General features: G+C 44.4%; 10 protein-coding genes and 1 non-coding gene across 45 annotated transcripts; 5 read left to right on the top strand and 6 right to left on the bottom strand.

Annotated features, from left to right (window-relative positions):
* Positions 1–6307: 6307 nt before the first annotated feature.
* CCDC81 (coiled-coil domain containing 81) lies at positions 6308–34937 on the bottom strand. The gene is made up of 15 exons (XM_033146088.1): positions 34791–34937; positions 31630–31691; positions 30707–30863; positions 29184–29440; positions 26764–26849; positions 25753–25844; positions 24868–24985; positions 18671–18800; positions 16132–16278; positions 15189–15296; positions 13378–13547; positions 12242–12320; positions 8743–8969; positions 7875–8000; positions 6308–6490 (listed from the first exon to the last, which is right to left on the bottom strand). Exons 1-15 carry the CDS (start codon positions 34867–34869, stop codon positions 6349–6351), a joined length of 1980 nt encoding a protein of 659 aa, XP_033001979.1. The 5' UTR covers positions 34870–34937; the 3' UTR covers positions 6308–6348.
* Positions 34938–38848: 3911 nt separating this feature from the next.
* HIKESHI (heat shock protein nuclear import factor hikeshi) lies at positions 38849–45711 on the bottom strand. Of its 2 annotated transcripts, XM_033146086.1 has the most exons (5): positions 45525–45648; positions 43534–43771; positions 42222–42373; positions 40058–40176; positions 38849–39083 (listed from the first exon to the last, which is right to left on the bottom strand). In XM_033146086.1, exons 1-5 carry the CDS (start codon positions 45552–45554, stop codon positions 39029–39031), a joined length of 594 nt encoding a protein of 197 aa, XP_033001977.1. In that variant the 5' UTR covers positions 45555–45648; the 3' UTR covers positions 38849–39028. The 2 variants fall into 2 exon arrangements, with proteins under 2 accessions (XP_033001977.1, XP_033001978.1); XM_033146087.1 differs by lacking the exon at positions 43534–43771 and having other exon boundaries at positions 45525–45711.
* Positions 45712–48779: 3068 nt separating this feature from the next.
* On the bottom strand, positions 48780–61484 carry EED (embryonic ectoderm development). Its single transcript, XM_033146085.1, has 12 exons — positions 61284–61484; positions 59137–59289; positions 56356–56448; positions 55033–55098; positions 54524–54649; positions 54332–54413; positions 53374–53465; positions 52997–53130; positions 51613–51718; positions 51175–51333; positions 49828–49901; positions 48780–49108 (listed from the first exon to the last, which is right to left on the bottom strand). Exons 1-12 carry the CDS (start codon positions 61467–61469, stop codon positions 48982–48984), a joined length of 1398 nt encoding a protein of 465 aa, XP_033001976.1. The 5' UTR covers positions 61470–61484; the 3' UTR covers positions 48780–48981.
* A 35041-nt stretch (positions 61485–96525) lies between these two features.
* On the top strand, positions 96526–160791 carry PICALM (phosphatidylinositol binding clathrin assembly protein). 10 transcript variants are annotated; one of them, XM_033146074.1, is made up of 24 exons: positions 96526–96770; positions 121964–122106; positions 124702–124777; positions 125341–125443; positions 127511–127604; positions 128140–128251; positions 131020–131126; positions 133232–133273; positions 133934–134019; positions 135257–135380; positions 136056–136192; positions 137921–138021; positions 139674–139820; positions 140399–140482; positions 140764–140847; positions 143508–143615; positions 144222–144353; positions 144449–144479; positions 145440–145539; positions 148191–148214; positions 150506–150565; positions 151819–151923; positions 157547–157649; positions 159190–160791. In XM_033146074.1, the coding sequence occupies exons 1-23, from the start codon at positions 96641–96643 to the stop codon at positions 157637–157639; spliced, it is 2223 nt and encodes a 740-aa protein (XP_033001965.1). In that variant the 5' UTR covers positions 96526–96640; the 3' UTR covers positions 157640–157649; positions 159190–160791. The 10 variants fall into 10 exon arrangements, with proteins under 10 accessions (XP_033001965.1, XP_033001968.1, XP_033001966.1 ...); XM_033146077.1 differs by lacking the exon at positions 140399–140482 and having other exon boundaries at positions 96641–96770; XM_033146075.1 differs by lacking the exon at positions 148191–148214 and having other exon boundaries at positions 96641–96770.
* Positions 160792–162535: 1744 nt separating this feature from the next.
* CCDC83 (coiled-coil domain containing 83) lies at positions 162536–178317 on the bottom strand. The gene is made up of 10 exons (XM_033146073.1): positions 178186–178317; positions 175339–175423; positions 173924–174092; positions 173626–173793; positions 173086–173177; positions 171570–171638; positions 168610–168731; positions 166499–166566; positions 164785–164954; positions 162536–162736 (listed from the first exon to the last, which is right to left on the bottom strand). The coding sequence occupies exons 1-10, from the start codon at positions 178293–178295 to the stop codon at positions 162560–162562; spliced, it is 1230 nt and encodes a 409-aa protein (XP_033001964.1). The 5' UTR covers positions 178296–178317; the 3' UTR covers positions 162536–162559.
* Positions 178318–191761: 13444 nt separating this feature from the next.
* Positions 191762–252432, top strand: SYTL2 (synaptotagmin like 2). The gene is made up of 20 exons (XM_033145849.1): positions 191762–191853; positions 210902–211320; positions 221072–221220; positions 224015–224147; positions 226424–226505; positions 228604–228691; positions 229124–230062; positions 231430–232500; positions 237643–237744; positions 238451–238504; positions 239393–239431; positions 240907–241001; positions 241985–242104; positions 243315–243484; positions 244275–244377; positions 244812–244982; positions 247357–247435; positions 248413–248512; positions 250946–251151; positions 251993–252432. The coding sequence occupies exons 2-20, from the start codon at positions 211220–211222 to the stop codon at positions 252136–252138; spliced, it is 3948 nt and encodes a 1315-aa protein (XP_033001740.1). The 5' UTR covers positions 191762–191853; positions 210902–211219; the 3' UTR covers positions 252139–252432.
* A 3969-nt stretch (positions 252433–256401) lies between these two features.
* CCDC89 (coiled-coil domain containing 89) lies at positions 256402–257919 on the top strand. The gene has a single exon (XM_033146072.1). It carries the CDS (start codon positions 256691–256693, stop codon positions 257771–257773), a length of 1083 nt encoding a protein of 360 aa, XP_033001963.1. The 5' UTR covers positions 256402–256690; the 3' UTR covers positions 257774–257919.
* Positions 257920–259036: 1117 nt separating this feature from the next.
* Positions 259037–263802, top strand: CREBZF (CREB/ATF bZIP transcription factor). Its single transcript, XM_033146071.1, has 3 exons — positions 259037–260051; positions 260708–260786; positions 262145–263802. The coding sequence occupies exons 1-2, from the start codon at positions 259123–259125 to the stop codon at positions 260754–260756; spliced, it is 978 nt and encodes a 325-aa protein (XP_033001962.1). The 5' UTR covers positions 259037–259122; the 3' UTR covers positions 260757–260786; positions 262145–263802.
* A 4580-nt stretch (positions 263803–268382) lies between these two features.
* On the bottom strand, positions 268383–274147 carry LOC117045214 (transmembrane protein 126A-like). The gene is made up of 5 exons (XM_033146070.1): positions 274102–274147; positions 271847–271972; positions 270684–270877; positions 269602–269716; positions 268383–268595 (listed from the first exon to the last, which is right to left on the bottom strand). The coding sequence occupies exons 2-5, from the start codon at positions 271954–271956 to the stop codon at positions 268388–268390; spliced, it is 627 nt and encodes a 208-aa protein (XP_033001961.1). The 5' UTR covers positions 271957–271972; positions 274102–274147; the 3' UTR covers positions 268383–268387.
* Positions 274148–279664: 5517 nt separating this feature from the next.
* Positions 279665–1114398, top strand: DLG2 (discs large MAGUK scaffold protein 2). Of its 25 annotated transcripts, XM_033146043.1 has the most exons (28): positions 279665–280705; positions 295949–296080; positions 376518–376666; positions 400349–400447; positions 445084–445158; positions 715857–716018; positions 853079–853132; positions 868618–868668; positions 897056–897180; positions 910742–910911; positions 928643–928779; positions 932097–932241; positions 934110–934251; positions 956866–957021; positions 964746–964814; positions 969954–970110; positions 976042–976144; positions 1041803–1041917; positions 1064507–1064683; positions 1071521–1071596; positions 1091614–1091713; positions 1100125–1100166; positions 1106205–1106255; positions 1108030–1108131; positions 1109175–1109347; positions 1109650–1109759; positions 1112821–1112912; positions 1113268–1114398. In XM_033146043.1, the coding sequence occupies exons 1-28, from the start codon at positions 280687–280689 to the stop codon at positions 1113372–1113374; spliced, it is 3090 nt and encodes a 1029-aa protein (XP_033001934.1). In that variant the 5' UTR covers positions 279665–280686; the 3' UTR covers positions 1113375–1114398. The 25 variants fall into 25 exon arrangements, with proteins under 25 accessions (XP_033001934.1, XP_033001936.1, XP_033001933.1 ...); XM_033146045.1 differs by lacking the exons at positions 279665–280705; positions 295949–296080; positions 1091614–1091713 and adding exons at positions 350306–350477; positions 1094555–1094600; XM_033146042.1 differs by lacking the exons at positions 279665–280705; positions 295949–296080 and adding an exon at positions 350306–350477.
* TRNAK-CUU lies at positions 549714–549786 on the bottom strand. Its single transcript has one exon. It is a non-coding gene; the product is annotated as a tRNA-Lys (tRNA).
* Positions 1114399–1153433: the final 39035 nt, after the last annotated feature.

Below are 1153433 nucleotides of genomic sequence, written 5' to 3'. Positions count from 1 at the left end.
CCTGAACTTCCCATTTGGTTTGTCATTTACCTAATGCCATTGTTTACCACCTAAAGCAGGGGTCGGCAAGGCTTACCAGGCATGGGCCAGATCACTCCCGCAGAGATCCTCTGTGAGCCGGGCCGGCGCAGCGCAACACCAGAAGCAAGAAGTGATTTCCGGATCCGCGGAAGAGAGTCCCCGCACTGCGCTGTGCCAGTTTAGCACAGCATGCGGGGACTCGCCAAGTGGGCGGCTCAGTTCAGGGGTGGCTCATGGGCCAGTTAAGTGACCCTCATGGGCCACTTCCGGCCCATGGGCCTTAGGTTGCCGACCTCTGGGCTAAAGACTGTCAGTGCCACTTGATGGAGGGCCTCAGCCCAACCGAATTGTGGCACAACAGGGCTGCATTCACACATGCAGTGCAGCTTCTCCATATCTCCATCCCATCCGGCTGTAGCATGTGTGCAAATCGAGGGACAGATAACAGTGCCATTCAGGAAGCAAAGGCTCCCGCAGTTATCCTGACCACATGATTGCTGTATTCACGCATACAAATGCAGGGGGTTGGAATAGATGACCCTCAGGATCCCTTCCAATTCTACAATTCTGTGATGACAGCCACGTAGGAGAGGGCCACAGAAAAGCTACTGCCACATGGCTTGGTGAAGCGGGCACTGGGTTTGTGTTTTCTCCCCACAAACAGCTGGGTTTGTTTTCCTTTAATGCTGAACTATAGCCACTCACAGGCAGCACTGAAAGGACAGAGCAGGTTAGTTTCTTACAGCAACAATAATCCCTGTGCATTTTACCTGAGATCTCAGGTTCTACAAATGGTAGAAAGTTGCTCTTTTTTTAATTAAAAAAGGGAAGAAGGAAGGAAGGAAGGGTTGAGAGGTTCATTGGAGGCAGAAGGAATTATTCCCAGACACACAAATTTTACCACAGTGAAATTCAAGTCACCAATAAGACTGAAACTGAACTGAGAAACTTTCAGTTACAGGTGGGTAGCCGTGTTGGTCTGCCATAGTCAAAACAAAATCGAAAATTCTTTCCAGTAGCACCTTAGAGACCAACTGAGTTTGTTCCTGGTATGAGCTTTCGTGTGCATGCATAAAGATCTCAAAGTAGCTGTCTTAATACAAAGAAATTTCAGAAATAGACTGGAAAGAGAAGTGGCTGAATTACAACTAATCACCAAACTTAAAACCACGGAGAAACCTGGTCTGAACAAAGACATTGGATTCTTATCTCATTATACATAACAAAGCTATCTTTAGCCATCCCACCACTTGCCTTTCCCTGCAAGACTAATTACAGCCGTTAAGAAGGTTTTCCACACCTATCAGCTGATCACCCATTCCTACCACCCTTCTGAGCAATACCCCTCCCCACTCCCTCACTATATTTAAGGATCTGGTGACTTCTGTTTCAGTGTATCTGAAGAAGTGTGCATGCACACGAAAGCTCATACCAGGAACAAACTCAGTTGGTCTCTAAGGTGTTACTGGAAAGAATTTTCGATTTTGTTTTGAGAAACTTTCACTCCACCTCCAGTTAGTAATCTCCCCACCCTTCGAGTCTTTCATGCCCTTAACATTAGCCTGATGTGAAGGAAATAAAGTGGTTGATGCTTTCTGCAACTTTTTGTTTCCATGCCAGGAAAAGCTGGTTGGGTGTATGTGACATGTAATCTCAGTCAAGCTGTTAAACTCTTCACGGAAAACAGCCATTTTGCAGAATTGTGTTTACTAGGCCAACACCACAATACTGCACTATACATCCAAACTATTTACAGGTGTTACATGTAGTCTCCTCTCTCTGAGCCCAGAGAGGGCTCGCTGCTTCAGAGTCCTCACTGTGTCAAGTCTTTAGTTCCGTTGCTTCAAAGTCCTGCAACTCTTTACAAAGTCTGCAGTCTTTTCTGCAGTTCCTGTTCTTCAAACTGCCCCACGCGCTGCAGTAACGTGAGCCCCTTATCTACCCAGCTTCAGTGCCAGTTTTGCCTGGCAACACCGATAAGACTGTCACAAGATGCCTGCAGCTGCACTGTGGGGAATGAGTCATCTCTTGCCAACTCATGGAGAAGTAGCCCATTTTTTATGTTCCTTAACAAAGCTGCCATTGCTCTATTCCAGTTTTTTAAAGGCATGCCTAACTTTCCTCTGCCACCCCCTGCTAAGAGTGGAAATATCAACTCCACCTTCTGCAATTCAGATAAGGTTTTCTCAACTACCCATCAGTACAATAGTCCTTCTGACTTTGACTGTTGTTAGACTTGACTCCAAGGTCACCCAGTGAGCTTTGTATCAGAGTGGGGATTTGAACCCTGATCTCCCAGGCCCTAGTCTGGTAGTCTAACCACCACACCACACTGGCTTCCTAGAGTACTTTTGCTATTGGGCATGCAAAATGTCACTTGGAGAAGGATCTGAAATATTTTCCTTGAAGCATAGATTTGTTTTATTCTGGGTTGTTTTTTTGTGTTGTAAACCGCTTTGAGATTTTTTTAAAAAATGTAAAACATAAAGCAGTATATAAACGAAATGAAGAGGAGGGGACTCCCACAGTTAGAGCAACTCTATAGCATTGTTCGCAGAGGCACATAAGGATTGGCAAGAGGCAAGTAAGGACAGACCTTTGTGTATCCCACCCGCTGAACCCAAAAATACCCACCAGAGTGTCTTGATGTAACATTGGTCTCACGGTCTTTGGTGGCGTGGGTAGACCATCCCATCAACCATAGGGGGCAGCCCCACCTCATAAGAACATGAGGTGAACCTGCTGGATCAGGCCAACGGTCCATCGATCGCATATCCTGCTGTTACAGTGGGCACCCAGGTCCCTGCAGGAAGCCCAAAAGCAAGACCTGAGCACAACATCAGGTCATTGGTGATTTTCCCATCCCTTCCGTCTCCCTCTCACACACATTGTGCTTCAAACCCACCTTCGATTTCAGTCAAAAGGTCTAAGAATTTTTCCGTACATGCCTTAAACTTATGGGTAAGCATCTTTTCGTAGATATTTAGCTGTTTGTAGCCAACCTCAGAAGAACTTGTGGATAGTCTTGCTGAGGCCTTTCTCGGTTTTCTCCTGCATATGTGCTGCTAGTTGCTGGTTCGAGGCGGCCTTGGGGTATATCTATATCTCGGAAACTAGGAGAAGACCTCTGTGCCCCTCGGAGGGTTGGGTCCTAAAGTGTTTCCCAAGTAATGCACTTTCTCAAAATAAAAAATGGAGCTTCTCGATCTAGGCAGCTGCTATCTCAAATTAGCCACCAACCATTCTTGCCGCTGTCCTTTCATCAAATAGCAATCTGATGGAGACTGTTGGTCACGCTGCGTATGTAATCTGCATTAAAGCACTTAGAATGTGTTGGTGTTTGTTTTATTACTGAAAACCTCAAACAAATATGAATGTGTTGGTTCTTATAAGCTGCAAAGAAGCACAAGGCAGTGGCTTTCAGGATAATGATTTTGTAACTCGACAGCTAAGCACATGTCAGTAGGCTGTGTGCCTGCGCAAGTCTATTAAAACTGATTACAAAAATGCAATTATGTCCAGTTTAAATATGACTTGCCTCAGGAATCTGCCACTGTCTGTAAACTTTTGTTAGCTGAAAACATAATAAAATGGTTTCTGTGTAAATTTAGAAGCTTGGCTACTAATATCTTCTGTTTTAAATTAATGAATAATAAATTCAGTAAATCATGTTTACTGATTTCCTTAGAGGTGTAACTTTGTTGTGTTCAGAGTAGCTTACAAACCTGATGTTGCAAAGGGGGGCTCCAGACCTTTAAGAGGAAGGTTGACCTTGAAAAGAGACGTTTACTGAGATCTAGTGTAGCATAATGACTAGGAATTAGAAGATCTTGCTTTAAATCTCACCTCAGCCACAAAGTGACCAAGGGGCAAGCTGCCTGCAGCTTCAAGTACAGAGATAATACTGTCTACTTTACATGATAATACTTGATAGCAAAGGAATTCTGGACGGCATTGAAAGTCGAGGGCCAACTGGCTATGATGATGAATCCAGAGCTGCAATCAATGTACGGGAAAAGCAGAATAAGCAGGTGAGAGCCACAATTTTAAGTGGTATTTCGGCTGCCCAGGTGGTGCATTTTAAGGAGTCAGATGCTGCAGCCCAGATACTTAAGAATCTGAAAATTTCATATGGATTTGCAAGCAAAAGATCCCATAGAAAATGGATGAGAGATCTGTTGAGGGTCAAGTTGACTCCTAAGGCATTTTGTCATCTTCTTTGGCGATCACTCGTAGCCGAGTAAAATTGTCTTCCATAAACACGGTTTTAACAATGAGTCCGTAAGTGACTGTGGAGGCCGATTCTGCATCCACATGTCCTTCCACAGTGGAGAGATAGGTAGCGAGAGGCTAGAGGGGGAAGGGCGGAACTACTGCTCAGTTTCAGCAATTTCTCAGCTGGATTAAGACAAGCCAGAGGTCTCCACTGTACTGTTATTTTCTGTTGATAAAGAGCTAGTTGCGTTCCGTGCCTTCCATGTGTGTCTGCCCTGCTGTTGACCTGGATTGTTGACAGCTCCTTGATACCAGCTATTAACCAGTGCAGATCTTTTAACAATCCATTCCTCTTCCCAGGGAATTCTGGGAATTGTAGCTCTTTCAGGGGAGTGAGGGGGGTGTCTCCCCACAACTCTTAGCACCCTTAACATACCACAGTTCCCAGGATGCTTTGGGGAAGCCATGACTGTTTAAAGCAGGGGTCAGCAACCTTTTTCAGCCGTGGGCCGGTCCACCATCCCTCAGACTATGTGATGGGCCAGCCTATATTTGTGGGAGGGAAATGAACGAATTCCTATGCCCCACAAATAACCTAGAGATGCATTTTAAATAAAAGGACACATTCTACTCATGTAAAAACACCAGGCTGGCCCCATAAATAACCCAGAGATGTGTTTAAAATAAAAGGACACATTCTACTCATTTAAAAACATGCTGATTCCGAGACCGTCCGCAGGCCGGATTGAGAAGGTGATTGGGCCACATCTGGCCCGCGGGCCTTAGGTTGCCTACCCCTGGTTTAAAGTGTTATGATACTGCTTTAAACATAGTGCAGATGGGAGATGAGTGAATGTCATCCTTGAGCACTGTTTCACCTGGTTTCAGTCAGTGGATTCTAGTTTTTTTTTTAAAAAAAGATTTGCTAGGTACTAGGTAAAAGAAAAAAGAAAAGGGGCACATTCTACCACATGTGGTGCACATGTAAAATAGTAAAAGAATTCTGGGAAATGATATATAATGAATTGGAAAAAATGTTTAAGATAACTTCTATCAAAAAAAACCAGAAGCCTTTTTACTAGGAATTATAGGAGATGAAATACCAGAGGACTTAAAAAGACTGTTTATGCAATGACAGCCACAAGAAGGCTGCTTGCCCAGAAGTGGAAGGAAGAGAAAGTACCAACCAAATAAGTGTGGATAACGAAAATGATGGACTATGTTGAAATTGTGAAGATGACCATGAAGATCAGACCCCAAGATGATTTTTTAAAAAAATCAGTAAAAAGTGGGGGGGGGGGGAATATAGAGAGAGTATCTTAAAGACCACTGCAGATATCTAAAAATGTTAGCAGGATTGTTATAACACTTACAATGTACAGTGGTACCTCGGGTTAAGTACTTAATTCGTTCCGGAGGTCCGTTCTTAACCTGAAGCACCACTTCAGCTAATGGGACCTCCTGCTGCCGCTGCGCCGCCAGAGCACGATTTCTGTTCTTAAGCGGAGTACTTAACCTGAAGCATACTTAACCCGAGGTACCACTGTATTAGGATTTAAGTTAAAAAAGGATATAAAATGAATTTGAAAAATGTAATTGGATGCACTAGAAAGAATAGACAAAAATTGGAAACCGGGTGGGGGTGGGGGGTGGAGACTGGGTATTCAAGTAATCTCAGCTGTGTAAAAATTGAAAATGATCCAAATGTATAAGAACATTGGTTAAAAAAATGAAAACAAAATATTTTAAAGAAAAAGAAAAGAAAAGTGGATTCCACATATAGCAATCCCCCACTCACCCCCACACCCATTCCCCAAAATGTAACGTATTTGGCACCAAAGCAAGCAGGATACTACCAGAGCACTTCCATATCTTTTTTAATTCAACATAATTCTCCATAAAAACGTACTAAAGCTAGGGTAACAAGAACCTTGAGCCGGAAAGCAGCAGAAATAGGGAGAATGCATTGCACAGAGCTGCGGGAATCAAATCAAGCACATCAGCACAATTGTATTTCTTTCTTTTTTAAAAAAAAAAAGAAGAAGAAAAGAATGATTTTAAAAACTGCGAGATGAAAGAGGGCAAGGGAAGAAGCAAAGCAGCGAAGTTGCTTCAAACTGCCAACCGGGATCCAGGGATGTATTTGCTGTCCGCCAAAACATTTGCTTCCCCGCAGTTGCTCATGCGCCTCTTACACTGGTAGCAGCGGCGATACCTGGCGCACTGGTCGAGCAGCAGGAGCTTGTCGCCAGCGCTGTGATGGAAAGGGGAGAGAGTTTAGCAAAAGCAACGGGCTCCCCGAACGAGAAACGCCAGCCGGCCCCTTGTCCTCAAACCCAGCTGCACCTCATCGGAAACGTTTCCCGTTTATAGAAGGGGTTTGTCAATAGGGGGCACCTACAGAGACCTCCCACCCTGAAACAAAGCCTGAAAGCCAAATGAGGAGGTTGCGCTGTGCGCTTTGGTTTGTGGTGTGTGGAGCCCACGACCGTTCCTCTGGTTTGCGAATGTTCCCACAAATGTTGGCGATCCCTAATTCTGAGCAAGGACAAAGAATCTGTCGCTCTCGAGATGCTGTTGGACGGCATCTCCCCTCTTCCTGCATCGCAGGGGGTTGGACCAGATGATCCCTGCGGTCCCTTCCAAATCTATGATTCTGTGATCCCTGTGTGTTGTCTGGGGCTGCTGGGAATTATGGACCAACCACATCTGGAGGGCCACAGGTTCCCCATCCCTAGTTTACATAATGGAGACTCGTCTATCACTCGATCACTTGTTCTAAGTATGCATTCCAGGTTTAGTCATCGGCATCTGTACCTCATCAATTTCAGCCTTGAAATTGTCCTCTGGCAATTCTGAAGGCTGCTGGCATTCAGCATAGACCACTGTAGACTAAATGAGCTGACGCCTGTCTCAGTATAAGGCGGCTCAGAATAGCAATGATGCTCTGCTACGATTTTTCACCAGGGTGGCTAAACTGTGGACTCCAACTCCCATCAGCATGGTCAGGAAGGATGGGAGCTGCAGTCCAACGACATCTGGAGTGCCACAGGCTAGCCACACGTTTTACGTATTGTGAACCACCACTCTGAAGGCCCTTCTGAACCACGTTGGAACATAAATAACAACAGAGATGCTGTGCCATCACTCAGGATTTTCAGTCCTGTGTGACGCAATGGGACTGTCTCTTCTTGGATGAAACTGGGCCTGGTCATTTTGGGAGGGTGACCAATGCCAGGAAGTGAGAGCCTAGCACTAGTGAAGAAGAAGTGTTTGGATTTGATATCCCGCTTTATCACTACCCAACGGAGTCTCAAAGTGGCTAACATTCTCCTTTCCCTTCCTCCCTCACAACAAACACACTGAGTGGGGCTGAGAGACTTCAGAGAAGTGTGACTAGCCCAAGGTCACCCAGCAGCTGCATGTGGAGGAGCGGAGACACAAACCCAGTTCACCAGATTATAAGTCTACCGCTCTTAACCACTACACCACACTGGACTCAGCTACTCCCCATTCTGCACCCACAGAGGGCCATGATGCCACTGCCATTCGGATGGCAGCTTACCGGCAGCACTCTGGCCCAGCCAAGAGAGAAGCAAGGAAGGGGCTGGCGAGTTTGGCCGCCAGCTGAACTTTACCGTCTAAAGATCTGCTCTTCGTAATCCCGCTGCCTCTTCATTCCAGCACTCTTCTTCCAGTCCTCCTGCACAGCTAGGTTCATCTGGAAGATCTTCTCTAGCCGCTCTCCTTTTTCAGCCATCAACCTAGAAAAGGCGGCGGGGGGGGGGGGGAGAGTCAGATCCTGGCTCCTTTCAGATCATTGCTCTGTTCCCGCCCCCCCGCCCAGAATAAATAGCGTAACCAGAAAACTAACAGTGCACATTTGCAATGGGTTGCAATAAGAGCACACACAGGCTTTCCCCCCCAAAAAACAAACAATATAGCTCAATATTATCTAGCGACCATTGTTCTTCAGCTATGGGTCCCCAGATATTGTTGGGACTGCAACTTCCATCATCCTCAGCGAGATTCAGCTGAGGAGCAAGACTGGAAGGAGCAAGACTGGGCGGCATTGCAAAGGAATGTAGATTTGGCAGTGGACTCGAGGCCTGATCCAGTCCACCCAAATCAAATAAGGCAAGCACAATTAGGAATCTGAGTCTGCAGGATTCCTCCCCCATCCCTAAGCAAAGTACCCAAGGCTAGCCAAGTTATTGCGGCACCCAGTGCAGAAAATTCTACAAGAACATCACTTGGGGAGCAAAAGTGATTATATATATATATATATATATATATATATATATATATATATATATATATATATATATATATATTGTTGACCTTTTTTAGACTGTAAGCCCGAGGGCAGATACTTTCTTATTACTGATTCCTGGTAGCCTTTTGGGGCAGGATGAAGATGCTCTGGATAATCATTACAACAGTAAGACTGGCCCAATTCAGCATATCTACTGGAAAAACCGCAGCGCAACCATTTTCTGTTCTTACTGTTCCTTCGCTCTCTGAAGCATATCTGCTGCTCTCCTCTGATCAATCAGCTCTCTGAGGATGGCCGCCCGCTTCTGTTCCGCAGCCGCCTGCAGCTGGCATTTGGAATATTCCTGGGAGCGCTTCTTTCTTTCTCCCAATTTTTCGTTAGTCATGTCGTTCTTCCCAAAGATGACCCCAGCCGAATCAGGCTCGTACTCTGGCAACGGAGCTGGCCTCATCTTTATCTGGGTCCAAATTCGGGAGGGCGAAAAATGAGCGTTACTCTTTCCTCTTACGCCTGCCTCTTTTGTAAGGAAGCGGAAACAGGCCTAGGGAAACTACGGAGCCATGTACACCACGCAGGGGCGTAGCGAGGGGGGGACGGGAGTTGTGCCCCCCCCGGGCAGCACCCTGGGATGGGGGTGACACTTGGGGTGGGGGGCACTGCCCCCCACGATCGGCACCGCCGCGCTTGCTGGCTTAGCCAGCCGCTGGCGCCTGCTTTCCTTTTTTTTCTCCCCGCTGCCGGGGTTGAGCTGCCGGGGCGGCCAGCAAGGAGGAGGGGTGTCACGCTTGTCAAAAGGGTGACACCTCATCCTCACTGGCCTGTCCCGCCCCTCACGTCTGTGGGCGGCTCTGCCCAGCAGTGGGGAGGAAAGCCCTTTAAAAGAAAAGAAAAGTCAAGGTAAGCAGGCTGCTTGCCTTCGCTTTGCTTTTTTAAAAGGACTTTTCTCCCTGCTGCCGGGGCGGCCAGCGAGGAGGAGTGTCACAAGGGTGACACACACACCCCCATCCCCGCTGGCCCCCCTCGCCCCTGTGGGCAGCTCTGCCCGGCAGCGGGGAGAGAAGCCCTTTAAAAAAAAGAAAAGGCAAGGCAAGCAGGCTGCTTGCCTTTGCTTTGCTTTTTTTTTTTAAGGGCTTTTTCCCCGCTGCCAGGGCTGGAGCCGCAGTGACGTCATGATCATAGCTGTCAAGTATCCCGTATTGGCCGGGATTCCCCCGTTTTTACACGTGTTTCCCGCTCCTCTCCCGGATGCCTCAAAAACCCGTATATTCCTGGGTTGTGTGGAGGTGGAGGAGGGCCGGGAATGCCCGGGGGGAGGAGAGACAAGCCGTCGGTGTTTCCCTCGGCTGCAAGTGGAGCAGGAGAGCCAGGAGAGCGAGTGAGAAGCCGCTAGGGGGAGCGCTCCGTCGGCAGCCCGGCCAAGCGCTCTCTCTCTCTCTCTCCTCCCTGGCTGGCTGCTGCGCCGGAACCAGCAGCACTTCCAGGGGCCGGGTGCGCCTCTCGCCCGGCGGGCGGGCAGGCTGGCCTGCTTCACCCTCCTCTGCTCGCCGGAGGGACTGCTTGCTTGCCTGCCTGCCTGCCCGTGGCGGCCGCCACAAGCCCAGCCCAGTGTGGCCAGCCCGCCACACCAAAGCGACGGCCGAGGTGCGTTCTAGCTGCTCCGCCCACTTTTGCTTCTGGCTCCGCCCACCACTGCCATGTGACTGTTAGGTGAGGCTGCTGATCCCTTATTTTCAGATCCGAAAGTTGACAGCTATGGTCACGATGCCCCGCCCCCAGGGGTGCCTCCAGTCGCCGCCCCGGGTACCGAGGAGCCTTCCTACACCCCTGACACCACGTGTGAAGTCAGAACGTGTAGATAAGGCAAACCAAGCCTTATGAGAGGGAGGGAACATGCCAGTCTGGCATGTGTCTCTGCCAGGGTTCTACTTGTGAGTAGGACATCCTGACAGTTTTCTCCTGCTCTGGAGGGTAGGACCCAAACCAATGACTTCAAGCTCCAAGGAAGGAGATTTTGACTACACACAAGAACTTTCTGACAGCAAGAGCTATTCAACAGTGGAACGGGATCTCCCTCGAGAGGTGGTGGACTCTCATTCCTTGGAGGTTTCTAAGGAAGGGTTGGGTTGGGTGGTCATCTGTCATGGATGCTTTAGTTGAGATTCCTGCATTGCAGGACTAGATTAAGGTGGCCATACATATGGAACTTCCTGGACATGCCTGGGATTTAACCGGCAAAAATGTTGCCCATGGGGAATTTTGGGAAATCGGCAAAATATCCAGGTAGATGGCCTTGGCATCCTCTTCCAACTCTACGATTATCCAATTCTAAAACAGGCCTCTGCCATGGCTGTTTAGCTTTTATATTTCTTTTGCTGTTATTTTCTGTGCTGTTTTTAACTGTTTATATTATCTTGTGTACGTGAGCATGACACATATATGGGGAAGGTGAATTAATTAATTAATTAATTAATATAATAATTTGCTATTTGTATGCATAATACAGAATAAAAGGGAAGGTAAAGAAAAGTCTGTTTATGTATGCACGATCAAGTATTCCAAAAGGACTGGAGTAAATTTATACGGTATTTGAAAGATTATTGTAAGCAATTAACACCACTAGCAGGGTTGTCCGAAGACTTGCAATGAGAAATTTTCTACCTTTCTATATTTATTTAAATTTTGAGCCATTTTGTAATGAGTGTAATTAGAGCTGGGAAACGTACGAAATACAGTGATCTAAAAAGAACCGTGCATCCAAGTTTAGACAAGCTGAATGATGTGCGAAATGGCCCTTTGAATGATCAAAGTTATGAATGAAATTCTGTGCAAATTACAAAATATAGGAGGGGGGCCTAGGAGGAATTTTAAAACTATGAGGCAGATTTAATTGAAAAGTTGAGGGTTTTTTTCCTTGGTTTTTTTTGTTTGTTTGTTTTTTTTTTTTTTTTTTTTTGCTGATAAATAATGTACCTTAAATCTTGCTAATAAAATTTTTCAGGCAACAAAGCATTGCCAAATTCAACACCTTATAGGCTGTGGGCAGTATTCAACCAAACAATTCCTCCGGCACAAAGATTTTAGCTGCACGATGGAAATTCTCCCAATAGATTCTCTCCCTGTGCAATCCCTGTGTGTCCCCTAAATCTGTTCTGGGTCCCCACCCCCAACCCCAACCCTACAGAGCAGATTTACAAGACGGCTTTAAAAGAAGATTAGATAAATTCGTGGAGGATAAGGCTATCAACAGCTAGTAACCATGATGGTTCAATCTCTCCTATCAGAGACCATATACTTCTGAATTCCAGTTCCTGGGAATCGCAAGTGGAAATCATACAATCATAGAGGTGGAAGGGGCTCCGAGGGTCATCTAGTCCAACCCCCTGCAATGCAGGAATCTTTTTTGCCCAACATGGGGCTCGAACCGGCAACCTTAAGATTAGAGAAGCCAAGCTTCCTTTTCATAACGCTTTTTTGAAAGGAGGCAATCAGTCAGCTCCTCTATGTAGCTCCACAGCCTAAAATCCACCCTGATATTTTAATAATAATAAATTAATAATAATAATAATAATAATAATAATAATAATAATAATGGGGCTTTGGTTCATTCAATGAGGCTGCAGCGTCATATCCACTTAGCTTGGAGTAAGCCCCACTGAACTCAACAAGATTCCCTTCTGAATAAACACACCTGGGGGGGTTGCGCTGTTAACTTGCACCCCTCATTTTTACCTGCGTGTCCAGTGCTCTCTTATAACACTGTGTTTCTTCCATCTTGTCCTTCAGGTATCTTGCTCTTTGGGCAGCTAACCTAGAAAGAGGAACACGTGTAGCATTCAGCCAACCGAATTTCAGTAGGATTTACTCCTGCCCAGTGGTTGACAATGTAGGAATCACTTCAGGCCACTTTACAACAGGGTTGAGAATTTTCGATTTATTTAATAAAAAAATATATCTGATACTTCTTCAGGGTCCAAAGCCTTAAGACTCTCCGTTTACCTGAAGTGTACAAAGGTGCTGTTCTGACAAATAGTTGTATATTATCCCACTCCTAACACCTGAGACATCGTCAGTCTTCTCTTCTTCGTTTATTAAAATCTTTAGTTTAATTATGCTTGTCTGGCAAAGTACAAACTATACCCAACAGCAATTTGGAAAGGAGGGAGAGGAAATAAATTGCGGTCTTGCCCTGGAAAGTGAATCAGAGTTCTGACTGACTTGATTATTATACATCTCTATTTTAGCCAGCACATTATGTTTAAACAATTTTGTTTCTATTCCTATTTAGGAAGTCAATTCTTTTGGCCCTTTTTTGGTAAAATGTGAAAATACCTGATATCACCTGCAGCTCACCAAGCTAGTGCCTTCCAAATGTTTCAGACTACAACTCCCAGCAGCCTGTTACCGCGGCCAATGCTCAGGTATGATGGGCGTTGTAGTCCACCAACATATGGAGGGCACCAGGTTGGGGCAGGCTGCTTCACACCTCGCAGTGGAAAACACCTTGAGAAAGGAATGTCTACAGCAGTGTTTTCTTGGGTCTCCGACTGTTTTTGGACTACAACTCCCATCATCACCAGCTAGCAGGACCAGCAGTCTGGGATGATGGGAACTGCAGTCTGCAGTCCAAAAACAGCTGGGTGGAATCTACACACATATTAAAAAAACACTGTGAAAATGCTTTAAAATAAGTTTTGAAAAATACATTGAATTCCACATAGCTCACTGTCGCCATCTAGTGTCACATTTGTATATTGCACTTTACAACGCATTTGAAACATTTCATTTGCAGCTGTGTAGCTTGGTCCCTGGAGACCCAAGTTTGGGAAACCCTGGCCTACAGGGACAACGCGTCCCAGAAAACTTACTCTTCTGCCAGCTGGACTTGCTCCAGGCGGTCAATGAGGTCCTGATCCTGCTTCAGCTTCAACTCTCTTGCCATCTTGTCGTCCACTTGCTTCCCCAGCTGCTGTGCGTACACCTCTTGCTTTTGATGAAAGGTGGCACTGGTTGGCCTCTTCTCAAAGATGTACGATTTCTGTCCAGGAAAGAGGCGCCCGTCAGTTAAGAAGACCTCACCCAATCTTGTGCATTGAGGGAATTCCCAACCATCACAGAAACACGGGAAGCTGCCTTATACTGAGCCAGGACATCAGGTCCTTGTAGCTCAGCATTGTCAACACCGACTGGCAGCAGCTCTCCAGAGTTCAGGCCTGGGGCTGACGATCCCAGGGGTTGAACCCAGGCCCTTCTGCATGCAAAGCATACGCTCTTGCCTCTAGCCACGGCCTGAAATGTCACTCCCCCATGACAAAATTGCACCTGTTGAAACCCCCAAAGAGATGAGAGCCAGCGCAGTACAGCAGTTAGAGGTTAAACCAGGACCTGGGAGACCAGGGTTCAAATCCCAAGTGTGCCACGATGCACCACTGGGTGGCTTTGGCACAGACACCATCTTCTGGCCTTGCCTACCTCACAGGGTTGTTGTGAAGAGATAAAAGAACCAAGTGTGCCACCTTGAGCTCCTTGGTGGAAAGCCGGGTTATTGATGTAATAAATAAATCAATGACATTAGTGGCAATCCCAGAGTAAAGTCCTGATGTGGGGGGCGGGGAAACCCTTCTGCTATTGCTAAGGTTGTACAGCTATTATTACTTCGGTGCAAATTATAAAGACATAATTGTGCCCGTCATTCATCGGTCTACGTGTTTCCTCTTTCACACTAGGCTTGAAGTTTGCAACACAAGGGTTTATCTTATTCTTCTGAAGGTTGAGGGAGTGGCCAGATTCTGAACACTACAGTGGTACCTTGGTTCTCAAACGCCTTGGTTCTCAAATGACGAAAACCCGGAAGTGTTCCGGTTTTCTAACGTGTTTTTTTTTTTGGAAGCTGAACGTCCAATGCAGCTGTCGGCTATTGTTTCTGGGGCACCTGCACCAATCAGAAGCTGCGTCTTGGTTTCTGAACATTTCGGAATTTAAACGGACTTCCGGAAGGGATTAAGTTTGGTGCTTTTGTTTTTGCTATTTATTTTGCGTTTTTGTTTTTAAGGCTTTTTCGGTTAACTTGTTTTTGTGACTGTGTGGAACCCAGTTCAGCGACTGATTGATTGATTGATTGATTGATTGACTGACTGATTGACTGTGTGGCTGTGAAAATGGATAAAAGCCCCCCTCCCATTCCAAACAATGACTCTCATCAGCACAGGTAAGGGAAAAAAGTAATTTTTATTTTTATCATCTACTGTACTGTACTGTCTTGTTTATTTTACAGTACTGTACATTGATTATTGCTTTCATTTTATGGATCAATGGTCTCGTTAGATAGTAAAATTCGTGTTAAATCGCTGTTTTAAGGGTTGTTTTCAAAAGTCTGGAATGGATTAATCTGTTTTGCATGACTTCCTATGGGAAAGCGCACCTTGGTTTTGGAACGCTTTGGTTTTGGAACGGACCTCCGGAACGGATTAAGTTTGAGAACCAAGGTACCACTGTATTACGAATGTATTCATGGATTGTTTTCATTTATATTATTGCACCCTGCCCTGGCATTGCCCTGGTATTCGGAGAAAAGAAATAAGTACTGAACTATTTCAGAGCACCTCCCTGTCTTGAGTGGAAAAAGATGAACCCGCTTTGACCAGAGATGCCAGGACTATCGCAGAGGGCATGAACTCACGTAGCAGTCCAAATCTTTATCGTGCTTGTGGTTCCTGGTGGCTTCGGCAACCCCGAGGTTAAAAGCCGCAACTCTCTGGTTCTCTTCTCGATTTGTCATCGCTCGCATCTGTGGTGGAGGAGATTTGCCGGAGATGCATTCAAAGTGAAAAGGAGAGGGGAGGGCAGAATAAAAGGGGGTGAACGTGCAATGCAATCTCTGCCTCTCAGCATCCTTATAGATGCATTTGAGGCAAACGGCGGCAGATCAGGGGGATTATTTATTTCTTCATTGCTATTTTTATTTATTAAGTTTGTTAGTCTCTTTTTTCTTCCCCAAGGCAACCCAAAGCGGCTTACAAACAACCATGACAAAAAGGTATGAGAAAGCCCCAACAAACAAGGGTGCGTTCTCTAGAAAGGCAATGCAACGCAACACTTTCTCTTACTCTCTCAGTCTAATTCTCCCCCTAGATATATTAGCTTTGCACCTGCAAGGAGACTTTGATCCAGGAGATGTTCCCGAACATGCAACCTCTACACACCGGTAGCAGTAAGATGCTGCCTTATTCAGAGACCAGGAACAAACAAATCTGTCCGTTTCTCATATCCCCAATGTTAAATTCATTTCTCCACATTTCCACGACAACTGGCAACTTTTAATTTTCATGAAAATTCACCAGCATCTTAGAGGGGGCTTCTCCTACAGCAAACAGGTATGCTTGCGGTTTTGACAAATAGGCACATTTTTGCAAGCCATTCCCCCTAATACAATGCATTTTCGTATGCTACTGTCACTGATTTTTGCATTTTCATGCCCGATTTCCTCCTAATACAGGCATTTCTGCATGTGTGAATCCATCCTCAGTAGAAGAAGCATCCCTTTTCTTGTTCAAAAGATCTGCCCTTTTTTTAATTGGAAGAAGAAGAAAAGGGTGCTGTTTTTTATTCTTGTGCCGCCTTACCAGCTGCCTCTGAAAGGCTTCGTGATCCTTTAGGGCCTGATACTGTGCCAATATCCTGTCTTCTTCCTTCTCTTTCCTCCTCTTGTCTTCACCCAAGTACAAAGGGATGTTCCTCTGAGCACGTTGCATGCACAAGTAGCACATTTCCTGGGAATGCATATAGTACAAGGCACAGAGGCATTTATTGATTTGATGGCTTGATTTTGCCGCATTTAGCTTGTCGACTCCAGTGTTCAGACGAAGTACTAAACCATAATTTGGCATGATGAGACTAAGCCGCAGCAAGCCTTGGGCTCTCACTCTCTCCTTTCCTTCCTCCTCCTCCTCCAGTGTGACTGTGGAAGAGGAGTTTAGAAGCTTATGCTTCCGGTTTCCATTAACCGCGGTTTAGTGTGGTGATCAAACCAGCAAACTGTGGTTAGCTTTAACTATGAGTCCATTTAAACAAGGAAAGCAGGAAGATCATTTACCTATTCTCTGAAGGGGCTAAATATCTTTAAACCTGTGGTTTTCAACCAGTGTGCCATGGCACCCTGGGGTGCCTTGAATGAGGGTCAGGGGTGCTGCGGGCAACACTGGCCTCTGTCCCTCTTTCTTTCCCTCCCTTCCTCCGATGCCCTCTTGCGTCTCTGCCTCCCATAGGCTTGCACAGCTGTTTGTTGCAGCAGCAGCCCTGGCTACAAGCTCCCCAGGCAAATGGTGCCTCTGGGGCTGGCCAGGGGGTGCTTCTCAGAACCCCTGTGGGGCAGTGTGAAGAGGCGCCTCTCTTTGGGGCAGGTGGGGGGGCAGTTCAGAGACCAGAGGTGTCAGCTGTGGCTGCCTGGAGAACTCCCAAGGAGAGAGGAGAGGAGGCTGAGGGAACACTCCACAAGGGAGGGTGTCCGAAAAGGGGTGAGGGGCTGCTGGCCCTGCAGGTAAGGGGTGACATAACTGGGCTCCTGAGCCCCACAGGGGTGCCACAGAAAGCATGTCATTGGTCAAGGGAGCCATGGACCCAAAAAGATTGAAAACCTCTGCTTTAAAAACCTAAGGCTGTTCTGTTTGCCTCAGCGTACCAAAGAATCAGCACAAGTTAGTCACCAATACATTGTAATAGCACATCAGCACTTCCCTCTGACTTGAGTTCCTCAGAAATGTAGGCAGAAAAAGTTTCAAAAATTAAAATTTATGAATGCTAGTGGTTTTCAGTAGATAAAACTTGACCTGGCACAACTGCACCTTGTCCATTATGAAGAGTAGGGTGTCTCTGGTGGCAGATTTGAGGGTAACATTAAGTAAAGGTAAAGGTAAAGGGACCCCTGACCATTAGGTCCAGTCGCGGATAACTATGGGGTTGCGGTGCTCATCTTGCTTTACTGGCCGAGGGAGCCGACATTTGTCCGCAGACAGTTTTTCCGGGTCTTGTGGCCAGCATGACTCAGCCGCTTCTGGCAAACCAGAGCAGCACACGGAAACTCCATTTACCTTCCCGCTGGATCAGTACCTATTTATCTACTTGCACTTCGTGCTTTTGAACTGCTAGGTGGGAAGGAGCTGGGACCGAACGAGAGCTCACCCCGTAACAGGGATTCGAACCGCCAACCTTCTGATCGGCAAGCCCTAGGTCTGTGTTTTAGACCACAGAACCGCCCACATTAGAGGGCTGCAAATGCTCAATTATTATATTTTCATCACAGTAAACCACCCAAATAATGAAACAGAAAGGGTTGTGGAAGAGTGTTGTTGGGCTATTTCTAGCACTGGAACAGCTATAGGGAAAACTTTACAGACTGAGGAAATGCCACAAAAACTGCATGCCACAAGAAATGCATTAGTGTTTGAGTTGTCAAAGGATGCACACACAGTCGTATTCAAAATGTGCAGTAGTTTTGGAAATGCAGGGCTGGAACACCTCTCAGCCACAACTTTGCTAAATCCACACTTCCCAGTAGGTACAAAAGCGCCAATGTGGGTTCTTTTGCCTTGCGCACGCTTTGTACGCAAGCGTGCGCATCGCCACTCAGGTCCCCACCAAAGCACCACCAGAGATGTTAGGAACTAGGACAAAACAGGACTGCATCCCCGACATCCCGCCCACCCACATCTACCTAGGAAAGACAAGCACAAATTTTGCTCCACCTCTGAAATTCTTGGTGGTGTTTGCACAGGCAAAAGCTATTGTTTGTTGAGCATTTAAACACAGATCTGCTCCTTGCTCGTGTAAAAAGGCTCTTTTCACATAGGTCCAATGACTGGAGCATTGCCATAAAGGCAAAAGAAATGGCATATGTAAGAAATGTGCATTACAGGGTCCTCAGACTGCAGGCATGGCTAATCTGTGGACCTCCATATGTTGCAGGACTATAATAAACTATGCCTGTCTCTCTCTCTCTCTCTCTCTCTCTCTCTCTCTGTGTGTGTGTGTGTGTGTGTGTATAAGCAATGGGCCAAATATGGGTCGCAGGCTGCCAGCTGCCGACTTCTGTCCCCTACCAAAGGCCGTGCCTATTTGGCCCTGCACAGATATAGACGCAAAAGGAGGAAAAGCTACATATTATACCTGGCCTGCCCTACCATGATCTTGACAAACGGGGGATGGAGTCCGGGGTCTGAGGGCAGGAATTTTGGCGGGGCTGGCTTCTTGCTCTGTCTTCGGGGCTTCACGAACGGGCGTTGTTGTCGGTCCTTGCCTGGAGAACGCAAAAACATGGCCAGCAGGAGATTTATGCATGCCAAACACGGGACTGTGTCTCTGGAGAAGACGAGAGTGTCTGTCCCGACTCCCGCCTTGATAGTGGGATTGGAAGTTGGGCGAGCTTAACCTGAATGTTGCTCAATCCCTAGCAAACTCTGGAGCCTTGAGTAAGGATTTGGGCTTCCATCACACTAACACCGCTGCCCTCACCATCCTTAAGAGGGATCTGCTCATTTTAAGAGCTTTGGATTGTGCCAGATGGTGGCATGGTTTCAGAGCCAGGGCCCAAGGATACAATGCTGAAGGGGAAGGAGTCGGCCTTGTAGTCCTTTCTGGTGACAGGGGTTCTGAGGAGATACGGACAACATTTCAGAGGCCAACTCTTCTTCCTTGCCTCCAGAGTATTAGGGTGGCTAGTATTGGTCATCTTGGCTAAATGGAACAATGCCAACCCTGTACCAAGATTAGGTGACAATCTGTACATTTAAAGACCTTTAAAGCCCTAAACGGCCTCGGCCCAGTATACCTGAAGGAGAGTCTCCACCCCCATCATTCTGCCTGGACACTGAGGTCCAGCGCCAAGGGCCTTCTGGCAGTTCCCTCACTGCAAGAAGCAAAGCTACAGGGAACCAGGCAGAGGGTCTTCTTGGTAGTGGCACCTGCCCTGTGGAAGGCCCTCCCACCAGATGTCAAAGAGACAAACAACTATCTGACATTTAGAAAACATCTGAAGGCAGCCCTGTTTAGGGAAGTTTTTAATGTGTGACATTTTAATGTATTTTAATATTTGTTGGAAGCCGCCCAGAGTGGCTGGGGAAACCCTGACGGATGGGTGGGGTACAAATAAATTGCTATTATTATTATTATTATTATTATTATTATTATTAACCAAATGGAGGAGGTGGCACCCACTTTTAATCTGAGCAATTGTTGAGCATGTAGGAGACCCCAGTCTACCGTACTTCCTTCTGGTTATGGAGGGCCCTTCCTTTAAGTCCCAAAAGGATTATAAGCGCACCTGTTCCATTATATATAATGGCAGTACCCCCGAGTGGGATGAGCAGTTGAGGTGTAACTTAAGGTCACCCTCTGGAAGGGGAATATTGCATAGCCAAGAATGGTGGGAATGTGAGTGTGGGGAATAGGACCTGCAAATGGACTTTTGCACGGGTCCAAGACTGTGTCACTTGTGAACCGATCGATTGTGCCAGATATCAGCACAAGTGGAACAGCACAGCAGTTAGGCTCCCTAACAACACATGGATCAAATGTACCCCTACAGACCCACAGGTGCAAGCATCGTCCATCCTGACCTGCCAATCCCACAATTCCAGGGGAGCTATAAAGTCTCGAGGGAGAAGGCTCAGGTTTACCTGAAGCAAGTCTCATTGGTGGGTTGCTTGTTTGTTTTAGGGCATATTCTGAAGCAAGGAACTTGTTTGCCACCTTTGATATACCCAGCCTGAGTTCTCAAAGGTCCCGAGAGCATTCTCAGGACTTGCTGGATTTTGCAAGGGTTGGATACCAGAAATGAGAGGGAAAGCAAAACCCCTTTACAACACATTAACCAAAAATGGTTACTGGATTGAAAATGGACTATAGAAATCAAGAAGAAGAAAAGCCTTTGAAGAGCTTCTGACATCCCTAGCTGAACCACCAGCGTCGGAACTGTCCAGTCCCTTTAAGGCAGGGGTAGGCAACCTAAGGCCTGTGGGCCCGATGCGGCCAATCGCCTTCTCAATCTGGCCCACGGACGGTCCGGGAATCAGCGTGTTTTTACATGAGTAGGATGTGTCCTTTTATTTAAAATACATCACTGGGTTATTTGTGGGGCCTGTCTGGTGTTTTTACATGAGTAGAATGTGTGTTTTTATTTAAAATGCATCTCTGGGTTATTTGTGGGGCATAGGAATTCGTTCATTGTTATTTCTTTTCAAAATATAGTCTGGCCCACCACATGGTCTGAGGGACGGTGGACCGGCCCACAGCTGAAAAAGGTTGCTGACCCCTGCTTTAAGGGCAGTCTATGCCTGGGATCTCCTTCCACTGAAGAGAAGGGTAGGATCAAAGCAGCTGAACGCCATTATCTAAATAAACAGAATGCAAAGCGGGCAAGTTGAAATTCTATCGGCCTCCTCATCTTTGGTGCCGCCTGTTGTGTGCAACATTATAATCAGCTTCCCTTGCGAAGAAGATGCCTCCATGTTAACCCACAAATAATGGAAGAGGTCTCTGGTTTATCTCCTCCAATTTCCCTCAGCCCCGAACAAAGGATCTCTTCCAGTTAAGGACAAAAGTTCTCCTACATCTTTAATTGCTGGCAAATCCATTTTTCAGTGGCGTCGGAGAGCAACTGTTGGCCTCTCACACAACACCTCAGACGAGCCCTTAAAACATTTAAAGAGCCTTTCAGCGCAGAGGACTTTGACCTTGTCGAAACCAAAACAGTGTCTTGTCATCAAGAGGAAGGATAGAATTTGCCCCCCCCCCAATCGAGAAAGAGGATCCCGAGTCTCTTCAATTATACTTTGTTGTTCAGCGGCACAATAGCTGCTGCAGAGAGCATATGGGGAGGGAAGTCAGGAGAAAACCAAAGCAGACTATTTACGTTGAGAGGGTGACCTGCACACCGCAGAACACATTGCACAATAAGGAAGGTTTTTGATAGAGTTCAAATGGGGCTCCAACCCTGCATTTCTGTATTTTGGAGAATGATGGGGGGGAGCAGTTGTAGGCTGAAATCACTGGGCAGGAGGCAGCTGCTTAACCCTTCCTGCATCTCTCGATTCTCTCCTGCAAATGAAACCCTGGCAGCTTAAGCAAAAAGCGACCAAGTTGCAGAATCATAAATGGGCCCAGCAATATAAATGGGGCGGATTTGCAGGGGAGAACCAGTGGGCGTTGCAGGGTTTAAGGACCCATTCCAGTTCAAACTTTGCCACCAAATCCCGGTTCTGGAGGCAGATTGCTTTGAGCCAACTTTTCTGACTCAGTTCTATATTAAAATTGCTAGAGATCACCGCGGACTCCTTTGCCACTCTTCTTTTAAAAAGTATTGCAACATGCATATTCGTGCATGGCAGGGAGAGGGAGAGGGCAAGGGCAAAACATTTGACCACACTGTCCGTTTGAGCTGGGCCACTATCTCAGACAGAAAACCAAACAAACACCTCTTGACCCTGAAGATTCTCATATTTACAGTGCACAGGAAAATGAGAAGATGGGACAATTCCAGCCACACGTCTCAGCGGGGGAATAAGATGGATGAAAGCATTTACAGGCCACCCTGAATGTTTAAATCTTACAGCAGGCTTTCCCCCACCTGTTGCTCTCCAGGTATTTTTGGCTACAACTCCCACCAGTGCCAGCCAGGATGGCCATGGGTCCCTGGAGATGGAGCTGTAGTTCAGCAACATCTGGAGGGCACACAGTTGTGGCAGTTGTGATACAGGCAGGGATTCCATCAATGGTGTTTCCGGAAAAAATTACACATCACTTGGGAAGACAGGCGAACTAATTCCAGTGTAGTGGAAGAAGCAAAAATCACGAGTGTCAAAGCAATGATTCTTCAACATCATGTCCCAGGACATTCTATACAAGATCTCAAAGTAGCTGTCTTACTACAAAGGAATTTCAGAAATAGACTGGAAAGAGAAGTTGCTGGATTGCAACTCATTACCAAACTTAAAACCATGGAGAGACCTGGTCTGAACAAAGACATTGGATTCTTATCTCATTACACATGACAAAGCTATCTTTAGCCATCTCACCACTTGCTTTTTCCTTTAAGACCAATTGCAGTCGTTAACAGTTGTCAACAGGTTTTCCACACCTATCAGCCTATCACCCATTCCCACCACCCTTCTGAGTAATACCCCTTCCCACTCTCTCACTATATATTAGGGTCTGGTGACTTCTGTTTCAGTGTATCTGAAGAAGTGTGCATGCACACGAAAGCTCATACCAAGAACAAACTTAGTTGGTCTCTAAGGTGCTACTGGAAGGAATTTTTTTATTTTTTTATTTTGTTTTGTTGGACTGGTCATGTTGTCCGGATGCCTGATTATCGTCTTCCAAAGCAACTACTCTATTCCAAACTTAACATGTGGGGCTACCTTTGAAGGTGACCCGAAAAATGCAATTAATCCAGAATGCAGCAGCTAGACTGGTGACTGGGAGTGGCCGCCGGGACCACATAACACCGGTCCTGAGAGATCTACATTGGCTCCCAGTATGTTTCCGAGCAAAATTCAAAGTGTTGGTGCTGACCTTTAAAGCCCTAAACGGCCTCGGTCCTGTATACCTGAAGGAGCGTCTCCACCCCCATCATTCAGCCCGGACACTGAGATCCAGCGCCGAGGGCCTTCTGTCGGTTCCCTCACTGCGAGAAGCAAAACTACAGGGAACCAGGCAGAGGGCCTTCTCGGTAGTGGCGCCCGCCCTGTGGAACGCCCTCCCATCAGAAGTCAAGGGAATAAACAACTACCTGACATTCAGAAAATACCTGAAGGCAGCCCTGTTTAGGGAAGTTTTTAAACTGTGATATTTTAAATGTATTTTAATGTTTGGTGGAAGCCGCCCAGAGTGGCTGGGGAGACCCAGCCAGATGGGCGGGGTACAAATAATAAATTATTATTATTATTATTATTATTATTATTATTAACAATGCTAAGCATAATGCTGGTGTTCAGCAAAAGAGGTTCAAAGACTCTCTCAACGCAAATCTTAAAAAATATAATATAAACACCAACAACTGGGAAACACTGGCCTGCGAGCGCTCCAATTGGAGCCAAAGGTGTCGTGGGTTTTCAAGATGCTCGAACTCAGGACGAAAGGGAGAAACGAGCTAAGAGGAAGGCAAGTTTGGCCACAACTGCTACGAGGCTGCTACTTGCAAAGAATTGGAAAAGCCAAGAACTACCTACAACAGATGAATGGCAAATGAAAATGATGGACTTTATGGAGCTTGCTGAACTGACTGGAAGACTCCGTGATCAGGGAGAAGAGTCAGTCGAGGAAGATTGGAAGAAATTTAATTTGAATAAGTATTATAGTATTTAGTGTTGCCTTAGGAAGTCGCTATAGGTTTTTGCTATTTTTCTTTAAGATTTAGGTTAAGAAGAGGTTGGTACAAATTTTAATGGTTAGGATGTTGATTTACTGAAACTGCTTGAGAATGATGAGACGATGAAATTCAGTTGGGGGGGGGGGCTGAGGGAAGTCACCCATAAATGTAAAGATAAGTTATGAATGTAAGAACTTATTGTTCTTTCTTTTCTTTGCTTTCTTTTTCCATATTATTCTTTTTTTAAAAAATTCTTTATGAAATTATCTGTGTTAAAAATCTTTTTTAAAAAATAATAAATTTTATTATTCGATCCTCATATGTACAATTGTTCAATCATCTTATGTACAATATTGACCAAACGTATAGTAGCGTACAATATACATTCCAAACACAATTCCACAAAAAAATAAAATGAAAAACAATTACTGTATCTGCCTGATTTTGTTGATGCCCATGACAGGGTCAAAATTCAATGCAAATAAACAGGAGCGGTACAAATACAGCAATAATAGATATAAGTAAAGTGAAATCTTACAAAATCAATAAAAATTGTTTTTTTAAAATAAAAAAAGAGGATGGCAAGTTTGGCAAACCCTTACCATGATCAACTCCAGCCCAGAAACCTATGTCCCCACTGTGGAAGGACGCGTGGATCCAGAACTGGCCTCCACAGTCACTTACGGACGCACTGTTAAAGTTGTGCTTATGGAAGACAATCTTACTCTGCTACGAGTGATCGCCAAAGAAAGAAGATAGGCAGGAAGGTGGAAGAGCAAGAACTGACGACCTGGACCCATGTGGCCAACATGTCCTAGTTGTTTTCCCCAAAGTGTTGCTCTCTGAAGCCTGGGGCGCTAGAGAGACGCAACCAATCAGAGCAAGCCACTACTGGGCTAGATTGACAAGTGGTCCGAGTCCCTCCTAGGCAGCTTCTTATCTTCACAGGACCAGAGAGTGAGAAACCTCCCTGCTGCCTTCAGAATCAAGACCTTACCTTTGCGGAGGCAGCTTGGGTTTCAAGTTCTTCTCATACTCTTCGGTCAAACAGACCCCTGAGACTTTGGCCGGAGTAATCAGCTGGCGAGACAGAAGGCGCTTGGGCGAGAGATTTTCTACAGGAAGGAGAGAAGCAGAAGGTTGAGTAAGAATTCCGCAGAGGGAACGGAAGCCGCTCGTGAAAAATCAGCTGTGAAAAGTGCACATTCTCGGGGCGGGAGGGGGAGAGAGAGAGAGATTAAGGGACTGCACCAATTCTATCGCAATCTTGTGAAAACCCTACTCAACCATGGATGAAAAATGCAAACACACACACACGTATGACAAGTGTTGTGTGCAGTTCTACATTCCCCGCAAATGTCCCTTTTAAAAAGCAACCAAGTTCTGCAAGCTCTTCGGTTTATCTTGCTTACTGGTAAATAAAATTTGAAGAAGGGGGGAAAAACCTAAGGGGGAAATATTTTCTCTATCCACAAGGGAGGAGATTCGATTGCAGAACGACATTTGTTTGAGCATCTGACAACAGGGGGAGGAGGGGAGACATATCTTTGCCCTTCTGTAGTGCTGTAAAATATTTTTGCAAGCTGCCTCAAAAACTATGGTTAGTAGGCGGGGTATAGATATTCCTGAACAAACAAACAAACAAACAAATAGAGGGGAATGGTGTCGTCTCCCCGCAGCCCCGCAAGATGTCAAAATTTCCAGAGCTTTTCCATCTCTCCTTGAGGTCATGTCTGACATACGCTACGCAGCCTGTTTCCAGGACAATTTTGGACATGTCCTGATGGGGTGCAGGAGGACAATCGCTGTAAAGACATATCCTTGCTACCCAGGAAAGAAATGAAAATAAAATGGCTTACGAAAGCGAAAGCTCTTGCCCAACCTTTTTTGCTGTTTTCTTTCTCTGGCTGCTCCTTTACCTTCCTGGTCTTCTCACCTTCTTCGGGGATGGTTCCCATCTCAACCCTACGGTGGCTGTGAGGGTGCAGACGGGGGAAATCAATCAAAACAAATGGCTTTGGGTGCCCTCTTCCACACACCCAAAAGGGGAAGTTGAATTGTGGGGAATTTATCAAGAACATGTAGAGCTGGAAGGGACCCAAGAGACCTTATGGTTCAAACCCCTGCAAAGCAGGAACAGCAATGAAAGACTCCCCAGCAGGTGGCTATTCAAGATCTGCTTAAAGGCCCTCCAAGAAAAGAGAGTCCACCACCTCTGGGTGAGATTTAAGGTGGTGGCACCCACCACAGGGCCCTTTGCCAAGGGCCACCTCAAACCTGGAAGCATCCCTGATACAAAGAGATGGGGTAAGGCTGAAGGGGACAGAGTTGAAAGGATCTCAAGCAACAGGTCTGGGCCCTCACCTGAGACTCTGGAGAGCTGCTGCCAGCCAGAGTGGACAATATTGAGCTAGATGGTTCAATAGTTTAGCAATGTGTGTGGAACTAAGCAAGAGGGTTAGGGTAGCGGACAGGGAGAGAAACTTAGTGACACAGAAGGAAGACGCAGATTGGAATAATGGAATTGTAGAGTGGAAAGGTACCCCCAGCGGTCATCTAGTCCAAGCCCCTTCAATGCAGGAATCTCGAGTCCCCCGTCCAATTTGAAACCATGCCAGACCCTGCTTAGCTTAGCAAATGTGCTAGCAGTTTTATGGCTGCACCAATTCTCAGAAAACTGGTATTCAGAGGAATAACGTTTCTGATGGCAGAGGCAGAACACAGCCATCGTGGCTTGCAGCCACTCTTCCCCAGAAGCCAGGCCATCTAGTAGCAGCTGTGTTTTGAACTTCTTGCAATTTCCATCCCATCTCAAAAAGATCAAAACTGTTTGGCAGTCACCTTAGGAGAGAGGCGGGTGAAATCTATGTGCGGATCAGGTGAGCCTACCCACCTTGGATACAAAACCACGTTACCGGTGCATGAATGTGGAAGAGCAGTTTCTTTGGCTGACAGCACCGAGTCCCCTGTGCCTGGCCTCTATAACGAAAAAAGGGGTGTGGTTAATTTTATTGTGATTATTTCCTAAGATTTATACACTGCTAAAAGAAAAACAAGGAAACTCAAAGCGGATTACAAAGAGAACAAAAAGAGCGGAAAGCAACTGTTTAAAACCTTTTTGAAAATTAAATCGGCAAAACTAAAAACAGGTTAGAACGCACATCAGCATTCGGCTCGTCTGGGTAGCCTTGTCTAAACAAAAATGTTTTTAGAGGGTGCTGGAAACTAGGCAGGGAGCTCTGAAACCTAGGTGCTGCTACACTAAAAGATCGATTTCTTACAAATGTGGAACAGGTATTGTGTGGTACCTGTAGCAGGGCCAGTTCCGCAGGTCAAAGCACACAGGTGAGCACATTTGGGGCAAGATGATCTTGCAAGTAAACTGGTCCCAAGTTGTTAAGGGCTTTGTATACTAATAGCAACACCTTGATTTTGGCTTGTTGGCAAATTGGCAACCAGTGCAGACCTCTGAGCACAGGTGTCCTATGCTGGCAAGGCCTCGTTCTTATTAGCAATTATGCTGCAGCATCCTGCCCTGTCTGTAGCTTCTGGATCAAGTGGAAAGGAAGCCCCACGTAGAGCACACTGCAGTCATCCAGTCTTGAAGGAACCATGAGCAGCACATCTTTAAACTATGGAACGTGATCCCACAGAAGGTGGTGATCTCCAACGAATTGGACAGCTTTCGAGGAGGATTAGACAAATTCATGGAGGGAGGGTTATCAATGGCTCCTAGCCTTGATGGCTGTGCTGTGCTTCCACAGTTGGAGGCAGCAATACTTCTGAATACCAGCTGCTGGAAACCACAGGAAGGGAGAGGGCTCTGGTGCTCAAATCCTGCTTGCAGATTATCCAGGGGATTACCCGGTTGGCCACTGTGAGAACTGGATGCTGGACTAGATGGGCCATTGGCCTGAGCCAACAGGCCCTCTTTATGTTCTTAGGCGGAGCAGGTGGCGCTGTGGCCTAAACCACTAAGCCTCTTGGGCTTGCCGATCAGAACGTCGGCAGTTCAAATCCCCACGAGGGGTGAGCTCCCATTGCTCTGTCCCAACTTCTGCCAGCCTAGCAGTTCGAAAGCACGCCAATGCAAATAGATAAATAGGTACCGCTCTGGCGGGAAGGTAAATGGCATTTCCGTATGCTCTAGTTTACGTCACGGTGTCCTGTTGCACCAGAAGCGGTTTAAGTTATGCTGGCCACATGACCCGGAAAGCTGTCTGTGGACAAACCCTGGCTCTCTCAGCCTGAAAGTGAGATGAGTGCTGCAACCCCATAGCCGCCTTTGACTGGACTTAGCCATCCAGGGGTCCTTTACCTTTATAGTCGTGTCCAACTCTGGGGTTGTGGTGCTCATCTCATGTTACTGGCCGAGGGAGCCAGCGTACAGCTTCCGGGTCATGTGGCCAGCATGACAAAGCCGCTTCTGACGAACCAGAGCAGCACACAGAAACGCCGTTTACCTTCCTGCCGGAGCGGTACCTATTTATCTACTTGCACTGTGTGCTTTCAAACTGCTAGGTGGGCAGGAGCTGGGACCGAGCAACGGGAGCTCACCCCGTTGCAGGTATTCGAACCGCCAACCTTCTGATCAGCAAGCCCTAGGCTCTGTGGTTTAACCCACAGTGCCACCCACATCCCTCTTACCTTTATACATACATCCAACTAATGTACTTAGTATTGCATCAACAATATGAATCATAGAAGAATCATAGAAACAGAGTTGGAAGGGACCCGCTGGATCATCTAGTCCAGGAATATGCAGCTGTCCCATACGGGGATTGAACCTGCAACCTTGGCATTATCAGCAGGTTAATAAAAGGTAAAGGATCCCTGGACGGCTAAGTCCAGTCAAAGGCGGCTATGGGGTTGCGGAGCTCATCGCGCCTTCAGGCCGAGGGAGCCGGTGTTTGTCCACAGGCAGCTTTCCGGGTCATGTGGCCAGTATGACTAAACCACTTCTGGTGCAACGGGACACCGTGACGGAAGCCAGAACGCATGGAAACTCCGTTTACCTTCCTGCTGCAGCGGTGCCTATTTATTTACTTGCACTAGCATGAACTGCTAGGTTGGCAGGAGCTGGGACAGAGCAACAGGAGCTCACTCGGCTGCGGGGATTCGAACCGCGAACCTTCTGATCGGCAAGTCCAAGCGGCTCAGTGGTTTAGACCACAGCGCCACTCACGTCTCCCTTGCGTTATCAGCACCATGCTCTAAACAATGAAACTGCCTCAAATGCAATAATTATTACAACAGGTGAAATATCAGACCGGAACGATGTCCAGGCCCAGAAGGAAACGATGACCAACGTACGTTTGTAAGCGCCTTCAGGAGATTCCCACTTCCATCCATGGCGCGAAGGAAGTCTTTGTAAAACTTCATTTTCACCCTGTTGTCCTTGATCACCAGGACACCAATCCCTTTGAAGGTGAACTCGACCGTCTGCTTGGTGGCGATGGACCGCGAGAAAGACAACAGCGTCTCTCGGACACATCCTTCCACGGTCTCCCTGTTGAAAGGGCCCTCCAGGGATAACACTATGAAATTTAGCGGAACAATTGGGATATCACCTAGGGGAGGGCAGCAGGAAAAGAATTGGTGAAGAGAGAAATCATCAGAATATGAAGCAAGACTATGTCCATCCCAAGGGCCATTTGCCAGTGGTGGGCGGGGCGAGAGGCAAAAGAAGGCGGAGCAACAAATGTAAATTTTACCTTTGTACAAGAGGCTAGTTTTTGATATATACCTCTCTATCCTCCGTTCAGACAAGCGAGAGGCACTCTACCCAGGAAAAGACACTCTTAAAGTGTGAAACAAGGGCCAGAGAGGAGAGTGTGGGGCCTGGGGATAGTTCTGAGGGCCAAACAGAAAGGCCTGAAGGACTACATTTGAATCCCCAACTCTGCAATGCATCATATGAGTAAAATGTTAGAACACTGATACAGTGGTACCTTGGGTTACGGACCCGATCTGTTCCGGGGTGCCGTTCGCACCCCGAAAAGTCCGTAACCCGAGCAGCGCTTCTGCACATGTGCGAACTGTGCAGAATGCTTCTGCGCATGCTCGCCGGGGGAACCCCAGAAGTAAACACTTCCGGGTTCCCTGCGTTCGCAACACGAAAAACGCAACCTGAAGCGAACGTAACACGAGGTATGACTGTAGCTTGTTCACACATTTCTCTCAGTTGAAATCTTTTTTTTCTCCCTCATCTTGGACCGTTGGTGGAGAAGAGAGGTGTGGCCCCCAGGCCTCTCCACCCGGCCCTTTTGATTCATAGACCATGCCCCCTTCACAGGCCACACCTCTCACTGGCCTTGCCCTGCCCCTTCCTGAAGTACTTTTCCCTTGCTGGAATATGTCCCTGAACCGCAATGACGGTGCATCTTCCTTACCTGAAACATGAAGCCCAATATTTTTGCAGCCTACTGTACAAAGGTGAGAGTCATACCTCTTACCATCTCCACTTTTGCCCCAGGCGCCAATCACCACTGGCATATGCTGACCCTTCACTCTACTCTCCCCTCCCCATATCAAAAATCTAATTGTAAAACTGTTCTGGGTACTGTGCTCACCTGTGTTGGCGATGGCACTAGTGCTAGCCAATAGGTGCTCACCACAACCAGCTTTTCCCTGGCTCAGACCATGAACTATGAAATACAACTGTCCTGTGTTCCTAGGGCAAAAACTAGTTTCTGCTTCCCATTCTTTCCATAACTCTGCTGCCATCCTCAGCGCTGCTGCATTTTCGCTCCATAATATTATGTGTTATGTTGGTTGCATATCTTGGTTGCACACTGCAAAATGTACACTGCACACACCACAACCCCATTTCTTACCGGGAGTGTGTATTTTGTTAAACTTCAGCCCATGGATCTGCGCAAGTTTCTCAGATAGAAGGAACACAGGCCGCTGTATGAGGATGTACTTGTTATTACCGACTTCAAGCTTCTGTCTCAAGAAGGAGAACGTCCCCAACCCTGGTATTAAGACACCCTGAGAAAAGAAGGCACAGCTGGACTACTGTAATGGTTAAGAACATGAGCTATGAACTGGAAGCCCCCAGTTCAAATCTTAGATCGGATCAAACATTAGGCAAGCCATACCCCACACCCACAAATTTGGAAAAAGACCTTAGCTGATTGGGAGAACTTTCAGAAGGTTCTTGGTTCAATCCTTGGCATTTCTAGGTAGGGTTGGCAACTTTGAGAGTCAGTGTAGATAGCGCTGAGAACTAGATGGGTTCACCTTATAGGATTGTTGGAAGGGTTCTGGACATGAAAGCCCAGTTTGCACCATCAAATCACAACATGCATGGGCTTTGTACACCCAAATGCAACCCTTCTGCTCCTCCCTTTGAATGAGGATTAACCATAAACTTCCCATTAGGTGAGAACCAGGAAACTATGGTTAGCGGCTTCCAAACAAGCCAGGATATGAAGCCATGGTTTCGAGAGCGTTTCTGAACCCAACAAGATTTGAATCCATTTGTTCAGCTCTGGCACCTCTCAGGTGGCCACCACTGCCATTCTAAGAGAACGAGGGAGGTGCTCATTGTGACTTCTCACGCCTCTTTTCCAGAAAACAGCACTGCCGCCAACAGGGATTCACCTTCTGTGAGCATGTTCACACCAAACATCAGTAAAAAAAAAAAAAAATGAGAATTTGTCTGCACGCACTCTGGCTGCTTTGACCGGAATGCACAAATGCCCAAATCTTTCAAAACAAGCATTTAAGCAAAGGAACAAACAGGAAGTCCCACCTTATTCATGGAAAGTTGCTTTTCAACAAATTCTGAAACAGTGCCCCAAATACCAAGGATATCTGAAATGCAAAGAAATACAGAATTATCCTGTGTCGTGTGTTTTTTAAAAAATCATTTTCATTAGGTTCCCCCCCCCCCTTATAACAATACCTGCAAGCATTATATTACATTCAAATTTCGATTTCCCCCTTCCCTACTGACTTCCCTCAACTTCCATCCCTGGTTTATTACATCTCATATTACAATCTGCTCTTTGTATATACTTCCATATTGTCATACTATTATATTTCTTGTTGTTTATAAATAAAATTGCAAATGTTTATTTAAATCCTGCCAATGACTCTATTTTTTGTGGGGTTTTTTGTTTCTGCAAGTATGATGTAAAGGCTTCCCATTCTTTTTCAAAGTCACTATTGTCTTTTTCACGTAATCTGTCTGTTAACTTGGCCAACTCTGCATAGTTCATCAGTTTCTCTTGCCATTGTTCCTTTGATGGTATTTCTCCAGTCTTCCAGTTCTGTGCTATCAAAATTCTTGCTGCTGTCGTCACATACATAAACAATGTTCATTTTTCTTTGGGTAATTGTCCCAAAATTCCTATCAGGAAAGCTTCTGGGTTTTTGTTTTTTTTTTTTGTAAAGATCATTTTAAACTTTTTTTTTCAATTCATTATATATCATTTCCCAAAAGATTTGGACATTCCTACACTCCCACCACATATGATAAAGGGTACCTTCCCCTATCCTGCGTCATGTTAATACCCTTGTCCCATAAAGGAGAAAGCAAAGGAAGGAAGAAACCACAGGCCATGGGGCATTTGCATCTGGAATAGCCAACATGGTGCCCTCAAGGGATGTTTGGGCTATAACTCCAATTATTCCTTACTATAGTGGCTCCTCGCTTTTCCAGACATTGAGAAGCTAATTCCACTTCCCTTTTGCGACTAATATTAGACTGATATGTCAGCAACAGAAGGGAACACTGAGCTACCTCAACAACTCTCTTGCCTTGAATGGAGCCAGCAATTTTGCAGTGGAATACTTTAAATGCGGTGCTGCAAAAGGCCCTTGCTGACATTTCTCAAACCATGTTATAGGCAACTGAATTCAGGGCACTGCATCGAAGTCGAGGGCCCACTCCCTCCCTATATGTCATTTCAGTGAGGGTAAATGTATAGGGACCCAGGTGGCGCTGTGGGTTAAACCACAGAGTCTAGGGCTTGCTGATCAGAATGTCGGCGGTTCGAATCCCTGCGACGGGGTGAGCTCCCATAGCTTGGTCCCAGCTCCTGCCCACCTAGCAGTTCGAAAGCACATCAAAGTGCAAGTAGATAAATAGGGACCGCTCTGGCGGGAAGGTAAACGCCGTTTCCGTGCACTGCTCTGGTTCGCCAGAAGCGGCTTAGTCATGCTGGCCACATGACCCGGAAGCTGTCTGCGGACAAACGCCAGCTCCCTTGGCCTATAGAGCGAGATGAGCACCGCAACCCCAGAGTCGGACAAGACTGGACCTAATGGTCAGGGGCCCCTTTACCTTAAATGTATAGGGGAACAGTACCAAGCTGTCAGATGACACCTGGAAAACAATGTGGGCCAAGGAATGGGGCCAGACCCACCCATAAACATGCCTACTTCATACATACACAAGCTGCATACACACCATTCATTTAAAGTGCATTAATTCCCCCCAAGGAATCCTGGGAACTGTAGTTTGTTAAGGTTTGCTTAGCATGCAAAAGGTCTCAGGTGCAATCCCCAGCATCTCCACCTAGCGCTGGGAGAGTTCCCTTCCTTGAAACCCTGGTGAGCTGCTGCCGGTCAGTGCATGCAATACTGAGGTAGATGGGCCAGTGGTCTAACTCAGAATAACGCCGCTTCCTATCTTCCTAGCTGATCTCAAGTATTATGGGGAAATTGAGGCAGTGAAGCAAGGGGGGAAGGCAGGTAAGATAAAGACATAGCCTTAAATGGAGTCAAACAATTGGTCCATCTAGCTTAGTGCTGTTTACAGGGTAGACTCTGGCTGGCAGCCTTTCTGCTGGGTTTCAGGAAGGAGACATTTCCAGCCAGCCCCCGGACATTGAATCTGGAGATTGAATCTGGTGGACCTGGTAATCCATAATGAATTGGGGGGGGGGATGTTTAAAAGTACTTTTCCAAACAAACCAGAGTCCTTTTTGTCAGGGATAATTCAGAGGGAAATTCCCAGGTGTCGAGAAAGGTTATTTATGTATGCTGCTACTACTGCGGCCCGCGTTTTTGTTAGCCCCAAAATGGAAAACGAGCGAGGTCCCAACTAAAGAAGAATGGCAACTTAAAATGATGGAATATGCACAGCTAAACATATAGACTAAGAGAACAAAAAGAACATACATTTAGAGAAGATTGGAAAATGTCTATTGAATATAGAGGGGGGGGGAATTGTGTACACCTGAAAACGCTGGCAGCATTAAGATAAATTCAAGAGTGTAAATAAGTGTTGATGGATGTAAACATTTATGTAAAATACAGCTGTACCTCGAGTTACAAACACCTCGGGTTACAAACACTTCAAGTTACAGACTCTGCTAACCGGGAAGTAGTACCTCGGGTTAAGAACTTTACCTCAGGATGAGAACAGAAATTGTATTTAAGGATCTGGTGACTTCTGTTTCAGTGTATCTGAAGAAGTGTGCATGCACACGAAAGCTCATACCAGGAACAAACTCAGTTGGTCTCTAAGGTGCTACTGGAAAGAATTTTCGATTTTGTTTTAACAGAAATTGTGCGCTGGTGGTGCGGCGGCGGCAGCAAGAGGCCGCATTATTAGCTAAAGTGGTACCTCAGGTTAAGAACCGACCTCCAGAATGAATTAAGTTCGTAACCACAGGTGCAGGGATTTATGGTATGCAAAATGAACCATGGAAATAGATGTTTTAAGTGTGTTTAAATGAGTATTAAAATTGTAAAACAGAAAATGTTATATATATACTGTATATGAATATGTATACATATGTATGTATGTATGTATATAATCTGGGATTTTATTGCATGCAACAACAGATGCTTTACCAGAATGCTTACATTCATGAATGAAAGCCATTTGCACTGCAGCATATTAGCCTCGTGTTTCATTCAGGAGACTGAACTGTAAAAACCCAGCGGAGAATCAGAGCTTACCTTCTGCAGTGAGCTTGGGAAGTGTAAGGAAGACGTTCCTCCCGCCCTCCAAGATCGTGGCATGGATGGTGTCCAGCATTTTCGAATCCTCTTTCCCACCTTTCTGCCTTTAACGAAGGAGGAGAGAGAGAGAGAGAGAGAAAAAAGACCAAGCAGAAAGCCAGGTAGACTGTGCTGGTTTTTGGAGGTTTTCCTTGGGTGTGTGGGGCGGCGGCCTTCACATAGCTCCTTCTCACTCCCTTTTATGCGCTCCAGCATTCAAAGCGCTGCCCCATTTCCCCTCCTCTCCCCCTTTCCTCCTCCGCATCAGTGCAGAAGCAAACCGATTTCTTGTGAGAGCGGAGGCGATGGCAGAAAAGGGGAAATTCGCCTGGGCGCAGAGCGGCGCCTCCACAATGCAAGATGGAGGGGGCGTGGCCATGAATGGGAGGGGGAGGGGCCGTCGCTAGGACGCGGGTTCCGCTCCCGGTTGCTAAGGGAGACGTCACAATAAAGGCTCTCCGCCCCGGGAGAGAGCAGCAAATTAGGCACCAGGTCCTTGCAAGCTATGATGGTGCAACGAAATCACTGGTTGTTTTAGTACGGTACCATCTATTTTATTTTATTTTACTTTATATTATCATAAAATTCACACACCGCTTGGTGGATTAAAAAAAAAAGGAAAAAAAACGCTCCGAGTGGTTTACAAAAAGATTTTTTTAAAAATTAAATGGAGAAAAATTCACGACCATACTTTTAAAACATGCAAAAGTTAAAACTAAAGTTAAACAGATTAAAATTTCCTCAACTTCCTAAGCACCTGGGTAGCCAAGAATGTTTCTGCAGGTGCCATAAAGAGTACACGGAAGATGCCCTGCTTGATCTCAATAGGCAGGGAGTTCCAAAGACTTCTTGGAATCTCGTTTTCCAGATGCTGCAATAGGGTAACTTTTGTGTAGATTTAAGAACAAGAAGTATTAGATGCTCATATAGACTAAAATTAGTTGGCAATGTAATTTCATGTCTATTGTATTAGCCTTTTTAGCTTGCTGAGTGCCACTGGTTTCTTCTTTCCAGTCATATCCAGGTGCTGTGAATCCCATGTATTTGTATTTTAAGTACATTTTTAATAGATTGGATCAGATGTTAAAGTTTAATATTTATATGAAAATAATACTCAAAGCAGCTTACAAATATTTTGATTTTACAAATGAAATGCATGTTTAAAAGGGGGGATCCATTGTTACGAATAACAGACATTAACTTGAATTAACCTCTGCTGATACAAAGTATGGATGCTTTTGAGTAACACTGTATTGCATCTATGGAAAAAAAAACTTTTGTTATTAAGAGCTGTGTATTCCTCAAATGAAGGACCCAGGTGGTGCTGTGGGTTAAACCACAGAGCCTGGGGCTTGCCAATCAGGAGGTCGGCGGTTCGAATCCCTGCGACAGGGTGAGCTCCCGTTGCTCGGTCCCTGCTCCTGCCAACCTAGCAGTTCGAAAGCACGTCAAAAGTGCAAGCAGATAAATAGGTACCGTTCTGGCGGGAAGGTGAATGGTGTTTCCGCGCGCTCTGATTTGCCAGAAGCAGCTTGTCATGCTGGCCACATGACCCAGAAGCTGTACGCCGGCTCCCTCGGCCAGTAATGCGAGATGAGCACTGCAACCCCAGAGTCGGACATGACTGGACCTAATGGTCAGGGGTCCGTTTACCTTTACCTTTATTCCTCAAATGTTCATAATATTACATCAGTATAAATAGGGTCACTTTAAAAATAAAACACACTTGACTATCTTTATTCACCCATGTATGTTTCCTCTATGAAGTGGGAATGTCTGAAGTGGTAATAACACAAGATGTGTTTCTTTTTAAAAACACTTTATGGAAAATATTTCTTTTTCCTTACAGTGTACATACTGGAGAAGGTAAAGAGAAAAAGGCAAAATGAACCAGACAACTGCATAGCTTTAGAAAGGCAAGAGAAACAAATTACGCCCAGTTTGAAATCCTGTATCAGAAATCACATCCTAACGTTATAAATAATATAAACCTGAATTACAGTTGGTGGTTCTTTAATAATGAAATATAGAAAAGGCATCAACAGCAATTTCTTCAGAAAATGAAGTATTAGGCCCTGGGTTAAAATCACTGACAACTGGGAAACATTGGCCTGTGAGCGCTCCAGTTGGAGAACAGCCTTTACCAAAGGTGTCATGAGCTTTGAAGACACTCGAACTCAGGACTCAAGGAAGAAACGTGCTAAGAGGAAGGCATGCTTGGCAAATCCACACCGTGATCAACTCCCACCTGGAAACCAATGTCCCCACTGTGGAAGGACGTGTGGATCCAGAATTGCCCTCCACAGTCACTTATGGACTCACTGTTAAAACCGTGTTTATGGAGGACAATCTTACTCGGCTACGAGTGATCACCGAAGAAGAAGTATTGAAATTAATTCATTTTACTCAGTCCCTTTTGGCTAAACCATTATGAGAGCAAAAATAAGTCTTCTTCTTAAAGCAACACCCTATGACTGAAAGCATGGATTTGAGAGATGCCTTAAATATTTGAAATTTATTTACATATGTAAATAAATTAAATATTTACATATGGAAAGCCTGGAAGCAGTTGGAATTCCCAAGTAACACTCGGCATCTAAAAAAACATTTTAGGCAGACTTATCCACAGAAAAAAGTATATAGATGGAAATGTGTGCAAAACAAGCTAGCGAGGATGGCTGAAAAGTCCGACTGGAACAGAAACAATGCAAGATCCATGAATGAGAAAAAGTACTGGGTTAGTTGTTCTCAATCCCCCCCCCCCCGGCATGGGCCACTTGAAAACTGGTGAGATGGATCACTTAAGTCAGTGTTTTTCAACCACTGTTCCGCGGCACACTAGTGTGCTGCGAGATGTTGCCTGGTGTGCCGTGGGAAAAATTGAAAAATTCAAGAGAATTACTTTATATATAGTCAATATAGGCACAGAGTTAAAATTTTTAACATTTTCTGATGGTGGTGTGCCTCGTGATTTTTTTCATGAAACAAGTGTGCCTTTGCCCAAAAAAGGTTGAAAAACACTGACTTAAGTGATGGTTCTGCCTGTTGCAGCAATCATACTGTGCTGTGCTAGATGCTGCGTGATTTTTAACTGTATTTTAATTGCTTCTTTTTTTCTTATATAATGTATTTTAAATACACCCTGTGGAAGATATACAAGAAACAAAAGAAGCAGTAGCACATTGGATTAAAAATCAATATGGATCTTTTATGTGCCATCTGTCTTCTCCAACCACAAATCCACAGACACTCTGTGGACTACTGGAATGAAGCTCATGGATCAGAGTTTGGCAACCCACTGGGTGACAGGTTCAGCAGGATCTGCAATGGCAACTCCTTGCAACAGCTGTTTTGGCAACCCTTCTTAAACAGGAAATTGTACCACTGACAGATCCTCTTCTCGCCAGACAACCTTGGAAAAAAAGAACCAAGATAGGTCACCAGTAGCTATGTGACCAGTTTCTCAGACAACTATGTTTGGATGAACTCTGGGCATAGGGAAGTTATTAGTTGTGAACCCCAACAGGCAAATACATACAGACCAAGATATTACATAGAAAGAAATGAAATACAGAGTTCAGACACAATACACCAGGAGCTAATCGTATCTACTGGATAGCTCAGTTGGCTAGAGCATGGTGCTGATAACAATGCCAAGGTTGCAGATTCAATCCCCTAATTGGACCGCTGTATATTTGGGTTGGATTAGATTATCCTCAGGGACCCTTCCAACCCTATGATCATATGAATTTGTGAACTGTTCTATCTGTACTAAGACAGAATTACACTGGAAACTATTAACAGGGTATTTTCAAAGAGGCACAGGCTTCAGACCAAGTTTTATTTGCAATTTGATACGCACAACAGTGCCGGAGCCTAAAGCATTAAAGAACCACCAAACAAGGACCTATTTGCTTGTTAACACGATGGAAAGAGTTTTCCGTACAATTCATAATGAGGGGCTCCTGTTGTGGTTCCACATTTTAAACTTTAAAAAAAAGAAAAACGGCCATGACTGCTTTTTAGAGCTTTAATTTGTAACAAATGCCCCATAAATATTATAAAAGCTGCCCTCCCCCAATTCTGCTCAGACTTTTAATCGACCAATCCAGATTTATTTCGCAGGCTCCATCTTTTGCATCTTTTAAGTTGTGACCAGTTGCTATAGCGCGCATTTGCGAGAAATTGGCTCCAGATTATGTTTTCCAAAACAAAGGATTCTGAGTTAATCTTCTTTGGAAATTCTCGTACCTAGAAGAAGAAGAAAGATAAGCACAAATAAAGTCAGAAAAGTCATATAATCCCATATATACTAGAAGACGAGACAAAACAATGGATACACTTAGAGAGGGACACAAAAATCTACCGACAGCATACAAATCAATATATGGCTAACCTGATCAAAAACACTTAACCACCCCACTCACACAGGAAACCAAAGACCACCACAGGCAACCTACGCCAACCCCGACCTCTCTCACCACCAAAGGAGCACAAGTGAACAACAGAGAACCTGCACAAAAAACGCTGACACCGAACCCTACATATACTAAGTAAAATAGAAACATCATCACCCCACCCCACCCATCTCCCCACCCCGCCCACCTCATTCCCCCTTTTCTTCCTAATGTCTCAACAAACGTAACTGATTTGTAAAAATGTTACATGGAAAAAATATGAGAGAGACATTACACCTACCTTTGTAAATCAAGAAAATCTTTAATAAAAAAATATTTTTTTATAAAAAAAATATTTTAAAAAAATAATAATAATAAAGTCAGATAAAAGGCACCTTCTAGCTACTTTGCTGAGCATTATGCAATCCTTCTCCTTTGCATGCAAAGGGAAGATCACCAGGATTTTCACTGAGTCCTCTCCTCTCCCACACCACTGGCTCTTGAATAGTTATGCTGGGTGCAATGCAATTCCTTCAGGAATCCTAATTTGCATTTATCTAAAATAATTTTTAAAACACTGTGTCCACTTTTTGTTAAATTCCTGGTCTTGCTTGTCTGGAAGCATATCAGACTCGCTGCAGGTAACCAGGCTGAAGGGCTATTCACAAGCCTGATCTAAATACATGAAATGGTTACATGCAGTATAAATTCACCGACTGCTATATGAAAAAGGTAACTCTTACAGTTAGGGATAACTGTACCATTAATTCAGTCCTACCAAGACCTTGTGTTGGTAAAGGCACAGTCCTCCCCCTGCAATCTCCTTACCATTTCAAAACTACATTTGCAGGAATAAAAGCTTCCGATGGGTTGGGTGTCATTTGGGCCTGGGTGACAGCGAAGGACGAAGCGAAGTTATAAAAATTGTCTAGCATCTTTTGAGTGAACTGAAATACACAACAACAAAAGCACTTAAAAAAAAAAAAGATGTACATAATCATTTCAGTCAGCCCTAGCTAGGTGCTCTATTTTGCCATTTGAACAATCGTTTAGAGATACGATCCAAATGAAAACATATTACTGTATTATGAGGAGTGCATCTCGTTACGGTACAAGGGAGATACGCTCATTTGACTCATGCTGCCTCAGCAAAGGCTTCAGGACAATAGGAGACCTGCTTCTGGAAATTTCAGCAGGGAAACAAATGCAACCAGTTGCAAAAGCCAGGGATGGGAGACAGAGACGTCCAAGGGGTGAGAGTGCTTTGTGTCAGGAACTTGTTCTTCCCTAAGAGAAGTTTTATGGGAAATTTTATCACTTCAAGTTGTTTTTAGGTTTGCAAGCCACTCTGAGAAACACGAGTTGGAAAGTTTCCTGCAATATTTAATATTTTGTCACCTGCTGGAAACGTTTGTTTCGCCAAGCATTATAATGGAATTAGTTTGAGTGTTGGCCATTGCTTCTGTGTTTTATCCTGTTCATTTAACTGTATATACAGTCACAATATTTTTCATGAGTTGGCAGTTTATTAACGCTTGTATAAACAAAGAAATTGAAAGAGGAGCATTAGCTGGGAAGACAGATAACAGATGAATAGGTAACTCTCTGTTCCAAGTGTTTCTAGGGAGTTGTCTGTCAGTACACAGAGTTGCCAACCACAGTACTATGATGTTTTTGCAAGCTGCCACCAGTTCACAAAGTGGTAAGAGAAAGGGTAAGTTTATGTGTTCATTTTAACCATCGTATTAGAAATTATAGATTTTCTTCAGGGGTGGGGGATCTCTGTATGGTCTATTATACCATCTAGGGATGGCCTAATCTAAGGGTTTTTTATTGTTTCACCAAAGTAAGGGACAAGCTAAGCCAGAAATGTTTCTACTCTACTTGGTATCTTTTCCTAAAATTACTCTGATTACACATTGCAGGCTCATGCCCCACTTAATAAAAAACTCTGAATTATTAACATGCCTTTAAAAAGCTATTTACTATATAATCCTTTACTAAGAAGTAAATCGCACTGTGTTATAATCTTTTATTATAATAATATATCAGTGACCTAGAGAATTATCTTTAGATGGAAAGCTGTTTTGGGGGCAGTATCCCAGTTTTGAGCAATTCCTTGCAGTATCTCTTCATGCCCCATATCTCAGGAGAGAGGTACCTTCTGACAGTCCCAAAAGGGTTTTCAGGGACAGCTGCAAGGGAGAGGAAACTTTCCTTTTAGGAACTTCCTTCCCTTATCATAGGATCCAGGCCAATAGCTGCAGAAGAATTAGACAGATGGCCTTCTAAAAAAATGAGCTTATAAATTATTTTAGAGAACCCTTTTCACGTGGAGTCGACTGCCAAGGAACCTCCAGCATACAACAGAGCATTATGGGAAATTTTACAGATCAGAGTCAGTTTATGTTGGGATCACATGGAAGAGGGAACATGCTTGTTTTCTCCTGCTCTGGAGGGTAGGACTCAAACCAATGTCTCCAAGTTACAAGAAAGGAGGTTCCGACAAAACATCAGGAAAAGCTTTCTGACAGGAAGAGCTGTTCAGCAGTGGAACAGACTCCCATGAGAAGTGGTGGACTCTCGTTCCTCGGAGGTTTTTAAGCAGATGGATGCTGTCACGGATGCTTTAGCTGAGATTCCTGCATTGCAGGGGGTTGGACTAGATGACCCTTGGATCCCTTCCAATTCTAAGATTCTATGATTCACGATTAGTGTGAAAATGGAGGCTCTGCTCCAACATTCTGTTAAAGCTACACATCTCCAAGCGAAGATCGGTACTGAGGATCAAGCTGTCTTTCAGGGAACATTATTGCTCTTTTCACTGAGGAACTCAGAAAACAGTTTGAAAGCTGCTGCTCTGACGAGTAAGGCAGTTTTTGTTAATGCCTCACTTGTCTTCATGACATTATGTCTCATGCTCTAAGACCCATTAATGAAGAGACTATTCCAGCAGTAACTGCTGAAATCAAAATCACTTGCTATTCATTACCTCTGTGAATGAATTGACTGATGATACAGCGGCACTTGCTACAGGAGTTTGCTGAGCCAAGAGTTCCAGCAGCTCCACAGAAATCCCAATCTGGGCTACAGATGGCGTTTGGGGGATATTCATAGCTCCAAACGGATGATGGCTGCCTTTTCCTAAAAGAGACAACATCACAAGTGGCCTAATGCATCAGTCCTGACCTCAGTAGAAGCACAGTTCTGAAAACGGCCCAGATTTACATAAGACTTCTTAAACACAAGCAGCATCTACCTCCGTCAACAAGAAACAGAGAACACAGCCCAACAAAAGAAAAGCAGTGGCGTTTTAATGCTTCAGAATCATAATCTCTATGGTACTGATACAGTTGAAATATATATAAAAATTAAAAAATTGTCCAGTAGCACCTTAGAGACCAACTAAGTTTTTCTTGGTATAAGCTTTTGTATCTGAAGAAGTGTGCATGCACACGAAAGCTTATACCAAGAACAAACTTAGTTGGTCTCTAAGGTGCTACTGGACAATTTTTTTTATTTTAAAAAATATTTCGATTAAGTCAATTCATTTCAGTTGCTCTACTTGGAGCATACTGTATCCAACTAAGACATGCTCAGAGTACAACAAGTGAAATGAATTAAGTTAGCCACTGATGTCAACACTGTAGTTCTACTTTTGAGTATCTTAGCTGCATAAAAAGGTTGCTTCAAGAAAGGACCCCTCTCTGGGAACAGAGGGCACACACCAGTTACCCCAAAGAAGACAACTTGGGAGGACAGCTTAAAGCACAGAGGGTGATTCTGGGTTGTCTCTTCCTGCATCTTTCAGACCCAGAATACATGATTTTAGTGCCAACTCTGGCAGAGTCCCACAGAACAACTTTTGAGTAGGGTAAGGCAGCTCTGGCTAAGGAGCTTCCCACCCCCTACAGGCAAACGCTTACTTAAAAACAAAAACCAGTCATGAGCAAAGGCTGAAAGGTCAACAATACTGCCTCTACCCACTTCAACAGAATCTGAGGTACAAACAAAGGGATTTTTATATCTCTCTCTTCCCCTCCTGTCAGTTCTCCCGTTGAGGGCCTCAGCTGATGGCTCCCATGTATGAGCCAAGGCACAAACAAGGAACATAGAGCCCATTTTGCTAATCACAACAGCTGGGCAGAGAAGAAGGGGGTTCAAGAGCCCTTTGCCTGTGCCTCAGAGAAAAGAGGTGGACCACAAGGGAAAGTGAAGGTTGAAGTGTTGCTTCTGGCTACCAGTCACCTATCTCTACAGCAAACCCCTTCCCAGGCTTTAATGGTTGCGTTCAACGTTCTTACCAGATTTCAGACTGGAAATTTTGAAGATGGCACTTGGTTTTTCATTTGTAACAAAGCCCAGGAGCTGCCACACTGCCACCCCGTTCTCGTCGGGGTAGCAGAAGTAGACAGATCCACCCATTCCCTCTGGGAAGGGAACAGTCCCCAGCATGAAGACCACCACGTGGTTGATGCTGTCATAGTCGGGCAAGTCAAACACAAACTTGTCTTCTGCCACCTGCTGTGCAACTGTTTGCACCTACAAAAGAAGAGCAGGGAATGAAAAACGGATTTGAGCTACCAACACACCCACTGCAAGCCTGCAGTGGAATTAAAACTCCTTCCAGTAAAAACAAAGGATGCATTGAAATGGAGACTGTGCAGAAAATGACAAAGCAGTGTGCCAAACAACCCTTCTCCTATCTGTTCTCTGCATGTGAGGACCTGTTGCAGATACCATCATAGCAGGAGGTCCATTCTGCACAAGATAGGAATTTCACCTTTCCGGTTATGCCACCTAGCCTTTGGAATTCCCTCCCATTAATCATTAGACAAGGCGCTGTCTCTGTTGTCTGTCTGTCACCTACTGAAGAGCTTTCTTATTCAGCAAGCTTTTAAAGCACAGATCTTTTCCAACCTGCATCTGTACTGGAATTGTTTTTAGATGTTTCAATTGTTTCATTGCTTTTATTTTTGCTGCCTAGGTTCCATCGATAGTTGCCACTGCTATTTATTTATGAAAAATACAATTTTAAATGGAAAAAAATATGCTGCCTGGTTAATTAGAAGCACTTTTTTCATTGACCAAAAAATTTATACTCAGTTAATGCAATACATTAAACACTGCAGGTATAGTTTTGTACAACTAGTTTTAATCTGTTTTAGTCTATTGCAGTTTTAACCTGCATATTTTAAATCACGGTCTTACTTTTTTTTTTAAAGTGCTTTCATTGTTTTATCCCATTTGTTGACCACTGTTGAGGTTTTCCCCCTACAATCAAGCGGTATACAGTATAGTTTATACCACTATATATACTGCTTGAATGTAGAGGGGGGAAACTCAAGAGGTATACAAACACACAAATATTCCATAAAATTTATGTGTGTTGTGGGAAAGGGGATTATTGCTTTGCTGTTGTTCTTACTTTTACTATACATTTTGTGGTTTTTATACTGTATTTTTGTGTATGTGTGTGTGTTTGTGTGTGTGTGTGTGAACCGCCCTAAGATCTGTGGATAAAGGGCAATATACAAATTTAATTTAAAAAAGTAATATACCACTTGATTGTAGTAGTAGTAATAATAATAATAATAATAATAATAACAATTTTACTGCTTGATTGTATTTACATATATCATAACTTTTTTAATTTTTATTTATACTTTTTAAGTTTATACATTTAACTGATTTTACAATCATTTTGACATTTCAAAAATTGGCTTCCTTCCCCCTCTTTGTGCAGTTCCTTAAATTTATTTTTAATATCTGCTGCATATTCCAAATTAACTTAATATGCTCATTTATTCATCTCCTTTAAATATATACTCTTATGAAACTGCAGGTTATTACGATAATCCTGCCAATGTTTTTATCTGTTTACAATTTATCTGTAAATATTCAATAAACACCATTTCCATTCTTTTATAAAAAGTTTGTTATCTCGATTTCTTATTCTTCCGGTAAGTTTTGCCATTTCTGCGTACTCCGTAAGCTTTTGTATCCATAAGGTTTTGTATCCTTTGCTGGGACTTCTTCTTCTCATATATCATAACATATGTGGAAAAGAAACCTTAAAGCAGTACATATAAATACATATATCACCTCCTAGATATTTCCTCACCCACTTCCATGAGAACCAGCCGCCCGCATCCCTCACCATAGAAACCCCAAGTGCCCTCCCGTTCCCATAGCAACCCCCTTTCCCCCCTCTCCTCCTCGTTTCCATAGAGACCCGGCAGCAAGGGGCCCCGCCCACTCCCGCCCTGCGCTGCCGGCCGCGGACGCCACTCACCAGCCTCCCCGCGACCAAGCAGCCAAACATGGCGGTGGCGGAGGCGGCTCCCTCGCCAAGGCCGCTTCCTCGAAAGCCACGACCGGCCCAGGCGACCACCCCGGTGGTCCCTCCGTGCCACCGCCCGCCCTCCGAAGCTCATCCGGGGCAAACGGAAGGAAATGATTCGCATAGGGATAGGCGGGCATTCTTGCGTGTGTGTGTGTGTGGGATTTCAGGCATCCCGGTAGAGGACTACGTATCCCAGCGCGCCGCCCGCGACGGCGCGTATGTTCGGCGAAGCGGAGGACGCTGGGAAATGTAGTCTTGCAAGGAATGCGGCGGCTAGGGCAGCGCAGGGAAAGGATGGGCCTTGGTTCTTTACAGGAACTTCCGGCCTAAAATGAATTGTCTTCCCGCTCCAACAACCTCCCGGTGCAAAAACTTTTAATATATTTTTAATCTTTTTTTTGGAAGCTGCCCAGAGTGGCTGGTAATAATATTAAAAAACATACCTTTTCAGACAGAGGTGCCACTGGCTAGTTTTTCCCCATGCCTATGGAAAAGCTCCGCAGCCAATTTCTGCTGCTGTATTAAGAAACATGCAGGTTTTTAAGGTTGAGCAGAATAATTTTTCAAGCACAGCGCAAAGTACCAACTGCAGCTGTTTGGAGCAATACAAAATTAATCCCTAAAACTTTCACAGAATGTTCCCACGCTTCCTCGGCATTCAATGCTGCTGCAGGATAGGAACAGAATGTCAATGTCCTCAGACTTGAATAAAACAAAATAAAACAAAAAAATTCACAAAATAACCATTTTGATTTTCAAACTGCATGGAACAAAATAAAAAAATTATTTCCAGTAGCACCTTAGAGACCAACTAAGTTTGCTCTTAGTATGCACACTTGAAAGCTCATACTAAGAACAAACTTAGTTGGTCTCTTAAGGTGCTACTGGAAGGAATTTTTTATTTTGTTTTGACTATGACAGACCAACCTGTTATACCTACCTGTAACTCAGACTTGAATGTTGCTGAAGCACTTCACAGAGCTGTTGTGAGCCCTGCCATGCACACAAACTTTGAGCTTCTTGGTGGAATATAAATGTAATAAAATACATTTTTTAAAAACCACTGTAGGCTGCATCAATACAAAATTTGGGCGGGGGAAGAGGGAGGGCTCAAGTGATGTGTATTCTTACACACGCACAAATATCCCTGCAGATAGAAAACTAGATGGCAAGGAAGAAAGGTTCTACTGCAGGAAGTGATTCAATGCTTCTCCACACAGAACATGCAGATCCTGACCTGCACCTGAGAAAAAGAGTCCAGGCAAGAATACCTCCTCAGTAAGAAATAGGTAAAGGGACCCCTGACCATTAGGTCCAGTCACAGACGACTCTGGGGTTGTTGGTGCTCATCTCGCTTTATTGGCCGAGGGAGCCAGCGTACAAACTTCCAGGTCATGTGGCCAGCATAACTAAGCCGCTTCTGGTTTACCAGAGCAGCACATGGAAACGCCGTTGACCTTCCCGCCGGAGCGGTACCTATTTATCTACTTGCACTTTGACATGCTTTCGAACTGCTAGGTTGGCAGGAGCAGGGACTGAGCAACGGGAGCTCACCCCGTCGCGACCTTCTGATCGACAAGCCCTAGGCTCTGTGGTTTAACCCACAGCGCCACCCGCATCCCTCAGTAAGAAATAGGTCTTTGTAAAAAAATACAAATAAACGTTTTGGAAGAGGTTCTAGGTATACCATTCTGTGACTGCTTATTTTTTGTTGCGAGCAAGTGATATGAAGATTGGGGTGTGTGTGAAAATAAGTTAACACATATTTAGTTTTGTTTTTATTTCATTTTACGAAATTTAATACTTTTACATCTTGTCGCAACAGCTTCCATATATTACACACATTTCACACACACTTTATTCACATCTTGTTTTTATAAGGTTAAACACACTTTTAAAGTCTGTGAAATTCATTTGTTCCCCTTCTGTCAAAGATGAGGCAGCTGGAGAATAAAGGCCTTTTTAGTGGTAGCACCAGGGTGGTGGAGGCTCATCTTGCCTCTTCATTGCAAGTTTTCAAGCACTAAATGAAGCATTTTATTTTGGCAGGTGTTTGGGATCTACTGAATTTTGTTTTAGTTTGTCTGCCTGTGCCTTGTGTTGCTTTTGTTAACAATATTAAGTATAAAAAACATTTATTTTCGTGAAGCCACTATGAGGAGCCAAGTGGGTTCAGAAGCAATGGAAATATCCTAAATAAGTACCAGGGTATTCTACACCAAGATACAGTAGTGGCTCCTTTTACCAACAGCAGTTAGTTAACCAAGTTCTCTTATTTCACTTACTCTGCAATTCTCATTCTAAGTACAGTATGCCCATATCCAGTGCTTTTTTTCTTTTTTAAAAAAAGTATTTAGGGGTACTCTTTTTCCTACTCATATTGAAATACTCCCCTTCAATGAGGCCAAACTTAGATTCACAAAATGTTTAGTCCACCCCCCATGAAAAAAGCACTGCCCATATCATATGCAGGGGTTGTATTCCAGGCACTGCACCTACCATAAAGCCAAAATCACATATAGTCAAAACACATTGAGTGCAACAGGTGGAATTTGCCAATGTATTTCCTCTAGATGCCCACCCCTTTTAATTTTTTGCCAAGCACTTAAAGTTGAGTATGCACAAATTAAATGTTTGCAAATTGCAGGCTTACTGTAATCAGATGGGTATGAGAGAGAATTAATGTAAAGTAGTATAGTCTCTGGGAATCATGTGAGTAAAACTTTTGCTGGACCAAAACATTAAGGGTTGTGTACACATTTTTTTTTAAGTCCATACCCAGGAAATTCAAATTCTGAGCAAGAAAGCTAAATTCCGCAACCTGTTTAATTATGCACAATTCTGTTTGCATAATTTACTTGCTTTTGTTCATGAAGAAGGGCAGAGAGCCATATGGATAAATGTATCTGTCCCAGCCATTAAGAAATTTTATCGGTCACCCTTCTTGGCTTCTGAGAGTTCCAAGTAGGCAATGCTGCACCACTTTCATGTTTTCATGATCATAAGGACAAAATCAAGGACAACTTTCTCAGGAAGAAGAATTCTGCACTCAATGTGCTTCTTGCATCCAGCAAAACTGTAGGGCAAAGCCATACTCATACAAGCTTATTTAACACATGGCTTAACACAAGCAGCAAGTATGTGTACAGTACAAAGAAACTTTACATACTACAAACACTGAATTGAAATGGGACAATAAACAACAATGTACAAAAATATTTTTATTAAAAAGCAGCTTCTGAACAAGGCAATGCTATCAAAAACCAAATGTAAACATTGCGAAGTTCAACTGATCAAGGGGGGGAGAGAGGCTACTCTGAAAGCAGTTACAGTACTACCAAATCAGCTAATTATCCTTGAAACAAAAAGCAATACATAATTTTGTAATTCTCAAGTTGTAAGTAAGTTATCGGAGCCTGTCCCAGCGCCAGATACTGGCATCATCACATACGGCTATAAGGATACTACTGTCTCTGCTAAAGCTGGTTTGTCGAATGGCAGCAGCACACTTTGGGTGAGTAAGAGTTGTACACCTATCAAAAGAGATAAAAAGCATTATATTTCTCTTCATTCACCACCATGTGAACAACAGGATATAAAACAGGCACAGTTCTTAACTTCATCCCTCCTCTCTTTAAAAAAACATCTTGGTCACGTTATCCCATTTCTCCCACCCCAAAATATACTAATTTATGGAAGCTTTCTGGGCTGTATCACTTTAGACTGAAATTGGGAACTTATTTAATTGGATAAAAAGTTGATCCACATGGACAAGAAGCATGTGAGGCTTCTCAATATTCTTGTTTCCACATTCAGAGGGTGTTTTTAATGAAGGCACATTCATCTTGTGATGCCTCATGTGCCCTATTAAGTGGTATGACCATGAAACAGGATTTTCTCTTCCAGACACCTATCCCAACTATAAATAAATCAAATACCGGAAAAGCTTAATCACAGATCCATGGCAGGGGAAGTTATCATTTTCTCTCCCGTCTGTCAGAAATTAGTGCATGTTCTCTTTGTTCATATGAAATCATACACAAAGTTGTTCAGGATTCCCCAGTCTCTTACACTGTTACCTTCCCAGAACAAAGGCAGCAAACTGTAATCCAAACTCTGAGAAGACAAACATGCTTATGGCCTGTACTTCTTTATTACAACTTCCTAAGTTATGGTAAAGGGGTTGACTTGTCTGTTTCAGTGTTGATAAGCAAGAATTGTGGTGCAAAGCTGGGGATTCAGAAACACTCACTTGGCCTTATGAGGATCTTCTATTTCTAAGTCCCAGACATAGAGCTTGCCAACTTGATTGCCCAATGCCAACATCTAAAAAAGAACAGAAGATTTATGTAGCCAAATGCTGTGGTGATCAGAAAATGACTGTTTTAATATTGCACTCTACATGCAAACATAATTTTCTTTTGTTTTCTCAACAGGTTGAAGAATAAAAGTTTCCCTAGACAACTCAAGGTCAACGCACCATCAGTACTTTGAGGATTTCTAATCCCTTTGCCCACCTGGTGCACTCCAGCTGTGCTGGTCAAGACAGTTGGAAGCTGTTGTCCAAAACATATGGTAGGCAGTGGATTGACTAAGGTTGCCCTCAGCAACTAATTAATTCATACTACACCACATTTTGACAATTACAGAAGCCAAAGTCAAAATAGGGTATCCTTCCTTACTACACTTCTGGAGGCAATAGGCTTTGTTCCGAAAGAATGATAGACTATGGTTTAGTGCAGCTTTCCCCCAGCCTTGCATCCTCAGATGCTGTCAGACAGCACCATCCCCAATCATCGTCTATGTTGTTTGGAGATTAGCAAGGCTATAGTCCAACGATACCTGGAGGGCTACGGTAGGGGAAGGCTGGTTTAGAGTTGCATAAACAAGTCTCATGCTCATGAGCTCTCTGCTCCCCTAGGATGGCTGCAAAGAGGTCAGTAACTTTTCCTTGATCTGAACGTTTGCCTCACCTCTGCTGTATTTCTATATTATGTAAGCCACCTTGTGAGGGCTTTGTCCTAAAAAATGTCTGAATGAATACAATATCCTCCTCCAGGACACCTTTAACTCCCTTATTGTCCAACAAACCTAGCTAAGATAATCTTCTGTTATTTTTAATTGTTTTTAGCAATATGGTATTAATTTTTCTCCTTTTGCATCCCTTAATATCCACACTGTGCATGTGCAACATAGGCCATGCATAAAGAAGAGCAAGGGTAGCCCATCCCATTTTGCCACCCACACTTGCTGACTCGCTGAAGCCTCGCTTACCAGGGTCACACAGCTGTGGCTTCCAGGTTACTGCAAGAGCTCTCGCAAGATCTCACCAGAACCCAGGAAATGCCCCTTGGTTTCCACTGCCTGAGGCGACTCATTCAGTGCGCCTCACGGATGGACCGGCCCCATAGAAGAGTATACTACCCATTATGGTTTATGCACAACAGCCATATTTTATGATATATGGCATATCCACCTACATATATTATAAAATAACGGAGCCTCAAGCACACATGAAAAGCAACAGTGCCAGCTGAACTTCACCTGTGCACTGGAATAATCTTAAATATCCTTGCTTAATCTCTGCCTTGGCCCTTACCTTTTGCCAGAAATCCATTGAAAACCTCATATACCATATATCGCACTGACTGTAATCAAATCGTCCTAAAATGGTCACATTAGACTCGCTGGCCTTTATTTTATCTATGTCATCTTCCATTTTGCCTGGTTTCCAGCATACAATGGCATTTTCACATGACTGTGGACAGAAGGAAAAGAAGGCTTCGATATAACCCACAAAACATTTCCACACTCAGATCCTGCACACGAAAATGTGGAGGAGATAAGACTGCTTTAGGCATCAACAGTATTTTTATTGTGGGGAGAGGAGGCATGCTATTGGGATTTTAAAAAAAAGAGTAGGAAGATACCATTTCAGTAAAATTTGAAATTTTCCTATTCTCATGAATTGAATAACTTTTAAATCTTCAAAAATCAAAACATAAATGTGACATTATTGAAACTGAAGCCATCCTACCTTGGAAAGTATCAGATCTCCTAGCCATCGCACACAATCTACATAATTTCTATGTATATCTCTGGTGGAGAAGTCAGGAAAGTGAATTTTTTGAGAAACAAACGGCCTGCAAAGGAGAGAGTTGATGCATCTGATCAGTGCGGTTGGGCAGAGGAAAGACACAACTGCAGGAGCTTGGGATGCAATGACAACAGAGGTGGAATAATTTATATTTCTGTCCCGCCAAAATAATAAAAAAATGGGTCACTGGCTGAATTCAAATGTAAGAAGCCATGTTCTCACATGTCCTCTCTTCAGCTCTCACTTAACCCCCCCCCACTCAACTTCAGCAAAGCCTATATTCATTTTTTAAATCACCATTTCCCATGCTATCAGAACTGAAAAACTATGGTTTAAGGGTTTCCACCAAATCTTTCAAGGATATTTATGCTAATAGAGCTTAGTAAAGCCTTCAAACTTACAATGAATCTTAACAAACAATAAAATACATTAAACATTGCAGAGCTTGTCCTGCAAAAAAAGGGGAAAGTGGAAAACCGACATTTAAGCTGCAATCCTATATCCACTTAACTGAAAGTCCCACGAAACACTATGGGACTTGACTCTGGATAGTCACATACAGTGGTACCTTGGTTCTCGAACTTAATCCATTCTGGGAGTCCGTTTGACTCCCGAAACCGTTCAAAAACCAAGGTGCTGCTTCCGATTGGCTGCAGGAGCTTCCTGCACTCAAGCGGAAACTGCGTCAGACGTTCGGCTTCCGAAAAACCTTCACAAACCAGAACACTTACTACTGCATTCGGTTTGCTGCATTCGGGAGCCGATTTGTTCAACAACTAAGCCATTCGGCAACCAAGGTACCACTGTATAGATTTGCACCAGTGGCCTAATTCACATATCACAGTCCATTACCATGAACACATCAATCTCACCTATTTTTAAAGCCACAACACCTATGGTTTATCGCTATGTCCAAATCAGGGATCATGGTTTCAGTCCAACCAAACCACAATCTGTAGCCAAGGTTTGTCCTTGGCTTACTGATCACAGTTTGTTTGGAGAGAAACAAACTTTAACTCCTAGTTCAGACAAAATGCTACGGCAGAGGTCGTGGCTTGCCTACTGGTAGGGAAAAACTATGAAATAAATAAGTAATAAATAAAACTGGCATGTTCACAGTAAATCATTACCTATGATTTACCACTGACATGACAACTGGACCATACCTGTCATGGGAGGGGAAAAACCTCAAGCAAGTCATAGCCTCATTTCAAGATCTAACCACTTGCAAGTTTCAAAAGGTGTTTATATATGATTTCAGTGATCAGCTGAAGAATATACTGGGGTGAGGAAAACATCACACTAGGACTGGGAATGCCCTTACCTGTTTGTTTTACTGGGATTGTATTCATAGGACTCTTTGATTGCATTGATCATTCTCTTTGAATTGATTCGCCAGAGTTTCAGCGAGTGATCCATGCCACAAGACATAATTTTCTCACCAAGGAGGTCATAATCCTATACACAAAATGTAGCAACTTCAATTTTGCATACAAGATTAAAGTAAAATCAACAGTGAAGCCTCCAGATTATATAAATCAAATTATTGACTATCCTATTAAGCAAATTTCCATTTCCTGGCGTATAATTAAAATGCAAACCACAACTTAAAATGTGTTAAGCAAAGAAGGGAAATAAACTTTGGAGCGGTGGTAGGACAGCACTAATAAATCTCAAACTGCTCAACAGTTTTTCACTTACTGCACTTAAAACTTCATCCCTATGCCCTTCTACTCCTCCAAATATTGCAACCAAAGTGTCCGTTTGAATGTTCCACAATCTCAATGCATGATCTAGTAAAAATGGGAGGGGAAACAGAAAGGTTAGATTCCATCATCTCACAATAAATGCAACAGCAGTATGTTCTGATCAACTAAGTGGTTCAACCCCAAAAATGCATACAAAACTTATTGACTTGGTTCACGTGTATGGCTAAGGCAAACTCTGGCTTGGGGGTCATGGCCTCCCCCACCCCTTCTCCATCATTTTGCTGCCGTGCTGAGTCAGCCATGGTTTGGCTTAATGCTGTCTGAACCTGGACTCGCTGCTTTCTTCAGACAAACCATTAACTATGGTTTGGAGAGCTAAATCATGAGCCCATATTCAGACAACATGCAAAGCCAAACCATGGCTCAGCAAAAAAACCAGGGAGGAGCAAATCGGCAGCAACCTCCTCTCAAGGCTTGTGCCCATAATGTAGCTGAGCCATAGTTTAGTGCTATGTCCAAACAGCGGAAACCTAGGAAGGGAGTAACAGCCATTGTGCAATTCCCTCCACGCAAAGGTGTACCCTGGCCTTTGAAACCTGTGATACTTTTTTTTTTTTAGGATATGCCCTATGCTCTAGACACTTAACTGATTTTGATGTTGTCTTTTTAAACTGTCCTAACCCACCCTTGGATATAATGGATATATAATCTAAATTAATCGGGGGGGGGGCTAAATATGAAGATGCTGTTATACGTACTGAAAGCTAATTTGTGAAAATGTGTTGGGTAGTTTACATTTCAAAATGCATTCTCCTTCCCACACCAATTTGAGGTTCCTATTTTGGATGTTGTGTGCATTTTTGGTGTCGCCCTTTCCCCCTTTTAGCTCTTACAGAATTAACCCACTACCGGATCGTTCCTAAACGTTCAAAAGGAACCTACTTCCATACCTTTGCTAACAGACAAGAGAAGATTTGGATCCCTGGGGTGAAATTTCAATTCGTTGATTGCGTTGCCATGGCCCACGTAATGCTACAACAGAATTCAGAGGTCAGGTTATTCCCTCCACACCTCTGTCTTTTTCGCATGAAAATGTTAGAACCGCTTTTGAACATTAATATTTACATATTGGACCAACTCACCTTTATGCACTGCATTGTAATGGGATTAATTATCCTAATAATGCCCCTTGATCCAGCCACAGCCAGAAGGGGGTGGCTTGTATTGCTATCATAGGTCCATGCACAAGTATAAAAGTTTTCATCTGCCTGAAGTGTGCAGTTAAGGGCTAGACATGCACCTGTGGAATATCCTATTGCCCACCAGATATTTAACCAAAAATATTTAAACATAAAGCAGCCTACAGTTCACAAAGCAGAAAGCCAAGTGCTGCTCCCTACTGGGCTTATGTGAAAGTGCAGAGAATGGTTTGAAGCAACCCATCAGTGGGAAAACTGAGAAACCACTGGCCTGGAAGGGGCCATTCTGCAATGAACTCCAAAATTTGACATGGAAGGATATCATTTACTTTCACCATATTAACTGAAGTTAGTCTTGCAAAGCATTTCTTTAACTGCGTTCTCATTAAGCAGGGAAAGCTATGAAACCATTCTCAAACCAGCCCTAGAAACACAGACGTAGTAAAGGATACATCGGCATCCACATAAGATTGTAGCAACCGTATTTCTCCTTGTGAATGACATTCATATAAAGTAACCTGCAGGTGGATAAAGCACAAGAAATTAGAGAGTTCCCGATTCCCACAGCTGAACAACGCCACACAGTGTACAGAATTAGTCATATAATATTCAAGTTTCCACCCACTTCTACTGAGAGCGATGGAGGCTGGCCCATAAGGGCAGATGGATCACTACTGCCCCACCAACCTCATTCTGCCTGCAGCCAGCCCTCACCTGCCTGCCTCTCCTCCCTACTTGCAGCCAATCAAAGGGGTGGCCCTACTTGTGAGCTTCCCCCTCTTCAGTTTCAGTATTGCCCTTGCAGAACACAGCAGAAAAGGCAGATGGGGACAAAAGTAGAATTAGTTGGCTTGGCTTCACATTGACTGCACCTGTCATTGACTTGGGTTCTACCTACTGTTGGTCTCCCTACCTTCCACTCTACCAGTCCCAAAGGGCACTACCACTGATTGAGGGGGACATAATGACTTCATCTGTGTGCATTCCTAATATATCACTAGGTCAGCAATTTCCTTAAGTTGTCCTCAGGCCTGTTCAAACCACAAGACCTTCTCTTATGTCCACAGTGAATGGACCTCAGGTTCCTATGCTACCTCTGATATATGAAGTCTAGTTACAGAATTTTTTTTTAAAAAAAATCTTTGCTGGAAGTTATTTAGCTAAAATGAGCAAGTGAAATAATGTTACTGGTACTTGAGTTACCAGTGATTACCAATCGTGAAAACAACTACCCCTGAGAGGAGTGCCTGATTATAGCAGCAGCTGCAGGAAGCTAACTGTTTTGAGGCTTATGTAGTTTTTTTCACCTACTACTTATTGACATCACACTACTTGAGCAGATCACAAGTGTCTCTTTTGAGGTGTTTAAATATGCTGCCAGGCAGGCAGGGGAAGCATTTTTAAAAGCAGGATTTTGACATTTTACTTCAGCTGCACACCCAATGAAATGACAAGTGATTTTTCCTTTCAAACCCAGCTTTTTATACTCAACTGAGTATAAGCATTCTCAACACACCTCCAACTGGAAGTGTTCCTAGCAAACCCATGTATATGCTTATCTAGGACCATGGTCATCTGCAACTACCTTGGCACTATACTGTACTATCGTACCACATCACAAAACTGTATAATTTGGCTCTTGGGATCAGAAATAATGCCTAGAGTTTGGGGGGGGGGGACCCCACAAGATATAGTTCAACGTTATGAAAAGGAAGCAAGATCTTGGAAAGCAGTAAATAAGTGAAATGTAAAATAAGTTTCAACATGTCACTCACTCTGTTACTGCCAACAGTAGCAAACACCAGGGGATCACCTTCCTTGCTGTGCCAGTTAAACTGTACCCCAAACAATGGCAGACTATGGTCTTCCTGAAAACGAAAAAGGTGTAAGAAGAAATGGCTTCGAAACAAAAGTTGTGAGAGAGAAGACAAATGCATTTAATATACTGTATTTATATTTAGGACATTTCTTTTCAGGGCAGAAGTACACATTATGAGCACTATGGGGATGCTGCTGAAAAAAACAGCATTCCAACGATGACCTCTTTCCCTGTCATCAGTACCATTTTGGAACACTTACCCAGGTTGCAATGTTATCACTCCCATCAGCCCCAGCCAGGGTGACCAATAATCAGGGATCATAGGAGATGTAGTCCAAAGACATCTACATGGTCCTACATGGTCACAGGTTCCCCAACCCTGATGTAGAATGAGGGAGCTGAAACATACTGCATAGCATCATAGGGAGGTATTTCCAAGTAGTACAAGGAAGTTATTTTTGGTGGCAACACTATGTCACCAACGCTACTAGGCTAAGGTGACTTGTCTGCATTAGCAGAATTTTTTTGAACAAACCTTAGAGAGTGAGAGGAAGGAGTGTTGCCCATGGGACAACTCTACTATTAGTAAGCCATTCGTGAAAGCAATGCCTGCCAAAATCGAATTGTGTCCAGCCTACTCCAAGAAACCTAGGTATACTAATTTTCATATGCTAATTAACCCACTGTAGGACTTGCTGGTGAAGGGTGTATAATAAATAAATAAATAAATAGGCACAATTTTCCAAGTTTTGCAACCGAAGTTATGAGCATGGACTAGGATGGAAATGGAAAAATAGGGCTCAACAACTGGTAGGAAAAGAAACTAAACAAGAGCATTGCATTTCCAATCTCACTAGAAGTCTTATTCCATTTTATGATTCAGATCGCTTGGAACTGGGAGCAGGCAGGAGTACAGTATTAAAGAATATAACTATATACACTGACATTTCAAGGATTCCAAATATCATGTCAGATTTTAAATAACTCAGAAACATACACAACATACAAATTATCCAGTCTTAGTCAAAGCAAGTAGGTTACCCTTCTCACAATGTTTTACTGGGAGTTGTAGGGAACAGCTTAGTGCAAACTTCCGCAACCTGGCCCCCTCCAAATATTTGGACTACAGCTCCCATCATCCCTGATCACTGGCCATGCTGATTGGCACAGATGAGAGCTGAGTCAAAAACATCTGGGGGGGCACCAGGTTGGGGAAGGCTGCCCTGACAGAAGAACACATCTTGCATGTGTAAAGGGCACAAGTATAAATTCCCACACCACCAATTAAAAGGATCAGAGCAGATAGTAGGATATGCTGTAACAAATATAGCAATCTACAAACAACACCACAGACTTTTGATAATGTTTTGAAAATAAAGCTTTTGATATTTTTTTCCCGCTAAATGCCTTCTCCCCAAGACAGACGTGTGCTGTAACTGTTTTGGCATTTTATTTTCAAAGGTCTCCAGGCCTACACTTTCATTTCAAAAGAATTCAGCCTTCACCTTCAGTGGCTGATTTTAGCCACCTGAAAAGAGAGACTACACCCTTCAGTTTCCTGTTAGTTGTTAAAACATATATTGCTTTCCTGTGGTACAAACTTCAACTAAAGGCAACAAGGTGAAACATGTTCAAAAGCATGCAAAGAACATTTAGAATAGGAGTTTTGGACTCATCCAAGAGAAAACACTGCTTTAAGCTTTAAAGGACTGCAATGCTGAAAAACAGCATCAACGTGATAGTGATTACTATCTGCAGATGTGCCCATGAGCTACCACAGAAAGAGAAATTATTATATTACAAGTAATATATAGGCAACTCTCAACTTAGGTGGTGGTTATGGTAAGTTCCAGAGATAGTGCATAAAGCCAAAATCACATATAGTCAAAACACATTGGGTTCAATGGCGGGTAGGATTGCCAGTCTTTCCTCCAAACGCCCACCCCTTTTTAATTGAAACAAAATAGGAAATTCTTTCCAGTAGCACCTTAGAGACCAACTGAGTTTGTCTGAGATACACTGAAACAGAAGTCACCAGATCCTTAAATATAGTGGGGGAGTGGGGAGGGGTATTACTCAGAAGGGTGGTGGGAATGGGTGATCGGCTGATAAGTGTGGAAAACCTGTTGACGACTCTAAACGGCTGCAATTAGTCTTGCAGGGAAAGGCAAGGGGTGAGATGGCTAAAGATAGCTTTGTTATGTATAATGAGATAAGAATCCAATGTCTTTGTTCAAACCAGGTTTCTCCATGGTTTTAAGTTTGGTGATTAGTTTTTAATTAAACTATAAAAGTTTTTAATTTTTATAGTTTTTTTGCCAAGTGTGTAAAGCTGAATGCACACAAGTTAAATGTGTGTGTTACAAGTTACCCATACTTAAAATTTCTCTAAAGCTGCTTCTGATTTCCCCTTCATAGGAGTAGGACCTGCCACCTGGTTAAGTGTTTTTAGGTGGCAGGGCAACTAGCTTACATGGAGAATGAATCTATCCACAGCTATTTGTCATGTAAAGTACAGTACAAGAAGCCTGTTCTGAGGCAGCATTCTCCTGAACACAAGATCTTCCTTGTGGACTGCCCAGAATCACCACCTAACTGCTGTTTGAAAAAGAACGCCAGCTCAAATATGCCTCATTCTGATCCAGTAAATAAGTTATTTGGATCACTGAAGTATAGAACACTGTTATAAAGGCAGCAAGCAATTTTCATTCTAATGAGATGTCGGCTGAAAAAATACCTTGAGGCTGTTTACACATTTGAAGGAGTATTTGCATTTCTTTGACTTCCATTTTCCTTTCCCCCAGCTTTTTCTTCCTGGAGCATTGGGGGTGTTTGTAGGGGTGTCAGGGCGTTCAGTGTTAGTACCACTCTCTATGCTAACAGCATCATCCTGAAAGCATAAAGAAGGTTGGTTTTCAAAACAGATTAAGATCGACATTCACAGCAAACAAGCTAACTTACTAAGTGAAGGAGAATCCTCCACCTACATCAGAACAAGGAGACAACCTTGTTCAGAAATAGAGGAGGATACTGAGCAACTAAGAGTAGTCAATGGCAATAGGCAAAATGATTCACACATTCAGAGAATGAGCGGGCAGAAGGTAGATCTATTTGTGATTTGCCACAGATTGTCAAGGATTTCTGTTGCCTATTTTAATCAAAAGCAACAACAAGACAATTATTTCCTCCAACTGCCCCCAAATTATTCCACTGAAATAAAAAGAGCTTGCAGTAAGCAGAAATTGATTTTTGTATTGAAGGACTGTGAGCTCCATTCAGTTCAGGGACTCAAAGAAAATGCCTGTGCTTAGACTTCTTTAAATCCAAGTGTATGACTTTTGTGCCAAGCTCTGGTTGGTGAATCCTGGGATACTAGTGAAAAACTAAGTAGATGTCAGAGAAGAGGTATCAAACCTGAGTTCTTGCCAATTTGCTGGTTTCCTATAAGCAGAGAATCATTAGCTTTACTTTCTTTCTAGATGGCTAACACAGAAGCCTAAATATAATCAGGGGAAAGTATTTTAGCCTAACTCTCTCCCTAACTCATTGTAATGTTCTATTTTTAAAAGCAAGTGTAGCAAGATGGCAAATATAGAAGCCTAGCTTCCAGGAGGAAACTGTTCTACATTAGAATTCTTCTTGGCACCCTAGCTATCTAGATGCAAAGTGGTCCTCCTTTGATTTCTTCTCATGAACAAGCACTCCACCACCTGCAGCCTAAAAGCCTAGAGCAGGCACCCCCAAACTCGCCTTCCAGATGTTTTGGGACTACAATTCCCATCATCCCTGACCACGAGCCCTGTTAGCTAGGGATGATGGGAGTTGTAGTCCCAAAACATCTAGAAGGCCGAGTTTGGGGATGCCTGGCCTAGAGCAATAGCATCCCACACACAGGCTAACCACCTGCATATGAACAACATCGGTTCCAAACAGCAGCAGTGTATAATCAAGAGAACACCCGCCAGATGCTGTGGCCTCCCAAAGCCCCAGCCAGCATGTGCTAGCGGTCAGGGATGACTGCAGCTGTACAGAGCTTCCACCGTTGACCTTTAAACCTGCTTGCTCCCACTTTAAACTTGCTTTCTCCCACCTGGCACCTGCTTTCTCCTACTGCTCCCATCCTTCCTCATCACTGGTCCCAGGGCCAGCGGGAGATCACCATCCATTTCATTTACAAATTGCTTTCCGTGAGGCACCCCAAAGAGGATTAAGGTCTAGGAAGAGGCTGCAAACCCACCTTCAGGGCAGCAGGTTGGAAGGGGGAGGCTCCCTTGCAGTGGGGGGAATGGGACCCTCCAGCCCTTGAACCACAACTCCCAACAGCCCCAGAAATTCCCTCGGGAGATTGTGGACTCTCCATCCATGAAGGTAAGCAGAGGCTGAGTGGCCATCTATCATGGATGCTTTAAGTTGATTGCCGAGGGTTGGAGATGAACCTCGGTGTCCCTTCCACCTCTACAACTCTATGATGGGAGCTGCAGTTCAGCAATACCTGGAGGCTCCCCCACACTTTCCCTAAGGGAGCCTCAGTGTGGTGAACAGTGAAGAGTGCCTGGCTAGGACCTGGGTTCAAATCCCTACTCAGCCATGAAGCTGGCTGGGTGACCTTGGAGCCAGTCACCCACTCTTAGCCTAACGTACCTTGTGAAGATAAAATGGGGTGGGGGGTGGGGAACCATGTGCACCACCCTGAACTCCTTGGAAGATAAAGGCGGCATATAAATATTTAAATTAATAATAAAAATCATAAACAGGACAGCCATGGCTCCCCCTCTCAGGAGGGGGGGAGAAGACCACCAGTCCCCCCCCCCGCGTTGCTAAGAGACGCGCTAGGCCCCAGGCCTGAGAGAGGGGTGTCTTCCTATCTCAGGGCCCCCCGCTCACGTTCTCGTCGCCGGACAGGTCCCCCGGGTTGCTGTTCTCGTCGCTGCTCAGCTTCTGCTTCTTCGCCGGCATCTCCGCTCCCGCTCCCGCCGCCGCAGCCACCCCAGCGGACGATGCTGCTGCCTCCGCCACCTCCGAAGAAGCCGCCTCTTCTCTGCCTCCGCCTCCTCTCCGCCGCTCAGACATTTTCCCCGCCCCTCATCCCCGCGGCCGTAAAGCGCGGCGGAGGCGGTGTCGCGAACGGCCAGGTTTCGAAAGCGTGAGGGTTGGTGGGGGCGGAGAGAGGAGACGGAGGCGCACGCGGGGAAAGGGGGCGGGGCGAGGAAGGCGCGAGAGAGCGTTCACTTGAGCTTATACGCTCCGCCGTAAAGCGCGCCGGGTTTTCCACCCGCCCCTTGGCGTCGTAAAAAGTTTAAAAGAGAGAGCGAGAGCGATGCGCGCGGCAGAAAGAGAAGGGCGTGGAGTGACGTAGGGGAGGGAAAGGAGAGGGTGGCCGTTGGCCGTTAGAGGGCGCGCGCGCGCGCTTCTGGGAAATGGGTGTGATTTTGATTTACAGTAGAGTATTTTATTTTTTTGCCCGTGCTTGGCAGGTCACGTCCGCACGACGTTCTTTTAAAGCGGCCTTGCACCCAAGGCCGGATTTAGGTTTGATGAGGCCCTAAGCTACTGAAGGTAATGGGGCCTTTGATATGCCCAGCTGTCCTGTGGCAATGTTTTGTGTTGAATATATGCTACAGGTATATGGTAATTTGTGGACCTAATAGATATCTAAAGCCATTTGCACAGAACAAAATATGTATTTTATCAAAGTAATTGTTGGACTGAAATACAATTAAGAAGTATATTAATAGTGAAATACAATTAAGTATATTAATAGTGAAATAATTACTGTATTAAGCTCTAACTTAAAAGTGATTTTTTTATTCATAACAAACTTAATAATGCAAACATGTTGGCATTTGGCAATAACAAAAGTTCCTTTAGAAACAATTTACAAAGACTCATAATTGGGGGGAGGGGCAAGGGAGTGGGGCCCTAAGCTATACTGTAGCTTGTTTAGCTTATACATAAATCCAGCACTGCTTGCACTGCTTTCAAATGGCTTTTCTTCAGGAATGTTTCTTTCTTTTTGGTTGCCACTCGCCTAACAATCAAGTAAAACAGATTTCTTTAAGGATATTAATAGTGAAGTACAATTAAGAAGTAGTATTTTGGGAAATCCAGCATTGGTAATCCTATGGATGTGCAGAGTTGAGCTGTAAGGCAGAGATCAGCAGGTCATTCCTTCCCCCATTTTGTGTGGAAATGGAGGGATGGGAGGAGCTTCACCCCACAGCTGTAAAAGGTACAGATCTTCTTTCCATAATGCTAAAAATGCAATCTATGACAATTCAATTAAGGCTGCAAGAAAGCTCTTGTCTGGGAGTAAGTCCCATCGAAGTGTTTGAACACAACAGGGCTTTCTTCTGAGTAGGCATGTATAAGATTGCCCTGTTTGTGACGATTTTCACTAACAAAAAGATAATGGTTTGCTGCCCCAGTGTGGCCCCCAAAATTGGTAGCCTATCGCTATAAGAATACAGTGGTACCTCGGGTTAAGTACTTAATTCGTTCCGGAGGTCCGTTCTTAACCTGAAGCACCACTCTAGCTAATGGGACCTCCTGCTGCTGCTGTGCCGCCAGAGCACGATTTCTGTTCTTAAGCGGAGTTCTTAACCTGAAGCGTACTTAACCTGAAGCGTACTTAACCCGAGGTACCACTGTATGCTAAGAAACTGCTGAGGAAAGCATTTCGCTTTGCCAGTTGCCTCCCATTCCCCCTTGGGTCAGAAAGAAGCTGAAACTTTTATCGCAATACATGCAGGTTCACAAAGCACAATAGCTTCGTGTAACACAATGTATTCATATGAAGACCATGCAGGCACAATGAATTAAAGCTATGTCAGCAAAAGCATGCCAAGCGCACTTCCGGCCAGCAACAGCTACTTGCTTTCCTGAATGAGGTAATGGGGAAATGTTTCTATGCATGTGATTGGAGGATATTGAAATGCTTTGTGTAAAAAAACATATAAATATCCCCCCCCCAGGGGGTCAGGAGGGTTGGTTCAGATTTTCGTGGATTACCTGCTGAACCGAAAGTAATAAGTGGCTGGACTTTATCTCCTCCCGGCTCCTGAGTTTTATTGGCTAGACCAGGCATAGGCAAACTCGGCCCTCCAGATGTTTTGGGACTACAATTCCTATCATCCATGACCATTGGTCCTGTTGGCTAGGGATCATGGGAGTTGTAGTCCCAAAACATCTGGAGGGCCTAGTTTCCCTATGCCTGGGCTAGACCCAGGAGTTTACAGCCTTTTTGACTTGCATCAATTCCATAATTGATACTGTGAGCAAACAGGATGAAGGGACCATGACGCCTCCATCCAAACAGATCACTCTAACCACCAGTCCCCCCAATTCAATCAGTAATTCTGTAGACACCATTAAGACGACGCCTGAACCTAGAACAGTTACCATTAAGAAGTCCCAAGTGGAACTCAGAATCCAGATCTGCGGTGGATAATAATAATAATAATAATATTTATTATTTGTACCCCGCCCATCTGGCTGGATTTCCCCAGCCACTCTGGGCGGCTTCCAACAGAAATCAAATACAAAAATATCAAACATTAAAAACTTCCCTAAAAAGGGCTGCCGTAGAAGATGACAGCTCTGCCAAAGGACCTAACGGGCTGGAGCTTGGAGACATGATACTGTACTTGAGTATGGATCTGTTGACATGCGGAACAAAACAGCTGAACCGAAAGTAATAAATGGCTGGAACTTATCTCCTCCCAGCTCCTGAGTTTTATTGGCTGGACCCAGGAGTTTACAGCCGTTTTGGCCTGCATCCCCAGTACAGGGAGCTAATTAATGCTAGAATGACAGTGTCTACTGCTCCGATTAGTCAATTACATTTTCACAGGTTTTACATTTTTCTTTCATTGCTATTTCATGCCACAGCTTAATTTTCTCTCTTCTCCACCCCTACGTATATATTACCTGTCAGCTACAGCATACCCTCCAATGTTTCTCCAATGAAAATAGGGATATCCTATTCCTTAATAATGATAATAATAATACAGTAATACCTCTGGTCCTCCTTGCGAATGCTTCAGGTTACAAGCTCTGCTAACCCAGAAGTAGGTGCTCCTGGTTGCGAACTTTGCCCCGGGATGTGAGCGGAAGTTGCGTGCCAGAGGGAGCCCCATTAACGAAAGCACGCCTCAGGTTAAGAATGGTTTCAGGATAAGAATGGACCTCCGGAACAAATTAAGTTCATAACCGGAGGTACCACTGTACTCTGGGTGGCTTCCAACACATATAGAAACGTAAAAAACGATATAGGACAGCCTTCAGATGTCTCCTGAAGGTTGTATAGTTATCTCCTTGGCTCTGGGGTCACATAACGCTATACCCTCCAACATTTCTCCAATGAAAATAGGGACGTCCTAAGGGATCAAATCAAAAACTGGGGTGGCTTCTGGAAAACAGGGACACTTGGAGGATCTGCTACAGATGATACTTCATGCACCTGATGAAGTGGACTTTATTCCATTAAAGCTTTGTGCCATAATATATACCGGTATATTAGTCCTTAAGGTATTACAAGACTCCGGTTGTTTCCAGACAACCTATTTTATTAATTTTTGTTTTGGCTTCTTTACAAGGAAATTAGAGGACATCAGTTACTTATCAAACATTCATTCTGATTTGTTTGTAGGGAGATGAGTGTTTATTGTATGGAACCATATAGAATATATGGTTTGAGGGGAAACACATCAAGCAGAAGTATTTCTCAAGAATTACAGGATATATATGAACTGTGGCTAACATCATGTATGCTCTGCTTTAAACACCAGCTGTAGGAGCGCATTGGAGCTGGAGTAATGTGTACATAGCCCATGTGGCTGAGAAAAAAAGCAAGAAAACTCAGAAGTCCATTGTATTCAGTGGAGCTTACTCTCAGGTAAATGTGCATGGATCACAGACTCGATCATGATATCAATGTGAGCTCTTGGTTAACGCCTACTTTTTGGAAGGCTGGAGCATAACCCCTTTCCCAGCCTTTTGCTTTCCAGATATTTTGGACTGTTCAGGGCTGTCTGGAGGGCACCAGTTCTAAGCCTAAAACTTTATTTGTAACTGAGGTACAAGCGGCGCTTGTATTTTTGAGGGATAGCTTAAATCTGGCAGGAAGGAAACAATCGAGCTAGACAGGAAGAACAGAAGTATATGCCTTAAATGGGAATGTATCCCTTAAATAGGCACTGTGCTTTTCCCACATCTTGAATGAGTAATTTTGGAAACATCTGGAGAACCTTTCTTTAAAAAAAATACCAAGTTCATACTTCATGTTTCCTCCTCACCCCCCTCAAAGCACACTGCACGTCATAATGAGATATAAATGCTACTGGTAGTAGCTGGTGATTTAACCATGGAGCTTTTTATTGCTGCAAGGTTCTCATGACAAGGATCGCAAACAGCAACAGGATGATAAGCAATGCACATTGGGACACCCCCCAAAAATCCCAACTTCACATATAGACTGGTGGGGTCTGAACTGACAGTGACTGACCAAGGAAGGGTTATTGGGGTCTTGATGAATAGATTGATGTTGACCCAGTGTGTAGCAGTTACGGAAAAAGGCTGAAAATAAAACTGTCAATATCATAATGCTATTATGTTTAACACTATGGAATTCAGTTACAGGTAGGTAGCCATGTTGGTCTGCCATAGTAAAAAAAAAAAAAATCAAAAAAAAAATCCTTCCAGTGGCACCTTAGAGACCAACTAAGTTTGTTCTTGGTATGAGCTTTCGTGTGCATGCACACTTCTTCAGATACACACAGATGTATCTTCAGATGTATCTTCAGATACACACAGATGTGTATATGAAGAAGTGTGCATGCACATGAAAGCTCATACCAAGAACAAACTTAGTTGGTCTCTAAGGTGCCACTGGAAGGAATTTTGTTTTGTTTTGACTATGGAATTCACTTGCACAATATGCAATGATGCTCATGAACTCAGACAGCTGTGCTACTTCCTTCCCTTCACCTGCGTTCTGCTTGCATATTGGTGAATCATCCACATATTGCAGAAACGCCTCAAGTCACCACCAGAGACTTGGCTCCTCCAAAAGGAAGCCAAACCCTGGTACCACTTCCTCTTGAATGTCACACTGTTTGGGGAAGTAGGGTGTGTGGGAAACAACAAAAAGCAAAGAAAAACCATGGAGACACAAGTCCAGATTGCAGCTTCCTCTGATGGCTTCATCAGCCACATCTTCAAAAGCTCTTCAGGACTTGGCAAGCCACCTGTTTGCAGGCAACTGTGTACAGATAATAAATACTAGATCTCATGCAGCAATGACAGCCTGATAATTTATGCCTTTTGACAATAGACAACAGAGCAGTTTAAATCAATCAAATTTTAGAGAACATAACAGACTGCAAATCTAATATCGGCAGGAAGAACAATTCCGTAGCCAACATGCGGGGGGGGGAGCATTAAATTGTTCACCATGGACATCAAAATTGGGCAATAAAATAATCAACTAAAAATTCTTTGCCCTGTTCCTCCAAAAGCTAGTAAAAATAGGTGCCTCTCTAAAAAAAATTTTTTTATTCATTTTGTAAGATTAGAAAATATTACATAAAAAACATTAAAAATACAGAGATTTAGAAAAAAGGAAAAGAAAAGAAAGAAAGAAAAAATAAAACAATATATACTTCTTACAATCACATAACTTATTCTTAACATCAATAGAAGAATTCCCCCCCCCCCAACTGAATTTCATTTCCTATTTTCTTTGGCAGTTTCTAAGGGTTACCATCTTATCCAATACTTTCTTGTAGAACATCTAAAATTAAACTATTTCCTAAAAATATTGCGAAAAACCTATAACTACTTCCTTAGGCAATACTAAATATTACAATACATTTTCAAATAAATTTTAAATTTTTTCCAATCTTCCTCCTCCATCTCTTCTCCTTGGTCACGGAGTCGCCCAGTCAGTTCGGCAAGTTCCATAAAGTCTAGCATCTTCATTTGCTATTCATCTATAGTTGGTAAATCTTGACTCTTCCAATTTTTTGCAAGCAGTAGTCTCGCAGCAGCTGTGGAGTACAGAAAGAATGTTAAGTCTTTTTTAGGGATTTCTTCCCCTACTATTCCCAGTAAAAAGGCTTCTGGTTTCTTAAAAGAGTTGCCTCTTGAACTGTTTCTCAAAAGAATATAATAAAAAGCCAGTTACATCTCAGAGGGGAATCCCACAAATATGGAGCCACCACTGAAAAGTCCCTCCCCTGCCTCTCGTGTTAAATCAGATTGACATGGGTATAGAAAATCAGTTTCATGCCTGAAGCTGCCCCATCAACACCTTCTTGACCACCTTGCACCCCAAAAAGAAAATGCAGCTAGAAGAGATTCATTTCAGGGGAATTCAGCCCATATATTTAAAAATTATTAGCTACCATTTCAGATCCGAAAAGCAACAACTAGTGCTAACACGCCCAGGAACCTCACCAAAATGCTGGAGAGGGTGCACCTCCAAAGGCACATACATAAACATGTGGTGGGAATGCCCCAAAATCCAACTATTCTGGACAACAGCCATACAAGAAATATGTAAAATAACTAAGCAAGTATTAGAAATCACCCCAGAACTGGCCCTACTAAACATATTCCAAGACAATAATGCCCACTCATATCACAAAGAACTCATAACCCACCTCCTTTCAGCAACCAGAAACATCATAGCCAGACACTGGAGAGACCTGTCAGGAGTAAGCATGGACCAAGGGTACCAAATAGTATGGAAAACAACCCTACTAGAAAAATGAACCGATAAACTGAAACTCACATGGGGACAAATAGAAGAAGATACCTTCACCCCGGTATGGCTTCCCTTCATCACATACACAGCCCAACAAGACGACAAGAATCCACCAACAGCATATGAATCAATATGGCTAACCTGATTCAAAAACACCCACTCACACACGAAAACAAAGTTCAACACAGCCAATCACAAATGAACAACCACACCCTAGGCCAACCACAATTTCTCTCACCACCAAAGGAACACGCGAATAGCAACAAGAACCTGCACAAAAGACACTGAAACAAAAACCCACACATACATAGAAATAGAAATAGCAAAATAGAAATATCGTCTCCCAACCCCAACCCCACCCACCAGGGCCCCCTCCACCTCCCCCCCCCTTTTTTTCTTCCTAATGTAACCCTAATATCTCAACAAATGAAACTGACTTATGGAAAATGTAACTTGAAAAAAGAGACATTGTGCCCAATTTAGTACTGTAGTATGAATGCTTCTTTAAATATCCATGCAATGCTACTACCCCCTCTTCCAACCTACCTACTATTTAGCTCTTTTTCACTGCCATTGGGATTGTTTAACTGCTTCTGCTTTTCTCCTCTTTTATTTCTTGTCTGAAACACTAAAAAGCAGTTATGAGGAATACTAGCTCCGTGTGTATGTCTTAGAATAGGGATGTTTTTAGACTCCAAATCCCATGTTCAATAGCCAATGGTGATGGGATCGGGAGTCTAGTAACATCTGGAGGGCTACTGTGTGGTGTAGTGGGAGCCAGTGTGGTGTAGTGGTTAAGAGCAGCAGACTCGTTATCTGGGGAACCGGGTTCGCGTCTCCACTCCTCCACATGCAGCTGCTGGGTGACCTTGGGCTAGTCACACTTCTCTGAAGTCTCTCAGCCCCACTCACCTCACAGAGTGTTTGTTGTGGGGGAGGAAGGGAAAGGAGAATGTTAGCCGCTTTGAGACTCCTTCGGGTAGTGAAAAGCGGGATATCAAATCCAAACTCTTCTTCTTCTTCTTCTTCTACAACAGGTTCATCACTGACATAAACCACACTTACTGTGTGCAAGCGAATTGTGCCTGTTTCACTACTCCTGGTTCATGGGAACACACTCAGTAAACTAAGAACAAACCTTGGCTACTGATTGTCTGCAGAACTGGCTACAGAAAATGTCCCTATTTTCACCCGAGGAATGCTGGAGAGTATGAGTGCCCCTGGCTTCAAGATCAGCATAAAGACGGAGAAGTTGCAGCTAACTGGCATGACGATCTTTGGTGCAATGATTTCGGTGGATTTGCTCTGAGGATGGCCCTTAGTTAATGCATACTGCCCTCGGCGCATATCTAAGGCCTGTAGAAATTGCTGCCTCAGGCAGAGTGCAGGCCTGCCAGCCTTAAATGCTGCCGACCCTCCCCAGGACCTTCCTACACCCTCTGCTTTCCTTGCCTGCCTGGGCACAGTTGTTTCAAAGCAGGAGCCCCTGATTCCCTGTATCCGACACTCACCGCAAAGTAAAATGCCATCCCTATGGCCTTTTCTTTTTCGTCCGGGCGACGCAAGTATCCCCGGGACTCTTTGAAGATCGTTTTGTATTTGTCCTTGGAGTCTGCTGCCAGGGTTCTGAAACATCAAAATAAGAGACAAAGGATGCACACCTGAATCTGGCAGGAAGAACCGCTAAGTGTTCCTGCACAACAACAACAACAACATTACTTGCACCCCGCCCACCTGATTGGGTTGCCCCAGTCACTACCCTCTGCTCCTCTCCAATTTCACCCAAGTCCTCTCTAGCTCTCTCTGTCAAGGAAGGGATGCTTGAGAGCAGGGGTGTCGCTGGGGAGGGGCGGTGGGGGCGGCACGCCCCCAGTGACAGGGTGACAAGCGGCGGGTGGGGGTGACAAGCGGCGGCCCCTCCGCGCCGCCGCTCCCTCCATTATCCCGGGAGCAGCAGCGCTGCACGGACAGGGTGACCAGTGGTGCGTGGGGAGTGGTGGGAGGGGCCGCCGCTTGTCACCCCCACGCACCGCCGCTCGCTCCGTCGCCGTGGGAGCAGCAGCGCACAGTGTGTGCGGTGCTGCTGCTCCCGGGGCGACGGAACGAACGGCGGCAAAAAGGAAAGGGGGGAGCAAACGGGCGCTTCCCCCCCTTTCGGCCGCTTAAACACACCTGTTTGCTTCTCCCCCCCCCCTTTCGGCCGCCCCTTTCGGCGCTGGCTGGGCTGCGGAGCCGAAAGGGGCGGCCGAAAGGGGGGGGGGAGAAGCAAACAGGCACATTTAAGCGGCCGAAAGGGGGGGGGAAGCGCCCGTTTGCTCCCCCCCTTTCCCTTTTGGACGCTTCTTTCGGCGCTGGCTGGGCTGCCTGCACCTCTGCAGCCCAGCCGGCACCGAAAGAAGCGACCGAAAGGGGAGAAAAGCGCCCGTTTGCTTCCCCCCCCCCTTTTCACTTTCGGACGAAAGGGAAAAGGGGGGGAAGCAAACTGGTGCTTTTCTCCCCTTTCGGACGCTTCTTTCAATGCTGGCTGGGCTGCAGATGGGATGGCCCTTAGTTAATGCATACTGCCCTCGGCGCATATCTAAGGCCTGTAGAAATTGCTGCCTCAGGCAGAGTGCAGACCTGCCAGCCCTAAATGCTGCCCCCCTCCCTCCCCAGCACCTCCTTACACCCTCTGCTTTCCTTGCCTGCCTGGGCACAGTTGTTTCAAAGCAGGAGTGCCTGATTCCCTGTATCCAACAGTCACCGCAAAGTAAAATGCCATCCCTATAGCCTTTTCTTTTTCGTCCGGGCGACGCAAGTATCCCCGGGACTCTTTGAAGATCGTTTTGTATTTGTCCTTGGAGTCTGCTGCCAGGGTTCTGAAACATCAAAATAAGAGACAAAGGATGCACACCTGAATCTGGCAGGAAGAACCGCTAAGTGTTCCTGCACAACAACAACAACATTACTTGCACCCCACCCACCTGATTGGGTTGCCCCAGTCACTACCCTCTGCTCCTCTCCAATTTCACCCAAGTCCTCTCTAGCTCTCTCTGTCAAGGAAGGGATGCTTGAGAGTGCAGGGCAGTATCTTGCAAATAAATCTCCAAAGCCAGCAGAGTTTGCTGAATACGATTTCCAGTGCTCCTGCATAACTGAGCTGGCAGGAAACAACCCAGATATTAATTGTGCAAAACAAGGGTGCTTCATTTGCCTCTCTTTTTAGCCAAATTAAAAGGAAACTATCTATGGTAGTACAGGAGGCTCTGGCTTTGGGTAATATTTCTGAAAAATTGGCATAATTTCTATTACCAGAATATAGTCGTGTACCCATTTTTTACACGCTTCCTAAAATCCATAAAGGTATTCTTCCTCCTCCAGGATGCCCCATTATATCGGGTTCTGGATCATTATTAGAACCTACTGCCCAGTTTTTGGATTCTTTTTTAAATCCTCTAGCAAAGAAAACCCCTTCGTACATTAAAGACACCCAACATTTTATTTCTGTAATTGAAGATAAAATCGTTCCAGAGGGTTCCATTCTGGCTACTTGGGACGTCCAAGCATTATATACTAATGTACCCCTTGATGAGCTAAGATGTTTAGTGGAAGAGTTACTTTATAACAATGACCAAACTGATCCCCCAGTGCATGTCATATTGGACTTATTGGATATTGTTCTAGAGAATAATTTTTTTCGATTCAAGGATCAGTTTTACATACAGAGCAGGGGAGTTGCTATGGGCTCACGTTGTGCTCCCTCACTGGCCTGTATTTATATGTTGTTTTTTTGATTTACAACATGTTTTGAATGAATGTAATCCCTTCAAGGAACACATTTTGGCTTATTATAGATTCATTGACGATTTGATATTAGTCCTTGATAAAGATGTATTTTTGGATTTTGATATTTGGCTGAACCAGCGTAATACTGCATTGAAATTTAAGGGCCATATGAGCTATAATAGGATTCCTTTTTTAGACATCGAGTTATTTTTTGTTACTTCTGAAAATGAGAGAACTATCAAAGTACGTCCTTTCCGCAAATACACTGATAAGAATGCATTGTTGCATTATCAGTCCAATCATCCAGTTCATCTCAAGAATAGCCTCCCCTACAGTCAATTCATAAGATTAAAAAGAAATTCTTATTTAGAAGCAGATTTTTTGCAACATGCTGTGAGGCTTTTTTCAGCATTAGAGGATAGGGGTTATCCCAGAAATGTTATCCAGAAGGCTTTTGATAAGGCCAGAAAGGTATCTAGACAGAATCTGTTGACACCTAAGCCTAGACACGCTCAGGATAGGATTTTTGCCACCTTGGAGTACAATCATCTATCATTTCCTATAGAAAAAATTATCCACAAACATTGGCATATTATTTCAGAGGTCCCAGGTTGCGAGAACCCACCCATTGTAGGTAAAAGGAAAACAAGATATTTTAGGGAGGTTCTCACGCATACTGATATATTACATCATAAACCAGTAGAACCTCAGACCATGTCTCCAGGACACTTCAGGTGTGGTCATTGTGCATGTTGTAAATTTGCCTTGCCTGTTGTCTTTTGTTAATACGACCAATGGTAAACGTATTGTGCTGCAACAGTTTTCCAACTGCTCCACTAAGAACTGTGTTTACTGCATACGTTGTACATGTGGTTTATTGTATATTGGGAGCACCACGCGGACAGTGAGAACTAGAATCTCTGAACATAGATCAAAAATACGTAATAAGTGCGTTGGCGCCCCTTTGGTTCAACATTTCATGTCAGCATTGCATTCCAAAAATGACCTGAGCTTTTTCGTTGTATGGACCCCCTTGAAATCCTCCTTTAGATCTGTGGATATGCGGAGAATTTTACTACAGAAGGAATATAAGTTAATTTTTGAATTAAACACATTACACCCTAAGGGCCTTAACACTGAGTTTGATTTACAATGCTATATTTAAAATGCTTTACCTTTAAGAGCTAATTGATATCTTGGTCTGTTTGTTCTATTTAAGTCTCCATTGTGTTAGTCTCTCCAAGCTGTGCCTACATCATTTGTATGTTTGATTAATCATATATACTTGAAGGTATGTTCGATATTTTGATAATATATGGCATTATACAATTTGTACAGTCTGTTATAATTGTTTATTGTTTATTGTATTGTAATTGACACATTATCTACACAGAACTGATGAAGCTTCCTTAGCGAAACCTGTTGTAATCCGGAAGGCAGGTCTTCTTCCTTCTTCTCAGGTGCCCCTCTGTGAAAGGATTCAAGATGACTACATCCCACTACCGACAGCTTTGTTTTTCTGTCCTAGTGAACTTTTGAAAACTTATGTTGGCACTGAGCTGTTTGAATACATCCCAAGCTGAATGGTTGATATTGATGTTGGTCATATACGTTACATGTATATAAGTATATTTGGTTCCATTGTTTGAATTTTCATTACAGTATTTTTGGCATTATTATTATTTTGGTCATTATTATTTCAGCTAAAATAACAGCCCTAAATGCTGCCCCCCCCTCCCCAGGACCTTCCTACACCCTCTGCTTTCCTTGCCTGCCTGGGCACAGTTGTTTCAAAGGAGGAGCACCTGATTCCCTGTATCCGACATTCACCACAAAGTAAAATGCCATGCCTATGGCCTTTTCTTTTGCGTCTGGGCGACGCAAGTATCCCCGGGACTCTTTGAAGATGGATTTATATTTGTCTCTGGAGTCTGCTGCCAGGGTTCTGAAACATCAAAATAAGAGACAAAGGATGCACACCTGAAGCTGGCAGGAAGAACCGCTAAGTGTTCCTGCACAACAACAACAACATTACTTGCACCCCACCCACCTGATTGGGTTGCCCCAGTCCCTACCCTCTGCTCCTCTCCAATTTCACCCAAGTCGTATCCCAAATAATAAGCTTATCCCCATTTCCCAGAAAGCAGGCCTTGGGGGGCTGCTCTTCATACCTCACCTGCCAGTCCTTTTTATCTTCTTACCTTGCCAACAGACGAATGCCTTCAAAAAAGGTTTCTTGACTAGACATCATATCCCAGCATCTCAGAAGGTCAAAACCACCGAGCCACCCGGCACGCCAGATGAGCTCCTTCAGGGCCTGCACAGAGGTCCTGAGTCAAGTGAAGGAAATAAGAATATTATATTTATTTTTTCCATTTTAAAAATGCCCTTCACCCGTAGATCTCAGGGCAGTTCACAACATAAAAATACAAGATAAAAAGCACAAAATAAATAATAAAAACATGAACAAACCCAACCAATAATTCCTCTCCCTCTCACAAACACAGTTGAAAGGGCATAGGATGTTAATCTGCCAATGGCTTGATTGAAGAGGAACATTTTTGCCTGGCATCTAAAGGTATATAAGGATGGCACCAGGCAAGCACCCAGAGAGAGAAGGGAGGGCCACCCCAAATGCATTAGTAATCCCTTGCGCCAGTGGTGTGAGGTATGAAGCAGGCACTGGGGTGAGACTTTTTTACCTTGATCCTCTTCTGCCCGCCTCATTCAGGAAACAGATTTGGCAGGTGAGGGCCAGCAACAGACGCGCGTGGTTGTACTTCAGCACGTCTGAAGCCTCCGGTAGCGTTAAGATGATATATAACGCATTTGTGGCCTGGAGGGACAAGGACAGGAGAACGGCATTCAGCAGAGGTCATCGTCAAAGCAAGATCTCCCAACTCTCTATGCAGGACGCAACACAGAAACTGAATGGTTTTGTACCGCTATCGAAGTTGGTGCTTTCTGCCGAATCCGTCTGCTCAGGGGTTTTATCAGCTGGCCTCTGGCGTAGGGATCTTGAAGAAGGCTCTTCCAGACATCTGCGGCTGTTCTGCAATTTTTCAAAAGAGAAATATTATTTTTTCCCCTTTTCTTAAAAAAAAGTCAGGCCTCCCCCCCCCCACCCCTTTTGCAAAGCAATCTCCCCTAATTTTATGTTTTTCTATATGTTATTTCCCACACACTCATCTCTTAGAGACACTTACTGGCTGCACTCGGTGGACCATTCCAGGAAGGTGTCGATGACTGGATTCAGCCGTTTTGCTGCGAGGCTGATGACTGCCCTAATGGTTCTTTCTTTATTGAGGGAGTCTGGGATCTGAGAAAGATGGTTGTAGATCTCCCGGACAATCATGGGCAGCTGGAAGAAGATAAAAGACCAGGATGAGGAAGTGTGGTGGACCTGAAAGAAGTGAGGGATTTTGGATAAATGATGTATGACGAGATAAAAAAGATGTTCACAGTGATTATACACCCTCCCCAAAGAAAAACAAACAAAACAGAACTGAAGCTTTTGGGGTTATTGGGTCAGAAGTTCCAAAAAAGGTGGTTAAGTTATTTATGTATGTGACTACAGCAGCTAAGATTCTCTATACACAGAAATGGAAAAACAAAGTTACCAGCAGAAAGAATGGATAAGCAAAGAATAGATCAGCAAAGCTGGCAGCTAAAATAACAGAACATCAAAAAAACTAAGATCATGGCCACTGGTCCCATCACCTCCTGGCAAATAGAAGGGGAAGAAATGGAGGCATTGAGAGATTTCACTTTCTTGGGTTCCATGATCACTGCAGATGGTGACAGCAGTCACGAAATTAGAAGACGCCTGCTTCTTGGGAGAAAAGCAATGACAAACCTAGACAGCATCTTAAAAAGCAAAGACATCACCCTGCCGACAAAGGTCCGTGTAGTTAAAGCTATGGTTTTCCCAGTAGTAATGTACGGAAGTGAGAGCTGGACCATAAAGAAGGCTGATCGCCGTAGAATTGATGCTTTTGAATTATGGTGCTGGAGGAGACTTGAGAGTCCCGTGGACTGCAAGAAGATCAAACCTATCCATTCTTAAAGAAATCAGCCCTGAGTGCTCACTAGAAGGACAGATCCTGAAGTTGAGGCTCCAGTACTTTGGCCACCTCATGAGAAGGGAAGACTCCCTGGAAAAGACCCTGATGTTGGGAAAGATGGAGGGCACAAGGAGAAGGGGACGACAGAGGATGAGATGGTTGGACAGTGTTCTCGAAGCTACTAACATGAGTTTGGCCAAAATGCGAGAGGCAGTGAAGGATAGGAGTGCCTGGCGTGCTCTGGTCCATTGGGGTCACGAAGAGTCGGAAACAACTGAACAACAACAAAGCCTTTCCCCCCCCTCCCCCCTCATTTTTGTTTAGATTGTTTCTATTGTGATGGATTACAAAAAAATCATAATAAAATCTTATGTAAAAAAGAAAATGTCGCAGAATACACCCCCGAAAAGACAACAGCCTGTGATTGCCCATAAAAGAGAAGGGGCTGGAAGATCGATTTTGAAGCAAATGGGAAAGAGGATAGTATCCTTAAACCTTTCAGAAAACAGTGCAGAGAAATCAGGAACAGAGCAGCACCTTGGCTTAAGACCTTATGCACCATTTGGTCTCTGTACAGAAACACATAAAGTCATTGTGGGGAGGAAATCAAAAAAGGAGTTTGCTACTCCATCAATTCCTGTGGTTCCAAAGAATTTGGGACATTTCTGTTGTTAATAATAGAGAAGTGGCACAGCAGCAACAAAGGGATCTCTCTTGGAGTGATTTCAGACGAAGGGTTTTTCCCAAGCTCTGGACAGCCTGATTCAATATGCCAAACACATGCACACCATCTGGAGGCTGTGGCAAACTGTCAGCTGATCATTCCTAATCCCAAAGATGAGCATCATGGGAACTGCATTGCATCAAGTGGACTGCATGGCTTTCTCTGGGCTTTTGCACTGGTATTTGCTAGCTTAATTACCTTGGGTGGCCAGTGGCTACTAGCTACCGCACACATCCCATTGTTTGCATGAAAGCCAAAATAAACTGTTCAACAGTTTAAATGTAGGCAAGAAAGAAACAAAACTTGCTCTTCCTCCCAACACCAAATGGCCCAGACACCACCAACAGAATTTGCTGCTGTAGTAGCAGGATCGGGCCAGCTTCTCTACTTGGGACATGTGTGTGTGTGTGTGTGTGTGTGTGTAGAGAGTAAAGTGGGCTTGGGAAGGGATTGCAGCATTCCTCCTTTCCTCTGTCCAAACTTCTGTCTTCTAGGTGGCAATGAACAATATTTTCCCCTCAAGTTTCTGCAGATTGCCTCTCAACATGGCATTTTGCCACTAGCACCCACACCTTGGGATAACTCAGTTGGTAGAGCATGAGACTGTTAATCTCAGGGTTGCAGGTTTGAGCCCCATGCTGGGCGAAATATTCCTGCTTTGCAGGGGGCTGGACCAGATGACCCTCGGGGTTCCTTACAGTTCTATGATCTTGCATTGTATATAGACTCTTCCAAAGCAGAAGCTATGCCTTCAGAGAGCTGTGACCTCTTGCACTTCTGTTTTTGCAGATTAAGCACTGGGTGGAGCTCATTGGAAACAAACAGATAAAATGGAGCTCAGTTTTGTTGAAGGGAAAGGGTATTGGGGTTGGGGTTGCTGCATAAATCTGAAATTGCCCATCAAGAAATAATTCAGTGGGGTAGGTACTACCCTAGAGAGATGCAGGAAGATGGAAGCTGTTTCCACCCTATCCTTCTAGCACCATTTTACTTTCAGTGGGGTTTCCAAGTAAGTATTGCTGTAGGAGTGAGGTGTTAAGATTTGGACAGGAAACAGAACTGCCAACTGCCTTAAGATCCCTAGAAAAAAACCCAAGTACCTCCCTTTGTTAGGAAGATTGGCTGATTTGCTCTCAGCAACTGTCCTTCTGAATGGCTAGGAAAGACCAGGTAAGGATGAGGTAATCTAAGGGGCCCTCCAGTGTGTTTTTGCAGGTAATAACATTGCAGGTGTTTGGTTTGGTTTCCAGACCCTTAATCCTCTTGGTCACCCTCCTTTGTACAAGTTCCAGCTTGTCAATATCCTTCTTAAATTGTGGTTCCCAAATTGGACACAGGGCTCCAGGTGTGGTCTGACCAAGGCAGAATCCCTTTAAATGTTACTGCTTCTGGCAGGGGGTGCCTCTTTTCTGTGACTTCTACAGGACCACCTACACTGACTGGCAGCACCTTTCCAGGGCTTCAGGCACGTAATCTCTCCGAGTCCTACCTGGAGATGCTGGGGGCTAAATTTGGGCCCTTCTGCATGCAAGCTTTCCCAATGAGTTACTGCCCTCCCCCTATTGTATATAGCATTTTATTTTATTTTGTGAGCCAGCCAGACTCTGGCATTTGGGCAGCCAAATAAATACAGGGGGGTATTGTTGTAGTTACAAGAAAGCTGCACCTGTTGGATTTCTTTTCCCTTTTACCCAAGTGCCAATCATCTAGTAGTCCTCTAATGGCCTCGAGTTGGCACTTTGATGCTGCAATCGTCCTTTGCAATTCTCACTAACTAAAAACAGGAACCTGAGGTTATTAGTGTGCCTCTTTATGTCAAGAACATTTTGCCCAGTACTGGAATGCAGCTGTTGCTGTGGAAGGAAGCACAGTAGACATTCTGTTTATGCCAGCACTATTGCACAACCGTTAGTTCAGAAGGGAAATGGAGAATATTTCATCTGTCCAAAATAAGCTGTGGAAGTATAGGCAGCCTCAACTAGCTCGTGATGAATGTGGTGTATGTTACTAGTTAACAGGGAGGCTTATTTGCATGCTACATTAGAGAGAGATTATCTCAGGAAACCTCCATGCCATTTCCATCCCGCTGCATTTAACATCTCATTTGTAACAGTGCTTTAAAAGTAATCAAAATCTTGTTGACCTAACTAAGCTTGTCAAGTCTTAATCCAGAGATCAGGCCTATACCAACCATAAAAAGCCCTGTAACTTGCCAGACTATGGGTAATGCCATATACACTTTTTAAAAAACAAACATGGTTAAGCTGGTCATTTTTAATCTGAAGGAAAAGCAGCCATGTGGGGCCCTGATCTGGAATTGCCAGATACTTCCAGGGTGGAACTAGCTCATCAGCTTATCTTCCAAGTGTGACATTATTTCATAGAATAATAGAGTTGGAAGGGACCTGAGGATCATTTAGTCCAATCCTCTGCAATGCAGGAATATGCAGCAACCCCATACAGGGACTGAACCTGCAACGTTGGCATTATAAGCACCACACTCTAACCGAGCTTTATTGCATTCATATGCCGACTTTTCTTCAAGGAGCTCAAGGTAGCGTATGTGGTTCTCCTGCTCATTTTATCCTCAGATCAAACCTGTGAGATTAAGAGTTGGTGACTGGCCCAAAGTCCCCCAGTGAGCTTCATGGCCATGTGGGGATTTGAACCCTGGTCTCCTGGTTCCTAGTCTAGCCCTCTAACCACTGCACCAGGCTGGCATGCCAGGTTTATTGCCCGTACTACTAGTTTGTTTTGCTTTTTGCTGCTCCTGTCACATCCTGTTCTCACAAACTGAGCAGCATGAGCGAGCAATAAAGGCATACCCCCTCAAGTGTCCCAGATCACAGAAGCCATTCGTCTTGTTTTTTGGTCCGGCAACGGCATGAAGCGAATTTTTTTTTATAGGAGAGCAGTTAGGCACCAGCCTGTGAGGGCAACTGGGGGGGTGGGGAATGACACGTGTGTGAGAGCATCATGCCTCCCTCCCTAAGTTGGGCAGAAGCTTCCCGGGCTTTGGGAAGGAGGCATCAGGGGAACATTTAGGGGACTAACCTAGTCCACTAACTGCACAATGCTGCTTCAGTGGGTGAAAGCTCATGTGGCAATGCCCATTCCTTGGGGGGGTCCTCCCTGCACATAGAAAACTAGCAAGTCAGGGATATGAATTCTAGCCAGGGCCTGGTGAGGCAAGCTTGGGACAGCTGGGTGGGGCGGCAGATCGGGCCTATGAGGACAGCGCCACTCACTGCTTGCCACTCGCCTCCTATGCCTGCCCCTTCCTCTACCCTTGCCAACACTGCTGATGTCAACTCCACTGTTGCTATCAACCCCTGCATCACCCTCCTTTTTGACCTCCCTCCTACCCCTTTATTGGTGTGTGTGTGTATCACATTTTCTATTTGCAGCAAAACATCCTGGGCCAGACCTGATTCTAGCTAAGTTGCCTCTCCATCATGCTAGTTTTCTGTGTGCAGGGAAGTCCCTCTTCCCCCACCACGAACAAAATCTCAGACTCCATTCTGAAGTTCTAGGGGCCAAGAGAATATCCAGACCATGTGAGTCTGCTGCACGTGAAGATCAATCTTATGTCTGCAGGCTGCAGTAAGGTGCAGCATCATTAAATCATGGACTAAAGGGCTATTTATAAAACACAGAAACATGCAGTTATTTTATTTTATTTACTCCAGGTTACCACCGTGTGATTTTCTTGTGGTTCTGGGATTTTTCTAACAACTTAAAAATAAAAATTGGGAGGGAGACAGATTGAGCTAATGAGCCCTCCTCCCCAAATTGCCTGCTTCTGAAGTTAAGGGAAAGCTTTGTTGGGTTTTTTTTATCCTCCCTACAGTTATGTACATGGGATACTTTCAGGTTCTGCGGACATGATGACTAATATTAGCTTCTATTGTACATTGCCCCAGTCTCTTTTATGTCAAACTGTGAGAAAGCAGTGGCATTTTTTCCCTCTCAGCAAAGGAAAAATCATGTGAACCATATTTGCTATTCCCTTCTGGGCCATTTGTCTTCCTTTTTTTTTTAACTCACAAAAGCTCGAGTAAAATTAGCTGATGTTTGAATGATATATTCAATGCTTTTTTCCATTTAAAAATATTTAGGGGTACTCTCATTTTCCTACTCATATTGAAATACTGCCCCTCAACGAGGCCAAATTTAGATTCACAAAATGTTTAGGGGTATGCTTACTGCTTCCGCCCAGAAAAAAAGCACTGGATATATTTAAAAGAGCTTCTTGCAAAACTCAGCCCCAGATTGTTTGTCGGTCAAATGGCAAAGGATGAGCACGGATTTGCGCACAATGTACTAAGTCACGATTGCAAAAGAAAAGAAGACCACAGAAGGAGTCACCACCTAGACTTCTCTCTTTACAGCGATGTGGACAGGAGTCTGGAGTTGGGGAGTCAGGGGCTGTGTCATGGACTGGCTGGATGCAGAGGAATGATAGGAGGCACCAGCTGGGGAATCCCCAAGAGAAGTAGGCTCAGAGCCAGGGAATTGGTGGTGGGATGACGACAAGTGGTCAGAGGGAGAAGAGGGAGCCTATTGGGAGGAGGAGGAGGCATCAGAAGCTGAAGAGGCAACAGGGTTTAGTAAGCAGGGAAAGGCAGTGTCAGAGAACAGTCCAGAATCAGAGATGGAAGTGGAAGCTGGAGAGGAGAGGCATTGATGAGTCAGGCTGGTGAAGAAGCCAGGGTGCCTCCCCCTACTGCTGTAACTAACTCCTCTCCCCGCTGGTGTCCCAGAACCAGAAGGGGTATGAAGGAGGAGCACAGACAGGCATGACAACAGCCTCAGATTGCTTGGGAAGGACCCAGGGGAGAATACCTAGGGAACTGTGGGGAAGTGGGGACCCTCAGTCCCTACTACTGCCTCATAGGGGCAAGATCTACCAGGAAGAGTTGCTGTGCTCACTAGGCTGGGCCTCCGGAGTTGTGTTGTTTCTTGAGTTAACTTCATTGACGCTGTGAGGGATACTATTCCCTCCCCTTTCAATTCTTCCCCAACAGTGACTCTCCCTAGGTTTCACTGACAACTAAGATGAATCCTTCATATGGGAGTTGTCTCTGGGGGTACCTCAGGGCTCTACGTTTGAATGCCTCTTGCCACCTATGGGATCTCCCTACCAGGGTTCCCAACTACTGCAGTTTGCCTCCCCTTTAGGCAAATAAGTGGCACACTTGGCTTCACTGTCCAGCCCTCTCTGTATGACAGGAGAATAAGCAAACAGTTTTCTCTTCCTCAGGAAAGCTTTGTTCTCTCCTCTTAGTCACACCTCTTAAGGTACTGATCCACTGCCACAGTCAGTGAACGTTTAAGCACATTTAACTTTATTAGGTAACTTGAAAACATGGATGTCTCGGGTTATTACTGGTACAAATCTTCTACTCATGTAATTCAGCTTTGTTATAATATTTCCTGCATCCCTTTAGCAATGGTAATGATCTTTCCTCCCATTCCCCAAAGCCTAACCTCTCATTTTCTCTCTCTCAACCTCCACCCCCAACTGCCTTTCAAGGTTGTTCCCCCTCCTTTTAGAATGCCAACTAGCTCCGCCTCCCAGGGAACACCTACCTAACATGGGAGTGATAGGTTAACCCATAATGAACCTGAATCATCAGCAGGCATTATTCCGCCACAGACGCCATGTGAGTTAATACTGATCTGCTCCTGGTACCCACTTCTGATAGACTGGGAGTTCAGACCCAAGAGCAATCAGGGATCAAAAAACAAACCACAAATGGACAGAGAAAATGTGCTCTCTCTCTCTCTCTCTCTCTCTCTCTCTCTCTCATAACACTGGCTGAACATTGGAAGATTCAGGACAGATAAAAGGGATTTCCTCCTGCAGCCGATGTTTGAACTATGGAGCTGGCCCCCACAGGATGGCCACCAACTTGGGTAGCTTTCAAAGAGTGGTAGACACATTCCTGCAGAACAAGGCTATCTATGGCTACCAGCAAATATGGCTATGTTCTGCCTCCACAGCCAGAGGCATTAATGCCTCTGAATATGAGTTGCTGGAAAACACAAGAGGGGAGAGGGCTGTTGAGCTTGGGTCCTGGTTGAAGGTTTCCCACAGGCATCTTGTTAGCCATTGTGAGAACAGGATGTTGAACTATACGAACCATTGGCCTAATCCAGCAGATTCCTCTTATGTTCTTAGGAGTCAAGACCCATGAGTCAGAAATGGAAATCCAAGAGTAATCAGAAACAGAGGACATACCAGAAAGCAGAATGACCAAAGAACGAGAACCCAAGAGTATGGCCAGTTATGTCAGAGCTCAAGTAGATTCCACTGTGCAACCAAAGGACACTTTCTGAACTGTCCTTATTTTTGGAGTTGGATTCAATCACATACAGTACTGGCAAATTCAAGTTGGGCAATTATCATTTCAGAGCCTGTTCTGAAAAGTTGGCATTCTCAGTAGCTGGAGATTATGTTAAAAGCACAGGCCAGGGAGACAGCAATCTTCCCCACTAATATACCGGTATCTCTCAAAGGACTGAGAATAAAAGTGTGAGTTCACACTGGGAAACTGGCACCTAGGCTTGTCTAGGAATGGGACTCGAGACCCAAGACTGGAGCATTTTGTTCCAGCTATTTTCCCAATGTGGAGGCCACACAGAATTCCAGGCAAAAATCTTGTCAGATGTTTGGACTGACAACAAACTCTTTTAATTAAACAAGCTGCTTCTAAGTGCTTCTTCATCTTCAGTGATGACAAACCAAACCTTATTCGTTTAGTGCTGAGGATTTCTCTCTCACACTCTGTGTGTATGTGTTTTAAGGGAAATTTTAGGACAATTGTTAGGGCTCAGCCAATATCAGCACAGCTCTAAGGCAGACAGCAAGTCTCCCAAATGGATGGGTTTGAATTAATTTTTATGCACTCATATTTTTACATGCACTAATTAGCAGAAAAAAAGACCTGCAATTCTATCCACACTTGTCTGAGAGGAAATCACACTGAACTCATAGAGGGTAATGTGTATACAAGTATGCCGTAAGACTGCAATTCTGTGCATGCTTATTTAGGAGCAAATCCCATTGAACTTTATAGGGCTTTCTTCTTAGTAAACATGTATATTAAGACAAAATCGAAAATTCTTTCTAGTAGCACCTTAGAGACCAACTGAGTTTGTTCCTGGTATGAGCTTTCGTGTGCATGCACACTTCTTCAGATACAAAAGCTCATACCAGGAACAAACTCAGTTGGTCTCTAAGGTGCTACTAGAAAGAATTTTCGATTTTGTTTTGACTATGGCAGACCAACACGGCTACCCACCTGTAACTGGAACTATGTATATTAAGTTAAGTGCCAGACATATTTTGTACATTCTGCTAGGGTTCTCGATTTCTGAAGCAGGCTTCTTTCCCTGTTCATTCCATATCAGTGTGCTCGGCTGCAGTTAGCAGGTGGTGATGTTGCTCTCTATGCCATTGCTTCCAGGCTGGATCACTGTAATTAAGGTGCCCACATGCAAAAGATGATGGCACTCTTGAACCCTTAATAGTTGTAGAGTCAGAATGGGGATTATCAAGCAGTTATATGTATCTTGGGATTGCCCTGGAAGACAGTCTAGAACAGGGGTAGGCAACCTAAGGCCCGTGGGCTGGATGCAGCCCAATTGCCTTCTCAATCCAGCCCGCAGACGGTCTGGGAATCAGCATGTTTTTACACGAGTAGAATGTATGCTTTTATTTAAAATGCATTTCTGGGTTATTTGTGGGGCATAGGAATTCATTCATCCCCCCCCCCAATATAGTCCGGCCCACCACATGGTCTGAGGGACGGTGGACCAACCCACGGCTGAAAAAGGTTGCTGACCCCTGGTCTAGAAGCTTCAATTGGTTCCAAAGGCTGTGGCCAGATTAGTGTCTGGAGCTGGTAGGATGGACCATATGAGCCAATTCAATGGGCTTCCCATTTGTTTCCAGGTTCAGTTCAAGGTGTCAGCTTTGGCTCTTAAACAGACTGGGACCAGCTGTTAGCATCCACCTGCCTCAAGAGGCAATGGAGTGCACCTCGGGGGGGGGGTGTGAAACCAAACCGCTCTGATGGCAGCACTGAAGTGACCTCTCCGGGGCACAAGCCTGGGCAGTGTGGATGGAGGTCCTAGGCTGCTCAGATGACAAGACTTCCCTCTCGGCTTCACTGATGTGGTCCAAAGGAAAGCAGAGCAGTATGTTAGGCACCAGCTTAGCTGTACGAGTTGTCAGAAGGAGGCATACAAGGCGCCATCCAACTGTCTTAGGTACACCACTGTGGTGGTGTAACTAAGGTACACCAAAGTGTAGGGTTCATTCCGCAGCGTTTTATTTTCCTGAAGATATCCCACAAGGCAGCAGAGCTTTAGGAGCAGAGTTTTCCTTCTCCTAGATGGGATACCTTCCCAGGCTGACGAACCCCATCTGCCTCTCCCATCCCTCTACAGCACGTGCAGAAACCGCCTTCTTGACTGTTGAACCCACTACTGGGTCTCAGCAGCAGCAGGAAGAAGAAGCTGACAGGCAGTGCCACCCCTTGAGCTGGTTACAAGTAGGAAGGCAGGCTGGTGGGGCCTGGTTGGAGAATGCTGACGCGGGTGGGAAAGTGCCCCCATTTACCCTAATGGACCCACCTTTCACTGGAGATGCCAGAGATTTAATTTAAACCAGGACTTTCTGTACACAAAACATGTGTTCTACCACATAGCTATGGGTCCTCTTGCCAACATATTTAGTAATCGGCTACAGGCTCCACCTGGGAAGCCCTTATTCCCCTGCTCCTTGCCTGCAGTCTGAACTAGTTCAACTATGGATACATCTCATGGCGCTGCTGACTTTGTGTTTTGTCACTGGCTAAGGGCCAACCCTAACAATTATATTCTTTGCAACAACTGCACAGTTGTTATTCATCTGTTGTTTTGCAGGATCCAGATGTTTTCCCTCAAGTTCGTGCCCCTGTTATGTGGAAGTTTTGTTCTCCCCAGCAGCATTCAGGTTGCAATATTTTGCTGCCTGGAAAATACAGCTTTCCCTGTGCATTTATACCCATGCTGATGCATCAGCGTATTTCTGAATTCCAGATGCTCTGCATATGAATTTTCCAGAAGCATCTGCCTGCCAATGTGAAAAAAGAATTCAAGACTAGACTGACCTCTGGTCTGATCCAGAAGGATTATCATATAATATGTTCTTATCCTTAAAAATCCATACAAGATTATGAAAGGAACTTAATGCCTCTTTCTCCATCTCATCTAACTTAACACTACTGTTTTGTTAGAATGCTTGGCTTCAGCTTTAATAAAGCCAACATATTTAGCTATGTGTGTTCTGCTTTTAGAAAATAGTTTTGGTTAGCATTTCTTTCATCTGCCAAGTATTACATTTCTCTTCCTTTTCCCTTTCCCATAAAATTGGGACATATTGTACGTCTGCTGATGTCCAAGTCCTGGCTATCCTTTAGCTACACCAGTTAGAATAAGGAATACAGTTAACAGCTCCATTTTTTAAAAAATCTGTTTAAAGTAAACCACAGATGCATATTTATCAAGAAAATCTGCATTCTTCAACTATCCCTTTTCACCAGGGACAGTCACAATTAAATGTTTCCTACTTCTGGCAAAGTACTGTCCCTAGGCTGCTAGAGTTCCCAGCACTCTTGACAAACTAGAGTTCCCAGGAATATTTGGGGGAAGCCAATACTGTTGAAGTGGTATAAGCATGCTTTAGGTGGATTTATTTATTTATTTTATTAAATAAAATTTATACACTACTTGGAAAAACAAAACCACAAAGCCATTTACTAAAAGATAAAGCAATAAAATCAAGAGAAATTTACAACAATAGCTAAAAACATACAAAAGTTAAAGTACGAAAACAGGTTAAAATTCACATCAACTTTCCAGGTAGACTAGTCTAAACAATAATGTTTTTAGCAGGGGCCAACAATAATACAGTGTAGGCACCTGCTTGATATCAATAGGCATGGAGTTCCAAAGTGTAGGTGCTGCCACACTAAATGATTAAGTTCTTACAAATGCAGAAAAGGTATTATGTGGCAGCTGTAGTAATGCCAATTCTGCTGATCAAAGCATTTGAGCAGGTACCTGTGGGGTATGGCAATATCATAGGTAAACTTGTTGCCCCAGCCTCTTCTGCAGAGGAAAAAAACTTAAACACATAGCAGAGTTCCCAAAATATAGACCAGAGGCAATTGTACTTCATCCAGCAGAGCTTTACTTGCTGCTGAAGGCAAATGAGCATAATGGTCACAAATCTAGTACATTCAGGATTGGCACAGTCCATAAAAATCCAGTTGCAGCAGAATTAACAATAAAACTTACAATGGCTTATAATAAGAGTAAACCATAACACTATAGCTTACAGAACACCAGAACAAAGAGACGGAAAGAAAAAGTGAGTGAGACCCAGGTTCCTCCTGGCCTGACTATAATAGTCAGCACGTCCTTGACAGAAAGGATAACAGAACCAGTTTAAAGCAGCTGTACTCAGCTTCCCAGAAGAAATAACCCAAACAAAAACCTTCTGCCTGTTTCTTTCACATAGAAAACTTTCTAGAACCCTCTTGAATTAAGTAGAATAGGAAAGATCTCTACACAGTACTTTCTGCACTAAGAAATGCAAACTGACAAAACTGGCCCTAATATGTTGAGGGCTTTATGTACTAATAGTAACACTTTGAACTTGGCCCAGGAGCAAATTGACAACCAGTACAGATCTCTGAGCCCAGGTGTTATATGCGGGCTATGCCTCATTCCTGGTGGGTGTGTCCGCATTACAGCTTACTCCGCATCCACTACACTCCCACTGGTAATTTTTGAAGCTACATTCACACTACGTTATCCACAGTCCATACCAATCCTGTAGTTTCTTTACAAATACTGCTGTTTGATGTGCCCCCCCCCTCAAACCAGCTTCAGTCCAATAAGAAAAATGCATGCAGTGAAAGTGATAATGTGAACATACCCTAACAGTCATCATTGTGCGGGGGGGGGGGGATGAATGCACAAACACAGATGACAGTTAAATGAACAGGAGTTCCAGTGCGGTTTCAGGGATGGGGAAACCAAAAAGATCATACCTGATGGATGAAGACATCCCACTGCCCTCTGATGCGAACAACTCTGTGCAAATGAAGCTTGAAACGCACCCGAGTGGATGTGACCTTTGACACTTTGTTGGAGATCCCTGATTTCTCCTGGGCTCCTTCTCTCCTTCCTCTACTCTGCTACCATTCCCATCATTCTCTAGGAAGAGAGAATGAGTTTTAAACCACTGAAGATTATTGAGAAGAATGCCAAGCCTGAAAACGTTAAAAATTGGTTCACCTTGTATAGGTCAATGACATGGTTAGCTATATACAATTCTAGTGCAATTTCATTTTTTCCTTTTGATCATCTCCCTAATTTATTTCATGTCACATTCTGTGAGCATGTCTGACTTCCCAGTTAAAATTAAAAAGGGGGGAAGGGGCAAAAGACTAGCAGCAAGCCTAATTTGCCAAATAAGATTGGATCACTACAAAGGAAATAAAATACCCCTTTCCATTTCAGGCTTTATAAAGCCCATCTAATAATGGAGAACGGTTTGGTAAGATTGTGAATGGCTTTTGTGTCTTCAAAATGCAGTCATTAGTTTCTGGCCATTAGCAACTGTCAATAATACTTAGCATTTATATTATAGTCCATTCCAAGTGTCCCAAGTGCCTCTCATACATTATCTCCGTAAGCCTTCAAACAGCCCAATGCCATTAACATCTTCCTCCCCATATTATGCTCCTCTCAGTGATGTAATTCAGGCTAACATTTTCTGGAAGAGGACAAACAGAGAATGTTGTCATGACTTTCCCTACCCTCAAGTTTTATAGGTATTTCTGATAATGTGTTTCAATAGCCAGCTGTGTGTTGACACATTAGCTGGTCATTTGAATCACCCCAAGACCAGACGTTATCAACTGGTCAAGACAAGAAGGCTCTGGACACATTGCCGACTTAAAACACAGCTATATCGTTCTTTTGCTCAATTGGGATTGAAGTTGTTGGTGAGGGTACATAAAAATGAAGTCTTTCATAAGATACAACAAGCAGCTGTGGATTGTGTGGCAAACATTGTGTGTACACAATGCTTCCCAAACTATCGGTAGGAGTGCACCAGATGCAGTGTAAATGCCAGGTCTCATCATAATAAAAAGCAAGATGAAAGATGAAAATGTATTTTTAATAATTCCAGTGGCACCTTAAAGATCAACTAAATATAAGCTTTCAAGGTATGAGCTTTTGTGTGTGATACACACTTTGTCAGATACTCTGAAGCGGAGGTCGCTTCAACCTTATAACTGTTGGTGACTGTTATGGCAGTTGGTTCCACAGGGAAGGGAAAGGGATTTTTAAAGGGATAGATGACCAAAATTAGCTTTAGTATGTATAAAAGGACATGAATCCAATATCTCTATTCAGACCAGGTCTCTCCATAGTTTTTAGTTTGGTAAAGGTAAAGGACCCTGACAGTTAAGTCCCGTCGCGAACTACTCTGGGGTTGCAGCACTCTTCTCGCTTTACTGGCCGAGGGAACCTGCCCAATGCAACAAACCGACGTTTGTCCACAGACAGTTTTTCTGGGTCATGTGGCCAGCATGAATAAGCTGCTTCTGGAGAAACCAGAGCAGCGCACGGAAACGCCGTTTACCTTTCCGCCGGAGCAGTACCTATTTATCTACTTGCACTTTGATGTGCTTTCGAACTGCTAGGTTGGCAGGAGCTGGGACCAAACAACGGGAGCTCACCCTGTCACGGCGATTCGAACCGCCGATCTTCTGATTGGCAAGCACCACCCACGTCCCACGTCATTAGTCTGGTAATGAGTTGTAATTCAGCAACTTCTTTTTCAAGTGTATTTCTAAAATTCTTTTGCAATAAGACAGCTACTTTAAGATCTTGTATAGAATGTCCTGGGAGATTGAAGTGTTCTCCTATTGGTTTCTCTGTTTTATGATTCCTGATGTCAGATTTATGCCCATTTATCCTTTGGTGTAAAGTTTGTCCTGTTTGTCCAATTTAGAGAGCCGAAGGGCACTGTTGGCATTTGATAGCATATATAATGTTGGAAGATGAACAATTAAATAGGCCTGAGATGGTATGTTTGATGTTATTGGGGCCAATAATGATGTTGTCCGGGTGTATGTGGCAGCAAAGTTGGCATCTAGATTTATTGCAGGCTCTTGTGCCAGTGTCCATGTTAAGTCTGGTTGTTGTATTATTGTGTGTGAGGAGCTGTTTAAGATTGGGTGGCTTTCTGTAGGCAATGAAAGGTTTTCCTCCTAGAGCTTGGGAAAGAGAGCTGTCATTATATAAGATACGTTGCAAATCTCTGATGATGCATTGAACTGTTCTCAGGTCCATAGCTGTCAACTTTCCCCCCTTTTAAAGGGAAATTCCCTTATTCCGAATAGGATTCCTCGCAAGAAAAGGGAAAAGTTGACAGCTATGCTCAGGTCTCATCAGTGTTGCACATTTTAAAATCCCAATTTGGTATAAATATACTGGGAAAGGGTCCTTCGTCTTGCCCATACTTCAGTCTCAAGCTACTCATGAACATAACTGCAAGAAGAAACCTAGTACAGAATGCATGGGGCCTGGTAGGGGAAAACAAGGAGCATAATAAGATGCAGAAGATGAGTGAAAGCCAACAAAGGCATCTGGAAATGGGCTTGGTCATGGTTAGAGTAGCAGCTGAGGATGATAGATAGCAATGACAGTTTTTTGGATTGCCTGATTGCAGGCAAGTGAGTGCATGGAAGGTTCCTGAGCTTGTTACAGTAGCATCTTCACATTTTCTGAGGTGTTGGCCACCCGTACGTTATAGCTAACAACTCTGCCAGGTATCCTGGGAGAAAAAAAAGAATCTAAGTTGTTTCAGCTTTCATGCAGCTTTCTGCCTCCAGCACTGAAATTTCCTCCTCTTTTTCAGAGCTTCAAGTTTCATAGACCTTTGCAGTTGTCCACAGAACTGTGCTGCTCATATGCAACACACATGACCCATTAATCCCCATTAGGATGATTCATGCCCAACAAGTCTTCACTTGGATAGTTTACCACATGGATATAATCTTTTATCATGTGGTGGATGTTTGTCATATTATGTGGTGATTCAGTTAGGGTTTTTGTCCTTAGGTCATGGGTTTTGCTGTGGTGTCTGCAACATGCTGGTTCAAAATCCTGGTCAAGTCCATACAGAACCTGTAATCCTAAATACAGTAAGGCGTGAGTTGAACTGAAATAAATGCAGCTTACTCTCAGGTAAGCAGGGCTACGAATGGAGCCTTAGATGGGAAAGCCAGACACAGTTCAAATTCCTGCTCATCCATGGAGCTCCCTTTGAAACTATAGGTTTCCACACCATAGATTTAAAGCCCATGGCTTCTCCCAGAGAATCTTGGGAATTGTGTGTCTGTGAGGGGTAAACTTCAATTCCCAGGATTCTTTGTTGGAAACCATATACTGTAAATGCTCTCACAATGTAGGGTTGCCATATTTTGAAGAGCGAAAAAGAGGACACATTTGCTGACTTTTCACTATGGACCTCTCTGATAACTCTCATTTTACATGCCCATGAGAAAGAGGACATGTCCTGGAAAAAGAGGATATACGGCAACCCTACGATTTAATGTATGGTAGGGATGTGACCATGCTTGCCTGCATGCATACATACTGGACATGCAGACACAGGGGTCAACCTCCTCAGCCGATCTTTGATGATCCACTGAGGGGGGGGGGCTCATTGCCCTGCCAACTCATTAATGATCAGTCTTAAGAGCAGGGAGGGGTGATTTACATCCTCATTATGGGGCACCGGAGCTACCCATACATCCCCCCCCCTTTGCCACCACCAAAAATTAGTCAAATTTTGAAAGAGAGGAATTTGCTTAGAGGAGCAGGGGTTTGTCACCCATGCCATACAGCATGGACAGCTACATATGGAAGAAGCTGTTCTGTTAGGTATTGGGGGAAATAGTGAGGTAAAGATGAGCTCTAGGAATCGCAAACATATCCACCCAGTTGTGTTCCATCTTCACTGGCTATCAATACACATCAGGCTTTGATTCAAGGTGCTAACACTTAACTATAAAACCTTGTGACGACTAAAGTCCCACACATCTCAGAAAATCTCTCCTTACGCATCAACTGTAAAGCTTTACTGTATACACATTACTGACTCAAACCACAGCTAGGTTGTTCTTTTTTCCTTTTTTTAACAATAATTTTTATTGGTTTTACAATTTACCCTTATATTGCGGCGTATAAGATGACCACCAACTTTTCCAGTTAAAATATAGTTTGAAATATACTCAACCACAGATTTTCCACCCGGCGTATAAGACGACCCCCGACTTTTGAGAAGATTTTCCTGGATTAAAAAGTAGTCTTATACGCCAGAATATACTGTAGTTTTACATTCTCAAATAAGAAAATACAGTCCCAAAGTATAGAATTCTCTGAATTCTCAGACTTCCATCCTCCTTTTCGTGGGGTCCACTAATGATCATTTTCAGTGCATATCATATTATGCTCCATATTGTATATCCATAAATCTTTATTATCTCCTATAGTTCTTTTCACATTGTGAGCATTATTTCAATCTTGCTAATGTTTTTAACAATTTACAGTGTTCTATCAAATATAGAGAACAAGCTAGTCATCACAAACACTCTTTTCCAACAACACAAGAGACGACTCTACACGTGGACATCACCAGATGGGCAACATCGAAATCAGATTGATTATATTCTCTGCAGCCAAAGATGGAGAAGCTCTATACACTCAGCAAAAACAAGACCTGGAGCTGACTGTGGCTCAGATCATCAGCTTCTTATAGCAAAATTCCAGCTTAAACTGAAGAAAGTAGGAAAAACCACTGGGCCAGTAAGATACAATCTAAATCAAATTCCTTATGAATACACAGTTGAAGTGAAGAACAGGTTTAAGGATTTAGATTTGGTGGATAGAGTGCCTGAAGAACTGTGGATGGAGGCTCGTAACATTATACAGGAGACAGCAACAAAAACCATCCCAATGAAAAAGAAATGCAAGAAAGCAAAGTGGCTGTCCAATGAGGCCTTACAAATAGCGGGGGAGAGAAGGCAAGCAAAATGTGAGGGAGATCGTGAAAGATACAGGAAATTGAATGCAGATTTCCAAAGAATAGCAAGGAGAGACAAGAGGGCCTTTCTAAACGAGCAATGCAAAGAAATAGAGGAAAATAACAGAATGGGAAAAACCAGAGATTTGTTCAAGAAAATTGGAGATATGAAAGGAAGATTTTGTACAAAGATTACCACAATTAAGGACAAAAGTGGAAAGGACCTAACAGAAGCAGAAGACATCAAGAAGAGGTGGCAAGAATACACAGAAGAATTATACCAGAAAGATATGGAGGTCTCATACATCCCAGGTAATGTGGTTGCTGACCTTGAGCCAGACATCCTGGAGAGTGAAGTCAAATGGGCCTTAGAAAGCCTTGCTAACAACAAGGCCAGTGGAAGTGATGATATTCCAGCTGAACTATTTAAAATTTTAAAAGATGATGCTGTTAAGGTGCTACACTCAATATGCCAGCAAGTTTGGAAAACTCAGCAATGGCCAGAGGATTGGAGAAGATCAGTCTACATCCCAATCCCAAAGAAGGGCAGTGCCAAAGAATGCTCCAACTACCGCACAATTGCACTCATTTCACACGCTAGCAAGGTTATGCTTAAAATTCTACAAGGCAGGCTTAAGCAGTATGTGGACCGAGAACTCCCAGAAGTGCAAGCTGGATTTCGAAGGGGCAGAGGAACCAGAGACCAAATTGCAAACATGTGCTGGATTATGGAGAAAGCTAGAGAGTTCCAGAAAAACATCTACTTCTGCTTCATTGACTATGCCAAAGCATTTGACTGTGTCGACCACAGCAAACTATGGCAAGTTCTTAAAGAAATGGGAGTGCCGGATCACCTCATTTGTCTCCTGAGAAATCTCTATGTGGGACAAGAAGCTACAGTTAGAACTGGATATGGAACAACTGATTGGTTCAAAATTGGGAAAGGAGTACGACAAGGCTGTATATTGTCTCCCTGCTTATTTAACTTATATGCAGAATTCATAATGCGAAAGGCTGGACTGGATGAATCCCAAACAGGAATTAAGATTGCCGGAAAAAATATCAACAACCTCAGATACGCTGATGATACTACCTTGATGGCAGAAAGTGAGGAGGAATTAAAGAACCTTTTAATGAGGGTGAAAGAGGAGAGCGCAAGATATGGTTTGAAGCTCAACATAAAAAAAACTAAGATCATGGCCACTGGTCCCATCACCTCCTGGCAAATAGAAGGGGAAGAAATGGAGGCAGTGAGAGATTTCACTTTCTTGGGTTCCATGATCACTGCAGATGGTGACAGCAGTCACGAAATTAGAAGACGCCTGCTTCTTGGGAGAAAAGCAATGACAAACCTAGACAGCATCTTAAAAAGCAAAGACATCACCTTGCCGACAAAGGTCCGTATAGTTAAAGCTATGGTCTTCCCAGTAGTAATGTACGGAAGTGAGAGCTGGACCATCAAGAAGGCTGATCGCCGAAGAATTGATGCTTTTGAATTATGGTGCTGGAGGAGACTCTTGAGAGTCCCATGGACTGCAAGAAGATCAAACCTATCCATTCTCAAAGAAATCAGCCCTGAGTGCTCACTAGAAGGACAGATCCTGAAGCTGAGGCTCCAGTACTTTGGCCACCTCGTGAGAAGAGAAGACTCCCTAGAAAAGACCCTGATGCTGGGAAAGATGGAGGGCACAAGGAGAAGGGGACGACAGAGGATGAGATGGTTGGACAGTGTTCTCGAAGCGACTGGCATGAGTTTGGCCTAACTGCGGGAGGCAGTGGAGGATAGGCGTGCCTGGCGTGCTCTGGTCCATGGGGTCACGAAGAGTCGGACACGACTGAACGACTGAACAACAACATCAAATATATTACAATTTCCCCCCAGTTTTTGTTGAAGTTTTTATCATCCTGATTTTTCCAGTCATTTTGGCCATCTCAGCATAGTCAGGTCGTTCTTTTTTTCCAACTTGTGTCAAAGTTGCTTTGCAGGGAAATGCATCAAAATGTAGAATTAAAAAGGAAAGGATAGACATGGGTTATGTTCAATGTCATACATTTAGCCCTGGTTACGTTTAGCCCTGGAAAAGAGGAGACTGGGAGGAGATATGTAAAGGACTGTCACATGGAAGACGGAGGAAACTTGTTTTCTCTTTCTCAGGAGGGTAGGACCTGAACTTTAAGATACAAGAAAGGAGATTCCAACTAAACATCAGGGAGAACTTTCTGACAGGTAGGTAGCCGTGTTGGTCTGCTGTAGTCAAAACAAAATAAAAATTAAAAATTTCCTTCCAGTAGCACCTTAGAGACCAACTAAGTTTGTTCTTGATATGAGCTTTCGTGAAGTGTGCACACGAAAGCTCATACCAAGAACAAACTTACGGTAGTTGGTCTCCAAGGTGCTACTGGATTTTTTTATGATTTTTTTGTTTGTTTTAGCTTTCTGACAGTGAGAGCCATTTTAAAGTGGAAAGGAGGTTTGAGGACAATCTACTATGAGAGTTGGATCTTGCTGGTAAGGACAGGAGAGTTATAATTACTACTGACTGAGGTGGCTGAGTGTGTCACACTCTTTGAGTCAAGGAGGGACCACTGTAGAGTCTGGCCATCTGTCATGGATTCTCCAGTTGAGATTCCTGCATTGCAGGGGATTGAACCAGATGAGCCTATGAAAAGGCACCAATATTATGTTTTACAAAAAAACAAAACCCAATAAATTCAACCCCGCTTCCTCATTAATCCCTCGAGCCACGTCATCGCTTTGAATGCGGTAATTTCTGCAGGTGCTTGTGTACTTCGCCCGGAGTCCAAAGAAAAGGGCGGGTTGCCAGCAGAACAACAATATGGGAGACAAGCCAGGCACGTATGGCGACAGGCCCATCTTTCCCCCTTTTTGGCGGGAATATACCGAGGCCGAGATTTTTCCTCAAGCCCTGTGACGGTTACGAGTTCCGCCCACTCGCTCAGACTGCTGGTGACCGTTGGCGATGAAAAAGAGAACGGGGGAGGCGGTGGGCGGGGGAGGAAAGAGCGCGTCGCGCGGCAACTCCCGACTGATTTCGTCACCGCGTTCCTGCTTGTTACGCGGGAGAGGGGCGGGGGCAAGAAAGACGCATTGCCGCGGGGTGGGTGCGGGGAGGCGGGCCGGGCGGCGAGGGGGAAGAGCGGCGGCGGCGGCGGCGATGGAATGTCACGTGGCAGGGGCGGAGGGGGTGTGGCCCTAAAAATTTTTTAAAGAGCATGTCACGTGGCTAAGCGGTGCGGAGGGGGGCGGGCGGGCGGGCGATAGAAGGGAGGGTGGGGAGAGAGAAAGAGTAAGAGTGTCACGTGATGCCGGAGGCCCGGAAAGCTGTGAGGTGGAGCTGAGCTTCTCCTCCGTCCGCCATTTTCCTGCGGCGACCAGCTGTGCATGTGTGCGTGAGGGAAGGAGAAGGGAGGCTTACGGTGGTGGTGGCGGCGGCTGCGGCCGAGCGGCAGGCCGCGGTAGTGGTCGAGGCCGAGGAGGCGGGAAAGGAGGAGGAGGAAAGAGGAAGGAGGAGAAGCCTCTTCCCGGGTGACAGGCCCGGCCCTTCCAAAGGCGGAGCGCTGCCGGGCGTCCTAAGTGGCGGCGGCGGCAGCGTTGTTGAGTCCAGCCGGGACCGCCCTCCTTTCCTCCCTCCCTCCCTCCCTCCTTCCTTGTCCTCCTCCTCCTCCTTTCCCCGTCCCTGCTTCACCAGCCTGGTTGAGGAATAGCAGCGGCAGCGTAGTGTCTCTGAATCCGGCACCGCCATGTCTGGGCAGAGCCTGACCGACCGCATCACGGCGGCGCAGCACAGCGTGACCGGCTCGGCCGTGTCCAAGACGGTCTGCAAGGCCACCACGCACGAGGTGATGGGCCCCAAGAAGAAGCACCTGGACTGTGAGTCGAGATGGACTTCTCCTCGCTCTTTCTATCTCTCAATTTCTCCCTCTGTCCCCTCCCCGCCCGCCCCGACCTTCGCCATTCTCGCTGTCGCCTTCTCTGCCCTCCCCGCCAACCTCCCCAAGCAGCTCGCTGCCCGTCCAGGCCCGGTTTTAATCGCCGGCCAAATACTGTACTTGGATTGCAGTTCCTGTGCTTTGCTACAATATCTCAACGTAGGAACACCCCCACCCTTTTATACTCCCACTTTTACACCATCCTCTCTGAAATGACAGATGAAACGAGACGGCACTCTCTTTTGGTTTTTAGTCATTTCATTTATTTAGCCTATTAGATGCTTGGTCTCCAAGCGAAATACATCTATCTATATGCGTACACACACACACACACACACACATGTGTGTATGTGTGTGTGTGTATATATATATATATATATATATATATATATTACATATATACACACAAACACTCATTCCACCACAAGGGCATAAAAAGGAGATAATATGGTACATTAGTATATCATGTAACATGACACACATGAAATGTGTTCCATTCTGGACAGCATCATCTCTCCCCCCCCCCCCGTTTTAATTTTTACTTTTTTCTATGAAGTTTTATACCCCTCTTTTCCCAGTGTTTGGCACCCTCTCATCTTAATTTAAGGAACCTGTTACCTCACACTGTGATTTTGGCCAGTTAGTTTAGAATATACATGTAATTGGTTTAGAGGGTGGCCAACTCCCAAGAGACTGCGATATACTCAGAGTTAACAACTGGCACTGATCTACCCCCTTTTTTGAGGTTCAGGTCAAGTTTTTTAGGAAAGAGGAAGGCCCATGGGGGGGGGGTTCGGATCAAAGTTGTTGAGTTTTTTCAGGGAGGAGGTTAAATGTTGAGCTTTTTAAGGGGAGCCACAGTTGTTCAGCTTCTTTGGGGAGAGCCAATGGTCTACCAGTGATCTACCGCAGACGTCCAGTGATCTACCTGTTGGACATGCCTGGTTTAGACAGACAAATGGGAAAGGAAGGGTCTATCAGTGGCTATTAGCCGAATGGTATTTCTACTGGCGCAAGCACCAGTTGCTGGCACACAAAAGTGGGGAATGGTGATTGTCTTCATGCAGGCTTCCTGGACTAAATTGGATTTTGATTGGACCTAGTAAGACGCATGTTGTGTTCTTCAACTTTGGTCCCCAATATTTCAGTGGTTTTCTACTGTGTCATCTCTTAAAACGTTTCTTTGATCTGTTGGGAATCACTTCATTGTATTCTCTTGATACCCCCCCCCCCCGGCAAAAGTACAGTGTCTACTGTAACCATGCCAAACCACTGAATTGTTAGTTGATTTCCTCCAGATGTTTAACCAGTGAAACTTCAATATTAGTACCATTTTAGCGTATTGAAAGAAGTATAAGAATTAACGATTTAATTAGCAACAGCTGCTGCTTGTTTCCTGGCTATTTTATTTTTTCCTATTATAATAGTTTGTCAGAAACAGTATAGCTGCTGCTGATAGTAACAATAATAACTCATTACTGAATTGGTGAACTATTAGACTAATCTACCAATCAAACCAATTAAAGTTTCAGTACATACAACCATTATCCTTAGGCATTTTTTTCCAGAGTGGCAATGAGTTGTTCACCACTTCCTTTCTGAAACTTGCCTTTGTTATTTGATATGCTACATCTTTCCCCTGGCACTGTAATCTTCCTCCTTACTGATAAATGAAGCACACCTCCTGATATTTGAAATGTCTCAAACCTGCCTTCATTCTCCTGACAGTCTCTGTACAGTATATGTAATTTGAGCCTGTCTCCATTACCTTGTTACTCATTTCAGGTTTCTCTTTCCATTGTACCCCTTGTCTAGTGTATAAATCAGGGATAGAGAACCTGTAGCCTTCCAGATGTTACTGGATTACACTTCCTATCATTTGTGGTCATTGGCCATGCTGACTGGGGCTGATGGGAATTGATTCAACAACTTCTGAGGAGTCATTTCTCATTCCTGCTATAGAACATGACTTTGGCAGCAACCACTTACTACTACTGTGGCCTAGCTGCTCATCTTCAGGAAATTCTACTCAGAAGAGGAACTGACACCACCTACTTCTGCATTGAAGTTACATTGTGGCAAGATTTTAAATGTTGAAGTACATAAGTAGAGCAATTGTATCTTTAGCTTTGACAGCTTTCTGAGAATAAAAGTTTTCTAAGTTGAAGTTTAGAAAAATAACAATCTTCCTGCCAGGGCTGCTTGCAGAAAATTCTCAGAATGTTTGAGTTTTGCAGACTGTATATGTCTAAGTGGACGTTTAGTCTCTGTACGTACATGAGAGATATCACCAGTAGTTGGGAGCCTCTTAAATTGATTCTTCTGTACCCCTGTTGGAGTGAGAAAGGTTTGGGGAAATGACTACAGTACTTAGAAGCTTGGAATGATTCTACCATCTTGGCACCTTTTGTTAAATCTTGAAATATGGTACCTCGGGTTACATACGCTTCAGGTTACAGTGGTATCTGAAGAAGTGTGCATGCACACGAAAGCTCATACCAGGAACAAACTCAGTTGGTCTCTAAGGTGCTACTAGAAAGAATTTTCGATTTTGTTTTGAGTATATACTCCGCTAACCCAGAAATAACGCTTCAGGTTAAGAACTTTGCTTCAGGATAAGAACAGAAATCTTGCTCTGGCGGTGCAGCGGCAACAAGAGGTCCCATTAGCTAAAGTGGTGCTTCAGGTTAACAGTTTCAGGTTAAGAACGGACCTCCGGAATGAATTAAGTATGTAACCAGAGGTACCACTGTAAACACTTAAGCACTTGAGGATCCAGCTGTGTGATCCACTGTTCGTCTTCAAATATCTCCATACTCAAGGAGCTTAATAAGGGACTACTAGCTTGTGACCCTTCAGATGTTCTTACACCTGAGCTTCCATCATCTCTGACCTTTGGTCATGCAGTCTAAAGGTAATAGGAGCAGGAATTCAGTAACATCTTGAGGGTTACAGGTTAGCCACCCCTGAAAATGTGTAGCCATCCATTTTGCGGGGTGGATCTAGGCAATGGAATTTCACTTTGAGTCTGGCACCTCACCCGTTGATAATTCTGGCTGCCTCTAATGTGAGATCACCAAGAAAAAGCTAATATGTAGTACCGTATCCCCAAAGGCATCCCTGCAAGCATCTTCTTTGTATTCCTTGCCTATCGTAGTTTCATAAAGTTGTGAATGCCGCTTTAAGATACTTGGTTCCTCTTTTAGGGTCCTGTCATTTGTTTCATTTCCTACTTTGTAATATGATGGAGAGGTCTATGCACTCTTTAAGTTACAAGTTTGCATAGTGAAAATAAGTTTGAAGTCTTCTGCTTCTTAATGGGTATGTGGGCTCAGTATTGAAGTAAGTGGGTTGCATGTGGCTGACGGGAATCTTAACATTATGAAGCTCTTAATAGTCTGATATCACCAGGCTTTGAGCAGCACCATAATGGAAGTAATTTTTAATTCTGCTTTATTATCAGGACTGTTGTGTTTTGTATGTTTATGAAATTGTCCTATGGGTGTAGAATCTGATAGTGGGTGCAAATCTTGGTACCCACTTTGAATTTTTTTTAAAAAGGCGAGCTTTCTGTGCTCAAGTTGCAATCAACCACTTGGTAAACATACTTAATATGATGCTTTATCCTATGATGCCTATTCCCTACTTCATGCAGTCTCCATTACAGGTCATTGACCCCAAACTCCATGTTCTTTTATTCCTTTTTCCTCTGATTTCTTGTTCCTTAAAAAAAAACCACCCACACACACCAGATTCTTATGAAAAAGAGTGCTTATGTGAAAATATATTAGTTGCACTATTTAGTTTTTTTTGGCAGTTTTAAAAATATATAATACATAGTCAGAATTACCATTGACATTAAAGGCTGATGGAACAGCTTGGAGAGGTTCCATGCACGCTCTTACATTGGGCTTGAGAAGATTTTTTAATGCGCATCTGAACAGCAGGTGCATGATATGCTCTTTGAAATTTTCCTGTAGAAATCTCCTGATGGCAGATGAAAACAAACATCCTTATCTGCCTAGAAGAGTGATCTACAGCTGTAGAGAGTTCCAGCTGGTTTCTTATCACTTGTCCTACAGATGTTTCAAAGCCTGGTCTCTGCTTTAAAGCTTTTGCACCAGGGGGGAGTTAGCTTGCTGTACCCTGCCAGTTTTAGAAGTAGAGGACAAATTGTTGGGTTTATTATTTTGTGTTTGACAAGCAGGTAGAGTACTCACTAACAACTGTAGGTGTTGCATGCCATAATCTCTTTGGGAAGACCTGGTGGCTTAATCTTGTTCATATGCAGTTCCGTAGCATAGGTGAGCACAGGGCGCTTGCCCTGGGCACAATGCCACTGGGTTGCAGTGGTCCCAAAAGTGGTGCATGACTGGAAAGGAGGTGGCTTCCTTTCCAATTCTTCCACTGCTGGGATGCATCATCAAATCAGATCCACATCCTTCACTTAGAGGTGCTGTGCACCACACGCTTCTCGCACAATTGCTGGCACTGCTGGAGCACCCAGTGGGAACAAAGAGTCTTGATTGGCAGTGTGTTGGCTCCTGGGTTGGACTGGCGGAGCTTCTTATGAGTGCACTATGGAGAGCTGAAGTGGCTGGTGCAGGGTGAGTTGTGGCGTCTGAGGGGCTCCAGTTGAGCAATTGGAGTCTGCATCCAGCACCTCCTGGGGAAGCCTGCATCTCACAGGTTATGCTAAAAATGGGGGAGGAAGACCCACAGCAACATGCTATCCCCCACCTCCAATTTTGCACCTTGCTCTGGGTGCTGGCAACCCATGCTATGCCACTGTTCATATGTAACGTCTGAGCACTCACTATATGTGATATTGGGGGGGAAATTCAGCCAAGTCACATTGTTATGAGATGGTGGGAGAATGGCTACGCTTTATCCTTAGCATGTAGTTTACTGCCTCACTATTGATTCATGAATGTGATGGTGTTGTACTCTGCTTGTGGCTATACTGCAGCTTTCATTGCTTAGAGCAGCCTTTCTCATCCTGGTGATATTGATGCTCTGGACCACAGTTATCACCTTCCTGGACCATTGGCCATACTTTCTGGAGCTGATGGGAGTTGTAATCTCAGAAATCCTGGGAGGCAACAGGTTGGGGAAAGCTGGTTTATAGTTATCTGGGGAGAGCTGGCAGATGGTTGTGTCTTTCTTTACAGAGTTGGAAGTGGAGGAGAAAGATTTTATTTGTCTTCTTTTTTACACTAAAGTGTCTCATAGCAACTTCTAAAGGAAGTAGATTGCCTTTAGTTGCCTTTGGACCACTGTATCTTAGAAACTTGTTTGCTAGTACCCATAAGTAGCACTAGTTGTTTCCCTTTAGAATAACTTTTAAGTATTACACAAATGAAGGCCTGGATTCTGAGTGAGGTATTCTATGCTAATTAATGAATATGTATTTTTGGTTTCTATATTTTAAAAGCATCTCTAGTAGTGTAACTATTCATGTGATGGTTGTTGGGTCATTCTCAATAAGGTATTGATGGTATGCTGAGATACCGCTCTGTCTAGGGTGACAAACAATACATGTCTCAGAAGTGTGTCTGACACAGGCTGTTAAACTATGCCATCTCAAAGGTAAGTCTTAGTGAATTCCTTGGGTCTTACTCCCAGGTAGCTGAGATTAGGATTGCAGCATTACTAGCCCAATTAAAGTACCTTGCATTTATACATGTATTACTATTACAACTACTACAAGGGGGTGCTCAGATATTTAGCATTCAATAAAAAGCCCACATTGACTCACATTGGTGAATTTAGTTTTGTAAGGTTCTCTTGGCAATGAAGTAAAAACTTTATGAAGGCTTTCAAAGCTGGAATCTTGGAGTTCAAGGAGAAACATCTGGGCTTATGAATGCTTTGGACTGCAAAAGCCTGATTGCACAGTGTTCTTCCTTATTTGCTCTCTGTAAGCAGTATGTGGATACTGAATGGCTAATCCCTTAACTGACAACATTCATTTGATACTAGAAGTATTCCAGCTTCCTAGTAATGCCTTTTACCATATGGTCTGCTGCCTCTGAAATCCTGGGATTGAAAAATTCTTCCATTGCAATCTATATACCAAGCTATACTATACCAAGCACCTAATTTCCTTCTTTCCTTGCTTAAACCATCATTAGTTAAGGAAATAAAAGTATTCTTATGTGTACATTATATGTTTAGATTGTCTTGTGTCTCAGTTGTAATTGCTTTGTGGGTTGGAGTGGAAGAGGATCTAATTCTGTAGGGGAGAAAATCTCTTGTGGAGATGGTCTGGCACATACAGTCAGCCTGGCAGTGTTGGAATTCTTGAAAGTTGGGCCAAACCTGAATTGTGTAATTTGTACAGCTGCTCAAATTGGGATTGCTTGTATAACTTCAGACCTCACACACTTTAGTATTAAAATTACAATGTGGAATTATTCCATGAAATTTTTGGAGAGCATTTTATTTGCTGGATTTGATGCTTGTTTCCTAGAAGGCATGTGAAAACTCCTTCAGGTATAAAATAAGACTTATTGTTTCAAATTATCAATGCCAAAATTCAGGATGGAAATTGAAACGCCAGGATTATGTATAACCAGCTCCTAACCTGCATTGCCCATCTCAATGCAAATGAACTACCGTACTGTATATTCAAACATAAAGAGTAAAAAAAAAAACTGTTTGAAAGTGCAATCCAAAAGTTACAGCACACACTGGAGTGTAAAGTATGAGTAGACATTGTATTCCAGCAACTGAAACTCTTCATTATTCTAGAAAAAACATGCTGTTTCATGAAATCACAATCAAATGACATCATGTAAAACCTTTTTTGCAGACTTGGTTATTGACAAGTAAGGTAGCTTTGGCCTCAGTTCAGCTTAGTTTGGAGCATTGTTGCTGAGATGTAATTATCCTAGTTTAAAAGATTTTCTGTCTTAACAATATTGCTATTAGAATATTGTCACACTGTGCTATAGGGAAAACCTGAGAGGTTGTATTGGCGAAAAATTTTCTAATTCTTTTCAAACTTAAAACTGTGTTCCCTGATTTAATATCTCTCACTGTATAACAATTCTAAACTATTAATATATCTGCATGTACAATACATATAGATTTATGTTTCCTACTGAATCCTTCAATCACAGGGCTGTCATACATAACTGCTCTAGTCTGTGTTCATCACAAAAAGGCAGTTTGGTCCACAGGATCTGATTTCAAATCCCGTTTGAGCTGTGGACTAATTGGCAACAGACAAATCATGATCTGTCTCAGTTTCGAATCAAAAGGAGGAATAATGACCACCTTGTTGCTTTTTTTAAAGGCATGTGCAGCATTGTAAATCAAACGTAGCAGTAGCTAATTCTAAGCTCAGGCAGCTGGTCTGTTACATCTAGAGCTTTCTGTACTACTGTACCTCACCTGGCTCATGCATAATATGTAGTTAAGGCCTCAATTGTGTTTCTGGCTGTTCCTTTTAATATTCAAAGTACAATTTCACCTCACTTTAAAAAAGCTTTCTTTGAAATCAACCCCTTCCCCAAGCTTCCAAAAAGTTCATGATCAAGCTTTCATTTCCCATCAGAAAATGTTTTGGCACAGTATTGGGCGCAAGAGATATCATTTGAAATTGCGTCGTGTAGCAAGAGAGTGGACCATTCTGCCAGAGAAAGCAAAATTAAGTTGAAGGGACTCAGCTGCTGTAAACACAGAGGAGAGGGGAGTGCATGAGTCAAGACTTGCTACAGCTCATGAAGCGAAGATCAGAATTTGTGCTGGGTATCTGTTGTAATGTGGGTGTCAAATAAAGTAACAAGATGTGCTTAATTCTTTGTGGAAAATGAGGTTGGTAAAATGGACCTGCAAGATGCCTACTTCTATTGGGCATCTGCAAAAGAACTACCTTGCTTAGTATCACTGTTGACACAATTTATGTTGAGTCTCCCATATTTTAATCATTGGCAATTTTGAGGCTTTGCTGTGGTTTGTAGCACTGCTTTATTTTGCTTAAAATGTTGAAAATATTTTGTTCCATAAATAAAACTAACTAAAACTTCCTCTAAAATCAGTTAAGATGACTAGACAGATTTTTTTTTCCAACATCTCCCCCCTTCACCATTTTTGAAATGTTCAATTAACCCATATTATTTTAGTCAGGGTTGAAATAGACTCATATCATCTCAAGTATTTAATTTTGTTTGATTTCTTGTAAACTGGTTTCTGGTTGTTGTTTTTTAAATGACAGTGTATAAGTACTTGAAATAAATTGAGAAAATTAAAAAATGAGATTAGAATATTGTCTGATGCTATGTTAATCCAGGTATAGGAGATGAACTAATTATTCAGGTAGAAAACAATCTTATTCAGCAATAGATTACTTTTGTCAGTTGCCCAGCAATGAATAAAATCTAGAATCCATCAACACTTGTTATAATGAAAAAATCCCTGACAGAGTTTATATTTCTTGATTAGGCGCCTGTTAACATTACTGTAATGTCTTTCATGCAACAAGGGTGTGCAGAAAAATCTGAATCCCAGATTCCTGGTTTACAGCATCTTTCAAGCCACTTGTTCTCTACATGCTTGTTTCACTTAATACAGTACTACATAGATAACAGACTATGTAAAATTCCTGAGTGGCACCCTATGACTTTGCAAAGGGCAAACTCATTTAACTCTGTATTCTTGGTACTTTTTGTGGTTAAATGGACAATACCTAGGGCATGAAGTCAGCCAAGGTTTAGGTTAGGTTTTAGGCTTCAGCCTGCAGCCCATATTAGATTATTACCGTATGGTACTGTAGAACCTTACACTTTTTTCGTACAGAGGTGCTTATTTCTGTTCTTGCATAGTATGTGTGCTACAATTTTAATTTGAGATCTTTTTTTGGCATGGCACTCAAGGGACAAGGAATACTTAAATGTTCCCAGCTTCTGAGCTACACTTTTCCATATTCAGGTCAGTGGTAGTCAAACAGGCTCATAAGTAATCTCATTCCAGCTTGATTAGATATTGATGATGAGCATAATGGATACTGTAAAACTAGCAATGAAGTATTGCATTTAAATGTCAAGTATATGCTTATTCTCTATATGATAACTTGGGCAAAATATGTGTACTGCAGTGGCAACTACTAAAGTCAATTCTTTTTTTAAGGAAAAACTGGGTTAAGAAAACTAGAGGCATGTTCAGATATTTGTCTGACCATGTGAACATTTAAAGTGTGAATGCACATGCAAATGTCATCCCAATGTCCTTGTGTACCTCATGTTCCCCCGGACCCTGACCTTCACTGTGTTAAACAGGGGTCTTGTATTTGAGTTCAGTTAAATGTTATTAGGCATACACCCACCCACACCATAGTAGGGGTGGAGATGAGGGTCTCCATTAAAACAGGGCCACTGATCATGCAAGGCATTTTACTTGAGTTCAAGTGATAGTGTGTAAAGCCCCCCCGACAGAGTCCTTTCTGAGCATTGCTCTTTCCATTATAGTTTTGTAAAGTTATGAAACACTTCATGCCACATCTGCTAGGATATTTTCTGCAGTGTTGGTTTTACTTATAATAGCTTTCTGCCTGCTTTGGGCCTGACTAAATACTACTTTCTTGTTCAATAGTTGTTAGCTGTACAATGAGTTAATGTCATGGCTAATTTTTGTTACACCTTGGTTTAAACAAGCAGTTAAGATTTGAGGGCTTCTTATTCTATGGATACTTTATATGGTTCAGTTAAGGCATTTGCTATTTTGGGTGTATGGATGCATGTTCTTTAAAACTAAAGCCTACAGATTTTTGGCTTTGACAGGTTACTGGTGGCTTTGGGTCTTTTATAATGGTGTTCGTGTTGGACCTGTGACACTGTCAATACAATTATTGAAGCCCTTAGACTCAAACAAAAACAGGATTTTCCCTGCCTTTAAAATCAACACATTGTATGCCAACATGTGTCAGTTATACTCCATATGGATGGAACTACTTTCTGGCTATTACGCTTTTCATAAAAGCAAAGCAATTTCATATTCATAATGCTCCTTCATTAATCTTTGACTTACTGTAAAATCCTTGTTAATAAAATTATTGGGTTCTGTTGCAAAATGATGTCAAGAAGGATGCAAGGAAGGTGGGCAGAATGTGGTATTGTAACATTGGAAGCCAAGTGATGAAAGACTTTCCAATAGTATTCAGAGCAGAAGCAGCATACAGCTTGTAAAATGCCTTCTTAGATTACGTTTCTGTTATACTATGTTGGTTAATTGTAATTGGCTCCTTGAAATATGGCCACACCGAATGGCATTGTTCCAGAAACCTGCTGAATCTTGGTATGCAGAGTCGATACCATCAGGGAGGTTGTACATTGTCCTTTCTCATATGCCCATTAATCTTACCATGAAAGTATCTGTCAATGATTATTTAGGATATCTTATTTTAATGCTGGTGGTTTAACCTGTTGCACACTTCAGTGCTGCTGTGCAAAGCAATGGGTTAATAATGATCTTTAGGAAGAGTGATAAGTGATTGTATTAATATTGGAGGACTCCTGAGGCCCTGGAGTTAAAGATTTGTGCAACAATACTTGATTAGCATAGGGATTTTCAAGCCCTCCTTCTTTGTCAGGCAAGCCAAAGATAGACAAAATATACCAGTAGATCTTGATCTGCTGATTGACTGTTAGGTTATTTGTGGTGTATCAACAAGGATTTATGCCTCCCAGTTGTTCAACAACAGTAACAACAAAATGACTCTTCACTGGCCTAAATTTTATTGCTGAAATGATGGAAACTTGGGATAAGCAGGAGGTTGTTTGTGTGTGTGTGTGTGGTAATAAGTTCCATTTTAATTTTGGTGATCAAAACAAATTCCTGGACACAGAATTTAATTCTTTAGGTATTTTTTTTGCCCCAGGCTTTGGTTGATGGACCTCAAGGTTTTAGAACAAAACAATCCTGATCCTGCAAGCCTGAAATCTGCCCACCTCCTCAAACTTGGGTCAGTAGCTGCCTCTGGTAAGATGATTTAATAAAAAGTGGGGGTAGGAGAAGCTGTACCTTTTAATGTTTGCCTAAAGGGCCTCTTAAATGGCAGCTTTATTCTGTTTGTCTTTCCCAGCTTTATTTATTGAGAGCTGATGCATAGTGCAGCATGTGGTAACTTTATCTCTGCAACAAGTTTTAATCATAGCATATAGTATGGCACAAAGTATTGGCTGTCTACCAGCTGATCCCATATTTAAACCCAGAAAATGATAAATCTCCCTAGCACAAACACACAATTTATAGCTTGAGATAAAAAGAATAAGCAAAGAATATTGTTAAAGTCAGAAAAGATAAAAGCGGTTGGACTGTTTTGAGGTTAATGTTGAAAAAGACAATAAAATGGCTCATCAGTGTTAAAAAACAGAAATTTTGAAAGGTAGACCAATGTGTGTGATGCTTCAAAATACTGAGGGGAGACTTTGTGTGTGACAGTGGACTACTAGACAGTGCAGAAGAGCCTAATAATAAAAAATATTAGCTGAAAAGGCCTATCTAGTGCAGCTTCCTCTTCCCACAATGGCTAACTATGGGAAGTCCATAAGCAGGACCAAGAGCAACAGCACTCCCTCATTCATTTTCTGATAGTGGAGTTTATAAATAGCCATCATAAGTACGGTAGGAAACATTGAGAACCTTTTTTCTCCGTCTCTGCTTTATGTAACATGGTATCTGATAAATTGTCCAGCTATGGATTTGGAGTTTACCTAACTCAAGATACTCCTTTGGCCTGCATTTGTACTCAAGATGTTTTAACAAGGGAACAAAGCTGGGTTTACTGAGGGATGCCCCATTTTGAATAAAAGTAAGTTGTTTGGTTTTTCATTCCATTTTTTTGCAGTCTCTTTTGGAAGTCAAATCATGTACTGGAAAAACCGATTATGGTAACAGTATATCATACCAGCAGCAAAATTACAATAGACCACAAACACATTTTGACTAATCTTACCTTTGGCACATTAAGTGAGCTTCCGTCAATAATTAAAAACCCTTTGGGAAGATCTTTAGTATTTGGAAGACCCCCTCATAACATCTGGGCAAGAGGATAAGTAATCACTTGTCACCTTTCATCTTCCTTTTCTTTGTAGCACCTGTTAGCTAGCTGCAGAGTACTGCTGCTACCCATTTTACCATCTCTGAATGGGACATTAAAAATTATGGCCAATGAGGCTCACTGTTGTCTCTAGAACTATTTTGAGTGCCCAAGACAGAATGCAGTCAAAATCTCTGCAATACATTTCCTGTATCTCTGCACCACATAATAGTTGGTTACATTTTAAATTTCAGAACATTTAGGATGGACATAAGTTGTGCTTTTCTCAAATTTCAGAATGACACCAACAGGAAGCCTAGATAAAAATGTTTGGATTGTTCTGTCTTACGTCATCCAGTATGTCAAGTATAGTTATGTTTATGACTAAATACAGTACAAGGTTTCCATGCCGTATGCATAAGATACTAGTGATGTTTTCTCAGATAAGTATGAATTCTACTTCTATGTGTGATCCTAATAGATATGTTGTGTAAGCAGCAATGTGTACGGCATATCTCATGCAGCCTTGGTGTAATCATTGAGTTGTCTTTGAAAGCTCTGGTAATTTGATATAGTTATCCAGGGAATGCTATGCATACATTCATATCATGAAACCCAAATCCTTGTTTGTCTCCTAAAGCATTGCCCAATCTATCCATTATGCTCCACCTGTATGCTGTGCTAAATGCAACCTGTACAAACTTGTTTTTGGTTAACTGTTGATGTTCACATGCCTTGATTTTGTGTTCATAGAATCATAGAATTGTACAGTCGGTAGGGTCTTGGAGGATCATCTAGTCCACAGTTAATCACAGTTGTGGTGGCCAAGCAGCTTTATTTGTGAAGCTGGTTGTTAGGCTCCATGCAGTTCAATCCATTTCATGTTTACTCAGAGGTACATATATTTCCAATATTCATTGTTGGTATATTTGCATAGTTGACATTAATGATAGACTTTAATTTGATTCTCAGTGCTGCTTTCTTAGATAATTGGGTATATTTTTTTACTGTTCACATACCTTCTGTATTATCATACTAAGTTGTTTCAGCAGATATGCCTGGGAATATATGTAACATTTGAACTCTGGCATGGTTTTTCATCAACAAGAGGCCATACACCCCAAACTACTTAGCTGTGTTAAGCAGTTCTTCAGTGAGAGCCTAGCTAACATGCTTTCACCATTGACCCTTGGCTCTGCAGGATATATGAAAGCTTGAATGGAATTTGTTCTCTTTAGAAAAAGGCATGAATCTGAAGAACAGCAGTAGTTAACCTACATGGCATATTTTAAGTCTTGTCACAGTTTAACTTTCTCAGCAGCCACATCAGTTTCAAAACTTCATCGTTTTGAAGTCTGTATTTTTTATGGTCATGTTGTTGGGAAACATTACTGTAGCCTGTACAGTTCTACAGTTCAAGTGCTATTCATTCCTTTTATGACATCAGAGGCTCTTCAAAGAAAGGAAGTGGTTCTCGTGATATTTTTGGACGCCTTATGTTCAGACCTTATGGGTTTCAATAAACTTGATCAGATGCAATGATCTCATGATTAAATGGACATTAATCCATGAGAGCTTATGCCATAATGCACTTGTTAGTCTTTAATGTGCCATAAGACTTCTAGTTTTAGCTACCACAGAGTTAAGATGGCTATTCCTCTGCAAAGTAATATATTGGATGTTTTAAATCTAATTAAATGGCTTACTGTTGGTGGAGTAGGTTCGAAGAGGGAATTCCTGGCCATATTGTGATACAGATTTGGAGGGCAAGTAACCTATAGCATGTTGAAGCCTATATTGCTGGGAAATGCTCTTATTTGAAAACCTGGAGAGCTATTGTCCATAAGTATAGACAGTTTGAAGCTGTCTGGCCAATCATTGCAAGAACTAGACTTTTTTATTTAAAAAATTCCATATACCATATTCCATATAAATGTAAATTGGCCCACATCTGTGTACCTCAGTTCTGCAGAGCTGCGGAATAGCCACTGAGGTGTCCTTTGTGTAATCTTACTGTAGAGCAGGGGTGCCCAGACTTTTTCCAAAGAGGGCCAGATTTGATGAAGTGAACATGCTTGAGGGCCAACCAAAGCTTTGTTTAGGATTGAAGTTGTTGAGCTTTTTTATACAATTTTACCCCAAAGTTGAGTATTTTTTTCAATTTTACCACAAAGTTGTTGAGCTTTTTTGGGGATTTACCCCAGGAAATAAACTGCCACCAGCAGGCCAGATTACGCCCCCGAAACAGACTTTGGACATGCCTGCTGTACAGCTTAACATGGGAAGTGGGGGAAGGGGAGAATCCTCAGTAAGGCCATCTGGCTTCTTGTAATGTACCTGCAATGGCATTTTATTGAAGTCTGGAGAATTAAGTACTGTACTGAAATGAACATCTCTTGCATTACCATCCAACCTGTGTTATTGGCAGTACTCAGTTTATGGAACTCTCTCCCAAGTGACATTCATTTGGCTCACGTGGTAGGTACATTTAAACAGACATTTTTTATTTGTCCAAGCTTTTTGATCTTAATTGATATTTGCTTTTATTGGGGTATGCTATAGTCACCCACTGTATCTGATTTGTGATTCTGTGGTTTAAACTATGGGTCTTGTTATAATGTTTCTTGTTTCCCCTAGTTCAGGCATGTCCAACAGGTAGATCATGATCTACTGGTAGATCACTGAACAGCTGTGGTAGATCACTGGCTCCCCACAAAGAAGCCCAGCAACTTTTGCTCCCTTAAAAAAAGCTCTACATCTTTGCCCTGAAGCCCCCCCCCCCCCAATAGAGCTTTCCTTCCTGAAAAAAGCTCAACAACCTCAACCTGAACCCCCCAAAAGGGGGTAGATCACTGCCAGTTTTTAACTCTGTGAGTAGATCGCAGTCTCTTGCAAGTTGGCCACCCCTGCCCTAGTTGATCTTTTTTGCCAGCTCTGGATTGGAGGAAGGGTGGGATATAAAAATAATCATAATCTTTAACCTGGTTCTCCCTATTTTATCCCTAAGTGGCCCTGTAAGAGAATTTGGGGAGGGAGAAACTGACTGGCTCGAGGTCACTCAGCAAATTTCATGGCTGAGTGGGAGTTTGAACCAGGGTTTCTTTGCTTCCTGTCAAACACTCTAACCATTGTATCATGGCTTTTAAAAAATTTTGTGAAAGTTATGTAAACCCCCCCCCCCCAATTGTTTGTATGCTTTGAAATGAACTTCCTGCTAAAGCAGCTTTCCCCAGCTGGTGCCCTCCAGATGTTTTGGACCTCAGCTCCCATCAGCCCCAGCCAGCTGGACAGTATGTTTAAAGAGCAGTGTAGCAAGGAGGGCAACTTTAGGCAAACCTTGAATGTTGTTATTTGTACACTGAACAATTCTAAGTGCAGCTACCTGCTAGTATGATGAAGGATGCTAGATGATGACTACCAAAAGGCTTATAATTAACACTAAGACCTACATTCCTTTTGTTTTAATAACAGGAAGAGAAGTGAACTTTGATTAGGTGCATAGTTGTCTAAAACTTCCTGGTATTTGGATTTAAGACTTTTGATGTCAAAGTCTGTCTTGCCTCTGCTTCTTTAGTCCCTAGGAATGTCTTTTGTCTTCCTCCTACAAAAGATATTTACCCAAGTGATAAGCCTCTTTGCTAATGTTGCACTCATACCCTTTCAGGATTGTCTTGTCATTAAACTGTATGGATTCCTGCATTTCCTGTAAAAGTATTTTTGGATTTGTTTGAGATACCTGCAAAGATCTGACGGGTTTTGAGAGGAATAATTGTGTGTATAATTGTTTATGACTCAATATGTTAACCTGAATTGACCTTTACTTTCAAACCAAAATTGAAAGCAGCCAAATTCGAGTGCTGCATATCTCCCCACCCCCACCCCGCCCTCTGTCTAGTCTAATGCCAGTCAGTTTGAGTAGTTGATTCTTGATTAGCTGCTTTTGAGCTGCAAGGTACAACCGGAAGGCACATAACATATATTGCAGCTATTTTTTGATTTGGAATTGGCTGCTCTCCTTTGGTGAGTTGTGATTGCCCCAAGAGTAGAAATGTGCAAGTATCCCTACTGGCTCATGAAGCTCCTGGCAGCTGCCATAGTACTGTGTTATCTTTCCCCATCTAGCAAAATATTTATGCATGTCCTGGGAGCTGCTCGCTTCCATTTTTTCCTCTACCTCGAACAGTGAAAAGAAATATCCATGGAATCTGGTTCTGTACACAATTACTTTCCATATTCAGTAAACGTTTTCCAACCTTCTTTCAACGTATGTTCTTCTTGTTCTCTATATGTTAAGTCTGCAAGTTGTGCATATTCTGTCAACTTAAGTTGCCAATCTTCTTTGGTTGGGACCTCACTCATTTTCCATTTTGGGGCTAACAAAACACAGGCGGCAGTTTTTGCATACATAGATAGCCTTTCCTGACACCTGGGGATTTCAGTCTGAATTATCCGCAACAGAAAGGACTCTGTTGTTTTTTTGGGGAAGTAATTTTAAAACTTTTTTTCAATTCATTATAAATCATTTCCCAATACTTTTCCCTTTTACATGTCCACCACATATGAAAGAACATTCCCTCCACCTCTTTACACTTCCAGCACTGATCTGATTCTGTCTTGTAAATCTTAGCAAGCCTACTTGGAGTTAAATACCATCTGTGAATCATTTTCAGGTGGTTCTCCTTCAAAAGAATAACATGCTGTAAATTTAAAGTCGCTTTTCCAAAGTTTCTCCCAGAGGTTAAAATCTGTATTGTGTCCTATATCTATCAGAACTGTGACAAATTCCTGTCCTACTCTCACTGGTTAATACACAAGGATACTACTTTATTTAAAGAAAAACAGTCCGGTGTAGGATAATTGTATGATAATTCCTTGCCCTAGTCTTCTACCAAATAAAATAAAACACACAAGCTCTAGGCAGGGCACATCTTTTACGACAAACCATCTGAATTCTTTGTTAGATTGGCAGTATGCACCCGCTCTTGTAAGAACAAGTTTTTGTTCCAAGAAGTACATGTTATAACAACTGTCTTGTTCTAGTTAGGTTCTTGGGCATTTCCATTTATTTTTAAAATGGGATGGCAGAAAAGGTTAAAGAACTATAAATAGCACTTAAATTCACCACTTTGTAGTTCTTATGGTTTATGCAGCTGTACAGAAGACTGAGGGTATATCTTATGTTCCCTGTCAAAAAGAGGTAGACAAGGTTGATTTTGATTTTAAACTAACACATGTGAAATTTGCAATGTAAGGTTCAAGCCAGCTTGCTCCCACCTCATTCTTCAGGGTGTCAGGCTCATTTGCTTGAGTAAGCTCAGATTAGAACTCCTTTGGTATATCCCAGATGCAGCCAGGATATAGGAAAAGCTAAAGGTATGTAGACATATTTATAATAAACTGGAAGAGAACAATATTTTTCTCTTGGTGCTTATCTGTAAGAACGTGAAGTCCTACTGCATCAAGGAAGTCCATCTAGCTTGACATTCTGCTTCCAACAGTAACTAATAGGATGCCGCCAGGAAGCTCAAGCGGGGCATGCAGTCAAAAGCTGCCCCTTACTGCTGTCTCTCCTTCCTCTGAATATGGAAGGTTCCATTTAGCCATCATGGCAATAGCAGTGGATATTTAGTATACTGTTCCATAAAGCCACCTTCAATAATGTCAGCATTAAAGATACATGATGCTTGACGTTTTACATGGCATGCTGGGCTGATCAAGTCCTGGGTTGTGTTTAGAGTGCTGTAGCCCAGCTATCCATGTGTCATTAAAACATTAACTGCATCTGGCTCAGGGAACCAGATCTTTATCCACCCCACACACCCATGGGCCAACTTTGGCAGGTGATGAGGCCAACCACCTGTTCTATCATCTGACATCATGATAGCATCAAGTGGCTGATAGATGGGAAGTCCTACCCACCTGTCAAAGTTGATCTGTGGGGGAGTGGGGTCTGCTTCGCCAGCACATTCCCCAGGGGGAAAGCCTCATGAAGCAGCACCCATCAGGATTGAACTCTCCGCTCACTGGTAGACGAATGATGAGTTCAGACCTGCTGGCTGCAGGGATCTGCTTTGCCAGTGTCTTCCCTGCAAGGATTGAATTAAGATTGTATTTTGTTCACAAACTGGTGACAGAGGGATCAGTCCTGTTGGTTGCAGGGGTCTGTGTCACTGGTGCCTTCCCCACAAGGAATGCATTGGTGAAGCAACACCCAGCAGGATTTAATCCTGCCATCAGCTAATTTCTCCCACTGGTTGTGGTTTCGGGAAAGTGGCTTCCCACACCTACATTAAAATATTATAGCAAACTGTCAGTGACATATAAAATAAATTTTTAAATTTTTTAAAATTGTCCAGTAGCACCTTAGAGACCAACTAAGTTTGTTCTGGGTATAAGCTTTCATGTGCATGTACACTTCTTCAGGTATCTGAAAAGGGTACATTTGGCAAACTCTCACCATGTTCAACTGCCACCTGGAAACCTATGTCCCCATTGTGGAAGGATGTGTAGATCCAGAATTGGCCTCCACAGTCACTTACAGGCTCACTGTTCATGGTGACAATCTTACTCTGCTACGAGGGATCACGGAAGAAGTCCCTTAAACTAGTCCACTGTGCTTGTGTCTGCAGCTGAATACCTTTAGTGAAAGATGTTACTATTTAAAAGACTTTAGATAAGCATGTGTTTGCTTCACATGTATTTCCTTGGACTTTCCACATCTCACAGCAAAGCTAAGGGACCTATCTAACTTTCAGGGCGGTAACAGTACGGTAAAAGTTTTCCCCTTCATGGCTTTGAAGCAGAATGGTATTGGGGCATGAAATTTAAAAAAAATGCTCCCTGGTGATACTGAAGCTTAAATTAATTGGAAGATGGAAGTAATGAGTTTCTGAAGGGCCTACTTCATACAAATACTGAGACAACCTTATGGATCTTAAAATTTTGGGAGTTGTTAGGTACTTCTGCTTAGTGGAGGAGCACTTAGTGAATGGGCTTCATAACACACAGAGATTGGCAAGTACGTTTGTTTCCTGTTCCCTCATCAGCACTCCCAGTTAGGTCCTTTGCAAAACATGCTAAGGAAACTTGGAAATAAACAGAAAGGGGGGCTTTCATCGCTCCCAGGCAATTCCCTGGATGATCCTTGCTTGTCTCCATTTAGAAAAAGTATACGGAGAAGGCAGATCCAGTCTTGCTCAAAATAGTCAAGTAAGTTTTTGTTTCACAAAATTACAGTGAAAAGGCTTTGAAGGAAGGCTGTTCTACACTCGTCTTGTTCTGCACTGTTCTAAACTTTGCTTGGCGAGGAGGCAGAAACGTGTTTTTTGTTTCTACCAGTCTTGTGTTGGTGTTGCCCTTTGGACAGTTGCGTCTCTTAAATTACTTACGTGGCTAATTATCCCCCACAGAGATGAAATAATGGCCTGATAAAGATCAAGGTGAAACCAATTTGATAAGGCTATAAAGTTCAAAGGGTCACATAAAAAGGTAGACAGGTATGGACTATGTCTCACTGTTCCCCACCCTTTTTATGGTATTAATGTGCCTTTACCTCACAGTATGTAAAGTTATGCATAGGGCTTATTCCCTCCTGATAATTTCAGGTCAGTTGTCAAATGAAGTAAAATGTGAGGTTAAACATCAAATTCTCTAATTCTTGTTGGGTCCCTCCCCTTAATTTGTGTGTGCTTCTGTTTCTGTCTGCAGCTTTAGGGACTAGAAACATGATTTTTAATTGAAGTTGTGAGACTCGGAAGTCTGAATTCAGCAGAAGAGAGTCAGGAAGTTGGCTTTGCAAAGGAGTGTTTGGGGATGCTGGACTAGATAGGGCTCTTGGTCTGATCTAGCACAGCTCTTACATTCTTAGAGCCCCAGAAGTGGGGTTTTTTGTGGTGGGGAAGGTGAGTCAGTGAGTGAGGAACTTAATAAGCTGGAGGAAAGTGGAGCTCAGTTGCTGCCCTTTGGGTCAGTCCCTAGAGCTGTTGTGCAGATCTTGCCATCAGTTTTTGAGATGCACTAAATGCATGTGACATGCTGCAGTGTCTATTAAATCAGGGCATCTTGGTTTTACTTGGTTTAATTCTGCTTATACCACAATAATTTATCTGCAAAATATTACGGGTCTTTGTATCACCTTAACTATAAAAATAGGATATAATTAAAATTTGAATACTTTTTGTATGTCCTGTGAAAATACCTCCAAGCAGCAAATTGGCATGGGCCATTTGTTCAAAGGGATCCAAATTTCTCCTCTTCCTTTTGTACTTAAATATCCTGGTCTTTTAAAAGTATTCTTTTGCCAGCGCTAGCTTAAAGGGTTTTGACAGGAAATGAAGCCACTCCTTATCTTAGTGTTTTGCTCTTTGAATAGCTTATTACTTAAGCATGACGCATTTTCTGTTATATGTTAAATGTGTTTGAACTGAAGCTTGAACTTCATATTATGTTTGATTCTACCTCCAAAAACTGCATCCCTGTATCAAATTTCTCCTGTGGAACATTGCATCACTTAACTGTATCAGGATATTGTGCATCTATATCAGGATATTGTGTTGTGCGTTTTCCTGCCCAGTATATCATTGGCTGAGGTAAACCTTTGAGATATCACTTACAACACTGCTAGGTGTGCTGAATCATTACAGGGTAGAAGCGCAAAAAGAATGTCACATGGATATGTCATTTTAGGTGGCAGCCCTGTACTGAAGGGCCATTCCATGAAAAATGAGCCTGATAAGAATGCTAGATGAGTGCTGGACTTTGGTGAGGAAGATTCCAAACATGCAGTCTAACCATTTTTTTAAAGCTAAAGACAAAAGAAGTTTAGTTTATGGACCTTCTTTTCAAAAGTCCACCCACGTAGTCCTCACAGAAGTGTTCAAGTTAAAAGTTTTCTGATGATTGTCCCACCCGTGGCAGCATTTTTTCCTTAATTTTGTATCGTTAAATTTCTTAAACTTAATTTCTGATTGCATAGTTGTAACCAATAAACATTGATTTAAACAGATATGCTGAGTTTAATCATTGATTCACCTCCCAACTCCCAACTCTCAAGCGCCATGTCCTTTTTTTGTCCCACCCGTGACAATACTTTAACATTTAATAAAATTGTCAAAAATATCTATAAAAATAATTTAAAAAATTAGAAAAATGTTCAGTATCTTATTAAGAACATAGTTTAAATTTTGGTTGTTAATTTTTATGTATATTTACATTGTTACACATGTGTGAATACAAAAAACCATGGTCCAAGTGTCCCACCCGTGACAATGGAATGGCCCTGAATTTACGGTAACTTGAAAACTGCTTTTAGTCTTTGTACTAGCCCTACAGCATTGTATAGTTTCTTCATGTTCTAAAGTCATTGAATCCTTTCTGAACAGGTGTGGAAGACCAAATGCTATGTGTGCTCTTTTTAGTTAAATTTCCACAATGCCCATCAAACCTTATGAGCTCTTGACATGTCCAGATGTGGTGTGAGGAGGGAGGCTTCTTTTCCAGAGAATGGTAGATTGGAGACTTAAAAATGCTTCCAGATTATTGGATATGAATGAGAACATTGTATGAAGTGAAACTTGGAGGCGGCAATGAAAACACAGAAAATATGCAGACACTGGGCACAAAACTAATAGTTTTGGCATGTGTTTGGTCTGCAGCTTGCTTTTGTAGGTGTGAATGATGTAAGCCCCAACCAAAAGTTGAATCCAGAGAGCTTTGTGTTTCCTTTCCTATTTTACAAACCCTTGTCTTGAACCAGCACATAAGTAACACTCCCCATATGGCCAAAACTTTAAAGGTCTTTGGAAGCTAGGTGTTTATAGCCCCTTGAGTCTTGAACAAAACCTATAGAATGGTGCATCATTATATAAAGCTGAACAGTGGTTGGATTTGTTACAAGTTACTTCAGTTGACAGCAACTGAAAGCTAACATTTTAGTCATGAAAGTTGGAGGCAGGAAACTATTTGGGCTCGTTAAGGAAACAGTGAATACTACATCAATGAGTATTCTAAAGTCTTTATTTCTAAGACTCCGTTTACAGAAGCTTCAGGCAAGAAGAAAACCAAGGGTTGGCTTCTGTATGTTTTTTCCTGTAGACTCTTTTGCTGTCTTCTGCTCTTGTCTCCTCCGTTCCCTTCTTCCTGGGCTCTCTAACATTAAAACCATTAAACTAAATCTTGGCAGCCCGGTTAGGTTAGATGGCTGTAATGCTGCTTTAACATTTTTAATCTGCTAAATCGCTTAAGTATTCCTATGGCTGCCAAAGATAAGTCTCTAACTTTGAAGAAAGTATTGGTGTTGAGCTTTATTCTTGCTAATGGTCAAAGCCTTTAGCTGGCTTTTATTTTCCTTGTTTCTGTTTTATTTTGAAAGGAGAAAAGTTGGGTTCTCACATGATTCCAGCACCCATGAGTAAATTTAAGCCACTTCTCACATTAGGCATGTATTAATATTTGGAACACAGTATTGCATTCAGTGCTTGCATATGGAAGAGTTTAGTTTGAAGTGGCCCTAGTGGTATACAGATAGTGTTCCAAACATGACTCATTTTATGCAGCACTTCAGTGGGGAACTAGAATTGCATTTTTTTTAAGGAAAGTTGATGCTTGTGGAACTGTTGGAAAAGCTACTTTGGTGCCATTCAGATGTTACTTTCCCCCCCAGGATGGTACTTAGGGTGAAATTCGCAGTGGCTTTGGGTTCACAAAGAATGGTTAGTCATGCAAAATTGGAGAAGGTTTTTTTGCCATTTTCTGCTGTGGGGAAGGAAGCATGAGCATCAAAGGCAACTTCCCAATTTTTCTGTTGGTACAATCTGTCTGAAAATAAACAAATGCTCTTGATAGAGATGACCTGTTTGCTATGTCTCTAGCCTGTTGAATCTGCTTTATCTTCTTATTCCTCCTTCAAGTCCTTTAACATGGCTAAATTCCTCTTGAGTTGCATACTTGTGGCTTGGAGCAATTGGCCTTGCTACCGCTCGGTCTCCAGAAATCAAGTCTCTGGGATGAACTGAGCATTGTGCCTCCTAAGAGGATGATTTTTATAACTCATTTGGAAACACAACTAGTAAAGGTTTGGCAAGACAGCTGGTGCTTCTTTCAGAGCGCTCTCTCTCTCTCTCTCTCTCTGTGTGTGTGTGTGTGTACATATTGATACAGTCAACTAGCCTACTTTGGTTGTATTAACATAACTATTGGAGTAGCACATTGTAGGGCAGGGAGGACTAGTACAAACTGGCTTTCACAAAATAACCATTTTGATTTTCAAACTGCATGGAATAAAATAAAAAATAAAAAAATTCCTTCCAGTAGCACCTTAGAGACCAACTAAGTTTGTTATTGGTATGAGCTTTCGTGTGCATGCACAGTCTGAAGAAGTGTGCATGCACACGAAAGCTCCTACCAAGAACAAATTTAGTTGGTCTCTAAGGTGCTACTGGAAGGAATTTTTTTATTTTTTATTTTGTTTCGACTACAGCAGACCAACACGGCTACCTACCTGTAACTAGATTCATGCATGGAAGACAATCTTACTCGGCTATGAGTGATCGCCAAAGAAGAATGTAAAGTTTTCCATGTACAGCTGTCTTTTGGACCTGGTAGTTCAGTAACATGTGTTGACTACTATTGTTTATACTACAGACTTTGCTCAAAATGTTTTTTAGGAACTTCAGCTGGTAAATGTTGCTGCCCTGTTTTATTAACATGGTCAGATTGTAAAGTTAAGTATGCTGGTTTTGGTTTAGATATCTGATTACTACATGCAAAGCTCTAGATGGTCTAAGTACAGTAAACTTGAGTCTTCTCTCATACGAAATCCCATGATTAAAGTCTTAAGAACCTTTACTTGGGGTTCTGTATAACTATGAAAATAGATCTGTGGGCACATGGAGCAACCCCTCTTTATGGCATGCACTTGATAAACTTATTGAGGCTACATCACTTTGCAGTTAAGACATCAGTAAGAACTTTTCTTGTTGGCTATATTGGGGGCAGGTCTGGGTGGATTCTTGTGTGAGAAGAATGAACTGCCGCCTCTATAGGTGTCAGTGTGGGACTTTGCATTATACTCTATTTTCATGAATGTCATGTTCTATTTCTGTTCGCATAAGTTTAAAAGACTGTTTCAATAGAGATGTTAATGAATTTCGTATGTTAATTTTGCACTGTATGAAGAGTGATTACTTTTTGCTGGATCTACCACCCATCAGTTTCACTGAATTTTGGTGTGGTGAGGATGAATAGAAACTGTTCTGCATGCTGTTCATAAGCTTTATTAAACTTTTGTCTCCACCCCCTCTTCTTCTGAACAAAAAGCTTCCAGTGCATACCTCATTCTAAAGTCTTAGTTACCTGCTTCATTTTCTCTCCATGCCCCCCCTTAACCTTCAGGGAATCTGAGGAACCCGGAGCATTTGCCATGGGATCATTGCATTGTGCAGAGGATACTGGGGCATATGCTCTAGAGTGTACTGTTACTCTTGGGTCTCAGTCTCCCTGCATCATCTGAAGGTGCCCTGGAAATCCTACACCAAATGAGCAGCTGTGTTCACATGTCATAGAAAGCCATAAACTGTGACTTACTATGACATAGCAGCTTGCTAGTGCACACTGCAGAATCACTCCTGTTGCATTCTTCCCTTTGAGCTGGGAACAAGAAACTGCACACCCTGGTTTAGTGTGACTATTGGAACCCAGTCCTTTTTGTCTTTCTCACCAAACAAACCACAGTGTTAAGCCAATATTTGTTACTGACTTAGTTCTGGTTTGTTTGCGAGAACAAACATGGTTTGGTTGTATGCTATATTTTGTAAGTTGCTTTAAGTTTTCTTAAAAAGACTAATCAGTTCAATAAATAATAATATAATAATGAGTGTTGGTTGACACATCACTCTAAGCTCATGGTTTATGGCTCCCAGCTTGATGAAGGGAGTAATTCAGCAATGTGTAGTAGTGGGCTTCTGCTCCATAGCAAATCAGTTTATGACTTAACGTGATGTGCAAATGCAGCCAGTAGTCCATAGAATTCTCTCTTCGCTCATTGAATGGAACCTGTTGCTGTTTTAAATATCAATGAGAATTTCTTTGTGTTGCAGATTTAATACAGTGCACAAATGAGATGAACGTAAATATCCCACAGTTGGCGGACAGCTTGTTCGAAAGGACAATGAACAGTAGCTGGGTGGTGGTATTCAAGTCACTCATCACAACGCACCATCTAATGGTGTACGGAAATGAGGTAACTTATTACTGCAGATCACTCATACATTAGAGAATTGGCTTATTCAGTGCAACCTGGCTTTTTGCCCTGCATTGGGGATAATGAATGGTATTTAAAAACAGCCTGAGGCTTAACTAATGCATGTTCCCTGGCAAAAATTGTGAAAGCGTATTTGGATGATCTTGATCTCTTACATGCCATAAATAAGTTTGTAAGTGTCTCTAAAACAGGGTTTGGTAACCTGTATTCCTGAGGACTTTACCTCACATTAACTGCATCCAGCATGGCCAGTGGTTAGGGATTGAGGATATTGGTCAAGTTTAAACAACTCGATCTATAGTATTTGTGAAAATTGTTAGTGTTAATTTTGTCTACAGATACAGAATTGAACTATATAAAATTCAGAAAGGGGGGGGACCAATAATAAGGGCAGTTTAGAAATAATCAGCTTGCAATAACTTCTGAAGAGTAATGTTACTTTTTGCATTCCACAGTCTTCCTTAGGTTCCACATCTCCAAACAAGTTTTTTGTTTTGTTTTGGTTAAATATATATCATCCCTTCAGTAAAACTATTAACACATTTGTTCGGTTGTACATTTCCTTAATGCATGTGGTCAATCATAACTTGGGAGAATGCTGAGGATAGTGTTTGAACATGATTGATTATTTTTTATTTTTCTGGCTACATATTGCCTGAATTAATTTATATCACAGAAACAATCTTTCCTGTTGAAGGGGAGGGGAGAAGAAGTAGGGCATTTTGCAGAACAATGGTGCCACATCACCATGTGAAATTCATTCAGGATCTCATTCTTAAAACATTTCCTTACCTCATACTATGCTATTACAAAAGTTTTATTTATACTGCTCAGTTCATGTATTTGGCATTAATGAGGGTGTTATCAGAGAAGGAAAAGGCACTTGTGGGCTGGCTGAGGAATAAATAGGACTACTATGAGTCATTTGAAGTCTGCATCGTTTACCACATGGTTAAATTGTTTACTGGCTAAATGTCACCAATGATTGTAAGTTCATTCACTGTTCAGAGTAGGTCATAGTTGTAGTGATCCAGTCTTCTTGTCCAAATGGGATTCAATGTGTGCTAGAATATATATTTATCTTAATACAGTGGTACCTCTGGTTGCGAACGGGATCCATTCCGGAGCCCCGTTCGCAACATGAAGTGCCGTATCTGCACATGCACGAAGCTCGATTTAGTGCTTCTGTGCATGCACGAAGCACTGAACCCGAAAGTAACCCATTCCGGTACTTCGAGGTTCAGTGTGGTCACATCCTGAAAACGCACAACCTGAAGCAAGCGCAACCAGAGGTATGACTGTATAGTCTTTTGCTTCTTTTTACACCAGTGCTTCCAAGTGACTTATAGGACAAAAAAAATACAACAAGAAAAATATAAAAACAGCAGTAAAACAAGACCTAAAATGCTCATCCAGTATATACTGGGGGCTGTGTTCCTGCTTGCATGGCTCACCAAACTCCACACTCCCCTTTAAATCTTACCAATCCCCAGGCTGAATGAAGGGTTGCAGCCGTGAGAAAGATGGAGGGTCTTCCTTTGTCCACCTTGGGTGTTTCTTCGTGTCTGTGTAGTTAGTCATTATTTGGCTCAGGCAAAGGAACAAGGGGGCAGGGTGGGTGCATTAAGGGCAGCCTTGGAACTCTGGGGATGTTGCTTTTGGCCCAGTTGCTTCTCCTTAGGGGTGCTCCTTTATCCTGCATGCTGCTGCCTTATCTGCAATGCTTGGTATGTGGTGTAGGTGATAGCAGTGGATCCACATGCTGGCTGGCTGGAACTTCTGGCCACTTTCCTCATTACCACGGTGCTCTTCTTGCATCCTGATCAGCTGCTTGGGATGTGGAAGCAGCAGATGATCTCCAGGCTGGCTGGGGATGAAGAAGATGGCCAGTAGCCAGCCAGCCTGCTGCATCATGTTCTGGCTGTTTGTCTGCAGCTCACCTGGGCTGCCCACTCACTGCCTCTCACCACTCTGTACTTCATATTGCCAGTTGCTGTGGCCAAGCAAACTGCAGCATGATGACACTGTTACAAGTTAAATATAAGAAACTGAAAGAGAACACACTATGCCCACCCCAATTAAAAGGATGAGCACAAAAATATTTGTATTCAGAACCTGCCTTACATTTCTTGAGACTGCATGCACTGTGGTACGACTTACAAGGTGAATACCTATTTTTGACTTCTAGGATGGTATTCCTGGCTAAATAGCTCTAGCTCATCAACTTGGATAGTTCAGTTTAAAAAGCAGGCATTTGAGGTGCCTTTGGATCAGTGTGCATGGGAACTACTCTGGTTTCTTTTTTGGATTGGACAATTTGAGAAGATTTCTCTTCTGTACTCACCACATCACAGCTGAATCAATTCAGACATTACACCAAACTGTAGGTTGAGACCCAAACTGTGCTTGCTGGGCTAATGAAAGCTGTAGTTCCAAAACCTGGAGGGTACCAGATTGGGGAAGCCTGGCTTATAGGCATTCTGACCTGGGTCACTCTACGTTAATGATAAGATACACACAAAGAGCTATGCACAATTTCAGTCAAATAATCCAAAGTCTTTTTATCCCTTCTAGCGTTTTATCCAGTATCTGGCTTCCAGGAACACATTGTTTAACTTGAGCAATTTCTTGGACAAAAGTGGATTGCAAGGTAAATCACTTGGTTTGTTTCAAGTGAGTCATGACATCCTTGAAGGTCTCTTTATAGCAGCATCATTGCTTCAGGACTCAGTTATCATTCTGAAAAGTGTAACCCTTCTGGTGGAGACCTCTCCCAAGTGCTTAAAAGATATTTGAACTTCTCTATATTCTACAATAGACACTGCAGTTCAATAGTAAAAAGTCCACCCCACCCCCCCGAATGGAACCATTAACATTCATAAGGAAATAACAGAGACATCATCTTTAGTATACAGCTAATGAAGCTGGCCCATAAAATGATTTCTACAGTTAGAGAGTGAGATGTACAAGTTCTAATTTAGTCAAAGGAGAAATATGGGAGAAGAGGAAGCTCAGGGCATGTCTTTGTCTGAAATCACATGTATATGGAAATCTGTGCTTTTAATTTCTTTGATTCTCACAGTAATTTAGATATATTTGTCCATAGGATCCAAATGATGATCCTGTGAATTTAAATTGTAACTTTCTTAATGTTTAGTCATAAGTGTTCATACAAAATAGGGAGCTAATTTGTTTTGTCTTTCTCTTCTTTAGGGTATGATATGTCCACATTTATCAGAAGATATAGCAGGTATTTGAATGAAAAAGCAGTTTCCTACAGACAAGTAGCTTTTGATTTCACAAAAGTAAAAAGAGGGTAAGGATGACATTGTCTGGAATAAATTTATTTTAAGGTGTAGCTTGCGGTTTATAGCTTCTGTTCTAATTACTCATATTTTTCTTTAAATGTAAAAATGCAACTTCAAACAAATAATTTACCTCTAGAAGGTTAAGTCTTGCTACCAATGGAACCAATATCTGTTTTTACACCACTGTGCTTTGTGTTCCAGCTAGGTAATGATTTGGTTCCCAGGTGTTTTTTATTCGTATGTTTTTTAATTGGAAGGCTGTGTGCATGTGTGTGTGCTTTTGGGAAAGGAAGAACTTTGCAGATCAGAGGGTTGATGTAGTGCTGATCTAAATAGCTGCAGTGAATTCTGCAGCTTCCACAAAACACATTTTGTCAAAGCAGTCATAGTAAATTTGACAATTAAAAGTGACAAGTGACAAGCAAGTTTAATTAATAATTAATTCTGGACTTGAAGTTGGAAACTCAGTATTTATTTATTTTTATTTAAGCTGGCGGCAAGGGCTTTTAAGTTGATGAAGGCTGAGAAAGGAAGGTAGTCCTCGAAGAGAATTTTGGATATAAAATTCCTAAAACTCAAAAGTATGTACTAGAGGGAGTCAACACCATGGAGCGTATTTGAGTGAGCTTTTAAATGCTGGTGTTTTGTCAAGTATTCTGGGAGAAGAGACATTCCAAAAGCTCTTCACCAGTAGCACCTGCATTTCCATAGAAGTCCAGCCCTTTGCTCCCATCCCTGTGCCTTGTGCTATCAGGCTTTTATCCTTTCTCTGCCAGCCTGTAATCACTTGGGATTGCAGTCAACTATGTGACTAGTTCTACATGCCCAAGGAAGCTTTAGATTTGTGTTATCTTAACAGCGATGCTTTGTGCTGTGTGTCAAATGTCTTTTGAAACTTTGGAAAGTTTAAAAGGCAGTATGTGATAATGAACCTAAGAGCCTTGCTGTGTCAGACCAGATGTCAATCTAGTCCATCATACTGCTTTAACAGTGACTATTCATTCCTTTATAGGAAGTTCATAAGCATTATTACCTAAGGGCAGAGTAGATTTGAGGGGTTGAGGGGGACAGGAGAAGTTCCTTTGCACAAGCAGAACAACTCACACAGTGATTTCATTGGACACCAGCTGATACAGCTTGTACTGAAAAGTAGTTCAAAGTTCTCGGGACTTCTGTGTTCTTGAAAATTTGAAATGACTGACATTAAGAGTATAAAAAAATAGAAAGATGAGTAGAATTCTGCGTTGCCATTTTTGTTCCTTTAATTGAGTCTAAAATGTTTAATAGTCATGACACACCTTTGAAAACTTGACTGAGACACTTAGGAACTTGGATAGCTCTTGAGTTACTCTCAACTTAGTAATGTTTCTCTTGCTGTTGATCTTCTTGCTTGCTTTCACAGCAAGTAGAATAATAAAATCATAGGGCTGGAAGGGACGCCAAGGGTCATTTAGTCCAATCCTTCCCCCCACAATGCAATACTTTTGAGTTTTAAGAATCTCAGCTAAAGCATCCATGACAGATGGTCATCCAACCCCTGCTTAAAAACCTAGAGCAGGAGAGAGTTAAGTAGTTTAACTCACAAATACAGTCACTGTAGCATACAACTACACAATGATTTAAAATATTATAAAATGTCTTATATATCTAAACCTGAAGTTACCAATATCCAATAACTTAACATTCAAATGAAACCACAAAGCTTGCCGGTGTTAGCACCACGCTCCTCTTCCCCCAAATCATTTACACCTAGAGTCAAAAGGCCAGAAATCCCATGGGAGTTCTCCTTGCAGGCCCACTCTCCCAACTCCTGGGGCTGGAAGTTGGGGCAAGACATCCAGATTTCCCTGTGGGATTCAGACAGATTCCATGGACTGGGCAGAGAGTGAGAGCTGGACACAGGCCCCTGTTATCATTAGCGGTCTGGCATATTGCTTTTGTGCATGCACGTGGGTTGCAGAGGCAGGGAAAAGGGGAGGGAGAAGAGCGGAACGCCCTTTGTCAGCCATCTCTGTGTGCATCATGCCAAATATGTTTTGCTTACTGATGTGTTTCTCACATCCCCTTTCTCTTAGTGCTGACGGAGTAATGAGGACTATGAATACTGAGAAACTCCTAAAAACAGTACCAATAATACAAAACCAGATGGATGCACTTCTTGATTTCAATGTAAGTGTTTTAGTTACGGCATGGATAAAGGCCAGACTACCTACTCCTGGTTTCATAAAACACTACCTCTTAATGCCTTATAAATGCCCTGTTCTGCCCTTTCTGTCTAAAGGTAGTAAAAAAATGTTCAAATTTAGTCTAATATGTGTTGGTGATGCAAGCGGTAATTTTTCTGAGTTGGCAAACGCTAAATATCTTAAACTATATGTTCTCTTGGTAGCAATAGACAGCTGTTCTGATAGGAACTGAGAGCACCAACTACAGTAGCAACTTTCCCCAACACCTGCATGGTAGTTGGAGATCACTGGCACACCCCCTTGTCACTTGGAAAGCCGCTTGTGTGTTTTTAAGACTTGTGCAACTGCTGCAGAGTTACCAAAGCCAACGAGAGCCTTATTTCACCAGGTTGTCATGTCACAAATTTATAATGCACAATCTCAAAAGGCGAGACCAATCTTTGCCCTGCATACTGAAGACAGGAGATGGCTGTGGGTGTTTTTTCAAATTGAACTAACTTCTTTCTTCTCACCGGCAGGTCAACAGTAATGAACTTACAAATGGCGTAATTAATGCTGCCTTCATGCTTCTCTTCAAAGATGCCATTAGACTCTTTGCAGCATATAATGAAGGGATTATTAACCTGTTGGGTAAATACTACTTTTTTTACATCTCTTCATTGTACTTAGTAGGCAAGACAGTGATCTTTGTTTTGACTTCCTGCAAGACAATTTTAAACTGCCTTAAAGAGCTGCTTCTCTTTACATGTAAACAGAAATATGTAGGTGCCTAAACGCAAGCTAGTCTGGAGTATTTTTGGCATGAAAAATGACTTGCTTGAACTATAATTTTCTTGTCCAGCTACCACACAACCAATCTGCAAAGCTGACAATTTTCTCTTTGGATCTTAGGGAAGGTGACAATTTTGTTAACTGATTTAGCTTTTTGGCACTCTCTCTTTAGGGCGGCTTTCATAAGTGGAATTTGTGGGTTGGAATACTTTACACTTCCTCATGGAGAGCTGCCATACCTCCAGAGGAGAGTGGAGTAGGCTAGGGATTCCTTTGTGCTTCTGAATAGGGTTTGTCCAAGATACAATGCGAAGAGGAAACGCTGAAGTTGATACGGGAAAGTGTGGCATTCATATAGGCATTTCTACAAATAAACAATGAATCCTGTTAGGCATGGGTAGGCAACTCTCTTTGTATGCTCCTGCTTCTCTTTAATAGCAACCCAAGCAGCAGAAATATAGCAGCTGAAGCACTTAATCTTTGGAGGTAAAAATGTTTCACCTGAAGTATTTCCAGCTTTTCAGTCTGCAGTTGAAAGGGACTAGGGCAGTCAACAAGAGCAACAATGGGAAAGAGCTGTTTTCTTCATGCTGTAATTTGTAGGCTTCTCAGAGACAGTTGTTTAGCTGCTGTTGGAAATAGCATAATAGGCTAGATGGACCTTTGGTTTGATTTGGCAGGGCAGTTCTTATATTCTTCATGTGTCTGCAACAAGATTAGTGCATGGTACGGTATGGCCCAGTTGTGCCATCATCATCATCATCATCATCATTGTTATATTCACTTTGGTATACAGTATGTACCTACCTGCTAAATCTTTATGCATTGGGTTGTCCATACAGGAATGAAAGTTGAGCCAGTAAAAAAGTTGAAACTACTTACTTACTAGCACTTGGTAGGCCACTGTGGTTCTCATGGATTGCTTATAACAGGGGTCAGCAAACTTTTTCAGCAGGGGACTGGTCCACTGTCCCTCAGACTTTGTGGGGGGCTGGGCTATATTTGGGGGGGGAATGAACAAATTCCTATGCCCCACAAATCACCTAGAGATGCATTTTAAATAAAAGCACACATTCTACTCATGTAAAAACACCAGGCAGGCCCCACAAATAACCCAGAGATGCATTTTAAATAAAAGGACACATTCTACTCATGTAAAAACATGCTGATTCTTGGACTGCCCACGGGCCAGGTTGAGAAGGCGATTGGGCCACATCCGGCCCCCGGGCCTTAGTTTGCCTACCCATGGCTTATAACATGAATGGTTGCTGTAAAGTTAAATGGGGATTGTGGTGCAGCATATAGCAAACCATGCTCATTCACAACATTAGAATAACTTTTGTTATTTTGTTTTGGGTTATATTTTGTTGAGGAAAATGTTCCTAGTTTGCCTGTCCCTTCTACACCATGTTGGATATTGAATTTCTCTCTGAAATCATAATCATTGTGAGAGGGGGTGTTTATTTTTTAGTTTTAGTTTTATGTACTCTGTTTTTTCCACATTTATATGCTGTGAAACACCCTGAGATATTTGGATAAAGCTTGGTATACTACTACTATACTACAAATGCTGACAAACTCCTGCCAAATAGGTGAAAGTAAAAGTAAATAAATCCCAAAGTGTGTGGATGCAATTAAATAAACTTGATTGAGTTTAGTCTGTGAACACTGAAAATTTCATTCAGTAACTCCACACTTACTAGATTTGCACAAGATTAATACCATTCCCTTCTGGCTGTTGACACCCTCTGTTTTGTGCATTCACTGTAAAATAGATCTCTGGGCTGAAAGAGTCACATTGCAATCACTTTTGGGTGTCTGCCTGCTCCAGGGGGAATGCTCACCCTTAACAAAATCAGGCTTGAGTAAGAGGAGTTGTTCTTTAGTGCAAATTCTTAACATGTTGCCGTTCTTCAGTAATATGTTTAGAGTGACTTAAATACAGCCTTTGCAAATGCAGGGTTTTGCTTTCTAACTATAACCATAGACTTATGATTCTAACTTTTACTTCAGTCTGAGAACTTGAGGCTTCCTGCTATGTCTTATTTTTAAACTGCTGTTCCTGCATCTAATCTCCAGCTCTTGAGCCTAAACATAAACACATAATAGAGTGAAGAAGAGCTTGGTGAAGGGTGAAGGTCATCTATTTGCTTGGCAAACACCTCTGGTCTTTGTAACTGGTTTACTCATTTGGCTGGTTTGGATATAATGGTGAGCCACAGCTCAGGTTGGCAAAAATGAACTTAGCCCAGGCTTGCACACTCAACCCCCCCCCCCAAAAAAGCTTGGCTGCACTGAGAACTTTCGAAGCTTTTGCTTCAATTTCAGATTAACTGCTAGTTTGTCATGCTGTCCAAGCTGGGAGGTTTTCACTAACCGTAGTTAAGATTAACAACAGTTGAGGGTTTTGGGTGATACACTGAACTGCAGTTAATAAAAAAATTAAGCAAGCTTCAAATCTCCTTGTGGCTGCACCAGAGAAGGGGGGGTAGGTAATGTGCAAACCAAGGAGGTGGCTAGGGTAATTCTTGTAATGATTTAGCATTTTGTTTAAATGACATCAACACTATTAAACTGTAAACAAACACATTGATGACTCTTATTTTTTAAATTCTCTTACTTTGTAGAAAAATACTTTGACATGAAAAAGAATCAATGCAAAGAAGGCCTTGACATATATAAGAAGTTTCTGACTAGAATGACAAGGATTTCTGAGTTTCTCAAAGTTGCAGAGGTAAAAATTACTGGTCCATTCAGTTCTGTCCTCATTCATAATGACTAAATGCTATTAATGAGAGTTTTATGGAGAATAAAAATCAAAATGGTGATCAGTATTTTTGAGCTAGAATGCTTAGATCAATCATATGACACCAAGTAATGTGTGTGAATGAATCAGCTTTGTGGTAGTGTACACCCAAGTATTTTGAGCTGTTACATATTGAATGGAAAGATGGCAATCCTGCACAAGTTTCATCTCTGCATGCCTTTCTTAGATAATTCCTCACATGGAAAGAAGTATACTCATATTTTGGGGTGGAGAACTGTTGCATCTTACATTAATTAATATGTGTAATGCTATTTCTAAGCTTTAGTGACAATGAATGGGTGTTGAAGGGACATGGGATAGTTAGGAGAGAAGAGGGTCTATATCAGGGGTTGTAAGCCACCTCAGGACCACAAAGCTGCTTGAAATGCTAGCCCACAGCATATTTGGTGGTAACTTTTCTCCTGTGCCACCACTGCTAGCATGTCAAATAATAATAATAATTAATAATAATAATTTTTTACTTGTACCCCGCCCATCTGACTGGGTTTCTCCAGCCACTCTGGGCGGCTTCCAACAAATATTAAAATACATTAAAATGTCACAGATTAAAAACTTCTCTAAACAGGGCTGCCTTCAGGTATTTTCTAAATGTCAGGTAGTTGTTTATCTCTTTGACCTCTGATGGGAGGGCGTTCCACAGGGCGGGCGCCACTACCGAGAAGGCCCTCTGCCTGGTTCCCTGTATCTTTGCTTCTCGCTGTGAGGGAACCGCCAGAAGGCTCTCAGAGCTGGATCTCAGTGTCTGGGCTGAACGATGGGGGTGGAGATGCTCCTTCAGGTATACAGGACCGAGGCCGTTTAGGGCTTTAAAGGTCAGCACCAACACTGTGCTCGGAAACGTACTGGGAGCCAATGTAGATCTCTCAGGACCAGTGTTATGTGTTATCCTTCCTGTTTCTGCAGTGCTTTGACCTATTAGCAATGGTGACATGCAAAAGAATGAAACTTTGGCCATTCCCACTTTTTGTTTTGGCTGTGCCCACTGCTGGCATGCAGCCCTTTGGAAGTTTGCCAACAATTAATGCTGCCCTCACACCAAAGAGGGCTAGCCATTCCTGGACTATATCTATTATGATATCCAGTTCTCCCCACCCCCTAAAAAAACTCATTTGCTGGCAAGGGTTGTGTATGCGTCCTCACACCACCTGAGACAGGAAGTTGAGCTTGGAGCCCCCCCCCCCTTCCCCATAATAACACTGCAGATGGGGATAAAATGACTTTTCCACTTGCTTTTTTCCTGAGTCCCCCTGCCACCCATTGCCACAGCTGTAGAAGAAGCCTCAGTCTATTTCTGCAACCACAGTGCAGTGAGTGGTGAGTTGGGTCACACATGCACCCTCCAACACACACATTCAGCTCATTGCATTGGGGAAAGAAAGAGTGGCAAAGGATCTCATAAGTTCTGTGCCCTGTTCCCTGTTTCCTTCTGCAGTTCTTTGTAGGTTGCTGCTTAAATGTAAAGGTACACTTTTGATGGCAGCAGCAAAGGGGTGTGCACAAACTTGCAATTTGACCAGGATTGTAGTTCCAAGGATACAAACAGCCGTCAGGAGTTCAACAGGAAACCTGTTTTATCAGCATTAACTTTGCTTATTCCATTGCTGAAATAAACTATCTTGTAAACAAAAGGCCATTCCTAGCAACTCTGGTCAGCATAGATTTTGATCACTTATTCTTCAGAAATAAGGCTCTTCATCCCCTTTTATAGCATATGACACAAAAAGTGAAGGACTGCAAAGCTGGTAAAATCTCTATGCACGTGTTTTTGGCAACATCATTAAAAATGACCTTGGCTGCTTTGGGCGTTATTGATATATACCGTTGACACACTAAAGTAAGCAAGTTTATATTTTTCTTTACAGGTTGTTTTTTTTTCTTGAGTGATACGATCCTTCATAGTGTGTAGAACAGCCTTTTCCCCTTTCATGTTACCTTCATTGTGCTTTCTTCATCCTGTCTTTAGCCAAACATGGATAAGGCCTATATCTTATTAAATCTGTTTGTTGTTACAGCAAGTGGGGATAGACAGAGGAGACATACCAGATCTTTCTCAGGTAGATGATTTTATGCATTTGTCATGCATGTCCGTTTGGCCTTTCATAATCAGAAGACCTTGGTGTAATCACTAATGCTTTAATTGGTTGTTACCATGTTCTTAAATTGGTGGGGTTTTTTTTAAAAAAAAGGGGGGGGGGTTGAATTTGTTGTTTGTTCCATCATCAGACTTCAGAACGTTTCTCAGTTGCTCTGTTTCACAGCTAATGATCCTTGCTAAACTACTTTGAAGCAGTAGGTTGCTAAATTTTAAATCAGTTTAAATTCTGTAATAGAGGTGCAGCTGTCTATATAAGCATTTGCACCCAAAATACTAATTCAGGTTGGCAAAGATTAATAGTGCATTAACATGTTTATGTGGCTTAGTAGTTGCTTTCAAGTTTTACCCTTGGAACATAGAGTGACTACTCATTCATAAATGTGCCATTTTTTCCTTGTGCTGTCCTTTTGTATTTCTCTTCAATGCATGGATGGGCTTTTTTTAAAAATGAGCAATCTAGGGCCATATGTACCATGCAGCATTTTAAGTAAAATTTTGGTGATGGTGCTGTTAAGAGCTGCTGCCTGCATTTACCTGCTTATTGTTGAATTCTTTGTGACTGGAGGACCTGACATTTTTTGCCTTTAATTTCTCAAAGGCTACTGATTTTCTTTTGCAGGCACCAAGCAGCCTTCTTGATGCATTGGAACAGCACTTAGCCTCCTTAGAAGGAAAGAAAATCAAAGATTCTACTGCTGCAAGCAGGCATGTTTTAAATTCTCCTTGTAGTTGGCACCATATGTTGGGCAATGCTTGAAGATTCCTCAAATATACTTAACACGTTTTGATCATAAGACAATTAGTGGAGTCTGTTCATATGTCCAAAAGAATTAAGTGTTAACTATTTTTCTAGACTGTGCCACTTTGGGCAGCAGGTGGGCAATTGCAAATGGGAAAATTTCCTCCATGGTGGTTCATTTACTGCACATAAGATGACATATCAAATAGAAGGATATGCTGAGCATTTCTGCTTTCTTGCATAAAGGTCTGTGGAAGCATTTAAACCCCAGTGCCCAGACCTAAAACTAAAGTGGTACAATTAAGAGAATTGTCTATTAGCTTGACTATTTGGTTGTGCTATAAACTGATTGCAATAGGTGATATAATTAACATCAATTGATTTCAGCAAATCTAAAGTGTAATGGTTAGAGTTTCAAGCTGGGACCTGGGAGACCAAGATTCAGCCAGGGTTCAAATCCCTGGGTGACCTTGACCAGTCAGTCTTTCAGCCTAACCTACCTCAATAGGTTGCTAGCATAAGGAGAGGGAGGGGAAACCATGTATGCCACCTTGAGCTCATTGGAAAGCAAGGCAGAATATACTGCGTGACTTGGCTGGATGCAGCCCACAACTGCTAGAAGAACTCAACCTGCTTATCTCTGCAAACCAACCACAACAGCAGTGCAGAAGGTTGTGGCAGCAGCTTTCTCTTGCCTTTGTCACCAATATAGCATTGGTCACACACTTTGAAATGAACTGATATAGCTTCTAGACTTCAGGACCTATCAAGGCAAACTAAAACAAGATGAAATAAGAACAGTAAGGAAAATGCACGTGATCTAGGCTAGACCGAAGTGGTGTCTAACATGGGTGCTATGTCATTTTATCTATCGGAAGTCCTAGAGATTGTGTGCTGCTTTTACTTTGTTTGTAAAATCAGGCCAAGTGGGGCACATTCCATTGTGAATGAACTGAATCCTGAACTAGATGGAGCATGGCTGACTTCAGGTGTTTCCATCAAATTGCCCTTCCATCAGATATGTACAATCTGTACAGAAATATAGGCAAAATCTGCTTCCCAGGTTAAGTCTACAAAAGAAAAAGAAAAAAGAGCCTTGTATGTTTATAGGTTGGAATAAAACAAAGCGGAGCTCTGTTGAGCATCTTTCTCTGTTGTGTCGTCTGTATAACTGCCAGGTTTCCTTCTGTCAACTTTTCCTAGGGCTACCACTCTTTCCAATGCAGTCTCCTCCCTCGCAAGCACCGGCCTGTCGCTCACCAAAGTAGATGAAAGGGAAAAACAAGCCGCACTAGAAGAAGAGCAGGCACGTTTAAAAGCTTTAAAGGTGGGCATGATTTTTCCTTTGTACTGGGTGTGGTGTATAGGCTGCCTAATGGTTGCACAGCAAGTATGAGGGACCTCAGAGCTCTCTGTCTAGCTATGAACTCTGCCATCCCCTCCAGGACACAGCCTTCATTTGCCCTGCTCTGCATCCTCCCCCATTGCTTGCGCTTTTGAACTATGATAATACCTCTTGCTTGCCTGGATAGAAGCAGGTGTGTGTCTGACCACACTCACCATTGGATGGAAAATGATTTCCCACCCCTAGTATATACAGTGTTCAAAGATGAAAAAGCAGGCTGGGTATATAAGACAGTGGATCACAGTTGACAAGGATGGCTTGTTCACATTCATTTAAAAGCTGCCTATGGTTGGAACAAGCTTTCTGTCTCCCAAAATTTGGGAGATATATATATGAAATTAGGAGTAGAATATAGGATTGTTATTTTCAAAGCCTTTAGCCTGAATTTTTTTGTGGTACTGGACTACTGCGTCACACACAGAACCATTTGTAAGAAAATGTAAAACCACAACAGGGTATACTGTTGCTCATTTGTAGTTTGCCTGCCCTCTTTTAGAGGTCTTACTAGAGCTATTTGAGGGCTTTGTTCTGCTTAACCTTATCAACTGCCTAAGCAAAAAAAGTTGGTTTTTAAAAATTGTCATTATTTCCCATCAGGAACAACGTCTAAAAGAACTTGCAAAGAAACCTCATAACTCCTTAACAACAGCCTCCTCTCCTGTGTCTAATGCAGCAGGAAGTATAATGACTACACCAGCCATTGACATTTTTTCCACACCTAGTTCTTCAAACAGGTATGCCCTTGATGTATGTCGGAACTGCTCATAATTGGGGAAAAATGCTTCTAGCCAGAGTACATCCTTAAAATGAGACTGTTTTGTAGATTTTATTTATTGTGTAGCTCTTTGGCTTTGACATAACCTAACCATAAGGTTGGTTTTATCTAGTGCCAAGGGAGAATAAACCAAACATCCTGGTTAAACGTACAGTGGTACCTTGGGTTAAGAACTTAATTCGTTCTGGAGGTCCGTTCTTAACCTGAAACTGTTCTTAACCTGAAGCACCACTTTAGCTAATGGGGCCTCCCACTGCTGCTGTGTCGCCACTGCGGGATTTCTGTTCTTAACCTGAAGCGTTATTTCTGGGTTACCAGAGTCTGTAACCTGAAGCGTCTGTAACCTGAGGTACCACTGTATAAGAAAGGCAGTGGTGTTTGAATGCTTAAGTATGCAACTGCTCAGAACACTATTGCCTTATCAGGAAAGAGTAGAACTATGCTGTAATTTGTAGGGGTTTTTTCAGTGGACCATAGCTACATCTTTTTAACAGTGTTATAACCTGCATGCAACACCTGGGCCTGTCAGTATAAACTGTCCTATGTAGTTAAAGATGCTTTGGGTTTTGGATTTTTTTGTTTATGGGCAGGGGTTAACAATATTCAGTGCACACTGCTGATACAGCATTGATGATCTACAAAAGTATGAGACGCTCCATTGTGCAAACACACATGTATTCTCTAGATCAGTGCTTCTCAAGCTATCTGATGTGGTGGACCACCTCCAATTCACCAGGGACTGGTACCATATTTGGTCCCTTAAGCTTCCCATCTAACCTGGGCTGTGGTGGTCACTGGGGATTGGCAGCTGATGGGTCATGGACTGGCACCAGTCCGTGGACCACCACTTTCAGTAGCACTGCTCTAAACTCTATAAAGCCTCTCAAAAAGATGTAAAACTGGAGTTTTAATATGAAATTGATCGCAGCGAAAAGCACTGTGTGTTGTGGTGCCACATGGATACCATCACCAGCAATTGTGGACTTGACCTATGAGCACTACTTTGTTATAGAAGTGCTGGAGAAGAACAGTACAACAGTCAGTGTACTGTTGATGCAGTCCGATATCCAGAATGGTTTGCATGGTGGGACCTCACAATATGAATGTGTGCACTGTTGCTTTGACTGTAAGCAGCAAAAATAAACAGGAGCTTAGCCCAACCAAATGAATGCTTCATTACATCTGCATTTCTGCAAACTGCAAAACTTGCAGCATAGCCTTTAAAAACAGAAGAATTATTGGCAAATGAAACCTCCTAAGTATCTGTGTGAATCTCCCACTTGTGCTATATATTCAGTGCAACTAGTAGGAGCAATAAACCTGTGCTAGCATGTGAAGAACCATACAACTAATTTGATGAGCCCAGGGAGTCATTGTGCTTTTGTCACTCCAATGGTATGCCTCCCTCCTTCCAAATAATACCTTACAGCAAGCTGCCTTTGATACTGGAAGGAGGTGGGGGTGGCTGCGGTTCCAAAAGGAAAAAGTCAATCCCTCCGGGCATGTTGAAGCCTCCTTTTGATCCTGGCCTTGGATATCCAGTGAGACAAATTCTGCCACATTTCATGCATGCACACACATTCCGTTTAGGAAAACACTACGATAGTTTGAATAGCTTTGATAAGTTTTATGAAAGAAAGGCAATGTTGCTCAAGTCTTTGATAGTTGCCCTCATCTGTTTCCATAGTACATCAAAGCTGCCAAATGACCTCCTTGATTTGCAGCCAACCTTTCATCCGTCTGTGCATCCTATATCCTCTGCGCCACAAGTAGGAGGGACGTGGGCAGGTAAGAAACTCACAGTTAAATCCCAGTTTTGGTTACTTCATAGTCACTCATAACCATCAGTAATTTTTCATAGACTCTTAAGCTTTCCTGCCTTGTTAAATTAGGTAAAAAGATTTTTTTTTTTAAATGCCTGGGACAGATAATTCTCCATACCGTATTTTGAAGGATTGAAACAAATCATGGTGTATCATAGCACATAGCTTAACTTCGTTTCTTGTTTAGCCCCAATCATAGTTGTATCTTTGTAGTCATTGCGAGTTATTGTGAGCCTTGATTTCAGGTAAGTCTGGACTATGGAGCGAAGTCCAGAGTATCAGAATGATTCGCCTTTGCCCTGCAAACACTAATTTGAAATGTTTGCAGGGCCATCTGATTTCCTGTAAAATTTTATGTGAACATCCCAGAGCTGGTGCATTGCACAGGCCTTGCCTCCAAAGGTAGACAGCTTAGAAGCTCCTTACATGCTGGGCAACCCCTGACACAAAAGAGCTCTCCGCCTTCCTTGGATTTAACTTGCACAGTTTCAACAAGCCTGCCTTCATGTGTGTATGGCTAAAATCACACAAGTCAAACGTGCATAAGATGTGTTGCACTTTTCAGTTGCTTGAGCCATTTAGATGTATTTAATATGTTGGGTAATACCTCAACACCTCCCCCCACAGTGTAATATCAATCAATCATTTTATTTGTATGCTGCCTTTCCAAAGTTAAAACCATGGTCAAGACATCTGTGTACTAAGTTGCTCATGCTGGGGCTTCATTCCCTCAACTGAGCATTCTTGTAGCAATGCACCTTCTATCATGTCCTCTGCCCCCCCCCCAAAGTACATGCAATAATTTGGCCAAGTTGCCTTTAATACTTGTCCTTTCTTGTTCATAGCTTTGACAGCTTTTCACTCTTTTTCTCAGGCTGCAAAATATTTTGTGGGGTAATGGAGGGCCAGGCAAGATGGTAGACATGTTTTTCTGGTAGCTTCGTTCATGTTTGTTGTTGCTGAAGTAGGATAAGCATATTCTTTTTTTGTGGACAAATCCTTGCTGAAGATGTTAACTAGAATTATTTAGAAATGGGTAGATTTTTTGTGTTTTGTTGTGTTTTGTTTAAGTAAAACAAGCCACAATCCCCAGTTGGTTGAGCCAGGGATCATGCTTTGTTGCTTCTGCAGGGGAGGGGGGTGAAGTCGGAGTGATCTGTGCAAAACTTAACAGCAAGGTTTTTTTTAGAACTTGAGAGATAAAAAGGCATTTAAGAAAGGAAATTGTTTGGGCATAGTGAGGGTTCATGGCAAGTCTTGGGAAAAGCCCAGGGGCTGGGTGTGGATGGTCCAAGTTAGAGGCGCTGCACTGAAGGGATTCTTCTATATCAAAGGTATTGTGCAGTATGTTGTAAGTGGATTCTGACTTCCAGAGACCAGAGTATTAAGACATTGCCCTTTTCAGGAAATAGCTGAATCAAGATAACTTAATAGAATGGCTGTTACCTCTTCCCTGTAAGCCATTTATGTAGGTGTTGGGGGGAAATGCAAACTGATACTCTTAAAGCAAAATTGACTTACAGAACTGCTTATGCCGTTCCTGATTACTAATTCACAGCTAACCTGGTCCCCCCCCCTTCCTCTTCTTCTCCTTCTTGCTCTGCTTGGGCTGCACAGATCCTTTCACTTCTACTGCTGACGCTGTTGATGATGCCGTTCCAAGCCTAAATCCTTTCCTCACAAAATCTAGCGATCACCTCTCTGTCTCTTCTGACGTACTACCCACTTTCACTTCTAGGACACCAACTCATGAGATGTTCGTTGGTAATGTACCATCTGACTGGCTTTTCCCTTTCTCTTAACTATCAGAATATTCTGGGCAAATTTAGGATTTTCAAAAGAGAGAAAAGAAAGATAAAACGAATGAGCTATTACCTAATGACAGTTTGAGTTCCCTTCCCAGTTGTAAATACATGACCTACAGAATGTAGTGCAGTGGTAGCTGTGTAAATTCAGATGGGCAACTACTTAGGGATTGAGGGCGGAGAGAGGATACTTTATATTCCTTCCCAGCCTTATTGTTTTATCTAATATTTTTAAAACAACAACAACACCCAGAGGTTACTGAATTGGGGACATCTCCCCCCTAAAAGCAGGCAAGGCTTTGCTACAGGCATATCAGCTGTAGTATTGCCCATCTAAATGGGCCACATATAGAGTTACACTACCTACCGTGTTCAGTTTGCAGTCCATCAGGTAATCTCTATGTCCAGCTATGTGCCCTTGGCCACATGGAGTTTCCATCCAAGCTAGATGTGGCACAATTTGACCACCAGAAGCGTAAATTCCAAGATTACCATGTCGTCTTATGACTTTCGATTTAACTCTTTCTGGTTCTCTAGATCGCTTCAATCCATTTACTGAATCAAACCCCTTTGTGGAAACCAAATATGCATCCACTTTTCAGCTCTGTCACTTTACTTCAGGTATAATATAAATGCCTTAAGGGTTTTACACTTGCTTGTTTTCAGAGGTGTAAAACATGGCATTTGATGATGTTTCCCTCCCCCCTGTCTTTAGATAGTGTAAAATCTTCCCTTTTTTTAGAAGTTGTTACTAGTTTGCTTGTGTGTGTGTGTTTTATAGGTCACGTAGTTGTTGTCTTAACTTAGTGTCCAAATAATTGGTTAAGCAGATAAGAGTGTCCTGTTCCTTTCTTTCTGTAACTGTTCCTTCTTTGCTCTTCTGCTTCCTATGCCTTTATCAGATTCTTTTTGTGGTCCTCAAGCTTATCCTCCTAACGCTTCCCATTTCCGCAGTGAGCCCTCAACAGTAGCTGGCCTATTTGGAGGTAGGTAAAAGGCTTTTGAAGCCCAGGAACTTGGTTCAATTATGTAAACTTGAGTAAAATTATGTAGACATGCCCATTTCAGTTTGTAAGCAAGCTGGAGAGTTGTATGCATTTCACCGACTGATCAACACTTAAAAATAATTCCAAAACTGAAGCATCAAAATGGGTCCAGCTTGTTTTTCAAAATAACTAAGCCTGTCCTTGCTGAAAAGGTTGCAAATCTAAAGACTGCTTTAATCAGTTTTTCCACCGTATCACTTTTTGGTCATGGAAAATCACAGATTGAAACGAGTGGAAATTGACAGTGATTTGGCGGGTGCACTTCTAAAGCACCCAGCACGACATTATTACCTTACTCAGGTAACTTAAAGCCACTGTCTTTATTTCCTGGAAATGTTATAGATTTAATTATAAGAACTTTGCAAACATTGATCCCATAAAACAGGCATATTGGTCTTCTCATTAAGTGGTGTGTGTGTGTGTGTGTGTGTGTGTGCCCTTGCAAGCATGCACTGCTCTCTCTGAAATGGGCCAACTGTACTTAGTGCAACAAGTTCCCTTGTGGAACAGTGCCCAGTGCCATTTTTGATTTAGCCATCACAGTGCTAGTGTAATACATGTGCCAGTCTTGAGAACTTAAGAACCATTTTGATCAGATCAAAGGGCCAGCTAGTCCATCTTGGGATACTCACAAACAAGAGTGTGGTGGTGATGACCACCCCTTGTTCCTCATTGAAGTTTGATCCATTTCTGCCTTGATTATTGTAAGGTCCGCTAGGTGGTTGCTCGTGAGTAAACAGCCAAAACTCCGCCTTTTTTAGCAGTTTTATTGTGCATACTATTTACAGTGCAGAGCTACAAGTTCATGTCTGTATCAGTCACTTGCAGAATCCGGGAGTGGCCCCTTCCGGATGTGATCCCAACATAAGTGTTTCGGTATACGAAATCTCCACCTCCCCTCCTTACATTTCACCCCTCTGCGCACTTGGGGCAACGGAAATGGCGTGTCCCCCCTCGCCCGCGGAGCGAGAGGAGTGCAAGGTCTCTCCAACATCCCCAGAGCCTCTGCTCTCCAGCCTCTGAGCTGCCTGCCCCTCCCCACTGGAGACATTGCTGCTTCCTCCACTGGAGGAGGAGGTGCTGCTGGTCAGGTGGGGTCGGTGCTCTCTTTAACATCTTGAAACCCCTTCCACCACCCTGTGCTGAGCCGGGGACAGTTCCCTGACAATTATCAATAGCCAGTAATGAGAACTGAAGTGTCTTGTTATAACAAATTCTGTTGCGTTTTGCCTTTTGTCCTGAATCTTCTGGAATTTCACTGGCTGCCTCTCATGCTATAGTCAGTGCCTAACTGCCAGTGTTCTGTAGGTCAATACTGTTCATCACTATTAAATTCTATTGTTCCCCTGTTGTTTCTTCTAAACTGTCTTCAGTTTTCCTTTGTAGGAAAAATGCTGCATCCCATAATGACTTTTCATTGACAGATAGCCTCTCTTCTGTGCTATCTGCAACTTTATAAGCTAGGCTGGGGGAGCAACCAGAGTTGCTCACAGTATACAAGATGTTGAAAGGACCATATGTTTATATAATAAATGTGTATTTCAATTCCTTGCCGCCTTAATCCACCTTCATGTTTCCCTTTTCTTCTATTGCATGGTACTGATCTGATTAGGGGAGCCTTCTGGAGCAGGCAGACTGTATAGGATTTTAGCAGTATAGTGTCTCGTAATAAAACGAGGAAGCCTGGCGCTATATGCAGCTTTAGCATTCTGCCTAAAGAAACTGGTAGCTGCTACATGTCAAACTACTGTGTTGCTTTCACTGCTGAAGTAGCCATAAGCATTCATGTAATACTGCAACTACATGATTATTGTTTTTTTAAAATCCATCCATTTTAGCAAGACTTTCTCAAGTCTCTAAAAAGCAAAATAGGTCATATTAGTGCCAGGTGGAAATCAATTTTAAAACACATGCCTGACCGTGCTTATGGGCATTTTATTCAGAATCCTCAGGATCAAAGTATGTGATATGTAGGTCCTAAGTCCCATTGATTTGTTTGGGATGTAGCAATTTGGGAAACTGTTTGAAAATCGGGGGGGGGGGGGTAAAGTAGAGAGCACCAGTGAGTGATTTTGAATACAACTCAGTCCCAGAGGTGACAGTTTTGCAAGTAGTGAACTGAAATAGGAAACTAAGAGTCTATTATTGCTTCAAAATAAATCTGCTCTCAGATCGTATAGCAGTGACAAAATTGAATAGACTGCACCAGGCCATCTTGTTTTGAAAAGTTCTGCCTTATCTGCCTTAAAGGACTGAAACTGAAAAGGCTTACTAGTACTGCAGAACTCTCGCTGTGAAGCCTACTCCAGTATCTTTTTTTTGGGGGGGGGGGTGCTGTTGTTGCTCCTTGCCAATATGCAGCATGCAAACTTGGGAGTCCATCAGTTCTCGCCTCATAGGTTTTTCCTCTCAAGTTCTGCAAGACTGCTTTCCTTGCAGAACATGCAGTTCTGCAAGGAAAGCATTCTTTGTAGGCTCCTTTTCAATGTCTGAATGCCCATAATTTTTTTATGGCTATAGAACTGCTACTTACATGCAGGTTGAGAGTTCACATACTGCATACTATATAAATAAGCTCTTTTTAAATGTCTTGTTTGTAGGGTTCACCCAGTCTCCTGTTGCTCCGTCGCAGCCCTCAGCAGGCCTTAATGTTGACTTTGAGTCTGTGTTTGGCAACAAAACTTCAAATGTACCTGTGGATTCTGGTGGTAGGTCTTCCTTTTCTTTTTAAAGTACCCATTTTTTAAAATGCTGCTCAAAGATGCGCAAAATCACACTGGGTGATAGAACATTCGGTGCCAGCCTTGAAAAAGCTGTTTGGATCTTTTGGCTTGTTAAAAAGGGTTAATACATTTGTTTTTGATTAAGCTTTCATGGACAACTTCCTATTATGCCCCAACCTTTTCTGAAATCTGATAAAGTAGTTTCTCATCCACAAAAGCTTATGCTACAATAAATCTGTATTGTTGCTTGAGACATTTTACTGAAACAGCAAGGAAGACCAGACCAGGGCCCTGAAAGGGCCACCAACTTTTCCTTGGCTTCTTTAGCAGAAAGACAGCATATAAATGCAATCAATCAATCAATCAATCAATCAATCAATGTTTTCCTGCTACTGCCAGTGCTCTTACAATTTCTGTTTGGACCTTGGGTGTTGAATTTATGGATTTTCCATTTCTTCACTGCAAAATAACAGTAACAACAATAATTGCAGCTTTATACCATTTTGACTTTAGAAATACTGATTTTAAGATGTCTCATGCTACATTGACATGGATTCCATTGCCTTTAATACTACTTGGCTTTTCTTAAAGGGTTTGATGAATTAGGTGGACTCCTAAAACCAACAGTGGCCTCTCAAAACCAGAGTCTTCCAACTTCAAAAGGTCCACCTAACAAGTTAGTGTTGGATGATCTGGATTCATCTTTAGCCAATCTTGTGGGCAGTAAGTATAGTTTATGTTAAGTTTACAGTACCAACTCTTTATCCAAATAAATGAAATGGACAGCTTCCAATTGTTTATTTCTTGTTTTGTAACAGATCTGGGCATTGGAAATGGAACAACTAAAAAGTGAGTATTTCTCACTGCAGCAATATGCAGGTGTTTTAATCCATTAAGCACATCTTTGCAGCAATTTTGTACAGCATATGCAGACTAAGGTTCTTGAGATGAACCTGGCAGGAAGGGTGTAACGCTGCCCCTTTCCCCTCCCAGGTTTTCCATTTCTGAGTAGGATAGCGAATGTCTTTGGGGGGGGGGGAGCAGGAGAACTCTGAATGAGGGAAGCTGTATATGGGCAACTAATCTTATACCTTTTTTATCTGTATCTTTCAATAAATCAGTTCACCTCAAGATTACAGACTTCTATTTTTTCTCCTCCAGTAATAGTTTACTGAGCTTCCAAAGCATACAGTTCTCACTGTGTCCCCAGTAAGGCACAATACTTAGCTCCTGAGAGCAAATCCAGTTTCAGCAGTAAAAAAAATACACCCCACAGGATATCTAAGTCAGGCACACACACCGGCAGGAGGGAGCAAGGGAGAAAAGCGGCTGGAACGACACAGGGCAATGGATGTGTATGTTTCGCTTGGGAGGGAAGTCAGCAACTCGGCATCTGCAGGGGCTTCATGAAGCAAAGCTTTCTGGGATGTACGTTTACCAAGATTACAGACTTCTAGGTACCCAAGTCCAATTATCCAGGGACTGTACACTCTCTTTGCCTGCTTTCTTGGTTCTTTCTGCATGTTTGCCTTAGACTTGGCCCCTTTGGCCTATTTATGTGAGGCTTGAGCCAATTGTGTGCTGGTGTCTCTAGAGTGGTGTGCATTAATGGATAGCATTTGCCTTCATTTTTATCTATTTTTGGAGGCTTGAACAGGAAGATGTTGAGGTACATAGTTTCAGGATGAGAAATACTGCTCTAACCTTGTTTAAACTTCATTTATTTTTAAACGTGTGCGCAAGAAAGGCAGCTAGATTCCCCTCCATCTCCTGGATTTAAAATCTTTTTTTTCCCTTTTCTTTTTTAAGTGATGTGAACTGGACACAGCCAGGGGAAAAGAAACTAACTGGAGGCTCCAACTGGCAACCCAAAGTTGCACCAACAACAGCATGGAACACTCCAACAATGGTAAGCAGTTGCTGTAGGCATATTGAAAGAATTCCTGCAGCTCAAAATATACTGTGAAAGTGTAGGAGGACTACAGGAATTTTGTCAGGAGAGGCAGAGAATGTTAGAACTTATTGTGGGAGCCTCAGACAACATGGCATGTTTCATTTAGGTGATATTTAATTGGATATTTATTGGCTAGAGTAATCCCAGTGGAGTCAGGTTTGTGTTTTAAGGTTAGCAACCTGGGGACTCAAACATACTGGCTGATATAGTATCCTTGAGTGATGCAGAGGTCTCATGGCATTGACAGCCTCGTGATAATTGCACAGAAAAATGTGTATCTAACCTGGACTGCCATACTCGAAACAGGTTGAAGTTTTAATCCATTTATTTCACAATTCCACTATGATACTTCAATATAAGCATACACAAAAGAGGTTGAGATGAATTTTAAGCATTGATTATATCAGGGATGGGATGGAGGCAGCATTCCCTGGTGGGCAACTTTCAAGTGCCTGCATGTCAGTGGAAGGTGGAGCCAGAGGCAAAAGTAGGCGGGGCAACATATATGACTGTTCCGTTAGTACCATAACTGGAATCTAGCCTGTGTAAACGCCAGAGGTTTCTACACATGCACGTCTCTCCTTCCAGGCAGGCAAGAATCATTATCATAGTTGAAGGATACATTGCAGCCATGTGGAATCACCTGAAGAAGGTGCAGAGCAGGGCCACATTTGAGGGACATGGCCACATTTGGCCTCTGGGCCTTAGGTTCCCCACCCCTGGTTCATATGAAGCCAGAAAATAACTCGGGTGAAATGGGGAAGTCTGGCTTAGTACAAGCAAGGAATGAAGCACTGGAGCCATCACAAGGGGACGAGTGAGGAAGGAATGCTCAGCCCCAGCACTTGTTCACAGCTTTATGAAACATGTATTAGGAAGCCAGGAAAGATGATTTATATCAAGCCATAGCCTTATACCAGTTTAATCACAAAGTTTGTGAGAGAGGTTGCACTGAGAGAGAGCCTGGTTTTGTGTGAAGTCAGCCAGTGATTTTGGTTGATACTGGATTTGAACCCAGGTCTCCTTGTGCCAAGTCAATGCCCAATCCACTGCACCATGCTGACTTTTAATAAAGGTATATTCTAATGAGAGAAGCATCATATTTTAAAAGTTTTCTTTAATCATAAGCCCTGTGAAAGGAGACCTATGTTCGACATTAAACCTTCACCAGAAGCTGTGTATTTTGAGGTGCATTGTTCATTGAAGCCTGAGCAATCTCTTAAAAGAGAGACAATTGTAGTCTCAGTAGTTCATAAAGGACTTGCAGGGACAAAAGTGCTCTAAAAGGTTCCAAGCAGTGACTTCTGCAGATCCATGTGATGGCACAGTAGCCACAAAGGAGGATTTGAATTGTACTAATAAGATATGGTGCGACTGAAAGCAAGGCAGGGAACAAAAACTTCATGTCTGATGCTGCCTGTATTGTCATACAACTTGTTAAGAGAAATTGGAAAGAGATGCCTCGTGTGTTCGATCAGTTGCCTTCTTGCTGTGGACTTGCCTGCAGGAAAATAATAATAATAGGTGACAGTTGCTAGCCTGGTGTATTTTTTTAACATGCGTGGAAGTGGTGGCTCATAATCATTTACCAGTAGATATATGTGGCTTTTCATGTAATAAATACTACAACTCTGGGCAGGCATGTGTGACAGGAGAGGATAACAGTGGAAGGAGGGCTAGTGATAAAAGCTACAGAGAACAGTTTTTTGCCTCTAATACAATCAGGATCAAATGCTTAAGGCCATCTACATTGCTATGAATTAAGCATGTGCTAACTGCTAAACATTCTGGCCTGCCTGTGCCACTATTTTTGTGCTTTAAAATGGGAACTTAGTGACTGAACTGGGCACCATTCCAGCCATGTGTATTTTGAGATCATGGTCATTTGACAATGACCTTCAAATGCCACTATCCCACCCAAAGTTAGCTGTAACCTTTATAAACTACCTGGGAGAAATACACTTGTAAAAGGAGGGGTGGCTTGAGTGCCCTGTCCTTCCCTCCAGACCTCTCCAGCAAATGTTCCAGCCCATGCACTAGCCTTGTAAGGGAAATTTGATTCAGGAGTCCCACATAGCATCTTGTTCTGCCCTAACTTTTCATTCCTGGAGACAGTTCCTTCTAAATGTTTAATAATTTCCTTTTAGGAGCTGTGCTGAACTGCCCTGTGACACAGCTCCTGTCTGATAAGTCTCACCTGAAGCTATGAGATTCCTAAATGGTTTTCATGAGCTGTTAGAATAGGAAGGACTAACTCACTTCCATTCATCCTCTGCCTTAACTCTGTTTGTCCTGTTCTGGTTCCCTTGTGAGTGCTTTGCCTTTAATTGGTTACCGGTAGATTCCAGTATTTATGGAAAACTTGCCAACACAAAGCATGTGAAAAACATGTACAAATGCAGAGGTCGTGTTGTGGGTTTGTCAACCTTGTCTGTGTCCTTTTTACCAGATGCTTAAGGGGCTTTGGATTACAAAAATTATACTTCGGGGAGGGGTTTAAACTCACTTTTTGACTAAAATGCTCTGTGTGTATATTCTGTTGTGTAAGTACTCATTTCTAATCCAGTGTTATTGCATTATGTAATTGTTCTTCCGGGGAAAAACAGAATGGCATGCATTTTCCACAATACGTAAGTGAACAAAACCTGCAGCCCTTTTTTTTTTTGCAATCAAAACTGGCATGCTGATATTAACCACTACAGCAGAATCTCATAATCCTGCTATTCCACACTTTTTTTTCTCTTGAGTTAAGATCTTTGGGCATGACGACAACCTTGAGCAGCTTCTATCTAGCTTATCCAGATCTCAAGGTGTTCTGTGGGCCTCTTTTCTCCAATGATGGCATGGAAAAATACTAAGATGATTTTTCTTGCTTTAAACTCTGCCATTTACTGCGAGATAGCTGGTGCGTGTGTCTGTATTGCCTTTTTTAAAAAATGCATTTGGTGGATAAATCAAACAAAAAAAGGCATTTGTGCGTGTGAAATAACTGCATGAAACCTCACAGGCTTCTGTTCAACTTCACAATTCGCTATCTGTAGACTTGATTTCAAATAGGGAGAGACCAATACATTCCCAAATACTAAACCAAGTGAAAATCCTCACCCATTTGGTTGTGTGTCTGAAAGACTTACAACTTTTGAATTATCCTTCAAAGATGGGTGGCATCTCCCTTCAGCACTAAAAGGACAAATAACAGTGGTTAAAATGACAAGTCAACCTAATTTCTCTTGTGTCAATAAGAGCTAAAGAATGAAGTAACTAATGGGTTTGTTTTCCAAATGTTTTAAGGTAAGTTTATTAATTGACTGTGGGGTGTTTCCTCACTCCCGCTTTTCTACAGCTACCGTGTATGTGGTTCACCCCATCTGCTTTGCACATGGATATTGCAACTGTATTGTTTTACATCAAAAATCTTAAGTGACTTTAATTCTTTAGCTCTTAACTATAGAGATCCCAGTTTAGCCCAATTGGTTTCTCCTTCCATGTTACTGTTGGTCTTTCCCTGTATTCTTTTCATTGTGGGGAAAATCCTAAGCCAGCCTTCAGCTCCTAAAAGCCTAGCAAATGTATGGCCATATGTATGCATATGCATAATATTTTGCTTAATGGCTGTATGAATATTAATCATGGTCATTTCATTAACCATGTTAGCCAATAGCAAGTTGGATTCCATTGTCCAGTGGCTATTACAGTTCAAAGGAGTAAACATTTTTGAAACACTGTGTGGTTCTTTTCTTCCCATCCCTACCCCAGAGAGTAGGGATATTGTTTCTGGAGAGTTAAATCTCCTACGGAAACAATTCTTGCAGATTAAGGGCATGATACAAAACAATGCTTTTCTATTTGTCCCTAAGCTCAGAGGGTTTGTATAGGAAAAGTTCCAGGATTGTGTGCGTCTATATTTTTCTGCTTTCCCGTATTTTTTAGAGATTCCTCCACTTTCTAGGACTTCTGCTGTATGATGCAAGAGTGTCAAAGCCAGGGGGCTTGAGCAGAGTTTCAAAGTAGTTACTTCAAGCAAGAAGCCCAGTTCCTGTAATAGTTGTATTGCATATGGAACTGCAGATTTTTTGAAAAAAGTATCAGTGGTTTGGAGGAGGTGGTAAGCTTCATAAGTTACCCTCCTACTGTCAAACATCACAATACCTGGCAGAGAGAGAATACCCCAGTCTGTCCCCTTCAGATGCTGGGAGGTCTTTTTGGCTGTGATATCTTTGTTAAAATGGGATTTCAACTTGTGAATTAATGTAAAATATCTTCTTGAACTATTTATACTTTCATATAAGTCTCCGGGGCAGCTGACAAGATATGCCAAAACAAACAAACATCGAGTCCTACACCATATAGAAACAGGCCAAATTTAAAAACTCCCTATAAATGCTGTAAGCAGAAACAAACTTTTTACCCTGCCCTTTTTAGAAAACTCAGAACAGCTCCTGTTCAGAGAGGCAGCTGTTTGCTTTATGCTATAGCCTGCGGTGTTCCTTGACTATTCAGCTACTGGTTGCATGAAGCCCATCAAGTGAGGCTTTGTTTGACAGCACTCGTTGTTTTGGGGAAGCATCTAATTATTATTATTATTATTATTATTATTATTATTATTATTATTATTATTATTATATTTTTTATCCAGGATGCTAGGTTCACATTGTCTGTTAAGCAATCCTGGGCCCGAAGTGATGCCCTCCCAACTTACTGGGCACCAGCTATATACGTTTGCAGCCATGTTCAGCTAAATAAACTCTAATGGCTTACCTGCAAGGATGTTACCATGATGCTCAGTGGCCAGTTTCTGGCTCTATCAGATATCAATTGATCAGCTGTCAGAGATGCTCATATTTACAGTCAAAGCATTTCACTGCTGTTTGTGAAGCCTTTTCCATTTGCATGCAGCTTAAGGTTGTCTCTTTCTCATTAGGCACCGCCTGTCATGGCCTATCCTGCTACAACGCCAACAGGAATGATGGGGTATGGAATGGTCAGTAAATGTTTATATTCATTTGAAGTTATTTTCAGGAGCGCTTTTATCGTCGCTTGTACTATAACTGCTCTTTCCATTTCCTTTGGGTTTCTGTGTGTGCTTGCAACACATATGTTGAACAAGATGCCACACACCTGGCAGATTAATTTTAGCCCCACTTGTTTGTTTGTTTGTTTGTTTTTTGACCTTTTTTCATTTCGGCAGACAAAAAACCCCTAATACTTAATGTTCTTTACTTCCACCTATCTTCTGTTACAGTGACTACTTTACAAATAAGTTACAGGAAGCCTCAGCATTCCTCAATGAGACTATAAGGGCGAAATGAGCTTCCTTGAAAAACAGCTCCCCCCGCCCCACAAATGTGCAGCCATACAGTGTGTGTTCTAAGGGCATTCTGTTCATACAGAGCAAAGAACATATCTAGAACCCCCTGGCAGACATAAAGAGGCTCCTACCAGGCAAGATAAGGTGTTTGTTTGAAAGTTAGGAAGTTTGAAAGAACTCCTTTTTATGGTGACACCCTTGTAGATAAGCCTCAAATGTTGGGCGTGCCTTGTGCTGAGTGCACCAGGAAGCTAAATTGCTGATTCTAAAGTGTTCAGGGCTAAGTGGAAAATGAATGCCTCCTTAACAACGCAGCATTTGAAAGCTAAATGAATTTCTATTTGGCCCCCTCTGCCAGTCTTTTGGTCCTTGGTTAAGACACTTTACCTGAGCAAACTTTAAATTTGCCTGTTGGTGTTTTAATGGCTGCTCTTAAGATATTGGTTGATTTTAATAGCTGCTGCCTTACTTCCTCTTTAGCTTTTTTAAAAATGTGTTGTTGTTTTTAAGTGATGCAAGCCGCCTCATGTGCTGGCTTATTTAAATGCAAAATCATAATTTTAATTCTAACTCTCAAGCTGACAGCACACTGACATTTGAAATATATTCCTATATGAAAACATCTTAGCCTGGTACAGGAATGAATAAAAATGAAAGAGCTTGTTATATCACACCAGACGTTGTTCAAAGTTTTCAGCTCAATGTAGAAACGTGAAGCAGTGGCCTATCTAAAAGGGTGGAAAGCTGCATAAGAACACAGACCAAAAGTTTCCAATGTTCGGTTGCTGGAAGCTTTTTTAAATTTTCCATTAATTTTTCCTTTACAGTGCCACTAACTAAACTTTGCAGTTGGAGGCAGTTTCTGGTGGTGGTCTCTTTTAAAGAGCTGTGCATGAAATTAATTCTTTGCTGTTCTGGATTTTTAGCCATCCCAAATGGGAGGAGTACCAGTAATGACGCAACCAACCTTAATATACAGCCAACCTGTCATGAGACCTCCAAATCCTTTTGGTCCTGTATCGGGAGCCCAGGTGGGTGTGGAACTGGCCTACAAAGCCATATGCTTCTGGCAGCTCACAAGCTAGTCAGCAAGAACATTGTGTGTATATTTGGTCATGTTGTCAGGTGGTGCATTCCATTTGCTTCAACCGTTAAGCCTGCTCAGCCCGGGAAACTTGCAGCCCCAAGGAAGGACACATAAGGGAGAGGACAAAATAGGAATGGTGAAGATGGGATGGAGGAAAGCTAACAGTGCCAAACGGCCCTTAGCGAGCAAGGTGATGATAGTCCAGGAAGAGATGGTGCTGAAGGAAAGTTTGAGAAGGCATCTTGTCATTAGAAGAGATAACTTTCAGGTATTAAGAGACAGAGGATGGTAAGGAAGAGGGAGCAGCAGTTCTTCATAGTTGCAGTGGCAAACATTGTGGTGTCCCCCTCCCCATGTTTCTGGATTACAACTCCCATGGTTCCTAACACTGGCCATGTTCACCGGGACTGAGGGGAGCCAGAGTTCAGCATCAGAAGAGTAGGCAGCAAACAGTACTGTTCAGTTTTCTGTTGAAAAGCTAAGCTAAGGTGTCAGAGTGGCACTGTTTTAGCAGGTGTGTTCTAGATCTTTATTAAAGAGAGGAGAGGTGATAGGAAGAAAGTCTAATTAAGGCTGCAGATAAAACTTAGCTTTTCTAGGTGCCACTTCAGGAGTGGCAAATTTCCACCGTTAATGGTACTACTTTGTACAAAACCACAGACTAGCCAAGTGTAGCAGGCACTGATCGGTGGCATGCATGCAGTTGTTTATCTGCTTGTACGCATTCTGAGAAGGAGTAGCCAGTTGTGGGTTCACATTGCGTTTGTACAAAGCAGAAGAGGTGTGTGTGTGTGTGCAATTGTCATGTTTGCTCATTTGTTGCAGGGAACTTTTTGCCTTTGAAATCAACCCCAAATTTGCCCTCAAAAGGAGCCAAGCTTGTTCCAGTAGGATGTTGCTTGGTGGCACATACAGTTCTCCTTTTTCTATTCTAGTATGGAAATCAAGAGGTTTAATCATAGAGTCTTGCCTGCTGTAACTTTTAAACTACTTCTTGGCTTTTTTCTGTTACACACACACACCCCATTTTCATCGCTTATATTTGCACTGTACTCTGTGACTTCCTCTTTTACTGCTTATGTAACGTATCCAGAATTCAGGACAATCTAGAGTGGTGGGTACAATCTCTTCTTTAGCTGTGGGTACTTGGGAGTTGAACTTAGCACATTAATGTAGGTCTTCCAAATCTGCCAGCCGTTGGATCGACAAATATTTGACACAACTCACCCTCCTTAGCACGTGCACTTCAAGTGAAGGTACCTGCTGGCCACTTCCACTAAACTGTGCTTCATTGATGTTTGCCCATGGAACATGCCCTGATGTAACCCTGCATAAAATGAATCAAGGCTGTTTGGTGGATTGCACCCATTGGTGATTTATTGATATGTTGAACAGCAATCTAATGCTTATTGGTTCAGTGAAAACGAACAAAGATTGTGTGTTACTAAAGGGGTGTGCTTAGCCGAGTAGTGGCACATATATTGAGATGGAAGAAAGGAAGTTTGATATCCTGAGGTCCAAACTGTTCCCTGATTTGGATGTTTATAGTTGTTTTCCCTTTTGAAAGAGAGGTATACTTGTTCATGTTGACCCACAGCGTAAAACCACAGAGTCTAGGGCTTGCTGATCAGAAGGTCGGTGGTTCGAATCCCTGCGACGGGGTGAGCTCCCGTTGCTCAGTCCCAGCTCCTGCCCACCTAGCTTTTTGAAAGCATGTCAAAGTGCAAGTAGATAAATAGGGACCGCTCCGGCGGGAAGGTAAACGGCGTTTCCGTGCGCTGCTCTGGTTCGCCAGAAGCGGCTTTGTCATGCTGGCCACATGACCCGGAAGTTGTCCCTCGGCCTATAGAGCAAGATGAGTGCCGCAAACCCAGAGTCGGACACGACTGGACCTGATGGTCAGGGGGCCCCTTTACCTATCCAGTTCTTTGTAAATATTACTAAGCATGGTTTCTGTACTTCCCTGGTGAGAAAATGTGAGGTTTGACTCTTGAGAGCTATTCCTGAGATTGAGATAGGATGTCACAAGCTGAATCCTACCATGTCCTTGAGTGTGTTGAATAGTTTCCTAAAGCAATGGAAGGCGCAGTGGCTTTCACTTGTCGGTCTGAAATAGCTTTGGGGAAGGAGCTCTGTGTTCCTTAGAATGCAGGGAATGAGAATTTGGCTGTTCAGCTGGATGCATAAATTAGTAAGCCTTCCTGAACATGGGACTTTCCCACTTCAGAATGCAAGTAGGTACTAGCATTATTGGGGAACATTTGATATGTAAAGGATCCACACATAAAAATCCTAGTACATCAGGGAGAAGACCCGGGTCAAATCCTGCTTGGTAGTTTCGTTCCGGACAGTGGAAGCATTATGTCATCTGCTGTTCTTCCCCCGCACATATTCAGAAGTGATGACATGTCTTAGAGCAGTTTCCACCATGCATCCCTTGTGAACATCTAGATTTATCTTAACTGCGTACATAATGGGTGAGGAAATAGGTTTCCTCTGGAAACCCCAGATGTTGGGAAATGGACCCTTTAATTGAGGCACTTGCTGAGTTTGCTGCTGGATGGAGCTGTTTGTCATTCCTCCTTACACTCTGCTTTACTGTGCTGATGTCAGATTTATTAGCGTTTCTTGGGAAAGGGAACAAAGGCCCGTTGTGGGAGCCTGTTTGCTGCTCTGAACCCTGGCAGTGTTTGGCTTCTTGCTCTGCCCCCTGTTCCTCCACACTAGACGCATTGTGTACCCAGCGCCTGCTTCAGGGTTCTGAAAGAGCGTCTCCCCTTTGGTCACCTGTTGGTCTTGGCAGCTCTTTTGTTAGCGAAACTGCACAAGCGGGAGTGCTTTCCACATAACGCGTACTGAGCATGTTGCAAAACTAACTTGAGTGGATGAGTCTTGACTTCCATCAGTGCCATGAAGCTGAAAGAGGCCATTCATGGAACCTCCCTCCTCTTCATTCATCTACATAATTTTCTCTGTCCTCTTCCATATCCACTTAATCATCTCCAGACACTGCCTACTAGGAAAAAAAAAAACATTTAGTTTTTGCCTCGTCTAGCCAATGGTCCCTTAAACTAAAAAACGGCAAGCCCTAGTTCATGTAGGTGTCTATTGATTTGGCTTCCATGTGGTAGGAGGCTTGTAGCAGCCAGCAGAGATGGGGAGCGTGTGGCTCTCCAGATGTTGGACTCCAGGGATTATGGGAGCTGTACTCCACCAACATCTGGAGTGCCAGTTTTCCCATCCTCAAGCTACCGGCTCCCAGCTGTTGTAGCCCTCAATAGAGAGCTTGTTGCTCCATAACTGTTGCAGCAACAGGGGGAAAAGGAAGTCAACTCTCCTGTTCGGTGTGCTCTTGGAGGTGAGCAGGGGGCACAAAGTTTGGAAGAAGCTTCTTCACTGGTGGCTGTAGCAACTGTTAAAATATTTCAGCTACTATAGCCACCAGGAGGCTTATCACCACTTGGAACATTTAGAGTGCTGGGTGAACTAGGTCTGCGTCAGGGGCTGCATCTCACCTTTTTCATGTGTGGAAAATTGCACCTGATGGCTCCCATGATTATTCTTTCTCTTTACAAAAGGGGAAGTGACTTCTTACATTCAGAAAAGAAAATTTATCATTGCCCAAGCATTTTGATTATAATGACTTCCTTGGGAGTGACTGGTATGATTTAATTCTTTCAAAGAGAAGTAAAAAAATGTTCCCCAGGCTCCAAGAAGGCTAGTAGATGTGTTTGATTAATTGTTTTTATATATAAAAAGCACAAATCAGTCATGGGGAGGGGGTGTTTCTATTTGAAATAATCAAATTAGATTCACCAAGGACTGAAAATGCACTGGAAAATCTTCTCCACAGCTCTGAAGTTGCCTCTTCTGTCATTAAGACCTTTCCAATGTGCCATCTTTGGTCACAGCTGGGAGACCAGCCATAAACATTTAGGAAGGGGCTAGTTGGATGGTGACGGCTTGGTAATAGGTCTGAGCAGTGGCCATGACGTGACCATATCTTAAAATAACTGTATGTGACAAATAGACTATGTCTTGCACAAAACAAGTATGCTGCCAGTGAATGGTTGTGGGATGTATAGTTTAAGCAAATGCACACATTTATGCTGTGCAGATCATTTGGGCGAAAAATGTGACGGGGGGGGGCGGGGGAAGGCAGCCACTTGCACTTTGTGCAGGAATGTGCACTAACAAAACAGAAAGAACTTACCCATCTGTCAGCTGCATTTGACTCTCCCTCTGGTGGATGTTTGCCGTTCTGTGTTGATCCAAGCAAATTGAGGAAACTGAATTATTTGGGCGTGGGGAGAAAGCATTCCGGAAGAACAAAACAAAACAAAAATACACAGAGCATAGTAAAGCTATGGAATTTGCTCCCACAGGAAGTAGAGACGGCCACCAACTCTGGGTGGCTTCAGAGGGGGACTAGGCTAATTATGCAGGATCAAGTTGTCAGTGGCTACTAGCCATGATGACTGTGTCCTGCCTCCACTGTTGGAGGTAATGCATCTCTGAGAACCTGTTGCTAGGAATTGCCAGTTGTAGTGCTCTTGTACTCGGGGCCTATATGTGGGCTTCCCAGGGGCATTGATTGGATACTGTGAGACCAGGATGCTGAACTAGATGGGTCTGTGGCCTGCTCCAGCAGACTCTTCTTATGATCTAATGTTATGCTCTTAATAAAGAGAGTCCTGGGCTTGGATACAAAGGGCTGCTTCATGCATGCTTCAGGCTGCCCAGTGGATTTTCACTTTCTAACAGTAGGCTTCTCCTCCCCGCTCAATTACACCATGTAACTATTACTGGAAATCAGGTTTTCTTTTCTTAAAAAGTGTGCCCATGCAGAATGCGTTGCTGCTGTTCAAGGAACAGAGTACTTGGCTGTGAAAGTCTAGTTTGGCCCATGTTTGTCAACCTCATCCCTTGCAAGCCACTTCTGTCCTTCAAACCCTACTTTCCCCCTGTACCAGAGAAAGTGTAAGACCACAGCAGTTAACAGTGAACAAGTGTTTGTATGGTATTTTTCATGGTTAATGTTAATACAGATACGTATATGTCTCAAGAGAACATAAGGATATACAGTATAGCCAGACTCATGCGGCCCTCTTTCTGCTGCTTATGCAGCTTTTGTTAACCTAATGCTGCACGTTGGCCATCCATGGAATGTAAATAAGTGTTAAGTGAGGTCTGGTTGTCATAGGTTGTTTTGAAAGCTAACTTCAGGTCTAGCTTCTGCTGTTTGCAGAAACACTGTTGTGCCGAATTGGGCCTGGTAACTATTGGAGACCATTGCCATACCTCTGGATAAAGTGCTGGTGATTTCTGCCAGCCACATCCCAGAAATTCACCTTTGCCTATAGGTAACCTTCTAATGTCTGCATCTGTCATACCATTGGGGCAGATTTCAACTTAGCATGCAATCAGACCTTTTCTTTTTAACCAGCCCACTTCAGTCCTAACTACCTTTCTTAAGCCTTCCTCTCCATCACTACATTTTCTGCCTTCATATTTCTGTCATTGAGGCCTTCTTTTTCTCTTTCCTTCTCTGACATCTTCTTTCCCAGCTGTCTGCAGCATCCAGCCCATCCACTCAGAGTCCACACAGAGCTTCAGGGAAGGATCCTTTTGCAGAGCTCTCCCTCCAGGATTTCTTATAGGACAATTTAGGTATTGCATGTTAACTCTGGGGGCACTGCAAGCTCGGATAATGCCTCGATTGCTAACGTCCCTAGCAATATTCATCCTCACATTAAAATGACACAGTCTGGGGCTTTGTAAATTTGCATGTTGTTATTCTGTAACCTGCTATAAACCACGGCTGCTAATGTGGAATGCAAGAGAATATTATTATTATTATTATCATTAAATTTGTATACCACCCTTCATCCAAAGATCTCAGGGCGGTTCACAACAGAGAAATACAAAATAAAAACAAAAACTCATAGCCCCCCTCCCACAAACACCTTTAAAAAGGCCGGGTTGACAAGAAACATTTCCACCTGCTTCTTAAAGATACATATTGAAGATGTCAGGTGAGCCTCCCTGGGGGAGAGCATTCCACAAACGGAGCCGCTGCAGAAAAGGCCAGTTCTCATGTTGCCACCCTCCAGACCTCTTGTGGATAAGGCACATGAAGAAGGGCCTCAGATGATGGTCGCAGGGTCCAGGTTGGTTCATATGGGGAGAGGCAGTCCTTGAGGTATTGTGGTCCCGAGCTGTTTAGGGCTTTACACGTCAAAACCAGCACTTTGAATTGGACCTGGAAACTCATTGACAGCCAGTGCAGTTGGACCAGGATTGGTGTAATAATGCTCAAACCGCCTTGCCTGGTGAGCAACCTGGCCACCAGATTGTGCACCAGCTGAAGGTTCCAAACCTTCTTTAGAGGCAGCCCAACATATAATGTGTGTTGCAGTAATCCAACCTAGAGGTTGTCCAGCAACATCTGGAGGGGGATACAGGTTCTCTGCCCTTAACTCTAGACTTCTCATGCACCCCAACCCTCTTTCCCCATGTGAAATAACTGAACCTCACATTCTCCAGAACAGAATCTTCACTAGCCCTGCAACTGAGCACATTGTGGGAAGAAGGCAAGTGGATTGACAGGCTGTCATTGCATAAATCGTTCCCATTTATTGGGATGTTCATGCTCCAGGAAATGTACATTCCCTTCTTTTTTTCCTCTTGTCAGCACCTTCATTTTGTTTTGTTTTTTGCATAGCCTCCTAGGTCTAAAGCCCTAGTCTCTTTCAAGAGAGATGTGCTTTGACTTACTATATAGAAATCCATAATCCCTTCTGCAACTGCCATAATGCTGTTTTCTGTTCATTTTATTGTCACCTGAAGAAATGACCTGAGATTCCTTCGCTAATTTTATGACCGCAGTTTCCCATCCTCTCGTCTGCAGCTCAAGGGTTGCAGCCTGAAGTTTAATTGCTTATCGCCCCAGAGGGTGATACAAATGCAATCGTTGCCAATGTGTCCTCTGATTCTCTGGAAATGGGAATAGACCTGCACATTCTACATGCAATAGGGAAGTGCTTCCAAACGGTCTGATCTTTGTTATACTGCAGCGCTCTATATCTCTGTATTCCTGGTCTGGCACCTTGGAACCTACTTAGCCTATGGCCAGTGAAAGGACGTTTGGAGGGGGAGGGCAGGTTAGTTGTGCAAACGTGTAAAATGGATGCCTTTCTTGTCTCCTCAGATACAATTCATGTAACCGCACCAGAAGGGGTGGGACAGGAACAGTTCCAGAAAGACACGTGCTCGACAACAGACCCTTCTTTCCAGCCAAATCAGAACTGATGCCTCAGCTCTCCTCTTCACTAGAACGGCCTGGTAAAACCACACAAGGCCCCTCAACAGCAGTAGGAGCACCAACATAGGGAAGCCTTGAAACCCCGCAGCACTCTCCGTATAAAACCAAGAATTGCCACAATTTTGGTGTGGGATATGTTTTTCTTTTTCTTTCTCCCCCTTCCTGGTGACTTCTAATCATGTCAGTAACTCGCCACCTGTTTTAACACTCTCCGTCAATAACACACACACACAAAAAGAAGCCTCTTGTTTCGCCACGAAGGGTACAACAAGCACCTGGAACTGCTGCTTGGGACGAAGAGCTAGGCATCCTCCTACCGTTAACTCCAGTGACTTTCTCTAGGGGATCAAATCCGAAAACACCCTTTTAATTCTGCCATTTCCTCTCTGCAGTCATCGCAAATGTTAGACTCAATAATGGAAAGTTTTAACTTTTTAAAAAAAGAATTATATATTCCGTTTGCATAGACATTCCTTTATGTATTATTGTTTGTATTTATTTATGATTATCAGTTTAAGTAACAATGTATCACAAAGCCTCCTTTGCGGGGAAATGAGCGTGGATGTATGCAGTATGTCTCCCTTTTGGAGTTTCTCCCCCCCCCCTTCCCTCCCTCTCTCTCTTCCCATTTTTATTCACGAGAACTATTCTGATTCAGAGTGCATCTTCACTCCAATAACGCACCCAAACTACACAGAGCACTGAGTACGTTCAATGGCCTGAAAACACCAATTGTCCAATCTCCATGGGAATTAGTTCTGTTAAGGATTTTGGCAAGGGGTGGGGGGGGGAAACAGCTGACTGGTTGGGAGGAGCACAGAATTTCTCGACCAGATGTTGGTGCTTCTGGGATGAACTTTTTTCCTTGCTTTGTGCTTGGCATGTCATTTATCTTACACTTGACGTACGGCCTTTCCAAAATGAATGTGAGGAATTGCTTTCATTTTTAAAGACTTTCCTTCTTCTCTGTACAAAAACCAAGCAAACCCCGATAAAACTTCTGAGGTATTACGTGAAAAAAGCCTTCGATCTTTTTTTCTTCTTCTTCATTTGCTAGTGCCAGCTCCATGATCATGTATCGTGAAATAGAATAAAAACTCAGAAGAGAAATTGTGTCTTTACTAATGGGCACAACCCCAACCACCAAGTTCCCCAGCAGAAGCTCCATTCAGCCCGTTCTCGTGGGGGGCTTGTGCAGGAGAACTTCCTGGCGGGTTGGCCTTTCAATGTTGTAGGAACCCTTTTAGTTTTTCTGCAGAATTTGAAGCAGCACTGTTGATCGGTGCTTTGTGTAAATACAATCATACCAGTTTGGGTGGCATCTGGGGCCTTAAGAAGGATAGTCAAAAGGCATGAAAGCAATTCTGTACATGAATTAAGCATACTTGCTGCATTGTCTCCGCAGATTCTATTTTTGTTTAAAATGTTTAAAAGTACGTTAGCAAAAAAAAAAGGTGGATTTTCAAATAAAATGCAGCTTCCACAGAACTTCTGTTTATAGTATGAATGTCTACAATGGTGGGTTGGGATGGGGGGGTCTGTTTGGTTTTTTTGTTGCCATTTTGCAAGGTCAAATGTGCTTTGAAACACACTTGAGTGGACATCGACATTTTGGCTGCTTTTGCAACTTGGTCCATTGCATTAGTGGTGATGTATGTGGACAACTTTTAAATACAGCTGAAAATGGTTTGCTTTTAGGGCTCAGCTAGCCTTCTAAATCCAATTTCATCAAATCCTGTGCTCAGATTAAACCCTATGGGGTGGGTGAATTTGCCATTAAAGGGGGAATGCCTGAATTGTGCCAACCTCACACTTGTGCCATCTTTTTTTTTTTTTTTTTTTGGTTCAGCTATGCCCAATGACCTGTCAAGATTGAGGTAATAAAATTTGACTGGGCGGTACTGTTGAGGCTGTGTATTAGGGAGGAGACCAGGCTGGAATTTTCCAAACGGTGCTTTTCTATGTTAGAGGGAGCATTCCTCCCTCCACTTCTATAGGGATGCCTGAACTATTGAAAATAGGTTGTGCGTCCAAGCCTTGATGGTAACTTCCACAAAATAATCAGTATAAAATAATCAGACTGTGCTTACAAGTTTGGGACTTGAGCCCTGCCAGCTCAAAAAATCAGGTGGTCAGCCTTACACTGTTTCTCTACACACTTGACCGTGCCCAAAGTTGTTTGTGGATGTTGAGAGGTCCTCTCTCTTCCCTTGTATTCATATGGAACAGGACCTACCTCTCATGAGGTACCTAACTACAGCAAAAAGCAGCCAAACTTAGCCGAGCAGCGCTTTGTAGAAGGAGTTTTGTTTTAAGCCCCATATCCCATTGTCGAGCAGAAAGGAAAAGCCAGCTCAAATGTGTGCTAGCTAGCAGTTTTTCTTTTAACCAGAATGGTGGAAGCTAGGCAACTTAGAAGCCCAGATGAGCAGAAACCAATCTGAAGCTTGCTACTAGTGGAGTCAGGGCTAAGAAAAGGAACCTTTTCACACAGCACATAGTTAAACTGAAATTAACTCCCACAAGAGGTAGTGAGTGTCACAAACATGGATGTCTTTAAAAGAAGATTGAGCAAACGGAGGGATAAGGCGGTGTTCTCCCTCCACTCTTGGAGGCATTGTTTCATTTAATATTAACGCCCCAAGGTGATGTACAAAATGCTGAAGGTGTTGCACGGCAACATAAAGAACTTGAGTTTTAAAATGCAGTAATGCAAATTGGGTACATATGACAGAGATGCACACATGCAGCTGGGAAAACTTGTCAGAACAAAAAACACAGATGTACATTCGATGTGATCTCGCCCCTTTCTATAAACTCCCAAGGCGGTTTTAAACAAGCCACTATCCTGCAGGTTGGTTGTAAGAAGAACTGAGAACACGTGTGAAGGTCTTCGGTGGCCTTGAAAACACTGGTAAACGTAAGTTGGCACCATGTCTTGTGAGACTTGTGGGTCCAGGAGCACTGAGGGTTTTTCTCCAATCGAACGGTATAAAGATTTCATGAAATGACTACATAAACCTTCACGGAGGGCAAAAATCAAATCGGAGCCACTTGCAACAGTAATTCAGATTCTGTATTTGGTGCATAAGATGAATGGGAATACAATATACGCAATCTACATAACCCTTGTAAATGTACCCAATATTAACATCTTTGCTATGCAAGTAAACAGTTGAGTGTCATACGAAGGGTGGGGGAGTTCCAACAATAGGAAGATTATTTTTGAAAAGAAAAGCAGTAGCCTTCCTCGCTCTCAATGAAACATGGATTTGATCATCTGGTAGGTGATGTGATGCTGAGACCGGCTGCTGTCATATCTTTCTTCAAGCTTTGTTCTGCTTGGCATTTCCCTGGCATCCTCGTGAACTGGCATAGTCTGGCCCACCGTAGTCATCAATTTCACTGCCAGGGGCCCCAGATGCTTGTACTCCTGGAGTTCAGATGGACACAAATTAGCGTGTTACCCAGTAGAAAACATTCCGCCCTCGCATGCCTCTTAAAATTACCACGGCATAACCGAATAAGCAAATCTTTGAAAGAAATAATAACAATCCACAATCGCCACGCTGGTAGTGGCTGCTGCTGGAGGAGTACTAAACAGCTCCTGTTCAAATCCTGGCTCACTGGGTAAGCTTGAGCCACAAGGGTGGCTTGTGAATAAAATGATGGGGAGAACTATATATGCTGTCTTGGGCTCCCTGGAGGCAGGGCAAAGTTATAGATATGATAAATAAAGGCTGGGAAATCTAGGTTGCTGCTGTTGCTGCATCATCAGCTAACAAATACCCAGGCACAGCCATCTAGCCAATATCCTGGGGTGCCAAAATTTCAAGAGTGGCTGCCTCAACCCTGCAAAATGTCTTAAGTGAGAGCAGGGGCAGAGCAAGGTGGGTGGGGGGCGGCCGGCCCGCCCGCCCGCCCTGGGTACCGCCCTGGGGGGGTGACACTCGTGGTGGGGCCCCGCCCCCATGATCGGCATCTCCAAAGCCGAGCCCTAAAACATTGCTCGGCTCGTGGCAGCGGCTGGCTTGCTTACTTGCTTGGACAGCCGCCGACGCCTGCTTTCCTTTTTTTTTTTTAAAAAAGGGCTTTTTTCAACGCTCAGCTGCCGAGGCGAGGGGCGGGCCAGAGCGGAGGGGCGTCACGCTTGTGGCTGGCCTGCCGTGACACCCGTCCTCGCTGGCCCGCTCCTCGCCTTGGCAGCCGGGCGATGAAAAAAGCCCTTTAAAAAAAGAAAGGAAAGCAGCTGCCGGCCGAGAAAGCAAGCGGTTGCTTTCCTTTCCTTTCCTTTTTTTAAAAGTGCTTTTTTCAGCGCTCGGTTGCTGCAGCGCGGAGCCAAGGGTCGGGCCAGCGAGGAGGGGCGCCATGCTTGTGGCTGGCCTGCCGTGACACCCCTCTTCGCTGGCCCACCCCTCGCCTCTGTGGCTCCGCCTGGGCCAGTGCTGAAAAAAGCCCTTAAAGGAAAAAAAAAGGAAAGCAGCCGCTTCCTCGCTTGGCCGGCGGCTGCTTTCCCTTTCTTTTTAAGGGCTTTTTTCAGCGCTCAACTGGGCGGAGCCGCACCATACAGAGTGCGCATGCGCAGAATTCCACACATGCGCACTCCGTACCGGGTGCCCTACAGGCGCTGTCCCGGGGGGTGACAAAAAAATTGTCGCCCCCAGTACCCTCTGGACTTGGTACGCCTCTGAGTGAGAGTGCAGGGTGAGATCTTCTCTGCATTCCGGGTGGACTTTGTTGATCATGCACAAGGGGAGGAAATAATATCCTGGTCAACTCCTGACCGTTTTTTAGGAGCTATGTTGCTGAGGACATGATTTTTTGGAGCTATGTTGCTGAGGACGTGTCCAGTTCTGGGCACCACAGTTCAAGAAGGATACTGACAAGCTGGAACGTGTCCAGAAGAGGACAACCAAAATGGTCAAAGGCCTGGAAACGATGCCTTATGAGGAACGGCTTAGGGAGCTGGGTATGTTTAGCCTGGAGAAGAGAAGGTTAAGGGGTGATATGATAGCTATGTTCAAATATATTAAAGGATGTCATATAGAGGAGGGAGAAAGGTTGTTTTCTGCTGCTCCAGAGAAGCGGACAAGGGGCAATGGATTCAAACTACAAGAAAGAAGATTCCACCTAAACATTAGGAAGAACTTCCAGACAGTGAGAGCTGTTTGGCAGTGGAATTTGCTGCCAAGGAGTGTGGTGGAGTCTCCTTCTTTGGAGGTCTTTAAGCAGAGGCTTGACAGCCATCTGTCAGGAATGCTTTGATGGTGTTTCCTGCTTGGCAGGGGGTTGGACTGGATGGCCCTTGTGGTCTCTTCCAACTCTATGATTCTATGATTAGGCTCAAACGGTGTGTGTGTGTGTGTGTAAAAGACAAAAAGTTTTAATTGCCCAAGTCAGCACAAACCTTTTGGGGCACATTATTACCTCACCCTTTCTACCTAAAATCCCAACGCAGAAAAGAGGAAAGTAGATACTTGCCTTGAAATCATTTGAGTCTTCGTACAGGATAGGGGGGAGAAATTGAGCAGCAGAATCTGCTTTCAGTTGAATCACTTCAAAACTGTCACCTCGCAGATTTTCCACCGTCTCCTGTCTGTCTTTATGATCCACGTTGATAACTATTTCCGATATTAATGATGCATTTTCAGCTTGCATTTCTGCAGAGGGGAGGGGGAGGGAAAACACTTTCTGAAATACTCCTCTTAATAAAACTTTGCTGCAACTATGGCGGTGGTGGAGATGGGTGGGGTGGGAATTCTGTCTATTGCTGCTTGCTGGGCTTTGAAATTCCTTCTGCTATATGCAATGGTGAGTGGGGAAGCTCAGCCCGAGGGCCACATTGCTTCCTGGGAAAACTTCTGAGGGCCATATGCCAGGGCTGGCAGGGCCGGATACAAAGCTGGGCACCTTTGTACAGTAGGCTAATTTCTCCCCCTCTGTTCTCCATCCAGACCAACAGGAGGCATTAAAAAAAACAACCCCAGTTATTGCCAATCCACAACTAGCAACACTGTTCATGGCCTGGTATTCATTAGGATGGAATAATAGGACTGTTGTGTTGGAAGGGACCCTGAGGAACATCTAGGTAGCCCAACCCCCTGTAGTGCAGGATCTGTCCCACACAGGGATTGAACCTTGGCATTATCGGCAACATGCTCTAACCAACTGAGCTGATGTATTTACCTGTGTTCCTTCTGACAGCCAAATGAGAATAGTACAGCCTGCCTGGCCCAGTCTACTGCACTTGGCCTAACTGTGCAGCGATCAGCTGTTTTATCAGGGATGGGGGTGAAAACTGAACATAACACCCATTTCACTCCCACCCTTGACAAGCTTACTGGCAAGATTATTGCACTTTTAGGGCAGTTTGTGTGTTTGTTTTCCTCATCCAGGTAGGGATTTGCACACTATTAAAGTTTTCTTTATCTTTACCTTTAAGTTTTCTTCCATGCTTGTTTGAACAAAATAAAAAATAAAAAAATTCCTTCCAATAGCACCTTAGAGACCAACTAAGTTTGTTCTTGGTATGAGCTTTCGTGTGCCTGCACACTTCTTCAGATACACTGAAACAGAAGTCACCAGACCCTTATATATAGTGAGAGAGTGGGGAGGGGTATTAGTCAGAAGGGTGGTGGGAATGGGTGATTGGCTGATGGGTGTGGAAAACCTGTTGACGACTGTTAACGACTGCAATTGGTCTTACAGGAAAAAGCAAGGGGTGAGATGGCTAAAAATAGCTTTGTCATGTATAATGAGATAAGAATCCAATGTCTCTGTTCAGACCAGGTCTCTCCATGGTTTTAAGTTTGGTAATTAGTTGCAATTCAGCAACTTCTCTTTCCAGTCTATTTCTGAAATTCCTTTGTAATATGACAGCTACTTTGAGATCTTGTATAGAATGTCCTGGGGAATTGAAGTGTTCTACTGGTTTCTCTGTCTTGTGGTTCCTCAGTAATGACTGAGTTCACCTTCACAAGTGAGGCAGAGAATAGCAGAGTTGGTTCTTAAGTCCCAACATCCTAGCTTTCCAGTTAGACCAGCTTCCAGGATGTCTACAGTGGGATATTTCTCACTGAGAAACTATCACAGGGCTGTGAGAGCCAGGCCACATTTCTTAGGCCGCGTTTCTTAGGGAGGCAACACTGTAATGTCTGCGTCAGTATTGCAATTAACTCAGTAGAAAGGGGATTACCAGAAAGCCTAACATGTTCCTGGTCTTCAAGCATCTGCAGGCCAGCTCCCTGGGTAAGAAATAACGTTCTGGAAAATTAAAAGGAGAAGAAGCAACATCAAAAGGTTTGAAATTCTGTCTTCCCTTGTAACATAAAACGGTGGCACATCTTTAAAGTGCATACTCACGTTATTGCCACTGGAATTATTCCTGTGCATGCCCTGAGCTCTTGTTAATGTTCATGTTTTTCTTTAAATACTTATAAACCACGCTTTCATAGAAATACACGAAGGCAGTATACAAAACTACAATAAGGCCATACCCAGGGTTGAACGTGGGACCCTTTTGCATGAAAGTATATGCTCTGCTACTGAACAACAGCCTTTCACCTTCTAAGGCGAGGATCGGGCACCTTTTTGGCTCCCTGGCTCAGATCTTCATCAGGATTGGCCTTGTGGACCAAATTTGGCAGGTAGGTGGAGTCACCCACCTGATGTTACGACAGCACCACACAATTTGGCCACTTTGAAGTCCCCAAGTTGGGACTTCAAAGCACCTTGCTGAAGCAGAAGGGGGGAAAAAACACCTGAGTTTTAGCAGCGAGGTTCAGTGCAAAACGCTTTGCGATTGTTAAGGGGCTTGCACAAATGAAGTGTTTTCTCCTGTGTTTTAGTAGGAGCTTCACTGCAAAACTGATTTATCAGCTGATGAGTAGGAAGGTTATAAGGCCTGCTCAGTGTGGCCCATGCGCCAGTTAAATCATGTCGCGTTGGCTGAGCATGCCAGTTTCCCATAAAGAAGTGACTTGCATAGCCAAACTGAGCAGGATTCAGTGGGTGGGAATCCTGCCCCCTTGCCTTCATTGATTTACCATTTTAAATGCCTTTTGTTTCACAATTGGGATGGTTAGCCAGCAATGAAAGCGGGCAGGACTTTTATTTCCTTGCCAAGAGCAATTTGCAGCTACTTCAGTCAGCGTGGCAATGATAGCTACTCGTCCAAATTACTGATTAGGGGAGTCGACTCGTTTATTCAAAATTAATGTGAAAGAGAAGAGCTGCATCTTGTTAATTCTGTCCTCTGCATGCCAATGCTGCTCCTCAGAAGGTTATTTTTCTTCGTAATTATTGAGTGGCTTATAGCTTTACAGCTAGCTGTTCGCTTGCACATTTGTTTATTTATTCAATTTGCCAGTCGCTTCCCATTAAATGTCTCGATGCAATTTCGCAGCAAAAGAGCAACAATAACAATTTAAAAACAATTTCAAAGCCAGTACAGGTATGTATAGACTAGGAAATCGGCTTGAATGTCTCCAACAGGTGCCGAAAAGACTATACAGATGGTGCCTGTCAGATAAGTAATGGGAGCTTACATATACAGTGGTACCCTGGTACTCAAACGCCAAAAACTCGGAAGTAAGTGTTCCGGGTTTCAAACGTTTTTTTGGAAGCCAAACATCCGATGCAGCTGTCATCTATTGTTTCCGGGGCACCTGCACCAATCAGAAGCTGCGCCTTGGTTTTCGAACATTTCAGAAGTCAAACACATTTGTTTTTGCTATTTATTTTACGTTTTTGTTTTTTTATGCTTTTTCGGTTAATTTGTTTTTGTGACTGTGTTCAGCTACTGATTGATTGTGTGACTGCGGAAATGGATAAAAGCCCCCCCATCCAAACAATGACTATCATCAGTGCAGGTAAGAAAAAAAAATAATTTTAATTTTTATCATCTATAATTCTATCTTGTTTATTTTATAGTACAGTACATTGTTTATTGCTTTCATTTTTTATGGATCAATGGTCTAGTTAGATAGTAAAATTCATGTTAAACAGCTGTTTTATGGGTTGTTTTTAAAAAGTCTGGAACGGATTAATCCACTTTGCATTATTTTCTGTGGGATAGCGCATCTTGGTTTTGGAACGCTTTGGTTTTGGAACAGACTTCCGGAATGGATTAAGTTTGAGAACCAAGGTACCACTGTATGTGCTTTAGTAAATAATAAAATATCAGGATTCTTTTGATTTTTCTACTGTTTGGCATACTGTAGTTTGCTCAAGGCCCAAAGAGTCAAGCCAACTCTTCAGCTCCTGCGCTTCATCAGTGTTTGTGAAATGCTAGGAGAACAGCTTTACCTGGGTACTTTAAGGAACTGCAGCCTACGCTCAAAGAGTTTGTTGGTGAGGTAGATGTTCTCCTTCTCCAGTTCGTGGACCAAGGCTTCCAAATCGCTCACTTCCTTTTTGTACCCTGCCACCTGCCACGAGATATGAAACCCGGCGCTGAAGTCCTTTGTAGCTGCCTTCTGCCAAACCAGACGGTTGGCCCACTGAGGCAGCCATATATTAGGCATTCAAACTGGAAGCAGCTCACTTCTGCAGGTGTTCTACCTGTGTCCCTACCTGGACAGGGACAGCCTAACTTCTGTCGTCTACGCTCTGGTAACCTCTAGGTTGGATTACTGCAATGCGTTATATGTGGGGCTGCCTCTGAAGATGGTTTGGAAGCTTCAGCTGGTGCAGAATTTGGTGGTCAGGTTGCTCACCGGGGCAAGATGGTTTGAGCATATTACACCAATCCTGGCCCGACTGCATTGGCTGCCAATGAGTTTCCAGGCCCAATTCGAGGTGCTGGCTTTGACTTATAAAGCCTTAAACAGCTCAGGACCACAGTTCCTCAAAGACTGCGTCTCCTCATATAAACAGTCCCAGACTCTGCATTCATAATCTGAGGCCCTTCTTCGTGTGCCTCCTTCATGTGAGGTCCGGAGGGTGGCAACACAAGAACAGGGCCTTTTCTGCAGTGGCTCCCTGTTTGTAGAATTCTCTCCCCAGGGAAGTTTGGCTGGCGCCTTCATTATAGACCTTTGGGCACTAGGTTCCTCTTCAATGCAGCCTTTAACTGATTGACATCCAATGCCCTTTGAAATGTGATGTGTGGGCATTATGGGGTTTTCGTTACTTTTTTTTTTTTTACTATGTATTTTGTGGTTTTTATATTGTAATTCTATGCTGTGATCTGCCCTGAGCTCTATGAATGAATGTCGGTATACAAATTTAATTTATTGTTATACTATTATTATTATTTCCACCCAATATCCTTTGAACTGGGACGCGGGTGGCGCTGTGGGTTAAACCACAGAGCCTAGGGCTTGCCGATCAGAAGGTCGGCGGTTCAAACCCCTGCGACGGGGTGAGCTCCTGGTGCTCGGTCCCAGCTCCTGCCCACCTAGCAGTTTGAAAGCACATCAAAGTGCAAGTAGATAAATAGGTACTGCTCCGGCGGGAAGGTAAACAGCGTTTCTGTGCGCTGCTCTGGTTTGCCAGAAGCGGCTTAGTCATGCTGGCCACATGACCCGGAAGCTGTAAGACGGCTCCCTCGGCCAGTAAAACGAGATGAGCGTTGCAACCCCAGAGCTGTCCGCAACCGGACCTAATGGTCAGGGGCAAGCGCGGAGGAAGCCTCCTTGCTACCTGGGGCAGCGAACAGAGGCACCCCCTAGGGGCGGGGTGTCGTGACGTTGCATTGTGACATCACGATGCAACGTCAGGATGGAGTGCGCATGCACAAAATTCGGCGCATGTGTGCTCCGTCGCCGGGCCGCCGCTGCTGCTCCCGCAGCGACCTTGCTAGCCGCTGAGCGCGAAAAGCAGCATGGCCTTACGCCCGCCGCTTGCGCTCAGCAGCCCCATGAGCTGCCAATGGCTCAGCGGCTCGTACATCCAAATTTGAAAAAGATCTAATCTTGATTGAAGGGAAAAATATTTCACGAATTTATGACCATCTTTTAGAGTGGGAAACCAAAGAAGAGCAGGTTAAAACGGTAATGGTGAAATGGGCCCAGGATTTCGGGTATAACATATATATGGATCAATGGGAAAGACTGTGGAAGGAGGATGTCAAATTTACAGCCTGTTATACCCTAAGGGAAAACACCATGAAAATGCTTTACAGGTGGCACCACACCCCCTCGAAACTATCAAAAATGTATAAAGGAGGGTCACCAAATTGCTGGAGATGCCAAAAAGCCGTGGGGTCTTACTACCATATGTGGTGGACGTGTGTAATTATCGGGGAATTTTGGGATAACATATACAATGAACTGAAGAAATTGTTTAAAATTACATTTAAAAAACCCCCAGAGATTTTCCTATTAGGAATTTTACCCCCAGAGATTAAAAAAGAAAGGAGAACGCTATTTATGTATGCTGTCACAGCAGCTAGAATTCTTGTGGCTAGAAAGTGGAAAAATGAATCAGTACCGACAATCTTAGAGTGGCAGATGCTGATGTTAGATTATTTGCAGCTGGCGAAATTGACAGGAGGAGTTAGAGGAGAAATGACGCAGAAAACTTTTGGTGAATGGAAAATATTTAAAGAATACATAAGAATATATTGCAATAATAAGGCCATATTAGCAGAACTAGAGTGATACTTGTAATTAAATAAATATCGAATACTATTGAAGATAAAGGAATGAGAAATGAAGATCAAACTGTGCAGATAAACAATGATGCAATGAAAGTACAATAAGAAAGATCGGAAGACTTGTATGTATGTGAGAAGTGTGGTTATGTAAACCAATTTTAACCCTTTTTGTGTTTTTTGTAGGGGTTTTTTTCTTCTTCTTCTTTGTTTTCTTTTTCCTTTTCTTCTTTTTTTATCTGTATTGATGAGACTGTAAATATTTTTTAATGTGCGTAAATAAAACCAATAAAGATTACTTAATTTTTTTTTTTTTTTAATGGCTCAGCGGCTCGCAAGGTTGCCGCAGGAGCAACTGAGCAGGTTTGTAAGCAGGCTGCGGGACTGGCCCAAGTGCCACCCCCCTCCCCTGGAACCCGGGGCACCCTGCCCCCTACACCCCGCCCTCGCTATGCCACTGGTCAGGGGTCCCTTTACCTTTACCTGTCCTTTGAACTGTGGATGTTGGGGAGTCAAACTGTATGTTCCACCTCTGACCACCCACCACCCTTCCCTGTCTAGGAAGCTGCTTGAAGAAATGGGAGACAATCGGTCCATCTAGTTCAATACTGTCCACACTAATTGGCAGTGTCTCCTTGGAAATCCAGATTACCCTTCCAGATACGCTTACCTCCTCCTTTAGCCACTCATATTCTTTAATCTCCCGGCAGCTGGTCTTGTCGATATGCTTAACAGCATTCTGAGGAAAGAAAGCATGAAATCGCAGCTGGAGCTGGAGCCTTTGCACTGAAGGAAGTGATAGTCTAGACAGGATACCCACAGAGGAACATCCAAAACTTTGAACAATAACAACACAAAACTTCCTCCTATATATCTATTTTTACATTTATTTTTCACTTTCCCATTTTTTCAAAAGAGCTTCGCAGCTGCTGATTGAAGTGACGCGTCACGTAAAACTTTAATAGTAATAAATTATAAAGACACACGCATCCCAGAATAAAATATGGATGCGATCGGTGCCAGGCTAATGAAAACAATTTTACACTGCCTGTGGAACACCAAACGAATGAGCTAACTCTCAGTTTGGTAACGGATTCTTGTAACGTTGAGGAAAGAGACAAGGTCCAGCCACAAGACATAATTAGCTTTTATTTGACAGGAAGGTTTAAGGGGGATCTTAGTGGTTGATGGATTCCAGAAGGTGGAAGCCACCACAAAGGAGGCCCTGCCCCAATGGCCAACCAATCACATCTTAACAAGAGGCTGAGAAAGGCCTAGAGAGCATGCAGACTAATCTGAGGAGAAGACAAGAATGTGAAGGCCTTTATTTACCTTCAGAAAGCAGGAAAAAGCTTTTATTTTGCCAAGTACAGTACAGGTTTTGGAGGCACGGTATACGTTTTCCACTTTCCTCACTCCCCATCTAACCTGGGTTACCTTTCTTGCTCATATTTTAACTCTTATTGCAATCGCTGCTGTTCTAATGTGTGTGTTTTTAATAAGTTGTGGAGCGGTGGGAAGGCAGGATACAGAAGCAAGTTCATTTAAAAGGAATAAATGAGAGACGCATTTCTGTTTTACTTTCTAAGGAATGTCACAAATAAGCTTATGAGGTTGCCATGTGTCCTCTTTTTCCAGGACACGTCCTCTTTCTCAGGGGTAAAAATTCTGTCCAGGTGGAATCTTAAAATTTGTCAAAATGTCTCTGGCTATACTTTCTGGATGAGACATAGACATAACTGGTAGCTGAAGACTTGCTTTCCTCTCCTTTTCTCCTGACCCCCCCCCCCAGCAATATATCACAGCTTCTGTAGCCAACATATATTAGGGGTATTTAAAACGGGAGTCGTCATAGTTCCCTCTTTTTTCCTCTTCAAGATATGGCAACCCTACTTTATGAGTATAAAACCCAGCCAGAACTAACCACTCTTGGACCTCATTGACATAAATTGGAAATTTAGTATATGCTTAGTGCTGTAGACCTGTTCCCTCTTACCTGGGAATAAGCCCCACAGCATACAGTGAGACTCAATGGGCAGGGTATAAATATTATTATTATTATTATTATTATTATTAAGAACAGGATTCCACTCTAAATCTCTCCTGCAGAAGTAAAATGAACTTGAAAGTGCTCAGATCACGCCCATAATGATTAAAAGACTAGAATTGCAAAGCCATATCAGTACCTCAAGGGCCCATTCTTTCTTCAGCTCCATTTGCTTCAGCATGTATCTGTCGGTTCTTTCCTTCGTCTCTTCCAGGGAAATCCTAAAAAATTCTTTAGGGGTAAAAACAAGAACACAACCCCGGCCATCAGAAAAGAAGAAGAGGAGTTTGGATTTGATATCCCGCTTTATCACTACCCGAAGGAGTCTCAAAGCGGCTCACATTCTCCTTTCCCTTCCTCCCCCACAACAAACACTCTGTGAGGTGAGTGGAGCTGAGAGACTTCAGAGAAGTGTGACTAGCCCAAGGTCACCCAGCAGCTGCATGTGGAGGAGCGGAGACGCGAACCCGATTCACCAGATTACGAGTCTACTGCTCTTAACCACCACACCACACTGGTAAAGGTAAAGCAGAAAATGGGGGAATGTGTTTTAGAAGAGACTGAAATACGTGTTCCTTTACCCACACACTGGAAACGGTAATTATTTCTAGTTCTTGATGTCTGGGCCAACATCTCATGTCTAGGTCTCTGGTTTAAGTACAAGCCTAGAACAACTCACCAGTCATTTCCTCAAGCTCTTCCTTCAGTTTCTGGATGTCCTGTTCCAGGCACTCGATCTGCTTGGCATGCTCGGTGCTCCCAACGTTTTTGTACGCCAGCCAGTAATCCACTTCAGCTTGCTTTTGCACGAGTTTTTGTTCGAGGTAATGTATCTGGCAGCGCATGTCTGGTTGGAGGGGGGGGGGGAAAGGCCGTGTTAGGAGTGATGGCCTTTGCTCACCCAAATTACTAATGAGAAACGATCGTCTCCACCTGGGATTTGAGCTAGCAACTGAGGGATTTCGGCACAAGATCACCTTTAATAAGTTTTTCCTGATCCTTCGCATACTGCCACTTCTCCTTCATCGCTAGTTCCACATCATCTCTAGTAACAATTTCGACTTTCGCCAACGCCTCTTCCTGCTCCTTCAGGGCAGCTAGGAGTGCTCGGATGTGCGAAGCCTGTTCATTCTTTAGTTGCTGATTCTGGGGGAAGGGGGGAGGTTTTTGGAAAAAAAGTTTATTTGTCTTACTTTAATCCTGCCTTTTCTTGGGGATGGTCAAGAAGGTGACAATTGTCAGAATAATCCAATGGAAATAAATTGATGGATCTCTATCACTCTATTGCATGCGACAGATCTACTTATATACATGCATGTTCATTTTCCTGAGACCATCGCCTGTCTAACATGATTACCAAAGAAGTTGGGAATTAGGAATTTTTATCCCATTTTGGTTCACAAGAAGCTTCCAAACTTGCTAGTAACTACACCAGGCATAGGGAACCTATTTCTCTCCATATGTTGCTGAACTGCGTCTCCCATCAGCCCCAGCAAGCATGGCTAATGGCCAGCGGTGATGGGAGTTGTAGTTCTGCAACATCATGGCGACCAAAGTTTCCCCACACCTGAGCTACATAATAATAATATACAGCACCCACTTAGACCTATCCAGTCCCCTTCCCTTTAGACCAGCCTTTCTCAACCTTGGGTCCCCAGATGTTTTTAGCCTACAACTCCCATCATCCCTAGCTAACAGGACCAGTGGTCAGGGGTGGTGGGAATTGTAGTCCCAAAACATCTGGAGGACCGAGTTTGGGGATGCCTGAGCTAGATGGACCAATGATGTGATTTGTTATAAGGCAGCTTCTTATCTTCCAAAGAGAGAGGGCAAGTGGACAGGCAACAGCGAGGAGAAGGAGCCCCCCACTCCCCATGGGCAGAGCCTCCCTTCCTCCTAATCCTGGAACTAGCACTGTTTCCCATCTCCTGATCTACCTGATCCTTTGAACTGCAGGTGCTGTCTTGGCTATGATTCCTGGAAGACCAGCTCCCTGCCTTGCAGGCCTTTTCCCAACTGGCCTGGACTGACTCCAGCTACAAATGCGGAAGCTGCTGAGAAGACTCTTTGGCTGGGGTGTTGTTGGGGGAAGTTGCTGGTGTTGGTTTTTTGAATCTTTATTTTAGACCTTGTTGTATGCGGAAGTTGTTCAGTTCAGTTGTGCATTTTTAAAAATCTTTTGAAATTTTATTACTACTTTTGTTGCAGTTGTGTATTCTTTTCATGTTGTAAGCTGTCTTGGGCATGGTTTGAATTGTGGTGAGGCAGCATACAAATAAAATTACCTATGCATGTAAATAAAGCAACTGGGGTTGCACCTAGAATCCACTTGCATGCAAAGCTGAGCTGTGCTCGCTCCCCCAAATCAAAATAGAAGCATATGTTTACATACCCTTTCTTTGTTTTGGTCATTCTGCGCTTCCAAGTTTTTTATTTCAAAGAGAAGCTGATCGATGATCTCTTCCTTTATCTGAATTCTGAAGATAATTAAAATGCAGAGGATAAGAGATGATGCTACTAAGAAAATACGCTACCTGAGCCTCTTCGAGGAAAAGCAGGATACAAATAAATTAAGCATTCAGATATTTGTGCATTATATTTTCTTTTCTTTTTAAATACCCTTCAGTTTAAAAGAAGTGTTAAGACACAAATTCATGTATCCAAAAGCATGGAATATGTAAGTTTCTAGACACCGCAGGAACATAGCTGTCAACCTTTCCCTTTTTTGTTGGAAATTCCCTTATTATAGCATTGGGAAACAGCAGGGAGGGTTGACAGCTATGCACAGGAAGCCAGACTGCTCTTGCACTTACATTCATCATAGGTTTTTGTTCCTGAAATGTGATGACATTACATTGGACGCTCGGGTTGCAAATGCGATCTGTGCGGAGGCACGTTCGCAACTCGCCGCATCTGCACATGCGCGGGTTGCGATTTGCGGTTTTTGCGCATGCGCGAAGTGCCGAAACCCAGAAGTAACCCGTTCCGGTACTTCCGGGTTTGGCGCGTTTGTATCCCGCAGCGAGTGCAACCCGACATATGACTGTATACCTTTCACATTGAGGTCCAGCTCCGAGGGCCTTCTGGCGGTTCCCTCCTTGCGAGAAGTAAGGTTACAGGGAACCAGGCCTTCTCGGTGGTGGCGCCCGCCTCTTGGAATGCCCTCCCTTCAGATGTCAAGGAAATAAACAACTACCTGACTTTTAGAAGACATCTGAAGGCAGCCCTGTTTAGGGAAGTTTTTAATGTTTGATGTTTATTGTGTTTTTAATATTTTGCTGGGACCCACCCAGAGTGGCTAGGGAAAACCAGCCAGACGGGCAGGGTATAAATATTTTTTATTTTTTTATTTATTTATTTAAGATTCCCCATGCCAAATCCACATGCCTAGGTGCCAAGCCTAGGATGTCACAACTACAACATAGCGCACAATGGAAGGCAAGAGGTGGGCTGGGGGTGGCGTGGGGACACAGAATTCTGGCCTTGCACAGGGCACCGCTGAAATGTGAAAGACCAAAGTCTGCCCCTGAGCATTCCTCTGACTATCAGTTGCTGAGAATCGCAGGGGGGCAGACATCTGGTTGGCCCCAGGGAGAAAAGGATGTTGGACTAGATAGGCCAATGACTGATCCAGCAGACTCTTCTTAGAAGGGGGGGTGGGGGGAGGGAAAGTCCTACTATCTGCAAATGTACAATAAGGCAGAAAAGCCAGTAGCCTGCCAGATGTTCCTAAAGTCAGGTTCTTAAATTACTATACATACTGATTGCATGCAGGGAGTAGACTAACAGTGGGTTCAACAGTCAAGAAAGTGGTTTTTGCCCATGCTGTAGAGCAGGGGTCAGCAAACTCTTTCAGCTGTGGGCTGGTCCACTGTCCCTCAGACTTTGTGGGGGGGCCGGACTATTTTTCTTTTTTTGGGGGGGGGAAATGAACGAATTCCTATGCCCCACAAATAACCCAGAGATGCATTTTAAGTAAAAGCACACATTCCACGCATGTAAAAGCACCAGGCAGTCCCCACAAATAACCCAGAGATGTGTTTTAAATAAAAGGACACATTATACTCATGTAAAATGCTGACTCCCAGACCATCCGTGGGCCGGATTTAGAAGGCGATTAGGTCGGATCCAGCCCCCGGGCCTTATTTTGCCCACCCATGCTGTAGAGGGAAGTGAGGAGAAAGTGGGAAGATAGCCCTTCCAGGAGAAGGAATACTCTGGTCCTAAACCTCTCCTGTCTTGTGGGATATCTTGGGGAGGAGAAAAGGCTAAGGACCAGGGTGGATAAAAATCAATTGAGATGTATGTATGTGTGTATAAAATATAATTTTTTATTTAAATCAGATTTTTTTTAAATTTTAAAATAAAATGCTTTCGGGGGGAAATCTTTCTAAAAGTAATTTTCTATTTAATTTACATTGTAGTCAAAAGGCTTTTCATCAGGAAATAAGGATTTGTTTTAAGTTTTTCATATGTGCTAAAACTCAGTCTAAGTTTTTTTTTTAAATTGTTTAACCACATCAGTTAACAAACATGGATACATATGCTATAATGTTATTGTTTTAGTTAAATAAATTGTTTAAGTTGTTCTTAAGGAAATGGTTGTTTTTCTCCTTCCAATAAAGTTGTCCAAATATAAACAGTTAACTTATTAAACCTCACCATAATTTCATAATTATCAAATCCACCCTGCTAAGGAGGAAATCCTACACAAATCCAGAGTGGAGTCCCTAAGACAGTTGGATGGCACCTTGCATGCCTCCTTCCAGCAACAACTACAGCCTAGCTGGTGCCAAACGTCTTGCTTTGCTCTCCTTTGGGTCATATCAAGAGGGGTCTTGTCATCTGGCCAGCCCACAATCTCCACACACACTGCCCAGGCTTGTGCCGGATTTAGGTTTGATGAGGCCCTAAGCTACTGAACGGAATGGGGCCCTTTATATGTCCAGCTGTCCTTTGTCAACAACAAATTGTCGCTGTTTTTTTGTGTTGAATATATAAAGGTAAAGGGACCCCTGACCATTAGGTCCAGTCGTGTCCAACTCTGGGGTTGTGGTGCTCATCTCGCATTACTGGCCGAGGGAGCCGGTGTACAGCTTCCGGGTCATGTGGCCAACATGACTAAGCCGCTTCTGGCGAACCAGAGCAGCGCACAGAAACGCCGTTTACCTTCCCACCGGAGCGGTACCTATTTATCTACTTGCACGGTTGGATGCCAACAAGAAGCAACAATACGTACTGATATGCTAGTAGAGCTTCTGGGAAATAAATTCGAGGCTCTTTGGACATCTGTCCCATGGGCTGTTTCCTCTTCCCCTTCTTCTCCTTCTTTTTCTTTTCTTTCGCCATGGTTTAACTCTTCAGAGACTGAACGAGAACTTGGAGAAGCAAATAAAACAGATCAGGGCAGCATAGAAAGGTTTTCCCTGTTCTTACTTTGTTCTGAAGCTGTTGCATTCATTCTGCAGTCACAGCACCAGTGCTTTTTTTGGGGACAGGGACACAGGGGTACACATACCCCTAAACATTTTGTGAATCTAAGTTTGGCCTCATTAAGGGGCAGTATTTCAATATGAGTAGGAAAATGAGAGTATAGTGGTACCTTGGTTCTCAAATGTAATCCGTTCCGGAAGTTCGTTCCAAAACCAAAGCGTTCCAAAACCAAGACGCGTTTTCCCATAGAAAGTAATGCAAAACGGATTAATCCGTTCCAGACTTTCAAAAACAACCCGTAAAATAGTAATTTAACATGAATTTTACTATCTAACGAGACCATTGATCCATAAAATGAAAGCAATAAACAATGTACTGCAGTCACGCAATCAATCAATCAATCAATCAATCAATAGCTGAACTGGGTTCCCCACAGTCACAAAATAAGAAAGAAAAAGAGGCACAAAACCGCAAAATAAATAGCAAAAACAGACAGGCCTCAATGTAACACTCAAAACGGAATTGTGGCACTCAAATCGGAAGCGTAACACTCATAATGGAGCACGTTTGGCTTCCGAAAAAAAGTTTGCAAACCGGAACACTTACCTGTACTTCTGGGTTTGCAGTGTTTGGGCTCCAAGTTGTTTGAGTACCAAGGCGTTTGAGAACCAAGTTACCACTGTACCCCTAAACATTTTTTAAGGAAAAAAAGCACTGCACGGCACCGTGTGTGAAGTGCTGAAGGCAAGTAACTTTAGACCCTGGACACAATTAATGAATGTTTTCGTGCATTATGACGTATCTGAATACACAATTTAAAGTATTTGGTCAAAATTACCATACACAACAGAGCAACTGCAGGTCCTGCAGCCTGTTAACATTTATACGTGAGCTCAGAGACCCCAAAAGTAATACGTACAAGACTCCTGTACTTTTAATAACTGTGAGGCAGTTACAGCAAAAAGCAATCCCCCAACTAGTTTTAAAAACACAACTCTTGCAAGGAATTCTGCCTGTCTATTTCAAAAATGGTTTGTCTCTTCAAATAATCTCCCTGGTTTTAATTAGGCTTTGCTGTCCGTTGCCTATGCAAGTTTAAACACAGAGGCAAAAATTGGGGTGATTATCCCTTATCGTCCTTTGGATTGATATTTATTACATTTACATATTGGCCCAGAGATAAAGTCCTGACCAGAGAAGAACGGCAGATTAAGTTGATGGATTATGCCAAAATGGCAAAAATGTCTGGCAGAATCAGAAATCAGGAAAACCAAAAATTTAATAAAGAATGGGGTGAAATTCTATCTATCTATCTATCTATCTAAAACCATTGTAAACAGTTAAAAATGTTAGTAGGATTGGAATAACACTTGTAGCTAAATGGTGAATTTTGAATATAATGGAGATGTAAAAGATTTGGATTATTATAAAAGATGCCGGAGGAAATGATTAACTATAGGACCCACAAAGGGGAGGAGAGAAGTCCAGGAGATTCTTTACGTTGTATGTTGTATATGTGATCGTAAAACTGCAATTTGAAAAACCAAATAAATATTATTATTATTATTATTTATTACCTTTATTCACCACTTTCCACAAAACAAAAAGAAGCCATACAAATATGGAAAACACAAAACGGCTTGTCGGTAATTTAAAACAATGGCTATTATCTATTGCTATGTTTGTAATATTTATTCATTGCTTTCCCAAAGGAAGCCTCGAAGCAAATGTCACAGAATGCTCTGTCTGGACCCTCCAATCTCTCACCTATGAGGCGCTGACACAAAAACCCTGCACAAACACTATGCAATAGAATGAAAAGACCGTTATTCCCCCCTCCCTCTCCCCTCTCTTACCCCCCCCCCAATGTCTAAGGCAACAGAGTCTCACACCGAATGTAAACTGTGAAAAACACTCTCTGAATTGGAAGTGTTGACTCTGTATGTCCTTCTCCTTCCTTCCTTCCTTGTTTGTTTTTAGATCACAACTGCCGCTCCTCCAAGACACTTTGTAAAAAGTTTTTAATTGAAGATTTTCTTGTCTTACAAAATAAACAGACAAGGGAAAGTACATAGAGCCTCTCCACTTTCGATCCCGCGAGTCTTTTTCGAAGTTCCTTAATGTCCTCCAAGACACCTGAGTTCAAAGGCTTGAGTAAAAGAAAAGAAAAGTTTTGAAGGCCCCCCCCCAACCGTTTAAAAGCAACCCAAAAGGGCTCATTGATAAGGCGCCGGGCCCAACTCAGCCTAGGATTTGAAACCAGATGCGCAATAGAACAAAAACTTTGCACAGGTGAGACTATAAATTGGTACCTATAACTCAATTTCAGGGGATGCCCCAATGCACAGTCGCCTCAACATCAGGCTTGCGTCATTCCCTTCAGGGGGGTGTCCCTAGGGGAGCTTCCCACCCCCACCCCCACCCCCACCCCGCCGAGGGCAGATTCCTTACCCTATTTTTCTCCTAGGGTCTGGTAGGCAGAGTCTATTACCGGCTGCTGCCTCCTGGTTGGTTCCAGACATAAACTCTCCCGGTCACCACGGTAACCGCGTCAGTATGGCCGCCCACAGACCTCCCCATTGATTAATTGTTTCCTTTCTTCTTCTTCTTTTAATTCAGAGAAAAGTCCTTGGCAGGTTTTCTTTTTTGTAAAAATATATATATATATGGGGAAACATCTCCCTCTTGTGCTTCATTGAGGAACCTCCCCGTGGAAAAGGCAAACATTCAAGGCAGCGCAAAGGACAGCGGGAAAGCCTTAGAAATCAGCGTCGTGATAAAGATTTTAAGAAATAATAAACAGCATTTTGTAGGGCTGTGTTTGCCTGTTGCAGAACGCCGGCCTCTTAGTCATCTGGCTGCTTCTTACGAAATTACTGGCGGGGATTAAAAGACCTAAGAACTGAACTGGTTTAAATTGAATGATTTTTATCTGTTTATCATTAGTTAGTTTAATGTGCATGCCACCCTTCGTCTGTAGATCTCAGGGCTGTGCACAACATAAAAATTCATATAAATGCATATTACTTGCTGTGTGTTTATATCGTACCCTTTCTCCAAGATCTCTTCCCCCGCCAACCTCCATTTTATCAACACAACAAACCGGCAAGGTGGGTGATGTTGGGAGATGGTAACTGCTCAGAGTTGTCAACCTTCCTTTTTTTTGCATTGGGAAATGGCCATAGCAACCTTCCCTTTTTTGTAGTGGGAAACAGCACTGGAATAAGGGAATTTCCCACAAAAAAGGGGAAAGTTGACAGCTATGTAACTGCTCCAAGTAACCCTCCAAGTAACCTGAACCCAGGTCTCTCTTGTCATGGTTCAACACTAAAAACCGTAACAGAGGCTTGTTACCACTCTTTCTTCTTCTTACCGCTATACTCATGAGAATAGCCTGACCCTCAGACGTGTAGTAAACCCTCATGCTTGCCTTCATAAATTTAATTTTTAATTTTTGTGTCTCACCGCCTCAAATCCACAAGCATTACGAATGCGAAATGAAACTATCACCAATTAAAGCCATCAAATTAAAAGCGCATTTAAACTAATCAACTCCTGGGAGGCTTGTGAAATATGGACTGTTTTGTTATTTCCGTCCTTATCTCATTGCTTTAGAATAGTGGTGGCGGAGTCTACATCCTATTCTTTTCCAGTCAAGTCATTATTTTATTTTATTTTATTTGCAAGCTGCTACTGTGCAGCCGTAACTTCTCCCACTGTTTGATTAAAGGTTTTGATAGTTTCCTGTTTTCGGGTGGCGAAGTGATGGGTGGCGAGTTTGAGCTTCCTTTCTTCAGGAATTGGTGCACAGTTGAGTTCTCCATAGGGAACTTGGTCACTCAGTGGAACCAGTGGACTTGAACTCGCCACCCATCGGCTTCTGGGTGGTGAGTTCACACCTGTCTCCTGCAGGGATCAGTAGCACAAAGTGGTTTGCATCAATGCTTCAGCTAACCTGCCGCATTTCCCTTCTATTGTAGCAGCAGTTTCAAGGCAAACATCTTTGTGCTGTTAGAGGACAAGTCTGATGCCCCCATTCATCAGCTGATGGGGTCACCATTAAGAAATAATAATAATAATAATAATAATAATAATAATAATAATAATTTATTTATAGCCCACCTATTTGGCTGGGTTTCCCCAGCCACTTTGGCTGCTGCAGAATATTAAAAACAGAATAAAACTTCAAACTTTAAAAACTTCTCTAAACAGGGCTGCCTTCAGATGTCTTCTAAAAGTCAGATAGTTGTTTATTTCCTTGACATCTGATGGGAGGGCGTTCCACATGGCAGGTGCCATTACCGAGAAGGCCCTCTGCCTGGTTCCCTGTAACCTCACTTCTCGCAGCCAGGGAATCGCCAGAAGGCCCTCGGTGCTGGACCTTGGTGTCCAGGCAGAACGATGGGGGTGGAGGCGCTCCTTCAGGTATACTGGGCTAAGGCCGTTTAGGGCTTTCAAGGTCAGCACCAACACTTTGAATTGTGCTCAGAAACATACTGGGAGTCAATGTAGGTCTTTCAGGACCAGTGTTATGTGGTCCCGGTGGCTGCTCCCAGTCACCAGGAGTGTGCCTTGCTCCAGCAAAGGGATAATTGGGAGCTCACTTTAAGCTCCTGGTTGTTCTTTTCTAGCCACACTGATACCTGCTCCACACCCGATGATGTCATGTATAATGTGGATGAAGATGGTTTGGGGAAAACAACCTCACGGGCCAAATTGGGACCCCTCTGGGCCAGATGTTCCCTACACCCCTGCTTTATATCTTCAACACACACACACACACACACACACACACACACACACACACACACACCAGGCAATGGTGAGGCACACCCAATATCATATGGACGACAATAGGAGCAGTGGAAAGGCACCCAGATGAATGGAATGACTCCTAAGGAGAACATGAGACTGAAGTGGAGGATATGCCTGTGTGCCCCAAAGTGGTCAGGAAATATTTCAAATAATGTATGCAGACATGCTCTTCCGCTTGGTTAAAAAGCACCAGTGAATCTAGGTGGCGCTGCCTGAGTCATTTATTAAACCGTCTGTCCAAGATCTGTTTTGCAGGTTGACCGGTGCTACCACATTCTCTGTCGAAAGATCCACTCCTACAACATCAATATTTGCCAAAGGTGACTTTCCTTTTGCTGGAGAAGGAGGGCTTTTGTTTACACTTGACTTCCTGTCTTTTAAGAACTGTTCGCTTTCAAACAGCTGCTGGATTCTGTGAAGGTGGCAAAACCGTGCCTTTAAATCAGTCGCCATGGTCATTTGCTATGAGATAGGGCAGCCGGCAGCCCTGGGGCTCACTCAGCCCCCTATGAGCTTTCTGCCTGGCCTCCAGCATTAGTCCTCAGCCCCAAAAAACCAATACCTTATTCCCTGTAGCAACTTTCTCCCAATGCGTCAGGGGCTGCCAAACATTTTAGCCACGCTGGCACTAGTTATGGAAAGATATGTCAGTTTTGATTCACCCCATTGCTCATTTATCCAATCTTAAATTCAGCTATCAACATTCCTGAGGCAATTTGTGAATTTTACTCATCCAGTGTGAATTTACCTTAATAAGCATGTTTGTATGTAGTTTGGACGACACAGATTTGCAAGCAATTTCCTCCAATGTAATGCATTTTGTATGTTATTTTCATTAATATATTAATTTGATGCACATTCCCCCTAATAGTTTTATTTTGTAATTAAATTTAAATACAACAAATAATAAGTGGTTTAAAAAAGTAAAGAAAGAAAAAATAATAATATAGGTAGCAAATTTTTTTGCAAACACCATTGCATCAGAGAACTGCATTTGCAAAATTCAGTTAAGCGTGACTTTTGAAGGATTGCTGTGTTTTGGTTATTGTTTTGGAAAGTGTGAATTAGGTACGTTTACCTTTATATGCAAAAAGGGTCAAATTTATTTCCAATTTGTAAGTGGGCACATTTGGATATGTGAGTGAATACCATGAGTGTCACCCTCTGTGGGAATATGTTTTTAAGGTGCCCCTGCACCTGTTTGTTTATGTTTATTTTAAGGTAACCTTCCACGCTAGGAAGGAAGGGCAAAGGATCCAGCAGAGAGTTTGCTGCATGGATCCCTCCGCGTTTGGGGCAAAGCGCGCCAATTTAGCCAATGTAACGGTCAGCTGATAGTTTCCTGCCCAGAAACTAGCTTAGAGACAAGGTTGTGATTGGTTCTTGTAAATGTTGTGACGATGTTTGATTTCCTAATAAATAGCCTCCGCTCTCTGTAGCGTGTGTGGAGAACACGCGAGACAAGCCAGAGAGAACATCAGTGCGAGACAAGCCAGAGAGAAACCGAAAGCAAAACCAGCCGCACAGAGCAGTTGAGAGCTTCTTCACCATTGACTGCAGTCTCTTAGTTTTTATTTCTTTTATTTCAAAAGCATTTATTTGGCCTTCTAAGTTATGGCCGCTACCTAGCTTAGCCTATCTTTCTGTCCGGAGACCTCCGGAATCTCCCGAACCTGCAGATACCTGCAGAAAACCTTCGGAAACCTTCAGTAATCTTCAGAACTCACGACAACTACCTTCAGATCATAGCCAGCGGACCCTTTCACGACGCAGTGGGAGCAGGAACTCCGGGATTACTGGTCGTCCCATCTGCTGGCTATCCCCACAACCCTCTTTTCACTTCTTTGGTTCTCCCCAAATCAATCCCTGCCTCCCAACACAGAAAGAGTAAGTGTGAGCGCGCACACACTTCACTTTTTCACTTGACCTGGACAAAAGTCGGATCCAGTACAATTACTCTGAATCTGGGGGGGGGGGGGGACGGACGGACTAGAAAGAGGAAGTGGGAGAAAGGAATTCCCCCAACTCCCTCCCTTCAGCTCTGTGTCCTTTTAAGAAGGTAACCACTCTTACCTCCTCATGATCAAGCAGATACTGAGCAGGGGGATCCCAAGGTCTTGTGGGCACCAGGGGGAGACCTCAAGAGCATCAGCGCACCCAAGGGTGCCACCTTGGAAACAGGGGCGGAAGAAGGGGGTGCACTGCCCCAGGTGCCCGAGCGGCTTCCTGCGCCGCTGCTTGGCAACCCTGGCTAGATGTAGTCATGGAGGACTTGGTCAAGAAAACCTCTGTTCCTGTTCACACTGGAGCCAGTGACCACATTTGAAAAGATTGGGTTTCAAGAGGTTGTGTGGCTGCAGTTCAGCTATCAGCCGCCATTTTGTTTGTCTGCCAATTATTGGCCCAACACAATGCCCAGTGCATTGTAGGAAAAACAAAATGGCAGCCATCAGGAAGCTGCCTCTCAAGCGCTTTGTGGGTCCTTCTAATTAGAAAAGAATATAGTCTACAGCTCTGCCCTGAGGCAGAGCCCTCCACAAACCTTAAGGGAGGTGGCGCCCATCCATGTAGGAGGTGCTCAGCAGACAAGACCAATGTGGGAAAAGATTTCTTGTCACATCTCAAATGAGAGTCTTGGGGCAGGGGTGTGTGTGAAAGTTAATGGCCAGAGTGTCACCCGTTAACCAAATGACATATGCTGGGCTAGGCCTGCAAACAGATGACTCAAGCTGACTCAAGACGCTCGATTAAAGCATTTATTGACTAAAGGATGATAAATCAATCATGACAGGCATGCCATTAAGAATCATGAGAACTAGAAGCAGGAGAGAGGCAGGCTTTAGGACTTGTAGCATTCGTATTGGGAGCTTTGCCAGTTCCAGGCCTCTGCGTCAGACATTTGGCTTCCAAAAAACGTTTGCAAACCAGAACACTCACTTCCAGGTTTGCGGCGTTTGGGAGCCAAAACGTCTGAGTACCAAGGTGTTCAACAACTAAGGTACGACTGTACAATAAAAGCATCACTGCAGACTACTAAGAATAGCAATCAGAAGTGCAATAAAGCATTCTAACATACAAAAGGTATGTCCCAACTGCAATAATCAGGGGAAGCCTTGGGCTGGAAAGGTGTGTCTTCAAAAGACGTCCAAAGCAGCTAAACCAATGATAGTAACAGAGGCTGCATACTATGGGGTGTTTTAGCAAATTTGCCGACTCCTCACTTTGCTTTTGGGGAACTGTCCCTAAGACAGCTAAAAGTTAATGGCTCGATGTGAGGGGATATAGCAGGAGATGCTTATCCTATTTCAGAGATAAGAAGTGGGGAAACGGTTTTGCTTATCTCTGCTGCTAAAGCCAGGGGTGGGAGGAAGATAGCAGCCCTAGCTTCATGCAGACTTCCATGGAGTGTTACAAGTTTTATTACCAGTTACAGGTAGGTAGCCGTGTTGGTCTGCCATAGTCAAAACAAAAAAATAAAAAATAAAAAAATTCCTCCCAGTAGCACCTTAGAGACCCTGGCAGAATGACCATCTTAAATTGTGTGATAAAACTTTTAAAAAGCCAGTTTTGGTCTCATTCAAATGCTCTGGGGCAGGAGAGGAAGGGGAGGGCGTGGCAAGTTTTGTTGCAGCTCGTCGAGCAATCGTGCATGCTTTTCACACTCATTGAGCAATCGTGCATGCTTTTCACATTGAACACAAAAATTGTAGGGATACCTTTGCTTACATATTCTTACAATTTGCCTTCCACTGACAAACCCAGTTTGAGACTCATATCCACTGATGGTGTTTTCATGTGTTGTAAAACAGCTTTGTTTCACAGTGGTGTCTTTAGGCTTGAGGTCCAACATTGCTCCTAGTATCGAAGGAACATATCATGTCACACCACTGGTCCATCCAGCACAGTATTGTATACTGTGGTTGGCAGGAACTGCCCAGGGTTTTAGGAAGGTGTCTGAATTATACTCGGAGCCAAGTGTGAATTTCATGCTCTTTATTCAGCTCACAGTAGCAAGGAATGAGTCTTTCCCCAAAACATCTGCTATATATACATTATTTACACAATGGGCCCCACGTGATTGGCTGATTCCGGGCTACTCCTGTAGGCCAATCAGGTTGTGGATTCACTTCCTCCAGGAGCCTGATTGGCTGCTCTTGTAGGCCAATCAGGTCACTGATTCACTTCTACCTGGAGCTGGATTGGGTGGCTCCTGCGGACCAATCAGACTGCTGCATTCTGGACCCTATTGTTTTCGGACCAATCAGGCTGCTGCATTCTGGATCCTATTGTTCTCGGACCAATCAGGCTGCTGCATTCTGGATCCTATTGTTCTAGGATTCAGCTCAGTACATAACAGTGTCTCTCCCATTTCCACCAGGAAATGCCAGGAACAGACCCTCCAATTGTCCATATTTTCCAGGGACAGTCCTGGATTTACAGAAGCCATCCCCGTTTCTGATTTGATTCCAGGATGTCCCGCTTTTCCTTAGGATGTCCCAATTTTCATCGGAGAAATGTTGGAGGGTATGGAGTTATGCAACCCCAAGGTTTTTAAGCAGAGGTAGCAGCTCAGCTCTGCTTTTAACACTATCCTCTCCCATAGATTGATGTCCAAACTAGAGGTGCTTGGACTTTCTAACTCCATTTGTCTCTGGGTTTTGAACTTTTTGTCAGGCCGCTCTCAGAGAGTTAGAGTAGGGTCATATATATCCACAGCCTTAACATTGACTCTCCACAGGGTTGTGTGTTGAGTCCCCTGCTCTATACTCTCTATACGTATGATTTTGTACAACAAAATCATCAAGTTTGCTGATGACACCACTGTGGTGGGGCTCATTTCTGAGGGGGATGAGTCCACCTATTGGGACGAGGTGGAGTGGCTCTGTGGTTGGTGCGGAGAAAATAATCTGGTCCTTAATATCGCTAAGACCAAGGAACTGGTAGTGGACTACAGGAAAAAAGGCGGACATTCAGCCCTTGTATATTTGGTGGGAACCGGGTGGAGAGGGTGGCTGTATTCAAGTTTCTGGGTGTTACTGTCGAGCAGGGTATGTATGACCTGGAGCGCTAATACCATTGCTCTGGTAAAGAAGGCCCAGCAGAGACTTTATTTCCTCAGACTTTTAAAGAAGAACAATCCGAGTGAGAGACTGCTGGTGTCCTTCTATCGAGGCAGCACAGAGAGCATTCTTACATACTGTATCTGTGCTTGGTTTGCCAGTTGCGCAGTCACCGACAGGAAAATGCTCCAGAAGGTCATAACCACAGCCCAAAAGATTATCGGTCATCCTCTCCCATCTTTGGACAAACTATATAGCTCCCATTGTCTCAAAAAAGCAAACAACATTTTACAGGATTCATCTCATCCTGGATATAGTCTGTCTGCACGGTTGCCTTCGGGCAAGAGATACAGAACAATTAAATCAAGAACGAATAGACTAAAAAAACAGTTTTTATCCAAGAGCTATAACTATTTTAAATGCTATGATATGATCTTTGGGAAGTCGTGATGGATGGTATGAATGTATGTGTATGTGTGGTTGTAAATGTATAAATGCATATATGTGCCTGTAAATGTGGGGTGGCATTCAATTTCGTTGTACTACGTACAATGACAATAAAGTATCTATCTATCTATGGTCACCAATCTTGCATACTCTGAGATTCCTGCAATTGCAGGGGGTTGGACTTGATGACCCTTGGGTCCCTTCCAACTCTACATTTCTATGATGCTATGAAAAGAATGGGGTGAATGAATTAAATTAACAGGAAGATATATAAACACCCTGCAAGCAAATGAGGATGAATGTAGGACAGGGTAGATTTAATATAATCACGATTTAAATCACTAGTCAGTAAGACTTGGCTTTAAATCATTTTTTTTTTACAGAAAGAATCATTCTTGCTGGTATAATCTTAATATTTACAACCAGATGAAGGTTTCATTTTTTGAATAATAAATTTTCAGAGTAGTTTTTACAGTTATATCAAAAATTACTGATTTGGTTATACTATTAGAAATACATACACAGATAATTATGAAATTATGGTGAGGTTTAATAAGTTAACTGTTTATATTTGGACAACTTTTCTGCTGTACTTTATCGGAAGGAGAAAAATAATCATTTCCTTAATAACAACTTAAACAAATTATTTAACTAAAGCAATAACATTATAGCATATGTATCCATGTTTGTTAACTGATGTGGTTAAACTTAAACAAAAAACAAAAAAACTTTAGACTGAGTTTTAACACACATGAAAAACTTAAAAGAAATCATTATTTCCTGATGAATAAGCCTTTGGACTATCATGTAACCTAAATAGAAAACTACCTTTAGGGGAAAAAAATTCCTCCAAAAGCATTTTATTTTAAAAATCTGATTTAAATTAAAAAAAAACCTGATTTAAATTTTTAAAAAATCCGATTTTTTATTATTATTTTTAAAAAATCATTGATTTTTATCCACTTGGATGTAAGATGAATGCTGAGTGTCATATAACTACCTCTTTTAAAAATTGGGGGGGGGGGAGCTCAATGAAGGCCAGATATAATATAACCTTCGCATAAACAGGTTGTCTGGAGGGGCCCACAGCCCACATTCCCTGCTGTGCTTGCTTTATGAATGCAAGGTTGTTGTTTTTTTAAATGTAGGGGATCGCTAAAAAATTCCACCCCCACCTGCAGCCTGAAAACATAACAGCTGATTGTACCGTGTGTGTTTTTTAAGACTGGCACCTGAGGACCACAATCCTTTTTGTTGTTGTTGTTGTTCAGTCGTTCAGTCGTGTCCGACTCTTCGTGACCCCATGGACCAGAGCACGCCAGGCACGCCTATCACACGTACAACAGGTCTCCATCTGCTGGGGGAAGCATTTGAAACGTTTCCTAACAATGTTGGGAGAGGAGGAAGCTTCTTCCAGCTGCTGCCCAACCAGTGTTTATCTCCTAGCTGAAAATATCCCCGCTTGGTCAAAAACAACCACATTTTCTTCCTATCTGCTGCATGCTGCCCTTTCTGCTCAGAATACTGACATGACCACATTCCATCGTCCGGAGAAAGAAATGCAATTAGCCTCTTCTAAAACAAACAGAAATCAGCTTAACTTCCTTGTTCCAGTTTATGCAAACCCTCAAATATATCAACACCCTGGTCTCCACTTTAGTACAATAATTATGCATCTTCACTGTGATGGACACCCCTAGATTTGGAGCTGATATTGGTTCAGCTGCTCCGAGGACCCTAATTCCCAACGTCTAGTTTGAAAAATAAATAAATTGAAGTGTCAGTACTCAGGATGGGTGCCCTTGTGTGATTAGGGTTGCAACCAGTGTTATTTTTCTAGAAAAAGAGGTGCTGGAACTCACCATGAACACCTCCCTTGTTCTCTTATAATGGCAATTGCACCCATCAGAGAGGTGCCAGAACTAAGTTCTGACAAGTTCTGGCTGAAAAATAAAACCCTGGTTGCAAGTAAAAAATTTTTAAAGGATGCTTGTATTTTTTCACATGGTAGAAAGCTGAATTTTGGTTATTGGTACGCATGTAATCCCAGACTTCAGCACTTGCGCACAGAGGAAGCCAAATCACACATGAGATTGAAGGTTGAACTGAGAGAGTTTATATTTCCCCCTTAGCACACTTGAATAACTGAACTAATAAGAGGGGAGGTCCTCTTGTGGAGCAGGAATTGGTTAAGTAGCAGCAAACAGAGAGTAGGAATAAATGGACAGTTCTACAAAGAGATGTTGGACATGCAAAAAGGTGAAAAAATATTGGGAAATGATTTATAATAAGCTGAAAAAAATGCTTAAATTTACCTCCCCCCAAAAAAACCATAATACTTTTTGTTTGGAATAACCCAGAAATTCCCAGGTGCCAGAAAAGTTTTTTAATGTGGGCAACAACAGCCGCCGAGTGTTTTGTTGCCCTCCCCCCAAAAGGAAGTGAGGTCCCTTGTAAAAGAGGATTGGCAACTTAAGATGTTAATATGCAGGTTTAACTTACAGAATATATTTTTTTGTTTTATTTCGTTTATTTATCAGATATACAATGTTTGGCAAAAGTGTACTCAACTTACAGAATAAGAGATAAAGAAGAACATATATTTAAAGAAGAGTGGAAAATGTCTATTGAATGTATGGAAAATAATTGTGCACAGCTGAAAACGCTGGCAGCGTTAAAATAAATTCAAGAGAGGGAAAATAATATTTGATCGATGTAAAAGTGGAAAATTGATTTGAATGGTTATAGTAAAATATTGGTTGTTGGGAAGTCATTGCATGCTTAATTGGATATGTAGAAAAATGAAAACTCAATAAAAATTATACATATATGTATAACCTGTGCTTTTTAACCTGTTCATCAATGCTGGAGAGTTGAGAGGATTGGAAACAGTGAGGTGGGGGCAAGCTTGCTTGAGGGAGTTCCCGCTGTGCCTCCGAGGGCCCACCCAGTCCTCGCAGGCCTCTCATTGGTCCAGAGGGCCCAGAAGGGCGGGGGGTGGGGGGGTGGGCGTTGCGCCTGCAGCGCACCTTTCGCCTTCTTTCCCCGCGAGGCGCCCTGCTGCCCTTGGAGCGTCGCGCGCGCCCCGCGCGGCTGAAGCGTCGGAAGGCGGCTGCAGTTCGGGGCACATAAACAGAGGAAGGAAAGAGGAGGTAACGCTTTTTCTTTTTCTTTACCTTGCTCCTCCTCCTCCTCCTCCTCCTCCTGGGCAGCGCGAGCCTCGGAAGTTTCTGCAGCTTCTCGCTTGCTTTCGGGAGTCGCTGGCCGCCTCGGAAGCGGGAAGGGAAAGCGCTCGCGAGCGCCCGGGGGCTCCTGAGGCGAGGCGGTGGTGGAGACGGCTCAGGTGCGCTTCGCAGGGGGGCGTTGCTGAGGTAACGAGGAGGGGAGGGGGCTGGACCAGCCGGGCGGCGAGATAAGACCTGGTGGGGGGGGGCGGGCGGCGGGAAGCCCCCTCCCCAGGTGGAGGGGCGGCTAAGTTACCGAGCCTTCTTTCCCCGTCCATTCGGGAGAGGGATATGCGCGCGCGCGCAATAGAAGTTGGAAGATAAAAGTTCTGGATGCCCCATTGGAATAATAACGCCGAGTTTCTCTCTATCTCGCTCTAGGATTCTGTCAATCTTTTTAAAAATTGTGCTCCCCCCCCCCACAATAGGATCCAACTCCCCACAAGAAAATATTTGAGCCCCCACCCCACCCCAAGTTAGTAGGCATTGCCATTCAAATGGTGTGCATGTGTGGCATCTTGTGATCCAACATGTGGACCGGGTCTTACCTGCCCCCCCCATATGTTATTTAAGTTGGCACCCCTCCCCCCCCCCAATGTTTTTAGCTGTATATCTGTAAGCCACCTTGAGTCCCTGTCGGGGCGAAAAGGAGGGTGTGTCAATAAATATAAAATAATAACCATAGGATGATTTACTCTGCCCTTAAGGCGTTGCTGCCAAATAGATGGGAATGCTGTCTCTCTCCTTTTAGGAATGGCATTTGGGATGCACTGGGATTTCAGAACGGCTGTTGATACGTGCTAAGGTGGATTGGAGTGCCGATTAACATTATTTTTATTTATTAAAATTTATTGTATAGCCCTCCTTTCCTTCCAAAGGAGCCCAGCTGGGGCAGCAATAATCTGTCTATCTGTCACCAGACTACAGGTGATATTCAGTGCTAGCCTTACTCAGAGAAAGCCCATTGAAGTAAACGGATGTCTAATTTAGGTTCATTAATGCCAGCGGGTCTATGCTCTTAGTTGAATGCACAGCTCTCTATTTTTTTCTTACGACAGGTAGGTAGCCGTGTGGGTCTGCCGTAGTCGAAACAAAATAAAAAATAAAAAAAATTCCTTCCAGTAGCACCTTAGAGACCAACTAAGTTTGTTATTGGTATGAGCATGCACACGAAAGCTCATACCAATAACAAACTTAGTTGGTCTCTAAGGTGCTACTGGAAGGAATTTTTTTATTTTTTTCTTGTGGCACTTTTGTTTTGTTCAAGTAACTCACAGAGTGAAGAACAACAGTAGCCCAGTGGGTAGAACATGAAACTCTGAATCTCAGGCTTGGTGGGTTCAAGCCCCACATTGGGCAAAATATTCCTGCATTGCAGGGGGTTGGACTAGATGACCCTTGGTCCCCCTTCCAAGATTCTATGATTCTGTGGAAAGTTTCCAGCCAAGAGTGTTTAGGACTGTAAGCAAGTTCTCCAGCAAAGAGGCAGAGAGAAGAGGGCACTGGTGTTCGCAGTGGATCAATATCTTGCATCTAAACCTCCAAGCTGGGTTTGTCAAAGTTTCCGCCTGAGGGAGTAAGGAAACAGGAAAGCAGTAATAAACATTTTAAGCTAAGCTGGTGACTCTGGAATACATGCCAGCTCTTGGTTTACTTCCCGCAAAACAAGTGTCGGTTGTATTAAAGCAAACTTTTCAAAGCCACAGAGCAAAATCATGCCCATTACTTTTTCTTGGTGCTGATCCAGATATTTTTATCACATGAAATTCATTGTTGTTTCCAACCTGCTGTGGAGCAACTTAGACATATTTTAGCCTTTAGGTAGCATTTTTGCTGGTGGATCTCAGAATTTTCATGGCACTTGTAAAACAGGAATATTTTGTCCTACTGGCGCATGAGATCTCTCACGCAGCTCTCTTAAAATGAGAAGGGCAATGTGTACACCAAGTGAGCACAAGCCCATCTCCTCCCTCCGCAGGAATGTCCTGACATACAGTGAATCTTAAAAATCGACTTAATTCAGATCCCTGGAGCGTGTGTGCTCCTGTTCGCCGATGCTGGGAGTAGGAAACATAGGAAGCTGCGCGACTGAATCAGACCATTCTTCCATCTAGCTTTGTTTTGCTGCTACTCTGGCTCTGGTTGGCCTGTGGCCAGCTGAAAGGATTTTGCTGCCTGAGGCAAAGGACAGTTCCGCATGCTGAAATCAATTGGACTGGGCACATGAACCTTACGTTAACACTGGCATTGGGATAGCATCATCCACTGCATCTGGAATACTGTGTCCAGTTCTGGGCACCACAGTTCAAGAAGGATACTGACAAGCTGGAATGTGTCCAGAGGAGGGCAACCAAAATGGTCAAAGTCCTGGAAACGTTGCCTTATGAGGAACGGCTTAGGGAGCTGGGTATGTTTAGCTTGGAGAAGAGAAGGTTAAGGGGTGATATGATAGCCATGTTCAAATATATAAAAGGATGTCATATAGAGGAGGGAGAAAGGTTGTTTTCTGCTGCTCCAGAGAAGCGGACATGGGGCAATGGATTCAAACTATAAGAAAGAAGATTCCATCTAAACATTAGGAAGAACTTCCTGACAGTAAGAGCTGTCCGACAGTGGAATTTGCTGCCAAGGAGTGTGGTGGAGTCTCCTTCTTTGGAGGTCTTTAAGCGGAGGCTTGACAGCCATCTGTCAGGAATGCTTTGATGATGTTTCCTGCTTGGCAGGGGGTTGGACTGGATGGCCCTTATTGGTCTCTTCCAACTCTATGATTCTATGATCTAAGGGAAGCCTAAGAGAGTACAGGACAGATTGTGTGGCATACTCTGTACACCCAGGCAGCTGTCTCATTCCACCAAATGATAGGGCCGGCCTTGTCTCCAGGGTTTCAAACCAAAGTTTTCCCCAGATCTTCCAGGAGATGCTGGAGATTGAACCCTGGGATTTTCTGCCTGCAAAGCTTTCCGTTTCTTTTTCTTTTTGTGTGAGAATGCGGGGGTGGGGGTAGGACTTGGAGAAGAAAACACAGGTGAGCAGATTATCTTTTCTGCAGCCACCAGTAGTAGATATTTTTCTAGCAGTATTTCTCAAACTTTATTCTCCAGCTGTTGTTAAACTATTACTCCCATCACTGGTCCTGCTAGCTAGGGATGATGGGACTTGTAATCCAATAACAGCTGAGGACCCAGTATGAGGAACACTGCTAGCATAGGGGTGTGGAACATGTGCGTCTCCAGGTGCTGTGCAGTGTTAGAAACTCACACATATATACGGTAATCTAATCACCAAATGGCACCTTAAACCTGGGTTAGGGTCGCCACAATGGAATGTCTAGCCGCCTTTTTTGTTTGTTGTCGTTTTTGCAGTGGGCTTATTATTATTATTCATTTCATTTCTACACCGCTTTATATTTTAAAGATAAAATCTCTTATAACTCATAAAAACATAAAAATGAAATGACCCTGAATAAAACAAATTCAGGATTCAATGACAAGTTTTGAGATCGTTCTTTTAAGTGACATTTTGCTTTCCCCAGTTGCCATCCAGGCATCCTGAGATGTCCACATGGTTGCAAATTGGACCTGGGCCAGTCGCAAAACTCGCCTGACGCCTGGCCAGTTTTGAACAGTGTGCTCGAGTACACCTGCCGTTTGCCCGGGCTGTGTGGTTGGAGTTGATGGGAGTTGTAGTTCTGCAGGGTACGGAGGGCCACAGGTTTCCCACCCATTGCCAAGTTTATATTGCTGATTTAATACAGAATAGTTGGGACCTTTGAGTTCTGTCGTCTTAGTTCCTAACAGAGATTTTGATTTTTTTTTTTAACTTTAAAAAATGGTGGGCTGGCAGTTGTCTCCCCCGCCCCCTACCCCACCCCTGGAATAAACAGGAATGTGGCAGTTCTGAGTTACTGTCCTGCTAGAGTGTCTGGCTTAATTTGCAGATCAAAAGTAAATTTAGGAACAGAGGAAGACGCCCTATACTGAGTCTGACCATTGGTCCATCTGTCCAGTGTGGTATAGTGGTTAAGAGTGGTAGACTCGTAATCTGGTGAACCGGGTTCGCGTCTCCGCTCCTCCACCTGCAGCTGCTGGGTGACCTTGGGCTAGTCACACTTCTCTCTGAAGTCTCTCAGCCCCACTCACCTCACAGAGTGTTTGTTCTGGGGGAGGAAGGGAAAGGAGAATGTTAGCCACTTTGAGACTTCTTCAGGTAGTGATAAAGTGGGATATCAAATCCAAACTCTTCTACACTGACAGCATTTCTCCAGTGTTTTGTCTTTCCCTGTCTGCTGTGTGTCTTTAGTTCATGCTTTGGTGTGGAAGCATCTGTGGAAAACTTGGGCTGCCGTGTGAAGGAAGCATGGGGAAGCTGCCTCCCCTGCCCCCAAGCTGTTGCTGGGCTACAACTTCCATCATCCTTGACCTATGGCTGCGCTAGTTGGGGGCTAATGGGTTCTAAAGTAAGGTTACCAGACGTCCCCATTTCCTGTGGAAAGTCCCTGGATTTACAAATCAGTCCCCATAAAAAAAATCCATTGAAGTTGAAAAGTGTCCCCGGACTCATTGAAAAAAAACCTGGCAACCTTATTCTAAAGGCAAGTCTTCAGGTGCTTATCTCAGAGACTGAACGCATAAATGGCCTTGCATTCTGCCCTTGCAGTCTGCATGCACTTGAGGCTTCAGCTTGCATTGGTTTCCCCATTGTCACACGGCTTATGATGGCGATGCTGGCAGCACTGGTGACGCCTGTGTATTCTGCACACCAGCTTCCTTGTGCTTCTAAGGGTGTATCCTTGGACAAAGATACCTGCCCTTTCCAGGGAAATATTTGCACACCTGACCCGCGTGTCCAACTTGGGAGGGTACTGGTGGCTTTCGTGCATGTGTGCCATGAGTTTTCACGTTCTGAGCACTGCACACTTTTTTGAGTTTTTTTAAAAATATTTTTTGTTTACCTTCTTGAGAGTCTCTGTAAAATTCGAATTGCACAACTTGCCCTGTTCTCATGCCCCAGTTAAAGGAAAAATACAAATGTTAAAAACAACCTTATGAAGAATTCTTCTGAGTTCATAACCTACTTGCAGCATCAGGAATTATTTTAGCCCTCCGGCAAGGAGATGAATGATGGATCTGAACGCTGCTCTGCTTCTGACAGTCTTATCTCTCTCTCTTCTCCCTACCCAACTTGTATATGTACAGTTCCAGGTTAGTACTTTAAAAAAAGGAAAGGAAAAGAAAGGAAAGAGGGCAGGGCAAGAGATGTGCTTCTATGGAAGCCCATTTACAGAATGAAGTGGAGATTAACCGAGAACCTGAATGGAGTCCCGGAAGCACATGACAAAAATGTGTCTGACTTTCCTCTTGGCTGAACTGCAATGTCTGAAGTTATTTCTGCTGTGCAATATCAGCTATGGAACCGAAGTTCTCTGTTGTATGCTCAGAGGTGAAATGATGTACGCTGCTTTGTTTCATGTGTGTGGCTCGGGGTTAGCATACATCCGTGGAGGTGACATTAGATGCCCTGTCCAGCATTACATCCTGCTGAAGGTGACATAAATGCAGGGCCGGATCATTACCAGTTAACTTTTCCTCAGCTTGATGGACGGAGCCACCTCTCTGTCGTCAGCGCTGCCTGAGAGATCCTTGTGTTTCAGATTGCGCCTCAGAGGGGGGGTGGTGGTTTCCCTGGTGCATATTAAAGGTAAAGGTAAAGGGACCCCTGACCATTAGGCCCAGTCGTGTCCAACTCTGGGATTGCGGCGCTCATCTCGCTTTATAGGCCGAGGGAGCCGGTGTTTGTCCACATACAGCTTCCGGGTCATGTGGCCAGCATGACAAAGCCGCTTCTGGCGAACCAGAGCAGCGCATGGAAATGCCGTTTACCTTCCCGCTGGAGTGGTACCTATTTATCTACTTGCACTTTTTGACGTGCTTTCGAACCGCTAGGTGTGCAGGAGCAGGGACTGAGCAACGGGAGCTCACCCCGTCGCGGGGATTTGAACCGCCGACCTTCTGATCAGCAAGCCCTAGGCTCTGTGGTTTAACCCATAGTGCCACCCGCTTCCCCTGGTGCATATTAATGTGGTGCAAAACCGTGAGCTTTCACTGCCCGCCTCTGCCCTCCATGCTACATAAGTCCAGTGAATTAGAGCCGATTAAAGAAGTGCAGCCTTCTTGGTCATCTGTAGGCCACACACTCAAAAAAAAACAAGAAAACCCAAAACAAAATCTGTGATAAAAATACTTAATGAAATGAATACTTAATGAAATGGATGTGCCAGCTCCCGTCTTCAACTGCAAATCCACAGCCACACCTGGATGAAGCTCATAGCCCACGGATCACAGTTTTGGAACTGCTTCTCTAGCCCAATGAAGCATTTTGCAGACCCTGAAATTCTTGCACACATTTTGGTTGGCCTAATAAAGGTGTCGCTCTGATACGGAGTTTGGATTCCCCACCCCCACCCCGCCGCCATATATGCTGTTTGCATTATTCCCTGCCCTGCCCTCCATCCCAGTGAACTGGCTGTTTCCAGTTTGCTTGTTTTTGAGAGTGTCTCGTGGAATTGGCTGCTGCTGCTGCAGTTTAGTGGCTAATTCAGTCCGTTCTTCATTCCTGTAGCAGGGAGTCACCCACCTTCGCCCAGGCATGGTAACTTGCTATGCGGGATTCTGGTCTCTCTTAAAAGTATGCTGTGTCCCTTTTCTCAGGTGTGTGTGTGTGTGTGTTTTCATTTTAAGCTGTAACTTGATCTGAACTGAGGGTGGTAAGAGGAAGAAGTAAGGAAGTAAGCTGAGAGAACAAGAAAGCGACCCCTTTTGTTGTTCTGCTTTCACAGTCTTAATGCAGAACCGACGAAGCTCATTCTGTTATCCTCCGGTGACCTAAGTGGTGGAAGCACATGGCTTTTGTCAGTGTTGCCACAGTTAGTTTTGCTATTAATGGTACCACTCTATTCTACTTTGGTCAGACCACCCCTGGAATACTGTGTCCAATTCTGGGCACCACAATTTAAGAAGGTTGTTGATCAAGCTGGAATGTATGCAGAGGAGGGCGATCAAGAGAGAGGATCAAGGGTCTGGAAACCAAGCCTTGTGAGGAACGGTTGAAGGAGCTTGGTTCCCCATCTTCTTTCTCTAAACCCTGGAAAACCTTCCTCAGAAGACTCATGGAGGCCCTACTAACTTGCGGGGGGCGCCAGCTGGCTGCATCGTGCAAGGCTGTAGGAGGAGGAGTTGTGGATGGACTTGCTGTATAATTACACACATAATACTGTACCTCTTAGCAGCAAAGGTGCATTATGGGGTCCATTTGAGCAATCTGTTAAAGGTGGAACTTTGGTCATGTTAACAGAGGCATAGGCCATAATTACAGGCTGACGGAGGAAAGCAAGAATTGACTGACAACTGCTTTTGGTTTCCTTTAGCTTTTTTTTTTTTTTTTACAAGTGTCAGCATGTATAAGGACAGATTGGCCTATAATATAGTTATGTCCTCAGCTGGTATGCAGAGACTGCGGGTTGTCGCAAGACTGCAAGTTGTCGCAAGTGAAAGAATGCTCCCAGGTGGAATTATTGAGTGCTTGAATGTTAACTGATTCCTTCTTAGCACCTTCAGCTAAGGTGGATTATTTCCGTTTGTATACCTGCCAGGAAGTCACTTATTAGTACTTGCAAAAGGCAAGACTTAGGGCTTATCCACGCTTAACTTTCTCCTGCTCTTTCCAGGCACAGGTCCACAGTTTAAACCTCCATTTCTAAGCATGTTTTCCCCAATTTGGATTGAAAATTTGGATTAGATTTTCTGTGGATTGATGTTTGCTCCGATTGAGCACTAAAGAGCGGGTTTTCGTGCTGAAAGCTCTGGGGCAAACCGCGCCCCCCTCCCCCACAGCAGCAACCCACATTCGGACACGGAGCTTTAAAGTGCAGACCTCATCATAGAGTTGGAGGGGACCCTGAGGATCATCTAGTCCAACCCCCTGCAATGCAGGAATATGCTGCTGTCCCATATGGGGAATCAAACCTGCAGCCTTGGGGTTATCAGCACTACGCTTTAACTAACTGAGCCTGGAAAGAGCAGAGGAAAGGTAAGTGAGGATAAGCCCATAGTTCCGTCCCTTTCACAGCTGCCACAGTCCTGAAATATTGAAAACTTTTGCATCCTTTAAATGTTTTGCTGTTGGCTGTTTCTAATGGTTTTTGTAGTAAATCATAATTATAAATAGGTGCTTCCTTGGCCTCGAGTCTGAGGGTGAGAATAAGTGTTTTAGAGAGCCTTCCATTCGCAAATCTGGATCCTTCAAGGCAGATGGGATCACACCCCCCCCCCCGTCACAATGAGAACGTATAAAGGGAAGTCATACCCACCAGCTACATAAAATCTTGGGAATAAAATGGGCTGGTAATCTGTTCCAGGCCTAAAACTTGGCGGTCACTGTTGGACCATGGCAAACAATGCTTCTGTTTTAAAAGCATGAGAAATACAGGGTCAGTTGGCTTTAGATAAGTCTGGAAGAGGTTGGCTTGAAATTTCTGCAAAAAGGGAAGCTGTCGCCTGCTTGTTTTAGATTCATCTTTGTCCTGGGGAGAAAACGCAATGTGAGAAAATGAAATCGATAAAAGGAGCCAGGCGGGAAGGGGCGTGGAGAGGATGAGAGAGTTCTTGTTTGGAATTCTGCACGTAGTAACAGAGTTGTAAGTGGACAGTCTAGCCAGGTGCTATCCTGAGGTTACTCTTGTTGTTGTTCAGTCGTGTCCGACTCTTCGTGACCCCATGGACCAGAGCACGCCAGGCACCCCTATTCTCCACTGCCTCCCGCAGTTTGGCCAGACTCATGCTAGTCGCTTCGAGAACACTGTCCAGCCATCTCATCCTCTGTCGTCCCCTTCTCCTTGTGCCCTCCATCTTTCCCAACATCAGGGTCTTTTCCAGGGAGTCTTCTCTTCTCATGAGGTGGCCAAAGTACCATATAATTTGTAGAGTTGGAAGGAATCACAAGGGTCATCTATTCCAACCCCCTGCAGTGCAGGAATATTTTGCCCAACGTAGCCAACCCATGGCCCTGAGATTAAGAGTCTCATGCTCTACCAACTGAGCTCTCCCAGCTGTCGTAGTCCCATCTGTAACTCTTCAATGAAAATTCATAAGTGGGAGATAAGAACGTGAGAAGGACCTGCTAGCCCATTTAGTCCAGCTTCCTGTTCGCACAATAGCCAACCAGATGCCTATGGGAAGCCCCCAGCAGGATCTGATCAAAACAGCTCTCTCTCCCTCCTGCAGTTTACAGCAACTGAGATTTAACAACACAAGCCTATATACACATGCGCATGGAAGAAAGTGCCATTGAGTTTCAGTGGAGCTTACTCCCAGGTAAGTGGGTATAGGATTGCAACCTGGGCAAATGTGTGTGCTGTTGTGTGCAATGTAGCTTCAGTAAATTTTACTAAGAGTTTGTTTGGTGAATGAGCTGGGCTAATCTCCCTTAAAAATCTGATCAAGGTGCAGAAAATAAAAAGGAGACTGCTGAAATTGTAAGAATAATTGCTGGACAGTTGGACGCACTGGTAGGATTGAGGCGGAAGAACCGTAGAGTTTGGCAGAAGATCATATCATTTAATCTGTTGCTACTGGTATATTTTCTTTGAATGATAAACCCATGGAGGCTGGAATCCAGAAAGGTAAACAAAGGCAATTCTTCCAAAGGAGATCCCAGCCATCGTCCTTGTTTCTGGGCTCAGGTCTCGCAACACATCCCTTGCCAAAGGCTCGAGGAAGGCAAAGTTGTGCCATGGCATTAAAACAACAACAGCCCATATCTTTGAAGTTGACGGCCAGTTCCGGCTCATGTGCAAAACAGACCTTCTGAGTTACACTGATAAAGAAGCAGGAAATTTAGAGTCATGATGATAGGTCTTTCACTTTCTGGAAGATAAGTATCACGATCGACGAATCTATAAAGGTACACTGGCATTTTGTAATTCCCACACTGTGTTTCCCACATGACAACGTCAACCAAATTTCAGATAAGCACAAGCTACTTGCTTGCTCCCCAGAGTCTTACAACCAACATTATAGACTGTCTCACCTTTTACATATGTAACAGATCACTTAGCTCTGCAGGAGAGGGTGCCTTGCAGATACCATCGGATCTGGAAGTGTGTTTTGTAAAAGGCGAAAGATTTATATGATCTGAAGAGAAACCAGAGTGGAAGTGTGTTTTGTTCTGTTGGGCGTTTTGTATGGGGGCATATACCCTTTGGAACTCCCTCCCAGACTCTTACACCTCAATCCTGCCAATGGGTCTTGCTGTCTAGTAATTGTTCTTACAATTTCAATAGTCTTCTCTTTATTTCCTATTATTATTTACTAAGAATAATAAAAATGCTTGCATCATCTCTGCCAAAGCCAGTGTGGTGTGAGAGCCAGTGTGGTGTAGTGGTTAAGAGCGGTAGACTCGTTATCTGGGGAATCGGGTTCGCGTCTCCACTCCTCCACATGCAGCTGCTGGGTGACCTTGGGCTAGTCACACTTCTCTGAAGTCTCTCAGCCCCACGCACCTCACAGAGTGTTTGTTGTGGGGGAGGAAGGGAAAGGAGAATGTTAGCCGCTTTGAGACTCCTTCGGGTAGTGAAAAGCGGGATATCAAATCCAAACTCTTCTTCTTCTTCTTCTTCTTCTTCTTCTTCTTCTTCTTCTTCTTCTTCTTCTAGACCGCTTAATCATGCGCAAAATAGGAAAAACAGTTTCTTACAAAAACACAGGAGGATAGTGCTGGTCCATGTTGCCCTATCATTCTACAAATGCTAGAAATGTATTATTATTATTATTATTATTATTATTATTATTTTAAATGAAAGCTGGAAATCTGTCAAATTGAGGAGAACAATGTCTTGGAGAATAGGTGGGATATAGCTGTAGTAGTAGTAATAGTGATTAGCAATTGTGTTTCGTGGGTCATCTGAATAATGCTAGTAAATAATAACAGTGGCCAACAGTTGCCACCTGCCTAGTGTTGATTGAGGACTTGGGAAGAAGTTTCGGATCTTGCCTTTATTATTAGTTGTTGTTGTTGTTTAATTGCATTTAACAGCAGCCTCTGTCTTTGCAGGAGGTTGCAAGGAATCGGATTACGTGATCTTATGTCTAGATGCGCAGTCAGCCTGCACATTTATTATAATGCTTAAAGGGTGGGGTGATATTCAGTCTTGTGAACTAAATGCAGTAACCCCCAAAGTGTATTAGTGCAGACTGACTGCTGTGCATGTTGGCTTTCATTTAAAATAAAAGCATTCTGGGCTTCATGAATGTGCTCGTGTGTGTGTGTGTGTGTTTAATTTTGAATAATGTAATGTCAACATGGTAAAAGTTGGAAACGTGTGTGTGTGTTAAGACTGAATTATTATTATTTTCCAGCTCCATAATTTTAAAGGCTGTTTTTCAAGGTCTGATGCAGTTCTTAATGCCTAACAATTTCTGAGGAAAAAATACTGCAGAGCAAGCTGAACACGCTCACCAGCTATAATTTGACATCCTCTGTGTTCATGAAACTTGCATTTAAGGCCTTAATTATGTGCAGCTAAATGATGCAGATTAGTTGGTTCCAGCCCGCAATTGTGTGTTCTGGCTTGGCCCATAAGAGGCTGACGAAGGTTCCCGCCCTGGCTTAGTTTAAGCCAACAGTCTAGCTTTCAAAAAAGACTTCAAAATCCAATTTTAGACAAGGTGTGGTAAAATATTTGCAAACTTTTAGTTACAAGAAAAAGGAAAAAAAATGTGTGCCGTTTGGAAGGAGCAGAGCTTTAATGTGCACAGTAATATTACATCTCTCTTTTGGGTTTTCCATATTGAATCTTGGTTCTGCATAAACCAGGTTTCTTCCCTGTGTATATAGTTAGTTCCTAGGTCAAAAGGAAGTACTTGAGGAGGTAACTTCCTGTAGAGGTGAGAGGAAGGAGGAAGCGAATGTGGGCTTGGAGGCCCACATTGGTGACATTTCTGTCTTGATTCAAAATGGTGGCTAGCATCCAAAGTCTGCCACCCCCATGTCAGAAACATGCATGTCAAGTTTGGTGACAAGCTTTCAGGAGGCAACCAATCCTATGCCCCCCCCCAAAACAGACAAAGTCATGCTGAAATGTTATTTCGAACTGCCATCTTGAATCATAATAGTGTTCAGCATCCGAACGTTGACAGAGATTGCTGCCCCTACCTCAGGAACCCTTGTGCTAAGTTTGGCAGTGATCTATTGAGAGATGGCCGAACCTAGAGAACAAACGGACAAACCATTTTCCAAAATATGAAGTTGGTGACCTCGTGTGAAGGGAGGATAAGAAATACAGTTAACAAGGATAGATTAATACTGTGCTACATTGATTCTCTATTTCACCTGTAAAGATCGCAAAGTGGTTTACAAATGAAATCGTCTAGATTTTGAATGGCTAGTTGAAAAGTAGCTTGTTGTGGTTACAGGGAATGCTTCATAAATAGTCAGGTTGGAAGGCCAGGGCTTTCCCCCTCAAAAGCATGAAGATGTCTCTGCGTTCCTCAGGTTTCATCTGTATAGTCTCCTTGTCTCCATTCTACCTGAGATCCTGTTAACTGAAGATGCCGAAGAGTGAACATGGAACCTTTTGATTGTGACAAAACATGTGCTCTCTCACTCTGTGATCCTCTCTAGAGTAATGTTTAGGCTTACCCAGACATCTTCAGGAAAAGAAGAAGCTAAAGCAGCAGTCAGCAAACTTTTTCAGCAGGGGCCCAGTCCACTGTCCCTCAGACCTTGTGGGGGGCTGCACTATATTTTTTTTTGGGGGGGGGAATTAACGAATTTCTATGCCCCACAAAGAAGAGTTTGGATTTGGATTTGATATCCCACTTTATCACTGCCCGAAGGAGTCTCAGAGCGGCTAACATTCTCCTTTCCCGACTTCCGGCGGCTGACGCCATTGCGGGTGGTCGTGGGATGCTTCGGCTGCGAAGCACCCAGTCCATCCCGGGGGTTAGGAGCCCTGCAGCCGCATAGCGGGGCTCCGGTTGGGGTGCGGGAAGAGCGTCCCGCACCCTGGGCTCCCCGGCTGTGCCCGTTGTGGCTCCGAACCCTTCCCCCGCTCCCCCTGTAAAGGGGGAGTGGGGGTGAAGGGACGACGGAGCCGGGCTATAGGGGACATGCCCCAACCGGGATGTAAATGCGGCGACAAAGCCTGTGATGAGCGTCTAAGTTCTACCTGTCTTTAAGGAGCTGATAGGAACCCAGAGGCTGTGAGTAATTGATCGACTCTTTGTAATTCCTGGAACGATCTGGGGGAAAGAAGAAAGGCAGCCCGCCTCCCTCCCTTCGGGTGGTGAAAGAAATTAACTCTTTAAGCGACTGCTGCTACAACAATCGATAGAAAGTATTTGGAATTTAAAAACTGAGACTGTTGAGATTTCCCCTCGGGGGTTAACTGGGGAAAAAATATCTCCATTTGAAGTTTTGGTCTTTATACTCCGGCTTCGGAGAAATGGCGACGACTTGGTTTGTCGTGGGAAAAAACTGAAACAAAGGAAGGAAGAGACAGGGACTGAAATCTGATACTCACCCTCTCTCCTAAAATGCTGGACTTTGTGCTCGCACTGGTATCGAACTCTAGTTTAAAGGATGAGGAAATGCTCACTGTCTTGCAGCTGGAACTGCTTAATCGAAAACTACAAGTTTTGAGTGGAATTATAAACAAAAAGGACTTATTGTCCACAGAGGAGGCTTTTCAAAAGTTTTACACAATGGAATCAAACCTTGGCAAAGAGCTGGGAGGGGCGCTGGAAGAATGGTTTGAAATGGCTGGGCAACTCCGAAAGGAGGAGGAGCCGATTTCTGGGGGTGGCAGCCCTGGAACGGGAAAATTTACAATATCCAGACTCCGAGGTGGCAGCTCGGGGGCAAGGGACATGGAATTGAGATTTCTACAAGAAGAAGAAGAAAAAGAAACGGAGGAGCCCATGGAAGTGATGAAGACCCTGAGGCTTGATGCGGGGTTTGTTGTGGATGTTGCCTGGACCTGTGGACACTCAGAGGAAGACAATTGGAGATTTGGTTCCGGTGAAAGACAGAAAAAGACAATGGACAGAGGGGGAGTGGGTTGAAGTACTAAATGTATAATCCAAATGGTCTGCCATGGTATCTGAAATTGGAGTGTGAAGTCTGTTAATTACAAGTTTATTTTAAATAAGTAAGGAGATATTGAATTTTAAGTTAAAAGCAGCATGATAAAGGATAGAAGAAATAAGTTTAGCTATAAGAATATTTGGTTATGATTTAGGTTATAATGCAAAGATTAAGATAAGTATGTTATCTTTTTTTTAAGTAAAGTTAATCTTTTTATAGAGAAAAGTTGTTAAGGAAATAGTATATTGATTTAAAACCGAAGGTGAATAGGCGGGGGAAGTCAAACGTCAAGATTTAGAACTAGAAAATTTTTTTTTTGTAAGGTATATAAATAAGAAGAAGAATCCTGACATTATGTGTATTTGTATTTGTTTTTGTATCTGTAGGTGTGGGGTTGGGTTTGTGTTATATTATGAAAATGCTAATAAATTCTGTTTAAAAAAAAAAAAACATTCTCCTTTCCCTTCCTCCCCCACAACAAACACTCTGTGGGGTGAGTGGGGCTGAGAGACTTCAGAGAAGTGTGACTAGCCCAAGGTCACCCAGCAGCTGCATGTGGAGGAGCAGGGAATCGAACCCGGTTCACCAGATTACGAGTCTACTGCTCTTAACCACTACACATTTTACATAAAAGCACACATTCTGCTCATGTAAAAACACCAGGCAGGCCCCACAAATAACCCAGAGATGCGTTTTAAATAAAAGGACACATTCTGCTCATGTAAAAACACGCTGATTCCCGGACCATCTGCGGGCCGCATTTAGAAGGCGATTGGGCCGCATCTGGCCCCCAAGCCTTAGTTTGGGCTAACCCCCCTGGGCTAAAGACTAAACCCTACACAAATCCAGAGTGGAGTCCCTAAGATGGTTGGATGGCATCTTGTACGCCTCCTTCCAGCAACTCCTGTAGCCAAGCTGGTTCCAAATGTATTGCTCTGCTTTCCTTTGGACAACATCAGTGAGGGTCTTGTTGTCGGGGCAGCCCGGTCTCTGCAGCCACAGCAGGCGCTGCGATTCTCCAGTAGTTTGAGTTCACCCACTGAGGCACACTCCATTATCTTTTGAGATAGCTGGATGCCAACAAGTGGTATTTCAACACCCCGATTTGGCAGCCACTTGCTTGATCTAAGCGAGACCCTTCAGTCGCTTAGGCTGCCCAACATTTTGTGGCAGAGGAGAGCACGCAAAGAACTTTCCTTGCAGCGAGAAATTCTTAAAAAGATTAGGCCTAAGTCCTTTAATGTGAGGTGCAGCTGAAAGCCAGGAATGAACTGCTGCTCTGCTTCTGTGAAAAAAGTTAACGGCTTACGTAGAAAATCTGGCAGGTAAAAACAACAGGAAGATCAGCGAAAGATCAGTAATGAGATTTAATGGAGATAAGAGAACGGGCAAGAGGGAGGGTTGATCGGTAGTCTTTATAACCTTTCTAGAAAAGCATGAGAGATTCAGTATAGATAAATATGTGTATATTCTGGAGAAAATGCAAAGGGAGGAGAGGGAGAGGTGGTGGCCATTGGGGCAACAATCCCTATAATAGTTTGTGGGAAAGCTGTTTTTGGCACTCCCTTTCCATCATTCCTTCTTGCTAGCTCACACATAATTGCACAAACCCAGACGTCTGATTAAACCCCTTGCAACGTGGATTTTAAAATGTGGTTTCTAGCGTGGATTACTTGTGCTCTAGGACACCCGTGGAATGCTAACGTCAAGTTTCGTTACCAACAGTTAAATGTGAAACGCTTATGAATGCCTCTGGACCCAGGACTGGCCTTCTGACTTACTCACAAGTCATAAGTCATAATCCCTTGGAGTTATCTGAGGTTGCTGCTGTACTTGGGTCAAAGTTTTAACCCATTGCTGTGTGATAGCATTTCCAGGAGAGCAGAAAATGCTAATAGGACTGTAACAAAAAGTGCCTTTTTGATCCAGACGTCTTCAATCAATGATTTAAGGCTTAGGATTCCCCCCGCCGCCCCCTTTTAACTGAGTATCTGTTAAGGATGGGAAAAGCCATGTTGCTAGTTGTTGCTTGTAACTCCCTTGTCTGGTCTCAATCTCCCTTCCAGTCTGGCTGCCCCAGATGCAAACTCAGCAGGAAAAGTTGAGTCAGACCGTTACAGGCTAGTGGTGGTGGTGAGATTCTGTACTTGTTGCTTTTGGAGCCTTTCCAGCTCGTTTCAACAATCAGTGAGGGAGAAAAGAAGCAATCTGGCTACTGGCTACCTGCTTCTACTTGCCGCCACGGTATTAGCTTGAACTCAAGCCAGAAGAGTGGAAATGTGATAAATTGGTCCATTCTTAAGTGGGAAAATTGAGGTCCACGATAAGTTTTTTGTCAGCAGAAGTGGACTTAATTATGCTCGTGCTGCTGCTCTGCGGATAGAAGCGGATTTGATTGCAGGCAAGAGCCAGGGACATCTACCCAAATTGATGGGTGCTGGCTGTTCATCTTGTGTAAGCGAAATTTTTAGTCAGAATCTCCATTCTTGTAACTAGAAGCCATTGGTTCGAATCCTATTCTCCAGAACAGGAGAAAACAAACTTCTTCCCTCTTCCATGTGACAGTCCTTGAGATAATTTGCAGGCTAAACATACCCAGCTCCTTCAAGCGCTCCTCCTAAAGCTTGGTTTCCAGACCCTTGGTCATCTTTAGTCACCCTCCTCGTCACAAGTTCCAGCTTGTCAACAACCTTCTTAAATTGTTTTGCCCAGAACTGGACACAGTATTCCAGGTTTGGTTTGACCAAGGCAGAATAGAGTGGTACTATAACTTCCCTTGATCTGGACACTAGACTTCTGTTGATGAAGCCTAGAATAGCCTTAGCTTCCCATCTCTGATCCAGCCTTTTCAGTATCACCTTCCTGTTGTTGTTTAATAAGCAGATCTGTTTAAAAAGCCTTCAGTGCCATTTGCACCTTTTCCAGAGGAAACCCCCGTAGAAAAACAACAAAGCAGAAGTACTACCTTATTAACTCTTACTTGGCATGCTTACCATGGTGTGCATTTGGCTATTTCTAGTGTGGTGCCCTTGTTGAGAGTGTGAGCTGGCAAGCCTCTGGCAAAAATATCAGGCTTTCCATGAACTTGATGGCTGAACCTTGGCAAGCCATTGTCTCTCTCAGCAGTAGTGACCACACAAACATCTGTGAAATGGGCGTGATAGCCATGGTCTACCTTTTCAGGTTTGTTGTGAGGAGTGCTAAAATAGCGTTCAGCGCTTTTTCGGTGTTCAGACCCCCTTCGTGTTAAAATAATTATTACATGGGAGGCAGTTCTGTGTTGAAACGAGTGTGTTCAACATGTGTCTGCATTAGATGTAGATGAGCATCTACATCAGAGATGGTCCACAGATGTTGAACTCCCATCTTCACCAGCCAGCAAAAACCAATGGTCAGGGATGATGGGAGATGTATCCCAATTATATATCTGGAAACATATTTATACGATTAAAACTTACTTAATGGTGCTTTGTTTTTATGTTTCTTGTACACTAACCTGGCATACTTTGCAACGAAAGGTGGACTGAAAGAACAGTAAATCATTTAAATGGTGATCTCTACATTGGCAAACTCTATTTATTTCAAAGCACTCCTAAGCTACTTAATAGTTAAAAATATATCTATGCATTATGCAAAAGTGCAGCATGAAAACATTAACACAGTAGTGTTATAAAACAGGTACCAGCAGAGAAACAAAAATGGGGGGGGGGAATTCCAGAGTTTTAAGAAGTAAAACAAAAAATTATTTGGGGAAGGGAAAAAACATATCAGGCCCAAACAGCCCCATGACAACTGAGAAGGCTGACTTGGGATGGTGCGGAGGGTGAGGTGGGATGGGTTGGAATATCTGGAACCCTGAACAGAAGTACTTTCACACGGCAACATTTTGTTACAGCCCCCACTTGTGCATGTATACTAACTGCTATTCAGCAATTGGTACCCTGTGTGAACTTTCATCAAGTGGAGTTTTTTAAAAGCAGCTTATCAGTCTAGCCTGCAGGATGGTGTGTTAATATTCTTGTTTTCCTCTTAGCTAGAGTTGGATGTCCTGTTACAGTTGTGTCTTGGGCAGGGTTGGCTTCCAGCCTGTTTATGTTGCTTCGGAGTCAGTCATTAGCTGCTGGAATTCCCCCCCTCGAGGGTGTTGGCTGTAGCAGCTTCTTAGAAGCGTTTTTATGGAGGCTGCATCAATCTGTAGTGCTTACCCTGTACTGTTTTTTGTCTTGGAAACAACTGATTGGCTGGAGGATAACGTTCGTATTCAGTTATGGTTAGTTACCGCTTTTCATGCATTGCATAGTATCTAAAGATCTCCTCACTCCCCATGAATTAACCAGTTTGCAAATTGGCTTTGGCATCATAAAACTGCAAATTATTATTGGCATGCTATAGGCACTTGTGTCTAAGCGTTAAGGGATTATCTATACTTACCTTTTGTCCCGCTCTTTCGTCCCTGCTCTGTTTCTGAGTGTTGTTGGGGTTTTTGTTTTTGTTTTTTTGCCCTGAGCTTTCCTCTCGAAAACCTGCTCTTTAAAGTTGAATTGGAGCAAACATCACTTTAGGTTTTCCACAAATTGACGTTTGTTCCAATTGAGCTTTAAAGAGTGGGTTTTCGAGGGGAAAGCTCTGGAACAAAAAAAAAGGTGTGTGTGCGTGCCCACGCTTCTACACCGACCATTAAATCACAGACTATGCCTCGAAAGAGTGCAGGAAAAGTACAGTAAGTGTGGATAAGCCCTTAGTTAATAAATAATTCTCTATCCCTGCTGCCCCAAAGCTTTGCTCCCTTGGCCAGAGGGCTAGAACTTAATACTTCCCTCTTGCATCTTCTCCGTAGGTGATGCTCACATTGGACTCCGGAGCATGCAGTTAATCCCATGAGCTGCTGAAGCATGAAGGAAGGCTCCCCTGTAACGTACATGTGATGTGAGCAATCCAGGAATGCAGCGCCTTATCCACAGAGTCTCGGCGGGAGAAGCGCATCTCCTTGTTCTAACAAGAAAACGGAATCCGGGAACGTTTTAAAAACTGCTGCTCGCTTTGTTGCACGGCCGCACATGCCCTTGGTGAAGGCTGCTAGGTTTCTTCTCTCTGTGTTGTTCCTTTTTTAAAAACAACAACAACAACAAAACGATTTCAATACAAAATTAGCAAGATGATCGACTTGAGCTTCCTTACGGATGAAGAGCAGGAGGCGATCCTCAAAGTGCTTCAGCGGGATTCAGACCTGAAGAAAGCTGAAGAGGAGAGGGTCAGGTAAGGGCCAGGAATTCCTTCATACTCGGAAAAGTAGTTCAGTGAGGGTAAATGAGTGTGTAAGTCTTCACCCCCTTCTGGATTTGCTCTGGCTTATTGCCACTAGTGAAGAGTTTTTCTTTCTTTATTTCCTTTTTGAAAATGTTTTTATTTGGTTTTACAAGTATAAATTTATAACAATGCAAAATACATATCCGTATTTGGAGATTTCTCCCAATCTCTGGACTTCCCACCTTCCCCTCCATGGGTCCTATTGTCAACCTTTTCAGCTGCATATTATTCAGTAATCCATATTTTATGTCTCTCCATTTTATCCATAATATTTGCTGCGTTGCAAGTGTTATTGCAATCCTGCTAATGTTTTCATGTGCTTACATTGGTTTCCCAGGTAAGTTAAACATTTCCCCCATTTTTATTAAAGTTTTGGTCTTCTTGGTTCCTGAGCTTTCCGGTAAGTTTTGCCATTTTGTCAAAAGTCCAGCAACTTAGTTTGCCATTCTTCTCTCGTAGGGACTTTTATTTACATTTCCAGCAGGTATTTGTACTTGTCTTATACATTTTCGCTAACTTACTAGGAGTCAAATACCACCGATACATCTTTCTCATATAATTTTCTTTCAGTGTACAACTTGCCGAGAATTTCAAATCAGTTTTCCATAACCTTTCCCAATCTGAGAGTTGGATAAAGGTAAAGGAACCCCTGACCATTAGGTCCAGTCGCGGACGACTCTGGGGTTGCGTGCTCATCTCGCTCTATGGGCCGAGGGAGCTGGCTTTGTCCGCATACAGCTTCCGGGTCATGTGGCCAGCATGGCTAAGCTGCTTCTGGTGAACCAGAGCAGCGCACGAAAATGCTTTTTACCTTCCCTCTGGAGCAGTACCTATTTATCTACTTGCACTTTGACGTGCTTTCGAACTGCTAGGTGGGCAGGAGCTGGGACCGAACAACGGGAGCTCACCCCGTCGGGATTCAAACTGCTGAGCTTCTGATCAGCAAGCTCTAGGCTCTGTGGTTTATTATGCTCCAAATCCCTCGCCCAGTGTATCATTACAGATTTAACCTGGTGAAGAGTTTTTCTAATGGCGGGGTGCTTCAAGGTGTTTCGTAGTACAACGTCCATCAACCCCAGCCTGGGTAGCTACTAGGCACGATGTCTATGTTCTACCTCCACTGTTGGAGGCTGTGTGCCTCTAAACACCAGCTTTCAGGAATCACAAGCAGTGTGAATGCTGTTGTGCTCCTGTTCTGCTTACAGGCTTTCCATAGGTGGGTCGTTGTGAGGACAGAGTGCTGGGCTAGGTGAGCCAGGCACATTTTGCACCTGGCTTTTGACCACTTGTGACAAAGTGAAGATGCCTGGGCGACAGGATGGTGCCTTGACATTTCCACCATCTGGAAATTATTGGATCTGGACTGTTTTCTCACCGCATCCTGTAGAATTCTATCAGTTATATTTTATCTGCACAATCGGAATGAATTTATGGGACCAAATTGCTTTTTCTGTTCAGCCTGAGCAGGAGCAGTCACCATTCAGAAAAGGGGTCGGAATAGGCCAATCTATATGTGGACTGTCCCTGGATCAAGTGACTTTTCTTCTTTTAAATTCTCAAATCTCTTAACCCAGCTCAAGGTTGTCGTCTGAACTGGCCAGATGTTTAACTGAGAATCAATCACTGTCAGTCTATCATTTGAAAAATAAGACTTTAGAGCTGTCTTGCCCCAAAAATGGCAACTAGGCATTCCGTTTTGGCGACTGCAACCTTGGTTTAAGGAGCTATTTGGTGCCTAGCTTATATATCTGAATTTCTAACACTTCTTATGGCCAACGTTAAGGGATGATGGGGATTGTACTCCAGAACATCACGGAGAACAACCGTGTTGGCCGCCCTATCCAACAGTTAATCATGTGGGGCCAATGCAAGCATATTCATCACAAGAGCATGCCGGCAATCACAGCCTTGCATTCTGCAGCATCAGAATCGCCCTACATAGAGCAAGCATCTCTGGAGACAGTGTCATTTCTCCAACTACACAAGCATTTGTCTTGTCCCACTGTTGCATCTGGAGAAAGGCTATAAAGCCTATGAACGTGGGTGAGTGTAGATTCCATTTGCAGCCATCCTGGTTCCATGATGCCTTTAGGTCTGTTGGAAGACTACTGTCTGTCTCCCACCATAAGCAATATGCTCTCCCAACAGCTTGCATACAGCAGATGCCAGTGTTTCAGTTTATTGGGGTGGGTTTCCTTTCAGTCACAGCATCACGCATCTAACAGCACTTTAGCTTCTGCAAAATATTATCATAAGCCTTTCTCTGTTAAGTTAGAGGAAGGTTCCTGCTGTGCACCAGTCAGGGTTTTTTTGGATGACAAAACATGGAAAGATGTGTGGATCTTGCTTCCAGGCCTTGGAACCCTCACCGTCTTGTGGTTGTCAGACAAGTAATTTCAGCGTAGTAACCCTTAACACAGAGAAGCAAACGATAAAAATAATCTGGCGCCTTGCTACTTTGACCACTGTGGCCGCTGGCACCATGTAGTCTACAAGGAAGAAATGTTGTGGTTGCATTCTGGTCTTCCAGCTTTCCTCTCTGACATATAAGCCGTTGGGAAAAAGATAGTCCTGCTTTTCACTTTGTTTGCTTGATCCTGGAAGGAGAATTCTGAGGTGGCTGGCGCTTCACCTCCAAATGCCAAATTTGGCATCACCTCACCTGGAATACTGTGTCCAGTTCTGGGCAACACAATTCAAGAAGGATACTGACAAGCTGGAACGTGTCCAGAAGAGGGAAACCAAAATGGTCAAAGGCCTGGAAACAATGCCTTATGAGGAACGGCTTAGGGAGCTGGGTATGTTTAGCCTGGAGAAGAGAAGGTTAAGGGGTGATATGATAGCCATGTTCAAATATATCAAAGGATGGCATATAGAGGAGGGAGAAAGGTTGTTTTCTGCTGCTCCAGAGAAGCGGACACGTGGCAATGGATTCAAACTACAAGAAAGAAGATTCCACCTAAACATTAGGAAGAACTTCCTGACAGTAAGAGCTGTTCGACAGTGGAATTTGCTGCCAAGGAGTGTGGTGGAGTCTCCTTCTTTGGAGGTCTTTAAGCGGAGGCTTGACAGCCATCTGTCAGGAATGCTTTGATGGTGTTTCGTGCTTGGCAGGGGGTTGGACTGGATGGCCCTTGTGGTCTCTTCCAACTCTAGGATTCTATTATTCTAAGCAGCACCATGCTGGATGGGGTATGAAGTGCTGAGATTCCTGCATTGCAGCGGGGTAGATGGGCTGGATGGCCTGTGGGGTCCCTTCCAACTCTACGATTCTGATCTATTTATTTATTTATTTATTGTGTTACTTAGCCAGAGTAGTCTTCCCATTATATATGGGAAGGCAGAACTACAAGTAAGCTCTGTGTTATGAGACGTGAGGAACTGAGGGGGTGTGTCAGGTGGTTTGCAGATAAGAGCTGCCAGATTGAAAGCCTGTTTTCCTAGGCACAATAATTAGCGATGGAGAATTCCTGTGGTCTAGCGGTGATGCAGCATGCGAGTCAGGAGATCTCAGTTCTGTTGCTCATTGGATCTGCCTCTGACACGCACCAGGGCTTTGAATCCCTTGCTGACTCCCACCCATTCTGCCCTTGTGATGGGCACTGAATTGCAAACCAATGTGGAGTCATAAGAGCATGCTTACTTTGATTTCATGTATTTATTTGGAGCTTTTGTACCCTGCGCTTTAGCCAGAAAGGTTCCCAGGGTAGCTTTTATACAATAAGTTAAAACATGATAGTCCCTGCCATTAGGGTTACTATCTTAAAAAAAACAACAACACCATGACACACAAGGTAAAGGGGACGGGGAGGGAAGAGGAAAGAATCAAACCAGAGCGCCAGTTCTTAAACAGTCTTTAACAACCGTGCACACTAAACTCACACTAAACTCTTAATATCAATTGGAAAGTATGTGTTTTGTATTAAATTTCAAAAGTTTTGAAACTTACATTTTTAAAAAAATAAAAAAGCAAACTGTTAATTGAGTCATGGGTTCGAGTTTGAGCCATGGGTTCAAGCACCACGTTGGCCAAAAATATTTCTGCATTGTAGGGGGTTGACCTCTACTTGGTTTTATTGACATAAGATGGTGGAGCAGCCGCCATAGATCAAATAAAGCAGGAAGAGAATTGTTCTGCAATGTCTCCTATAATCATCATCAGGGAATTTCCCATTGAAGGCAAGTTGAGACCTACTTCAGTTGAGTGCTGAATCAATCAATTTCAATTCTTTATTACGGTCACCGGCCAGCACAATAAATTGCATTACATCATCAATTTTTTTTTTTTTTGAAATAAACTAAAATAACTTGTCTAAAAGGGATTAACCATCCTTTGATCCTTATTTTATATATTAGTTATTTACTATACGCTATAAATTAAAACGGAGTCTGTCTGGCTCTGATCAGGAGTTGATTCGAGTGCCTCCTGTATAGGTGCACTGAATTCTGATAAAACAAAATAAAAAAATAAAAAAAATTCCTTCAAGTAGCACCTTAGAGACCAACTAAGTTTGTTCTTGGTATGAGCTTTCGTGTGCATGCGCACACAACAAACTTAGTTGGTCTCTACTTGAAACAACAAAAATAGAGGAAACCATTGTTTATTTCCGTCCTGGCCTGAGTCCTTGCAACCTTTCTATTTGATTACCTGAATCAATTCCCCAAGGACTTCCAATTTTTTCACCCACAAACTCATAGCCATACTTGGGAGTGACCTTTCAAAAGTATGCACTCTCTCAAGCCACCCCAGCCCTCTTCACTTGAGGTTATGAAGCACCACTTTGAATCAATGTGACTGGTCATAAGGGAGTTAGAATTCCAGCTCTTGTAACACATGACTTGTCTTCCTTTGTTATTCTAGTTAGGGGCTTTAAGTATCCAACGCAGAAAGGGATTCCTAATCGTTTGGCTCCGGTCTCCTGCGTCACTTTTTTAAATCAATGGTTGCTTTTATGGAGCGCGAGGACACGACATCATAAAAACACCAGCAGATCTATATTCTTTTTCACAACGGCACAGAGCATATAAAACCTCTTTACTCCGGCCTTTGACACCTGAGATGCATTGTATTCAGGGCCCACCCTATTCCTGCAATTGCAACCTTTCCCCCCACTGTAAGGGTTATGAACTGGGGGCCAGTGTGTGTGTGGTGAGGGAGATGGGGAACAGAAGAAGTTCAAAATCCTGATTTTTCATAGAGTCAAAGAACTGCAGAGTTGGAAGGGATCCTGAGGATCACATAACCCAACCCCCCCCCCCCCCGCAATGCAGGAATATGCAGCGGGGGATCAAACCTGCAACCCTGGCATTACCAGCACCAGGCTATAACCAACTGAGCTATCCAAGCGGATTACCGTATTTTTCCATGTATAAGACTAGGTTCCCCCCCTAAAAATGTCAAAAATTATGGAGCGTCTTATACACGGATACATCTCTCTCTCCCCCCCCCCCATTTTCTTAAATCAGAGTCCCCAAAAATAGGGGGTGTCTTATAGATGGGGGCATCTTATAGGTAGAAAAATATACGGTATTTTCTTGGTTTGAGAATGCCACTAGGACAGTCTGAATTTATTTCAATAGAAAGGCACTGATTTGGGTAATAATGAATCTGAAAGTGCCTGATTCACTTCCTTTGGCTCCAGGTTCTCTCGCTGACTGACAAGAGGGTGCAGTGCAGGTAGTCAAATCAAGGATTAGTCACTCAGAGCCAAACTGCTTGTGGAGTTAAGTACCAAAGGGGAGGGGCTCCCAGAGTACCTGCACTGGTACCTTCAAAGTAAGGATTTTCCTGAGGAGAACAGCAGAGGGTGAATATATTAAAATCTCCTCATCACTACTACTGTGATCTAGCCCCCAAAGTTGTTATCACAATGATATATTTATTTAAACAATGCCTTTTCCCCACTGGACTCAAGAAGATTTACAGATTACAAACAAGGGTGGAATCAACATACAAATAAAAACCATTATGAAAATGGTTGGTTTTTTAAAAGCGTTTCTAAAAAGACATTGAATTTTCCATAAGGCTCACCATCGCCATCTAGTGCCACATTGTTCATTGCACTTAAAATACACTTAAAATGTTCTATTTGCAGCTGTATAGCTGAGTCCAAGAATAAAGTTGATGCTATTTGCATTTTTTAAAAAAACCCTTCACCTTAAAAGCACTTCTTCACACAACATGTGAAGAACTGTGGAACCTGCTCCCGCAAGATGTGTTGGACATCAATTTGAACAGATTTGAGGGCGATGGGGCTTATCATTGGCTACTAGCCACAGCAAATTAAAGGGTGATGGGGCTTATCAGTAGCTACTAGCCACAATGGCTATGCTCTACCTCTATACCTCTGTTGCTGGAGGCAACGTGCCTCTGAATACCAGTTGCTGAAATCACAAGTGAGGAGAGTGCTGTTGTACCCAGGTCCTGATTGTAGGATTCTCACAGGCACCTGGTCAGTCACTGTGAGAACAGAATGCTGGACTAGATGGGCCATTGGCCTGATCCAGCAGGGCTTTTATTACATTCCTCCATCAAAACCTACAAGTTCGCCCCTTCCCCAATTGATTACAGTGGCTTCAGAATACTGCACCATGCCAAACAGAGAACACACACCTGCCTCGAAATTACATTCAGGTGGTGGGGCTATTGCAATGATCCTGGACCATGGAGCTGTCTTTAAAGAAAGTTCAGAGCTTGAAGCTGGTACAGAATGCAGCAAAGAAGAAAGCTGGCCCTCGCTCCACGCAGTTTTCAGCTTCGCTGGGTGCCCATTAGTTTCCAAGTTCAATTAACAGCGCTGGCGTTGACCCTCTGAGATCCTTAAATGTCTGGGATGCTACCTAAAGGACTTGGGGAAAGTACTGTTTAAACATCTGACACACACCCCTTCTGCAAGAACTGAAACTGTCAAACCCAGGAAATGTTTCACCAACTCATTTGCTGTTCGCGTAGAGACTAAACCCTGAGAGGCCTTACACTTGGGAGGTGCGGATTCTGTGAATTATCAGGACTTGTTGACACAATCATTTATGCCAGCGATAGCAGCCCTTTAAGCAAACCCATTGCCGAAGTAACAATCTAAAAGTAAATATTTGATTCTAAATGCACACCACACCCTGCCGTATCAGCACAAAAGCCGCTGACATAATTTTACAAGTACCTCCCCACCAGCAAGGATGCAACTAAAGGAACATAAAGCCCTGTTTTTTTCAACCCCCCTGTAGATTACATGAAGGGATAGTTACACATTTTCCTTCATAATGTTGTACTCAAGGCAGCTGAGAACAATACTGTATGCCTAACTTCCGGTGGTTGCGGGTCAGTGTGCTCTAAGGCCAGCCTTTTTCAACGTTGGGTCCCCAGATGTTGTTGGACTACAAATCCCACCGTCCCTGACAACTGGTCCTAACTAGGGATGATGGGAGTTGTAGTCCAACAACACTTCAAGATTGAGAAAGGCTGCCCTAAGCAGACCACTGTTGCTCCTTAGTTTTCTACAAGCTAAGTACAGACACCTGCTTTGGAGATATTGTGACTCAGGAGAATTGATTAGGCAGGGTTTTCTGATCCAGAGGCTCCAAGCAGAGAAGACTTTTTCTTTTGTATCCGCCCCTTTCCGCACTCATGTGCCTCTCAAAGCATTTTTATAAATCTCTAGTGATTTCTTCTCCTTGCACACTCAACATGTACTTTTTATCTCCTCCCCGCCCAAACTGCCAGCTTCCTCCATCCGTCCTCCCTGGTCCTTTGACACTCACTTCTTCCTCCTTTAGCCACATTCTTCTCTTATCTCCTTCCTTTCTATTCTCAGTTGCAGCTTTGGGGGGGACTTTCGTTTTAGAGAAAAAGGAGAGTGAGAGGCAACATGATAGACGTTTGTAAAAGAATGCACAACATGGAGGAATTGGGCAGAGAGAAGTTTTACTCCCTCTCTTATTAACTCAAGGACATAAAATGATGTTGATTGCTGGAAGGCTCAGGAAAGATAAAGTACTACACACAGCGTGTAGTAGTTAAACTATGGGACTCGCTCCCACAGGAAATGGCGGTGGCCACCAACTCAGATGGCTTTAAAAGGTAAAGGTAAAGGGACCCCTGATCATTAGGTCCAGTCGTGTCCGATTCAGAGGTTGCAGCACTCATCTCGCTTTACTGGCCGAGGGAGCCGGTGTACAGCTTCCGGGTCATGTGGCCAGCATGACAAAGACGCTTCTGGTGAACCAGAGCAGCACATGGAAACGCCGTTTACCTTCCCGCCGGAGCGGTACCTATTTATCTACTTGCATTTTGATGTGCTTTCAAACTGCTAGGTTGGCAGGAGCTGGGACCGAGCAACGGGAGCTCACCCCGTTGCGGGGATTCGAACCGCCGACCTTCTGATTAGCAAGCCATAGGCTCTGTGGTTTAACCCACAGCACACCCAGATTAGTCAAATCCATGGATATCAATGGCTACTAGTCAGCATGGCTAGGCTCTGCCTCCACAACTGGAAGCAGCAATGCTTATGAATACCAGTTTCTGGAAAACACAGGAGTGGGAGAGCGCTGTTGTGCTCAGGTCCTGCTTGCTGGTTTCCCAGAGACATCTGGTTGGCCACTGTAAGAACAGGATGCGGGACTAGATGGGCCATTGGCCTGATCCAGCAGGCTCTTCTTGCATTTTTATTATAAACCTTTCACCTGACTTTTTGACTGCACAGCCATCACCCCTCAGAAAAGGGAAACTTCCATTCCCTTCTTCCAGAACTTCCCAGCCTCCCTGCCACCTTCACTCAGAATCCAGTATGTTGCTGGTGTTGGAATTGGTCCAGCCAAAAGGCTTTCGTCACATCTCTAAGGGCTGCGGCAGATAAGCAAAGAGGCACCGGGCAGCCTGCAGCACCTGAAACTGGTCCAAAAACCAATGCTGGGTCCAGCCCACAGTCTGAGAAACACTGGCATAGACAATACAAAGCTAGCTGGATTAATGGCCTGGGCTCAGTATAAACACAGCTTCCTACTTTCATCCAGCACATCACATTTCAGCACTCAATGAGATTGATTCTCTACTGTCCAGATCTCGAGTAGGAAAAGCGGCGGGGGAGGATTTAATTCCCTTAGAGTTGTTGAAGGTGAACAAAGAATGGTGGTGCCCGGTATTAGCAGCTTTATTCACGTATATTGATAGCACAGGACATATACCAAAGGACTGGCGGACGAACATCTGTTAGTTCCGTACATACATCCCTGAACTTCACTTGGGCTTCTCTGGGGACTGTTTCCCCTGCCCTGTGGAGATCCCTGCCAGTAGAGGTTTGCCAAGAACTATCCCTCCCTTCTTCTAGATGTCTTTTGAAAACTATATTGTCTATGCAGGCCTTCACAGTATAAGTTTTCTCTTTTTACGCAATCAGTATGTATTTAGTTTAATGTTTTCATGGATGCTTTCTGCTGATTTTATTCTGGTTATGTTAAAAAATGAAAGTGTATATTATAAATACATAAATATATAAAACGTGTATATTGGTACTAAAATGTTGATGAATTTTCATATGGGCTTTAAAAACCAGCACCACAATCTGATGAGAAGAAGATTACCTAAGATAAAGAATTGCGTGTGTGTTCCTTTTCTGGTCAGATAGCTTCCAACACAGTACGGCCGAGCTTCCTTTGCTGCAAGGCATTTATAATAATCTTTCCAACCCCCTTCCACCCACCCCAGGCATTTAAGTGAAAAAGTTAAAGATGAGATCCAGGTTAAGAACATGAGCGGGCAGTGGTTTTACGAAGCCAAGTCCAAGAGGCATAGAGAGAAAATTCACGGAGCAGACATCATTCGGGCATCCATGAGGAGGAAGCCGTTTCCAACAGGTATGCAGTGTTGACTTAAAATATAATGAAAATAGTAGAGCTGTTTTGAAGTGAAGAAAGGTGCTTGGGTCTCTGTGTAGAGCTTCAGTCAAGAACAAAACTATAGAATCACAGAATAGCACAGGATGTTGGAGGCCATCTTGTCTAACCATCTCAACTGCCTGTTAGGATTTCTTTAAAATGTGAAGCTTAGATTAGGGTGTTTTGTTTTAATCTAATTAATACATAGTGGACTAAGATCCTAACTGAGAGTTACTTTCCAATTGGAAAGAAGCAGAAGTCCCAGCAAAGGAGGAACGGATACAAAAACTTACGGAATATGCAGAAATGGCGAAACTTACCAGAAGAGTAAGAAATCAAGATAATGAAGTATTTATAAAAGAATGGAAATGGTTTATTGAATGTTTAGAGATAAATTGCAAACAGATAAAAACATTGGCAGGATTATTGTAACAACCTGCAGTTTCATAAGAGTATATATTTAAAGTAGATAATTCAATGAGCAAATTTGGATATGCAGAAGATATTAAAAAATAAATTTAAGGAACCGCATGAAGAAGGGGAAGGAAGTCAAATGTTGAAATGTTAAAATGATTGTAAAATTAATGAAATGTATAAATTTGAAAAGTATAATTTTTTTGTGAGTTTCTTCCTAGAATTGCCAACATGGTGCCTGTGGGGCACAACTGCAGAGGCCTTCTTTGGTGGCCACAGCCTTCAGGCCTCCCTGCTGTAATTAGGCTGGAAGGAAGCATTATCTAATATCAAGTAAAATAGGTTGCTGCATGTGTCTGGTGACAGGCTGTATTTGTGGGCCCAAAAACGTTGTTTATCCTTCGTTGAATCTGTATCCCACCCTTCCTCCCAAAGGAAACCAGGGAGGCAAACGTCAAAATGTCAAAATGCCACAATTTTAAATTTAAAAAATATTTAAAATGTTGAGAAACGATTTGAAGCGTTTTAAAAAATAAATAAAAAAAATCATATACCTGCACAGTTATTGGCAACCTTTGTTTTACTTGAAACTCTAGGATATTTTAAGTTTATTTAGATGATTTCTAGCCCCTCGCCTTTCATTATTACTTTTGATCAAATGACCATCAAGGTAGTTAATGGCAGACAACAAGAGTACATAGATTTTTTTTTTTTAGGACCTACTCTGTTTCTATAAATTGTTGGTTGTTCTAAACTTTTTCAGTTGTTGGTTGTTCTAAACTTTTTCAATTGTCGGATGAAGGGCAGTTAACTGAGCACCATACAAAATCCACACACACACACACACACACACACACACACACACAACTCCAAGCCCACAGAAACCAATAATAACAATTTTATTATATATACCACGCCCATCTGGCTGGGTTTCCCCAGCCACTCTGGGCAGCTTACAGCATACCTAAAAACATCAAGCATTAAAAGCCTCCCGATACAGGGCTGCCTTCAGATGTCTTCTAAAAGTTATGGAATCTGACATCTGAAGGGAGGGCCTTCCACAGGGAAGGTGCCACTACCGAGAAGGCCCTCTGCGGACTGCAGCCCCTTGGCTGATGGGTCAGGTCAAGGGACGCTTCCCTGCAGCACACTCGACAAACCCGGTGCAAAATGGCAGTTGGGGTCCAGTGTTCTTTCTGGAAGGGAGGGAGGAAGGAAGCACCTTGTAGCTCCTCCTTTCTCTGGCCGACGGATGGATGGAGCCCGGATTATCTCCCCACCCGCCTTGCTGCAATGTTCTTCCTCAGAGGCCAGGGGAGCAGCCACTCTGCATCTCTTAATCCCCCGGCCGACGTTCCAAGTATCTCAAAATGCTTATTCGCAGTACTATGTAGACTCATTTAGGGAAGTCATTGCCTCAGGCGTTGATGGCAGCCATTTTAAAAAAATACACTAGGCCATTTCATGGAGACGAGCCCTTGCGAGAGACATGTTTTGGTGCTGACCTTTAAAGCCCTAAATGGCCTCGGTCCAGTATACCTGAAGGAGTGTCTCCACCCCCATCGTTCTGTGCCGAGGGCCTTCTGGCGGTTCCCTCACTGTGAAAAGCCAAGTTACAGGGAACCAGGCAGAGGGCCTTCTCGGTAGTGGCACCCGCCCTGTGGAACGCCCTCCCACCAGATGTCAAAGAGAAAAAACAACTACCAGACATCTGAAGGCAGCCCTGTTTAGGGAAGATTTTAATGTTTAATAGACTATTGTATTTTAATATTCTGTTGGAAGCTGCCCAGAGTGACTGGGGAAACCCAGCCAGATGGGCGGGGTATTATTATTATTATTATTAATAAGAATAATTATTGATTATGTTTAGCCGTGGCTTCCCCCGCCCCAATGCTCCAATGCAGTACGGCGTTTTGCTGGGCTGCTGTAGAAAGTGGAACTCGGTTGTCCTTTGACTTGGCCCAGCAAGGCTCTTATTGCTTTTTAGATGTCTTCTTGATGGCTGGAAATTCAAAGGTGCTGTTGTACTTGTGGGAATGACTTGCGTTGAGGGTCTGAGGCCTACTTAATGTGGATTTCTATGACATTTGTAACTCTTTCATGAATCCCATTTATCATAACAGGGTTTGTTCCATTGGCTTGTGCTTATAAAGCATATTTCGCATGTTAAAAAATAGACCAGTTTAAAAACCCCAGGAGTAACAAAACTATGGAAATGCCTTTTAAGACTTAGAATCTTGAATAGGCTGGTAATTGGACTGGAAGGTGGGTACTTAATTGCATGCCAATGTAATTTTTGTTGTAGTTTTGAGCATTTACAGAGAAAATGCAAGATAACCTTTCCCCCTGTTTGTTTCAGCAGAACTGAGTCAAAGTAAGTCAGACAAGACAAAGAGCAGCTGGGTGAACAATGTCAATAAAGAAGTTTTCACGCCTCCAGAATTGCTGGGTGCCGTAAAAGAGGCACAGGTGGAATCGAAATCTGATGAAAGGTTAGACACTCAGAGAAACATGTTGATAACTTTGTTGTTATTGTTGCTGCATAAACCAGTTGGTTGGCTGAACTGATTCAGAAAATGCAGCCTTCAGCATTGTGACTTAATTAACTGTATATTGTAACTTTACCCTCCAGAATAATTTTCAGTGTTTCTCAGGGAACCTAGTTTGGTGACGTAAATAGTTGTTGTCGTGATATATCAGTATTGCTCAGTGAATAGAATTGTGTTGGGGGGGACTATTGTAGTTGCCTCTGATGGCTAGCTTCCAAAAGACGGAATCTATTTGGGAGAATATAAGAAAGCAAAATACTGTAGTCAGAAACTGTGTTGTCTCGATGCTAATGGCGAATACCAGCATCATTTGGTAAACCTACAAAGGCTCCTTTATTTTCCTCTTGTAGATATTTATTTTTTAGTGGCCTGTTAGAATTATTTGTTACCGTATTTTTTGCTCCATAAGACACACTTTTTGCCTCCTAAAAAGTAAGGGGAAATATCTGTGCGTCTTATGGAGCGAATGGTGGTCCCTGGAGCTGAATTGCCCAGGGGCCAAAAGAGGATCATGCTTTTTATTTTACAAAGAGAAAGGGGGGTGTTGAAAGGACCCCGCTCAGCAGCTGATCAGCAAGAGATCAGGAGAGAGATAAGAGTCCGGTTCCCTTTCAGCCCCGCCCTCTTGCCCAGGTCTCCATTGTTGAATGTGCTGCAGAGGGAGGTTGTTTGTTTCCTCAGCGACATGTGACTGGCTGATTAGATTATCGGTCTGGAAACTGTAGAAAAGGCTCCCTTTCTTTTAGAAGCTGCAGAAATGTGAGTTGAACCCCATAAAACAGGGCTTTTCCTCTTTGCTTTTCCCCCTTTGCAAAAGGAGCTTTGCTTTTCCCCCTTTGCAAAAAAAGCTGCAAAACTTTTAGTTGATCTCAAAAAAACAGGGCTTTTCCCTTTGCAAAAAAAGCTGCAAAGCTTTTAGCTGATCCTCAAAAAAACAGGGCTTTTAGAGGAGGAAAACCAGAAAAATATTTTCCCCCCTTGTTTCCTCCTCGAAAAACGAGGTGTGCCCTATGGTCCGGTGTGCCCTATGGAGCAAAAAATGTGGCATATATGGCATGATGGGTAATGCCTCATCGGTTCACACACTGAACAGTTCCCCCCTCCCTTTTTTATTAGAGCAAATGTTAGCCCCATCCACACCTATAGACATTCTAGGTTAGAAATGAATGTGCCTTAGACCTGAACTGCAATAAATGAAAATCGCCCTTGTTTAAAGTGAGGGAAGGGCTGTCAATTTCACAAACTGTTCCTTTTCTCCAGAGTAGTATTTACCTACCTTTTTGTGGGTGGGAAGAGAGAAGTGTACTTTAAGTGAGAAGTCCTTTAGGTGTGTCACACAAAGCTGACGATGGAAATTCATGTTGCTGAAAGTGTTGTTATTATTACTTTGAAGGGTGTGAGTGACCCGAGGCCCCCTTCTCTTCCAGACTTTCGTAGTACATAGCAACCCAAACTGGTCAGATGGAAGCAATCAGAAAAGTTATTTTTTCATATGATTTTCCTCCTGGTTCCATATCTGCAACCAGGCCTGCTTCCCATCTGCTACATTAGGGGTCAGCAAAGTTTACCTCACCTGGGCTGGTTCACTCCACTCCAGTGGAGATCTCTCCATGGGTTGGATTGTGTGTTTCTGTCTCTTTGTTTAGAGCTCTGGGTACTTACTGTACATAAGAAAATGGGGGCAGGACGCAGTGTTTTCTAAAGACCTCTTTGTCTTTCAAAGTTTTGTGTGTGCATGTGTGAATGTTCAGGATCTCTGCTTCATGTAGACATAACACAACCCTGCACTGCCTCAGCACCGGAACTCTGCCTTGCTCAGTAATTTGTTGAAAAAAGTGAGATCTTTTAAATATAGAGCTAGTAGACTTTCATGTGGAGATGGTTGGAATTTCTCTGCAACTCTTGACTCGCAACCTCGCAGACACTTTTTGCAAATGACGAATCAGATTGTCTTTACTTAAAGCCTTTCTGATTCCTCATTTATGCATGAAGGGGTATCCTGTGACATTGTGTGAGAGATGGAGGAGATTCGATTAAATACATTGTGGGTGGGGTAACTTGAGTGTCTGTGCACCCAGCTCCCAAGGTCATAATGGCTGAAACTAAAATAGTTTCGGATGCCTAGAGTTCCTTGCATGGGAGCCCTGATATTTAAGCTAGTTTCTGTGTGTGGCATAGCAGCCTCCAAGTAATGGGCTGGTTCTTATTTTTCTTTACAGCCCCAAAGTGTTCAGTGCAGCCTCTGACGCATTAGAGACGCCTCAAGAAAAAACAAGGAAGTTAGCTGCCTCACCGTCTAAGGTGAGTTCATTGTCAGTGTCCTGGATGGAAGACAACAAGGAAATAATACGAGCGCCATGATCTCTGTGTTATTGCCGAAGGAATTAACCACATCAGGGGTAGGGAACCTCCCCTCACACCGCCCAGTGAGCCGCCAGATCTTAAATTTCCAGGCCAAATTTGACAGGTGGGTGGGCTGCCCGCCTGCCAGCTGACATCGCAGTGGGGTCAGGTGATGAGCCTCTTTTGAAAGCGTGGCTTCAGAGAGGCTTGCTCCAGGATTATGAAGGGGTTCTCGATGAAACCCTTGCCAAAGCACGTTTCCCACCCAATTTTAACAGGGGTTTCAACGCAACCCTGTTCCTGATCCTGGACCAATGCATGAACCCAGCGCTCATCAGCTAATGGGATCAGGCATGGAGTGTACCTCGCTCAAACAAATGAGCAATTGGGAGTTCATTTTAAGCTTCCTTTGAAACTATATCAGTATTTCCCCCCACCCCCTAAAATTACTTGGACATGAATTGCGTAGAGAGTAGTGGTGCAAGCAACCTTATGAGCTGAAATGTGGACTGCAGCGTTGGTCAAACCTGAGCAACAGTCACAGGCTATAGCCTGGAAGTTCTGGTTAGACTGGAGATATTGGATATGTTCCCACACACTTTGGTATTTATTGAAGTGGGAGGGCCTCACTAGCATGCAAGCAATGCAGTGATCTGTAAATGGTCAAATATATCTCACTATAAGGGCCCATATTTGTGTGTTCAATATTTGCTATGCTTTGTTTTTTTAGCTGCCCGTTTGCAAATTATGGATCTGGTCCCATCGCTTGGTAGTGTGTGTATGTATGTTTAGGGATTCCCTCGTCTTTTAAAAAGCAGCAAGCTTTTGTTGTCTTCATTTTGGAACCTGGGTTGTACTTCTGGAACCCTTGGAGGATAACCATTTCCTCCCTCCTCCTTAAAAGAAAAAATTAAATGGGTTTCCATGATTCCACTTACAGGAAAAATGCTCCCCTCAAGCCCCCTTTTTATATATGCAAGTTTAGATTTTTGTGCTGCTTTAGATTTTCCATATCCCAGGGTCCACAGTAACTCAAGGTTCCTCGACATGACCGTTCCCTGCTGCCACCCATTTTCTTAGCATGCTTTTAAAACCATAGGACGAAAAAGACAGGTTTGTTTCTTGGCTAAATGGTAAGCAGGGAGAGAGCTAAACCACATGTCTGGTTTCAGCCAATGTATGAAGCCAAAACTTGGGTTAACTCAGCACAGCATTGGAGTAAAAAAAACAAAAACAAAAAAACCCTTCTCTGGAAGCCTGCACATTTCTGTGGTCCTGGTAAGCCATAGTTTGTCTTACTGTGGCCTGCAAAACATGCTGTTATGTTTTCCATTTTCCTTCCTTCCTTCCCATGCTCCCTCTCTCCCCCCTCCCAGTAATACTGCAGTGTTAAGTGGAACATTCTTTTTTTAAAAAATATATTTATTAAATTTTTCAAAAGAAAAACAACAATAAAGCAAACAAATACAAAACAATACAATCATAAAAAAGAAAACAAACATACAGAAGCCTTTTTACTGGGCATCCTAGGCCAAGAAATTCCAAAATGTGATAGAACTTTATTTATGTATGCCACAACAGCAGCTAGAATTTTGATAGCTAAAAACTGAAAGACAGCGACTGAAGAATGGCAGATGAAAATGATGGACTATATGGAGCTCGCTGAGATGACCGGGAAACTCCGTGACCAGAGGGACAGCGCGGTGGAAGAAGAGTGGAAGAAATTTAAATTGTATTTAAAAAATTACTGTAGGATTGAAAATTAGATATAACTTTGGAAGAAAATTTAGACTGTAGATTTAGAGTTCGGTTAAGCGAGTTGAAAATATGAGAGAATGAGTTAAGATATTAGATAGGATTAATGTTTTTTTTTATAGTAAAGTAAGATATTTCAAGATGGTAAGAAATTACTAAAGATGATTGACAAGGAACGCAAGAAGTGGAGATGAGAGGAAGTCCAGATACAATGTAAAGGATAGAAGTTAGTGATAATAATAAGTTTATCTTTTTCTTTGTTTTTAATGTATGTAAGTGGAACATTCTTATTTTGTTCTAGCAAAGGAAAAACCCATTTAATGAATCAACTCTGCTAGAAGATAGTGCAAAAAATGAGCAGCCTGAGCATGGAATGGCAATGGAAAAAGGTGAAGATTTCTAAATACATAATCTGTGATGTTTCTGTGGAGACGCTGAAAATTTGACCAAGTGTCACAAAATATGTTTACATTTTTGGTGTCGTGTTAATGACTGTGTTCCCAAGGAATTGTTAGGTTTCCCTTTTTTGCAGTATGCTGGGGGGTGGGTGGGTTATGGCATGGTGCAACTAAATTTTTTTAGGTGCAACTCTAAAAAACAACAACAAACCACACAGTCACACAGAAACCTGTGGCATGAAGTGGAACGGTTCTCAGTCTGCTACATCCGTAGATCAGTCCCAAGTTAAAGCTTAAATTGGTCTTGCCATTTTACATTGCATTCTTTTTACTTTAACAAGCACGTTGATGCAATTCCTTCCCCAAGACACGCAATAATGCTTTTACTTAGCTGCATGTCCTCCCCCCCCTTGTTTTGCAACTAACGTGTGTCCCTTACATGTAGTGTGTTTTACCCTTTGCTTTGTGTGTGCTTTGCATCTTGTTTTGCAGACCCGCATTCGGTAGGAAACCAGCCCAAGGTAGACGTAACAAACCACAGCAGGGTAGAGGAGTCGCATCGGGCTCCTGTAGAACCGAACGACTTGCCGAGGCAGGCAGGGAAACCACCTGTACCCAAAGCCAGGAGAAACATCCACAAGACATCAGACGTCAGCTCGAAGAGCGAAGAGTCCTTTCCCCAGGCTCCGAAGAGGATCAAGCAGGTTAACGGCCAGGGGTCTCTGCCCAGGGGCATCCTGAAGCGCAGCTCAAGCTCAAGCTCCACCGATTCCGAAGTGTTCCGCTTGAACCAAACCTTGGAGCCCTCCGGTAAAAGCGGACTGCCGGCCCCGACCGTCCTTGAACGTGTTGCGGAGAAGAGCCCGCCTCCTCCAGGCGAATCCGAAGGGTTCTCCGAAAACTCGTTGGAGAGGCTGAAGCAGGTCCGGTTCTCGTCCAGCGTCAGTAGGAAAGAGCGCCCGCAGAGCCTTGAGTTGCACGAGGGCAAGGAATCCGGGGAGTTTCGTTTGTTGGACTCCGATGACGCCAAGGCCAATGGGAATGGAGCGGGCGATCCAGGTGCGCTTCAGAGTCGGCACGCTCTCCCGTCTAAGCCCCCTCGGGCCCATTCTCCAGCCTTAAATGGTAATGCTGAGAGCCAAGGAGAGGGAACGGCTCCAGGTTCTCACGGTGCCAAGAGCTCGGGTCTGCCATCCAACACGTTGCAGCCCGAGAGACACCCTGTTGCGGGACCTACAATTCCAAGTGAGTCTCCTAGCAAGACCTTCCCCGCAATGAGGGAAGAACAAACCAATCCCACAAAGCCTCAGATCAAAACAAAGCCTCCGAGCCTTGAACAGGACACCTCGAAAAGCACAGCTGGTAAGAAATATGGCATATCCTAGTGAGTTAACAGTTGAGTGAGATTTCCAGGCCCCATCTAGCCCTGTCTGCCATTTGGAGGGATCGCTGATGCTTTTACTATCTTAACCTTGATCAATTCAAGTCCTAACCATTTGCTTGTTTTCTCGCTTCCCATCACCGCATCCTGACACACTCGCTGATCACTTTTCTTCAGGATGCACTCCTTTGGCTGCTGTGCTGCCACTGATTTGAAATCATATCAGAATTGGGGCATGCAGGTTTTTAGGTCTTGACAGGGGCAAAGCTTGCATTTTGTGTAATTGAGAGCCAGTGTGGTGTAGTGGTTAAGAGCGGTAGACTCGTAATCTGGGGAACCGGGTTCGCGTCTCCGCTCCTCCACATGCAGCTGCTGGGTGACCTTGGGCTAGTCACACTTCTCTGAAGTCTCTCAGCCCCACTCACCTCACAGAGTGTTTGTTGTGGGGGAGGAAGGGAAAGGAGATTGTTAGCCGCTTTGAGACTCCTTCGGGTAGTGAAAAGCGGGATATCAAATCCAAACTCTTCTTCTAATTGGTAAGTAACTCCGTTTAAGGAGGAGGCTGAGGTCTCGCCTAGCTGTTTGGTTGTTGTTCAGAAAGTACTTGCCAGGGCCGGGCTGCACAGATGTAACATCCAGAGTCTGCACTACAGTCCCCTCCCCTCCACATCCTGGTTAAGAACACAAGAGACCTGCTGGATCAGACCAAAGGCCTTTCCAGTTCAGCCTTTCCCAGTGACCAACGAGGTCCCTGCGGAAAACCCTTGAGCGGAACATGAACAGAGTCACAGAATTGTAGAGTTGGAAGGGACCCCCAATGGCCATTGAGTCCAACCCCTTGCAAGGGAGCTTTCCCTTACTTGCATAGTTTTGCAGTTGAGGCATCAGATTAAAGCTTATACCTTATTCTCAATAATTACTAGTTCACATTTTTAAAGCATATTACCATCATTGCTAACGTTTTAAAGAAATCGGTTGCTTTTTTTTTTTTTTTTGGAAAAGCTTGTATTTCAGCTGGAACTGCAACCTTGAATTGATTAACTGATTGGCTGAAAATCTTTTCAATCAGGCAATAGAATCCTTTTTTTTAACAATTGCCTTTTTGATTATAAATACATCGCATGCCAGGCAACACTTTAGAAGAGGCATTTTACCCCCACTCTCATCCAGAAGAAAATGTCTCTGTGAAACTAGCTGCTGTGTCACAAATGCACCATCTTCTGCTTAGTTGTATGCTGATTTTATGCACACCTGGCCCATTCGTTACAATCAATTTTATTTACTGAGGCTTCTTTAATTAGGCAGTTTCGCATCAACAACAACAACAAAAATTGGTTGTCTCTTGCAGACCAGCAGCTGCCTAAAACAGAAGACTCTCAGGTGCCAAATGTTGGCTCTGCAGACCTTGAACAAGGTAAGCAAGCTCGGGTTGAGGCTCCGAGTGCTAAAACTGTTTCCAAATCTGACAAATACAATGCTGAGATCTTGAAGGCAGCCGATGAGTCCATATCTAAGGTGCTCGACTGGTTTAAAAGAAGTTCCAGTGATGACGAAAAAGAGACACTTCCGGAAATCCCTCAAGACGCGAGACTTGCAGAGGAAATGGATATACCCAAGGCAAGAGAATCTGCTGCAATGGCAAAAGATAAAGACTGCAGTTCAGATATGTTCAATCTGCATTCTTCTGTACGTGAAAGAAAAGAGCCGGCCAGCAAGGACTATCGATTCCACGAAATGGTAAACGGTGGGTCGCCGTTTACAAAGGATGGAAGTCCAGGCAGCCTGTTACTAGGAGATCAAAGCGAAACAGGAGAGGTTGCTTCCTCTAGCTCCCAAGGGCAGGGCATTCATTTAAATGAGAGAACACGTTTTCAGACCATTGGCCAGCCTGCAAACGAGAGAGATGAGAGGGCTGTGGAAGGCAAGGTTGAAACGGAGGACAAAAGTGCCTTGTGCAAAGAACCGAAGATCTTGGAAGATGCAAAGGGAAAACAGGGTTTGAAAAGTGTTGGCTCTTCTTTTGGAAAAGTAACAGGAAGGGGAGATGTTACGCCCGAAGGGGGGAGAGGTGTTAAAGCTTTTTTGGAAGGAGCAAATTCTGAGCATCGATCTGGAGGGGAAGAATCTGGGCATCTGGATGAGAAAAACTCGCAGCACCCCAGTAGAGGGGATCTCCTTACCTTACCTCAAGATGAATCCAAAGAATCATCTCTGATAGAGGTTCCAAGAAAAGTCAAGAATATCAGGGCTTTCTGGGAAAGAGAGGCGATGAATCCAAAGCTTGCAAATAAGGAAGGCCTATTAAGTGAAAGCACTGCTGGGAGTAACCGGATACCAATCTATAAAGAGGAATGCAGCAGAATAAAACCAGTGGGTGGGTCCTCAGGATATGTTACTGGAGAATCTGATAACGAACAAGGGAAGTATAATTTAGTAACCTTCAGAAAAGTTGAAATGGGTGTGGATGACTCGGGACCTGATGATAAGGGCATTAAGTTGCCTTCAGGAAAAGTTCGACCAGATGTAATGGATAAATCCAAAGGGAGCCGTATTGTTGATGGATCTGGCAAAATACCCATAGGTGACCAGAGGAATAATGCATTTACAGAGTTGCTGGATGCTAATAATTCGCGCCCAAGACCCAACATGGTTCTCTCTAAAGAGGATGGAGGTTCACGAGCGGGCAGTTTGGAAACAGAGAGAGCTTCATCTGCTCTGCAGCAGAAGCCACACTTTAAGATCCACGCTTTAAAGGAAAAAGCAGATGAAGAGTCAAAGGCTCAGATGCTCAATCCTTCGCAGTTCAAAAGCCTGAGAAACTTTTGGGATGTGGGGACTAAGTCACAGAGCGGGGTGGATGAAACCAAGGCGAAGGTGACTCTCCCAAGGGGCAGGCAAAGTAGTACAGGAAGGTATCTGAAAGAGTTGGAAGAAGTCAGGGAAGGAACTAGCCAGGCGGTGTTGGAAGGCGAACAGCAAAAACCGATCCTCCAAGAAATTGATGCGAAGGAACAAAATGCAAAGGTAACCCCTCAAAATGTATTGGAAGCAAGCCGTGTCGTTCCGAAACAAGCAGGATGGACAGCTCTCTCCCCATCAGTGAATACTGTGCCTTTAGGAAATGTAGAATTTACCCCTGCAGAGGGAAAGACTGCGCGTCCAGTGGAAGAGTATATAGAAAAAACAAAGGCTCCATCCAAAGTACAGCACAGCCTGTTTAACAGTGGCGTGCAGAGACTGTTGAAAGAAGCATGTCAGGAGTCCTTGCTGGCTTATCCTCTGGCTAACAAGAACGGGGTCCCACAGGTGGAGTTAGCAACAGAGGTGCAAGTGTCTTACAGTGACCAGAATCAACAGCAGGAGGCTGTTTTTTCAGGTGCAGATGGACAAGCTGAACCTACTGCAAGTGAGGTTGCAGAGACTGTAAGCAGAACTTGGATGCCACCAAAAGCTGACACCACTGCTTTTGTCACTAACTTAGAGAGGCTGCTAAAGGACACCTCAGATGAGAGATCCTCACCCAGTCGTCATATAGTGGCAGATGTTTCTGAACAAGCACGTTCTCCAATGGAAAAGGGGCGTTTTTTTGATAAGGTGATGGAGCGCAGTCGTGACACTGATGGAAAAAATAGCAGTGTGGAGTCCTGGGAAACAGATGGAACGACGCAAAAAAATGTCCCATCCAAGGATAGACCTGTTGCATTTAAAAAGCACTTGGGGGATTCATCTGGATTAACAGAAGATTCAGATTTGGTGTCCGGGAAATCTCCCAACAGGGAAGCAGGCCAAAGGGATCCAAATGCTACTTCTTGGGAAGAAGTCTTCCGGATTCCTTCGCCAAAGCTGATACTGCCTGACACTCGTCTCGCAAGTCAGAACAGAGCAAACTCTCTCACGAAAGAGGTTTTCGAGACAGTGGCAGAAGCTAATGTTCCATCAAAAAGGCAAGGCAACGATTTGAATGCCCAGCTAGCCTTTCTTTTGAAGGAATTGCCAAAAACACCCACAAATGAGAGTATTTTGAAAGCACAAATTGACAGTGTCCCTGGGGAGCTGCAGCAGAGTTCTTCTGAGCAGGCGACCAGAAAGATCATTCCTGTTTCACCCCAAGTGGCCAATCCTCCAAAAGAGATTGTCGGTGGGACACTTGACCGAAGTTTAGATACAGATGAAGACAGTGGCACGTTATTGACTACAATGCAGGCTGGGCCAGCAGGAGAGGCAGCTGTGCTGTTGTCATTTTCAAACCAGGAGAATGGGAATGTCGGTGAGCAGCCTGCAGAAGTGGCAGAGACAGTCGTGAAAACTGTTAAACCAAATTTGGCTGAGCATGTGGCATTTAGAGACAGTTTAAGCAAACTACTTAAGGAGAACTCCGACATTTTGCTCAAAGACGTTGCGGTTCCTAAGCCAGCCCATGGTTCATTACAGCCCCATCAGAACACAAGTTCAATTTATGATGAAGAGATAATTGAAATGATAGAAAAAGCTACTGCTCCCTCCAATTTCAGGCAAACTGAACTCGGAGCCATCTTCCAAAATCTGCTCAAGGAAGATGCTGAAGTTCTTCCAAAAAGCCAGAAAGACTCAAGCCATGGTCATGGGGCACAAACAGAGAGTGAGTCTAATCGGACTGTAGATTTATTTTGCCCGCAGGGAATTGCCTGTGGTCAAGAAATTAATGAAACTGTAAACAAGGCAGTTGCTCCATCCAAGTTGAAGCAAAGAGAATTTAATTCAGGCTTCCGGAAACTCCTTGGAGAAGCTCCCCAGATGCAACCTTCTGAAATGGGATGGTTGGATATCAGAATGAAGGAGAACCTCCATGGTGCCCATGGCTCAGATAGCACGATGGGCCTTCTTCCCCAAGAAGCAAATGAAACTGTAACAAAATCTGTTGCCCTGGGAAAAGACGATTCTGTATTCAAATCCAGCTTAGAAAAGCTTTTTGGAGAAATCTCAGGTGCTGCTTTGCACCTGTCCAATGAAGAAGAGAAGAAAGTGACTGGTGACTCAGGATTAGAGGTAGCAAAGGGAAGTTTAGCTGTAAAAACGCAAACGTCTGTTGAGAGCGTGCCAAGCGACTTTCGAACCGAGGTTAAAATACCGCTCAAGGGCAAGACTTTCAAGCAAGATAACCAAACTGTAGACCGAGAAAAGTTTTCTGGCACCCCTGAAAGGAATGCGGTTTTCCAAAAAACTGTTCAGCTTAACCTAGCATCACCTGAAGCCCCGCTCCTGGGAAGAAGGGAAGATTCTTTCACTCTTGCCAGGGCAGGTAAGAGGGAGGATGAATATGAAAAAGGGAGAGAAACGGAAGATTTTGCTACTGCCAGTGCCTATCTCGATGGTGGAAGTGAAGAAGAGGGTGCAGAAGAGGGGAACCCCCCTAAAACAAGACAGGTTGAGCTGCTGCTTGCCACCCGTCACGCTGATGGCAATGAAGAGGATGAGGATGCCAGGAGTGTTGAATCCAACCTTTCAGATGAAAGACGCAATTCTTTTGTGGGTTTCCAAAGAAGTTCAACTCGTGAGCAGTTTTTGAATTATTTGATCTTATCTCTGGGTGGTGTGTATGCTTTATGAAGATTAACCTAAGGGGGAAATATTTTTAGTACCATATATACTTGAGTATAAGCCTAGTTTTTCAGCACATTTTTTGTGCTGAAAAAGCTGCCCTCGGCTTATACTCGAGTGAGGCAGGTGGTGAGCCCTTTCTCTCCGCTCGAGTGAGCCCTTTCTCTTCGCTCGTGCCGCCACCCGCTCTCCCCAGTCAACCATTCCTTAAGAAGTGTACAAGAACGGCAGTTATTTACTCTCCCCAGGCAGCTTGTTCCATTCCTGAACTGCTCACATAAATGCAAACTTGGCAAAGGAGGAAGAGGAAGGAGCAGCCCAAAGGGCTGCTTTTGGGCTGCTCCTTCCTCTTCCTCCTCCACAGCGGCAAAGGTGAACCGGCTTATACTCGAGTCAATAAGTTTTCCCAGGTTTTTGTAGGAAAATTAGGTGCCTCGGTTTATATTCGGGTCGGCTTATACTCGGGTATATGCGGTACATTAACAGATCAATAGTAAACAATCAGAATGGTAAAAATTAGCCCCCCAATGTCAAATATTGGGTACCTTATCAATCGGGGGGTATTGCTAGGTACCTAGAAGATGCAGAGGCACATGACACAAATATGCCTCTGGGCAATTTGAGGTGGCAGGTGCCTGGTATACTGCTGGCACAGTGCTTTTCTGTGCACTCAGCCACCCTGTAAACAGAGTCCTATGGTTTAAAAAAAGTGTGTTTTGGGCACCAGATCCCTTTGCAGGTCTGGAGAACCTTTGGCCTTACAGATGTTGCTGAGCTACAACTCTCATCAGCTCCACCTCCAGAAATCGTGACCAATGGCCAGGGATGATGAGAGCTGCAGTTAAGTCTTACCTAGAGAGCCAATGTTTCCTCCACACCTGGTCTAGTGCAATAAACCCAAGGGCACATCGTAACAATTTGCCTTTGCATCTAAGGTAGTTATTCCCACCTTCTTGGGACTCAAGAGAATTTTCCAACCCTTCACCTTGGATTAAAAGGAGGACATACATACTGCTTTGCACATATGTGTATTTTCCTGTAATCTCCCAGAACAATGGATAGATGCCCTCCTTGCAGCTGCACAGTAGGCTTGCTAACATTTGCATCTTAGAATCCTGCCCTCCCCTTTGCTAGTCATTTAGGGCTCAGGAAGGGGGCTGCGCTCTCTAGGCAGTGGCAAACATGGTACCCTCTAGATCAGCGTTTCCCAAACTTGGGTCTCCAGCTGTTTTTGGACTACAACTCCCATCATCTCTAGCTAGCAAGACCAGTGGTCAGGGATGATGGGGATGTAATCCAAAAGCAGCTGGGGACCCAAGTTTGGGAAACACTGCTCGTCTAGATGTTGCACTCCAGCTTCCACCAGCCCCAGTCAGGGGTCATGGGAGTTGTAGTCCAGCAACATCTGTCTGGCAGCATGATGGCTGCTTTTATTTATTCGACTTACTCGTTGCTTCACACAGAAGCAACTTAAAAAATAAATAAAATGATTTGTGCTACATAACGGCTTAATCTTTCCAGTTCACACTTTAGCTCAGCCTTCTTGGCTCTTGGTTCCCTGGATGTTGTTGGACTATAACCCCCATCATTGCCTTCCATCATGGCCGTTTATCAGGAATTATAGGTGTTGTAATCCACCTGTATCTGAGGACCCAGGGTTGCCTTAGCCTCTTAGCTGAAACAAAATAAAAAATTCTTTCCAGTAGCACCTTAGAGACCAACTAAGTTTGTTCTTGGTATGAGCTTTCGTGTGCATGCACACGAAAGCTCATACCAAGAACAAACTTAGTTGGTCTCTAAGGTGCTACTGGAAAGAATTTTTTATTTTGTTTTGACTATGGCAGACCAACACGGCTACCCACCTCTTAGCTGAAACACCTGTGTGTTCCCCCCAACAAAGCTTTTTTTTTTTTTAAAGGCTATGCTTGTTTAAGGTACATGTCTGTGCGTTGTGCAGTGTTCATGTGTTTTTGTCTTGAAACAGGTTCGGAAGAAGAACTAAACCCTGTAATGGAGGCTTTGAAAAGGAGTTCAAATAGGCAGATCCCTTCCAAAAGTCTAGAGGACATACCATCAGCCACATCAAGTGAGCAAAAAAACAACAACCTTGCCTGACATCTTCCATACTCCCTGAAGGTTTCCTTAGAATTCTTTTCCCCACCTGTCTTGCCATTGTTAAGAATTGCCCTTGGAAGGTCTATGCATCCCAAGTTACCTTTTTATTTATTTATTTAAAGGGTTGTATCCAATGTAGCACCAAGCTAAAGTCACTTAGTGGTATTCCTCTGGGGAAATGCGCTGCACCAGCATAACGTAGATGTGCAAACAGTGGCACCAACTATAGGGGGGCCCTGGGCTCCAAGGCTGGGTGCTCGGAGCCTGCACCGACATGACTTCCGGTGTTTCGCGAGGCCCCGGAAGTCATGTTGAAGGCCTTGCGGGGCCACAGAAGTGGCACCCGAAGCCTTGTGGGGCCTCCGACACAACTTCCAGGAGAAACCCTGCGAGGCCTCGGACGTAACTTCTGGGGCTCCTAGGTGTCCGCAACGTAACTGCCATTTAGTCTGCGCTGGAAAGGATGGCATGACTGCCTCATTTTTAAAGGTGCCTTTCTTTACCCTATAATATTTCATTAAAAAAAAAGCTTCTTCTGTGTGTTTGCCTGTGGCTTTAAGCTCCCGAGTTAGCATCTTTCTTTTCCACCTCTAGAGGCCTATGTTGAGAGCCCACAGCGACCTCCCTAAACAGCAGGAATGTCTAACTATGTCGACGTTTCCCCCCCTCTTGTACAGATAAAGGAAAAGTAAACCTCCCAAAGGAAGATTTAATGCTTAGTGCGGAAGATGGTAACTATTTTATTTGTGCCTGCATGAATGTAACCTGCTTCAGTAGTGTTTCTTCGTTCTTAGCAGCAAAAGACTTTTCTGCCTGCCAGGTTTTTAGATAAGAGCATTGCATGATTTAGACTCCTGGGTAATGTTCATCCGTGTGTCTATAGCAGGGGTCAGCAAACTTTTTCAGCAGGGGGCCGGTCCACTGTCCCTCAGACCTTGTGGGGGGCCAGGCTATATTTTGGGAAAAAAATATGAACGAATTCCTATGCCCCACAAATAACCCAGAGATGCATTTTAAATAAAAACACACATTCTACTCATGTAAAAACATGTTGATTCCCAGACCGTCCGCAGGCTGGATTTAGAAGGTGATTGGGCCGCATCCAGCCCCCGGGCCTTAGTTTGGGGACCCCTGGTCTATAGTGCTGTTTGGGTGTATGGGAGGGGTTGTGCCTCTGTTGGGGGGGATATGCTGTTTTCCTTCTGGGATAGTTTGTCCACCTTGGGTCCCCACCCTGCACTCAGCTCTCGCCTGTGGCTCCTAGAAGCTGTCAGCATGCAACAGTGGCCACACCCCAAGAAATGGCTTTGACTGGCTAGCTGAAACAGGTGAGGGCAGCCAATGGGTCTCAAACCCATGGTGAGTTAGGGACTTCCCCTGCATGCGAAGACAGGCTCTGATGGATTGAGTGGACAAGACCAATCGTGGGTCCAACAGTCAAGAAGGCGGTTTCTGCATTCTGCAATGCAGTAGGCAAAGAATTTTGAAGCGAAAATCGGGGGGGGGGGGGCGGGAATAGCTGAGGCGTCGCATGCAAAGTGTCCGGTCCACCTGTGATTATAGCACAGCCAATAGCGGCATCGGAGTGTGACAATATTTAATGTTGCAATTTTGACCAGATCAAAAAGCAGATCAGCCTGATGAGAACGCTCCAGGAAGTGAGTAATAATATCCCTTCCTGCACACAGTGGCTAAAACCTTTTGTGGCTTCACACTCTTCTGTTGTTGCTGATATTGGCTGACTAATAATACATTTGGAGTTTGTTCTTGTTGCTGCTGCTGCTGCTGTTGTTTTACTAATGGCTTGTATCTTGTAAAGCTACTTCTGCAGCAGGTCCTGCATATTTAGGGTAGGGGGTGGTGGTGTGGTGGGGGGTGTTCCATTTGTTGTTTGTAACCAAGTTGTAATTCACGGACTTGCTGTGGAATGGGAAGATCCCTGAACACTGAGCCTTTTAGAACCACCTCCTGGGATTCCTGCAGCATCAAACCTTGATAGTGATACTGGATGGGAAAGGGATGGCCCAGTAAAGAAGAACTGGCAGCATCATGAAAAAAAGGCTCTTTATGTACCTGAATAGCACAATGCTCCATCATAGCTATAGGACCGGGGGGCAGCAGGACAGTCCCATACATCTTGCCAGGTGCAGGCAAAATTGGTGCATTTAATTCAGCCCTCCATCAATAATGGTTGGATGGCGCCTTGTATGCCTCCTTCCGGCAACTCCTGCAGCCAAGCTGGTGCCAAACATCTTGCTTTCCTTTCCTTTGGGCCACATCAGTGAGGGTCTTGCCGCCTGGGCAATCCAGGACCTCCATACACACTGCCTAGGATTGCGCCCAAGGGAGGTCACTTCGGTTCTGCTAATACAGCAGTTTAACTTCACCCTGGAGGCGCATTCCATTTCCTCTTGAGGCGGAGAGATTCCAACAACGATACTGAAAACCCACAACTGTAGATTTCCAAGTACTGACATTTGAAATCCTATCTGAAGTCAAATATCTGGGGAGCCAGTGCCACGTAGTGGACGACGTGCTGAAGCTGGGCAAGAGGAATATTGGGTTGAAATCAATAACTAGGTGGTGGTGGGGGGGAGTTAATATGTTAAGCAGGGGAAACCCTGCTCTTCCGTAGAGTCATATCAGTTCCTGGCTAGAGAAAGAGTCACTTCAGACATCATGAAATACCAGGAGATACTTGTACCTTCTTTTAGTGTCTTGGGGGTATCATGTGTGGGAGGCTTTTTAAAATATACCCACACCAGGAAAAAACAATGTGCAAAACCCAACATGGCGCCCTGCAGATGTTGCAGACTACATATACCATTCAATCCCAGCCAGCATGGCCAATGGGAGTTGTAGTCAGTCAACATCTGGAGGCCATTTTGCCCTGTATAGGATGACTGTAAATGTTGGGAGGGCATGCACAGTTTGCGTCCGTGTCCTTCGTTGCAGCTTCCTTGTGATATGTGTTGCAGCTCCTAGTAAGTGCATCCTGCATGTTGAAGTTTCTCATGCATGTCTTCTTCATTTTCCCTCCTCCAAAAGCAATCTATGACTTCTCTCTCCCCACCCCCACCCCGGTACTAGAATCTAATTAGCTCTCTAAACAAGAACTGCTGCTTTTTTTCAGTTTCCACAGCACCTTCTTTTCCTGATAGACAGTTCTCACATCCGGAAAAAATCAAAAGGATGAGCAAATCAGTCCCAACATTTACTCAGGAGGAGGTAAGGGTTTTTGTTTGCAAGCTTGTCTTGTGCTCGTTTGAGAAATGCAGAATCTTGACTGCCTACTTCATGGAGTGTTGACTGGCTCAGGAGAAACACTGCAGAGACTTCAGTCTTCTGACACTGTTACTTGTTCCTGAGAGGTAAGGGTGGAGGAGCTAGTCTTGGGGATTTCTGGCAGTGTATCAAGCAATGTCCTGAATCAAGCAATGCTGCACCCCTCCAGATGTTGTCAGCTGGAACTCCCATCATGCCTGACAAATTGTCGCAATGGCTGGGAAACTAGGAAAGTGCCTTATACTGAATCAGTCTGTTGATCCATCTAGCTCAGGAATAGCCAATGCGGCACCTTCCAGATCTTCCAGGACTACAGTTCCCATCAGCCCCAGCCAACATGGCCAATGGCCAGGGATGATGGGAGTTGTAGTCCCATCAAATACCTGCAGGTCACCACATTGGCTACCCCTGGCCTACACTGGCTGGCAGTGGCTCTCCAGGGTTTCAGGTGAGTCTTTTCCAGACTCACCTGGATTGAGCCCAGGGACCTTCAGCAATCAAAGCAGAGGCTACGGCTCTTTCTGCTGATGGGAAATGGAGTCCAAGAATGGCACTTATGCTTGCCCTGGTCTTAATCATAAAGGCTAAACTGTAAAGCCAAGCAGGGCATCCACACTGAGTAGTGTATTGTCTTTGAGGTAGGAGTCTGGACTTTGCGTCATATTGGTCCAGGGACATTGATAGCCGCCTATATACTGAACACACATTTGTCTTAATTTCTTCATGATTTATATTTTTAAGACGCCCATGTTCTTGCATGCCTATTCATTAATGGTTGTCCCCTACAGTTTTGCATCGCAGAATGGCAAGCCTACTTTGGCAGAACTACTTTGTTAAAATTGTGTGCCGCATGGCGATACATTTCACCACTTTTTGAACACCTGCACAGACTTCTTCTTTTTTTCTCTTTGTGTAATATCTTGTAGAGCGATGGCAGAGAAACAGATACAGCTTCAGACAGCAGTTACCCACTTGGCAGAATCAAGAAGAGCCCCAGTTCGCTAACCAATCTTAGTGGCTCTTCTGGCTTGGCGTCCTTGTCTTCTGTATGTAGACAAAAGCTTTAGTTAGTAACACTGCTTTTGCTAATACTTCATTTTCTTTAACTCTGCAGTAGCAGCAGAGCCTCTGTTTAATATTGTGATGTGTTATGCTTTATGCTGTTGCAGTTGACTGTTAACTAGTTGTAACATCCAGATTCTTTTTGCTGTCTGAATTAACTCCTCATTTCCCATTTTCTGTCCAGCCTAACCTTTTGGGGCCCTTCAGAGCATTTGTAATTACTGCTCCAAAGCATTTATTTCAGTGGAATGATATGCCTGAGTTTGCCATTGAAGATATTCTTGGCAGGGAGCTGTAGCCAACCCTGGTGCCTTAATAATTTACGTAGCCAAACCATGGCTAAGGAATCCATGGTTTGGTTTTAGGTTGGAACTGTGAGGTCATGGTTTGTGATTAACCACCAAACCAGAATTGGAAACAGTGGTTTTTGGCTGGTGGGATGTCTGAATAGACAAACCATAGGAAGGCACATTCCTATTGTTCCTGGAGAAAACAGGAGTCATTATATGCATTTTGTGAAATTCTATATGCTGATACAGAATTCTGATCCTGTTCTGGTTTCCTATAGTACATGAGAGTTCAAAGTAGACCAAAGTCCTATCTCAGCCCTGAATTTGCCGGGCAGACTCAAGTGAGCTCCTCTTGCGATTCTTAGTTTTTTTAATAAATAAATCTGTAAAATGGGAATAACAGTGACCTCTAGCATAACATCATTTGAGAATAAGCAAGATGAGGGTTGTAAAGTAATTGTTATGCTGAAAGTGCTATAACATAATGGTGGATAACCAAGCTGCCAATCTATAATTTATCAGGTCTGAGCACAAATTTCTAAGTGGCTTGTGAGTACAGGCGGGAAGGCAGATGGAGGAAAACTGCTAGCATATCTGAGAGCAGAGGGCAATATATATATATTTTTCTGGGTTCCATCCAACAGAATCACTCTTTGCATGTGTGGTCTTTGATGATTTCCCATCTGGTTTGAAAATGAGCATGCATTATTTGAATATAAACTGTTCTCTCTCCCTGGGATGACATCTGCAGAGGGACTCTGAATTGTTCTTTGCTGCCTTCAGCTCTGTGTAGATGAAGTTTGGCCATGAACTTAGATTTATTTCCTACCTTAAAAGAGTCTGCAGGAAGTGATAAGGATTTATTTTTTTTAAGGGCTTGTTCTCTACTTGTTGACTTCTACAGGTCAGCACGAGTGTGATGAGCATCTACAGCGGAGACTTTGGGAACGTGGATGTGAAAGGAAACCTCCAGTTTGCCATTGATTATGTGGAGCAGCTGAAGGAACTTCATATTTTCGTTGCCCAGGGCAAGGACTTGGCAATTGCAGATGTTAAGAAGCAGCGTTCAGATCCGTAAGTGTAGGTGGAGGATGCCTATGTGTGTGTGTGTGTGTGTGTGTGTGTGTGTATTCAATTATATATCTATATCAAAGCACAATTATGCAAAACTAAGGTATATAATACAACGTATATAATTGCCAAGGTGCATCTTTGAAACCGATTACTTTAAACTAGCAAAAGTTACAAATGCGGTCTTGATATCTTCTCCAAATTTTTCATTCCAAAGGGCAGTAGAAATGGCCCATTTTGCAAACAAAGTTATTTTCAGATCTTTTGTTTCCTCTTACTTGACTGTAGCATTCAGTAGCGTATTTACAGGGTATTGTACTCTATAAAACCAATCAGACAGGGGTAGTGGAAGAGTACCACTCTCCAGCATTTGGAAACGCACAAATTTAGTGGGAGCCAGCAGTGTTGAAATGATTTGACCACCTTCCTGAGGAGAAGTGTGTTTGCCACCTTGAGCTACTTGAAGATAAGGCATGATATAAATAAATAGGTGAAACCAAGCAGGACTGAAATGATCTTGCACAGAACAGTTTTTAATAATAATTTAAAAATTCTCTCCTGCACAAGCGGGTATCCCGTTTCTGGCATTTCAGGCCTGGGAACAAACTTATCACTTGAGTGTTTTGTGATTATAGATTCCCTTTTGAAATTCCCAGTGTAGGATTGGCCTGTTCAGTTTTAAGGCTTTCAGGGCTACAGACCAAAGATGCTCGTTTCGCACTTGGGTTTCCCTGAAAGCCTTCTTCCAGATTCAAATGTTATGTTAACCAGACTGGTGGTTAAATTTCCTTAGGTATGTGAAGAGTTACTTGCTACCAGAGAAGTACAAACTGGGCAAAAGAAAAACGTCGGTGAAGAAGAAGACGTTGAACCCTGTCTTCAATGAGATATTGAGGGTAACTTGTATAATTTATAGTACCAGAATGAATGCAGCACAAGGTCATGGTTCGTTTAGCCTAAGCATGGTTTGTTTGAATGTGTGAGCCCAGCTCAGTGAACTAATTCATTTTCTGAATGATAGCTTGCTTTATCCAGTAGTGGACAGCAGAGTGGGGCAGCAGTGCTTATCTGACCTCCTTACAGCTGATAATGGGGAGGTGGGCATGGTGCAAACACATTGGCAGGAGGGAGTGCCAGGTTGGTTTTGCTGGTACACCATTGTTCAAGCAAGGTAGATGCCGGCGAAGTAAACCTAATCTACCCCCACCTCTCCATTGGAATAGCATGCTTCATCTGCAATGCACAATTCTAACGTTTGAGTTAAAGCAGGTTTTATGTTTGTTCTGTAGATAAATGTATTCTTAAAGCATCGGTTTTTTCTCCTTTGCAGTATAAAGTTGACAGGGCCCTCTTGGCATCCCAGAGGTTGAATGTCTCCGTGTGGCACAATGACACGTTTGGGCGTAACAGTTTCCTGGGCGAAGTGGAGCTGGACTTGGGAGAATGGGACTGGGATGACAGGCAGAACAAGCAGATGATTTGGTACCCGCTTAAGCCAAGAGTGAGTTAATGGCTTTTGGTCCATAATGAGCATCATTGGGCCAAATTCTTCTCCCCCTCAATGATTTCATAAATGAGTAAATGCAACAGCCAAAATTCAGAATCATAAGGCTACCAGTTTATAATTCCTGTACTATCATTTACATTCATAGGAAATACTGTTTTCATACCAACAATTATCACTGAAATTAATAACTTTGCTCAGTGTGATGAATTTCTACTTTGGCTTCTGTATAATTTGCACCAGTGCTGCAACTTTGTAGTCCAGAGGTAGGCAACGTGGTGCCCTTCAGATGCAGTTGGACTCTGGCTCCCATCAGCCCCAAGCAAACCAACATGGCCAGCAGTAAGGGATGATGGGGTTTGTAGTCCAACAACATCTGCATGGCACGATGTTGGCTACCCCCGGTGTAGCTGACTAAAAATATTTTGATTAAAAAGGTGTCTGAAATGTAACCTGGAAGCAGATGTAAATCTCTCCCAATACATATTTTCCTAAGGTTGTTGTCATGCTGCAGTTTGCATGGCCCCCAGTAGGTGGCTGATTAGATGTTTCTTTTATCAGCTGATAAGCTCAGTTTGCACCCATTTCCCACACAGGATTTGTGAAAACACACAAATAAGAGATGCTACAATAGTAGGTTTTGTAGGCAGTTTTTTTTAAAAGATAATTTATTAGGAAATATATGTCAATACAGAGGGAGTGGGTGGCGCTGTGGTCTAAACCACTGTGCCTCTTGGGCTTGCAGATCGGAAGGTTGGTGGTTCGAATCCCCACGACAGGGTGATCTCCTGTTGTTCTGTCCCAGCTTCTGCCTATCTAGCAGTTCGAAAGCAAGTAGATAAATAGGTAGATAAATTTTGTTGTTGTTGTTGTTGTTCAGTCGTTCAGTCGTGTCCGACTCTTCGTGACCCCATGGACCAGAGTACGCCAGGCACGCCTATCCTTCACTGCCTCTCGCAGTTTGGCCAAACTCATGTTAGTAGCTTCAAGAACACTGTCCAACCATCTCATCCTCTGTCGTCCCCTTCTCCTTGTGCCCTCCATCTTTCCCAACATCAGGGTCTTTTCTAGGGATTCTTCTCTTCTCATGAGGTGGCCAAAGTACTGGAGCCTCAACTTCAGGATCTGTCCTTCTAGTGAGTACTCAGGGCTGATTTCTTTGAGAATGGATAGGTTTGATCTTCTTGCAGTCCATGGGACTCTCAAGAGTCTCCTCCAGCACCATAATTCAAAAGCATCAATTCTACGGCGATCAGCCTTCTTTATGGTCCAGCTCTCACTTCCGTACATTACTACTGGGAAAACCATAGCTTTAACTATACGGACTTTTGTCGGCAAGGTGATGTCTTTGCTTTTTAAGATGCTGTCTAGGTTTGTCATTGCTTTTCTCCCAAGAAGCAGGCGTCTTCTGATTTCGTGACTGCTGTCACCATCTGCAGGTACTGCTGCGATGGGAAAATAGACAGCATTTCCGTGTGCTCTGGCACTTGTCACAGTGTCCCGTTGTGCCTGAAGCGGTTTGGTCATGCTGGCTACATGAGCTGGAAAGGTGTCTGTGGACAAAAGCCGGCTCCCTCGGCTTGAAGCGAGATGAGCGCCAAACCCCATAGTCGCCTTTGACTGGACTTAACCATCCAGGGGTCCTTTACCTTTTACCGTTATATATCAATACAGTATTAGAGCTGAAATTAAAAAGAAATGAACCGACATAATCTAAGGGTTTTATTCAATGCTAGTCATACTGAAGAATATATCCACTGAAGTTAATGGATCTAAGTTTTGGCTACCTACCTGTAACTAAGTTAGTCATGTCCGGTACTTTCAGTGTGTTTACTCTCAGTAAAACTTATCTGTATGCCACCCATTGAAATTAATGAGTTATTCATTAGCTTCAGTGGGGCTACTCTCGAGTATGACTAGCATTGAATACCACCCATAGTTAATAGGAGCAATGTATTTAATGTCCCATTTATTTATTCAGTTTGAGAAGACTCATATTCATATATTCTCATAAAATTAACAAAGATGAATCCCCCTTTGTCTTACTATTCCAGAGTTCCTTAAACATTGCCCTTGCTTGTGTAATTTTCTTTTTTCCTTTGAAAAACCCAAGCATCTTGAGTAGGAGGTTGCCTGTTCCCGTAATTAAATAAGCCATTCCTTTAAATGGGGGCATTCCCTACTCCACTCTCACCCCAGTATTTTCATATAAAATCCTTGCAACTAAATCATGACATAATATCTTTCTGTCTTCTGGAACCGTGTCTTTGAGATACGTTAGTAAATCTATTTTGGGGTCTAACTGGACCACATATTTCAAGATGTTGCTTGTATTACATAGTCATTGGTTTTTTTGTTTTTGTTTTGTCAGACTCCACTAGCTGGTCTTGATCTGGAGAACAGAGGGGACATGAAAATAGCTCTCCAATATGTTCCACAACCTGTTGGGGGTAAGTGTCTTTCTGTTACCCGCTTTCCACTTCATGGGGTGTTTTGCCTCCCTAATTTAATGGCATGTCATTCAAACCTGGCAAACTATGGTTCGCTCAAACTATGCCTTGGTTGCAAAACAACCAGGATGAAACCATGGCTTCTGGTTGTGTTTTGCACGCAAACGGTTGTTTGGGCAAACCATTGGTTTCCATATTCAAATGAAATCGCATAAACCATGGCTTGTTGCAAACCAGGGATGCAGGCCTCATTCCCATGAGGGAAGTTTTTGAGTCAGCCTGAGGTCCCTCACTCTTGTAGCATTAAACTAAGATTGTATTTGACCTTCCTCTAAGTTTAGTTGGCTATGAAGTAGTATGGAGAGACTCCTAGGTGTTGCTGGAATTCTGTGTTGCTTGCTGAGAAGTTCTCCCTCTGTGTGGGTGGTGCAGTAACCTTCTGTTCGGTGACTGAACAGTTAGCTTACAATGGGTCAACCTCAGGCTGGGGGCAGCTAATCCTGCACACCATCAACTGAAGCTTTACTGTATCATGTGAGTGCGACCTTTGAAGATGGCACCCGAGGCCCTACACATAGAAGGTGCAGAGAATCATCGTTTGCCTGTGATTAATGTAGCACTCACATCCATGAAGATATGCCATTGTTCCAGTCAGTCAGACAGATTGTACATAATCAGTGGCTGTTGCAAAATGAATCACAGAGATGGTTGGGGTGAGGGTGACCTTGGGAAGAGGTTTGGTCTGGAGCGGGGGGGTTGTCTTGTAGGCCAGACACAGAGGCCTGAGATGCCTGACCCCCGCTGCATTCAGTGTCTTCCTAAGACTTTAAAGTTTCGCTGTGTATCTTACATGTTGTTAACAAGAGGAAACACAGAGAGGGATGCTTTGAACAGATCAACCAACCATGTTGCGCTCTGTTTTCTCGTTCTCTCTCTCTCTCTCTCTCTCTCTCTCTCTCTTTTTGTCTATTTCAAAGGTAAAAAACATCCAGTCACTGGAGAAGTCCACATTTGGGTGAAAGAATGCAGTGACCTCCCAGTCCTCAGGGGCAATAGACTCAACTCTTTTGTTAAGTGGTAAGAACAGGGATTCAACCGAATGAAGGTGTTATCTGGCAAGGTTAGGTGCCTGACTTTTGGAACAGGTCCTGGGCACTACCAGAATGCCAGGAGTGAGACAGCAGTGAATCACACCATGCAAGTTGGAGTTAACTCTTTATTAGCAAAACCAAAATTGACACAGGAGTGTCAGGCCTAATGAGCCCAGCAACTCATCTCCGGTAGGTCTTGCTCCCATGAAACAGTTGCTGAGACTGTAGGTTCTTGCCTCCCCATAGCTGCCTACGGCCCTTCCACTCCAGAGTTTTCCCCAAACAATCTGAGACTGTGCCTGCATGAAGTGAACTTCTCCTCCGCCCTTTTCATACCTCTCCTGGTTCTGGGAAACCAGGGGGAGGGGAGCTTCTCACAGCAACCCACTTCAGCAGCCTGACTCATCTCTGCCTCTTGGCCTCCCTCCTCCCACCCTCTTGCTTCAGCTTCTGCCTCTGATTCTGGACTTCCCTCTCCCAGCTCACTAAGCCCTGTTACCTCCTCAGCTTCCGACACCTCTTCCCCCCAGTCTTCTCCTTCTGACCACTCATTATTGTCCCACTACCACTCCCTGGGCTCTGAGCCTTCTTTCCTTGGTGGTTCCCCAGCTGGTTCCTTCCACCATTCCTCTGTGTCCAACCAGCCCATGACCCAGAAGCCCTTTAAACATTAAACCAAACATTTACTTACCCAGCTATATCAGCTATTAAATGATGCAATCTGTGATTAAGCTTTTAAGTGATTAAATGATCACTAATTAATCATATTTAAGTGAACATTCGGGGGAAACAAAATAATAATAATAATCTATATTTGCTTGTAATATTTTTCAAAACAGATTACAATTTGAAAAGAAGATCATGTGCCCGCCATAGTTAAGCACTTTAAACACATATTGAATAGACTTAAATGTGTTTCACTTTGGCTAGGTCATTTTCTGAAGCCAAGGAATATTAAGGGTTATAACAGAGGATTCTGACGGAAGCAATGTGTTGTCTTTATTGAATCCTACAATGAATCCTGGCCATCAATTTAGGTCTGGGACAGTTTTTCATACACAATCCAAGTGTTATGGCCCTGATAAAGAATACAGGAAAGACATTCCAGTATGACTCATCTCTGCCTCTTGGCCTCCCTCCTCCCACCCTCTTGCTTCAGCTTCTGCCTCTGATTCTGGACTTCCCTCTCCCAGCTCACTAAGCCCTGTTACCTCCTCAGCTTCTGACACCTCTTCCCCCCAGTCTTCTCCTTCTGACCACTCATTATTGTCCCACTACACTCCCCGGGCTCTGAGCCTTCTTTCCTTGGTAGTTCCCCAGCTGGTTCCTTCCACCATTCCTCTGTGTCCAACCAGCCCATGACCCAGAAGCCCTTTATTATCCGAAGCAGCTCCCAACATGTTTGTGGCAATTTCAGTCACAACATCATAGCCCCTGATGGGCTGCAGCTGTGAAATCGGTGCAGATGTGTATCAACAAGATATTGAAAAAACGAGTTCAAGCATGAGCCTGCATGCCTGTCTCTGTTGAATGCACATGTGGCAATAACACACCTGCAAACTGAACATCAGTGTACCACCTCTTGTTGCCTGAGATGCAAGGGGAGGAGGTTTCCCTTGTTTATTTTTTTGCAGATTTATAAGCCGCTCCATGACAAAAGTAGCCAAAGTACGATAAAATAAATGTTAAGATAAAATATATAATGCAAAAGATTACAAACCCACTGAACAGAAAAATAATATAAAGCTGGTGATTATATACCATATTGGACCGAATACATGCCGCACCCACAAATAAGCTGCACCTTTAAAATTCAAGGGGAAAAAAGAAAAAAGACAATACCCGAAAAGTTACAATTGCTAAAATTGCAAATCGCTATTCAGTTGCAAGTTACAATTGCTAAAATTGCAAATCGCTATTCAGTTGCAAGTTACAATTGCTAAAATCGCAAATCGCTATTCAGTTGCTACAATTCTGCAGGCACTCACACCCATAAATGGCAAATGTAGAAGAAAATCCTATGGGTACTAGAGAGGACCTGCAAGCTTGCAAATCGGCAATAAAACATTTCTTTGTTCCGTTTTACCTTATGTCTATTTCAGGAGCGATATCGTAAAAGCCAATTTTTGTAAGGTCATGAATTTAAGCCACACTTTAACTTTTCACGGTCAGAATTTGTGGGGAAATTGTGGCTTATATTCGGGCCAATCACCTCTATCAGTGTTCCCTCTCTGTTTTATCGAATCCCTTCTTTCTTGGTTGCAGAACTAGTCTCTCTCTTTACTTCCACCAAAACTCACCTTCCCACCCCAGATTACTGGGACAACAACAGCTTCTTGTGCGGTACGGACCAAGTCTCAAGTGTCTAAGGTTATTCTCATGGTCAGTTTTTCCTCCCCCTTCCCATTTTTATCTGAAGTACCATCCTTCCAGACACAAGCAGGAAAAGCCGTCAGAAAACAAGAGCTGTAGCGAAGACAACAAATCCGGTGTTCAATCATACAATGGTCTACGATGGCTTCAGACCTCAAGATTTGAAAGAAGCCTGCGTGGAGCTCACTGTCTGGGACCACAACAAACTAGCCAATCACTTCCTTGGAGGCCTCAGGATAGGACTTGGAACAGGTAATTTCAGATAAATGGAAGTTCTCATCACCACCCTAGTGCTAGTAAGTGGGTGAAATTTCAAAAAAAAAAAAGGGGGGGGGGAACTACAGAGATAGAATAGCCATCTTCATATATTTCAAAGGCTGTTACATGGGAGAGGGAACAAGCTTGTTTTCTCCTGCTCTGGAGGGTAGGACTCTAACCAGTGGCTTCAAGTTACCAGAAAGCAGATTCCGGCTAAACACCAGGAACAACTCTGATAGTAAGAGCTCTTCGACAGTAGAACGGTCTCCCTTGGGAGGTTGTGGACTCTCCTTCCTTGGAGGTTTTTAAGCAGAGGTTGGATGGCTATCTGCCATAGATGCTTTAGCTGAGACTCCTGCATTGTAGGGGATTGGACTAGATGACCCTTGGGGTCCCTTCCAACTCTACAATTCTATGATTCTATGACCCAATGGCTTTGAAACAAAGTGCTCTTGAAAATATTTTTGAAACAAAGTGCTCTTGAAATATTGGGCAGGATTCACCACACGAGTCCCATGTAAGGATTCCTGCTTGTGCAACAAGTGCTGGATCTGCACTGATAAAAAAAACAATGCTAAGAAAAAAATGTTATGTAGCTCTCAATGCAATTTTCCATTGACCTCTGTGCATCGCCCCCTGTTGTCTCATTTTTATAACACATTTATAACGTTATACTGTAGATTAGTCCAAGGTTTCTCCTGGTTGTAACCCAGAGAGTACTGCTTAAGGGAGATAGCTTATAGCACTTTGCAGCTACTGTTGTGTAAATGACAGATAAAAGGCAATACTAATTCAATATGGTTTTTTTTTTAAAAAAAACACTCCACTTCTTTAGGTAAAAGCTACGGTACTCCAGTAGACTGGATGGACTCTACAACAGATGAAAGCAACTTATGGGAACGAATGATTGATTCTCCAAACACCTGGGTTGAAGATACGCTGCCACTCAGGATGCTGATGATGGCAAAAGCGGCGAAATAGGATGAAGCTCCTTTTGGACGCTTCCTGTTTGTACGGCTTGCTGGCGTTTGGGTGGAAAGAAGAGCCAAGCAAAAATAGAGAGGAACCTGGGGTGCGGGGGTGCACAGTGGCTGATATATTCATTTGTAATTTCATCAGAGGGCATATGTGTCTGCAATACAATTTTAAACTATTTTACTAAATGCTACTTTGATAATGCATGTCAACTCCTTCCTGCCCTCAGGTACTGTTATTAAAAATTAAACTTTATTAAAGATGAATTAAAACTGTAAAATATATGTATTTAAAATATTGTGTACAGTTGCCTTCTGTCGCCGCCTTGAATAGCATATGGGGGGAGGGGGGAAGTTGGCGATTTCACTAAATGAAATGCAATTTCAGCATGCGTTTACTGTCTTCCACTGCCCCCCAGTACCCAAAGTGAACATGTGAATGCACCTGCCAACCTGTTTTGTAGCTGTGATTGTGCCTAAAGCTGAATCTGATTGTTGCATGTATCCCATCTTCCTTTTAAAAACGGCCTTTCATTGTTCGAATTGGGAATATCTGTAATTAGCGGTTGCAAACATGGATGTTAATGGTAAGCATTCAATCTCTTGTGTATTAGGATGGAACAAGACATTGCATCTGTGTTTCACTGAAGAACAGCCACCCATGTGTCTTGCTTCCCTCCCTCCTCTAAGGCCTAATGATTACTCAGTGTGTGACATGACAACATCCTGCAGAAAGAAGCATCTACACTATTGGCCTCTGCTGGTGAGGGTTGGGGCAACTTCACAGCTGAATGTCACCAAGTATTGAGCATTCCTAAACATGACAGGGAAAGGCAGCTTGGGGCTGAGAGGTGAGGTGGGGTGGGGCAACGCTACCTCTGCTATAAAAGTGTAGTTCCAGCTTCTGTTATTTCCATGTTGCACAAGTCATTGGAACTGGAGAGCTCTAAATACAGTACCTGCAAAGATGGAAGACATTTACAGATTGTTCAACTTACTAACGACCTTGAAATTCCAGGTTCTCTTCTTCCCCGCCATTTTCTTTAAGCAAGACCCTGTTCACTTTGTTCAAACATGACTCATCATCACTCTTATCTTTTTACTAGCTTTTACTGTTGGGAAGCGGGTGGCGCTGTGGTCTAAACCACAGAGCCTAGGGCTCGCCGATCAGAAGATCGGCGGTTCGAATCCCCGCAACGGGGTGAGCTCCCATTGCTTGGTCCCAGCTCCTGCCAACCTAGCAGTTCGAAAGCACCCCAAAAGTGCAAGTAGATAAATAGGTACCACTCAGGCTGTAAGGTAAACGGCGTTTCCGTGCGCTGCTCTGGTGCGCCAGAAGCGACTTAGTCATGCTGGCCACATGACCTGGAAACTAACTGTGGACAAACGCCGGCTCCCTTGGCCAGTAAAGCAAGATGAGCGTGCAAACCAAGAGTCGTCCGCGACTGGACCTAACAGTCAGGGGTACCTTTACTGTTGGTGAAGCTAAAGTGAGACTTCAAACAAACACCTCAGTTGCAAAATGTGCTGCTGGCTTTTTCAGTACGTCAGGGCTTTTAGAATGTTCTCTAGTGCCACCATTTGGGCAAAACAGGAAGCGATACCTAAAACAGGAGCAAACACTTTTTATGCATTGTAATTGAATGTTGCAAGATTTGGAACTTTATTTGCTCACGGTTTCTAAACTCAAAAAGTCTATTAGAAACCATGTATATGCTCAGATGAGCAACTTGAAATTGCAAGAGAGACAAAGCAGCATGCTGCATTCTCTCTTCGTGCTTTTTTTTTTTTTTTGGTGGTGCATTTGCTTTCCAGTTGCGTTCTGTTCTGAAAAGGAAGTCAAATACAACCCCCCTTGCACTTTCAGTTATGCTTGGATATATCTGGTTCTACCTGATAGAGGTTCACTAAACTTATTTTCTGGTACACCAGAGAAGATCTAAGCATCAGTTTGTACTACCTTTCCATGGATACAGGTCTGTTGTGCAGCTGCTGGTGGGAAGAGTTATCTGGCCTAATGATGTGGAACGGAAGAGAAAGCCGAATAACTTGATGTCAGAAACTGCTAGAGAACTTTGAGTAAACATAGCTAGGAAAGTACTGATAGCCCCATTATGCAAGCTCGTATTGCCCATATTCTGATTCTTTTCCTCATTGGCAAGTTACTGCTTTTTTAAACAACAACAACAACAACAACAACAGCCTGGTTTTGAAGAACATAGATACCTTTTATTTCTTCCTCATTTGATTCTCAGGGACACAATATTATTTCAGAGTTGGCAGTAATAGTGGTGAGCTGCTAGTCATTTTCAGGCTTCCTTTGGGAGGGAAAGAAAGGAGACATCTATCGCAGAGGGTCACAGCCAAGGAAGGTGCTTTCCAGAGCTTGTTAAGCTTCCAGGATGGATTGTTTCTTGTTTGGCCTCGCTCTACACTTGGCAAGGAGTCTGCTTCAATCCTATTGCCATGGAGATGCAAACTCAACAAGGCTGTCAGACCAAGATAGTAAAAGAATAAAGGCCTGGTAAGGAAACATTTTATGGCTCTTTGATTAACGTTTCTTTTCTTCAAAAAAATTATAAATGCTATTTTAAAATGGCAAAACCAGACAGTTATGTATGAGTATAAAAGAAACATGATGACGCCAATATCTTGAGATGAAATTGGATGCCCTTTTCTGAATGTTGTAACAACAACTGGAAGTATTCTGATGTACAAATTTGTTTTTATTATAGGAGCACTGAACTTATTGCAACTTATTGTATAGGCTGTAATCTTGTGCACACTTATTTACCTAGGAGTAAGCTCCACTGAACTCAATGGGGCTTACTTCTGAGTAGATATGTACAGAATTGTGCAGTTAAGAGAGTTAAGAAAACCTTCATAGTCAAATCTTTATTTTCTCTCAGGCTAGATCCTTCTTTAATCCCTCAGTTCAACCCCATCCAGCTTCAGGGATCTGATACCACCCTGGTGTATTCCCAAAACAAGAGTCCCTTTGACCATTTTTAGGAAAGTACTATGTTCATTAGTTATGCTTTGCCTTTTAACCATTATATGGTTTAGCCTTGAAACATTATTCAGTACGTACTCAGAGGCTCTGCTGATCAACAAACAAGCATAGACAGCAGTGATAAGAACAACACACTCCCCCACCCAATGTAATAATTATGAATTGTGCTAATTGGACAGCATACATATCTGCTCCCAGCATGCATGTGATTAAAAATTGGAATTCTAGCAAGCATTGGGATTTGTCATGAGACTATAGTGTGGGTTAAATAATTGTTAATCGGGAGAGAAAAAGAGCTGCATAATTAAGTTTTTATGTGGTACCTCCGTACCTCCCTTCTCTCTCTATTCTTTTAACTCCCAGTTCAAACCATATCCCTTTCATAAAGTGTTTTTGGTCTTAACCCTTTAACCATCAGCATAGCTAAAATTAAAAACAAGTACATTCAATAGTGCTAGCTCCCAGTACCCACCCTAAAGCTGTCCATGGACTCTAAGCATAATATGGTAAGTTTCTCAGGTCAGGTGGAATTCTGCTCTTCTGCTTATGCACTGTATAAAGAGCCAGTGTGGGTGGTTAAGAGCGGTAGACTTGTAATCTGGTGAACCGGGTTCGCGTCCCCACTCCTCCACATGCAGCTGGGTGACCATGGGCTAGTCATACTTCTCTGACTATTTGTTGTGGGGGAGGAAGAGAAAGGAGAATGTTAGCCGCTTTGAGACTCCTTTGGGTAGTGATAAAGTGGGATATCAAATCCAAACTCTTCTTCTTCTTCACCACATACGTGAATGCCTTTATAATAAATGATAATCTGAGGCATTCCCCACTTGCCCGAGCAGTGAGAACTAGTAGGAACAGCGTTATCAGGGCTTATCTTCCTTTGGGGAAGAGATAACTGGAGGTGAATGCCATGTTGTAGTATTTGGTTTACTTGCAGATATACACAAGTACAGCATAAGTGGAAGAGTAGACCGGGGTAGTCAACCTTTTTATGCCTACCACCTACTAATGCATCTTTCTTGATGGTAAAATTTCCTTACCGCCCACCCATGCTCAATGGAAAAAGGATTCAGCTTGTGCCGTAGAACCCCCTACTTCAATGGCCCTATGCCTAATTCAGGAAAAGGGGAGAATGAAGCTAAGAGTCACTTTGGATTTAACAGGGAATACATCTTTTTTTTGGCGAGGGGTGGGGTGGGAATTAAATAAGAGGTGAAGCTCTCATACTGTTTATCTTCAATTAGGAGACTAATTTAGCGTGGTGGCTTTCGTTCCTGGCCAGGCTGGTGTGTTGCATCGATTCCCTGCCCCCTTGCAGATCTGCGTTTCCCACCTGCAGTGCAGAAGGATGCATGCAACAAGGTCAGGAGACCCCTGCAAAGCGCGCTGGTTCTAGAAAGCCCAGCAGTTCTTGGCTTATGACATCACGGGATTCTTGGAACGTTTGCACCAACTGCCTTTCGGGCCAGCAGCAGACGTTTTGAATGCTACTTGGGGAAGCGCTGCACAACTCTTCAGCATTGAGAAGAGGCAGCAGTTCCTCAACATGCCTCAGGATGGGAAGAGTCCGGGAATGGCCTTTCCCAAGGTACCAAAGGAGGTGGAAGAAGATGATGCAGACTGGAGCATGGGCGACCCCTTTGAGACCTTGGAGAAACTCCAAGGTCTCTCCGACGGTGAGAAGGGGGAGAAGGCCATGCTGCGCTCACGGCTCCATGAGCAGTCCCAGCTAATCTGCATCCTGAAGAAGCGAGCGGACGAGCAGCTCTTGCGCTGCAAGGCCCTGGAGGAGATCAACATGGACCTGGAGGAACAGAGGATGACGGATACTCTGCGGCTGGAGAACCAGACGCGGCGTGTGCAGCAGCTGGAAGAGCGCTTCATGGATCTGGCTGCCAACCACGAGGATATGATCCACTTCAAGGACGAGCACAAGAGGCAGAACCTGCAGCTGAGGGAAGAGAACCACCGCTTGCGCTTGGAGAACCAGAACCTCTTCTGCTTGGCTTTGGAAGAGAAAGAGGCCGAGGTGGCTCAGCTCACTTCTGAGCTTAAGAAACTCTTGGATGAAACGGAGTCCTTAAAGGAACGTTATGAACAGGACAGCCGCCGCGCCCAAGAGCGAGAGAAGGAACTTTTGGAAGCCCACCAGCAGGAAGCCAAATCTAAGGCCGAGGAAATCAAGTCGCTGAGAAGCCGGCTGGGTATCCTGGAGGAGAAACACAGTCACGTCACGGAGGAACTGCAGCAAGCGGAAAAGAAGCTAAGAGAGGTGGACTGCACCATGCAAGCCAAGCTGGAGAAGCTGACCAAGGAGAAGGAGGAGCTGCTAAGCCTGGCGATGGACAGAGGCAAAGTGCTGCAGGACAAGCAAAGGGAGATTGTGGAGCTGGAGAAGAAGGTGGAAGAGATGGAGAAAGCCAAGCAGGCGGCGGAGCTGCGCTTTGAGATGGAGGCTGTAGCAGTGGACTGCAACCTCCGGGTGCGAGACCTGCGGAGGCGGCTGGATGGCGCCCAGCAAGCCTACACTGAGCTCCGGATGCATTTTGAGGCGTACAAGAAGCACACCACAGAGTTGCTTACGAAAGAGAAAGAATTAAATACCAAACTCCGACATTTCATAGCGTAAGCCTTTGCTGTCAGCTTTGCTCCTAACATACCTACAGCCTTTGAGAAAATAAAACAATCTTTTACCAGATCATTTCCCCCCCTATTTTAGACACCAGTTTTAATATAATTTTGTTTAGAGTAGGAAGGCAACTGTTCTTACGTTGCTGAGATTGAGATATGTATTTTTGGGATGTAATTTTTTCCAGTCGCCATGGCAAAAAGAAGCGACTAATAAATAGAATAATTAATAAAAATAATAATTGCAGTGGCATCAATTGGGCTTACTACTGGATGGAACTGTTAAGGACCGAGAAGCAAAGGATTACTAGCAGCAGGTATATAAATTGGTAATTGAACTTTTTTATTGAGTTTTTTTTTGCCAAAGTTGTAGTTGAGGTTTCTTTTCTTTTTTCTTTTGTAAAATCTAAAAAAAGAAAATGAGGTCTTTCAGCTATTTTTAAGGAAATTTGCCCAAATCTAGACTTCCAACATGCGTTGCCATACATCTGGATTGTACCTGACATTCAGTGGTTATTATCCCCCCTACCCCCCATCCGGACACTTTTCCAGCAATGCCTGGAAAATTCTGGACGTTAGGCAGCCCTATAAACAGTAGTAGTAGTAGTAGTAGTAGTAATAATAATAATAGAAGAATAGGACGTCTTTTTCATGGGAAAATGTGAAAGGGTATCTGCACGCTACCTAGAGCTCCTGGAAAGGAAATGTTGCATGTAGAAATGCAACAAATAAATGAAAAAACTGAGTCCCATGGGGGGGAGGGGTACAAAATAAAAATTAAATAAAAAACTATTTATTATTATTATTATTAGTAGTAGTAGTAGTAGTAGTAGTAGTAGTAGTAGTATTATTATTATTATATTTGACTTTATATACCACCCTATGCCACGAGGTGTATAATAATAATAGTAATAATGGCTAAATACAAGCGAGCATAAACAAGGCCCGTCATTTACAAGACCCAGCCCTCTGCAGAATCCCCTCGCCTTTAAAGCTCCCACTCTGAAGTAAACGGGAGGGCGAGGGGAACGGTCCCGCCTCCGCCATTTTCTGCCCCTCGAGGGAGAGCCTTTGAGCCAGTGCGCAGGCGCCAACCGCCCGGGCCCGCCTTCTCCGCCATTAACGGCCCGGCGGAGGCGCGAGGTGGGTTCGTTTCCTCCTCTTCCCTCAGAGGCGCGGAAGGCGAGCGGGGGGAGAAGCAGCCGCGCTTTCCCGTTGAGGCGGACACGCAGCAGCAGCCCAGGTTGGGCCTAACCGAAGCTGATTCAGGCGGCGGGGAGGGCTGGGATTGAGGCGGCGGCGGCGGCGGTTACGGCTGTAGCTCGGGCCTGCCCGCCCGCCGCCGCCATTATGCGCCACAGCCTGGCCCAGTTGCTGGCCAGTTCGTCGGCCTGCCCATCCCCGAGCAAAGCGACTCCTCCCGCCAGGAGCGGCAGCCTGGCCGAGGCGGGCGACGAAGCCGCGCCGCCGCGCCTCGAGGACAGCGACGATTCTTCTTCCCTCGAGGAGGCGGGTGGCGGCGAGCTGCTCTTCCCGGCGGGGCTGGAGCTGGAGCTGGACGATTGGCTGGAGGCGGCGGTGGTGGCGACCGAGAACCGGCCGGGCTGGTTGGCGAGCCCGGAGCGGGCCTGCGCCGAGACTGAGGAGGAGGAGGAGCAGCCGAAGCAGCAGAGGCCGCAGCAGCAGCAACAGCAGGGCCGTCGCCCTGCGCGGCCACCGGGGAGCAACCGCCTGAAGGCCGCAGCCGCGGCTCGCCTGAACCGTCAGCGGAAGAAGCAGTACGTGATGGGCCTGGAGAGCCGCCTGCAAGGCCTGGCGGCCGAGAACCGCGGCCTCCGCGACCGCAACCGCGGCCTGTGCCGCCGCCTGCGCGACCTGGAGAGGGAGACCAGCTACCTGCGTGCCGTGCTGGCCAACCAGAGCGCCCTGGGGAGGCTCCTCGGCCGCTTGGCAGGCGACGGCAGAGTGGGGCTCCGCATCAGCAGCAGCGGCCTGTTCGAGGACGGGGCGGCGGCCGTGCTGGAGGCGAGGCCGGCCTACGAGGCCAGCGGCGACCACGACTACGCCCTGCCGGTGGTGCCCGAGGGAGGCGAGCGCAAGAGGGCGGCTTCCCCCAGCGCCGGCGGCATCTGCCTGCACGTGGACCGCGACCAGGTTTCGGTGGAGTTCTGCTCGGCTTGCGCCCGGCGGGCGGCGGTGGGCTCTGCTTTGGCGGCGGCCGCCTCGCCTCCCTCCACCGCCGACTCCTACTCCTACTCCTCTACCCTCGCCTCCAAAATGTAGGGTCAAGTATTCCGCTTCTTCTTCGCTCCTAACTACGCAGAACATAACATTTTTTGTCTCGGGGTGCCTGCCCGCGATCGCCCAGGGGGTGTGTCCTTTATAGTGGAGGAGGCAGTCAGAGGACAGAGCGGAAGAGAGAGGGAGGAAAGCACAGCAAGCAGACATAAATGCGCAGCGCACAAACGGGGGGTATAGTCAGAAAAAAACTGGCATGTTCCTTCCCTTCCGTAGCAGAATTTTTTAAAAAAGCGCAGACCTTCGCGTGCGTGTGAACAGGACGGATCGATTCCGGGGTGCCAGTTTGGCCGTGTTGTAAACCCGTTTTTAAGGCACACAATGGTCAGGACATCTCTCACACTGGCACACACAGATGGCACAGTTCGAGACTGCCAGGTGGTTTTGTTTTAAAAAAAAAAGACAAAAATGATTGCCTGAAATGGCGGCACCTGGTGTTGGTTGCCAGTAAAAATAATGTTCTGTCTGGCAGATAAAAATATAAAATCTAGCCTGCATTTCTGGGAAGCGTAAACGTTGACATCGTCACTGGACAGACTTAAGAGCAGAATAGTAATACCGTGCAGCAGGTAGTTTAAAACATGCATGTGAAATTATATCGCATCTGTTATACATTACTATTAAACTTCTCTGACAGTTTCTCTTTTAGGTGGTTGCCCTGCCAGGCTCCGTTGTGTAGGGGTTAAAAGAACAGTCGTTTTCTACCTCGCAACCTGGTAAGGATCCATATATTCCCATAATGTGGTATCAGACAACTGTGCATTGATGCTTACTCTGGGGTTTCTTATTACTTGGTCTGGACCAGTCTTTAGAAGAGTTCAGAAGCCCTGGAGACATTTTGTAGAATCAGCTGATCCTGATTGAGCAACTTGCAATTTAATGGGTTAATCAAGCTGCATAGCCTTTTCCAGTCATTCATTATTTTTGGAAAGGCTTTATCAGGACAGATGTGGATGTTATTTTATGCAGAGTTTTTACAGAGTAGGTGAAGTTTTCAAAAACAAGTGCTGCTTAAATGTATGTTTGGCCATACATTTGAATGTGGAGAAGGGATGAAAATCCGTCTACTAATTAAGATGGTTAGGATGAACTTTTTAAGGCACAAATAAGCCCCATACTTTCTTATTTGAGGTTGGATTTCACCAGTGAAATAAGACTCTTAACTCAGCCTTTCCCAACCTTGGGTCCCCATAGGTTGTTGGATTGCAACTCCCATCCATATCCAGCAGGGGCAGCAGGCAGGGATGATGGGAGCGGTAGTCCAACATCTGGGAACTTAAGGTTGAGAAAGGTTGCTTCTTACTATTGCATCCATGCTTAAACTCCCAAACTCCTCACTATTATCTTCCCATGTTGGCTAGGGGTAGGACATGTCCAAATAAAAGTACCAAGATCCTGACATAGTTGGTTACTTTCTATCTTACTAATCTAAGAATGTAAATGAGAACAGTAATTTTGCAAGCAGGAGTGCTCAACCATACTGACCCTTTGCACTGTTACGTACAGTTCGAAGACTGCACTGCATGAATATTACTAAACACTTATTCCAAAAAAATTAAGTCTTCTGTCACAGCCCAGTGGAATTAGTTTTCATGATTAAGGCACATACAGGTCTCTTAAACTGTTGTAGTAAAATGAAATTGGCATATCAATCTGATGTGTTCCTAATGAGAAAAAAATAGGTGAACAAATGTTCATCTTCATAGTGTTCCTGCAACTGTCCTTGACCAGGGCTGAGGAAAAGTTTCTGTTGTCAAACACTTCCAACTTTTTCTGTTGTATTAAAATGGTTAATACTTTAATTTCTGTAAATTGGGGAAATAAGGGGTGTGAAAATGTAAAGTGGGGTTCCACAAAGAATGTTAAATCTGGAAAAAGTATGCCTCCTAAAGGAGGCTTCTCCATATTATTTTTGTTCTCTCGGTATTTGTGTGGAATACTTCCTGTTAAACACATTACCAGTTATCAGAATCAGGAGTTAATTTGAATACAAGGAGATACAATTCTTTGTGAAACCTCACTGTTTAATAAAGTATATGTGTATTTAGCATCCTTGTTTTTTTTTATGCTGAAGTGGATACAGCTGTCATGGGGCAGAAGAGACGGGACCAGCTGCTGGCACACTTCCTGCTTTATTTTAAAAGGTAGTATGATTAAAAAGGGGGAAAGGTAACAGGGCTTTTGCAGCATTTTACTTTAAAACAACACTGCAAAATTATGTGAATGTTGAATAATACAGCCTATCAAGAAAATGAGTATACTACTAATGTGAAAAGTAACAATGTGAAAAAGCACTTGTTCTCCTACCTACATCAATTTCCTCCTTATTCTCAGTTGATTGTCTAAATTATTTGAAGTACATCCTTTCGCCATAGCAGAGACCATGAGCCTCGCCTGAACTATAAATTCATTTATATGGCTGTTCATGTTTTGGGTTGTATCTGTAGTGCAGGTATATTTCTCATCTGCTTATCTCTGAACTATCATATGCCAGAGTGGCTGGCATCCCTTTTCTGGGGGAAATTGCAGCCCAACACAGGACAAATCTATATACCAGTATATATCTTGGGATAGTCCCCATACACCAGTTGCTGTAAATGAGTGCAATCTTGGAAATTCCTCTAACTATTCATAACCCATGCTTGATGGCATGGGAGCATAACACATGAAATCGTATACTAATCAATTTTAAATTATACTCTTATTCAGCATTCTGTGTTTATGTTGGGAGCAGTACATTATATACAGTCCCATCAATGCTCCTTATGACGTAGTGCGGTTATTTTTCAAAAGCTATGGTCAACATCCCCTCCTTTTTGTTGCTAGTACCTTTCCAGTTGATAGGCCACAATTTGCTGTCACAGTGCTGCATAGTTTCTGAAATTGATGCATTTTTACAATTGCTTTTCACAATAGACATTTTTGTTAATATGGCATTTCTGTGAAAGCAGACATTCTCTCTAATTTTGTATTATTGAAATACTTCGTTAGATAAAAAACATTCTGGGTAATTGATCCACCTTGCGTGTCATTGTCCATTGAAGAATAAGCTGTTGCATCTGTATACAAAGGGAGCGGTTGCTATTTTTCAACAAGGCAAATGACACAACTGCTTAGCAAAAATCTCAAAAATATGACTGCAGGGATTTTAGTGCCTATTGAAGCATGTTGAAGCCAAATAAAATTGCAAACCTTTTTTTTTCTTGCTAATCAGTTGGTTGAGTATTGTTGAATATTTTCTTGAAATTGAAGCCTTGAATAATAGTACTTGAAATATGTGTGAATGTTTCTGTGTAACTAGTTTCTGTGTAACTGTGTCATACTTACGAGAACACAGTGTTCTAATAAAAAATATGTGTTGATCTTCCAGTTACAGGCTCGAAAGATTTTTTTTAAATCTTAAGTTATAAAATTTTAATTTCATTGAATGGCTTTTTAAATGTTGACTGGTGTGACATAGTTGGAAAATAGTTGGTGTGCTATCAAAGTAGCACTGTGGTTTATGCAGCTCATTTCTTGCTGTAGTTGGGGTTGGATTAATGCTGTTCATAGCATTTTCTGTATATGATCAGTGATACACTGGCTATGTTAAGAGTTGCTGATTTAGGGTTATTAACCAGAGTTTGCAGTAATGTAGAAAATTACTTACCATGTGTTTTATTCACATCCTCTTGCTCAGGTCATTAAGAGGTCACAATACATTTAGCTCTGCACGTATAAGATAATTGTGTCCAAAGAGCATCCTTGCTTTGTGCTTTCCAAGAGTCTTTTAAATACTTACGGTATGTCAGCAAACCTACGTAGTTCTTTAAAATATCCCTTGAGTGGCCAGACACTTTCATGATTGCTTTAAAATATTTTAATGTTGTGATGACCCTGATGTTTTGCAATAGGGTGTTATGTACTTTTATATACAGTAATAATGTATAGTAAAATACAATCAAAACCACCTGTTTTACCATTATGTGTGTGCAAACAATAATAGATTAGGAAAGCATTAATAACATTTGAACAGCAGGAAAAAGCAAGCTGCTGTAGATTGCTTACTGTTTGCTATTCAGCACTCAGTGCTATTTTTACGTTAATGTTGGCTGTTAAAAAAATTATGCACTGCTGTGCTGGGAATATGTTACGATTGCACTGGGAGCTGGTTAACCAGCTTTTGTTGGCTGTCCTCTTTTTCTAAGAATAAATTATTGAGAGCAAGTCTGTGATAAAATAATTCTGTTTGCAACAAGACTAGTGTATGGCCCAATTGGTGCTCTGCCATAAAGTTGAATAGGCTCATCTACTCATCCACCTTTTCTCCAAGGAGCTATTGGTGGCATAAGCAAAATGTCCTCAAGTTTTTTGTTTAGAGTATGTTTGTTAGAGCTCAGAAAACCCAACCCCACCCTACCCCACAGTAGAGCAATTTCTTGGGATGTTAATGCAGACTGATGAGGGCCTGAACAGACTTTGCTCCAGCCATCTCCCTCTTTGATGTCAGTGGCTCCTATCTACAAATTAGCTTTCCAGACAGCTAATTCGTAGATCCCCCCTATTCATTACCATTTGTATCTTATCTATCTGACTCTGGAAACATAGTTGCCATTCCACTTCCAGCTTAAAACAAAACAGCAGTGATTGGGTCTGTAAACACCTTGAGTTTAACACTGTTTTTAAATATGTTCTTGGATACTGTATTAACTAAATTTTTAAGACTCTGCTGAAGGAAAGTATTGAAATCTTAATTCCTCTTGTCGTGAGGGGAAGTGTTAAAATGATTATCTGGCATGGCCCTTACTATAAAAAGTAATAATTGCACCACTAGTGGTACCTTCTGTTAGAGCCTTCTGGCCAGATAGTCAGAAAATGTTGTCACCTTGTTTGGAATGTTGAATGAATAAAGCACTTAAACAACTAGGTATTGCTTAAATAATAAATTACAATTCAGACTATAATCAGAAGCATGCAGTCTCTTCAAGAGGCAAAACCAGCAAAATACTATGTGAAGCATGATTTAAAGTTTTTTGCCTAGAACTTGAATAATGTTGTGCTGAATCAGTTTATGGGACACAGGAAAGTGATTTAACACTGATTGAGGCCTTTGGTCCATCTAGCTCAGTATTGTCAACATTGCCAGACAGGTTTTAGACCTGGATTGTTCACATCTCTTCATTGATATGCTGAAAAGTGAAGCTAGGAATCTGCATGCAAAGCAGATTTCCCAAGAAGGAAATACAGTGGACCTTTGGGTAACATATACTTTGGGTTGCAAACGCGGAAGTGAGTTTGCTGCTCACGCGTGTGCAGAAGCGTTCTGTGGCACCATGCGCAGAAGCGGTCCTCGGTTATGAAATTTTTGGGATACACCCGAGCCTCTAGAACGGATCCCGTTCGTAACTGGAGGTACCACTGTACAGTGGTACCTCTGGATATGCACACCTCTGGTTGTGTATCCTTCGGCAAACCCGTATTTTTCCAGGTTTTGCCGTTTCGTGTGCAACCGCAGCTCAAATTTTATCTTAATACAGTGGTACCTCTGGTTATGGGCTCCACTAACCCGGAAGTAGCTGCTCCTGGCTGTGAACTTTGCCCCAGGATGTGAACGGAGCGGGAAGCCCCATTAGCGAATGTGCGCCTCGGGATAAGAACCATTTCAGCTTAAGAACAGACCTCCGGAACGAATTAAGTTCGAAACCAGAGGTACCACTGTATTACCAGTGGTTGACTTGTCTTAGTATCAGGTAGAAGCTGATAGGAAATAAGACTTCAAATAACACCAGCTTTTGAACACTGTCATTCTTTTTTGGCCTGCACTATACCACCGTTGGGAAAATAAGGATTTTTTAGTATCTCACGTAGAAAATGTGATGTAAATGTGTGTGCATCTTACTACTGCAAATTAATCTCATTGTTTATTTTTCTTTTTTAACAGCTTGGTAGTATCGTGGGGGGAATAATTATTCTGCACCCTATAACTTCCTGGACAGATGGCATCAAAGTAATTGTGGAGAGCCATGTCTCACATTGGCATCCAACAAAATGAATACTGTTTCCATCTGCTACCAGTTAACCAAAAATAGAAATCTTTTGACATTTTTGGACTGCAGCAAAACATTTACTTGCAAAATGTTAGGCAAGGTTCATCTGGCTTTTAGTATCCAATTTGAAATTCCCAAAATTGCTAAAAGGTTTGTTGGGGACATACTCCATGTCAGTTAAAAAAACAAAAGCAAAGACCTTTAAATTACTGAACATGTGTCCATTTAGACATAAATTATGAGAAGGAATGTTCAGGTTTGCTTCTTCAACCCAAGGTGGTTTACGCAAGGGTGTAAGTTCACTTTTTGGGTGCTGGGTTCTGGATTTTGCACCATAAGACGCACCTAGTTTTTACAGCAGGAAAACAAGAAAAAAAAAATCTGAATCACAGCCTCCTCGGGAGGAGAGCAATCCCTGTAGGTGCCTGGGAGGGAAGCTGCGCACCAGCCATATGGTTGGCGGGGCACAGCTTCCATCCCAAGCCTCTGCAGGGATCACTGTCCCACGGAGGCTTCAGAGGCTTTTTTTCTCTCTCTCAAAGAGAGCAGCCTGGGAGCACGAGGCAACGTCACACAGGCACAGCAGCATGGATCCCCACACCCCCAAAGTGCAGCCCAGGAGCGCGGGGCAATGACACACAGCGGGACAATGACCCACTGCTCCCAAACCTTCCCGGGGCTTCAGGGGAAAGGGGAGGCTGCCAGCAGAGCAGTAAAGCAAGCAGAGCAGGTTACAGGCTTTGCGCGGCTCTCGCTTTTCTTGCCCCCCATTCATGCCTCCTGTCTGCCCCTCCTCCCGGCCCGCTGCAAAGCAAGCAGAGCAAGAGCTACTTACATGCGGCTCCTGCCCAGCCCTGCTGCCCCAAAGCGAGCCACGGAGGAGGGAAGGACGGGAGCCATAGCTCCCAGCTGTCCCTCCTCTGCGCAGCATTCACTTCATAAGACGCACAGACTTTCCCCCCTACTTTTTAGGAGGAAAAAGTGCATCTCATGGAGCGAAAAATATGGTACTTGAAAAATCCCTGCCAAGCCAGAGTTACTAGCATATTAAGACCAGTTTGCAACTCATATGAAACCAGGGTGAGGACTGACAGTCATTTTATAGCTTAGATGCTGCTGCCCTACACATACACATTCTCTGTGGAGCACATTCTGAAAGTTGATTAGAAACCATTTGAATATATAGCGATTTTGTAGTAGCATGATCCATAAGAATGGCAAATGCATTTGTTTAAACAGAGGGGTGGTTCTTTTGCCTTGAGTAATGTGTTCCAACTGGTGCGTTCTAGAAAATGATATTTAATTCACATAACCTATGCTGTGATGAGAATTGAGAATAATGAAGAAATAGAAATACTTACCTTACACATTTTATTGTTGAGAACTGTCTTGAATAAAAAATATTTTAGCAACATAGGTTAAAACATTAACTGTCAGCAAGAACAAACACGGGCCACTGCAAGTATAGGGGATTATAAATGCCAAGCAGTTTTTCTTTTATTCTAGTGGCATCCATCATGGGAATTGTCCAGATCTGCTAATACTTAAGACTGTGCAACAGGGAGGGTAGCAGGAGCTTGTTGTACACTGTGTGTTAAATAATGCACAATCAAGATCTCTTCCTTCCCTTCTAGAGGAATATGGTCAGTTGAGCAACCTGCAGGGCATTGAAGAGCTCTAGGGAATTTTGTTGTTCTTTATTTACTTATATGCTGCCCAAGTGGGTTACAACAATAAAACACAATAGAGTATTTAAAACAGTTTAAAACAACTTACAATCTCAAAAATAAAACCCCAGAGCTTTTCAGTGCTCTGCAGGCTGCTGCTTTGTCAGCCAATCCTTGGAAAATCTTCCTGGAAGGTAGCCTTGATGCAATGTTCTCCCACCCGTTAATGGAAGCTACTCTTTTTTTAAAAGGGTAAAAGCAAGACACATCAGCTGGTCACATCCATGGTATTACGTATGGTAGGATTCCCTGCATTGCAGGAGGTTGGACTAGATGATCCTCATGGTCCCTTCCAACTCTACAATTCTGAGATCAAGAGGGAAACCTGTCCACCGTCACCACAAAGGTTTCTTCAAAGTATACTGGTCTCCTTTATTACAGGGTATTACTTTCCACCTATCCTCCATACCAAAAAGAAAGAAAAAAAAAGCACAGGCAAAAGTACTGACCCTTCACCATGAGGTACCAAGGTTTGCTCAATATGCTAAGAGCTACTTTAAAAAACAAAAACACTAGCAGTTTGATTTAGATAAAGAAAAACCAAATAAGTAATATTGCATAAATTCAAATTTTATCTTTTATTTCTTCAGGGTCTTCAGGCTGGGGCAACTGCAGCATTTTAATGTATATTTCATGATTTTTTGAGGCCAGGTATCCTCCAAATGCAATTTGAAGGATTGCAGCAAACCTCATCTTTTTGTAAACTGGTTTGCAAACCATCATCCAGTAGCGCAGCATGTTTTCTTGGCCTGGCATGGGAGTTGTTAAATACCTGGGGTGGGGTGGAAATAAGAATTAGCTTGACAATTGCAAACACTAGGCTACTGTTAAATTCAGCCTTTATTAAGAAAGTTATTTCTGATGGAGCAGCAGTTTACAAGCGCTCTTTAGTTATCAAAGAAAGTAAATCAAGTCTCTTTGTCAGTTGTCTTAAAACTAGGCTTTCAAAATAGGTGCTAGTGCAAATCTTACCAAATTGTATACTAGATACTGCATCTCTTTCTGTGTACTACCTCATAATTGTACTAAAAGTGAAGCAAAAACTGAGCAAATTCTATATATGGACAAAAGATGTGTTAAATTAAATGCAGCCACAACACATGAAAGGGGACCGATTTACATGATGCCAGAAAACACTGCATTAGGTACAAGCTAATGATGCAGACTTTGTTACACCTATTTATTTTACAAGCAGTTTGTTAGTCCATTATTCAAATTTCCCTTTCAGGTGGTGGTTGGGAATGAAAGAGCAATAGCAAGTGCTTGTGATTCAAGCAGATTAACCCAGACAATTGATGTCTGAAGTGAGTAGTGGATAGTGGAGGGGATGCCATACTTGGAAATCAGTTTAGGTAATCCTAGAAAACTGAAGTTTGGTGTGGAAAAACAATGTGTGCGTTTTAAACTGAAATCCCATTCTAGGGATTTCCCACATAAGGGTTAACAGCTCATGGTCCCAACACTGGTAGCACCCCCCTCAGTTCCCTGCCAGCAGTGCAATGAATTTTCCAAAACTGCACATGTAAGAGCTGAGTTTACATAGAGCAGGGGTGGCCAACTCCCAAGAGACTGCGATCTACTCAGAGATAAAAACTGGCAGTGAATACCCCCTTTATTGGGGTTCAGGTCAAAGTTGTTGAGCTTTTTCAGGGAGGAGGTAAAATGTTGAGCTTTTTTGGGGGGAGCCACAGTTCAGCTTTTGGGGGGGAGCCAGTGATCTACCGGTAGGTCACGATCTACCTATTGGACATGCCTGACGTAGAGGATTAAAACCGTACCTTGATGCAAGAGCAGCATTCAAAGGTAGAGCTAGGACAGCAGGGTAGACGCAACCTATTACTCCTCCAATTAAACCACCTCTGATCCAGGCGCAAGTTGCACAGTTTAAATCACCTGGAGAACGAAATAGACAGATAAGCTGGAAAACTCTTCTAAGTCTGACTTAAATTTGCAGACAAATAGCATTATGAAAATTAACTGATGTATTGACAGAATCCCTACTGCAGGCTTGCATCACAGCATCTTAAAATCTGCTTTCCTAATTTTATTTAGACTTAGGCTGATAAGCTGCTCAGATTTCAATAGCACATGTCATAAAAGTACTGCTGCAAAATATTCCTGAGATTCCCTAAATATATGCCACAAGAGAGACAGAAGTGTGCCTTGAAAAGAGAACCCAATGCATTGGACGTTCTAGCACTATAGACTACTCTCCACCAAAATATGGACAGTGACATGATCCAGAATCATCACCGTTGCTAACTCGGCAAGATGGAAGGTTGAGTATTTGGAAGTTTTAACAGCATTATCCTGCAGTTTACACTCAAAGGGGAATAAGATAGTCTTTCTGAATGCAAGAAGGCTCTCCACGTTGGATGCCAAAAACAATTACATACATCTATATAGTGAGTTTCTGGGATGCTTCAGAAAAGTATAGAAACAACAGTAACACCAACTTACAGATAAGGTGCTGAAACGGCACACTGAATTATTGTTTTAAAGAACTGGTACTCTTCCATTATTTTATAACCAGGGTGGGTAACCTTTTTGCATTGGGAGGGCACATTCCTTCAGGGGAAACTGAGGACTTGCATCCCACCAGTGGATGGGGTCAAAGTCAAAAGTGGGTGGGCCACCCCCCCCCACCTCACCTGCACCTTAAGCTCATTTTGTTTTCTCAAGAAGGGAGAGCAATACAAAGAGCTAAAGGAACAAGTTTCTATAACCCTACATATCTCAGGAGTAATGCAAATAGCCTCTTGTCTTGTGAGTAGGTAACCTGGTGCCAGTGTGGCTAATACATCCTTTCCAGCACAGACATTTCAAAGGTTACAGTTCTCTTTGAATGCAGATAACGTACCTTCCATTAAAGGCCGATTAATGAAACACTCATAAGCGACCACAGTTGAAATGAACGGTAAAACAGCCATGGGCAGAGCAGATACGATACGAGCTTGGGTTACATTCAGGACACGCCTAAACAAGCTATTTGATACTAAGCCGCAGAGACCTCCATTTAAAGCAAGGAACACGGATCCACTTTGAAAAAAACTCCTGTGGAAGAAAAGGAAGAAAACATTTCAACTGTTGCTAATAGCTGTGCTATTATTAAACATGGTGTATTAGGAGAGTTGTATCCTTGTGTGCTGTGCAAAGAAGCACATTTTTGAAACGAGACAAATACTATATTCTTGGGGTATATCCCTGAGTGCTACCGGTATGATGATGTGTCCTGTTAGAGCTGACAGATACACCCACTTGCAGTATTAAAACGGGACAATGATTTTCACAGCTGCAACAAAATACTGCAATCCTACCTATTGAGCTATAATCCCTCTTGTTAATTGGAGAATTATATCAAGTGTCCATAGGATAAGATCCATAGGTCTATGCTTAGAGTGAACAGTTGTCCTTTTACAATACTCTGAGGCAGCTATAGAAGGCGCAGCAGGAGGGACCATAGTAAATACCTACATCACATCAGCTTCTAAGGACAACCATATAGTCACTGGCCAGAAACCTAGCAGATCTTTAAAACTGGTTTGAAGATTTTGCTGTTGGAGAAATGTTTTACAAACGTTTTTACATTTCTACATGGCAGAGGGTTGTATGTTTTATACATGATGGGGTCATATATAAAAAGCAATGTGTGGTCTTAAGTTATTTCAACTGACAATACTAAATACATTTTCTGAAGTCCTGGGACCTGTCTTGATAAAGGATGCAATTAAAAATCAAAGTAAATAAAACACTAAAAGTGTCATTTCAGGTCACATTGGTTTCAACATCCAACATTGTCCTTAATGTTTATCTTGCTAATCCTGCTAGTCAGGTAAAATAGCATTCCCTACTTTTGTGAATGCAGGAAACCAGAGACGGTATTTTGCACGGTATCACGTGGGCTCCATTCTTCACAAACTACTTGCACCGTGTACAACAAGGCAAATTCTTCAATGCTTTGAAAATGGGAACAGCAAAAAAACCCCGCTTTAAAATATTTTTAAATTTGCGAAGGTCACTCACTGATCTGCTGCTGAAAGCCGCTCAAACCTTTCTTGCAGGATTTCGGATATGTCTCTACTTCCAATATGAACTTTTTTTTCTGAAGTAGGTTCGATAAACTCTCCTGCCATCTTAGTCCCTGGAGCACTGGGAAAGAAAACAAAATTGTGCCAATTACAAAAATGAGTATGCATGTATGTATGTATGTACATCAGACACACCAGCAATATGATTGAAAGAAGGACATATGTAATGTCCCAGGCATAATGGTTTGTGAAACTTACAGAGAAGCCAGCAGATGCCCACATTATGTCAACTATTGGATTCTGCTGTACGCAGTATAGTCCAAGAAACAATACTGTATTTTTCCGTGTAGAAGACGAGCTCCCCCCCCCCAATTTTTTTAAAGTGTAAAACCATGGGTTGTCTTATACATGGAATGTAGTAATTAAATATAGAAACAAATACTGTAACCATAGGGGCGGGGCACACCGCTGGGACTCTGTAGCCTGTGGACTGCTGCTGGGGAGGCAGCGGGTGGTCCATTTATTGTGCATGGAGCAGGCCGCTGCTGCCTGCGTGGAGCAGGCCACCGGCGCCGCTTAACACACACAAAACCCCCCCAAAGACACCAAGCATAAATTCCCTTAGTCCCAATTTGTGTATGCATGCATGCCCCCACTCCTTATATCAGATTAAAAATGGGAGAAGTCCATTAATCTAACGTATATTTGACACTGGCTTGGTTAGTAAGATTGTTCCAGTTTGGTTTGATGGGATACAGTAAGTAATCTGGCACACAGTTCAGGGTTAAATCTGACCCACACAATGGAGTTGCTAGAGGGCAGGTATTAAGTCCTCAATTGTATCCTGTTGCTTTCAGCTATACAGGCAATCCCCAATTCGCACTGGGGTTATGTTCCAAGTCACTGAGCATGAGTGTAGTGCGCATAACCCCACTATGCCTTCTGCCTCCTTCCGGGTCACTGCAATCTACGCATGCATGGTCGCATACCAACTGCATGCACATAAATATGTTGTTGCCTGTACAAGCGAATAATTCCAAAATTTTCCACCCCAGTTTCTAACACTGCACCCCGAGAGCCACATTTTCCAGGAAATGGGAACAGTTAAGAATTGAGCCAGTCCTCATACTTCTTTAGTCCTTCCTTTACAAGCTCATGCATTATGTCAACGTACTGCTAAGAAAAATTCCTAAATTCACATTTCTTCTAAAGAAACGTAATCAACCCTCCTGCCCTCAATTACATTTGGATATTTTCTTTTTATTTCATTAACAGTCACTGCTGTTAACTGCTATACATATTGCTGTCATCCATCTGACTCGGGGATGAGCCTTTCGGGGTGTAGTCAAGCTGTTGGAAGGTTGCAGCACCTGCTGTGGCTGGAGAGACCTGATATGGGAGATATTATTATTACTACTACTACTAATAATAATAATAACAATTTATTTATACCCCGCCCATCTGGCTGGGTTTCCCAAGCCACTCTGGGCGGCTTCCACAGAATGTTAAAATACAATAATCTATTAATCATTAAAAGCTTCCCTAAACAGGGCTGCTTTCAGATGTCTTCTACAAGTCTCGTAGTTTTTCTCTTTGACATCTGGTGGGAGTTCCACAGGGCGGGTGCCACTACCGAGAAGGCCCTCTGCCTTGTTCCCTGTAACTTGGCTTCTCGCAGCGAAGGAACTGTCAGAAGGCCCTCGGCACTGGACCTCAGTGTCCGGGTAGAATGATGGGGGTGGAGACGCTCCTTCAGGTATACTGGACCGAGGCCGTCTACAACTGCCAACAACAGTACATTAAAAATAAAAAAGAACATACTATGCTCACTATGTACTAATTTTCACTTACCACAAAGCAGGGGGAAAGCCACACCCATAAATGACTGCAATTCTATACACGCCTGCACGGACTTAAGCCCCACGGAAATATGGCTGTAATTTTAAATGGAAACAGTCTCCTCAGGGAGGCCCCATCCAGAGCCGTAGGCTACTGGGGGCGGGTGAAGTTGCCCCGGGGCGCCGCCGCCACTGAGGCTCCCAGCCTGTGCGTGTGCGTACGGAAATGCATAGGGTGTCTGTGCCAAGCTGCGTTATTGACCCGGGTGAAATAGAGCCTAGTTTCGCCCCTGCCCCCACCCCGTAACCTCAAACCCACCATACTCCATAGTCTTCCCCACATTTGACGTGCACCGCGACCTTGAGCGCCACTTCCTCCATGCATAAAACATACCCGCCGGGAAAAACTTACCTCGAGCCCTAGAGCTCTGCAAACCGTTAAAAAAAAATTATTCCGCCGCTGGCGCGGCGACCGCCTCTGTTTTTTGTTTTTTTTTAAAGGCGACTCTCGCCTACCGCACTGGCCAGACACACGCCCTTCCCGCGGGGGCCGCCATCTTGGGAGATCACGTGACGTCCCCTCGGCTAGGCACTGATTGGCCCTTTGCCTGCTCGCGAGGCCGGGGGAGGGGCCTTCCTCCGGATTTGCCGAGCGGCCCGTCGTTCCGCACGCTGGGCAGGGAGGGGCCCCCCGCCCGCGTTGCTAAGGGAGGGACGGAGGGAGGGCGGGAGATGGAGGAGGAGCGGCGGCGGCGGGCGCGGTAACGGCCGCTCCATGGAAACGCGGCTGAGGCGGCGGCAGCAGCGGCGGAAGAGGAGCAGCAGCGAGCAGGCCGCCTCCCTCACAGAGGAGCCCCTGATGGGGGCGCAGCAGCCCGCGCGGCCATAAGGCGACCCAGGCGAAGGCGGCGGCGAGGAGGGGCAGCAGGTGGGGCGAAGGCGGCTTCGGCGGGGTCCGGGTGGGAACCTGTGGCCGCCCGGCCAGGTAACTCGCGCCAGTTACCTGAGGGGGTTGGCCGCCCGCCGCGGGGGCTGATGGGAGACGGGAGCCACAACAACGACGACGACGGGGGTGGGTTTTCTTGGGGGGGGGGAGGGCACACAGGTTCCTCACTGGCTCTTAGGAGGGGAGGGTGGGGGGGTCACAGACAGGGGTGTATGTGTGCATGCATGTGTTTGCCACCCAGAAAATCATCACAAGCCACCCCACGAGTCCCTGGAGTCCAGCAACATGTAGGGCGGGAGGGTTACTCAGGATCCCAATTGTGGCTCTTATGGGGTCACTCAGGGCATCCCATGCCAGACAGGAGTGTATGTTCGTGTGAATATGTATATGGGGTTTACCCCCATCACAACCTTTCACATGAGTCTCTGGAGTCCAAATACAGTCGTGCCTCTGGTTATGAATGCTTCAGGATGCGTACAACACTGGTTCCAAACGCGCCGAACCCGGAAATAACGGAACGCGTTACTTCTGGGTTCGGCGGTTGGCGTCATGCGCATGCACAGAAGTGCCAAATCACATCACGCACATGTGCAAATACGGCGCTTCAGGTTGTGCACGTCACGGGTTACGAACGGGGCTCCAGAACTGATCCCATTAATTTATGGGGGGCGACGACACTCAGGTTGCCCAGTATGGCTCTCATTTCCAAAGCAAAGCACAGCCTGGGATGGTCGGATGGAGGACGGTGTGTTGAGATTCCTGCGTGGCATGGGGTTGGACTGGATGACCCCTGGGGTCCCTTTCCAACTCTACAAATTCTATGATTGCAAGTGGGTGTCTTGGTCATACAGGGCAGCCCTTGCTGGACAGAGATTTGTGTGAATTGGGGTGTGTGTGTGTGGAGGAGGTGGGGCTTCCCACATTCCAGCAGCCCCATGCTTGCTCCTGTCAGGCAAGGGGTGCTTCTTGCTTGTGGGACCACCCGGGCTCCCCCCCCCATCACAAGCCTCCCTCCCTCCCTCCCTCCCTCCCTCGCCCTTTCCCCACCACTCCTATCCCAAGCACCCATGTTAAAAGCAACCCGATACTGCCCACCACCCCATTAGCCCACCTTACAACAAAATTATCTCCCCTTTTAATTTATTTATTTATTTGTTCCCTTCCCCACAACTTTTCTCTGCCTCATTGGGGTCTTTCCCACTGGTGCTGTCAGGAGAGGACTTCAGGACAGATGTCCAGCCCCCTCCCCTTAGTGAACAAGGGGAGCAAACACAGCAGGGCTGGCTTAACTAATGCATCTTGTAAGTAGTACATAAAAAGGTAAAGGACCCCTGACAGTTAAGTCCAATTGCGAACGACTCTGGAGTTGCGGCGCTCATCTTGCTTTACTGACCGAGGGAGCCGGCGTTTGTCTGCAGACAGTTTTTCCGAGCCATGTGGCCAGCATGACTAAGCCGCTTCTGGCGAAACCAGAGCAGCACACGGAAACACCATTTACCTTCCCACCGGAGCGGTACCTATTTATCTATTTGCACTTTTGACGTGCTTTCGAACTGCTAGGTTAGCAGGAGCAGGGACCAAGCAACAGGAGCTCACCCCGTCGCGGGGATTTGAACCACCAACCTTCCAAGGTTTCCAAGGCTCAGTGGTTTAGACCACAGCACCACCCACATCATACCACCATGTAAATATGGTTGGTTGAGGCTATAGAGTCAAAGGTTAACTAACTGCCCCGGTGGAATTGTCTTCTCTTCTCCTCAGTTTCTGGCCACTTTATATTGGTCTCTTCCCCCACCCCCAAAAAACTTGCATCAGGCCCTGCCTCTGTTTTCCCCACTCTCTGCCACCATTAGTACACTCTCTCTGCCTTGCTGACCTTCCCCAGCACTAGTCTGCCTTGTAAATTGATCACCAGCCCCAGCAGCAGTTACTGACCCTGCTCACTTCATTTACCTCCTAGCATCACCCCATGCATGGTGAATCTTGCCTGGCCACTGGTGCAGTGTTAGAAACTGAGATATGCAAGCTAAATGACACCTGAAACCCAGGTTATGGGTGCCGCAACAGAGTGTGTAGGCACACTTTTTATATAAAAATACAAAGCTGAACTGCAGCTAAAATCTTATATTCATTTATTCATATTCATGGTCTAGTCCTCATCTGAAGACTGCCAAAAAAACAAACAACCCTCCCCCAAAGCCATATCCCCCCTGTCCATCCCTCTAATATTCTTATGTGAGTCCCTTCACCATTCTTCAGAGAGTGGTTGGAAGTTGGGAGGCAGAAAAAGATCCTCCTTTTCTTCCAGCAGTGGCAGTTTTAATTTGAAATCTTAGGCACAATACTGCACCCAGAGTTCAGAAACTGTTCGCATTAATGAAATTCCCTGTTGCAAAACTTGCCTACAGCAGTGGGAGTTTCGGACGCTGCACTTGTCCCAGTCCATCCCATCTTCTTATGGGTTTTCTGCCCTGTCACTAGCTCTTTTCGCAGTCCACCTTGCTGGCTCATACCTTGCTGCTAACAGCAGCCACTCCCTCCACACTCTGCTTTTGCAGCTGAAGGAAAGAGGCAGATGGCAACATTAGGGGTCTGGCATCTGCAGACCTTTATACTATATCAGTTTAAATTCCCTTTGTATGCATGCAGTTAACTATCACTTCTTGCAACACCTACCGGTACCTCTGTCTCTCACCTGTGTTTCTGATGCTTTTTTAAAAATATTTCCCTGATTCCCACTTTGGCCAGTTGTGTACATTTCATACTGTTTCATGTTGTCCTTCACAACCACTCAGCTTCTTCCCACAACCCTTGTAGTTATACTGATACAGTTGCTATGTTTCCTATATAACTTTTTTTTTTTTTGCAACCTCACACCATTGGGCACATCTTGCCTTTATACTCTGTTTATCCAATATCCCTTCAGATCCTTGTACATGACCCACTTATCTAATCCTTTCATGTCCCTTCGCTCTGTGGAAACACACAGTACTGCTTCATGTAGCCCTCTGCTCCTGCATTCAGTCTCCTTGGCCACTGATCCCTTTTCCCACATTCTCAAACCTTCCATTTTTCTACAACAGTGACAGTCCCCTTCAGGCTTGCATATCTGATGATTCTCCTCGTCACTCAAGGACCCAGGTCTTCATGTAGTCATCAAATCCAGCATTGCCCTCTCTGCCTGAATGCATGTGCCCTTCTAACCCTATCTTTGTATTCCTTCTCTACACAATTCTCTACACAGCTATTCCACATCAAATACATAATGCATCTTTATTACACCCTTGCGCTTTTTCACACAATTATCCAACTACTTTCTTAATGCTGGTCTAGTTCCTCAACCCTGCTCCTATGCTGAGAACCCCAATGGTTTAATATCTGCCTAGGTGTTCTCTTAGAATGATACACACCAACCCACTTGCATGCACATCTGCTGCTATTTTACAGCTACAGCTGCAACCCAACTTCATTGTGTGACTCTCTTCTGTTGCTACAGTCAACTTCCTATACTACACTGTTTCACAAGTAGCATTCTGTTCAGCTTGCTTCCTGATCTTTGGTCCTTCACTGACTCAGCTCCTTGCACACTCTTCTTCACATGCTTCTCTACCATAGCTGTCAACTTTCCCCCTTTTTTAAAAAGGGAAATTCCCTTATTCCGAATAGGATTCCTCGCAAGAAAAGGGAAAAGTTGACAGCTATGATCTCTACCCTATTCTCCACAACTCTGAATCCTAATTTTCAGAATGCTATCAACTAGTGACTTGTCCCAGTCACTCTCATTCATCCTCTTCTGCTAGCTCTGATTCTGCCTTCTGCTACCTTTATATCCCCCTCTTAACATTTTCTGCTTCCTAAACCCTGATTACTTCCCTGCTTTTTTAATGGACAGTGTTCTCAATTCCTATTTCCTTTATGTTTTCCTTCTCAAGTTCAGCTTTCATATGGACTTTGACTCTACTCTTGCCACACCCCATCAGTCACCTCTTCCCAGCTTGCACAGAATTTCACTTGAAACCAAGCTGTCCACTTCTTCTAAACAGCCTTCTTCAAACCCCCAAATGTTACTGGCCTGAAAAAAGTTTTACTAGCTTGTAGTACTGCCTGTGCCCCCTCCTTCACAGCTATCATGGAAATATGTTATGTGCTGTTAAGTCTCGTGGGGGGGGGGTTGGGGTGGAAATGGGCTGGTGGGGGAGGGATGAAGCAATCAGTCCCTCTTCCAGCAGCCAGCTAACTCACCTGCATGGAATTCCTGGTCACCTACCAGGCAAGTGGTTAAATACTAGGCTACTTTAAATGTCTGCACTTAGTTTATTACTCTAATCCTTCCATTGCTGCACTGTACACTAGGATTTGCCAATCTCTCCCACTAACTTTAAAGATTTTTCTTGAGCACTAGTCCCTCAGAATCCATATTTGATGGATGCTCTTTACCACTACCCCATTTAGCAGATGCCTCTAAAACTTTAATCTAAATTCACACTTTTCTCCTCCTTTGTTCCTCTTAATGTTCACCCCAATGTTCTTCCCACAAACATTTTTTGTGCAGTTTGAAGTTCTCTTCCTCTTAAGCCAACCTTTCATTTCAGTTGTTGTTGTTGTTGTTGTTGTTCAGTCGTTCAGTCGTGTCCGACTCTTCGTGACCCCATGGACCAGAGCACGCCAGGCACGCCTATCCTTCACTGCCTCACGCAGTTTGGCCGCAGTTTCAGTTATAAAGAGCCAAACTATCAGAATATAAGAATAGGTCTTATTATTGGGAAACAAATATCTGTTAAGTGATAGGAAAATGATAGGAAGATGTGAGTCTGCTTGAAAGCAATTCAAAAGCTGTGGAAAATAACCCCGTTGCACTATTTTCACCCTTTGAAGATGCAGTGCAGGGTTACGTGTAAGATGTACCATTGTGCTTCACATGTTTAAAGTGTAATATTTGGAGACTAATTCCCCCCCTTAATCCTTCATTTTCAATGTTTTGGAAGGGAACAATTGTCATTGCATTTTTTTCCCTTTGCAGGGAAAAAAAAGAAGGAAAATAGGAGGTTATGGTGAGGCCAGCCAGCCAGCTGCACCAGCAAACGGGAGAACTTCCGACTGACTTCATGGCCTGCTCTGTTAATATTCCAACATCTCTGCATAACATTTGGAGAAGCTCTGCTACAACTTTGCTCCTCTCTCATTAGGCAGCTGCTGCTGAGCAAAGAGTGAAATGGCAAGCAGTCAATGACTCCTGTGCACAACAGTCTGCTCCACCAGCCTGCCCTGTGAATAGCACTGTCACTTTAATAATTCCATGCTGAGGGATTGCTTTCAATCCTCTTGGGCTTAATACAAGCAAAGATCAGAGGGACATTAAAGGCCAGAAGGCTGGGTGGAGAAAATAAAAATGAAAGTGACTGCTGTTTGGTAACCGAATGAAACCTGGGAGGTTTTTTTCCTCTCCTAATACGCAGAAGACCATTGTGTGCATCCAGTGCTGTAGCTAACTGGCAAAAGTCACCTGTGATTGCAGCAAAAAAGGTCCCTTTCAAGCTCTTCTGTCTTCCTCGGACATTTATTTGGATTATTTGAGTACTGGTTTTAAACTTGGGTGATGCTGGAATGTTTTGAAGTGGATCATTTGGACTGCCAAGACTTGGACTGTGCCTTAATTGTATTTCCTACATTCACTTAACTTCTTTAAAAAAAAAAAAGCCCCTATGCTGTCATAAGAGAGAATCTTATACAATTTTGTAGGCTGACGAGTGTTTTCTCTTGTATATTTTTATAGATTGGGAAATATTTTACAGATTTTGACAAGTGCTCTGGCAAAAATTCTCTTAAACTTTTTTCTTCCTTGCTGTTTCCATGGGTTGTGTTGGAAGTTTTTAACTGGACAAAAACTGTGAGTGACATTCTGGGAGATGAAGATGTAGAGCTCTGTTCCAAAGCTGAACTGTGTGTTTTGAATTGGATGGCAGACTTCTGACCTTACAAGTCAATCCCAGCGGGACACTGTTCATACCGGTAAATAAGTGTTTGCGTCCAGTGCCAGAAATAACAGCGAGAATGCCGGTCAAGAAGAAAGGTGGGCTATGAAGCTTCCTATCTCATTTTTGTCTTATCTTTTTAACAAACTGGATTTCTCATACATGCAGTTTTACATTAAAAGCATTTGAATGGGAGAATGAAATTGTTGTTTGTTTGTTTTTCTGTGGAGAGGTGAAAGAGAAGCATTTCATGCATTTTGTTTTTCATGCAAAATAATTCTTTACTTCAACTGGAATGTTTTAAAATCTGCTAGGACACATTTTGATCTCAAATGCTGGTTTCTCACAAACCTTTGTAGTTTACGTAGCACCAGGGTGGCTGTGGGTGGGGTATAGGAATGAGAAACCCTGTAATCTTGTACATACAATAATTCCAACAGTAAACATTTTTTTTTAAATAAAAACAAATAGAATTTCTCTGAAGTAAATTTCTGGGCTTAGGGTTTATGAAATAGCTTCTAAATAAGACTTGATTTTTTTAAAAAATAATAATTCAAATCAGTATTTAATTGTACACAAAAATGATAAAATTTTCCGATTTGTCATTTTTTATTACTTTAGATATATTTCTAAAAACTGCAACAGTATACCTGTCATAGCTGTCATTTAGCCAATAAAATACATGGAATATGTTTCAAGATTTCCCACTACAAGGTTTATACGTAAAATAAAACTGTTAAAATAAAATTGCTCATGAAAACAATATGATTTGAATAAACTTTTTTTTAAAAAAAGTTATCTAATAATGAAGTAGTGTTGGGAGTTGTAGCTGTAGCTAAGCAGATTTTTTTTAAGTAGCCCTACATTTTACAAAAATGTGTATATGATATATAACAACAGTGAGATGCTCATCGTAAAGATGAGGGGGGTCTTATGAAGGGAGGGCTTGGCTGTTGTTGGGGATGGAGTTCTTATAATGCATCTTTGTTCTTCTGCACATAGAGACACTCCTCCCCCGCTTACTAGCATCCGCAATACTTTTCCTTGTAGGAATGGCAACCATTCACTTCTTTGGGAGATAGGAAGGCGGTGCCTGCAGCCCTAGGGACACAATTGGCTTGTTCCTTGCATCTTAACCCATTGGGAATCCTATTTGCGTAGCTCTGGGTTGTGTTTCTGGGTTACGCTACAGTGTGACATAACCTCGGCAACCTGTTTTTCGGTTAGGGTTAGGCTTGAAACCTTTCCTGAGACCCTGGAGAGTACCACCAGTCAAAACAGATAGCACTGAACTACATGCACCAGTGGTCTGACTTTGAACATGCTACAGCTTTGCATGTTCAATGTCGCCATCAGTCCCTGCCCTGTGAAAAGCATGGATATTTCCCTTTATTAGCAGCCATGATCAAAGGAGGTGCAGCACATTTTTGGAAAATGGTGTGGTTTCTCTAACTGGTGGTGGTGTTGCTATTGCTTGTTTGCCACAATAATTAGAACTCTTGATGATTACTATGGTGCTTGTTCTGAGAAACGTGCCTTGGAAAGCCTGGAGCTGTGCTGACATATCTCCTGTCAAGCGGTTGTTTACTTAGAATAAAAGCACAGGATAAGCATTCTTAGGACAAGGCTAACATTTCTGGTGCCTGTGCCAGAAACAGTGATTATGTTGAGAGTTCACCACTTTTTGTAATCTATGATATCTCCCATCACACGCATTCAAGAACTTATTCACGTCAAATCAAAGGAAGGCTTGGCACATACAGACACAGGGAACACTAGGCTGAGCTGCCTCCTGTACTGAAATTGATGCTTGGGCAAAAACTCAGCATGCAGTTTCATAGTGCAGATGGAGCCCTGGACTGAGGCAATCACATGCACACTCTTTTTGCATCCATAAGCACCTTAAAAACCTTGTGATGTTAACCAGCTCCTTGATTTTGGGAACATTTCTTCAGAGTTTTCTCACACAGAATAAACCCCCCCCCCCCCCGCCCGCTGAAGTTATCTGCACATATTCCCAGAAAAACTGGTTGCCCTCTCACATGAGGGCTTTGCTCTCTTGTTGCATTAGTTCCAACATAGCAGTTTTTTAAACCATGTAGATGGCAATTGTCTTTTCTATTTTAGTTCAAGCATAACCTAATCTGGCCAAGAAAGCCAAGTGATTTGCAACATTAAAGAACAGGCTTTCTACATTAAACAAACATATTTCCCAGTAATGTATTATTTCATGTTACAGAAATATAGCTGAGATGTCTGAAGTCATAAGGACCCCAAACTTGTTTCAGATTAATTTAAAATTGTCTTAAATATACAACTTGCAGAATAGCATGGCAATCCCGTTTATAATGAATAATATTTATCCTAATCAGCTGAGGAAAGCCAAGAAGCATAAGCAGAAGCCTCCAACCGAGACAGTGCGAGATTTTGGTGCCTGAGCAGAAAATCTAATTGGTGATACAATTAAAGTATTGGATCCTTCCTCCAAACAAGGAAAGTTTCTTCTCTCAGAGGAAGGGAGCTTGGATCCAATCCATAGAAAGCTAAATAATTGAATTGCTGCCCTTTAATTTTGACTCACAATTTATCTCTGCTTGCCTAATGGTAGGGCTAGCTCATAGCAACCAGAGAAGATTTTCACAAAAGTTGTTACCAGGAATGTCCAGAATCATCCTTCCTCACAGTGTATCTGAACAGGCAAGCAGCTGTAAAGGTAATATTTTGCATGGACGTTAAGATGACCAGACAGTGTCTGAAACATTCAGGAGCTGACTGCTCTGTTAACAGAACATGGCTTAGAAGTGTATAAACTGGTAGCATTCACTGCGGGTCCTGTAACTCATATATTAACTTAGTAGTGAGGTTATGTACATTTACAATAGTCAAACATTGTTAATAAACTACTAGTAAAGGGAAAGGGACCCCGACCGTTAGGTCCAGTCGCGGACGACTCTGGGGTTGCGGTGCTCATCTTGCTTTACTAGCCGAGGGAGCCGGCGTACAGCTTCCAGGTCATGTGGCCAGCATGACTAAGCTGCTTCTGCTGAACCAGTTTACCTTCCCACTGGAACGATACCTATTTATCTACTTGCACTTTGATGTGCTTTCGAACCGCTAGGTTGGCAGGAGCAGGGACCGAGCAACAGGAGCTCACCCCGCCACGGGGATTCGAACCGGTGACCACCTGATCGGCAAGCCCTAGACTTTGTGGTTTAACCCACAGTGCCACCTGCGTCCCTTTGACTACTGGTAGCAGTAGTCAAATATCCTTTAATGGTCATGGCTTGTGTTAGGGACAAAATTTGCAGTGGCACACTGCTAAAAGTCACATTGCACTCAGTGAAACTTGCTTCTGAGGATTTCCACTGAAAGTTTCTTAAATTTAGCTCAAGAAATATTGGCAGGATTGATATAGCATCTATGAAGTAACGTGAATTAGGGTTATCAATGGACTTGTAACTGAATGGAAAACTAAGGATGTGTAAGGTAACAAAGAGGAGAAACTGGAAACCAGGGTGGGGTGGGGGAAGTCTAGAAGGGATGAATAAGTAATTAATTTGTATGTTAATTTATTGAAAAATGAAAATAAAATATGAAAAAACCTACTTTTTTTAAAAAAATGTACAGGTTGTGGATGGGTGGATTATAAAACCCCCTTTGGCACAGAATCACAGCAAGGGAGCTGTGGGAATGGTCAGCATTTTCTTTTGTAAATAGAATTTGCAGGCGACCCCATGAAAAACTTCTTGGCATCTCAGTCATTGAAAAATAAAATAAAAATTATATGAATAATACTTTAAATGGGGAAAAAGTTGGCGGGGGGAGAATGATGGTGAGCGCATTGGTCATTGTACAGAACGGCAAATTCAGATCTAGTTTTCAAGATGGCTTCTATTTACTGGTCCTGATGGACCTGCAGTCTCACTTGTTATATAAGGAAGCTTATTGTGTTCAAACGTGGTTCTCCACTTGGAGTCTTTAAGTAGTAAATTCCCGGAAAAGCTTCACTGCTTGTCTGTATAGACAGGACCAGTTTACACAAACATATTGTGCTTATTGTGGGAGGTGCATTAAACTGGATCTAGGAAACCCAGCCAGATGGGTGGGATATAAATTATTATTATTATTATTATTATTATTATTATTATTATTATTGGAACAAGTTCTGTAATTTGTCATCTACCCCCTGCTAAACACAAGCAAAACAAGGATGGAGGGTTATGGATCATTAGGAAAGGGAGTGAAAATAAAACCGGCAGAATTGTAATTCTATAACCATACAAATCTGTGATGTGATAGCACTTTGAATATTGCGCATGGTTCTGGTTGCTGTGCCTCAAACAGGATATTGAGATCAGGGGTTTTGCTTTTGTTTCTTTTATGGAGAGATGGGGCGCGGGGGGGGGGGGCTAGAGCAGGTGTCAGGAACCTTTGCCCATCCAACTGTTGCTGAACTACAGTTCCCATCAGCCCCAGACAGCATGGCTTATGGTGATGCATGATGGGAGTTGTAGTTCAACAACACCTGCAAAACCGAATGTTCCCCACACCTGGGCTAGAGCAATTCCCCCATGAGGAAAGGTGACAATATTTGGTGTGTTTTTTTTAGTAGTTTATAAAAGGCGAGTAAGGAGGGACGTTACAGAGGTATATAAGACTATGCATAGTGCAGAGCAAATAGATTGAACTTCTCTCTCTCTCTCACTTATAATGTTAAAATTGGGGGTCATCCAATGAAGCTGGGTGAAGATTCAGGACGGACAAAAGAAATTACTTCTTCATACAGTGCATGAAAACAAGACACTGGATTTGATGGGCTTTTGGGGCTGATCCAGGAGGGGCTCTTCTTTTGGAAATGTGTGATGGGGAGAATGCGTTTGCTTGATACTGCAATGCTCAAGAAAATTATTGTTTTAATGCCGGTAGAGGAGTAAAGTTTATGTCTTACATTCATGGGGTGAACTATTATTTAACATATACAGCTTGGTGCTTGTTGATAACTTTGTTTTATGGGTAAACAAATGTTGCCCATACTTTTCAGTCCCCCATTCCCACTTAGCTCTTATGACGCAGATATTTACAAGGCTGCCAGATGGGAAACATCAGGTGGTCTAAAACTGTTTCGAAAGACAATACATTTTGGCTTCCTAATATGTTATTTCTCTCTTCTAATATACCCTCCCGCCCCCAATAATAATCCCTTCCCTGCTAATGGCTTTTAGGTGGCTCTTTGCAGACTTAACAAGGCCGTGGGGTCTGTATCAGAAGTCCCATGTTATTGACAAGGCTTTAATTTTCTGCTGCATCACGTGGCATTCTTAGCCTATGGCATACCATTGCTTGCATACTGTTGACATATAGCTCACGTTTGGATCATGGTTGTAAACAATAGCACCAAAATCTAGGGCTTATTCTGTTTGTTCTGCGGGATAATCGGATGACTGAAAAACACTTAACTACAGGGATGCTCTTTGTGATTGTGCCGACAAAGAGTGGTCTCGCTTAGACATGGTGAGCTAGTTCGAATACAAAGCAGCACAGCTCATTTTGCTAAGAATTTGCAAAGCAGATGCAGTGGAAGAAATAAGCCATTGTGGAAGGCTGTGCCACACATTTACAGCTCCATCTATTGCAGGCATCTATTTAAGTGGGACTTATTCCCAGATCTGCGTGAATAACACAGGAGCTTCAGAATTGGTTTAGTATAGTCTTTAGTTTAATATAGTTCTGCGGGTGGGGGCTGGGAAATCCAAACGGAGAAACTGCAACAAAATGTTGCAGTGTGCCATGTCCTTTATTCAGGCTTCTAGCTAGCCCATTCCTTTTCCAGAACACCCCATTCCACCTCACCCGTTTCAATTCTTTTTCTTCCGATTGCCAACATTTCACGGCCACTGAGCACGCTCAGTCCTCATTTGAATGTTTTTGAGTTCCTCTTGTAGGGTTTTTGTAAATATTTTTAGCAAATCTTCGGGTTTCCTTTTGGCTACATGAGGACCATAACTCGGAGAATGAGTTTACAATTAATATATCAGATTCTAAGGACCCCCCCCCCCCCAACTGCAGCTCCCAGATTCATCTCTAGCATTCCAGCTCCCAGCTTAGAGAGAAGAACTAGCTTCTAGAGACCCAGGGTAGGAGCTGAACCATCTAGAATGGCAAATCTAGCAACTCTAGGGTTGCCATATTCTGAAGAGCAAAACTATGAGAACTATGAGAATTCTCATTTTAAATACCCTTACTATATGTAGGCTGTAGAAGCTGTGATATATTGCTGAGGCGGGCAGGAGAAGAGAAGAGGAAAGCCAAGTCTTCAACCACCAGTTATGTCTATGTCTCATCCAGAAAATACAGCCAGACACATTTTGGCAAATTTAAAATATGCTAGTACAAAGTTGGTGTCACTTTGCAATATTTTGTTATGCTCTTCAGGAACTCACAAGTAGGAATGGATTAATTTGTATACAGTGAAGCTCCTGCAACCAGTTGGAAGCCGCACCTCAGTTGTCAAATATTTTGGAAGCCAAACGGACTTCCGTAATGGATTATGTTCGACAACCGAGGTTTGACTGTATATTGGATTGTCTCAGTTTCTTATTTTCCCAATCTTAACTACAGTTCTCCTTACACATATTTCTGCATGCCATTTTGCCTAGCGTATGCTGGCTTTGCAAAGCAATTTCCAGCAATAAAATAACACACTTTGCATGTTATTTTCAGTAGCGTGTGCATTTCAATACACATTTTATCCGTGTAAACACATTTTTGAACCCCTTAAATGGCTGGAGAACTTGAATCGCATTGCAAATTTTGAAGGGTGACTTTTTTCCAATTTGCAGATTGTTTTGGAAACTTCTAATTAGGTACGATCCCTTGAATTCAGCCTGCCCATGAGGGTGCTGAATGTTGACGTTGCACAGACCCCAAGGTCCACCCCTGACAGGAGTACATTGCTTGGGAAAAAGCCACAAAGAGGCTGGTCTGGTTCATAGCTAACTCTCCGCAATTTGCTTAGGGGAAGTATATCCTGTCATGCAAGGTCTGTGGCTCAGTCACTGAACTTTGCATGCAAAAGCCCCCAGGTTCAATCCCCAGCATCTGTAGGCAGGACTGGGAGAAACCAGTGATCTGACTCTTACTACAATGCAATTCCCAATAGGTACTGGACAGGGGTCAAAAACCAGACTTCCTGTTGAGCACCTTCATACATCAAATACAGTATTATACCGATTTACAAGCTGTGCACAATGGCGGACTTTGGACTCTCAACTTCCAGTGGCGCTGTGCGCGCCTCTTTGTGCTCCATTCTACAGAATTATCACACTACCCTAAGGCCACCCGAGTAATTGCATATTCATGTCATGGAACTGCAGAGGGAAAACCTGAAATTACGTAAACTGTGACACAATAATAAACTCATATTTATAATGCATTTGCACACACTCACACCGCCCCCAGCTTAAGCTGGATTGCTGCAGCTTAGCCACTCCAAAGCTAGGCAGCATTTCTACCTTGTTAGCTAGAATTTAAAATAATGTGACTAAAACGATCCAATTGCTGGTGTGTGTTCTAAGGCTACAGTTTGTGCCACTTTAGCTGGTTAATATTTTGCCTCCCATGTTGGCATAGGCTCGCCACCTTTCAGCACCCCCTCCTCCTGTGCGTTTTGACAGCACCTGAGTCTCTGAAATGTAGTAGATGAACAACTTTCCTACCAAAATAGAAAATTCTTTCCAGTAGCACCTTAGAGACCAGCTGAGTTTGTTCTTGGTATGATTACTAATCACCAAACTTAGAACCATGGAGAAACCTGGTCTGAACAAAGACATTGGATTCTTATCTCATTATACTTAACAAAGCTATCTTTAGCCATCTCACCCCTTGCCTTTCCTTGCAAGACTAATTGCAGCCGTTAAGAGTCGTCAACAGGTTTTCCACACCTATCAGCTGATCACCCATTCCCACCACCCTCTGAGTAATACCCCTCCCCACTCCCTCACTATATTTAAGGATCTGGTGACTTCTGTTTCAGTGTATCTGAAGAAGTGTGCATGCACACGAAAGCTCATACCAAGAACAAACTCAGCTGGTCTCTAAGGTGCTACTGGAAAGAATTTTCTATTTTGTTTCGACTATGGCAGACCAGCACGGCTACCCACCTGTAACTGGAACTTTCCTACCAAGGAGACCAAGTGGAAGGCAAAGTTTTGCCTGTTTCAACACCTTCTTGATATACTGTTATTAAAAGGCATAGGAGCCGTGCAAGTTTAAAAAGGAAAGTTGGCAACCCAAATTTTACTCCATGAAGTATGTGGGATGGGGACCCTCTTTCCAAGGGCGGAGGAAGGGGGGGTGCGGTGGGTGCAGGCCACCCTGGGTGTCACCACCGAGGGGGTGATTCAGGGCAGGATTTAGGTTGGATGAGGCCCTAAGCTACACTGAAGGTAATGGGGCCCTTTATATGTCTAGCTGTCCTTTGTCAACAACAAATTGTTGCTGTTTTTTGTCTTGAATATGGTAATTTATGGACCTAATAGGTATCTAAAGCCATTTCCACATAACAAAATATGTATTTTATCATTATTATTGCTGTCATTTTATGGATCAATGGTCTCGTTAGATAGTAAAATTCATGTTAAATTGCTGTTTTAGGGTTTGTTTTTAAAAGTCTGGAATGGATTTATCTGTTTTGTATTACTTTCTATGGGAAAGCACGCCTTGGTTTTGGAACGTTTTGGTTTTGGAATAGACTTCCTGAGCCTACACAACACAAAACACTGTTGCTGTATGTAGGTTTTATTTTATATGTTTTTTATCTTATATTTTGAAAATGTACATCCAGTTTTTTCCCTTTAAATGTTTTTGGTGGCCCCCAAGATAGTGGGGCCCTAAGCTATAGCTTGCTTAGCTTATACATAAATCCAGCACTGGGGGTGACAGAATGCCAGGTGGCACTCACCGTGGGTCCTGCAGCTTGCCCGAGCCACACTTCTCGGCCAGTGTGGTGCAGTGGTTAAGAGCGGCAGACTTGTAATCTTGTGAACCGGGTTCGCGTCCCCGCTCCTCCACATGCAGCTGCTGGGTAACCTTGGTCACACTTCTTTGAAGTCTCTCAGCCCCACTTACCTCACAGAGTGTTTGTTGTGGGGGAGGAAGGGAAAGGAGAATGTTAGCCGCTTTGAGACTCCTTTGGGTAGTGATAAAGCGGGATATCAAATCCAAACTCTTCTTCTTCTTCTTCTTCTTCTTCTTCTTCTTCTTCTTCTTCTTCTTCTTCTTCTCTCCTGGGAGAGACGTGGTGGCTTGGGTCCACGCAGGGTCCACGCTGCCCAAACGGTCTACCCACTGCCTCCTCCCCAGCTGTAGGATGGCTGAGTGGGAGGAGGCAGGCAGACTCCGGAGGCCCCGCAGTGCACCCTGCCTCTATGGGCAGCTCACCCCACCCCTATGGGCGGCTTGCCCCATCCCTGGGCACGCTGCCCCAGGCGCCCGAGCAGCTTCCTCCGCCGCTTCCTCTTTCCCACTCCTCAAGCTGCTATTAGTCCATGGTGTGGGTGTCCCCCTCACCCACGCCAGGACTAATAAGATGTAGGGAAGATTCAGCAAACAGTGTGGAGGAAAAATAATTATACCATATTGACCCATTCCCCCACATCCGCAAACTGACTTGAACGCAACCTGAGTGGAGCCTATATTTGGGCGCAGTTTATACTTGGTTGAATACAGTACGTCTTATGTGGAGTCAGGCCGTTTGTCCATTTTAGCTCAGTATTATCTAGGCTGACAGGCAGTGGCTCTCGAAGGTCTCTGGCATAATCTGTTGCTGGCTATTAACTGGAGATGGCCGGGATTGAACCTGGGATCTTGTCCGTGCAGAACATGTGTTGCATCACTGATCTATAGCTAGGGCTGAGAGAATATGCCCATTTCAGTTTCTCCCGGTTTCTCCTTTTTCCAATCTTAAGTTCAGTTCCCCACATTTTCACATCAATTTGCCATTATTATTATTATTATTATTATTATTATTATTATTATTATTTGTTGTTGTTGTTGTTATTATTATTATTTGCCATTATTATTACTACTACTACTATTAGTCCTCATGAAAACTTGTCAGCATTTTAGTGCAACTTCCTCTTAATATACACATACCTCCATGCATTTTCCCCCTAATATACAGTTTTCAAAAGCAGTTTCATTTCCGCACGTCTCCCCAGACACCCTGCCAATGTACCCCATTCCATGTACCCCATTCTATATTCATTTTTGTGGTTATGGTTTTTTAGAATTGTTAGTTGCTTGGTAGCCAAAGGTCTCCAACTGACAAATAACACTCTTAAAAAGACAAAAACAAACCAAACATAACAACAACAAATTTATTATTTCTACCTCGTTCCATCTGGCTGGGTTTCCCCAGATTAAAACAGAATAAAAACAGCCCCCACAGCAGCCGCAGGAAGCTTGGGCGGTACCAAACTCTGGCAGCTACGTACAAATTACTTGGTTGGAGAACGGCACTGCGAAATTTGGGAGAAGTGCAAATTGCAAAGGATGACTGTGTTTTGGTTTGCAATTAGTGAGAATTGGGCAGGTTTGCCTTTAAATGCGAACTGAATGGAATTCCCCCCACCCACTAGTATTGACACTTCTTCAGAATAACCCCCCCTCCATATCCCCATGGTCCCCAAACACCATTCATCTGACTGAATTCAAATCTCTCACGCCCATCCTTGAAAGTAAAATTCATGAGGTTTTCTCACAGATGTCTTGTAGTTTGGTCATGAGACACTGGAAACAATTGTGTATTTGAAGGCTGGAGAGTAGTTTGCTTCGATTGCTTTTTTTAAAATAAATAAATAAAAATAAAACAATTACCAGTGGGTATATCTTGGGAACAAGTAGATGCTTTGTAGGGGGAACTGTAGGAGGAATTTACAATGGGAGATGTGGTGGGTTTTAGCACTTGAGAAATGTACATTTGTGGTAATTTCTAAACTGTGGGCTGGGACACCCTAGACTGCAAGTATGCTGTGGGGCCCACAAACAAACCAGAACTTTAGGTTTTGCACATTTAAACTGGGTTAACACCCTTCGTCCTGGAGCAACGAATCCACTTAAGAAAACAGCCGTGGACGTCTTGTGCTTTGGAAAAGGAACGGGGGGAAATACATGAGAAGTAGGATTGCTAACAGAAAGAAATGTAGAGAACCCTGGTAAGCAAAGTGGGGTGAATGCAGGGCTGAATTTAGGTTTGATGAGGCCCTAAGCTACTGAAGGTAATGGGGCCCTTTATATGTCCAGCTGTCCTTTGTCAACAACAAATTGTCACTTTTTTGTGTTGAATATATGCTACAGTATATGGTAATTTATGGACCTAATAGGTATCTAAAGCCATTTGCACATGCAGAATGTGGGCACCCTATATATAGAAATGAGCAAACCAGTGATATTTTAGGGAGCAGGCTAGCAGGCGGGGCCCATTACTTACATCATAGGAACCTACACAACACAAAACAGTGTTGCTGTATGTAGGTTTTATTTGTTTTTTATCTTATTTTTTGGAAATGTACACCCAGTTTTTTCCCTTTAATTTTTTTGGGGGCCCCGAAGAGAGTGGGGCCCTAAGCTATAGCTTGTTTAGCTTATATGTAAATCCGGCACTGAGGGTGACAACTGTCTTGCAAACAAACCAGGATGTATGATCAGTGAAGCTTGGAGGTAATCCAACCTCCATCTAAGATTTGTGCAAGCTAATCAGGATGAATGCTCAATCCATAAATCATCTGGAGGGACCCAATAGAGCACAGATTTCTGCATGCACAGTGAAAATTTTCCACCTCTCCTCCACTGGTGCACCCCCTGAATCTGTTCTGGGGGTTCCTATAACGGATTCGGGGGCATGGAGTGTGCAGAACGAGGAGGGGGGGGAATTCCATTGTGCAAGTGGAAATCCTTGCATTCTTGGAACTTTTTAGTAGAATACTGCCCCTCACTCTGCGGCCCTCAGCACCTGCTGCCTGAGTCAGCTGATTCTCTCTGTCTAATGATAGAGCCGACCCTGGTTACAATTGGACTCTGGTTACAAGGGAAGCATCTCTTGGGCATCTTTAGGCTGTTTCCCTCCTGTTAGTCCAGGGAGTTTCTGGCTTAAACATGAAATGATAGTGTGGTTTTCAAGGCTTGCAGCCAACTGATTGAGTTGCAGAGAACTTTTAAGCAGGCGGAATGGGAACGATGCTCATTTGAACCAAGAATAAGAGTGCAAAATTAATTACAAATGCAAATATGTTTGAGTCCTAAGAGCAGCTGCCTTTGTAGCTAGCTGTGCACTATAAATATCCAAGGCAGAGCTAATCATCTATTCTCACCCAGTGAAGGGAAAGAATCCCCAAAAGCTGCTACAATCACATTTGGGTCTTACATAAGCAGGGTTGCCAACTGACCAGAAAAAAGCAGCTCTGCCTGCTCCTGTGCTTATTACAGAAGCTCCATTGGCAGAACCCACCTAATGGATCTTTTCATGGCATGTGCCCAAATATAAGGAATATTCAGAGGAGTGTGTTGGAATCATTTAAAAACCCAACAGTTGCCTGTTAATTGCTGCTGATTAAACTACTATCAACTGGACTCAAAAATTAGCAACCCTATACACAAATACAACATTTACTTTGATCCGTAGCTTCTTTAATCCTACGGTATTTAGTCAACAAATTAACCTTGGTTATGCATTGCAGAGATAGTTTTGGGATATTTATTTGTGTGTGTTCTTATCATTTGACAATATTTAATCTGTAAGTATTTGTGGGAAAGGAGCTACATTTTTTTGTTTTGTTTTCCATTTTACATCAATAGTCAAGGTTTTGTGGGGTGACAACAGAGTTGCAAGAACTTAGTCAACAAGCTAAAAGAGGGAAATGAGGTCTTCAGTTCAAATATAAAAGCTAAATTGTTTATCGGGAGCCGAATAGTGAATAAGATCATGGGTTTGGATTCTGGGTCCAATTTCAAGCATCACCTCCAGATGGCAACCCCCCCCCCAACCCCCAACATTCCAAGGATGCAGAAGTAGGAGGAGGGATTGAGAACAGAAGAATATAGTCTTCCATTGTTTACAGAAGAAAACTGTTACTGAAATACGTGATGCTATTGTGTTTTGGGGGTTGAGGTATTATGGTGTTGGCTTGGAGTTCCCAAGCAGTGTTGATTATAACACAACATTTTAGGACTGGTGACCTAAAGGACACCTATAGTGGGACAAAAAGCTATTATCTTGATTCAGACCGCAGATGATAGAATTGAACTGCTTCATGAATTGTGAGCCATCAGTTTCACAGTAGAGTCTCCTTTGAAGGGTTATCAAGCAGCCAACACTGGTCAGTAAAGTAATGTATCAGGTAACCAGGATTGTTTGTTACCTGTCCTTGATAAACCTCCATTTTGCATCTATTTTTGCCCCTTTGGGGATGCTTTGTTAAAATGTCCTTGGTGTGAGTTGCTAGAGCTGCCATCCTCCAGGGTTCAGCATTCACCCCCGCATGTTTAGAATTGCAGAATCATAGAATTCTCGAGTTGGAAGGGACAACCCCCTGCAATGCAGGAATCCTTCGCCCAACATGGGGCTCGAACCCACGACCTGAGATTAAGAGTCTTGTGCTCTTCTGACTGAGCTATCCACATGCAGAGCCCAATATAAACCACTGTATTGGAATTTGTAAATATAAATGTATAGGGAGAACTGCCCTTAGCTATACATTACAGGAGATGCCCAGTTGCCACTGGCCCACATCTTTCCCACACGGTCCCCCCTGGAAATGTCTCATAAAAGTGATTTGTCATGTGATGTCATCATGGTCAGCATCCCTCCTCTCCAGTTCATTGATCACTGCATGTAGGAGGTGGGGAAACAAATAACTTCCTTTTACCAGGGACGGGAGCCATGCATCCCCTGTAATAAATATCTAGGTAGGCCCTTAGATGGTTTGCAAACCAAAGAATTATCCAAAGCATAGCTAATGCAAGTCATGCTTCTTAGCTGTGCCTTGATATCTCCCAACACCACTTCATTTCCTATTTATCCAAGGCCTGGGCTCTTAAAATAATCATACATTCATGGCAGACTTTGGAGCACTGATTCATTTTTGAAGTGGTTTCTAGCACTGAACCAGTTGCATGCCTCTCAAGTGTGTTATTTTGCGCTGAAATCCCAGCATAGAGGAGTCAGTGGGAAATTCTGAGAACCAGCTGACGCCAAATCACTAGGAAGAAACCGGAAAAGGAGACCTAAGGCGTTTTGCACAGTGAATTTTTGTTCTCGCTGCATTTCAAGTCGAACTTGCCCATCACTGTACACATACCCATGGGGTGATGTGTGTTGAAGTCAACCGGCGTATGTCCGTACCAGTGGGTGGAGTCTGGGGGGGTGATGTCCTCACCTGACGGAAGTGCCTGATTGGTTTCCCACCCTGACCCAGTGGCTTAGGGAGCCGTTTTGCCGCCCGGAGCGGCAAATGCGGGGGCACCCCCCTCTGGGGGCAGGGCGCTGCTCCCTAGTGTGTGCGCCCTGACATCATGATGCATGCGCAGCATCCAGGGTGCAGTGCGCATGTGCGGACATGCGCACTCCACCCAAGATGCTGGGCGCAAGCGGCCGGCACCCCTTCCGTGCGGCAGTGGCAACTTTTTAGGCTGCTCGCACGCTGCGGCCTTAAAAGTTGCTGCCGCCGCACGGAAGGAGTGCCGGGCGGCGGCTTGGGAGTGGGGTGGTGGTGGTGCCGAGTGTCACCCTCCCCCCAGGCTAGCACCCGGGGCGGTCCGCCCCCATAGGCCCCCCTCGGTACGCCACTGCCCCAACCTTTGGAAATTGTGATAGAAAGGAAGGCTTCACATACCTGGGATTCAGCGTGCTTCAAGTAAGAAAACTGTGCTCAAGCTGGCTTGAAGTTGGCTGGAGGGAAGCCGCATCAAAATGCAGTAGTTTACCAGAAATTGCAGGATAGGTCTGGATCCTGTGTAATCTCATGTGTACATGGATGCCATACTTAGGGCAAGATCTTCAGAAGCCGCTGCAGGGAAGAGATGAGGTATGACCACTTTTGGGACGGGGAGGAATTTGAATTCCAAAGGTGTCACAGCAAACTTCATTGTGCTGTACTTTGATTCTGATGGTTCTCATAGTGGTTTTATCGTATGATTGCTTCATTTAATGTGTGGTGCTACTATTCCCTCTCATCAGCCAATCAATAATCTGTTCCTCCTCCTCCTCCTCCTCCTCCTCCGCTGTTTTGTTACTCTCAGCGTTTTCAACTACATTTATAACCTTGGGTATTTTTTATTTATTGTAGACACGGATCGAGCTTTAGCACTTCTGGAAGATTATTGCAAGAAGCTGAAAAAGCCAGAAGAGCAGCCACTGAAAAAGGCCATTAAAAAGGTGATGGGCATCTTTAAAAGCAGCTTATTCCAGGCATTGCTAGGTACGTAAATCCGGCTAATGCTTATTTTTCTTCATGGTTGTTATGATTCATGCAATTGGGTACGGAAGATGTATGGCTCTTAGATGGTTCTCATAGATTGGCTTTGTTAATGGGGTCATGTGAACAACTAGCCTGATATGGGGATGTTCCATGTGGAGTCCGGTTTATTAACTATGGTTGCTCTAGGTGGTAATCACTATAAAGCCACCTTCTCCCCTGTAGATCAGTTCAGGACTTAAGATAACAGAGGTGGCACTTCTGGTGGTTTCACTACTCTCAGAGGTTTGGGGTGGGCAACGGCAGCTTGTGAGAGAGCCTTCTCAGTGATGGTTCCAAAAATGTGGAGCTTCCTCTCTGCAGAGGAGGGGGCACCATAACTTTCCAGCTTCTGTTGTTTGCTTAAGATATACTTGCCCTCCTTGCTTTGCCCTCCTGAAAATTGAAAAATGTGTTTTGGTGCCTCTCTTGCCGGAAAACATGACCTACCTATTTTTGATTCTAGCGTTACAGGTGTTTGCTTGTTTGTTTAACTGTCCTATCTGCTGTTATATGCTGTCATTTGCTTCTCATGAAGGGCGGGTTAGAAATACAATAAAAATAAAAGGTGATGTGGAACTTTTCTCTCTTTTTCTCTCAATTTCCTGATGTAAATGACCCCGCCAAGCTGTTGTCTGCTCTATTCTGGGTACCTATAAGCTTCCCTGATGGGGCAAATAGAAACTTTGGGGAAATGCTTTACGTTGGGAAAATGATTCAGTTTTGGCATTGGGGGCACAGTTGCCACTTGTCAAAATTTAGGTGTGGAGGATTCGATAATGGATCTCCAAAGTTGCCTTGTTATGTCTGCACAAAACAGGAGGTTGAAGGTATGCTTTGCTGTGACTCTGGGAGGCAGAGAGATCGTTCTGTCGAATATGCCCGCCCTTGGAGATAGTAAGTGTCTGATGGTTTTGATAGGGACAGTTTGCTCTGAAAGTGTTCAGAGAGTTGAGCGCTGTGATTTAAGAAAAAGAAGAAGAAGAAATTGTAGCGACCACCATCACCTCCTCCTGCTCTCCTTCCATAAGACCAAATAACTGACCATGAGAAATGTGGAGATGGAAGTAGCAGGTACTTGTTGAGACCTTCTGGAGTGTCTGTTCCAACCAAAATCCCTGGTGGGAATCTGGTGCTCTGGTGGAGTGTTTGTGTGATTCTGGGTCTGTTCCCGGTCACTGATTGGTGCTTCCATAGACTTGGCAGAGTGCCTTTTCCTATCACCCTCTCCACTTCCTCCTTCCTCACGACATATCTGTTGGCATCAGGGAAGGAGAATGGGTAGGAAGTGGTGAAAGGCCCTTGGAGAGGGTCTGACAGAAGCAAGGTGGACATAGTCTTTTCTGATCCTCCTTGGAAGAATTCAAGCAGGTATCACCTTGTGGTTGAAATTCAGGTCTAGTCTTGGAGACAGAAGGTGACAGCCATCTCTCTTGTTTGTCTGTATGTGCAGGGCATAAATTTCCATGTCAATCAGTGCATGTTTTGTCCTTGAGGGAATGCTGCTAATATATTTCCCCCCAAAAATGCTTGCTTTCAAAACTGCTACAATAGCGGTGTTGTTGTTTCCTGTGATTTCGGGTTTTTCTTGGTGTGGCTAAGATGTTTTATAAGTGAGAAAAAGGAGAACTGCTTGAACCAAAGCTTTCCTTCTATTGTGTTGTTCATCACTCGTTGCGATAAACTTGAAAGAATTTTCCCAGCCTGTTGATTTAATATGTTTTTTTATATCTATAAAAAAAATCAAAAATGCATTTATTCTCTCCATCCACCCACTTGAGATGACCTTTCTTCCCTCCTGCGGTGCTTTTAAAATTTTATTACGGAGATTTTGGAATGGTGAAACATGCATAATCTCTCATTACAAAATTGTTTTGCTCTTTGAATGCCTTGGATTGGCTGATATTCAGTAAGTGACTGTCCAACCGTATTCCAAGGTTGTAAGAGGATGCCGTTGCATAATAAAACCTGATTATTATATAATCGTTACATATAATAATCACACTTCTGACATCTGTTTGGAACCACTTTCGATAGGCTGCCTCGTAATGTGTTTCTGCATTAAAATCCACACTAATGTCACATGGTCCCTGTGCTTTGGTCTTCAGTCTTATACCTTTTTTAAAAAAAATCTATTGTGCGTTCGTCGATTTCTGTCCTTATCCTGAAAAGTTGCTTATAACTCTGAATATTCACAGTGCTTGCGGCCGGTTGCAAATGTTAAAATCGAACAAAGCAGAACCAAACAAGAAGCCAAAACCTCACCAGTAAAACACACACCACAGCAGCAACAGCGGCAGCAAACAAGATAACTCAAATTTTAAACTCTCTGCTCTCCAAAAGCTATTATTTTTAAAGGAAAACGTTTCACTTAAGCAAAGCCAAAGCAAACGTTAAGAGAGTTGGGAATGAGGAAGATGCAGAATTGCCTTGAGGCGGCGGTTTGGAAGGTGATTAACAAATCCAAGTTAATAATAATGAATAATGCACCAACTAGACCTGAAGGTTTTAACTGGGATGGGTGTGACCAGTGTGCATGCTTACTCTGCATCCAAGTGCTACAGCTTCCGAGGTCCTTCCGGCTTTCTCTTCTTGGGCTCTTTATCTTTAAATCAGACTCTGAAGAGCAGAAAGCCATTCAAATGAAGGAGCCTTCAAAGAGAGGGCTGAGGACAAATGGTCCCTTAATTCATCTCCCATTGTGGCTTCCCAACAATTGATACAAAGAGGCATACTGCCCCAGAACATATAAGAAGAACACTGCTGGGTGAGGCCAATGACCCACATAGTCCAGAATTCCGTCATCTTAGTGTCTGACCAGATATCTATGGGAAGCTCATAAGCAGGACTTGAGGGCAACAGTGCTCTCCTCACTTGCAATTCTATAATAATAATAATAATAATAATAATAATAATAATAATAATAATAATTTATTTATTTATTTGTTCCCCAGCCACTCTGGGTGGTTTCCATCAAATATTAAAATACATTTAAAATATCACAGTTTAAAAACTTCCCTAAACAGGGCTGCCTTCAGGTATTTTCTGAATGTCAGGTAGTTGTTTATTCCCTTGACTTCTGATGGGAGGGCGTTCCACAGGGCGGGCGCCACTACCGAGAAGGCCCTCTGCCTGGTTCCCTGTAGTTTTGCTTCTTGCAGTGAGGGAACCGACAGAAGGCCCTCGGCGCTGGATCTCAGTGTCCGGGCTGAATGATGGGTGTGGAGACGCTCCTTCAGGTATACAGGACCGAGGCCGTTTAGGGCTTTAAAGGTCAGCACCAACACTTTGAATTGTGCTCCGAAGCGTACTGGGAGCCAATGTAGATCTCTCAGGACCGGTGTTATGTGGTCCCGGCGGCCACTCCCAGTCACCAGTCTAGCTGCCGTGTTCTGGATTAATTGCAGTTTCCGGGTCACCTTCAAAGGTAGCCCCACATAGAGCGCATTGCAGTAGTCCAAGCGGGAGATAACCAGAGCATGTACCACTCTGGCGAGACAGTCTGCGGGCAGGTAGGGTCTCAGCCTGTGTACCAGATGGAGCTGGTAGACAGCCACCCTGGACACAGAATTAACCTGTGCCTCCATGGACAGCTGTGAGTCCAAAATGACTCTCAGGCTGCACACCTGGTCCTTCAGGGGCACAGTTACCTCATTCAGTAGCCCAGGGGTCTGAACACTCATCCCTCAACACTACTTTCTGAACACGGCCCAGGAGGAAGGAGCGGAACCACTGTATAACAGTGCCCCCAGCTCCCAACCCCTCTAGCCGTTCATCATCATCATCATCATCATCATCATCATCCCCCACTCATCTGACTGGGTTTCCCCACTGGGCATACCACTTCTACCACCATGGAGGTAGAACATAGCCATCATGGTTAGTAGTGACTGGTAGCCTTATTCTCTCAATTTCTCATTTTACCCACCTTAAATTCGGTTCTCCACATTTCTGCAGTGATTTGCAATTTCTTAAAAAATCCTCATGAAAATTTGCCATAACTTTAGTGCAATTTTCTCCTTATAGACACATTTCATGCAAACAATGTCCCCCGAGATATTTTTCCTCCGTATGTTATTTGCACTAATACGGTCATTTCTAATGCACCCTTTCCCCCAATGCATGCATGTCTGTGCACATTGATGGAGATGTCCATCACAAAAAATTGAGGAGTGTGAATTTTGTAGGGTGATTGGGTTTCAGTTCGCCTATTGGTTTGAGAAATGCGAATTAAGGAGTTTCTCATTAAAATGCAAATGAAATTGAATTTGTCTCCCATGCCTAATGGTGGGGCTGGCTCTAGTTCCAGAAAATGTGCAGGCGTGCTGTGTGGTGACCCCAGAACTGTGACTAGGATTTTTGGAGGTGCAGCTTTTAATTATGGGGACAGGAAACCCCATAAATACTGGGGCCTGGATTTCCTTTCCCTTTGCATTCAGCCCCTGAACCTTAGTAGAGATGCTTCTAAGCAGCATAATCTTTTAAGACGTATCATGTTTCCCTAGCAGAGGAATCAGGGCTCATTACTAGGTTGCTGTAAGAGTAATAAATATGAATGAGGCCTTGATTATAGAAACAGATGAATAATTGAAACGGAGAACTGAGAGGCTGGCAGTGCTGTGGCTAGAGGGTAGTTTATCAGAGGATGCTCTATTATATATAACAAGTGCCATCTTGGCAATCTCAATCCACTCAGCGATGCTGCACCAAAACAGGCATCCTACACTAGCTGGCTGTGGTCTTCACACCCATCGAAGAAATGAGGCATACAGGTATATTCTAGTTTTTTTTAAAAAAATAATACCCCTCCCATCTGGCTGTGTTTCCACAACCACTCTGGGCAGCTCCCAACAGAATATTAGAAACATGATAAAATATCAAACATTGAAAACTTCCCAAAACAGGGTTGCCTTCAGATGTCTTCTAAAAGTCAGATAATTGTTGGTATCTGATGGGAGGGCATTCCACAGGGACTACCGAGAAGGCCCCCTGCCTGGTTCCCTGTAACTTCACTTCTCGCAGTGAGGGAACTGCCAGAAGGCCCTCGGAGCTGGACCTCGGTGCGTCCGGGTTAAACGATGGGGGTGGAGACGCTCCTTCAGGTATACTGGGCTGAGGCTGTTTAGGGCTTTAAAGGTCAGCACCAACACTTTGAATTGTGCTTGGAAACATACTGGGAGTGTCAGGGACTGGCTGGATGGCAAAGAGTGGTGGGAGACACCAGCCCAAGATCCTCCCCCCAGGGAGGACACAGAGGAGGAAGCAGGAGGTTTGAGTGAACACGGAGGCTCAGAATAAGAAAGCCGTTCAAGGGACAGGGCTGGGCGCCGGGGGATTCAATACGAGTGCAGACTCTGACTGAGAGGAGCCAGATGCTGCTTCGGTTTCTCAGAAGCTGGACAATCCCTCTGCAACTACTTCTTCTATTCTGCTGACACCCACTTCACAAAGAGTCTTGCACATTGCTGAGCCATGGGTCAGACAGGTCCATAGGTGGGTCCCTCCCCCTTGCAGCAGTTTATGACAGCTTGGGACAAGTCTAGGAGGAGAGGGCTAGAGAGGGACCAGATTAGCCTAGAATGAACTCAGTTGTGTTTTTACTTTTGCACATCACATCTCAAGTCCTCTTTCCTGACCTGTGGACGAACCTGCCTTCCTGATAGCCTCTTGATAGGCAGCTATTCCCAGGTCCGCACTCTACAGAGCAGTTGCCACAACAGGGGACCACTTTAAGTACCTTCCACCAGTTTATGCACCTTCCCCCAACTGGCTGCCTGCACGCAGCCAGAGGCTATGCCTGCGTGGAAGCATCCTTTGCTCATCCCTTTTCAGTCCCTTCCTGGTTCTGGGAGAAAGTGGTGCAGAAGAGGGCGGGGAAGCACTTCGCCCTTCCAACCCAACCTCTGCTCCACCCTCCAGCTCTGAAGCTTCCCTTCCTCAGACTCTTGCCTTCTGGCTGGTACAGGTCCCCCCAAATCACTGATCCTGTCTGCTGAGTCAGACTCCAGCCCCGCTTCCCCTGCTGCACACTCATCAGTGTCTTGCCCGTCCCTGACATTGGCATGGCTTGGAGAGGGTGCCGGGGTCCAGATAGAGTTCCTTATGCCTTGGCTTCCTGCTCCTGCATTAAAAGAGCAATGGTGGAAGGGGTGGGTGGGGGATCCGAATGGGAAGAAAAAAATGATGCAGGTAGCGTGCCAAGAATTGCATGTCTACTTTTCCCCACTGTTGGGGAAAAAAACCCCAACATATTGCATGCAGAAAGCTAGTGTATCAAGGAGAAGCATTCTGTTTCTCTGCAGCCACATCTCTCAATGTCAGATACACCACATAACATTTCTCTCACCCACAGGAAGGCAGACTCTCCTGCATTGGAGGTTTTTAAGCAGAGGTTGGATCGTCATCTCTCAGGGATGCTTTGGTTGAGATGCCTGCATTGCAGGGGGTTGGACTAGATGACCCTCAGGATCCCTTCCGGTTCTATAATTCTATGATTCTATTATATTTCCCCACCTTCTCTTGGCCCAAGTGCATTTCTCCCTCTCTCTCGCAGGCCACACATTTTGTTGTTGTTGTTGTTGTTGTTCAGTCGTTTAGTCGTGTCCGACTCTTTGTGACCCCATGGACCAGAGCACGCCAGGCACGCCTATCCTTCACTGCCTCTCACAGTTTGGCCAAACTCATGCCAGTCGCTTCGAGAACACCTCCCCCTTCTCTCACGCACCAGACATGCCTCCCTCCCTGCCTCTCTTTTTAAAATTATTTTATTTATGATTTTCAATTTTATACATTTCAATAATTTTACAATCATCTTAACATTTCAAAACTTGACTTCCTTCCCCCTCTTTCTGCGTTTCCTTGAATTTATTTTTAATATTTTCTGCATATCCAAATTATCTTAATTTGCTCATTCATTCATCTAAATATATACTATTATAAAACTGCCGGTTATTACAATAATCCTGCCAGTGTTCTTATCTGATTACAGTTTATTTGTAAATATTCAATGAACCATTTCCATTCATTTTTTAAAAAGTTTGTTATCTTGATTTCCTATTTTTCTGGTAAGTTTTGACATTTCTGCATATTCCACAAGTTTTTGTATCCATTCTTCCTTTGCTGGGACTTCTTCTTTCCATTTTTGGGCAGGTAACATACTTGCTGCTGTAGTTGCATACATGAATAGGTTTATATACAATTTAGGTAGTTCTGTCCCTATAATTCTCCAAAGAAAAGCTTCTGGTTTTTTTTTGTTGTTTTGTTTTTTTACAAAAGTTACTTTAAACATCTTTTTCAATTCATTATATATCATTTCCCAGTAAGCTTTAACCTTACTACAAGACCACCACATATGATAAAAGAACCTTCTTTCTCTTTACATTTCCAACATTTGTTTGATTTGGATTTATACAGTTTTGCCAATACCCTCCCTGCCTCTCTTATCAAGTGCATCCCTCTCGTTCACAACAAACACACACCAAGCGTACTTGAGCAACTGCCTCCGCCACACGCATTCAGAAAACCCCTTCCTTGGGCAAAGGAAGTGAGCGAATGGGGTGATTTCTGACACCCCTTCCTCCTTGCACCCAGGCATTGCAAAAAAGAGCCCCGTCATGGGTTAGTGAAGACAATACTGAGCAAGATGGACCAATGGTCTGAGTAGGTATAAGGCAACTTCCTGTGTTCCTATTATTACCCCCCTATATTGCAGGTGGGGTGGGGGAACCTGAGGCTGAGACAGTGACTTCCCAAGTGAGTTTCTGGCTGAGCTTAGATTCAGACGGGGGACTTCTACTAAGCCACTATGCAACACCAGCTAACTAGATGAATAAGCAGGCACAATATTTGTAGATCCTCCTCCTCCTCCTCGGCCACCTTTTTTTGCTGTGTACATTTATCATTAAGAAAAGTGCATGGTTTTCCAGCTTAGGGAGCTCTGCTGGGGAACGAGGAGATTTATATGCAGATGTGTGTGTGAGCGCACAGGGTGCATTTGTGTGGAATCATCTCTATAAAACATCATTTTGTTTTGAGCGGGAATTAATGCTCCGCAAATAGCTGTAATCATCTTACGTAGCATTAGGTAAAATCTAATCTCTATAGGGTTTTTTTTTAATTTTATTTCTAAAACGCAGATAAACCCTGCCTCTAAAGGACGACACATTTCCTGGATCCTTTCAAAACACACACGCCAGCTTCATTCTCGAGCTTGTGTAACCTCCCTTTGCGTTTTTCAAAACTGGGGCATTTGCAGCGTTACTGTGAACTGAAAATTTGCACTTTCAGCTTTTCTTGGTACATGATCTTCCCAGCAGCGGCATGAACAAGAGAAAAGCCACCGTATCTTGTTTGCGTACGTGCTTTTGGAAGAGAAGACTGACATAAAGAGGCACTGTGGCACTTTTTGAGGCTGGCAATGTAGCTTACGTACACCAAGTTCATTTTATTCATTTGGGGGCTCTACACTCCAGTTCCCATAAACTCCAGCCAGCATGGTCAGTTCTGGTGCCTTGTACACCTCCTTCCAGCAATTCCTGCAGGCAAGTTGATGCCAAACTGCTTTCCTTTGGACCACATCAGCCAGGCTGGGGGGGGGGGGGCTTGTTGTCTGGGCAGCCCAGGACCTCCATACACACTGCCTAGGATTACGCCCTGAGGAGGTCACTTCAATGCTGCTATTGCAGGGGGTTGACTTCACCCCCGGAGGTGCACTCCATTGTCTCTCGAGACAGATGAATGCCAACAACATCGACAACCACCACCCTCCCTCCAGTTGTGTGTCTGGTTTTCAAGGACTCTTTGTTTATTGGCACTTGCTATCACCACTGAAGACGCCTGCTTCTTGGGAGAAAAGCAATGACAAACCTAGACAGCATCTTAAAAAGCAAAGACATCACCTTGCCGACAAAGGTCCGTATAGTTATAGCTATGGTTTTCCCAGTAGTAATGTACGGAAGTGAGAGCTGGACCATAATGAAGGCTGATCGCCAAAGAATGGATGCTTTTGAATTATGGTGCTGGAGGAGACTCTTGAGAGTCCCATGGACTGCAAGAAGATCAAACCTATCCATTCTGAAGGAAATCAGCCCTGAATGCTCACTGGAAGGACAGATCCTGAAGTTGAGGCTCCAGTACTTTGGCCACCTCATGAGAAGAGAAGAATCCCTAGAAAAGACCCTGATGTTGGGAAAGATGGAGGGCACAAGGAGAAGGGGACGGCAGAGGATGAGATGGTTGGACAGTGTTCTCGAAGCTACTAACATGAGTTTGGCCAAACTGCGAGAGGCAGTGAAGGATAGGCGTGCCTGGCGTGCTCTGGTCCATGGGGTCACGAAGAGTCGGACACGACTGAACGACTGAACAACAACAACAACAACAACAACAACAATCACCACTGAAACTGATCAAATACCTTTTTAAAGGCAGTTTTCTTTAAAAAATAAAAAGAACACCTCAGGATTGCATGGCTATCCTACAAGGGCCAAAATGGGATAGGCGCGTACCCTTCAAACTGATGATCTGGATAAGGCTTTATAATCTCAAAGGAGCATCATTTTTATTTTCCAACTTGAGCAGTCATTTAATAGCAGAACTTAACTTTCAAGGGCGGCTTTTTATCTTATGTGAAAAGTCCCAACCGCCATCTTCATTTCATAAGCAAAACTGTCCTAAAAAAAACTTAAGCTTGAAATTTTGCATATCCCCTCCCCTGAAGGCTCCTCTCTTGAGTAGAAAAGCGAAACTCCTGCAAATGATCTCAGGCAGCCAGATCTCTCTCTTCCCCACCCCTTTTCTTTCTGTCAGTTATGCAGCCAAATTATAGCCTACTGAAATCTGTGTTCTTCTTGCTGGTTCCTGAATAGCACCTGAAAAAATGTCAAGGAAGATGTTGTAAAACACCCACTTGAATGTTCTTTGAGATTTAGCCAAAGGCTAGATTGTGATAGAGATGACTTGCAGTTGCTTGAAAAAGTATTTGGAAGGAACAGAGAATTCATCATTTTTTTAAAGCTTGCCCAGGCCGAATTCCCATATACCTTAATTCTCAAAGACCCCAAAGAATCATAAAATTGTAGAGTTGGAAGGGACCTCAAGGACATTAGTCCAACCCCCTGCAATGCTGGAATCTCAGCTAGATCATACGTTACAGATGGCCACCCAACCTCTGCTTAAAAACCTCCACTGAAGGAGAGTCTACCACATCACATGGGAGTCTGTTCCACTGCATGACAAAAGTATCACTACCTTGGCACAATGGTCTTGACACACCTCGCCTCAGCACATCTCTGCCGTTGGACCAGCCTGACTTAATTCCCATTGGCTAAATTCATACATAATGCTCAGTTGTAGGTTGTTTAATAAACCACAAGTTGTCCCCCAGACGATCAAACAAACCCTGAATTGTTTCTCCAAAGTTAGGTTTGTTTCCTAGGAGCTCTTGCCTTATGCCTTATGCCTTTGGTGACTGTCTTGTCCTGGAGGCATCAAACCATGAGTTAAGGAAAGTGCTGGGTTCACATGTAATGCCAGACCGTACTTAAGGCAAAGCATGATTTGTACGCCAGCAACAAACCATGGCTTCAGACTGTGGTTTGTTGGCAGTAAACAAATCACAGTTAAATTGCTGGGCAGGATTCATTCGTAATGCTAAGCCATGGTTTAGGAGACTGAAGTCAGGTGATTGATGAGGGGTGAGTGGGTCCTCCCCACCTGTCAAAGTTTGCTTGTGAGGTGAGGGGACCAAAAAGATTTTCCCACCCTTGACTTATTCTTTCAGCTTCAGCCTTTCTATGTACCACAACCCAACATTACAGGGTTGTTGTAAAATCAGAGACAATGGATGTGAACTACTGTATTCTGAATGCTCCAAAAAGCTCCTGTACAAAAGCTAAATATTTAATGTTAGTGTCATTATTTGGTTAGTTGTGTTCATAGCCCAACTTAATTGTAGGCAGAAGAAGAAGAAGAAGAAGAAGAAGAAGAAGAAGAAGAAGAAGAAGAGTTTGGATTTGATATCCCACTTTATCACTACCCGAAGGATCATAGAATCATAGAATAGAATCATAGAGTTGGAAGAGACCACAAGGGCCATCCAGTCCAACCCCCTGCCAAGCAGGAAACACCATCAAAGCATTCCCGACAGATGGCTGTCAAGCCTCTGCTTAAAGACCTCCAAAGAAGGAGACTCCACCACACTCCTTGGCAGCAAATTCCACTGCCGAACAGCTCTCACTGTCAGGAAGTTCTTCCTAATGTTTAGGTGGAATCTTCTTTCTTGTAGTTTGAATCCATTGCCCCGTGTCCGCTTCTCTGGAGCAGCAGAAAACAACCTTTCACCCTCCTCTATATGACATCCTTTGATATATTTGAACATGGCTATCATATCACCCCTTAACCTTCTCTTCTCCAGGCTAAACATACCCAGCTCCCTAAGCCGTTCCTCATAAGGCATCATTTCCAGGCCCTTGACAGTAATCCAGGTAAGGTCTGGAGTATTCCAGATCAAATGGTCAAAGGCCTGGCATCGTTTCCAGGCCTTTGACCATTTTGGTTGCCCTCTTCTGGACACGTTCCAGCTTGTCAGTATCCTTCTTGAACTGTGGTGCCCAGAACTGGACACAGTATTCCAGGTGAGGTCTGGAGTCTCAAAGCGGCAAACGTTCTCCTTTCCCTTCCTCCCCCACAACAAACGCTCTGTGAGGTGAGTGAGGCTGAGAGACTTCAGAGAAGTGTGACTAGCCCAATGTCACCCAGCAGCTGCATGTGGAGGAGCGGAGATGCGAACCCGGTTCACCAAATGATGAGTCTACCACTCTTAACCACCACGCCACATTGGCTCTCTGAAGTTTTTATAGAGGTCTATGCGTTCACGTGATTTAGGAAAGGGAAAGAGGTATGTTAATGGTGCAATCCCATTTGTGTCTACTCAGAAGTAAGCCCCACTGAGTTCAACAGGATAAGTGTGTATAGGATTGCAGCCCAAAGCACCATAGATTTCAGCTCACTGAAATCAATTGGTGTGCCTATAAAAATTTCTCAATAGGGAATGACGTCTCTAATTAATATCATGTGATAATGAAAAGTGTGGATTTATGGCCTTGATCGCAGCACAAAACTCAGATCAGCCTTTATTTGCTGCTTTTAGCCAAATATAGCCCTTTCTGGCTAGTCATGTGAGAGCGGAAAAGAGAAATCATCAAGTAATATTTTTAGATAATCCTGCCTTAACTTGAAATGTTGCTGATAGCACAATTCAAACCAAGATAATAAAGAAAACCAGAAGGAACGAGGAGGCAGATAATATGTAAGCCTTGGGACACAAAGCTGCTGACACACAAATACACAAACAGCGCTACACAAGTTCTGTTAAGGAGTCCTGATACCCAACTTCAAAGTGGCAGTGTCTGGATTCCAAGGGAGACCCAGCCATGCTTTATACTTAATTCAGTTTTTTATCTGGATGTTATGGCTGTAGTGCAGGGGTTGTCAACCTTTTGGAGCCAGTGGGCATATCTTGACATTTTGAGCGAGTGTCGTCACGGGCCCCAGTCACAAAATGGCTGCCATAGTGTGTGTGTGTGTGGTATGTGGCGTAAAACAAAATGGCACCTTTGAGGGGAGGGATGCCATGACACAAAAGGGTTGCACAGTCTAGGATGGGTCAGCAAACTTTTTCAGCTGTGGGCCGTCCCACCGTCCCTCAGACCTTGTTGGGGGCCGGACTATATTTTGGAAAAAAATATGAACAAATTCCTATGCCCCACAAATAACCCAGAGATGCATTTTAAATAAAAGGACACATTCTACTCATGTAAAAACACGCTGATTCCCGGACTGTCTGCGGGCCAGATTTAGAAGGCGATTGGGCCGCATCCGGTCCCTGGGCCTTAGTTTGGGGACCCCTGGTCTAGGAGAAGAGACAGGAGGACAAAATGGTGTGGGCATGTCTACATCCAGAATGCAGCAGCTGGACTGGTGACTGGGAGCAGCCGCTGAGACCATATAACACCGGTCCTGAAAGACCTACATTGGCTCCCAGTACATTTCTGAGCACAATTCAAAGTGTTGGTGTTGACCTTTAAAGCCCTAAACAGCCTCGGCCCAGTATACCTGAAGGAGTGTCTCTACCCCCATTGTTCTGCCTGGACACTGAGGTCCAGCGCCTTCTCAGTAGTGGCGCCCACCCTGTGGAACGCCCTCCCATCAGATGTCAAAGAGATAAACAACTACCTGACATTTAGAAAATATCTGAAGGCATCCCTGTTTAGGGAAGTTTTTAATGTGTGACATTTTAATGTATTTTAATCTTTGTTGGAAGCTGCCCAGAGTGGCTGGGGAAGCCCAGCTGGATGGGTGGGGTACAAATAAATTATTATTGTTATTGTTATTGTTATTGTTATTGTTAGCCACCATCACGATTTCTGTTCAGAACATAATGTCCATTCCTGGCATTCAGTGAAAAATGGGCATTTTAAGGGTGAGCTTTCCATGTAGGAAAATCTGGGACAGTGCAAACAGGAACTGAGCAGGAAGAGCAAACAGTCTGTCATGCATTGTGGATTTTTGAGGGAGTATTCACAGAGATGTTTTACGCACGCCATAGAAGTATTTGAAGGCACACTGGCACCTCTGCATGCAAAGTTGGCAACCCCTGCTTTTGTAGCTATTAAGCAACATACCCTCCATCGTTCAGCTTTGGTTGAACCTCATCTGGTATAGGGTGAGGGACTGTAGAGAAGGGGGTGGTGGTTCTGTTGCATAAGATTAAGTCTGTAATGCAACAGTAGTTTTGGACACAACCCTGCATCCCCCCTCCCTTTGCACGAATAAAGATAATCATCTTAAAATAGGTGCTGAATGAGAGTGAACAAAGAGAATTTGCTGACCCTTCGCCACTCAAGGAGAGTCGAGTCTGGCAAAGCAGCTTACTCTATGGTCTTAACCACTTCATGCATTAACTAGAGCTAAGCATACACAAAGCTGAATTTCCCATGACTTGTGTCAGAATTTTTTCCTGCTCATACTGGAAAATTTCCCGATGCCCTGGAAAGTGATTTGATTTAGTACATTCAGGATGCAATTTCCTAAATCTTGCAAGAAACGAGCAGCTTAGGGTGCAGCAGATCTCTGACTCAGCCAGCTGATTCATGACTCAGCCTGTGTGCTAAGTCCCCAACCCCAGCTCAGTTGAACATATGATAGACGTGCTCATTCTGGTTGGGGCTCAGCCAACGTACGTCTCCCCAAAGAGGCATGTTGGGGGTGGGCCTACCGAGTGGGGACTTAGGCTGGATCCTAAGCTTGTTCAGCTTGGTAATGTGAAGAAGAAGAAGAAGAAGAAGAGTAGAAGAGTTTGGATTTGATATCCCGCTTTTCACTACCCGAAGGAGTCTCAAAGTGGCTAACATTCTCCTTTCCCTTCCTCCCCCACAACAAACACTCTGTGAGGTGAGTGGGGCTGAGAGACTTCAGAGAAGCGTGACTAGCCCAAGGTCACCCAGCAGCTGCATGTGGAGGAGCAGGGACGTGAACCCGGTTCACCAGATTACGAGTCTACCGCTCTTAACCACTACACCACACTGGCTCTATGACCTGGCAACCCAGCAAACCACACTATATTAAAAGCTTGTTTTCCCTCTACCGTGTGTTGGCTGAGCTGTAGCAGCAGCCCCAATGCTGACTGGGGATTAGATCTGGTATAACTTTATGCCGACTTAATTTACAGCCATGTTCTTTATGCCAGCTTCTTGTGCATAGCCCTCCTCCCTAATTTACTTGCATTACTTACTCCCGTTGCCCTGTCCCAGCTTCTTCCAACCTAGCAGTTCGAAAGCATACCAGTGCAAGTAGATAAATAGGTACCACTGTGGCGAGAAGGTAAATGGCGTTTCCATGCACTCTGGCTTCCGTCACAGTGTCCCGTGAAACAGTTTAGTCATGCTGGCCACATGACCCGGAAAGCTGTCTGCGGACAAATGTCGGCTCCCTCAGCCTGAAAACGAGATGTGCGCCACACCTCATAGTTGCCTTTGACTGGACTTAACCATCCAGGGGTCCTTTACCTTTTACCTTACTTGCGTTTAGTAAACAAATCTAGAAACTCTGAAAATGCCAAGCTCGCCTAATATCTTGATGGCAGCTGGCAACTATTCATTGTTACTAATGAACTTACGAAATGGGAAATTCCCCGTGTAAAATAAAGCATGGGGGGGGGGGAGAAATACATTCCCATTCGGTGCTAGATATTCAGCCAGCCATCAATGCAGACAGAAAAGGCCTTGGCAAATTCATGGAAGATAAGTCTATTAATTAGTTATTAGCTGTGATAATTAAGTGTTCTAGGGAGCAGAGGCTGAAAGATAGTTGTTCGCTAAAGCCCCCAGTGAGTTCCCAGCTGAGATTTGAAGCACTACGCTGCGCCACTGGAGTCCGAATGAGCTCCCTGCAGGGGTGTGGTTGAGATAGGGATAACTTTATCAGCACTGCTGATGCATTTTCTCAACACAGTGGCTGATTGCTGAATGATGCCCTTGCAGCCACATATTTGATATGACAATTGCTTAGCGGATATTGATGGTTTACAGTGACATCTTGTGGCAAAATTGACTGGGAAATATTGTTGAGTAAATGCATTGTTTCGAGTTTGTCTGAGGTTTGCAAGGCACGGTCCAGGCGCTTGTGGCAAGCATTGCAGATTGGAAGAGATCGCTGGTACGTTGCTACATTTGGAAGCTTACCCTGCATCCCATCAGCCTCAGGATTCTCCATACTGCGTGGCAGTGGTTCTCCAGCATTGAACATGAGACCTTCCACAGCCCTTTCATAGGCACATGCGAATGCGTGTGCAGACAAATATGTTAGATTAGTAAAGAACCCAATCATTTAAAGAAGATCAGTTTTATCCCTGATGAAATCATTATGGTTTTACAGTTCATTGAACTGTTTTTTTTAAAAATAGAGTTGGTGCATGGGCGTACCCAGCGAGGGGCGGGGGGGGGGGGCTGCCCCCCCAGAAGCAAAAAAATTTAAATGGTTATAAAGTGATGAAACGAAACAAAATTAGGTAGGGCGATGGCGAATAATCGGTTGTTTACCACACTGAAATGGCGTAAAAACCGAGAAGTATCTAGAGCCACCTAGCGACTGGTAGAGGAATCTATGTCAGCCAGCCAGTGGGATTCAAGGGAGGGAGAGGTCTCTAGCGGGCTCTAGCAGAGAGAAGAGGGAATCTTCTAGAGGGGTCTAGTGAGTTCCGCGTCACTATATAAACTGAGCCGCCTGCCGCTAGTTGATCAGTATTTTAAGCTTTCCCGTCCACCACGGCTGCTGTTGAACGATCTTTCAGTACCCTTCAAAGGGTAAAGACCTGGTTCAGAAGTACAATGGGAGAGGACAGACTGATTGGGTTGTGTTTGATGAGCGTCCATCGGAAATTCTTCAAGGAAAATCAGGACTGGATTGAAACGAAGGTTTTGAACAAGTTTTCTTCAAACCCAAGAAAAATGATATTAGTATAAGACATGTAACTAGAATAAAAAAAACTTCAAGCAAATAATTGTAATAACTACCGTAATAAAGCACTGCTATAATCCAATATAATAAAGTGGTCCAGTTCCTGTGTCCGCATGTGCCTCTGCGTCCAGTTCCTGTGTCCGCATGTGCCCCACGGACAGCCGTTGGGACTTGGAGCGCAGAGACTTCGGGAAAGGTCGGCGTGAGGAGAAGGTGGGAGGGATGGAGGAAGGAAGGGCTGGGCCAGCTGGCTGTCAGTAAGCGAGCAGGTGGCAAGCCAGCCAGGGAATGCCCGGACATGAGAGCAGGAAGGGGCGGGGGCGGGGACGAGAGCGAGGGGGCGTGCCTGCGAGGCTGGGTGCGCGCGCGGAAGAGACTGGGCTGAGAGCATCGACGTCCCCTCCCCAGCAACAGCGCCGCTCACTTCTCGCAGCCCCGCCTGCGGCTTGAGATCGTGCAGCCGAGCATGACGCGGTGTGCTAGCGCCCGTTAATTTAACGGGCATAATACCCACTAGTTATATATCATTTTCTTTAAAATTTGGTTTCATTTGCCTTTTCTGTGCTGAAATGTCACAACCTGAATGACCATGGCTTGCCCCTCCCCTAGTTTTGATCCTGGGTACGCCCCTGAGTTGGTGTTTGTGTATTGCATTCTGTTTTTTATTGTGTACACAATTTAAGAAGGATATCAACAAGCTGGAAGGTGTGCAGAGGAGGGTGACCAAGACGATCAAAGAGGTCTGCAAACCAAGCCTTAGGAGGAAAGCTTGAGGGAGCTGGGTATGTTTAGCGTGGAAAAGAGGAGACTGAGAGGAGATATGATAGCCATCTTCAAATATCTAGGGCTGTCATATGGAAGATGAAACAAGCTTGCTTTCTCCTGTCCCGGAGGGTTTGACCTGAACTCAAGGCTTCAAGTTATAAGAAAGGAGATTCCAACTCAACATAAGGAAGAACTTTCTGACGGCAAGATCTGTTTGACACTGGAATGGACTCCCTCAGGAGGTTGTGAACTCTCCTTCATTGGAGGTTTTTTATGGAGAGGTTGGATGGCCAGCTGTCATGGATACTTCAATTGAGAGTCCTGCATTGCAGGATTATGATTCTATGATAGCTTTATGGTGTGAAGTGGTCTATAAATTTGTATACTGCTACCACTACATTGCTGGATTTCAAAGGGACTGCTCTGTTATTATTAATTTCTCTGGCCTAATGTAATGTGACCGGTAACCTACCTACCACTTTCTAGCAATATTAAGTGCAAACCTACAGCTAATGATAATAAATAACCTGGCAGGGGGGTTGCACTGCTCATTAATAAGAATGCAATGTGTATGGATACAATGTACAATGAAAGGGACACGGGTGGTGCTGTGGTCTAAACCACTGAGCCTCTTGGGCTTGCTGATCAGAAGGTCGGCGGTTCGAATCCCTGTGACAGAGTGAGCTCCCGTTACTCTGTCCCAGCTCCTGCCAACCTAACAGTTCGAAAGCATGCCAGTGCAAGTAGATAAATAGGTACCGTTGAGGTGGGAAAGTAAATGGCGTTTCCGTGCGCTCTGGTTTCCATCACGGTGTCCCGTTGCGCCAGAAGCGGTTTAGTCATGCTGGCCACATGACCTGGAAAGCTGTCTGTGGACAAACGCCAGTTCCCTCAGCCTGAAAGCGAGATGAGCGCTGCAACCCCATAGTCGCCTTTGACTGGACTTAACCATCCTTTACTTTTTTTTTTAACCTTACATTAATTATGGCAGTTCTCAGGCAGGGGTGGCCTGGCTTTGGTGATTCATGCATTGGTTTAATTTTTCTTTCCTTACTTCATTTAAGAAAATATATATATAATTCATAGAATCGTAGCATTGTAGAGTAGTAACTTGCTGCAATGCAGGAAGCCCACCCCCCTGCAATTCAATAACACATGGGGAATAAGGTGAGAGAAAAGACAGATGGAGAGAAATTAAAATTAAGCGCGTGCACACACACACACACACACACACACACACACACACTGTTATTAATGCACTGGTAACCTCAGGACTTGATTATTCCAATGCACACACTGAACCTGGGGCAGAAGCCCCAGCTGATGCAAAATGCTTCAGCTAGACTGGGGACAGGCTGCAGCAGATGTGAGCAATCTTTGGCCCTCTGGATGTCGCTGAGATACAACTCCCACCAGCCCTCCCCTTTGCTTGTGCTTGCTGAAGGGAGCTGTCCTTCAGCACCATCTGGAAGGCCAAAAGTTTCCCAACCCTGGACTACAGCCTTCCAGTGCTAGTGCTTCTAAGCTTGCACTTAGCTGTCCATATGTTTAGGGTTCCTGTATTCATTTAGAAGGCCCTTGAGAGTCAGGGAGATCTTAGGTGCTGCCTGATTTATTATCTCCCTCCCCGTTCACTAAGATTTTTCGGAAGGCGTCTCTGTTAAGGGGTTCTCCCCTGGCTAAGATACATGGCTCATATCCAGTAAGGGGAAATGCAGTGTTGTGGGACTGATTCTTTATTATTATTATTATTATTATTATTATTATTATTATTAAAGATTTTCTTGATTTACAAAAGTGTGTGCAATGTCTCTCTCGTTTTTTCCCCCATGTAACATTTTTACAAATCAGTTTTGGTTGTTGAGACATTAGGGAGAAAAGGGGGAAAGAGGTGGGTGGGATGGGTGAGGTGGGGTGACAATGTTTCTATTTTCCTTAATATATGTAGGGTGTGGTGTCAGCATTGTTTGTGTATGTGGGAATTCCTTCCAGTGGAGATCAGGCAGAATCCCTCCTTGTTGAATTTCAGGGGATTGACGAAGACAGCTCTATTTCGGTAGGCATTTTAAGCAAGTTTCCCACCTCCCACCATTTGATTAATTGTAATTGATTTTATCTATTGCTGTTTGCAATCTTATTGTACACTGCTTAGAAATCACAGCAGTTAGGTTGGTATGTAAATAACTGATGTAAATGATATATATTAAGCATTACCCTTCCTCTGAGGAGCTCATGGTGACATACATGGTCTCTCCCTGTCCTCTTCATTTTATCCTCATAGCAACCCTGTCAAGTAGACCAGGCTGAGACAGACAGGCCCAAGGCCACCACATAGAGAACTGCTTGACTCTGAGTGGGAATTCAGGTCTTCCTATCTGAGTTAGGCTAGCTGGGGCAGAACCCTCCAATTTGATCCAGCAGAACAATTTTTGTATCCTTTTACAGTGGTACCTCGACTTACGAATTTAATCCATTCCGAATGCACATTCGTAGGTCGAAAAATTTGTAAGTCGAAAAAAGCGATTTCCCCATAGGAATGCATTGGAAACGAAAAATTCGTAAGTCGAGTAAACCACATCTAAAATTCGTAAGTTGAGTAAACCCCATCTAAAACCGCCAATGGATGTCTATTCGTAAGTTGAAAAATTCGTATGTTGAGTAATTCGTAAGTCGAGGTACCACTGTATATCCTTTCAGTCAGGGTGTAAAAATAAAAATAAAAAATCACAATAAATAAACAAATATATCCTGTGTTGTGGGAAGGGGGTTGGACTAGATGATTCTCATGGTGCCTTCCAACTCTATAATTCTGTAGTTCTGTGAAATAATAAACAAACAGATAAGAGGCTGGTGGCCTTTTACAATGGCTTTTTTTTGGGGGGGGAGGGTGTTTTGCAAATGCTTTTACATCCTTGAGATGCCACATTCATGCGTTTATTGAGATATTTTCAACACACTAATTGAAATACAGTGGTCTGGCTTTGCCGGATTTAAATTTATATCATGATGCGGCAGGTTTTTTATGGCTGAAGGAGTGGATATAATTAGATAATCATGAATTGTTAGATTTGGAAGGGTATGAAATTTTTTTTTGGCTGGCATGGATATTTGAGAGGATAAAATAAAGGCAAACAAAGGGTTTGATAAACATACCATTAAAAAAAATACCTATTGAAAGTTTGGGAAAAACATAAAAGACTACTAGAGCCCAAAACTCCCAAATGGCTATCACCTATTGAAATTATCACAATTAAAAAGCTGAATTCGAAGGGGAATTGGGGGAAATGTGAAGATTTAATAGAACAAAAAGAAGGGAAACTTAGAATAAAGGATTATAATGAGATAAAACATTATTTGACAGGCTGGATGCAATACCATCAATTAAATAGGAAAGGGGTTTCTGAATGAATCATCTTTATTAGAAATACATTTATTGCAAAACAAAAATAGAACAATATCTAACATGTATAATATACTACTGGAGTGGGAGGTAAAAGATGAAATGGTTAAAGAAACAATGACCAAATAGGCAATAGATCCAGGAAAGCCAATAGATCTGGATAAATGGGAAAAGTTATGGAAGGAATCTTGGAAATTTACAGCTACAGAAGGGATAAGAGAGAACATGATTAAAATGTTTCACAAATGGTACATAACCCCAAGTAAATTACATAAGATGTACAAAACAAAAGACAACCTTTGCTGGAAATGTCAGAAAGAAATGGGGACCTTCATGCATATGTGGTGGCATTGTGGTGAAATTTAACAGTTTTGGGATAAAGTCTTTGAAGAAATTAATTTTTTGTAAAAAATATAATATAAGGAAAAGCCCAGAATCATTCTTATTGGGGATAGTGGATGAACAAATTAATAAACAGGATGAGAGATTATTTTTATATATGATCGCAGTGGCAAGAATCCTGATTGCGATGTATTGGAAAAAGAAAGAAATACAAACAATTGAAGAATGGCAGGAAAATGTATTTAGTTTCATAGATTTAGCCAAATGAACAGATTCAATCAGGGGACGTAGCAACCAAAAATTTCAAAAAAAGGGGAAAATTCGGATATTATTCGAAAAAAACAATGCCCCACACTGAAGTCGTGGATCCATATCTAAGTATTCTGTACTGAGTATGAATATGTAGCAGTATGATATGTGAATAAAAGAAAACACACAGATATAAGAAATTATTATAGTAGCAAAGATTATAGAAGGCTTAATAACCTGAGAGGACGACAAGCGGAAGTCAGTGGTTGAGGGCGGGAAAATAAGTGTAGAATGATGTATAAGAGGGAATACAAGAGAGTTGAGATAAACCAGGAAATGTTGAAATGGTGAAATAGCGAGATCATGGATACATGTCAAGATTTGTTTATATGTTTTGAATTATATTTGTAAGTTATGTTTTGATTGATTTTTGATGTGTTTTATGGATTTGTATTTTTTGTTCTTAATTTTAATTTTAATAAAGATAATTAAAAAGAAAGAAAGAAATACAGAAAATGCCATACCATTGTGGGGAAAGCAGAGTCAAGGAAGTCTCGAGCAGCTCCTGTTAATAGTTTAATATCCCTTATGGCTAGTCGAGATAATCCAAAGGGATGCGTCACTGCAGAAATGTAGGTGCCCTACTTAACATGAAAAAGCTTTTCTCATAATGAGCTGCATGCCTTTTAGTTTCCGTGAGATACTAGCAACGAGTACAGTCCCATTAGCACATCGCAAAACTGACCGGACTCATTCTTTCTGGGCCTGGCACAGGTGGGATTGTGGGCAAGCCCCCTGTCCAGAGATGCTGTTAGCTTTGTACATGCACATGTATTTCAGATGCATGCTCTTTTGTTCATTCTTGGCAGCTACAAGCGATATGTAGCTAATTGCGCCCCTTTCGTATTTTTAGTATAAATTCTCACCAGCTTTGTAACTGGAAGCTGGCCTCAACAGTCGCTCATTACCCCTTAGCTTCCCAGAGTGAAATACAAGTTCAAAGATCTGGTTCAAAGTCTTCTTCTTCTTCTTCTTCTTCTTCTTCTTCTTCTTCTTCTTCTTCTTCTTCTTCAAGCAGGCAGCCTTTGGAATAAGAGTTGCCAGCTGACCAGGAAACCTCACCTGGTCTGCTGCTGTGCTTTTAATAGGAGCCTGGTCTACAAAAAATAAGCTAGACACTTTCTGTGGAAGTGCTTCTTTCCGCACCTACTGCTATTGTTTGCAGATCACACAGCTGTTATAAAGGATAGGTAAAGAAAATCGGTGAATCTTGCTTGGACAGTGTTTGCTAAGTTCTGTAGCTGCAGAACTTGGCTTCATTGCTCTTCTGTTTGTGGTGCTGTGTAAAGGCTGATCTCCCCTCCCTTTTGACTTTTAAAGCAATCTTCATGGAAGCTCACCAGCATTTTAGTGCAAATTTCTTATAATATGAATTTATTTCAGGGGTCGGCAAACTACGGCCCGGGGGCTGTATGTGGCCCCCCAGGTTCGTAAATATGACCTGCAGACCCTTCCGCCCGCTCAGTCAGTCCCTGCGCGCTGACACAGCTTCTGGGTGGGCGGTGCTGCTGGTGTGGCTTCGGATTGGCTGCAGGAACTTCCTGCAGCTAATCCGAAGCTGCAAATGGCTCTGGGCAGGCGGTGGCGCTGGTGAGGCCTTGGATTGGCTGCAGGAAAACCCGGTGCGGCAATGGACAGAGAGGCCGGCGGGCAGGCAGGCATTGTGATGGGTGCGTTGCGGGGCTTCAGCCAGAGCTTGGCACGCCTGCTGGCCCCGCGCCTGGTACCCAGCTCGGAGCTGCTGGTGGTGGCGCGCTCGGTGGCTGCGCTGGAGCAGCTGGAGGACGAGCTGTGCGCCGCCTGCCTGGCGCTCTGCATGTGCAGCCTGCCCGCCGACCTGGCCTTGGACAATGGGCTGCAGCGCATGGTGCACATCACCTGGGAGCTCTGCTGAGATGGGCCGATGGAGCAGCTGCTGCTCATCAACAACGCCGGTGAGCAAGTGGTGCCGAGACGCACTCCTGAGTGCGTGCAGAGTGTGTTCCTCCTCCAGGTCCAGAGGCAGCTGTGAGTTCGGCTTGCAGGGTATTTAAATTTTTCAAAATAATAGTCCAGCCCTCCCCAAGGTCTGAGGGACAGTGGACCGGCCCCCTAATGAAAAAGTTTGCTGACCCCTGATTTATTTGGATGTATTTTTGCCTGGCTAGTAGCCATTGATAGCCTTCCCTTCAACGATTTTCTCTACTTCTCTTTTAAAGCCACCCAATTTGGCAGCCGCCACCACATCTTGTGGCAGTGAGTTCCATAGTGCACTGTGTGAAGGAAGTGTTTCCTTTTATCTACCTCGAACCTGCTGTGTTCGTTCAGTTTGCTAGAAAGCATGACATGTTGCTGCTCTTGCGTGCAGCCAACTGCCCAAAAGTCAAAGGAAAAGCAACTCAGCCCTACCCATTTCAGAAACGACACTCAAGTTAAATTTCTCCTGTCCTCTGAAATGCCTTTATTCTGTGTTAGCAACCAAACTGCTCTGCTGATTGCATTATATCCAGCCCAATGATCCAGCAAGCATCCGTCGCTTTAGTTAAGAGACAGACACTTTAGGGTCTCGAAAGGCGAGCGTTTCCTACCTGTCAAATGGAATCCCATCAGAAAAGATGTAGTTTTGGAAGAAGAAGAATTGCGCTGGGTGGGGGACAGGGACTGCCACAAGATCGAATCTGTTTTCTGCCAATTCACATTAGCTTGAAGCGCTTACAGGATTATCGACTCACTTTGCGGGTGTCAGGAAAAAGCTCTGGAAGACTAAAGATGCACACCCCCCAACATTTATCCGATGAAAATAGATGATGATAATAATAATAATAATAATAATAATAATAATAATAATAATAATATCTCACCCATCTGACTGGCTTGCCCCAGTCACTCTGGGCAACTTCCAACATAGATAAAAACATTGTTGTTGTTGTTGTTCAGTCGTTCAGTCGTGTCTGACTCTTCGTGACAAAAACATAATGAAACATTAAACATTTTATTAAAAAAAAACTTCCCTGTGCAGGGCTGCCTTCAGATATCTTCTAAAGGTTACATAGTTACTTATCTCCTTGGTTCGGGGGTCACATAACTTAATACCCGCCAACATTTCTCTGATGGAAATATTTCAAACAGTGAAAATTCGGAGAGGAAAGTTTTTGGGTTTTTTTTTTAGTTTTGGCCAAAGTTGTTGAACTTTTTGGGCAAAACTGCAAAGTAAATGACTCAAGCTGCCAGGCGTCTGGATTTTCCTGGACATTGAACCAATTTCCACCCAGTATTCCTTATATGTCCGGGACTTATGGCAACCTTACCCTGCTGCCTTTTCTGTTCTGTGATTAACTGCGGTGCTTCCTTGCTCCCAAATCAATTTCCTCTTCCTACCAGCATTTGTTGTCTAAAGAAAGATGCAAGATCTCCTCTCGCTCCTGTGATTCTCCTGTTTCCCTACTTCCCGGTCCCTCTGGTTCCAGCTTTGTCATCCTTTCTAGCTTGCTCTAGCATAGCTGGCTTTAAAAGAACAACTCTCTTATCTGTCATAATTATATAAATGTTACCAGGCACTGGGGAGGTGAGGGGAAGGGAAAGAGAAGTTCTATTCAGCTTGCATTTAAAGGCGAACCAGTCTAATTTGTAATTTCCGAAGCCATACGTGAGCTGAAGCACAGCCAGCCTTAGCAATTTGCACTCCTCCAAATTTTCCCCAATGCAGTTCTCAAGCCAAATGGCTTGTGAAAAAATGCATAAAGTGTCCATAAAAATGCACAGAGTAGTGAAAATACAGCGGGACCTCGGTTTTTGAACGTAATCCGTTCTGGAAGTCCGTTCGACTCCCGAAACGTTCGAAAACCGAGGATCAAAGGGCTGCCAGCAAGTTCAATGGGGAAAACTGAGAAATGCGCCTCGGAAGCCGGAATCGACAGATTTCTCCATCGCTACCAGGCTCACAAAATTGTGGACACAACCGTGTGGAGCCCTGGTCTGAAAGTGATCTGTTTCCTCTTCCTCTTTTATAGTATTCAGACTTTAATAAATCCTCACTTGAAAACATTCTGATACCTAGTGGCCTGTTGTTCTGCAGACAGCTATAAACATTGGCTCTGACACCATTTGACATTATCACAGCTTCCCAGCAAAAACAATTATTAACACTTATAAAGATGTGAACAGTACGACTCTCCGGAATTTACCTCACTTTCAGGTGGGTATTTTTTTAAAAAAATTTTTTGAGGTTGGCAATAAATTAGTTAAATAACAGTGTGCCCAATTTATGTCACCAGGTGGCACCATTTAACAGGAGTTCACATTTCTGTTTGGTACCGGAGAGTAAGTTCTTTCCCTTTGTCATCCATATGAATGAGTTACAAAATAATTCTCCTTTTGCTTTACCCCTCATTTACATTTAAAGAGTTTTAACCGAATGCCTCATTATTTCCCAGCTCTTTTTGCGCGGAGAGTACTAGAAGTATCACAGAGCTGTAATGTTATTTCACGGAGAGAATTTCCCCTTCTGCATTTCCAGCTACATCCCTCATTTGTCTTGAGTTAAATGAAAAGACTTTACGGTTATGTCTATGTAGGCACACTATATAATAAGCTTTTATTGGGCTTAGAAAGCTTCTGTGGATGTGCATTACGCGCTTTCTCAGCAGAATGGCCCCTATACCAGGGAAATAATTGCATTATTTGGCTAGCAGCTTTTTATTTCTGCTAGCCAGGCACAGTGAAGACGTTTTGGCTCAAAAAAGGTATCTCTCTCTCTTTTTATTGAAGATTTTATTAGACAAACAGATTCTTAAAATACACACAATACCAACAAAATAACATTCACTATGTTATAAAGCATCTTAAAAAGCAGAGACATCACTTTGCCAACAAAGGTCCACATAGTTAAAGCTCTGGTTTTCCCAGTAGTGATGTATGGAAGTGAGAGCTGGACCATAAAGAAGACTGATCGCCGAAGGATTTATGCTTTTGAATTATGGTGCTGGAGGAGACTCTTGAGAGTCCCATGGACTGCAAGAAGATCAAACCTATCCATTCTCAAAGAAATCAGCCCTGAGTGCTCACTGGAAGGACAGATCCTGAAGCTGAGGCTCCAATACTTTGGCCACCTCATGAGAAGAGAAGACTCCCTGGAAAAGACCCTGATGTTGGGAAAGATGGAGGGCACAAGGAGAAGGGGACAACAGAGGACGAGATGGTTGGACAGTGTTCATGAGTCTGACCAAACTGGGGGAGGCAGTGGAAGACAGGAGTGCCTGGCGTGCTCTGGTCCATGGGGTCATGAAGAGTCGGACATGACTGAATGACTGCTTTTTAAGAAGCTGTCTAGGTTTGTCATTGCTTTTCTCCCAAGAAGCAAGCGTCTTGTATTTTCGTGACTGCTGTCCACATCTGCAGTGATCATTTGTTGTTGTTCAGTCGTTCATTCGTGTCCGACTCTTGGTGACCCCATGGACCAGAGCACGCCAGGCACGCCTATCCTTCACTGCCTCTCGCAGTTTGGCCAAACTCATGTTAGTAGCAGTGATCATGGTGCCCAAGAAAGTAAAATATCTCACTGCCTCCATTTCTTCCCTTTCTATTTGCCAGGAGGTGATGGGACCAGTGGCCACGATCTTGGTTTTTTTGATGTTGAGCTTCAGACCATATTTTTTGCTCTCCTCTTTCACCCTCCTTAGGATGCTCCTATTTCCATCAGAAAAACGTTGGAGGGTATGGAATAGGATGCCCCTGTTTTCATTGGAGAAATGTGGGAGGGTATGCCATCACACACTACAAGCTGTCTAGGGTTGCCTTATTTCAATTTGGGGAGAGGCAAAGTTGTTCAGCTTTCTTTACAAAATCTCCAGAAAAAAATAAAATTGCCAAAGAATTAACACAGCCATACACAGCCTGTACCCCATTTTCGAAGGATGAATCCTGACTATGGCAGCCCCAAAACTGTCCCTACACACATTCAAGTGTTTATAGGCTTGCTCACACATTACACTGAATACAGACACAACTTTCCCTAGCTGTGTGTGTTTGTGTGAAAGCGTACACCTCTTGATTTCTCAACTATTGAGGACACAGGCACACAAGCTGCGCGCCGAGCTTGAATCCTCCATGTGGGTAACTGTGTACAGCTCAGCTGTTTTTGTGAGGAGGTGCAGACATTGTGCTTCGTTGAAAAAAAGTACGTGAAAAACCTGCGAAAGTGTGTGCACGTGTTGGTTTGACCGGCTGAACTGTTTTCGTTCACAGGTGCAGAGACTGCACACTCCATGAAATACTGAATGAGTGTACTGCCCATTGGCTTGTGTACATCGGCTGCGCACTCATTGAACATAGTGTGTGGACACCCTTGTCATTTGAGCACCTTCGCGGATGAACTTGTGAATAATTCCAAGAGGTGCATTGCTTACAGCTCATTAGCCTGTGCGTTTTGAGGCAAGCTCAGTGAAACAGCTCTGATTATTTACAGACAACGGTGTGCCAATTGGAAATGGCTGGATTGTAAAGCAGGCTGCTGGACTGACATCTTCGTCTCATCAGTGCTTGCCATTCAGGGGGGAAAAAACACCGCCATCACCAGCTGCTTCTAACCTTGTTGTTGAAGATGCTGTCGGAATAAATGTTCGATTGTCTGCTTCCCTTCTTAGAATTGCCACGCAGCTGTTATCAGTCTGCAGAAGTAAATACCAAGCCTCGGAAGAACAGATGCTTTAATTTTACTTAGGAAACCCCACGCTCCAAAATCATTTCTAGGGTCAAAATCATGTCTCGGGGCAGAACTGTGCGTTATACGCGGGTCCTGGATTATAGAGGGGACATGTAAATCTCACCTTTTTGGGGTGGGATCCCACAGCTACTGTATTTTACGGGGGGAGACATTGTTGGGTTGAAATTGGAGGGAGCCTCTTGGTGGGGCTTGTAGATTTTATGCACGCAACCCCGCACCTCTTGCCTCATAATCTGAGTACTGTTTAGGCTTCTGTTGTCAAAAATCATAGAATCACAGAACCAGGAGGGGGACAAAAGTTATCTATTTGAACCTGCTGTTGATGGATAGAAGTAGGTGTCTGGGGGACAGGGGCAGTGCCGGATTTACATATAAGCTAAACAAGCTATAGCTTAGGGCCCCACTCTCTTGGGGGCCTCAAAAAAACGTAAAGGAAAATAAACACCTGGATGTATATTTCCAAAATATAAGATAAAAAAAACAAATAAAATAAAACCTACATACAGCAACAGTGTTTGTTTTGTGTTGTGTAGGCTCCTATGATGTAAGTAATGGGCCCCGCCTGCTAGATTATGAGTCTTTGCAAATTGCGTTTCTAAAGGAACTTTTGTTATTGCCAAATGCCATTATTAAGTTGGTTATGAATAAAAAATCATTTTCAGTTAGAGCTTAACAATTATTTCACTATTAATAAACTTCTTCTCAATTGTATTTCACTATTAATATACTTCTTAATTGAATTTCAGTTCAACAACTACTTTGATAAAATACATATTTTGTTATGTGCAAATGGCTTTAGATACCTATCAGGTCCATAAATTACCATACAGCATATATTCAACACAAAAAACAGCGACAGTTTGTTGTTGACAAAGGCCAGCTGGACATATAAAGGGCCCCATTACCTTGAGTAGCTTAGGGCCTCATCAAACCTAAATCCAGACCTGGACAGGGGTAGGCAGGTGTGAGGGACTCCCTGGTCCTGAATGGGGCAACTGAATGGGGCAACTAAAGGACCAGGTGGTGGCCACAGATGGAAGGGTGCTCCAAGTGTCTCTCTTGACCAGGAGAAGTCTCTTCCATTTAGAAGCCTCTCCAATCTTTTGGAGCGTGTGGCCACGTTTGCAAACAGGACACATTGCCATGGCCATTGTGCATGTGCTGCAACTGCACACAGTGTGTTAATCGTTTTTGGTGAATCCCTGCTTTCTGCCCTTTGGGAAGGCCTTGTCAAAATGTCCCTCCCCAGACTTGTCATTTTTCAGGGTTTGGCAAGCTCTGCCAAGACCACCTTCCTAAGCAGCGAGTGGATTCATCTTATCTCTCATGCGCAGACGTTTGCAGGCATTAAAGCGCTGTGTCGCGGCGCACAGCTGTCATTTCGCACATTGCAGTGCTGAAGTTTATGTATGTAGCATATTGCCAGAGAATTATGTCCCCCCACCCCCCAATATATCTTTCACCCAAAGAACAAACATCGTCTAGGCTTTTAAACTGGAGGAGGAAGTGCTGTTGTACAGCAAATGGTGGTCATATATGAGCGTTTAGCAATGTGCAGTAAGAGGGGTGGCCTATGCTCTTTCGTATGGGAGCAGGGGTGTGTGTGTGTCATCACAACCACACCTCTCAATGTTATCCTCTTATTTCCGTCCAATAGACAGTATGATCATGTCTCATGCAACCAACAGCACAGCTGTGGGTGACAGTGGTAACTACAGTACTTAACTCACAATATCCTGCAACATGGAACGACTTGGGGGGAAAGACATTTAAAGTGAGCAGGTTCTTGCCTTTCAAAAGAACATCTTCAAAGAGCGCATTGGGAAGAATGAGGGGATATTACTCATGCAACCTCCTGAACAGGCTGCCTGAATAGGCAGGGGTAGTTATGCTCACACGCGGTCTCCAATTTCACTGTAATTGTTGTGTTATAAAGTCAGAGTGGCTTTACTCTAAATTGCCAGCCATTTCCATAATGTAAGGCTTGTCGTTTTTACATATGTATTTTTTCTGTTCTTCCTGGTTTCGCAGCTTAAATTGGGAGGAAATCTTATCCAAAGATGATTTCAGAATTATTAACCAAGGTTATATATATATTAACCAAGGTTATATATGGATGAGGGGGGAACCTCATCCAAATAGGAGACATAACTCGCAGTCAATAATCTTATTTAGCTTCTAATACAAGAAGATGTTGCATTTTCATAAGCTATTCCTTCTCATTCGGCAGTGCTCCTTGGTCCATCTGCTAGGTGCAAATGCCTCTCTGGGGGGGTTGAGTTGCTTCCCCTGCCTTCCTTTATTGACTTTCGCCCATTACAAAGACAAGAGCATGCATAATATAATGACCAATTTGTCTCTGTCCTCTAATGAAGCTTAAAGCACAACTGGTTAAACAAAAGGAAGGGCAGAGTAAAGCCTAGACTCACAGTATCTTATTTGGGAAGAGTAATGGAAGGTCTTATTAAAGAAAGAAAGAAAATGTTCCCAAAGTAGCTGCCCAAGATTTGCGCGGTGGGCAGTTGAGCCAACTTAATGGTTTTCAATAGGGCTACAGCATTTAAGGTATTAATTAGTTATAATCTATTATGAGTTAATCTATTAATCAACTTCATTAATCAGTTCTCCAATTAAGATAAGAGAAAATGCATAGTTTTTTAAATAAAAAAAAAATCCATGGGTTGGATCCAAAGTTAACCCTACCCTCAGAGTAGACCCATTAAAATAATTAACTTGACTAACTTAGATTCATTAATTTCAGTGGGTATCCTCTAACTATAACTTAGTTGGTTACAACCCTATTAAGCTATGACCTTTTAATCGGGGAGGAGTATTGTTTTTGCTTGTTACTACGGTATGTATTTTTGTGTTTCTATATTGTAAACCACCCTGTAGTCCTTGGATGAAGGGTGGTATAGAAAATTTATTATTATTATTATTATTATTATTATTATTATTATTATTACAAGTACTTATAAAGTGCCATTCTCTCTTTTCCTATGATGAATTTTTGCTGGTTGACACATTGCTCCATCACCTTCAAACCAAAATACATCATTATTATTTGGCTTCAGAACTGGTGTTTTAGTCAGATGCACATTTAATTGATTCACTGACCAATTCTAACTGTTCACCAACTCACTCGGACAGAAATGTGCTGCCACTATGCCAATGGAATGGCCACTGTATCAACAGCTGCTCAATCTGGTGAAGGCCACCAATCGGAAACTGCGCTGGAGAACAGTGCCCACATGCTTGGGTTAAAGCTGTGGCACAGGGTGGCAGAGTGCTGTGATTTGACCGGGGAAGTTGCCAGGCTCAATTCCCAACAACTCCAGAGATGCCCATCATTGGCTACTGGCCCATCCCTTTGCCTGGAGATGCCAGGGATTGAATCTGGAACCTTCTGCCTTCTGTGTCACTGAACAACACCCCTTGTGAATCTAAGGATGGGATCACCAAGAGCCAAAATGTCGTTGTTGGACCTGCTCTGAAATTCCCCGGCTTTCCCGATCCTCACAGTGGCTGTTAGGTACACGTACGGTACACACCAGAAATGGGTACACAGAGCAGAACGTAAGATACTTCACTGTTTAGCTGCAAAGGACCCAGGCTCCATTAGCGACATCATGGACGTTAATACAAGTTCCACGATTCCTGGAGAGAGAGAGAGAGAGAGAGAAGCAGCAACTTTTGACATTCTTCCAGCAACATTCACTGCATGTAGCTAACCTCTAGAGGCATGGAGACGTGGTACCTTCTGGTCTTTTTCACCTAATGAGCAGTAGTTATCCTGGACATCCTTCCATCTATTTAACCAGATGCCTGGTAAGTGTCTCCTCTTTCTCGCTCTCTGCTTTACCATTAAAACCTACAATGCAAGACATTCTCGTTTTTCTTGTTAAGCATGTAATTAGAGAAACGTGCACTTTGATTGGGAGTAGGGTTGTGGCACAATTATTCGACTGCATACAATAACATTACAAATTAACATACAGCAAGCGGACTGCAATATTGGGCAATTCTGCTGCACAGTGGTGTGTGCCTGTCTTGGGACAGTTGTAAGATTAGGCAGCAAGGTGGGTTTTTATTTTATTTTAGTGGGACACAAGAAAGCACGCTGTATGAGTGACGATTGAAAAACCCAGGGTTTTGTGTAGCTAACCCGGAGCCCTGCAGAAGTTTTGGACAACAGCTCTCAGCAGCGCTGACCATTGACTGTGCTTGCTGGGGTTGATGGGAGTTGTATTCCAAAACATCTGGAGGGCACGAGGCTGGTATAAGGTATGGGGATTTTGCAATCCTTGAAGTGTAAGGGGTGAGTATCAATGCTGATCTCTTTTTCCCCTCTCCCCTGGTTTCATGAACATGAAAAGTGGAAGAAGGAAAAACTCAGAGAGAACAGCAGTAGGACGTCTTGGAACTTAGGGGGAGTTAAAGTAACTGGGCTGTCTTCCTGCAAGAAGGTATCAGGTTTGTCTTCGTAAAGATATTTGTTTCTCAGTTGATTTTGTGCCTCTCCAAGGTGTGTAGCGGCCCTTACTAGTGGAGAAACATTGATCCCTTTCCACTAGGGCAGGGGTGGCCAACCTCCAAGAGACTGCGATCTACTCACAGAGTTAAAGACTGGCAGTGATCTACCCCCTTTTTTGGGGTTCAGATCAAAGTTGTTGAGCTTTTTTGAGGAAGGTGAAAGGCCTGTTTCTTTGGGGTTCAGGTCAAACTTGCTGAGCTCTTTTTAAGGAGGAGGAAAGCCCTGTTTGGGGGGATTCAGGGCAAAAGTTTTGAGCTTTTTTAGGGGAGCCAAACTTGTTGGGCTTCTTTGGGGGGAACCAGTGATCTACCACAGACGTCCAGTAATCTACCGGTAGATCACGATCTACCTGTTGGATGTGCCTGCCCTAGGGCAACCTTTTCCCATTTGTGGATGTGCTTAGAAATGCAATGCTAACAGGCTCTCTCTCAGCCAGGGCAATGCAGGCTGCAGTTTTGGACAGACGGACAACTCCCCGCCACATAAATACATTAGAAACACCCCCCCCGCCTTCTAAAAAACCACAGATAAAGGCTGAACACCTTTTGAAAAATGAAAGAAGGAATGAAGAAAATGCAGAGATATTATAAGAGAGATATTATTGGTGTGAGAAGAGCAAACAGAAATTCAGAAGAAGACAATAACAAGGTCCAAAGGTCCATTTCTGGGTAAATTCAAGGTCAGGTGGCGAAAAAGCAACTTAGTTGTGATTGCGTTTTTAAATATTTCTTCTGATATGCCTCACAATATCTGTAAGTAACGTTATCAGCACAGGTAGACGTCGCCAACTGAGATGACTTTGGAAGGGGATTGGAAACATTTATGGAGGAAGAGGCTATCAAAGGCTGCTGGTCTTGATGACTATGTCCTACCTCCACTGTCGGAGGCAGTATGCTTCTCACTACCAGTTGCTGGGGAACAACAGCTGGAGAGAGAGTTATGCTCAAAACCTGCTTGTGGGCACCCCGTATGCAACTGATTAGCCACTGTGCAAAGGAGGACCTGTGGTCTGATCCAGCAGAGCCGTTCTCCCAGTTAGCCCATGTCTTCATTCTTTCTTCAGAACTAAAAATAAATAAAATAAACCAAAGAGAGTCATGCATTTGATCATGCATAGTTAGTTGGTCAGTAAGCAGAACTGTTGTCTTTGCCCATGGAGTTTTCTTGGCAGGGATACTGGAGTGGCTTGCCAGTTCCTACTCCAGGTGGATCACGTTTGGTCCAAACTCTCCACTATGACCTGTCCATCTTGACCTGTCCATAGCTTCCCTGAGTAATTCAAGCCCCTTTGCCATGACAAGGCAGTGATCCCATGGACTGCAAGAAGATCAAACCTATCCATTCTCAAAGAAATCAGCCCTGAGTGCTCACTAGAAGGACAGATCCTGAAGTTGAGGCTCCAGTACTTTGGCCACCTCATGAGAAGAGAAGACTCCCTAGAAAAGACCCTGATGTTGGGAAAGATGGAAGGCACAAGGAGAAGGGGACGACAGAGGATGAGATGGTTGGACAGTGTTCTCGAAGCGACTGGCATGAGTTTGGCCAAACTGCAAGAGGCAGTGAAGGATAGGCGTGCCTGGCGTGCTCTGGTCCATGGGGTCACGAAGAGTCGGACACGACTGAACGACTGAACAACAACAACAACATGCAGAACTAGGGAACTGGCAGGAGAAAGAACCTATTGGCAATCACAGGGAATTAGGTGTCTTCTAAAGGTTAGGAGAAACAGCTCAGTGGTAACAGGAGCTCTCAGGAGGTATTTAAGAAGAGGCCTGGATAGCTGTTGCATCATCCTGCATTGTATGCCCTGCAGCGCATTGGAAAATATTACCCCCGAGGCTCCTTCTAACTCTTTGGTTCTCAGGAGATGCCAGTGCTCTTCTGCTTGCCAGCCAAGGGTGTGCTGTACAACTAGGGTTGCCCCCCATCCCTATAAAAACAGGACCACCCTGTTTTTGGACAAAAGTGTCCCCTGTCGTCTTTGGACTTCAGGCAGGACACCTTTCCCCCGTATTCAAGGTTGGCGTACCCAAAATGGTGCTGTTGGTGTGGCTGACCAGGAGCAATAGAGAGAAGGGGGGAGGAGCAGACTCCTCTCCCTCATTTCCCCCCTCCTTCCTAATAATAATAATAATAATAATAATAATAATAATAATAATAATTTATTACTTATACCCCGCCCCTTTGGCTGGGTTTCCGCAGCCACTCTGGGCGGCTTCCAACAAGAGATTTAAAATACATTAACATCAGTCGTTAAAAACTTCCCTAAACAGGGCTGCCTTCAGATGTCTTCTAAACGTCAGATAGTTGTTTATTTCCTTGACACCTGGTGGGAGGGAGTTCCACAGGGCGGGCACCACTACCGAGAAGGCCCTCTGCCTGGTTCCCTGTAGCTTTGCTTCTCGCAGTGAGGGAACTGCCAGAAGGCCTTCTCAGCCACTGCCGCCCACAGATCTAGCATGGTGCAGGTTCATCGCCACTTGGCTCCCTCTGCCACCCCGACCTGACCTCTCCTCCTCGCTCCTTTACCCACCGGCCATGTACCCCTGGCCCCTGCCTGTCTACGTGAATCAAGGGGAAGAATGGGGCCAGGCTGAATGCAAGGAACCCTGCTCCACAAAGGATTTGGTGTCATGAGAGTGTGCGCGCCACCCAAACCCCACCCCAACCCGCCCTTTATTTTGCCCGACCTGCCCCGTATTTTGCCTGACCCTACCGACAACCGAATTGTGACTCCATGGTCTCCAAGCCTCACCCCCCTTTGCAGTTGTGTAGGGATGAAAGGTGGCTCCGAAGTCCTTGAAGAAAAGATGGGATATAAACATAACTAAACAAATGGTTATAAACATAACTAAACAAATAGTAATGTACGGAAGTGAGAGCTGGACCATAAAGAAAGCTGATCACCGAAGAATTGATGCTTTTGAATTATGGTGCTGGAGGAGACTCTTGAGAGTCCCATGGACTGCAAGAAGATCAAACCTATCCATTCTTAAAGAAATCAGCCCTGAGTACTCACTAGAAGGACAGATCCTGAAGTTGAGGCTCCAGTACTTTGGCCACCTCATGAGAAGAGAAGACTCCCTAGAAAAGACCCTGATGTTGGGGAAGATGGAGGGCACAAGAAGGGGACGGCAGAGGATGAGATGGTTGGACAATGTTCTCGAAGCTACTAACATGAGTTTGGCCAAACTGCGAGAGGCAGTGAAGGATAGGCGTGCCTGGCGCGTTCTGGTCCATGGGGTCAGGAAGAGTCGGACACGACTGAACGACTGAACAACAACAAACAAATAGCAAACATGCCACTCTTTGTGCAATCGGTGCTAACACAATTGAAGGCGGTGGTGAAAGGAGGGGGGGCAGGAAATGTGCACTCAAGTTCTGCTTAAAAATAAACAGCGAACAAAAACACACACAATCTTTAGACCATTGTTTTGTGCAACCTTATTCACTTTTACAGGCAAAGCGGCATGTTTTTAACCAACCCTCCCCTCTTTGTTGCCTAACAACTGATAGACGCAATTGCTCGTTTATCCTGATGACTCAAGTTTTATATATTGATGTGGGGCATTACAAGCTCGATCGGTTTGTGAGCGATGGAAGCACAGTTCCAGGGTCAATATTGGAACAGATTTAAAAGCGGCTAGGCAAACAAAGGCAAACAGTCACCGTCCATCCTTGCACGGAATAATCACTCCCGGTATCAGTCAATAGCACAAAACATTTGCTGATGCAGAGGAAAAGCTCCTCCCCACAAATAAAAAGGCTGGAAAGCTATGTGGGAGCATCATTTGTCACAAACACTTGATCGGTTACTGTAGCCCATGTCCAGAGTCCAAATAGCAATTCAGGCAGGCCAATTCATTTGCATGCACCCCTGCTGCGAAGGCCATGCCATCAACAACCAGTGTGAAAGGACAGGGTTGGCTTCCCATTTGATACTGGGCTGGGTTCAAAGTTATTGCACTACTGTACAATAACAGAGCAACTTAGGCCCAGGATCCTTTAAGGACCTCGCTGCTCTGCCAGTCCCCATCTGATCACTGAGATCCTTTTTGGGGGTTCCCATGTTCCAGAAGAAAGACCAGGGCAACCCCCTCCCAAGTTTCCCTATTTTCCAGGGACAATACCAGATTTACAGAAGCCATCCCGGTTTCTGATTTGATCCCGGAATGTTCCACTTTTCCTTAGGACGTCCCTATTTTCCTCGGATAAATGTTGGGGGTTTGGAGCTATGCGAACCCCGAGCCAAGGAGATAAGTAACTATATAACCTTCAGAAGGCATCTTAAGGTAGCCAGGTATAGGGAAGTTTTTAAAAATGTTTTATTATGTTTTTATATATGTTGGAAGTGTGGCTGGGGCAATTATTATTATTATTATTATTATTATTATTATTATTATTATTATTATTATTATTATTCAGAACCACTACAGCCTCTGATAGTGGAGACAGAACATAGCCTCATTTTCTGGTTAAGTGTGCCCTCCATAAAAGAGGGCACGTGTTGCGGTGCAACCTGGCCGCCTGACCCAGTGTTGTGGGTGGATAATCTTGGATCAGCCACAACCCCTGATTGGTGGGTCCCGTGTTGCTGGGGTGCAATCTGACCAATGGGGTGCAGTGAAAGAGCAGCAACACGGGACCTATTTAAGCCCATGCGAGGCTACTGAGCTTCCTCTTTGGGGTTTTCGCATCGGAACACCCGCCCACCTCTCCCTATATTTAGGGCTTGCGCTTGACCTTGCTATGCCGTCGTGTGTCGTCTGCCATTGGGGCAGGGACACAGCAGGAATTTTCCCCATTTGGCTGATTGGCTGGTGTCATTTGGGTTTCGCCTGCCACGCAGCAAATCATCACAACTTGTAAGTTGCGGATAGGCTCTGGTTCAGGTGATAGGCGTGGCACGTGATGTGGCCACGCCTATGCAAATGCAGGATATTCTGGTAAAGGAATCTAGGGACTCACTGGTTTGGTGTTCCCCAAAAGGGGTTCGGCCCGCGCCTGAGTCCAGGGGACATCAGGACGCTGATTGGTGCTGTCCCTGGTGTTCATCCTTGGCTGTCCTTAGAATGTGGCTCTGGGACAGTGCTGCCTGCAAGGGTGCAGGGAGATAGTGGAACCAGAACCTATGCAACCACTCACTTGATTGTAATCAATAAAGTTGTGGCCTAAATTCTGCCAAAAAAACCCAAACCAAATATCTGTCTCCTGTGTGGATTTATTTGGGGGAAGCTAAAAGGTCTAAACATGCAACTGGCGACATACACATTTTGATTGAAAGCTAGCAGAACCTGGGCCCTTTCAGTCACAGCTTTGATGTTTTGGGTACTGCCCTATTTCTTCTGCCCTCGCATTTGTGTCTTTCTCCCACCCGCAAGCAAGCTCATTTAAGTCTCCCGTGCTCCAAACCCCACCTGAGATGAGCATTAGTCTGGAACTGAGGTGGCTGCCTTCCCACTTTCTTCCGGCAGAACAATTCAAACTAAGCATTTTTTTGCTACGATCCCACAGGGCTGGTATGCAGATCTCTGCAGGCCGGCACCGCAATCCCATCTGCCTTCGCCGCACGGCAGACATTATTAATATTTATCGTTCGTACAGTATTTGGACAAAAGAGCTTTTACAGGGCTTGCATCACTCATTTCTCTGCCACAACGAGGAGGCGAACAATGGTCGCTGCCCTTTTGCGGGGAGCTCTTGCAGAGTTGAAAGCTGCACGTGTCTAGAAATATTTCGAGGTGCCACCCAGAGGTCTGGGAGCCACATGTTGGTGACGGGAGGGGTCCAGAAGCAAAAACAGGTTGAGCAACAAATGTCAGTTTTACCTTTATTTACACACATGCTCAGATACCCTTGTCTTCCGTCCTGGCAAGCGAGAACTGTTATCAGAGTGCTAGCCAGGCAAAATTACTCAAGGAAATGTGCAGAGCAGTGCTGGTGAGAGGTGTGACCTACAGAGAAGGGGTGTGGCTTGGGGCGAGTCCTGAGGGCCAAGCCGAGAAGTCTGGAGGGCCACATTCAGATCTGAGGTTTCCCATCCCTGGTATAGACCTTCTGGGACTCTGCCATATCAGAATGTGTGTGTGTGTGTGTGTTTGTTGTGTCAATAAAAGACCCCCCCCCTTTTGAAAGTTAGAAAATCATAGAATTGTAGAGTTGGAAGTGACCCTGAGGGTCATCTGGTCCAACCCACTACAATGCAGGAATCTCAACTAAAGCATTCCAGCATTCTTCTGTTTTTTCCTCTAAACAGGCACTAGTTATGAAGGGACCCTTCTCCTGCAGCCTGCTTTTTAAGTCCATGGTTTTCACTTTTGGCAATGACGAAGAACATTTTATTTTATTTTTCCCTCTGTCACATTGGAAGGACAAAGAACATGGCTCTTAAAATGCGGCTTCTGTGCTTTGGCTTATAGAGCCGGGGAGAAAAAAGAATGCCATTAAGTGGTCCTCGGCAATCACATAAATCGAGTCATCGGAAGGGAAGATACGTTTTGAGAACTGCTGCCTTAGGCCCGCTATGTGACCCCCATTCTCAGAAAAATGATTTGATGCAGGGCCACCTTACTTCTCTTTTAACTTCCACACAATTGTGTTGGTTGGGGTCCCAGTGCTGAGCACCAGCCGAGGGCCAATTTCATGACGTTTTGTTCTCTTCTGGTTAAGAATCATGGATTATTTTCTCCTTTTTGACAGGCTGGTCCTCCGAGCTCCATCTTCCATCACCTCCTTGAGGTGTGTGGCTGCTCTGCATGCAATGTTCCTCTGTTGACTGCATGAAGGAGCAAAAGTGAGTCCAGAAGAGGCATTGGAAGTGCCTTTTTTTTAGGGCACTTCCGTTTTCAACAAGCCTTTAAGAGGAGATCTTTATCCCAGCATAGATCTGTATCTGTATTGAATTTGCAACTGTTTCTACGTATACAAGAGTTTGTAATTGTTATATATATATAATGTATTGGAATTTTTTTTGGAAAAAAATATTCACAATTGTTATGTATTAAATGGTGTCATTGCTTTTATTGCCTCTCTTTTAATTGTAAAATCGCTTCGATATATTTTATGGAACATGATTCATAAATGGAAATAAAGCTATAAATACCATATTGATGATGTGGTCTCTTCTGATACTGCAGCATTCCAGGTTAATAAATTATGAACCAGCTCGTGAGGATGGGCAAATCTATCAATTTCAGGTCTTTCATTTTCTAATTTCCCCCCAATGTTCAGTTCTCCCAATTACCACACCACCAGTCTTCCTGAATATTCACCAGCATTTTAGTATAAATTCCCCCTACTATAAACATATTTTTGTATGCAATTTCCCAAGATATAATACAATGCTTTGTGCATGTTATTTTCACTGGTATATGCATGTTCTGGCACACTTTACCCTAGCATATGTGCATTTTTGTACATGGCTGGAAAACTGCATTGCAAAATCCACAGTAGTGCAATTTTGGAAAGATGGATGTCAGCCAATTGCTTTCTTTTCTGTTGAAGGGCAGTTTCTGTTCCTTCGATGGGTTTCAAAGCAGCTGTGGTGGAGGGGTGTACTCAGTGCTCCCCCGCCGGAGATACTCAAGGGTACGCAGTATTGGCACCCTTTTTTCTAGAAGAAAAGCGCTGGTTAAAAATGTGGCATTCACTGTAACAGCACTGGGTGTAGTAATGTTTGGCCCATACCATTGCCAGAAGCTACATTGCTTAGCCTTCCCCCAAAGCTGGTGCCCTCCAGCTCTTTTTGGACTGTAATTTGGGGGTAATGGGAGTTGTAGTCCAAAACAGCTGGAAGGCACCAGGTTGGAGAATATGGTTATACATGCACTTAAGAGCTGCCCTGGTGTGTGTGTACTGTTCTGTTGTGAGTGCTGACACCTAGTGGCCAGCCATTGTTTAGCCCGGTTAGCTTGCGCATGTGCTATAGAGCACACACATCTATTCCCCGTGATGGATGCCAGCCAGGTTGAAACTTTAGTAAACCTGGAGTGTAAATCTATTTGGTAGGCTTGTATTTCTTTACAACTAAGATTTTAATGATGCCACAATGCAATATATATTCCTCTGAAGTCTCCCAAATAAACACACACACACACACACACACACACACACACACACACACATTAAGGGCTTGAAACCAGATCGCTTTGCAGTGATGTAATAGACTGTCCTGGCAAAGCACTTATTCCACAATCTCTGTGCCACTATTTCATAAGTATCATTATTAATCTCTTGATGCAGATAGGAAAATGCATGTTTCATCCCAAGATATAAATCAGCAGCACATCTTGGAACTGGACTATATTTTTGGCTGGGAACGTTCGCTCCTTTAGCACAGCAAAAGATGAAAAACGAGGTGATTATGTGTATGATAGCATAATCTCTACTGTAATGCACAAGGGGATCTGACAGTGATTGGCTGAGCTGCCCTGATGTCACAGTGCAGCAGAGCAGGCACAGGGTGTCCTGCTACCATTTTCTATCTAGCCTGATCAGATTTTGCAGAGAAGAAGCCCATGGCCTTAGAACAGGCATAGGCAAACTCGGCCCGCCAGGTGCTTTGGGACTACAACTCCCATCATCCCTAGACAATAGGACCAGCGGTCAGGGATGATGGGAATTGTAGTCTCAAATCCTCTGGAGGGCCGAGTTTGCCTGTGCCTGCCTTAGAAGAAAGGAAGTGGGCGGCGTATTTAGGAATGGAGAGCAGACAAATGGCACGAGGGCAGGAAGAAGAGGGGGGAAAGGACACAGACTGGCACAGAATTTGCAAGTGCTAACTTACGTGCATAGATGCACATTCGGAAACTATTGCTGCAGTTTGAACGGCAATGCAATGCATCTCACACTAGTGAAGGAAGGCAGCGACCAGGGTGCCTCTCAGTCTGTGGCCCAGGTCCTAACAGTTGGTGGGCAGTTTCAAACCCCACTCCTTGCTCCCAGGCAGACCTTCAAATAGAGGTAAAACAGGAGACATGGCCACTGTGCAAGGTCAGGAGGTACAGATAGGAAGGCTGCAATTCACTTGTTCGATTGCCCTCGACTAAGGCTAGCTCTACACACAGGAAAAATGCAAGAGAATTATTGGAAGAGGCGGAACAGCTGCAGCCCGCAGTTGCCAGCATGCAGCAGTTGCCTCAACTCGCACCCGATGTGGGAGCTTGTTAACTTCACAGGCTGAAGAAGGAGTTTCTCTTCGAAACTGGGATCACTGGGCTCCAGTCCTGTTTTGCTACAGCATCCAAGATTTTTCTCGCGTCAGAGATAATGAAAATATATCGTTAATTGTAGTATTGTACTTATTTTGATGATTCTGCGTGTACGCACTGTGTGTCTTGTAATAGCGGGTACATTGTGACAAATACGTTCGTTGTACTTTTCTTGCCTACATATTGTGTCTTTGTATGCTGGCCTGAACCCCTGTTTTTTTTCCCTATTTGTGTATGTTTTTATACAGCGGATTTCTTACAGTCCCCCCCCCTCCCCGCACTTTTTTCAGGCACGGTGCCCAAAAACACACATTTCGGGGCTCTGTGCTAGATCGTGGCCCTGAAAAAAGTGGAGGGTAATTGCACCGCTAGACCGTGCAAGATCATGAAACCCAAATGCTCGCTGTTCTCTTGTGATAAAAAAGGGATGTCCCATTTTTTTCTAGGACACTTGCGGGGTATGAGATCTATAGCTGAGCCCTAATGAAAACAATATGAACATTTAAAAACAATGCCATTTCTCTCTCTCTCTCTCTCTCTCTCTCTCTCTCTCTCTCTCTCTCTCTCTCTCTCTCTCCCATTCAAAACAGTTCTAATATTTGCATTCTTTGGGTGTTAATGGCATGTTCTGATTCCATGGCTCAACCCAGCCAGAGTGATCAAGCTATCATGAGTGTTTACACTGTCACCTGCTTTCAATGTTTTAATTTAAAGCCTTCGCACAGCTCCTGTGAGAATCGGTTATGCTATTGAATCTAACCAGGGAGCAACCTGGGTTTCTGAGCAGATCAATATTATAGTGCATGCTTTTATTACCATGTGCGTCTCTCCTTCCACCTGGAGCCTCATTAAAATCCTGTGTAACCTTATGTGGCATTGCGTGTGTGCACGGGCACGAGAGTGTTTTTCTTGCTGTAGCAATTTGGAACCAGCCCAACCTCCTGGGACGCAGCTTTTAGCCTCTTCTGTTGCTTTCCCTCAATATCGAGCGTGGAAATGTTTTTCAGACATTAGCAGGAAAGCTGGGGGATTGCTTAGAATGAAGCAGCTGAAGTTTTTGAAAATATAATTCCCGGAGACGGAAAATATACTGATTAACCTCTTGCCACAAGGAACATATGGGGGGGGGGGTGAGAGAGAATTTGTGAGATAAAATAATGAAGCAAATACTTATGAGTGGGTATAAACATATGCTCTGAAAACGTGCAAGTTTATTATTATTATTTTTAGAGCGGAGGAGAAGCGGCACAAAAAAATTAGGCCTAATCAAAAAGATCCTTTTCATTTTTCAGGCTTTGAAAATAAAGAATGACAGGCAGCTGTCATCCAGTTGGCCAAGAGGTTGCAGCTGCATTTGCAACAGCACACAAATGATCAAACACGGATGAGCATCTTTTTTTTAAAAAAAAAAAGATGGGCTTGTTTACAAACTGGCATGTGTAAGCAGCAGATGGACAACTTTATTAATAAGTTCGAGCTAATCTGAAACTTCAGTGTTTTCTCTTCCCGCCCCCCCTCCTTTGTGGTAAACATTTTCCAGCTGCTCCAGCAAACAATTTCTCTTGGGGGCGATTTTATAGTACTGTGTGTGATATTGGTTTCTGAGTGGCACTAGCAGATTCTATCATCTGCAGCAGGGGTTGCCAATGCCAGCATCTTCCACTGGCATCTTTGAAGCCTCTGAGCCTCCCTTCCATCACCTCCCCCTCGCTTATCTTTAAAGGTAAAGGTAAAGGGACCCCTGACCATTAGGTCCAGTCGCGGATGACTCTGGGGTTGCGGCGCTCATCTCGCTTTACTGGTCGAGGGAGCTGGCGTATAGCTTCCGGGTCATGTGGCCAGCATGACTAAGCCGCTTCTGGCGAACCAGAGCAGCGCACGGAAACGCCGTTTACCTTCCCGCTGGAGCGGTACCTATTTATCTACTTGCACTTTGATGTGCTTTTGAACTGCTAGGTTGGCAGGAGCAGGGACCGAGCATTGGGAGCTCACCCCATGGCAGGGATTCGAACCACCGACCTTCTGATTGGCAAGCCCTAGGCTCTGTGGTTTAACCCACAGCACCATCCACGTCCCATACTCGCTTGTCTTTAAGATGGTACAAATTTTGGCCTCGCTCAGCGTGCGGTGCCATTCTACTAAAGATAATGAATATTTAAAAACTTTCCAATACAGGGCTGCCTTTAGATGTCTTCTAAAAGTTGTATAGTTACTTATCTCCTTGGCTCTGGGGGTCGCATAACTCCATACCCCTCCAACATTTCTCTGATGAAAATAGGGGCATCCTAAGCCTAGTGTATAAAATCCTCTTTGCCGTTTTAAGGATCTGGCCATTTTGACCTTATAATAAGGACGAATGGCTATCGGAAAATGGGCTCCTTTGGAGGTAAATTCAAATATTGGAGAGCAGATTCTGACAGGGGAAAATGTCCTTTGTGTTTGCTGATGCTCAAAGAGGCTGTGGGTGGCACAGCAAAAGGGTCCCAAGGGGAAGGATTCTGTCTGTCTGCCCAGGTGGGGGCCAATGGGCCACAGAACTCCCCAGTTGGCATCTTGGAGGAGTCACCCGTATTGGATGGGCATCAAATGGGGATCCTTAACCCAAGACTGACCCTGACAGAGTCAGGTTGGCTGATCCAGGACACAAACCCAATGCCTAAGCTGAAACAGCCTTACATATCCGTAAAGTTGTGGCCATTTTGATCCCAGAAGGTTGTTATGTCATTCATTGCTTTCTGTGCCTCTATCCTCAACCCCAGGGTTACTGCAACTAGGCTCACAAATGATTTGTGCATTGAGCTCCTCTTCTATCTCCCACCAAATGAGATAGGAATCTGCCATTGGTCCAGCTAGCTCAGTGCTGTCTCCTTTGACTCTCAGTGGCTCTCCAGACAGGAGTCTCCCCCAGTCCTACTAGCAGATGCTGGGAATTGAGCTTGGGACCTTCAGCATCCAAAGCAGATGCTCTACCACTGAGCTATTCCACTTCCCCTAAAGTATAACGTTTCTTGCTTTAGAAAAGAAACACCAAACTTCTCGGCCTCCTTCCAACTCTTGCCCCGTTCCTCACTTTCCAGATAAAGTTCTGCCACGACTCCTCTGGGCTTGTTCCTCCCACAGATTCAATACAAATCTCATAACTTTACCAAGCGCATCATCTGCTGGGATCTCTTTCCTTCCTGCCGCCCTTCAACACTTTCTGTTTTGACATGTTATTTCCTTGCATCGCAGATGTTTCTTCTGGTAGTCTGCGGGGAAGGAGGGGGAAGAAGCATGATGGGGATGGCAGATAATGCAGAGAATATTCAAGACAGTGTTATTTTATGAAAAGCATAGTTCAGCTGTGGCCGGCGTATTCCCAGATGACGGGTGTTTTTGAGAAATCTTTCCATGCCGCAAAGGAATTGCATGGCTCCACTGGCATCAGATATAGCTGGGATTGGCGACTGGCGGTCCTAAGGCCAGACTCTGCCCTCAGACAGGAGTGAGCCAGCAGTAAATCACACTGTGCAAGTTGGAGTTAACTCTTTATTAGCAAGAACACTATCTGCACAGACTTGGCTGAATATCAGGCCTGATGAGCACAGCAGCTCATCCTCCGTAGGTCTTGCCCCACGAATCAGTTGCCAAGATTGAAAGTTCCCGTCTCCCCACAGTTGTCTAAGTTCCCATCTCTCCAGGGCTTCCCCCAAGCAATCGGAGACTGCGCCTGCATGAAGTCAACCTCTCCTCCGCCCTCTTCATGCCTTTTCTGGTACTAGGAGACAAGGGAGGGGGGTAGCTGGTTGCAGCAAGAGGGTAAGATACCAGTGACTCTGCACCGGCCTGACTCAGCTCTGCCTCTTGGCCTCCTTCATCCCACTCCCCTGCTTCTGAACGTTTCTCTGCCACAGACTCTCCCTTCTCAGCAAGCCCAGCTACCTCTTCCCCTTCCATCTTCTCCCTCTGACCACTCATCGTGCCTCACCACCAGTCCTGGGGCTCTGAGCCTTCTTCCCTTGGGAGTTCCCTAGCTGTTGCCTCCCACCCTTCCTCTGCACCCAACCAGTCCATGACACCCTCTGGGAGATACTATAGATGTTGAGCATGCCAACAATAGATTCCCCTGTTCAAGAAAAAGTCTTGTGGCACCTTAAATTTATGACGGCGTAAGCTTTCATGAACCTGAGCCCAGTTCATAAAATGTATACAGTCGATGGGCAGCTTTCATCCGGCTGTGCTTTTTGCTAGCTGCTTAGTAAATTACTCCCTGTTCTATTCCATAGGACGTGTCTTTGTCCTATGGAATAGAACAGAGAGTAATTTACTAAGCAGCAAGCAAAAAGCACAGGCAGACAAAGCTGTTTTCAAGGTATTTAGTGTGACAGACCTGCGTTCAAAGCGGCAAGGGTAAGAATTATAGTCAGCACAACAATTTCTATTGTTTGGAGGGTTTTTTTGTGACCTAGTTCCATGCACCTTCATTTCCTAGGTACTCTTTGTGCTTTTTCATTTAGAACTTTTCTCTCCAGATTTTCTGCTATTGTTAGCAGAGGGAACTTGTAAGACACTCCCTTGTCACCCCCACCCTTTCTTTCCATTCTCTCAAAACCCCCATCTCCTCCTCTTCTGGGAAGGAAATTCAGGAAGCCAGAGAAGATTGTTGAGTGAACTATATATACCACAGACAGATGACATCAAATAACTGCCTTCATCTGAATCAGCCTACTGGTCCAGCTTGTATTAACTCTCCTTCCTCAGACCTTACAGAGTAGGCATGGGAGATTTGTGGCCCACCAGCTGTCATTGGGTTGATGGAGTCTTCAGTCTGTTGTTGAATTCTCAGTTAACATCCAGCAACATCTGGAGGGCTGCAGGTTCCTGATCCCTGTTATTAAGTGTAGATCCAGGGTGTCAGGGTTGAGCCAGATGAGGAGGAGTGGTGGCAAGCCCCCCCTGGTGAGGCTGCACCCACGGAAGAACCTAGGGAATTGGAGGAGTTCATACCTGGAGAAGACTGGTAGCGGCACTCCTCGGAAGAGGAAGAGTCAGATGGAGAGGGGGAAAGACCAGAACAGGAAAGACCAGAACAGGAGGAGGAGGAAGTCGAGCCAGAATCAGGCCCTTGTGAGGAGAGAAACAGCCCTTCCCCTCCTCCCTTCTCAGCTGTAGAGCGTAGAGCTGAGAGACGCAGGGAACAATTAGAGGCAGCTGCATCTCGTAAGAGACGTGGTTGCAGGCCAGCTACTTAACAAAGGCTAGCTCCTCCCTTCACTAGCACCTGCAACTGACATGCTGAGTGCGTGGTTGCTCTTGCTCGTTCTGTTCCTGACTCCTGGCTTGTTCCTGACCCTCGGCTTGTTCCTGACTCCTGGCTTGTTCCTGACCCTCGGCTTGTTCCTGGCTCCTGGCTTGTTCCTGACCCTCGGCTTGTTCCTGACCCTTGGCTTGTTCCTGGTTCCTGGCTTTTCCCTGACTGACTTGGCTGGTTCCTGACTTAGACTGTTCTGACTTCGGCTTCTCCTGTCCCCATACTGATTCCTGACTTCGGCTGGCTTCTGACCCGGACTGTTCGAGCTTGGCTTATCTGACTGACTGCTGCGCTACAGCACGCCAACTTGTTGGCGCCCTAACACAGGGTATGCTTTGAAGGCATATGATGTTACCTCTTTGCTAAAGTCGTCCTTGTTCAGATGGGAGACCACCTGGAAACCATGATGGAAGATGGTATATATAAATGCAAGCAAATAAATAATGTACACACATATTTCTGTTATATCACTGTCATCTCCAGTGAAGAATGTAAACAGAGCCTCTGCTTATTCAGATGAATGGCCGATTTAGTCCAGCATCCCATTTTTTACTGTTGCCAATCAAATGCCTCCAGGAAGCCCCAATGCAGGGTGTGGAAGCAATAACTTTATTGTCAAATATAACACTTACTGTTGCTTCTACAGTTCTGGAGACCTACGCACACCAATCTAGTGTCTAGGCAGCTATTCCCAGTTCCACGTTCTATGGAGCAGATGCAGAAACTGGGGACCACTCCCCCTCTACCACTTTATGTACCTTTCCCTGACATGCTGCCTGCCTGCAGCCAGAGACTATGCCTGCTTGGAAACTTCCTCTGCTCATCCCTTTTCCACCCCCTCCTGGTTCTGGGAGACCGTGGTGCAGGAGAGGTTGGGGAAGCATCCAGCTCTCTTCACTTGCCTGTCCTGTTAGTATTTCACACTTCCGATGCTGCAGATGAGATTGCCTGTCTGGGAAGAGTGTGGAAACGGAAGACAGTCTTATCTCTTCCGCTGTATGTACTATTGTATGGTACTTTTGCTTTTACTTGTTCCTGTTTCTTCTCTCGGAGCTGGAGAGTGAGGGCGCCATGATTCCTTTGTCTGTACATAGTGTGTAAATAAATACGTGTGGTGTAGTGGTGAAGAGTGGTGGACTCATAATCTGGGGAACCGGGTTCACGTCTCCGCTCCTCCACATGCAGCTGCTGGGTGACCTTGGGCTAGTCACACTTCTTTGAAGTCTCTCAGCCCCACTCATCTCACAGAGTGTTTGTTGTGGGGGAGGAAGAGAAAGGAGAATGTGAGCCACTTTGAGACTCCTTCGGGTAGTGATAAAGCGGGATATCAAGTCCAAACTCTTCTTCTTCTTCTTCTTCTTCTTCTTCTTCTTCTTCTTCTTCTTCTTCTTCTTCTTCTTCGTAGATTAGCTCTACAATGTCTCACACTTCTTGCTGTGTTATGCTAGAAGATTAGTGTGCATATATTATTTGATATATGTTGCTGAAGCGCGCTGGAGAAGAAAGGAGCTGTGCATACCGGAGGATGCTCAGAGTTTGGGCAGAAGGGTCACCCCAGGGTTTGCTGCAGAAGGGTCACCCCAGGGCGTTTTCCAACATGTCCTGCCTCTTCTTCCTCTTCCTCCAGCTCTGAAGCATCCCCTGCCTCTGACTCTTGCCTCTCGGCTGGTACAGGTCCCCAAAGACCACTGTCCCCCTCTCCCGAGTCAGACTCCAGCCCCGCCTTCCCTCGGGAGCACACTTGTCAGTCTCTGACAAGTTGTGAACCTAGCGGTTAACAATTCTCAAACAAGGAAGAGCCAAATACTGGCCCATCTCGTCCCCCGTTCTGGTTCTCAACCTTGTTCGAATGCTGGACTAAATGGATTTTTCATCTGATCAAGCAGCACTTTTCTCACGGCGCTCTTCTTCTGAATTATTTGAGCAGCGTGTAATTGGAGACCGGCTTCCATGCCGCTTCGCTCATCTGCTAAAATGACAGTTGCATTCCAGGGTGACGTCAAAAGGGATCTTGGGACACACCTCTCAGGTTATGTGCTGCTGCCTCTCGGAGGTGTTCTGTGCCTTGCCTTCCAGCATTTAATTGGCACTCCTGGCCTTTCTGCTCATTTCCCTTCATCTCTAGCTGCTAACAATTCAGTCTCATCTCCAGCTCTTGCATAAATGAAAGATTAATCAAGCTTGTGCAAATTAAATCATGATTAATCCAAGCAAGTGCCATGTAGCTCTTGTGCTTTGACTCATGACCTAGGTTCTCGAAAACTGCCAGTTTAGTTTCCAGACGGCTTGCTTTAATTTTCCTCCTCTGCGAGGTGATGATCGTGTCAAGTGTGCTGCATTGCCAAACATTCCTTATATATCTACTTCTCTCATGCAACGAAAACACTTTTTTGTGTGTCTTTGAATCAAATAACTCTCTGCTTGTGGGGTGGGGATGTGTGCCAAAACTAGCTATTACACTGAGTGGAAATGTCTCCCGAAAAATGCTTAGCTTGTGCAAATTCTCACCTATTTCCCCTAACCCCGTTCAATTCCATTTCACCCTTGGCTGCTGCATCTTCTTCTTTTCCTTATTAATCACATATGTGATCTCAACCAATCAGGGATCTCACAGTGAATGGGGTGCTGTCGTGACATTACATAGCCAATTAGGCTGTTTGCATGATGGTGGAACCAAGGCCAAGCGAAGTTAATTGAGAGCAGTTTCCCTCAGGAATCCCCTGACTGAGAGAGAGGTCAAGTGAGAGCAGTTTAAATGAAGAAGATAATTGGGGGGTTCCCCCCCTCAAGTCCTGCAAGAAGAAAAAAAGGGAGGGGATACATTTTTCATACTGCCAAACATGTAACAACAACAACAACAACAACAACAACAACAACAGGAAGCAACTTTGGACCAACCTTTTGTTTCTCTATGGCAGGCACAGGCAAACTCGGCCCTCCAGATGTTTTGGGACTGCAACTCCCATGATCCCTAGCTAACAGGACCAGTGGTCAGGGATGATGGGAGTTGTAGTCCTAAAACACCTGGCAGCCCGAGTTTGCCTATGCCTGCTCTTTGGTGGCGGGTGAGCCTGGCTAAAATTCCTGCTACAACAGTGATGTACCAAGTATTTATTTGGCCCAAATGGAGCAGGAGTCTTGCCAATGCTTTGTTATCTGCAGCTGAAACACCTTGCCATCATCACACCTCGCTTGGTCCTAGAGAGGTTAGGGATGCACGACTATGTCCCATCTGAGTTTTTCTCAGATCTTCCGATCTTAAATTCAGTTCACTACATTTCTGCATCACTTTGTGATTTCTTTTCTTTTCTTTAAGTCCTAATGAAAATTTGTCTGCATTTTAAGAACATAGGATCAGGCCGATGGCCCATCTAGTCCAGCATCCTGTTCTCACAGGGGCCAACCAGATGCCTGTGGGAAGGCTGAAAGCAGGAGACAAACGCAAGGGCCCTCTCCCCTCCCGCAGCTTCGAGCAACTGGTTTTCATAAGCATACAGCTTCCGACCGGGGAAGAAGAAGAAGAAGAAGAAGAAGAAGAAGAAGAAGAAGAGTTTGGATTTGATATCCCGCTTTATCACTACCCGAAGGAGTCTCAAAGTGGCTAACATTCTCCTTTTCCCTTCCTCCCCCCACAACAAACCCTCTGTGAGGTGAGTGGGGCTGAGAGACTTCAGAGAAATGTGACTAGCCCAAGGTCACCCAGCAGCTGCATGTGGAGGAGCGGAGACGCGAACCCGGTTCACCAGATTAGGAGTCTACCGCTCTCAACCACTACACCACACTGGAAGCAGAGCATAGGCATCACGGATAGCCTTTACCTCCATGAATTTGTCTAAACCTCTTTTAAAACCATCCACGTTGATGGTCATCACAGCCTCCTGTGGGAGCAAGTTCCTCAATTTAACAGCTTTTTTGGGGGAGTCCATGAGATCTAGCGTCACGAGAGCAAGAGAAAAACTTCCCTCTGTCCACTTTCTCCATGGCGCACATAATTCTTTCAACTTGTACCTGTTGCCACCTGTTTACTTGTCTTCTCTCTAAACTAAAATGTCCCGAACGCTGCAAGCTTTCCTCAAAGGGGAGCCACTCCACCCCCTTAATAATTTTGCCATTTTTTGAACTTTTTCTAACTTTCCAATGACCTTTTTGTGGTGAGGTGTCCAGAGCTGAACACAGTATTCCAAAGGTGGCTCCCTCATAGATGTGTGTAGTGATATAGGCAGTTTTATTTTCAATTTCTTTCCTTTGCTTCTCTCACAGTTGCTGCACACTAGATCGGCATCCTCACTGAGCAGTCCACTAGTGTGTGCATTTCTCCCAATGCACATCTTTTGCAAGAAATTCTCAACAAGACAGTGCATTTATGCATGTTATATTCACTGACATTATGTGCATTCCTCCTAATATACACATATTTTTTGGGTTGGAGAATTGGACCTGGGTCCTTCTGAAGACCTGGGATAGCTCAGTTGGTAGTGCATGAAATTCTTTTTTCTCAGGGTCGTGGGTTCGAGCCCCATGTTGGGTGAAAGATTCCTGCATTGCAGGGGGCTGGACTAGATTGCAGGGGGCTGGATTAGTAGAGTCCTTCCCAACTCTACAATCCTGTGGTTCTATGGTTCAATGGGTAGCTGTGTTTCAGCTAGCATATTGTTTGGGGAAGTGCAAATTAGATAAGGTTCACATTAAAAAGCAAGCTGAACCAACAGCTGTTCATGCCAAGTACAGGGAGCAGTTGGGAAAACCTTGAGAGCAAGGGAGGGCGCTGGGCAGAAATTTCAGTGGCTGTGGTTGTTGTCAGCCAGCCCTGCATAGATCTTCGCTCCCTTTCCCCCATAGCAAGTAGGGGCGCAGTCAGTGACGGAAAATGAGCAGACCTAGGCGATTTCCTTCTTTTAAAGTTGCATGCATACATCGCCTTGTGCATCATTTGCAGACTCTTCAGAGCGTGGGCCCTTCCTCTGACAGCAAGCACAGCCTGGCCTTGTAACAGGAGCACGCCATGCGGAACACCCCCAGGAGTCATGTAAAAGGGATCTGGCCCCCAGCCTGCAGTCGCCAGCTGTCTGCTGCCTTGCAATGCTGGATAAACTGGAATGAAAAATAATATTTGTAAATCCACATTGGTAAACGGCTGACCTGGCAGCTGTGAAGGCATTTGACGTTTCCCTTTAGCAATAATATCAGAATACCTTCAGTAGCCTTCCCTCCCCCCTCCTTTCTTCTACTTCTGCCCAAAGCAGAACCAGACCAGCATCATACAAGCTTGGTTTCTCCTGCTCCAGAAGGTAGGACCAATGGATTCACGTTCCAAAAGAGGAGATTACGACTTAACATCAAGAAGAACTTTCTGAAGCTGTTTGACAGTGGAAAATAGTCTCACTTGGGAAGTGGTGGACTCTCCTTCCTTGGAAGTTTTTAAGCAGAGGTTGGATGGCCACGTGTCATGGATGCTTTAGCAGAGATTCCTGCATTGCAGGGGGTTGGACTAGATGACTCTTGGGGTCCCCTTCCGATACTATGACGCCATAAGTTGGCTCTGTCTACCATTGGCACTGGCTCCACCTACTGTTGCGCTTCCTCCCTTCCACCCAATCTGACAGGCCTCATCCGGGAGGTAGAGTCAATGCCTGCTTCCTCTTGCCAATGCACAATAAGGCTCCCGTTGGGGAAGCCCCTGCCAAGTCACGTTTGCCCTGCAGGATGGAGAAGCTGCCAGAAGCTGCCTTATACTGAGTCAGACCATTGGTCCATGTAGCTCAGGGTTGTCTACACTGACTGGCAACAGCTCAGTGATGCTGGGGATGCTGGGTATTGAACCTGGGACCTTCTGCATGCAAAGCAGATGCTCTGCCACTGAGCTACAGGTCCTTCTGCTGCCAGAAGATTCCAGCGAGTTGTGACCTTCATTCCGTGGAAGCCCAGCCCAAGATACCTGCTAGGGCCCCTGAAACCTCTCACCACTCAGACACTGGGTCTGTGCATAACACCAGGTGCTTCTAGGGTGCAGCTTTGTTTGGGTGGGATAACAGTGGCTTGACACAATACACCTCCCTGCAAACAGATCGGAATGGATGCTCGATAAAAAAAGCTGACCTAGTCCAAACACCCTGTAAACTTTGAGCAAGCAAATACGCAGGGTCATCTGGCAGGACGGGTGAAGGGACCTGTCCATTTCTCTTCTCTCTGTTTCGATAAAGAATCATGCAGCAACCTAGCTTAGCACATTACAATTCCTGCGTCAGGTGGTGGTGGGGAAACCACCAGCAATTTCCAGGTGCTCTGTGGGGAAGTACAAGTTTGGGAACCACAGTTCTGCTATATAAATTTCTTGAATCTATCTATCTATCTATCTATCTATCTATCTATCTATCTATCTATCTATCATCTATCTATCTATCTTTCTATCATCTATCTAGCCAGTGTGGTGTAGTGGTTAAGAGTGGTAGGCTCATAATCTGGTGAACCGGGTTCGCGTCTCTGCTCCTCCACATGCAGCTGCTGGGTGACCTTGGGCTAGTCACACTTCTCTGAATTCTCTCAGCTCCACTCACCTCACAGAGTGTTTGTTGTGGGGGAGGAAGGGAAAGGAGAATGTTAGCCGCTTTGAGACTCCTTAGGGTAGTGATAAAGCGGGATATCAAATCCAAACTCATCTATCTATCTATCTATCTATCATCATCATCTATCTTCCAGTAGCACCTTAGAGACCAACTAAGTTTGTTCTTGGTATGAGCTTTCGTGTGCATGCACACTTCTTCAGATACTTATCTGCATGCACACGAAAGCTCATACCAAGAACAAACTTAGTTGGTCTCTAAGGTGCTACTGGAAGGAATTTTTTATTTTATTTTGACTATGGCAGACCAACACGGCTACCTACCGGTAACTATCATCTCTCTCTCTCTCTCTCTCTCTCTCTCTCTCTCTCTCTCTCTCTCTCTCTCTCTCTCTCTCTCTCTCTCTCATCTATCTCCATGCTGGTCCAAGGGACGGGAGTATGTACAAATACAGAAACAAACCTGAACATGCACGGTTGCTTTCTGTTGAAGATTGCTACTAAAGATCTGAGCGAGCCTGCAAAGTGGAACTGGACATCAGCTGTCATGAAGGCACATTCTGCAGGGTGGAAGGTTACTGAGCATGTTGGTGCAAACACACGAGGCAGCCCCTGGGGGAGTGGGGGTTGCACTGGAAAAGGACTCGCTGGTAACAAAGGGATTTGTATTTAGCAGCCCGGTTAACTTGGAGCTGAGCCTTAGGAACATTTCCATGGAAACGCGGGAAGTTTTGGTTCACTGTAAGTGCCTTAATTTACTTTCTGATTGCGTCCGGTATGGGGAAGAGAACCATGAAGCCAAGCAATGCTAACTCATGGGGAACAAGGATATTATTAATCTGATTTGAATCCGCTGTGGCATTCAGAGAGCCAGGTGCTGTTCGATTTGCTCAGACAACTTGCCTCTTCTGTGGCTGCTAAGGGAACTTTGCTAACAGGATCGCTCTTTCAAGAGCACCATTATGGAAAGCTGAATGTCTTAAACTAAATCCTTAATTAGAAAAAGTGGCTCTGTTGTTTTTAATGCACGTCTTGTCTGTGTCACGTTGCATGGAATGTGATTAGTAAATGCACCATTTGTTGTTCTTTTGTACTAGAACAAAACATCACATGTCTTCTTTTGGATTAAGAAAAAAAGTTGTCTCAAAGGTAAACTGGGCATGACATTAAATCAGGGATTTGAGGGCCACATTCACCTCTGAGAAATCTTATGGGGCCCCACATACTAGTGCTGGGCAGGGCCTGAAGCAACTGTGGGTGGAGCAATGGGTATAAATTTTATTTTTGCACACACCTGTCTCTCTGTGCTCCATCCAGGTAAGCAAGAAATGTCATCAGAATTCTAGGAAACTTTACTGCCAGGCAAAAATACTCAAGGAGGGTGCGAGTGAGGAGGGTGTGTGTCCTGAGGGTGGGGGAACCAGGATCAGGGCTGTAGTGTGTGGCAAAGGAAGTATAAATCTTCCTCCAAGCACGAACCCAGTGAAATTTTCACCCCTCTGTGGTGGGAGGAAAGCCACAAAGCTTACTGGGTGATTTAGGCCAACTGGTTGCTATCTCTCAGCCTAACCTACAAGCCAGGGGTGATGTGGGGATAAAACACACCCTCCACCATGAATTTTCATGATTCCGTTTTAAATCCATTGAAGCCAATGACGACCTCTACATCTTGTGGCAGGGAGTTCCATAGGATGGAAACAAATATGTGAACCGTGTTCCAGCTCCCCAGGGGAGAACCAATCTTGGGCAGTATGGCAGGTGTGCAAATGACCTCTCGCCCGGGCAAAAAGCATCGCCTCCAGGGAACTGTGGTTTGTTAAGGGTGCTGGGGATTGCAGCTCTATCCTCTGGTAACTAGTAGGTTAGATTACTGCAATGCATTATATGTGGGGCTGCCTCTGGAGATGGTACAGACACTTCAGCCGGTGCAGAATTCAATGGCCAGGCTCCATGCCAGAGCAAGACGGTTTGACCATATAACACCAATCCTGGCCCAACTGTAATGACTGCCAATTAGTTTCCGGACCCAGTTCAAAGTGTTGGTTTTGATCTATAAAGCTTTAAATGGCTCGGGACCGCAATACCTCAAGGACCACCTCTCCCCATATGAACAGACACACGCCCTGAAATCATCATCTGAGGCCCTTCTTTGTGTGCCTCCTTCACAAGAGGTCTGTAGGGCAGCAACATGAAAACAGACCTTTTTGTGGTGGCTCCCCGTTTGTGGAATGCTCTCCCCAGGGATGCTTACCTTGCGCCTTCACTACATATCTTTAGGCACCTGGCAAAAACACCCTTCAGACTCAGATATACAGCTGCAAATAAAATGTTTCAAGTGTGTTTTAAGTGCAATATACAACGTGACACTAGATGGCGATGGTGAACCTTATGGAAAATTCAATGTATTTTAAAAAACCGCTTTTTAAAAAAAGCATTTTCAGAACGGTTTTTATATGTGTGTAGATTCCACCCTCATCTCCCAGGCCTTTGGCTAATAAAACTATCTATGGCCTTTTAAACTTTGTGTGTGCGTACTGAGGGGTATTGTTTGTGTTTGTTACTATGTCATGTGGGACGTGGGTGGCGCTGTGGTCTAAATGACTGAGCCCCTTGGGCTTCCCGATCAGAAGGCTGGCAGTTCGAATCCTTATGACAGAGTGAGCTCCCATTGCCCTGTCCCAGCTCCTGCCAACCTAGCAGTTCGAAAGCACGCCAATGCAAGTAGATAAATAGGTACCACTGCAGCGGGTAGGTAAATGGTGTTTCCGTGCACTCTGGTTTCCGTCACAGTGTCCCGTTGCACCAGAAGCGGCGTAGTCATGCTGGCCACATGATCCAGCAAGCTGTCTGTGGACAAACGCCGGCTCCCTCAGCCTGAAAGCAAGATGAGCGCCGCAACCCCATAGTTGTTTTTGACTGGACTTAACATTCCAGGGGCCCTTTACCTTTACCTTTACCTTTACCGGGAGGGGAGAGGAAGTGGGGGCGGTGGGGTGGACTGACCCGGGTGTCATCACTGAGGGGGTGACATTCGGCGCACCACCTGCCCCCGACTCTCAAGCCTACCTTGAGCCGTCGGGGGAAGGGGCAGAGCTGTGCTGCTTTGCCGGCAGCGTTCCCCCCTACCCCCTTTGTTTTGATAGCTTGGGGGAGGCCTGGGAGTCGCAGGCGGGTGGCCTCACTCCACCCCCCATCGACGGCTTGCTCCGCCCCATAGGTGTCTCGCCCCATGTGACGGTTGCCCCCACCCTCCTGGGACACTCGCCCCGCCCCCATGGCCCCACCCCCTGGTGCATAGAACAGTGCGCCGCTCCGGGTGTCATGTATTTTGGTGTTTTTATATACCAGATGAAGCTGCGGGATATGAAAGCTGTGGGTTGCGGACGTACCTCCATCACGGATTATGTCCGCAATCTGAGCGTCCACTGTAATAATAACAATTTGAGGGCGTAAGCTACAGTTCCTAATAGTCATGTGCTTTAAATGAATGGTGTGCATGCAGCTTCATAGAAAAGGAAATCATTAACATTTGGAAGCTCCCAAGCGTAACACCACACGCGTTCTTAAAATGTGGCTAACAGAAGGTAATGTATACATGCAGCTTAAATCTGCCTCTCCCTTGAGGAGGATGGCAACTGCTGTTTTACTGACAGCAGCTGGACACATTTGTTCACAATGTCGTCACCAGGCAGGACCTGCAGCTGCGGGGAGGACCAAATCCAGTGTCGCTTCAAACCAACAGGCCTAAATATTCTCCTGAGCAGCAGCAGCAGCAGCAGCAGCAGCAGCAGCAGCAGCAGCCGCCCAGTTTTGAAGTTAGCCTTGGCTCAATTTTTTGCCACAACCACCAAATGCGAGCCATTTTTGACACCTCTGTAACAAGCCTATAATCTCTCCCATTAAAGACTGCTAACTATTTTCTGGCTGCTGTGTATTGCAGGCGTTGAGCTGAGGGAGCTCCCCCCCCCCCGTTCTACAGGTATGAGGGTGCGAAAAACTTAAACTTGTTTGGTTCCAGCTTGGCACACAGTTCCTAAGGCAGCCATGGAGTTTTTTGTTTTTTTAAAAAAGCAAAGTCACTTAAACAATGCAGACAGAGCCCAGAGAGAAAGGTGCTGGTTACACTTTACTTAGCAAAACTGCACAAAAGCAGTGTACGATCTTGAGGAGACGGGAACAGAGAGCCTGTCAGGCCTTGTACATAGTGGTGAGACAGTCAATTAAACATACAGAGTAATACTCCCTCAAAACCACACAGCCAACCAGAGCACCGTGCTGCCCAGCTACTGGCTCTCGGAAGGTTGCCCAAGAAAGATTGTGGGCACAGGGCTGAAATAGTTCTCTACCCTGCTCTTATTGATCCCTCATCCTCACCCACTAGGCTGCCTCTTGGCTAGAGATGTGGGAGAAATTAGATTCAATTCACATTTAAAGGCAGACCTACCAACTTTACAGTTTCCATAACATGGTGTACACCAAAACTCGGCAATCCTTCAAAATTTCCACATTTCCCAAATTTTGAGAGGCAGTTCCTCAGCCAAGAAATGTGCATATACTAAAGTGGGCACAAAAAATGCACCTTTTATTGAAATCAGCATGCAAGAATGCATTATATCGGGCAAAGCTGCCCACAAAAAAGTGTGAATAATTTGCAATACGCTGACAAATTTATTTAAGGGCTTTAAAAAAATTCACAAACTGCTGCGGCAAGCTGAAATGAAGACTGGGGAAAAATGATAAAGTCAAAATGGGCGAGATCCGTACTCTTGTGCTACCAAAACACCCTCTGGCTCCAACATTTGACCCATCTTTGGCAGTGCCCACTGCCCAAACGGCTTTGTTTTTTTTAAAAAAACGTAAGTTTGCAACCATATGTGCAGGGGCTCCGGGTTGCATTCTGGCAACCCTGTGAAAATCCTTATGATGGATTGCGAAGAAGGCAATTATTTTAAGGGCTATTACAGTTCTGCAGCTGGTCCCGTGGAGCTCTGCGGCTTGATGCAGTGTATTGGAAACCAGCCCTTGCGCCGACTGCCAGCGGAAGCTAGCAACTCTAATGAATCCGCTGCTTAATTGATAAGCCTTTATTGGTGCTTTTACCTGGCTTAATTGAGACGATTACTCCTTCTGCCTCCTCTCCTAGCCCCTCCCTTCCTAAAAGGCTCCCACTGGGACAGTGCAGTTAATAAGGAGAGAAGAAACAGATTGGGGATGCGATTTTGGCTTCTTGGGACAAAGGAGTCGATTCCCCCCCCCCCCATGTGCTGCCAATGTACCAGTGGCGTTTCAACCACAGTGGCCGATAACTAACACATGCTCATTAAATTGACATTTAACCTGCTGCCCCCAATGGGCGAAGTTCACATTAGCCATCATTTAAATAAATAGAACCGCAAGTTTTGGGCCCGGCTAATGATGGATTAATTAGCAGCTGTTGGAATGGAATGAGCCATCTTAGCTCAGCAGAGGGAATCTCAGCAAAAGCCTCCTACCTATAATGAGCTTAATTTAAAATGCTGCCGTTGAGCAAGTGATTAGCAAAATCAAACCAGAACTTGAAGGGAAGAACTATCATTCTTCCTGTAATTGCAAAAAATAAATAAATTAAAAAAATAAAATTGAAATTCCGGCTGGGCTTTTTTCCGCACACACTTAACCCTGTAATTGTGTGGGACCAGCCTCGGTTGCGTTAAAGCAAATAAATAAGTAAAGATGTAATGATCTGTGCCAGCAACACAGTTTTCTGGCTCTTAAACACTTAAACAAAAAAAGAAGAAGAAGAAGAAAGCAGATACCAAAGACTTACAGTGTGCAAATGAGAGAAAAATCCAGCAACACGCCAAAACAATCAGAGTCCTGGATTATGAAAAATGTTATCTTTTGCAAATTATGCAAAATACAACAATGTCTCCACGAAATACTAGAACAATAGAACCACAAGAAGGTAGATAGACCACTGGTCCACCTAGCTCCGTATTCCAGGGTTTCCCAAACTTGGGTCTCCAGTTGTTTTTGGACCACAATTCCCATCATCCTTGACCGCTGGTCCTGCTAGCTAGGGATGATGGGAGTTGTAGTCCAAAACCAGCTGGAGACCCAAGTTTGGGAAACCCTGGTCCACACTGAGTGGCTACAGCTCTCCTGGGTTTCAGAGAGGGGGTCTTTTCTATGAGAAGATGCTGGGGGTTGAACTTGGGACCTTCTGTATGCAAGCAGGTGCTCTGCTGCTGAGTGATAGCACTTAAAAATCAGGCAGGTCGGGGCATAACTGTAAGAATGGTCATTCTTTTTTCCTAAGCTGTGGCTTGGTTAGAAAAGCGAGGCGGTGCAGCCCAAGACATTTGGACACCTGAGGCAAGCCGCAAAATGGTGCATCTACCCCGAGAGAAGAAGGGTTGAGTGAAGATCCACATCAGGAACAAGGGGGAAATAATGATCTACATTGGGAACACGGGAGGCAGGAGAGCAGCAGTCCCTCCTGTTCTCCAAGAGGCTGCTGTACATGTTGCATGGTGGGGTGGGCTGCCGAGGCAGATCCAGCTTCCAGGGAGTGTGCCTGTCAGGCTTCAGGGAATTGGCTTCCTCCCCGACTTTGGCAGTAGATAAGCAGAACAAAAGAAAAGGAGTCTTCTTACCAGTTAGAAACTTTTAATCAATTAGTCAATCAATTTATTTATTGTTACAGGTGGGTAGCCGTGTTGGTCTGCCATAGTCAAAACAAAATAAAAATTTCTTTCCAGTAGCACCTTAGAGACCAACTAAGTTTGTTCTTGGAATGAGCTTTCGAAGTGTGCATGCACACGAAAGCTCACACCAAGAACAAACTTAGTTGGTCTCTAAGGTGCTACTGGAAAGAAATTTTTATTTTGTTTTATTTATTGCATTAGCCATATGGCCATAGCACATTGTGAGAGACCAGGCAGTGACCTGTCGCGGTTATACATAGAATACTACGAATACAGTTACAACATTAAGTGTAAAATCATGCTGAGTAATACAGATGAGATAAAGAGCAATAACAGGGCATGTCAACTGTGTCTACGTCAGGAAGTTACATAGGACTAGGGCTGAGGTAAGTTAGCCAAAAAGGTGGCCCTGAGTTTCAGGGCCTGTAATATGTAGATGGCCACTCCACGTGATATCAGTGGGTTGGCATCTGCCAGTAAGTATTTCACGCGGTCATCATCCTGGGCGATGATCGGTGGGATTAAAAGGAAAAGCCTGGGTCTTACTGAGAATATATTGGAGAAGAAAAAATGAATAAGGTCCTCTATCTTTCCCTTGTTGCATGGGCTCAGTCGAAGATCCAGAGGAGTATTGGAAAATACACCCTGTAAGAATGCTGTGGGGGTGGCATGAAATCGGGCTAGTGTGAAGGCCCTTCTTAGTGTAGGATTTGTCAGATCTTTTAATGACCACAGTGAGAGAACAAAGAATCCATTCCTCAGAATGAAGGTGCTCCCAATTAAGGGTTCCACCCACTTCCTTCTTAGTCACCCAAGTCACTACTGCATCTTGCAACCTGAACTTGTGACCACTGTGCTTTCTATGCTGCCACCTTATCTGCTCTTCTTGACCTTGGGCTGAGCGGATAAATGCTTCCCAGAGACAGTGGATCTGTTAACTCTCTCTCTCCCAGTGCTGCTTCTCCACCCAGTATTTCCCAGCTTCTGCCTTCTGAACTATGTCCCTCTGCAAACCACTGTTCCAAATCTATACAGTGGAACCTCTACCTGTGACCATAATCCGTTCCGGAGGTCCGTCCAGAGGTCAAAATGGGTCTCTGGAAGAGGCGCCGTTGTGCGCAGGTGTGGGCAGCAATTGCTCACTTCTGCGCATGTACTAATGGTGATCGCCGCTTCTGCGCATGTGCAAATGGCGATTGCCGCTCCTGTGCATGTGCAAACGGCGGCAAACCTGCTGATTACTTCCGGGTTTGCCACGGTCGTTGGGCAAAACGGATGCAAGCGGAGGCGGACGTAAGAAGAGGTTTGATTGTACTGTCCTCCTGCTCCTGGGAAGATTCAGGATCCTGATCAGGAGTAGGGGGAGGGGGAGTTTCCCACCATTCCTCTTCAGTGCAGCCCTCCTCAGCACAGTCCTTGACAGTGCCATAGCTTTGTCTTAAGTTCTTATATTTGTATATTCCTAAGTTTTGAACATTTAGTTCACAGAGCAGTTCAGATGAGTAAGGTTTATTTATTAGCTGATTAATGGGAGTGGTGGAATAAATCAGGTGCAGGTCCTAATTTATTTATTTTTTTAAAAAATTGATTGTGTCTTAGTGAAATGGATGGTCCAACCTGAACTTATGATGGATCAGTGTTGCTCTTTGCCGGTGAAGGATGATGAGAGCATCTGCTGTAGTGTTCCTCTCGCCCACGAGTGATCTGTTTTCCCCCTCCTCTCCTGGAGTGCAACCTTCCCTGATGAATGTACCGCATAGCAGAAGGATCACGAGCTCTAAGTAATATATTGTAGACAAAACATTGATATTGTTCAACTGGGCAGAACTGAAACGCTGTCAGAATATATTTAATGGAGAGTTTTGATAGCTTGTAGCTCGTGTGGCATTTATTAAGTGGCGGGGGGGGGGGAGGCACATGATTTATAAGCAATCTTGTGCTGAAGTTTTAAAGGCTTATTTGAGCGACAAGAGCTGACAAAATTATAAAGTATCCGCTGCTGCCATGTTTCAGAATAACGAGCGAATTTGGAAGTTTAGCCTTACCAGCATGTTCTCTTGTTTCTGTCACCTAACATCCCGCCCCCCTGAAGCAGCAGCATCGAGCAGGATGGAATCCTTTGCTTACTAGCTGGTAAGTGCAGGAATTGATCCTGTCAGGGGCAGTATTCCCGTGAGCACCAGCTGCTTGGAATCGAATGGGGAGAATGCTGTGAGGAGACCCCCTGTTCCCTTCTCAGAGCTACAGACTTCAGAGTGGTTTGACAACCAACGGCTCAGGACCGCGCTACCTCAAGGACTGCCTCTCTCCATATAAACCAAGCCAGACCCTGCCATCTTCCTCTGAGACCCATCTTCGTGTGCCTCCTCCATGAGAGGTCTGGAAGAAGAAGAAGAAGAAGAGTTTGGATTTGATATCCCGCTTTTCACTATCCGAAGGATTCTCAAAGCGGCTAACATTCTCCTTTCCCTTCCTCCCCCACAACAAACACTCTGTGAGGTGAGTGGGGCTGAGAGACTTCAGAGAAGTGTGACTAGCCCAAGGTCACCCAGCAGCTGCATGTGGAGGAGCGGAGACGCGAACCCGGTTCACCAGCTTACAAGTCTACCGCTCTTAACCACTACACCACACTGGCTCACTGGAGGGTGGCAACACAAGAACGGGGCCTTTTCTGCGGTGGCTCCCTGTCTGTGGAATGCCCTTCCCAGGGAGGTTTGCCTGGCACCTTCATTATATATCTTTAGGCCCCATGTGAAAACATTCCTCTTCAACCAGGTCTTTGGCTGATTAATATTCTACAGCCTTAAAAAAAAATATTAAGATCTATTCTATTCTATTCTATTCTATTCTGTTCTCTCTCTCTCTCTCTCTGTGGGGGGGGTGTTATTGTTTTATTGTTTTTGTTTTAACTATTTATTTGTTCCTTTACCTTGCATTTTTATCTTGGGAACTGCCCTGAAATCTTTTGCTGAAGGGTGGTATAATAATAATAATAATAATAATAATAATAATAATAATAATAATAATAATAATAAATCCCTTTTCCCAGAGAACTCTTGGAATTGTAGCTCTGTGAGTGGAATAGAAGCCTACAAACAGCTCTCAGCAGCCTTAACAAACTACAGCTCCCATAATCCTTTTGGGGGAAGCCATGACTATTTAAAGTACAGGGTAGTATCATAGTGTTCTAGATGTATAATGTAACTGTGGCCTAGATGGGGCATCGGCCTGACCCAACAGACCCTCCTTCTGTTCTTATTTACACATATCTAGAATGAGCAGTGGGACGCAGGTGGCGCTGTGGGTTTAACCACAGAGCCTAGGGCTTGCTGATCAGAAGGTCGGCGGTTCAAATCCCCGCGACGGGGTGAGCTCCCGTTGCTCGGTCCCAGCTCCTGCCCACCTAGCAGTTCGAAAGCACGTCAAAGTGCAAGTAGATAAATAGGTACCGCTCCGGCGGGAAGGTAAATGGCGTTTCCGTGCACTGCTCTGGTTCACCAGAAGCGGCTTAGTCATGCTGGCCACATGACCCGGAAGCTGTACGCCAGCTTGGCCATTAACTTGAGATGAGCACCACGACCCTAGAGTCGGACACGACTGGACCTAATGGTCAGGGGTCCCTTTACCCTTTATCTTTAGAATGAACGTTATGGGAATAGAATTGCACCTGCTCTCCTTTCATAACCTCATGTTGCACATGCTTAATTTTTTTTCTATGTGATCTCTGCACATATGGAGAACTATGCAGAGTGGTATGTGCATACAGTCTTGCTGATAGGGAGTCACACATTTGGGCTGCATCTCACTAAAAAGGTACGGTAAAGGACCCCTGGACAGTTAAGTCTAGTCAAAGGTGACTATGGGGTTGCGGCGCTCATCTCGCTTTCAGGCTGAGGGAGCCAACGTTTATCCACAGACAGCTTTCCGGGTCATGTGGCCGGCATGACTAAACTGCTTCTGGTGCAATGGAACACTGTGACGGAAACCAGAGCGCATGGAAACGCCGTTTACCTTCCCGGCGCAGCGGTGCCTATTTATCTACTTGCGCTGGTGTGCTTTTGAACTGCTAGGTTGGCAGAAGCTGGGACAGAGCAAAGGGAGCTCACCCCGTCACGTGGATTTGAACCGCCGACCTTCAGATCGGCAAGCCCAAGAGGCTCAGTGGTTTAGACCACAGCGCCACCCGCGTCCCACTAGAATCAAGGGTCAGCAAGTCATCCAATCTCATTGTCTGTCCCAAGGGAAGAGTCTTCGCATATTCACTCACACCTTATATATTTCTAGGCCGGCAAACACCCCTAGCCTTATTAACAATTCCACAACTTCATTACATGTGAGTGGAAAGCTCCGTTCTATCAATTTTTTATACGTTTCCTCTCAATTTCTCTGGATTCCTCACCCCTGGTTCTAACTCGGCAAGACCGGCAGAAAACCACCAGTCACTCAGAATCTTAAATTGACAGCTGGAGTCTTGCCGAGGGGAAAAACACACACACACACACACACACACACAACCTTCACTGAGTGCTGCTATTTGACTTGTGGACGTTGTGCTAAAAATACATTGTTCACGGGTAAGGTGTGTGAAAGTCTCGGAGGCTTTTTCTTCTCTCCCCACAAACACTAGACTGACAAGGCAAGATGTCTATAGGGGAGGATTTCTCACTCGTCGTTTCGTGTAACGTTGTGTTCTGCCCATAAAGCTCTTACATTTGGGGAAGTTAGTTGAAAAGAATGGGCTTCTTACTTTTTTAAAAAAAAGCTAAAACAAACCTCCCTCCCCAAAATGTTGCGAAGTGTCCACTCAGATGATAGACACCCCATTAATAGACATATCTTTGCCCTGTCAGTCAAGTTAATGTGTGAACTAATCAAAACATCCTCAGGGGTTCAGAAAAGGAGAACTGGCTTTGTTAAAAAATTAACTGTTGGCAAAACATTGGCAAGTTGCCTGGCATGCCGATGGGTCATCAAGTCCGGATGTAGACTGACCAGTACCTCATGGAAGCAGAGTGTTTGGTGCCCTCTCCATTGGTTCCGTTTTTCATATATTTGCACTTCAAATGTGTTGGGTTCGTAGCTCATTTCATGAATTGGATGCATGATTTGCACACCTGATTTATCCCTGTCTTACAAGAGGACGGATTAGTGCAATTTGTGCACTGTGGGCCACAAGTCACACTGTGATCCATAAACAGTTTGAAATTTTGAGAAAGCAGCTGCGGGGAGCGTGGCATGAAATACCACCTCCATAATCACCATCATTTTATTTGTATGCGGCCTTTCCATAGGTAAAACCAGGGCTTTTTTCCAGCCGGAACTTGCCGGAATGTAGGAGAGATGGTGTCCTCTCTCAAAGAGGGCACGTGTTGCGGTGCGACCTGGCAACCAAACCCTTGTGTTGTGGGTGGGTCCGATTGGATATCCACAACACCCTATTGGAAGGTCCCTCGATGCTGGTTGTAATCAGACCAATGGGACACTAGCCAAATGGTTCGAGGGACCTACATAAGCCTATGCACGTGCCCCCGAGCTTCCTTTTTGGGTAAGTGCATCGGAACACCCGCCCACCTCTCCCTATATTTAGGGCTTGCGCTTGACCTTGCTATGCCGTCGTGTGTCGTCTGTCATTGGGACGGGGCACGGCAGGAATTTTCCCCACTTGGATGATTGGCTGTTGCCTCTTGGGTTTTGCCTGCCGCATAGAAGAAGAGAAGAAGAGTTTGGATTTGATATCCCGCTTTTCACTACCCGAAGGAGTCTCAAAGCGGCTCACATTCTCCTTCCCCTTCCTCCCCCACAACAAACACTCTGTGAGGTGAGTGGGGCTGAGAGACTTCAGAGAAGTGTGACTAGCCCAAGGTCACCCAGCAGCTGCATGTGGAGGAGTGGAGACACGAACCCGGCTCCCCAGATTAAGAGTCTACCGCTTTTAACCACTACACCACACTGGCATAGCAAATCGTCACAACTTGTAAGGTTGCGGATAGGCTCTGGTTCAGGTGATAGGGATGGGGGAACGATCTCGCCACCCCTAAGTGAAGGGTATTCTGTTAAAGGAATCCAGGGACTCGATGGTTTGGTTGTGCCCATGCCTGAGTCCAGGGGAACGTCTGGGTGGTGGACTAGCCTCACCCTGGCTTTCCGCTGTCCCAGGTGTTCACCCGAGTTTGATCTATGCTGGTGCCCTGGGTCAGTGCTACCTGCCACGGTGCAGGGAGCTAGTCGAACCAGAGCCTATGCAACCACTCACTTGCTGTAATCAACAAAGTTGTGGCCTAAATTTTGCCAAAAACCAAACCAAACTTTTGAGTCTTGTCTGAATTTATTTAAGGGGGAGGTTAAAGGTCTAGACACACAACTGAGCCAGTGCAAACAGGAACTGAGCAGGAAGCACACTTACATGTGCGTGCGGATTCCTGAGAGGACATTTATCGAGACCTTTTGTGCCAGTGCCCCCCCCTGCCTTAAACCAACGATTGCCATCTTTACAGAGATGGCAAATTTGCACTTCTGACCATATTGACTGCAACCCCTGCAGTTGTGTTTTGCCGTCTGTTTGTTTCCCGTTAACCAGAGGAGTATTTTGATAGCTATCGTTAGGCAGAGCAAACAGACCCTTTAGGAGGTGTCAGAGATGCAGGTACGTTAGCACGTCTTCATTATGAAAGCGTTTAATTAGTAGGAAATTGAGTTTTCAGGATGCTCTTCCTCATCCCTATTCCGGTGACTGCCAGCCATCAAAAAGCATCTCAATAATTTATTAGGGATGATGAATGCACAGTAATTTTCCTTGTGCATCCAAGGTTGCATTTCAAATCTTTCCTTTTAATTTTAAGTAATGAAATGGTTTTAAATTTCTTGACGTGATTTATCTTCATCTCTGGCTGCTGACAGGCTGGCAAACTCACATTAATCTTAGGGCTGGCTTTTTAACCAGGGAAAGGGCAGATTTTATTATTCAAAATAATATTAAACCTATATTTCTGTCAGAATGTGGAGCTGTGGCAGGGATCCAATTGGGGTCTCTGTGTGTCCCATGACAGTGAAATTTCTGGGTTTAATTATTTTTTTTAAGTGAGTTGGCAGACATTTTTCGTCAGCATCTATTACCACTAACACTTGTTGATGTTCTATTTCTGGAAGCAACCTGGTTGTTGTTGTTGTTGCTATGTTGTAGCAATGTTGTTGTTGCTAGTAAAAATATTTCTTATTTGAAATTTAGTGCTTATCAGCCAGAAATTCAACAGATTCAGCTCCCCCTTATTGTCCATATTGGGAAAGCCTTCACCTGTGAAGTTTCTGCCTGCTTGTTATTATTTCAACTAGTTTTAGATATAAGAACTGAATGGAGGAAACTCGAGTTCCCTTCTTTACATCCATTGAGTTGGGAGTGTGGTGACTGTAGTACAGTCGTACCTTGGATCTCAAACGCCTTGCAAGTTGAACGTTTTGGCTCCCGAACGCCGCAAACCTGGAAGTGAGTGTTCCGGTCTGCGAACGTTCTTTGGAACCCGAATGTCTGTTTCGGCTTCCACAGCTTCTGATTGGTTGCAGGAGCTTCCTACAGCCAATCGGAAGCCGCACCTTGGTTTCCGAACATTTTGGAAGTCGAACCGACCAGATTCTTTTCGACTTCTGAGGTTTCACTGTAATTTGGAGACATTTCCTAGCAAGAGAAATTGGGGTGAGAGTTTGAAGATGATCCTTGGAGAAAGGCATGAGGGGGTGGAGCCTGGCTGGCTGAGATGGCGGCCAGCATAAAACGAGAGTTTGTTGTATCTGCTGCTTTATCAAACCTCGATGTTGACTATAGTCTTTGTATATTGAACCCATTACACCTATTACAGGGTGTCAGAAGTGGAGGCTACAAAGCTTCCAGATAGGTTTATCTCCCACCCCCCTCCAGTCTATTATGGGGACTACAGTGGAGGGATTTGGTTTCAAATCTTCGCTCATCCTCAAAACTGATTGGGTAACTTTCGGCCAATCACTGTCCTTCAGCCTAACCTACATCACAGGGAAGTTGTGTACTGCCGTGAGTTCTTTGGAGAAAGAACACAAGGACAGCCTGCTGGATCAGGCCAGTGGCCCCCTCTTCTCCAGCATCCTGTTCTCACAGTGGCCAACTAGATGTGTATGGGAAGTTCTATAGGTTGAACTTAGACACATTTTTTTTCCCATGAAGAAAGGATAAGAAAGTATATGTATGTGTGCTACACACACACACACACACACACACACACACACACACACCATGCACCGTTCTGTGTGCAACACTAGTAACAGTGGCTGGAGCTTTGCAGCTGTTTACACATGATTTGGGGTGATGCAACTTCCATTTCATGCTCTATTGCTTCTATTCTTTGATGTGTTATGGAAAATTGAGTTTATGGTTGATTAAGCTTCTGGAATAATAGCAATAAAAATGGTAAATACAAAAATCAGATTTTGTTCTGAATAAACCTCTCCCCCCCCCCATCACTTCGAGTGCAGCCTGGGATTTTGTTACCAGTGTTGATACCACTTCTTTAGCCACATGGTTATTAACTTGTTGAATCACAAGAGTTCACAACCCGTTGTGGGAGACCAATCCATTGTCAAGCAGCTTTTACTGCCAGAATGTTCTTCCTGATGTTTAGTTGGAATCTCCTTTCTTGTAACTTGAATCCATTGGTTTGGGTCCTACCCTCCAGAGCAGGAGAAAACGAGCTTGCTATATCTTCCATGTGACAGCCCTTCAAATATTTGAAGATGGCTGTCATCGTATCTCCTCTCAGTCTCCTCTTCGCCAGGCTAAACATACCCAGCTCTTTCAACTGTTCCCCATAAGGCTTGGTTTCCAGACCCTTGATCATCTTGGTTGCTCTCCTCTGGACACCTTGTCAATATCCTTCTTAAATTGTGGTGCCCAGAACTGGAGCTGGGTATGTTTAGCCTGGAGAAGAGAAGGTTAAGGGCTGATATGATAGCCATGTTCAAATATATAAAAGGATGTCATATAGAGGAGGGAGAAAGGTTGTTTTCTGGTGCTCCAGAGAAGCGGACACGGGGCAATGGATTCAAACTACAAGAAAGAAAATTCCACCTAAACATTAGGAAGAACTTCCTGACAGTGAGAGCTGTTCGGCAGTGGAATTTGCTGCCAAGGAGTGTGGTAGAGTCTCCTTCTTTGGAGGTCTTTAAGCAGAGGCTTGACAGCCATCTGTCAGGAATGCTTTGATGGTGTTTCCTGCTTGGCAGGGGGTTGGACTGGATGGCCCTTGTGGTCTCTTCCAACTCTACGATTCTATGATTCTATGGACCTTTATGTTTATTGGCAAGACTAACATAGGTTCATAAATTTCAGTGGATCAACTCTGAGGAAAACTTAGCTGGATACTAGCCCATGGTTTCGATTAGTCCCTGCTCCTTTTATTTCTTTATTTTGCACCCAAAAAAATCTTTCCGATCCTCTGTTCGGAGAGACAGCAGTCTGATGAAACAGCAAAACACCTGTCCTATAAGTTACAGCCTGCAGGCGGGGGGAGTATAGAATGGGAATTTCTCCAAGCATGGTCCTCAGAAAGGATCAGTCTCCATCTTTTGTCATGTGGGGGAAAGAGGCAATTTCTTCTGCTGCATCCAGGGATGCTGTGAGCATTCTTTAATCTATTAGCATTCTCAATGGTGCACACAAGTCCTAGCATCAGAGGCCCAGGCATCTGCAATAGAGGCCCTTCACAGTGCCAGGAATCTTATCACTACTCAGATCTAATCTGAAAATGAAAGCCCTGCATTTTCCTTTTGGCTGTTTCAAGTTGTAAACCTGTTGATTTCTGGCTCCCACTCCTGTAACAAGGGATCGAGAACCCGGTTGAGTACACACCGTACACCACACATGCATTTAAAGCATGTGACTTCCCCAAAAGAATCTAGGAACCGTAGTTTGTTTTGGGTGCTGGGAGTTGTAGTTCTGTGAGGGGTAAACTACAATTCTTAGGATTCTTTGCGGGGAAGCCATGTGCTTTAAATGTGACCTATCTATTTATCTGGGGTGTACTTAGGCTCTGTAGCCCATGCTAGATCCCATCAACCTCATTCAGCATGTCCAATGGTCATGGATGATGGGAGTTGTAGTTCAGTAGTACAAAATAGCATCTGGCTCACATAGCAAACTTATCCCAGTGGCATTCCACCAATGGCGTTCCAGAGAATGTGTCAGCCCAGCTCTTTCTCCACATCACACATAGTTTTACAAACCTAAAAGTTTGTTCTCTAAAAACCAGACAATTGCATCCTGGGACTAACTGAAACTTATGAACACTGTTGTGTGCCCAGCGTAGAAGATAAAAAGCATGGCCTTTGCTATTGTTATGGAAACTGGTTTGATCGCCTGGTGGTCCCTGCTTGTAAAGCTGAAAATAATGGGACAGGATCTGACTTTCCCCTTAATATTGTGTGCACTGAGATTGTGGAATGAGAGACAGTGCGGAAGGGCAAAGCTTTATTATTCTGTGCTTTTCATCTTTCCTCCAAAGTTGGGTTTGCCCATCCCTTTAATCAGCAGCGCTCTCCTCGTCTGACTACCTCCCATTCATCTCTTCTTTGCCGCTACAAAGGTATTAACAATCTCTTTATCTTTCCCCTCTCTCATTAGAATGTTTGTGCAATCTCGCGTGGACTGTAGGAAATTGTTTGTTGGCGGGTTTTTTATTTATTTCATTTTTCAAGATAAAAATAATAATCAGCTACACGTTCTGCTTCGGTGCTGAAATTGTTTTCCTAGTTTGTACAATCTAATACTTTTGTTTCTGCAGGCTGTTGCGATTCCATTCACTAACTAAAATGATGAGATTTCTACAGAGAGCTAAATAAATAAGGCAATCCTACAGACAAAGAGAGATGGGACCATTGTTGTTGTTGTTGTTGTTGTTTTTAAAAAAACCCTCAATGCATTCTCCATTTTCTTTAGGTGCCTTTGATTCACACAATGTGTGTGTTTTTTTTTAAATGTGGACCCCAATCTCTGTGCAATGAGGGACTCCAGGGGCGCCAGCACATAATTTGGGTTTGGAAAGGAGGTCACTGGAGATTGTGGTGCTTTTGTGATTGAAATATACTCGGAGTCCAGTGTGACTTTCATGCTCTTTATTCAGCTCATAGTAGTGAGGAATGCAGTTTCCCCAAAACGTTTGCTTTATATACACTATTTACACAATGGGCCCCACGTGATTGGATAATTCCGGAATACTCCTGTATGCCAATCGGAATGCGGATTCGCTTCCACCTGGAGCTGGATTGGGTGGCTCCTGCGGACCAATCAGACTGCTGCAATCTCAATCCTATTGTTCTGGGACCAGTCAGACTGCTGCAATCTCAATCCTATTGTTCTAGGACCAATCAGACTGGTGCATTTTGGATCCTATTCAACTCAGTACATAACAGTGATTTATGGTAATATATACACAGGATGAACATAAGATGGGAGGGCTCACAGCATGAACACTGCAACAGATCTTGCTTCACTATTAGGTTTCTAAGGGGGCAATCCTATGACAAGATCCACTGGGACGAGCTGCTTAAGATGCAGTGGATCTTGGGCTCAGCCAGGCTCAGCTGCTGTTAACTCCCAAGCCCTACCGGTGTAACTTGCTCATCCCATCTCAGCTGTGGCTCAGCCAGATGAGCAGCAGCTGGCTGAGCTGAGGTCAGGGTAAGTCACCCTGCAGAGGAATTCCTGGGCTAGTCTATGCCAAAGAACCTGGGGCCATGAAGGATCAATACAGGGGGCCATTTGGTAATACAAGAGATCTGCCCTCTTCCCCTTGCCCCTGAGGTGTGAACAGAGAGTGGGGGGTTTGGAAGTTTGCCAGGGGAACTAACTGGGTGTGAGGTGACAGAAAGAGAGAGTGTTGAGCCAAGGTTTGCTGGGAAGAAGAAGGAAGAAGAAAGACTTGGGCCGGCTGGCTGGGAGAAATGCCCTGGACTCCAGGGCCGTACTGCTGTGGGGTCCAAGCCCCTCTTGAAATAACCATGCTGTATGATCAGGGCTACCTTCATGCAGCATTGAAGGTGTAAATAGGGCAATGGACCATGCTTCTTAAAGCCATGGAAGCCTCCGTCGTGTCTCGATTCTCCAAAGGACCACAGACCCTGGGTGAGTGCCTGGAACCCCCTTGGAATCTTTCTGCAGCTCGGCAGAGGGTGGGGGTGGCACCCAACTTTTGTAACACTTATGTTCTAACTCAGGCATCCCCAAACTTCGGCCCTCCAGATGTTTTGGACTACAATTCCCATCATCCCTGACCACTAGGGATCATGGGAGTTGTAGGCAAAAACATCTGGAGGGCCGCAGTTTGGGGATGCCTGTTCTTAACTCCATTTTTGGGAGGCAGTAGACCTCTGAATACCGTTGCAAGAGGGAAGAGCACTGATGTGCTGAGGTTCTGCTTGTGGGCTTCCTATGGGCATCTGGTTGACCACAGTTAAAACAGAGTTCTGGGCTAGATGGACCTTTGGTCTAATCCAGGAGGTCTCTTGCATTCATGAGGGCTATGTACGACAACCTCCGTATGCTGTATGCCTCTGACTACCAGTTGTTGGAGAGCAGAAGTGGAAACAGTGTTATAGCGCTCAGGTCAGGCATATGGTTGGGTCAGACTCATTGGGTCAGATCCAGCAAGGTTGTTCTTAAGTCCCTGGCAAATAGGGACAGTTGCCGCGTATGGTGCATGTATCGTTTCAATTCATTTCGCTTTGTGGAGTGTTCCCTCAGCCTTCTCTCTTCTCCCCTCTCCTTGGGAGTCCTCTGGGCAGCCACTGCTGCTGCGCCTGGTCTCTGAGCCACACACCTCCTGCCCCAAAGAGAGGTACCTCTTCACACTGCCCCAAATCAAATGGAGAAACAAGGACACACAAATTATAAAATTGTTATTATTATTATTATTATTATTATTTTTAAAATATCTGAACTCCTTTTCTCTCTTCCCAGCTGCTTCTGGGCATAGAATCATAGAGTTGGAAGAGACCACAAGGGCCATCCAGTCCAAACCCCTGCCAAGCAGGAAACACCATCAAAGCATTCCTGACAGATGGCTGTCAAGCCTCTGCTTAAAGACCTCCAAAGAAGGAGACTCCACCACACTCCTTGGCAGCAAATTCCACTGTCGAACAGCTCTTACTGTCAGGAAGTTCTTCCTAATGTTTAGGTGGAATCTTCTGTCTTGTAGTTTGAATCCATTGCCCCGTGTCCGCTTCTCTGGAGCACCAGAAAACAATCTTTCTCCCTCCTCTATATGACATCCTTTTATATATTTGAACATGGCTATCATATCACCCCTTAACCTTCTCTTCTCCAGGCTAAACATACCCAGCTCCCTAAGCCGTTCCTCATAATGCACCATTTCCAGGCCTTTGACCATTTTGGTTGCCCTTCTCTGGACACGTTCCAGCTTGTCAGTATCCTTCTTGAACTGTGGTGCCTAGAACTGGACACAGTATTCCAGGTGAGGTCTGACCAGAGCGGAATACAGTTGTACTATTACTTCCCTTGATCTAGATGCTATATTCCTATTGATTGTATTGGCTTTTTTAGCTGCTGCATCACACTGTTGACTCATGTCAAGTTTATGGTCTACCAAGACTCCTAGATCCTTTTCACATGTACTGCTCTCAAGCCAGGTGCCTTTCATTTTTTTTGCCCAAGTGTAGTACTTTACATTTCTCCCTGTTAAAATTCATCTTGTTTGCTTTGGCCCAGTTCTCCAATCTGTTAAGGGCAGGTCAAGACAGGTGGAAAAAGCCATTGCCTGATTGCCAGCAAAAAGTCTCTATCACCTCACCATGTCCTATATGATTGCTGAAAATGGGATAAAGATGAAAAATGGAGCTCAGTTTATTTTAGGAGGATGAGGAGGGGGAAGTGCTGGGGAGAGAGTAGCCTATATATATAATGAAAACTATGCTTGAGAACACCTGCTGTTCGTAGCCTAGATGAGGTCGTTGCTAGTGGCCCCAGCCTGGGATCCTTCAGCAAGAAATCACGCCAAAGAAAACCTCCTTTCTTTGACAAGCTTTCATGGATCGGGGAAGGGAAGCGATTGACACGATGCATCTCGGCTTCGGCAATTCTCTTGACAGCTCCAGATGATGTTCTTCTAACTAAGCCAGAGCAATGTGGGCTGGAAGGGACAACGGTAAGATACGTCTGTCCTTGGAAGTCTTCACGCGTGGAGCAATTACGGATGGCTTGCTGTCAAACGGGGGCCCATTTTTTTCTCGGCGGTATGTTTGCAGCCATGATTTTTAGCACAGCCATATTTCAGCAGGAACTCACCGACAGCGGCATTGCGTGAGCAAACAGCGTCCAGGGGGGTGCACGTGCACCGGGGAGCTGGCTGCGGCACCCCAGCCCTCACCGCCAACCTCGCTGGAGCAACCTCATGTCGGATCCAAGAAACGGCGCGCTGTGCCGCCTGTCCACCCACGCGGGGGGGGGGCAACATGGCAAGGCAGATGCCCCAATGCTGGGGCCCCCAGCACGGCCCGTCCTGGTGCTCCTTGTGGTGAGCGTTGGCAGGGCCGGCGCGTCCATTTAGGCCAACTAGGCAATTGCCTAGGGAGCCAAAATGGAGGGGGAGCTGGCCAGGCTTGGGCGGGATGGGCTAGCCAGCCCTGTCTCGTCCATTGGGGCTGGTGGCGCGGCGCGCCATGGCGCCAGCCCCCCTTGGGGCACCCCGCAAGCCCGCTGGCATACCGGGCGCCCCCTCCCCAACCCGCCCCCACGGTGGGCGCTCGCGCGCTGGCGGCACAGCTACTGCCGCCCATGCTACTCCCGGGCGGGCTGTGAGCTGGCCGCCCAGCCCCGTCTTCGAGCGCAGCGAGCAGGGGGAGCCGTGCGGCCCCGGCGGCGGCCTCCCCCCGCCCCCACGGGCGGGCGGGTGCTTGCGGGTGGGCGGCGGGACAGGCGAGCAGCAGCTACAGCGGAGAAACTGCTGCTTGCCTCTCCACCACTCCCACCTCCCACTAAAGCAGGCTTTGGCGGGGGGGGGAGCTCCAGAAGGTGGTTCGCCTAGGGCGCAACTAGCCCTAGTGTCGGTCCTGAGTGTTGGTGCCTCTGATGCCAGGAAAGTAGTGCGGGGCTTTGCTGGGCTGGGGGCGCCTGCGTAGGGGTGCCTGCTTCACACCCCCTCAAAAAACTGTCCCTGAGGCCATGGCCCCTCTGGCACTAGAACTCAGTTCCACCACCTCTCAGGTGGGCGCCATTGCCATTATAAGAGAACAAGGGAGACATTCACAGAGAGTTTGGGCACCTCTTTTTCTAGAAAAACAGCACTGGCTATATATTAAAACCAAACTCCTATCCCAGTTTACAAGGTTGTTGTGGTGAACTTTGTATGCTGAGTTTTTCTGGAGATAAAGCAGGCTATAGATGTAAAAAAGAGGTGTTTCTTTTTTGGGGGGGGAATTAAGTATGTTGGGTGTGGGAGTGATCAGGCACAGGGCTGGATATATCAACCTTCCTCCTAAAATAATGAAATTAAGCAAGTAAAAAGCAATACAACAACAAAAACAACAACAACAACAATTTATTATTTATACTCCGCCCATCTGGCCAGGTTTCCCCAGCCACTCTGGGCAGCTTCCAACACAGACTAAAAGTACATTAAAACACCAGTCACTAAAAACTTCCCAAAACAGGGAAGCAATAGAGTTCAATCCCTTTCCCAGATGTAGTCCAGATGTTTCGGACTACGTCGCCGATCAGCACCAGCCAGCGCTTGCTTGCCTTATCTGATATTTCACAACCAAATTCTTGATAAGACTCAGCACACCAGACCAGGTTTTGTCGCAGCAGGCAGAAGCTGGTTGACTGATTAATTCTCCAATTCAAAGTAAATTAATTACCTAAGCGCATTAATCAGTGCTCCAGCTCTAACACCAGTGAAGCTAAACCTTCTATAAAAGTAGCAGAACTGCAGAATATAGAGGGTTTTTTTGGTGGTGGGGATGGGGAAGGATAGCTTTGTTGCTCCTCTGTCTTTGGAGTATCAAGGTTTGTTTTCTTAAGATCCTCTAATTAAGTCTATTTTGGATACTATCCTGAAGACAAAGCTAATATGCAAAGCTAATTAACCTTGGCTGCCATCCAGGATTATTAATAATCCACTTGTATGTAGGGTCCTGAGCCTGTTCTACACAGCAGATAATTTCTTGATGCCCATCTGGCCAGAGAACTGAGTTGTTGTTGTTTTTTAATCCTGGCACAAATTCCCACCCCAGGCTGTTCCAAATGCTTGGGCAGGTGAAGGTATAGGTGTCTATCTTGCATCTGGTTTGCATCTGAGAGAAATAAAATGGATCCCAGTTGGACTCAGTGGGAAACAATACTGTGCCGTTGGCTCATGGGGATTCAGATATGTAGGAAATCTAGGCATCATTTAAAGGCCACATTCACACCATACATTTTAAACACTGTGATACCACATTAAACAGTCATGGCTTCCCCCCTCAAATATTCTGGGAGTTGTAGTTACTAGGAGACCAGGGAATGAACATGGGAACATGCTCTACCCCTGAGCTATAACTTTCCCCATAAATCAGAGGTTTTCAACCTTTTTGAGTCCACAGCTCCATTGACCAACTGCATTCTTTCTGCGGCACCCCCGTGGGGCCCAGGAACCCCGTTACGTCACCCCTTGCCTGCAGAGCTGGTAGCCTCTCACTCTTTTTCGAAGTGTTCCCTCAGCCTTCTCTCTTCTCCCCTCTCCTTGGGAGTCCTCTGGGCAGCCACTGCTGCTGCCCCTGGTCTCTGTGCCACACACCTCCTGCCCCAAAGAGAGGTGCCTCTTCACACTGCCCCATAGGGGCCTGGGAAGAGGATGCCCCCAGCCTTAGCGGCCTGACAGAAACTGGCCAAAGCTGAACGTGAGGCCAGCACCTTACCTTGGGAGGCAGCAGGGGCAGAAGCGGGTACTGCCAGGCCTGCATGGCGGAAAGGCTCCCCTTCAGCACCGGGCACTCAACTCCCAGGCCGGCTTTGCACACATCAAGCACAATAAAGGCCAGTGCAGATGCAGAACCTGCCTGCCTGCTTGGCTGCCTGCCTGGCCTCCCACCATCCATTCCCAACAGAAAGGGCTGGCGGATTTGCTGGCTGGGATCCTTCGCCCACTTGCTTACTCCAAGGCCACCCCAGGTCCGGGTAACCAGCACCCCCTGGCCAGCCCCAGGGTCACCATTCACGGAGCTTGAAGCCAGGGCTGCTGCAACAAACAGCTGCACAAGCCTTCGGGAGGCAGAGACGCAAGAGGGCATCAGAAGAGGGAGGGAAGGAAAGAGGGACAGAGGCCAGTGTTGCCCGCGACACTCCTGACCCTCATTCAAGGCACCCCAGGGTGCCACTGGTTGAAAACCAGTGCCATAAACAAAAGTATAGGAGCATTGGAAGCTGCCTTACACTGAATTGGACCATTGGTCCATCTAGCTCCATATTGTCTACACTGACTGGCAGTGGCTTTCCCTGTTTGGAGGCAGTAGTCTCTCCTAGCCCTACCTGGAGATGCTGGGGACTGAATCGGAGACCTTCTTCATGCAAAGCAAGTGATCTTCCACTAAGCTGTGGCCTTTTCTGCTGTGCCCAGGTATGCACTTTGCTCAGGGAGCCCTCAAATCTGCAGCTATCTCCTTGGATGCTAACCTTATTTCCCCGGGCCACTGCTTAACGGTCACAACCGAGTCTTACTCTCCACTCCGTCGCCTGCAGTGGCACCAACCAATTTCAGGGCAAAATGGTTCCTTGGGATGCTCCTCCGACAAGTCCCGAATGTTGACGTGTCTGACTTGGTACATTTCACCTTGCTATTCCTTTTCTGACGGACATTAACATTCTGCAGCTGCAGCGCCTCTAGTCAATAGTCACGGGGCCAGTTCTTTCCTTTCCTTGCTTCTGCAGGGCATCCTTACCTTGACGTCATCCCAGCTCAGTTTGTGTTTTACTTAACCAGCTCCAAAATAAACAAGCCTCCTGCAAAACTGTACCACCTATGCTGCAAAGCAGAAGTAGGAATAGTGACAAAGTCCTTTGGAATCTTTGTTTTTCAATTACGTTTTCAACGTTTTTCAATGTTTTTATCAAATACAGTCAAGACAAAATTTTGTCTTTTCTGTTATTTTTGCCAACTTCCCACCCTTTCCCCCACGGAGTTGTTTCTCTGCTTCTGCTGCACCCTATCTTCTGTCTATCAAATCATAACCACAATACTATAATCCAATGACTTCTGTTGCTCAAATCCTGCTCACGAGTTCATCATACTGCATTTCTTTAAATACTCCCCCCAAAAGGCATCCATTCTTTCTTAAAACACTCATCATTAGATTCTCTTAATTTTGCCCGTTCTGCATGGTCCATTTCTTACTGATCCATTGTGGTGTAGTGCTGAACAGCGGTGGACTCGTAATCTGGTGAACCGGGTTTGCTTCCCCGCTCCTCCACATGCAGCTGCTGGGTGACCTTGGGCTAGTCACACTTCTTTGAAGTCTCTCAGCCCTACTCACTTCACAGAGTGTTTGTTGTAGGGGAGGAAGGGAAAGGAGAATGCTAGCCACTTTGAGACTCCTTCGGGTAGTGAAAAGCAGGATATCAAATCCAAACTCTTCTTCTTCTTCTTCTTTTGTTGGAAAAAGTCCACTGGACTCTATTGTGATGTAGTATTTAAACAATGGGTGGGGAACCTCCATTCTCTCGGCATTTGTCCTCCTGGAATGAGGTTCCTCAGTGATGAGCAACCTTTGCCCCTCAAGATGATGCTGGATTCCCAACTCCTATCAGTCCCAGCCAGCGTGGCTATTGGACAATGATGGTGGGAGTTGTACAGCAATACAGGTTGCGACAGGTGACAATTTTTTTTTTGCCCCCGGGTACCAATTTACCTTGCTACGCCCCTGGACAGCAAACACCTGAGATGGTCTGCTTTAACCTACCACTGCTTGGTGATAAAATTTCACGACATAATTTATTACCCTCTGGGGTCTGTCCCCCCCCCCAGTATCTATATACATATTACAGTCAGACAATAAAGGGGTCTTGCATGTGTCACGTTTAAAAAAAGACATATTACAAATCATTTCAAATGAGTTAGACTGATGTTTGCCCATCGCCTGTGCAAATATTTGATACCCTTAATATTTGAAGTCATTCCTTTTTTTTAATACAAAGGATCTTATGAAAGGTTTATTAGATTAGAAAAGCGTAAGCTCTGCGATTCACTCTTTTTTTCTACCTTAATTGTGTTTTTAATTTTTTTGCTATTCTACCATCTGATTGGGAATGGTTATTAACGGATAAACTAACCAAACTCGCACGCAAAGGAGAGAAGGTAGATTGCTTGGTTGAGAGATTGACTTGTTTTGTTGATTATTGGAATGAATGATGTGGAAATGCAAGGCTTGATTGGCAGGGTGGAAGGCAGGAAAGCCAACTGTGGACGAAGAGCCCCTAACTCTAGTTTTGACTTGATCCTTCTACAAGGGCAACACTGAGACTAAGGAGGGCCTGAGGGCTGAGAGCCAGGGCTACCCCCTAGACTGGCTATCGGTAAGAAGGCAGACTGAGGTCAGTAGGGCGGTGCCTCGTTTGCCCTAGCTGAGCAACCACCAGGGCTGATTATGTAAAATATACAACTTCTAATTCCCTTAGGACTGCATGCATCCAAAATTGGCAGTGGTTAGGAAATCAGGGGTATGGGAGGTGAAAGGAAATATTGTCTTGTTTTGTAATATACTTGCAAGGAGTCTCTTTCCAGCGAAAATGTTTATTCTCAGTATCATTCAGTAGTGATTAGCTTTGCATTATTCATATATTCATGCAATATTCATGATTAATACAATATTTTAAAAGGGAAATGGTTCTTTAAAAAGTCTCGGCATCCTAGAACAGTAAATTATGTGTCAGCACCTCTCTGCTGAAAAGGAGCCAGAAATGCATTCCCAAATACAACAGGTGCAGATCTGTTCGTGGGTTTTCGGTAAACAACCCATAACCTCTCTATCTGGCATATCAAATGCCGCCAGGTATTTTAATAAAAAGATTATATTATTTCTCGTTCACCAACAGACATTCAGGAGTTTTACGAAGTGACGCTGCTAAACTCCCAGAAAAGTTGCCAGGAGAAAATAGAAGAAGCAAACCAAGTTGCTGAGAAATGGGAGAAGAAGACACAGTCTCTGGCAACGGACGACGAAAGCCAGCCCCAAACCCGAGAGGTACAGTGCTTTAATTAATGGCTCGATCGCACACAGCACCAGTAAACAGAAAATAATTGTGGTCCAGGACTTGGAAACACGTGTGACACTGAGCAGTGATACAGTTGTGGGCAGCAGTAAGGTTTGGACCTGTATGGATGCGCCGGCAGAGCTTCCTGCTGCTGCAAGAGCACAGCCCCAACCTCATGTCATGGCTGGACACAGGAGAATGGTGGGAGGCATCAGGTGGGGAACCCCCAAGGGAAGAAGGCTCAGAGCCCAGGGAGTGGTGGTGGGACAACGATGAGTGGTCAGAGGGAGAAGAAGACTGGGAGGAAACGGTGTCTGAAGCTGAAGGGGTAACAGGTCTTAGTGAGCAGGGAGAGTCTATGGCAGAAAGAAGTCCGGAATCAGAAGTGGAAGCAGGCCAAGAGGCAGAGAAGAGTCATGGGTGTCTCCTGCTCTTGCTGCGACAAGCTCTACTCCTTCCTGGTCTCCCAGGATCAGAAGAGGTATGAAGAGGGAGGAGCACAGACAGCTAGTCTCAGATTGCTTGGGAGGGACACAGGGAGGAAGAGATTTAGGTAGCTGTGGGAAGACCTTCAGCGTCTACCAAGAGGAGTTGCTGTGCCCATTAGGCCTGGAACTCTTGAGCTAACCTGGTTCCTTCTCAGAAAGAGTTCACTAAAGCCATGTGATTTATTACTGACACCAGCTCCTTATACCTTCTTCTTCTTTGGCGATTGATTGTCTTCCATAAACATGTTTTTAACAATGAGTCCATAAGTGACTGTGGAGGCCAATTCTGGATCCACACGTCCTTCCACAGTGGGGACATTGGTTTCCGGGCGGGAGTTGATCATGGTGTGGATTTGCCAAGCGTGCCTTCCTCTTAGCACGTTTCTCCCTTGCATCCTGAGTTCGAGTGTCTTCAAAGCCCATGGCACCTTTGGTAAAGGCTGTTCTCCAATTGGAGTGCTCACAGGCAAGTGTTTCCCAATTGTTGGTGTTTATACTACATTTTTAAAGATTTGCCTTGAGAGAGTCTTTAAACCTCTTTTGTTGACCGCCAGCATTATACTTTCCATTTTTAAGTTCAGGATGGAGTAGTTGCTTTGGAAGATGATAATCAGGCATCCGCACAACATGACCAGTCCAACGAAGTTGATGTTTAAGAATCATTGCTCCTTACACCTCACCGCCTCCCTACCCAACTCCTGCCCTGCACTAGTAAGCTGCTGTTGCCAGGGAGAAGATTGCTGCACACCCAAAGCAGCTCAATGGGTGGATGGGGCAGAACTGCTTTGTTAGCATCCCAGCAGTGGGGTTGCTGTTGCTTCCTGGGAGAGAGGCGGGGAAGGTTGGGTTTGCAGGGACATAGATACGCTGACAGGAGTGCTGCTGAGGAGGCTCAACTGGCCAGTTAAATATTCAGCATTTGTATGGGCTTCTCCGGTGTCCTCAAGCACTTCATATGAGCCATTGTAATAATCCTTACAACGAACGCCTAGGAAGCCACTGCAGATCTGCAGCTAGGGAGTCATGTATTCCTGGTAGCCTCCTGTGCGCAAGAGCTGGGTTGTTGCATTCTGCACCATCTGCACCACTAAGCAAGCAACAAAGTCAGTCACATGGGAGTCACTTAGCACCGAGGCTGCAAAGGCATGAGTGATATGGTTGCTCCCTCGGTGTTCACACTTTGACAATAGCCGGCCCCAGCTGCTCCAGTGTGCATCATTTGAGGAGATCCCTCCTAGATACCAGAGGTTTAGGAACAGCCTGCGCCTGACAGTGACACCTCTTTTTATTACTTATTTTATTTTAGCTATTTCATAAAATGTATACAGTGCACCGCTTGACCTCAAACCCATTCACAAAACGACATCAGGAAAAATGCACAACCGTACTCTGAAACATACAAAAGTCAAAATACTAAAACAGATTAAAGTTACTTCAACCTTCTAAGCATCTGAGTAGTAGGCTTGTCTAAACAAGGATGTTTTTAGCAGGCACCGAAAAGGGTACAGCGAAGTGGGCCTGTGAGCAGATGCGTGCCATACAACACACAGCATACAACACACACCTGAAGCCCATGATTTCCCCCGAAAGAATCCTGGGAACTGTAGTTGCCCCCCAGAACTAAAGTTCCCAGCACCCTTCATAAACCACAGTTGCCAGAATTCCTTGGAGGAAGTCATGTGCTTTGGTTGTGCTTTAAATGTGTGGTGTGGATCTGCCCCGTGTACTTTTTGTATATATTCGTGCAGCCTGCCCTTGGACTCTTTCTCTGTGGGTGCCTTCTGGAACCTTCTAGAGCTGAGTGGAATGGTCCATTAGGGCAAACGGAGCACCGCCTCACCAACCTCAGTGTGCCCTCTGCCTGTGGCAGCTTCTACTTCCATTAGTCCCAATGTTGCCCTTGTTAAACTGAGGAGGAAGATAAAACTAGAATTAGTTGGCTGTCGTTGGCTCTGGCTCCAACTACTTTTGGGGCTCACTGTCTTCTACCAACGGGCACCAACCGCCATTGCTAGAGCCCCAGTCCCTTCCTAGTGTGCTTTGACTCTTTGTCATACAAGTACCTTCACATTCAGTTTTCCTCAGGCCGTCGAAAAAGCAGCAGCTTCTAGAACCTTCTCTGAGGTAATTGCATCAGCAAGCTTTATTATTATTATTATTATTATTATTATTATTATTATTATTAATTCTCAAACCATAGGCAAGGGATGTGTTTGTTTTACTTCTTTTCTATTTGTTCCCTCTTTCATGAGGGTTTATTTATATATATTTCATTTGCTCTCCCCTTCCACACAATCCCCTTCCTAGCCCACAGTTACTCTGTGGTGGAAATATTCTTACAGTTTTCAGTCTAATTTCCATTCTATTCCTCTCACAGAGCTACAATTTCCACCGTGGTTTTAACAATTAACCCCTCTTCCCAGGGAACTCTGGGAACTGTAGTTCTGCATGGAAAATAGGGGGCCACCTAACAACACACAACACCCTTGACAAACTACAGTTCCCAGCATTGTTTGGGGGAAGCCATGGTATAAACTGGTATGAGACTGCCTTGGACTGGGCAGCTCTTCAAATAGAGGGGTGTCCTCTGTAAAGTATGATACCCGGCCACCCTATTCCCCTCAGAGATTTTTAAATACATCTGTCTGACACACAATTCTACGGTAATGGTTTTGTAATGTAAGGCAACCACATTCGTAATCTCCTTTCTTTGGTACCAATAAAAAAAATCCAGAGGTTGTTGGTTGTTGTTCTACCAGAAACTGTAATTCCTCAGAAAACCAAACTTCCCTCAGTCAGAGTGAGAGGGCACAGCTTTCCTTACAAATTAATGTTTTAGCTTTTCGGAAACAAGGCTTCTCATCTTTTTCTGGTTAGAAAGTAAGAAAAATAGAAAACAATCTTGTTTGGCACTAGAAGCAATAACTTTTTCCCCCAGCGTAACTGGGCTCCTATTCAGGTGTGCACACTTTTAATAAAAGGCTCCACTTGGTTCCACTTTTAACCTCTACTTTCATTAGCCCAGGCTCTGAAGCTCCGCATTTTCAGTCAGTAATGTTCTCGCCCTTTTATTCAGGGAGAAAATTGAGGTGAAAGAAAGAAACTCACTGCTGTCAGTCTTCAGTATGAGGCTGCAAACTGCAGGCCTGACTGGCGCTTGTATCACAACACGAATAGACTATTAATTCTCTAGCAGGGCTTGTTTGCAGGAGTTGCTTATGGAAGGGCTTTTTTTGGTACCCTGTTGAAGGAGAATCTGTGGCGGGAATTGTTAACCATTTTGCTTGGCTAAGGGCATATTACCTACGCCGGTGAGCTGAAGTGGCTTAGCAGTGATCCCTGCACTGCTGAGAAATGTATGAACGGCCATTCAAGGAAAGATTACAACATCTGGGGCTTTTTAGTTTAGCAAAAAAGTAAGTGGAGGGGCATGATAGAGCTATATAAAATTATGCATGGTGTGAGAAAAGTGCATAGAGTTATTTCTTTCTTTCTCTCATAATACTAGGGTCATGTAATGAAGCTGTATGTTGGAAGATTCAAGATAGATAAAACCATAGAATCATGGAATCGTAGAGTTGGAAGGGACCCCAAGAGCCATCTAGCCTTTGTTGTTGTTGTTGTTCAGTCGTTCAGTCGTGTCCGACTCTTCGTGACCCCATGGACCAGAGCACGCCAGGCACCCCTATCCTCCACTGCCTCCCGCAGTTTGGCCAAACTCATGCCAGTCGCTTCGAGAACACTGTCCAACCATCTCATCCTCTGTCGTCCCCTTCTCCTTGTGCCCTCCATCTTTCCCAACATCAGGGTCTTTTCCAGGGAGTCTTCTCTTCTCATGAGGTGGCCAAAGTACTGGAGCCTCAACTTCAGGATCTGCCCTTCCAGTGAGCACTCAGGGCTGATTTCTTTAAGGATGGATAAGTTTGATCTTCTCTTCTTGCAGTCCACGGGACTCTCAAGAGTCTCCTCCAGCACCATAATTCAAAAGCATCAATTCTTCGGCGATCAGTCTTTATGGTCCAGCTCTCACTTCTATACATTACTACTGGGAAAACCATAGCTTTAACTATACGGACCTTTGTCGGCAAGGTGATGTCTCTGCTTTTTAAGATGCTGTCTAGGATCTAGCCTAGGGTTGTGCAAAGTTGTTGAGCTTTTATTTTTCAGGTGGGGGCCAAAGTAGTTGAGCTTTTTATTTTTATTTTCGACCAAAGTTGTTGAGCTCTTTTTCTACACTTCTGATATGGGTTGTCAGACATTTCAGCGATTTTCGCCCAGATGCTGCTTCCGAGGGCCGACTCCAAGCTATGTCCAGGAAAATTTGGACGAATGGCAGCCTTAATCCTACTACAATCCCCTGCAATGCAGGAATCTCAGCTAAAACATTCATGGCAAATGGCCATGCAAACTCTGCTTAAAAACCTTCAAGGAAGGAGAGTCCACAACCTTTTGATGGAGACTGTTCCACAGTCAAACAGCTCTTATTGTCAGAAAACTTTTCCTGATGTTTAGTTGGATCTCCTTTCTTGTAACTTGAAGCCATTGGTTTGAGTCCTATCCTCCAGATCAGGAGAAAACAAACTTGCTCCATCTTCCATGTGACAGCCCTTGAGGTATTTGAAGATGGCTATCATTGCTTGGGACACGGGTGACGCTGTGGGTTAAACCACAGAGCCTAGGGCTTGCTGATCAGAAGGTCAGCGGTTTGAATCCCCACGACGGGGTGAGCTCCCATTGCTCAGTCCCAGCTCCTGCCCACCTAGCAGTTCGAAAGCACAGCAAAGTGCAAGTAGATAAATAGGTACCGCTCTGGCGGGAAGGTAAATGGTGTTTCTGTATGCTGCTCTGGTTCGCCAGAAGCAGCTTTGTCATACTGGTCACATGACCCGGAAGCTGTACGCCGGCTCCCTCAGCCAATAAAGCGAGATGAGCGGCGCAACCCCAGAGTCGGACACGACTGGACCTAATGGTCAGGGGTCCCTTTACCTTTACCTTTTATCATAGCTTAGTCTCCTCTTTTCCAGGCTTAGCATACTTAGCTCCTTCAACCACTCATCATAAGGCTTGGTTTCAATACCTTTTATCATCTTGTTTGCCCTCTGCTGCACACATTCTAGCTTGTCAACACACACACACACGCGCGCGCACACACACACACACACACACACACACACACACACACACACATCCTTCCAGGAGCACCTTAGAGAACAACTAAGTTTGTTCTTGGTATGAGCTTTCGTGTGCATGCACACTTCTTCAGATACACTGAAATGGAAGTCACCAGACCCTTATATATAGTGAGAGTGGGGAGGGGTATTACTCAGAAGGGTGGTGGGAATGGGTGATTGGCTGATGGGTGTGCAAAACCTGTTTATGACTGTTAACGACTGCAATTAGTCCTAAAGGAAAAAGCAAGGGGTGAGATGGCTAAAGATAGCTTTGTCGTGTATAATGAGATAGGAATCCAATGTCTTTGTTCAGACCAGGTCTCTCCGTGGTTTTGAGTTTTGTAATGAATTGCAATTCAGCAATTTCTTGTCAACATCCTTCTTAAATTGTGGTCCCCAGAATTGGTAACAGTATTCCAGGTGTGGTCTGACCAAGGCAGAATAGAGTGGCACTATGACTTCCCTTGATTTGGGCACTAGACTTTGGTTGATGCAGAAGTATAAATGAAGTATTTCTTCACACAGCTCATAGTTAAACCAGTGGCAGACTTATGGTCTGTGAGGGCCTGTGACTGTGAGCAGCCCTTTGGGGAACCCCCTATTTGTTGACATACGGTAAATAAATGTGACCATGTCAAAATTAGGGGTGTATGAGAAGATGATGACAATGGTATTTCTGCCTTTGCTCTGTTCTCTCCCCGCTTCACCAAACAACTTGGAAATAATCCCTGCTGTGGGCCAGGCAGGAGGAAAAGGTCATGATAATAACATTTTATCTGAAATGCACCCCCCCCCTGAAAAAAAAAATCCCATTGGGAACTATCAGGGAAAAACACTGTGATGATAATAATGATGATAATGGCTCTGCAATGCTCAGCCCCCCAACCACTTGGGGACAATCCAGGAAAAGGTTATTATAATGATGACGCCTCTGTGCTGGGCTCCCTGCCCCTCATCCCCTCCCCCTAATAATAATAATAATAATAATAATAATAATAATAATAATAATTTATTTGTACCCCGCCCATCTGGCTGGGTCTCCCCAGCCACTCTGGGCGGCTTCCACCAAACATTAAAATACATTTAAAATATCACAGTTTAAAAACTTCCCTAAATAACACAGCAACTTGGGAACAATCAGGAAAAAATGTGATGATAATGATCATGATACCTTAGCACTGGGCTTGCCCCTGCTAGACAACAACTTGGGGGGGGGAGGAAAAATGAGGTGATATGATGCCTCTGCACTGGGCTGCCCCCCCACACCACCTCTGGAACAATACCTGCTGTATGGCATGCAGCAGATACAAGAGAGGGTTACCATATCCTCCTCTCACCGCCATATTCAACTGAGCCCTCTCTCAAGTAGCTGCCTGCTGCACATTCCGGCAGGCAGCAAAACAAACTCAGCAGCAAAGAGACAATTCCCGCGTTTCTTCCTCCCCTCACCTGCATTTTCAAAAAGTCCCTCTGGCAGCTACCTGCCACATAGCTGGCAGCCAGAAAAACACTTGAAGGGTGATTTCAATCTCAAGACACATTTTTAAAAAGCCTATCGACTGCTGGTGAGTGGCCTTTCTGAACCCCTCGGGTCCTCGCCCGGTTTCTGACCTGCCCAACAACTGGTCCGATATCTGCTTTCGAACCTAAAGGTTCTATATAGCCACTGTGGCTAAAAGCCACAGATAGCAGGTCCATTGCCCAGTGGTTTGCCCAATTTCAGTGGTTGTCTGCTGTTTAGGACAGCGCTCAGGAAAAGCAGACGCATTGCAGCACATTAAATGCACCCTTCTCTCGCCTCTTGACTTGGGATTGCCTGCCCATCCTCCATACCCAGTTATTACAAACATTGTAATTACTTCTTTGTCCTCAGCTCAACTGCCTGCTTGTTAAAAGGTTGCAGTAATAAAAACCCTCATTTAAGAATTCTTCCTCCTTGAGTAGTAATCAAACCTCTCATCTATTTCGCATCAGCAGCTTGCCTTGAGAACCTGAAGCTATTTAAGACCCGTCTATGTAGATTTAGAGGAGTCCAATCAATCCTGCCATTGCAGAGCCAGTGGGGAAAAAAATAGCCAAGCCAAGCCGAGCAAAAAAGGTGGTTGGTCTGAGTGGTTGTTCCTGTTCTCAGCGGAAACATAGTCAGGTCTCATCTGCACTTCATTTGGGACCACAAGTTCCAGGCAAAGGTCTGGGATTTCTAGGTCCAAGTGGTTTTGCTTTTCCCTGGGAAAACTTGCCATTTATTGCTGAATCAGATGGCAATCAGGTTTACCAAGGTTTGCTCTTTGTTCTGATTCAATGATAAATAGTGGGTTTCCCCAGGGATGAGCCCTTATTCATAGTGTTACTGTTACTTATCTGTTGTTGTTGTTGTTCAGTCGTTCAGTCGTGTCCGACTCTTCGTGACCCCATGGGACCAGAGCACGCCAGGCACGCCTATCTTTCACTGCCTCCCTCAGTTTGGCGAAACTCATGCTAGTTGCTTCGAGAACACTGTCCAACCATCTCGTCCTCTGTCGTCCCCTTCTCCTTGTGCCCTCCATCTTTCCCAACATCAGGGTCTTTTCTAGGGAGTCATCTCTTCTCATGAGATGGCCAAAGTACTAGAGCCTCAACTTCAGGATCTGTCCTTCCAGTGAGCACTTGGGGCTGATTTCTTTAAGGATGGATAAGTTTGATCTTCTTCTTCCCCTTCTATTTGCCAGGAGGTGATGGGACCAGTGGCCATGATCATAGTTTTTTTGATGTTGAGCTTCAGACCATATTTTGCACTGTCCTCTTTCACCCTCATTAAAAGGTTCTTTAATTCCTCCTCACTTTCTGCCATCAAGGTTGTGTCATCAGCATATCTGAGGTAGGTTGTTGATATTTCTTCTGGCAATCTTAATTCTGGCTTGGGATTCATCCAGTCCAGCCTTTCGCATGATGAATTCTGCATATAAGGTAAATAAGCAGGGAGACAATATACAGCTTTGTCGTATTCCCTTCCCAATTTTGAACCAATCAGTTGTTCCATATCCAGTTCTAACTGTAGCTTCTTGTCCCACATAGAGATTTCTCAGGAGATCTGTTAGCATAACTTATTTCATAACAATGCCGAGCATTTGTATTTATAGCTATCCAATGCATTTTGTGCATTATCTTGCCACCCCTTCAGCAACCTTACAAGGCGAGTCAGTTTTGCCATCTGTCTATTGCCGAGTGGGAACTGTGATATATATTAACAGCTTGCCTAAGACCAACAAGGGAGTTCATGACTCAGGCGACATTTGCGCCAGGAGTTTCCTGAGTCACAGCTCAGCCCTTTAGGCTGAAAGCCCACAGCACATGGGCTTTCTGAGGTTTCCTCCTTCCATTAGGTTGCGTTTTGAGCTTACCGCATGAAATATTGCTCTGCCCACTTTCTCCTTTTGCCCTGCCTATCATTTGCAAGTGGCCCCTAGAAAGTTGTCCAGAATGGAATGTGGACCTCGGTCTGGAAAAAAAGGTTCCCTTCCTTTGTTTTGTGAGATGGCCAGTTCTGGCTGTGGGAAGATCCAGCAGAGCTCTTCATATCTTCTGCTGTTGTTGCAGTATTCAACCCCCCCCCCCCCTTTCTGAGCGTTAAGATCCATAAAGCACTGGATAAAATAATAAGAATTTGTGTTCTGCAAATGTGTGTCCCAGCAGGTTCCTGACAGGAAGACAGTGTGCTACCAGGGGGTGGGAGGAGAGATATCTGTGGTTTGTTCACTGCTACTAATAAAATCCATACTTTAAACAGCTTGCAAAAACAAACATATGCTTAAGCTGGCTTTCTCATTAAAAATGACTTCTCTTGGAGCTATTGTTTAAAATGTATTTGTAAGCTCAACAGGACTTGGCACCTCACTCGCACAAGTTTTTCCCCCCTTTAAAAAAGCCTCAGAGTCATTTGTCTCACTTACACATCTTTCACCTCTTATTATTTACCAAATCTAAGCCGCTGTGCATGAGAATTTGCTGCCCTCCAAGTCTCAAGGACGGAGTTATCTTGCGAGTTTGGGTGGATAAAGAGTGCGTTTCGTTAGTTAGCGCCAGCCTGTCATGATTTCATTTGCTAAAAATGCCTTGAAATGAGTATATTCCACTTGTTTATTTTTTTAAATACACAGCCACCTATCGACCCCAGAGGGGGATCAGGATGGTTCACAGCAGGAAGGGGAAGAATCAGGCTCCCACTCAGCCAATCGGAGAGATTTGGTTGGTCTGAAATGGCTGAGGGTCTGCCCACTAAAGGAACAAAGGTTCAAAGAAGGGGCAGCAAACCCATCTCAGCCCAAGGGCCACATACTCCTTCTGGGTGTGTGTGTGACATACAAGACGTGGGTGGGGCCAGTGGCAAAAGTGGGGAGAGCCACAAATGCAAATGTTACCTTTGTACATTACTTTAGTTTCTGCACTTACTCTCCATCCACATAAGCAAGAGGCATCATCAGAGTTCAAGGGTACATTCCAGCCAGGCAAAAACACGCCAGGAGAGTGAAAGTTGGCCAAAATGTGAGAGGCAGTGAAGGATAAGCGTGCCTGGTGTGCTCTGGTCCATGGGGTCACGAAGAGCCGGACACGACTGAACGACTCAACAACAACAACAGAGTGAAAGAAAGGTCTGGTGAGGGGTGTGGCTCAGGAGGGTATGTGGCAGAGTCCCCAGGGCCAGATAGGGAGCCCTCGAGGGCCACATCTGCCCCACCTCCAGACCTGAGGCCCTGCCATGTCCAATTTTAAGGAACGGAAACCTAGCAGGCATAAGAAGCAGATGCTCCTGTTGTATTGCTGCTAACATTAGTATTACCGGCTAAGCGCTGCAAGACTTTGGTTTAACTTGCTCGTTTCATATTCTGTTTGTTTATTTGCTTTATTGCTCCCTATCTTCAAGAGGTTCCGGAGGCAGCTTACAAAAGAGTTAAAATTGCAATAAAGCAAATGCAGATAGAAACATTCAATACGAGGTAATGCAATAATGCCATCTGACGCTGAGATAGGATAATGAAATCTGATTGCACATATTAAGGGTGCAATTCTCCAATTTCAGGTTCGAATGCCAGTTGTTCTTGCCTTGGTGACAGAATATTTTGATGAAATATTGTATGCACTTGCAGCATATGATTCTGTGTTTCAAGCGTGAACCCTAGCTTCACCACCCCTCACCTGTATACAAACGGTCAAGGAAATATGCCATACCTCCCTTGAAAGGTGATACACACACCAGAACATAAAAATTAGTGTGTGTGCAGTATGGAGGTCCCCCCCCTTAAAAAGATCTTTATTATACTTTAATTAACCAAAAAAAACCTAAACAAATACAATACAACACATTACATTACATACATTACATAAAATACATACCTTACATACCTACTTGACCCACCTATACACCATATATACTTGACTTCCAACTCTTCTTCTTGTGCTTCATTTTCAAACTTAACTCTGTACGCATTTCATGACTGTATTACTGTCTTTCTTTTATTTTTATCTAACCAGATTATACCACATCTTTTCTCTATTTTCAAGATTTACTCTATTTCTGCCAGGAGATTTACACTATCCATATAGTTTTTGAGATATTCTTTAAAGACTGACCATTCATTGTTAACTTTTTGAACCGAATTTCCTCTTATTCTCCCAGTAAGTTCTGTGAGATGTTGGTATTCGATCATTTTGGTTAACCAGTCAGATTTAGTGGGGATCTTATTGCTTTTCCAACTTTCGGCTATCAAAATTATTCCACTGTGGTGGCATACATAAGTAAGGGTCTGTATATTTTCTTAATTTCTGATGCCGAGCAGGAAATGTTTCAGGTTTTTTAATGAATGAGAGTTTAAACGCCCCCCCCCCCCAGTTCATTATAGGTGGTGCCCCAAAAGTCTTTTAACTTCTTGCACTCCCACCACATATGTGTACAGTATGGAGGTCTCGCCTTGATTCCATACCTGTTTTCAGACGGATTAGGAAAAATGTAAAACCACAGTGCAACATTTATTACATTTATATACGTTTCTTGCAAGAAGTTCAGGGAGGTTTACTGTACTTGTACATAGTTCTCCCGATCCTTTTTTTTTATCTTCACAACAACCTTGTGAGACTGAGAGAAAGTGAATGGTCCAAGGCCACCCACTCAGCTGAGTAGAAATTTGATTCTGGGTCTCAGTTTGACACCACACCCACACTGCATCCTGAGAAATCACAGTCAAATTGTGTCTTTCGGTTTCTCATTTTGCTTTCTTAGCAATTTTAAGTTACAGGTAGGTAGCCGTGTTGGTCTGCCATAGTCAAAACAAAACAAAATAAAAAATTCCTTCCAGTAGCACCGAAGAGACCAACTAAGTTAGTTCTTGGTATGAGCTTTCGTGTGCGTGCTGTGTATCTGAAGAAGTGTGCATGCACACGAAAGCTCATACCAAGAACTAACTTAGTTGGTCTCTAGGGTGCTACTGGAAGGATTTTTTTATTTTGTTTTGTTTTTACAATTTTAAGTTTGGTTTGCCACATTTCAGCATTATTGTGCAGAACTTTTTCAGAGTCCACATAAAAGTCCATTTCACTGCATGCACATTTTTGACTGCATCCCCCCCCCATACACATTTTTGGTTTGCAAGCACTTTCCCCTAACATGATGGTTTCGGGATGTTATTTTCATTTTTGGGCCTGCACCCATAATATAATGCATTTTTGGAGCAGTTTTTTTGAGTTGGAGTGTGGCGTTGCTGTATTTGAAAGGATAGTTGCATTTTGATCTCAGGAAATGGCACATTGTTTCAGGAAGTGGAAATTTGATAGGTTTGGAACTGAATTCCCCCTTGCATTTTGTTATAACTCCCCCATGGGGCCAGCTGGTGAAGGGCAGGTAATAAATTTTATAATCATTATCATACAGGCAAGTCACATCATGTGCAGGTGTTCGGTTCCTAGGGTTGTGCCTAGGGTTGAGCCAATATTATCCCTCATGTCTCTGTTGCCTCCCCTTCATTCCTCCACATGCGAACAAGCGGAGGAAGGGAGAAGGAGAGAGGTGGACACAGAGAGAGAGAGAGAGAGAGAGAGAGAGAGAGGCAGAAAAAAAGGCTGGAATGGATCTCGAATAGAGCTGTAGCCAAGTACAGTATGTGAAATTGAATTTGTGTGTGTAAAATACACATGTGATTATAATGATAATCTCGATTGCCAACTACACTCTCTTCTGTGGCACGTTGGGAGAAGTCGAGAAGACAAATACATGAGACAACCTATCAGCTCAGGCCACCAACAAGCAAACATCGTCACTTCCCTCAGGAGAATGGGAATGGTGGCGGTGGCCGGGGCTGCTGAGGGGGAAAAACTGGGTAGCTGGATGCCACCGCCCCCACTCACCAGGCAGGAAATGCCCATCTCAAATCTGCTTAGTGATACGATTGGCCTTGCTTGGAATTATTTTTAAAGTTTTCGGCATTATTTACTATTGAACTAAGGAGTTTGTTACCGGTGATCGCCACCGACTTGGGGTGGCTTCAGCAGAAGCTTAGGCAAATTCATGGAGGATTAAAGCTACCGTTGGCCACTAGCCATAATGGCTGTATTCTGCTTCCAGTAACAGAGGTGGTGTGCCTCTGAATACCAGCCACTGGGGATAGTAATGAAGAATGAGAGTACATAATAAAGTTATAAAGCAGGATATCCAATAATGCATATAATCTGTTACGACCTCAAAGAAATGCCCTAAACAAACCTGATCAGACTTAACAAAATATCTACAAGGTCTAAAAATAATAATAATATGTCAACGGTCATGTAAAGTACACTATGAAATTGCAAGACTGCAATTTTTATGGCATTAATATAAGCCCGTATTAAAAACTGTAATGATCACCGCCTAATTAAATCCACACCTCTTGCAAACTTTATCTTTTGTAATATCTCTAAATTACCTGCTCCATTTTGCTGATATCCACAGTTCTTACGGATAATGAAATATTTAATTTGAGAGTAAACAATCTGAAAAAGCTATTTCTCTAAACAAGGATATAAACAGGTCATCTTTTTTATTTTATTTTTAAAAGGCTGCTGTAACTGATTTAAATAGTTCATAACAGGAGAGTATATTTGCTAATTGGTATATGAGGTTCTTTAATTATTTAAACGATTTTATAATTTTTAATTGGCTGTAAGCATTCCAGGGTGGTTTTTTTTTAAAACAAGCAAGCAAGCAAGCAAGCAAGCAAACAAACACGGGGGTTGGGTGGAAGGGCACGGTATGCATTTTCTCAATGAATGTACGTTAATTTTGGAATCAACCAAACCTGGAGCAGGAAGCTATCTCATGCTTATTTAAAACCCACTCTTCATCGTGTCAGTCTCAGGATAGTGGGGAGGTAGCACAGAATTTTAATTGAAGCTGCAAATTCCATTGAAAAGCAAAAAGTCCATCAGATTCAGTGTTATCTACACCAGGCTTCCCCCAACCTGGTGCCTCCTGGATGTTTTTGGCTACATCTTCTATCAGCCCAGCCCCAGATCTGCATTGGCTCTTCAGCATTTCAAAGCTGGACATGCTTGGAATTAAACTTGGAACCTTTTGCATGCAAAGTACAGCCTCCCCTCAATAGGCAATTTCACCAAGGAGACAACTTCAATACGGCACCGTCCGTGCGTCGCTATGTGCTCTTCTTTATCTCTGCTCCCATAATCGCTGGATCTAATCTAATCCCTGCAGCTATAGCTTCCATTTCTCAAATAAATGGCAATAGAGAGAAAGAACAGCCCTGCTGAATACCACAGTAAAGGTGATAATATTTAGAAGAAGTTCCATTCACTGCCACTTTAGATGTATCGCATTTTAACACAACCATAGAAGTATTTCAAAGGAAGCACTTGGGAATCCGACTGCAGGTTATGTTTATGAGCAGTGAAACAACTACAGTGAGCTGTTTCTGCGATACGTTTGGTGATATGCATCAGTCTCGAGAAACAATGGGGGAACGTGCCTTTGTGGGTGGGGTCAAGCTGTTGGAAGGATACAGCGCCAGCTGTGGCTGTAGAGACCGATATGTGAGAGACATGTTTTGTTGCACCTGGGGCAGATGAATTTCACAGGATCTGAGCTATAACTATCTGGACCTTAATGACTGGAACTGGCAAAATGATCAGTCTAGTGGCCAATACCTTAGTAATTTAGTACCCACGCTTATAGGATAAAACTGGAGCCAAATTAGTCAGGTTCCAGATTCCCTTGCTCACTAGCATTAGGATGAGTACTAGGACCAAAATTCTACAGTTTATCTGAGCTGTAAATGCTCAAGGATGCTCAGTTTGGAATATAGTGCGCATTATGAGCTGGGGGGAAAATAAACCATATCCCTAACCAAGCAATTGCACCCATCTGTGGTGTTGAGGTGGCTTCTATTGTTCATCACACACTCTCCTTTCACCCCCCCCCAGGACCCAACGTTTCGTTACAATAGCTAAGCCTATGGTGCCACATGGGTATACAGTACCCACGAGCGCCATGTGCCGCCCTCCATTGCAGACTAAAACCCCCATAAGCCACAGCCAGTATGGTCAATGATCAAGGAACGTGGATGTTGTCCAAACCATCTAGAAGACACCAAATGGACCACCCCTGATCTACCATGAAGCTAGCAGACACAAAGTAAGTTATGAAATAGCAACAGGATTGCTGGCTACACAGGAGGATAGAGGTGGAAGCAGGGAGGGAAATGATGTGATGAAAAATGACAAGAGGAAAAGAAGTTGTTATGGCAATTGGCATATGTAGGCCATGATTTATGTACCCAGGCTCAAAAAGCATGATCTAACCAAGAAACACAAACATTGTCTTTGCTAATTAGAGTATTGCCCCAATAGCATCCAGTCTAAAATCATTAGTCATACTCACTATTTCTAATTACTCCCCCCCCCACCCAATCATTTTCTTTCCAGTTACTTAGGCTTTGCTAAGGGCTTTGCTTTATTACATTTGTACTGATAGAGGCTGGGTACTATTTACCCTCTTGCAAATCTGGACTAACCCCCAGTGGCGTAGGAAGCCGCTCGGGCACCCAGATCGGCAAACACGACCTGCACCCAGGGGCGGGGTGTTGCTATGTAGTGCGCATGCGCAGCGTCGCTATGTACGAGGCATGCACCGTACATAGCAACGCCGCATATGTGCGCTACATACCGGGTTGCCGGCGGCGGCACTCCAGCGCTGTACGGATGGTGTCAGGATCCTCTGCTCGCGGCTGCAGCTGCGAATGGAGAATCCTCTGCATGTGGCAGAGTCCCTTCGGTGCTGGAGCGGCGGCGGCGGCAAACCGCATGCCTTGTCACCCCTAGAGACGTGGCACTGGGAGTGCCCTGCCCCCACCGCCCCCTGCTGCTATGCCACTGCTAACCCCCACGGGGGCAGCCTATAAAGGCAGGATGATGTTTCAGGCTATGATCCTTTACACTTGATTTGCCCTCCTGTCTTAAATGCAACTTAGTTTCTGCGGGATGCTGTTGCCAAAGAACACCCATTAAGCCATAGCTGAGCCGAGCCTTTGTTTTTCCTCCAGACTTTGAGGGGTTTGTTTAATGATACCTGTTTTGCTTAGGAGGAACAGATCTTAAGATGTACCTTCTTGGATGCCATTATTTTTTCACTCTGATACACCCTCGTCCATTATCTTCATTCCTGTAAACCCACCACCCTTTGCCTGATGTGCTGAAAGGCCTTTTGGGTTGGTGGAATCAAAACTTTTCACAGCGTAACTTGGGAGTTATGGAGGGAACGGCGATGGCCATCAAGGTGCAGTTTCTGTAATTGAAAGGTTATCACATGTGTGAGATGAAGTCTCTGGGCTGAAACTAGACAGCCAAGCTACAGGGAACCAGGCAGAGGGCCTTCTCGGTAGTGGCACCTGCCCTGTGGAATACCCTCCCACCAGATGTCAAAGAGAACAACAACTACCAGACTTTTAGAAAACATCTGAAAGCAGCCCTGTTTAAGGAAGCTTTTAATGTCTGATGAATTATTGTATTTTAATATTGTGTTGGAAGCTGCCCAGAGTGGCTGAAGAAGAAGAAGAAGAGTTTGGATTTGATATCCCGCTTTTTACTACCCAAAGGAGTCTCAAAGCGGCTAATATTCTCCTTTCCCTCCCTCCCCCACAACAAACACTCTGTGAGGTGAGTGGGGCTGAGAGACTTCAGAAAAGTGTGACTAGCCCAAGGTCACCCAGCAGCTGCATGTGGAGGAGCGGAGACACGAACCCGGTTCCCCAAATTACAAGTCTACCACTCTTAACCACTACACCACACTGGGGAGGCCCAGCCAGATGGGCGGGGTATAAATAAATCATCATCATCATCATCATCATCATCATCATCATCATTTTATTACTTATATCCCACCCATCTGACTGGGTTTCCCCAGCCGCTCTGGGCGGTTACAAACAGAGGACTGAAAACAGAACAAAACTTCAAACATTACAAACTTCCCAAAACAGGGCTGACATCAGATGTCTTGTAAAAGTCAGATAGTTGTTTATTTCCTTGACATCTGATGGGAGGGCGTTCCACAGGGCGGGTGCCACTACTGAGAAGGCCCTCTGCCTGGTTCCCTGTCACCTCACTTCTCACAGTATACTTCATCTGGAGACAGGACACACTGTAGCTTAGCAGTAATGCACACGCTTGGCAATCTGAAGGTCCCAGGTTTCTCCTCCAGCAACTTATTTAAAAGGAGGCAGAGACTTGTGTTCTGCTGCCCCAGAGGGCAGGACTTGATTTAATGGACTAATAATAATAATAATAATAATAATAATAATAATTTTATTATTTGCACCCAGCCCACTTGACTGGGTTGCCCCAGCAACTCTAGGCAGCTTCCAACATACTGTATTTTTCCTTGTATAAGACTATATCCCCCCCCCCCATTTTTTAAAGTTTAAAATTAGGGGGGTCATCTTATACACGGAACGTTGCAATTAATTATTTCTTAATTTTGGGCTCAAAAAAATAGGAGTCGTCTTATACATGGGGGCGTCTTATACATGGAAAAATACGGTATATAAGAGCATAATAAAACATTAAACTTTTCTTTTAAAAAAACTTCCCTATACAGGGCTGCCTTCAGGCGTCTTCTAAAGGTTGTATAGTTACTTGTCTCCTTGACTCGGTGGGGAGCATAACTCCATACACTCCAACATTTCTCAGATGAGAATAGGGACGAAAAGCGGGACATTCCGGGATCAAATCAGAAACTGGGATGGCTTCTGTAAATCCGGGAACTGTCCCTGGAAAACAGGGACACTTGTGGGGTCTGAACGAAAAGAAACACCCACCTATAAATATATTTAATCTGAAACTGCAGGCACACTAAGTAAAAGTTATATCAAAATAAAAACATTCTTTCCAGTAGCACCTTAGAGACCAACTAAGTTTGTTATTGGTATGAGCTTTCGCGTGCATGCACACTTCTTCAGATACACTTCTTCAGATTTCATGTGAATGCACACGAAAGCTCATACCAATAACAAACTTAGTTGGTCTCTAAGGTGCTACTGGAAGAATTTTTGTTGTTGTTGTTTCGACTATGGCAGACCAACACGGGTACCTACCTGTAACTAAAAGTTATGCGTTCTTTAAACTTTAAATGAAGAGTGTCCTGCGTGGTTTTCTAGGAGGGAAGAGAGAACTAAAAGGTCAAAAGACCTAGGGCTGTCTGCAAATGGGAACTGCAGTCTAATTCCCACAGAAAAGAGTGTGGCTGAGGGAGGGAAAAGAGAGAGATTAATGTTTCTGAATATTTCTTTCTCTGGAACCCGCACACTCACCTCTGTCCACACCAAGCCAGAATTTGTCACTTACAGAAAGTGAATTATGCTTAAACCAAGCATATTTTTCTTCCCATTGATCATTCCCAGCCTGTAACCTTATGCACAGGCGAGTGACTCACTGTTTTTCTTGCATTCACATCTTCCCCAGTGCTCTGTGTTCATCCCAGGAGGCCATGTGGTCGCTGTTACATCTGCTTAATTAATTAATTTACATTAATATTCTGTGAAATTAGCGACTTGGGCGCATGTGGTTATGTATTTTGCACTTTCCCCCTGTAGCTCTTTAAATGCTTTAATGATTGGAGCAGCATTTATTTCCCAAGCAGTTAATTTGATAAAAGTCAATATCTCCCAGCATCGTGTGCTGCTAGGAGCCTTTGATTATCAGTATGATAGATCAATTGACAGATTCCTGTTGTCACCAGGATGTGCCAGTACACCAAAGAAACCTATTTTATAGACTGCTGAAAGGATCAAAATGTTTCATAGAAGTCGGCAAAAACCATGCTGCTCCAATAAATATATGCACATTTCAAATTGATGCCTGTCACTGTGATTACCTTAAATTAAATTTAAGAATTTAAGAAGAGCCTTGCTTTGTTGTTGTTCAGTCGTTCAGTCGTGTCCGACTCTTCGTGACCCCATGGACCAGAGCATGCCAGGCACGCCTATCCTTCACTGCCTCTCGCAGTTTGGCCAAACTCATGTTAGTAGCTTCGAGAACACTGTCCAACCATCTCATCCTCTGTCGTCCCCTTCTCCTTGTTCCCTCCATCTTTCCCAACATCAGGGTCTTTTCCAGGGAGTCTTCTCTTCTCAATCGAGCCTTGCTAGATTGTGCCAAATATCCATGTAATCCAGCACCCTGTTCTCACAATGGCCAATCAGATGCCTATAGGAAGATCACAAGCAAGACCTGAGTGCAATACCACTCTCTCCACTTCTGCTTTCCAGCAGCTGGTATGCCATCTGACAAAAATTTTTTATTAAAAAAAGGACTTGGGTTTGAAACTGCTGATCTTCTAACAAAAATATGTTACCTCCTTAAGTTCAGCCTTCATATCCGAGGACTGTAAGGCTGTCAACACCATTTTTTAAAAAAGGGATCTAGCAGGATCCAGGAAATTGCAGATTGGTTAACTTAATGTCTGTTCGAGGAAAACTGGTGGAAGCTATTGTTAGTTATGCAATTGCCAAGCATACAGAAGAACAAGCCTTGCTGAAGCAGAACCAGCATGGCTTCTGCAAGGGTAAGTCCAGTCTCACTAACCACAATCCAGGGGTTCTACATACAGTATACCTTTAGGAATCTCAAGAATGTGGGAAATGATGCAGCCATAGTTTCCCCCAGGTTATTCCTCCTCCCATCCCACAGCAGGGTGGATGAAATCACTGGGATGAGTAATGGTCTTGGGTGCAGGAGGGGAACCTTGGCTGCATCATTCCCTCCTTCCAAACCATTCCAAATATGTATGTGGCATTTATATGTTACGACTTAGCAGCCCTATGAAATAAGTATACATTCTGTACTGGGAGCTGACATTTAAATGTGGAACCTACTGGGATATATACAGATCTCAGCTCCGTTTTTTGCCTGTATAGGGTTCTTGGCTTACTAAAGCTTGTTGAAAATGCCAGTCTTAAAAGTAACCCCATCTAATTAGCAAATAAACGAACTGAAGGGAAGTCTTCTTAAGTAAATATCAGTCACATAAAAGGTGGCTTCATGTGATTTGGGGGGGGGGATTTGGAGCTGCAAACATTTGTTTTGCAGACGTTTTTTATTACTGTGTCTTGACATCAGTTTATGAACATCTGCCTAGGAAAGCTGCCTTCTTCTGCATCAGCCCATTTGGCTCTCTTTCAGGCTTCCCATTGGCATCTGCGATAACAAGATGGTGGACTTGATGGGTGTTTGGCCTGATCCAGCAGGCTTGCTCTCATCTTATGCTGGGTGAGGTGTCAAAGCTAGTGGTGGAGACATTGCACACCCACTTAAGGTGTTACAGCTTTTGATTTCATTGCTTTGTTTAAATAAGGTCAAATGGGTTTGCGATTTAAAGTCAACAGTGTAATAATGCAGCTCAATTACAGCATGGAAACGACCACAGAAAACAATACTGAAAGCTTTACAAATGGAGGAAGCTGATTCCTGCGGAGTCAGGCCCTGCTTGGAGGCTTGCCATTGGCATCTGGTTGGCCAGTGAGAGAACAGGGAGCTGGAGTAGATGGTTCACTGGCCTGATCCAACAGGCTCTTCTTTATGTATTGGTCCATCTAGCTCAGTATTGTCTACACCAGACTTCCTTAACCTAAGGTTATCAGACATCCCCGTTATCCATCCCCCATACAGTCCCCATACAAAATCCACTGAAGTTGAAAAGTGTCCACGGATTCATTGGAAAAAATCTGGCAACCTTACTTTAACCTGGTGTTAAGGAACCTGGTGGCCATTGGCTAGGATGGCTGGAGTTGATCTGCAGTGACCTATAAGGGGACGACAGAGGATGAGATGGTTGGACAGTGTTCTCGAAGCGACTGGCATGAGTTTGGCCAAACTGCGGGAGGCAGTGAAAGATAGGGGTGCCTGGCGTGCTCTGGTCCATGGGGTCACGAAGAGTCGGACACGACTGAACGACTGAACAACAACAACATAAGGGTGTTCAAAGCTTTGAAACAGAACTCTTTTCCACCCTTACCTGGCAATGCTGGGAGTTGAACTTGGTACCATTTACATGCATGGCATGTCCTCTACCACTCAGCTACAACCATTCCGACCCCTGGATTTTCATTATCCCTCTTACTATGCTTTTGGAGTCCTGAATGTTTTCTTTCAGCATCTCATGACTGCATTTCTGACCAAAGGTATTGAGGGAGGTGGGTCAAGCAGCCTATGGCCGTCTAGGCTCAAGCATGTTTTAACATGTTCCATCTCTCTTGGTGCCATTGGTTGATTTGCTGTGATGTCACAGCAGACGTGGGCAGGGGCTCCGAGGCTACAGAAGGGCGACTCAGCTTTGGAGCATGCACTGGGTGATACTGGGGACCCTGAAGACTTGGGCCAGCCCAAGACATTTTAGCAATGGAGGTGAGCCACAAAATAGTGCCACTTCCCCACCAAGAAAGAAGGGGGGATCTACACCCAGGAATAAGGTGTGTGTGGGAAGGGGAGGGGAACAAAGTTCGGCATTGGGATCTGCTGTCCCTGTGGATCGTGCTGCAGGAAGCAGTTGCCTCACTTTGCCTCATGGGTAGGCCGGCCCTGCTGAAGACGTTAAGATCCTTTTATGGTCTGCAAACAATTTTTAATTTAGACCACATGTTTTTAACAGATGGCTCACAAGCATCCAAATAGCAGCTTGGTGCTAACCCTCTAGGGAGGCCTTGCAAAATACACTAGATCATCCCTGGACAACTAGTGATGCACCAAGCCAAAGAAAACCAAACCCACCGCTGAGTGCCGGGTGGTTCCCCCCCCCAGACAAAACACTGGCTTAAATGTCAGTGGCTCCCTTAGAATTATGAAGGTAAAAAAATAAATAAAATAAAGCATAGGAATATCTGCCCCTTATCCCAGGCAGTGGGGTCACCCAGGCAGGTCTAGTCCTAGTCCTAAAATTTCTATACCGCTTGATTGTAAAAACAAATAAACAAACATCAAAGCGGTTCACAAATGCATTGTTCACAAATGCACATCTTTATTTCCTGTTATATAAATGAAGGATGATTGCAAAACCTATGCTGGTGTGATTTGTGATTAAGCTCTTCCTTAATCATATATATGTATGGGGTTAAGAAGCACCTTCCTGAGCCCATCTGAATATATTGCTGCAGTTTTATGGGCTGTTTAATGTATGAAGCTGTTAATGTTGTCAGAATGTGCCGTTTTCAATGTCAGATTGTGCTGCTTTTTCATTACGGCCGGGAACAAGGGGGAAGCCAACTGAAATGCATCCAGCGCTTGGTTCTCTATAGTGTTGATTGAATGTAGGAAAATTGTAATTAGTATTTAGTCAACCACTGCCATTTAAACCGCTGGTGGATCACACATATTGGAGGTCTTCACAAGCTGAATGCTTGGGGGGGGGGGGAAAGCGAGAGATGGCAGGAGAAGGTAGAGATGGATATATGACTAGGTAGACATTGCCAATCTTTCAAATACCTTGCCAGTGTTTAAAGATCTACACTGGCTCCAAGTTTGCTCCAAAAGTGCTGGTTTAATAACAAAACAAGGAAAAGAAAAAAAGAGAGAATGGATGAAAACTCCCATCAGCTCACCCTGAGAATACAGTAACCATCAAAACACCTATTAAGTAGTGGGTGGACATAGCAGACGACACAGATATTTCTCCAAGAAGTTCTTTATAGTAAGCTGGAACTGAACTGAACACAAACAGCTCAGCCTGCCTGCTTTTATAGGCAGCCGGCTCACAATGTTGTAACAACAACAGCCCAGGGTTTCCCGCCTAAATTAACTGCTGTGCACCTGAGTGAAAACTACATACACAACACCCGACCTGAGTGAGAACTTCAATACATAACAACACCCATCTTAATTTAAACACATATGTCAATATAAGCCATGCAAATGTCCAGATAAATATTCACCCAAAATTGTTTTGTTTCTTTTTATGGAAAAATGTATTCAAATACAGTGGTACCTCGGTTTAAGAACAGTCCTGTTTACGAACGATTCGGTTTATGAACTCCACAAAACCGGAAGTAGTGTCCCGGTTTGAGAACTTTACCTTGGTCTAAGAACAGAATCCGAACGGTGGAAGGGCACCGGTGGTGGGGCGCCTCAATAGGGAAAGCATGCCTCGGTTTAAGAATGGTTTCGGTTTAAGAACGGACTTCCGGAACAGATTAAGTTCGTAATCCGAGGTACCACTGTCTAGCAAGGGCAGTGAGGTCCCCAGACTGTTGCATAATAGTGTGTGTGTTATCCTTCCAGGCTCAAGGCATAAGTCTCTCAGCAGTTTTCACTTTTAATAGTGCGATCCCATGCATGACTACTCAGAAGTAAGCCCCGCTGAATTCAACAGAACTTACTTGCAGGCAAGGGAGTACAGGGCATGAATGCGTAATAATAAGGACACCTGGAAGGGCCGCCGGAAATATATTCTATATTTGTGCTACTAATTTCTTGGTGAACGTTTTATTGAAATGTCTCCCCTCCTCCCTGCTTCTAGACAGCAGCTTCAAATGGGCCAGACCAACGGGCAGCAGGCGAAAACCAGGATAAAGGGAACCAATCTTCTGATAATCATTCCATAGGTAAAACTGCAAAGGTAAGAATGATTGCGGTGTGAATTTTGTTGTTGTTGCTGTTGCTGTTGGCATCCGCCTGTCCCGAGAGACAATGGAGTGTGCCTCCAGGGGTGAAGTCAAACCACTGTGAGCAGCACTGAAGTAATCTCCCCTCCCTGGGATGCAAGCCTGGGCAGTGTGTTTTGGAGGTCCTGGGCTGCCCTTATGCTGAGACCCCCACCCCCTCAGGCTTGCTGACGTGGTCCAAAGGAAAGCAGAGCAGAGCAATATGGGAGCCTTTTCTGTGGCTGCTCCCATATTCCTGAATAGACTGGCTCCCCCTTTGATATCCTTCCACTGGCAGGCTAAGGTGGGCCTTTGAAAACCAAGTTGCAGACAATGCCGGCCATTGGGCTGCTTCTAGGGCACACTGTATTTTAATTGCTGCTTCTAGATGTGTTTTGATTATCAGTTTTAGCTAGGTAAAGGTAAAGGGACACCTGACCGTTAGGTCCAGTCATGTCCGACTCTGGGGTTGCGACGCTCATCTCGCGTTACTGGCCGAGGGAGCCGGCGTACAGCTTCCGGGTCATGTGGCCAGCATGACTAAGCCGCTTCTGGCGAACCAGAGCAGCGCACGGAAATGCTGTTTACCTTCCCACCGGAGTGGTACCTATTTATCTACTTGCATTTTTGACGTGCTTTCAAACTGTTAGGTGGGCAGGAGCAGGGAACGAACAACGGGAGCTCACCCCGTCGCATGGATTCGAACCGCCGACCTTCTGATTGGCAAGCCCTAGGCTCAGTGGTTTAACCCACAGCGCCACCCGCGTCCCTCAGTTTTAGCTAGTTCGGTTTAATTACTCTGCATTACATAACCAATGTATTTACATGTAAGCTGCCTTGAACCCCAAGCTGGGAGAAAGGAGATAAATTTATTATTATTGTTGTTGTTGTTGTTGTTGTTGTTGTTGTTGTTGTTATTAACAACCACCACTACCACCTCTGACCATTGGCTTTGTGGTGGTATTTGGGGTCCCACTACATCTGTAGGGCCACAAGCTCTCCTGTAGCACCTTAAAAGACACAGGGATCATTGATAGATGTAGTATGTATGGCATTGCCTCTCTATGTAGCAGACAGAATACTGGCATCCCTGGGGAAAGATTAATTGATTGGGCAGTATCATTTTGCACCTGCCTCTTTGGTTTTAAGGCTCTGTTTGCTCCCCATAGCAAATTATGGCTCAGTTTCTAGGTAACTGGAGGAGAAGGCTGAAAGCTCTGGGAGGTAAGATTAGTTTTGTATTGACAAAGTAATGATAGTTATAGCCGTTCGCGGCTCAGCAGTGAAGTTGAATGGAGAAATGGGTTAACATCGTTAATTTTCTTCATTACCGTTCTACTTTGTAATAAATAATAGGCTTCCAGCCTGCCAGGACAAAGTTAAAGAGTGTCAAGCTTTCTGTTGTTATAATTCATGCAATATTTTCACAGGTTTACAGCTTGGCTGTCACAATTCTCTCAGGCTTCTCTCTCCCCACCTTTTTATATGACCATAGAAAGTTTTCAGCTTTCTAGTTCCTTCCTCCCTCTTCTCGGCTTCTCTCAAAATAACATTTTAAAAAAATGATGTGGGCTTTCCCTCTTAATATCCTCAAGTTGGAAATAAAAGGAAAAGAAAATAGAAGCTGATGGGCTTGGAATGCTTATTTGATTCCCCAAATGTCATGAAATGCCTTTTCTAAAAAGTAAGGGGAGGTGAAAAAAACATGGAAAATGTGAATTTATTTCTTGCCAATATACACATCCAGAAAAAAAGCATGTGCTGTAATCCTTATGGGGCTATACCACCTTCAGAACATAGAGGGACAATTGTACTGCTGCATAGTCCTGTGTAAAAACACTACCAGCCTGTAGAAAGCTAGCATATGAAGAAGAAAGGTTGTAGTAACCTAAGCTATTCCCTGAGATGCTAGTTGGAAGTGCATAATCATGGAGCTGTAGAGTTGGAAGGGGCCCAAAGGGTCATCTACTCCAACCCCTAGCAGCGCAGAGCAAAGTTACCGTATTTGCAAAGTTGAATGATTACTCAGAAATACTACCTTGCTGTCAAAGAGGTACAGTCCCAGGAGCATTTTAGCACATCCTTCTTCTCAGGCCACACCTTACATTTAAAGCACTACAATACCATTTTAAATAGTCAAATAATTATGGCATCTGAGAGTTGTTGGGGGAGCTATATTCCTGTCCCAGAGCTGCAATTCCTAGAGTGGTTTAACAGTCAATCTCTTTTCCCATTCTGAGACCTATAGCCCTCCTAACAACCCTGAGAACTGTAGTTTACCGTCCCAACGCCATTAGCAAACTACAGTTCCCATGATTCTTTGGGTGGGGAAGGAAATGTGTTTTAAATTTATGGGGGGGGGGGTGCACGTGCGTGCATGCACAGCCATTGATTCATTCATGTACACACACACACATTTATAAGACACTTTATAAGACACTTATTTATTTATTTATAAGACACTTTATAAGATACATAATGGGTTTATGCCCCAAAGGTGCATTTTGTAATGAGCTTCGCCAAAAAATAAATAAACACAAAACGGTTTTTGCATTGCGATAAAAACAGTTTTCTAAATTGCTAAAATCAATTCACATAGATTAAAGGAAGGAGCAGGGTAAAATAAATTCATAATTTGGAAACGAGTGAAAAAAACGTAACCCTAGGTGGGCCCTATGAAGTCATCTACCTCTAGTTTAATGATGGCTGCAGAGACAGATGGACAGATGCAACTTTTCAGCTGGTCTTTTCAAAGAAGGCCAGGAAACCAGTGGGCTTTCCCAAGCCTCCTCCTTTGTCTCACTTAGGGAGAGAGAGCTATTTGTCAGGATATATCTGCAAGTGAAGTTGCTCGCATGTTAATGATGTGCTATTAGAAAAAAACAGCCTGTCGTTTTACGGGGTTGGTTAGCTATTTAAAACGAGCACGTGGCACTTTTTGAAAAATGCTGCCAGCTTCCTTCTGCCAGGAAGAGTGGATGGAAATTAAAGTGCAGATCTGGAGAGCATATCCCTGCTTTAGAGTTGAGAGCCTCTTTGGAAAGACACAGTGCCTTACAAGTACGGAGTGCTTCTTAGGTCTTCGCCACTGCATACATAATTCAGTTACCTGTAGTTTCCTTCGTCCTAAGCGGGCACAGAGGTAGTGGAAGCAAAACAGCTGTCTCATTATGGGTGATGTAATAGTGAGATAAGGAAGGTGCTGTAATTGATAACCGGGGATTTAAAAAAGAAGCACCCAAAGAAAACTGGGTGCTGTTTTAAAAATCTCCACAAACTTTCATTTTGTTTGGAATATACAGAAATAAGGCAGTTTACAGCATGCATGCATTTTGCACAATTTTAATTGCAGAGGACCACTGCTATTAGTAGGAAATCTGTATCCAGAAAATGTTAGGCATTAGTGGATGGGATGGGATGTTAGTGTGTGGCACTCACCTGCCATTCTGAGTGGTGTTGGTTACTGAGAAGGAGAAGGGGTGGGGAGGTTGGTGCAGAAAAAATACATTGGCTGAAGTGGGCCAAATCCTTATCTCTCCACCCCTAGAGGGCCAAATTTAATGGGTGGGTGGGGCGAGTCTTTGAACCTCCAGTATTTAAGACTTCAAAGTACCGTGTGGGGCTGCTTGAAGAGCTTTTGCAAAGAGCCCCACACTGCTCTGTGAACCTTTGATTTCCATAGTTTTAAAGATGAATGCAGGTTCTAAGCAAAAGGGCCCAACGCTAGACTTTGAACCTCTTAAAACTAGAGGGCGACAGAAGGAGAACAGGTGAAACTGAACAGAAATGAACCTTCACAATCCTTCTGAGGTCTTCTTTGCCAGCGTGTTCCCTGTGGGGAACGTGCTGGCAAAGCAGACCCCTCCACCCAGCAGGATCGAACCCTTCATTGGAGAACTGGTGAGCAGAGGGTTCAATCCTGCTCAGTTTGGCTGTGCTTGGCTGCTGAGAAAAGGTCCATGCAGCCAAAGCACTGTTTGAAAGGCCTTTTGCAAACAATTACGTCCTATCAAACCTATCCATTCTCAAAGAAATCAGCCCTGAGTGCTCACTAGAAGGACAGATCCTGAAGTTGAGGCTGCAGTACTTTGGCCACCTCATGAGAAGAGAAGACTCCCTGGAAAAGACCCTGATGTTGGGAAAGATGGAGAGCACAAGGAGAAGGGGACGACAGAGGATGAGATGGTTGGACAGTGTTCTCGAAGCTACCAACATGAGTCTGACCAAACTGCGGGAGACAGTGAAAGATAGGCGTGCCTGGCGTGCTCTGGTCCAGGGGGTCATGAAGAGTCAGACACGACTGAACGACTAAACAACAACAACGTCCTGCCCTTTGAACACAATTAGTTGACTAGGAATGCTTTAATCAGCTGATAGCTCTAATTATTTATTCTGATTATTCTTCACTACTGCTTGTGTTTTAGTTCAAGGATAAATATGATTTCTTTCCTATTGCCCTTTAATAAATGCACTTAATTGAAGATGCCCCATTGAGATGGGATGTTTAGCATGTTAATGCCTTATTTACATTGCTGTGACCATATTTTGGTCTCTACTGATAAGCAGTAAATTCTTCTCAGTGACTGGATGCAGTTGTAGCAGCAAGGACAGCAACCTCTGTTTTTTTTACACTTTTGTGATTCCTGAATGTCAAATGCTGAATTTAAATACTCAATTTAAATACTTTTGGGCTCTTTTTGTTAAAGGTTAAATTCAGTGTTTCCTTATTACTGCTTTCTTAATAGAATTGGCACACAGCTCAAAAACATGCATACACCATGAAACATTCTGAATAAAACTCATTCTAGTCTGAATGCTAAGGACCCTCCACCACAAAATAACGTAAGAAATAAAGAAATAAAGTGCCATCTAAGCAAACCTTTACACTGTTTCCAAAACACTGGGAAAGGTGGCTTCTGAGAGCTAACCCCACTGGTTCGAGGCCAGAAAGTCTGTTATGAATGTTCTGTTTTTGACCAATTGGGGAACGTTAGCCAGTTACTAAATCAAAATAGTGTCTTTTCTATGCATTAAAAAAAGGAAGAAGTAAAATCCTCTTTTATGCCCCAAAGATGCATTTTGCGATTGCACAGTGAAACCCACCAAAAATATATTGTTTTAACTACTAGAATGTTTCTGGAGGGAATTAAGTAAGCTGTTGCTTAATACCAATTTCCCAGCTGCCCTTTTCCACTTTAAATATGATTCATTTATAATTGCTCATAATTCCACTGGGAACAATTCAAACTGGTGCTGTACCTGTTTTATCTAGCTTTTGAGTTTTGGTGTGAAGACCTGGGTGCTTTAGCTGAGATTCCTGCATTGCAGGGGCTTGGACTAGATGGCCCTTGGGGGTCCCTTCTAACTCTACAATTCTGTGGTTCTGTGAAAAAGGAGGTTTCAGGGTGTGGCCTGTTCCAATCTGACGTTTGCACTAGTTTGCTACTGATCACAGCCCAAACTGCCTGTCGCTTTGGCACAATTTTTTTTTTAAAAAATCACCCTCATCACTCCTAGAAACAGTGAGGTCTTCATACGGGCCAGTTAGATATGGCTACATTAGAAAGTTGATGAGGGCAAATGAAGAACAAAGTTTCATTTCATTTCATTTTTTATTTGTATGCTGCCTTTCCACAGTTTAAAAAAAAATACTCAAGGCGGCTTACAGCATGACAAGATTTACATAAATACAAAAGTCATAAACAATAAATAAAAGGTAAAGGCAAAGGGACCCCTGACCATTAGGTCCAGTCGTGTCCGACTCTGGGGTTGCGACGCTTATCTCGCGTTACTGGCCGAGGGAGCTGGCGTACAGTTTCCGGGTCATGTGGCCAGCATGACAAAACCGCTTCTGGCGAACCTGAGCAGCGCATGGAAACGCTGTTTACCTTCCCGCTGGAGTGGTACCTATTTATCTACTTGCACTTTGATGTGCTTTTGAACTGCTAGGTGGGCAGGAGCTGGGACCGAGCAACGGGAGCTCACCCTGTCGCGGGGATTTGAACCGCCGACCTTCTGATCGGCAAGCCCTAGGCTCTGTGGTGTAACCCACAGTGCCACCTGCGTCCCTAAACAGTAAATAAACCACATCAAAAAAATACACAACCAAATGGAAAACAATTTCCACATAAATCTAAGAATACAGCATTAATATCAGAAGGGGTTTGGATTTGATATCCCGCTTTATCACTACCCAGAGGAGTCTCAAAGCGGCTAACATACTCCTTTCCATTCCTCCCCCACAACAAACACTCTGTGAGGTGAGTGAGGCTGAGAGATTTCAAAGAAGTGTGACTAGCCCAAGGTCACCCAGCAGCTGCACGTGGAGGACCGGAGACGCGAACCCAGTTCACCAGATTACAAGTCTACCGCTCTTAACCACTACACCACGCTGGCTGTTTAAAATGGCACAAGTAAAAATGACACAGTTTAAAATGGCACAAGTAAAAAATAACAGCAATTTAAACAAAAAACAAAACGAAACAAAATGGAGCCCTCTCTGCCCAGCAGCAGCAGTGGTGGCAGTCCTTTATAGAGCCCACCAGGCCCTGCCCTGGGCTAGGTGGTGAGTGGCAGGACTGGGGTCCTCAGGCGCTGAACAGGGGAGTCCTCCTGGGTGGTAGCAGCCGCAGCAGTTCTTATAGGCTGTTAGTCCACTTAGTTTATAAGCAATCAGATTGACTGTTTCTTGGAAGAAGTGGGCTGTTGTTGTTGTTTTTCTAATGGAGTGGAAGCAGCTGGTGAAGAGGGCTAGAAGTGCATTAGAAATGATACCAGACAGTGGAGCAGTGAAAGGTGCATGTGTAGCTCTGTACGCTGGAGATGGGCAGACCTGTCAGCTGGGCTCTTTCAGTTGTAACCTTAAATTAGGTTCTCCACGTTTATACAGCAATTTGTGATTTTAAAAAAAACAGTCCCAATGAAAATCCATCTGCTTTTCAGTGAAAATTTATCGTAATAAACACAATGTTGCATGCAGTTTTGCCTAACACTGCACAATTTTTTCCAAAGCCTGTTCCTTTAATCCAGGCATCCCCAAACATGAACCTCCAGATGTTTTGGGACTACAACTCCCATCACCCCTAGCTAACAGGACCAGTGTTCAGGGATGATGGGAATTGTAGTCCCAAAACATCTGGAGTGCCGAGTTTGGGGATGCCTGCCTTAATCTAATGCATTTTTTCTGTGCCATTCTAACTAACATAAGTATTCTCTGCATTGCAAAATTGAGAGGCAGGCAGCTTGCTAAGGATGGCTGTGTTTCGGGTTGCATATCGTTTCGGAAAGTCTGAATTTGACAGGTTGGTCTTTAAACACAAACTGAATTGGATTTCTCCCTGTCCCTAGTGTGGACACAGAGGGGAATGTAGCGGCGGCGGCGGCGGCATCTAGCTATAGGGCTACAAACACTTTTGCCCCTTTTTGTGCAAATACTCCCCTAAATTGGGAGACCCAGGAAGCACTTTGCGGGGGAGCTAAATGTTTATGAAATGTACCCCATTCTTTCTTTTTTTTGGTCTGTCTTCTTATTTGAGCAATGGAACTATTATGATAATTTTTGTTTATGGAAGAGTAGGGAACACAATTTACAGTACAGTGGTACCTCGGGTTACGACCAGTCCTGCTTATGAATGCTTCGGGTTAAGAACTCCATAAACCTGGAAGTAGGTGTCCCAGGTTGCTAACTTTGCCCTGGGGTACGAACGCAATCTGCTTCCGGGGTCGTGGGAGGCCTATGTAGGGAATGCCTGCCTCAGGTTAAGAACACTTCGGGTTAAGAACGGACTCCTGGAACGAATTAAGTTCGTAACCCGAGGTACCACTGTATATTGAAAAACTGGCTGAGCCTTCAAGTGTGATCTGTTCCCCCCCCCCTCCCCACCCCCTGGCTAAAATTTTCAAGGGCTTTTCTGATTGGTGGTGTTCCATTCTGCAGTGATACTTAATCACCCTAATGATATGTAATTTCTGTCTGTGTCGTAGAACAGAAATTACAAGTGTATATATAAAAGGGGGAAGAGATTTGACCCAGCTTAAGAGAGCGAGATCAGCTTAATAAGTAGCCTTTCAAAAAAAAATGTGCAGACAATGGGCATGTTTCACCAGTGTAAAAGTCCCACGGATTTCATTGGGAAAGATTTCATGCGCAAGTTTATCTTACTCCTTGAAATAACACCCCAGTGTTCGTTAGTGCAATGTTGTTAGCCATAAAGGAGGACAAGCAGAAATGAATAAAAAGAAAAATTTTAAAAAAGAGGACAAGCAGGATTTAATGAACTTGGTATCGTATGGCCATGATCCACCACAACATTTCAGACACAAGCCTCTTTGAAATAGAGTTCACTGTTACATCAGTCTTACGACTCAACCTGCATTCATTTCAAAGTAGTTTCTGCTTGCAAAAAGCAGGATCTGGAGGTCTGCCCTTCGACAGTTCTACCTCTCTGTCTTCATATAATTCCACCCCCTCCTGTCCAATTTTACACCTTCAAGTGCTGGTCTTCCACAGAGCATGTCTGATTTATTTGTTTAATATATATAGAGAGACTGTAGTTTTCACAAGAATTCAGCAAGGTGGTGCACACCATACAAAATTACAGCAAGGATCAATAAAACTTCAATAAAAGCCTCAGGGGGGGGGGAACAGTTGGGGAAAAGAAATGCATTTGCAAAGGACTCTCAGAATAACATGGTTTTCAGCAGATGTCTAAAATTTGTAAGCAGGAAGAACAGAAGACCTACCATGTATCATCCCAAAAAGTGAAGGATGACTTTCTGCCTTTTGATATGAATGGGTATAAAGTTTATATTGAATGACATAAAGTTCGTAAAATACGACTGGGGCACTGTTAGCAGGTGATTACCTAGACTGGAAGGATGGGAGATTGACTGCTCTTGATGGGGTTAGGCTACATGTAAGGTGTTCAGTGGTTGCTCATGAGTAAAACAGGCTGACGCAGAACTTCTAAAACTAAGTTCTTTAATGTGCAAAAATATATACAGTGGAGCTAAAATAAAGACGTCCAGCTCATCCCTCTGCAGAGTCCGGGAATGTCCGTTTCTGGTTCTTTGTCCAGCATAAAAGGCGCGGGATCCTGAACCCCCTCCTCTCCCCTCTACGTCCTTCCTCCCTGCGAAAACGGGGTGACGGAAAGGGTTCTTCTCCCCCTCTATCCACTTGGTGCAGAGGCTCTCCATCCCCGCCACAGCCCCTGCTCCGACTTCCTGTCTCCATCTCCCCCTCCCCGCTGGAAGAGCGGTCGCTTCCCCCATTGGAGGAGGATGATGAACTGCTCAAAGGAGATGGGGGTTCCCTGTACTGCAACCGCCCCGGGATCGCTTCCCGCTGCGGTGAGGGCGGTTTCCCGACACTACACTTCCTCTGAAGGAGTAGGTATGTAGTTTGGGGGTACTTCTGGATCCTTTGCTGTCTCTTGAGGCTCAGGTGGTCTAAGTCGCATGGAGTGTCTTCCATTAGCTTTGGCTGGTGGCCCAGCTGCACCCAATCTGGAAAGGGATAGCTTAACTTCCGTTGTCTATGCTCTGATAACCTCTAGATTAGATTACTGCAATGCATTCATTACATTTGGGGCTGGCTCTGAAGGCAGATCAGAAACTTCAGCGGGTGCAGAATTCAGCAGCTAGGTTGCTCGCTGGGGCAAGATGGTTTGAGCATATAGCACCAATCCTGGCCTTACTGCACTGGCTGCCAATCAAAGTGCTGGTTTTGAGCTATAAAGCCTTAAATGGCTCTGTAATACCTCAAGGACTGGCTCTCCCCATATGAACTGACCCAGACTTTGCAACCATGTGAGGCCCTGCTTTGTGTGCCCCCTCCAAGAGAGGTCCAGAGGGTGACAATACGAGAATGGGCCTTTTTGTGGTGGCTCCCTGTTTGTGGAATGCTCCCCCCAGGGAGGCTCACCTGGCACCTTCATCATGTATCTTTAGGCACCAGGCAAAAACATTTCTCTGATTAAACAGTCTAGGGCCTTTTACGTGTGTGTGTGTTATTGGATTGTTTTTGTTTTGTTATGCAGTTTGTGCCTCATTTTGTATTTTTCTGTTGTAAACCGCCCTGTGATCTCTGGATCAAGGGCAGAATACAAATTTAACAATTAATATCTATTTTATGTTACTTTTTGTTTCACAGAATAATAGAAGCACAGAATTGTAGAGTTGGAAGGTACACCAAGTGTCATCCATTCCAACCCCCTGCAATGTTTAGTTTAGGGTATTGTGTTGCCAATGTACATTTCCCCCGTTCTGAAGGAGGAGGTTTTCAGTCCCTCCAACCTGCGTTGTGGCTCCAAGAGGTCACTGTTAATGGAAATGTTTGTTTTGGAACAGAAGCCTGTCCCTTCAGCTCTTGTCCCTCTGAGGCCACTGCAGAAGCTGAAGATATAGAATCCATGATGTCTGAGCTCCTGTTTTAAATTCCCTAGTGTGTTTACTTTGCTTCCCACTCAGGGCCGTCTCGGCATAGGGGCTGGGTGGCGCGGTGCACCAGGGCGCCAGGCCCCCCAGGGGCACCCCCGCGAGCCCACCGGCATACCGGGCGCCCCCTCCCCAACCCGCTCCCGCTCCCATGGAGCGCTGGGAAGGGCGCGCAAAGCCCCGCACCACTCCAGTGCCACGCCCCTCATCCCCTGCTCGCCCACCTCCCTCCCGCGCTGCCCGCCCCTCGGGGGATGAGGGGCGTGGCGCTGGAGCGGCGCGGGGCTTTGCACGCCCTTCCCAGCGCTCCAGCTGGGGCTCCGGAGGGCGGCCGGCTTGCAGCGCCACGCCCCTAATCCTCTGCTCGCCCACCCCCCCTTCCGATGGGCGGCCAGCATGGGAGGGAGGTGGGCAGAGAGGCGGCCTACCGGGGGCGCCGAGGGATCGTCGCGCCAGGGCGGCCGATCCCTTTAAGACAGCCCTGTCCCACTACCCAACCAAAAGGAATAAGGGATGTGAGTGGCCCACCATCCTATAAGAGCAGGCCCAGTGCCAGATTTATGTATAAGCTAAACAAGCTATAGCTTAGGGCCCCAATCTCTTGGGGGCCCCAAAAATTTTTAAAAAACAAAAACAAAACTGGATGTACATTTCTTAAATATAAGATAAAAACAAATAAAACAAAACCTACATACAGCAACAATGTTTTGTGTTGTGTAGGCTCCTATGATGTTAGTAATGGGCCCCGCCTGCTAGCCTGATCCCTAAAATATCACTGGTTTGCTCATTTCTATATATAGGGTGCCTACGTTCTGCATGCGCAAATGGCTTTAGATACCTATTAGGTCCATAAATTACCATATAGCATATATTCAACACAAAAAAACAGCAACAATTTGTTGTTGACAAAGGACAGCGGGACATATAAAGGGCCCCATTACCTTCAGTAGCTTAGGGCCTCATCAAACCTAAATCCGGCCCTGAGCGTGCCTCTTCCCAATTCTCCCTGATCCTGGTTGGGGGTCCTCCTCTACTGGGGAGGTCTCATTTGATTCTAGCTCTGGGAACAAACAATGAGGTCTGGTTTATTCCAGTGGCACTGGACCTTTCCAAAATAGTTGGATCATCACAGGTTGAGTTCACATGACATTATAGTTACATGCAACCAGCTGAGTCTACTGTGTGCAGGCTTGCCCCCTCCCAACCCCAAACACTGGACACACCTCTTGCTTAGCATGGGACAAGGCAGCTACAGCCCAATCCCTTTGTAGTCCTGTCACCCACTCACTCCTCTCCACTGCTGGCACTATTTGCGTGTTTAGACCTTTTACCCTCTCCAAATAAATTCAGATGGGAGACAGATATTTGGTTTGGTTTTTGGCAGAATTTAGGCCACAACTTTATTGATTACAATCAAGTGAGTGGTTGCATAGGTTCTGGTTCCACTATCTCCCTGCACCCTTGCAGGCAGACCTGTCCCAGAGCCACGTTCATAGGACAGCCAAGGATGAACACCAGGGACAGCTGCAGGGAGGAGTACCAATCAGCTGCTCTGATGTCTCCTGGACTTGGGTGCTGGCAGGACCCCATTCGGGGAATGCCAAACCAATGAGTCACTGGATTTACCGGAATATCCTGCATTTGCATAGGCGTGGCCACATCACGTGCCACGCCTATCACCTGAACCAGAGCCTATCCGCAACCTTACAAGATGTGACAATTTGCTACGCGGCAGGTGAAACCCAAGTGGCAGCAGCCAATCAGCCAAATGGGGAAAATTCCTGCTGTGCCCCTGCCCCAATGGCAGGCGACACACGATGGCATAGCAAGGTCAAGCGCAAGCCCTAAATATAGGGAGAGGTGGGTGGGTGTTCCGATACGAAAGCCCCAAACAGGAAGCTCAGTAGCCTCACATGGGCTTAAATAGGTCCTGCGTTGCTGCTTCTTTGAGGCACCCCAGGACCGACATATCGGGGTTTGTGGCTATCTTTCCAAATTAACCACCCACAACACTGGGTCGGATATCCGGTCGCACCGCAACACGTGCCCTCTTTTATGGAGGACATGCTTAAGGTCTCCAGCTGTGCTGCACTGCAAGTGAGAGCTAAGGGTGAACAAGAAGTCTTGCAGAGGGAATGAGCAGGAACAGTTATGTTATGTGGCTACCCTCTTTCCTGTTTTAGTGAGAGACTTAATGGGCTATGTCCAGTGTTCAGGCTCCGAGGTGTCTACGTGGCAACCCCAACTGTGTGTTCATATATAGCTTTCAGTTGTGAGCGTTTCTACTGTACAACCCCATGCAAAGTTTCTGAAATCTTCTTGAAATCCTGAAACAGCAGCACTTCTTTCTTCAGAAGTTATGGAGAGTTTTGCAAAGTCTTCCTTTCCTTTTCCTTTTCCTTTTACAACAGCCTTTTGCATAAGCTTTTGATAGTCTGCGGGTAGGTCTCTATGCACCCCCTGTTTTTTATTGCTGTCTGGGAACATCTGAGATGCTATGGATTTTTTTATTTTTATTTTTGCAAAATTGCTTTAGATCTTTAGTAGCCAGGATTGACTCTTAGCAAAGTAATGGTATGTGGTTGGCTGTATTGCTTGCCTCTTGAGAGACCACAGTAACATTGGGGTTATAACCTGAATAATTTACAGAAAGTAGATGGCTCTTAAAACATCCCCTTCTTCCTTAGAGCGGTTTATTGGAAACATACTTCAGCTGGAATGGGAATAAGAGATTCCCAGGAAAAGGATCTATAGGGGTTGGTTTCTTCATTATGCCGAAAGCCTGGACTGTATCGTATGGATGTCTAGACGGTTCCACTTGAAGAGGGCATTGATTTTCCTCACTTTTCGGGCAGGGCTTTCATTTTATCTATATCCTGACCCCTTCTGCCTCTTCCTTTGTGAGAGCGGAAAGGCTTAACGATTGAGCAGAGGGCTTCTCTTCTGAGCATGAATCATGTGCGAATCCTCAAAGGCAAACTCTGCAACGGTGTGGCTGCAACAAAGGTGTGTCTATGGGTTGTTGTCGGGGAGGCAGAAGCTGGGACGTGGGTTGTGTGTGGAGTACTTTTAGTACACTAGTGACTATAGCAATACTGGTTGCAAAACAGTGACATAACTCCAGATTGAAATGATTATGCTTGCAGCCCCACGTGCATGTTGTTACTTGGGAGTAAGCCCTCTTGACTTCGGCAGGATTTGCTTTCCAAGTCGACATGGATGGGGTCAGGCAGTAAGGGATTCGAAAAGTTACGTGCCGTTTGTCTGGAACAGAGATGAAATATTTCTTTGCACGCAGAGTTGTTAACTGAGTTTGTACCAGGGGAAAAGATGAATGCGAGTATAAAATCACACTTTCTTTGGTTTTTATTTTGTGTTATTAGGTGACTGGGGGAACCCAAAGAATAAGAGATGCACAAGGGTTAGAAATTCTCTCTTTTTAAAACAGTGCAACCCCCCTTTTTTGTATAGAATATGCCAGTTACACACAACTCGGGTAGAAAGAGAAATTACTCAGAGCTACGCTGACCGGGTTTCAGATAGTTATTCTTCTGTAACAGTGGGCAAATTTTGGACTAGTGGGCAAATTTCGAGAGTCCTGGGGGTGCCAGTCACAAAATGGCTGCCATGAAGGGGGCATAGCATAACACAAAATTACAGTGGCAACCACCCCCAACATCCATAGGAAATCCTGATTGTGGAGATCACATAATACTGATCACACACATACATACATACATACGCACACACACCAATGCTGTTGCTGTCTCATAACAACATGGAGCACAGCCACTCCACTCTCATTACTTAGAAAGTACCATAACATTTTGCCCCATAACATTTCTTTATAGGAGGGCTGGTTAATTATTTTTGTTAAACCCCCCCCCCTGAAAGGATTAATTTTGGAACTCCCGCTCAAGGGCAGCACTGGAAGCCGCCATGGATTCCATGGTGCCCATGGGTGCTGCGTTGGTGACCCCTGTTCTATAAGCGTGATTCATAGAAGGACTGGGTTCACAGGTAACAAAGCGTAAAGCCGGTCGTACTATTTTAGCAGTGCTATCCTATACATATCTGCTCAGAAGTAATGGGGCTCAATTGCGAACTCATTCAGGCTTACTTATGTCAAGACATGTATAGAATTTCACTGCAAGTGTAGTAGCAGTGATTTGAGCATATTCTGGGTTACTTTTTCAGCTTCAGGAATGTTTTTATAAGGAAGTGAATGAACGCATGTTCAAATCACTTAGTTTGTTATATCTGCCTTAACTTGTAATGCCCAAGTGTGAAAAAACCCTATCTATGATCTATTTATCTATGTCTCATTCATTCATTCATTCATCCACACACACACCCTAAAAACTTTGCAATGAATTTGCAATGAATTTGCCAAGAAGATAAAGGTAAAGGGACCCATGACCGTTAAGTCCAATCACAGACGACTGTGGGGTTGCGGTGCTCATCTCGCTTTACAGGCCGAGAGAGCTGACGTTTGTCTGCAGACAGTTTTTCCACGTCATGGGGCCAGCATGACTAAGCCGCTTCTGGCGAACCAGAGCAGCACACGGAAATGCCGTTTACCTTCCCGCCAGAGCGGTACCTATTTATCTTCTTGCACTTTGATGTGCTTTTGAATTTCTAGGTTGGCAGGAGCTGGGACTGAGCAATGGGAGCTCACCCCGTCGCGGGGATTCGAACCGCCAACCTTCTGATCGGCAAGCCCTATGCTCTGTGGTTTAGACCCACAGTGCCACCTGCGTCCCGCCGCCAATAAGATACCAAGCTCTTTATTTTCTTTTCATTTCATTTCCAACCCACCTCTCTCCAGTGAGAACTCATGGCAAGCAACAAATCCCATAAAAAACAGCTTAAATAATCAAAACCAGCCCCCTCTTTTATTTTGACTATTCTTTACAACTTGGTGCAAAATGTCCCTTCCACATTCAGAGATGCACTAGTCAATAAAAGCATTCTGCATTCTGCACACATGGCGACATTCCTGGCTCTCACAGGAAAGCCCTTCACCTTCGACGTGAAAAATCACTGCAGTGTACAAAGGAGGCACTCTCACACCTTCACATTTGATGCATGTGTGGCATGTTCTTGCCTGCCACTGCAAATTTTCACTCCTACCCACACACTTGTTCCACGCACACTATGTTCTTGCCTGCCACCACATATATCTACTCCCCTTAATCACAGACTACTAAAACAGCTGTTATATATATATATATATATATATATAGAGAGAGAGAGAGAGAGAGAGAGCGCAATACTGCACATTAGGTATTTCCAACTTCATATTTTATAAGGGAAAAATGTAACTAGGTGCCTATGGTTATACAATGGTGCCAACAGCCACCATTCATTTTACCTACTGGAATGATGACTGGCTAGACCTTCCATACTTTGTCATGTTAAAAAGTGGCAGCCCTCTCTCCAGTCCAAGATACGTAAATATGTGAACTGGAAAGTTGCACACCCTTATCATAAATGTTGTTCAGAGTACTGGCTGCTGTCATGGGGTAGCTATCATGCCACATGTTTCATGAGAGAGAGAGAGAGAGAGAGAGAGAGAGAGAGAGAGAGAGAGAGAGAGAGAGAGAGTTGTAAAAAGCTTTGATTTCCTGTATTCCGTTCTTTTACTGAGCCACGCCTTTGCTCTGTCCTGTGTTCTGTAGCCTTATTGCAGGCCTTTCCGTTAACCTTGGGTTCTTTGTTGCACCCGGGGGGGTGAGGGAGGAAGGAGTCAAAAAAAAGACACTGAGGATTTGAAATAGAGAAAGAGTTTTTATTCCTGTCATTTTGAATGGCAGGAAGGCACCCGCGTGATAATTCACAGCGAACTGCGCCGAGCATCAGTTGCATACAGTTTATATAATCTTCAAACCCCTCATTCCCCCTCCCCAGGAATCTGCTTCTTGCACGTCACACCATTAGTAACATTCTTGAAAATTCCTGTTATCAAGGACTTATCTTCAAGGCAAAAGGTCACTTAGCGTTGAGTTCGTTCCTGGTGCACGCCTGTCTCCTTGAGTGGGCTCCTCTTGATCTATTCCTTTCCTGGCTTAATATGCCAGTAAGGAATGCACTACTAATCAAGGTTCATATCTATCAGAAAAGGTTTCATCTAAACAGGTTACAGAAAAGCTTTTACTTAAAGGGTTTCAGCCTTGAGTTCATTATTGGGTGAAAATTCCTGTCTCACACTCTTATCTCAAAGTGGGGGTTAAGCAGCCCCTGGCTGCCCCTGGTACCTCCCGCCTTTCCCTCCAACCGGCAGGACCATCCATCAAAGAATTATCCTGTCTCTGGCTATCTGGCAACTCTTACATCCCTCGGCCAGGAATTCCTGTGCCATCCAGGGAAAGGGGCGCTCCAGTGAAGGGGCGCTCTAACCTGCTCCTTTTCATGATTAATGATATGCCAGAGAGGTATGTACTAAGAGCAAGTAGCACAAAGACAGAGCTTACAGTAAAAGCGAAATATTATGCCAATAACATAGAAATATTAAAAAGGCCATGCAAATAGTATCAAATAAAAGCCAGGCAAATAGTATCAAATAAAAGCCAGGCAAATAGTATCAAATAAAAGGGGCTACAGACAAAAGCCAAAGTTTTACAAACTCAGGTAAAGTCTAAATACCATTTATAGAGAGGCTAGGAATGCTACACATCAGTAGAAGCTACATGTCAAATAAAAGAACTTAAAAAAACGTTAGAGAGAGAGAGAAAGAATCTCAGTTTAATAAGGCTTAAAAAGGGAGAGAAGGAAGATCAGTTAAAAGGACTTAATTGCATAGAGAAGAAGGTAAAAGCATAGAGAAGAAGGTTAGTTGCATAGAGAAGAAGGTAAAACTTACATAGAAGAAAGAAGATCAAACTATCCAGGGGAGGCTTCCAGAACTCCAGTTATTCAGAGAAGGCTTTCCGTCTAAATATCAGTTAAAAAGACTGACTTTCAGCTCAGAAAACTGAGAACTCCAGTGTAAGTTGAAAAACTCCTATTCAGAAAAAAAGCTTGCGTCTGTATACTGACTTTCACAGAATAACTGAAAGCTCCAGTTATTCAGGGGGGCCTCCTCGTTCAACTCAGAGCCAGGTATGAGATAAGGAGAGGAGAGAGAGAAGGAGAAAGGGGGAGGAAGCCCCCTCCCTTAGCTGCCCGCTTCTGGATTAACAGTATGTCAGTAAAGAATGCATTAGCAGACAAGCTCTTAGCTAAAAACTTTTTTTTCCAACTTATACAGAAAGAGAGAAAGCTAACCAAGAAAGCTTGGTTACAAACAGACTTATAAACTTATAAACTAGAGAATTAAAACTCTCCCTCTTCAGTTCCAGTTCTGCCACAACTGGCCAGATTTCTAAAAATGAATTCTGGAACCGGAGTCTATGTGGTTTGCTGCACATTTCAGTTCACTCGGACTTACTCATTTGCTGTTTATTGTTCCCAGAGGGCAGGCCTATAACCGGTAGGAGGGAGGAATATGCAGGGAAGTAGATTTTTAACTAAACATTAGGAAAAGCTTCCTATTGGAAAGAGGAATCTGATTGCCTGGGGAGGTGTCAAGACTCTCATTTGCTGGAGGCATTTAAGCAGAGGCTGGATAGCTGTCTTCCATCCATCCAAGGGGAAGGGCTTTGCATGCAGACGGCCCCAAGTTCAGTCCCCAGCACCTTGAGGTAGGGCCAGGAGAGACTTCTGCCTGGTGACCCACTGTCCTTCATAGTGAGCTAGATAAACCCATGGTCTGATTCATCATCATCATAATAATAATAATAATAATAATAATAATAATAATAATAATAATTATTTATTTGTACCCCGCCCATCTGGCTGGGTTTCCCCAGCCGCTCTGGGCGGCTTCCAACAAATATTAAAATACATTAAAATTTCACAGATTAAAAACTTCCCTAAACAGGGCTGCCTTCAGGTATTTTCTAAATGTCAGGTAGTTGTTTATCTCTTTGACCTCTGGTGGGAGGGCGTTCCACAGGGTGGGCGCCACTACCAAGAAGGCCCTCTGCCTGGTTCCCTGTGAGGGAACCGCCAGAAGGCCCTCGGCGCTGGATCTTAGTGTCTGGGCTGAACGGTGGGGGTGGAGATGCTCCTTCAGGTATACAGGACCGAGGCCGTTTAGGGCTCTAAAGGTCAGCACCAACACTTTGAATTGTGCTCGGAAACGCACTGGGCGCCAATGTAGATCTCCCAGGACCGGTGTTATATAGCTTCCTATATCTCTAGGTCTGCTGCAGTTCAGGGGTGGCTTACCTCACAGCCCTTCAAATAAAATGTTGTTGGACTCCAGCTCCCATCAGCCCCAGCCAGCATGGCCGATGGTCAGTGATTATGGGAGTTGGAGTCCTACAGTGTTTGGAAAGCACAGATTAAACATCGCTGCTGTACTTGCATCCTGCATTGCAGATCCCTAATTGAGCTGGTGTGTGTATGTTTTGGACTACAGAACCTTGAAGGTCTTTTCCAATGCTGTAATTCTTTGATTTGAAATTCTTCCTGCCTCTAAATCATATGGGTATGTTTGTGCACATTAATAATAAACACTGCGAGAAAGCAGTATCAGCGTGGTTGTGTGTGATTCCTTTTGTGTAGTGTCTTAACTGATGCACACATAGACTTCTGTGCATTGGAAAAGAACCTTGGTATGACCATACTATGATCACATCCAGATCGCTTGTTCTGTGGTGGTGTTTCAGTGAGTACAAGCACTTTAGTAATTTGTGTGTGGGAAGAATATATGAATGAACTGAAAGCTGCTGCAATGCTATGTGTGATCTGCATAACATTCAGAAATACTCCCTCCCAGAAAAAAATAATGGAGAATTCCTGATGCTTCCCCTTTGGAAACAACAACAATAAGAAGTAAATCAGAATTGATTGGAAGACTTTTGGAAGCGTCCTTAATTAAAACGCCTGTTTTCCAGACTTTTCGAATTACAGTGTTTTGATTTGGAAACAGATGACAGCTTTCCCTACCTCCCCCAAGAACTGAAAGCAATCTGAAAGAGGGATTGCTGTTTCATCAGATGTATAAGCTCATCCTGCTTGCACCTATGGTAAATGGGCTCTGCAAGGTTTGTCTGGGTTTTTTTTTTTAAATACCATTTCTAAAACCTGCAATACCTCTTTGATCAGGACTAGCAATGGGACAAAATAGATGAAATATATGAGCACAGAATGGGAAGCAATGCCTCCTTCGAAGAACTTCCAAGTCTCTTGCAGACTTAGTGTCTCCAACTGTCTGTACATACCAAAATTACAGCACTCTTGCAGTGGAAGATTCTGCTATAAAAGAGGCGCATTATAAAAGCACTGTCTTCAGCCAATGGCCTCTAGGACTTAGAATTCTTAGGTGTTCTCCTGCATTAAGCAGCCACCAGCAGCGAACCACGTAAAGGATGCTACATATTTGTTTTCTCCTTAGCTCTCTGTGTTTCTCCCAGGTCCATTTCCTAGCTGTGAATCTGCTTTGAGAAACTATGAGTGATTTAGGCGAGGTGGGGGAAAAAAAAACTGCATTGCACACCGCAGTACTCTAGCAAAATGTGTACTTGGGAAGCATGCTTCTAATAATGAGCTTTACAACCCGAAAGCTATTGTTTTGGCAACGCACTGATAGTCCTTTGATGGATGGGCCCAATAGTTGTGTGCATTGTGCTTACTCAGAATTTGCAAACACAAACTGAGTATTATTATTTTTTAAGCAGAGATAACACAGAGGGAGAGGGGGAGAGAGAGAGAGAGAGAGAGTGCGCGAGAAAGAAAAAGAGAGAGAGACTTGGCAGAGAAAGCCTTTTTTGGGTTATACTGAAAGAGCCGATCAGAATTGTAGAAACAAGAGATGATATGCAATGCTTCCTGGTCCCTCGTACGTGTTTGTGGCTCTCCTCCTCACCGTTTAGAACAGACTGCTTAGAGGATATTTCCGATTGCAAGCTGGACAATGCAGCAATCAAGCTGGAGAAGCCACCTGGAAGTTTCGCCTGAGATGCTTTCTAACGGGGTTTCAGATCCCTGGGAGGATCATGCCTGCCTTTAAGCGATGTGGAGGAGGACTCGAGAGTTTCTTATGCGGGCCCTGTCAGGAAGGGAGGGGGGGTTGGCAAAAAAACGGCAGCCGGCTCTGTAGATTCAAGCCTGTGCATGCTCCTCTTCTATTTTCTTGTAAAAGCCTTGCTGATTTGCTTGAGGATTTCCACGCACTCCTGGAGAGCTTATCGGAATGGATTGTCTGTGCATTGTCACTACTAAGGTAGGAACTGGAAAATGTTGCCGTTTGCTTGTCTTTCATTCCCCGCCTGTGATTAAACAGACGGAAGATGTTCTCAGGCTCAGGTTGCGAGATGAAGTGATAACTAAGCCTGGCTTCAGCTGGTATTCAATTCCCCTGACATGACTGTTAAACTCTATCTATGTTCCGATATGCCTCCTTTCTAAACAATGTATTAATTGCCTTTAACCAGAAAGAGGCCTGCATAGTGTGTGTGTGTGTGTGTGTGTGTGTGTGTGTCTTTATGTGTTTTAATCTTAGATTTTGCTTGCATCTATTAATAACTCAGGTACTAGAGGACATGCAGAAAAAATAGCCTCTATGCACACATCACAGCAGATTTTAATGAAAATGAGTTAGCTGCGGTTCACCAGTTGTTGCTTTTTTGAAACTCTGAGCATTTCATACACTTTTGCTTCTTTTGCCTTAAAAGCCAATCATGTGAAGTTTTGATAAGGACAGGGTTTCTGATTGGAGAATCCAAGTTTTCGTGATGGCACAGTGGATCCTCCATATTTAGAGGCAGTATACCTCTGGGGCACAAAGCAACACACAATTTGCAAGCTTCCTGGAGGAATTTGGCTGGCTGTTCTTGGCAGCAGAATGTCAGTCCAAAGATGGACATTTGGCCTAACCTGGGCTCTTCTTGATCTTTCTAATATGTTGTAAACCACTCTGGGATGAAGGGCGCAATATAAATTTAATTATTATTATTAATAATAATAATATATGCATGTTAGATAGGACATTAACCCCTCTCTGTGTGTGCAAAAATATTTCATATGGCTCATTGCAATCATGCTTATGTCAGACCAAGCTCCTTTTTAAGTTGGAGGTGAAGCAAGGCAAGGCAAAGCAGAAGGACAAGCAAGCTGAAGGAGAAGTGGGTCTGCAGCCATGCTAATGAATAGAATCGTAGAACTGTAGAGTTGGAAGGTACCCTGAGGGTCATCTAGTCTAACCCCCTGCAATGGAGGAATCTCAGTGAGCAGAGTCCCCCAAATGGTTCAGAAGAGTGATGCGACCTGACCTGGAACATTTTGCAAGGGACCATGAGTAGCATCTCATCCTTTCTGCTGTTGTTTCTCCTGTGTTAAATGGTAGATTGTAAACTCTAGAGCACTGTGCACACTGATTACGCAACACAAACATAGAAAGTTGCCTTAAACTGGATCAAACTATTGGTCCATCTAGCTCAATGCTGTCTGCATGGGCGATTAGCGGCTCTCCAGGGTTTTCCCACAGGAGACATTCCCAGGAGCCCTACCTCTGGAGATGCCAGGAACTGATCCTGGCGCCTTCTACGCAGATGATGGACCATTGAGCTACAGCTCTTCCCCAGTCATCATCATGTAATCTGTCCTGACCTTTCGTTGGCCGCCAGTGGGTGATGTTGCACAAGCCACATCCTTGCTGGAGACCCTGTGTTCAGAACACACAACAGCCCCAAATTCCACCAATTTGCAAGTCGCTTCCTTCGTTCCAGCCCCTACAGCCAGGATAATAAGATGGGGGCATGCATGGGGAGTTGGAGTAGCTTGTGCAACTAGAGTTCCGCTTCCTGTTCTATTCCTAGCACCACACAGCGTCAAAGAGGCAAGTCTTCTTCAAAGCTGAATAGTGGCTAATCTCTTTTGCGGTGGGAACTGCTGCAGAGAAGAAGGAAGAACACACACACACACACACACACACACACCCAAACTCAGCAAGCAAAGCTCTGTCTGGGTGTGCTGCTTTAGTTATCCGATTATATAATGTACCTTTTTGCACTTGGCAATTTCAGAAATGGAAGGAGTGCAGTGACATTGGTCTCTAAATAGTAGGATGGTGCAATTGCTGCTGCCTTTAAATGACAGATGTAAAGCGGGGAAGGCAAGATGCCAAGAAAGGGATGATGACATGATAATAATTGAAAAGTTGGCCCCATGTTGCAGGCTGGAGTCTCCAGTATTGGAAAGGCAGAAGACTGTTGTACCTGGTCACTTGCTGAGGTATGCACAGACCCACAAAATTTTCCTTACATTTGCCACTTGGTTGCTGCAGTAGAGGTAACACAAGTCTTGTCAATAAACTCTTGTGGGAGGTAAATTGTGGAGAGTTAGTGTCCTCTACCGTTTGTGTACTTTGGTGATTGTGTCTCATTTGTGTGAGGGTTGGTCATTCCCTTCCCCTCCACCTGCAGTCCTGTATCTTCATTGATTCAGAGAGAGGTGGTGTAGCACAGTGGCTAAGAGTGGCTAAGAGACTGGGCTCCAGATCAGGAATTCTATGGTTTGAATATCACCTCTGCCATAAACTCACTATTTATTTATTTTATTTAATATATTCATACACCACCTCTGAGTGCAAAAAAGGTCCCTCAAGGCAACTCCCGTAAAGCACTAATACAGAATACAATAATATTGCAAATAAAGAAAGAATTAATAAGCCAGAACACAATACAGGGGTACCTCTGGTTAAGAACTTAATTTGTTCCGGAGGTCCGTTCTTAACCTGAAACTGTTCTTAACCTGAGGTACCACTTTAGCTAATGGGACCTGCCGCTGCCACCGTGCCATTTCCATTCTCATCCTGAGGTAAAATTCTCAACCCGAGGTACTACTTTTGGGTTAGCGGAGTCTGTAGCCTCAAGTGTATGACCCAACTGGATGTGCCAAGACTGCTGCATCTTAAGCCTGCATAAACCCTGAAAAGGGTGTGTTCTTGGGGGCAGGACCAGAGAAGGGGAACTTAGGCTGGATCATACGCCCATTCAGTAGGCAACCTAGTGTATGTTAAGCTGCCCCAAACTATTTGTTGGCCAGGCTTAGCCTGGCTCAGCCAGCAGTAGCCCCGCTGCTGAACCAAACTTTGTATCAGTTGAGCTTAGGCTGGCTGGCTTCATCCTGATTTCTAGTGTATAGAATTGCTTCCCAAGTTCTAAAAATCTTGTTGGCACCTGTCTGTTTTGGGAGACAATGGAAGAGTGCACCTTTGGTGGTAAAGCCAAACCGCTGGACAGTTACAACACCTGCAGTGGCTGTAGAAACCGATGCAGGAGAGACATGTTTATTGCAGGTGGGGCAGATGAAGGTGTCTTGCTGCTACAGTTACCAAAGAGGTCATTGGGAGAGCTCCATTGTGGCTGTCTCCAGTGTTGGAGGTAGTATGCCTCTGAATACCCATCGCCGAGGCTCACAAGTGGGGAGGAGGGCTATTGTGCCCATGTCCTGCTTGTGGGATCCGATTGCTTGCTGTGAGAACTTTGTACTGGACTGGACGGCCCATGGGATGAGTGAGCAATTTGATCCAGTTTGCACGTAAAGACAAGCCAAAACTCAGCCAACTTTTGAAGTTCAGCCTTCTCTGAATTTTGCAATGCAGTTCTCCACCCAAGTAATGTGTGCAAGAATGCATATACTGAGGTAAAGTATCCATAGAAATGCTGAAATTAGTGACTATAACATTTTAGGGGAAGCTGGTTTGCAAAAATGTGCGTATTAGGCAGTAAATATGTGTATATTAGGAGAAATTCGCATTAAATGCCGATGAATTTTCGCAAGGATTTATTCATTTAATCGTAAACCGAGGTGGAAATGTGTGGAACTGAATGTAAGATTGGAAAAAATGAGAAAAGGAGAGAAATCTAAACTGACAGATGGACCTTAAGCCTCATCCGACAGGGCTCTTCTCCCATTCTTATGGCACTTGGGAGAATTGAGTTCAGCGTTATAATATACAAGGCAGAGATTACACAGCTGTATATGGCTGTACCTAGCATATGTTGGGGAGAATGTGGCAGTTCCTGTGTCACTGGAGCAACCCACCGGAGCAGTCTTAACATGAGTATGGGATGTCAGTACTTGTACCCATTAATTATACATAGAGCTCAGAGGTCAATCAGTAAACAACTGCTATGGGCATGTGAGAGTAAATCCAGATTCCTCTGAAGATGATGATGGTGGCGGCAAAATGTTTCAGGTTCAAGTCATTCTGTGCAGCGGAATTCATCTTTGAAATATAAATGAAGTAAGTGCCAGGGACAGCTCCACTTTTGCATTGATGTACTTTCTAGAACCTTAAAATTCATGCTCAGGAGCCGCAGATGCTCTGCGCCTGGAGCATCTGAGATTGAGATCAACGTCCTTGGCGTCAGAGAAGTAAGCAACATCTGTTATATTTGCAAATGTTAGATGTATGTGTACTAGGCTGGGGCTGAATTCTATAAAGCTCTGAAGTAAGTGACGTGCACTTCTCATTCACCCCCCCCCCGAACTTTGTACAAATAAATTAGCGTTGGGTATTGCAGCTATTTGAATTATGGCGCTGGAGGAGACTCTTGAGAGTCCCATGGACTGCAAAAAGATCAAACTTATCCATCCTTAAAGAAATCAGCCCTGAGTGCTCACTGGAAGGGCAGATCCTGAAGTTGAGACTCCAGTACTTTGGCCACCACATGAGAAGAGAAGACTCCCTGGAAAAGACCCTGATGTTGGGAAAGATGGAGGGCACTAGGAGAAGGGGATGACAGAGGATGAGATGGTTGGACGGTGTTCTCGAAGCGACTGGCATGAGTTTGGCCAAACTGCAGGAGGCAGTGGAGGATAGGGGTGCCTGGCGTGCTCTGGTCCATGGGGTCACGAAGAGTCGGACACGACTGAACGACAACATTGCAGCTAAGATTTAGCTGTTTCCAGTTGTATTTAAAGTGTGTATGTGGGTGGTTAGCTTTGCTTAGTTTATTAACTGCATTTATTGCTACAGTTTAGACTTTAGGGGAAGAGCATTAAGAGAAAAAGGATTCCTTAGGTTGAGTTCTATCCGTGCAAGTAAATTATTGATTATTGCATCTTCATTATTTATATAGCACAGAAAATGTTGATACTAAGCTCTGCGTGCAGAACTGAAACAACCGGCCATGCTGGAAAACTCACAATGTACTTGATGTGAGCCAAGAAGCAAAAGAAGTGGTGGAACAATCATGTGACAAAGAAATTTAAAATATTTAGCATTCATATAGAACAGGGAGCATGACGTAGTGCCCTTTAGAGGTCGTTGGACTCCACTTAGAATCATAGAATCATAGAGTTGGAAGAGACCACAAGGGCCATCCAGTCCAACCCCCTGCCAAGCATCAGCCCCAGCAATCACGGCAAATGGTCAGAGATGATGGGAGTGGCAGTCCAGCATTTGGAAGCCACCACATTGGCTACCCTGATATAGAACTTCCTAATGTTGAAAGCATCACATGCGTAATCTATCTTTATATACTGCCGTCAGTGTACATGGCATTCTACAAAGTATGACAGGTCCCTGTTCCAAGGGCCTTATAGTCTAAAATAGACACAGGGAAACAACACAGAAAGGGAAGGGGGAGAAGGCATGGGCAGGCAGTAGAGGAATGTGTTGTTGTTGTTGTTTTAATTCCACCTACTTTGCTAAGCTGTGTATTTATTACCTGCCCTTCACCCAAAGGTCTCAGGGTGAGTTAAAGCATTAAAACATGGTGTTAAAAACAATTTAAAAAGAACTGTCAACCACAGAAATAAGGTGAGTCCTAAAAACATAGAGTGTCGAGAGCCAGGGTAAAACAGTGCATCTTCAGCATTCTCCAGAAGCTGTATAATGAAGAGGGAGTCCCATAGCTTAGGGGCTGCAAAAGAGAATCTCCTCTACTGGGCCGCCACCTCTGGGGCTCCAAGGGTGGTGGAATGACCAAGAGGACCTCCTCCGCTGATCCCAGCACCTGAGGATTTGTAGGGAAGGAGGCAACCAGTGCCGCTGTTTTGAAACAGGGGTTGTTATATGGCATCTAAATGGAACCCCAGCCAGTAATCTGGCTGCTGCATTTTGGACCAACTGAAGTTGGGCAAGGTCAACCCTACGTAGAGCGCATTGCACTAATCCAATCTGGTAGCTAACAGAACACGGTGTTATACCTACTTTGGACCAGAGTGATGATTCAAAGTTGGAGATTATATGTGGAAGGGTTGTAGTCAGGTCTGGTGCCAGATTATGGGAGGCCCCCAGCAAAGTATTCTCTGAGCCCCCCAACTGAGGTGTTGTGGAATGGCAGGGATGCCAGGGCCGGCAGGATGAGGATGACCCAAAGAAGGGCACCAGCAGCTACTGGGGGCCCTCAGGACTCAAGTCAGGAGACCTCTGTGCTCCTATGGATGCTCCAGAGGGGCTGGGGGACTAGGGGCCAGCAGGAGAACAGGAAGACAGCATGGAATATATAACTGCAGTGGGCACCATACTCTTTCTCCCAAAAGCCTCTGGATTCAAACACAGTGTTTGTACTTCGGTGAGCAGCAGATGCATTTGTGTGTGTGTTTGAGGGGGAATATGGCTACTCAGTTTTTCCTTTCAGCAATGGGGCATTAAAATGAAAATGGAAATCCTGACTTCTCCCAGTGGGTGCCCTTCTAGAGCTTGTGGGCCCTGGTTGATAAATCATGGTAAGAGCACATGCATTGCACACAAATACAAAAGAAAAACAAAACAGCACAGTATATCTGGAAGATACCTAAATCAGATAAGTAGAGTACTTAAGACAATTAGGAAAGGCAAATTTCATGTTGCTTCATGGAGATGGAGTCCAATGTTTCTGCATTTGGGGTCAGTGTGTGTGTACACACACACACACACACACACACACACACACTGTATAATAAAGCCCCACCAAATAGCATAGAATTTTTCAGGATCCTGTGAGCCTTTGGCAACATGTTATTTATAAGTTGTTTTTTCAACTAGTGCTGAATGCTAAATGCTACATATTTTTATACCAAAGCAAGAGCCGCAAGTCCCGTAAGGTTTCCATTTTGGGGAAGTTCTACAACATCCACGTCAAGAATTCCCGAGACTGAACCCTTTCAGTTTATTATCCCAGTTCACAAATTCAAGGAAGTACTTGGGTCTTAGCCTTAAGTGCAGTTGCTGCCGACATGCTGTCTGCACTTTTCCAAATGATTTCGCCGGCTTCCAATTTGATCCCTGAAACCGGCATGTTTTGGCATGTTAACCCCACAGTCCCCAAACAAGCCTACATGAAATATCTGCAGATTAATTAAAAGGAGTCCGTTTCCTTCATAAAGTTTTTCAATTTTTAAAGAGTTGTCCTCATCAAATGATGGAGATGAGAGTGAGAATTTCAAAATTCAATTATAAAAGGACCACTGTGATAAGAGAGTTAAATCAGGCAGAAGGTTTGCAATTACACGTGAGCAATCCCATTAGGGTTCAGAATACACATGCAAGGCCAGTGCCTCAGCTGCTATATGTTGGCATAGGTCTATGAAGCTGTGGGAGCTTTGCCGATTTCCACAGTAGTATAGATAATATTGCATTGAGAACATAAACAGCATTTAGTATTGTATATCATCTCCATTCCTTAGCAGCAAAAGATGTTCAAGAGCTGGTGCGTTCAAAATACAGCTTCTGACTTCCTCTACTCTGAAACAGCAAATAATTGTTTTGGGAATGACCGTAGCTTTTTGGTAGAATACATGTTTTCCATGTAGAAGGTCTCAAGTTCTGTCTTGACATCTTGGCAGGGGGTTGGACTGGATGGCCCTTGTGGTCTCTTCCAACTCTATGATTCTATGATCTCCTGGTATAGGGTGGGTAAAGATCCCTGTCTGTAACCCTGGAAAGCCCTTGCCAGTCAGTGCGGAGTAGATAAACCAATGCTCTCAGTCCATCTAATGCAGCTTTCCAGGTTTAGCCTTGTAGCATCTTAAAGACCATTTGATTTATTACAGTGGTACCTCAGGTTACAAACTTAATTCGTTCCGGAGGTCCGTTCTTAACCCGAAACAGTTCTTAACCTGAGGTGTGTTTTTGCTAATGGGGCCTCCCACCACTGCCACATGAATTCCGTTCTCATCCTGGGGCAAAGTTCTCAACCCAAGGTACTACTTCTGGGTTAGCTGAGCTTGTAACCTGAAGTGTTTGTAACCCGAAGCGTTTGTGACCCGAGGTACCACTGTATGGCATTAGCTTTTGTGGACTAGAGTCCACTTCATCAGATGCTTGGTGGTTATCTGCTTCATCATCTGACAAAACCTGGTGCCTTTCATGATGACAATTTACAGAATGGACTCTGGTCTATGAAAACTTGTGGTCTTATACACCTAGGTAAAGGTAAAGTTCCCCCTGACCGTTAGGTCCAGTCACGGACGACTCTGGGGTTGCGGCACTCATCTCACTCTATAGGCTGAGGGAGCCGGCGTACAGCTTCCGTGTGGCCAGCATGACTAAGCCGCCTCTGGCGAACCAGAGTAGCGCACGGAAACGCCGTTTACCTTCCCGCAGGAGTGGTACCTGTTTATCTACTTGCACTTTGTCGGGCTTTCGAACTGCTAGGTTGGCAGGAGCAGGGACCGAGCAACGGGAGCTTACCCTGTCGCAGGGATTCGAACCGCCGACCTTCTGATCAGCAGGCCCTACGTTGTGTGGTTTAGACCACAGCACCACCTGCGTCCCTACATACACCTACATGCCCCTTAAAGACTAATTCAAGGTGTCAAAAGACTTTGTTTTGTTTTTGTGGCAACAGACTAACAAGACTACCTTTCTAAAAATTGCCTCCATCCCGAGATCCTTGTGGCCAGCTTATCATTGATGCACCAGAAACCTACATGGATTCACGTTGTGTGTATTGACAGATAAATGCAGAGTAAACATGGATTCTTATGGCCACATATTCCTCAGAAAATGGATGGGGGCAATTCATGGGGTAGAAATGTACATGCAACCTGTGTTGTTGAATTGTTCAAAAAGCACCCAGTCATGACATGATATCATGCAGTCACCTGGAATAACCCTAGTACGGGGGTCGGGAACCCGCGGCTCCGGAGCCGCATGCGGCTCCCCGGGACCCCTGCTGTGGCTCCCCGCGGTCGCAAAATGGTGACTCCCCGGCGAGGCTGAGAAAGGAGGGGATGGAGCCAGGAGGTGGCGACGCGGGAGGGCGATGGGCTTTGACCTGCCTCCGGCCAGGATGGGACAAAGGACAGAGGCCGGGGGCGGGGTCAAGGCCCAGGTAAAAGCGGCAGAGCCGCCAGATTTCCCCCCTTTTCGTTTCTCTCCCGCGGGTTCAGGAATGTCCAGGATCCAGGAGCTCCACATTGCAGGTATGTAGTCCTGGATCGGGCCTGATGGCACAGGGAGAGCCCCAGGATCAGGCCGCATGGCGGCCGAAAGGAGGGTGGCGGGCGCGATGCGCAGCCGCCGCTGCTGTTGCTGGGGGGCTTCCCGCTGGGCCTGGTTGCCGGCGGGAGCCCCCGGGGATCGGGCCGCATGGCGGCCGAAAGGAGGGCAGCGGGCGCGATGCGCAGCCGCCGCTGCTGTTGCTGGGGGGCTTCCCGCTGGGCCTGGTTGCCGGCGGGAGCCCCCGGGGATCGGGCCGCATGGCGGCCGAAAGGAGGGCGGCGGGCGCGATGCGCAGCCGCCGCTGCTGTTGCTGGGGGGCTTCCCGCTGGGCCTGGCTGCCGGCGGGAGCCCCCGGGGATCGGGCCGCATGGCGGCCGAAAGGAGGGCGGCGGGCGCGATGCGCAGCCGCCGCTGCTGTTGCTGGGGGGCTTCCCGCTGGGCCTGGTTGCCGGCGGGAGCCCCCGGGGATCGGGCCGCATGGCGGCCGAAAGGGCGGCGGGCGCGATGCGCAGCCGCCGCTGCTGCTGCTGGGGGGCTTCCCGCTGGGCCTGGCTGCCGGCGGGAGCCCCCGGGGATCGGGCCGCATGGCGGCCGAAAGGAGGGCGGCGGGCGCGATGCGCAGCCGCCGCTGCTGTTGCTGGGGGGCTTCCCGCTGGGCCTGGCTGCCGGTGGGAGCCCCCGGGGATCGGGCCGCTTGGTGGCCGAAGGGATGGCGGCGGGGCGCGATGCGCTGCCGCCGTCGCTGCTGCTGTGGGGGCTTCCCACTGGGCCTGGCAGGCTGCGGGAGCCCCCGGGGATCGGGCCGCTTGGTGGCCGAAGGGATGGCGGCGGGGCACCACCCCCGTGGAAAGGGAGACTCCGACCCCCCCTACTTTATTTCTTTTCTTTTTTTAAAAAAACTATTTTTAAAATATTTTTTATTACTAATTCCCCCCCATATCTTTTCTTTTTTTCCTTCCCCCCCCAAACCTGTTTTTTGCTTTGTGGCTTTTTGCCTTGCTCTCCCACACCCCCCCTCTCTTTTTCTTCCTCCCCTCCTTTTTTAATCCAAGGGGGGAAATCCCATTTTTAAAACAAACAAACAAACGAACGAAAAACAAACAAATACCCCCCACAGCTGCTGGAGCCACTCTATTTGAATTTTTATTATTACCCTTTTCTCCCTCTATCCCCCCTTTTTCTTTTCTCTTCCCCTTTTGTTTTTGTTTTCAAAAAAAGGAAAAAGAAGAAAAAGATTTCCCCCCTTTATTTTTATTTTTTAAACTACTACATATTTTTAATAGATATTCTCCCCACCCCACCCCCAATTTATATTTTTTCCACCCCACTTTTCCATTCTCACCCCCATCTGTTTTCTACCCCGTCTCTTCCTTTCTCTCTTTCCCTTTGTGTCCCTCCCTCTCCCTTTCTAAACCAAATTCCCCCCCTTTTTCTTTCTTTCTTAGTTCGCTTGTCAACCTATCTTAGAGGGGGAAGCCCTCTCTCCCACCCCACCCCCAAAAACAACTTTGAGTTGAACCCCAAAAAACGGGGGTAGATCACTGCTGAAAGTAGATCACAGTTTCTTGGGAGTTGGCCACCCCTGGTATAAGACATGTAACTAGAATAAAAATTTTAAAAAACCAAGCAAATAATTGTAATAAAGCACTGCTATAATTATATATAATTTCCCTAAAATTTTGGTTTCATTCGCCTTTCCGTGCTGAAATGTCACAACCTGAACGACCATGGCTTGCACCCCCCCCCCAGTTTTGATCCTGGGTACGCCCCTGAGTCAATGCAAAAAAGTAAGAACTTATTCTTGTTGTTTTTACTGATTATACTTTGCATTGGCTCCTATACGTTATTTATTATTATTGCATTAAGGTAAGAAACAATATATGCAGCGTTATATTTGTTTTAAATGTCGCAATGGTTTTGCGGCTCCCAGTTGTTGTTTTTTCCTTTGGAAACGGGTCCAAGTGGCTCTTTTCGTCTCAAAGGTTGCAGACCCCTGCCCTAGTATCTGAGCATAACATAAACTGCAATCCTATTCATGCTTCTTTGGGAGTAATTGAGCTCAGTGGGGCATACTTCTAAGAAAGAATGTACAAGTGTGTGTGTGTGTGTGTGTATGTGTGTGTGTGTGTAAAATTGAATGTAATCTGCACAGTTATTGCTTAAAGTATACTACTGCATGGTAGTTCAATCCACTGGGGAAATCAATTATCTGTAGCCTCTGAGCAGTTCAGGACATGACTCTCACCAAATCTCCCTTTCTCTCAATTTTCATGCCATGGTACTTGGGCTGCTGTTCAGAACATGTTCTTAGGACCACCACTTTCTTTCATGGTTCTTGCTCAACAGTTGTTAATGGCCATATTCAATAAATATTGCATGTATTGCTGTGTTCTTACACTGCACTGGATAGAGGTTCCCAGTTAGCTACGTACTGCAACACCCCCCCCCCCCCGTTTTTCAATTCAAGCCAAGGACCCCCTACTTTTGAAAATTTTGATATCTCTATGGTAGTTTTTGCTATGTGAATGGTGCCACAGACCACCAACTGTCCCATGGCTACCCCATATCTATCCCCCTTCCATCGTGTACGCATTGAACATACCATTTTGGCTTCCATGATTTGCCCCACTTCTAGCAACTTCAACGTCTGATATGAAGTGGGGCCCCTGCAACCACAGTCACTGAGACAACCACTGCTTGTCTGCCATTGTCACCACATCCAGGACCATGGACAGCTCTCATTGCTGTTCCTCATGTTGCCACCAAGCCTTAGGGTGTAACCACACAACACATTGTAGTCCATGGTTCCAACCAATCCGCAGCTAATTCTGGAGCTTGAAGTAGAAGGTTTTCCTGTTGTGGCATCCAGAATGTGCAACTAATTGTTCTGCATTCAAGTTTTTAACTAACATTTTGGTCTTGTTTTTATTTATTTTCAAACCTGCCAATAGTCCAAATTCTTCAATAACTTTAAATGTCTCTCCAATTGATATATGTGGGTCCTGAATTGTTATAGCAATGCCATCAGCAAAAGCCTTTACCTTCTATTCTTTTTTTCCATATTTTTTCCCCTGTAATTTTATCCGTTGTTCTTATTTTTTTGTAGTAGAACTTCCAGGGTTGTTATAAACAAAAAAGGGAGCCAATGGACCCCCCTGTCTTGTGCCCTTGGTGATTTGAAAATCTTCAGTTAAATCGTTGTTTACTATTAACTTTGCTTTTTGTTCTTGGTATATCGCTTCTATACTCCTCCTAAATTTTGTACTGTGGATCAGTGAAGCTGGGAGGTTTTTGGTGTTTTTTTTTTGCAGATCAGTGACACTGCTTTGAGATGAAACAAAAAAAAATTGAAGTTCGGCTTAACTCCAATTTCACACCTTTCCTTACCAATCTTTACATTTTGGTACAATTGTAACAGTTAGGTTTATGGAACTTATGGCTCAACTCTTACAACAAAAGTTCCAAAATGATTTACAACAAGATTTTTTTTTTAAATCAACAACAACAAACAAATGCAGAAATAAAACTACATAAGAATATTAAAAACTTAATCAAAGTAAGCCATTTGGTGCTGGCCAAATGGCCACTAAATAAATGTAAAGGTTTGCCTAGTGCTGAAACAATGAAAAAGTAGGTCCCTGGCAGGCCTCTTTGGGGGAGAGCATTCCATGGATGGGGAACTACTACAGAAAAGGCCCGTTCTCTCATTGCCTCCCTCCACATCTCCAGTGGAAGTGGCAGACAGAGAGGGGCCCGCTCAGATTATGATCTCTGCATCTGGGCAGTGGCATTTTAGGTACAGTTCATTAATTTAGCCAGGTAATTTGCTACTTTGGGAGTTTGCAAAATATGAATACAGACTTTTGAAAACCTTTATGTGTTTTCCAGGGATGTTTTTCTTTGTTGAGAAACCTCATGAAAATCATGTGCATTGCCTTTACATATTGCAAGTGGAACAGGTTGTAATTATATCTTGTCAAAAGCCCCCTTTTCCTGCTCTTCTTTATTCCTTTAAAAATATGATAATTGCCCCTTTCCCCCTTGTAGTTAATTTTAAATTTCTGGAAGAATTAAGCCTGTTAAATCTCTTCATTCTCTTCCCCCCCCCACCCCCTGTTGGTCTCTATGGTAGCAGCAAGAATAGAATTACTTTGATCTCCATTTCTAAGTGGCATCTCGTTTCTTCCAAGCATTGACCTTGTTTAGTGCGAATGAAATTTCCGATAAAACTCCATTAACTTATCATTCGTTGATCTCAGAGAAACGTCTTTAGGGGAGCAGCTTTAGCTCTGAAAGACAAAAGGTGATTTGTTTTAGAAAATCAATGAAAAGCGCCATAAACTAAGGGAGAAAATATGCAATTAACTGCTCGGTCAGACCTCATTAGGGCTTTAATACAGCTTAGCGTTGGAGTGCTGCATCTTACAAGTTGGAAAATGAGAAGGCAACACATGAAAACTCAGACAACGTCTGCTCCTGCATTTAAAAGGATCTAGCTGCTATCATTGGTGTGCAGAGCGAAGGGTATTTGTGTGTCCAGTTTCACATGATGTTGTATGCCAAGATGCAGCCAGGGCTTTCTAGCGCATGATAATGTGGTCCTTTAAACTTCACACAACTCCAGATTAGGGTGGTCAGATTGTAAAATGGGTTGCATTGCAAGCTTATCTCCTGTACACTGCTTTGATTTTAAATTCATACATACATACAAGCTCTTATCCCATTAAATCTGTCACTGAAATGACAGAATTACCCAATACACAATTTCAAACACAACATGCAAACTGAAGCAAAGCCATTCTTCAATATCCACTTTTCCTATAAATTTTCAGTGCAGTTCTCCTGCCAAGTAATGTGTTCAGAAATGCATATTTTAGGGTAATGTGTGCATTTAAAAACATTATAAATGTGTATATTGGGTAAAATTGCATAAAACAGGGGTATATTATGAGAAAGTCTCATTAAAATGCTCATGAGTTTTCATGACTTTTTTTTAAAATGCAAAATAATGTGGAAACACAGAGAAATTTTCAGGTTCCTTTGTCTATCCTCTCCCCTGCCTGTTGTGGGTACACATCTGGGGCCTTGCTGTCTTTAGCAAGCATGGGGAGAAGTGAACCCAAAGACTAGGAGGAAGTGGGAAGCAGAATGCCTCCCAATTCAGTGATGAATTTAAAGGTACATGGGAATCTCCTGACAGACCTAGTGGCCACCTTTAAATCCAGCAAATTACAGAGCATCCATTCAAAATGATTGCTGCAGTGATGAATTTAATGCAATGTAAAGGTAAAGGTACCCCTGACCGTTAGGTCCAGTCATGGACTAATCTGGGCTTGCGGCGCTCATCTCACTCTATAGGCCGAGGGAGCCAGCGTACATCTTCCGGGTCATGTGGCCAGCATGACTAAGCCACTTCTGGCGAACCAGAGCATCACACGGAATCGCTGTTTACCTTCCTGTTGGAGGGGTACCTATTTATCTTGCACTTTGACGTGCTTTTGAACTGCTAGGTGGGCAGGAGCAGGGACCGAGCAATGGGAGCTCACCCCATCGCGGGGATTCGAACCACCGACCTTCTGATCGGCAGGCCCTAGGCTCTGTGGTTTAGACCACAGTGCCACCCGCGTCCCTCATTTAATGCAATATAGTACACTCTAAAGCTCTGCATAGATTTCTGGAGTGAATCAAACACTGAACTCAGAGGGGACCAAATGAATATGGATGGGAATAAGAAAATAACAATACAGTGGTACCTCGGGTTAAGAACTTAATTCGTTCTGGAGGTCCATTCTTAACCTGAACCTGTTCTTAACCTGAGGTACCACTTTAGCTAATGGGGCCTCCTGTTGCTGCCACGCCGCCACAGCACAATTTCTGTTCTCATCCTGAAGCAAAGTTCTTAACCCGAGGTACTATTTCTCGGTTAGCGGAGTCTGTAACTGTCATTTGGGACTGTCATTCTTAGAGTTTGGGACTGTCGTTTGGGACTGTCGTTTGGGACTGTCATTCTTAGAGTTTAAGAATGGGGAGGCAGGCAGCGTTAATGACTTCTGATGGTAGCGGCAGCAGTAGTAAGTTGGGCAGCCAGTCCTCTCCAGGCAGCCACCATTGTTTTGCTGAATGTCCTGGAACTTGTTTCATTCTGCAGCTTTTTTATGTGTGTGTGAGCAGGGGGGAAGGGGAATAGTAGCTGTTGGAAAAAAGGCAGCCTCCAACAGTGGCCACCATTTTGGGTTGTTGTTAGATTACCTTGGAAAAAGAAGGCACCCAGGGCAGTAGTAAAAAGGAAAGGAAAGGAAAGGAAGGAAGCCAACTTTAATGTATGAATAGGGCACAAGGAGAAGGGGATGACAGAGGATGAGGTGGTTGGACAGTGTTCTCGAAGCGACTGGCATGAGTTTGGCCAAACTGCGGGAGGCAGTGGGGGATAGGGGTGCCTGGCGTGCTCTGGTCCATGGGGTCACGAAGAGTCGGACACGACTGAACAACTGAAGAACAACAAGCCAAACAGATGTGCTTTTTAATAAATCAACAGTGAAATTAATGAGGGTGGTTTTTTTTAAGCGGAAAATGAATAGAGTTGTTAAGTAAAAAAAAATGCTTACAAAATATTTCTATAATCCTGAGTAAGTAATAACATCAATTTATTTTAGTAATTAGATGTGGACTCAAATACACGACAGCATGAGCAAAACAGCTAGGCCTGCAAAGGTTGCATCCTCTAAAAAGCAGCAGCAGCAGCTAAAATCCCACTAAGTGGCTGTTCTCAGGCATAGGGGGAATGCTAAGAATTGTATTTAGCTCTCTGCTATCTTTTCTGAGTAGCTGATTAGAGGGAATTTATCTTTGCCTTAATATAAAAAAGGGACTTGATGCTCAGTGCCAGCTTTTGGACTGAGCAGAAGAATTGCAAGCATGGAACCAGTTTTACATGTTGGTTTCCCATTCAGCTGGGGAAGCAAATGTGGAAGCTTTAATTTGGCAGGTGTAGCCCCCACCTGCTGGATTAGCTGCAGTCAGTTTATTTGTACAATCTATACAATGCATTTACCACAAATACACTGCGCTCCAAGTGCCTCACAGAAAACAAGCAATCAAAAATTATAACACCATTGTGGTAAACTGATGATAGTTCAACAGCTAACATTTAAAGCATATCAAAAGTCTGCAATAGTTAAATCATACCAAGAGGTCTATTAACAACATCTAGCACCAACAGCAGCATCAACGTTATATCTGCAGGAATGGAGGAAGCTGCCATATACGGGGCCTACATTGACTGGCATTGACTCTACAGGGTTTCAGACAGGGGACAATCCCAGCCCTAACTGGAGATACTGGGTCTGAGCCTGGGACCCTCTGCATGCAAAGTAGATGCTCTGCCACTGAACTATGGCCTTTGCAGCCCCATTAAGTGTTTCACACCCAGCTGTTCACATTAAGAGGTCTAACATTAAGATACTGTCAGGAAACCGCCCCCGCCGCAGCGGGAAGCGATCCCAGAGATCTCAGCGGAGCCCCCGTCTCCGCTGAGCAGTTCGTCATCTTCCCCCAGTGGAGGAAGCGACCGCTCTTCCAGTGGGGAGGGGGAGATGGAGACAGGAAGTAGGAGCAGGGGCTGTGGCAGGGTTGGAGAGCCTCTGCACCAAGCTGGAAGAGGGGGAGAGGAACCCTTTCCATTGCCCCGTTTGGGCAGAGAGGAAGGACGTAGAGGGGGGAGGCGGGGGTTCAGGATTCCGCGCCTCTTATGTTGGACAAAGAACCGGAAACAGACATTTCCGGACTCTGCAGAGCGATGAGCTGGGTGTCTTTATTTTAGCTCCACTGCAAATAGCTGCACAATAAAGAGCTTAGTTTTTAGAAGTTCTGTGTCCGCCTGATTCCTCATGAGCAACCACTGAAAGCCTTACAGATACCTTGTTTGGTTGTAAGTAAGAAGGCAGGCAGGCAGGGTGGCGGTGGTTGAGATCAGACTAAGGTTGCTGGGGCATTGTCAACATTTGCCCTAATGGACCAGCCTTCAATGCCTGTTCTGTCCTTTTGTTTTGTTTTGTTTTGTTTTGTTTTGCATCTGACCAAGCTGCTACCTCTTCCTGTCTCATCCTGCTTATTCAAGAGTCCCCAATTCAGCCTTTACCCACCTGGCACCCTCCAGATGTTTCCCACCACAACCTCTACCAGCCCCGGCCAGCACAGCTAGTCCTAACTAAAACTGGGTTTTGCTTGGTTTCCTAACAGTGTTTCTCTTTGCAAGATGCCTTAATCTCACTCTCTTGCTCGGAGTTCTGACTGCCATGAAGCTTGACATTTCCAAAGTCCCTGATCCTGCAAGAAAAGTCCTCTGGCCTTTCAAGGCATGACAAAAAAACACACACACACACACACAAAACCCCATTACAGTATGTTGATTGCAAACCCTGCTCTTAAAATCAAAATTGCTAGCTAGGATCATAAATGGCCATTATCGCCACTCATTATCCTACCCAGCAATTTCAATTTTTAAGAAAGGGGATTGTAAATAAAAATAGCAGCGCTTCTTATTCTTGCAGGACAACTTGCCCTGCTAGTTCTTCCCCCTTCAAAAAAAGAAAAGAAAGAAGTATACGTAATGCTGCTATTGTCTGCCTACAGGAACCTTTCCCCCCTCTCTGCTCCTGCTTCTTATTTTTGAAATGGAAAGCAGCATCAATTGGAGTTTTCTTTGGGGGTGCAATGTGGCCTCCACAGAAAATAAGTACTGATTTTTTAAATATATGAAAATAATAAATTTTCTGCTAATTATGGGGAAGACTCCTCAAAGACAACTATCCGAAATAAATATGAATGGGTGACACCTACATCCCATATTACACATTATGGTAACGGCTGGCTGTGAAGGAAGAAAAGCTTTAGCCATTTTGTGCTTGGCTGCTTTTTGCTTTGAAGGCTCGCATGCACAGGAAGGTCAAAAGTTTATGGGGAGGTTTTGCTCAGGATCTTCTGCAAAGGAGGGCCAAAGGTTCAGCCTGGGAAGCAGGCAATTAAGAGGAAATAGAAACTTTACCAGGCGTCTGCTGTCCTTCTGATGGGCTTAAAGGTTGGGAAGGGGAGTGAAAATACTGTATAGAAGTCAAGTTAGAAAGAGAAGTCAAGTTGGAAAGAGAACTCTTTTAGAGGGAACTGCAGCAGAAAGGAGCTAGGAGAAAACTCCAAAGGTACCCAGAAGCTAAATTAAGTGATGTGAATTGATATGTATTGACTTGAGTAGGGAAACAGCCCAGAACAGGTATAGCTGGGTGTCTTCTTCTTCTTCTTCTTCTTCTTCTTCTTCTTCTTCTTCTTCTTCTTCTTCTTCTTCTTCTTCTTCTTCTGTTGTTGCTCTTGAGGACAATTATGCAAACTGTAAAGTTTTTTTTTTTTTTTTATAAAACAGTTCCCTCAAAAACTGATGCCTCACTACACTCCTAAGTAGGTACATTTTGGGGCCAACTGTGCAAACACTTTCCAGTGGCCCGTAGAGTCCATGATGGCCATTTGGTTTGGAAGCTACAAAGACACAAAGGAATCTGTCCAGGCTTGCTCTGTCCAGAAAGATTTGTTGTCTCCGCCTCTTTTGAGATCCATTGTGTTGCTAAGGTGTGAATTACTGGTCAGGACCCTTCTATCCAGGTGACAAATTGTCACATTTGCTGAGGAGACCCAGGTTTAAGTGGCTTTGAAGGTCACTGGGCGATTTTGGTCTTGTTACTCTTTAATCAGAGCTGAAAGATAAAATGTAAGGATAAAATGAGGGTGGAGGACAACCACACAAGCACGACCCAGAGCTCATTGAAAGAATGATAGGGTAAAACAAATAGAAATCTCTCTCTCTCTCTCTCTCTCTCTCTCTCTATATATATATATATATATATATATACAGGTGAAACTCGAAAAATTGGAATATCGTGGAAAGGTTCATTTCTTTTGTAATTCAACTTAAAAGGTGAAACTAATATATGAGATAGACTCATGACATGCAAAGCGAGATATGTCAATACTTTATTTGTTATAATTGTTATGATTATGGCGTACAGCTGATGAGAACCCCAAATTAACAATTTCAACTTTGGGGTTTTCATCAGCTGTACACCATAATCATCACAATTGTAACAAACAAAGGCTTGACATTTCTCGCTTTGCATGTCATGAGTCTATCTCATATATTAAACTCTAGTAGCTAATGAAAACAATTGCTTACATAAATGGACTTTTCCACAATATTCTAATTTTTCGAGTTTCACCTGTATAGGGTCATTCCACACATTACATTTCTAGGTGCAGGCTGCCTTAAATGTGCACTTAAAAATGTGAACTACAGATGTAAGAAACATGGCTTGCAGATGTGTCCATTCCATCATGTATGGAACTCGGCAGGGTGCACTCAGCAGGGAACAGTCACTGCGTGGAATACCCTCTTGATGTGAACTTAGTGCCAGATCCGAGTTTGCCTCTGAGTAAGACATGTTGAACCTTGAGTACTGATTCAGGCTCCACACAGATATTGGTACTTTTATTATAGTACATTTATTAAACAGGTTTCTATGCAGCTCCCTAGCAGAGCTCTAAATGCAGCAATGCAACAAGCACACGTCTTAACCCACCATGTTTGAATGGAACAGGAGTATCCAGAGAGGTTGCACAAACTGCCACGAAACACACCTGACCCTGCAGCATGGTGCTAAAGGCATGCATCAGTTATTCAAGGATGTAGCACTGATACAAAACTAGAGCAGGGATTTATGCTGGGTGCACACCTGGCCCAAGTTATATAATGGCAAAAGGGTTCCAATTATTGAGACCTAAGTGCTCGAGGACAAAGGCCTGCATTTGTTAAGAGCTGCCTGACAATGCTTCTTTCTTAATCTACATGGTTTCTGCTATGCTAGGGCTCGGCTACATAATCCACTAGCTGTGATCACCCCTGCCCTTTCAGAAATTGACAACTCCTCCACATAATGCCCTGAATAACTTCTCCAGCTTTTCCTAGAACCACACGTTCAGCACACTTGATTAATAGCACAACGATCCTTTCCCTGTTCCTCCTTTTTAAGCTGCTTTTAGAGGGTTAGATATGAAATGCAGAAACCGACACTCAGCAATACTGAATTATTCATGGAATACATGCAAATTTTGGATCCCAGTGAATTTATCAGTATTGTTAGTTTTCACAAGAAAAGGAGCGAGATCCTTTATCTGCTGGACCGCAAGTTTAGCGTACTTGCATCAGGCATGATTGTTGCATATGTTGTGAAAGTGAAATCACTTCTGATATGAAGAAGACATGTATGTGACAACTGGTGTCATGGCTCCAGTACAGTGGTACTTTGGTTGTCAAACTTAATCCAGTCCGGGAGTCCGTTCGACTCCCGGAACCATTCGAAAACCAAGGTGCGGCTTCCGATTGGCTGCAGGAGCTTCCTGCATTCAATTGGAAGCTGCGCCAGACGTTTGGCTACAAGAAAACGTTCACAAACTGGAACACCCACTTCCGGGTTTGTGGTGTTCGGGGGACCCAATTTGTTTGGGAGCCAAGCCATTTGACAACCAAGGTACCACTGTATTTATGCCAGTTGCTGGGAATTCAAAGAGGAGAGAGTTGCTGCCGTACCCAGGTCCTGCCTACAGACTTTCCACAGCCATAGGTCTTTGGCCTGATCCGGCAGGACTGTGCATTTGTTCCTATAAAATCTGAACGGTCAAAGGGGCTGGAATCAGGGGCGTAGCTAGGTAAATTGGTACCCGGGGGCAATTTTTTTTGTCAACCCCCCCCCAAAGGCATGGGAAGGTCAGGTGGTACCCGGTGCGGAAAATTTCTTGTCAACCCCCCCATTGACCCCCTCCCCCCGCAAAAATGGTTTTACGTTATTTCATATTTCCTTACAAAGGAATAGTAACAAGTAATAATAATAAAAACCGTTTTATTTATATCCTACACTCCCTGGCCAAATTCGGGCTCAGGGTGGTGAACACCAGATACATAACATTGGTATAAAATCAAACAATAATTAAATTACCTCCTAAAAACCTCTCAAAGTCTAATTAGATGGCTTTCCACAGGGTTAGGGTTGGGAACAGTAAAGTGTTCTCTGAACTGAAATTTCAGCCTTCATGACATAGGAAAACAGCCAAGTGAGCAGCTATTTTGGTGGAGGAGGGTCAAGATATTAACCGATATGCATGAAATTTCATATATAGCTATATAATCCCTAGTATAGTAGGATAAGACCTTCGGAGCAGGCATTAAAAAAAAACAAATTAAAAAAAACACATTTCTTGCTAATTTGTCACCCCCTCCATTATGGAATCCGGGGCGTCCCGCCCCCCTCGCCCCCCCTTGCTACGCCCCTGGCTAGAATAGCCCTGAGATGGACAGCCACCCCCCACCCCCACCCCCAGTTTCCTCAGCATACAATGTGCACTACTTTCAGCTTCTTGGAGGAAAGGCAGGCTAGAAATGCATTAAATAATAAATAAATATGTAACAGCTTGCCTCTCTTTGGAAAAAATCTTTTCAGAATCCCTGAAGTCTGCTTCTCAGCTAGGCTTGGCCAAATGTCCACAACATCCATAATAAAAGAAAGCAGCATTACTTGTTGGTATTTAGAGCATGCTGTGAAGCCAGAAATCGAGAATTAGCCTTGCTGTGCCCCTAAAATCTGCCAAGTTCCTTCTTAAGATGTGCACTTATGTACCATGCAAACAGCCTCATATGACCAAACACATGGAGCCTGCTTCAAGTGCAGTTGTTTTATTGACCAGATACAAGTTGATAAAGAATGATTGGGTGGTGAGTTTGCAGAGACATTTTGTTCAGCAAAAATTAAAATTGTTTTAACACTTATTGGCTATGTGTTTGGACAGAAAAAAAGTTAACCATTCTCGTTTGTTCTTGAGATACTCCAGATGAGGAAAGAGATTTTTTAAAAAGAAAAAAGAAGTGTGTGATTTAAAAAGTGTGACACAAACAAATGAGCCTAGTAATGAGAGAGGCTAGATAAAGGAATTAAAAAGATGGTTTGAACAGTGAAAAATATTCATACAGGAGCATGAGCAAGGATGGACCATTGCTCAGTGGCAGAGCCCATGCTAAGCACTGCTAGATTAATCCCATCAGCAAGATTTACACTTGCACAATGGGACGTTCCTGCTCTCCTCTGCCCATGCACCCCTAAATTATTTTATTTTATTTTATTTATACCCCACCCATCTGGCTGGGTTTCCCCAGCCACTCTAAATCTGGTGCAATAAAGAACGGGCAACTTGATATTTCTTTATTGATGCTGTTAGTCAACAGGGTGAGAGGAGGAACTGTTATAAAAAATTCTGTAACTGGGTCCGTCTCCAGAAGGGAGTTCGTAATCCCGGGAAGAGCGCTATAATTTAAGAGCCCCTTCCCGACAACGCAGCCCAAAGACAAAGACAATACCAAGTCTCCCAAAGCAAGGCAGATGCCCTTGTTTATTTGGAACTGTTGCAACAGGGTGTCTTGCAAGCAAAAGACCTAGAACAATGGAGCGCAAGCTCCTATATAGACTTTTGAACTTGCCCCCCTCCAGCTCAAGACCGGACCCCTCCATACATCATGGACACATCATGAAAGGGGAGGTCTGGTGGCAGTAATCTGAGCATCCTGGACCCTGCCCCCTGCCTCCTCTTGCCCTCCACAAAACCCATCAAGTGAAAACAAAGGAGATATTTACATTTCCCTGCTTCCCAGCAAAGTTAATCACATCCTTTTGTCTGGCACTGGTATCAGGATGCCAAGGATTTTCACTTTAATTCCAGAGATAATAGGAAGGTTCCCCCAACCCCTCCTTCCTTGCAGAGAAGCACTTTATCAGTTTGGGAGTGAAAATTGGTGTGAGGCCTGTTTTTCCTGTTTGCTTGGTAAATTAATAATATATATTATATATATGAATAAAAGACCTTAAATTCTTACAACAATTCCCATCAAAGACTGATGGAAAACTGCAGAAAGATATATTTGATTAATAGGAATCTAATAATACTCAGTAATATGAATGAGTATTAAGCTTTTTATTAAAGTGTTTTGGTGATAGATTTTAATGTTATTATTGCTTGTCGTCCACTCTGATGTTGTGTGTGTGTGTGTGTGTATGAAAGAGAGAGAGAATGAAAGATTGAATTTGGAGTCATTTTCATGCAAGGTATTTGTTCCAGCACTGAACTACAGCTGCTTCTTTAAGGTGGCGCCATCTTCAAACCAACACTTTCCCTCCAATGTCTTGTAGTTGATGCACACAGAATATCTAACACACCACCCTCTTACTACAAAGGAATTTCAAAAATAGACTGGAAAGAGAAGTTGCTGAATTGCAACTCATTACCAAACTTAAAACCATGGAGAGACCTGGTCTGAACAAAGACATTGGGTTCTTATCTCATTATACATGGCAAAGCTATCTTTAGCCATCTCACCGCTTGCCTTTTCCTGTAAGACCAATTGCAGTCGTCAACAGGTTTTCCACACCTATCAGCCAATCACCCATTCCCACCACCCTTCTGAGTAATACCCCTCCCCATTCCATCACTATATATAAAGGTCTGGTGACTTCTGTTTCAGTGTATCTGAAGAAGTGTGCATGCACACGAAAGCTCATACCAAGAACAAACTTAGTTGGTCTCTAAGGTGGCAGATGGAAGGAGTTGTTTATTGTTTATTATTTTTTATTTTGTTTTGACACCACCCTCTTGTTTCCTTCATTGCAGCAGAGCCACACCAGATGCCCAGCGCACAAGTGTCCCGTTGAATCACCTGGATGGATACCTATTCAGCACTCTGTGGTAAGTCGGAGCCTTTTCCTTCCTCCATTGCAAAGATTAAAGAGAATAAAGGAGATGTCTATGTCCTAGAGGCAGCCTTAGGGCTGTATACCAGAATGTTTGATAAAATTATCAGAGAAAGGCCAAATTAAGGGTACTTTCTGGTCTGTGTGAGTTGGTTTCCCCCCCAAAGCAATTCACAGTTTTGCTGGAGTTGTGGTTCCGTACTTTGTCACTGAGGGATTGAAAATAATCTCAAAAAAAATTTCTAGAAAAAGATCGGTTGGTGATGGGTGAAGTCCAGGAGAAGACAAAGATCCTCTTTCCTGATTTCACGGTTCTCCTTGCTTTCAGTCATCATGAAATCACCAGGATTCATTTCTGTGAAACTGTGCATAGGATCGGACTGCAGAAGTCCTAAAATTAATGCTGCAGTATTCATGTTGTGCAGGCCAACTTAGAAATATGGTCAGGAAAACGGACATTTTGAGTTTTGCCTCTTCCAATCGAGTGTTAAATGTTTAGTCTTGATACTCAAACTGAGATGTTATAAATTTCAAATCAGAGGTGTGCAAGCTTGGATTTTAAACCCTCCGATTTGTTCCCACGATTGGTGCGTTACTCAGAAAGTTTTTTTGACATCAGTGGAAACAGCTTTAGAACCAACTCTTTCCCATCTTATGGCAAACATACAGTAATACTTCTGCAAACGTCCACCCCGCCAACCGTCCATTTCTGCGATCATCTGTGGGAAATCCAGAAGTACCGGAATGGGTTACTTCCGGGTTTGCCGCTTGCACATGCACAGAAGCGTAAACCGCTCCGCGTGCGTGAGCAAACGGCGCTTTGTTGAGCGTCCCTTTCGTGGAGCGTCCGGGGCTCTGGAATGGATCCTGGACTCAAAACAAGGTACCACTGTAATTTAAGCATGCGAGCAGCCCTCTGAAAACTGCCAAACAGTGCCTACTTCTTTAGCATTTTGTATAGTTGATGTTTAAATATGCAGAGTGCTGGCTGTCAGGTGGGTAGACTCTCCACTCCAATGATGTGTGTTCCATGTGGTGGTTTTGCTGGAGTGCTGTTGCTCACTGCACATACACAGAGACTAAGAACCTTTGAAGGATTTGTGCTGGCTGCTGGAGCTGCTTCCATTGGATAGTACTTGTTGGGCTCCCTACAAGACGCTGAGGTTAACAAGCTGCGACACTGCCATCTAATTTAAATTGGGCCTCTGTTGTGCAGAATATTCAATGTGTAGTGTAAGTACACACTGGCCAGAGAATTATATCACAGGAGAGAGTCCAAAGCTGCAATCTTATACGCAGTTACTTGAAAGTAAGCATCACTGAACACAGCGAGACTCACGTCTCTGCGTAACCATGCATAGAATTGCACTGTTAGACAACAATTCTGTGCATGCTTATTTGGGAGTTAGGTTGCAATACTAACCCCACTTACCTATGAGTAAAAGTAAAAGGTAAATGACCCCTGGTCGTTTAAGTCCAGTCAAAGGCGAATATGGGGTGTGACGCTCATCTTGCTTCAGGCTGAGGGAACCGCCGTTTGCCCATAGACAGCTTTCCGGGTCATGTGGCCAGCATGATTAAACTGCTACTGGTGCACGGAGGACCGTGACGAGTGCCGGAACACATGGAAACGCCATTTACCTTCCCGCCACAGCGATACCTATTTATCTACTTGCACTGGTATGCTTTCGAACTGCTAGGTTGGCAGGAGCTGGGACGGAGCAATGGGAGCTCACCCTGTCGCAGGGATTCGAACCGCTGACCTTCCAATCAGCAAGCACAAAAGGCTAAGTGGTTTAGACCACAGCACCACCTGCGTCCCTTTACCTATGAGTATCCAGTCATCTCCCTCTGCTTGGTTAAGTTGCACCGCTCCCATTCACTGGAATGCTCTGATGTTTTGGTACATGTGAGTGCACTGTTTTCACATCTTCCAGCTTCTGTTTGAAATGGGTGCTGGGGTTGGGTGCTGGAACTCCAAATAGGGGAATAATTTTGTTCACTTATATACCAACCAGCTTTCATTGTGATTGTTCACTGCTCAAGGGTGATATTGTACTATGGTGTGTCTTTTCGTTGTAATTGCTATTAAAAATTAATACCCCACTTTCCAGTTCAAAAATAGGCCTCTTTAAAGTGCCTTACAAGAAAACACAGTCAAGCATCATAAAAGAGAAACAACATCACATCATGTATACTTAAAAAAAGAAAATCACAGCAGGCAGTTGCAGCCTTTATCCTGCCCTCCCTGCTCCAGTGCGGTCTGGGTTGTGCCTGAAATGTACAGCTGTGTATCAAACATATATACCAGATTTCATTCAAACGTCTCAATGTTCCAGAGGATTGTCATGTTGCAAACAGAGAAAGCTAAATGGGCCAGTTAACTCAAAGGCATCACTTGAATCAGTCTATGCTTGTTTAGATGTCTGTCTTTCTGATCTCACTTCTTCTAAACCAAGGAAAGCCTTTTTTAGTGCTAGTCTTTCAAATGATCCCTGCTTTTGCCCTTGAAGATAGTTATCCTCCAGTTCTTTTAGGAATCCCAAGTTGTGTATGCACGGAATTTGCTGAGCAAGAGCATCCGCCTTGCTACCTGTTTTATTCTCTAATTATATATGCCATTTAATCAATTTATAGACTGATGCATATAAGGAAGTTTGCAAAGTAGAAGGCATACGACTGCAAAAAAAGATGCAGATAAAACAAAAATATCTAGTGTCAATAAAACCCCCAAATCAAAATATTGAGCAGTGCAACCCCAAAATTAATAACAATCAGGGGCGTAACAAGGGGGGGCTGAGGGGGGCGGTCCACCCCGGGTTCCATAATGGAGGGGGTGACAAATTATCAAGGCACAATCTTTTTGAATTTTTTTTTGAATTTTTTTTTTGAAAATGCCTGCTCCGAAGGTCTTATCTTACTATACTAGGGATTATATAGCTATATATGAAATTTCATGCATATCGGTTAATATCTTGACCCTCCTCCACCAAAATAGCTGTTCACTTGGCTGTTTTCCTATGTCATGAAGGCTGAAATTTCAGTTCAGAGAACACTTACTGTTCCCAACTCTAACCCTGTCGAAAGCCATCTAATTAGACTTTAATTTGATTTTGAGATGTTTTTAGGAGGCAATTTAATTATTGTTCAATTTTATACCAATGTTATGTATCTGATGTTAGCCACCCTGAGCCCGAATTCGGCCGGGGAGGGTGGGATATAAATATAAGTTTTTTTTAATTACTTGTTATTATTTCTTTGTAAGAAAATATGAAATAACGTAAAACAATTTTTGCGAGGGGGGGAATCAGTGGGGGGGGGGTTTGACAATAAATTTTCTGCACCGGGTACCACCTGACCTTCCCATGCCTGGGGAGGGGGGGTGACAACAATTTTTTTGCCCCTGGGTACCAATTTACCTTGTTACGCCCCTGATAACAATAATTTTAATAATTTTATTATTTATACCCCACCCATCTGGCTGGGTTTCCCCAGCCACCCTGGGCAGCTTATAGAAGTGGCACTGCAGTGATTCAGAGGGGTGTCTCCCAGCCCTACCAGGTGATGCTTGGGAATTGAACTCCAATCCTTCTCTATGCAAAACAAATTCTCTAACGCTGAGCTGCAGTACTCAGACCTCAGTGGCATCAGTTGTTTCAGGAATTCCCCACTCCATCCCAAGTACCCTCCTTTTCTCTCTTACCTGCTCCCTCCCACACCGCACCTCTCTATGCCTTCTGGTGCACTTTCGAGCACTGCTATTACATAAACACCAGCTTCCTTTGACAGTTATAGTTTCATACCCAGTTTTCTCTGTTCTGCTCATTGTTCCTTCCTTTAAGACCTTTGATTCTGTTTAGTTGTTTGCAGTCTGTGGGAGAGGTCAATGCAGGATTGGCTTTCCTTTTTTAAATGTCCTTATTTAAACTCATTTGGCAATGGAGAACAGCCTAATTCAAATTAATTGCCAAAGGAGGGAGCTGTGTCTGCAGACTTTTCTTTCCTGGTAATGTTTTCGTAGCGCTTGGGTTATAAAATATTCCTGAAGGAGCTCTCTGCACAGGGAATGTGTTAATCATGAAACCTTAGACTAGTTTCTGGGTACAGTTTATTACATAATAACTGGGATAATTTCCTCTGTAATGTGCTGCCCGTAAGGAAATAGAAGATGCATTGAATATGGATCTAACACAGAAATTACTAACAACCTCCGTAGCCAGAATGGTGTTTGGGAATGGAGGAATCTATCAAATTAAAATTTTCTGTTTCTCCTTTTCCCCATCTCCCCATCAGTCTGCGATTTTTTAAAAGAAAAAACGCTAAACAGCAATTTAGTGTGGTTTCCTCCCTCATATGCACATTTGTAGGGAGTTTTGTCAAATATACCTGTACACATTAGGGAATGTGCTGATTCTGACACTTCATTGCCATGTAACTCAAACTGTAGTGCAGTTGCTACCGAGAAATGTTCATCGTTGTGGTGGAAATTCGTGAAAAGGAGTACAGGATGTATTTGTCCCCCAGAGAAGTACTCATCCAGAGTGAACCCACCAAAAAAGCAAGGAATGTGAGCGAAAGCCAAAGAATATTACTTGCACGATGGTCATCATGAATTACAGACATCACTGTGGTTTATGCCTGGCGTGGCTGGTTGGCGAACTCACAGCACAGGCGTTAATGCGAGGCTGAATTGCAAGCTTGCATGTTTCAAGCTTCCTGGCAAGCGGCTCCACATTTTTGTAAGTCACCGTGATTTAACAATTTAATGAAACAGCAGCCCGTTACATAGCTTTGGAGCTACTGCACTTTTACAGACACGACCTCTGCCACTCCCCTGGGGATGCACAAGCCAGCAACCGTCAGAACGACATAAAGCAAATAAATAGTTTAATTGCAGGGGCCCGTTAGGACCAGTGGGGAGGCCAAGCGTAGGTGGAGACGGAGCCAATGAAAGGCAGAGCCAATTCATTCTAGTTTTGTCCCCATCTTCTTCCTTGCTGAGTTCTGCAAGGGCAACATTGAGACTAAGGAGGGCCACCCTCTGGGTTGGTTATGTATATGCGCAGTGTGCTGTCCAGGCGCTATCTGTTGTTGGGCAATATGCAGATCCCTCTGCTCTCATGTGGTGTAGTGTGCCAGTGTGGTGTAGTGGTTAGGAGCAGTGGACTCATAATCTGGTGAACTGGGTTCGCTTCCCTGCTCCTCCACATGCAGCGGCTAGGTGACCTTGGGCTAGTCACACTTCTCTGAAGTCTCTCAGCCTCACTCACCTCACAGAGTGTTTGTTGTGGGGGAGAAAGGGAAAGGAGATTCTTGGCCACTTTGAGACTCTGTAGGGTACTGATAAAGTGGAATATCAAATCCAAACTCCTCCCCCTCCTCCTCTTCTCCTGGTTCTTTATCTTCAAACCATACCAGACATTTAAAGCACATTTAAAGCCTGCACAGCCACCCCACAAATTATGGGAACTGTAGCCTATGTAGGTCTTGTATGTAAAGGTTACAGGTATCTGAAGAAGTGTGCATGCACACGAAAGCTCATACCAAGAACAAACTTAGTTGGTATCTTTTTTTCCCCATAATTTTTTATTCAGTTTTATACATATACATTATATTTACAATTCATTACATATTGAACATTCTATATTTTGGCCTCACTGGGCCCGGACTTCCCTCAAGCCTTCCGTCTGGTTTAACAATGTTATTTCTTTGTTTTTATATTTATTTCATACATTATTGTTTTGATATTCATATCTAAAATAGTCACTATGTATTTCATCATACAATAATATTTATTTTTTTACTACAAAGCTTCCTGTAGTCCTACTAACGTATTCGTTTGTGTATTTTTCTTCAAATAATTTACAATTTTTTTCCAATCTTCAATAAATTTTTGATCTCGCTGTTCTCTGACTCTCCCTGTCATTTTATCTAACTCCGCATAGTCCAACATTTTCAAAATCCATTCATCTTTCGTCGGCAATGTATCCTGTTTCCATTTTTGTGCCATTAGGATTCTGGCTGCTGTTACCATATATTGTGAGAGTTTTATATCCTCTTTTTTGATTCCTGTGCCTGTAATGCCTAATAAAAAGAATTCTGTTTTTTTAACAAAATTGTATCCTAATATTTTTTTCATTTCATTGTATATTTCATTCCAATAATTTTTGACTTTTTTGCAATCCCACCACATGTGGTAAAAAGTTCCAACATTTTCTTTACATTTCCAACATTTGTTGTCCCCTTTATGCATTTTAGCTAATTTTGCTGGAGTTATATACCACCTATATATCATTTTAAAGATATTTTCTTTAAGCGCATTACATGCCGTGAATTTCATCCCTTCTCTCCACAACCTCTCCCAATCTGACATCATAATATTATAGCCAAAATCCCTTGCCCAATTGACCATAACCGACTTTACCTCCTCGTCTTTCAATTCCCATTCCAACAAAATTTTATACATTTTTGACAATGTTTTATGGTTATTATTCAATATTTCAATTTCAAATTTAGATTTAACATTATTAAAACCGTTTTTCTTTACATCACTTCTAAATAAATCATTTATTTGGTGGTAATGTAGCCAATCGTTTACATGTTTTTTAACTTCTTCATATGGTTTGAGTTTCCAATTTTCTCCATCTTTTTTGAGTAAATCTTCATAGGTTGGCCAGTTCTCACTCATATTTGTTTTTTTTAACGACATCATCTCTAATGGTGAAAGCCACCACGGAGTTTTCTTTTCTAATAAATTTCTGTATCTCTCCCATACTTCATATAGAGGTTTCCTAAAGATATGATTTCCAAATCCCTTATGCACTTTCATTTTATTTTGCCATAGGTAGGCGTGCCAGCCGAATCTGTTATCGTGACCCTCTAAGTCCAATAAGTTTGTATTTTTCAATATCATCCATTCTTTTATCCAGCAGAGGCACGCCGCCTCATAATATAATTTCAGATCCGGCAGTGCGAACCCCCCCTCTGTCTTTAATATCCGTTAATAATTTAAATCGAATTCTGGGTTTTTTTCCTTGCCAAATAAATCTTGAAATTTTCTTTTGCCAATCCTTAAATATTGCCGTTCCTTTGAGTATGGGTATTGTCTGGAACAAGAATAACATTCTTGGCAATACGTTCATTTTAATTGCCGCTATTCTTCCTAATAATGATAATTTTAACCTTTCCCATATTTCTAAATCTTCTTTTATTTTGTTCCAGACCATTTCATAATTGTTTTGAAATAGATTAATATTTTTGTTTGTCAACCAAATTCCTAGATATATCACTTTTTTGGCTACCTCTATTTCTGTTAATTCTTCTAACTTTTTAATTTTGTCATTGTCCATATTTTTAACTAACATTTTTGTCTTTTTCTTATTCAGTTTAAATCCAGCGAGTTGGCCAAATTCTTCAATTTCTTGTAGTGCAGCTTTTGTGCTTTCTTCCGGTTCTTCCAATGTCAGTACTAGATCATCCGCAAATGCTTTTACCTTATGTTGTTTTTTCCAATTGTTATTCCTCTGATTTTTTCTAGTTCTCTTATGCTTTTCAATAAGGTTTCCAGAACTGATATAAATAACAGTGGCGATAGTGGGCATCCCTGTCTCGTTCCTTTGGATATTTCTATACTTTCCGTTACCACATTATTTACTATTAGTTTTGCTTTTTGTTCCGTATATATTGCTTTAATACTTTCTAATATTTTTTCTCCAATATCCATTATCTCCAAATTCTTTATCATGAAGTCCCAATCAACATTATCGAATGCTTTTTCCGCGTCGATGAAAATCATCGCCACTCCTTTTTCATTTCTGACAGATAGGTATTCTATTATGTTCACTATATTTCTTACGTTGTCCTTTAACTGTCTGCCAGGTAGAAACCCAGCTTGGTCTTCATTTATAACTTTGTTTAATACTTTTTTCATGCGATTTGCTATTATGCTTGTAAATATTTTATAGTCTGTATTTAATAATGAGATTGGTCTATAATTTTTTATCTGATACATGTCCAAATCTGGTTTAGGAATTAATGTAATGTAAGCTTCTTTCCAAGTTTGTGGTAATTCTGCCTTCTCCCATATGTTGTTTATTACTTCACTGAGTGGTTCTATTAGGATGCTACTTGCTTTTTTATAATATTTTGCCGTAAATCCGTCTGGTCCCGGTGATTTTCCACTTTTCAGGTTCTTTATCACATTTAAGATTTCTTCTTTGTCTATCTTCTCATTCAATTGTAGTTTCATTTCTGTTGGGATTTTTTGCACTCCTTTTCTTTTTATATATTCTTCAATTTTATCTATTTTTGATTTTTCCTTCTTTTTATATAATTGTCTATAAAAATTTTCGAATCCTTTTCTTATTTCTACTGGGTTTTCAATCTCTTTTTCTTCAATTATAATCTTATTTATAACACTTTGTTCTTTCCTCTTCTTTATCTGCCAAGATAGCCATTTTCCCGGTTTATTTGCTTGCTCGAAATTCTTCTGCCTCATCCATTTTATTTTCCATTCTATTTCTTGGTTTATAATCAATGCGAATTGACTCTGTAATATCTTTATATTTTGATTTGCTTTCAGATCATTTGGTTTGGACGCCAGTCTTTTCTCATTCTCCATAATTTGTTTCAGGATTTCTTCTTTTTTCTTTTCTTTAAGCTTTTTCTTTATGCTGTTTTTTTGAATGAAGAATCCCCTCATTACCGCCTTACTGGCGTCCCATACAATATGTTCTTTTGTTCCCTTATTCCTATTTATTTCAAAATATTCTTTCAACTTCTCCTTTGCTTCCTCTTCTATTCTTTGGTCATCCAAAGAAAGAAAGAAAGAAAGAAAGAAAAAAGAAACTTAGTTGGTATCTAAGGTGCTACTGGAAGGATTTTTTTTTTAATTTTTTGTTTTGTTTTGTATGTAAGGGGTAAGATATAGTTACCAGGGTTCCTGGGTGGGTGGGGTGCGTGGAATGTGCTGTAAAGGTCTAGTTTGCATGCCACCTTGGCCAAGCAGCCTTTCAAATGGGGGCACCTTCAAATACAAGACACTCCCCTGCAAGGCAGGGCACCCGGCAACTCTACTGTAAAATAAGGTAGGTCTACCCAGCCAAAATTGTTGACGGAGAAGCTCCCTGCTTCTCTTCCAAACCCTGCTAGCTCATAAATTCCACATTCGGGGTGGGGGGTGAGGAATGTGTTTTGTGGTTTATGTGCTTTGAACGTTGGGAGTATCCAACTCCCTACAGCCTGCAATTCTAGTCACACTTACAAAGCCTCGTTGGAGCCAGTAGGCCTTACTCCTTGAGTAACAACTGCACAGGGGGAGTCATTGTTAACGAGGATATATCTCTATGCTTTGTTTTGCAGAGGTGATCTTTAATTTTAATGCTCCCTCCCCATGTTGCTCTATTCATGTACTCCTGCAGCTTTCCGTTTCAACTGAGACACCTACGTTTATGGCTCAAGGCACCTCACCATCTGCCTCTTTTATCTTAGCCTCTATGGAAACAGCTCTTCCTATTGTGATGCTGTTGGTGCTGAATCCCACCGATAGTCAGCTGCTTTGGAAATGATTTATTTGGAGCAGTGGGTTGGTTTTTTTCCAGGGCCAAAATTGTTTGACATTTAAATGCCCCTTTTATGAGGGTGGAAACCATGCCGGGTAAATGCTTGTATGCTTGAATTATGAAAAAGGACCTAGAGTACGCATTAGGGAGAACCTGTTGAATATATGAGCAGTTTCACAGTGGAACAGACTGCTTTGGAAGGTAGTGGATTCTTCTTCGTTCCATCCTGCCTTTGTTTATTAGGGGTGCATATTTTTTTGCATTATTGTGGGTGTCAGGAAACCCCCCTCCCCATGGCAGGTAGCATCCCGGGATCGTTTGCAGTACAGGGATCCACCCCCTTTGTTCACCAGTTCTTCATCCCCCTCCTCTGGAGGAAGCGACCATTCCTCCAGTGGGGAGGGGGAGTTGGAGGCAGGAAGTTGGCGCAGGGGCTGTGAAGGGATCGCAGAGCCTGAGCACCAAGGGGGAAGCGGGGAACAGGGACAGGTTCCCGTGCCCCGAGTTCACAGACAGGAAAGATGTGGAAGGGGGAGGCAGGGGTTCAGAATCCCGTGCCTCTTTTGCTGGACAAAGAACCGGAAGGGTTCATTCCCGGACTCTGCGGAGAGATGAGATGGACGTTTGAACTTTTGCTCCACTGTAAATATCTGCACAATAAAGAACTTAGTTTTTAGAAGTTCTGCGTTCGGCTGATTTCTCATGAGCAACCACTGAACGTCCTTACAGTGGGGTTGGACTAGATGTCCTTTGAGATCCCTTCCAGCTCTTGGGTCTGAATATTAGGAAAAAAATATTGCTTAACAGAAAGTAGAATATTTGGATGTCATCCTAGACATTCAATGTAGCTGACAGATGGAAAATTGGAAGTCATTTTTCTTTTTCTTTTTATTCTTTTCATTCCTTTTTTCCTTTCCTTTCCTCTCTTCTCTTTCTTTTTTCTTCATTGGTGTCCTCTGCTCTGGGCCATTACTAGGATCCAAGTATTACACACACATGAAAGTGGATGGTTGGTGGAAGGACCCTGAGAGAGAGGCAGGGAAGGAAAAGGCTCCCAGGTGAGAGAGCTGGGAGATGAGATAAGATTTCTTTATTGTCATTGTACAAGTACAAGTGCAACGAAATTGGATGCCAACCAATTTCCATCCACCCTTTTGTGGGTGCCTAGGATTAAGAGCTATCTTTTAGAGAGGACTCTGTGTTTTGTTTTGTTTTCTCTTTCTCTTTTCTCTTTTCTCTTTTCTCTTTTCTCTTTTCTCTTTTCTCTTTTCTCTTTCTCTTTCTCTGTCTCTTTCTCTTTCTCTGTTTTTGTTTTTATTTACCGGTAGATTCGTTTCTTTCATCTTATTGTGTTATGAAAAAGCTTTAATAAAATCCTATGGTGAAAATGAGGTCCCTCTCAGTTCTATGACATCCTCTGTGAGCATTGTTGGTACTGAGTGTGTGTGGTTTGTTTAGTACAGTGGTGCCTCGCAAGACGAAAATAATTCATTCTGCGAGTGCTGTCGTATAGCGAATTTTTCGTCTTGTGAAGCACCAACGGGAGAATAGCGGTTTGACGGAAAAAAAAATTTTTTTTCGTCTTGCGAGGCAAGCCCATAGGAAAATTCGTCTTGCAAGACAGCCTTTCGCTAGTGAATGCCTTTTGTCTAGCGAGTTTTTCGTCTAGCGAGGCATTCGTCTAGCGGGGCACCACTGTACTTATTGCAGACTTGTTGGACTAGGAACCCCCTGCCCAGGGTGAAAATTAGTCTAGTGAGTTATTGTTGCCTGTGTATACTTAGGCCTCAGCTCCTAAGACATGGATGTGGCCCTCCAGATGTTGTTGGACTGCAACTCCTATCATCCCTGTCCATTGGCCATGCTGGTTGGGGGTGATGGGAAGTGGAATCCAACAACATCTGGAAGTTTTGCCATTTCAGGCCTAACAAAACAGGCATTGCAACATCGTCTTCTGTGGCTGGCAGAGGCAGTATGAAACCTCTGCATTGGCCAGACCTGAGATCCTGGCTTTCTGTAAAGTAGTTCGGCTCAGTTTTGCCTGGGGAAGAGACCAAAGAGATTAAGCGAAAGGCTCTGCAGAATTGGTGGGTTTTGAGCTTTGGTTTGAAAGACTGCAGACACGCCATAGATTTAAAGCACATGGCTTCCCCCAAGGAATCCTGGGAATTTTAGTTTACCCCTCCATCCCCAGCACCTTCAACCAACTACAGTTCCCAGGATTGCTTGGGGGAAGTCATGAGCTTTAAATGTGTGGTTTGCCCACAGATGAGGGTATGTTCTGTATGTTCTGGCAGGCATTTCGAAATGTAATGGAAAATAGACAGAGCTTTACACAGACAAGTTATTAAAATAAATCTTGCATTGCATTTATAAGATAATTGAAGTGCCAAGGTTTTAAAAGTGTGCAGTATAAAAATCATGAGAACTTCATATTCTCTTTTCACTTTCTTGGACAATGTAACTTTTTTTTGGCACATTTGTTCTGAAACCTTTGGGGTTTTTTTATTACTTGTTTTGAATCTTCCACCAGAAATGGAAGACGGGGAAATCTGCGGGAGCCTTGAAATATGTCTCCTCATTTCACGAGGTGGCCTAAATCCTCACAGCTGTCTCAACATTTCAGAAAGCCAGCTAATGACTAGCACCTACTAACTAGTCCTTGCAGTGGCTCTCCTGCTTGCTGAAACAACCACAAAACATTAAGTCTTGATCGTCGAAGCTCAGAATTCATTTGAGTTCGGAAAGGGCAAACTAAACTAATGACAATGTTGTAGAGACCACTTGGAGGCATAGAGATATCAGTGTTGGGGGCTTGTTATGTTCTCACCACAGACACAAGTTGAGCATTGGAGCCTCCAAAGTCTTCTCCTGCTGAGAAAATATTCCCTTTCATTCCCTGCTCTCTCACCACAACAGCTTCCTAGACACTGTCTCAGATCCAGCGGCCTTTAGGGAAAATTACATCCCTCAGGTCTATTCTCCCCTGGCTCTGGTACCTGCACAGCACAGTGCCAGGTACCAGAATGGGGACAATGGAAGAACCTCCCTCCTTTCATATGTTCAGCCTATCTGTCCACTCTACTAGGACAGGAGTAGCAGCAGGAGAGTATGATGGATGGGGAGAAGGCGGTTGGAAGACTGGATGTGTTGCGGCTATTAATATTGAGCATTTGGAAGCAATGTTGAAATAAAAACTGCCCAGTCCAAAAATATCGTTCGAAAGCTTTACTAGCAGAACTTGTCACACAAAACAGACACTCAGAACAATAAGGTTACATCCAAATAGATGCATAATATTATACGCTTGTCCAAGCACAGGTACAGCATCTTAGAGATATGAAATTACTTTATCCAGAGCTGGAAAAAAAAGATCTGCCTCTTCCACAGTCTCTCCATTATAGCCAGAGGCTGTGTTCCTAGAGACAATCATTTGCTCCTCTGGCTCCTTTCAGAGAAAGAACAAAACGGCGATTTGCATTTGAATATCCCATGTGAATCTAGGTTAAATACCTCAGGAGAGAGCAGCAAAGATACATCAACAGCTAAGATACATCAACAGCTAATCATTAACCTGTTAGGTGCTCTGAGAGCTTCAGGTTAGCAATATGCATACAGAGTTATTTTCCATTTCAATGTGCAATGAAACAATTATACTCAACAGGGTGGAGGTGGAGGTATTTGGGAAGTGGTGGGTAGGAGGAAGGGAGTTTGGTTGCATCTGTGAATTTGTCACATGTGGAATCAGGGCCATCCAGAAATCTTCATGCAGATTATGTTGCGGGTATCTGAACAATCCAATAAACCAATGTCAATTCTGCATAAAAGTTGACTTGGTTTGAAATTTGGGATTCTGCTGCTAAGAAATTGCTTTTGGAACTGCGGATTGACTTACCAAAATCTGTATTGTATCTGACACATTTTTCATCAATGCATCTCCTGTGCTAACAGTTATAATGTATGTACTTCTTGCGCCTCCTTTCATGCAGTCAATGCTGCATCATGTGTTTCGTAGTCTAAATGCAGTTGAACACACAAGGCTGGATTCATACTTGGTCGAACTTAAGAGCAATACCATTAAAATCAATGGAAGTTTCCATATAGGTTACACAATTCAGCTAGATCAACGGGAAAAAATTATGGAAATGCGACATTAAATTCACAGCATGCTATACAATCAGAGAAAATTTGGTGAAAATGATGTACCAATGGTACTTGACTCCGGTAAAATTGGCAAAAATTTATAAATTAAAATCAAACACCTGTTGGAGATGCAAGAAGGAAATAGGAACAATGTTTCACATGTGGTGAGAATGCCGACCTATTAAACAATTCTGGAATGAAATATATGAAGAAATCAAAAAGATGTTTAAAATACCTTTTGGTAAAAAACCGGAGGCATTCCTTTTGGGTATAATTACAAACGATATTCCAGGTAATCAAAGGAAAGTATTCCTCTATGCGACAACAGCTGCCAGGATGCTCATAGCAAAAAACTGGAAAGGGGGGGAAATCGCATCAATAAAAGAATGGCAAATTAAACTTTGTGAATATATAAATTTGGCAAGATTTACAGTATTTTTAAAGGGACAATTGGACCAAAAATTAGCAGAAGAATGGGATTGTGTCAAAGAATACATGAAAAAAACATTGTTCTGGAGTAAGTATATTGGTATGTAATGAATGAAGTTTTGTAGGGTTAAAGAAATTCAAAAAACAGTGCAAGATAGAGGCAATTTACATTAAACACAACAATACAGAAAGATAAAAAAAATTGAGGTCTCAAAACAGAGGAAGGAAGTCGATGTTTATGTGTATATGTACGTAAAGTTTGTTAAGATGGTATGGTTTTCTTTGTAGGTTTGTTTTTTCCTCTTTTTGTTTTGTTTCCTTTTTTCTTGTTTTGGACTTCATGTTTGTAATTTTTGTTGTGATTTCACATTGAAAATAGTAATTGTAAAAAATCAATGGAAGATAAACTACTCAATTTTAATGAGTTTACTCATTCAATCCATGATGCACTGAGAACAATGTAAGCATATACTAAGATTTGGAAATACATACAACAAAGCCTATGAGGAAATGCAGCATACACACAGATGCAACATTGGGACATGTACTGAACCGAACACTTGTAAATACATGTCAGGCTGCGAGGGAAGGCTTAGCTCCCCCCTGTATCTGTAGATAACAGCACAAAGTGAAAGTAGTCTTTCCCCGGCAACAGAAAGGTTTATTAAGCACAGCACAAAATCCAGCGTCCATTCTCACCGTGCAGGTGCTCCCGATAGAGTTCCTCCCACTTCCCTCTGGCTACTTTTGCCTTCCTGTCTCCTCACCATGTGATCGCTCCACCATTGAGCCTTCTGAGAGGCTACCCTATCCAGTCGTCTTGCTCTAGGACTGATAGGCTGCACACTTTCTAGTGAGGGAGAGTGAACCAACTCTCCCTCCTGTTCCTCTTCCCCTTCTTGTTCTCCTTCCAGTTCGGCCCAACTATCAGTCTCTGAACTGTGTCCCTCCGCAAACCATTGCTCTAGGTCAGGGGTGGCCAACTTCCAAGAGACTGCAATCTACTCACAGAGTTTAAAAACTGGCAGTGATCTACCCCCCTTTGGGGCGTTCAGGTCAAACTTGAGGTTTTTTTTAGAAAGGAAAGCCCTGTTTTGGGGGGTTCACGTAAAAGTTGTTGAGCTTCTTTAGGGAGGAGGAAAGCAACATTGAGCTTTTTTTTTTTTTAGGAAGGAAAGCCCTGTTTTTGGTGATTCAGGTCATTTTAGAGGTGCAGGGCAAAGATGTTGAGCTTTTTTTAGGGGAGCCAAAGTTTTTGAGCTTCTTTGGGGGGAGCCACTGATCTACCGGTGATCTACCACAGACGTCCAGTGATCTACTGGTAGATCACGATCTACCTGTTGGACATGCCTGCTCTAGGTCGATACTACCCTCCTGCTCCTGTAGAGCTTCAGGATCCCAGCCTTGCGCAGAGGGAGAGGGGGGCTTCCACCATTCCTCTTCAGAGCCTGATCCCTGGCAATACAGGAAGAAGTGTAGTATGAGCATGGATGATTCTGTCAGCTTAGTTCCCCTCCCCAGTCTTTAAGTCTGCCATGTTTCGATTGGAGTTGCGATTTTTTTATTTTAAAAAATGTGCTTATGAAAATGTGTTTTTTCTGCACATTTCCCTATAATAATAATAATAATTAATAACAATAATTTTATTATTTATACCCCGCCCATCTGGCCGGGTCTCCCCAGCCACTCTGGGTGGCCTCCAACAAATACCAAAATACAATACAGAGTCACAAATTAAAAACTTCCCTAAACAGGGCTGCCTTTAGGTATTTTCTGAATATCATCCATTTTAATGCAATGTTGTTTAATGTTATGCATTTGTGCATTTATTTTCACTAATATGTGTATTTCTTTCTTTCCTTTTTTGCACCCTTTCCCCCAGACACATTTTTGTACACGTTTTTGGGTTGGAAAACTGTATTAGGAGAAGTGCGGATTTCAAAAGACAGCTGTGTTTCTGTCTGCATGTTGCACCAGGAAGTATGAATTAGGAAGGCTCGCAGTAAAATGCAAACTGAGCCTAATTTCTCCTCCATCCCTAGTGCGGTGCAAACCAGGCCGTTGATAGAGAAGACGGATAACCTGGACCAGACTCCCATATTTTTTAGAGAATGGTTTTTTCAATATGAAATTTCTCCCGCAGGAGTGATGTTTCTATCCAAAGTCTTCCGCTGGAACTGTAATCACAAGTCACCGCTTCCTGCCTCAACTTGCTAAGCTTTCCAGGAGTCCTTAAACTAGATCTTTATGTGTTTGAGCATCCACAAAAGTCATTATCAGACACCTTGTAAAAAAAACAGCTTTCTGGAGGCTTTGATGATAGAGTGTGATTACGAGGGTGAAAAGGTGAATAACCCTTTGAGAAGTGCAGGCTCGTATCAGTTCAGAAAAACCCCCCCACTAGTTATTACTGACATATGTTGCTAAAGTTAATTTATCACTAATATTTTTTCCAGCTCTGTAAACAACTTCTTTCCATATAAAGCAAAGACACCCAAAGCCTGTATACGAGCACTGACTCATAAAAGTAAACTAATTGAAGTTTCCTGGACTTGAGATTAGCAGCCTAATGTGCCATGACTCCTCAAAAGCAATCCTGTAAACGCTTCATCTCAGTGTTCCCTACTGCATTAGGGAAGCTTTCCTGAGTTTTTACAAAGCTCTGCAGGGATTGGAGAGCACAAACATCTGCCAGAAATGAACAAACAAACAAACAAACAAACAAACAAAGGAAGACTCAAAAGCCAACGTGGGTAATTCTTACTGCTTCACGCTGTAAAAGTAAACCTTTTCAGAATGAGGAGTACCTCCGGTTTTAATTAAAAAATCAAGAGTGAATTGGGAAGCAATCCTACAGCAATAGGATGAGCAAGTTCAGATCCAGCAGATCTCTGGATGAACCTGGCACAGCTGGGTTATGATGGGTTAACACTGTCATCCTTGGCTCAGCTGGAGATACACCTGCATAGTGTCCCCATGTTGGGTAAGCCAGGATGCAGCTGGCTGGGCCCAGCAGATCTTAAGATGACATAAGGCTCGAAAAAGGGGCATGACTGGGGCATGGCCAGAGAAGAGAGACTTAGGCTGCATCCTAGACCTGCTCAGCTCAGTCACGTGACCTGGAGTAAGGTAAGCCAGCAAATATGAAGATGTAACTCAAGCACTACTCTAAAGGCGTATTCTCCCTCAGCCAGGCTTAGCCCTGATGCTGAGTGGAGTTGGGAGATGGATCTACACACAGGAAAAAAACACGCTACAAATAAGTCATAACATTTTAACAAAAGGAAAAAAAACTACGTAAAATCACATAGAAAAGTTTTGTGCTCTACAGCGCCATCTGGTGTTGCATGTTTATAACACATTTGAAACTCTTGTTTTTTGGCTAATGTAGCTGAGTCCTGGATCTGGCATAACTTTACGACAGTTTAGCTTTTGCTGAGTTGCTTTTTCAGCTCCTTATGGATAGGATTGCTCCCTTGGTGGCTGTGCCTCAAGAAGCTTGTGGAATGCAGCAGGTAACCATTCCTCAAGATTACAAATGAATGAATTAACATGGACAAGACACATGCCAAGGAAAAGATAAGGCAAAATTTTAGATGTTCCAGGAAAATGCATTCATTCATTCATTTATTTATTCAGATTTGTCACCTGACTGACCTTCTGAAGGTTCGTCAAGGGCAATAAATAACATGTAAAACTAGCCTGCTAAAATGCAGTAACAAAGATCCAACAAAAATATTTTAAAACTCCACCATCTGTATCAGCTTTGCCCCATTTTCCACACAAGCCAATGCCAGTAGAAAAGGTCTTGCAGAGAAAAGATATTCAGACTTTAAAATGCTTTGACAAGCCTTCAAAGATTTTTCTCCAAACAGGAAAGACCTACTTTCAGTTACAGATTTGTTGGCTGCCAAAATATATTTTGATACGGGCACTTACTCAAAGTTAAGCTCTTTGATTAAGCCTTGTTGATCTCAGCAGGGAAGGGAAGCAGGTGCTTAAATTTGCCCATTAAAACCGAAGGGACTTAACATTAGCCCCATCCTCACATTTCCATTTCCTCCCACCATGGTCCTGTTCCCCCACAGTTGCTATTTGCAACAGAAGAAAAACTCCCATTGCAGTCAATGGGAGCTTTCCTACCACTGCAAATAGATGTGCGTGGCAGTTTTGAATGGGATGGAGACAGGAGCAAAGGGTGAAAACCTTCTCTACAAACTGTGGTCCTGGTTCAGCTCTCCCCTTCCCATGGTACTTTTAAAAAAAAGCACAGCAGATGTTTATGTCACCTTCCATGTGTACACAGTTGAGGCAAGAAGCCCAAGAAGCTACCAGATATTGTGTGTGTGTGTGTGTGTGTGTGTGTGTGGCCATATATTTGAGTTTCTAGAATCTACAGCTTTTACGTTTGGTTTCTCTCCTACCCACAGTCCAGAAGCTACCCACAGTCCACTACCCAAAATGTCAGTGTTTGACAGCCATGATCTTTACCTTTCTTGCACAAAGCAATCCAGATCAGCAGTTAATGGAAGATTAGGCTGTGGTCCAGAAGGAAGGCTTTTACTTATAAGACTTCAGATCTTGTCATCTTGTGATGTGATTTAATGAGACATGATGTGGTGAGGCTGTAACGTTAAAAAGTATTGAGCCATGTGTTTAGCTTTCTCCTCTTGCAAAATGGATGGAAACCAGAGCTACTACATTTACTTTTTTGAAAAACCCTCCAAAATTCACACTTGGGCAATAGTTTTTTTTTTTTGGGGGGGGGGAACCAAAATCAAAATCAGGAAGCTTCTGGGTTCTGCAGTGGGGCCCTGGGAGCAGTTTGAGGGTGTCGTGTGCTGACTCTAGGTCTGAAATGACAGGGCCGGACCTTCCATGAGGTAGAGTTAGGCACCTGCCTCAGGCAGAAAATGGCTAGAAATGTGTGCCGTGTGGACCCTAGCTAGCTTGCTGCCCTAGGCTGTAGGGAAGGATCGGTGCTGAAGTAAGATTCAACTACCAATCTTTGTGCACAGAATGGGAACTGCACCATTTTGTCCTTTGCCTTAGGTAGCAAAGTAGCTTGGCTGGCTCCTGAATGGACCACATTGGTACTCACTGTGTCTAAGCCAAGATGCTGAAGAGAAGAGGAGCCTTTATATTCCAGCCATGCAAAAGTCAGGACCTTCTACAAACACACACACACACACACACACACACACACACGATGACGACGGATTCAAATTGTATACGGATTCAAATTGTATACTGCCCTATACCCATGGATCTCAGGGCAGTTCACAATGCTCCTTCCAGGCAAGCAGAAGGCTGTATCAGTGGCATGTTTCAGCCAGGCAAAAGAACTCAAGGCAGGTGTGGAAGTGGGTGTGGCCTAGGCAGAGTCTGAAGAGCCATGGAGGGCTGCAAAGGTTAAAAAAAAAGTAAAGTTAAAGGACCCCTGGATGGTTAAGTCCAGTCAAAGGTGACGGTGAGGTGCTCATCTCACTTTTCAGGCCGTGGGAGCCAGTGTTTGTCCACAGACAGCTTTCCGGGTCATGTGGCCAGCATGACTAAACCGCTACTGGTGCAATCCTGTGACGAGTGCCAGAGCACATGGAAACACCTTTTACCTTTACCTTCCTACCGCCATGGTACCTATTTATTTACTCGCACAGGCACGCATTTGAACTGCTAGGTTCTCAGGACAGAGAAATGGGATCTCACCCCATCAAGTGGAATCAAACTGCCGACCTTCTGATTGGCAAGCCCAAGAGGCTCAGTGGTTTAGACCACAGCACCACCCACTCTCTTCATGGAGGGCTGCATTTGGCTCCTGGTTCCTAACCTCCTTGTCTTTGATTTGGCATTGTCAAGATCAAAGGGCTCTGAATGACGCTTCTCCCCCCTTTTGGGCTTTCCCCCTCTAAAGCAGAAAAAGGCACTGGCCAAGTACAATTATAACCTCACTTCACACTTGAGAGGATTTTTATACACCTGTCAGTGCGGAAGTGTATTAAAATGCTCGGCTGGTTTGTTTTGTTCTTTAATATATAATTTCTGGACGTGTGTACTCGGGGTGTTGAAGAATGCTGATAAATGCAACAATGACCTAAGGTTGCTATTCGAGATGTCAGAAAACAATTTTCTGGAATGAGAGATTGTAACAGGGCGGGCTCACCTGTCTATAAGGGAAGGGGAAACCAGTGCAGGGATTTAGGAGGTGTGAAGCAGAGCACAAAACACAAGGGGAAACGAAGTTTGTTACATGGCCATTTGGAAATGAGTGAGCGAAGCAACGTAATTCTGCCTCCTGTTGCTCTGAGCGCAAATGGGGAGGGTTGATTACAGTCTCTCCACTGAGTGCTAGATTAAGGACCTTGCAAGTAGATGGCAAACCTAATATTGCAATTTTAATTTGCACTGCGGCGATGCTGGGGCTGGGTGTGGGTGGGTGTTGTTGGGATCTAGTAGCAATTCACTTGGCACTCGGCGGCATGAATTTCAAGCGTGGCGACTTGTCTTGTTTCTTGCAGGATTTAAATATTCAGAGACAGTATCAGCAGTGAAGATCAAATAAACATGCGGTTCAAAATTAAGTGGTTTGTCTGTGGGAAGTCTGCTTCCTTCAGATCTGCAAACATTTTTCTTTTTAAAGGGAGCCTCCTACTCTCTTCGCATCCGCTTGCAGATAAACTTTTGAGAGCATTGCCTGCGTGGATATATTGAGGGCTGCAAAATCCAGAACTTCAGTGCCAGAAGTATATATCCATATCTAATTAAAGAACAACAAATATATGTTATTTGCTGTTCAGTTTGATACAGTGCCATCCATGTATATGATGCTTTATAAAGTGACATATTAAATAATCTTTCCTGACCATCTGCTGTATTCCTCCTGATATCACAACTCATTAAAGTTTGTGAAGAAAATGGGTGTGACTGAAAAGGAGGGCAAGGTCTGCCGTAGCATTAGAGTGGCACTGATAATGCCAAGGTTGCAGGTTCGATCCCTGTATGGGTACAGCTGCATATTCCAGCATTGCAGGGGGTTGGACTGGATGATTCTTAGGGTCCCTTCCAGCTCTAAAATTCTATGATTCTATGATTATTCTGCAGGATGCAGTTGTGTGAGTGTGTGACCCAGACCATGGGTTCGTCTAACTGAGTATTGTCTCGTCAGACCAGCAATGGCTCTCGAGAACATTAGGCAGAGGTCCTGCCCACACCATCCATCTAAATCATATTACTTCCCCCAAGGAATCCTGGGAATTGTCATTTGTGAAAGGTAATGGGAACTGTAGCTCTGTGAGCAGTGAATTGCAGTTTCTGCTATTCTTCTGGGGAAGCCATTTATGTTATGGATGCAATGGGAGTCTTTTCTGTCACCTGCTCTCTTACGTATCCTTTGAGTCGAAGGGAAAAACAAAAAGCAAAAACCCACCATTTTTATTTTACGTATTCATTATTGCATCTATATCCTACCTTCCCTTCAAGGAGTTCACACTTCTCCCCCTCTCCATTTTATTTCCACAACCACCCTGTGAGATGGTTAAGCTGAGAGAGAGTGACTTGACCCCATCCTCCTGGAATGTACATCAAATAGCCCTACCCATTAAGGTGACTACAACAAGCATCTGATGAAAGTGCAAGATTTTGACAAGTATATTTAAGTCTCTTTATTTTTTTATTTTTTTTTAAAAAAACTCTTTATTTCTTATCAAATTATACAGCGTAAACAAAAAACAGTAACAAAAAAATACATGTTGCAAGAAATTGCCAAATCATTACATCTTATACAATTCCCCATCACTCCCCCCTTCCCTCCTTGGTTCCCTCCCCTCCCCTCCCCTCTTTACTTCACAGTCTACCTTACATATTGTCTTTAGTATCCTTTAGTCTATTCGCACGTCCTTATATCTATCCAATTTTCCTTTTATCTTATTCATTTGGATCTTTACCATTCTGCCAAGAGGTTGGCTCTCCCCACATATAATTTAAAATAATCTTTAAGTGATTTCCCATTCTTTTCTCTCTCCGATTCACTTTTTCCTTGTAATTCCTCATATTTTACTGCCCAATTATAATAAGTCAACAATTTTAACTGCCATTCCTCTTTTTCCGGTACTCTTTGAGTCTTCCAATTTTTTGCTATCAATAGTCTCGCCGAGACCGTGGCATATAACAATAAATGTCTGTCTTTTGCCTGAACTTCACTATCCATCATTCCTAAAAGAAATAACTCCACACTTTTCTTAAAAGAATATTTAACCATTTTCTTTATCTCCTTATATACCATTTCCCAAAACACTTTTATTTCTTTACAGGACCACCACATGTGCATGAATGTACCTACTTCTCTTCTACATCGCCAACATTGGTTATTTGCATTCCTGTACATTTTTGCCAGCTTGACAGGTGTAAGATACCATCTATATTGCATCTTCAATAAATTTTCCTTAATATCATAATTTGGAGTTAGATGGTTATCCCTTCTCCACAATTTTTCCCACTTCTCCAGCATTATTGGTCGACCTACGTCTTGACCCCATCTTATCATGACTTCTTTAACTTGTTCCTCCTCTGTCTCCCATTGCAATAATATCTTATATAAATTTTTTGTATAGCCTTTTTGCATGTCCAATAGTATTTCTTCTAATTTTGATTTCCCTTTTTCAAATCCAATTTTTTTATCTTGTTGAAATTTTTGATTTATTTGGAAATATTGGAGCCAGCTAGTTAAGTAGTTTTTCAGTTCGTCATATGTTTTTAATTTTAGTTCTCCTTCCTTTTCCTCCAATAGATCTTTATAGGTAGGCCAATTTGAGTCCATATTTCTTTTTTTAACTGCCACCATCGAAGGGAAAAACAAAAAGCAAAAACCCACCATTTTTATTTTACGTATTCATTATTGCATCTATATCCTACCTTCCCTTCAAGGAGTTCACACTTCTCCCCCTCTCCATTTTATTTCCACAACCACCCTGTGAGATGGTTAAGCTGAGAGAGAGTGACTTGACCCCATCCTCCTGGAATGTACATCAAATAGCCCTACCCATTAAGGTGACTACAACAAGCATCTGATGAAAGTGCAAGATTTTGACAAGTATATTTAAGTCTCTTTTTTAATGTGCTGGGAGACTGTTTGTTGCAGTTGCTGTGAGGTACTGATCTGGATGATGATGATGAGGATGATGATGATGTAAGAGTACCTGCATTTATGATCAACTCACTTTTTCTACACACTAAGTGGTTGCCATCACAAACAACTAAATGGAACTATGTTACAGTTTTGCGTGGAAAAGGGAACAGCTCTCTTTGCTTATTAAAAAGGTTAGATGGACACCTCTCCTTGTGTCAAAAATATTTTAAAGCTTGCATTGAGGACCCTGGGTGAATGCTTTTCAATGTGCTGCCTTGCATCTTAAGATACATGAACAAACCCACACTTTTCCAGCAGCTGCCTACACCAAGACCCTGGCTCTCCTGAGAAGTTTCATTGGTGGTGGTGGTGGGAGACATAGGCAGCTACAGAACAAAACTGGAAACTGGAAAGTTCCCTTCCCTTGTCTTGGGATTCAAGTCACACCTGCTCCCCACTTTAACCTTTCCCAAATGTAACCCTTCAGATTGTTCTCCGACCCCCGCCAAATATAATCACTGGTTGCAATCTGTTTTATGGAACACTTCTTCTTTATCAGTTTGTGAAGAAGAGGAGGAGGAGTTTGGACTTGATACCCCGCCTTTCCCTCCCCTTAAGGAGTCTCAAAGTGGCTAACAATCTCCTTTCCCTTCCTTCCCCACAACCAACACTCTGTGAGGTGAGTGAGGCTGAGAGACTTCAGAGAAGTGTGACTAGCCCAAGGTCACCTAGCAGCTGCATGTGGAGGAGCGGGGAAGCGAACCCAGTTCACCAGATTACAAGTCCACCATTCTTAACCACTACACCACGCTGGCTCCACCCTCTGGAGCTGCCCAAGCCATTTTGCCACCTGGAGCAAAGGACAAGATGGTGCATTGGCCATTCTGTGCACAAAAACTGATTAGAATACAGTAGTAGTTGAATCTTACGTCAGCACAGGTGATGGAATAGAGTCCTCCACCACACCCTAGGGCAGCAAGCTAGCTTAGGAGTTGCAGGGCAGACCACATGACACACATTTCTAGCCACTTTCTGCCCCTCAGAATTTGCCCCTGAGGCGACTGCCTTATTGTGTCTCATGGAAGGGCTGGATCTGCCCACCCTTCAGGGGTTATTGAACTCTAAGTTCCATCAGCCCCCAGCCTGCATGACCAGTGGCCAGCAGTGGTGGGATCTGTAGTCTAGCAACTTCCAGAGACCCAGAAGTTCTCCATCGCTGCTGTAAAACATTTCAGAATACTGCCTCTTAGTACTGAAGATGCCCAATTGTTGTCTTAAACAAGTTATGCAGCTCTGGCCTTTATCTTGGTCTTTCCCAAACCCAGAACCTTTTTATCATCTTGCAGGAATATTGATCTTCAGTCGTGCAGTAAACATGCCCAATTTGTTCTTCCTGAACTAACACAACAGTGACAGTGCATGCCGGCCCATCTCCTACGTTTGTTATTTGTTGTTCAATGTCTTCTTGCTGCTGATTCTCAAGAGCCCCCTATGGGGAAGAGTGAAGCCAAACACTCTCCTTTAAACCTGTTTGGATTTTAAGTACTGTCGGAGCAGACTGTGATATTTTAAAGAACGGGTCTGAAGACATGGCTCTCATGAATGAGTTGCTTAACTGAAAGATCCCACGGGGCAAACAAGGTATTGCTTCCAAATGCACGCAATGAAACTCTGTGCATTATAAAGAAAGAAAGAAAGAAAGAAAGAAAGAAAGAAAGAAAGAAAGTGACGAAGGAATAATAATATACTTATTAGTTGCTTTTTGCATTGAAGTGTCTCAAAGCAACTTGCATAGTAAAAATAGAAATAACAAAACACATGCACATTAGAACCTGACATGAAAACCGTAATGGTACCAGAGCTAAAGTGCTTGTCTCATGTGTGTCTCTCTGTGTGAGAGTGTGCATGTGCATAACAAATCCTACACACCTTACTTAAAAGAGCACAAAAGGGCCACAGACATAACTAGTTACCTCCCAAGCAAGAACCAAATGCTTTTGCCTACAGCCCCAAAACCGACAGCGATGGCACCAGGCGTGCTTCCCCAGGGAGAACATTTCAGAAGCAGGGAGCCACCATTGAAAAGGCCCCTTCTGATCCCACCACTGTCCAAACAACCCTCTGATAGGGCGCATGGAGAAGGGCCTCCGGTGATGAATATCTGGGATGGCTCATGCAGGAAGAGGCAGCTGTTAAGGTATGTCATTAAGCTACCTGAGTTCTTTGAAAGTGTCAACAAGCATATAGATAAAGGTGATCCAGTGTACATGGGATTTATGTGCAGTTTCCATTATCTGGCACTACAAACATAAGTGCAGGTTCCTGAAGTGACAAGGTATTCTGTTGCTCACTTGCAAATCTACCAGCTTGTGGTTTATTGCAGAGGTTTTTTTTTATAGCTGTGACATTCCTTTTTTCTGAATAACCTCTAATTGCACACTTTTTAACGAGCCATTTTCATTGCTCAGAGGAGTCACTCGGTGTGAATCAGTGTTTGTAGCATCTGAAAGGAGGCCAGCCTAGAGCAGTGAATCAGTCCCATAAGACAATGGAACACCACCACTGCCATGATGGCAGTGCAATACTTGTTGTTGTTGTTCAGTCGTTCAGTCGTGTCCGACTCTTCGTGACCCCATGGACCAGAGCACGCCAGGCACGCCTATCCTTCACTCCCTCCCGCAGTTTGGCCAAACTCATGCCAGTCGCTTTGAGAACACTGTCCAACCATCTCATCCTCTGTCGTCCCCTTCTCCTTGTTCCCTCCATCTTTCCCAACATCAGTGTCTTTTCCAGGGAGTCTTCTCTTCTCATGAGGTGGCCAATGTACTGGAGCCTCAACTTCAGGATCTGTCCTTCTAGTGAGCACTCAGGGCCGATTTCCTTGAGAATGGATAGGTTTGATCTTCTTGCAGTCCACGGGACTCTCAAGAGTCTCCTCCAGAACCATAATTCAAAAGCATCAATTCTTCGGCGATCAGCCTTCTTGATGGTCCAGCTCTCACTTCCGTACATTACTACTGGGAAAACCATATCTTTAACTATATGGACCTTTGTCGGCAAGGTGATGTCTTTGCTTTTTAAGATGCTGTCTAGGTTTGTCATTGCTTTCCTCCCAAGAAGCAGGCGTCTTCTAATTTCATGACTGCTGTCACCATCTGCAGTGATCATGGAGCCCAAGAAAGTGAAATCTCTCACTGCCTCCATTTCTTCCCCTTCTATTTGCCAGGAGGTGATGGGACCAGTGGCCATGATCTTAGTTTTTTTGATATTGAGCTTCAGACCATATTTTGCACTCTCCTCTTTCACCCTCATTAAAAAGTTCTTTAATTCCTCCTCACTTTCTGCCATCAAGGTTGTATCATCAGCATATCTGAGGTTGTTGATATTTTTTCCGGCAATCTTAATTCCGGTTTGGGATTCATCCAGCCCAGCCTTTCGCATGATGAATTCTGCATATAAGTTAAATAAGCAGGGAGACAGTATACAGCCTTGTCGTACTTGTCATACTTAGACCCGTGTAATTCAGCTCCCTGCTCTCATGGTTGCCAGGTGGATGCCAATGAGAAGGCCGAGTGCAGGTTCTGAGGACTGCTGTGCTCTCTTCACTTGTGATTCCCAGCCACTGATATAGAAAGGGATACTGCCTCTGACAGAGTAGAACATATCCATTGTGACTAGTGACCATTAATAACCTTATCCTGCATTATTTGACTAATCCTCTTCTAAAGCCTTCCAAGTTGGTGGCCATCACTACATCTTCTGACAGCCAATTCCACGGGTTTAACAAGTCATAGGTACTTTTGTCTGTCCTGAATCTCCCAGCCTTCGGTTTCCATCAGATGGCCCTGGGATCTGGTATTATGAGAGAGGGAGAAACAGCTTTGCTTTATCTGCAGCGTGTGTAATCCTATCTCATCATCGTTCCTTTTCTTGGGAAGCCCTGTCCCAGACAAATATCATGGTTGACAAGGGAGACTCCATTCTGGGCTGGGAGAAAATGAGAACATTAGCTGAGCTTGTTTTGTGGGGATAATGGGACTTCCAAGCTGGATGACATTGGAAATTCCTGTTGTCCTTCAAGGTGCATTGGTGCTTGCCTGTTTCACTTCATCATTCTAGCATTAATGGGCCCACTGGGCTGGAGGACTTTAATTTAGTCTTTTTGGCTGCTGCATGCACACAGAAAATCAAATTCACCACCACTATCAATACATAAAATACTTTTAGGACCCCACAGAGATATATACTAAGTGCATAAACCAATCATCCTGTTGTTGCATTCAGAGTTTAACAAAATGTAATGAACTGTTTAGGGAAAGGCTGATGACTATGGAAGAGTTACTGGGGTTGTAATGTGCTGGCTGGTACAAATATATCTATCTAGGCTCAAAGCAGCTTCCAGAGTAAAATAATAATAAAATTGAAGTCTAATACAACAAATGGAATTCCTGATCTGGACTTACTGCAGAGTAGAAATGAATGCTCTCCACAAAAAAAGAACTTCATAACTTTATTGGAAACAGTATTAAATAGTTACAATTAAACATTACAAAATAACACATTGCTGCTTTTTTTTTTTTTTAAGCAAGCGGTGTGGGGCCATTTTCTTTATGTCCTCAATTCAGTCAGTGAACATTCCTCTTTCTGGTCCTAGATCGCTGCTTGGCTTTTCAGTGATGTGTCATCAGTTAGCTTAAAGACTGAAATCTTACACACAGTTACCTTTCACCCTGCTCTTTCTAGGCACAAGTCTGCTTTCCCCATGAAAACTTGCTCTTTAGTGCTCAGTTGGAGCAAACAACGATCTGGGTTTTCCATGGATTGCTGTTTGCTCTGATTGAACTTTAAGAAGTGGGTTTTTGTGGGGAAAGTTCTGGAACAAAAAAAGGAGGGCACTCAGACACGGAGCTTTAAAGCACGGACCATGCCTGGAAAGAGCAGAGGAAAGATAAATGTGGAAAAGCCCTGAAATGGAAACTTCCAACCTTTTCTACCACATTTTCCAGAGTGAAGCTTCCTGCTTAATGCAAACACAAACTTTTGCATGAGTTTTTCAACCCCGGTGCATATAAACATTCCATTTTCTTCAATCAAAAATTGATTGAAGAATGGGACTGTGTAAAGGAATATACAGTGGTGCCTCACAAGACAAATTAATTCATCCGTGAGTGTGTCGTATAGCGGAAATTTCGTCTTGCGAAGCACGGTCTGAGGAAGCGCAGCTTTATGAAAAAAACAACCCGCAAAACGTTTTCGTTTTGCGAGTCGCAGCCATAGGGAAATTCGTCTTGCGAGTCACCCTTTCGTTAGCGAATGCCTTTCGTCTAGTGAGTTTTTCGTCTAGCGAAGCATTCGTCTTGCGAGGTACCACTGTATGAAAATATATTCTAGGATATATGTTCTAGGATAAATCTATCGATATGGAATGAATGTAGTTTACAGGGTAGAAAGAAAGAGGAATTGGATATAAGTGGGTAAAAACAAAGTAATATTAATAACACAACAATTAAAATAAGATTGAGAGAAGGAGGTCATACATGGGTGGAGGCAGGTCAAGTTTTTATGTACTTTATCATTGTTTTTTTTCATTTTTGTTGTTTTCTTTTTCTTTTCATTTTCCCCTTTATTAGTATTACCTTTTTTCTTTGTATTTTCTGATATTGTTTACTCAGTTTACTCTGTCTGACATTATTGTAATTAGCAAAAAAAAATTTAATAAAAAAATTCCATTTTATGCATATCAAACTTATATCTTAACATGTCAGACATGATCCCAGTCATAGTCTTACTGCCTATGCCGTTCTCCATCTAGGTGCATATGTCATCTGAAGCTAGAGAGAGGGCTTAATACGGCTGTAGTGCCCCAATGGTGGAATGCCCTTTGCAAGGAGCATTATCTAGCATTAACTATTCTTTGTTTTGCCCTAGTTTAGATCTGCTGCTCATCAATTTATGTTTTGTATGTTGCATTTTAGTTTCGGATGTCTTTTTTTTTTTTTACAATTGCTATAAAGAATACATAAAGTGAAAACATTGTAACATAAAGCAGTACAAAGTACAAAAAAGTATCAAAGAGTACAAAAGATTATAAAAGTGTATCAAATATGAGATAAAGAACAAACACAAAGAAGGGGATGTTAAAAGTATTACAGTTCAGAAAAGTTAATGCATTTCATAACCAGGCAGGTGCTTGTAGATACATTTTTATTTTATGCAAAGAAACTTTATTATGCTTTGGGTTATTGTCTGTTAGAACTGATGATTAAAAAAAATTATATGGGACAATTTGGATATACAGTACCTCGGGTTAAGTACTAATTCGTTCCGGAGGTCCGTTCTAACCTGAAGCACCACTTTAGCTAATAGGACCTCCTGCTGCCGTTGCGCCACCAGAGCACAATTTCTGTTCTTAGCGGAGTTCGTAACCTGAAGCGTACTTAACCTGAAGCATACTTACCCGAGGTACCACTGTAATCTAAAATCAGTTCCTACGTGGACTACTTTGAGTTCCATATTGTACAGCTCGTGCATTGCTTAGAACTGAAGTAGGTCTCTCTTCTCTAAAAGCACACATTCATACGATACTGTACTGGGGGTGGGTGGGGGGACACTATTGCTAATGCCAACCAACATTTAGCAAAAGGTTTTTAAGACCTGTAGAACAGAGCACAATGCTGCAACATTTTTTTAAACATTCGTTTGGGAGCCGCCCAGAGTGGCTGGGGAAGCTCAGCCAGATGGGCGGGGTACAAATAAATAATAATAATAATAATATAATAATAATAATAATAATAATAAATTTCCCTCTAATGGCATCTCAGGGTACTTCTGACTGATGAGATCCTTGATGCAGCTTTTTGCTGAAGATGCTAAACAAACTTTGAAAATATGAAAAATTCCAAGTACTCGGTCTGGTATCTTCAAATTAAATCTGATCCTAAAAGAACTTTTTATCTGCAGGACTTAACTCTCTTCCCTGCTCTGTTAGACATGCATTTTCTCAGTTCAGATTTCAAGCTATGTCCATGGAATATCTGACCAGCAAATTATTTAAATTACTGTCTTTGTGTATGGAGATCAACCAGAATCTAACACTTGTGCACTATATGCTCTATTGTTATAATTCACCTAGGGATAGAATCTCCATTCATTCCAGAACATGGACCACATAATAGGCTAACTTGCAAATATAGATGTGCAATCCAGCATCTCATTGCATATCAATGCCCTGCTGGATCAGTTAAAAGACCTGTCCAGCATCCAGTTATTACAATGGTGAACCAGATCTTAGAATCATAGAATCGTAGAATTGTAAGTTTGGAAGGAACCCCAAGGGTCATCTAGTCCAACCTCCTGCAATGCATAGCTTTAACCTCCATGAATTTGCCCAACCTCTTTCAAAGCCATCCAAGATGGCGGCCATCACTATGTCTTGTGGAGCAAAACTCATAGTTTGACTATTTACTATATGAATAAATACTTTCTTTTGTCAAAGGTAACATTAACCACCATGAATTTGTCTAACCCCCCTATTAAGAAGATAAGAATTGGCCTTTACAGCTGTACAAAGACCTGGTCAAAGGCAACCCATTCATACTCCTATGCTAAGTCTATTCAGTATGAACTTTGCTTTGGGAAATAGTGATGGCTGAATATATTATCTGATTGGAGTACCTGATCAACTTGGCGAAGTGAAATCACTCCTCATTATCTGACATACACCGTTTATTTATATCAATAAGTTGTTCAATGTTTGTCCTTTTTGCTTCTCTTGGCTCCCCGTTTTCCCTGTGGTGTAGTGGTTAAGAGCGGCGGACTCGTAATCTGGTGAACCGGGTTCGTGTCTCCGCTCCTCCACTTGCAGCTGCTGGGTGGCCTTGGGCTAGTCACACTTCTCTGAAGTCTCTCAGCCCCACTCACCTCACGAGTGTTTGTTGTGGGGAGGAAGGGAAAGGAGAATGTTAGCCACTTTGAGACTCCTTCGGGTAGCGATAAAGCGGGATATCAAATCCAAACTCTTCTCTCAGAAAGATGCTTTTCTGTCAAGAGATGTTAGGTGAGATTCCACATGTCTGTCTTTTATTCCAGCATCGAATTTAGTCCCTTGACATGATTGTTACAACAGCGATTTGCAACATCCACAAGTGATGTTTTTTTAAAAAGAAACAAATAGAAGCCTTGTAAATCTTTCTTTAAATAAACCTTCCACCTTTCCTTGTGGCAATTGAGAATACCAACGAGCAGCAGAGAAGTGTTGTTAGGGTTTTTCCCCCTAAGACTTTTCATTTTTAAACATTACATGATAAAAAACACCTAGTACTTATATAGTTCTATAGTACCCATTGCCAATTACACATTGCCAGAAAGAGGCAATGAACCTCTCACCCAAAGGATGAAAGAGGACGTGGATTTGCATAAAACTTGCATACATCGATGTATATAAAAAGGCACAAATTTAGCAGTAACTACTGTGAGTCTAACTACATTGCTTCTTGGGAGAAAAGCAATGACAAACCTAGGCAGCATCTTAAAAAGCAGAGACATCACCTTGCCGACAAAGGTCCGTATAGTTAAAGCTATGGTTTTCCCAGTAGTAGTGATGTATGGAAGTGAGAGCTGGACCATAAAGAAGGCTGATTGCCGAAGAATTGATGCTTTTGAATTATGGTGCTGAGGAGACTCTTGAGAGTCCCATGAACTGCAAGAAGATCAAACCTACCCATTCTGAAGGAAATCAGCCCTGAGTGCTCACTGGAAGGACAGATCCTGAAACTGAGGCTCCAATACTTTGGTCACCTCATGAGAAGAGAAGACTCTCTGGAAAAGACCCTGCTCTTGGGAAAGATGTAGGGCACAAGGAGAAGGGAAGACAGAGGATGAGATGGTTGGACACTGTTCTCGAAGCTACTAACATGAGTCTGACCAAACTGCGGGTGGCAGTGGAAGACAGGAGTGCCTGGTGTGCTCTGGTCCATGGGATCATGAACAGTCTGACACGACTAAATGACTAAACAACAACAACTATGATTTCAATAGAGATACAGCACATTTGTATGCCTTCTGCATCCAGAGCAGATGCTCTACCAGTGGCCTCCTGGCTCCCAAGCCCTGCTTGTCAGTCACTTCAGACTGCTGTGCATGGCCCAACCCGGATGCCTATTCGGAAAATGGCTGTGGTGTGACACACCTGGGGACTACATCACTTTGAAATTGAAGGGGGGATTGCATCTCCCAACAAAGTCTCGTATCTGTCTTTGGACACAGGCTTCTTTCCTGTTAAGAACAACTTCTTTAGGTTGCTCCACCAAAAAACTTACTGCATTGCAGGGGATTGGACTAGATGACTCTCGCGATCCCTTCTAACCCCATGATTCTATGATTCTGTTTTTCTTAATCCTTCTGAAAAGTGGGACTTGAGGCTAAACTTCTAAGCTATTCTGGAGATACCCACAAAAGATGCCTGTTTGGCACGAATGCCAGTGTGTGCCCAATTCAGGCAGCTCAAAACTAGCCCAGAGCAATTTTAGTTACCTACTGGCTCATTTCTCAAAGGGCTGCCCATATTGATTAGTTGCCATGTTAGCATCTTCTTAGAAGGCTGAGCCATCAGGTCACTGTTGCTGAACAAATTAGAGAACCCGCAACAGCTGGGGTGGCCATTAAAAGGGAATTCGACAGCAATCCTCTTGAATCCGAGATGGGTACAGTCCCCTTGGGACTTAGTTAAGTTTCTTCTTTCTGATAGAAGAGAGAAGCCAAAATCCCTACAGGGCAATTTGCACAAAGAGCTGTAAGAAAACAGGAGTGGAGGGGCAGCCGTGGAAAGTGATGCAAAGCGGAGATGCAACAGCAGAAAGTCAGAAACGAAGCCAGGTTTATACAGTTGTAAAATTACAAAGGAAAATGTTCCTTAAAACTAACATCAGTTTAGAAGAAACATTTGACAATGCAAAATAATGTTCGCTATTCATTGGACGTGCAGATGCAACACACACATTTTAACATTCTGTTGGAAGCCGCCCAGAGTGGCTGGGGAAACCCAGCCAGATGGGCGGGGTATAAATAAATTATTATTATTATTATTATTATTATTATTATATTAACCTTAAAAGTGGACGGCCAGAAACCCAAGGGATGCATGTGGCCCTCAGCTTAATTTCATGTGGCCCTCAGCCTAATTTCCTGTGGCAGAAAGAGAGTGAGGGAGGAAGAAAAGCGGGTGACCCTGTTCATTGGTGACCTGGCTCCATTCACCACCTGCTCCCACTGTCATGAAGTCCCTGACAGTTTTGACAGAAAATTGTTTCCCCCCCCTGAAGAAAAGTACAAGTCTTTAAACAAGGTTAAAATAGCCTGGCATAATCCGAAAAAACAACAACACAACAATCACCCACCAATATTTCAAAATGCACATGTTTTGTTACGGCAAATGTCCAAAAGATAACTGCATATTATACCCCTCCTCACATCCGCCTCTACTTTAGGTCAGGGCGATCCGTTCAACCGTTTCTGAATAAGACCTTAATTGTGCGTCATAGGTGTGTGGAGTCTCCTAGAGATGATTCATGGGGTTCATACAGAAAACAAGACATTGTAGTTTCCAGTCAGTAGCCAATCAATTACTTCATCTGGTGACTATTGCCTCCAACGTTGCAAAGGACATCTTGCACAGCACTGCTAGGTGTTTCCCTCCCTCCCTCTCTCTCTCTCTCTCCCAGGGCCGTTCTGCAACATGTTATTGACAAAATGATATTGCATTAGTGGTGGATTTATACTGGAACATCCACACATCATTCTGATTATCCAATGTTATCGCATCAGTGTTGTCTGGAGGATCTTTCTTGGGCTACAGTGCAACAAAAGTGGGTCAGCCCACAGTTTAGCCCCCGGGGAGCATTTGTGATCTTAAAAAGCTATTGGGTTTCAGCAGGAAGTTACCAGGCAGAAACTGATTAGAAACGAGACAGCAGGGCGACCCCAAAACCTTTGCAGGTACAAACAGTACTGAAAGCTGAATTGTTTAACCACTCCGACGCCACCGTGAACACGAGTCATCATGGACACAAATGAAAAGGAGGAGCCCACAGAACATGTTCATAGTGAAAGACGTTTGCCCTGTTTCTAGTTGAAATGGTTGCTTTTGAAAGAAATGGATGAATCCTTCCACTAACAAATATTAGCTGTATGCACTCTTTGGAGCCCTGCAAAAGTTTTGAGGGGGGGAAATCACTGTCAAATAAGGTAGGGTTGCCATACATCCTGAATTTCCCGGACATATACGGGAGATTTTTATTTTTAATTTTTAAAGATTTTGCACACAAAAGCAAACAACTTTTTGTGTCTGGATTTTCAGTTTTTGAAATATGGCAACCCTAATAAGGTGTTGGTAGGATTCTGTATCTCAAACAATGGAGAGCGACTACCTGTTGGTGTTGACAATACTGAGCTAGATGAAGTGACTTGGAATAAGGCAGCTTCTTATGTTACAATGGATGAAGGGGAAGATCATATTCCCACCCATACATAACAGATATTGATATAAAATCCTGCAAGCATTTACTGCAAAATCCAATTATTGTCTTGTTTTCAGTTGCCTATTACGGGAAGTGAAACAGCGCAAGAACTAAACAAGCGTGCCCCTTAATTCTCAGCCCTGTCAATTAAATTTGGCTCTCACTATTTAACTGGGAAAAACCAGAGATTTATTCAAGAAAATTGGAGATATGAAAGGAACATTTCGTACAAAGATTACCACAATAAAGGACAAAAGTGGAAAGGACCTAACAGAAGCAGAAGACATCAAGAAGAGGTGGCAAGAATACACAGAGGAATTATACCAGAAAGATATGGAGGTCTCATACACCCCAGGAAATGTGGTTGCTGACCTTGAGCCAGACATCCTGGAGAGTGAAGTCAAATGGGCCTTAGAAAGCCTCGCTAACAACAAGGCCAGTGGAAGTGATGATATTCCAGCTGAACTATTTAAAATTTTAAAAGAGGATGCTGTTAAGGTGCTGCACTCAATATGCCAGCAAATTTGGAAAACTCAGCAGTGGCCAGAGGATTGGAGAAGATCAGTCTACATCCCAATCCCAAAGAAGGGCAGTGCCAAAGAATGCTCCAACTACCGCACAATTGCACTCATTTCACACGCTAGCAAGGTTATGCTTAAAATTCTACAAGGCAGGCTTAAGCAGTATGTGGACCGAGAACTCCCAGAAGTGCAAGCTGGATTTCGAAGGGGCAGAGGAACCAGAGACCAAATTGCAAACATGCGCTGGATTATGGAGAAAGCCAGAGAGTTCCAGAAAAAACATCTACTTCTGCTTCATTGATTATGCAAAAGCATTTGACTGTGTCGACCACAGCAAACTATGGCAAGTTCTTAAAGAAATGGGAGTGCCGGATCACCTCATTTGCCTCCTGAGAAATCTCTATGTGGGACAAGAAGCTACAGTTAGAACTGGATATGGAACAACTGATTGGTTCAAAATTGGGAAAGGAGTACGACAAGGCTGTATATTGTCTCCCTGCTTATTTAACTTATATGCAGAATTCATCATGCGAAAGGCTGGACTGGATGAATCCCCAACCGGAATTAAGATTGCCGGAAAAATATCAACAACCTCAGATATGCTGATGATACTACCTTGATGGCAGAAAGTGAGGAAGAATTAAAGAACCTTTTAATGAGGGTGAAAGAGGAGAGTGCAAAATATGGTCTGAAGCTCAACATCAAAAAAACTAAGATCATGGCCACTGGTCCCATCACCTCCTGGCAAATAGAAGGGGAAGAATGGAGGCAGTGAGAGATTTCACTTTCTTGGGTTCCATGATCACTGCAGATGGTGACAGCAGTCACGAAATTAGAAGACGCCTGCTTCTTGGGAGAAAAGCAATGACAAACCTAGACAGCATCTTAAAAAGCAAAGACATCACCTTGCCGACAAAGGTCCGTATAGTTAAAGCTATGGTTTTCCCAGTAGTAATGTACGGAAGTGAGAGCTGGACCATAAAGAAGGCTGATTGCCGTAGAATTGATGCTTTTGAATTATGGTGCTGGAGGAGACTCTTGAGAGTCCCATGGACTGCAAGAAGATCAAACCTATCCATTCTCAAAGAAATCAGCCTGAGTACTCACTAGAAGGACAGATCCTGAAGTTGAGGCTCCAGTACTTTGGCCACCTCATGAGAAGAGAAGAATCCCTAGAAAAGACCCTGATGCTGGGAAAGATGGAGGGCACAAGGAGAAGGGGACGACAGAATGAGATGGTTGGGCAGTGTTCTTGAAGCTACTAACATGAGTTTGGCCAAACTGCGAGAGGCAGTGAAGGATAGGCGTGCCTGGCGTGCTCTGGTCCATGGGGTCACGAAGAGTCGGACACGACTGAACGACTGAACAACAACATTTAACTGGCAAAAGCTTTAAGTTGATTCATTTACTAATCTAAACAACCAAAATCTGCAGTTCTAATTTAAATCCCTCCCCTCCACCCAAAAGTACCGGTTTGTCCCCTTTCTATGTGTTACTTAAATATCCTCAGGATCTCTCCTGAATCGCAAGGCTGCGAGGCTTATTTCAAACAGTTAAATGATCAGTGAAAATCAGGAAAGTTACCACAAACAACAACAAAACCCACTCATTTGTCAACGACTCTGCGTGACTTGACTCAGAAGCAAAACAGCTTGGCATTTGATGACCCCCCCCCAACACACTAAGTTCAAAAGCAGCTGATGGGGTGGGGTGGAGAGCCTTTGTTTAAAATCATTTTGTCACCATAACAACTAAAAGAGCAATCAAACAATATCATGACGGCACTGCATGACATTCTTCAATTTCCCTACAAAGTGGGAGAAAACAATCAGGGTCCGTTTGGAAGAAGCATAATGGCGAAATGGAATGCTGTGCAAAGAAACCCCAGAGAAACTCGTCATTATCTGTCTTGGATACTTTCCATCTCATTCTTCCCTGTTCTGGCTCAGCTTCTCCCAAGGTCTGCTTTGTCTCAACCGGTGATCACATCACTATGTGTTATAGCATCCCAACAAGTAATTTTCTTTTATTAAAAAATAGAGCGATAATGAGGTCATACATTTTCAGCTATAAAAAACTGGCTGGTTTTCAGTCTTCTTCTAGAAAAGCTCGATAAAATGATTTTAAAGAGCTCCTTCTGCCTAACACCTCTTTTGATCAGATACTGTGTATGCTTTTGTTCCCCACAAGCCTGCATAGGAGTGCTGTCCATTAAACATGGCAGTTGACAGAGTAACAGAGCGAACAGACTAAGGAGAGTTTGGCTCTCCAGATGTTGCTTGACTCCAGCTCTCACAGCTCCAGTGAGCATGGCCATGACTAAGGATTATGGGATTTGTAGTACAACACCTTCTGGAGGGTCAAAAGAGGGCACTAATTTGCACATGCTAAACCATATGTGTAAATGCAAATACAGAAATGACTTCTATAATTTAAAAAGAAAGTCATAGTGGGAACTTAGTGCCTTTTTTAAGTGAAGATTTTCATCCCATCTGGATAGGTTGTGAAATTATTTTTTGTTTGTTTTTATTGTTGATATTTTTTCTTCTTCAGTAACCTATAGGAAATGATTCATAAATGGAATGGAGTGGTCAGTAATAAACTTCCAGCCCAATCTCCTACTCTTCTTATTGTTATTTATCTTCAAAACGGACTCGAACAGGACAACTCTCCCAACGGAGAATAACTTCCAATAAAGGCCTGTACCCAGAAGACACATTAGAATTTGTTTGTGCTTTGGTCACGATATGCTGCATGCTTAATTCTTTGGAAAATTTCCAGCAGGGGCCAACAGGCACCTGCCAGAGAAGGCTTATTGTCTGCCTCCCTGCTTTGCATAAAATGAATGAGGAGCACAATGTGATTCTCAGGTATCTGCTTTAGAGCTCAGTGAAGCCACTCTGTAGAAGAAGAGAAGAAGAGTTTGGATTTGATATCCCGCTTTATCACTACCCGAAGGAGTCTCAAAGCGGCTCACATTCTCCTTTCCCTTCCTCCCCCACAACAAAACACTCTGTGAGGTGAGTGGGGCTGAGAGACTTCAGAGAAGTGTGACTAGCCCAAGGTCACCCAGCAGCTGCATGTGCAGGAGCTGAGACACGAACCCAGTTCACCAAATTACAAGTCTACCGCTCTTAACCACTACACCACTGCATGCTGCCTCTGATTCTGGATGTAATACACAGCCATCATTCCTGTAGTCACTGATAATTTGTCTAGCCACCTTAGAGCTCACAAGTCCTTATAATATCAGTGGAAACAGTTGGTCCTGGCGAGTATCAACTGCTTTCAATTTTAACCTGAGGATTGTCATTTTTCCAGTTTTAATTTTAATTTATTTGAATTAATTTGGGGATGGTTTTGATTGATTGCTTGTTTTATGCATATTGTGTTATTTATATGATGTTAGCTGCTCTGAGCCTGGTTCCGGGGTACAAATAATTTTATCATCATCATCGTCGTCGTCGTCGTCGTCTTTAGAATCAGAATCATAGAATTGTAGGTGGAAGGGACCACAAGAGTAATCTACTCAAACCCCCTGCAGTGCAGAAATCTCTTGCTCAAAGTGGAGCAGGACCCACTTATGTTGCCATCATTATCTTTTTGTGGGGGCAAATTCCATAGCTCAACTGTGCAATGTGGCGGAATAATGCCTGGTTCATCATGGGTTAACCTATCACTCCCATGTTAGGTAGGTTTTCCCTGGGAGGCGGAGCTAGTTGGCATTCTAAAAGGAGGGGGAACAACATTGAAAGGCAGTTGGGGTTTGGCAGTTGGGGGTGGAGGATTAGAGAGAGAAAATGCGAGCTTAGGCTTTGGGGAATGGGAGGAAAGGTCATTACCATTGCTAAAGGGATGCAGGAAATATTATAACAAAGCTGAATTACATGAGTAGAAGATTTGTACCAGTAATAACCCGAGACATCCATGTTTTCAAGTTACCTAATAAAGTTAAATGTGCTTAAACGTTCGCTGACTGTGGCAGTGTATCAGTACCTTAAGAGGTGTGACAAAGTTTTCCTGTGGAAGAGGAAACGGTTTGCTTATTCTCCTGTCATACAGAGGGCTGGACAGTGAAGCCAAATGTGCCACGTAGTTGCCTAAAGGGGAGGCAAACTGCAGTAGTTGGGAACCCTGGTAGGGAGATCCCATAGGTGGCAAGAGGTTTTCAAACGTAAAGCCCTGAGGTACCCCCAGAGACAACTCCCATATAAACACTGAAGGATTCATCCTAGTTGTCAGTGAAACTTAGGGAGAGTCACAGTTGGGGAAGTATTGAAGGGGAGGGAATAGGATCCCTCACATGCACCATTCAAATAAATACTTCCTTTGTCACACTTGTATGTTGCCAACACGTGCATCTTGTTCCTACCTCCATGTGCTGATGCAGAAACAATCCTAGCTTGTATCAAAACATAACATCAATTCTGTCCTGAGTCTGTTATTTAACCTGGTCCGTACTGGTCTTGAAAAGGTTCAGATGATGTCCTGCCCGATGCAGATATATAACACCCTGCCTAACCATCACATATCTCCCCTGAAACGTCTGTTTCTTAGATGCAGCTGTGTATGATTGCCAGCTAATAGAATTTTCAGCAAGAAGCAGTTTTAGATGAGAAATCTAAATTGAGCAAATGAGAGAAGTACCCTAAATCAATAATAATAATAAAAATTGCTCTGGTGATATTTTCCTCATAAAGATAGCGTTTAGAGCAACAGCTCCCTGGATGGGCAATATGGGAAATAATCCTCTCTTCTCAAGTTGAAGGGAGAATCATGGCTTATTGAAAATGTACGTGCTTTGGATGTAAAAGGTCCCGGGTGCAAATTCTGACATATCAGGTAGGGCTGCGAGACTCTTGACCATGGTGAACAGTTTCCGCAAATAAATTTGGAAATTATTCTAAAAGGAATCAATGCGTGTTTGTGTGTGGGAACATTCTATTTCCCCTTGGTTTCTACCCTCTTGTCAGGTAAAGAGGAACTACGTGGGAGGAGCAGGGGGAGAGAGGGAAGCAAGCTAGAGCTGGGAGAGAAGATAGCGACTCATCCAGGGGAGGGAGGTCGCTGGGTTATAGAGAACAGCCACCCATAATCTCCACAGATTCATCCTCCTCCTCCAGCCCCCGTCAGGAAATGTCTCCGGAAGAGAGGGAGATGCCAGGCTTGGGGATGGCAGAGGAGAGAACCAGCACCGTCAGTCACAGACAGGAAGATGAGCCAAGGGGGGGGGGGGAGGAGACGCAAACGTCATCTCAGGGTGCCAAGCCGTTGGTGGTGTTGGCGGGCGCAGGAAAGCCCGCCACTCCGAGAAACTGAAACTGACTGAGCAGACATGACTGCAGAGACTCTGTAGATTCATTATGGACAATAAATAATTATAGCTTACCTAAAGGGTTGTTGTTACTCATGAGCAACATCCAAGGGAAGGAGGATATCCCTGACACCTCTTGAAGGTGTTTTGCACCAATCTGGCTGGGGAAAGGACTATAGTTCAACAGCAGAGCTCATGCGTCCCACACACAAGGTCCTGGGTTCAGTCTCTGGCATCTCCCACTAAAACACCCTTCACTAAACTGGTCCTCCCCGCCTGTTTGGACTACAGCCAAGCTGGCTGGAGCTGATGGGAGTTGTAGTTCATTCAAGAGCGCACCAGGTTGGCAAATGCTATGGTGAAGGATATTATGGCTGGGAAATAAGTCTACTGGAGAGTAGAGCGTTTGGTGGTATTCAGTGAAGGTTTACTCAGAGCAGACCTATTGAAATTAATGGACCTCACACAGATCAAATTCAGTTGGAGTAAAACCTAGTTGAACACCACCCTATCCAGCCTTTCTCAAACTTGGATCCCCAGATGTTCTTGAACTACAACTCCCAGCATCCCTGACCACTGGCCATGCTGGCTAGAAATGATGGGAGTTGTAGTCCAACAACATCTAGGGAGCCAAGGTTGAGAAAGGCTGGGTTAGACATGCTAATGATTTAACTTAATATATGGTTGCTTTAACAAAGGGGACTCTTTAACATTTTGCTAGGCTATAGCTGTTTGGAGAATTGGTGCGAACAGGAGGATGCCTTCATTTGGCATTTCATTCACCCAGTGATGTTTTCTGACTCGCATAATGATGACAAGATGGAGGACTTGGATGATGCTTGAAGATAATGAAGCTATAATGGTTGTCAAGAGTATGAAAAGCGGGAAGGTATGACTTGCGTTTTACAGGCGCCATACACGGTAAATTAAAGTCAATAAGTTTCCAGACAATGGCAGCATCGAGGTCGACTTTTATTTATTTAGATAGTGCATTAAAGTCCTCCCTCTCTCCAGCCTTCTTATTTGTCTACTTAGTGGCACGTCGGTTTTTGTTTAGCTTTCCACTTGTGAGCTTTCGGGAACAGTGACAGCTTCTTTAGTCCTTTGGAACCTTTGGCTGCCAACTGCATAATTTTGCTCATTGAATTTTTTTGCATTGTAAGGAATGTCGTGATGGACTGAGCAATGGAAAGGAACATGGAACGCCAGTGATTTTTGTATAAATGGAGATGAGTAGGTAGAATAGAGTTCGGGAAGACCTGTCTTTCATCTCTTGTACACTGCTTCAGTGGCTTAAGGCTGTGAAGCAGTTTATAAATCTGTAGAAGTAAAATAAATATTACTCAGCTGGGTAACTGGAAGAGGGTTTCAGCATAAGATGAGGTCCTACTAGAAGTTCAGATCAATGAATCTGCACACATAGGAGCCACAGGTGGAATGACTGAGGAAACTGGGTAGGAGAATGCTGTTTCTGCCAGCCTCCTGAATGGACTAGACCTGGCAGAGTTCTTTTCGGGACGGACATCCCAAAATCTGGAGACCATCAACACCAAATCCTTGTTTCTAGTGCCACCAAACCTTGCTTCAGAAGATTGTAGCATCTCATCAACCAAACCTCCAACCACTGTAGGCTAGGAATAGGGATGTGTAAGGAGCAGAAGTGTAGCATCACATTCTGAAGTGCAGGGTCTCTTCATGATAGTCACAATTGCACCCCCTGACAGCCACACTCTCTTGTAGCTGCATTCCCTTCTAAGATTATACAACCTTCTAAAATTATACAATAAAAATGAACTTTCAGTCTCTTACTTTGGAGTTCTCTTGAGCAATAAATGCAGGCAGAGGGTATGTATTTTGAGGTTCAGCAAGAAAGAAGATCAAAAGGTGGTTTGCTGTTTTTTGCAGAGTAAATTACAGCTCACAGAGAGCACATCACACACTTGGAGCAAAAGGTTTTTTTTTTTTTTAGTATTTTAGAGCAAGCTAAAGCAGCTTAAAAAAATAAGTAAAAATAAAAAGTTTCAGTAATGCAGCCCACAAGTGAAATAAAAAAAGTTACAGGGTAGAGACATAAGCATGCAAAAATGAAATGCCCCCCTCCTTTCAAAATTCCGGGTCCTTACCAAAGTTACAGGAATTTGCCTACAAATGAAGCCTGTTTCAAGCACTTCTCTGGAGAATTGGAGTGGGAAAAGAAGGAGGGAGCACAATCTTAAGATAGCCCAGGGCACCCTTAGCAATGGATATTCTAGCACGAAATTGCTAAACTGCCTGAGGGAAACTCCTTTGGTACTGCAGATATTGATCTATTATTAGGCTCATTCATTAGCTACTCAGAGGGCAATAAATGCCACAGCTTTGCAGCGACAAGGCATAAGTAAATGCTAATCATCACTTTTTAGGAGCTGAGTTCTCAGGAAGCTTGCACTGGGACTCTGCTCGCCTGAAAGTAATGGACCTACAACATCCCTGTGATCCCAGATGACCACACTCCTGATATGGAAGCACCATTTTTGTCCTGTCCTGTGTTGGTTGCAATCAGCAGTGTTTCTGTTGAGCTACAGTTCAGCTTCTATAAAAACCCTCTTGTTATTTGTCTTGATATCCACTGTGGCCGCAGCTAATTATGTCATTACCTTCAGTGCATTTCAGTGGAAGAGAAACATCAGAAACAATGCAGAAAATCCTGTAATTATTCACGTAATATTCACGGATTAAACCCCCACCCCCAGCAATAGCGAATACCGCTCGCATTCCTTCTTTGTGATTTCCATTTCTGGCCTTGGGCAAACATGCAGATTGTGGCAATATCCACTCTCATTTCTGTGTCTCATCCAGTTTCCCTACGGTAAAGAGAACTTCACACAGAACAACTTGGAAAGAACATATACCTGTATATCTATAAACAGATAAATTACAGAACTTTATTCAGATAAAAATCTGAGCCAGAAAAGAAGGTGAGTGGTGGCCTCTATGCTGTAGTCGAGGCAAGCATTATGTGCTGCTAAGGTCATTAGAATCATTACAGTGCTTGGTGACAATTCTATAACAAGCAGGAATAACTGAGCAGTAAGTTTGCTGCACTAAGTCCATGCAACCTGAATCACTTTCACAGGGCTTAACGTGGTTTCCTATGTACCTAGGTAGGTAAGCTTTGTCTCCCCGACGTTAGATAAGCACTGGCCTAGCTCGGAATTTCTTAAAGGCAAATGGCTGGGGTGGGAGTCATAGTAGGAGTTGGTAAAGGCATTTCACTAACTGTACCAGGGTGTTAGCTGTGTCAGGTAGTAGGTCCCATGTGACAGCGCCTCTTCCACACTCACTGCTAAGAAGTCAGCTGGCTGTTGTTTGCAATGCATAATTCAAAAGCTTGTTTCAGACAAATTCATTCTAGCATGAAATGTGCATAGACACCTGTATGCAGGGTGAGGCTGATCACAGTTGGTTCCAATCCTTCCTCAAAGCATCATAAAGACCTCATAACAACTCTGTGAGGTAGGGGGAGAGAGTGGAGGAGGTAGAGGGTCAGCCGAAGGTCATTCATTATGACAATTACAGTGGTACCTCGGGTTACATACGCTTCAGGTTACATACTCTGCTAACCCAGAAATTACGGTTCAGGTTAAGAACTTTGCTTCAGGAAAAGAACAGAAATCGTGCTCTGGCGGCTCAGTGGCAGCAGGAGGTCCCATTAGCTAAAGTGGTGTTTTAGGTTAAGAACAGTTTCAGGTTAAGAACGGACCTCCAGAACGAATTAAATACGTAACCAGAGGTACCACTGTACTAATAATCATATTTGTCTTTCAACCTTCATCCAAGGGCTTGTGTCACTTTAGTGACCTCTCTTAGGCCTTCTCTATAACCCTATTTATCTATAACCAGTACTTTGGCCACCTCATGAGAAAAGAAGACTCCCTAGAAAAGACCCTGATGTTGGGAAAGATGGAGGGCACAAGGAGAAGGGGACAACAGAGGATGAGATGGTTGGACAGTGTTCTCGAAGCTACTAACATGAGTTTGGCCCAACTGCGAGAGGCAGTGAAGGATAGGCGTGCCTGGCGTGCTCTGGTCCATGGGGTCACGAACAGTCGGACATGACTGAACGACTGAACAACAACAACAATAACCCTATTTGATCCCCTCCTCTATTTTATTCTCTTACTTCTCTCTCCTTTTATTCTCCCATCTTATTTCACAGTTCATCTCTTCCCTTCTCTATGATATTTCATGAGAACACTGGTCTGGTTTAATCATTAAAAAGGACCCACATTATTTAGTTTGGATGGAATATCCAAATAATCGTAGGCATGATAAAATCAAAACAGTCATGCAAATTGTTCCACACATTACTGTACTGTTAGTAAAGTCCCAGAGGGAGAAGGATACAGCTGGCTGATTTTGAGTTCTGTTGAATTACTGAACTACTATTTAATTTGGACGTCCCAGGCAACACTTTTTATTATTATTAAGAGTGAACTTGGAGGGATTGATGAATGCTCCTCTGTTTGGATCTCAAGAAGCATCTGGGTTTTGTGAGCATCATCACAAGTCCTTGAGAAACTTCGAGGTGGGGTTGTTTTTTTTTTGTTTTTTTGCAAGAACTCATAAAGAATGCTTGTAAAACCCAGGTGGTACACCTCCTACCTCTGCCTGTTTCTCCCTCTCCTCCTCAAGCAGAAAAAAGCTTTACCCTGAAGCTGAGAGGCTCTGAAGATGTGTGGAACTATCATTAGCAGCTGAGGATTGTGGGACTCAAAAGCCCCATGATCTCCAGCTGCAAATGGTGGAGACAGGGTTAGATCAGAGAGGTCTAGGAGAAACTCGCTTCTGAAACTAAAGAAAGCCACTGCGGCAGCTAGACTGGTGACTGGGAGCGGCCGCTGAGATCACATAACACCGGTTCTGAAAGACCTACATTGGCCCACAGTATGTTTCCGAGCACAATTCAAAGTGTTGATGCTGACCTTTAAAGCCCTAAACGGCCTCAGCCCAGTATTTCTGAAGTAGCGTCTCCACCTCCAATGTTCATCCTGGACACTGAGGTCCAGCTCCGAGGGCCTTCAGGTGGTTCCCTCACTGAGAGAAGCAAAGCTACAGGGAACCAGGGAGAGGGCCTTCTCGGTAGTGGCTCCTGCCCCATGGAATGCCCTCCCATCAGATGTCAAAGGAATAAACAACTATCTGACTTTTAGAAGACATCTGAAGGCAGCCCTGTTTAGGGAAGTTTTTAATGTTTGAAGTTTTATTCTGTGTATTATTCTGTGTAATATTCTGTTGGGAGCCACCCAGAGTGGCTGGGGAAACCCAGCCAGATTGGCGGGGTATAAATATATATATATATATAATTATTATTATTAGACAACCTGATGTTACGGGCAGCAACTCACTTCAGCCACAGCAATCATGGCCAATGGTCAAGGATGATGGGAGTTGTAGGAGAGAACATCCAGAGGGCAAGAGGTTGCCTACTTGTGGTATAGGCAATACTGAGTGAAATAGAATAATGGTGCCTCACAATAGGGCAACTTCTGATGTCCTTGTGATGACAAACTGACATGTGTGTGATGTTCCATCCTCTGACCTGCTGTTGCCACCTGGGACTCGGCTACATTTGTAAAAATAAAGCACTTTATATGCGTTATAACACCATGACACCAGATGGCACTGTGGAGTTCCATTTTTTGCCAATGGAACTTCCCTGTATGAAGTTTACAATGCGTTTAACTGAATCACTTCTTTGATCCAGCCTTGTACTCATGCAACTGCTGTTTCCAGTGACAAGTGTTGCTAGGGATAAGCAAATCTGTCAGTTTTGGTTTATCTCAGCTTCTCGTTTTTCCAAATTTGCATTCAATTCTCCGGGTTGCCACATCAGTTTGTGATGTTTATTGTTATTTAAAGTCAACGTGAGAATTCACCAGCATTTTAGTGCTAACTTCTAATACACATTTCTGCATGCAATCTTGCCTGATAAGCACATTTTTACAAAAACAATTTCCCCAACACAATGCATATTCGTATGTTTTTTTCACTAATGCGTGCCTTTTTATATGCAGCTTAGTTTGTTGGACTAGGACCTGGGGGAGCAAGGGTTCGAGTCCCCGCTCAGCCGTGAAGCTCACGGGTGACTTGGGCCAGTCCCTGTCTCTTAGCCTAACCTACCTCACAGGGTTGTTGTGAGGATGAAATGGGAAAGAGGAAAACCATGTACACCACCTTGAGCTCCTTGGAAGATAAAGGTGGTATATAAATGTAGATAATAATAAGAAAATAAGGAGTAAAATGTGTTTTGTACATATTGCCCAGATGGAGAACTTCAGTACAAAATTCAGAGAAGCAAGGATTTTGAAGGGTGACTGTGTTTCGGCTCCCATATTGTTTTGGGAAGATGAGATAAGTTCACCTTTATATGTGAACCAAGTTAAATTTCTTCTGGTAGCCTAATACCATCTGCCATGACGCCCAGTGTTCAATTCCATAAGAAATTGAGCTCCCCTATATCCCATGAACAAGGCAGAAATAATGTCAATATGGCTTGAATGTTATTATTTTGCTACTTTCTCCCCATTCTTCGTTCGGTCACTTGCATAACTAAAACTCCCTACATGCACACTCATTATTATATTTAATTTCATTTGTATCGATTTATTTGTTATTCGTGTTGTTAGATTTTATATAAGAAAACCCATGGGGTGGGGGAACACTGAAAAAATAGCAAAGGAACCATGATTAGGGGCTGGGAGACATTTGAAGCGATTGAGAAAAGGGCAAATGTGAGAGAAGGTGAAAGAACAGCAGCCCGGAGGTTGAAGAAAGTAGTTGGCACATTATATCTGGAAGGCAGAGGTGAGTGTTCGTAGCTCCACAGAACAAAAGAGAGTGACTCTTAAATGACCCTACACTGCAGATGTAAGTGACTGTAAAAATCTGAAATTCTTTCCCCGGATGCCCAAAGAGCTGTTTCCCAGAATGTTAAGGCCTCCAACTCTTTACCATGCAATTCAATACCAAAGCAGGACATGGTCTAGTTCTTACCTTTCATGAAGTAATGGCAGAAGGATAGACAAGCTAGAGACTTATAACCAGTTGCCAGGATGTTTCCAGTAGACCTGAAGGAGCGTCTCCACCCCCATTGTTCTGCCCGGACACTGAGGTCCAGTGCCGAGGGCCTTCTGGCGGTTCCCTCACTGCGAGAAGCCAAAAGTTACAGGGAACCAGGCAGAGGGTCTTTTCGGTAGTGGCACCCGCCCTGTGGAACGCCCTCCCACCACATGTCAGAAAGAAAAACAACTACCAGACTTTTAGAAGACATCTGAAGGCAGCCCTGTTTAGGGAAGTTTTTAATGTTTTATTGCTTTTTATTAATATTCTGTTGGGAGCCACTCAGAGTGGCTGATGAAACCCAGCCAGATGGGTGGGGTATAAATAAATTATTATTATTAATATTATTATTTCTTACTACTTTAAATTACACCTCAACTGTGAACTCGTCAGTCAGCTAGGGCTGGGGGAGAATTTCTAATTTTGGGTCTCATCTGAAGACAAATCTCGCAAATTGTAGTTAGCGTTCAGAGAAATGGACCGGAGAGTATGCGGTTCAAATCCCAGCCTGGCTGCGATGCTGCCTGGCTGGTTTGGGCTGGACACAATCTTCTCAGCTTAGCCCTACCTCACAGGATTGTTGGGAGGATAAAAAGCAGAGGAGGAGGAAATCTCTTGCATAGTACCTTGAGCTTCCTGGCAGAGAGGATGGGAATCAAATGCATGTAGCAGATAACGATAATGCTCATTATCATTACTCCATGAGATGGCAATGCAGCACAAGTCAACAGCTATCGGGGGGGACGGGACATACCAGCTTTTGTCTTAGCTGTGCTGATCAAACCCTTTTGTGTATAGATTAGCTGCAGCGCTGCCTCATGTCAGAAATTAGGTGGGGGACAGAATATTTGAATCTTACCCCCAGTCTCTGTTTATATAATCCCTGCTTCTATAAAATTGTCATGCCAGGGGGAAAAATGTTCTAGGCTAGCCTTCTGTGTGACATACTAATTTTTGATTCACACCACATGTTTTTTTTTGTGTGGATGGAGCATTCAGACCGGCAATCACCTCCACCTGTGGCCCAAAGTTGTACAGTTCAGCGACGGATATGTCATGTGAGTTTGCTGGTCATATCGCTCAGCTTCCAGTCTTGGCAAGGTAAGGGTGTTTACAGATGTGGAAAAAAAGACAAAATAATATTAAGAGCTTGCAGAGTCCTGTGCACAGTGCTTTGCAAAACGCTGGCAATCAGCTGATCATTGACACTTGCAGAGTCAAATGCGCTGCTCTTTGCAAGCACTGACAATCAGCTGATCGTCTAAGCTTGCAAAGCCAGGTGTACAGTGTTTTGCATAGGGCTTTGCAAGTGCCCAGTCGTGTCTGTAATCACCCTTCCAGCTCAGTTACAAATAGGTACCCTAGACCTAATAACACATATGACATCAAGTGTAGGGCAGGAGGCTGTGGCAGAGCTGAGCTGAGCTGAAATGGCCTCACAGGCCAAATGAGGAGGCCTTATTCTTTACCATCCTCTGCTACTTTTAACCAAAGACTTAAGGATTGTCAAGGATCAGAGGTTGTCAAACTCATTCTCTGTTGCTGAGCTGCAGCCCTTCCTTGTGTTTTCTGTACCCTAGCAGCACCTTGTCTGTTTTTGTCAAAGTAAAGTTCAAGGGATTTTGATAATTCCAACAGGGGAGGTTAAATGCTCAATAGAGACAGGAATTGCATTCGGCTGCCTGTTTCAAAGAGCAGACTTCCTCCTTTTACTCTGTTGAGCAAGTAACAAGGCAAACATTGGGGAGCTGGTGGTGTGATGGTTAGAGTGTCAGACTAGGACACCCTGGGGGACCAGGGCTCGAATCCCCACTTGGCCGTGAAACTCTCTCTGGGTGACCTTGGGCCAGTCACTGCTTCTCAACCTGACCTACCTCACATGGTTGTTGTGAGGATAAAATGGGGGAGGAGAATTGTGTGCAGCCCCTCAAGCTCATTCGAGGAAAGGTGGGGCTATAAATGGGGGGGCCAATAAATATAAAATGAAACTATTTGCTCCGTATTTATCTTGCATTTCAGCACCTCAGATGATTTTGTGATGTGATAAGATACTGTATCACTCAAGAGATTGTGGACTCTCCTTCCTTGGAGGTTTTTAAGCAGAGGTTGGATGGCCATCTGTCATGGATGCTTCACTTGAGATTCCTGCATTGCAGGGGGTTGGACTAGATGACCCTTGGGGTCCCTTCCAGCTTTAAAATTCTATGATTACCATACAGTCACCCCTAGCAAGACAGTCACCCCTAGCATTGCAAAACGAGCCCTTAGCTTTTTCTCTCCCTGCAGTCCCCTCTAAAGGCAGCTACCTCTTGTTTGAGTTGAGTGAAAGTAATTGCAGTGAACTATGAAAGGCTGGGAGCTTATTTAAAATTAATTCTATCAAAATAGCATCTTACAGCACCAAGGAGCCCTATTTATTTATTTCGTGAGAATGCAGGGTAGGAGACTGACGGAAACAAAATGAACTTTTATTAAATGTCAAAACAAAATAAAAAATTCTTTCCAGTAGCACCTTAGAGACCAACTAAGTTTGTTCTTGCTATGAGCTTTCGTGTGCATGCACACTTCTTCAGATATCTGAAGAAGTGTGCATGCGCACGAAAGCTCATACCAAGAACAAACTTAGTTGGTCTCTAAGGTGCTACTGGAAAGAATTTTTTATTTTGTTTTGACTATGGCAGACCAACACGGCTACCCACCTGTAACTTTTATTAAATGTGTTATTCTAGGATAGGAGACTGGATTTGTTCTTCATGTGGGTGATTGCTCTGGAACAGTCTGCTTTTATCATAAAAGATTCCTACATTGTAGGGGGTTGGACTAGATGACCCTCAGGTTCCCTTCCAACTCTACAGTTCTATGATTCTGTGATTCTATGGAATACTCATTGGCCTTTGCATTTATTACCCAATGTAAGGTGAAAGTTAACGGGCTGATTTTGGGCCCTGCTGTCTGTTCATCTATCTGTTCACCCACCTTATATTTATAGCAAATTCATTCTCCTTACGTAGCCAAACCAGCCTCATCTGCTCACAAGAGAGATATAGCAGCAAGGATGGAGGAACGCTGAGGTTTAAAAACCCTAAGGGTAAACCCAACACAACCAATTGAGAGGTGAGCATGCTCAGTGGCCATTGTATACTGATTTGACTTTTGAGAGGCCCCCACTTCAAAACTGTAATGAGGGGAGATTGAAATATTGCTTACATCATACTGACTGTAGTTCTACCACCTCACGAACATACAATGCCCAGTTCCTTTAAAAACAAAGGGAATAGCTAGTGAAGCCCTGAATGTGAATGCTAAACACTGCAACATTTTGCTGCAGATCCCACTTGTATGTGTAAATTCATGCAAATTGCTTCCTGTCCCCAAAAGTTGTTATAATGCTTGGGGACTTTAATGAAGTGTCTCACCTATGATGGATAGATCTCAAAGACAGAATATTTCGAATGATGGAAGATTACCCAAAGACATGCTTTGATTTAGTTGACCATTTGGACTTATTGTTGACATTTGGAGATTAAGAACCCATTGGAAAATATTCCACATATTTCTCCCATGCACATCATCATTAATTGCCTGGACTATATCTGGATAACCAGAGATTTTGCTCCAAGAACAATGAAGGACTGATATAGCGTCCCTTTGCTTCCGACAGAAGGAAGTTAGGTAGGTGGGTAGGATTATCTGTTGTTGGTTTAGTGTTATAGCCACAGCCCCACAGGGCCTCTGTACATGACATTCTGGGAGAATTCTTCTTCTTCTTTGGTGATCACTCATAACTGAGTAAGATTGTGTTCCATGAACATGGTTTTAAACACTCAGTCCATAAGTGACTGTGGAGGCCAATTCTGGATCCACACGTCCTTCCACAGTGGGGACATTGGTTTTCTGGCAGGAGTTGATCACAATGAGGGTTTGCCAAGTGTGCCTTCCTCTTAGCTTTGTTCTCCCTTGTGTCCTGAGTTCAAGCATCTTCAAAGTCCATGGCACCTTTGGAAGACGATAATCAGGCTTCCACACAACATGACCAGTCCAACAAAGTTATGTTGGAGAATCATTGCTTCGACATTGGTGATCTTTGCTTCTTCCAGTACACTGGCATTAGTTCACCTGTCCTTCCCAAGTGATGTGTAAAAATTTTTCAAGAGACACGGTTGATGAAATCTTTCAAGGAGTTGGAGATGGCGTTTATAAGTGGTCCATTTTTCACAAGCATACAGTAACATTGGTAGGACAATAGCTTTGTAAACAAGCATTTTGATTCCCTGTGAATGTCCTGGTCCTCAAACACTCTGCACCTAAGGGGGGAAAAAGCTGCACTTGCAGAGCTCAGGCGATGCTGGATTTCGGCATCAATGTCGGCCCTTGTGCAAAGACAACTGCCCAGGTAGAGAAGTGATCAACACTTCCCAATGTTACACCATTGAGTTGAATTTGTGGCACTGCAGAGGGGTTATTTTGTGCTTGTTGGTGCAGCACTTTGGTTTTTTGGGATGTTAAGCATAGGCCAAGCTTTTCGTAAGTGACTTTGAAGATATTTTAGGGTATTCATTCTCTGAGAGTGGTGGAATTACAGTTATTATGCCTAAAGAATGCACAGTGGATTCTGGATCTGAACTTAGAGCGGGGAGATGTGGGGTCAGTCCCGTCTCACTTAGAGAGCTTGCTGAATTGCACTTCTCCATCTCCATCACCCCACTGCCCTGCTGCCTCTCTGTCTAATCTCTTTATAACCCATTCTCCAACATCTCCAGATGAAAACAGTTATAGCCTTATAACACCACTATTCGCATACCAGAGATCTCTGCATGAGACACTTTCATGCTGCTTGAGGCTTTGTGCTGCCAACTGGATACTGCTTTCATGTACTCGGCAATAACCTATTCCCCCATCAGAGAGGGAGGGTTTGTTCTTTTGGTTAAAGATATATTAGGGTTGGGGAGAGAGAAATGGTAATTGCCTTACAATATGTCAGTTCAAAACAGACCTGATGCTTTAGTCTTCACTCAGTGCATTTATAGACATGTGCATTAGAGGCAAGATACCTCTACTCTCCCACCATGCATGCAGCTTCCAACAACCCTGGGGAGGGGCACTGAGCCACCAGTAATGCCAACTCTAGTAATTAATGGTAATGGTTTTGCGAATGGGGTGTAGCATGGTGTGGTGTGTGCTGGGGGGCCTGTGACTCCAGCACACAATTTTTGAGGGTGTGCAAACCAGGAGGCCCAATGCTGGTGACCCCAGCATGACCTGTCATGGTGCTCATTGCGCATGTGTGTTGTCATGCTTGCAGTGCATGTGTGTAACATCATGCTTGCAAGACGTGTGCCACATGTGATATCTGGAGGAGACCGAATGTGGAGCTGAGCACTGTGTGACTTCAGTGGTCAGCAGCTCCTCCTTTTTTCACACGTTCATGAGGAGCTGGTCCCTGAAAACTGTGCCATACTTGGCTCTGCGCTCAGCCTACTAAGTCCTCCCAACATTGAGGGGGTCCGCTCCTCCCAACGGATATTGGGAGGGTGAAGACACCTTGGTCCCATAGTGTTGTCACCCCTGGCCTAAAGGAAGCCCACAAGCAGGACATGAGTGCAACAGCTTTCCACCTAGTTTTGGTCCCCATCAACTGGTAGTCGGAGGCATAAAACCTCCAACAGTGGAAGGAGAACAGGGAGGTAAAAAGGCATTTGGAAGAAGATTGGGCTCCTGTCAGCCACCCACTTCATCCTGTTTTCAACGCTAAGCAGTTGCAGATATGGTAGGAGTGCGTTAAGATGCCAGGTGGAGACGAGGAGGGAGGAACGGGAGAATTTGGAACAAGCCCACGAGAAGAGAAATTTGACTTGCCGTGTCTAGCTTTCATCTGCCGAACTGGGAAACAACGTTCCCAGATCACTGCATGATGCCACAAGGCAGAGATGCACCTGACAGTTCTTCAGAAACACATGTGAAGGCAGGGAGAGATAAAAAGCAGAAGCAAATGCAAGAGGAAAGCCTGAAGCTCCCCCATCTCCTGCTGTCAATAATACATAAACAAAGGGGCAGCTCAGAGGACAATTCAGTTCTTCTCAACATGCTTAGCATTCAGTGTCACTGCTGAAGTTTTTGCACGGCTGCAGCTGGCGGTCCTTATAGTAAAAGCTCACTTCCAACTCTACAGTTCCACATCTAAGCCTGAAACCATTGACAAAAGGTAATGAGGAAACAGAAGGGAAGGGAGCTGAGAAATTAAGCACAGAGAGGAAGTATGGCTTGTAGAAATACTAAGCCAAAATAAACGGGCCTTTGCAAACTTGTTAACCACATTAGGCACTGTCAGGGGACTGGCTGGACGATGAGTAGTAGTGGGAGGCGCCAACCGGGGAGCCCCAAGGGAAATCCCAGAGGGAGGAAGGCTCAGAGCTCAGGGATTGGTGTTTGGACACTGAGGAGAGGTCAGAGGGGGAAGATTGGAAGGAGGTGGTGGATACTGAAGAGGCAGCAGAGTTTAGTGAACAGGAGGAACCTTGTGGTGGCAAGGCGACAATGGATATTCTCTGTGGTAGCTCCCCATCTATGGGATGTGCAGATTTAATAAACCTAACCTCAACTCGTAGGGTTTGTATTATTCTCCTGCGTAGCCTATATTGAGACTGCGAAAGTGTAGACACCCCCTACGTTGTCTCTTAAAGGAGCTAAGTGAATATCTGTACATGTGTAAAGAAGAAATAATGAATCTAAATTTAAGAATGAAATCAACAACAAAGCAACCTTGAAACAGAATAAGTAAGGCACGGTGCACTAACAAATGCAATTGTTTTCATGGGCATAATTCATTCATCTCCTGAATCTGGCTTTTCTCAGTGGAAATCCTGCATGAGCTTCGCAGAATGAACAATTGTTTCTCGGTGCTGCAATTAATAGTTCTTTCTTACCCCACAAGGGATCTGACGGAATAAATGTGTTAGAGAAAGTGAAACACTTAGGAACCGTAGCTGCAGCGGCCCTGAAACACTCATGAGAATGGAGGATTCTTCAACACTCAGTGGAGACTATTAATCACTGCGCTTCTGTTTGCTTCTCTCCCTTTAATTCTACTCCACATTTAACCCACCTCCAGTGTGACAAAAGAGAAAGGAGGGCTTCTGAACCCATCCCACGGACAAGAAGAATTCCAGTAATGAACCTCTCTGCTAAAACTGCTTCACTTAGTGCGCAACAAAGCGGATTAAGTTGTGCAATTGTTGTCAACGCAGTTAACAGAAGGAGGAAGGGAAAGCACAAAGGAAGAAAAAACATTATGGATCCTTGACATATTTTATTGTTGCGTAGTTAATCGCTACTTACCACTTTTCTGCCCCCAAAATGGTGCTCTCAAGACAGTTCACCATCATAACATATGAAACAATTAACAATGAAAACCATCCAAACTCATTCAACTGTAGACAACAGAAGGGTTTAATGATCTATAAATAACACCTGGAGGAGAACTGCTCAGGCGGTGCTGTAAGCCACTGCATGCCACCTTGAGCTGCTTCGGGAAAAAATGTGGTATAAATGTGTAAGGACGTTCAGTGGTTGCTCATGAGTAAAGCGCCAGATGCAGAACTTCTAAAAACTAAGTTCTTTATTGTGCACAGCTATGTACAATGGAGCAAAGATCAAACGTCCATCTCATCCCTCCGCAGAGTCCAGGAATGAGCTCTTCCTGTTCTTTGTCCAGCAAAAGAGGCACGGGATTCTAAACCCACACCTCCCCTGCCACGTCCTTCCCGTCTGCGCCCTCAGAGCGTGGGAACCTGACCCCGTTCCCCCGCTATCTCTCTGGTGCTCAGGCTCTGCCATCCTCTCAGAGCCCCTGCACTGCCTTCCTGCCTCTAACTCCCCCTCCCCGCTGGAGGAATGGTCGCTTCTGGTGCTGTCGGGAGAGGACGAACTGGTAATGCAGCTTAGGGTGTTCTCTATACTGTAAACGCTCCCATGACCCTACCAGCCGCGGGGAGGTGGGTTTCCTGACAAAATGTAATTAAACAAACAACAAACAAACAAACAAACAACAAACAGTCAGGGCCAAAGGCTCAAAATATGAAGTGGGCAGGTGGAGCAATGTGATAGATGGGAACCCTAGCTGAAACAAGCAGCAAAAACTTTCAAGAATCAGCTATCTGAGTATGTTTAATTTGCATTTAATGTTCTGGTATTGATGTGCATGCATGATTAATTATGAACATGAACCCAGAGGCATTTGAATTGTCTAGAGCCTTTTCTTGAGATCTAACCCATATTATCAATTGTAAAATGAATAGCCCTAGGCTTGTCCTGTAGTCTTAGAAGTGGCTTCCCTTGCTGCATACAATGGCATGGTTTCTTTGTGATATATATATATGGATCTAAACTTGTTGAAGCTACCGGAATGGCACACAGCACATAGTTAAACTAGGGAACGAGCTCCCACAGGAGGTTGTGATAGCCACAACTTAGATGGTTTTAAGAGAGGATAAACTCATGGAGGATAAAGCTATAAATGGATAAAGCCTAGCCGTGATGGCTACGCTTGGTTTCCAGAGTCGGAGCAGTCATGCTTCTAAAATTGGTTGTTGCTGGAATCCACAGGAAAGGAGAGTGCTCTTGCGCTCGGTTTCTGCTTGAGGGTTTCTCAGAAGCATCGGGTTGGCCACTGAGAGAACAGGATGCTGGAGTACATTGGCGATTAGTCCGATCCGACAGGCTCTTCTTAAGTTCACCTTCAGATCCTCTCGTAATACAGTGGTACCTCGAGTTAAAACGCCTCGGTTACAAACGCTTCAGGTTACAAACTTTGCTAACCTGGAAGAGTTACCTCGAGTTGAGAACTTTGCCACAGGATGAGAACGAAATCGTGTGCCGGCGGTGCAGTGGCAGCAAGAGGCTCTGCACGCCTCTAGTTAAGACAGTTTCAGGTTAAGAACAGACCTCCGGAACGAATTAAGTTCCGTAACTAGAGGTACCACTGTAGGCAAGATCTGGAAACATTTTTGCCTGTTCTGACTGAGAGCATCTCAAGACAGTTTTGGGAATATTTTGCTGGCTGCCCGTTTCAGTTCTCTACATGTCTCTTAATTCAGTTCTTCTCATTTCTGCAACAACTTGCAATTTTCCAAAGGAAAAAAATGTACGTGAAAATTCACCAGCTTGAAATTTCCCCCAAACAACACATCTTTAAATGTAGTTTGACTAATCTTTGCAAGCAATTTCCCCTGATATAATGCATTTTGCATGTAATTTTCACAAAATGTGGCTTTTTCACACACATTTCCCCTTAATCTTTGCGTTTTGTACATATTGTTTGGTTGGAGAAGAGCACCACAAAATTCACGGAAGTGCAAATTTTGAAGGACAGCTGTGTTTCAGTTCACGTGTTGGTTTTTGAAGTGTGAATAAGAAAGTCCTCACTGAAATGCAAACCAATTTGAATGTCTCCTTGACTCTTAGCTTAGTGGTTCTGGGCATTCTTGGGGATGAAGGAGATCCTTATCCAATATTGTTTTGACATACCCAATTTATGAGCCAATGCTGCATGTCCCCACCCTCAACATTTGCCTAACAGTTGGCTATTTACAAATACACACACATTAAACTGAGGAGAATATAGCTGTTGTGGGCAAGGGACACACAAGAACTAAGTAGTCCTTTGCTAACATGAGGGTCAGAAAGGGATAGCAATGCTCTCTTTTTGTGTAAAGTGTGAGACGAGGAGGCAGCTGCGAATGAGATTTTGAGGCAAAACTGCTGATACTGTATTGGTCTGAATATAAGCCTCACTTTTTTCTTCTTCAAAATTCTGACTGTGAAAAGTTAAAGTGCAGCTTAAATTCCCAACCTTACAAAAATGGGCTTTTATGATATCGCTGCAGAAACAGACATGTGGTAAAACGGAACAACAAAAAAAAAGAAGCTTTATTGCCAATTGGCGATCTTGAGACTGTTCATTTGCCATTTACCGGTGATTTTAGCGATTGTACGGTAACTTACGGGCTTGCAAAATCAAAGGCATAAATTGGCTTGGAGTTACGATTCTACCAACCGCACCGATTTTTCAGCCTGCAACCCAATTTTAAGGGTGTGGCTTATATTCGGGCCAATATGGTAGTTACTGTGTGAACTGACTAGATCATAGAATCACAGAATTCTAGAGTTGGAAGGGACCGCGAAGGTCCTGTAGCCCAACCCCCTGCAATGCAGGAATCTTTTGCCTAACGTGGGGCTCGAACCCACAGCCCTGAGATATTAAGAATCTCACACTCTACTGACTGAGCTATTCTATAGGAAGCCTGAAAGCAGGAGCTGAGCTTCAACAACAGTGCTCTCCCCCACCTGCAATTCCCAGTGACTGGTGTTCAGAGACATAATGCCTCTGAAAGTCGATGTTTCAATGTTGTTTTAATGGGATTGTCTTACTGTGTATTTTAATTATGGATGTGTATATGTCAATGCATGCGTAATTGATTGTTATGCCGGTAAACCACTTAGAAGCCTGCTTGGGCACTAAGCAGTATTATGAATTGACAATAACGATTAAGGAGAGCTAAAGCAATGTGCAGCAGAAAAGAAAAGATCTAAGCTGGAGGTTTTTGGTTCACCTTTCAGCACCTCATCCCTAAACATTTTAAACGGGAACTTCTCTAGAGTACTTTCTGTGCTGAGACTTCTCTCCTCAGTTGGTTAGAGCATGGTGCTGATAAAGCCAAGGCTGCAGATTTGATCCCCATATGGGACAGCTGCATATCCCTGCACTGCAGGGGGTTGGACTAGATGATCCCCAGGGCCCCTTCATACTCTACAATTCTATGATTCTTGCACAGCACTTTGTAACCCTCACCCACGCACCCGAAGGGAGCAAAGCCAACACTGCAGCATCTCTTGTTGCTGTTGTTCCTGGTGCTGGTTTCAGTCTCTCTTGGAATGAGTTTATTTGTTTTTGATAAAAGCCACGGCAAACGCAGAAATCTCATCTTGTTTCATTAAGGCCTTAAAACCACTTGAGTAAAACAAGAACATTGTCACATTTATACAATTTATCATGTCAAGCTTACCCGGCAAACGTGAACCGATAATGCACCTGTGAAATCTACCGTATTAGCTAAAAGTAACAAAACCAAATTGGCGTGGCATATCCATAAATCTCTCTATGGATCAAACTACATGTTACGCTAATCACACTTTTTGTTGTTGTTGTTGTTGTCTAAATTATGATTAATGATGCCACTTGTTTCATTTGTTCAAAAATGTGTATCCTGACTTGCAGGGTGGAGCAACTTGCCTGGTGGGGTGAGAGCCAGTGTGGTGTAGTGGTTAAGAGCGGTGGACTCGTAATCTGGTGAACCGGGTTCGTGTCTCCGCTCCTCCACATGCAGCTGCTGGGTGACCTTGGGCTAGTCACACTTCTTTGAAGTCTCTCAGCCCCACTCACCTCACAGAGTGTTTGTTGTGGGGGAGGAAGGGAAAGGAGAATGTTAGCCGCTTTGAGACTCCTTCGGGTAGTGAAAAGCGGGATATCAAATCCAAACTCTTCTTCTTCCCAGTAGAGGCATTGCTGCCGCACCCCCAAGTTTGTATACACATCTTTCAGGCAAGATTGCCTAGTGTACAATTTTTTGCTAAGCTTTCCCAAGTCTAATGAGTTTTTATCTATTATTTCATTAATATATGCATTTATGTGCAAGTGGAAATCTGAAGAAAGTTGTTGAACTTTATTTAGTCGTTGAGCCTTTTTTTTTTTTTAAAGGGAAATTGCCAAAAATGACACTGCCGATATGGGTTGCCATCCATGTGGACGTTTCAGTGATTTCAGCTCGGACACTGTTTCCAACGGCCGATTGCCAGCTATGTCCCTACGTTAACCTACTACATGCCTCTTTGTGTACATTATTTTCCTGGAATTACAGTGGAGCCTCGGTTTTCGAGCATCTCAGAAGCCGAACAATTTGGAACCCGAACGCCGAAAACCCAGAAGTGAATGCTTCCGTTTTTGAATGCGCATCAGAAGTCAAACGGCTTCCGAGGCACGTTTCTCCATTTTCACAATGGAATTTGCCGACCACCCATTGCGCCTCAGTTGTTGAACGGTTTTCTGGAACGGATTACGTTCAACAACCGAGGTTCCGCTGTACATTTCTTGCCACTGCCGCCCATTGAAACAACTTCTGAGGGCCACAACTGATGGCGAGAGATCTGCCAACCACTGGCACTGCTCCAACATGGGGCCAGCAGCTGGTTCTTCCCTCCTCCTCCAGTCCCCAGGTTACGTCTTCTTTTGTTGCCTTGGGGCCTCTGGGGTCTTGGCTACCCTATCTTCAATCCTGTTTTGGGGGGGGGGTCTACTTCCCCAGTGTATTGCTTGCAGGTAATGTGCTGGCAAAGCAGATCCCTGCAGCCAGCTGGATTGCACCCTCCTTTCCCTCCTGTTGAGTGGAGGGTTCAATCCCGATCAGTTTGACTGTGTGTGTGTGCGTCCCCCTGCTGGGAAGGGGCACACACAGCACAGCAGTTTGAAAGTCCTATTTCAAACCAGCCCTATGCTGCCCTTTGCACTCTGCCATCTCTCCTTCTTTCCACCCAATGCCTCACTCCCCAGAAAACCCTGGATTGCTCGGGGTGTGGTGTGGTGGGGAACAATCACAGCCCTACCTCAAGATGCTGGGTATTGAACCTGGGGTCTTCTACATGCAAATTATGTTCCTCTACCACCACCCTAAAGCCCAGCCCAGATGTTACCTCCCAGAATAAAAAGCAGCTGGCTAATAGAAGTTTCCTTTTGTCCAGTGCCATCCAACAAGCAGTTGGTCCAGACCTGAAGGAAGTGGTGAAATAGATGTAGGAAGAAATTGGGAATTGTTTGAATCTCTCTCTCCCCCCCCCCCCATCTCCACTTTTGTTTGCCAATTGTTGGCGTCTGCTCCTGAACACATGCAGAATGAATAAGGGCTATTTATGTTTTCTCAAAAGAGCAATCAAAACTCTATTATTAGAACAAAACCACAGTAGTTATGCTGCTAATGTGCCAAAGCACTTCTTCCGTATGAGCCTTCAAAGCCCATTACTTCATGCTCAGCGCTGCAAGACGAACGGAGGAGAATGGCAAAGGTCTTTCGCACATTGACTCATTTTTCTAATATATTGTTACGCGCATCTCGGTCTCCCGGAGGTGTACCTAGGGTTTGGCAAAACCTGCCCCTGCTGGAGGTGCAGACCCAGGAGGCGGCGCAAAATTCACCTATCAGAGTGTGGAGTGTATGTTTATGTTTGCGGTCACAGAAAAATCAAATGTGGGAGATGCTTCCCGTCCTTCTTGCACCACAGCACAAAGGGGTGCATTTCTCCCTCCCTCCCTCCTCCCTTTTCCCTCACCCTGGAAGTGATTTTGTTGGGGGGGGGGGTTGTGCCAATACACCTACTTGCCAAGGGAACAAGGGACCCTAGCAGTCTCCAAGCAGTGAGATATTTCAGGAGTGCCAGTGCATACCTTAAGGTTTGTTTCCCTTGGAAAGAAGAAGAAGAAGAGTTTGGATTTGATATCCCGCTTTATCACTACCCGAAGGAGTCTCAAAGCGGCTCACATTCTCCTTTCCCCTCCTCCCCCACAACAAACACTCTGTGACGTGAGTGGGGCTGAGAGACTTCAAAGAAGTGTGACTAGCCCAAGGTCACCCAGCAGCTGCATGTGGGGGAGCGGAGATGCGAACCCAGTTCACCAGATTACGAGACTACCGCTCTTAACCACTACACCACACTGGCTCCCCAGTGGTCAATGCAGATGGTGGGGTCTTTACAATGTATGGTTTTATTTGCACCTATATGCAGGATGGGCATAAGACAAGAAGGCTTACAACATTAGCATTCCAGGCTAATGGAATTCTCTTACAACAGATCTTGCTGCCCCATTAGATAGCTACCCCCCCCAAAAAAAAACCCCAAGCTTTGGATTCGGCACAGAGAGCAAGTTAGGCTTCCCAGCTGCAGACGGTGTCCTACTTGCCAAACTTCCTGGTGAGACCCAGTAAAGGAAGGGGCAAGCAACCCACTTCTCAAAATTTCAGGGAAATTTCTCCCTCTTCAAAGAAATCAGAAGACACTCCCTCTGGTTTCTGTAGGTGACGCATATTTTCAGGACATGGAGGAGGGATTCAGCCCAGTCTTAGCCCAGCCTCAGTTTCAACTGGGCTCAAGCTCCTGAATTTTGCATAACATCTGAATGGAGGTGATGTCCCTGTGGAGAGAGACCCATATGCCACAGTTCATATAGGGCATGAGAACACCCGGTGTGTGAGCAGTTCAGACATGTACAATTCCATGTATAATATATGTAATCGGAGAGAGTGGGGTAGAGGAGAACAGAGAATATGAACACACCTTTCCCTCTGCATGTGAAATAGTGGTTTCCCCCAATGGTTATGTTTGAGGACAGGCAAGTATGTCAATTCCAGGTTCTTTTAGTTTCTCCTTTTTTCAGCCTTAAGTTCAGTTCCTTACATTTCCACATCAATATGCAATTTTGTTTTATTTGGGCTGGGTGTTCATCAGTATGCGGATGATACCCAGCTCTACCTCTCTTTCAAATCAGAACCAGTGAAGGCCGTGAAGGTCCTGTGTGAGTGCCTGGAGGCGGTTGGAGGATGGATGGCGGCTAACAGATTGAGGTTGAATCCTGACAAGACAGAAGTACTGTTCTTGGGGGACAGGAGGAGGGCAGGTGTGGAGGATTCCCTGGTCCTGAATGGGGTAACTGTGCCCCTGAAGGACCAGGTGCGCAGCCTGGGAGTCATTTTGGACTCACAGCTGTCCATGGAAGCGCAGGTTAATTCTGTATCCAGGGCAGCTGTCTACCAGCTCCACCTGGTACGCAGGCTGAGACCCTACCTGCCCGCGGACTGTCTCACCAAAGTGGTGCATGCTCTGGTTATCTCCCGCTTGGACTACTGCAATGCGCTCTATGTGGGGCTGCCTTTGAAGGTGACCCGGAAACTGCAATTAATCCAAAATGCGGCAGCTAGACTGGTGACTGGGAGTGGCCGCCGAGACCACATAACACCGGTCCTGAGAGATCTGCATTGGCTCCCAGTACGTTTCCGAGCACAATTCAAAGTGTTGGTGCTGACCTTTAAAGCCCTAAACGGCCTCGGTCCTGTATACCTGAAGGAGCGTCTCCACCCCCATCATTCAGCCCGGACACTGAGATCCAGCGCCGAGGGCCTTCTGTCTGTTCCCTCACTGCGAGAAGCAAAACTACAGGGAACCAGGCAGAGGGCCTTCTCGGTAGTGGCGCCCGCCCTGTGGAACGCCCTCCCATCACAGGTCAGGGAAATAAACAACTACCTGACATTCAGAAAAAACCTGAAGGCAGCCCTTTTTAGGGAAGTTTTTAATGTTTGATATTGTTGTATTTGGTTTCTGTTGGAAGCCGCCCAGAGTGGCTGGGGAAATCCAGCCAGATGGGCGGGGTACAAATAATAAATATTATTATTATTATTATTTTTATTTTCTAAGTCCTCGTCAAAAATCTTCAGCATTTTAGCATGTACTTCTCCTGATATACACATATTGCTATGCAAATCATTTTGCAAAGAAATTCCCCCTGATATAGTGCTTCTTTGAATGCTATTTACACCAATATATACATTTTTTATGCACACTTAGTCCCACCTATTTTGTACACTTGTTGGAGGGCTGGATTACAAAACCCAGAGACTAGCAAATTTCAAAGGATGACTGTCTTTTGATTTGTGTATTGCTTCAGAAAGTGTGAATTAAGTAGGTTCACCTTCAAATGTGAACTGAACTGAATTTCTTCCCTGTTTCTAGTTATGTGCCATTTCTTTTTTAAAACCGTTTGCCCCTGTCGCTTGTGTACCTATCAACTGCTTCTTGGCACACTCCTCATGAATATCTCTGCTGCAATATTGCTGCACCTACCTCATGGGCGCGTAATGAGACTGAGAACATAATTTGTATATTTTGTAATATTTTGTCATATTTATATTAATGGCAGGCATATGGTGGGCTCAAGTTTATATAGCTCTACTTTTACCAGAAGGTAGAATGAGAAATTTATCCAGGGATGTGTTATTTCTTGAGATATTATGTAGATTTAACTAGATTCCACTTTAGCTGGTTCCAGTGTTCTGGTGTCCTGGACAACAAGGGGAGAAATCATTGCCGGAGCAGTGAACTAAGAGAATAATCTTTGGACTGGAATTTTGTACCGCCTTTCCTCTGAGTAAGCCCCAGTGAACTCAGTGGGACACTTCTGAGTAGATATGCATCGGGTTTCATTGTGCGAGCCTGTTGAACTATCTTCTCTCCATGCAGGGTAACTTTGACAAGTGTCAATCATATACCATCATTATGACTGCAGAAGATTGGCAGGTGGTTGGTTCAGCCCACCTGTCAAAACTGGTCCATGGGTTTGGAGGAAATAAAGATCTGGCCTGCTGGGTTGACAGGCTCCTCTAGTCCTGTAGTGCGGTGCTGAAGTCTATGTTACAATCTCATGCCTGTATCTCACCCTTTCTCCAAGGAGCCAAGATTGGCTATGAGGTTTCTCCATTTTATCTTCACAATAACCCCATGAGCATGCCCCACAACCTCTCTCTGATGTAAATAGGGGTTTCCTATATAATAATTATAAATTATACTGTAATTATACCCCACCCATCTGTCTGGGTTCTTTAGCCACTCTGGGAGGCTTCCAAAAAGATATTAAATCATTAAACAGTAAATAAAAACTGTCCTATAAACGGCTGCCTTCAGATGTCTTCCAAAGGTTGTATAATGACTCACTTACTTGGCTCAGAGGTTACAGAACTCCATACCCTCCAACATTTATCCGATGAAAATGGAGACGTCCTGTCATATCCTCCAACATATCTCTTATGAAAATAGGGACATAGAAATCACAGAAATCATAGAATTTTAGAGTTAGAAGGGACCCCGAGGATCATCTAGTCCAACCCCCTGCAGTGTAGGAACATGCCGCTGCCCCATACAGGGATCAAACCTGAAATCTTGACATCATCAGCACCATGTTCTAACCAGCCGAGCTGTCCTAAGGAAAAGCGGGACATTCCAGGATCAAACCAGAAACCGGGATGGCTTCTGTACTGTCCAGGACAGTCCCTGGAAGACTGGGGCACTTGGAGGGTCTGTGAGAGATGCAAGATCACCCTGTGAGGTTCGTAGTGGTTTAAGGATTAAAGCCCAGGCCTCTCTCATCTAAGGTGCAACTCTGAATAGGAACCAGGCCTCGTTGAGGTGCAACTGAGGAAACATGCATAGGATTGCATCGATCATCTGACACTAAGAGAAGCCTCAGCACCCCATTCGTGCCTTTGCATGTAGAGGCTGGTCTGTTAGGCTCTTCTTTGCCCACTTTTCAATTCATTAGAGAATTCTGTTAGAAGTGCTTTCACTTTGGCTTGGAAAGATAAAAGGATCGTGCCTGAATGTCTGTACTCCTTCCAAGCCTCACAATAAATCTGAATACCTCCCTCCCCCTCTGCATGCTCCTTCAGTCAATATGATTTATTTATTTGGAAAGTGCAGACTTTCAGCTTTTCAAAACAGTCCCATTCTGTTGGCTGCCCATAAATTGAGCCCAGTTCCTTTTTAGTCCACTTCATAATACTACTGCTTAAGCATTTGTAACAGTTTCAGTACTTCAGATATATAATTTCATTATGCCTTCCAACAACCATATGAGGGTAAGTATACCACCACTGTCCTTGGCCATGCAGAGTGGGACTGCTGGAAGTTGGAGCGTAGCAACAATGACTGCATGCGTGTTTATCATTTAAGTTTTAAAATCTGTTTTGTTCGTCACAATTGATTTGAAATTATTAATTTATTTCATAAAATTTTTACACCACCTGATTGTAAAGAAACACACACACACACCACACCCTTAAATCGATTTATAAAAAGATGAAACGATAAAATCCAGAAAAAATGACAACAATACTCAAAAACATATAAAGGTTAAGATACTAAAGCAGATTAAAATCACCTTGACTGTCTAACCGTCTGGTTAGGCTTGTCTAAAGAGTACAGAGCACTGAAAAGAATATCAATACTTGGTATCAATAGTCTGGGAGTTCCCAGTAGTAATGTACGGAAGTGAGAGCTGGACCATCAAGAAGGCTGATCGCTGAAGAATTGATGCTTTTGAATTATGGTGCTGGAGGAGACTCTTGAGAGTCCCATGGACTGCAAGAAGATCAAACCTATCCATTCTTAAAGAAATCAGCCCTGAGTGCTCACTAGAAGGACAGATCCTGAAGTTGAGGCTCCAGTACTTTGGCCACCTCACGAGAAGAGAAGACTCCCTAGAAAAGACCCTGATGTTGGGAAAGATGGAGGGCACAAGGAGAAGGGGACGGCAGAGGATGAGATGGTTGGACAGTGTTCTTGAAGCTACTAACATGAGTTTGGCCAAACTGCGAGAGGCAGTGAAGGATAGGGGTGCCTGGCGTGCTCTGGTCCATGGGGTCACGAAGAGTTGGACATGACTGAACGACTGAACAACAAAAGTAGTGCCAATTATGCCAGTCAAAGCAGTGGAGTGGGAAAATGTGGGGTAATTAATGATTTCATTTCCATTTCCCGTTGATTTCAGTGGAAGACTCAGCTGGTCTTCTGCTGCCTATAACTTCAGTGCTTTCCATCCAAACAGCATGCAAATGGAAGGTATTCCACTTCTTAAAGACTTCACATTTCAGAGTAGAAAAACAACCTAAAATGGCACACCTGCTGAAAACTTCCTATTGCTTTCAGATGTTCCTTGTCCTTTAACACATGTCTTTTACATCCTATTAGCATCTATTTCCCAGGCATTCTAGCACCCCACCAAAACACCAGATCTGCCAGATTTCAGACAGATAGGATAAAGGGAGTTGTATTCAGTGCTAGTACTTCATATACCATATTGGCCCGAATATAAGCTGCACCCGAAAATAAGCTGCACCTTTAAAATTCAAGGGGGGAAAAGGGGGGGGAAAGGCAATACCCGAATATAAGCAGCTCCCTTAAAATTCGGCAGGCACATGTTCTGTTTTACTGTATGTCTGTTTCAGCAGCGATATCGTAAAAGCCAATTTTTGTAAGGTTGTGAATTTAAGCTGCACTTTAACTTTTCACGGTCAGAGTTTGGGGTGGGGTGGGGATGATGCTTATATTCAGACCAATACGGTAGTAGACCTGTTGAAGTTAATATACATCAAGCATAGGCAAACTCCGGCCCTCCAGATGTTTGGGACTACAATTCCCATCATCCCTAGCTAACAGGACCAGTGGTCAGGGATGATGGGAATTGTAGTCCCAAACATCTGGAGGGCCGGAGTTTGCCTATGCCTGATATACATGGTTAACTTAGGTTCATTCATTTCAGTGGATCTGCTCTCTGAGTAGGACGCAGTCCAATGCAACCCAGGATCTACATTTTATATCTAAACTCTACCACTGTAATTTGTTTTAAACTGTTTTTAATGCTGTATTTTACATTGCCATGACCCTCCTTGGGACCTTCTGGTGCATCTACTAATAATAATTCATGTAATACTCTCCTTTCCCTCACTGTAACTTTTAAAGTGACTTGTATAGGCTTTTCCAGAGTGTTTTAACATTTCAACTCAACAGAGACAAACGACCGAATCAAAAAAATTAAATATATGAGAAATAAATGGATTTCCCCACCCAACCCCCATTCAGAACTTGTTCAACTGAACGAATTCCGTTTGCTTTTATAGCTACAGCAAACAAAACAAATGGGGCTTATCTCTATAACGTTTCATTCATTAAAAAAAAAAGTGTGGCCCTCCCCACTAGGTGGCGTCTCTAAGCCCCATGCCTGTAATATGTAGATAATTAGTTTATAGAAAGAAACCCTCGCAGGATCAGGCACAAACATAACGTATTTGAAGCACTTTGAACACTATCATTATCTCCAGTATTATCCATAATAACTGATCTACTTAATAGGGGAGGCAGGGCAGACACAGAATAAAACAATGGAACGGTTGTGAGTACTGCACCTTTACCTGCATTGTCTAGATTAGGGGTCCGCTTATTGAATTGGCACTATTGTTACACCACCGATGGATGTGACAAGTTCAATTGAATATTTACAAAAATCAAATTTAAGTTATGCCCGAGGGTTACAAAAAAAAGAGAGAGAGAGAAACCCATCCTATTCTCTCATACTTTGGATCAATATAAGTATACAGGAGAGAAATAGGTGTAGGAAGGGGGGGTTGGTGGGTGCGGGCCATCCCGGGTGTCATGAATGGGGTGTGTGTGACAAAATGGCAGGCGAGTGGGTGGCACACCTCGTGCCCGGTGGCAGCAGCTCTTCTGACCCGGCGGCAGAGAGCAGCCCTCCTCAGTGTGGTATGGTGGTTAAGAGCGGTAGACTCGTAATCTGGTGAACCGGGTTCGCGTCCCCGCTCCTCCACCTGCAGCTGCTGGGTGACCTTGGGCTAGTCCAGTGTTTTTCAACCTTTTTTGGGCAAAGGCACACTTGTTTCATGAAAAAAATCACGAGGCACACCACCATTAGAAAATGTTAAAAAATTTAACTCTGTGCCTATATTGACTATACATAAAGTAATTTCCCCACGGCACACCAGGCAACATCTCGCGGCACACTAGTGTGCCATGGAACAGTGGTTGAAAAACACTGGGCTAGTCACACTTCTCTGAAGTCTCTCAGCCCCACTTTGTTGTGGGGGAGGAAGGGAAAGGAGAATGTTAGCCGCTTTGAGACTCCTCCGGGTAGTGATAAAGCGGGATGTCATATCCAAACTCTTCTTCTTCTTCTCAGTTGTGGTGAGGCGCAACCAGCTGCAGCAGCTTCCCCGCCCCTACCCTGAAATGTGGCACGTGGGAGGGCACCCTCCGCGCCCCGCCCCCCTCGGGAGCACACCCGCCCTGGGCAGCATGGGCATACGCTGGGTAGAGAGAAAAGGGAATATGACTCAGACTTGGAACTCTTTCCCTCCTCTCCGTAACCTTTTGTTGACATGTACAGGCCGTTCCATGGCATTTCAGTTCCTCATCTCGGCAGAGAACGGGATCGAACCAGCCTAGATGGGTTTTCTCAGTGCCACATCTGCAATATGCAGATAATTAGCTACAACAAACCTTACAGGATTACACAAAAAGATAATGCTTGTGAAGCACTTTGAACACTAGGTTCTGAGCATTATCATTATCCCCATTATCCCAAATTCTTCCCAATAACTGGATCAGCTTAATTGGGGAGGCAAGGCACAAATGTATCACACACACACACACACACACACACACACACACATACACAATAGTTTGGTTTCAGGTATCGCAATCTACTGTCACTTCACGTTTAGGCGAAGGGGCTCGTTTGTTGAATTCTCATCTCTCCTTCATGGTTGCTGGCTGTAACACTCCCAATCTTTCTTGATTCTCTTGAGTATTTACAAAAATCAAATGTTTAAGTTATGCAGGAGTGTTAAACAAAACCATCATCCCTTAAGATTCGGCTCCCAGCACCATAAAATTGTTGAGTCAATGCTAAAGAGAAAATGAAATATGAATCAGGCTTGGAACTTAATCTCTTTACAGATGAATAAATCTTTTTAATGTGCCTATTAGAAATTTGATTTTTTATTTATTTAAAAAATGGATTATTGTGGTTTTCCCTTGCAGAAGGAAAATTAAAATGCTTAAAATAAGGCTTGAGTTTCGTGCACACAGATTTTTCAGGACACTGACTTGATGAAAACAAAGTTGTTTTTTTAAAATGAATTTTAAATAGAGTTGGTGATTTTTTTTGGGGGGGGGGGGGAGGTGGCTCCATTAAAAGAGGCCAAAACTGTTTGCCATGCAGAGTGAAAGAAATTGATGATCTGATTAGTTGCAACATTTTGGCAGAGCTTTGCCTTCACTCTCAACTGGCTTTTTGAGAGAGGGTATTTGTTTGCATGGATTATCATTATTCAGATACGAGTTGAAGTCTGAACTGATATAGAGCAGACCTAAGGTTTCCTGTTCATTGAAAACTCACCTAGGTGATTATACTGTACATCACCCCATCTGCAAAAGTTTCAGGGCAGACCTGCTGCTTTGTTTACAATCAGTGCCAAAATCCTGTAATGGTCTGTGGTTTTGGTCCCACTTTTGTTGTGCTATCAGGGGTGGCCAACTCTCAAGAGAATGCGATCTACTCTCAGAATTAAAAACTGGCAGTGATCTACCGTGTTTCTCCTAAAATAAGACACCGTCTTATATTTTTTCCCCCTCAACAAAACACAGTATGGCTTATTTTCAGGGGATGTCTTATTTTAACCGTGCCGCATCAGTACGCTGCATAGCCATGCCTCTCCAGGCTGTTTTAATGGGAGGTGCCGCATCACTATGGCTTATTTTCGGGGTATGGCTTATTTTCGGGGTACGGCTTATTTTCGGGGTATGGCTTATATTTCGCAAATGCATAGAAATCCTGCTATGGCTTATTTTATGGCTATGTCTTATTTTAGGAGAAACACGGTACCCCATTTTTGGGGGGTTCAGCTCAAAGTTGTTGAGCTTTTTTGGGGGGGTTACAGGCAAGGGCCAAAGGGGTAAAGTCACTCACAAAAAGCAGCACAGGGAAAGCTCTGTCTTCCCTTCCAAAGATCAAACAGCAATGGAGGGTGGGGCGAGGGGCAGGGCAGGGGTCAGTTTTAGCGACGCTAAGGAAAGGGAGCCAGAGATTAACCGCGATCTACCAAAACCTCACGGGGATCTACCAGTAGATCGCGATAGACCTGTTGGACATCCCTGTGCATGTAAGTGCAATAATGCTGTAACCCTGGGGAAGTATCTCAGGACAACTAATAAAACAGAACGATATGTGGATGGCCCATTAGGAAATCAATCGCTAATGCAATGCTGCAGAATGCAACAGAAAAAAACCAAAACCATAGCACCTGTCTGAAGGGATATTTAGTTTATTTCCACCTCCCCCAACCTCCAGACGTTTGGGACTGCAATCCACAACAGTCTGTGGGGGTGTGATATGAAGACGTGATGAAAGGGACAGGCGGGTCTTGGAAAGGATGAGACTTGTTTGTCCATATTTAAACATGCGATGTTTCCACCCGTTCAGTAGTAAATCCAGAGAGGTGCCCCTTGTAAGCGACCTGAAATGAACATCTGCAATTAATAGTGAGAAAAAGATGAAGGTGTCAGGAGGATTTCCTCAGCAGTAGCATCACAGGGGAGACGTGTATATTATACATGCTATCACAGGCAACGACTTACAGAGAGAGGATGGGTAGCTTTGAGACAAAACCGACATCAGAATAAAGGTGTTGAGTGGGAGATCTCAATGAGTGTTTCCATGGTGATGTTGAGGAGGGATGCTGTGGAGTCACCTTGCCTCCAAAAGGAATATCACTTCCTGTAAAATCCTAAGAAGCCCAGCAAAAATCACTTGTATCATCTTTTTCCTGATAGAAAACCAGCTAATATTAAGAGAAAACAGATACTGCTTTTTCCCACTGGCTTGGCTAGGCTACTTCAGATCCCGCTAACCTCCTGGGTTGGTGGCTACTAAAATCAGGGCCTTCTCAGTGGTGGCACTCCTTAAATAGGCATGCCTGGAAGCTACATTGGAGGTCTTTTAGAAACCAGGTGAAGCCCTTCTGGTTTTCCTTGACCTATTTTATCACAACCTATCCAGTGCCTCAGTTTTTTTGCACCAAGTTATTCTTTGCTGCCTTTTGTGCTAGCTCAGTCGATAGTGCATGAGACTCTTAATCTCAGGGTTGTGGGTTTGAGCTCCACATTGGGCAGAAGATTCCTGCATTGCAGGGGGCTGGACTAAATGACCCTCATGGTGCCTTCCAATTCTACAGGCCAATCCTAACCATGCCTCCTGAGAAGTCCTAATGAATTAAATGAGGCTTACTCCCAGGAAAGTGGTATGAAGGAAGGGCGAATTATGCATAAAGCTTGGGGAGAGAAGCTTATGAGCAAGGCTGGTCCAAGACATTTTGCCACCTGAGACCAAACAGGAAATGGCACCCTCCTCCTGCTCCTGAGGTGCAAGCAGGTGGCCCAGGGAAGCCCCAGCATGCTGAGGGTGGCGAGGGAGGAAAAAAAGAGGCCAGAGAGGAGCAGGTAGCAGAAATGATGGAGGACCATCCTCTTCAAGCGGTGACTGGGATGGTGGAAGCAGCAGTGGCTCCTATCAGCAGCCGAAGCTGCAGCAGCAAAGGTGGTAAAGGTGTTCAAGGGTGCCCCCTCTCTTTTGATCTGCTGCCTCTCCCAGCTGCCCTCAGCCTGCCGCCTGAGGCAGAACAGAGGCCAGAGGTGGGCGAATGGACTTTGAGACTGCTTGGGAAACATCTGGGAAAGGAGGAGCCTTAGAAGGGGTGGAAGACAGGGACCTTAAAGTCCTAGCAACTGTTCCATAGGGGCAAGACCTGCTGGGAAGTGTTGCTGAGTAGTACGTTGTTTCCTTGAATCTTGCCCCGGAAAGCTTTTCTCGGGGCCGCGATCTCACGTGGCACCCCAAAAAGCTCACTTTGGGGTGTGTGAGAGCATGGCCCCATAAAAAGTGCATCTTTGGGGCCCTGTGATCTTGCCTGGGCCACGTGATTTGCTCAGGAGCACAAAACGGGAAGACGTGCATCGCCATTTTGGGACTCAACTTGTTGGAGGGTATGCGCTGCTCCCTTAGAACACCAATTTTTCAGGGCTTACACTGGTGCAAGTTGCATTGGGCTTAGCCCTATCTTAGCTGGGATGGGGGGGCCATGTATCTCTGGGGTTCAGGTTAGCCACGACTTAGTTTAAGCCCAAATGATTTCAGTGGCAACAAGTTCAACTAGCTAACAGCGCAGTCGTAACCATGCTTACTCAGAACCAAGCCCTATTGAATTCATTGGAGCTTGCTCCTAGGCAAGTGGGGTTAGGATTGCTGCCTTTGCTGAATCCAACCTTAAACAAATTGCTAAATATTGTTTTTAATATTAGGTACCTTTTGCCATGATGTTTTAATATTTTATTGGGGTGATCCCGCTGGGACTAGCTTCTGTTGTGCCAAGAGTTCTGAACTAAGATGCAGACACTTTTATTTAATAAAAGCTTTCATTCGTTTAAAGCCTGCTGAGATACTACTGACACATTGTTCCTGTGAATTTACTGTCAGCAACTGACAAAAAGATGTCCTGCAAGGTCAAAAATGTGTAGGGGAAAATGGGTCAAGAGCTATAGTATAGCTGGCTTCTCCTGGGACTCATTTGAAAAATGGTTCAGGGGTGTGGGTGTGGACCTATGGGACATAAAAGACCGTGTAGAAAAGATGCCCAAATTCCCCAGGTGGTTCCCCCCATTTTTTGGTAGCAAATTTTGACTCTTGTTCTCACATCTAAAAGAAAATAAAGAGAGCAAATTCTAGAGAGGCAACGAGAGTGTGCCAGGAAATATTTTCCAACACTGAACAAGGGAGTGTTAATTTATTATCACTGTGGTCAACAGGGCTTGATGGTGAGAGGCACACAGAACCAGACCCTGACCATTGAAGGAGGAGCAAGGGGGGGGGGAGCAGGAAGGGAGCAATTAAAGGAAGCATTCAAGACATTTTCATTCCCACAGTTTAATGTCTTAGGAAGGAGGCATGACGTTGCGCTGAGGACAAATGCTGCTATGCCAGGCAACATGGGGCTGAAGGCAACATGCCCTTCTTGACAAAGGACAGTCTTCCTTGTCAGATGACAGCCCTCAGTTTAAAGTCACCCTCTGTTTCAGGGGTTGGTAACCTTTGGACTGTGGGCCAATCTTGGCTTGCTGGATGGTTGAATTTGGCCTTTGAGGCCTTTCCCTCCAAAACTGCAGTCACCTGCATACCATCCAACATTTATCTGATGACAATAGGGACATCTGCCACTCTGGGTGGCTTCCAACATATAGAAAAACTTTGTTGTTGTTGTTGTTTAGTCATTTAGTCGTGTCTGACTCTTCGTGACCCCATGGACCAGAGCACTCCAAGGCACTCCTGTCTTCCACTGCCTCCCGCAGTTTGGTCAGACTCATGTTGGTAGCTTCAAGAACACTGTCCAACCATCTTGTCCTCTGTCGTCCCCTTCTCCTTGTGCCCTCCCTCTTTCCCAGCATCAGGGTGTTTTCCAGGGAGTCTTCTCTTCTCATGAGGTGGCCAAAGTACTGGAGTCTCAGCTTCAGGATCTGTCCTTCCAGTGAGCACTCAGGGCTGATTTCCTTCAGAATGGATCGGTTTGATCTTCTTGCCATCCATGGGACTCTCAAGAGTCTCCTCCAGCACCATAATTCAAAAGCATCAATTCTTAAACATTTTTAAAAACATTTTTAAAAACATCCCTATTCAGGGCTGCCTTCAGGTGTCTTCTAAAGGTTGTATAGTCTCCTTGGCTTGGTGGTGGCGGGGAGGGTGTCGCATAACTCCATGCCCTCCAACATTTCTCCAATGAAAATCAGGACGTCCTAAGGAAAAGCAGGACATTCGAGGATCAAATCAGAAACCAGCTCCTGTAAATCCAGGACTGTGCCTGGAAAATAGGGGCACTTGGAGGGTCTGCTTCCTGTCAATCAGATGATATCACCCTGATGGACAGGTGACATCATCTGATGGAGAAGTGTGTGTTCAGTTCCACATTGGCTGTGCCTGATATGCCTCTCAAGAACAAGGACTATGGGAAGTGACTTCCTGGTGAGTCATGCTGTCTTGACTGGAGATGCTATTGTTCTATCTGGTGGGCACCTGCATTTCTGTAGAGTTTCTGGTTGACGGAGGAAGCTTGTCTCTGGAGCGCAAGGACTTTTAGAAGTAAAAAACCTGCACCTGCTGACCTTTCATTTAGCAATGATTTCACCTGTTTACCATTACTGCAACCTAGCTGGTGAGTCATTCGGCGAACTCTCTAGGTCATCATGACCTCTCTGGCCAAGCACGAACAAATCAGCTTCAGGACTGCATTTAAGGTCAAGACACCTCGATCCTTCACTTCAGCCAAACCCATCTTTGGTCCCTTCCTGAAAACACAAAATGGGGGCTTAAGATGAGAGCCTTGTAGCACTAGCTTCCTAGCTGGTGTGTCGTTGCCACTCATTGGGAGGGAGAGGGGAAAGGGTGAGACAGTGGGCAGGTTGCTGTGGTGCAGTCCCACTGGGGCACCTGCGCCATGACAATGCCTCCCACTCCTGGGAAGCAGCAGCAACACACCTACTAGGACGTTAGCACTGCACAGAAGAGTCTGCAGAAAAAGTGCACCCAGAGCTGCAGAGGCAGAAGCTTTCGAGAGAAGGTTGTGCTAGCCACTGGTCCTGCAATTTGATTCATGTCCCTTTCTGCTTCTTCCCTCGACTCACTTCAGATAAGACCTTTACTTCTTTCCTTTGTCGCCTCTCTGCAGCTTCTTCACCTGCCTGTTCTTTAGCGTCTCTCACCTGCCATCCTTCTCCAAGATAAAAAGGGTTTTGGAATTACATAACAATGCAAAAAAAAAAAAAAACACAGACAAAACCTTCTGATGTTTGGAGCTCTGAGTCTATATTTAATCACAAGTTTATTCCGCTTGTTTACTGGAGGGGTTTTTGTGTGTGTGTGTGTAACATGATTCAAGCATCTTTTTTTTAAAAAAAGGCCACCTTCCAGCACAGAATGAGTACTGCTTCAGTCCAGTGATTTAAGTGTGCCTAACTCTTGTGCAAGATGATGGCACTGACTGCTAATTGGGAGTCATGTCCAACTGCAGCCTACTACACATGTTTACTGAGAAGCATTGCAGCAAGGTCACTCGTGGTTTTCACACATGGGGAGGCATGCCCCCCTACCCACCCTCTCATGGGAATTATTTCAGGGCTGGCTTGCATGATTGATGGATGACCATAGCACCACCCCCATCTTTTGTATGTGGACAGTTATACTTCATACAGGTGCCATGCATGCACAGGCGTGAAATGAAATGGGGAAGATTAAATGGCAAGTACTCCAGATAATAGGATTTGATTCAGACTGAGGCTGGATCGAAGAAGCTATTCAGTTCAACGCATTGCAAACTTTGTATGAGAAATCAGGTTAGCAAAAACGGAATTCCACAGCACCATCTGATGTCACAGTGCTAGAATGCATAAACAATGCATATAAAGTGATTTTTTCTTTCCCAATGTAGCTTAGACCTGAGTTAACTCAGTGGCAGCGACACACTAACTAGGAACCTAGCCCAAGTTTTGCCAACCTGGTACCCTCTGGAAACTCTCGACTACAGATTCCATCAGCTCTAGACAGCCAGTTGTAGTCCAAAACATCTGGAGGTCACCAGCTTGGCAAAACTGGTACCAAACTGTCTCAAATATTTCAGTGGGATAGGTCAACTCGAGATCTTGTTGGTCTTCACAGTCATTTTTCTCCTATTGCCTTTTTAAGGAAGAGAGATAAGCAACAATTAAAAAATCACATTTTTCACATTGTCAAGTTTTGTTGCTGTAAATAACTTCACTTTTCTGATTGTTGTAGAAGTGCCTTGCTAATTCTCATGCCTCCATCTTCAGTTTGAGTGAATCAGTGAGGCCGGCCTGTACAGAGAGAGAGAGAGAGAGAGAGAGAGAGAGAGAGAGAGAGAGAGAGAGATTCTTTTCAGAACATAAAGAAGGTTGAACACAGAAAGCTGCCTTGTACTGATGATCACTGGGCCACGTGGCTCAACATTGTCTACTCTGCCTTTCCTAGCCGTACATGGAGATGCCAGGGACTGGACCTGGGACCCCTTGGCTACAAAACGTTGCTCTGCCAACTCTGGATGTCCTTCTAGATTTTTGTCTCTGCATTCTGTGGGCCAGTTCACACAACATGGGTCCTTTCAACTGGTGCACTGATAGTGGCCAATGAAAATGCTAGTTTCATGGCCTATGGCCTCCATGTGGGAATGGTTTATCCAGCTGCTGTGGCTTGAAGTATCATGGAGGCTCAACAAGGCACCAGGGAGATCACACCAGCTATGGTAGCCATGCAGACACAGCACACGCATTTCCACATTGAGATCCAGTGTGGTATAGTGGTTAAGAGCGGGGGACACGTAATCTGGTGAACCGGGTTCGTGTCCCTACTCCTCCACATGCAGCTGCTTGGTGACCTTGGGCTAGTCACACTTCTCTGAAGTCTCTCAGCCTCACTCACCTCACAGAGTGTTTGTTGTGGGGGAGGAAGGGAAAGGAGATTGTTTAGCCGCTTTGAGACCCCTTAAGGGGAGTGAAAGGCGGGATATCAAGTCCAAACTCCTCCTCCTCCTTTCTTCCTCTCTCACAGTGCTGTTCATCCATGAAGCCCAAGGTGTCTGTGTAAGGCAGGGGTCACTCATCTTTTTCTGGCCCATGACCAAAGGGTTTATGAGTATGGAAGTGGGGCTCAGTAGCCTCCTGGTATAAGGAGGAGCAGATCACATAGCAACGAGTCTTGAGGGCCAACCTCTAGGCTTCAGAAGCAATAGGTCTCTGGAAGGAAAAGCAAGAGGGAGTTATTGCCCTCCCTGAGGGCTTCCTGGAGGCAGCTGGTTGACTGCTGTGGGTTATTGGGATACTGGACTAGAAAGGTCATAGGTCCAGCGAGGGTCTATTGTTTGTCTGAGCATCATTATCTTCAGAGTGGGCAAACATTTGACCATCCCCTTATGCCGGTTCATGCTGCACTTGAAATTGTATTGCAGTGAATTAGGAATCCACTTTAGGCTAACCAGAAATAAAGTAAAATAAAGCCAGAGTCAGCTCAGGACTGAATCTTTCATTTAAATCTTGCACAATGGTTATGAATATTTGATGGTGCGTCTAAGTTTGGAGGCTTCATCTATTTGTATATTTTTAGCTACACTCATTCATGTAACACCTTTTTGCAGTTGTAACAAAGTGCTTTGCTCTTCCTGGACTTATTCCTAGAATCATTGTGTATATTAGGTTTCTGTTGCATTAAAACCAACCAACCAACCAACAAACAAACAAACCAACAAACCCAAACTGTTATGTACTGAGTTGAATAGGATCCAAACTGCAGCACTCTGATTGGTCCTAGAACAATAGGATTGAGATTGCAGCAGTCTGACTGGTCCCAGAACAATAGGATTGAGATCGCAGCAGTCTGATTGGTCCCAGAACAATAGGATTGAGATTGCAGCAGTCTGATTGGTCTGCAGGAGCCACCCAATCCAGCTCCAGGTGGAAGTGAATCCACACTCTGATTGGCATACAGGAGTATCCCGGAATTAGCCAATCACGTGGGGCCCATTGTGTAAATAGTGTATATAAAGCAAACGTTTTGGGGGAACTACATTCCTCACTACTATGAGCTGAATAAAGGGCATGAAAATCACACTGGACTCCGAGTATTTTTCACTGGCGACGAGGGGCTGCCGGTGGTGCTAGCATGCGACGCCTCACCCTACGGCATCGGCGCTGTCCTTGGACACCAACTCCCAGATGGAAGAGAGGTGCCAGTGGCATACTTTTCCCAGACACTCACCGCAGCTGAGCGGAACTACTCGCAAATCGACAAGGAAGGTCTGGGGCCCATTGTGTAAATAGTGTATATAAAGCAAACGTTTTAGTATCTTTCACTATCCCATCCTCGTCGCCCGTGAAAGATACTCGGAGTCCAGTGTGATTTTCATGCTCTTTATTCAGCTCATAGTAGTGAGGAATGTAGTTCCCCCAAAACGTTTGCTTTATATACACTATTTACACAATGGGCCCCACATGATTGGCTAATTCCGGGATACTCCTGTATGCCAATCAGAGTGTGGATTCACTTCCACCTGGAGCTGGATTGGGTGGCTCCTGCAGACCAATCAGACTGCTGCAATCTCAATCCTATTGTTCTGGGACCAATCAGACTGCTGCAATCTCAATCCTATTGTTCTGGGACCAGTCAGACTGCTGCAATCTCAATCCTATTGTTCTAGGACCAATCAGAGTGCTGCAGTTTGGATCCTATTCAACTCAGTACATAACACAAACCCATATATTTTTTTTTTCTCTTGGGCAATCCAGGGACAGCTTTCTTGCCACAAAAGTCCATCTCATTCCAGAGAGTACCTTTTTTGCAATAGATGCAAACAACTGGTGATCAGAGGATCAGGATGTCAGAAACTGCCCATCGAAAACCCCAGTGTAGTTTCCGTCTTTGGGAAGGGGCGTCTGTCGCAGGACTCTCATATTTACCCAGGGCTCAAATCACAGTATTTTGCTTTCCTTCCTGCTCACCCCAGACCCCCAATAGTGTACCAGTTATGCTTTCAAACAATGTGTGAATGTGGTGTATTTATTATTCAGTGCCACTGTGGGAAATTTAAAATGGCAATTCAAGACTGGCCACAACTGCTGTAAGATAAACCTATGGCCAGAGGGGCTCACTGACATGGGTATTTGTGAAGGGCACTTTGTTGAGAGCCTCCTCAGAACTGGAACAATCCCGGCATTCTTCTGTGAATGGCAACAGCGGTCTTCAACAACCCTCCCCCTTGTTTAAGTATTTCTTTTCACCCTCCTCTTAAGCCGAAAAGGCTCACAGAACAGTTTTTACACAAGGTATACCACAAACAAGGAGGTTTCTGGCTGCAGGCTTGCAATAAAAAAGGCATGGCATGAAAGGAAAATGGGAAGTGGAAGGAAGAGGAAAACAAGCAAACTCAGGTACCAGTAATTAGACACGACAAAGTTATTACAATGAGAAACTTGAATGGAAACAGCTGATGGAGAGGATGAGCTTGATGGACATGGTGTCTCAGCAAAGTGTCCTGCTTCCCATCTCTTTTTGCTGCAGCCTGGTGGAATGGCAGCACCTCAGTCATGTGTTTTGAGTCTCAGGTGAACGGATCCTTAATCACTTTCCCAGTAGAAGTGCCTCCAGGGTTTCTGTTATGAACTTCAGTTGCTTGGTCCTGCTTGGTGAAATGGTTAATCAATGGAGGGATCTGCTGCTCTGTAGGCAGGAAGGAACTGAAAGAGCCTTGCAACCTTGGCTTATATGAGGGTGAATCAGCAGCTGGAGCCAATGTATTTTGCTTTTCATTTAACGAAGCTCCTTGTGAATCAGGGCCCTCTTTTCTCTTCGCCTTCAGATTGCAGTGTTTGAGCATGAAGCGCTTGGCTTCGCAGCTGTAAAGCTGGCTCCTTCCCTCCCTTGCAATGTTGCGCTGCAGGTGAAATTTGACAATAGCCTCTGGTTCAGTTGCTTGCTTTACATGCTTCCTAGCTGCAAGGGATGCAGGGAGGCTTCATCAGTCTCCAGGCAAATTTAGTCGCTCTTGAAAAGAAAGAAGCCTATGTCCAAAGGCGGGTGTGAGATGCTGCAAAAGGAAAGGAGAGGAAAGTCTAACGATCAAGCAATTTCAGACGATGCTCTGTGCTACTTTTGCTGTGTTTTTCTCTCTCCACCCCCACCCCTCACCTGCACGACTTGTCAGAACCACTTTCTGTGAAAGGAGGCTGTTTGGATACAGGCACAAACAACTCACAACACTCTGCCACCTTTCTAAGGTTTCAAAACAGCAGTGCACCAGAAGATATGTGTTTGGCTGGCTTCTCTTTCCCACCCCCGTCTCCCGTAACATTCAGTCACACTTTGTTTCACTGGTTCCCCCCAAAGCACCGCTGAAATCTAGTGCTGTGGTTTTCAAATTGTGTTCCAGGGAACTCTCTCTTTCTCTCTCACTTGCACCAACTGGTAAGGTGAAAGTGGGTGCCTTTCCAAACCAAGCATTTCTTTGCTGCATTCATTTGCCCTGGAATAATCTGTTCCGCGCAGGCACTGGAAGTTGGTGCGCTCATAAAGTAAGCGGAACAGTTGGTTTCCCCTTTTCTTTTTATACAGGGGGAATTTAATACAGCAGTTAATCTCACAATTGATCTGGCTGTTGTGCAGAATATTTGCAGCTCAGTGCTCCCTTAGCAACATGCGTTGCTCACGGGTCAGCAAGGGATATAGCTCAGTGGCAGAGCATCCGCTCTGTGTCCGGAAGGTCCCTGGTTCAATCTTCAGCTTCTCCAGGTAGCTCGGGGAATGTTTGCAGTCCAGAACCCAGGAGGGCCTATACCAGGCAGTGTAGACAATACTGACCTAGATGTGCCAGTGGTCTCACTCGTTCTATGTCAGCTTCCTGCGATGTCAGTTGCTTAGGGCTTTGCTTTGGAAGGGAAGGCAGGGTTCAGATAAACACTGACATGAAGGGAAACATTTACTAACTAGATGAGTAGCCATGAGAAGATTCGAGGAAAGCTGCGAGGTGGTGTTTTGTGCTGATGCACAGGGATTTACTGGCACATTAGGTAGAGTCAGGGCTGTCTTAGCCATAGAGGCTAGTGGTGCGGGGAACTACGGCACCACGTTCTTGAGGGCGCCAGGGAAGAGGTGGAAGCTGGATGCGACGCCTCCCAGCATCAGCTCGCTGCCCTTGTCCGTCTCCGCCATGCTGTGCTGCGCCCGGAGTCTCCTCCCTGCCAGAGGAGCTGCACTCCAGCCCCTCCAGCAGTGCCGCCCTCACCCACCTCCACCATGCTGCGCCATGGCTGGAGCCTCCATCCTGCCGGAAGAGCCACCCGGAGGGAAAGATGGGGGTGGAGGAGGCGCTGGAGGGATCCTTGCACCACGGCACCAGATAAGCTTAAGACAGCCCTGGCCAGAGTCAACATATGCATTTCACAAACATAATGCATTTTAAAGCACATTTTACCTAAGTACATGCATTTCTGTACATGTTATTTGGCTGGGGAACAGCATTTCAAAATTTGGAGAACTGCACGTTTTAAAGGATGACTGTATTTTGGTCCGTGCTTTGTTTCAGAAAACATGAATTGGGGAAGTTCGTCTTTAAATGTGAACTGGATCAATCTTCTCCCTCATCTCTAGCATCCACTAACTTAACTCACAAATGCACTACTTATCCCCTAGCCACAAATGTAACTTTAAGACATCTCCACCTCCAGGGTTTCTTCTTTCTTTCAACTTTTGTATCACTGTAGCACTGCGCTCTCTCTTGTCATGGAACAAAATTGTTGTGATTGTTTAACTTATTATTTGTTACGTATTTTGGAAAATTAATAAAAGCATTTTAAAAAAAAGCACACATACCTGATAGTTTCCAAAACGCAAAACAGGAACAATAAACAAATTATTGATCAGGGACAGGCACCCAAAGAGTTACTGGTAAATAGGGGAAGGCGGACCATGGATTAGACATGAACTAGAGGAAATATTCTGTTTCTGTTTGCATACTCCCTGGGGCCTTGTTTTGCTATGACAGGCGTATTGTTTCTGGTGGAGGAGGGAGGGTAGGGAGAGAGCAAAGTAGGTTTATATGTGTGTGTGTGTGTGTGTGTGTGTGTGTGTGTCATGTTCATTAGCTGTCATTAATGTCAATCACGGCTGTGACAGGCATTCTTGTGCTCTAATTCCATTGCCTTAACTTACGTTGAGATGGTGTTTGGTATTCATTACCTCAGGTTAATTATGGAGCCAGTGATAGGTTTTGATTTGACTGGCTTCCTCAAGGCTATCCCTTTTTTATTGCTATTTGCTTCTTCCCTGCTTTTTGTATACATGCTTATCCAGCTGACCGCAGGTTTTTCCGCAACTTCAAACTTACCTGCATACAGATTTCTTCCCCTCCCAGTCTTTCCCCTTCTTCCTCCCCTATCTCGCCATCTGTTTAGTAGCTTCCTCTCAAGGTTAATCTATTTCATGTTACAGACTGAATACCAAGAGGTTACTCACCAGATACATTGTCTGAAGAATGAATTTGCCATCCTTTTGCTAGTCTCTGGAGCTAGGCTGAAGAGTAGAATAACGGAATGGGAAGGTACCCCAGGGGTAACCCAACCCAACCCTCTGCAAGGCAGGAATCACAGTTCATGAATAACATTATCGCCCTGTGCCAATGCAAATGTAAAAGAGTGTATTCACCCATCTCATACAAAGTTCCCTTAACATGCACCACGGTATCAAAGGACCATCTTATAACCTTCCGATGATGCATATGGCTTCACGCTGAATGAGAGAGGCATGGAATAACTCCCAAAGTTGGTCCACCGAAATTCAATAAGCCACGGTGATGGTTGTTTCTGTTAGTATTTCATGCATCTGATGCTGCAGATGTGATTGGTGTAATTCACATGGGAGGACTATGGGAACGGAAGACAGCCTTATCTCTCTTCCGTTGTCTGTACTGTTGGACTGTACTTTTGCTTTTACTTTGTTCTGTTTTCTCTCAGAGCTGATGAGAGAGGACACTGTGATGCTTTGTCTGTACATAGTGTGTAAATAAATATGCAGATTAGCTTTACAATGTCTCACACTTCTTGCTGTGTAATGCTAGAAGTTTAGTGTGCATATATCATTTGATACATATCGCTGAGCGCACTGGAGAAGAAGGGGAATGCTTTTTCCAGAGCTGCGCATACCGGAGGACGCTCGGACAACGGGGGCTGCAGGAGCACCCCAGGGTGTTTCCCAACAGTTTCACCCTCTGTTTCAAAGGGTGCATTCACACATATCACTAAGCTGAACCATGACTTCACACAAACATATGAATGCATCAGTTCTTGGGGGGAAGATTGCAGCTACTTGGCTCCTCACCTCGTCCTTTAGCTCACCGCCATAGCAGCTACAACAAGATTTGGCTTGATGTACCAGGCAAACATAGACTCCTAGTTAAGGTCTCTCCTCCTTAGCCACAAGCTGTAGTCCTAGTTTGTTTTCGTCTGTAATTTGTGTTTAAAGAGGAGAGAGCTTAACCATGATCTCGGGTTTGGTTGATGCATCAATACAAACTTTGCTTTAGTAGCTGCACTAGGCTAAAAGGATTGGGGATGAACAACACAGGCATGGGCTCCTCTGGAAGTCGGCACATTTGCACGGTCCTGATAAGACATAGTTTGACTTACAGTCAGGCCAGACTTTCTCCATTCACTGAATGCAAGTTAGGACCTTGGCTTCTTCGGACATGAAAAATGATAGGATTGATTCTAAGGAACATTTTGCAGGCTTGCCCAAGACACATTGTGGATACCAGAATGTGCAAAGCACATGAGATGTTCCCTTATGCTGCTGCTTTATGAAATGCTGATGGGGCCTCATGAATTTTCAGTCGCGGCTCTTTTTGAATGGTGGCAATTACTTTTCAGCAGATTGATTTTTCGTTGTGTTGCTGCAAAACTATGCTGAATTTCCTTCATTTTTATATTTTATTTTTTTAGTTCAGGCTTTTTAGATGGGTTTGTCAATTGTGGTAATAGAATGAGGAAGTAAGAATGAAAGGGGATAATTCAATTTATTTGATCAATTTATTTTTTAAAGAAATTCAAACACATATAGAATATCAGGTGATGTTTCCTGAAAAGCACTGCAGGAAGGATTATGGCAGCATGAAATTTGAGAATAACTTTTAGTCTACCAGGAATGAGGGTTATCTGTAATTTGCCTCATGCACCTCGTGTGTGTGTGTGCGTGTGCGTGCTATTTTCCTAGAAAAAGAGGTACCAGAACTCACCATGGAACTCCTCCTTTGTTCTCTTACAATTGCAATGGCGCTCACCTGAGAGGTTCCAAAACTGAGTTCCGGCAAGTTCCGGCTGAAAAAAAAGCCCTGGTGTGTGTCATTTATTATTCTTTATTGTTGTTGTTGTATAGTCGTTTAGTCGTGTCTGACTCTTCGTGACCCCATGGACCAGAGCACGCCAGGCACTCCTGTCTTCCACTGCCTCCCGCAGTTTGGTCAAACTCATGTTGGTAGCTTCGAAAACACTGTCCAACCATCTCGTCCTCTGTCGTCCCCTTCTCCTTGTACCCTCCATCTTTCCCAACATCAGGGTCTTTTCCAGGGAGTCTTCTCTTCTCATGAGGTGGCCAAAGTATTGGAGCCTCAACTTCAGGATCTGTCCTTCTAGTGAGCATTCAGGGCTGATTTCCTTCAGAATGGATAGGTTTGATCTTCTTGCAGTCCATGGGACTCTCAAGAGTCTCCTCCAGAACCATAATTCAAAAGCATCAATTCTTCGGCGGTCAGCCTTCTTTATGGTTCCAGCTCTCACTTCCGTACATCACTACTGGGAAAACCAGAGCTTTAACTATACAGACCTTTGTCGGCAAGGTGATTCTTTATTACTTCCTCCCAAAGCAGCCTGTTGTTGCAGCTGCTGTTGCTGTTCCCTAGGGGACTCCCTTTTGTTCTTGACTAGCATGGAAAATAATGTATGGAACTTGCACCAATAATTTATAGAATTCACAAGATTTGGTGATGGTCACTGCCTTAGATGACATTTTTTTTAAAAAAGTTACAGCTGTGTTGGTCTGCCATAGTCAAAACAAAATAGAAAATAAAATAATCCTTCCAGTAGCACCTTAGAGGCCAACTAAGTTTGTTCTTGGTATGAGCTTTCGTGTGCATGCACACTTCTTCAGATGCACTGAAACAGAAGTCACCAGATCCTTAAATATAGTGAGGAAGTGGGGAGGGGTATTACTCAGAAGGGTGGTGGGAATGGGTGATTGGCTAATGGGTCATACCAAGAACAAACTTAGTTGGTCTCCAAGGTGCTACTGGAAGGATTTTTTTTATTTTCTATTTTGTTTTTAAAAAAGTATCATTCTGGTCTTCCTATGACAATGATCTGAAATATCTTTGTCAAAGTAATCAGAGCTAGCACAAGATTTATATTATCTTCTGTGACAGCCTTCTTTTTTTACAACCATTTAATGGTTCTCATAATATGGGATAAATTGGACTGCCCAAATTTCAAGCCAAAGTTGTGTGAGTGTTTCTTCTTCCACTTGTGCACTAGTGACTTTTCTCCTCTATTTTAAGTGTTCAGCTATGGTTGGGGGTGTTTAAGGCTTCCTGTAGTAGGAACATGTTGCCATAGACACATCTTTTTTCTAAGCATTTAAGCAACACTTTATTGAGTAATATCCAAGTAAAAAAATTGAATGGGTATTTCACAGCAACTTAAAATCATTACATGGTAATAAGGTAATTATAGGGAATCAAAATTTTTTGACTATGATTTCTTATTTATCATGCAAAGTGTACCTGATTAGCAAGAAACTATTCAACATTACTCCTAAACCTGGTCTGTACAGTTAGTCACAATGATAGAATTTCTGGTTGATGGGCTGCAGTGCCAGATACATTTATCTGAGGAGGAGGGGAACAAAGAATTTTAAGTCAGTATCATGCATGGGGGAAAAACACACACAAATTGAATATTAAGTTAAATCATTGCTGCCACAAGATACCATTTTAGACAGTTATGGTACCCACTGCTTCCAGCAACAGAAGCAGCATGTTCTCAAATACAGTCGTACCTTGGAAGTCTAACGGAATCTAACAGAAGTCTAACGGAATCTGTTCCAGAAGTCCGTTCGACTTCCAAAACGTTCAAAAACCAAAGCACGGCTTCTGATTGGCTGCAGGAAGCTCCTGCAGCCAATCAGAAGCCGTGAAAGGCCTGTCGGACGTTTGGCTTCCAAAAATAGTTCACAAACTGGAACACTCACTTCTGGGTTTGCAACGTTTGGGAGCCAAAACATTCGACTTACAAGGCATTCAAAAACCATGGTATGACTGTACCAGTTTCTGGAAATCCCAGGTGGGCAAAGTGCTGTTGCATTCAGGTCCTGCTTGAGAGTTTTGCAGTTTAAGAATAGGGTGCTGGATGAGATGGGGCCTGTGGTCTGATCCTGCAGTAAGGCCCTTCTTATGTTCTTAAGACTTATAGAAGGCAAGCTCTATACATTCATTTTCCCTTCCTTCGAGACAAATTCCCAGGAAAGCATACAGCAGACAGACCAAAATACCCTAAAAAACCACCCTAAAAAACCTCCCACAAATTTTTGCTTCCTACATTCCCTCCAAGGAATTCAAGGCAACCCCTCAATTGCATTTTGCTCTCACAACAACCCTTTGAAGCAGGTTATTTGAGAGACAACAACTGACCCAAAGTGTGAGCGTCATGGAGTTTGTTTGTTTTTTAACTGAAAACCACCCCCTGCAAGCAGAAAGTTAGCCCATTGAGTTTGTCCTGCTTTTCAGTCCAGAGGGAGGTTCTTTTTAAAATGCAATAGAATGTTAGAAATGCTATTTCCCACCTGCTGTCTAAAGAGGTGCAATCAATTCAACCACCTGATTTTACTACAGGCCTTGATCTGTTTTTTTTAATATAAATTATATTTATTAAGCATTTTTAACCCATAAAGTAACATACCTACAAATACATAAAAAACTAACAAAAACAAACATAACAACATACATATATATCTTATACCTAGTTTTTCTTCCTCACGTTGTAATGGACTTCCTCCTGTCTCCTCTTCCTGCGTTTCTTGCCTATCATCTTTAGTAACTTTTAAACATCTTACCAAATCATATTTTATAACAAAACCTATCTAACTATCTAATCTTGTCTATTTTTCTTAACTTATAATCATCTATCTTAACCACTTAGCCTTACTCTACATCTACAGCTTAGCTTTCATCCTAGTTATATCTAATTCTCAATCATACAATGGTTTTTTAAGATACAGTTTAAATTTCTTCCATTCTTCTTCCACTGCCTTGATCTGTTGATGAGGCGCCAATGATGAAAGCACACAGATTATCCTGTCCCTTTCCTTATTTTTGTAAGAATCATCCCAGTAGGGCAGAAAGACTAACTCCGTGGCAGCGTATCATCAAATCTTGTGCCTCCTGATCAGGTCAGGTAAAAAGCAACAACAGTTCTTGCCAGAAATGTTTATTTTTGTTGTTGCTTATTTTGGTCTCTTGTGACGCAGGGCCCGGGGAGGGGGGGAGGGGTGCCTGCCATCTCCCTTTCTTCTGTGTGCATGGAGCAAACATCCTGATGGTTTCTCCCCTTTCCCCCTTCCCTCCTTTTTTTTTCCTTTTTAAAGGAGTGAATCATTGCGGCGGATCCTCCCCTCTCCTACGCTGCAAAGGGAATGCTAACATTTTTTAATACTCCAGCCAGCTTCGAGCAGATGTTAGCAGATGTCTTTGGCCTTTCACAGATTTTGAGCGACAGCAAAACATTGTGGGCAAGCGGCCTTTTGAAATTCTCCACCCTATTTGTGGGTGGGGAAATTCCACCAAGTTTTTCCATGGGGAGGAGAAATGCAACAATACATTTCCCTTTCTCCAAGGCTTATATTGCATTTGGCTGTTGTTGCAAGTGCAGCAGCAGCAGGAAAGCCTGGCAGCCATAACACTGTTCCATAGCATTGAGTGGAGGCTCAGTGGAGAGCATAGAATAATATAAGTGTAGAATTGGAAGGATCCCAAAGGATCACCTAGTCCAACCCATACATTATATCTAGCCCAATGCTATATGTATTGAACTATACCTAGTCCCTGCAGGTGGCGCTGTGGGTTAAACCACTGAGCCTAGGGCTTGCCGATCAGAAGGTCGGCAGTTCGAATCCCCGCGATGCGGTGAGCTCCCATTGCTCGGTCCCAGCTCCTGCCCACCTAGCAGTTCAAAAGCATGTCAAAGTGCAAGTAGATAAATAGGTACCACTCCGGTGGGAAGGTAAACGGTGTTTCCGTGCGCTGCTCTGGTTCACCAGAAGCGGCTTAGTCATGCTGTCCACATGACCCGGAAGCTGTACGCCGGGTCCCTCAGCCAATAAAGTGAGATGAGCGCCGCAACCTCAGAGTCATCCACAACTGGACCTAATGGTCAGGGGTCTCTTTACCTTTCTATCTAGTCCCACTATTATGTATTGAAATTTGCATTTCTCTCAATTTTTGCAGTGCAGTTTCCTAGCCAGGTAACCTGCACAAAAAGGCACGCAAGAAGGAAAAACATGCATACAATGCAAACACTGGTGAAAGTAGCATATAAAAATGCATTATTTTAGGGGAAGTTCCTTGCAAAAAAGAAAAGAAAAGGTGCATATGAAACCAGGCTACTGGTTCATCTATCTCAGTACTGTCTGCTTTGAGTGGCAGCCGCTCTCCATGGTTTCAGACAGAGGTCCCTCCTAGCCCAACCTGGAAATGCTGGGATCGAACCGATGATCTTCTGCAGACAGAGGGGATGCTCTGTCACTGGACTATGGCCCTTCTCCCTGGAGAGGAGTGAGCTGTGAATTCCTAGGTTCAAGTCTCACCTCACTTATGGAACTTTTCGGTGGCAGATGAGCCATTACCCTCAGGCTTCCATCTGCAAAATGGGAACAATAACAGGGTTGTGGTACGGATTACTGAGATAATGCCTGTGAATCACTTGGAACACTCAAAAGTGTCATATAAATGTTTCTCCCTCCGCCCGTTATTGTACTGCAGCAGTGTGGGTGCCTTTTCACATGGCAAGCTTAATTTCTGTGGAACAATTTTCCATCTGGTTCCACTGTTTTCAGCCACACCGTTATAAACTTCTTACACGCCCACGCACAACACACACTCTCACTGACAATTCTGTTTTGTTTCACCCATTTTAAAACACACCGTGTGCTGAGCATCCTGATATAGGCATGCTAGCGAGGCCTGGATTCATTTTATCATAGTATTGATTTTCTATTTTTTATTGTAAGAGTCCATGTCCCAGCCTCATGTTTTGACTGTTACGAGAAGTGGACATGCTATCATTTCACTGGTTCGTGGCGTGAAAACATAACCCTACTACCTAGCATCGAAGTATCTCCATTACTTATCAAGGAGACACAATTTCACTAAGAGGAATTACGTACATTAACAACAGCTTTTGTCTCAGTGGCTGAAGAGTCAGAGATCCTAAGTGTGTCTATTCAGAGGTAAAGCCTTTTGAATAGAGTGGGAGTGTACATGGCGGGGATAGCCAACAGCCGGATGTTCATTTATATAGTAAATTTATGTATAAAATTTGTATCCAACCCTTCCTCGCAAAGGAGCCCAGGGCGACAAACATCAAAAAGTTAAAACAATATTATGATAAAATTTAAAAATAGGTTGGATAAGTAGAGTGTTTAGGAGATTAAGATGTAATAAAGATGATAGAGGCCAAAGAAAGTTAAGAAACAGTCAAGGAAGTTTGGCAATGAAGTCCAGCAGTAAGAGATCAGGGGAAGCCACCCTAAGATGTTAAGGTTAAAATGTTAACCGTATAAGAAATTTTTGTGTTGTTTGTTTTTATGTTTGGTCTAGTTTTTGTGTGTGTGTTTTTCTTATAAAATGAATGAATAATATTTAAAAAACAACAACAAAAAGTTAAAACTAAGTCACATATTTAAAACAATTTAGAAACCAACTAAAAACATCCCAAAGCAATTAAATAAAAACTATCTAAAAAGATCTGAAACACCTAAAAGCATTAAAAAAAGCAATCACACCGTTGCCAATCTGAAGGGCGCCATGGCCGGTCTCTTTCAACCATCAAATGCTTGGGTGAAGAGGGATGTTTTTATCGAATTTTCTCCTGAAAGTCAATACAGTCATACCTCTGGTTGCGTTCGCTGCGGGTTGCGTTCGGCACGGGTTATGAACGCACCGAATCCGGAAATACCGGAAATGGTTACTTCTGGGTTTGGAGCTTTGCGCATGCGCAGAATCACCGAATCGTGCCATGTGCGTGCACAGATTCAGCGCTTCAGGTTGCGGACCTTTCAGGTTGCGAACGGGGCTCCAGAACGGACCCCGTTTGCAACCAGAGGTACCACTCTAATGATAGGGGGAGATGCACCTCATCAAGGAAGGCATTCCACCAACAGTGAACCACTACCAAGAAGGCCCTGTCATGGGTCAATGGCAATTGGGCAGCAGCTGGAGGCAGCACTTTTCTGGTTGCCTTACATCTGCCACAGTCAGGGATGATGGAAATAGGCATCCCCAAGATCTGGAGGTTCAGAACCATGCTGGCTACCTGGGAAAAGCCTCTGTTCCTCCAGTGCAGCCCCTTCCCCCCGCTTGTGCAATTGTGGTATAGGATTGCTCTGTTAAGCACTTGCTTTATCTCTGCCATTGAAATCAAGGCGACTGGAAAGCCAGAGTGGGGGTGGGGGTGGGGTGGAGCAATCACTAATGAAAGAATACATAGGTGACTAAAATCTCCTGGTTTTATTCTACAAACATAAAACACTACAGATTTATCCTGCCCATCCACAGCTCCTCTGGAAATTGGCAAAAAAATAACAACCGACGTCAAGACTTTATGTGGCTTTAATAAAATGATTGTGAATTAACAAGTTGTTCCCTCGCTTCATGGACTGTAGATCTGAGGCAGACCCCTTAAAAAGTATAAGATCCATATTTCCATAGTAACAAAAGCAACAGCCTGTTCACATTCTTATGCACCAGTACTTGCAATTACATAACAAGATCTCTTCCATTCTTTCTGAAAGATTAATTAGGGTGTTGGTTCTTGTTGTCCCTCACCCCACCCGCACCCCCTTGCAATGGGGATTTATTTTATCAAGGGAAGGAGAGAATCAAGTTTTCTGAAAGCTTGGCAGCAAATTGACTTCCCCCAGCTTTTGGTAAAGAGTGGCTGGGAGAAAGCTTTTACACTCAGCAGAGTGAATATTTTAGTCTTTCTGAAATTGCTTGGGGAACCTGGACAGTTTCCCCCCCCCCCCCACTTCTCTATAACAACAGAAAAGACACTAATAATCAGTTTTAATATATCATTGTAAGTGCCCAGGTCCAGAAACGGCTTATGGTTCTAGGCATGCCCTGAGCTCTTCCAGAGTTCATCTCCACACATGCTTCTAAATGCTTTATGTGTTGGCACATTCTTTGAACTCCTGAGAACCTCTTGCCATAGTGATCCATGCGATGGTCACCTCCAGGCTTGACTACTGCAATTCGCTCTACGCGGGACTGCCCTTGAAGCTGTCCCAGAAACTCCAGCGGGTGCAGAATGCTGCAGCGAGGCTCCCCATGGGGTCCCAGCCATGGGAGCATATTCACCCAGTGCTTTTCCAGCTGCACTGGCTCCTGGTGGAGTACAGGGTCAGATTTAAGGTGCTGGTTTTGACCTTTAAAGCCCTTTGCAGCCTAGGACCCTCATACCTACGGGACCTCCTCTCCTGGTATGCCCCGTGGAGGACCTTGAGGTCCATAAATAGCAACACCCTAGAGGAAGTCTTTTCAACACTGGCTCTGGCCTGCTGGAATACTGCCTCATGAGACCAGGGCCCTGCGGGATCTGATTTCTTTCCACAGGGCCTGTAAGACAGAGTTGTTCTGCCTGGCCCTTGGCTTGGAATCAACTTGATCCCCTCCCCCTCTCCTTTTTCCTTCTGTGATGGAACTCCTATTTGGGGACTTCCCTGGCTTTTTTCTGGCCCACGTAGGACCAGTCTGGATAGTTGGCCTTGGTGAAGATTTGACGTTTTCTTCCCCAAACAGTTATTATTTATTATTGGTGGGAAGCAACTGTGAAGAGGAGGGTGGTGGGAGATTATTACTTTCATGACCTGATTGTCTGGGCTTCCTAGGGGCATCTGCTTTCCTACTCTGTGAAAGAGGGTGGGAATTTTGCTCTGATCTAGAAGGGATCAAAGCTAAACCTTAGTCGTAGAATCATAGACCCACAGAGTTGGAAGGGACCATGGGGGTCATCTAGGACAACTCGCTGCAATGCAGGAATATTTTTGTACAACATGGGGCTCAAACCCACAACCCCGATATTAGGAGTCTTGTGTTCTACCAACTGAGCTACACCACCACCCCAAGACTGGTCCAGTGAGCTAATTTGCTAGAGAGGAAGCATAAAGAGCCAGTGATGTGCTGGAAAGCATTTCAGACTAGGACTTGAGAGACCAGAGTTTCCAAGCCAAAAACTAAGATCATGGCCACTGGTTCCATCACCTCCTGGCAAATAGAAGGGGAAGAAATGGAGGCAGTGAGAGATTTCACCTTCTTGGGTTCCATGATCACTGCAGATGGTGACAGCAGTCACGAAATTAGAAGACGCCTGCTTCTTGGGAGAAAAGCAATGACAAACCTAGACAGCATCTTAAAAAGCAAAGACATCACCTTGCCGACAAAGGTCCGTATAGTTAAAGCTATGGTTTTCCCAGTAGTAATGTACGGAAGTGAGAGCTGGACCATAAAGAAGGCTGATCGCCGAAGAATTGATGCTTTTGAATTATGGTGCTGGAGGAGACTCTTGAGAGTCCCATGGACTGCAAGAAGATCAAACCTATCCATTCTCAAAGAAATCAGCCCTGAGTGCTCACTAGAAGGACAGATCCTGAAGTTGAGGCTCCAGTACTTTAGCCACCTCATGAGAAGAGAAGACTCCCTGGAAAAGACCCTGATGTTGGGAAAGATGGAGGGCACAAGGAGAAGGGGACGACAGAGGATGAGATGGTTGGACAGTGTTCTCGAAGCTACTAACATGAGTTTGGCCAAACTGCGGGAGGCAGTGAAGGATAGGCGTGCCTGGCGTGCTCTGGTCCATGGGGTCACGAAGAGTCGGACACGACTGAACGACTGAACAACAGCTCTGCCAACTGAGCTACACCACCACCCCAAGACTGGTCCAGTGAGCTAATTTGCTAGAGAGGAAGCATAAAGAGCCAGTGATGTGCTGGAAAGCATTTCAGACTAGGACTTGAGAGACCAGAGTTCTAATCCCTATGGCACCATGAAGACCACACATTTGGGCTGTCTCTCAGCCTGACCTACCTCTCAGGGTGGTTGTGAGGATAAAATGGGGGAGGAGGAGAATCTTGAATGCCACTTTGAGGTCCTTGGAGGAAAGATGGGATTTAAGTAGAATAAGTAAGTACGTAAGCAAGCAAGCAAGCAGGTAAGTCAGATTAACTTCTGCATGAAAAAGAGTTTCATGAATCAAACCAAATTGCAAATCTGGGCTTTTAAGAGACAGAAACAATTTAGTAAATCTCTTCCCCCACCCTTCTTTCTCTCCTGCCTTATTTAGTTGTGGAGTGGTCTTATCACATTGTATTCTGAAATGCTGCCCACAAAGACTCAGTTCGTAAAGAATACATGCATTTTAAATTGAGAAGAAATTGCTTCTAAGGAAATCGCATGCCTTTTACTCCAAATATCCCATCAAACGCTTTCCCCTTCCCACATCACAAAGAATACAAACCATTTAAAGAGCAACATGATCCAGAAATGGGTGTTAAGTGCTTGACAGAGGAATGCAGTATTTACGGTATTCAGAAAGGGGTGAGAGTTGAAGGAAAGGAAACATAAAGAAGACAAACTTCTTCTTCACTTAGATCTGCAAAAAGGATGACATTTATTATTTGCTGGTCTTCTGAAATGCAACAGCGGGTGGGGGGATGGATTTGCCATAGCAACCTTTGCATTATAATGCTAGCAAGTCTGTGATGCCTCTGTATATCACAACAGATAGAGGATGTATAAATAATTTATCCAGCTGGCCTCCGTTAAATTTCAAGATCAACTAAATTCACAACATGTTCCAAGTACTTTGGCCATTGTGGTTTCCATTGCTTCCTTCAACATTTTGCAGGGGTGGGAAGTCTAATCCACAACTAGGTTAAGAATGCGAAATTATATACAGTTACTCAGTTAATTTCATGGAACTCGGCGGGTCTTCTGAGTAGAGATGTATAGTGTTTTGCTGCAAATTGCAGTATATGGATTGAAGCCCCTTTTGTGCTAGAAACTAGTAGGTATGGGGAGAGAAATTATGATTGGTTTTCTTTTTAATATGAAGTTGCTCAAAATGCACTTCTTGAAACAGTATGCAAATTGAAACACTGTGATCTTTCAAAATTTGCACTTCTTTGAATCTTGCAACTTTTCTCCAACCCAGAAATAGGTACAATAATGCACATCCTGGAGGAAAATGTGCATAAAAATAGATGCATTCATGAAAATAACATACAAATGTGCATTCTCATAGGGAAAATGCATGAAAAATGTGTATATTACAGAAAGTTGCATACAAAAACGTGTATATTGGGAGAAATTTGCATTAACTTGCTGATGAATTTTCATGAGGGTTCCCGCCGCGCCCCCCCCCCCACTTGCAAGCTAATGCAGAAATGTGAAGAACTGATTTGAAAAGACTGGATAAACCAGAAACAGAGACAAACTGAAACTGATCAGTCCATTCATCTATAGTGACCAGTAAAGTAGGAGACATGAATCTATGTCCAGAGCAGCCTTAGGTTAGCAGAGCCCTCCTGTTCCTTTATATGTTGTGTCCAATTCTCAGTTGCTACCCGATATGCATAGAGCTCCCATCCTGAACATATGTATGGTCCCATTTCCCTTCTTTCAAATTCCTCCTCAAAACGTATCTTTTGTTTGATGTGTTCTACAAACGATGGCTTTGGTCCTCATTCCCAACTATAGCAAAGCTCTAAATACATGGAGTTGCATTTCTCTCTCTCTCTCTCTCTCTCTCTCTCTCTCTCTCTCTCTCTCTCTCTCTCTTTTCTGCCTTGCCTTGCCTGCCTTGCCTTCCTTCCTTCCTTCCTTCCTTCCTTCCTTCCTTCCTTCCTTCCTTCTCTGTCTTAGATTATCTAGTTAGGGTTCGGGGACCTATTTTACCAGTGTAACTCTGTACTCGTGTGTAGAAGAAGAGAAAGACTAGCACCATGCAACATACAACAGTTTCTCAGCAGAGCCACCTCAAACCCCATCATCCCTGGCCATTGGTTATGCTGGCTGATGCGCTTGGGATGATGACATGCTCTGAAATGGGTAAAACACCCATGTATTGAGCTTGTCCCTTGTGATGAACTACCTATTCAGGCAACAGCGTGCATGGAGAGTTGTCCCCAAATGAGCCTAGATGTTATTCAAGAAGCACTGAAAATATTACAGAAGGCAGCAATAGAATCTGAAAACATGTTGCGGTTGTTCATTATGATCTGGTCCATGCATAAACCTGCCCTGCAAATGCAGGCTGCAGGAGCACCAGCTTCTGACATTGTTTCCATTTGGACCATTTCTTATTCAAGTGGGATATTTTGGTTCACGAACATCCTGCTGCTCCCCCTGAAAGGGGCAGAGTGCGAGTGTTCACAGAGAGCACTTTGAGTTTTTTTTTTTTAAGTGTTTAGCAGAAGCAGCCAGGGGACTGCTGCTGCTGCTGCTGCTGCCCACCAACATCTGCTGCCTAAGGCAGTTGCCTCACTCTGCCGAATGGTAGCACCGGCCTTGCATACCCCTCTGGAAATGTTAGAAGTGCAACTAATTATTGCTGCATTTTCTGCTTCCATCTTCCACCACCATTTGGAAATTTTGTAGGTGTTGCCTTGAGTAGAGTATGTTTCTTTTTTGAAGCTTTATTTTGGTAACAAATCAGTATTGTGGTCGCTGTCTCCATCCTCTCACAACGAGCCTGTGAGGTACATTAGGCTGAGATTAAGTGATGGGCCAAGCTTACCCAGTGAGCAAGGATTCGTGGATCTCTCTGGTGAGCTCTGACTATGCTCAGTGTTCCTATGACATAGAACATTACATTTTTTTTTGCTACTATTCTGTTTGTGGCCATCACTCTGGAGTGTACTTCATAGCAGGACTAGAATGGTGAAGACCAAATGACAATGACGTGAACATTGCATTGTTTAAAATCTGTTTCAGTGAGATTCTTTGGGCATGAGAAGCACCTGGTCCTATCATGTGGCCACCGAATCTCATTTGTATAGCTAGAGGCTATCCAGTTTGCTAAAGTCAGAAAAACAGCTGGTGAAGCAAAGAGTGTAGTATAGTGGTTAATGGGTCAGAACAGGACCAGAGATATTTAGTTCAAATCCCCATGCAACTCCAGTGAGAACTCCCTCTCATTGTGAGGATAAAAGAAAGAGAATGTATGTGTTATATATTTATTGCATTTTCATGGGGTGGAATCCAACATCACACTCTTCCGATTATTATTCTGTCTGCACCAGCATTTCAGCTTAACAGATGGACCGACACCCCCATGTGCTGTTCGGGGGGTGGGGGCTCTCCCAATCCCCCAAGACAATTTTGGGGGGCACAGAGGGAGAAGGGAGGAAAGCCTAATTGTGCAAGTGGGAGTTCTTGCATAGGGTTTCTGCCGATGGGGTTGATTCAGTGAACCCCACCCATCCTGTATAACAGCAAGGCCTGCTATGAGAGGAAGGATGACAAAGAAATGAAGTAATAAAAGGGGGGAAATGTTTTCTTAAACCATGTTAGACGAAGGCAGGAGAAAAATGCAGTCCATTCTTAAAATGTGGTCTCCATTTCCTGTTTTCCACTTGTTCCCTGGATGTGATTATACATCTGCTGTCATCAGAAACAGGAAGGTTAAACTTTACATGACAGTGTTGAATTCTTTGATCGTTGTCTGAGCTTGGAGACAGCAACACTTATGTACAACAAAAACATATGTTATTGGAGAATTCATCTGGGTATTGGAGAGTGCAAGGTGAATGAAGTGAGTTTTCTGGTGCTTAGCAAAATGTTTGTACTGCAATACCAAGAGAAATTCGAAAAAGACATCTTCAGGACCCATCAGTCTTCCTCCCTTTGAGAGAGTGCCGGAGAAGCACTTAGGAGGAATCAACATTACAGTGAAGTGTAAACATGCACAAAAGAGTCAACAGGGAGATATTTTCAATTTGTCATTCAGGATTCTTGACTGTTTGATCTCTGTGCGTTCCATGTTGAATTGATCTGACCTGCACCTCTGGGACTAATGAGTGGAATGAAACTTAGCTATCTGACAACTTTCACACATCCCAGTTGTTCTAGCACAGTTCTCGGCTTAATAAATAAATATCACAACATGCATTAAAAATGCTCATTTTGAGGGACGGTGTGTTTTAGAAACCTGATGTGGAAATGGGATGCAATAGACTTACGGACAAACATATGTGTAATAGACTAATTAATTCATTCCTACTTGCCAGCATGGCTGGAAGGCAGAGAAGGGCCATAGCTCAGTGGTAAAGCATCTGCCTCACATGCAGAATGTCCCAGGTTCAATCCCTGGGTAGGCTGGGAAACCCTGGCCTCAAACCCTGGAGAGCCGGTCCTATTCAGTGCGTACAATACTGAGCTAGGTGCAGGGACAGGTTTAGGGCAATGCAAGCAGTGTGGTCACACTGGGTGTGCAGCCAAGAAGGGCACCTTCTCAATGCCAGGTGAGTGCTTGCCTGGCTTTGGAAGGGAGGTGCAAGGGCTCTGGTAGGGTCCTAGAGCCCTCTTGTCTCCTTCCCAGTCAAGCACTTACTAGGATTTGGGTAGGAGGGCTCTAGGACCCTGCCAAAACCTCAAGCCTCCCCAAAGCTGCAAAGAGGTGTGGGGATGGCATCAAATGGCCTTGCACATAACAGCATACTAGCAAGGTAATATGCTTGGTAAATAAGTGGCATGACAGGCAGCTTCCTATGTTCCTATGGCACAGAGTGATAATCAGCTGGTAGTCAACTGACTTGGGGAAAGAGCAGTATCCAGATGGGACCCATATGATCATCTTAGCAGCTGAACAGATGAAGAGAACAATGAAAAAATTATTTCTGTGTCACCAGATAAGAGTCACGACAACAGACAAATATTGCCATTGAGAGTCATAACACACTATCACAGTTATTATTATTACTATTCCAAAAGGGAAAAAAGTTCTGCAGAACCAGCATGATACACCCAAAGTTACAGCATCTTTTAAGTCAATATTGACTTCAATGGGAGAATTAAGGAAGTGCTTGACTTGGAGTGGTTCGCATCGAATCAGCATCCTTAACAAAGTATTTTGCACTGCAACATCTGCCCTGACTGGGGCTGAAGTGAGTTGCAGTTCGAAACATCTGGAGTGTGCCAGGTTGGTGAAAGCTGCTTTTTTCAAGTATCCAGACATGACATCTACCATGCAATTAATAAGATTATAAAATTAAAAATACGTATAGGTACTGTGAAGCTGCCTTATAGTTGGTGGTTCCCCCCCCTAAAAAATGTTTAGGGGTACTCTCATTCCGTCTGAGACTCAGGAAACACCATGACAGGAAATGAGGCTGCCATCGGAGGTAGCAACAGAACTGATGATTCATCGTGCTAGAGAAGAAACTAAATTTTTAAAATTGTTTAGTTTCTTATTCTATTAGATTCACAAAGTGTTTAGGGGTATGCATACCCCTGCGCCCCCCCTGAAAAAGTACTGCTTATAGCAAATCAGGAAATGAGTTTTTATAGTAGCCCAGCGTTTCCCAAACTTGGGTCTCCAGCTGTTTTTGGACTACAATTCCCATCAGCCCTGACCGCTGGTCTTGCTAGCTAGGGACAATGGGAGTTGTAGTCCAAAAACACCTGGAGACCCAAGTTTGGGAAACACTGATCTAGCCCAATACAGTTATGGCTATTCCTAGAAAGAAGTCAGTTGCAGGAAGCGGGTGTTTGTAGAACCTTTTCACCTCCAAGCCACCTTCTTCCCTCCCTCCCCCCCCCACATTTCACATTTACATCTGTGCAAGTGACCATTTGCTTCAGTCCCATGTTAACCTGCAGGTGTATTTCTGCAAGGGGTGTGCGTGTTTAAAGGTTTTTAAAATTTCCTCTTCTCCCTCCAGTTTGGTTTATACCTAACCTAATTTTTTATTTTTTTATTGTTTAGTAGTGACATGTTCTCTACAGAGAAGCTCCGTCCTTCTCTTAAGTCCAGAAAAGGAATAAGCCCTGAGGGCTTTCTGTTGCTTTGCTATTTCCAGCAAGCGTAGCAGATCCGGTCCCTGCGGTGGACTCTAATCTGCCGGAGGCAGTCAAAATAATGAACCACGTGTGATTGACCAGTCAGGGCAATTCTTGTTCTTTTGGAAGTATGGCTCTTATTTGGGGTAGGAAAAGGAAGACAGTGATGCCTTAAAAATAAAACTGCTTTCTGAATAGTCTGCCTTAACATTTGGGTTTGAGGAACTCTCATTGTCCTATAAGGAATTCAGATATATTCTACATTTCTATGCATATCCTGAGAGATCTACTAAGTTTGTTATTGGTATGAGCTTTCGTGTGCATGCACTTCTTCAGATCTGAAGAAGTGTGCATGCACACGAAAGCTCATACCAATAACAAACTTAGTTGGTCTCTAAGGTGCTACTGGAAGGATTTTTTATTTTTTTATTTTGTATTTTAGTCCTGAGTGTTCTTTGTCTGGCTGCATCTGCAGGGGCCATCATCATGCATAGAGGACCATTTATTGTATTTCTTATAATGTAATGTAATATAATATAATATAATATAATATAATATAATATAATATAATATAATATAATATAATATAATATAATATTTTTTATCCCACTCTTTCTCCAAGGAGCTCAGGGCAGGACCCATTGCTTCCCACCTGCAAACACCTGTTTTATCCTTGCCACAATCCTTGTGAATCTGGGAGACAGTCGGTTGGCTTGGAGTAGCCCAAGGTCACTCTACTTAGCTTTGTAACTGAGCCACGACTGGATCCTGGACCTCTCTCTTTCAACTTCTATTGCTTTTACTGCTTCAACTATGAGCCCTGCACCACACAGGCTCTGCTCTGCAATAACTTACCATTCACCATGCCAGGAATTAGATTTCGAAATGCAGTCCCCAGTCCTCTCTACCTGGCCCTTGGTACTCTCCCTAGGCCCCACCCCATATGCAGCCTCATCAGTTGTTTTTGTCTGGTTGGAATGTGTTCTTGAACTGTGACAATGCCTCTGGCTTGCCTGGATGAGGGATGGGAGTGTGTGTGTGTGGGTGTGTGTATCTGGAAACAGCTGACTGTTGCACTGCTTGAATGGGATCTATTGCACAAAGGTGAACATAACATAGTTGTTCCATCCAAACTTCAAAGGAGAATGAACGCAGTTTGAGTTTCGACTTGCAAAAGCAACAATTTCCCCCCATAAAACAGCAGCATAGAAGTATATGGCGCCATGCATGCCTCAATCAGATCTCTGAGATTTCTTGACTAAGAATTTTCTAGGACATGATTTGTTTTTTTCTTAATGGAATAGTTGGCAGCATCAGCCAGAACAACTGTTTTCTCGAAGCCGCTGCTCTGTTTGAGAGTCATACTGAAGTAATTTCCTAGAGAACCCCTTCTCTATCTTTGTGTGACACTTTCCTTCTTTAGACCTGAGATATTAGGTCTCTCTGTTATTTTTCCTCATCTTAACTGCATCAGACTTGTATTTTTCAGACAACTAGCTGGAAGCGATGTTGAAAAGGTCTAAAAAACCAACAACCCACTCAAAAACTTTCTGCCAAAACACCACTTTTGGTGTCATTTAGCCCTGCCCAAAATATTTACCTTTCTCTCTCTTTTTGCAGTTGGGAGTAGCATTTCGATTGGGATAAATTGTTCATGATTGTGTGAGTGTTAACTTTTCTCTTTGAACTTCTTTGTGTCTCCCAGCAAAGACAGCTAGGCTGCTATTTCCTAAGTGCTCCTCCAACCTCTGCGGCAGCCTCTGATTCTTCCTATTGCAGACCTACCCAACTGGCTGCTTTCTGGGTACTTTGGTTTACAGTTGCCACCAGCCCCAGGCAACATAACTTGGTGTGGCTAGATTTGTTGTTTGTAACGCTTAATGAAAATAATTAAGCAAACGAAAAACACAGTCCTCCTTTGAAATTTGCACTTGTTTGAATTTTGCAATGCAGTTTCCCCACCAAGTAATATGTATGCTATGGTGAAACGTTCATATGCATAGAATCATAGAGTTGGAGGAGACCACAAGAGCCATCCAGTCCAACCCCCTGCCAAGCAGGAAACACCATCAAAGCATTCCTGACAGATGGCTGTCAAGCCTCCGCTTAAACACCTCCAAAGAAGGAGACTCCACCACACTCCTTGGCAGCAAATTCCACTGCCGAACAGCTCTTACGGTCAGGAAGTTCTTCCTAATGTTTAGGTGGAATCTTCTTTCTTGTAGTTTGAATCCATTGCCCCGTGTCCGCTTCTCTGGAGCAGCAGAAAACCTTTCTCCCTCCTCTATATGACATCCTTTTATATATTTGAACATGCCTATCATATCACCCCTTAACCTTCTCTTCTCCAGGCTAAACATACCCAGCTCCCTAAGCCATTCCTCATAAGGCATCGTTTCCAGGCCTTTGAACATTTTGGTTGCCCTCCTCTGGACATGTTCTAGCTTGTCAGTATCCTTCTTGAACTGTGGTGCCCAGAACTGGACACAGTATTCCAGGTGAGGTCTGACCAGAGCGGAATACAGTGGTACTATTACTCCCCTCAATCTAGATGCTATACTCCTATTGATGCAGCCCAGAATTGCATTGGCTTTTTTAGCTGCTGCATCACACTGTTGACTCATGTCAAGTTTATGGTCTACCAAGACTCCTAGATCCTAATACATTTGTCTATTAGTGAAGATAACATACAAAAATGCATTGTGTTAGGAAAAGATGAAACACCAAAAGGAGAAATGTGCACTAAAATGCTGATTAATTTTAATGGGGATGTTTTTTAGAATTGCAAACTGATGTGGGGATGTGGAGAACTTGACTTAAGGGTTGAAGAAAATGAGAAACAGAAATTGACAGATTCATCTACCTCCAGTGGCAGAGTTTGGTCTCTCAAATTTCAGTGATGCTAAAATTCGGCACTCCCTGCATCTTGCACTCTGTTCTACAGCATTGTTGTGGCGCCCCCTGCAGTGCAATGCCCACTGCAGCCAAACCAGTCACGCTACCCTAAAACCACCTCTGCCACCCCTAATCTGGGTGTACATAGACTTCCCCGCATGCTGCATGAATGCATGAACATGGGGTTTGGGTGACCAGGGGTGGGCCACTCCATTTCTCCGCCTGAGGGGAGGTGCCACCCCTCACGAAAGCTTTGCTTACTAGGGTCATATGGCTAATATGGCTTGTGGCAAGCAGGGGCACCCACAGGGCGCCACCCTGTGAAATTCAGCTGCATGAGGCAGCTGCTTCAGTCTGCCTCATGGGTGGGCCAGCCCTGCGTGTGACCATAATTTGTTTGCCCACATCCAATCTAAAATTGCCTTCAGACATCATCTCGGGATCTCCAGAGCCTCCGCAGGATTAGAAGATGGAAAGCAGAGGTGTAGATGCCTCTCATCTACATAAAGGTGAAACTCGAAAAATTAGAATATCGTGGAAAAGTCCATTTATGTAAGCAATTGTTTTCATTGGCTACTGGAGTTTAATATATGAGATAGACTCATGACATGCAAAGCGAGATATGTCAAGCCTTTGCTTGTTATAATTGTGATGATTATGGCACACAGCTGATGAAAACCCCAAAATTGAAATTGTTAATTTGGGGTTCTCATAAACTGGGTGCCATAATCATCACAATTATAACAAGCAAAGGCTTGACATATCTTGCTTTGCATGTCATGAGTGTATCTCATATATTAGTTTCACTTTTTAAATTGGATTACTGAAAGAAATGAACCTTTCCACGATATTCTAATTTTTCGAGTTTCACCTGTATTAATGGGCTGAAGTGTCAGAGGGCTACTGCCAGTGGTTTCATGTAGATATTAAACTGTAACAGTAGCAGAAACTGAGGGCAAGTGAGGGCAGTTTTACAAAGGGTCCACCATCCTGCTTCCTGCAGTGGGCGACCACTAGCAACATTAAAAGCCCAGGAACATCAACAAAAGGGCTGCAGTGACCACCAATCCTTTACTTGCTAAAAGTTGGAAGAAGAAGACAAAGAAGACGAAGAAGAAGAAGAAGAAGAAGAAGAGAGAATTCAGGCTCTGATTAGCACCCATCTGGATTTTTCCCCCAATGAAAGACAGTAGTACATATTAAGTAGTTGCTATAAGGTACAGTGGGACATGGGTGGTGCTGTGGGTTAAACCACTGAGCCTCTTGGGCTTGCTGATCAGAAGGTCGGCGGTTCGAATCCCTGCAACGGCGTGAGCTCCCGTTGCTCGGTCCCTGCTCCTGCCAACCTAGCAGTTTGAAAGCATGTCAAAGTGCAAGTAGATAAATAGGTACCACTCCGGCGGGAAGGTAAATGGCGTTTCCGTGCGCTGCTCTGGTTCACCAGAAGCGGCTTAGTCATGCTGGCCACATGACCCGGAAGCTGTACGCCGGCTCCCTCGGCCAGTAAAGCGAGATGAGCACCGCAACCCCAGAGTCGTCTGCGACTGGACCTAATGGTCAGGGGTCCCTTTACCTTTACCTATAAGGTACAGTATAGGCAACTAGGTAGCTTTAAACACGATTTGTTTACCCATCCCTGTTAAAAATGCATGACCAGTGTTGGGCTAAGAATAGTTCCTCCTTTGGGACTGATATTTTCTGAGTGGTAAAATCATCATAGGGGGCAGGGAAAAGGTGGCTGTTCCTATTTCTCCTCCTTCCTCCTTCCGCCTTTTGCCTTTCCCTTGCTGGTTACTTTTCCTTTCCTTTACATACAGACAGACTTTCCCTTCCTCAGCCTTCTCGCCTCTTCTTATGATTTTGCAGAGGCTGATGCAAAAGCTCCTAATTTTAAAGAAATCCTAAAAGCTACTGGCAGATATTATGCTTATCCTACACAATTTGCTGGGTGCTGATAGGAAAGGCTGGAGCCAAACATTACCACTTTAATTTTCTTGAAATAACTGCTGCAGTGGGTTGGTAAGAAATCATTCCCCAACCCCCAACCCCAGCTTCTTTTCTGAAGACAGCTGCAAAATCCACTGTGCATATTAGTAGTTTCTGACTACCTATAAGGAGATGTTCTACCTTATGCAGTGGGTATATTGCACTGGAGTTTGGATGAATTATTTTTCCCTGTCCAAGAAACTGTAGTGGCTGACGTGAGAGTGACAGCAGCGGGGTCCATGGGAGTTTTCTGTTTCATAGAATCATAGCATTGTAGAGCTAGAAGGAACCACGAGGATCATCTAGTCCAGTCCCCTGCAATACAGGATTTTTTTTGCCCAACATGGGGCTCGAACCCACGACCCCGAGATTAAGAGTCTCATGCTTTACCAACTGAGCTATCCTGGCCTACTTCTCACTGAATTGTTAAGCCTGTGTCTGGGCTAGGGATGGGGGAGGAATTCAATTCAGTTCGCATTCAAAGGTGACCCTGTGCAACATTCGCTTTTCAAAACAGTACATGCACCAAAACGCAGCAGTCCTTTGAAATGCACACTCCTTCAAATCCTGCTGTGCATTTCTCCAGCCGGGTAAAGTGGACATAAAAATGCATATACCCATGAAAATAGTTTTCAAAATGCATTATAATAGGGAATTTGCTTTGGAAAAATGTGTGCATGGCACAATTTTGCATGCAAACGTGTATATTAGGAGAAATTTGCAATGCAATGCTGATAAATTTTCATGAGGACTATTTTATTGTTATTCTTCTTCAATCACAATCTGACGCAGAAATTTAACGGTGGCAAAATGAGAAACTTGAGAGAAACTCAAATTGATTGATTCACCTATCCCTAGTATGGGATGTACCATTTGTTTCTAGCTGGGTGCTCGTGTGACTGAATGCTCCTTATTTCCAACATGATTTCCTGCACATTGACACCTCATATCAGGAAATCTGACACCCTAATTGTCAATATGCAGAGGGGGTTGTAGTTTTTTTTTTTTTAATGTAATGCTGAACACTAAATCATGAGCTCCCACTGATGGTCAGAAGTGGTAGAGCCCACTCACAGATTTACTAACTCAATGAGAACTAGGCTGCTGCGCATTCTTGTGAATGGATGGTTTTGCCTCTTGGTTGGGCTGTGGCATTAATATCCTGGCATATATTTGGACATGACCCATTCAGAATTGTGGGTGCCAGAATGTGAGCATATAACCCAGCCCTGAATTCGGCATGTTCACAGCTTCCCCCACCATTTCTTGAGGCGTATAAAATGCCTCCACCGTTTAAAAGCCATCAGTGTCAGTGAGCTATCTTGTAATCGCTTCCTCCACTACAACCCCCATCAGTATTTCATAACCAGCCTTTCTGCTCATCTTGCTGGAGGAGAGTGAGCAAATAGGTTGGGACCTACTCTTCCTTCCCTGTTTTCAAAACAGATTAGCACCGGGGTGGGGTGGGGAGGGAGTGAACTTGTGTGTCCAGAGAAGCATTCTTAAGTCAGCCCGGCACTGTCCCTAATCAGACGCTGTTTTTGTAAGTAGAACATGTTGAATCTGTCATGGGTGGTGATGACGTTGCCGCTGTTAAATAGACGCTGCATCTTGAGCAAGGCGAGACAGAAACATTGCAGACTGCAATCTCAGAATAGAAAGGAGGTCCCTATTGTCTCTCTCTCTCCCCCCCACCTCAGCATCTAACACTGATGGCATTTGTGAAACATTTTAAAACAAACAAAACCTCAAAGACGTTTGGAAGTATAAGAGACTCAGCTGGTTACAATTTTAAATCCTCACCTTCCCCCCCACTCCCTGGGCAAGCTTCTTCTATTTCTTCTTCCTCCTCCTCCTCCTGCTCCTCTTCCTCCTCCTCTTCCAACCTCCCCCCCCCCTTGCATCGCTTCACTCCTGGTTTCTTTTTTCACCGGTTTTTAAAATGCTGGGATGCAAAGCAACTGAGGTCTCTCAAGTTGCAGCTGCCGAAATCTCTCCTAATTGCCTTTGCTGGGCATGATGCTCTGTATAGGCAGGGAAGAGGAGACGTGTAGCTTTCATTCAGTGCCTTCAAGACATGTCTTTCCTGTAGTCAGCGGGGAGCAAAAAAAAAAAGGAGGAAAAAAAGCCCAGAGATCAATGCATTTGAAACTGACAGAGAGAACGAATGCTTCTTAGTAGCACATGCTGAGGATTGCGTGTGTGTGTGTGTGTGTTAGTGTGTGTGTGTGTGTGGTTTGTGCAGAGCAGAGGAGCTGCGTCCTGGTCCATATGCTCCTTGTTTACTGCAATGTTTTTTGCATGTTACTGTGCACTCCGGACTAACGTGAAGGTAAGAGGAGACGAGGCGGCAATCCTGGAACGACTGTGCATCTATCTTTCTTTCTTTCCTTCTTTCTTTTTTTTTTCTTTGACAAACCAAACCAGCTGCAGAAAATGTCTACCTTTTGTGTTGCTTGGTACTTTAGAAATTGCTGCTCGAACAGGCATATCATTACAGGTGGTTGTGCGGGATTTATTTTTTATTGTTTCTGCGCGGCTTAATTGGAGAAGCATGCCTTTAATGTTTTCACAGTGTAGTGACCTTCGCCGTGTGACGGTTTGTAGTTCGGGTTTGACTCTTGCACCGGCAGAATAATAGGCTAGCTTGTGTGTGTGTGTGGCTTGTTTCTGTTTTAAGGGGGGCTGTTCCCTTTCGTAAAGGTCCCAGTAGGCCACGGATGAGACTCTGGAGGCTCCTTGTTTTATGCTAGTTTGCTGCTTTGGGTTTAAGGCAAAGAAATCAGAATTCATTCAGCTTTGCTTCCTTCGTGCCTCCGGTGCTATGAGCTTGCTTGTTTTCTTGCTGATGATCTGTCTGGGAAAACCAGAGATCTGTCTGCTGTAGCTAGACTCTTGCGCCAGTCTGTTTCTAGCTTGTCATGAAATGCGTACGAGCCAAATGATGAACGGTGTCCGGCAATATGAGCAATATGTTGAGGTCGTGGTGGCAGTGGGGACTGCCTGTGCCTCCCCCCCACCCCAGAAATGCTTAAGAAAGAAATCCCTTTGGCTTCCTCAGTCACTTTTATCAGGCTTTTGACATCCACATTTTCTTCATTAACCTCCCTCCCGCCCAACAACTTCCAACGCAAAAGTTGCTGAATATTTTTCCTTGTCCCCAACCGAAGGCAAGCTAAGATGAAAGGATGGGTGACACCGCACTCTGCCATAAGCCAGCCAGCAATTGGGAATAGAAATGTATAATTTAAATGAATTACTGTCTTCTGTCAACCTATTGGGGAAGTATTGCTGCTGTTCGCTGAGAAATGTGTCTGGGAAAGTGTGGTGTGGGGGCTCACATTAAAGAAAGGTGGAAACTCAATAGGGAGGGGGAGATGGATAAAGCTCGGAAAACAAGTCCTACCCCCCCCCAGGCTGTTTATTCCATTGTTTAAGAGAAAGTTTTGTGTTCTGCCTGTATGGATGGCAAAACTACTATCGCTGGGTTAGTGAGGCTAATGTAGTCATAATACAGCTTTTGTCAAGGGACATTTCAGATATGAAAATGCAACCTTCAAGAAAACGGTACGGTTTGAAGTTCAGGATAACACCCTCTTCATTCCAGCTACCCCACTTTTCTGGTTTACATCCTTGCCCCCCCACCCACAACAATCAATAGCATTCTGTGGATAATGAGCATACTCGGTTCTCATTGGGCAGTTGTTGTTGTTGTTGGGTGGGTGTTGGTTTTTTTCTTTTAAAGTTGTCTTGAGGATTGTTTCCCCCTGCTTATTCCTCCCTCTTGCGTGTGGGTGGTACCATTTTGGCTACATGAGCGCCGGCACCCACAGCCTGGACATCAGAAACGGAGGGAATGAAATGTTACATTGAGTGTCTGGAATGTGGTGAATGCTGTCAATCTCAGGCAAGTTCCATGAATGCTTAAAAACTCAAGAGACAGACCTCTGAAGTTTAACTGTCTCCTGAATGCGGCTGACAGCATTCACTGGCATATGTCCAAGAAGTTGGGGGAACGTCTCTTTATTTTGAGACATCCATGAAACGCAGCAGTTTTGGGCACTCACTGAAATACAGGCTGTTAATGCGAGTTGGCAGGTTTGGGGGATTGCATGCAGTCCCGTAAAGGAGTAGGTAATGTGTATGAATTAATGGCACCAACAGGGGATTTTGCAGTTTACCCGGGCAATATGCGTAATTTCCAAGCAATGCCAGAAAATGTGAATTGATTACAGATGTTTACATTGATTGATTACATTGACAGGGTAATATACATTGCCTCTCCAGGAATACTGTACAAAAGAAGACTGTGTGTATTGACTGACTATTGATTGCCCTTGGTCCATTCTACTAGTAATGTTAATACACCATGTAAATTAATATTAATGTGTTCATAAATCCCTTGTTCAAGTATATTAATATTAATGTGTGTTTAAATCCCTTGCTATTTCCCCATGGCTTTATCTGAACATATACAATTGCCATTATTTTTATGGACATTCCACATTCACTTTACTTTGAGTACACACACACACACACACACACACAGATATATATATGGTTTCTGTAAGTTTTTTATTATTTTTGGTGAAAATAAATGGCACATTCACTCAAGTCTTATAAGGACAATGCCTTGTATGTTACTGCAAATGCCAGAAACTGGTTGAATGTTGACATTGGTTGGTGAGAGTATACAAATCCCAGAAGGAAATTCTGAGCTGAATTTTTCAACATAACTTATTTCTGAAGTTTTATACCTACGGTACATGATTTGCAATTTATTGGCAAAAGTTCAGATATTTTCTTTGACATTTCTGTACTGCTGCATCAAATTGCTGGTAAGTGCCAACTTTCACCAAATTTCTGACATTTACTGCAGCATACAAATATTAAAACCAGAGAGGTATATACGTCATAGATATCTCTAAATTAGGGGGAGGAGTGAGAGTGATTAATGCATGGAATTAACTATTAATGCATGAAATCCTAAATTAAAAAATGAACTGACCTTTTATAAGTTACAGATAGGTAGCCGTGTTGGTCTGCCATAGTCAAAATAAAATAAAATAAGTTTATTCTTGGTATGAGCTTTCGTGTGCATGCACACTGCTTCAGATAGATTTATAAATACAGTCAGGACTGTTGCAGGTTTTCCTTATAATTCTGCAGCTTAACATTTTGCCACTTTATAGTTAAATTTTATTACCGGGTAATCCCTTTTATAATTTCAGTCAGTTTCCAGAACTTGCAACTGTGGGTAAACCAGTTAATACTGCCCCCTGGTTTCTTATCCCCCTCTTTCCTAGTCAGCCATGCTCGGGGTGGAGATGGGGAACCTGTGGCCCTCCAGATGTTGTTAGACTTCAGTTCCTATCAGCCTGGGCCAGCATGGGCAGGGCTGAAGGATGAAGGGAGCTGTAGTACAGCAACATCTGGAGGGCCACATTTCCCCCATCTCCAGCTTAGGGGATGCAACTCTACTTTCTGGGATTCCTTGATGCTTGTCAGATTTAACACAGCCTGCATTAGGGAATCCTGTTGCACTCTTGCTCCCTCCCATGGAATGATGTAATTGCTATTATAGTGGCAGAAATGAGGAGAATTAATGCAACTCAGGGATTCCCTGTTCCAAAGGGCGAAGAGTTGTGGATGTAGCCAATGGGGTGGTTTAAACTATGATTGCAAAATCCAGTGTAGCTTGCTTCACATGCCTTGTGAAGCTCAGATGTATATAATTTTCTTTCAGACGGCCTGATCACCTTTCCTTCTTAAATAAATTTATCTTACGGTATTTCATTAACACCAATCTTTCCAGTTTCATCTCCCAATAGGAAGAACAGGGATAATTCATGCTTTGCATATGCAGCATATTGGCAATCCATTTGAGGGAAGAGGAAACTGTTCTGTGACCTGATGTACTTACAGTAGGTCAAAACCATGCTGTGCATTTACAATGTTCTTGTTACTTGTTTATAGTTTATGTGTGGGTCCATCTTTCTTTTCATGTGCCTAGGATGATGTGATGAGAGCCTCTTTCACAAGACGGTTATTACTAAGTTGAAGTCAACGTTAGCTGATTTGAGGCAGAGGTAGTTGGATGTTCACATGTTAAATGAGTCTTGTTGTGAATGTTTTAGCATGCCTGCATCAGCTTCCCCCAACCCAGTGCCTTCCAGATGTTTTAGACCATAACTTCCATTGGCCCTGATGACAGGCCTTGCAAACTGGGGCTGATGGGTGCTGGCGTCCGCCAACAGCAACTGAGGTTGGAGACATCTAGACCATGACATTGCATGCCTTGGAAAATCTTTGTGGACTTCACCAGGACATTCTGTACTGGATTTGGGACTCGCTGAACCATTAGCGGGACCAAGTACACATGTGAAGATCAATAAATTACAATTCAGGTCACCTTTGAGGGAGGAAAATAAAAGGCAATGAGATCTTGACCTGAGGTAGGGAGTTCATGTGAATGTAACCCTGATTGTATCAGGGTTCAACTTCTGTGTTGTTGTTGTTGTTGTTGTTGTTGTTGTTGTTGTTGTTGTTTTGCACAAAATCACATGGATGTAGCAGTCAAAGGGAATTATAGACTGATCCTTAACGTAGCTTCCCATCTCCTGTCACCCCCCCCCCCCCACTTTCTCGGGAAATGATAGTTCATTCAATAGAGAACTGCCAATTTTGCCTTGAAATACATGTCTTTTTCTGGCAAAAATGGGTGGCAGCCCTGCTTTTCATTTAAATAAAACTGATCAGCCACTTTTCCATCCCTGAAAAGAGAAGAATAGCCTTTGGGTTATCCTTGGGGTGGCTGACTGCGGTGGCAGTGATTGCTGCTTACATGTACAATAATTCCTGTTTTATTCTCCTGCCACAGAAAATTGCTTATTTAAACAGAGTTTAGTAAAAGGTGCCCCCTGCTTTCACTCCTCCTAAGACATACTATACTAAGCTTATGTTGAAGGCTGGCATTGTTGTTAATTAGATTGGCACAGAGTGATCCTGGCTACCTGTTGTCTCCCCCCCCTTTTTTTTTCATTCTCCCACTCAGTGTTTGGGATAACTGTTAATAGCTATGAATAAACAATAGGAAATTATATTGCAACTGAAAGCCTTTAAAGGCTAGCACGCGCTTCTGAGCACAGGTAACAAAGCAAAGGTTAGACCCTTCAGCAGCTCTTGGTCACTTAGCTTTGCCTGCTAGCGGCATATGTGTGTGTGGGGGGGGGAATACATTCCTGTATGTGTGATTGTGTTTTGCCTTCTGCATTCCTTTTGTATTGCAGGACATCGGTTTTGGAGTCCTTGAGGACCATTAGCATGTATTACAATATTCCTGCTTGAATTTGCTTCTCTTTCTAATTTGCTCGTGAGTAAGACCTGCAGTTTTGCGTGTCACCACTCGGTCCATATTGAGCAGGTCCACATTTGAGTGCAAAATTGTGCTCCATTTGTAATGAATGGCGGGCCATCAAAGGCAAAAGGAAAGCTTCCTTGAGCTGAACAGTCATGCGTTTCAGCCCTTCCTTCTTCCAGAAGCCTCTTCTTTGGCGATCCCTTGTAGCCAAGTAAGATTGTCTTCCATAAACACAGTTTTAGCAGTGCCTGTGGAGGCCAATTCTGGATCCACACACCCTTTCACAGTGGGGACATAGGATTCCGGGTGGGAGTTGATCATGGTGAGGGTTTGCCAAGCATGCCTTCCATTTAGTGCGTTTCTCCCTTTGTCCTGAGTTCAAGCGTCTTCAAAGCCCATGACACCTTTGGTAAAGGCTGTTCTCCAACTGGAGCGCTTGCAGGCCAGTGTTTGCCAGTTGTCGGTGTTTATACTACATTTTTTAAAGATTTGCCTTCAGAGAGTCTTTGAATCTCTTTTGTTGACCACCAGCATTACGCTTTTCATTTTTAAGTTCAGAGTAGAGTAGTTGCTTTGGAAGATGATCACCAGGCATCCACATAACATGACCAGTCCAACGAAGATGATTTTGAAGAATGATTGCTTCGACACTGGTGATCTTTGCTTCTTCCAGTACACTGGCATTAGTTCGCCTGTCTCCCCAAAGGAGCCTACTCTTGAGCTGTCCATGGTGCTGAAACAAACCTCAGGGCCCATTTTCTCAGTGGAGCTGCCTGGCTACTGCTTGCTGGTTTCCTGATTCCAGTAAGAGACTGTGTACCTGTAGTTCAGAGGTTATCAGCTGCTGCTGCAGAAGCTTTGAACCAAAGGCTCAAAACTCATAGTGTGGGCTAGTGATGGTATTAAAGCAACCCACTTGTCAGGACTTTTGCCAGACTGAGCATGCAGAAAGTGACTCATGTGCAGGGCACAGTACACATCATACAGTCTTGACAGAGAAAAAGAGGGTAGCCACATACAGGGTGGTTGTCTGCATCTGTGTTCTAGCAATATGCATGCTGCCTTGCGCTCACATCATATTTTGGCCACTAATTGTGAGTTTCTTCCATGAAGCATTGAAAAATAATAATATTCCCCTGCCCAGGTTCAAAATTGGTTCGTAATGTTTCCCATATTTTCAGCATTCACTTAGGAACTGCAAAGTGGAGGCAGAATAGTGCAGTTCCTAAACAACTGCAAGTGGTAAATGTGTTTTGTGAAATAAATAAATAAAACAGCGCTCCTCACCATGAAACTCTGGTTCCTGGTTGGGTGCTGGAACATGGAAGTGGCACCATCAGGTCCGGCAGAATTGGTGGCAGTCTTACCTATCACTTCATGCATGTCTGTCATGCTTGCAGAGGTGCTTGCTCCCCTGCTGCACACTCCATAGCAGGCATAGGCAAACTCGGCCCTCCAGATGTTTTGGGACTACAACTCCCATCATCCCTAGCTAACAGGACCACTGGTCAGGTGAAATATACTCAGGGTTGAGTAGTAATTTCATGCTCTTTATTTCAGCTCATAGGAACAGTGATTGAATTTCCCCCAAAACCTCAGGCTTTATATACATTATTTACACAATGAGTACCATCTGATTGGTTGATTATGTTTCCCTACTGGAGCCTGATTGGGCTGCTGCTGCAGGCCAATCAGTTGTTGCATCCTAGTATCCTACCGGCCTAATAGGCTGATTAACTTCCTCCTGGGGTCTGATTGGGCTGCTCCTGCAGGCCAATCAGGTTTTTTTTCATTCTAGGATCCTACCTGCCTATGGTTCTAGGATCCAACTTAGTACATAACATTAGGGATGATGGGAATTGTAGCCTTAAAACATCTGGAGGGCCAAGTTTGCCTATGCCTGCTCTATAGACTCCCTCCTATGTGGAACTAGAGCCCAATGCCAGTAGTGGACAGTGTGGAGTCTCCCAGCAGAAGTGGAAATTTTGGAGGTAGGCAGAAGGACTCGGTGGTTTGAAGCTTAGTATCAAGTACCTCCTCTCATCCTGGGCCATGAGATATACTGAGAATGATTGAAAAGCCATCCATCAGGGAGGAAGGACACTTTCCTCTCATGACAATATAGCAGGGTTAAAATAAGCAAGTGCTGAATATGTGCTAACAGCAGCTAACAGCCTCACCAGCCTGGTCGGAAGAATGCTGATCATGCAGGCATAAATGTGGGGCATCAGTTCCAAGTATTTCTCATTATTGATTATGGACAAATCTCAAAATAAGGGTGTCCAACTCATAACAAAGAATAGTATTTGCAAGCGGTGGAAATTCTTTGCAAACTTTGGCATTGTCACTTGTTAATTTACAATGTATGCGTCTGGTCCTTGTTTCCTCTTTCAATCCCCATATTTTCTCTTTTGTTTTGCCTCTAGTAGGCTCTCCTCCTCCTCCTCCTCCTCCTCCTCCTCCTCCTCCTCCTCCTCCGTATTAACCTTAAAACCAGTAAAAGTGCTTTGTGCACCAACGGGGCAGTGAGGAAATAACACATAATAGTGGTGATACTAGAATACTAGAATTGTTTCAAATGGAATCCATGGGATGGAATTGTTTCCCCCCCTCATATTCAGACAGGGGCACATAGCTCCCAAGTACAAGCCAGAAAATGATAGCCTACACGAGCATATCCGATTGGAAGCAAGTTGATAAAACATAGTGCAGACTGTGCTCTGATCTTTCAAACAACACATTATGGGGAAGGCTAAATGGCACTGCTAGCTATGAAAATCCTGGCTGTATTTTGATATCTACCTGATTCTCTTTGATTTTTTTCCCCAACTAAAAATACTGACATCGGTGTACTGTAAATATTCCATGGTAGAAAATGCTGGTTGTTTTATTTTATTTATTAAATTTCTATACCACCCTTCATCCGAGGATCACAGGGCAGTTTACAATATAGAACTCCCCCAAATGCATACATTGGTAACGAGCAAAAAGCAATACCCCGCCACAGTTTTCTAAGCTTTCCTCTATCAGCAAAGCTCCTTCCACACACCAAACATTCAAACGGTTTCATTGTTATTACCAGTGAAATTACAGGCGCCCCTACAGAGTTCTGTCTGTTGTCTCCACCGCCAAATCTCTGAGGTTTGGAGCATAACATAAAATAGGATCACAAGAGGAGGCTGCTGGATGAGTCCAAAGGCCCATCTTAGCCCAGCACTCTCCTTCCCACAGTGGCCAAACAGATCCCCATGGGAAGCCTGAAAAAAGGACCTTAACTCAACAGCCCTCTGTGATTCCCAGCCATTGGTATTCAGAAGCATGTATCTATGGGAGCAAATTCCATAGTTTTAAAAGTGTCAATGAGTGATGAAACTTAGGTGATGGAGTGCTACCTTGCTCTCTCTGTCTGTATTTATTTAGAAACGTGGGCAATAGAATTTCAGTAGAAATGAATAAGTAGGTTTATTTAATGTTTGAAACCGTGACAGCTAGAGTCCTAGAGGAAAGATTCTCTTGTTCAAGCCCTGAACTCCACTTGTTTGTTTATTTTAAGCATCTTTTAGCCCACTCTTCAGCCAGAAAAAGCTTCCAGGGTGACTCACAAATGTCAGCGGCAATGCAAGGTTTACGTGCATGATGTGTAGGGAAGGCAAAAAGGTTCCCCTTATTCTTGTCAATCTGTGTATGAGAAATGCCCATCTTCTTTCCCTCAAAAGATCACTTGCATGCTAGATGGCATACTGGGGGAAACTTGCATTGATGGTAGCTTTGTTTGTGGTTGTAGCATCATAAATCAGAGCAATGTCACTGAATGCAGCTGATGGTGATAAACTGCAGTGGACGATAGGTCTCTTGTTTAGTCTTCCCTTTTTGGGTAAAACTATACAGAAACTGCCCCCAAAAGGTATTGCATTCTCTTTGGGGTGTTTAATTGACATTTTAATCGTAAGTGCACTGACCGATGTGCAAAGTGTGTATGTATATAGCTGTACAGTCATACCTCGGGTTGCGCTTGCTGTGGGATACGAATGCGCTGAACCCGGAAATACCAGAACGGGTTACTTCTGGGTTCTGGTGCTCGCGCATGTGCAGAAGCGCTAACTCACACTTTGTGCATGCGCAGAAGCGCCAAATTGTGTCACACGCATGCACAGACGCAGTGGCGTGGGTTGCAAACACTGCAGGTTGCAAACGCGCCTCCCGCACGGATCGCGTTCGCAACACAAGTGTCCACTGTACACTAGATATGCAGTTCTGTTCTTCTTGCTTACTCATAGTGTAACACTCTGTTTTGTATACTTGCTTCTATAGCCCCTGGCTTTCACAACTCAATAAATCTAGACTCAGGATGGAATGCAAGCGAAGTTAACATTCAAAGTTGTAAACGGATCTTCTTACTGTTTACACTGCAGTATCTTACTCGTTGTGTAAGCAAAGGTATATAAAGCATAAGGTCATGAAAGGCTTGTAACTTTTTATCATTCATACTTACTCTGCAATTCTTTGGCTGTCTTTTCCTGTTGGGTGCAGAGTACGGGAGCATGGGAACATGCTGCGCTCGCCATGGGTTTGCTGCTGGACATGTTGTTCCTGTGGCATGCTCTCTCCATCCCTATTGGAGTATCACAGAGTATTTACTGCAATAAACATAACTGGTGTCAAGGATAGACATTGTGGGGCAACTGCCAAGGCCCACATTCCTGCAGGAGTGCTCTGAATATTGTGAAGTGGGCTGAGAGGTGTTAGGAGACCCTTATGTCCCTGTTACTCCCCGCAACAAGTTTCTTGAGAAAGAGGGGTTGAGACTCTGTGAAGGGAATAGGGGTCTCCTATTGACTCTTAGCACCCTTAACAAACTACACTTCCCAGGATTCTTTGAGGGAACTGTTTAAAGTGGTATGATACTGGTATGATACTGTATAGTGCAGGTAGGGCCTGAGATGAGCCTAGAGTGTAGGATTAGCCTCCCCCTTTCTTACATGCTTTCAGTGCACCCAGGTGGCAACGATATAAAAATACAAGATTAACAATTTATCCTCAAAAGAACAGGGCAGGTCATAAAAAGAATGGGCAATAGCCAGCCAAATTGCTAGTGCAAGGACTTCTGGCTGCACAGTGGAACTTTCTGCCTTCCTCTTCTCCCCATGCAGACTTTTACCTTCCTAAATCTGTTCTGGGGATTCCCTCAGCCCCCCCCCCCAGCAATGATTCGGGGAGGACAGAGAGGCACATGGGGAGAGGAGGGGGAGGGGATTTCATTGCATGAGCAAAGTTCCTTGCACCAATGGATCTACTTCAGGCATAGGCAAACTCGGCCCTCCAGATGTTTTGGGACTAGCTAACAGGACCAGTGGTCAGGTATGATGGGAGTTGTAGTCCCAAAACATCTGGAGGGCTGAGTTTGCCTATGCCTGATCTACTTCATTGGGTAAAGGTAAAGGACCCCTGACCATTAGGTCCAGTCACGGACAACTCTGGGGTTGCGGCGCTCATCTCGCTTTATTGGCCGAGGGAGCCGGCGTACAGCTTCTGGGTCATGTGACCAGCATGACTAAGCCGCTTCTGGCGAACCAGAACAGCACACAGAAACGCCGTTTCCCTTCCCGCCGGAGCGGCACCTATTTATCTACTTGCACTTTGTGCTTTCAAACTGCTAGGTGGGCAGGAGCAGGGACCGAGCAATGGGAGCTCACCCCGTTGCGGGGATTCAAACCGCCGACCTTCTATCCTCAGAGGTAACAGTGATGAAATCCCCTCTGTTTTTTTAGAATTCAGTATCTAGCTAGAGCTAAGCCTCTAAATTAGGCACAGGCAAACTCGGCCCTCCAGATGTTTTGAGACTACAATTCCCATCATCCCTGACCACTGGTCCTGTTAGCTAGAGATGATGGTAGTTGTAGTAGTCCCCAAACATGTGGAGAACCGAGTTTGCCTATCCCTGATCTGCTTCATTGGGTACTGTCCAATAATTCAGTTGTCAAAGGCAAGAGTAAAGAGGTTCATCTTCATAATATGACAAATGTGATGCAGTGAATGTGCCAGATACACCTCTGTGGGGAGAGAAATCCACAATTTTGGGGCTGAGGATGCTGGAAGTATTGAGAGGGCCCCCACTGCTGATTGTAACATATCCACGAAAGTACATAGGGAAAGAGGCGATTTGCAGATACTAGGGGACAAAGTCATTTGAAACATACTGCTTCAACCCAAATGTTTGAGTTTCTTGCTGTCACAGAGGCCTCCTTGCAATAACTACCCCATCATTCAAACCTATAACGATATAAAAATCAGAGCCAAGTAACATTACATCAAAATTACATTACTTTGGAGAAGTAATGTGAGCTATAGCAGGACAGAATGCAAATAAACAAGGTATGCAGAGTTAACCCAATGCTTCTACGTCCTGACCTTTCAGGGGAATGTAGCATAATTATAATATCGACCAACAGTGAATGCTTTACTTGATCACATTGTGGTTGAAAATGGCACACTTGTTGCTCCCCCCAAATATTTATTGCATAAGGTATTTTTCATATGTTGCCCTTGAATCAATAAACTGATTGCACAATATCCAAGGCTGGCATTTAGGGAGAGGCAGAGGGAAAATAATCTCCCAACCGTAATGTTTCCGCACAATTGCAATTATTCCTCATGAGCACTATTGTTATTTTTTGGTAGTTGATATGCTAAAACTCTTTCCCTGTAGCTTTAGCAGACCACTTTAGCCTCCCAAAACTTGGGTACTGGTGAAAAACTGTCCTAGAAATCAGACACGATTCTTCAACTTGCATTTTGGGAACTCTGTCTCGAACTTTTGCAATCATAGACATGGGGAGAATAAACTTTTTTGTTTTGCTGCTTTTTCAGTCTGGTTCTTGAGTTGAAGGTTTGTGTGTGTGGGTTTTTTTAAAAATAACTTTCAAGCTTCTGAAGGAGTGTTTTACTCTGAAGTAAAAAGAAAAACCCTCTGGATTTTTAAAATTATTATTACAGCCAGCTGCGGATGATGGGAGTTGTAGTCCAACACATCTGGAGGGCATCAGCTTGATGAAGGCTGCTCTAGGGACACCAGGCTGCATTTTTACCATTTCATTTTCCGTAATTTTATGTACACTGCTTAGCTTTGTTAAGCGGTATACAAATGCCTTAAATAAAAATGAACAGCAAAAATAAAATGTGTTTAATTTCTGGCTCTTGCCGCAAAAGGTTTGGCTAGGGGCCTGCTCATTGTGTCTATGTGAAATGAGTGCTCACTCTAAAGCTGGGGTTGGCAAAGTTTACGTCACCTGGGCCGGTTCACTCCAGTGGAGATCCCTCTGTGGGCAGATCGCGCATGCGCGCCAGTGCGCATGCCCATGGTTTCCGGTGCCTGCACAGGCACAGTTTCTGGCATCTGTGCAGACACGGTTTCTGGCATCTGTGCATGTGCAGACGTGATTTCTGACACCGCAGAAGTGAGTCCCCACACCACGCTGCGCCGGTTTAGTGCAGCGCACGGGGACTTGCCAAGTGGGCAGCTCAGTTCGGGGGCGGCTTGGGGGCTGGTTAAATGACCCCCATGGGCCGCTTGTGGCCCATGGGCCTTAGGATGCCCACCCCTGCTCTAGAGTGCCCCCCTGAGACATCCACCCTGTCTAGGGGTTCCGTGAGAGATGTACTGGAGTACATCTGTGGAAGGCCTTCCCTGTAGGTAGGAAATTTAAGGGGGGAAAACACCACCTGGTTAAAGTCTGGGCAGCAACAATGAAGTCAGTAGTGGTTTGTGACTGCTAGGGTGGAAGGCAGGGAGGCCAAGCAATAGGTGTGGAGCCACAGCCAATGACTGACAGGGCCAACTCATTCCAGTTTTGTCCCCACCCTCTTCCTTGCTGAGTTCCACAACAGTAACACTGAGACTGGGGAGGAGGAAATGGACAGCCAGGGCTTATAAGTCAGGCAAGGCTGAGGCTGGTGGGGGAATGCCCCATTCGCCCTAGTGGACTAGCTTCCACTGAATAAAGTTTAGAGTGTAGCAGAAGGTTCTAATCCTATAATAGATTGGGTGGAAGAGGGAATTTGGGACAAGTGAATAAGAAACTTCCAAACTTCTGAATATCAATGTGGTACCTGCAGCAGCAGCAGCAGCAGTGTCTGTTCTACCTATAACATCCAACATGGTTATGGGGGGGGGGGTTGCAGTTTGGGCTGCCCACTCTGAGTCCTTGCTTCACCCACAATGCCTTCCTCCAGCCACATGTCCTTTCAACACTAGTCAATTTTGTGTGGTGGTTTGAGTGTTCAACGGACCTGGGAGATCTGAGTTCAAATCCCTGACCATCACCAGAACTTACAACGACAGTAATAAAGTCACCCAATATCTTACAGTACATCCCACACAACAGAGTTGTTGTAATAATAGAGTGGGGAGATGAATGTTGTTTCGAGCTTAGGAGAAACGGGGAGCGGGAACATGCAAGGAATAAATTATATAAAAAGCACTCTTTTCCCACACAAGCTGTCCTTCCTAATTATGGACATTTTTTCTATTAGCTAATAAAGTGAATCAGAATCTTCTATTAAAGTGGCATAACGGGGGGGGGGATGCTGCAAATATAAAAGAGATAAAATGAGGCAGCCCCCGCCCTCTGCCGCCCAAGTATGGAGTTCATCAATGGAAAGATCACTGGAGGATGCTATTGAGTCTTTCTTTTGATAGAGCTGAGAGTGGGGAAGGCTTGAAAATAAGCTGGAAGCATGATTTGTCATATTTTGCTTTTCAGTCAATAGGCACCATGAGAAAGGAAGAAATTTCCCTTAAGGATGTGGTTCCACAATTTTATTCCCCCCCCCCACTGCACAGCATTAGAAGCACTTGCTATCCATTGACAAGACAAGGGAATAGTTGGTCTGCTGATTCAGTTTGATGCCTGCTGTTTTCTGGGTTTTTTTTTCTTTTTTAAGAGATGCTATTGATCCTTCAAGAGGTGCAGAAGCATATATCGAAGGTACTACTGCAAGCAATAAAACTTTTATATATTATGAAATGGAAACTTAATAAAATATTATAAAATTTTGTCATGTTACCACTCTGGGGAGGCTCTAAGTCAGGGATGGGGAAACTCAGGCCTCTTCCCAGGTCAAACCCACCTCTGACTCTGTGCCTTCCCTGCCTATAATGGGTCAGCCTGGTTGCAGGATAGAGAGGAGTGTGAGTGTGTGTAGAAAACAGCCTCTTCTGCAAAGACAAAAGTGGCATTCATTGTGCCACTCTGCACTGCCTCTGGCCCCTCCCACCACTCAAATGTGGCCCTCAGAAAGCTGCCCAGAAGAGAATTCAGCCCTTGGATTTTTATTTTTTAAAGTTCTCAGAATTAGGCATCTTCCTTTGTCTGCCAGTGCAGGCATAGGCAACCTCAGCCCTCCAGATGTTTTGGGACTACAACTCTCATCACCCCTGGCTAACAGGACCAGTGGTCAGGGATGATGGGAGTTGTAGTCTCAAAACATCTGGAGGGCCAAGGTTGCCTGTGCCTGTTCCAGTGTTTGCATTTTCACTTTCCTAAGCACTATCACCTGATGTTTATTTTTTGGGGAGGAGCTCAGGGAATGTTTCGGTGTTGAAATTCATCTCCTTTTTTTACTCCGGGACTTTCTGCTGCCCTCATTTCAAGCAGAGAGGAATGTTCCTGTGGAATCAAATTAACTGAGGAGGAAGGAACTTGAGTGACCACCTGTCTCCTTGCTTTCCTCTAAGGCACTTAAAGAATGTATAGCTTTTCCTCCCTCCTTGTCCTGAGGTCCCATTTGGACTAGAACTGACAGAGCTCAGTATGAGAACCTGTGAACCAAGTACTTCTCTAAACACAGCTGTCAGTTTTCCTCTGTTAAGCAGGCTTCCTCACCCAGCTGTAAGGAAAGGGAAGGCGGACCCTTGATAATTTTGGTTGTCTCTCCTTTGTCAGTTGTTTTCTTTCCTCTGCTGGTTGTTAAATTATTTCATTGCTCTGCATTACTATTTGATTCTTTTTTAATGCATCAGCTCAGAAAGTGAAAATACAAGATTTGCCTTGAGAGAGTCTTTAAACCTCTTTTGTTGACCACCAGCATTACGCTTACCATTGTTAAGTTCGGAATAGAGTAGTTGCTTTGGAAGACGATAACCAGGCATCCACACAACATGACCAGTCCAATGAATTTGATGTTGAAGAACCATCGCTTCGACACTGGTGATCTTTGCTTCTTCCGGTACACTGGCATTAGTTCGCCTGTCTTCCCAAGTGATGTGTAAAAATTTTCGGAGACACCGTTGATGGAATCTTTCGAGGATTCCATACTACCAACCTTACTGTATGCTTGTGAAACATGGAGCGCTTCTAAACGCCATCTCCAACTCCTCGAAAGACTCAGAAGTAAGGCCCACTGTGCTCCATAGGCATGGCTCCCAGACAGGACTGGAAGCTGGACTGATTGGTCTTAAAGCTGCCTCACATAAATGTTAACATTTGTTGTTGTTGTTGTTGTTCAGTCATTCAGTCGTGTCCGACTCTTCGTGACCCCATGGACCAGAGCATGCCAGGCACGCCTATCCTTCACTGCCTCTCGCAGTTTGGCCAAACTCATGCCAGTCGCTTCGAGAACACTGTCCAACCATCTCATCATCTATCGTCCCCTTCTCCTTGTGCCCTCCATCTTTCCCAACATCAGGGTCTTTTCTAGGGAGTCTTCTCTTCTCATGAGGTGGCCAAAGTACTGGAGCCTCAACTTCAGGATCTGTCCTTCTAGTGAGCACTCAGGGCTGATTTCTTTGAGAATGGATAGGTTTGATCTTCTTGCAGTCCATGGGACTCTCAAGAGTCTCCTCCAGCACCATAATTCAAAAGCATCAATTCTTCGGCGATCAGCCTTCTTGATGGTCCAGCTCTCACTTCCGTACATTACTACTGGGAAAACCATAGCTTTAACTATACGGACCTTTGTCGGCAAGGTGATGTTAACAAAGTGCTCCCTAAACTTTCAGCCGTGTTGTAAAATATTGGAATCCCAGAATTTTGGGAGGGCTACACCCCAGTTTGATCAACAGAGGAGGCTCCAATGTTCTGGGAAGGCATGGTTAGGATTTCTACTGCTAGAATACGCAGAATGGGGGATTATTGGGGGGTGATAGTGTGTGTGTGGCTCAGCTCCCCCCCTCCAATAATGGTTTTTCTTTTGCCCTCTTTCTCTAGTGACCCCCTATTGATTTGGCTGGAAATTCTCCTTTGAGAAATCTCAGCATGAGGGGCAGGGCGGAATCCAAAATCCCTCAACCCACATTTTCATAATGCTCTTACTATACTACCTGGTTCAGCATCCAGACCCACTGCGTGAAGTAGCTGCCACATCATTTTTCAAGCAGCCATAGCGCAAAAATGGGCTGTGACAAATGCTATTGGAAGGAGCCCAAAAGATAAACACTGGATTAAAAACATCAGCAACACACTGTACAAACCAAAGTGAAAGGAGGTGGGCTTTGTTTCTCAAAGAAGGGAAACCCAAAGGTGAGAAACAGTCCCTGGGAGCTCTGAGAAGCTCTGCAGAAGTCCACCCCCCCATCCTGCAGCAAATGTATCCCAAAGGATGAGTTTAAATCGCCCTTTGAATTGTGGTTTGCCAGAAAGAATACACTGTCTTTTCAGAAGTGAGGGAGGAAGTGGCGTTAATACAGATAGCAGATGTGAGGCTTTTCATTTGGGGAGTTTATTTGGAGAGAAAATCTACCCCAGCAGATGGTGGAGGCAAGGGCCAAGGAAAGCAGGAAGTTATCCCATGTAAAGCCGTGGCAGGGTTGGTGGGGAAATGTTTGCAGCTCCTTAGCAAAAAAGAAGCTGACTCATTCTGTGGGATTTGACCTAGTCTTGAAAATGTGGGGATGCGCTCCTAATTATTATTTATATCCGCTACGTTGCACTGCCAAAATGCGCCAAGTGCTTCACAGTAGTCTTTTCCTTCATCTGTTCAAACAACCCTTAGTGTACGTCTCTGCTGTCGCCATATTACAGATGGGGAACCAAGGCTGATAACCAGCCACAGCCTCACGTGAACCGGACCCCAATCCCACACCCAGTCAGTGGCCTATGAGACACACTGCATTAGCTTCCCAGGCTATGAAGTCATGACAATAGCTTGAAACTGATTTGTTAACAGTACATATTAACTGGACTAGGTGACCCAGACAACAGGATGAGCAGAGGTCCATGTGTCCATAATTCTTAGAATCATAGAATCATAGAGTTGGAAGAGACCACAAGGGCCATCCAGTCCAACCCCCTGCCAAGCAGGAAACACCATCAAAGCATTCCTGACAGGTGGCTGTCAAGCCTCTGCTTAAAGACCTCCAAAGAAGGAGACTCCACCACACTCCTTGGCAGCAAATTCCACTGCCGAACAGCTCTCACTGTCAGGAAGTTCTACCTAATGTTTAGGTGGAATCTTCTGTCTTGTAGTTTGAATCCATTGCCCCGTGTCCGCGTCTCTGGAGCAGCAGAAAACAACCTTTCTCCCTCCTCTATATGACATCCTTTGATATATTTGAACATGGCTATCATATCACCCCTTAACCTTCTCTTCTCCAGGCTAAACATACCCAGCTCCCTAAGCCGTTCCTCATAAGGCATCGTTTCCAGGCCTTTGACCATTTTGGTTGCCCTCTTCTGGACACGTTCCAGCTTGTCAGTATCCTTCTTGAACTGTGGTGCCCAGAACTGGACACAGTATTCCAGGTGAGGTCTGACCAGAGCAGAATATAGTGGTACTATTACCTCCCTTGATCTAGACGCTATACTCCTATTGATGCAGCCCAGAATTGCATTGGCTTTTTTAGCTGCTGCATCACACTGTTGACTCATGTCAAGTTTGTGGTCTACCAAGACTCCTAGATCCTTTTCACATGTACTGCTCTCAAGCCAGGTGTCACCCATCCTGTATTTGTGCCTTTCATTTATTTTTGCCCAAGTGTAGTACTTTGCATTTCTCCCTGTTAAAATTCATCTTGTTTGCTCTGGCCCAGTTCTCTAATCTGTTAAGGTAATTTTGAAGTGTGATCCTGTCATCTGGGGTATTAGCCACCCCTCCCAATTTGGTGTCATCTGCAAACTTGATCAGGATGCCCTCAAGCCCATCATCCAAGTCATTGATGAAGATTTTGAATAAGACTGGGCCCAATCACTTAACCTCCGTCATTTTATTTTCAATTTGTTTTCATCCTGCTTTTATACACAAAGTGCATTCAAAGTGGTGGGTAAAAATAATGAAATAAGCACAGACAGCGGTATCCAACTAACTTATTCCATTGGCGCAAGGATTTCTGCTTTTATTTATGGCTCTCAATGCTGCTAGCCATGATGGCTATAGTCTACCTCCATTGTCGGGGGCAGTATGCCTCATAATGTCACCCGCTGAGTATTGCAGGTGGGCAGGGTGCTGTTGTGCTCAGGTCTTGCTTGCAGGCTTCCCATAGATTAGATTGGCCTTTGGCCTGATCCAGAAGACTCTTCTTCTGTTCTTATCAATGATGAAACACATGTGCTGCAAGCAGAAGGTCAAAGGTTCAAACCTTGGCATTTCAGCAAAGTGAGCAGAGCGTTCCACCCGAGGCCTCGGGATCTGTTGCCCACGAGAGTGGAAAATATTGGGCTGGATGGTATATCTCAATACACAGGACATCTTCCTTGGATTGCCAAGCAAAAATTCCAAGGAATGTCTAGGGAAGTCAAACTAGTTTTGATAAGAAGGCGAAATTTCACAAGCGGGCATATCAGACACACACCCTAACACAGTGGTGGCGAACCTTGGCACTCCAGATGTTTTGGAACTACAACTCCCACCACCCCTAGCTATCAGGACCAGTGGTCAGGGATGATGGGAGTTGTAGTCCCAAAACATCTGGAGTGCCAAGGTTCGCTACCACTGCCCTAACATGAAACCTCCAGGACATATAGGCCTAGAATCCACAAGTCCTCAAGCTGCCTATAGCCTGGTTCAAACTCAGTTTGGTGTCTTTCCCCACTCCTAAAACACTTTTGTTTTAATTTTATTGTGCTTTTAGTATCCTGTTGGAAGCCGCCCAGAGTGGCTGGGGAGGCCCAGCCAGATGGGCAGGGTATAAGAAATAAATTCATTCATTCATTCATTCATTTTATTATTATTATTGATGGAAGGCAATTTTTGAATGATTATTATTATTTATTGAATTTATATACCACCCTATACCTGGGGGTCTCAGGGCTGTTCACAGGACAAAATCAAAATATAAAACAACAAAATATATCGTTAAAATAAAAAAAACAACAACCCAATAATCCTTCCCCCGACACCACATTTTAAAAGGGCATAGGATGTCAGACAAATTGACCAAAGGCCTGTTTAAAAAGGAATGTTTTTACCTGGCGCCTAAAGGTGCATAATGAAGGCGCCAGGTGAACTTCCCTGAGGAGAGCATTCCACAGATGGGGAGCCACTGCAGAGAATGCCCCATTCTTGTGCTGCCACCCTCCAGACCTCTCAGGGAGGAGGCACACGAAGAAGGACCTCAAAAGATGATCCCAGGGTCTGGGTAGGTTCATATTGAAAGAGGCAGTCCTTGAGCCATTCAAGACTTTATAGATCAAAACCAGCACCTTGAATTGGGCCTGGAAACTAATTGGTAGCCAGTGCTACCAACGATGACATTTACTGCAATTAGTTCCCTAATTAGCTGGCTGTCAGTAACATTTTTTGTTGCTTACTGGAATTGGCATATGCCTGTTGCATGCAAATTGTGTCTAAATTATGTCTCCCTTCCCCCCCTGTCATTTCCCTGTGCTGCATAACCTCAGTTTCACTTCAGAAGCAGGATGATGTCATGAGTGTTGTGTTAACCCACAGAGCTGGAAAGGGATGATAACAGTACAGGAGCAGTAGTCACAAACAGCTAGTTAATGTGGGCACAGCCAAAGAAGCCTATGCTTAATGCAGATTAACTTTTCAGTTGTGCTATGGGCAGGGTGCAGGAGACAGATACAGTTCTTTTTAAAAGGAAACCCACATGATTAATCTGTTTTAGCTTGGGTTGGGGGGAGATAAACGCCATTCATTTTGTTCTTAAAATGTGCCTGGCTGAGAAGTTACTGCTGGTTGAGGGTTGCAGGGCTGATAAGAAATGAAGGGCCATTCATCTTGAGTGTATGCATAAGGAAAGAGATGTAGAGAGAGCACAATGGTTCAGGGAGAATGCTATTTGAAGAAAACACGAACACGAAGACTGGTAGTGGCTTCCTGTCGTAAAGTCCAACACTCATAGCTGCCTCCCATGTTACATTTCCTTGCTTCTACTCTTATAAAATGAATTGTTGTTGTTGTTTAGTCGTGTCCGACTCTTCATGGCCCCATGGACCAGAGCACGCCAGGCACTGGTGGAGGAAGAGGGGGGTGGGAGGAGCTCACCCCCCTGGCTGCGTGATCCTGGTGGGGTGCCATCGTGGCTGCCCCCCCCATGCTGGGTTCCACACCCCTGCGATGTGCGCCAGCCACGCCCATGCCTGCTCTCCACCCCCCAGTGCCGGAGCATGAAGCTCCACCACTGATGCCAGGCACACCTGTCTTCCACTGCCTCCCACAGTTTGGTCAAACTCATGTTGGTAGCTTCGAGAACACTGTCCAACCATCTCGTCCTCTGTCGTCCCCTTCTCCTTGTGCCCTCCATCTTTCCCAACATAAGGGTCTTTTCCAGGGAGTCTTCTCTTCTCATGAGGTGGCCAAAGTACTGGAGCCTCAGCTTCAGGATCTGTCCTTCCAGTGAGCACTCAGGGTTGATTTCCTTAAGAATGGAATAAAATGAATTACAAACGATATGCAAATGTTGCAGTCACAAGTCTGAAGGTATTGTGCACTGAAGCCTCCCATTGACTGTAGCAGCCATCAATTCCCAAAGCATCTACAGGCAGTTGTGTATTTTCCTTACCCTACTTTTATCCAAAGGGGGAGCAACTGTTTCTTAGCCACTCACAGAGCAGTGAAACATCTCACTATTTTCTCTTGTTTTTGCTCAAGGGTTGTCTCGCGTCCAAGATAGTAATGACTATTATTATTGCCCAAGCAAAATCCCATACCAAACAGGAAGTATTTGCTGTGGAGACAAGCCACTGACTAGCCCGGGTGGGTGGGTGGGCTCACTTCAGCTTTTTATACCTAGGCCTGGTGTTTTATCACATGGGACAATGATTCATAGAACTGTGGATTCTTGGTTCTTGCCTTGACAGCTCATGGCAGCTCTAGCAAACAAAACAAAACAAAACAAAATCACCAAGGCATTGCTGAGAAGGTGGATGAGCAGCAACAATTGCTATTTTATAATGGCCTAAGGTATAGGATGTAATTAACGTATGTGGTTATTGAACATGGAAATCTAATAATAGCCACATTTTTCGTTGTTTGTGATATCTCACATATATTATCAAAGCAATCATTGTGGAAACCTGTAGTTCATGGCTGATGCAACATGCAAACTGGGGATAGCTGCAAATTCTTCTTCGCCAGGATAGCTTGACCACACTAGTTCAGGCACTGGTCACTTCAAGGCTGGATTAGTGCAATGCACTCTTATGTGGGGCTTACCTTGTGGTTGCTCCCAAAACTGCAGTCAGTGCAGAATGTTGCTGCAAGACTACAGACAGGAGGTGGAGCCTGTTATCATATTGCACCTATGCTCAAATATCAGCATTGGATGCCAGTTGGTTACTCAGTCAGTTCAAGGTGTAAAAAGGTAAAGAGACCCCTGACAGCTAAGTCCAGTCGCAGATGACTGGGGTTGCGGCGCTCATCTCGCTTCACAGGCCGAGGGAGCCGGCATTTGTTTGCAGACAGTTTTCTGGGTCATGTAGCCAGCATGACTAAGCCGCTTCTGGCACAACGTAACTCTGAAACCAGAACAGTGCATGGAAACGCTGTTTACCTTCCCGCCAGAGGGGTTCCTATTTATCTACTTGCACTTTTTGGGGTGCTTTCGAACTGTTAGGTTGGCAGGAGCTGGGACTGAGCAACGGGAGCTCGCCCCGTCGTGGGGATTCGAACCGCCGACCTTTTGATCGGCAAGCTCAAGAGGCTCAGTGGTTTAGACCACAGTGCCACTCACGTCCCCTACTATAGGTGTACAAAACCCTTAATGGGACCAGTCCATTTAAGGGACTTACCATACCCCATATGTGCCTGCTCAATCACTTTAATCTGTGGATCTTTCACTTTAACAACTGCCACAGAGTGTTAAGAACACAATAAGTGCCTGCTAGATCAGCACCCTCTTCTTACAGTGACCAACCAAGGTGTGTACATGGTTCTCTACTTCATATTGCCTTCACAACAACCCTGGGAGGTACGTTAGGCTGAGATACACTGACTGGCCCAATGTCACCCATTGAGCTTTGTGGCTGAGTGCCATAGCTGTCAACTTTTCCCTTTTCTTGCGAGGAATCCTATTCGGAATAAGGGAATTTCTCTTAAAAAGGGGGGAAATTGACAGCTATGCTGAGTGGGAATTTGAACCCTGGTCTCCCAGGTCCTCTGCACCCAATTGCCTCTTTGAGTGAAAGAATTTTTTTAGGATTTTAGCATGCAGATAAATACTTGGAAGCCAAATGGACATACATATCACCAAGGCTGGTGGTCCTGATGCGTACATGCTAGTGTCTCTGGTTTGAGACCTCTTGTGCCCTATATACAGTATTACGAGTGAGATGAGCAAACATCTAGCTATAGGGGACAATGGGAGAGGATTTTCTCCAGCGAGGTATTTGACAAAATTACAAATACCCAAATATAGACGGGCGTTTACCCTTGCTAGATTTAATGTATTACCATCTGCCTTACTGCAGGGAAGATTTGCAGGTAAACCATATGCGGAACGACTCTGCCCCTGTGGCCTGCCGGAGGTAGAATCTGTTACTCATGTTTTATTACGTTGCCGCTTTTACAATGACATACGCCGTGTTTTTATTTCCCCAGTCATGCAAAATCCTTTAAATGAATTCCTATGCCTTAAATGCCTTGTGGAGGACAGGGACCCTGAGATTACCCTGAAAGTAGCGAAATAATGTGTAGCAGCCATGAGGCTCAGAGAACAAGCGGTGTTATCGCTATGAACAGAACCCTAAATGGCAATTTCATTCTATATACAGTACTGGTTTTTGAAAACAGCTGCTTTGTTAAATTATGGCAGTATTTTGTTACAATATGGCAGTGTGTGTGTGTGTGTGTGTGTGTGTGTGTGTGTAAGTAACAGTTTACAGTTTCAAAACCAATAAATATGGAAGATCTTGATTATTCTGTTCTGAATTGCCCACTAGATAATATTGTTGACATGGATATGGTATTTAAAAAGCGAGGCATAAATTAATCTCATCACTTGCTTCAGTGCAAAGCGACTTTCCCTTTCTGGAGTTTGATTTGTGTACATAAATTTGCATCCTAGATCTCACTCTGCTGTTGCCTTGATCGTTCTCATTAAAACAAAACAAAACACCCCTCTTTTAATGCCTCTGTTTGCTGAATTTTCAATGAGCAAACATTCTTTCATTAGTTATTTTCCTAAAGAAAATCCTTATAAAGTCTTTTTACAACAGTTCGTGGAAATGCTGCTGTTTAATAGCAAAGGTGCCCAACTTAATTGTGCATTTATACATTGAAGTTGCTCCTTTCTTTTAAAACAAGAGTCTTTTGTACGGCTGCAAGAACTGCTTTGTGAGTGCCAAAAAGTGAGTTTTTTTTATTTTCAGTAATTCTTAGCACTTGTTGCAACCAGCCACATTATTTCCATGCCGTTTCTTTTTAGCTTCCTTTTCTTTCTTCTTACTTGCCATCGCTATCCTTCACTGTCATTTGCCCACACTTGCCATTTAATCCTATTTGTTTGTGTGACTTAAGTGATTTCTTTTCAGTGATGTCACAGTGCTATGTATGTCTCAGGTGTGATGATGTCACAGACAAAATCACGTGGTTTGGCACAACCCATAGAATTACAAGGCAGTGAGGGCAAATGAAGTCCTGGGCAGTAAGGGCAAAGGAAGATAACAATGCTGAGATATTTGGCAAGGCGAGCCTTATTATTGCTTCACTAATTTATTAAGCTCCGTCAAATGTGCTCAAAGTGAATATCAAGATTAGATAATAGTTGGTGCAGCTTTAACTCTAATCAGTGTAATTGCCAGATTAATCAACTAAAGCATAGTGAGGGCCAATTGTAATAGATTGGGTAACATTTCAGTCAGTGGGCAAATAGACACTTAAGCTGATAGCTTCGATTGTTTGAAAAATCTTCCTTTTCCTCACGATTTTCTGTTTTTGAGAGAATAAGAGGTCTGGTCTTTTGGCATTAAGGAGGAAAGGAACAAAAATATTGCAGAGCAGGCCAAAGTGAGTCAATCTGCTTCAACACAGAATGACTTTCCAAAGACAGCAATGAAGAATTGGCCATTGTTTCATAGCCACAGAGGACCCCCGCTGGAAAGGTCAACTCTTTCTGAAATGTCGCAGGACTTACATTCTGAATAAACAGAGCCAGATAAATGACTCCAGGCTTGTTTCGATGTCCTGAACCTGCATTTGTCTTTTTATATTAAGGTAAAGGTAAAGGGACCCCTGACCATTAGGTCCAGTCGTGTCCGACTCTGGGGTTGCGGCACTCATCTTGCTTCATTGGCCGAGGGAGCCGGCGTACAGCTTCTGGGTCATGTGGCCTGCATGACAAAGCCGCTTCTGGCGAACCAGAGCAGCGCACGAAAATGCCGTTTACCTTCCCGCCGGAATGGTACCTATTTATCTACTTGCACTTTTGATGTGCTTTGGGATTGCTAGGTGGGCAGGAGCTGGGACCGAGCAATGGGAACTCACCCCGTCGTGGGGATTCGAACCGCCGACCTTCTGATCAGCAAGCCCTAGGCTCTGTGGTTTAACCCACAGCACCACCCGATGTGTAACTCCCTGCACAAGGTGTTACTTGTTCCTCATTCTTCGCCAACTTTGTCCGCATCTCAGGTGCTTTGCAATACAACTCACCTTGCAATACAACTCACCTCAGCCCCAGCTAGTAAAGAGCAGAAAAAAGAGACTAGAACAAAAAATGGCGTGGGCACATTCCCCCCACCATCAATGGGCAAAGGGCACTTGCTATCAAAATATACAAAACTCACAGATCTCATTAGGCAGTCGTGGGTTTCAGAATGCAAGGCTGCAAAGGGGAAATACTCTATTTTCTAGCTCATATCCCCTTTCAGCCGCTATTCCATCAAGCTGTGAGACCAGCTTCAGAAGACCCCTCACTCAACTCTCTTCTATCCATCTGGCTATAGCGGAGAGAGAGAGGGAGAGAGAGGTGGCATTGCAGGGCCTTTTCATCACCACTGCTGAAGCACCAGCAACTTTTGCCCCCCCCCCTGCACTCTTTCCATTCCAGTTAGTTATAAAACATATTGTTGGACACTAAAGGTCATCAAAAAAATATTTAATTTCCCATTGCTTCCCGAAGTAACACGAGCAAACTCAACATTTTGAGAAGTGTGCTCCACAATTAATTCCACCAATTAATCAACTTAAACTTCACTTGATTAATCTACCACTAAAACCAACTAAAGCTGACAACCTAGTTTTATTTTTATTTTTAAGTTTCCTCACAGTTTCCCAACTGTCGTTTGTCATACTGGGAGTGGTGTGTGTGTGTGTGTGTGTGTTTGTGTTTGTGTATTGATATTTTAAGCCGCTGCCCTGGACTAACAGGCCACACTGTCATCTTCGTTCCTGTTCAACCTGCCATCCTAAGTATAATGACTTTAGTGGTTTCACCGTAGCCTCAAGTGAAGAGGAGACTGCTGAATAAACCAGCACACATAATTCTGCTAAATTTGGACTGTAAGGGGGGCCCCCAGCTCTGTGTTACCATGGAAACAGGAGCCTTCTTTTCTTTAGAAATATTCCCTCTAGGTCTGTAGAGTTAAGGGGAGGGGAAATTCCCCATTCTTAGAGCTTATGTAGTGCTACCTCCTTATTCCTTCCTCCAGGCTTCTGCCAGCAGATACAGGAGCAAAGGCAAAACCCCCCTCCGTTCCTCTACACAGTTGTTCAGTTTTGTCACTAAAATTTCCATTGAGCAGCAGAGCAATGGACCGATTCTGTTTTGTGTGTCATCATCCACAGAGAATAACTGTTTTAATCATTAGCTGATGCCCCTCTATTAGAGGGAGGAAGGACTCTCCAAGGCATCGTGCAAGAGTATGAGCATCTCTGATCCACTCGACCGGTCAGGTTCATCACCAGCACTCTAACTTTGGCCTTGAGATGTATTGTACAGTGGTTGGCTGGTGGGGCTTCCGGGTTCTCCGCGGATCGGAAGGAGTGCGGGTTAGCTCTCAGGAGGTAACCCGAGTTTTGCAGGGATAAGGGGTTTGTTAAAGGCTAAAAACAAACACCCAAACACAGGACGATAAAGTTCTGGAGGCATAGATACGGCGGCGTCCAAAGAAGGTTCCCCAGCTCGGATACCGGACTCGCTTTGAAGAGTCTGGAGGGAGCCGGGTTGAGCCGCGGACGCACGGATTTAAACTAACCTGCAAAGCGCTGCCTCGAACTCCACGAAAAAGCGGAGAGACCTTCCGGAAAAAAGAAAAGAACTCCCGAAGGTCTGCAACATCAGATAAAGAGATTAAAATACAGAGAGAGAAAAGACACGGGAGTTAGCAAAGAGAGCGGAAAGAAAGGAAACCCTTCGGGCGCTGCGGGAGAAAATGGCGCGGGGCGTAGAGCTTTGAGAAGGAGGAACTGCTGAGTAAGTGAGACAAAGTAGCTGAGAGGTGGTAACGCTGAAACAAAGAGACAAACTGAAAGAGGAAGGTTCGCTTCGCTGGGAAAAGCCGAAAGGTACTGTAACGAACTTTAATGAACGGGAATGCTGTTTTTATGTTGCTGACAAAGAACTGACGAGATATTGGGCTATAAGAAAGAGACTCTGACTTTGAACCTTGAAACCTTGGAGAAACCCGAATTGTGGAGCTTTCATAGGGTGAGGGTTGCGAAAGACTGAGAACGCAAAAAAGGGTGGGGGAAAAATCCCGTTTGGTTCACTAGAAGCTGTACATCTTGTCAAGAAGTCGCTGGGATTAAGAAACATTGTGTGAGAGAGAGAGATACTAAAGACTTTACGCTGAATTATTAACGCCCCAGATTGAACTGAGGGGGGTAACAAAAAGACCTAGAGACGACCCAACATCGACCTACAACCTAGAGACGATCCAACTTCGACCCACCACGGGAAAAGTGGAAAGAGGAAGAGCCAAGCGGAGGAGGGGGCTATTGGAGGCGGCAGAAGGAGAAATAGAAACTCTGCAGACTGTGGGGCACGAATCCTAGACTCTGGGGATAAGAAAGGAAAAAGGGGAGAACTGACAAAGAATATAAAAGATAATACACAATGTACAAGGTATAATATATAATTGAACATATAATTGTATTAATTATACCAAATGTATTAGTGGAAGATTAAGTTGGTGTGTAAAGGGAAGGAAAAACATTACTGGTAAGGCAGTGGGAAAAGCGACCTCTAGTGATCAAGGGGAGTATAACACACATAAAATGGCACATAAGGCTACAAAAATAACAACACCAATGGAAAGAAGGTCTTCTAAGGCGGAAATAGAAGGGGAAGGGGATTTGGCCAAGATATTATCTGAAATAAGGGAATTAAGGAGAGAAATGAAAGAAAGTGAAAAAAGTATTGGGGAAAAATTGACGGAAATTGTGACAGAATTCTCAAGCCAAATGAAAGATTTAAGCAGTAAAGTACAGTTAGTGGAAGAACAAACTAAGAAAGTTCAAAAAGAAGTCAGGGAGAACAGGAAAGAAGGAGAGAAATTTAAGGCAGAAATGGAGAAATGGGAGAAAACACAAGAATTAACTTTGGACAATATTGCACTGTTGGAAATGAATCAAAAAATACAAAATGTGAAAATTAGAGGTTTAACAGAAGAGGCAGGGGAGAATTTAAGAGGGAAAATTGTTGAAGAAATAGCTAAACTGCTTGATTGGAAAATGGAAGAGGTGGAGAATCAGATTATCAAGGTTTTCAGGATTAGGCCTAACCCAACTCAGGGAAGAGCAAAGAAATACTCAGGAGACTGCTTAGTAACTCTCAACTCTATGGAAGTAAGAAATGAAATTCTAAGGAAAGGGAGAGAGACAAAGTGGATAGTAAATGGGAAACAAATAGTAGTGTTTAAAGACATCCCGAAAAGGTTTTTGCACAAAAGGAATCTTTATAAAGGATTGACTAAGATATTGACGGCAAATAAGATAAGATTCAGGTGGGAATATCCAGAGGGAGTGTCTTTCTTCTATAAAGACAAAAAATTTAAGATTGACTCTATCTTGGAAATAAAGAAATTCGGAAGGAGATATAAGGAATTAGGAAAGATAGAAGGAGTTGAATTGGAGTCAGGTGAATCGGAGTCAGAAGGCGAAAACGAGATACAAGAACAAGAGATTAAAGAGATAGCCTCATAAAGATCTCGCATCTTTTTCTTTATAGAGATAATTAAAGCGAAATAAAAATTTATTTAATTAAACGAACAAAATGGTGGTTAAAATAATTTCGTGGAATGTGAATGGCATGAATGATAAAAATAAGAGAAATAAAATTGGACATGTATTGGAAAAACAAAAGGCAGACATAATATGTCTGCAAGAAACTCATGTGATAAAAAAACATAATAGAGTCCTTAAAAACAAAAAACTGGGAAATGAATTTATATCCTCGGATACTCAGAAAAAGAGAGGGGTGGTGATATACGTAAAAAATAAATATGAAACGAAGCAAATCTTTAAAGACAAAGAAGGAAGAATTTTAGGACTGCAAGTTCAAATTGAAGAGGAAAAAATAATAGTCGTAGGAATCTACGCACCAAACGATAATAAGGTGGAATTCTATAAGAAATTAGATGAAATATTAAATGATTATATCGACTGTAAAATTATACTGATGGGGGACTTCAATGGAGTACCATCTTTGGAAATGGATAGATCAGAGAAAAAGAGAATGAATCAAGGGAAACTGCCAATGATATTCGAATTGATGGCAGAAAAGAACGGTTTAATTGACATATGGAGATGGAAAAACCCAACGGTGAAAGAATTTTCATTTTATTCAGATGCAAATAGAAGTTGGAGCAGAATTGATCATATATGGACAACGAAAGATTTAACAACCAGAGTTAATAGAGCAGAAATATTACCAAAAACTCTGTCGGATCATAGGGCGGTATGCATGGAGTGGGAGACTAAACGGAAGAAAAACTTTAGGTGGAGAATGAATGAAACTATATTAGATGATGAAAAGATCCTAACAAAAGTGAAAGAACAAGTAAACACATATTTTGAATGTAATTTAAATAAAGGAACTGACATAAATGTAGTATGGGATGCCAGTAAGGCAGTAATAAGAGGTTATCTCATCCAGCAGAGTTCAATTAAGAAGAGAGAAAGAGATAAATACAAAGAAAATATATTGAAGAAAATAAAGGAAGCAGAAAATCAATTGGCTAAAAAACCGGAAGATACAGAAATAAAACAGAAATATAAGCTACTATTAGCACAAATGGAGGGACTAATAAACCAGGAGGTAGAGTGGAAAATGAATATACTGAAATTAAAGAATTTTGAATCTGCTAATAAAACCGGAAGATGGTTAGCTTGGCAGTTGAAGAAGAGAAGGGAGGCAACTACGATAAATAAAATCATTCAAAACAACGAGACATTGGACAAACAAGGAAAGATAAAGAACGCATTCCTGGAATTCTACAAAGAATTATACAAAGCACCAAAAGAGGATGAAGAGAAAATAAAAAAATACCTGGGAAAACATAAATTAAAGGAAATATCACAACAACAGGTAGATATGCTAGAAAAACCTATAACAGAAGAAGAAATCTTAAATGCAATTAAAAGTGGAGAAAATGGAAAAGCGCCCGGGCCCGACGGACTACCTATCAAATATTATAAAAAATTGAGTGAACAGATAATGGCACCATTGAAGGAAGTAATATGGAATGTAGAGAAGACAGGTCGGATACCTAAGACATGGGAAGAAGCCCATATTACTTTGATTCATAAACAAGGATCGGAACAAACAAACGTCAAAAATTATAGGCCGATATCCTTATTAAATTGCGACTATAAAATATTTACAAATATATTAGCACAAAGATTGAAACTGGTGCTGAAAGATCAAATACAGATGGACCAAAGAGGCTTCCTACCGGGTCGACAGCTAAGAGATAATATGAGGAATATTCTCAATATAATTGAATATTTAGATGAAAAAATAGACAAACAGGCAGCCCTGATATTTCTAGACGCGGAGAAAGCGTTTGATAACGTCTCATGGAGTTTTATGAAGGAAAATCTGAAGATGATGGGTATTGGAAAGAACTTCATGAAGTGTATAGAGGCGATATATAGAGATCAAAACGCAAAAATTATTGTAAACGATGAAACTACTCAAAATTTTAAAATAACGAAAGGAACAAGGCAGGGCTGCCCATTATCACCTTTATTATTTATAACAACTGTAGAAGTCTTGCTTCAAAAAATAAGGAAAAATGAAGCCATAATAGGCATCAGACAAGGCTATAGAGAATACAAGCTTAAGGCTTATGCAGATGATATAGTTTTAACATTACAAGATCCGCAATACTCATTAAAGGAAGCGTTAAAAGAAGTTGAAGAGTTCGGGGCCCTGGCAGGGTTGAAATTAAATAAAACAAAGACAAACATGATAGTGAAGAATATGAATGAAGAACAAAAAGACCAACTGGAAAAACAAACAGGAATAAAAGCGGTGAAGAAAGTGAAATATCTAGGCATTTGGCTGACAGCAAGAAATCGTGATTTATATAAGGATAATTATTTAACGACGTGGAAGGAGATTACAAAAAACTTGGAAATTTGGGAAAAACTTAAATTGTCATGGTTGGGGAGGATAGCCACAGTTAAAATGATGATCCTGCCTAAAATGCTTTTCCTCTTTCAAACTATACCAATTGTGATGGGTCAAAATCAGTTTAAAGAATGGCAGAAAACAATCTCCAGATTTATATGGCAGTGCAAAAAACCCAGAATAAAATTTAAAATTATGACAGATAAAAAAGAAAGAGGAGGCTTTGCACTGCCAGATCTCAAGATCTATTATGAATCAGCCTGTCTTGTATGGATAAGAGAATGGCTTAAGCTAGAAAACTCAGATTTATTAGATCTGGAAGGCTTCTCAAATAGATTCGGGTGGCACGCATACTTATGGTATGATAAAATTAAAGCTCACAAAGGTTTCTTAAACCATACAATAAGGAAATCATTATTTTTAGTCTGGAACAAATATAAAGAATGGTTTGAGAGAAAAACACCAAGATGGTTGTCACCTCAAGAAGCCTTTACAATAAAAAAAACCAATACTGAGGGAAAATGGATCACATATAGAGACATATTAATAGGTGATAAGAAAGAACTCAATATAAGACCGTATGAAGAGATTAAAGACAGGCTGCAAGGATGGTTGGAATACTGTCAACTGCATAGTGTTTTCCAAAAAGATAAGAAAGAAAGAGGATTTGATCAGGAGGAGACACTGTTAGACAAAATAGTGATGGGAAATGACTCCAAGATCTTGTCTAAAATATATGAATTTTTATTAGAGTGGAATACCAAGGATGAAGAGATAAAAAGTGTCATGATTAGATGGGCAATGGACCTAGGCCACAATATTGAATTTGAAAAGTGGTATAAACTGTGGAATATAAGATTGAAATTTACAGCATCAGTACAGTTGAAAGAAAATATATACAAGATGATATACAGATGGTACATCACCCCAACTAAACTGTACAAAATGTATAAATCAGGAAATAAAAAATGCTGGAAATGTGGGTTGAAGGAGGGAAACTTCATCCACATGTGGTGGAATTGTATTAAAGTGAAACAATATTGGGAAGAAATTTACAATGAACTAAAAAAGATCTATAGATATTCATTTAAAAAACTGCCCGAAGCATTCTTGTTGGGTATGGTAGGAGAGGATGTAGAAAAAGAGGATGTGACTCTATTTATGTACGCAACAACAGGTGCGAGAATCTTATTGGCACAAGTTTGGAAGCAACAACAAATCCCAACTGTAGATGAATGGAGACAAAAAATGGTGAGCTATATGGAAACAGCAAAATTGACAGTGAAAATTCGGCAAACAGGAAGTGGAACATATGAAAAAGAATGGGGAAAATTTCTATTATACTTGAATAGAATATGTGGAATTTGAAATAGTAATTAGAATCTCATTGCTTGATCTAGAACACTTTATTGAGTTGGAAATATATAAGAATATAAAGAGGAAAAGATGAGGACAAAGATGAAAATAATTAAGAACATAGGATAAAAACAATAAAGAGGTTTGAAACCGCAAGAACTGAACAAAAGAAAGAATAAAACAGAGGAAGAAGGGGGGAAGCCGGAGGGGAAAGAAAGGGGGAGGAATAGGGAGGGGTTCAATAATGACAGATTTGCATTGTAAGAAGAATGGAACTCATAGGAGGTAAAAAAGAATATAAGGAGGATATACGACACAAATATATGGAATGAAATATAAACTATGGAATAACAATGTAAATATAATTGACGAGTTCTATGTTTGTATGTTAAAGTAAAAATGTAATAAAAAAGTATGATATAAAAAAAAAAGAGATGTATTGTACAGTACAGGTGTAACCAGTAGGGGATGTTGGTGTGGTGTGGTGATCCTCACCTGACCCCTGGTTAGTCACTGCTGCTTTCTGGGAAGTGGAGGGTGGGAGCACTGGATTGGCTCTACCACACTGACCTCACCACTTGCTCACTCCTCACGCTCTACCTTCCAGTAAACAGCAGCGATGAGACTTATGGAGGTCGATAGAGCACTGTCTCCATGCCATGCAGTCTACTGCCAGGTGTAACATGTTGGTTGACCACCTGGCTCCAACAAATTACCAGGCAGCCACATACTGTGCTAGTTGAAGTTTTGGATAGGAGCGATAATTTGAAGAATAACATAGAATCATAGAATCATAGAGTTGGAAGAGACCACAAGGGCCATCCAGTCCAACCCCCTGCCAAGCAGGAAACACCATCAAAGCATTCCTGACAGATGGCTGTCAAGCCTCTGCTTAAAGACCTCCAAAGAAGGAGACTCCACTACACTCCTTGGTAGCAAATTCCACTGCCGAACAGCTCTCACTGTCAGGAAGTTCTTCCTAATGTTTAGGTGGAATCTTCTTTCTTGTAGTTTGAATCCATTGCCCCGTGTCCGCTTCACATTTTGTTTAGAAATCTAACATGTGAAGCAAATGTCCTCTGCTCCTTCTCTGTCCCCAGCTACTACCCCCCTCCCCCTGGTGCTGCCATTGGCCTTAGCAGAAAGACAGCTTGGAACAGTTACTTCAGTCCACAAAGTTCACGGTGGATGCCATTTTTACAAAATAGCCAGGAGAGAAACGTCACTTTGACTCTTCATCCCAGGCAGGTGTGTAGACATTGCCTGCCAACCCTAGCAGCTATGGACCCCAACACCAAATAAGGCTTTGCAATAGCAGATTCTAGCCCCTCCCCTAGTATCAACCTTAAACATTGCTGTAGTTGTTTAACAGCCTCGTGTATATCAAATTGGCTTCCAAAATTAATTTCAGGGACATTAACTTCCACTAAGCACGTAATTTAATTTTTGATTCAAGGAACGTTCGTGTCACTATTAATTACCTGACTAGAGAAGGCTGTATTGGGATTTCATAAAACTGAAGGAAGCACATCAAAGCTTTCTAGAATTCAAGATGCACGAAATATTCGGTATGCAATCTCCGAGATTCTGAATATTGCCATTCAGTTAGGGTAATCATTATTATTTCAATTGAAGTGATGTGTATGTTCCATCTGTCTTTATTCAGCTGGGACACTCAACATTTCCTAGTACCTGCCCCCAATAAATCACTGTCCTTGTCTAATCCTCCACCCACCACTTAATTTATTTTTTGTTTTTGGAAAATGCCTAGTTTTTTTTTTTAATTGTGACCTAAATCTCAGAACATGCAGTTAAAACAATTATGTTCCCCTTCCCCATTTACTCTGCTTCCCTCTCCATCATCTGCTGATTCCATTAGAACCTGCCTTACATTAGTCCATATAGCTCAGCATTGTCGACACTGACTGGCAGCAGCTCCCTGGGGTTCCAGACAGGATGTCTTCCCCAGCTCTACCTCCAGTAAAAACTCCACCTGGCAATAGAATATAAAAATACAAAATACAGTAAAACGAAACAATAAAGCAGCATTTTAAAAGTGAAGTACCGGCATATAAAATAAAATAGAACCCAGATCATAAACCAGTATTAAAACATAAAAGCTTACCTGCATATAAAAACTCCAGAAATAAAATAGACTAATTTGAGAAGGCTTGAGGGAAAGTAAATCTCCCGAAAAATGTTGAAAACATAATAATGCTGGAGCTTCTCTTCTGTGAGAAAAGAATTGCATGCCCAGGTGTCATAAGCCCACCACCTTGCAAGGTACCATTGACTGGAAGACCACTCATGACAACTTTGTATGGTTCATATTACGCCATGACTTTATTGATTACAGATGTAAAGGGTTTGGCATAGGCATTGGGTCATCTGCTGGATGATCATCCAAGGGGTTGAACCAGCATCGATGGCATGGGCTGGCTGGGCACAGAGGAATAGTGGGAGACACCAGCTGGAGAACCCTCCAAGGGAAGAAGGCTCAGAGCTTGGGGATTGGTGGTGTGACGATGATGAGTCATCAGAGGGAGAAAACTGGGAGAATGAGATGTCGGAAGCTGAAGGGTTTAGTGAGCAGGGAGAGTCTGTGGCAGAGAGAGAGAGTTCCAAAATCAGAATTGGAAGCTGAAGAAAGATAGGAGTGGGGCCAAGAGGCAGAGATGAGTTTAGCTGGTGAAGAGTCAAGGGTGTCTCTCCCTCCTCCTGCGACAAGCTCCCCTCCCCGCTGGTCTCCCAGAACCAGGACGGCATGAAGCAGGAGGAGCAGAGGCAGGCGCATTGGTAGAGTCTCAGATTGCTTGGGAAGGACCCTGGGGAAGAGGAGACTCAGCTGTGGGAAGGCGGGGATCTTCAGCCTTTGCAACTGCCTCGTGGGGGCAAAACCTACCGAGAGGAGTTGCTGTGCTCATTCGGCTCGGCTCCCCGAACTGGTTTCTGCTAATAAAGAGCTAACTTCATGTATTCCATGTGAAGAGGGCAGCAGCAGAGAATGCTCTGGGTGATCACGCACCCCCAGCCTTGAGATCCCTGGGTGCCCCAAGGGTTACGAGGAACCATAGCTCTTGCTTGATGTTTCTCCTTCATGGAGAGTGTGAACTCCTACGCTGGAAGCGAGAGTAATGGGCCACCTGTTCCCGCTGAGTTTCCACGCAACCCCCTCCCCCAATCTGTCTCTTTAAAATCACCAGTAAATAGCAGGAGCACTTCATGTGCCTTCGAGTCTGCTTTCTGGGAGCCTTTGAGACACCCATATGCAGAGGGTTGGCCCCCCCTTTTGTTTCTGTGTTTTTTGTTTTAGAAAGAAAAATCTCCAGGAACATCTGGCCCTTTTGTCTCTGATCTTCCATGGAAAGAAAATATTTTGATTTGTTGTTTGCAAAGATGTACAGCAGTTCTCCTTCTGCGGATCAGCCTGTTCGCTCTGTAACTGTTGCCAGAGACTGTTCTTCGCACACTCTCTGAGCAACTCTTCTTGGTTCTCGGTTCGAACAGTACCAGACTGCTAGCCTGTCACAGCCTTTTGGATTGTTTTTTGAATTGTCTGTCTGCTGCTTGGGTTGCCAGAATAGTAAGCAAGTGGTGCTCTATATTTAGATTAATCAACTACAACATTTTTTTTAGTTGATTAACTGACTGGGAGTCAATTTGAAACAAGATGTCAGAGTGTTTGGTGGGGATGTTTGCTTACCTTGCAGAGGCAAGAAAGAGAGAAAGAAAAAAGAGCTGTGTGGTGTAGTGGTTAGCATGTCAGACTAGAACCCCAGGGAAGCTGTGAAACTCACCGCGTGACCTTAGGGCTGGAGGAACCCTGTCTTAGCCTGGTTTACTGTGATATGTTTTATGTGGTTAGGGTGATATCCATTGAGCTTCTTGTTTGATCAGAGACTTGAGCCTCTTTGCTTGGCACATCCAAAGCTAACACTATCAGTAGATGAGTGACAGAGAAGCGCTCTCTCTCTCTCTCTCTCTCATATTTACAAAAGAATGTGCATTGTCTCCTTTTTCAGGTTGTAGAGTCTTTTTTACATTTGATGTCACCCCAGTATGGCTCCCCTTTATCACATACACAGTGTAGACAGCTCAATGGAACAGCGGGCTGACTCATGATAAGGCAGCTTCCTATGTTCTTGTGACTCAGTGCTGGAGCATCTGCCTTGCATGCAGAAACTCCCAGTCTCAATCTCTTGCATCTCCACTTTGGGGTGTGCATGTCCTGGAGAGTGGCTGCCAGTCTGTGCAGACAGTACTGAGCTAGATGGACCAATGGCTCTGACTCATTGCAAGGCAACTGCCTATGCGCACCACATTGCCTTTCAATATGCAAGGCTTATTCATGCAGAGACACGTCTCTCACAGTCGGAAAGCACGCTGCTTGTCTTACAGAGTGTAATATTAACATTTGATGATTTGCAGTATCATAACAAACAAAAAAATCAGTGTTATTGCACTGATGCTCTTGCTATGAAATTCTTCTTCTGGACACTGTTTTTGAGCAGCCTTTTGAGCAGAATACGGTTACAGAGCTGTTGATTGACGGGACCATGCCTTTCCCCTTGGGAAGCTTAGTGATGAGCCTGCGTAATGGAAGTCTGTTTGGAAAGGAGCTTCCAAATGTGGTCTGAGTCCATACACCCAGGCTAGCTATTGACTCCTCCTGGGCAGAAAGGATTATATAAGGACTTGCTTTTCCAGCTGAGACTTTGTGTGGCGATGTCCCGTGGAAAATAAATGACACATGACACAATATATAAGGTTAATGGGCAGAAAAAGGCCACAACTTTATTGGTTACAGATGATGAGCAGTATTGGCCTAGGCAATGTATCTAACCTACTATATCTGACTCCAGCCCATGTGCTGGGAGTCCAGGAAGGGTTAACCACCTGTAGAGGGAGTCCTGTTGATGCACATCATAGAATCATAGAATCATAGAGTTGGAAGAGACCACAAGGGCCATCCAGTCCAACCCCCTGCCAAGCAGGAAACACCATCAAAGCATTCCTGACAGATGGCTGTCAAGCCTCTGCTTAAAGACCTCCAAAGAAGGAGACTCCACCACAACTAGGAACTCCCCCTGGGGTCACTGATAGGGGGCATGCCTTAGGCCCTAACCTCTCTAGGCTTCGGGCAGGGCCACACCCCCTGGAATCCTTTAATGGAATACCCTTCAAAATGCGGGGCAGGTGATGGTACAACCTCCCCTCTTCACTTCTACAGAAATATTCCAATGCCTAAAACCAATAGTTGTGACAAATTGTTACGAGGTAGGCGAAAACCAAATGGCTGGTGCCAATTCGCCAAGTGGAAAAATTCCTACCAGGCCCCTCAATGGCGGCCAACCGAGGTCCATAGCAAGATCGGAAAAAAGAAAACATTAAAGGGCAGGCGGGTGGGAAAACTGGAGCAGCTGGAAGCCGGGAAGAGGAGGAATTCCCAGCTGCGCCCTGCTTAAATGGTCAGGCAACACCCCCAGGCCAATCAGATTGGTCGACCTGGAAGTGATGCAGCTGGGATTCCCCCTGTAACGCAGGGGCTGGGCACCTACCCCCTGTGTACATGGGGAGGTCGTGACCGCCCGCAACGCCACATCCTTCTAAGGACGGAAGTGGGTTTCTTGAGAAACAAAACCTACCTGAGCACTCATGTATCCTGCATTTCTACTCCTGCTCCATAGTCCTCCAGTCCTTCTATGTGATTTGCCCACTGAGCCAGTGTGGTCTAGTGTCAACTGTGTTTGAGCTTAACAGATGAGAGAACTGGCCCAAAGCAAACAAGATGAATTTTAACAGGGAGAAATGTAAAGTACTACACTTGGGCAAAAATAAAATAAAATAAAAGGCACAAATACAGGATGGGTAACACCTGGCTTGAGAGCAGTACATGTGAAAAGGATCTAGGAGTCTTGGTAGACCATAAACTTGACATGAGTCAACAGTGTGATGCAGCAGCTAAAAAAGCCAATGCAATCAATAGGAGTATAACATATAGATCAAGGGAAGTAATAGTACCACTGTATTCCGCTCTGGTCAGACCTCACCTGGAATACTGTGTCCAGTTCTGGGCACCACAGTTCAAGAAGGATACTGACAAGCTGGAACGTGTCCAGAGGAGGGCAACCAAAATGGTCAAAGGCCTGGAAACGATGCCTTATGAGGAACGGCTTAGGGAGCTGGGTATGTTTAGCCTGGAGAAGAGAAGGTTAAGGGGTGATAGGATAACCATGTTCAAATATATAAAAAGATGTCATATAGAGGAGGGGGAAAGGTTGTTTTCTGCTGCTCCAGAGAAGCGGACACGGAGCAATGGATTCAAACTACAAGAAAGAAGATTCCACCTAAACATTAGGAAGAACTTCCTGACAGTGAGAGCTGTTCGACAGTGGAATTTGCTGCCAAGGAGTGTGGTGGAGTCTCCTTTTTTGGTGGTCTTTAAGCGGAGGCTTGACAGCCATCTGTCAGGAATGCTTTGATGGTGTTTCCTGCTTGGCAAGGGGTTGGACTGGATGGCCCTTGTGGTCTCTTCCAACTCTATCATTCTATGATTCTATGACTAGGGCCTGGGAGACCAGCGTTCAGACCGCCACACAAGCATGAAGCTCACTGAGTGACCTTGGGCCACTCGCCGCCTCTTAGACTAACCTGCCTCACAGGGTTGTTGTGAGGACAGAATGGAAAGGGTGGGGGAACCATGTACAACATATTGAGCTCGTTGGAGGAAAGGTGGGGAATAAACATAATAAATAAATGAAAATACATTCCTAGTTTGTTTTCTGCTTGTGCACCTTGGTTACCTGTGGGCCCTTAGTGTAACAGGCAGTTGAGTAAAAAAAGAAAGAAAAAAGAGTCCATTCCCATGAAAACTATGGTTTGCCACTCAATAATGGTTTGGCACAGGTAGAATGAGAATTCACTCACTTATGCATGGTTCATCACTTGTAAGTTTCAAATGATGGTGTACACCCATGAATGAGCTGTCACAGATCAAACACCATGGACAAAAACTGTACATATTAATAGACTCGGAATGTGTTGAGAGACATGGTGATCATTAATTCTAACTGCATGTCCCTGGCTTTTGTCCTTGGTATATCCCAGGCCTCCAGTAAAGAGCAGATCAGAGCTGCAAAGCTTGAAATTTTCCACACCTTTTAATAGGCAGTTCAGGTAAGGGAGTTGGGCATCTGCCTGCTTTGAGCTCAGTATTGGGGAAAGGGATTGCAGCAGCTTCAGCCACCTTGTAGAATACGGTGGTACCTCTAGTTATGAACTTAATTTGTTCCGGAGGTCCGTTCTTAACCTGAAACTGTTGTTAACTAGAGGTGTGCTTTCGCTCATGGGGCCTCTTGCTGCTGCCAGCACACGATTTCCATTCTCATCCTGGGGCAAAGTCCTCAACTCGAGGTAACTCTTCCAGGTTAGCGGAGTTTGTAACCTGAAGTGTTTGCAACCTGAGGCGTTTGTAACTCGAGGTACCACTGTAATAGGATTGTAGAGTTGGAAGGGACCTCGAGGGTCATCTAGTCCAACCCCCTGCAATGCAGGAATCTCAACTAAAGCATCCACGACAGATGGCCATTCAACCTCCACTTAAAAACCTCCAAGGAAGGAGAGTCCACCATCTATTGTGAGAGTTTGTTTCACTGCCGAACAGAGCTCGCTGTCAGAAAGTTCTTTTTGATGTTGAGTCAGAATCTTCTTTCTTATAACTTGAATCTATTGGTTCAGGCCCTCTGAAGCTGGAGAAAGCAAGCTTGGCCCATCCTCCACGTGACAGCCCTTTAGATATTTGAAGATGGTTATCATATCTCCAATATTTTGGACTGCAACTCCCATCATTCCAAGGCACCATGCCTGTGCTGCCTGCGTGTGATGGGGTATGTAGTTTAAAGAGAGCCAGTGTGGTGTAGTGGTTAAGAGCGGTGGACTCGTAATCTGGTGAACCGGGTTCGCGTCTCCGCTCCTCCACATGCAGCTGCTGAGTGACCTTGGGCTAGTCACACTTCTCTCTGAAGTCTCTCAGCCTCACTCACCTCACAGAGTGTTTGTTGTGGAGGAGGAAGAGAAAGGAGAATGATAGCCACTTTGAGATTCCTTCGGGTAATGATAAAGCGGGATATCAAATCCAAACTCTTCTTCAAATCCAAAACCTCTGGAGGGGTTTGCAAATGCTGGATTACAGCATCACCCAGATCTGTTTCCTCCCACTGTGGACCTGCCACATGTCATTAGGCTCCCTTGGAGTCTCCTGCAGCCATGGTTGCTTTCAAGTAATGTCAATTAGTTTTGCCATGGTGCAACAGCCACCTGGTGTCCATTGCTATTGGCCTGTGGATTTTCTCAGTGATAGTCTGGCCGGTGAAAATATTAAAAACGTCTATGTGAGAAATTCATAATTTGGAACAAAGGATTAAGTTGGTAAAGTATATGATCGTCTCTGTTCAAAACATTTGCCTTCTCCCCAATCCTTCCATTAGACAGTGTGAGTTCTCGTTATGTTATTAAATTCGGACATGTACATCCTCATTAATTACATTGAACTAGCACTCATTTGAAAGGAAATCGCACTACACTTTTGAAGATAATACCGATAAAACAGTGGGATGTTAATTTGATAAGAGCCCGTTGAGAAGCTTTTAGTTAATTCCTGGTGTAATTCTTAATTATTTGCAAGGATCTGTTAACCTTGTGTGCGAAATAGCTCCATCGGCCTTGCAAGAAAGCAAAAATGAAACACCCAAACCGACAGTTCTTGTACAATCCTACGCAGGCTAACTCAGAAGTTGGTCCCACCATAATCATTGGAGTTTACTTCCAGGTGCAGGATTGTAGCGTTTAGAAGAATGTAGACAAAGGGAGTGGCCGAACAGGATGGCAAGTGTGGTGGAAAATTGAAGGACAATCAAAGCAACATGTTAACATTTCTGTGTGGTATGGATATACAACCAGGAACAGTGGCCTTTCCTCACTTCGAGAGAATTGTCTATTCTTCTATAGTTCTCCATGACATATTGTTGTGAAATGGGATTTTCAGCTCTGACAAATATGGAAGATCAGAAAAGAAAAAGGCTTTGTTGTGTTGATGAGGAGATGGGAGTTTGTTCATCTCAGTTTAAACCTAATATAAATGAGATAACCCAGCAAAAGCAAGCTCATGCTTTCTCATTTAGTTTGTACACATACTCATATACATATACAAAAACACTTCTACACCTTCCAAACTCATTTTTGACAAAATATATTTTTATTACACTATATATATATATATATATATATATATATATATATATATATATATATATATATGGGGTACCACTATACGTGCTAAGTGAAAAAGTACTTGCATTTGCCTGAGTCGTCCAATGTTCAGCTCCATTGCATGTCCCCAAGTTCAACACTGTCTGTTTGCATTGTCCTGGAGACAATATTTTGTATAGGCTGGAACAGCCCATGTAGTTTTTGGAAAGGTCACAGGGCGGGGGAAAGAGAAAACCAGAGCAGTGAAATTGACAGATATAATTGGGATCCTTAAAATAGGGAACCTTGTCGAATCTGTCTCAAATTTGGCAGGTCACACCTTCAGAGATATTTGCAATGCCAGCAGGTTTCATGCCAAGAAAACGACCAGATTTACAGGCAGCGGGAGATTGGTTCAGTCTTCCATTAAGGATCAATGGACAAATGGAACCAAATTAATAACATGAGAAATTGGAATGAATGCAATTGATATGAATGGGAGCAAATATTTTATAGAGAAAATGAGTGGGGAAGTGAAATATTTTCTTTCTCTTGCAAGCCCCATCCAAAGGTTACTCTCAAGTTTCCTCTGTAGATCACATGACTGAGACTGCTGATCTACTGAAACATCATACGATGCCTCTAAAATATATCATATGCTTCTTTAGATCAGCTGCTTCAACGTCTGCATTAAACCTCAAGCCTCAAGTTGCTTGGATAAAGCACCACCTGGGACAGGGAAAGATGAAAGGCTTAATCCTTCTTGTCCTGCCTATTATTTGTACATGGTTGTCATGTCTTGATTTCTCTCTGTGTCTATCTCTCTCTGTCTCTCTCTCTCTGTCTCTCTCTCTGTCTCTCCCTCCCCCCTCTTCCCCCCCCCCCCGGGCAGAGAGAGGACAAAGCTACAGCAAGGGAAATTGATTTGAATCAGCAAGGGGAGAAATTTCCCTGTGACCAACGCAACTGCTATGGTTACTTTGCAGTGTGGTGGAAGGATGCAGTGACTGCCTTGTGAAATCCTTAGCTCTAATTCTCAGCTAACTTTTTAAAAGTGTGTTCTACATCCCTGTAATTAGTGTGAAAGCATACAGGGATTGAATCTCCGTAGGCAATGGGCTGGCGGGGAGAGAAAAGCACCAGTGTGGTGTAGTGGTTAAGAGCGGTAGACTCGTAATCTGGGGAACCGGGTTCGCGTCTCCGCTCCTCCACATGCAGCTGCTGGGTGACCTTGGGCTAGTCACACTTCTCTGAAGTCTCTCAGCCCCACTCACCTCACAGAGTGTTTGTTGTGGGGGAGGAAGGGAAAGGAGAATGTTAGCCGCTTTGAGACTCCTTCGGGTAGTGATAAAGCGGGATATCAAATCCAAACTCCTCCTCCCCCTCCTCCCCCTCCTCCTCCTCCTCCTCTTCTTTTTCCTTGAATGCTTCAGAGAATGTACTGTGTGGGTGTGTGGAGAACCATTTAGGCTAATTCTGCCATTGGAGGTCAACAAATTGGCCTTGAGGTGGGACTTCTTGCCCAGAACTCAACATGCTGAGTGTCACTATGAGAACAGAGTGCTGGAATAGATAGGGCTTTGGCTTGATCCAGAAGGACCTTCTTGATATCCTGAACTGAATGGAATGCTTTTTCTTCCTGATCAGCCTCTCTTCAGTTGCCTCCCATCTCTCCGCTGTCTCTGTTAATTTTCAGATAGATCCTCTCCTAGATTTAACTTTGTGAAGTGGAATGCTCTTGGATGGTGTAACAAGAAGAGCAACTATTTCCCCCACTATTAATATTGTCCATATTGTCCGTATAGCCCAGTGCTGTGTTTACTTGGGCCAAAGATCCTACATTTCATTTATTTAGGTATGCATCTATATGGACCCGTTCAACAAGTGAATGGCCTCTCCCGCTGAAGAGAGGTGTAGAGCTCTGTAAAGTAAGGATTAACCAGGGTCATGGAAAAATATATATGGTGTGACGTTAAGCCATCTCTTCTCTTAATAGCAAACAAGAAAATTCTCTTGCTGCTCAGCCCTAACAGAACTGTGTATCAGGTCAGACTTCCGGGTGAGAAACATCTCCTGAAGATAGCTCATGCTTTCCAACGCACATGCTGTCTTTGTATTCAGAAATTCATCACAGTTCCCAGGAAGTCTTATTGTAACTCGTCTTCTTGCAGATGTTCTTGAAAAGATTAGGAGCCGCGTGGAGGACTCTTGAAAAGCGTTTTGTTGGGCTTTTCTATTGAATTAGCACTTTGACGATTTAATATATTTCATACTGTGTCTGAATAGCAGGAAGGTTCACGGCTGAAGTGGAAACGGCAGATTCTACCATAAGCTCTGCTTCAGGTAGCAAAGGAGTCACCTGGAAAGCACAGACAAAACCCTGGAGTTCAGTTTCCTTACCCGCTCATTAGCGCTCTCTTAGAGCGTACTTTGAGTCAGTGCTGGCTCCAGGTTTTCACAGTCACGATATCCTGACTGTTGCTCTTAGTCACGATACCCTCCATCCCATTGTCAGTACTTCCCATTCACTGACTGCGCCGCAGCTCACATGAAGCAACTGCATGCACAGGTGAAAGGTCCATTCATATGGTGGGTTAGGAACATAGGAAGTTGCCCCATACAGAGCCAGGCCATTGATCCATCTAGCTTAGTACTGTCTACTCTAACTGGCAGAGTCTTTCCCAGCCCTACCTGCAAATGCCTGGGATTGAACCTGTGACGTTCTGCATGCAAAGCAGGTGCTGTACCACTAAGCTACAACTCTTCCCCTTGATATTTTCATAGAAACATCAAATCATAGAATTGTTGTAGAGTTGCAAGGGACCATGAGGGTCATCTCATCAAACCCACAACCCTGAGATTAAGAGTCTCTCTTTTTTTAAGTTGAGCTATAACCATCTGAATACAAGTAATGATTCCTGTCTCTCTGCAGGACTTGCAAGGAAGTGAACAGAAACATAGGAATAAAAAAATTCAAACAATCCCCAAAAGGGAAATGGGTATCTTGCATAAAGACATTTCTCCAGAGAGAAACGGATATTCTTGAGCTGTATCCTTTGAGATTAGTGTGATAACCACCCAAAAACTTGTTCAAAGTATGACTAAGTCTTACTTCCTGATGCTTGCAGGTGAAATATAGTTTTAAACATGTTTGGATGGAAAATGATTTTTTTGCGTGTTTTTTTTTTTTTAATTATTATTCCCGATAGCTACTTCTGGGTGTGGATGGAAGGATCTGTCAATTTTGGTTCTTTCCATTCCTAATTTTTCAAAATAAAATAAAATCCTAAATTCAATTCCCCACACATCCATTTGCAGTAATTTGTGATTCTTTTGTTTTTTTAAAAAAAAAATTGTGAAAATTCATCAGCATTTCAGTGTGAATTTCTCCTATTATACACATTTTTGCATGCAGTTTTGACTAATGTATACATCTTTTGCAAGCAAGTTCCCCTAATGTAGTGCATGTTTTATGTTCTTTTCACTTACGTGTTCATTTTTTTATGCACGCTTTTACTCAGTAAATTGATTTTTGTTGGTAGGATTTGAAATATAAGCAGTGGATTACTGAAAGAACTAATGATAGGGAAGTTTAGATAATGACAACATATGTATTGTAAAACAGCTAATGAAAAGAAGTAAAAAACAAACATCAGGAGAGGAGGGCTGGGAAGTCAAGAAGAAAGTTATCTGGAATATTTTTGGAGATTTAATAAAAATGACAAAATATTTTTGGCTAACGTTGGTTGGAGAACAGCATCACAAAAATTGGTTAAGTGAATATCAAAGGATGGCTGTGTTTTGGTTCTCCTATTGTTTCAGAAGAGGCAGATTTGATAGATTCATCTTGAAATGTGAACTGAGTTTATTCCCCCCCCACCCCTACTTCTGAGTTACAGAATCCTTAGCAAGTGTTCAGCCCTTTCTGTCGCTTACCTGCCCCCCCCCCCAAAAAAGCTAGTCACAAACGCTACGCAGTGGGGTTTCTTTGTTTTCACTTTGGGTTCGAGACCCACTTTAGCGTCAGCTCAAAGGAGAACAACCAGTTCCGAATCTTTTTTCCGGCCACGTCCTCCTTCAAAGGGCACACTAAAGATAAAATGAAACACGTCAAAACACAACTTTTATCCAGTGTGCACCCAGAGGGAATGCAAAGACCTATTCTCAAACTGATTGCACAGGAGTGTAGCTAGGCTTTTCCCAGTTCCCATTAAGGGGGTGGGTAAGCAACCATTTTTATGCGCTCAGCATCACTCACAGTCAAGCATCTTTAAGCAGCTGCGCCCTTGGTTAAAAGGGATGTGGCCCACTAGTTCAATTCTAAGCTCAATTAACTTCCGAAAATAATAAAAAAATAAACCCCAGCATAACTTCCATGGCTGCCTGGGGCGATGTGTTTGGCAGAGGCAAAATACTGAAGAAGAACACACAGAGAGTAAATTTCATCCTCTGCTGATTCCCATGGTGTTTATTGCTATAGGGCAGCAGAGCATGGCAAGAGGCTGTGTACAGTGTTCGGTGGGGAAGAGCTGAAGTAGGAAGCTGACCCAGCCAGCAATGGTTTCCGCTTCCTGCAAGGGCTTCCTGTCCATTTCAGCGGAGGGACCAAATGCAAAGCAATGAATATACAGTCACACTGGGTGCCTCCATTGCTAACTGAACCATCCATGTTCAGAATGCCAGCTGCTGGAGGGCAACAGCAGCAGAAAGAGGAGCAGAAATTGCCAATGTTTACCTATTCAACAGCTATGTAGAATGGAAATCGGTTCAACCAATGTGATCTTGGTTCGCTGTTGTGTTCCTTTGCCAGCAAACAACAATTGGTTACTTCCCCACGTTATTTGCGTTGCATTTCCTTTTCACTGAAATGAATGGAGTGGAATAGTGAAGAAGTGATTTATGTAATTAATTAGTACTTTTGCCACAACTGACAGGAAGAAGAAAAAGAATAAGAGTTTGGATTTGATATCCCACTCTTAACCACTACACCACACTGGCTCAAATAATGTGGGTTATAGCAGCAGACAAACTGCAGTTGGATGGAAACAGTACTGCATGCAACAAATGCAGAAAGCAATGCCTTCTTTCATCCTTACTTCCACACATCTTCATATAAAGTCAATCCATATATATTTCTGAACATACCTGGTTACAAAACATTCCTTTAACTTGCTGTCTCTCTCTCTCTCTAAAAAAAGAAAGAAATGCATTTCTAAAAGCATTTCATCCCAAGAGATGAATTTTAAATTGCAGGTTTTGGAGCTGCGAACCAGATCACAAAATTCAGAGCAGTGCAAAATTCAAGTATTAGCAATGTCCCATTTTAAAGCCATCCAAGGTGATGCTCATCACAATTCCATAGTGTAACCAGTGCTACTTTTCTAGAGAAAGAGGTGCTGGAACTCACCACAAACACCTCCCTCAATTCTCTTAGAATGGCAATGGCGTCCACCTGAGATATGCCGGAGCTGAGTCCCATTGAGTTCCGGCTGAAGAAAAAAGCCCTGAGTGTAACTATGTGCTACAAGAAAGGGTACTTTATTTTGCCTGGGCAGAAGAAAAGACTGATGTGCAAACCACTTTGAGATTTATCCTTTAAAATATAAAGTGGTATAGGAATGAGAATAATAATAATAATAATAATAATAATAATAATAATAATAATAATAATAATATCCATTAGAGGTGGGGAAATGGCAGCTAGACATATTGTTGTGACCACTATAAGCAAGGTTTAAGGTGCCATTGGTGATTAGGTTATATATCTGCGAATCTAACACTGAGAAGGCAGGCAGGTAGCCGTGTTGGTCTGCCATAGTCAAAACAAAATAAAATAATAATAAATAAAAAAAACAAAAAATTCCTTCCAGTAGCACCTTAGAGACCAACTAAGTTTGTTCTTGGTATGAGCTTTTGTGTGCATGCACATGAAAGCTCATACCAATAACAAACTTAGTTGGTTTCTAAGGTGCTACTGGAAGGAATTTTTTATTTTATTTTGTTTTGACTGAGAAGGCAGTTTCCTGTGTTCAGTTTGATGACTGATAAACACTTAAAAAAATCTCCTTGGCCTTTTAACATCCTTTAATATCTTAACATCATTTAAACACCATTGATATTCTGTGGTTTAATAGCATTGATTTTAGACCCTTAGATGGATAGCAGTTTGTTGATTTTTAGCTGCTGGAGGGCTCCTCTGCCAACACCGAATTGGATGTTTCACTGTGTGGATTTATTATTGAGTTGCTGTTGGGTGTGCTTAATTGGTTTTGTTGGTTGTTGTATTAGTTTTGTGCTTAGGTCTGCACGTCACCCCAAGGAATATTTTTATTAGATGGCTGATGAATGAATCCATCAATAAACAAATAAAATGGAGGGCGGTAGATTTAGAATGAGCAGAAGAAGGTATTTCTTCACATCAGGCATAACTCACTTACAGAGCTCAGTAGCACATGATGTGACGATGGTTGCCAGGCTTAAGATGGGTTTAAAATACTGTATAGCTCAGTTGGTTAGAGCAGTGTTTTTCAATCACTGTTCCGCGGCACACTAGTGTGCCGTGAGATGTTGCCTGGTGTGCCGTGGGAAAAATTGAAAAATTACTTTATATATAGTCAATATAGGCACAGAGTTAATTTTTAAAACATTTTCTAATGGTGGTGTGCCTCGTGATTTTTTTCATGAAACAAGTGTGCCTTTGCCCAAAAAAGGTTGAAAAACACTGGGTTAGAGCATGGTGCTGATAGCGCCAAGGCTGAAGGTTCGATCCCCATGTACGACAACTGCATATTCCTGCATTGCAGGGGGTTGGACTTGATGATCCTCAGGGCCCCTTCCAACTCTTATGCTTCTATGAAAAGTTCATTGGAGACAATTCTATCAATGACCATGAGCCACAGGGGCTATAAGGAACTTCTATGATATGCTATAGATGGGTGAATCTGTCAGTTTGGGTTTCTCTCAGTCTCTCATTTTTCCTCTAGTCACTAAATAACAGTTGTTGCAGAAGAACAGTGGGAGTGGTCTATTGTTTTCATACCTCTCTAGTAGGTGTCCAAAAAGTCATTGAGGGAAAGAAGGATTCTGGAATTAAAGGACCATTGGTCAATCAGACAGGTTCTTTTTTATATAAACATTTAAATTCTTACGCCGTTTCATATGTTTTGTAACTCTGATTACTCCAGAAAACGGGATGGAACAAATTTATGAATGAACACACATGGTAAACTGACATCGACCAGAGATGGAAATGATTCAGCCATCCCCAGCTTATAGCTCAGTCTCTCCACTGCTATGCTTCTCTCTCTCTCTCTCTCTCTCTCTCTCTCTCTCTCTCTCTCTCTCTTTCTTTTTAAATTTTCTACAGCCCTAGTGTATGCATATTTAAAGAGATTTCATTGTATCTCTCTCAGGTGGCTGCAGCAATGTTCTGAAGCATATGGTTGCCATGGTTAATGGTTAATGCACTCTTTTAGGGAATGCTATGGTAACTAGCCACATATGGTAGCGTGTCAATATGTTGCACCAGAGTTGAATGCCTAATCACAGGCCCATGCAAAGCATCCGCTTTCTCCATAATTGCTCCACTGTTGGCTGAGCACGCATGAGGAAGAATTGTAATGAGCTTCTTGCACTGTACATTTCCCTATGACTTTGCTGCCTTGCGCCTTGCGATGGGCAAATCTCTGAATCGCTGTTAGGAATACTAATATGTATAGATCACTCAGAGAGAAACAGGTGCCTCTCTATGAATTCATTGGCTTCCAAGGAGAAAGAGTCATCTATTTCTTGAAGGGCAGAGGAAATGCCAGTCTCCTGCACACTTTCTGCAGCATTTCCATTAATGAGGGTTGTTTCTGGGCAGTTTAAAAATACTGTATGTCTTTCTGCACAACCATGTTAACAGGACCAATGTTGGGTTGAATCCACACTCTGTTATGCTTAGATTGACCACTTTGATTAGCGGGAGTGGCACTACTACAGGTGCCATGTGACACCCCTTCCACATGGATTGATAGCTCAGTTGGTTAGAGTGGTGCTGATAATGTCAAGGTTGCAGGTTTGATCCCCGCATGAGGCAGCTGCATATTCCTGCATTGCAGGGGCTTGGACTAGAACAGGGGTCGGCAAGGTTTATCTTTCCTGGGCTGGATTGATCCTGCGAAGATCCCTTCATGGGCCGGATCGCGTGCGTGTGCACACCTGTGATTTTTGGCGTCTGTGCAGACGTGATTTCCAGCACCGCGGAAGTGAGTCCTTGCACCGTTCTGTGCCGGTTTAGCGCAGTGTGTGAGCAGGCAACTTGGTTTGGGGGCGGCTCGTGGGCCGGTCAAACGACCTCCACTGGCCGCTTCCAGCCCATGGGCCTTAGGTTGGTAAACCCTGGACTAGATGATCCTCAGGGTCCCTTCCTACTCTACGATCCTATGATTTCTAATAGTGCAATCACTTAGTGTGTCAGTGCCTTCACTTTGGAACTCCCTGCTGATTGAGATCAAGCAGGCACCTTCACTGTATACAGTTTGGCACCTGCTAAAAACTTTCCTGTTTAGACAAGCCTACCCAGATGCTTAGAAAGGTTGGAGTACTTTTAATCTATTTACCTTTTGTATGTTTTAAAGTACAGTTGTAAATTATTATCAATTTTACTGCTATGTCTCTTGTAATCTGCTTTGAGGGTGTGGTTTTTTTGTTTTGTTTTTTACAATCAAGCAGTGTATAAATTTTATGAAATAAATAAAATAGGGTAGATGCATGACATGAACAATAGGGACTCGGGTGGCACTGTGGTATAAACCACTGAGCCTTGGGCTTGCTGATCAGAAGGTTGGCGGTTCGAATCCCCACAACGGGGTGAGCTCCCATTGTTCGATCACAGCCCCTGCCAACCTAGCAGTTCGAAAGCACGTCAAAGTGCAAGTAGATAAATAGGTACCGCTCCAGCGGGAAGGTAAAAGGCATTTCCGTGCGCTGCTCTGGTTTCGCCAGAAGCGGCTTAGTCATGCTGGCCACAGGACCCAGAAAACCTGTCTGCAGACAAACGTCGGCTCCCTCGGCCAGTAAAGCGAGATGAGTGCTGCAACCCCAGAGTCGTTTGTGACTGGACTTAACTGTCAGGGGTCCTTTACCTTTATGACATCAACAAGACTTCACATTGATTCCAATTGGTCTATTCTAAGGATGACTAAATTTGGATTCGCCGTGGAACAAGCATTTAAATATTAAAGCACAGACCACACAACATTAGAAAAAAACAAACAAAACCCATATCTTCCGTATTGTGGTGGATATGTTACTTTGATGCTCAAGTTGTTGAATTCCATGGAAAGATAAATAACTTTGATCTCTTTAAAAAAGTGATATGAGGCTCATGCCCATGATTATTAAAAACATTTCAGGGATTAAAAATGGCTGCAAATTTGATTTCATTCTACAGAGTGACCATCATAATAATATTGCTTCTCCAGAGTAGGAAGGGTGTGTCGTAATTTACATTGGCACCTGTTGTTTTCCTTTTGAATTGGGAATCGTAAGTCATACCACCGTCAATTATCTCACAGTAGTGCCATCTCCGAAACAGACTGTGCCTTAAGGAGATCTCTGTAGCGCCTGACTGCGTGGAATTAATTTATTTCATTCTGGCTGTGTTCACATGAACCAATGAAGACAGGAGGAGGGCAAAAGCAAGTGCTGCCTCCTTTGACACCCCCCCCCAACAGTGCTTTAGTTACCTTGATGCAAAATAATTCAGGGCTCCCTGTGTTTCGTTCTTCTCCTCCACATCTGGTAGCAAGGTGTCTGCCTTCATCATGCTGTGCGTTTCCACCTCCCCTCTGCATCGCCAATTGCTGCTGACATTGACAGAGAACTGCAGTGTAATGATGTCATGATATGGGACAAGCTTATTTGAACGGGAGCTCTTCATCTCCCAAACATGGCAGCCATCCACCATCAAATCCCCCAATGTGCTATGCCTGTTTAGAGCACGGCACGTTGAGTAGTCTGTTGGCAAGTACAAACAGCCCAAGTGCATGGGAGCTGAGCTTGCCTCCTGCTTTCTTTTAAAACTGCACTCACTGTTCTTCCTTCTTGGATATCCTCTTGAGCAGCGCTTGCCCTTAGGAGTGACAGCAGGAAGCGGTGGATGGATCTTTCCTTCCCTCCAGCAGGGCAAGAGGAAGAAACGCCTGTAGGAGGAAGAGGCCAGCAGCCTGGTTGCAGATCTGTCATTGCACCTCTAACGCAGTCAGAAGCGGGTTTATATTTCTCAAAACCTAATTATTTACCGTGTGGTGGTGGAGAGAAATCTGAGAGAAAGGGTTTATCAAGTGCTATCTACAGAGACTCGGTGCTTCTTGGTGTTCTCTTCCCTCTGAAAAAAAGCCTGCTTGTTTTGCCCCTAGGCAAAACAAAAATCATTGCAATGACCACCTGCCTGTTCCATGATGGGTAGGGGCAGTAGGGGGTACCTGCTGTATGAGAGAGAAATAGAGAGAGCGGGCAGGGAGAAGAATCGATAAACTCCCCATGCCTGTTTCTTCATCCTTCTTTCCTGCCATCTTTTCATTCATCCTCTAGTTGTTTTTGGACTACAACTCCCATCATCCCTAGCTAGCAGGACCAGTGGTCAGGGATGATGGGAATTGTAGTCCCAAAACAGCTGGAGACCCAAGTTTGGGGAACCCAGATCTAGACCAACAAGTAGCAAGGAGTGGTACCAAAAAGGGCCCATTGATACATGGTGGCCCCAGGGTCCACAAAAACCTAGAGCTGCCCCTGTTTTCAATGGCTACAAGCAGTGATGGCTGTGCTCTGCTTCCATGGCTTCTGAATACCAGTTGCTGGAAACCAAAGGAAGGGAGAGTGCTCTTGTGTTCAAATCCTGCTTGCAGGTTTCCTATAGGCATCTGGTTGGCCACTATGATTACAGGATGCTGGACTAGATGAAACATTGGCCTGATCCAGCAGGCTCTTCTAGCGTTCTGATTTTCAGTCAGGACTTTTTTTCCCCAGCCGGAACTCACTGGAACTCAGTTTTGGCACCTTTCAGGTGGGCACCATTGCCATTATAAGAGAACAAGGGAGGCATTCATGGTGAGTTCCGGCACCTCTTTTTCTAGAAAAATAGCAATGTTTTCAGTATTTATCATAATGTCTAATTGTGCCCTCAAAAGAGCCCTGCTTTGCTTAATTCCATGATAAAGGCAGATGGACATTATTTAGCCAGTGGCTACATTCAGACAACTCTCCCAAATGTGCCGGCGTGAATTTGATGATCATTGGCCTGTTCCTTAAACGATTCTGATGGAAGTAAAAACAAATGAAACATGAACTAACAAAAGGAAGGGATGAGTGAGGCAAGCAATGGAGCTGTGTCTTGAATGCTGACTAATTAGCAAATACGATAAGGGAAAATTAAGGTGCCTTTTTCTTTCTGTCTGGTTTCAACATGGCAAATTTCTTTCTGTATCAAAGCCGCTGTTAAGAACTACGCTTCCAACTCATTGAAAGGATGCGTGGTTCGCCCTTTAGCTCTGCTGATAGTTACAGCATCTGAAATAACCTCAATTAATTGGATTGAACTGTCAGCGTTGTGCATGGAATAATCATCTGATTTGGCACACTTCATTACCATAGATGGATACGTACGTAACCTTTTCTCAAAGCCCAAGATGGATTACGCAGACCGCCACTGTTTTGAAAAAGCGGGAATTTATAATTCGATTAATATTCTTTATAGGGTTCCAACCACATTGATTTCACTAGAAAATGAACCTAGGGGTGTAAGAACCTGCAAGCTTACAGATGCTGCTAGACTCCGGCTCCCTTCATCTCTAACTATTGACTACACTGGTTGTGATTGATAGGAGTCTAACAATATCTGGAGGGCCACAGATTTCACGTCCCTTTAATGGCCAAAAGTCATTGGGTACCCTGGGAAACCAACAGCTCCCAGTATCCCCAGTGTCAGGGATGCTGCCTTGGCAGCTATCAAAGTAGCAGGGTGGCAGAGTGTGAGGAATTGAGAGACTGCCCATTCTCTGCTGCCACTACAATAGCTGCAACAGTAGCTAAATCTGTGGAAGGAGGAGAGGGAATAATTCACCTTGGATTACAGTCCAAGCTGGATAAGAACCATAGGAAGGTGCTGCAGTTTGAAATGTTGCCTCATTTTAATGAAGGTGCCAATTTCATTTCAAAAGTAGGCAACTAAATTTTACTCAGAGTAGGCCCATTGAAATTAATGACCATGACTATGTTGACCCATTTATTTCCGTGTGCCCACTCTGAGTAAAACCCAGTTGAATATGTAATTAAGAAGTTTGGCAATATCTCTACAGTGGACTTGTGGGAACCAGTTAAATATTGGGCGGGTCAGTGTGTAATCTGCTATACTTCCAATCTTTCCTTGTTGCTTTTATCTGTCCCACTTACATGTTTTGTGACTCTCTCTTGCCTCATTCCTAAATTTAGATTGTACATTTGTTGCACTACTTTGACAAGTTCACTGATGCTGTTATATGAACACTGGTAGCCTTTTACCCAGTGTTGCTAAGGAATTCAGAGCCGTCAAAAAAAAACCAGTGCAGTTTATCCCTCTAGAATCCTTCTAGAATCAAAATAGGATCCAGTGGTAGATGAAAACCATCTCAGAAACCGTCATTCAAGATTTGGTTCCGATAATTTAAGAAGTGTCCAAATGCATAGCGAACAAACAAGTTTCCAAAATATATAGCAGATTATTATTAACATGATCATCATCATCATCATAAAAACATGGGGGTCTGCAGGAACTTTTATGGTGGTCTGGTGGGGCAAAGTAAAAAAATGAAAGAGGAGAAGAGGCTAATTTTTCTCATACCACACAAATGAGAAGAACAGTGCCTGTACATTTTGTCCCATATCTCCGGTTCTACAAATGCCAAAAACGTTCTCTTGTTTAAAAATGAAAGCTGAGACTCAAGGGATCATGGTTCATCTGTGGGTTAGGAACTCCATGCATAAAAAGAGCTCTGCTGTACAAGCAGCAATGTACAATTGTTGGAACCAAAGTACACATCGCTTCAGACACTGTGCCCAATATATTTTTTTCCTGACAGGGGGAACAGTAGCTTTGGAAGTGTCAGTGTTCATGGGAGAAACAGCATGAAGGGAAAGACTGTGGTCAACTATGGTTGCTTTTTGCTAAAACTTTTAACAAGACAGAGATGCATTCACACACCTCCATCATCACTGTTAGGCCCTTATTGTTAAAGTGCAAGCTAGGAACTTTGCATCCTGATGTGTTGGCATCACAAAGTAAGCCAAACATCAGCTAACTTTTGACCAGTGCAGTCAAATCCAATTAAGAGACTGTCAGTGGAGTCCACTGTAATAATCATTGAGCTATTCTGGCATCATATTCTCTACAGGGCAGCTGCCATCTAGTGGCAGAAAATGAATCAAACTGGTGGGAGGGTGGAAATTTAAGACAAGATCGATAGAGGGTTCCTGCTTTGCGGCTTTCAGCGAAAACTCAAAAGACAAGACAATACGATAAGTTAACATTAAAACATAACTTGCATGGGGCTGAAAGCTCTTGGCTAGTGTACTCTTAAACACACAGAGTGAAAATGAATATTCACTATTAGTTAATTTGCTTTAAGTGCCTTGGATGATGCATATAACGGAAATGACGTTCATTGTTCGAAGCACGGCTGGTGATCTATCAAGCCATAAACAGCCAGGAGCCAAGCACGTTGTTGTTGTTCAGTCGTTCAGTCGTGTCCGACTCTTCGTGACCCCATGAACCAGAGCACGCCAGGCACGCCTATCCTTCACTGCCTCCCGCAGTTTGGCCAAACTCATGTTAGTAGCTTCGAGAACACTGTCCAACCATCTCATCCTCTGTCGTCCCCTTCTCCTTGTGCCCTCCATCTTTCCCAACATCAGGGTCTTTTCCAGGGAGTCTTCTCTTCTCATGAGGTGGCCAAAGTACTGGAGCCTCAACTTCAGGATCTGTCCTTCCAGTGAGCACTCAGGGCTGATTTCTTTGAGAATGGATAGGTTTGATCTTCTTGCAGTCCACGGGACTCTCAAGAGTCTCCTCCAGCACCATAATTCAAAAGCATCAATTCTTCGGTGATCAGCCTTCTTGATGGTCCAGCTCTCACTTCCGTACATTACTACTGGGAAAACCATAGCTTTAACTATACGGACCTTTGTCGGCAAGATGATGCCTTTGCTTTTTAAGATGCTGTCTAGGTTTGTCATTGCTTTCCTCCCAAGAAGCAGGCGTCTTCTAATTTCGTGACTGCTGTCACCATCTGCAGTGATCATGGAACCATACCCGTCATAAATGGAGAATGCACTTTAAATATTCCATCCATGCCCAAAGTCAGCACTGCATGGGAGGACAGAAAAGTATAATTGTAGTGTCTGAAATTCAGTTCCATTGGAGAATCACCCTAACCTGGGCCTGTGCATATTCTATAACTGGTGCAAGACTTATTTTCAATTAGGCTGGCTTTTGATGACCAGGTGTGGCCCAGAAGAGGGTTAGCCAATATGATGCCCCCCACATATTAGGGACTCCAGCTTTCATCATCCCTGACCATTGCCCATGAAGGCTGGGACTGATAGGAAATATTGAACTCATCTCTCTCTCTCTCTCTCTCTGACATGCTTCCAAGCATACTTGTGAGATAAGCAATTGGTTTTCCCCCCAGTTGCTCTAATGTACTGGGGGCAGTCTGTATTTTCTGCAGCCTCAGCCTTTGCATCTGTTGAGACCCCCGAAATCCAGCAGAGCTCACTGCTGACTAAGGATGCTCAAGGAATTCAGTTTCTATGAATTCAGATGCAAATTGACCTAATTCACACCTCCCAGACAAATGTGTGGCTTATAATGTAAACACCCTTGTGATACAGCTCTCAGTGTGTGTGTGTGTGTGTGTGCGCGCGCGCGCACACACATGTGCCACACAAAAATGTGTTAAAAATTCAGGACAGGATTCACCTAAGGACTTCAGCTTGTGTAAGAGGCTTCCCTTCTCCTCCTAGGGGTCAGGAGAAAACCCCAGAACTATATGTGGGGAAGCAGAGGGAGGATTGTTCCACCTGGCTAGCTGCAATGCTTGTGCAGATGGAACAAATGCAAAAGTGTGATGTTGAATTCCACCCTTACATTTTGGAATAAATTGCCTCTAGCACTTGGGTCAGCAACCTTTTTCAGCTGTGGGCCGGTCCACCGTCCCTCAGACCATGTGGTGGGCTGGACTATATATTTTTTTGGGGGGAAAGAATGAATTCCTATGCCCCACAAAGAACCCAGAGATACATTTTAAATAAAAGCACACATTCTACTCATGTAAAAACACCAGGCAGGCGCCACAAATAACCCAGAGATGAATTTTAAATGAAAGCACACATTCTACTCGTGTAAAAACACGCTGATTCCCGGACTGTCCATGGGCCAGATTGAGAAGGTGATTGGGCCGCATCCGGCCCATGGGCATTAGGTTGCCTACCTCTGCTCTAGCATATAGATTCCAGCCACCTCCCCCACATACCTAAAAGCCAAATCTCCAAGATGCAGCAGCTCCTGCCTGCCTGCCTGCCTGCCTTCTAACTTATGACCAGCTGAGGGGGTGGCTCTGGCTGTCATCTTCCTCCTCCTTAGTCTCAGTGTTACCCTTGTAGAACTCAGCAGGGAGGAGGACAGGGATAAAATTAGAAATGAATTTCTTCTGCCTGCCACTGGCTCCCTGCTTTCTCCCCTACCTCTCTGCATGGACACCAGCTGACACAGCCAAGATGGATCTTGACATGCATGCATCAACTGCACATGCATGTGCTGCTTTTCTTCTCCTCTCTTCCGCACTCCCAGTAAATGTTGCAACCAGACCCACTCTGAAATGAAGCATTGGTTTGAGCATTACTAAACCTGTTAGAAAAGAAAACAGTTCTGCTCAGTTTGCTAACACACGCCATGATGGAGAGGTCAGAGCAGGACATGCTGTTGCTGATGAAATGAATACAATATATTGTGTGTGGTGGGCAGCTCAGGCAGCAATCCTCAGTGTGGAAATAGTGTCTGCTATCCATAACTACCAGAATATAAGAGAGTCCCTGCTTTCATTTATGAAACGATTGTTTGTTGTTCTCTATTATCTTTTGGTATGCTGACAGTGCACTCAAGATGGCTCACCACATTTCTCAAACTTGGGCCCTCAGCTGTTGTTAGACTACAACTCCCATCATCCCTTTATAGCCAAAGAGACATGATACAAAAAGGGACCGAGGAAGTGCAATATTCGGACAGTTTGGTCAGTGCACGAAATAGTTCTGGAAAGGAGAGGGGAGGGAGCCAACTGGGAATTGATCCCAGCTAGGGATATAAGAGAGGGACGTGGGTGGCGCTGTGGGTTAAACCACAGAGCCTAGGGCTTGCTGATCAGAAGGTCGGCGGTTCGAATACCCGTGATGGGGTGAGCTCCCGTTGCTCGGTCCCAGCTCCTGCCCACCTAGCAGTTTGGAAGCACATCAAAGTGCAAGTAGATAAATAGGTACTGCTCCAGCGGGAAGGTAAACGGCATTTCTGTGCACTGCTCTGGTTCGCCAGAAGCGGCTTAGTCATGCTGGCCACATGACCCGGAAGCTGTACACCAGCTCCCTCGGCCAGTAAAGTGAGATGAGCACCGCAACCCCAGAGTCATCCACAACTGGACCTAATGGTCAGGGGTCCCTTTAACTTTACCTTTTGGGATATAAGAAGGCATTGGTTTCCATCCCACTCCATATTCATTGCATCCAAGAGCTGTTTCTGCTCTGCTGCAGTTTGGCTTTCAGTAAAAACTACATTACTCATCTTGCTGTCTGCTGCGGCGAAATATTATGCACCGTATTTTTCTGTGTATAAGACTAGGTTTTTTTCCCTTTAAAAATAATGTCAAAAATTAGGGGGCGTCTTATACACAGAAACATCTTCCCCCCATTTTCTTAAATCTGAGTCCCCCAAAATAGGGGGCGTCTTATACATGGGGGTGTCTTATAGACGGAAAGATGCGATAATTAATTGTACTATCATTATGTTATCGCAGACCATTCATTTGAGTGCAAAGGAAACTCAATGCAAATGTGGGTGTGGTCATCAAGAATGTATTGTTACATATTGTTTGTGGACTGAAAACTACAGCATTAAATACTGGCCGTATTTGGTGGACATGGGACAAATAATTGAACTTTGGCAGTTTCCACTCCCATTTCTGTTTTTGTCAGAATTCATGGGCATCCCTAATCGCTGCTGGATGGGGCTTCGCTGCTTCACGTAGCATTCTGATCCAGACAGGTGGAATTGCCACTGTTTCAACTCTGCCTTGGATACAGTTTTCCAGAACTGTCAGTGACAGAGACAGTTCTGAAATGGGAAGAGCCAAATGGCAATTGGCCACTGGTGGGCCTGTCCTGCTTTTCAGGTGGGAGCCCCACTTACATAAGCCCCCACACCAGATTTCTCATTTCAGCAACCAATGCCTCTTACGCAAAAGACTTTATCCAACATGATGAAGCACAGCACAGACAGAAGGTATTTTGGAACACTGTAAAAATATAACCACATTTTAAGACTCTCATTACCATCAAATAGGACCAGATGGTTAGCAAATACTGAATTTGCAAAAGTTTTTTTTAATTAAAAAAAAAAAGCCGCCACCAACTATAACTTCCGGAATAAAGTTTGTAGAACTGTCACAGGAAATACGCTATATAGGTATGTTGCAGGAAGCATAGCGGAGAAAAATATGGAGAGAGAGAGAGAGAGAGAGAGAGAGAAAGAAAGAAAGAAAGAAAGAAAGAAAGAAAGAAAGGAGAGAGTTATGATCTACCAAAGGGCATGCTCTGCAAATGTCATAGATGGGAAAATACACTTTGCCACTGGTTTAATAGTGAAAGGAAACAAGAGGTTGTTTCTAAGATATGAAACAGGAGACAGTGTGATTGCTGAAGGGGTGATGTGCTCAGGGAAGTATGAAGGGCACTTCTAAGACTACTTGCCAACTTGCTAGGATCAGTACTGATTAAGTGCTGATAGTTACCGGTATATCGAAAATGCCCATCTGCACTTCCAAGCATAGGAGCATAGAAGCTTCTAGTTTGAAACCCAGAGTTTTTATCATGTTGTGCATTTGGTATGCAGATTAAGTGCTTATAAAAAATGCAGTTATTAAAATGCAACCCAAAACGGCATGATTCACATATTCCTATATGATTTAAATATTTTATATAAAGTATATATATAGTCAGGTCATTAGTTCATCTAGCCCTAGACTCTTGACTTTGATCAGGGCCTGACCATGCAAATGGTGTGTGTGTGTAATCAACTGGGCACGGAAGTCTGTCTGAGGCTGTAGCCTAAGGGTCACACTTTTCTCAAGGTCTAGTTTGCTTGGCCTCCTCATGATCCAGAGGGTTGGTGGTGCAGCTGGATCCTGGAGGCCCTGATCAGAGACTCTCCTTTACAGCTGGTGAGACCTGGCTGTTAGCTGGCCAGTGTGGGAAATCAGATGCTGGACTAGACAGACCATTGATTCATGCCATCCAGTGCCGGATTTATGTATAAGCTAACAAGCTATAGCTTAGGGCCCTACTCTCTTGGGGGCCACCAAAAAATTTAAAGGGGAAAAATTGGATGTACATTTCCAAAATATAAGATAACAAAACAAATAAAATAAAACCTACATACAGCAACAGTGTTTTGTGTTGTGTACATATTTTGTTATGTGCAAATGGCTTTAGATACCTATTAGGTCCATAAATTACCATATAGCATATATTCAACACAAAAAACAGCGACAATTTGTTGTTGACAAAGGACAGCTGGACATATAAAGGACCCCATTACCTTCAGTAGCTTAGGGCCTCATCAAACCTAAATCCGGCCCTGATACCACCAAATGTGTTTTTGACGTGTCACAAGCTTTTACAGTATATATAGAAAATACACAGAGAGAGGGGAGGAAGATGTCAGGATGTAGCACAGGCATCGGACTATCTGTAACAGATTAGCTCTCAACTGGAAGGATGTGCCCTAATTGCAACATTTCCCTCACCTGTAGCTGGGCATCTGAGTGTTTCATGGAAGTGACAGGCCAATTGTATTAATTGCATGCAACTAGAATATGAAAATGAGTCACAGCAGCCCTCTGGCTTGTGATGCATCTGTAACGTGGCCCTGCGTGCTGCTGAACAAGCTACATCCACCCTTGCTACAGCTAAAAATTAGCTGCTCGAAAGTCTCACTGTTTTCCCCATGCACATAACATATGATATGATGTCTTGATAGCTGGCTGGCTGCTGGCTGCAAACAGTGGGGTTGCAAACAGTTCAACTAGCTGAGCAGCCACCCACCTTGGATTCTTAGCAAATGGGATTGGGGAGGAACAATGGACAGGAAGGAAGCCCAGCCAGATGGGCGGGGAAGGAAGGAAGGAATGAATGAATCAATCAATCAATCAATCAATCAATAAATTATTATTATTATTATTATTACGCTTGTCCCATGCCCAGAAAGTGTGGGTGCAAGTGGTTTTCCATTTGACTCACCACTTACCCAAGAAAGCCCACTCCTTATCACTGAATCAGAGCAAGCATCGTTGTTGTTGTTGTTCAGTCGTTCAGTCGTGTCCGACTCTTCGTGACCCCATGGACCAGAGCACGCCAGGCACACCTATCCTTCACTGCCTCTCGCAGTTTGGCCAAACTCATGCCAGTCGCTTCGAGAACACTGTCCAACCATCTCATCCTCTGTCGTCCCCTTCTCCTTGTGCCCTCCATCTTTCCCAACATCAGGGTCTTTTCCAGGGAGTCTTCTCTTCTCATGAGGCGGCCAAAGTACTGGAGCCTCAACTTCAGGATCTGTCCTTCTAGTGAGCACTCAGGGCTGATTTCTTTGAGAATGGATAGATTTGATCTTCTTGCAGTCCATGGGACTCTCAAGAGTCTCCTCCAGCACCTCCAGCAAGCATCAATGTCTGCTCAATCAGTGGGTTTTCCCTGGGGGAAAGCGGCAAGACAAGTGGCAGCGTGGACAAGCCTGGAGAGGAAGGGAATCACCAACAAAGGTGCAGAGGCTAGAAGGTACTCTTTCCGTCCAAGCCACAATAGGGTACCTAGGAAGCTACTTTATGCTGGAGTCAAACCATTGTTCCATCTAGCTCAGTACTGCCAACACTTACTGGCAGGGGCGCACCAGCGTCTTTACCTGCTCAACCTGGAGATGCCAGGGACTGAACGTGGGACCTTCTGCATGCACATCAAATGCTTTGGGCTATGGCGTTTCCCCTAAAGCCAATGTGGGCTAAGAACTAAAAAGCAAAGTATGTGCCAAGCAGATCTTTTTTCTTCTTCCAGCCACTTTGTGAGTGGGGCTTGGCTGTTGGAAGAATGAGAGGATGCAACTCAGGTGGAAGCAACTCAGGTGACTTGCTATACGTTCAGGCTCTTGGCAGGGAATCCTGAGTGGATGTAAAATGTGCTCTTCTGAATGCCTACCTGTTGGCCTCCCTTTGAAGCCACCAAAGCACTAATCAGTGTGTGTCCCCCAGAAATCATCTCCTGCATTTTCATCTGCCCCAACAAGAATAGCCATTTCACCATCCTTTCAACCATTATCATCTTTGCTTTCAACACATGCACATCTACACCTCTCTGTTAACCAGCATTGCTAAGGCCACCTTGACCCAGACATTCATCTGTGGTCTCTTTCACTCTCTCTCTCCCTTGAGATGACTGATTCTTTTGTGGCTGACTTTAATAGGAAAGTGATTGGTGTCAAATGTACAATCCTTTAGCTCCGCTGAGATAAAAGCTGAAAGTGGATGCGCCGCCTTCCGAGCGAAATGTCTCTCGTTTATTGTAGTTTTTTTTTTTTTATTTACGACCTGCTTTTTCTTCCATTCCTACCATGTGCATATTATTTTGCTGGTACTTTCGTGAGAACTGAGCCTGTTGTGCTTTTTTGTGAACAATATGGAGGCAGCAGTTCTGCCAGAACCTTTGACACTGAGGAAGGGTTGCCAGCTTTCAATCAGCCTCTTTCACAGGAGCCTGCTGAGCAGGTGTTAATGTTATTTTTTCTTTGCCAGGGATTGGGAATCTGCGGCCTTCCGGATGTTGCTTGACCACAGCTCCCAGCATCCTTCATCATTTGCCGTGGTAGCTGAGGCTGGTGGGAGTTGGAGAAGGCTTCTTTAGGCATTGATTTCTGCTCAGGTTGTTTCATGTCAAATACAGTGGTACCTCTGGTTAAGTATTTAATTCGTTCCGGAGGTCTGTTCTTAACCTGAAATTGTTCTTAACCTTAAGCACCACTTTAGCTAATGGGGCCTCCCGCTGCCACTGTGCCGCCAGAGCACAATTTCTGTTCTTATCCTGAAGCAAAGTTCTTAACCTGAAGCATTATTTCTGAGTTAGCGGAGTCTGCAACCTGAAGCGTATGTAACCCGAGGTACCACTGTAAGGGGAATTCTGCAATAGTGATACCAAGTTTGATGAATGGGCAAACAACACCCCGCAAACCTCCACTTTTACACAATAAACTCTTTTTGTTCCTTTGAGTTAGGCATGCCCCCCCCCAATGAATCGTCTTCCCCAAAGCATTATAATTGGAAGGATCATGTATTAAGAACATAAGAACACAAGAAGATCTTGCTGGATCAAAGCCAATGGCTCATCCTGTCCAGTGTCTTCTTCTAACAGTGGCCAGCCAGATGCCCGTGGGAAACCCACAAGCAAGATTGTAGCACAAGAGGAATGAATGAATGAATGAATGAATCAAATCAATCAACCTATCAGATAGGTTTGCATGAAAATGTGAACCAAGTTACCTCTCTCCATCTCTACTCAAGTGAAATGTTTGGTTAATTTGGCACCAGAGATATTGAGATATTTGGCAGGGGAGAATTCTGTAAAATAAATAAATAATTTGAGGGGGGACAGTTTAATTGGACCATATTACAATTAGTGTTTGGAGGGCTGTAGTGCAGACTCTTGATGCGGAAGGTCCCAGGTTCAATCCTTTGCATCTCCAGGCAGGCCAGTCTGAAACCACAGAGAACTGCTGCTGGTCAGTGTAGGGTAGCCAATACTGAACCAGGTGAACCAGCAGATCTGACTCAGTGTAGTGCAGCCTCTTGAATTTCTGTGTGATAACTGACAGCAGAATCCTAGCCTTGTCTCTCCAGAACTAAGTCTTTTGAATTGGGTGGGGCTTACTCCCAGGTAAGCGGGCTTAGGGTTGCAACCTATGTGCATCTTCAGCAGCTTATTATTAAATAGAACAAACAAACAAACAAACAAGGAATTGCCTCTTCCATGCCTCCTACTATTTCACATAATATTCCTTAGCCCTCCTCTTAAGTCTTCTTTACTCCAGCACCTTACTATGTTCAGTGTCTAAAACTAAGCAGCCTTCATGAGTGATGTAGAATCTGAGCATTCTGAAGGGATCGCTATCCCCCCCAACACCTAAGGGAAGAGTTTATACCGAGCTACGATCTGTAAGCAGAAGGCATTTCAAAAAGAGAAATAGCAAAGTCTTCGGGTGAATTATCTGCATTGAGCTCCCATCGGCGATCATTTGTGTTCCTTTAGCTCCTTCACCTGGTGAAAAATGCAATAGTCAGAAATGGACACATTCCAGGCTCTGTGCAGACCAATATTTCTCACTATCCTTGCCGCTGAATCATAAAAGGCATTTCTTTGGGGAAATAAGATTTAATGTTTCTATTAGGCTGTCAAAGAGGAAAGAAAGAGAATTACAAATTAAACCGGGAGTTGGTTTCTGTGAAGAGCTACATGTTTCACTGGCTCAGAGCTCCAAAGACAACCAAACAAATACAGCGGCTGCGGTCTTGTACCCACTTTCCTGTAACCGCCATTGAATTAATTGAGCATTGCTGCTACTGTAAGTAAACATACATAGGAGCAAGGCTGGCTTATGGTTTTTTTGTGGCTTGAGACCAAACAGAACATGGCATCCCTCTGCTGCTGCCTCCTCTTCTGCAGCCCCTGCCTGCTACCACCTCTTCCACCACAGCCCACCCACCTCCTCTGTCGTCTCTGCAGCCCCCTTGCACTGAAGGGGGCAGGAGAATAAAAGGAGGCCAGGGGGCCTCCTTCTCCCACGCTCCTACTAAAATCCCTTAGAAGAAACTTTAATTTCATGTAAAATTATTTGTTAGGGACTGGGCTGAGGTGGTGGAGACCAGGCACTCCCAAACTCGGCCTTCCAGCTGTTTGGGGACTACAACTCCTACCATCCCTAGCTAACAGGACCAGTGGTCAGGGATGATGGGAATTGTAGTCCCAAAACAGCTGGAGAACGTTTCCCCATCCTGACCCCTCCAGGGAGGAGGAAGAGGAAGACAGTATAGATTTACAACAGTGGTTTGAGGGAGGTCGCAGCTCAGATGCAGATGAGGGGGAAAGTTAGGAAATAATGGGAGAGGAGGAGGCAAGACCAGAACAGCAGCTGGCTGATACGGTGTCTTTAGAAAGCATTCCAGACCCACCCACCCCCCATCTCCCAGAACCCAGTGAGCCTTAAAAGTAGGAGAGCAAAGAGCTCGAAGACAGAGGGCATGTAGCAGCACCCATAGAAGTGATGAATGAGGAAATGTGAGAGACGGAGTGTGTGTGGAGATTCCCTTGGGACAACACCATTATCCAAGAGGCTGGGTTCTATAGCCACTCTCTGTAATATTGAAATAAAAAAGGACAGTAAGAAACTTTTCCTTGTCTTTATACTTTCCTGGGCGACCAGCTGGGAGCCGCTGACAGCATCCTGACACTATTTTTATCTGACAAAAGTTGGCAGGGATGTCTCACCTGATTAATTACTTGGGGGCATCGGTTACTGTTCATTTATGCAGGTGACTCACAACAAACATCTTGGAACATACCTGGATTAAATGACCCACCATACCAGACCCTCCAAGTGTTCCTGTTTTCCAGGGCCCATCCCAGATTTACTGAAGCTGACCCAATTTCTGTTTTGATCCTGGAATATCCTCCTTTTAGTTAGGATATCCCTATTTTCATTGGAGAAATGTTGGAGGGTACATCATGCAAGCAGTTTCTCTGAGATCCCATCAGGTTGGATTTCAGGGTGGGTGGAAATACCTCCTGGAGCCTTAAAAGTTGTGTGGATGAGTGGATTTCAGCAGGTATTATCTGCACAAGAACCTACATCAGCAGATATAGTTTGCAGAAGTCCTTTCCTCTTTGGCATCTCACCACTTGGGTGGGCTACTTCATGTTTGCACCAAGCGAGGACATGGGCTGTTGTAGGCTTAGCAAACAAACCATTGTAGACCTGGCACCACAAAGGAATTTTCATGTACGCTGATGCCATCTCAAAAGCAGCATTTTTTCTACTGAGTCAGCTCACATCTTCATCTGACAGTGAAATATTATGGAGCAATCAAGGGATGGGCTGAGATCTATGAATCAGCAGTCTCTCCTTACTAGAAGATGCTTTCATTATCGTGGCTTCCTACAAAGCACCATGAGAAATGTAGACTGAGGGTGATGCTGTGCCTATATTAGTCAGCTATAGGACTGCTCTTCTTTTATTTTCTCTGCCATAATTCCTGTGCCTCTCAACAGGTAAAGCCATCCCATGCTTTGTAATGCACTTTAAGAAAAGACTTTTCCCTAATAGATGTCTCTGTGCCATGCACATGATTAAACACAGATCCCTGGAAGAAAAGTCTGAGAGTTCAGACTTGCGCTTAGTGATTTTCCACACCTGCAGGTCTGGTTGTGCATAGCTAGCCTGGCAGGTCCATGTTTTAACTGATTTTAATGTTGTGTTTTTAAATTGTTACAATCTGCCCTGGGACCCCATGGTGAAGGATAGATGATGATGATGATGATGATGATGAAGTGTTTGGATTTGATATCCTGCTTTATCACTACCCGAAGGAGTCTCAAAGCGGCTAACATTCTCCTTTCCCTTCCTCCCCCACAACAAACACTCTGTGAGGTGAGTGGGGCTGAGAGACTTCAGAGAAGTATGACTAGCCCAAGGTCACCCAACAGCCGCATGTGGAGGAGCGGAGATGCGAACCTGGTTCACCAGATTATGAGTCTACCGCTCTTAACCACTACCCTACACTGATGATAATGATGATTCTATATGTAATAGCTTGGATCCTAAGATAACTTAAAGTTTATGAAAAGAAAGTTGAGTGGACCTTTGTCTGATTTTGGAAAATCCATGCCTCCCATATTGTGTTGTTTGTACCACATTTCACATTGTTCAGGAAGGCCCCCTGGTGAGGCTTTTGGGGAGGGCTGCATGTGGCTTCAGGAGGGATGAGGGAACAGGGTGCTTCCCTTCTGTGAACTTTCTTAAATTAACTGTCCTTGGGATCCAAACCCATGCCTTGTAAATGGGAGCATATTGCCAATTGGACAAGGAAGAAAACCAGGCCTAGTGTACTCCTGTATCTTTTGCAAAGAGTAGATATATATAAAAAATGAGCAGACAAAGCATTACATTGCTATCTGCTAGTTGGCACACAGCCAGTTGCTGCTAAAGAGGCAGCCACAGGAGACGAGTGCAAAAGCTGGTGATGCTAGGAAAGTTGAGAACTGTGGAATGAACAAAGGAGACATTTTGTGCTCTAGCAGGTGCTGATTTACTCCTATCTGCAGGAGGACAGAGTGGAGCCATGCAATGTGGGCTTCTTGGCACCACTTCAGTCTACCCACCCAGCCACCATTTGTTTCAGTTAAGGATTAGCTGGTTGCTCTCTGAGTGGGAATTTTGCAGAGGGAACCATAGATTGCCTGTGGTGGAGGTGGAGGTTTTCCCCACCTAGTGGGTGGTGTTAACTCAATGTGGCTGGTTGACCTTAATTCAGTCAAGCTGGTAGTGCAAGCAACATGGCAGGTTCTTAGCCACCCTCTTAAGTACCCTGAGCCACATTCGCCCAGCCTACCTATCACTGCTGGTTAGCTCAAGAAGTGGAGAGGGCACACTTCTTGCAAGAGGTTGAGGCTTGCTACCACTGAATGCTGCTCTGTATGGGTGGTGGTGGAACAGGTGATGCCAGGTAATGATTGGCTTTTGTTGATTCAACTGCTTTGAGCCAGGGTGCTATTGCCAAAACAGGAGGCAGAGAGATTCTTCCCATTGTGCCCAAACTTGCTGGGTTTTTATCATTAAGTTGATAAACTTGATATCTGAAGAAGTGTGCATGCACATGAAAGCTCATACCAAGATCAAACTTAGTTGGTCTCTAAGGTGCTACTGGAAGGAATTTTTTTATTTTGTTTTGATAAACCTGGTCCTTTATACCCATTGCATTTTTGCATATCTTCATCCCAGTAGGAGAGTAGAACAGCAATTGGACAAACGTCTAGATTGGGCCTGGTAGTTGTGACATATTAATTGTGAATGTTGCTGTGCGGCATCCAAATAGTCTCGGTGGCAACAAACCTTAATGAGACACTAATGAAGCAGTGGGCTGGGAACTCATTAGATTGCTCTTTAACCTTTGCTGCTGAGGACACAAACTTAGAAATCAAACTAACCTCGCACTGCATGCAGATGATTGATATGAATATTACTGTATGCCTTTGTTCTCTTCGGTTGCTTTAAAGCAACAACTTATATTTGCCAACAACTAGACAGCAAATAATATACTCCCGGTACTTTATGTGAGCCACGTTGTTTTAAGGGACACATGGACACTGCATTCCTTCAGGACTTGCTTTAAATTCCTGATCTTTGCTCTGAAATCTTCCTCATGGACAGGCCATGCAGAACGTCCTAGGTTCAGCCTCCAACATTTCCTGTTAAAATTGAATTGTCTAGAATTCTGGGAGGTTTAGTCCAACAGCATCTGAGGATACAAGGTAGAAAAACAGTGCACCCAACGCACCCAAGAACAGCAAGCCGTCAGCTCTGTCCACTCCCTGCTTTTTATCATCTACCACCTGAGGCAGCCACCTCACTCTTCCTACTGTTAGGGCCGGCCCTATTCCTAATATCATTTTGTCTAAACTTGAGGTGAAGGAAGAAGCCACGGGAGACTGCTGAAACTAATGCAGCTTTGAGAGCACATTCCAGCCAGCAACCCTTTGATTTATGTGACAAAATATACAATGCACACTCCCAATTAGAGCCAGTTCCTTTGCCATAGGCAGCAAATATTGGGCCCTGTTATTGGGATCTTTGTTTATGATTTCTTTATTTTACTTTTTTTGTCCCTCAGTTTGCAGAAATGCATGGGTCATCAGCAAATTCCCGAGATGCATGAGAGAGAAAGCAATTGATCAGTCAAACTGCTCCACTTCCATTCAGTGGCGCAATAGGCCATAGCTCCCAAATGAAAACCAGGGAGCTTGGACTTCCGGCGAGGGCGCCATAGCCGGTGGCTGGGAGCTGTCTCCGTCCCGAGACAGCTCCGGTTTTCCCGGGGGCTAGGAGACCCGCAACCGCGCTGCGGGCTCCGGCGAGCCGCGGGAGGGGCGTCCCGCGGTTTGGGCTCTCCAGCGGGCCCCTTTGCGTCACCCCATTCTCGAGCCCCTCTTGTAAAAGAGGGGTTCGAGTGAATGGGAAATGGCGTGGGGCTGTGGAGGCTGTCCCCAACCGGGAAAACACAGCGGCGGCCGTCACTGGCTTTTGAGCGCTCACGTTCTTCCTTATTTGGCTTGAAAACATGAAGAAACCCGTAAGCTGTAAGTACGGGGTATAATTGGACTTTAAAGTTGATAATTCGGCTTTCGGGGAGAAGCTTGAAAAAGGGAGTCCGTTTCTCTCCTGTCTGACAAAGAACTGTAACATTGACTCTGGCTGTTGCTATTTTTAGCTGATACAAAAGTCTTTGATCTGGTGGACTTGCAAAGAAACCCCGTTAAGGGGGGGATTTAAGAACTTTGAAGTATTTCTTCTGACTGTGGATTTTAAACTGAAGAATTTTTGCTCTTTGAGCAGGGAAAATGGTGGCTGTAATCTGATACTGGAAGGTGGAAAAGTACTGATCTTTGTTATTCTTTGCCTGCCCTGCTGGTTTCGCTTTTACCATGTATCCGGACTTAGCAATGTCTTCTGGACAAAGGGAAATACTATTGAGACTAGAACTTTTGCAACAGAATGTCACCGAGATTGAAATTGATTTTAAGGATCTGGCCAAGGAACTCAGAGAATTAAAAGAAGTATTCAGAGAGAGAAGTATTGCAAGATTGTTTGAAGAAGAGGAGACGCATGAAGAAGAGGAGATGCAACTCCAAAAAGAACAAGAACCTTCCTGTCGACGTGAGAGGTCTAGGAAAGGACTTTGGGACATTAGAACTGTGTTCTGGGGTGGGAGCCCAGAATCACGGAAACAACAGCTTTGGAAACTACAATACAATTTGATGAGAAGAGTGAACTGGAGATGCATCTTTTGAAGAGACTGGTAAAGACATTGTGGGGAAATTCTCTGGATCACTGGCATTATGGAAAAGGAGACATTCTGATCATTGGTTTTGGAAAAGGTTGTGGGGAAGCCCGGTGGGAGAGGGTTGTGGAAGGAGAGAAGATGGCGAGAAGAGGGGTAGGGTGAAAAAATGTATATGATTGTTAGGAAGGCTCACCACGGTACCCTGACTTCAGAGAGCGAAAATGGTTTTAGATCAGAGAAGTAATACATAGGTTTTGAGGTTTAACATTGGTTTATATGGTTGGAATTAGAAGTAACAAAGCAGCAGTTTTATGGAAATAAGAAAGGTAAAGATTATAAGAAATTAAGATTTGTAATATGAAATGATATTGTTTTTTATGTAGAATTTAAATGATGTTTGAATTTAAGAAAAAGAAGAAGATTGATGATGAATGAATTGTTTTATATAATTAGATAAGTTACTAAAGTTAAATTCGAACTGAAAGCAAGAGAGAGATTGGGGGAAGTCCCTCTTTAATTAGGATTTGAACAAGATTTGATTCAATAGATTCAGTGTCTAGGTGGGTAAGGTATGTATTTGTTTTCTTTTTATTTTTTGTAGATGTTGTTTGTAGTGTTTGTTTTTTGTTGTTATGGTTATTGCTATTATGTGTTGGTATTTGGTTGTATTTGTTTCAAAACTAATAAATTCTTGTAAAAAAAAGAAAAAGAAAACCAGGGAGCTTGTTCCTTCTACATGCGTGTGCTATAGTGTAGGCAAAATCCAGTATATAAGAGACAGGAAAAAAGAATGCTTCCGTAGGAGAACAAACGGCTTGTAGAGCAGCAGTAGGTGAAATGTATTCATCAGCATTAAAATCTCAGCATTCCTCAGCATTAAAAACCAGTGAGGAGTCTATAGGGTTGCCAGCTTTTTAATTCGCCGAGCTCCTGTTGCTGAAGCAGCAGCCTAATGCTCAGAAATGTAGCTGATGGAGTTTCGCCTGGCATGGCAATTTCAGGGATCAGAAAAGCTTCATCTGTTCAATTTTGGTGGCTCTGTCTGCTCTTCAGGACACAGGAGCAGGGCTAGTAAAAAAGAAAAGAAAAGAAAAAAGCTGGCAACTGTATCTCAGAAATTAGGAGAAGGGAGAATTTCAAAAGGTAATTGTACTAGTTCGAGAAGTGTGAATTAAGTCATTTCTTATTGAACAAAATTGAGACCAATAGTGGGCCCTATGGTCAAGAAGGCAGTTTCTGCATGTGCTGAAGAGGGAAGTGGAGAGCAGATGGGGCTTGTTAACCTGGGAAAGTGGCCCATCTAGAAGAAGGAGAACTCTGATCCTAAACCTCCGCTGCCTTGAAAAGTCTAAGGAGTAAACCATACACAAATCTGGAGTGGAGTCCCTAAGATTGTTGGGTGGCGCATTCTAAGGCTCTTTCCAGAAACTCCTGCAGCTAAGCTGGTGCCAAACATCTTGCTCTGCTTTCCTTTGGACCACATCACTTTGGTGTTGCTATTTCTGCAGTTTGACTACACCCCCGGAGGCACACTCCATTGTCTCTCAAGACAGATGGATGCCAACAACAACATACTCAGGGTCCCTTAATGCAGGCATCCCCAAACTCGGCCCGCCAGATGTTTTGGGACTACAATTCCCATCATCCCTGACCACTGGCCCTGTTAGCTAGGGATGATGGGAGTTGTAGTCCCAAAACACCCGGAGGGCTGAGTTTGGGGGTGCCTGCCTTAATGCCTGAAGCATGTTAGGTTCTCCACTGCACTCATGATCATAGTAAAGAGTTGCAAAAGCATGGACCTTAAGAAAAAGAAAATTAAAAAGCTACCAAATTTTTTTTGGTAACCTCGATCCTCCTCCTCCTATCTCAGCCTGACATACTAGAAAACATAAGGCATGCTCCTCGCGTAGCGATACGATTTTGCGAAAGTGCCTCTGTTTAATTTTGCTGTAGCAACAGTGGCCATCTCTTTGCCAGGTGGGAACCAAACCCCACTACTTCTCACCCTACTTTGCTCTCCTGAAACTTCATAGCAAGTCTGCTTTTAAATGCACACCAATGGACAAAGCATGATCTTTATTAGCACTCATAAGCAGAACACAGCAGGACTGCTGGCTTCTGAACCAGCCTGCTGCAGCTTTTAACCCTTTAACAGCAGTTTCATCTGCCACAATTAGCTGGCGATAAGGTTTAATCTGCAAGCTACGAAAAGGCATTGCCTGTTGATTGCTCTGGATCAAATCCCCAATAAAGACGCAGGAGCAGGCCAAGCCTGTCCTTCTCCAAAAGTTGGCAACCTTATCAGAGAGTGGTAGGCACTGTGCGTAAAAAAAACCACAGTTAAGGCAATGCAAGGTGGGGGGGGTCAGCATTTTGCAGTATGAACCCCCCCCCCCAGATTAAACACACAGTGTGGAAGCTTTGCCTATTGACAGGAAAGGAACTCAGTTCCAAGTAATCTGCTTAGTAATGCACACGCCAGCTTAAGTGGTTTGTGTATTGCAGTCATAATGGAGGAGGTGGAGGCTTGGGGGGAGCACATAGTATTGAGAGCGCTCCTTGCTGTAGTAGTAGTATCACACACCCAGCTCCGCAGATGCTCTGTGGCTTTAAAAGTGGAGCTGGTCCCGGCGTTTTCCCCCCTGCCTTCCTTGCCTGGACCTAAGATGGATGCTTCTGCAGCAGCAGAGCCCACAAGCCAGCTTTGCCCTGCCTGGCTGTTTTGCTTCTCTTGGAAGCTTGCTCCAGACAAGTCGTCAGCATTGCAGGAGCTACAGAGTGGAGAGGGCAGTCCCCCCCAGGTAAGGCTCCTGTCGTGAATGCGAAGCTGTTCTTTCAAGGCACACCTGCTCAGGGGGGGCGAAAGTGCTGAGGGTGCTGCAATGCCGAATTATGGCCCCTTTTCCGTTGCGGCTTCCTCTCCCCTCCCCGCACCTTGTCATATAAACAGAACGCAGCTCTCGGCAAGGGAGCAAAGAGTCGTCTGGCTGGTGGTCGTTAAAACTTATTTCTCTGCTCAAGTTTATTGGAGGAGGGAAGTGGAGATGGAGGGACACTGCCACCCCCCGCATTCCTGGAAGAGCTAATTGCACATGGCTGAAATCAGTAGTTCTGCTTTCCTGTCTAGGCCCAGCAAGGTTTTGTTTGACTTTTTAAAATTAGCACGATGGGGAGAGAGAGGGCTCCTCTATCTTGAAGGCAAGCATGACGGGCTGAGATTCAACAGGTGCAGCTTCTCTCCCAAGCATATTATTTGGGGAAGTGTTTCTACCATTGTTAGATATCTGTTTGTCACAAGATGCTTCTTTGACCCTTCCTTAAAGGTACTCATAGCAGCATACAGATTTATCTTCTCTCTTGTTTTAATTTTAATAATAACCTTGTGAGGTAGGAAGCAGGGAGAGAGAGGGATAGAGGGGAAACTAGTCAAAGCCATCCAGGGACCTTCTTGGCTGGGTGGGGATTTGAACATGGGTCTTGAAAGGCTTTATCCCCCCTCTCTCAACTGGTACCTTGGTTAAAGCTGCACTGTTATGACCACATGCCATTACCCTCTAGTAGTTCTCCAAATGGCTTTTGAGGAGCTCAGTCAGAGACCAGGCTGATTGATAGATAGCTTAGTTCTCTACAAGGGGGTGTTGCCTGTAGAACAGGCTTCCTCAGCCTCAGCCCTCCAGACGTTTTTGGCCTACAACTCCCACGATCCCTAGCTAGCAGGACCAGTAGTCAGGGATGCTGGGAATTGTAGTCTCAAAACAACTGGAGGGCCGGGGCTGAGGAAGCCTGCTGTAGAAGGTGGTCTAGAGACAGAACCTTAAAAGGCCTCTGTGTGCTCCCAACCTTTGCCAAAGCAAGTTGCTGTCTATGGTCCTGAAACCTTTGAAGAGACTTCCCTCTTTCTTTGTAGGACCCGAGAATGGACCAGAGCATGACACCTGTGAATGATGCTATATCATCGCATTGTGTCATGGGTCCATGGGGAGGATAGCAGCTGCCAGTGGTGTGTAAATTGAAAGAAAGAAAGAAAGAAAGAAAGAAAGAAAGAAAGAAAGAAAGAAAGAAAGAAAGCATCTTCTGCTAGGAAGACAGATGCAAAAAACCTCATTCAACTTTTCTGCAATCTCCTTATCCTCCTCTAGCACACCTTTGACTCCTTTGTCATCCAAGGATCCAACAGACTCCTTAGTTGCTGCTAGAGTGTATGTAACTGGGACCAGGTTATCCCTGTCCAGGGAAATCCACAGCTGGCGAACCAGCCGTAGGTGGAAATAGGCACTCCCAGCCATTGAAGTCACCTTTGCTTCCAGAGATACAGATGGCTCTAGTAGTACCCACAAGCTGTGCTCCATACAGAGGGGTGCAATTCCTTCTAGAGCAGGACATCCTTTGAAACCCTGGACCTGAGAACCGCTCACCCACCATACCTCCATTGGGTGTTGACTGGATATTGACAACGCCTCACTACAGATCCCCTGGAAACTTCTCCAAAATTGCCCAGACCAGTTTTGGGGATGGAGGTGAAAGTGCTATTGAATAGCAGCAGTGCTTTGGGAAGGCAGGTGAATTTTACTTTATGTGGTGGGTTCAGATTGGCGCTAGTCAATACGTCGGGGCATACTGTCACTACAGAAGCCCCCCCCCCCCGACCTTTTTTTTTAAAAAAGAGTTCCTGTTGAAGCAGCGGCAGAGGTGGACTGAACAGTCCATCAGCAATCTGTTAGTGACCCAGTGGGAATTACAACTGCAGGGAGCCACATTTTTCCTTCCTAACAATGCCTGTGGGAATGACACTATGCCAGGATGTAGCATAGTTCCCTCTGGGATGTTTCAGGAGACAATGCAGAAGAGCTGCTCATTGCAATTTCATCTTCACTTCCAGTAGCTGCAAAGCTTTTCATCATCATCATTTATTATTATTATTAAAATTTGAGCCTCCATCTGAAGATCTTAGGGCAGTTCATGACATAAAAATACAAGACTAAAAAATAACCAATAACCCCTCTTCCCACCCCATGTCTTATGTCTTCTTTGTGTGCCCCCAAAGAAACAGAATTAATTTCCATGAAAGTGCCCCCTGGTTCTTTTGGGGACTCAAAATGGGTGTGCGTCCATGCCCCAGTGCTACATTTCTAGCAGAAAATTGCTTCGAAGTGGCTTTTGCTTTAATCATAATTATTTTCCGTAGCATTTTGGGTTGAGCTCCTTTCTCAATCTGCATTCTTGCATTCAGTCATGCTTGTATAGAGACATAGAAGACCTGGATTTCGGATTTCACATTTTTCAAATTTAGGATGGCCCTCGGCTATTATCTGGTCCACATCAACAATGCTTGACAACTTTGCTCCTGATGTTTTTAAATAAAGAAATTAGGCTACAATCAAAATCACCTTTGCACTATGCTGAGTGTACATGTGTGGATTAGGTGGTAGTTTTTGACCGTGGAATTATTGATTTAATGGATTGATTCATTATATTCCGATGTTGCTTTTCATTCAAATGAATCCCAGAGTGGTTCACAAACAATAAGTAGCAGTAACGTGATTTTGCTGTTGTTGTTTAGTCGTGTCCATCACAAATACAGCATAAATCATATATAATAATTAACAAATCATCAGTGAAGCAATTACAATATATCTTCTTCTTCTTTGACGATCACTTGTAGCCGAGTAAGATCATCTTCCATAAACACGGTTTTAACAGTGAGTCTGTAAGTGACTGTGGAGGCCAATTCTGGATCCACATGTCCTTCCACAGTGGGGACATAGGTTTCCTGGTGGGAGTTGATCACGGTGTGGATTTGCCAAGCGTGCCTTCCTCTTAGCGCATTTCTCCCTTTCGTCCTGAGCTCGAGTGTCTTCAAAGCCCATGACACCTTTGGTAAAGGCTATTCCCCAACTGGAGCACTCGCAGGCAAGTGTTTCCCAGTTGTCGGTGTTTATACTACATTTTTTTTATAGATTTGCCTTGAGAGAGTCTTTGAACCTCTTTTGTTGACCACCAGCATTATGCTTTCCATTTTTAAAGTTCAGAATAGGGTAATTGCTTTGGAAGACAATAATCAGGCATCCGTACAACATGACCAGTCCAACGAAGTTGATGTTGAAGAATCATTGCTTCGACACTGGTGATCTTTGCTTCTTCCAGTACACTGGCATTAGTTCGCCTGTCTTCCCAAGTGATGTGTAACATTTTTTGGAGACACCGTTGATGAAATCTTTCAAGGAGTTGGAGATGGCGTTTATAAGCGGTCCATGTTTCCCAAGCATACAGCAAGGTAACAACTAAAAAATATGCTAAGCATCACAATTAAACCATAAGTTATATTATATGATTAACAAATCAATACATTTATAATCTATGAAACAATATTAACAATATTAACAAAATATCAATAGTAGTAGTAGTAATAATAATAATAATTAATAATTTATTTATACCCTGCCCATCTGGCTGGGTTTCCCCAGCCACTCTGGCTGGTTCCCAACAGAATATTATTATTATTGTTAATAATAATAATAATAATAATAATAATAATAATAATAATAATAATAATAAAGCAATAAAACACCAAACATTTAAAACTTCCCTAAATAGGGCTACCTTCAGATGTCTTCTAAAAGTCAGATAAACTAAGCACTGTTAAGTTCATACACAAACTCTCCACACCCACATGACTCATAATCTTTCACTCTGTTCAGCTCATTAAAATACATAGACACATGATGTCTATGGCAGCAACTTCCTTCTGAAGGTTCTTTAGGCTAGAGGTATGGCAGCATAGATGAAACCAACCACCCTCTGATGGCAGACAGAGTCTCTCACCCCTCACAAATCTTCCTCTTGTCCTTGCATGCCATTTTTGGCCACCCTATTGTGTGTTGCATCCAACTACACCCTACGCAGAGTAGAACTATTGGAATTCTATTAACTTCACTGGGTCTGCTTTGCGTAGGACTAGTACTGGCTACAACCACAAGTCTCTCTGTTTCCTCAGCTCAGTTTGTTGGCTTCCTGGTTTGTGCAGAAGAGAGCGCCATTAATGGTCTTCCGTCGATCTGATTGATGGGCTTTCTGGTTGCGGTAGGTAAGAGATCTGAGAAGGTAGTGCTGGAGGAGCTCATAAACCAAGACTGCCTACTATTATTGTTTCTTAGGCATTTTTATGTGAAGTTGACAGTAGTCTTGGGTGCAAGAAAAGGGCAGACAGTTGCACTGCTGTGGAAATCCTGAACTGCTGGTAACATGGTGTTGACTGCAATGAAACCCTTGCGTCTCTTAGGTGGTAAAACCTCACGCTGTGTTAGCGAGTTGGCCAGCCCGTTGCTTTGAGCAGATTATGATATCTCTTTAATCAAAGTGTGGCAGAAAATCACTTTTAATACAGCCTTTGCTAAAGAGGCTTTTTTTTTTAGCTTGTGTGTAGCTCTCTGGCACGTACAGCAATAACTGCTAAATCATTGGCTTGTACACACTTTCATAGGAGTAGACATCATTGAACTTACCTGTGAGTAGACCTGTATGGGATTGTGCTCTTTGTCTCCCCTTGCCCCTTCTCTGTCACTAAGAAAGATCGTATTCTTGCTCCAGAGGCGCTCTGAATTCAGTTCTGCATTAATTTACCTGGAAGGATTGCCTTAAATTTCTGCTGTTGTTTACTTTTATTTTAGGTATATGCAGTTAGCTGGTGTTCCTATATGGAATGTGAGCTTACCCCTCCTAATTGTCTGGAGTTGGGGATTTTTGGTGGAGGAATGCTTTGTCTGTATAAATGCTGTTATCTGCTGTTAACGAGAAAAAAAATGCTTGAACTGCATGTTCCAAGCTGTACAGCAAGCAAACAACTTGGGCCAGGTGTGAGACTGAGTCAGGCAAATGGTTCCTTCAACTTGATGGTCTTAAAACTTCCTGCCTTTGGAGAAGGGCTAGCATTAGCTTTGAGGCTGCCCTGAGTAAGGTGCCCTCCCTACTCACAAGCACCCACATGCTGCTACCATGAGACCCAGGCTGGATCTACACAGCTATTAAAAAAAAAAAAAACGCTCTGCAAAAAAAACCATTGTAAAGCTCACAATTGAAAATACCATGGAGTTGCGATTTCAGCTCTGCAGTGCCATCTGATGTCACAGTGTTATAACTCATTTATAACGCCGTACAGTGGTACCTCGGCTTAAGAACTTAATTCGTTCTGGAGGTCTGTTCTTAACCTGAAACTGTTTTTAACCTGAAGCACCACTTTAGCTAATGGGGCCTCCCGCTGCCGCTGCACCGCCAGAGCACAATTTCTGTTCTTATCCTGAAGCAAAGTTCTTAACCTGAAGCGTTATTTCTGGGTTAGCGGAGTATGTAACCTGAAGCGTATGTAACCTGAAGCATATGTAACCTGAGGCACCACTGTATTTTGACTAATGTAGCTGCGTCTCCAGTGTGGTGTAGTGGTTAGAGTGTTTGACCAAGACCTGGGAAACCAAACTTTGAATCCCCACTCGGCCATGAAGCTCACTGGGTGACCTTACACCAGTCACTGCTGCTCAGCCTAACCTACACCTCAAGGTTTTTTTATGAGGACTAAATGAGGAGAGGTAGTATGCATTGCTGGGAGCAACAGCTGGTGGTTGTCACTGGTCTGCACACACAACTGGACTGGATGGAAGCAGAGGCAGACCAGAAATGACACTGTGTGGCAACAGTTGTGGTTAGTAGGGAAGATATTGATTCCCCTGTCAGTATATAAATGAGGAAGGCTGCTGAAGGCAGCATTGCAAAATACTAACCTGGCCATAAAAAAATTATTGTCTAGTTTTTATGTATACTTCTTGCAAACCATTCTGATATTTTTTTCTAATGAATTGCAGTATATCAATATTTTTTAATAAATGTAATAAATGCAGCCCGTAACAATGTTCACGGACCTCCTAAAAGATGAGTAGCAATGGTTTGTTGTTGGCATCTGCCTGTCTTGGAAGACAATGGAGCAGTGCACATTGTGTGTGTGTGTGTGTGTGTGTGTGTGTGTGTGTGTGTGAAGTTGAGTACCAAGGGGACCAGATGCTCCATCATTGGATATGGTAAACATTGGATAGGGTACCAATTCCCTAGCACAAGCCCAGAAATACCCCTGTCCCTTCAGATCTACCAGCCACGCTTCTGACAGCAGGGGGGACAAAGGATAGAGTTATGGGTTTAACACCCCCCCAAAAAAAAATTACTTTCAAAAAGTGTTTGAACAATAGTTTCCTTAGTATTTACTCTAGGCTGGGGTGGTCCATGGCTTCATTCAGGTGCCTGCATCATATACTGATTTTTAAGCGTAATTTTTTTTACTACTGCTTTTATTTCTCACGCTGTATTTCAGTTTGTATTCTATGGACAATACCGGAACTAAAAGAAGCAGTAAAAACAGAAACAGAAACCATACAGCATCTATCACAGCATGTTACAATTGCTACAACAGGCAGAAAAATCACCAAGACCATCAGCAGTTTTTAAGTGGTTTGTGGGCAGTGAGGAGTTAGGAAGCCACAGTTCTAGGCAGCTGTTTTCTAGCTAAATTGGTTGTCCGATCTATAAAACAACCAGAAAACAAAACTCTTCCTTGGACAGGGGGAAACTGTCCTGTTCCTTTGTCAAAGGAGTAATACTGGGATGCCCAAAACATTGTCCTCCATATGCATTGCAGGGGGTTGGGCTGGACGATCCTTGGGGGTCCCTTCCAGCTCCACAGTTCTGTCCTCCTATGATTCTGTGTTGCTGGACTATAACTCCCATCATCCCTGACCATTGACCGTGTGGGCAGGAGCTGATGGGAGGTGGAGCCCAACATCGTATAGAAGGCAGCATGTTAGCAACCTTTGAAACAACACAGCTGGTACTTATTTTTACTCTGTCTTCTGAAGAGCCGGTTTAGGCTGGAAGGTCGTGTGCATGTGTTTAAGAAAGCGTACCATTTTGAGTAGCGAGTGGCGTGTGACTGGGAAACAAATCAGCATGTCATTTTATCTTGGAACGCACCCAAGGAGATTGAAAAGACAAGAAGCAAATTAACATCTGTCTCTTCCTGCTCAAAATAGAATCTTCCTAAAGAAGCTTGTGAATAGGCTCACTGTAAAGTATACACTTAGGGGTGGGTGGGTGGGGAATAATAATGCACTCACGAAGAAAGACATACAGCAATTTTGACTCTGGAGGTAGCATCAGAAATAATGGGGGACACCCACCCACCCCAATATGCCTCCATTTCTCTCTTTGGCATCCTCTTAAAACATATTAAATACCCCCCAACCCCCGTGACACCCTGCTGATCGGTGGGCCAGCAATGCTGTTCTGTTCCCACCTTTAAGGCAACAGTGTGATTCATTTTTTAATGATAGTAGCTGCCTGCTTGTAACTATGGAGTGGATTGTCATGGAAACCGCACTCCTTCATCTAAATTTACACCAGTACTTGTTATGAGCAAGACAGTGCTGACTTGAAAGAGAACCTGTTTTAATATGTAACTTAATAAAGAGGGAATCGTAAGAGTTGGAGTCAGCGGCCTCGGGGGTCGCCCCGTCCAACCTCCTGCTGTTGCAGGAAGCTCATTCCTACAGCACCCAGGGTCGGATTTAGGTTTGATGAGGCCCTAAGCCATGGGTAGGCAAACTAAGGCCCGGGGCCTGGATCCGGCCCAATCGCCTTCTAAATCCAGCCCGTGGACGGTCTGGGAATCAGCGTGTTTTTACATGAGTAGAATGTGTTGTTGTTGTTGTTCAGTCGTTCAGTCGTGTCCGACTCTTCGTGACCCCATGGACCAGAGCACGCCAGGCACGCCTATCCTTCACTGCCTCTCGCAGTTTGGCCAAACTCATGTTAGTAGCTTCGAGAACACTGTCCAACCATCTCATCCTCTGTCGTCCCCTTCTCCTTGTGCCCTTCATCTTTCCCAACATCAGGGTCTTTTCTAGGGAGTCTTCTCTTCTCCTGAGGTAGAATGTGTGCTTTTATTTAAAATGCATCTCTGGGTTATTTGTGGGGCATAGGAATTCGTTCATTCCCCCCCCCCAAGTATAGTGCGGCCCCCCACAAGGTCTGAAGGACAATGGGCTGGCCCCCTGCTGAAAAAGTTTGCTGACCCCTGAAAGCTACCGACGGTAATGGGGCCCTTATATGTCCAGGTGTCCTTTGTGAACAACAAATTGTCACTGTTTTTTTGTGTTGAATATATGCTATATGGTAATTTATGCACCTAATAGGTATCTCAAGCCATTTGCACATGTTGCCATGCAAGTAGTCCATGCAGAATGTAGGAACCCTATATATAGAAATGAGCAAACCAGTGATATTAGGGAGCAGGCTAGCAGGCGGGGCCCATTACTTACATCATAGGAGCCTACACAACACAAAACATTGTTGCTTTATGTAGGTTTCATTTTATTTGTTATTTATCTTATATTTTGGAAATGTACATCCAGGTTTTTCCCCCCCTTTACATTTTTTTGGGGCCCCCAAGAGAGTGGGGCCCTAAGCTACAGCTTGTTTAGCTTATACATAAATCCGGCACTGACAGCACCCCTGATAAGTTGCCATCCCGAGGGAAGGAGAAAGAAAATGTGTGAAGATACACTTCGCATGCCACACTTTTGAGGTTTTCCGGGGAGTCCATCCACAAATATAGCATGTGAATGACACCCATCTATCTCCATTCTTGGAGGCAGCATGTCCCTGCATAGCAGTTGCTTGGCAATAGAGGGCTGTTGAGATCATGCCTGGCTTTTAAGGGCTTTCCAGAGGCATCTGCTTGACCACTGTAAGAACAGGATGCTGGGCTGGACCAGATGGGCCTTTGGTCTGATCCAGAAGAGGTTCTCTTAAGTTCTTGGATGTTTGCGAAACCAGCTAGCCAGGGCATCTGATCTGTGAGCTACAGGGGGCCCTGGCTGATGAAGCATTGAGGCGAGTTATGGCAGACATCTGGGTTCAGCAGCAGGGCTAGAGGCCATGGCACCCCGCTCTGCCCAATGAAATCTTAAGCTCTCAGTAAGGCAACATTCTGCCTTGCCTACATTGCATGCAACACTGTTTCTCTAAAGCAGCAGCCCGGCTTCCCCCAAAAACCTACATTATTCGCTGTGGTGACAATATGGAACTTGCATATTTTGCACAATGAATTAGGCAACTTACACTGTCCTTAAGTTATTCCACTCCAATAATTTGAATGCAAAATCACAGTGCAAATTTTGTGTGTGTGTGTGTGTGTGTGTGTGTGTGTGTAATCAGTCACATATTTTTTGCAGATGGAAAACAACGACAACTGTGAATACCAATCAAATTTTGTTACGTGTTGGAAGGGATACCAATGGTCATCTAGTCCAACCCCCTGCAATGCAGGAATCTCAGCTAAATCACTGTTGAAACTAGGATCCTTTTGCCTGTTACTTTCTGCATTTTTGGGTTTCTGCTGATTGCTATGGATTTTTACAGATCCTGCTGGTTTCTTCCTCTTTTAGGCTTTTCTAGGTTTCTATGTGTCTGTCTGTCTGTCTACCTATCTGATACGTTTTTGATTGATGTGTATAAGATGGTGTTAGTTACCATGTGCTCCACTATTATATGTATGATAAATGTATGATTATTGGGGGATCAGAGCAGGAAGAGGTAGACAACCAGTGTAATAGAAGCACCAACAGCATCGCCACTTTAGAAGGGACGGGGCTTCGTTTGCAGGATGCAGAAGTTCCACAGGTGCAGACACCTCTACCAACTACAAATAGAGAAGGGCAGCACCTGTTGGCTGGCATCCTGTTTCACGGCTTATAAAACTGCACTTCCAAAAAGAAAAAAGGAACAGGCCTATTGCCTTGTAACTTGTTGTCTTAAATTGATGGTGAAACAGAGACAATAAAAGGTTCAGAGTGCCATCTGCTGGGCATATTCAGAACTGGCCACACAAAGAAGAAAACCCTCTTTTGCTTTCTTCGTGACTTCTGCACCCAAAAACATTTAAAAGTTATATTATAAATAGAACCAATATTTCTGCGGAGACTTAGTACAGTACTATTAAGCAGTATAAAGGAGTAAGTAATTGCTTTCATGAGCTCGATTCTCAGGGTGCAGTTTGCAAGAACCTCTTTTCTGTGCTGGTCCAGCCCATAGTTCAGTCCAGCATCCTGCTTCTGGCAGAGGTCAGTCAAAAGTTCAAGGTTTTGTTGCTGACTATTAGAGACCCATAGCAATTGGGGACCAGGAGACATAGATGGCTGCCTCCTCCAGTATAGATGAAGCCAGGCCATCAGATCTTCCGAGAACATGGAAGTGTGCTTGAGATCTTCTTATGACAATATGTAATGGGCTCTTTCAGCGGCGGTAAATGGACCCCTGGATGTTTAAATCCTGTCAAAGGTGACTATGGGGTTGCGGCACTCATCTCGTTTCAGGCCGAGGGAGCTGGTGTTTGTCCACAGACAGCTTTCTGGGTCATGTGGCCAGCATGACTAAACCGCTTCTGGTGCAACGGGGCACCGTGACAGGAACCGCAGCACACAGAAACGCTGTTTCCCTTCCCGCCAGAGCAGTACCTATTTATCTACTTGCACTGATGTGCTTTTGAACTGCTAGGTAGGTTGGCAGGAGCTGGGACAGAGCAACAGGAGCTCATCCTGTCGCGGGGATTCGAACCGCTGACCTTCTGATTGGCAAGCCTAAGAAGCTCAGTGGTTTAGACCACAGTGCCATTCACATCTTTGCAATGCCCTATACAAAAACCCCCTGCATCAGCCAGTGGCCCATCTCAGCCAGCACCCTTTTCTCACAGCGGCCAACCAGATGCCTGTGGGAAATCCACTAGTGAGATTCAAGCTCCACTTTTGGCTTCCAGCAACTGGTATTCAGCAGCATTGCTGCATCTAACCATGGAGGGAGAGCTTAGCTATTGTGGCTGGTAACACTCCATAGCCTCATCCTCCACGAATCTGTGCAGTCCTCTTTTAAAACCATCGAAGTTGGAGGCCATCACTGCCTCCTGTGGGAGAGAGTTCCACGGTTTAACTATGCACTGTGTGAAGAAATGCTTTCTTTTATCTGCCCTGGATCTTCCAACGTTCGGTTTCAATGGATGCCCCTGCGTTCGAGAGACATGAGAGAGGGAGAGAAACTGTTCTCTATCTCATTTCTCTATGCCGTGCATATATTTTTTAAAAAAGTTTTAAACACCCCTTAAAGACATATGTCTACCCATGCTCTGATTTAGACACAACAAGATATAGATGTTTATCCATCCTTTTTCAGCACTGGTCAGTTTTATTGATTTATTTCTGTGGTTTCAATCTGTTTTTATTTAGCTCTATAAAAGCTTCTTTGCTTGTTGTTGTGGTGGTATTATATGAACTCTCATTGACCCCCCCTGCTCCCCATTATATCTGTAAGGACATTCAGTGGTTGCTCATGAGAAAGCAGCCGAACGCAGCACTTCTAAAAACTAAGTTCTTTATTGTGCAGATATTTACAGTGGAGCAAAAGTTCAAACGTCCATCTCATCCCTCTGCAGAGTCCGGGAATGAACCCTTCCGGTTCTTTGTCCAGCAAAAGAGGTGCGGGATCCTGAACCCCCGCCTCCCCCTTCCACGTTTTTCCTGTCTGCAAACTCGGGGCGCGGGAACCTGTCCCTGTTTCCCGCTTCCCCCTTGGTGCTCAGGCTCTGCGATCCCTTCACAGCCCCTGCGCCGACTTCCTGCCCCCAACTCCCCCTCCCCACTGGAGGAATGGTCGCTGCCTCCTGAGGAGGGGGACGACGAACTGGTGAACAGAGGGGGTGGTCCCCTGTACTCCAAGCGCTCCCGGGATGCTACCTGTCGTGGGGAGGGGGGTTTCCTGACAATATCTTATGCAAACTGCCTTCTTTTTGTATTAAGCAGTATATACATTTTAAAAATAAATCAGTCTTCTGTAGGGATATGAAGGGCTATCGCCATCTCTGGTTTCTCCTGCACCCCCTCCCCCCCCCCCGCCGCCGCCGCCGCTGCCGCCCAAACCAGGACCAGCTAACTCGCAAGTCTTCCTTTCTTTAGAGTTGGACAGTTTGTAGCCTGGTAGCACTTGAGGATGGAAGCTCATTTTATGTGTCCCCCAAATATTTTTGGTGTGGTTTCAGAACTATTGGAAGGGGAAATGTTTTGTTCTATTTCAAAACTCCTCCTCCCCCTGGTTGTACGGAAACACATCCACATTTCCAGCTATCTGGGAGCAAATGAGCATGTGGAAATGGGTATGTTTGTGTATTTTATTTTATTTTTGTGGCAGGGGGCATACTGAAGTCAGAAAGGAATTGCTTTTATTATTTATTTATTTATTATCTATTAAATTAGGATACCACTCTATGCCCGTAGATGTCAGCCTGTGCTTTGTATGCAGAAAACCCCAATTTCAGTCCCCAGCATCTCTAGGTAGGGCTAAGAGAGACCTTTGTCTGAATCCCTGGAGACCATTTTGCAAATCAGTGTAGACAATACTAAGACAAACCCACTGGTAGAAGGCAGCTCCTTAGGTTCTTAACCCCAGTAGGACTGACTTCTGAATAGATCAACACAGGACTGTGACTCCTAATCTGATATGAGCCAAGGTGAAATTGCAGTTTTGTCTCTGGCTGCACCCAGTACCTTGGGAGGTGGGTGGGAAATGTTTATCCACCCCCTACCTTAAATGAGAACCAAAAGGCAGTTCAGAAGCAGTATGCCGCTGAATACAAGTCACTGAGGTTTAACAATGGGAGAGACAAGTTCCTTTTCTGTCCTTTGGGTTTCCGAGAAGCATGTTTGGCCTACTGTTTGGGAAACCCAGATTTGATCCACCTTGAACTCTCAAGTTCTTACGTCAAAATTGCTTGCATCACCTGTTGTGAAAAATTGCAGAAATGTCTGAAGCACATTTACCTTAAAGTAAGCCACATTAGGGCTTGCCGATCAGAAGGTCGGAAGTTCAAATCCCCGCAACGGGGTGAGCTCCCATTCCCCGGTCCCAGCTCCTGCCAACCTAGCAGTTCGAAAGCACGTCAAGTGCAAGTAGATAAATAGGTACAGCTCCAGCGGGAAGGTAAACGGCATTACCGTGCGCTGCTCTGATTCGCCAGAAGCGGCTTAGTCATGCTGGCCACATGACCCGGAAGCTGTATGCCGGGTCCCTCGGCCAATAAAACGAGATGAGCGCCGCAACCCCAGAGTTGTCCACAACTGGACCTAACAGCCAGGGGTCCCTTTACCTTTACTTTACTCTCGGGTAACTGGGAATAGGATTTCAGGCCTTACCTACTCCCTTAAACAGTGCTTTTTTGGCGGGGTGCAGGGGTACGCATACCCCTAAACATTTTGTGAATCTAAGCTTGGCCTCATTGAGAGGCAGTATTTCAATATGAGTGGGAAAATGAGAGTACCCCTAAACATTTTTTTAAAGAAAAAAAAGCACTGCTCTTAAATAAAATAAAATAATGGCTACTGCATTTATGAAAGCCATAAGCAATGCAACGGCCCAAACAATGACATTTTAATAAATGCTGTAATGCATTTTAATAGATGCTGTAAAGTGATTGATACTGTATGGTGTTTCCACTTAAACTCCTCTTGTTCTATAGTAAATCTCTCCCAGTTGTAATCTGCTGATAGAAGTGTAAATTACAACAAAAAATAATTTCCCCCCAGAGATTTTAAAAGAATACTGATTTTAGGCATGTGGTAAAACAAAAGAGCCAAAATAAGAAAAGGGTCTTGTATGCTGCTCTTACTACAACCTGTACAACAAACTTTTAAATTGGTGACTCGTTATGTGTAACAACAAGAAAATGCATAGCATTGGATATGCTTGGCGTTTGTTTGTTTTTTGTGGCAATATAAGTGGTTTGTTTGTTGGTTTAGGGTATTTACATAGTGCTTAATTACTGAAATCTCTAAATGGTGTGTGTAAAAATTACAGTAGCACGCAATGAATAAAAACCAATTAAAGCTAATCATGAAAACAGAAAGCTTCCTTAAAATGCCTGCTGGAAAACTGCTTTTTGTTAGGTACCTGGAGTTCAACAGGGAGGTGGGCCTGTCTAATCTCTGCTGGGATGGAGTCCCACAGAATCCAGCCCACAATAGTGACTGCACAACTCCTGGTGAGATTCCTGCATTGCAGGGGGTTGGGCTAGATTACTCTCAGGGTCCCTTCCAACTCTAGTTTTATGAATTTTTTAGTGATATAATCTGTGCATCTGAGCCATGGGAGACCACTAGTACAGTCTCCCCAAAACATATCAATGATTAGATGGGGATATTCTTGCATTGTAGGGGGTTAGACTAGATTACCCTTGCGGACCCTTCCAACTCAACCATTCTACGATTCTGCATGAAGCATCAGGCATCCCTTAAGCTATCCTGGATTCAAGTGTTAAGGGTCTTGTAAATTCATACCTGAATATTGATATTGGCTTGTTAACTGGGTATGTTTAGCCTGGGAAAGAGGAGACTGAGAGTAGATATGAGAGACATCTTCAAATATCTCAAGGGCTGTCACATGGAAGATGGAGCAAGCTTGTTTTCTCCTGCTCTGGAGGGTAGGACTCGAGTTACAAGAAAGGATATTCCGACTAAACTTTCTGACCAGTAAGAGCTGTTTGACCAGTGGAATGGTCTCCCTTAGGAGGTTGTGGGTTCTCCTTCTCTGGAGGTGTTTAAGCAGAGGTTGGATGGCCATCTCTCATGGATGCTTTAGCTGAGATTCCTGCATTGCAGGGGGTTGGACTAGATGGCCCTTGGGGTCCCTTCCAACTCTACAGTTCTATGAACATTTGAGCAGCCTGTGTAAGTGTTTAAGCACCATTGCTAAGTGCTGGTGATCACTTGTCCCCCCCCCCCAAACAGTCTAGCTGAGGCATCATGATGACGAAACTACAAGTGATGTGACCCTCATACATTTCTACTCAGACATAATCCCCACAGAGTTCAATGGGTCTTATTCCCAGGTAAATGGGCTTAGAATTCTAGCCTTAATGTTCACAGGGGCCTTTCCCCATATCTGTTCAAAGCCCTTCACATGATTTTAATCCAGCAGGCCCATTTCATTCCCACATTGCACCTGGAGGACTGAGGCTGGAAGATGAATAGATTGTATATGAGGTGAGTTTGTGCCACAGCTCAGTCTCAGAGTATGCTTCTAGATGACCTGTTAATAATTCTGATTAAATTTCATGCCCACTTGTTGAAACTTAGTCCCACTTCCTTCTTCAGTTCTTTCTATGAGAATGTTTTATTAAATACTGTGGAGAGGAAATATGAATAATTGTTACTTCTGGATTTTTAAAAATTGTTTTGTGGAGTTTTTTGTTGTTGTTGTTCCACATAAACTAGTAAACAGTTCAGGAGATTGTTGCTCCATTTGTTACAAATACAAATAAATATTATTTTAAAAGTAAAATAATAATAATAATAATAATAATAATAATAATAATAATAATAAACCACTCATCCTGATTTATTTGCAAAAGTTTTGTGTGGAGGTTAGACAATGGCAGCTGTTTACTAAGTATCCATTCTGATTTGTTCCCAATGAGGTTTTTTTTATGACATTACATCAAGCAAAGGAGTATCCCACACTTCCCAGTGCAATTCCCCAGTACTTTCCTTACAGCAAAAAGTTCGGCTTTGCGAGGAAGTGGCTTTCTTGCAAAAGGGCACCAAAATCAACCCGAATCTGCCAGTATGTGATCGTATCGCACCTGAAAACAGCAGCTATCAGGAAACATTCTTTCCTGCTTGGCACCCTTCCTTACAAATGAACTTCACGTGGTGCTAATATCAATCTATATGCATATAACCAACCACCTAAACCTGTGCAACCAATCAGCCAAAATGGCTCAATCACCTAAGACTGTTGGCATCCATCTGTCTCGAGAGACAATGGAGTGCGCCTCCAGAAAGTCAAACCACTGGACAATCACAGCGTCTGCTGTGGCTGCAGAGATCGGTCACCTAATGTACCCGAGGCATCATTAACAGAACTGTACCAAACCTTCCAACTGATAAGTTTCCAGAATAACACAGTGTATCCTCTTGCAGCTCATTTATTTGCAAACTGGTATCTGGGGATGTCTGTTTCTCCCCTTGCCCCTCCACGTCTGGTGAAGAAGAGTCTCTGAATTTTACTTGCAACTGTCTGGACTTTTTTCGCCGTTCCCCTTGTAAACCCAGCACCGGTTTCTTTCAAGCAGAGGCTCATCTTTCAGACGAAGGAGAGGCTGCTGCTGCTGCTTCCGAGTTCCACCAGACAGATCCTTCTTCTTTTCTTCCTTCCTTCCTCCCTCTTCCTGGGAGTTTTTTTCCGGTGTTGCTGCCGGAGTGCCGGGGACACATATTTCTTCTTCTTCTTCTTCCTGGAATCTTTTCTCGGTAACATGCTGAAGGCTTCTGAAGCAAGGTCCCAGTTTCTTCCCTTTCCACAATGACTATGTATTGCAGCAAGCCACTGGCTTTTTACCAAATCGGGAGCTGCAGTATTTTTCTTCCGATGGCATAATTTTCAGCCCACTTGAGCTAGCATGACAATCTTATGTGATTATTACGAGTAGGCGGTAGGCATCCTTTTACATGCTAATGCGTTCACACCTGCTATTCCACCTTCATTTCCATTTTCTGTTCAGTGTAGAGGAGGGGGTGTGTAATTTTAAAAAAATAATCCCACCCCCCAACACTGAAAGGGGGAAGCCCTGACACTTCATGACTGATGCTGCAGCATTGATTCATCTACGAGGAAGGGGATGGTTGGATTGGGGGCACAGGTGGCGAAGAGTCGAGGATGCTGCTTCTGACCAGCAATCGGAAGAGAGGGAGAGAGAAGCTGTTGAGCTGAATGTGTTGCTTTTCCATGTGCGGGCTTAGCTGCTTGTTTTTGTTCCTCCGGCTGGCTGCTTCCACTGCAGCCCTCAAGGAATGTGCCGTATTGTTAACTGTTCTGACAGCGTTACACCAATGATTTGCCACTGCAAAGTTGCCTGCACCAACAACACTTTGTCGTTGATGTTTGGATGCAAGGTAAGATATGCTCGATGCGCTATTTGCATTTCCTAAGTGGGCTCTTTGTGAATAGCAATTACAGACGGGGTTTGGGGTTAACGCCGAGAGAGTTGCTTGTATAGATGTAACTGTGGGAGAGAGAGGTTTATTGCTATCTGTGTAAGTACAGTGTTTTTGCTTTTTGCTTAATAAAATAAACAAAGCTGTATGCGAAGGGTGTGTGGGGGAGAGGTCCTTAGTACAGAGATCTAGGACTCTATATAGGGTGTGTATCATTTTATCTTTGATGTGGCTGCATACTTGATTAAGAAACTGAAGGTTGCTTCATCAGTGCACAGCTATTTCTGTGCACTGGGTTTGACATCGACGCTTGTGTGCCTTAAAAAACCCCTGAAGTAGCAGGAATGGACCTACTTGTCTGTCCTGATTAATCGCTGTTGCTTGTAATTAGACCAGAGAAGCCACAGAGTGCAATATTGCATTTTTGGTTATAAAAAAAAATACAATCAAATCAGTAGAATAAGTTCATACAGGATTCCTCACACACACACCCCCTCAAAAGTATGCAAAAGATGGAGAGGAAATAGTATAATATGGAATAATTTTGACAGTTTGAACTTTACATGTAGATGTTCTTTCCAGAGGTGGAACACTCTCTCCTAGATAAGGTCAGACTGAGGGTACTGGAAGCAATTCTGCCCTCCTGAGTTTTCTATAAGGAATGAGCCCGTATAGTTAACAAAAAAGAAAGATGCATTTTAGCATTTTAGGCAGCATTTGGACGAGGTATATCTCTGCTTTTCATCTCTTAGCACTCACCTGTAACAGAACTCCCACTTTTCCATAATGGGGCAGAATCCCCTCTCTTCCCTAATTCATATACCGTGGTTGGTCGGGGAGTGATTATTTACCTCTAAAAAACAAAACAAAAGCCTGTCACACATTTAAAATACAGCAGTGATGGGGAGTGGGTTTCAGCGTTGGAAAGAATTCAGAGCTGTCAGTAGTAGAGTTCATTACAGCTACAAATACATTAACGAGATGGCTGAATAAAGGTGAATTGGTTCTTCACGTGGGTAAGCTATGTTTTAATACTTACAAGTGACTAAATATTGCATACCAAAGCTTGAAACAGAAATAATACCAAGTGTTAATAACTGTGAATAGTGTGGGGGGGGGGCCCTAGGGAGGAGAAAATAGCCAAAGAAAACTTTTCAGGTTGAGGGAGACACTTGAGCACATATATCGAATGACATTTTAGCACAGACAGGGGACTGCTTCTGAATATTCGTAGCAATACCTCTGAAACCTTTACAACAACCCAGTAAGGTAGAGCACTCGTGTTATCCCTTGAATGTTAATAGGAGAACAGACAAGGGTTGATTAAGGCTGCTTGATGAATGTGTAGCTTGAGACTGGTTTGCAAAACTTCACCTCCTTTCCCCAATCCTTTTCAGAGAGTGGTCATGTGCAGTTATATATGCAACCCAAACTTTCGTTTACTTAGATCTGCATCTTGCCTTTCCTCTAAGGAGCTCAAGCTAGCTGATGTGATTTAAACCCCTGCTCAGTTTAACTGCACACCAACACAACACTTGTCAGGTAGGTTGGGCTGAGAGATTGTGACTGGCCCAACATCACGCAGTGAGCTGCCGTAGGGACTTGAATCCCAAACTTTCCGGCAGTGGTGCCGCGAGGCCAGGACTTTGGGGAGTGCTGTAGCTGAGTGGCGGGAACATCAGCTTTCCATGTTCAATCTCTTGCATGTCTAGGTAGCGCTCGGAGGGACCCCTGCCTGAAACCCCAGAGAGCCCCTGCCAGTCAGTGTGGACAGTCCTGAACTAGGTGGGTCAATGGTCTGACTCAGTATAAAGCAGCTTCCTTTGTTTCTATACATACATTCTAAACTTTGCATGCAGGGTTCATCCCCCAGCATCCTAGGTTAGGGTTCATCCCCCAGTCTGGAATGGTGGAGAGCTACTGCCAGCAGTGTATGCAATATTGAGCTAGATGGGCCAATGATCTGCTTCAATACAAGGCGTATTCCTAGATTCTTTAGTTAGGGCCCCATTCAGAAGATTGAGCAGAAGGGTTTCCTCATGCCAAAGCCCTTGCTTTTCACATTGTGGAGTAGTGTACATTGACATCAGCAGAGGTCTACCGCCTCCCCCACCAGCAACAGCACCATTTAAGTCCAGAGTCTAAAATCATCTAAGCTGCCCTACTGCTTCCTAGTCCTACTGTAACACACTCTGAAGCGTGTTAACTTCTTAACACCTTATCTAAGTTTCAATAGGATTTCTGCTGTTTATTGTATTGGGACAACCATATTCCAAACTTCCTGGAGATTATGCTACATCATTATCCCTTGTCTTGAAAGCATTTGCTGGGTGTCTTGCTTCATAACTGATTGGAGTGGGTTTTGCCATTTGCTTCTCCCTTCCGAAAAGTAGAAAAATGGAGCCACAAAAACCTCAGACAGCTAATTCCTCCCCTGTCAGAGTGTCACTCTGTTTCCCAGTTCCTTTCTTCCATTCTCTCTGAAATGTCCGGAATTTGTCTGGGCTGAAACAGTTGGGAGAGCCCTAAAAGTTACCTAGCTGTGCCATTGCTTCTAGTACTCTGACCCACCACAAAACACTGACTCTCAAGTGGCATAGGGAATCTTAACATCTTATTTTATATTTGACATGAGAGCAAAAGAATATAGGAAGAGCCTGCTGGATCAGGCCAGTGGACCATCTCGTCTAGTATCCTGTCCTCACAGTGGCCACCCAGATGCCTTTGGTAAACCCTCAAGCAGGACTTGGGCTCAAGAGCAACTCTCCGCTCCAGCAGTTTCCAGGAACTGGTACTCAGAAGCATATTGCTGCCAACCAAAGGCAAAACATTGCCATCATGGCTAGTAGGCACTGTTAGCCTTGTCTTCCACGAATTTGTCCAATCCTTTTTTAAAAAACCCATCAAAGTTGTTGGCCATCACTGCCTCTTCTCAAACAGATCCCATAGCTGTGTGTGGAGTGCTTTTTGTGTTTCCGTCCTGAATCTTCCATCATTGAGCTTTATCGGATGTCCACAATGTTATGAGAGAGGGAGGGATAACTTATCTTTATCCACTTTCTCTACCCTATGCCCAATTTTATGAACTTCCATCAAGTCGACTCTTACCTCTAAACTAAAAAACCTCAAGTGCTGCAACCGTTCCTCATAGGGGAACCACTCCATCTCCTTGATCATTTTGGTAGCCCATTTCTGAACCCAAAGGTTTCTCTTATTTAATTATTTCCCTCTCTCCATTTATCTCCCAATGTAAAGACTTCACCGGTGTTCTGAACTGCCGGAAGGTGTTTTAAGTCAGGTAGAGGCATCATGGTGCCCTCCAGCTTCATTGGACTACAACTCCCAGCACCCCAGACTATTGGCTCTGCTAGCTGAGGCTGATGGGAGTTGGAGTCCAATTATAGCTTGCAGAAACCACCCTTGGCTAACCCTGCTTCAAAGTAGGCCCTCTAATTTGTGTGCTGACACGGAAACATTGATCATTCTCATTTCATAAGTGCTATTAATATGTAACCTATGAAACCTACACATCTGCTGCTGAATATTAAAGGTAAACAAATGATTAGTCACTGGAAATTAAAAGCAAATCGTTCTGGAAGAGATAGGCCAGTGTCTTGCGGTGCTGGTATCCAATTTGTATTCCCTGCCTGGAAGCGTGTGCCTTCTTAAAAAAAATAATAATTCTTGGATGCATCTTGCTACTCCCCTGGGTTTTCTGTTTTAATTGTGACTAAGCAAGAGATGGAAATGAATACCCTTTGAAAAGTTGTGCATGCAGATTTCTAGGGATGCAGGAACTCACTGTGAAGCGTGATACGCCCGTTTTGGGGGGCGGGGACCTCACCCCTTGAAGGGTGGTCCTATAGTCCATGGATAGGGAAGCTGATGGGGACTCCATATGCTTCAGCTGAGATTCCTGTATTGCAGGGTGTTGGACCAGATGACCCTTGGGGACCCTTCCAACTCAACAGTTCTATGATTCTATGATGTCATTGGACTCTGACGTCCCAGCCAACATGGCCAAATGTTGAGGAAAGTGGTGTTGCAATCCAACAACATCTGGAGGATCACCCATTTCCCTTCTCTGGTCCTTCACCTTCCTTCACCCTTTCTGCAGTCTCCAGAAATCAGCAGTAAATCTTCTCTTCCTCCTTGCCTCCCTGCCAAATGACTGCAAAAGCAAGGGGCATTTGAAGAAGCCATTACTGTTGCATATGCACAGCAGGACAGGAATCCCATGATCTTGCAAGGCTTCTAGGCCCCAGCCCTACCTACTGAGTGTGCCATAGCTTTGCACACCAAGATAATTCACGTCAGTTGCATGTCATTTCTCCTCTTGCAGAACCCGACCCCGGTTTCTTGGTGATCTTGCCGCCTGCATCATTCCCTTCTCATGCACACTCCTGCGTATTTGAGAGCATTTTGCAAGAAATAAATTTTCAAGCTTGCAATTGGGCAGTAGCGTGTTTCTTAAGCTAATTTCTCCCACCCCCACATACCCTTTCTCAAAGGAGCTCATGGTGACATGGCTGATTATCTTTCCTCCTTCATTTTATCCTCACAATAAACTTGTGAGGAAACATTATGTTTGCTCGGAGGTTGCCCAGGGAGGTTCATGGCCAACTGGGGTCTCTATGATCCTAATCACCCACTGTAACCGCTACACAGGGCTCGCTGAAGACATTTTGGCACCTGAAGCAAACCACAAAATGCCCCGTTCCCACCAGGAAAGAAGGGGTGAGTGAAGATCCACATCGGGAACAATACTGGGGGAAGACCAACAGCGCCTCCTACTCACCAAGAGGCAGCTTCAGAGGCAGCATGCGGGGGCATGGCCAAGGAGGCAGCAGATAAAGGCCTCCAAGAAGTGTGCCACAGCCATAGCTGCCACCATGGGAGAAGCAGGGGGTGATACATTCCTTGGAAGATAGATCTGTTGCCCCTGTGGTTCCTGCTACCTAACCTTGCCTCATGGGTGAGCTGGCCCTGCCACTATACCACACCAGCTCTTCTTTCAGTGACCTATGTGTCACTTCTAATTTGGGCTTCATTGACGTGCTTGTCTTACAAGCCCCTTGGAGCCTTGAGTTGGATCGCTTTGGCCCATGTACATGGAAGGTTGAGGCTGCTCGTTGGGGCATGTTCTCATAAGAAGGGTCATAAATACTTCAGAGCAAGAAAAGAGTTGTGAGTGTGTTTGCAAATGCAGCTGAAAACGTAGTCCAGGAGTAATGGAACGTTCTAGAAAACTTCCATCTGACTTCTGTCCCTTGTGGGTTGAATGGTTCTCATGTGGTTTTCATTACACACCTGTGAATTCAGAATGCAGTCTGGCTGTGAGACTCATGTATGAAGACATCTGCGGCTTGCATAACGTTAAGCTAGAATTTGGTGCCTACACCATGATGGTCATCACCCATAAGGCACCCTGGAAACTGTAGTTTCCCCATGCTTCCTTAAGAACTGTTCAGACCAGGAGGATGGAGGGGGCCCGCCTGCAGTGCTGCATCACACCCTGATGTCCTGCACGCAGTGTCGCACAATGTCCTGATGTTGCATGGGGCCCCCCTCTAAACATTGAGGGGGGTTTCCCCCTTCAAAATAAAGATTGGGGACCATGGTGCCTCAGACCCCAGGAGCCGGTGCCTTTGGTTCAGATAGTTAAACTTGTAGTGTTGATGTGCCCTATTGTTATTTCTGTATATTATTTTTGAAATGGTTCTCTGAGGGTTTGTTCCTTTTAATGTGAAGAGATTCCGCCTGCCCCATAGGTGTACAAAAATCACAGGGAGTGAGAATCTAGCTTGGATAATCCCTCAAGAAGGGGAGATAGAACCCAGTGCTTTCAAAATAAACAGCCTAACTTTACTCTCTTTTTTTAGCAATTCCTCTTCCAAGAAATAGTAATTTTAAATGTCAAGGAATTGGTTCTCTGAATCTTTCCCCGCTGTGCCACGTTGTCACTTCATGTGAGGGTGGTAGGAAGTGCATCTTTTTCTTCTGCTCTTGTCTGATGACGCCTGGAGACTTGCTTATTTTTACACGTGAGTGGTCTCGCTTAACTCAGCCGAGGCCTCAGGGCTTGTCCCTAAAGATTTCAAGCTCCATCGATGTAAATGTCTCATGCAGGCAACTCCTGAGGTTCCTACCCTATCTCCTGCAACGTTATCCATCCTTAATTTCATCTGTATGCTCTGTTGATGAAGGAGAACATGATTTAGCCGGATGGTCCTGTTTATACATTTCAAAGTTCTAATTCTGGTATCTTAAGTTCTTTTCAGTTTCTCAAAGGTCTTTTGTTGTTATTCAGTCGTTCAGTCGTGTCCGACTCTTTGCGACCCCATGGACCAGAACACGCCAGGCACGCCTATCCTTCACTGCCTCTCGCAGTTTGGCCAAACTCATGCCAGTCGCTTCAAGAACACTGTCCAACCATCTCATCCTCTGTCATCCCCTTCTCCTTGTGCCCTCCATCTTTCCCAACATCAGGGTCTTTTCCAGGGAGTCTTCTCTTCTCATGAGGTGGCCAAAGTACTGGACCCTCAACTTCAGGATCTGTCCTTCTAGTGAGCACTCTGGGCTGATTTCTTTAAGAATGGATAGGTTTGATCTTCTTGCAGTCCATGAGACTCTCAAGAGTCTCCTCCAGCACCATAATTCAAAAGCATCAATTCTTTGGCTATCAGCCTTCTTTATGGTCCAGCTCTCACTTCCGTACATTACTACTGGGAAAACCATAGCTTTAACTATACTCAAAGGTCTAGGTTGTGCTAAATCTTGCATCTTAAGAAGAGCCCACAGGATCAGGCCAATGGCCCACCTAGTCCAGCATCCTGCTCTCACAGTGGCCAACCAGATGTTGTTGTTTAGTCGTTTAGTCGTGTCCGACTCTTCGTGACCCCATGGACCAGAGCATGCCAGACACTCCTGTCTTCCACTGCCTCCCGCAGTTTGGTCAGACTCATGTTGGTGTCTTCGAGAACACTGTCCAACCATCTCGTCCTCTGTCGTCCCCTTCTCCTTGTGCCCTCAATCTTTCCCAACATCAGGGTCTTTTCCAGGGAGTCTTCTCTTCTCATGAGGTGGCTAACCAGATACCTGTGGGAAACCCACACACAGAATTTCAGCACAAGGACTCTCTCCCCTCCTGTGGTTCCCAGCACCCTGGGTGTTCAGAAGCAGTGCTGCCTCCAACAGGTGAGGCACAGCCCAACCATCATGGCTAGTAGCCCTCTCCTCCATGAATTCAAACCTTTTCTTATTCATACAGTCCCTTGAGGTCAAGTACAGTGTAATAATGACCCAGTGTGTTTTATCTGATTTTTGCTGCTTTTTATTTTTATTTTATTGTGGTTTTATGGGTAATATAATGTGGTTTTAATACACATATGTTCTCTGCCCTTCAGGTGAAGAGTGGTTTATAAGTGTCTATAACATATAAAGGAATAAATAAATTGCTTTACTGTATATCTTTACATGCATACCAGGCCAAGCTTAGAGCAGGGATGTGAGAAGGCGTCACTTTGCATTTTGCCCCTGAATTCATAGCATGCAGTGGTGTTTCTGTTCAGCTGAGGTTTGCCCCCCACCAAAAATCCCTCCACATAGAACCATAGAATTGTAGAGTTGGAAAGGGGCCCCAAGAGTCATCTAGTCCAACCCCCTGTAATGCAGGAATCCTGCACACAACACATATTTTTCAGCAGCGGTTAATTCGGAGGAAGAGTGACCTGATTGCTATTAGTAATTGTCTTTCACTGATTTGCTGTTGTGCATTTCTAATGGACTGTGGGTTTTTTAAAAATGGATTTTATGTATCCTTATCTACCTGTTTCTGTTGTAAACCATCTTGTGTTCTGTCCAAAGGATGGTATAGAAATAAACTAAATAAATAAGTAAAAATGGCTAATAATAATAATAATAATAATAATAATAATTTATTATTTGTACCCCGCCCATCTGGCTGGGCTTCCCCAGCCACTCTGGGCAGCTCCCAAATGAATGTTAAAACAATACAGCGTTAGATATTAAAAACGTCCCTAAACAGGACTGCCTTCAGATGTCTCTGAAAAATAGGATAGCTGCTTATTTCTTTGACATCTGATGGAAGCTTGTTCCACACGATGGGCATTTCCTCTGTTGTGCCCCCCCATAGGTTGGTAACTAAGGGCTAGGCTTTGGTAACATTGAGATTAGATTGCTGCAATGTGCTCCATCTGGGACTTCCCTTGGGCTTGAACTGGTAGCTGCAGCTGGTACAGAATGCCACGGCTAGGTTGTTGACTGTAGCATCATCTCAACACCATAAAACAACTCTGCTGAGGGAGCTGCTGGCATCTGGCTACTGATATGCTGCATTTAAATCCTAAGCACCTCAGGAACAGGTTACCTAAGGGACCTCACACCATATATCAGATAGGGTACCAATGTGTGCTTAGTTTGTCCTAGAAACCAGGCTTTTAGAGTTGCAGCTCCAGCCCTCTGGAATGGGTTCCCTGCTGTAATTATTGATGGTATCTTGATATTTAGGTAGTGGCTGAAGATGCTTTTGTTTCCCTGAAGTATGACCAAGTCATTTTATGGAATATCAGCTGTTTAATTGTATAAATGGTATCACTGTTTTTAGTTCATGGACTTGATACCTTTTGCATTTTAGCTTACCTTATTTCAGACTGCTTTCGTTGCTTTGGGCTGTGAAGCGGTTTATAAATCTGCAAATAAATGACAATATATAACTTTGGGCTCCGTCTAAGCTGGAGCTGAGTCAGACTAAGCTGAAATGGCTGAAGTGTGTGTGTGTGTGTGTGTGTGTGTGTGTGTGTGTATATAAAATATTCACAGATCTTGAATCTGAACATGACTGTATGGTAATTATGAAAGTTAAAAAACTTGTGGCAAAGAAGCTTTTCAAAATGAGTATAAGAGGACGGCGCAGTTGTGAAGAATAGAGCTTGTTTGAGTCTTTGAACAACAACGACTTTGAGATTGCTGTAGAGTTGTGGCATTAATGGTGACTTGTGGAGTAATAACAATAATTTTATTATTTATATCCCACCCATCTGGCTGGGTTTCCCCAGCCACCCTGGGCGGCTTACAATGCATAAATGTTTTTGTAAAACATTGAAAAAAAACAAAAACAAATACAGCGTTGCCTTCAGACGTCTTCTAAAAGTCAGACAGGGTGGATCTATGCTTGAAAGGGGGTGAGCTCCCATTGCTCGGTCCCAGCTCCTGCCCACCTAGCAGTTCGAAAGCACGTCAAAGTGCAAGTAGATAAATAGGTACCACTCCAGCGGGAAGGTAAACAGCGTTTCCGTGCACTGCTCTGGTTCACCAGAAGCGGCTTAGCCATGCTGGCCACATGACCCGGAAGCTGTACACTGGCTCCCTCGGCCAGTAATGCGAGATGAGCGCCGCAACCCCAGAGTTGTCCACAACTGGACCTAACGGTCAGGGGTCCTTTTACCTTTATGCTTGGAAGAGCAGTTGCCTGTGTTTCCTATTCCGATTGTGCTTTTAAAGTGAGGAAGTTGAAGTGTCTATCCATGGCAATCAACTGGAATGGCAATTTGGTACCTCTATTCTCTGAGGTTGCGTGTCACTGAATGCCAGTAACTATAGCAGGAGAGAGCTATTGGCCACCACAACCTGTTTCCCTGAGGCATCTGAGTGGCCATTGTGGGAGGAGGATGCTGGGGCAGTAAGGCTCTAGTGATCCCCTGACCATCCAGACATTCCCCAAAACTAATTTCAAACTGCAGTTACTTGAGTTCCAGCAACTAGTGACAAAGATGGAGTTTGGCTGCTGGGTTTTTACATTGCTTTGACATACCCTGTGACCTTTTGGTGAAAGGCAGGGTAATAAATATGATTATGCATGTGTCATGCAGAAATGAATGCACCTGTCTTTCTCTGAGAGTCTACAATGCTGTAGGAGGATGGAATGTATGTTATTTTCTTCTTTATGAACATATTCCAGGAAGAGAGCCAGTGTGGTGTAGTGGTTAAGAGCAGTAGACTCGTAATCTGGTGAACCAGGTTCGCGTCTCCACTCCTCCACATGCAGCTGCTGGGTTACCTTGGGCTAGTCACACTTCTCTGAAGTCTCTCAGCCCCACTCACCTCACAGAGTGTTTGTTGTGGGGGAGGAAGGGAAAGGAGAATGTGAGCCGCTTTGAGACTCCTTCGGGTAGTGATAAAGTGGGATATCAAATCCAAACTCTTCTTCTTCTTCTTCTACTTAAATCATATTTCAATAAAGTTGCCATCTGCTGTTGCACTACAACTTCCATCGTCGCTGACCATGCTAGCTAGCTAAGGCTGATGGGAGTTGGAGTCCATCAACGTCTAGAGGATCACAGCTTCCTTCCCCCTTGCTATAAAGGAAGAGATGTTCTCATTGACAAATTCTTGGCTGGTTTAGGAGCTTTGGGGAGCAAAATCCCAGCCTCCTCCCCCCCCTTTCTAAAAGGCTGAGAGATACCCTTGGGCATTCAGCTAAATGCAGTCTAAATTAAAAGACTTGCCTTGTAAATAAAGGATAAACTGGCTCAAATAAATCTGACAGCAGTGGATGTTAGCACAACTGAGGATCCATGTACGTAGGTGGTAAACAAGAAAATAAACTATATTAAAAAGGGAAGGAAACAGTGTGCAAACAGCTGCGGCCCACACAGTGATAAAGGTAAGCAGTCACGCTTTGTGTCCCCCTTTCCAGCGCTGCTTATTTAATGCACCAAAATATAATCTCACGTGAACGTTTTGGGTAAAGCCCAGATATTCGGCACATTTTATAGGCTGTATGAATGGTACACGTACAAGACGGAACCAAGGCATTCTGCTGCCTGAGGCAGATTAGCAAACAGTGGCCCTCTGCTAATCTCATGCGTCAAAACAAGTCAATTGGCCTCAGGTACAATTTTTTAATTCAAGCTCTATACCACCCTTCATCAGAAGAACACTGGGAGGTTTACAATATAAAAGCACAGAAATACACACCATAATAACAAACAGAAACAATACCCCTCCACCCCAGTTTAAAAGGACATAGATAGTTTAGTTAGCCAGAGGCATGGGAGGAGAGGAATGTTTTTGCTTGGTGCCTAAAGATATGTACTGAAGGCACTAGGTGAGTCTTCCTAGGGAGGCCATTCCACAAACAGGGAGCCACTGCAGAAAAGGCCCATTCTTGTGTTGCCACCCTCCAGACCACTCGTGGAGGAGGCACACAAAGAAGGTCCTCAGATGATAAATGCAGAACCCAGGTTGGTTTATATGGGGATATACGGTCCTTGAGGTATTGCAGTCCTGAGCCGTTTAAGGTTTTATAGGACAAAACCAGCACTTTGATGGATTGGCGGATGGGAAAGTAATTAAAGGAAACAACATTTCCATAATATTGTTTGTGTCTTGAGTTCCATGTATAACTTTCATATATTTTGTAACTTTCTCCTTTAGTGCCACAGTCCATAACTTTTGTCTCCATAAGGAAAGTTGCAAGTTCGCTAAATTTTGCCAGTGTTGTGACATCAGCTGTGGGGCCGCCACAAGTAGAAATCTGATTAGTTCTTTAGAATGTGACTCCTTTTGCTGTCAGTGGAAAACAAAAAACACACAAAAGAACCAAGATCACAACTGACGTTATGCCAAACACACAAAAATCATGACCGGCTGAAAAATAATCACAACTCTTAACAATTGCACATATAAAGAAATATAATATAAATCTCAGACATAGTAATAGACAGGTACAACCATGCAACTGTAGAAATATGCCTTTAACATGTATCCATAAGTATCATGGAATTCACATATTATGGATCAAGGTCCCAAGAGGGATATAATGCAGGTCGTATTGGTTGGCGATGGTTCTGTAGTTACGCCATTCAAAAGATGCAGATGAAGTTGCCACGAAGATAAAGTTGAACAAAAATTAACTTTGCTGTATTGCCACTCCAAAATAGGATGAAGAAGTAACGAAGAAAACGTCAAACAAGGGACAAGGTTACCCGGGTTTTAAGCCTTGTTTCGCCTAAATTAGGCTTCATCAGCAACAACGCTGTATGCAAAAGTACAAAATCAGTTTTAAAAACAACAACAACAACAAAAGTCCGCTATAAACGCATAAAATACATTGTTATACATACCACTCGAAGTAAATGCGTAAACACAGAACAACAGGAATAAAAATAGATTTCTTCAGCACCAAATACGCTGTATGATATGATATAAAGGAGATACAAAATCAGTATCTTAAACCAGATACTTGTGGATGATACTTATGGATACATGTTAAAGGCATATTTCTACAGTTGCATGGTTGTACCTGTCTATTACTATGTCTGAGATTTATATTATATTTCTTTATATGTGCAATTGTTAAGAGTTGTGATTATTTTTCAGCCGGTCACGATTTTTGTGTCAGTGGAAAACAGGCAATAATGCGAACTGTGCTGAACCCTGGGGTGTTTTGTAGTGAGACTTATTTTGTTGAATTGTTGTTGTTGTTGTTTAGTCGTTTAGTCGTGTCTGACTCTTTGTGACCCCATGGACCAGACCATGGCAGGCACTCCTGTCTTCCACTGTGTCTCCCGCAGTTTGGTCAGACTCATGTTGGTAGCTTGGAGAACACTGTCCTCTGTCATCCCCTTCTCCTTGTGCCCTCCATCTTTCCCAACATCAGGGTCTTTTCCAGGGAGTCTTCTCTTCCAGTGAGCACTCAGGCCTGATTTCCTTAAGAATGGGTAGGTTTGATCTTCTTGCAGTCCATGGGACTCTCAAGAGTCTCCTCCAGCACCATAATTCAAAAGCATCAATTCTTCGGCGCTCAGCCTTCTTTATGGTCCAGCTCTCACTTCCATACATTACTACTGGGGAAACCATAGCTTTAACTATACAGACCTTTGTTGAATACTTCTATCCGAAATGTCCACCACATAGGCAATACTGTCCTGATCTCTGTACGCCCTCAACTACAAAGAAGGGGAAGAGGATGTATACATTGAGCTGATACAAAAATCTGGAGAACTGAACTTAAGATTGGAAAAATGAGAAACTGAGGAAAAACAAAATCAACATTTTTGACTGAGCCCTGCCTCCATAACTAGAGGCAGCAGTGTTTCTGAATACCAGTTGCTGGTATTCTTAAAACAGATTTGTTCATTTCTAATCTCATCCGACTCCCTATTGGACTAATTTTCTGATTGCACAGCCCTTTATTTACATGGATGAGCATTCAGAGGTTTGATTCCCCCCCCTCCACTTGAAATATGAAATGGCACACTCCATGTTACCACCTGCTCCTGCTGCACATGTGGACCAGGCCTCCATATCAAACAGCTTTGTATGTTCATTCATATATTCATTGTTTGCTGTTGAAAGCAGTGAAGAATCCCTGCTGGCACTTTGGCAGCTTTTGTCCTTGGCTGCTTTCAATCCTTCCTTTTCATCCTTGTTGGTGTTTTTCTTCCCCTTCAGAGCAGAGAAGGAGAGGATGGCTTTATACGGCACAGCTCCTTGGCTCCCACTTAAAGCTCCGCTCAAGTGTTTCTTGTGACCTTTGCCATGATGGTTTGACAGCAATCTTGCACGCCCCCAGGCAGTTCTGCACAGCTGCATAGGCAGTGGCTCTATGTAAATACCCAGCCCTTCCATCGATGACCTCATTTTTTTGGGCATAATAGCAATGTAAAGTGCTTAACACAGGTTGAGGGAGGGCGTTTTATCCTAGAGTTCCATTTTGGCAATAGCTTTGGGTCTGTGTTTGTGTGTCTCTTGCCCCTTGCTTCAGATGAGTGCGTCAAGATGTTTTGTTTCCTTCAATACTGTATATCGACTCTGTACCTGGCCTGGGAAGAAAACGAATGGATTCTGCCACAGAACCTAAAAAGCCAGGAAGAGAAGGTCAGGCTGCAGCTTTGAGGGGGGGGGGGTTCTTAGCGAAGTGCCCCCTGGCGAGAACTCCTCCTATGGAAACTAAGGCCATCAATGGCTATATTCTGTCTCCACAGTGGGAGGCCTCTGAATGGCAGTTGCTGGGAATCGCAAGTGGCAAGAGTGCTGCTCTCAGGTCCTGCTCTTGGGCTTCTCACAGGTTGGCCACTGTGAGAACAGGATGCTAGACTAGATTGGCTTCGGATTCCTGCATTGCAGGGGTTTGGACTCGATGGCCCTTCCGTGTGAGGTAGAACAGAGTGTGAGGCGCTCTTGGAGTTACAGATTCCAGCGAAGTGCCACTGGTGCTTCCATTTTAAACTGCCTAGGTCTGGGCAGGAAAGACATCCATGGGGAGCTACCTTATACAGTGGTACCTCAGTCTAAGAACAGTCCTGTTAATAAACGCTTCGGGCAACGCACTCTGCAAAACCAGAAGTAGGTGTTCCTGCTAGCGAACTTTGCCCCGGAAGCCGAATGGAAGCCGAATGGTGGAAGGGCACTGGCGGCGAGAGGCCTCATTGGGGAAAGCGCGCCTCGGTTTAAAAATGCTTTCGGTGTAAGAACAGCATTCTTACACGATTTGATATCCCGCTTTATCACTACCCGAAGGAGTCTCAAAGCGGCTAACATTCTCCTTTCTCTTCCTCCCCCACAACAAACACTCTGTGAGGTGCGTGGGGCCGAGAGACTTCAGAGAAGTGTGACTAGCCCAAGGTCACCCAGCAGCTGCATGTGGAGGAGCAGAGACGCGAACCCGGTTCACCGGATTACGAGTCTACCGCTCTTAACCACTACACCACACTGGCAAACGGAGGTACCACTGTACTGAGTCAGAGCATTGGTCCATCCAGTCCACTGTTGTCTACCCCAGGGATAGATAACCTCAGGCAGGGCTGGCCCAGCCATTGGGTAGAGTGAGGTTACTGCCTCAGGTGACAGAAGACCCTCAGGCAGCACCCCATGGTTTGCCTTGCCACCTCCGCCAGTGGTGGAGAAGCCAGTGCCAATTTTGGATGAGATCGTGTCCATTTTGGGTGAGCTCTCATCCCAAATTGGCGTGATCTTGCCCCCAAATTGGCACTGATGGCAGTGATGTTTCTCTGCAAGCAGCAGATGCGACAGATCATGTGGTGTAGGGCGCAGTGGCAGTGCAGATGGTGGTAGTGGCAGGTATGGTGCTGGCAGCAGCAGACCCAACAGAGGGCTTCTCTTCTTACCCCAAGCAGCAGAACGGGACGTACCACCACTGCCCACAGGTCGGGGGGGGGCAACCTCAGACTTCTTCCTGGGTCACATCCTCTCATCAGGGCACAGCCCTACCTCATACTCCCATCATGAGTAGTTTTGCCTGGCTACACTGTATCCTTGACCTCTGATAATGATTCTTGCTTGCTTGCAATTGTGTGTAGAGGCTGACCTGTTTACATTGTGGCCTCATCCACTTCTGCTTGCAGCCTGCAGCCCTCTTTCCTAGTTCATGGCATGGGAAGTTTCTGGGTGCAGGTTATGTTTTTTTCTTAAAGGGCCACAGAGAGAGCGATAACTGAATTTATTTCCCCCTCCCTCTCTCTTTACAACTTCTAATTCTTGAGTCAGTTATAGGCCCTTGAATAAACTCTTTAGAAAGCTGTACGAAATTCGGAAGAGAGATTTGGATAATCATTCGTTTTGAAGGGCAGATCCACACCATATATTTAAAGCACAATCAATGCACATTTAAAGCACGTGACTTCCCCCAGAGAATCCTGGGCACTGTAGTTTCCCCTCGGAGAGCTACAGTTCTGAGTCCTCTTAATGAACTACAGTTCCCAGGATTCCTTTGCAGGGGAATTCGTGAGCTTTAAATGCATGGTGTATATCTGCTAGAAATTCAACATTTATTCTTTTCTTTTGGGGGGGGTGGCGGGAGGTGGAAGGGTAGCAAATGTGCCTTCATGCACCAGATGTGCTGCTGTTCTATTTTTAGCTCCATCATAGTTTTCCTTTGTGGTTTTAAATGCTGAAGCCGATGCCTCTCCAGTTCCTCTTATTATTTAATGCTCCAATCTAGCCCTTGTATTGAGACTCCGGCTTAAAATACACCAGCAATTTTTGCTTCTCCTTTTTGCATTAAGAGGTCGAAAGCATCAGGCAGATTTCGAAAAGGGCAGGAAAAGTGAACCCCAGGCTTGTAGAAACATCATAGCCTTTCTCCCAGATCTTTGGCAGGAGTAGCTAATGTAGTGACCACCAGATGTTTTGGACTACAATTCTCAATTGTAGTCCAAAATATCTGGAGGGCTTAAGGCTGGAGATACCTGTTCTAAGCAGTTTTCAAAGTATAAAAGCCAGTTACACAAATATTAAAATATAAACATCCACAATTAAAATACACCAAAAATAGCACTTTAAAACAGGCTCCCTCAACCTCGGTCCTCCAGATGTTTTGAGACTACAATTCCCATTATCCCTGACCACTGGTCCTGTTAGCTAAGTATCATGGGAGTTGTAGGCCAAAACATCTGGAGGGCCGCAGGTTGGGGGTGCCTGGCTTAGAAGCTTATTTTGGCATCAAATGATATATCAGTTATTTATATGCTGATGATGACGATAATGGTAAACTCCTTCTTAGAAACCTATTTTGGGATTAAGTGGTACATACAACAACAGCAACCAACAACCAACGTTGCTAGACTCCAACTCCAAAAATATAATAACCCAAAATTAAAATACATCAAAAATAGCACTTTAAAACAGGCTTCCTCAACCTCGGTCCTCCAGATGTTTTGAGACTACAATTCCCATCATCCCTGACCACTGGTCCTGCTAGCTAGGGATCATGGGAGTTGTAGGCCAAAAACACCTGGAGGGCTGAGGAAACCTGCTTTAAAACAACCCAGGAAACTTGGGTATAGAGATATCCAGCGTCAGGTATCCAGAGTATCGTCACATTTGTTTCTGTAAGATGAGTTGTAGTTATTGAGGCCTGAGGATGTGGACCAAGTTGCTTGTGGCCTATCTGTTCCTCTTGACCCTTGCCCACCCTAGCTTGTTCATGTATGGGGCCAGGTGATTAACACATCCCTGTATGGGCACGGTGTGGAATCAGCAGAGCGACTTAGACAGTTTTCAAAGAGGATTGGGCAAATTCATGGAGTATAAGGCTATCAATGCCTACTAATCCTAATGGTTATCTACTACCTTCAGAATCAGAGGCAACATTCCCCTAAAATACCAGGGACTAGGCAACAGCAACAGCAGAGGGCTATTGGCCTTGTGTCCTGCTTGTAGACTTATTAGAGTGATCTGGTTGATCACTGCAATGTAGGAGTTGCCAGGGTGTGCAGGACCCCGCCCCCCTCCAGTGTCCCTATTTTCCAGGGACAGTCCCAGATTTACAGAAGCCATCTCGGTTTCTGATTTGATCCTGGAATGTTTCGCTTTTCCTTAGGATGTCCCTATTTTCATTGGGGAAATCTTGGAGGGTATGGAATTATGTGCCCCCCCCCCCGAGCCAAGAAGATAAGTTACTATACAACCTTTAGAAGACATCTGAAAGCAGCCCTGTATAGGGAGTTTTTTTTTAAGCAAAGCAAAACAAAACAAAACAAGTTTAATATGTTGAAAGCTGTCCAGAGTGGCTGGGGTAACCCAGTTAGATAAGTAGGGAATAATAATAATAATAATAATAATAATAATAATAATAATAATGGAACAGGGCATCCCTGTTTCATCAGATAAATATTAATGTTGGAGGCCATGGGTGTGCTTCCCAGGACCTCCTCTGGCACTAGTGGAAGGTCTCAGTAAATAAACCTTCAGAAATCCACACTGCATGAGAGAGTGCTTGCATTTCCTGCTCACTTCCTGTTTGCAGTGGTTTGCCCTCTCCCACACACCATTTTGTGTAATACAACACCTTCATGGCAGCCATTTTGGAATGGAGCCCACAGCAAAATTCCAACTGCACCCACTGGTCCGAAAAGGTCGGCAACCCATCCTTTACAGTCTTAAATAAACCTAGACTAAAACAGACCTTTGGTCCAATCTCGGAAGGCTTATATTTGTTTGTTGTCTGGGCTTCAGAGTCTCCTTCCCTTCCCATACTCCTGCTGCTTTTAGTTCTTTCTTTCTTCTTTTTTTTTTAAAAAAAAGAAAATCGATTTTCCATTGATTTTGTTTTATTATCTTCGAGTCACTTTGCAGGTTTGGTACAGGGCCGAAAAACAGTAGATAAATATTTTATCTCAATAAATGAGTTGTCCTTCTCACCTGAGAGGAGATGAGTCATTACCTGACCAGCTGGTTCACTGGCAGGGGCGGTGGGACGAGAGTTCTCATCGAAAGTGAAATTTTCAAGGTGAACTTGACATTTCCAGTTTTTAACAAAATATCGGCGAAAAATATCATGGACCCAGTAGGGACATAGAAAGTTGCCCTCTACAAAGTCAGGCCATTGGTCCATCTAGCACAGTACTGTCCACACTGACTGACAGCAGCTCTCCAGAGATATTCTTATTCCTACCTGGGGATGCTGAGGATTGAACCTGGGACCTTCTGCATCCAAAGTTGATGCTCTGTGCAAAGAGCTGTGGCCCTTCCACCATACGGTGAATGTAGGAAACCACTTTATAATTGAGTCAGGTTATGGGTTCATCTAACTCAATCCAGGGGTACCCAACATGGTGCCTTCCACATGCTCCTCAGCTTGTTCTACATTGTTCCAGAGTGGCCAATAGTCAGGGATGGTGACATCTGTTTCAACATCTGCTTATTAGTTTACACTAAATAGCATCATCTCTCCGGGGTTTCAGGCAGGAGACATTTCTAGCCTGAGCTGGAAATGCTGGGGATTGAACCTGGGACGTTTTGCGTGCAAGACAGATGCTGTACCACTAAGCTACGGCCCTTGCCCAAATGTGTTTACCAACTAAAGGAGAATCTTTATGCTCCCTTAGGTACAGTTACATCATGATTGGGTTTTTCGGGGTTTTGTTAATGCATATAGTTATGGATTTGGTGTGAGGTAGGGTAGGCTGTATGCCTAAGCAGCCCCCTTCTAATTTCTGGATCCAACATGAATTCAACCCCTGGAATAGCCAGACTAGCTTCCTGCCCCAAGTAAGGGTCTTGAAGGTGACAAAGGAATTGGCTCAGCACCAGGGGGCAAATGTGTGGGTGCCCTCTCCATCAATTGTCTGGTAGTGAGAAAGACAAAAGGGCAGTGTTGTGTGTATGAATTAGAAGGTATAAGCAAGGCTGGAGGCTGGGCAGCTGGGAGACAGAAGCCATGCCTGATTCCTGTTTGAATCCAAGGCTGGGGCTGCGGGAGGAGGAAGACCCTCTTGGTGTGTTAACGCTGTGAGCCCCTCCAGGATTTTCGATTAGGATCCTCTGTAGTGAAATTTGGACCTTCTGCATATAAAGCAGGTGATCTTCCACTGAACTATGGTCCTCCCCAATGGTGAAGGTGGGCTTCTTTTTTGAAACGAAAAAACAAAAACCCACCATTTTAGGCGTGTGTGTCGCTTCAGTACACCCCTAAAGCTGGATTCTTCCTTGCGCTCCATGACCTGGGCTGCTTGACACCAACATGCAAGAGCCCAGTGTCTTGCTTTCTCATTAACTCTGCATATTCCCAGTGCCTCCACCCCTGGATTGGAATTCAGAGCTGTTAAAAAAAAATACAACCCAGAAGGGTTCAGTTATCACTTCAAGGGAGATATGCTAATATCCATGATTTAATTAGTGCACCTCAGTCAAAGCTTGTACGCCTACAGCACCTTTTTACATAACCCAAACACTTGAGTCCTCATTATTCCATTATATATTTTGAACATTTCATAAATGTTCTCTCTCTCTGCCTAGGAGGGTCTCTTGGCTGTGTTCATTATGCCATCAGCCAAACAGAGCAATAAAGATGAAACTCTCCCTCTTTTTCACCAACCCCTGCAATTAGCGTAAAGTTGGATTCCTTCTCTTTCCAAGAACTGGAAACTGGAAATGGTTTCCATGGAATGATGCTCAGAGAATGGTAGAAAATTAGCAAGTCAGGAAGGGCATTTGGGCAAGCTACACTACCCAGGACTGCATTTCCCAAACTTTGGGGAGCTGAACTTTGGGAAGCTCCGAAAATGGTGAATTCCATGCTAGGGGTCATTAGGAAAGGAATTGAAAATAGCACCGCCAATTGTATGCCATGACAACAAATTGACGACTTTTAGAATGCTGTGTGAAGTCCTGGTCTTTAAGACCTTTGCATCTCCATCAACAGTGCTTGTGCTCCACCCACCCCGTGGTGTGTTGATACTCCTTCTCCCCTTTCTGCCATTGCCATCAAAATTGGTGGGGTCAAAAAATTGCTTGGGTAGCCAGATCAGGCTCTCCAAATTGGTGGTCAGCCACCCCTGTTTTAGAGGCATCCACAGAGGAGTTTCTAAGAATATTAACAGCTGGGTCTGAGGTATCCTGGTTGTTCAAGAGCCAGTGTGGTGTAGTGGTTAAGAGCGGCAGACTTGTAATCTGGTGAACCGGGTTCGCGTCTCCACTCCTCCACATGCAGCTGCTGGGTGACCTTGGGCTAGTCACACTTCTCTGAAGTCTCTCAGCCCCACTCACCTCACAGAGTGTTTGTTGTGGGGGAGGAAGGGAAAGGAGAATGTTAGCCGCTTTGAGACTCCTTCGGGTAGTGATAAAGCGGGATATCAAATCCAAACTCTTCTTCTTCTTCAAGCCTTCAAGGATTATGGCCAGCACATTGAGTAATGTGACTTCATTGTTCTCGATATAGCCTTTTGTGTCTGGGTGTTTTTATTTGTTTTGTAAGCTGCTTTGAGTAATTGTAAACAGAACAGAACAGGAGGGTGGACATAAATGACGATTTTCCACTTTAAAAAACAACTAGGTACCTTTTTTTTTTTTACTTTAAATTGTGGCCCTCCAGATGTTGAACTAGAACTGCCTTTGCCGCTGATGACAATTGGCAATGCCAGCTGTAGCTGACGGGAGTTGCAGTCCTGCAACATCTGGAGGGCCACCACTGAAATAAAGTATGGCCTAGTCCATACCTGGAATGGTAATGGGAACCTGCAGCCACCTATCTCGTACTACAGCTCTGCTTCATTTCTGGCTCCTTCAGCTTCCAAAAAGTGTTAATTCAAATGCCCGTTACGAGAGCCTAATGGTAGCATGCATTCTGGCTCAATTCCCTTCATTTCTCCAGCCAGCAGATAAAACTGTATTATGGTGCCTAAATAAATGCTAACTCGATTAATTATGTGATGGAGCTAAATTACTGCAGCATTTAGGGTTGTGATATTTTTAATTATACCAAACCCATAACATTCAGAGTTAGGGTTTCGCTGGCCGCTGCGGCTCTGCTTCTGCCTGCCCCGGTCTATGAACTGAAGAAGGATTGGATCCTGTTAGAAACACACCTGATGCAAGCCATGAAGCACAAGCAGCTTTGTTGTTTCAATAGGCTGTACTGGGCACCGAGCGAGGAGGGGGCACCATAATAATAATCAACAGAGGAAGGTTAGAGCCTCAGAGGTGCCAAATTTTGGCAGCCCACGGGACGCCACTGAAATGTTAAATCCCAAAGTGTGCCACTCATGCAGATCCACCCGGTGACTAAATGAAAACTTGATCTCGGATTTCCAGATCTCATAGCAGATGCTTGGTCCTAGTTCTCACTGGGGTGGCAAATGTGTGTGGAATGTGCTGCCCTGTGCAAGGCCATAATATGGCACCCTCAAATGGATCTTCTCAATTATGGATCTTCTCAATTTTGTTCCCCGCTGTGGCACCTTGTGTGGCAGAAATGCCCACACCACTCTAAATCCGGCACTGCGTGTGTTTGGCCATAGGAAGCTGCCTTAGAAACTGAGCCAGACCATTGGTCTATCTAGGTCAGTATTGTCTACACTGACTGGCAGCAGCTTTTCAGGGTTTCAGGTAGGAGATGGTCCCAGCCCTACCTAGAGAAGTCAGGGATTGAACTTGGCACCTTCTGCATGCAAGGCAGACCCTCTACCAATTCAGACAGCATGGAGAAGGTGGTGGTGCTGTGGGTCTCTGATTTTTATGAATGAATAAAATTCCCTTCATAGAAAACTAAGCACCAGGGAAGGAGAACCTGGTGAACTAGCCCTGTTTTAGATCGCCACCTACCTACCTATTTATTTATTTTTATATATTGCTTGTCACACAAACTGCAACAATAAAAAATACAACAGTACAAAACAAATGCAAAATGCCATGCAATTAAAATCTGAAAGCCATCAGCTTTTCACTCCAATTGCATTTACTTGCTGGCTGTTTCCCTTTTTTTTTTTTACCCAATTTGCACTACTTGGGTCCATTTCAATTTGAGGTGCTAAACTGCGTCATTTTACGTTTTTTTTGGGGGGGGGGATATTGAGTATTTTAGAGTGTTACCTCTGTTCTATAAAATGCATCAAGGTGAGTAATCATAAGAGGGACAAAACAACAACAACAACAATAACAACAACAAAATGAAAAACCTCTCTCTGCAGATATCATATGCCTTTAATACAATTCTGTGTGAAATACGTCTTCTGCTTTTTCCTGAAACCAACTTCCATGCAATGCTAGTTAGGATCTGGTGTTAAGAAGACGGGGTTTTCTGGGCACTTGGCCACTGCAAATTGCCATTGGGCTAGTTCACACATGGATGTCATCATACGATGCTCTGAGTGTCCTTATTACCTAATGTTAACCTCCAACATATCAATTCTTAATGAAACTAAGATTGGCCAATGGTCTGGCTCTGTAGAAGGAAGCTTGACACTGTTCATTGCCAGCTCACCTTTCTTTCTTTCTTTCTTTCTTTCTTTCTTTCTTTCTTTCTTTCTTTCTTTCTTTCTTTCTTTCTTTCTTTTTAAAAAGCGGTGCAATTCCCCCCCCCAGCTTTGATCTTATGCTGCTTTTATTTCTCCCACCTCATTTACTTCCCATTCTTTTGATTTTTCTCTCGTTCCCGTTTTTCTCGGTGCCTCCCTGCAAAACAGTGTAGGCAGGTGAATTCCAGCTTTTCGCAAATGTCACCCACACAGCTACTCCCCCACCACCACCACCACATACACACTTCGTGTCTCTGGAGCGGTGTGATGCACAGTGGGTGAAGCAGGGAGTGCGAGTTCTCTTGCATCTGACACTCAGAACTGCCAGCTCTAATTGGTATAAACCTGACAATGCAAGGAGGGCTGGGTTTATAGCTAAGTGGGGGTAGAGATGGCTTTGCTTAGTTATGCTTCCGAGATCATTACAGCTGCTTCTGTAATTGCGTCTCCTGCACTCAGCCAAGGAACTTTAATCTCGCCACTTTCGTTGTAGCCTTGCGCATTGGCACTAAGAATATATCTGCTCTGAAAATGTAAATGAATGGTTGGGATCTGCAGATCTGTCCCCAAACCAATTTGTGCATGTACCTCCCTCCCCCAGTGGACCTGTCAAATGTAACTGAGATATGGGGAGAGTTTTGCTTTCAATTCTTCTTGCAAGGGAAATAAGCGGCATGCATATCCTGTAATCTTCCTGTATGGTATCCTGTGACGCTGATTGCTTGTGCTCAGCCTCCCTGCTCAGAGGCAGCAATGTTTCTGAAAGTCATGGGAGTGGAGAGTGCTTGCGTCCTGCTTGCGGGTTTCTCACAGGATTCTGGTTGGCTACTTACTGTGAGAACAGGATGCTGGGCTCAACAGGCCACTCAGAGCCGTCTTTCCCATTGGGCTTAGTGGAGTGTTCCGCCAGGGCGCCGGCCTCCCAGGGGCGCCCCAGCAAGTGGGGGAGCTGTGTGGCTTTGCCGGTGGCCTCCTGTTTCCCTGCACACCTGCCAGTTGCGCCCCGTCAACCATATGGCTGGCGTGCATGCAGCTTCCTTCCCAAGCCTCTGTGGGAGGAGAGCGATCCCTGCAGAGGCTTGGGAAAAGGTCGACAACTCTGGGAAATGGGGGGGGGGGCAGAGGGATCTTTGCACCATGGCGCTGGATATGCTTAAGACGGCCCTGAGGTCACTGACCTGATACAGCAGGGTTTTCTTGTGTTCTTATGTTTGGTGGAGCTACCATAATCATATGGGATGCTCAGTTCCTGAAGGAGCTGGATGGCTTGCAGTCCAGCTTCTCCGAGTGAAAGAAAGGTTGTCAGTTTGGCAAGGATGGAGGCTTAAGATGAGGAATGAAGACCACTTTCACTCAGATGGGAAGAGTACCATAATGCTCAGGTTCTGCTTGCCGGCATCTGGTTGGCAACTGTGAGAATGGATGCTGGACTAGATGGGTCACTGGCCTGATCTAGCAGGGCTTTTCTTTTGTTTTTTTTTATGACTGGGAAATGGGAAAGCTAAGAGATGGAGTGACCAAAGTGCCCGTTTCTTAAGGCAGTGTGTTTCATATTTTCTACTTCATCTGCCAGGCCACCTTAGCATGCTGGAGCATGCAGTGGAGGGTCAGTTGTGGTGTAGTGGTTAGAATCTTGGACTAGGACCTGGAGACCCAAGTTCAAATCCCTACTTCGCCATCAAACTCGCTGGTGGACCTGGGGCCCAATCACTATTTTCTAGACTATCCTAGATGAAAGGGTTGTAGAGAAGATAGAACTGGATGTGGATAAAACGGTGGTCTACCCTAAACTCCTTGGAGGAAGAAAATGATGAGAATGTTAAAACAAAAGAGGGGCGTGGGGAGCATGAGACACCCTTTAATATGTTTTAGGACAGGGGTCACCAAACTTTTTCAGCAGGGGGCCGGTCCACTGTCCCTCAGACCTTGTGGGGGGGGCAGACTATATCTTGGGGGGGGGGGATGAATGAATTCCCACAAATAACCCAGAGATGCATTTTTAATAAAAGGACACATTTTATTCAGGTAAGCCATCAACCCCACCCCCCATGATTCTCCCCTCCCTTCTGCACAGCACCGGACGAGCCCCGGTGGCTGCTTACCTGTGTCTTGTGAGCGGCAGGGGCTGGCAGCGGTGGGACGATGAGCGGCATGCAAAAGGGCTCTGGAGAGGAGCTGGAAGCCACAAAGCCTGAATTGAGCCTGCTTACAATGGCAGCCACTTGAGCGCTAGCGCTGCCACTCCTGGCAGCAACAAAGCCCAGCTCCCTTCCTCTCGGCTCTAGGCAGGGCGGGGAGAAATAGGGAGGGGGGAGGCACCGCCGAACATGTGCGCTGGTGCAGCCTGGACGATCAGATCCACGCCAATCCACATGGCGATTCCTGGGCTGTCTGTGGGCTGGATCCAGAAGCCAACTGGCCTTGATCCGGCCCCTGGGCCTTAGTTTGCCTACCCATGTTTTAGGATTATCTTTGTGCAAAACATGCACCCTGCTTCTGAGCTCTGCATCCCTTTTTCCTCACCAACCTCCCAGAAAGATGGTTAGCCTTTAACTTTGCCATGAGAATGACCCAGAGCATGAATGCGCAGAAGTATCAACCAAACATGCACATTTCTCAGTTTAACAGCTAGAGCAGCTCTCTGCATTTGCGACTACTTGGTGTTGAAACAAAATGTTCTTGGAAATGGCTCCGTGTTTAACAGTAGCCGACCCCATCTGTTCTCCTTCTGAATTGTTCCATGGATTAAGTGTCTCTGAAAAAAAAAATTGTTACATTTCTTTTTCAGCAGCTCTTGCACTGGTGCGTGTCCTATTAACTGCAGGCTGTTGTGTTTGAGAGCAAATTGGCTCATCATTTCCTAAAATATAGCTGTTCATCCTTGATCAGGGCTTAAGGATGGAATTTCCCTGCATTCCCTCTATATCCAAAACTTAGCAATGAAACTTTAAAATCTTAGCTATTTGGAAAAAACAATAGCCTTTTCCTACCACCATCTTACTACAGGGGTGAGGAAACCCAGGCACAGGGCCCCAAATGTGGCCCTCTATGTACTTCACCTGGCCATTGGGACTGTCCCCAGGCCACACCTCCTCATTGGCTCTGCTTTGCACCCTCTTTAGTGCTTTTACTTGGCTGGACTGAGTCCTTGGATAATGGCTCTTGCTTGTCTAGATGGTAGACAGGGAAGAGTGTTTGGTCGTGTGTACAAAAGTAACATTTGCATCTGTCATTCCACAATATCAGGTGTGGGGCAGGTGGCCATGGTTTGGGGGAAACTGCCTTGTTGGCCAAATTGAGACCTGTGCCATACCTAATTGGACTCATGGGCTGGAGGTTTCTGCACAAGACTAACAGAGCCATCCTTCCATAGTTCCACTAGAGCCATCCTTGCTGCTCCCGGCTTTTTTCTGCATTTATTTATTTATTTATTTATTTATTTATTTATTTATTTATAAGACAAGGCAATTCCCTTCCTGAACATACAGAAGTGCTGCCTTCATCTCTCTCAAAGACCCTTTGCACTCGCTGCGTCGCTTTTGAAGTGTTGACTCCAATCCTTTTCATCTGTTGGCTGACAAAAGGCTGATGCATCAATTAATCCTGCTCGCAGCAGCTGCCTTTTCTCTCCTCCCCTGCCCCGGTGCCAGTGATAGCTGCCAGCTCCTGGTGAATGGGTCACCTGGCTCGATTGCCACCAGCTGAAGCTGAATTGTTGCATGCCATTGTTCAGCCAGCGTTGAGGGGATCTGTGGATAAATGAATGCCAGCTGGAAGACAAATTGGATAAACAAATTTGACCTGGGTGCCAGGTGGGGAAGCAGTTACTGCAAACAGGACAATGATGTGCACCAGCTGGTCAGTCACTTAGGTCAGAGAATGGCTGCTTTTAGCTCTCCGTGGCTGGAGTATTGGCAAGTAGCTGGAGCAATGAGGTGGCATGTAGGAAAGGAATTTGGAAGCACAGATGTTGGCCAGATTCGTGGCTGCAGCAGACCTTGGAGCAATGTGGCATGTAGTGACACGGCTTTGGTGTGTTTGTTTGCGTCACCGGGGAATGGAAGGATCTGTCAACTTCATTTTCCCAGCCTTAAATTCAGTTCTCCACATTTCTGCAGTAATTTGTGCTTATTTATTTTTTTAGAGAAATCTGTATTCTAACCAGCCAAAGAATCCATCACATGTTGCCCTTTTCAGGGCGTGATAGGTTGGCCCCCCCATCTGGTTTCTTCCAAACTGAGGGTGAACTTTCAGGCCCCCGAAATATGAAAGGGACGTCGGAGTAGAGTCTGTAAAGTTGTGAAATGCTTTCATAGAATTGTAGAGTTGGAAGGAACCCCGAGGGCCATCTAGTTGAACCCCTTGCAATGCAGAAATCTAAGATAAAGCATCCATGACAGATGGCCACCCAAGCTCTACTTAAAAACCCACTTTTGTTGGCTTTGAGGTGTCCACAGCGCTTTAATGCCATTTGTTTAATGCAATAGATTATGAATGCTGTAACCTAATTTAGCTTCTTTTTAAGGGCACTTAGCAGATGTAGCTCCCCATCTGCACTTTACATTTAAAGCAGTATCGTTCTACTTTAAGCAGCCATGGCTTTCTGCAAAGAGTACTGGGAACTGTAGTTTGGGGTGCCGAGAGTCATTAGGAGACCCCTATGCTCCTCAGAGAGCTACAGTTTCCAGAGTGGTTTAACAACCATTCCCTCTCCTCAGTGAACTCTAGGGATCTCCAAATAATTTTCAGCACCCTTAACAAACTACAGTTCCCCAAGATTCTTTGGAGCAGGGGTCAGCAAGGTTCACTCTAGCAGAGATCCCTCCATGGGCTGGATCACGCGTCCGCACCCGTGATTTCTGGCATCTGCGCAGGTGCGATTTCCGACACTGCGAAAACGAGTCCCTGTGCCGTACTGTGTTAGTTTAGTGCAGCGCACGGGGACTCACCAAGTGGGCGGTGCGGTTCGGGGCGGCTCATGGGCCGGTTAAACGACCCCCGTGGGCCGCTTGTGGCTCATGGGCCTTAGGTTACCGACCCCTGCTTTGGAGGAAGCCATGACTGCTTGAAGTGGTGTGATACTGCTTTAAATGTGTTGTAGACACCAAGCATTTAAGGTCACATGTAACCACTTGCAGTTCTCATATCACTATTGCAGCAGTTATTCTGCAATGTGGAACACTGACATATATCATTAATAAAAGCCTTTCGTAACCGCAGCAGAGCCACTGACAATAAATTCATTCTCATTATGCAACCATTATTCACAAATAATTAGATACATCCCACCTGGGTCTTTCAAGGTGTGAATTTTGAAGGATCCCTTGGGTGAAGCTTCACATATTGTTCGGTATGCACTTTTCCCACAAAGTGTGAATTCAACAGGTCTGACTTTCAGTGTGAAGCGAACCAAATTTCTCCCTCATCTCTTAGTGAGAGGGTGCTTAAGTTTGCCATGGAGTCTGGCAGGTTTCCCCTTTATTTTCTTGCATTCTGTTTAATAAAACATTTTTTTTAAATGCTCTTGGCTTTGCCAGTGACATCTTTCAATCTCTCTCTTTTTTTAAAAAACAACCCTCCTTCTTTACATCATAAAATTTGGCGCAGAGCTTCACATTTCCCTGCCCAAATGTCCCTAGAATACTGTGTCACTGCCCTTCCTCTTGTATGCAGCACAGGCCCTTACATAATTTTGGTTTATTAATTACAGAACCCTCCAAGTGTCCCTATTTTCCAGGGACAGTCCCAGATTTACGGAAGCCGTCCCGGTTTCTGATTTGATCCCGGAATGTCCCACTTTTCCTTAGGACTTTCCTATTTTCATTGGAGAAATGTTAAAAGGTACGGAGTTATGCGACCCCTGAGCCAGCCATGGAGATAAGTAAGACATCTGAAGGTAGCCCTGTATAGGGAAGTGTTTAATATTTTATTATGTTTTTATGCGTATATGTTGGAAGCCACCTAGAGTGGCTGGAGCAATCCAGTCAGATGGGTGGGGTATAAATATTATTATTATTATTAGTAGTAGTAGTAATACTACTAGTACTACTAGTACTACTACTACTACTACTACTACTAGTAGTAGTACTAATACTACTAGTGGTACTAATAGTAGTATTACTAGTAGTAGTAGTAGTACTATGGAATAGGATGTCCCCATTTTCATTGGAGAAATTTTGGAGGGTATGTAATTCTATGCCGGGGTTGGTATAATTGAAAAAGAGATGGCATAAAGCAGGTTCTCCATCATGGAGAGCACGTGTTGCGGTGGGGGCCAGCAAGTCACCCCTCTGTTGCTGGGCGGGATTGTATAGATGGCCACTGCCGTGATTGGGCTCTGGGTGTCATTGGGGATATTTCTATGTTGCAATTGTTGATGGACAGCCCAGCGACTATATATTGCTTGGCTCGTAGCGTGATATACCTCTTTGTTGTGTGCATCGGATCACCCGCCCCCCTCCCTATTATTAGGCCTCTGCGTATGACCTTGCTATGCCTGTCATGGGGTCGTCTGCTTTTGGCGCAGGGGCCTGGTAGGAATTTCTGCCTACTGCGTAGCAATTAGTCACAACTTGTAAGGAAGGCGGTTAGGCATTGGTTATTAATTGGTTGGTGGAGGGGCAGGGTTGGCTGTGGCTGCCCCTCCAATGCTGCTGCTGCGTGGGGAATTCCGTTAAAGGAATCCAGGGGCTCACCATGCTTTGTCTGTATCTCCCGGTCGGGGGCCAGGGCCCACACAAAAGCCCCTGGGAGCATTAGGGGAGAGGCGAGGGTCAGACCCCCGGCTCCCATTCCCTCCCCAAAGTGTTTTCCGTTTACTGACTTCCACAGGCAGGTGGATGTCAGTTCTGTCCCCAGTGGGACAGATAGTCTGAACCAATGCCTAAGCGCACATATTTTGTATTTTAATAAAGTTGTGGCCAAAATTATGCCAAAAAAAACCTTAAACTTCAATTTCTGTGTGAAGTGTGTTTCATTTGAGGGCTGGTTTGGGGACCTCGACACGCAACTGAAAGCTAAGGGTTACAGCACGCTGGACCGCAATACACGACCTGGCAAAAGCGACGGTTGGAGGAAAGCGCTTCCAAGTGTCACTTATCACAGACTGAAATATTTCAGTCCATGCTTTGTCACAAAAAATCCGCAAAATAAAAATAAAAATCAGTTAAGCTTAAATTGCTTGCACAGCTCTATGTACTGTAATGGGCCTGGAACACACACACTCAAGTACTGGGAGGAGAGGCTGCTAAGCAGCCAGAGAGTGTCCTTTAGACGGATGCTTTGAGAGACAGATGCTTCTGACACATGCTGTATAGAGCATTGGCCTGAATAGGGACAATTTGGAGCTGTGTATTTACTTGCGTCTCCACTTCAACTTCTTGAGAAGGCCACTAAATGTTGTTTCCCTTAGTTCCTTCTCTTGAGTGTGTCAACATTCTGGTCCTTATGAATCAGGTACCTACATATATCCAGGCTTCTTGCCTTGCCTTTGAGGGGCTTGGATCAGGACCAGGGCGCCTACACGCTCCCAACAATGCTGGTGTGATACAATTGGCCAAGCCAGTGCTTCCATGCAGGTTTTCACAAAAACCTGTGAGCCACAATAACTTGTTTGGGATGAGGCAAGCTTAACAGTTTGAGTATTTGGCACAAGTATACTGTATATTATTATAACTTTATACTACTGGGCATGCAGACCCTCCAAGTGTCTCTATTTTCTAGGGACAGTGCCGGATCTACAGAAGCCATCCCGGTTTTTGATTTGATCCCAGAATGTCCTGATTTCCCTTAGGACGTTCCTATTTTCATTGGAGAAATGTTGGAGGGTATGGAGTTATGTGACCCCCCAGGTTAAGGAACTATGCAACCTTTGGAAGACATCTGAAGGCAGCCCTGTAAAGGGAAGGTTTTTTTTTCTTAAAGATTAATGTTTTATTATGCTTTTAAATGGATGCGGGTGGCGCTGTGGGTTAAACCACAGAGCCTAGGGCTTGCCTATCGGAAGGTCGGCGGTTCGAATCCCCGCGATGGGGTGAGCTCCCGTTGCTCAGTCCCTGCTCCAGCATGGCCAGCATGACAAAGCCACTTCTGGCGAACCAGAGCAGCGCACAGAAATGCCGTTTACCTTCCCGCTGGAGCGGTCCCTATTTATCTACTTGCACTTTGATGTGCTTTCAAACTGCTAGGTGGGCAGGAGCTGGGACCGAGCAACGGGAGCTCACCCCGTGGCAGGGATTCGAACCGCCGACCTTCTGATCAGCAAGCCCTAGACTATAATACGGAATAGGACACCCCTATTTTCATCAGAGATTTGTAGGAGGGTGTGGGCATGAGGAACTTGTGGTCCACCAAATCCTGCAGGATCAGGCCAAAGCCCACCTATTCCAGCATCATGTTCACACAGTCTGCAAATGCTCTGCCTCTTTGATCCCCAGCAACTTGTAATCAGAACCATACTGCTTCTCACAGTGCAGGTAGAATGTAGCTGAGTTCTAGTTCACATCATTCCTTCCTGGCTTGGGCTGATGGGAGTTGGGAGTCCAACAAAATTTCTCGAGGACCTATAACCCCTGTCCTTACTTTATATTTTCCATTTTTGTGTACCTCTTTCTCTGCTCGTTGGATGAAACTGGTTAGAAACTGAAATATAATGGAATAGTGCCATCTTGAACCATTTTGGGTGCCATCTGCCATGGTTTGAACTGCCACCAAGGAAGCACGTTGCAGATACCTTCTGGTGCTATCAACCTGGACTTGCTTTTGGTACAATTGGTGTCATCCTTCCAGATTTGTCAGCCCAAGATCCAACGTTAAGAGGCAATCTGGTGCAATGTGCTGTTTTAGTACACCAAGTACCACCAAGTCTGCATGTACTGTGTGTTTGTCAGCCTCAATCCTAATATAAAAGGACCTACAAAGCCAAATCTCCCAGTCCACCCCCATGAAACTGTTGAACACTGCAAGGTGCTGTGCTTTTGTTTCATAACAACTTAGTATACACTGGCAGCTTTCAGGCCATTAGTGAGCCCCTGTTGCTATTCACACAATGGCTTGACTTGCCATACGGAATCATGCAACCGGATTGCAGCGGTGTTGTTGACTCATTATTTAAAGAGTGCAAGCTCACAGAAAGGACTTTTCTTATTTTCTGCGACTTCTTCTGGGGCCAAGACATAGGGAGGATTGGTAATGAAATCTCCCTCCACTTCTGTTCCTAGTTAAAAGCAGGCAAGCCCCCCACACATTCAGAACTGCGACTTTCCCAGACCCTGGTGAGCAGCCCTCTACCTCTTCGGGAAAGGGTTTTTTCCTGGGGTTCCTAACTCAGCACAATTTTGACTTTGCATGCAGACCCCCAGAAATGAACCCACATCATGTAAGTGAGGGGCCCACTGTACTCTTTCCCCTTGCCTTGTTACTAGGTATGGTTCCACAGCCGGTAACTTCCTCTTGTCCTGTTTTCTCCTTGTGTTTAATGTTTGAATGCAAATAACGCAGGCTGGGCATGTGTAGTATCTGTAGTCACTCTTGTGAAGGTGGCCCCGAGTTCACCTCCTGTAGCCGTTTACAAGCATGGCCGGGTGTATCTCAAGCCTTTAGCAAAACGGAAATCAACAAAAGAGCTTGATCAATGGGTTGGTATTGAATTCGTTCTGCTATCAGTTGCCATTTGAGGCGCGCAGCTTGACATGCTATTTAAAGTTAGATCCTTTGATCAAGTTTCAGATAAGTGTTGTCGGATTAACAGTATCTGAAAACAGCATCGATCCCCCCCCCCCCGAATCGGTTGCCTTCCCTAAGGAAAGGAGTTGTTATTACTAAGGTCTTTAATGTAATGCATTAATGAGTTCATATTCAAATGGTTTCCTTAGTAATAAATAAAAACACCTTTGTTTGTTCTTTGAGAATTTATAAAGCCAATATGCATAAGAGAAAATCCCAGAGGCGAGAGCACGAAGGAAGGAGTGTTCAAAGAATCTATTTATTTATTTTGCAGAACCTACTGAGTTGAACCTGATTTGATCACTTTGTTGGGCTTGTGGGTTTCAGAACGTTCATTATCACTGATGTGCTTGTATGGCATAAGGGATGTGTGCAAAGCTCTGCATTTTTAGCACAAGGCATTAAACACCTACACCCCACAGCCTGTTGTGGTTCATCTAAGCAGGCAATATGACAGGACCTGTATACTGTAATTTGAGGGTGTTCCGAAATCTGCCTCCACAATTTGCTGCCCACCATTTGTAGGCAGTGAATTGGGGGTGGATTGTACCATTCCCCACCTGAAGGAGATTCTCCCAAGACATTGCCAATACTTTATTTAATTTATTAGATCTGTATACTGCTTCATATGTAAGCAAAGATCTCAGGGTAGTTCACGACATAAAATCACAATATCAAAGACACAAAATACATAATAGAAGCCAAAACACATTTTAAGATCATTTGATTGTGGCAATTGCAGCTTCCTTTTGTGGCATTGTCCAATGCCGCCCCATACAAAGCTACATCTGGGGCAGCGTGGGGAAATGAAAATGGCAGCAGTGGTCTTAACAACACACAGCTGAGGCTCCAGTACTTTGGCCACCTCATGAGAAGAGAAGACTCCCTGGAAAAGATCCTGATGTTGGGAAAGATGGAGGGCACAAGGAGAAGGGGACGATAGAGGATGAGATGGTTGGACAGTGTTCTCGAAGCTACTAACATGAGTTTGGCCAAACTGCGGGAGGCAGTGGAAGACAGGAGTGCCTGGCGTGCTCTGGTCCATGGGGTCACGAAGAGTCGGACACGACTAAATGACTAAACAACAACAATTTTATCAGTAAGCCCCATCCGGGGGGGGGGGGGCAGCATATCTATCTATCTATCTATCTATCTATCTATCTATCTATCTATCTATCTATACACATAATCATCATCATCATAAACAGAGTGCTAAAAACATCCCATGTTAATTGCCCACCCCATACACAAGTATTTTACCTTAAATATTTGCAGAAATATTTGGGAGCACTATTAAACTTCACCCAATTATGCTGGGTGAGAAAGTTCCCCCTGTTGCACTTTTGCATGTGCAATTCACACATGCATAGATCTACAGGATTCCAGGACATTGCCACAAATTGTCACCTGTACAGCACCCTCAAATTTCAGCCAGTCACCACATAACATTTTCCTTCTGGGAACAAAGAAACAAACACCACTTGTGGCATAAAGTGTCTCTGAAATACATTTAATTTAATGTAACAGAGCTATGTTTACTACCGCAGCCAATGTTAGTGGATTGACTTAGTAAACACTCCATCTTTTTTTCATAGGCAAATGGTCCAGGAAAGGTCAAGGTGTGTGTGTGTGTGTGTGTGTGTGTGTGTGTCAGTAGGCTGGCATAAACCATGTTTCTCTAACCAAGGACAATTTTCTTGCAGGTTTTTAATAGGGCTAGAAAGGCACCGCACAAAGGTGTTAACATTAGTTAAATTTAATTTTCAGTTCTAATAAAAAAAATTCTAGACAGTTATAATAAAATATTTTCTAGGCAGTTGGCAATATTTTCAAAAAGACTTTTTTTTTTACTGTAAAAGATAGTTTTGTTGCTTGTAAATGAAATAAAAGCCATGCTTCTTCAAGGAACAGAAATGGTGCTGTTTATTCAATGCACAGGGGCAAAGGCTTGCTGCATAGAAAATCCTACCTCCTCTGAATTAGCAATCCCTGGCTTTGTTTGTTTGCGTACTGTCAAGCACACTTCATCAGACACCACAGACACAATTTTTATCTTAGGTAAGAATTATGATCCACCATTCATTGGGAAATTCATTGTGGTAGAAAATACACCCCCAAAACAGTTGGGGTTATTTTATATTCTCTCCGGAGATTGTATGTGGTTGAAATATTATATCATGTAGAGGTATGATGTTGTTGTTCAGTCGTTTAGTCGTGTCCGACTCTTCATGACCCCGTGGACCAGAGCACGCCAGGCACCCCTATCCTTCACTGCCTCCCACAGTTTGGTCAGACTCATGTTAGTAGCTTTGAGAACACTGTCCAACCATCTCATCCTCTGTCATCCCCTTCTACTTGTGCCCTCCATCTTTCCCAACATCAGGGTCTTTTCCAAGGAGTCTCCTCTTCTCATGAGATGGCCAAAGTACTGGAGCCTCAGCTTCAGGATCTGTCCTTCCAGTGAGCACTCAGGCCTGATTTCCTTCAGAATGGATAGGTTTGATCTTCTTGCAGTCCATGGTATATGTACTTGCAAAAAATAATATACAATTACATGTACTTTACTGGCATTGCTTAAATTTATGGAGTGTGTGTGCATGTGGGGGAAGCTACTGAAAACAGCTGATAACACTAATAAATTTTCGCAGCCCAAAGAATGGTGCACGATGTGCTGATTCATGTACTCGCTAGGGATAATCACCTGAAAAACATTAATAACAACTTTGAAACTGCCAAGGTTACTTAACCATTGTTTGCTGTGAGTAAGGAATATGTGAAATGGAAAATTTGAAGAACCTAAAACCAGCCTGCTGGGTCAGGGCAATGGCTCCTCTAGTGTAGCATCCTGTTTGCACAGTGGCTGAACAGATGTTCGTGGGGAGCTTGTAAGTTGGACAGGAGCACATTGCGTGGCCAGGTGGAGTCCCCTGAACCCTGGGCAGCCCCTGAGGGAAGTAACGACACGTGACAATGTTCTATGGGATTAAATTGGCCACAACTTTATTAATATTCAGATGTAGGGAGACCTTGGCTCAGGCATTGGCCGTTTATCCTTCCCAGCCCCCCAGCCGGGGTTCTGGGTAATATCAGGGTTATCCAGCATGAGTGGGGAGTGGGCTAACTCTGGAGAACATATGTTCAAGCAGATAGCCCGCCCCCCTATGTTCGCCTCCGCTGGAGGGGGAGGGCAATGGCGACCTCTGGGCGCATGGGCCAATGCCTCCCCCTGAGACCCCTTTAACGGGAACCCTGTTATTGCCGCCGCAATGGGGGCGGGGGTTACCGCCCCACGCCCCCCCCCCATTTTGTAGATGACTAAAGGATTCCGCCCAAGGCCTGCAACCGCCAAAGTTGTGACGAATTGCTACGGGAAAGGCGAAACCTGCCAATGCAGGGAAAGTCCTTTCCGGCCCTTCAACAGCGACCTTGACATAGCAGCACCTGAGTGCCTGTGTGGCTGTGGAAATAAAATGGTTAACCTGCAGAGTAAACGTTAAATGAGGGAGTGGTGGGTGGGGAAGCTCTGAATCCAACAACCGCTTCCCAGGTATAACTCAACTCCTATTGTGTGTACTGACTAATCCCTCCTTCTACCTGGCCAATCCCCCCCCCCCCGGCAACACCTCCCCAGCCGGGATTGGGCGGCTGCTTGAGTGGGTGGAGACCACAGGTATCCAACCTGGGAAGGTGGTGCCAGACCCAACTGCCAGGAGCTACACCGTGATCACAGGAGGTTACTCGCGACCACGCAAAATGCTCACCCCGTTTGATGCGGTCATTAGGTCTCTGCCCACCTGTGGCTCCCAGAAGCTGGTGTTCAGAGGCACAATGCCTCTGACAGTGGAAGGAGAACATAGCCATCACGGCTGGTCGCCAGTGATAAGCTTTCACCTCCGTGAAGTTGTCTAATCCTATTTTGAAGCCATCAAAGTTAGTGGCCTTCACCGCCTCCTGTGGGAGGGAGTTCCATAGTTTAACTATGAACTGTGTGTACTCTTTCTGAAGCAGCCCTGGTTCTTCCAACATTCAGCTTCATGTCCACGAGCTCTAGTGCTATGGCAGAGGGGTGATGAGGTTTCTCAATTGACTTTATCCATCCAACGCATTAAAAAAATTATTACATTTTTGCGGAATAATTAAGCGCCTGGAAATTTTCCAGGAGAAATTCCATCTTGGACTTTCTCCCCTCCCCTCCCCGGCCACATATGCGTCTATTATAGGTCACGTCTCAATAAGAGTATTATTGGTTTGTTTGGTAGTTTACAGAACCTATTTTAAATTAGAAGCATTGCACACAAGGTGCATGCAATCCCACCCAAACCTCTTGAAATGAAAAATGGCCACAGGAGCCTGGGGAAGAGAAGAGATGATGCAGGGGGGAGAGATAGTGATATCCTCTCCCCCACCCCAGAAAAGCAGAAGATGGAGCTGCCTTGTACTCCATTGCTCTGAAGGGCAGGACTACAGGTAATTTGACTTGAGATATTTTTTTAAAAAAATATTTTTATTAAAGATTTTCAAAGGTAGTGTCTCTCTCGTATTTTTCCATATAACATTTTTACAAATCAGTGTTGTTGAGACATTAGAAAAAAGGGGGGGAGGTGGGTGGGACGGGGAGATAGGTGGGGTGGGGTGACGATGTTTCTTTTTTACTTGATATGAGTAGGGTTTGGTGTCAGCGTTGTTTGTGCAGGTTCTCTGTTGTTTGCTTGTGCTCCTTTGGCGGCGAGAGAGGTCGGGGTTGGCGTGGGATGTGATTGTTCGTTTGTGGTTGGCTGCGGTGATCTTTGGTTTCCTGTGTGAGTGGGGTGGGTGGGTGTTTTGGGTCAGGTTAGCCATATTGATTTGTATGCTGTCGGTAGATTTTTGTCATTGTCTTGTTGGGCTGTGTGTGTGATGAAGGGGAACCATACCGGGCTGAAGGTATATTCTTCTGTTTGTCCCCTTGTCAGTTTCATCTTACTGGTTAGTTTTTCCTAGTAGGGCTGTTTCCCATACTACTTGGTACCATTGGTCCATGTTTACTCCTGACAGGTTTGACTGGAGATATTTAAACACAACTTGGATGGACATATGCCGTGGATGTTGTAGTTGTAATCTTACATCAAGTTGTATCTGATGATGTTCAAGTTTCCCACCCCCCAGCCCAGCCCAGCTCTATAACTGCATGAATTTGCCATTTTGAGCAGCTGATTGATGGGGCGTGTATGCTTTTCTTCTCGAAATCCCCAGGTGCTTCTACAACCTCTTTGTGAGTCACCAAAACGGCTGAATGCACGAGGTTTTGTGCACCCACCACCTCCGCTCAAATCCACAGGATTGCAAGGATGTCGTTCATTTATAAATCAGGACGCATATCCATGTGGAATATGTTAGCTACTGTGAACTCTGCTGTCACCTTTGTGGATTTAAAGTCTGTCCATTGGGGGGAGGGGGGAAGAAAACACGCAAACAATTTTTATTGCATAAAGGCTGTGTTTTATGTTCACCAGTGCTGGAAATTTGTGCATAATGATAAGTAGCCTGGAGCTATTTTTCATCTGTCATGGCAGGCATTGTTTAGGAAAGACTTTAAGGAAAACACCAATAGAGCTGGTTGCAAAATATTATGCTACGGAATCCTTTTCATGCCCAGCACCTTCACAGTAAATCTTTGTAGGAGTCGCAATTAATGGAAATCACTTTCATTTTAGAGTTCAGACAGGCTTTTTATTCAGCATTTTCTTCAAGTGCAGATATTCAAATAGTGCTGTGCCAAAACTTTCTCCTGCATTCGTTTGTTCAACCTTTCTCATCAATTCATAAAGAAAAGAACATGCATTCAAAAATGATCAAAGGTGTAAAACCTCACAGATGGGGTGCAGGTTTTTGTTCTGCTTACCTTGGTTGGTTGGCATCTGTCTGTCTCAGGAGACAATGGAAAAGTACGTCTTCGGGGATGAAGTCAAATTGTTGGACAGTTACAGCGCCTGCTGTGGCTGTATAGACAGATACTGGAGAGACATGTTGGGTTGCAGCTGGGGCAGATGAAGTGTCAGGTTGTGATGCTGCAGGTGCCCCATGGCATGTGGAGAAGGAACCCATCCTGAGTTGAATGTCAGAAGCAGTCAGAAACTCCTAAGCACCAACACCAAACGCAGGGGCTACCTTCAAGGCCAATGCTAGAGAGAACTGGTTATGAAGCTATGAAGCTGGTTATGTGCTATGAAGCAGGCGTTTGCTCCTTCAAGATAGTGAGTGCTCACATTAATTAAGCACCATGATTGGTTATATGGCTGGTCAATTAAGCATCATGTTTGGTGGCATCAAGTCATGGGCTTGGGGCCAGCTTTTGCTTAAATCTGGTTTAGGTCATGGGGTTATAATCTTCACAATGTAGTTACTTTTGTCTGTTTATGCTGCTAAACTTCACCCTGATGTATACTCAACTTTATCTATGCTGTGTGAGTGCTTGTTCAGTTGTTAAATATGATGGCTTTGTTATATTTATGCTTCCAAGTTACTTTACCTTGTGCTGTTACCAGAAACCTTTTTAAACGAAGAACAAACACCCCCCCCTTTGCAACTTTCCTTTAATAAAGCTTTATTATACCTCTTAAAAGAAGTTTGCAATTTGAGTTCCTGGACCTTCCCAGTTTGGTTACGTTCCAGAGATGGGTTGATCTCCACGTGGCATTTCTCCTTTCTGTGCTCTTCCCAGCGGTCATGGCTGAGGAGTGCTGGGAGTGTCAACTGGAGATTCCTTATGTGGCAAAGTGATGGATAAATTGAGATGATAGTAATGATGATGATATGAATGGGTTGCGTCTTGACAACCTCTAGTAGGACATGGTCCCTAGTCTGAGACTGCCCTGCCTCCTCATCCTCCTCCTCCTCCTCCTCCTCTCTCTGCCAGTGTGGTGTAGTGGTTAAGAGTGGGGGACTCGTAATCTGATGAACCGGGTTCGCGTCTCTGCTCCTCCACATGCAGCTGCTGGGTGACCTTGGGCTAGTCACACTTCTTTGAAGTCTGTCAGCCCCACTCACCTCACAGAGTGTTTGTTGTGGGGGAGGAAGGGAAAGGAGATTGTTAGCTGCTTTGAGACTCCTTAAGGGGACTGAAAGGTGGGATATCAAGTCCAAACTCCTCCTCCTCTTCCTCCTCCTCCTCCTCCTCCTCCTCCTCCTCCTCCTCCTCCTCCTTCTTCTCTCTCTCTCTCTCTCTCTCTCTCTCTCTCTCTCTCTCTCTCTGCCAGTGTGGTGTAGTGGTTAAGAGCAGTGGACTCGTAATCTGGTGAACCGGGTTCGCATCTCCACTCCTCCACCTGCAGTTGCTGGGTGACCTTGGGCTAGTCACACTTCTCTGAAGTCTCTCAACCTCACTCCCCTCACAGAGTGTTTGTTGTGGGGGGGAAGGGAAAGGAGAATGTTAGCCGCTTTGAGACTCCTTCAGGTAGTGATAAGGCGGGATATCAAATCCAAACTCTTCCTCCTCCTCCTCCTCTTCTTCTTCTGGCCTTTCAGGGTTAGGAGCTGCACTTGAAGCAAGGCAGGATAGGGCAATGAGAAGGGTTTGCGGGAGGGGGGGAGAAAGAACCACCCCACACCCTGCAGACCCCAACCAATCAGCACTTCTCCCCCAGGGTTTGATCATTCCCAGTTCCCAGGAGGGGGTGTCTTTTCCTACTGGGGATCACGGTTAGTCTTTCAGAGAGGATATCAATCCCATTTCAAACCAGGCCCAGTTCAAAGGAGATGGACCCAACTCAGAACAAGCTGGCGTAATCCAAGCAGAAAGGGTTAGCATTTTGAGCCTCTCTCCCCACCAAGTTTGAATTCTTGCGCCATCTCTGATTGGGTAAAGTGTAACGAGCCCTTCTATTTCAGGAAGCTTTCAGCTGTTGAAATGATGATGGGTATGGCCTGGAACAGGGAATAATGTTGGTGGGCGTCTGTTCAGTTGGCTTTTGCGTTTAGTGTTGCTGTTTAACGTTTTAAAGCTGTTTTATGAATATATTTTCATTCTCAGCTGTGGTGAGAGCCCCTGTGGGCTAGTCAGCAGGATCATAAATTTTTAGGGGGGGGGGTAAATAGATGCTCTTTTCGGCAGGTCTTTGCTCATAGCTATAAAGAGAGAGGGTGAAAGAATATTTTAATATGTATGTAGGATGTTTGTTGTCCTGTTCATGCATACTTCCCTGGTGAGGCACCAACATGTCCCCCTGCACTCCCCCTGGCATTATTTAACTTGAATCTCACCTACACCTTCTAATTATTTGATGTGACCGGATTGTAATAAACAATACATTGTCTTCCTCTGCTCTTTTTCTTACTAGCAAAGGAGCATGGGATAAGAGCCCCTGTGTGCATGTCTTCTTTTGTTACAATGGCCACATCTGCACCTGAATCTGTGAGGTTTCTTTAGACTCAGGACTTATCAACTAGTCTATTTCTGTTCCTCTCACTTTCCCCCAACAGTTTCTTTTCAACCAGAGGTGGGAAGATGGGAGTTCACACCTGGGTGTTTGTTTGTTTTCAAAAACAAACAAACAAACAAACAAACAAACCTTTCCTTCTTGTACTGAGTTGAGTGCTTATGTGATCATAACCTCCAGCAGAGGAATCTATTAAGGCAGAGTTTAGTTTGCTTGTCCCCCGTCCTTTGGTTTAAGGGTCTTGGAATTGGCATCTGTTGGGCCCCATCTGCATGCCTGTTTAAACAGGTATGGTGCAATTTTAAATGTACAGTCATACCTTGGGCTGCAAACGCTGCCGAGTTGTGCGTTTTTGGGTTGCGGACCGCGCCGAACTTGGAAGTACTGGAACGGGTTACTTCCGGGTTTTGGCACTCGTGCATGCGCAAAATGATGTCACACGCATGCGCAGAAGCGCCGAATCGCATCATGCGCAGATGCGACGCTGTGGGTTGCGAATGTGCCTCCTGCACAGATCACGTTCGCAGCCCGAGGTATGACTGTATAGTCTACATGGGATCTTATATGCCTTTGTTTGAATGCATAGGAGTTAAAGTCAGGGCCGTATTTACCCGGGGGTGCAAGGGGTGCGGGGCACCCAGGCGCTGAATTCTGGGGGGTGGTGGGTGCCCATTGCTGAAGCCGCCGCCTAAGCACATCATATTGAAGCGCTATGCGGCAGCAGGGTCAGCTGCACCTTTGACATGACTGATCTTTGCAAAGTCTGAAGGACCTCAGTGCAGCTGCTCTCCTAAGAGGAGATCACACCGTGTTGGGAAACCCTACCCGGCTCTGCGGCTGCTAATGCTGCTTCAGGGAGAGCTCTCTGGAAAGTCTCACTCACCAAAGCCGGGAAGAGGGCGAGTGACAGGAAAGAGGGAGAGACAGACAGAAAGAGAATGCGCCTATCTAACGCCGGGAGTGCGCACAGGCTCCGGAACCTTCCCAATAAGAACTTGTATATGCGCGCTCACAAGGGCCCTCCCAGCTCTTCTATAAATAAGGTTGCTCCCACGTTGAAAGGCTGTCCAAGATGGCTCTCCCACGCATGCGCACAATGCCCGCCTGTCTCACCTTTCAGACACCTCCCTATGACCGTAAGTGCATGTGTGGAGTCTTTACACCGACTCCCAATGTGTTCTTTGTCTTCTTTAGAAAAGCTGGTTTTAAACGAAAACCACGCAGGCGTGAGCGCTATTTATCAAATGACAATAGCGACACAAGCAGATTATCAAAGATAATCTGGGGGCTAAACTAAATTTGGGGGAGCTGGGCGGATCTTTGCACCCTGGCGGCGCATATTCTAAAGACGGTCCTGGTTAGAGTCAAACATCTGGAGGGCCGTAGGTTTCCCATCCCTGGCCTATTGCTTTAGCCTCTGGCTGTGTACGCAAAGCTGGGCTGCTACCAGTTACCAAGTGGGAGAAGAGGAAAGGCAAGGCAGCAGGGAATTTGGAAAGGTGCAGGCTCCGCATTGGCGCCTGCACCATGCCAGGCTCCCTGCTACCTTGCCCGTCTTCCTTTCAGCAGCTAGGAGCATTGCATGGCATCGGGAAGCAGGTCAACAATGCAGCCACGATGCTGGCCACTACTGGCCGTAGCCAAATTTCTTCTATGGTTTAGCCTCACTTCATTTTCATACCCTCCCACGTTTCTCCAATGAAGATAGGGGTGTCCTAAGGAAAAGCGCTTGGGACATTCCGGGGTCAAATGAGAAATTGGGAAATTGGGACACATGGAGGGTCTGCATTTTTTGGGGGGGTAATCCAGTACAAATCACCAGGTTCAGCTGATATGCCGACCCAAACCACGGCTTGACTCATTGCAGTGGAGCAGCAGCAGGATCAAAGAAGGAGCGAAGCGGCCCCAGTCTCTTCTCTGGGGGCCCACACACACTCACACTAAGCCACAGAAAATGCACACCTTTGCCACTGGTTTAAATGTCATTTTCCTCAGACCCTGAAGTTTCTAATCCTGCAAGGACTTTTCGAAGCCAGGTGTGCTAAATATTTAAAGGGCTTACTGGAGAGTCTCTGAATAGGATCTTCCCCCAGTCTTTAGCTTCTTAAGAAACCCTTTTAACCAGAGCACAGCTGCCTCAATATTTCCCTACATAAATAAGTTCTCAGAGCCGATAGTGAATTCTCATCAAGCCTGGTCCATTGTCCTTGTCGTGCATTAAATTCCTTGTCACGGTCTGAGAACATTGCATACTCTACTGATTTTCCAAATGCTTTGTTATTGACCCCTTTTCAGAGCAATTGAGCTCAAATCCCATTTACAGATATTTAAAGGTGCATGAAAGCCAAAGGCATTAAGCAGATCATACCTGGTTTCCTCTTGATGGTGATTTTCATATTGCTGCGGGAACTTAGATACCATTATTCCGGAAGCCCCGCGGTTTTATAGAATAATTGAAGATGTGGATCCAGTCCACAGTCTGGATGCGAATCCTCATGTAAGAACAAGATCCGCACCTAAAATGTGGTGGGTTTTTTTTTTAATAAAAAGAAGATCAAAAGTTACATTTCCCCTCCTTAAAACGAAGTAGAACCTTTTCTCATCTTCAGATGAAACAGTTTCCATTAAATTTCTTCTTAATAAGCTCAGACCCAACTCATGTGCAACTACTCAGTCCACGTGCCTATTTTATGGTGTTGTTAATTTTTCTCTGCTCTATAATTTTCATTTCTGTTTTATGTACGTTATAAAATGAAATAACAATAAAACACTTTTAACCCCCCCTCCCCCCAAAAAAGCTAAGCCCCAAAGGGATTGGGATACAGTGCCAGATTTAGGGCAGTGTGGGCGATTTCCACAAAGAGCATCAAGCAAAGGGGGCACAAAATTATACTATTAATAATAAAACCTATCTTTATATGGGTATCTACAGAGAAGAGCTATTTAAAGAGCAACTGTACCCAAAAGCTGTATCTGAAGAAGTGTGCATGCACACGAAAGCTCATAACTAAGAACAAACTTAGTTGGTCTCTAAGGTGCTACTGGAAGGAATTTTTTATTTTATTTTGTACCAAAAAGAATTAGCTGTGTCTTTACCTGCCCCACATCTGACATCTGTATCATGATGCCAAGTATAGGGCAGGTTGGCATGGCTTGGCCAACATGGTGTTGCACACCAAAAAGAGGGAGTCCAGAGGTTCCCCACCGCTGCTTTAGATAATGGGGTGATAGATGCTAGGTGGACAAACGCCGGCTCCCTCGGCCTGAGAGTGAGATGAACGCCGCAACCCCATAGTCGCCTTTGACCGGACTGTCCAGGGGTCCTTTACCTTTTACCTAGATGCACCAATGATCTGTCTCTGTATAAGCCTGCTTCCTCTGTTTTACTTACTGCTGCCTTATGGCGACTTTATATCTGCATTTGTAATGGAAGAAATTTGCATCCTTAAAAGCTTGGGATATAAATAATAACAGTAATTTGTTGTGCTTGTAAGCTGCTCTAGGTGCCGGGATTGGCCAGGATGTGGCATGAGTGATTTGTACCCATCTGGATTGCTAGAGCCAATGGGAGAGCCAGAGTTTTGTTTAGTCAGTCTATTTTGGGATGGAGATGCAATCATTATGCCAGCTCAATAGCCATTCTGTTCCCAGGTGGCTGTTTTGTTTAGAATCCGTTTAATCTCTACTGTAGTATTTACAAGTGCTTTATTTTGGTCGTGGGTGATTTTGCTCTGCTGTTGGCAGCAACCAGCGCAGGACCACAGCAGCTTCTTTATGGATCTTGTCACTCAACATGCACACGAGGAGCGTGTGTTTGTGCCTTTGTGCTCCTGGTTCTCTAAAATTTGCTGAAAGGATGCCCCGTTTCACCACTTTTCACGTAGTCGTTTAGTCGTGTCCGACTCTTCGTGACCCCATGGACCAGAGCACGCCAGGCACTCCTGTCTTCCACTGCCTCCCGCAGTTTGGTCAAACTTATGTTAGTAGCTCACAGAGTTTAGGTGGGCACATAACTTCCTGCGATAAAGCTGAGTAGTGTACTGACAGGATCACAGGAGGAACAACATAGAATCATCATCATTGGTTTATTATTATATTGAGTCATCGTGATCATTGGTTTATTTCTAAATTGCTTTTTTGGGCAAGGCCCCCAAGGTGGTGATCAGATAAATGCAAAAGAAAATACAGTAAGACTACAGTAAACACAAATACAAAATTACAATTCAATCAATCAATATAAAATAGTAACCCAGGCACACCATGGGGGAGCGTTGGGTGCCAAGGCGTCTGTAGGACGGCACAATGTCCCCACTGTGGAAGGACGTGTGAATCCAGAATTGGCCTCCACAGTCACTTACGGACTCAATGTTAAAACTGTGTTTATGGAAGACAATCTTACTCAGCTACGAGAAGAAGGACGGCACGGTGGTTTACGAAAACATAAAACAAGGAAAAACTCACAACCATCCTTCAAAACATACAAAACTTAAAATGCTAAAACAGATTAAAATTACCTCAAGTGAGAGTAGATCGGGCACCCCCAAACTCAGCCCTCCAGATGTTTTGGGACTACAATCCCCATCATCTCTGACCATTGGTCCTGCTAGCTAGGGATCATGGGAGTTGTAGTCCCAAAACATCTGGAGGACCAAATTTGGGGATGCCTGGAGTAGATGACCCTGGAAAAATGGTGAGTGGATTCGTGGACATTTCTGCACAATGTAACTTCAGTGGCCTTCCCTTGGTTTTTAAAATTATAACAAATGCAAACTGATGAATGTGCCACTGCTCCTAGAGTTCTGACTTCAAAGGCTTCCCTTCTAAAAGAACTCAGTGGTCGTTGAATGTTTTGCTTAGTTCACTGTGGAGGTGGTCTCTAGCAAGGTTCTAGTGACTCAGCATTTAGCAAGGTGTTTCAAAGGGATGGATAATGGAAATATGGAGTAAATTACTCCCCCCGCTTCCTATCCATTTTCTGGATTTTGCTGCCTCCCTTGAAATTCATTAGCAATTAACGAATCTGCTTAAATACTCTGCGTTGCTAATTCTATTAAATAAGAGTTGGCTGAAAATATAGGCATGAAGAACACAGATCAAGAATGGATGAATCCGTCAGTTTTGACTTCTCTCCATTTCTTTCTCTCTCTTTTTTTTCAATCTTAGGTTCAGTTTGACACATTTCTGCACCGGTTTGCAACTTAGCAATGTACTGTATTTTTCCTGGTATTAGACAAGGTTTGTTGCTTTTTTTCCAGTCAAAAATTGAAGGTCGTCTTATACACAGGTTACTCACAAGCTCCAGGGTGGCACGGGGGCAGCAGGGCAATCTTCTCAAAAAGCGCAACAATTTTCTTTTTTCTTTCTTTTTGAATATTTTTTATTGCATAATTTAACTTTACTACATAACTGAAACACAAATTAGTGAGTTACAAATAAAAACAAATATCCTTTTTGTTACCAAACCCAATTACAAGGCTTAAATAAAGTTATTTACAATGATTATTTTGATTGAGTGTGTCTTACTTTCGCAATTCTGGACAAGTTATATTATCCGTAGGCAAAAAAAAAATGATTAAAAAGAAAAAAGAAAAAAAAAGGAAACAAGAAAGAAAAAAAGAAAAGCAGAAAAAAACAAGAAAAAAACAAAGTAATCTGTTTCGTCTTCACATAGAATATTTACCAACTTCCTGACAAATCCCTTTGCTTAAACTAAGGTAAATGTGAAAGCGAAACAATTTTCAGCAATCTACTAAAAAAAAAAAAAAAAAGCTTAGCAACTTTTGCTGATCTCCCGCAACAAAGCTGTTCCGTTTGTTGTTTAAAATATTGATTTCTTAATTTCAGGATTGTCAGGGAACTGCCCTCGGCAGGGCGGGAGGTCTTGTCGATGTACCGAGAGCCCCAGACACCTCCTCAATAGTGAAACCTCTTCCAGCGGGAAAAGGGGCACCTCCTCCAGTGGGCAGGCTGGAAACAGCCAGGTGAGGCAAGAGCTTGGCGATGCTGCTGAGAGCCCCAGCACGCCTCATGAGTTTCGCTCTGAGGGGAGCACGCCACTTCTGCCGCCCCACTTGCGCAGAGGGGTCAAAAGGAGACCGGGGAGGTGGCGCTTTGGGATGCCTAAATTCTTATGTTGGGGTCACAGCCGGAAACCGGCACTCCCGGTCATGTTTCCACGTTCTCTGCACTGTAAATAGTCTGCACTAATAAACTGTTAAAATAATGATAATAATAATAATAATAATAATAATAATAATAATAATAATAATAATACATTTTTATTTATACCCCGCCCTTCCCAGCCAAAAACCGGGCTCAGGGCGGCTAACACTAATTAAAATCACAGCAAAATCATAAAAAACAATCAATTTAAAATACAGATTAAAATACAAATTCAAAATTAAAACTGCAGTCTCATTTTCAAATAGCCCACCAATAAAAGAATGAAGCATAAGTATCAAACAGAAACCAACCCAAAGGCCAGGTGGAACAGCTCCGTCTTGCAGGCCCTGCGGAAAGATGCCACATTCCACAGGGCCCTGGTCTCTTGTGATAGACTGTTCCACCAAGTTGGGGCCAATACTGAGAAAGCCCTGGCCCTAGTTGAGGCCAACCTAGCATCTTTGTTGCTCGGGACCTCCAAAAGATTATTTGAGGACCTTAAGGTCCTACACGGGACATACCAGGAGAGGCGGTCCCTTAGGTGAGACAGATGAGACTCATGCCTGGTTACTCGTGAGCAACCGCAAAGCAGATCTGACAGGGATCAAAAAAAAGAGGGGTCGTCTCTTGCATGGGGGCATCTTGCACATGGAAAAATGTATGTGTGTGTGTGTATACACCTTTGTGTACTGGGCACTAGGCACCTTTGATAGGTCATGTGCTGACAAAAGGCTCAGTTGGAAACCGGATGCTTAAACAAAGTGTGTGTGTGTGTGTGTGTGTGTGTGTGTGTGTGTATCTGGTTTCTAACTGAGCCTTTTGTCAGCACATGACCTGTCAAAGGTGCCCAGTGCTCATTGGTTCAGCTCTAACATAACTCTGCTGCAGCAATGGTTCCAGATTTGTTGTGACCCCATTCTGTAGTGCGTTGCACAGAATGGTGAACCCAGCCCTTCCTCAATGTGGGTCTGCTTAGAAATGGGGCTGGGTGTGGAGCACGTCTTAAAATAAAAGTTAGCACCTGGGCTTGCTGACTGAGAAGTGTAAGTGTCAAGAAGCGCACTGTGGCATTTGCACTCCAGATTTTTTTTTTCTCCTGAAGTGTGCTTGATTATGATGAATTGCCATGCCTCTAACGATCGGGGGTGGTTAAATATAGGCAAACCACAAGTCCTCTCCTCCCTTTCCCCCGGCCAGCATTCCTTTATTGATGCTGGAAAGGCTCATAAGATTTCTTTGCATTATCTTTTCTCCCTAGCAAGGGTCATAACCAGTTCCATGACAACAAAGAACATCATTAGTTTTCAAAGTGGACTGGGTATTTTGAGAGCAAGTGGTTCGCTTTAAATACCAATGCCTAGCAATAATTATACAGTCGTTTTGCAGCAGTGGCTTCTACACTCTTCAGCTAGGATTGAAGAGATGAAGAACACTAGGGGAAGGGCTGCCACTCAGTGGTAGAGCCTCTGCTTTGCATGCTGAAGGTTACAGTTTCAGCCACCAACATCTGCAGGTAAGCCTGGGCCAAACTCCTGCCTGAAGCCCTGGGCAGCCACTGCCGTTTGATGTTGACAGTGCTGAGCTACATGAACCAATGGCAAACCCCCCCCCCCAACATTTCTCCACTGAAAATTGGGACAACCTATTTCATCATCATTTTATTATTTATACCCCACCCATCTAACTGGAATGATCCCGCTTTTCCTTAGGATGTCCCAATTTTCACCAGAAGGTATAGACTTAGGGGTGGCCAACTCCCAAGAGACTGCGATCTACTCACAGAGCTAAAACCAGGCAGTGATCTACCCCCTTTTCGGGGGTTCAGGTCAAAGTTGTTGAACTTTTTTTTAGGAAGTAGGAAAGCCCATTTTTTAGGGGTTCAGGTCAAGGTTGTTGACCTTTTTAGGGTTGGGGAAAAGCCATGTTTTTGGGGAATGCAGGGCAAAAATGTTTAGCTTTTTTTTAGGGGAGCCAAACTTGTTGAGCTGCTTTGGAGGGAGCCAGTTTCTACCAGTGATCTACCACAGACATCTAGTGATAGGTAGATCATGATCTACCTGTTGGACGTGCCTGGATAGAGTTTTGCAACCCAAGGAGATAAGTAACTATGCAACCTTTAGAAGACATCTAAAGGCAGCCCTGTGTAGGGGAGTTTTAAAAATGTTTAATTATGTTTTTATATATGTTGGAAGCTTCCCAGAGTGGCTGGGAAAACCCTGTCAGATGGACGGGGTATAAATATTATCATTATTATTATTGAATAGGATGTCCCTATTTTCACTGGAGAAATGTTGGAGGGTATGATGTGCTCCAACACTGCTACCCTGCCCATGCAGCAGAATTCTGCTTGTGCAATGGAAGTCCCTCCTCTTCTGCCCTAGATCTCCGCCCGCCCACCCGCCCGCCCTGTGCACACTCCAGGGGGTTGGGGGGACACTCCAGAGAAGATTTTTGGGGTGCATGGGGAGAGGAGAGGAATGGAAAGTCCTGTTGTGTGAGTGGAATTCCATTCATTCGACTCATAGGATGGGATGGCATTTTGAGGCAGTTGTCATTAAAATTTGCAGGCATGGCGAGCACAAAGTCCACAATGGAGGCATTCTTGAATTCAAGTCGCTGTTTTGCCCAAGGGCCTTCATTACCCAGCTGTAGCTCCTTGAGACAAAGGCATTCAGATGTAAAACACTAAAGAATACCAGCCATTTAAAATAATCACATTTACCCTCCAGTGGGAAATTTAAACACCCAGAAGTGTCCTAGTGCTCATGTCTGACCTTTTCTTATTCTTGAAGAAAGCTATGAAAGCTTTTGGTCTTGCTTTATGGCTGAAATTTTAACTTTCATTATTCTCACCTGCAAAGCATGAATGGAGAAAGCTAATAGACATTTCCTCCGAGAAGGCAGTAACTTTTCTTTTATTGCTTTATGGTTTGCTAATCCTGAAAAGGTAGCGACAATTAGAGGAGCAGGGTGATGCTATCAGTTACAGCGGAGATGGTGCATCGCATAAGATGGTGTGTCATGTCAAATGAAGCAATGATCATCTTCTGTTCCAACCCAGTTTCTCATTAACAAGCCATCCTGGCCATTTGATGTTTATAGATCCAGGTGAAGATGCTGGCCCAGCTGTTTGATTGATCAGGGCTGTAGCTCAGTGGAGGAGCACCTGCTTTTTGTGCAGACGGTCGCAGATTCAGTCCCTGACCTCTCAAGTATGAGGCATAGGAGGACATAGGAAGCTGTCTTATCCCAAGACAGACCATTGGCCCATCTAGCTCAGTATTGTCTACACTGACCTGCGGTGGCTCTCCAGGGTTTCAAGCAGGGATCTCTCCCAGCCCTAACTGGAGAAGCTGGGGGTTGAACCTGGAACAGTCTTCATGCATATCAGATGGTCTACCACTGACCCGCAGCCCTTCCTGCTGTTCTAAGAACACCCAGCTCACTCTTGCCCTGAGCCATCACTATGTACCTCTCTCCAGTTGATAGGCTTCTGGCTTCTAGTAAAAACCTTGATCCTACAAGTCTGAAATCTGGCTGCCCTCAGGCCTATAGAAGTCCTAGCTCCCTTCCCAGGCTTTGTGTTGTAGAGGTTTGGAGCTTTTAGAGTTAACAAGCTCAACCGGTTGTCCCACCCACAGGAGGAAGAGCGTCACCGGATGCTCTGTGTACTGTTGTACTTTGTAATGTGATACTTGTTTCTCTGTGTCCGGAGAACGGAGAGAAGGGAGAAGCCACCAACATGGCTTGCGTCTCTCCAGGAATGTAGATTTATGCCTTGTAAAATAAAACTTCTAGATTAGAAAGAAGCCGGACTCTGTTGTCTGTAATATGCTGGCATGCACACACCCCGTTGCGTGAGAGAAGATAAGAGAAGATAACTCTGCTGAATAGCACAGGAGACGGCAGCAAGGAAAAGCGCTTCAGTCAGGTACTCGCAGAGGAAGCGTGCCGGGCTCCGTTAGTGTGCAGAAATTGGTTTGAAGCCTTTCCAACAATCAAAAAACGCTTCAGTGTCCATTTGAGGTAGGGTTGCAAAATATATATAAAAATCTAGACTTCTGATATGGGTTGCCATGCGTCCAACTGCTGTATTCCAGCTATGTCTGGGAAATTCCTAGTTTGAAGACCAAAGCAGAGTGATTGGGTTGTATCCAGCGCTAATTCTACTCATGTAAGTTAATAGACACGGGTCTGCTCACAGCAGAACTGAGATGGAGACACTTTGTTTCTTGTGTTGGGCTCTCGGAACAGGTGAGGTATATTTTTGGTGAGCCGTTCAGCCCTTCTCCTTGTCTGAACTGATGCAGCACCAGTTGGATGTGGTGCTGAGAGCCACCAGGATGATTGTTTTAGATTTTTTGCAGTGCCCATCCTGAAGTTGCTCCATACAGGGTGGTTTTAGACTTCATAACCCGGTAACTTTCCACCTCATGAGAAGAGAAGACTCCCTGGAAAAGACCCTGATGTTGGGAAAGATGGAGGGCACAAGGAGAAGGGGACGACAGAGGATGAGATGGTTGGACAGTGTTCTTGAAGCTACTAACATGAGTTTGGCCAAACTGCGGGAGGCAGTGAAGGATAGGCGTGCCTGGTGTGCTCTGGCCCATGGGGTCACGAAGAGTCGGACACGACTGAACAACTGAACAACAACAAACTTTCCAAGAACCACACGTCCTTCTTTGCTGCCCCTCCCCAGATTTTTTGCCTGGTTGAGTAGGAAACATTCCATAATTGAAACTTAAAAATTGAGTGATGGCAGCTTCATGGATCATCCTGAACTATCGTTTTCTTGTGTGTCTGCCGACAAAGAGAGATTTCATATTTTAAAGAACTTTCAGAACACTGAATGGGAAAGGCTTTAAATACCAATTTTTCACTGTTTACTCATAATTTTTAAATAAAAAAAAAAACACTGAATGGGAAGTGGGTGAAGTCATTTTGGGTTCTGTGAAACTCTTCCATATTCATTGATCTCACCTCCCCCTGCCTCCTCCTCCACCTTGTTGCAGCAGTATTTTAAACAAGTAGATAACTGATATTTCAAATTTGAGTGCTGAATGCAGAAGTGGTATTTTGGGTTGATAAGTTTTCATTTGCAAAATGCTTGTGATTTTGATGGATGGCAGCAGAGTGCTGGAGATCAAAAATATAGGGGTGTGAGAGAGAGAGAGAGAGAGAAAGAGAGAGTGAGAGAGCGCTGTAGTAATCTTGAACAATTCTGTTCCAAAGCATGTACTGAAATCTCCCACCCAGGGGGGTAGCAAGGGGGGCGTAGGGGGTGGGCCACCCCAGCTTCCATAATGGAGGGGGTGACACATTATCAAGGAACAATTACTGCCCTACTAGGGCGGTTCATAAAAACTTTTTTTTTTAATGCCTGCTCCAAAGGTCTTATCTTACTATACTAGAGATTATATAGCTATATTTGAAATTTCATGCATATCTGTTAATATCTTGACCCTCCTCCACCAAAATAGCTGTTTACTTGGCTGTTTTCCTATGTCGTGAAGGCTGAAATTTCAGTTCAGTGTTGCACTTACTGTTCCCAACCCTAACCCTGTGGAAAGCCATCTAATTAGATTAGACTTTAATTTGATTTTGAGATGTTTTTTAGGAGGTAATTTAATTATTGTTTGATTTTATACCAATGTTATTTATCTGATGTTAGCCACCCTGAGCCCGACTTCGGCCGGGGAGGGCGGGATATAAATAAAAAGTTTTGTATTATTATTACTTGTTATTATTCCTTTGTAAGAAAATATGAAATAATGTAAAACCATTTTTTTGTGTGTGGGGGGAATCAATAGGGGGGGTGCCAAGAAATTTTTCGCACCGGGTACCACCTAACCTTCCTACACCTCGGGGGGTGGGGTGACAAATTTTTTTTGCCCCCGGGTACCAATTTACCTAGCTACGCCACTGCTCCCACCTGCCTCCTCCTCTGCTTCTTGGTCCACCTCATTGGAAAAAACCAACCAACCAAAAAGGCTTACTGCTGTGAAATGAGAGTAGCACCGTGATGCTGCGTGGATAGGTAAAAACTTTTCGCCCTCTCCAATAACACTAGAACTTGTGGGTGTCCAGTGAAGCTGAATGTTGGAAGATTCAGGACAGAGGAAAGAAAGTCCTTCTTCACAGAGCGCACGGTTAAACTATGGAATTCCCCCCGCCCCCACGGGCCTCATTTTGGGTGGCTTTGAAGGAGGATTAGACAAATTTGTGGAGGAGAAGATATTGAGGTTACCAGCCACAATAGCTATGCTCTGCTTCTGTGGTCAGAGGCAGTGAAACTTCTGAATCCCAGTTGCTGGAAAGCACAGGAGGGGAATGTGTTTTTGTGTCCAGGTTCCGTTTGCAGGTTTCCCTTGGGCATCTGGGTGGTCACTGTTAGAACACTAGATAGGGCATTGGCCTGATCCAGCAGGCTCTTCCCATGTTCTTATTGGTGGTAAATTTGCCCCTCCTCTGAAATTCACCCCCTGCCAGAAGCAGGTCACTGGGCTGGGTGGAGCGGTTATACTGGCTTCCCTTCAGGCGGGTCCTTGTTGCTTACTGGGAGGGAAGGAGGAGGGACAGGGAAGTCAGTGCAGTGCAAATGCACCACGGGAGCCAATCCAGCTCCATTGTCAGTGTGTTTGCCCTCCCAGCTGCCTCACCTATCCCCCTGTTCATCCAGTAAGCAGCAGTGACTCACCTGCGGGAAAGTTAGAAGCTCCACTCCACCTGGTGAGCCACTTCTACCCCTCAAAACTATCTGAAAATGCCCCTTGCACTTTGCACATTTCACACGGAAGGCTCATGAATATAACTCGGAGAAATAAACCATGCTGCTTCCCTGTCCAGACAAAAAAAATTGCCTCTGCTCTGCTTATTTCCGGACCTAATGTGACACAGCCGGGTGGGGAGCTCAGCTTCCTTAATGGCTAGAGGTCCTTGGAAGGGACTTTAAAAAATGCCCGCTGTGTCATATTCTTGCTGATTTTTAAATGTGAGTTTTAAAATTGGCTCATCTTGGGAAATCTGTGTGCACGAAAACCCAACAAATTACTTCTTGCTTATTTTATATTCGGAGCGCAACACATGTTTGTAGTTGCCGTCTCATTGTATGCTTAAAAATAAAAATAAAAGAATCCCCTTGGCTCAGCCAAGCAGGTGAATGGAATGGAATGTTAGGAATGAGTATCCTTATCTTTTGATCCATTCAAAAATCCATTTGCCTGTCCTTCTAAGAGGCAGCTTTCATAAACAGTGTGTAATCCTTTGGCTCCTGGTGTGCAGGTGGAATTGCACCTCTGATTTGTGTGCAATTTATGTGACTGGTTAACTCAATGAAATGGCGAGTTTTTGTTGTTTAGTCGTCGGAAAGCTGTCTGTGGACAAACGTCGGCTCCGTCAGCCTGAAGCAAGATGAGCGCTGCAACCCCATAGTCGCCTTTGACTGGACTTAACTGTCCAGGGGTCCTTTGCCCTTTTTTTACCTTAAAGGTAAAGGTCCCCCTGACCGTTAGGTCCAGTCACGGACGACTCTGGGGTTGCGGTACTCATCTCGCTCTATAGGCCGAGGGAGCTGGTGTTTGTCCACAGACAGTTTCTGGGTCACGTGACCAGCACGACTAGGCCGCTTCTGGCGAACCAGAGCAGCGCATAGAAACGCCGTTTACCTTCCCGCCGGAATGGTACCTATTTATCTACTTGCACTTTGACGTGATTTCAAACCTTATAGTTATCCTAATTTTATCCTCCCAACAATCCTATGAAGTAAGTTTGGTAGGGGGTTAGTGACTGGTCCACCAATCTCAATATTGCCGATACTGATTCACAGCAGCTCTCCAAGTTGTCAGGCAGGGATTAAGCCTGAGACCTTTTGCATGAAAAGGAAGTCCTCTACTATTGAGCCAGGGGTCATCCCCGTCCCTCTTTACTCAGCTCCATGGATGGATGAAAGGTAGCATACAGATGTTATGAAATCAGTCTATTTCTGTGCCTTGCCTCTTTGTCAGGAAGCTGGGGGTGATCACAGCGACCCAGTGGGATAGGTTGCTGAGGCACAGAACAATGATAGCAAAGCACTACGGACTCACACATTCCAGGCCACAATGCATTATTAGTCGCCTTCGTAGGACGTGACAACCTGTCATGCTTTCTTACTGCCGGCATTTGATACACTTAAGCTAAAGCAGCACTGCACTTCCTTTGCAGAGAGTTCATAATTACCATTGTGCATCACATGAGAGAATTAATTGAAGGTGACTTTCAGCGAAGTCTTGAGCCCCAAATCCATTCAGTTAAGTTGATGCAGTCTGCCTCCCCAAAGGGCCAGGACAAGAGCTTCCTTTCATAAGGCTAAGTTTCTTATTCAGATCGTCAACAATAATCATACTGGGTTCTGGCGTAAGCCTCAATACATAAACTTCTGATAGCTCAGTCACTCAGAGAGGCTTTGCTGGGAAGCTAAGAAACACCCTATTCTCCTGAGGTTGCTTAAAAAATAATAATAAAATAGCAGATCCCAGCTATGAGATGGTTGGACAGTGTTCTCGAAGCTACTAACATGAGTTTGGCCAAACTGCGAGAGGCAGTGAAGGATAGGCGTGCCTGGCGTGCTCTGGTCCATGGGGTCACGAAGAGTCGGACACGACTGAACAACAACAAAAATATCCCAGCTGCTTGTTAAAGCCCCATTCTTGTCCATTTTGGTATGGTATTCTTCCAGTGCATAATAAAGAGATTGCTCTGTTGGTTTATAAATTGTCAGGCCAGCCAAAATCAGATAAAGAGGAAGTGGTGTTGCCTTTTCACTATGTATGATGTTACTGGTGAAACCTTTCCTTTCCAAGACTTCTCAAGTCTTTCAAGGAAGCCAGGGTCCTTGCGTGTCGAGGTCCCCAAACTACCCCTCAAATAAATACACTTCACACCAGAATATAAGTTTAAAGGTTTTGGCATAATTTTGGCCACAACTTTATTGAAATACAAAATCAGTGAGTGGTTGCTTAGGCATTGGTTAAGACTATCTGTCCCTCTGGGGACAGAACTGACATCCACCCACCTGTGGAGTCAGTAAAGGGTAAAACACTTTGGGGAGAGAATGTGCGCCTGTTCTCCCCTAATGCTCCCAGGGGCTCTTGCGTGGGCCCTGGCCCCCGACTGGGGGTTACGGACAAGCATGGTGAGCCCCTGGATTCCTTTAATGGAATTCCCCGTGCAGCAGCAGCAACCACAGCCAACTCTGCCCCTCCCAACCAAATTATAACCAATGCCTAACCGCCAACCTTACAAGTTGTGACTAATTGCTACGCAGTAGGCGAAAACCAGATGGCACCAGCCAATCAGCCAAATGGAAAAATTCCTACCAGGCCCCTGCCCCAAAGGCAGACGACCCCATGACAGGCATAGCAAGGTCAACGCAGAGGCCTAAAATAAAGGAGGGAGGGCAGGTGACCTGATGCACGAAGCCAGGAGAGCTCCTGCACAGCGTGCATGGCAATATATAGGCTCTGGGCTGTCCATCAACAAATTGTAACATATAAATCTACCCGCCGACACCCAGAGCCCAATCATCGTTGTGGCCATACAGCCTGACCTGCCGAGCAACAGAGGGGTGACTTGCTAGCCCCCACCGCAACACGTGCTCTCCATGAAGGAGAACCCGTTTTCTTAGCAGTAGATGTGCTGAGAGTAGTTAGGAGATCCCTATTCCTCTCACAGAGCTAGTAATAGTAGTAGTAGCAGTAGTAGTAGCAGCAGCAGCATTTCCAGCAGGGCAGAGTAGTTAGGAGATCCCTATTCCTCTCACAGAGCTAGTAATAGTAGTAGTAGCAGTAGTAGTAGCAGCAGCAGCATTTCCAGCAGGGCAGTCCAATACATTTTGCTGCTTGAAGCAAAATAGAAAATGTTGTCCCTGCTCCTCTGCCGCTGCCTGAAGTGATTGGAGGTGGCTAGGGGGAGCCATGGTAGACTGAAGTCAGTGAGGGAGAAAAAAAGGAACCCAGAGATGAACAGGAGGCAATGGCCCTGTTCTTTCTAGGCAGCAGTGGCGGGCAAAGTGCTTCTTGGAGGCCTGGATCTGCCTCCCCTCCCAGCTCTCCCTAGCCTGCTGCCCGAGGTGACTGCCTCACCAAGGCTGATATGTGGGCCGGCCTGGGTCAATCGCTCTTCCTAGGAAACAATCAATACCTCTGCCCAGGGAACTCTGGAAATTGGAGCTGTGGGAGGAAATAGAGGCCTCCTAACAGCTATCGATACCTTTAACAAACTGCAGTTCCCATGATTCTTTGGGGGGGCGTGACTGTTTTAAGTGTTGTTGTTGTTCAGTCGTTCAGTCGTGTCCGACTCTTCGTGACCCCATGGACCAGAGCACGCCAGGCATGCCTATCCTTCACTGCCTCTCGCAGTTTGGCCAAACTCATGTTAGTAGCTTCGAGAACACTGTCCAACCATCTCATCCTCTGTCGTCCCCTTCTCCTTGTGCCCTCCATCTTTCCCAACATCAGGGTCTTTTCTAGGGAGTCTTCTCTTCTCATGAGGTAGCCAAAGTACTGGAGCCTCAACTTCAGGATCTGTCCTTCTAGTGAGCACTCAGGGCTGATTTCTTTGAGAATGGATAGGTTTGATCTTCTTGCAGTCCATGGGACTCTCAAGAGTCTCTTCATGAGACTGCTTCAAATGTACAGAGCAGATGAGGCCAAAGTCGCAACCTTTGTAGCTTGCATGATCAAAACTCACTTCTGCAGGCAGGAATGGTAGCCAGTGGAGCTTCGGCTATCTGAACGTTTGCTGGCATTTAGTGCGAGAGGTCAACCCCAGAACATGTAATGGGATGATGCAGTTTCAGGAATTATCCACTTTTATGAGGAGAAAGTGCTCAGCTTATTTATTTATTTTGATAACAATTGAGATTGGTGGGGTCAGACACGCCAAGTCAGGCACCTCTGGGCTTGCATGCAGCTGTTTATTCTTTTCCGAACTTGAACTGAAAGTAGACTGAAAGTATAACTTGATTTCTTGGCTGCGGGCTGCAAAGTTCTTTCAGGTACTCCTGTATGTTTAATGCATTAGCTGTATGCATTAGTTGCTGTTAGAAGAAACAACAAATCACTGTGTTTTGCCACTTTGCTTTTGTGGTGGGTGATGGTGAGGGAATGGAGCTGCATTTTATATTATTTTTTTGTCATTTGTTCAATAAAATAGTGCCTGGGAAGGCCTAACGTCAAAACATTTTTCTTAAATTGGAGTTCGTTAATGTCAATCACGTACCCTACTTTTCATTGAGAACACCAACACCCAGCCTTAGTTGGAAGTCTGCATTCATGGCTTGGCTTTTGAGAGATGATTTCTTCATCTTATACTGTACGAAAGATTTCGAGTTGTAACCAACGTTCTCTGCCTGCTTGTGCAAGGGGGAGTTTTAATATTTTACAGCCGAGGAATACAACGCAATGGCTTTGCTAGCAGGAACTCATTTAATGACATAGGCACCAAAGGGATCTGGGCCCGAGCAATAAAATATTTGAGGGGGCCCAGGGCCAGCGGCTGAGCAAGCCGATTGGGTGCCTGGGGCGGCGGGCGTGCCCTGCACCCAGGGGTGGAGCCAGCCACCCATGGGGGCGGGGCAAGCTGGGGCAGGACACTCCGTGGGGTCTCCAGGGAGTCTGCCTGCCTCCTCCTCTGCCCTACAGCTGCGGGGGGGGGGAGGCAGTGGGCGGACCATTTGAGGCAGCGTGGAGCCTGCGGGCAACCAAGCCACCACATCACTCCCAGGAGAGATGCGTGACTAGGGTGTGCTGCAGGCCCTGCGGTGAGTGCTGCCTGGCATTTTGTCACACACACCCCTCAGTGGTGACACCACCACACACCCCTGCCTCCACCGCTGCCCGGGGCTCCCCAAAGTTGATGAGCACTGCTGCCTTTCTTTTTCATGTCTGGACTTTGTTTCCAAACAAGCCCTGTAAAGGAACTTGTAAAAGGGTTGCTAGATGGCAAAAGAGCTGGGATTGGGCCAAAATCCCTAACTTTGTTTCTTATAGCCCTTGCAGAGAAAGAGAAAGAGTGAAGACTGCTTGCTCCATGAGCCAGGTTCACAGAGCTATGCTTGGACGAGAAAGAAATGGCTCCTGGTTGCTTATCATTACACACACACACACACACACACACACACAAAGGTAAAGGACCCTTGAAAGTTAAGTCCAGTCACGAACAACTCTGGGGTTGCAGCACTCATCTCGCTCTATAGGCGTTTGTCCACAGACAGTTTTTCCCGGTCATGTGGCCAGCATGACTAAGCCGCTTCTGGTGAAACCAGAGCAGTGCACGGAAACACCGTTTACCTTCCCGCCAGAGCGGTACCTATTTATCTACCTGCACTTTGACGTGCTTTTGAACTGCTAGGTTGGCAGGAGCTGGGACCGAACAACGAGAGCTCACCCCGTTGTGGGGATTCGAACTGCCGACCTTCCGATCGGCAAGCCCAAGGCTCAGTGGTTTACACCCCAGCGCCACCCATGTCCCATATGCATACTAGGAGTGCCTAATTCAGAGTGAAGCTCGCCACCTTTACCCCAAGGTCCCAGGGTGGGGATACAACAATTATAAAAGCAATTTAGAACAACTTACTTTCACAGAAATAAGGCAGGTACTAAAAATATGCCCAAGCAAGCAAGTGCATAATTTTGCAGCCAGCCCTTGTTGATTTTGGGTGGGAGGCGGGGAGACAAACAGATGCCTAGAAACTCTGGGTTCAAGTCCCTTTTTAGCTTTAAGAATTCAGAGTAGCCCTGGAGCGGATACTGTTTCTGAGATTAGTCAACATCACAGAGCTGTTTGGGGGATAAAAAGTGGGATGAGGGGGTTATAAACCATTTCACCAGCACTAGCTACCTCCATTGCTAGGATTGGGGACAGGGATGATCTGCCCCCCTCCCCAATATTTTATTCAAGTTGACACCCCTGTACCGAGTGGCGGATTCTGGAGTCTATTGTGCAGCAACATTGCCAGCAACCTCCTCTTGTGCAATGTTGAGGAGACCTATCACCATGCAAATAAATGGTAAAAGGTTAAGAAATGGGTCCCCAAAAGTGTGTTTAGGTTAAAAGTGGGATCTGGGTCTGAAAAGGTTGAAGATACCTGACCTCCCTGATTGGGTGGAAGCTTTGCGATGAACTCTTTTGATAGTTACAGCATAGCTGCATAGCCAATAAAGACAATAGAGTTTTGTTTTGTTTTTATATCTTCCTGACAGGGGGTGGGTGGGTTCCTATCCTCCAGGGCTGCGTGGCTGGTTTTATCGGAAACTGATGCAGCTCTAAAGATGAAGCGCTCAAATTCTATATTTGTTAACTTGATATCTGAAGAACATCATTATTAAGTCTCCAGCACAGCCTCCTCACAAACAGAACTGACCTTGCAAATGGCTAAAAAAAAGCAAGCAGGAAGCAATATTAGTGATACTGATGCAACGCATACAGAAGAATGGAGAGCAAGAGGGAATATATTTTGGGAGGGGGGAAATGGTTTGTCCACAGAACTTATACATTCAGAGATCTCTTAAGTTATCTTGACCAAATTTGGCATGGTGATTCCTGAGGTCACGCAGAAGGCATTTATCTGTTTTCGAAACAAAATGGCAAGCTGCACCTTAAAAAAATTAGATGCCTCTTAAGATAGCATAACCAAATTTGTCGCAATGGTTCCTGAGATCAAGCAGCAGGTTTATGACCATGTTCAGATATCACTGGATGCCATTTGGAATTAAGGTGACAGACTGAACCTTTCAAAACTGTCCTGATTGAGAGTATAGGGTTGCTGCTGGTTTCTTAGCATTCAGCCGCTTTATAAAATTAAATAACTCATCAATGTAGTGGAACACCCTGATCAATTAGATATTGCTGCAGGGATCTCCAGCACAACCAAAAAATGTTACGAGGAATGAGGTGGTGCTTTGCAAAGGTGATAGATTGAAAATAACGAGGTTTGGATTGGGGGTGCTGGACAAGTATGCAACCATTGGTAACACATGCCCAATGTTGGGTTCTTGCACTGATAAGGAACCAGGGTTCCTTGCCTGTAGTATATCCGTATATCCTTTGTTTCGCTCCCCATTTCATGAGGCCTCGTGCCTCTCTTTCGGTCTGACCACCAAAAGGCTTATGCAATGGAGTGAACAAACACCTCTTATTGCAGAACTAGGAAATATCATTGCTTCGTAGCACAGCTTCCAGCACGAGTCATAATTAGGTCACCCAAGAGAAACTAGCACACTGTTCCCTCTTGTCACCTTTCCTTTCTTTCTGGTCTTCCTAATTTTAGATCAAATGATCTTCGCGTAATCTTGGCGCCTTCGGAATTTCATGAGTGAGCGCATCGGCGGATCGGGTGTGGGAGGTTAACGGCCTTTACTGTGCCAATGTAGGGTCCTTTATGTATTGTCGCGAGGAGACAAGGTCACCGCCATGTTTCACATAAAGGCTGTTTAATTGTCTGGTGCTACCACGAGGAAAGAAGTGATTTGTTCTTCCTACTCTTAATTGTCCTCCACAGCTTTTGCACTTCTTTAAATCACAAAAAATGCATTAGGTTGCGAAAAGCAGCGATGTGGGTCTTGTCTCTCTGCCAGTTAACAGGGTGCCATTGGAAGCTCTCGAAGGGCAAGTGTGAAGTTTCTGCCGACTTGTGAAAAATTGGAAGCCCCTTGTATTCCTACCGGGGCATTATGAATCCCTGGCCTACCTGGCAGCAAGCCAGTATGACAAATCCAAAGTTCAAAGGTCAATTCAGAGAAAGTCCAAAGATCTGGAAACACTGTCCAGGGTCAGTACAAGTAAGCCAAGCCAGAAGTCCAGCAGTCAGGATACAGTCCAGAATCAAGCTCGAAGAACAGCCCCATAGAAGTCTAGGAGCATCCAAGCCAAGGTCCATCAACATGGGCAGTTGAGCAGACACAGCCCCTTATCTCTGTTGCCCTTTTGTACTTTGCATGCTGATTGCAGCATCTGTGCGTGATGAGGAAGGTGACCCTCACCTGTCCTGAGCCTACTCCAGCTGAGAAATCACACCCCTCCTCACAGAGCCAGCGAGCTCCACCTGGCCAGCTAGGGAGCTGGGTTGTGGGCCCTTGCCTGCTTCACCTTCCCAAAGCAACACTCTGGTTGCTCCCTACCTCTCAGAGCTCATTGTGTTTGTGGAGACGGGCCGTTCTGGCTCGAGTGATGGGTCCTGCTGCTCTGGTTCCTGTGCATTGACCCCCATCCCTTCGTCACCCTCCGTCAACTGGTGAGTTCTTCTTTCTTCATCCCGTTTGTGTTCCAGTGCCAGCTACAACCCTCGCTAGAATCCTCATCCTTCTCTCCTGCTCCCCGTCACCTTGCCAGTTCACAACACACGGGTGGGCAAGATAGCTACCCTAAATTTGCCAGGCCACCTGCATGTAATTTACTAGGGTGTTGTTGTTGTTTTACACTAACTGGAGGCTGCAGACCCTGTTCGCTCTGCTTGCCAACCCAACCTTCCCTGACAAGCCAACCTCCCTTTACACTTCACCCCACCTTCTCAACCTATCCCCCCACAGCTCACTCTGAGCCCCTCTCCTCACAGTTTACCCCAGGCATAGGCAACCTCGGCCCTCCAGATATTTTGGGATTACAATTCCCATCATCCCTGACCACTGGTCCTGTTAGCTAGGGATCATGGGAGTTGTAGTCCCAAAACATCTGGAGGACCGAGGTTGCCTATGCCTGGCTTACCCCAACCCCTTTAAAGGGGAGGAGAGGCACTTCACAGAACAGCTTGCTAAACTGCTGTCTGAAGCACTTCTGCCCATTCACTAATATCACTAGGCGGGGAGTTCCAAAGTACAAGTGCTGCCGCACTAAAGGAATGGTGCTTTACAATAGCAGAAGAGACATTGCATGGCACTTGCAGAAGTGCCAGTTCTGCAGGTCAAAGTGGTCACATCAACTTGTATCGGGTAAGGCGGATCTATACAACCATATTCTGAATCTCCCCAGCGAACCTTCCCCACCCTGCACATTGAAACCTAAAGTCAACCACATGAAAAAAACACGCCTCGGAAATGGTCTTGGAGTTCACTCACATCTGGAGAGCAACACTGGGAGAGGTCTCTGGCCTCATGTCCTTTTTGTGGGTGTCCCAGGGAGAACTACTTTACCACCTGTAAAATAGGGTCATGGACCATTAATCTTATCCAGTAAAATTTGCTTGTCAGCTTTTTCATCAAATAACACTATGGAAGAGGGAGGCCAAGAGATGAGATAGGGTTGGGCAAATTTCACAAATGGATTAGAAACACACCAATCAACGCTTTGTCTAGATTGTTGATCCAGGGCAGCTTTCTCCTACAAATCGTTTTTTGACTTCTGTTTCAGTGTATCTGAAGAAGTGTGCATGCACACGAAAGCTTATACCCAGAACAAACTTAGTTGGTCTCTAAGGTGCTACTGGACAATTATTTTATTTTATTTTATTTTATTTTATTTCGCCTACAAATCATAGTTCTGGTGGAAAGACCAGCGAGGCGCAGCTGGCATGAAGCTGGATTTTTAAATTTTATTTTGGGGTGCATTGTCTGAAGAGGAACCTAATTTATCTCTGAGCAAAACCTTTTGCAGCTCTGCTTTTCCAAGAATTCCGATGGCACATTGCTGATGGTCTTGGCATGACAGCAGCCAGCCCCATTCTAATTATCTCAGCGGCATAATGTGTGCTGATTACCTATGTGTGGCAATTATATAAAATTGTTAACATTTCTCCATTGAGTCTCTGAATCCATGCAAAGAATTCATGCAGATTAGAACCCTCTCTGAAGTGGAAGTGGGAGCGGAACCTAGTCAGTTCCAAGCTTCTTCTTCTTTTTTAAAGACGTTTTTAAAGAACTATGCATTCATATCTCTGTTGTTTCACTTTAAGGCTAGAATTCATATGCAAATGTGGCCTGTTAAGCTCCTGCTTGATACCTGAATGCTTCTCCTTGCCTGTCTTTGCAGGATAAATGGTGCATAGTTCCTCAGAAATTTCCAGGTTGTATGCTGCTTCTCCCACCCACTTCCCCACAAGAGCTAATAAGCTAAACTAGGGGCAGGAAACCTGCAGCCATCCAGATGTGGTTAGACGCCAACTCCCATCAGCTCCAGTCATGGCTGATGGCAACACATGATGGGAACTGTGGTCCAGCAAATACTGAGCAAGCTACAGGACACTGTGGGTTAAACCACAGAGCCTAGGGCTTGCCAATCAGAAGGTCGGCGGTTCAAATCCCCGCAACAGGATGAGCTCCCGTTGCTCGGTTCCTGCTCCTGCCAACCTAGCAGTTCGAAAGCACGTCAAGTGCAAGTAGATAAATAGGTACTGCTCTGGCGGGAAGGTAAACAGCGTTTCCGAGCGCTGCTCTGGTTCGCCAGAAGCAGCTTAGTCATGATGCCCACATGACCCGGAAGCTGTACGCCAGCTCCCTTGGACAATAAAGTGAGATGAGCGTCTCAACACCAGAGTTGTCCACGACTGGACCTAATGGTCAGGGGTCCCTTTACCTTTACCTTTACAGGTTCCCTGCCCCTGTGCTGGACCACTAATCCCAAACTGATCTACCCAGGAGCTTTTCTGAAATTCTGCGAAGATACTCAGGGCTGGCTCTCCCATTGGGTGGAGCAGCACCCAGAGACTGTAGATGCTGGGGAGCCAGGGGCAGCAGCAATGTGCGAGTTAGAGGGCAGAGCTGGTTGTGCTGTCCTGCCCTCTGCACCCTAAGCTAGCCTGATGCCCTCAGGTGTGGGTGATGTCCTCTTACTGCTGTTGCAGTGAATGTCTTGGAAAAGGGTCTTGAAAGCACCATCTTTCCCGTCACCTCGGGTTGGAAAAAAGTCCTGGGCCCAGCCTTAAACATAAGTCTGGTTTGTCGGTTCTAGGACACACACATTCTTTATTACGGCCCAAAGACCTACAAAAACAGCTTGGGAAGCAAAATATAGCAGGAATACAGGGAAAACATTCCAAAGCAGTCCCTATGTTTTATCAAGAGCATATTGATTTCTAATTCATATTACCCCCTCCCCCCAAGAGAAATTTTGCCATGACCAAGGTAATATCATAGAACAGATCTGCTAAACAGCTGAGATTCCACGTGGGAATATTGTTCCTGCTCTTACAGCAGGGGCAGGTTTGCCCTCCCTCCCCCCCTCTTCCCTCTTCTTCAAAGTTGACTCGGGAGTTTGCTCCCAGGTTTGTGATGGCCACTGTTGGAAGGGTTTGAACCTGGCTTTATAAGCCTGCTGGTAGCCCAACCCCCCTGTGGTGCAGTAATCTCAATGAAAATATCTAACTCTGCTTCAAAACCTCCAAGGAAGGAGAGTCCACCACCTTCTGAGGGAGTCCATTTCACTGTTAAACAGCTCTTACCATCAGAAAGTTCTTCAGTGTATATTAGGAACCTCATTTCTTGTAACTTCAGCCTATTGGTTTGAATCCAATCCTCCACAGCAGGAGAAAACAAGCTTGTTCCATCTTCCATGTGGCAGCCCTTGAAATATTTGAAGGTGGCTGTCCTATTTCCTCTCGACCTCATCTTTTCCAGGCAAAGCATACCCAACTCCCTCAACCCTTCCTCATAAGGTTTGGCTTCCTCAATCATCTTGGTTGCCCTCCTCTGCACACATTCCACACTGAAATCATGATATATATATCCACAGCATGCTCCTGATACATGAAGCTTGTATAATTTCCTCCGCAGGAAATCCCATTCCCAGGGGTCTGGAGGGATGCTTCTCATAGCTGTCAAGTTTTACCTTTTCTCATGAGGAAGCCTATTCGGCATAATGGAATTTCCCTTAAAATAAGGGAGACTTGACAGCTATGATGCTTCTAGATCCTCACTAGCTCAGACTTTATGAATTTGGTTAATTTGGTTTGCAGTTCCTCCTCGTGTTACGTACACTGCAGGATGTGTACGTTCGGGTTATGCACCGTGGCGACCCGGAGGTAGCAGAATGCATTACTTCTGGGTTCGGCGGTTCGCGCATGTGTAGACGCATCAAATGACGTCACACGCATGTGCAGAAGCGCCAAATTGCATCGTGCACATGTGCAGACGCGGCGCTTCATGATACGGACATAACAGGTTACGAACGGGGCTCCGGAACGGATCCCGTTAGTAACCAGAGGTATTAAAAAAATAACCTTTATCCTAATGCTTTGTCCTCGTGAATCCACCTTTGTGGGTGTGGGGGCAAAGGGGCTTTTCATCATATCTTTATGAAATGTATAATATAACTTAGCTCTTTGCTGCTAGCAGAATAACAGTAACAATAATAACGTTTTATATTTATATATGTCCTACGCCTTTTCCTGGAGTGATTTATTATCAAGTTTCACGTTCTGCTGTTGAGAACGGCACTATTTTTGCCGAATGAAAATTGCCTCTCTGTGTGTGCCTTTATGATTTTTAGCTTTCTAAAGTTGACACCAGCCCACCCATGTCTTATTTGGTTTGCATGGAACCAGCACAATTATGATTACATCTTTGCTCTTGGTAACGCAGTAGGTCTCAAGTGACTGTAGTGTTTTAAAATTGTCAGCTTCAATTTCTTCAAAGGTGACAGCCCCTTCTTCAAAGCAGTCTCTATTTCCATGGGTTAGATACATAGCATAGATACACACAAGCCATATAGGCAGGGGTGGGGGGGAACCTCTGGCCCTCTTGATGCTGTTGGACTCAAACTCCCATTAGCCCCAGAGAGCTTGGCCAATGATCAGGGATTATGGGAGTTGTAGTCCAGTAACATCTGGTTGGCTAAAGGTTTTCTTGCCCCTGCTGTGAAGTATAGCTTGAACACTTTGTTCCCAAGGACACTTATTTGTTGAATTCTTTGTGGCAAAGGAATGTTCCAAGCAGCCACTCATTGTTATATAGGGAAGGGTGAGATGTGCAGCAACCCCTCATTCCACTCTGTATCCGTAGCATTTTATTCTAGCCCGATCTGTTTCAAATCCATTCTGTGTTGTTTTAATTTGATTCATTATCTGGGTGCAAATGTTCAACCCAAAGCTCTTTTTCACCCCCATTACAGTTAAACATAGCTGCAGTGGTACCTTGGGTTACAAACACTTCGGGTTACAAACGCTTCGGGTTACAAACTCCGCTAACCCGGAAGTAGTTGCTCCGGGTTGCGAACTTTGCCACAGGATGAGAATGGAAATTGCACAGTGGCGGCAGTGGGAGGCCCCATTAGCGAAAGCGCGCCTCAGGTTAAGAACGGTTTTGGGTTAAGAACAGACCTCCGGAATGAATTAAGTTTGTAACCCGAGGTACCACTGTATAACTTTGCATTTTGCAATGAAATCTTCAGGCAAAGGCGCCCCACCAGAGTGGATTAAACCTTCCACACATCCAGTGTGTGTATGTACAGGGAACCTTTAAAGTCCCCCCCCCCTTAATTAACTCCTTAATTTTCTACCAGTATTGGATGCAAATTGCAGGCATGGCCTCCCTTTCTGAGGGGATGAAGTCTTAACACATTTCAGAAAGATAGACTAGTTCTCTCACCAGGCTGGAAAAAAACAACAACAGCAACAACATTCCCTTGCTTTTTTGTGGGCAATCAGTTTGAAAATCTGTGCAGTTTAAGGAGGTACCCTAGACAAGAAGCCTGCCACGTTTCAGACAAATAGGTCCAGAGGCTTTCATTCTGGGTGATTGTACCTTGGTTGTAATCTGGAAAAGTCACTGGTTTTTCTTACTGCTATCCCACCCCCCTGGTGAAGGGAAAAAGATAGAGTTTATTTTTATTTGTTGGGGGGGGGGTGGAGATTCGGAAAGAATACCAGGCAACATGTCTTGGATAATCAAAACTATTTTTTAAAAAAATGATAGGAAAGGAAAAGGCAAGTTGCAACAGTTTTTTTTTTCCTTTGTTATGCAGAAGACACAACTTGTGCATATTGCTTACGTGATTAATAATTGAGAAGTGATCTGTTAGATATTGGTGATGCGGGTGGCGCTGTGGGTTAAACCACTGAACCTAGGGCTTGCCGATCAGAAGGTCGGCGGTTCGAATCCCCGTGACGGGGTGAGCTCCTGTTGCTCGGTCCCTGCTTCTGCCAACCTAGCAGTTTGAAAGCATGTCAAAGTGCAAGTAGATAAATTGGTACCGCTCCGGCAGGAAGGTAAACAGTGTTTCTGTGCACTGCTCTGGTTTTGCCAGAAGCGGCTTAGTCATGCTGGCCACATGACTGGGGGAAACTGTCTGAGGACAAACGTCGGCTCCCTTGGCCAGTAAAGCAAGATGAGTGCCGCAACCCCAGAGTTGTTCGCGACTGGACTTAACTGTCAGGGGTCCCTTTACCTTTACCTCATGTTAGATATTGTGTGGATTTTGTATTAAAGAAATTGTATTACACTGTTACAAAGAGAAATTGGGCTGTGTAAAAAGGCATCTTCTAGGGTTTATTGAAAAAGTTGCCAATACCTTGGTTGTTACACTATATTCTCTTGCTCTTAGAAATATGTATCGATTGTTGTTGTTGTTTAGTCGTGTCTGACTCTTTGTGACCCCATGGACCAGAGCACGCCAGGCACTCCTGTCTTCCTCTGCCTCCCGCAGTTTGGTCAGACTCATGTTGGTAGCTTAGAGAACACTGTCCAACCATCTCGTCCTCTGTCATCCCCTTCTCCTTGTGCCCTCCATCTTTCCCTACATCAGGGTCTTTCCCAGGGAGTCTTCTCTTCTCATGAGGTGGCCAAAGTATTGGAGCCTCAGCTTCAGGATCTATGCCTCCAGTGAGCACTCAGGGCCGATTTCCTTCAGAATGGATAGGTTTGATCTTCTTGCAGTGCATGGGACTCTCAAGAGTCTCCTCCAGCACCATATTTCAAAAGCATCAATTCTTCGGCGATCAGCCTTCTTTATGGTCCAGCTCTCACTTCCGTACATCACTACTGGGAAAACCAGAGCTTTAACTATAGGGAACTTTGTCGGCAAGGTGATGTCTCTGCTTTTTAAGATGCTGTCTAGGTTTGTCATTGCTTTCCTCCCAAGAAGCAGGCGTCTTTTAATTTTGTGACTGCTGTCACCATCTGCAGTGTTCATGGAACCCAAGAAAGTAAAACCTCTCACTGCCTCCATTTCTTCCCCTTCTATTTGCCAGGAGGTGATGGGACCATATGTATCAATATTCTCCTGTCATGTACTGCCTAGCATTGAAATGGAAGATGCAATGAAAATACACCTTTCTAGTATTAAGGGTATTTAGCCTTAGGACATGGGCTGGATCTAGACACTTCAAAGAAGTGATTCATTTAAACATGTTGTAAACCCATGCAGGGAATTCTGGTAGGGAAAGACGGGACTCCACAACACCATCTGTTGTCACAGTGTTATATCGCATATACAACACATATACAGTGGTACCTCTGGTTACATACTTAATTCGTTCCGGAGGTCCGTTCTTAACCTGAAACTGTTCTTAACCTGAAGCACCACTTTAGCTAATGGGGCCTCCCACTGCCACTGCGCTGCCAGAGCCCGATTTCTCTTCTTATCCTGAAGCAAAGTTCTTAACCTGAAGCATTATTTCTGGGTTAGCGGAGTATGTAACCTGAAGTGTCTGTAACCTGAAGCGTATGCAACCCGAGGTACCACTGTACAGGGCTTTTTCTTTCCCAATCTAGCTGAGTCCCTAGAGTTGTAGAGAACATAACCTGAAATTAGTGTAAAATTTAAATCTTCAAATGAAAGTTTCATTTTGGGGGTTTGGGGAGGCATGAATTAGCACACTCCCCGTGTTGATTAGCAGAAGCCATCCTTATTATGGTTTTGCTAGTGTGTTACACTTCCCTCTCAATGGTTTCGCTTCTATGATTTATATCACTGTTATTCTTAAATGGCAAACTTCTCATTTGAAAAGCAGCACACAGGATCGGATTAATATTTTTCTTTGGGGGGGGGGCGGAGAAGCCAAATGGCATGCAGGATCACTGAAATAACAGCCCCACCTCACTTCGCTTTGTTCAAAGCTCTTAGCATTTTGTGTATTCAGGAAAAGTTGCTATAATTGCACCCTTTTTCTTTTCTTTTTGAAAGCCTTTGATAAATAGAGAAAAAAGCACATCTCTGGAACTTGTAATAACTTTTCCAGCAGAGAAAGAGATTGGATCTGTAGTAAGCAAATTAGGTATCTTTGCAGATAATAGCCCAAATTCATCAGACCAGCAATAGATAAATTGCTTCCCCCCTAATTTATAATGCAGTAATGCAAACAGAACAAGTATTTACAACGTGCCTACTTTCAATAAACATGGAAATTCAACAATTATCACAAGATAGGTAATTATCTCAGGGTTTTAGCCAATGTTGAACTCTTGAAACAGCTAGTATGGGAAAAACGAGTCTCTAAAATGTTCATTTTTTTTTTTTGGCTTGTGACCAAATTCTCCTAAAAGAAACAGACTCCATGGCAAAGGTAGAAGGCTGTACATGGGCAAAATATCAGAGGAATTTCTAGGGAAGTAAATGGTTTTGGTTTTTTTTTACCAGCTAAATAAATAAATAAATTTCAGGGGTTCCAGGTTATTGCTAAACTGAAATTGCCTATAGTTTTGTTTGCAGGTTGCCAGTGCATACATAAGTATATAAACCATGTGTCTGAAATAGTACAGGAGAACAATCCTGAAGCCATTTTGACTCTCCCAAATTGATATAAAATATTTCTCTTCAAGGAGAAAGGAAATGGGAAAACCTCCCCATTGTCTCTAACCTCCCCATTGTCTCTTTGCTCACAAATCCTGTCTTAAGGGCATATCTGTGTATGACTAGGGTTTCAGGAACTGAGTATTTACCGAAACAAAATAGGAAACAAAATAGGAAATTCTTTCCAGTAGCACCTTAGAGACCAACTGAGTTTGTTCTTGGTATGAGCTTTCGTGTGCATGCACACTTCTTCAGATACTTGAGTATTTACCATCACAAAAGAATGGCCAGACTGCCCATGTAATGCACCCGGTGACCATTATCAGGTATCCTGGAAACTCTGGTACCCTGTAAACCACCTCCTCTGCTGTTGATTGCCTCCTTCTGTGATGTATGTATGATGTTTCAGGGGGGTGGTCTTGGGCTTCAGGATGGGCAGTTTCAAAAGTCTATGTAAGAGCTTGCACACCAATTTTCTGGGTTCCTCCTCCCTCCTTCAAAGGTGGGGGGGTGAGCATCCTGTTGCAACAGTTTAATAAAGATCAGGCTTACTAGCTGCTTTCCTTCTCAATATTCTCTGGTTGGCCTCTGTTATTTTCTCCTACCGATAGAGAACCTACATAAAGACTCTATACTGGCTCTTAATGTGAACTGCCCCGATTTTAATGTGAACCACCCTGAGACCTTTGGATATAGAAATAAAATTATATTATTATTATTATTATTATTATTATTATTATTATTATTATTACCCCAAAAGGGAAAAGGAGCAGTTTTTTCTTATAACACGATGAAATACTTGGGACATATCCTGCTACTGTAGGGCTTTGGTAGGGGGCAAAAGTTGAGGTGTTGGTTCTGGAAGGTCCACAGAACTGATCCAACTTCGATGATGCTAACTTTCAGGGAAATCAATTAGAATCACAGCGGTGCAATCACACTAGACGCTTCTAATGTGTTGTTAGAATTCTTTCGGCTGCCTCCAAATATGATGGACTGCTCACATAAAGTGCTTTTATTGAAGAAGCCGCAGCCTTTAAAATACAAACACCCACACCCACAAGCACATACCCATTGAGCTAGTGGAAATAATAATAAGAAGTCAATCCAAGGTTTATTGCAGGCAGGGCTTGTACTGATTCTACCTTCCTAGCTCACCAGGCTTTTATTTATAGAATCGAATCAGGCCAACCGTAGACACCCTTCAACACGATGGTTGTTCTGCCATCTTGTGTTTCGAAGCTTCAACTGCACTGAGGTAGAGTGAAAGTGGAAAGTAGGCAGGAGGACATTGCAATTTTTGTGCAGCCTTAAAGACACACTGGGACATTTAATAGAAGAAGAATTTTGCAGGATCAGATCAAAGGTCCATTCAGACAAGCGTCTTGCTGCTAATAGTTGCCAGCCATAAGCCTCAAGCAAGCCCAAGGAGTGTGGTGGAGTCTCCTTCTTTGGAGGTCTTTAAACAGAGGCTTGACAGCCATCTGTCAGGAATGCTTTGATGGTGTTTCCTGCTTGGCAGGGGGTTGGACTAGATGGCCCTTGTGGTCTCTTCCAACTCTATGATTCTATTATTCTAAGCCCAGTGATCAGAAAAGGAAGGCAACGGCCTAATTCTGGGATTATGCTTCTGAATTTGGTGCTCCATTGAAACTACAGTCATACCTTGGTTCTCGAACGCCTTGGTACTCATGCGTTTTGGCTCCCGAACTCCGCAAACCTGGAAGTGAGTGTTGTGGTTTGCAAACGTTCTTTGGAACCCAAACAGCTGACGCTGCTTCCTATGCTTCCGATTGAGTGCAGGAAGCTCCTGCAGCCAATCAGAAGCCGCGCCTTGGTTTTCAAACGTTTTCAGAAGTCGAACGGACTTCTGGAATGGATTCGACAACCAAGGTACGGCTGTAATAGTCATTTGTCATCCATCATGGGGACAGGAAATGTGCTGTTCTAAGAAGAGAATTCTGTGGTCACTTAATCTTCAGCTCCTGGTTTTCAGTCAGGAGCTCCTAAAGCAGCCATAACATTACAAACAAATTATGAAGCACTACTCGGGATCCTTCCACCTCACAGGCTTTCTCTTTAACTCTCAGCTCCGTACCCCAAAAGCATTCCCCATATGGCTCATGAAACTGCTTAATAAACAACAACGACCCTGTTGAATGCAGTTAAATTATTGCGGAAGGGTCATAGTTCAGTCGCAGAGCCTCTGTGCCAGTGAGGAGTAGTGGTTAAGAGCGGTAGACTCGTAATTTGGTGAACCGGGTTCGCGTCCCTGCTCCTCCACATGCAGCTGCTGGGTGACCTTGGGCTAGTCACACTTCTCTGAAGTCTCTCAGCCCCACTCACCTCACAGAGTGTTTGTTGTGGGGGAGGAAGGGAAAGGAGAATGTTAGCCGCTTTGAGACTCCTTTGGGTAGTGATAAAGCGGGATATCAAATCCAAACTCCTCCTCCCCTCCTCCTCCTCCTCCTACTCCTCCTCCTCCTCCTCCTCCCTGGCATGCAGAAAGCCCCCAGTTTCCATCCGTGGCATCTCCAGAAAAGGTTGAGAGAGAATCTCACCTGAAATCCCCAGGAGCTCCTGAACTAGATGGACCAATGGGTCTGGTTTGAAATAAGGCAGCTCCCGTATCTTCCCACTGAAAGCTGATTCAAGAAATTCATGTTAATATATTTTGTTTAAAAAATCCTGAATTTGCTTGTACCAACATGGAGCTCAGAAGGTGTTTTTGGTCCTAACCACATTTGTCTTCTCCTTAAGAAGGTCACAATTCAGAATGTAAAATTCACACTAGGGTTGATGGAGATACTCGGTTCAATTCACATTTGAAGGTGAACTTACCTAATCTGCACTTTCTGAAAATGTGTGGTCAAAAAAGCAGCCACCTTTCAAAATCCATACACTTCTGAATTTTGCAATACGGTTCTCCAGCCGTACAATGCTGCATATACTAGGTTGAGATGTGATTTAAAACATAAATAAATCATACATTGGTGAAAATAACATGCAAAAAATGCATTGTGTCAGGGGGAAATCGCTTCATAAAAATGTGTACTTTAGGCCAAGTCCATGCAAAAATGTGTGTATAAGGAGAGATTTGTGGATTTGTTCTTTTTTTAAATAAATAAAAACAAATAGCAAGCCAATGTGGAAATGTGGAGAACTGAACTGAACGTAAGAAGGCAAAAATGAGAAACTGTCAGAAGCCAAAGCTGGCAGATTCACCCATCCCTATTTCACAGTTCCTTAATATTCTCCCTCCCCCCCTTTTGCCTCTCAGAAGTATCGCTACCAAGATGAGGATGCTCCACACGACCATACATTACCTCGCTTAACTCACGAAGTGAGAGGGCCAGAACTAGTTCACGTTTCTGAAAAGAATTTATCGCAGATAGAAAATGTCCACGGATACGTCCTGCAATCGCACATCTCGCCTCTGAAGGTCAGTAACGCTTCTCCATGGCAACTTCTGAGCTTTCCAAACAAAAACAAACGAAATAAAAGACAGAGAGAGTGAGAGAAGTAACTGGATTTTTAAAAGCTGCAGGTGCCTCCTTGTCTTAAGCTGTTGCTTGATGTGCCTTTGTGCAAATCGTACCCTTTGGCAACCGTTTAATTCTCGGCACGTCCGCCGTTGTCGAAAAGGTTAGCGCTGATGTGCAACAGATCTTGGTGCAACAGGCTTGTATTGAAGCTGCATCGGAGCTGGGAGAGTTTTGCTGAAGAAGGGAATAATTCCATGTATCAGCTTTTAAAGAGTGGATAAGCATAACTGGAAGGCAATTGATCCCACCCCCCACCCCCTGTTTTCACAGTGCTGGCTCAATCCTTGCTTGTCCTTGTTGCTAGATAAATGAAGTATTTATATTGACAGATAATAATCGACCGAGTCCTTGGTTTGGCGGGTAGACACAGACTAGAAGTTGCACAGACTAGGTGGTAGACACAGACTAGAAGTTGCTCCTAAATTTCTAGGAATCGTGTGAAAGAGAGAATTGTGTTTGCCACCATCAGGTCATTGTTTACTGAACTGGTTGCTGTTGCTGTGGGTGAAACGAGGTTTTTAAAAAAGAGGGATCATAGCATAGCATCACAGGATTGTAGAGTTGGAAAAGACCCCAATGGACATCAGGTCTAACCCCTGCAATACAGGAATCACATACTCCTTCCTACCCATGGCTATTCACTAAAACAAAATGAAATATATTAAAATTCAAAGGCTTATGACATGAAAAGTGTTACAAGCTTCGGATAGTAGAGTGGCTTCTTCAGACAGCAGGAGATTTGCTTTCATTTCTATCATTAAATTTAAAGGACCCCTGGATGGTTAAGTCCAGTCAAAGGCGGCTATGGGGTTGTGGTGCTGATCTCGCTTTCAGGCTGTGGGTGCCAGCGTTTGTCCACAGACAGCTTTCCAGGTCATGTGACCAGCATGACTAAACTGCTTCTGGTGCAACAGAACACCGTGACGGAAACCAGAGCGCATGGAAATGCTGTTTACCTTCCCGACACAGCAGTATTCATTTATCTACTCGCATTGGCGTGCTTTCGAGCTGATAGGTTGGCAGGAGCTGGGACCGAGCAATGGGCGCTCACTCCTTTGTAGGGATTTGAACCGCCGACCTTCCGATCAGCAAGCCCAAGAGGCTCAGTGGTTTAAACCACAGCGCCACCCGTCCTTTATCTTTACCTCTATCACTAACTGCAAGGCTGACTAACATTTGACTCTTCAGATGCTACTGGAGTACAGTTCCCATCATCCCTGATCATTTAACCCAAAGTAAGACACTTTTCCAGCTTAGTGAGGTGCTGTTTGTAAAGCTGAAATGTTTAAATGCCCACAATGTTTCCTGCAAGGCAGGAGAACATGAGAAATTGGCTATGCCCCCACCACATCCTGCCCTTGGGCTAGTGGTGGCCAGCTGCTGACTGGCCCAAGGGTACCTACCACATTGCAATACAGAGCCTGACCATTTATATCCTATTGTGAAGAACTCCAGAGCATGAACTGGGGATCTCATGCTCTGAGGCTAGCAAGTTACCTAGGAGTCTGTGTGGGTGCCCAGGTCTCAGAGGTTTCTTTAGTCATAGAAGGGAATAGGGGTGCGTAACATCGTTACATGTGATTGGCAGTCAGCATGAGGCCTGTGGATTGGCCAGGCCATACCGATGCAGCAGCGCTGTCCATTTCGATGTGCGGGAGCAACCCTCGCAACCACATTCTGAAGGAGGGACCAAAGAATGCAGGCAACTGTGTTGACGCATTATGATGTGTGCATCTGCAGGCACACAAAATACAGAATACAATGCCCTATGAATTAGGATCAGTCTTCCAGCAAGTTCTGTGTAGAGTTTCCTGTAGGTTAGCTACATTGAACTCAGTGGTAGCTAACTTCTGCCTACACTGGCTCAAACTAAAACACAGTGAGCATTAACAATCAATCATCTGAAATGCAACTTTTAGATTTTCATTAGAAATGCAGGTCATACTGCAAACAAGTGTTACCATTGGAACCGCTGGTGTGAAGCAGGAACCCCATCAAAGAAAAGGAAAGAAGTATCTGCCCTCTGGTTATTTGTCTGCATGCTGACCTATCTCACAAACTAACTTTAAAAGCCTCTTCATCTCATTCATTTGCCAGAGCTAAAAGGGTAGGTCATTTACCTTGGTGCTCCAGCAGAGCTGAGCTCCCTTTTCCTGTTTCCTCCTCCACCACACCACTGGCAGGCCTGTCCTGCTGTCCTTGTCCGCTACTGTGTTCAAGTTGAAGTCCCTGTTTCCTTTCCAGCTGTCAGGGATTGCTCTTCCCTTTGATGTTGCTCATGAGTAACGACAAGCCTTCCGGTAAGCTAAAACTATTTATTGTCCATAATGAAATTACAGAGTCTCTGGAGCACGACGGCTCAGTTAGTTTCAGTTTCTCGGAGTGGCGAGCTTTCGCACCCGCGCCAACAAAGCCAACGGCTCTGCACTCTAAAATGATGTCGGCGCCTCCTCCTTCCCCCCCCCTCTTTTCCTCTTCCTGTCTGAGACTGACTGCTCTTGGTCTTTGCCCTGCCACCCCGGAGCCTGACATCTCCCCCTCTTCCGGAGACGTTTCCTGACGGGGGCTTGAGCTGGGCGATGAATCTGTGGAGATAATGGGTGGCTGTTCTCTATAACCCAGTGACTCCCCTTCCCTGGAGGAATTGCTATCTTTTCTCCCAGCTCTAGCTTGCTCCTCTCTCTCTCTCCCTGCTCCTCCCAAGTAGTCCCTCTATCCCTGACACCAGCAATGAAAAGCAGGGAGTATTTTGCTGGAAAGTGCCCATCCTGGGTCTAGATTTGGGTTTGACTCCTTAACATTTCAGCTTGGCCCTGGTACCCAGTCATTTATCAGATTACTCTTAGGAAACAGTAGCTTTTAGGTTATTTGGATAGAGTTGGCATACAGAAGGGTGCTTTCAGTGGGTGCCAGAGCAAACTACGGATGGAGACATCCCTGCCTCTTCATAAATTAGTCATCAGTATCTTCCACATGCCTAAAGCAAACCAGTTGCCTTAGCTTTAGTGCCTCTGCATTGCATATATGATGCCAATTCAAATTGCAGAGATTAGGCTAATGTGTATTGACTCTGCATTGTGATGTGAAAGGAAAAGCTATTATTCCAGAAATCATCTTTCTGTGTCCTTCCAATGGTATGCCGCTAGATGGTGCAGTTAGCTGGTGATCTCTTTGGTCCAGGGATTGCGATCAGTAGGTCTTTTGTTAGCCGAAATCTGAACCCGGGAGTCTAAGGGACTTGGCCGAAGGGGAGCGAGGAAACAAATAGAGGTTCACTGGGAATTTCTTCTCTGACTGCAACTCAGTGACAATGCTTTAAGGTCCACTAGACATTTTCACTTTTAAACAAGCCGGGGATTGCATGGAACGAAACTTCATCTGAAGCAACATGCCAAGGTGACTTTTGTTTTAAGCATCTTCTGCTAGAGAGAAGCTTCTGGATGATTTTGAGGGTAACGGAAACCTTTGATATCAGAGTGGAGAAATAAAATGTGCGAATTGGTGGAAATGGCAAAAATAACGGCAAACATTAGAGACCGATCGAACCAAGAAATAATAAAGGAACGGGTAGAAGTGGAAGATTATATGATTGTACACTGCTCTGGAATTGATATTTCGGCAAATTTGGAATAAATTATGCAGGGGAAATTAGAGAGAAATTAAAAGATATAGGATAATAATATTGAAAGTGGTAACCCAACTAGGAAAGAGAAATTGAATTTCGAGTAAAGGAAATCAGGCATGGATGAGAGGGAGTGGGGAGGGTGGGATAAGGGAAAAATACAATTTTTATGTATTGGGCTTTTCATGTTTGTTGATAATTATTTTTTCTTGTTGTTTTTGTAAGTTTTGAAGTTGAATAAATAAAGATTTTTTAAAAAAAGAAACCTTTGATAAGATAAACCCATATTCGCCATGTTTCTGGTTACTGTTGACTTCGAATCAACTGCATAGAATTGTAGAGCTGGAAGGGACCACAAATCCAAACCCCCGCAATGAAGGAATCTTTTGCCCAATGTTATAGGCTTGGACTTGGGATGGGAAAGCTCTGGCTTTCCAGATGTTGCTGGACTACAGCTCCTGTCTTCATCCCTGACCATGTTGGCTGGAGCTGATGGGAATACAACAACATCTGGAGAGCTACAGATTCCCAGCACTGGGATAGCAACTAAGAGAGGGCTTTTGGGGGAGGGTCATGAAGGTGGAAAGATAATGTGTGCTTTATTCTTTAAAAAAAAGAAAGAAAGAAAAGAAGACAATTTTTTGCCCAAGGTGTGTCTTGCAACTTCCTAGCTGCATCTGCAATTCAGATGTGCCAGTTTATTAGGCCCTCGCACCCCTCTGCCTCTGATTGAAGCACCGTCAAATGCAGTTCCTCCAGGGAATATAACTAATCAGCGTTTCTGAAACAAGAGCAAAATGTGCATTTGCTAAAACGGGTCTTCGGGATTTGTAATTACGCTGCTTTTTGTTTTTGTTTTGCTTCCTGCAACTGTGATGGCTTAGAACATTTTGAGAAGCTCTGTGCGCTCGGCTTCTGTGCCAGAAGAGCCAACTGCAGCTATTGTCAGGTCCCACCCACTGCTGCCTTGGCTCCACCTCGGCCCTCCAGATGTTTTTGGCCTACAACTCCCATGATCCCTAGCTAGCAGGACCAGTGGTCAGGGATGGTGGGAATTGTAGTCTCAAAACATCTGGAGGGCTGAGGTTGAGGAAGCCTGGTCTACACTGACTGGAAGTGGCTCTCCAGTGCTTCAGACAGGATGTCGTTTCCAACCCTACTGGGAGCTGCTGGGACTTGAACTTTTGGGACCTTCTGAGCGCAAAGGATACACTGTAGCACTGAGTCACAGCCCTGCCACAGGTGCAGATGCAGGTGCTGTTGACTTCACAGAGCAGGCCTTCAAGTGGGCTTTTAACCTGACTGGGTTGGATGTAGTGGCAACACTCAAGCCATCACCCCTGTGGCTCTGTTGATCTTATTTCAGAACACTGAGGATAGAAAGAATTGTCCCCAAATTTCTGGAACTGTTTGTTCTCTTCCCAGATGAAGATCTGATGAGACATGTTATTACCTGAAAGGGCCTAGCAAATGATATTCCCAGCCTGAGTATATTTCCCTTGAAGATTAAAAGGGTGGGTTGGGCAGAAAACAACAACAACAACCCTTTTTATTCATCTTTCCAGCAAATTTAACAACAGATGATGGGTGGGTAGCTGGCTGTCAAATGCTGCTTTGATGCTGCCCATCACAAGCAGTTGCTTATTTTTATTTTCTGGAGCAAAAGAAAGTGCACTCCCATGGTTTGCTTTGAATTGCTGACCCCCTTCCTCACCCAATTAATTTGTCTGACGAACAATTTGATTAGATCTCTTACACCTGTCAAATGCCAAAAATGATGAACAAAAATGTCGTACGCACATCTGCTTCAATTGGACTAATAGCCATCATCTGTGGGCTTCGAGGTAACAATCAAATGCATTAAAACTGAGTTACAGTTTGAGGTTAGCAGGACAGCTGTAATAGGAAATGGCAACAGTATGTTGACAGTCTTTACACTTAACTAGCACGGTTCAGGTGTCCATTGTGCCATGTGTTTATGGCTCTAGGGCAGGCTTCCTCAACCTTGGCCCTCCAGATGTTTTGAGACTACAATTCCCATCATCCCTGACTACTGGTCCTGCTAGCTAGGGATCATGGGAGTTGTAGGCCAAAAAGAGCTGGAGGGCTGAGGTTGAGGAAGCCTGGTCTAGGGATCCAAGAGGAGAGTAGGGACAAATGTTTGGGTCCCTTTCTTGCCTAGTTTGACATCCTCTCCTCCATTTGCAGCCACCGTTGTCTGCATGTTGACCGACTGAATCTGCAAACTGAATTAAGAATGTGCAATGAGAGTAATTTTATGCATAAACCTGCACAAAAGCCTATTAAGTGTAATTTAATATATGGGGGTATGCAGCAAAGTGGGATGAATCCTGAACTGGTACAAGGTGTTTCAGACATATTTGGGGCTTGTCAGAGGTGAAACAGGATCTCTCTGAAGCACCTCTAACTGAGGCGGGGACCTCATGTATGCCAGTGTGGTGTAGTGGTTAAGAGCAGTAGACTCGTAATTTGGTGAACCGGGTTCGCATCCCCGCTCCTCCACATGCAGCTGCTGGGTGACCTTGGGCTAGTCACACTTCTCTGAAGTCTCTCAGCCCCACTCACCTCACAGAGTGTTTGTTGTGGGGGAGGAAGGGAAAGGAGAATGTTAGCTGCTTTGAGACTCCTTCGGGTAGTGATAAAGTGGGATATCAAATCCAAACTCTTCTTCTTATGGGTGCCTTGGATATTTAGACATTGAAAAAACCACTGCAAACAGTGTGTCTGCCAAAACTCAAACATTTCTTCCCAAGCTTGGCATGTGATGAAAATGCCAGAGTGGGGGAACAGGGGAAGGGGTAGCACTTTTGTGACTAACAAGCCTAGCTTCCAATCAGAGGAAACGATATTTGACAGGACTCTCCAATTACAGTGCTTTGGAGGGAAGGAGTAATATATCACCTTGTTCTTGTGTGTTCTGTTCTCTTTGCTAGTTCTGTTTGTGGTGCTTGCTTGAAAAGTACTACATGTTCAAGTCCTGCCTCTGCTAAATGTCCATACATCAATTCCTGTCAGTTCAGCCTTGCATTTCATTTCTGTGTTTTCTGCTGCTGATTGCGTAGAAAACAGGCCTGAACCTGATTTTTTTTATTAAAAAAATAAAATTAAATTAAAATTAAATTAAAATTTAAAAAAATAATCTTACTCCCTAGCCCCTGCACCTATCCTTCTGAAACTTTACCATTTGCTTTCCTAGGGGCACTTCTACAATGTATGCCACAGGGAGGGAAGCAAAAGCTTTTTAGTGTACCACCTAAAATAAACTTTAAAGGTACTGATCACAAACCCCCTGCATCCATTCTGAGTTGGGCACATTTCTTACCTAGGGGCACCTCTCTTGTGTTTGCCAAATCATTTTTATTAAATTTCCTATTATAATTATCACATCAAATATTCCAATTTTACATATAAATATGACCCAAATAAATCCAAATATAGTGCCAAATTATTAATTTTATATGACTTCCCATGCTTCAAACTACCAGGAGTCTTAATGTCGATTTTCCATTGCCTTCCATAGTCCTGTTCAATATCTTTGGTTCCCTTTCTGATGTTGTCCTTCATTCTTCTTTCAGGCCATTGAGTTGATCCAACAAACGAGATAAAACATCCAAAAATAATCCTTTCTGTGTGGATTTTATGTCCGTAGTCTTTTTCCATAAATTGCAGCTCCCCCTGACACACTTAAGTATTGCTTAAGTCCGAATCCAAAAGTCCTTACTGCAGCAGTCGCCATTTTAACACAGTCCTGATAAAATCCAAACATTGCATTCTGCTTGATATTTTTTCAAACCGACTACACCAAAAGCCTTTCCAGGGGAGGTTCACCTGTCACAATAAATTCATATATAAAGAGTAATTAATTTTGGCTTCTTTCTAGGGGCACCTCTCTTATGCATGCTACTTTCATACAAACAAATTTCGCACTGAAGAGGCTACTATGCCTGAAAAATTCACCCAATTCTGCAAAAAATTATGAAAGTCATAACCTCCTTATTTTAAGTACCCCCACAAAACAACAACAACAACAACCCTGGCCTATTTGTCTGGAAGGCTTTATGCACACAGAAGGGACAATTATGCCCACAAATTTTATCCACTTCTGTCAAAAGCAAGGGGAGGTATAGACATTTTTAATTTTCCCGTAATATTGAATAGGGGAGGAACAAAGCTTTGTTTTTCGCAATTGGAATTTGGCTTGCCCAATTGGGGGGGGGGGCTCTGATTGGTTCATTTAAATGTAGCTTTTTGTTGGGCAAGCCTGCCCTGTCGCCCAGCTGGCTGGGGAAATTCCCCAAGCGTGTGCCCTGACCAGCCAAATGCGACCGGCTGCAACCTCCACCCACCTGGGAAAGGGGTAAGCAGTCATTTTCAGAAGTGCCAAATTAGAGTCCAGATTGATTGTTGTGATTGATGCACATCTCTAATATATCCATCCATCCATCCATCCATCCAGAACATGGATTGGCAAACTAAGGCCCGTGAGCTGGATCAGGTCCAATTGCCTTCTAAATCCAGCCCACGGACGGTCCAGGAGTCGCCGTGTGGATTGCCAGTGCCTGCTTTCTTCCCTCTCCCTCACACGGTCGCGGCGGCGCCTCCTCCCTCCCTCCTGACTTCTCCCCGCCCTGCCTAGAGGAGGGAGGGGGCTGGGCTTTGTTGCTGCCAGCCCCTCTCCGGAGCACTTTCGCGCGTCGCTCATCATCCCTCTGCTGCCATTCATTTGTTCTTCTTCTTCAAAATATAGTCCGCCCCCCCACAAGGTCTGAGGGACAGTAGACCGGCCCCCTGCTGAAAAAGTTTGAGGACCCCTGATCTAGAAGAATATGTTGTTGGAGGTGGTTCAGCGGATGGTAATAAGGAAGCTAGTTTGTTTGGGTAGGAGCAAGTGAGAAGAGGGGAATATGTAAATGTAGGGGTCCATCTCCTTTACTGTTACATTTTCTAGAGGAAAGCGGAGCAGAGGGCTCACAGCACAGGGGTTGAGAAGTTCCCAAGGTCAGTCCCTGTCATCTCAAGTTAAAGGATTTCTGGTTTCGGGGCCAGATAATTTCTTTCCTTAAAATATTGGAAAACCACTGCCAGCCATGATAGACAGTTACTGAGGTACTCTATGTTTCTCTGTTATGTCTTTTTGCGTTTTTATGTTGTAAGCTTTCCTGTGATCCTTGTATGAAGGACTGTATAGAAACAAGAGCAACAGCAGCAGCAGCAGCAGCAGCAGCAATAACAACAACAACACAGGGGGCAGTGGTACTGAGGAACAGTATGACTTGCTATACAGTTTCAGATATGGGTCTTTGCTTTAAGCCCAGGTCTTCTGCAGACACTGGAGTTGGCTTTATATGATTTTTTTTAATTGTTAGTAGCAGTGACTACATCATTACATGAGCACTGTTCCACAGCATTTGATATTTTCATTCATATATATTCAATCTAAACAAGATGGGGTATGTACTCTTTTACATTACACTTTGTATTACAGTTTATAATTTTTGTAAAGTGATATGTGTATGCAGGTCATTGTGTGTAAATTTTAGTTTCAGTTTGTGAAGCTATTCTATATCTTCCCACCACACTGAGGAAGAATTCTACAAAACAGCAGTCAATATCCGGAATCTCTGTTCGGTGTTGGTACCTCTCTTCATTTAAAGACTTTTAGAGACTTTGAGACTAAAGATTTCATGTTGCATTTGTTATGGTTTGAAGAAATTCTATTAAGATTGTTTATTGCGTATGTACATGGTCACCGTGTTGCTTGGATATTCGTTGACGTACTTTGTGCAACACAAGGGGTTTGTTTGGTTACTTCTGCAGACACTGGCAGCACACCTCCAGTATCTTAACCATGGGCCTGTGGATTGAAAGCCAACTCTGGGCTGCATCAATAGGAGTATAGCATCTAGATCAAGGGAAGTAATAGTACCACTGTATTCCACTCTGGTCAAACCTCACCTGGAATACTGTGTCCAGTTCTGGGCACCACAGTTCAAGAAGGATACTGACAAGCTGGAACGTGTCCAGAGGAGGGCAACCAAAATGGTCATAGGCCTGGAAACAATGCCTAATGAGGAACGGCTTAGGGAGCTGGATATGTTTAGCCTGGAGAAGAGAAGGTTAAGGGGTGATATGATAGCCATGTTCAAATATATAAAAGGATATCATATAGAGGAGGGAGAAAGGTTGTTTTCTGCTGCTCCAGAGAAGCGGACACAGGGCAATGGATTCAAACTACAAGAAAGAAGATTCCACCTAAACATTAGGAAGAACTTCCTGACAGTAAGAGCTGTCCGACAGTGGAATTTGCTGCCAAGGAGTGTGGTGGAGTCTCCTTCTTTGGAGGTCTTTAAGCGGAGGCTTGACAGCCATCCGTCAGGAATGCTTTGATGGTGTTTCCTGCTTGGCAGGGGGTTGGACTGGATGGCCCCTGTGGTCTCTTCCAACTCTATGATTCTATGATTCTTTTGAAAGTGAAAGTGGGGGTTATTGGGCTTCTGGAAATGCTAATCACCAGGCTGGTAGGTTGCTCGACCCCACAGTCCCTGGTGCAATGGTGGCTATGCAAATCTCTTAAATCCTCTGGTTATGAGGGATTTGGGTCTAAGGATGCTGCAGTGGCTTAGTGGAATGAAATTCTGTTTTGCAGAATGCAATGATATGCCAAGGACAGGTAGCTGTGGATAAATGGGAATGGGAAAGCCTAGAATGCCATCGCAATCCCTAACACACCGGCATGATGCACATCTGCTTTCATTCTTCAGCATCTTTCAGGCACAAAAAACCCCCTAAACAATTAAAAAACTTGGTAATTGACTTTGTGAAATGTTTTAGAGCTGACAATAAATCTGATGCTAGGCGAGGAAGGTGGAGGACGGTAATGGTGTTGTCAACACGTTTCCACTTCAAAGTGGACACTTGTTTATGCTGAAAATCACGCCTTTGATCAATAGGTAATTAGATTAGGAGAAGGGAGCAAAACTGTTTAGTGATTAAGAAGCGTACGTATGAGACTGATTGAGTTTTTACATGAATTGCTGGCCCAGATGATGCGAGATCTTCGGATGTGATGCTAATTTTTCACTCTCCAATCTTTGCGCTTTGCTGTTCATACTTGGCTTTTGTCGTTTCGTACTATGGGATTGGATATAGGTTTGTTGTGGGTCCCACCGGTAAAGCAGCAAGATCTCACCGCCTTGTTCCTCACTTCCTTCAAGAGAACATGTCATTTGCTCATTTCCACTTTTACCCACCCTGCTTGCCAGGACATAGAAGTATGTCCACAGAAGTATGTTCAACCGAGCTTGCTGGGAAAGGTCATTTCTCTTAAGGACTGGGAGCAAAAGTTCCAACACAGTGGTGCTTCCCCTCATTATAACAAATAAAGCATGTAGACAACCATGTCTGTCTGCAAACAAGTAATCTGCACTCACCCCTGGATTACCCCCTAACAGTTCCTTTCCAAATAAATTCAGCCCCTAGTGTTAATTACTCCCATTCATTGCTGCCAGGAACACCTCTAAATACAGTAATATTAAAATAATTTATTTCCCTAAATATCCTACACAGTAACCCTGATAACGCCCCTCCCAATAACTTTACCCAAAATTAATTTCCCCAAATTATTTCACGCATCCTAATTGATTACTGTAAATCAATTACAGTGTTTTGAATCTGTGTAGTGTTGACATAGAGCCTTCACCTCCTGTGTTAAACTGCAGGTAGGCAATTGCAGACATGCAGCTGAGAGTTCGGGATGTTTTGGGCATGCGACTTTCTGACCGTAAAGCAGACTTTCCTAAAATCTGGTGTTCGAACTTCACCTTTATTATGGATAAGTTTCACCTTCGTAAACATTTCCTTAAACCATCAAATTTTTTGGCACAGAGAAAGCCATCAAAGCAAAGTTTGCTCAATTAAAGCAAATGACTTTTGCATCCCATCCCAGGTCCTTAGCTCACCTCCAAAGAGCTTGCTTTGTCAGCTCTTGAACAAATCAGCTCTACAGAACCTCAGCTGCTGGAACAAGACAGAGCGTCTTACAAAAGGTCAGCTACTTTGCAAGGCTTTTTTTTTTTTTGCTGAATAGGATCTCCTATTTAGCCCGAAACAGATTTTCCAACATATGCATCAGTGAGAAATTATCAGTTTGAAGAGATTCAGCCAGTTGTAGCAAAATGTTCTTCTTCTTCTTGTTGTTGTTGTTGTTAACCATCATTACATCTGTATCCCATCTTTCATGCAAAGAACTCAAGGTTCTTCCACCCCCCATTTCATCATCACAACAATCCAGTAACGTAGATCAGGCTGAGAGATGGTGACTGGCCCAGGGTCACCCAGTGAGTTTCATAGATGAGTCGGGGTTTGAACTCTGGTCTGCCTGCATTCTGACCACAACACCACATTAGATGGATTTCTTACAGCGACCCTTTAGTAATACAATAGGAGGGAATGTAAATTTCAGAATGCAGACTCTTTTGCACGACCAGGCGAAGTCCCCCATACCCCGGGGCAGCCCCTGAGGGAAATAACGATGTGTGACAATGTTCCATGGGATTAAATTGGCCACAACTTTATTAATATTCAGATGTAGGAAGACCTTGGCTCGGGCATTGGGCGTTATCCTTCCCAGCCCCCCAGCCGGCATTCTGGGTAACTTCAGGGTTATCCAGCATGAGTGGGGAGTGGACTATTCTGGAGAACATATGTTCAAGCAGATAGCCCACCCACCTTTGTTTGCTGCCGCTGGAAGGGGAGGGCAGTGACGACCCTGGGCATATGGTCAATGCCTCACCCTGAGACCCCATTAATGGGAACCCTGTTATCGCCACCGCAATGGGGGCGGGGGTCACCGCCCCACGCCCCCCAATCCTGTAAATGACTAAAGGATTCCGCCCAAGGCCTGCAACTGCCAAAGTTGTGACGAATTGCTACGGGAAAGGCGAAACCTGCCAATGCAGGGAAATTCCTTTCCGGCCCTTTAACAGCGACCTTGTCATAGCAGCGCCTGCGTCCCTGTGTGGCTGTGGAAAAAAGGTGGTTAAACCTGCAAAGTAAGCATCAATTGAGGGAGTGGAGGGTGGGGAAGCTCTGAATCCAACGACCGCTTCCCAGGTATGACTCAAGCTCTATTGTGTGTACTGTATAATCCCTCCTTCTACCTGGCCAACCCCCCTGGCAACACCTCCCCAGCCGGGATTGGGTGGCTGCTAGAGTAGGTGGAGTCCACAGGTATCCCAACCTGGGGAAGGCGATGCCAGGCCAACTGCCAGGAGCTGTCACTGTGATCCAATGGGTCCACTCGCGACCACGCAAAATTCGCACCCCATTTGATGTGGGGAACGCTCATTGGTAGAGGTAAACAAACAGAATATGTGGAGGGGTGGTGGTGGCCAAAAGTTCCCCACCCATGCTGTAAGCTGAAAGCCACTGGGAGGAGCAGCAGTATTATAACTGCCCTAAGAGCATAAGAGTCAGGGTTTATCCAATCTAGCATCTTGTTATCCAGCACTGTTTCCCTTGTGCTGCAGTTCAGATTCCACCAAATACTACATTGTTCATCTTGCTCTCTGATATTTTACATAACTTATGTAACTATGTGCGTAACGTACAGGCACTTCAGTGTAATGGAGAAGTCCAAGTAATGTAAAAATCAACAACCTTATTGTTAATTATGTTGGGGTTTTTTGGTTTTGTTTTAGATAAATTGATGTTAATGAGTGCAGATTGTTGTCACTTGACAGACATCCAATTCTGACCACAAATGAAGTGCATATTGCAGCAATTTCTGCTTCTGTTTCCATTTTTGTCAGAATCCTCTTACATCTGTAGTATGAATGTTGCTGGTGGTGTAATAATATCAATGGTATCCCCGCCTTTCAGTGAGGTGGTGATGTTCTCATCATGGTTAATGTTTGCCAGAGCCTTCAACACGTATCTATTTATCTATCTATCTATCCATCTATCTATCTATCTATCTATCTATCTGACTCCCTGTGAAATATTTAGCCTCATTTCTTCACCTTCAGCATTGGATCATTATTTATACATGTCCAAATACCCTAAATTAAATATAATACAACACAAAGGTTGATACTTTCTGCTCAAGCTTTCCCCAGCGCAATTCTTCCCGAGGCGACGCAGAAAGCCCTGCTCCAAAATGGACTCGACCTCGTTCCTGAATATTAAAGAAGTTGAGTTCGGTGGAATTCAATTAGTATTTCACCTTCCATGCAGTTCCTCCAGCAATGGGCTTCTCTGCTGTGCCTGCAGTATTGAATTATGAGAGAGCTCATTTTAATTGAGTAGCTTGGGTGTCTTTGTTTTGTTCTCTTTTTTTTCCTTTTAAGAAAGGAGGGGGAGGAAAGGAGAGGGAAATATTCCAAGTAGCCAGGGTGGAAATGCTCCCCTACAGAGGCAGCTGCAGGCTTTCATTTAAAAGAAGAATATGCCTTGATGCTGCTGCTTGCAGGGAGACCCGGGGTGGTATCCAGCTAAGTTTGACTGGAAGCAGACCCTTTGAAATTAACGAATGTGGCTAAGTTAGCCAAGTCTATTGATTTCAATGGGTCTACTCTGAGTAAGGCTTGATTGAACCCCACCCCGGACTTTGCACCCATAAGCAGTGCCCATATGTGTAGGCCAGCAAATTTTAATCACAGAAGATAGGTTTTGAAACTTGTGCAGTTGCCTGAAACTTGGACCTGCAGGTGGAGTCAGAGGCTGCGCTTCAAGCCTGGGATTCCCAGCCCTGTTTTTGCTACTGACTGTGACTGTAGAAACATGGGAAGCTGCATCCTACCGAGTCAGAGCATTGGTCCATCCAGCTCAGTATTGTCTACAGTGACTGGCTGCGGCTCTCCATGGATTCAGGCAGGGACTCTTTCCCTGGAGATACCAGGGATTGAAGCTGAGACCTTCTGCAAGCAAGGGCAGATGCTCTATCCACTGAGACCTAGTCCTTCCCTTGCATGTGGAGTGAATTTTCTTAGGGGAGAAGTGACAAGCAGGATTTGTGGTCATATTTTCCCCTTAGCATGTTTGCACCTCCCTCTTCTCTGCAATCCACTCCAACCATGCTCTGAGACCAGAAAGAGGCTTCATCTGAGGTTGGTGTTTGGGTTTCTTCTGACCTGGTTCTTTATCAATCCACAGATTTTAATGAAAATTTGTGTTTAGATATGGAAGGACATAGGAAGTTGCCTACTACTGTGCCAGACCATTGGTTCATGTAGCTCAGGCTTCCTCAACCTCAACCCTTCAGATGTTTTGAGACTGCAATTCCCATCATCCCTGGCCACTGGTCCTGCTAGCTAGGGATCATGGGAGTTGTAGGCCAAAAACATCTGGAGGGCTGAGGTTGAGGAAGCCTGATGTAGCTCAATGCTGTCTACACTGATTGGCAGCAGCTCTTTGGGGGTTGAGTTGGGAGTCTTTCTTAGCTCTACTTGGAGGTGCCAGGAATTAAACCTGGAATTTTCTTCGATCTTCCTTCATTTTTAAATTTGTGAATAAGATGGGGAGCAGAGAGGAGAAGGAAAAGAATGAAAAACATACAAAAACCCACCCAGTTGCCTGCTGCCATTGACAATATTTCATCAATCCAGATTTAAATGTATGAATTATACAGAGAATTATTGTACATAGACGTATTTGAGCCACAAGGGTTCAGATTCAACGTTTCCATATTTCCTGGTGGGAACCTTCTGGGGCGAAACTGAGGAAAATGCAAGGGGAAAACAAAACAAAACCCTGAAACATCGGTTTGGATTCACAAAATGAAGAAGAATAAGATTTTCTCTGCCCACAGAGAATGAGCTGGTTGTGCCAAGTGTGGGTGTTCAATAGGCACGGTGTTTATCGAGGCTGGAAACTGAAGAGGTGGTGGTGAGCAAATTCACTCACACACATACTTTTCAAATTTGTTCCTTTAGTTGTACAATATGCAGAATATGATCCCACATTAGATCTTTTATCAAGCTGCTTTGGGATGTTTCTATTTTTATTATTTTTTTGCAAAAGGTGGGGCAGACATTCCCCCAAATAAATGAGTCAATCAGTTCTGACCCCACTCCATTTCCAAGTCTGGTCATGACCGCCTTTGCAAGATGTAGGCAATATGGCACCCTCCAAATGTTGGACAACAACTCTTGTAGCCTATGGTGGCTGGGGCTGATGGATGTGGTGGCCGAGGGGTCACCAACCTCTTTGGACCAGTGGGTGCATTTCAAAAGTGCTGGGGGCACTTGTCACAAAATAGCTGCTATTGGGGGCATGCCATAATATCAAATGCCTGCCATGGGGAGTGTGGCATTACAGAAAATTGGAGAGAAAGCCACCCCGGACAAGTTTATACTTGCAATGGGAAGTCAGCTATGTCACACTGGTTCTAATTGTGGATTTTACAAACACTCTGACTCTGGACAAAACAAAATAAAAATTTCTTTCCAGTAGCACCTTAGAGACCAACTAAGTTTGTTCTTGGTATGAGCTTTCGTGTGCATGCACACTTCTTCAGAGACTAAGAACAAACTTAGTTGGTCTCTAAGGTGCTACTGGAAAGAAATTTTTATTTTGTTTTGACTATGGCAGACCAACACGGCTACCCACCTGTAACTGGAACTATGGAAGGCACCACATTGAGCTGCATGAAATGGAAGGGTATCTGAAGAAGTGTGCATGCACACGAAAGCTCATACCAAGAACAAACTTAGTTGGTCTCTAAGGTGCTACTGGAAAGAAATATTTATTTTGTTTTGACTATGGCAGACCAACACGGCTATCCACCTGTAATCTGACTCTGGAGTTGCTGGAAATCACAAAAGGGAATTGTGGGATTCCACAGACCCTCCAAGTGTCCCTGTTTTCCAGGGACAGTCCTGAATTTACAGAAGCCAACCTGCTTTCTGATTTGATCCTGGAATGCCCCGCTTTTCCTTAGGACATCCCTGTTTTCGTTGGAGAAATGTTGAAGGCATCTAACGGGCCATTCTGAGAACAGGATGCTGGGCTAGATGGGCCATTGATCTAATCCAGAAACACTGCTTGTGTGCTTATGTTCTTGCTGTATATCCCTGTTTATAATTTTCAGCTGATGTGTTGTCTTAGTTCCCAAGAGTTGCAATGGACAAGTGTTGCCTTGCTCTTCAGTTGTATGGCACTTATGAGACCGAGGAAGGCACCACCTGACATGTGATGGTTGACTGTAAACTTGGGAAATAATGGTAATGCTGAGATCTGAATAACTTGCACCTTCATCCTTAACTTTCACTTTTGCCTTCCACGGCCTACCCTAGGGCAGTTGGAAATTGCTCAGCTCCCAGCAAAAGTCTCTGAGACTTTAAGTGTTTCCTCTTAGGCCATTTTCATTTATTGTGTTTATATTTAACAAAGCTAACCCACTTGATTGCATTTCATTGTGAATCATTTGAAAACTGGGACATTGTGTGCTCTGAAGAGCCACAAAGGACAGGCTGGGTAGGTGGACATAACAGAGGCACAGTGAGTCATATTTCCTGCAGACCAGTAATTGAACGACATTGCCAAAATGTCGTTTCCTTTCTAAAAATCAGTCTCAGGACCATCTCAATATACAGTGAGGTTTTTTTGGGGGGGGGCAGAGCTAGGTTGTATGCCTAAGACCCTTCTAATTCCTGGATCCGGCAAGGGTTAAAATCTAATGGAGGATTCAATTGCTGGAATAGCCAGGCCAGCTTCATGGCAATGGCCCCCTAATATGGGTCGCTAAGGTAACAAAGGAAGCGACTCTGTGCTGGAACACAAATGGGTGCCGCCCCCTCACCCGTCAGGTAGTTAGAAGGACAAAGGGGAGAGTTGAGCTGGAAGTTAGAAGCAGGCTGGGCAGCGGAGAGACAGAGTCATGCCTGGTTTCTGCTGGAATCCAAGGCTGTGGCTATGGGAGGAGCAAGACCCTCTTGCGGTGTTAATGCTGTAAGCTCCTCCACCATAGGCTCAGGTTGTAAAGGTAAAAGGTAAAGGGACCCTGGACCATTAGGTCCAGTCGTGTCTGACTCTGGGGTTGCGGCGCTCATCTCGTGTTAATGGCTGAGGGAGCCGGTGTACAGCTTCCAGGTCATGTGGCCAGCATGACAAAGCCGCTTCTGGCAAACCAGAGCAGTGCACGGAAACGTCGTTTACCTTCCTGCCAGAGCGGTACCTATTTATCTATTTGCACTTTGACGTGCTTTCGAACTGCTAGGTGGGCAGGAGCTGGGACCGAGCAACGGGATCTCACCCCATCGTGGGGATTCGAACCGCCGACCTTCTGATCAGCAAGCCCTAGGCTCTGTTGTTGTATGTATGTGCAAATAAATCATATGCCATAAGAACACTGACCCACATCCCAATTTTTCATACATTGTGCTGCCGAGATGTAAATTCTCTTAGAGACTGGGAGTGGAAGGGTTTTTGACGGCTCTTATAGCAGCACATAGAAGAGACTACAGGTGTAACTGTGATTGTTAGCAGCAGATGATTAAGTCTTAAGTACATCAAGAAGAACCTTCTTGGATCAGGGCCCAGAGACCAATCTGGTCCCACACTTCCCAATCAGATGCCCACAGAAAGCCCACAAGACCCTAAACTTTAGCTGAGGCTCTTATTCCTCATTAGCTCTTTCCAAAAACAACCTGCCTAGGGAATGCCAGGGCCCCACCCCCTGTCTTGAATTCAGTATGTGACTTCATAATAACAGCCTGTTGGACAAGGTCATTGACCCATCCAGTCCAGTGCACAGTTCTCCCGGATACCTATGGGAAGCCTGCAAGGAGGACCTGAGCACAACAGCAACTGGCAATCGGAAGCAGATTGCCTCTGTCAGTGGAAGCTGGGACCCAGGGGCTCCAATTTCCCTTGGCTTCCATCTTTCTCTTCCCTCTTTACCTCCCGTTGAACGGATGCTAGCGGTCATTTCCTTGCTGCCCCACAGTGAAATTAGCACACTGCTAGCATAGGTGTTTTGATTGGCTTGTGGAGAGAGCGAGAAAGGTATGCAGGACACATCCACTTCAGTTATCTCTCAAGACATGATTTACTGCCAGCCATTGCAGGATTGCAGTAGCGTACGCTGACTTCTTTCTCTTCTATCCTCCCCCCACCCCACCCTCGCTAACTTGATGTAATGAGAGCTGGAAATAAACATTCTCCAAGTTCTGCACAGAATACATTAAGGAGTCATTTTAATTTGGACAGCGTCTTAAATCAGAAGCAAGGGTAGTTTACTACCAGAGACCTAGTTCGATTCCAGGCCATTTCAGTAAATGCTCATTCAGATTCCACATTTCTTCTTGATCCTTGCAGGCAGCATCATGACGGGAACCAAAGCTTAGAAAATTGCCCTAAGCTGTGGACGTTTTGCACCATTAGGGGTATTAAATGTTTTGCTATAATTATATCTTCCTGTATACATTTTTTAAAAAACGTAAACCTGTCATTGCGCAGCTCCCATTGGAGGATTTGTAATGCCTCATCACTATCCCAGATTAAATGCATGAAGTCAAGGTGGGGTAGGGGAGCAAAAGGGAAGGTAGGTTGCAAAAGAGACTACAGTGGTACCTCTACTTACGAACGCGATCCGTTCCGGGGTGCCGTTCGCACTCTGAAAAGTCTGTAAGTAGAGTGCCACTTCTGCATGAGTGCGTGACGCGATAGAAAGCTCCTGCACATGTGCGAAGTGCGCAGATCACTCCTTTGCATGTGCAAAGCGGCAAACCCAGAAGTAAACACTTCCGGGTTTGCCGCGTTCGTTACCAGAAAAAAATGCAACGTGAAGCAAACGCAACTCGAGGTATGACTGTATGGCATAGGAGCAATAAGGGAGGGACACTGAGAGGGGGAAAGCAGTGGTTTAAAACAGTGGAAGAAGTTTGAGTAAAGCAGGGATGGGAAAATGGCTGTTTTAAACAGCATCAGAATTTTGAGTAAATTACCTTCATACACTGGAATAATTGAGGACTGCCCACCATTTATCTCTCTCACACAAGGCAGCTGGAATTGGGAGAAGTTTGAGTACAGAGAGAAGGTAGCGACACTGAAAGGAAAATAGTTGTTTTAAACAATGGCAGAAGTTTGAGTAAAGTGGGCATGGGGTGACGCAAAAGAAAATGGTGGTTTTAAACAGCAGAGGTCTGAATAAAAGCCGCAGAATTGCTAAATAGAAAGGAGCATGCACACACCTCCGCTAGTTGTCTAGCAACAATAAGGTCAGTAGGCTCAACCCCATCTACCCACTGAAATGAAGAATTATGAACAGTGTCTCTAAAGCAACCTGTGAAGGGGGATGTTTTGACAGTGGATGGACTTTTGAGAAACTGGTTTCAGTGCAGCACTAGTTTGAAGTGGATTCAGCAGTAAATATCCTCTTGATCTGCTTGTGTCAGTATGATGCTTGCTTCCAGCTGTGTGACTCTGCAAGAATCTCTGTTTTCTGGAACAGCAGGTTCTTTACAACATGGATGATTATGAATCATCTAGGAGAGATTTCAACAAAACCTTCATTCCCCTCACCTCTCCCTCCACATAAACACTTCATTGCTAGTCACAGAGGGGATGGCAGGCTTTCGATAGACTTAAAAAATTATATCTGTTCATTAGATACTGTTGCAGTTTTCTCACAATTGGCATAATGCTGGTTCTATCAAGACTTGACAATGAATACCCTGTTGATATTAATAGCTTAGGATGAGAAAGTGGAGCAATCTGTGGTTTTCTTTGTACGTTTCCATCTTACAAATACAGGGGTAACCTCTGGTTACGAACTTAATTCGTTCTGGAGGTCCACTCTTAACCTGAAACCGTTCTTAACCTGAGGTACCACTTTAGCTAATGGGGCCTCCCACTGCCGCTGGGCCACCAGCGCATGATTTCTGTTCTCATCCTGAGGTAAAGTTCTTAACCCGAGGTACTACTTCCAGGTTAGCGTAGTCTGTAACCTGAGGTGTTTGTAACCCGAGGTACAACTGTACCTTTCTGGCCAGTTGAAGAGAGCATCAAAGTAAACTCATCTTCGCATGTAACTTCATCTAAAGCTTCCTGCATATTTCAGTGGGGTCAGGATGGACTGTAGCCTCTTAGGAAATGTCTTAAGATCAGAATAAGAGACTGGGTGGAAAATGCAGCCTAGTGACCATGAAAAGGGCAAGATCAGTGTTGAAGCATTGCTAGGGACCGAGATTAAAGCAGCAAGTATGGTAATTAGGCTTGCACCTCAGGCTCACTACTGTTAATTTTAAGGTACATTTTCAGGCCAACCAAAATATTGTCTTTTTTATAATAAAAAAACCCCACCCCAAAGTTAAACCATATAAATCATTTCTATACCTGATGTGCAGTTCTTCTGTGGCTGTTGTTGTTGTTGTTGTTTGTGTCATCTGTGGGGGGAATAGTCACATTTATGATCCCAGCCAATCACAGCTCATGGGACATTACAATGCAGCGTAATCAATCAGATGTGGCTTTATGATGTCACAAAGCCATCTGTGGGTTGCCCTCACTCTGAATGGGTAATATTTTTGCTTCCTCTATATAAAAACAATCACACACGTCCTGCTTTTTGCAGCCAAGATCTGCAGAAGCTCACACAAGGAGGACTTTGCTTGGGAAAAGAACTGCCCATGCTATATAACATACTGCACATGAAAACTAAAGGTAAAGGTAAAGGTACCCCTGACAGTTAAGTCCAGTTGCAGACAACTCTGGGGATGTGCGCTCATCTCGCTTTACAGGCCGAGGGAGCCAGCATTTGTCCACAGACAGCTTCTGGGTCATGTGGCCAGCATGACTAAGCCACTTCTGGCAAACCAGAGCAGCACACGGAAACGCCATTTACCTTCCCACTGGAGTGGTACCTATTTATCTACTTGCACTTTGACGTGCTTTCAAACTGCGAGGTTGGCAGGAGCTGGGACCAAGCAACAGGAGCTCACCCCATCGCGGGGATTCGAACCGCCGACCTTCTGATCAGCAAACCCTAGGCTCTGTGGTTTAGAACACAGCGCCACCTGCGTCCCCCTGCCCATGAAACCTATGGGACTTTAAAAAAGCAGTTTGTGAGGCTGCATTGGAGGGGGGGTGTTGGATGTTGAAATAAATAATTGCTTTTCTTTCCATTGATTCATCCATCTGTCATTGGATTTCTATATCCTATCGGCCATGCTGTTTGGTTACAGCTAAAATAGATCTTTGGATCAGAAACCATGTTTTATCTACCCATTTCATTTTGTGCATAGAAGGCAGAGGTGGAGGAAGATGGTGGCTGGGAGTTTAGCCTGTTCTGCTAGAATGCTTTGTGAAAGGAGCGGCGGGGAAGAAATGCTTGAAGGCTCCTTGAAGATGTATTTGATAGCATAAATACATTAACAGGTGCTTTTTAAGTATTCTCCTCAGCGGAATACATTATGGATATGACATTGCATGTAACCTATTAAGATATTCCCAAATGTTCTTCTTTTCAGCTGGATGCACAATTTGACATTGACTACAGAATGAAATTACCATTTCTCTCTCTGTGTATATATGTGTGTGGGTATATAATATTCCTGCTGGTTTCTTATCCGTGAAAGTTCTAGGCTAGCAAGTTGACAGTTTGAGTACATGTCACACAAATCTTTTACCCCACAAAAAAAAACCCAGCCAAGGACAAGTGCTGGAGTGTCTTATCCATGCTAATTTGATTTTAAATTACCCTGTGTATCCATCTGTACTTTATAGGAAGGCAGTGTATTTATATACGTATGCGATTTGTAAAAAGTTTGTTTGGAAAAGCAACTAGGCAAGTGTCTTGCGGGAGATATTTAGGAAGTATATTTGGGACTTGGAATAGCTCCTGGAAGACAGTGAGGCACAGCAGAAGATAAGACCCCAAGTGAGCAACGGTGCGCAAATAAAGGAAGGTGGGGGTGGAGGAGAAGAAGAAGAGCCAAACCTAACCAATAAATTGAATGAAGAGAGAGCGGGACTCTCATGCAAGATAAAGAGTTTATAAGCTTAGGGAAACATAATTTGTTTTTCCCCCATTTAAAGATTGAGAGATGAGGGTACGGTGTGAGAAAATAAGAAAAAGAATAGGAGACACTAATCGAGGGATGCCTGTTGTGCTGTTTCTGCCCTGCCATTTAAAATGGTCTTCTGAACTCCCATTTATATTGCTGAATGCCACCCCAATCTCTGAGCAGCGTGAGAGCTCGGGGGCTCCAGGTGCTTACCCTGAGTTTGGTTTCCTTGGAATGAGGGACAGCAGAGACTGGATATATGGTTCATTTACACATATATACAACCTGAGCCTATGATAGACAGGTTGATAATAATAATAATTTATTATTTATACCCCGCCCATCTGACTGGGTTTCCCCATCCACTGTGGGCGGCTCTCAACAAAATATTAAAATACAATAGTCTGTCAAACATTAAAAGCTTCCCTAAACAGGGCTGCCTTCAGATGTCTTCTAAAAGTCTGGTAGTTGTTTTTCTCTTTGACATCTGTTGGGAGGGCGTTCCACAGGGCGGGTGCCACTACTGAGAAGGCCCTCTGCCGATTCCCTGGAACTTGGCTTCTCACAGCAAGGGAACCGCCAGAAGTCCCTCGGCTCTAGATCTCAGTGTCTGGGCAGAACGATGGGGGTGGAGATGCTCTTTCAGGTATACTGGATCGAGGCCGTTTAGGACATTAAAGGTCAGTATCAACACTTTGGATTGTGCTCGGAAACGTACTGGGAGCCAATGTAGGTCTTTCAAGACTGGTGTTATGTGGTCTCGGCAGCTGCTTCCAGTCACCAGTCTAGCTGCCGCATTCTGGATTACAGTAGTTGTAGTTTCCGGGTCACCTTCAAAGATAGCCCCACATAGAACGCATTGCAGTAGTCCAAGTGAGAGATAACCAGAGCATGCACCACTCAGGTGAGACAGTCTGTGGGCAGGTAGGGTCTCAGCCTGCGTACCAGATGGAGCTGGTAAACAGCTGCCCTGGACATAGAATTGACCTGCGCCTCCATGGACAGCTGTGAGTTGCGGCGCTTATCTCGCTTTACTGGCCGAGGGAGCCGGCGTTTGTATGCAGAAAGTTTCCGGGTCATGTGGCCAGCATGACTAAGCTGCTTCTGGCAAACCAGAGCAGCGCACGGAAACACCATTTACCTTCCCGCTGGAGCGGTACCTATTAATCTACCTGCACTTGATGTGCTTTTGAACTGCTAGGTGGGCAGGAGCAGGGACCAAGCAACGGGAGCTCAGCCCGTCACGGGGATTCGAACAGCCAACCTTCCGATCGGCAAGCACTAGGCTCTGTTGTTTAAGCCACAGTGCCACCCGCGTCCCTTGCTCAGCCTTACTCACTCCTAACTTTCCATTCGGCAAGAAAGAGGCATTAGTGTAGTTCGAGGACGCAATTAAAGCTCTTGGTGTGTGTGTCTGCATGTGTTTACGTGTGTGTGCGTGCACGCGCATGCATGCGAAGAGGCACCAGCTTGCATGGGTGATTGGGGGAGGGGTGGCAGGATGTCACACATTTGGCATTGATGTCAGGATATCAGGAGGCGCTGGGGTCATTCCTCCTCCTGCCAACGGTGGGAGTCTGCTTCAACCCTCCTTCCCCTCCGTGGCAAGAGGAGGAGGAGGAGCCGGCTACTGTGCTTGGCTCCATGCTTCACCTCTGTGCTTTTTAGACATGGGGGGCTGGCCCCTACCTCAGCAATATTGGGGGGGGGCAAAGGACTCTGCCCCAGGAGTCCTGTGTGTGTGCGCGCAGCAGGCCTGGTGAGAGGTGTGGACTGAGGAGTGGTCCCCATCCCTGGCTTACGTGATGGTTCCTACTGTGTTTTAAGGGAATGATTTCTGTTTCATCACAATAATGAAACAATTGGGCTGACGTTTTGTTTCATTTTGAATTTCTTTCGAGGGTCTTAACATATCGACAGCAACAATGTAGTTATGGAACAGCCTCTCCCAACTTATTTATTAGTTAAACAAATGTATAGACTACTGTATTTTGCAGCATAAAGCCATCGAAGTGGTGTTCACAGTGCCTTATAGGTGGTGTAGAATGCAGCTCCCATCATCCCAGACTATTGACTGTGCTGGAAAGGACAAATGGGTGTTGCAGTCTGGAACATCTGGAAAAGGCACCAGGCTGAGGAAGGTTCCTTTGGACAGTAAGTCAAGAGACATTAATTCTTTGCTGAGTTCTCTCAAATGATTTCCGGTGCCATCTGCCTGCACTGAATTAAGACAGGTATAGAAGAAGAAGCTTAGTTTATATGGTGGAAATGTGAATGGTGTGAGCTTATCAATGGAGGGAAAGAATAATCCCTCCTTACTTTTAAGAATGCAGAGGACTAGTGAAAGGTCAGCTTATGCATCAGCCGTAATGGCATAGAATCTTTTCTGGATATGTGCTTTTTCAGCAGCCCAAGTCAAATAGGATTTGCATAAAAGCATATTTAAAAGCAGCCGCCGCCCCCAAACCCCCCCCCCCACTGATTTATGTGCTACATGTTTCCTCAAGTGAACTTTCAGATGGCCTGTGTAAGTTGTACAGCATTGTGCCAGAGGTATGGTTCCCCCTTGTTTGCAATAAGGATTGTTGTGAATATGATTTAATTCTTAAGTTTGCAATTGGTTGAGGGGGGAGATCATGTAGTGCATGATTGAAGAGACTATTGGACCACAGAAGTCTTAATTGTGACTAGAAGGTAGGACTCCTATGCTGGACAGTGCATAAATGGGATGCTGGTATAGCTTAAAATATGGGCTGCCAGATGTTGCGATACTCCAATTTCCATCAGCCTCAGCCAGCTTGGTATTCCCAAGGATGATGGGAAATGTAGCCCAGCAACATCTGGGGGACAAAAGGTTTAAGGAGGCAGGGAAATAACTAAATAATGCTCTCTTGTTTAGTCAACTGGGAGAAGATGTTTCCTTGCCACAGCAAATCACCCTAATAACTGATAACCGTTGTTAGTCATACTCAAGGTAGATTCATTGAAAACAATGGACTAAACTTGATGGATGTTAATGGGTCTACTTTGACTTAGTTGGATGCTGCTGAATAATTCAGAAGTCTCTGTCTATTATATGTCTGCCTCCTTTTCTTCAAGGAGCTTGTGGTATATCACATGCTGTGTCCTCCCTACCTTGCCCACATTTTATCTTCACAACAACCTTGTGTGGTGGGTTAGATTGTTCTTGTCCACAACCACCCCTCAGCAAGCTTCTTGGCTGATTTGGGATTTGAATCCAAAGTCTCTACAGTTGTTTCACAGCACTTCTGTCTGCTAATGCACACTTGCAAAGTGATGCTGAAGAAAAGGACACTGTTACGTTTTTATAGTTGTGTGGAATTGTTTAAAATAAAGGATCTGCTTTTGAAGCTGAGCTGCTTCCTTCTCATTGGTTCTTTTGGGGTTGTTTTTTTTTTTAAGCTTCTAAAGCTCAGTATCAAGATTGAAATTGATTAACAATTCTACAAATTTTACCCAGCAGCTATAATCATTAGTTGCCTTAGCAACCTGCTTGCTGAGATCACAGGGCACATTAGAACATGTGTGTGTGTGTGTGTGTGTGTGTGTGTGATGAGATTTAGATAGCTTCCTGCCCTGTGAGATGTCCAGTTCAAGGAAGGGCACAACCCAGCAGGGGTTTATCCTGTACAAGCCTCCTAGAAATGAGTAGTTGTGTCGGTGTCCAAGAGTGATGATCACAGTGATGATCGGGCACATGTCCATGAAAGGTTCCTCTTAAACATACTCCGGTTGTCCCTATTTGATGAAAGCTCCTTTGGAACTTCATTTTCTCAATTTTCATCCTCCCTTCTTCCGCAAAGTGAAGGAAAGGCCCTACCACCTACCGGCAGCAGAGCAATCACATTTCAGATGCAGCTATATGCTACCCTCTTGCGAAACTTCGGGATGGTGAGCAGCAACATAAAACCTTTTAAAAGCAATACAGAAAAATCATTAAAATGGCTGGCTACTCAGGAAAATGTTAAGCAGCAGCAAAGTCATATCAGCATAAAAAGGACTTCAAGAGGTGCCTGAAAGCCAAAAGTTGAGGGTGCCTGTCAAATCTCTGCAGTGATCATGCTCCACACCATGGGGCCAGCAACTCTAAATGCCAGGCTTCCGACTGAATCCAGCTGGGCCACTGTAACTCAGAGTTTTGCAAACTGTGTGTCGCGGCACGTTAGTGTGTCGGCTGCAGTGTGTAGATGTGTCGCTTGAAAGCTCTTATAAAGGGATGGTTTAACTGCCTGTTTGCCTGTAAAGCTGAATTACTGTGTCGCGAAATGATGCTTGTCTAAAAAGTGCGTCACCAACATGAAAAGTTTGGAAAGCTCTGCTGCAACTCTTTAGTTCAGTATGTATGCCATTCAGGGGTGTAGCAAGGGGGGACGTAGGGGGCGGTCCGCCCCAGTTTCCATAATGGAGGGGATGACAAATTATCAAGGAACAATTACTACCCTACTAGGGCGGTTCATAAAAAACTTTTAAAAAATGCCTGCTCCAAAGGTCTTATCTTACTATACTAGGGATTATAAAGCTATATTTGAAATTTCATGCATATCGGTTAATATCTTGACCCTCCTCCACCAAAATAGTTGTTTACTTGGCTGTTTTCCTATGTCGTGAAGGCTGAAATTTCAGTTAAGTGGAGCACTTACTGTTCCCAACCCTAACCCTGTGGAAAGCCATCTAATTAGACTTTAATTTGATTTTGAAATGTTTTTAAGAGTTAATTTAATTATTGTTTGATTTTATACCAATGTTATGTATCTGATGTTAGCCACCCTGAGCCCGACTTCGGCCGGGGAGGGCGGGATATAAATAAAAGTTTATTATTATTATTACTACTACTTGTTATTATTCCTTTGTAAGAAAATATGAAATAACGTAAAACAATTTTTGCGGGGGGGGGGTATCAATGGGGTGGGGTGACAAGAAATTTTCCGCACCAGGTACCACCTGACCTTCCTACGCCTCTGGTGCCATTCTAGTGTTTTTGTAGCATGATGTTTTCTAACAGGAATAAAATATATGTGTATGTTGGCATCCATCTGTATCGGGAGACAATGGAGCAGTGTGGCTTTTGTTGGAAGGTTGCAGCGTCTGCTGTGGCTGTAGAGACTGATATGGGAAAGACATGTTTTGTTGCAGCTGGGGCAGATGAAGGCATCCAGTTGTGCTGCTGCAGATGCACCACGTTGTTTCTTTTCTCTGCACTCCTCCCAGCGATCATTCCTCCTCTGTTCACTGCTATGGATGTAGAACCTGACTGTCTGTCTCCAGGCACTGCAGTTGTCTGCAAGTAATTCCCACACAGCAGGGTTGATGTTGCCAGCCTTTATGTTCCTGTGTTTGCACAGACAGTCCTGAATTCAATCCTGGCTCCTCCAGTTAAAGTGGTGTGCTAGTAGATGACGTAGAGCTGCCGACAGAGTGGAAACTACTAGGTTAGATGAACAAATAGCTTGCCTTTCTAGAAGGTCACTTTCTGTGACTTTTTGGAGCAATCAGCAGGTAATGTTATTTAGCTTTGTGGCATGAAAAGCTGTTGATTTTGAATATTTAACCACTGTTACTCAGTAGTAGATCAGACCTTTATTTTTCTCTAGACTTGTTGACAATCCTAACACGCACAGTTACTAAGATGTTGCTGCTGTTCATTCACCCCTTCCTCACAAAATGAGAATTATTCACCTTTGCCTCCGATCCCATATTCTTTAAACATAACTGTTTCAGGCAGCAGATTATAACGTGGTGGTGCAATTTTTTCAGGCCGCAGATGTTCCCTTCAAGGAAAACACTTCCAGTGGGACGTGCAGGGAGCAAACTCTTGCAATCAAAACAAAAGTAACCACCCCTAAATCCATGTATGCAATTTTGCTGAAAGGCTCTGAATTGTCCCTCAAGTGATAACACTCTCACTAAGCTTATAAGCTCCATAGCTCAGCTACTTCTGTGTCTGCTGACTGCACTGCACTGTTAAACACTTTTCGTAAGAAAAAAATGGCTTCACCAGATATCTGCAGCATCAATTATTTTTTTTTAACCTACAAGGCTGTATTTTTGTGAATGGCACAAATTTCTTTACAATAGCACTGTCATTTAATGGTATGTGCCAGACACTGGAGGTTTCTTATTTTCTTCCTTACGGGGCTGTAACAATGAAGTGTGCGCAGCAGTTTACCTGTTTAGTTAACCCAGATTCTGAAAATGTGAGATGGCTTGGGGACCCCAAGAGGCAAGGGTTATTGTAGAGGTGGGGTCCTCATTGTGTATCCCTCTTTTCTTTTTCTTTTTTGGAAGACATTGTATTACACAGTCATATGCTATTGTTTACTGCTCTGTTTTCCTGATGTACATTTCCTGCCCTCGATATATGCATTCCATTGTGCAAGCCACTCAGAGAATTTGGTTGGGCCATATAGTGGTGTAAATAAATATATCTTGAAAATAAGAAAAAAGAAGCCAGAGTAACTATAAGCTGCTCCCTGAGTTCCATCTCTGTAGTGGAGTCTTTTGGCAAAGATTAGAGGGTCAACTTGAGGGGGTATAGCTTAGTGGTAGAGCATACCATCCTACCTTTTCAAATCTGAAACCGGAACACGTGTCTTCTAGGACACACTCCCGGGCATGTAATGTGACCCATGCCACACTCTAGCCCACAGGTCAGCAGGGTTTACCTCGCCTGGGCTGGTTCAGTGGAGATCCCTCCATGGGCCAGATTGCATGCACGTGTGAGCGCCCACGGCCACGATTTCCAGTGTCTGCATCTGCGCAGACATGATTTCTGGCATCTACGCATGCGCAGACATGATTTCCGGCACTGTGTGTGGGGACTCGCCGAGTGGGCAGCTCGGTTCGGGGGTGGCTCATGGGCTGGTTAAATTACCCACGTGGGCCGCTTGTGGCCCGTGGGCCTTAGGTTACTGACCCCTGCTCTAGCCCCCCCAAAACCTCTTTTGGGGGGCTAGAGAGTGGTCCTAGAGCATGTGAAATTGTGGCACCCAAAATGGCCACCAAGATCTTGCATGAAAAAATGGAATGTCCCATTTTTTTCTGGGCACTTGGCAGGTCAGGTAGAGCACATCCATTTCAGGTGGAAGGTACAGTGGTACCTTAACTTACAAAGTTAATCCATTCTGAAGGCACGCTCGTAAGTCGAAATCTTCGCAAGTCGAAGCCGCCATCTCAGAACAGAAAAAAACTTCGCAAGTCAAAAAAAAACTGCTTTGAAAACCTCGTAAGTCAAGGTATCGTGCCGCCGCTTTCACTTCGGAAGTCGAAAAATGTGGAAGTTGAGTCGCTTGTAAGTCGAGGTACCACTGTACCAGGTTCTACCACTGGTATCTCAAGTTTCAAAAGGAATAGGTAGCAGGTGACCTAGAAGGCCTCTGCCCCAGGCCCAAGGCAGGGATAGCCAATGTGTTGCCCTCAATATGTTCTTGGACTACAATTCCCATCAGCCCCAGCCAGTATGGCCAATGACCAGGGATAGTGGTGATTGTAGTCCAGCAACATCTGGAGATGTTCCCTCCCATGCCCTAGGGAGTTGCTGTCCACCAGAGTAGGTCTTATAGGACTAGGTGGACAAACTGTCTGACCTGGCATAAGGCAGTATCCAGCGTTGCCATTAGTATCTCCTTCCAGTAAGTGGGAGGCGTAAAGCTATAAAGAAATTTGCTGTCATTATGATGGGCAGAGGGTAGTGGAAGTAGGACTGGTGTGCATTGCAGGGAACATGAAACCTGCTTCAAATATTCCTTTCTGTGGGTGTTCGGCATCCAGGGCCAGGGATAATAACAGGTTTTTGCCATTAACATAGCACTTACTTTATGTTTAGGAGTTAATGGTACCCATCCATTTGTACGTGCAAAGATAAATGTTCATAAATGAGCTGGAGTTTGTGGTGAGCAGTGCAGTGGCCAAGTTTGTTGATGATGCCAAATTGGGCAGGGTGGTAAAGAACAAAAAAGCGATTCGTGTGCAGCTCCGAAAGGCTCTCTCCAAACTGGGCAAATTGAAATGGAAAACGTGGCTCAGTGTAAGCCAGTGCATTTGGGTTTTGTGAGGCTTTTTGGCCCCAATGTGCATCACTTAATGAGTAAGCAGTGTTGCTGGCATCCATCTGTCTTGAGAGACAATGGCTGAAGTCAAACCACTGAATTAGCAGCACTGAAGTGACTTCACTGGGTGCAAGCCTGGCCAGTGTGTGTGGAGGTCCTGGGCTGCACAGATGACAGGACTTCGTATAAACAATTGTGGGTCTGATCTAGGGGTGTTGGAGAATTGGTAGTGTGTTACAGGCTGCATTGATGTTACAGAGTGAGACAACCCTCTCAAGCAGCTGATTTGGAGTGTCATGAAAGGACATGGAATTGATAGTGATTGAATTTATTGTTGTCGTTACTGCCAAGGCAGGGGAGAGGTGCTTATGGAATCTTCCACCTCACAGTCTTCTCTTACATGCTATATATTTTGGAAAGTTGCTTTTTTGCTGTGCATTTGGACATTTCTTAAGATATTGTAACAAAATTATAATACTAATAATTGCATGGTGGTTCCTGGCATCAAGGAGCAGGTTTTGTCTATGTTTGTATAGAACTGGAAAGCACTTTGAATCAAGATGGTGGAATGAAACTTTCAAAACTGCCCTGATTTCCACCACTGATTTCAAAACTGCGCTGACTTTCTTCTTTGATTTCTTAAAATTCCCAACCAACACTGAGGACGAGACTTCTCGTGGTTCTGTATGTTTTATTCTTTCGTAGGTGTTGTTTGCCAGTTTCCAAACAATGGCTGTATCAGACCCTAAGAATCTAAAAGGGCTAAAAGACATACAGTTCAGCAAAAACAATTTCAAACTTTTCCACCCTTGTCTACTAGGTCAGGAAGCCCTAAGCCAAGCAAACACTTGCGTGTAGAACGAGAGAAACAGAATGAATGGGATTTATTTCAAATGGATTTGTGTGATAAAAAATAGTTACTTCTGCAGTAATTTCTCTCCCCCCTGCCCAGGCCAGAATGAAGTACTATATTTAATTTAGCTTCCTGTCAGGAACAGTGTGCTATCGTATTTGGCTTCCTCTTTAATCCCTAATTAAAGAGGCTTCTGTGATGGATCTCAGATGCTGCAGCAGGTAAGTAGCAATTAAGTACATGACTGATTAGCACAGTGGAATATCTTGGGACCCTCAGTGTGAAAATGGAGCTAGGCTCAGTTGAACAGTTGAAATCAATAGGAGAACTTGCACAAGGTCTCTCCCTCTCTTTCTCTGTTAATTTGACTCCTTTGGGATTGTGGAGGGCAATTTGGATTAATCATCCGCAAAGTCAGAGCAGGATAAAATTATTCTTCTTTTTTGCCTGTGTGGTGGAACCGAATGCGTCATCCTTCTAGTTGCATTGTGGTTGCGTTGTACAGTACATGCTTCACAAATGCAAGGAGAAGTAGAGAGGTGATCCAAGGAAGCCAGACTGAAGCAATATAGCGCATGTTGAAATATAGAAACAGTTCAAGTTATAGCGCGAAACCATGTGAATCAGCCAGGGTGAGATTTGAGCTTGCATGCCCTCTCCTTTTTTGCTGCTGGTGTTGGGAGGAAGTGATTTGGAAAAATCCGCCATTAGTTTTAAACAAGCCACAGTTCCCTGTTGAATCCAGACGTCGGGAACTGTGATTTGTTTAAATGCTGGTTGATAAGTGTGGGGTGTAATGGTGCAGTCAAGTGCAACATTCCGACAGAGGACTAACAGCCTCCATGTTCTAACTGGTTGCTGTGACAACCAGTTTGTCGGTTGCTGGTAGTTTTGAAAGATAACTGCTCAGTTGCAGTCACCTCAGGACCAACTTCCCTCTGGTATAGGTTATTTGCTTGTTATGTAACCTAAGCCTGCCTTCGGGTTCAGTTCTGTAAACCTGAATGAATCTGAGAGTAAAATAGTTTCATATTAACATGAATCAGATTCGTGTGTGTAATCTTTAAGAGGGATTCAAAGGGATTTTTAACCCAGAAGGCATCTTTATTAGTAGAACTCAGACGAGTCAGCAACAAGCTGATCGCTGCATAAACTTATAAAGCGGGTTGTTTAACTCTGTTAAAGTAAACCTTCCCACAATAAAAACATGCCAGGATCAAACTGGCTTCAGATACAGATATGCTCTGAAACCATAATTTTATACAAGAGATGGGCGAACAAACCCCCAAATGAACTCTCCCTTGGAGACCCAGATAAACCAATTAGTTTTTTGGAAACAATCTGGAAACAATTTATTCGTTTCCTGTTCAAATCCTGGGGTCTTAGGGATTCAACACCTAAGGACTGACAGAGCAGTAGCACCTAGGAGTTTGAGCCTTCTCAGCTGCTGCCACTACTGTTATGGATGATGGAGTAAAAGGAAGAAAAATTGCCTTCAGCCTGCAATCTGTACCACTATCCTCGCTGGAAAGTAGGAAAAGAGAAGGGTAGGGAGGATGCTGGGAAGCTCAAACTAGAAGGAGCACTTTTCTGAGTCAGATATTGTTCTGAGCTGCCGCATAGATTGCAAAGAGAATACAGAGGATGTGTGTGGTGATCTTTGAAATCTTGACTCTCCTTTGGAGAATGCTTTCAGGAACCTCAAAAGTTTGTTTCCAAGCCAGTAGTCCTGCAGTAGTCCAAGCCATTAGAAAGTAGTCCTGCAGCATCCATAATTTAAGCAAACTGCAGTCCCCGGAGTTTGGATGTTACATGGAACTGTTGAGCTTCCAATCTCCTCTTTCTGGTATATGAAAGAGGAGAAGAATAGGGAGCACGAGGTTTGCTGTGGCTCATGCAGTAGGAAATCACAGTTTATTGTTGCTGTATGAACTAAGTCATAGAGTTAGATCTGACAAAGACATTTGTGGCTTCCCAATTAAGTTCATCCTAAATTTCTGTCTCTTATTTCTTAACACACTTGAATTGGAGAGAAGTCATTTTCCAGTAGAATTGAATTTGTGAAGGAAATGTGAATTACTTTGGAAGTACTTTGTGAAAATGTGAAATACTTTGGAAGATTATTTTTTTGCACGGAGATGTGAGTTAGAATTTACCAAAGAAATCTTTTCCAATCCTCTCTGATTCATTTCTGCTCTTGTTCTGTTAAAATGTAGCAATTGCAGATTTTGAAATGCTGCTTCCTCCACATAATAAAGTGGTCCAAAAACTTATTGTGCTGGCCCCAAGGGTTTGTCCATGAAGCGAGGTCCAAGTCCAGTCCTGGGTCTAGGGGTCCAAAGGAGGTCAATCCGGCGGGGAGCAAGGCAGGGAGCAGGTCAAGGTCCAAGGCAGGTTCAGGCACAAGGTTGCAGGTTGAGCACACGCTTGCAACTAAGTTGCTCACGCAACTTGGGCTGGGTCTGGCTGGCTTTTATCTGGCCCTATGCTTAGGGCGGTCCCGATCCTCCGGAGACTCGCCTCTCCTCCGGGCCTGGAGGCGAGCACTCCTCCTGCAGACACTTAACTCCCTTCGCCTCTCTGCCCTGAGCCCCTGTAGCTCAGGAGAGGCTGGTGGGTTACTGGACCCAGGGGATGCCTCAGCTTCCTCTGAAGAGGCTGGGAGTGGAGCACCTGCAGGCAATGGGTCCTCCCTCCCATCAGGAGCCAGAGCAGACTCTGCTGATGCCTGCACCTGGGGATCCAGCACAGGTGGGGATCCTTCAGGCTCAAGCCCTGGCCCCGGCTCAGCTGGTTCTGGAGGCGGGGAATCCTGTGCAGGCTGGGATCCCTCAGGTTCAGCATCAGAGTCTGACTCCCAGGCCATCACACTTATTTTTTAACCGAGTAGTAATAATGGATGATGACAGTCCTTGACAGTCCTAAACTGGAGCTAAATGAGATGTGAGGAGAGATTATTGGTTTTAACTCTGGGAAAGAGGAAGAAGTTGAGTCACTGTAGATGTTTTAATACTGTCAATCTAGAGTTCTGCAGCATCTTTGAAAATATATATGAAGTCATGGACTCCTAGAATTATAGAGTTGGAAGATACCTCAAGGGTCATCTAGTCCAAGCATAGGCAAACTCCGGCCCTCCAGATGTTTGGGACTACAATTCCCATCATCCCTGACCACTGGTCCTGTTAGCTAGGGATGATGGGAGTTGTAGTCCCAAACACCTGGAGGGCCAGAGTTTGCCTATGTCTGATCTAGTCCAACCCCCTGCAATGCAGGAATCAGAGCTAAATAATCCCTGACAGAAGGTCATCCAACCTCTGTTTAAAAACCTCCAAGGAAGGAGAGTCCACCACCTTCCAATAGCCACTCTATAAACCTCAGAGAAGACTCCCTAGAAAAGACCCTGATGTTGGGAAAGATGGAGGGCACAAGGAGAAGGGGACGACAGAGGATGAGATGGTTGGACAGTGTTCTTGAAGCTACTAACATGAGTTTGGCCAAACTGCGAGAGGCAGTGAAGGATAGGCGTGCCTGGCGTACTCTGGTCCATGGGGTCACGAAGAGTCGGACACGACTGAACAACTGAACAACAACAACAGTTTCCAACGGTGTTTCTTGGCTCATGGTAAGTCTTCCATCAGCAGAACAGGGAGGGAAGCAATTTTATGTGATTCTCCTTGCAGCCTCTGTGCTCTAATAAATCTGCTTTGTTTGGTCCCACAACCCTCTGGAGCAGATTTAATTGGGGGGGGGGGTGAGGCTGCAAGGTGGAGGGTGAATTACAAAAAATTGCTTCCCTCTTCGAGCGACCTGCTGGACACAACTAAGGATGTAGCAAGGCAGTGATTTATATTCCAACCCATGGTGATCGCATGTAGCACTGTTTCCATTCTGCTGCAGTTTGGATTCCAACAAAGACGTTACTTGGCTTCCTGTCTGCGGTAGTGAATTTTACATAATTGTGCTATTATTTTCTTATTCCACACCATTCAACACAAAGGAAATGCAGTGCAAATGGAGGTGCGGGGGTGAGTAATCAATTATATATTGCTTGTGGAGTGAAAGCAACACCAATTGTGAATGCCAGTCTTATTCATTGGAATAACTATCATTCCAGACATGGGACGAACAAGTGGACACTGGCAATTTCCATGCCCGTTTTCATCAGAATTCTCTGGCATCCCTAGACACAACCTGGCATTCCCCATTGAGATGTAGGAAAAAATGTCTTGTATGACGTGGTCCTAATTTTTCAGTCCAAAGTTGCTTGGTAGAAGGGGGTTGTGGGAAGCGTACACAGAGTGCTAGGATTGTGAGTGCTTTGTGCTAATGAGGGATAAAGCAAATTGCTGGTTCCTGTTTGGATGCTTGAAAGGAAGACTTCTTCTTCTCTCTTGTTCCTTGTGCGTAAGTTCAGCAGATGGCTACATGCTGTGGTCAAGAGCAGGAAAGGGACAAGGAGAACGTGACTGCTTCTTGGACTTAAAAAAAAAAATACTGTATCTCTTTCCGAATCGGAAGACACATCTGTTGCCTATGCCTCTAAAGAAATGGTAACTTTATTGCAGGGGGAGGAAAGTGACTTATTTTTTCTTTTTTAAAAAAATAATTTTCGAATAAAAAAAAATCAAACAATTACAGAAGAAACAAAAGGTAAAAAAAGAATTAAAAGTAAAAATACAGAAATATATAAAAAAAATTCACAGACCAAACCAAACATTCTCCATTGCACTGCTTAATTTAATTGCACTTAGTTCCCATAGTAATCAATTGGAGGTAAATTTAGTCATGACTAAGATGCATTCAGATGTGGTTACTGTTGTGTTCGTTTTCCTGGTGCTTCTTTCCTGTTTCCCAATGTTCCAGTCACACTGTTGTATTACGGAACTGTAGCTTTTTGACCAATATACCGGCATGCCACATTGAATTTTGTTCGCACCAGTGGGCATGGTGTGGCACAACAGGTGTCATTGGACCACACTGCTAATTCTCCACCCTTTCCTCATTTGCAATCTTCTGTTCCCCCATGATAACAGCAGACAGGGGTGCCAACTTGAATAAAATATTGGGGGCCCCAGGTAAGCCCCGCCCTGCATAATCAATCACATGATGCGGTGCACACACACCTTTAAATGGCAATGCCCATCAACTATTGGGGGTCCCAGCCCCCTCAAATATTTTATTGAGGGGCTGAAGGGACCTTGGCCCCTAGCAGTTGGCTCCTATGTCAGCAGGAAAGAACCATATGCCAGGATACCACCCCAAATTTTGTGGCATTGCTCCTCTGAGTTTACGGGTTAAGGATGCTGCAAAGAGATATGTTTTGGAATCAAATAACACCAAAATGAGCACTAAACATGCATTATATTCAGCTAGTTTTTTGGAAGTGGTTTTTACCTCATTTGAAAGCTCAAATACAAGCAGGAATTAACAGCTATGTTAATGCATCCTGAATCCCATTGATTTCAATGGGAACTAACCTAGGGTGGGTCCAACCAATTGCATCTCCCGCTTCCATTCTGTAACCTACAATGTCTCACCACAAGAGAGTCCACCATTCAGCCCCAAAGGCTCCCAGTTTGAAGCAGGGTATGTCCGATGCTGTCCTATATGTTTCGAAATGTGGTATTCATTGTGGGTGTTGTAGTGTAAGGAGCACAGTTATTTATGCATCCATTATTCCGTTGCACTTAGGAAGCAGCAACTTTTCCTCATAAATCAGAAATATATTCAATAGCCTGTCTGCCTCTCCACAGTAAAGCACTGTATTGCTCAGTGTGTGGCCTCATAAAATGTTTCTCTGCAAATATGCACCCTCCCTGGTGAGGTTTGGACCAGCTGTTTTTGGAGACCAGATGAGCAGTTCTGCTCAGCTGCATGCTAATTAAAGCTGAGACTTTATTGAATTTTTGCATTTCAAGCCCTGGATGGATAATGCCTCCTCTCTGCACCAGCATTTGAACACTGATAAGGGGTGTGTATGACCTATATGAGGCTTGGTCTTCCATTTGCGTGTGAGAAACTGGAGCAGTGCTCAAACTGTTCTCCTCGAGATGTGGCGAACTAACACACACACGAATGAATGAAAGAATCAGTGAGAGAGAATAGGAGTTTAGAATCTTGGTCCAAGAGCACAAATTTGCTAATTCAAACTCTTCTTTGGCACTTTTTTTCACCCTCAAGGTGTGTTGCTCTTCCTCCAAAAATCATTTTTATACAATGAAATATAGCAGCTACTGGCAACATGATCAACCAATTCAGGATCCAGCAAGGATGCTTTTAGTCAAACGACAAATCTGTCAGCAAATCTATTGACAAATCCTTCTAATAATCTAGTACAGAGTTTGGGAAACTTCTGGCCCTCCAACTAGTCTCCCAACTTTGAATCCAACAACATATTGAAGGCCAGGGGTTCTCCATCTTTGTTCTACAATGGCCAGCATCATTGTAACCTTTGGTGTCTGCTTGATCGTATATCGCATGGGGCTTGTAGTTCATGCATTCCAATGTACTATGTGTGATTATTGGAGCTTAAAATTGTACCCAACCTCTTGGTTGTTTTTTTTTTTTTTTAATAAATGGGTCTGAGCATAGGCAAGAACCACAATGTGATATAAAACTTAAAAGGTAAAGGTACCCCTGACCATTAGGACCAGTTGCGGACGACTCTGGGGTTGCGGCGCTTATCTCGTTCTATAGGCTGAGGGAGCTGGCGTTTTTCCGCAGACAGCTTCTGGGTCATGTGGCCAGCATGACTAAGCCGCTTCTGGTGAACCAGAGCAGTGCACGGAAACGCTGTTTACCTTCCCGCCAGAGCGGTACCTATCTATCTACTTGCACTTGACGTGCTTCCGAACTGCTAGGTGGGCATGAGCTGGGACTGAACAACGGGACCTCACCCTGTCTTGGGGATTCGAACCACTGAATTTCTGATTGGCAAGCACTAGCCTCTGTGGTTTAGAGCACAGCGCCACCCACGTCCTGCTATAAAACCTACCATGGGACAATCCTGAAGCCCTACATTGCAGCGAATCACATTAAAATCAATGAGATAAATTCTCCCGGTGGAGAACTGACCATTATTTTGTAAGCTGGAATGGCTTAAGATCATTAAAGTCAACTTGTGCTTGCTCCATTAACTTAACTCCAGAAAAATAACTGCAAGAATGACTGCACCCAATTGTATCAATCAAACCTAGTTCTTACTACTAATATAATGTACATGAAGAGCATATGGGACTATAAACAGCTTAACAGCAGCATTTGTTAGAAAGTATGTGTGGTTTTATAACCATAATTAAAACAATAGATACGTTGGACACCTGTTTAAACCAGAACAGTGTTTTCAATAATACTCTGATATTATACTTGGTTGCCTTTCCTAGCACTGCTTAATCCACGTAAATCAAGCAGAACTTGGAAGCAGAGGAGCTAACTGTAAATCAAATGACTGCATGTCAGACTTACAAATCCACTTAAATTTTGTCTCTTATATGGGACATGAAGTATTTGATGATCAGCCTTTATAGCAAATGGGTTGTTGTTTGAAATATAGCCTAATTCTTCCAATGGGAAGGAACTATACGTGTTCGTTCTGGGATTAGCTGAGACCCATAGAATCTAGTACTGTAGTCTCCGTGTTCTTACGGCTATCTTGAGTTTAATAAACATTTCACATTTGTCATCTCAATACTTCTTGCAGTAACATGCAAAGTAGGTAAGAACTGTTGTTGTTGTGGTGGTGGTTGTTATGCCAAGCTTAATTTTGTGAGTTTCGGTGTTTATGTCAAAATTTGTTCTGTTGTCAAAATTTGGTAAATGGCTTGACTTGCAGTATTTCCAATCCAGTTCAAATCTGACTCCCATAACCACCCTCTCACAAACACACCCATGGTTGACTGTGGAGGTTAAGGCTGTCGGTGGCTCCAAACCCTGATGGCTATATTCTACATTCACTGTTGGAGGCAGTAGTTTCTGAATACCATTTCCTTGGAATTATGAATGGGGAAAGTTGCTGTTGCACTCAGGTCCTGCTTGTTGTCTTGTTGGCAACTGTGAGAACAGGATGTTGAACTAGATGGCCTGATCCAGCAGGTGGTTACTGTTATTGTTGTTGTGTTGTTGTTTTGTTTTAATTTATTGCCTGCTCTTCACCCTTAACATCCCAGGGTGGGTTACATCAATTTAAAAAGCAACTTTAAAAAAAATACTCACCTGTGTGCCATCTATTGTACCCTATTGTTGTTTTCTTGTGGTTTAGAATTGCATGGTTGAACCAGAGATCAAATTTATCCTCGCGAACAGAGAGCTGGCAGCATCACCACCTGGGGTTTGGGTGAAGCTATTCCTTAACAAGCAAAGATTAACTCCCTGCCTAAAGCAGAGGCACCTTAATCTATTTCTGCTGCCTTAAAATATAGTGGTGGTATTAAAAATGAAAGAACAGGGGCTGTCAGTTGCATTGCTAATGGTATAGACTGGGTGCACATGGTGTTTTGCTGAATGGAGTATGGGCATCCATTTATTTCATGGAGCCGTTTCTCAGAATTCTGGCACAACGAGTGAAGATTTATTGTAGGAAGAAGCCAAATGACTTCATATTTTCCATGTATGCATTTTGTTAGAGCCTTTGGTCATAATCATCTGCAAATCCTGTTGAGCACACCTTGCAGGTTTTGATTTTAGGTAACCTCTTGTTTCTAGAGAAGAGTCCTGTATAAAAATAGCCTTCCCTCTGCTCCGGTTGCCCATTGATGTGATTTGGCCATTGTGTACTTCAAGGTCCTTGTAGCACTGCAACTGAGCGTGATCTTCATTCCTGTGCGAAATCACACATTGCATCTAAGAGTGTCACTTGTCTTCAGCTAGGACAGCTTGTAATGTTCCATGTCGAAGGCACGTTTGGTTATAGCTGTAATATTAAAAAGAAGACAAAGAAGAGAAATACTAATCCCTCTTTGAAAAGGTAGGAAGGAAAAGAGGGAATATATGTATATATATTCTCCTGGTGCAGCACTGTTTATTTGGGAATCATAGTCAAAAGAGTGATGCTTCTCCAGCAAAAAACAAACAAACACATGGTTTACAAAAGCAGCGACAGTGGCTAAACACATAGGGTGGCAAAATCAGAATGGGAAGTGCACACCCAACTTCAGGCACAGGGAGTTCATGGATCTGGTGAAGGCTGGCCCTACCATTGGGCAAAACGAGGCGGCTGCCTCAGGTGGCAGATGCTGAGGGATGGTAGTCAGGTGTTGCGAGTATGAAGCCACTTCTGGAAACCTAGTGGAATATATTGCAAATTTAGCACTCATTTCTGTGTTATCAACAAATGGATTTTTTCCATTTGGATTTTTTCCTAGTGGAATATATTGCAAGTTTAGCACTCATTTCTGTGTTATCAACAAATGGATTTTTTCTGAAATCAAGTAACAAGCAAATAAACTTGTGCTATATTTCTTTCTTTTTAAAAATATTTTTTTTATTAATGATTTTCTTAGTTTACAAAAGTATCTGCATTGCCACTTTTTTACATTTGTTGTGAGACATTCGTGTTGCCTACAATCTAAGGTTGGGAAGAGAAGAGGGGGGTGCATGGTGTGTGGTATATTTCTGGAGTCATGCTTTTATGTCATGTGGAAGCTCAAACAGAATTTGCAAATCAGCAGTGAGGGGAACATCAGGAAAATGGGATGAATTGCCATGTGAATACATCCTAGCTAAATTTGTGGTTAGATCCCTCCCCAACTGCTACCCACAATTATGTGGGGTGCTTTGAATACATTATTCTAGCCTAGGAATATCTAGCCTGGCATGACCACATGGCCATGCAATGTTGCTACCCTTAAGTAGAGCTCTGCTGGATCACACCAAAAACCCTTCTAGTCCAGCATCCTGTTGTCACCCTGATGTCCCAAGGGAAGCCCGCAAGCATTCTCCCTATCTGTGATTCCTAGCAACTTATATTCAGAGGGTTACTGCCTCCAGAATGCATAACCACCCCTCCATCTTTTTTGGAGTCACACTTCCTTTGGCCCCATCTCCCATTTTGAAGGTTCAGCAGAGTTCTACTTCTGCATCAGTTTTCTGACAGGGGATGAGGGCATCAAGTTGACCTCTGGAGATAAGGAGACCACCGTTTCCAAGGCTGCCACTAGGTCCTGTAAGGGCTGGAGCCAGGATCCCCCACAGGCACCTGCTTCTGAGGAGCCAGAAGTTGCCCACTGCACATCACCAGTCCAGAATGGATGCTTCTCATCATCCATAGTGTTTTGTGGTTATTCTCTTCTTATCTCTAAGGGCTTCTCTCTGAAGCTGGATAGTCTGCAAGGTGAGAAGTGAAGCTGGCAAGGGAATTTGAATATTTCAGTTAGGGGTGAGGGAGAAATTTGATTCAGTTTGCACATCAAGGTGGATCTACCTAATTTACACCCTCCGAAAATGATGCACATACTGAAACACATCCATCCTTCAAAATGTGCAGGTTTCTGAATTTTGCAATGCAGTTATCCAGTAATGTGCATGTACTAGGGTAAAGTTTGCATTTTAAAAAGGCATATACATTTGTGAAAATCAATTTTAAAATGCATTAAATTGTGGGGAAAGTGCTTGCAAAGTTGAGCGCATTAGGAAAAATTGCATGGAAGAAATTCACACTAAAATGATTGTGAATTTTATATTTCACAGACTGATGTGGAGAACTGAGCTTAAGATTGGGAGTGTGGGGTGGGGAGAAACTGTATGAAATCAACAGATCCACCCACCCCTTATACTAGCCTGTGCTCACCATTCTCCCTCTCTTACACACTTTTAAAGAAAAGATATCAAACTCTTGTGACCACGCACCACCTGTTTTTTAAGGTGCAAATGAGAGGATGCTTGGCAGGGAAATCATTTTGGAAGGTGAGCACAAAGAAAAAAATGTTGGGAGGAGCGACAAGCAGCTCTGGACCCCAATGTGTGGGCATTGGCTTATGGGGGGTGGGTGTTAATAGTTTTCCCCAGGGGAGAGATAGAAGACAGGGAGTAAGTTGGGAGTAGCTGAATCTCCCTAGCAAGTAGGGTTTGCAGGAGTTTGGCCAAGTGACAGAGTCGTAATTCTGTTTTGTGCTTTAAACAACTACTCTCCTGGGCCTTTGACAACTGGACAAGCTATGAAAAGATTTTTTTAAAAAATCTTCATGTGCTTCATTCTCACTGCAACATCACATATCTGGGAGGCCCCCCCCCTCTTTTTGAGCTGCCGTTAGATGTAATTCTGATTCTTAGCTGCATAACTCAGAAACAGAAGCAAGGAGTTAAATTTCATAAGGCGAGAGAAGCAGGAGGTGAGTGCTGTGCTTCACTAGTTTACTGCGGCTCCTTTCATGCTCTCTCTCTCACACACACATGTAGTTTGTGGTGTCACTGCTAAAGAACTGCAGACAGACACTTAGCAGTCTGGATGTGAGCTGGATGCAAAGATTCCTCACCCAAGACCTCCTGCGGGCAGTATGTAAATATACCTGCCTGCTGGTCACACACAAGAACCTTATTCCCCTCCCTTCACTTCTTCCCTCCTCCTCCCCCCCCTCCTCCCTGCCACAGTCAGCTACTAGAACTGAAAAAGACCCGACAAAAGCGGCAGTAGCAAAACAGTGAAAAGACCTGAGCCGTTGCCACTATTGCCTCTGAGCTCCGGTGGAAGTTTATTGTCGGTGTGGCTGGGAAAAATCCTCGCTGCCTACGATGCTGGCTTCGATCTGGTATGCGAAGAAGCTGGGACGCAGGTTTGTCCATAACGCCAGGAAAGCAAAGGCAGAGAAGGTATGTTGCTACCAAGGGAAGGAGCCTCTCTGCTGGTACTCGCGGGGTCTCTCGGTGTCCTGTGCTGTGTCTGATTGTGCCAGTCGAAAACACGACCTGCTTAACAGTGTAATGTGATTAATTCAAGGAACGCACTGCGACTCCTGTATTTATTTATTTATTCCTTCACCCATGTCATCCTCTCCTTCCCTGGCTGGTCTCATTTAAATCCTCAGCAGGTGATTTCTTTTGAAAGTCTTTTGTAGGACCTTTCTTTCTTTCTTTTTGGACAAAATAATCTGCTGTGCACCTGGCCTTTGTGTTTGTGTGGACAGGGGTGGTGGGGATGGGGGAGAAAGATCACACTGGCGAACTTGTTGCAGTTCTACACTATTTGGCACAAATGCATCCGGTGCTTCTTAAATTAGTGACTCTATTTTTCTTCCTTTGCATGATATATGCCCTTGTTTTGATGCCACATGTGCATGTGAAATAAGTGAATGGAGAGCCTTGTGTCTGACACTTGTATTTCTCGATACTTGTTGCAGTAATGTTGTGATACACCTCTTTAAAGGGCTAGTAGCTAGGATTACCAAACCGAACAAAACCCACAAGCCGCCCCTTTGACCTTACTTGCCTAATTTATCTAACATGCACTGTCATGTTATTTATACTTCACCCCTGCTGCTTGTCCAGCATCTTCCCGTACCAGAATGTGTGATGGCTTTGCGTTAAATGACACATTTTTTTCAGCAATCAATCTTAGTGGTGGAGTTTTGTTTCAGATCTGTCCCTTAAGGACAGCACTTAGTGATTTCAAATTTACGCTCATGACAACGGGGAGGAAACAGAGGAATGAAGATTGTTTTCGATTTCGGAGGGGAGAGAGGAGATGGCCATGAGCTTTGCAGAGTTCCACGGTATCGACTAAATGACATTATCCTTTCCCCCCAGAGTGGGATGGTTGATGTTCTGAAAAACTCTTAAGCATTGGGTTAAGGAGGTGGGGGGGGGGGAGAGTCGGAAGTATAAAGGTGTATTGTGAGCACCTTCACTACTAAATATGTCAACTCCCAGGGTTTCTATGGTCTTTGATGTATCAAAAGAATTTGCCCGGTTATTTCTTTGGTATTCCTTTTGTGTTGGGCAACCTGATAGCCAGACCCTGCACACAATTGCTCATTCACCTGGCCGGAATAAATTTCCATGATCCGGAGCAACCATAGAAGGTGATTTATGAGGAATATGAGCCCAAGGTATGGTGGCATCTTTGAGTTGTTGCTAGTAAAGAATTGTACTGTATAGGGTGAGAGAATTATTATTCTACATTTTTAAAAAAGGTTGCATGCTGATGGGTCCTCCCATCACTACCACCCTGGATGGAGCAGGATGATTTCAAAAATTCTGTTTGCTGGTTTATAGTGTGATACCACTACAGCAATGCTCACAGGAGGGTAAGTCTTATGAAGTCGGACCAGCAGTTCAATTGCCCCAGTGTGCTGTCTCTAAAAATGGCAAGTAGCCAGGGTGCACTTAAGCTATAAAAAGTGCCTTACTGGATCACACCCAAATGCTATCTTGCCCATTTCCAGCAGTAGCCAGCCAGATACCCCTTAAAGCCCACAGCAGGGACGTGAAGGAAACAGCCCTTCCCACCACTCTGTGACCATGCCCAGCACCTGGAAGCTCCATCATGGCTTGTAGCCCCATTGATACATACACCCTTAATAAATGAATTGAGGAAGGGCCACAGCTCCGTGGCAGCGCATATGCTTTTCATGCAGAAGGTGCAAGGTTCAATCCCCAGCATATCCAGGTAGGGCTATAAATGTTTAAGTCTGAAATCCTGCTGTCATTCAGCGTAGATGATATTAAGCTAGATTCAGGTAGGTAGCCGTGTTGGTCTGATGCAGTCGGGGGGGGGGGATAAAAAATAATAATAATAAAAATAGTCTAGTAGCACCTTAGAGACCAACTAAGTTTGTTCTAGGTATGAGCTTTCGTGTGCATGCACACTTCTTCACATACGAAGCTAGGCAGACCCAAGGTCTGATTTAAGCATCTTCCCATGTTCCTGTGAATGGCCCAATCCCCTTTTTGAAAGAAAGTAATGAAAAGCAACACTTCCTCTCCTTATTCCTGGGTCTGTTGACAACTACTTTTATTGAATGACCCAGAGTTTGTGTGTGTGTGTTTGTGTGTGTGTGTGTGTGTGTGTGTGAGAGAGAGAGAGAGAGAGAGAGAGAGAGGGAATAATATTCTTCCTATTCATTCTTCCCACCCCATTCAGAATTTTATAAACGTCTTGCCCTCCCTAGAGCAGTGGGCATTGATAACACACCTTTTATGTTGTTCCCAGCTCCAGGCATTCTAAAGCAGACAGATGCCTGGAGTATAATGATGCACCTCCTTTGGCAAATAGCCATTGATATTCTCTCTCCACCACTCCCACACACAAACATTGCATGAAGCACACTCTTTGTGCACCCTGCTTTGCAGCCCTTGTTCCATTTACCACTTCTCCTTCTCCGTTTTCTTTTCTTTTCTTTCTTTTCTTTTAAACAGAAACGCTTCTGCTTGTTTTGGAAGCCAGCTTACATGGCACTGTGCGTGCACAGAAGAGGGAAGGCAATGAAAAGAGGCTAATAAGGGGGGGGGGGGGGAGAGAGAGAGAGACATCAACAATCTCCATCACTTTTGAAAGAAAGGCCCTTTCTCCAGATATCTCCCAAATGGGAATCTATCTGAGACTGACAGCCACATTCCATGCCCTTCTGATATTAGCCATGCGAAACTGAACAAACTTGTGTTGCATGATTTTGTTTTGTGGTGGGTTTTTTTGGCAGCAAGTTCATAGAATTCTAGTGAGCAAATCTAATAAAAAGAGACATTTCCCTTGTGGTCTAGCAACATGCGATATGAAAATGTTCTTTGAAATTGCATCCCTGTCTTTTCTACCACCACCAATGCTTCTCTCCACTTTTTAGATGTCATTGATGCTTATATATGTATTCTCTCCCCCCACCCCACCCCCGTCCTATGAGATCCCCCAGAACAAATATTGGAGTTTGCAGCGGTTCAGGATGTAGTCGGAAAGGTACAGGCAAATAAAAGAAATGAGCAATAATATAAAGAGCCTTTTCTCTCCTGGCAATTGAGAGACTAGCAGATTTATAAAGAGGATTAGACAAATCAGTGGAGGATAAGGCTATCAACAGCTACTCATCTGCGGTAAGAGGCATATTTCTGAATACCAGTTGCTGGAAGCCACAGGAGGGGAAAGTGCTTTTGCATCCATGTCCTACTCCATGTCCTAAGATAGAGGGGAAAGATGGAGGGCACAAGGAGAAGGGGACGACAGAGGATGAGATGGTTGGACAGTGTTCTCGAAGCTACTGACATGAGTTTGGCCAAACTGCGGGAGGCAGTGAAGGATAGGCGTGCCTGGCGTGCTCTGGTCCATGGGGTCACGAAGAGTTGGACATGACTGAACAACTGAACAACAACAACAACCTACTCTGTGGGCTTCCCATAAGCATCTGATTGGCACTGTAAGAACTGCATATGGGACATTGCATATGGGATCTTATAGGCTGCATGGAAACCAACAATATCTAAATGTTGGAGAGGTGTATTGAGGATTGGGGGGGGGGAGTGTTCATTTTCTAGAGTGAAACTTTCGAGTATGGTTTAATATTTTCCTCTACCAAACTGCTAGGAAAATGTCTGTTCTCTGTTCTTGGATGTGATCACAAGAATTCTGTGAACTACTGCAGCCAGGAGCAGAGATCAGCAGTGTGGGGGCATGCATTGCATGCAGAACATTCAACCCTTGGCATCTTCAGTTAAGGATTAGGCAGTAGCAAAGATCTCTCTGTCTGAGACCCTGGAAAGCCACTGCTAGTCAAAGTGGTGAATTATTGGTCTGATAATCCTACAGAGCAGCTTCCTATGTTCCTAAGTCATTACATTGCATATATCACGTAACACAGTGGTGGGGAACATTTTTCACCCTGGAGGCTGCAATCCATTCTAAAAGTCTTTTGAGGGCCACGTAGCCATAGTGGGCCAAGTTGGAGGGAAAAGTGAGCAGAGCAACACATGCTAATTTTGCTTTTGTAGAACAGAGTTGTTTCTACATGCACTCAACACACCCCTCTGCCTCTTCCATTCAAACGAACGAGCAAGAGCCATCACCAGAGTTCCAAGGACCACATCCCAGCTAGGCAAAAGTGCTTGAGTTGTGAAAGAGGGTCAGTGAGGAGTGTGGCCTGGAGAAAGTTTTGAGGGCCACACAGGGAAGCTTGGAGGGCCACATTTCAACCCACCCCTGTTATGAAACACGCACATTCGATTTCTGTGGCAAATGAAGAACATGGCATGTGGCAACCAAGAGAACCAGGGAATTAGTTAGAAGCATAAGTAGTCTCATAAGTAGTGGTGGAGTCTCCTTCTTTGGAGGTCTTTAAGCAGAGGCTTGACAGCCATCTGTCAGGAATGCTTTGATGGTGTTTCCTGCTTGGCAGGGGGTTGGACTGGATGGCCCTTGTGGTCTCTTCCAACTCTATGATTCTATGATTCAAAGAGCCATCACCTCTCAATATGAAACCAGAGGGTGGGGGATGAAGGTCCATACAGCTGCTGCTGCTGCTGCTCATAATACCTACAGATTTTTCAATTTAGGAGCAAAGCTCCAGTGAAGACCTATAAATAAATAAATAAATAAATAAACAAATAAATAATAGATGATAGATAGATGATAAATGATAGATAGATAGATAGATAGATAGATAGATAGATAGATAGACAGTTGAACTTATTAGTCACTTGTCGCCCAAACAGTTTCCAAGCAACTTACATGGGGGGTATACGCATATAAAACATTAATATTCTATACTATTTATTGAAAACAGCAATAAAGCAGCCCCCAGCCCTCATAAAATTGATAGAAAACATTTGGCAGCATGTTCATAACAAGGAACAGAACAATACTCTCATCCATTAATCATCAGACAGAAAGAAAAAATCAACATTGGCATCCACTCCAGCCCAGAAATCATTCACATCAACCCTGTGGTATTTTTTTTTAATCTTCCTTCAAGAAAAAAGCCAGAAATCCAGGATCAATGGCAGCTACTGTGTAACGTTGGGGAATGGGTCCTCTGAGGATGAGCCAACAGCTCTCCTCTTCTTCCAGGGAGCACATCAACAACTGCAGAGCAGGGAAATATGGCACAAGGACACCTGACCTGCAGTTGCCTTGGCTGTTCCTCCACTCCTGATGATGTTGGGGGGTCCAAACTATAACAACCCTGGAAATGCCCACACAGTTGTGAAATGGACTTTCTGGATTCTGAGCACCATTTGGAGGTAGTCTACTGCTTCTTTGTTTGGGTTGGCTTTTGGTGTCCCACATTAAAAGTTTTTAAGGATTTATTTTTTTACGCGTATGAGGTTTCAGAATACATGTGTTTTGTCCGTTGCATGTTAATTATAACCTATGAAGTGTCCCACGGATAGGGAGAGCAGGCTATAAGTGATGCATTCATTCAACACTAAGCAATGCATCCGCTTGTCTTGAGAAATTAGACTTGGGAAATTAGACAAGGAAGGGCACTTTGCTGAGGGACCTTATCTCTGTGGAAGAGTGGCAGGCTTTGCATGCAGGAAAAATAATAATACCATCTCTATTTGTTTAAAGATCAAGTAGGAGATGAAGGGGAAGGCTAACTATGGTGACTATATAAAATAAAAAAATTCCTTCCAGTAGCACCTTAGAGACCAACTAAGTTTGTTCTTGGTATGAGCTTTCGTGTGCATGCACACGAAAGCTCATACCAAGAACAAACTTAGTTGGTCTCTTGGATTGCAAAAGGTCCCAGAGGAAAAACTAACAACTCTCAACCACCCAATAACGACACAAGAAATAGAAGATGCAATAAACAACATGCAACTGGGGAAGGCTCCAGGACCGGACGGATTAACAGCAAAATATTACAAGACATTGAAAGACTGGCTATCACAGCCGTTAAGAGAAACTTGCAATAGAATACTAGAAGGAGATAGGGCACCAGAGACGTGGAAAGAAGCCTTTATCACACTGATCTTAAAACCAGATACTGATAAGACTTTAATGAAAAACTATCGTCCAATATCCCTTTTGAATGTGGATTATAAAATCTTTGCAAATGTTTTGGCTACAAGGTTGAAAAGAGTGTTGAAAGATTATATACATAGAGACCAAGCAGGTTTCTTGCCAGGAAGGCAAATAAGTAATAATACGAGGATTATTGTGGACATTCTAGAAAAACTGGAGAGAGACATAAACACAGATGCAGCACTATTGTTTGTTGATGCAGAGAAAGCTTTTGATAAAGTATCTTGGACATTCATGAAAAAGAATTTGGAAAAGATGGGAGTTGGAGAAAAATTTTTAAATGGCATAAAGGCCATTTATACAGAACAAAGAGCTAAAGTTATTGTAAACAGTGTGATATCGGAGGAGATTGAAGTAGAGAAAGGAACAAGACAAGGGTGCCCTATCTCCCCTTTACTTTTTATCACGGTCCTGGAAGTCCTTCTGAATATGATTCGGAAAGATAAACAGACAAAAGGAATTAAAGTGGGAGAGAAGGAATACAAATTACGTGCCTTCGCGGATGATTTGATGCTATCCCTGCAAGAACCAGAAGGCAGTGTCCCCAGAGCCTTGGAATTAATTGAACAATTCGGACTTGTAGCTGGCTTCAAATTAAATAAGCAGAAAACCAAAGTTTTAGGTAAAAATATGAGTGCAGAACAGATCCAAAGAATTCAAGAAGCCACCGGCCTCAATTTTGTTAAATCCGTAAAATATCTAGGTATCAATCTCACAAGTAAGAACTTGAACCTGTATAAGGACAATTATGAAAAACTGTGGATGGAGATAAAAAAAGACATGGAGATTTGGACAAGACTCAAACTGTCGTTAATGGGAAGAATAGCAGTGGTTAAAATGAATGTCCTACCAAGGATGCTGTTTTTATTCCAAGCCATACCAATTTTGGATAAATTAGACTGTTTCAAAAAATGGCAAAAGGACCTATCGAAATTTATATGGCAGGGCAAAAAGCCTAGAATAAAATTTAAGATTTTAACAGACTCTAAAGACAGAGGAGGCTTTGCCCTGCCGGACTTAAGGCTTTACTTTGAAGCTGCGGCCTTTTGCTGGTTAAAGGATTGGTTTAAACTAGACAACGTGGATGTGTTGGACTTGGAGGGACACGATAATATGTTTGGATGGCATGCATACCTTTGGTATGACAAGGCTAAAATCCACAGAACTTTTAAGTCTCATATTGTGAGAAAATCCCTATATCAGGTATGGACTAGATACAAAGACTTGTTTGAGAGAAAGACCCCTAGATGGATCTCCCCAGTGGAGGCCAAGGCATATAAGAGACCGAATATGTCTGCAAACTGGTTAAGATATATGGACATACTGCAGCAGGAAGGGGACTCTTTAAAGCTAAAAAGCTATGATCAAGTAAAAAGTCAGGTCCCCGACTGGCTGCACTATTATCAGGTTTATGAAACATTTAAAATGGATAAAAAAATCGGTTTTCAAGTAGAAAAATCAAAACTGGAAACAGAACTGATAGAATCGAACTTTAAAAACCTTTCCAAAATGTATAATCTTTTGCTAGAGTGGCATACAAAAGATGAATTGGTTAAATCTTCAATGATAGATTGGGCAAAAGATGTCGGACATAATATCATGATGGATGACTGGGAGAGATTGTGGCAAAAAGGTATTAAATTTACTGCTTGTCATGGTTTAAGAGAAAATATAATGAAAATGGTTTATAGATGGTACTTGACACCAGTTAAGATCGCTAAGATGAATACCAAAATGTCAGATGTATGTTGGAAATGTAAACATGCGAAAGGTACCTTTTTTCATATGTGGTGGTTGTGCCCAGTGGTAAGTGCCTTCTGGGACAAGATTTATAATGAGCTTAAGAAGGTAATGAAAGTTACCTTTTGTAAGAAACCAGAGGCATTTCTCCTGAGCATAACCAATGAAGAGATACCCAGTCAGGATAGAGTGTTTTTTATGTATGCCACAACAGCAGCTAGAATTTTATTGGCAAGAACATGGAAAGGTGAAGAGATACCAACGGTGGAGGAATGGCAGATGAAGATGATGGAATATATGGAACTCGCTGAACTGACCGTCAGAATCCGAGACCAGAGGGAGGGGAAGGCGTCGCAGGAGTGGAAAAAATTCAAAGACTATTTGGTTAAATCAGTTAAACTGAATATTTGAGCAGAATTAAACAGAATGTCGGCTTTGGTAGATATGTATTAGATATGAATGGTAAGAGGAATTGTTGTTATGTGAAAGATGTATGTGTCAAAATATGCTAAGATAGGTCGTTAAGATAAGATACATAGCTATTGAGATATCTGACCAAAAGAAAGCTAAGTATACTAAAATTTGGGTAAAAGTGAATTGAACAATATATAAAGCTACCTTGAAGAAGTATATGTTTTTTGAAGACAGTGGAGGGAACGGGGGAAGTCCCCAAACAGAGAAGTTAGAAACAAGAAATATATAAAGAAAGATAATGGTTAAGGTCTGTATATGTTTATTTTTATGTTTTTATTGTTGTTATTGTTCTGAATGTTGATTATGTTTATTGTTGATTATGTTTAATGTTTATTGTGTTTTTATTGATGTTTATGCTATGTGTTGTTCTTGTATTTTGTTCTCCTTTTTTTATTGGAAAATAATAAAATCTTATAAAAAAAAAAAAACAAACTTAGTTGGTCTCTAAGGTGCTACTGGAAGGAATTTTTTATTTTATTTTGTTTTGACTATGGCAAACCAACATGGCTACCTGCCTGTAACTGGAACTATGGTGACTATGTTCTACCTGCATGGTTGGAGTCAGTATGCCTCTGAAAACCAGTTGCTGGGAGCAGCAGGAGGGGAGAGTGCTGTTTTGCTGCTTGCGGGCTCCCCCACGGGCATGTGGTTTTTCCAAAATGAGAACGTGATGTACTGAAACGTCCAGTGGTCTGATCCAGCAGGACTGTCCTTGCGTTGTTATGTGACATCATTCTGCCAAATGGTTCCTCAAGTTCTTTATGAATAGTCAGTGCTGTGTGTGTTGGACAAATACTCCGACCTGCACTGGGGCAGCTTCCTACATTGTTATGAAGCATCATAATGACTGCATAAAAAGGTAAAGGGACCCCTGACCATTAGGTCCAGTCGTGTCCGACTCTGGGGTTGCGGACCTCACTCTATAGGCCAAGGGAGCTGGTGTTTGTCTGCAGACAGCTTCCAGGTCATGTGGCCAGCATGACAAAGCCTCTTCTGGCGAACCAGAGCAGCACACGGAAACACCGTTTACCTTCCAGGCGGAGCGGTCCCTATTTATCTACTTGCACTTTGACGTGCTTTCGAACTGCTAGGTGGGCAGGAGCCGGGACCGAGCAACGGGAGCTCACCCCGTCGCAGGGATTCGAACCGCCGACCTTCTGATTGGCAAGCCCTAGACTCTGTGGTTTAACCCACAGCTCCACCTGGGTCCAAGTATGACTGCATACTTGGACACAATTGGGAGAAAGGACACAAGGGTTGGCATCTTCCTGGTTTCTCCAGGGATCACCGCTAGGCCTATTTCTCCCTTGGAAGATGCTGGATTCACCTTCATTGGAGTTTTTCTAAACATAGGTTAGATGGTCATCTGTGAGGCAGGATGGGTAGCTGTGATTCCTGAACTAGATGAACCTTGGGGTCCCCTCCAACACCAAAATTTTTGGTTCTATTACCATACAGGCCCTGTTTTCATATGCTAGTAATGCAAAAGGCAACATGAGTACAAACTGCCCACAAGGTTTCCTGGTTGCTCCTGGCTTCTCACATGTTGTGGGATAAATTCTGAAGCTGGGAGCCTTTTCTTTCCATGTAGGTTCCACACAACGTTTAGAATCCTGACCATCCAGGTACAGATGGGGGAATAAATTTGTACTGCATATTAATGTAGATCTACCTAATTTGCACTTCTCGAAACAACCAAAGTGCAGCTAGCCTGCACATTTCTGCTTCTCCGGATGTTGCAATGCAGTTCCTTAACCAACAACTGCATGTATTAGGGGGAAGTATCCATAAATACGCATGCATTGCATATATTGGTGAATCATCACCTATAAAACTGCATTAAGTTTTATAAAAAAAAAATTGCCTACAAATATAAATTGCATGCCAAAATGTGTCTATTAGGAGAAAGGCACACTCAAATGCTGCCAGGTTTTCATGAGGATTTTTCAAAACAGAATTTATCAAACTGCTGCAAGAGTTTGAATCTAAAAGAAAATGAAATTGGCGGATTTACCCATGGCTACTACCCATGGTTACCAGTGGCTACTAGCCACGTTGACTATGTTCTACATTCACTGGTGGAAGCAGTGTGCTTCTAAATACCAGTTGCTGGAAACCACAGGAGGGGAGAGTGCTCTTGTGCTCAGGTTCAGCTTGCAGGCTTCCCAGGAACATCTGGTTGGCCACTTTGTGAACAGGATGTTAGACAACATGGGTTACGGGCCTGATGTTCTTCTTCTGAAGTTCCAGGGACAAAAACTCTTTCCCTCTTCAGAAGTTATGCCACAATACATGAGGGGGCCAAGAGAAGCTATGTGACCTTGTGGGTGAGGAGAACCATGCACAGCCAAGCATCCCCATTGCATCCATGTTGCCCCTTCTGCATGAGTAGCATGTAGAGGGCTCTAATGTACTCCTACTGTAGTAGGTGCTGCAAAAGCAGGATGTGCCTGGGATGCATTAAGATAACAGATGCTCAGAATGATCTTGACGCTTAGAGGTGGGCTGATAGTAAAAGAGAACTCAGTGAGGGCAGCATCTAACTGAGGGACCAGGTACAATAATATACAGAGGGAAATTGGTTAATATACCATGACTAAAGAGCCCCTGATGAGTTGTAATGGATAACAAAACAGAACATTACTCAGCTGTGTGTGCTGTGACTTAAAAGGCCTAAACCTCTTCAGGATGTACTAAGAAAAGCATATTATCACAGCCCTGGGGCCTATAATTCTGTCCCCCCCCCCCTTCCCCAGGCTCTCTTATTAAATTGCTGTGTCCACTCGTGTGTCGGCTCGATGGATTTTGAAGAAAGATGCTGACAAAACTGAAAGGAAATGGGGGTGGACAAGACAGATGAGGAATGACCCAGAAGACAATTCCTCCAAGGAAAGGCTTCGGGGGAAGAGTATGGATAAGAGGCTGAAATAAAGCCGCAACCCTGTGCCCATTTTCTTTGGAGTAAGTGCTACTGAAAGCAATGAGACTTCTAATTCGATGCATCTAGGCTTGTGCTGCACATAGGAACAGAGGCAGCTGCCTTTCTCCTCCCCCCCCCCCACTGAATTAGGCAACTGGTCCTTCTAGCTCAGTATTGCCTACACTGACTGGCAGCTACCCTCTGGGATTTTAGACAGGGAGCATTCTCAGCCCTAGCCCGAGATGCCAGAGATTGAAGCTGGGACCTGCTGCACACAAAACAGATGCTCTGCTACTGCAGGAGGAAATCATTTCTCCTAGCAAAATCATTTATCCATTAGCAAAAACGGGCTATGCCTTGCAAATTCAGGGATAGAAAACATAAAAGACCAACAGCAGCCTCATTTGTCAACTTAAGCTATGCCCCTTCTACTCATCATTAATATTTGGAAGATGTGAGGAAACATAGCATAATGATAGCAAACACTGGGCATCTTCAACCCAGTTGGTTACTGCTATGCTTAATTGGGGAAAAGCGGAGTGGGAATCCAGCAGATACCTTACATATTTATTACAGCATATTATTTCATAGACACAACCCCACTTTGCCAGATGGAAGAGAATCAATCTTAGGCATTCTGCATTGTAGTTAGGCACCCAGTGTTCAAAGGCTTAGGCATTCTCAGGTGCCAAATGGACAAAGCAGGTATTTCTTATAAGGGGATTAGGCAAATATATGAAGAAGATGGCACTAGGCTCACTGGCTAGGACCAGAGGTAGCATATCTCTGAATTGCATTGGGTGGCGAGCAGCAGCAGGCAAGGGCTTTTGACATCATGCCCTGCTTGTGCACTTCCTGAAGGCATCTGGTTGGCATCTGTGAGGAGCAGGATGCTGGGCAAGATAGACCTTTGGTGAGATCCATCAGGGTTATTCTCTGGCTCGACCAGCGTTGGTGGCACAGAATTAGTGAGATCGGGTGAAATGTTATTTCTTCATGACATCTCCCATTTGCAAGCTTTCGTCCATAGAAGTTTAGAGAATGCTTTGATGGCATGTGATGGTTTTTACAATGGCACAGCTCAACACCTCTCAGCCTAGGCAGTGTCAGGGCAGAAAACTGTTGGGGGGGGGGGGAAGGCATTCACTCTTATCTCCTGAAGGACGTGTTTTCATCTTGTCCTTCCTTCAAGGAGCTTAGGTAAGCATCATTTTATGTTGACATAACAACCTTGTGATGTAGATTTGGCTCAGAAAGGTGACTGGTCCACAGTCATCTGGTAGTCTTCAAGGCCAAGAAGATATCTCAACCCGCATTTTCTGGGCATTCCAGCACACTCTCTGTTTCACTACACTGGTTCTCCTTTACTTTCAAGTGCCTGAAATCCAGACACACTTTGACTGCCAATAAAGTACTTTACGAAACAGCCAAGGTGGCCTGCATCTCCATATCCAATCTAAAGCTCTGTATAAAAGTATATATAACCACAAATGGCAGTTCTGGTGGACAATGGCAGGATTTGCTACAATCAGATATCAGTGGTGGATTTAACAGTCTGCAAAGTCAGTAAAAGCACTCCTTTATTTCATTGCGCTATCAGGACATGGAATTAAATGGGATTATTTGAAGAGAATAGCAGCACAGTCTTAATCATGTCTGCTCAAATGTAAGTCATTTTGAATTCAAGGAGACTTGTGACAGCTGACTGTGTTTCTTAAAGTATACTATGTCACATACTACCTTATGCGCTGTGTATGCAATAACCAGCAATAATATGAACAGTAGAAATCTTACCAACATTTTCTATGTTGAAGATGCACAGAATACCTTGTTCCTTTATTCTTTATTCCTATATTTCTGTATAAGAAACCAATATTGTGTCAATGGTGGAGACTTAAGGCTGAGGGCAAGTGCTTAGCTTAAGACCACCTTATGAGTTCACGGTAGAGAATAATAATAATAGTAATAATAATTAATTTACACCCTGGCCAATTGGCTGGGTTTCCCCAGCCACTCTGGGTGGCTCCCAACAGAAGAAGAAGAAGAAGAAGAAGAAGAAGAAGAAGAAGAAGAAGAGATAAAACATCAAACATTAAAAACTTCCCTAAACAGTGCTGCCTTCAGATGTCTTCTAAAAGTCAGATAGTTGTTTATTTCCTTCTTGGACTTCCTGACTCAGCTCAGTTTCATTGCCACTGTAATGCATTTCAGTTTTGAAATTCTTTGATTCTAAAGGTCTTGCAGTCCCTGAAAAACCATAAGTTCTGCCCAGAGGAAGTTAGTTGCAATCTACTACCTACCCAGTGAAATTGGTAGGATTTCAGTGTGTCGCCAAATGCTAAAATATCATAGGCTTGAATGATATTTGGGCTTTTAAAATTTTGATAAAAAGGCAAATGAGAGGGGACATGATAGAGGTATATAGAGATTAGATATGACATGGAGAAAGTGAACATGCATTCTGTTTCTCTCTCTCTCTCTCTCTCTCTCTCTCTCTCTCTCTCTCATATATAATACTGGAGCCTAGTTCATTTGATGAAGCTGAATGATGGAAGCTTCAGATCGGGGTGAAACATCTTGACAATCTGCCATTGGAAGTAGCACAAGCACCCAGCCATTGATAGCCTTCACCTTCATTAATCTGTGTGATCCTTTTCTTACATCTCTACATCTTGCGAGAGTGAATTCCATAGTTTAACGATGCACTGTGTGAAGAAGTGTCTTGTTTCGCTTGTCTGGAATCTTCCCATCATTCAACTTAACTAGATGGTCCTGTGTTCTAGTGTTATTTGGTCTACCTAGGATTCCCACCAACCCAACCCCAGGAACCCAATGTTGCTCCCATGTGATGACTCACTAGCCATGTGATGACTCACGGTAGGTGGTGATGGCTGGGGGAAACTCAAGTCTCAGCAAGCCAGGTGCAACTATAGACAATGCAATGCCTCCTTCTCTTCCAGGTAGCTCCTGTAGCCTTTCCTCAGCAGTCTTAACTTCTTCTTTTTAAAGATATTGTTCACATTTTAAACAAAGTGAAGCACCAGAAAAAAATGAAGCAGCATGGCATTTGGAAAAACAACTTCCACACCAATGCTTCCATTAATTGCTAGTTTGGGAGCTCCTGCTGTGAACTGAATGGAGCTAGTTTGGATTTCTTGCTAATGAATAGCCTGCTTTTATTACCACTGATAGAGAAGGGGAAAGTTATAGAAAAGTTAAGGATCTTGGCTAGCTTTCTCTGTTTTGGATCGTATTGAATTTTTTTTTTTTTTTAAACCCAAACATTAGCAGGTTGAAAACACTCAACAGTCTGCCATGTTCCAATACCGAGATTGATTTCCTCTGCCTGCATTTAATATATCATTCTGCTACCTCTGAAATGCTCTTAGGGATGCATTTAATTCAAATATTATCCAGTGCTTTATAGACCCTCTCAGCCACCCATTTTCTCGTGTTTCTGCACTTCAGAAATGCATTAGGAAGTGGTGCACGTGATGAGCTAGAATAATTGCCTTTGGCATCCGTCATTCAGATGGTGACGTTCATACTCCATGCGTAATAAAGCGGAGTGTAATTCTTGTTTGCTTCTGAGAACCAGTTTGGTGTCATTTTTTGTCATTGGAACATTTGGATGTGAATTTACGGATGGAGGAGAAATAAATTTGGTCCACATTTTGAAGTGAACTGATGTAATTTACTGGCCCCGGAATTACCGTATTTTTCCGTGTATAAGACTAGGTGCTTTCCCTAAAAAATAATGTCCAGAATTTGGGGGGCATCTTACGGATGGAAAAATATGGTATATTTAGGTTGGGATGCAGGTTTCAATCAGCTTTGTGTGCCTCCTCTGAATTTTGCAATGTAGTTTCGGTTCCAAAATGTGCACAGAAATGCATATTTTAGAGGGGGAAAGGCACTGGGAAGCATATTTTAAAGGAAGAATGTGTATAAAATTGGCACGGTTAGTACACGTTGCCCACTTGTGATTTCCACCAACTGCTATTTGGATTCATGCTGCCTCTGACAGTGGAGATAGAACATAGCTATTGTGGCTAGTAGCCACTGACAGCCTTAGAATCATAGAATAGTAGAGTTGGAAGGGACCCCAAAGGTCATCTAGTCCAACCCCCTGCAATGCAGGAATCTCAGCTAAAGCATCCATGGCAGATGGCCATCCAACCTCTGCTTATAAACCTCCAAGGAAGGAGAGTCCACAGCCTCCTGAGGGAGACTGTTCTAGAGGTGAGGAAGTCATGGAAAGCAACGAGGAAAGCAGAATGAGGGGTGTGGGGGTGGAAGTGTTGTGGCTACATGGGCTGACATTCTCAGAGCTCAGCTTGTGCTTCACTCGTGAGCAGAAGCTTACAGAGTGAACCACCGCCACCACCCGGCTGTAAGGATGGGTGAATCTACCCATTTCGGTTTCTCTCAGATTCTCATCTCTCTCTTTCTCCCCCCCCCCCCCAGCCCATCCCTTAAACTTAGTTCTCAACATTTCCACATCAGTTTGCACTTGGAACAGGAAAAGAAAGCCCATCAGTATTTTAATGCAATTCCCACCCCCAATATACATTTTTGCATATATTCTCCATACAATGTTACATGCAATTTTGCCCAATCTTTGCAAGACAGTTTTTAAATACATTTTGAATGCTACTTCCACTAATATTTGCATTTTTCTGCACACTTTTGCCCCAATACACGCACACACACACACATCTTGGCTAAAGAGCTGCATTGCAAAATTTGGAGAAATGCGCATTTCAAAGGAAATGGCTGGTTTGCCTATGTTGGTTTGCATATTGCTTTGAAAAGTGCAAATCTGAGAGGCTTGCTTATTTTATGACATGAAGGTTGGCCGATGTTTCCTTTCCCCCTTAGTGATACTTTCTGCTGATATAAACTGGTCGATGTTTTAAAATGATAGTTATTTGTTAATACTGCTTCCTGGGGATTTTGGATCTGTTTTGCTCCCCGTCCCCGATGTGTAGTTCACCCTGAGCGGACTGTGTCCCAGAAGGCAGCTGATACATAATTTTATTCATAAATCCTGCACCTTTATATTTGCATGCCCCCACCTGTCAGAGCTGAGAAAAGGGCCTGACAACTCGTCACCTGTAAATAAACAAATAAAAGAAATGAGACAGCAATATGCAGGGTGCTAGGAGGGTAATTGCAAAGGGCGGTGGATGGGAAGCCACAAAGCATTTCAGAAAATGCTCTACAGCAGGCTTCCTCAAACTCAGCCCTCCAGATGTTTTGAGACTACAATTCCCATCGTCCCTGACCACTGGTCCTGCTAGCTAGGGATCATGGGAGTTGTAGGCCAAAAACATCTGGAGGGCTGAGTTTGAGGAAGCCTGCTGTAGATAGCTGAGCATCAGTGGTATTTAGGGTCCTTCAGGCTGCTTTTGCACCCCCTCAAAAATGCGTGTAGATATGAATTTGATCAAATGTATTGCTATCAATGGCCTTTAGTGTGGTATTAAAAGCTCCTGGGAAAACATTCTGGCTCCAGCTAGTCCATACATCTATTAGGTACATGGCTTGCCTTCAAGTTCTCTTAGACCAAAGCGATTCTCCCTCCTTCTGTCAGGATAAAAAAGGGTTCGGTCTTGAGCGGGACGTAAACATTAATTTGCAGGCAGAACTTCTGGCAGTCGAGAACCGTACTGTAAACCATGGCTGCACAAATAACTCTGAAGGTGTCTAGATGTTTTTCATATTGTAGTGTTTGGCGGGTGAGGATAGCTGAACATGCACTTGCCTCAGTGAAGAATTTGGCCTTCCTTGGCCTCAAGTGTGACTGCGCTGGGCTTCCAAAACCATTTCATCAGGAAAATTTGAGGGACTTCTAGGCACGTAACATGGAAAAGTTAAAAACACACACACAAAAACAACACTCTTATAACCTGTATGTAGGGCAGAAAGCAGGATACTTCTGCACTCCCTCAGTTTTTTCATTTCATTGTTATCATTGGGAAATAATAATTTTGATAGGCATTAATCGACCACAAAGAGCATATGTTTGTGTGAGTATATCCTGCATATAGACACACTATATTTTAGACTAAAGCTTAAGGAAATACCAGGCCACTGAAGAGAACATGTTTGGCTGCAGGGTTATTAAAGAGCACTCATTTCTGTATATTTTAATGGACACTTTGCCTTTGTAAAGGGTATTAGAGTGCTATTTTACATATTGTGAGGGAATAATTTTTTTATAGTTCTCTACCGTAACTCATTAAAAAAAAAAAACCACTGCTAAGGATAAGTTAAAACTTTGAGTTTCTGTCAGGGCCTGTCAGGGCTGAAAGAGTGTGAGGCAAAGGCAGGGGACCTGGAGAGTGACCCCCAAAATAGAGACCAGTGATTCAGAAAAAAACCTGAAGGCAGCCCTTTTTAGGGAAGTTTTTAATGTTTGATATTTTTGTATTTGATTTCTGTTGGAAGCCGCCCAGAGTGGCTGGGGAAATCCAGCCAGATGGGCGGGGTACAAATTATTATTATTATTATTATTATTATTATTATTATTATTATTATGGGTGTGATGCCACCCGCAAGGCAGGAGTTAGGGGAGGAAGGAGAGTCAGGGCAGTCTGAGACTGCTGTCTCCTAGAACCAGGAGGGGCGTGAAGTGGGAAGAGCAGCAGTGCCTTCCATGCAGGAGAAGTCTCAGGTTGTGTCAAGGGAAGGGTATATAAGCCAGCAGAGTGGTGGGCTTTCCCTGTTGCTGCAGCTGTGCCATAGGACCCAGACCTATGCCAAGAGGCTATAATCATGTGTGCATCTGGAGCATCATGGAAGCTGCTGCAAGTATTCCTCTTGCCAATAAAGAGTTAACTATCAGACGTGTTCTTTCCTTAACTGGTATGGGCCATGACAGCTTCTGTTGCTTTTTTCAGCAGACCTTCCTTTTTATTTATTTTTTATTTTTGTGTGTGTGTGTGCATGGGCAGCTTGGGTTCTGGCATGGGTGGGGGCAGCTGGTGGTGGATAACAGTGTGTGTGTGTGTGTGTGTGTGTGTGTGGAGCTTAACAACTTTTTGGATAAATAAAAAAATTCCTTCCAGTAGCACCTTAGAGACCAACTAAGTTTGTTCTTGGTATGAGCTTTCGTGTGCATGCACACTTCTTTATTTTGTTTTGACTATGGCAGACCAACACGGCTACCTACCTCTAACTGGAACTTTTTGGATGATTGCCAAAAAAAAAAAAAATCTCAACAACTTTTTGTGTCCAGAGTTTTACTACTTGAAATATGGCAACCCTACTACTGTGTGATTACTTTGTTGGTGGGTGAGTGGAAGCAGTTAATGGGAAAGACCTCTGAGCCTGAGCTGCTACCAACCAGAGCAAACTTTACTGGGTTCTATGGACAAACAAAATGACCTGGTACAACACAACTTCCTACATTCCTCTTTGACTGCCAGACCCTATGCAAACATTTTTGGCTTTTCTTGGAAAATCCACCTGAGGAGGATCTTCAAAACGTACCTTGATTTTATCTGTTTATGCTTTGGACCAGCCTTTGAGAAGGGTGTGTCAGAAAGAATGAGAAAGTGGTGACTCAGGGAGAAGGGATGAGCCCACTCAATTTTCGCTCTGACCACACCTGCCAGTGGCTTCGACTTTATGCACAGTTGACATGTCGCCCATGACAGAGCACCCCTGATGGAATCCAGACCTCAACATTAAAAAAAATAAGGTTGCCCAACCCAGTCTTTTAAAAGGACACATGGAGGAGTTAAACCAAATCTGTAACATAGCAGTGTGTCGTGAACAGCGTCTTGGCACCATAGGGGGAAACTGGATGGATGGATGAAGAGGTGGAAGCTGTTTATTCCATTTCCACATGTTTTTGTCATCAGCTGGCACAAAGAGATCCAAAATGCAGGGTTATACTTAGGTGGCTGCTGCTGCTGCTGCTGCTGCCCAGGATACAATTATGTCTTTTGCCATTAAGGAGGAGGTTTAATTTCAACAGAGCACCTTCAGCTTTGCCACATTTAGTAATTAAATATTTAGTTGTGTATTAAATTAGGCATGCCGCGCAATCATTGGAAAAGGGCTCTTCATTTTCCGCAGCATAAATGTTTTACAAGGCACTGTATTGCTTCTGGTAAATTAATAATGAATATTTTTTTGGGAGTTTAAACTGATTATTAAAATCTGGAGGAAAATTAATTTAGGGACGCAAAGTCAACATCTAGAGTGGGCGATCTCAATTAGTTGTGGCATTGGAAAAGCGCTAGTTATCAGCTAATTAGAACGGCAGCGGAGAAATTAAAAACTGAAGCAATTTGGTGTATGGCTTGGGGTGGATTTCCATGTTCGTAAGCAGAGGTTGATCCTCCCCTTCCACACCCACTTTTGCAGACCCAGCATAGCCCAGAATGTCTGAATTGGAGGCTTCAGTGTGTGGGAAGATACAGGGAAGATACCTTTCCAACTTTCCTGCCCCCAAAACAAGCCTTCGCACAAACCAAGTCATACATTTCCTAACTTATCTCCCTGCTTTAGAGTGCTTGCAAGTGAAGGTTAGGGAACATATTGCTTCTCACTGCACCACAAAGTGCATGCTCTTATATGTATGCATTTATTTATGAATTGCTTCTCTGCTTAGAAATGCCCAAGGCAATGTCTAATAAATAACAAACACAAGGCATTTAAACAATTAAAGATACATTATGGGGTCCCATGCTGAGTGTGGAACTCACTATTACAAGAGACACCAGATCGATGCCCCAAAACGGTAGCCTTCTGTGGAAGAAAATTGAACCTTTATGCTGTGATTAGGGTAAGGGTCTGTCCAAGGCAGACCCTTTATGAAGAAGAAGAAGAAGAAGAAGAAGAAGAAGAAGAAGAAGAAGAAGAAGAAGAAGAAGAAGAAGAGTTTGGATTTGATATCCCGCTTTTCACTACCCGAAGGAGTCTCAAAGCGGCTAACATTCTCCTTTCCCTTCCTCCCCCAAAACAAACACTCTGTGAGGTGAGTGGGGCTGAGAGACTTCAGAGAAGTGTGACTAGCCCAAGGTCACCCAGCAGCTGCATGTGGAGGAGTGGAGACACGAACCTGGTTCACCAGATTACGAGTCTACCGCTCTTAACCACTACACCACACTGGCTCTCAGTATTAAGGCAAGGCAATTGCATTGGAGAAGACCCTCATCAGCCAGGATCACTTTAGAACTATTCAATAGGATGTTCTGATTACATACAGGGCTAAAAGCTTCTTGGAGAGATTACAAAGTCATACCCTCCAACAATAAAACATTTAACATTTTTTTAAAAAACACCTTCCTTACACAGGATTGCCTTCAGACGGCTCGGGGGTTGGATAACTCCATACCCTCCAACATTTCTCCAATGAAAATAGGGACATCCTAAGGAAAAGCGGGACATTCCAGGATCAAATCAGAAACTGGGATGGCTTCTCTCAATCAGGAACATCCCTGGGAAATACGGACACTTGAAGGGTCTGCAGAGTTGTCACAACAGGGGTAATGAGTAACCACAAGGAAGTACCTTTATAGGAGAAACATAGGGAAAACAGCATTACTGAAGTCAAAACTCCCAACATTCCATACTTCCTTCAATCTTTCCCATGTTCATACTGACTTCCTTTTTACACTCTTAAGATGTGGCCTTAAGATCTAAACAAGCTCAGGCCTATTACAGGCCCCAGACCCATACATTCTGCTTCCCCAGCTTCCGTCGAGTTCTCCTCATCCCCTCTACAACATTTTGGCTCATAAATGGCATATAAATAAATACATATACATAATGTGCATCGTTTAATGCTACATATATTTAATTTAACAATTCATTTTTAATTTAGTTATTTTACATTAGTGTTTGATTTGATTTAACAGTAAACAATAAATTGAATAACGTTATTATTTAAATATGAATAATTAGTGTAATAGCAAATAAAGCAATGGCGGCAACAACATCATGTTGCTATGTAGCACATTTTCAATTACAGCCACACAGGGTGGAAAAAACACTGTATAAGGATGACACACCATGGGTGCTAAATTTTGTTGCAGCTGCTATGGAATGGATGATGAATTGGTCAATTTCTAGTCAGCGTTATTTTGCATGTGATCTTTCTCTCTCCCCCCTACCCCAACAATACAGATCAAAATTTATTTTCACATAAGCATTTAAAATACTTTTAAACAGAGCTGGGTTGTATCCAACTAAGTTCCTCCCAGTGAAATTAATGGACCTGTGTTAGTTAAGTTGATTTAATTTCAATGGGTATATTCCAAGGGTGATGGACATTGGATACAGCTCCTCAAAACATGGCTGTATCCATGTTTTGAGGAGTTGAGAACTGTGTTGAAACATCCAGGAAGTGTGAAAACTGATGGGCAAAGAAGAAGAAGAGAAGAGTTTGGATCTGATATCCCGCTTTATCACTACCCGAAGGAGTCTCAAAGCGGCTAACATTCTCCTTTCCCTTCCCTTCCTCCAGTCCCCCACAACAAACACTCTGTGAGGTGAGTGGGGCTGAGAGACTTCAGAGAAGTGTGACTAGCCCAAGGTCACCCAGCAGCTGCATGTGGAGGAGTGGAGACACGAACCTGGTTCACCAGATTACGAGTCTACCGCTCTTAACCACTGCACCACGCTGGCTCCCAACCAGCTCCTGATCTGCATGATGACCTGGGAGGTGTGTATTAGGCCAATTCATATCAGTAAACCACAAAGATCAAATTACTCCTGTGTTATGATGAGGAGTGGGGAATTGACACTCAGCTGCCATTTTCAGTGATGACCTCATATCACATCCCACCCTAGAACAATAACAATAAATTTAAAAAATCATAGTAATAGCAATAATATTAATAATAGGTCTCCAAGTGGCATGCATATAAAATCAACTTGGATGCTCACTCACAATTTGAAGTGCTAATTACGACTAATGTTGTTGTTGTTGTTGTTTAGTCGTTTAGTCGTGTCCGACTCTTCGTGACCCCAGGCACTCCTGTCTTCCACTGCCTCCCGCAGTTTGGTCAGACTCATGTTGGTAGCTTCAAGAACACCTTCCAACCATCTTGTCCTCTGTCGTCCAATTCTCCTTGTGCCAGAGGTGTCCCGAGCACTTGGCTGCTGGGGGCGGCAAGTCAAGCGGCACCCTCTGGGGCGGGGCCTCACTCTGTAGCATATGCGTCTTGACATCATGACACCCAAGCCACCGCCCAGCAACCCTTTTCTGTCCATTCCGTGCGGTGGCTGCTCGCGCGGAAGGGCTGCCGGGAAGTGGCTTGGGAGTTGCACTCATGGAGGGGTGTGGCTGGGCAGTGACTTGGGAGTCTGGGCAGACTGCGCATGTCCACACATGCACAGTCTGTGCAGGCTGCTGCGAACATGCGCAGTCCGCCCGGACTCCCAAGCCACCGCCCAGCACCCCTTCCGTGTGGTGGCTGCTCGTGCAGAAGGGCTGCTGGGCGGCGGCTTGGGAGTCACACTCGCAGGGAGGGTGGCGCACAGTGTCACCCTCCCCAGGCTGGAACACGGGCGGACCGCCCCCAACACCCCGCCCTCACTACGCCACTGCCTTGTGCCCTCCATCTTTCTCAACATCAAGGTCTTTTCCAGGGAGTCTTCTCTGTGATCACTAAAAGTCAGCAAGGGTTTCTGAAAAATAAGTCATGTCAGACCAATCTGATCTCATTTTTTTGACAGAATTACAAGCCTGGTAGATGAAGGGAACGCTGTGGATGTAGCCTATCTTGATTTTAGCAAGGCCTTTGACAAGGTGCTCCATGATATTCTTGTAAAGAAGCTGGTAAAATGTGGGCTAGACAATGCTACCATTCAGTGGATTAGTAACTGGCTGACTGACCGAACCCAAAGGGTGCTCATCAATGGCTCCTCTTCATCCTGGAGAGAAGTGACTAGTGGGGTGCCACAGGGTTCTGTCCTGGGCCCAGTCTTATTCAACATCTTCATCAATGACTTGGATGATGGGCTTGAGGGCATCCTGATCAAGTTTGCAGATGACACCAAATTGGGAGGGGTGGCTAATACCCCAGAGGACAGGATCACACTTCAAAATGAAGATTAGAGAACTGGGCCAAAGCAAACAAGATGAATTTTAACAGGGATAAATGTAAAGTACTACACGGGGGTGGGATGAAAGGCACAAATACAGGATGGGTGACACCTGGCTTGAGAGCAATACGTGTGAAAAGGATCTAGGAGTCTCGGTAGACCCAGGAACGTCGCTGGGGGGGGCGATAGGGGCGGTACGTCCTGGGTGACAGGGGAAGGGGGGTGACAAGCGGTGGCAGCAGCACACGGCTGAGCGAACACCCCATCCGTGCAGCGCTGCTGCTCCCGGAGTGATCGGCGGTGCGTGGGGAGTGGTGGGAGGGGCCACTGCTTGTCACCCCCACGCGCTGCTGCTCACTCAATCGCCCCGGGAGCAGCACGGTGTGTGCGGTGCTGCTCCCGGGGCGATGGAGTGAGCAGCAGCGCGTGGGGGTGACAAGCAGCGGCCCCTCCCACCACTCCCACTGCTCCCAGGGCAACGGAGCGAATGGCGGCACATGGGGGTGACAAGCGGCAGCCCCTTCCGCCACTCCCAAGCGCTGCCGCTCCCTCTGTCACCCCGGGAGCAGCAGCGCACGGCCCGACGACGGAGTGTGCCTGCGTGAAAAGGCGGCTCACGCAGGGGCACTCTGTCGTGATGTCACAATATGACATCACGACGCCCTGCCCCCGGGGCATTTTCTTTCACCGCCCCGGGTAGTGCGGAGCCTTCCTCCGCCAGTGGGTAGACCACAAACTTGACATGAGTCAACAGTGTGATGCAGCAGCTAAAAAAGCCAATGCAATTCTGGGCTGCATCAATAGGAGTATAGCATCTAGATCAAGGGAAATAATAGTACCACTGTATTCCGCTCTGGTCAGACCTCACCTGGAATACTGTGTCCAGTTCTGGGCACCACAGTTCAAGAAGGATACTGACAAGCTGGAACGTGTCCAGAGGAGGGCAACCAAAATGGTCAAAGGCCTGGAAACGATGCCTTATGAGGAACGGCTTAGGGAGCTGGGTATGTTTAGCCTGGAGAAGAGAAGGTTAAGGGGTGATATGATAGCCATGTTCAAATATATCAAAGGATGTCATATAGAGGAGGGAGAAAGGTTGTTTTCTGCTGCTCCAGAGAAGCGGACACGGAGCAATGGATTCAAACTACAAGAAAGAAGATTCCACCTAAACATTAGGAAGAACTTCCTGACAGTAAGAGCTGTTCGACAGTGGAATTTGCTGCCAAGGAGTGTGGTGGAGTCTCCTTCTTTGGAGGTCTTTAAGCAGAGGCTTGACAGCCATCTGTCAGGAATGCTTTGGTGGTGTTTCCTGCTTGGCAGGGGCTCAGGGGCTTGGACTGGATGGCCCTTGTGGTTTCTTCCAACTCTATGATTCTTTTTTTCCCCCAAATTTTTTTATTGGTTTTTAAACAACAACTCTATGATTCTATGATTCTCATGAGGTGGCCAAAGTATTAGAGCCTCAGCTTCCGGATCTGTCCTTCTAGTGAGCACTCAGGGCTGATTTCCTTCAGAATGGATAGGTTTGATCTTCTTGCAGTCCATGGGACTCTCAAGAGTCTCCTCCAGCACCATAATTCAAAAGCATCAATTCTTCAGCGATCAGCCTTCTTTATGGTCCAGCTCTCACTTCCATACCTCACTATTCGGAAAACCATAGCTTTAACTATACGGACCTTTGTCAGTAAGGAGATGTCTCTGCTTTTTAAGATGCTGTCTAGGTTTGTCATTGCTTTTCTCCCAAGAAGCAGGCATCTTTTAATTTCATGACTGCTGTCACCATCTGCAGTGATCATGGAACCCAAGAAAGTAAAATCATTGGCCTAAATCATACCAGATTCCTATAGTTAAGATTTCCCTGTAACAGATGGAACATGGGAATAGTGCCATTTTCACCAAGGTATAAAAGAACCCAGGTTACTGAGAGAGGTGTAAACTACTTCCACTGTGCTCAGAAGCACATGTAGCTCCACGCTTGAAAATCTTTTTTTTTTCCTGGCATCAAGTCCCAGTATTATACGTAAAGTTTTCTTCCTATTTCTGTCTTTGACAAATGTTTTCTCATTGCTAGATGTAACACAGGTGTGTGGTGGGAGGAATCAGTGTGTGTGTTCTAAGCCTAGAGGTGCAAGGTGCTTTCACAGTCTCTGCTATTACTAATTAAAATAGGGGGTGGGGGTGGGGGCTGAATCCCTTATGAACACAGTGGGCCCAATTCCAAGCACTCATACCAACAATTGAAAATTTGATACATATAAATAAGAATCATCTGCACTCTTGAAATAGGTCATATCTGCTGCAGAGAAGGATGATTATTTTAATTGGCATAATTAACTTTTCTTGTGATTATCTTCACAGCTTTAAAATGCATGTGACTTCTCTTCCCTCCTCCATGCACGCACACAATATAGCTGTTTCGCTCAGAGAGCCAAACGTGCTGCGTCAAATAATGAAGAGGGCTTTGGGAGGGCTTAACTTTACGTTACTGCAAACTAACCTGCCATAGTCTTCTGTCTGCAGGATGGTTAGGAGAATAAGGGGTATCCATAATTGAATAGAAGGTAATGGAATTAACTTCTGTCTTCTGAACATTGTTTTCATTAAGCACAGTAATAAGCATATTTATAAAGCAGTGCCAGCTTGAGGGAAAATATCTGTTAATATGAAAAATCCTTTGTAATTAAATTTGTATATAAATTATTGAACAAGCTTAGTGAATTTCATGCAGGATCCTTGAGTGCCTTGCCAGTGTCACTACAATAAAAAGGATATGCCCTAGTGCAGGGAGTTATGAAGAGAAAGATATTGCTCTCTTTTTTTAAGTCATTGCAAATGCTGGTACTTGCTTTCAGGTCTGACAAGGTCGAAACAGGAAGCTGGGAGGGAACTGGAGAGCGGGATTGAGCTGAGCGAGACACTCCAGGGGGAAGAGGGAACAAAGCTCTAATTGTTGACCTGGATGACAGAATATGATGATAGGGGTGGCTGTGGGAATTTAAAAATAAATAAATACGTGAAATAGCTGCCATATTGGTGCGATGACATTCAGGGTTGCTGAGGAAGTTCGGGGTTGTCAGCAATTCTGAAACGAAAGACCACTGTGCGAAGTGTCTTTGCCATGGTGAAAAGTTTTCCCTGTGGGTTTGGTAGCTGAACCTTACGTATGCATTAGTGCACATTTTGAGTATGTTTCTTGAGCCAAGAAATGCATTGCAAAATTCAGAGAAGTTATGCTGTCGGTGGCGCTGTGAACGCGGGTGGCACTGTAGGACGTGGGTGGCGCTGTGGGTTAAACCACAGAGCCTAGGGCTTGCTGATCAGAGGGTCGGCAGTTCGAATCCCCGCGATGGGGTGAGCTCCCATTGCTCGGTCCCAGCTCCTGCCCACCTAGCAGTTTGAAAGCACGTCAAAGTGCAAGTAGATAAATAGGTACCGCTCCGGTGGGAAGGTAAACGGCGTTTCCATGCGCTGCTCTGGTTCGCCAGAAGTGGCTTTGTTATGCTGGCCACATGACCCAGAAGTTTACGCCTGCTCCCTTAGCCAGTAACGCGAGATGAGCGCCGCAACCCCAGAGTCGGACACGACTGGACCTAATGGTCAGGGGTCCCATTACCTTTATAAACCCTAAAGGATCGCTGCATTCTCATCCACATACTAGTCCAGGAAGTGGAGGTTGGTTATCTTTAAAATATTGTGAGGATAAAATCCTCAATGACCCACCCCTCCAAGAAAGAAAGAACCCTGAAAACAGGAGGATCAAATATCTTAAAAATTCAGGCCAACTTTTTTTTAATGCTCAAGAAAAGAGGATAGATTCTGCTTTGGCTTAAAAGATAATAGGCACACATGATTAGGCAGGGGATTCCAGGAGCTCCTTGAACTCTGGAATCAGCACCTGCCTAATGCTAGATTTCCCTGATTCTTTCTCCCTGCTGTATTCTTGCCAACAAAGGCAACATTCAGAAGCACAGAAGTAGTAGGCTTCAAACTATAGAACCACCACTTGTAAGGCTCAGAGTACCATATCTCCTTCATCTTGGTCCCATCATTACACTGAAGAAGATTTGGTTTCCTGCCCGCCTCCTTAAGGCTTCTGATGACTTGAGACATCTTCCAATAGCTCTGGTAGCAGGACATGTTTGGAGCTATCCGTGGTCCTGATCACTGCTCAAATGACTTGCTCTGCCCATTCTTGTCATACCTGAACTTAACTTGATGTGACGTTTTGACTGGCCACTTCTAATCAATGAGACCCGACTTTTTGCCATCTGCATCCATCCAACTCGGCTTGCCTCTTTCACTTCAGGCCCAGAGAAAAATAAGGTAGAGCATAAAACTTTGATTTACAGCTTCAATGCAGCTCTTTTTATCCTTAAACATTTGGCACCTCCTGCTCTTTGAATGTCTGCAGAGGAGTCTAAAGTTAGTTTTTGTTGTAACAGAGTGGCATAAGTGCAGAAAGAAAATAAATGGAAGTGTTGGAAGAGGTCTTGATTTTTCTTGCAATCAGTTTCCTCAAAAAAAATATTTAATGGACTTTAAAAAATACTGCAATGGTTCTCTTGTGCAGAAATATTTTCTATATGAAGTTCCACTTTAGTTGAGTGCTTCTGCTGTTTTGTTAGTGATTGTTCTGTGATGAAAAGTGTATTTGCTGATAACTTACTTAATGCTGCCTCTCTGCCACACCGTGTTATTCAAGGTCATCCGCAGGAGGATAAAATCCATCAAAAATGCAATAACTGTACAAACCCAATATCAACAAATGAAATGCAGCTTCTTCTTTTTAAAAAGGTCTTTTTAACAAAGTCTGAGTACAATAAGCCAAATGTGGCATTGGAAGTAAAAAAAGAAAGAAATGAAAGACAATTTTGACAGTTTAGAAGGAGGAAAAACAGGACTAGATTTGGGTTTAGACCATGGGTAGGCAAACTAAGGCCCAGGGGTCGGATCCAGCCCACTTGCTTTCTAAATCCGGCCCACAGACCGTCCGGGAATCGGCGTGTTTTTACATGAGTAGAATGTGTGATTTTATTTAAAATGCACCTCTGGGTTATTTGTGGGGCCTGCCTGGTGTTTTTACATGAGTAGAATGTGTGCTTTTATTTAAAATGCATCTCTGGGTTATTTGTGGGGCATGTCTGGTGTTTTTACATGAGTAGAATGTGTGCTTTTATTTAAAATGCATCTCTGGGTTATTTGTGGGGCCTGTCTGGTGTTTTTACATGAGTAGAATGTGTCCTTTTATTTAAAATGCATCTCTGGGTTATTTGTGGGGCATAGGAATTTGTTCACCCCCCCAAAAAAAAATAGTCTGGCCCCGCACAAGGTCTGAGGCACAGTGATCTGGCCCCCTGCTGAAAAAGTTTGCTGACCCCTGGTCTAGACCACTTGCAGAAAAGCTTGAACCCATTTAATATCCTTTAAAAAAATAAAAGTATTACGAGGAAGAGCCTCTCCACCTAAAGCTATTAGGGCATGTGAGAGCTTAATATATGCATGAATGGATTTTAATTTCTAGAAGGGCGGACCTACACTATCTAAGGACAAATATTAATCTGTGGTGTCTAAGTAGTTTGCATACAAATGCCAGCATCCAGGCTACTGTTCAGTTGGTGAAAGAACTTGGAAAATATTGATAGGTGCCAGAGTTTGAAATTATCATTCCCTCTACTCCCTAATTCAGAGGTGAGTGCCAATCTTTACATACAGTCTTCCATATTGTTGCCAGTCAGCCAAAGGCCTCCTCTTCAGCCAGGTCTTTGGCTGATTAATATTCTATGGCCTTTTAAATGAATGTGTTGGGGGATATTGTTTTGTTTTGTTTTTGTTCTAACTATTTATTTGTGCTTTTATCTTGTGAACTGCCCTGAGGTCTTTAGATGAAGGGTGGTATTTAGATCTAATAAAGAAACAACAGCAACAACAACTGGTGACTGTCTGAGAGTGAGCATGCAAGAGCATGCAACAGCAAAGAGCTGACAAAACACACATTAGCTGCCAGTGTAGTCTCTCTTCCCGTTCCTCATGCTATGTTGGTTAATGTGTAGAGCAGGCATAGGCAAACTCAGCCCTCCAGATGTTTTGGGACTACAACTCCCATGATCCCTAGCTAACAGGACCAGTGGTCAGGAATGATGGGAGTTGTAGTCCCAAAACATCTGGAGGTCCGAGTTTGCCTATGCCTGGTGTAGAGCACATGCCTTGACAATGTCTCTGTTCCTATCTAACCTTAGAGAAAGAAAAAATCTAGGGGAACTCTAGCACCCATACTTCTGGTTGTTGTTGTTTAGATATCCTTTGATCTCTGAGAGAGAGGCGTGAAAGCCCCAAGTACTTGAATTTAGGCGAGTCAAATTGAGGTGGCGGTGTAACCTTCATTGGGTTACAGACGAGGTCAGCAAACTTTTTCCGCAGGGGGCTGGTCCACTGTCCCTCAGACCTGGTGGGGGTGGGGTGGACTATATTGTTTTGGGGAAAAACCCACCGACTCCCCCCCCCTTCTCCACAGCACTGGATGAGCCCTGGTGACTGCTTACATGTGCCTTGTGAGCGACAGGTGATGGTGGTAGTGGTGGTAGAGGGACGATGAATGGCGTGAAAGGGCTGGCTCAGGAGAGGGGCTGCTTAAAATGGCGCTCAGCCAACCGTGGATCAACAAAGCCCAGCCCCCTTCCTTCTCTAGGCAGGGTGGGGAGAAGCCAGTAGGAGGGAGGGAGGAGGCGCTGCCACTGTGTGTGTGAGGGAGAAGGGGGGAATGGCGCAGCCCGAACGATCAGAATCCCCACGCCGATCCACGCAGTGATTCCCGGACTATCTGTAGGCTGGATCCAGAAGGAAATTGAGATCCGGCCCCCAGGCCTTAGTTCGCCGATCCATGGGTTACGGTGTGGGATTGTCAAAAGCCAGTCAGCCTAAACAGCCAAACCATAACACAACACAGTATGTGAATGTTAACAATGTTATCTATATGAAGGAGTTGTCATAAGGCATTCTGTCTCAGCCTCACCCCGCCCCCAAATAGGTGCCTAACATTCCGAAGAAGAGTAATGTGGCTTCTTCTACCTTCATTGATGTTCATAAATCTGATGCCACTGTGTAGCCATCAGTCTTTCTGACTCTGTCACATAAGCACATTCGTTGCATGATCCCTGATAGGTTGGGCCCACTTAGAGAAGAGTGGCTGCAACCAGGCACAAAGCATGGTATGGGAAAGCAGAGAATAGGAGGTTTTCAGGGTGCTTTTTGTATCCCTCGAAGCCGCATAACAAGAAAAAGAAGTTAGAGGAGGAGGAGGAGGGGAAGTTGTTAATATGACACCCATCTGACTGTCCTCCCCCAGCCACTCTGGGCGGCTTCCAACAAAATTAAAACACAACATGACATCAAACATTAGAAATAAATAAATTTGTGGGTGAAAATTTTGTATCCCATTTTTCTTGTATCATGCAAGGCAGTATTTGAAGAGTTCTGAGGTGGTCTCACATCCAGGCACCGCTCAACCTCAAACCTGCATAACTTTAATAAGGTGGATGCATCCTGCACCTTTAGATACTTTTGTGAGCTGAACAGATAGTAGAACAATGACCTGAAGAAGCCAAGTAGGGAAATATATTCATACTTGTCATGCGGAGGTAGAATTGACCGGTGTTAAAATGCAGATGTTTGGGAATGTTTTGGTCCTTGGAAGCCCTGGGCTTTAGGCAGATCAGTAGAGAGGTATTCTAAGATTGTTGCTTAGACTAGGCTGGTAGGAGGTAGAACAATTTCATTTTGACTATTTTTCTTTAAATAAATGCACATATATTAGCCATCTGTCTAAGGCAACTCTGTAAGAGTTGGCATGTTGTCTTATGCATTATTCAGCAGTAGAACCCAAATAATTGCCAGAGCTGTGTACTGAACTGATCCTGTCCAGGGACAAATGATTACCGCCGGGCCCTGTAGTTGTATTTCCCCTTGTGTAGAAAATCAATGTTTGTGTTGGTTGATACTTGCCTATTTCTGCTGATCTGTGCCTAGCATTACTGACTCTTTTTTATGTAATTATATTTTATGTGATCCCGATACAGTGGTTATCTTGCTTTTCAGTTTCCAGGCTTCCACAAACAAAACCACAATTTCATAATAGCCCATAAAATTGCGTAGCTATACAATATATGAAAAAAGGAGTTGGGCAGATAGAAATTCTGGAGTTAAAACATAATGTGTTTCTGTTTGCACAGATGCATACACAGACCCACAGATGTACAAATGTATTTATTTTTTTAAAAAATTGTACACTACTTGACTGTAAAAACAACAGCAACCTCAAAACAGTTTACAAAAGATAAAATAGTAAATATGATTTCACCATACCATATTTCTTGTGAACAGATCAATATAGGGAGCTTCCTTATAAAAAGTCAGACTACATGTCCATCTAGCTCCATATTGTCTACACTGAGTGGCAGCCATAGGAGTCAACTCCTAGGGGCTGAGTTCCCTTTGGCCCCCACAATAAATATTTGAGGGGGCCGGGGGCCCTCCATAGTTGATAGGCATTGCCCTTCAAATGGTGTGTATGCAGCACATCATGTGCTCAATTATGCAGGGTGGGGTTTACCTGCACTTCCCCAATGTTTTATTCAAGTTGGCACCCCTGGTGGCATAATTTCTCCAGGGTTTCAGCTCGGATATGTCCCTCCCCTGCCATATCTCGAGATATCAGGGAATAAGCTTAGGACCTTCTGCATGCAAAGCAGATGCTCTACCCCTGAGCTCTGGCTCGTTTCCAAAGCGGCTAAGAACATTTCCCCTAAATTGTATGCTGCAATGTGAAGGGAAATCAAACTACTATGGTATTCCCAGTTGTCACCTGTCTTCAGAACCATTGAGTTGTTTGCCTGTTATTTACTCCCTGCATGCTTCATTTCTTTGTTGTGCATGTGTGCACAGATTCTCTCATTCCAGCACAAACTATTTGGTTCCATCAGTCTTCCTTTTCTTTTTCTTTTAAAGAGGTTGGTTTCATTACTTCACAAATTATAAAGCCAAACTTCAAAGAACTTTCTGAGCCTTTGAATTCCTCGCGCTCATCAGCACTGAGGTGCATCGCTTTATCATTCAATGACGGAAGAAGAAAGCACAGCTCAACGACTGCCAGCATCAATTCTAATTATTGCCTGAACTCTGCGAACCAGAGTTAGAAATACAGACAAGATGCTAAACTGTAGAAATGCAGTTTTCATCTTGTCTCTCCCATTGGAATTATGTGTAATCTGGAGAGTGACAGCTCTGCACCGATAAAGTCGCATAGCGGTCAAATTCTGAAATTGCATTTGTATTCAGGAAACCCCCATTGTCAGCTCCAGATATTGTTAACTGATGGGAAATGAGCCGAAAGATATACATGTATATCTTTTGGCTCATTCTTAATTGGGGAAAAATAGCTGGAGTAAATATTGTGTATGGCATGTAAATTAGGGATGAACAATGGCCTTCGTGTTCAACACACACAAAAAGAGTCAAGGTTTTCGTTGTTGTTGTTAATATTCCAAAGGACCACTAGAAAAACCTTCAAGTGTCTAAGCTGTCACTTTTCATTGGCACACCCAACCCCCCAAAAATGTACCTTAGAAAAGGCAGAGGTGGTAGAAGCAACCATCTCCCCATCAAGGGCTGTGACTGAGCCGATGAGCTCCAGAACCACCAGAGGAGAAAGACATACGAGGAGCCGTGTTGGACTGAACCAAAGACCCATCTAGTCCCGCATCCTGTTGTGTGGCAAGGCCCCGAACCCTCACTATTGGTTGGAATAAAGACATTTGACACCAGCATTTTACGTTAATGGGCTAAAAAAGGGCACAACTTTATTGGTTACAGAATGTGAGTGGTATTGGCTTAGGCATTGGAACCAACTGACTATATCTGACTCCCGCCCACCTGCAGGAAGTCTCAAAAGGGTTAACCACCAGTAGGAGGAGCGCTGTTGATGCACATCAACTCGGAGCTCCCCCAGGGTCAGCGATAGGTGTTGTGCCATGGCCCTAGCCTCCACCCGGGCTTTGGACAGGAACCATGCTCCCCGGATTCCTTTAACGGAATACCCTTAGAATAGGAGGGGCTGGTGATGGCCACTACCTCCCCTCACCTCCACCAGTATTTTCCAATGCCTAACCGCCTTGGAACCGCCACGTCCCTTCCCCTGCCGTCAGGATTGGTTGGCCGAGAGCATGATGCAGTCGGGTACTCCCCAATGGCGTGGCTAGCCACGCCCCTCTCCGCACAGGGAGTTCCCATGGCAAGCCCACAACCCCGCCTCCTTTGCAAGAGGAAGTGGATTTCTCACAATGGTCACCCAGATGTGTTTGATAATCCCACAAAGAGGAAACGAACATATTAGTGTTTCTGGAGTGGCAGTTTCAGGGCCCTGTGAGGCCAAGAGCAGGGGCAGAGGTGGAGTTTTAGCAGAGTCATGGATGACACAGCTTTTTAGCAGCAAACTCAGCTTATGGGGATTTTGCAAGCACCTCCCTTTGGATTCGTGAGGCACCTTTCTTGTATAATAATGAGTTAATTAAATTTACTAATGGTGAATTCTGGGCAGCCTTCCAAGGGTGGGAGGAGCCAGAGGCAAACAAAGCCATTCCCTGCATACTTTTCAGACCCTCAACCATAAAGATGAAACTTTATGAAAACCAACCATGTCAAAGGCAATTTAGCAATCTAATATGGTCAATAGACTACAATTCATTTTGTAGATTTATGAATTTTGACCCAAGTCCAAGGCTCAGTAACATTACTAGTTTGTAATATAGGGTGTCAAGGACCCAATTCATGGGATAACTGGCTCAAATTCAGTAGCTGAAATTTAGACTCTTATCAGGATCCAAAGACAAATATAATTGCATCAAATGTGGTGGATAAACACTTGGTTGTAGGACTAGGCAGTGTATTAAAATGTGCAGAAGTACTCCTCATCATATCAGGCCAAGTAGAACCACAATTGCACTCTGCTTTCTACGCATGCAGGCTAGGATAATTGAGGTCAGAATAAAATGTAAGCAGCATAGCTTAGGTTCTTTCTGAGATATGATCAAAGTGATGCATTTTCTGCCTTTCTTAGCATAGCTGCCTGAGGGATATTATAGTATCTCCTCCCTTAGAGTCTTTCAAGGAAACGTCGGACAGGCATCTGTCAGGGTTGCTTTAAATATAATCCTTCTATTACTGCAGAAAATTAGACCAGATACCCCATAGGATGCCTTCAAACTCCGATTATATGAACTATGCAAACAGCTTTGTAAATGGTTGGTGATCTTCCCCCCCAATTACATTTCAGATAGTTGTTTATTTCCTTGACATCTGAAGGGAGAGCGTTCCACAGGGAGGGTGCCGCTACTGAGAGGGTCTACCGACAATTTGTCTACTTGGATTTTCAATAGAGGCAGTGATAAATGCATAGTTCTCACTAAGGTGGTGTAAAGCTGTGTGTGCTGACCCAATTTGAAATCCAACCAGTCTGCAAATGAAAGTGCTTCACCTGGCATCATGGTGACATCATGTGATAGACAGGTGGATTGTCCCGCCCACCAGGCAAAGTGGCCTGAAAGGGTTGGGGGATGTCATGGTCAGATCAGCCAGCCTGATCCAGCTCCCCACCTGTGAACTAGGGTCACCTGTTTGAATACTCTCATAATCAGATTTGGGCTTTTTGGGGGGGGGGGTTTCCTTCCCCTTTTGGAACTGCTATTTAACTGAAAATCAAAGCAGAATCTCTGTGCGTTTCTAAAACCATCTCATAACCTCAAAACCAAAGGTATGCATATCTGTCAGGTTTTCCTTTCTAAAAATGGATGGCTGTAAAACATGATATGAAGCTATTGGCTATGGTTTATTGTGGATTGTACTAACTGACAAAGTGTGTGCTTCTGTCTCTGCATATTTGCCCTTGCATCGGCTCTGTCAAATGTTTCAGCTAACCTGGCAGAATTCATAGCCCCGTAGCATTTAATTATGTGGCTGGGCAAATTATATGCTTCCAATAGAACATTGCACTCCTATTGGGTGAATTGAATATATGTCAGTTGAACTTGTTTCCATTTGTTCCTCTTAATGCTGCCTGATTTTGCTGATGACAGTAGTGGCTTCTGGTAGTACCAGCGAAAAAGAACAGGCTTGTATTAGCTACTGGTAGTACAGCTGCCACAAAGAGTTTGAAAAGTGAGGTCAGCGTTTTATGTATGGAAGTTATTAATAAGGCAACTGGATGCTTTGCAACTGCAAGTAAACGGAGGGAGAGGATATAGATATATAGCTCAGAATAATCAACAGCATTACATAAACTAGCAGTAATATTTGAGGGGTATTTTTCTGTGTGTCTTTAACTTAAGCAGCTAACCAGATATACTCACTGAAACGCAACATACTTCATTGGGGATGCAGTGGTCAGTTTTCCTCAACTTATAATTTCTTTTTTGTGCATCTGTCTTGGGAACTGAAGAGACACAATAGCTGAAGGCAAGGGAGAAGATGAACTATATAGTGGTCAGTAACCCAGCCCTGCTGAACCACAGAGGAAGTGTGCCAAGTGTAGGAGCTACTTCCCACAGCGCTTTGCGCCCGCAGCTCCAAAAAAGGTGCTCTTTGGACGGACACAGAGCCAAGATGCAAGAGGCTAGCCAGCTCAAGTGGCCGACCCTCTTGACAATCTTCAAATGGAGGCAGACTTTGGAAGAACGTCTTCTGAAGAAGCACAAGAGTAGCTTGAATTGCTTTCAGGTAATGATTTGGGGCCATTTAAGATTTGTAGAGGCGGGTTGAAGCTGGACTACAATTGTAGCTCAAAGATTCATAAATGGGGTGGAGGACTGTTGGATGATTGTGTGGCAAGTTGGAGAAAACAAATTTGTCTGAGAAAGAATGGCCAGCAGTAGAGTAGAAAGAAAATTGCTCAGACTGAATTGTGTTAGATTAGGGCTGTAACTGAAAATGGACGTAAACTGATGGGAACACGGGGTTCCTCTCAAGCAAGATATTTGAAGAGAATGTAAGGGGGTGCAAAAGGTTTCAGTGAAACTGGGGGGGGGAACTTAATTCAGAGGAGTGATAAGGTTATACATAAAGCTAGAATAATTATTGGTGTGTGTTGGTGTCTGTGTATGCCTATTTTCATGATATGAAATTTGGTTTGTGCCATATCTAAATGCTTTGTGCCATGATTAAAACTTTGGAGTGCTGATCTTCAGTTAGGAATTTTGTGATAGTGGCAGAATTTTCTGAGAGGTTATGTACCTTGTTCTTGTGGCATATTTACTCAGAAGTAAATGTCATCGAGTTAAATGAGTGTGCTCTTTGACAAATATACGTTGGACTTCAACCTTCAATGCTATAAAGTGACTTTCACAAAATCAAAGGGAACCAAGACTTTAAATACATGTGTTTAAATTTTAAATCATTGAAACATAAATAAAAATAGATCTTTTGCAAATTTTTAGATGTTTTATATTGCAGCTAAAGTCATTAATTTGATAAATGGCAAGGGAGAATTCAAAATAAGAAAAAAAAGATGATAGTGGATATTGGTAACAATAACACTGAATCTCTTACTATTGTTATTTTAAATCACATAGTTGTTACCAACTAGGGATGGGAATGAAGTTTGATTCAGTTTTCATTTAAATGCAGACCTGCATCTTTTGCAACTCCCCAAAAAATACATGGATTGAAATACAGCCCTCCGTTGAAATTCACATTGCAATACAGTTTTCCAGCAAAGTAATACATACAAAGTTGCATATGGCAAGTTAAAGTGTACATAAAATGCATACATTAGCAAAATAACATATACAAATATGCTACATAAAGGGGAATTGTTTTGCAAAAATGGTGTATATTCAGGAAAATTGCATGCAAGTGTGCATATACCCTATGCAACGGTCCACAACCACTCTGCTTTTATTGGCTCTTTTCCAATATTCTAAAGGAAGTGGGTGGGGGAGTGAGATTGCTCTGAGAAAGCAGTGTGATGATGGGATGGGGAAGAAGCAAGCGAGAGTACGTTAATATGACAGTTTTAGTCCATTGGTGATGGACAGAAGGGAAGGAACTGGCTGAGAATGAAGAGGCCATTTGGAGAAATGAAATGGAATATGGGAGGGAGGTGTTCCATCACAATTCTGGGTTTGCATGAAGTCAGGATAGTGTAGGAGAGCAAAAGACAACAGGCCATGGCATGTCAGCAAGAAGGAAGCAGCCCTGATGGGGGGAGGGGAAACTGGTTTTAAATATCAGGACAGGTTTGAGTAAAGTTGGGATGGGAAAACATTGAGAGGATGAAAGTGGTGATTTAAACCAAGGGGAGAGGACTGAAGAGGATCCCTGAGGATTTAAAAATGATAATAATAACCAGAAATAGCAGAGATGGGTATAGCACAGAAACAAGCACCAAAAAGCTAACACAACAATAAAGGGACTCCTGACCATTAGGTCCAGTCACGGATGACTTGGATTGCGGCACTCGTCTCACTTTATTGGCCAAGGGAGCCGGCGTACAGCTTCTGGGTCATGTGACCAGCATGACTATGCCGCTTCTGGCGAACCAGAGCAACGCACGGAAACGCCGTTGACCTTCCCGCCAGAGTGGTACCTATTTATCTACTTGCACTTTGACGTGCTTTCAAACTGCTAGGTGGGCAGGAGCAGGGACTGAGCAATGGGAGCTCAGCCCGTCATGGGGATTTGAACTGCCGACCTTCTGATCAACAAGCCCTAGGCACCACAACAGAGCCCTTCCCAATTTCCTTTTCACTGTACTCAAACCTTGCTTTGAACCCCTTTCATTCCTGTCAGTGTTTGCCCCCACTTGCTGTACTCAAACCTTTGTCATTGTTGAAAAGCTCCACTTTCCCCCTCTCTGCGTTTCTCCTTCGTCACTCGCCTTTCTCTGTCCTCCATTCACCAGCTACCTTGTGTGAGAGATAAAGGACATATGAGAGGGTAAATTTATTTCCCCACTCTCCCCACTTATTTAAAAACACTATTAAAGCAATTGGGACCAGGCATTACTCGTGGTGACTTTCTAAAGGGATTTAAAAGAGAGAGAAAATGGACCACTGGTGCTCTGGAAAGGACCTCTAAGAAACACTTCAGCTCCCAATGACTCCACCCCTGAAAATTCAAATTGGCCTCCTTAATTTGCCATCTGTGCATTGGAGAAGGAAATTGGGGCAGGACCTTTAAGCGAAACCATGCTGGGTTTTTTTTAATGAATATTTATTGCTATTTTAAACAAATATACCAGGAACTTTAAAGTCTTTTTACTTGTTATATATATATATATATATATATATATATATATATATATAGTTCAAGAGTCTTATCTTACTGCGATTTTCAATGAATATATTATACCATTTATATAAGATGCATTTATTTTATTAAATTAAGTGGTATAAAAATCTGGCTAAGTAAAACAAAATGCTTGAAGTAAACTCTGGCAAGAGGGCACATATGCTAAGGATGGAGGACTCAGTATATTTCTAGTCCCTGTCACACTTGCATGTGTCACCCCCAACTCTATTCTGTACCTTTAAACCCCAAAGTTGTTTATTTTTAAAATAGGCATGAAAATGTTCCTGCAAATTTTGTTAAATGGCAGAAATAAATATTGTCTTAAATCTATGCATAAAGGGTAATGACAGAAAGGTTGTCTCAAGTATTGGCTTGTCTTTTGTCATATATTGCAGTTTCTACCAACCTTCTAGAAGGGACGCGGGTGGCACTGTGGGTTAAACCACGGAACCTAGAGCTTGCCGATCAGAAGGTCGGCGGTTCGAATCCCTGCGATGGCGTGAGCTCCCATTATTTGTTCCCTGCTCCTGCCAACCTAGCAGTTCGAAAGCACGTCAAAGTGCAAGTAGATAAATAGGCACCACTCCAGTGGGAAGGTAAATGGCATTTCCGTGCACTGCTCTGGTTCGCCAGAAGTGGCTTAGTCATGCTGGCCACATGACCCAGAAGCTGTCTGCAGACAAACGCTGGCTCCCTCTGCCAATAAAGCGAGATGAGCGCCGCAACCCCAGAGTCGTCCGCGACTGGACCTAACGCTCAGGGGTCCCTTTACCTTTACCTTTACCATCCTTCTATGGTTTCTTGTGTGTGTGTATGCTTTCTGAGCTATATACCAGCAGTTGCTTTTATTCTAATAAAGGAAAGGATTGGCATCTTCTTCATGAAAGAAGCCACCACCACCTAAATATCAGGCCATTGAGAAATACAGGCGATCTTTCTAACCTCACACTCCTTTGGCCTCCTTTTATCTTCCTTTCTTTGAAGTCCCCAATAGTGGGAATGTCAAAGCAAGTCAGCTATAGATAAGAACAGACAATAGCCTCCTCCTCCTCCTGCAAATTTTACAAATTGGTCTGTGGGTTGTGTGGAGGAATTAAAGATCTGGCCAGTAGGCCGCAACGAGTTCCTCACCCCTGATATAAACTGTGGTAGATCCGTGCCTGTGGAATGAACTCCCCTCAGAGGTGCATCATGTTTCACCGCTATTGTTCCTTTTTACTGAAATCCATGGGAGTAGTAGTAGTAGAAGAAGAAGAGTTTGGATTTGATATCCCGCTTTATCACTACCCGAAGGAGTCTCAAAGCGGCTAACAATCTCCTTCCCCTTCCTCCCTCACAACAAATGCTCTGTGAGGTGAGTGGGGCTAAGAGACTTCAAAGAAGTGTAACTAGCCCAAGGTCACCCAGCAGCTACATGTGGGGGAGCGGAGACACGAACCCTGTTCACCAGATTACGAGTCTACTGGCTCTCAGTGTGGAGGGTAGAGGGTACTGTTGCTCTTGAGTCCTACTTGGGGGCTTCCCACGAGCATCTGGTTGTCTACCATGTGGACAGGATCGTGCGCTAGATTGGCCTTTGGCTTGGTCCAGCAGGACTCTCATGTTCACTTTGGAAAGCGACAAGATGCACTGTGGGCAGTGTGTGTCTTATTTTGTTCTTGATGCTGTTGCATTTTAATGAGGGTAGTGTTATGAGGTATGAGGATTGTATTGTTGCTTTTTTGCGAATTTTATACTGTTGTGTTGGTTCTAACATGAATGTGCACCATGTATTGGGACATTTGGAGAAAGGGTGGGCTATAGACATGTGAAATAAATAAGCCATGGGAGAGGGGAAAATACTTTCTTATTGACAGTACTGCATTTCTTTGCATACCATAGAAACTCTATTAATTTTGACTTGGGAAAGGGAGTTGGGAGGTGGAAGGACTGGTATTTGTTGTAGAAGTAGAATCCATGCACTCTTTTCCACCATGTGTATAAGCCGCAACAAGTGCTCTAAGTGTTGGCCTCATCCAAGTGATAGTTCACAAATTAAAAGGGGGACAGTGATGTGAATCAAGCTCACACCATGGGAATTGTGGCTCATGCAAAGCCTTATGCACATGGACATGATTTGGTGCATGCCTCTTACCCATACCATTGGATGCAAGCAGTTTTCTGTCTGGGGGAAGGTGGAGAAGGCACAGGGAGACAAGGATTTCACTGAACATTGGATTGTACCCATGGTGTGGAGCAGGAGTTGAGCTCCATTGCTAGCCTATACACATTCTGCTGCCTGGTGCAGAGGACAAGATGGCACCTCTCTGTCAATCCAATGTACAAAAGCTGACCAGTTTGGCAGTATTACTTCAGCACTGACCATGGGACAGTGTCCTCCACTAGATCTGAGGGCGGCAGACTAGAGGGTGGGGCGCAAGGCAGGCCATGTAGCTCACAGCTCTGTCCACTCCCCACCCTTCAGCACTTTCTGCCTGAGGCCACTGCCTCTGTCTCATAGTTGGACTGGCCCTGGTTAGAATGAACATCCATGGCCAAGTGACTGTGAACCAGCATTAGGACATAGGGCCGGGAATGGCTTCATGCAGCATCCAGTTTCTGGCACCCTGTCCTACATTACCAGCATAACTATTTAAATAAAAATAAAAAGAGTGCCATTAGGGGAGGATTTTTCATTCTGTTTTCAGAATTGTTGTTTATTTATTTACTGTGTTTTGCAATGCCCCCCCCCCGTTAAACTGGACCTTCGATATCTGCAAACACTAAAATGGCTATATTTGAACTGTAATGAATACGTTTAGATACCGCGCAATAGCCAAGCAATGCTGATATCTCAATCTACTTCTGCAAACAATTTTGTTTGGTTCCCTGCATTTCTATTATCTCTTAGGTAACCAAGATTTTTAAGTGTGTGCGTGAGTGCACATGTTTAAAGAGAAAAACTGAGAGGAAGGGAAAATAGCCAAGAACATACATAAATTTGTCTCCAGCAAAAGGGAGCAATTCATCACCACATATGGACTCAAGTGCGCCTCACACATCCAGTATGGAGCCGGGAGCAGGGAGGGAGTAATTAACACATTTTCATATTTTGCAATTAATATTGTGCCATTGAAATTTGACCTCCAAACTGATTTGAGTTTTGGAATCAAAATGCCACATCAAAAATCTTATTGTTAAAAAAATCCCTCTGTTGCTTAACTGGGTACAAAACTTACTAAACACAACTGCAGAACAGGGTGCCAGCTGCTGTCAAAGGCTCACAGCTGTTGCATGGCAGCTCCGATCAACTGCTGATTGCTGCAAATAATGATACTTTCAGGCCTTGCCTTCCGCATGCCAACTATTGCATCACTGCGTGCTACTGCGATATTGTTGCATGCTAAATATAATTGTTGAGTCAGATGAGGGCTTCAAAGACTTTAAGGGCAGAGACCCATTGGTCCCGGAAATTTCCCAGGGACAGTCTCCAGTAGGGAATTCCATAGAGTAGCCCTAGCCGGCAGTGAGGCCCATATCACTGGGCCATAGTCTAGTGGTAGAACACCTGCTCTGGGTGTAGAAGGTCTTTTGTTCAGGGTCTAAGTAGGGCCAAAGAAGACTCCTTGTCTGAAGAGCCACTGCTCTGAACTACCTGCAACCACACTCAGCTTCCCTCCTCTACCCTGTCATATATTAGAGGGTACAGGACACATTTCAAACCCACCAGAGAGCACTCCTGAATATTAGAATGTAGCTAAAGGTGGAGTTTCACCCACACCTATACCCGCAGGAGTATATAGAAACTCCAGTCAGCAACGTGGGATGCAGGTGGCACTGTGGGATGCAGGTGGCACTGTGGATTTGCTGATTGGAAGGTCGGCGTTTCGAGGCCCTGCGATGGGGTGAGCTCCCGTTGTTTGGTCCCAGCTCCTGCCAACCTAGCAGTTTGAAAGCACACACTGCAAGTAGATAAATAGGACCACTTTGTTGGGAAGGTAAACGACGTTTCTGTATGCTGCTCTGGCTTCGTCAGAAGCGGCTTAGTCATGCTGGCCACATGACCCGGAAAAACTGTCTGCAGAAGCGGACAAAAACCAGCTCCCTTGGCCTGTAAAGTGAGATGAGCGCCACAACCCCAGAGTCGTTCACAACTGGACTTAACTGTCAGGGGTCCCTTTACCATTACCAGACAGCAACAGCTCAGTGCTGGAGCAACACTCCTACCGGTATGTAATCTCACATTTTGCTGTGCGGGGAACTCTCCATGGTCCTGACCACCAGCTATGCTCAAAAGTTCCAGCCTGGAACAGAAAAATACTACATCACCAGCAGAATGCACACTTTCAGCCACCAAAGACAATTTCATCATTAAGTTAGCAGAGTGAAATATTATTTTGATTTTGAAGAAGCTGGTGGCTTAGCTGCCACAGCACCACCAAAGCCCCAATAAATCCACCTGCCAGCTCATCCTGTTATAAGAAGAATCCCAAATCACCTGCTGCAATCAGATTGCAGCTCAAACAGAATCATTCAGTTGGACTCCTTTTGGCAAGCTTTCCTTTTGGCAAGCCCAGATTAGCCATAGTGGCAAATGCATCAGCCAACAGCGTGGCCAAGAATCCCTCCCTCGGCTATGTTGATGAAAAAGCTGCTGCCTGCATTTCTGAATGAGGCGTGCGGAGGCAGCAAAGGAGCTCATTAGCTGGGTGACATCCCCTGCATTTCAATAGGCACCATCAAGAGTCTTCAGATCTCTCTGGGCTGTTGGGTGAATCAATGGGAAATGAAGGAAATAAGCAATAGACTTTTAAACAGCAAGAAAATCATACCCTCCTGGTCAGCCCGCAGCCATTTAATGTACTTTTGTTATTATTGACGATACTCAATTTCTAATGGTCAGGGATGCTGGCAACATTCAGAAAGGAAGCTGCCCCCCATTTGCAAAATGTTTTCTTGCTTGAATGAGGAGGAACTCCAGGGAAGATGGAGTCACATTTTGGATGTTTGAGAGGTCCTGAGTCAGCCCTCCCCTGCTCCACAGCCTCTGTACAATAATAAAAAGTAGACATACACATGCACATATACACACACAGTTCGGGAAGTGAGCCAGAAGGGTTATTTAACACCTGTCATTATTTATGCTCTTCGGCATATATTTAGGGTTTGCACAAATTAATTCGTCACATACAACGAAACCTTGCATCAGGCCTCCCTGTTTTGCTGTGGTAGCAAGTCCTGTACTTCCCTCTTCTGTCCAACATGGGGCCACTCTGGGCGGCTTCCAACAAATATTAAAATACACTAAAATGTCACAGATTAAAAACTTCCCTAAACAGGGCTGCCTTCAGGTATTTTCTGAATGTCAGATAGTTGTTTATCTCCTTGACCTCTGATGGGAGGGCGTTCCACAGGGCGGGTGCCACTACCGAGAAGGCCCTCTGCCTGGTTCCCTGTAGCTTTGCTTCTCGCAGTGAGGGAACCGCCAGAAGGCCCTCGGCGCTGGATCTCAGTGCCCGGGCTGAACGATGGAGGTGGAGACGCTCCTTCAGGTGTCCCTTAGGCTTGAAAAGGTTTCCCAGCCCTGCCCTATTGGACAGTTACCAGAGCGACATTAACATATATGTCCTAGTGCCTGGAGAAGATGATGGGCTGCAACTGTGTGGCTTGCTTATTTTCCTGCTCCTCACATTTTGTAAGCAATGTGCCATCTTATGGAAATTTGAAGCACTGCATTCCACTTCCAAAGCAATCGCTGGGTTGCCCGTGCCGTTAAAAACATACATCATTCCTGATTCCTGTGAGTTGTGTGGGAGGCTTAATGAGCTGAAATAATCACCAGTTTTCCTGTGAAGTGAATTTAAACTGGAGAGAGTGGGGAGTGTGTGTGTTGCCAAGAAAAGGGTAGTGAAATTATATCTGAGCAGAAAATTAGGAGACATTTAAGGGATGGGGGAAGCTAGGTACTTTGACATTTAGGACATTTACTGTGTTTCTCCTCCTACACACCATGACCCATTTTGGATCAGGTACCAGACGAAGGACCCATACAGGCCTCAGGCCTCACTTGCTACAACAACTTCTGGAACCTCATCTCCTCCTTCCTACCTCATACATCTCACTGGAATGAAGGACAGTAGCAGAGTTGACTCCAGATCACATGGTGGCAGAAGGAACTGAGGGTTTGGGCTCTGCTGCTCAAGCTTCTCACAGTGTCCAGGGATTCTGGGAGCCAAGGGAATGATGTACTACTATACATGGCTATGGGTGGAAATGGGCAAATATGTCCATTTCATTTATACAGGAAATTCCCAATTTGCACATGGGAAGTTCTTGGTATGTGTGACCACAAACCTGGAAGTGGCATGAAAAGGGGCAAAAATGACCCCAAAAGAGTGTGAAAATGTCAAACATGTCATGAAAATTGCACCCAGCAATTCCACAAGCCCTTAGAAGTGCAATCTCAGGAGCCTTTGAGACCTGCTGGAGTTTCAGCAAGGAGGTTTTGAAGGTGGAGTTTGGAGGATTTTTGTTTTTTTAAGGGTTTCCAGAGGTTTATAGGACATTTGCAGGGGGTTTTCAGTGGTATTCCCAATATACGCGATTTCACTTAAATGTGTAGTGCCTTGGAATGTAACCCCCTGCTTAAATGGGTAGCTATCTGTACTCAGGTTCTGGTTCAATTAAGAACTGACTTATCGGACAATCCTTTGGCAAAATCCTCTAGGATGAGAAACTCAAAATGCAGCAGATTTCTGACTCAGCCATTTCATTCCCAGTTCAGCGTTACGTCCCTCAACCCCAGCTCAGTTGAAGATATGCCAGAGTGACTTGCTCATGTTACCTCAGCCAGGGCTAAAGCAGCTTAGCTGAAGCTGCCTGAGCTGAGCTAAGTCACAAAAACAGAGCCAGGACTTGGGGTGGAGGGGAGTTACTTAGGCTGGTTCCTAAGCCCTTTCGGCTCAGTCACATGACCTGGCAACCATTTTAAAGGCTTGTTTTCTCTTTGCCAGTCTTAGGTACAGGAGCTGTAGCAGCCCCACATCTGGACAGGGTTTGGATCTGGTGTAATTTTATGCCTGTTTAATTCACACTAGATTGCTTTGCTCCAGGTTCTTGGACACAGAATTGCTCCCTTAGCCACAAGGAATAAGGGCTCCAAGCAAGAATACATTGTGCAGGGCAAATGGGTATGATTGATTTCCAAAGTGTGAAGACTAACAGCAGGTAGTTGGCAAAATACTGAGTTTCTAGTACACAGGTGATGGGTCTCTTAATGTCTGTTATCAAAATGCAGGAATGGTGACGGATAAAGCATGAAACAACATGATATTTCTAGGCCCTGCTTATGAAATATTTATGGTCTGCAGGAAAGAAACACTCCCCCCCCCTCACTGTAATGGCATTTGCTTAAAAGAGAATGTGGTTTTCTTATGCTGCTTTCAATTGAATTGCAAAGGAGAGTTTAATGGGTACTTTAAAAACTGTGCCAATTGTGTGTGTGATTTCTGCCTGGCGGGCTCTGGTCCACAAAGAGTCAGACATGACTAAATACTGTAACTAAACAACAACAACAGTCTGGCCATGAACACACCAAAACTTCAGAAATGCTTGAATGTGGGGAGAGGGAGAGGAAAGAGAAGAATCAAAAAGTACTCTCAGAATCCAAACTAGAGACAAACATACACAGTCAAGAGAGAGATGCTGGAACAAAGGAAGCTGACTTATTCCGAGTCAAATGATTGGTCCATCTATCTCAGTGTTTCCTACTCTGTCTGGCAGCAGCTCTCCAGGGCTATAGGCAAACGTCTCTCTCAGCTGTATCTGGAGATGTCAGGGATGGATCATGGAATCTTCTGCATAAAAAGCAGATGGCATAGCACTGAGTTATGGGCCTTAAAAAGGCTGAGAAACAGGAAGAAGAATCAGAGGATTAAAAAAAAAAAATAGTATTAAGAACCAGAGCTGAATGGAGCTTTCATTTCTTCCACACAAATATCCTCTCTGGGTTTCCTCAAGCTTTCATAATTTCAACAGCATAAAATTTAGGGCAGAAAGGGGGGAAATCATTTTGTTACTGCTGTATTGGGCACAATACTGCTGTATTGGGCACAATTTTGTTACTGCTATTGGGCACAAGAAATCCTCATCTACTTTGTCTTCTGTAAATCGGGATCTACCTTCTGCTCACCCCTGGTCAAGACCGCTTGGGGTGGCTGAATGTCTTAGCTTGGCCCTGTTCTTAAAAATTTGGCATGTTTTCCAGACACTTCTGTATTTTATATTGCATGATCAGCTCCAAATTATGGTAGGGAAAAAGCCCGTGTCTCTTGTTGGACCCCTCTACTTCAGAATCTGTGTAATTGTATTTCTATTGAGTTGCATGGAGTACTCTTTAAGTCCTTCAGCATTACACAGAACCCAAGATGCCATTTTAAACTTCGCTTTGAATAAGCCTCTGCTCCAGGTTCCGGGCAATGTGCATGCCTTGTGGCATTCTATTTCAACATAATAGTTCTTCCTTGTACTTGTCATGTTTGGACAGCACATCTTCTCTCATTCAGGTAATATATTTTGTGTGCTTGATCCCATTTCATGTTTGTATAGCTTGTCAACTTTTCCCAAGTAGGGCACAAAGAAAAGTTTTACACAGCTGAAACTCTCCTTCCTGGGCAGATTTCTTCTTATTTCTTAAGAAGAGTCTAAAGCTGGGGCTGATGGGAGTTGTAGTTCAGCAACACCTGGAGGGTACCATGTTTGCTACCTGTGGTCTAAAGGTACATGGTGCACTTCTACTGAAGCTAGGCAAGTCTGGCTTGGAGGATTCGTCCTGAATTATGGTAGGAAGATTGTTGTCATGCCTGGGTTATTGCTATGTTCTATCTCCACTGTTTTAAGGATGCAGGTGGCGCCGTGGTCTAAACCACAGAGCCTAGGGCTTGCCGATCAGGAGGTCGGCACTTCGAATCCCCACGACAGGGTGAGCTCCTGTTTTTCGGTCCCAGCTCCTGAACACCTAGCAGCTCAAAAGCACGTCAAAGTGCAAGTAGATAAATAGGTACTGCTCTGGCAGGAAGGTAAATGGCCTTTCTGTCCACTGCTCTGGTTCACCAGAAGTGGCTTAGTCATGCTGGCCACATGACCCGGAAGCTGTACGCCAGCTACCTCTGCCAATAAAGCAAGATGAGTGTCGCAACCCCAGAGTCGTCCACGATGGGACCTATTGATGAGGGGTCCCCTTTACCCTTTACCTTTATCTCCACTGTTGGACGTAATGAAATCTGCAACTCACTTTCTTGCATTGTTTTGCTTTGCAGTGTCAAAGTTGTGGTAAGGCCAAGACTATATATAAAACATTTATTCAATTGCTTAAGGCACTACAAGAATAACCTGGCTGGAGAATTATTATGATTGCTTCATGGGATGGGTAGTTGGTGACACTGAAGATCCACAGATGAGAATTAAGGCAGACTAAGCAGAAACTCACAACTGCAATAGGACATATTTATAATGGCTGGTCCGGTGCCAGCTTTGTGGTGTGTAATTGTTTCCCTGCAAAGGAGGAAGCTTATTTATTGGCTATTACCAATAAAGGGGCCCCTTTACCTTTACTATAAATGGAGTTTTCCCAGTCTGAAGTGTGTGTTCTGCAACCACAGAACCAGCTACATTAGTCTTTCATGCTTTAGTTCATAAGAACAAAAGAACACTCCCTCTGGATCAGGCAAAAATTCATAGAATCATAAAATTGTAGAGTTGAAAGGGACCCCGAGAGTCATATATCCAACCTGCTGCAATGCAGGGAACTCAGATAAAGCATCCATGACAGATGGCAATCCAACTTCTGCTTAAAAACCTCCAATAAAGGAGACTCCCCCACCTTACCTCATCCAGTCCACATGGGACACTTTGTCAAAAGCCTTACTGAAATCATGATACACGATGCCCACAACATTCCCCTGATCCACCAAGCTTGAAAGAAATGAGATTCATCTGGTATGAATTGTTTTTGAGAAACCCATGGTGGGTCTTATTTTTTTAAGTTCTTGCAGACCAACTGTTGTCTCCCACCACTCCTCTGCATTCAGCCAGTCTATGACAACATATAATGCTACTCCTCCTTCCTTCCTGTCTGGTCTATTTCCTTTGAACAGGCTATATTTATCAGTTCCTACATTCCAGTCACAAGCCTCATCCCACCAGGTTTCAGTAATCTCTATTAGGTCATATTTGCCATCTGTATTAAGAACTCCAATTCATCTTGCTTGTTCCCCATACTCTGTGCATTAGTATAGAGACAACTGAAAAAAGAGTCATTTCCTCCAGCTGCTGCCTTCTTGTAGTTTCCTGTCATGGATTGGCTGGATATAGAGGAGTGCTAGTAGGCACCAGCTGGGGAACCCCCAAGGAACCCCCCCCCCCCCCCCGAAAAAAGCAATAAGGGAACCTCTGGCCTTCTGCATGCAAAATAGATATTTTCCCACAAAGCCAAAAGTAACTTATGATATCACATTGGGGAATCTGATTATGCCATTAGGTATGGCTGAGTCATTTAACATGCTTAAAATTACCATTGGCCATTGTATAAACCTGGGGGTAAGGTCTCTGTGACTGCTTCAGTATCTTCAATAACATATAGCTTGTTGCCATGGGAAGGTGCAAATTGGTTCTATCAACTATCCATTATACAACCAAGTTATAAAATCCAAATTAATGTTCACTGTCAGCTCTGCCTATTAAGAAGAAATTACACACTCCTTGGATTTTCTTTTATCTCAAACTTTATGATTGCAGGAGTCCTCATCCTGTTAATGCATTATTGGTAGAATAATTTAAACCTTTAATGAAGAAGCCTTCAGCAGCACAGGCTTTAATCACTATGCCCCCCCCCCTTAAATAAAACGTTAACTTTCCCCAGTCAAATTCCTACATGTTCAAGGTGGCCAGGGACACTTTGAATTGGAAAGAGCCAAAACCAGCAGCTTCTTTCTGGTTCTGTAATAAATGAAAAACCTCAAAAGGCACACTGCTTTGCTTGTGGAATTGATCTTTGAGTCTTTTTCAAGAACGCTTGTGCAAGTTTAATAAGTTATCTTGGGGAGAGCTCCATGTATCCTTGGCATCTACAGATTTAGGATTCTATACTATAGGTCCAGGAGAGAGGTACTGCCATAATGGTTTTTGGAAGCCATACTGACCTCCATGACAAGCAGGCCTTCTCAATTGCTTTTCCAGATCTTTGATTAGGTATACTGGATTTCCTTCACCCTCTTGGTGTGGTGCATGTCTAACATGGACATGTCTAACATGGACATTTTGCACGTGTGCTGAAGGAACTGCACTGGCTGCTGATCAATTACTGGTCCATATTTAAGTTCTCATTAACAGATAAAGCACTGAACAACTCAGAACCAGGTTACACAGGAACAAGAGAAGAACCTGCTGGATCAGGCCAGCAGCCCAGGCCCACCTTATCCAGCGTCCTATTCTCCCAATGGCCAACCAGATGCCTATGGGAGCCCGTAAACAGGACCCAAGAACAATAGCATGGCTCTTCACCTCCTGTTGGCTGCCATTTTGCTTCCCCACAATCCCCTGGAGTGACACTATGTGATGACATTTCTTCATGGGGGGGAGGGGAGGAGGAGGAGGTGGTAGCTTAGCCCTTTTCTTCTTCAATTTTTAGCCTAAATCTAATTTTTTGTTTCTTTCTATTCATTTTCTCTTCATTTTGTTGGACTATTTTCACGATGCAATGGAATCAAAAGTGATAATGTGCTTCCTGTTGCATGCTGTTCCATCCCGTTGGAGGCAATTTGTGCATACTTCTTTTTTAAAGGGGGGGCTTTTCAGTGCTGCTCAATGCATTCACCAGTAAAATCTGTGTTTTAAATGCATATTTTAAACATGAAATGCATAGTTTACATTGGGATACCTTTGCAGAACATCATGAAATTTTACTGCCTGCCCTGCTTGATGGTACATGCTTTTCCCTCCTTGCATCCTTTTGAGAAACTTGGGAGGGGAGTGTAAATATTATTTATCCAACTGTAAGGTTTACTGTAAGGTGATTATGATTTCATCAGTCTCCATCTTCTTTCTGCACTTCTGGCTGGAGGGGGAAATCTGTTCCATCAGAGTCTATTCTTCCCTGGCTCCTGGCTTTTCCTCTCAAAACTTGATTAGTAATTTCCCCCCCCCAGATGTGCCTTTGTTTCCCATATGCGTGTTCTGCCCAGAGCAATTTTGTCTAGATGCTTATTTTTAGTTTGCATGCTCGGTGTTTGAGATGGATGTAGCCGTGGTGATCGGCTGTGATTTTAGAGCAGTTTCAATGGATGAACGATGTTTGCGTTAGCCAATGTAAAATAAAAATAAAAATTGTACCCCAAATTGATTGACATTTTCTGTCCAATTGAAGTAGGTTAGACGTAAGCTATGAAGCATATTGTGACAGATAGAGGAAAACATAATACACAGTCATATGTCTAATTCAAATTAAAGGGAGGAGTTCTAATTCTATTATTATTATTATGACTAATACTGAATTAAAACCACAAATAGGGTTTTTCTGACGACAGTTGGTGGTTCTGGATATGCATTAGGTGATAAATTTTATAGATAGATAGATGATAGATCAAAAGATCAATGTCAAAGGCCGAGGTGAAGCAATGTGCCATCAGCAAAAATGTAACCCATATAATGGTTACATTCTAGATGTACTTCTGTGGAGAAGGAGTTCCACAACTTAGGGGCTGCTACAGAGAATGCCCTCTTGGGGCCACCACTACCCTAAGCTTCTGAGGGTGGCAGGACCACACAGTGGGCCCCCTTACTGATCTTAACACTTGAGAGGGTCTCTAGAGAAGGAGGTGGTCTTTCAGTGGATGCTAGCAGATACAGTGCTTCTGTTAGGGCCAGTGTTGGCAGCTCATTAGCAGAGAATCTTTCTTTCTTTCTTTCTTTCTTTCTTTCTTTCTTTCTTTCTTTCTTTCTTTCTTTCTTTCTTTCTTTCTGGAAATGTGGAGAACTTGAGCTCAAGACTGGCAAAATGAGAAACTGGGAGAAACAAAATGGCAGGTGTGCTTATTCCAGTGACCACTGCTGCTCTGTTTTGTGCTCCTTCCCGTATATAATTAATATACTGTATTTTTCCGTGTATAAGACTAGTTCCCCCCCAAAAAATGTCAAAAATTAGGGGGCATATTATACACGGATACATCTCCCCCATTTTCTTAAATCTGAGTCCCTAAAAATAGGGAGCATCTTATACACGGGGGCGTCTTATAGACGGAAAAATACGGTGTGTCCAACTGACAATACCAAGTCAGTTGTCCTGATCTTGGAATAGCTCAGTCAGAAGAGCATGATACTCTTAATCTCTGGATTGTGGGTTCGAACCCCACATTGGGCAAAAGATTCATGCATTACAGGGGGTTGGACCTTGTGGTCTTGTCCAACTCTGCAGTTCTATGATTCCACTCTACATCATGGAATAACCAAAAACTATTGCCCGATAATCAGTACAATGGGCAAAAAAGAAAAGAAAAAAGTCTTACGCAACCTATCTTGCCTACTGCTACCAATCAGGCATGCAAATGGGTTGCATGGTTTTTGGCAAATGCTTTTGGTTACGTTGCAAATAAAACACGTAGCACGAGGCACGGTGCCTGCGCCAAGGGCGGTCTGTATTGCAGTAGTGGCTGGTGGCAGTAATTCATTACTGCATAATAGATGTAGTAATGCATTGTTACAGCTATAATGAAGTGTTTCCGTTATTGCACTTGACAGTTTTTATGCTCATCATGATATTAAGCTATGTAATGAGAGCGTCTAGCAAGGTGGGAAACATGGTTTTAACTCATACGTTGGATTGTTCGTGGCGCTAGAGATTCCTCTTTCATCACAGAGACAGACTGTGTGAAATGAGAAATTAGTTCTTCAGTAGGGTTGACTTGCTGGACACGGAACAGGGGGGAAATGTATCAGTGATCGTTGAAAAGCCTCTGGCACCATAAATAAGATCCACAGAATTGTAGCGTTGGAAGGGGTGCCAAGGGTCATCTATGCAGTGCAGGTCATAGATGGTTTGTGGTTCATGAACTAGAAGTTTCCCTGACAAAGGTGCCTTTTGAAGACCTTTTCATAGAATTTGAAGCTCCCCAGCTGTTGTCTCCTTCCTTGTTTGAAGGAATCTTTAGGCCACCAGTTAAAATTGTGACTTGCTACAAAGGACCGAGTAGCAAGCAACGTGAAAGATCCCTGGCTCGGACTGTGGAAAGCCCATGGTGGACCTACATTTTGGGGAGCTTGACCAGCTATGAGGGTTGCTTTGCAACCAGCAAGGAGGTCTGGGTAAGCACTACCATCTTTTTCAATGGGGTTGTTCCTCTTAAATAATAATAATAACAACTATTACAGTACATCTCAGGTTTTGATTAACATTGCTATACTGGATTATTTCACATGTCCAAGTCACTGGTGTGATTAAAAAAAAATCCTATGCTTTATATTTTTTGAGTTTTTGGGGGGGTTGAAAATTATGGGAAATGTTATATACATGCACTTTTAAGCAAAAAAAAATTAGTCAATGTGGACTAAATTCACTTCTGGGGTTCCAAAACCATGATCGATGGATCAGTTCATTATTATGCCGTGGTACTGATGCATGCTATTAATGTAGAAGATGACATGTTCTAAGAATTTGACACAGGAAATGACAGAGGAAGGGTTAGAGTGAAATGTCAGCAGGTGTAAACATAGGGAAATTGTGCTTTTATATCAGAAACCTATACTTAAGCTCGCAGTAAAATGTAGGAACTAAGGACTAATGCCAACAGTTCAGCTAGTTATCGAGATTTAATACCTTCCGGTCCTTGACTAGGAAGAAATCTATGTTTAAATATAAGGACTGAATGGTTCTCAGGTCAAGTTTTCCCTTCTCCTATGGCAGGTATTGAGAATCTGTGGCCATCCAAATGTTGGTAGACTCCAGCTCTGCATCAACCCCAGCCAGCATGGTCAATGGTCAGGGATGATGGGAGTTGTAGTCCAGCTACACCTGCAGGGCTACGAATTCTCATTCTCTGTCCTATGCTAATTGTAACTCTCTGTGGGGTTTTTTTTTTTTTATCTACCACACATGTGAGAGCTATTAATCACTGAACCAAACAGAATTCTTCCAGAGACCATGCGGTCAAACACTTTATGCATCTGCATTAAACCCGACAATAGTGTATTACAAACAAACAGCCTTTAAATGGTTTTTAAAATAAATCTCCATTCTGGATGCAAAAAAATCAATTAGCTGCTGCTGAAGAATGCAAATTTTAATGGGAAGCTGAGTCATCCCCGGCTTCATCACATTATAGTTCTACAACTCTTTCCCCAGAAATCCGCAAGTTCTCTTCTGATAGCCACTACGGCATTCCGTGCTTTCTAATAAGAGACAGAGCAAAAATCAGGAAGCCACCCAGTTCGAATCTCATCTGTTCTGTGGACTCACTTGGTAGCCTTAAGCACACAATTCTTTCTCAGCCTCATTCCTCATGTCTGTAATATGGAGGGCAATCATAAGACGTGGTCTATGAGGAGCTGGCTTCAGGCACCAGGTCTGTTGGCAGACCAGCTTTATGCTACAAAGACATCTGCAAACGTGACATGAAGGTTGGCAACATCAACCCTGCCATGTGGGGATCCCTTGCAGACAACCGCAGTGCCTGAAAACAGGTAGCCAGGTTGTGTATCCACAGCAGTGACCAGAGGAGGAATGGCCAATGGGAGAAGAAACAGCATGGTGCATCTGGAGCAGCAAAACTAGACACCTTCATCTGCCCCACTGTCAGAGGCATACCAAGCCGCTTGGCTGCTGGGGGTGGCAAGCCAAGCGGCACCCCCCGGGGGCGGGGCCTCACTCTGTAACGTATGTGTCATGATGTCATGACACATGCGCTATGGAGGGCAGCCCAGGTGGACTGCGCATGTCCGCAGCAGCCTGGGTGGACTACACATGTCCGCACATGCGCAGTCCAGCAGGCTGCTGTGGACATCCGCAATCCGCCCTGACTCTCAAGCTGCCGCCTGGCACCCCTTCCGTGCGGCGGCTGCTCGTGCGGAAGGACTGCCAGGTGGCAGCTTGTGAGTTGCACTCGCAGGGTGTGTGTGGCCGGGCGGCGGCTTGGGAGTCGCAGTCGCGGGGGGTGGTGGTGGCGCAGAGTGTCACCCTCCCCAGGCTGGAACCTGTGGCGGACTGCCCCCAACACCCCACCCTCGCTACACCACTGCCCATTGTGCTCACAGTGGCCAACCAATTACCTCTGAGAAGGCCACAAGCAGGGCCATCAGGAAACATTCATTTCATGTTGGAGCAGGGGATGAGTGAAGACAGCTCTTATTGCTAGCTCTGCTGGAACCAGCTGCATGGACGCCCATCCCACCTGGCTGCGTCAAGGGTAGCAGTGAGACAATACAGGCCTATCTTGGCTGGGACCAATTGGCATTTGGCTCCTCCTCTTCCCAAATTGCCTGCCAAAGTGATCATTCCATGTGGCTGTTACAGGGCAGGATGTAAGAGTGGAAAGCCTGGCTTTTGTTCTGCCCTCCCTTTTCTTTTGCATCACGTTTCTTAGAAGGTTGGCCATTACGCTACACTGTAAACCAGACACGCAGTATCGAAATACAGTAAACAAAACATGACATTGCTTCCCTTTACCGCCATCACCACCTGAGCTTCTTATCTCGGAAATCCCAGAGCACACACATTCCTTTGCAGCCAAGCTCAAATCTGCTTTCTTCCGATTGTAAGGATGAGATACCCTCTGCTTCTCATAGGCTAGCTGTTCTGTTTCCTTACAGAAGGGTTGTTCTGATGACAACTGCGTGCGTATCTGCTTTAGAAAAAGAAGGAGGGAAAGCTTTTCTGCTTGGGAAAAGGAGGAGGAGAAACTGAATTGTGTAGCTCCCCTCCCCTGCTTAGGATCCTCCCATGACTTTCTTTTCATCGTTCCACAAGGGAGTGGAGGGTCTTGTAGTTTAGCCTTGTAAACCCAGCTGTGTAGAGCATTGATTGCTTCTGCCTGAAGCAGGGATGCTGTCAAGTTGCTCTGCGAGTTGAGTCATCTATTGACAAAGAGCTACTAGCCAGCAGATGATGCTGTGCAGCTCTACTCTCCCGGCTCCCACGATGCTCCGCTTATAGCAGCTGTCAAAGGTACTTGGAGGCTCTGCAGAACAGGACTTTTGCATCTGCTGAGAGAAGAGAGAGAGAGAGGGAAGGTGTGTGTGTTGGAAAGAACTTTGACACCGGTGCAACATGAACGCCTATCTTCCTAGGCAGCACAGCTGCTGCAGGGGGTCTGAAGGGGCTGACCTCGCCAGAGGTGTGCCAACACTGCCTAGGGATGCCCACTGTCCCTGTGGGTGGCGGCAGAACTCCCAGGGGGGCTGCTGTCGTCCGCAGGCATTGCCACTCTCAGCTTCCGGACCCCAGGGTCCAACTCTGACGCAGCCCAGGACTAAGTGTAGCACGCCGTGGGACAATGTGCAGAAAAGCCCCCCGAAAACTTTAGCTAAGGCAAAAGGGGCAGGAGGGGAATGGTGGACGGATTGCACCTGCCCCCACAGCTGGTACCACCCAGTACAGGTGAGCTGCTTTCTTTCCCTTAAGTCTCTCCAACTCAGTGGACTCTCGAAGTCCAGGCAGGAAAAGGAAAGGAAAAGTTACACACATTGCCTTTTGGATTATAAAGTTTTCAAGAAAAGGCTGGAGGACTGTTTTTTTAAAGAAGTGAGGTGTGCTGTTCATTTTTCACAGGCATCGTTCTAAAAGTATGGGCAGATGGGAGACCTTGCAATGTTCCTGTGTGCTTTTTTCCTTCTCTTTTAATGCACTAATTTCTCTTTTTTTGGGGGGGTGAGGGTAGGAAGTGTTCCCTTGTCACACGTTTGGTGGCTTTGCAGCATTTGGCGTTTGCATGAAAAAAAATTGAGTGTGGTGTCCTTTTAGTACAGTATACTTTTTAAACGATGCATTTACTGAGGAATGGGGATGAATTGCATTGCAAAATCTTAGATCTATGTAAAAAGATCGTACAGCCTTCTCCCCATTCACTTTTGTGTGTGTAATTTATAAGGGTGGTATCCAATATTAGTCATACTTGGAGCAGACCCTGTAAAATAAGTGGACTCAAATTCATTGATTCTGATGAGTCTGAGTACAACTTACTTGGATATCACCCTATATATGTTTATTTCTCTAAATATGTAATTTTGATGTGAAGTTTTGATTACTTTATACCCCATGCGCAGTTACTTGGATTCAGTTACGCTAAAGATAAACTGAGAAATGCAAAACCAAATTCACGTTGATTCTTCCATGACTAGTAATACTGAAAAATATCTGTACTTCTATCTGCTCCACACATACACAAATGCTTGTGTGTGTCCCCTACTACACACACACACACACACACACACACACACACAATTTCTCTGTCAATCACTGTAATCTTATTCAGAAACTTCTGCTTCAATATCCTGCCAAATCTTTTCGGTGTCTTTTTAATTACTTGAATTAATATAACGTCATGAGGAGAAGAATAAGGAACCAAAAGCTGAATAATGTATTATGGCGGGGCACAGTGTAAGAGTCCTTCTAAGAACAGAGATGTTTTCTTTGTATTATTTTTTTAATAATAGTAAAAAATGAATAGAAAAGCAGTATAACACCACATCTCAGTACAGCAGTGTTGGCTTTAGACTGTGCAGTGTGATTATATATATATATATATATATATATATCTCCACAAGGAACAAAACACACATCTTAGTTACAACATAACACTCTCAGGGTGCGGGGAAATGAAGCCTAATGTTTGAAAAACCCAGCTTTTCAGTCTCACTTTCTCTGCCTATAGTGTTACATTGTGGAAGGCGGGTTAGGTCTCAGGTTCCTGAAAGAGAAAGTGTAAAGGAAATGCAATCTGAATATAACTGAATATTGCAATGTTGTTATTGTTAGCACTGCTTCTATTATTAAATATTGATCTGAAATTGAAAACATTTTAAAAGGTGCAGTGGGCTGTGCTACACATATAAGGATGTATTCAGCACCATCAGTTTGCAGAGCAACATTCTGAAAAGAAAAGAAAAGAAAAGGGGCTGGTCTCTGCCCTCACTAAGTTTACAGTCTAGAGATTGCTGGTAGGGAAGGCTGCTTTCAAAGAAGTTACTCTGGTGGCAGAGGCGACAGCCACACCATATGCTTACGAACTTTTATACTACATTAACAGTTATTGATTCCCCCCAAGATTCTGGGTACTATTAATTGGTAAGTGTTCTGAGGGGTCTCTTAACTGCTCCCAGAACCCTTAACCATCTACAGTTCCCAGGATCCTTTGCTCCTCAATAGCATATTACTTGCTTTGATTAGTGTAAGAAGGTGTTAAGCTGACATGATTTCAGTCTTGTTATTTAAAGGTTTCTAATAGTCCTGGTTCCCAACTAGCACACAGTCAAAAATGCCCACTACTGTTGGCTTTAAAACCTATCAGTATATTCCCTAGTATTTGGAACTGGAAGTAGAAAAGAATGTTAGATTCCTTTATTACTTTCCCATTAAATGGAGCATATTAGACCCCAAAGCATTTTTGTACTGAGGATAAAACTAAGCAATTTCTGTTATAAAAGTCGGTAGCAATAATTAAAAAGGTGTTCTTTTAGTGCAATCTCCCTGAGTCGGGTTTTCTGAGACCATTAATGGGTTTTTACTAGGGTTTTTTTTTCTTTTTCTTTTAAAAAAGATTATCTTAGAGTCAACACATTCACCCAAAATTACACAATCCAGATCGAAGTAATTGGATAAGAATGCAGGTTGAAAAAAGAAGATTAAATTGCTACTGTATTGGAGTGTCGGATTGTTTATATTGTGAAGCAAACTATTTAATAAAACCTATTTTTATACATACACCACATTCCGTAAGTGCAGCACATTCAGTTTGTCAGTAATCTTCACAAGAACCTTGTGAGGTAGGCCAGTCTGGAATAGGAGGGCCTGGGTTCAAGCTTACCTGGAAAGGTCTAATCATGCTCTTCCACTTTAGGATCCCTCGATATCTGCATGTTTGGCTGATTGGAGATGCTCAGCGGAGCTGCTTAGCTGTTGTACTCAGGACTTGCTTTTGGGCTTCTCATAGTCATCTGGTTGGCCACTGAGAGAACAGGATGCTTAATTAGATGGGACATTAGCCAGATCCAGCAGGGCTCTCATATTATGAGATTTGCATTACAATATCAGATCTGCCATTTAAACCAGCAGATGGAAGGTTTGGTTAGTTTCTGGGCCCAATTCAAGTGTGGCTACTTTAGTGCTTAAAGCCCTAAACACCTGAGGCTCCAAATACCTGAAATATTGCTTCCTTTCCTACAGACGCTTGTAGATGTTAAGATTGGAAGAGGGGGCCCTCTTGATGGCTCCACTGCCCTCAGAAACTCAGGATGGTGGCAGAGGCCTGGGAGAGGGCCTTCTCTGTGGCAGCCCCTGATTTGTTGAACTCCCCACAGAAAGTGTGCCTGACATCTTCATTATGCAGCTTTCAATGAATGCTGAAGACACACATTTGTACCCTGCCCTTTGTCACCTGGTGTGTGTGTGTGTGTGTGTGTGTGTGTGTGGACCCACCCTATTCTTGTGACTGTAAATTGCTTTAAACTGTTCTAATGTACAGTGGTACCTTGGTTCTCAAATTTAATCCATTTTGGGAGTCTGTTCAACTGCCAAAATGGTTCGAAAACCAAGGCATGACTTCCAATTCGCTGCAGGAGCTTCCGGCACTCAACTGGAAGCCGCATCGGATGTTTTGGCTTCCGAAAAACATTTGCAAACCGGAACACTCACTGCCAAGTTTGTGGCATTCGGGAGCTGATTTGTTTGTTAGCCAAGCCGTTCAACTAGCAAGGTACCTCTGTATTTTAGATTGTTGTGAGCTGCACTGGAACCTTATAGTAAAGAGCAGGGAACAAATTGAGTTTATGATAAAATAGAGATGGTGTTGATACTTTTATATGCAGACTATCTCAGGAGCTACTCATGGGGTGCTGTTACTGATTGCATCCCCTATGCTACTATTTTACACCTGGCTCATAATGGTAGACCTTGAGATTCTAATAATCATCCTCAGCATCATACACTGCCTTCTTCTTCTCTCTTTTAAAACGTTGCTCCCAAGCTTCCCTTGGCCTCCCTCCCACTGACCTCCATCTTTCCCCATGCCTCCACCATTGGAGGCAGTAAGCTGGTGAGCACAAGTTGGGCAAACACCTGTTGCCCTCAGGTCCTCCTCCTGGGCTCTCCATAGGCACCTGGTTGGGCACTGTGAGAACAGGATACAGGACAAGATGTTCTTGTCCTTGTGTTCCTATGAGCATGTTCTTGTTCAAGACCTTTCCAGAGATGAAAAGCAAATACAGTGTTATGTGGGCTTCTGCCTTCAGCAGCTGCTCACTCTTCTCAGTGTTGCTCTGCGTCCTCCTTTTACGTCTGTTGGGTTGGGGGAGCCATACCAGCTGCCTCTTCACACATGCACTGTCAAGTGCTTGAGCCCTTCTGTCTCTCCTGGATCAGAAGGACAATTAATGTTAGTTTGCAACCTTGCCATTGCAGTTCTTCCAGCCTGAATGTCACAAAGAGGCGCCGGAAACTGCTGGACCATGTAGAAATGTGCAGAGGCTCCAGCAAATGGATAACAGTGCCATTTCAGTTTAAATACCCTATATTTGGAATCAGCCGCAGAACCAGCTTGCAGGAAGCAGGGGGATTATATTTAGTATTATATGATATAGTATATTATAATTACTTGATTGCTAAATGGAATAACTACTACAGTGCGTAATCTTGGCTTCGTATTTGCCTTGAGTAGAAGTGTTGGAAAAACAAAGGGGCAAAGTGCATTTCAGGAGGCAAGGGTGAACATGTGAAATTATTTTTCCTTCAAGCGACTCCAAAGAATGAGCAAACAGGGGGTATAAATGGGGAGGGGCAACAAGTTACTTGCCTTCAGGCCACTCATCTCCCTTTCCCAATTTAGCAACACAGGAAGCTGTCTTATACCAAGTCAGATGACTGACACACACACACACACATACACCCCACTCCATGTTGTCTATAGCGATTGGCTGCAGATTCCCAGGGTTTCAGACAGGTACATTCCCCAGTCCTACCTGGAGATGCCAGGGATTGGACAGATACTCTACCTATTGAACTATGGCCTATCGCCCTCTTCCAGGTTCACCTATGTAGAATAGGTGCCAGGACTTTGGCGGCATATCCTCATGGGCAGGTTTCTAGGGCCCATGTTTTGGTGGTGGGCCCTAAGATTGCTCTTGCTTGCATGTTCCTAATGCAAACTCCATCTTGGTGAGATGGGGATTGGTAGAGATGGAGGAGAGATTTATTCCATTCTCATTTTAAATGTGAACCTACCAAATTTGCATCTCCCAAACTGACGCACAAATTGAAGCGTCACTCTCTCATTCCAGCCAAAGAATGGATACCAACACACCTACATTAACAAAAAGGGGGGGAGGGGAAGTGTGTGTGCATTCATGAGAACATTAAAAACATTCAGAGAAATTTTGTACAGGTGTTTGTCTACAGTTTTGCTCGGCATATGCCTTTTTTTCAGGCAATCTGAATGCCTTTTTCATAATGTTCTCTGAGAAATGCATATGAAAATGCGTACAGATTTTCATGCAGAAAAATCACTAACCCATGCAGAGATTGGTTGAATTGAATTTAAGGTTGGGAAAAAGAGAAGCAAAAATTGACAGGTCCATCGATCTGTGCTCGTAAATTCCCTTTCACATGTGGATGGATCTTCCTGGCCCTGACACCAATCTCTCTCTCTCTCTCTCTCTCTCTCTCTCTCTCTCTCTCTCTCTCTCTCACTCTCTCTCTCACTGTCACGCTCACTCTCTCTCTCCCTCTCTCCCTCCCTCCCCCCACACACAAACACCCCCTTGTTTTCTTAACCCTGATGCTCAGTGCAACTATCAACAAGCACACTCTCTGGCCTCCTTGCACCCAGAGGCCTTGGGCGCATCCAGTAGGATTCTTCTTAGCCTTTGATATTCTGTTTTTGGAGTATCATGTTTCTGCTTGCTGTATACTTGGATAATAGGTAATTCAGTAAGACAGCAAGGACAGCTGAGAAATGGCCATTAGAGTCCTACTTAACAGAGTCCATGAAAGCACTTAGCTGCTGGATACATCTGTCTTAGCAACCACCAGCACAAAACTCGCATCATGCATTATACTACAGTCCCTGAGGACCTGGTGATTCCCCCCCCACACACACTTTTTTCTCCTTAGTAATCTGCATTAATTTTGACTGCTTTTTTTGCACCAGCTGCAGCTTCTAGACTAAGTCCAAGGGAAGTGCTACATAGAGCATGTTTCAGTAATCTACTCTTGAGGTTACCAATGCCAGGACACCTTTGACACCTGAGTGCTGACGAAGATAAATAGTAGTTCTCAACATCTACAATGACAAATAGTTCTCAACACCTACTCAGTTCTAGAGCAATTGGGGGTGGGGTGGAGGGGTTTAACTGTGTGTTTGCTTATGAAAGTTTGTTTCAAAACCCTGACATCTCCATGAAAGCTTCATTTAGGTGCCACCGTAAGGGAGAAGAGGCTGGACCTGATTTCCAGGAATTTCATAGAGTTGTTTCTGGGATTTTTGTTCAAAATGATTGTTAGAAATTAGATGGAGAACATTTTTGGCGTACAACAAAAGACCTTGGTGGGCTATAGCAGATGAAGATGCCTCCACCTAGAATTAAAGCCTATTATTTTAATTGCTGCTGTCCCAAAATGGCCATGGGATTTAACATTCTCTGTGTTTTAACTGTCTCCTCTATGACATATTGGAGGCTGGTTCCATTTATGCAGTCCCCTCCCTGAAAGGTCTGTCCTTGTGAAAGAAAGTAATTGCTCTATCTGTTGATAGGGGAGGACGAAAGCTCAGTGGAGAGCACCTGCTTGGCATGCAGGTTCAATTTCTAAAGCAGGGGTTGCCAACTTGAATGAAATATTGTGGGGGCCCTGCTAAGCCCCACCCAACATAATCGATCCTATGAGAGTTGGCTTCTATGTTCTAAAGCTTATCTCCATACAGGATGTAAGTTGCCACTTAAAAGGCCCATGAGTCGCCTCAACCATGTACATTTGAAGTTTCCGATTGCCATCTAGTTCTTGACTGCTGATAATATCAACCAGCTGCTGTGCTATTCAGACAGAGGAGGAACTGAATCAGCTGGTTTTTCTTTCCTGTACAGATTTCTGCCTATTCAGAGTTGATTAATGCTATTGTTTCCCCTTCTCTGTGTCTCTATTCATCTCTGGATAGCCATGCTACTACATCCCTTTCATGTTTAGGTATTTCCAGGGCCATTTCTACCATTGGGCAGAGTGAGGCAGCTGCCGCCAGCAACAGATTTTGGGTGTCATGAAAATACAGCAAATAGTTATTATTTCTTTTTATGACCACAATGTCAAGGGAAATGAAACGTGTTTGTGGGATATTCTACCTCTGGTGCCCAAATAACTTGTGCTAGAGATGTGACCTGGTAAATATATGCACCCAGTTTTTTCTTTTAGGATGATTCTTTGAAGCAAGACCACAAGGAGTTGAATCCTTACTGGTTGGCAGAGGTGGGATTTTATATGCAGGAAAGTGGGGATTAGCTTCTACACCCTTGTGCAAATTAATTGAAACAAAGCATGTTTTCTGTGCCACATCGATCAGTCTGTCAAGCACCCACAAAAGAAGATGTTTTGCGGATACTTCAGTTATTATGGTGTCGCCTGCAGCCAATAGAAGGAATTATGCGCTTGCCACAATATATTGAGGTTCTACAAAAGAGAGTTATTCCAGAGTTAGAAAAGAGGTGTCCTGACGGTACTGGGATATTGCAGCAGGACCTAGCTCCCTGTCACACATTGAAAGTGGTAAAGAAATTCATGACAGAGCAGCAAATACAGGTACTTGATTGGCCAGGGAATTCCCCAGATGTAAATCCCATTGAGAATTTGTGAGCTATATGCAAAAGTCACCTCCGTGTTGTACAACTATGGAGAAGCTCATTAAACTCACATATATGTATATTAGTAACGGATATGACCTCCACTATTTTTAAGTAGCATTTGAACACGGTTTGGGATGGAGTCTACTAGTTTTGAACAGTCACTGTTGATTTTCAGATCCCTGTACCACAGTTGAATTAGCACCTGAATGAGCTTCTCCATAGTCGTACAGTCTACAGCACGGAGGCGAGTTTTGCATATACTGTCTATTAAAGGAAGCCATGATAAAATATGGGATTATGCATTGATGGCAAAATCAGTGTACATTATTAGATCTAGAGAACAAAATCAAAGCTAGGACTCTCTCTTTTTTTTGTCCAGATGGAGGGTTTTGTTTTGTTTTGTTTACTAAACATTGGAGGAGATATTGATTGTTTCCCAATAAATCTCATGAGTGCACAGTGTTTTGAAAATAGAAAGAAAAATGAGAAGAGAGAGAAACAAGAGACAGAGAGATTTGAGTTGTGCAATTATATGCCTACAGGATGTTGATATGAATTAGCATGCATCACTCTTCCAACTTCCTCCTTCAGCTCTATGTACTTGTTCAGCCACAATCACAGCCTCATGACTGGGGGGAGGAGGTGTCTCAGAGGCTTCATGGTGACAGGGGATGACCTCAAGAGTGCCACATTGGTGACCAGTGAATCAGAATGTGAGGGCCTTTATAAGTAAGTTGGAACTGGGTCTGAAGTGGACAACCAGGTGTTCAGCAGATGGTCAGTTGCATGCCTAAACTGTTTCCCCACAGCCTGTGTGAGCACACACTGTGATGTTCTGAACTGACTTTTTAAATTGGCTGGCATTTCCAGTTATTGCTCCACCATATGCCATCCCTGATCTGCTCCTGGCTATAGCCATGCAGGCTAAATTCTGTCAGATACCCAGTCAGCAGCTACGGAGAACAGCCTTCTTGCTAGGTGGTAGTATTGAAATAGGACAAGCATTTGTGAATCATTGCTATTTTTCTTAATCCTCCAAAATGCTTTCCACCCAACATGCTTCCCAAGGGAGGTATTCAAGTAACTCATCCCATCATCCCAAAGGGTTCCACTTGTGCAACAAGACTTTCTTCCATCTCCTCTCCCCATGCATGACCTGCACCTCCCCCCCAAAAAACTGTTCTGGAGGGTTAGGGGAACCCTTCGAAAATATTTAGGGGGAGAGAAGGGGAAGTCCTATTTCACAAGCAGAAATCCTTGTGCTCATGGGATGCTTACTTAGTGCCATATTGGATACAATTCCAAGAAAATGTCCTATATGGTAGGCTAATATAAGACGCCAATGACTACTGGTCATGATGGCTATATGCTAAGTTCAGAATAAAAGGTGGTATGTTTCTGAATGCCAGTTGCTGGGGATTACACTCTGCCTCCAGATCCTGATATTACTGCCTCTGAGTTTTACTCCTGCAGCTGAAGCACTTCTACCCCGAATCACCCAATGGTTTCCTTAACCTTACCGTCTAATACAATCCCATTCTGCCGCAAGGGTCTGGCAGCTTGTAGTGAGTCATTCTGACAGAGCTATGGAATACATTGTCACCTAGAAGAGCCGTGAACTTTAAAAGGCCCACATGTCGTTCTGTAGTTGCATGTTCCTGGATGTCTTTGAAGCAGGAGAAGTTACAAGGTAGTCTTCCACAGGGTCTAAGGATGTTGAGAGAACAAAGTCTGTAGGCCTGCCAATGTTTCCCAACAAGTGGTGTGATCTATGAGTCCTATGATCCAAAAGCAGAGGACAAACGTTGACTTTTCATTAAGGATTTTGCAAGAACATAATATACACATTTCATCTTTGGAGGTCTTTAAGCAGAGGGTTGACAGCCATCTGTCAGGAATGCTTTGATGCTGTTTCCTGCTTGGCAGGGGGTTGGACTGGATGGCCCTTGTGGTCTCTTCCAACTCTATGATTCTATGATTTGATGCATTAATAAAACTATTAATTGTACCTCTCAGGCTCAGCTCGATCAGGGCAACTATTGTTGAGAACTCAGAGAACATGGCATTTACAGTAAACCTATATGCATTCAAGGCAGAGCAGACTGAAACCTTCTCTCTCTCTCTCTCTCTCTCTCTCTCTCTCTCTCTTTGTTTTTTTTTTTTGCAATGACCTTCCATTGCCTTGGGATGTGAATTGTATTGTTGCTTGAGAGAAGAGAACTGCATTGTGACTGACAAAGCTGCAAGCTGCAGCATCTTAAATTGAAACTGGTGTGATACAAGCCCATGAAAAATGCATCTTTAATGGAAAAGGCAGCTGACCTTTAACTGTTGGAGAGCTTGTGGAAGTTGTTAAAGTGAAGTTGGCTTTGAAGTGGGCTGAATCTGTCATGAGGATATAAGCATTCTCCTTGGAGCATGCTCCTCTGGCTTGATAGCATGCCTTAGATTTCCAAAGAGCTGCCTAAGCATTAACACATCCAGGCAAATCCACTGTATCAAAAGGAAGTAACCTAATTCTGGGGATGGGTTGAGCCCTATCCCCTGCTAAATTATACAGCGCCCCAATTCTTCTCTGGCTTTTGCATGCCAAGAGTCCCATGTATAGTTCCCCGGCATCTCCAGGTAGGTCTCAGCAAAAACAATTTCACTGGGATGCAAAAGTGGTCAGATGAATGAATGAATTTCCCAAGGGTCAGCCAGACAATGAAGCCTGGAGTTGTAGTTTGGTGGAGCCAAGCTTGGTGTACACAGTCCTGATCTAGATGGACCAGTGGTCTGAAGTGGGCTTAAATTACCTTCTTGTGTTCCTGCCTGCTTGCAGTGTTTGCTTCTTTCCTGGCTTGGCTGACAGTTTGCTTGTACAGAGAGCCTTGGGTGCCTGCATTTTAGTTATAGTGAGCTCACTCTCTGATTCCTTTAGAAGGAGCCTTGAGGATGTGGGCAAGACACTGCAAATGAAGACAGATGCAGGGAGAGCATACAGTTTCTGTAAATGAACAGGGGGTGGTGATTTTTCTTTTCTTTGTTAGGTGAAAGGTGGGTTTTTTTTAAAGGGTTTCTGTAAAATGTGCAATCTATCAATCTGACCCATATACCACCCATATATTTTGTGTTCTGCCAAATACTGAATGTTCCACCTTCACCCCAATTGTCATAATCTTAGGCAGGCAAAAATGAATCTAATTGAGTCCTCGGTGGGCTGTGATGCTCAGGATTTTGCAAGCTAATATTTGGGAAACAGTATGCTGTGCTTCCAAATTTTTTTTACCATTAATACTACCCAGATGTCCCGCACAATCTTCCTTTTAGATTTGCTGCTTTGTCTTGCACCCTTCTAAATGTACAGACATCCATGTGGATAATGATATTGTAGGTGACGCTAGACTTAGTTGTGTCTTGGTGGAGTTTGTGATTTGCTGTTTGGGAACATGGGAAGCTACCCTTTGTCTATCTAGCTCAGTATTGTCTTCTCTGACTGGCAGTGACTCTCCAGAATTTCAGGCACTAAACTCTCCTATCCATACCTGGAGATGCTGAGGAATGGATTTGGGACTTTCTACAACCCTTCCCTTTCTATAAAGCTTCTTCCTCTGCTTCCTGACTGCTATGTCCTCCAAGCCTTACATGACAGCATTTTTGACTCATTTCAGTTATATTCCTTGGCTATCACAGCAGTTTTGCAAGGGTTTTGCAGGAACTTTTTGTAATATACAAAAACTCTTTCAGTATACAAATAATACTTTCACTAATGAAACTCCTAGGACAGTTTGGAAGAATTTAATTGGTCTATATGGCCATAGCCACACCATATGGTTTCTTTAGTGATGACTTCAGGTAAATACTATCATTCCCCCCTCGTGCCTGAGGGCATAACACAATTCCAAAGTGGGGCAATCTGTTATTTAATTACCCACATTGGGGTTACCTTCCTCTTTCCTCTAAAGCATCTGTTATGGGCTGTCGTCAGGGATCAGGACCCTGTGAATATAAATGATGAGATTATTGAGCTGTTATCCCATGCAGTGAAGCACTGCAAAATTCTTTCTTTCTTGACTACCACTTCTGCCAGGGAGCTTGAAGGGGACTTATCCAGTGTTAGAATGACAACCCCTGTAAAGTCAATCAAGCACAGAGAAAACATTGAACCAAATGTCATCCAGGGGACTTTGCGGCTGGTGGAGCTCTGGACTTCAGGTCTCCCTTGTCAAAGTCCAATCCTCTTCAAATCTAGAAGCTGAGCATAGGTGGGCTCCCTGTGCAGGGGCGGAGCAAGGGGCAGGGGGGCGGTCCACTCTGGGTACCGCCCTGGGGGGATGACACTTGTGGCGGGGCCCCGCCCCTGCGATCAGCGCCTCCAAAGCCGAGCCCTAAAACATTGCTTGGCGCGCAGCAGGCTTGCTTACTTGCTGGGCCGGCTGCCGGCGCCTGCTTTCCTTTTTTTAAAAGGGCTTTTTCAGCGCTCGGCTGCCAAAGCGAGGGGCGGGCCATCGAGGAGGGGCATCACACTTGTGGCTGGCCTGGCGTGACACCCCTCCTCACTAGCCCGCCCTTCGTCTTGGCAGCCGAGCGCTGGAAAAAGCCCTTTTTTAAAAAAAGGAAAGGAAAGCAGCCACTTGCTCGCTTGGCCGGCGGCTGCTTTCCTTTCTTTTTTTTCCCTTTTTTTTCTTTTTAAGGGCTTTTTTCAGCACTCGGCTGGGCAGAGCCACACCATACAGAGTGCGCATACGCATAATTCCACACATGCGCGCTCCGTACCTCTGGGCTTGCTACGCCTCTGTCTCTGTGGAACTACTGTGATACAGAATGAAGTTAAAGTGTGAGCTGTTACTGCAGGGAATCGATAGCGAAGGGTAACATTATATTTCCAGGCCTGAGCAAAAATTGCATCCATGCTATTTGTGGGCATCAAAATGCGAGGAAGGGCTTTTGCTGAATATTCTTGGGTATAGTGCATAGTTAAACTATGGCATTTGCTCCCACAGGAAGTGGTGATGGCCATCAATTTGGGTGGATTTAAAAGGACATTATACAAATTCATAGAGGAAAAGGCTATTGATGGCTGCTAGCCATGATGGCTGTGCTCTGAGTGTGCCCTCAGTTCGCACTCTGTGTGCATAGGTAACATAGATAGATCTTTGCAACTCAAAGAGTTTACAGGCTAAAGTGGACAGGAGAAACATTGGAGCAGTGATGGGGAAACCTGTGTCCCTCCAGTTGTGTTAGACTTCAGCTCCCATCAGCCCCAGTCAGAATGGCCAGTAGTCAAGGATGATGGGACTTGGAGTCCAAGAACATATGCCTGACCATGGGTTCCCCATCCCTGCAGTAATGGAGCAGATTTTATGGCTTTTTGAACATAGTGGGTGGCATTCAGCTGAGATTTTTTAGAGTAGACCTATTGAAATTAATGAATCTTTGCCATGTTCATTACTTTCAGTGGGTTCACTCCCAGTAAAACTTAGTTGAATACAACCCCTTGCATTTGAGTGCCATTGATGTTTATATTTATCTGGGATAGAAATATGGAATCTTCCTTTTTTGGAATCTTCCCTTATATCCCATTTTTGTTAGGGAGGTTCCTCTCAACAGCTGGCTTCCTGGATGGGCAGTGTCCTCTTCAGGTATTCAGAATGGACCACAGCAGTGAGCGCATTAGATCTGCCCCTATCGTTGTTCTGGTCCACCCTCTGGAACCCTCTGGTTCCTGTACAGCTGGAGATGCCCCACACCTGATTTTCCAGGGTTGTAAAACGCACATACAGATCGAAATAATAAATAAGCACATGGAGATGCCAGGGTTTGAACTTGTGCTCTCTTGCATAAAAAGCTGGGTGCTCTGTCAATGAGCTGCAGCTCTCTATCCCCCCCCCCACAAACGCAGAACATGAACGGATGAGGAGTAGCCAGCTTTGCTCTAGTTTCAACTCTTTCCCTGCAGAGAAAAACACAACAAGGGTGGGTACAGTAAGATTATCCCACAGTGAAACATCTGTCTCTCTCCTCCAACCCTCCTTATCCGTCAAAAAGAAGAGTTTCTGATTAACATTTTATTTGCGAGATAGCAATCTGATAGCACATCTAATTAGGAAATTTACATAACACATCCTGAATTCCCTTTGCCCGTGCATCTGTGGCACTACTTCATCTGAAGCACTTCTTTCGGAATGCCGAAGTCGTGCGTTCCTGAGGGTCCTGGCTGTCTTTTCCTGCTGAGAACCCTCTCCTCCTCCCTTAAAAAGAACGAAACAGGAACTTGCCATCCTTCAGCACAGGTAAGGGAAGCTGGATGAATGTTGGAGTGTGCTGATGACTGCCATTTAAAGGGGATTATTTAAAAGCCAGGGGTCTCTCCCTGTCCTCGCTACTCTTTGAAATAAAAGGCTAGTTACTGTGAGGTTTATAAAATGATTGTTGTCAGAATGGAAGTTTGGCCAAGAGCAGATTAATAGAGCCAGTGGGTACTGCCTTAATAGTTCCAGCAGAATTGCCTAGAACCTTCATTTTTGTTAGGGAGATTCGTCTCCGTAACTGATCTCCTGGATGGTTGAAGCATTCAGAATGGACCACGGGGTGAGCATGCAAGTTCTGCGCCTGTTCTTGTTCCTTTGAAAATGGTGAGGTTCCTGTCCCACATATATTAGAACCCTGGTTTGTAACATGCAGGGAGCCGCTAAGAGCCGAAGTTGCTCCCCGCTTTTCAAGCTCATTCTCTGTGAGTTGGAAGATGATTGGAACGTCAATTGGCGAAGAAAGGGAAAAGCTGTTGCACTCAATGATTCCTGCATTGCAGGGGGTTGAGGTATGTGACCCTTGTGGTCCTTTCCAACTCTATGGTTCTTTGAATATATCCCTGTATCCTTCCCACATGTCCTGAATGCTTGAAGAGGCCTAATGAAAAACTTGAAAGGGGGATGCCCCACCACAGCTAGCTAAAAGAGGTGTGATCTCGGTGCCTTCAAATGATGAGAAACTGCAGACAAATATGGAAGAGAGCTGAAGGTGGGCTCCATAAGCGTCTTAAGGTGCCGGCAGGAGCGATGGACTCTGGTGCTTAAGAATGCAACATTTATATTGGTAAATAAGTGCAAGTATGCAAAATTTTCTAATAAGGATTCAGTGACCTCCTTCCAAAGGAAGGTGCGACTGGATAAGCATTCTACCCCTGGAACTTCTGGCCACTTGGAAGAAGTAGAACGAGCATGACATTGTAATTGGTACGGAGAAATGGATTTCTCCCCACCTCCTACGCACATGCTAGAACTCAGGGTCACTCAATGGAATTGATTATGGCAGCAGTTTCAGGAGAGATAAAAGGAAGCTCTTCTTTTGAATTTGCATATCCTTTGGGGTAGATCATGTCGAATCAATTCTTTTTTTTTAGGTGTTCCGCTTTCATGCTGTTGTGGAAATTATAAGAGAAAGTTGTTGGTTATCTAAGCGGATAAAGTTAGTTATCCTTATAAGTGGATAAGGAATGGAAAGATATGCAGAAGAGAACAGGGTCCAGCTTAAGAGCAGAAGTGCTGGAGAATTTTGATAATAATAATAATAATAATAATATTTATTATTTGTACCCCGCCCATCTGGCTGGATCTCCCCAGCCACTATGTCCGTATTCTGAAGCCAACTGCCTAATCCACACTTTATGAACAAACATATGGATCAGAATAGCCCAGTGGACTGGCTCAGTATAAGCTAATATTGTCTAAAGTGACTGGCAGAAACTTTCCAACATTTTGGGTGAGGAACATACCCAACCCTATCTGGAGTTGCTGGGGGTTGAACCTTGGATCTTCTATATTCAAAGCAGATCCTCTACCACTGAGTTGTGGTCCTTCCCCATTCCAGTATAAGCCCATACCTCCAAGGAGGCAGTGGTCTTGATGTAAGCTGGACATAATTATTGAAGGGAGGTGAGACCTTCTTAACCCTGAATTAAGGCAATGGCACATAAGTTGGTTCTTTATGGAGTGCATTCGAGGCCACAAGTGGAACGTCCTATTAGGCTGCAGCTCACTAGTGTATTATGGGTATATCTGTCCCGCCCTCAGTTTGGGGATTAGGTGTGCTAGTTTAAGTGCTCCCAAATTCCAGTGGTCCAGAAATTCAGCACAGTGGAGCTTTTGAGCTCAGACAAAAACCACCCCGTCCTTTATGTAGTAATTGTGTTTGCTGCCACTGCACTGGCATTTCCTGTGCTAAATAAAAGTGGGAACGATGGACAGGCATTCCTAGACACTTGGGGAATCAGACCAGGGAACAGTTATGGCCAGTTGGAGCTCCCTGGAAGTCTCTCCAAGCTTTTGAAAACACACACATCCCTTCGCAATTTCTGCCTAGTACAAAAAAATTCTTGTTCAAAGACCCTATTGTGATGTGCACCTTTTCAACAAATGGAGGCAGGGAAGCATAGCAGTGAACAGAAGAGGAACAATTTCTGGGAGGAGTGCAGAGAGAAGAAATGTTGTGGTGCATCTGCAGCAGCACAACTGGACGCCTTCAACTGCCCTAGCTGCAACGAAACAGGTCTCTCCTGTATCAGTTTCTACAGCCACAGCAGGCGCTGAAAGTCTCCAGCGATTTGACTTCACCCCGAAGGCACACTCTTCCATTATCTCCTAAGATGAACGGATGCCAATAGCACCGTCCGCCATTTGCAAAATGTATAATGGTGGGTTCTTGTGAGTTTTGCAAAGCTGCCTCTCTGGAATGGCTCATCGTTAATGTACACCATCATCTTGGGTCCTGTATGATAGATTTTGTTTGCAAAAACTCTTACTGTATCATCCTAAGAGATGTCTTCAAAGAGCCCTCTTTCAGATTTCCCCCGTGCTGCCTATGTTTTTTGTTGGGAGTTTTTCCCATCTTGTTAGTAAATATTTTATGGCACCATCTGCTAAATAATGCATTCTAAACTCCTTGTTAAATGGGTTTTGCTCAATCTCGCTATAGTAATTCTGTTAAACTACAGAGCTCCACTTATCACTGTGCATCCAGCTACAGTTGAAATCTGCAATGTTCATACAATCAGGATCTTTCTTTAGAAATCAGAAATGGCCAGTTTGCTTCTCATTTATAATGGACAGTCCACTCAACATATCCAGAAGCCTCTGTTGGGAGCAATGCCATTTCCCCAGCAATATTTTGCTGCTTGGGAAATGCAGATATAGTCTCTTTCCTTTCCTGGTGGTGCATCCACTGCTGTTTTGCTTGGTGCCTGGAATGTGGTTGCCCAAATGTGGTCACAAGCACACAATGATTATGGGGTGAAGGATCAGGGCTGTGGACACAAAACCCTGCTGCATTAGGCCCATCTAGTACAGTATCCTGTTCTCATCTGCTCCCTTGGACCACAGTTCCCATGGCCACTGGCTGATGGGAGGTTGATGACAGTTGTAGTCCAACAACATATGGGGAGACATAGGTTCTCCATCCCTGGCATACGGCAAGACCTCACTCAGGACATTGCTTGTCTCTGGGAGTGGATGGTGACACTGAAGGATGCTCAGATGAAAAAGTACCCCACCTCTGAGTTATATAGTCAGGGAGGGCGGGTGAACAGGCAGGAACAGGAAGGAAGCTCAGGTGTTATTGGGAATGGTCAGCACCGAATCTCCTACTGAAATGTGGGTCTTGGTAAGTGCCCAAATCTGCTGGTCTCTGCTGATACACTTTTGTCGTGACGAGATGCAAAGGAAGAGGCAGTTTCAACATCGCATCAAAAGTTGAGTTTTCTGTCTCATCCCCCACCTTGCTTTGAATTGACTCCCTTTCCCTAGTTTTTGTACACTCGACTGTTTTCCCCGCCGTCCTCAAAACAGTAATTTTCATGCAGGGAGAGCATTTGTTTCTTTCAAATGCATGTTGACGGTTCTCTTGTCCCGGTTCCTCCAGCCCTTCAGTCTCCATTTAGCCAAGCTTTATTGACAGTTCTCTGGGTCTGCTGCCATTATGTAGAGAAAATTGTCAATCTTTCTGAGCCCCTTAATCATGTTTGTTGCTCCTGCCTGCATTTTAATAGCCTACGGTGCCTTCTTTACTTAAGCAACAAGACATGACAGGGGTTTGCTTTCTGGGGATATTAATACTCTCCCCAGGTACGTTGTTAGGTTTTAATTGGCCCCAGACAGATTCTGCTGTGCTACAATGAAATTATGATCTGAGATGGCAGAAATGCACTAAAAGCACACTAGAGCCAAGGTATGCTCAAGTGAGGCCTGTCTGTGTATCTTGTGTGATAAATAACAATTGGTACAGTTGAGTTCTGCAATTCCCACTTCGCAATCACTGCATTTAACAAAAATTGCTCTGTTGAGAATATGCAGCCGGTTCCCAATCTACATGTTCATATAATTGGCATATTGGGTTTTCATTTTGCTGTATGCCTTGGTTAGAGCCTTTATTACTGCGTCACTTGTTAGTTCCAGAAAGCCATGTGATATAACAATCCAACAACAAACCTGGGTTACATACAATACTGGCGTAAAACACAAACACATCATGCTTTCAAGAATAGAACTTTATACTGCATCATTTTACATTATTTAGACTTACAGCTGCTGAAGAAGCCGTAAGGCGAAACAAGTGGACTTAATTCCGGAAAGCCTTGTTCTGCTTACATCGATTTATGGACTTTTGACTTTACTTTGCAATTTGAACCCCAGTTTGTGGGCATGATATAAAACAAGAGACTGCTTTCAAGATATTCAGTGGGTTACGTGTGTTTTTGTTTTACGCCAATGTGATATAACAAGGCACAATTTCAGTGTTCCAAACCCAAATTAGCCTATGCCATTGCTCCGTAGATATATAAGAACTTAAGAACAAAAGAAGTCCCCTGCTGGGTCAGGCCAGTAGCCCATCTGGTCCAGCAGCCTGTTCTCACTGTGGGTGCCCTGTGGGGAACCTGCAAACAGGGCCCGAGTGCAAGAGCACTCTCCCTTCCTTTGGTTTCCAACAACTGGTGTTCAGACTCCAGCTGTGGAGAAAGACCATTGCCATCAGGGCTTGTTGCTGGCATCTGTCTGTCTTGGCAGAAAATGGAAAAGTGTGCCTTTGGGCATGTATCAAGTATCAGTGTATCTGAAGAAGTGTGCATGCACACGAAAGCTCATACTTAGTTGGTTTCTAAGGTGCTACTGGAAGGATTATTTTATTTTATTTTATTTATTTTGTTTGGGCATGAAGTCAAACTATTGTAGAATTACAGCCCCTGCTGTGGTGGTAGAGACCAATAGAGGAGGATACATGTTTTATTCCAGGTGGGGCGGATGTCTGGTTTTGCTGCTGCAGGTGCACCATGGCATTTCTTCTCCCTGCACTCCTCCCAGCAAGCATTCCTCCTCTAGTCACTCCTTTGGATGCATGACCTGTCTCCAGGCACTACGGTTGTCAGCAAGGGATTCCCACACAGTGGGGTTGATGTTGTCAGCCTTCATGTCGCGTTTGCAGAGATATTTGTAGCGCAGAGTTGGTCCGCCAACACCTGGTGCCTGAAACTGTAGATCACATCCTTGGGAATCCTGCCATCTTCCATTCTGTGGACATGACCAAACCAGCGTAGACGTTGCTGAGACAGGAGTGCAAATATGCTGGGAATGTGGGCTTGGCAGAACACATCTTTGTTTGAGACTCTGTCCTGCCACGTGAGGCCCAAAGTGTTCCCGAAGCACCACATGTGGAACCGAAATGGTGCGGTGAGAGAGGTTGTGTCAGCGCACCCAACTTTGCCTATGTACTGAAGCAGGCATGTGATGGCTTCAAGGTGTGTTTGGCTCACAACCCCATCTGAATTTACTGTGCTACCACTAGTAAGTGGCCTGTGAGATGGTGTGGTTATGGCTTCTTGATACAGCGAGTCACCACCACAAACTCACACCCTTGATCAGAGTTACCAAAATGTAGCATGAATTCACCTATGCCTGATAACCCCTGGCTAATATTTGCAGTAGGGATTGGGATCCTCAGACCTGAGGGACACACATGGCCCACCAAACCTCCAGGTCACATGCCTTCTGCAGCCACAGCCCTCACCTGTCCTGCTTTGTCCCTTTTTGCCAGTATGGAATGTGTTGCTGAACTCTGATAATGCTTCTAGCTTAAGGTCTCTGTGTCTCTCTGCGTAGAAACAACCTGATTGTACTAAGGTAATATTTGCCTGCATTGCTCCTCCTCATTTTGCCTCTGGCCCCTCAGCTCTAGGTAATGCTGCTTTGGGAAGTTGAAATCTTATATCTCTGCTAAGATACTTTTTAAAAAGCACAATATGTTGTAGCGAGTGCCATTAACCTTTGCGGTGGCGTTAGAAACACAAGAGTTTCAGGCCAAGAATTCTAAATGAGATTCTGAGAGCCCTCTTGTCAAGTTACTCTCAGAGATAAACCAGTGAATTTAAAAAAATAAAAAATAAATAAAATTCTGAGCTGATGAATCTGTGAAGAAGTGAAGATAAGCTGCCACTTTTGATTGTATTTTTATGAGCTATTCATCTTTTCAGTTCGTCTGCGGCATGTTTCATTGCATGAGTGAACAAAGTGAAACCTTTCATAAAAAAGAGAGAATTCCCTCTCTGCATAATGAGTAGTGCTCAGTCTCATTTCATTTGAAAGTGCTTTCAGTTTTTTAAATTCTCCCCCCCCCCTTTTTCCCTTTCTTTCTTTTTGGTCTTGTTAAGGATATGAAACACAATTGCCGAGCAAATGTAATGCTGAATTGGTGGCTGGCTTTTACACAATTGTCTTTGATGAATTGCGACGGGCTTCCAATTTTAAAGACATGACAAAGTCGGGCTTGTTCATCGCTTTTCGTTATTTGTTTGCCGTTCTCCTGCACGATGGCAGGGCCCAGTTGTTCTCTGTGGCCATCTGGTTGGGAGGGACAACAACAGTGAGAAACACAGGAAACACCAGGCCCCCAGTGGGTGCCATTTCAGAGGAAAGAGATGCCTAGGGGACAATGAAGGAAAAATGAGATTCAGTATGTGTGAGACACCTGTATCCATGTGTTTGTGATGAACTGCAATTTCTAGCAATCAGGCTTCACCACAGGGAAGGGGAAACTATCACCCTCCAAATGTTGTTGAACTATGACTCCCATCATCCCTGGCCCTTCCCCATGCTGGCTAAGACTGATGAGAGCTGTATGTCTGGAGGGACGTGTGTTCTCCATTACTGCTCTAGTGGCATACTGCCAGCGCTCTTTTTACACCACAAGAATTGCAGTGGTTTGAGGGCACCATCCACGCCAATGGTTCTCAAAGGGTGCAGCACGCCACACTGGTGTGGCAGGAGAGGATGGCAAGTGCGGCAGGAAGATTCAAGGACAATCCATATTACATTTTGTGAATGGTTCATGATCTTAGGTCGCTGCATTGCTTTGTGCTTCCTAGACGTCCCATCATAACATTATCAAGCAGTTGTGTGTTTTATGTTATAAAGCAAGTACTGGTAGCAGTTGTTTCTTTTTGTTTTATAATAATAATAATAATGATAATAATAATAATTTATTATTTATACCCCGCCCATCTGGCGGGTCTCCCCAGCCACTCTGGGCGGCCACCAACAAATACCAAAATACAATACAAAGTCACAAATTAAAAACTTCCCTAAACAGGGCTGCCTTCAGGTATTTTCTAAATGACAGGTAGTTGTTTATCTCTCTGACCCCTGATGGGAGGGCGTTCCACAGGGCGGGCACCACTACCGAGAAGGCCTTCTGTCTGGTTCCCTGTAGCTTTGCTTCTCGCGGTGAGGGAACCGCCAGAAGGCCCTCGGTGCTGGATCTCAGTGTCCGGGCTGAATGATGGGGGTGGAGACGCTCCTTCAGGTATACAGGACCGAGGCCGTTTTCCAATGCATTTCTTATCAAGAAGAAATATGGAGTGGTATGAGTGAACTTTTTATTCCGAAAGCACAGCTTGCTTCTCAGTCCCAAGTACCTTGGGTGGTATTCAACTGAACTTTACTCAGAGTAGATCTATTAAATTAATGGCCCTAAATCCATTCATTTCAATATGGGTCTGCTCCGTGAAAAGCTTAGACAAATGCCACCACTCCTTATTGCTTGCATGATGGCACTACCTAAACACCTGTTCCCAATCATTCCTGATAACCGTCCTGGGCTTGCCTGGTTTGACTATACCCCTGCTTCTGTACCATCTGCTCTTGGACTGGTGCTCTGGGATTCTCTGTATTGGGCCAGATAGCTGGGTCTAGCTCAATTGGACGGCCACCCAGTTCCCTCCAGGGCCCCAGAATCTGATTGCCTGGAATCTGATTTTTGCCGAAGCCTGATAGTAAGACCAAATGCTCACTTTTGGAACGTGCAGCGCTACGCCAATTATACTTGTAATTATTTCTCAGGGAGTTTCATACTTTTGGCCAGTTCACTGGCTCCATATACTGACTACTGCAATATGCAGCTAGCAGGCTGGAAGTTGATTTTGTGGAATATGTGTAGTGCTGTTTATATTCAACTAGAGTAAGAACAGATAGGCTAGGGGTGGCCAGTCCTATCCAGTCCTATCCATGTATAGGAGGAAGGTAATTGTAGGCTTCATAAAGCCCAAAGGTTTGCAGTACTTTAAAAAATAATAAGGGGGGGGACCCAAGCCAGAAATAATCAAAAATAGCCCAATGGGGACTGTGCATTCTCAGTAGGGACAGAATGCTGACCAATTGCTGAAGTGGGAGAGGATGGAAAACTGGAAGAAAGGGAATGGAATCCAATAATGGTATCTTGGATTCTGAATCAAGGGTAGTCTGTGTGGGTCCTTGCAAAGCATGGTAATACATAACTGTCATGTCCATATTTGATATAAAATGCATCAAAGCAAACGTACAAAGAAAACAAAAGTGAAAAGCTCAGCCACCTCCATAATTGATATCGAAGGCATCAGAGCAAACTAATTTAATTAAATGTGATGAAACAGACACACAATGCTCACAAAGAGGCAGTTTCTCCCCTTGCAGTCATGTGGCAAAGGCCGAAATACTTTGCCTTTGTTTAGGAAAAGGAATCAGATGAGCTCTTTCCCCAGGAATACCAAAAGACCACTTTGGCTGCATCTCTCAGAACCAACAAACTGGGAGAACAAAGCATCTAGCTAGGTCGGGGGTCAGCAACCTGCGGCTCTGGAGCCGCATGCGGCTCTCTGACAGGTCTCCCGCAGCTCCGGCATGCCCCCTTTCAATGCCCTTTCAATAATAATTAAATGGTTATCTGCAGGGGGCAAGAACCGGCCCGCGTGCCAGGCGCTGCCAGCAACCCTGCGGGAAGCTTTCCAGGCAGGTTTCCTGCACTCGAAGCGAGCCGCGCTGACGGGAGAAAGGCATCGCCGACCTTTTCATCTCTCTTCTCCCACCTCTGGCGCAGCGGCGAAGTTTGTTTTGGCCCGGCGGGATGAGCCTTCCTCCCTCCTTCACGCCCTGAGGGCGGGCCCAGCTCCCTTCGCCGACTTCGCCAACGCTCGCATTTTAAACCCCCTGAAGGAACAGCACCATCTTTCTCATTTAAAATGCAACAGAGATTTGGCCCACGAGGGAAAAACCCACGAGGGGAGATTTAAAGGGCCAAAAAAACAATGAATAATCCGCATCAACATTGAACAGCTGGGCGGTCTTTCTCAGCCCTCTCGGGGTTCCCGAGGACAGACCCAAGATTGATGTCCACCTTGACCACTCTCAGAGAGAGGAAGCGACTTCTTCACACCAATAAGCGTGTGGGGAGGGCTGAGCTTTTACCACCTCAGCGTGCCGATTGGCAGGACAGATCGCTCGCCTTGGCGCATAGGCTTGGAGCCAGGGCCTTACCGCCGAGGTAGCCACTGAGGATGAAGGCGGGAGGCGGGCACGAGAGAGCGACGCTTCGTCCGGCCAATGAGCCGCTGGGGAACCTGTTCCTGTTTGAGGGGAACGTGCCAATGAGGGTGGCGTTAGGGCGGGGAGAAGAAGGAGCTGGGCTTTGCGAGTTATCGAGAGAGAGAGAGAGAGAGAGAGAGAAAGAGTCGGGATAATAAAGGCGGCGGGAGGTGGCGGCGGCGATTGGAGCGGCCCCTGTTCTGAGCGGCCGCTGTCGGGCGGAATCCTTTTCAAAGCGGCCGTGCGGAGGGCGGAGCAGGCGGGCCAGGCGTCGCCGTGACGGGAGGGCGGTGATGGTCGCCGACAGGATGAAGTAGAGCTGCTTTGGGGCGGGGGCGGCGAAAACGTCCGGGCTGCTTCTGAAACCTCCTCTGCCAACCGGTGCTTCGCCAGCGCTCGCTGCGGGCGGTGTACATGCTGAACGACGGCCCCAAGGGTGGCTCGGGGGCCCGGAGCCCCGAGGCCGGCACGCTGCAGTGCCTGGCACGATTCCCCCCCCAAAAAAAACTGTTTTTTGCTTTTTGCCTTGCTCTCCCACCCCCCCTCTCTTTTTCTTCCTCCCCTCCTTTTTTAATCCAAGGGGAGAAATCCCATTTTTAAAACAAACAAACAAACAAACAAACAAACAAACAAACGAAAAACAAACACCCCCCACAGCTGCTGCAGCCACTCTATTTGAATTTTTATTATTACCCTTTTCTCCCTCTATCCCCCTTTTTCTTTTCTCTTCCCCTTTTGTTTTTGTTTTCAAAAAAAGGAAAAAGAAGAAAAATATTTTCCCCCTTTATTTTTATTTTTTAAACTACTACATATTTTTAATAGATATTCTCCCCACCCCACCCCACCCCCAATTTATATTTTTCCACCCCACTTTTCCATTCCCACCCACCCCTTTTTCTTTCTTTCTTAGTTCGCTTGCCAACCTATCTTAGAGGGGGAAGCCCTCTCTCCCACCCACCACACCCCCCCAAAACAACTTTGAGCTGAACCCCAAAAACGGGGGTAGATCACTGCTGAAAGTAGATCACAGTTTCTTGGGAGTTGGCCACCCCTGGTATAAGACATGTAACTAGAATAAAAATTAAAAAAAACCAAGCAAATAATTGTAATAACTACTGTAATAAAGCACTGCTATAATTATATATAATTTCCCTAAAATTTTGGTTTCATTCGCCTTTCTGTGCTGAAATGTCACATTGCCCCCCCCCCCCTAGTTTTGATCCTGGGTATGCCCCTGAGTCAATGCAAAAAAGTAAGAACTTATTCTTGTTGTTTTTACTAATTATACTTTGCATTGGCTCCTATATGTTATTTATTATTATTGCATTAAGGTAAGAAACAATATATGCAGCGTTATATTTGTTTTAAATGTCGCAATGGTTTTGCGGCTCCCAGTTTGTTTGTTTTTCCTTTGGAAACGGGTCCAAGTGGCTCTTTGTGTCTTAAAGGTTGCAGACCCCTGAGCTAGGTGTTTCTAAGACCTCACCCATACTTCTGCTTGCCCCACCATTTTCCCCTGGGAAAACCTGCCATTTACCATTGAATCAAATGTCAATTGGGTTTCCTCCAGATTGATGTTTGCTCCAATTTAGTGCTTCAGAGATGGTTTAATGGGGAAAGTAGTGGGCCAAAACACGGGGGAAGCAGAAAACCACTTGGCCCCATGCTTTCAAGGCATGGGAAGAGGAGAATGGTGGGCAAACTCTAACAGATAATATCTAAGCACTCCGAGAGACAAATGGAAGCAGAAGTAAGGCCAAAACTGTGAAGAGCATCAAATTATCTCATTCTGATCTCACTGCTTTCATCATTGGAAATTCCCACAACATGGAAATAAATTGAGTGCCCTAGTCGTTAATCTGTGTCCCATTGCGAGGGATGATTGCTACAGAAATCTGCTGGTGTAAAAAAAAAAAATGTTCCTTTTCCCTCTCCCCATCTCATCTTTTTTTCTTTTCTTTTTTTGGCAGAAAGTAGCAGCGGCCTAAACTAATTTGCAAAGTGTTAGCCCTAGATGACTCAAAATCAATTTGATGCTTTAATCTGGATAAACACAGTTCTTAATACATTCCACTACACAGGATGACAGCCACATTTTCCCCATTAAGGGACTCATGAGAAACATGGCTGAAATGAGTGTAAACCAAATTCCGGATATTGTCAATATTGAACTACTTCTGATACAGGTTCTTTCCTGCATTTGCCCCGGGGATATGAGGAGGTATAAAAGAAACCATGTAGCTGCCTCATGTTCTTTTAGCATCACTGCAAAACTTAAAAAAAAACAAATAAAACAAAACAAAAAGATTGAGCCAAGGCTATTGATTGATTACCATTACTGCTAAATCTTTAAACTTGTGTTAGGTTGCTTTTAACGACTTTTGCTTATGGGTTTATGAGCGTCTCGCAGCCTAGTTCATTGGAGCTTGCCTGTTACTAATCATGAATAAATAAATTGGGGGACAGGGGGTATTTGAAATAATTGAGTCCAAAAGCCCAAATGGTCCTTTTGCTGAAGGTTTCATACTGGATCTTAGGATTGTATTGCAGGGATCCCCTACATTGCAGGGGGTTGGACCAGATGACCCTTTGGCTCCCTTCCAAATTTAGTTTGTGATTCTACGAATCTATTATCCGTGCGTCTCTAAGTAAACCACTTTTGAAACACATGAGAATGGGAATCTCTTGTTCATAGAGGGGAAAGTAGTGTGTGTGTACAAATAGGATGCTTGTTGCATTATGGAGAAAGCAGCTGATTCCTTCAAAGGAGGACCGAAATTACATCATACAAGGAAAGGATGGAGGAAAGGGCACAGGAGTTGATTCGAGAATGACTGGCATGTGAACTGATTGGGGAACGCAATGGAGAGACTAATTGATAGCTTGCAGATGCCAGCATGTGGGATCTTGCCTTCCATTGCACCAGATGGAATTTCAGGTTGAATTTCTGTCCATTAAGTCTGTAGCATCATACGTTCCAATGTTTGAATGATAGGCACTGCTATACCAATTTTCAATGTTTATTTGCAAGGCAGTTTGCAGCACAAAACGAACCATAACTAACCCAGGTGGGACAATAATTAATATTGCCAATAGCCAGCTTTTTATTGAAGGCATCAGATGCTTCCATCCATATATTGTCACTCTCCATCTTCTCTCCTCCTCCTTCACAATGGATCATGGGTTTTGCTACCTTAAAGATACATGAAGCAGAGCGAGCGTGATTTGGTAGGGAAATGTGTTCAAGTGTGGTCTGTATGGTAACACACAAGCCTTCAGTTTTAATTAGATGGCTGCATGAAAGACTTAGCGGAGAATTCTGATGATGTTGAAAATGCTGAAGAAAGAACTAGCTGAAGAAATAAACTAATGGGAAGGGATTGGAGGAACAGAGGAAAGTGCATAATGAACAACTGAGACTAAATATTTTCAGTCCTTCTGTTTTTACCTTACTCAGTTTCAGAAACTATATCCTACATATTGGGATATATTGACTCAACGGACATCTTAGTACCCACCTCTGTTTGCGTCCAGCTGAGCAGCCACTCTAGATTATATATCTTTTAAGATTATATATCCTCTCTAGATTTTATATCCTTTTTTAAGATTGTCATTTCTCTGCTTTAGTATTGTGAAGCTTTTTCCTAGTACAATATTCTCTGAGAAAAGATAGATCTGCAAGCAGGGGAAATCTCCTAGAGAGCTCTGATTCATAGCAATGTTGACACCTTTCAATTCATATTGCTGAAACGATCGTATCTTTTCATGTTACTCTAATCTCTTAGCTTCATAAAACCCAGAGTTCTGTTTGCATCAGAGTAATAACGTTTTATGGGTACAGATGCACTACAAATATATTGTCATTTCTGTTTATACACCAAGGACCCATAACCATGAAATTGTACCATCCTGCCTTCCAACCAATTTTTTTTTTGGGGGGGGGGGGTGTTGAGGGTGGGGGAGGGAGTAGTAGGACCAGTGATTAACTTGGGTATCTTTTTTTTAAAATACCCTTCATCAACCAACTCCTGTTTGTCTTCCATCCACACCCAAACTCATATAGTGATCATCTCCGCCCACCCACTTTCAGCCAAACCAGCAGCTGTACAACAGCCTGATACATGCCCATAGCTTCACATACAAAGGTGCTACTGGAAGGAATTTTTTATTTTTTTATTTTGTTAAGACTTAAACAAGATAATATAGAGCCTTATGAGGAGCGGTGGAGGGAGTTGGGTTTGTTTAACCTGGATAAGAGGAGACTGAAAGGAGATACGATAGCCATCTTCAAATATCTCAAGGGCTATCACGTGGAAGATGGAATGAGTCTGCTTTCTCCTGCTCTGGAGGCTGGGGCCCAAACCAAGTTACAAGAAGGGAGATTCCGACTTAACATCAGTAAGAACTTTCCAATAGAGCTGTTTGACAGTGGAACGGAAGGTCATGTGGACTCTCCTTTCTTGGAGGTTTTTTAAGCAGAGGTTGGACAGTCACCTGCCATGGATGCTTTGGTTGAGATTCCTGCATTGCAGGGGGTTGGACGAGAAGACCCTCAACAACCCTGTAATTACTCCCATGTTGCAGGTGCATGTAGGAAGGATCATGCCCATGGCATGTCCTTTGTTCCTGGGATGCTTTTCCCTTGGCCAGATGTGAAGCAACAACCACCAGTTGCTTCAGATATCTTGTAAAGACTTGTCCTTTTGCCCAGGCTTCCCCTGACCCATAAGGTTAGAACATCTCTTATGTGAATGAATTCTCTGAATGCGTTTTATTTGCTTTTATATGCTCTCAGGTTTTTTATACTGCTTTATTGATTTTAGGATGCATTTTTGTTTTAATGGATATTGCCTTTATATTGAACGTAGTGCACATTGCTTTGAGATTTTTGAAATAGTAAGTAATTTAGAAATGCTTTTAAAGTGGGGGCAAAGCACATTGAGTGCATGGAAGAAGTGGAATTAAGGCAAGGTATTTCCTGATGTAAACATCTTCAGTATTTTACATCAGCTTAACATCTTGTTTTGCCCTTTGGCTTCTTACAGTTTTATTCTTATTTCCCCTTGCCTTTTAGAATGGAAATCTATTAACACAGAATTTGGCTGATCTCAGGACTAGGAACCAAATGCGGCCCTCCATTCCCCTCTTTCTGGCCCTCGGGACTCTCTCTAAGTCATGTCTCCTCCCCAGACCACACCCCTTCTGTCCAGACCAATCCCACACTGGCTCTGCTCCAGTGTTTCATGACCCAGCTAATCAGTACTATACCATTTTAAACAGTCATGGCTTCCCAACCACTCCCAAAGAATCCTGGGGACTTTATTCTGTTTAGGGTGCTGAGTGTTGCTGAGATACCTCTATGCTGTACTCATTTCAGCACCTGCATAGAACATTTGTTGTTGTTGTTGTTGTTGTTGTTGTTGTTTAGACAAGCCTACCCAGACTTGTAGAATGTGAGTGCATGTTTTAAACCATTTTAGTTTATTTTCTGAATGATTTACAGAGTTGTTTTGTTGGGGTGTGGGATTATTGATAATGTTATTGCTTTATTTTCTTTGTAAACCACTTTTTTTAAAACACAATCAAGTTGTGTATTTTTTTATGAAATAATAAATAAATAAATAATCCCACACACACACACACACACAACAAAGCTACGATTCCCAGAGTCCCCAGGGAAGAATGATTGACTGTTAAACACCTCTGGGAATTGCAGCTCTCTGAGGGGGATAAGGGCCCCCTAACAACTCTCAGCACCCTTAACAAACTACATTTCCCAGCATTCCTTTGGGGGAAGCCATGAATGTTTAAAGTGGTATGATATACTGCTCTAATTGTTTAGTGCAGAGGAGGGCTGGAATGTGTCCTGGAAGTGCAATAGGGACTCAAGCATGCCTAGATTGAGAAATGTGCGTGTGGAAACCTCTGACTTTTTCATGGCTAGCCTCCTGGGCAAAGGTTAAAGAGTTATCTCTTGACCAACCCACCACTAACCTGCAGCCCCAGAAAGTTGCCAGCAAGGGGACACACAACCTTTGGTTCCGCAACCCTGTATTGTTGTTGTTCAGTCGTTCAGTCGTGTCCGACTCTTCGTGACCCCATGGACCAGAGTACGCCAGGCACGCCTATCCTTCACTGCCTCTCGCAGTTTGGCCAAACTCATGTTAGTAGCTTCAAGAACACTGTCCAACCATCTCATCCTCTGTCGTCCCCTTCTCCTTGTGCCCTCCATCTTTTCCAACATCAGGGTCTTTTCTAGGGATTCTTCTCTTCTCATGAGGTGGTCAAAGTACTGGAGCCTCAACTTCAGGATCTGTCCTTCTAGTGAGTACTCAGGGCTGATTTCTTTGAGAATGGATAGGTTTGATCTTCTTGCAGTCCACGGGACTCTCAAGAGTCTCCTCCAGCACCATAATTCAAAAGCATCAATTCTACGGCGATCAGCCTTCTGTATTAATGTTTCGGATTTCTTTGCTTCAGCCTACCAATAGGAAAAAGAAAGAAAAACCCAGCACAGACGTATGGGAATAATAATCTTTGAAAGGCCTCTATTCTCTCTTCGAACACGAGGAAGGAAGTGTAAGAAACCTTCCTCCTCCTCCTCCTCCCACCATCTCCCTTCATTCAGATGTCTCCTGAAAAGAGGCTTTGAGTCTTTTAGCCCACGTGGAGTTCACACAGAATATCTTAGGGATAGGTGTGAAGTTGTGGATATGTCAAAACTGAACATGAGTAATTGATGCCCTGCTGTAGGGCTGGGGCTAATTACTGGCTTCCGTGCAGGATTAGCTTCTAGCAGCAAAAGGGGGGGGGGAATGCAAATAGGTAATGATATACCCTGACTTCTCACTGGAAGGGCAAATCCTGAAGTTGAGGCTCCAATACTTTGGCCACCTCATGAGAAGAGAAGACTCCCTGGAAAAGACCCTGATGTTGGGAAAGATGGAGGGCACAAGGAGAAGGAGACGACAGAGAGGATGAGATGGTTGGACAGTGTTCTCGAAGCGACTGACATGAGTTTGGCCAAACTGCAGAAGGCAGTGGAGGATAGGGGTGCCTGGCGTGCTCTGGTCCATGGGGTCACGAAGAGTCGGACACGACTGAACGACTGAACAACAACATACCCTGAGCAGAGGAGGTTGGTTGGTTGGTTGGTTGGTTGGTTAGTTGGTTGGTGACTCTCGTGCCAATGGGAGTTCCTTTTTCCCATTGCAAATTGCAAGTGGGGGGGGGGTGATCTGGATCAGGCCTTGTGGGTGCAGGGGAGTAGGAAGAGTTTAACCCTTTGCTGCAACCGTGCAACCCTTTGCATTTGTAATTTGCGTGGGGTGGGTGGGTGTCCTGTTGGAGTGAAAGGGAGTGTTCCTTCCCCCCCCCCAAAAAAACCCACTTTGCAGGCAAAAGTAGCCCATTCGGATTGCAGCTGGAGGCAAAGAATTAAAGCCCCCATATACTCCACACCAAGATCAACGCCCAGATTAGGGCGCTGCAGCTGCAACTCATGCATTTTTGTGCTGACTGAGGAAAGAATAGAAGTTTCTTCAGCCAGCGCACAATTGCAGCGAACCTGAAAACTGAGGAGGGGGCGGGGCTAAGGAGTAGCAGCTCCAAGGGCCAGATGGGAATGCTCTGAGGGATTCTCACCAGAGCTGCAGAGTTTGTACCACATCCCCATATGACCAGATCAGGGCTTGCCATGGAATAATGGAGGTGGTGAAACTGGTCACTGGTACAGAGATCTCCTGCTGCTCACACAGTGCCATGAGCTTTCTGCATAGGAGGGATGGTGTGTGCCAAAAAAAAATTTCTTTGCTTCTAATCAGGAATGTCACAATATTTATAACCATTTTCAAACACTTGGCTTTAAAATGTTGAGAAGTAAATTGCTGCGATTCCTCGGTGGCAGTGGCTGTTGTTGCAAAATGCTCAGAGCATGTTAGGGATTGGTTCTTTAACGTGATTTAAGTATTCCTCTGTTGCTGTGCATTCATCAGCTCAATTGTTCTAAATAACACATCATTTTATTGCCATAACAAATCATGAAAGGTCTGAAGAGCAAAACAAAATGCTGAACAGAGTGCAAGAACATTACGAATTGATCACTTCAATAACGGATTTATGTCAGAAGCGATAACGTTCCTGATCATTTTAGACAGCTGGGCTGAAATATTTGCTACATCAGACTGAACATCTTTTTTTTTTAAAAAAAAAGCACTTGCAAGCAAACGAAAAATCAATTTTTAATTATTTGGGTTGGAAGCAATTATTTCCTGAATACTGGAATTCTTTGTGTACACACTAACCCATTTGTAGCACACACAAAAATGTAGTTTTTCTCACTGTGGAATAGTCTGTGCTCATCCTCAGTAGGTTCCTTTCAATCTAGATTAATTCTAGATCTTGCTGTCTGCAAGGGGCGATGTGGCGACTTGATATGCATTGGAAAACCCTCTGCTTGATGAGATTATCAGTGCCTCCCCACCCCACCCCGGGGAGAGTGCTCTTGGCATACACTCACAATGTCATTGGGCAGGTGTGAATTGCCTCAACTGTTTGTGCCTGTTTTCAAATGGACACATTGTGGGACAGTGTAGGATCAACCTCCAATGAGCTTTCATTTTGGGAATGAAGCCAGTTTCTCAAGAAGCACATTTTAGGGTCAAAAATATGCAGTAGATCGAGATTGTGTGTAGACTTCGGGGGGGGGGGAGCAAGTACTTGTTTGCATGACCAGGTGGCGACAGCCCCAGCCCCCCAGAGATCAGAAGGAAGGAAGGAAGGAAGGAAGGAAGGAAGGAAGGAAGACTCTGACAACGTTATATGGAATTAAAATTAGGCCACAACTTTATTAAAATTCTGAATGACCTTAGCATAGGTCTTGGGCGTGTATTCCTCCCAGCCCCCCCCCCCAAGCCGGGGGGGAACTGGGGCTCATCAGGGTAAATGGGATATGGAGGTGCTCTGCGAGACATAAGTGCAGCAGGCAGCCCAGCCCATATCCCTGCACGCAGGGTAGTTTACTGCCGACCTTTCAGTGTATGGCCAGTGACACCCATATATATAACCCCTTTAAGAGGGGGACCCTGGAATCGCCGCCGCAGGGGGGTGAGTCACCACTTCATGCCCCATGCCCCCATATAGGGAAGAAAAGACTAAAGGACTCCATCCAAGGCCATAACCGCCAAAGTTGTGACGAATTGCTATGGGGAAGACAAAACCTGCCAATGCAGGAAAATTTCTTCCCCGTCCTTCAACAGCAACCAGTCAAAGACCGTAGCAGCGCTTGCTAAGCAGCTAGAAAAAGTTAACCTGCAAACAAGAAACATTAAACAAAGGGGGGGAAGGGGGGGTGAATCTCCAGAGCTGACTGCCTAGTTATTGTGGGCTCCACCCCCCTATTTATAAATGGGGCTGGCCCCACCTCCCAGCAAGAAACTTGATTACTGAGGCTGGGCGTGAACCTCCAAAAATTAACACTGAGAGGCAAGCCAGCTCCTGTTTGCCAGTAAGCTCCCTGGGAACCGTAGCACCGTGCACAATCCCGCAAAGGGCAGCCACAATGTAAAGTGTGAGTGCTCATTTCCATTGCATGCAGAATACAGTGTTGTGTGTGATTTCTAGAACGCAATGCCATGTTGCATGAAACCACCACGCTTCCTTGGTGGTTTGGTCCTCAGCACGGGTAACTATGGGGCAGTATGTACTTTGCCCAGCTGTGCAGGGTGTGTACGTAGCGTGCTGCTGGAATGATGCTCATTCATGTGCATGCAAAATCCTCTCTCACGTGTTTGCAGTTTTGCATGTTGCACATGAGGTGTGTGGGCTACACACATGACTCTGCCTTGTGCAGGAGATGCGATGTGCAGAACACATACGTTCTGTCAGTATGAGAAAGCTCAGGTCTGCCGAGCTGTTTATGTATTGCATTTTTATCCCACCTTTTTCTCCAGGGAACTCAAGGTAATCCTCACAACAACCCTGTGATGGAGGTTAGGTTGAGAAGCGGGGACTGGCCCAAGGTCAACCACGTGAGCTTCCTGGCCAAGTGGGGATTTGAACCCTGGTCTCTCAAGTTCCTAGTCTGACACTCTAACCCAGGCTTCTTCAACCTCGACCCTCCAGCTGTTTTTGGCCTACAACTCCCATGATCCCTAGCTAGCAGGACCAGTGGTCAGGGATGATGGGAAATGTAGTCTCAAAACATCTGGAGGGCCGAGGTTGAGGAAGTCTGCTCTAACCACTATACCATACTACCCTGTAAGTCAAATTTCAGTAGCAGAGCCATAGTTGGTTCGAGCCGTTTCTACTACATACAGCAGAGGCAAGGAACCAATGCTGTGTTTCTCTAGGTGTTGTTAGACCACAACTCCCACCATCCCTGACCAATGGCTCTGCTGGCTGGGACTGATGGGACTTGGAGTTCAACAACAGCTGTAGGGACATAGATGCCCCACCTCTCACAGGCAGTATTCTAAATATGAGCGTGTTACACAAGCCATTATTATACTCACTGATTTAATGTTAATTTCTTTTCTCCTAATATCCCAGCTATATTGCATGTTGGCTCAATTTCTGTACAGATTCACTTAATGCAAAGTGTCTCCATCCAGCAGGGATGAGCACTAAAAACTCAATAAAATAGATTATGTTTTGCAAATTGAAATTCTAGGTACATGACACATTTGTTCACAATCTGCAGTGGCTCTTGTTTGACATTTATGCCGTCCTTTGGTGGATCAGATTCAAGCTTGCTTCTCTATCATGTACCGGTATATGAATCACTGCTAATTTCAAGCTGCCACCAAGAAATGTCAGGAAAGGGACAAATCTGCTCGATAATTACAGTCTTTTTGTGTGTGTGGAACTGTTCCCTCATTCCATTATTGCTGGGTAATATGCAATTCGTTGATTTGTTCTTTAAAAATGCAAGGGGGCAGAGATAATGTAAACATGCAGAACGAAAATTTAAAAGCAGGAAAGCCACAAGTTTCCTCTTCCAAAGGGACTGAAGCAAAAATATTACCCTTGAAGGCTTTGCCTGGGCTACGATGTGATAATCCTTGATTCAGAGTTTGTGACATTCTTTCAGTAACTGGGCTTAGCTGCTGTTCGTTAGTGCCAAATTAGACATACAGTGGTACCTCGGGTTACATACGCTTCAGGTTACAAACTCCGCTAACCCAGAAATAACGCTTCAGGTTAAGAACTTTGCTTCAGGATAAGAACAGAAATTGTGCTCTGGCGGCGCAGCGGCAGCGGGAGGCCCCATTAGCTAAAGTGGTGCTTCAGGTTAAAAGCAGTTTCAGGTTAAGAACGGACCTCCGGAACGAATTAAGTACTTAACCAGAGGTACCCCTGTAATGGGGGAAACCACATTTGTTGTTCCTCTGCCTTTTCCATCCATGAAACTTAAGTGTTTTCCTTTTTTTATCCAAAGGGGCTCATGTGTGAGGAGAGCTGAACCCCACCCAGTACAGCTTAGTCCATGAGGACTAGTATGGAACTGCCCCATCAACTCCAGTCTACCCTCAGCTAGCGCCTCTCCCTGCCTGTACTTCCTCTCCCACGTAGAACTCAGCAGGCAGAAGGATAAAGACAAAACTAGAATTACTTGGACCTGCCTGTCATTGGCCTCTGGCTCCACCTAGTGTTGGGCTCCATACCTTCTATCCCAGTGGTGGCGAACCTATGGCACAGGTGCCAGAGTGGGCACGCAGAGCCCTCTCTGTTGGCATGCGCCATCACGCCAGCAGTGCCGTTGTTTGGGGTTTTCAAATTGGGCAGCCGCTTCCCCCCATGCCTCCTCGTGAGTAAAGCGCTCCCTCCCCACCGGCAGCAGCTTAGAGGCAGTTTATCTCCGCAAAGCAGCTGTATTCCTGCCTCCCCATGCCGCCCCCCCCCCGGCGATTGATGGGATTTATTATTATTATTATTATTATTATTATTATTATTATTATTATTATTTGCAGCCAGCAGGCTGTAGTTCATGTGAGATTGGTGGCTTTGTCAAGGGTTTTCGTTGATTGGTTGCTGCCTGCGATCCTTGAGACTATGTGTCGTTGCCCCTCTTCTCTTCCCTCCTCTACTGCAACCTGATGTGAAGGCTGCTATTGGGCAACAGCTGATGGGGACCAAAGATGCTCTGCCCAATGGTCAGAGGCTGTATGCTTCTGAAAATCAGTCGGTGGGAGTCACAGGAGGGAAGAGTGCTCTTCTGCTTGTAGGCTTCCCATAAGCAGCTTGTTGGCCACTGTGATGACAGGATGCTGGACTAGGTCAGCCACTGGCCTGTTCCAGCAAGCTCCTCTCATGTTCTTACAAATACTGTGCTAGATGGAGAAACAGACTGATTCCGGCATAAGGCAACCTCTGGGTTGTTCCTAAATGCGACAACCTTACCGGCATTTTGAACTGTTATTCATGGCGGCCAAAGGGGACTATCTGCTTCTCGCCGCCACCACTCTGGTATATTAACAAAAAGAACATATTCATGCTCTTCGTTTTGATGTCATCTATGATGGGTCCAGAACTGCCTGCCTGTGGTCATTCATGCCTCTGTTGTAGAAGCTGATATATCTGATGCTTGTCCAGAGGGCTAAAATGCGTTTTGTACATAGGGAGCGGGCATCGGAGGACAAAACATCCGTACTTTGCACCTATTATGAATGGTACATTGCATGCAGCTATAAATCAGGGTTCCCCCCCCTTTTTTCTTTTTAGAATGCATGTGAGAAGGGTTCATCCTCCCCCCCCCCGAGTTATTGCACAGAGCTTTTTAAAAAAATAAATAAATGAAAAGTCACTGTTTATATTTGCATCTGCCATTCAGAGCTGACATGGATGAATAGCGGTGGTCGGGTTGTTTGCTTGCATTTGCAATATTCCCTATAGTTTTTATCCCCCACCCCCACCAGTCCTCCCTCCCTTTCCCAGAAAGCAAGCCCAAAGCTATTTGTCTCCCACAATTTTTTAAAAGACTTCCTGCACTAGTTTTGTCCCAGCGGTAGGGCTCCATCTATCTTATCAGGATTCCAATCTGTCACCGCAACTGTCAGCTGTCCTATCTGCAGGGTAGTAAAACATCCCAGCTGGAAGCATTTGCTTCGTATTAAATAGGAGAGAGGGAAAAGATCTGCCTGGAGGAAAGGGGGGTCGGTCTTTAGTCAGGTTATTGGGGGTGGTGTGCAAGATGCTGGGTTAAAATAAAATAAAAAAAACCAAATGCTTATAGCACGGATGAGGACCAAGGGCAGGAGAAAATGAGAGCGAAAAGGAGGGCAGCAGAGCGGAAGATGTAAATAAATAGAACGGAAAAGGAAGGCTGCAGATAAGCGAACATTGGAAACTGGACCTAGCAGATTCTCTGGGGTTGATCTAAATGAGACAGCGTGAAATTTGGGTGATATGTAACTTCATTGGGTGAGATCCAACTAATGCAATCTGTCAGCACAAGGATTTCCGTTTGTGCATTTGAACTCCCCACTTTCTTCCCAGGTGTACCCCACACCCAACCCTCCCAAATCTGCTCTAGAGTTTTGAGGAAAACCCAGAACAGGTCTCAGGTTGGGCAAAGTGAAGAGGGAGAGGGAAAGTTATGTTGCGCAAGTGGAAGTCTTTGTGTTGATGGGGGACATTACTTGGTGCCACAATGGACATTATCACCACCACCGCCAAACTTACTGATTGCTTTTTGTTACAGCTATAACCCAAAGTGATTTACAGCGATGAATAACGCATATGTTAAAACCAGCATAGAAACGAAACAGTGAAAACTTTTGCCTGTTGTTTAATTATACAGGTATTTCGGGAACTAAAATGTTGGGGCATTTTGAACTCTGTGCATGTATGAAATGAAAAGAGTTATTGATTGGTTATGCCTTGCTCCCCCCCCCCCCCGCTGACTGTCATCCAGGCCACATTTTAAACCTTTTTGAAACATGTTTTGCCTTGAATTATTAAGCATAATAAATTTAATTTCTTCTCTTTCTTCTCACACAGGCCAGCCCTGCCCCTATCATCGTCAACACAGATACTTTAGACACTATTCCCTACGTAAGTTGAAAAGATTTAATTGCATTTTCTCATTTCGTTGTTATTGTTATTATTATTATTAATGTTAAGTTTTGTACAACAGGAAAATAGAAAAGGTAAAGGAATTGGGTGTGAGTGCGAAATGTATATATAGTATGTAGGAGTGTATGGTGAATTGTATTGTATTTTGAATTGACATTGTTTTGTAATCTCCCCCCCCAAAAATACCATATATAATTATGTTATGTTATCAAGTAAATTCAATAAAACATAAAAGCAAAAAAGATATTATTATTATTATTATTATTATTATTATTATTATTATTATTACTACAAGGATGAGATTCTCTAAATTTGTTAAGTTGCATGGCTACTTTGGCTCCTACTAGCTAATTCGTTTTGTTCTCTATGAAATAAAGATGAAGACCCTTTATTTTCTAAAAAAAAAAAACAGCAGTTCTAAGAGAAATGTTTTATGTTCAAATTGTTTCCCTTCTACAAATATAAAGTCTGTTACTGATAGGAGTGGGGGCCAGAGTTGCTTAATTTGTTTTGCGATTTTGGAATGCAGACTGGCTTGCTGTTTCTTATCCAGTGTGCTGGCTGATATTCTGGGGCTCCCTTATTCTACCACCTTCAGCAGTCATGGGGAATCCTGGGAACTGTAGCTCTGCGAGGTCAGAACGTATTAAAAAAAATTCCTGCAATCTGAAGGTTTCTCCACGACTGTTGAAATGGCCAAAGTACTGGAGCCTCAACTTCAGGATCTGCCCTTCCAGTGAGCACTCAGGGCTGATTTCTTTAAGGATGGATAAGTTTGATCTTTTTGCAGTCCATGGGATTCTCAAGTGTCTCCTCCAGCACCATAATTCAAAAGCATCAATTCTTCAGCGATCAGTCTTCTTTAGGGTCCAGCTCTCACTTCCATACATTACTACTGGGAAAACCATAGCCTTAACTATACGGACCTTTGTCGGCAAGGTGATGTCTCTGCTTTTTAAGATGCTGTCACCATCTGCAGTGATCATGGAGCCCAAGAAAGTAAAATGACCAATTAGAAGTGCCAAATACCAAACGCACGAAAGCATCTGTTGAAACACTGTGTGTTTTGCTTAGTGTTATATCTTACCCTGGACGCGGGTGGCGCTGTGGTCTAAACCACTGATCCTCTTGGGCTTGCCGATCAAAAGGTCGGCGGTTCGAATCCCCGTGACGGGGTGAGCTCCCGTTGCTCGGTCCCAGCTCCTGCCAACCTAGCAGTTCAAAAGCACGCCAAAAAATGCAAGTAGATTAATAAGTACCGCTCCAGCGGGAAGGTAAACGGTGTTTCCATGCGCTGCTCTGGTGTTGGTGTTCCTTTGCGCCAGAAGCGGCTTAGTCATGCTGGCCACATGACCCGGAAAAACTGTCTGCGGAACGGACAAACGTCAGCTCCCTCGGCCTGTAAAGCGAGATAAGCGTCGCAACCCCAGAGTTGTATGTGACTGGACTTAACTGTCAGGGGTTCCTTTACTTTTTACCTATATCTTATCCTAGAACAGCGGCTCCCTGGGGTGGGATTGCCCGGGGCACGTGCTAAGAGGCAGAGGGGTGGCAGGGGGAGTTGGAGGTGTAAGCAACTAGACCTTGAGAAGTTGGTATCTCTGGATCACGTTCCTAAGTTTTGTTGAATTAGTTAAACTAAATACTTTTAATTGGATTTTGACTAAAGGTGCAATTAACGGAGACTGCTTTGAATCTTATTGTGTTATTCCCTTCCTTGATAGGTCGTGCAAACCCACTATTCTTAATGTTGCTCTTTATAGGGTTAGGTAGAGGCACTGGAGATGACTTTATGGAGCCAAGGGACTGGTGGCCAGAAAAGTTTGAGAACCACTTGTCCTAGAACAAATAATAAATGCAAATTAAAAATGTGCACACGAAGTGAGTGGCAAGTTGTGCCCAACGGACCTGGTGGGGATGCCAGGGGCCAACGGGGATATCAATGGCAGACGTGATGTCTCAGATTTCAGTGCACTGCACCTGGTGCAGTCGAATTGATCAGTCTCCCCTAAATCCGCCTTTGGGGATGTGGCAAATGAGGTCACAGGGCATGGCCAAATTGTTCTGGTTGTCTCCCCATCCTCTTCCCTTGCAAAGTTACTATACTGCTAGCCTAGAAGTCTGTCTTCAATGAGCCTTTTGCAAGTGCAAATTGAATGTTTCAAACCTGTTTTAGAGGGATACCTTGCTTCCATAAGGTAAACACAAGCATTTACACAACCGCCCCTTAGTTTCCCATCTCCCAGAAGTTTTCACACTCCATGTGGAAGGGGGGGGAGCAGGAAGCAACACCCACCCACACACCCCCCCACAAAAATACACACACACACACAGCTGTCAACTTTTCCCTTATTCCGAATAGGATTCCTCACAAGAAAAGGGAAAAGTTGACAGCTGTGTGTGTGTGTGTGTGTGTGTGTGTGTGATAGTGAGATCAGGTCTCAGCACAGTCCTATTCTACACACGACAAGGCCAATATAAATAAATTGCAATAAAGCAGAGAAATTCAAGGCCTTGGAGGGCATGGATGCAGAAGGGAAATTAACTACAGCACATCTCTTGGAAAAAATGGCACGTATCAATCACTGCCCTGTGATGGATAAAAATGAGATGTCTGCTTTGACTAGTGCATTAGCTGCAACTGCCTTAAGCAGAAAGAGATGAAATGTTGGTCAAAAACAAGCAGTGCACTCAGATCGGCTTGAGCTCTGAGCTGAAGCCAAGGAGGGCTCGGAGAAAAGCCCACTAGCTGATAAAAGCCCAGCACTGAAAGCTTTCTCCTGCTATGTTGAGTGGATACTAAATCAGGTTTGTAAACATCTTGATAAATTATCGCTGGTAAATTTGAAAGGACTGGTGCCATTGAGTATATATTTGGCTGGAGAAAAGGGGATTAGAGTGGCTTATTCTGACGGTTAAAAATAGGAGGAAGAGAGGAGACTATTGTTCTCCAGCCCACTGAGACTGGATTCAAACAGAGGGAGCATCTGGCTGTAGGAGTGAAGCCATGTAGGAACTCTTCATGCTGAAGCCTTTTCAGGTCAACCTAGGAGGATTGACTTCTGAAGGAAGTCAGTCCAGCCTTAGGGTTTCAGCTTGGTCTGGGATGGGCAAATCAGTCAGTTTTGGCTTCCTTCACCTGCTCATTTTTCAAATTTTAAGCTCAGTTCATCACATTTCCAGATCATAGAATCATAGAGTTGGAAGGGACCACAAGGATCATCTAGTCAAGCTCCCTCTATGCAGATTTCCGCCCCCCCCCCCAAATGTGGGGCTTGAACCCATGACTCTGAGATGCTTGGCTTACTTTTTATTTTATTTTTAAAGCCTCTTCAGAATGTGCATTTCTCTTAACATACACATTTTTGCATGTAATTTCCCCCAAATACACATTTATTTATTTTTTGCAAACAGTTTGTTCCAACATAATGCCTTTGGGGTGTTATTTTCACCAGTGTATGTACGTTGTTGTTGTTCAGTCGTTCAGTCGTGTCCGACTCTTCGTGACCCCATGGACCAGAGCACGCCAGGCACGCCTATCCTTCACTGCCTCTCGCAGTTTTGCCAAACTCATGTTAGTAGCTTCGAGAACACTGTCCAACCATCTCGTCCTCTGTCGTCCCCTTCTCCTTGTGCCCTCCATCTTTCCCAACATCAGGGTCTTTTCTAGGGAGTCTTCTCTTCTCATGAGGTGGCCAAAGTACTGGAGCCTCAACTTCAGGATCTGTCCTTCTAGTGAGCACTCAGGGCTGATTTCTTTAAGAATGGATAGGTTTGATCTTCTTGCAGTCCATGGGATTCTCAAGAGTCTCCTCCAGCACTATAATTCAAAAGCATCAATTCTTCAGCGATCAGCCTTCTTTATGGTCCAGCTCTCACTTCCGTACATTACTACTGGGAAAACCATAGCTTTAACTATACGGACCTTTGTCGGCAGGGTGATGTCTCTGCTTTTTAAGATGCTGTCTAGGTTTGTCATTGCTTTTCTCCCAAGAAGCAGGCGTCTTTTAATTTTGTGACTGCTGTCACCATCTGCAGTGATCATGGAACCCAAGAAAGTGAAATCTCTCACTGCCTCCATTTCTTCCCCTTCTATTTGCCAGGAGGTGATGACCAGTGGTCATGATCTTAGTTTTTTGCACTCTCCTCTTTCACCCTCATTAAAAGGTTCTTTAATTCCTCCTCACTTTCTGCCATCAAGGTTGTATCATCAGCATATCTGAGGTTGTTGATATTTCTTCTGGCAATCTTAATTCTGGTTTGGGATTCATCCAGCCCAGCCTTTCGCATGATGAATTCTGCATATAAGTTAAATAAGCAGGGAGACAGTATGTACAGTCATGCAGATTTCCCCCATTATATTGTATATAATTTGAATGCTACTTAATATACAGAACCCATGAGTATTTTACATGAAAATATTTTAAATATATACAAAAATATAAAATACAAAAACATATCGGTCCAAGGGATGTTAATCAAAATTGCAGATGACAGAAAGTTAGAAGGGACAGTAAAATGGAAGACAGAATCAAGATTCAAACACACATGTATGTAAACACAGAGAGTTTTCATTTCATTAGGCTTTTAGAAACAAAATTCACAAACTGGTGAGGAGAACTGAACTTGAAAAGTGGAAAAATATGAAATGGAGAGGGACTGAAATTGACAGATTCACCAATCCCTACCTATGACCTAAAATGTACTTTCTCCCTGCTAACCTATCAATTTCTGGCAGTAAGGAAAGGGCCCATATTGTTTGGGGAGCTGCTTTTACAGCATATATAGCTTACTGGCTAATCCATCCCAACAGCTCTGCTATTCATGATGTGTGGGGAGATAAGAAAGTTTTGCCTCAGGCAGATTTTAAAGAAACGTTCAGATCCATCCCTCATTATTCAGTTGCATTATTCATATGAATTAATGATCATTTCAATTAAGATGCAATGGTTTGATAAAATTCTTTTAATGCCTTCTTGTGATGAAAGCTTCCAGTTTATACTTAGATGAAATTCTCTTTTTGTTCCTGCATTGGCATGGTGTTTATACCTGCCTCAAGCATCTGTAATTATGGATGCTAAAAACACACACACGAAACTTCCTGTCAAAATTTAGCTTCTTAATTAAGATTATAGGGGAAAGTGCCATCCTTGAGATTCTGCAAGGAGCCAGTCTCTGGCAAAATGGCAAAATTAGGGGTTATGGGTGGGGAGGAGGTACCTTGAAGTCCTGTCATATATTCTGTTGAGGAAGGGTAATGTTGCCACCTTCATGCTGCTTTCCAGCTTGTGGGGAGATGTTGAAAAATCTTACACTGATTATCATAAAGCAGATTTCTGAACATTTGGGATTTAAGTGAGTCTGAAACACTTGGTTCTGGAGGAGACTCTTGAGAATCCCATGGACTGCAAGAAGATCAAAACTACCCATTCTGAAGGAAATCAGCCCTGAGTGCTCACTGGAAGGACAGATCCTGAAGCTGAGGCTCCAATACTTTGGCCTACTCGTGAGAAGAGAAGACTCCCTAGAAAAGACCCTGATGTTGGGAAAGATGGCGGGCACAAGGAGAAGGGGACAACAGAGGATGAGATGGTTGGACAGTGTTCTCGAAGCTACCAACATGAGTTTGACTAAAGTGCGGGAGGCAGTGGAAGACAGGAGTGCATGGTGTGCTCTGGTCCATGGGGTCACGAAGAGTCGGACACGACTAAATGACTAAACAACAACAACAAACACTTGCATGCAGAACTAGATTGGTCTGATCCAGCAGGCTGGACCACAAGACTTTGGCCGTGCCCAAATGCTGGGCTTCTCTTTCCAGGAGTGGAGGAGCTGGGCTTCTCTTTTCCAAGCTGGTAGTTTCCCAACCTTGGATGCAAGCCCCCTTCAACTTGGTGACTTCCAGATATTGTTGGACTGCAGTTCCCATCAACCCCAGCAATGTAGTCTAACAATATCTGGACAGCACAAGATTGAGGAAAGGCTGCCCTAAGCCACCTTGAAAGCTCCAGCCCATGTGATTGTGCCTGGAAATGGAGGTGTTGGGGGATCAGGGAGAGCTTGAACTAGAACCCCTAGCATTGGGCTCCTGTATCAGCAATGCTCTGTTTATGCAGGAAGTCTTGAAGGCAGTGTTTTGAACCTAATGGATGCCATGGGGCTGCAGTACAACCTTTCTAAACATTCTGCCATCTGACTCCAAGGACCAATCTTGACCCACCAGACCTCATACAGCCTTAACTTGCTCCTCAGAATACCAATACCAGAGATCTGAGTTTCAGTCCCCATTGGCTGATAGCTGCCTTGGACTTTGCCTGATTTGGGCAATGCATTTGCCTCTAGCTCCTCTGATCCTTCTGGGCAGCAATTTAACTTTGATCCTCCACAGCCTAGAACCTTGCTGTACGGAGCTTGGCTCTTTCTGAGTCTGTCAGGAGCAGTTGTAGCAGTGGCAACCTACTAAGTGACAAGGGACGGGGGATTGGTTTGGCCTACTGTCACACTTTTAACAGCCATTTGATCTGCAGAAACCAAGATGCATTTGTGGCATAGTAATGAGCATTATGGGACATGGGTGACGCTGTGGTCTAAACCACAGAGCCTAGGGTTTGCCAATCAGAAGGTCGGCAGTTCAAATCCCCGTGACGGGGTGAGCTCCTGTTGCTCGGTCCCAGCTCCTGCCCACCTAGCAGTTCGAAAGCATGTCAAGTTCAAGTAGATAAATAGGTACCACTCCGGCGGGAAGGTAAACGGCATTTCCGTGCACTGCTCTGGTTCGCCAGAAGCGGCTTAGTCATGCTGGCCACATGACCCGGAAGCTGTCTGTGGACAAACGCTGGCTCCCTCAGCCTGTAGAGCGAGATGAGCGCCACAACCCCAGAGTCGGCCACACTGGACCTAATGGTCATGGGTACCTTTACCTTTACTGAGCATTATGCCTGTATATCCAGCTGCTAATAAAGGCAAAGGAATATAGTAAAGGTACTGGCAAGGATACTAATAATCACATGAGTTGGGAGGGAGTGGAAAAAATGGCGTCAGGAAGCTGGAAGCATTTTACTCTCTCAACCAGAGCAGCTCTTTTAACTCCTTTTTAGAGAACATGAACCACAAGAATATGAAAATGCGAGTTTCAGTAAATGTTGATCAGGGACTCCTTATGCTTGTGGCAGAAGTCTTGATCTAATAGAGGCCTTCACTAACAGAAAAGGGGAACATGTTTTCATCAGTTCTCACTATTACCCCTCCCCACAAATGTCACCCCCACAACAGGGTGGACCAGGTTTCCTTGTGCTTCGGGGGGGGGGGGGGAACAGATGAAAAATGCCTTCTCTCCTCTTCCACTGGATCAGAAAGCCCATTCGTGAATTAAGGGGCATAGCTGGATTTAGGTCCAAATATTTTATGTGCTTAAATTTGTTATGTATATATTTTTTTTAAAAAAGAAGCCATTGCCATAAAACTTTATAAACTAAAAAATGGCAACAGGAAAGGGTGATTTGACGCCTACTCCAAACCATCCCCTCCCCACTGCTTTTAATTGTCTGCACGTCCTTTTCTCTCCTTGCTCAAAACCTCAGCTTCTCTAAGAACCTTTTCAAAACCTTAACAAAAAGAAAGCTTAATGAAAAACAACAACAACCCGATGGGCCAACGGTGCATGTGTTGGTGTGTAAGTTGATTGTCTCTTCCTCCTTTTAAGCACTGTCTTTGCTATCCAACAAAGCTTCTTAGCTTTGCATCTGCTCTGAATCTTGGACATTTCAGAATAAGATGTGAGTGCAATGGTTTGAAGCCCTCAGTTTTAAAATGTGGCCACTGTCTGACATTGAGTAGTGTCTGCAAACCTTTTTTCAATATTGCACCGTCTGGCCAATTGTGAATTTGTCCTTTCATTTGAAATGGTGAAAGGACAGGGCCCCTTTCATATGATCGGCAGTTCTTTATAGCGGAGGGTTGCTGCAAATCATAAAAGGACTAGTTAATTAGCCTCGTTTCTGGGTTCACTGACTTGAGAGGAGCTTTAGCTCACTGAGAGTAAATTCTAGGAATACATTTGATGGGCAGCTTGAACGGCAGAAAATGAATTATCCTCTAGCAGTTAGCTCATAGTCAACGGCTGCAATAGCCTGCATCATCTTCATGTTGTTGTTGTTGCTCGTGTGAGTATTGGAATTTATTTTGCACAGGATTCCATCATCTGCCAATGCTAAATGTATCCACCCTGCCTCCTATATTGTATTTTGCTCAGGAAACACAGGAGTTTCTTCCCAGTGTCTCAGTCCAGCTAGCCAAAGACCACGTGGTGTGCTTATTTCCAGTGATATTTTTCTAGAAAAAGAGGTGCTGGAGCTCACAATGAATGCCTCCCTCGTTCTCTTAGAATGGCAATAGTGCCTACCTAAGAGCTGCTGAGTTGCGGCTGAAAAAAAAGCGATTGTTACACCATTTGCTTGACTTGCCTCTGGCTAAGTGATGCAGATACCAGATTGGCCAGAGAACAGAAAATTCACCATTATGCCTCCATAAACTTTTGTAAATCCGCATGTGTAGGGACAGGAAATAACGTGGCTTTGAGATTGATTAGGGGCATATTATTTAAAAAAAAAATGCTTGACATTCTCTTTTGGGGGGCTATGGCCTGGTGAAAGAGCCCCCATTGGACTGATCCATTCACCCCCAGTTAAAATATGCATACATCAGATGACCTATGTAGATTTTTGCTGTCTGCATTGGCCAAACCTGGATTGCAGTTTAGATTCTCCTCTCTCTCTGGCCGTATTTTGCATTATAGAGGGATTCATTGACCATAGTGCATCGAGCTAATGAAAAACACCTGGCACCCGGCTCGAATTGTAATCTGCACTCCATCAAACAAGGCACGTCTGTCGTCTCACAACCAGCTAGGAGAAACGAATCTCTCTGTGGGTAGTGCAAATTAACTTTGTCTCATGAATACTTGATCCGATAATTTTCTACAGAAGATTGACTTGATTGGAAGGTAAACGTGATCCCAGACAGCTTCCGTAAGGTTGTTTTTATGCTTTGTGGAGACAGCGGAGAATGTTAAACCCGGAGTGAAATGTAACTGTTTGTTTTCACCCTACTTTAATATACCCCACCTGATAATGAAGGATTAATGGCTAGAAATCTGTACGTGCCCTCACGGCAAAGCCTTGAACCCTGCAGTTTCCTGCCAGCAACAGTCATCAACACACTCTTGAGCTGATGACAGTGGAGGTGAATGGGGCGCTGCCCCCACCAGCTTGAGTCTGCCCGCAGCCAGCCCCAGCTTGTCTATCTTATTACTTACATCAAGTCCAGGATGTGGGAACTGGCTGTCAGCTGCCACCTCCTTAGCTTTGCTGTTGCCATTCTGGACCACTGCAGGGAAGAGGATGGAGGCCAAACTAGAATTAGGTTTAGCTCCATCTGCAGTCAGCCTCCCTGCCTGCCACTCTGCCAGACCCAATAGGCACCAGCCATCACTAGTTGCTGTCACTCTTTCACCTCCTTGCACAGAAAAAGTATATTTCCATACCACTGTTCATAGAACCTTTCCCGAAGGTATGCAAGGTGGTTGTTGCTTTAAAAAAAATTTTTATCTTGCAATAAAATGTGCAAATGAAGAAAACAGCACCAGTACTTTAAAACCAGCAGATACGATAATGCATCAGAAGCTTAGTTTCATTTCGGAAATGTACATCCCTCAGTCATAATGGCAGCAGCTGAAAACCAATGAAAACTTAAAGTTGCCTAGGTGCATATAAAACGTACACATCTTTGAAAGGCACTGAGAATATCAAAAGTGGAAGCACCGGGTGAGCCTCGCTGGAGAAAAGCATCACGCAAATGGGGTGCCACCACCGGGAAGGCCATCTCTCTGTGCACAAGTCATTCTCTAAAGTAATGGTAGACCAAAATCCCCTCTTCATGTTTTTGGGACCATTTGACTCCCACTTTTGGCTGCCTGGCAAAAATAAAACAAAATGTGTTTTTGATTGCTTTTGTGGGACAGGTGGGAAGACAGGAGAAATTTCCCTGAAATATCTGGGTTCGCCACTTGACTGCATTTAACCTTGCTTAATTTAACATGCTGGCCCAGAATTCTCCACTTCCTTCTTCAACTTTTTAAAAATCTCTTTAATTCTCACCAGCAGCACAAGGTGAGACTACATTCCTTGGGGTGCTGGGTTAGAATAAGAACAGAAGAAGAGTGCTGGATCAGGCCAATGGCCCATCTAGTTCAGCATCTTGTTCTCACTGTAGCTACCCAGGGCACTCTCTTCTCCTGCAGCTTCTATGAACTGGTATTCAGAAGCATTGTTACCTCTGACTGTGGAGACACAACACAGCCATTGTTGTTGTTGTTGTTGTTGTTGTTGTTGTTGTTGCTGTCGTTGTCGTTCAGTCATGTCCGACTCTTCGTGACCCCATGGACCAGAGCACGCCAGGCACGCCTATCTTTCACTGCCTCCCACAGTTTGGCCAAACTCATGCTAGGCGCTTTGAGAACACTGTCCTACCATCTCATCCTCTGTTGTCCCCTTCTCCTTGTGCCCTCCATCTTTCCCAACATCAGGGTCTTTTCCAGGGAGTTTTTTCTTCTCATGAGGTGGCCAGAGTACTGGAGCCTCAACTTCAGGATCTGCCCTTCCAGTGAGCACTCAGGGCTGATTTCTTTAAGGATGGATAAGTTTGATCTTCTTGCAGTCCATGGGACTCTCAAGAGTCTCCTCCGGCACCATAATTCAAAAGCATCAATTCTTCGGCGATCAGTCTTCTTTATGGTCCAGCTCTCACTTCCATACATTACTACTGGGAAAACCATAGCTTTAGCTTTAACCATTGTAGTTAGTAGCTATTGATAATCTTCTCCGCCATGAATTTGCCCCATTCTGTTTTAAAGCCATCTGAGTTGTATGTCCCCAGGAAGAAGGCTAAGTGATGAGAGAAACTTCCAGGGCGCGTTCTTCAAGCGATGTAACCAAGTTTTGTATGGATTTCCTTCCTGTAGCCCCATGTTTATTCTTCCTCCATCTCCAAGGTCAGTGCCATCCCAGGATATTTTGCTGCTTGGGATGAATGACGAGATGTCTGCATCCTGCATTAAAAAGCCAGCCAGGTTGGCAGTTGAATCTTTCTTCAACACGGATGGCAGGAGAGTGTCCTCCGCTGTTTTCTGAGCTTTTAGCTTCAGGCAGAGATGCAACTCAGTTTTCCAATCCCTCGCTGCAACTCCCTGCCTCCCCAGCTTCCTCTTCCTGTGCCATGTGCCTCGCTCAGCCTCATGGTAGAGCTGGAAAGACAAATAGTTGCTAATTACCAAATAAATAGCTGGCAATGCATGTGACAGCCTTATTATTATGATCGTAGCCATTCTGGCTGAGGTTGTTGTAAAGATGTGTGTGTGTGATAACTGAAGTTTTATATACATAGAGAAAATAATGTTAAACACAATTATGGCTATGAAAATTGCGGTAATTCGATTGGATTCATGCTCAGGACAGGCCCACTTAAATCAACAGGACTTAAAATGATTATGTTAATTCCCAGTGTTTCAATGTATCTACCCGGGTGCCAAATTCTGGGGGGTGCCAGACGCCCGCCGCTGAAGCCGCCTAAGCTTGTCATTCAAAAAAAAAGATCGCCCTCCTCCCCACCCACCCCCGGTGTCCGCACTCCTCCCACCCCTCTTTTTCCTTTTTGGCTGGACTCTGCACAAGCTGGAGGCAAACAATCTGAAACCATGAAGCAGGAGCTGCTGGCTTCGGAGATGCCCACTGGCAACTGGCCTCCGGGAGACTGCTGGGAGACTCGGGCTCTCCAAGATCGCCCCCTCTCCATCCGCTCCCCACCCTGCCACTCTCAGCAGACCTGCTCCCAACTTGCCGCCTTGCCTCCCACTGGGCTGCTCACTGGCTGGCACACTGAGGGGGACGCCCGGATCCAGCTCACCAGCCTCCCCCCATCCTCCCAAACATAGAGCCCCTCCTGGCACCTGGCCACCCCCTTGAGTTCCGTGCACCCCTCTCGGGTGCCCACTGGCTAGGATTGCCGCACCACCACACTGGACCTGCCTGGAGCTTGGCATGGATGGGGCTGCTCGGAGGGGGGCCCTGGCTGTGCTGCTGCTGCGGCTACTACTCCTGCTGGCCGCCTGTTGGCTGGTGCTGGGCACCAGAGCATTGCCAACCCCTCCTGGAGCCACCCCACAGCAGTACACTTCTCTTTATTTTTCCTCCCTTCTTTTGTAAACAAGAGATAAGGCGTAAGCGTGGTGTCTGTCATAAGCATAATAAAGTTAATTTGGGGGCTAAACTAAATTTGGGGGGTGCTGGGCGGATCTTTGCACCCCGGCGGCACATATGCTAAAGACGGCCCTGACCCTAAGTAGGTCTGAGTCTGGATGCAGCCCACTGTGATTTGAGTTAAGAGTGTTAACTGTGAGTTTGGGAGCTGGGAAGTTTGGAATGCTGGAGGCCACAGAAGGTTTGATCTCTGGCATCTCCAGGTAAGGCAGGAATGGTCCCCTGCCTGAAACCCAACACAGCCTCTGCCAATCGGTGTAGGCAATAGTGAGCTAGATGGACCAACGGTCTGGCTCAGTATAATGCAGCTTCTAACGTTCCATCATCTGGAACCTTCTATCCTCCCCTGCAGGGTTGTTGTTGTTGTTATTTAAAATACTGCCTCTAGCTCTGTCCACAGCAAAGGGATATCTTGGAACTCCCATTGGTCTTAGCTCCCAGGGGGCTCCAATGCAGTTATTTCTAAATCTCAGCCCACACCTATGGTTAGATCTCATGTTAATTTGAAGACTAGTTTGGATAATCATCATACACCTTCCCACCCCCCACCCCCAGCCCAGATGGTTTCCTAAAAGAAATTCCTTCTGTTATTTTTTCCTCGCTCGTTTTTGCTGCATTAATAATAACACAAAGGAAACCTGACTCTACGCAGTGAAGCAAAGAAAAGCCTTACGGAGTGGTGTTTGTTAGCTAGAGATCTAGGTTGGACTTTCCACCTGCCACGATGATCTAAAATAAACGCAGTGGTCCTGGAGCAGGCAGAAGGGTTGTCTTAGGCTGGAAAAGACAGCAAAATGTAGATTACCATAAGACAAGAAAGCAAGCTAACCTCAGAATACTTGTGTACTGCTTAATATTCATGCTGTAAGAGTTTACAAAACCAGAAGGTTGTTGTACGAATGTTTTAACTATTTTTTTAAAAAAAATGTTTAACAATTTGTACTGTGCTTTGCAAATCAAGGCAGGTGAAAAGAGCAAATATTAAGCATCTCAGTAGGAGGAAATGAGAACAGCATGTTGCTGAATACATTTGTGCACCTTTCCTTTCCTCGCTATGATTTATTTGTTTTTCTTGGTCGTTTAGATGGAAGCTGCAATTCTTAATGGAGGCTTTGGGGTCTTTTTCCTTTCTTTTCTCTAAAAAGGAGAGATTGATTCATTCCTGTTGGATAAAAATCTAAGCTGGATATTAAAGTGGTTGGCTTAGATCCAAAGGACTCCATGGTGTGATTTGTGCACAAATGAGGTTTGTAAGCTGGGGCCCTTCTGAAAGGACCCCCCCCCCTCCCCTACGCATACAAGACCCTGAAAATGTGCGGGAGACTTCAAGAGATGAACTGTGGCTTGTTCTTGAGAGTCAAATTACCTGTGGCAGAGACCTATCCATTTGCCAATCCATTTCTGGTCTGAATTCAAGCGTTTACAAATTGCACAGAAATCCCTGAATGACCTAGGATCGAAATACAGTCGTACATCGGAAGTCGAATGGAATCCATTGTGGAAGTCCGTTCGACTTCCGAAACCAAAGTGCTGCTTCTGAAGCTCCTGCAGACAATCAGAAGCTGCAGAAGCCCTGTCGGACATTCAGCTTCCAAAAGAATACCACCCGTAGGGTGGGCTTCATTGTAGTGCTAACTTAAAGTGACTTAGCATTATATACTTGTTTTGCTGGTGGAATGTTTTGCGCAAGTGGGATGCTGTTGCACCGAAGAATGCATAATAAGCAGGTTGCTAGTAATTGTGTTGCACAGTAGACTGTGCAATCTATTGCAGGGCTCGTTTCCCACAGTGCGACTTGTATTGGATTTCTCCGCCGCGCAATGTTAAAATTCACCTGTCCGCTAGCTCAAGAGCCCTTGCGCTAAGCAGACAGAGAATGTTGGATAGAGCCCATAGTTATTTTCAGATAAAGTTGGCAAGATGATATGAGTCACACCGCGCTATGCAAATTCTGAGTCAGCAAATGGTACCTCACTTTGGGGAAGGGTCCCATATTGTAATCTCCTCTAAGCAGAAGAAGAGACCCGAGAGCTATAAGGGCAACCAGCTAAACTTGTGCCGTTCCCATGCGGCATTAGTTTTAATGCTTCACTGCTGTGCCAAAGTGAGCATTTCCCCACATATCTACTCAGTGTGGGCCACCATCCTTAAGCTGCTTATCTCAAAGTAGTTCCTACCAACTTGTGTTGGGCTGTGATAGTATGGTTTGGAAGCTGATGGCTATTGCTTTTTTCAAACTGTTAGGAAAAGAAGTATAGGCATGCTTCATTTACTTAGCCCTGTGAAAGGGCGGAAAGCTACTTACAGGGAGCCGAGGATGGCTTTGGTTGCCATGGAAGTAAGAATGAAGCTAACTGGCTTGAGATATCTTTTGGAAAGGTTGGAAATGATTTCATGACACAGGAAAAGATGCTTTGAGAAAAGGGGGGAATACGTTTCTTTCTTTTTAAATGAGAACCAGTCTGTGTGGTGTTTATGTGTAGCATGCTAGTGGTAATAGGTTGTTTCTAAGTACCACTCAGAGCAAATCCATTGAAATGAATGGCTCTCACTTGGTCATGCTGACTGGTTTCAGTGGGTCTCTTACTCTGAGCAGAACTTAGTTAGATACAATGATGTAAATGGTGCGTGTTTTTTCCAAAGCGGTTGGTGGGGGGGGGAATAAATGAAAGAGGATCTAAATTAGAACGAAGCTCAAAATATTTCCTTGATAACATTGTTCAAAAGAATTTGGTAACTTATTTCTCTTCCCACCACATGGGGTGGGTGGGATATCTGCTTATAGGACCTGCCAACGACTGCGTAAACCATTCCCTGAATTATATATTATATGGCTCTTTCAAGGGGTCAGAGTCCTGCAAAACTCTTCTTTTCCTATGTGTCAGAGCGACAGAATATTGCAAGTCTTTGCCAGTCAGCTCTTAAATGGAGCACTTTCCCCCCCTTGGCAATACCACTACTGCATTCAGTTCTCCCATGCATGGCATTCCTCATTTATTCCAGTTGAAGAAGTATTACCGACTTTTTCATTTGGAAACACTGTGTTTCATCACAGCTGAAAGAACACTTGTCCTTGTATAAAAGCAGGGATTTCCTTCCTTATCTCCCACAGGTATTAATAGATTTCTCTGTTATATCGTCATTATTTTCTAGGTCAATGGAACAGAGATTGAATATGAATTTGAAGAAATTACATTGGAAAGGGTAAGTGAATTGTTCTTCGCACTTCAGAGGCCAGATGACTTTGTTAGCAACACAAATAAAGCAATTAATTGTGATATAATCCCTCATTTTCAATTTAAGTATTTGGAGTGGAATTCACTTTACATATTTATATGAAAATCCCATTGATTGTGACTGCTGATGGAGCTTAAGTCCTGAAAATCTTGCCAATGTATTGCTAGGCTGTTAGAACTTCTATTATGTTGCAGATTTTTGCAGAATTCTTTTAGAAGTATAAAAGAACAAAACTTGACAACTCATATTGTAGTGTTAAGTATTATGAGATGTTTCTTCACATAGTTTCTGCTTTAGATTTTATTCCCCATATGTTTTATTTATAAAACTTGAATATGTTTCATTGTTATTATCCTAGTTTGGGGCAAATAATATCTCCCAAAGCTTCTCACATCAGTCAATATACTGTTGGTGGCACAAGCTGCACACCAGCCTTCCCCCAACATGGTTTCTTCCAACTCCCACTAACCCTGACCACTGACCATGCTGGCTAGGGCTGATGGGATATGTAGTCCATCAACAACTGGAAACACCAGGTTGGGGCATGCTGCAGTACAGAAACACTCTGGCTTACAAATTGTGGTGGGGAAAGGGAGAGGAGGAGATCAGATTGATGGTAAGAGAATGAAGTGATGAATTGTATACAAGTATGGGTGCCTGATTGGGACAAGGCTGATCTTCCATGTGTCCTTTCTTGGGTACAATGGATGCAAGGAGCTGGTGACATTTAAGCCCTATTCATGCATTACTCTTGTTTAGTAAATATCTGTGATGGCAACGGAGCTGGGCCATGCTTTAGGTACTACTCCTGCTGTTGGGTCTTTTACCTGGAATAACCACATGATGCACACAATTGTCTGTAGACATTTGAATGTGTGGCAGGCTCTGTGCATTCGGGAGTCCCAGCACTTGAGAGTCTTTTTCAGTGCCAGTAGTGCAGTATCCAGTCTGTGCTGTCTTCCACCTTCTAGATGTTCTTCTGTTTTATAGGCAAATTAATGGAGGAGAAAGCGACGTATGACTGCCACCTGCAGTGTTGCACCTGAATACCAGTTTCTGGGAAACAAATGGGGAGAATGCTGTTGCACTCAACTCCTGCTTTTTGGCTTCCCATGGTTGACCACCGTGAGAGGATGCTGGACTGGATGGTCCTTGGGTCTGATCCAGCAGGGCTTAGGTTTGGGGAAACAGTGCATGATGTAATGAAGTAGGGCAAAGTCTAGCTTGAGGCGAGGCAGGTATTTAAAGATTAAGTAGTACCTTGGACAGCTCAGGCTGGAGACTTAGTAAGAGCAGAACTTGAATGTTGTTTCAGCAACCGCCAACTTCTCCATCTACGCAGCTAGCTCCACCTTCCATTAGAGGGGCCTCTTTAAACCAAGGGACCCGGTCTGCTTTACACCCATCAGTTCCATCAGTGTGAAGGAGACTTTGATTGAACTTTGGGCTTTGATCTCAAGCCCACAGAGGCAGAGAAGGGAAGCAGAAGAGCCCCCTTTGGGCTAAACATAATGGTCTCCTCTTACACTAGTTCTTCTGAACTAGTAGAGACATCTGTGGCTGATCCCAAAGGCAATTCCCTCTCCCACTTTATATCTCCAGCTTCATCTCCAGAAGATGGAAAGTATGGCCCAGGGTAATGATAATATAAGACTTTAATTTTTCCAAGAATATGTTGTTGTTGTTGTTCAGTTGTTCGACTCTTCGTGACCCCATGGACCAGAGCACGCCAGGCATGCCTATCTTTCACTGCCTCTCACAGTTTGGCCAAACTCATGCTAGTCGCTTTGAGAACACTGTCCTACCATCTCGTCCTCTGTCGTCCCCTTCTCCTTGTGCCCTCCACCTTTCCCAACATCAGGGTCTTTTCTAGGGAGTCTTCTCTTCTCATGAGGTACTGGAGCCTCAACTTCAGGATCTGTCCTTCTAGTGAGCATTCAGGGCTGATTTCCTTGAGAATGGATAGGTTTGATCATCTTGCAGTCCATGGGACTCTCAAGAGTCGCCTCCAGCACCATAATTCAAAAGCATCAATTCTTCGGCGGTCAGCCAAAGAATATACAAGCTCTCCAAGAATATACAAGCTCTTTAAAAGACACACAGGCTCCACATACTTATGAAAGTTTTTCATGAGGCCAATGCATCTGTTTCTTAAAGACTACCAACAGTGTCATCATCACAAAGGATAATGTGCAATGGTCATAGGCATTTCTGGCTATGAATTATTTGGGCATTTCTAGTTGTTCTTCGTTAATTGGAGCATTAAAAAGTCACTGAGCAGCACACATGCCTCCCAGGGAAATATTTTTGAATGCCACATTATTTTTAATAGATGTGTAAAGTTATCAATTTACATAGTAAGAAGGCCAACATGATTTGTGTCAACAGTTGCAGCTTGACCTACCGTAGATAATTGATTATGCAGGTTATAATCCCTACCATTAAATTTTGCATGATGCTTGATAAGCATTTGCTCACATCCATTCTATTACTTAGCTGAAAAGCACAGTGGTTAGAAGCAAGGGAGAGAATATCGCTTGCAGAATTCTGGGGTCTGGAGAGAGGCATTGATGTGAGTAGCTGTCAGTAGAAACTCAACTATATCTCGTAGTAAATGAAGGATCACAAAAGATCCTTCTGCACTGAGGAGGAAAGTCTTCCCCAATCACAGGTATATTGGGGTCAAATGACCGAAGAACTATCCCATACGGAGCTGGACTATATTTCATAGAATCATAGAGTTGGAAGAGACCACAAGGGCCATCCAGTCCAACCCCCTGCCAAGCAGGAAACACCATCAAAGCATTCCTGACAGATGGCTGTCAAGCCTCCGCTTAAAGACCTCCAAAGAAGGAGACTCCACCACACTCCTTGGCAGCAAATTCCACTGTCAAACAGCTCTTACTGTCAGGAAGTTCTTCCTAATGTTTAGGTGGAATCTTCTTTCTTGTAGTTTGAATCCATTGCCCCGTGTCCGCTTCTCTGGAGCAGCAGAAAACAACCTGTCTCCCTCCTCTTTTATATATTTGAACATTTAAAGCTTATATTTCTGACATCTCCAAATTTCTGGTCCAAATGCAAGCATCAGTTGCTCTGTACTTTATGTGGGAAGCTTTTTCACCCTTAGGGCATTTGGGCCTCATGCCTGAGGTTCCTCATACTTGCTTTATGCTGTCATCTTCAGAAATGTCAAGGTTGGTCCCAATTCAGAAATTTCAGGCAGCTGGACCTCAGTTTGTATAGTAGAGGAGATGTGTGAATTTCTTCCCACACCATGCAGATAACATATTTGGTGAATCAGATGTTTCATGTGAATGTCCAATCAAAGAGAAATCGGATTTGCATGATTCTTTGCCCTAAATTTGTTTAGGTTTTTTTTCTAGTGGGGAAGGGCAGGTGTTAATATGAACTGCACCTCCATGCCTGAGTTTGATCTGCAGTGCTTTGGGGAAATGTGGAAGAGACTGACTCACCCACCAAACACTAGAGAAACCTCTGGGCTGGGTCCTTGCGCCCTCCACTTTTCTCTCCTGGGACAAGTCATGACTAACATTATAGTCAACTTTCTTCAAGGACCTAGTATGGTTTCAAAGGTAGAGCTGCTTCAGAAGTACATATTTCAGGATTGTGGGATTCAAGAAGCATTTCAACTGTCACACATGTTGTTCTTCATGCTGACAAATAAGTTTTCCACTTATTCAGAGGAGCTAAAATGTACAATTCATTCCATTCCTCTTTAAAACCTCTGTATTCTACCTTTCTGCCTTTTAAAAAGGCAGCCACAATGGCCATAAAATCTTTAGAATACAAAACCGTAATTGGGTTAATCCAACATAAAACCAGAACAGAACAATAAACCACAGCACTATTTTTTTTAATTATTCACACACTCCTTGATAGTTTTTAGTGTTTGTTTCTGTAAATGAGTTAGCCCTGAGCGCTCTCTCTCTCTCTCTCTCTCTCTCTCTCTCTCTCTCTCTCCCCTCCCCCCCGGACTTTATGTACCAGCAATGAATGAAATCAGTGTTATACATCTATACGAACATTATTGACTCTTGGCTAAGTATCTAATAATCTTTCTGTTCCATTGAAGATTTCTGGTAAATGTCACAGAGATAAATAAACACATGATGACATTGCCCAATCTTGCATTGCCTGGATTGTTCATCCCCTCTGAGCCCTGTGAATTATTCCAGATTAGCAAAGAAATATGCATAATTTCTGCTCCTGGGTAGCTGTGAATGTTATCTCTTTGATGTAATTGATTATCAGTTACTTTATTCCTTCTGGATTTTTTTCTTCCTTTCTTACACAAAACCCACCCCTCTTTTTCTGGGTTAGTTAGCAAACTGCATCCTGTCTTAGTTGTATAAGAGCAAAGCTACACACACGAAAGATGTACCAGTATTTTCCCAGACCGGGAAACCAGAAACAGCTCTCATAATTTGATTTTTTTGTGTGCTTCACCTTTTTCTTGGGCCAAAATATAGTTATGGCTCCCATCAGAACTAGAGTTTTCCCATTATGGAAGGTAGCTTCCCCCTGTGCTGTTGGCTTGGGGCTATCGCTCTCAACCAGGAACACAAGACGTGTTTTGGGGAAAGGAAGGTGCTATTATCCACATGATGATCTCAGTGGTTCATATGTCCATATTCCATTCTAATTTCCATCAGCCCTGGGAACTGAGATAAGCAGAAACAGCCCGTGATTTGGACTGAGTTTATTAGAAACAAAAGTGTGCCTGATCTCTGAAGGCTCATGTGGATGGGCTAGAGTTTGCCCCAGTGACAGATTCCATAATCATAGAATCATGGGAATTTAGAGTTGGAAGACACCCAAAGGGTCATCTAGTCCAACCCTCTGCAATGCAGGAATCACAGCTAAGGAAACAGCGTAGAACGTTTACCTAGCTGATGTTAAGTACGCCTATTAATGCAGAAATAGTCAATATGGTGCTCTCGGAGGAGCCTTGTTAAAGTCACTGTGCTTGAATGTCATCCTCTGAGGTCCTGGGCTAGACAGTTGAGCTAGCTAGGCATGCTCCCTCAAAGACCATTCGTAGCATCCATGTCCACTACAGCTCCATAATTTCAAACATTCACCAAATGCCCATGAGATGGTCAATGTTCTCTTGTGATTTTTCTCTCTCTCTTAGGCATCCCTTTTAACATACATGCCATCTTGCCTGTTCTCTTCCGCAGAATTTTGACTTTCTTCCACCACCACCCAAGAGACCTTGACGTTTTATCTGATAATGTGCAGAAATAAAGCAGGAGATCTTGGCAGAGTGCTTGGCAGGTGGTAATAAACTGCAGTGCCCCCAAGCACTCTTAACTGGTATTCTGTAAAGTAAGCCATAACTCTGATCCAGCCCCAGTAATAAAGGTGCTCTAAAAAAGAATTGCAGTATGGAATGACTTACATTATATATTTACACTGCAATGACTTACCCTTTCTATTATCACGGGACAGAATCCATTGTGGGGGACAATCGCCATCATTTATTTGTATGCCTCCTTTCCATAGTCAAACCAAGTTTTGTTTTTAGAAAGGGAAAAAGTTTCATGGTGGCATAAAGATACTATGGTCAGGAATTGTGCTAAGGAACAATTCCGTCGTCTAAGGAAGAGAATAAGGGACCCAGATGGCGCTGTGGGTTAAACCACAGAGTCTAGGGCTTGCTGATCAGAAGGTCGGCGGTTCGAATCCCTGCCAGGGGGTGAGCTCCCGTTGCTCGGTCCCAGCTCTTGCCCACCTAGCAGTTCAAAAGCACGTCAAAGTGCAAGCAGATAAATAGGGACCGCTCCAGCGGGAAGGTAAACGGCATTTGCATGTCGATATCCCAATCCCTCCCGTGAATAAAGACACAGGACACCATAGATAAGGTTAAAGTGGAGAATGAAAGGCCACAACTTTATTGGTTCCGGATGTTGAGCGGTATTGGCTTTAGGCATTGGATCTAACTAGACTATATCCGACTCCAGTACGACGTGCTGGCAGTCCAGGAAGGGATAACCACTGTTGAGTGAGCCCTTGCTGCTGCACATCAGCTAAGGACTCACCCTGTGATCACCGATCTGGGGCGTGCCTTAGGCCCTCACCACCCACGGCTCCGGACACGGACACGCCCCCCGGACTCCTTTACGAAGTACCCTTCAGCACTTGGGGGGAGGTGTTGGCCCGTCCTCCCCCCCCACCTCCTAACCTTCCTGACCTTATCCAATGCCTAACCGCCAAACCAAAGTTGTGACGAATTGCTACGAGGTAGGCGAAAAACCACAAGGCGGAGCCAATTTGCCAGGTGGAAAAATTCCTACCTGGCCCCTCAACGGCGACCAACCGTGGTCCATAGCAAGGTCAAGGCAAACCTAACCTAGAGGGAGGGTGGGAAGGGGAAAGCTGATCGATCAGGAGCGCAGGGAAAAGAGGGCGAGCTCTGGCTGCGGACCCACTTAAGTGCAGTGGGCACGCCCTAGCCGGCTGCGCCGGTTGGCCAGCCGGCTGGGCACCGCCCCCAGAGCTCCCCCAATAGCACCAGGGGATGCAAGCATCCCCTGTGCACGTGGAGGGCTCGTGCTCCACTGCAACCCCCCCTCCTTTCTAAGGGGCGGAAGGGGCTTTGCATGTCGATATCCCAATCCCTCCCGTGAATAAAGACACAGGACACCATAGATAAGGTTAAAGTGGAGAATGAAAGGCCACAACTTTATTGGTTCCGGATGTTGAGCGGTATTGGCTTTAGGCATTGGATCTAACTAGACTATATCCGACTCCAGTACGACGTGCTGGCAGTCCAGGAAGGGATAACCACTGTTGAGTGAGCCCTTGCTGCTGCACATCAGCTAAGGACTCACCCTGTGATCACCGATCTGGGGCGTGCCTTAGGCCCTCACCACCCACGGCTCCGGACACGGACACGCCCCCCGGACTCCTTTACGAAGTACCCTTCAGCACTTGGGGGGAGGTGTTGGCCCGTCCTCCCCCCCCACCTCCTAACCTTCCTGACCTTATCCAATGCCTAACCGCCAATCGAGCCAAAACATTTGGCTCGCCGCCAATACCCTCACACCCGTAACCAATATCTAATACCTAGTATAATATCCGCTAACCACACATCATTTCCCGCATCTGATAAGTGTACACCATCCTTCCTGTACAAAGCCGTCTCGTTGAATTTTATAGCGGGGTGAGCAATGATCCGACCCCCCAGCGCAACCACACGGCGGGCCACCGCCTTCTCCAACAGCTTTCTGGCTCTGTTCACCGCAACCGGGCAACTGCAATCACGCCAGACACTCCGCTCCAGCAGCGAAGACCATAAAATGGTCATATTTGGGTAAGCAGCCAACAGTTCATCAAAGTCCATGAATATTTTCCACTGTAAGTCCACGCCTTTGCGATAAGCCAAATCGTTTTCACCCAGCTGCACTACCAAAGCATCAGGTGGGCCATGCGCTGCAGCCCTGGTCTTCACCGCAGGGAGGAACTCATCCCAACGCATCCCTCTCCTGGCCAGCCAGGCAACGTCAACCCAAGAAGGCAGCCCGAGGTTGCGACCCAAGCCACGGTGGAAGGCACGATCCCTGGCCCAGTGCATGATGCTATGTCCCACCATCCAGATTCGCACGCGACGGCTTCCTGAAAGAGGTGCAAGACAGGGGTACTGAGTACATTGTGCAAGTGAACAGGCTAGCAGGTAAATGAGGTAATCACATGTTGTTTCGTAAATAGCGCTTGTATGCTTTAGACTTCCACCGACCCAGGTCTTTTATCCTCTCCACTGGTAAACCCATATGCATGGCTGTTGTTGCTGCCCCGATTCGAAAAGAGTGTGCCGCAAATTTAGAAGGGGAGAGACCGCATGCTGTGACCGCTTTTCTCAAGACCCTTGTGAACTGCAGACGAGTCAATAATGATCCATCCTGATGAATCAGTAGGGGGCCCGGTGACGGAGGTCTGAGCTGCAAGAAACGGCGTGTGTCTTTTACTGGGCACGGGCCCTTATGGCCCGTTGCCTGCAAACGCATCCAGGCACCGGACCCTCTCTGATCTGTTTTTGAATGACGAATTAGAATTGATAATTCATAAGGGCTTAATCTCAAGTCCTCCATCTTAATGCCCCGGTTAGAGTGATTTTCCCATACCACCTCACCAATTCTGAGGGCCCCGAAGAATGCAATTGAATAGGCTGACGAGAATAACCGTGCTTCATATTTGGACCAGCAAATTTTTCTCAAAAGCGAATGGATTTTTGATAATAAATCGAATGTGATGGGGCGCCTGTCATCTGGCTTAGGTGGCTGAAGCCGACGCCAACCCTCCAGTGCCTTCCTCACCACGAAGTCCGCGCAAGGGTCCACCGAGAACAGGGTTTTGCTGAAGAATGAAATTGCCGCTGAATGAATGTTAAGGGTCCTAGCGGCTCTCCCCATCCTCCACAATTGCGATAAGTATTGTAATACTTCGCGCTTGCCAGGGGGCGCATCGAGACCCACCCCCGCTAACTTAGACCGAAAATTGCTGAAATCAGCCCATGCTTTTTTATAAGATTTTAAAGTGGAGGGGGCAACTGAAGCTGATACTCCCTTCAGGACGTCACACTCCCAAGGCTCCAGAGGTATTCCGGGAAAGGTTCCGGTAATTGATGGGCCTCCGGTGCCAATAAGCGGAAGCGGTCCATCTGAAAACGAGATAAAGCGTCCGCAATGTCGTTATTTAGCCCTGGAATAAATCTCGCGCAGAAACGGATGTTTTGTTTTAAGCACGTTAGCACAAAGGAGCACAGCAGCGCTGAGACCCTGGGGGAGCGTGACGATTGCCTAGAGAGAACACCCACCACAGCTTGGTTGTCGGTCCAAAAGCATACCTGGTGATTTCTGAATTCTCTGGCCCACAAATGCACAGCCACTACTATGGGAAAGAATTCAAGGAAGGTGAGATCGCGTTTAATAGGCTTCCCCCTCCATTGAGAAGGCCACTGCTGGGCGCACCATTTTCCTCGAAAATAAACCCCGAACCCCAATGAGCCTGCCGCATCAGACTGGACCTGGAAGTCAGTACGTAGCCTAATTGTGTCCTGCCAGAGTGAGACCCCGTTAAATTCCTCTAAGAATTGCAGCCAATTTTGAAGATCAGCCTTAACCCCTTTATTTAGGCGGACCCTGTGATGGGGCTTTTTAAGACCAGCTGACAGCCTAGCTAATCTTGCACAAAAGGGGCGACCAGGGGAAACCACCCGGCAGGCGAAGTTCAAATGGCCCAATAATGACTGGATTTGCTTAAGGGTGACTTTCTTAAGCGGAAGCAACTCCTGGATTAGCTTTTTTAGAGCAGCCATTTTTTCCTGAGGCAAGCGCGAGGTCTGGGCAATGGTATCCAATTCAATTCCAAGGTAAGTGATGGTGGAGACAGGACCCTCCGTCTTGTCCTTTGCCAATGGGACACCCAATTCCTCTGCCAATTCTGCAAAAGCTCTTAAAAGTAAGGCACAGTCCGAATTATTAGCGCTAGCCACGAAAAGAAAGTCATCCAGGTAATGAGTAACCCCTTCCAAGCCAGTTCTGAAGCGCAAAGCCCAATCCAGAAAGGTGCTGAAGGCCTCAAAGGCAGAACAGGACACTGAACAGCCCATTGGCATAGCCTTATCGACAAAGTATGCTTCTTCAAACTTGAAGCCCAACCATTTGAAATCCTGTGGGTGAACTGGCAAAAGGCGAAAGGCGGACTCTATGTCACATTTTGCCAACAGGGCCCCTTTTCCGAATTTACGGATTAGCTTAATGGCTTGGTCAAAAGAAGCATACTTTACTGAGCACAGATCATGAGGGATCCCATCATTGACTGAGGAACCTTTTGGGTGTGATAAATTATGTATCAAGCGGTACTCCCCTGGGGTCTTCTTTGGAACTACGCCCAAGGGAGATATGTGCAAGTCCTGCAGGGGGGGAACTGTAAATGGGCCTGCTATTCTGCGTGCTAAAATTTCTTTATTAATTTTCTTTAATGCGATGTCTGGCATTTCCCTAACCGATTTTTGGTTTGGAGGGTTGCGTGAGGACGGTGGCTGTGTTACTGGGATCCTAAAACCTTGAGAAAACCCTTCCCATAAGTATTTGGCCGCTTCCTTATTGGGATAACTGGTTAGGAGTGATTTCAAAGGGTAGAGTTTTATGGGGGAAAAGGCGAGGCCTAAGGAGGTGTTAGTAGCGATTTGCACCTGAGGCGTGGGATGGTCCAGAAGCACTCCTGGTACCGGGGTTGGAGCCCCCCCTTCCCCCGCGAAAGGACTGTTTCCCTTTGAAACATGCCGTTGCTGGGTGATTACCCCAGCACTTCTCGCACTCATGCGCAAATTTGCACATTGGTCTCTTGCACCACCCCTTGTTAAATTCCCAGCATACCTGGTGATGGGTATCCTTCCTAAATTCTGTTTTTCCCGCCTTATAGTGGTCAGGCTGTTTCTTCTCCATGTAGGGCCCTACGTGTTCATTCCAGTAGTTTTGATCAATGAGGTCCCAGCGTGTGGTTGCTAAGAGGGACGCATTTCTGCGAAATGCCTCGTCATAGGTTAAAGCAGCTGCTTCCCCCGCCTTCGCCCGCGCTTTTCTGATATGAGATAAATATGCTAATAGATGCATCGCCCTCTTGGGGTAAGCGGCGACGACCACGCCCATAAATACCTGGAACCCATCCAGCCAATTCTCAAATGTTCTTTCGGCTCTGGGCTCCCTGTACTTACGCCTCCCATAAGATCGTTTTTTCTCGCCTTTTGCAGTGACCTTCACCGGGGGGAGGAGAGTAAAGATATCTACATAATCCCCATTTAGTATTTTGGTCCTTTTCTTTTTGGTCAGGTGATTGCCTAAGATCACGTCAGTGGACACGAAGGTGGACGTTTTGGTTTCTGGTACTAAGGCCCCTCCCTTCCACTCCAGCGTACCATCAAAGGATTTTCGATGTGAATTGGCCCTCCTTTCATGAGCCCATAAAGGAAGGCCAACCAGATCTTCTCCTTCACCCCAGTACCCCTCCATAGAAGCATCGCTATCTGAGTCTGAGGACGTACCTGTATCATCCTCGGTTTCCGAGTGCTTACTCTTTTTTGACTTCTTGTGCGCGCACTTTTTTGCCCTCTTCTTTCCTCGCCCTTCCTGTCCTTGTGCCTGGTGGTCTGAAGTTGATGGCCCTTGTATGGCAGCCGACGTGGACGGTCCCGGAACAGAAGGCCCTGGTTGGTTAGACGACGCGGTGGCGCGCTCATGCTCCTCCTCATCTGATGATGTCTCCGAAAGCACCCTTCCCTGGGAAGAACCTGCACTGGGCTGAGATTCCTGAAAACAACTAGGCACACCAGAGGAAGGGTGAACTGAGGATGTGTTATTATTCATGGAAGCAGTAGACTCACCTTGTGAAGGCGTCACTTCTGTTGCCATTGTAGCTGCGGCCTGGGACTGCGTTGTAATGCCCTGGGATTGTGTGCCAGCCGATTGGGAAGTATCTAGTATAGACGCGGAAGTTCCAGGGCGGTCTGCATCCCCAGGTGCTGTGTCTGGAATACAATCTGGGGTACTTTGCGTGGTGGGCTCCACCACGGGAGGACTGGGCTTAATTTGGTTGTATATGGTTTGAAAACCGGTTAATAAGCTTTCCAACACCTGAGGTGAAATTGTAACGACAGCCCCGCCCTGCGGTTGAGATGAGCCCCCTTTTTTGGACTTACCTGCAGAAGCTGCTGCTGCCTTCTTCCCTTTTGATGCCATTATTATTTATTTATTGTTTTGCTAGCCTTTGTATTATCTATGAGGTATTAACAATTAAAACGTATTACTGTCCTAATTTATTGCTAGATTATTTAAGAAATTACTGTATACAGAAAGTTATTGCTCAATTATTTAAGAACTTGCTGCATAAAGAAAGTTATGTAAGTATTTAATAGACTTAATTATTTATTTACTTCTTAATTAATTATTAGTAAATTGTTAATATTGTTTATTTGAAACTACCTATTAAAGAAGGTGGTGCGAAGAATTAATTAACTTTTTTGTTCTGGAATAAAGAACAATAAAGGCTGTATACGGGGCTGCACAGCCCTGCCAAGAAGCACCACAAAATTACAATTAAGGTCGCACGAATTAAAGTACTTCTTTCTTAAACGTGTGGGGCTGCTATTGGTCGCAATTTAGTGATCAAACTTCTCCGAATGCACTTAACAGCGGGCCAAACTAAAGATAAATTGGTTGCAATATATTGATCACCGAAAGAACAATAACTTCCTTATAAAGCAGCAACAAACTGCTAGCATACGATTGACCTCCCAATTGCGAGTTAGCAATAACACTAGCTCAATATCAATAACACTAGCTCGATATCGGGTAGTTTAGAGCGCAAGGTAGTTTGCAATAAGTTCACTTAGATTGCTAATTGCCAAAGAACAAGCCCTTAGACACACCTAAAATGGCTGCGGTGGCCAGGATACCCCGCCACTCCCAAAATGTCCGCCTCGGATTAAAGCACGTGCCACAAACAAATGGATGCAGCCACTCTCAAAATGGCCACCACACTCAAAATGGCCGCCACCAGTGTAAGCACGTGGCCACACTCAAGATGGCCGCTGGGCCTAGGTAAACACAGGCTAAATCAGAACAGTAACCCCGTAAACAGCAAACAATAACGATAACCCGGCTAACCAGCCCCACAATACTCCAGGAAAGGGATCACGATGTACGACCAACAAACAGAACAAGGAACCACTATTACTGCGCAAAGCAGAGAATTAAATCAGGAAGGCTAGCAGCGAAAACTTATTTTCAGTCTGAGGTCTCCCAATTTTTAGCCTTCCCTGAGCACTACAGCAGTTACATATGCGGTGAATGCAACCCTCTTATTACGTTACCGATCCTGTAGAAGCAGTGAGGCGAGGCTTGGATGACCAGGCAGCTGGGCAAAGCGGCGTGCAGAAGCAGGCAGGCCCCTGAGGGCTAGGATCCTCTAGTACGCTGCCGCAAATGACAAAATGCCGCGCAGCGGGGCCGGACGATCACAGGAGAAGGCTGCTCCGTGAATCGGGAGTAGAGAGCCGAAAGGAGGTCTCCAGTTGCCCCGGCGTGCGGCAAAACAGCGAATTGCTGCTATGCTGGGCGGGGGCCCTCCTGCTGCCAAGCGCACGCCTGGCCCGGTAGCGCTGCCCAGCTGATGCGCGGACCAGCTGATTTGCGGAAGAGGGAAGCCGTTCTTAGGGGCGATGAGTCCACGTGGTCAGGCAGTGCAAGCCTAAAGAACAAAGGACAAAGAAAGAGGGGGGCCACGAGGCCGAGCAGCGCAAGGAAAAAACGGAAGCAGGGAAGCCGCTCAGGAGGGAATCCCCGGCGCGCAGGCTAGGAGCGGCACCGCTCTCACGATGGAGACTCCGCTTTTTTGCTGTGTGCGGCCACGTGGTCAGGCAAGCCTAAAAGAAGAAAGAACAAAGAAAGAAGAGGCCACGAGGCCGAGCAGCGCAAGGAAAAAACGGAAGCAGGGAAGCCGCTCAGGAGGGAATCCCCGGCGCGCAGGCTAGCTGATCAACGGCAGACCAGCTGATCAGCGGAGGAGAGGCAAACCGCGGAAAACGAAACCAACGCAGGGGCAGTTTCGTCGTGGGGAATCCTCAGCGCGCCGGCCAGCCGCTCGGAGGCGAAGCGTGGAGGGACGGTTTTTTCAGCAGGCGATGGCAGCGGCGATCTCCCGGTGGCTAAAATCTGCTAAATAAAACCCCCCAGACCTTAGTGATTTCAGCTCTGTAGCAAGGAAAACAATTTTCCCCGAAGTGATTTCTGAGCAAAGGCTAGAGGCCGAAGCCCCCGAAGTGATCAGCTCGAGCTCGGAGGTCGAAGGAAGGCTCAGCTCGATCTTCGGAGGTAGGTGATCCAAGCGAAGACAAAGGGGAAAGCTGATCGATCAGGAGCGCAGGGAAAAGAGGGCGAGCTCTGGCTGCGGACCCACTTAAGTGCAGTGGGCACGCCCTAGCCGGCTGCGCCGGTTGGCCAGCCGGCTGGGCACCGCCCCCAGAGCTCCCCCAATAGCACCAGGGGATGCAAGCATCCCCTGTGCACGTGGAGGGCTCGTGCTCCACTGCAACCCCCCCTCCTTTCTAAGGGGCGGAAGGGGCTTTCCGTGTGCTGCTCTGGTTCTCCAGAAACGGCTTTGTCATGTTGGCCACATGACCCGGAAGCTGTCTGCGGACAAACGCCGGCTCCCTCAGCCTATAGAGTGAGATGAGCGCCGCAACCCCAGAGTTGGGCACGACTGGACCTGATGGTCAGGTCCCTTTACCTTTACCATAAGGAAGAGAATTGACACTGAAGAACCAACTCATGCCCAGTTAGGATGTCTTCCACTCAACAACCATCCATTCATTTGTTATTGCATTTTTCTTTCACCCTTCCTCAGAGGAGCTCAGGGTGGCACACATGGTTTCCCCTCTACATTTTAGCCTCAAAACAACTCTGTGAGTTAGGTTAGGCTGAGATGGGTGACTGCCACAAGGCCACACTGAGAATTTCATGGGGTGAACAGGGATTTGAGTCTCCCCAGTCTATGAATTTCAATGTCAAACCTGCACATGTTGTCTTAGTATTAAAAATATCACCTTCAGCATCTTCAGGAACTACTCCTGTAGCTGCTGACAATAAGCATCCAATCAGTATGTTCATCTTTCTTCCCATTCATGTAGCTTCAAATATTGACAGAGTTCAAATGAGAAGGAGACATCAGAGGTCAGCATTCTGTTGCTCTGATTTTCTATTTCAAAGCCGCAATTGGTCAAAATTTAACTGCAAAAATTGTTGAGTGCTAGAGGTCCACATATCTTTTGGAAACACACAAGTTAAAAGCAGCCAAGAAACACAAGGTGTATTTAAACAAAAACAAAAAAAAACTGTCAGGGATCGCATGTGATCCAGCCTGTAGAATCCTGTTCTTAGCTTAGTCTATTAAATGCTTTTAGGGGAATTTTATTTCACTTCGTTGGCTTTACACACACTCTCTCTCTCTCAAAGGTAGGCACTTCATACAACCTGGACAATAGCAGCAACAAAACTCCTTAGGTATAGTGTTGCTTTGCTTAATTGTTCTCTTTGAAGAAGCTTTCTTGGCTTCAGCATTCAGAACCAAAATATTGCGGTTACATGATGGTCAATCCTGTATTATTGTAAGAAAACCATCCATTTTCGTTCCGAACGGAGTGTCCAGAGTCTTCTGGGGTCAAGGTTTTTAAAACTGTGCATTTCTCCTTTATTTTATTGATTACACTTATGTTTTAAATCACCACATACAATGAAGAAAAGGGAATATGTGGTGCGGTTGCTCTATGCTGCCATGAAAGGGAAGTGGCAATGGTGAGTTGAGGTGCCTAGCTTAGAGCACTGCTGCTGAGACAATGTTGCCACCACTGAGCAGCAGGATTGCTTGCTTCTCTATCATGGGAATGTGATGGAAGCCAAGCAGTGGCATAGAATCATAAATTGTAGGTGTGGAAGGACCCCAAGGGTCATCTAGTCAACCCTCCAGCAATGCAGGAATCTCAACAAGATCATACATGACAGAGGGCCATCCAATCTCTGCTTAAAAACCTCCAAGGAAGGAGAGTCCACCACTTCCTAAGGGAGTCCACTGTCAAACAGCTGCCAGAAAGTTCTTCCTGATGTTTAATCAGAATCTCATTTCTTGTAACTTGAATCCATTGGTTTGGGTACTAGCCTCCGGAGCAGGAGAAAACAAGCTTGCTACATCCTTCAGATGGCAGCCCTTTAGATATTTCTAGATGGCTATCCTATCTCCTCTCGGTCTCCTCTTTTCCAGGCTATATATACCCAACTCCCTCAACCATTCCTCATGAAGCTTGGTTGCCCTACTCTGGCACATGTTTCAGCTTGTCAATATCCTTGTTAAATATCCTTGGTTGCCCTACTCTGCACATGTTTCAGCTTGTCAATATCCTTGTTAAATTGTGTTGCCCAGAACTGGACACAGTACTCCAGGTATGGTCTGACCAAGGAAGAATAGAGCGGGACTATTACTTCCGTTGATTGGGACACTATACTTCGGTTGACGCAGCCAAGAATAGCATTAGCCTTTTTTGCTGCTGTGTCATACTGTTGACTTACATTAAGCTTGTGGTCTACTAAGACCCCTAGATCCCTTTCACGTGTACTACTGGCAGGCTAGGTTTCCCTAATTTTATATTTGTGCAGAGCCTTATCTTTGTCCCTATTTTGTTGGTTTGGGTCCAGTTCTCCAATCTGTTCAGGTCATCTTGAATCCTGTTTCTGTCTTCAGCAGTATTAGCTACCCCTTCAAGATTGGTGTCATTGCAAATGAGCAGGGCTTCACACTACACACTGGAACTTACTGGCACCCTAATTATGCCATGCCTGTCCCCAATCTTCATATTTTGTATACTGCTTCGGAAGCTTTTGGTGACTTATTTTGAAATTGAAAAATACAGGTAAGAATGTGGGGCTGGCTGGTTTGGGCATGTTGCCCAGATCTTTGCTCAGCACTGCTTCTATATTTGTCTGCCACCTGCAAACAAGTAAGCCAATTACTTGCAGTAATGGGGAGCAATGACCCAGTACGTTTCCGAGCACAATTCAAAGTGTTGGTGTTGACCTTTAAAGCCCTAAACGGCCTCGGTCCTGTATACCTGAAGGAGCGTCTCCACCCCCATCATTCAGCCCGGACACTGAGGTCCAGCGCCGAGGGTCTTCTAGCAGTTCCCTCACTGTGAGAAGCAAAGCTACAGGGAACCAGACAGAGGGCCTTCTCGGTAGTGGCGCCCGCCCTGTGGAACGCCCTCCCATCAGGGGTCAGAGAGATAAACAACTACCTGTCATTTAGAAAATACCTGAAGGCAGCCCTGTTTAGGGAAGTTTTTAATTTGTGACTTTGTATTGTATTTTGGTATTTGTTGGAGGCCGCCCAGAGTGGCTGGCCAGATGGGCGGGGTATAAATAATATTGTATTATTATTATTATTATTATTATTATTATTATTATTATTATCAGCAGAGCACAGAAGGCAACTTGATCAGGGCCCTCCAAAACTCAGACCCAATAAATAGTACAATCCAAGGCTGTGTTCTGATGTGAGCACTGGCCTCAGCTGAGATGAAAGTACTACCTTGGACAGCTCCATGGAGGACTCAACACTGAGGACTGCGTGAGAGCTGAGCTCATATGTTGCTTCTGAAGTAGCTGATGGGCTCAGATTAGGACTTTGAGTGGACCTATAGCTCTGTTCTGTAGGTAACTCCACTTTGTAAAGTTGGAAGGGATTCCAAGGATCATCTAGTCCAACTCCCTGCAATGCAGGAATAGTCCCAGCTCTACCTGGGGATTGAATCTGAGACCTTCTGCATGCAAGACAGGTGTTCTACCACTAAGCTATTGCCTCTTGATTTAAAGGGATCAGACTTTCTCCTGTAGACTGTGCATCAATGGAGCTGGGGAGACTCTGGTTGAACTGGGACTTGTAAGATAGAGTCCTCAGAGTCAGAGGAGGGTAACAAGGCTACTGGACTCTTCTTGCAAAAGTACTTAAAAGTGCTTCTGGGGCAGCCCCCGCCCCTGTGAATCCCTGGCCTCATCCCCTGAAGAAGAGGAAGGTGTCCCCAAGCCAAGGTCATAGCAGGTAGGTGTGTTAGTTCCCAGGTGACAGTGTGAGGGAAATGAGCTGGAGCTTAGCCTGGCAGGGGTCCTTTCTCAACAAGGCAAGCTGCAGTGACTGGATAATGCTCCAGTTAGGCCTGATGGAATTGGATCGGTTCTCAGGGTCAGCTAGCTAAGTTCAAAGTTCAGGTAGTCAGGCCTAGGTGGCACCTGTGGAAAAAATGCAGTTCAGCACTCAAAGCACAAAAATGTGCTCCCGCCATCAGCAAGGCACCAGACCCTTGGTGCTTAGAGTCCCAGTTTGAGACCCACCCTGGCATCTGTGATCTGAAGTTGCTGCTAACCCTTCCCAATAGGCTCGATATCTTGCCTTATCAGCATAACCCTCCACTAAATATTATCATCTAGTATCTGAAAACTTAATATTTTTTTTGGATTTGCTAAGCACCAGCTGGGTGGATCTTGACTGAACTTTCGACAGATGGCTTTTTGGTACTGCCGTTTACTTTTGGCATTTCAGACCTGGACACATCTGTGGGAGCCATGGCTGATTCAGTCACTTTCAGAGTTTTAAAGCTCTTTTCTTCCCTTTCCCCTTCCTCCCTCAGAAGCCCCACATTAGTTGCAATTATCAAAAGTAGCTGGTAACGCAGATGCTAATTGGCGTAAGCGTCTCTGTCCTTTTTCCTTGAAGCTTTTGGGGGCTTTTCTGAGAACGCTCTGCAAAGAGCCTGGGAGATTTAAAGGTTACAATTAAAGATGCTGCGGTAATTTTCCAGGTTACGATTACCGAAGCAGATATTGTTGGTTCTGCTGCCGCGCGCAATTATCCCGAAATTCTTTTATATCTAATTTTCTCCCGTTTGCTTTTTGCCGGGGTGGGGAATTCGCAGCTGAATACACAAGTTCTTTCTCAAGGGCATGGTGAGGGGGGGGGGGTGAAACTTCACACTCTTAGTGGGAAGGGAGCCTGGGGGGGAAACAGCTAACCCAGTCACTCCTTTTCCTTTGGTCTTTACCATTGGAACCAAGTGGATAATAATAATAATAATAATAATAATAATAATAATAATAATAATAATAATAATAATTTATTACTTATACCCCGCCCATCTGGCCGGTCCTCCCCAGCCACTCTGGGCAGCTTCCAACAGGATATTAAAAATACAATATAAGATCAAACACTAAAAGCTTCCCTAAACAGGGCTGCCTTCAGATGTCTTCTAAAAGTCATATAGTTGTTTATTTCCTTGACCTCTGATGGGAGGGCGTTCCACAGGGTTGGCGCCACCACCGAGAAGGCCCTCTCCCTGGTTCCCTGTTACCTCACTTCTCACAGTGAGGGAACCGCCAGAAGGCCCTCGGCGCTGGACCTCAGTGTCCAGACTCAACGATGGGAGTGGAGACGCTCCTTCAGATATACTTGGCCAAGGCCAAATAGGGCTTTCAAGGTCAGCACCAACACTTAGAATTGTTCTCGGAAACGTACTAGGAGCCAATGTAGGTCTTTCAGGACCAGTGTTACATGGTCTCGGTGGCCGCTCCCAGTCACCAGTCTAGCTGCTGCATTCTGGATTAATTGTAGTTTCCAGGTCACCTTCAAAGGTAGCCCCACATAGAGCTCATTGCAGTAGTAGGATTTCTTTATTCCCTTGCTGCCTCCACTAAACAACCATATAATGGTGCTTTACTAGATGGGCTGTTGATTTGCTGCAGTAGGGCGTCGTGACATCATGAGGCATGTACTGCAGAATGACGCCCCACCCCGGGGGGGGGGGGGGCGCTGCGCTTGCCACTCCCAGCAGCCAAGCAGCTCAGTATGCCACTGGTAAGAGCTGTTTGAGACAGGAACAGTGACCCTTGGGAGGTTGTGTTCTCTCTTTCCTTGGAGGTTTTTAAGCAGAGGTTGGATGGCCATCTGTCATGGATGCTTTAGCTGAGACTCCTGCATTGCATTGGAGTAGATGACCCTTAGGATCCTTTCCAACTCTACAATTCTATGATTCTATATATGTTCTTCATTAAAAGATAAAAAGTACACAATTACGAGTGCACAAAGTAAGATAAGATGCAAAAAAAGAGGAAATCACACCCATGTAGAAAACAATGTTTTTGTGGGAGTGGGGAGAAACTATTTTTAAACAGTTTTAACAGATAGCCAGTAGTACAAATGAAAATGACCTCGTGAAATGCACTCATCTATCTTGACTGTTCTCCTGCTATGCTTAGCAGTGCATCAGTTTCCATCTTCCACAGTTCTGCTCCTCGAGTTTGGATCCACTGTATTTTAGTGATTTCTGCTTTCTCCAGCAGTGCACCTATCTTTCTGAGTACAGCACATAAGTATTTATTTTGTTCTTTAGTATGAAACTTCACAGTGGTTTAATGTTGTGACTGTGCATTTAATGTTTAATAAACCTTTTTTATATTGCCATCGTTGGTGAATGGAAACAGTAGGCTAGTAAATCCACAGGTAGATCTGCTATAGATGCCAACGTCTGTTTACCCTAATTCTGTAGCAGAGGTATCTGGAAAAACAGGCTTGTTTTAAGTTGGGTATGTAGTGATGACGAAATCATAGTGTGGTAATAAAATCCTAGAGTGCAATGCTATTCATACTTACCCTACAGAAACGGTGGGTATACAAAAGACCCATATAGGATTGTGTTGTTAGATAACGAGAGATGGACACATGTCTGAAATTAAGTTACAAAAGAAAATGACTCATCGCCTGATTGTGCATATTTCCCATACCTTTGAGGGATAGTATTCCATGGACCTTTTGAATAGTATTCAGCGGTATGAAATTAGCAGTGGATCCAGCTGATACTTCATTTCTCTGCTACCAGCCGCAAAGACACTCAGCTGCAACTGCAAATGTACCAGGAGATTACCTTCAACTGATTGCCTGCCCTACTTTTTTCCACAGTGCTTGGTTGCCTGCAATTTTATAGTTGCAGGTGTATGGCTGATTCCTGGTTTAGAGAGGCACAGTATTAATTACTCTCACTTCACCCCTGAACAAGAGGGTGATTCTAGGCTATTCAAATGTTTAATTTAGAGAGAGAAATTGTTGAGCTCTGTGACACCATTCGTGTGAATAGTGCTTCGCGGCATAAGCAGAAAAATAGAGTTCACCACCTAAAGGATCGTGGCCATCAGATGTATGATTAGTGTAGGAGAGCTAATATAATGACAGTGCAATCCTATGCTCATTTACGCAGAAGTAAGGGCCACTGGGTCTGGTGAGGCTTCCTTTCAGGGAAGCATGCATAGGATTGCAGCTCGGATCAATCCATTTCCCCCTTGTATACATTTTATATGTCCCTGGTGGCTTCTTGCAAACAAACAGAAAAAAAAAAAACATGACAATGAACAATGACATCAAATGGAATAAACTGTAACATAGAGGAAGCAGGCAGAATGGCTAAAAGTCAACAAGGCAATATCAACCCTGCAAGGTAAAAAAAAAAAAAAAAGACTTCCTAATAATAACAGATATTTGCCAGCGAAGAGAAGGGATCAAGATTTCTATTCCTTAGAGCAGGCATAGGCAAACTTGGCCCTCCAGCTGTTTTGGGACTACAGTTCCCATCATGCATGACCACTGGTCCTGTTAGCTAGGGATGATGGGAGTTTTAATCCCAAAACATCTGGAGGGCCGAGTTTGCCTATGCCTGCCTTAGAGGCCTCATCTCCTGTCCTAGCCAGTGTAGCACCCGGAAGTTGTTGGACTACAACTCCCATCACCCCTGACCATTTGCCATGCTGACTGGGACATCTAGGGCACCTCTAAGTTAGATTAATCACTTAAAACCAGCCTTAATCAACTAAAATGTTCCCCACTTTTAGGCAGCAGGGTTTTTTTATAAAAAAAGGGAAGGAAGAAGAAAAAAATGTAATTATTTTTAATGTGAGTACTGTCAGGCAGTGATGGCCACCAATTTGGATGGCTTTAAAAGAGCTTTAGACAAATTCATAGAGGAAAGGCTATCAACGGCTAGCAGATTCTTCTTATGTTCATCTGATAAAACCTGCATGATCACTACCCTCTTAAGTGTCCTTCTCTCTACTCTCATACGATGGAGGAATGCTTCTTCTTAAACTGCAACCCTAGGCAGTTTAAGATGAACTTTTTAAACAAAAGCAAAACCCATCCCAGAATATGCACCCACCACCCTAAAGATTGTGCTGAGCTGATGGGCAATGTGCTTTAACTACCAGCAGGTATATGTAGTGCCTGTTCGGTATACCTGGGGGAGGTGCAGTTTGATCTCTCAAGGTGCTGAGCACTCTAAAAAAGTTTAACTGGTACTAATTATGAGCCAGGGAAGGCTGCTGAGTGCACATTCAGCTTCCAAAGAACATTGCAGGATGGGGGCCAGAATATAGCGTGAATGAGTCCTAATTGGCTTATATAAGTGTTCCTTGGAGCCTGAAGAGTATACAATCAAGACCTGGCTAGCTGATCGTGCAGGGTTCCAATTCGCAGGGAGAACCTATTCAGATACAGCAGATTTTCATTTCAGACCTTCCCACTTCCACTTGATGCATGGACAGCAATTTTGTTGTTCAGTCGTGTCCGACTCTTCGTGACCCCATGGACAAGAGCACGCCAGGCACCCCTATCTTTCACTGCCTCCCGCAGTTTGGCCAAACTCATGCTAGTTGCTTCGAGAACACTGTCCAACCATCGCATCCTCTGTTGTCCCCTTCTGCTTGTGCCCTCCATCTTTCCCAACATCAGGCTCTTTTCTAGGGAGTCTTCTCTTCTCATGAGGTGGCCAAAGTACTGGAGCCTCAACTTCAGGATCTGTCCTTCCAGTGAGCACTCAGGGCTGATTTATTTAAGGATGGATAAGTCTGATCTTTTTGCAGTCCATGGGACTCTCAAGAGTCTCCTCCAGCACCATAATTCAAAAGCATCAATTCTTCGGCGATCAGTCTTCTTTATGGCCCAGCTCTCACTTCCGTACATTACTACTGGGAAAACCATAGCTTTAAATGGACAGCAATAGGGATGGACAAATTTCAGTTCCTCTCAAGTTTCTACTTTTTACAGCTTTAAGTTCAGTTCACTGCAAAGTTGTTTTCCCCAATATAATCAGTTACATTTTCATGAGTATATGCTTTTTGCACACATTGTATTAAAGAAAAACAGCAACAACCAAGCATTTTTAAACACAGCACAGAAGCTGGAGAAGTGCAAATTTCGAGGCATTTCTGTATTTGGGTTCCCTGTCTCTGTGCTAAGATTTGCTTTTACGGTTGAAGGAGCTGGGTAGGTTTAGCCCAGAAAAGAGGAGACTGAGAGGAGATTTGATAGCCATCTTCAAAGAGTTGAAGATGGCTATCAAGATGGAGCATGCTTGTTTTCTCCTGATCTGGAGGGTAGGACTCGAACCAATGGCTTCAAGTTAGAAGAAAGGAGATTCTGACTAAACATAAATAAAAACTTTCTGACAGTAAGAGCTGTTTGACAGTGGAATGGACTCCCTTGGAAGGTTGTGGATTTTCCTTCCTTGGAGGTTTTTAAGCAGAGGTTGGATGGCCATCCATCATGGATGCTTTAGTTGAGATTCCTGCATGGCTGGGGGTTGAACTAGATGATCCTTGGGGTCCCTTCCAACTCTACAGTTCTATGATTCTTAGAAGAAACCATTAGGTAATCCTCGGCTAAACCAAGTCAAGCAGCATCATTAAAAATAACAGGTATTCAGGAGCACAACAAGCTGGTTTGAGATGGGTAGAGTATTAATAGTAGAAATGATTGCTCAATTTCTTTATGGATATACACATATGCCAATGCGTAAGAAGCACATCAATAATGCAGCTTTTATTTCCCAAGCTATGTATGGGAAATCTGTCAATATTACAAATGACTCCAGTAAACTGTCCCCTGGAAGCCAATCTCTCTCCTATTGATCTAAAAAATGCAAAAGTTCAATTAGACGCTGAGAATGAGCATCTTGGAGCTAAGCTCTCAAAGTCATGTAAAAATAAATTCATTTTCAAATTGTGTTAATAGAGCAGGGATGAGAGTCAAGGGATGGAGCAAGTTACGGCTACGATTCAATAGGCAGTTAAAACGCCATTGATGATGGAGATTATTCAGCAGTTTGCTGCGCCTATTAAAGTCTCCTTCTCCCATGAGTTGGTTGCACTGACCGCAATGTAATGTACACAGAGAAATGTTCAGATCTGAGCCACACAGTTTTGAGATGCAATCAGCATTCAATTTCAGTGCTTGTCTACTTTGATATTTTTTTTTGATATTTTTTTTTTTGCTTTCACAGCACCTAAACGCAAACACATTTAGTCAAAGACCATGGCTGATTTCCTATTGTTGTTGGAAGTGTGGAAGAGAAAGTCCTCACATTTTCTCTCACACATGTACTCTTCTTAACTGACTGATGTTTTAATGAGGTGGCTTCCATTTGCGAATGAAGGGAAAGGGGTGGAATTCTCCACACAAGAAACGCCCACTAAATATAGCTTTGAGCAGAGGTGTGTGTTTGTGTGTGTGTGTGTGTGTGTGTGTGTGTGTTCTTCAAGGCCACAGTAGGAATGGGACAAAACCTACACTTAAAGGCATTTTTGTCAGGTGTTATAACTTTGGATAAAGGAGAAATTTGATCCAGTTCACATTTGAAGAGGGACCGTTATAATTTGCACTTTACACAAACCACCACACAGCCACCCTTCAAAGCTTGCATTTTGTCATAGGGGCCACATTATCCAGCACCCATCCAAAGGAAAGGTGTCTATCACAAATGCAGTCAACTTTTAGCAGTCCTTTCCACCCCCGCTTGTGCCTTCATGACCAATCCTCGGTGATTTTTCTCTCGTTTAGGAAGTAGGCTGAGTAATTGATTGGGGAGAGGGAGCGTGCGTTGTAAATGTAAAGCCTTATAAACAGCAACGTTGGGCCCTGAACTGCAATCTGTTTGATCAATGGCATTTACTTAGAGGTGGGGAAAGCGCTCCTGCTGTGATGGAATGGAACGGTCCCTTTTGCATGTGCCTCACACACAGAAACGGGTCTCCTGGAAGCAAGGATAGAGCACAGAGGAAGGATGCGAGAATTTGTATGATACCTTCTGAAATGTGTTCATTGTCATGGACTGGTTGGAGGCAAAAGGAATGGTGGGAGGAACCAGCTGGGAAACCATCAAGGGAAGAAGGATCAGAGCCTGGGGAATAGTGGCGGCAGAGGTGTAGTGGGTGGGGAGGCCGGCAGGCTGTCGCCCCAGGTGCAGTTATTTTGGGGGTGCATACCTCATAGCACCCTGCCGTGTCGTATTGCATCCTTCTCACACCACGCTTTAGCTGGAGGGCACCTTGAGAAGGACGCAACGGCTCACAGTACCCTGTGCGCCCAGCGCTGCTTTCCTCCCTGCCCTCTTGCTTCCTTCTCGCCCAGCCTTCCACCTGATGTGAGCACCCTGAATTCCAGCCCCTACTCAAATTTCGGGCTGTTTTCTAGTTTGAAGTTTGGCTCAGTGCCATTTATTTCATCAAGGACTGCAGCGACTCTGCCATCACCTTTGTCTTCAAGTCCCCCCAATTTATCCAAAGAAGAGAGAAGGCTAAACTTGTGTGTGTGATCTAACAATGCCTTGTCGGCGGATGTGTTCAACGACGGAACAAGCCAGTGAAACAGCTTTGATGGACCCTGTTGCTCAGGTCAAGGTTTCCAAGAGGATTAATTACTAGCAATTTACAGGATCTTGGAGTGCCAGCAAGGGGTGCTGACCCTTTCCTTTGAAATGTTGCCCCTAGGGGGACAGCGGTGGAATAGACTTCACAGTGCTGCTGGCCTGCAGTTCCAGTTAAATTTTAGGAGACGGCAATGATTCGTTCTGGAAAGGCTTACGGCTTGCTTCCCCACCACCAATCTGCATCATAACTTGCAAATGAATCATAACCTTGCAATTAAAACAAAAATGATAATGTAATTAAAACAGCCACCACCACATACATGCCAGCAAAATGCTAAAAGAGAACCCTGCTTTCACTGCTACCTGAATTTTGCCATATAAGGATGAAGGGTGTGTGCAGCCCCCTCCCCATATCTACCCCCATGGTCCTGATCATCCCCCCCCCATTAGGAGCCACCTGCAGCACCTCAGCTTTTGTCCTGAATTAGTTCAGGGGTAAGGTTAATGTTTAATTAGGGCAAAAATTATAATTAAACATATGTTAGGGAGGTGGGAAGGGTGGGGGAGGAGGTGCTGCATCTCCTCTCCCCCCCCCCCTGACCGAGAGTGGGGGCAGGAGTTCAGTTCTGCAGGGTGCTCCTTCAAAAGTGTTCGTGCAAGTGAGCACCCCACAGGATCAGTGCCTCGTGTCAACAGCTGTTGAGCACACACAGCAATTCTGTGGGGTGGAGCATCAGGCAGGAAGGAGAGCCAGGAAGCCTCAGGCATTTACCTTCTCCTGAGAAGATGCAGCCAGTAGTTAGGTAGGCCTCGACTTATTGATAGGTTTTCCTGCCAGATGCTCCACCCTGTGAAAGCCCCAGAATGCTCAGCGACATTCCAGCTGACCCATAGCAATCCATGGCTGTCTCAGCCTGACACCCAAATATCCCTCCTAGTAGATCAAGTTTGGGCTTGGGACTCATAAGAATCCATTGCACACCCCTAGTAAGCATGTAAGAGCCCTTCTAGAGAAGACCAAAAGTCCACCTAGTCTACCAGCCTGCAAAAAGAACCAGACTGCAACTTCACTCTCCCCGCTTGTGATGCCAGGACACCACCACGCTCAGTTCAGAGGCAGGGACAAAACCACCACAATGAAAAATGCTGCTAACCAGAAGATTGGTGTTTTGAGCCAAGCCAGGGATGGGCTGGGACAGAATTCATGCATTGTAAGGAGCTGGATTAGATGACCCTTGGGGTCCCTGCCAATTATATGATTGGGGGGGGACTTTGAGCAAGATGTCCTCACTGAGCCCCCATCGATGGAATTGTCCCACCCTGGTTGTTCTTTCTCTGAGCCCAACACACAGCCACCTAAAGAAAGAGATGTGCCAAGTGAGTGAATGGAGACGAATTCTTAATCGTATCACCACTCATTTGGTTTCAGATGACAGGCAAGTTTGAAGGACCAGCAAGGTGCAGCAACAGGACCCTTCAGAGATGTAGGTGCCCATTTCCCCAACCCTTCAGGGATATAGGTGCCCATTTTTCCAACCCCTGTCACCAACTCCAACTGAAGTCCTCAGCTCAAGCCATATAGGAACAAATAGACTGAAATCACACAAAACATGTATGCAAGTATCTACTTGAAGGCATGATCTGTGGCTTATTACCCAAATGATCAGCTCTGAGGGTGCAGAGTTCAATGTGCAATATTTCTGTTACAGTATATAAATATTGCACATCGAACTCTGCACCTTCGGAACTGATCATTTGGGTAATAAGCCATAGATCATCCCTTCGAGTAGATTCTTGCATACATGTTTTGTGTGATTTCAGTCTATTTGTTGATATAAATAATTTATAGTTTAAATATTTTCATAATATTCTCGTAGTTCATATTGTAGCGTCTTTCACGGTTTTGTGTATTTTATATTGGGCTTCCATTACCCTGTTTGTCTGTTGGCTTTTGCATACAAGCCATATAGGAAGCTGAGGTCCCTGTGGAATTCTACCATGTCTCTTCAAGGAGCATTTATTGTAACCAAAGCAATTTAGCAAACAGTTGAGGATTCCTTTCTTCCTTTTTTTTCTTTAGGAAGCTTTTGAAAATAGCATTGAAGAGATGCAATTTATCTTAGTAAAGAGAAGGGATGTTTTGCAATGACAAAATAAGCTTGGGTTGTTAAAAGTGGTGCGCTTTAAAGGCATCTTCTGCCAAGGCAGCATAGCTCTTTAGCAAATGGGGAGTGAATCGATAGCACAGCACTTAAAATTCTGTGGGCAGAGTCGGCTCTTCCCTCTGAAATTTGCTGGTGTTTGGATTGTAAGGCTGAGTGCCATTTCCCACCGCCACCCCACGAGCCTTGCTTTTATACAGCCAGGCACTTTGCGTCTAATGTTTTAAGTTAACAGTCATATTTGTGTAGTTGAGGCTAAGATTGGCTGGTGCCCATTGGGACTAGTAGGGCAGGAGCCCAAACATTAGGTGGAGCCAGAGCCAAAGTCAGGCAGAGCTAACTAATTCTTTTCATATACAAAAAGAATTATATATTCTTAATGTGGATTTGGATTTGATATCCCACTTTTCACGACCCAAAGGAGTCTCAAAGCGGCTAACATTCTCCTTTCCCTTCCTCCCCCACAACAAACACTCTGTGAAGTGAGTGGGGCTGAGAGACTTCTGAGAAGTGTGACTAGCCCAAGGTCACCCAGCAGCTGCATGTGGAGGAGCGGAGACGCGAACCCGGTTCCCCAGATTACAAGTCTACCACTCTTAACCACTACACCACACTGGCTCTCCAGTGACCTTGGGCTAGTCACTAAGGTCTCCAGCGACCTTGGGCTAGTCACTAAGACTAAGGAGGACAAAGGCAACAGGCTGTGACACCCCCTGGGTTTGTTGTAAGCAGGAAGGTTGGCAGGTGGAGGTTGGCTCAGGTCAGATTAGAGTTGGTGGTTCAACACCCCACTTGGACCAGCCTTCGCTGGTTGAGAACAATCGTCCTCCTATAACAGACAATAATTTTCTTTTCTTTCTCCCCACCCTGTCCTTGTTATTTTCTTTAGGGAAATTCTGGCCTGGGTTTCAGCATTGCTGGAGGAACAGACAACCCACACATTGGGGACGATCCTGGGATATTTATTACTAAGATTATACCAGGAGGAGCTGCAGCAGAGGACGGAAGACTCAGGTAAATTTATGCATTTGTTGTCTAAATGGGTGTCCAATATTTGGGTCTGTCCTGGGGGGGAAGCCTGGTGCCATTGTTGCAGGAAGGGAGGATGAAAAGGCTTGAGCCGATGATGAAGTCAACAACAAGTTTATTAAATTTGTGAGGTCCATGCCTTTACACAAAATACCATAAAACATTATTAAAAAGATAAACAATAAAATTGTAAAAATAAGTTAAAATTCATGCCATGCTGTCCCAGCAAAGGAGACTACCCAAAAACCCCTACCATTCAGGAAAGAAGATACAGCAACAGGTTAGGAGAGCAATGGGAGGGACCTCACCATTTCATTCAGGAACCATACCCTAGTTTTCATAGCCTTCACCACAAAGACCACTACCCCATGGGAAATCCGTGGATCAGCATCCGCCAGCAAAAACTTTACTTGGTCCTCAGAGTTGACTATTGATTTGGGAATAGTTTGTAACATCGCATCCCGGAAGGCCGAATAGATGGGACAATACAACATGTAATGTGTGAGATCCTCTTTGGTGATGAAGTTAACTAATTCTAGGTTTATCCTGCTCCTCCTCCTCCCTGAGTTCTACAAGGGGTAAAAGTAAGGGCTTTTCTGCATGACTCTTGAGAATGCATTATTTTCCCACATCTGTTTTGTGCATTACCTGTGCATTGAAGCATTGAAGTGAGGGACAGATATGGCTCATCAGCCTGGAAAGGCAGCCCTCATAGGAGAAGGAAAACACTGATCCTAAAACTCCCCTGCCTTGCGGGACATCTTTAGAGGAAGAAAGGGCTAAGGAGTAAACCCCAAATAAATCCTAAGTGGAGTCCCACTTAGTTGGTTGGATGCTGCCCTGTATGACTCCTTCTGGCAACTTCCGCATCCCAGCTGGTGCCAAACATCTGCTCTGCTTTGGACCACATCATTGAGGCCAAGAGGGGGGGTCTTGTTGTCTGGCCAGCCCAGGACCTCCATGAACACTGCTCAGACTTGCACCCCAGAGAGACCGCTTCAATGTTGAAGTGGTACAGTTTGACTTCACCCCTGGAGGCACACTCCATTGCCTTTTGAGACAGATGGATGCCAGCAACAGAAGCACCCCTGTTTGTTAACCAACCTCACAGTCTGTTGTTAGATCTGATGTCCCGTTGCTCCTATTGAAAACCTTGCCCACACATCCCTTGTCCTCAAGCCCTAGAAATCAATGACACTGCTTTCTGTCACTGCTTCTAATGGAAATAAGGAAAGAACTTGCATTGCCACACCCTGGACTGCTTGTAATTTAAGAAGGCAGGCAGGTGAGGGCTGACTGGGAACAGGTTGAGGACCCAAGCACAGCATCTCTCTCTCTGAACCAGCCAAAACTCAAATTGGCCACCAGATTTTCCTCGGGTTTCTGCTGCTGTAGTCGTTTTACAGCCTCCTGCCGGTTTAACATGCAACTAAAAATCTAGCCTTAAGTTTATTGAATGGAGCCAAAGGTATAGTGAAGAAAAATACATCTAATTTTCTTCCCAACCGTGTAATCTTTGCTCTGCCTGTCTCCCCATCTCCCCCTTCGTTGGGTTTTTCTTTCTTTTTCTTTTTTTAAAAAAGAAACTGCGCCGCTGAATTGATTGCCAGGGTAAAGCAAGGAGATCAATTTTCCATCATTGCCATCCTTTATAGCGAGTCACTCAATCTCTTGTAAGATTGCGAGATTCCCGCTTGACAAAAGCAATCGGTTTGAAAGAAACGTATTGTGCAGCAACCGTAAACTTTGCGATAGAACCACTCAGTTAATATGACTCAGCCATTTGGAGAAGGAATCTGCGGAGGAGCTAATTGTGGTCACTTGGTGGGTTTAAGCTGTGTTTGCGACGCATAGGATTTTCAGAAATCTGGCTGTGATCAAGCCTATAAACTAATGGAAACCTCATCCTCCCAAGCATGGGTCCTAATGTAGCCAATTTGATACAATCCGTGTACAAGGGGGAGCTATAAGGAGCCTCAGGAAAAGCCCAAAGTTTGCCACAGTACAAAAGTCTTTAGGGGGAGAAAACCCTTTGTGTAGGAACCCCCCCCCCAAAAAAAAAACACCACCCAATCAGGACTGGGTATCCTCATTAGCAATGGAATGTTGACTGAGTGGTCTGGAGCAGAAACCAAGGGGAATGGAAATAAGGATTCTGGAACAGGGGGTGGCTGGCTGGGATCATAGAAAAGAGCTCCAGAATGCAACATTTTGTTGCAGACCCCCCCCCCCCCTGTAGAACAACTGGTTATAAGTTAGGACTAGATCTTTTTTATTATTATCTTGAACAGATTTTTTTTTATCCTTGACCTGTGACCAGCTTGCATCTTGAAGTCACTTTGAACTGAGAAACAAAGAAATTATGATATTTTTCTTTCTTTTTGGCAGAAGTGCATGAAATCTGTCGACATGCTAGCCACTGCAGAGTGGATAAAGCCTGGCCAATTTACATTTCAGAATAAAACAATAAAAGCGGTTGAAAACATCTATTTAAAGAATGGGATGAACCAAGAGGATTAAACCACACACCAACCTTCTACATATCCAGACAGGCTTGTCTGAACAAAAATGTTTTTAGCAGGTGCCACAAAGAGTAATTTAGCCACCTACCCAATGTCAATAGGCAGGGAGTTCCAAGTGTAGGTGCTGCCACAATAACATATCAGTTTCTTACAACTGCAGAATGAATATTGTGTGACACTTGTAACAGCACCAGTTCTGCAGGCAGGGTGCTCCTGGGATCAGTTTGGCTGCCCTTGTATATATTATTCCAAAACGCTTAGCAGCTCAGGGCCGGTAGCTATGCAAATCTCTTGGTGTGTGTTTGTGTTTGCAGACCTCTGGCAATGCTATTTGCTCAGTGCATAATTTAGCTGCAAGTCAATAAAGAAAGGAGACCTTCACCCTATTAAAAAAAACAACCCGCTTGTTTTGCAGGCAGCGGTAAATTAGAGCCTCCATTAACAGATTGTATATGTTGCTTGCTTTATGTTAGGAAGTTTATGAGCTCATTAAGTTAGATCATTTTGGATATCTGGGCATATTTTTTTTGTTTTTGTTTTCTTTTGCTGCTAACAGAAGAGAAATGATCCTGGCACCAACTCAGCAGTGGAAGTGATTCTGAAGTTCATAAGGGGAATATTTGGAACATGTCCAGATTGCTGTGCATGAGTTAGGAACGAAAATAAATCCAAACGCTTCATAAATAGGCACTCGAGGCATCCGTTACACTGGGCCAAATGCTGCTTCCTTTGATTGCAAGCTGATAACCATAGCTGATGGAGACAGAAGCAAAGCGTTCCTCCTTTTCTCTTTGCCCTTGTACGGCCAAGAACATGGGCTCTTCATTCATTCTCCTCCGGCACCCCTTCCAGTCACATTTCACAGGGAGCACCTATCTGGAGAAAGACACTAATGCTCTCCTCAGAATACTGGGTGGATGGGAGCTCAGGGGAGAGAGATCTATTGAGAACAAACTTTAATCTGCAGCTGGAAGCTTCTCATTGAGGTTCCTCTAGGCCCCAGATTGACTCTGCCAACCCATGCTAGCCACTGGATCTTTCTGGGCGGGAAGGAATTCAAGAAGGCTTCATGTTGCTTTTGTATGCTCCAGTATCACGGCTTGCTCCTCGGAAGATTCAGGATGAGTAATAGAAAGTACTTTTTTTTCATTTAGCACATAGTTAAACTACAGAGCTTGCTCCCCCAGGAGGCAACAATGGCCACCATCTTGGATGGCTATAAAAGAGGATTATCATGGAGGTTAAGTCTTACCGGTGGCTGCTTGCCATGACAGAGGCTGTGCTCTGCCTACAGCATGCCTCTGAATACCAGTTGCTGGAAACTGCAGGAAGGGAGAGTACTTGGGTCCTGCTTGTGGGCTTCCCAGAGGTATCTGGTTGGCCACTGTGAGAACAAAATAGTGGACAAGGTGGGCCATTGGCCTGATCCAATAGGCTGTTCTCATGTCTTTATGTTCTTATGTGTTGCCTCCTTGTATACCCTAACTGACTGACTGACTCATACGTTCTATGGGCCTGACCTTTGGCTCTGCTGCTTGTTAAATGGTTCCTCCCCCCCCCCATAATATTTATTAGTTTTTCAAATTCTTAACAAATCAGTGCCAAATTACATCATTTAAAACATTTTCCCAAAAAGTTAACTTCCCACACTTCATCCTAAATGCGTTCCTACTCCCCCCCAAATTGCTGCTTGATATTTCATATTAATAATAATAATAATAATAATAATAATAATAATAAGGTAATAATTTATTATTTATACCCCGCACATCTGGCTGGGTTTCCCCAGCCGCTCTGGGCGGCTTCCAACATAATGTTAAAATACAATAATCTATTAACATTAAAAGCTTCCCTAATCAGGGCTGCTTTCAGATGTCTCCTAAAAGTCTGGTAGTTGGTTTTCTCTTTGACATCTGGTGGGAGGGTGTTCCACAGGGTGGGTGCCACTACCGAGAAGACCCTCTGCCTGGTTCACTGTAACTTGGCTTCTCGTAGTGAGCGAGCTGCCAGAAGGCCCTCGGCACTGGACCTCAGTGTCCGGGCAGAACGATGGGGGTGGAGACGCTCCTTCTATTGCATTAGAAATATTTATTTCTAATTTACATTGCATTCCTTATATTCAATTTACAATTATTGATTTTTTTTTAAAAAAATCCCCTTTCCCATTATCCACCAGCTGTTGATTTATCAATTCCTGCTCAAACATTTACATAACGATAACACATTCCCTTAAAAAAACAAAAGAGGTTATATATCTCCTTGCCTGCTTGTTAAATGGTTCCCGACTCACTTCAGAAAGAAGGTTTAAAGTTACTATTTTCTAAATTTAAACAGCATTTCTAGCCAATGCAGCAACGTCAACCCTAAACCTCTCCCCTTGGATTTAAGAAGTATTCCTAGGTGCTTTCCTGGCCACCTGTCTCAGAATGACTCATTCTGAAGAGGGGCCCTCTTGGCCTTTCCTAGGACAAAGTGGAGAGCAGGGGAGAGGCAGAAAGGATACCACGTCTACCACCATACACATAAATTGATAAAATGAGGAAAGGGCAGAAGTAGCGGGGAAGAGGAAGAGGAAGAGGAAATCCCCTCTATTCATTAATGGACTCAAAAATTGACAGAATATGCGGGGTTAGATAGCCTATCAGAAAACTACAGCAGTTTATACTCTGTCACACCACTCGAATAATTACAGTAGCAGCTTTACGTTAGACATGTGACCTAAGATAAATTAAGAAATAGTTATATTATGATAAAAGTGTGTATTGGCAATAAGTAATATATAATTGAAGTAAGGAATAGACGGGAGGTCGGGTCTATAGTCTAAAGACCAATTTTTGCTTTATTGTTTTGTAAAAAATATTGTGTTCATTATTATTTTCATTTGTATTTTTGTTTTTGTTTTCTTTCTTGGTGTATCAATAAAAAAAATCAAATTTTAAAAAGAGAGAGAGAGAGAGAGGCAGTAAGGTTGAAATCGGATCTTCTTGTGTTTCCGGGGTGAGTGGTTTAGCTCAGATTAAATTGAGCCAATCTCATTTGAACTGAGGGCAGAAGCTGAATCCATAGCTAGTTCTGAAATATTATTTATCATGCCAGGAGCTGCAAAAGTTAAAGACGAGTAAAGCCTGAGCCACTGGTTGTTGTTGGGTTGTTTTTGTTTTTTCCCAGTCTACAAAATGTGTTGATTACTATCTCCCGGGAAATTACACTGAGTTTTAAGAAGGCTGCAGAATCCAAAACCAGTATTGTGAGGCTTAACCCTGATGATCGTTTCATCAGTGGCTCTGCGCTCTGCTACAGCAATTATGAGGATTAAATAGCCCTGTAATCATTTGGAAAGAGTGGAACAGGGGGAACTATTAAGGTCTTTGCTGAGTTTTGTATTAGTCAGGGAAGAAAGTGCCACACATCCAGTCCCATTGCATAATATGGCTCCAAATACTGCCATCTCCTTCTTTTGATGAAAGCTGCTTCTCAAATAGTTCAGACATGAAAACAGGGACCCCAATTCTCATACTCCTCCTGCTATGTGCCCCTGAAGGCTCTGTACCTTTGTGTTCTGCATTCATCATTTTACTTCGCAACAGACTGTCCCGCCCACCTCCAGCAATTCAAAAGACAAGTCACAGTTTTACACCCTCTGGTGTGTATGTGGTGTCAAGTTTAGCACAGAAGTTCCCAAACTGTACCAACAGTGGCCAACAAGCCTCATTCAGGTAATCTATGGCGCATCTGTAGGTGTGTGGTTGAAAACAGGAGCCAGCACATCAGTCACATCAAATACTCATATTGATTCTGAATTGCATTCGAACTTTTATTTCTTATGTTGCATTTTATCATATTGCCATGTGAACTCTGTGGAACTCAAACTGCAGTAGAAAAAATATGCCATGTGTAAGAAATAAAAATCCATTAAAATTGTGCAGAATCTTTCACGGTACGTTGCAATTGCTACAGAGCCAGTGTGGTGTAGTGGTTAAGAGTGGTAGACTTATAATCTGGGGAACGGGGTTTGTGTCTCCGCTCCTCCACATGCAGCTGCTGGGTGACCTTGGGCCAGTCACACTTCTTTGAAGTCTCTCAGCCCCACTCACCTCACAGAGTGTTTGTTGTGGAGGAGGAAGGGAAAGGAGAATGTTAGCCGCTTTGAGACTCCTTCGGGTAGTGAAAAGCGGGATATCAAATCCAAACTCTTCTTCTCTTCTACAGCAGGCAGAGAATCCAGACAGTGCTTCTCCGAGAACCTCAGCAATTTTGAAGTGGTCCAGGGCATGGGAATTTGGGGACCCACTGGACTAGCAACAAGATGTTGTGGTATAGGGAATTGCAGGCACCATTTTCCACCCCCGTTGTCAGTAGGGGTGGAAGGATCTGCCAACTTGGTGCTCCCAGTTCTTCACCCCCCACCCCCGTCTTAAGTTCAGTTCTCCACATTTCTGCAGCATTTAGTGAATTCCTGAAGAAAATTTACCAGCATTTTAGCATGGATTTCTCTTAATAAACATATTTTTGTTTGCAGTTTTGACTAACGTATCCATTTTTGCAAGCAATTTTCCCTCATCTAAAAGATTTTTGTATGTTGTTTTCAATAATAATAATAATAATAATAATAATAATAATAATAATAATTTATTATTTATACCTCGCCCATCTGGCTGGGTTTCCCCAGCCACTCTGGGTGGCTCCCAATTGAACATTAAAAACAAAATACAGCATTAAACATTAAAAACTTCCTTAAACAGGGCTGCCTTCAGATGTCTTTTAAAAGTAGGATAGTTGTTTATTTCCTTGACATCTGATGGGAGGGCATTCCACAGGGCAGGCGCCACTACCGAGAAGGCCCTCTGCCTGGTTCCCTGTAACCACACTTCTTGCAGTGAGGGAACTGCCAGAAGGACCTCAGAGCTGGATCTTAGTGTCCGGGCTGAACGATGGAGGTGGAGATGCTCCTTCAGGTATACTGGACCGAGGCCGTTTAGGGCTTTAAAGGTCAGCATCAACACTTTGATTTGCACTCGGAAACCTGTTGGGAGCCAATGCAGGTCTCTCTGGACCGGTGTTATATGGTCCTGGTGGCGACTCCCAGTCTAGCTGCCACATTCTGGATTAGTTGTAGTTTCTGGGTCACCTTCAAAGGTAGCCCCACGTAGAACGCATTGCAGTAGTCCAAGCGGGAGATAACTAGAGCATGCACCACTGGCGAGACAAACTGCAGGCAGGTTGCGCCTCCTTGGACAGTTGTGAGTCGAAAATGACTCCCAGGCTGCGCACCTGGTCCTTCAGGGGCACAGTTACCCCATTCAGGATCATGGAGTCCTCCACACCAGCCTGCCCACTGTCCCCCAAGAACAGTACTTCTGTCCTGTCAGGATTCAACCTCAATCCATTAGCCGCCATCCATCCTCCAACTGCCTCCAGACACTCACACAGGACCTTCACTGCCCTCACTGGTTCTGATTTAAAAGAGAGGTGGAGCTGGGTATCATCATGTGTTCATTTTTATGTTCTTATGTCTCCTTCCCTGGTTCCACTTGCAGCATCAAAGAAGCATTGCCCCTCTTCCTTGCACGAGCTATTTCGCTGTTTCCATATTGTTCTCCCTGAGACTGATTTTTCCCTCCTCCCCACCCCCCTTGCTAGATGTTCCACCCTAATTTAAATCAGTTGGAAGTCCATAAAGACCTCTTTCCTTTGTAGTTTGTAACAATGTGTGGTCTTCCTCGTTGGTGAGACCCAAAGTGCCCATTCCTTGCAGCACGCTGTAATTTGGCATGTTTTGCTTTGACAAACGTACTAATGAAGGGTGTGGCATTGTTTTGGTTTTTTGCATGTTTCAACAAGAGGTTGCAAAGTGAGTTTTCTCGGTTCCCTTCTCCACCTTCTCGAAAGGTGGAGAATCCTCTTGCTTCAGAGTGATTATGTCTCTTCCCAACTTATTTTTTTAAAAATAAAAATGGGTGGAATTTTGGCTGGCAGGCTTGTTGTGACTCTTTAATTTGTTAGTGTGGTGTGTGTGTGTGTGTGTGTGTGTGTGTGTGTGTGTCTAGTACTAAGAGAGAGCGAGGGAGAGCGAGATGAAAGTTGCTTGCAACACTCCTAATTTGGACTAGGCCTTTGGGGAGGTATGTGTTGCAACCGGTTTTCCTGCATCAACACGAACCTGCTTTGAGTAGTTTGCGAGCGACTTTTCTGGGGCTTGGATTAACAGGTGGCAGATCCCTAAAAGGGCTCTTTTTCTTCGTCTGCGTTCTCTTCTTAAATGAAAAGCGAGGCTCTGCTCCTCCCTCGGTTGTACCTGAAGGGGACCCGTGTTCTGCGCAAGGCTTTGTAGCTGCCCTAGCCCACCTGCTATGCAGAGCAGCATCTTTGAAAACTCTTCTGAGGGATTTGAGTACTTTGCATTCTCCAGAGCTCAGAGAACAGAGAGCAGCTACTTAGACCAGGAAGAAGGAGTAAGTAGAGCCCTCTTTCAATCCTTTTGGTCTTTTCTCAGATCCGGAAAGACAAAGGGGGAAAGACATTGATTCCTTCCTCTCCTGGCTGCTTGCAAATGGGAAGGAGGGGCAGGGATCTGCCATCACATCCTGATCCGGCTGACATCTTCCTCTCTGCCTGCCATTTCTTATTTATTCTTTGCACTTGAAATGCACCTGTGTGTAAAGTACTGTGTTCTCCCTCCCTTGGCTTGCTGATATCTGCTGGATTTGTCCCCAATACTGGTTCTTACCAACCTGTTTCACTGACACTTACCTGCCTGTTTCGTTCTTTGTGTTTCACTGACACAAATACGCAAACTGTGAAATTATGGGTGACATCCAGCAATGTCTGCTCACTTGCATAATAGAAATCTGCTTGTACGATGGGACTTTGGGTTTCTCTTCTCCCCCTACACTCTCCATCTGCTCCAGAGGGACTCTATAGCCTTCCAAGGAGCAGGTTTTTTGGGGTAGGGTAGGGCTCATGAGCTGGGGAAGATAAAGGCATTTGGTTGTCCCGCTGCAGTTGTACCATGGCGTTTCTTCTCTCTGCGTTCCTCTGGTCACTCCTGTACATGACCTGACTGCCTGCCTCCAGCCACTGTGGTCATCTGCAAGGGTTGATGTTGCCGGCCTTCATACCAAAAAGTGCACTCCTGGATTTAGGGGCACAGCTAAATATGTGGAGCTCAGCCTCTTGCAGTTGTGTATCAGGTATTTGTATCAGGAATCTGGGATTTAGCTGGGGCTCCCTGCAGAATGTACACTTGGGTTTGCCGCAAGTAATGAATGGAGGTCTGCTGATATCTGAGACTCGAGCCAAATGTAGCTGAGCCTGAACTTCAGCTCTTGAGATGGACAGTGATGATTAGCATTCACTGCACAGTGACAAAATTGCTGTTTGGGGCAGCTGTGGTTAGATGGGAAGATTGGGGAGGAGGAAATGAATGCCATACCTCAGCTCTCTTAACTCTACCTGCTTCTCTAGCATTAGTGCATAGCAGATCATGAGTCACTCTGCTGAACTTGAAATTCCTTTGTCAATAAAAAAGAAAAATTCTGTCATTTTGCATAGAGTGTGTGTTTTATTAGTGAGGCTCATTATCTTCTGAATAGGAGTGGAAGTACTTTCTCAAAGCTGCCGCTGCTGCTCCTCACTGTGCATCTGCAATATCCGCCGTCTAAGAAGTATTTCTAATCATGCATTGTTCATTCCGGAGAAATGAGCCCTCCATTCCCACCCCACCCCTATCCAACTACAATGAAAAGATTATGCTGCAGTAGTAGTTTCACTAGGAGATTTATTTCCCCAGTGGTGGAACATAGCCCAGTGCTTTGCATGCAGAAGGGCCCAGCTCCAATTATTGGCATCTCCAGCTAGAGCTGGGAGTCTCCCATGAGGGGTAGCTCAGTCGATTGAGCACGAGACTCTTAATCTCAGGGTTGTGAGTTCAAGCCCCATGTCGGGTGAAAGAGTCCTGAATTTCATGGGGTTGGACAAGATGACTGTTCTGGTCTCTTGCAATTCTACGAGCCTGTGATTCTGGTTCTGTGAAACTCTGGCGAGCCACTGCCAATCAGTACTGATGATGCGGAGTTAAATGGACCAATGGTCTGACTCTGTATAAGGTAGCTTCCTATATTGAGGGCGGGGCCATAGCTCAGTGGTAGAGCATCTGCCTTGCATGCAGGAATCCCAGATTCAATCCCCAGTATCTCCAGGGAGGGATGGAAATGTTCCCTGTCTTGAAAAACCCAGGAGAGCTACTGCCAGGCAGTGTCAAAAATACATTGGGATGGAGGATCAATGATATGTGTCAGGAAACCCCCCTCACCGCAGCAGGTAGCGTTCCCGGGTCGTTTGCAGTACAGGGAACCACCCTCTCCAGTTCGTAGTTCGTCGTCCTCCTTCCCGAGCGCAGGAAGCGATTGCTCCTCCAGTGGGGAGGGGGAGATGGAAGCAGGAAGTCGGGGCAGGGGCTGTGACAGGATCAGAGAGCCTCAGCACCAAGCAGGAAGCGGGGAACAGGGACCTTTTCCCGCACCCCGATTTCGCAGGGAGGAAGGACGTGGAAGGGGGAGGCGAGGGTTCAGGATCCCGCACCTCTTATGCTGGACCAAGAACCGGAAGCGGACATTCCCGGACTCTGCAGAGGGATGAGCTGGATGCTTTTACTGTAACTCCACTGTAAATATCTGCACAATAAAGCCTGTTTCCTCATGAGCAACCACTGAGAGTCCTTACAATATGACTCTGTATAAGGCAGCTTCCTATGTTCCTTGTCTGCTCATTATGAACAGGACCATCAATATATGCCATCTGTGCAAGGTGTTTTTTGTGGGGGGGGGGCAACATTGGCTCCTCCTACTGACTCACTCCCAAGCAAGACAAGGCACAGGCAAAATGGCTCTTTAAGAGGTGGTGGGCTTCCTTCAACCATCTCAACTGCTCACTACCCTCGTCCTGCATTTTGCCTCCATGGGTGTGCACATCAAGCACATAAATCTTGTTCATCCTGGAGAAGAGGGTGTTAAACAGCCTGTGCCTCAGCCTGGGAGGGAGTGGTTGAAGTCTCTTAACTAGAGCCGAGCTGAAATTACTCACAGGACATTTTAGGGAGGCAAATTCTGGTAATTTCTTTTCTCTCTCGCTCTTTTCAAAAACTGAGAGCTACTTTGCTGAATGTGGAACCATTTATTTTATTTTTAAAGTGTGGCAGTCACCATTACCCCTCACAATGCTCCAGAAGCGACGCTATGCCTGGGGCATTGTGGAGGATGCAAAACAGTGCTGACTGGAAAAATCTTAGGTGGGAAATGGTGTGGTGCTTCTTGTGGGTGAGCCCTATCCGTAAGACACGGTTGGAAAAATCCCCTGCTCCTGGACAATGTTAACACAAAATGAAGCCCCCCAATGATTTCTTGCATTAAATTAAAAACAAACAAACAAACATCTCTTTCATATTAACAACATTCCAGAAGAGGGAACAGGAGGGAATCTCTTTCTGCAGTTTGCCAACTCTCGAAGAATAAGTTGTTCAGTTTTGCTTATTGGAAAAAGCTCATTTAAGAACTGCACTTATTCTCTGATATAGCTCAAATTGCACCACTGCAGTCCTAGAGTTACACAACAGAAGAAAAGCCGAATGGATCAGGCCAATGTCCCATAATGTCCAGCATCCTGTTCCCACATTGACCAAGCAGGTGCAACATCACTTTACCCACTTACTCGTGTTAAGAGCCAGTGTGGTGTAGTGGTTAAGAGTGGTAGACTCATAATCTGGTGAACTGGGTTCGCGTCCCCGCTCCTCCACATGCAGCTGCTGGGTGACCTTGGGCTAGTCACACTTCTTTGAAGTCTCTCAGCCCCACTCACCTCACAGAGTGTTTGTTGTGGGGGAGGAAGGGAAAGGAGAATGTTAGCCACTTTGAGACTCCTTAGGGTAGTGATAAAGCGGGATATCAAATCCAAACTCCTCCTCCTCTTCTTCTTCTTCTTCCTCTTCTTCTTCTTCTTCTTCTTCTTCTTCTTCTTCTTCTTCTTCTTCTTCTTCTGTCTCTAATGGTTCTCCCACAAATCCTTTGCTTCTGCTTCTCCTCCTCATCTTCCTCCCACCTCTTAAGCATCAACCATGAACTAGGCAGTGCTTTTTTGTGCTGGCATCCAGTGGTACAGAGTACTATCACCAATTCTCTTTTTGCTGCACTGACAGCCATTTTATACTGGCACACACAGCACTTGATAAAAGATACAAGTACTTAGGGCTGCCATACATCCAGGATACATAGAGCCAGGATTCGTCCATCGAAAATGGTGTCCGGACATATGGCAGCCCATATCGGAAGTGTTGATTTTTTGGGTGGTTTTCAAAAAGAAAGAAGGAAAGGAAGGAAGGTTAAAAGCTTTGTTGTTGTTGTTGTTGTTGATATTTTGCAAAAAAGAAAAAAAAAGTCCAACAACTTTCGTGTGCGGATTGTCATTTCTTGAAATATGTCAACCTATACTAGCACTTCATTTATTTTATATACAAAAAAATAAAAAGGGAATGGAGTCATGCAGAGTGTCTGCGTGCGTGTAATATACATCTTAAATGAGCAAAGGGCATATTGCTGGATTGAGATGAAAGCCATCAAGTGTTGAATAGAGAACCAAGGCTTCCCTTAGGTGTATTAATTTCAATAAGTAATTTCCTTATGGAGTAAAACTCCAGCATGCAGCAGGGTGCCTTTCAATACAATTTCATTACGGAAGGGCCTTTTTTTTAATAGTGCTGGGAAGAAGCATGCTGAGCACAAAGGGATGAAGGGATTTTTTTTGGCAGGGTGGGGTGAAGGGAACACATCTATAAATGACTGCCAAAGTGACTTCAGAAAGATCTAATTTGTTCTTATGCAAATGGGGTGTATCTATCGTGGTCTATCTGTGCCTTCTCCATTCCCTAGGAAATATTCCAGTCGCCTAACAGAGGGCTTTCTGCAGTGAACCTCTTTCTCGGTTTGGCATTAGAAGGCTCAATCTCTCTGTCACATTGTCTTCCTCCTCTCCAGAGTCAACGACTGCATCTTGCGGGTGAATGAAGTCGACGTCTCCGAAGTTTCGCACAGCAAAGCCGTCGAGGCCCTGAAGGAAGCTGGCTCCATAGTGCGACTCTACGTCCGTCGGAGGAGACCTATCCTGGAGACAGTTGTCGAAATCAAACTGTTCAAAGGGCCGAAAGGTAATGAGGAAATACTGAAAGAAAATTGGGGGTAGGCGTGGGGAGACACAGGAAGCTGTCCTTTGGCCAGATCAAACTGTGGTTGCGCTGGGATGTTTGCGATGGTTTGCGATGTGGTGGGTGAGCCCCATGGCTGCACACTGCTCCATCTTTATCCCGTCTCTCCTTGTGTACCACCTTCAGTGCAGAGATCCTGCACTGAGGGCTCACTCATCCAGACTTCCTTTTGTATTGTGCTTTCCAGACACAGGCCTGTACTGTACTTCAGTGTGTGAGCAAGGATTTTTGTTGTTGTTGTTCTGTTCTGTTCTGTTCGCCCTAGCACATTTCCCCAGGAGAACCCACATTTTACTGCTGAATCAGTACTGCAAAATAATAATAATACCCAATTGCCATTTGCTCCAAATCATCTGTAAAATGCAGGTTGCACCAGAAAAAGCACCGGGACCAAGAGCTTTAAAGTCTGGACCTGGATCTAGACCTAGAAATAAATCTCAAAATGAAGTCTGGATTAGCCCTAAACCTCAGTTTTCCATTATACCAGAACCAGGAAACTCTGGTTTAATGTTGGTTTATGAACCGTGTTAAGCCACGATTAGATACTGATGCCTCCCTAGGAGAAAGCACATGCCGAGCTGTAGCTTTCCCATGGATGTAGGTCTCACAGCTGCAGTGTCGGATTAAACCCTGTGGAAGCCCCTAGGCAGTCAAAATCTCGGGGGGCCTCCTCGTAAATTATCTCCTAATACGTTTTTGAGTTTACCGGCCAACCATTTTAATAAGCCAATTTTATTACACAAAACGAACGTTAACAATGATTGGTGTTATAAAACAAACCAAATCATGATCAAGATCAAATCAATATTATTTTGGTCCCTAAAAAGTGATGCCTATTTGGTAACCCGGCACTGCACAGCCAGACTCCCAACAGCTCACCATGGGCTGACCTGCACATTGTGCTCATTTGAAAGCTCCATTAGGAGTTGGTTTGTTTTCTTCAAATTACTGTGTATTTAGCCTCGCTCCCTCTGTGTTCCGACTGACATCCGCGTGCTCTGCACTTCCTACTCCTTGTTCCACATCATTGGCTAGTGGGAGTTGGGAAATGCAAAACATGATGATGTCAGGACATTGGGTGGTGTTACTTTATGAAGCAGAAGGCAAGGAGCTTGAAGTGCCTCTTGGCAATGTTTTGTTTTGAATCAGCAGTTCAGTGTCGGATGCAACCCCATATTAGAGCAGGGCAGGACATTCTCAGTTTCTGAGAAAGATGGATGTGAAAAGAACTAAAGTTAGCGTATTCGTTTAGCTTTTGATAAAGCAGTAGGAAATAATTTAGCTTGGCATTTCAAGGTGGTACCTTGCAGGAGGGGGAAAGAAATTAAATGCTGGCACTCTGATGTCAAGATCCTTGTGAAGATTTCATTTTTACTTGTGGAGCCCGAAACATTTCTGCTTCACTTAGTGTGTTTGTGTGTGTGTGTGTGTGTGTGTGTGTGTGAGAGAGAGTGAGAGAGAGAGAGAGAGAGATGGACAGACAGACAGACAGACAGACAGACAGAGATTATATGCTTTTATAACCAGCTGTTGATTTTAACTGCTTGGTGTTTCAAATATTGATTTGACCATTCGTGCATTCTGGATACGAGATTCGCTCACACACATATGCATTAGCACCTGAATTTTGCTGTTAACGTAGGATTTCCATTTCACCACTGTAGTTGGCTGAAAAGCGGATTTTATATTATGTGAAGGCTCCCTCTAGTGTAAAATGCCATGATCCATTTCCTGCTGGTGCTGCATTAAAATGGCGAGCAAGTTGTCCCAGGGCACCAACAGGGCCCACTGATGTTGGCACCATCCCTTACCACCCCTTACGCTAGGAGCCTGGGAGACTGCGAGGACACCCTTGTACATTTCCCACAATGCCCTGGGGGCGGTGGTCCATTGGGCACTCAAGGGCATTGTGGGAACTTTCAAATGGCAGCTTGTTAACTCTGTTGCCGATTAAGCCAGAAGGAAAGGCTGTGTTGTGGGCAGCATGAACTCTCAGGACTATCCCAAAGCTCAACAGAGTTCCTTGGAACAGTGGCTCCTCACCTGGTCTACCAGAGAGGAAGAAAAAATGGTGGGATTGTGCACTGTTGGTCTCCACTGCCCAAAGGGGTGGAGGTACCATTGTGGGCCGACACCACAGGCTGTGTGTAGCCTGCAGGTCAGGAGCTCCCCATCTAATATTATAGTTTCAGATTTGTATGGTGTGTTTTTTAAATAAATAAATGCAATGCTTGTCTTTATAATTTTTAAGCTATTATTTCAGGAACTTCCTGGTGTCTTTCCCACCATTAGGGTTTGCTAGAGTCAGTCAAGACTTTCCTGCCTGGCTGGATTTTGTATGATTGCTATTATTATTTATTAAACTTACTCAGGCATGGGAAGCAATTGTTAGTTCCTCTGTAGCGCACATTTTAAGACGTATCCTGTGTGGGTTTGTGCTTTGTTCCTCAACTGTTCCCTGACTCTGGCCCTCAGAAAGAGAGTCTAAAAATAGAAATGTACACATTATTGGGGGCAGTGCTTTTTTCTGGGGTGACGCAGGGGTACACATACCCCTAGACATTTTGTGAATCTAACGGAGGAAGTAATTAAAAAAAAAATTAAAATTTTAGTTTCTTCTCTAGCACGGTAAATCGTCAGTTCCGTTGCTACCCCCAATGGCGGCCTCATTTCCTGTCACGGTTTCAGACAGAATGAGAGTACAGTGGTACCCCGGATTACGTCCTTAATTCGTTCTGGGTTACAGTACATAACCCGAAAAGGACATAACCCAAATAATTTGTTCTGGAAAAAACCAGGAAAATTGCTTTTGCGCATGCGCAGACTGCGAAAACGATTCTGCGCATGTGCAAATTTGCATGCGCTTCTGGGTTAGCAGAGTTCGTAACCCGAAAAGTGCGCAACCTGAAGCGTACGTAACCCGAGGTACAACTGTACCCCTAAATGTGTTTTGGTTTTTTTTAGGGGGGGGAACACTGATTGGGAGGATGCATCGTATTGCACTCTCCAGTTGCTTTTATTTATTTTTAACAAAAAAATAATATACCACCAGATCATAACAAAACTTCTAAGTGGTTTACAAGAAATATTAAACATTATCTATGAAAAAATGTAATTAAAAACAATTAAAACCAGCAGAAAACTAAACAGGTATTAAAGCAAATCAACAGCAACGTGTCTGGATAGGCTTGCTTGCCTGAACAAAAATATTTTAAGCAAGTGCTAAAAAGAATACAGTATAGGGAATCATTGGAATTATTGGCTCTCCCAGCAGCTTAGAAGCAGCTTAGAAGTTCCCTTTTCTAAAATACATTTATTCGGGAAAAGCCCTTGAGAATGGTCTAATTTTGCATGTTTGTTTTACTTGCATTTAATAAACAAAGCTAAAATCTTTGAAACTGCCAAGCTTGCCTCATGTCGCATTTACAGTTGGCAATCCTGCTCATGAACTTATAAAATGGATTATAAAATTTGCTGCTTTTTATAATAATTTTTATTAGTTTTCAATTACAGTCCAATCATAGCCTCATTATAACAATGCGAAATTATAAGACAGTTACTAATACCAATCGTTCAAATACCAAATTTTATAATTTAGGTGGCCCCCCGGATGCTAGAATTGATGATTTGATGATTTTCATTATTTCTGTGTTCCAAAATCTTATTAATTTAAATTACATTCCGGTCAAAATAATAATCCCTTATACAACAACTGCAATATTAATAACTTCTATTCGTGTTGACACATAAAATGATTTATGAAACACATGTGAGGCACTCAAACTATATCCATGTTCTCCCTGTGTGTGACATCAAAATTTGTCGTTTCGGAAAGTCTCCGCCCCATGTCATTGCTTCCAAATATTTATGCCCTCCCAAAAAAAACCTTAGAAATTGCAAAATCAATGAAATGAGGTCCTATTGCAGCAGATAAAAAGTTTTGAAAAGTTCAAAACCCTGGAGCTTCATGCTGCGGGAGTGTGTTGCTCCCAGGTAGGACTATCCCTATGATAAGGCAAAGTGAGACAGCTGCCTCAGCGGCAGATACAGTGGTGCCCCGCTAGACGAAAATAATTCGCCCTGCGAAAATTTTCGTCTAGCGGGTTTTTCGTCTAGCGAAGCGGCAATGCAAGCCGTGCTTTCGCTAGACGAAAAAAAAGACGAAAAAATTTCATCTTGCGAGGCAGCCCCATAGACTTTTTCGTCTTGCGGGGCTGCCTTCCGCTAGACAAATGCCTTCGTCTAGTGAGTTTTTTGTCTAGCGAGGCATTCGTCTAGCGGGGCACCACTGTATTAGAAGTTGGGGAGTGACAAGAGCTATGAGTGCCAAATGGCCTGCCCAGAACCCCCTGCTGCCCTCAAGTGCAGTTCTTCCATTGAAAGTGTTTTTTCCCCCAAGAAAAATAGATGCCAGAACTCACCATGAAGTTGTTACCTTGCCAAGTCACTGGGCAACTTGGGGCAGCTCTGAACAGATGCCGGTTTGACAAGCCGCGCAGGTGCTGGTTTGGGGGGTGGGTCACCCCTGGTGCCGGCGCTGGTCAAATAAACCACACTGGCTCTCCTGTGAAGGCTCTGGGAAATCTCGCTGGAGAAGTTCCCGCCAACCTAATCTTTTTCTAGTTGTCCTTCCTTTTGTTAGGGCTCCTGATGACGGTGCTTTCTGTGTTTTGGATTTGCCCAAAGCCCTTTGCGTAAATGAGATTGCACAGAGCTTGCCGTGCACGGTGGACCCTGTCGGTTCCCAGAAGCTGTCCGGCCTGCCAGTTGGCTTCCAGCTACTGGGCCGCAGTCAGCTCACCCTTTCTCTGCTTGCTCCCTACCACTGTCAGTTTATACTGTCTGGGCCACATGTGTCAATTGTTGTCTCGCCTGCAGGCACGGCTCTTGCTTTCTGAGGCATGAAGAACAAGGGAAAAGGTCACGTTTGTGCCAAAAATAGAACTGGAGAGAGGGAACCTTCGGGGTTCTCATCAGTTTCATCTTAGCTCATTGGCTTCTGCCGCTGCAAATAGGAGATAAGTTGCCTTGTCTCTGTGGGTGCTTCCAGATGGCCGTTTGTCGTGAGATCAGTGCTGCTCATGCAGCCGGAATTCCCCCGTCTGAAATTAATCAAAATTTACCCTTTCTGCAGAAAATCCCTTAAGTTTCTTTTTTAAAAAAAACAACAAAGTTGCCAGCGACCCATTAGCAACATCTGAATGGCCCATTTGCGGCATCAAGTACTGGTTCCAGCTGAATCCCAGAAAGCAAAACCATGATGGCCATCTTTAGATTTGGGCAGAACAGAATGAGGCAGCCCCAGATCGCCCTGGGTTGCATCAATGCTGCCCAGAGTGATCTGGAGTTGTCAGAAAGTGTGTGTTCAGGGAGGGGGGAGCCTGGCAGTGAGGAGAGGGGACAGGCAGGCTGCAAATGTCTCTCTCTCACCAACCAAATGTTTAATTTGGGTTTTAAAGGGATAATGGAGGAAAATGAATGCTTTTTATGTCCTACACGAGAAATCTCTGGACCCATTTGTCTACAACTTGGCAGGCTTAATCTCCTCCTCAAAGTAGAAGGGGGAATACAGAATTTTACTTCACAAAGAGCAGCTAAGGAACCAGTCCATAGATTCCAAAGAGTAGCTCTGAAATGGATCGGTGGCTTTTTGTTTTTTTAATATAGATATAAGCCAAATCTTGGCGCGTGTGCATATCTCTTCTTATAGGGACAGTACACCCTGTGTGACAAATGTCATATACATCAAGGGACAGCGTGAATGAGTGAATTGCATCTGAGTTGTCAAAGATAAAAAGAAGCGATGAATATGCTTGCGTGATCCAGTCTTGTCCCAGTGGGGTCAGAGCCCAGGACGTAGTCCAAACAAGCCAGTAATCGGAGTCCTGTGGAAGAATCTAAGGAGTCAAGGGCAGATATAAAGACCCCTGTTCGAACAGAACAAAAGCCTAAATAATCCAGCCTCCTGTTTTCTACAGTGGCCAATCAGATACCTCTGGGAAGCCTACAAGCAGGGCGTGAAGGTAATAGCCCTCCACCGCACCAGTGTTTATCCCCAGTGTTCTGTATTTAGAGAAATGTTGGCTCTGATCCTGGAGGCAGCATATAGCAAGCATATTATGGGAATTATGGTAGTTAGTTAAGGGTGCTGAGAGTTATTAGGAGTTCCTCTCCACAGCTGGTGGAGCTGTGGGTTAAACCACAGAGCCTAGGGCCTGCTGATCAGAAGGTCGGTGGTTCGAATCCCCGCAATGGGGTGAGCTCCTGTTGCTCGGTCCCTGCTCCTGCCAACCTAGCAGTTTGAAAGCACGTCAAAAGTGCAAGTAGATAAATAGGTACTGCTCTGGCGGGAAGGTAAACAACGTTTCCGTGCGCTGCTCTGGTTCGCCAGAAGGGGCTTTGTCATGCTGGCCACATAATCCGGAAGCTGTATGCCGGCTCCCTCGGCCAGTAACGCAAGATTAGCGCCGCAATCCCAGAGTCGGACACGACTGAACCTAATGGTTAGGGGTCCCTTTATCTTTACCTTTTACCTCCACAGCTGCAGTTCTCAGAGTGATTTTCACAATTAATTCCTCTTCCCAATGAACTTTTTAAGGGAAGCCATGACTGTTTAAAGTGGTATCATAATGATTTAAATGTATGGTGTGAATGTGGCTATAGTCGCATGTAATGGCAGCCCGTTGACCTAACCCAGCAGGCTCTTTTGGGGTGTCGCAGTGTGACCAACCTCTGAGAAATTGTTGGAGAAATTCCCCTCCCTCTGCAGAAATTCTGCGAAAGGGTAGCATTCCTCTTCCACCAACCAGGGAGCAGAATTTTAAGGGGCCAATTGCACGCGGCCTTGAATGCAATGGGCATCATTAACAAGCTTTTGCAGTGGTGGAGATGTCACTTCCCTATAAGTCCCAGTGTGGAAAAGATATCCCAATAAGACCTGAAAACGCTAAGGAATGCATGCCCAACATCTTCCCCAGGAATTCCATAGCTCTGCAGGTTTCCAATTTAGTACAAGCAAGCGAACAAATGTTGTCTTCTTGTCACTTCGTGCTTATCTCTTGGCTCTGTTGCACCCAGTTGGCACCCTTGCCTAAAACTTAAAACTGCTCTTATGAGCATGGTTTGACAGGAGATAAGCCTGGCAGGAAGAGTGATGCCCATCAGAGTAGCTTTAGTTCCTTCCAGTGTGAGCTGGGAATCTGGGTAATCAGAAGAGCGGGCAGTCACTCCTGATACGGTTATTTTGATTTGTGCGTTGCTTCCAGCATAGGGTCGGAATAAGTAAAAGACAGATAAGGAAAGGGTGAGGCTTCTGAGCCGAATTTGTCTCCCAAATTTTATCACATTCAAATTGCACACACAACTGCTGTTACATTGGGGAATAGCTCTGCAGAACTAATGCTTCAGGGGGACTTAATTATTATTTTAACCCACCTTTCCTCCAAGCTGCTGAAGGCATGTGTGAAAGGGCAGAGAAGGCAGTACAGAGGCATGTGTGGAAGGGCAGAGTCGACCCTGCAGACAGAGGCATCAGTGCTGCTTACCTGGACAGCGGCTGCTGGGGCACAGAACCAGCAAGTTCATGTAATCTTAGAATTGTAGAGTTGGAAGGGACCACAAGGGTCATTTAGTCCAACCCCCTGCAATGCAGGAATCTTTTGCCCAATGTGGGGCTCGAACCCACGGCCCTGAGATTCAGAGTCCCGTGCTGTATTGGCTGAGCCATTCAGTTGGATAGGTGGGGTTGCCACTGCCATGGTTTGACACCATGGAAGAGGTTTGAGAAAAGCGCCTCCACTTGGCACAAAACAACTTCCAAGGGTCCTGTGAGAAAAGACTCAAAGACTTCTGTGCTGTGGAGGAAAAGACCAGGTTTTCCACATCATCAGCAGGAAGAAAATCACCATGGTTTGGGGAAAACACACATTTTAGCTGTGTGGGTGAAGGCATTCTAAGGAGACCTTCGTTTCATCAACTCATTGCAAAGATGGTTGGCTGAACAGAAGGCACAGCGGCATGTTCTTCTGGTTTTCCCCCCTAAGGCTCAGAGCTCATCTTGGGCTCTTCATTAAACAGTACACATATTTCAAGAACACATCTTGCGTCAATTGCTTCCTTCCTTCTCCCATTCTTTTTGTAAAGTGACCTTTTCCCACACACCCAATTTTAAAATACACCCCCACCCCACCCCACCCCACCCCCAAAAAAGCCTGTTCACTACAAGAATCAATGTAGTTGACCTATCTTTTTTGGAATGGTCAGTCTAGCCCTTCAGATTTCAATCATTTTCCATCCCGCCCCCCGCTTTTCTGTAGAATGCAAGTGCGCATTTTCTGTTTTGTCAGGGTGCCCTTGGCAGCAGATACCCATGACTAATTGAACATGGCGATTGTCTGATTCTTTGCTTAGCTACATTGCGTGGTTTGATTAGAAACGTCTCATTTTATGTGGAAAGACTGTGCCCACTTTCAAATGCCGTTACTAATGCAATCCTGTAGAGCCCCTGATTGTCGTCTTGCGGCGTTCTATTATATTTAAGGCATTGCACAGAGTGTTGGGCGTTTCTTGGATCTCCCTCCTGAGTTAGGGATGAGCAGATGTCCCATGTTCCATTTCATTATTATTGTTCCGAGGGTTGACTGTGCTCCACACTCTCTGCCTGCCTCCCAATTTAATTTGGAGAGTTTTCTCAAATTAATTTCGGTGCTGGCATGCTCACGGTTTGCTGGAGTTTTCTATTTGTGTTGCTGCTTCCCCCCCACTTCAAAGTTTCCAATCTGTACAGGTGCATATGTGCGCTGATTAAAATAGCACGTTAAAAAAAGGTAAAGGGACCCCTGACCGTTAGGTCCAGTCGCGGACGACTCTGGGGTTGTGGCGCTCATCTCGCTTTACTGGCCGTGAGAGCCGGCGTACAGCTTCCGGGTCATGTGGCCAGCATGACTAAGCCGCTTCTGGTGAACCAGAGCAGCACACGGAAATGCCGTTTACCTTCCCGCCAGAGCAGTACCTATTTATCTACTTGCACTTTGTGCTTTTGAACTGCTAGGTTGGCAGGAGCAGGGACGCGGTTGGCACTGTGGGTTAAACCACAGAGCCTAGGGCTTGCCGATCAGAAGGTCGGTGGTTCGAATCCCCACGACGGGGTGAGCTCCCATTGCTCGGTCCCTGCTCCTGCCTACCTAGCAGTTCAAAATAGCATGTAAAAAGGAACATAATAATATATCCAGTTACAGGTGGGTAGCCGTGTTGGTCTGCCATAGTCAAAACAAAATAAAAAATTCTTTCCAGTAGGCACCTTAGAGACCAACACGAAAGCTCATACCAAGAACAAACTTAGTTGGTCTCTATGGTGCTACTGGAAAGAATTTTTTATTTTGTTATAATAATATATGTAAGAAGAGCCCTGCTGAATCAGGCCAAGGGCCCATCTAGTTCGACATCCTCTTTTCCCAGTGGCCAACCAGATGTCCATGGTAAGCTTGCAAGCAGAACCTTAGAGCAACAGCACACTTCTCATTGTGATACCTAGCAACTGGTATTTGGAGATATGCTGCCTCCAATGGCGAAGGTAGAACATAGCCCCTGTGGCTAGTAACCATCAATATATCGCCTTATCTTCCATGACTTTGTCTAACCCTCTTTTAAAGCCATCAAGGGCAGTGGTCATCACTGTCCTTTATGGGAGCCAATTCCGTAGTTTACATACCCCCCACCCAACATTTCTCCAATGAAAAAAGGAATGTCAATAATAAGAATAACAAGAATAATAATACCCCACCCCATCCATCTGAGTGGGTTGCCCCAGCCACTCTGGGTGATTTCCAGCACATACAAAAACATAATAAAACTATACAGGGCTGCCTTCAGATGTCTTGTAAAGGTTGCACAGTTACTTATCTCCTTGGCTCAGGGAGGGCAGTGCTGTCAAGTATCCCGTTTTCCCCAGGATTCTCCCTTATTTTAAGCAGTTTCCTGCTGCTCTCCCTTATTTTTTATTTCCCTTAAATTTCCCATTTTTAATTGAAGCAGCTCCTCCCCTGCTGGCCAGGGACTGGGTGGGAAGACCTCGCCTACTTGGAGAGAAAAGCCTCAGCCCTCAAAGCAAGTGGGAGCCGTTTCCCATGCTTACAGGGGGGTGTATTCCTCCCCCTGCATCAGCCCCTATCCGTTGCCGCCGAGCCCCTCAGCCGGCCAATAGGGTTAGCTGGTGGGCGGAGCCTGGCTGCCTTTGAGCAGCTGCTGCTTCCTGTCCTGTTTTGATGGGATCAGACAAGAAGACGATGGGGCTCCATCGCGCGGAGCACATGGCTGCCCTCCTCTTTGCTGGCTGCCCTCCTCTTTGCTCCACTCTGAGCCCGAGCCCGCTTGGAGTTTACATTGCTGGTCCGCCCACTTTTGCTTCTAGCTCCGCCCACCACTGACATGTGACTTTCCCCAGGATAAGTGAGACTGCTGAACCCTTATTTTCAAATCTGAAACTTGACAGCTATGAGGGAGGGTCACATAACTCCATACCCTCCAACATTTCTCTGATGCAAATAGGGATGTGCTGAGGAAAAGTGAGACATTCCGGGATCAAATCAAAAGCCAGGGTGGCTTCTGGAAAATCTGGGGTGTCCCTGGAAGCTAGGGACACTTGGAGCGTCTGAGTTTAGCTATGCAGAGAAGTCCTTTCTTCCTTCTGTCCTGAATCTTTCAACACTCAACTTCATTGGATGTCCCCGAGTTCAAGGAGAGAATGTGAACCTCTCTGTTCACTTTATTCATCGCATGCATAATTCTATGCAGGAATATTGGGGCCATCATGCAGTAGGATCACAATTCCCTCTTGACTGTTTTTCATCAATATTACATATATGCACCGGTGCACATTGGTTGCCTCGATAGCAAGGAGGTGTGAACTGAAAATTGTGCATGCTCAGCAGATTTAGAGAGAAATTCAGATAAGGAGGATTTCATATGCAAGCCCTGTGATGAAATCGGGATACTCCTAGCAATAATAATGTGACAACTACAGTTTCTACCAGACCTTGCCAAAAACAAGAGTTTGGCAGGCCCTGCTTAAGTAAAATACATGTTGAAAATGTAGCTGGGTGAGATTTGTGGTGGGCGGAATTCCAGTGTGGCAGAGTGGTTAAAGAGTTGGACTAGGACCTGGAAGACCAGGATTCACAACTCTTCTCGGCCACAGAACATACTCTGTGACCTTGGGCCTAACCTACCTCGTAGGATTGGTGTGAGGGTAAAATGAGGAGGGGGAGAACTACATATGCCACTTGGATCTCCTTGATGGAAAAGTGGGATAAGTCAACATCATCTTTGCATGACTATTTGTGGAAGAGGGGGAATATTCCCCAAGACATGGCTGCTTTCTTGGTGTCAGTGATGGGGAGCCATCAGAGAGATTATTGGTGCTGGGGTCCTTCTTGAAGGTTTCCCACAGGCATCTGGTTGAGAACATGATGCTAGACTAGATGGGTCATTGGCCTGTTCCAGCAGGCTTTCCTTATGTTCTTAAAGTCCTAGGGTGGGTTACAACAATCACAACACATTAAAAACTGTTTAAAGCAATTTACAATCTCAAAACATAGAGGAGGTCCTAAAAAATATGCAATTCAGCTGTCGAAAGACAGGATAAAGAGGTGTGTCTTCAGCATTCGCTGAAAGCTGTATAATGTAAGTACCAGTTTCACTTCTGTGAGGAGCAAGTTCCACAACTTAGGGGCTGACACAGAAGATACACACACACACACACACACACACACACACACACACAGCTGCTGAGGGCAGTAGAACAATGAAGAGGGTCCCATCTGCCAATGTTAATACCCAAAGGAGCCTGTAGGGAATGAGGTGGTCTTTCAGATATTTGAGGTCTTAGTCATTTAGAGCTTTAAACCATATGAGCACCTTGAACTGGGCCCAGAAACAAACCGGCAACCAGATTTGAGTTGTTGGAGTGACAGAGTGCAAATCCCAGGTGGAAGAAGGCTAGTCCTAACTTTAAATGGACCTAGTCTTGGGGAGCGGGGAAATTGGCATTCTGAGCACCACCACCCCAGATGAAATCTCGGATCGTCTCTGTTTGAACCTCAATACAAGGAAGATCCACCAGGTTTAAATCTAATCTAATGCAATCATACACCTCACTCAAGTCTTTAAACGTCTGCTTTGCATGGCTTATGGAACCATAAATTTCAAATGCAGGCATATAGGTTCACTTTTCTTCATCTTTCCAGGGCAAATGATTCCCTCACTCCCTTGACTGAGTGTGCAGCGTGAACTTAATATGAAAAGAGACAGCTGCCATCGGTCTAGTGACCTGGAATAAATTGCAGTTTCCTACACTTTGATTTTGTTTCATTTCCCATTGGAGTTTACCTGCTAATGCTCCAGTGCAGAGGGTATAAGCACAGAGGCAGAAAATGCAGAGGAATAAATTCCGTAGGAGAATAGTGTGTGTCTGTGTGTGTGTGTAACATTTCCCTTAATTAGACAAAAGTTTTATCTAGGCCAGCAATCAGCCTTTGTCATGGCTAGCCAAATGCCACAGGACTTTATTTAGTTTTGCCTCCTTAATGTTTTAAGTAGTTCTAAAACTTCATGCTTTGTTACTTATGTCTGGCGTAGTTCTTCAATCCATTTCTCATAGCTCAACCCACAAGAACTGGCCTGCTGGATCAGGCATAGGACAGTGGTCAATGCTAGTCTTACTCAGAGCAGACCCACTGAAGTTAATGGACAGGAGCAATCCTACAGCAAAATCTGCCGGGTACCAGAGTTAGCCACTAGGTTCCCAGCATAGCTGGGAAACTGGCAAGCAGGACCTGAGCAGAAGAGCACTCTCCCTTCCTGAATACCGGCAACCGGTATTCTGGTAACTTCTTTTCAAGCCATCTAGATTGGTGGCCATCGCTGCCTCCTGTGGGAGCGGCATGAAGAAGTACTTTCTTTCATCTGTCTTGAATCTTCCAGCCTTCAGATTCATTGGGTGTTCATGAGTTCTCCCCAGGCTCATAAATTTTTATTGAACCTTTTCCATCGTGCAATACAATAAACAGCAAACCAATCTAAACAAAAAAAAAGAAAAAAAAGGAGTGAAGTAAATAATAGTCTCAAAAGTAAACAAAGAAAGGGAGGTTTTGCCAACCTTACGCCCCAAGGACTGACCCTCTGGACTGTTATGTGGTGTTTGGGTACGATTTAAGTTCCTCTGCTCTAAATCTCTCAGCATGGAAAGCAACGTTTTCAGAGCATCTGAGAGTAATCCCTGTTCTCTCTCTCTCTTCCCAGAGAGAATGTGATAACTAAAATTTATGGCTTGTCTGTCATTGTTGTTGTTGTTCAGTCGTTCAGTCATGTCCGACTCTTCGTGACCCCATGGACCAGAGCACGCCAGGCACGCCTATCCTTCACTGCCTCCCGCAGTTTGGCCAAACTCATGTTAGTAGCTTCGAGAACACTGTCCAACCATCTCATCCTCTGTCGTCCCCTTCTCCTTGTGCCCTCCATCTTTCCCAACATCAGGGTCTTTTCCAGGGAGTCTTCTCTTCTCATGAGGTGGCCAAAGTACTGGAGCCTCAACTTCAGGATTAATGTCTGTCATTAATCATGACATAATTATCTCTGTTGACAAACAGTCAACAAGAGATGTCTAGTCCGCCATCTTCTTCCCTGGAAGTCCCAGGTGACCATTAGTTCTAGTGTTATGAAAGGGAGGAAAACTTTTCTCTATCCATTTTCTCCATAATTATATAAACTTCTATCATGTCTCTTTCTTACTTACCTTTTCTCTAAACTATAAAAAAAAACCAAGAGCCCTTCTGCCCTTTAACTCAGCAGGTAGTGGAAGCTATTGATTTTTCATGTGAAGAGTTGATTTAGGCCCAGTGATAGAGGAAGAGCGAAAAGGTGCCCATCTAATCCAATAAGCAGAATGCTTCACAACTTTCCAAAGGAACTCATGGAAGCCCCACACTTACTTTATTGTTTCTCAAAGAGTGAGCAGTATTTTGCCCCTTCAAAAGCATGTGCCACATAAGAGACGCTCAAGGTTAGGGGGACGGATCCCAGAAGAACGCAGCTGTGTCAATAGGTTTGGTGTTATCAGTTAAATGTTTGCTTGCCGAAATATTGCCTGCCAGCCGCTTATGAGGATGTCAATGGTGCTCCTTTCCTTTTGGACAGAAATTGATTCCTATGGTTATCAATTTAGAAGGAACAAATGACACTCAGCAGAAATATAGAGGCTGGCTCCTTCCCATGCCGAACAATCTCTATCATTCCGCCCTGTCAACTTCAGTTTAGATAGCATGCCCTGGACATGTATTCATTTCCACCTTGGACAGTTTCTTTCCTATGATTGTTAAATTGGTTTTGGCTCCAATCACAATGCTTAGGGTCCCTCCTTCACAGTTCGTTCTGACCCTAGTATCATTGCAATGTATGGTTGGTTGGTTGGTTGGTTGGTTGGTTGGATTCCCTACCCACCCTTCACCAGAGGTGCGTTCCTACAGTTTAAAAATATAATATTAAAATCAGTGAAAAGAAATTACAGTCAAGATTATAGGGTGAACTGTGTGTGTGTGTGTGTGTGTGTGTGTGTGTCCTGATAAAGGTGAAATCAAAAACATTTTCCGCATAAAAACAACATCTCAGTTCTATAGTAACGTATGCCACTTGGTTGTCAAAGGGCAGGGTAAATAGTAGGGCTGTGCACAGACCTTTGATTTGTGGCTCTGATTTGTAAATCCAGATCAGATCTGGTCTGGATCAAGCTGGACCAATTCCACTCTGCCCTGGATCCAAATCTGGATTGGGAAATAAAAAATATATCCAGAAACCCCATTGACTTGCATTGCAAAACCAGAACGGGGCATAATTTTCTTGTTTTTCTTGTGGTTTTTTTTTTTTTCATTTGGAGGCATGCAGAGGAAATTGGCCCTCCATAATTTCAGATGGGTAGCTCCAGGATTTTGTGATACACACACACACACACACACACACACACACACATATATATATATATATGATAGCAGTTGCTTGGTCATGCCCGTTTTTATGCTGCCCTGTTTCTTCCATCAAGATTTTGAAAACATATTTTCCCCCTTTCTTTTTTTAAAGGCTTGGTGTGCTAGGCACAGGCAGAATAATTTTTTTATTTCATATTAATAACATTTACTGTGGTTACTATTATTGTTATTTGTTTGGAGCCACGTCGTGCAAGGCCTTCAACCCTCGTGCATGCAGACATTGTGTTGGCCTAAAGAATATATCAGCATATAGTTGCACAAGTTCAGGGGGTTCAAGTCACCTAGATTCCACCCCACCTTCTCTCTTGCTTTTGCATATGCAGTGTAGACAAGGGGCTGCTCCCTCCCTGAGAGCCAGTGTGGTGTAGTGGTTAAGAGCAGTAGTCTCGTAATCTGGTGAACCAGGTTTGCGTCTCCGCTCCTCCACATGCAGCTGCTGGTGACCTTAGGCTAGTCACTCTTCCTTGAAGTCTCTCAGCCCCACTCACCTCACAGAGTGTTTGTTGTGGGGGAAGAAGGGAAAGGAGAATGTTAGCCACTTTGAGACTCCTTTGGGTAGTGATAAAGCGGGATATCAAATCCAAACTTTTCTTCTTCTTCTTCTTCTTCTTCTTCTTCTTCTTCTTCTTCTTCTTCTTCTTCTTCTTCTTCTTCTTCTTCTCTTCCTACAATCAATTACCATATTTTTGCGTGTATAAGATGCCCATTTCTGAGGACTCAAAATTCAGAAAATTGGGCGCGGGGAATTGCACAGAGTTGTTGAGCTTTTTTGTGCCCACTCGCTGACAAGAGCCGCCAATCAACCGCCATTTGCCGCAGCAACAGCAAATTGACAGCAGCCCTTGTCGCAGACACCAATCATCAGCGCTGTCGCTGCTGACAATCTGCTGCTCGCGACAGGAACCAATCCCCCATCCCCACTCTGCACTATCCATGTATAAGACGAGCCCCAATTTTTGAGCTGATTTCATCTGGAAAACAACCTCTTCTTATACATGGAAAAGTACAGTGAGTGGGAAGGATTCATGTCCTTGGCTTTGCCCACAGGGTTGTTGTATATGTAAGTGTGTTAGAAGAAGGGCTGGACTGTAAGGTTTTCAGTGGCTGCTCATGAGTAACCAGCCTGATGCCAAGGTTCCTGAAACTTGGTTTCTTTATTGTGCAAATATGTACAGTGCAGCTATAAAAAAGACGTCCAGCTCATCCTTCGGCAGAGTCCGGGAATGACCCCTTCCGGTTCTTTGCCCAGCATAAAAGTCGCGGGATGCAGAACCCCCGCCTACCCCCTCTGAGTCTTTCCCCCCTGCGCAAGTGGGGAGACAAAAGAGGTGCCTCCCCTCCAGCCTCTGCTTGGTGGGCGGGCTCTCCTTCCCTGGCAGAGCTCTGACTCCTACTTCCCAGTCCCATCTCTCCCTCCCCACTAGAGGGATCACTGCCTTCCTCACTAGAGGAAGATGAATTGCTCAGCAGTTGAGGCGGGGGCTCGAGATACCGATAAAGCCCTGGCAACTCCTTGCCTTGAGGCGAGGGCAGCCCCCTGACATGGCATAAAGCTCTCTGGGTGTGCCAATAGATCCCACCACTGCTCCAACCCTTTGAAAATAGAAATGGGGGGACTATGTGCACTTTATTTTTGAAAATGGTGCTTTATTTTAACCACCCTGCTAGCTGGAGCTCATTTCACTCCCCCCCCCCCCTTACAGAAAGCCATAATTTACAGAATGTTCACAAATCTCCAGAAATAGTTCAGGGGGTTTCCTCTTAAAATATATTTCCAATTGCAGCCATCTCTAATCATGCCAGTGTGTTATGACATCCCTTCTTTCCAAAGAGAATAGCCATGAAATAATAATTGCGTGCCACAAAATCTGCTATTACGTCTCCTCTCCCTTTGTCATTGGAACCGCTTTTCAGAAAATGAAAACTTTCACGGAGATGCCAATTAAGAAACCTTGCTGTTTGTGAATGAAGCAAGAGCTTATTGAGCCTGGTGTGATTGCTTGTGGGGAATAGGACATTTCTTTAAAAAAAAAAAAAAATAAGACTAGAGGAGCTTACAGAATCTGCTTCTACTTCATTCTGTTAGAAAATTCCATTCCACCTTAGGTTGCAGACATGGAACTGTTGCGTGTCACATGTCTGTTTACACACCAGCATAGATTGCTGGGAACTTCCGTTTGTGTATAGCTTTTGCTTTTGCTTTGAGAGACTCTCTGCGGAGACGAAGGAGAGCCAACATGTTTTTCTTTGTCTTGATTTATGCTCAATAAATCCGCTTGTAAATATGAAAACACAAGCCTCTCTCTCGCCGCTTCTGTTGCGCAGTGGTTTCTGCTAATATAGTGTGCTCAGGCTTTTGAAGTCTGGGTCGCTGATCTAATGTCACACCAGAGATTGGGGATCGCCCAGCAGTTCGGCTCGAAGGACGCGATCCAGCTGGGGGCTAGCCAGCTGGCCTCACGACTCACTCTGGATGCCGACACATTCTACTCCATGTGGAGCTAACTCAATACGAGGCAGCCCCTGAATGTTCATGCCTACCTTTCGTTCAACGACCGCATGCCCAGATCTCCCTGTACATCAGCTCAGCAAATGTTCTTTACCCGCTTTGAAGAGAGCTTTTCCATTTTCTTCCCTAGGTCTGGGATTCAGCATTGCCGGAGGCGTGGGGAATCAGCACATTCCTGGAGACAACAGTATTTATGTTACTAAAATTATTGATGGAGGGGCAGCGCAGAAGGACGGGAGGTTGCAAGTTGGAGACAGGCTCCTTATGGTGAGAAGTTGATGCCAAAGCTTTATGTGCAGTTGGATGGTGTAATATAATACATATTCAGATTGAGTTGGACAGATTTCGCTGTTTCAGACCAATTAAATCCGCCTTCCTCCTTTTCCCTCTTCCATATAATTTTGCTCCCTCCTTCTTAGAGATGGGGAATAGATTTGATTTCAGGACAGTATGTGAACTGAACCACAGTTGCCCTTCACAACTCCGAATCCTGCAATGCACTTTTCAAAAATGCATGTACTTGGGGTAAAGTGGCCATAAAAGCACATGTATTAGTGAAAATAATGTTTTCTATTAAGGAAAGTGGCTTGCAGAAATGTGTACATTAATCAAAACTGCTTGTAAGAGTGCACAGAGAAATTTGCACTAAAATGCTGTCAAATTTTCATGAGGGTTTTTTTTTATCACAAATTTCTGCACAAATGTTTACAGCCGAATTTACAAATGAACTATTAGAAACTATGAGAAACTGAAATTGACCAATTTGTCTATCGCTAGAGTGTGAGTATGTTTGCATTTTGGTTCCTGATCTGAAGGAAACTCACTGACCTGTTGAACCAGATACTCCCAGGCATGACCAGCATCTTAGCTTCCTATAAAAGATAAATAAATATTATTGACTCCTTTTTGTGTTTTCCTCCCTTGCTGAACCCAGACAGCAGCTGTAGCCCATTCAGTTCTGTCCTTTGAGGGACAATGCACTGACAATTAAGCGGAACAATAGACTCAATTTCTTAAAGCAATTTTTAGGCCTTCAGCAAAAAAAAAAAAGGAGGGGGGAAGAGAACTGCTTCAGTTTTGGAGCTCTCCAAATCACGGAGCTTCAAAACAGCCATTTGAATAAGCAGCAATAGGCCAATTACAACCCCCCAGTTCACAGATGTTCACTGCAGAACACTCACTACAGTTGTACTTGAACAGGCATGAGAAGAAACAGAAATGATTTTCAAGAGCGTTTTTTTTTATTTTTTCAAAAGGGCAAAACTTTGCCACAGCACAAAACCGGCACTCAGCTCCCTCTCAGTTACAATCCAATCAAATCCCAAGAGGCTGTGTACAGCAGATGTAAAGGGGGCAATTTTCCACTCGAGCCAGAAATCTAAATAAAATTTGTACGTTTCCCCGGAACTCTTTGCTTGCTCTTCCGCTATATCCTTCCTCCCAACGTTTGGGTGGCTTGATTTTATCAAATTTGGGCAAAATTTGCTTGGAGGGGCTCTTGAGAGGAAGATTGAAGATCTTCCAGATTAGATTAAAATGGTCAGCACCTAACACACACACACGACAAAAAATAGCCAGTGAAGAATTAATGTGGGGGATGATTTATTTATTTTCTGCATACCTCATCTCCGTAGAGCAGCTGAGACCAGCCAAGTTGGGGGGATTCCCTGCAGTCTCTCATCCAAAAACTTTGTCCAGATGTGCTTAGTCTCACCCAGAGTTAAACCGTTCTCTAGGCCAAGGGTAGCCAATGAATTGCCCTACAGATGTTGCAAACCACAACTTCCACCAGCCGCAGCCAGCATGGCCTACGATCAGGGATGGGTCCCAAATAGCTGAAGGCACCTCACTGGCTCCATAGGAAACCTTCTACAAAGTTACAGTCCCTTGGCCTAACTCTGTTCACGGGGCTGCTGTTAATGTAAAAGAGGGAAGCGAGAGAGTACCATGTGTGCTGACCTTTTTCTCCTTGGAGGAAAGTGCAATGAACTAATGAAAAGGAAGATTGTAACTTATTGTTGTATATTTTTTCAGGGGGGGTACCCCTAAACCCGTAGAAATGGTAGGATTTTGATTATTTGGGGTGTGAAGGGAGACATACAAGGTGCAGAGGAATTCCTAGGCTAGCCTATGCAAAAGGACTTGGCCAAGCTAGGGCCGTTAAGAAACAATACAGGGCCATCGAGGGCCATTGGCAATATGTGAGAACTGTCCTTCCCTCTTCCCCTGAGGTGTGAACAGAGACTGAGGAAGGTTGGAAGGTTGTTAGGGTAACTGGGTGTGAGGTAACAGGAAAAGGGAGTCTTGAGCAGGGGAGCCAACTTAAATGAAATACTGTGGGGGCCCAGGTAAGCCCCGCCCTGCTTAATTGATCACATGATGCTCTGCACACACATACTTTGAATGGGAATGCCCATCAAATATTTTATTGTGGGGATAGAAGCCTCCACAACCCCTAGGAGTTGGCTCCTATGGTCTTAAGCAAGGGTTGCTGGAAAGAGAGAGAGAGAGAGAGAGAGAGAGAGAGAGAGAGAGACTGGGATCCATCTTGGGCAGGCTGGCTGCAATGCTGTGGGGGACAAGCCACTCTTGAAAGGACCATTCTGTAAGCTCTGGGCTCCTTCAATGCAGACCGAGGGTGTAAATACGTGAATAAACCATATTTCTTAAAACTACGACAGGCTCTGCAGTGTCTCAATACCAGGAATTCCTGGACCCCCAGAGAGTGGGAGCAGCACACAACTTTTGTAACACTCCACTGTGTGTGCATCCATTTTGTGGATAAAGAGCAGAATCTATTTATAATATGAGTGCTAGAATAATTTGCCCATGCGTGCTGCAGAGCATTACCATCTTGCAGTGAAATGCTTTGAGATCCCATCAACGTTCTCTTGTTCAAATTGCCACCCTGATCTCATTCAATAAACCAAGCTGTCCTGTGATTAGCAAAGGACGTTAGGGAACTATATTCATTTTCAAACTTGTACACAACCCCTTGAAATTAGAATCCATGCAGCCACCCATCGTTCTTTATCCAGGGGCTTCTGAGTTTTAAATGGGAATTCCTCTAAAGCTGTAAAGCTTCTCACCTGTAATAATCTAATTGGCACCGTTTATTGAATTCCTTGTGGGACGTGGGTGGCACTGTGGGTTAAAGCACTGAGCCTAGGGCTTGCCGATCAGAAGGTTGGTGGCTCGAATCCCTGCGACAGGATGAGCTCCCATTGCTCGGTCCCTGCTCTTGCCAACCTAGCAGTTCGAAAGCACATCAAAGTGCAAGTAGATAAATAGGTTCCGCTCCGGCAGGAAGGTAAACGGCGTTTCTGTGCACTGCTCTGGTTTGCCAGAAGTGGCTTAATCATGCTGGCCACATGACCCGGAAGCTGAATGCTGGCTCCCTCGGCCAACAGAGCGAGATGAGCTTCGCAACCCCAGAGTCATCTGTGACTGGACCTAATGATCAGGGGTCCCTTTACCTTTGCCTTTATTGAATTCTTTGATAAACATGGGTTCTGCTAGCAAGTGAATGGGTAGCATTTTAGTTTGTGGCCAGCCTAATGCATCCATCTCTTTACTCCCATTAGGTAAATAATTACTGTTTAGAAGAAGTAACACATGAAGAAGCAGTAGCAATATTGAAGAATACATCTGACGTAGTTTATTTAAAAGTTGGGAAGCCTACCACCATTTACATGACTGATCCCTATGGCCCACCAGACATCACCCATCGTAAGTAATTGCCTGTCTCTCATTCTTAATGTCATAGAACCATGGAATTGTAGAGTTGGAAGGGATCCCAACAGTCATCTAATCCAACCCCTTGCAATGCAGGAATCTCAGCTAAAGCATCCATGACAGATGGCCATCCAACCTCTGCTTAAAAAGCTGCGATGAAGGAGAGTCCACAACCTTCCGATGGAGTCAATTCCACTGCTGTGCAGCTCTTACTGTCAGGAAAGTTCTTCCTGATGTTGAGTCGGAATCTCCTTTCTTATAATTGGGATCCATTGGTTCGGGTCCTAAACTTTTTTTTTTTCACTTCAACTCCCATCATCCCTAGCTAGCAAGACCAGTGGTCAGGGATGATGGGAATTGTAGTCCAAAAACAGCTGGAGACCCAAGTTTGGGAAGCACTGCTGTAGACACTGTAGACAGATGCTGTGTTTTAATAAAGTGACTACTGCATTTGAAAAAAAAAATCAATCCCAGGTGAACAGGGAAACACCCTGAGCTCAGGATGCGAAGATGTGGGGGGACCATTCATCCTGATGGACTGAATTTGAAAGCACTGAATTTGAACTCTCACATGTAGCTCAAACCTTTTGGAAGCATTCAGTTTCATCACTCAAAAGAAGTGTGACCTCTTTTGCAGTAACAAGCAATGGGATGCTCTTGCCTCCCTCTTCCCAACCCTTCATCGCAATAGTTTTATCTCATTTGAACCTGTCTGCTTTTTGAGGTCACCTACTGAGACCGGCTCCAGATGCCCCTATCTCAGGGTGCTAGATGGGCAGAAGGAAGCAGGAAACCCATCAGCGAATCATTTTGTGTGGCGCCAGCTCTATTGTGTTTGAGGCACCCAAGCATTTCTGCTGTCCCGTCGTCTATTTTCAAAGGATTGCCCAAAATGGTAGCCAACTGTTGAATTGCTTTAATATTTCTCAATTTCTCTGAAGGGTTGGCTGCCTGTTTAATAAAAGTTACAGGTAGGTAGCCGTGTTGGTCTGCCATAGTCAAAACAAAACAAAATAAAAAAATTCCATCCAGTAGCACCTTAGAGACCAACTAAGTTTGTTCTTGGTATGAGCTTTCGTGTGCGTGTATCTGAAGAAGTGTGCATGCACACGAAAGCTCATACCAAGAACAAACTCAGTTGGTCTCTAAGGTGCTACTGGAAGGTTGGAACAGAAATGTTGAGTTGCATCCTGGGAAAGTCAGCTGCACTTAGCTCCCCCTGAAATCAGTTGGGCTTGAGTTAAGTCATGGAGAACATTCCGCTCTGGACAAGCTGGAACGTGTCCAGAGTAGGGCAACCAAAATGGTCAAAGGCCTGGAAACGATGCCTTATGAGGAACGGCTTAGGGAGCTGGGTATGTTTAACCTGGAGAAGAGAAGGTTAAAGGGTGATATGATAGCCATGTTCAAATATATACAAGGATGTCATATAGAGGAGGGAGAAAGGTTGTTTTCTGCTGCTCCAGAGAAGCGGACACGGGGCAATGGATACAAACTACAAGAAAGAAGATTCCACCTAAACATTAGGAAGAACTTCCTGACAGTAAGAGCTGTTCGACAGTGGAATTTGCTGCAAAGGAATGTGGTGGAGTCTCCTTCTTTGGAGGTCTTTAAGGAGAGGCTTGGCACCCATCTGTCAGGAATGCTTTGATGGTGTTTCCTGCTTGGCAGGGGGTTGGACTGGATGGCCCTTGTGGTCTCTTCCAACTCTATGATTCTATGAACACGCCCCGTTGATTTCGAAGTGACTTAAATGGGATCCATCCCGATTTAAATAAAATGAGCTCTGCCACAATGAGCTGTGCATTGTGTTCAAATCCCACCAATCACAACTCATTTATTTGTTTGTTTCCAACCTCCAGCTTATTCCCCGCCAATGGAAAACCATATACTGTCTTCAGGCAACAACGGCACTTTAGAATACAAGGCATCCTTGGCTCCCATCTCACCGGGAAGATATTCGCCTATCCCAAAGCACATGCTTGTCGAGGATGACTATACCAGGTCAGATATCCGCCTTTACTGAGTGCCTCTGATTGATTACTTGGTTCAGGGAACACAATTTTAATGCCATTATTGGAGCGTTGGCAGTGCATAAGCAATGGAGCAATCTCATTACCTAGGGAAGAGCCGACTCTCAAAATCACCAGGAAGGAGGAGATGCATCGCCTCCTCTTCCGCGCAATTAATGGTTAGCCTAATGGGCCACACTGTTTCGTTATGACAGGTGTAGACAGCAGGTGTGACCTCAGTGGCTAGTAATAACCCTGACCCACTCTTGCTTTCCACTGGCTACCAAAGCCTCAGTATTTTCCTGCCCTGTTGTCTGCCTCAAAGGCCAGGCCCCCCGTTTCTCTTCCCCTTCCTCCTTCTCCCAGCCCGGCTTCTTGCAGAATATCATGGATTTTCCTGCTATTCTGCTGGGCACTGCATTCTGCACCACACTTTCTCATTTATTTGGATGCTTTTATATGCCTTCCTTCGCATACAAAAGGGCAACTTGACAGCACAGCCGAATAAGACGGAAAGAATGCTTAAGCTATCTATATTACACCTGGCCCATTAGAAAACTAACACAAGGACTTTAATAGCGTAAAGAAGCATTTTCTAGCAGGCAGCAGCAGCAGCAGCAGCAGCAGCTAATCCATTTATCTAATCAGGTTCCTCCTCCTTCAAATGCCCTCTGAAAAAGGTACATTTTAACCAGCCAACTAAAACGATACAGGCAGAAGCGTAGGAAGGTCAGGTGGTACCCGGTGCAGAAAAATTCTTGTCACCCACCCCCATTGATTCCCCCCCCCAAAAAAAATTGGTTTTATGTTATTTTCATATTTTTCTACAAAGGAATAATAAGTAATAATAATAAAAAACTTTTATTTATATCCCGCCCTCCCCGGCCGAAGTCGGGCTCAGGGTGGCTAACATCAGATACATAACATTGGTCTAAAATCAAGCAATAATTAAATTACCTCCTAAAAACATCTCAAAATAAAATTAAAGTCTAATTAGATGGCTTTCCGCAGGGTTAGAGTTGGGAACAGTAAGTGCTCCGCCGAACTGAAATTTCAGCCTTCACGACATAGGAAAACAGCTATTTTTGCGGAAGAGGGTCAAGATATGAACCGATATGCATGAAATTTCATATATAGCTATATAATCCCTAGTATAGTAAGATAATACCTTTGGAGCAGGCATTTAAAAAAAGTTTTCATGAACCACCCTAGTAGGGCAGTAATTGTTCCTTGATAATTTGCTACCCCCCTCCATTATGGAACATGGGGCGGTCCGCCCCCTATGCCCCCCTTGGTACGCCCCTGGATACAGGAAAGACAGTAGAGAGGGAGATCTGCATGCAAGGAGTGACGACCGAAAAGGCCATTTCCCAGAGCTCCATGCTGCGTATTTCATCCTGCGTAGGGTCTCACCTGCTGATCTTAAAACATGGGCAGGTTGTTGTGGAAGAAGTTGTCCTTGCAGATATGTATAGGTATCTGCAACTTGAAGGACAACATGGCAGCTACTGTCCCAAATTTGCCCCCTGCCACTCCTGATATGCCTCTGAGTTAGCACCACGTCCTTGGGACTTCTGTTCACCCAACTTACGTATGGGCCCTCACCCGAGGCTCACATGGTTGGGCAACGCTCACCTCCAAGTTGCTGCTTCTGTGGGATCTCTTTCCCATTGCAATCTTTCGTCTTGCATATCTGAAATATGCACACCTAGTCTGGGGCAGAATTGAGGGGGCTCTCCCTCCCCTTTGCTTCTGTATCAACAGCAAAAGCGCTTCCCTCTTCAGACTGCTGTCTCAGTTTTTATAACCTGCTGTGGGAGCAACTGCACAGAGATCTATTATGCAGAGATAATGCAGATTTTTGATTCCACATCTGTCTCTAGTGATCTGCTCAGTCAGCTCACTCAGGCCCCGACAGCTACAAAGTACAAGCAACCTCAATCAACTATGAGTTTCTTCTGCCTTTCATATGTGCATGGTCACCCTGATTGGTTGGACCGCTGAAGAGCAATAGTCTATAACCCACCCAAAAATGCACATCTCCTACACATGCACATACCCCCCCCCTGCACTAGTTTTCAGCATTTAAGAATGACAGGAACATGGCATGGATGTTGTTGTTGTTGTTGTTCAGTCGTTCAATCGTGTCCGACTCTTCGTGACCCCATGGACCAGAGCACGCCAGGCACGCCTATCCTTCACTGCCTCTCGCAGTTTGGCCAAACTCATGTTAGTAGCTTCAAGAACACTGTCCAACCATCTCATCCTCTGTCGTCCCCTTCTCCTTGTGCCCTCCATCTTTCCCAGCATCAGGGTCTTTTCTAGGGATTCTTCTCTTCTCATGAGGTGGCCAAAGTACTGGAGCCTCAACTTCAGGATCTGTCCTTCTAGTGAGTACTCAGGGCTGATTTCTTTGAGAATGGATAGGTTTGATCTTCTTGCAGTCCATGGGACTTTCAAGAGTCTCCTCCAGCACCATAATTCAAAAGCATCAATTCTATGGCGATCAGCCTTCTTTATGGTCCAGCTCTCACTTCCGTACATTACTACTGGGAAAACCATAGCTTTAACTATACGGACCTTTGTCGGCAAGGTGATGTCTTTGCTTTTTAAGATGCTGTCTAGGTTTGTCATTGCTTTTCTCCCAAGAAGCAGGCGTCTTCTAATTTCGTGACTGCTGTCACCATCTGCAGTGATCATGGAACCCAAGAAAGTGAAGTCTCTCACTGCCTCCATTTCTTCACCTTCTATTTGCCAGGAGGTGATGGGACCAGTGGCCATGATCTTAGTTTTTTTGATGTTGAGCTTCAGACCATATTTTGCGCTCTCCTCTTTCACCCTCATTAAAAGGTTCTTTAATTCTTCCTCACTTTCTGCCATCAAGGTAGTATCATCAGCATATCTGAGGTTGTTGATATTTTTTCCGGCAATCTTAATTCCGGTTGGGGATTCATCCAGTCCAGCCTTTCGCATGATGAATTCTGCATATAAGTTAAATAAGCAGGGAGACAATATACAGCCTTGTCGTACTCCTTTCCCAATTTTGAACCAATCAGTTGTTCCATATCCAGTTCTGACTGTAGCTTCTTGTCCCACATAGAGATTTCTCAGGAGGCAAATGAGGTGATCCGGCACTCCCATTTCTTTAAGAACTTGACATAGTTTGCTGTGGTCGACACAGTCAAATGCTTTTGCATAATCAATGAAGCAGAAGTAGATGTTTTTCTGGAACTCTCTGGCTTTCTCCATAATCCAGCGCATGTTTGCAACTTGGTCTCTGGTTCCTCTGCCCCTTCGAAATCCAGCTTGCACTTCTGGGAGTTCTCGGTCCACATACTGCTTAAGCCTGCCTTGTAGAATTTTAAGCATAACCTTGCTAGCGTGTGAAATGAGTGCAATTGTGCGGTAGTTGGAGCATTCTTTGGCACTGCCCTTCTTTGGGATTGGGATGAAGACTGATCTTCTCCAATCCTCTGGCCACTGCTGAGTTTTCCAAACTTGCTGGCATATTGAGTGCAGCACCTTAACAGCATCCTCTTTTAAAATTTTAAATAGTTCAGCTGGAATATCATCACTTCCACTGGCCTTGTTGTTAGCAAGGCTTTCTAAGGCCCATTTGACTTCACTCTCCAGGATGTCTGGCTCAAGGTCAGCAACCACATTACCTGGGGTGTATGAGACCTCCATATCTTTCTGGTATAATTCCTCTGTGTATTCTTGCCACCTCTTCTTGATGTACATTATGACAAACCCCACAAGAATATTTGCCTCTGGCAGCTCTCTGGCTGCAGTGAATGGGACCTTGACACACTACCTTCTCCCCTAGAACCTTGAGAAAGGTTTTGTTCAGTTGCTATGAATTCTTTGTTTAGAGAGACCAAGCCATTTTTTTTAAATTAACCCCCCCCCCCCCATGAATACACATCTGGGGTGCTCTCTGGTTATTAGCTCCAGAGTGCAGCCATTCCCTCAAACGAAAGCCTTCAGTCTTGCATGCTAATATTGAACCCACATTGGAAAGGCTTGTGGAAAAGTAAAAAACAAAAACCAATGATGATTTCAGATCATTATTCTCTGACGCGAAAGCAAAGGAGCAATTTAATCACCCTGAGTCACCAGGGAGCTGCATCCCATCATGGCTCTTTGATGACTCTGCCCACATGGTTTAGGTGTTCGGAAGCAGGCACTTCACACTCTGGATGGAGCGAGACGTTTGGCTGCAAATGCAGGCCTGGGATTTGCTTCTGACATTTCCAGAGTATTTGAGCGAGGAGGAAATGGCCGCCACCAGTAGTGACCTGTGGGGTGCCATGAAGACATGGATCTATCTTCCCAACACCTACCTTGTTGCAGTTTACCTGGGTGGTGCACTGAGGTCAGGACTGCCCACACCCCGCTGTGAAACTAATCTGGCCAGCACTGGATACCATACCCTATAATAGCCAATACTATCCATTCCCCCCTTGAACAATTCAACTTCTGGGGTATTGTCAGAATACAAAGCTGGTGGACCGATGCTGCCCATTCCCAGAAAGAGCATTTTCGTTTTGCATCAGGAGAGAGCCCAGCCAGAGCGCTGCAGTCCTGTTAGTTGCCTAGGAATGTTGCCACTGCTACCAGACCCAGTGGTGGAGAAAGCCGATCGGGTGCCTGGGGTGGCGTGTGTGCCCTGCACCCAGGGCTAGGGCCAGGTGCCCGCAGGTCGGGGCAAGCTGGGGCAGCATGGGAGCTGGGGCCTCCGAGGGGTCTGCCTGCCTCCTTCCACTCATCCGCCCTACAGCTCATGGGGAGGCGGCTGGCGGACTGTTTGGGGCAGAGCGGAGCCTGTGAGCACCCAAGCCACCAAGTCACTCCCAGGAGAGACACGTGGCTCAGGCGCGCTGCAGGCCCAGTGGTGAGTGCCGCCCAGCATTTTGTCACCCCCCTCATTGGTGACACGCGGGGCGGGCCACCCCCCTTCCTCTACCCCTTACCAGACCTGTGCTGCAGCCCAAGAATCCTAGACCTGTTCTGCGTTTTTAAGGTGCCATGAGTGAAGCAGCGTTGATTGGAGAGCATTGCACGAGACAAAGCTCCATATTCTAGCTCCCTTTACGATATCTCGGCCCTAGTGACTTCTCTCTCTTTTTGCAGATATGACTTCCCTTGGTAGGTGTTTCCCACTGGAACAGGGACCACTGCCAGCCAGTAGGGGGATTCTCATGAGTGCAAGAGATACGATCAATCCCTGAGACAGACAGACAGACAAAATCCTTTTATTCATTTTTGTTCACTTCTGCCTGCTGGAAAGGGAGAAGATCTTATGCCTTCTTTTAGAGTAACTTTCAGTGCTCTAAATACAAGATTTGCGGGCAACGGCTTGTGAACCTGCTTAAATGTAGTGCTACTTATTTTGGTGTGAATATTTTCATGTTGCTCAGTTTTGCGCAATAAGAAACAAAAGGCGGCGTGTGCCAGTGGTTGGATTGGGAGCTAGAAAATCAGCCTTCAGCTCCCTTCTCTCCTACTGATTTTGTGCGTGTGCGTGCGTGTGTGTGTGTACATCATCTTTGCTTTCTTGCAGCTTTCTTGATGCTATACGAAATCGCTACTGAAAGTTTGCCTGCTTGTGTAATGAATTTTTGCAACCTGTAGATGAGAAATACTAAATAATGTGAAGCTTTGGCAATATATTGTCATGTGTTTGGAAAGGAGCAGAATGTTTTTTTTTCCTGAATGCATTTGGGGGGAAATGCTATGGGTGGATCCGGACAGGAAGTTAGATGGACTTAAGGCCCATTCAAAGCAATGCGAAAAAGATAGCCATGACTCAGTTTACGCCCCGTTGATTTTAATGAGATGCAAGTGCAACTAACCTAACCTGGACCCAACCCCTTTCTTAAAAGCAGAAACAAAAAGCAACAGCCCTAAATTAGATTAAATTTCAATGAAGCTCGAGTGGACCGTCCACAAATTATGTTAACAAAGTTTACCCACCAATGCCTGCTATGTTATTATGCGGTTATATTTCATAATAATGCTTTTTAATGTGCTTCAGGGGAAGAAAGCACCTATGTTCTTGCCATGTGATCCAGTGTAAATATTCAGCCATTAAACTTTCTTGATCAGTTCAAAGATCCATCTAGCCCAGCATTTTTTGTGTCCAGCAGATGCCAGCCTGAAGGTACGTGTTTCTGCTTTCTGTCCTCAGTTTAGGGACTGGGGAGAATTCAATTCATTTTGCATTTATGTGCTTTCCGAAATGACACATGAACCAAGGCAAAGCCGTCTTTCAAAGTTTGCACCTCTCTGAACGTTGCAGTGCAAGTTCTCCAGACAAGTAATGCATATACTCAGACACACTGTTCCTTAAAATGCATGTGTTAGTGAAAATAACACACAAAACCGACATGCATAACAGAGAGAAATTGCACTAAATTCCTAACAAAATTTAATAAGAGCCAACTGAAATGTGGAGAATTGAAAAGAAAAAGAAAAGAATGTGTCACAAATTAATGCAGAAACGGAATGGCATTCAAGTTGTGAGCAATTCACAAGACAGGCAGCTCCATCCATTCCTACCTCTGATTACAAGATAAGGAGAGTACAAGATACAAAAAAAATCCCTGGTTCTGTCCTTGGCATCCTCACCTGGTAGCAGGTGACAAGAAAAAGCCTGCGAGCCTGGAGATTATGGCATTATGGTCTGTATAACCACCGAGTATGCTATGACGACTGAGGTCTGAAAGCAGAAATACATATCTGTACCCCATTCCCCCCCCCCGCCCAGTTTCTCAATGAGGTTGTTGAGTCTGAGAGGCAGTGGCCTGGTTTGATCTCTGTGTATCCCACGGGAGCATAGGAGCCAACTCCTAGGGAGTGAAGTTCCTTTGCTACCCCCCAAGAAAATACTTGAGGGGGCCGCCCCTAAGTTGACAGACATTGCCATTCAAATGCTGTGCATCTTGTGATTGATTATGTGGAGTGGGGCTTGCCTGTTCAAGTTGGCACCCCTGAATTGGAGCACGTAGGGCAGCCCCCAGGCAGGTGGTTGATTCTGTGTGTGTGTTTAAATTTACTGGTTTATATGAGTGGGAATCCTCCATGACGTGTGGAACCCTGCTTGGGTCAGAATCCCTGCCTGCATACAGGTGGTGGATAAACCTTTGTGTGATGTGCGTTTGTCATGGAAGGTGTGGTTCTTTCCGTACGTGGGAAGATTTGTGGGAGTTCTGCCAGTTAGAGTAGACCAGAGTAGCATCAGGGGGCCCTGTGGCCCTTGAAACCCTCCCCAGAACACACCCTGAGTTGCCCTTTCCATGGGTGATGGCAGGAATATGTCCTTGGACTCCAGTAATGCATCTTGCTTGCCTGATGGAGGATGCAGAGGGGGGATGTACAGAAATTAGCTCACTGTACAAAAGGGGGGGGATGCATTAATTGATCCGCTCACTTTTGCCTCTGGCCACACCAGCCACTGGAAGTTTGGTCCTCGGGTGGAAACAGGTTTCCTACTCCTAGAGCAGGGGCCAGCAAACATTTTCAGCAGGGGGCCAGTCCACTGCCCCTCAGACCTTTTTTGTTGGGGGGGGGGAATGAACCAATTCCTATGCCCCACAAATAACCCAGAGATGCATTTTAAATAAAAGGACACATTCTACTCATGTAAAAACACGCTGATTCCCGGACCGTCCACGGGCCGCATTTAGAAGGCGATTGGGCCACATCCGGCCCCCAGGCCTTAGTTTGCCTACCCATGTCCTATAGTATACAATACTGAGCTGGATGGATGCATTGTCTGATTTCATACCAGGCACATTTCTCTGTTGGTTTCAACCTCCCCCGCCCCCAGCCCCAGCCACATTCGCTGCAGTTATTCTCTCGTGTGGCCCTGTGTCTTTTTAAGCAAATGAACATGATCATTACTGCAAGTCCTCAATGCCGCTTCGCATGGTAACCATGACAACCTTGAGGTATGGAATGTGCGTTCCATGCGCTGTCCAAGCATGGAGGTGCTGCTGGCCAATTTCTGCTTTGCTTGTTTCGATAATGAAAACTAGAGAGGGGGAGAGAACGATATTCTGCATTTTGATAGAGCTAAGTGCATTGGCCTAACACATCGCTCACAAGAGGGAGAAATGGCCGAGGATGTACCTTCCCCCCCCCCTTTTCCTTTTTATCACTAATTCACTGCTACAGTATTTTTTTATTATGCTTCCTGAATGGTTCGAAAGTAAACAAGAAATCTCTGTTCTTTTGCTTCTCCAGACAATTCCACTGTTATTAATATTTACAATTCACTGTTGAGCAGTTTTTGCTTCCATGTTGTAATGTGTTGCTTAAGTAGCAACTGATGCTGAGTTTTGCTGTGAACTCTTTTAAAAAATAATTGCTTTTCTTTTCCTGTAAATACAAGTGAAATGTTTATCCAGGATAACGAATACATGAGGGGTCCATAAATAAAAGTCAGCTAGAGCTATATGTTAAAACAAATACAAGGTAGGGTATTTAGAGGGTTAGTGGTTAGTAAAACTCCCAGGGCGTAAAAAATAAATAAATCAGATATACCTAGGAGTGACATACTTGCCCTTCTTTAGGGTCTACTAATCATTTCCAACCCCCGAAAGCCATTATTTTAGGAGTATGCAGCTTCGTGATCTCTCTGTCAGATATACACAGCTGTTGAAATCTTTCTTTCCCATCCAAACCAAACCAAACCAAACCCCTAGGGTGATATTACCCTGCTAGTATTATGTGAAAACAATGAGCGTAGGCTTTGATCACTGGCCTATGCTGCCATAGATGCAGAATTCTGCCCAGATTGCACAGCTAGCGCTTCTCACACAGCACAACAACCTTGTTCTGTAGAGAGGGTGCAGCTCTGGGGACAAATTGGCCAATTTGAGCCACCATCTCACGAACCTCAGGGGCTATGGGCCTAGGCCCACCTTTGCTTACCTGATACCTTCCAGGTGTTGCTGGAGTACAACTCGGAAGCTACCAGCCATGACATAGAGGCTATGGTCTGCCTCCGTGGTTGGAGGTAGCAATGCTTCTGGAAGCCACAGGAGGGGAGAGTTCCCTTGTGCTGAAATCCTGCGTGCTGGTTCCCCACTGTGAGAACAGGATGCTGGACTTGATGGGCCACTGGCCTGATCCTGTAGGCTCTTCTTATGCTAATTCCCACCAACCCCTGTTGGTGGGGCTGGTGAGAGTTGTAGTCCAGCAACATCTGCAGGACACCAGGCTGGCCTAAACCACCAGATTTCCGCAAGGATGTTTTCATTGTTTTCAGTCCCAGAAAGAAATTACTAGTCGAGCCCTGGGCTGGTACACATTGGAAGATGCTTTAGTTGAGAAAGCCTGAGACCTTTTTTTTCTCTTTAGTAATCAAGCTCAGGGTGGCATAGTTTGTTCTCTCCCCATCATCCCAATTTTATTTTCACAATAACCCTTTGAGTAAGGTTAGCTGAGGGGGGGGGGAGTGTGTGGTATGGGATAGCTTTATGCTGGGGACATATCCTCACCCTGGATCTGCAGTTGCCTCTTCATGATCAACTCTCGTCTTGAAGCAACAGCAGTTGGGGTTCCAGAGATAGGTTCCTGACTATTAAGACCTTAATTTTAATAACTCGGTGTAATTTGCTGCATATGACCCTGCTTTCTACAATGTAAGCCTGTGGCTGCTGCTTATTCCGCAACTGTCAGATGTTTGGTGTTTGAATAATGCTTTTCAATCGAAGTTGCAATGTTATGACAGCATGGTTTGGTGTTGGAAAATATCATGTGATCCCATGCAATGCACATGTCCTCTTGGAACTGTTTCCCCGCCCCATACTGTGATTATATTATTGCCATAGTGTGCTTTTTTCTTTTCTTTTAAAAAAAAGATAATTCCAAACTTGAAGATGTATGAATATAAGCCATTACCTGCCATCCAGTTCACCAGCCATCAATATATCCCTCTTTTTTTCCATCATGGAAACCAACATGGTCTGAATGTGGTTTCCAAGTAGTTACACGTCCAATCACTAAGCAGACCCAACCCTGCTCAGCTTCGGCAAGGCAGTGGATTCATGTGCCTTCAACTTCCCCCAGCACCTGTATGAGAATCAGACCTGTGTCCTTGGCCTTATTAGCACGGCATACTAATCGGGTGCTCGTTAACATGGAAGGAAGGATGCAATCTGGCCCTAATTCGGCAGAGGGGAGGAGAACAATTATTTGCACTGAGGAAACAGGAAGCAACCGTTTATTCTATATTTATCCTATAAAAGACATTTCGGCATTTCTGTTTAGGAAAGAAAAGGCTTCTAGCAAATATTGCAGAATCCAGATGTTTGCCCTTCTTTGAGATTGAAAGAAAAGGAGACCCTGTCCCCCAGGGGAGATGAGGAATCTGGGCAGTGCATTTTTAATGCCACCTGATCAGTCCCGCCCCCCACTATCATGTTGGCTGGTTTCCGATGCTCATTGTCCAACAAGCTGCGGTTTGTCAGAGAAAGAACAAGTTATCCCTCCTCCCCTTCTTCCCTCATGTACCTGGGTGTCACCACCCCCTCCACTGTGCTCTCTCAAGATCTGCATGTTCAAATTGCATCAGAAGGGGCGTCTGCTCAGATACCAATTCCATGTGATCCTACATAAATATTCAACAATTAAACTTACTTGATCAGATCAAAGATCTACCTAGCCCAGCATTTTCTGTGTAGAGGCCAGCCTGAAAGTACACGTTCCTGCTTTCTGTCCTCAGTTTCAGGACCGGGGGAGAATTCGATTCAGTTTGCATTTATGTACATTCCAAAATGACACATGAACCGAGGCAAAACGCTTGCACCTCTCTGAACGTTGCAATGCAAATTCTCCAGACAAGTAACGTGTACCAAAATGCATATATTGGGACAAACTGTTCCTAAAAATGCATGTGTTGTTTAAAATAACACAAAAAACCCTGACGTGCATAAGAGGGGGAAATCACACTAAATTCCTAACGAATTTTCATAAGAGCCAACTGAAATGTGGAGAATTCAAAATAAAAGAATGTGTCACAAATTAACGCAGAAAGGGAATGCCTCGTGAAGAGAGACTCTGGCCCGGTCAGCATCTCTCGTGATGTAGAGGAACTCTACACAGGTAATTCAACAGGTGACTAAAGCTCCTCCTGATGTCGCCTGGACAGCCAGAATGGCAGTGGTAGTGGAAGCAGGCAAGACCAGGATCCCCTCCATGCTTTTGGTCAATGTGCAGAAAGGGCCAGTGAACCCCGCTGTGGTCTCATCCATACCATACAATTAAAGCACATGGCTTCCTTCTGAAGAAACCTGGGAACTGTAGTTTGTTTAGGGTGCTGAGAATTGTAGCCCTGACTGGGGCCCACTACCGTTTCCAGGATTCTTGAGGGGGAATACATGTGCTTTAAATGTGGTTGTGGCTGTAGTTCTCATGGGCATTCCAGAATGGACTGCCTGGCTCAGGGACACAGAACTTTTAATACTTTAAACAGCAAGATACTAACCCCCAGGTCACTTCCTAACATTAAGGTAAACTTCCAAGTTGGGGAGAGAAATGTTGTTTTCAGATCCTGCTCATGGCCACCTGGTTGGCCATTGTGAGGACAGGATGCTGGGCTACATGGGCCATTGGCCTGATCCTGCCTTTCTTATGTTCTTAAGAAGGAGCTGCCACTGCACCTCCTGAAACTTTCTGTGGCAGCCCTTCACATGTTTGGTCTAGCTGTAACTTAAACCACAAGCTGGATGTCATGGGGGAAACTATGGTTCAGCAGAAATGGGAGACTGAACTGCAATTAGACACGCTGTGCAGGGGAAGGCATGCTTTCAAACTTACAGCTCATTCCGCTCCAATAAACCATAGTTTGCTGCACTTGGCATGTTGCCTATCTGCACCTAGTCTATATAAAGTTGCTGTCACACCATTGCACCAGTTTTCAAGCTGTGCTTTCAGGGTTCACGCCTGGGGTTCCTTGGAACTGCAGAAGGGGAGCATGTCCCGAAACACATCGTGCTTGCCACTAATGACCTTTCTGTGCAAAACTGCAGGGAGGTGTTGTGAATGGGGACCCCATTCAATTAAAAGTGGCCTCACCAATGTCCTGCATGAACCAAGTGTGCGCCCTTCAATGTGTCCTCAGAATCCTCGGCAATGAACATAGGATCCTTGGTGGACGTGCAGAAGTTCATCAGCAGCCGTGGAAAGCCACTGATTTGGCAAATTAAAAACTCACTATTTAGAGCAGGCATAGGCAAACTCGGCCCTCCCGATGTTTTGGGAATACAACTCCCATCATCCCTAGCTAACAGGACCAGTGGTCAGGGATGATAGGAATTGTAGTCTCAAAACATCTGGAGGGCCGAGTTTGCCTATGCCTGATTTAGAGGCTTAGCTCTAGCTAGATACTGAATTCTAAAAAACAGACCCCAGAGCAGTGGATTTCACCATGCTATGCGTGCTTGATTATGCAACATTGTGTGTGTGTGTGTGTGTGTGTGTGTGTGTGTGTGTAGCAATGTTATGGCGACATAAAGAACAAATGAAAATGGAAGAGTAGAAAATGAGCTGTTAAAGAGAAACTCCCCACAGTTTTCTACTTATCAATAAGCAGCCAATTTCTTATTCACTTGCATAAGTTGCATGAGCTGGTGGAGCACTGCGTCTCGCAGAAAATAACCCTGTTGCTTGCTGCAAACATTGGGATCCTTCATCATGTAAATTCATTTGGAGTGATTGCTGATTATTTGTAACTAATCAAGCAGCAGTGTTCTGGCAACACTGGAGGGGTTTTGATTCGGCGGAGGGGGGGGGGAATAAAACGGGGGGATGGAGAGTCGAAAGACAAATGTAGATTTTAGCCATGAAGAATGAGAATGCCAATCCTCACAGGGATCTTTAATGAGCTCAGGCTTCCACATTCAGTTTCTCTGTGGTGAAGGCATAAGGAGGTGACTTTTACTTACTGTGTTCACAAGGAAGCTCATTTTTCTCCCCTTTAATGTTTCCTCTATTTTCTTTGCTTGGTGATATCTGAGAATAAGGGTATCCTGCAGTATTTTGTCCAACGCTTCCACCACAAGGGCCTTCGGGACATTTTATGGCAACAACTAGTCTGAGCCCCAGTGACATGTTCACCAGGCACAATGGAGAATGTGCACATAATCCGTCCATGGAGAGGGAATTCTGCCCATTCCCCGGTCAATATACAGAGTCTTCAACAGGCCTTGGGAAATGTGAATCATAGAATTGTAAAGGTTGGAAGGGACCCCAAAGCTCATGAAATTCAGTGCAGAAGTCTGGAAGGCAGCGCTTTGTCCTGGATCTTAGGCAAGTCAATCGAAAAACCGCTCTCTCTTTTTTGGAGTTTTTTGTTAAAAAAAAAAAAAGCTCTAGTGCTTTCCTAAAAAAGCTCAACTTTTTTGGATATAGCAACCCTATCTTAGGGAATATGTGCATATTGACTGGATTTTGTGCATCCTCTGGCCATTATGCATAATCCCCAGATTCTTTGGGGAATGTGCATATCTTCTCTGTGAGTGGGTATTCCCTATGGTGGTTGCCCAGTATGTGGAACACCCTCCTCAGACATTTCCTGACACATTGGCTGATATTTTAACACTCAGCTCAGCAGCCAGCCAGATGACTCAGGGAAGCCCACCTCCTTTACAGAACATAGGGAGAATGACACTGTCCTGCAACTGGCATTCAGAGGCTTAGTGTCATCGATCCTTGAGGTTGGACCATTATGACATCCAGTGGTGAAGGAACGGCTGCGTTGTTCTCTTGAGGTTTTGGTTGCATTTAATTGCGTCTGAGCTCCTTCCACTTCCCCAGTTGTTTAAATTGGATCCTGTAGTGTGACTTCCTTGGCCTAATTTCCACCATGACATGGGATATAGGAACATAGGGATCTGCTTTATAACTGAGCCTTGACCATTAGTCCCTCTAGCGTAGCATTGTCTGCCTGACTGACAGCAGCTCTAGTCCTGCATTTCTAGTCCTACCTGAGATTGAACCTGGCACTTTCAGCATGCAAAAATGTTCTACCGTTAAGTTATGAGCATTCCTCAGATAGTAAATGAATGAATGAATGGCTATCAGCCATGGTGGCGATGTTCTCCATCCATTATTGCAGGCAGCATGCCTCTAAGTTCTGGTTGCTGGGAACCAAAGTGAGGAGAGTGTTCTGGGCTTCCCATAGGCATCTGGTTGGCCACTGTGAGAACAGGATGCTGGGCTACATGGGCCTTTTAGCTGATGCTGCAAGGCTCTCCTTATTTTTGTAATATGTCCTTCTGATTCCAGATCCTCTTGGCTTCGCAAAAGGGTGATGCAAACATTTCAACAAAGTCCAAAATTCTCCAGGGTGCCATTTTTTCTCAGATCTCACCATGGGAAATTCTCTTTCTCAAATCTAAAATAAAATAAAATAGCATCTGGCTTGAGAGCAGTACATGTGAAAAGGATCTAGGAGTCTTGGTAGACCATAAACGTGACATGAGTGAGTGTGATGCAGCAGCTAAAAAAGCCAATGCAATTCTGGGCTAAATCAATAGGAGTATAGCATCTAGATCAAGGGAAGTAATAGTACCACTGTATTCCGCTCTGGTCAGACCTCACCTGGAATACTGTGTCCAGTTCTGGGCACCACAGTTCAGGAAGGATACTGACAAGCTGGAAGGTGTCCAGAGGAGGGCAACCAAAATGGTCAAAGGCCTGGAAACGATGCCTTATGAGGAACGGCTTAGGGAGCTGGGTATGTTTAGCCTGGAGAAGAGAAGGTTAAGGGGTGATATGATAGCCATATTCAAATATATAAAAGGATGTCATATAGAGGAGGGAGAAAGGTTGTTTTCTGCTGCTCCAGAGAAGCGGACACGGAGCAATGGATTCAAACTACAAGAAAGAAGATTCCACCTAAACATTAGGAAGAACTTCCTGACAGTAAGAGCTGTTTGACAGTGGAATTTGCTGCCAAGGAGTGTGGTGGAGTCTCCTTCTTTGGAGGTCTTTAAGCAGAAGCTTGACAGCCATCTGTCAGAAATGCTTTGATGGTGTTTCCTGCTTGGCAGGGGGTTGGACTGGATGGCCTTTGTGGTCTCTTCCAACTCTATGATTCTATGATCTTTAAAATTCCTAAGCAAAAAAAGAATAAAAGTCGCTTGACATCCTTGATATAGAAGAGGGCTTCACAGTCCAAAGTGAGAAAAAAATGGAGGGAGTGAAGAAAAACTGAATGATATACAATGGAAGAATTTCAGTGCGGCAAGACAGTTAAAGGAGGCTTTATGATAGAAAATTAGATTTGAAGAGTTGTAAGGAATCCCAAGGATATGCTATGTTGCGATAGGTCAAGATTTCACAAACAGTGGTCCACGGACTACCAGTGGCTCGAAAGCTTCATTCGGGTGGACCATGGCATATCCATAGATTTGTAGTTGAAGACAAGAGATGGCCACATCCATCATATTAAATATCCCTATTCATTTTCATTGTATTTTCATTGCTTCGTTTGTATTGCAGTTCAAGTCGGAGTATTAAGAAATGAATGAAGCAATGCAGATGCAATTTTTTAAAAATGATACAGCACCTAGCACAGCGTGCATACAGTTGCTGCAACAGGCAGGGAAAGTTAAAGTGGCACTCCACAATAGAGACTTGTATAATGATAAGTGGGTTTTTCAACCAGAATGTATGTAAAATTGTTAAGAAGAGCAAAATTACCTTCTGTGCAAATCATTAAAAAGACAGTAATCTGAAAGGGTGGTACAGGCACTGTGATAAGTGTGTAGTCCTTTAAAAACAGGGCAGGGCAATCATTCTGTACCTTGACTGTTCTCCACCCCACCCCAATTTCTTTTCATATTCTTCTGCTTGTACTGTTTCACTTTTCCTATGTAAGGATAAAAGCTCTCCAACATTTGAGTGTGTTGATGTCAGACTCCATCATGGCTGTTGTTGAACTTACTGCAATAAATCGAATCCTCATGTATGCTTTGCAGTCCGGAGCTGTGGTTGGTAGAATAATTAACCAACACATTTTAACCAGGGTTATCAAATATCTGTAAAACATGTGGCATACACACCCAGCAACCCGACGTTAATTTGCTATTTATATTGAAGGATTGCCCAGAAACTTGGCTTTTTTCCATGATGTATAAAATGATGTGAACCTTTTGTCCCAAGGTGTGTTTGAGAATGTAAAATTAAATGTTAGCAATTAAAAAGTCAACTGTGTGTAGAAGCTGAAAAACAAATGACGTCCCCAGATGCTTGAAGGCGCCGTGAAAGGGGGGAGGTTGTTACCCATTTGTTATGTAATCTATTTCGATTCACAGAGTGTAACAAATGCTTTGTATTTGCTTTAATCACAATAAAAGACATAAACTGAGCAGCTGTTCGGTCTTTGAAAGTGCTTTGGTTGTGGATAAAGTAACGTGGATCAATCTTGAAAGAGTGCTTATCCATTTTATTTTATTTTAACATTTCCCCAAAAAATGCTTTTTGATTTGGTTCCCTGCACATGTTTAAATTCATTTCCGAGAATTAGTTCTTCTTCCCAATGTAAGACTCCGTTGCTCATTTCCAAGCTGCCACTTCTGTTTCCTTTACATTAACATCCGTAGATTTAATCGCATGGCATTCTTCCTTCCAAAATACTGAAGCTCTTCTTTACCACTCTAATCCCCCACATGGTTGGAAGTGCAGGAGGGAAAGTAGGGGGGTAGGCATGCTAGCTCACTTCCCTCTCACCCCATTGCCATCTCCATGGAGCGGGGAGCCTGCTCTACATGTTGGGGTCACCCATGAAGGTCCATGGGGACAAGCAACAGGGAGTGGACCTCTCATGACCAATAGAGGCTGATCAGTTAGGGCCAATGGGGCACTGCGCCAACAGCCTGGCATGGTCTGCCTTCCTCTTCCTCCTCACAGCCAGTCAGGGGTTGTCACTGGTTCTGGCTCCACCAACTGTTGGCAACCGTACCTTCTGCCCTCTCGGTTCTAGGCGGCACCAGCCACCACTGACCATGATGTTGGGGATTAGAAGAGAGGACTGATATTTCTGATGCCACCAGAGGGTGAGAGAACTGGAGCCAAGGCATAGGATTGCCTGAGGCTTTCTTGTTATCCTTTGAGGGTTGAGTGAAACATAGCGCAATGGGACTACAGTATTCCCGTTCTCACCTTTCCCTGTGCATGTCCTGCGGCCTTCCCCAAATCTGCTCCAGAAGGTTGAGTTGGGTACCCAGAACCCAGAACTGCCAGAGGCTCTCCTGCTAAAGAAAGAAAAAGGAAACCTACTGTGATTCTTGTTTGCTGGATCACAGTTCTCTAGGTGTCGGTTGGGCTCTCAGGGATAGCTTTGGATTCGCCATCCTTCTCATGGCTGATAACATTTTGAAACGGTATTGAGGTTCAAGCTTCCATGAAACCACACCACCCGAACAGACGACAGTCCTCCCTAAGATGCGTGAGGGGGACTGCAGCTTGTGATGGAGGAGGGGTGCACACGCTTTGAGTATGACTTCAGATGTTCCAGAGCAAAGCCCTGAACAGGAAAATGGGTTTGGGGGGGGTCTCAAACCTGTAAGAAATAAAGCTTTGCCCCTTGCAGACCTCAAAGCTGTTGGGAGAGAGCAATAGTGTTACAAGAGAATATGTATCTCATCTTCTCACTGTTTGGCTGAGGAGTCTTACATTTCCTGGACTATCCTTGACTTTGATGGTAGATTGTTTATCAGTCTCCTGGTACATTGGAAACTATGCCATATCCCAGTCTTTCCTCATCTTCACCTGACATACACATGTCCTAATTTCCTTTACCTAGGCCTACAACCTGACGCTTTTATCTTTCCCTTGCATAACCACATCTGAAATATTTACTCCCCTCAAATTGTAACATTCTGGATTCTAATTCATCATGAGTACTGACCATGGGTTGCAATCAGCTACATCTTGCTCAGAGCAGACCCATTGAAATTAATGAACCTAAGTCATGCCCATTAACTTCAATGGGTCTACTTTGAGTAGGACTAGCATTAAATGCCACCTTATGATCTCTGTCTTTCCCATTGCCTCTGGTTTCCTTCCCTCTGATGAAATACGTTTTCCAGTGATTTGGATATGTGAGACTCGCATACGCTAGCTCACCTCTTAATCTGCACACTGTCTTTTTATTTTATTTACACGTTGATAATCCATGTAATATATATATATATATATATATATATATATATATATATATATATACGGTATATAGGCAGAATACAATGTCTGGCAATAGAAACAGCAAAACTATCCATAAAAGCATCGATAAATACGGGTTGGTTTCAAAAGAAAATTTGTATTACAAGGGTCTGCCAAAAGACATCAGAAAGAAGGGAGGGATGGTTCCTGCCAAACCTCTACTGGCAAGGAGTTCCACAGGGCACACAGAAGACTGGGTCCCCTAGTGACAGCCAACCAAACCTCAGGGGCTTGGGGAACCATCAGAAGAGTGTGATATTAATGATAACCAAGAACCACACACACCAACACTAGGGATGATGGAGAAATTCATTTGCTTCATATATTCATGTGAACCTACCTAGTATGCACATCTGGAACTAATATGCCAACATAACTGCCCTTCAAAATTCACACTTCCCTGAAGTCAGAGGAAAGTGCAGAGACAAATGCATGTGAGTGAAAATAATGTAGAAAAATCCATTATGCTGGAGAAACAGCTTGCAAAAAAAGGTTTATATTAGACAAGACTGTGGAAAAAAATGGGGAAATCCACATTTTTTAAAGTGTGCATTTTTGTGCAGATTTTTGTTTTTGTTTTAAGAATGCAAACTGATGCAGGAAAACTGCATTTAAGGTTGGAACAATGGGAAACTGAAATTGACAAGATTTGTACGTCCCCTGACTCATACACAGAGAGATATGCCTACAGCTACCGTAACTAGAATCTGCCCCAGTACTGAGAATGTGATATTTCTGTCAATAGCCCTTTGTAGTCCTATCAAGAATGAAGCCATAATTGGAAACTAGGGATTATCCAGTGGAACTTTTAAACGGGCTGAATTTTACCCCTCATCACGAGCTACCTTTGAAGCTCCTCTCAGTTTCAGAAATAGTTTCTGTGTGTAATCTGGCAGGGAGCAAAAAAAAAACCCTAGGCATAGTTTGCATATATAGTACTGCACTTGAGATTCTATAGTTCCCAGCCAAGGAACTGACTTGCAATAAATGCAAAAGAAGCTCTGTCTAACATGTGTTAACAGGGCTGGATTTTGGACAGATTCACACAACTTTTTTTCCCCCGTTCAAAATCGGTTGACCTTTTCAGTGGTTTTGGATGTGTGAAACTGGCTTTGTGAGTGTTTCAAAAGATACCGGTAATCTGGATTCAGCAGCCTTTCCTATAAAATATTGGTGAGCCTGTTGCAGGCTGAATCTGGTATTTATTGATTAAGCATTTGCAGGAACTGATCAGCACTATTGAAAACATCTACTGGAGTTGATTTTGCTATGTCAAAAACAGTTGCCGACATTTCCCCCTTACTTTAATGAGGCCATTCAGAACAAATGGCCTTTCGCTGCTCTGCCATAACTCCATTTGTTCCAAATCTTCTTTTGGAAATTTAAATTTCCTTGGAACATGATTGGTTTGCTTTAAGCATTATATTATGCAGGTAGGCATGTCCGTGCATATGTCACAGCGAATTTTCTAAATTTGGAAAATGCCATTATTCAAGTATGGAATTCAGAATCAGTATGATTGGAAATTACAGAAAATGTTGGAAATTGGCATAATGGTATTAGTTCTGTTTGTTTGTTTGTTTGTTTGTTTGTTTGTTTGTTTGTTTAAATGTTTATACCTCCTCTTTCTACATATTCTGAAGGCGGCTCGTATATAACTTAAAACATGTAATATTAACAAAATTAATTGTGGGGCAGTGAAGAGAGACATTGCAAAATTCTCAGCCCTGCAAATAACTTTTTATATAGTCAGTATTCTGTCCTGGCAAAATCCCTTCAAATCAATACTACATGGTTTTCTTTTAAACAAAAATGCTGGGGTGTGATTGATGGTGGCTGGCTCACCACAAAAAAAACTTGTTTAAAGAGAGTAAAAAGCTACATTGTGAGCTAAATTGCAGTTGTGCCAGTGGATTTTAAATGATTGGCACAGAACACAGATTTAGGAAGTAAAATCAACCACTGAAACAAGTCTCAGGGTTATGCTGTCTATTATGGTGCCAAATTCTTGCCCTCTGGTAGACATGATATGTTCTGTGCGAATGCTACAAAGGCTTGAAAAATGCAAGATGTAACTTTGACTGGATCAGAGCAAAGGTCCATTTAGCCTTGTATTTCCCAGCCAAAGAAGAGCAACAGAGAAAGCCAGACTTGTTGCCCGCTATGCTGCATTATTGAAAGCACACCAAACCTTGGAGAGAGAGAGAAAATGCTATCCTTCTATGTCAAAGTTGTCAAGACTCGTTGTAATCTCTGTTTTCATGTTACTTAAAACAATTGGCTTTTATACCGCTATGAATGTCGTAACTATTTGCAATGTTTCCAAAAGAACTCAAAATTATTTTCAGGGTTCGTTTTCTTTTATGATGTCATAGAGGGTGAGATTGTGTGTGTGTGTGTGTGTGTCTTTTCCAAAGTGTTGCTCTACAGCTCTGTTCTTCCACCATTAGGCGGCCTGCATCACTTTTTCAGTGCATTTTTGTTAGCCAACAGAGTATAGAGTAAAGGCCTGCCCCAGAAGACTGAAGGTTCTGGATGCGGGGGCTGAATCCTGCAGACACTCGTGAGTTTCTTTGAAGCTTCTGTAGATGTGCTTTCACAAAGATTTCCCCGGATTTACAAAACTGTTTCTTAGAAGTAAGAAGGAAAGCGCTTGAACCCGGCTGTGCCAGTTGCCTGCAGGATGAAACCTCTGCGGTGAATGATGAAAGGTCCATTGTTTGAGACTTTAAGATCTGGATCTGTCTTTGCCATGCAGTGCCTGAACGGAAAGAGAAGTCCAGCATGCTTATTTTGGTTCATAACGGACGGTAGTCCATTTGCACCCTTTGCATATTGTGTATTTTAACATTGAAGATGACCAGCTTCTGTTCAAATGCTTGGCTGAATTACAATGGAAGCAGCACTCTCAGACTAACTATGCATACTGTGTAGAGTGTATTCCCTGATTTATACAGTGTAACTATGACAAGATGTCACCTTTTTGTCCGCTGTTGCCGTTTGGAAGGTCTCCTTGTCTAGAACCGTGGTTTCCAGACCTGTGGGTCTTGGGCGACTAACACAATTAGCACATATCTCATGGGCAAGGAGAACATAGGAATCATAGGGTGGTAGAGTTGGAAGGGACCATGAGGGTCGACTAGTCCACCTCCCTTGCAATGCAGGAATCTTTCACCCAACGTGGGGCTCGAACCTTCGACCCTGAGATTAAGAGTCTTGTGCTCTACCAACTGAGCTATCCCTCACGCCCCAGGAAGCTGAGTTGGGCCCTCAGCCCGTCTAGGCCACAGCTCTCCGAAGTCTCCCATCACCTCCCACCTGATCCTTTTAACTGAAGTTGGCAGGAGCTGGATCTAGGAACAAAGGGAGCTGGACCCATTGGTCCATCTAGCTCAGTATTGTCAGCGCTGACTGGCAGCGGCTCTTCCGGGAGTCTCTCTCCAGCCATACCTGGAAATGCTGGCAATCAAACCTTATGCACACTGAGCCCCTGTGACCTCCGATATGCATAGCCTGTGCCCCACTGGGAATCCAGGACCAAAGAAACAACTTACTCTATTGCTCAGGGCCTCTGCTATTGCTAAATTATACCATCGCTCTATTGCTCACAGAGAACGGGTAGGAGACTGGACTGCTCATATCCATTTGAATCCTCAGCAACTTTAAGTAAGGGGTGGTCCTTGCCCTACATTGCTCCTTCCCTTTCCCAGTCATTCCAGCAACATAAAGCTGATCTCACAATTGCTTCCAGGGCTACAGCTTCGGAGCCACTGTTGTAGAAACCGGAGCCATGTATGTTGTTTCTCCACAATTCATCAACGCATCACACCTAAATGTTTGCTAGAAGGGGCTTCCAAACGCCTTTCAACTTTACGGCTACACGTTGTCCTCCCTTGTAGTGTGAATGTGCCTTCCTAACTTTACTGCTAAGGTGTCCTAGATCTTTAGTATAAGTGTACGGGTCGAGTTAAAGTTCTTACAGGGCGGGTTCTGTTGGCTTCCAGAAGGTAAGGAGCGACACTTTAAACCATTTCGTAGACTGAGAGTTGAATGTTACGGTACAGCTTTGACACCGGTTTGTTACGGCACACTTTTGTCACCGGTATGTTGCGGCACAGCGTTGTCACCGGTTTCCTTCCCCCTAGCTGTCTTGTGTACAGTGCTGTGCCTATCACGTTCTTACTCTTTGTGACTAGTGTATTGTAACTTAACAGAAGTTTCTTCTTTCTTCTTTGGTGCGTGTATATAACCCTTCTCTTGTCGATACTTCTCTGCATGCTTTGGGGTGCAAATTAGCTGTGTGGCCGACTGTTTTGCGCATGTCGGGGTGCCCGTCTAACCTCTTACTCTTCTCTTCTGTTATCACCAGGCCTCCTGAACCCGTTTACAGCACTGTGAACAAATTCTGTGATAAGCCACCTTCTCCTAGGCACTATTCCCCTGTCGAGTGTGACAAAAGCTTCCTCCTTTCAGCTCCCTATCCCCACTACCACATAGGCCTGCTCCCTGACTCTGAGATCATCAGGTACTGCATGTGCTTCTTCCTCACTTCCTCATACGAGAATGCATGGGCGCGGCTCAAGGGTCAAGGGTATTAGGCTCCACCTTCCACCCCTGCAGGAAGGCTCCCTCTGCAGGAAAAAACACAACCTTGTGCTCACTTCGCTTCCACCTCACTGGCTTCAGAGGAAAGGGCCGGCCTTATATTTATTCATTTTTATTGTATTTAGAAGATGCTTTAAGCCGCTCAGTCAGAGAGCTCTCTAAGCGACATATAAGTAGGATTGGATTTGGGGACGTGGCAGCTGCGCAGACATCAGAGAAAGGACGTTGGGTGGGCAGAAAGAAAGAGATGGACGTGTATCAGTTGGTTGCATTTTATATCCCCCCTTTCCTGCAAGTGGCATGCACCGCTTCCTCCCTCCCCCCCCCCATTTTGTTCTCGCAGCAACACCCGTTAGGCTGAAAGAAGGCAAGTGGCCAAAGATCATCCAGTGAACACCATGGCTGAGTGGGAGATTTGAACCTGGGTCTTCCGGGTCCTAGTTCAACAATCTAACCAGTGCACCACATAGGAATTAGCTTTATAAAGAGTCGAGAGATTGTTGCCCACCTAGACTGGTGTTGTCTACTCCCAACGGCACTGACTCTTTAATGACTGTAGCTAAGCAGATCTCAATCTGGTCAGTGCCTGGATGAGCGATGGCCTGGGAACCAGGTGTACACCACCTTGAGTTCCATGATGGAATATAAATGCAAGGAAATAAATATCAGGGATGCTGTAGCATGCACCAGCAAAGGGCTGGACGAGAGGACCTTTGAGGTCCCTGTCCGTTCTGCGATACCAGCATGAGAAATCCTGTTGGCCTTTCCTTTCCTGCCGGATCATCTTGGAGTAGCTTGCTAAAGGGCAAAACCAGGAACAACACAGAGATCTCCCACAAGGCGGGTCCTGGAACCGAGCTTCGGGGAGACTGTGGGATTTGTCGTGTCTGTACCAAACAGATTTGATTCATTCCCTGCGAGGAAGATGCTTCTCCGCATCCTTACAATGACGGCGTTTGGTTCCGCTGTGTAGCGCAGCAGGCGGGGGAGAGGGAAAGGAAGGGGGCACAGCGGAGGCATCCTAGAAAGCATGCGGGTGATTGTGGGGGGGGGAGCCTGCCTCTCGGGGAGATACGTATCAGCTGAGCACTGCAGGATGCAACTTAGCATTAATTAAAGGATTAAGATTCAGCAGCGGCAGAGGCACAGGCTGAGCTAATCCACTGTATCAACCATTTCACACCGGTTCTTGGGGACCGTGCTGCTCATGTACGTTTCGTTTCATGATGCATATCGTCGAGTTAATATCCAAGGGCCATTCAGGGTTTTGCTTGCTTTTTACAAGCTTGCTCTTTAGGTCTATTTAGAGTGCTGCCAGTTGGCCACTCGCCCCAGAAACAGTAGCCCAAAGTGAGCAAAGGGGGAAACAACAATAAGAGATTCTAGCACATGCTCCTAGCTTTTTCGCTGGGGTGTGTGTGCTGCTTTAGGTACCTCTTGCAACACGAGTGGGGAATCTTTTTCAGCCACATTCCCTTCTGCGCAAGCTTCTGAGGGCCGCATGCCTATGGTAGGTGGGTCCCAGGAGAGGAAGGGGGCGGAGTAGTTTCTACAAGCACTCCTCTCTATCCTCCATCCAGGCAGGGAAGAGACATTTGTCCTTGCCCACCCCTAGGATGCAGCCCTTGGAAGGTTACCCAAAAGGGAATGTGGCCCTCGAGCTAGAAAACTGCGAAAATAGGGATAACTGGGTTATCTATGCCAAAAGGCAGAATCCTATGCATGCTTGATTGTAAGTAAGCCCATTGAACGCAATGGGAACGTATAGGGCTGCACCATGTGCTGCTCTCAGTCCTAAACATGCCCTAGTTGTTTGTTGCCGGGATGCAATATTCACAGTGCCCCCTCTGCAAAAATAAAAGAGGTTTGTTGAGTTAGCTTACTTATAATTAAACCTGAACAAAATCTCATTTGTTTGAAATTGTCTGCAGCGAGGAGCAAATCAGGTTCTGCTTCAGTAGACTGAGGTTTTGTTTTTTTCCATGCACATTAAATGGATTCAGGAACGGTCTTCATTTTATCCAGTTGTTTGCTTTGCATTTCAAATTTGGTTTTTTGTTAAAGCAAAACTGCCCGTGGCTTTTAGATAAGGAGGCCGCCTTCTGAAGCAAAGAGGCTCTGGGTACCTTTGCAAACAGCATGTTGGGGAAATGTTTCTTAAATGCATCCCCACCCACTTCATATGCCATAACAGTGGGGAAAGGTGGACCTAAGATTTGACGGGACTGTTGGCTGGATTTCTTCCTCCATTAGCTGGCTTACATGATGCAGACTCACCTGGCGGCAGTGAGGGGTAGTGGCACCAGTGCTCTGAGAGAATTGGATTTCCCACCATGCTCCCACTAGTTTAGATTACCGCAAGGCATTACACATGGGGCTGCCCTTGAAGACTGTTTGGAAACTGTAGTTGGTGCAGAATTCAGTGGCCAGGCTGTTTGCTGAGGCGACACGGTCTGAGCTTGTAATGCCAATCCTGGCCCAACTGCACTAAGTACCAAATAATTTCTGGGCTCAGTTTCAAAGTGCTGCTTTTGACTTATAAAGTCTTGTGTGGCTCAGGACCCAAATACCTCAAGGACCACCTGTCCCCATGTGAAGCAACCTGGACCCTGCAATTGTCACCCAAGGTGTATGTGTCCCCTCCAAGGGTGGTGCAGAGGGTGGCAACAAGAGAACAGGCCTTCTCTGTGGTGGCCCCCTTGATCATGAAATGTTATCCTCAGGGAGGCACATCTGGCACTATCACTATGTGATTTTAGGCAACAGGCCTCTTATTCACCCAGGCCTTTGGATCTCAATTTTCTGGTTATATTTTAGCAGGATAGACAGGAGTTGGATTTGATAAGTAGATGATAGATAGATAGATAGATAGATAGATAGATAGATAGATAGATAGATAGTTTTATACTTGTTTTTAATGTTCATTTTTTGTAAGTTGCTTTGAAAAAGCAACTAATCAATGTAATGATTGATTAATTAATTAATTAATTAAGTAGCATCACTCTGGAGCATTGTGGGAAACTCAACATGCAGTTGATTATTCCCAGCCTCGACCACATAAAACTGATTGCTGCACCAGTTTTTTTTTTTTGGGGGGGGGGCAGGGATGAGTCAGTGATGAGACTCCAGAACCCCGGTAGCTGCTTGAAGGTGCTTGATGCTTTCACCAGACCTGTGTCTGCTACTACCTGCTGGTAGTATCAATTCAGCTTCCATAAATCACGTTTCATTCCAGCCAGTCACAGCCCTAGTTTCACTACACCCTTTCTATGTGCATGAATAGTGTGCCCTTTCTGTGTGAATGAATTCTGCACCCACAAGCATTGCACAGATGAAAACAGGACTCTCTTTCAGCGAGGGATGGGGGGAACCTATAGCACTCCCCCCCAGGCTGCTGAAGTACAACTCCCATCATCCCATTGGCTGGGGCTGATGTGAGTTGGATTCCAGTGTCTGTAGGGTCACAGGTTTCCCAGCACTGCTTCTAACCAACAGATAAAGCAGGAGAGAGCCTCAGGTGTGACCTCTGCCTGTTGTTTCCCTGTTAATTTGCTGGCTCCTCTCCCTGACTCCCCACACCCCTGTTATTTTAACATTTCAGATTGCGGGTTGTTGTTGTTTTTTAATCTCACTGCTGTGCTTGTCGTTTTGGCATTTTCCCAAGTCACTTTGAGTAGCGTTTTTCTTATGAAAGGCAACTGGTCCATTCACAAACTTGCAGCTGTTTACTCAGAAATAAGCCTCACTCTGTTCAAGGGGGGTTATTACCAAGTCAATCTACATAAGATTGCAACCTTAAACATCATTGTTATTGCGTTTATTAATAATAAAAACGATGGTGGAGGTTTTTCGATCTTCACAAACCAGATCTTGCTAAGCCTTTAAGGAGATGTTGGAGTGCTGAGCTTGGCATCTCTGCCTTTATTTAATCAGCTCCAGCAGCACTGACTGCTTTTAAGCCTTGGAGTGCCAAGGTGAAATCACAGCCCTAGCTTCTGTTTGTGAGCGGACTCTGTTATTATATCTAATTCAATAGAAAAAAATATTTCATTCATCAGCCCATGCATCATTTTTATTTCTGCATTGCTTTTTTCCTTGGAGTCTGTATTCCCTCCCTCCCTCCCTCCCCCCCCCTCTCTCTCTCTCTCTCTCTCTCTCTTTCTCTCTCCCTTCCTTCCTTCCTTCCTTCCTTCCTTCCTTCCTTCCCTTCTTGTGATTGAGATTCTTGTGTTTTTGCACGCTGCATGCCCCACCTTTAATTAATTGAAGCTTCAGTCCTATTTGGCAGTAAGCCCCCTTGACTTCAGTAGAACTTACCTCTGTGTAGACATGTTAACACTTCTGCTGCAAATTTACTTTTTATCACCTCTGCAACCAGCGGAGCCTTTGGGTGCATTCAGTTACAGGGCAGGTTGCATGCATGGAAACCATTCTTCTGAAGGTTGTGGAGCAACCACCTTTCTTTTAAGAAGGTGAGGGGGTTTCAGTCCACATTTAAAAAATGAAGTTACCTCGGGTGGCGCTGTGGGTTAAAGCACAGAGCCTAGGGCTTGCTGATCAGAAGGTCGGCGGTTCGAATCCCCACAATGGGGTGAGCTCCCGTTGCTTGGTCCCAGCTCCTGCCAACCTAGCAGTTCAAAAGCATACCAGTGCAAGTAGATAAATAGGTACCTCTCTGGTGGGAAGGTAAACGGCATTTCCATGCACTGCTCTGGTTCGCCAGAAGCGGCTTAGTCATGCTGGCCACATGACCCGGAAGCTGTATGCCGGCTCCCTCGGCCAATAAAGCGAGATGAGCGCCGCAACCCCAGAGTCGCCTGCGACTGGACCTAATGGTCAGGGTTCCCTTTATCTTTACCTTAATTCACATTTGCTAAAACAATAGAAACACAACCATCCCCCAAAATCCACATGTCTCCAAATTTTGATGTGCAGTTCTCTTGCCAAGTAATACGCACAAAAATGCATATGCTGAGGCAAAAAGGGCATTAAAATGCACATATTAGTGAAAGTAACATTTAAAATGCATTATATTAGGGGAATTCGCTTTGCAAAAGAATGTGTGTATTAGGTGAAATCTGTACTAAAATACTGCTGAATTTGCATGAGGACTTGTGTTGTTGTTGTTTTCAATAAATTTTTTGAAAATTGAGGAACTGAGAAAAAACCAAAACTGACATATTCGCCCAGCCCTAGAATTTGATAAAGTTAGTTGGTGTAGAAAAAGCAGAGGGAAAGAGAAGTGATTTGGAAAACATCCATGTTGGGTTGGCTCTACGCCTACCTCAACTCAATTAAAACTTTTTGTACATTCCTCCACTTCCATGGACAATAGTGTGCTATCAACTGTGCTGTTGTTTTTTTGAGGACGCTTGTTCAGATGTGCGCACTCCTGATCATCCAACAAATCAGAGTAACATAAAAGTAAACAATATGGTTCAAAACATGGTAGAATGTTGCTGGGGATAGGTTAGCCATTCCTGTCTTTGCCACAAAGCAAGGAATATTGTGCAATGTGTTCTGCTCCGCTGGGATACTGTGGGAGGGAAACTCACGACCTCCAACAGTATACAAATTCAAGGCTCATAAATTTAACTGTCTTGCTCATCATGAATCCATGTAATTTGGAGGCTGTTTTGGTTGCATGTTTGTTCGTAAATGCGGGTGTTACATACGTTGGTTTGAATTTCTGGCACACTTCTTAAGACTAATTGGAGAGGGTGAGTTAAAATCCTGCAGCTTGTTTCCTTTCCTTTCCTCCAAAGGAAGTTGTTCCATCAGCTGGCTTGTTCCATGGTCCTTCTTTACACTTTCCCAGGTGGAAAGGGGGTCCGAAACTGTTCCTTTTCAAAGCATCCTCAAGAACGCCAGACAGACATAGCCAGTTTCCCCTGGAGGAGTTGCGAAACGGAACTGTGTTTGACTTGCATTGTGTCAAAAGTATCTTGTGTTATTCGACAGCTCTGCCTCATTGGCCCACTTTTCATTTTTCTGTTCCATTCAATTAACTCGTCAAAGTCATCTGTGCCGACAGGACATGGAGGGGGAAGAGAGCAACCATGTTAAATTAGCATCAAGCTAGTCGGTTCTGCAGTTGCTGTGTTTCTAAAATATTTTGGTTACTTGTCATATTCCAATTCCATACACATTTTCCCCAATCAGGCAGTAGGTGTGTGTTGGGGGGGGGCTCTGATAAAGGCACACAGAATGCCTCTCCCTGTCCCATTCACTTCAATGGAACAAGTGCCTGCATCTCTGCATCCCTCCATTGAACTTAACTGGAGGGCACGTGAAGATCCATGCTGCAGTGACTGTGCTCCAAAGGGCTACAGAAGGAGCATGTCCCATTATCTTCAACATAGGGAATACCTGTGAGAACAATGGGATTCCAGGCATGGATTGTACAAGGATCTATGCAACTGTGGCAGGGTCCCCCAGCTGATCCTGTGCTTGCCGCAACACTGATAAAACCAGTGGATGCCACACGATAACTTCAGGGAGGCCATCAGAGGGCTCACAGCTCCACATGAGAGCTGTGGATTTTCCATATTTTGCTGTTGTGGCTGCTTCGGGCATTAGCAATGCCATCTGGCAATGCTGAAATAACTATCTGGGTCAGTAGCCGCTATCAGATATATTTTCAATTGGTGGAACATGCCATGCAGGATAACCAACAGCCATGACTTTCCAGCATAACAGATCAGCTAAGCCATGCCGTTGAAGACAAAGAGATATCTAAGCATGCCTTGTGGGGACTTACTGTAAGCCAGTGACATGTATACGCTGGGGAGAAATGTGTACAATCTCGATTTTATCATTTTTCCCTGCAGCGGTTTCCAAGAAACAACTAGCTGTTAAGAAATGGGTCAAATTATGCATCCAGTAATGGTCATTCTTAACTGGCAACAGCCCTTCAGGGTCTTGTGTGGAGAGCTAGTGTGGTGTAGTGGTTAAGAGCGGTAGACTCATAATCTGGTGAACCTGGTTCGTGTCTCCGCTCCTCCACATGCAGCTGCTGGGTGACCTTGGGCTAGTCACACTTCTTTGAAGTCTCTCAGCCCCACTCACCTCACAGAGTGTTTGTTGTGGGGGAGGAAGGGAAAGGAGAATGTTAGCCACTTTGAGACTCCTTCGGGTAGTGATAAAGCGGGATATCAAATCCAAACTCCTCTTCTTCTTCTACTCTCTGTTATCTGATGCATGGGACCAAATGGACCTGGGACTGTTTTGATGCAAAGCATAGGAACATAGGAAGGGGGCTTATGCTGAGCCAGACCATTGGTCCATCTAGCTCAATACTGCCTGCAACTAAATTATTATCATTCCTGTGGAACGCCCATCAGATGTCAAGGAAACAAACAAACTATTTTGTTTTAGAAGACACCTGAAGGCAGCCCTGTATATGGAAGTTTTTAATGCTTGATGTGTTTGATGTTTTAATTTGTTGGAAGCCACCCAGAGCGGCTGGTGGAAACTCGAAATGACGATCTGGCCCAACGTACATACTCGGGCACACACATATTACTTCTCTGAACCCCAGATCTATGTCGTATTTTGGATCTCCCAGAGCGTGTTGCAATAAGACTGAGAGGCTTTGCAAGCAAATGTTCTTATTAATTCCTCCTTTCTTTCCTGTCTATGCAGTCATTCCCAGCACAGCACAGTGACCCGGCCACCCACAGTGAGCATACAACGGAGCATTTCTGTGGAAGGGTAAGAGTTTCACTTGGGTCGTTATTGCTTCACACCCGTTTTGTGCCACGTTGAGTAATATGCAGTTATTTGAGTGTGTACATACACGGACAACTTGTGCAATTCATATGTGCGTTCCTCCTCCCTAGCTCTCAGAACAGCGCTACCTATGATGCCACAGGCAATCCCCTATCTAGGCAGCTGGCAGGTTCAAATCTGCTTCGTCTCAGAAGTAGGCGCTCCTTCCACTATTCCCCGAACAGCTTTTGCATCTGTCCCAGACAAAAACAGGCAGTGTGCTTTTCCTGAGCACTGTGCTTCCCTGCAAAACAACAAGCTTGCAGTTCTGGCAATAGTTTGTGGGCTCTATGAAATGGAGTAAAAAATACCTGCCCATTCAGAGTGAGGACAGCAAGCATTTGCCCTCGCTCTCACTTGGCTTCGTAACGTCGTCACATATTCCAGTCCTGATTGGTTATGTGGCAACGCGACAGCATGCTGATGTCAAAGTAGCTGCTGGAAATAGGGGCAGAAAGAAAGAGGAAATCTGGAAGGGGGCAGCTGACATGGTGAAGGGCTGTAGATCAGTGGTAACATCTCCCTTACACGCAGAAGGTCCCTGGTAGAAGGCCATAAACCTCTGCCAGTCAGTGTAGAGACAGTGCTGAGCTAGATAGATGAAAGGTCTGGCACAGTATAAAGCAGCTCTGAATGTATGTGGAAGGGCCTTAGCTCAGTGGTAGAGTACCTGCTTTGCACACAGAAAGTTGCAGGTTCAATTCCCAGCATCTGCAGGTGGGATAAGAAACTGCTACTGTCCGAAATCCTGCCAGTCAGTGTAGGCAACACGAAGCTAAGTGAATCAATGGTCTGACACAGTATAAGGCAGCTTCCTACGGTCTTCCTATAGACTGAATTCAATGCCAGTCTGATTCAATGCAGAACTGTTGAAACTAATGGGCATAACTGACTTAGCTTCATTCATTCCAGTTTGGCCTTTAGCGGTCATTCCGCACTAGATAGCCCTGAAGTCATGCAAGGTGCCTAAAGACGGACTTTATCTTAGGTTTTGCTCACCTCCATGTCCAAACTGAGCTCCTCTTTTCTTCACGGAGTTGCTGTGTTTAGAAAAATAAAATGTACTACTGTGGGAGCCAGAGAATGGCCTCGAGGAACCAGGTGTATCCTATCCCCGTCTGGCTTCTCTGTGTTGATTATTATTATTATTATTATTATTATTATTATTATTTATTTATTTGTACCCCGCCCATCTGGCTGGGTCTCTCCAGCCACTCTGGGCAGCTTCCATCAAATATTAAAATACAATTAAAATATCACAGATTAAAAACTTCCCTAAACAGGGCTGCCTTCAGGTATTTTCTGAATGTCAGGTAGTTGTTTATTCCCTTGACCTGTGATGGGAGGGCGTTCCACAGGGCGGGCGCCACTACCGAGAAGGCCCTCTGCCTGGTTCCCTGTAGTTTTGCTTCTCGCAGTGAGAGAACTGACAGAAGGCCCTCGGCGCTGGATCTCAGTGTCCGGGCTGAATGATGGGGGTGGAGACGCTCCTTCAGGTATACAGGACCTAGGCCGTTTAGGGCTTTAAAGGTCAGCACTCACCAAGGCTTTTATCAGAGTACATGACAAGCAGAGGTGGCTGCCGCCTATTGGGACCATTTGGGTGGAAGGCAAGGAGGCCCAAAGAAGGCAGAGCTGGAGCCCATGACAAACAGAGCCGGCCAATGACAGGCAGAGCCAACTCATTCCAGTTCTGACTCCATCCTCCTCCCTGCTGAGCTCTGCAAGGGCAAACCTGAGACTCAGGGGGAGGAAGCTGACATCCCGGGCCACCCCCTGGGATTGGTTTTAAGTAAGGAAGCAGGCAGGTGGGCTGGCTGAAGGCAGACTAAGGTTAGCGCCCCAATCGCCCTAATGGACCAGCCTCCACTGAGTTCATGGTCTGCAGCGACTTTCCCCAATCACGTATCCTCCATATGTTTTGGTTTTAAACTCCCATCAGTGCCAGCCAACATGGCCAACAGTCAGAGGGTGACTTGCAGGACTTCAGGAGAAGAAAAGGCCCAAGAGTAAAGCCTACACAGAACCAGGGTGGAGTTCTTAATACGGTTGGATGGCGCGTCGTATGACTCTTTTCGGCAAATGCTGCCAAATGTATTGCTCTGCTTTCCTTTGGATCACATCAGCGAGGCCGAGAGTGGGGTCTTGTCGCAGCCCAGGACCTCCATACACACTGCCCAAGCCTGCGCCCCACGGAGGTCACTTTGGTGCTGCTAACGCAGCAAAAACAATGCAGGAGGAATTACCGGTCTCTGCAGCCACAGCAGGTGCTGTGATTCTCCAGAGGCTTGACTTCACCGCCAGGTTCACATTCCATTGTCTCTTCAGATAGACGGATGCCGACAACTGTGCTGGTCCTGTGGGTTACCCGAGAGGCGAGGTCCAAGTCCGGTCCGTGGTCAAAGGTTCAGCATAGAGACAGCCCGTAGTAGCTGAAGCTGAGTGCTGGGCAGGGAGTCAGGCAAAGTCAGGAACAGGTAGGCAGGCAGGGAACCAGGGCGGGTCAGGAGCTCAGGCAGGAAAGCAAGACAGGTCTCAAGCAGGAACTAGCAACCAAGTGTTGCTCCCACAACCCAGGGCGGGGTCTGGTTGCCTTTTATCTAGAACAGGGTAACGGACGGCCCCGATCCCCTGGCGATTTATTCCCTTGCCTCGCCTGGAGGCGAGCACTCCTCCTGCGAGTACTCAGGTCTCTCCTTCTATCAGCCCTGAGTCTCTGCAGCTCAGGAAACGCTGGTGGATTACAGGACCCAGGAGCCACCTCAGCCCCATCCGGCAGTGGGCTAGCTGCTGGTGACAACCCGGCTGATGGCAACGAGGTATCCCCTGCATCTGGAACTAAGGCAGACTCAGGCCCTAGACTCGGCTCAGCTGAGTCTTGTTGCAGGGGAGGCTGAGCAGACTGAGGCTCCTCAGGACCGGGCCCCAGACTTGGTTCAGCCGATGTCCCAAGCAGAGGGTCCGGTGCAGGCTGCGACTCCTCCAGCTCCGAGCCCGAGCCTGAGTCCCAGGCCATCACAACAACCAGATTGAGGAAGGCTGCTCAACAGGGATTTCCTTTTCCTGTTTTGGCTATTTGGTGGTGGGGAGGCACCCCGTCTATTGGGAACTTATTCAGTGCAATCCCCATTTATTCTTCTGCCGCCATTTCAGTGGGTCTTGCTCAGGAGAACTTCCCAGTGGACCAGTCTCTTTGTGGCGGCAATTTTAGCTCCCTTCTCTGGTGGGTAGCATCTGTTCCTACTTCCCCCTGGTCTGCAACTAAAACAAACAAAACAAACAAAAACATTATGTGTCCAATGTTGGATGCTACACATGCCTGCAGCTTCTGAAGAATCTCATCTTTGTTGCTCCAAAATCCCTGGAGCATGGTGAGAAATAAAAATAGAGTAAAGCAGGTAGGGGGAAGAGAGAGAGAAAGAAGAATTCAATGTGTTTAACTATGGATGGGCAAGAACTGTGGGTGCTCAGAAACTGGACTGCCAGCTCCATCTACTGGCTGGATGAAGGAAATGTATTTTATAGCAGTCCATTCTATTTAACGAAAGGTCTGCAGAACTGAGCGGCGGAGTTTCGAATCGATAGAGGTGACTGTGACACTTTGAAGTGCAAGTGAAGGCCCTCTCCCGCATCCCCACCAAGCGGGAGAACGACGCTCTTCCAAAGATCTCAAAATCCAGGCAGGTTCACATGAGGCGATACGGTATTTCAGATAACTTGGACCTAAGCCGTGTATTTGCGATTCTGTTGGATTCCCAGTTGCAGCCGATTACATTGGCACGTGTTTATATATGCTTGCCTGTGTTGACAAAAAGGGAAGTATCTCATTGGTCAATATGATATTTGTTGTTGTTGTTCAGTCGTTCAGTCGTGTCCGACTCTTCGTGACCCCATGGACCAGAGCACGCCAGGCACGCCTATCCTTCACTGCCTCCCGCAGTTTGGCCAAACTCATGCCAGTCGCTTCGAGAACACTGTCCAACCATCTCATCCTCTGCCGTCCCCTTCTCCTTGTGCCCTCCATCTTTCCCAACATCAGGGTCTTTTCCAGGGAGTCTTCTCTTCTCATGAGGTGGCCAAAGTACTGGAGCCTCGACTTCAGGATCTGTCCTTCCAGTGAGCACTCAGGGCTGATTTCTTTGAGAATGGATAGGTTTGATCTTCTTGCAGTCCATGGGACTCTCAAGAGTCTCCTCCAGCACCATAATTCAAAAGCATCAATTCTTCGGCGATCAGCCTTCTTGATGGTCCAGCTCTCACTTCCGGACATTACTACTGGGAAAACCATAGCTTTAACTATACGGACCTTTGTCGGCAAGGTGATGTCTTTGCTTTTTAAGATGCTGTCTAGGTTTGTCATTGCTTTTCTCCCAAGAAGCAGGCGTCTTCTAATTTCATGACTGCTGTCACCATCTGCAGTGATCATGGAACCCAAGAAAGTGAAATCTCTCACTGCCTCCATTTCTTCCCCTTCTTTTTGCCAGGAGGTGATGGGACCAGTGGCCATGATCTTAGTTTTTTTGATGTTGAGCTTCAGACCATATTTTGCACTCTCCTCTTTCACTCTCATTAAAAGGTTCTTTAATTCCTCCTCAATTTTTGCCATCAAGGTTGTATCATTAGCGTATCTGAGGTTGTTATTTTTTCTGGCAATCTTAATTCCGGTTTGGGATTCATGCAGCCCAGCCTTTCGCATGACAATATGATATTAGGATATGGCAACGGCACTGGAAGCTGACTTGTACTGGATCAAACTCAGTGGTCCAACTAGCGCCTGTTATTATTGAAGGAAATGGGAAGGAACTACTCAATAGGAGACATATACAATCCAGGCAGCCCAAGACATTTTGGCACCTGAGGTTGGCTTTAAAATGGTCCCTCTCCCACCCCACAAGGGAAGAAGAGGTCAGGGAAGATCTACACCAGGAGCAAAGGGGCAGGGGTCAAGAAAGACCAACAATGGGATCTGCTGTCCTGGTGGACCCTTCTACCTGAAGCGGCCTTCTCACCTTGCCTCATGGGTGGGCCGGTCCTGAATCCAGGTCTCTTAAATGAATGAGCAATGTCCTTTTCTTTCCACAGAGAACCTCGCAAAGTTGTCCTGCACAAGGGGTCAACAGGGCTCGGTTTCAACATCGTTGGCGGAGAAGACGGCGAAGGCATTTTTGTATCTTTCATCCTAGCGGGTGGGCCAGCCGACCTCAGTGGGGAGCTTCAGAGGGGAGACCAAATTTTATCTGTAAGTATGTCCTATGCATGGATTAAATTTTTAGTTAAAGCAAAAAAATGCAGCTTTCCCTTACGTTGTGTTGGGGTCTATTTTTTTGATTGTTTTTTTCAGATGGGGTTCCCACCGTTAACTAAAGTTTTTTCAGTATATTGGCCATATATTTACCAAGAGCAGGGGAGGGGAATTGGATTATGATCACCCCCATCTCACGGGCTAAGTTTGAAAGAATCATAGAATCATAGACTCCTTAAGGGGAGTGAAAGGCATGGTATCAAGTCCAAACTCCTCCTCCTCCTCCTCCTCTTCCTCCTCCTCCTCCTCTTCAGATCAAGTCTGCCATCTAGTGGGTATGAATGAGCATGGCATACACTGCAGGCATACTCTCAGCTGAGCCGTGCAGGGCTTGTTATCTCTGTGTTCTTAATGAATTGGACTGCAGCTCCGCGATTCATTTTCCAAATTTGTGACGGATTATATATATATACACACACACACACACACACACACACACACACACACACATAAAAGCTTTGTAAGCCTTTGGCTATGTTTTGCACATTTAGCGCCTGTGACATTACCATAATTACCCTTTCATTTTTACACTGATAGCGTGGAATTTGGAAATAATGCTTCTCTGTCTAAGGAATGTGCACAGTTAAATGAGCAGATATTTCCAGAGATCCCCAAGCTGGTTCCCAATTTCTGTCTGCAACCTGCCCCCCGAAACAAAATTCAGGTCAATGCTATCCTGATAGGAGTTGGTTTCATTATCAACATCTGGAATCAGAGCTGTGTCAAACATTTCAAGAGAGAGAGAGTTTGATAGACATGAGGCCACCATGAAAAGCCTTGGAGCTGATCTTATGATCAGGAATGGAGGCAAATGGTCATCTGGTCCAACCCCTTGCAATGTTTAAAGGAGGCCTAGCGAACCTTTGCCCTCCAGATGTTGTCAGTTACAGTTAGGTAGCCATGTTGGTCTGCCATAGGAAAAAAATTTTTTAAAAAAATTCCTTCCAGTAGCACCTTAGAGACCAACTAAGTTTGTTCTTGGTATGAGCTTCCGTGTGCATGCACACTTCTTCAGATACACAGATGTTGTCAGATTGCAAATCTCATCAGCCCCAGCCAGCAGGAATGATAGTCAGGGATGCTGGAAGCTGGAGTCCAACAATGTCTGCAGGGCCGAAGGTTCCTACGTCATCAATATCTCAAGGACAAAGATAACAGACTAGAGTGGAACTTGTCTGGCATCCAGTAAGCCTAGGCCACGGCGGCATTCTTGAAGCACAGAGTCATTGTTGCCTGCAAACGTCTCTGGTCCGGTGCCAAGGAATTTTAGTTTATTTTGTAGCCGCATTCTCTGCAAGAGACAAATAAGCTGCTTGGCATTGTCTTGGCATGCAAAAACAAAACAAAAACAAAACCCAGTGCTTTGTGTTTCATCAGTCAAATGGAAGAGAAGCAATCATCCAATTAGGCTTCGTGTATTTCCTCCAGCGAATTTGGAATGGAGCACAGTTTGAGTTAATCAAGCTCAAATAACAACAATAAATGCATTCTTCCATATCCATCCCAAGTAAAAAAAAGGGGGGGGGGGTTGTTCAAGCCTTTTCCAAGGCAGTTATCACTAAGCAATTTACTGAAGCAAGGCCACTGGTGGTTAGATTTCAGCAAAACACACACACACACACACACACACACACACACAACCAAAAAAGCAACTTGGATTTGCTTGCCAAAATATTTAAAACGTGGAAAGGTGGGAAAGACCCAAACAGCCAATAGAGATGCAGTGGGTTGTAGTCAACTAAGTTTTACTCAGAACAAACCCACTGAAATCAATGGACATGAATAAATTGAGTCAATTGATTTCAACGGGTCTACTCTGTGTAAGACGTAGTTGAATACCACCCATTGCTGCGATCCTCCAGTCATCTTTCCTGTGTGCATCACTTCTGGTGAAGCATCTTAAAGCAATTTCACAACACAGTAAAAAGCCATGTTGCCTCTAAACAGTTGCCTCTATAAAATGCCATTTCGGATAAATACAGATACTGGCTAGGATATATTTAAAAAAAAAAAAAATCCTCATAGAGGGTTTGTTGAAAGAAGAAAGTCTTCAACCAGAGCTGGAAAGAAAAGAAAAGAAATCTGAGAAGCATCTGTCTTTCAGCTTTCCGGAGTTTGCAGGGAGAAAGCCAGTTCTCATTGAAAATGCTATCTTTTCCTGAATAAATGTGTGATGGGGGTGTATTCAAACATGGCATCACCCCATCTGCAATATGAAGTGGTGTAGTCCAATAAAACATATCTAGTTATTTCAATGGTGGGAGTGCTAGAGGTCACCTTACCAGACCTAAATTGCCCTAAGCATAATTCCACGTGTCCCTTGCCCTAATTTCAAAAGGCTTCTGCAAGAGATCAGATTAGACCTCCAGCAACAGTGATTAATTTCTTCCCTGGCTGCCTGGTGGAGTGGGAGGAAGGAGGGTGAGGGGGGAAGAGAAATGTCCACTGGGCCGCTTCGGTCTGCACAACTGCAGAACCCAATACAGTGGTACCTCTGGTTAAGAACTTAATTCGTTCCGGAGGTCCGTTCTTAACCTGAAACTGTTCTTAACCTGAAGCACCACTTCAGCTTATGGGGCCTCCTGATGCTGCTGCGCCGCCAGAGCACGATTTCTGTTCTTATCCTGAAGCAAAGTTCTTAACCTGAAGCATTATTTCTGGGTTAGGGGAGTATGTAACCTGAAGTGTTTGTAACCTGAAGCGTCTGTAACCTGAGGTACCACTGTACCAGTTCCACACATCCCCTCTAGTCCTTCAAGTCATTTAGATATGTAAGAAATAAATCATTTAGTGTGGCAGCACCTACACTTTGGAACTCCCTGCCACTTGACATCAGACAGGAACCTTTTTTGTGCCATGTTGAAGTTACATGTGTAGAAGTTACCTCCTGTTAAGTTACCTCCTGTTAGCTCTTTTTTATTTTTAGTCATCTTTCAAATGCTTTTAAATACCTGTTTCTAGCTGCTTCCTATTGAAAATGTCAAGGTTTTCGTTTTATATTTTTGTAAGCTGCTTAAATGAAGGCTGTTGTTTCTCCAATCAAGCAACATACAAATTCTGTTAATCAATTAGTTGTGGGACAAAGTAAAGTTGTCCTTCGGGGCATATGAAGCAGCTTTTGTAGCAGGTCAGAGAAATTGCTCATCTAGCTTTGTTCAACTATCAGGGGGAGTTTGGGGGGATCGCAAAGGAGGGGAGTGCTATTGCATTCATCTGATTGGCTGCTGTAAGATGCAGGACTAGATGGATCCTTTCGATCTCATCTGGAACGGCTGTTCTTGGTTTCTTCTTGCCTTTTCTGACAAGCAGTGGCTATTCAGGGGCCAAGTTTTTTGGGCAAGATGAGATCCACACAGCTCCATATAATACAGGTGAAACTTGAAAAATTAGAATATTGTGGAAAGGTTCATTTCTTTCAGTAATTCAACTTAAAAGGTGAAACTAATATATGAGATAGACTCATGATATGTCAACCTTTATTTGTTATAATTGTGATGATTATGGTGTACAGCTGATGAGAACCCCAAATTAACAATCTCAGCTTTGGGGTTTTCATCAGCTGTATGCCATAATCATCACAATTATAACAAACAAAGGCTTGGCATATCTCACTTTGCATGTCAGGAGTCTATCTCATATGTTAAACTCCAGTAGCTAATGAAAACAATTGCTTACATAAATGGACTTTTCCACGATATTCTGATTTTCGAGTTTCACCTGTAATCTAGCAAGCAGGTATTGATATTCCATGCCTTTATTGTGGGCTCTGCACCTTCAAAGCAGAAACCTGCAGAGCACTGGGACATGAACACACCTGTGGTTCACTAAACTGCATACAGCAGGGGTCAGCAAACTTTTTCAGCAGGGGGCCGGTCCACTGTCCCTCAGATCTTGTGCGGGACCGGACTATATTTTGAAGAAGAAGAAAAAATGAACAAATTCCTATGCCCCACAAATAACCCAGAGGTGCATTTTAAATAAAAGCACACATTCTACTCATGTAAAAACACCAGGCAGGCCCCACAAATAACCCAGAGAGGCATTTTAAATAAAAGGACACATTCTAAAAACGCACTGATTCCCGGGTCGTCCACCGGCCGGATTGAGAAGGCAATTGGGCCGGATCCGGCCCCCAGGCCTTAGTTTGCCTACCCGTGGCATACTGGCTTTCATTCCACTCATGCAGAGTTTCCCTGCAAACTCCACCAGGTGGCAGCACAGGATTTGTATTAGTTTGGGTATTACAGCAGGTAATAAATTGGTTGAATGGAAATCTGAGCAGTAGCTGCATTTTCTGTTCAGCAATGGAAGTTGTTCTCATTGAGGATACTTGTACACATTGTCCTATTTATTCCGGGGGGTTATAAATACATCCCCAAACATTCTACTTTTGAGAAATTCATAGGAGTTAGATAACTAACTTGCCTCACTTCTATTTACTTATTTCTCACTTTGGCATCCCGCCTTTGCACCAAGAATCTCGGCACGGCATACACGATTCACCCCCTTTTCGTTTTATCGTCGCAACAACCCTGTGAAGTAGGCTAGCCTGAGAGGTGGTGGAGTGGCTTAAGGTCACCCAGGGAGCTTCGTGGCCAAGTGGCACTTTGAAACCCTGATCTTCTGGGTCCTGGTCCAGCACCTTGACCCCACAGCACCGCGCTGGCTCTCCCATGTACTCTTCTCGCTTGCTTACCATCTCCTGCCTCCGCTTGAAATCTCTGCTGCAAAAGTCGGCGTCTCAGACATGCAAAGGCTCCCCACTCCTACATGTAGCTCCTGGCCTGCCCTCTCTCTATTGTTAGACCATCTTAATTCCACCCCGACCTTTGTGGTTATCAACCCATGCTGCTCAGTTCTCTGTCTGCAACAACTCTCTGTTGTTTGTGATGGTGCTAAGACACGCATACACACCACTGCAAAGTTTGAGCGTTCCTCCTCCTACGCGGTTCCTCTTGCTTTGCCTCCCATGCCAGCCCCACGCACTGTTATAATACGTCCCGCGGGGGCAAGCGGTGAGACTGACCCCCAGGTAGGGACGAAGCATGCGTGCCCTCCTGGCTATTCGAGTCCAGGGGCACATTGATAATATGTGATTGCTCTCCAGCATGAAGAACAACACACACAAGCCAATTAGGCTAAACTACTTTATTGCAGATAAAATGCAGAGTATGCCTCTGCTTGCCAGCTCATTATTTCAGAGCTGTCCATAATAGCGTCCAGCATCTCTCGAGCCAGAACTGAAAGTAAAGTACAACAGTAAAAAAAAAAAAAACATCACGTGTGTGGGAAAGCTGGTGGGACCAGTGGCTTTCCCACAGGATGAAAACAGACACAATAGTCAAGTGAGCCTCGCTGCTGAGGCGTTCGCAGCTCGGCTTGTAATAATATCACAACACGCACATGCTCTCTCGCTCTCGCCCACCCTTCAGGCATGCCTAACCAAAGGAAAAACCCCACAAACAAACCAACAAACTTCTTTCCTCACCAAATTGTAATTTGCTGCCATTCCCGCCGCGTAATTCTGTGGACGTTTCAGGCCTTGCTCCAGCTGGCCTGGATTTTAGGCAGCCTGTGCAACTTCAACAACAACAACAACAACAACAACAACAACAAAGAATTGGCACCATACCTTTCCTGGCTCTCAAGAGGTGCAAAAAGACCTTTTGTTTCTTGAATGTAGGATATAAAACCTCACTCGAGAGGCCTCGAAGTGGCTTTCTATTCTAAGAGGGAGGGAGGGATGAGAGAATCTGTCTGCTTCTGCCCCCCGTCGCTTTCACGTGTTTTCAGTCCATAATCCCATTTCTTCTTGTCTGAACTATGGAACGTACTTGTGTTTCTTTGCTTCTCCTCTTCCCCTTGCAGGTGAATGGGATCGATCTCCGTGGTGCTACTCATGAGCAGGCTGCTGCAGCGCTCAAAGGTGCAGGCCAGACTGTGACCATTATAGCACAATACCAGCCAGAAGGTAGGCTTGCCAAATGTCAAGAGATGCTAGAAATAAGTCTTTAACAATGGAAAACACCGTCCTTCAAAGTGGGATCTGTTGTGCAGGAACGTTTTGAGTTGTATCCAATTCAAAGTTCAACTCAAGAGTGGAGCCATGGACACAAACGGGCCTGTGTTAGACAAGCCTATTATTTCCAGTGTGTCTACTCTTGAGTAGGACTAACATTGGTCCAGCCTTTTGTTGAATAGCAAATATAAATTAATGCGAGCTTCAAAAAGTTCCTCCCCAAAAATGACAGCTCTCACTTGTTTTCATTCTGCTATATATTTGGCTTTCATCAGAAGTTTCATGGGCACAATTATGAGCCACATGGAGTGGCTCTGTGTCTCTCTGGCCCCTATTTTCCATCGGGTTGGAAATGGCTTTTCCCTTTTTGTGTTCCCTTGGTAGATTATCTCCCTCTGTGTTTTGTTGCTTATGCTTGTGGGTACCAATTGTTACAAGGTATTGGCTGGGAACAGGAATAAATGAAGTGCTAGATAACTGTAGCAAAGAGATCCTTTCCATCTTCATGCTAAAAAGAGAAATTAGAAGTGGCCAACGCTAGAAGGATATTCTCAAGATCAGTGCTTATACACATCCTCCGCCTATTTCGTCATTTGGTTAGATGTGTGGCTACATGAACTGGGCAGTACAGAGCCACAGCTGTTTTCCATGTTTGTACTGCGTGATCCGCACTCGTGTTTCTTCATGTGATGATGGGCCAATAGCTTTGATCACACAGATATACTTTAGAACTGCTAGGTTGGCAGAAGCTGGGACGGAGCAACGGGAGCTCACCCCTTTGCGCAGATTCGAACTGCTGACCTTCTGATCAGCAAGCCCAAGAAGAGCCTCAGTGGTGTAGACCACAGTGCCACCCGCATCCTGATAAACGACGGCTCCCTCAACCTGAAAAGCGAGATGAGCGCAACACCCACTAGTTGCCTTTGACTGGACTTAACTGTCCAGGGGTCTTTAATCTTTACCCCACAGAGAAAATTAGGATGGGTGCTTGCATTTGCCAGCACTTAGAAAGAAATGAACATTATTGTGTAATGGCTGTCTTCTCTCCCATTCATACAAGTGAGAAGCTCCCATTCATACAAGTGAGGGCCTTCATTTCATCAGGGAAGCTAAATCCAGAGTAGCTCCACATCTGCAGATTGGTAGCAGTACGGAGAGTCCTAGTCTTGCAAGTTGCGGAGCGCAGTTTTGATGCTTCTGACGTGTTAAATGATGTTGATGAAATGACAACAGAGCAGTCTTCCCCATGTTTATGATACCCACAGGGCTCCCCCCCCCCCGAAGTAGCCTTGCATGGACACTTCCTCTCCAAACTAACCTTGAATGAAAAGGGGTATCGCAAGCATATTGCACCACTTGCAGGTGGGGAATTTTTACTTTCACACCACTGCCTGTGGCTGTAAACAGAGCACCTCTTGTTGCCGGGCATTTCCCCTTGAATTCTCCACTAGCAACAGCAAGCAAGCACCAATAGGACCTCCATCACCCTTATGGAGACCACGGTGCCGCTGTTGTCATCAAGGATAGTGCCCCTTCAAGTATTGGAAACCACACCACCCCAGTTTTGAAGTGCAAGTTCTGTAGTGAACCAGCACAAATTCTAAAGTGCCCAAGAGTTGGAATTACCAACCCACAAAGAACCGTGCCTGCTCAAGATGTGGCTCTTTATTGGAAGGCAGCAAGACCAGATCACTGACTCAAACAGAGACATCAAAGGCAATCTCATTGGTGGGCAAGTCATTTTGTTTCATTATTTGTACTGGGAATGAGTGCCTCATGCATTCATATCCCATGTGGAATTTCTGGCTGTCCAGACTACAACTCCTGACAACTGGTCATGCTGCACTACATGGATTGAGAGGTAATGAGATATTTGTCTTGAATGCAGCAAATTTTGTTCCCAAGGAACCTGGTAGACTAAAATTGCAAACTATATTTTGATTCTTTTGTGTCTCAGATTGCCATAATTGTATGTCTCCAATAAAGGTTGGTGTAAAGCATGGGTGGTGCTGTGGGTTAAACCACAGAGCCTAGGGCTTGCTGATCAGAAGGTCGGTGGTTCAAATCCCCATGACAGGGTGAGCTCCTGTTGCTCGGACCCAGCTCCTGCCCACCTAGCAGTTCAAAAGCACATCAAAGTGCAAGTAGATAAATAGGTACCACTCCGGCGGGAAGGTAAATGGCGTTTCCGTGCGCTGCTCTGGTTCGCCAGAAGCAGCTTTGTCATGCTGGCCATATGACCCGGAAGCTGTACGCTGGATCCCTCAGCCAGTAACACGAGATGAGCACTGCAACCCCAGAGTCGGAAACGACTTGACCTAATGGTCAGGGGTCCCTTTACCTTTAACTTCCTTCTACTTAATGTTTGGGTCAGTACAAACATTGCATTAGACAGAGTTTGTGTTATGGGCAGGGCTACTTATTTTTTGTGCATTGAAGTGGGACACACACACACACACACACGTACTGCAGCTTAATGCCCCAAACGACTTGCTGCTCACACTTCAGAACATGTTAATTTGCATAGTGTGCCGCATTCTAGGCTAATGTCTGCCAGTTTAGATTATTAACTGTTTTGATTTTTCATAGCTAGCATTTAATGTTTTATAAGTTGTTATATTGTACAAGTTGATGTATTTGTCAATGTGCTATTTGCCTTTTTAAATATTTACAGTGGCCTTCATTTGGTCATATTGGGCTCTTTCTATTTATAGTTTTTATGTCAAATATGATTTGTTGCATATGTGCAAATGGTTCACACACAAGTTTTAATGGCCTCTGACAAAACAAGAATAACTTTTAATGCGCTAAATAGACAAAGATTTATTGCTTTATTCCAGTGGAGTCTAACAAGCATATATCAAGAAAATTGCACAGATAAAAAGCTCAATGGACGTGTCAATACTGAAAAACTACAATGCAGTAGTTTGTTTATGCTCTATTTCTAGTGCAACATACAAGGACTAGCAAGGATCAGCCCATGCAATTCTGGAGGGGGGAAGTCAGGTCATTGTCTGGAACCAGCAGGCAAAGAAGAGGACAGTGATAGGCAGATACAGCATCTACTAAAAGGCCATGAGACGGTATTAAGGAAGAGCAGTTCTTTCAGGACCCTGGACAGGTCCTAGGAAAAAGACAATTTGCTCAGACCTGCTGTGGGCCCTTTCTTAGTTCCTGGCCTCATCTACCTCTTCCGGGCCCTGCCTCCTTGGTGGAGAATGAAAATCCCTGAAAGGAAAGCTCTCTGGCAAGAGCCTGGCACTTTGTTATTTGTTGTCTTGTATGCTACCTGCAGTGGTAGACAAGTTAAGTATGTGAGGGCCTTGGGTGAAAGGGTGCTGGTCACTGCAGATCCAAGTGATCGCCCGCAGATCGGGTCATGGTAAAGAGCTCATGAAACATCATGGCTAAGAGACCCTGCTATGAATTGGGAAATCTCTGTTTTGCCTCTTCTATGGCTCCTCTAGATGACTTTAGGCAAGCCCTCGATCTCAGCCTCAGTGGCTACAGTGTGGGAATAGTAACACTGAACTGTAATTACTCTGATTGCTCTAAGGACTGAAAGTTAATGTATGTGACTCATTCTTTATGTTCTAAAGCGCTATATAAATGCTTTTTCAACATTTTAAAAAATGTGTGTCAATTTGGGTGGGGGGTTAGACTTAAAAAGAAAGGTACACAGTGATAAAACTATCACCTTATAAAAATCACTGTGCCATGCATGCTGTGACTTAAAAGGAGGTGAAACAAATCTACAAAATTCAACATTTATGAATCCACACTACATGGAATGAATGATTATTTTTTTTACACGCTGCTTTGAATACTAACATGCAGTTATCCAATACCTGTTGTTAAACTGTGCGCATATGACAGTGCGATGGCAATGCATATACAGTGGTCCCTCGACTTACAAAAAGAATGTGTTCCGAAAGAGCTTTCGAAAGTCGAAATATTCATAAGTCGAAGATTGCCATCTAGCGTCGGAAAAAAAACATTGCCAGTCGAAAAAACCGCATTAAAATCTTCGTAAGTAGAGGTATCGTGGCACCGTTTTCCCATCATAACTCGGAAATTTCGGAAGCGGCGGCCATTTTTTTAGCTCCGGGACCCGTTCACAGCTCGAAAATTACGTAAGTCAAGTTGCTCGCAAGGCGAGGTACAACTGTAGTTATTTGCACATTTGTGCATGGATAGGCAAAGAAAATATATTTTTCAATGCATGGGTAAGACCAGCGAAGATAATACTGAACCCATAGAAAAATTGGGTGTCCAGGCTGGTTGGGCATGAAGGAAGAGCAACGGAGATATGCAAAAAAAAAAAATTATTCAGGAGAGATAAGGCAGATATTGGGGAGAGGGAGGTAGAACTGCTTCCTCTCCATACTGGAAATAAACCTGCTGCTGCCCCATAAGAAGCTAGAATATCTCCCAGACAAGTTAATGGGATTAGAAGGTGTATTTCCCATATGACAGTCCATATGACACTGCATCTCTGCAGTGGTCCCAGCAAAGCAACACTTCCCAGGGTGGGGAAGCACATTCAATCAAGTTTCAACAACTATAAATCTTCCAAGTCAGCCAATTAGCACCCTGTTTCAACAGTGCCTGTGAATGAAAGGAGTTCATTAAATTCCATATCCAATATCCAGGGAGAGCAATTGTCAGAGGCAGTGGTTAGACTTAGAAATTTTGCATTTGTCATTATCATTCATTTAGTCACCTGGGGGTGGGGGGGAGGGTTCTCACATGCACAGTTCCTGTTTTGCTTTCCCTTTGTCATGGCTGCAGCATTGAGATAGCAGCTGTGTCTACTGAATAAACATCAGAGGATTTGCATGGGAGGGTCATCTTGAAGGCAGCACTATAGCTACAAATAAAACTGACCAACTTTGGGGGGTATCAGGGATGGCAAAGAGTGATGCGGTTTTAAAGAACTGGGAAGTAGCTAACTCAAATCTATAGTTTCCGTTTTGTATGTCTCTTTCAAACTCATTCACAGGCCTTGTGAATAGTTGTCCTTCATGCAGCCAAAATCATTTGCTGTCTTCACTTAATATTCTTTCGGTGTGTGAATTCTGTGCTTGGGATGAAATTGCATCACTCTGCTTCAGCTTTGCCATTCTGCTCCCTGTCCGCATTGCATTTGGGCTTGGATAGGTGAAGTCACTAAATCTGAGTCGGTGGAATGTTCATTAACACTCCCTGCTGGGCAGAAAGCAAAGAATGCTTGCAGTCTAGTTTGGTGAGGGGACAGAAAGCTGTCAGTGTGCCTGGGATTGAAACTCGACACAGGTCTGAGAAACAAGGGCAGTTTTCTGAGGAATGTGGGGAGGCCCTCAGAGGCAAAAGAATTAGAGGCGTAGGCAGTTCAGAGGCAAACAGCAACAACAACTCAACAACATAATTTGGGTGTGTCACAGTATAAACATTTCTTAAAATTTCTTGCTGAGTGCCTGCACAAATGAGGAGCTGTCAGCCGCAGAACAACCCAATGCATTGTGGGAGAGGTGGAATATATCAGATGTCCAATATCAATGGGGGCAATATTCAGAGAGATACTGGGCGTCACAAGTGAGGAGAGTGCTGTTCTCAGATCCTGGTTGTGGGATTTCCATAAGCATCTGATTGGCCACTGTGTGTACAGAATGTTGGGTGAGTTATGTCTTGGCAGCGTTCTTCTCATGTTCATATGAACAGGCTCAGTTAAAAAGTGACATTTAGAAATATATACAGGCTATGCAAAAATTGCAGATATGCGACTGAATTCCACAGAGGCTTCTGCTTGGGTCTGTTCAGAGCTCTGGGCATGTAGTATATGCTCTGGTTATAGTTCCTCCTGAGTGATACACGGGTCTCATTCATGCTTCCGTTTGGTCTGTGACTTCTTGGCGTGAGTCTGAGCAGTTTTCCTTTTTTTACTGCCACTTCCCCCAGCGAAACCTGTGCTTTACTGCTGAATCGGAGCAAACAGCAATCGGGTTTTCTATGAGTGGGCATTTGTTCTGATTCAGCAGTAAATGGCTCCGGACCACAATACCTCAAGGACCGCCTCTTCCCATATGAACCTACCCAGACCCTGAGATCATCTTCTAAGGCCACCCTTCGTGTGCCGCCTCCTCGAGTGGTCAGGAGGGTGGCAACACGAGAACGGGCCTTCTCTGCAGTGGCTCCCCTTCTGTGGAATGATCTCCCCAGGGAAGTTCGCTTGGCGCCTTCATTATACACCTTTAGGCACCATGCAAAAATGTTTCTTTTTAACCAGGCCTTTGGTTGACCTGATCAACATCCCATACCCTTTTAAAATGTGGCAATTTTTTGGGGGGGTGTAATATTGGGTTCTTGCTTTCATTTTTTTATATATACTGTGATCTTTTAATGTGAATCGCCCTGAGACCAAACAAAACCCTGTTGGACGTATGTCTAGAAGTCAGAGACCAAACAGAAGAAAACATGGGACCAAGGGAAGTGTGGATGAACCTTCAGAGACTAAAAGCCTGATGTTTCCAGATGTTCACTGCATCTATTGGACTGAACTCTAACTTGGACTCATCATTGTCTCTGCACCTGATGGAGATTCTGGCGGGTGACTATTTGGAGTGCATCATATCTATCAGCTCTGCAGACTTCTTGAGATAGGCATCTTCCAGTGTTGTGGTCTGAGGGTGTGTCTCAGTGTTCATTGACTCCCCATAGTCCCTCTAGATGTTGGATCTGGCAATGGGGGCCTTTTCTCTTCTCCAGTGTAGAGCTCTTGCTTGGTTCCAGATATGGGCTGGTCCTAACAAGGAGATGGTAGGACATGAAGAAGTGTGACTTCAAGAAGTGTGACTAGCCCAAGGTCACCCAGCAGCTGCATGTGGAGGAGCGGAGACGTGAACCCGGTTCACCAGATTACTAGTCTACCGCTCTTAACCACTACACCACACTGGGCTGAGAACACATGACATTAGGAAATCAAAGTTCTGTTAATTTTCTACATTAAGTATCCATTTATATCATTAATTCAGATTTCTGTTCTCTCCTGAAAGCCAGCTCATGATTTTAGCTGCTAACTGTAAGATGTTTCAAGTGTTTTAGTGACTTGTTGTGATTATTTTTTGGAGGTTGATGGTCAGGATCCACTATTCAATTTGCATTCTTTGGATACTGGAGCACAGCATTCCCCCCTTTTTATTTGGTAGACTGATCTGAATTGTAACCCTTGAGTTCTACCGCTAGGTGGTGTCATATTTCTATTGGTTGCAGCTTATTGAAGGTAATTAATACTATGTTTCTTATCGTTATAATCATCTCCATTTCTAAACCATTCTTCCTCAAGATCCCAAGGTAGCTTGCAGCATATACAATAAAACAATAAAAATCAATATAACGGCATTCAAAGGATAATGTTTAAAACCAAACCATATCAGTAAAGCAGATTGACCTTTTCAATTACAGCTGTCCTGGCTGAATCACTTTCCCAAAAGCCTGAGTGAAGAGGTGTGTTCTTAACGGGTGCCAAAAACCACAACAGAATGCAAACCCAGTTTTTTTCACCTGTTCTTTCACTAACCAACTCTGACCAAGGAGGTATCAATTGCTCCTTTTCTTCTCCCTACTCCTTATGAGCTCATGATGCGAAATCCCACAGTGGGGAGTACCACTTACATGGCAATTACATTTGTCTCTTGGGACTGATGTTCTCTGAGGACCTGATACAGAGTTGTCACCATCTGGAGGTGTCTGCCTTGTGCTCTGGCTTCTGACCAGCTGAGGACGTCCAGTAATGCGCACAGAACAGGGGCAAAAGCAAGGAGGTAGAAGCAGCCATGACGTAGTGTTGTCCATATTGGAAGCCATCTCTGTCCATTCTACAACCCTCGGTCATAGACCACATGGGGAACACATGTACAGATTGAGGCGCTTCTAAGTGATCCTGCAGTAAATCACATCATTTTTGTTTTAAGCCTCTGAAAACTGTCCAGCTATGACACATGGTGTGGGGTTATATAACTAGAACGCCAAGCAGTCGGGCTTCAGAACTTTCTCTTCTGTAACACCGACACCGTTTCCAGTGCAAGCCTAGCTGACACGGACCGTGATGAGGAGGGCTGCACTGAGGAGGAATGGTGGGAGCCATCCCCGCCCCCTGACACTGAATCTTCCCAGGAGCAGGAGGACAGTATAGATTTGGAACAGTGGTTTGCAGAGGGGCATAGTTCAGAAGGCAGAAGCTGGGAAATACTGGATGGGGAACAGCTAGGAGAAGAAACCCTGGAAGAGATAGGGTTAACAGATTCAAAGTCGCTTGACAGCATTCCTCCACTGCCCTCCCCAAACTCAAGAACTCAGAAAGTCTCAGAACAGAAAGTGCAGAAGGTATAAGCTCAGATTACAAGACGTAGGAGTGACGTAGATTAATAGGGATGGAGGGGGCATAAGCCTTAATTGGGAGCACCACCATTTCTAGGGAGACGTGTTCTTTTGTCTCTTACTGTGATTATTAAAGAATCTAACTGGTAAGACGTTCCTTTCATTTGATCTTCTTATTTACTACCACGAGGGAGGAAGCTGATTCCCTGAAGCATGACACTAGCTAACTTATACTCTCTGCCTCTTGGCTACAGTGCTAGACCTGCTCGAGCATTGTGTCAGCTGATCACAAGAACCAATCTCTGCCCGTGGTGCCCATTTAAGCCCTGGCATCAGAGCTAGGTGAGCAGCCACCTCTGATTCAACAAAGCTACCTAAATTCTTGCCGTTCCCCCCCAGACACTCTTGGATCATGGCCATTGCCTGTATTGGGCCATGCACTTTGGAGGGGGCTGTTTTTTATTGCCAGACATCCCACTCGGGTCTCAGAACTCAAAGGCCTTGAGCCTGACTTTTGGCGAGGGGACTCCTTCGCAGGGCATTGATAGTATGGGGAAGGATCACGTCACTGAGCTAAGATGGGGACCCTTTTTTCTTTTGGAGTCTGCATGCTGGTGGTGGAAGAGGCCACAGCCAGCGCCGGGTGGGGCTGGAGACCAATGTAAGAGGGTCCCTCTAGCCCATTATTGTCTACAATGACTGACAAAGGTGCTCCAGGCTTTCAGACATGATCCTCTCCAAACCCTACTTGGACATTCCAAGGGGTGAACCTGGGACCTTCTTCATTCAAAGCAGATGCTCGGCCACTGAGCTACGGTCCTTCCTCTTAATAGGTCATAGAGACAATATGCCCCCTTTTTTCTCTTCCTGCCACCCCTTCTCTCCATTTTTCTCTCCCTGCTGCCCACCTGAATTTGGACTGAAGGCCACATGAAATTAGCCCAAGGGCCGCATGCAGCTCTCTGATTGCAGACCCCCCCCACCCCCATCATAGAGGGGGAAAGCTAGATTTAGTTATGCAAATCTTTTCTTGGCTCGTGATAGGGAAGAGATGGGCATTGCTGTGGGTTTGGCGAAACTGAGTTCATGGTTCTCATTGCATCCATTTTTTCTACTCTAGCCTAAATCCTATTAGACTCATTATTTCCCAGACACTTCTTCTGCCTCAAAATTCCCATTAATTTTCAACATGGAAAACATGAAATTCTGCCCACCTGCTACCCGGAGAAATTAATTTCCCCATGCTAGCTAATGGGGGATGGTTTGTCAAATGTCATCATTGGCTGTCAGAAAGAAAGAACAGTTCCCCGTGTTTTTCCTTTGCCCCACCCATCCAGTCCCTGCCCCCAGTTAATTTTCAAAAGGGTGCAGTATGGAAATCCGTTGGGCAGTAAATGTGTGGGGTGCCCTAGAGCTTCCCAGAGGCAAGTTTGTAGAAATGCCTGAGGCATCAGAACAGTGCCAAAGATAAGCATGATTTTCTGTGAGCTGAATTTTAAAAGAGTGAAAAGAGAGGTGGCTTGAATGACACTCTTTTCTTGCATTTTGAGGCTTTTAGAGAAACATTTCCCATCTAAATCACTGTTTCCCAATCTTGGGTCTCCGGCTGTTTTGGGGGACTACAACTCCCATCATCCCTAGCTAGCAAGTCAGGGATAATGGGAACTGTAGTACCAAAAAAACAGCTGGAGACCCAAGTTTGAGAAGCGCTGATCTTAATCAAATCCCTTCATGGTGAAGGTTTTGAGTATGTGTTCTTTTTGTAAACGGCTTTGAGTTTTGATACAGTATTTGACTTTCCAGTCAAGCAGTATATAAATTTTACGAAAATAAAATTTTATGATTGTGGGGATAGCCAGCAGATGGGACGACCAGTAATCCCGGAGTTCCTGCTCCCACTGCGTCGTGAAAGGGTCTGCTGGCTGTGATCTGAAGGTAGCTGTCGTGAGTTCTGAAGATTACTGAAGGTTTCCGAAGGTTTTCTGCAGGTATCTGAAGGTTCGGGAGATTCCGGAGGTCTCCGGATAGAAAGATAGGCTAAGCTAGGTAGCGGCCAAAACTTAGAAGGCCAAATAAAAGCTTTTTAAATAAAAGAAATAAAAACTAAGAGACTGCAGTCAATGGTGAAGAAGCTCTCAACTGCTCTGTGCAGCTGGTTTTACTTTCGGTTTCTCTCTGGCTTGTCTCGCGCGTTCTCCACACACGCTACAGAGAGCGGAGGCTATTTATTAAGAAATCAAACATCGTCACAACATTTACAAGAACCAATCACAACCTTGTCTCTAAGCTAGTTTCTGGGCGGGAAACTATCAACTGACCGTTACATTGGCTAAATTGGCGCGCTTCGCCCAAACACGGAGGGATCCATGCAGCAAACTCCCTGCTGGATCCTTTGCCCTTCCTTCCTAGCGTGGAAGGTTTACCTTAAAGTAAACATAAGCAAACAGGTGCAGGGGCACCTTAAAAACGTATTCCACATATGATTATTCTTATTGTATGGTTAGAAATGCTAATGATTAAGTGGTATTGATTGATTGATTGATTGATTGATCGCATTTCTATCCCGTCTTTTTCCTCCTAAGAGCTCAAGGTGCCTTAAATTGTTTTCCTCCTCCCCTTTTTATTCTCACAGCAGGTAGGTTAAGCAGTGACTGACCCAGGCTCGCCCAGTGAGCTTCATGGACAAATAGAGGGTTTGAACCCTTGTTTCCCAGGTCTTAGTCCAACATGCTAACCACTGCGCCACACTGGCTCTCATATATGAATGCCAGTGAACTCCCATCAAACCCCAGCTAGTATAGCCAGTGGTTGGGAATTATAAGGGTTGTAGTCTAACAGCAACAGTTCCTTTTGGGAGCCGTCAGCCTAGCATTGCTTACTCTTACTACCCTTTAAAAATAGAAAAAGAAAGAAAGAGCTGAACTACATTTCGCTGACCCTGGCAAGATCCAGTCCTTTTGATGATCAGATGCTCCAAGATGCTGTGAAGGTGCTGTCTCGTTTGACAGCTCCAGCTACTGTTGAGTGACAGATGCTAGAATTATCTGTCAGAGAAAGCCTGGGGATTCATTCCCAGCCATCTGGATGCCGAGGGATGCTCTGAATTAGAGGGGGGGGGGAATGTTACTTGATCATTTGCTTTGCTTTTTGGAGTGGAATGAGACTTTAATTTCCCAAGTGGAAATACCCTGAGAATAGGGTTTCTTCTTCAAAATGACAAAATTCACCTCTTTTGCTGTGCTTAAATCTCCATGTGGTCTTCCACGAACACTAAGACTGCTTGGCTCATTCCGTTTCTCTTACATACACTGATAAAGGAAAGCACCCATGTTTGCTACAATTGAGAAGAAAGTTCTTTCAGGAACATTTTTGGTTCAAATCTTGGGTTCCAGCAGAAAGGGGAGTTTGAGACAACAACTTATTGATTTGCAGGAGTAGCTGCTGCCTAACTGTTCCTTGCGTTTTCTCCTGCTGTCTGATGCTTTTCCCCCAGTGCTTCTAACACAAGAGATGGCAAGAGCAACAGCAGGAAGCATTACTTCCTGCTCCTTCCCTCACTCTGATTTGACTTCATGAAGCCAAATCAGAGTGAGGGAAGGCCTTCCCACTCTCACTTTAAAGATTTCTGGATAGAAAGGGTTGAGAAAATGGCACCAGGCAGCAGCAGGGAGCATAAGTATATATGGCTGTAAGTGTGGCCTGTTCAAAAATCTCTCAGTCACCAAAATGCCACACACACACACACACACACACACCAACTTCACAATCTAGAAACAAGTTGGTGATGCTGTGAGGGCCATTTCAGTTCAGCTCAGCTTTAATGTACCCTGTCATCTCTGTAAAAATAACAGAAGTTCTTATTTTCCCAGCATGCTCTTTGTATATGGGGGTGTACAAAGATTTATCATGTGACAATGTGAAATGTCGTGTGTGAAGCATTCCTTGAGGAACACATTTATTGATACAGGTAGGTAGCCGTGTTGGTCTGCCATAGTCAAAACAAAATTAAATAAATAATTCCTTCCAGTAGCACCTTAGAGACCAACTAAGTTTGTTCTTGGTATGAGCTTTCAGATACATTTATTGATAGTTGTTACAGGTTATGTTCCATCTACAGTATAAGGAGTCGGTTTCATTTTTTTGAACTGGAGACTTCAACTATGGCTTGAGTTCGCTCCCGGCTTAAGATGCAGGCTATGGGCAGTAAATGCTGCTCTCTTAACCAGGCAAAGGAAGGTGGTCAGGTTCCTTCCTGGAATTTACCTAGCCAATTTAGCAGCTTTGCTTTGCCTGCCAATCACCGAGGCTGATGTTGCAAACCCCATCATGGGGACTCAGTCTAAGACCTCTTCACCACAATTCCATTGGCAGCTTACTGGATCAAACCCACTCCCAAATGCAAACTAGTTCAAACCTTAGGATTCCTATGCAAACCTCATTGAAATGCATGTTAGTTTGGGAAATTTGCATCCCTGAGAACATAAAAATCAAGTTAAGTAGTCTGTTTCCAACAGTGGCCGTCCAGAAATATCTCAAGCAGAATAGGCTGATGGCCATCCCCAAACTCTCATCGTTAGAAATAATCTCTCTCTATTTTTAACACCAGGGAGTTCAGTGGTGGGGAACCTGTGGCCTTCCAGGTGTGAACACTCCACCTCCCATCAGCCCCTGCCATCATGTCCAATTGTCAGGGATGATGGGAATCGTAGTCCTACAACATCTGGAGGGCCGCAAGCTCCCCACCCCTCATTTAATTCCTATGTCTAGTAGCCACGAATCATTTCATCACCTCCATCCGTATTAACAGAAACTTAGTAAGTGATATCCCCAAAGGTCTGTGTCCTGAGTAAGGGATGGAGAGCATGTGGCCCTCGGAATGCTCTTCAACTATAACTCCCATCATCCCTGATCATTGACTATGCTTGCTGCTATGGTTGAGGGGAGTCGGAGTCCAACATTTGCAGGGCCACAGGCTCCCCCAAACTCCCCTGGCCCTAACTGCTCAGTTTTTAACATAACAGATCTTGAGGGTGGTTTGTGGGTCACCTTCACACATCACAGTCTTAAGGATTAAAAATGCAAATATATTATTCTACAGATTCACACATTATTATTATCAGTAGTAAGCAATTGCATTTATGAGCCAGTGTGGTGTAGTGGTTAAGAGTGGTAGACTCGTAATCTGGGGAACCGGGTTCGTGCCTCCACTCCTCCACATACAGCTGCTGGGTGACCTTGGGCTAGTCACACTTCTTTGAAGTCTCTCAGCCCCACTCACCTCACAGAGTGTTTCTTGTGGGGGGAGGAAGGGAAAGGAGAATGTTAGCCGCTTTGAGACTCCTTCGGGTAGTGAAAAGCGGGATATCAAATCCAAACTCCTCCTCCTCTTCTTCTTCTTCTTCTTCTTCTTCTTCTTCTTCTTCTTCTTCTTCAGGGGTCATGAATTTACCTGCTATACCTGTGTACAAAGCTCCCTGCAGGGCTTGCTTTTGCATAATGTGTAAATAAGATGCTACCTGAATTATTACCAGAAAATCATGAGTAGCATTCCCACAGTCCATAATGCATGCCCCCCATAAGCCTTTTCATTGCAAAAAAGGTATTAAATGTCACTCTGTGCTATCTCTCAACGTAAAATGGATGCACTTTGCCATATCCCCTGCGCTCCGCTGCTCACCCATCCCCATAAGTGTGGTATGGAGAGGCGGGGAGGAATATTACCTCAGGTGCAGAAAGCCAAATGAATTCCTACACCATCAGCTGAAGCAGGAGTCTCCAGCTGGTTGAAGCTCCACTCTGCATGCTCCGTTGACTCCTGGGACAACACACATTTGTGCATGACCATGAAAGCAAACAGGAATCAAGTAACTTAAATGTGAAGTCGGTGGAGTTTGAAAGTGGGGTTATTTCAGGAGGAGCGTGTTGTCCTTCTCCTCCCCGTTTACTTAATGTTTTGGGTCACTCGGCTGAATAAGTCAGAAGTCATTTTCTCTTACATTTTTAAAGAGTGCCTGTGTATCTGTGCCTTCGACCGGGGTGCCTAGTTTAACAACCTCACCTTGCTGCTGTCGTTCCACTCCAGTTACTGTGTGCAATCTGTTTACGGGGTCATTGCATTTGTTCTGCCCTGCAGGAGTGGGAAGGTAGCGGCAAAGTGTGGAAAGGAGGGAAAAGGGGACATCAAAACAACATAGGGAAAGACCTTCTGGATCAGAGCAAAGGCCTATCTATTCCAGCATCCCGTTCTCTGCAGTGACCAAACAAATAGCTATGGGACTTGCACGATGCAGCAGCACTCTCCCTACTTGTGATCTCCAGAAACTGGTACTCGGACACATGCTGCCTCTGACAGTGGAAGTTGGAGCATAAGAGCCCTGCTATGGATTCGGAGTCTGGGTACAGAGCCGTATCTTCCATTGATTTGTCAAAAGCCATCTAAATTGGTGGCTGCCACCACATCTTGTAGAAGCCGATTCCATAATTTAATGGTGTGTTGTATGAATAAGTACTTTTTTTTGCCTGTCCTGGATTTTCCAGCATTCTGCTTCATTGGACGGCCCTGGGTTCTAGTATGATGTAGTGCCCGTTATATATATAGACCCAAGAGACCAATTTATAAAACCCCTGTTTACGAATGGAACACATTTGAATAGGGTGGAAAGGGCAAAATGGCCGCTGAGCGACACCAACAACTTTGTTACTTATAAAGTAGCACTCTATGCACTGGCAGCTAAGAAGATCAGGAGGAAGGAACTAGACAAAATTGCGGTCAACTGCAATTGGATTCGGATATTTAATTTGGCACATCTTACTTAAGAAGCTTCTGCTATTCTATTCTATTTAATGCAACAAATAATTTTAGTAGCCGTGACTGTGGTTTTATTGTATGTCTGTGCCTGATGATTTTTATAGAATCACCGAGTTGGAAGAGACCACAAGGGCCATCCAGTCCAACCCCCTGCCAAGCAGGAAACACCATCAAAGCATTCCTGACAGATGGCTGTCAAGCCTCTGCTTAAAGACCTCCAAAGAAGGAGACTCCACCACACTCCTTAGTAGCAAATTCCACTGCCGAACAGCTCTCACTGTCAGGAAGTTCTTCCTCATGTTTAGGTGGAATTTTCTTTCTTGTAGTTTGAATCCATTGCCCCGTGTCCGCTTCTCTGGAGCAGCAGAAAACAACCTTTCACCCTCCTCTATATGACATCCTTTGATATATTTGAACATGGCTATCATATCACCCCTTAACCTTCTCTTCTCCAGGCTAAACATATCCAGCTCCCTTAGCCGTTCCTCATAAGGCATTGTGCTTATTATTATTATTATTATTATTATTTGTTTGTTTGTTCTCCTTCTGAATGATGCCATGGCCTATGGCTAGTGCAATAAAAAGCTTAATTGCTTTGCAAGTGCGATGTGAGAATAGGAAAGCTATCTGTTCAATTCCCCCTTCTCACCATGCATAGTTTTAAACATCTCTTTTGTGTAAGTCCTGGTCCTCGCTAAACGAAAAGCCCCAAATATTGCAACCTCTGCTCACATGGAAGTTGTTCCCATCCTTTTGATCATTCCTGTGTCTTTTCCCACTCCCCAGTATCCTCTTTGAGGTGCTGCAACCCTGAGCTATACACAGTATTCCAAGTGTGCACAATCACACTGTAGATTTGTATATCTACAGCCTTACAATATTGGCAGTTTGAGATTCAATCCCTTTCCAAATTATCTGCAATGCAGAGCTCATCCTCTCTCTTTTTGCAGCTGCCACATGCTGGGTCAATACCTTCACTGGGCTATCAGCTGTGACCCCAAGATCTCATTTCTGGCCAGTCACTCCACCAGCGTGTCAGTGTATTTGTGAAGTTAGAATGATCTGACTCAGTCCAAGGCAGCTTCCTAAACAAGAAGAAAGTGATTTTTAAAAATGGCAGAGCAATAAAAAGCCAGACTTTAAAAAAAAATGTCTTAAACCAGAGCTACCAAAGTTTATTGGAGGTAGGATTTTAACTTGTTCCGACTCCACTGTCTGAACAGCATCCTTGAATGCTCCAGCTGAAATCAAGTTATTTAACCAAGGGGGTAACATCAACCATGGAGGCTGAAATGATTTGTCAGCAGATGGCAAACAACCATATAATTTGGTTAGATTATGACCACCGGCAAAGAAATGCATTTGTGAGTTTAACAAGCAAGCTATCTTCCAGTTTTCTTAATTGATTTGCCGTTACAGTAAACATCCTCAGCGTGACTAATACTGTGTTTTTGTAAGATCAATGGGCTTTGTGAAATAAAAATAGAAGTCAGACGTTCTGGCTGATGGAACGACAATGAGGTGGCCTTGCTCAGCTGAGGAAGCAAACTCTCTCCTGTCTGTATCATTTTAAGTGGCTGAAAGGGCTCGTGTGATTGGGTGATCCCCTTACTTTTTTATTTTCTTTTTAAATGACAACCTAAAATATTAGATGTCAGGCATAAAGATTGTAGTTAAGGATGGGAAGAAAAATTCTGTTCACTTGGCAATTTAAAGGTGAACCTACGCACAGGACCGGTGCTAGGGCTTCTTGCGCCCCAGGCGAGACCACCTTCTGGCGCCCCCCGCACACACACCCCCCGCCAAAGCCTGCTTTAGCGGGAGGTGGGGGTGGTGGAGAGGCAAGCAGTAGTTTCTCCGCTGTAGCGGAGAAGCTGCTGCTTGCCCTCCCTGCCGCCCGCCCCCTGCCAAAGCCTGCTTTAGCGGAAGCTGGGGGTGGTCTAGGGGGCAAGCAGCACCTCTCCGCTACAGTGGAGAAGCTGCTGCTAGCCCGTCCCACCGCCCCGCCCGAGCCTGGCCAGCGCCCCCTCCATTTTGGCAGTTGCCTAGTTCACCTTAATGGATGCGCCGGCCCTGCCTATGCAGCCTTGAAACATTGTGTGAATGGAAAACACAGCCATCCCTCAAAATTCTCACAACTCTGAATTTTGCAATGCAGACCCCAAGTTACGTTTACCAAAAACATATATACTAAATTGGGCATAAAAATGTATGCATTTGTGAACATGGCATACAAGATATGTAAGCTGCCTTGAGTTCCAGTTTGTGGGAAAGACAGGATACAAATAAATATAACAACAAGTCACTTATTTCATAAGATGCATCCCAAAGCAACCTACAAAATGATACATTTTTCTCCACCGTGCTATTTCTCTTGTCTTTGTGTGAAAGAAAATTGAGGCTACCCTCATTCTAGATGAGGTGAAGTTTGTTGCAAAGGTGGTTACCGGAGGGGGGTCACCATAGGGGGGGAACCATGATCATCAAGTAAGGTCATATCGTCTCTCAGAAATACTCAGCCCTTATTCAGCCAGACAAAAGAAACCCTTCGGAACAGAATGTCACTGCAAACTCTGGACAAAGTCGGGTGTCAAAATGAGGTTGATTTGAGCCTTGTAAAATAAATTGGAATGGAATGCCATGTATAATGCAGGGCTTTCAGTTGATGGTATCCTGAAAACTGTTATCATCTCTGCCTAAAAGGTTTTGTGTGCTTTCACACGTATTCCTAAGGTGGCGCCACTTTGGAGGCCCAGCCATCCTATGTGATTTGCAAGAGGTGCTTGAAGAATATGACCGTTGTGGATTCCAGCGTGGACAGATCTTATATGCACCTCCCAAATTAATGTGTTGATTAGAATTTGCAGCACAATCCGATACATGTTTACTCAGAAGTGAGTCTCCCTGTGTTCAATGGACCTTATTTCTAGGTCAATGTACTAAAAGGATTGTAGGCTTAATCGCTCGCCAGTGTTAACACTTCCTGAATTCCCCAAGGCAGTTCCTAGAGTCCACCACGGTCCCTCTACTTTGGACTGGTAAACAGGAGGGAGGTTTGTGATAAAGATCTCAGATAGAGTTTGCTCCACATGGAGACCTCACCCAGCCTCCCATTATGTAGAACTCTGGTGCTTCCTTGCCCTAAATATGTCGGCCATTTAATTCATGAGAGCCATTGTGGTGTAGTGGTTAAGAGCGGTAGACTCGTAATCTGGGGAACCGGATTCACGTCTCCGCTCCTCCACATGCAGCTGCTGGGTGACCTTGGGCTAGTCACACTTCTTTGAAGTCTCTCAGCCCCACTCACCTCACAGAGGGTTTGTTGTGGGGGAGGAAGGGAAAGGAGAATGTTAGCCGCTTTGAGACTCCTTCGGGTAGTGAAAAGCGGGATATCACATCCAAACTCCTCCTCCTCCTCCTCTTCTTCTTCTTCTTCTTCTTCTTCTCCATTGGTGTGCGTGTGTGTGTGTGCGTGTGTGTGTGTGTGTTAAGAACACCTTTCTTAGAATAACAAGGACAGACACCAAAAAATAAAATAAAAATAAAAATAGCACAGTGAAAACAAGAAAGAATTTTGAAATATTGATTTTTGAAAGTTAAAAAATGGGGTTTCTGGAAGTAATACAATGGAGATGTTGCCATGGTGACCACAATGTTGGATTCGATAGACTTACTTTCAGAGGCTTTAAAACGATGTTGGGGTGGAGGAATCCTTGTTTCTGTTGAGTGCTACATTTCCTTGGGGGCGGGGGCAGGCAGGCAAATCTATCAGGGACCAGAACCCTGTTATCTCTGGGGGCTTGAAACCTTATTTTGAAAGGACAACTAAAATGGTACATGGTATAAAATTATGCATGGTGGATGGAGAGTATATTTTCGCCTGCTCTCAGCCTGCTAGAATGTGGGATCCAAGGAAACGGATTGCAAGTATATTCCAGAGAGAGAAAAGAAAGTGCTTCTTAACACAGTGCAGAACATAGGATGCTGCCTTTTAACAAGTCAGAGCATTTGTCCATCTAGCTCCATATTGTCCACACTGGCAGCAGCTCTCCAGGCTTTCAGGCTCCTAGTAAGACTTCTCCCCCAGTCTTACTAGGAGATGCCAGGGATCGAACCTGGGACCTTCTGTGCGTGAAGCGGGTGCTTTGCCATTGAGCTATGGTAGTTTGCTGCTGCAACAGGTGCAAGGAACCTGTGGCCCTCCAGAGATCATTGGATTAGAGCTCCCATCATCTCTGAGCACTGGCCAGGGAACCAGTGGTCTTTCAGATGTTGTCAGAATGCAAATCACATCAGCATGTTTCCTGACCAACTGACTGCATTGACCGGGGCTGCTGGTAGTTAGAGCCCAACAACATCTGAAAGGCTTGAATGTGGGATTTTGACAAATTCATGAAGGATATGTCCATCTTGGTCACTGATTTCAGTGGGTCTGCTCTGAGCATGACACCCTATGGATGTCACCGCAAGAGGTAGTTGCCTGAATGGGCTCTCCAGGGAGATTGACAACAAAACAAGATACTAGCACTTCTTAAGGTAGTAAACAGCGGGCGTAAGGCCAGCAGGTTGTGGGCTCTGCGCTTTTGCACATAGACACCATAATCAAGTCCTCCTAATCACCGTAATTAGTCACTTTCTGGCATCCTGATTGTTTTTCTCCGTTTGGTTGATTTTCTCATTCATGCTACCCTTTCTGTGTTTCTGAGCTCCGCTTACTCATAACGGAGAAGCAAGGGAGGTCGACATGAGGGGTGAGCGTGTGTTTTACTCTCTCCCGCTCAACTCATTCATTCGCACAGCCACCAAGTACCTTCAACGAATTCATTGGTGAATTCATCAGTGCGGGCCGTGTTGAAATCTGCGCACGCAATTCGCCCTTCCAAAATCAACATCAAAGGTGTGGGCGAAAGGATATTACTAACAGCCATTTGTCGGATCAATTGCATATTCATATTTCTCAGTACCCCCCTGTAACATGACTCCAGAGCCAACAATACTAGTAATAGTAGTATTAGTATTTAAAGGTATGTTGCATCATAATCTCCAGGCAATTTAGGATACATTTCAGAGCCAGGGTGGTGTAGTGGTTAGAGTGTTGGACTCAGACTCGGGAGACCAGGGTTCAAATCAGCCCTTCATTTCATTTATTAAACTTATTAGTCCTTTGTCACCTGAAGGTCTCCAAGCAACTTACAGTAACCGCCTCCCACACACAATACCATAAAGGAAGAAAAAAAGGGGGGGTCATATAATACATTAAAGCAGGCATCCCCAAACTCGGCCCTCCAGCTGTTTAGGACTACGATTCCCATCATCCATAGCTAACAGGACCAGTGGTCAGGGATGATGGGAATTGTAGTCCCAAAACAGCTGGAGGGCTGAGTTTGGGGATACCTGCATTAAGAGATGAAGCTCCCTGGGTGATCTTGGGCCCAGCCACTGCCTCTCAGCCTACCCTACCTCACAGGGTTGTTGCAAATTTTAAATGGGGGGGGACCATGTGCACTACCTTGAGTTCTTTGGAGGAAAAGGTGGGGTACAAATGGAATAAATTAAAAAAATAACCAATATCAGAATAATAGGTCTGGAAGGGAATTCAGGAGTCCCACCAACCTCCTCTCCTAAGGCAAAATCCTGTATATCTCAAATGTTCTTAGGATTGCAGGTCACACTTATTGCTACTGTACATTGACTGCAGAGTAATTGATAAACTATCAAGTAAAGCAGGGATGCAGGAACCTGCAGCTGCCCAGATGTTGCTGGACTACAACTCCCATCACCCCGGACCAATTGACATGTTCTCTGGGGCTTCTTCAATGTATACTATTTCATGCACCTGCTGGAAACATTCCTACTTAGACAAGCCTGCCCAGATGCTTAGAAAGCGAGGTAGTTTTAATCTGTGCCAGTATCTTTTGTAGGTTTTGAAGTAGGGTTGCGAAATTTATTTTATTATTTCATTTTCCTGTTTTATCTTTTGTAAACTGCTCTGAGGTTTCTTACAATCGAGTGGCACATAAATTCTATTAAATAAATGAATAGTAGGGCTGACGAGAGTCCGAAAACTTCTAGCTCCGGTGGCGACGTTTTGCTGCAGCTGTTCTCGCAAAGTAAGTGCGAGGGAGAAGGTATAAATAGAAGTGGAGAGATTGCTTTTACTACTCCTGATGAACCCATGACTCACTTTTGTAGTGGAGGCAGGTACGTGCCATGGCGCCAGTTTACATTTATCCCCAAATCCCCACGGAGCCCTTATGCGAATTATTACCTATTGGAGATGACAGATGGAGACCTGCATTGCTAGGTTACAAGAAAGCATCTTTGTTCTGTGTGGCCTTTCCTTTCCTTGCACACTTTGCTTGTGGGGAAAGAATATCAACCATGTTTCAGTCCAAAGCTCTCACTAAAATATTTATGGGTGCCAGCACTTATAATGCTAGGACATCTCCCTTTCTTTGGGCAACCAGAAGTTCTGCAGAAAGGATGGTGAGCCTTAGAACCGGAGCCAAAATGCAGCCCACCAACCCTCAGGACTCTTCCCAGGCCACGTACCCAAGGCCACACCCCTCCCTGGACTGCTCTGTGCCAACTCTTGATTTAGCCTCTCTGGGATGTGTCCTGGAACTGCGAAGGCACCTCTTCCTTGCCTGGATGTAGGATATGTTAAGGATAATGGTTTAATCTCCTGAAATGGGTGTGTTTACTTATGTTAGCTTACTGTGTATTTTTAGCATGGTTCCCCCCCCCCTTGTCAGTAGCTCTCTCAGTCAGGGGGTTAGCCAAGATGGCTTCTAAAGACACCTCAAACCCTATTTGTATGATTCTGAAAGAAAGTACCATCCGTCGCCAGGAAGTAACAATCAAATCATGGAACTGCTTTACCAACTCAAGGATGATGCTAATCATTCTCGAGTTTTTGGAACGAAGCAGGGAAAGGTCAGCAAAACGAATTAAAGATTATAGCAGAATGTCTTTGTTTTCCTAATTTACTTATAACCTTCCACTGCAAATGTCAACCTGAGCCGAGATCATATAATCTAATATGCCTCTTACTAAATTAAATTAATTTTCACTATCAAGAAGCTAATCTTAGAAGCGTGGAATGCGAGCATCACTTAAATTGAGGCTGCGCTGAAATTGGGTTTTGTTTATGTTCATTGTTGAAAGCAGATACTGTATAAATTTAAGGAGTTTGTGAGCTCCATAAATTAGGTAAGTGTTTTGTCGTCTCGAAGAATCTAAAGCATTTATCAGTCTTTGGGACATAGTTTTTGCATGGGGAAGCTGTGTTATGGCCAGTAAGACGATTCAGAGCTACAAGCACTTAAAACTCTTTAGCAGTCATAGCTTTCCCCAAAGGGCCCTGGGAAATGTAGTTAGTTACAGATGCTGAGAGTTTTTAGGAGACCCCTATTTCACTCAGGCATGTACAGTTCCCAGATTTCCCTGGGAATTGTAGGTCTCTGAGGGGAATCAGGGTCTCCTAACAACTCCCAGCACCTGTAACAAACTACAGTTCCCAGAGCTCTTTGGCGGAAGCCCAGACTGTTGAAAGTCAAGCATAGGCAAACTCCGACCTTTCAGATGTTTGGGACTACAATTCCCATCATCCCTGACCACTGGTCCTGTTAGCTAGGGATGATGGGAATTGTAATTCCAAACATCTGGAGGGCTGGAGTTTGCCTATGGCTGCTTTAAAGTGGTATCATAGTAGGGAAATCTTTACGGGGCCAGCCCTATTGTCAGGCATTATTATATTTCTACTGCCAGGGAGAGGGAATTTTGCTGTCTGTCGTGCTAAAATACGTTGACCAACCTCAGATACAGTGTGCCTTGACTTTTGGGGGGGAAGTGTATGAGGATTTTCTGTCTGCCTCAGGCAGCCAAATGCTTCATTTCTGCTCCAGGAGAGGCTGCCTGCTCTTGACAGGCGGTGAGTATATTCATAAATAGAATTTCGAGACCAGGAGACTTTGCACCTGAGAGCCAGTGATGGCAAGGCAACACTCAAGAAGACGAAGAGGTAGCTAAGCAGGCTGAATTTCACATATTGATTTGGGCTAAAGCAAATGCTTTGCCACATGTTGACAGTGTAATTCAGATTTTGAGCCCGAAGCTGAGGGTGAGGAATGTTTGAGAAAAGGGTCAGGAGCTGTCATAATAGGGACTTTTTGGACAGAAAGGCTGGCGGGGGGGAGAGGGAAGAATGTAAACATGGAGTAAAATTGTCTCGTTCCCTTTCCCTGACAGTCGGAGGCTTCAAAGTTGAACAGGCTCCCAGCAATTTTTCGTGTGGCCTTAGCAAGTGGAGGGGCAGATCAGGCTTGACCTCCTCTTCCTGAAACCAACACAGGCCACACTGCATGCAGCAGGAGAGGCTGGGACAAAAAAGCGAACTGTCAAAAGTGACAGGGCACATTAGGCATATTCTGCAGCTATTTGCCATGTCGAACAAGAGGATTCATTAATGTCAGTTACTGAGAGACATCTTCATGTATTACAGAAAAGAATTAGTATTCCATGAAATGACTTCCGGGTTTTTGGTTTTGGTTTTCTTTTTTTTCAACGTTAGCCATCATGACAATAACATGTCCCTCTGTGTCCCTTTGTTTAAAACTAGTTACTTGTAGATCTCTTAGGAAACTGCCTTAGGAACTTAGGAAGCTGCTGTATTTTGAGTCAAATCATTGGATCCATCTACACCAGGCATCCCCAAACTGCAGCCCTCCAGATGTTTTGGCCTACAACTCTCATGATCCCTAGCTAACAGGACCAGTGGTCAGGGATGATGGGAATTGTAGTCCAAAACATCTGGAGGGCCGAAGTGTGGGGATGCCTGATCTACACTCACCAGGGGCGGAGCTAGGAGGCGGGGGGCGGGCCGCCCCGGGTACTGCCCTGGGGAGGGTGACACTCTGGGGGCAGGCCCCACCCCCGCGATCGACACCGTCGGCACGGCAACTTTTAAAAGGCTGCAACGCGCAAACAGCAGCACAGCGTCTGTGCTGCTGTTCATGCACTGCAGCCTTAAAGGTTGCCACACCGCATGGAAGGGGTGCCAGCCGATCACGCCCGCCATCTTGGGTGGACATGCGCAGTCCACCCAAGATGACGGGCGCGATCGGCCGGCACTCCTGTCGACCGGCGATCACACCACACCGCGTTTTGAGGCTGCAGCGGGCGAACAGCAGCGCTGCTGTTCGCCCACTGCAGCCTTAAAACGCAGCGCAACGCAGCGCAGCGCAGCATGGTGCCAGTCAGAAGCGGTGCCGGCAATCGCGCCCGCCATCTTGGGTGGACTGCGCATGTCCAGGAGGCTGCGCAAGCGTCGTGACATCACGACGCGCGCGCGGGGAGGGGTGCCTTTCAAGTTTGCCGCCCCGGGCGGCAGATTGGCTCCCTCCGTCCCTGACACTCACTGGCAGTGGCTTTCCAGGATTCCAGGCAGGATCATTCCCAATCACAGAATCATAGACTTGTAAAGCAGGAAGGCACCCCAAGGGTTATCTAGTCCAACCCCCTGCAATGCAGGAATCTCAGCTAAAGCTTCCATGACAGACAGCCATCCAACCTCTGCTTAAAAATCTCTGAGGAAGGAGAGTCCACAACTTCCCGAGGGAGAACGCTCCACTGTCGAACAGCTTTTACTGTCAGAAAGTTCTCCCTGGTGTTTAATCGGAATCTTCTTTCTTGTAACTTGAAGTCGTTGGTTTGAGTCCTACCCTCCAAAGCAGGAAAAAACAAGTAGTGTCTGGAGATTACAATGAACCTGGCACCTTCCTCATGCAGACACTCTGCCAGTGAGCTACAGCCCTTCCTGGGTACATAGGAAGATAGGAAGCTTCCTTACACTGTGTCAGATTGTTTCTTAACCTAGTTCAATTGTCTACACTGACTGATCGTGACTCTCCATGGTTTCAGACAGGTGCTCTCTCCTTGTCCTACTTCCCTTTATTTCCACAGAATGGTGCTTGCTTGGGCATCATGCACAACGGCAGCCAAATGGTTAATTTCACAGTTGAACTACTTTTCATTACTAGATCGTAGCTCCCCGCAGTACAAGCCGCACATAATGCGTTTGTCATCTGTGGGGGTCATTCTGCTTCTATCACCAAAAGAAATCCAATTTTCTCCCGTGTTATTACATTTTTATGCATTGTCGTTGCAGAATATCCCTCTCCTTTCCTACCCATCATCCACTCCCCATCGCGCACCCCCCCCCAAATCCATGCTTACCTCCAGAGTCACTGTAATATCATTCCGTGTGTGCGTGGTTCACTCCTGAGTGGCATTTTTCAATTACATCTGTTTAAAAATACATAGCTGCATTATTTGCAGGACAAGCATAATGAATCCTTTTTGCAGATGCGGGTGTCATGAGTGACATTAATTTTCATCCTCTCCCTTGAGAGGGGCGTCCCTTTTGGTTTCTCTGTGTATTGAGTTTGCATCTCTCCGACTGAATGCCTTAACATGGCAGATGTCATTATCATGGTTTAAAAGCGGCAATTGGAAAATCAGTTTGCGGTGTGTTCCCCTTTCCTTCTAATCTAATTATTTTTAATAGGGTCGTTCCATAAAGGAACAAAGGTTCAGAGGCCTGCTAATACCTTCAACTCATTCACACAATAGTTTTTTCATTGGCACCCCCACGTCCTCAAAACCTTCCCCCCCCAAAAAAAAAAATTGTGCATGATTTATAAACATGCTTTGCTCCTCTCATCAATTGAACCACTGGGTGTTCATATAAATTGGATTTTCAGAAAGAGGAACAAAGAAACGATCGTCTAATCTCACCACGCTGGACAAAGAATCCCCCAAAGAATCATGGGAATTGTAGTTGCTTTGTAGATCTTCTATTCCCCTCAAACAGCTGCAGTTCTCAGAGCCCCCTGGGAACTGGCACTGTTTGTTAAACCACTCAGAATCATTGGCGGGGGGGGGGGTCTCGTAACAATCATCACCCTTAACAAACTACACTTCCCAGAATCCTTTGAAGGCAGCTATGACAGTTAAATCAATATGATTCTGCTTCAAGTGTATATAGTGCAGATGGGGCCTAAATTACATGGGAGTTGCTAGAAGTACTGCAGGCACCTTGCTGTTGATGTTTGCCCTCCGAAGGATGGATGGCAACATGGCCAGGCATGGAGGCATGATACACATGGAATCAAACTGCCTTATATCTGGCACAGGATTGTCTACTGCGGGGAGCTGGGGGGCAGTGCTTCTCTGGGATCTCAAGCTGAAGGCTTTCTCATCCCATGCTCCTTGAGATCTTGTTAACTGGAGATTCCACAGTTTGAACTTGAGACCTTCTGGGAACGCGGGTGGCGCTGTGGCGCTAAACCATCGAGCCACTTGGGTTTGCGAATCAGAAGGTCGGCGGTTAGAATCCCCACAACGGGGTCAGCTCCCGTTGCCCTGTCCCAGCTCCTACCAACCTAGCAATTCGAAAACATGCCAGCATGAGTAGATAAATAGGTACCGCTGCGGCGGGAAGGTAAACGGCATTTCCATGTGCTCTGGTTTCCGTCACGGTGTCACGTTGTCACGTTGCACCAGAAGTGGTTAAGTCATGCTGGCCACATGGCCCAGAAAAGCTGTCTGTGGACAAACACTGGCTCCCTCAGCCTGAAAGCAAGATGAGAGCCGCAACCCCATAGTCGCCTTTCAATGGACTTAACTGCCCAGGGGTCCTTTACCTTTTATCTTTTTATTTCTGTATTAACACCAGTATGCAGGATACAGTAATGTCACCACCTGCTTATCATCAACCCACTTATCTTCCATGCCCTTCAACATTTTCCTGCTTCAGCAGCTCTTGGAGGATGCTTGATCTCTGTCACACATCCATCCTCTGCATATAGAATTATATAGCAGGCCAATGGTCCTAAAGAAGATGCTTTGAATGACCAGAGAGGTATTAACAAATACAATGAGAGAGAGAGAGAGAGAGAGAGAGAGAGAGAGAGAGAGAGAGAGAGAGATTCAGTAAAAGATAGATGGATGGATAGATGATAGATAGATGGATGGATAGATAGAGATTCAGTAAAACCAGTCTGCTGCAGTTGACTTTAAATTTTAAGTCAACTCTTCCTTTTTGCCTTAATTTAAATTTTGCCAACTCTGCATTGCAAACTGTGGTCTTACTTAGTCATGGTTTTCCTCACCATACCCTCCACTGTTATGCATCTAAACCTGGGGTGGGTAACCTCAGGCCCAGGGACCAAATGTGGCCAAATGCGGCTGGTGCTCTGGGCTCTTCAGAGCCTATGCAACGCATCCTCCTGATCCACCACCTCACCAGCCCTGCTTTGCAATCTCTCTTGAGTGTTTTGGCCTGCCTGAACTTTGTCTTTGAACTTTGACAATGCTGCTTGCCTGCCTGACTGGAAGAGAGGTTGGTGTGTAGGGTGTGGGTGTGGGTGTGTGGGTGTGGGTGTGGGTGTGTAGAAACTAGCATTATTATTATTATTATTATTATTATTATTATTATTATCCTGTACAAAGGTAAGATCCACATTAATTGCACTGCCCACTTTCCCCTCTGACCCCACCCATCACTTCCATGTGTTCCCACCCCAGAAGATTGACCAGAAGGGAATGATGACCTTGGGCTGAAAAATATTCCCTGCCCTTGATTTAGTCCAGGGGCAGCAAACTTTTTCAGCAGGGGGCCGGTCCACTGTCCCTCAGACCTTGTGGGGGGCCGGACTATATTTTGGAAAAAAAATATGAACGAATTCCTATGCCCCACAAATAACCCAGAGATGCATTTTAAATAAAAGAACACATTCTACTCATGTAAAAACACGCTGATTCCCGGACCGTCCGTGGGCCGCATTTAGAAGACGATTGGGCCACATCCGGCCTTAGTTTGGCGACCCCTGATTTAGTCTGACCGGGTGCCTTATCTGATGGATCCTGTTGGAGGCAGAGAGAGAGAGAGAAAGAGAAAGAGAAAGAGAGAGAGAGAGAGAGAGAGAGAGAGAGAGAGAGAGAGTATGCTCCTTTAAATTCACAACAACTGACAAATTGCCCAAGGGTAACTCGAGCAACAAGCTGGAAAAAGAGCCGAGAAGGAACACACCATTAAACAGACTAATATTGGATTCAATAACACGCTACGCGGCTATCCTTGTGCGCGTTCTCTTTAACAGAGGGAAGGCTAAGTATTCTTTTCAGGACAAAAGAAAGAACGAGGGAGTTATTGCATATTGCACAAAGCTCCAGAGGAACTTTAGTGATAGGTAGAGCAGGTGCCGGGAACCTTTGGACTTCCGGGTGTTGCTGGACGACAGCTGCCATCACTCCTGACCATGTTTCCTGGAGCTAATGGTAGTTTTCCCTCTGCAGCCCTTTAAGGGCCAAAGGTCCCCCACACTTATGGTAGAGTGAGTTGGCCACTTCAGGCAGTATGTGCTTGCAGCAGAGGGTGGGGGGGATGCTATCTCAGTCTGGCTGTGCCTTCTTGGTGTGGAATGAAAGGGCAATGGCATCTTTTCCTTCAACTAATTCAGCAAAATGTCTTGGGCCAGGCAGCCTACCCTTCTGCCTAAGGCTGAGCCCAATGTGACAGTGAATGAACCTCTCAACTTCAGTGTCTCCTAGTTTCTCAATTCTTCCACTCTTAAGTTTAGTTCTCCACATTAGTTTGCCATTCGAAGCAACAAACAGGTCCTCGTGAATATTCATCAGCGTTTTAGTGTTAATATATTCTAAAATATGCAATGTTTGCCTAATATGCACATCTTTCCAAAGCAATTTCCCCTAGCATAATGCTTTTTTGGTACGTTATTTTCACCAATATATGAATTTATATGCTTACATTGCCTTGGTGTGTGATTTTTGGTATGCATTACTCGGCTCGAGAGCTGCATTGCAAAATTTGGAGAAGTGTGAAAATATTGTTTCAGAATGTGTGAATTAGGTAGGTTCACCTTTACATGTGAACGGGACTGAATTTCTCCCCCCATCTCTAACAGACATTCTCTTGCGCAACAGAACATTGTGCTTCTCTCACCTGAAGCCCCCCACCCATGCACCTTCAAAATATTTTTCAGGGAGTTAGGGGATGCTATATAGCAGGGGGTTTTTAAGGCTTTGTGGGGAGAAGAGAGGAAGAGGAAGCCCATTGAATGAGCAGATAGATACATCTCATGCAGCAATAGGTAAAGGTAAAGGGACCCCTGACCATTAGGTCCAGTCGTGTCCGACTCTGGGGTTGCGGCGCTCATCTCGCGTTACTGGCCGAGGGAGCCGGCGTACAGCTTCCAGGTCATGTGGCCAGCATGACAAAAGCCGCTTCTGGCGAACCAGAGCAGCACACGGAAACACCGTTTACCTTCCCACTGGAGTGGTACCTATTTATCTACTTGCACTTTGACGTACTTTCAAACTGCTAGGTGGGCAGGAGCTGGGACCAAGCAACGGGAGCTAACCCCGTCGCGGGGATTTGAACTGCCGACCTTCTGATCAGCAAGCTCTAGGCTCTGTGGTTTAACCCACATCGCCACCCGCGTCCCAATCGCAATAGGTACAACTCCCTAAAACATTTAAAGTCCTTTTTGTATCGCTCTAAACAAAGAGTGAGGCAAACCAGAGTGCTTGGCTGTCCCTTTACCAAGGAGCTATCAGGCTTTCATAGCTGTCACGGTTTTCATGTAGACTCTTCTGCCTGGCTAAAATGCAATTCCAGGCAAGGTGTTTCCTGATCGGCTCAGTAAACCTGGCTGTTCCCTGAATAGCCATATTGCTTAACAATAGGTCTTCTGATAGGCTGGATCCACAGCCTAGTCAATAATACGAATGGCTATTCAAGCCACATCCATCCAGCCTCATTGATTGTTCCATCTCCCAGGAACAAGGCTGGGTCATCTTATCAATTGCTCTTTCCTAATCAAGCTATTTGTATTCCCACTGCTCTAAAGTAACCATCGAAAAGAAACCTCCTTATTTAAAGCAAAGCATTGGGGGAAAGCCATAGCCAAGTGGTGGTTTCACCTGCCTGAAATCATGGTGAGCTAGATGGGCTCCGTATAAGACAGCTTCCTGTGTTCCTAAGCTCTCAGTGCATGAGCAGGGCAATGTGGGAAGAAGAACCCCTTCAGGTATCGTGTTCCTAAGCCATTTAGGGAAATGTAATCATGCTATTCGGGACTCAGGTGGCGCTGTGGGTTAAACCACAGAGCCTAGGGCTTGCCTATCAGAATGTTGGCGGTTCGAATCCCTATGAAGGGGTGAGCTCCCATTGCTCAGTCCCAGCTCCTGCCCACCTAGCAGTTCAAAAGCACATCAAAGTGCAAGTAGATAAATAGGGACCGCTCCGACGGGAAGGTAAACGGCATTTCCATGCGCTGCTCTGGTTCGCCAGAAGCGGCTTAGTCATGCTGGCCACATGACCCGGAAGCTGTCTGCGGACAAACGCCGGCTCCCTTTGCCTATAGAGCGAGATGAGCACCGCAACCCCAGAGTCGGACACGACTGGACCTAATGGTCAGGGGTCCCTTTACCTTTACCTTTAATCATGCTATTCACCATCACTATACTAATGTAAAAAGCACCCTTCACCCCACTGTGGCCAACCAACTAAATACTGGTAGCCCAAAAGAAGGATGCGAGCCCAACAGCACTCTCCTGATTGTTCTTTGCAGCAACTGATAATTCAGCAGATTAAGGAGCGATATTACCAAAACAGCAACAACAACACCCAAGCCTAGTGGGGAAAGACTGGATGCCTCTAGACGAGGATTGGGTAAATTCACGGAGGATAATGTTACTAGCCTCCAGTCAGAGGCAGTAAGGCTTCTAAATACAGTCATACCCCGAATTGCGCATACCCCGGGTTGTGGATGTTCGAGTTAAGAATGCCCGCAACCCGGAAGCATTTCTGGAGCGCGCAGAACGCTTCTGCGCACTTTGCTCATGCGCAGAAGCGCTCAAATCACACTACTTCCTGGTTTTTTGGTTTTGGGGGGGTCATTCGTGTTAAGCACGCCCGTGTTATGTAGTGTGACACGGGGTACCACTGTACCTGTTTTTGGAACCATGGGAGGGGAGAGAGTTTTTGTGTTCGGGTCCCAAATGCGGATTTCCTGCAGGCATCTTGTTGGCCACTGTGAGAACAGGAAGCTTGATATGGGTCATTGGCCTGATCCAGCAGGCTCTTTTTGTTTTTAAGAATGGTGGGTCCACCCGCACATCTTCAGCCCTGCTGCAGACAACAGCAAGGGAAGAATGCCAGTATATACACTGCCTTTTCCTCTGTTTCCCCAACCAGCTTTTTCCCATTCTCAGAGCACCGCTATGAGAAGAACAATTGGAGTACCGGTAAATCAGTCTGGGGATGGGTCAAATGAACTGCCTTCACCCAGACAAGCCTGCCTAGGTCCTGAGATCAGCTACAGAGTTCCTCCTCATAGGCCTGACTTTAAGATCATTTGGACTGACAGGCACCAAAGACAGGGCCTTCATGGGGGTGGCCCCATGTCTGTGGAACTCCCAAATGTATAGCCTCGTCAGTACAAGCTTTTAAAATGGGTAATAATAATAATAATAATCCAACTTATTTTGGGATGTATTCGTAGACTTTTAGTGCTGCTGGCCTGAAGCTGTTCTGCGTTGTTTTCATCAGTTATGTAATGATGCTCGCTGGCCTGCAAACTTGTAGGCTGTTGTTTTAAGCATTCTCTTTTATTGAAACATGACTGGGCATTTTCTAATGGTTGTTTTATATAAGCTTTAAAAGGCAGCCTAAAAATTATAAAGGAAGGAAATCCAGGGCATGACTCTGGTCCCTTCTTGCCCACTTTTGACGGTGTGAGAAGTTTGACCCAGACTAGATCAGTTTTTAACCTGGGCGTTTTGAATGGGATGTGAGCATTCCAAGCTCCAAACTTCCTTTCCCCAGGAAAAGGAGTAGGGAAACATTCCATTACAAAGAACATTCTGGGGTCCACATTTGGCCCCAGGTCCTATGATTCCCACCTGAGCCCTGAGCTGTGAAGTAGTGTGGTGTGATGTGATGTGATGTGATGTGTGGTACACCCTTGGATTCCCCCCCCCCACACACAGTTGCTTTTTTTCTCCCTGCCCCCAGCCCTTGCACTAGAAATACTAGACACAGGGCCATCTTTACCTGGGGGTGCAAGGGGTGTGGGGCAACCAGGCACCGAATTCTGGGGGGCGCCAGGCGCCCGCTGCTGAAGCCACCTAAGCTCTTAACTATCTACCTGTTATGAAATAATAAATAATTTTGATCAAGCTAGAAAAAGAAAATACTTGTATACCTAGATATTAACGAAATGTATACGTACTACAGGTGGGTAGCCATGTTGGTCTGCCATATTTTGTTTCGATGTATACCTACTGTTTCACTAAAGGACTTTTTACTTTGTGCGCTCATTTATCAAAGATGCGCCAGCGGCGGCGCTTGTCATTCACAACGGTGGCGCTTCTCAGACTCAACAACAGCGCTTGCCATTCTCAATAGCGCTGTGCATGCAAAATTAGCTAAATTTGGGGGCGCTGGGCAGATCTTTGTACCCCGGCGGTGCTTATGCTAAAGACGGCCCCGACTAGACATGGTGTGTCGACAGTGACCACTAACCCTGATAGCTGTGTTGGTCCTCCCCTGCCAGAGGCAGTATGTTTAGGAAACTGCAGTTCCTGGAAACTGCAGGAGGAGAGAGGGTTGTTGCATTTACGTCCTGCTTGTGGCCTTCCCATTGGGACATCAAGTCTTCTTACAATGGCAACAGTTGTGGTCCAGGAATCCATAATGCTGAGCAGGGCAAACCACTCCCCTTGACCCTTCCCTTTTTCTTAAAAGCGCCCTGTTTGTGGGATAGTAGCAGGAATGGCTTTGGGGGGCAGGTCAGAACTCTCTGTGCATTCTGTTGGGGTTGGAGAAAAAAATCTGCTTTCTCCCAAATTGTGGGGAGGGAAGCTCAGAATCACCACCACCTCCAGCCAGACTACGCCTACTACTTATTCTTCCTCCTCCTCTTCTTCTGTATCACATTTATGTCCCATCTTTTCTCCAAGGAGTTCAAGGTAGCTGTTCACCCCATTTTATCCTCACAACAACCCTGTGAGGTTGGTCAGACTGAGGATGAGTAACTGACTCGAGGCCGGGCCTCATGGCTGAGTGGGGATTTGAACCCTGGCCTCTCACGTCCTAGTCCAAAACTCTTAACCAGTGCTTTTTTCGGGGGGCGGGACGCAGGGGTATGCATACCCCTAAACATTTTGTGAATCTAAGTTTGGCCTCATTGAGGGGCAGCATTTCAATATGAGTAGGAAAATGAGAGTACCCCTAAACATTATTTTTTGGGGGGGGAGGGAGCACTGCTCTTAACCATCGTACCACACTGAGAAGAACCTCAGAGAGTTTGCCCGTTGCCCACTGAATTTAAACCACCATCCCTTTCAAGGGGGGAGGGGTGCCGCTTCCTCACATTGCGTGTCCAAAGTAGTTCACCACAGCGCACTTGAACAGCAAGGGTGACCCCCATTTCCCCCCTGCTTTATATATGAATTTACCGCTGACCCAGCTCGGCCTACTTCTGGCACCCTAAATGCCTGTCCTGGCCCTCCTGCTGGCCTTGATGCAGACTTGGCCATTCCACCTTAACAAGGTGCTGTGAGTGACAATTGAGGATGCTGCACAGAGCAGAGGGTGGTTGCTGCAGCCTGCCATTGGCTTGCGCTTGTGCATCCTAAGCACCAATTACAGTCCCCGCTGCCAGCTCTAATGTGTTTATTGGGATGAGTTATAACCAAATACATGTACACAGGCTGTGTGTGTGTGTGTGTGTGTGTGCGTGTGTGCGCGCCTCGTTGAATTGACCTCCCTCTGTGATGTAAAATATGAGAGTCTGGGAGCTACCCGTTTTATAATTCATCAGATTCAGTGACTGAGCAGAGCTGCTTGGCTTAATTATAAAGGCAAGTGCGAACTCAGCGGCTGACAGGGGGGATCTTGAAAGAGCCGGAGCACCCTGCTTTTGTTCCAGCGAAACCTGCCTTTTGGGTGAGTGATGTGGCTTCAGTTCTCCTCCCAAATGCTGGCAAATCTGCCTTGTTGCTTTTGAATGCGTCCCTCTGCCCTAGGTACCTGTTTCCGGCGCCAGCAGAGGCTTAGAATCACCTCTGTGCCTTTTCATTTTATGACCTGGTGTCAGATTTGGGGGCTGAGAGAAGAGGAAGGGGGGGAATGTGCATGTCTGAATTCTTCACCAAAATTTTGCAACACTGCCCCCCCCCCAAAGAAAAATAAAGACACTCCAATAATCATAATATCTAAGTTTCTGGCTTGGGGAATGCAACTGAGGATAAATCAGAGGCTAGCATCCCTTCCCTGCTTTTCGGATGGTTTGCATTTGCTGTTAAGAGGAGAAAGTGATGTAGTTTTTGTTAACTGGGGGGGGGAGAGAAAAAGAGAGGGAGAAGCATTTGTTTCTGCCACTGTTTCCCTGCAATTCTGATATGTGTGTGACTTTGATTCTAATTCAGTCTTGGATAGCTGGATAATTTTGTGTTTTCTGCATCAAGACGCTGGGAGAGACTTGCACGCTAGGGTTGCTTTTTTTGGGGGGGGGTAACCAGTTTCACTGCTCTATGCTAAAAGACAGGTTCAAATGAATTCCAAAAGGGGACCTTTTGTTGCTGTCATTCAGCAGGAAAGGAACAGAGCCCAATACTTCCCCCGCCATCCTGCCCTGTGTGCGTGTGTTACAGTAAATACCCAAAATTCGGTGGAGGCTGGCATTTGCATTTGCATGCTCTCATTCCCAAGGCAGCGTTTTTTAAAAGTCTGAAAATGCAGAGATGCAGCAGTGAGTGTTGGCTATCGCCAAATGGGATTGTCAGCTTCCACAGGCTGGGTGTCCAGCAAAGTGAGGGAAATACGTGATCTAGTTTTAGACAGTCGTGAAATTCATCTTGAGATTAGCAGCTGGTGTAAATGTGAACTTTCACCACTGTAACATACGGATGTACCCCCTAGCCCCTAAGTATCCATCACTTTGTGCAGAGAGTGAAGCAGCTCAGAAAAGCTTGTGCCAAAGTAAGCGTGTTAAATCTTCAGTGTGGCACAAGATCTGTGGTTGTTCTAGATTCAAATGAATGTTTTGTACACCCCAAATCTTGGATGAAAATGACATTGGGGAAGAAAGCATGCTATGGAATCTGATCTCCCTGTTGCTGCATGCTGTTGTTGATTGTTTATTTAAGAAAACGGCAGGCAGTTATTCATTGCTTTCATTACTCCTTGCTTTGTGTTGACCTGTACTTCAATTAGTGTGTGTGTGTGTGTGTGTGAGAGAGAGAGAGAGAGAGAGAGAGAGAGAGAAGTTAATTTACACCAGATCCTCCCTCTGGAAGCCCTGCAAGATCAATAAGTCCATCATTTCTTAGTTTTACTTGAAAGAACTATAAAGCATTTTTCATATCCCTCTATCTATTTCATTTCATTTCATGTGTGTGTGTTTGTGTGTTTGTGTGTGTGTGTGTTTCATCATACACATATAGACACATTTCCTTTCAATCAAAGGCAGCTCAGCGTGGATCAGTCTCTGGGACTATCCAAAACACTTGGAAGAGCAACATCTGGTGGCTTAATGCTTTTCTCGATGGTGGTATCCAAGGCTTCATTCCTCGCTGCTAGAATTTGCTGTGTTACTCGCCACTGCCTTTGCACAGGCTGCTGCTGCCATGTGCTACTGTAGCACAGTGGCTAAGAAGCCAAGCAGCGAACCATCAAGTGCCCAGTTCGTATTTTACCAAGGCCACCAACTCACTTGGTAGCCTCTGTGTTAAGATTTAGCAGCATTGTTATTAGCTGTAAGTATGCTGGTTTCTCCCAGCCTCAACCTTCTTCCCTGCAGTCCAGGGATGGCAATAGCCTTGAACTTCCTTACAGGGTTGTTTCGTAGAGATTTCTGGGAGGATCGTTCAAACGAACACCCTAACCTGCAATTTAAATGCTAAGCATCTTTAACAGATTAAAGACCCAAGGGGGGGTCTTTCTCCTTGGAAGGGAAGAAGGGCAAAGATACACTTTCCTTTGGGAAGACCCCAAGTGGGAGGGAGAAGGGATGAGGATATTTTTAGCAACAAAGTACTCTGCTCCTCGTTGTCTCCTGAAATTCAAATTGAGCTTATTTGTGAAAAGGAGTGGGGTGGGTGGAATTGCACATGTTTTCCCTCTCTGGCAGATGTCTACAATTAATACCAGCAGTTCTGGGCGCCACTCAACCCCACTCTGCCCAAACACACACACCTGCTTATCTGGCTAGGCACAACTTTTAAATGATCTTTCGCCCTTCCATCTACCATGCGCTGGAATAGGAAGCTGCTCATAGCCACTCCCCCATTCCCATCTACTGTAGCAAAACTACAGGGAACCAGGCAGAGGGCCTTCTCGGTAGTGGCGCCCACCCTGTGGAACGCCCTCCCATCAGAAGTCAAGGGAATAAACAACTACCTGACATTCAGAAAATTCCTGAAGGCAGCCCTGTTTAGGGAAGTTTTTAAACTGTGATATTTTAAATGTATTTTAATGTTTGGTGGAAGCCGCCCAGAGTGGCTGGGGAGACCCAGCCAGATGGGCGGGGTACAAATAATAAATTATTATTATTATATTATTATTACTGTCTACTCCTCCTAAGGCCTCGGACAGAGGTTTCTCCAAGTCAAGCTCCCCACCCCCCACCCCAAGTGAAGATGCCACAGATTGAAACACGTGCTCTGCCACTATCCAGGATGGTGGAAACAAAACTGGATTGTGGAGATCTCCAACATGATCTCTCTGAGCTCGGTGAACGGAGAATGCAAGGGTAAAGCGATGTCCATTGGGACAACAGCAGGAGCAAACACCCTTAGCTTTACATATAGCTTTGGAACTCCCACCACCACCACCACCCAACTAAATATTAGACCAGCACCTTCTCGGTTGCCTTTTGTGTTGCCTACTGTCTGGAAACAAGCCTTCTAAGTATGGTAGAAACCTTCCCCAGTCTGTCTCTGTACTGGAATTGCTTTAAAAACGTTTCATTTCCTTTATTGCCTTTCTCCCTGGGTTTCTTTGGGGAGGAAGGGCAGAATATAAATTTAATGAATTGGTGAATTAATGAACACTGATTTTTTTTTTTGAGGGGTGGGGGCATCTCTGCTGGCAGGTAACTGACCAGCAAAGGGTATATTGAGGCTCTGCATTGAAAATGTCAATCTGTTGCCTGGGACCTGTGAATAATTAGTATAATTAGTAAAGGGGTTGAATAAAACTACCAATATTGTAAGGTCTGCCCCCCCCTTTTTTTTTACAAATTTGCTTTTGCTGTTGCTATGGTTGGTTGTTACCCTGTCTATCAGGATAGAAATCCTTCCAAATAACAAAAGATCTGTTAAGGAAGCCAAATATTCGAGCATTGAGTATTTATCAGGATCTTTTCCACAGGGCAGTTGGATGACCCTACGGAGATCCCTGTGGGGTGGGAAGGAAATGTCTGCGTGCAGCATCCCTGGTGCCACCTTTGCCTGCCTGCCTCTTTTTCAGTTCTGATTGCTTCACCTCAAACAGGATATTGTAGAGCTGGGTGATGTGCAGAAAAGAGCAGCCCAAAATTGATCAGGAGGAAAAAGAAGTGAGTAATGGAGTAAGGTCAAGACAGAGACGTATAAAATTAGGTGTGGTGTGGTGGAAAGATGGAAGTTCTTCTCCCTGTCACTGGAACCCAATAAGACCATCCCAGTGGAGCTGGGAGCTGGGAGATTCAGCACGGAGGAAGGGAGATGATTCTTCACACTGTGTATTGCAGGCACATCCAACAGGTAGATTGTGATCTACTGGTAGATCACTGGATGTCTGTGGTAGATCACTGGTAGATCACTGCCCCCCAAGAAGCTCAACAAGTTTGGCTCCCCCCAAAAAAGCTCAACATTTTTGCCCTGGATCCCTAAAAAACGTGGTTTTCTCCTCCCTAAAAAAACTTCAACCTGAACCCCACCCCAAAAAATGGGCCTTCCTCCTTCCTAAAAAAGCAAAAAAGCTCATCAACTTTGACCTGAACCCCCCAAAAGGGGGTAGATCAGTGCCAATTTTTAACTCTGTGAGTAGATCGCTGTCTCTTGGAAGTTGGCCACCCTTGGTGTATTGAATTTGCTTCCACAAGGTGTGCCGAGGGCCACCAACTTATCTCAGAGAATCACAGAGTTGGAAGGGACCCTGGGGGTCATCTCGTCCAACCCCCTGCAATGCAGGAGCATGCAGCTGTCCCTTACGGGGAATCGAACCTGCAACCTTGGCATTGTCAGCACCGCGCTCTAACCAACTGAGCTAGTCAACGTTTCTTATTAAGAAATTAAGAGGGCTTTCAAGGGGTGTTAGGCAAATCTCTATAGGATAAGGTGAGCTATGCTGCATCCAGGATGAGAGGAAGCTTGCTTCTGAATATCCTTGCTAGGGACCAAAGTGGGAAATGGTGATTGCCCTCAGGTCTTTGAGAGGGTCACAGCTCATGCTAGAGCATATGCCTTGCCTTCAAGAGTATACATCCTTTGCACGAAGAAGTTCCCCCGGGTTCAATCCCCAGCACAATCCCTAGCACTTCCAGGTAAGGGAGAGCCTCTGGCAGCCAGTGTAGAAAATACTGAGCTACAGTAAATGGTCCAATGGGTCTCACTCTGTATAAAGCAGCTCCCAATGGATCTACGTCTTGCTTGTGAGCTTCCCGTAGTCATCTGGTTGGCCACTGTGGAAATCAGGATGTTGGACTGTATAGGCTTTGGTCATGATCCAGCAGGGCTCGTCTTGCGTTCTTATGTTTATATGCATACTAGAATATTTCTTGTTCATCTGAAAGCATCCTTTCAATATCAAAGTGATCCTTTTTTCAGAAATAGTAAGCCTGGAAGTCTATGAACCCTCCATCCATTCCTTCTGCAGACTCTGCAACTGCATCCATCTGTCGGAGTATTTGCATTGTGCTTATCACCATGGGTACCATTATAAGTGATGCTGGGGAAACGAACCATAAAAATATGCACACTGCAGCTGGGGGAATAAACAAATGAAGGCGCTCGGCGAAGGACTGTCGGGGCGGTCTGGCAACTAGTGAGCTGTATAACTAAGTTAGTGTGGTTCAAGTGATAGTAATGGACATAAGCCTGGGAAATCTTGGCTCAGGCGTCTTAGTCAGAGACATTTGATGAGCTCTGGAGCAGATAATCCCCTCTCTCAGATACACAGTGCAATCCTGCACACGTCTACTCAGAAGTAAGCCCTGTTGAGTTGAATGCAGCTTTCTTTGAGGTGAGCATCGGACTTCCGCCTCACTTTTCTAAACATAAAACCACATTCAAACTTTGTAAAAATCACTATTAGAAGCTTACAGGCTCGCTTCCGGAAAAGTTGGAATGTTGGTGCATATTCCATAACATCGCATGAGCTTCAATCAGTGTCAGAAGTTTTATGGCCGGATGTGCAATATAACGTCATATTTAGAGTTTCCTGTAATGTTTCGTTGCATAACATTAAAACTAAAACTGCAGGGACAAGACTTTTCTGTGCTTGACTTAAGCTAGCATGGCTTGCTTGTCTTGAAGAAAATTGGTCCAAACCTAGGGCACCACCACTGTGAAGGCTCTCCCCCCTTTAATGGAAGATGGAAGAGCCCGAGTTCAGTAGCAGAGCATCTGCTTTGCATCAGGAAGGTTCGATCCCTGTTATCTCCTGGTAGAGCCCCCATTTGAAACCCTGGTGAGCTGCAGCCAGTCATTGGAAACGAGGGTGAGCTAGATGGACCAATGTTGCCTGATGCTATTCTGTGTTCTTATTGCGGTAATCGTTTTGGGGATGGATGACTTGCCCTTTTCCCTTTTTTGCAGTGGGTTATGAACCTATAAACTGATCCATTGAAATGCAGTCCAGAAACGTTGGAGGTGGCACTCTGCTTCAGTAGTAAGCTGCCAGAATTATACCGAAACAGATGGCCGAAATGTATTTTGTCATTTTGGAGGGGGCTAGCATTTGTTCCTTCCAGTCTGGCATGCTGTGGCACCCATTGCGTTTGACAACTGCTGGCATGGGAGTTTCTGGGCACGTTGTGGCTGAAATCCCATGCGCTTTTGAAAGGGGCTTACGACTACTCTGGTATCGATCAGTGTGCATCAACCACCATCAAACAAGTCACACCTTTTCGGCTTTAAATGCTTCCATACTCTTCCAGCCAGTGTGGAAGAAGATTCTTCTCCCGCCCATCGATCTCTCGGTCATAGAGCATCTGCTTTGCATGCAGAACGTCCCAGGTTCCACCCCCAGCTTCTCCAAGTAGGGGTGGGGAAACCTCCTGGTCTGCAGCTCTAGAGAGCTTCTGCCAGTCAGTGTAGACAATACTGAGTTAGATGGACCAGTGTCCATCTCGGTGTAAGGCAGCTCCCTCTGCTATCCCTGCTGCTGGTCTGCATAATAATAATAATAATAATAATAATAATAATAATAATAATAATAATAATAAATATTTATTTATTTATACCCCGCCCTTCCCAGCCAAAAACCAGGCTTAGGGCGGCTAACACTAATTAAAATCACAGCAAAACATAAAAACAATCAATTTAAAATACAGATTAAAATACAAAATTCAAAATTAAAACTGCAGTCTCATTTTCAAATATCCCACCAATAAAAGAATGAAGCATAACTATCAAACAGAAACCAACCCAATTGCCAGGTGGAACAGCTTCTATTTGCAGGCCCTGCGGAAAGATGCCAAATCCCGCAGGGCCCTGGTCTCTTGTGATAGACTGTTCCACCAAGTCGGTGCCAATACTGAGAAGGCCCTGGCCCTAGTTGAGGCCAACCTAGCATCTTTGTTGCTCGTGACCTCCAAAAGATTAATATTTGAGGACCTTAAGGTCCTACACGGGACATACCAGGAGAGGCGGTCCCTTAAGTACGAGGGTCCTAAGCCACATAGGGCTTTAAAGGTCAAAACCACCACCTTAAATCTGACCCTGTACTCCACCGGGAGCCAGTGCAGCTGGTAGAGCACTGGATGAATGTGGTCCCGCGGCAAAGACCCGGTAAGGAGCCTCGCCGCGGCATTCTGCACCCGCTGGAGTGAATTAAAACCAGGCTAAGAAACCCTGGTTTTGTCCCCACTTCCATTTCCTTGACTGCCTCCTGTACTTCTCTCCAGGAAAACGGAAAAGAGTGGGGCAAAGCCTTGGCAGTTTCCCCAATGCTTCAAAAAAGAAAGCATACTTTCTGTGCACATCTGCAAGGTTGCTATTCATAGCACATGCGAAATGTGCTGGCTTTCCGCGTCGAATGCTGAGGACCCCGTGCACTTGAAAGAGCACATTTTTAGCCCTGAAGCCCTCAAGCTTTATACGTGGAGGGAAAGCATATGGTTTTTGCATGGCACCTCCCCAAAATATAACAGACATAGCTCAGTGGTAGAGCATCTGATTAGCACACAGGATTTCCTAGTTTCAATGCCCAGTATCTTCAGGTAGAGCAGTCCTGTCCGAAATGCTGGAGGGTCGCTGCTAGTTATTGTACGTAGATCATACTGAACTAGGTGAACCAGTGGCCTGATTTAGTAACCAGCAGCTTCCAGTGTCCCTACATTGGAGTTAAATGAGGGTGCTTATGGTGCTGTTGCAGAGGCTCTAATGTCTCCTGTTAAACCACTGTTCGCATAGGGAACAGTCATAGCTCAGTGGTAGAGTTCCTGCTTTCCATGCATAAGGTCCCAGGTTCGATCCCGGGCATCTTCAGGTAGGAAATGTTGCTTGTCTGAAGCCCTGCCAGTCAGAGTAGAAAATATTGAGCTAGATGGGCCAGTGCATCTGACTTGGTGTCATGCAGCTTCCTATGTTCCCATGTGTTCAGTGAATGGGTGAGAGGAAAGCAGAATTGCACCCACCAGACACATTCTCTAACACTGGCAGATGTGGCTCAGTGTTTCCATTTGTAGGTGGAGCGCTACATGGGGCTTTCTCAGTAATGCCTAATGGGAAGCTGCTGGGAGGCACAGACAGCGGTCATGGTGATGTTGGGAGAATGGACGGTGGGTTTGATCCTGCTCCCTCATAATGCATCATGTGTGTGCACATGCATGCATGCAGGAAGCTGCATTAGAGGAGCACACCTATTGCCAAGGGTTGTAAGAAGGTAGCAATTGCCATTCCAACCCATATTTGTCGTTTCCGTTTTGCTGCACTTCGGTTTCCCCCAAATGCTACATAATTTGTCTTGCTGCCTGCTATTTTACGTGAGTTATGTAACTGTTCATCTAACTTTCACAAATTACATTCATTTTAATGCAAAGGTAACACCAGATGATAGATAGATAGATGATAGATAGATAGATAGATAGATGATAGATAGATAGATGATAGATAGATAGATAGATAGATAGATAGATAGATAGATAGATAGATAGATACTTTATTGTCATTGTACATAGTACAACAAAATTGAATGCCATCCCAGAACAAATTTTTAAAAGCAATTGATTACAAGTTTTTTTGTGGACTTAAAAAAAAAGCCCAGTCCAGCAACAACATGAACAAATCCCAGTTTTATTTGTATGTCTGACTTCTGTTCCTGACCATGGATGAGCATACAAACTGCTGCCATTTCCACTTCCTTTTCCATTTTTATCTGAATTCTTCAACATCCTTACTGTTGCCAGGCTCAGTGAATCTCTGCTAAGTGATGGTTAGAATCTAGATTTTACTATTATTTCTCAGGAGGAACATCTGAGACATTTTGAGAGGGGGTGGCAGAAACAATGACCTATTTACTGAGCATTCGTCCTGTTTTGCTGGCATGAAGTTTATGTGGAGGTTAAATTATATCCCGTCTTTATTGTGCATTTCTACTGAACATTCTTCCTGCATTCACCCTGATTCGCTTTTGGGGGAGGTTTCAACATCTTCCCATTAGCCATTTGTTCACCCCACACTTTTCAGTGCACATTCCCCCTGCACTTTCTAAATTGCTAAAAGTTTTTGAAGTGGATTTTTAATGCTAGGGCGGCAGAGCAATTGCACCCACTTTAATTGCAGAAACCTGAAGTTATTGTGCGTGCTTGGCTCCTGCAAACGAATGAGTATGTTAAGGCACCTTAGTACCGCAGAAGCTGGGGTGCATATTTTAAATGCTCCCCTCTCCATTAGAAAAACAAAAACAACCTCCCTGCATGTAGAAAAGCAGCTTCTCTGGGGAAATGGTTTGTCATAGCTTGACCCCTGATATGCTTGATTAGTAGGTGTGGGGAGTATTCAAAAGGATCACAACATGCACTCACTAGAAGCCTAAAGTTGTACAGTCCAGAATTCCAATGCCTCATTCCACAGGGTTTGTGCAAAGGCTCTTTTTGCTTTCTCAGTTCAAGACTGTAGCCCCCATGGAAGTCTAAAGGTCAGCCTTCTTTAGAATGAATATATGTGACGGTCAGATATGATAGGACAGGATGTTTTTATTCCTTGGAGATGTCTCACTGTGCCATTTAAATGTATTGATCACGCAAGGAACGCAGGCTGAATGCGGTTCTACAAACGGAAAATAAGTTCAGATCTATTTTCTGCATGTTTCAGAAGCACCCGCTGCACAATGTACAGAGCCGGCAAGAATCTAAAAGTGTTCCAAAAGTCATCCCTTAGCAACAGCATAATGAGACAAACAACAAGCCATATTGCCACATTCGGCAATGCAGAAATTTAAGACTAAATGAAGCAATCCTCAGAGGTGTTAAAACTTAAACCAATTATAAATCATGATGGGGGGGGGGGACTCAGGGTCTTAGAATCTCTGTGTTTTGCATTACATGTCAGGAAGGGGACCAGACAGCCTGGGTGATCAGCTGCCCTTGAAGCATCATATAGAGGCCCTGTCTGTTGCATTCTGCCTATAGGGTGAGAGCTTCGATATCCATTCCTCCTTCTCTGTGGCATGTTGAGGAGTGGAGACAGCAGACGCTCCTTCCAACCATCACTTTCCCGATTGCTTTGGTTAGTTGTAGTAGCACATGGTTGGGGTACTCGATCTGGCCAGTGAACTGTATTGTTGATCTCCTTCACCCCTTGTAGTCCAAATTTGACAGGTGGGTGAAGACACTCGCCTGCCTATCGCCCCATGCGACAATGATCCCCTTTTCTGACCACAGGGGTCTTGCAGAGTGCTTTGCACCATGCCCACAAAAAAGTGCTTTTGCAAAGCTCTTTGCAAGGCAGCCCTTTGAAAGGGGCTCATGACTCCCCCTAGGCCCCTTGCAAAGTAGTTCGGCTGCAGACCAGCTGTTTGGAGGAGCATTGCTGAGTGTGAGTGATCCGCCTGCATTCCTGATGGTACTACAAGAAGGAAGAACTAGGTGACAGAGGAGTCAGTGCCGGTTGTGCCAGGAGCCACCCCTACACACACACACACACACACACACACACACAGGGATGAGGCCACAAGATGAAATACTAATGGAGAGAAGGGTGGTCCTGTCCATGGTGGCAGACTCAGAACCATCAAGAATCATCTGCACGACCCGTCCATGAAAATGCAAGTTGGGCTTGCCAAACCATAATCAGCCGCATTGTGCTTTGCTTTCCATAGTTATTTATTTCTCCATTTAACGCAAATTGCTGAGCTGGGTGGCATGGAGGTGAGACTTGTTAAAAGGGTGCAGACCAACCAACAACATTGCGGTGCAAGGCCTTCCAATTAGCTGTGGCTTTGAGAATCTGGAGGCAGCTGCACAAGTAGGAGAAAATATATGGTTTCTCAGAGTGAATTGCTTTTAACAAGAGATGGCTGGTTTGCAGATTAATGCCGATGCTCTCACTTTAATGGATAGGCTGGCAGTTTAAAGTGTTTGTTTGTTCATTTGTTTAGCTATAATGAAAACCAGTGTCATCCAGCAGATTAAATAGCCTTTGCATTTAGATACAGGAGACAAGAGTCGACATATGAATCTGTCCTGTGCAAAGTCAAACTGTTGGTTCAAATAGCCTAGTATTGCCCACTCTGAATGGCAGCAACTCTCCAGGGTCTCAGGCAGGAGTCTTTCCCAGCCCTTCCTGGAGATGCCAGGGATTGAACCCTTTCCAGGTGCTTTTTAACAGGAGATACCAAGGATTTAGCCCATGAGCTTCTGTGCTGCCCCACTGAGCTTCACTCTAATTGAGATCTCCAATTCAGTTGTTGGGTTGAGAGCTGACTTGTGCATGCATGCCATCATTCAATAACACATCCAGTTACTTGCAGAATCATAGAATTGTAGAGTTGGAAGGGGCCCCAAGGGTCATCTCGTCCAGCCCCCTGCAATGCTGGAAGCTCAGCCAAATCACCCATGACAGGTGGCCATCCAACCTGTACTTTGTTGTTGTTGTTTAGTCGTTTAGTCATGTCCGACTCTTCATGACCCCATGGACCAGAGCACGCCAGGCACTCCTGTCTTCCATTGCCTCCCGCAGTTTGGTCAAACTCATGTTAGTAGCTTCGAGAACACGTCCTCTGTCATCTCCTTGTGCCCTCATTCTTTTCCAGGGAGTCTTCTCTTCTCATGAGGTGGCCAAAGTATTGGAGCCTCAGCTTCAGGATCTGTCCTTCCAGTGAGCACTCAGGGCTGATTTCCTTCAGAATGGATAGGTTTGATCTTCTTGCAGTCCATGGGACTCTCAAGAGTGTCCTCCAGCACCATAATTCAAAAGCATCAATTCTTCGGCGATCAGCCTTCTTTATGGTCCAGCTTTCACTTCCATACATCACTATTGGGAAAACCATAGCTTTAACTGTACGGACCTTTGTCAGCAAGGTGATGTCTCTGCTTTTTAACCTCTACTTAAAAACCTCCAGTGGAGAGTCCACAACCTCCCAATGGATTCTGTTCCAGCTCTTAGTGTCAAAAAGTTCTTCCTGATGTTGTGTCGGCATCTCCTTCCTTGTAACTTATTGATTCGAGTCCTAACCTTCATTGCAGAAGAAAACAAGCCTGCTCCATCTTCCATGTGACAGCCCTTGAGATATTTGACGATGGTTATCATATCTCCTCTCAGCCTCCTCTTTTCCAGGCTAAACATGCCCAGCTCCCTCAACAGCAGGAGAGAGGTAGTGCATTCCTGTTCTGCTTTGGAGCTTATGCCATAGGTATCCGTTTGGCCCCTCTATGGAAGAAGTTGCTGAACTGGATGGCCTTTGATATAATCCAGCAGGACTGTTCTTATGCCCTTACTTTCACTTGGGGCAGATTCACATATGAATGTTTGTTGCCTGTGGTCTACATCTTGTAAGTAATAGGTACACACACACACACACACACACACGTATTTGTTTTTCTTAAAAGACAATTGGCAAGCTTTCTTGGACACTGTTTGGTACCAAAGAGAAGGGGCTCACCACGGAACGGGCGTTCCTTTTTTGTAAGGAACTTATGGGCTTCAAAAACTGAGATTCTGTAGACTTGTGTCTTAGAATCATTTGTTTCAGAGTGAAGTCTAGACGAGTAATCTGATTGCTGGTGTAACGCTGTTCAACGTACAAGGAATTGGGCCCGGGGAGGCAGCCAGAGAAGCATTTGATCTTATTTGAGCTTTCCCCCCACCCCTGTTTGTGCCCTGACATGGTACAGCTAAGTCAGAGGGCTACCATCATGGATCAGGTCCCCTCTTTTAAGTGTGTGGGGAGAGCAGTCCTTTGGTACCCCCCAAACATCCATGTCTTATCCTTGATGAAATGATCCTGACTTGCTCAATGTAGTTACCTTCCCTTTTGGAAAAGAAGATTTCACTTCCTGTTCCCGAAAGAACAGAAAATGCTAGCAGGCCATGGGTTACAAGATCTGTCCCAAATCCATATTAATTCTGTTGCCCCTTGTGCTGAAATTCAGTCACCTTGGACCGGGCGATATTTTCAGTGGGCTCCGCTGAGATTTGGGTGTGCCAGATGTAAGAGTCGTTCGGCACCTCTGTGTGTCTGGTGCCTGCGATTATAAATAAAGGGTGACCTTCTCCACCCTCCCCAGTAAGGGAGGTTTGATGTCCATTATGAACCTCTGAAAATGCTGACGGATCCCTTAGGTGTAGAAGCATCATTCCACATCCCCGTCAGGATGATATTAAAAACCCATATTGCTTTACCAGCAGCTCAGCAAAAGTGCAGCTATGGGAGGAAAGTTCAGAAGGCCGGGACAGCTCAGTCGAATCTCTTTTCATAGGGCAGACCACTGAATTAGGTTGCAAATTTCAATGAAATGGATGGGTGAATATATCCAGTTTTTCTCACTTACTGATATTGTCTAAATCATTTTTTCAAAAAATAAATAAATCCAAACTTCCTCGTGAAAATTTATCAGCACTGTTGTGAAAATTTCTCCTAGTGCAATCGTACCTTGGTTTTCAAACAGCTTAGTTCCCAAAAGGTTTGGCTCCCAAACAATCGAAACCCAGAAGTGAGTGTTCCAGTTTTCGAAATATTTTTGGAAGCCGGACATCCGAAGGGGCTTCCGCAGCTTCTGATTGGCTGCAGGAGATTCCTGCAGCCAATCAGAAGCCGCACTTTGGTTTCTGAACATTTTGGAAGTCGAACAGACTTCTGGAACAGATTCCATTTGACTTCCAAGGTATGATTGTACATGCAATTGTATACAGTTATACCTAATGTACACATTTGTTGCAAAGCAATTTACCTCAATATAGCACATTTTTGTACTTATTTATTTTTGCTAATATCGGCATTCTTATGGACATTTTGCATTAAGAGGTGCATTTTTTGCACACAGTGCTTGTCCGAAGTGTAGCGTCGTAGTTTTGGAAGGAAGGCTGTGATTTGTTCCATGTCAACTGCTGAGGTCTTTTGAAGTGGTATTCTGTGGGTATTCTGCATGCCCTCACAGGCTCAGCAGGCCTTTAATGGGGGCCAAACCTTTAGTGTGGCTAGCCCTGCCCTGTGGAACTCCTTTCCAATAGAACATTGGCAGCAGAGGCAGTTTAAGGGTAGCGCAACTGCAGGGGGCGCCGCTGGAATTTGAGAGCCCACAGTCCACTGCTGTTTGGGCAGGAGTGATCCCTCTTTGTTCTGAAAACTATATTATTCATGCAGCCCTTTCAAACCCGAGATTCCTTGCCAACCAGTCCTTTTGACATTTCATTGCAATAGCATGTGTTTTGGTCTGTGATATTTTATAGGAAAGTGCCGTTCATAAATATTTTAAGTGCACGGATAAGAATAATGAAATAAATAAAGGAGAGCCCTGAAGCCGAAGCAAGCAAAGGCAGAGGGGAAACAGCCCGTGTGCTGCAAGCTGAGCTCGTTGAAGGCAAGCCAGATTTCGGAACTTTTGGGCCAGGTTTTTTGACCATCTGGCTGTTTCAGGGCTCTCTCCTCCATACCCCCTGGTTCACTCTCTGTTATTAGGCAAATTCTCTCCATCTGTGTGTGCATGTGTGTGCTTGTGTGTGTGCAGGGAGAGGGGGAGAGAGAGGAAGAAACTGGATTTATTATTATTATTATTATTATTATTATTATTCACACACACACACACACACACACACACACACACCATATATTTCAGCAACAAAGCAGGCATAGTCATACCTTGGAATCAAAACAGAATCCGTTCTGGAAGTCCGTTCGACTTACAAAATGTTCGGAAACCAAAGTGCAGCTTCTGATTGGCTGCAGGAAGGTCCTGCAGCCAATCGGAAGCCCCATCGGACGTTTGGCTTCCAAAAATAGTTCACAAAACAGAACAGTCACTTCCAGGTTCAGGAGCCAAAATATTTGATAACTAAGCTGCTCGAAAACCAAGGTATGACTATACTGCCGTTACATTGCAGGCTGACATGTCATGGGTGAGTGGCAGAGCAGTTGCTTTGCATGTAGAAGATCCCAGGTTTGGCTCCCAGCACCTCCAGGAAAGCCTAGGAGCGAACCTTTACTCATCTCATGGAGAGCAGCTTCCAGCTAGTGTCAGCATTACTGAGCTAGCTGGACCAATGGTCCGGCCCTGCAGAAGGCAGCTTCTTGTGTTCATATGCATGGGCCATAGAATCGATTGCAGGTGTTTGTGGAGAAGCCATAGCTCAGTGGCAGAACATCTGCTTTGCATCCAGAAGGTCCCAGGTTCAATCCCCGGCATCTCCAGGTAAGGCTGGGAGAGAACCCTGTCTGAAATCCTGGACAGCTGCTGCCAGCCAGGATCAACAATACTGAGCTAGATGGAGCAATGCTTTTCCTCGGCTTCAAGGGCAGAAGCAAAGGCACCTTCACACTCTTGCTGCTGGGGTCAGGGGCAGGGATGCAACATCATCTGTGTGAAGGCTTGTCCCTCCCATTAGAATATTCCAGTTAGAGAATGGCTGCATGCTCATGGAGCTCAAGGAACTAAGGCAGGCTGTTGGATTGTACTATTTATGCTGAATGTAGGAAAATGAATACAGATGTTCATTGTGGACGAGTCAGTTCTGATGATTCGGTAAGAACTGGTTTCCTTTTTGCCCAAATTGGGAGATTTTTGTCACACACTGAAAGGCAAAATTTGCTGTAGCTCCTCAGACACTAAAAGGAAAGTTTCTCAATCTGCATTTATCAATATTCTCACTATGGATACCTCTAGATCGGGAGAGGGCAGAAGATAGATCAGGGTCTACTGGTCGATCTTTGTGAGACTGACAAGGGTTATAAACGCCCAATTTTTATTAATAACAACAACAAAAAACTTTTCCCCCAGGTAAATGGGGTTAGGACTGCAGGCTTAATCTGCTTCCTATTGTGAAATTTTAAAACCAGTGGGATGCATTGTTCATTATTGTTCCTTTCACATTCAAATTAGTTTGAGTGTAATGTTTCAACAGACACACACAGATGGCTATATTCTGAATAAAACAGGCATTAAAAAATAGAACGTTGGGATTTTAAAAAGAGAGAGGAGGATATTTATATGTAGTTGAGTTAGTTGCAGGAGTAATTTATACAAACCAGGACACAAGGACATAATATCAAGAGGGTGTTCTACAATAGGAATTAGCTTTATTTTTAAGTTGCCGCAAGGCTCTCTGTTGCTTTTGCTGCAAGCAAGAGAAGCAGGGCCCCACCCCTCTGAAATTCATTAACTTTGAAAAGGAACACACAACTTATTTGTATATCTGTTGATAGATGAGTTGCGGGTGTCTGTTGTGTGCTGTGAGATACATAAAAAACATACACATATATTTCCGCATCAGCGGACAGGAAAACAGAAGAAAGACTGCAAAATAAATAAATTGTAGTGTAATAGATTGTGGGGAAAATACCAGATGAAATTGCAGGTGGAATTTGGAACATATTGAAGCACATTGTTGCATCCCTAGCCGTACGTTTGCCTATTCGTCCTATAAATTCTAAATACATACCCTCCGTTCCTTTAACCTCCAGTATTTGACATAGCATGTTGTACCACTTGGGTTAATTAAACAATGAGCTGACTCAACTCATTGACTTTTGTCTCTTGGAGCTTGAACCTTTTGGGGTTATGGCAGCAGTTCTCCACGCAGTTCTTACCTAAGAACATAAGCATAGGAAGAAGCTTGCTGCTAGATGAGGCCAGAGGTCTATCTAGTCAAGCATCCTATTTTTCAAAGTGGCAGCCATATGCCTATAGGAAGGCTGGAAGCAGGATATGAACACTTCACACAGCGCGTCGTTGAATTATGGAGTCCTCTCCTATGGGAGGTGGTGAGACAGGCAGCAACCTCGATGGCTTTTAAAAAAGGATTAGGCAAATTCATGGAGAACAGAGCTATCAGTGACTACTGGCCAGGATGGTTACGTTCTACCACCACTGCTGGAGGCAGTTTGTCTCTGAATACCAGTTGCGTGTTTAGACCTTTAACCCTCCCCAAAATAAATTCACACATGACTCAGATATTTGGTTTGGTTTTTGGCAGAATTTGGGCCACAACTTTATTGATTACAACCAAGTGAGGGATTGCGTAGGTTCTGGTTCGACTATCTCCCTGCACCCTTGCAGGCAGCCCTGTCCCAGAGCCACGTTCGTGGGACAGACAAAGATGAACACCAGAGACAGCTGCTGGAGGGTTCACCAAACAGCCGTTCTGATGTCCCCGGGACTCGGCCACTGGCCGGACCCCTTTTGGGGACCGACAAACCATTGAGTCCCTGGATTCCTGTACCGGAATATCCTGCATTTCCATATCACGTGAACCAGAGCCTATCCGCAACTTACAAGTTGTGACTAGTTGCTATGCGGCAGGCAAAACCCAAATGGCAGCAGCCAATCAGCCAAGTGGGGAAAATTCCTACCGTGACCCTGTCCCAACGGCAGACGACACACGGCGGCATAGCAAGGTCAACGTAAGCCCTAAATATAGGGAGTGGTGGGTGGGTGTTCCGATGCGTTAGGCCCCAAAGAGGAAGCTCAGCAGCCTCGCATGGGCTTAAATAGGTCCCGCGTTGCTGCATTTTACGACGCCCAGTTGGCCAGATATCACCCCAGCAACTCGGGACCGACCTATCAGGGGTTGTGGCCTTGAATTCCAATTGCCCCCACAACACTGGGTCGGGTTGCCGGTGGCACCGCAACACGTGCCCTCTTTTAACAGAGGACCCGATTTGCTGGAAATCAAAATCTTCCCCCCAAGCTTTCTGGTGCCTCTCTTTCGTACATGGAAAGTGCCGTTTTTGCTACACAGTCTCACAAACACATGTACATGCGTGGAGGCGATTTGAACCTGCGTTCAGAGCAACATGCCAACAAGCCTGCAGGTAGACATATGCGCATGCAGACAGACACACAAATCAAACATTGCCTCCGCCCCTTTTCATCAGATCAGTCAATGAGATGAGAGAAAGGGTGATGACCATTCTCACTGAGGTGCTGGGCTGGGCAGAGAATCCAACCCAGTGCTATGATGGGAATTCAGGTCCCTCGATTCCTGCTGCAGTTTGCACTCTCTTTCCCCCCCCCCACCAAGTGGCTTTCAGACTACCCCCTCGGCTGCTCAAGACTCCATGTAGAAGAGCCAAGAGGACTGCTGCTTATTTCCACAAAGCTTCCCCACAAATTTATTTTTAATTAAGTGGTTGCTGCTCTCATTACTTAGTGTGTAACGAGAACTGGGAGGTATAAGAGCTTGGATTTGCATATTTTATGGCGGCTTGACACACTGCTGACAGCTATTGAATATGTTGTACTTACTTCAAAGTCCGTGCGGTGATTTCAGCCCTGCCCAAGCTTTGTAGTAGAGTCTTCCCAGATTCGGCTGTTGATTCAGCAGCATGACTAAGGTGTAAGGATAATTAGCAAGTCGCCGGTTTTTCATCCCCTCCCATCTGTTCCTTTGGCGCTTTTCCTCGCTGCAGATTTGTACCAACTAAGCGCTTGATCCTACTACAGAGCTGTGGAAGCAGCTCTCTCTGGAAGTTAGTTCCAGACATATTTTTAAAGGGTGTGTTTGGTGCTTTTCACCTTTATTTTCATGACTAGAGCTAGCCTATTTTAGGTGAGACTATACGCAGAACGGGTGGCGCTGTGGGTTAAACCACAGAGCCTAGGGCTTGCCGATCAGAAGGTCGGCGGTTCGAATCCCCGCAATGTGGTGAGCTCCGGTTGCTCAGTCCCAGCTCCTGCCCACCTAGCAGTTCAAAAGCACATCAAAGTGCAAGTAGAAAAATAGGGACCGCTCTGGCTGGAAGGTAAATGGCATTTCCGTGCGTTGCTCTGGTTCGCCAGAAGCGGCTTTGTCATGCTGGCCACATGACCTGAAAGTTGTACGCCGGCTCCCTCGGCCAGTAAAGCGAGATGAGCGCTGCAACCCCAGAGTCGGACACGACTGGACCTAATGGTCAGGGGTCCCTATACACAGAACAGCACTGATTCTGCATACAGGACATGAGAACGTAACCCTGCAAAACAAACTTTCCCCAAATCACAGAATCCTATGGGGAAACACTGCATTTTTTATTCTGTTGAGTATGTGAGTATGTCTCTATAAAATCGTCCTTTTCTCACTTTCCAGCTAAAACTTTAATTTCCTTGGTCAGCTTTTCTGAAAGTGCTCTGGTCCAAACTTTTTGTTTCCATTCTGACATTTTGCAAATGTTCAAAAGAGTTCCAGTTTGGGGCAACAAGTTGTCTCGAGCTGCTTCTAAAAGAAAAGCAATTGTTTCTTTGTATTGCAGATTAGGATCTTATTTTTTAAAGGTTGTTGACAATAATAGCACTGATTCTGTGCTAGTCACTGAAGTTCACTGTACTGTGGGCCACTGTGCTGGTTTGCTTAAATCTTTGCATGCCGCTTGCTACGTTTATTATAATAATTATTAAGATTTGTATACCAGTTCACAACATGATTATGTCACAGTTCCCTTCTTCTTTACTTCAAAATATTTTCTTAGTTTTAAGCATCTGGGAGTGTAGAGAAAACAAAAATCAAAGAAAGAAAGAAACCAAGAAATAAATAATGTAAACTGTAAAATCACAGCCTAGGAAAACAAAAAGCTCTAGAGAAACAATATGTTATCAGCTAATATGGGGGTTCCCTTTATAAGTAATAAAAGTGTGTGTTTCTACCAGTAAGTACCATCATTACTTAAAGTGAAAATGAGGTCACTTCTATCCTCTGATGAAGCTGTACTAAGCAAATGCCATGGCCACAAAGTGGCAAATGAATGCAGAAATTGAGGCAGAAATCAATCCTATCAGCCAGGGTGATTGACAGGTAACAGGAGATGACAGCACCTGAGTGGCAGGGAGGCGTGGTTTGCTAAAAATGGCACCTTCTGCAATTTGAAGGGACTTTTGATGTTGTTTAGTCATTTAGTTGTGTCCGACTCTTCGTGACCCCATGGACCAGAGCACGCCAGGCACTCCTGTCAAACTCATGTTAGTAGCTTTGAGAACACTGTCCAACCATCTTGTCCTCTGTCATCTCCTTGTGCCCTCAATCTTTCCCATCAGAGCACGCCAGGCACTCCTGTCTTCCACTGCCTCTTGCAGTTTGGCCAAACTCATGCCAGTCACTTCGAGAACACTGTCCAACCATCTCATCCTCTGTCGTCCCCTTCTCCTTGTGGCCTCCATCTTTCCCAACATCAGGGTCTTTTCCAGGAAGTTTTCACTTCTCATGAGGTGACCAAAGTATTGGAGCCTCAGCTTCAGGATCTGTCCTTCCAGTGAGCACTCAGGGCTGATTTCCTTAAGAATTGATAGGTTTGATCTTCTTGCAGTCTCAAGAGTCTCCTCCAGCACTGTAATTCAAAAGCATCAGTTCTTCGGCGATCAGCCTTTTTTATGGTCCAGCTCTCACTTCCATACTTACTTACTGGGGAAACCATAGCTTTAACTATACGGACCTTTGTCTAGTTAGATCCATGGGCCAGAGGTTCCTCAGCCCTGTTCTACATGAAGGAATCAGAAGCAGGTTATCAGTTGGGGTGGAGACATCTTGCTGGCTTCCCAGCAGATGGGTCGCTGCTCCTTGCTGGGATGGAGAGCAGGAGGGACAAGGTTGTGGAGAGACCAGTGCAATGCTAATGCATTGGCAGGAGCACTGGATTGGTTCTGTTGCCGTGTTTGCACCACACTGACCTCATCCCTCTCACTCCCAGGAAGCAACAGTGATTCTCCTGACCTCTACTCCAACCAGCGAGCTTCCACCCCATCCATGGTCCTCCTCTCATCTTGCATATGGATGAGGTGCTACCCTAAACTTCCTCCAGTCTTCAACATCAGATGTTGCTGGTGTTGTGGACTGCACACCAGTTAAATAAACAGGATTTATTTATTCTTTTCTTCTTCTTCCCAAGAGCTGTCCCACATGCATAATAACAGTAATAATCAGGGATTTTTTTCCAGCCAGAGCTCACCTCTCAGGTGGGCGCCATTGCCATTCTAACAGAGCAAGGGAGAAGTTTGTGGTGAGCTCCAGCTCTGGCTATTTCTAGAAAAATAGCACCAGTAATTGTAATTGTAATTGTAATGTTGTTGTTGTTGTTGTTGTTATTTTAAGGATCAAAAGGGAAGGGGCTGGATTTTGAAAAACAGCAACTCTGGAATTAGACTTATTTATTTATTTTTAAGGTAGGTACAATGCAAAATGGAGTTGTCCACATTTCAGGCAGTCACTGTAGCTATGCTCTGGGTTTGCAATATATCAGTGCTTAAACATTGCCAGTTATCATTTATCCCCATGCTTTGAAAAGGGTTGCCTGCTGATTTCTACAAATCAGGTTGCTGTTATCAGCATGATAGCAGACTGGTCTCCCCCATCAGCTGACCGCTGGTGCTTACCACCCAACAGATTTCCATTCAGGAGAGGCAGGAGAAGAAACAACCTCTGCACATTAAAAGTGCAGAGAAATGGAAGGCCACTGCGGGTTTGTACAGCTCAACCCTCAACCTGCTCAATCTTCTCGAGGAAATTAAAATATTAATTAAAACAGGTCTCTCTCGGGCAAGCTTTCTCAGAGCCTTGGCAAACAGAAGATCTTGGCATCGTTCATAGGGCAGCGCTGGAGGCCAGCTAAGACTTAAGATTCTAAGCTCCCCTGGAGGGGAAGCTTCCATGGAGTTGAGACCACACAGAAATCGCAGTGACAGAGAAGATCAGAGTCAGCCTCTAGTGCAAAGACACATTGACAGGGGGCAGAAAATATGCAGAATCCTGACAGGCCTTCAAACACAACTGGACACTGGCAGAGAATCCTCCCCCCCCCCTCCCGCACAGCTGTTACCTCAGCCATTCACGATAGTACCCTGGAGGTGAAAGAGGCACACTTAAAAATCGGTTACAGCTGACACTTGGTTTCTCTTACACATTCCTTTCCACGTTAAAGCTATTTCAAAGCGTCTCTGAAAAGCTTAGCATCTCAAAGCGGAAGGCAAAATATGCAGAAAGCAAACAGGAGAGCGGCATCACAAGGGAAGAGGGGAGACGTAAAACAGTGTTATAACGACAGATGGAGGCAGGAATTGGTTAACAGCAAGGTCCAGTCCAGACTCTTCCAAGCCCTACCTTGAGCTGCTGGGGATTGAACCTGGGGCCTTCTGCTCTGCCAAGGAGCTACCTTCCTTCTCCAACAAGAGAAGATGGAGCTCCCATGCAGGAGGAGCTGCTGTTGCTTTCTCACACTGCATCAGATTGGGACGGGGGTTAAGTGAGCTGAAAGCTGTCACGCTGTTATTCCAACTGTCCAAGTCGGAGCACAGGTCTGATGCAGTAGATGCCTAGCTGGCTAATTAGCAGGAGCAATGCAAATATCCCTTGAACCTTGGGTTGGATTCTAAGCCTGTTCAGGTCAGTCACATGACCTGGCATCCCAGCCTGAGTTAAGCCAGCAAAAAAGTTGGTGTAGCTCAAACACCGTATAGTTAAAGCTATGGTTTTCCCAGTAGTAATGTATGGAAGTGAGAGCTGGACCATAAAGAAGAATTGATGCTTTTGAATTATGGTGCTGGAGGAGACTCTTGAGAGTCCCATGGACTGCAAGAAGATCAAACCTATCCATTCTCAAGGAAATCGGCCCTGAGTGCTCACTAGAAGGACAGATCCTGAAGTTGAGGCTCCAGTACTTTGGCCACCTCATGAGAAGAGAAGACTCCCTGGAAAAGACCCTGATGTTGGGAAAGATTGAGGGCACAAGGAGAAGGGGGCGACAGAGGATGAGATGGTTGGACAGTGTTCTCGAAGCTACTAACATGAGTTTGGCCAAACTGCGGGAGGCAGTGAAGGATATGCGTGCCTGGCGTGCTCTGGTCCATGGGGTCACGAAGAGTTGGACACGACTGAACGACTGAACCACAACAAGCTCAAACACTGTCTTAAAAGCTTGTTTTCCTTCTGCCAGGCTTACAACATCCAGCGGCGGAGCAAGCTAATCGGGCTCCTGGGGCAGCCTGGGTGCCCTGCACCCAGGGGTGGGGCTGGCCACCTGCGGGGCAAGGCGAGCTGGGGCAGGACACTCTGTGGGGCCTCCCAAGAGTCTGCCTGCCTCCTCCCACTCAGCCACCCTACAGCTGAGGAGGAGGCAGCGGAGGGACTATTTGGGGTAATGCGGAGCCTGCAGGTGCCCAAGCCACCATGTCACTCCCAGGAGAGACGCATGGCTCAGGCCAGAGCCGTCTCATCCATTGGGGCTGGTGGCGCGGCGCGCCAGGGCGCAATGGCCTGGAGGGCGCCTCCGTCCTCCAGCCCCGCTGGCAGCGCTTGCCGGCAGCGCCCTCTAACTCCCGGCAAGGGAGCTGGCCGGCCACGCCACGCCCTCTGGCTGCCCAGCAGAGCACAGGAGCACAGCTCTGCGCGCCCTTCCAGCGCTTCCGGGACGGGAGGCGAGGGCGGCCGGCTCGCGCTCCCGCGCGCAGCCGGGCAGCTCGCGCTCCGCGCGCAGCCGGCCGCCCACCCGATGGAGCACAAGCTGCCCAGCCGCGCCGCCCGGCTGCGCCGCGCCATCCGGATGCGCGCGGGAGCGCGAGCCGGCCGCCCTCGCCTCCCGTCCCGGAAGCGCTGGAAGGGCGCGCAGAGCCCCGCGCCGCTCCAGCGCCACGCCCCTCATCCCCCGCTCACCCACCCCCCTCCCAAGGGGCGGCAAGCGCGGGAGGGAGGCGGCGGAGAGGCGGCATGGCGGGGGCGCCGGAGGGATAGCCGCGCCAGGGCGGCAGATCCCCTTAAGACGGCTCTGGCTCAGGCGCACTCCAGGCCCCACAGTGAGTGCATTTTGTCACACACACCCCAGTGGTGACACATGGGGCAACCCGTCCCCACTGCACCCCCCTTCCTCCGCCCCTCACAACATCTCAGCCAGCGGTAACCTTGCTGCTGAGCAGAGTTTGAATCTGGCGTAACTTTATGCTTCCTTAAGCTACACTGGCTTACTGAAGCCAGCTTCTTGCGTCTAAGATTGCTATCCCCTCAGTCAAGTTAATTATTTTCTGTGGGTTTACTCTGAGTAAAACTAGATGACTGTGCCCAGAGAAGTGCACACAAAGGTAAGAATTCCAATCAAACGCTTTGAAAAGAATCAAAACATCAAAATTTTAAGAGAGCAATAAAAAAAAATAGCTGCTCACAATGACTTTGAATATCCCTGTTGTGGTATCTGTTGACATCATTGCGAATTCATAGGTGACCAGAGCTCTGAATCAGCTTTGACCTTGACCTTGGTGATCTGAAACTTCGGCTTGTCCAAATTTGTTGAGTGCTCTGTAACCTGATTCTGTTTGTGCAGGTCTCATTTTCCATCTATATTCCTTCAAATCCGGCCTCTTTCTTATAGAAGCATGGTATTTCATCTGAACCCTCCCTGAACTAGTAACCATCTTAGAAATTGGGGAAATGCCTTAAACATTTGTTGATTAGTTTGAGGGGGGGGATAGTTTGTGTCTGTGGCAGTAGTAGTGAAATGACTGATTTGATGCTAACTCTGAGCCTAATTAGCAGCGCCTCTTTAAAAAGCTTTTATCATTAAAATTTTCTCTGGGATGTCCTGGCTTACTAAATGGAGAGTGTTTTTACAAGAAATAACATTTTAAAAAAAAATGACCAAGAAACACAAATTTGTAGTCTGAAGTGGTGCAATCAATGATGGCTTTAGCAGTGCCATCCTCTTTTAGTCATTGAAATACTTCTAGAGCATTGTTGTTGTTGTTCAGTCATTCAGTCGTGTCCGACTCTTCGTGACCCCATGGACCAGAGCACGCCAGGCACGCCTATCCTTCACTGCCTCTCGCAGTTTGGCCAAACTAGAGCATATTTTCATTTTTTTAAAAGCAGATACTCAGAGCTGTGTTCTCTGAGCTATAGTGAGCCTTAAGAATTGTTTCCCAGAGTTCTAAATTTATTCACCATTCAAGGCATATATATTCTACCCTTTCGCCTCAAAAGCTCCTGGAAAGGCTTACAAATCTATAAGAAAAACACAGTCTCTGCCCTCAGGATCACCAGAGACACAGCGTGAGAAGGAAAAATTGAGGACGAAGGAAAGGGAAAACAACAGACTTAGGTGTGTGGGTGTGTGGGTGGGTGTATGTGTGTGTGTGTGTGGGTGTGGGTGTGTATATATATATATATATATATATATATATATATATATATATATACACACACACACACACACACACACACGATGCCACAAGGCTCTTATAATGACCAGGTTGTATGGAAACAAACTACTTGCTGTTCAAAAAGCAGGGGTTTGGGTCCCCCCTGTGAAGTAGCCTGGTGACACAACCTGGAAACGGGTGCAATGCATCCAGATTTTGTTGGCCTTAGCTTTTTGGGTCCTACCTGGAATCAGCTGGCTCATCATTGCTTCTGTCAAGGGAGGCAACACCATCACCCCCTGAGCGCAAGAACTTGAGGATATAGTCAGATTTCTGCTGGATCAAGCCAAAGGCCCATCTAATCCAGCGTTCTTTCCTCAAAGTGGCTACTCAGGTGCCCCTGCGAAGCCTGCAAGGAGGACCTGAGAATGCAGATAAAGCTAGAACTTGTTGCCTCCAGCTGTCATTGACTCTGGTTCCACCTACTCTTGGCTTCCCCGCTTTCAGCCTTTGGGGCTTTCCCATCGGACGCCAGTCGCTCCTAATGAGAAGCCATGAAGCCCCACGATTTATCTGGCTCAGCTCTGGAAGCTTCTTCGCCATACCAGGCAAGAACTCACCTTGCCTTCTGAGCCAAAGAAGAATTTTTGGGGGTGGAGTTCAGGAGAAGAACTTTTATATTAGAGGTGAGCTCAGCGACACAACTAGATACAATTCTCCTGTTGCCACTTGGAGAGCATATGTCACAGGCTCACCAGCTGGTTACATATGCCGTGTAATTTCCCACTTTGAAAACAGTTATCTATATTTACTCCGATTTAAGAGACACTCGAATTAAGCGGAGACGTGCTGCATTTAGAACAGCGCTGCAGCAAATGTTCTCTAATATTTGATAAATTTCAAAGTGGCACATTCAGCTGGGGTGGCTGTGTGTCCTGTTTCAAAAAGGGCAGTCCTTTGTTTGAAAGCATCCTCTGCTTGAAAGGTCACCTGGTCCAAGTCTGGTTTAAAGACAAAGGACCATCTGAAGAGAGAGCAAGAAAGGTCTTGATGTTGTACAATTAGCAGCACCTAGACAGTGCATTGAGCCACCTGGTCCCCTGGTCTCCAGTATGGTAAGACCTGTGGTTTTTCTGTTTAATTATAGTAATCCTTTCTAAATTGGCAGCTATATATCTAATTTAGCATACTGTATTCAGATCTGGAGCTGTCAGGGGTTGAACCTGGGACCTTGTTCATGCATAGCAGATGCTGTCCCACTGAGCTCCAGCCCTTCTTCATGAACCATATATTCTTCTTTCTTTCTTTCTTTCTTTCTTTCTTTCTTTCTTCTTTGGTAATCACTCGTAGCCGAGTAAGATTGTCTTCCATAAACACGGTTTTAACAGTGAGTCCATAAGTGACTGTGGAGGCCAATTCTGGATCCACACGTCCTTCCACGGTGGGGACATCGGTCTCCGGGCGGGAGTTGATCACGGTGTGGGTTTGCCAAGCGTGCCTTCCTCCTAGCACATTTCTCCCTTGCGTCCTGAGTTCGAGTGTCTTCAAAGTCCATGACACCTTTGGTAAAGGCTGTTCTCCAACTGGAGCGCTAGCAGGCCAGTGTTTCTCAGTTGTCGGTGTTTATACTACATTTATTTTTTAAAAATTGCCTTGAGACAGTCTTTATACCTCTTTTGTTGACCACCAGCATTATGCTTTCCATTTTTAAGTTCAGAATAGAGTAGTTGCTTTGGAAGACATCTGAGCCATATGTATTACAAGTGGGGAGACTGTGTGGCCCTTCAGGTGCCATTGGACTTCAACAACAGGTTTCCGAGCCCTGACTTAAATGGACCCAGGAAGAGAGAAGAGGAGGAGGGAAAGAGGGGAAAGAGAAATAACAGTTTGATTCAATAACTAAAATGCGCTTTGTCATCACTGTGTTATGCATCTCAGTTCCCTCCCTGCACCTCCATCAGATATCCTGTGCTTTTAATATCTTGGTTTGGGATAAATTGAGAAAGCAATATAGCTTTAAGTGGGTGATCCTGTCACAAGATCCTTCAGCTGCTTCAGTGGCTAACTTCCTTCCCACGCTGAAAAGAAATCGACTTCATTATTTGCAGCAGGAGTGGGCAGACTTCAGACTTGCAGGATCATCTTGGGGGTTTTTAATTAGAGTCCTGAAGTCCGCCAACTGGAGCCTAGTGCAGAAGAGTTGCTCTGCAAGGCTAAGAATGAAAGAACAGAATACCTTTGAGCACCTTCTCAGCTCAGGCAATTGATATGAGGGATGGAGGACAGACAGTTTGCATTTAACGGTGAACTTGCCTAATTTTCACATTCTGAAACAGTATGTACACTAAAGCACAGCCATCTTTTTGAAATTCACACTGGGCTGTACTCCAGTTCTAGGTTTAGGGATTCTGTACCTAAATGCCTATCAGTGGGTTCAAAGTTGCAAAACAGCAAAATATACAACTGTCCCTTTGAAGGATCAACCTGATGCTCAGTTCTGGACATGCCACGTGAAACGGTGATTTGTGCAATTGTTCAGATCTGGTTTTGCAGATAAATGTTCTGAACATGCAATGCCACAATGCAGAAAGGAGAAACAGCCTCGAAAAACAAAGTGAATACAACATGCTGCACAATCGTGGTTCTCAATACATACTAAATATCCTGTGTAATAGCAACTCGGATCCATGTTGCGAAAATTTCAGATCCACTGTTGCAAAGAGGTATTCCAAATATGTGGTGTCATGCTGATATAAGAAGGAAGAAATGACCTTAAAGCTCAAATGAAAGGTTCTGCACATCCTCGAACAGAAAAGCAAAGTCTCGCAGGGTGTATCCACGTGAACTTCTTAGAGCAAAGAAATAGTGTATTGCTCAAGTTCATGTGGGAGTTCAATTCTGCTCAGAATGGAAACTGCCGATCATCTGATGCTGCATTATCCAAGACTTAGCTTTTGATCTTACTCCTCACTCTGCCCATCGGAGTCTAAATATAGACGTCAACTCCCACGTCTACTTGCGTGGAATTTCTACATCATTTATTAAAGAGAAAGGCTGTGCTGAAAATGAAAGATCTTTATATAGAACGAAAGCTAGCTAGCTAGCTAGCTAGAACACCAGCAGTCAAGGGACAGGGGACAGACAATGAGCCACTTCAGATGTTACATAGAGAGTCCTGTGGAAATGAGTTACAAGCTTTCTGTAGAAGTGAAGTTCAGCTCTTAAGACTTTCAGAATGAGAAAGACAGAAGGACTATTTTCTCCTTGCATGTAGAGGCTAGCTTGAGGAAGATGATGGCCTTGGTGGTGATGGGAATAATAACAATAATAATTTTTTATTTATACCCTGCTCTCCCCGGCCAGGGCCAGGCTCAGGGCAGCTAACATCAAATATGAATTACAATGAAATGTAATGGGGGGAACAAAAAATGACAACAGTTAATTAAAATACGGCTTAAAATGCAGCCACATTTTAGTAGTAGCCCATAAATCAAGACCATAAAGGGAGGGAACATCAGATATTCACCCGAGCCAGCTATCCATGCTGGTCCTACATGGGCCAGCAAAAAAGACAAGGGGAAATTTATATACCAAATCCCATATAAGGGGTCAGAGTGAAGTTCTTAACTATAGCGGAGCTGCAGTCAACGAATGAAATGTTATCTATCTGATTGTTATCTGTTGTCATTCTCCTCCGAATACTTTCAGATGGAGGGGTTTTTTTAATTAAAAAAATTATATATATATTTTTTATTGAAAGATTTTCAATTATAAAGAAATAAAGTGGTACAAAGAAAAATGGGGAAAGAGAGGGGGGAAAGAACAAAGACATGTATAAGAAGGAAAATATATACCGTATACAAAAATGCAATGTAATAAACTCTCAGAAACTCTTATATAAATTGATATAGTGTTTATTCTAATATGTATGTAAATATTAATAGCCCACTACGTTCTCCATAAACTCATTCCAAATGTTGTCATATTTATCCAAACAAAGCCTATGTCTGTAAGCAATCCGTTCATAAGCTGATAGTAAGATGGAGGACTTTTCAGGCATCCGGAGTACAGTGGTACCTTGGTTCTCGAACGTAATTCGTTCTGGAAGTCCGTTCGACTCCCCAAACCATTCAAAAACCAAGGCACGGCTTCCAATTGGCTGCAGGAGCTTCCTGCAGTCAAACAGAAGCCATGTTGGACGCTTGGCTTCCGGAAAGCGTTGGCAAACTGGAACACTTACTTCCAGGTTTGCAGCGTTTGACAACTAAGCCATTCGGGAACCAAGGTACCACTGTACTGATTTAGTACATCTCCAGGCTAGTGGGACCAGTCAAGGTGGGGCCAGGGTGGGACCAGTGGATACACCACTCCATGTAGCAGGGAAGTGATGGGGAACCTGCGGGCGGAGAGGTCAAAGGATTGCTACAAAAGCAGAAACAAAAATTGCTGGTGTTTGCTTATCCCTCCGGAACGGAAATCAGTGCAGCAAATTCAATCGGTATTTCCCGTGGTTGCTTTCGGTCTGCAAATGATATGTAATTGATCACGGCTTCCGATCACAGCTTCCCCAATATGCGTTGCATTGCCTTTTCATTGAAATGAATGGGTTGGAATAATGTAATGACAACGTAATTTATGCATTTAATTAGGTAGAGTGTGTAAGTTACTTAATTTATCCACTTTGGTTCTTTCCTGTGGTCATTTAGTCAGTGTAATATCTGGGAATGTTACCTAATGTGATAAGGAAGAAAATATGAAGATGCAGAGACTTTGTGTAGTGGCTGTCAAATCTCCAGCCAGCCTCACTTAGATTCGCTTTTACTGAGTTGCGTTTTCAAGCTATGCCCTCCGGCATCCTAGATGGACAATATAACAGGGTACTGTACGAAGACAGACTCTGTATATGTGAGCAACCACAGGGGGAAAACATCTTGCACAGTTTACTACATTGCCCAATGTTTACTATACATTGGACTCAGGAGGCTTACCATTCTCCGTACATGAAAGATGTCTCTTCCCTGCAGAGAAGGTCCTATGGCTTCTTAGTGATGTAAACACTTCAGTGGCTCATAAAGTCACCATTTTTTGCTTTGATGGCCAAAAAAATCAGAAAGTAGACCCTGGACAATATAGCAGTGAACTATAAGGGAGACACAGGTATCTAAATAAAGACCATTATATGTGGCGCGACACACCTTTTGCTTGTATTCTTTTTTTATTCAGATTTGTCACGGCCAATGGCTAGCACAAGAAAGTTATTTGGATTGGATGTAGTGGCTGTCCACTTGGCTTTCTTTTACTGCAGAAGTGATCCTGAAGAAGATGCAAAGTAGATGTTGCAACAATGGTCCTCCATCCATCTCACATTTGGACTGTTTTGCCTGCAATGGACCACATAATCTTTGTATCCGCTGGTTGCACTAGCAGGCATCAGAAACGGGAATAGCAAAGACTTTGAGGAAGGCTGTAGCTCCTTACTACATGGGGCTGCCCCACATCTGGGTGGGGCTTCATAGAAGTGAAGTGTGAATCAGTGGTGGCTTCATAACCACCCGAAGCTTCTCTGACAGCACATGCCTATATATTTCTCCCACCTTTCCACAACAGCCAGCCTAGGTAGGCCAGTCTTGCAAGAGGCTCACAAGCACAGTGCAACCACACACTCCTTTAGGCTCCCTTTAGCCCCAGACGGGGGTGTTTTGGGGGGGTACAAGGCAGATATTTAGGAGGGGAGACAGAGAGAGCATCCAGCCTATCTGCCTCTTTCCTGAGCCTTGGAGCTAGAGACTGAATCAATTAAGGTTGCAGTAGGCTGGAGATGGGAGCTGTGAATGGGCAGAAACAGCAGACTTTCATGGATGCCGAACTAGATGGGCCACTGGCCTCATTCAGCAGGGAGCTTCTTATGTTCTTGTGTTCTTTCCCCCACATTGAATGCTGGAATCGCCGCTTGCTGCTGTCCCTATATTTAATTGATGTCAAAACTTCATTAGTGATTACAGCTTAATATGTGATTAGGTCTTGATTTATTGCATCACTTAATTGATTAATCCATTAAACTTCAGAGCCCTTGCCGTTACACAGCTTTTATCATGTGCCTAGCCAATTCCAGTGTGGTATTTTGCTGGAGGTTTTAGTTAGCCTTTCTGTTCGTGGCGCTTGCTGTTTAGCAACTTTGTGTACCTATTTTGTTTTTAAAAGTGGTGGACTGTTCACATTCTTCTTAATGACCTTAAATATGCAGACTGATCAATTGGCCCAGATTCTTGGCATGTGGTCCGACCTTATCATGATCACAGTCTTCCATGTTTAATCAGTCTCACTAAAAGAAAAAGGGAGGGGGGATGTAATGATGAGCTGGTGATTGCAAAGGGTTCATTAACTGATTAATCTATTTGCATTATTTTCCAGAGTACGCTCGATTTGAGGCCAAAATCCATGACCTGCGTGAACAGATGATGAATCACAGCATGAGTTCTGGGTCGGGCTCCCTGCGAACCAATCAGAAACGTTCCCTCTATGTCAGGTAAGGATTTGATATGACAAAATGACCAACAACAAAAAATCAGCGGAAAAAATGGAACTAGAGAATTGAACTAATGGAGAATGAGGTTGTCAAAGGCTACTGGGCACAATGGCTTAATCATCATCATCATCATCATCATCATCATCATCATCATAGCTTTCCATGAGGCATCCCAAAGTGACTTATAATATAAGTATCAGAGCCAGTATGTTTAAACAGAAGAGTGCTGTTTCACTTCCAAGAGTGCTTGTGAACGTTCAATAAGCAGCTGGTTAGTCATGGTAGGAGAGAGCATGGGCCTTTGGTCTGATCCTGCAGTGCTCCTCATATGACAGTGGCAAACAGCATGATTACGTTTTTCCTAAATGGCTTGGGAACCCAAAGAAGGAGTGCTTCTTTGCTTATAGGTCTGCCCATGTGCTGAGATCGTAGGAATGCAGGAAGCTGACTTATAGGGAGTCAGACCTCTGTCTTAAGGACAACCAGTGGTGTGAAGTTCTCCACCTGCCTGTCACCTGCAACCTGGGAACGTAGCTGTGTGCTGGTCCTGAGATTGGCTGACCCACCAGCCCTTAATCCCAAGGACTCTTAAGGGGATGGCCTGTGGGGCTATGCAGGGAGCTCACCCGCTAGTTACAGCCCTTGGCTAATGCACCACCAGAACCAGTTATGATATGATGGAACACTGTGCATAAGATGAGGACAGAATGCTATGAATAAGGCAAAATGCCAAGATCCCAGGTTCCATTCAGGGTAGAATTCCTCCTCAGCCCACAGCAACCAGAACCATCGTAAATAGAGGCCATAGGGCGGGGTGCAATGATGAACACCAACTTGAACGCCATTGAGCAAACTCATGGATGCTCTTAGTGGCTACTTGCCACAGTGGGTATGTTCTCCTCTACAGCCAAAGGCAGCTTCTATTCACCAGCAGCTGGGATTCTCATAGAGGCTCTACAGTGGCCACTAATCCTGCTTGATATATTCTACCACCACAGCTGGGTGTGGCCACAGCAAAAACCTGGGGCTTCCGAATAGCATTTGCTACACACTACAAGAGGGGCTAGTTCGTTGCAGTCAGATCCTGCTTGCAGACTTCCCACAGGCATCCAGTTGGTTAGTGGGAGAACAGGATGCTGAATCTGATGGCCACTGGCTCTTCACCCATCCCTAATCTTCATGGACATATCTTCCCATAGCTTCCACAGGGGGCGGAATTATGTATGTGTAAAGAGGTTCTTTTGAGAGAAAGGAATTAAGAGCTTCGACGTGCTTTGTGGTTCTCTCACTTTATGCACAAACTCTGGGCAGTTTTCTTGGCTGAAGTGATGAGTGGGGGGGGGGAGAGGCAGCCCCCAGTCTTTCTTAACAGCAACCCCCTCCAACCCCTCCTTAAGTACGTCTATTTCTCATTTTCCACCGCTCGCCGCCACACCTCCACCTTGATGACTGCAAATTGGAGGAAGGCAATTTGTCAGCCCCCTAGTAGTGATGATTGCTCATGGTGGAACTAACTCAGATGATGACCTTACAAAGATCCAATTAAGCATGGGCTCTTAAGAATATGTCGGCATGACAGGGAGAAGGAAATGAGGGCGCCCCGCCGGGAGGAAAAACTGCACCTCGGCGTGTGGCTTAATGATCTCAATTTGGTTTCTTCTGGATGCGAAGGGTCAGGAGAACTAACTGGGGACAGTTCTTGCAAAACATCAGTGGAGCAGTCAGTGCATTGATAGTTGAGTGATGCTGTATGGAGGGGGCATGGCAAAAGCGCTGTGGGGGGGGGTGTACCGTGATGGGGGGAATTGTTGCCTCTAGGAACAGATAAGTTGTGCAGTGTCCAGGAGAGAGTCCCTGCAATGCTGCTTGTGCTGATAACTCTGCTTCTGATCTCTGGATCTATGTAGCACATTTTTATTGATTGATTGATTGCATGTGTCTATTTTGAACTCTGCTTTTCAGCCAGGGTTGGCTTCCCATTAAAATCTGTTGCACGATGTGATATAGAGGAAGGGGGTGGTTTTGTTACCTCTCACAAACCCCTTACTGGATTGGTGGTTTCCAGTATAGACTGTAGGTGCGCATGAGAGATCCGATAGGTGAGGGAGTCTTGGACTGCAGAGGGGTACTGATGATACTTAGAAAGAGGATAGACAAGTTGCAGTTGATCAGAACCCTGGTCAGCTCCTTCTGGAGAAAGTACCAGAGAGTAGATGCAAAGCAGATTGGAGCTCAGCAGAGAGCAAGAAAGAGACAAAACTAGAAGTAGTCATTGATACTGATTCCACTTATTGTTGAGCTCTCTGCCTTCCACCCTACTGGTCCCAACGAGCACCAGACACCACTGACAGCGCTTTTTCTTCTTCCTTCTCAGGCAAGGACTGAAATTTGACACAGGGTGCTAAATGTGGCAATTAGAGATCCTTGCCTTTCATTTGAATCAGAGCAGATTACTAGCTCTTGTGGATAATGGAGGTGGAGAGACAGCTTGTAAGGTTAGGTAGCATTCCTATTATCAATGTGCCATGTAATCCGACCACAGGGTACCTCCTGATCTTGTTCGTGAGACCTGCTTGCACATACTGCATTACAAGGTGGCTCCCTAAAGGCAATAGCATAGACTGTAGCACATCTTACTGCAAGTGAAGGGTGCCATTTTTGAACATACATCCATAACTCCCTGCAATTAGAAAACAAATGCATCAGGTGGAAAGTTTCTCCACCAGCTGGGTTCTTGCTGTGCTCCTTTTTCTTACTACTACTACTACTACTACTTATTATTATTATTATTATTACTACTACTACTACTACTACTACTACTAAATCTATATGCTGCCCTTTATCCATAGATCTCAGGGCGGCTCACAGCATAAAAATAGATGAACGAAACACAAAATACAATAGAAAAACAAGAGCAAAAAAAAAAAAAAAAAACCACCCCCTCCACCCATCCCTGCCACAAAACATTCAAAAGGCTATAGGATGTTAATCGGATGCAGGTGGTGCTGTTGTCTAAACCACTGAACCTAGGGCTTGCCGATCAGAAGGTTGGTGGTTCAAATCCCCGCAACGGGGTGAGCTCCCGTTGCTCGGTCCCTGCTCCTGCCAACCTAGCAGTTCGAAAGCATGTCAAAGTGCAAGTAGATAAATAGGTACTGTTCTGGTGGGAAGGTAAACGGCATTTCTGTGCGCTGCTCTGGTTCGCCAGAAGCGGTTTAGTCATGCTGGCCACATGACCCAGAAGTTGTATGCCGGCTCCCTCGGCCAATAAAGCGAGATGAGCGCTGCAACCCCAGAGTCATCCACAACTGGATCTAATGGTCAGGGGTCCCTTTACCTTTACCTAGGATGTTAATCAGCCCAAGGCCTAGTTGAAGAGAAACGTTTTCACCTGGAGCCTAAAGGTGTATAATGAAGGTGTCAGGTGAACCCCCCCCCCCTTGCGTTCAAAAGTGTGATTTCCCCCGCCTGCAGTGTAAAGTGGCATGATCTGTTTTACTATCATATTCCAAAGGGTGTGTGGACTGGGCCAATTAATGCAAACTGAAAGAACATGTATTAAATCCATGGGGGATACACAGCCTGTTATATTTTTACCTCCAGGTTCTTCAAGAAGCTCAGGGTTCAAATATATAGACATCCCAATCACCCCTGTTGTCTAATTTAATGACGGTCTACACAATGGCTGACAGTGGCTGTCAAGTGCTTTGAACCACCCTGAGACCTATGGGTATAGGGTAGTATACAAATTAATAATAATAATAATAATAATAATAATAATAATAATAATAATACCTGTATATGCCGGGGATTGAACCTTGAACTTTCTGTTTGCAAAGCATGTGCTCTACCACTGAGCTACAGCACTTCTCCAGCCCTAGTCCAAAAATCTAACAACTATGCCACACTGTTCTTCTAATATTTGTGTCCCTAGGAAGATAACACCTCGAATTTTGAAAACTGTTATTCTTAAGGTTGCCCCGAATGAAAGACTTTCCACCATGGTACAAGATACCTGGATTTTTGATGAAAGAAGTTGATATGAGGGTGACTTTGTTGGGAATCAGGTGCTAGAAGCTTTCTACTTGACTCCCTTTCCAGAACAACTCATATTCCACACAGCGCTGCCGGCGGTACATGCACTTAGCAAACTTCTTAAAATAGACTTACTGCCACAGCTTATACTAACAGCTGGTGGAAACTTCAGTCAGAAAATAGTCACATGAATTCAGTGCCTGGGAACGCAGTGAATTACACCAAACAAGTCCAACATTTCTCGGTGATTGCAACAGACTATTACAAATTTTACTGGAGCGCAGCACCAACCAACCAACCAACCAACACAGAATCGTATTACTTGGCATGTTTTTTCTTGAGGCAAAACTGGAAGAGATTGGTTTGCCTCCTTTTTGCTATAGGAATTCGCCCACAGTTGCATTCTGGGGCTGCTGTTAGCCCAGGCTTCCTCAACCTTGGCCCTCCAGATGTTTTGAGACTACAGTTCCTATCATCCCTGACCACTGGTCCTGCTAGCTAGGGATCATGGGAGTTGTAGGCCAAAAACATCTGGAGGGCCGAGGTTGAGGAAGCCTGTGTTAGCCCCTTCCAAGGGGAAAAATAGCATAAATCCCCAGGAAAGATTAAGATGGGGAAAATGTCACAAACACCCAAGGGTCATTGGTCAGGGTGGACTTCTTCCCTCTCCCCACATATTTTTTGGGGGTGCAATTTAGATCTTTCCATTGCCTTTCATTGGGAAAGGCATAGGTCTTTGGGGGAAACAAAGCCTTCTGGAAGGTCACAGGTTTCCACACACACACACACACACACACACACACACCCTGCTCTGTTTTATTCTCCCCTCACACTGCTCAGTTCCTCTTTGCTTTATTTTTGTCTTCTGTGCTGCTGGACTGCATTTGCGCTGTTTGTTTTCGGCTCTGTTGTTTGCACATTTTTAATTGCCCAGTGAGACGCTCTGGGAATCTTACTGATTGAAAAGCAGGGAATTAAATTATAGAAAGCCAAATGACAGAAACTAAGTAAATATAATGACCCTGGGCCCAAAAGAAATGTTCATGGGAAACATCACATCAAGAAGCATTGTGTTACACACACCTCACCTGGGTTTGGAGAGATTTAGCAGAGTACTGGGAGACTTGTATATAACAGGTTGTGCATATGATGCAAGCATCTGTGAATATAAGCTTGTCCCCGCTTGGCATTGAAACAGTTATTTGCCATCACTGAAATACAAACAAGATAGAAGTACATTTTAGCCTATGTGGTCCTCAGCACAGAAGACCACATGTTGTGCAATGAAATTTTGTCAGCTCCGTTGGGTTGCTAGGGCAAATGTAGAAACCTTACATATGCTGTATTCCTCTCCATCCATCAACAAATGCCTGTTTTCTTCCAGTTATTCAAGGGAAAAATCTCTCTGGGAAATTCATTTGAGAAACCAGTCCCTAGGATAATTATACATCATCATCATCATCATCATCATTAATTGAATTTATATACCACCCTATACCCAGAGGTTTCATTCAGAACATGGTAGACAATATTTTCCATTTGTCTCTGGGCACAGATACACAAAAGGTGGTTTGTGGTTTTTTTTTTTGGTATATAATAATAATAATAATAATAATTTTATTTATACCCCGCCCTTCCCAGCCAGAAAACCGGGCTCAGGGCGGCTAACATCAATTAAAATCACAGCAAGAAACATAAAAACGATCAATTTAAAATAACAGATTAAAATACAAATTTAAAAATTCAATTAAAACTGCAAGTCTCAATTTCAAAATATCCCACCAATAAAAGATGAAGCATAAATATTAAACAGAAACCAACCCAAAGGCCAGGTGGAACAGCTCCCATCCAAATATGTTGTGGGCGTAGTTTGACATCTCAAAGCTGCAGAGGCCTTTTCACTCAAGCTTTATACGTTCCACAGTATTTTTAGGAGACTGAATGTATGATGTTGGCTTATAAAGGGTCAGGCCATTGTTCCATCTAATTCAGTGCTATGAGACTCGTTCATTGTTACAAATGCTGTTGCTGGACTACAACTCCCATCAGCCCTTGCCAGCATGGCCAGAGATGATGGGAGTTGTAGTCCTAAATGGGTGGAAAAAATAGTGGTGCAATTGACTTCCCACAAGCGCACAAAGGGCAAACAAGACTGAGTGTATGTGGAGGGGCTCGTTTAATTTCACTGCACACAGATGGTGTAGTGACAATTAAGGTTTATTATTATTATTATTATAATCTGGAGGGCACCACATTGGCTATGCCTGTGGTTCAGAATCCCACAGAGAAATCCTGAACATGTTTACCCAGAAGTAAGTCCCACTGCAATCAATGGAACTTGCTTCCAGGTCAATTCATGTTCAACTGCAACCTTAAGCAGTTGATCTGGCTTCTGCAAGCTTGAACTCTGGGGCTTAGACATTTCAATTTAAAAAAAAATAGCCTTGCTTTTGTTCTCCTGTCTTCTAAAATACTGAAACAGCAACTGGAGGTGGTGTTGGAGGGGGGGGGGGTAATGAAGCACACAAGTGACTTGTGTTCCAGGCAAGGAGGACATTCAAATTAATAGCCTTTTAGTGGAGATGCTGTCCACTTCCTGGTACCCTGGTGGGGTTGTTTTCTTTGTGAGATACTGGCTCCTGCAGATGGGAAGCGTCAGCAAGGATAAAAGTAATCAAACCAAAGGAGGAGAATGTGAGAAGGCAGTAGCTGCGGCCACAAAGTCCCTGAAAGATTTAAAGAGCCTAATGCACAGCTGGGTTTTCAGATGGCCTGCTTTTAAATGTGCACTTAGGACGCAGTCGGCAGCACCGGCAAGAGAGAACAAAGGGGCTAAATTGTCAGTGGTGGAAAATGTTTCATCAAAACAGCACATCTCGTTCTTTTATGTACCATTTGTTAGCGGGGTGTAGTTTTCCCAAAAGCTTTTCTGAAGTTTCCGTCAGTGCCAACGGCTGCAAAAGGGTGACAGGGAGGATTAAAAGGAAGGGAAAAAAAACTCAGCAAGGTGATAGACATTATTGTGGGAGGCGGGGTTGCCGCCAAGCTCATAATGAAGGCACAAAATCCAGGCAACTAATTCAGCCACTCTCTGGAGGTTCCAATGTCCTGCCTTGGCTCTACTTAAGGCTTCTTTCTGTCATTTTCACGGGCTGTTTGCATCTCTGCACCTTTATCCTTAAGAAACCTATCCCAGGGTGCATAAATGCAGGACTGGAACGGCTCCTAGCACCACAACCATCGTCAACACAAGTCCATGTACAGAGAAGCCAACTGAGCTGGCAGCTGAATCTTACTTACTGGGGCAGCACACCTGAGAGTAGCAAATTAAGCTTAGCGTGTACAGGGCAGGCTGTGTCACGACAGATGGGAGATGAACTTGTTCAGCACACTTATTTCCAGCGACCCAGCCTTTTCCAATGGTCCTAGGTGTGCTTACAGTTGAGTTCCAGGGGTAGGCAACCTAAGGCCCTGGGGCTGGATGCGGCCCAATCGCCTTCTCAATCCGGCCTGCAGACGGTCCAGGAATCAGCATGTTTTTATATGAGTAGAATGTGTCCTTTTATTTAAAATGCATCTCTGGGTTATTTGTGGGGCATAGGAATTCATTCATATATATTTTTCACAATACAGTCCAGCCCCCACTCATGGTCTGAGGGATGGTAGACCAGCCTACAGCTGAAAAAGGTTGCTGACCCCTGGATTACGCATTTCTCCAAATTTTGCAGCATTGTGGCGTGTAAAGGGTGCACATAAATATGTATATTATATTAAAGGGGCATGCAAAATGTGTATTTTACAGATAAATACCTAGAAAAGCATTGAAAAGCTGTGTTTTTAATTCATTGCAAAATGAAAACACACCCCTGCGGAAGGTGGGTTTACAAATCCTCAAAATAAATAGATAATAGACAAGTGTTGGCCAAACTGCGGGAGGCAGTGAAGGATAGGGGTGCCTGGCGTGCTCTGGTCCATGGGGTCACGAAGAGTCGTACACGACTGAACGACTGAACAACAACAACAGGCAAGTGTGTGCATACATGTTCACCAGTACTAGGGAACCTTTGGCTTGCCAGATGTTTCTGAACTATATCCCCTGTCAACTCCACCCATTGACCATGCTTACTGGGGCTGATGGGATTTGGAGGGCAACAACATCTTGAGAGCAGCACCTTTGTGCTCCAAGTCCCATGGAGTTACATTCTGAGTAAAAGGAGTGCGTCTCTTCCTTCTGAATAAAAATCAACGGCTCCTAGTCTTCATGATGACTGTATGAGGTAGAATGCCTGTGAATTCCAGTTCATCAGTGGGAGAGGCCTATTGCTCCCATGTCCAACTTCTGGGGTTGCCTAAGGGGAAAGGGCCACGATCCTATGTGAGCAGCCTTCCAGGGGCTGCATGCTGGTGGTGGTTGGGACCAGAGACAAAAATGGGCTCAGTTTCATGAGTATTACCCTTGTACAGTACTGTAGAGAGTACTCATACTGTGGTATTGTGCTCCATCCTTTGGTAGAATCATAGAATCGGAAGAGACCACAAGGGCCATCCAGTCCAACCCCCTGCCAAGCAGGAAACACCATCAAATGGAGGCAGACCCACACCCGACCCACAGCAGAGGTCTGGGCAACCATCTCCTGCCTCAGCCAACCAACACATCCTGCAGAAAGAGTCATATGCCTAGTGTGGCTAGGATAGCTCAGTCGGTAAAGCATGAGACTTTTAATCTCAGGGTTGTGGGTTCGAGTGCCATATTGGGCAAACAATTCCTGCCCAGACGCGGCCCAATCGCTTTCTCATTCCGGCCCATGGATGGTCCGGGAAACAGCATGTTTTTACATGAGCAGAATGTGTCCTTTTATTTAAAATGCATCTCTGGGTTATTTGTGGGGCATAGGAATTCGTTCATATTTTTTTTCAAAATATAGTCCGGCCCACCACATGGTCTGAGGGATGGTGGACCGGCCCACAGCTGAAAAAGGTTGCTGACCCCTGGTCTAGATGACCCTCATGGTCCCTTCCAACGCTACAATTCTATGAAACTGACAATGCTGGCGCATCCCCTTAAGGGGGTATGTGGATCCATAGTAAGGATGGACAAATCAGTCAATTTCCATTCCTCTGAGTTTCTTGTGTCTTCGATCTTATGTTCAATTCATAACATTTCTGTGTCAGTTTGTGAATTGATTTAGTGCACTTTTCTGATGTCATTTCCCCTAATTCAGCGCATCCACGAATGTTACTTCCATCAGTATTTGCCTTCTTTCCCCTAATATACACATTTTGTACATGTTCTCTGTCTGGAGAACCATTTCATCGAGTGTGAATTTCGAAGGATAGCTGTGATTTGGTTCACGTATGGTTTTGGAAAGTTCATATTAGTTAGGTTCACACTGAAATCTGAACCAAACTGAGTTTCTCCCCATCCTGACTTCAGACATAGAAGGTGGTGAGCCAGATTCATAAATTTTGAAAACATAGACTTTTAACAAATTATATATATATATATATATATATATATATATATATATATATATATGGTGCAAATGTAATGAAGTTTGCATGCTTTTCTGCAATGTCCACTAAAAACCATTATGACTCACCTTCTAAATTTGGATTGTTATATCTGCATTGTTTGAATCAAGAAGCATATTACTTACCAACATTGGGGCTTTTTCCAAGAAGCAAAAAGGGTGCTATGTGGCTAATGACCATCAAGGCTATCATTTTAAAGTAATTTTGCAGGGAGATTCTGAACAGTCACTTCCCCTAGGAGAGCCAGAAGGGTCCAGGTCTAAGACTCTGTGCTTCTGTGACATGGTACAATGGGGTTCATGTAAGTCCGCAGCAAGATAATTAGATAGGAGCTGATGTTGAATTGCCGGCTGATGAGTTGCTTGTTTACTGTCTGACTGTTGCTTCTAGCTATTGGGAGACATAATAGATTTTGAATAACATGGTCTGAGAGGCTTCTGAGTTTTTGATCCCTGAGTTCTCCAAGGTCACAATGTGACAGAAGATTTCTCAGAAGTAGGAAAAAGCATGGGGGTGGGGGGGAGCTGGCAAACCAGTGCCAAACTTTGTTAGATCTTCCACCCTCACACGCCTGCCATGCAATCGTGTGGATAACCTAACTACAGGCGTTTCAAGACCAACAGGAACTTCATATGACTCTGGTGTTTAGCAGAGATAGAATCATAGAATCATAGAATCATAGAGTTGGAAGAGACCACAAGGGCCATCCAGTCCAACCCCCTGCCAAGCATGAAACACCATCAAAGCATTCCTGACAGATGGCTGTCAAGCCTCTGCTTAAAGACCTCCAAAGAAGGAGACTCCACCACACTCCCTGGTAGCAAATTCCATTGCCGAACAGCTCTCACTGTCAGGAAGTTCTTCCTAATGTTTAGGTGGAATCTTCTTTCTTGTAGTTTGAATCCATTGCCCCGTGTCCGCTTCTCTGGAGCAGCAGAAAACAACCTTTCACCCTCCTCTATATGACATCCTTTTATATATTTGAACATGGCTATCATATCACCCCTTAACCTTCTCTTCTCCAGGCTAAACATACCCAGCTCCCTAAGATCCTAAGAGCATCTATTTCTTCAGAATTCCACCCCAGATTTTGATGTTCTGCTGTACTGAACATGGTTAGAAGTCCAGAAAAGAGCCCGCTGGATCAGGCCAGTGGCCCACCTAGACCAGAATCCTGTTCTCTTGGTGGTGGGGTGCATGGTTTGTTTCATCGGTAGGTTCTTCTTCTTTTGATAATAATTTTTATTTGATTTTACAAGTGTAAAGCTATACCAATACCAAATAAATACCAACATTTAGAGATTTCTCTGAATCATCATCATCATTTTAATTTGTATACCGTCTTTCTATCTTACAGTACTCAAGGCGGTTTACAAGCTGAAGAAACAAAAAAAATGTACATCTTATAACAACCTAATGCAATACAAAAATGTGATAATAAAACAAAACTTTGAAATAAGCTAGCTACATCAAAATTTAACGTTCAACTATTATTTGAATAGTATAAAATAATAATATTGACATATAAAAGTTAAACAGAAATCCACTCAACAATTACAATAAATAATTTCTAAACTATAATAAATAAAACAACAGCAAACCACAGTACATAAAATAACACAGTAGAAACTGAGTAGTCCTCCTTGGGTGTTTCATTGTCAACGTTTCCAACTGCATATAATTTCAAAATCTATATTTTAAATCTGTCCCTATTGTGCATAGTACTTGTTACATTACAAGTGTTATTAAAATCCTGCTAATGTTTCCATCTGCTCGCAGTGGTCAATTTTCCCCATTCTTTTTTTTAAAGTTTTGGTCTTCTTGGTTCCTGAGATTTCCAGTCAGTTTTGCCATTTCGGCGTAGTCCATCAGCTTGGTTTGCCATTCTTCTCTGTTCGGGACTTTATCTTCTTTCCATCTCTGGGCTAATAGCATCCGTGTGGCTGTTGTCGCATACATAAAATGTCTTTTCTGGTCCTTTGGGATATCGGTACCTACAATTCCAAATAAGAAGGCTCCTGGGGTTTTTCTTTTTTAATAAAGGTTATTTTAAACATTTTTTTCATTTCATTATATATCATTTCCCAGAATGCTTTTATTACTTTACATGACCACCACATGTGGTAAAAGGTACCTTCTTTTTCTTCACATTTCCGGCAGGTGTTTGTACTTGTCTTATACATTTTTGCTAATTGACTAGGAGTCAGATACCTGTGTGGTAGGCTCTGGTTAGAGATCACCCAGAAGGCTTCATGGCTTAGTGGGAATTTAAGTTCTGGTCACTCAGAGGTGCCATATCAGTACTGGGGGGCGGGGAGAGAGAGATGCATCCCCTATTCTCTATTTCATCAAAAAATGGGGTGAAGAAGAGGAATAGCTTGGTGGTGGACTTGAAAAAGGGTGAAAGAGTATTGGGAACTGATTCATAATGAATTGAAAAAAATGTTTAAAAGGACTCCCCTCCCCCCCCAAAAAAAAACCACAGAGTCCTTTCTGTTGAGGATAATTCAGACTGAAATTCCCAGGTGTCAAAAAAAGGTTAGTTGTGTATGCTACTTCCTGCGGCCTGTGTTTCGTTAGCCCAAAAATGGAAAACGAGTGAGGTCCCAAATAGAGAAGAATGGCAACTTAACTTGACAGAATATGCTGAGCTTGCAGATTTAACATATAGAATAAGAGAACAAGAAGAGCAAACATTTAGAGAAGATTGGAAAATGTTTATTGAATATATGGGAAATAATTGTGTACAGCTGAAAACATTGGCAGCATTAAGATAAATTCAACAGTTTAAAAAAGTTTTGACGGATGTAATGATGGACTGCTGAATGGGATAGTTTTTGTGAAATGTGCAGGGATTTGTGATATGTAAAATGAACCATGGAAAGAGAAGTAGGGAAGTCGTTGGTATTTTAAGGATGTAAAAGTGAGTATTTAAAACTGTAAAACAGAAAATTTAATAAAAATTATATACAGATAGGAAAAAAGAGGGATAGCAATTGGGAACATCTTTGGAGGGGTGATCACTCTGTCCCCCTCCAGGTTCTGGGGTAAGGGCCCTACTGTCTTCATCTAAGGATCTTCCAGAATAGCCCTTGTTGTTGTTGTTCAGTCGTTCAGTCGTGTCCAACTCTTCATGACCCCATAGACCAGAGCACACCAGGCACCCCTATCCTCCACTGCCTCCCGCAGTTTAGCCAAACTCATGCCAGTCGCTTCGAGAACACTGTCCAACCATCTCGTCCTCTACTGTCCCCTTCTCCTTGTGCCCTCCATCTTTCCCAACATCAGAGTCTTTTCCAGGGAGTCTTCTCTTCTCATGAGGTGGCCAAAGTACTGGAGCCTCAACTTCAGGATCTGTCCTTCTAGTGAGCACTCAGGGCTGATTTCTTTAAGGATGGATATGTTTGATCTCCTTGCAGTCCAAGGGACTCTCAAGGGTCTCCTCCAGCACCATAATTCAAAAGCATCCATTCTTCAGCCCAGCTCCTCTCAACACAGGAACATAGAAACATAGAAAGCTGTCTATTAGTCCACTCATTATTGTTGACCCTGAGCAGCAGTGACTTTTGAGGGTTTCGGGCAGCAGTCATACCTGGGAACTTTTAGATGCACTGAGCTACAGTCCTTTCTCTTGTTCTGACTCCATTTCCAGCCAAGAAACGGCTTTTTACCTTAACTTGATGATTGCCGAGTATTTTCATTTGATCAGTGTTCCCATTTCCCCAGTTCTCATAACGTAGCCTTTTACTCCTAATGGATTACCAAGACCATCATTCATTGCCTGTTGTTTGGGGTTGTTTCCCCCCCTCCCCCAAATCTCTCTCGTCTCCTCTTCCTAGAATCAAAACAAGAAACATACAGTGTTAATTACCTAAAAGCCCATTTCCTCCAAATAGTACAAGCCTGGACATAACACAGATCTGCCTCTATTGAACAATTTGTGTTTATTGAGGCATTTATTCTGCAAATAAGCCCTCGTTATGAGCTTGGAGTATCCATAAAGGGCTGTCTTGTGCTCCACATGCTATGCATCAGTATGCTTCCTTGGGGATGCTGCAGCAATTAGGGTTGCCAACTGACCAGAGATTGGTCTCATGCCTTCCTCTTCCTGCTGCAAAAAGCAAAACTGTCTCCTTTCTGCACATCAGCTTTCACTTGCTAAGATCCAGAACAGGGGCTGACTGAAAATGCAAACCGGGTAGGATTCCAAAGGTTCCCTTCCTTGAATGAAATGAGTCCTTCCTATCACAGAAAGACTCCTTTACTTGCAAGAAGATGGCCGTTGGAAGAAAATTAGCATTAAGCAGCTCAATGGTAGAGCACCTTCTTTGTATGCAAATGGTCCCAGATTCAATCCCCAGCATCTCCAAATAGGGCTGGGACTCCTATCTGAAACCCAGGAGAGCTGCTGCCAGTCAGTGTAGACAATACTGAGCAAGATGGGCCGATGGTCTGATTCAGTGCTAGGAAGTCTCCTATGGGTTTGGGGAAGGAGGTTGTCAAAAGAAAGGGAATCTTTGGATCCAATCTATTGTCTCTGTAGTTTCAGAAACAGGAAGCTGCCAGAGCACCTGGGCAGCAGGATCTGGGAGCCCCACAACCATTTCCCTCGGCATTACCCATTTCCAGCAAACCTAATTCAGAATATGACAAGGTGTGTAAAAGCTTTAGTCACAAAGGCCTCGTTCAACTGAATGGACTCCATCCATTAGTTAGCTTGAAACAGCATCAGTGGTACATTAACAACTGGGAGTCGTGGGCCCAGAACCTTTTGAAGTGTTCCAGTAAAGTATTTCTGCTTCCTGCTTTCACACAGTCAGAGAAACCATGCATATATGAAGAGCCTTAGCTGGATCAGGCCAAAAGCCCATCTAGACCAGCATCCTGTTCTCACAGTGGCCAACCAAGTGCCCATGGGAAGCCCTGAAGGACAACCTGAGGGCAACTCTCTCCACTCATGGTTCCCAACAACTGTCAGGCTTTGGGGAATCGTATCCCTCCCCCGGTGTTCTATCACCCTTAAAGTTCATCTAGTTCTAGGCAAAGGGGGAGGGTCAGGAATGCTGTCCTAGGACAGTGAATCTGCCAGCTGTCTCTCTCCTAGTGTTTCCTGTTCTAGCTGTTCCTCAGCCAGTATCTCCCAGCTTTTCCCCTCTGGACGCTGCCCCTCTGCAAACCACTGTCCTAAATCAATACTGTCCTCGTGCCCTTAAGAAGGTTCAGGGGAGGGGCAGCGGCTCCCACCCTTCCTCCTCAGTCCAGCCCCTGACATCAACTTGTGATGCACAATCCATTTTCACACAATGCATTGTTAAATTGTGGAATACACTACCACAAGTAGAGGCAATGGCCACCAAGTTCGGCATCTTCAACGTTGGTTGGGGTTAGACAAGTTGATGGAGGGATAAGACTATCTGTGGCTAATAGCCATGAAAAAAAGCAAGAGGACTGTCTCTTTCGTGTCCTTCTGGTGGGTGGGTTTGTTTGCTTGTTTACTTATTTATTTAAAAGCATTTCTGAAACGCTTGATATTTTAGAAATCTATAAGCAGCATGCTGGATTTGGTCTGAACCAACAGGGCTCAGTGTTGAAGCATCTGTTTTGTATGCAGAGCGTCCCATTCTCCATCCTTGGCATCTCCAGGTAGGATTAGCAAAAAATCTTTGCCCATCACTGTTGCCAGTACTGAACTAGATGAACCAACAGTCTATCTCATAGAATCATAGAATCATAGAGTTGGAAGAGACCACAAGGGCCATCCAGTCCAACCCCCTGCCAAGCAGGAAACACCATCAAAGCATTCCTGACAGATGGCTGTCAAGCCTCTGCTTAAAGACCTCCAAAGAAGGAGACTCCACCACACTCCTTGGTAGCAAATTCCACTGTCGAACAGCTCTCACTGTCAGGAAGTTCTTCCTAATGTTTAGGTGGAATCTTCTTTCTTGTACTTTGAATCCATTGCTCCGTGTCCGCTTCTCTGGAGCAGCAGAAAACAACCTTTCACCCTCCTCTATATGACATCCTTTTATATATTTGAACATGGCTATCATATCACCCCTTAACCTTCTCTTCTCCAGGCTAAACATACCCAGCTCCCTAAGCCGTTCCTCATAAGGCATTGTTTCCAGGCCTTTGACCATTTTGGTTGCCCTCTCAGCATAAAGCAGCTTCCTATCTTCCTATGGTAATTTTCTTACCTTCTTATCTTCAGCCATGGGTTTCAGGACCATGGCTAGTTCCACGGTTCCTTAATAAACATGGGGCAAAAACATGGCCTCTCAATCTAAATAGCTTGTCTGTAGCCACAAATAACAACTACACATTTAAATTCTTCTTGCTACTCGGTTACACGCAAGACAGCTTACTTGGTGTCCTGGCATCACAGTGCTGTGTGTTCCCCCAGACAGTGGGTTTCCACGCCAGGGATGGGGTTCCATATTGGGTGGTTGACATTTTAAGCAGTTGGCATACACCAGGCAGAGAGCCTTCTTGGTAGTGGCTGTTAGGATTCTTGCTCCATTGTCTGCAGTCATGGGATTGTTGTCTATCACATGACGGTGTATGTTTTCATTCCACAGTATGGGAAGTGACGGGGACAGGATGTTTTGGTATCACTGTGTTCCATGAATTGGGACTATTGTCCTTTGTTCTTTCTCTCTTTGCTGTCTGATGAGAAAGAGGAAGGAGCTAAGGCAGAATGCTCCGAGTGTATTATATGTAAATAAACGTAGATTAGCCAAAATGCTGTGCTACTGAGGTCTGTTACGCAAACAGTGAATACTCTGCCGATCCCTAAGTGTGCTAATGCTTCTTGGTATCAGTCGCTGTGGTGTTCGGGCTGAAGAAAGCTTTTGAAGCTCCCGAACGATCGGCCAGGAGGGAGAGCACATGCCAGTCGGACATGTGTCTCTGCCAGGGTCCTACACAAGAGTAGGGTGATCCTAACAGTGGCACCCGCCTTGTGGAATGCCCTCCCATCATATGTCAAGGAAATAAAAACTATCTGAATTTTAGAAGACATCTGAAGGCAGCCCTGTTTAGGGAAGTTTTAATGTCTGGTGTTTTATCGGGATTTTTATTATTATTATCATTAATTAATTAATTATCATTAATAAATTAATAATAATAATCATTGCAAAATTATGTAGTTCTGTACACAAACAATCACATTCAGAATAAATGTTAAGAAGCTGGCTTTCCAAATGAGAGCACATGTTTTATATGAGTTAACCCTTTTGGCCAGTTGCAGGTACTGGGATGCTTAATGATTTCACACATGTCTCTATTTTTTTTTTCAAAATGTTGACCTTCCATAAGGAAGCCATTGTGATATACACGGTTAAAGTTGCCCATGTTTGTAGGATGTAGAGATCCTCAATCTTTTGTGTTCTTCTAAATCAAATGAAAAACATCTCCTTTTGTATGGACATTGAGCACTAAGCTCTCGAAATGTTGGGGGTTGGGGAAGATGTTGTTTTGTGGTTATCATTCCTTTCCCTCCTTTCCTAAATAAGGACTGGGAATCTAAATATATACTTATTTTTAACCACTGTGCTGACAATCAGCAGCTGTTGCTGGGTTGTTCTTCCTTAATATGTCTACCTTGCAGCCAGACTCTGAGGAAGGCACTCGTTTCCAGTAGAGATTTACATTTTACATTTCCAAACTCAACTGATTTCCGACATGCCTGGCAGCAAGGAGCAAACACAAAAGTAGCTTTTTTTCCTGCCTCCTTTTCCTGTTTGCTCTGTGCATACAAACCAAGGACAGTGTCCTGTGCTTTCATTTTTTTAGTGCAAGGATTTATGCTTGCGCAGTGGAAGTTTCCCCCCCTCCTCCCACAGACCCTCCAAGTGTCCCTGTTTTCCAGGGACAGTCCCAGATTTACAGGAGCCATCCCGGTTTTTGATTTGACACTGGAATGACCATCTTTTAGTTAAAGGTAAAGGGCCCTGACCATTAGGTCCAGTCGCTGATGACTCTGGGGTTGCGGCGCTCATCTCGCTTTACTGGCCGAGGGAGCCGGCGTACAGCTTCCGGGTCATGTGGCCAGCATGACTAAGTCGCTTCTGGCGAACCAGAGCAGCGCATGGAAATGCAGTTTTACCTTCCCACCGGAGCGGTACCTATTTATCTACTTGCACTTTGACGTGCTTTCGAACTGCTAGGTTGGCTTTTAATTAGGATGTCCCTATTTTCATCAGAGAAATGTTGGAGGGTAAGGAATAGGATGTCACTATTTTCATTGGAAAAATGTTGTACAGTATGCTGCCCCCTGCACATACCCCACTTCCCAAATCTGCTCCAGAGGATTGGGGAGGACACCCTAATAGATATAGGCTGCACGTGAGTGGGGGGAGATGGGGAAAGGTTCCTTTCACTAATGGAACAAGTTTGCTATTTTGAATACAAGCCCAGGACTCAAGGTTGCCCATGTTGCTCCCTCTAATAGCAAACTCAGCTGCTGAGTGCCAATGGAATTTTTTCATGTATCTGGTAGTATCAATAGTTCTGGCTTCTGACAGTCTCCTTCCTTCCTTCCTTCCTTCCTTCCTTCCTTCCTTCCTTCCTTCCTTCCTTCCTTCCTTCCTTTCTTTCTTTCTTTCTTGTCTCTCTAAGGCCCAAGGGCAGGAGCAGAATGATGCCACATGATGAAAGAGCCAGTGTGGTGCAGTGGTTAAGAGAGGTAGACTTGTAATCTGGGGAACCGGGTTCGCGTCTCCGCTCCTCCACATGCAGCTGCTGGGTGACCTTGAGCTAGTCACACTTCTCTGAAGTCTCTCAGCCCCACTCACCTCACAGAGTGTTTGTTGTGGGGGAGGAAGGGAAAGGAGAATGTTAGCCGCTTTGAGACTCCTTCAGGTAGTGATGAAGTGGGATATCAAATCCAGACTCTTCTGTTCTTCTTCTTTTTTTGAAACCAATGAGGAGGGCAATGGTTCTTGTCTTCAGTCTAGGGGACATTATTATTATTATTATTATTATTATTATTATTATTATTATTATTATTATTATCTCAACTTATACACCACACCACCCTATACCCAAAGGTCTCAGGGTGGTTCACAACAAGACCACAATATATAAAATCAAACCAAAAGCAATAACCCAATAACCAGCACCCCAAAAGCCACATTCTAAAAGGGTGTTGGATGTCAAGATCAACCAAAGTCCTGGTTAAAAAGGAACATTTTTGCTTGGTGCCTAAAGGTGTATCATGAAGGTGCCAGGCGAACTTCCCTGGGGAGAGCATTCCATAGAAGGGGAGCTACTGCAGAGAAGGCCCATTCTTGTGTTGCTGCCCTCCTGACCTCATAGTGTCATGGTTTTCACACTAAGAAAACTTTTTTTTAAAAAAATCCTAGGTTGGTTGGGCAGCACCAATGAGCAAGTGTTTTTACTCTGTGTTTTTAATATGGTTATGTGTTTTCATTACTGTACTGTATTTTATTCTTCTTGGAAATGGCTGCGAGCTTTTTCTTGTGGGAAGTGATTCATATATTCATTTAAGAAAGCCTGTATACCAATTTCCTCAGAAAGCTTCTGAGGTATACATAATGAAATAGTTTTGAAAGAAGAGGGAACCTTAACACTTTAAAAAAATACCACTTTAAACAGGCACCACTAGTATCTCTCATAGGCCTCATTTGTTGATAAATCGTGCTAACTTATATCATGTTAGATTATTACTCCATCTAGTCCTGTATGCTGTAATTAGAGAATTTCTAATGTTTCAGGCAGAAGTTATACCCATTCCTCCTGTGTAAGATCCTTTCAGCTATGCTTCTTCCCTCCGGTTTTCTCTTTAATGAACCTTTTATTTCTCTCTAATCAGTCTTTGCAGCTCATGATGGCAATGGAAGCTTTCAGTCACTGGAAACATTTGTTCAGTAGTTCGCCTGCTTTGGATCTCTAATCTTCCTTTAATTAGCTGTGCATATAAATATCCCCAACCAATGTGCAAAAGTCAGCGCCAGATGTTGCCATCCGTATTCAACAGCCGTAAAGCCAATCATGGCGAAATGAAGCCTTTGCTGAGTATGATTGAGAGACCTCGTTTGGCGTACGGTGCTCAGTTCTGACTGAGTGTGATAGAAAATTAAAAAAAAAAAACCAGCCAAGTCTGAAATGCCCTTGTAGAAGTCTATGGTGTAGCAACCGTTGGAATACCTTGCACATCTGGGGTGGGGAACTTTTGCCCATGAGCCCCGCAGAGATGGAGTGCCAAAGAGAAGGATGAGAAGGCAGAGAGACTGACAGACACCCAGAGAGATCAGTGCAACCCTGTAGTGCAGCAAACCCCACCCACTTACTGCTCTGACTCCACCCACTTTGGAATGTGAAAGGCCACAGGTTTGATCCCTGGCATCTCCAAGAAGGGCTGTCCAGATGTTCAATTCACAGGTTGCTTCCAGATGACCTGTTAATTTAGGGAAGGGATGTAACTTCATTGCTGTGTTCTGTGGTCCTATGTCCCCCTATTGACTTGGTGGTTCAATGTCTCTTAGTAGGGGGACAGTCCTGAAAAGAGCAACTAAAATGATCAGGGGTCCAGAACACCTTCCTTAGCAAGAAAAGGCTGTTCAGTAATGTCTACACTGACTGGCAGGGGTGATCCCGAGTTTTAGATACGGATCTTTCCAGCCCTACCTCTGAAGATGCTGGGGATCTTCCACATGCAAAACAGATGCTCTACCACTGAGCTGTGGCCCTTCGCCATGTCTTCCAGATTCTCCAGATGGTACAGTCATCCAGTTTCAGATTTCTGGAAGCCCAGTAAGCTACAGACTGCTCTCCCATTTTGGAGCTAGGGGGTTAAGATAAACAGTCCAAAGCAGGCATAGGCAAACTTGGCCCTCCAGATGTTTTGGGACTACAATTCCCATCATCCCTGACCACTGGTCCTGTTAGCTAGGGATCATTGGAGTTGTAGTCCCAAAACATCTGGAGGACCGAGTTTGCCCATGCCTGGTCCAAAGCATATATAAACATGAAGAACTCTTCACTCCTGCTGATTTAACAATTCCTTAAGTATTTTTCTTTAAACCTGTTTTTGTTATCATAGTTTTTGTTATCATGGCATAGTGAATGGGATAGGCTGGGTCACTCAGCTCCTGCCTTTCTCTCTCTCTCTCTCTCTCTCTCTCTCTCTCTCTCTCTCTCTCTCTCGTTTTTAGAAAAAGGCAGAATTCAAAAGCATAGTTTTGCTCTGAAAAGACACCCCAAGAACGGCATTTTCCTTCCTTGCCTAATTTGATCCTAGATGGATGCTCACGCAGCTTTAAAAATTATTTTCTCTTACAAATGCCATAAGCCACAAAGCAGCAATGGCTGCGATAATGACCATTTTGCAAACGCTGGTTTCATTAGCGCTGAGTAGCCCGCTGTGTTTTTTCTCTGCCCTTAATGATGCCACAAGAGCTCTCTGTCACTGGATGACAACGGACGGGGTGATTAATTTTGAATAATTGCTTGCATAAAAATGGATCTGCTGCAAAGACATCCAGGCCTTTCGTTCTGATAAGGAGAGACGAAGGCACCAACCCACACACATGAACACAAACCTTCTGGGAGCCACCTCTCCATGTTGCAAACCTGCAGCTGGGCATGGGCGAGGGGGTGTAGCTCTGCCACCCTTCTGGCAAGCAGAGTTGCTACCAGCAAGCGGGATGGCATAGGGGCAGGGCAGCCTGGTTAAGTCAGGGCTGTGGGGCAGTGCCAACCCAGCACCCCCACCACTGTCTCCATGCAGCCCCGACCTTGTCACTGCCATGCCCTACCCCAGTACTGCTGGATCAGGCCAGCATCCTGTCCAGCACCCTGTTCTCACAGTGGCCAACCAGATGCCCATTATGGGAATCCTGCAAGCAGCTTAAGACGAATGAATTGCTCTAAAGTCGCCTTAGCCATTGGCCATGACCACATCTCGCGGCAGTGAGTTCTGTGCATCGAATAAAAAAATTACTTTCTTTTGCCTGAACCCATTGAGATCCCAGTTGCAGTTCCTCCCTCCCTCGCTCTAATTCTATGGGGAAGTGTGAGAGTGCCACAACTTTATCGATTGCAAGCTCAGGCATTTCGTGTATCCCCATTCCAGCCTCCTGCTGGAGGGCTGGAACTGCTTCAGAGTTGTGCTCAAGGATTCCACCCAATGCCTTAACCTCCATATCTTTTCAGAGAATCATAGAATCATAGAGTTGGAAGAGACCACAAGGGCCATCCAGTCTAACCCCCTGCCAAGCAGGAAACACCATCAAAGCATTCCTGACAGATGGCTGTCAAGCGTCCGCTTAAAGACCTCCAAAGAAGGAGACTCCACCACACTCCTTGGCAGCAAATTCCACTGTCAAACAGCTCTCACTGTCAGGAAGTTCTTCCTAATGTTTAGGTGGAATCTTCTTTCTTGTAGTTTGAATCCATTGCCCTGTGTCCGCTTCTCTGGAGCAGTAGAGAACAACCTTTCTCCCTCCTCTATATGACATCCTTTGATATATTTGAACATGGCTATCATATCACCCCTTAACCTTCTCTTCTCCAGGCTAAACATACCCAGCTCAATAAGCCGTTCCTCATAAGGCATCGTTTCCAGGCCTTTGACCATTTTGGTTGCCCTCCTCTGGACACGTTCCAGCTTGTCAAGAGTTCTAGCATTATGAAAGAGAGGTGGGAAATTCCTCCAATATTATAACTTTAAGAAGAACAATATCAACTCTGTATATACGTGTATGTGTGTATGTTATGAGAGATCTGAAGATGACATCAAGTAATGAAAAGCAGAGCTTCCTTTACATGCAGATGCTGTTTTTTAAAGGTCTTCCTCGTGTATGCGCACAGCTTTCCCAGATGAGGTGGAAATGTAGCTTTTCCCCCTCCGACAGCTTAAGACGAATCTCCCCTGAAAGTTGCCGGCTTTAACATGCAATTAAAAGTAAGGTCACTGAATAAAGGAGGAGGTGGCTGGTTAAGGGCTGTCATGATCAATATAATCAGCTCCTGTTTGTGTCTTTCTCTTCCCCTGCCAGAGCCATGTTTGACTACGACAAAAGCAAGGACAGTGGTCTCCCCAGCCAAGGACTCAGCTTCAAGTATGGGGACATCCTGCACGTTATCAACGCATCTGATGACGAATGGTGGCAGGCGAGACGAGCGATGCTGGAGGGAGACAGTGAAGAGATGGGAGTTATCCCCAGCAAAAGGAGGTAATATACGTTGTGTGTGATTGCTTCCCCCCCATCACACACACACTTGAATTATTTTATTTTTATTTTATTAAATGTATTCCAAACAAGACTGACAAGAGTATTCTAACGATTCAACAAAAGACAAAGGGAAACATTTGAGCACAGTCAGGTGTAAGGTTCCTTTTTCCTTTACTAATTGCATTTCTTGAAATGTACGCCACTGTTTTCCATTGTAAATTACTGTGTGTGCATTGGCTTTCTCTGTGTGTGCATGAGTAGAGAATTAATCGATAAATACCAGATTGACATAGGCTGCAGATGCAGATGCATATCAGGAAGTCCTGGCCTGAATGTCACCGGTTCCACAAACTTACTAGGTGACTTTAGGAAAGCAATTGCCACGCAGCCTTCCAATATAACAGCATAAGAACATGGCCTCCTGATGTTTGATTTTAATTCTTTTCTTTTAACTTTTCTTCTTTAGTGATTTTACTGTGTGGTTTCATATTGTTGTAAACCACTGTTATATATTTCTACGATTGTTGTTGTTGTTTAGTTGTTTAGTCGTGTCCGACTCTTCGTGACCCCATGGACCAGAGCACGCCAGGCACGCCTATCCTTCACTGCCTCTCGCAGTTTGGCTAAACTCATGCCAGTCACTTTGAGAACACTGTCCAACCATCTCATCCTCTGTCGTCCCCTTCTCCTTGTGCCCTCCATCTTTCCCAACATCAGGGTCTTTTCTAGGGAGTCTTCTCTTCTCATGAGGTGGCCAAAGTATTGGAGCCTCAACTTCAGGATCTGTCCTTCTAGTGAGCACTCAGGGCTGATTTCTTTAAGAATGGATAGGTTTGATCTTTTGGCAGTCCATGGGATAAAGCAGGTTATCAAATCCAAACTCCTCCTCCTCTTCTTCTTCTTCTTCTTCGCTGTGGCAGGCCTTTCATGAGTTCTCACTGGAATCTGCAGGTGCAGCTGTGTGTACAGCTGGTAAATGAGGCTTTGGCAGAGCTACACACTCTCCCATTTTGTCCCATGCTGACTAGGGCTGAAGGAAGTTGGAGACCAAAAGCATTTCGAGAGCCACAGATTCTCTGCCCCTGGTGGTAATCTTGATGTGCCCTGTGTTACATTTCAACCAGTGAGATGTCCTTGGAAAAGCTGCTGCCAGTCAAAGCTATCAGTACTAGTCTGTGTCAATTATGTGATGTGGTGACTCTGCATAACACAGCTGGGAAAGGGCTGTAGCTCAGTGGTAGAGCATCTGCTTTGCAAGTCGAAGGTCGCTGGTTCAATCCCTGGTATCTCCAGTTAGGGCTGTGAGAGACTCCGTAATGGGAGAGCTGCTGCCAGTCTGTGTAGACCGTAGTGAGCTAAATGGTCCAATGTCTGTCTCAATATGAAAGCTTTCTTGCTAGTTCCATGAATAGCACTATGACAAAATGGTGGTGGGAGCTTCCTCTAACTTTACTCAAAGGTTTATAAACTTATACACAGAACTAAGTATGCATCCATTCTGAAATCAGGTCAGTTAACTGTGTCTTTCCAAAAAGCAAATCTGAGTTAAAATATAACCAAGGTCATCGTGGGATAAAACAATTCCCACTGTAAGGAAGAGGAAAATAACATTCAGAGATTTTTGCAAAGAATAGGTTGTGTTTTTTCCTTTCTTTCTTAGACATCATTATTGCAAATGAGGGCATTCCTCCTATTTCCAAGAGGGAGAAACAAAAATGAAGAAGGCTATGCATTTGTGCATATCAATTTTATATCGTATCTTTATCTTCTCCCTTTGAGTTTGGAAGCCTGCTAAAAGCACTCACTTCAGATAAAGCTAACAAACCCATTCGTATGTTAAAGAGCTAGGATTAAAATCTTGAGGGATGTTGAAAAAAATAGTATTTTGCTTTGCATTTACTATCTAAAAGGAAAACCCAGCCGAGTGGATAAACATGTCCCACTGACAATCCAGGCAGAATAACAAGATGTAACATGACTTCTGTGTCCAGGGGGTTTTTTGCAGTGGGCAGAACTGCTGGTTCCTTGCCCTTGAAAATTATTTATAAAGGACATTTCCCTCTGTGTACTTCTGGCATTTAAAAAGAGAGGAGGAAAAAAACAAGGCTTTTAAAACTTGGTACATCTAGAAGCGAGTATGTTAGATGCATAACCTTCAAGTCAACACTCGGCATCCTTAGGTAGATGTTAGAGTCCTACCAATCCCAAAAGGACCCATCTGGACCACCATGGTGGGAAGCTGAGTCTAGGAGATGCCCATTGTTTTAAATTTCTCACATTGCCCTTTGATGGCAAAGTCACTTAAATAACACACATGGAGAGAAGAAATTCTGATAATACTTTATTGAGTGAATTGAACATGAAATGCTTATAACTCGAGGGAAAATAAACAGAGATGTTTATGTCTTTCTTTGTAGTTTAGGCCTAGTCCATAGCAGGGATACATGTGACCAAAAATACAGGAGAAAACTCCCTCAGAATGCCACAGCCAATTGTTGTTCAGTCGTTCAGTCGTGTCTGACTCTTCGTGACCCCATGGACCAGAGCACGCCAGGCATGCCTATCCTTCACTGCCTCTCGCAGTTTGGCCAAACTCATGCCAGTCGCTTCGAGAACACTGTCCAACTATCTCATCCTCTGTCGTCCCCTTCTCCTTCTGCCCTCCATCTTTCCCAACATCAGGGTCTTTTCCAGGGAGTCTTCTCTTCTCATGAGGTGGCCAAAGTACTGGAGCCTCAACTTCAGGATCTGTCCTTCTAGTGAGCACTCAGGGCTGATTTCTTTAAAAATGGATAGGTTTGATCTTCTTGCAGTCCATGGGACTCTCAAGAGTCTCCTCCAGCACCATAATTCAAAAGCATCAATTCTTTGGCGATCAGCCTTCTTTATGGTCCAGCTCTCACTTCCGTACATTACTACTGGGACCACAGCCAATTAGAGTGTGTATTACCTCGCAAAAGCTGGTTGCTAAGCATCACCTCCGCTACCACTACTGCTAGTAGTAGTGATATTAAAAGAATTTACACCATCTTTCATTTCAAGAAGAAATACCATGCAAATAAAAGCCAACAGCAAAATAACAGGGGGGGGATCCAATCTTTTTTTTCCCCTTTTTCTTTTTTTGTAACATCTTTATTGAAAGTTCAAAAAGTATGTGACCAAACACGATGAGACACAAACAAAAAAGAGAAAGAGTGAAAGAGAAACAGAACCCGTGCAGAAGGGAAAACAAAGGGGGGGGAACCAAAACTGTATATTTTACAAGGTTGTTATTCTACTTCACCAGATGTTAATCTATTACAGTATTTGTAAGAATGGATTCCAAATATCATTGAATTTGTCCATGGCTAGTCTGCGTTTATATGCAAGTTGTTCATATGTTGTGAGTTTGTAGAAGTCTTCAATCCAATCTTTAAAATACAGCTATCCAGAATTAAAATACTGAGTAAAGCAACTATATTAAAACATCTATAATTAAAATATATAATAAACAAGCCCATTAAAACACCAATAACATTTAAAACAACCAACAAAGCAGAAGATTTGAGTGAGGAGTCAAGGAATTATTATCTAAACAGATGTGTCTTCAAGAACCGGCGGAATGCCAGTCTTGATGGGGCTTCCTGTATTTCAGCAGGTGCCACCAGAACAAAAGGCCCACCTCCATGCTACCACACGTCAATAATCATCAGTTCATGGCAAAATGAGCTGTAGCAATATAATATATTGCTTATAGTTGTTTTGTTTATTTTTAAGAGAAGCCTAGTGACGTGCGTGGGGCTGTGGTCTAAACCACAGAGCCTAGGGCTTGCTGATCAGAAGGTCAGCGGTTCGAATCCCTGCCACGGGGTGAGCTCCCATTGTTCGGTCCCAGCTCCTGCCAACCTAGCAGTTCAAAAGCACGTCAAGTGCAAGTAGATAAATAGGTACCACTCTGGCGGGAAGGTAAACGGCATTTCCGTGCACTGCTCTGGTTCACCAGAAGCCGCTTAGTCATGCTGGCCACATGACCCGGAAGCTATCTGCAGAGAAACGCCGGCTCCCTCGGCCTATAGAGCGAGACGAGTACCGCAACCCCAGAGTCATCTGCGACGGGACCTAACGGTCAGGGGAACCTTTACCTTTACCTTTTAATGCCTCTAAAGACACTGCTTTGAAAAAAAAATGTATCCTGAAAGGATATAAATAATTGTATTAAATACATACTTTTTAAAGTAAAAATATATTCCTATGTAATGTAATGGAGCAACATCATTTTATCACATTGCATACATTCAGAATTAAAAGGTACAGGGACAAAACCTGAGGGTAAGGGGAGAAAACCACCACCCTTGCAGAAGACCCAGCTTGCCTCCAAACCCTTGGATTCAGACCCACACCCACACCTCACATGCAGTGTAACGAAGTGATGTTACTTCATTGTATTGTATATGGTGAAATGTAAGAGATGTAAGGAAGGTGGAAAATCTGGGAGAGGGAGGAGGAAGCCACAGGCACGTGCATACACACACCACAAACCTATGTTTTTTCCCTTGCAATTCATAAAACGATCCAGAGGATAGCTCAGTCAGTAGAGCACGAGACTCTTAATCTCAGGGTTGCACATTGGGCAAAAGATTTCTGCATTGAAGGTAATGGACCGGATGACTCTCGTGGTTCCTTCCAACCCTATAATTATATGATTATCTCTGTGCAATGTAATAGAGCAACCTCACTCCATTGCAAGATGTGTCCAGGCAAAAAATTCAAGTAATGATAATAATAATAATTATTATCATTACTTGAATTTTTTGCCTGGACAAAAAATAATACCCCGCCCATCTGGCTAGGTTTCCCCACTCTGGGCATCCACCAGCACATATAAAAACATAAAATGTCAAACATTTAAAAAGTTCCTGATACAGGGCTGCCTTCAGGTGTCTTCTAAAAGTTGAGTAGTTCTTTATCTCCTTGACATCTGAAGGGAGGGCGTTCCACAGGGAGTGCGCCACCACCGAGAAGGCCCTTTGCCTGCAATTTCACTTCTCTCAGTAAGGGAACCGCCAAAAGACCCTGGGAGGTAGACCTCACTGTCTGGGTTGAATGATGGGGATGGAGACACTCCTTCAGGTATACTGGGCCGAGGCCGTTTAGGGCTTTAAAGGTCAGCACCAACACATTGAATTGTGTTTGGGAACGTATAGGGAGCCAGTGAATATTCTTTAGGACCAGTGTTATATGGTCCTGGCAGCCACTCCCAGTGTGCTCAGAGGAAGTGTGCACAGAAGAGGTTGATCAATGGTTAGCTTGAGAGAGCTAACCCTTCTCTATTGCCAGGTCATAAGAGCTGCTGCAACAGATAACTTTGGACAGGAAACAAATAACATTTCCAATGCAAAAAGTTGGCACCCTTTCCTTGAACCTGGCAGGGTTACCTTAACCTGAAAGCTTATTCCAAAGCAGTTATCAAACACACACTTTTAGATTGTAGGCATGGAATACGTTTCAAAATAAAATGAAGCAGCTTGAGAGGTTAGCAGAGAGAGAGGAATAGCATTAGCCTGTAATAATAATTAAAAAGCTGTGTTTAGCTGTGAGCGACTTCTTTTTCTCAGTAGGCACTGGGGTTTTTTCCATTTAGGAGATTACACAGCCTCAAGTCTTCATTCCCTCTCAGTACCCCCCTTGCCTTCTAATACAGAGTTTCATCTTCAAATTTAAAATTAACAGTTTTTCTTGTGGCTCGAAGATCACACATCAATTATGAAAGTCGCATTCCATCTATTTCCATGTGTAAACACTGCTTTTTTTACGAGGGGGGGGAATCATTTATTCCAAAGTTCAGCTGTATCTATAGTAACCTGAGCTTAGTGCATTGCAGCTGGCAGTGGGTTTTTTTGTCAAAAAAAACAACAACACCCTAGTAACATCGAAATAGAAGCATTTGATTTATTGCTTGTTGGAGGGGATGTTCTCCTGATCGTTTTCTTCTACAAAAATTAACTCATCGTGGTTTTAAACTTGCTCCCATGGACAAAAATAAATAAATAGCCAATATGCAAACCAAAACTCAACTCTCATTTGAAATTTGCACATCTCTGAATGTGCAAAAATATCAAGGGAAATGGTTTGCAGAAAATTTTTCTATTAGACAAAAATATGCATGTTAGCGGTTCGAGTCCCTGCCACAGGGTGAGCTCCCGTTGCTCGGTCCCAGCTCCTGCCAACCTAGCAGTTCGAAAGCACGTCAAAGTGCAAGTAGATAAATAGGGACTACTCCAGCAGGAAGGTAAACGGTGTTTCCGTGTGCTGCTCTGGTTTGCCAGAAGCAGCTTAGTCATGCTGGCCACATGACCCAGAAGCTGTCTGCGGACAAACGCCGGCTTCCTCAGCCTATAGAGTGAGATGAGCACCGCAACCCCAGAGTCGGACACGACTAGACCTGATGGTCAGGGGTCCCTTTACCTTTACCTTTATGCATGTTAGGAATAATATGTACTAAAAAGCTAACCGGTTTTGTAAGGATTCCCTTTTTTTAAAAAAAAAAAATCACAACATAATGGGGAAGATGTGGCTAGCTGAACTTAAGACTTAAACTAAGAAAATGAGACAAACCAAAATGAACAGGATTGTCCATCTCTACTCATCATTGGTTGTGCATCCTCTACATTGGATAGAGGTGACTTAGGAATTTGCCGTGTAGGTATGGCAATATTTTTCCTTTTATATATGCGAATATTAAAGTGCCTTGAAGGTTCAAGATTTAAGTTCTCAGGTTGGTGCAAGAATGGCATGGTGTGATTTAAACAGGTGTTTTGTTTTTTCTTACCTATCTCTTCCTTCTCCCTCTCTTTCCAGGGTCGAAAGAAAAGAGAGAGCACGTTTAAAGACAGTGAAGTTTAACTCAAAACCTGGCGTGATCGATGCAAAAGGGGTATGTGAAAGTGAAACTAACCCTGCAGAGATTTAAGTCTTACAGCTTTGCACACTTAGTAGAACATTTGAACAGCACGAACGTTAAGCAAGGGTGGGTCACACGATGGATAAAATGAGAGAGCGAAAGGAAATGTTTAGACTATGATGTTATTTTACAGTGAAAGAAAAGTTTTTTTAAAAAAAAAAGGAAAGGAAAGGAAATAAGAAAGTAGTATCACAACACAGAAAAGATGAAGAATTAACTATTTCTGTTTTATGATCACACTAGGCCAATAACACTTTGGTTGTTGTTCAGTTTAGCACCAACAACACACTAGCTGCCTTGCACTGTTTTTTCTTAAACCAAGGAAGGATGGGGAAGTTGTGATTCTGCAGATGCGGTTGGACTCCAGCTCCCATCAACCCCCTGCCAGTATGGCTTGTGGCAAGGGATGATGGGAGTTGCAGGTCAGAAACATCTGTGGGGCCACAGGTTCCCCGTCCCTCATTTAAAACATGCCTGTTTTGTGTTTCCCAGAATTACTCAGCGCAGCTTTCCCACAGAGAAAAATATACAAAATTTTTGTCGTTCAGTCGTGTCCGACTCTTCGTGACCCCATGCACCAGAGCACGCCAGGCACGCCTATCTTTCACTGCCTCCCGCAGTTTGGCCAAACTCATGCTAGTCGCAAAATAGACACAGACATAAAAGAAAGCAACAATCAAAGTGCATCCGTTAGAAAGCCAGCATTATTAACTAACCAGAGGTCCTTGTAAAAGCTTTTTCCTAAACAGATGAGCTTTAAGTTCTAACTCAATGTCAAGCAGAGTTCTGTGATTCTCAATTTTTGTTGTTGCCGTCGTTTCAGCCTTAGGAAGGCTGCGTCTGAACAGAAAATAGGTGATTGTGGAAAGCAAGTTCAGCACCTTGGTCAGCTGCCACGGCCCCTGTTGTTTAGAAAGGAACTTGTTGTTGTTGTTCAGTCGTTCAGTCGTGTCCGACTCTTCGTGACCCCATGGACCAGAGCACACCAGGCACCTCTATCCTTCACTGCCTCTCGTAGTTTGGCCAAACTCATGTTAGTAGCTTCGAGAACACTGTCCAACCATCTCATCCTCTGTCGTCCCCTTCTCCTTGTGCCCTCCATCTTTCCCAACATCAGGGTCTTTTCTAGGGAGTCTTCTCTTCTCATGAGGTGGCCAAAGTACTGGAGCCTCATGGATCACTGCCTTGTCGTGGCGAAGGGGCTTGAATTACTCAGGGAAGCTATGGACAGGTCAAGATGGACAGGTCATAGTGGAGAGTTTGGACCAAATGTGATCCACCTGGAGTAGGAACTGGCAAGCCACTCCAGTATCCCTGCCAAGAAAACTCCATGGACAAAGACAACAGAAAGGAACTACTGTACTCCAAATCCCCAGTAATTTTCTTCTCTCTCTCTCTCTCTCTCCATCTCCTGGCATCCCAAGTAATGTCAGTGTCTGCATCAAGCCACCATTTTCATTTCCCACAATGCCCCTTGCCTAACATTGCTCTTTGTAATTGTGGGAGATTTAAATGGTGGATAGAGCCAGGTGAGCCTCTTGAGGCCCACTTACAAAGGAGGACACCTCTCAGAGGACACTTTGCCTGGGCTTCCTCAAATCCAGAGCTGGCTCTAGAGGAGAGGCTGCTTAAACTTCAGTTAGTTTCAGCTTTATAAATCTTCACCTCGCCCCAACCAGCAGCACTTTCACACTTGGGGTGGTGGGGTGGGGATACAGGAATGTAGACCCTGTTCTTACTCTACCCTCACAGGTTAAAAAAAAAAGCAATTTGCAGAGGGTGATTCTGAGTCGGAAGCGACTGAAGAGGAAAGGTTCTAAGTCATAGAGGCTGGTCCATTAGGATGAATGGGACACTTCATATTTGCAGCCAGTCCTGGAAAGGGAACTTTAATCTCACTGTTGCCTTTGTAAAATTCAACGGGGGACAAAATTAGAATTGGTTACCTGTGCCTGTCATTGGGTGTGGCTTCACCAATCCTGCCCTGAGCACCAGCCGCCACTGCCTTTAAGGACCCCCTCTCTGCACACTTTCCTTCTGCCTCGACTTGCAACCTATTTAGGCTGCTCTGGGTTAAATAAATGCAGCTGAAAGAATCACATGTTTCTCAATAATGTGCCGTTCCAGCCTTACTTAAGCACCTGAAAATGGAATGTAAAAAGACAGAAGCAAACCTCTTGGGAGAGGTCATTCCACAGAACTAGGATAAACATCAAGAAAGCACTCGTCCCTAGATATGACAAGCTCATTCCCCAAATGGAAGCATTGCGAAGTGGGGCTCTCCGTCTTCTTAAATTGCAAATGTGTTTGGGCAGAGGCTCTCTCCAAAGGCATTACAGTGCTTGTCCGTGAATGGCTTTAAAAGTACAAAGTGGCATCTTGAATTGGATATGGAATCTCACAAGCAGCCAGTGCAGTCAGTGCAAATTTGGTTTTGTATATGATTTTCCCCCTGCTGGCTCCTACCGACAGGCTGCGGCTTTCTGCACCAGCTACAGCTTCTGAACCTTCAAGGGCAGCTCCACGTAAACTACATTACAGAAGTCAGTCCATGGCTATGGTTTGAGAGGTCTTGGCAAGAAGAATACATAATTCAAGATTCAAGACTACTCGGTAAATTCTTAGAGGGCTTCTGGTCTGTTGGAGTGTAGCTTATGTGTGCTCTAGCACAAGGGACATTCAAACATTGCATACATTGCTTCAAGGTAGTGAGCTCATATGGACAAACTGACCTCTATGTGATGCTCAGTTGCACATGCCTACATTTGCATGGAGGGCATAAGCCATAGCCATGCTCAACCACAGCAATTTGATTTCTGCAAATGTATCGGCACTTTTCAGAGTCACTGTAGCCAATGTCACATATTACATCCTCTGTGTGATTGTCCCCTGGGACACTTGGAGTGCATTGTGTGGAGTTGGCTGTGAACATGCGGTGCATCATCACAGTTGCAGCCTTCTTTTTATCAGTGCCTGCTGGCTGCTTATCTGCTCATTGGGGACTGTGGTCTTAATTCAGCATGCTGTTAAACCAGGTCCTTATCACCTCCCCCCTGGAGGGCGAAATTTGTCAGGAGGGCATCATAGTGACATCAGTTGATGCTGCACTTTGAAGCCTTCAACTGTTGGGACTTTGAAGCACAGTGCAGGGCTGTTTGAAAACCCTTTTGCAAAGAGACCCACACTGCTCTTTAAACCTCTGGTTCATGCTGCTCTTTGAACTTCTTATTTGAAGCCAGTGGCTTCAGGTGGTAGACAGGTGGATGTGGTTTGGGAGGACAAACAGTCATGTAGACAACTTGGACCCACTAACAAGCCAACATTGGTCCACAAGTTGGAAGATCCTGCATTACACAATCAGAATCCAAACCTGCCCTCCCCTTCCAGTAAAAGTTTGTGTCAGCCAGGGATTGGATATAGCAGTATCTTGCAGTGGTATTTTAAAGTTTACAAAATGATTATTCAAACATAATGCAAGACTGAAATAAATAAAAAAGGAAATAAAAACGGGGGGGGGTTGTTATACCGTTACTGTTGTGGCTGACATTGTACGAAGTGGCCTCGTGCATCTAAATGTTATGCATCACCAAATCATGTAATATTGGGCACTCATAGCAAATTATTTCTGAAAAGGTTTATGCCCTTTGCATGATAAAATCCACTTCTCCCTATAGATTCTAACCTGGTCAAAGGTTAGCACTGACCTAGAAAACACTGACCTAGAAAACCAGATTTTCATTTCTGCAGAGAAGAAGGATGGACATTTGTGTCACCTGCTAATATCTTAGGAAATAGTGTTTTCATGGACTTTGGTGCCTAACAACACTGTTCGTTTACCTATAGTGCTATTGAAAGGAAGCTGCGTAGTGGGTGTAACATTTATTTGTATTTGTCTTGGGCCATTGCTCCACAGTGAAGCAATGAAGGTTAATGTTACCTGCAAGGAGAGTGTGCAGTAGGGCATATTGACTAAAGAGGGTATGTGGCCCCAACAGAGTTTCAAGGACCAGATCGAGAGGCCTGGAGGGTCTGTCCAGGAGAGGGCCTTCTCTCTCTTTTTCTCCCTCCCTCCCTCTCTTTCCATCTCTCCATCTCTCTGTGTGTCCATGATGACTCTCCTGTGTTTGTTCTTTCATGAAGTAGGTATATACTAGTAGTGCAGGGATGGGGAGACTGCAGCCCTTCGAATGTTGCTGGACTACAGCTGCCTTTTTAGCCCCAAACAGTGTGACCAGTGGTCAGGGGTGATGGGAAATGGAGTCCTGCAACATCAGGAGGCCACAGGTCAGCCACCCTGGCATGTGTGGCTAAGTGTTCCTTAGATGGCTGGTTGGCTCCCACTTTTGGAGGAGTTGACCTGACATAGTGATGCCCATTCATATGGCAACCTCCATCTTGGTCCCTTGCATCAGTGTCTGGAGAGTGGGGCTGGTCCGTCGGAATGTAAAAGTTGGGCATCCCTGCTTTAACCTATATAACAGAACCCAGTAAGGGGCTAAATAGCACAGAGGACATTAAACATCAAAATTCCATACTCTACGTGATCATTCTGATCCCGCGGGCCTTTTTCTGGGCTTTAACAGGTACCTAATCTTTAGCCAAATGACATCTTAAATTCCCGTTTCTGGTATATAGTCAAAGCCAGAGGGAATAAATCGTTCAGATTGCTAATGATGCTTCACACAAACCAGAGTCTGGTGAGAATTTAATTACCCTTTAATTTCCTGCATCCTTCTCCTTACACCTCACTAGTGGAGGAATAGCAATCTTATCGCTGCTAATTTCATCACTGGTTGTGACATTTTGGAAACGGCATCACAGGGGAACCGAGCCGCCCTTACCCTTTGCAAATCCCACATTGCCTCTTCATCGGCGATTCAACCTGTTTGCATACTGCAGAAGAGCATCTGCAGGCTACATGCATATCGTAACGTGTTAAAATCGTTGAATTATAAAATTGCAGAGTTGGATGCAACCCCAAGGGACATTTAGACTGTAGGGCTTTTGGTTTTAACTGGAAAAGCCTCAAAACCAGTTTAGCACTTGGAGTGGTGTCCAGCTACGCTTCCTTCTGCGTTCTCCTGCTTCTCCAGTGCTTTAGCAGAGTTATTTCAAACTTCTTACTTCTTACTTCTTCTTGCACTACGGTGTGTGTACCTTTTGTGCCAGCAATTAAACTCCCACAACGTCTGGGTTGTTTCAAAGCAAAGTACGCTTTATTACAAGCATATAAATTATAGCCACTTTCCCGGAGAATGGGAGGACATCATCACTCCGGTCTCTCCGGTTCAGAACCGAAAGTAAGACTGACCAGAAAATAAACGGTGCGTCACATAAATCACAAAGACATCGCATACAGCAGATAACCCGGATGTTGTGACACATCCTCCCTGTGGGAGGAGCGAACTGTTGAGCTTCTTTAACTCTGAAAGCTCCAAACATCACATAGACCAACCTGCAGCAGTGCAGGAAACACAGCTAAAGAATCCCTGACAGATGACTTTAAAACCTCTGTTGAAGGAGATCCCGCAACCTTCTGAGGGAGCCTGTTCCACTTTCAAACAGCTCTTATGGTCAGAAAGTTCTTCATAATGTTTAGCTGGAATTTGAATCCATTGGTTTGGGTCCTACTCTCTGGTGCAGCAGAAAACAAGCTTCCTCCATATGACAGCCCTTCAGATATTTGAAGATGGCTTTCTTATCACTTCTCAGTCTTCTCCAAGGCTAAACCTACCCAACTCCCTCGAACGTTCCTCATAAGGCTTAGCTGCCAGAGACTGAGACCATGACATGCAAGGGCAGTGACATGCAAGGAGGAAGGAGAGGGACTTGTTGCTTTGGACCAGGATACGATCTGAAGATGCATGAGGCCACAAACTTGCTGGGTCTGGGGAAGGAGTTCAGAAGAGTTTGGAGAGGCCTGGAGGAGTGCATTTGACACCCCAGAGCAGTTATTCTCCCCTTCTTGGCAGGGTTCCTTGCCTTTTTCTCAGAGGAGTTCCTAATGAGGCAGGATTCTGAAAGCCAGTGTGGTGTAGTGGTTAAGAGTGGTAGACTTGTAATCTGGGGAACCGGGTTCGTGTCCCCGCTCCTCCACCTGCAGCTGCTGCGTGACCTTGGGCTAGTCACACTTCTCTGAAGTCTTTCAGCCTCACTCACCTCACAGAGTGTTTGTTGTGGGGGAGGAAGGGAAAGGAGAATGTTAGCCGCTTTGAGACTCCTTCGGGTAGTGAAAAGCGGGATATCAAATCCAAACTCTTCTACTCTTCTTCTTCCCCCAACAGCTGAATGGAAAGAGCATGCTCTCTAGGCATAAAATGGGGGAGGGGGACTGAGCAGGTGTGGAAGAATAGAGGATTCTGGGAAATGGCACAGCTGGCTGTAATCCTGAACAAGAGTCTTACACACCGCAACAACTTTGTTACAGGTCCCACTTGTTGCGCCCTGCGAATGAAATGCAAAAAGAGAGAGGGAGGGAGGGATCTGTCTTCAGAAAATGTCATTGTTCATTCCTTTTGTCAGATACCTTATCCTCTTCACCACTTTTTTTAAAAAAAGATGTTCTCTTTCTTATGCACACTCTTCCCATCCTTCCCAATTTTAGTATGTTCAAAACGTTCAAGAAATGTTTAAATGCTGGATGCTGTGAAAAAAAAGATTACCCTGCTCCCGGGTGACTTGAAAGCACAGATAATAATATCAATCCAATTAGATATTCTGGCCCCTAGATGGTTTTTTGTTTTTTTTTAAGGAAGGAGCAAGAAAGCCGAGAGCCAGTGGTATAAATAGCAGGTGTAATTTCATCAAGCAGGAAAGGAAACCTGAAATTATCACTTTGAAGCTACCTATTAAGCCTTTTAATTTGGCGTATTTAATAGCATCACACTTGTCTGATCATTTCAATTTCCACTTTCCTAATTATTGGTGCGCAAGGTTTCGATATCCAAACAAATAGGTAGTGTCTCCAGGGTAATATGAACCTTGTGCAGATGTGGAAATAAAAATTATTTTAAAAGTGGAGGCGACTTCATTGGAAATTGATGCTGTCCAGCGTATTTTGCTCATAAAGACTTAAAAGGAGCCGTGCTAGATAAGGTTAAAAGCCCATCTAATCCAGCATCTTGGGGCTAACCAGATGCCTGCGAGAAGCACAAAAGCAGGACCTGAGAACAACAGCACTCCCCCCTCCTGCTGTTACCAGCAAGTGCTATTCAGAGGCACAATACCTCCGACCGTGTAGCCAGTGCAGAATGTAGCCATTGCAACGAGTAGTTTTGTCCTCCATGAATTTGATCAGTCCTAAGCTAGCAGCCATCACTACCTGTTGTGGTAGCAAACGCTGCAATTTAACTGTGAAGGAGCATGTCCTTTTGTCTGTTCCGAATCTTGCACAACTTCAGCTTCACTGGATAACCCCAGCTCCTAGCAGTTAAGGAGCAAAACTCTTTTCTAGCCACTTCATTTTATATATACCTTTTATCCTGCTTCCTCTTCCTTGCCTTCTCTCTAAACTACAAGCCACCAGTGCTTGTGAGCTTTTCCAACAGAGAGGAGTTTCTCCAACCACTCGATCATTTGGGGCTGCCCTTTTCTGAACCCTTTCCAGCTTTGTGACATCAGGCACGGTTCTCAATCTCCCAGCAACCTGCCCTTTGAACCTTGCGCTCTCTCCTCTCCCTCCCGTCTTGTCCTTTTTAACCACCTCGGCTTGTCTTTGTGCTCCGAACCTGCATCACAAACCTTCGTTTTGAGCCGATTTCATTATTTTAATCCTAGCAACAATCTGCGACCGCAATTCCAACTGCACACCCTGCCACTCTCAGGGAACCGACCTACTAGAATGAAAAGCACAAGTTTGTTTGTTTTTCCATTTCTGAAAAGGTACATGATCCTAAAAGGATTGTTTCCCTTATTAAAACTTTTAGGCTGCCGTTCACACGGAGTTTCAGGGCAATGTAAAACAAATTTTGAAATGCAGTAAACAAGCATTAAAACTGCAATACAAATAAAATGCAGTTAATGGCGCACACAAACACACACACACACACACACACACACCACAACCAGCCCATGGGATTTAAGTGTCCACAAATGCCTGGGAGTGTAAATATGTTTTTAATAAACATTTCAGGTTCAAGTTCACCCCCTCCAAGGAACTACTTCAAAGTTGCATTTCATTCACAAAGTCATTGCTTTCTTTGCGGGTGGGGGGGGGGGGGTTCAGAATTATGCAAGCTACTCTGCTAAAGCATAAAATATGTTTAAGACTGAGAAAACTTAAAAACACATATACAGTGTAATGTGAACAATTGCTTTATTTATTCTTCCCAGCATTTGTGATACAGTGGTACCTCAGGTTACAGACGCTTCAGGTTACAGACGCTTCAGGTTACATACTCCGCTAACCCAGAAATAATGCTTCAGGTTAAGAACTTTGCTTCAGGATAAGAACAGAAATCGTGCTCTGGCGGCGCAGCGGCAGCGGGAGGCCCCATTAGCTAAAGTGGTGCTTCAGGTTAAGAACAGTTTCAGGTTAAGAACGGACCTCCGGAACGAATTAAGCACGTAACCAGAGGTACCACTGTATTTAGGCTTAAACAACAGAGAGTTAGGAATGATCAATGCAATGCCAACAATCAAACACAGAGTTAAGTGCAATGAAACCCCTGTATACATAATTGAACTAAAATTAAAATTGAATTGCATTTAAAATTGCCCAACGTTCCACCCAGCAATTATAGGAGCGACTTTCAGGTGTAATTCAGATACCTTTGCATAAATTCAGTGAATTGGTCAACCCCAATTTTTTCATTCTGAGCACCTTTCGTGAGTGGCAACATGCCCATTTATGTTGCTGCCTCCCTAGGCTCAGAGGAGAAGTGATTCCATGGAGATGGTGCCACCACAGAAAAGGCTCCCCCTGCTAGCTGCTGCTTAATGAACCTCCATAGGTGGCAACACCCCCAAGAAGAGCATCATCGTGAAATCATAGAGACCGAGTAGGGCAGTAAGGGGGAAAGTGCTTTCCTCCTTCAGGTAACCCAGTCCCCAGTTGTTAAGGGCTTCATAAATTTGAACCAAAACCTTAAATCTGTCACCTTACTGGTACCTTACTGATACTAAATTTGATACCTTACTGGCAGCCAGTGCAACAACTTTAAGAGCTGTGTAATTAAGAGTTGCATTTTACACTAGCTGCATCTTCTGGACCAGCCTTAAGGGCAGCCCCATGTAGAACGCACTGCAGTAGTCCAGTCTTGAGCTTACCAATGCATGAGTTGCAGTGGCAAGCCTATCGCTATCCAGGAATAGTTGTTAGCCAAAGAAAATGATTTAGTCGTTGCTCTAGTATTCTCACTTCCTTTTGTCTTACCTTTACCAGCGGTGCAATGAGTTTAGCATCATCTGAAGGCGAGGGGAAAGATTAATCCATCAACATTTTGCCCTTTAAGTCAAAGGGAGAACTTGAAAGGTGATGTTAGCAATTGGTAGGTTCTGTTCATCATTCAAGAACACCCTTCAGCAGTGAGCAATCCGGGCTTGATTGATGTCGTGTGCCCTTTCAGCTTCCAGGGGAGGCTGTATTTTGAAGGAAGCGTGACATCTGTAAGGTGGCAGACAGCGGGAAAATATACTAAAGCACTGTGGAAGAATGATGTGAGGAAATGACAAGAGACTTGTATTGCATCAGTGGGGGAGAGATTTGAAGCAGTTCTGAAATACATTAAAACTAGGCCTGGGGTCCTACGGTCCTCCAGGTATTGTATGAGTCCAACTCTCATCATCCCAGCAAGCATAGCCAATGGTCAGGGTTGATGGGAGGTATAGTCCAGTAATATCTGAACAGGTTTCCCATGCCTTTTATTGCAGAACAAAGATCCCATTAAATCAGGCCTACAGTGTGGAGCAAATAGATCAGTACACACACACACACACACACACACACACGTCTGCACTGTGGGAATGTTTAGGAGTGTGGATGATGATATATTACTTCATATATCTCATCCCAGCTTGAATTAACAAGCTCCAAACTTAGCAGAGTTTCATTCCCTTTTAAAACACACACACACAGCAGATGCGCGTGCACAGGCTTGCTAAAGCCTCTATAATATATATGTTCCTGGTATATATTTCCCCTTTATCCCTCTTAAAAGACTGCACACAACACAATATATCTTAAATGAATAAAAATTTTACTTACATTCCTTCCTGAGTTACACAGCGTTTCTCAGAATGGCAAGCTTGCTTAGTAAAAAGTATTTACATGTGGTTGCTACTTCCATAGGGAAAAGTAGCTTCCTTTGTTCTCTTGGCTGAGAGCCAGGAGAACATCTTGTTGCATCTTGAACAGACGGAGACAAAATGGTGACTGTTCCCTGGGATCTTGTTCCCAGGTAAGACCACACCTACTTCTGGTCAGAGGAAGTTAACTCAGTCCAGGAAGCAGGACGTTATGCCTGGAGGACTGAGTTACCTTTATGTCCACTCTAGAAATGTTGTGTTTGGCTGCTCTGTGTTTACATCCCACATGCACTTAAGGATGGAGCTATGAATTTGGGACGGGGGACCATTTTGAAGTAGTTTTTAAAGCTTCAATCAAGCTTTAAAGCTTCAGTCAAGCTATAAGTGTCCTGCTAGATCAGTGGTCTGCTTGGAATTGTTTTACTATTATATTGTCATGATTATTATGGTGATTTATTACCCGCCCTGCACCTTCAGGTTCCAGGGAGGGTTGCAAAAATTACAACACAACATGTTTTTAAAAACAGTTTAAAACAGCTTTGAATTACAAAAATAGCTGGGACAGAAATAGGCATCTCAAGAGTCAAAAGCCAAGGGGGGAAAGGTGCATCTTCAGCATTATCCGGAAGCTGAAGTTGACAGATGAACCTCTGTGGGGAGAGAGTTGAACGACTTAGGGGGGCTACCACAGAGAAGGCCCTCTCTCATCTCACCACCACTACCCAAGCTTCTGAGGGTGGTGAGACCATCAAGAGGCCAGTTTCAGCACCCAGGAAGTTTTTTTTTTGAGATCTTTTCAAAATAAACACCTGAAGAGAGCCCTACACAACACCTTGCACATGAAGTACTAAGGCAGGATTGGGGAACTTCAGACTCCATGGCCTCTCATTCTGAACCTGGATGGAGGATAGATAGGGCAGTGTGAAGGTACATCAAAACTAGCCCATTGAGCAAAGTTTCCATTCATATTTGTTACTCTACCCACCACTGGTATGTGGCCCCTTTTAAGCTGCTCAGAAGGAAATGTGGCCCTTGGGTTGATAACATTTCCCCATACCTGGGCCATCAATCATTAAGCTTTCCACAGTAGCTAGCTAGATAAGATAAGATGATAAGATAAGATAAGATAAGATTTCTTTATTGTCATTGTACAAATACAATGAAATTGGACACTTTCCCATAAAAAACAACACAAAAACAGTACTTGTGCAGCGATTGATATAGCATAGATGTCGAAAATATCTCTTGAAACAGTCCTTCAGCTGTTGGATGCCACTGGGAAGCCCACAAGCCAAAGAAGAGCACATTGGCCCTCTCCCACTCCTTTCCCCCAGAAACTGGTGTTCTGAGGCATGATGCCTGTGATCTTGCAGGCAGGATGCGGCCATCGTGAGTAGCAGCCCCCACCAGCGTATTCCTCCCTGATTTCTGCCTAATCCCCTTTTGAAGCCATCTGACTTGGCGGCCATCACCACATCTCTTGAAACTGAATCCCACAGTTAAGTGATACACAATGCAAAGAATTGGCTCCTGTGGTCCATCCTGAATCAACATTGGATGGTCCATTGGGTTCTCGTCTTATGAGAGAGATGGGGGAAATGCTCTTTGTGGGGACATTCCCCACACCATGAATAACCTTACTGAGTTCTATGATGTCCCCTCTTACTCAACTTTCTCCTAAACTAAAAAAGCCCCCAACTGCTGTAACCTTTCCTCAGTCGTAGAACAATTGTTCCCAAGTTTCCCTGCAGAGCAGGAATTACTATGCACTTTGTATAGACGTACTCTCCAGCCCGATTTCACGCTGTTCTTTCAACCTAGAAGTGCTGTTTTCCCTGTTCAGGAAAGCTCTTGTTTGCCAGTTCCTTTCATTCCATTGAAAACCCTGAAATGTTTTGCACTCAGATGTTTTCAGCAAGTGGCCTCCGTGGTACAATGAGAACTATAGGATGTGGATGCTCTAACAGCAGGCAACATGAAGCAAAAAATAAAATAAAATCAGTAGCATTTTGTACAAAGGAACAGTGCAAGCCAGGACTGATCAGCCTGAGTTGGTGCTCTCCTAAGTAGGCTGCAGCTGCTACTCAGAGCCCTGAACTTTTGCAAAAGAGTTATCTTACCAGACCACATCAAAGGTCTGTCTAGAACACTGTACTGTTTCCAATGACACCTAATAATAATAATAATAATAATAATTTATTATGATCAAAGACCGGGACACCCATCAATTCATGGGTTGGCAGTAGAAGATAGAGTGTGTAAGGGAGGAAGAGAAATTTGTCGCACACTTCTGGAAACAAAATGCCAACCAAAACAGAGATATCCTTTGAAATTCGTTCATCTCTGAATTTTGTGGTGCAGTTCTCAAACCCAAAAACTGGAACATAGGAAGCAGTCTTATATGGAGTCTTCTCAGCCACCTTCGGACGGCTGCTTGCCAGTGTTAGGTATTGGGTGAGAAAGTCAACCCAATTCAAGTTTAAAGGTGAACCTACCAAATCTGCACATTGTAAAACACTATCTGAACTGAAACAGATCTCCAAATTTTAAAACGCTGTTCCCCAGCCAAATAATGTGCACAGAAGTGCATATATTATTGAAGATAATAAATACGTATCATATTAAGGGGAAATAGCTAGCAAAAAAGTCACTATTAGTCAAAACTGCATGCAAAATGTGTTTTATTGGAAGAAATCAGTACTAAAATGTGAGCAGATTTTTATGAGACTTTAATAATATATAATAATAATAATAATAATAATAAAATACCACCACACTGATCTGGAAAAATGCGAAAAACCAAGAAAACTGAAATTGACAAGTCTGTCCATCCCTTATGGTGTCTAATTGGGATTACTTCCTAGTCACTGTGTTTAGGATTACAAATGATTGGGAAACACACACACCCCATATTCCAAGACACACACAGCACTTTACACAACCCTGCGCAACCTGCTACATGCCCTCAGCCTGCCTGAACCCATGCCAGCCCTTGCAAATCCTAAAGCTGCAGCCACGGTTGTTGCAACAGCCCTGAGTATTTGTCACGTGTGTTTGTGTGAGAGAATGTTCCCCGCCTTCTAAATTTAGTTGCTGCTTTAAAATGGGAGAAGAAGCGTTTGCTAGCTCGCAGAGAATAATGGAAGTGTCAAATATTAGAATTTTCAAGACTCCGAACAGGGGAGACGGGGTGGAGGGGAAGAAAAAAACAGAAGAAGGAAAGGGGGAATGCATAATATCTAAAGCAGCACAGAGGGCTGGAATCAAATGAAGGAGGAATCTGCTCAAGCACGCGGGTCAGGTGTGGGTGGCTTCTGCGAAGCAGGTGGAGGCGCTGGCATTGAATTTGAAACCTCTTGGGATTTTCCTCCACCCCTTCTCCATGGCTTCCATCATTTGGGTTTAGCAAAAAAAATTCTGTCAGCAGCCCTTCCTGCCATTTACACATTGGAGTAAGTTTCTGGAAATCTCTGCATTGTCAAGGACAAGCTGGTTTCAGGTCAGCCATCCTTTCCTTTCAAAATTATAGCTTGCTGTATCACTCAGAAGTCTCACTATCTGCAGAAATGCCTTTTGCACGACCTGTTGTGACGGCTCAGTGATTTATTTATTTTTTTAGAAGGTTGAGCCATTGACTAGAAAAATGAATCTGGAAATTTAACACAGCAGGTCTTCCTTCAGAAAGTCAAAATGTGAACAGCTCCCAGGATGATCACAGAAGAGCCCAACTATAAAACCTTATTTAGCTTCTTTTTAAAACCTACTCAAGTACCAAAGAGAGTCTAAGATAAATTCAAATAGTAAAAGAATCATAGAATCCTAGAGTTGGAAGAGACCACAAGGGCCATCCAGTCCAACCCCCTGCCAAGCAGGAAACACCATCAAAGCATTCCTGACAGATGGCTGTCAAGCCTCTGCTTAAAGACCTCCAAAGAAGGAGACTCCACCACACTCCATGGTAGCAAATTCCACTGCCGAACAGCTCTCACTGTCAGGAAGTTCTTCCTAATGTTTAGGTGGAATCTTCTTTCTTGTAGTTTGAATCCATTGCCCCGTGTCCGCTTCTCTGGAGCAGCAGAAAACAACCTTTCTCCCCTCTATATGACATCCTTTTATATTTGAACATGGCTATCATATCACCCCTTAACCTTCTCTTCTCCAGGCTAAACATACCCAGCTCCCTAAGCCATTCCTCATAAGGCATTGTTTCTAGGCCTTTGACCATTTTGGTTGCCCTCTTCTGGACACGTTCCAGCTTGTCAGTATCCTTCTTGAACTGTGGTGCCCAGAACTGGACACAGTATTCCAAACAAAGAATATTTGTTGTTCTTCAAACTCCATTTTTAAAGTTTTAAAAACCTTGTTGTGCCCACCTGTATGCATATGCACAGTTCATTTGTTACTTCAGCAGAAATGCACCAATTTGATATATTGTATTCGATGCAAATTAATACCATCTTCTGAAAAGGCCCACCAGTTTGTTTGGAGGTAATACCCAGTCTTTTCAATGACCCAGCCTTTGTAAGTCTACTCACAGGTAATTCTTGCTGTTTTCAGTGAGGCTCCTTTCCAGATAAGTGAGCATAATAGGATTGCACTTAGCATGGAATGACAACTAGAGAAGGCATGTGCAAAGCGGTTTGAACCTTGCGAGTGCTACACAAACGTTGCGTGGTGATTATTATAATGATGAAGATGATGGTGCCACTGCTTCGGTTTCGATGTCTGTCACAACACAAAAGCGATTAGATTCAGGGAGTCGGCATTTTCAGTCACGTAAAAGAAGACGAGGCAGTTTTGGAAAGGCTGAGTTTTCTGAACGTAAGAGGAAGGGACTTACCTTGTCTTTTGCACCACAAATTCATTTATGCCAACAAGTGGGGTAAAACTGTGGAATCATAGAGTTGCAAGGAACCCCAAAAGTCATCAAGTCCAGCCCCCTCCTGGTGAAGGAATTCCACTGCTACATCATCCCTAATAAGTGTCTATGATTAAAAATGTCTAATGAGGACTAATCAAACCTATCCATTCTTAAAGAAATCAGCCCTGAGTGCTCACTAGAAGGACAGATCCTGAAGTTGAGGCTCTAGTATTTTGGCCACCTCATGAGAAGAGAAGACTCCCTGGAAAAGACCCTGATGTTGGGAAAGATGGAGGGCACAAGGAGAAGGGGACGACAGAGGATGAGATGGTTGGACAGTGTTCTCAAAGCTACTAACATGAGTTTGGCCAAACTGCGAGAGGCAGTGAAGGATAGGCGTGCCTGGCGTGCTCTGATCCATGGGGTCACGAAGAGTCAGACACGACTGAACGACTGAACAACAACAACAACAACAACAACAAATGAGGACTAGGCTGTGCGTCCACAGTTGGAGGCAGCAATGCTTCTGAATACCAGTTGCTGGGAACCACAGGAAGAGAGAGGGCTCTGGTGCTCGAATCCTGCTTGCTGGTTTCCCACAGGCACCTGGTTGGCCGCTGTGAGAACAGGATGTTGGGTTAGAGGGGACATTGGTCTGATCCAGCAGTCTCTCCTTCTTCTTCTTCTTATGCCAACCAGATACCTGTGGGAAGCCCACAAGCAGGACTTGTGCCCCGCAGCACTCACCCCAACTGTGCTTCTCACTAACTGATATCCAGAGGCATAATTCCTCTGACAGTAGTGGTACAATGACATCCTTATCCTCCATGAATTTTCAAATGCCCTTTTCAAATGCCATCCAAGCTGGTGGCCATCAATAACTTTTGTGGGAGCTGATTCCATGTTGGTGATGGTTAGATAGCGCCCTTCAGGCCATTCCTGCAAGAACCTTGAGGACTGGGCCAGGATGCTACCTGGGTTCCACCTGACTTTAAATTTCCTGTTCAGATAGAACGCCCAATCATTAGGACTTGAATACGTACCCGTTCTGTTCAGCAGAGCAGGTCAGTACCTATGGTTACGAACTTGCAGAAACGAAGCGGTGTTATTCTAGTAGGAGATTTTTTTTTTCTGGAAGATTTGGCTGCTATTTTTAACAAGCCTATTTATATAGTTGTTTCCACCTATCACCAAGGTAGAGCTTCAGCTTTTGCAAAACCAAACCGTTCCTGAACGGGGTTCTGTGATCAGCATAGAACACCTGCAAGCCTCATTTCTCCGAATCATTCAGACCTACTGTACATAGTTTTCACTTGACAACTGTGTTGGCCAGTGGGGACATGCATGTGTGAACTGGGCCATCAGGGACCTGATATCACAGAATGGAGATTTTTTTAGTAGGTAGTGGAGCTGGTTCACATATTAGCTGGCTGGTAACTTCAGTTGTTCCTCCATGCTTACTCAAAATACATGGGGTCGGGAATAAGGGCTGTATCCAATGCTACTCCTACTCAAGGTAGGACCCATTGAAAGTCTAGAAAACAAACAAACAAATAGAGCGAGGTTTCCCTGGGAATATAATTCAACAACAGTATTAAATATAAATATAATATCTAAATAAGACAATACACAATGGAGGCCAAACATAAACAGGATTTTTTTCAGTGCTACTGTTTCCTAATTTGTTAGATAGATAATACCGGTAATATACTCACAATAAATAAAAATACAAGGAGTCGGTTGAAGCCATCTCTCTTCAGGTGTCCTGCACAATGTGTTAACAGTTTGACCAGAACAATATCAGAATGTTTAGTACACGTCTAGTGCATGTCAGGAAGAAAGGCCGATCAGGAATTTAGTGGCACAGTAATGGTCTCAGAGCCTAGGGCTTGCCGATCAGAAGGTCGACGGTTCGAATCCCCGCGACAGGGTGAGCTCCCGTTGCTCGGTCCCAGCTCCTGCCCACCTAGCAGTTCGAAAGCATGTCAAAGTGCAAGTAGATAAATAGGTACCGCTCCGGCGGGAAGGTAAACGGCATTTCTGTGCGCTGCTCTGGTTCGCCAGAAGCGGCTTAGTCATGCTGGCCACATGACCCAGAAGCTGTACGCCGGCTCCCTCAGCCAATAAAGCGAGATGAGCGCCACAACCCCAGAGTCAGACACGACTGGACCTAATGGTCAGGAGTCCCCTTACCTTTACCTAATGGTCTCAACATCATTTTTTTCATGACGTGTATATTGTGGTAAGATTGAACAGTCCATATACCTAGTAACTGCCCTATCCATGTAAGCAGATGCCCACTGACAGACCATTTAATAATGTGAGGAAAATCAAAATAAGCTGCTGAACACACACACACACACACACACACACACACTGGTCCTGTCTTCTCCCAATCTTCATTTTTCTCCAGGCAGCGGACCACCATATTCTGCTTTTGCAGAGCTGTTCAGAGGCTGCTTCGTGTTACAGTACCCATCTTTACACTTTCAGAAACAGGAAGCGATAGTTGCGAGGTTAGAGTCTGAGTGTCAGAACCACAGACTTATTGCCGTTTTGCAAAAGTGTGTTCATGAACACTTCCACGGACTAAAAATCCGGGTGCAGCAATTACTGAGGGTTACATTTCACAAGGCTCTCTGAAGAAGGGCCAGTGGGCATTCTATCTTAATCACCACTGGTAGCTTCTGGTCTCAAAGAGGTATAGATAAACCAGGCATTTTCTGCACTGTCCTAAAATTAAGATAACTTATAGATTAATTCCTTTTCATGTTTGGTCTGTGCGTTCTTGAGGGCTGCGGATAACATAGGTACAAATTGAAATGTGAAATGATATGATGACTGTGATATAATGTCTCGATAATTAATGGCACGCTCGTACCGCGATTCAACAATTTGTTTCCGCAAGTGAAATTTGAGACTTGTTGTCTTTGTATAGTTGAAAGATGTCTGCAATATGCCGGAGATTGATATAGATATATATCCAGTATCCTAACAAAGATATCTCATCTTATGGTGTTTGATTTGAAAGAAATGATCACTATGGGGGGAAAAAACCTAGAAGCAAAAGAGGCACACATTTTTGTTCCCATTAGATTCTGTCCACCATTCAACTGATGTTTGCATGCTCTGCCTACTCCTGCAACCAGATTACTTTCAGAACCATTTATATTCATATTCCATCTGCCTTTCTTTTGTGTCTGCATGATTTGCATATTAATTTCTGCATGAGGCTTGCATTATTTCAGATCCAGGTATCTGTGGCGCTAAGAAGCCATTCATAGGTTTCCATGTATGTTATTTTTCCCCCACCCTTCGTTTCCCATTACTAAATTTCAAATATGCTTGGAATGTAAAAGTGGCGTGAAACTTTTGTGACGCAAGCAAATACTTACAAATTTGGAGCTGTCCTTTTATTCAACACTTTATACTTTTTCTAGCTTTGTCCAACCTTCCGGAATGGACAATACATCACCTTATCTGTCCTTAACCGTATTGGATTCCAAATTGAAAGCCAAACCTTTATTTCAGTTTAAGTGAGAAAATTGGACCGGCGCATCATGCAGAATATTTTTTTCTTTTATTTGTATACCGTATATACTTGAGTATAAGCCTAGTTTTTCAGCACACTTTTTGTGCTTTAAAAGCTGCCCTCGGCTTATACTCAAGGTCAAACCATTCCTTAAGAGGTATACAAGAACGGTGGTTCTTTACTCTCCCCAGGCAGCTTGTTCCATTCCTGAACTGCTCACATAAATGCAAACTTTAGACCCCAGAAGGCAGAAAGCCTATCAGTTAAGGGAGTATTAAAACCCCACAGGTGCTCACTTTCCCTGGCTCCTGCTTAAACAGGACAGGATCCCAGCCTTCTCTGTATAACACAAGGGAACATTGCGCTGTGAGTTAAACCACAGAGCCCTAGGGCTTGCTGATCAGAAGAATGGCGGTTCGAAACCCTGCGACGGGGTGAGCTCCACAGCAGCAAAGGAGGAAGAGGAAGGAGCAGCCCAAAGGGTTGCTTTGGGCTGCTCATTCCTCCTCTACCACAGTGGCAAAGGTGAACCGGCTTATACTTGAGTCAATAAGCTTTCCCACATTTTTGTAGGGAAATTAGGTGCCTCGGCTTATATTTTGGGTCGACTTATACTCGAGTATATCGGTAAGTATTTTAGCTCAGTTTAAAGGAACCACAGTTGGTTAATCATGCGAATTTTAGCTGATTGATTGATTAATTAATTGCTAATTTGATTAATTTGAAAATGAGTAAAAACTATCATTATGAAGGAACCACTCTCTTTTCGGATTTTTTACTTTTATTATTATTATTAGTAACAACAGCCACTACTACTACAAAAACAACAATGTAGTACAATAAAACAACTGCACTGAAAAATACTATAGAATAATATTATTTAATATAATTATATTGTTGTAATGTGTCGTGAGGCGCAAGGATCGTTTCAGAAAGAGAAGGTGAACATCTTGTTTTAAACGGTGCTTGCCATCTGCAGGGCCTATACATGGAGTGGGGAGCGTGTTTGTAAATCTGCTGCCCAAACAGTTAATCCATTATAACAAATGTTAATTTGTAGCACAAAGTTTGCTTCATAAGGCAGACTTAACCAAATAATAATCAAATAATCAATAGCCAGCCATCAATATTCAAACCAATTTTGCTTTTATCTCCCCCCCCCCGCCCTTAAGCACCAAATCGTCAGGGTGGTTGTTGTTTTTTTAACTGTTTTGCTTTATCTCCCCCCAAAAAAATTGAACAAAGTCGCTGCAGTTGTTTTCCCACTTTTACAAACTAGTTGTTTTGTCAGCATGAGTGTGACAACAATTAGACGTCCTTGTTTTTGCCCCCATGCCTTTTCTCCTTCACAGTCATTCAATGACAGGCGTAAAAAGAACTTCATCTTTTCACGAAAATTCCCATTCTACAAGAACAAGGAGCTGAGTGAGCAGGAAACGAGTGACCCGGAACGTAAGTAAAACGCTTAGAGGAGACAATGTCACGCATGACACACTGGTACCCTACACTCTGAGCACACCGACAAACCTAGGCAAATAAACGTCAGGGTCAGGACAGGTGAGGAGGCATTACTACTGTGACCAATGTACGATGGCAGTCTGGATTCCTTTCTCCTTTGGAATACCCTAAGACATCCGAAGGCAGCCCTGTTCAGGGAAGTTTTTGATCTGTGACATTTTAATGTATCCTAATATCTGTTGGAAGCCGCCCAGAGTGGCTGGGGAAACCCAGCCAGATGGGCGAGGTACAATTATTATTATTATTATTATTATTATTATTATTATTATTATTATTATCTTCCACCACTGGTTGGAGAATTCTTCTCTGCTGCTTGATTTAAAGGTTGTGTTCCAGCCATATTCACACTTGCTTAAATTGCCCAGCTTCAATTTTTTTGCTAAGGAGAAGGCAACAAGTGATCAGACCTTGCTATTCTTTTTTGCTTCCTTCTGGTGGACTTGGAACCACCTGTGTTTCTAGCCGGCTGACTGGTTTTAAACTCTGAATGACTCATATAAGAAACAATGGAATGGGCTCAGGCCCTGGTCGCATGCATCTTCTCCACGTGCAGAAGGTCGCAGGTTTGATCCTTGGCATCTCCAGGTACAGGTGGGGGAAACCGCTGCCTGAAACCCAGTAGAGCCGCTGCCAATGTGTGTCTGAGCTGGATGGACCAGTGATCTCAACTAGTATAAAGGAATCTCCTTACCTCCCATGTACTCGGTGTGCAAGCTGCAGAAAACAAATCCCATTGCCTGTTTTTTGCTTTTCCAAAGAGCATGTGTGGTGGTTTGACCTGTGTGTGAACAGGAAGGCACATCATGGTGGCACAGTCTGAGTCGCTTCCCAGCTTCTCAGGTTAAGAGGAAAGAGTCTTAGACTACTGCAATGCACTCTGCGTGGGGCTACCTTTGAAGGTGACCCGGAAATTGCAATTAATCCAGAATGTGGCAGCTAGACTGGCTCCCAGTACGTTTCCGAGCACTATTCAAAGTGTTGGTGCTGACCTTTAAAGCCCTAAACAGCCTTGCCCCAGTATACCTGAAGGAGCGTCTCCACCCCCATCATTCTGCCCAGACACTGAGGTCCAGTGCCGAGGGCCTTCTAATGGTTCCCTCCCTGTGAGAAGTGAGGTTACAAGGAACCAGGCAGAGGGCCTTCTTGATAGTGGCACCTGCCCTGTGAAACACCCTCCCATCAGATGTCAAGGAAATAAAAAGCTTTTAATGTGTGACGTTTTATCCTGCTTTAATATTCTGTTGGGAGCCACCCAGAGTGGCTGGGGAAACGTAGCTAGATGGGCGGGTATAAATAAATTATTATTATTATTATTATTATTATTATTATTATTATTATTATTATTATTATTATATTATCTCATATCACTTCAGGGTCCCAAAAATGGCATGTGATTGAGATCCATGAGTGCCACTTCGAACGATTAAGCAGAAGTGGGAAACCAGAAGTGCAAGTCAAGAACTAAGTAGTCTAAATCGTTCAGCAGCAATCAGCAAATCTGAGCGAAACTGAGGATGACAATGATGGGAACTCTTAATACCTTAAAAAAAAAAAAAAGACTACTGTAGTTTGATCCTCGACCACTTTTGGGTTGCCTGAATGGATCCTTATGTACAGATTAAAACATTTTAGTGTTGTTTTGCCAAATGGAGTACTATATTTAAAATGAATGCATAAAAAGCCAGATGTTGGTGCTGGGACAAGATAGCAAGTTTTAAAATCCCATTCTTAGATTAGATTAGATTAGATTAGATTAGGAGAGGTGGAAGCTGAGCATTTTTAAAGAGGATTTGCTGCAGTTACTTTTTTGTGTCTCCTAATATTTGCAACAATGGGCCGGTTCACATGACACGGTAAACTAAACTCTGGTTTAGCAAGACCTCACAAGCTTTCTTTGCCCCACCATGATCCTCCTTGCTTCTATGCTGCGCTGAGCTAAGACAGGGTTTGGCTCCTAGTTAAGCTGCTCCCTCCTCATTAATTGCCAACCGTAGTCAAGAATTAACCTTGAGTTAGAACAAACTTGGACTTGGCGCAGAACAACATGGCAGTAAAAAGAACCGGGGGAAAGCAAAGCAGCCCATTGCTCTCTGGGAGCATGGCCTCGCCAAACCATCGCTTGACATGTCGTGTCATGTGAACCAAGTCAGAATTATGAATGATGTGCCAAACCATCTTACACTCTGTTTTTAAATCGGCAAAGGGATTGCCTTGCATACTGAGTCTGTAGGCCAATTCATATGTTTCCAACATGCGCCACTCATAGTTTAAAACCAATGAGCTGTCCAGAACCACTGGTGCTCCTGAAGTCAGGCCACATGGACCATGGTGTTGGTCTTCCAGCATCACTCGCTGACTGCTTGCCTGGTTTGCCAGCCAAACTACCTTCATCTGAGCTAATATTCTGCATCAGGGATGGGGATACAATGACTTTCCAGATGGTGATAGACTCCATCTCCTGTCAACTCCAGTGGTGAGGGATGATGGGGCTCCAGCAACACCTGGAGAGTCGTGGTTCTCATCCCTTGTCCTACACCTTCCTTAAGAACCCGTACGTTTTCTTGCTTTCACCAAAATAGATTGCCTTACCATATTGGCTTCCTCGGGCCCTTTGAATTTGAGGGCAGGAGTCGTTTCCAAAAAGCACAGGAATCCAGACTGTGTGATCTACATGGTCAGTCATGGTAGTATCCATTTCAACGCCACTGACTTCTTCCTTCCTCTTCTGCGGCTGTTCTTTTCTTCATTGCTCTCTCTGGGGAAACTCCCGTGCAGGACATCCCCGGATTAGGTGACGACGGTTATGGAACAAAGACTCTGAGTAAGTTCCCAGGAATGGTCACTGTCACCCCAGTCTTTTTTTTTTCCTTTCTTTTAAATAAATTTGGTTTCCTTTTTAGTTTGGCTTTTGTTCTTTCCCCAAGGACCTCCCACCCCTGGCATGCACAAGATTAGATTTTATTTTTGTTTTGTTTTAATTTCGTTCCCCAGCTTTGAATGCACTGGGTGAAACAAGTTTCCATTTTTTTATTGATTTATTTTTGTTCTGCATGACAATATTAATAGCATACAGCATATGAAACAGGTATGTCTAATTCTGTAAATAACACTTTTTTTTTGGTTTACAAATAATGCACCATTGATCCTTTCCTGACAGGTTTTGGGGGGTTTTTACACCAGTCGTTTTTAACCCCTCCCATCCCCTCCCTCAGGTCCTACAGCTGTCTCAAAGATGAACTGGTCAGGGTTGATCTCAAGGGTCACTACCATCTGACAACAGCTGAATGCATCTGCTCCTCAGGAAGGTCAAGTAGTGCTGCCTGGCCATGAAAATAGGAGATATGGGGCACCCTCTCCTCCATACAACATTGCCTGGTGCAAGGATGGGTGCTGTGGCCCTCCAGATGTTGCTGCTATCAGCCCTAACCATTGAACATGTCTTTGAGGCTGACTGGAGCTGAAATCCCACAACATCTGGAGTGCTTCAAAGTTCCTTGGCCCTAGAGAGAGAAGAGGGGCAGCTAAGTGAGTCGGAGGCCACAGTTCTCCTTACCACCATCACTCACCCCGCTCATGTCGGGAGAGAACATCTCTGCTAGACCAAGTCAAAGGCCCATCTAGTCCAGCATCCTGTTCTCACAGTGGCCAACCAGAAGCCCATGTGAAGTCCACATGGGGGACCTGAGTGCAGCAGTACTCTCCTCACTTGAGATTCCCAGCATCTGGTATTCAGATGGGTGTTGGAGAAGGATGGGGGAGCCACTATGGGCATGTTGCCAAGCGCCCCCCCAAACATGGATCTGCTCTGGCTTGAACCTCATTGCCATCTTCCCATTCCCCTGCAATGTGCAGACATGGGAGAGTATGGGGCGTGTTGTGTGGTACAGTCATCCTGAAAGCTGAGCAGCAGCCAGATGAACTGAGAACATGCTCCAGAGCCCCATAATAATGTTCCTCTGTGACAGATGCTCAGAGGTCCACTCGATATGGAAAAGCTTCCCAGAACTTAGAATGTTCCAAAAACCACTGCTTTAGACCAGTCTTTCCCAACCTGATCACTCTTCAGATATTGTTGGACTGCAGCTCCCATCATCCCTAACCATTGGCCATGCTAGCTGTGGATGATGGACATTGTAGTCCAACAGCATCTAGTAGACACCAGGTTGGGGAAGACAGTTTTAGACAGTGTCCGCATGGAACTCATACCAATACCCAGAATGCACTTCAGAGGAAGAATTCATGCTTAATCTTCCTAGATTGCATCTCAAAACACAGCAAAGGTTTGTTTCTGAATGATCCACTTTATCCCCATCCCTTTTTTTTTTTTGGTTAACTTTGTCAGTTCGTAGCCTTAATGCTTTGCTTTCATTGGAAGAAACCAGGAGAGCTGGGGGTGGCTATCCGATCTGTAATCCTAGGGAATAGCCTGAGGCTCCAAACACCTCCCTGGTGAGAGTAGGCAGTACCATTTTGACTATGTAAGGACTGGCACCCACCCTTAAACATTGCCAATCGAGGAAATTATAGTTTCAAGAGTAGGTATCCTAGAAAAACGCAACCTCAGGTCCAAACTAGACAGGACACCACTCGCACAGTGAGCAGTTGGTGTGAATGGCGATTTAAAAATAAATTTAAATAAAGTGCCTATAAAAATCAGGCAGGGGCCTTCTTGGTTCTGCTTTCAGTGCCTACTAAAAACCATTTTCTTTCAGCAAGTCTGCCCAGACGTGCAATTTTGTTATATATACTTGCTTAAAATGGCTTGTTTTTAAAGTCTCCTGGTTTTTATGGGTATACAGTCGTACCTTGGAAGTCAAACGGAAATCTGTTGCGCAAGTCCGTTTGACTTCCAAGACGTTCGGAAACCAAATCGCGGCAAGCTCCTGCATCCAATCAGAAGCTGCGGAAGCCCCCTCGGATGTTCGGGTTCCGAAAGAACGTTCGCAAACCGGAACAATCACTTCCGGGTTTGCGGGGTTCAGGAGCCAAAACGTCTGATTTCCAGGGTGTTCGGGATCCAAGGTACGACTGCATATACTTCATACTCATACTTTTTATACCTTTTCCATTTTATACTATTTTGTGTAAACTGCGTAGAGCTTTTAAATAAAAATTAACAAGTACCTAAATTTTGTTAAATGAATCGTGAATAAAATAAATTAAATCAACTGGAAGTGCAGGAGGACCTATCTAGGTAGGGATCCTGGCGGGGGGGGGAGGGGTGTGGAGTTGGGAACTTTAACTGCTCCCCTCACAGACACACTGATCCAGGTAGGATATATGCATGGGGAAAGACCCCCATTCAGGCCCAGTGTGGCCCTCAATCTTATGGTGAATAAGTAAGAGAAAATGATAGAGGTTCGAATGCATTTATTAAAACTGTAGTAAAAAAAACCCATTGAGGATTCTCCTGCCTGTCCCTGCATCACTCTTAAGCTTGCAACGACCTCACTTGATATACATAATGGCTGCCTACTTTCTTCGGAGTTTTCCAATTCTTTTTCCCCGATGCACACGTTCGTGCAGGAAAAAGCAAAAACTCCAGCGTTGCCTTCATTGCCCACTGCTATGAATGCGCTTTTCATTACAGGAATGTATGCTTGTGTGCACAACCTGATGCCAACCCTTGGGGTTTCCTTTCTTGCTGAGCATCTTCCCAAACATCAGTTAACCCCACCTGATGGTCGACTTTCCCTGTGAAAGGAGGGGCGCATTATCTCTTGTGGAGCTGAGAGGTTCGGTTGCCGAGCAAAGGCATTTCTCCTTGATAGACCAACTCATGCCGCCCTCCAAATTTCAGTAATTTGGGGGGGGGGGTTAGGGAGTACATGAAAGCTGGGCAAAATATAGATGGGCTCTCTCGCTTTTCATTCCTAAATGGATATTATCTCTGTGAATGCAGTGTGGGGTGAAAGGTGCATTCCTCATACAGTCCTCTAAGAATAAAAAAATCCATTGGATTTTGTAAAGGAGGATTGGGGAACCTTTTTCAAACTATGGGATGCGTTCCCTTCAGGGAAACGTTCCAGGTGTGGGTGGGGCCAAAGGCAAAAGTGAGTGGAGCAATTGATGCAAATTTTGCCTTTGTGCAGTAGGCTAGTTTCTACATACATGCACACGCCACCTCTGTGTCAGATCAAATATCTTTAATACGGTCGAAGACCAGAGAACAATATTATAAATTGTATTGTGCTACCAATAAAAATAAAAATGCGGGCCAATTCACGGAATTGGTGCTTACATTTAAAACCAAGTTTCAGCCTTTTAAAGTTTTAAAATTTAAATTCGTAAGTCTCTACTGTCTATTATCGTTCCATCGGGGGTTAAAATTCGATCTCCGTTGCTGACATCACTGCTCGGCCGCCTCAGTGTGATCAGAGTTCAAGGATACCTTCCAGACAGGCAAAAACACTCAGGTGGTGAAGCAGAACCAGTGAAGGGTGTTGCCTGGGGCGACAGAGAGACTTGGAGGCCATATTTGACCTCCGGATCTGATGCTTCTCACCAGGGTTTAAAGCCTTGTGTGTAGCAACAGTCAATCCCAATGGAAGGTCAGATGTTCTGCCCAAAGCCAACCTCATGGCCTCAGAAGACTTCATCCAGAATTTATAAGGACCACCTTACATGCTGGATCTGAGGAAGACCCATCTAATTCAGCCTCCCCTTTCCAGAAGCTGCTGACCAAGCACTTTCTCTTTAATTCCAAGGCTGCAAGGCTGTCTCCCAAGGGGGTCATATTTCACTGGCAGAACAAATGCATTGCATGCTGATTAGCCACAGGTTCAAGCCCAGGCTTCTCCAGTGGAAAAAAAAAAACCCATAGGCAGCAGGCTAACAAAAAAGACCCTGCAGAATTGCTGCCATTTTGGAGCAGTCAGTACTCAGCTTGAAATGACTAATGGTCTGACTCAGAGTAATGGTCTGTGATTTATTTGCAAAGCATTTCAAAGGGGGGAGGGGAATGCAAAGTGGAAGGAAAACCAAATCCAATCAGCATAAGTTACAAAGGGGTTGAAGCAGAGATTGGGAGCCTGTGGCTCTCCAGATGTTGTTGCTCTACAACTCCCAAACCCCTGGCCATTAACTGGCTGGGACTGACGGGAAGTCTGATGGCCTCTGGAGGGCTGCAGATTCCTCATCACTGAATTAAGGCTCCTTTCTCATCATTGGTACTTTGGCACTGCCTCCCAACTCTGCTTTCCCAAAGAGAAGGAAAAAATGGTGATGAGAGTTCTTATGCACAAGTTTGCACAAAGCACGTAGACCGCCCCTGGGACTACTAGCCACTGCATGCACAATAAGTATGAGTGCCATGTTTCTCGCGGGTCTTCATCTATGGTGAAAGAGCACCACCAGGTTCAGGGAATGGAAGCCTCATGCACCCATAGCCATGTTCCCCAAACTTGGGTCTCCAGCTGTTTTTGGACTACAACTCCCATCATTCCTAGGTAGATTGATCAGGGATGGTGGAAATTGGAGTCCAAAAACAGCTGGAGACACAAGTTTGGGAAACCGTGATCCATAGGAAAATAGGAACCTGCCTTCTGTTGAGTCAGACCATTGGTCCATCTAGCTTAGTATTGGCTACACTGACTGGTAGGGACACGGGTGGCGCTGTGGTCTAAACCACTGAACCTCTTGGACTTGCTGATCAGAAGGTCGGCAGTTTGAATCCCCGCCACGGGGTGAGCTCCCTTTGCTCTGTCCCAGCTACTGCCAACCTAGCAGTTCAAAAGCACACCAGTGCAAGTAGATAAATAGGTACCGCTGCAGCGGGAAAGTAAACAGCATTTCCTTGCGCTCTGGTTTCCGTCACGGTGTTCCGTTGTGCCAGAAGTGGTTTAGTCATGCTGGCCGCATGACCCGGAATACTGTCTGTGGGCAAACACCAGTTCCCTCAGCCTGAAAGCGAGATGAGCGCCGTAACCCCATAGTCGCCTTTGACTGGACTTAACTGTCCAGGGGTCCCCTTTACCTTTACTTTTTTCACACTGACTGGCAGAAGCTCTCCAGGGTTTCAGATGGGGGACATTCCTAGCCCTACTGGGAGAAGCCAGGGATTGAACTTGGGACCTTCTGCATGCAAAGCAGATGCTCTGCGACTGAGCTACAACACGTTTCACCAGCTGCTGCTTTAGAAACAGGATTGGCACACCCCTCCTCCTCAACACTTCCACAAGAGTTAATGCCTTTGGCCTTCACTTTATTGGTACTCGGGGACTATCTGGCTGCTCTGGTTCTTTTGACTCCCACCCTGCACCCTCCACGTTTTGCATGACTGGGGAGGTTCCTTGACATTCTGGTGCTTGGATATGTCCTTTTAATTTGCTGTCCTGTTCTTGCAGAACACCTTTCTTCTAATGCCAGCGATAGCGAAAGTAGCTACAGTAAGTTAACAGATTTTGTTTGGGTCTCTTCTTTTTTTTTACTTTGGCTTGCCTGTGGTGGTTTCGTTTCTTCTCTCTTCTCCTGCCCCTACCCTCCCCCTCCACCTTCAAACTTTATATATATATATATATATATATATATATATATATATATATATATATATATAACCTTGTAACTTTTATTATTGGTGCAAATGGCTTGATTTGTTACCAGGTGCAAACAGAAATCAAATCGCATCCACACTGTTCATTTGAAGTACGGCACCATTTTAATTGGCATGGCTTCCCATAAGGATCCTGGAAACTGTAGTAAACATATGGTGCTGTTAGGAGACCCCCCCCCCCATTTACCCCCCAGAGCTAACATTCCCAGAGTGGTTCAAAAATCCCTCTTCTCAGGGAGCTCTGGGAACTGTAGCTCTGTGAGGGGAATGAGGGCCTCCTAACAGCACCCTGTGTTTACTAAAGTTTCCAGGGTCCTTTTGGGAATCCGTGCCAATTAAAATGGTATGAGAGTGCCTTGAATGGGTGGCATGATTGAGGTGCAAGTACTGGGATACAGCTCTGAAACAGACATGGCCTGGTTTGATGTGTCCTTCCCAGGCAATGTTTCCTCCCATTGGCAGTTTCTTGTGATCCAAATGTTGCCTTCCGAGAAAGTGGTTCAGTCAATATATAAGAAAAGTCCTGCTGGATCAGGCCCAGGAACCATTTAAATTTAGCATTTATTTCCCAACACTGTCTAGGGAAAGGGGAGAAATTCCCTTTCGTTTGCATTTTAATGAGAAAGTGCCTAATTCGCACACGGCGAACCAAAATGCAAACCGAAACTCGGGTGCCCTTTGAAAACTGCGCTTCTATGAATTTTGCAGTGCAGTTCTGCAACCCAATAATGTGCGGGAAAACACATCGCATCGGGGGGAAAGTGTGCATACAGACACACCTATTGGTGAAAATAACAGACAAAAATGCACGGCATTGTGGGAATTGCTTGCAAGACACGTATTTATTAAGAAAGAGTCACACTAAAATGCACTAGGGTGTTGTTGTTTGTAAGCGAGTTGCTCAGATGTGTGGAGAACCGAATTGAAATCTGTAAAAAAAATGGGGGGGGGGACTTGAGAGAAATCAAGACTGACAGATCCATTCGTATGTAACAGTTTTAAAAATCCCTGGTGGATCAGACCAAAAGCCCGTGTAGTCCAGAAGTCTGTCTTCACCTTAGGCAACCAGATGCCTATGGGAAGTCATAGAATCAGAGAATTGTAGAGTTGGAAGGGACCTCAGGGGTCATCTAGCCTGACCCCCTGCAAAGAAGGAATCCTGCCCATTCTTGGGTGGGCTCAAACCACCAACCTTCTGGTTAACAGCAAGATGTACTGACCCACTGTGAGTGCAACAGTGCCCTCCCCCATTTGAAACAGCCCTCCCTTCTTGCTGGTACCCAAACACAGTGTTCAAATTTCAGGGGCCAAATCATGGGCCTGCCTTCCTTAAACTTTTGAGACAGCTCCGTTGGCTGCAGGGAGCATCATTTGACTACAATTTAGAGGAGGCAGGGGTTGGCACTTGTGCATTTCAAAAGTGCCCTCAAAATCAGGACGCTACCCGATTAGGAACTGGCAGGGGTGGATGGAGAGGAATAATGAAAGTTGCCTTCAATCAGGTCACACTGTTTGTCCCAATAGCCTCGTGTTGTCCGTTCTGGTTGGCAAAATTATTTCACATCGCCCCGCTAACTGGCCATTGAACTAGATGTGTTAGGGGTTGAACCTGTGATTTTTCCGCTTGCATGGGGTTGTGTCCAAACTCAGTGTTACTCAGAGTAGGTCCATCAATATTAATGGACCTAAGTCGGGCACGGCTATTACGTTCTCTTACCACCACCCTATTGGTGGGAAATTCCATTTACGGCACAATGCTGTGTTTACTCAGAAATAAGTTCAACTGAATTCTGTGGGGCTTACTTCCTAATAAATATGTTTAGGATTGCGGTCATAATAGGCTTGGCTTTGAATGTAAAACACCCCTGGTTCAAACCATGGCATCTCCATGTAGGTCTGAAAACAACTCCCACCTGAAACTCTGGAGGGTAACTAGTTACAGGCATAGCCAATGTATGTCCTCCAGGTATTGTTCCATTACTATTCCCATCAGGCCCAGCCAGCATGGCCATTGGGCAGGGAGGACAGGAATTTTAACCAGTCCTGACCATCACCTTCAATGGGTTTACTCTGAATATGGAGAACATTCGATACAACCCACAGATTAATGATGTTCTCCTCTAAAATCAACTCCTTTGAGGCATTGGGAACAATTTGTGATTCAGCATTTAAAAGCAAAGGCACTTGATTAACTTGAATTGAACCTAAATTTTCTTGAAAGAAATTGGAGCAAGGAGAAGCAGCTTCCTTCCACAGTGCATGTTCAAAACAGGCCTGAATTCTGATTGGCAAAGCTCTTTCTGAAATCCCTGGCTTCCTGGATACCCTGTCCAACAAACCATCCATCAAATTATGAGTAGAAGTTGTTGGTGTAATCTGGAGTGAGTCATGCTTCCTCTGTACACCCAACATTTAAATGAATGGGAGCTGCACAACTGTATTTCCAGAAACAAAAAAGTTGCAATCATTCCCAGTTTTCTTCTGCTGTTTCCTTAACATTTACAAGCCATTTGTAAAGTGTATATATATGTGTGTGTGCATGTGAATGAAGCATGCAGCATCTCTCTCAGTGTACACTGAAATAACCATGGGTCTCATACCCTCAGTTAATAGTCAGAATAGTAATCTACTCTACTTTCTTCCAGCTAAACAAGATGTTTTGACAGGTTACATTGACATAATCTGAACTAACATTAATTGACTTGCAAAGCAGTGGCCAGGAGGTAAAGATAAGGGTGAAATGTGTTCAGTTCATATTTCAACAGGACCTTACTTAACTTGCACTTCCTGGACCCATCTGCAGACTGAAATGCAGCTTCTCTTTGAAATTCACACTTCTCCGAATTTTGCAATTCAGGTCTCCAACCAAATATATCTGTGTATGTGTGTGTGTGTGTGTACGAAAACGCAAATATTCAGGGAAATCCTGCGTTAAAAAGTGCATGTTACTGAACATAGCACAGAGAAATGCATTGCATTTAGGAAATTGGCTTGCAAAAATTAAGAGAAATGCACATTAAAAGGTACATGGATTTTGACGCAGGCTTTTTTAAAAAAAAAATTGCAAGCTGTTGCGGAAATGGGGCAAACTGAATTGAAAAATGAGAAACCAAGAAAAATGAACATTGACAGATTAATCCATCCCAACTTGGACAAATGACGGATGCTACCATCTGCATTTTTTATTTTATTTTGCATAACCGCCAGGCATCATGTACAGGGTCGGCTCCAACCTCAAGGATGAGGCATTCAGTATAGTCTATCATGAATCCTGAGGTGTCGCCAGGCTTAGGCATGGAGTGGTAGGCTGGCAGACAAGGAGGATGAACAGGAAATGACATCGGGGTGGCGGAGACAGGTACTTCACTCCTCCAGGAAATGACTGCTCTGGCTGGAGAAGCAGGACTCCCACCTCCCCTCTTCCTTCCCAGAAGGAGGAGCACAGAATCCAGGAGGGCATCAACCAACCACTAGGAATGGAGGAACCAGAGTCAGACAGGGAGGGCACAACCTAGTTGACTGGGACCCAGCAGCACTCCAGTCACTGGGAACTGACACATCCTCCCCAATGCAATGAGCACCTGCTCATTGCAAGGCACGAGAGTCTCCCGAGTAAGCTCCCATGGCCCCATCTTTAAAAGCTTGGTGGGTGGGCATGCCAACCCATTGGGACAACTCCATTGCTTCTGTGCAGTTTGGAACTCCTTGCCCTGATCTTGGACTCCGTGAGCTTGAACAGCTTCTTCTAACCTCTCCTGTCACTCAGCCTGAGCATAAAGGCTGCTTACTGAGCCTGCCCCTCTAAATATCTCTCCTTTCCTCTCAAGAAAGGGTCTGAACCAGGAGATAGTCCTTTTCTGGTGAGCCTCCCCAGCAGGTTTACTTGGTGCCAGTGGTGCAATGAGATCAGTGCCAAGTGGCCACATTGATAGTCTCCAGAAGCACTACCTCCTTCATCTCTTTTTGGTATCATTGCCTTCCTAGATGTGTTCGCTTTCTGGCCTCTCCCTGTTTGTTTCCCTTCTGTTAGAGGTGGAGAACAGTATAGTATTATTCTGAGTCAAACCATTGGTCTGCCAAGCTCAAGTATGGTCTACACTGACAGGCAGATGTCTCCAGGATTCCAGACAGGGGAGGAGGTGGGTTTTCCCTATAAAGAAGCCTGACAATTCTTTTTATTATTATTTAATTTCCTCCCTATTGGTTTCTACAGTGGGAGGATTAATAACCATGCCAGTTCCAGCCTGGTAGAGTTGAAGGGCCTGATCCTGAGACCTCTTTGAGGAACAAAGCTGCCTCTGGTTACCCTCCCCCAGAATACCCCTGGAATACCGTATTTTAGAGCCTACCTCTGGCAGGTAGGAGATCTACGCCTGTCGAGATTCCCGCAGGAATGTCAGGGCCCTCCATGGTGAACACACAAACACAAACAGGCTGACAGCTTATCTTTATTGGTGAAGAACTTCCACTCCATCCAACCCCTGTCTGGTAGACCTACAAGTTAGGACTGCACTGTAGAAAAGCTTTCATTCTTTAAAACTAAGTTGCCCGGATAAAACTGTTCAAAATTGTGACCAGTGACGTTCCCATTACACTCACATGTGCGCGCACACTTCATTCATTTAAGTGCATTCAATTAAAAGTACAAAGTAACTGACATCAATTGCTCAATCGTTCCTGCGTCTATTTAGCCTAATTGCTCAATTGGTCATAATTGCCCGACAAAACTAATTGGGCGATAATGAAACAAGCTGAGTGTGTGTGTTTGAACTAAACTAAATGATTAAAAGCAAATGTCTGAATTGCTTGCAATGCATTTTTTATGCACCTCCCCAGATGTCGATTCTGTCGATAGAGAGCGCATGCCTTTCTGCAGTCGGAAAAGAATTTGCTTATCAGTAAATTTCCATGCACGCTACCAAACCATAATTTATGCTTCGTTTTAAACTTCAAATTTGGCTGTGAAAAATAATACGTAGCAACGTTTAGATAGTGCATGTTGAATGTTTCCTGTTATAGGGTTTTCTCCCAAAGACCCCTCGTCAGCCAACTCATGGGGAAAAATTAGAAAGGTGCCTTGTGCCAAATCAGATAACTTGCCCATCTAGACTAGCATTGTCTACTCTGACTGGCAGTATCCCTCCAGGAACTCAGGCAGAGAAAAAACTTTCCCATCATCCACTTCCTGAACCTTGTAATGGAAGATGCGATGGATTGAACCTCAGACAATGTGCCCCCACTTACACCCACCGGACCCCACAATTTAACTATGAACCTTCAGGAACTCTGGCATTCATACAGAGCATCTGTGTGTACAAAGGATCTCTCCACTCACTGCATCACATAATCAGAACAGTCCCCAGCTTCAAGTCCTCCCATCCTTCCACTGCTCTGAAGCTATGCAGCAATGGCAACCTGCACCCTGTGTCTGGTGCTCCTTTCTCATTCAGAGCTGGGTGAGCCGACCCAACCTTAAGTACGTCGAATGTCAATTCTTTTGCTCTCCTTCTGATTGCCTGATCATTGATCACGTTGGGCTGACCCCTTCTTTAAAATGTGGAATTTCCAGAGGCGCCGTAGTCAACGGCTACTGCCAAGCAACAAACGATCTATCCGTTTTCTGCCTTACTGCTGTTGGCCCAGCTACTAGTAATCCATGAAGTAGCTTCTTTGACACAGCTGATTAATTATAATTGGGTTACGTTGACTGTTTAAACTGCTGGAGAATTCCGAACGCATTTTGGAACGACTCTGGTTTGAGCATCCTTGAAGAGCTGGAATTGATCTCCATACGGGGTGGGGCTGGGGGGGCATCTTCAGAAAGTCTGTTTGTCAACAGTGATCCCCCCCCCTTTTTTTTTCTTCTTTTCACAGGAGGGCAAGAAGATTGCATTCTCTCCTACGAACCTGTAACAAGGCAGGAAAGTAAGCAAAGACTGACATTCTACTAAACATGTTTGGGCTAATCAGATGATCAGCAGATGTCATCTATTCATTCAGGAAAATGAGGTGGTACAGTTCTGAGATGGCAGGGGGGGACCATACCACTTTGCAGTGTAAAAGTGGGGGGGTGTCGCACAAAAACTCCCTGCCGCAAGAAAACTAGCAGAGCAGGATGAAAGCTCTTTTGGTCCACTGTGGTAGTTTTCTGGCTGGCATGGGACATTTGTATATGGGGGGGGGGTGCATTAAAAAATGTGATACCCCAGCTTTGGTACAGTCCACTGTCACATTTTAGAATTTTGCTATCTCTTTCTGCTGCCTCTGTGACCCAGATTTAGCCTCTGTGACCCAGTCCATCCATGCACTCCAGATTGCAAGCGGGAGATGCGTATTACATGGGGCTGCCCTTAGAAACTGCTAATGCAAATTGCAGCAGCTGAGCTGCTCATTGGGACATGATATCACCAGTGAGAAGAATTAAACCAATTGCCAGTTAGCCACTGGGCAATGTGCTGGCTTTGGCATATAAAGCCTGATACAGCTTGGGACCAGGGTACCTGAAAGATCATCTCATTCCTTATCCTACTGCAGATCTTATCAGGCTGACCGTTCCACCTGATACAGGAACAGGGCCTTAACTGTTGTGGAACCGACCCTTCAGAATTCCCTTCCATTGTCTTCTCAGCCTTTTAAGTTTAGGTCCTTCCCAATCTGCATCCATATGGGAATTATTTTTAGGATGTTGCCAGATGTTTTATTTGTTTTTCCACTTGTTTTCCACTTCTTTCTTTGCCCACCTGGAGAGCCAGTGTGGTGTAGTGGTTAAGAGTGGTAGACTCGTAATCTGGGGAACCGGGTTCGCGTCCCCGCTCCTCCACATGCAGCTGCTGGGTGACCTTGGGCTAGTCACACTTATTTGAAGTCTCTCAGCCCCACTCACCTCACAGAGTGTTTGTTGTGGGGGAGGAAGGGAAAGGAGAATGTGAGCCGCTTTGAGGCTCCTTCGGGTAGTGATAAAGCGGGATATCAAATCCAAACTCTTCCTCCTCCTCCTCCTGCAAGAGGAAGGGTGGATTATTAAACGAACAAGTGAATTACATTCTCTGGTACTGTCCCAGCTGCCTTGTACCAATGTACCATGTGAATTTTTTGCTTATGTGGTGTGGCTCCAGTTTTATTTATGTTCCCAACTCCCACTTTGTTTTAGTAACAACCGACATTTCCAGGTAGCCTTTGGCTTGGAAACAGGGGCGCGGGTGGCGCTGTGGTCTAAACAACCGAGCTTCTTGGGTTTGCCGATTGGAAGATCGGCAGTTCGAATCCCCGCAGCGGGGTGAGCTCCCGTTGCTCTGTCCCAGCTCCTGCCAACCTAGCAGTTCGAAAGCACACCAGTGCAAGTAGTGTGGCAGGAAGGTGAACGGTTTGTCCATGCGCTCTGGTTTCCGCCATGGTGTTCCGTTGCGCCAGAAGCGGTTTATTCATGCTGGCCACATGACCGAGAAAGCTTTTCTGTGGACAAACACCGTCTCCCTCGGCCTGAAGCGAGATGGGCGCCACACCCCATGGTCGACTTTGACCGTGCCAGGGGCCCTTATCCTTTACCTTTTTTGGCTTGGACTTAGCAAAATCTTTTCTTTTAACTCCACGAGTGTGTTCAGTCCAATTCATTTCTACTAACATGAGCTGTTTGACTTGCCATCACACTTTGCTTTAAAGTTTCCATCATCAAGATCTCCCTTTGCTTTCTGCATTTCAGTTAATTACACCAGACCGGTTATTATCCTTGGCCCAATGAAAGATCGAATCAATGATGATTTGATATCTGAATTTCCTGACAAGTTTGGCTCCTGTGTACCACGTAAGTATTATATTTTCTGAGAACTCTTTCCCCATTTTTCTCTGTTTAATGCAGGGGCAGGGACCTTTTTTCCTTTCAGAAACCTCATTACCTCATGGGTAACCTTCCGGGGGGAGGCATATGTTATAGGTATGTGGGGACAGAGGCAGAAATGGGTACAGAAGCTGATGCGACTCTTTTTTATAATAATAATTTTTATTAAGTTTTCAATTTTGCATTTCAAAATAAACATTTTACAAATGTTTATTTTACAAACTTTAAAGTACCCAGTGACTTCCCTTCTTCTCCTTCCACGGTTCATTTTACATATCACGCATTCCTTCATATTTTACTATAACCATTCAAATCAGTTTTCCACCTTAACATCCATCAAAAATTATTTACTCACTGTTGAATTTATCTTAATGCCACCAGCGTTTTCAGATGGGCATATACAGGTGAAACTCGAAAAATTAGAATATCATGGAAAGGTTCATTTCTTTCAGTAATTCAACTTAAAAGGTGAAACTAATAAATGAGATAGACTCATGACATGCAAAGCGAGTTTTGTCAAGCCTTTATTTGTTATAATTGTGATGATTATGGCGCACAGCTGATGAGAACCCCAAATTCGCAATCTCAACTTTGGGGGTTTTCATCAGTTGAATGCCAAAATCATCACTATCATCAAAATCATCACAAATAAAGGCTTGACATATATCGCTTTGCATGTCATGAGTCTATCTCATATATTAAACTCCGGTAGCCAATGAAAACAATTGCTTACATAAATGGACTTTTCCATGATATTCTAATTTTTCGAGTTTCACCTCTACATAGAGAGAGAGATAAATGAATGAGATACTGTTGTTGTTGTTGTTGCTGCTGCTGCTGCATGAAACTGGTGATGAAATGGGTGTTTGTTCCTTGATGTCTGAAGAGGAGAATCAAGATGTAGACCTATCTTTGGGTTGGTGAACTTCATTTTTGTCTTGGTGCACTTACAGAAAACTTTACCCTGCTTTGTTTCCCATCTTCTTCCCCCACCCCACCCCCGCACCCAGATACAACTCGGCCAAAGCGTGATTATGAAGTGGATGGCAGAGATTATCATTTTGTCATCTCCAGAGAACAAATGGAAAAGGACATCCAAGAGCACAAATTCATAGAGGCCGGACAGTATAACGATAATCTTTATGGGACTAGCGTTCAATCTGTCAGATTTGTGGCAGAAAGGGTAAGTTTGTTCCCGTAGCAAAGGTTGCGGCAGATATTACCATAGGCAAGGGAACATTGGCATGGGTGGCTGAGGTCACCAAAATGCAACAGGGCCATCAGAGAGGGCATGAGACAGGCCTCCCAAAGTTAGCTCCGCTGCAACGAAGAAGACCCCGTCCGGTGAACCACCTGTGGTGGTGCTGTGACTTAAGAGCAAGGTTTCCATAGATTACCTATGTGAGAGGGCAAGGCGCTCTCTTTTTGGCTGAGATGCACCTAAACATTGCAAGAGTTAACCTCCTGTTCACCTGCTCCCAACAGGGCAAACACTGTATACTCGATGTATCAGGAAACGCCATCAAGCGACTACAAGCTGCGCAGCTGTACCCCATTGCGATCTTCATTAAGCCTAAATCCTGGGAGCCGTTGATGTGAGTACTTGTCTCCTTGAGACTGCTTTTAAACCATTAAGAGTAGGAGTATTCCATGCCGCCCAGAATTCAGCTCCCTGCCATTTCCAGGATTTGGAACGTTGCATAACATGGGGTGCATGCTTTCCTGGTGTGCAGCTGCCTTTGGGCATTGCTGGTTATGTTCAGGTCCAGGAAGGGTGAGTTGCGCTTCTTCCTTTGGTGTATGTCATTCAAGACAGAAGTACTGTTTCTGGAGGACAGGAGACGGGCAGGTGTGGGGGACTCCTTGATCCTGAATGGAGTAACTGTGCCCCTAAAGGACCAGGTGCACAGCCTGGGAGTCATTCTATACTCACAGCTGTCCATGGTAGCACAGGTCCATTCTGTGTCCAGGGTGGCTGTCTGCCAGCTCCATCTGATACGTCGACTGAGGCCCTACCTGCCTGTACACTGTCGTGCCAGAGTCGTACATGCTCTGGTTATCTCTGGTTAGAAGCAAAGGTACAGGGAACCAGGCAGAGGGCCTTCTCAGTAGTGACACCCACCCTGTGGAACGCCCTCCCATCTCATGTCAAAGAGATAAACAACTACCTTACATTCAGAAGATATCTGAAGGCAGCCCTGTTCAGGGAAGTTTTTAATCTGTGACATTTTAATGTATCCTAATATCTGTTGGAAGCCGCCCAGAGTGGCTGGGGAAACCGAGCCAGATGGGCGGGGTACAAATAATAAATTATTATTATTATTATCTCCCGCTTGGACTAACCGCAATGAGCTCTGCGTGAGGCTACTTTTGAAGGTGACTCAGAAACTACAACTAATCCAGAACGCGTCTGCCAGGCTGGTGACTGGGAGTAGCTGCCGGGACCATATAAACCAGTCCTAAAGCATCTACACTGGCTCCCAGCACATTTCTGGGCACAATTCAAAGTGTTGGTGTTGACCTTTAAAGCTCTAAATGGCCTTGGCCCAGTGTACTTGAAGGAGCGTCTCCACCCTCAACATTTAGCCCAGACAATGAGGTCCAGCTGCAAAGGCCTTCTGATGGTTCCCTCACTGCGAGAAGCGAAGTTACAGGGAACCACGCAGAGGGCCTTCCTTCTCAGTAGTGGTGCCCGCCCTGTGGAACGCCATCCCATCAGATGCCAAGGAAATAAACAACTATCTGACTTTTACAAGACATCTGAAGGCAGCCCTGGATATGGAAGCTTTTAGCTTTTGATGTTTTATGGTGTCTTTACATTATACTGGAAGCCACCAAGAGTGGCTGGGGCAACCCAGTCAGATGGGCGGCATAGAAATAATAAAATTGTTGTTGCTGCTGTTGTTATTTGCATCTCCCCACTGTTAATCATAGCCTAACTTGGATGATGCGTGAATTGCAGAGCTGCTTTCAGGCATCACCATCGTCAGGCACGGGCCAAGGCCCACGCTCCAGCATGGGACCCGCTGCAAATCCTGCTATGCCATTTTACCATAATACTCCTTTGGGGGATTTATACCAGCCTCAGAACATCCAGCTTTGGCTCCGCTGACTGAGCCCCAGCTGAGCCAGGATGAGCAAGTTAAACGGGCATATCTTTGGCTGATCCAGGGTTGGGCTCTTAATGCTAGCTGAGCCCAGCAAAGCCAGGAATCAGTCAGCCAAACCCGAGATCCCCTGTACCCGAAGCTGTTCATCCTGGTGGATCTCGCCAGGACCAGTGCTAGGCTTTCTTGCGCCCTAGGCAGACCACCCGTCCCACCGCCCACCCAAGCCTGCTTTAGCGGGAGGTGGGGGTGGTGGAGAGGCAAGCAGCAGTTTCTCCACTGTAGCGGAGAGCTGCTGCTCGCCCGTCCTGCTACCCGCCCCCGCCAAAGCCTGCTTTAGCGGGAGCTGGGGCATGGTGTACGGGGCAATCAGCACCTCTCCACAACAGCAGAGAAGCTGCTGCTAGCCTGTCCCGTCCCGCCCCCCGCCCAAGCCTGGCCAGCGCCCCCTCCATTTTGGCGCCCTAGGCAATTGCCTAGTTCGCCTTAATGGATGTGCCGGCCCTGGATCTCACCATAAGCTTGCCCCCCTTAGTTGCTGAAACAGGAGCACATAAAGTACTATTTTTTTAGTAGCCTTCCCCTTCCTTAGCGTAGACGCATTTGGTGCATCTCCAATTCAGTCAGCAGGCACATTCTTCTTCCCAAGAGCTAGGTCAGCTGTAACAAATGTGTGTTGTCATGTACTTCTTAGCCAATTCCTTATGCATCGTCATGCACATAATTTTCAGCATGCTTCACACGTGGCTTACGCTGTGCAGTTCGTTTTGGCATGCGTCTCTGGTTTCATCCGGAGTTTTAGATTATGGTTTCATGTCTCTCTGCTTTGCTTGTCCACATGCTGCGGCCAATTTCCTAAAATTAACCAGCGCTTGGAAGGGAATCTATATATCCTCCAACCTGGAAAGCCCTGCATGCCAGTCACAGATGTGTGGAAGCACAGTAGTGAAGGGAAAGCAGTTTGCACAGGCTGGGAGCAATTGTTGTCCATGTTCCAACTGGAAATGATTTTGGGAAATGAACTCTCCGACAAATTGAGCCCTGGCTGTGTTGCCCTGGAAAAGGTCTGTCCTCATTTTGACTAAGCAGCATAATGAAAGAAACCTGCTTCTGAGATGTATCATTAATGCAGGGATAGCCAACATGGTGCCCTCCAAATGCCATTGAAACTCAGCTCCCATCATCCCTTATCATTGGCCATTTTGGCTGCAGCTGATGGCAGCTGGAGTCCAACAACATCTGGCAGGCAGCATGTTGCCTAACCTTGCATTAAGCTCCTTTAATATGAACATATTTTAGTGCTCCTACGGCATTAATAGTTTATAGGAGAGTTCTACCGAATGTTTTTCAGGCGCCACTTCTTTTTGCCTTAGTTCCAGAGCCTCTAACAACATGGCCTGTATGAAGGGTTGAGGATTCCCCACCCCTGGATAAAAAAAGGGCACTTTAGTTATTTATTTTTTAAGATAACTTGTTGGGGCTTATTTTGGCTGCAGCAAACGACTAATGAAATGGTGATGGATCTTCCTTACCTCCAATGTGTTTCTAGGGAAATGAATAAACGTTTCACAGAAGAACAAGCCAAGAAGACATACGACCGAGCAATGAAATTAGAACAAGAATTTGGAGAATATTTTACAGGTATGCATTGCTTGGGAAGGTTTCCTGTGGCTAGAGAACCTTTTTTTTCCCCCTCAGCTCAAGGAAGGACCACATTCCCTTATGGAGGTCATAGTAAATATTTCTAAATGTGCATTTAACCATATAAATTAGCATAGGCAAAATCTTTCAACCTTTTTTTTGGATGATGCATTCCATCTTTTGGGGAAATGCAGAAGTGGGGACCCTAACTGCCTACCCAAAATATTTACCAATGTGACTGTTAAGAACTTTGATGGTGTTTCCTGCTTGGCAGGGGGTTGGACTGGATGGCCCTTGTGGTCTCTTCCAACTCTAGGATTCTATGATTCTATGAACCTTTATTTCTTCTCTGCAGCTATTGTCCAAGGAGAAACCTTAGAAGATATATATAACCAATGCAAACTCGTAATTGAAGAACAATCTGGGCCTTTCATCTGGATTCCTTCCAAGGAGAAGCTATAAGTTCACCAATTCACCTCTGATCACAATGGAAGACCATTTAGAAGAAAACTTAACCCTATCTTATTTGGAAGCTTTTTTGGGGTGTGGTTTTTTTTTCCGGGGGGGGGGGAGTTACTTTTACGTTTCTTGCAGTCAATGTGAATTTTTTTCTGAATGTACAACACAAAGTGTTCGAAGCCATGAAGGACATTGATTTGGTCATAAAGGGTAGAGTAAAGAAGAAGAAGAACCTTTACAAAAATAAGAGAGGGAGACTTTTGCCATATTAACAAGGGGAAAAAAGAAACTGCTAGCCATGTGCTCTTTGCACCACTGGGTAGAGATGGACTTTTGATGCAGAAGCCCCGCTGTCTGAGAAAGCTGGCCAGCAGTGCCGCCTCCACCCCAATCTGTATTCTTGGCTCAGCTCAATGTGTTCATTGATTGCTTTGGAGAAGAATTTCCCAGGCCTTGGACCTCAATATTACAGCTTGATCCTGCAAGGAGCATCGCTCTGACTCCAACGGGTAAGGTGGACACTTGAAGCGGACATGGATGAAGCTTGTATTTAAACAGGACGAGGAGCAGAGTGCCCTGTAGGACCTGATCCATCTTCCACCAAACTCTGGAAAGACCTTGAATAGCTTGTTCTGGATGTTGGATCAGGGACTTCTGCTGGGGTGGGGTGGTTGGTTTTTGTTTGTTTGTTTGTTTTGGTCATAGCGCATTTGTATTTGCTACACCTCGACTTTCGTATAACTATGCACATCAGGTTTTTTTTGGGGGGGGGTTCTGAAACCAATTGGGAGTATTATTTTTCCCTGGCCACTTCAGACCCACAATTTCATCAGGCTTGTAATGCCAATGAGGGTCCAGGCAACTAGTTTCATTTCGCATCAGAACACTCATGCATTTAAAAAAAACAAAAAAAACTTTGGGGGTTCAGGGTACTTAAAGTTGACAATAAGGGATACAATTGGGAAAAGCTTTACGTTTTATTTTGATTGTCTATATTATCATTTATATAAAGACAGAAGGCACTTAACAGATGGAATAATTTATTTAAAGAAATCTATATTGATGTATAGGCGCTAATTTCTTATAGGCGACAAAATATTTTGTGAGATATTTTGTAAAGATTAATTGAAAGGTGAACTATTTTTCACCCTTGGCTGGCTGTAAAATGCAAAGGTCGGGGGGCAGGGTTTCGAGTTGCACTATGCCATTATTTTCCCCCAAGAGATTTCCTCATGATCTTATTTCTTTAAGTTCTAGGTGTTGTTGTTTTTTTTTTTGCCTTCCTAACTTGAAGGTGTTGTGTTCTCCTCCCTTTTTATTCTAGTCGATAAAAAATTTCTAGGCGCTGCTGCACTCTTAAAAAAGAGGCGCTTGGAACAAAAGAAAACAGATCTCAGAATTAAAATGGATTTCTGCCCCAGAAATGAAGTGTGCAGCCAGGTGGGTGTTAGTGTTGTAAACGGCTGCTGGGATATCAGAAAACAGGTTACTGGAAAGAGAATTTTTAGTTCTTGGGGTTTTGAGTTACTCAATTTCTCCCAGGAAAGGTGCGTGTGGGTAAAAGTGGGAGGGATTATGGGATGGCATTGTTGTGGCAATGACACCATGTGGGTGCTGCAAAAATCTTGCCTGCAAGTGGAGCCCCGTTCCACACACACACACACACACACACACACACACACGACAACCCATCTGGAAGCATTCAAAATGTCAGTGGCTTCCATGCAACTTCTGTTTCGCTTTGAAAATAATTAATTAAGACAGTCGCCATTGTAATCTCTCTTCCAATCTCTTCCCTTGGGAACTGTTGATAGAGAAATTGCCAAAAAGGGGGGGGGAGCAATGGTGCATTTTAATTTTAATTTTTATTTTTGCTGGCAAACCACTGGTAAAATGTTTGTTTCAAGGCCCACAATACTTGGGGTAATGTTGCAAGTGGAGCATTCCATGTCTGGAAGCTACCTAGAAACTATGTTTTCTAATCGCAGGAGAGTACGAAGAGCCAGCTTTAGTGTGTCAGGGATGTGCACTCTGTGCACGCACAGAGCACTGACAGTGCAACGCTGTCCATGCCTACCAGAAGATAGCCCCACTGTGTTCAATGGGGCTTACTCCCAGGTGAGCAAAGGATTGCAGCCTGAATCTCCCATATGTGGCTGGTGTTTGGGTACTAGCAAGCAGCTGTTTGGATTATTAAGCACAGCTGGAAGAATGGGAAATTATCTTCTGTTGCACTTGGCCTTTCAAGACCAGGTGATCTTTGTTGCTGGGTTGTTTTTCAGCGTGGGCGGGGATTAAAAACAGCTCCTGCTTATCCGTATGCAGGAGTCCGTCGTTTTACATCACTTTTCTTTGGCATCGTTGTTATATGCTTCAGTTTGTACATAGGGTTTTAAGAACCAACATCTCAATTCCTCCACCTAAAATCTCAACCACGAGCTCCTGTTTTAAACATTTCAGGCTCTCGTCTAATGATGCAATCCAGAGGAGAGGAGACACATTGTCACGGGGGTTTGAATGATTCACTGTGCACTTAAATCCCACTGACTACAGTACCTAATTTCTCCTGGATTGGAATGTAAGCTCCTGATAGAGACCTCTATGGCTCCCCCATTTCCTCCAGTCGGTGGGGCAGCTCCGAGGAATCTCCTTTGGGTAGAGGAGCACCATTTGTGCACTGGAGCACCCATAGGTGCATGGAATTGCATGCCTGGGCAGATGGAATTAGCTGGAAATACAAATAAGAAAAAGTGAGGGCTAGTGAGAAATTCTATAGGCCAAGGTAGTCACTGCTCTCTAATGTAGCACTTTCTAAGACACAAGGTGTTGTTATCACCTCTGACTTGCTTGTACTCACAATCTCCTTCTCAGATGGGTCATTATTTATCTCCCCCATTTCAAAGCGGGGGGGGGAGGTGGGGCAAGCAAGACAATGAGTCAAGATGGGCACAAGAAAAGGTGTTCATCTCTTAGCGCCGTTTGCTTCAATCCAGCCAGCTCCAGACTTGCAAAAAAAGAAGAATCAATCAAAATATTTTCCAAATCAAAAGGGCTAGAAACTTGGTGGTTTTTCCTTTTTTTTAAAAAAAAAAAAGGGAGTGGGGAGGAAAATTAGTGATATTTTGAGATCATTCTGCAGAAACCCAGAGGAGAAGTCCAAATCCTTAGGAACAATTGTTCATTTTTTTTTAATATCAGCAAAACGTTGTTGTCTCAGGTCTAGAGGTCTAGAACACCTCCTGAAGGACCTGATGCAAAATCTTTCTGTCCGATTTCCAGTTCTGTTTTTCACCACTCCCATCAGTCTTTCTGTTTGTTCTGTTTTGTTTCTCAGTTAAGCATGTAACCTTCTAAGAGAACTATCCTACTGATAAATGTTCTGTTATATCATGTGCTGTGCTTTCCAGTTTGGCAGTACCACTGTGGCTGGCTACAGTCAAGTTCCCATCAGTCCTTGGTTACTGTAGTAACTTTTTTCCCCGTTTCCGTGTGTGTGTGTGTGTGTGTGTGCGTGCGCACATGTGCGCACATGTGTGTGCGTGTTTGTGTGCTTCCAGCTTAGAGTTGCCATTGCACTTTTTTTAAGCAAAAAAAAAGGAAAGAAAGAGAGAAGGGGAGAAAGAAGGCTGGCTCTCTTTTAGGATTTGCATTTCCATTTGTTTCATGTCTAGATAACTTATGTACTTTGTGTTCCTTTTACAGCCACATTCACACCATGCATTGAAAGTCACATGATACCAAAAGCATGGTTCCCCCCCCCCATAGAATTCTAGGAGCTGTAGTCTATTACAGTTCTTAGGAGATCCCTGTTCCTCTCCCAGACCTATCTACAGGTGAAACACGAAAAATTAGAATATCGTGGAAAAGTCCACTTATGTAAGCAATTGTTTTCATTAGCTACTGGAGTTTAATATATAAGATAGACTCGTGACATGCAAAGTGAGATATGTCAAGCCTTGGTTTGTTATAATTGTGATGATTATGGCGTACAGCTGATGAAAACCCCAAAGTTGAAATTGTTAATTTGGGGTTCTCATCAGCTGTACACCATAATCATCACAATTATAACAAATAAAGGCTTGACATATCTCACTTTGCATGTCATGAGTCTATGTCATATATTCGTTTCACCTTTTAAGTTGAATTACTGAAAGAAATTAACCTTTCCACAATATTCCAATTTTTCGAGTTTCACCTGTATGAGAGGAACAGGGGGTCTCCTAACAACTCTCAGCCCCCTTAACAAACTACACCTCCCAGGATGCTCTGGGGTGATTTAAATGTATGGTTCCAGTTACAGGTAGGTAGCCGTGTTGGTCTGCCATAGTCAAAACAAAATGAAAAATTCCTTCCATTAGCACCTTAGAGACCAACTAAGTTTGTTCTTGGAATGAGCTTTCGTGTGCATGCACACGAAAGCTCATACCAAGAACAAACTTAGTTGGTCTCTAAGGTGCTACTGGAAGGAATTTTTCATTTTTCATTTTGTTTTAAATGTATGGTATGAATGAGGCCTACTGCTCAATCATTCCATCAGCACCTTCCGGGGGGAAAAACCTCAGCTCCTCTACACCATAAAGAGGTTGAGAGTATGGACAAGTAGAGAAGAAAAAGTAGCTAACCACAAAATCATCCTTGAGGGAATGACTGAGACAACAAGACTTCACATTTTATTATCTATTGAGGGCTGGAACAGATGATAGATAGCCTGTCTGGCTCATATCTCCACTCACTCAGCTTTACAGCCGTACCTCCAATGTCTCTTGGCATCCATACGGGACCCTTAAGTTCAAGAACAGACTACAACGTGTAGGTCAAAATCTCACAAGTCAATTTCCTGAATTGAATCTGGAGTAACCAACTGTGCAGTTTTGGTCTTTGCACATTAGGGTTTTTACACTCATTGGCCATATCGAAAATTTTTGGCCCCATATGAATACCCAAGGACATCAGAGGTAAGGCCAGAGGGCCGGGTGCATGGGAAGCGCAAGCATGTTCTAGCACACCTTCCACATGCTGGATCCGGGTGAGGTGTTGCCCAATCTTACCCTTAGGCCAAAAAAAAAAGTAGGTGCTACAAAATAGCATTTCTTGTAAGCCCAATGGGTTCCAGAAAAATTCCTTTCCCAAGGGCGGTAGAGTGAGCACACTATCCCTGCTGTGCTGGAATTTTGTTGCTTAAAAACATGCCCTTTATTAAAGGATTATTTTTTTTTTACATTAAAAAAGCTCCATTCGTAATAAATGTCATTTTGTAGCACCTTGAGTTCCTTCCCCTCCTTTTCCTCCCCCAAAATCTTGAACAACATCAAATTACATCCTATAAAGAGGACAAAATGCATCAGGATAAATGTTTTGGGGGTTTTTTCCCCAAGTCCTACTAAACTTGTGAACCTTTGTGGCCTGCCATTTCCCAAGCCATCCCCACCTCCTCGATTTAAATATGGGATTTTGCCAAGCCAAGGCAAGTAGCCAAGAGCCCTTTAAACGCCCTAGAAGATAACATAGGGTGGCAGCTGCCACAAGAGGCACCATGAGCATGCTGCTGAAGGAAGGGAGTCCATGGTGAAGGTCCCTTGCTCAGTGGTAGAAAATGCGCTTTGCATGCAGAAAGTCCCGGGTTCAATCTCCGCCATCTCCAAGTATGATGGAGGAGCGTTTCTGCCTGAAACCCTGGAGAGCCTCTGCCAGTCCATGTAGACAATACTGAGCAAGATGGACCAATGATCTGACTCAATATAAGGCAGCTTTCCCAAGTTCCTATGACCTGAGACTGAGCTTAGGCCTCTCAGACACTGCTGGTGCCAATGCTTCGCTTTCCAGAGGGAACACTTTCTGCCAAGGGTCTGAGGAAGGGGGTTGGAGGAATGGCAAATACTGACTCCTTTAGGGGAATGGGCCAGATCATTCCCCTGGTGCTATTTCTTATATTCTTCTGGCACAATCTGTAGCACCGTCGGCAGTCCGGGTTGAACCCCAAAAAACTACCATGGCTTCATGTCTGCAGCATGCCGACAATGCAGTATTTTCGTTTGGTTTCTTCTTCTCTCTGTCCACAAACCATTCTGCTACACGTGTAAAATTCTCTCAGATGGAGCCACTTGTATTTATTCATCGGTCTATCTGTATGTTTTGGTAGCACTGCCTTTTTTTGCTTTTTAGCGGGGAATTAATGGAGCTTAGCAAGAACAAACATCGCAAACTTCGAACAGCTTTCCCGCAAAACGGATTGTGCAAGTTTTCTCCCTGAGGTAACTCCGCATCAGGGGAAGCAAATATTTGCATAGTATTTAAAAGCTACTCAAGTAGGAATGACCAGATTTTCAAAAGGCATCCAACCCCACATCTGTTTTAAAATTCCCCCCGGGGGGGGGAAGAAATGAGTGTTTGGGGAACCCTTTGGTTTGGTTCAAAGTAGAAGAGCAAAAAATTATGACAGTGAGACTCTTTACTCTGTACAGGGCTGCCTTCAGCTGTCTTCTAAAAGTCAGTTGTTTAACTGTTTGACATCTGACAGGAAGGCATTTCACAGGGCGGGCACCACTACCGAGAAGGCCCTCTGCCTGGTTCCCTGTAACCTCACTTCTCACAATGAGAGAACCACCAGGAGGCCTTCGGAGCTGAACAAGGGGAGGGGAGATGCTCCTTCACATATACAGGGTCCTTCCTGTCTTGACAGCTCCTGAAGCAGTAACCTGCTTTGTAACTGGGATGAACCTCTGGCACAGGTTTTCATTATCCCCTCCCCTCAAAAAACCACTTTTATCCCATTCATGCATCCAAAGGAAAGCAGGCAATGTGGATCACACATTTAAAATATACAACGCCATACAGGAACGTCAGGTGAGCCGGCCCTACCATTAGGCAGAGCGAGATAGTAGCAAGCCCCAACTATTCCTCCTGAGTTTTCAGACATTCCCCTCTGTTGCCATGTGGCCTTTCCTGGGCCACTCCATCCAGCCTGCTGCCTCAGGTATCGTGGAAGATGCTACCCTATCACCAGTGTTGAAGCAATACTCAGCTGCCATTTCAGTCAGCTTCTGCACATGGAATTGAGAGGGGGCACCGTGAAATAACAGGGCAAAGTCATCATAAAAGGACACTGGGCAGAAGGTGAAAAGTGAGCAGACATGGAGCTGGGTCTTCTTCTTCTTTGGCGATCACTCGTAGCCGAGTAAGATTGTGTTCCATAAACACGGTTTTAACAATGAGTCCGTAAATGACTGTGGAGGCCAATTCTGTATCCAGTTGGAGCTGGGTAGCCCTACCTTGGGAGGGCTTTCTGTAACACTGGTGCCACAACTGACAAGGACCTGCCTCTGGTGACGACCTCAAAATTCAGGCAGAGTCATATGGGGTAATCTAAATAAGCTATATCTGCGAATTTGCTTGTTTCAACTAGAAGTAGAAAGGGTACCTTCTAAGCAAGGTGGCATGGCATAGGGCGGCCTTCCCCAATCTAGTGCTCTCCAGGTGTTTCTTTTTAGACTACAGCCCCCATCATAGGAGCCAATTCCTAGGGGTCTAGGCACCTTTGGCACCCCCAGTAAAATATTTGAGGAGGACAGGGGTCCCCCAAAGTTGATGGGCATTGCCATTCAAATGGTGTGCGCACACCATGTCTTGTGCTCAGTTATGCAGAATGGGGCTTACCTGCCCCCTCCCCAATATTTTATTCAAGTTGGCACCCCTGACCCCCACTCAGGAGCTGCAGTGCAAAACATCTAGAGGGCAGCAGGTTGGGGGGGGGAGGCATAGAGTGACTTAGTCGCAGCATCACGGTTGCATCCGCTTCCTTTCACCTTCAGTTCCTACTTAAACCACGAGTCCCTCTTGGAAAATATCTTTGTGAGGTGGTGGGGGGGGGAGTGCTTCTTGAAGGTAATCAGACTGAAAAGGTTTCACAGATATAAATGCTATACTCAAGGGGGACATCATACTAAGAGGCAGATCAAATCTGACACCACCAGAATTTTGCCACCAGAAGCTGGCTTTCGGAGTCATTCCTGTGGATACAAATATGTTAAAAGGGATCACGGGCTGCGACTTGTGCAAAGGCAGTGCTGTAAAACTATTTGAGATCCTGTCCCCTCCTGAAGATGCTGAGCAAGCAACAATAGTTTGAGCATAAATGCAAAATATTCTATTGAAACGCATTTAATTTAAATAAATAGAAACAGTAACGGTTACGAAATCTGGCCCACCATTGGAACGAGCTGCCCTGGGAGATTGCAGAATATCCATGCCTGTTGTTGGACATGATCTGGGAGGCAACCATAGCTCAGTGAAAGACCACAGGGTTTTGCACACAGAAGGTCCTCGATTCAGTCCCTGGCGTCTCCACATAAAGGATTCTGGTAGCAGGTGTCTCTGTTTGAGACACTGGAGAGGCACTCCTAGTCAGAGTAGAAAATACTGGGCTGGGTGGACAAATCATCTTAACTAATATGTGGGAGCTTTCAAAGAAAGATGGGTATCTGGGGATGCTTTTGCCCTGGGGTAGCCAATGTACCCTACAGATGTGGCTGGAATACAGCTCCCATCATTCCCTGACATTTGGCCATACTGGCGGCAGCTCATGGGAGTTGCAATCTAACAAGATGTGGAGGGTACCACATTCGGTACCCCTGCTTTATCACGTTGGCTTCTTAAACAGTCTGTATTAAAGGAATCCTTTCTGCATTAGCCTCTCCTCCTCCTCCTCCTCGTCATCTGGGCAGTCCAGGACCTCTATACACACTGCCCAGACTTGTGCCCCGGGGAGGTCACTTTGATGCATTAGTTTACTTATTTAGATTTGTTCATTCCCCACCCCCAGAGCTGAAGGACGTCCGAAAGCTACCTACGGAAAAGCTCAAATGCTAAAAAGCAGCTGATAATATATTTGTTAAGACAGTGCCAAGCATAGCTGTCAAGTTTCGGATTTGAAAATAAGGGATCAGCAGTCTCACCTATCCCGGGGACAGTCACATGTCAGTGGTGGGCGGAGCAGCAATGTAAACTCCAAGCGGGCTCGGAGCGGAGCAAAGAGGAGGGCAGCCAGCAAAGAGGAGGGCAGCCATGTGCTCCGAGCAATGGAGCCCCATCGTCTTCTTGTCTGATCCCATCAAAACAGGACAGGAAGCAGCAGCTGCTCAAAGGCAGCCAGGCTCCGCCCACCAGCTAACCCTATTGGCCGGCTGAGGGGCTCGGCGGCAACGGATAGGGGCTGATGCAGGGGGAGGAATACACCCCCCTGTAAGCACGGGAAATGGCTCCCACTTGCTTTGAGGGCTGAGGCTTTTCTCTCCAAGTAGGCGAGGTCTTCTCACCCAGTCCCTGGCCAGCAGGGGAGGAGCTGCTTCCATTAAAAATGGGAAATTTAAGGGAAATAAAAAATAAGGGAGAGCAGCGGGAAACTACTTGAAATAAGGGAGAATCCCGGGGGAAACGGGATACTTGACAGCACTGGTGCCAAGGAGTATTGCAAGCTTTGATCAAGAGTTGCCTAAAAACAAAACCCCAAACCAACACAGAAAGGGACACCAGCAAATAACCCCAGAAACCCCAGTGTTAGGGCTAGCTTCCCAGGTGGGGGGATCATTCCACAAGAGGGAGATTACCACAGAAAAGGCCCATTTGCCCGTTACCATATCCTGAGGATTCACTCAAACATGGAGATGGACGAGAGGTGCCAATCTCGGGGTCTAAGCAGGTTCCTACGGAGAAAGGAAGACCTGCATGAAGTTGGGACCCCATGCCTTGCAGGGCTTTGTCAGTCAAAATAAGCGCTTTCCATGATTCCTGAACCATTGCACTAAATCATTTTTCAATGGGTACTCTGGTGAAATGTGTAGATCTTTAATGAATTCCTAGGATTTAGAAACCAATAAGATCAGAGCAGGAGGAGGGAGCTCTCTCAAATAAGTTCATCCATCACTAGTGATGTTCCTGTTGAGGAATAGGACTATTGTCACAATGGGGCCCAGTGCGAAACTGCACCTAGGTATTTTGGGAGTCTCCTTGACTATTCAGCCATCTTTTTTTAAAAAAAAGTGCACCTCTAATCCTTTTAACTATAAAGATAGAATGGAAAGCAAATGGGCAGCCCTGACAGGCTCACAGCAACAGGGTAGAAGGTGGACTGCCGCCATTTTTCTTGGTTATTCCCCATTCATCCCAATGGGAGAGAAATAAGTCCACCAGTTCCGGGGTAGAACCAAAACCTCCTCTGAACACCCCCTGTTTCGCCACAGGCATAAGGGCGCCTGTTCTCTCCTTTGACTCCTGGGACAACTTTATAGGGACCGTGCTGAGTAGACCCACTGAAATTGATGGGCCTAAATTAGTCATTGTCAATTTAAGTGGGTCTACTCTGGGTAAGGCTAACTCCCTAAGACACCCTCAAAAGTAATACAATGCAACAACTGCAAATACATTAGGCTACCTGTGCTTGTGTTCTGCAATGTCACAGTCGCCTGGCTACAAATCTTTTGAGACAACCTTGGAAAATTTCTGGAGGAACCACAAAGGTTCCCGGCAGTTTAAAAGCTACAACGTGGTTAAAAAAAACTAAGCTCCAGCCTTTTTTTCCCTCAAAAGTCAGGGGGATGCCTCATTTCAGCTCAGTGATTTTCCTACGTATTTATATCCACAAGACTTATTCAAGAAATCACCCCCTGGTTGCAAAATGCAACGTTCGTCCTAGCCGTAAGGAAACGCAAGGGGGAAATCAGGATCATGCCTTATTTCTGCAGGGATCATAGCTCAGGTAGATAGTTGCTGTACTAGATGGACTAACAGCCCAGCCTGGTATAAGACAGCTTCCGATGTTCCTGTGTTGTACAGGAAGGGCAAAAGGGTATATTGCCTGCAGAATATCACTTTGGAAACAAATGGCATTGCAGGATCCCAGAAAAGTAACAACAGCTCTCTCTTGGTTCCTTTTAAATGGGTGACTTTGTATGCTGAACTTGACACGTCTGAATGGCAGAGTGCAAATGGGCTGTATGCTTTCCTCTTGACACTTTATTTCTTTTTTTCTTTTCTCACACTTCTCTTTGACAGGATTGTTTCTTTACTCAGATGTAATTTTGTGGGGTTGCGGGGGTGGGGCAGGGTGGCGTTACTCTGAACTGGAACTGGAGTTTACAAATACACTAGACAGCATTCACTCCTGTTAAGTGTAAATACTCAATGCATCCATTCCATTTGTGTAAAAAAAAAGGAAAAAATAAAGCACACAGAATGAAGAAGAAGAAAAAAGTTAAGATGTATGTTTCATACCAGCTGTGTCCTTGCTTATTTATTCAGTCTCAGGCTCATTTGATTCAGTGATTGTTACCAGATTTATTTATTTATTTTAAAAGAGTTTTAAAAAAAGAAGACATAAGATGTCTTGTTTAAAGGTAGGGGACAACTTCTGGCAGAGCACAACTTCTGAAGATGGAAGATCTTAAATTCAGTACCTGGCATCTCCAGTTTCAAGGACATCAAATAGGGACAAGCAAGTTAATCGTAACTGGGAAGTGGACTCTACATCACAGAAGCTTGGGTCACATAAACTTAATAGAGAATTTTTATTTCTTACAAGAAACACAAGAGGAGGCTGCTGGATCAGGCCAAATCTAGTCCAGCATCCTGTTCTTGTTGGGAAATACGCTCTGGGGCGGATGGCAACTCCCCAAGACTCCGGAGCATCCTCCCGGTGGGCCTTTCTGGCTGGAACATCCCTTCAGTCCAATGTGCCGGGATTCTGAGACCCTTTCCTCATGAAAAGAGCACCCAGGCCTTCCAGCATCACGTAGCAATAAGGAAGACTCATCTGTAGTTCTAAGCTACGTTTATATACACGGAGACTCCATTTCTATGTCTGTGTTCTCCAGCAAGAGTACAGAGCTGCGACACGGCAAAAGTGAAACTAAAACATTACAATAACAACATTTGGATGTCTCAGACACTCGTGTGATTTACACAAAGCATGCCAGTCCTGCTGAGCAGCATAGGATAGATAAAAATCCCAACAGTTCTGACAGTGGCCAACCAGATGTCCATGGGGGTCCCACAAGCAGGACCTGAGCACCACAGCCTTCTCCCTAGGCGCCCCAACAACTGGTATTCTAAGATATACAGCTTCCAATAGTGGGGATGGAGGGCATTAGGTATGGGAAGGGTCCTGGCACCGTCCTGGCCCTAACAAACTCCGGTGGTAGTGTAAGTTTATCACACACCATTCTTCACATCTGTTGTGAAACAAGAAGCCAACAACTTGATGCACTCATTTGACACTTAATCTCTCTCATGCATGTACAATTTGGTGAAATCACTACCTTCGGGTCTCAGATTATGCAGGAGTGGAATGATAAGTCTGAGAAGGCACAGCCATTGCAGCATCACATTCCTATTATATATACACACACACAATGTAAAAATAGAATTCATGTCACTCACTCTAGATGTCACTTGGGATAGAGTTCTTTCAACACATGCCATTCTTAACACTCTGGCAAAGTTGGGGTGTTAGTCCTCCCGTGCTGCTAGTCCTCCAGTTGTGAAATTGCTGATCTTGTCAGTGTCTAAAGAACAAAAAAAAAAACCCAATACCAAAACACAAGAGCAGCAAAACAGGGAATGCAGCATGAGGAGAAACATCCATGCACCCTAAAGCCGCATCCCAATCCTGGAACATAGCAATCTGCCTTGTGCTAACTCAGACCAATAGTTCATCTAGTTTAGTATTTCCTACACTAACTAGCTGTGGTTCTCCAGGGTCTCAGGCAGAGAATCTCTCCCAGTCTTGCTTGGGGATGCTGGGGATAGAACCTGGGACCTTCTGTATTCAAAGGAGATGTTCTACCACTGAGCTACAGCCCTTCACACCTTGGAGATGAGAGCATTCCACAACCTGGAGGCGACATGGATAAAGTGATGAGTTGCTTCGTCGCCACAGTTCCACACACCAGCACCATGCTTCTATGGTATAGCACCAGCTGCCTCCAGCAGTTTGCAGAAATGGTGCAGGGATGCCCCACACAATAAGGAAACAGGATACATTTCCTGCTGCTTTATAGTTGAGTTATAAGGCAGAGTGCTCAGCATAGATTTGAAGCATAGAGCAGCCACCACTATGGGCAGTGAGCCTATGGTGAGAAGGGCAAATTACCTTCCTCTGTTGTGGTTAGCAGTTGGTGGCTAGGCAAGGGCCACGGGACACCATATATTTAAAGCCCAAAGGGGGGTGTTTCTATGCTCATTGGGGTTCCTCCAAAAGTCAGCCAGGAGCATCGCCAGTGCACATGTTCATACTGAGGTTCAGTACCCCCAAGTGCTAAATATCTAAGGGGGTAAAGTATCCTATGCACGCCCTCCGCCCAAAACTCCAAGGAACAGTACGGATGTTGGGACAATTTTGTTGTTCAGTCGTTCAGTCATGTCTGACTCTTCGTGACCCTGTGAACCAGAGCACGCCAGGCACGCCTATCTTTCACTGCCTCCCGCAGTTTGGCCAAACTCATGCTAGTCGCTTCGAGAACACTGTCCAACCATCTCATCCTCTGTCATCCCCTTCTCCTTGTGCCCTCCATCTTTCCCAACGTCAGGGTCTTTTCTAGGGACTCTTCTCTTCTCATGAGGTGGCCAAAGTACTGGAGCCTCAACTTGAAGTGGCCATATATTGTACAAAGTTGGGACAATATATGAAGCAATAAAATGGGCTGTACTTGCAAATGGGGAGTGTTTTCTAAAGCTAAGTGAGCCCTTAAAAGCCTCAGTAGTGCCTTGGCATGCCAGACATAAATCCGTAAATCATAAATCTGGCAAAATAGGGAGGACTACTGGATTGCAACTGAATTGCGATGAGGTCTTCTCTACACACTCCAAAAAAGTGAGTGAATAAAGAGCTCCAGAGAACAGTGTTGGCATGGAAGCAAGATCTCTCTCCACCTCTGATTCCTTAGTAGCATTATCAAAGGAAATTAAAACTAACCCTACCCTCCTGTCCTCCTCCACTTGTCCACAGCATCATGTAAATCAGTGCTCACTAGAACAAAATTTGAGAAACCTCTAGCATAGTCGTTATTCGTAGACCAAAACCAATCCAGGAAGGTTTCTCTCCTTCACAACTAGAAATGAAACCCAGATTAACAGCAAACATCTGCTCCCGGCACAGAAAGCAGAAGGCAAGCTGTTATTTCGACATTTGGCATTGATGGGATTGGCAAACATTTGCAAACTGTTGCAATGCAACCAGGCAATTTGACTGCAGCCAGAGGTTCAGATGAGACATTGGAATGCTACATAAACCACCACCTCCCCAAGTGAGATAACCCATCTCAGCTCCGTTGGTGGCAAGCAATTGATAATGGATAAATTCTGTAATTTGGAGATTATCCATCTTTTCTTTTGAACTCAACCAAGCATTTGGAGCAGCAATGGTTTCATCCTAGAGAAATATCTGGTTGGGTGAGAGTATCTTATGCAGTCCCAGTGTCAAGGATTGGCATGGTCAGGCACAGGTTAATTCTGTGTCTGTGGCGGCTTTCTACCAGCTCCATCTTGTATGCAGGCTGAGACCCTACCTGCCCACAGACTGTCTCGCCAGAGTGGTGCATGCTCTAGTTATCTCCCACTTGGACTACTGCAATGCACTCTATGTGGGGCTACCTTTAAAGGTGACTCAGAAACTACAACTTATCCAAAATGTGGCAGCTAGACTGGTGGCAAGGAGCAGCTGCCGGAACCATACAACGGCAGTCCTAAAAGATCTTCACTGGCTCCCAGTACATTTCTGAGCACAATTCAAAGTATTGGTGCTGAACTTTCAAGCCCTAAATGGCCTTAGCCCTCTGAAGGAGCGCCTCTACCCCCATCATTCAACCCGGACACTGAGGTCCTCCTCCGAGGGTATTCCAGCAGTTCCCTCACTGCAAGAAGTGAAGTTACAGGGAACCAGACAGAGAGCCTTCTTGGCAGTGCCACCCTCCCTGTGGAACGCCCTCCCGTCAGAGGTCAAGGAGATAAAGAACTACACAACCTTTAGAAGACATCTGAAGGCAGCCCTGTATCAGGAAGTTTTTAATGTTTGACATTTTATTATTTTTTATATCTTGCTGGAAGCCACCCAGAGTGGCTAGGAAAACCTAGCCAGATGAGCAGGGTATTATTAATTATATTATTATTATTATTATTATTATTATTATTATTATTATTATTATTACTTTTTGGAATTCTTTTTACTGAAGTTTTCAAAATACAATTAAAATAACAATCTAATCTACAAGAAATAAAGAAAAAAAACTAAAGAAACGTAAATTGGCAAATCTGAGGTCTGCCCACACTTGGTCTAACCTACCTCAGAGTGCTGTTTTGAGGAACAAATTGGTTGAGATCTTTTTCCTGCCCTGAACTCCTTGGATAAACCTGCATTAACATCCATTGAATTCTTGAATATAAACGTCCCGTCTGGTTTTTAGTATGAAACAAGGAATCTATCAATTTCCACACACACATTTCTACTCCATGCTTAAAGGGCATGGTTAACTTCTTCCAGCTCAGCTACAGAGAGCCAAGTCTCCAAAAAATAACAGTAAAAACGTGATAAAACACGAAAGAAGGTCAGTTCTTCTTGATGTTTTAATGCCAAGTAAGGTTAGTGTGACATTACTGAAATCTAATTAATTCTCCCACGTTGTTCTTTAAAATAAAATAAAATAAACTTCCAGACTCTCACCAGCAAGGCAGAAGTGAAGGTGGAATGGGGGTCTTGTCTTCTGGGTTTAGGGGTAACTTTCCTCCACACACACACACACATGCATTCCATTGGGAACAGTGAAAGGGAAATTTGCTATGCCAACTCCAGAGCTGGCAATGATTCGTCCACAATTTTGGGAGGGTTGTCAGAGGACTAGGAAGGCTCACTAACATTAGGGCTGGCCTGTTTTACACAGCATACCATTGATTTTGTGGAATGTGCTCCAAATGGCCACTCACTCAGATGGCTTTAAAGGGGTGCCTACCTTGTTAGCAAAACGTCCCACGGGGGCAAGTTGTGAGACTGACCCCCAGGTAGGGACGAAGCCTGCGTGCCCTCCTGGCTACTCGAGTCCAGGGGCACATTGATATGTGATTGTTCCCCAGCGTGAAGAACAACACACACAAGCCATTAAGGCTAAAACTACTTTATTGTAGATAAGATGCAGAGTATGTCTCTGCTTGCCAGCTCATAAAGTCAGAGCTGTGCATTAGCATGTCCGGCATCTCTCGAGCCAGAAATGAAAGTAAAGTACAATAGTAAAGTACAAAAACATCACGTGTGTGAGAAAGCTGGTAGAACTGGTAGCTTTCTCACAGGATAAAAACAGACACATAGTCATGCTGGCCTCGCTGCTGCAGCTTTTGCAGCTCGGCTTGTAATAATATCCTGACATCCCTATCTTCCTGGATGGTGGTAGCTATATAAAACCTTCAGATTCAGAAACATATTGCCTCTAGATTCTGGCTACTGAAGAGCAAAAGCACAATGGAATTATTGCTTTCATGTCCTGTGGTCTTCTTGGAGGCATCCAATTGGCCACTGTGAGAAACAGGATGCTGGACTAAGCTAAATCTATGGATTAATCCAGCAAGGATCCTTTTATGGTCTCAACAGTGGGAAAGCAAGATTTGTCAGCACACATAATAAGATGCATAGAATTATAGAAGACTTGGAAGGAACCCCAAGGGTCATCTACTCCAACACTTCACAATGCTAAATAATCCCTGATAGACAGACAACCATCCAGCCTCTGTTTAAAAACCTTCAGTGAAAGAGAATCCATAGCTCTTGCTGTCAGAAGTTCTTCTTAACATTTAGTCAGAACCTTCTTTCTTGTAATTCGAATTCATTGGTTTGGGTCCTACCCACTGGAGCAAGAGAACGCAAGCTTGCTCCATCTTCCATGTGACAGCCCTTTAGATATTTGAAGGTGGCTATTTTATCTGCTCTCAGTCTTCTCCAGGCTAAACATACCCAACTCCTTCAACCATTCCTCATAAGCCTTGGTTTTCAGACTCTTGGATCACCTCGGTTGCCCTCCTTTACATGCGTTCCAGCTTGTCAATATCTTCCTTAAATTGTAGAGCTCAGAACTGGACACAGTGCTCCAGTTGTGGTCTGGCCAAGGCAGAATAGAGTGGGACTATGACTTCCCTTGATCTGGACACCAGACTTCTGATGATGCAGCCTAGAATTGCTTTGCTTTTTTTTTTTCTTTGTTGACTCATGTTGACTTTGTTCACTGTTGACTCATGTTAAGCTTTTAGTCTACTAAGACCCCTAGATGCTTTTTACATATACTTCTGTCAAGGCAGATGTCCCACTATATTTCTGCATCTGATTTTTCCTGCCTAAGTGAACAACCTTACATTTGTTCCTATCGGAATTCATTTTGCTGAATTTATGCGTTTGTTTGTTTGTTTGTTTGTTTGTTTGTTTGTTTTCGCCATTTGTATGCCACCCCATGCCATAAAGTTCTCTGGCTAGTTTACAATGGATAACCAACTGAAACACAAAAAAGCCCAAAATCATTCAATCAAGGTGTACATAAATACTACTATTGCTACTAACAGCATCATCATCATTGTGTCCAGTTCTGGGCACCACAGTTCAAGAAGGATACTGACAAGCTGGAACGTGTCCAGAAGAGGGCAACCAAAATGGTCAAAGGCCTGGAAACAATGCCTTATGAGGAACGGCTTAGGGAGCTGGGTATGTTTAGCCTGGAGAAGAGAAGGTTAAGGGGTGATATGATAGCCATGTTCAAATATATAAAAGGATGTCATATAGAGGAGGGAGAAATGTTGTTTTCTGCTGCTCCAGAGAAGCGGACACGGAGCAATGGATTCAAACTACAAGAAAGAAGATTCCAACTAAACATTAGGAAGAACTTCCTGACAGTGAGAACTGTTCGGCAGTGGAATTTGCTACCAAGGAGTGTGGTGGAGTCTCCTTCTTTGGAGGTCTTTAAGCAGAGGCTTGACAGCCATCTGTCAGGAATGCTTTGATGGTGTTTCCTGCTTGGCAGGGGGTTGGACTGGATGGCCCTTGTGGTCTCTTCCAACTCTATGATTCTATGATTCTATGATCAACAACAATAATAATAGCAGCACTACAATTTCCAGCTCTACGTCTAAAACTTTTTGAATATTGGTGGTTTGTTTTTGTTTTTTTATTTAAAAGATACTACACAAAATCCCTTGCACAAACAAGGAGGAAAATGTTGTTTGATGTTAAAGGCCAAGCGAAATGCTCTTCAACATTTTCCTTTTGCTATTTGCCTTCAGGGACTTTCTGCTATATTTGCTGGGGTCTGAGATATTGTCAACCCAAGCAAGACAGGTAGAAAGAAACCATGTAGTCACTGTGATTTCTTTCATACCTGTTAACCCCTGTAAGGTGGAAGGTGTCATTCCATGTGTGTGCTCCCCGCCCCCCATCACCATCTTACCCGAGTTCAGTTTTTTGTGAAAAGAAGCAGAAGAATCGAGGCCGCTTCATTGCCAAAGATACCCAGCACTTGGTACTTTGCTTGCCGATGTATGTATGTGTTTGATTCCTACCGCACCATAGGCTTTTCCTGCATGGAGTAAAAAGGGAGGAGCTTTAACATAACCGCCAGAGGTATCCAAGGAATAAAGGGGGGGCAAGGTAACTGTGATGGCCCTCATTTTCCATGGCTAAGGAGGTAAATCTGCCCACATCGTCTGGATCTTTGGATACAGGTAGGTAGCTGTGTTGGTCTGCCATACTCAAAACAAAATTTAAAAATTCTTTCCAGTAGCACCTTAGAGACCAACTAAGTTTGTTCTTGGTATGAGCTTTCGTGTGTATGCACACTTCTTCAGATACACTGAAACAGAAGTCACCAGACCCTTATATGTAGTGAGAGAGTGGGGAGGGGTATTACTCAGAAGGGTGGTGGGAATGGGTGATTGGCTGATAGGTGTGGAAAACCTGTTGACGACTGTTAATATCATGAATGGCCTGCAGCTGGGAAGAGAACACAAACACATGCAGGTGTCGACTACTCTAGTATAATTTTAATGTGGTAAATGAGGATTAACAGCTAAATAATGCTCAAATGTGGGCCAGTCCTTTGTCTTGGCTCTAGCTCAGGCTTCCTCAAACTCGGCCCTCCAGATGTTTTGAGACTACAATTCCCATCATCCCTGACCACTGGTTCTGCTAGCTGGGGATCATGGGAGTTGTAGGCCAAAAACATCTGTAGGGCCGAGTTTGAGGAAGCCTTCTCTAGCTTTTATCTTGCAATGACCAGCCCCTCAGTGAGCTGTCTGTAGTCCTGATCACCGGCACCTGAACACCCTGCAGGTTTCAGCCAGGAACAAGATTCACCTCCCCGATAGCAGCATCCCCTGGCAACTGGCCCGTGCGGTCTAGGGCTTCTGGTGTTACCTGCACAGCTGCACTGCAAGAGCTCCATCACCATGAATGCAACGTGAAACAGGTGCTCAGATTGGCACACGTGAAAGAGACATTTAAACAATACTCCCTACCATGAAGGGACGCGGGTGGCGCTGTGGTCTAAACCACAGAGCCTAGGCTAGGGCTTGCCGAACAGAAGGTTGGCGGTTCAAATCCCTGCGATGGGGTGAGCTCCCGTTATTCGGTCCCAGCTCCTGCCCACCTAGCAGTTCGAAAGCACATCAAAGTGCCAGTAGATAAATAGGTACCGCTCCGGCGGGAAGGTAAACGGTGTTTCTGTGTGCTGCTCTGGTTTGCCAGAAGCGGCTTAGTCATGCTGGCCACATGACCCAGAAGCTGTCTGCGGACAAACGCCGACTCCCTTGGCCTATAGAGAGAGATGAGCACAGCAACCCCAGAGTCATCCTTGACTGGACCTAACGGTCAGGGTTAATTTTACCTTTTACCCTACTATGAAGGGGAAACTATGAGTGTCCCCAGATCGGTGCTGGTGCTCAAGGTAGCATTTTAAGCTACGGTGGGCACCATTATAAAACCATTAGAGTAAGCACAATACATTGTTGATTTGGTGCTTTATCACAAAGTGCAAAGACCTTCAGGCAACACTCTGAATGCGCTCTGTGAATTCCACATGAAGGTTACCTTTCTTTCTTTCATCCATCCTTAAAATAAAATTACTGGCTTCTTCTCTCACTAGGAGCAGTGCACATTTGTTCACAATCTGTATCAATAGCTCACAACCTTAAGCGCTTTAAAGGGTGCCTGTTCTGTGGCATTTGCAGATTTGAAGCTGCCTGAAAGGTTATCATCAAGATTGTGGCACTCATAGCAACTGAAGCCATTCTACCTGAATGGCTCCCCCCCCCCCAGTGAATCTCTTTAAATAGCAGGGGACTGTGTTATGAAGCCTGGGTAGAGAAAAGTTTCACATTCAGTGTAGAGGCAGGCAGTAGCTCTTGACAATGAGGATGATTAAGTGTTGATCGAAAATGATCATGCACCCCTAGTTTGGGCTTGGTGTAACTGTCCTGATTTCCCGCGAGTGATGTGTCTTGGCGTCGCTAGCCTCTGCGCTGCTGGGGGCGGCGGCAGCGCAGAGGCACCCCCTGGGGGAGGGGCACGACGCGCGCGCCGTGACGTCATCATGACGTCACGACGCACGTGTATACAGAAAGGGGGGATTTCCCCCTTTCCGAGGCTTTTTTTCGGCGGGGGGGGGGTGGTGACCAGCGAGGAGGGGGTGACGGGTGACCCCCACCGCGCTGGTCGCCCCCCCCCCGCCGAAAAAAAGCGGTGGAAAGCGGAAAAAGAAGCAGAGCGGCGCTTAAACGCGCCTGCTCTGCTTCCTTTCCAGGCTTTCCCCGCCCCCCCCCCCGCGGTTTTTTCGGCGGGGGGGGTGGTGACCAGCGAGGAGGGGGTGACGGGTGACCCCCACCTCGCTGGTCGCCCCCCCCCGCCGAAAAAAAGCGGCGGAAAGCGGAAAAAGAAGCAGAGCGGCGCTTAAACGCGCCTGCTCTGCTTCCTTTCCAGGCTTTCCCCGCCCCCCCCCCGCGGTTTTTTCGGCGGGGGGGTGGTGACCAGCGAGGAGGGAGTGACGGGTGACCCCCACCTCGCTGGTCGGCCCCCCCCCGCCGAAAAAAGCGGCGGAAAGCGGAAAAAGAAGCAGAGCGGCGCTTAAACGCGCCTGCTCTGCTTCCTTTCCAGGCTTTCCCCGGCCCCCCCCCCCCGCGGTTTTTTCGGCGGGGGGTGGTGGTGACCAGCGAGGAGGGGGTGACAAGGGTGACCCCCACCTCGCTGGTCGCCCCCCCGCCGAAAAAAAGCGGTGGAAAGCGGAAAAAGAAGCAGAGCGGCGCTTAAACGCGCCTGCTCTGCTTCCTTTCCAGGCTTTCCCCGCCCCCCCCCCCGCGGTTTTTTCGGCGGGGGGGTGGTGACCAGCGAGGAGGGGGTGACGGGTGACCCCCACCTCGCTGGTCGCCCCCCACCGCCGAAAAAAAGCGGCGGAAAGCGGAAAAAGAAGCAGAGCGGCGCTTAAACGCGCCTGCTCTGCTTCCTTTCCAGGCTTTCCCCGCCCGCCCTCCCGCGGTTTTTTCGGCGCGGGGGGGGTGACCAGCGAGGAGGGGGTGACAACCCCCCTCGCGGGTCGCCCCCCCCCCGCCGAAAAAAAGCGGCAGAAGCACCCCATCCATGTGCTGCTGCTCCGGGGGTGACGGAGGGAGCGGCGGCGCGTGGGAGTGGCGGGAGGGGCCGCCGCTTGACACCCCCACCCGCCGCTGCTCACCCTGTCACTGGGGGCGTCCCGCCCCCACCGCCCCTCCCCAGCGACGCCCCTGTCTTAGACTGATATTGGAGATCTGGTAAGGCAGTGGTACACACCCCACCCTCAGCAGAGAAGAAGAGTTGGAAGATTAATGTTCCGTTGCCACGGCAACTTGGCCCAGGAAGTCTGATAGGTCGCAGTGCGTGTTATCAATGAGAAACTGATGTGACTGGCAAGGCAACTGCGGGGAAAGAAACCCATCCCTTTCCTTGTTCACATCACCTCCTGCTTATTTCTCTGCCCAGGTGTTTTTGGCTAGGTGCTGTGACCTGCCTGTTTCCAGATCTTCTCCCATTAATTTATGTTAATCATAAAGAGGAAATTGCTAGGCTATCATGCTGCACACTTTTCATGTGCCAATTTGAATTCTCAGGGGCTATTTAAAATAAATAAATAAATAATAGCGCCATCCAGCTTCTTTTTCCTGCATCCCCTTTAAAATTGCTATGCATTACAGATGTTTGTATCTTCTGTTTGTGGCAATACTGTATACTAAAAAGGGTACCTGATTAGCCAGGCTATTTTGAGGTAGGGCACAAGGAAAGTGTAATACTTTGTCTTTTTAGTGATGGCCCTATAGCTTTGATGAACTTAAAAGTCCCAAAATGTCCTCGTGTTTTGATCCATGAACATAACTGATAAAGACGGGTGAGTAGCATAATGCAGGCTTCCTCAAACTCGGCCCTCCAGATGTTTTTGGCCTACAACTCCCATGATCCCTAGCTAGCAGGACCAGTGGTCAGGGATGATGGGAACTGTAGTCTCAAAACATCTGGAGGGCCGAGTTTGAGGGAGCCTGGCATAATCTCCCCAGCACTTGGCAGGTGTCAATTATTTATGGGGCTGCAGAAGGAAACCCCTAGTTCTGTGTAGACAGGTCTGGGGAACCCATGGCTCTCCAGATGTAATTGGACTACAACTCCCATCATCCCTGCCTAACTCTATCTGCTTGGTGCTTCTTTGCCACAACACTTCCCCTGATGATGATGACGGCTGCTTCCTCCTTCCTGAATTAACCGGAAGGTATCTAGACTATTAGGGATCACATGGTAGATGAAATGATATCACAGTATTGCACAGTCAGCTAGAGATGGTTTCACTTCTGCCGAGATCGCCATTGCTGGCAGTCGTGGGTTGCCTCGGCTGCGAGGCGACCCTGGCCTCTTCGGGGGTTGGGAGTTCCGCTACCGCGCAGCGGGCTCCGGTAAGCCGCGGGAGGAGCGTCTCGCGGTCAGGGCACTCCAGCTGGCCCTAAATGCGCTGTCCCCTTCTCTCACCCCCCTTGTAAAAGGGGGTGCGGGAGTGAAGGGGCAACGGCGCTGGGCTGTGGAGGCTATGCCCCAACCGAGAGGTGAAGTGGCGGCTGCTGCCGGCAAGGAGCGATTTCGTTCTTTCTGGATCTGATTCTAAAGAAGAACCCCGCAAGCTGTAAGTACGGGGAGGATTTGAACCTAAATTTGACATCTGGCTTTTCGGGAGGAATGCTAAAAGGAAGCCCATTCCTCTCCCCTGTCGATCGGAAGAAATAACAACGTTTCTAACTGCTTCTGTGTTAACTGATACATTGTTTCATTAGAGCCTTGCTCTGAATGGGAAAATCCCCGCGGGGGGAGAACTAAGAGAGCTAAGATAAGGGAGGTATACCTTCTTTAAAGTTTTTGGATTATAATTGCGGCACCCTGATTAAGGGGGAAAATGGCAGCTGAAATTACTGATCTGAAGATGGAAAAGTACTGAACTTTGTCATTTCCTGCCTACTTCTACCATGCTTGGTTTCGTTTTTAAGTTGTTGTTGGATCCGGGTACAACCCTAGGACAAAAGACTTTCTTACTGAAGTTAGAACTTCTGAATCGGAAATTGGAACTATGGAACCAAAGTATTGATGGAGAGTTTGTTGGAACGGAGAAGATTTTTAAAGACTGGGACAACCTGGAAGAAAATACTGCAAGGGAACTTGAGGGAATGCTGGAAAAGCAAGAGACAGTGACAGCGCAACTCCATGAAAGGGAAAGACCCTTTGGGGGTGGGAGACCCAGGGTCGGGCTGAAATATGTTAAATCCGATTCTTGGGGTGTGAGCCCAGGAATGAAGGGAAAAAGACGATGGGAATTACAATTAAATAAAGACTGCAATCTGGAAATGGAGACGCTTGAAGGTGACGTGTGGTATTTCTGGAGGATCCCTGCAAGGAACAAGGAGGATGGTACTTTTGGACAAAAAGAAAAAGAGGACATTTTGGGCGAGGAAATTGGAAAAGACTGGGGAGAGGATTGGTGGTTGAGCCCGGGTTGGTTTTGGAAAATGGGTAGAAGAGGGGTAGGATAAAGGTTTTGTAAAAACTTGATAGGATGGCTCACCATGGTACCCCGAAGTCAGCGTGTTTAGCATTTTATGAATTTGTTCTGTGAAGAAATACCTGATCTGTATAGGTACAGCAGCAGTTTCAGTAAAATAAGGAGGAAAGATTTGATATAAGAAGTTATTTTATACGATGAAGTTATTTTTTGGTATTAAGAATTTACATGATATGAAGTTATATATATTAAGAAATAATGGTTAGATAGTTTGAAAATTAAAGATTTAAATTTTTAGAATAAGAATGTTATTAAAGTAAATTTGAATTGGAAACATAGGAGAGAAATGGGGGAAGTCCCCCAAATTAGATTAGAAACAAGATATTAATAATTATATGAAGAATTGATGTTCCTGTTTAGGTGTAGGTATGTATGTAGGTTTGTATTTTTTATTTTATTTTATTTTATTTTCATCTCTCTCTTTTTCTTCTCTTCTTCTTCTTTTTTTTTTTCTTTCTTTTTTCTTCTTTGTTCTTATTGTATTTGTGGTTGTTATGATGTGTTATGTCTTTTTTGTTTATTTGGAAAATCAATAAATTCTTTCTAAAAAAAAAAAAGAGAGATGGTTTCTTGGGGGCAAATGTGTGAGAGGACAACCGAAGGCAAACTGAATGAAGAAGTAAAAAATATCAGGATCCCAGTGCATAGTAACTCAGAGCAGGGCTTTCAGTGGGGCTGCCACCATTTTGTAGGGAAACATCCCTGTTGAGATATGACAGCTGCCCAGTGGTTACAAAGATATCCTTGCTATGACAAACTTTCCCAGCTGTGAGGTGGGGCAGCGGGAATTAGATCTCGGAAGTTTGTTTATTTATTTATATATTTATTAATTATTATTATTACAAGTTACTTTGTTTTTATTATTTTATTATTTAAAAACATAGGCGATTTATTGTATCATTGTAAATCACCTTGAAATTTATATTGAAGGTGATTAATTAGTTGGTTGGTATGTTAATGGATTATAATAATTTTCACCATGCTGAACAATTGCTGCAAAGGGCAGAAACCTTTCAGCATGAAAAACCGCTAAATCGTTTAAGCTCAGCTCTATTTTCTATGTATTAGATTTTGAAATAAAATTGGAAGTGAACTATGGTTGGTTTTATTTTCTACCCATGCCCAGCTGATTTGTGCCGAGGGTTCACTCCCATTACACAGTTGTAACTAAAATGCAATTAAGTACAAATATGAGAAAGGAGTGCTTTCTAAACCGTCAGCTCATAGAAGAGCTCTCTCTCTGTGTGTGTTTTGCTTCCTCTCACCAAGTAGCAAGCATGTAGTTGTGTGAGGAGCTTTTCACCAATATGCAGGATAGCTCCCGATTTTGCACATAGGAGACTGACTCCTCTATGGCTATGTGTAGAATAAAACTAGAAAACTCTACAGACTAAAACACTTCCCTGTCCTCATCCACTTTTCATGCTCTACAGGGAAATGTTTTTTACGCATGGAGTATTACAGCATCAGACAGGAAACTGTAGCCTCTCCAGACAAAAGTTATATTCTGTTAACCTCAAATACACCATGCTGGCGAAGAAACAGCAGCGCAGTCCCCACAAACAGAATATTTCACTGTTATTGTCAAAGATGCACTGGTAACAAGGAATATGGAAAAACCTCCAAGCAGGTGCTGCCTGGTAGCTCTGCTCCAACACGACCTCTTGAAGCACACCTGCCTCACGTACTGCCTCCCAGTACATTTCCAGGCACAATTCAAAGTGTTGGTGCTGACCTTTAAAGCCCTAAATGGCCCAGGCCCAGTATACCTGAAGGAGCATCTCTACCCCGCCCCATCAGTACTGAGGTCCAGCTCCGTGGGCCTCCCTGCAAGAAGCGAAGTTACAGGGAACTAGGCGGAGGGTCTTCTCGGTAGTGGCACCCGCCCTGTGGAATGCCCTCCCACCAGATGACAAGGAAATAAACAACTACCTGACTTTTACAAGACATCTGAATGCAGCCCTGTTAAGGAAGTTTTTAATGTTTGATGTTTTATCTTGTTTTTAATATTATGTTGGAAGCCGCCCAGAGTGGCTGGGGAAACCCAGCCAGATGGGCGGGGTATAAATAATAAATATTGTTATTATTGTTATTATTATTGCCTGTGCAAAAGAATGCACACCTAATCTGTTCCATCCGTTTAAATGAATGAGGAGGTCCTTTCTCCCGTCCCTCCACCTTTTCCCGCACTCATATGGGGGGAAAGTTGCTGGGTTTGAGTTTTGTTTTTGAGCGGAACATCCTCTTTTAGTGGCCATGGGGAGAGTGTCCTGCCTCCTCCCACAAAAGGAGAAGATTTCTGTATTAACGTATCATGTAGCTATGGTGCCTCCCCCTAAAAAGGGCCATGTGTGTCTTTATCAGGAGTTACCTGTGGGAAGGAATGGGGCTCAGCAATCACGGCTCACTCAGCCCAAGATGGAGGCGAGACTTCCTTGACAGCCAGTTGGCAGTTGCTAGGCAACAGGTGTCCCTAATGCCCTCAGAGGCAAGGCTGTGGACCCAATCAGTTGGATTTTTTTCAGCCCAGAATGGAAGTATTAGAAATAAGCCTTTTTTCAAAATGGTCTCATTTCATTTTGAAAACTTTTAAATTGAAAAGTGGGTTACATAGCATTAGAATCTGAAGTGTCCTCCCCCTCCAAGGGTGGTATTAAATCGTGGGTGGACATAGCAGGTGACACAGTGGTTTTCAAGCAGCTCTCTTTATTCTCAGGCCGGAACAGAACTGAACTGAAGGGCTGAGCCAGCCTGCTAATATAGTACTCAGTAACATGCAACAGTAACAACTCTCTCTCTAGCTACCCAATCCGTGAGCGGCAATCTCAATCCTTCATTTGCATGTGCGGACCTGAGTGAGAACTGCAGCCACGGTAGGCAGAGTGCAACTATATACACAGCACCCCTAGTGGCCTAGGGTGAGAACTTCAATACGTATCAGGTGGCCGCCTTCTCTCCAACAGCCACAGTGTCCAATGTTTTGCCTTCCTTCAGCTGGACCTCATAAATCTCTTTCTGCAAAACGTACAATCTTCCTCAAAGGAAAAAAAACTCTATTAGAGAGTAACAAAGAGCAGGGACTGTGCATAATCTTCTTCTGTATTTCATTCACAAATTAAAGAAAAAATGAGACATTTAATGGTTTGAGGCAGATTCAATTTAGATTTCCTACCATGATTGAAAAAGTAAGTTAGAAAAAAAGAATAACAGTAATAGGAGTCTAATTATCTATTGAAATGACATTTTAAAAACACACATTTGCTATTTGTTCCTGACTGCAGGAGCAGTTTATTACAGTCTATGAGGGAGCATTAGAGAGTAACAGTCTATTCAAGAGTACAGTATTAGAGAGTATTAAAGAGTACAGACTCTCTATAATTTAGCTCTCTCATCCATTTTTTTTTTCTTTTAATGAGACTTGTAATGATTTGGGGTAGGTTCAGATTAGATTATCTAGCACAGGCACCCCCAAACTCAGCCCTCCAGATGTTTTGAGACTACAACTCCCATCATCCCTAGCTAACAGAACCCGTGGTCAGGGATGATGGGAATTGTAGTCCCAAAACATCTGGAGGGCCGAGTTTGGGGATGCCTGATCTAGCACGATGGGAAAAGTAAGATGTTTTGATGGTGATTATGATCGTCTCTTGAAATAACATTTTAAAAATATGCTTGTGCCATTTGTCCCTGACTGAAGTAATGTTGTCTCCCAGCTGACAACGAAACACTGATCACAGATGTTTTACGGGCAAAGGCGGCGAGGCGTATCTGTGCAGAAGTTCTTTCCTACAAGAACTGAGTGGAGTTGCTTTGATTTCAGCACACAATCTGATTTTCCGGGCCTGTTGTTTCCCCCCAGGAGCTGTGGCCTGGTTTTCTTTCCTTTTTACACATCGTTTCTTGACCCACAAAGCCTCTAGTGGTCAGTAACGTCACTGAAAGCTGTTTTCCCCCTCCATTCTGCAGTCCTTCGTCAACCTCACTTTACCTCAAGTAACCAAAGTAACTGGGTCGAGAAAAACTTTCCACAGAACACTGCAGAGGCTGGCTGTTTAGCTGCTGGGTTTATTAACGGCTGGGCCCGATACAACATTTGGGGCTTTGTTTTATTCATTTATTTCTTAAGGTAGATGCTCACGGGGACAAGAAGTCTTGTGGCACCAGTTCTGGTCAACCTGTGCTGGTTACCAGTTTCTTTCCATGCCCAAACAACGTATGAAACTGCCACACATTGAGCACAGATAATAACTGCCTGGGGCCCTGGGTGCCCGAGCACCCACCAAATTCCCCATGAAGGGGTCAGGCACCCACAAATTTCAATGCCAGGGCCATGCACACTACATAGCACCCACAGCCCTGGGCACACTCTGTTGCGCAGCCAAGTTGGCACTCGTGACATTGAGTGAAGCCACTGGTCCATCTAGCTCAGTATTGTCTACACTGACCGACAGCAGCTGTCTAGGGTTTCAGAAAAGGAACATTCCCAGCCCTAACTGGAGATGCCGAGAATTGAACCTGGCACCTTCCGCATACAAGGCAGGTGCTCTTCCACTGAGCCACTTCACAGCGCTGGTTTGGAAAGTTTAAGCATTATATGGGTTGAGGCCACCTAAGGACTACCTTTCTCCATATGAACCTGCCCAGAACTGGTAGGTTTCCCAAACACATTGTCTTCCCAGGTTTTGAAAATTCATGTCACAGATGTGTTCCATTGAAGAGGGAGAGTTTTAATTCTCTAGTTTATAAGTTTATAAGTCTGTTTGTAACCAAGCTTTCTTGGTTAGCTTTCTCTCTCTCTGTATAAGTTGGGGGGGAAAGTTTTTAGCTAAGAGCTTGTCTGCTAATGCATTCTTTACTGACATACTGTTAATCCAGAAGCGGGCAGCTAAGGGAGGGGGCTTCCTCCCCCTTTCTCCTCCTCTCTCTCCTCTCCTTATCTCATACCTGGCTCTGAGTTGAACGAAGAGGCCCCCCTGAATAACTGGAGCTTTCAGTTATTCTGTGAAAGTCAGTATACAGACTCAAGCTTTTTTCTGAATAGGAGTTTTTCAACTTACTCTGGAGTTCTCAGTTTTCTGAGCTGAAAGTCAGCCTTTTCTCAAACCTCTCTGGAGAGAGAGAGAGAGTCTTTTAGCTTCTCTGAAAATCTCCTTTTTGTGGAAAAGACAACCCCACCCCCCGGGTAAGCTTCACCCTCCTTCTCTCTGTACAAGTGAGTCTTTCCCCTGGATAGTTTGATCTTCTTTCCTCTATGTAAGTCCCCCCTTTTACCTTGTTCTCTACGCAATTAAGTCCTTTTAACTGATTTTCCTTTTTCTCCCTTTTAAGTCTCTTAAACTGAGATTCTTTGTCTCTCTCTCTAATGCTTTTTAAGTTCTTTTATTTGACATGTAGCTTCTACTGATGTGTAGCATTCCTAGCCTCTCTATAAATGGTATTTAGACTTTACCTGAGTTTGTAAAACTTTGGCTTTTGTCTGTAGCCCCTTTTATTTGATACTATTTGCCTGGCTTTTATTTGATACTATTTGCCTGGCTTTTATTTGATACTATTTGCATGGCCTTTTTAATATTTCTATGTTATTGGCATAATATTTAGCTTTTACTGTAAGCTCTGTCTTTGTGCAACTTATTCTCTTAGTGCATACCTCTCTGGCATATCATTAGTCAATGAAAAGCGCCCCTTCGCTGGAGCGCCCCCTTCCCTGGATGGCACAGGAATTCCTGGCCGAGGGATGTGAGAGTTGCCAGACAGCCAGAGACAGGATAATTCTTTGATGGATGGTCCTGCCGGTTGGAAGGAAAGGCGGGAGGTACCAGGGGCTGCTTAACCCCCACTTTGAGATAAGAGTGTGAGACAGGAACTTTCACCCAATAATGAACTCAAGGCTGAAACCCTTTAAGTAAAAGCTTTTCTGTAACCTGTTTAGATGAAACCTTTTCTGATAGATATGAACCTTGATTAGTAGTGCATTCCTTACTGGCATATTAAGCCAGGAAAGGAATAGATCAAGAGGGGCCCACTCAAGGAGACAGGCAGGCACCAGGAACGAACTCAACGCTAAGTGACCTTTTGGCCTAAAGATAAGATTGTAAGAACAGGAATTTTCAAGGATGGTACTAATGGTGTGACGTGCAAGAAGCAGATTCCTGGGGAGGGGGAATGAGGGGTTTGAAGATTATATAAACTGTATGCAACTGATGCTCGGCGCAGTTCGCTGTGAATTATCACGCGGGTGCCTTCCTGCCATTCTAAATGACAGGAATAAAAACTCTTTCTCTATTTCAAATCCTCAGTGTCATTTTTGACTCCTTCCTCCCTCACCCCCCCGGGTGCAACAAAGAACCCAAGGTTAACGGAAAGGTCTGCAATAAGGCTACATTTTCCTGGGGGCTCTTTTCCGGGATTTGGCGTTCCCCGGGGTTGAGGGACTAGGTCTGAGGCATCTCTGCAAGGCGAACAGCTCAGTTCGGCTTGGCGCTCCTGCGCGCACCTACCAGTTTGTAGGAGGAGCCAGCCACTCCGTTCTTGAGTGGAGACGCTGCAAGAGATTAGAGAAAGAGAGCGGCCGCACGGGGGGAAATCTGGAGGGAAAAGGTAAGCTCCAGAGGTTGGGAGGTACGGGGCTTGATCAACCCCACAAAGGCAGTGAGCAATGAGTGCCGCCTTTAACCTGGCAGTGAGCACATGGCGTGCCGCCAGGGCCAGCAGTGAGCAGCAAATGCCGCTGGTTTTTGGGAAGAAGGGAATAGAGGGGAGGTTTACTTTGTTCAAGTGAATGGGTGTATGGGGACACTCCAATGAATGGTTTGAGTGAATGAGACGCTAGGACTCAGAGTCACTGGCAAGGCGAAATGTTGGTCTTTAATGTGAATGTGGGCGTGAGAGAAATTTGGTTAGGTGGGGGGAGTGTCCCAGGTCAATTGGAATTTTTGTTGCTGTGTAAAAATTTATGATTTGTAATAATGTTATGATATTGTGTGTGTGATATTGTGAATTTCCTCTTGTATGTGTGTATGTGCCTGTCTGTGTCTCAAAGATGCCGTGCTGTGTGATTTTGTATGAGTCCGTCTGTGTCTGCAGTGATGCCACAAGAGGCTGTTTTGACTGCTAATCCAGTATGCCTTGTGAAGTAAAATTTTTGTATGTGTGGGTCTGTGTGGGTTTCTAGGAGATTAGCCTATCTGGGTGAATTTCTGTTGCCTCTGTTTGAAGGTTCCAGTGAAAAACTGGGACGGGAGAAATTATTTCCATGCTTTCTTTCCAAGTGTTATCCTTGGAGAGAAGGGAATTTTTTTTCTCCAGTTGTCTAGTGGACAGGGATTGCCTGTCCTCTTGCCCTCCTCCTCCTCCTTTTCCTCTCAATGTGTGTGTGAGTGAGTGGGGGTGCAGGTGGCACCCGCCTTTCCTCCTATTTCTTCCAGATCTCTGTGAATGATTATGTCTCCTTATTGCTTTTTGCAAAAATTATGAAGGTTTCTTTTCTGTTTGAGGCTTGCATTTCATTCAGAACAGGGGGTGCAGAGGGCAGCCCCAAGCGTTTGGCATTAAGTAAGTGAAAAGGGAGGGCTGCCACCTCCTTAGAGAGTGTGTGAATAGAACTGTGTGTCCCCAAAGCAAGCAGTATACCTGCTTGTTCCCTGCATCCCCATCAAATTCCCAGACCCTGCCTTGGAAGGGGGAAGAGCTACGGGCTGCCAGGCTATCTGTGTGCACATTGTTGTGGGAGCATGGTCTTTGAAACCTCCACGACAACTTACACCTTCTGGTTGTGTGTTTCTTTGACTTTGGAAGCAAGTTGCACCTGTTTACCTGTTGTGTTGTGTTTCTCATTTCTAGTTTTTATTTTGTCATGAAGCCCCTCTTACATAACAATCTAAGCAAGAGGGAAGAACAAGAAGGGGGCCTCACAACCCCTCCAATAATTAGTGATCACTGATACTGTGTGTGTGCCAGCAGGAATTAGCCAAAAGGGGGCTAAGTTGCTGCAGGCTCTGTGTGTGTGTGTGTGGGTTTGTTTGTTTGTTTGTTTTTTCTCTCTTTGCCTCAACACAACTGTGTTTTGTGTCGAAGACAGAACTTCGGGTCCCAGTGAAGGGCTGGGATAGAGGAGAGAAGATTTATTTTCATTAAAGTCAACCCTCTTGCAAAGCCCTATCTCTGTGTATGAAGGGGGGTTGGCTTTCCCCAATCTCTTTTTTATCCTTGTAAGTTGACCTTTGTCTTGTCCCTTGGCTTTTCTTGTAGGAATTTGATATGTGGCTGCACAACGGCAGCTTTCTCAGGTGGATTTGAAATTGACATGTGTCTGCACAGTGACAGTCCCTTTGTATATGTTTTGTTTTTATGTCCTGCTTCCTTTCGAGGAATCTGTTTGAACCTAGGGTTTGGTGAGTGTGTTTTATAAACTGTTTGTATGCCAAGGCTTGTATATTCAATAGAACAGGCTGTAAAAGTCTATTTCTCTGCAAGGTTTAGGTGAATGTGAGTGTGTTTTGCATTGAAAGGAGGGCTGCTTGTTTGTTTGTTTGTTTTTGAAGCTAATACAGTCCTTGTTTGTTTCTTAATTGACATTTGTTAAGTTATAAAGGAGTAACGTGCTCACTAAAGGAATGTGGCAGGGAGATCGCCACAATCTCTAACAAAAGCTTGCTAGCAGGAATGGAAAGGAGGGGGAGCGGGGGAAACAGAAAAGCCTCATTTTAAAAAAAAAAAAGCAAAAAGCCTCATTTTTAAAGAGCAAAAAAAATTTCTCTTCACAGCAGCAAACCTTGGAAGGGAATTGGCTCTCCTACCGGCTTGAGGGGAGGTGATATGTCTTCTAAGCAGGCTGATGATCTTCACTAAAGGTTGATTAGAGGAAAAGTTTTATTTTATATCCCAGGTCTTAAGTTTTTCTAGGAAGTTTTTTTGAAGATATAGTATGTGGAATAAAGAAAAAAAAAGGAATGTTAAAAGCAGAATAGGAAGGGTTCGTGGCAAGCAGTAATTGCAACAGGAGCCCTGACACTGTGAGGATTTGGAAAATTTTGAACCTCAGGAGAAAAGGGGACAGAAATTTGAAATGATTGGAAGAAAAAAAAATGATGATGGCAAAGAGAATGTGTGTGCACATTGAAGGCAATATTTATCTCCTACAGATTTGAAGTGTGCTTCACCACCCGCCGTGCCCAGGTTGCAGAGCACATCTCAGGGGTGACTCCATCGCCCAAACAAGGCACCATGGAGCGGGGCTGGTGGCCCGGCAAGGAGTTGGCGGCCCGCCAAGCTGCCGCTGTGGAAGCATGGGGCGATGAGAGGAGCCTGGAGATGGCTCTGATATTTCAGAGGTGGTAAGATATAGCAAACCCTTCAAAGACTGTTTTAAATAGACAGGGGCTCTCCCTATTGCCCTGTCCATAATTCGTTGTTACCTAAAAGAACCCTGAAAATTGTCACCCTTTGAATGAGCACATCGAGGTTTTAACTCCATTGTCCAAATGAAACTTTTGTGTGTGTGTGCGGAGTTGGCAACCTTCCTAAGCTGGCCGCCACGCAGCGTGAGATGATGAGAGTGACCTATTGATGGCTCTGAAGCGAAATAAATAGGCCAAGTTCTGTCTGGCAACCCAAGTCTGTCAGACTTGTTCCCTACTGCCCTGTTTGCAGATCCTACCCTAAGTTCTCCTGAGGGTCAACAATGGGCTGGTGGTTTCAGGAGACATGCATACATCACAAAGTGCAGTCTCTCTCCCATGTTTTTTTTTTATTTTTATTGAAGAGTGGGTAATAATGTCCCTGGGTGGAATTTGCAGATTCTCATTGCTCATACAGGCGGATTGTACCAAGATCCAGCTGGGCATGATTCAGGTGTAAAGCAGATTTCTGAGTAATTGAATACACCTGTCATCCACAGGTGATGGAAGCATTGTGTCTTAGCTGACACGGACTCTCCAGTCTGTTTGGATGCAGGCAAACAGAAGAGGAGGGAAAGTTAATCTCTGATATAGCTGTTGGAACCGATAATATAATTGGGATAGGAAATGGAGCTTATCTGGGAGAGATTGTATCTTTCTGTTCCTTGACATCAGCAGAGTTTTATGCTAAACTGGGCTGAATAATAATAATAATAATAATAATAGAATGTTACCTTTCAGTGTATGGATATTTGTCTAATAAAGGTATCAACTATTATAAAATTTGGTATTATGGAATGGAATCAATCCCCTGTGGGATGACTGAAGGGTTAACGAATGGATAATAATATATAACTTATATATTTATATATCAATCTGATTTGCAGGAGTTGGAGTTATTAATGCTATGGGTTTTAAAGTTCTGGATAATAAACTGGCATTTTTAGGTGGTCAACTTGAAATGATAAATATTGCAGGAAGCTGGTGTGTTGATTCAAGATATAAAGGTTATAATAAAATATTATCTAATCAATATGATTAGACAGCAGCAATAGACATTAAGGGCAAGATCTACCCTACTGCACATCTATGAAGATTGGAATGTGATATTCAAGTGGAAGTGCTGAAGGTATTAACAGATAGAAGACATATTATCTTGAATATCAATATAAATTGGAAATGGCTCAAAATATGTGGTATTGTGTATTTGTTTATATTTGTGTGTATTCTAAGTTTAGAGTGTTTCCATGGATTGGGAAAATGAACCAAATTATTTCCCTGGGCCAAAGAGTAGACCATGTAAGATCAAGGGGTGGAGCTATGGGATAATCATTGCGGAAGAACATTGTATTTCGAGGAGATAGTGATCTGACATGGTCAGCTTTACCTTGTGAGTGTATGGGAGGCCATCCTTATTTGTTTAGGGTATTCTAGCTTACCTCAAACAGGTAGAAGGACTGAGGTGTGACCATTATCGATCGTACCCTCCAAGCGCAGATATTATCTCTGTCACGTGTCTTCTATTCTTTTAACAGGAAAGCTCTCTAATGCACGCCGTGTAGTTTTGCTAAGCCAGTTTATCCCTATGCAGCAGCTCTGAAATCTAAGTGGCTGAGGTGTCTCCCTACTCATGCAGAAAGTGAATCTGCCGCAATGTGCCGAATATCCCTAGAAGCTGAAGATCCAGAGAAACCCTGTCTCTGACCCCACCGGGAGCGGGTCAGAGCACGGTCTCCAAAGGCAACAAAGGCCTGCTGCCAATGCACCGGGAGCCATTGGCCCTGCGCACGCCTATAGAAGAAAGGGAAGAAAAGAACACTGAATGGGAGGACCGGACGATCGTATTGCCTTAATTTGTGTTGACCAGTTACAAATAGGTTAACCAATCTAGGATGATTCAGGGGTATTTTCATTATATTAGAAAGTCCCCTTGCTGTTTTATTGCTTTTACGCTTCTGTATTCCCTGCTTAATGCAATGTGTGCATATAATGATTCACAAAGTTGTGTCATGGATTCTACAGCCTATTGCCCTTGCTAGAGAATATCGGTCATTTCCCAAGGACGAGCCGTAAGGCTGTCCAAAAGAAGAGGAGGGAATGAAGAGGGAGAGTTTTAATTCTCTAGTTTATAAGTTTATAAGTCTGTTTGTAACCAAGCTTTCTTGGTTAGCTTTCTCTCTCTCTGTATAAGTTGGGGGGGAAAGTTTTTAGCTAAGAGCTTGTCTGCTAATGCATTCTTTACTGACATACTGTTAATCCGGAAGCGGGCAGCTAAGGGAGGGGGCTTCCTCCCCCTTTCTCCTCCTCTCTCTCCTCTCCTTATCTCATACCTGGCTCTGAGTTGAACGAAGAGGCCCCCCTGAATAACTGGAGCTTTCAGTTATTCTGTGAAAGTCAGTATACAGACTCAAGCTTTTTTCTGAATAGGAGTTTTTCAACTTACTCTGGAGTTCTCAGTTTTCTGAGCTGAAAGTCAGCCTTTTCTCAAACCTCTCTGGAGAGAGAGAGAGAGTCTTTTAGCTTCTCTGAAAATCTCCTTTTTGTGGAAAAGACAACCCCACCCCCCGGGTAAGCTTCACCCTCCTTCTCTCTGTACAAGTGAGTCTTTCCCCTGGATAGTTTGATCTTCTTTCCTCTATGTAAGTCCCCCCTTTTACCTTGTACTCTACGCAATTAAGTCCTTTTAACTGATTTTCCTTTTTCTCCCTTTTAAGTCTCTTAAACTGAGATTCTTTGTCTCTCTCTCTAATGCTTTTTAAGTTCTTTTATTTGACATGTAGCTTCTACTGATGTGTAGCATTCCTAGCCTCTCTATAAATGGTATTTAGACTTTACCTGAGTTTGTAAAACTTTGGCTTTTGTCTGTAGCCCCTTTTATTTGATACTATTTGCCTGGCTTTTATTTGATACTATTTGCCTGGCTTTTATTTGATACTATTTGCATGGCCTTTTTAATATTTCTATGTTATTGGCATAATATTTAGCTTTTACTGTAAGCTCTGTCTTTGTGCAACTTATTCTCTTAGTGCATACCTCTCTGGCATATCATTAGTCAATGAAAAGCGCCCTTTCGCTGGAGCGCCCCCTTCCCTGGATGGCACAGGAATTCCTGGCCGAGGGATGTGAGAGTTGCCAGACAGCCAGAGACAGGATAATTCTTTGATGGATGGTCCTGCCGGTTGGAAGGAAAGGCGGGAGGTACCAGGGGCTGCTTAACCCCCACTTTGAGATAAGAGTGTGAGACAGGAACTTTCACCCAATAATGAACTCAAGGCTGAAACCCTTTAAGTAAAAGCTTTTCTGTAACCTGTTTAGATGAAACCTTTTCTGATAGATATGAACCTTGATTAGTAGTGCATTCCTTACTGGCATATTAAGCCAGGAAAGGAATAGATCAAGAGGGGCCCACTCAAGGAGACAGGCAGGCACCAGGAACGAACTCAACGCTAAGTGACCTTTTGGCCTAAAGATAAGATTGTAAGAACAGGAATTTTCAAGGATGGTACTAATGGTGTGACGTGCAAGAAGCAGATTCCTGGGGAGGGGGAATGAGGGGTTTGAAGATTATATAAACTGTATGCAACTGATGCTCGGCGCAGTTCGCTGTGAATTATCACGCGGGTGCCTTCCTGCCATTCTAAATGACAGGAATAAAAACTCTTTCTCTATTTCAAATCCTCAGTGTCATTTTTGACTCCTTCCTCCCTCACCCCCCCGGGTGCAACAAAGAACCCAAGGTTAACGGAAAGGTCTGCAATAAGGCTACACCATTAACCTTTTTTTAAAAAAAAAAATCTGTTATCAATCCAGGTCTTTCACTGTTAGTGGCAAAGAAAAGCATCTAGTCAACATGGTACAAAAACCAAAAGGGAAGAAGCAGGAAGAACCATCATCTGTTCTTCTTCATAAATGTACCTAAGACTGTTAAGAAATCGGTCAAGCTTCGAAAAATACTGTTCTAAAAATATATATGTTAATATGCATAAATATGTAAAGTAGATGTGAGAATATGAATATATGCCTAGTAAGTGTAGATTGAGTAAGTAGGTAAAGCAAAGATGAAAATGAAATCAGGAATGGTTGGAAGAGATGAATATTCTTAGAAATGCAATGAAATAATCAAATTAAACTTTAAGGAAGTCGAGCTGTGGTGGAGGGGGGTGTATGGTGTATTGTTTGAGTTTGTAGGGACTATATGTATTATACAGTAGTACCTCGGGTTACATACGCTTCAGGTTACATATTCCGCTAACCCAGAAATAACGCGTCAGGTTAAGAACTTTGCTTCAGGATAAGAACAGAAATCGTGCTTGGCGGCGCAGCGGGAGGTCCCCATTAGCTAAAGTGGTGCTTCAGGTTAAAAACAGTTTCAGGTTAAGAACGGACCTCCGGAACAAATTAAGTACGTAACCAGAGGTGCCACTGTATGTATATTTGTGTTATTTGTTTTGAGGTGTATTTGTACATATTATTATTTTTCTCAATAAAATTATAAATAAATAAAAACAGTAATAAAAAGAAAGAAATCGGTCAAGCTTCTTTGCACCCAGAACGGCTTTCGGGTGAGTTTTCCAGAATTTTCCAGAAGGCCACCTCCATCGCAGTTTGTGCTTTTGCATACATCCTTGGAAAGGTGTGAGATGAAGTCCTTTCCACATGTTCTGATTCTGGAAGATTGAGACATGTAGGCAAGGGAGAGTATCACTTCAGTCCTGAACCCTGATCACCTAATGATCACAATGTCTGAAAAGGTCTCGTGCATAACTATATCGAGGGCCTTCTGGAAAATTCCGGAACATGCTGTCCAGAAACCCCAAAAAGCAAATGGCCTGTTTGCTGCGAGGCACCGCCTGGGTACCGGTATATGAAACATGATTAGCATGTGATAATTTATCATAATTAGGTGAAGGCAAACACTATCCTCACTCCCCGGGGAAAAATTATCTCTCAGATTAGATCTATCTGTTACTTTTATATAGAGCCATTACTGTATCGTGGGGATGGGGGGAAGTTTAATAAGCTCCAAAAACCGCAGCTCAGAATGGTAAAAGTCGGGACTGAAAGAAAAGTACTGCAGGGTTTACATAGATTAATCAAGCCCTGTGGAATATATTCATCAACCGTGCAGAAAGCTGTTCCAGCCTCATTATTTTTCAGATGTTAACAAAATAAGCTGCTTAGTCCTGTGGTGATCTGCTCGTTAATATGTTCCTCTTTCCTAATGAAATTAAAGTAGATTTCTTTTTCTTGGTGGAGCTCATACAGACACAAAACACACACACACACACACAAAATAAATTAAGGAAGCATCAACTGGGAATGGAACAAACATGTTTTAATAAGAAAAAAAGTTATTTGTGGGATGAAACACTTGGGGGCATCAGGTGTTGATTGTGACAACCCCACCTCTGCATTCCACAAGATAGACAGGTGGTTAGGTGGCTGAGTTTTAAAAGTTTCTTCTAAGAAAAAAAAATGTATCCAAAGATTTACAGAGGTTACCAAAAACAAAACAAGGGAGAGTCAGGAAAGCAGCCTGCGATAAGACCTGCATCAGTAGTTGGTACTTCTGTGAGGCCGGGGAAGAAATTTCCCATCACTGCCTTTCCCAACATTTACAGTGTGTGATTTTAGAGGAAAACTTTGCTTTTTGCCTTTTGTGTTCCTTATGATAGCCTTTGGCTATATAGAAAAATTGAACAACAAACACAATTAATACTGGCTGAAGTCTTAAGCAAGTGCTTAACTCGCCCCTTGAAATCAACAGAATTCTGAAATGCTTAGCTTCGGCCGATTCTTCATACCCTACTACAACCAACAATAACTGCAAGACCCAGGGGCGGAGGAAGCCGCACGGCTACCCGGGGCAGCAGATCCGGAAGCACCCGGGGGCGTGGTTTCGCTCCCAGCATGCACGCACAGCGTGCGTACGACCCATGTGTGCCTCTCTCCGCAATTTGCTCGGGGCCCGCGCTGCCAGCAGGAGAGCCCCGAGCAAGCCCGTCCGGGGCTGGCCCGCCGGCAGCGCACCGCTCCCAGTGTGCAGGTGCAGCATACAATGCATGCATCATACGCACGCTGCGCCTGTGCGCTGGGAGCAGCGCACTGCCGGCGGGAGAGCCCGGGAGTGGGCTTGGTTGGGGGCCCGCCGGCAGAACGTAGCACTCATTAGTGGTGTACTGCTGGCAGGCGAGCCCTGAGCAAGCCTGAGCAAGCTGGGAGCGGCGCGCAAGCTGGGCGAGCCTGGGACGGGCTTGCTTGGGGTTCGCCATCGGCACGCAGCGCTCCGTAGCGGCACGCCAGGGAGGCGTGCCCAGAGTGTTACCCTCTCCAGGGTGGGACCTGGGGCTTCCCACCCCCTTCGCCCCCCTCCCTACACCACTGGCAAGACCTAGGCACCATGAGCAAAATAGAAACAGTGGAAGAATAGATCTTGAGGGAACTACAGCTGCAGAGAGAACAAAATATTTGCTGAAGATAACTGTCAGGAGTATGTTGACATGTTAGCTAAGGGGTCAATGGGTAGAGGCCGCATTTAA

Source organism: Lacerta agilis, chromosome 4 (assembly GCF_009819535.1).
Source record: "Lacerta agilis isolate rLacAgi1 chromosome 4, rLacAgi1.pri, whole genome shotgun sequence".
Lineage (NCBI taxonomy): Eukaryota > Metazoa > Chordata > Lepidosauria > Squamata > Lacertidae > Lacerta > Lacerta agilis.
The sequence above is the reverse complement of the archived record's forward strand: the minus strand, read 5'-3'. Positions and strand labels throughout refer to the sequence as shown.

Coding starts and splice junctions, on each gene's coding strand:
- PICALM (XM_033146074.1), top strand. CDS start 96,641: ATGTCTGGGCAGAGCCTGACCGACCGCATCACGGCGGCGCAGCACAGC. Junction 136,193..137,920: donor ACACCTAGTTCTTCAAACAG/GTATGCCCTTGA, acceptor CTGTTTCCATAG/TACATCAAAGCTGCCAAATG. Junction 138,022..139,673: donor AGTAGGAGGGACGTGGGCAG/GTAAGAAACTCA, acceptor TGGGCTGCACAG/ATCCTTTCACTTCTACTGCT.
- CCDC81 (XM_033146088.1), bottom strand. CDS start 34,869: ATGCTGGACACCATCCATGCCACGATCTTGGAGGGCGGGAGGAACGTC. Junction 18,801..24,867: donor CCCAAGCTGCCTCCGCAAAG/GTAAGGTCTTGA, acceptor TGCGTTCTCCAG/GCAAGGACCGACAACAACGC. Junction 8,001..8,742: donor CTTCAGAGAGCGAAGGAACA/GTAAGAACAGAA, acceptor CGCCTTTTCTAG/GTTGATGGCTGAAAAAGGAG.
- CCDC89 (XM_033146072.1), top strand. CDS start 256,691: ATGCCTCAGGATGGGAAGAGTCCGGGAATGGCCTTTCCCAAGGTACCA.
- CCDC83 (XM_033146073.1), bottom strand. CDS start 178,295: ATGGCGAAAGAAAAGAAAAAGAAGGAGAAGAAGGGGAAGAGGAAACAG. Junction 171,639..173,085: donor AGAAAGAATGGGCCCTTGAG/GTACTGATATGG, acceptor TTCTTTCCTCAG/AATGCTGTTAAGCATATCGA. Junction 162,737..164,784: donor AAGACTCAAATGATTTCAAG/GCAAGTATCTAC, acceptor TCTGAACTCCAG/GAGTACAAGCATCTGGGGCC.
- EED (XM_033146085.1), bottom strand. CDS start 61,469: ATGTCTGAGCGGCGGAGAGGAGGCGGAGGCAGAGAAGAGGCGGCTTCT. Junction 56,449..59,136: donor AATGTGTAAACAGCCTCAAG/GTATTTTTTCAG, acceptor TTTCGTTTTCAG/GAAGACCATAGTCTGCCATT. Junction 49,902..51,174: donor CAATGGATTTCTGGCAAAAG/GTAAGGGCCAAG, acceptor GTTCTTTTTTAG/ATGTTGGCATTGGGCAATCA.
- DLG2 (XM_033146042.1), top strand. CDS start 350,321: ATGTTGGTGCAAACACACGAGGCAGCCCCTGGGGGAGTGGGGGTTGCA. Junction 1,071,597..1,091,613: donor GCGTGATCGATGCAAAAGGG/GTATGTGAAAGT, acceptor TCTCCTTCACAG/TCATTCAATGACAGGCGTAA. Junction 1,091,714..1,100,124: donor GGAAACGAGTGACCCGGAAC/GTAAGTAAAACG, acceptor CTGTTCTTGCAG/AACACCTTTCTTCTAATGCC.
- LOC117045214 (XM_033146070.1), bottom strand. CDS start 271,956: ATGGCAGGAGAGTTTATCGAACCTACTTCAGAAAAAAAAGTTCATATT. Junction 269,717..270,683: donor TAATCGGCCTTTAATGGAAG/GTACGTTATCTG, acceptor TTCGTTCTCCAG/GTGATTTAAACTGTGCAACT. Junction 268,596..269,601: donor AATGCTGCTCTTGCATCAAG/GTACGGTTTTAA, acceptor ACCCCACCCCAG/GTATTTAACAACTCCCATGC.
- SYTL2 (XM_033145849.1), top strand. CDS start 211,220: ATGATCGACTTGAGCTTCCTTACGGATGAAGAGCAGGAGGCGATCCTC. Junction 237,745..238,450: donor CATACCATCAGCCACATCAA/GTGAGCAAAAAA, acceptor CCTCTTGTACAG/ATAAAGGAAAAGTAAACCTC. Junction 242,105..243,314: donor GCTTGGCGTCCTTGTCTTCT/GTATGTAGACAA, acceptor TGACTTCTACAG/GTCAGCACGAGTGTGATGAG.
- HIKESHI (XM_033146086.1), bottom strand. CDS start 45,554: ATGTTTGGCTGCTTGGTCGCGGGGAGGCTG. Junction 40,177..42,221: donor CAGTCAATTCATTCACAGAG/GTAATGAATAGC, acceptor TGTGTATTTCAG/TTCACTCAAAAGATGCTAGA. Junction 39,084..40,057: donor GCAAATGTAGTTTTGAAATG/GTAAGGAGATTG, acceptor TTCTTCTTCTAG/GTACGAGAATTTCCAAAGAA.
- CREBZF (XM_033146071.1), top strand. CDS start 259,123: ATGCGCCACAGCCTGGCCCAGTTGCTGGCCAGTTCGTCGGCCTGCCCA. Junction 260,052..260,707: donor TCTACCCTCGCCTCCAAAAT/GTAGGGTCAAGT, acceptor CTTCTCTGACAG/TTTCTCTTTTAGGTGGTTGC.